The sequence below is a fragment of the Emydura macquarii genome, unplaced genomic scaffold, assembly GCF_026122565.2.
Source record: "Emydura macquarii macquarii isolate MOO-44397 ecotype Brisbane River unplaced genomic scaffold, CSIRO-AGI_Emac_v2 contig_312, whole genome shotgun sequence".
Lineage (NCBI taxonomy): Eukaryota > Metazoa > Chordata > Testudines > Chelidae > Emydura > Emydura macquarii.
Window position 1 is genome coordinate 141,329 of NW_027130449.1, and position 1,153,433 is coordinate 1,294,761.

General features: G+C 49.0%; 7 protein-coding genes across 11 annotated transcripts; 3 read left to right on the plus strand and 4 right to left on the minus strand.

Annotated features, from left to right (window-relative positions):
• Positions 1-32,670: 32,670 nt before the first annotated feature.
• PKNOX2 (PBX/knotted 1 homeobox 2) lies at positions 32,671-508,345 on the minus strand. Its single transcript, XM_067563088.1, has 12 exons — positions 508,294-508,345; positions 358,274-358,378; positions 295,317-295,425; positions 253,519-253,658; positions 201,255-201,426; positions 179,179-179,367; positions 121,586-121,715; positions 120,557-120,654; positions 105,647-105,766; positions 56,082-56,158; positions 51,567-51,745; positions 32,671-32,984 (listed from the first exon to the last, which is right to left on the minus strand). The coding sequence occupies exons 3-12, from the start codon at positions 295,401-295,403 to the stop codon at positions 32,758-32,760; spliced, it is 1,419 nt and encodes a 472-aa protein (XP_067419189.1). The 5' UTR covers positions 295,404-295,425; positions 358,274-358,378; positions 508,294-508,345; the 3' UTR covers positions 32,671-32,757.
• A 152,775-nt stretch (positions 508,346-661,120) lies between these two features.
• On the plus strand, positions 661,121-668,694 carry TMEM218 (transmembrane protein 218). 2 transcript variants are annotated; one of them, XM_067563101.1, is made up of 4 exons: positions 661,121-661,299; positions 663,252-663,362; positions 664,425-664,527; positions 667,988-668,694. In XM_067563101.1, the coding sequence occupies exons 1-4, from the start codon at positions 661,148-661,150 to the stop codon at positions 668,120-668,122; spliced, it is 501 nt and encodes a 166-aa protein (XP_067419202.1). In that variant the 5' UTR covers positions 661,121-661,147; the 3' UTR covers positions 668,123-668,694. The 2 variants fall into 2 exon arrangements, with proteins under 2 accessions (XP_067419202.1, XP_067419210.1); XM_067563109.1 differs by having other exon boundaries at positions 661,173-661,299; positions 663,135-663,362.
• A 60,815-nt stretch (positions 668,695-729,509) lies between these two features.
• SLC37A2 (solute carrier family 37 member 2) lies at positions 729,510-780,077 on the minus strand. Of its 3 annotated transcripts, XM_067563131.1 has the most exons (18): positions 779,890-780,070; positions 759,265-759,346; positions 758,620-758,707; positions 757,106-757,184; positions 755,255-755,390; positions 751,160-751,236; positions 749,315-749,481; positions 746,632-746,669; positions 744,454-744,603; positions 743,052-743,142; positions 742,368-742,430; positions 741,474-741,559; positions 738,534-738,582; positions 737,156-737,229; positions 734,813-734,891; positions 734,181-734,278; positions 732,643-732,707; positions 729,510-729,834 (listed from the first exon to the last, which is right to left on the minus strand). In XM_067563131.1, the coding sequence occupies exons 1-18, from the start codon at positions 779,946-779,948 to the stop codon at positions 729,819-729,821; spliced, it is 1,497 nt and encodes a 498-aa protein (XP_067419232.1). In that variant the 5' UTR covers positions 779,949-780,070; the 3' UTR covers positions 729,510-729,818. The 3 variants fall into 3 exon arrangements, with proteins under 3 accessions (XP_067419232.1, XP_067419241.1, XP_067419222.1); XM_067563121.1 differs by lacking the exon at positions 729,510-729,834 and having other exon boundaries at positions 732,600-732,707; positions 779,890-780,077; XM_067563140.1 differs by lacking the exons at positions 737,156-737,229; positions 738,534-738,582 and having other exon boundaries at positions 779,890-780,071.
• Positions 780,078-812,154: 32,077 nt separating this feature from the next.
• CCDC15 (coiled-coil domain containing 15) lies at positions 812,155-837,538 on the minus strand. 2 transcript variants are annotated; one of them, XM_067563162.1, is made up of 11 exons: positions 837,460-837,538; positions 836,521-836,752; positions 833,471-833,620; positions 832,271-832,480; positions 829,395-829,511; positions 826,162-826,332; positions 823,294-823,413; positions 819,633-819,736; positions 814,568-814,747; positions 814,280-814,428; positions 812,155-812,698 (listed from the first exon to the last, which is right to left on the minus strand). In XM_067563162.1, exons 2-11 carry the CDS (start codon positions 836,722-836,724, stop codon positions 812,577-812,579), a joined length of 1,527 nt encoding a protein of 508 aa, XP_067419263.1. In that variant the 5' UTR covers positions 836,725-836,752; positions 837,460-837,538; the 3' UTR covers positions 812,155-812,576. The 2 variants fall into 2 exon arrangements, with proteins under 2 accessions (XP_067419263.1, XP_067419254.1); XM_067563153.1 differs by lacking the exon at positions 837,460-837,538 and adding an exon at positions 837,377-837,457.
• Positions 837,539-843,587: 6,049 nt separating this feature from the next.
• On the plus strand, positions 843,588-884,408 carry HEPACAM (hepatic and glial cell adhesion molecule). Its single transcript, XM_067562492.1, has 7 exons — positions 843,588-843,988; positions 861,997-862,338; positions 868,487-868,768; positions 876,141-876,234; positions 878,711-878,784; positions 880,152-880,222; positions 881,981-884,408. The coding sequence occupies exons 1-7, from the start codon at positions 843,904-843,906 to the stop codon at positions 882,281-882,283; spliced, it is 1,251 nt and encodes a 416-aa protein (XP_067418593.1). The 5' UTR covers positions 843,588-843,903; the 3' UTR covers positions 882,284-884,408.
• Positions 884,409-934,254: 49,846 nt separating this feature from the next.
• ROBO4 (roundabout guidance receptor 4) lies at positions 934,255-967,495 on the plus strand. Its single transcript, XM_067563175.1, has 20 exons — positions 934,255-934,504; positions 941,391-941,714; positions 949,189-949,346; positions 949,609-949,729; positions 951,001-951,139; positions 951,457-951,584; positions 952,479-952,609; positions 953,397-953,616; positions 954,493-954,614; positions 955,240-955,411; positions 956,360-956,554; positions 957,226-957,268; positions 957,824-957,963; positions 959,581-959,907; positions 960,891-961,004; positions 962,804-962,945; positions 963,493-963,714; positions 964,296-964,693; positions 965,121-965,369; positions 966,496-967,495. The coding sequence occupies exons 1-20, from the start codon at positions 934,441-934,443 to the stop codon at positions 966,678-966,680; spliced, it is 3,594 nt and encodes a 1,197-aa protein (XP_067419276.1). The 5' UTR covers positions 934,255-934,440; the 3' UTR covers positions 966,681-967,495.
• Positions 967,496-969,251: 1,756 nt separating this feature from the next.
• Positions 969,252-1,075,882, minus strand: ROBO3 (roundabout guidance receptor 3). The gene is made up of 28 exons (XM_067563190.1): positions 1,075,674-1,075,882; positions 1,053,887-1,054,213; positions 1,014,190-1,014,347; positions 1,013,786-1,013,906; positions 1,012,208-1,012,346; positions 1,011,450-1,011,577; positions 1,004,650-1,004,774; positions 1,002,818-1,002,989; positions 992,128-992,333; positions 986,993-987,074; positions 985,712-985,880; positions 983,511-983,677; positions 982,902-983,023; positions 982,445-982,661; positions 981,968-982,086; positions 981,644-981,815; positions 980,981-981,175; positions 979,462-979,485; positions 979,009-979,051; positions 978,753-978,904; positions 978,091-978,366; positions 977,602-977,758; positions 976,940-977,161; positions 971,809-971,990; positions 971,455-971,562; positions 970,972-971,148; positions 970,283-970,434; positions 969,252-969,703 (listed from the first exon to the last, which is right to left on the minus strand). The coding sequence occupies exons 1-28, from the start codon at positions 1,075,738-1,075,740 to the stop codon at positions 969,692-969,694; spliced, it is 4,191 nt and encodes a 1,396-aa protein (XP_067419291.1). The 5' UTR covers positions 1,075,741-1,075,882; the 3' UTR covers positions 969,252-969,691.
• Positions 1,075,883-1,153,433: the final 77,551 nt, after the last annotated feature.

Genomic DNA, 1,153,433 nt, shown 5'->3' on the forward strand with positions numbered 1-1,153,433 from the left:
ACTATGGTTGTGCACCATCCATTTTTATTTAAAAACAAACCAGTACTTTACGCACAAAAGAAAAATTAGCCAAAAGCACCCCAGTTGTGAAGACAATTTAATTTTCACCCCCAGATCACAAAACGGAATGTTTGGGGAGGGGTGAACAAATTCCTTATGCATTTATTAATTAAATGCTATACTGAGCAAATCAACCTGCTAGCTACAGATATTGAAGTTTGTTTAGATTGGTATAAAAATCTCTGCTTTTTCGGAGACTTTCTTTTTATAACAGAAACTATCTTGAATGGAATGGCTGGTGCTGGATTGCAAGACAAGGTATATTGCTTGTTTTTTAGCTCTGATAATACGTATTATATAATCTTACTCTTTGTACATGCTATCCTTACTAATACTGAGACATATCTTTATTGCAATGTAATCTGTTTAGCATGGAAACACTAACTTCAAGTTGTATATTACCAGAGGTAAAACCCCATTTTAACTGTGGTTGTGCTGCTTTTTTAAAAAAACTGGTACTAAACAGGTTGTATAGGGGTTTGGTGCATTTGGGGAATAATACTAAATAAAATTTTGCTTGTTCTTTAACCCAAAGAACCAAATATAAGTGGGGGAAACCAGAATAACCATGTGCCAACATTCCTTTACCTTATGGTGGAAGGTACATTTCTGCAATAGGCTTTTAAGTTTGTATTTTTTTAATGGATCCTTTGGTTCTTGAATCATTGTTTGTTATTTAGGGGCAAACTAAGGAGATAGGTTTGCTTTTCTTGAAACGTAAAGTGACTTTGAGTATTTAAAATACTGGGTTTTTTTACTCTGTGCAAAATTTGTTTTGTGTGTTTGTGTTTTAAAATCATTTAAAAAGTTGGTTTTGATACTTAAATTATTTGTGATTTACAGGGCATATACAGGAGATAGGTGTGGAGGGTTTCTTCTGAAAGTATTTTGTTGCAAACTTTGTTTTTAGGTGCATGGGGGAACATCAATATATTGGAACAACATTTGTGGTAGAAAGAAACCAAAACCTGTGTCGGTGTGGGTGGATTTTGTAAAGCTCTGAATTTTAAATAAAAGAAAAATGCCCTAATTAGTATTTTGTTTTTAAATTTTACAAGACTCTTTCATGTGTTTTTGTAATAATGTTGTCCCACATAGTATGGTCAAAACAAGAGAGACCCTTAGACTGGAGTCTAAACAAGCTCAAATGAAAAAAGAAAGAGGCAACTGAAAAGGATATTTCCCCAGTGTCAACAACTGACAGACATTTGAACCCTAGTAAATATATTTTGCTAATTTGGTTATATAGGCACCCTGCACTTGAGGGGCCTCGGAACTTAATTGGGAGTTTTACAGTTGGGAAGATCCTGGGAGACTACAACTCTCATGATGCCGGGGGGAAAATGGAGAGAGACTCTTCCCCTTCCAGGGAGCTCAGAAAAAAAGCATGTGGGGGACTCCATTTTGGTTTTGGGGTGGAAGCCGCTGCTGCCTGCTGCTGGGGTCCCAAAGCTGCTGCTCAGAGCCTACTGGAGTTTTTGATCGCGTAGGGAGCTTCGGAGGTTGGTGGCATTGCCCAAGCCAGGGCAGGGACTGAGCCTGGAGCTGACTGAGGTGGGCCTGCAGTGAAGGTGGTGTGAGTGCCCCCCACACTCTGTTGTTTGGGGCAGGGCTTGTAACGGAGGGGCACTGCAGAGAGACTTTGACTGGGCCTGAGAAGAGGCAGAGAGAGAGAGAGTCCCTTCAAGCAGGGCCAGGACTGCTGACATTCGGTTGGGCTAACTCCAAATCTTCAGCTTGATACCTTGGCTGGACTGGTACACTGGACCCACAGAGTGCTGTCTCCTTCTTCAGAACTTCAAGCACGTCCATGCAAGCAAGGGGTCAGGGCTCTGAACTCCAGGGCAGTGCACACTCCGGAGGTGGTGTAAATAGTGGCAGTGTAAATGCCAGCTAGACACGTTTCATTTATTACTGTGTACTATTTTATGAATTGATTTATTCAACTGCCCCTGTGGATTTACAATAGTCGTGATGTTTAATTTCAGTCTGTTAGGCCATATTTCCTTAAGTTGTTAAGTAAAGGTGTGTTAACTCTATTTTAAGTATAATGGATGTTTAGTTTGCATAATTGCAATTGTTGAGTTACACTATGTCACAGATTATTATCATTATTATTAGATTCAGTTTAGTCCTGGAAGCTCCCAAGGCCGCTATTGAGCATGTACAGGGGCCAGCCAGGTGGAGGCACCGCCAATTTTAAATTCCTTTAGGAGTAAAGGGACTGCAGCAGGGGGGTGGATAGAGGATTCCCACCTATCCTACATCATCACTGGGATACTCAGGATCTCCTTTGTTGTCAGCAACCGTAGGTGCCCTTGCACACTGGTGAGTGTTGCCTGCTCCCAGTTTACCCAGAAAAAGAAGGGGGTTACAGTTAGTTTTTTTAATGGTTTTGTTTTTAAGCAAATCCATAGGTGTGGGTGAATTTTGGTGAGAAAGAGAGAGAGATTATGGAGTTCAGTTTTTTGTTTGTTTATCTGCATGCTTGTTTGCTTCGTGTGTGAATGTGAGTGAGAGAGATTTTTGTAAACCGTTTTATTTGATCCTAAACTGGAACATTTCTGTTTTCCAAAAACTTGCCTGTGCAACTCTCCTGATGATATAATAGTCAGAGCTCCAGAGGCACCACCAACAGAACCAACAAAGACTATGGAATCTGCTCTGAGACCTTTACCAGCATCGCCAACAAAAAACCCAGGATACTGTGGCATAGCACTCTTCCTTGATTACAGCATCGTTTTGTTCAATGGGAGTCAGTTTTTTGCTGAAGCAGGCAATAGGATGCCTCTTACCCCCGCCCAATCTTGCACCAGTACTGCGCCTAACCGAGGGTTCGAAGCATCAGTACACAGCACAAATGGTTTGCTGAAATCAGGGCTGAACAAAACAGGCTCTTTAGACAAAGCCTCTTTCATATTCTGGAACCCTTCTCACAGGCCTCTGTCCATGCCACCTAGCCTGGCTTTCTCTTTTTTGTAAGGTATGTTATGGGGCCACAATGTGGCTAAACCTCTTTACAAACTATCAGTAATAGCTGGCCAGATGGATAAAGGATTGGACCTGCCAGATGGCAAGACCGATAAGGATTGGTCTGAGGGACAGGCCAGCTTCTAATGGCTTCTACCTTCAAAGGATAAGAGCAACCTAACCCACTGCCCACACTGTGTCCTAGGTAGGATATTTCTGAAGCCCCCATCTTGCATTTGGAGACCTTGACAGTGAGATTGCTTTCTCTCAGCCTTGTAACACAATTCCAACATGGTTTAAGTGGTCCAGATCCTACTATAAAGGCAGATTTTTTCCTGGGCATCAGCAACTAAGGGAATTTCCAGATCAGTGGTTGGGGTCACCAGTGTTGTCAGTTGTTAGTTGTCAGTGTAGGCTGCGTGTGTGTGCCCCCAGTGTAGGTGCTGTCCCAGCTCTGCACAGGTAACCAAGACAGCACTCACAATCGAATGAATCGACAGGACCACGTATTCGCTGAGCAACAAAGGCACCCGAGCCAGGTTTATTGCAATTGAAGCACAATGAGAAGCGACCTATAGAGTATCTACCGGTACACTTCAAATAGGAGTGCTCCATTACAATGTACTCGCACGACTTAACGGCGGGACTTTCCGTTATCCCCTAAGCCGGGGATGTATACATTGTTCCCTCTAATGCCCTCTTTGATACACTGTTACAGACAATTTCATTCTGCCCCTTTGATGTAGGTAGTTGCCACCCTCTTGACGTAGTCTAATAACACCCTTCACCTTGCACTGGATGGTTCAGGCAAAACATTTCTATTTATCATATTATAAGACATTTCTGTCCATCAAAGTGTCATTTCAGGGGGTCAGGTTGCCTTTGTTCTCTCTTTGATCCTAGTACCTTCTGTCTCTGAGAGAGATTTTTAGATATTAATCATGGTTTGGAAATGTCTGTGTTTGCAGTATCAGCTCCTCTTGCCAGTTTCAGTGAGGTCGTAAGTTCACAGTCTGACTCCTGTTTCTTTGGCTTTATAACAGACTTGACCAATCTTTCAGTTTAGGCCTTATGCCTTAGCCTGTTATGCTAGGTTTTAGGTCTCATTCTCTCCCTTTCTACTACAGAGGAGTTTCTTTCCTGCTTACCTTGACTAAATCAATGAAAGGGGTGGAGCATGTTTCCTCCCTACCACAAAAAATCATCTTTACTGCCATCTCCTTTTCATGGTAAGCCATGAATCCATTGATATGCACCGTTTGCGCCACCCCTCTGCCCTGGGGCTTCTTTACATCATATGAGACTTCATTCACTCTTTCAATCACCTCAAAAGGTCCTTCCCAATAATCCTGCATTTTGTTTTTCCTCCCTGGGATCAGCATCAACACCAGATCACCAACATAAAGTGATCTTTCTTTGGTATGCCGATCATACTAAACTTTCTGAGTTTCCTAACTTTTCTTAAGGTTATATTGGACTAAATTCATCATAACTTGTACATTCTCCTTAGGACAGATGTTAGAGTATGTCATTTGTTTTGTTTCCTCACTATTGCCCTCCCAACAACCTCCAACCAAATCTAGGGTTCCCCTCTATGATGCTGTATGATTTAAATATGACCATTTATATCATTAACATTACTCCTGTTAGACAATTGCAATAAATCCTATCCAAAGTATGCCATGTGAGGTGTTAGTGGAAAAGTTATGATTGATTAAATGAGGTTATCCTGTTTAAACCCATGTATCATCACTGTATCTGAAGTTATGAATATTGGATATCTATCTATATCTTTAATATATTGTTCCTGGGGAAACACCCACAAGGTAATTTACATCCAGCCTAGCCAACACATTGTGAATGGACTATTCAAATTTAATGGCCCATTAAAGGACACTTCACTCGAACAATGGACCATAGAAAAAGCTCGTCCCGCCCAGTCGGTGGTGAGCCTTCCTGTGGCCGCTCCAGACAGAATATGGACAACGGCTGCCCCTGTGAATCAGCAAGCCATGTAAGGGCATGTGACTTGCTCATGTGACCTTGGACTCCATCTTGTGCCAATAATTTTCCAAAAACTGTGCTGTGAGCTTTGTTTTGGGACAGTAAAATTCCAAGCACATGGCAGAAGGTATAAAAGACCTTTGAATCATCTCCATGGTTGCCTCTTTCCTGCTCTGATTCTCTGGACTATTGATTTACAACTAAATGGAGCATTTTAATCTATGGACTGAGGACCTGCCAATCTTTTGGAAGTTACCAGAGACTTTACAAGTCAGCAGTTTATTCCATCATTGCTACAAACCTGATATAAGAACTTTGCAGTGATTGTATGTATATGATCTACTAACCATTTAACTCTCCTCTTCTTATCAATAAGCATTTTGTTTTTAGTTACTAAGGGTTTGGCATTATTAGCATGATTACTGGGTAAGATCTGAGTTCTATATTGACTAGGCTGCGTGGCTGGTCTCTTGAGATCAGAAGAACCCTTTGTTCAGTTACATTGGTTTCAATAACCACCCATCATAAAGTCTTGTGTCTTGTGGTGACATAAGGGCTAGAAGGCCTAAGAAGACAGCATTTTTACTTCTTGTTAACCAGTGGGTGAGACAGAAATTTCCTTTTGTTACTGGCTTGGTGTATCTAATGATAGAATAACTGCCAGTGTGGGGTGAGTCTGCCCCATTTCTGAAAAGTTGTCCTGAATCTGGTATTCTCAGCTGTGAACCACTGAGGCACGGTGACACCCTAACCTGCCTTCCATACAGGAGATCAAAGGGTGCAAAACCAGTAGATTCTTGGGGAACGCTTCTGTACACATATAGAAGGTAAGGAAGTAACATATCCCAGTTGGTTGCATGCCTTGAGATATACATTCTTCACACAGCTTTTCAAGTTCCATTAAATCTTTTCACAAGTCCATTAGTTTCTGAGTGGTAGGGTGCAGCCTTTATGTGCTACACTACACATAATTCCCATTACTTTTTTAAGATTATAGACATGAAGTTTTCACCATGCTCTGTCAAAACCTACTCTGCTGAAAATGATGAATAAAGCTTTAGCCACTGTCTCAGTTTCAATGTTAGAAAAGGCTGTGGCTTCAGGGTACCTGGTAGCAGAATCCACCACAACAAATATATATTTCTTTCCACTCCTGGAAGGCTTAGTGAGAGATCCCTCAATATCTACAGACACTCTGGCAAATGCCTCTTTAATAAAGGCTGCAATGGTGCTTTGCAAAGTCCCTTTAATCCCATAGGTTTCTGGCATAAATCACAATTCCTACAATAATCTTCTACTGTCTCAAACACGTGAGGCCAATAGAAATTCTGTTTCAATCTGTCACAGGTATTTTCCACTACGGAATGTCTTGCAAATGTACTTTTCAGGCAGAACTACCTCCTTGCAAATCTCACCAGGCATCTCCTTTTCCTAATCTATGGGAGCTTCTGTACATAACAAAACTTCTTGCATAAAAAAAATCTACTTTTCTTTCCCCTGCTGGGGCATCATTCTGAGCTGCAACTCCTGGATTCAGAGAAGGGGAAGCTTGTTGGGCCGTCACAAACCCCTTTCTGTTTCACTTAAACCCAGATCACACTCTGCCATAACAGAAGAATTTTCAATTCCTCCTCAGAAGGCAAGCGGCCACTCTCAACAGACAAATGAGTGAGGGCATTTCCCTTCCCTTCGCAGCCCTCGCTGCTGACCAGAGACAAAACAGGTGAAGCAGATCCACACTTTCCCTGGGACCTGGTTATAACATTAACATACTTAGACCTGGCCAAAATGTTATTGCCTATTAGAAGGACAGCAAATTCTTGATGCAAATCACAACATCACACTTAAAATCTTCCCATTCAAGGTGAGCTTTAACTAGAAGTACAGTCACAGAAAATTCAACCAAAGCCAATATATTTAGACTTTTGCCAGGATGTCCTCTTCCCTCACCAAACTTTCCTTAATGAAAGTGACCTGTGATGCAGTGTCTCTCCACCATACACTCATGTCATTCATTCTCTCACGCTTAATAAATTCTTTGCTCCCTTCCCAAGACTCAGTCCTAATACAGTTTATGAGGCCATTCTCCTCTACAATGTCCTCTGGAATCAAGGTGGTAGCATTGGCACTCCTGGGGAAGCGGGTTGTGGGTGCAGATTGTGGCGTAACCTTTAAGTTTTGACCAATTTGGTTTTATATGGCCAGGAACCCCACAGTACTAACAGACTGTCGGCTTTCCCTTAGGGTAAAAGGTTTTAAAATCTGGGTTCCCTTGAGGTTTTTTAATAAAGTTGGGGTTAGGTTATTCCTAGACCCCTCCCCCCCTCATCACTTTCAACCTGGGAAGCAGAGGAATTACCCTCCCCTGGGGTTTGCACCCCGCATGAGCCCTTCATTCAGCTTGTTCATCAGCAATTTCTGCTGCCTCCAAAACTGGGGAAGGTTTTTGTCACAGATGGCTGCTTTTACCTCATCACTGACTGTCCACAACAATTACTCTTGTGCCATCAAATCAGTTTGTCACACCTACCTTCAGTCCTTCCTCCACTATCCATTTTTTTAATGCAGTTACACATCTTACAAACATATTCCAGATGAGTGATATTATCAAACATTTTAAGATGTCCATACATCAATCAATAGGACTCAGGAGTGATCTTGAACCGTTTCAGTACATCTTCTTTAAATTTCTTATATACCATAGCATCACCCACCTCCACAGCATTAAAAACTTGTCCAGCTTTCCCAGTCAACCTGGTTAAGAGGATGGGCATCCATTTATCCTCTGGAATCTCATGGATCCCATACAGTCTCTCAAAGGTGGCTAGGAACACTTCAATGTAGTCAGTCTCTTGATAAATTGGGCAGGATTTCTCCCACTCCTGGCTCTTGAGAGACACCACAGCAAACCCTGCAAAAACTGAGAATGAAAACATAAGGGGTATCTCTTTATGAAGTATCTGAAAAAGCTCTGACTTCAATAGGCTAGGCACAGCTATTTATATTCTAAAAGGATTTGGGAAAGACATGAAGTTTCATTCGGAAAACTGATTAGACGATTTGATTAACCTTGCTTGTGAAAAGGATGAAACTGAGAAAGCCTTTGCCAAGTATGTGCATCATAGGAATCAGAGCATTCTGTATATAGTTCAGAACATAATTTGCCAGGGAAAAAGGAGTAGCATGATTAACATAAACACAAAGTATATGGTTCTATTAAAAAACCCCAGCGATAAATTACGAATTGCTGTGCTTGCTTGGCACATATATTTGTGTCAAGGTGCAATTTTTTGTAGACGCTTTTGAGGATGCTACCAAAAGACCATATAGCTACCTGGTGATGGATTAAAATGGTTCAACACCAGAGGTTTATATATTAAGAACTGGGCTTTTCTCTCCAGACTGGCCAGCAAGTTACATTTTGGTAAGAACAACAGTCGCGTATAAAAAGAGATGAATTATCAGAAGGTCTTTTTAATCAGCTGTTAACCGAAACCATGTCTAGCTGTGTGAAAAGAAGCCTGGTTCTTTTAAAATTACTTAGCAAATCACCTCTTCAGCAAAGGAAGGCCATACTGAGTTTGGCCTCTGATGATTTAGCAGTGGCCATCTCAGAAATAGCTTTCGTTACCTTAAAAGGAAACGTACCTTTGACACAGAATCAAGCGCGTGTGCTGAAAGAGGGACACAAATTTAAGTCTGTTAAGTTTTGTTATCTCTCTGATAAGGGGACTATTGTTTAATCAATAATGGAGTATGTGGAAAAACTGTACGTGGTGCCTCGCAATGAAAAGCTCCCCCTTTAGGGGAGGAAAATATCAGCACGAATGCAACTCATTTACTGGATGCTGAAATTAAGTCTATTCTTCAAAGGACTAACTTAGCCAAAGATGAAAAGGCTAAACTTTACAGGAACAGAGCATGACTGCAAATTCCAAGAAACACCAGAGAATTCTGATTGTCGCTCAGGAGGTGTTGGATAACACAAAGAGGTGTTACAAGAAAAATGCAGTAGCATTGCTAAATAACCTGGGCCAGGATAAAAACATCTGTTCATGCAAATGTGCTCCTAAAAGTTGGGGTGTGTTTATGAATACTATGGCAGAGCAGAACGTACCATCTTCTGTCATGGGCAATGTGGGTGTAGGCCCACAGCAAATTGCTAAAACCAAAAAGTATAGGCTTTGCCTGTTATTTGCTAAACTACATTTGAAACATCATGTGTATGTTATCGTGAAGTTTTGTTTACTGGATTTTGTTTATGCTCTATTTACATGTGTTTGGGAACATCCTGAGAGGCTTTTTGTTGAATGTGAATTGTCTGACTAAGATCAGAAGTGTTTGTTGTTAGTACATTGTGTTAGTTGATGCAAGCGGAACGCATATTGATGGGAAACTCCACCATAGTATTTTCTTCTTCCTTTAAGAATGTATTTTCTTTTTAGATTGTGTTTTAAGTTTGTAGAACCTTTTGGCATCTTTAAAGTAAAATTTAGTAAATTAGTTAAAGAATAAATGTGGTATATATGTGTAATAAAAAAGTGAAAAGAAGAAAGCCCTAAATCTCCACGGTAACAAAGGGGAGTAAAGATACTTGGTTTCACCAATGCTTTACGACCCAGATGGCCAAAGAATGCAAATAAGAAATAATCCCAAAATATGGAAGGACTTACCCCAAGGACAAAAACAAGACAAAGTGTGAGAGAGAACTCAGAAGCGGTCATGCTTGCAACACAATGGGTGATTAACAACCACACCTGGTGCGAAAGCAGCATGACACAGCAAGATCCATAGACCCGAATAGAAACTGACCATTATAAAGATGGGTGAAAAAGACGAGGACTTTGGATTTGTTCTGCAAACATCCAGGAACATCGGATTCGCAACCAACAGAGGCCCAGCTCCCCTCTCATGTTCAATCTATCTGGCCAGTAGATTGACTCGAGCAACGCATAGGCTGGTAATTATACTCTGCCTGCAGAACATTTGTGTGTGTGTGTGTGAGTGAGTGTGTGTGTGTGTGTGTAGGCAGTTGCTTTTTGAGATTTCTGTATTCACAGTAAACGTGGCGTATTGCCTTATCCCCTGAATAAGATCCTGCTGGTCTTTTCTTTTATAGCTACAACATGTTGGTGGAGAATTGCAAAAGGGGGAATATTGGCATATACCTCAATTATTGTGAATCTGATGCGCACATCATCTTACAAAAAAGGGTACCCCACTCTTGCTGAGTGACTCCAAGCGATACAGGAGTTTAAAGAATAATTTGTAACTAAAGTAATAAACTCTGAAGGATATAGGAATTTTTCATGTTGTTTTTGAACTGAATATTGTTTCTCTGGTAAATTCTGAAGGATATAGGAGTACCGAGAATATTGTTTCTTTTAGTCCAATCCTGAAGAATATAGGGATTGTGAGACGTTAACGTAAAACGCATGTTTCGGAGAAGGCAATTTAAACATATCCCCAAAGAGGGCTTAAATGCACCACCCACCCTACCCTTTGTTAAGGAAACCACCCCTTTTAAGAAGATCCTCCAAAAGTTTGGGCACAGTCCTTGGACTGAACAAGCCCTAACGGATGTATGTACCAGCTCAGATCTAGAGGACAGACTAGCTCATGTACAACCCTTCCACCCCAAGCAAAAAGGATGCGGCAGCAATTTGGCTACTATGGGAGGCATGTCATGATTTGTACCTCTGCCTGGCATCTAGCTGGGAGGAAAGCGTCTCCTTAAACAAAAAGCTAAATTAAACTGAAAAAAAGATGGAAAACTGGAAGATGTTAGCAACAGGGATACAGAGTCAGTTGGATCCCCTCCAAGAGTCACTTCGGGAGGGGAAGCACAAAAAACCAAAATCCTAAAGGAACAAATTAAAGCTAAAAATAAAATTTAAAAAGCGAACCAAGTATTGCAGGGTATATCTGTTCACTATCCACACACAAGGCCACAGAATTAATATCATAATGTTTAAAGTGAAAGGGGTTTTTAGTGTAACTTGCACTAACAGCATCATCCACAAATCCTAGGATGAGCATTTTGGATAACTGTCCCAAGAACAGTTTCTCCTAGTTACTGACCTTGCTGCCTGCAGGGATGCTATACACTTTTGTTCCTACATGGTCCACAAGGTATTTAACATTAGCAGTAAGCAGGGCCTCCATATGCCCCAGATGGACACCGGGGACACCCGTACTTTCTTCACAAAAAGAGATACTGATACAATGCACAGTTTAAAGCCTTCGGTCACGTCCATTGGTTAAGCAGAAGGCATCTTTACTGTGCGTCAGTTTTATTTTCACATCCACTTTATTCAACAAAAGTTTTTCTTGAAAAATCAGGTCACTGTGTAATGACGCAACAGCTCTATCAACCTGCTCTGGGTCGTCAGGTTTGCCCATCATACAAACCCTTGATTCTCGCCATCCAGCTCTGTTGCTTCATGTTGTCTAGGAGTGTCTTTGTAAAACAGGCTGACAGAATATTGTTTGGTCAGAGTGTCATCACTGTAATTTAGCACTGATTCTATAAAGACCCTGGAAGGGTAATAGTTGTTTCTTTGGCCTAGGAGGTGGTCTCCCAACGTGACATCAATCTGATTGAAAGTTGACACTACATAGTAATTCACAGGCCCACCTGGGCCGATCCTGTTGGGGATGGATCCATCTTCTTTTACAATCTTGCAAAAAAGATACAGCAGTATGTTGTTTAAATACACATAATCAATACCATTCCCTGCTACAAAAAAATTGATGGGGGCAGCCTTCATGATGGCCAATAGAGGGAGGTGTCCATCCTGTATAGATGGATTATCCACCTTCTCCAGAACAGCTCAGGTATGTTTTGAGCAGCTTTTTTTTACAAGAGGTTTAATGATCTCTAGCCCTCCTCTTCAAAAGTGGTATGGCTTTGTGAAACAGGGTACAGAATATTCCACCCACATCAGTCCTGTACATCACAGGGGCCCCATAATATACAGAAAAGGCATATCTAGCTTGGAATTTGTAATAGTTTCTGTAGATGGTGGGGTCCCTGTAATTTTTTAAGGTCACCATAGCGTTTTGCTTTTTCAAACCTCCACTCCCTCTGGGAGATGTCTGTTCCGGTCTGTCTTTATTTAATTGGTGATGGTGTCGATATGGTGTTTATTGACAGGTGAGTAATGCGGTTTATCATACATGATGATGAAAAATTATTTGTTTCTTCCTTGGATGGGTTTGCAGGGCTACAGCTAAGTCCCCACAGCCTGGTGTTTTATGTTGTCCGTGTATAGCTCCAGGGAGTTTTAAACCCCTGTAATATCTGCAGAGAAGAGGATTTTTTTTGACACTTGGACTGGGGCCCACACCCAAAAGATTAGCTAACTCCCCACCAATAGAAAATGCATAAGCAACATCAGAGGATTTAAGTCTGACTTTTCTACCCACAGTGTCCTTAGCTCATGACCATCGCCTGTGGTTCCGGTTGACTAGCCAGGGTATTGTTCATGTGATCCATTAATTTGGATATGGACGAGTTATAGTCTTGTAGTAGGGTATAACTCCATTTCTTAGCTCCAAAGGTGATTTCAAAAGGCGTATCTTTGCTGATACTGTTCCAGCTGGGTGGGTGTTGTATTTCCACTAACCCCACCTCCCGGTTCCATATCAGCTGCTCCATTATTTTGCCCGTGATGAATGTCAGACTGACAGGCCTATAATCACCCACCTCATCCCATTTACCCTTTAAAAATATTAGCACAACATTAGCTTTCTTCCAATCTTCTGGAACTTCCCCAGTGCTCCAAGACTTATTGAAAGTCAACGTTAACAGTGCAGGGAATTTCTCAGACAGCTCTTTTAAAATCTTTGGATGCAAGTTAGCTGAACTTGCTGATTTAAAAATGTCTGACTATAACAGCTGCTGTTTAACAGCTTCTCAGAATGGAAAGAGTGTTGTCATGTGATCTGACTATATCATCTGTTTTCCTCCAAATACAGAACAGAAATATGTATTGAACATTTCTGCCTTTTTTGCATTATTATTGATAATTCTAACATTTTCATCTAACAGACCAACGTCATTGTTAGGATTCTTTTCGGTCCTAATATAGTTTAAAAATTCAAGGTCTGGGTTCTATATCTAGGGGTTCCTGTCAATGATACAACAGCAAAACGGCTTCAGCCCCCACCCAGTCACTAGGAAATCACACGCTATCCCCTGGGCACCCTCAAAAGGCAATACGTCCCCTCTCACAAGCAGAGTCTGAGTGTAGAAAGTAAACCTTTTTAATAAAAAAAACAGCAGTAACACATCACTGATTTGGGAAAACAATGCAAAGAGAATTCATACACCTAGTGAGCAGAACCCCCCACACCCCAGAGTAGCGGGGCCATGTCCTTCACCTCTCCCATTTCACTTTCCTGGCCCTACTGACCATCATAATTATGCTGTCCACCTCAGTCACAGGCACAACCAGCCTGGTCTGTTCCTGCTACTGAATACAACCAGCCCCCCTCTATGACTCCTGCCCAATACAGGGCATAAGCACAACCAGCTTCCTCTGCTGCTTCTCAGTCTCTGTCTTTTAAGAACTCCAGCTCTAATAAGCTCAGGTTCCAGTGATTTCAGCTTTCAGTTCATGGAAAAGCTTCTGCTGATCCAGAAGCATTGTTCCCACTTTTAACAAAACAAAAGACTCCAAGAAAAATCATTAATTCTGCCTTTTAACAGTGGGAGGGACTGATCAAGCTCTGCCTGAGAACAACCCTTAATCAGGGCTGTTGCAACCTCAGTAAGAGGACCACTCCACACACTCCTTGTTCCCTTACAGTGCTAGAGCATTTGAATGCTTCCTTTGTTGAGTTCTGTTCAGATGAATCTTTCTTCAGAACAGGCTAAGCACAGCTCTGCTGCCATTTGTTCATCCAATCGGAGGACAACATTTCATTACCCTGCAATTAACACTGAAGTGATTTGTAACCCAATACCAGCTAGACTGATCATTTCCCATCATGCTCAGCACCTAGGTGTGCTTATGCAGATACAGTGCAGTCATGCTGAGCACCTAGTTGTACTCATGCAAATACAGAGCCCATGCAAATAAAGTGCCCTCCCTTTCAGCTGGCTGAACAGGGGAGTGTTGGTACTGGATGCTTAGTGATCAGTGTGGATACCAGTGAGACACGGTACGCCCAATTTGCAGATCAATAAGGTTTAGTGTGCAAGGTTTTCTATAAATATACTAGTTAAGTATAAAGCCTAAAAATAACTACAATATATTATTATACTCACTAAACCTGGAGAGCCAGGCAGTCACTGAAAAAGCTGTATACAGGAATGGCTTCCTTCGGGGACCGCACTGGGAAGTTAATAGATTCTCTGGTCTGATGGGCAGCATCTTCTGTGGAATCAGGTGTTGATAGACTGTGCCCCTTTGTCTAAGTGGTGACTTTTTATATCTTTCTATACACAATTTTCACCTCATTACCTTGCTATTAATTATTACATCTTCTATTACCTACATCAGGTTATCATCCCTGATTACATTCCATTCTCCCCCATGATAATTGGAGTTGTCAAAACATCTGGTGATAGGAGAGGCAGTGAGAAAATATGCCCCTCGGTAGTGGAAAAATGTACCCCCAGATGTTCAAGGATAACTTGTTATTGCTATCACCATTACTATGTGCAGCTGCAATGTTATGTATTTTATCTTATTATGTGCTGTGGGATGCAGAAACAGACATCTGCAAGGTTACTCAGTGCTTCTATTTGTCTCTGCCAACCAGAAGTTGTCAGGCTGTGGAGGCCAGAATTCCTCGAATGTGGCATTTGGAGTACTTAGTAAAGTATTCTAAAACAATCCTCAATTATCATTCACATTTTTCTGATTAAATTCTTTCATCATAATTGTTTCAGCTTTGTGAAAATTGGCCCTTTTAAAGCACCAAGTATATACATCACTAGTCTGGACTTAATTCTGTTTGTACATTATACATGTGATCAAGTCATGATCCGTTGTACCTAAGATACCATTCATTTTTAGATCTGTGATCAGTTCCTCTTTCTTTATCAGGACGAGGTGTAATACAGAATTCCCCCAGGTTGGATTCAACATGTTTTGAATTAGGAAACTGTCATCTATAGTTATTTAGAAATTCCAAGGATGTGCTAGCACTGGCAGCATGAGACCTCCAGCATCTGTCACTCAGGCTGAACTCCCCACATGATCATGCAGCTTTTCTTCTACATATTATAGATCGGTGCTTCAGGGGCCAGTCATCCTGTTCCCAGGTGTGATTTGTTGGTTGGTAGCAGACACCAACTAATACTCCATATTGTGCTTTATCTGGTAGGACATTGATCCTTCAAGATCATTTTCTTCTGAGTTCTCAGCAACTCGGAGAGAGGTGATGCCATTTTTGACATAAAGTGCCACTGCCCATCCCCTTTCGCTCACTCAATCCTTCCTAAACAGGTTATAACCATTGATTTTAATATTCCAGACATGTGAATCATCCCACCAGAGAAGAGCTACTAGGATGCTCAGGGGACTGGAGGGCCTATCTTATGAGAAGGGTCTAGAAGAACTTGGCTTGTTTAATCTGGTAAAAAGAAGGCTGCCAGGGGATATGATTGCTCTCTATCAGTGTAAATAGCAGGGAGGGTGAAGAACTGTTTAAGCTAAATTTGCCACAAGACCAAATGGATATAAACTGGCCATCAACAAAGTGAGGCTGGATATTATCCTCCCCTTTTGCTATTAGTTTAACGCCTTCCTGACTACTCTAGCTAGTCTGTCCTGAGATGATTTGCCCCCTTCTACTGATAAGGACGCCATCCAAATTATAAGCCCTTTGTCCCCATAGAAGATAGATGAATGTTCCACAGAACCAAACCCTCCACCACTTACCTAGCCAGTGGTTCACATCCAGAATCTTCTGCCATCTGTTTTCCTTTGCTCATGGGACAGGATGGATCTCAGATAATATCGTTTGGACAATCTTCTTCAGCCTGCTTCTCAGCTCCCTGAAATCAGCTACTTTCTGCAAGTGTTTTTGAGATGGGATGACCAATAATGCACACAGTATCCAGGTGAGGTTATTATACCAGTGTATATAATGACATTCTAATATTTTCTTATAAAATCATCTTGTTTAATTTTTTGACCACACCTGGACATTGATCAGAGGTCTCCACTAAACTGTGCACAGCAGTGCTTAGATCCCTTCCCTGAGTTGATGCCGTTAACTCAGTTAGCTCACAAGGTATGTGCGTAGTTCAGATTCTTCCCTCCAGTGAACATGATTTTGCATTTAGTAACATTGAATTTTATCTGCCATTGTGTTGCTCACTCACCTAGCCTGGTATGGTCATTTTGAAGAACCTCTCAGTCTTCTCCGGACTTGACTAACTTAAATAACTGTTGTGTCACCTGCAAAGGTTGCTCCTCCTTCTTCCCCCATCTTCACAGATTGTTAATAAACAACGCCAATCTTAGTAGGGAACTTCGTGGTATGCCACCTTAAGGGTTTTGTCATGCTGAAAACTGACCATTTATAACCACTTTTTTCCCTATGTCTATTAGCCCTTTTCTGATCCATGACAATACTTTCCCTCTTACCTCATGAATACTTAATTTCTTTAGTAGCCATTTATCAAAAGCCTTTCAGAAATCCTAAATAACGTTTGTCACAACCAATTCTCCTTTATTCATTATTTTTATGACATATTCAAAGAATGTTAATGGATCAGTGAGTCACGGTTTTGCTTTTCAGAATACATGCTGCTTAGACCTTATCTTAGAATCACAGAACTAGAATAATAGAAATGTAGGGTTGGAAGTGACCTCAAGCGGTCATCTAGTCCCACTCCTGTACTGAGGCAGGACCAAGTACACCCATGCCATTCCTGACAGATGTCTGTCCAACTTGTTCTTAAAAACCTCCTGTGGTGGGGAACCTTCCTTGGAAGCCTATTCCAGAGCTTAACTGTCTTTTAGAAAGTTTTTGCTAAAGGCCTCACCAGTGCTGAGTAGAGGGGGGACAATTACCTCACATGTCTTACATATGACACTCTTTTTAATACACTCCAGAATGATAATGCCCTTTTTTTTGCAACTGCATCACATTGTTAGCTGATACTCAAATTGCAATCCAGTGTAACCCCAAGATCCTCTTCAGCAGTACTATCTTCTAGTCAATTATTCCCCATTTTGCATTTGTGCATTAGATTTTTCTTTCGTAAGTAGTTCTTTGCACTTATCTTTAGTGAATTGCATCTTGTTGCTTTCAGGCCAATTCTCTAAATTGTCAAGTTCATTTTGAATTCTAATCCTGTCATCCAAAGTGCTTGCAGCCCCTCTCAACTTGGTGTCAGTCACAAACTTTATAAGCATTCTCTCCTTCCCATTATCCAAGTCATTAATGAAGATATTGATTAGTACCAGACCCAGGACTGACAGCTGCACGACCCCACTAGATATAATCCTTCCAGTTTGATAACTACTCTCTGAACATCATGATTGTATCATGATCTTCCAGGTGTTTTATTATTCCATTTTTAATTATCAGTTTGACCAATTTAGCATTTACAGAAGTAAGGCTTATTGGTCTACAATTACCTGGATCACCCTTAGAGCCTTTTTGCAATATGGGTACAATATTTGCTACCTCCAGAATAACAGTTGATTATAATGAGATATTACATATATTCACTAGCTGCTCAGCTACTTCAGACTTAAACTCCTCCAGGACTCGGCTGGACTGGTATCTTATTGCTTTTTAATGTATCAATTTGTTAGCTGCTGTTTGTCTCACACCTACATCTATGCCAATGCCTCCCTGCTATTGCTAGAAAAAAGCAGAGCTGAGGTAGGTATCCCCAACATCCTCTGTAGTGAAGACTGATGCAAAGAAATATTTTAGCTTCCCAGTAATGTCCTTAACGTCTTTAATTGTTAAGTCCTCTTGCTCCAGCAAGTGTCCAGACAAGCTAGCTAAGCCAAGACTTTGGAATGGTGGCACCAGGATATTTTAGGTAATTAAACCATCCTGTTTTGTGACCCACTTGCACTTGTGAGTCCAAGATCACCAAATTCAGTCTCACTTGCAAAGCAATGTGGTCTGGTGGAGGCAGTGCAGGGAGTCAGGCAGCCCTTGTGCTAAGGTCTATTACTGGCTCTGTACTGACTCATTGTGTGGCATTGGGTGGATCTATTCACCTTTCTGGTTTTAAGTCACACCTTTTGTCAGTTTGGCGCATGGACACTCTTCTTTTGGAATAAATTTCGCATGCTTTGCATTAACTTAGATTGTGTTTGATTGAGTTTTTTTCACCAACTTATTGGTGATAGCAATGCATGCTTCATCAAGGGATGCAGAGCGACAACCCCAGCTACAAAGAAGCGATCAGTCAGCAGAAGTCTAGAAACACTGTTGTCAAGACACAAAAAGACAGACACTTGGACTCCGGCCTCGGAGGGACAGCCATAGGTTCCCTCACCCATTGCTCAGGAGACGATGAAAAGGCTATTTTGTTTTAATTCACAAAGCTGTATGGAAGCTTCACAATGACCATTTCTGTGCTCAGAGCTCCTCCTTCCGCTCACAGCACATGGGCTCTTCTAGTTATTTGCACAGATATAGAACAATACAGATCATTTGGGGGAAATATCCTGTAATGATGAGATTTCCATGACCACTCAATGGGCCTGACTGTCTGTTTTCTAATTGTGCAGCTCCAGAAATGTAGCGAGCAGTTAAATTGGTAAAACTAGCCTCTGGGGAATTTTGCTGAGCTAGGGAAAATCCCAGAGTGGTACAGAACTGGTTTTATGGCTCTACTTCATTGTCCCTTTTTGCCTCTTGGTGTAGGGGGAATTTCAAGAATACAGTCGGGTAGAGGGCATCATGAATGTATTGCTGATGCACAGTGGGGCTTTTGAATGACAGATCAATTTCTTGGGGATACAGGCAGCCATGTGTAAGTTATAGCAGCCCGGAGATTGCTCTGAATTTCACAGAATCTCAGAAGACACCAGCTGACATAAAACCACTTTTACTCGCTGCTCGCTTCCTGTACCAAGTCTTGCGCAAACGGCATTGAAAATGGGGGCAATAAAAACTGTTATGACAAAGTCCCAACTTAATGGTGACATCTGCACACAACTTTCCACTAGATTGGAATACATGTGTTTGTAAAGAACGTGTGTGAGATTCGCTGCTTTCCTTTTGGCCCTCAGTCACACTGAGAACAGTATCTGCATCAGGCATGTAGGACCTCAGCCTGCAAGCACATGCTTAACTTTACTAATGTGAGTTGATTTCAAGCAGGTGCATCACTTCTTGCAGGATCTTAGTTGCTACTCAGAAATGGAAAACAGTCTCTTTGCTCTGTGGGTCCTTGGATCCTAGAGAGTTTCCTTAGCTTTTCTATTTTGAATGTGATTTGGACGCATTCAGGGTGAAGAATTTATGTTCCCCGCCAGTTACCATCCATCCTGGAGTCTAAGAAAAGTCTCACATTTGTAGCTTTCATTTAAAAAAACAAACAGTCTTTATTTGCATGAATGTTAAACAAATTGACAACGAAGAGTAAATTTTTCTCAGAATTAAACTTTTCTTTTTTACAGTGACAAGAAATGGAGACAAACTTGAAACTCCAGAAGAAGAAAGTACTGAACTCACAAACACAACCCTTTTCTCTGCACTATATCACATATCACTATTTGTACAAAAATACAACTTTTTTTTAGTAATAAGGTGTGAAAAAATTACCACCCTTGTCTAGTATGTTAGAAAACTGTTCATGGTGGCAGGTCTTAGAAGCAGCCCGAAAGCAAGTGAGTGAGATAGCTGTATTATTTCTTCTTCAATCAGCTGTTTCCTAACTGGGTTAAATAGAACTTTGACCCAGCAAATACCAAGAATCTTGTAATTCCATCGGTGAATATCCTTCTACTGCACAACAAATTAAAGATTTATAGAAGAAGCTTTAAATTAGCAAAAACTGCTAAACTTTTCTCATTGCATCCAAACAGAGATTAAACCTGTTCCAATTTTAACATACTGAAGAGGCTGATGGTTCAGCAGGCAGAAGCAGTAGCCTCTAGTGCTCAGTATGCAAGCTGATAAAAGAGTAATTAAATGCTGCTCTTGGAGAAAGACTGTTCACATTTTTTATGGGTTCTGATTGTTTACCTCCCTGAGGAGGAGAGAGGATGCTCATTAGCTTTTCTTTTTGATGCCAGTATTAGATTGTATCTAAATGTAATCCGTTCTCTTCCACTTTCTGTATAATATGAACAAAAACATAGATGTACTAATAAAAGATTGGTTATTTTTATTAAAGTCTATTTAAATATAAAGACGTCATGTTTGCTACAACACATACTGAAGATCTTCGCATTCCCACAGAAGCTCTCATGCATATTCATACTGGCTTCAAGGAGCACAGCAGAGAATATGCAAATTGTCAGCAAAGGAGCTGGCTGGCATTTTGATAATTGCTATCTGAAAATCCCAAAAGGGACATGCACACAAACCATTCAAAAATGTTTTTACATTCAAAGGTGGCAAATTTACATAACCATAAAATGAAGCCATGACCCAATTCTCTGCACATGGAGATGTTGCTGACTGTTACTGACAATCTGCACTAATCACCATCTTTTGCAGTTGCTGTTGCACAAAGCAGCTGATCAGTGCATTGAATATTTAGATATTTTTGGTTATTTTTCTCCTGACTTTTTGCCACCCACATCATGAATAGTGCAAAGGCATCCAAGGAGTTGGTCGTATTCTGCATGTTCATCATTTTTAGCAGCATCTTTGACACCTCTTTCTCAGGTTTTGGCAGATAAATTAAAAAAAAAAAAATCAAGCAACTCAAGTCTCATTGGGAGTAATAAAACAAACTGTGTTTGTACAAGACTCCAGGAAATGTCATAATCATTATGAATCTGATCTAAAATAAAGCATACTAGCCGCGGAAATAAAAACATGGGCCTGATTTTTCTCTCACTTCTTTAGAACTTTGGTTTTTTGACAGAATCTGGTGGCCCATCAGTGCTGTCATACCGTGGAAAATATGAATAATCTTTTAGGGTGAAATTCATCCCTATGCAAGTGAACAAGACAAGGACTATATTTATTATCTAGCCATATCACCCTAGTATCTGATTGCTTCATAACATGGATTTTGGCATACAACACCTCTGGGAGGTAGGGAAGCCTTCTCCCCCCCTATTTTATAGATAGCAAACTGAGATGATTCAGTGACTTGCTGAGGTCAGACAAGAAGCCCATTGTTGGAAGTAGGATGTCTTGAATCCCAGGCTAGTGCCCTATCCGCTAGACTATCCTTCCTACCCTATACTTCACTTATGTTCCACTTAAGCCTTCAGTATAGGCTTTGTACTTTGTGCAGTCTCTCTGCATAGGGGTGATTCTCACCCTTCTTATGTATGGGCAGCATGGCAAAGCTTCCATTGACTTGAAATGGATCAGGAGTTGGCTTCTTAGAAACCAGGTTTCAAAACAAGGAGTCTAGTGATTTTTTGACAGTGTGTCAGAAATTATTATAAACCCCTATGCTGCATTGTCCCTCAGCTACAGTACCCTGGGACAACTGGGTTGCATACTTCTATAGCTCTAGGCAAGGAGTCATCGGGAAGAAAGAATATTCACTGGCACTGATTTTCAAATCAATCTGGCAAAAAACGTAGATAACAGAACTGGACTGAATTGAAGGAGATGCCTCGGTACTTCTCCTGACAGTGAATGGACAAAATGAAAGAGACTATGGCATCTGACTTCCAAAACTCACAGGAGACACAACATGACGTACAAAATCTACTCCTGGGGAGATGTTCTTCAAAAAAATAACTCTCCATAAATATTACTCAGCAGCTTTCTACTAAAGTCTGTCTGCATCTCTTTGCAGTCAGTGAGCCAGTTGCCTACTATGTCCAAAGTGCATCCCAATATTTGGAATGCAGGGTTGTTGTTGCCGTGTTGGTCCCAGGATATGAGAGAGACAAGGTGGGTGAGATAAGATCTTGTATTGGATCAACTTCTGTTCACGGAAGGGACAAACTTTCAAGCTTCTTCAAACTTCCTTCTTCAGACCTGATCTGCAGAAGAGCTCTGTGAAGCTTGAAAGTATGTCCTCTCAGCAACAGAGGTTAGTCCAATAAAAGATATTACCTCGCCCACTTTGTCTCACCTAATATTTTGTAATCCAAGTGGTTACCAGATCTGGATAACAGATATACAATCCTGACTTCAGACAATTCAAGGGGGCAATCCTTTCTCCTCTTCCAGGGAGGTCTTCAGGGAGTGGGGGTAGGATTTGAGAAGCCTGCAATATGCTATGTAGCCCAGCTCCATAGGTGCTCGTTGCATCTTCCTATGCAATGGAGCTTAGGGGCTGGCAGGGGCAGACCAAGGTCATTGGATTCACACTACATAGATGCACTGGCCATTGTTCCTTGTAGAAAAAGGGACACAGGAGCAATCAGAGCTACTGCTGCAGTTCTGACTGCAGGATGGCTCTGCTACTATTCTACAGCCTCTTGCAGAACCTACCTGCTGCAAGCACAGATGCTCATAGCTGACAAGTGAAGGAATTAGCCTCATGCAGGAATCGCCGTGCAGAAAGCTATTATACAATGAGAGATGCTGTCCTTAGAGACTGGTTGGAGCTATGAAGGGCGAGATCAGATCCAAACCTCAATTCCCTAGTTTGGCAAGGGGTTTGGATACAGTGTGATAATTCTGACCCATTTTATAGTAACAGTTGAATTTCACATGTATTATTTACAAGTATCTCAAAGAGTAAATAAGCAGCATGCAATAGGTGAACAACGTGAAACAGTAGGGATTGCTTTTTGCCCCCTGCATGTGTTAATTATACACACAAGGCCCAGTATTGAAACCTTCACACAGGGCAAAATACCCTTTGCCATCAGTAGGAATTATGACTGATGAAAGGGTGAGCAGGTGCTGCAATATGGTCCATAATATTCCCAGCACGGGACTCACTGACAGTGTATGTAGATCCCAACAAATCTGTTTACCATGCGTAAATCTGTCACATTTGAGCAGCCAGGTCTCCAGGTGTCTAATATTAAACCTGAGTCCGAGTTAAAAAAGAGAACTAATACCTAACTCATTCTTTAGTGCTTGCTGCGAACAGCTTGGGTAATGCTTCACCCCCTTCATCGCTTCCAAAACATGCACATTTTCTTTCAGCAATTGTTCTGATGTGTGCAACATTACAACATACCAAGCATACGGAGGCATATATCCGGTTATAGCACACAAATCCATGTACTGGCTATACCTGAAACATCATTCAGCCTCTACAGGAGTTAATCCAGCACCATTGTGAAAGCACCAAATATGGCGGAGAAGTTCTATGTCTTCTAGCTTTTAGATGAGTCTCACAATATTGAAAACCCACAGGTCTTATTTCATTAGAACAGCTGATATTATTTTCTAGACAAAAGCATCTGACTGATGAAACATCCAGTAAATTCACTGTATTCTCTCATCCGAAGACAGAAGGCTTTCTAGAACAGTCTGTTGCCAGTTGAAACTATGAGGCTAAGACAAGTGAAATGTTACATCAGCTCCTGCAAAATATATTCCTGGTTTGCAATTAATGCTGTACCATGGCAAGACACTTATGATTTTTATAAAGTAAATTTAGGTGCCAGTGAAACATGTTGGGTTGACACCTCCTGGAGACTTAAGAGCCTATTACAAGTACGGTCCAGGAAAGGGCAGCCCCTCACTCCGTCAGTGACACCTCCTCCTCCAGAGTGACAGCTCGATCCCCCAATGAGAGCTACTACCCCCAGAGTGACACTTCTTCTGCCAGTGACAGCTTTCCCCTGACCCCTGAGTAGCTAGTGGATTCTCCCTTAGCTAAATGAAAAACTGACTTTTTAAATTTAACCCAATATAACAAAAAATACCCCCGATTGACCTGCTAGAACTCCTCACAGCAGCATTGGGTGGGCGTCACTGACAGGAATGCAATGAGCAGGTAAGGAGCAATGTTTTCTCTATGCTTGAGATTTCCCTGACCTGGCACCACAGGACTCAGTGTAACAGCGAAACTTTCATCTTCAGGGCAGAGCAGCTGGCCCACTTCGTTCTGATGCTCCTGAGCCTGTTGTGGGCTCCCCGGGGTGGTGTCTGTACATGCATTAGCTGAATGCCAGATGACTACTTGGCAAATATCCAGTAATGAAGCAGAGTCAGTCTGCAAAGCTACCATAGCTCTTGCTGAAGGAGCCCTGTTTCCTAAGTGGGGCAGGCTCCCAGTCATACATGCCTCTGATGCAGTCATAGCTCCACTTGGTTGTACAGCATCAAGACATTTTCCAACCTTGCTGGGGACCGCTAAAGAACACAAAAAAGGGATTCTGACCTGAGTCCTATGAACATGCTATTTTAGTGGCCTAACTTCATCACGAGAATGCTACAAATTATTTGTGGGAGGATGAAGGAGATGGAAGAAGAGGCAGGTAAGAGCAGGGAAATTGAATTCACTAGAATCTGAAGATCTTCTGTGGTGATGAAATTGGGACCATTCTTAGATTAACTTTGCCCGGAGAAAAAAACTAAGACGCAGTAACTACAGGATAAATCAGCTAACTCTCCCTGCCTGTGAGCAAAATCTATAGCTACCTCTACCACTATCAAAAAAGGAGGTGCCTTCAGGGATATAAAGAGTGAATGGCAAAGCTTCTAACACAAAGCTGAGTTTTCAAGATACAACCAGTTTCTTGCTCCATATAAAACTGTCATCTTAACTGTGCTAGGAGTTTAACACGTAAGAAATAAGATCCTATATGAAAGCTTCCATCTCCTCTCTAACTGCACCAGAGAGATAGGTATGTCTTTTGAGTGATTAAGTTCAGCTATTTCTCCACCTCCTATTGGAAAAAAATTAGGATCAGTTAGTGGCTTGCTGGGAGCCCAAACAATTTTACCATAGGGGCTAAAAGGCTACAATGTGAACATTTCAAGGACTAAACTGTTAACATGAGAGAGAAGCTTAGATGGACTATGGTATGGGGAGAATGAATGGGAGACTAGCAGAATGAGTCATCGTGCTGGGGCTTTGCAAAAGTCATTTGAAAAATTTTGCTATTTCAATTTAGAATTAAAAATCTATAGTGAACTAAATTAAAAATACTGGGTTTTAAATTCCTCAACTTCTAGGCCCAGGGTGTCTTGCAACAGAAAAAATTTGAAAATACGAAAATTAAGGTCCCTACGCATCAAACACATAAACAGGAGCACTACTTTCCTCACACAAACAGGCAAATTCAGTTCTTTGGGGCTCGTCATACTGACTGTCAAGCATGTGCATAAGTGTTTGCAGCGCCACAGGCTGAACTTTTATTTTTATTACAAACGTTTCTCTTAGTGGCATAAAAATCACTTCAATTAAAAAATCTGCCTCAGCGTTAACAATAAAAGGGGATTTAGACTTTTGATACATTAACAAAATTGTTGCAACCATTTTTATACACTTAGGCCAAACTTTTCGAAAATAGGAGCCTCCAATTAAGCTCCCAAACACATATTTAGGTACCCAAGGGTGGGATTTTCAAAAGCACTTAAGTGACCAAGGTGCACAAACCCCATTTACATCACGCGGCAAACTTTGTTAGAAGTGAAAAGACTAGTCAAAGTATTTCATCCTTCTTGCAATGATAGTACCTCAGAAAGTGGTGGCAGGTGTAAATATAGTACAGGCAATTTGCTTATTACTTTTATGTTTGTGTTGTCTCCATGGTGAGGATGTTAACAAGGCCTTAGACGTATCTTTTTCAGCACAGTTTAGCATTTTTTGTGTGAAAATTGTTGGTAGAAAAAATTTCCACGTAAAATCTAAAATTCGACTAGCAGTTAGGAAACTATTAAAGAAACAAGTACAACACATCCACTTTAGCAATTGAAGACTATAAATGGGAAGAATTAGCAATATGTAAATTAAAAGTCTGATTTTTAATTAAAACTGATTTAAATAAAATAATCAATTTTAATTTTTTAAAAAATCATGATTTTTGTCCACCCTGAATGAAATGATTGGGAAAGGATGGAAGACATCCACCAGCCATGCTCCTAGCTCTTCGAACCTACTGCAGAGAAGTAGATTCTCCAGCAGAGAAGTAGATGCTCCATTTGTACAGTCTCCAATATTGAAAGATCTGTCCGAACACTCATTGTCTGTGGTGCTATTTTCTGGGGTGAGGCAGCTGAGGGGTTAATGGTTCCTACCAGTTGGATCTCACAGACTTTAAGGCCAGAAGGGACCATCATGATCATCTAGTCTGACCTCCTGCACATTGCAGGCCACAGAACTTCACCCACCCACTCCTGTAATAGACCCACAACCTCTGGCTGAAGTTCTCAGATAATGGTTTAAAGACTTCACGTTACAGAGAATTCATCATTTACACTAGTTTAAAGGTGCCCCACGCTGCAGAGGAAGGTGAAGACTCCCCAGGGTCTCTGCCAATCTGACCCAGGAGGAAATTCCTTCCCGACCCCAAATATGGTGATCAGTTAGACCCTGAGCATGTTGGCAAGACCCACCAGCCATATATCTGGGAACGAATTCTCTGTAATAACCAGAGCCCTCCAGCTCCTGCCTCAGCCATTGGAGAGACTTATTTGATATAAACTAATTTGCCAATATAAACTCATAATATAAACATGCTAAGATAAACTTATCAAGCTCAGTCTCGAAGCCAGTTAGATGTTTTACCCCCCACTGTTGCCCTTGACAGGCTGTTCCAGAACTTCACGCCTCTGATGGTTAGAAAGCTTTGTCTAATTTCAAACCTAAACTTATTGACGGCCAGTTTATATCCATTTGTTCTTGTGGCAACATTAACCTGTAACTTAAATAACTCCTCTGCCTCCCTGGGGTTTATCCCTCTGATGTATTTATAGAGAGCAATCATAGCTCATTTCATCCTTCATTTTGTTAGGCTAAACAAGCCAAGCTCCTTAAGTCTCCTCTCATAAGGTAGGTTCGCCATTCCTCTGAGCATCCTAATAGCCCTTCTCTGCTTGAATTCATCTTTCTTAAACATGGCAGATCAGAACTGCACACAGTATTCCAGATGAGATCTCACCACTGCCTTGTATAATGGTACTAACACCTCCCTATCGCTCCTGGAAATACCTCACCTGATGCATCCTCAGATTCCATTAGCTTTTTTCACGGCCACATCACATTAGCAGGTCATAGTTATCTATCCTGTGATCAAGCAGTATATCCAGATCTTTCTCTTCCTCTTTCGTTTCCAACTGATACATCCCGACTGGATTCTGCCCCGACCATCAGATTCACCAGATTAACTTTTTCTTCAACAGATTCTTGCTCTGTGTCCCAGCCTGTTTGCTGATGCAAGTTATGACAGCTGCATTTCCTAATTAAAATAGGGTACCTCTGACTTAAATCCTTGATGGTCAGCCGGCTTCCATAGCTCTTTGAGTTTAACACATTGGTATGAGGGGCCAGTCAAGTCAGGTATTGGAAATCCTTTCTCTGTAGCAAACTGGCAAGACTTGTTTGTCCAGAATGTTCAGCATGGTTGGCATGATCACTGCTGTCTGCACATGTAGGGGAAGGGTAGGGTGGGAGAAAGAAGGAGTTTTCTAGAAGGTCTGGCTTGGAAGTTCCCTCTGGTAGCGAGAGGAAGACGAGGTTTTCCTTATGGCTCCTCGCCTTTATGGAGGTAAGGGGAAGCTTGAAGGCCTCCTCCATCCACTCCTTACTGCAACGCTAAAAGGACTTTAGTGCTGTGAGGTTTTTTTTGCTCAGCTCCTGCAGGAGGAGAACAAAGGCACGGAGAGGCACTAGACTAGCCATTGGAAAAACGGCTTTGGCATGTAGCTCCACGAGCACTGCAGAGCTGCTTCTCCTGCAGTTTCCTCTAATATTGTGGAGTTTGGTGGGAAGAGAGGCATGGCTTCAGCCCACGAGCACTGGCAGTTTTGGTAGAAAAGAGCTGTAGCACACAAGGTCTGTCTCAGGGCTGGTGTTGTGACCCAGGTCCCAGCACAGATCCCAAGTTGGCAGAGGTTCTCATCCCTGCCCCAGGCAGGGGAAGCTTTGGATGAGTCCCAGATCTGGCTGACAGGAAAGAAACCCAGTGGGAGGAGAGACAGAACATCTTAACCTTGGTCTGGAAAAGTTCTGCTCTGTAACTCCAGTGAAACCTTCTTACTCTCAAGTCCCTTGAGGGACTGCGGTGCCCTGTTAATGCAGAAGGATGGATCCTGCTGAATAGCAAGGAGGACTGGAACTACACGGGGATATTCTGGTGCCATAAACCTCTTCTCTGAAAGGAACAACCTACATGTGTTGGAAGAGCCATGGAGCTGCTAATTAGTTCTGCCCGCATGGAAGCCTCAAATAGAAAGCCAAGACGATAACAGTAAATGGTTAAAGCAGGAAAAAGCACAATGAATTAGTCTGAGGTGATGTACAAAGCAATCCCGGCATTTTTTATTTTATTTTATTTAGAAATCCATTTACTTTGTGATCCAGCTGTGAGTATTTTGGATTCTCAGGGCAGGTCTACACTAGAAGTTCTATATCTGTGCAGCTGCTCTGTCGCTCTCCCATCAGCATAATTATTCCACCGCCATGAGAGGCGCAAGCTATGTCAGCGGGTGAGCGTCTCCCATCGACATGGAGCCAGTGTGGACAGCACTTAGGTGACTGTGCTTTGTATTGCTCAGGGGAGTGTCTTTTTCACACCCCTGAGAGATGTAAGTTATATCGACTTAAGCGGTAGTGCAAACCTGCCCTCCTTCCCAGGTATGGCATGCCTACTAGGAGCAATGTGATCCGTAACTCTCTCTTGGACAAACTGAAATGACTATTCAGACCTGCAAATCTGTTCCGGTTGTCCAGACACATACCGCACATCTGGATTTTGAGAATATTTGCAGCTTCACTGAACAATGAATTAGTGCCTTCTCTGAGGCAGAAAGCTCTTGTCCTTCAGTCACACTCACCAGACAATTAAGGTGGTGGCTATGATGCATGGCTAAAATTGGGACTCAAGTCCAGAGAACTCACTTTTTGGGGAACCCTGGGTCCCCTTCATTGACCTAGATTTCTCTTATACTTTATTCCTAATCCTTTATCAAGAACATATAAATAAACTCACAATAAGATACAGCTGCAAACTCTCATCTGGTAGCACTTTATAATACATGGACATGAGTTAATACTAAATTACAATTAAATTTCTATGAAATGACATATTACATTCGCGCCACGTCAGTACTGAAAACAGGCCTTTATGCCCATTGCCATTCCAATAAATTCCCAAGGAATTATGGATTCAACCCTTATTGTAGATAATCAAACCTCTCAACTGCTCAAGAGGTAAAAGAAGGAGCAGACTGGAAACAATAGTTCAGGGGACAGGAAAAACCACTGCGAGAGAAAAATAATTCTTAAAAATGGCACCAAGCTCCATCATAAAACATTAAACTCACTGAAACTCTGTCTCAAAACTCAGTGTGTGTTAATTAGCCCCAGCACGAACAACTTGTGTCCAACAGGTATGGGTGCACACAGCATGCTTTGTGCTGGGGTGGTGTTTGCGTGAGTGCATTTTTAAGTAAGAATATGAACCAAAAAAGAAAAGCTGCCATGCCAGCTCTCAGCTGTTGGAAATTTTCTGCCAAAACTTTTTTGTTTCATTGGAAAATTCAGAGTTTTCAAAACCAAAACTTTTCACCGAAATGCATCATTTCAATGGGAAGGTTTCTAAGGTCCAGGATGGAATTTCTCGGAAGAGCGAGAGAAAGCCAAGCAGCAGAGACAGTCTCTCTTTCTGGTCCAATGAAAACTGAATTATTTATACACAGTGGCACAACTCCGACAGGTGAGAAACACCGAAGCCATGTCTACACTATAGGTGCTACAGCAGCACAGCGATGACCCTGACACTTCCTACGGACAGAAGGGTTTTTTCCATCACTGTAAGTAATCCACCTCTCTGAGTGACAGTAGCTAGGACGATGAAAGAAATCTTTCACTGACCTAGCTGCAGCTATACTGGGGTTAGGTCAGCATACCAACATCACTCTGGGGAGTGACTTTTTCAAACCCAGGAATACCTTAGCTATGTTGTCCTAATTTTGAAGTGTGGATGAGACCTGTTGGTGAGGGCATTTACCTAAGATGTGCAAGACACAGGTCCAAGTCCCTGCTTTGAATTAGAGCAGGGACAAGAACCTGGCTCTTCTAAACCCTAGCTGAATATCCTAACCATCGGGCTATTGGCTCTTGTGGGGTTGCTCTCACGTGTGCAAATTTCAGTTTGCTTGTGTTCTGAAATGCCGATTGATTGATTGAGTGTGGAATGGAATTCTTATTTTATGGACAGCTGTAGTTTCATTGCATTTTCAAAAGGGAAACTTGTTCTAATCATGGTATGGAAAGTAAGCAAAACATATTGCTCTATAACACTGATTATCAACAAGATTACTTCTTTCTCAAATTTCCATTCAAACATTAAAGATCAGCTCTTTGCAGGGAGGCAGGAATACATTCATTTCAGGAAGCCCTCCTCAGCCTCACTGGCTGGCTGCTTCTCAAACGTGGTTTGAAGGTCCCCAGTTGTTTTGCTAATGGTCACTCTCAGCCTGCACGACATTGCCATCCAAGGCTTGTCACGGAAATTGTTCTCCTGAGCACAATTTACGAAGGGACTGAAAGTTCATTCAATTAAATTGTATGGACAACACAGCCATCTTCAGTGCTACCACTCACTGCCATGATGTATGGAGCGAGGAAGAGATTGTAAGTGATGTTTTGGGGTGAAGTCACTTTCTAAGAAGGGGACTTTATTTCTTTTCTACTATGTGACTACGAGAATTGTTGCCATTTCTGTGATTACGTCAATAATCTGGTTCTTCTTATTTGTTTACTGCATTTGAATATATGGTAGTCAGGTCAGCAAATGTTTCTGATCTCAGGAAAGTCTTGTCTGTGGTTAGTTTTGCCAGTACTTCACACAATCTCTTTTTCCTCAGTCAGTGAACAAAACTGTTATAGATCTGATCCCACCCTACTGTTATAAAACATGCTTAAGATCATGCCTGGGAATGTACCTCCAGGTGTGGGTAGACACACACTCAGGCTAATGTGCTAAAACCAGCAGTGTAGCTGGGGCAGCTCGGGCGGCAGCTCGGGCTAGCCACCCGAGTATGTACCAAGCAGCTGTGGGTGGATGCTTACTAAGGTGCCTAGACCAAGCCACCACGCGTGCAACCCCCACCCCCCCACTGCTCTTTTTAGCACACTAACTTGAGCAGAGCTAACAAGTGTATGTCTACACTGGGAAGTGGAACTACACTGGGAAGCACACTCTCTGCACAGCCTAAATAGATTTCTTATTTCAAGATGGCTTTTGTTTTAGGGTTGTCAATCTCTTGGCAGGATGCTTTCCAGGAGCGGGAGAGCCGGCGGGGATTCCAGATGAAAGGTTGAGCTAATAGAAGGGACATTTTTATATTTCACCATCTGGATAGCAACTTCAGCTAGCTCAAGAACCTTTTCCTAGTTCAGAAACCCATGAATTCCCGGAGACAGACGATCAAACTGAGTTGGCTTGCATCATAGCATAGCAGAATATGAGACTGCTTTTCCGTTCTGAAATCTGAGTCTGTTTCAGATGGACAAGGCAAATTTAGCATTTCCTGTTTTATATTTGATTAAAACATTACAACATAAGAATGTCCAATTATTTCTTGACCAGTTTCTGAGTATTTGTGATCTTCAGAACATTTACTGGTACCCAGATGGCATCACTTAGGGGGCATTCTTGTTCATTTGACATTGCACCTACAGCATAGAAATTTCACTAACTGTCTCACAAGCAGAACATGACATTGAAAGTTTCTATGTTTTTGGTTCTCCTACAAAGGCTGCTCAGCTCAGTCTGGGACCCAATCATCAGACTGATTTATACCAACATGTGTGTGTCCCCTCTGTACTTCCTGGGGTTTGTCACTCTGATATAGGAAGAAATGGAAGTTTGAAGAGTTGAAATTAATTTCATCAGCGCTAATCAGGAGTCTAAGTGGATCCAGCACTAAATTCTTTCAATGTTCAGTTTTAAATTCTGCAAATTTGCAAATGCTGATTTTCCTACATTTCGATATTTATATTCATTACAATCTTTCACTTTAAAAAAAGCATCAATCCTTTTGCATCTATAAATCTTTCATAAAAGCAGTGAAAATGAAAACAGATCTGCCTCTCACTTGCATGTCAAAAAAAGGCATTGCATGATAACATCCATCAAAGACTCATTCATACAGAAACAGCTTACCCTAAAAACACTTTTTGTTCTTATCAAAAACAAAGAAAAAAAAAACTGGCCACAATATGTGCCTTGTAAACATATGTCCTTCACTTAAATAATAACCCTGCACATTCTACTGGTCTCTTCAATGTGCACTCCTGTCCACACCCACAGTGTATTGCAGGAAAGCGGGACATTTTGTAAGGGTATCATTACTTGATTTTGTCACACACAATTTTTAAAGCGATGTGGGGGGCTTGTATGTCAAAGATCAGGGCTCCTCTAAAATTCCTCAGGCTGCTGATTTAGGTAGGCAAACATCTTTCCAGGAGGCATCTGCTCTACCTTAAACCAGGGAACCTTCAATTCTTTGCTACTCCAGTGAGTCACTGTGCTCCAAGCCAAGGTCACTGACATTAGTTGTCTGGAGTTCATCATTATCTTCCTCCAGCTCTTCTTCCTCTTCTTCCTCCATTTCATCCTCTTCCTCATCTTCTGTTCCATCAAGTGAGTCATCGTGAGCTGCCATCATGGCCTGCTGCATAGCAATGGTAGCATTATCGGAAGACAGGGACTGCAGGTTGTCCATAATTATGGAGCCTAAAACAAAAACAACATCTGATATATAGAATTACATTTGTACGTTGTACCTTGCTGGCGTCAAAATGCCATTTGACATCACACTGCTTCACCATGACTGCTGACTTGACATGAAAAGACCCACATTGTTTGGCATTCGCAGTACATCTCATTCATTACGAGATGTGAACATCAAACCTTCTCTTTAATCTAATACATTGCAGTTGGAATCACTGAATTACACAGCAATATTTCAGGTAAAACACCACAACAACTGACTTTTCAGTAATAAGATTGACTGTGACATATTAAATGCAGGAAAATATTATTATCAATAGATAGAACTTTTATCTGAGGATGTAACAAGCTTTAAAAAGGTGGGTATTTTATTATCCACACTTTACAGATGGAAAAACTGAGGCACAAAAGGACAGTAATGACAGTTTTCAAACTTGTATGCATGCATGCTAAAGTTGAAGTTTCACAATTCTGGAGGTTTTATGCTTAGTGGATTAATTTGCATATTTTATGACTATGCATCACCTTATTTACATGAATAATATCAAATGTCCTAATAAGCAGAACATAAGTCTGGAAAAACTGCAGCCTGGAAGGACCTTTCGGAGCATAGGAACTGCGATGGACAGGTGATTTGGACAGTTATGGCCCCCTGAGGGCTGTGATGGGGTTTCTGGCCCTTGATCCTTGCTGCTGCTTGCCCTTGCCTGGGTGGGGGCTCAGGTTGCTTCCTGCCATCAGCTGGGATAAGCTCTGGCTAGGCTGCCAAATGCCGAACTGGCTGCTCACTGCCTGATTGAAATACTTTACTCGGGTGGGTGAGGTCTGCTTCTATCTTGTGGGTGTCTCTAGCTAGTGAGAAATGACTGGAGCATGGCCCAGTGTCACTCCAGACACACCTCCAAGTATAACCCTGGAGATCCCACCTCCAGCCATTATGGAGATGAAGCTGAGAGTGTCTCTGCATATTTCAAGGAGATTTAAAGTCCTCAGAAGGCACCTGAAAATAGAAGCCTTCTGGCCAAATCTGGAGTCTTAACAGGTCTGTGTACACTTGGCGTTTGACAGTGCTGCCAAATTTTGCAATTTTAGCATGAGTCTTGCAATATTTGATGTTGTTCTTGATGCCCCGTCTGCTGGAGTCATGTCAATACGTGAGAATCAAAGCTTCCATTACAAGAAAATGATTCCAGCTCTCATGGCTGTGGAGAAAAACCTGAAAATGTAACCCCAGGGCACCCTAAAGGCTCAGAAACCAGGAGGCAAATAAAAAGAAACTGATTTTATTTATTTTATTTATTTGTTTATTTCAAATGTTATGATTTTTAGCCAATCTCATGATTTTGGGGGGCTTGATTGTGATTTTTGAATGCGTAGGTTAATGATGCTGCATTGGGCACGGCCAGTCCAAGAGACAAGACAAGTGACTCCGTAGAAGTGACTTTTACTGTCTGTGATGCTATGGAGTGCTCATTGAAAACAAGCACTCAGGGGCATGTGTATGGTTGCGTGAATGCAACAGGCATTTTAGAGTTGATTCCCAGGAAAGCTATGCACTCATCTCACCAACCTGCTACTTCTTTACACCTTGCTAATGTTTCTCTTCTAAGCAACACTTCAAGGTTATTATAGTAAGTATTTATAACTAACCATCACTGTAATACCTGGATAACACTTTAGCATGGTTACCACCAACCAAAAGGAGTCAGATCTTCAGTTGGTGTAAATCAGCAGCTCCCCATTGAAGTCAACAGAGCTACACCAATTTACATCAGCTAAGCATCTGGCTCTATATCATCCCCAAATACTGGGCAAACACTTTGTGTCTTTACACCACAGCTGACCAAACTTCTCTAAGCCGAGGGATGGTAAATAACAATCTGTGACAGACGACCAGAGCAGTGCACCTGATACAATATTGGGAGGAGTTGCAAACACCTGAGCGGGTAAAAGAATCATATAAAGTGATCAGAAAGATTGGAAATATGGGTTGAAAATAATTAAAAGAGACTCATCTTGGAAAAATGCATCTAATACACCTTGGGAAACTAGCCAGGAACAGAGAAAATGAGACAGGCTACTGCCAGGAAATATGCAACAGTGAGTTGCAATAGTAAAACGGTTATGCTGAAAATGGAGGCCTGAATCTTGCCATTTGCTCCACTTGAATGAATACAATTCTGAGACTGGTTCCCTGAAACTCAGCCCAGGGTCAAAATTCTGATCTGCTTCCAAGTTCCTAAAAGAGAAGGGGAAACCCACTGTAGAGATGGATGGAGACTAAGGGGCTAGAGAATGACTCAGAGGAATAGTATGACTAAGCGGCAAATTTTAAGAGACAGGTTAAGAGACTGGAAATATCTGCATGATGTTAACACTAAGGAGGAAGAGAAATTACTTAGTGATATGCAAGAGGTTTAACTAGGATAAATGGGATGAAATTAGGTCAGGGAAATATAGGTTCAACATCAGGGAAGATGATCAGTGAAATGGATTCAGTATGGAACAGTCGCTGAACACAAATGGAGCAGGCCCCATTGCTTGGGATATTTAAAACCAGATTGAAAAAATACAGGGAAATGCCTGTACGGAACAAGCCTGCATCGCACTGGATGACCTAACATGTCTTCTTCACCTCAAACTGCTATGACTGTATGATTGCAATGCAGCCTGCACTCAATGGGGAGCAGGAACAGAAAGTGGTGAACCTACAGGCTGCTCTAAAAGTAGGGAGGTTTAGCTCAGACCTACGTCCAGAGGGGCTGAATTTCACTTAAGATGCCCTGTTTCCTGCTCCTGTGAGTATCACCCTTCATTCTGCTAGCCAAAATGTACCTGCTGAGCACAGTTGTCACAGTGGGATATCAGGGGAGAAGTAGTCTCTGAGATAACTGGGCCTAAGTTTATAAAAAAGGGTCCAGATGGCAGATGAAGTGTGGTAGCACTCCTGGGTTTGGGGAAAAGGGAGGCTAATCTCTACAGTGCTTCCAACTCTGAGCCTTCAAAACTCATTAGTAAGGTCCCCAAAAAATCCACGAGACTGGTTTAAAAATCAGAAGTTTTTTAAAGCGTTCATGTTTTCAAGGTTTTCTCCACAACCAGGATTTACTTAAAAAAAAAAAAAGGTGGGGGGAAAATGCTGAGATTCTCATTGAATCACATACCTCCATGAAAAACACCTACTATTGTGAGACTCGCAATAAAATCATGAGTGCTCCAAGAGCTGGCAACACTGAATGTTATACCTCTCTGCTTTTCATTTGTCTTCTCTCTGTTTCTCACTTTCATTTTCACATTATTGCACTTGTGCTTATTTTTCTCCTTATTTTGTACGTCTCTTTGCATCTCACCCTCCCCTTTTCCCAAATGCTCCTTCTCATCTGAAGTGTTTTGACTTTTAGTCAAAATTTGCAGACGATACAAAATTACTCAAGATAGTTAAGTCCAAAGCTGATTGCGAAGAGTTACAAAGGGATCTCACAAAACTGGGTGACAGGGCAACAAAATAGCAGATGAAATTCAATGTTGATAAATTTAAAGTAATGCACATGGGAAAACATAATCCCAACTCTACATATAAAAGTGATGGGATCTAAATTAGCTGTTATCACTCAAGAAAGAGATCTTAGAGTCATTGTGGCTAGTTCTCTGAAACCAACTGCTTAATGTGCAGTGGCAGTCAAAAAAAACTAACAGAAAGTTAGGAACCATTAGGAAAGGGATATATAACAAGACAGTAAATATAATAATGTCTCTATATAAAGCTATTGTACATCCACAGCTTGACTACTGCGTGCAAATCTGGACACCCCATCTCAAAAAAGTTATATTAGAACTGGAAAAGGTACAAAGACGAGCAACTAAAATGATTGGAGGTGTGGAACAGCTTCCAGATGAGGAGAGATTAAAAAGACTGGGACTTTTCAGCTGGAAAAGAGACAACTAAGGAGGGTTATGATAAAGGTCCATAAAATCTTGACTGGGGTGGAGAAAGTGAAGAAGGAAATGTTCTTTATCCCGTCACATAACACAAGACCCAGGAGTCACCCAGTGAAATTAATAGACAGCAGATTTAAAACAAACAAAAGTACTTCTTCACACAATGCACAGTCAACCTGTGGAACTCTTTGCCAGGGGAAATTGTGAAGGTCAAAACTACAATAGAGTCCAAAAAAGAATTAGATAAGTTTCTGTAGAATAGGTCCATCAATAGCTATTAGTCAAGATGGTCAGGGACGCAAAACCATACTCTGAGTTCCCCAACCTCTGTTTGCAAGAAGCTGGGAGTTGACAACAGAAGATGGATCACTTGATAATTGCATGTTCTGTTCATTCCCTGTGAAGCACCTGGCACTGGCCACTGTCAGAAGAGAGGATAATGGGCTAGATGGACCATTGGTCTGACCCAGTGAGGCTGTTCTTATGTTCTTCACACAAGCGGAGGTCAAAAGCAGTAACGTAAGAACTCCCGCCACCAAAAAACCCCAAAAACTTATTAACACACACACAGAAAAGTCTTGCAAATCAGGTTGTAAAATCTCTGCTTTTGAATTATTAATTGTTTAATCCGTTTTCAGAACTTTAAAACATATAGTATTGGGGTAGTGCAGGACAAGAAACTATTGAAGAAAAGCAGTTAACACAACATCTGCTTTAATTATTTATAGCAGCAGCTTCAGAGAGCAGTGGTAATGCAATCGGTCTATAAGTGAGGTTCGGCGGCAGTGCTGCCTACAACAGTTCAGAAACACCTTTTAGTCTAACAGCGACAAGATATTTTGAGAGGTGATTTTCCTAAATGTCCTTATTTTTATTCAGTTGAAAAGTCAATGATTTTATGCAGATTATGTCCCTATATGAATTCTTGGTATCTCTCTGACTCTAATGTAGGACTGTCAACTTCATGACTTAGTCAACTCTGAAGATATTGCAAGATAAAAATAATTGCAAGATTATTTTTCAAATCTTCCTGGCTGACAGAACAGTTATTAGGAAAGCACTCTGCAGCAGTACATGAAGACTCAAAGGGAGTTTCACAAACCTAGTGAGAACCAGATTTATGTCCCATTAATTCATAAGTTTAAGAACTGGTGGACACAAATTTCTTTCTTTTTTTTAAAAGAAATTTTCTAGTTCAACCACATTCCCAATTGTGAATCCTCTTCTGGAGTGAGGCACCTAATCGAAGACAGCTATTTCTTATGAAAAAACAGAAAGTGCCATTCAGAATGCCCAAGAGCCAGGCACTTGCATGGGAGACCTGGTTTCAAGTTCCTTCTCTAAATCAGGCAGATCAAGGATTTGAATCTATATCTCCCACATCCTAGCTGAATGCCTTAACCCCTAAGCTACCAGGCAGGGCAGACCGTAGACCAAATAGCGCCCCAGGTGAGGCATGTCTTCGGCGCCCCCTCCCCCTCAATTTGTTAAACTTTTGAATACCTTGTTTTTTATTGCATTTTGTAGCCCATTTCACGACATTACGTGTCTTTAATAACAGAGTCTTTAATAACAGAATCAAAGGTTGGTTCAAGGTCTTCTAACATTATTAAAAATGCCAAAGCAGAGGTTTTATCCAGAGATTCCAAGACCAGAAGAGACCTTTGGGAGCATCTAGTCTGACCCCTTGTGTAGCACAGGCCAGAGAACTGCCCCACAATAACCCCTAGGGCAGATCTTTTAGAAAAGACTCCAATCTGGATTTCAGAATTGTCAGTGAGGGAGAATCCACCACAACCCTTCGTAAATTGTTCCAGTGGTTCATTACTCTCTTGGTTAAAAATTCACACCTTATTTCCAGGTGAATTTATCTAGCTTCAAATTCCAGCCATTGCATCATGTTCCACCTTTCTCTGCTAGACTGAATAGCCCATTATTAAATTTATTTTGATATGATATTTAAATTTGATATGATTTATGATATTGATATGAGGGCTTTAAATGAGGTTCGATGGGGGACGGGGATCTAAACACAGAGGAAAGTGGGGAAGTGGGACATCAGGAGGAAGCAGAAGAAGGAGGGTACAACAGGGGAGGCCTCCTGAATTGCACTGAGAAAGTAGGGCAATCGGCCAGTTATCTCAAGTGCCTATACACAAACGCAAGAAGCCTGGGAAACAAGCAGGAGGAACTGGAAGTCCTGGCACAGTCAAGGAATTATGATACGATTGGAATTACCGAGACTTGGTGGGGTAACTCACACAACTGGAGCACTGTCATGGATGGGTATAAAGTGTTCAGGAAAGACAGACAGGGGCAAAAGGATGAAGGAATTGCACTGTATGTAAGAGAGCACTATGATTGCTCTGAGCTCCAGTATGAAACTGGAGATAAGCCAGTTGAGAGTCTCTGGGTTAAGCTTAGAAGCAAGAACAATAAGGTGATGTCGTGGTGGGTGTCTGTTATAAACCACCAGACCAGGAGGACAAGGTAGATGAGGCTTTCTTCAGTCAACTAGGGAAGTTTCCAGTTCACAGGACCTGGCTTTCATGGGAGACTTCAATCACCCTGACATCTGCTGGAAAGCACAGACAATCCAGGAAGTTTTTGGAGAGTGTTGCGGACAACTTCCTGGTGCAAGTGCTGGAGCAACCAACTAGGGGACGTGCTTCTCTTGACCTGCTGCTCACACACAGGGAAGATTTGGTAGGGGAAGTAGAAGTGGGTGGCAACCTGAGCAGCAGTGACCATGAGATGGTCGAGTTCAGGATCCTGACAAAAGGAAGAAAGGAGAACAGCAGGATACAGACCATGAACTTCAGAAAAGCAGACTTTGACTCCCTTATGGAGCTGATGAGCAGGATCCCCTGGGAGGCTAATATGAGGGGGAAAGGAATCCAAGAGAGCTGGCTGTATTTTAAATAAACCTTATTGAGGGCGCAGGAACAAACCATCCCGATGTGCAGAAAGAATAGCAAATATGGTAGGTGCCCAGCTTGGCTTAACAAATAAGTTTTTGGAGCGCTTAAACACAAAAAAGAAGCTTACAAGAAGTGGAAGCATGGTCAGATGACTAGGGAGGATTATAAAAATATTGCTCAAACATGCAGGAATGAAATCAGGAAGGCAAACGTGCAACTGGAGTTGCAGCTAGCAAGGGACGTGAAGGGGAACAAGAAGGATTTCTACAGATATGTTACCAACAAGAGGAAGATTAGGGAAAGTGTGGGCCCCTTACAGAATGGGGGAGACAACCTAGTGACAGAGGATATGGAGAAAGCTGAGGTACTCAATGCCTTTTTTGCCTCTGTCTTCCCAGAAAAGGTCAGCTCCCAGACTACTGCAGTGAGCAGCACAGAATGGGGAGGAGGTGAACATCCCTCAGTGCTGAAAGAACAGGTTCAGGATCATTTAGAAAGATTGGACATGCACAAGTCCATGGGACCAGATGCAATGCATCTGAGGGTGCTGAGAGAATTGGCTGATGTGATTTCAGAGTCATTGGCTATTATCTTTGAAAGCTCGTGGCAATTGAGGTCCCTGATGATTGGAAAAAGGCAAATATAGTGCCCATCTTCAAGAAAGGGAAGAAAGAGGATCCAGGGAACTACAGACCGGTCAGCCTCACCTCAATCCCTGGAAAAATCATGGAGCAGGTCCTCAAGGAATCCATTTTAAGGCACTTGGGAGAGAGGAAGGTGATCAGGAACAGTCAACATGGATTCACCAAGGGCAAGTCATGCCTGATCAATCTGATTGCCTTCTATGAAGAGGTAACTGGCTCTGTGGATGTGGGAAAAGCAGTGGACGTGATATGCCTTCACTTTAGCAAAGCTTCTGATACGGTCTCCCACAGTATTCTTATCAGCAAGTTAAAGAAATATGGGTTGGATGAATGGACTATAAAATGGATAGAAAGCTGGCTAGATCATCAGGCTCAACGGGTAGTGATCAATGGCTCGATGTCTCGCTGGCAGCTGATAACAAGCAGAGTGCCCCAGAGGTCGGTTCTGGGGCTGGTTTTGTTCAACATCTTCATTTATGATCTTGAGGATGGGGTAGATTGCACCCTCAGCAAGTTTGCAGATGACACTAAGCTAGGGGGAGTGGTAGATACCCTGGAAGGTAGGGATAGGATACAGAAGGATCTAAACAAATTGGAGGATTGGGCCAAAAGAAATCTGATGAGGTTCAAGAAGGACAAGTGCAGAGTCCAGCACTTAGGATGGAAGAATTCCATGCACAGCTACAGACTGGGGACCGATAGGCTATGCAGCAGGTGTGTAGAAAAGGACCTGGGGGTTACAGTGGATAAGAAGCTGGATATGAGCCAGCAGTGTGCCCTGGTTTCCCAGAAGGCTAATAGCATATTGGGCTGCATTAGTAGGAGCATTGCCAGCAGATCGAGGGAAGTGATTATTCCCCTCTTTTTGGCATTGGTGAGGCCGCATTTGGAGTACTATGTCCAGTATTGGGCCCCCCACTACAAAAAGGGTGTGGAGAAGTTGGAGAGAGCCCAGAGGAGGGCAACAAAAATGATGAGGGGGCTGGAGCACAAGACTTATGAGGAGAGGCTGAGGGAACTAGGCTTGTTTAGTCTGCAGAAGAGAAGAAAGGGGGGATTTGATAGCAGCCTTTAACTACCTGAAAGGAGGTTCCAGGGAGGATGGAGCTAGGCTGTTCTCAATGGTAGTAGATGACAGAACAAGGAGCAATGGTCTCAAGTGGCAGTGGGGGAGGTCTAGGTTGGATATTAGGAAAACGTTTTTCACCAAGAGGGTGGTGAAGCACCTAGGGAGGTGGTGGAATCTCCATCTTTAGAGATTTTTAAGCTGCGGCTTGAGAAAGCCCTGGCTGGGATGATTTAGCTGAGGTTAGTCCTGCTTTGAGCAGGGGGTTGGACTAGATACCTCCTGAGGTCCCTTCCAACTCTACTCTTCTATGATTCTATGATATTGAACAGAACCTTACACAAGACAGATCCCTGTGGGACCTCTCTCCATTTGCCCTTTTAGCTTGAATGTGAACCATTGATAACTACTCTCTGCAGACCCACCATTGGGGGGGGCAAAGTGGGCAATTGCCCAGGGGCCTGGAGATTTTAAAAGGGCCTGGGCCATGGGTGGTGGGTGAAGCTTCTCCTCAGGAAGCTAGCTCTCCTTCCTGCCTCTGTTGCACATGGCACTGCCCACTGTCCACACCTGCTCTTCCTCAGACCCCGCCCCTGCTCCACCCAGGCCCCACCCCATCCCCCAATCACATTCCTTGCCCCCACTCTACTCCAGGCCCCATGCCCTCCCCTGCTCGGCCCACGCGCCACCGCATCTCTCCATCTCCTCTCTTCCACACCTCCTGTTCCTTGTTTTACCTCCCCATCACCACAATCCTCCTTCCCACTCAGCCCTCCCACCATCGCTTGCCACGCGTGCCCCTCTTCTCCTCCCCCACTCACCCCCCTCTCCATTGTTTTCTGTGTCCCTTTTCTGCCCCTCCTCGCTCAGCCCTCCCTGCACCTGTCACTCACCATCTAGGGGAACGGGGAGTGTGGAAGAGAGGAGGGGGACCGAGCGGAGGGTGAGGGATGCGGCAGTGAGTGGGCCGAGCAGGGGAGGGAACGGGGCCTGGGGTGGAGTGGGGGCAAGGCCTGTGGTGGAGCAGGGGTGGAGTGTGGACAGGGATGCATGCAGAAGAAGTGGGATGGGGAGCTTTACGTGCCACTCATGGTCATAAACTTCAACCATCCCTTTCTAAGGGGGTGGGTGCCATTGACTGTTCTTCCCTGGGTTCTGGGCCTGACTCTCTGAGAATATTTTTCCAATCAGTTGTGCACTCACTTTACAGTAGGTTCATCTAGGCTCTATTTCTCCAGTTTGTTTGTGAGAAGTTCATGTGAGGCAATATCAAAAGCCTTCCTAAAGTCGAGATATATCACATCTACCACTTCCCCCCTGTTCACAGGGCTTGTTACTCTGTCAAAGAAGGATATTCGATTGGTTTGACATGATTTGTTCTTGACAAATCCATGCTTAATGTTGCTTAGCACTTTATAGTGCTTACAAATTGATTGTTTAGTTAATTGCTTCATTGTCTTTCCAGATAACAAAGTTAAGCTGTGATGTTCTCAAAATGTTGGCTAAATCTTTTCCCCCTACTTGTCAAGCTCTAGTCTGTACACAGTCACAGCTTATGGCCAGAGACTTAGTTGCTGTATCTGAGATCTCATGTAAAGCCCTTCATGAGTACCTTGCCATCTCCTGTCATTATGCAGTGTTGTAGTAGCCATGTGGGTCCCAGAATATTACAGGAAGAACTCTGTGTAGCTCGAAAGTTCATCCCTCTCACCAGCAGAAGTTAGTCCAGTCAAAGATATTACCTCATCCACCTTGTCTCTCTAACTTTCTGTCATTGGCAGATAAGAAGTTAGATGTTTTAATCCTTTGGGATATAAATAAAGAGGACATTTGTGCCCACAGAGAAGAGTGATAGCAAGCCATTCTTTCCTGGTTTTTGGCTGTCCCTAAGATTAAAGCTGCATAGAAATAAACCTTTCTCCTATATGTTTCATTTTCTCAGACTCATCTCCTAGAGCTGAAAAAGAAATAAACCTTTCCCCTATATGTTTCATTTTCTCAGACTCATCTCCTAGGGCTGAAAAAGATGCATTTGCAGAATAAGACCTATCTGGCTGCAGAGACCACCAGAAAGCCTAGGGCAATAAGTTGAAAAAATCCGTTAAAGCTCACTTAGGGTTTTACATCAAATCCTCAGAGATCATCTTTGAAGATGTGTAGAGAATGAAACAAAGCTTCAACATAGCAAAAAAAACCCAAAGCCAAAAAGCACAAAAGTGAATGAGATGCTCATTTTTGTCACTGTTCAGTGAGAGGTCCTCATTCACTGGACACCATCCAACCTTGCCCTGGATTTACACTCTGGTAATTCTAAAGAGAATGTGGCCCAGAAAGTTGCAGTGATCACATGCATAGCATAACACTCCCTCATACAACCCACGCAGAAATAATTCTACGTGATCTTGTAATTAAAAGCATATATCTTAATGATGCTGTAACAGGGTGCATGTCCTTGGGAGGCACATACAGCACAGTTCTGTTAGAGCGACATTCCCCCTTTAAGGCCAGAGTGTAAGGAATCCTCACTGCCATATGGAACAAATAGGGAGGGCGACCAGTGGGATTATGTAAAGCAAAATTCTTGGCTCAGTCTGAGCGAGACCAGGGCTGTGGAAGATCAGTGTTCCCCGCAGTGTCCAGGCTGGAGATCTGGGGCAGGCCAGGGCAGGGTTAGCCTGATTGGGCCTGATACAAGTGAGCAGGAAGCCAGAGGGAAGGGCCAGAAAAGCTCAGGAAGCCCCGATAACACAGGAGGAAGGTGAATTGCTTTTGTTTCAGGTAATTTCTAGGAAGTTCATAATATTCATAAACTTAACCCCAGAAGGCAAGATTACAAGCTTGAAATGCTAGTTTTGTGTATGTGGCACGGAAGGAGGGCAAAATGAGGCACCCATATAAACAGGGATAGCAGGCTCATGGCAGATGAATATATAAATATTAGCATTGCGTAAACAACCTACTTTAGTCATTTCTTTACTTTTGAATGTTTCCATTTGTAAACTTAACATTATGTTTATGCTGGTGTTTCTAACTCAATAATATTAAATGCTACAAACTTCTTCCTCTAATAAATTATGCACAGGGAAGAGGAGTTGGTCCCATGACTGTATGGCCTGCAGAGACCGAGGATAGGAAGGACAGATAGAGGCAGAGTCCTTTAGACTCAGAAAGCCAGAAAAAGGTAGGAGGAGTGGACACCCCTTTCAGTTCCTCTGGTTTGAATGGCAGGAGACAGGAATCGCACAGCAGAGATGCATTGTGTTGAAGGAGAAATAACAGTGCAGGGATATCAGGGATGGAGGAGCCTGTCCTCCAGTCTAAGGATTTCTCAGCAGGCTTCTTATGAAAGAAAACCAGCCAGAAATGGCTTGATTGGTACTGAGCATCAGACAGCAGCTCACAGTATCTGGATTCGGAGATTTCCAGAGGCTATGAAGACCCCAATTTAAGACCTGGTGCATACCATTGAAGTCAATGGGAGTCTTTCCACTGTATTCAGTGGGCTTTGGAGTCAAGTCCATAGCCAGAAGATCATGAGGTATTTAGAAAACTACAGTCTAGAATCATGGTCATGGTTATTATTAGAGAGCGTGTAGAAGTGATTGTCAGAATGCCTCTGGGGTCAGCAGCAAGACCTTGGCCTTTGGCAGGAGATAGTCCTGAGGTCAGGGAAAAGTCACTGTGCATGGAGTAGTAAAGCTTGTTTTTCACAGCCTGCAAAACAATCTTCAGCATTCCATAGCTCTGCATATGCGTAACCCCAGTGCTGATCTGCAGCATCTCACACAGCGTTCAAATCTCACACAGGACCTGGGCAAAATGGATCTTCCAACTCAAAGGTGCACTGCGCTAACAACCAGAAGAATTATACTTCTACACGCTCTTCTTCTAACTGTACCCTTCACACACTTTATTATAGAGCAAAGCCTCATACTGCCTGGAGAAGGTCCAGAAGCTGGGAACAAAATCCTGGCTCTGATAGGGGAGACTCAAATCCCATTCACTTCGCCACAGTTCCTCTTAGAAGGAAACTTCCTTATCTTCATCCTTGGCACTGATGTCTGAAAAATGGGGTTACTCTTCACACTGTTTCAGTAAGTCATGGGTCTTCCTCTGGTGGCTGGCTCACAGAGACTAGCAACCTTCTCCTGATACCAGCTAACAGAGCTCAAGTTGTGAAAGCTTGTGCTGAAGATCTGGGGTTCAGACCTTACTGATGCCTAATGAGGGTAGTTACAGATGCACACAACATAATTATTTCCCTCTTTTGAAAAAACATAGAAAATTACACTGGAAAAAGTGTTAAAATAACATAACTCTGACTGAAAAGTTCCAGAGGGGTAGCCGTGTTAGTCTGTATACAGAAAAAACAATGAGTCCTGTAGCACTTTAAAGACTAACACATTTAATTTCTGCAGGCATAAGCTTTCGTGGGCTGTACGAAAATGGGTTGCAGCCCACGAAAGCTTATGCCTGCAGAAATTAAATGTGTTAGTCTTTAAAGTGCTACAGGACTCTCGTTGTTATAACTAAGACTGCAAAGCCAAGCACTTGAAAGAAATCCCAGAATTAAGGTTGCATTCCATCCCTTGTGCATATATTATTGTGCATATATATTATGAGACAGACTTTAATTACAGGAGCACAGGACTCTGCCTTATTCAGCGCGCAGAGTGGATGGTGCTCAGATATTGAATCTGAGCTGTGTAAGGAATGAGGTTTTGTAGGACCTCTACCTTATTTTCTCTGAAGTTGAAAGGAATGTAGAGAATGAGACAGGGATTGCAGGAAGAGGAATAGATGATTTTGTGACTCAGGCTGCAGCTATCAGAAGATCTGACCTCTATCTCCAGCTCTGCATCATAGTTCCTGTGTGCTGCTGAGCAAGTCACGTTAACCCAAATTTCTATAGATGGCCACTAAGTGTGTGTTCCTTATTTCCAGGCTGCCCATTCACCTGGGTCTGACAGGGAGACACCTACGACTAATTTGCAGAAGTGCTGAACACTCACAACTGCAACTAAAATCATGGGGAGCTGCGGATGCTCAGTTCTGCTACCAGTGATAGATTGTGGCCTGGAGGAATGTGCAGGGACTGGAAGTCAGGTAGTCCTGAGATCTCTCTTTAATAAATTACTTCATCTCAGTTTTCCCATCTGTAAAACTCCAGTTGGGTTGAGAGATACATTCATTACTGTTTGAGAGTTCAGATATCACAGTGATGATAGAAAAGCCCAGAAGGAAATTAATAATTTTATAATTGGGGCAGAGTTTGGATGGTGGCAGTACATAAGGCAGAGGCCACACAATGAATGGAAATATTGAATAGCTGGTGCATTCCCTGAGCACTGTCCTTTCTCTGCACCGAATGAGGGAGGGTCCTGTGGAAAAAGAGTATGTAGTCATGTAATTAAAGACTGTATCATGGTGCATATGCATAGGCAACCTCAATGCTGACACTTCCAGTTCACGGCTTACTTTATCTTACACTATCCTGTTGGGTGTTTTCCTGTTACAGCCCCAGCAGCTCCACTGCTACACTGTATGAATTCATTCATCTTATGCTCACCCACATTTATGCTGACCAATATGTAACTTAAACCACTATTTCCATCACCTTTACATTTGTCTCTGGTGCATTTTAAGAACTAGTAACCTGTTCGCTACTTAAGAGAGCCAAAGGGCTGAGGCAATTGGGTCTAGTGGACAGGGTCCTAGACTTGGAGTCAGAAGATGTGGCTGCTATTTCTGGCTGTCCTTCTGTCCCTTTGTATAATCCTGGGCAATCCACTTCCCCCTCCCACTCTTATCTATTTAGCTTGCATGCTCTTTGGAGCAGGGAGAATCTCTCATGATATCTTTGTCAGTGCCTAGCACAATGGAGCCTAATCTAAGCTCAGGTGCTACTTAATAGTTAGTATCTGTTGCAACTGAATGCTGCTAGCACACAGACTTCATGCAGCATTGGTAATAAGGTAGTGGGCTCAGAGCTAATGCCTACATTAGGCAAATTAGCAAACAGAGGATAATTACAGTTTTTAATTTTAAATAGTTTGAAAAACCTTATCCTGCCATCCTCTTAGAAGATAGACTGATGGTTAGTCAGTGGTGATGACTGTGGCTGTGATGTTGGAGAAATACTTAAAGAATTTAGTGAAATGCCCTTATTAAAAATGTCACCACATTCAACAGGAATGGCCAATAGCACCTCAATATACAAGGCTCATTGTGACATGCTGGTATAGACACAGCCAGAGGTTACATCAAAGGGAAGAGGGAGCTCCCGGCTCTCCGATCTCCACTGCATGGAACAGCTATGCTTCCTAAGACTGTTCCCTCTTCTCGGCTGGCCAAATGATGACTCCCAACCAGGGGAGCTTCAGAGAGTAGCAGGAGATGTTGGTTACTGGTTGGGAGGGTTCCTGGGGCCCCCAACATTCTCTGCAGCATACAGAGCAACAACTGAGGGGAGAAAAGGAGGCCCCCACCTGGGAGTCCTCTACCCACCTTCTCTCCACGACACAACAATCATTCCTCAGCCAGTTTCTCCTTCCTTCCAAGAGGGGAAGGTGACTCACAGCTCTCTCCCTTCTTGAGGGAAAGACAGATACATGATATATCATACACTATGCTATGCAAAATTGCTTGCAAGTTTTAATCTTCTAGAATACAAGAACCAATGGCCTCACATACATGTAAAACAGGAGGGGTGACGAGATGTCTGCAGCATCTTTGGGGCAGTCTCCCAACATTTCCCTACGGATCCTCTCAGCAAGAAAATAATAGAACCACTCAAGACTGACTGTATGTAACCATGTCAGCACATCTCAGAGTCAACAATATCAAAGACAGCTGACAGATGTAGCAGAATTTGCACGGGCACTTGGTTCTCATTCACCTCCAGCAGAAGGTCATTGAACAATGAAAGCAGCCTACAATGAAACAGACCACAGCCAAGCTAATCTGAAGAAATCAGAGCCCTTTGAGTATTTATGGAGTTGCTGGCAACCCGTCCTCCCAAAGGGAGACACTAATGATCAATATGTAACCCCCAAGGAGCCAACCTTGGTCCCTGGGTCTGTGTGTGGGTAGTGTTGGGAGAGGCACTGTCCCTGGGGGGAAGGGGGCCAAAGGCAGACTCAGAAGTTGCTGGGCAGCCCTGAGGGAGCGAGGAGAGACACGATGTCGAGTGACGGCCCCTGTAGCTCGGGGAGGATGTCAGGGTGCCTGGCTGACCACCAGCTGCCTGCTCAGAGGAGGGGCCAATTCGGGGTGGGGGAGGGGGAAGCGTAGAGTCACATGGTCGACAAGTCACAGCCTGGGAAGAAGACCTAGCCTGACCAGCAGGATGTGAGATGCCGCTCCCGGGGGTGCTGGGAGAGAGGAGAAGCCATTTTGGAGAAGCGGGAGCCAACCACTGAAAGGGCAGGACTGGCTGTGGGGGTGCTGGTGAGTCCAGGCCTGCATGAAGGGTCTCCCTGAGAACTGGCCTCTGGATGCCTGGCAGCAGCATCCCTCAGCTTGGTTCTTTCGCTCCTCAGGGTAGCACCCAGTGCACAGAGTTTTGCTAGGTAAACTCCCCCCTCTGCCAGGCGGCGTTAGCCCTGCATCTCCTAGCTAGACCAGTCCCCACATGGCAAGTGCTGCTCTGGGGCTCGGGCAGGGCTGCTGCCTGCGGTGTGTGGCTGAGCACTGGAGCAGGAGATCTAGCGTTGGGATTTTCGTAGAGTTATGATGATCTTCACCTGAGCCCTGCACCCGTTGATGGTGGAGGATCCTGGCATCAGAGCAGCCTGATTCCTGCGTGAAGAGGACGCTGCCAGCAGCGATCGCCAGCCTCTGCAGTGCTGAGGAGTCCAGGTTGATTTCTGAACCTGAGGATCGTTTGTGGAGTTGTGAGTGCAGCATCTTTTACTCAGATACCCAGGCACATTCTGTGGGAGACACCCTATTTCCAGAGCTGTCTGCTTAGCTGGGGATCAGGGTTTGGGGATTTGGTTACTTGCGGCCTATTAAACCTGTGCAGGGACTGACCAGCCTATCCCACATGCGAGTCTTTTAAGCTTTTCAGCTCTACTGAGCCAAGTCAGCCAAGCTGCGTATTGCTGCTACAGAAGATATCGTTGTCACAAGTCACCAAGGGCCCTACGAAGTATGTGCACTGATGGGTCGCTACATTTTACTCTTCCTCTAGCGGGTCACGTGGCTAGGGGAATTCCTGGGTATTCTCAGCATGGGCACTGGTGACCCTGAGAGTGGGTTCTACCCTGGTCTGTTTACTTTCTCTTTAATACAGTTACTATGTTGGATATATTGCGTTTGTGGTATTTCTTGGGAGTCTCCAAACACCTGACAAGTAAGTGGGGGTTACCCTCTGGCTGGAATTTCCCTTCCAAGCTGCCCCGGTAACCCTGTAAGGAAGGAGCGAAGGAGGTGGAAGCACCGCCAAATAAATTCATATGGGAAGAAAATAACGAAGTTACACGCTGCTGAGCTGGAGGCAAGCTCCAGATGAACCCAGCCTTGTCCATCAAAACCCATAAGGAGATTGGCATTAAAGGAGGTAACTGGGTGGACAAGGGGGCTACATATTTTTCTTCTTAATACTAGTCTCACTGTTTCTTCAGTAGAGTTTCCCCACCACGAGGAGCATGACTCACTGGTATGTGTTGACCTGGAGTCTCCTCTGTATATGCAGAAGTACAGTGAGAGAAACTGGATAAAATTCAAGAAAGAAGACCTCACATTTCTCCTCTCCAGAACTGGAATTATCCCATGGCAAGTGAGAGCAACAAGTATGGCTGAGCCACATGCTTGTTAATGGACAAACATTCTTAATTACTGACATTACTTCACACTGTATCGTTTTTATGTACGCAGCCTGCCTCTCTCTGTGCAGGTGTAGTGTCTTATGCTGCAAAGACCCCTTTTGGGGACAACACCTTCAGGCTTAGTGCAGTTTTCTACTTCTTAAAATATTCTGTCTAGATAGTGTGACAGACTCTTCCTCTACCTCAGTGGGCCCAGCGCTTCCTTCTAGCGATAGGTCAGGGAGCCGCTTCACTCCTTAGTGTTCTTCCACCCTCTAGTGGTGGGGAAGGGTAATGCAGCCGCTCTAAGGTGGCTGCTCCGTGTTGGGTCCCAGTCCTATCTCTGGTTCTCAGAGGCCCTCGCCTCTACGCTGGGGCCCTCGACTCTGGACCCCAACCCAGGGACCCTACAAGTAGCAGCCTAGTGCTGTGGCTTCAGGAAAGCTGCTAGTTTCCCTGGGTTACTTCCTCGTGTCCCTTGACTTAATGTCCATTACCTGCTCGGACAGGGGTCCTTCCTGGCCTCCTTGCCAGGAGAGGCTCTTGACCTCTGACAGCCCCACTGGGCGTGGTAGTGCCGAACCGAATGTCCAGTTCAATCTTCCCTTTCTGGCAGGGTCTTTTTTCTCAGGCCTCCAGGCCTGGGAAAGGTCCTTTGTCCTCTTCAGGCAGGGTTTTTCCCTCCCCCCAGTCTTTGTAGCTGCAGGGTTCTCTCCTGCCAGCGTTCTGCTCCTTCTCCTAAACTCTCCTGGTTTCTGACAGCATCTTGCCTGCTCACACTCTCTGGTAGCTCACCTCACTCTCACAACTCCAGCCCTTTCTCTGAAGGGGAGGCTTTTAACAAGTCCTGGGCGGGGCCTTGATTGACTCCAGGTGTGTTCATTAACCTGGACTAACCCCTGCTCAGCTACCAGGGGAAAAGGGACTTGCTGAGCCTGGGGCTGATATATTGGACTTCGAGCACTCTCCGGTAGCCAGCTAGTCTGACCCTGTCACAATAGTAACTCCCTTTTTAAACCCCCAGCCCTGTTAAAATTCTAATTATGGCGGAAATCATACACAATCTTTGCCAGTTGCTTTCAGTTTTAGATGCTTTCCTCCTATGAAAAGAGGACTTGTGCACCTGCTAAGTACAATAACCAAGGCAGGTGTGCTCTACGGACTTCACTAGCCAATTCTGCGTCACGTCCCGGCCCCATTCTTACCGTCCGGATTGGTACTAGGATTGCCTCCTTGTTGCTGCAGCACTCCCGCTGCAATAGAGTTGGGCCAGAATCTTTGAGTGGGACGGTGCTGGGATTTGATCTTCTTGGCTTTGGGGGCTGGATCTGGATTGCTCGCGTCAAGCATGGGCTGCAGGATGCGCCGTCGGGCATTGATAAACCTTCGCACGGGGAAAAAACAGGGAGTTACTTGCATTGCTGAAGGTTCAGAATTATGATGAGGTTTTAGAATAATTATCTTCTTCCACTTATTGACTACATGGAACATTTTCAAAAGCGCCTGAGTGATGCAGGAGATTAAGTTCTACTGACTTGCAGTGAGACTTAGCTTCCTGAGGGCCAGAATTTTAAAAGGAATTTAGGTATTGCTCAGCTGAGCAGAACAAGACCTAACCCTCACGTGGCCCCTGCTAGTGGAATTTGTAGCCCCAGGTTAGGCAGCTCAGTTTCACCGAGTCTCCATATGGTGCGCCTGGGGATAGATAAGTGCCAAAGAAAGAGATTTTCAGAAACTGACCAGCTGAGTGGGAAGTGACCTACACTAGCCAGGAGAAGAGCGGGGAAAGCAGAGGGCCATAGGTGCCTAAGCGACTGACCGGGTGCACCTGGTTATGATCCGGAGATAGGCACCACCCTCTGCTTGGGATTCTCAGCTGCAAACCCTCTCCTGGAGTTAGCCAGGTCAGCTGAGTAGGTAACCCATGCCCCAGCAGCCAAAAATCTCTGGCAATGTCTATGCTGCACCACAGTGTGGACAAAGGCATGTGGATTGCAGAGCACACCAAAATGTTGCGCTCTAACTGCCCTGTGTGGATACTGCTGGTGTAAACTAAAAGATACTCAGTTTGCATTAACATAGTCCTCTTTCAAACAGGATTAGGTCAATGAGAACTAGGTACCTTTTCATTTGCACCAGCAGCATGCCCATTGGAGCAACACTTTGGTGTGTTCTGCAATTCACACCCCTCTAGTCCACCCTGAAGTGCAATGTAGACAGTCCCTCTGTCTCCTGGTCACAGTCAATAACTCTCACATTGTTTAGGCACCTAAAGCCCTTTAAAAAGCTGGTTCTAAGTGCCCAAGTCACTTTTGAAAAGGAAACTTGGCTCCTAAACTGCTTAGGCCTTGTCTACATAAGGAAGTTATTGTGAAGTAAGCTAGGATGTGCATTTAAAGCACAATAGCTATTCTGCTTTAATTCTGCATGTGGACACTCTTATTGCACACTAAAGAGTGCCTTTTTCTGGTTTAGCTTAGTCCACTTCCAAAGTAGGGAAAGCTAAACCGGACAAAGGCAGTGCAGAATAAGAATGTCCACCAGGGGAGTTAGTGCTGAATAGCTGTTCTGTAGTAGGTATTCCGTGAGTGCTATTCTGAACTATTTGCCTATGCACACCAGCCCTTAGGAGCTTTTGAAAATGTTACCCTATTTCACAAGAAGAGCTTTGTTATAACTGCTAGGAATATGCTGACTTTTCTAACTATTATCCTCAGTAGAAAAAGAAAACACTAATTACACATTATGTGTATTTTCACCAGCAGAGGGCACTAGGAGATTGCAAATGTATACCAGCTACTGTGGCTAGAGTTTAGGTGAGGGTAGTAGGCATCAGTACAGGCCCTTGGTAAACTTAATAGTTATTATAAGTAAATTTTATCTTTCCATATTTAATCATTCTACTGCTCAATTTGTTCTGGCATGATTGAGTGCTGCTAATGAAACAGCAGCAGAATGCAATGATAGACGTAACAAACGATCATAGTCCATTTAAAATCAACAGCCGATGACCCCAAGTAAACAGTAAAGTACTCTCCAGACAATGCTCCCTATGAAAATCCCACTAGTTGCCTATCTGCATTGGTAGACACCGAAATACTTTTAAAAATATGACCCTTCGGCTCCTAAATCACATGGGCACTTCCAAAAAGTTTACTTCTGGAAGTCTTTTCCAGGAGTTAAAAGTTTCACTCAGGGCTCAATTCATCCCTGATGTAACTTTATGGACTTCACAAACTTATACCAGTGGCAAATGCAGCCCAAGAAACTGAACACAGCAGTGACCCAAATGAGGGAAGTGATATTGCAGGTTTAAGACAGACAAGGTCGGTGAGGGAGTATCTTCCACTGGAGCAGCTTCGGTTTAAATTAGTGTTCTAAAGAGTATGTGTCCAGTTCTGCTTTTACACTGGTGTAAAGCTGGAATAATGGCAGCACAAGCAGTGGAATTGCTGTAGATATACAAACTGGATGGTAAAACTGATCTCTGAATGTGTCAGTGTTACAGCAGAGCAACTTGCACTGAGGTGGTAATTTGTGGGAACTAAATTCAGCCCCTGGTATGAGTGGGTGCAGTCTCTAGTGAAGTCAGTGGGAGTTGGCCCTAGAAGTACTGTTTATGGTGCGGTGAAAGTTAAAGTGTGTGTGTGTGTGTGTGTGTGTGAGACTACACCTTCCTTTTAGTTGCTTTCTCTGTTACACTGCCTTCAGCCTCCCACATGTAACTTACTCACTTTGCATACATACTGAATGCAGGAGCTGTGAAAGTTATGCTGCTTTAGGAGCATGAATCACTTGAGAAGCCTGATTTTTGGTAGTGGTGAATCAGATCTGATGTGTTTATACCACCATATTTGTCACCGCTAAATGCAGCCCAGGGACATCCCAGGGATTTGCACTGCCATATCCAGACTGTATTTGCCTGAACTGGACCCAAAGTGTTTTCTGGATCTGAGTTTGGCTCTGCTCTCTCCCGGGGTTTTATTAGCAATTGTTATCTTAGGAAGCCAAAGCCTGGCCTCGTGAAGTCAGTGGAAGTTCTGCCACTGACCTCAATCGGACCCGATTTGGGCCCAGAAGAGTTTCTAAAAGTATTCTATCTTCTGGTTTCACTGTGACATCCCGTGTATTATTTTTATTTCATTGTTATTGTTATGTCTGTTGACAGTATTACATGGAATGAGACTGAGTCTTTGTCCACACTACACGCTAGGGGGAAGATTCTCCTACTCACATATGCATCCTCGCACTAGCTCTCCTTGAGTTAGCCTGATTATAAATAGCAATGCAGCCACGGTGGCGCAGGGAGTAGCAGCCTGGCACTGCCTGGCACCAGTGGGCGTGCACTCAGCATGGTTTAGCTGTGCTTCCTTGGCCACTACTTGTGCCACCACGGCTACCCTGCTCGATGAGAGCTAGCACAGGATATATACATGAGCAGGGCTTGTCATAAATAGCCTGGGACAGATAGCACGAGGATGTGTATGCGAGCAGGGGAATCACACCCCTGCCTTGCAGCCATAGTCTTACTGATACTATTAGCTGATTAATGAAGACAAATGGAGAAGAGCAACCCAAATATCAGGTAAACATTAAAATTCAATGAAAATTTAAATGAAACTTTGCCGGTGACTGTGAGATGACTGCTATTCCAGTGCATGGTCACACACAGCTGTGCCAGTGCATCTCAGCCCTGACCTATTCCAGTCTGTTGCCACACAGTTCTGCCAGTAAGATACTTTCTCACCTCACTGCCAGCAAGGATAGCTCTTGAACAGAGAATGGCAAATATGGGGTGGTTTTATGACATAGAATCATAGAATCATAGAGTTGGAAGCGACCTCAGGAGGTCATCTAGTCCAACCCCCTGCTCAGAGCAGGACTAACCTCAGCTAAATAATCTCAGCGAGGATTTTGTCAAGCCGCAGCTTAAAAACCGCTAAAGATGGAGATTCCACCACCTCCTTAGGTAACCCATTCCAGTGCTTCCCCACCCTCCTAGTGAAAAACTTTTTCCTAATGTCCAACCTAGACCTCCCCCCCTGCAACTTGAGACCGTTGCTCCTTGTTCTGTCATCTGCCACAACTGAGGACAGCCTAGCTCCATCCTCCCTGGAACCCCCTTTCAGGTAGTTAAAGGCTGCTATCAAATCCCCCCTCATTCTTCTCTTCTGTAGACTGAACAAGCCTAGTTCCTTCAGCCTCTCCTCATAAGACATGGGTAAACTCAATTCACATCTGGGTTGAACCCAACAGGATTTCCAGAGAAGATCTGCAGCATCGTTCTTGCATTACCTGGAGCACATGATTTGAAATGTTTTGTACACAATTTATAGAGAGATGTTTCTTTTTTATGTCAACTTTCTTTTTAGCCCAGTGGATGCAAATTCACTCCTTTGTCTTCAGACTTAGAAGAATCAACTTGACTCCTTAAGGTGCCGGAGTTTGAATTTTAGTTATTTTCCCTAACAACTATTTCCACATTATTCTACTGTTTACATACAACACCTCAAAAACAGCAAAAAAGGCCCTCTCCTTGGGCTTGGATGCCCATTGTATGCCGAGAAATGGCCAATAAAAGAAGTTGCCTGAAGCACTTAATCAGTATCCTGCTACCCATGTGGTGAAAGTCGCAGGAGTAGCAGGGATACTGAGAGTAGTGAGGTGAAGCCAATCGTTTAATAACTATGAAAGCAGAAAAATTCGACAGGTTCACTCACCAGTTATTGACTTGCAAAAGTGTCAGGTTTGTCTGTGCTGCTATCTGCCTTTTCTCATCCTCCGTTGGGTAAGGGTGCTGAAAAAAGACAAATTGCATCATTACAGTGCTTGACCGAGAGGAAGGCACCGAGGAAGACACTGAGGATCAGATGGTCAGGTCAGCTGTAGTGACCGGAATTTTGCTGGAATGGGCTATATCAAAGGGTGTCCCACCTCTGTGCTGGACAGTTCGGTATTACAAAGTCTAGAAGTCCCCCTTTCCATGCGATTTGAACAGCCAGATCTCATCGGGGTTAAACAGCCCAAATACTAAACCACTTCTCAGTACTACGTACTACACAGCCTCTTGTGATCGACACTAGACACATTCAGTGGCAGTAGACAAAAGCCAGAGCATGGAACCTAGCTGAAGCCTTGCAGTATGGACGCTGCCATTTATATTAATATTAAAACTAGCTGCATAGTAGCTGCCGAAACAGCCACCTGTATTCTCCCCCTACCACCAATCTGTAGAACCACCACTCACATTTTAGTGAGCTGGGGACTTTTAGAACAAACTCATGGGGACTTTATCCCAGTTTTATTATTGTTATTTAAGGAATGGGAAGTGCTTTTGATTGATCTCCACTCATTTTCTGACAATGAGTGCTGGTGACTGCTGGGCTATTTTATTCACAGGTCTGACCTAAAAGCTAAAAGTGACACTTGCAATCAATATAAAGCGATGAATGCAACAGAATTATTATGGGAACTTATAGGCGTTCTGGGAAGAAGCTGCATCACTCACTCCTGAAGAAAAGAGGCAAACCAACTGGAAAACTCACGACTGAGCTTCAGGAACGCAAGTCTTATTGTGGCAATAAGACTGAAATGAACTACAGAGGCCTTACCTTTTGTGCTGTGTGTGCAGTGTGAACCATACAATGCTGCCTGAGTCAGTCACTTGAAGCTTCTAAACCGTAACTAAGGTTACAGTTTCTGTATGTATTCCAGAAGGTAAACTATAAATCAACTGTGTCACTAGATGCTTTGTCTATTGGAGACTAGGAGCCATTAGAGAAGACCACACTATAGGAGTCACCAGCTCCCAGATTAAAAATAATCCAGTCCTTTTAAAACAAAATATTTTTTTTAAATGATTTATTGGATTGTTGGGTCTTCTAAAACTGGAATAATAAAAAGAAGAAAAATTTCAAGACATTTCTTTGAATCACATTTTTCTGCCAGTTATCCCAAGAGATGAAGTTACTTCCTTATTAATAATTGATGCTCAGTGTATTGAGCCATGGTAAATCTTGATGAAGCTTTACAAAATTTGTTAGCTTACATGCTCAGCTTGTTTAGGATAGCAACCTGAAAAATGCAAAGTGCACCTGCTACATTCCTGTCTGCAAATGTCCCATGTAGGGGGATAAGGAGCATATGCTTAGTGGAGCTCTCTGGGATCAAACTGTGAAAGAAAGATCAGTCTTCATCCTGCCCAACAGAAACCGACTTTTAAGTGCCTGGGCTATAAAAAGACATTCCCCATGGGCAGGTTATTCCATCATTGTCCAGTACAAGATTTTTTGGTGTTCCATTTTGTGAAGCATTTGGAATTGGTCACCATTAGAGACTGGAAGGGGGCTAGATGGGCTGTCAGTTTGATCAAGTTTGGTAATAAATTCACACTTCGGCATGGTGAACGTACTGGGATGCACAAAGCCTGAGCTCGGCACCTAGGCTCCTGGCCCTATACAATGAATGGGGAGGCACCTCAAGGGATTAACAAAAGGCAGCACGCTGAGAGGGTGCCATAAGCTAGCCAATGGGAGATGCCCTGGGGAGCGGTGTATTCTAAACTCCCCTTTCAAGGAGGGCAGGGCCTACATCCAGGTTGCCTGGGATTCTCAGCTGCAAACCCTCACTTGGCGTTAGGCAGCTGCACCATTTGCACAAGAAGACAGGGGTGAGGGGATCCTGGGCCTTGTAACTTTCAGTCCCGTGGTTACAGCATCCATCTGGGATGTGGGAGACGCCTGGTTTGAGTCCTCCCTTTGCCAGAGTGGGAAGCAGGGATTTGAACAGGGCTTCGCTGCTTCTTGGAGGCGTGTTCTAAGCACTCGGCTATAGGAGTTTCTGATGTGAGGCTCCATCAGTCTCTCCTCTTGAAGCGGTTCCACTGTGGAGAACAAATTTAAAAACTCACTGGACCAGGGGGACTGGATCCCCCACCTCTCAGGTAATTGCTCCAACCACAGATGGGCATGCTTTCTCGCCTTCTCCATAGTGGAACAGCTTCAGTGGGAGATACTGAGGCTGAGCACCATTTCTGCCCCTTCTCCAAATGACCTGGAGGTCAGGGGGTAGGGCACTCACCTCAGAGGTGGCAGCCCCCTTCTGTCCATCAGGCAGAGGGAGGACTCATGGTGGGGGATGCTCATGTCCCAGGTGAGTGCCCGAACCACTGGACCAAAGGTGGGAAGGGAGGTCCTCTTCCTCCCAGCAGTTTTGTGGAAGAGCCGGTGCCTATAGGGCCCTGAACTGGTAGGCCGCCTCTGAGCCCACTTACTGGAAAGGCCCTGCAGGCGAGTTAGATGGAGGAACGTCTATCTTCCCCTGGTTTGGGCATCACCGTGGGGCTTAGGTGCCCAGTCACCAGATGTGGAGCAGCAGTGCACATATGGAAACAGAAACATAGGTGCACGGGGAATTTTACTGCAAAAAATCTAGGTCCCAAGTGAGTTTAGGCATTTCATGAGTTTGGCAGAAGATAGATGGGGGCTTTGTGACTCCCAGGGGTGCCTGATTCTGGGATTTATGTGCTTAAATTGGTAGTTAGGGGCCTATGTCCTTTTGTGAATCCAACCCTATATTCCTAAATGTGTGGTATTCTGGTGAGAGCTTTAGCTCAGTGTGTAGAGACTGAGCGCCAGTGTGCATGTGCTTAGTGCCTGGCAGTATCTGATCAGATGGGGAAAGTGAGGGCAAGGAGAAAGATGGGGTTGGGTTGGGAGAGAGGAATGGAGATGGATGAGAGTTAGGGATGGGCTCAAACTTCATGAAGTTTTCCCACTAATTAGAACAATTCAGATGAATCTCAGCTAATGAGACATACTTGCTAAAATAGAATAAGCACCTCACGGTACAAAATTGGAGACTGAGGAAAGAACTAAATCTTTGTATAATAATTATTTTCCCTGAAACCTGTGATTATGCAAATCAGCCAGCTGAGGGCAGTTGTTAGCCTGCTCTGTGCTGGAGAAAGGTCAGAAAACCGGATTAGCAAAATTATCCACTACATAACAAGTATAAGTAAATATTGATGCAAGGATTGCCAGCATACAAACTTCTGAACCACATAAAATGATCCATCTGTTTAAAATTATAACAGCTCCTAGCAACTAGACAGAATACCCAATGGTCATGGCAGGCCTAGCAGGCCAGATGATTCATCTTCCACATTTCTCTTGAAACAACAGCTCTAGACAGCTTTTTTTTTTTTAAGAACAGTCTCCTAACTTCAGAATTGGGATATTCGTCTGTGTGCTTCTTCTGATGCCCAGGTCCAACCTACATTACTTTTTAAATTAGACTGAAGGGAAATCTATGTGAGGTGCCACATTTAAACCACAGAAGATCTGCTGTGTGGCCTGTACAGCACATTTATCCTTGGGATAGTCAGATTAACTCCCTTGAATTTTGGCTATGTCTGGATCTACACCTGGCATTAGCAACTCGTGCCTGTCTCTAACCAAACAGGCGTAGCGTCGCCCCATTTACAGTTCCTAGATTTTAATGCTGGAGGGGACAATAATAATCATCTAGTCTGATCTCTTGCCTGACACAGGCCAGAGAATTTCACCCAGTGATTCTTGCATTGAGCTTATATTGTGTGGCTGAGTTCTGTTGTTTAGAAAGTCATCCATAGAGAGGCCATTCATCCAGTTTTAAACCAGACAGTCGTCTTCTGGGGCAGTTTGTCCCCAGTCTGGTACGGAGACAAAACCAGATGGGAGATGCTATTTTGAAAAGCATGTTTGCTGCCACCGCTGGCGTGACCTCGCATGCACAAAATCGCAGTGGTGGAGTGACGTGCTCTTCTACATGCAGCGTGACCTCATGTGCACGGTGAGTGTGAGGTCATGCCATCAGGTCTGGGGCTGTGCCGGTGGGGTCAGCCCCACACCATTTCTGGGAGTACCAGAATGTCTGGGATTCCAGTCTTCACTTTCAGCCTTCAAGTGATGGGGAATGTGCCACACACCGGGCACCTAACGCTACAGAGAGACACCTGGTGGGATTTTCAAAAGCGTTTAGGCGCCTCACTCCCATTGTAGGCATTAGGCACCAAGTGCCTGTGAAAATCCCATTGGGCTCCACTTTGCCTCTTTAGGCACCTAAATACCTTTAACAATCTGGCCCTACATTCCAACCTCAGTGGTTCCAATGGTTGAGTCTCTCAGTGTTCAACTTTTGCACCTCGCTGCTAATCTGAATTTATTTTAACTCCAGCGTCCAGTCACTGGAAGTCATTATGCCTTTGTCTGCTAGATTAAACAGCCCTCTGTTACCAAACACTTTCTCCTTATGTAGATACTCAAAGACCATAATCAAGTCACCTCCTAAGGGTTTTGGACAAACTCAGTAATTTGCTTGGATTTGGGATTTTTCTGGCCCGTAGAATCTTAGCCTGTCTCACTCTCTGCAGCATAATGCTGGAGAAACTCTTTTGGGGTTCCGACAGAGTTTGAGTCTGAGGCAGCCCCCGTCCCACTCTTCCCCAGGCTGCTCAAAGTTAGGGAGCAAAGAAAAGATGCTCACAGTGAACAAACTGCTTTACAGTATTTATGCACCATGACATAGAGGGAACTGTCTGTGTGTTCTGCCAGGTCCCCACGAGGACAGTGAAGAAGGGCCAGGAAGAGACTGATCCTGCTCCCAGCTGGTGGGTGGGCATGGGACATGTCAGGTTGGGTGAGAAGGCAGCAGGAGATCCCAGAATCATGTCAAAGTGCAAAGGTTTCAGCATTACCAGAGGCATCTTTCCAGCTCCTCTCTAATCATGGCAACTCTGGAGGCTACTCTTCCACGGAGATCCAGCTAAGCAGGGGTGCTGCTAGATGCCCTGAGATAGTTGTATATCTGTCTGGGGATACCTCCTGCCTATGCTTCCCTATGGTCCCATAGAGAGTCTCAGAAGTCCATGGATTATCTCCACTCCCCGCAGGGTCTCCTTACAGCACCCCAGCTTGCACGCAAGCGAAACAGCACATTCAGCGGGCTATGTCCTATTTTTAAATCTCACTGCTGAAGGGATTTCCCTCTAGTCATAAACAAGAGACTGATAAGAGAAAACATATCTAGAAAGCTAAAAAATTCACTTCCCCAAATGCCAACTCTCCTATTCAAAGCAAAGTGAGACTTGTAAACTTGAAACAAAAGAAAAGTAAATGGCTGGTCAGTGTCCTGGCTAGTTCTTCAAAGCACTGCCACCTTTCAATCCCCATCGCTTCAGGCTTGCCTGGGTTCCACTTGAGCCACCAGCTCTTAATCCAAGAGGCATCATTCATCTCTCGTAGGCATTCTGACATCTTAGCAGTGGGGTGGGAGCATCAGCTGAGAATGAGATATATAATGGAGTGTCATCAACCTACCATCGAGCCCACAGTGTCTGATTTTTTGTCCCAGTGGGCACATGTTGGCCTTACTGAAGAGAAGTGGGGACAGTATTATCCCTTTGGGCCGCTACAGGTGAAGGCCTTCAGAGAGCAGGAGCACTCTCTGAGATCTTCTGGAGAGAAACGGTTGGAGCCAGTGTGGTGCTAGATCATCTTCTCCTGCTATGACGTGTAGGTAGGGTAACAGTACCTAGTGGTCCCTTGTATCAAAGGCTGCAGAAAGGCCTAGCACTATAAGCAGGGATAGCTTGCCTTGGTGATCTTGGTGATGATTACTACTTTCTTAATTATTTTGCCAAGAAACAGGAAGTTGGAGATGGCAAGGCAGTTAGAGATGTCTTCAGGGTCAAGTGTTGGCTTCTTGCTGATTGGGTGAACTCAGTAGTGTAGGTTAAAAAAAAGAGACGGGTAAACTAAACTCCATGTTCCCGAAATGAGAGGTGAGAAAATTCCATATTTCCCAAATGAGAAAAATTTACCCAGGTTTACCCTCAAGTACACTACTGGGTGACTGGTGGTTTTCAAGGAGTTTGGGAGTTGTGCTTTGCTGTAGGAGACTATTCCATTAGTAGTGGGCATAGTTGCTCTTCAATGGCTTTTACCAGCCAGGAGGAGCATAGATCCATTTTACAGGTAGGAAATCTAATAATTTTCAGGGTTTCTCACACGTCACCCACGGAAGTAGGGCCAAACTCAGTCCAGCAGGCAGGAGGACTAGTGAAATCTTGTGGGGGTGGGATTTTCTGTCCCAATAATTTCCATACCCGTTTGGTTAAATATAACAGCAAAGCTGAAGGAACTTCCCAAAAGCTGATGCTCGGGTCTGCTGTGTGTGCTGTGTGGCCTGGGCTGGTGAACTTGTCGGCTATACAGCTCAGCCGCCGTGAACCTGCTGCCATCATTGCAGAGAAATAGAAAGTTTTTGTCTCTTTTATTTCAGTGCTGTAATCCCCTGTTATAGAACTAATTGTTAATCAGAATGTTGTGTGGTACTATGACAAATGCTTGTAGAGTCTAAGTATCTTATGTCAATGTCGTTACCTTTATTAACCAAACTTGTAATGCTATCAAAAAAGATAAAGTTTGCTGACAAGACCTACTTTCCATAACACTATGTTGGTTGGCATTAACTATGCTACAATCTTTTAATTTGTACTGAGACATGCCGTATCAGCCTTTCCATGATTTTTCCCCAAGATTACACCAAGCGCATTAGACTGCAGTTAACTGAGACATCCTGTTTACCATTTCTAAAATATTGGCACATTAGTTTTTTTTCCATCCCTTTGGGACCTTCCCAGAATTCCAAGATTTGCTAAAAATCAACATCAGTGGTTCAGAGAGCTCATCCTGTTTAAGATTGCATAACTGTTTCTATTCAGAACCCCTGTTTAAAGTTCTCAGAACATTCTGAAACTTTCCCTTCTGGGGCCTGGTCTTTGTACAATGATTAATTAGTTTTAAAAGTTTAAGCAAAAATGGTGTAGCTGTTTGGGAATATAAGGAACATGATAATATACTTTTCCCATTAACTGCCCTTGAGCTGAAATTAATAGGAATTCTGCATGATTAGAGATATCAAATTGATATCATGTATGCAGTGTGGCAACCAGAGAACGTCTCTGAAGATTCAGGTGGAGGAAAGAAACAGGGAAATTTAGAGACATATCTCAGAACATCTCCTCAGACCAATCCACAAGTACACCTAAGAGAAGATCTCCGACTATCCAAAGGAAACAGATAATCCACAGTGGGAACTCCATATGAAGAAGAGTGAAGAGAACATTCTGCAAGGGACAAATGGACAGCACGAAAATGTGCTTTCTTGCTGGAGCAAAGATAAGACACATGACTGCAGGTTTGCTGCGATTCAGAAAATGGTGGGCAAGGCTCTACTGGTGATGACACTTATTGGTAACAATGACAGGGCTTCAAGGTGACCCGTCACAGATTGCTGAAAATTTCAGGGATCTTGCAAGGGAGCGGAAAGTACAGGTGAACTTCTCAGAAAGACTTCCTGTCCAATGAGCCAGAGAAGACAGAGAACAGAGATATTGGGTTTGAACCACTGAAGTAGAGGCATTTGGTTTCATGGAACATTCTTCCATGCGGAGAAGGGCTGTATATTTTGTATAGCCTCCATCTCAAGCACAGGGCAACCAATCTTCTCTGTGACACACAAGATTATTCAGGAAGGCATTAAAATAGCTATGAAAGGGAAGAGTGTAAAGAGGAAAGCACGGTACCGCCATTTGACTCGACATTTCTCCAACAACCACTTTCGTGCCATCCTGCAGGCCATCACTTACAAGTGGAAAAAACTCTTAGATAAACTCCATAAGGGTACCAGCTTGCCCTCCTTCCAGTCCCTCGGCAAAACTTCTCTCTTCCATAATGCCTACAGTAATCAGCAACCTGTTAATGGCTGGGCAGATGGAGAGCTGTGATCACTGCTACTGACCAGCTGAGAACCTGCACATCCCATTGTATTTATTAATTACCTTGTCTCATCCGCCAACTACGTATTGTCTTTCAGACTGTAAGATGTTTGGGGAAGAGATTGTCATTTATTATATGTTTGTACAGCACCTGGCATAGTGGGGCCCAGCCTGGAGGTGCTACAGCAATATCAATGTTACATAATAATAATTAACTCAAACTTAAAGGTATTATGAACATAACAAATCAATACCGAAGTGAGCTAGGGCTAGACCCACAAACGGATGCAGCTGCCTAAATGCCACTTCTGGTGCTTTAATGAAACATTTAGGTGCCACTGAGATCCTTGAGAACCCCACTCAACTGCTGCCTATTCTTGGGAGCACCTAAATTTATCTGTAAGGTTGGTGAGCAGCCTAAGTTTTAATTACACCAAGTGGCACAGTCTCCTAAGCTCATGCCTAAGATTGATGGTTTTCTCAAACTAGTTGTTTCCCTGCCTCTCCTGTGGAGTAGATGTTCTCAGAGGACTCACTAAAAGATGGCCGAGGTGACACACAGATGTTTTGGGGCAGGTGAGCATGTGTGTATCAGAATAAACCATAGTGCGGTGCTTAGCACTCTCTCTCCTGGCATAAGGGAGTCCTAGTTTTGAATTGCTGTTCTACCTCATTTGGAACAAGGACCTAAACTTGAGTCACCTACGTCCCTGGAAAATGCCTTAGCCACAAGGCTATTGAGTTTTGAGTACTAAGTGGGCTTTCCTCAATCATAGAATCATAGAGTTGGAAGGGACCTCAGGAGGTCATCTAGTCCAACCCCTGCTCAAAGCAGGACTAACCTCAGCTAAATAATCCTAGTGAGGGTTCTGTCAAGCCGCATCTTAAAAACCTCTAAAGATGGAGATTCCACCACCTCCCTAGGTAACCCATTCCAGTGCTTCACCACCCTCCTAGTGAAAAACTTTTTCCTAATGTCCATCCTAGACCTCCCCCCTGCAACTTGAGACCATTGCTCCTTGTTCTGTCGTCTGCCACCACTGAGAACAGCCTAGCTCCATCCTCCCTGGAACCCCCTTTCAGGTAGTTAAAGGCCGCTATCAAATCCCCCTCATTCTTCTCTTCTGCAGGCTAAACAAGCCTAGATCCCTCAGCCTCTCCTCATATGTCTTGTGCTCCAGCCCCCTAATCATTTTTGTTGTCCTCCGCTGGACTCTTTTCAACTTGTCCACATTCTTTTTGTAGTGGGGGGTCCAAAACTCGACACAATACTCCAAATGCGGCCTCACCAATGCCGAATAGAGGGGAATAATCACTTCCCTCGATCTGCTGGCAATGCTCCTACTAATGCAGCCCAATATGCTATTAGCCTTCTTGGCAACCAGGACACACTGCTGGCTCATATCCAGCTTCTTCTCCACTGTTACCTCCAGGTCCTTTTCTGCAGAACTGCTGCCTAGCTCGTCGGTCCCCAGTCTATAGCTGTGCATGGGATTCTTCCGTCCTAAGTGCTGGACTCTGCACTTGTCCTTGTTGAACCTCATCCGATTTCTTTTGGCCCAATCTTCCAATTTGTCTCGGTCACTCTGTATCCTATCCCTACCTTCCAGGATATCTACCACTCCCCCCATCTTAGTGTCAATCTCTCCTGTTGAGGCTGTTCCATTTTATGTAAATAATTAAATAATAATTGAGCCACAGACAGCTGGAGGCTGACTCTAGAGCCGGCAGTTAGGGCACTCAGCTGGGATGTGTGAGATTCCAGTTCAAGTCCCTGCTCAATTCATAGTTTGTTATTTCATACAGGGTAACAACTGATGAGGCTGAGAGCAGCCCATCCTAAAAACTCTCCTTAGTCTGGTGGCCAGGGCTCTCCGCAAGGTATGGGAGACCTGGTTTGAAGACCCTCTGGCAAATCAAGCAAAGCTGGGATTTGAAAACATATCTCTATATCCCAGCTGAGTGCCCTGCCCACTGGGCTCCAAGAGCAGGGAGAGGTCTCTCTCCTGTAGGAAAGGGCTGACCTCGCGTCAATGCCCCACTGGAGAAGAGGGTTCATTGCTGAGAATCCCCAAGGGAGTCAGGAACCTAAGCTCCGCCTCTCTCTTTGGTCTTTCCTGTTGGTTAGCCTAGGCAGCTTCCTGCTCAGCATGCTGGTTCTGTGAATCCCATTCTTAGGTGCTTGCCTCTCCCTGTGCTTTGTATAGGGAGCCTGGGTGACTAACACAGGGCTCAGGATTCCCTTGGGTGGCAGGGCACCTAAAAATTAGCTGTTGCTTTTGTGGATCTGGCTTCTAAGTCCCATCGACGTAGTAGACTTCAGTAATTAAGCGGATTAAAAACTGTCTAGGTCTCAAAATGTAATTGTAAATGGGGAATCATCCCAATATGATGCTGTGACCACAAGGACTAATGAAATCCTTGGATGTATAAACAGGGGGATCTCGAATAGGAGGAGGGGGAATACATTCCCTCTGTATTTGGCTCTGGTATGACCGCTGCTGGAATACGGTGTCCAGTTCTGGTGTCCACAACTCAAGGAGATTGATAAACTGGAGAGCGTTCAGAGAAGAGCTGCAAGAATGATTAAAGGACTGGAAAACATGTCTTATAGACTACAGGAGCTCAATCTGTTTATTTTAATAAAGAGAAGATTAAGGGGTGATTTGATCACAGTTTATGGGTACCTACATGGAGAACAGAAATCTGATAATAAAGGGCTCTTGAATCTAGCAGAAAACGGTATAACAATATCCAAGGGCTGAAGCTAGACAAATTCAGGCTACAAATAAGGTGTGAAGTTTTAACAGTGACAGTAATTAATCATTGGAACAATTTACCATGAATTGTAGTGGATTCGACATCATTGGAAATATTTAAATCAGGATTGGATGTTTGTCTAAAAGATCTGCTCTAGTTCACACAGGAATTAATTCAGGGTAATCTTATGTCTGTGTTATGCAGAAGGTCAATCAAGATGATCACAATAATGATCCCTTATGGCCTATGGATCTATATGGCAGATGTCACCAGGTAGTGTCTTATACATAACTCCAGCTCTTCTTTCCTTAGTATACGAGGACGGTTCAGTCTTTCAAGAAATGCCGTATTCTTGTTTATTTTGCAATATGGCATTCTTTAGGGGAGCTGCTTTAATCTTTACCGAGGGACAATTACTGGTACAAAGTTGCTTTCTAGGAAGGAGGTACTGCTGTTTAGGAAGACATTGGCTGCTGTTTGTACTCATCTATATTCAAAGACTGGTGCATATAGCATATACAAACAAGTTACACTAAGAAAATACATGGACTCCATATCATTGATTTCTCCTTCAATGAGAAGCCAACCTGCAAGGATCTGAAATCTGACACCTCTTGGCAGAGGGATAACACTGGTGTGAGACTGGCACATGTTTTACACAGAGAAAAATTGTGAACTGGTATTTCTGTTGAACCATATTTAAGCATCTAGTGAAGGTGCTTGCAGAAATCAAAACTGGGCAAGAGGCAATAAAACCTGCCAAAAGGTATTAAAACAAGACCTCAACCAGGAACTAAAAGCTTCTCTGAAGTAAGGACCTGGAGGCTCTGCAGAAGGAACTAAAACAGGGGCAGGAGGCTTCTCAGAAGGAATTGAAGGCAATCAGCTGGAAACAAAACTTTATTGGATCAGAAGCTACAAAGTATGCAGACTGATCTTAAACCCAGCTACAAAATTACCAGCCCAGGCTAGCTAAGCGGATTAAAGAGAGACAGGAACTTGACTAACATGCACAGAAAAGATTTCCAGGAAATAAAACACACCCAGACAGCTTTGGCCAACTTGAAACATGCTATCAGAGGGATTATCTAAACACCCCTGCCAAGTGGAACATGGAGGGTGACTTGCAGAGTGCACTAAAGTATTGCTTTGTAACTGCCCCATGTGGACCCTGCTAGCATAGACTAAAAGATACCTAGTTTGCATTAACATACTCCTATTTAAAGAGGATTACATTAAGGCAATCTAGGTACCTTTTATTTCTTGCTAGCAGGGCATACAACGTGGTTACAATGTAACTCTTTAGTGTGTGCTGCACCCCTGTAGTCCACACTATGGGGCTGTGTAGATAAGCCCAGAGCTGTGCTGCAGGACTGAAGGAGCTGGAAGATCACCTATAGGAGAAACTTTATGGGTTACAGACATCCATAGAAGTTAGCTGTTTGGAGGAGGAATCCGGCAAGCCAGAGAATGTGGGTGAGACTGTACACGTCCCCCCCTCCCCCATCTGCACCCACAGAAGTTTGGCTACACCTGGTTTGAGTAAAATATAAAAGCTCTTCCTGGGTGGTTAATTTACCTCAGTTAACATTATATCCCATATGGAGATGAACAGAGCAGTGGTGGGGGGAGCTCCTAACTGCTAACCCAAAAGGCTCATTTCTGATGTTGCTGAAAAACTTACCCCCCAAAAAGAGACCCAGTGCTCCTGATTTGCTGCAGATTTTGATACAAGGTTTGGAGCCATCCATCTGAGACTTTGCCTGCCTTACAGTGGAAGATTTAGTTTACCAATCTACATGGTATATATACACCTCCATGGAGACAAGATTTCTAATTGTAGAGGACTCTCTAATATATCTGATAAAGGCATAATGAGCTTCAATGGCTGGAGATGCAAGCTAAACAGTTCCGACTAAAAATAAGGTGCACTATCAGATGACAATAATTAACCACTGGATCAGCTCATCAAAGGATGTGACAGAATCTCTGCCACCTGAGATTTTTAAATCAAGATTGAATGTTTTTTCTAAAAAATATGTTCTAGTCCTACCAGTAGTTATGGGATTGATGTAGGAATTAGGGAGTGAAATTCTCTGGCCTATATTACTCAGGAGATCAGACTAGTTGGTCGTAATGATCTCTTATGGTTTTAAAACCTATGAATACATGAATCTGTGAATCTCTGATGAGCTTATTTGGCTGATAACAATAACTGTGATGGTATAATATACTTAGACTTCAGTAAGACCTTTGATTTAGTGCAACATGACATTTTGGTTAAAGAATTAACACTATGTCAACTCCACATAATATATATTCAATGGACTGAAACTGGCTAACAGATAGTTCTCTCAATATAATCATTAATAAGGAATCATGATCAAAGCAATGTGTTCTAATGGCCAGAATTTATGTGAATAATAGACTTTTCAGTTCTCTGGTATTTCTCCAAAAAATTGGGAAAGAAACAGTTTCTGGTCAAACAAAACATTTCATTCAAACTGAAATTATACATTATAGTTCGATTTTGAGCATTTTTGAATGTTTATATTTTTTAAAATAAAATCAGACACCTTGAAATAAAAAGTTGCTTTGAAGCAAAAAACTGAAACATTACATTTTGTAAACATCAAACAAAATGTTTTGAATTTTTCAGAATTTCTTTTTACCCAAATTTGGTGAAACTGACACAAATTTGAAAGGTTTCAGTACTACCAAATCTGAATTTTTCACCAAAAGTTTTGTATGAAATTTTTTTCCCAGTTCTGCTAGTGGGGTCCTGCAGGGATTGGTTCTGAGCCTAATGCTATTCAGTATTTTTATCAGTGTTTGGGAAGAAATTATAAAACGATTGCTGAAAAAGTTTGCAGATCACACAAAGGTTGGTGGAGTGGTAAATAATATTGATAAATGGTGCCTAAACGCGAGCTGAACCATCTTGAAAATCTGACCCCAATCGTGTGTGCTGAACACTTGAAAATCTTTCCCTGTATGTCATAGACAGCGTGCCTGCAGTGATTCAGAGAATAATGGCTCAATGCTCCATGGATTAAATGATGTCGTCTGTTATTTGGATGATATATTGACATACCTGATAAAATTAGGGTGAAAGTAACAGAGAGGTAATGGAGAATATTGACCTGCCATTGTAAGACAAAAGTTTGGGAAGGGAAAAGGACCTGAAATTGAACTCGGTGACCATGTAATTACTGGGAAGGAAAATGATTGCCTTTTGATTGGCCTGACGGTGATGTAACTGAATATGGTGCTATAGAAGGTGAATCTCAAAATGCTAATGAGAAACAGGAGGAAGAGCAAGTACCAAAAGCTCTGACTGACAGATACCATTGACAGAATGGAAATGCAGAGCTCACAGAAGACTAAACGTATTACAAAAATACCTTTGGGGAGGAGTGTAGCATAAGGAGTTATGTAATGTGATACTTTTCTTTATGCTGCTCTTTTCAATTTTTAGGAGTCTGCTCTCATCAGAGGCAGCTGCCTTTGTGTGAGGCAATTTATTCAGCATGTTGTAGAATGAGTGAATCACTTAAGATTTGGCTTCTATAATGAGTTAGTAGTGACTGCTGAGCATTTTGGGACCTTTGAATAAAACGTGCTATATAAACATAAAGACCACTCATTAGATTTATCAGTATTAGCCTCAATTCAGCCGGTCAGTACCACTCACCTGCTTCAACTTTGGCACTCACTTAAGTGCCTTGCTGAATCAGGGCCGTAAAGTTGCACCAGTGCTGTGCTTATGAGCAGATTGTAGGCGATATATGGTAAAGTAGGAGTAAGCAAAATCTACTCCTTGGATTATTTAGGGGTGGAACAATGGGGTATAATTGAGAATAACAGAATGAAATTAAGAAAGTGAAAAGTTAGGCTAAATATGAGAAAAAATATCCTGACACTAATGGGGCTGAATAGACTCTAAATACAAAATTTAGTCTGATTCTAAAGGTGATCTTCCCAGTAAATATTTAAAAAATTGAACAGTAATATCCTAATTGCCCATCTGAGCAGCAGACAAGAAGGCCACTTAACACACATACTCAGGAATTTTGTGCGAGTTTCCCCATTGCTGTCATAGACTAACAGGTCCTGCTACATCCCATCATCACATTACTATTACATGTCATTAGAGGTCAGGTGAGGAGAGCTTTTGACTACATAGCGCTGCCATGAAAATGTCACGATTTTATACCTGAAAGGAGACAGATGTGAAAAAATGTGATGTTTTCATGGCAGCGCTATATAGTGAAAAACCTGATCTCTATAACATGGGATAGTAACATGGTGCTGGGATGCAAAGGAGACAAACTCTGCCACTGTTAGCAACCGTGCTGGTCCCTCGCATGGATAAAAGAGGAGGGTTCTGCAGCTGGGTTTGTAACCCACTCAGGTAAAATCTTACTGCATCAAAAACAATTCTGTTAAATCAAAACCAGAAGACAGCAGGTGCGGATGGAGCTCAGAAAATCCAAAGATGACAGATCTCAACGGAAGTTGAAAGGAAACTGAGATCTCCAGGCATTGAATCCTGACAAACAATGCTGTAATAAGTGTAGGCATGTGGAATGTACATACTTTGTAGTACAGGAACACTGGCACAAGATACACAAGACATGAAAAAATACCACCTGAAGTTACTCAGCGTCAGTGAGATGAAATGGGCCAGGAGTGGCAAGACAGTGTCTGATGGTGCGACAATCTTACACTCAGGAGGAGGAAAGCCTGAAAGAGGTGTAGAAATTATGCTGAATAACAACACAGAGAAGATCTTGATGGCTTGGGTGTCAGTACACTCTAGAATAATCATAGCCAGACTGCAAACAAGACATGTCAAGTGTATAATAATCCAAGTATTTGCACCCATAAATGAAGCAGGTGACAGTGAAAAGGATACATTTTAGGAGCATGTGTAGAAGTATTGGATGACATGACAACCATGACACCAGGCTGATGATAGGTGACATCAATGCACAAATTTGCAATAACTCTACAGGCTGGAAAGGAGTGATGGGTGCAGCAGCAGAAGGCAGCCCGACCTGATAATGGTGAACTACTCTTGAATCTCTGTAGTACAAACACACTAAAGATAGGAAGCAGTCTCTTCCAGCACAAGAGGACTCCCATGAATATCGCCAGACAATGTGACTGTCAACCAGATAGACCATGTATATGTATCTAAGAGATGAGCAGTTTCATTGAGGGAAGTCAGAGTCAGCAGAGGAGCAGATGTTGGCTCAGATCGTTATCTTTTAGTGGCCACGTTACAACTTAAAAAGATCATGAAGATGGACAAAAAGTGGTCAGACTTGAAGAAGACAGTAGCTGAGACAGTAGAGAAAGCAGTGGTCAGCCAAGAGGGTGGAACAAAGATGCATGGATTACATCTGGAATGTGGGCAGCGAATGACAAGGTGGAAAGCTGTGAAGGCAAAAAAGGAACAGTGTTTTTAGAGGAACTTTTAGAGGTGGATGCAAGATACAGAGAAAAGGACAAAGAAATAAAGAAGAGATGCAGGAAAGACAGAAATTACTGGGTTCAGGAGAAAGCTGCAGAGGCTGAGGAAGTTGCGCAGAGGGGAGACTTCAAGCAGCTCTATAGAATAGTGAAAGACTTCTAAGGAAGAACCAGACCATCAAAGGGATGCTCACCAGGGACTCCCATGGAGAGATTTTGAAAATGCAAAAAGAACAAGCCAGGCAGTGGAAAAAACTTTTCTATTCCATATTAAACTGTCCAGAGCTGATGAACATGCACTGGTTTGAGAGAAATGCCAATGCTAAGTTAGAAATAAAACAGGCACCAATAACACCTGATAAAATTAAAGTAACCATCAAAAACTTCAAACGGGAAAGCTCATGGGGTTGACAGAATTCAAGCAGAGGTTCTAAAGGTGGAAGGTAAAATTCTGACTGAGCAGTTAACAAAACTCTGCAATGAAATGTGGATGAAAGAACAGCTACCACAGGATTGGAAAGGAGATATTATCGAGGCATTGCTAAATCTTAGTGCATGAACTAGAGAGATATTGCAATGTTATAAATCTCGAGCAAATCTACTGTTCTGCTGAACACTGAAGAAAGCAGTGGATGAAATACTATGAAAAGAACAGGCTGGATTCTGTCCCGGTAGATCAGGTTTTGAACAGATATTTACAATTCGACAGCTCATTGAAAAAACTACTCCTTGGCAAAAACCCGAATAAGTCAACTTTTTCGACTTTAAGAAAGCGTTTGATAGTGTCCATAGACGGAACCCATCGAATGTTGCTAGAAGCAATGGGATACCAGACAAGCTAATCCACATAACAAGGAGTTTATATGCTGGAAGTACATGCACAGTAACACTGGACACAGGACTGGGTGAGTGGTTTGATATTGTGATGAGTTAGAAAAGGGTGTGTGTCATCACCAATCCTCTTTGCACTAGCAATAGACTGCGTGATAAAGCAGGGAACAGAATCATAGATTAGGGTTTGAAGGGACCTCAGGAGATCATCTAGTCCAACCCCCTGCTCAAAGAAGGACCAATCCCAACTAAATCATCCCAGCCAGGGCTTTGTCAAGCCATATCTTAAAAACCTCTAAAGATGGAGATTCCACCACCTCCCTAGGTAACCCATTCCAGTGCTTCACCACCCTCCTAGTGAAAAAGTGTTTCCTAATATCCAACCTAGACCTTCCCCACTGCAACTTGAGACCATTGCTCCTTGTTCTGTCACTACCATTGAGAACAGCCTAGCTCCATCCTCCCTTTTAGGTAGTTAAAGGCTGCTATCAAATCCCCCCTCATTCTTCTCTTCTGCAGACTAAACAAGCCCAGTTCCCTCAGCCTCTCCTCATAAGTCATGCGCTCCAACCCGCCCCAATCATTTTTGTTGCCTTCCTCTGGACTCTCTCCAATTTGTCCACATCATTTCTGTATAAGGTTTCTTCAAAATACAGCCAGCTCTCTTGGACTCCTTTCCCCCTCATGTTAGCCTCCCAGGGGATCCTGCCCATCAGCTCCCTGAGGGAGTCAAAGTCTGCTTTTCTGAAGTTCAGGATCTATATCCTGCTGTTCTCCTTTCTTCCTTTTGTCAGGATCCTGAACTCAACCATCTCATGGTCACTGATGCCCAGGTTATTACCCACTTCTACTTCACCTACCAATTCTTCCCTGTTTGTGAGCAGCAGGTCAAGAGGAGCATGGCCACTAGTAGGTTTCTCCAGCACTTGCACCAAGAAGTTGTCTGCAACACCCTCCAAAAATTTCCTGGATTGTCTGTGCTCTGCTGTATTGCTCTCCCAGCAGATGTCAGGATGATTGAAGTCCCCCATGAGAACCAGGGCCTGTGATCTGGAAACTTCTGTTAGTTATCTGAAGAAACCTTGTCTACCTCATCCTCCTGGTTGGTGGTCTATAACAGACACCCACCATGACATCACCCTTGTTTCTCTCGCCTCTAAACTTAACCCAGAAACTCTCAACTGGTTATTCTCCAGTTTCACACTGGAGCTCTGAGCAATCATAGTGCTGTCTTACATACAGTGCAACTCCTCCACCTTTTTTTCCCTGCCTGTCCTTCCCGAACAGTTTATACCCATCCATGACAGTGCTCCAGTTCTGTGAGTTACCCACCAAGTCTTGGTTATTCCGATCACATCATAGTTCCTTGACTGTGCTAGGAAGGTACCATGTACAGTTGAAATGGATTATCAGAGACAAATTACAGGACCTTGACTTTACCTAGTCTGATGTGAAACAGAATGATTGCCCTTACCTCAGAGTTAGAAAAGGAAGTAGCAAAAATTGGATTGAAATTGAATTCAGAGAAAGCTAAGATTATGAAGCCAGACAACAGATGCAAAGGTGTACGTGGATGGAAAAGAAATCAAAGAGGTAGAATACTTCTGCTCTCTGGGGAGTGTGAGGCCATTTGAAGGTGGCTGCGATAACAATAATCATATGAGATTAGGAAAAGCAAACACCACTTTTGGAGGAATGAACAACATAGTCAAACAGAGGTCTGCACACCAAAGTAAAGGTCAGACTATACCATATGATTGTGCTGAGCACGCTACTGTACAGAGCAGAGACTTGGCTGATGACATTGACTAACAGAAGAGATCGGAGGCTGCCAATCACAGATGGCTGAGAAAGAACACATTTCACAGAAAGAAAAAATAACAAATGCAAGAGTAAGGGAGTGGACAGAGCAGGATATGCTAGAAAATATCATCAAAGAAAGAAGTCTGACGTGCTTGGGACATGTACACCGTATGGAAGATGGGAGACATACTAAGGTACCAGAGGGAGGAAAGAGAAGGTGAGGAAGGCCAAGGAAGAATTGGCAGAGGACAGTGACAGAGGTTCTCAAGTGCACTGGCATCACCTGGGAAGAAATACCACAACTAGCGAGCAACTGTAATCAATGGAGGAACTGGATTGCCTGATGTGTTAGTGGCATAGGAAGAACTGAGGTCTACAGTAAGGAAAGGAAACAGAGCATCCCCTGGGATATGAAATAATAACATTAAAGCATTTGTAATACTGTCTATGTTCTAAGGCCCACCACTTATCTGACCCCTTGAAGGAGACGTGATAGCTGTGGAGTAAGAGCCTGAGAAGCCCACTTTGGGGAACTCTTTCAAAAAGTGTTAAGTCCAGTTGTTTCCAATTTTTTGGATGCTTTCCCCTGGATTCTGGGTTCCATTGCATGGTACAGCAACCACCATGACTTTCTTCCATCCATTTCTTCTCACTCATTTCTATTCTTTCTTTCTTATCCTATTCACCAGAAGGCTCCCTGCCACTTGGGGTACCAGTGACATGTGGTTGCTGGTTCTGTGGTACCCTTGCAGCTGGGATTCATGCCACAGGCTAGAGACGTTTGAATCAATGAGCTGATGGCTGAGGTAGCAATGCTTTCGCGAAGCTGGCTGCATCCAGGGCCAGTGCAAGAAAGGGTCGTTTTTCAAGTCTGTATTTTTAGAAGTGAAGGGGGTGCAGGTTGGATCTAATGTCAAAGCAATTTCCCCCCACTCTCCTCTCCTGTGCTTCATGCCTCTAGAAGTAGTCAAGTAGTCCCCAGGTTGGGAACATTTGCTTTAGTCTATGTGCTGACTGCTGTACCAATCTGCTCCTATCTGGGGCATTCAGCACATCACAGCCTTCATTTTTAAACATTTGTAGGTCACCTTTGAAAAGGGACCTTTCCCAATGAGGCAAACTTCAAAGGAAGATGTGACTAATTCCAGCAGCAAAGTCCTCACTAGACACTTTCTGCTTTTTCCCAAGCTTATTACAGATGATTTTGCTGCCTGAATGACCGCATTTACCATCACCATGAAGCCTTAACTTTTGAACTAACTTAACTTGGAAAAGATTATGTTGTTCCAATGTCAGCATTAGGAATCAAGTAAGAGAAATTGATGCATCAGGAGGGAACAAACCCTGGATTAAACAACGAGAAAGAGCTGAAAAATTCAAAATCTGGTTCAGAGTGTTCAGATCTTGGGTTTTGGAACATCACTAAGACCTCCACACTTAGGGTGCTATATCCAGGCTAATAAGAAATACAAAATGACCTTCTTGATATTTAGCAAGGGGAGCCTGGTCTGAGAATATTAAAAATTTTTTGAAAATGAACTGACTAAAGGGAACACATTTCTCTTTGAACCTACATATTTAGATCTTTGTTTCTGTGAACACAATGGGTTTTTTAAATCTATTCATTCTGTGTGAATGTTTATGCAAGCCAATTCAAATCTTTTTGGTCAACCCCTCTCCTCTCCCCATTTCTTAGGAAACCAACCTGGAGGTCTTAAACCAACACCCATTTTAGGTCTCTAGCATAAACTTTAGCTCAAATGGCACCCAGCCACTTCTCCACCTGGGCTGAGAGAAGGATGCATTTCTGCAGGAACATCTCTAGCAGCAGCCAGATCTCATTTCAGTTCAAGTTTGGGCAGGGGCTTGTTCAGGCTCCCCGTTCAGGTTTTTAAAACGTGAAGGATTTGTGGGAAAGAGAGGGGGAGAGAGGTAAGAAGGGGTAGGGCTGGAAGAGGAGGCAGGAACAGGAATAGGAGAAGTCTACAAACTGTGGCTGTCTTTGTAGATGAAGTCTATAACATTTAAAATGGCACTTCCACCTCCAGAATCTATTGGTGGAAATAGTGAGAACAGGAAGAGGTATTTATAAACTTTCCTCTTAGGAATCCCCCAAAACTGAGGTGAAAAAAAAAAAAAAGAAAGAAAGGATAAAGCCACCATGTGATAGCAACGAGCGACTCCTGCACGTGAATTAGTTGACTACTGGAATATTTGACAGTCATCAAAGGCTCTCAGCCTAAGGCTAGATTCACAAAGGGACTTAAGTGTTGTGATGCACCCACAACACATAACCTTTAGGAGTCACTCCTAACTTTTAGCCCAGTGTTTACAGAATTTGCCCAGGATATGGGAGACTCAGCTTCAATTTATCTTTTTCTGCTACATGGGGAGAAAAGATTTGAATAGGGATCTCCCATATCTGAGAAGGGCTTGCTTTACCACTTAGCTGTGGGACATTCTGAGATAATATCTCCTATTCATAGAATCATAGACGATTAGGTCATCTAGTCCAACCCCCAGCTCAGAGCAGGACCAACCACAACTAAATCATCCCAGCCAGGGCTTTGTCAAGCCGGGCCTTAAAAACCTCTAAAGTTGGAGATTCCACCACCTCCCTAGTTAACCCATTCCAGTGCTTCACCACCTTCCTAGTGAAAAAGTTTTCCTAAATTCCAGCCTAAACCTCCCCCACTGCAACTTGAGACCATTGTTCCTAGTTCTGTCATCTACCACCACTGAGAACAGCCTAGCCCCATCCTGCCTGCAACCCCCTTTCAGGTAGTTAAAGGCTGCTATCAATTCCCCCCTCATTCTTCTCTTCTGCAGACTAAACAGTGGAACAGCTGTTGAACAGCTGTTGAAGCTTTTCCACTGTGGATAAATAATGAAAGTGTGATTGGAGCAGAGGGACGGCACTGAAGGATTCCCAGCTCCTAGGATAGTGCGCCAACCATGGAGCAGAGTCACTCTTGCTCTTGTTTTCTCCCTCTCTCTCTCTCTCTGAGGCCCAGTGATTCTTTACATATGTATCCACAGTAGCACAGTCATTGGGCCTGAGAGAGGAAGAGCACACAAGAAAGAGAGTGAATTACTCTGTGGTTCAGTGGTTCAAGCTCCCACCTGGGAAATGTCTGGGGAGTGTGGCACTTACCTCTGGAGTTTAGGAGCCCATGGTCATATATGGAACACACCCAGAGTGTGCTCTAGAGTGGTATATTATTGCAATGACTGAGAGGGGACATGCCAGAGGTCTATAAAATTATGAATGGTGTGGAAAGAGTGAACAAGGATGTTTTATTTATTCCTCCACATAACACAAGGGGTTATGTGACACAACTGTGAGTCACCAAAGGAAATGAATAGACAGCATAGGACAAACAGTGAACCTGTGGAAATCCTTGCTAGGGGATGTTGTGAAGGCCAAATGTATAATTGGGTTAAAAAAATTAGGTATATTCATGGAAGATAGGTCCATCAATTGGCCTTCACTAAGAACAAGTGGACTAGATACCTCCTGAGGTCCCTCCAACCCTAATCGTCTAATGATTCTATGGTCAGGATACAAGCCCCTGTTCTGAGCGCCCCTACACTTCTGACTGCTAGAAACTGTAACTAGAGAACAGGGGCCTGGATCACTCTGTAAATTGGCCTGTTCTGTTCACTCCCTCTGAAGCATCTGGCACTGGTTACTGTCAGAAGGCAGGATACTGGGCTACATGGGCCACTGATTTGAGCCAGTGTGGCCATTCTTATGATGATTGCGGATTAATAGGGACAGTATTGACATAAATTCCTCCTTCATCAGTGTGCTTTTAGTTAGTGCCAAGAAGGCAGGTTGGAAATTAGAAGCATGTTTATAACTATCAGAGGAGGGAGGTTCTGGAACAGTGTCCCAACAGGAGACATGCGGTGAGAAATCAAACAGGTTTTAACATGGAGCTGAATAAGTCTATGAACAGGAATATAAAAAAGCGGTTGCCTGTGATAGTGGAGCAGATGATCCAGGAGGTCTTGCCCAGGCCTGTGTCCTATGTAATTCTTGTTAACAAGGTAATAAATAGGTTTAAAATTCTAAGATCTGCTCTTTTAAAACAAGTGGACAAACGAAGTATATTTTCCTAGTCAATAACAGCTTTTGTCAAATGCAGATGGATTTATGAGGCACCAAGGGCTGGCCTACACTCCACAGGTAAGTGACAGGTCACCTAATTATGTAAGTGTCTACATTACAGCCTTCCTCCGGCTGATGTAAATGCCCTAGTACACTGACATCATAACTCCACCTTCACAAGAGGCGAAGGGCTTATGTCGGTGTGGTTAGGGGAAGGCAGTGTCTGTGTAGACACTGCCTTACTTACATGGCTGTTGGTTGTCTTGTCAGGAGCCGTGAAATTTACAAGAAAGCCGGGCAGTTAGAGCCCAGCTGCCCCCCACTCCCTGGAGAGTGCCTGGAACCCGCTCCGGGCTAGGAGTTACGACAAAAATGGACCCCGCTCACAGCCGAGAGTCAGGCTTAGAAACCCTGGCAGCTGGACCCTGCTCCTCATTGGGAACCTTGGCTGTCTTGTCGATTTCATGGCTTCCTGTGGAGCCGTGAAATTGACAAGGCTGCCTGGCTCCCTGCGGGTGGGAGGGGGGGCAAGAACCCAGGGCAGATGGATCTCTCTCCCCAGCAGAAAAAAGCCCCGCCCAGCTTCCTCCCCATTGCTTTCGGGGAACAGGGAGGCGAGATGCCCCAAGCGGCTTCCCTCTGCTCCCGGTGCAGAAGGGGGAGGCAAGAAGACCCATGAGGCTTTCCCTGCTCCCACTGGGGAACAGCGAGTGGAGTGGGGGAGCCTGTGGGGTAGCCAGGCCCCTGGCAGGGAGCTGCCAGTGGAGCTGAAAGACCAGACTTTCAGCTCCCCGCATGGCCCCTCTTAGGTTGGTGGAAGCACTCCTGGTGAGGATGCCCACCACTGACCCAAGGAGGGTAATTATTGGGGTGACTGTAAATCGACCTATATTAGTTTCTAGTGTAGACATACCCCAAGCCAAATAATAATTTTTCCTTTTCTTTTTCTTTCTTTTAAATGAAAACACCAAAGAAACTGCATGCAAACTAACTAGTATAAATGCTGTGAAGGCAAGAGTTCTGTATGAAATAGAGTTAAAATTGAAAGCTCAATTTTAGCTCTACATATTTAATCCTTCAAAACATATTCTGTCTTTAGCTCATTATAAGCAATTTGTCAGTAAATACAATTTATAATATAATACAAAATGGATTTAGTTATATGCCATTACATATAGTAAATTATATTACCATATATTGAGATTTGACTTGATTTTTAAGTCTCAATGAAATCCAAAAAACAATCCAAGTTTGAAGAAAATCAGTTCAGTAGTTTGAATGTTTTAAATTGGTAAACTGAAACATTTTTGTTTCATTTTTTAAATTGCTTCAAATGTTCTGTGGTTTGGAATACTGAGCCACCCCCTAATCTCTGGCATTGCGTCAATCTCAAGGAACATCTCAGTCTTTGAACCAGTCACATTAAAATTATGACTTCCTACTTCCTTTAGAGTATTTAACTTCTAGTGCCCAAAATTGCATTAGCACATTTGATATGAAATACAATATATAATTTTCACAGAATACGCTGTCTCTAGGAGATTTTTATATCTGCATCAACGTTTCTTTTGAAACGTTTTCCTAAATTAGCCCTTTGGAACATCTGTCCAGTGGGCTACTGAAATGAGTTATGATGACCACAGTATCCTGATGATGACTACCAGATTAACTACTAAACTAAGCAAAAAAAAAAAAAAAAAAAAAAGGAAAAGAAAATATTTGAACACCAAATGCTATTAGATTAGAAACCACATTATTTATAAACCCACTGCTTCAGGGATAATTAGGACAAGCTGCATAGAATGCCCGAGAGTTTCTTTCTAACAGTGGTAATTGCCTAAGTCTATAGTAATTGGTGTGCAGCATGGTACACCAGAAAATCTGCCAAGTGCTTTTGAATTCTTTTGCATCAGAAGCCAACTGCAGGGAATGGACAACCCAAAAAATGCCGGCTTCAAGAAAATAGCCAGTGTATAGCAGAGCCCACACGGGATACGGAATGATAAATACATTCAAGTTAGAAAAGTCCTATTTGATCATCCAGTCCATATCTCTACCAATGCAATACATTTTCTAGTCCAGTGTTGTTTCAGAAGTCCCAAATATTAGGGCTTTCTCACCTTCCATAAGTTGCTACTCTATAGGTATATCCACACTTAGAGCTGGGGGTCTGAGTCCCAGTTCATGTAGGCACACTCAGGCTTGTACTCATCAAGCTAGTGTGCTAAAAACAGTAGCGTAACCGTGGCAGCATGGGCAGCGGCAAGATGGCTTACCCATCCTGAATACAAACCTGCCACCTCACTGTTTGCCCCTTTATTCAGATCATTTATTAATATGTTGATCAGCTCGTCCAAGTACAGATCCTTGGAGGATCCTGCTATTTACAGCTCTCCACTGTGAAAACTGACTATTGAGTCCTACCCTTTGTTTCCTATCTTTTAACTTCTTGTCCCGTGACTGCTTACTTTGGTTAAGAGGTTTTGGTGAAGTACCTCGTCAAAGGCTTTCTGAAAGTCCAAGTACACTATATCCACTGGCTTGCCCTTGCCCACATATTTGTTAACCCCCTGTAAGAATTTTAATAGATTGGTGAAACATGATTTCCATTTACGAAAGCTGTGTTGACTTTTCCCCACATATCATATTCATCTATGTGTCTGATAATTCTGTTCTCTACTATAGTTTCAACCAATTTGCCTGGTACTGAAGTTAGGCTTACCGGCCTGTAATTGCCGGGCTCACCTCTCGAGTCTTTGTTAAAAATCAGCATCACATTATCTACTCTCCAGTCTTTGTACAGAGTCTGATTTAACTGATAGTTTACATACCACAGTTAGTAGTTCTGCAATTTCATATTTGAGTTCCTGCAGAACTCTTGGGTGAATACCATCTGGTCATGGTGACTTATTACTGTTTAATGTATTAATTTGTTCCAAAACCTCCTCTACTGAGACCTCAATCTGGGACAGTTCCTCAGCTTTGCCACATAAATAGAATGACTCAGGTGTAGGAATCTCCCTCACATCCTCTGCAGTGAAGACCAATGCAAAGAATTCATTTAGCTCCTCCACATTGCCCTTGTCATCCTTGAGTGCTCCTTTAGCACCTCAATCATCTGGTGGCCCCACTAATTGTTTTTCAGGCTTCCTGCTGCTCATGTACTTAAAAAAAAAATTACGGTCAGATTTTGGGTCCTTTGCTTGTTGCTCTTCCCCAGTTCCTAATAAACCTAAATCCCTCCTCTGAACACCAGTGTCTCATCCACACATTTAGACCTACAGCTCTGCCTGTCTAACTGGCCCTGCACATGGAACTGGAAGCATTTAAAGAATATTACAATGGAGATCTTGGACTTTAATCTCTTTCCTAGCAGCCTAAATTTGGCCTCCACGACCTCTCTCCTACCTTTCCCAATGTCATTGGTACCTACTTGTAGCCAAAACCACCAGCTCCTTCCCAGCACTGAACATAAGTCTATGTGTCAAGAGGTCCACAACCTTTGCCCCCAGCAGGCAATTCACCAGGTGGTTCTCCTGGTCATCACAAACTCAGTTATTTATATTTATAATAATCAAATCTCCCGTTACTATTACCTGTCTCTTCTTAATAACTGGGGTTCCCTCCCCGAGAGGAGTATCCTCAGTTCAACAGGAAACCATGATGCCATCTGGAAAGAAAGTCCCAACTATAGGATTGATATCCTCTGCTCCAGCTTGATGTTCCCCTTACCCAAGACTTTCATCCTCCTCAAAAGCACAGAGGCTGCCAGACTGGGGGTGGGACCATTCTACTGTGTCCTGGAAAAGCCCATCTGTGTACCTCTCTGTCTCCCTTTGCTCCTCCAATTCAGCCACTCTGGTCTCAAAAGCTCATACTCGGTCTCTAAGGGCCATGAGTTGCTTGCATCGAATGCACACATATGTCACCTGCCCACGAGGGAGGTAATCATACATGCTGCATTCAATGCAATAAACTGGATAGCCCCCACTCTGCTGTTGGATTTCTGCCTGCATTCTTTTTACGCTTGCAGGGTTTTGTTTGCTAGTTTGGTTTGGTTTTTCTAAGGGGAGAGGGGGCATTTATTGGCTTAGGTTTAGAGAATGTTTGTTAGGTGTATCTGGATCCCGCACTCCTTTTCTAAACTCCCTTGCACAACTCCCCCGTTTGTTGCTTCTTTCACTAGCTCCTTGCTAAGCCTCAATACACCCCATGAAATACATTCTTTCCTTCTGTGGCTTCCTTCTGTTTTGTATATCTATGGCTCCTTAGCTAAGATATATGTTTCACTTTTGTAATCCTTTATGCCTCATCTACACAGAAATAAGCTGCGCTACTTCAAGTCATAGTTTGTCCCAGGGTGGTATGTTTACACTGGGGAAGGGCATTTATGCCAGAGGTTTGACAGGACATCTACTCTGGGGTTTGCACTGGGCTGTTTCTATATTAAGGTAACTACAAAATGATTGCTACAAATCCCAATACAGACACGTCCTTAATGTCAAAGGCTGGGGGACTGGGTGCTGGGTCTCCCATTGTCAGTGCTCTAACCATCAGGCTAGAGAGTTGTTTGCATAGGCACTCTCTCTGGCCCACTGACTCTTTAATTAGTTAATTCAAAGTGGACCAGCTTCTACAGGAGAGATAGCTCAGTGATTAGAAAAGGCTCTTGAGAAGTGGGAGACCCCTGTTCAAACCTTTACTCCCTAAACGGCGGTGGGGAGAATTAAGCCCATGTTCTGAATATGCCAGAAGAGTGCTCTGACTCCTGGGCTACAAGCCATAAAACGGGTGGTTCTCCCTCTGCTTGTTTTGTGTCAAGAGAGGGAGGCGCCTCACTCATTCTTACAAAAAACTGACCTGGGTACCTGTGCTGCCTGACTCTTGCTTTGTGGATTGCTAGCAAAGGTAGGCGCCTATCTCTGTGAGAGGGGCAGGGCTTAGCACACACCCTTTTCATCAGCATCTCCCATTGGCTAGCATGCTGGCTTTTGTAGACTGCCTTCCAAGGCATCCAGCTCTCCCCATGCATCACAAAGGGAGCGTAGACACGGAACTCAGACCATGGCTACACAACAAACAGTGGTCGACGCAAGTTGTGTTGCTGCAGAGCCGCCGAAGTCTGCGCATAGCTCAGGCGTGTGCATGTTTGGCTGCTTGTGTCAGCGCTGCGTGCACTCAACAGGAGTGCTTGTGTCGGTGTAAAGTGCGGCACACCACAAGTAGCTATCCCAGTGTGTGCCACGGGCTGCCTTTTGGGAAATGTTGGCAACATGTGAGACAGAAATGATTTGCCCAGGAATCTCTGGAACCTAAGGGCCAACTTCCCAGAATGTAACTTTCCTCATCCCATAACACCATCTCTATCCATAATATTCATGCCTTTTTAAAAAAAATCCCACATAGCACTTCTGGGTGTCTGCCAACTTAGACAGAAGCATGAAGACCATAAAGCTCTGATCCATTCTCATGAGTGTTGCAAAGATAGGGTGCACGATCCTCCTGTACCTGCAGGAAATACAACAGCAACGGGGGCATGATGATTTCTTCACGGACAGTTTGCTGAGGGACATAGTGAAAATCAATTCAGCGTTGTTGGTGAGGTTCCTGGAGCAACAGCAGACAGTGGCAAGTCGCTTCTGGGCCTGAGAAACTGCCTGCTGGGATCACATTATAATGTAGGTTTGGGATGACAAGCAGTGGCTCCTGAACTTTTGGATGAGCAAGGTCACATTCCTGGATCTGTGTGCGAAGCTTGCCCCAGCTCTCCAGTGCAGGGACACCAGAATGAGAGTGGAGAAACAAGTGACAATTGCACACTGGGAGCTTGCAACGCCAGTCTGCTACCAGTCGGAGTGAAATCATTTTGGAGTTCGCAAATCCATAGTGAGGGTATCAGGTTCTAGGTTATAGGCAGTCAGGCCTGGTGGTTGGAGCAGTGGTTGAGAACAGGTACCAAGGATCGAAGCCAGACGTAGAGTCAGGACTGGGCCAAGGGCAGCAATGAAACCAGGATCCAGGGACATGCCCTGGATCAAAACTGGGGTCAGAGTTTGTAGACAAGCCCAATCAGGATTGTAGTCAAAGTCCGGAAGCAGACCGAAGGGCAAAGCTGGGTTGGAGTCAGTCCAAGGGTCTGTGGGAGTCAGGAAGCAGGTGTAGGGCTGGAGCAGGATTAGAATAGGGTACAGACAAGCCAGAAGTAAGCTGGAAAAAGGCTCAGGCAAGGTTGAGATGGACCAGAGACGGGATCAAGGACAGGCTGGAAGTCTAAGGAGTCCACAACACCACAAGGCAGCAGGAGGGTCCCTAGGTGATTGATTAACTAATGGCTGTGGTGGCGACAGTGATACCTGTACCAGGGGGTCATCTGACCCAGGCCCTGCCCAGGGATAGCTGCTGCAGCATGCCTGAGGAATGAGTCACTGCAGGCTTTCCTGGGGGGTGAGTCATTGTAGCTGAATGAGCAGCCCTGGAGCTGTAGGTTTGCCTCACATCACCCCCTTCCCCATGCTGAGGATACTTCCCAGGCATCTCTGGTCTGGGATTGTTGGGCTATGATTGGTGCAACTCACAGGGCAGATCGGGAGCATGGATGTTGTTTGCCAGCTCCCACGTGTGCTCCTCCGGGCCCCTAACCTTCCCAATCCATGAGGTAGAAAAGTTTCCCTCAGAGCATATTGGAATCTAGGATTTGATGCACAAAGTATTTTGCCTGACCTTGCACCATGATCAGCAGAGGAGGAGCCTGAGTTCTTCCTGGCAGGGGAGTTGACGGTATGCTTTTTCAGCAGGGAGACTTGGAACACAGGGTGTACTCGCATTATACGGGGTAGCTGGAGGCAGAAAGTGACCAGGCTAATTTGCTATGTGATGAGAAAGGGACTGAGGTTCTGGTACTTAAGTTTGTGGGAGGGATGGGAGGTGTCTCAGTGCTGTGTCCCTAATGTGAATAATGGTGATGGGAGGGTTAACCTGGCAGCGGCAGTCAGCAAATTGCTTATAGTCTGCTCTGGCTGCAGCCAGCTAGGATTTTAGTTCCTCCTGGATATGATGGAGGTGTTGGACCAGGACATAGGCGGCAGGGACGTGGGACTTTGAGGGTAGAGAGAGATAGAACTAGGGGTGGGAATCATAGATGGAGAAAAAAGGACTTTGGCAAGTGGACTTATGCTTGAAACTGTTCTAAGTGAATTCCACATAGGGTAGGAGTTGGACCCTGGTGGAAATTAATAAAACACCACAGGTAGTGCTTTAAAAGTTGATCCACCGGCTCCAACTGCCTGTCCATTTGGGGATGACAACAGGCTATGGAGAGACACAGGTCAACATCTAAAAGGTGAAAGAACTCCTGCCAAAAATGGGAGATAAACTGTGGTCCGTGGTGATGTTAAGTTGGAAGGTAATCCATCAAACTTGAAAACATGATTGAAGAAGAAATGGGCTGTCACTTCTGCAGTGGGGATCTTGTGGCAGGGCGCAAAGTGGGACATCTTGGATAGGAGGTCTATGACTCGGAGTATGGTGGCATGGTTCTGGGAGTTAGAGAGTTGCACAATAAAATCCACTGATATGGATTCTCAGATCAGGAAGGAGTAAGTAGGAAGACCAGGACACACAGGGGCTTAGTATGGGGAACCTTCATATGGCATCAAACCTCGCACAAGTCGATGTATGATCTCATGGAAGTGTGCAATCTGGACCACCAGATATGTTGCACAATCAGTTTTATGGTCTTCTAGTGTCCAGGATGGTTGTCCGAAGGTGAGTCATGGCCTAGTCAGAAAATTGCAAGATGAGGTGGACTGCAGGGGCATAAATGTGGTCTGTGAGCAGAAGTATGCTATTTCTAACACAGAAACCTGGGTTGGGCTTGACATTGGAAACATCTGTTTAGTCCCAAATTGGTCATTCAGTAGAGAGGATTTTACAAGAGCTTCAAGGTTTGTGTTCATTAGCACATTGGAGAAACGGTGACAGTTCAGCAAGGTGGAGGGTTTGGATGGTCCTTCCATGCCATCTAGGCACTATCCTTTGTAGGAGAGTGCATTGGGCTTGCTGTTCCAGCCTCTTCCAAGTTCCTCTCTTCCAAGCGCCGCAGAATGGATTCCTTGAGGATCTGCTCCATGATTTTTCCAGGAACTGAGGAGAGGCTGACTGGTCTGTGGTTCCCGGATCCTCCTTCTTCCCTCTTTTAAATATGGGCCCTATATTTGCCTTTTTCCAGTCATCTGGGACCTCCCCCAATCGTCACGAGTTTTCAAAGATAATGGTCAGTGGCTCTGCAATCACATCAGCCAACTTCCTCAGCAACTTCAGATGCATTATATCCAGTCCCATGGACTTCTGCAGCTCCAGCCTTTCTAAATAGGCCTGAACCTGTTCTTTCACCACTGAGGGCTGCTCACCTCCTCCCCATTTTGTGCTGCCCAGTGCAGTAGTCTGGGAACTGACCTTGTCTGTGAAGACAGAGGCAAAAAAAGCATTGAATACTTCAGTTTTTTCCACATCATCTGTCAGTAGGTTGTCTCTCCCATTCTGTAAGGGGCCCACACTGTCCCTGAACTTCTTGTTACTAATATACCTGTAGAAACACTTCTTGTTACCCTTTACGTCTTTTGCTAGCTGCAACTCCAATTGTGATTTGGCCTTCCTGATGTCACTCCTGCATGCTTGAGCAGTATTTTTATAATCCTCCCTAGTCATCTGACCAAGCTTCCGCTTCTTGTAAGCTTCCTTTTTGTGTTTAAGCTCTCTGAAGACTTCTTTGTTAAGCCAAGCTGGGCTCCTACCATATTTGCTATTCTTTCTGCACATCGGGATGGTTTGTTCCTGTGCCCTCAATAAGGTTTCTTTAAAATACAGCCAGCTCTCCTAGACTCCTTTCCCCCTCATATTAGCCTCCCAGGGAATGCTGCCCATCAATTCTCTGAGGAAGTCAAAGTCTGCTTTTCTGAAGTCCAGGGTCCGTATCCTGAACTCGACCAGCTCATGGTCACTGCTGCCCAGGTTACCACCCACTTCTACTTCCCCTACCAATTCTTCTCTTTTTGTGAAGTCTTGTATGTTCATTTCATGACAAAGTGAGAGCAAATGTCCAATTTGACAGGTCTACTTCAGACAGCTTTGTAATGAAAAGAGGAGTGAAGCTAGGATGTGTTCATGCCCCTACACCCTTTGGAATCTTCTTGATGTTCCTGAACTGTGAGTTTAGGGACATAAAAGATCGAATGCGAAACTCTTTAATCTCTCATAACTTAAGGCAAAGACTAATAAAGAAGGTGCTAATAAGGGAACTTCTATCTGTTGGTGATGCTGCCATTATAGTCATGATGAAGATCTACTACAGGAACTCATGGACTGCCTTTCAGGTGCTTGTCAGGCATTTGCTCTCACCATCAGCATTAAGAAAATGGTTGTATTATGACGGGGGGGGGGTTCCACAAGATACTTTAATTGCCTTAAATGCAAACCAGCTAGACGTAGTCCAAAAGTTCAGATATTTAGGTTCTACAGTGACTGCCAACCTCTCACTGAATGAAGAATCAAATGTTTGCATTGAAACGGCTGCCACCACCTTTAGTAGACTAACCAAAAGCGCATGGAAGACCTTAAAGCTTACTATCAAGATCAAAATGATAGTGTGTCCTCAGCACTCTCAGGTATGGTGGGGAACCATGGACAACTTGCGCTGATCACAAGAAAAAGTTAAACAGTTTCCACTTATGCTGCTCACACCATAATGCTCAACATCAAACAACAAGATAAAGTTACCATCACAGTGGTTCTTCAAAGGGCAAAAGTGTGACAGCCCTGCTCAAGAAAAGATGACTGTGCTGGCTGGATCATCTGAGCAAATTGAAAGATGGACACATACCTAAGGACATACTATATGAGGAACTGTCCGAGGGAACAAGAACAACAGGATGTCCCAAGCTTTGCTATAAATATGCATGCAAGTGATATGTGAAGGAATTTGGAATCGATCCTGACCGATGGGAAACCTTGGCAAGTAATCACAACAAGTGGCACCATCGTTTCCATCAGGACATCAAAGTCCATGACAGGAGCTGGTTTTTACAGCTTGAAGACAAAAGTGCTTGTAGGAAGCAAGCAGCTCCCAACCAAGACACATATATTTGCAATAACTGCCAAAGATTATGTAAATCTTGGACTGGACTATTTAGTCACATGAGACATTGCAAAACATCTACATCATAGTCTGCAATTTCCACCATCTCTTGCAGATGAAAGAATGTCAATCATACAGGTCCTGTTGTTTGAGATGACATTACACAAAATCAACTCACATTTTTCTGCTTTTGGCATATAAGCTGTTTTTCCAGAGCCTTTCCAGTACGTCAGACGTGCTGGTCACACAGAGTCTGGTTTTCTAAGAAAATGGGATGTCACGCAAGTAGATCACAAAGAACTTGTCTAAGATATATTTGAAGATCGCGCTCATGAAATATTGGAACGAAGCCAGGGCATTGGAGAATCCGAAGGACGTAATTACCATAGCTGGTGTGGAAGGCTGTCTTCCACTTGCCACCCTCCTGGATTCTCATCCAGGTAATCTCATAGGATCTTGATCTTGGGTTCTTATAAAGGGTAAATATGTCCAAAGTGGATCTTAGCTTCTGGCTGGAGGTCTACAGGGCAGTCACAGGATTCGTGTTGGGGTAGGACATTGGCATTCTCTTTATCGAACACATCCACAAGGTCACTATGCTTGACTGGAATTAAGGAACCAATATCTTCTGAAGCTGATGTAGTACCAAGCAGGGAGGGTGCTTTCCCCAAGGGCCAGTTCCATCTTCCCCAGCACTACAGCTTCCTACATACCACAGCTGGCAAAACCTGAGGTTGAACAATAACTCCCACACTGCTGAGGAAATGCTTGAGTTCTGGAGGGAGAGCCAAGGGCAGTCAAAATGTGCAGCAAAATAATCAGGTCAAACTGTATAATCATCTAGTGGTTCTGGATTTTGACCTGGAGAGATGCTATGTCGTAGGAAATGTCAGGACAGCAAACTGCCATCAACTATCTCCACCGGCTCTGGGACAAGATAACTCCAGATGGGCAAGTGGTTGGCTCAGGTAGAGGCCAAGTCCATAAAATTGTTAGATGCCCCAGAGTCGATCAGTGCAAGTGGGATACAGCTCACTCTGGGTAGGGCTGGGACCCAAACTAGAAGGGGTTCTGCAGCTGCAGTTGGCAGGGATCCACCAGTCCAAGGGCACATGTGGTCAGCAGAGTGGATCCATTTGGGGATCTTGATCTCCAGGTTATGTCCAGGCATGACTACTATGAACTACTATGGCTGGACGGGGTAGTTTTCCAGCCCTGTACCAGACCTGGGTTTATGGGGATACCCTGAGGCAAAGAGGCCACTTTCTGTGCAGTACAGACAAAGGCCATTTCAGCAATGACACTTCTTCTATTGGGCTGTGAGGTGGAGTAGATCTCCATATGTTCTGGTCCCGAACAAGGCAAACGGCGTGTGTGGTAGCCTTTAACACCCAGCTGAGGATTGGTAGAAGCCTGCTTCTTTTCCAGGCAACTCTCAAGCAGCCACTTCTTATATTTTATGCAGCGCTCAATGTAGGATGGCAACTCAGCAGGGGGATTGACCTGATCCAGCTCATCCTTTATGGCATGATTCGATCCCTGATGTAGGCTGCCTTGATCCAATCTGTGCCAGTGGCCAGGCATGAGAAGTGGGCTGCATAGGCAGAATGGGTTGGGAAACCTGGGTGAGGAACTGTAGAGCTGCTTTGGTGATGCAGCCGCAGTTGGGGTCATCAATTATTAATGAGAAGGATTGGAGGAAATCCACAAAGCGCCTAAGCATCAGGTCGGCCCATTCCAACAGGGGGTGGTACCCAGTCTAGGGCTTCTCCAGATAGTAGGCTGATAACCAGCCCCACCTTCATCTGATCATTTGGGTACCAACATGACTGTCTCAGGAACAGCGTGCGGCACTGGTTAATAAACCCTTGCAACTTGTGGCAGTCGCCATCGAACAGCTCTGGCAAGGCGATTCTCGGCCCATGCTCCATGGCTGCCACCACAGCTGGGTCCAAGGGTCCCAGAGAGCTCAGAAACTGAGCTTCGTGGGAGGCATTCTCTACCTGCTGATGGGAAATTTGGTTCAGGAAGTTCAGGGGCAGAGACTCCATCTCTGGGGCCACAGCATCCAGGTTCTCCATCTAGGCCCTGGGGTCTGGTGTGGATAGTATCAGGCTCTGGGTCAGGCGCTGGGTTCTAGATAGTGAGACCTGGTGGTTGGAATGATGGTTGAGAACAGGTATCAAGGGCCAAAGCCAGACATATATTTGGGACAGGCTGAGGGCAGGGTCCAGGGCCTGGCGGTGGGTTAGAATTGGGGTCAGAGTATGTAGACAAACCCAGTCAGGATTGCAGTCAGAGTCCAGAAGCAGGTTGAAGCTGGGTTGGAGTCAGTCCAAAGCTCTGGGAGTCAGGAAGCAGGTGTAAGGCTGGAGTAGAGTCAGAATAGAGCACGAACAAGGCTGAAGTGGAACAAGGCTCGGGCAAGGGCAGGAACAGTAACAGGAACAGGATTGAGGGCAGGTTGGAAGTCTGTAACACTGTGAAGCAGCAGGATTCCTAGCTGAGTGCAGCTCGGCAGAGAGTGTGAACTACTTGTGCCTGGGAGTCACCTAATTTAGGCTCTGCCCAAGGACCAGCTGGCGCAACATGCCTGCGGGATGAATCACTGCCGGCTCTGCTGGAGGGATGAGTTCATGCAGCTGAGTTGCTGCAGCACACCTGAGAGATGAATTAGTGCAGGCTCTGCTGGAGTGGTGAGTCATTGCAGCTGAGTGGGCAGCCCTGGTCCAGCTGTGGGTGTGCCTCACAGAGGGCTGTTGTCATACAAGTGTGTAGGGGACTATGACTCTTGCCAATAAGCAGGCCACACTGGATGCATTTGCAACAATGGGTTTCCTGGCCTGTGGTGGGTCAAGAGATGGCACACATACCCTTATTTTGACACCAGTCCACCTTGTCACAGAGTGCATCAACAGAGAGGACTACTTTCTGTGGTTACGCAAGCCTTGGTGGATCACTGGGGATGCTTCACCGACATCAGCGTGGTCTGGTCAGGGAAGATGCAGGACACTCGCATCTTTAAGATCACAGCACTGTTCAGATATTCTTTCCCAACTCGCAACTTACCATTCGTGATCCTGACATGCCAATGGTGATCCTGGGGGACCAGCCTACCCCTGGCTCATGAGGCCATATACTAGCTACCACGGCAGCACCAAGGAAAGATTCAGCTACCAGATCAGCTGGTGCAGAATAACAGGTGAACGTGCTTTTGGGAAACTGAAAGGTCACTGGTAGTGTTTATTCACTAGACTGATTCTCAGTGAGAAAAATATCCCAATGGTTATAGTTGCCTGTTGTGTCCTGTACAATATCTGTGAGACAGGCAGAAAATCTGCCATCAGATTGGAAGTGGAACAGCTGACTGCTGATTTTGAACAGCCAGACAAAGGGCTATTACAAGAGTCCAATGTGAGCTATGCAGTTGAGGAAGACTTTTAAAGAGCACTTTTAACATTCAGCTGTAGTAGCTTTCTGTGCTAGAGGGTTTTCTGGGCCTGAAGCTTTGGGTGCTGCTAAGAGTTAGGTAGCGCTTGCCATACATTTATAAATCTGACTGTGTTTTCCTGAAGTTATGCATTATGTGGTGCTGGGTGTGCATTTACACGTATAGTTTGCTTTGACTACTGCTATGCATTCTGCAATATTTGTTGTGAACTAATAAAGAATATTTGATTCTCCAAAAACAGAACGTTTTTAGTGGAAAAACACAGTGCAGAAAGCTAATGTGCAAAACAATCCCACAGGCAATGTTATACAATTTTTAACATAAATTAACAGGCTGAAAAATTAAAAATGAGAGAGGAAGTACACATTTATGTCCATCTGAGTGCACGATGTAGTCCAGTGTGGCTACACACATACCAGCCATGGTTCTCACAGATCAATGTATGTGAAGCCGTGGTTTTCCTTGCTATCCCCTGACGTGGAGAGATAAGATACTCGTGCATTCCATGATGCCATGTGAGATGTGGGGGCTGTAGGAAGCGCAACCACGAAGTTCTCCAAGGACTTTACAAGCTGGAAAGTCTGTAATATTTGAACCTGTAGGTCAACCAGAGTCTGCAGCATTTGGGTTTGCCACCTGAGAAGTCCCATTATGTTCTGGTACATTTCCCTCTCCTTGTCCTGCTGGGATGTCTGTTTTTTCCTGTCCTCTGTCTTTTTCCATACTGTCGGCCATACTGGTCCTCCACATCCTGTGTTTGTAGTCCTATGGCTTGCAGGATCTCACAGAACATGTCTCCCTTGTCTTATTCTTTCTCCTTCTCATCAGGGTCAGGTGTTCTGCAGGTTTCAAGTGGGCACACTCCCAGGCTGCCATGCCAGAAGCTGCTGATAAAAACAAAGAGACATATCACTGGATTTACAATCACAACAGAAAGGGAAAGATACATTTCAAAGCTCCCTTCCCTTCTTCCCATAAACATTTTTAATAAGAAATATTTATTGACACTTTGGCTTTTCAGCACCTCAGCACAGTACCACAACACCAGCCATGGCGAGTATGGCCCACTATGGGCAACAGGGCTGGAAGGGAAGGATTTTCCATTGCACGATGCTATAAAATGTCGGTCCCTATTCCATGGGTACGAGCATAGGGCACTGGCACTGAATACTGGCACAGGCAGTGGTGATTTTAGCTGGTATCTCACTTCTGAGGGTCATAAAGGCACAGAGAACAGAGTCCCAAAACTGTCAGGGCTCACGTACACCTAGCCCATTTACTGCAATGGCACCAACTGAACTCATCACAGAGAGGAGTAGGAAAGTGTCCAAGTGCGGAGGAAGAAATAAGGCTGCCATCCCTAAAAACCATTGGGAGAGGATTCCAGGGAAGTTCCATGGAGATCTCTCTGGGGGATAAAAGCGACATCCCTTTTAAGCAAGTGCTCCTGTTCAGCATGCCCCTTCACTGCCTAACCCAAGAGAGGAAGGAAAAACAGATGCTAGCTCTATCTCTGTTTGCCTCTACCTCGTCTCATAGGCGTAAGACAATGAAAAGTCAGTACCTTTCTCTTGTTAACTTGGAGAGCGGTCACATGCCATCTTTAACTTTAAACAGTGTAAGGCAAAATGCATGCACACACTTACCCAAGTTCCCTTCCCTTCATCAGGCCCATCTGCGCTCGCCTGGCATGCCTGGCTAGATTGTGGTTGAATCTCAAACCAGTACTGGTTCACAGCACGGTTAGCCGCATCTTCCCCTTCTTCCTCCTCCTTGCTGTTCACAGCAGGTTTCTCTGTCTTGGGTTCCAAACCGAGGCGGTTTGTGGGCTGCTGGGGGGTCTCCACCAAGTACAGCATGCAGTTCCTTGTAGAAGGAGCAGATTGGTGGCACAGAACCAGATCTAGGGTTGTGCTCCCTGGCTTTTTGAGATTTCTGCTGAAATTTCTTCACTTTAACGCGGCATTGCTGCTGATTCCTGCCTGCATCCTCTGTGCAATCTGCTTATAGATGTCCCCGTTTCTACAGCTGGTCCATAGCTGTGCCTGCACAGCCTCTTCTCCCTGCAGGCCCAGGGGATCCAATACTTCCTGTCTACTCCAAGCAGGAATGCGTGTAGTGCACGGAGACAGCATGGTCAGTTAGGTAGTTGCACACAACAAAGGTGAGCTGCTAGCTGTGCTTGCCAAGGTGGACAATCCAGAAAATGCATTTCAAAACACGCAGAGGAATTTTAAAGAGAGAGTGGTTGTGGGGTGACCTCTGGTCTCTGTGACACCTGGGCTGTGGAGTTTAAAACTGTGACCAGAGTGGTCAATGTGAGAGTGAACGGGACGTTGTGGGATAGCTGCTGGAGGATTGTTAGGGTCAACACAGGTCAAGCAGCATCTAAACTCACACTGTGTCAACCTCAGTGACAGGCTATGTCTCTATGTCACTCAGGGAAGGAGTTTTACTGGGTCACTGGAACAGGGTGCGTATATTGTCCAGAGACAAATTTGAGTTTAGACAGATGCACAAATATTTTGATGCAAGACAACTTACGTCAGCCTAATTTTGTAGTGCACATCAGGCCTTAGGCTTCATGGACTGCAGTTGTTCCAGTGGTTTCTTAGGCACCTAAAAGTTAGGTGTTGCGATGCTGAGCATTACGCTGCCTATATCCCTTTGTGGATCTGGCCTTCAGTCCTTAGCCTATGAATCTAAAGGGAGGGGTTCGCTTCCCTGTGCTTGGCACTCATTGGCTACTTGATGTCACTTAATGTGCCTGCCTTTCCACAGAAAAATTAGGATTGTGATTAACCAGGCTCCCAGAGGGCTTGACGAGTTAAACAACCAATGTCTGAACACTTCTTAAGAAAGAGACAGTTCTATGTATATATATCATGGTTTGCCCCAGGCAGTATGGAGGAGAAGACAGCTCTGCTTATAAAAGAAAAAAAAACCCATCCTATCCTGGCCCCACTGCCTTCTGCAGAGTCTACGGGAGTCAGAAATGCTCTTTGTGCAGGAGCAGAGAATGGAATAGGTTAGAAGGTGGGGCCATTTGGCACAAATGTTTTTTGAAGAGAGGAAAGTCTGAAAATGAGTAAGAAGGTGTCTACAGGATCAGTGGTGCTTTCCTTCTCCACTGTAGAAAAGGGGATTACTGATCCAAACTTTGTGTGTGACTCGGTCACCCATGAAGGGACCGTCACAGGCTTGAACCCATGCAAGGTTTGCTCAGACCAAACAAATAAGCAGAGATTGTCAAGTGGAGTTTTAAGACCGGACCTTAAAAGCTGAAGCCACGAGTGAATACTGAAAACCCAAGATGACTTAACAGCATTGATTCCATTGTACCAAACTTCCCTTCCCTGCTTGTCTTGTGCAGGAACCTGCTACTGCCACCCTCCACTCTAGATTCTGCGGTGGATCCACGGTGCTTGGGGTAATTAGGGATGGATCTTCAGCTGGCGTAAATCAGTATAGTTCCAATTGTTTCAATGCATTGAACTCTGCCAATTCACACCAGATGAAGTTCTGACCCAATGGTATGTAAACTGCCTCGATATGAAAGTGCTAGATAAATATAGGAGACAAGGTATCTTTTATTGGACCAATATCTTTTATTGGACCAACTTCTGCTGGTGACAGAGACACACTTTTGAGCCACATGGTACTCTTCTCCATGTCTGGGAAAGGTACTCAGAGTGTCACAGTGAAATACAAGGCAGAACAGACTGTATAGCATAAGGAGTTAACTCATATTGTAAGCTATCATTCAAAGTGAAATGTCCGGCTCACACCTCTGCAGTCGTAGGACAAAAAGGGGTGCTAGTGGGTTACAGATTGTTGTAATAAGCCATAAATCCAGTGTCTCTATTAAGTCCATGATTTTAGTATCTAGCAAAATTCTGTATTTAAGATCCCAGGCTTGTCTTTTGAAGGCATTGTGCCAGTTTCCTTTGAGGATGAGGACTGAGAGATCAGATAGGTGCAGCTTGACAAAGCCCTGCCTAGGATGATTCAGTTGGGGTTGGTCCTGCTTTGAGCAGGAGGTTGGACTAGATGACCTCCTGAGGTCCCTTCCATCCCTAATCTTCTATGATATGGAGTGATCGTTTTGTGAAAAGTATTCATCCATGTGTGATGTGGTGTTTTTATCTTCTATCATTTTTCTGTGTGAGTTCATCTGAGAGCGTAGTGATTGTCTGGTTTCACCCCCATCGTTGTTAGTGGGGCTTACTGGTGCCCTGCAGCCTGGGAGCTTCAATTTATAATTTTGCTAGACACATAAAATTACGGACTCAATAGACACACTGGATGTAACCCACCAACACCTCTTTTTTTGTCTGATGACTGCACAGGTGTTAATTGGCCACTTCACCTGGAATGGTCCCTTCCAATACGTGTGAACTATTTATGCTAAACAATCTGTTCCACCTGGTATTTAGCTGTTACACATGGAGTACCTTTCCCAGACCTGAAGAGGAGCTCTGTGTAAGCTGAAAGCCTGTCTCTCTCACCAATAGAAGTTGATCCAGTAAAATATGTTACCTCACCCACCTTGTCTCTCTAATACCCTGGGACCAACACTGCTACAACAACACTGTGAACAACAAAAGTTAAATATAAAATGTTTATAAGTATAAAACGTTATCAGAGTATATTCTTCTTCACTGGAACACAGGCAAAAGGGAAAAATATTTTAGTGGGATGTCTCCCAGGAAATGATTTAGCTGAATGACACTGAAATGCAATGACTGTTGCTTAATTGGAAAACTATTAGCATAAGTGTAGCTAGGGCCAAGTAGTTTAATGGTGATTAACCAGGTGCTAAATAGGTTCCACGTTCTAAACTCTGATCCTTAACCACACGTATTACACAATAAGAGGTAAAGGATATATTTCCTGAGAATTAATGCATCAGTCAAGGGCAACTCATTTCCAGGTGCCTGAGGGTATGTCTACACTGGACTTGGAGGTATAATGTCCAGCTTGGGAAGACATACCGACATTAGCTTTGATCAAGCTAGCATGCTAAAAATAGCAGCAACAGAGGTGGTAGCAACACAAGATGGTCTAGGCACCAAAGTACAATCTCGTCCAAGATCCTACATACTCGGGACAGCTAGCCTGTCCCGCTGACTGCACCATCGCAGCTACTCTGCTCTTCTTAGCATATTTGCTCTCAAAGCTCGCACATGGCTGTTTCCCCAAGCTGGAAATTACAGCTATAGTGGCAGTGAGATGTACCAAATATCCAGGGTGGCAGGATTCCAGACATGTCAACTCAAACAGGTCCTGATTTTGAAATGTACACACCCTAATTGTAACTGTAACTCTAAGCCAGAAGAGCTGCAAACTCTGGCACCTGGATCTCATTGTCTCACTTTTCTGTCTATGCCTCTGTTAACTTAAAAATAAAATAAAAAATAAACAGAAATTTTAAAAAGCTAGGAAATTCCATCCAAAAGTGTCATTGAGAGAATATTAATGTTACACAATTAATCAAAAATCAAGAAACACCAGAACTAAAGTTGCCCATGAACCCCTTGCTCATGCAGTCTTCCAATACATGATCATAGAGTATTTCTCAAAGACTATAATCAAATAGCCTATTGTTTTTCTTATAACCTTAGATGTGCATGTATAATACCTGGCAACTTGCTTGTGTCACATTTATTTATTTACTGATTGTGACAGGATATACCTGGTCTTTGCAGCTCCCTGCTGGGGGCCTCAAGGTCCTACCACATCACCCCAATAAGCAGTGAACTGAGAGGAAAAGAACAGCAAAGGTAGTTCCTCCAAGCTTGTTTAGACAGAAGTCTCCAAAGCAACCATTTTGGAAACCACAAAGATCTGGTCCTCCAAGGGCTAGAAGGACTAAGAACAGCCAATCAGGACCCTGATGGTCCAGATAAAAGATACTGCCTGGCCTTTCCACTTCAGTTTCTGGGTGGGACTAGAGGAGTAATGGAGGGCATTTCTCTCTGGCCAAAGAGATCTGTGGAATAGCCAGAGTTTGTTTTTGGCTGCATTCTGCATAACTGGCTATGCAGGGAGAGAGAGGCCCTAAGAACCTGAACTGTGCAATAAGGGTGACACTAACATACATGGCTGCTGTTTATAGGGATCCTGGGTTGGAACATGGAGTAGTGATTGGGCCCTCCCAGGACACAGGTAACATGGCCTACTCCCAAAAAGGGAAGGAAGCTTATTTGGGAGCCTCAACAAAGTGCTGAATTTAAAGGACCCAGAACTAGGGTTGAAAGACTGTTTATTTATGTGACTCTTCAATACCCCCGGAGGGGTTCATTCAGACTTTGTGACCTGGGCAGAGGGCCAAGCCACTGAAGACCCAGCAAGGTCAGCCTCTAGGGAGCACCAGGGACAAGAGAAAGATGAATACTGCACCCTGTTGCTTGGAGGTGCTCCAGAGATAAGTGCCCTGTTATAGCCATGTAGGCCCCCATCCTGCCAACACATGTAACACCATTGAGTTCAGTGGCATTATGTATGGGTGTAAAGTCGCTCACATATGTGTTTGCAGGATCAGGGCCCAGTGCTGCCCTAATAGTCCAGTACATCTTTACTGACTTGGGCCATATCCTCTGAGTTCGGCAACTGTGGTGTGTCTGCAAATCCCATTGGTTTCTGGGGCAGCTGGAGGGGCAGTTGGTAGGCACACTGCATGGTAGTCTTAATTACTTTCACTACACATTTGTATTGCTTTATGGTGATTTCCCCTCCTGTTTGGTTTGTAACTTATGCCTAATCCCCTTTAATATATATTAATTATTCTGTTCTGTGTAGGTTTTATACTGCACTCATCACTATAGTATCTGACTATTGCCTTGTCCAGTCCTTTCTCTGCCTGTTTTAATTTTTGTTCTGTTTTAGTTTTCCATCTTCAGTTATTTTATTAGCTTACAGCTTTACTGGGTATGTGCTCATTTTGTTTTTCATCAACTTTGCCCATTAACAAATATATTTATAGTTTATTTTTCAGTTAATTGCACTTGCCCAGTCTAATTTTTTTTATATTTGTAATTTGTGGTGTAAGTAGCAAAATAACACTCCAAATCTTCCCCCCTGAAGTTGGGGAGCTGCCCCCGACCCCTTCAGTCTTGACAACTAGCCAAGCTGTCACTCAGTGTGGGAGAGACCACCTTCCTTCTGGGAAACGAAGGGAGGGCCCTGCACTTATACCACACAAACAGGCGGCAATGCGGGCAGGGGGAGTCTGGGCTTGGTGACTGGGTAGGTGCTACACAACCACCGATGAATAGGTATTCCCAGGTCAGGATTTCATTTCCGTTTTGAAGCTGCAAAGCCCAGTCAAACCCCAGAGGTCTAAGTCTCTGCTCTGTGGCACGAGCACCCATGTCACGATTTGTCCCTTAAACTACAGACAGGAAATGCAACTACAGGGGTTTTGAAAAATAAATGAATAAATAATACGAATGTAAGGCAATAATGCAATGTGTGGTAAAAATATTCATAATCGCATGCAGCAGGTAAACCATCAGGGTTGTTCTCCTGGGGACACAAAGTCCTGGGACCATCCATGTCACGCAAAGCAGTTATGCAGGCATTTGTGCTCCCTACCCACCAGCCATCGCTGGACGTATCCAGGTCACATTTCTGCCCTCACTTCAGCATCTCTCTCTCTCTTTTAGACAGTTTAATAAACAAAGAAATGTCTGACTTTGTTAAAGATCCCATTGTTTTCTATTATCTCTAATGTTGCCTTGCATATGGTATTTTATGATCCGTGATGTACAGCCCTTTATAATGCCTGCATGGCAGAGGCAACGGAAATAAAACTTTCTTAATCTAGTGCAGTGTGCAAGGAAAAGTAGCTGTTCACTCTGGTCAAATTATGAACTAAGGGCCAGATTTTCAGAGGGATTTAGGCACCAAAGAGGCAGATAGGAACTTAGTGGGATTTTCATAGCCACCAAAGTATTTGGTTTTTATGTCTGCGTCTGCGTCTTTATGCGCCTAAATCCTTTGAAAACCTGCCGCTAAGAGTGCTGAAAAGTGACCATGGCGATGAGCAGTTAGAAGGCTACACATATATAGAGATGATTCTCATGGGAGACTTCAATCACCCTGACATCTGCTGGAAGAGCAATACAGCAGAGCACAAACAATCCAGGAAGTTTTTGGAGAGTGTCGCTGACAATTTCCTGGTGCAAGTGCTGGAGCAACCAACTAGGGGCCGTGCTTCTCTTGACCTGCTGCTCACAAACAGGGAAGATTTGGTAGGGGAAGTAGAAGTGGGTGGCAACCTAGGCAGCAGTGACCATGAGATGGTCGAGTTCAGGATCCTGATGAAAGGAAGAAAGGGGAACAGCAGGATACGGACCATGGACTTCAGAAAAGCGGACTTTGATTCCCTCAGGGAACTGATGGGCAGGATTCCCTGGGAGGCTAATATGAGGGGGAAAGGAACCCAAGAGAGCTGGCTGTATTTTAAAGAAACCTTATTGAGGGCACAAGAGCAAACCATCCCGATGTGCAGAAAGAATAGCAAATATGGTAGGCGTCCAGCTTGGCTTAACAAAGATGTCCTTGGCGAACTTAAACGCAAAAAGAAGCTTACAAGAAGTGGAAGCTTGGTCAGATGACTAGGGAGGATTATATAAACACTGCTCGAACGTGCAGGAATGAAATGAGGAAGGCCAAAGCACAATTGGAGTTGCAGCTAGCAAGGGACGTGAAGGGGAACAAAAAGGGTTTCTACAGGCATGTTGCCAACAAGAGGAAGATTCGGGAAAGTGTAGGCCCCTTAAAGAAAGAGGGAGGCGACCTAGTGACGGAGGATGTGGAGAAAGCTGAGGTACTCAATGCCTTTTTTGCCTCTGTCTTCACAGACAAGATCAGCTCCCAGACTGCTGTACTGGGTGGCACAGAATGGGAAGGAGGCAAACATCCCGCAGTGCTGAAGGAACAGGTTCAAGACTATTTAGAAGGATTGGACATTCATAAGTCCATGGGGCCGGATGCAATGCACCCGAGGGTGCTGAGGGAGTTGGCTGAGGTGATTTCAGAGCCATTGGCTATTATCTTTGAAAGCTCGTGGCAACAGGGGAGGTCCCTGACGACTGGAAAAAAGCAAATATAGTGCCCATCTTCAAAATAGGGAGGAAAGAGGATCCGGGGAACTACAGACCGGTCAGCCTCACCTCAATCCCTGGAAAGATCATGGAGCAGGTCCTTAAGGAATCCATTTTAAGGCACTTGGAAGAGAGGAAGGTGATCAGGAACAGTCAACACGGATTCACCAAGGGAAAGTCATGCCTGACCAACCTGATTGCTTTCTATGATGAGGTGACTGGTTCTGTGGATGTGGGGAAGGCGGTGGATGTGATATACCTTGACTTTAGCAAAGGTTTTGATACTGTTTCTCACAGTATTCTTATCAGCAAGTTAAAGAAGTATGGGTTGGATGAATGGACTATAAAATGGATAGTGAACTGGCTAGAGCATAGGGCTCAACGAGTAGTGATCAATGGCTCCATGTCTAGCTGGCAACCGGTCACAAGGGGAGTTCCCCAGGGGTCGGTCCTGGGGCCGGTTTTGTTCAACATCTTTATTAATGATCTGGAGGATGGGGTAGATTGCACCCTCAGCAAGTTTGCGGACGACACTAAGCTGGGGGGAGTGGTAGATACCCTGCAAGGTAGGGATAGGATACAGAGTGACCTAAACAAACTGGAGGATTGGGCCAAAAGAAATCTAATGAGGTTCAACAAAGAAAAGTGCAGAGTCCTCCACTTAGGAAGAAAGAATCCCATGCACAGCTATAGACTGGGGACCGACGAGCTGGGCAGCAGCTCTGCAGAAAAGGACCTGGGGGTAACAGTGGATAAAAAGCTGGATATGAGTCAGCAGTGTGCCCTGGTTGTCAAGAAGGCCAATGGCATATTGGGCTGCATTAGGAGGGGCATTGCTAGCAGGTCACGGGAAGTGATTATTCCCCTCTATTCGGCATTGGTGAGGCTGCATTTAGAATATTGTGTCCAGTTTTGGGCCCCCCAATACAAAAAGGATGTGGACAAGTTGGAGAGAGTCCAGCGGCGGGCAACCAAAATGATTAGGGGGCTGGAGCACAGGACTTATGAGGAGAGGCTGAGGGAACTGGGCTTGTTTAGTCTGCAAAAGAGAAGAGTGAGGGGGATTTGATAGCGGCCTTTAACTACCTGAAAGGGGGTTCTAGGGAGGATGGGGCTAGGCTGTTCTCGGTGGTGGCAGATGACAGAACAAGGAGCAACGGTCTCAAGTTGCAGGGAGGGAGGTCTAGGTTGGACATTAGGAAAAAGTTTTTTACTAGGAGGGTGGTGAAGCACTGGAATGGGTTACCTAGGGAGGTGGTGGAATCTCCATCCTTAAAGGTTTTTAAGCTGCGGCTTGACAAAGCCCTGGTTGGGATGATATAGCAGAGGTTAGTCCTGCTTTGAGCAGGGGTTGGACTAGATGACCTCCTGAGGTCCCTTCCAACTCTAATATTCTATGATTCTATGATTCTATGTATGCATGGGACAGATCCTGATCTGTTTCCCATTTCCTATCAATATTTTCATCCCAAAATTGAGTTTCCAGTGTTCCCATCACCATTGTACATAGGTGCTTGGTTTTCTGAAACCTTGATATCTGAATGCAGCCAGATTACCCCCTTACTCTAGCTAGCAGTTGCACAGAGCATTTCTAGTAAATGGGTGCAAACAACACCTAGACCTCTCAGGAAGTGTGTAAATTTCTTTAGGAGATGCTACCCGGTGCTCTCATCATTAATAAGGCAGGGGACAGATTGTGGTGCCATGCAGCTGGTCAAAACAGTCATTGCAATGCTTGGCAAATGCATTGTAAACCTGGCATTCTGGAATCAACCATTCAGGAATAATTTTTTTCTATTTGCCCAGTCTAGTTCTCTCTGCAACAACAGGTGCACCACTGAAATCAGGCAGGCAGGAGTATGCTAAAAGTGATACGGAATGATAATACATAGCAGAGCTCTTTGTAAACATTCTCATCCATGTCAGCTATGTGGTTCTTCCCATATACTTCTGATATACCTTGATAGTTACGGGTAAGTATCTCTTCTGGGATTTGGGACTGCATTCCCCCTATGTGTACACTGATCTCATCAGCTGCCACTCCTTCTGTGTGCTACATAATGGAGAACTTTCACCTCTTAGCTGATTGCCATGATTACAGGCAACCTGCTGGAACATCAGGAACCATAAATGAAGGAAATTTTACAGCATTTAGGTAAACAAACCTCCATACTGAAACCATGCCCCCTGGCTGCTGACACAGCAAATGCACAAATATTTGATAGGAAAATAAGGTACAGTTTATTATTTTGAGTTTCAAAGGAATTTTTGGTTTTTTACTATGAGCTCTGAGGAGTACGGAGAGGCTGAACAACCCATTACCCCCGCCTCTGTGACCTCCCCTGTTTCCTAATACGTAAGAAAATGGCCTTTGTTTTCAAAACACTCCACCACTCCTTTTAGCACAGAGATATGACTGGAGTTAGAAACTTGGTCTGCATGTAGGACCTGATCCAAAGCCTGCTATCATCATTGTGGGGCTTTCTGTGGGCCCCCTCCAGGATGGAGAATACCGCTTTCAGGGGTATAAAAGCAGGGGGAGTGTGGCTTCACGGGAAAGCCAGAGTTTTTGCAGAGCTACAAGGTCTCCACACTAATGACCCTGTCCTCCAGCTAATCTGCCAGGGTTCAGGTGGGCCCCAAGGACCCACAAAATTTAGGGAACCCCATGCAGCCAGTTCTCTAAAAGGGGAACTACATGGAGCCTTTAGCTCCTCCTTCTAGATCATCCCCTGGTGGGATAATCGGGCCCTGTCTTAGGTTACACAGATGTGTGGTTTTCTCCTTTTGTGAATTGTATAGCTTAATATAGTTTTTGTTATAAAATGTACACTAAAAATACACAATGTGTACAACAGCACTAAGGGCTTGTCTACACAGTGCAGTAATGATACACTAGAGGGGTATGATTTTGATAGTGTATCAACGTATTATGCACTAACCGGCCCATGCAGAAGCCTGCTGGCATGAACTAAAAGTTCCCTAGTGTACATTAACATAGTACTTTGACATGTTAACATGCATTGAGAAACTTTTAGTTTGCACCAGCAGAGTCTACACGGGCCAGTTAGTGTGCAATATGTTGGTGCACATTGGCACTCCATGTAGACAAGCCCTGAGCTGACACTGTTGCACATGCTTAATCTGTGCATTTCCCAACTCTGTGATTTTTTGCTCTATAGCCATAATGGTGTGCTGGTGTTGTCTTTTGCACTTCATTTTCCTTAATAATCAATATTCATCTTTGTCATGCAAGACCGTTTATAGAAACACATGAGAGGTCAAACTGACCCAAAATTTAAATTTTGTGGAAACAAGCTTTGCAACACCTAAGGCCAACAGAAAAGTTTCAGTGTTTGTTTTTAAAGAAAGAAATATGCCTGTGCAACGTTTCCAACCCAAATAGTGCTAGGTTGTGCAAATGAATGATAAGCACAAGTATAACTGAAATTGGTTAGAAACTGAACTGAAGCCATTTAGTCTATTTTCATGCTCCAGGCTAAGAGAAATGCAAAAAAATAAGCAAATGGCATAAGTGGTGTGATGTTAATTAGATTTTTTTGAAAATTCTTTCATTTACATACATAACACCATTTTTCCTCTTTGTTAAAGAAAATAAGGTTTCATCAGTATCTTCTGACTGACCCTTATGAAGATTTTTGTACAACATTTTATCAAAGCAGTAGCACGACATTAACTATTCTCTCCCAAAAAGGCATTGTAAGATGAACACCCTTAAAACCTGTCCCTGCTTAAATTCTCTAACCCACTTGTTGACTTCTCTCACCATAAGATGCTGGAAGAGCCAGGAACGCATTATATTGGTAGCATGCTTCGGTAGGACTCCCCGTTTGTTCTTTGACTTTTTATCTTCACTGTCAAGGAGGGAGGTCAGATCCAGGTTAACCTACAGGGCAGGAAAGGAGAAAGAAAAGCTTAAATAACAGTGCAGGTAAAAAAGGATTGAGTTGCCATGGTGACAAAACACACAATGGCTGCTTGATTTCAGAGTGACTCTGCTGGACTTTCTGCCATTCTCTGGGGTAAAAGCAAAATGGCTTAAGTTGAATTTTATTAAAAAGACTCTCAAAAATTAGCAGCCTGTCTCCATTTATGGAGTAAAATACTCCATTTTATCAATAAAGATGTAGGATTGGCAAATGGAAAAAGATTTTTCTGTTTCTTTATTGGAGGTGATCTGGTAAATTTATTGGAGGCGTTTCTTTATTGGAGCTGATTTGGTAAATAGTAACTAGTTCCTCACTCTTGCTTGCACCTGTGGTTTTCATTAAATTCACATCAAAGTGACTGAGCTGCTTCTGAGTCCTTGTCTGCACTTGGGAATAGTCTCAATTCAGCAACTGGGGGCCAGTGTTCGGTGCAGTTACAGCACTGTTAACCCCTATTTGCTCCAGTTAGCTCAATCAATGCAAACTGCAGCTTGCCTTTGTCTACCCAGTCAGCCATGATGCAGCTCTACTGGCTGCTGAACTGGGGTTGTCCAAAGTCTAATTAGAACATGGAGGTGTTGGTACAAGAATGTGCTATGTCTGTGAATATATGTAAAAACAACGAGAGTCCTGTAGCACTTTAAAGACTAACATTTTAATTTCTGCAGGCATAAGCTTTGGTGGGCTGTAACCCACTTCATCAGATGTAAGGAACAGAAGTCAGATAGGAGGTATATATACACATATCCAAGGGTAAGGAACAACAATCGGGAAAGTAGATAAAAGCAAAGTCCATTCAGTTAGAGTAGTTGAGGTCTATTCACAACCATTGATTAGGAGGTGAGAATGTGTGAACAGTGACAATTACTTCTTGTAATGAGATAACCATTCCAAGTCCCGATTCAGACCCAGTTTGATTGTGTCGAGTTTGCAGATGATTTCCAGTTCTAGTAACAGATAAGGTGCCAGTACACGGCACGTAAGAATATGTAGCAGAGTTCTAGGGTATTGTGTACTGCAAATGGATTCCTCTGGCAGCTCATTACAGGACTCCAACTACAATGAACCTGGAAGGCAACTTTTGTCAAACTTTCCTACTGAAAAAATATTACAATTTGGCACAACTGACCCTAAGTGCCAATGCAAAGTATTATTCAAATATGTTCCCAGCAGTCCCAAACTCTGCCTGCATTGCCCATATCAGACACCGAATACAGTCAACCTTAGAGCAGTAATACCAGTAACCACCTTTTTTTCTGAACAATCATTTGCTGCTTGAGATGAAAACGCTCAATCTATTAATTACTTTCAAACATGTGATTCTCAGTCAAATTATTCCCAGAACAACAGAGAAACGTGTGTGTGTGTATAAATAAAGCAGAGGTCTTGGGAAGCAGAAAGAGAAGTTTTAATGAGGTTGCAGGAAACTAACTGAAATCTCAACATCAACTTAAAGCCTTTCTTTTTTAGGTTCTTCATCAAAACACTTCTCCTGTATGAATTAAACATCACTGTGGCAGCCCTGTGTCAGGTATAAATGATTCCCCCAGGCACAGATTGTGATGTATTGCAGGGCCTAGGCTGAATAAATTACTGAGGCAGTACAGGAATAGCATCAGGAGGTGCTTGTCCAGGGCTCTGTCACTGCCACAATATTCCCAGCATACTTGTATTTCACACATCTGATCAGTTTCACTGCAAGATCTGAGCCAGCAATACCCTTTACACATTAAAAAGAACCTAGATTTGGATTTTATATTTTCTTCCTCATCCAGGCTCAAAAAGTTGAGGACATTCTATAGACCAGCGAGACTGCTGTAGTGCAAATATATTTCCAAGAGTTTTATTAAGCTTTTTAAAATAAGAAATAAATGCATGAATATGAAAAGTGGGTGAGAGCACCTGATCAGTCTTTGAGCCCTTTGAATTTGCAATCTGGTTCCCACTGACTCAGGCTATGTTCAGACTGCTGGCGGCAAAATCGCCGCCGCCAGATCGATCTTTCTTGATCGATTGAGCGGTCAGTGAGACCTGCTCAATCGATCAGAAAGTCGACTGAGTAAGTCCACCCCCTCAAGTAGCGTAGCAGAACAGCACACAGAAGGGAAGCAGAGCAGTCGACGTCAGTTACGCAAACTACTCTGCGTAGTTTGCGTAATTCCTGTTGACTGCCACCAAATCGCGCAGTAAGTGTGAACCAGCCCTCAGTGTGAAATGTCAAAACTAAAATGCAGGGTCTCACTTGTGTAACACCAGGAGGTATATGATTTTCCTTAGATCAGAGCATGCCAAGGGAAGAGACTAACTGGAATTCATTTGCAACGACAAGAAATACCTACACAGAATTTATCTGGGACTGTGTGAGGTGAACAGAATTAACTACTGTGCTCTGAAAAGCTAGTGTCAAAAAGGAAAAGGGCTCTCTGTCCCAGGCTTAGTACACACTTACCGGGAAATTCGGTGGCAGTCAATGGGAGTTACGCAAGCTACACAGAGTAGCTTGCGTAACTCCTGTCAACTTCCTAACTTCCCTTTAGTGTGCCGTCTCCACTGCACTGTGCTAGTGGGAAATGCCTTTCCATCGACTCAGCGCTATGCCTTTCGAGGAGGTGGTTTAATTGAATCAACTTCCGGATCAATTGAGCGAGTCTTCACTGCCACTCAAATGAGCCGGATAGATCGATCTGATGGCGGTGAATTTGCCACCATCAGTGTGTACATGCCCCCTGAATCTGCCCTGGGATTGGATGGGGAGAGTCAAGGGGAGGCTCCTTCAAGCTCTTATTCATTCCCTGGGTGCTTTTCTATATAAAAGCAGTAGGGTATAGTCTGTGCTCTCTGTGTGACCCTGGAAAGGCAGAGGCTGCATTATTGCTCCTGGGAACTCTGTTTTCTCCAGGAAGTTTGATCCTGGGCTTTATGCTTTGTATTGGAATAGTTTCCCATCCCAGAGATTTTTATCACCCCATCCCATGTAGTTAGAGACATAAAGTTGGTCTCGCCAGAGCTTTCACAGCCTTCCATCCATCAGATAGCTCTTCTGGGGAACTCCTGAGTGGTGGACCAAACCTTTCCTTTCTCAGTGACCAGTTCTACCTCAACCAAAATAATTTTAAAAATGATAAATAATAGATGGCATCTCCATACCGCTGAGATGGTGCCCACAGCCATCTGCTGGGGATGTCAACGGGCTCCTTTTGGAAGTTTTTGCCTTGAGTGCAGACCGTGTTATGGAAGGTGGATGCCACTTCCATAGTTAAGGTTGAGAAGAGCTTCCTGTCTAAGACCGATTTTCGAAGTGCTGGAAAGTCCATTTCCCTAACGGGTCTGTCTTAAAATCTGGTATGCTACAAGAGAGACTTGGGTACACCTTGTGACATAAATGTACGATTATTTAGTCAAGGGGTTCCCAAGATACAGGCTCTCTCCCAAATATGAGTGCTTTGAACATTTTCAGATTTATATAACTTTTTTGCTGAGCGCTATGGAAAAACCATGGCTCTGACCCTCAATAATATTGTGGTGGATTGAAAATTGATATGGCATGACATTTTGATTACAAAAGTGGAACGATACAAAATCAACACGGCACATGTTAAATGGACTAAAAAACATTGCTAACTGATAGGTCACAAAATGTACTTGTAAATAGGGAATCATCACTGAGCAGTTGTATTTCTAAGTGGGGTCCCACAGGGATCCATTCTTGACCTTCTGCTATTTAACATGTTTATCAATGACCTGGAAGAAAAAAAATATCAGCAGATGACACAAAGATTTGAGGGGAATGACAAATAATGAAGAGGCTGGGTCCCTGATGCAGAACAATCTGGACTGCTTGGTAAGCTGGGCACAAGCAAACAATATGTATTTCAATACAGCCAAATGTAAAGTCATACATTTAGCAACAAAGAATGCTGGCCATACTTACAGGATGGAGGACTCTACCCTGGGAAGCTGTGACTCTTAAAAAAGACTTGGGGGTCATGTTGGATAATCAATTGAATATGAGCTTCCCAGTGTGGTGATGTGGCAAAAATGTATAAATGTATAATGCATGTATGAATAAACATGTATGTACGTATAATGTATGAATGTATAAACAGGGGAATCCTGAGTAGGAGCCGAGAGATTATTTCACCTCTACATTTGGCACTGTTGCAATTGCTATTGGAATACTGTGTACACACTTGAAAAATGTTGAAAAATTGGAGAGAGTTCAGAAAAGAGCCACAAGAATGATTAAAATACATGCCTTAAATTGAGCTCCTTGATTCTTTCACTATATGTAGCTTATTGTGGCAGAGGTTAAGGGGTGCCTTCATCACAGTCTAGAAGTACTTATATGGAAAACAGAAATTTGATAGAGGGCTCTTCAGTCCAGCAGAGAAAGGTATAACATGATCCAATGTTGGAAGTTGAAGCTAGACAAATTCAGATTACAATAAGGTGCAAAGTTTTTAATGTGTGTAATTAACCATTGGAACAATTTACCAAGAATCATGGTGGATTCTCCATCACTGGGAATGTTTGGATGTTTTTCTGAAAGATTTGCTGTAGTTCAAACAGGAATTAATACAGGAATGAACAGTGTGGGGGCAGTGCCGGTATAGGAATAGGAAAGAACAACAAAATGAAGCAAATGGTAGATTTTGTTGGTTATGTAACCATTGGCATAGTGTGTGTGTCAGGTGCCACTATTTCCTCCTTTATCTCAAATAGCAGATGTTTGTGCTGTGGATCTAAAGTTCTTGAGCTGTGTGGCAATTCTCCAAAAAGAGTCAAGTGTTTGATGTTTAATGTACACCCCCTACCCACACCATATCATTTAAAAGTTTATTTCATGTACATTTCGATGAGAGATGATGTGGAGCTGTCAAGTGGTGTCAGAAGCATAGGTGTGCGCAGGGGGTGTGCCCAGGCACACCCTAATGCAGGGGTGTCACATAGCAAGATACAGTGAGGCACCACCGAAAAGCACAATTTTTCAGCGGCAGACAAGAGGAGGCAGGAAATAGTGAAGCGAAATTGACAAGCTGCCGTGGAAATTGAAGGATCAGGGCGATTTTTTGGCGGAGAGAAAGAGGGGATAGGAAATTTGAAATGTGAAACTGACAAGCTGCTGCAGAAATTAAAGGAGCTGGCAGATTTTGCGGCAGTGGCTGAAATTGACACCCCTGAAAATTCCCCGGGTGCGCACCCTAATCTCTGGATGCACACCCTAATGAAATGTGCTGCGCATGCCTATGGTCATAAGCCTCTAGGGGAGGTTGAGCAATGGTACGCAAAATGAGGTTTGGTTTTTTTGGGTTATTTTTTTTTTCCCCCCAGTTCCAGAAACACTGCAACACAGCTACAGTTTTTACTGTAGAAGTTAATTTCAGCGCATTAATGTGGTATATGGTCAAAGGTACCAATCAACTATGGATTGAAAGTTTGTTACTGGTTTTGTGTAGATATTTTTTTAGAAATGATTCGGCTGTTTGGCATATGGCAAATGTCACCATTTTGCAATATACTAACATGAAATGTTTTCACATGGCATATTCTTAATTGTCAAAGTAACTCACAAGTGATTATAATATCTATCTATATTTTCAGTTTCAATTTGCTGACTGGATTAGTCTCTCATGGAAGATTATGGGCATACAATCTACTGCTATTGGAGCACAGTTTGGACTGCATAGCTTCATATTATGAATAAGCAAAAGCTATGAAAGAAAGAAATGGTCTAACAAGAAGTAGTGAATAAAAATAAATCCTTGCCTTTTCATGAAGAGGGATGAAGAGCACGTTACAGCTCTTACCAACCATGTCATCAACAATGTAACAAACCCAACTGACCCTGAATCACATCCAGAGATGCTTATCAACCTATCTCCTGGACTGCATGTAACATCAGATGTCCAAGAGTCTCTGCTGAAAATAGCAGGTTTTGGTGAAGAACAAATGGAGAGATTTGTGAGGCGTGCTCTTGATTCCGATGGGACACTTAGCTTCTTCAGCCCAGTCTAGAAATCTGGCATCAAAACATTTCCTGACATGGCCAAGAAAACCAAACTTAAGTCTGGCAAGCGAGGGACAATCACAGCAGCTATCAGTCCAGAAACTGTTTTCTGCACAGCCCTGTCCTTAGCAAAACACAGTGGTGATGTATCAATGGCAACTGTTCTTTGTCACTGTGATGAAGTTGGGGATTTTCTTAATGTGTTGTATGAATAGTTCATGTGCCTCAGTTTCCCCTATACGCTGCACGAGTAAGCAGGTAGAAAGGCAGGCATGTTTGATCTTTGCAGACACCTAGGAGATCAGGTGTGACTACCAACTAGCTGCCTGGGCCCAGACAATGATCGGACATTTTGTAACTTAGCAACTGATGGCCCGAGGGGGCGAGGGGAGGGAAGAGCACTCTGCAAGAGACCAGCCGAGAACAAAGAGATGAGGTGGCAACCAGGTGACCGGTTTTGCCCAGTAAAGACAACAAAGGATGAGGAGGGGCAAATGGGCATGACTGAGGGTGGGCTGCTGGAAGGAAGTCAGTTTCCTGTTTGTGGGTTTCAGGGTCCCACCAAGACGGACTTTGCTGGGACCCCCTGATTTCTGTGCTAACAAAGAGCTTCCCCAGGCTGTGTTCCAAACAACCAATAAACCCTTCTGTTTTACAAACCTGGCGAGAGTCCCTGCTGACTGCGGAAGTTGGGGTGCATGGCCCCTTTGGGTGTGTAAGGCTTCCCTAGGTGCCCTATTCAGCTGGACCCACTGCGGGGAGCTCACGGCGTAGAACAGGGTCAGTCCCTGGAGGCGCTGAAGCCAAGGAGGCTTGCCCTAGTGACAGCGTGCCCCATGGGCCTGCCACACTGCAGAGGGTCCTGCCTGAGACTAACTCAGAGCTGCTCCAGAGCACTGAGCCTGTACACCTAGGTCCTGCGCTTGTGTCCCTCTTTGATGCTGATGGAACAATGAGAAGAGCAGACAAAGCATAATTAGGGCATTAGGGCTCAGGCTGAAAGAATCTGGAAGCTAAGACAATGTAACAAAGGAACCACAGCGCACATCAGAGATGCCATGGCTGTCATACAAGTGAGGGCTGGAGACAGATTCCACACATTGATGAATTGGCCGCTGAGTACCAAAGGCAGGTCCTAGACGGATTGGACAAAGCTAATTCTGTAATCAGTCTTTGAATGATATGCCAGCAGTAAAGCTGTGAAAACTGCAGAAAGACAGCGCTGGACAGGATCTAAGGCTGGATGCAAGAAATACCAGGTGATTGCTGGATGCCATGTGCCTCCATGGAGAAAGTTTCTAAAGCTGGTATCCAACAGCAATTGTAAAATTTCTGTGTGAATATATGGTTCCAAATGCACCCAAGGGTAGGAACACACCCAAGGGTAAGAACACACCCAACCCAAACGCTCCCTGTTGCTGGTGGCTTTTCTAACGGTGAAGTAGTACAGTTCAGCAGCAGCAGAGACCTTGAAGAAGCCCAAGACTTGTGCAGTACTCAGGAGGAAGCAGACACGCAAGTGTAATGATTTTGGCGTTCATTAAACAACAAACCACTGAATCAGAATAGGAATAAAACTTTTAGTAAAACAAAACTAGAGAGCTTCTGTGGTGAACTGCTGTTCATAGATAACTACACTGTTCTCAACCACAGCTTCCCGGGCACATCTCTAAATTCCTATATTCATAATACTGTCCCTTATGATGGAGCGTCTCTAAATTATAATCTTCCACAAACATATCTCTAAATCTTCTGTCTTAAAAAAATAACCAATGAACTCTTAGTTGTTAGCTATTTATTTATATATATGTATATATATATCTAATAACACATTAAATTCTCAACCCATCCAGTACATTTCCATAAACCAATGTGTCAGCTACCTAGAGAGGAGAGGACTACATAAAACCTTGGATGAAGCTGTTCTTCAATAGTACACCTTTGGCCCCAAGCATTAGAGTGTGCTTGAGGAATCATACCCCAACACCTGGGTTAAGAGAGAGGAGATCATGGGCCCTTGTGTCAAAATAGTATTTCTTCTTTCACTTCTGATTTTCTTTCATCTTCTGTATGGTTGCAGTGTTAGGAGGCTTCAATAACTTTATCAGTAATTGGTAAATTAGATCTGATCCTTCTTCTCAGTGAGCTGGAGAAAAAACATTCTCTAGCGGTGTACTTCGGTAAACCAATAAAGCTTTATACCAATCACAGCCACTATCAAGTCTTTTTTTCTTTACTGTCCCTATAATAAAAGGTAATATGGACTTGATGTTTTGTCTATCCCAATCTGGGACAAATTGCCTAAAATCTGTAGTAGAAAATTGCAGCCCATTATCGCTAAATACTTCATCTGGAATTCCATGTCTGGAGAAGATTCCCTTCATGCCAACTATCACTGACTTACTATTAGTACTGTGCAGTGTGCAAACTTCTGGATACAGAGAATAATAATCCATGACTACTAAATAATCTTTTGATTGCCAGGTAAACAAATCAGCACCTACCTTCTCATAAGGCTTTTGTGGAACTGGATGAGATCTCAGTGGCTCTGCCTGTTGGCATGGCTTGTATTTCAAGCATGAAAAGCAGTTTCCTATCACATTAGTAAAGTCATGATTGATCTGTGGCCAGTACAGCACCTCTCATGCTTGTTGTTTGTACTTCTCAATTCCTAAATGACCCTCGTGGATCTTCTTTAGCATTTCTTTTCAGAGGCTCAATGGAATTCCAATTTTACTGCCCTTGAAAACCACTCCCTCTATCACAGTAAGTTCATGCCTGCAGTTCCAATAGTCTTTTATACTTGGATAGCAACTGCTTATTTCTTCAGGTCACCCTTTAATTATTACTTCTTTAAGGATCCCCAGCAATCTTTCTTGGTTTCCCCTCTTATTTGTTGCAGTTATTTGTTAGCTACGGGAATTGACTTTACAATCAGATCTACAGAGGCTTGCATCTCTGTCTCTAAAATCTTCTCTGGTTTGGTGGGAGCCACTGTTCCAGAAAGTGCATCTATTGTGAACATGAATTTACGGGGCAGAGAGGTCATAACAAAAACTTACTTTTGCAGCTTTATCGTCATTCTTTGAATCCATAAAGTGCAGTCATTTAGCAATTTGCAAATAATGCAATCAGGGGCTTGTGCTCCATTTCAACTTCCACTGTCTCTGGCCATAAATACACTGATTGAATCTCTCACAGGCAAACAATGTTCCTAAAAGCTCCTTCTCAATCTGTGCGTATCTGGTTTCTGCCTCAGTCAGTGATTTGGATGCATATGCCACTGGTTGCCAAAAATCTTCATGCTTCTGTAAAATCACTGCACCCAACCCAGACTGTGAAGCGTCTGCTGATATTTTAATAGCCCTCCTGGGGCCATAGAACTTTAACACTGGCTCTTCTATCAGTTGTTTTAAACCTTCCCATGAGTCCTCTACTTCTGCACCCAACACCATTCATTTTTAATCTTTAGGAGTTTTCTCAGTCACTACTTTTGTAGATTAGGTCTGAATTTTCCAAGATAATTAACCATTCCCAGCAACTGCTGGACATCTTTCTTTGACAGGAGACACAGTGTCAAATAGCTGAAATCTTCCTCTTATCAAGTTTTACACCTTCATCGGAAATAATGTCCCCAACAAAAGTCAGCTCTGTAACTCCTAAAACACATTTCTCCCCATTTAGTTTGCGGTTTGCAGCTCTCGTTACATCTAGGACTTCCCAAAGTTCATGATCATGCTCCTCTTTCACTGAGCCTCAGAGGATCATAGAATCATAGAAGATTAGGTTGGAAGGGACCTCAGGAGGTCATCTAGTCCAACCCCCTGCTCAAAGCAGGACCAGCCCCAACTAAACCATCCCAGCCAGGGCTTTGTCAAGCCGCATCTTAAAAACCTCTAAAGATGGAGATTCCACCACCTCCCTAGGTAACCCATTCCAGTGCTTCACCACCCTCCTAGTGAAAAACTTTTTCCTAATATCCAACCTACACCTCCCGTCCTGCAACTTGAGACCATTGCTCCTTGTTCTGTCATCTGCCACCACCGAGAACAGCCTAGCTCCATCCTGCCTGGCACCCCCTTTCAGGTAGTTAAAGGCTGCTATCAAATTCTCCCTCACTCATCTCTTCCGCAGACTAAACAAGTCAAGTTCTTCAGCCTCTCCTCATGTCCTCCATATGTTCATAGATCATATGTATGGATTTGTGGTACACTTCTGATGCTGAATGTAATAACCTGTATCTTCCAAATGGGCTACGAATTGTGCATAGTTTGGAGCTTTCTTCAGTTAATTTTACCTGCCAAAAACCTGAGGATGAATCCAATTTACTGAAATATTGAGCATTTGCAAACTGAGTCATAATCTCGTCTCTGGTTGGTAGTTTGAAATGTTCCCTTTTTATATCTTTGTTGAGGTCTCCCGGATCTAAGCATATGCATAACTGGCCATTACTTTTCTCCACAATGACTAGGGAGCTCATCCATTCTGTTGGTGCCTCAATTTTTTTGGATTGTTTCCATCCTTGCAAACTCAGCCTTGAGTTTATCACAGAGTGCAAATGGCCCCTTTCTACATGGATGGATAACTGACGGGATCTGCTGGTTTATCTGGATTGAATGTTCACCTGCAAGCAACCCAACCCTTGAAACAGATAATGATATTCGTGAATGTATGCCTCATAGCTAGGTTCAGTATGATCTTGTAGTGAGAGCACCTGCTTCACCAGATTGAGTTTTTCACATGCAGCCAGGCCTAAAATTGGTGTCACCTCCTTTGGCACGACAACGAACTGGAGCCTGCATAGGGGGGGTTTTATGGCTGATGCTAGTCATGCACAATCCCTTCACTAGCAAGTGGTGACACAACCCCTCGCTGGCCTGGTTTGCACCCCAAAATGTCATACCCACACTCTCGACAGAGAGCATAAGGATAAACATCATGATACCTGTACAGATTTATTATTAGATTTTATTTTCCCTTTAGGTTGTTGCTGTGATGCTTTGAGGTCACAAAGAAATCCAATTTTATGTCTTAAATAATCCATAGTCATTAAGCTAATAGTCAGATGCAAATATTTCAAAGTTGTCATTTTAACGTGCCAGTGTCATTGTTTATTCCATTTCTGTGGTAATGGCACAACTTGACAGCTGTACATCATATGTCATCTTAAAGCAGATATGATGAGCTTTCGTAGGATGTGTGTGTAGAGAGGGTAAATTAAGCTGATCAAGTCAACTGCTCATTAACTGGGTTCAAACCATGGAGGGAGAAGTAATATTATGGTTCTATGTGACAGAATTTCTGTTTTTTTATAAATTAGTTTAAAAAAAAAAGAAACTTCGTACACAAAATCTAAATTAAAAGAAAGTTAAGATTGCAAAGTCAAACACTTACTGGGTAGGAAACACCTATGCAACCTTGTGTGTGTGATGACAGTCTTTAATTACCTGAGTACACAAACAGAAGGGCCCCCGCCTCAGTCACAAATTGTTAGGTTGCACAGACAACCTTACTTTGGCATTTTGAGTGATTAAATCTACAACCCTTACCTTTGGATATATATATTTTTGTATGAACCAAGCACACATACAAATATCTGCCAGCTAGGTTTGACTCTCGCTCTCTGCACTTACAATGGAAGGCCAGGAAAATTCTATAGCACAGTGACTATAAATCTAATTATTATGAATCAGTTTCTGTATATGTATGTAATTTAAGAAAAGGGGGTGAAATAAAAAGTAAACAAACTAGTGATGAACAATAAAACAAATGATCCTTTCCGCTGAGCTCCATAATTCATGTACCTGAGAGCTGTGGATGAATGATTATGGCAATATCTTCTGGTGACAGGACAGATGTATTCTCCTGTGCATTGCTGTCTATTGTTGTATAATTTTTGTTCTGTAGAGTGCAGATCATTCAAAAATTTGTTGTTGCCTCAAGTAGCATGGGGCATGAGTCACGTGCAGGTTTAAATTAGGGTAAATGGTAGAGTCTGTGTAATTTGAAGTCTTTAAACCATGATTTGAAGACTTCAGTAACTCAGGCAGAGGTTAGGGGTCTGTTACAGGAGTGGGTGGGTGAGATTCCTTGGCTTGCTATGTGCAGGAGGTCAGATTAGATGATCAAGATGGTCCCTTCTGGCCTTAAAGTCTGTGAGTCTATGTCTGGGATGAACCAACCTGGGGACTATCTCAGAGAAATGCCTGTATGGAATTCCTCACAATAAAAGGTTAATTCCTGTATATTTTTTTCACTGTAATACTCTGCATTTCTAAACACTCTGAGACTCAAAGGAAATTGCATTAATCTTTGTTAAGGACATGACTTTCAGAGGAACTGACCATCCACAGCTTCTATTGCCTCAGTTGCATCTGCCAACCGGGCCATAATTGCTTATGAATGTTTTGTTCTTTTAAATATTGTCTCTTCAGTGCATGGGAAGCGGAGTACAGAATTTACTCTCAGCTTGAAAGTTACCAATACGTTTCTAGCTAGACCGAGTCAATAGAAAACTGATTTTTTTTCTACAAACATCAAATGTACGTGTGCTCCTGGTGAAAGAGTATATCATTTAATTCTAAACCCCTGAAAAATCCAATGCATTTGCATGATTCTTTGTGGTTATACTTTATTCATGGCATGTTGCCCAAGTGTAGTGTTCTGCATACATTTCATATAAACGATTTCTGTGGACTTTGTCTCTCTAGCAGACACACAATAGTGCATAGCACTACAAGATGTTGTATGTGTCTGTCTGAGGTTGTAGAAAAGAATTGTATGATGTTTTTGTACTACCTGGAGCAATAGTGTGTGATGATATAATTAAAGACTGGGCCAGATTCGCAGGTACACTCCAGCTGCTTAGCACTGCTGTGATGCAAAGCAGCTGTTCACCTGGCTTAAGTTGCAGGTTAAATGGATTTGTAGGTGCTTTGCATTATCAGAGTGGTAAAAAACAGCTGGAGCATTTGGGTGAATCTGTCCCTGTGTTTATAATGCATTCAAAAAAGCAGAGTTACAGTTGTGTGAGCAACCTTTACTTTAACTTCTTTTGACTTTTGGGCGATTCACTGTAATTTTATCATAAGTTTTATGTAGTGTTTTTTGCATTCAGTATTTATAGTTTTTATTTTATTTTTTTAAAGAGAAAACTAAAAAAGGAACTTCATTCTCCCAAGCGTCAAAGCTCTGCAACTCTGAACTGCCAAATTGCTCTGGAGGAACAGAGCTTGATTTCAGCAGAGGACACTTCTTATTACCAGACTCTGAGCTTTCTGAAACATTAGGAAAATGGCGCTAGCCAGTTCAGGGGTCTTCAGTGGATGAAGCAGTCCAGTGCTTAATTTGTAATTAAAGAGGTGCCGAGGCTCAAGCAATTATTTTTACATTCGTAACCGATGCAGCAAGTCTAAGGGTGCTGGGCCTAGAGGTGCCACGGCTCAGCCCTGGCACAAATTAAGCACTGAGGCAGCCCGCTACTAAGCTAATGTAGCTAACCACAGCAGGAACACATACACACTTGGGATTCGAATGCTAAAGAGTCTTGTTGAAGTATGTATTCATATCGGGCAAGCCCAGGACTCCATCTGTCTGTCAAACCTATTGCAATAAACTCAGAAAAATCTTCACTGAATTTCCCTGCCCACCAGAAGTGGAGTCTGGAGAAACTCCAGAGCAGGGGATCCCCAAACTACGGCCTGTGGGCCACAGCCAGCCTGCTGACACTCTATGACCAGCCCATTCCCCCCTCCTGGCCCCGCCCCTCTCCTGCATGGGCCTAGCGGCGCCCTGGCTGGAGCCACGCCACTCCTGGCCCCAAAAAGCGCTGCGCGGCAGCCACTCCATCCTCCTGGCCCTGCCTCTCTCCCACGAGCCCAGCGCACCATTCCTAGCCTGAAGCAGCCCCGCATGGCAGTTGCTCCCACCTCCCTGCCCTGCCCCTTCCCCCTACCCCCTTCCACGTGACGTGGGGCAAGCCAGGAGCCACTCCACGCCCCAAGCAGCACCACGCAGCAGCTGCTCCCCCCTCCCAGACCAGCCCCTTCCCCCCACCCCTCTCCTGCGTGACGTGGGCCCAGCCGCTCCACCCCACCATAAGAGCAAGACTGAGTGGTGTGGCCCTCGCAGCTGAAAGTTTGGGGACTCCTGCTCCAGAGCCTTCATTTGACTCATTTCAGACAGGCTGGTCCTGGGTCTGCACGTTCTCAATGACCTTTGCATGTCACGGGCCAGTTACTTACTAAGACACCAGAGTGTTAGCACAGGGCCAACACTCAGATCTCTTTATGACACTTGCATTGTCCGTAGGTCTGCTGAACATGCCAGGCCTGAACTGCTCATCTTTAGTGACTGCATTACCCCCACTGATTTAACGAGAATGGTCTGGCTTTGCCCTTTTCAGCATATTGTCAGGACCCGCTGCACCTAAAATCTGCTAGAAGCAGTGGCAGCTGTTTGTGAGTCAGCCTGTACAGTGTAGGTGAGAGAGCCCCAGATAGCACGGAGGGGAGAGTGTCAGCGGAAGCAAAGTGAGATCAGGTGCAAAAAGAGAGTGTGAGAGCGAGCATGTGACTGGAGAGAGGAGGAACTGAGACGAGTCTGAAAGGAGATCATGGGGGCAGAAGATGAATCACAGGTGACCAAGCTCTTGCCCTGTAGTTGTTCCTCTTTTAAAACTTTAAGGAAGCCAGTGCTTTGGCTGAGTCCTATTTCCACCTCTCAGTAGCACTCCTCTTACCTGCGTGTTCTGGATCTGTATGGCTCCTGGTGGGATCGCTTGGGTTACCACCTGGCCCTGAGATGTGACCATGGTTACAGGCTGGTAAAGGGCTCCACCTGACAAAAGAGAGGGTTCAAAGCAGAGGTTTAGGGAAACAGCTGATATATATCACTCCAGGCTGGCCAAGGGGAGGCACTGGCAGAAAGCCGGTGGTGTCACTGGCCCCAGCTACTTAAGATGGGGGTTGTGGTGGGAAGGCCGTTTTGAAAGGCGCACAGTAACACTTTTAACACTGCCCGCTGTCCAGCACAAAACCACAGGGACTGGCCCAGCCAGACAAAACTGGGTCTAGATCCATCCCTGTAGTTTAAGCCTAGGATCAGAGTAAAAGTATGAAAAAATAACGTCATTCCTTTCCGAAGCCAAGAGCTGCCTGGGTTCCAGGGCCCTGGAGCAGCCGCAGCCTGGAGTGGTTATGGTGGGGCAGAAAGCTCTCATACTTTTCTGGAGATATGAAGATCCTTGGAGCTATACAATTTTACATTCCGAAACACAGATATGACAGAAGGATGATGCATTAACACTACAGCTCTGTTTAAAAACCTCATCAGTTCTGCACTGGAAGAATTCATCCTGGGCCACAAAGTACCCAAAGTAGAACCGGAATTGCTGAAGTAACAGACACCACCCAGATCACAAAGAAAGGTCTTGAGACTGTAACATTAAAACAAACCTCCCAGCTACCGAGGGCCAGCATGCAGTATTATGAATCCTGATCTAAGACAGTAGAGCCATCCGAGCTCTCCTGCGCAGTTAATGATCTCAGCGTAACAGAAAGACAGGTGTTCCGATTTCACAACGTTTCAGTCAGAAGACACTTGGAAGTGCAAAGTACTGCCCCGTTCCATGCCATGCCTTTCATTTCTCAGACATTCACTCTGCCTGTTCTTACTTCAGTTGTTTTTTGTTTATCATCTAAAGAAAAGAACCCAAGCATGCAAAAGATGTGACTAACATGGTCACTGATGTACGTTCCACGCCTCCCACCTGACACAACTTGTGAATTGACTGTTGTCATGGAGATGTTCCCCTGCTGCAGCGCTGATGCTGGTACCACAATTCCCTGGGGGTTGTTGGTCATTGCGGTCATCGAGGTCGGAGAATTCTGCAGCAAATCCTAGAGAGAGCAACACATACCTCATCTTATACAAAGACTCCAGATACAATCAGTAGAAACAAGCTTTATTAGACATTAGCCTTTGATCAAAGGGTTAATTCAATAATAACCCTGCACTCTACTGCAGACCCATCTTTTTAGGGATCTCAAAGCATTTAGAAATATTAATAAACAGAGTGAAACATACTTTTTCCAGCAAAGAATTTCTATTTTTTCCATGGGAAAAGTTCAAAATGAAATATAAAATTGTCTTGTTTAGATTCCAATTTTTTAAAAACAATTTCAGTTCTATCTGAAATTTCATTTAATTTTGATTGTAATTGAAATTCACATTTCAATTCAACCTTCAGAATCCAAAAAAACTTTCTGGAGTTTTGGATTTTTGTTTTGTCCTTCTTTCCCCCCCCCCCCTATTGAATGGAATAGACAAATGATGTCTAATTATTGGTTTTTTTACTCTTTCCTCTCTTTTTAAAATTTTTTCTTTTTCTACTTTAACCTTTAAAAATGTCTCCAACTTTGGAAAAGTTACTAACTTGGAAAAATGAACTACAACAGGGTGAAGTTTGAAAAGTTATTGAGTAGAAAAATGAAAAAATAAAGTGAAAAAAGGGGGGGAGGGGAGAAAAAAGGAGGAGAAAAAAAGGAAAAACAAATTTGAATTTTCAAAAACTATTTGGTTTTCAGAAAACAAAATGAAACAAATTTCACTTTAAATTGAAATGAAAAAAAATTGTTTTTTTAAGAAACCTCCTCTTAAAAATATCTGCAAATGTAGTCAAAACTAGCATTGACCTCAGGAGTGGGACAGAAATCCAGTTTTTCAGTGGGAAAATTTTGTGAACTAAAAAATGTTGACCAGCTCTATCAGTGAATGAAACCTCAGTGCTTGCTGACAAAGGGCTCTCTTTCTCCATGTTGTAGATAGGGAAGCTAACACAGAGACTAACGGTATGTCTTCACTGAAGTCAGTGAACACTTGCTCCATTGATCCGGAAGTCGACTTGTTAAAACCACCCCTTCAAGTGGTGTAGCGCTGCGTCGATGGGAACACAGTTCCCGTCGGTGCAGCTCAGTGAAGACACCATGCACAACGGAAGTTAAGAAGTCGACGGGAGTTACGCAAGCTACACTGTGTGGCTTGCATAATTCCTGTCGACTGCTGCTGAATTTTAAGGTAAGTGTAGACCAGCCTGAGTGACTCTCTAAATGGTACATTGCAAAGCAAAGAGAAGAACTTTTATCACTTCAAGTCCCCCTTTTAAAACATTTTTCATCAAAAAAAAAGATTTTTGACAAACATTTTTATAACCTTCAGTATCTTCAAATTTTTCATTTAAAATGTTTTTTGATTCAGTTGAATTTGAAAAAAATTGATGAAAATGACACAATTCTCATTTTGTTAGGAAATGTTCACTGGATTTATCAATTTTTCATCCAAACAAAAATTTTCAATTAGGTTTGAAATGAAAACGCTCCCCCCAATTATTTCTCTTCCTTTCTCACACTTTTTCAGGGGGAGAGGGGAGAAAAAGAAAGGGGAAATATCCTCTGAAAAAATAAAACAATTTTGTTTTGACTTGACTCATTACATTTCATTACAAATCTAATCTAACATTTCACTTGGCGAAAAAATCTAATCTAATCTAAAAATTTCATTACAAATCTAATCTAATCAAAGGAGAGTGGAAAAAATTCTGACCAAATTAAAATTATTTTCTTCTCTGTGAAAATAATTGCCATTTTTTGACCAGTTCTCTCAAAGTGTCTGCGGCGGGTGATGTATCTCCTGGCAATGAGGATTTCACCTTTTCTGCTGCTTGAGGCTGTCTCTACACTACAGACACTATACCGGCATAGATGCGTTGGCATAGCTGTACCAGCATAATCCCATAGTGTAGACATATCCTACACTGACAGAAGGCCAATGTCGGAACACCACCTCCCGAAACGATAGGAGCTATGTTGACAAAACATCAGCTATGTTGAAATACCTGTGTCTTCATCTAAAAGTTAGGTAGACATAACTATGGTCGGGGGATGGGTTTTTTCACACCCCTGACTGACATAGCTATGTCAGTCTAACTTTTAAGTGTAGACCAAGCTTAATTCTAAAAAGCCATCCTAGGGTTCACCTTGAACTACCACATGTTAAAATATAACTTGTCTTGTTTACACTAACATTTAAAACGTGGTAGCTAACGTTTTTTAAAAAAACATGTTAGTTGAGACAGACCCTCAAACTCGTCTCTGCCACAATGCCTTCAAAAAACTATTCATTGTGTTAGACAGATGATGAGTTGAGACTTTCCCTTTCCTTCTCCCCCACTCGTGCTAACTTCCCCATTCCAGCCCCCCCCCCCCTGCACTCTCCCTGGATGCCCAGTTAAAAAGCCAGCCAACCAGAAACATGGAACAAACCAAGCTGGGCCAGTGTCACGCTTCCAAGAATAAAGCTTTGCTTTCTTGGCTAGTTTTTTTATTAACCTTTGTTGAAGTCTTCCCTGAGCTAGAAGTGAAGACAGTATTCTCCCACACAATCTGCTCTGAGCTCCTGAAAACAGATGCTGCAACCAGCTGCACCACTCTGTCCTCAAGGTGTCACTTTCCATCACTATGTTTCCATAACACAATCTATCAATTTTAACAATATGGAAACACGTTAATCAAACAAATATTCAAACATCATCCAAATTGGCTACCAAATACAATGGGTCACAATATAACCTCAACAATGATATTTACTCCAGGGTCCTCAAATGAATCAGCACATGTCTGTAGGAGAGTAAAGAGTTAAAAGCTGGACAAGTGGTCAGGCCTGAGCTACAGGGACGGGGTCATAGCACGGGCAAACCTTGTTTCTATTACTTGGTTTGAATTCTAGATAGAGTCTGTTATCTCTCTTCTTTTCCTCCCTTCCTAGCCATCTGTGCAGGGAATGAGGCTAACAATATAACTATTCCCTCTCCTGCTCAAGGCCTTTGGTGGAAATAGAGCATTATCTTCTTTCCCTCTATGGCAGATTGTATACTTCAAAGAATGTCAGTAAGTTTCAAGGTAATGTGCCTGCGCTCAGTGCAATAACCCTGTAAATAACAAACTGGGGCGGGTATAATTGTATTCATTATGTAGTTGTTAATATTCATTTTATAGATGTCAATGTAACCAAATCAGGGTCTATGGGGAGTTGCTGGAAATGTATTCATTTACATAGCGTTATGGATAAAAGGATTGTAAAGTAATCCCTCGTTGCTCACTCGCGGCGTCGAGGTGGAACAAGCAGGCAATAAAGGGTTCCGTCTCCCCAATCCGCCCGCGGGACAACCTATTTGGTTATTTATAACAATGTCCTTTTGCTGGTATGTCATTCCTAATCTCCAACCGTTCTCTGTTTATTATCTTGCAAACTACAAGTCCACCAGGGCAGGGATTGTCCTGGAAAAAATAAGTAAACCCATGCTACAGAATGCAAGCCTGTCTCTAATTCCTAGGGATGGGGAGGTCCCTCCTCCTTCCTCAGAAGCATCTATTGGAAACAGGATATTAGACCAAATGGATCACGAGTTGGATCCACGCTGCCAGTTCCTGTATTCCTGTGTCTCGCTATCGGTGTTTGTGTCACACTCAGCAAAATGGAGTCCCAGTCATTAGTGGGGCCTTTGGCAGCTAAATGAGTACATATGGTTACATAGTATAAAGCTGCCACCTGACCTGCCAGGGCTTTTTACAGCTCCTCTGCCCCCATTATGGCATGTTAGCAGATGGAGAGCTTTTGTGCCAATCCCTGCTTCCCTGTGCTCTCGTCGTAGGTGCAATTACGTGGTGGTGCTGATAATTTCTTGCTCATGCAGATCCAGGTTATGAACCCCTTACTCACACAGGTAAGCAGTTGCTCCCACAAGTAGCACAGCTGATGCCACTGGCAGCTGCACACCAGTGTGAGTGAAGGATTTACAGCATTTCTCAAATGCAGCCACCGTGGCCACATGTGACCACCAGTGGATTTTTTTAAGGCCACAATAGCCTCTAAAGCACAGGTGGAGATTGGGGGGTGCAAAGCAGTGGCCCCTCACTTTAGTGCCCAGCTGTTACTCCTGAATAGCAGTTACCAAGGGCAGCGAGATGCACCGCCTGGATGTTTGCGCTGGCACCGCCAGCAGGGATCAGCACCCTGCACCGCACGGCCTCCTCAGGGGCTCTGGGCAGTGCCTCTGGAGATACATGGGGCTGGTGTGCATGGCCCCAGAGGCCGCTCTTGTCAGTGGAGGAGGCTGCAGTGGTCGGTCACTGGGCGCTCCCTTGAACAGCTCCCCTGCTCCCACCCAGCTGGAGCACGGGGAGCCTGAGACTCTGCAGGAGGAGTTGAGTTCCCAGGGGTGGGCTCTCACTGAAGGGCTGCAGGAGGCAACAACAGAGAGATGAGTTTCTCTGAGCGGCTACCAGCACAAGTAGGTGGTTGCCTTCTGGGGCCACCAAAAGATGTGTTGTGAGAACCCCAAGTCTAGCCCATAGTGTATAATACCATCTTCCACTCTAGTCAATTATAAAACTCAGAAACACAGGCTGTACCTGAAGTGCAATGCTCAACTCAGCTTTAACTTTGGAGCCACAGTGACTAATGGCATATTGAGCTGCATTAGTAGGAGCATTGCCAGCAGATGGAGGGAAGTGATTATTCCCCTCTATTCGGCATTGGTGAGGCTGCATCTGGAGTATTGTGTCCAGTTTTGGGCCCCCCACTATGAAAAGGATGTGGACAAATTGGGGAGAGTCCAGCGGAGGGCAACAAAAATGATGAGGGGGCTGGAGCACAAGACTTATGGGGAGAGGCTGAGGGAACTAGGCTTGTTTAGTCTACAGAAGAGAAGAATGAGGGGGGATTTGATAGCAGCCTTTAACTACCTGAAAAGGGGTTCTAGGGGGGATGGAGCTAGGCTGTTCTCAGTGGCAGTAGATGACAGAACAAGGAGCAATGGTCTCAAGTTGCAGTGGGGGAGGTCTAGGTTGGACATTAGGAAAATCTTTTCTCGCAGGAGGGTGGTGACGCACTGGAATGGGTTACCTAGGGAGGTGGTGGAATCTCCATCCATAGAGGTTTTTAAGGTGTGGCTTGACAAAGCCCTGGCTGGGATGATTTAGTTGGGGTTGGTCCTGCTTTGAGCGGGGGGGGGTCCCTGCCAGCCCTAATATTCTATGAACAGAGCTCACTTCGCCAATCACAGAAATGCCACTGCGTCTGGTACAAAGCATGACAGCTGTGTAAGACTGCACAGCCTAGGGGACTAAGTGCAAATAAAGTGCAAGTAAAGTAAAGTGTAGAGAAGAAACTGTATATGAATGGAAGGAATGAGTAACAGGGTAGGCCCATGTGTAGAAATGCAGGGCTCCTAAGTAGAGACATCCCATTATCAGGGTCTTGAATGCTGCATGAAAGTACAATGTAATTTCTGCTGAATCATGTTGTCAGGAGGATTCAGCAAGCTCTAACTAGAGCATAAAAGCTGGAGCTTTTCTCAGCCCCATCTTCTCTCAGCAGGAATAACTGACACCATAGCAAAAATATCTGCTGGCGTCAGAGAGCTCTCTACACTTGGGCTACTCGGGATAGCTGTGGCTAGAATGTCTAGAGAGAATCGGGATGTGGAGCAGAGTGGCTCTGAAGCAAAAGTCCTAGGAACAGCTATGCTAGGGAAGAAAGCTTCCAGTGAAGTTTAGTTTGTTGTTATTTACATGACATAGATTAATAGAGTCATCAATTTTTAAGGCAAGAAGGGGCCATCATTCTGATCATTGAGTCTGATCTCGAGCATCACTAGGCCATAGAATTTCACCCAGTGATTCCTGTATTGAGATCTTTAACTTTGACCTAGAATGTATCATTAAGAATGAGGATCCTTCTAAAAGTAGAGAGTTCGAAGGATGGTGAATCCACCACCTCCCTTGGAAAGCTGTATAGCTACCCACACTGTTAAACATTTGGGCTGGGGAGTATATAATATATTGGGCATATAGCAGGGACCTTGGTGCAAGGTGGTTGCTTGAATCTACTTCTCTATCAAAAATCTAAATCCCTATTAATCCATCAAATGATGTCATCATTTGATGTCATCACCAAATGATGTCATCAATGTCATCACCAAAATGATCAATATCTTTGAGACTGTCAGTCAAATACATTTCAATCAAAATTGCTCTGTAATAGCCAAAAGCACTTTAAAACAAGGCAATGGAGAAGGAGGGAGAGGATTCTAGGCCTAGATGAGGACGCAAACTCTGTTTAGATCCATCCATGTGGAATCAGGTATGAATCTATTACATTAATTGCATCATTGGGCAGCAAAGACCTTCTAGTATTCAGCACTATCATCACCTGCTTGCTGCAATTTCTCTCTCCCCACCTCCCATAGCAGTAGGAGTTTCAATGTGAGTGCTTGGCTGAGGAACTGCTTTCTCACTTCACTCCGAACATGAGTCCCAAAGGGAACCTGGTTTTGTCCTTTTCTTTCTGAGACTGACAGGGTAACACAATACCAAGAAGGACAATCAGATCCCCGATTTGTAGCTCATCTGGAATGGGCACGTTGATTCCCCCACACTGAGACTCAGGCCTGCTAGTGCTGACAGACTCATCATAAAATTGCTTAGCTCACAGAACACAGAACTGATCTTGCGTGGTCCCTGTAAGGGCAGCAAGGATGTTGATATCTTCTTTTACCCCAATTTCTGCCTGGGAACACAAAAGAGGCACCACATTTATCCCATCAGATATAATCTCTGCAATGAAATAATTAACTGCAGAACAGTTACCCCTCAGTTTCACCAGGAGACTCTCAGGTCTGGTCCACACCTAAATCTACATCATTCTACTCTATGGCAGGGACTTCCTCTTTCCCCTCGCCATGCAGAACTGTCTAGCAGCTATCCAGCTGGCCCAGCAAGCTTTGCAGGCATCTGCAGGGAGAGCAGCAACCAAGGTAGGGAACAGGATTCTGGCTCCTGCTTCCCAACACGTACTCCGTGCAACAGAGAGAAGGGCTCTCTGGTCCCTCTAGGGCTCAGGAGAAAAGATATTGATGCAGAAAAGATCACGGGGGATGGGAGCAGGAGAGAAGAAGAAAGCAGGGGAGAGAAGCTTCAGGGAAGAAGGAGTGAGCAAGAGAGAGAAGGGAGGAGGAGAGTGGGATTTGAGGACATAACAAAACACCCAGAAAGTGGATGGGGAAGTTTGAAGGAAAAAGAGGATGCGGAGAGGGAAGGGGGAAAAGTGAAGGGGGAATTAGTAGGTTTGATGTTGTGATGGGGAATTGATGGATTTATCAGTGGAAATTTATGTAAATACTGTAATGCATGTTCATCTAATATGGAAATTAAGACATTATAGCATTTACATACAATCTCTATATCCCTAGATTTACAGCTCTAATAAGTCGATGTCTGATACCTGGCCAGGCAGGAGATATGGCATGGCCCAAGTGTCAGATATGTGCTGAAGAAGCTGCCACAACGAGGTGGGAAGGCATCCCAAACTTCATTACCTTCTGGTCTAGCTACAACTGGAATGGTTAGATTTTGGCCAATTCTACAGTTATGGTATATTATGAACAACTCTTCTGACTACAACTTCTTTACTGGTGCCCACATGATAAGATAAAGCTACTGCTTGTAATAGCAGGAATTGGAAAAAGCACAAGTTTAAACATCTGCTAATACAGACTGCACAAAACCACTGTCAGTGGCTTGATGAGATATTTATTCTGGAGATATGGGTGAAATCCTGGCTGTACTGAAGTCAATGGCAAAACCTCCATTGACTTTAGTAGGGCCAGGATTTCATCCGTGTGTGCTATGCCAGACCCACACTTTCAAACTCTGGTATTGCCCTACAGCATGAATAATTTGTTACTGCAATGATCAGTGCAGACAAAACCTCCACCAGTAGGTGATGCTATATTTTTATCTTAGTGTTAAGTTGTCTTGTTTTGATATTATGGTGTAGTCTTGGTTCAGGAGGCAGATCTAGGAGCAGGTTAATTCTTGTCTGTGGTGCTAGAGATGTTACTGGCGGTGTCCCATTAAATCCTTTTGTTTCCATAAGCAAGTCTTACACCCCGTGTCAGCGGTTTCAAGATGGCAAAAGACCTTTTGCCTGAGAAGAAATTGACTGGTCATGCAGATGAAACAGGAATTCTTGAATACTTGACAGACTGAGATGTTGCTCTCTTGAATGAGTGATCTGATGAGAAAGGGGCACAGTACCTAGTGTATTTTTGGATGGTGATGCTAATGTTTCCCCATGTGGATCATGGATCTCACAGAAAGTTACACCAACATTTATACAACTGCTAGGAAGGGGTATTGGCCCTTCTGAAATACCAGAAGGAACAGCAAGCCAGGAGGTGATAGGGAGAGGAACCCCTGTAGAGTTTGTATGTGCTGAGGATGCCATTTGATAGGACTTTCCCTGTGCTAACTTGGCCAGAAGATGGCTCAAGTGAAGTAGAACCTGCTGCACTGAATCTGGAGCTGTCAATACAGAGAGTGGCAGTGGCAATGCGGTGGCAAGCTACAAGAGAATCCTGTGTGAAAAGTAGTTTAGAAATAATTCAAGAGGGGAAGGATGACATACTGGATAAACCTATGGACCAGATTATATGCAGATTTACAAATGTGGAAGCAGAAATTGGGCTCTCCTTATAGGTATCAGCTGTTCATTCCCAGCCCCAGGGTAATTCATTTATATTAGATGCAGCTCTTCAACTTAATTGGCTAAAAAATTGGAGGAGGCTGAGGTGCAAGCTATTTTCAGGCATCCTAAGGGTCAAATAAGAAAGACTTCCAGAGGTACAGCAAAAACAACGAGAGTTCTGTAGCACTTTCAAGACTAACAAATTTAATTTCAGCAGGCATAAGCTTTCATGAGCTTCAGATGCATCTGAGGAAGTGCCCCAAAATGGATTCCTTGAGGACCTGCTCCATGATTTTTCCAGGGACTGAGATGAAGCTGTCCGGTCTGTAGTTCCCCAGACTCTCCTTCCCTTTTTTGAAGACGGGCACTATATATACTTTTTTTCCAGTCATCCGAGATCTCCCACAATCACCATGAGTTTTCAAAGATAATGGCCAATGGCTCTGCAATCACATCAAACAACTCCCTCAGCACCCTCGGATGCATTGCCTCCAGTGCCAAGGACTTGTGCATGTCCAGCCTTTCTAAATAGTCCTGAACCTGTTCTTTCACCACTGAGGGCTGCTCATTTCCTCCCCATTCTGTGCTGCCCAGTGCAGTAGTCTGGGAGCTGACCTTGTGTATGAAGACAGAGGCAAAAAAAGCATTGAGTGCTTCAGCTTTTTCCACATCATCTGTCATTCGATTGTCTCTCCCATTCTGTAAGGGGCCCACACTTTCCCTGATCGTCATCTTCTTACTAACATACCTGTAGAAACCCTTCTTTTACCCTTCACGTCCCTTGCTAGCTGCAACTCCAATTGTGATTTGGCCTTTCTGATTTCACTCCTGTATGCTCGAGCAGTATTTTCATACTCCTCCCTAGTCCTCTGACTAAACTTCCACTTCTTGTAAGATTCCTTTTTGTGTTTAAGCTCACCAAAGACTTCTTTGTTAAGCCAAGCTGGTCACCTACCATCTTTATTATTTTTTCTGCACATCAGGACAGTTTGTTCCTGCGCCCTCAATAAGGTTTCTTTAAAATACAGCCAGCTCTCTTGAACACCTTTCCCACTCATATTAGCTTCCCAGGGGATCCTGCCCATCAGCTCCCTGAGGGAGTCAAAGTCTGCTTTTTTGATGTCCGTGGTCTGTATCCTGCTTTTTTTCTTTCTTCTTTCTGTCAGGATCCTGAACTCGACCATCTCACGGTCACTGTTGCCCAGGTTATTACCCACTTCTATTTCGCCTACCAATTCTTCCCTGTTTGTGAGCAGCAGGTCAAGAGGAGCACAGCCGCTAGTAGGTTTCTCCAGCACTTGCATCAGGAAGTTGTCTACAACACCCTCCAAAAATTTCCTGGATTGTCTGTGCTCTGCTGTATTGCTCTCCCAGCAGATGTCAGGATGATTGAAGTCCCCCATGAGAACCAGGGCCTGTGATCTGGAAACTTCTGTTAGTTATCTGAAGGAAGCCTTGTCTACCTCATCCTCCTGGTTGGTGGTCTATAACAGACACCCACCATGACATCACCCTTGTTTCTCTCGCCTCTAAACTTAACCCAGAAACTCTCAACAGGCTATTCTCCAGTTTCACACTGGAGCTCTGAGCAATCATAGAGCTGTCTTACATACAGTGCAACTCCTCCACCTTTTAGTTCCCCAGAAAACCTCATTTAAAGCCCTTCTCACTAGGTTAGCCAGCCTGCCTGCAAAGATGCTCTTCCCTCTCTTCTTTAGGTAGATCCCATCTCTTCCTAGCAATCTTTCTTTCTGAAACAACATCCCATGGTTGAAGAATCCAAAGCCCTCTCTCCAACACCACTTGTGTAACCACACATTTACTTCCGCAATTTGATGGTCCCTACCTGGGCCTTTTCCTTCAACAGGGAGGATGGACGAGGACAACACTTGTGCCTCAAACTTCTTTATCCTTCTTCCCAGAGATATAGTCTGCAGTGATCTGCTCAAAGTTGTTCTTGGCAATATCATTGATGCCCACGTGGAGAAGTAGAAAGGGGTTGATAAGTCTCGGCAGATTCTCCGTCACATCTTAAATTCTAGCTCCAGGCAAGCAGCACACTTCTTGAGTTTCTGGGTCCGGAGGGCAGATGGATGAATCCGTCCCCCTTAAAAGGGAGTTCCCAGCCAACACCACTTCCAGTCTCTTCCTCTTGGAAGTGGTGGTCGTGGAACCCCCATCCCTAGGACAATGCATCTCATGCCTTCTGATCAATGGGGCCTCCTCCTTATCCCTTCCTTTAAATGAATCTTCCAAACCGTTCTCCTTTCTAGTACCTGTACAGAAAGTCTGAAAACAATTACTTACCTCTATCTGCACTGGAGGTATATGGGTTCTCCTCTTTCTTCTTCTGGAGGAACTTCTTCTTAAGAACTGCCTGTTTGTGCTGGAGTTATTACTTGCAGTGTCCCAATAAATCTTTTGATTTCTACAATCAAATATTACAATATCTCCAATACTGAGAGCAGACAAGGCTTCTGGTTAGTCATTATTCAGAATAATTTTGGTGAGTTCTTGACATGCTGCATTCAGCTCAATTGAGCACTTCTCACTCATTTGAAGTACAGAAGGCATTTGACTGTGTTGAATGGCCATAACTATCAGAAGTATTGAAAAAGGCTGGCTTTGGAACTTATGTTTCTGAATGGGTCCAAACACTATATATAAACTGAAAACCTGGATGTCATCGGTTCTCTTACTTCTGTGACTTTAGAAAGAGGCATCTGTTAGGGCTGCCCACTATTGCCATTGCTGTTTACACTGGTCATTAAACAAATGGACCAGGTAGAAAAGTTTAATGACTTCAATAGTGGCATTAAAGTCTCAGGGAAATCAATGGGAGTTAAGTGTCCAACTCATTTAGGTGCTTTTGTAATTCCCACCAAGCATCCTTCTGTATTTTTAGGACCCTAAAAAGATTTACCTTTGTAAATCTGACCCTAAGTTCCCCAACTAGCCTTTGGATAGAAATGAAACATGATTTGATACATATGGGAAATCTGCTGCAATTCTTGTAGGTTGCAAAATATAAATCTGTATCACACTTCCCCTCAACAATAGCAGTGACTCTTATTACTTGAAGGTGAATATGTGACAAAGTTAATGTTCATAGCAGTTTATCCCCATTTATATTCAGCAGGTATAATACTCAATTTGCATCTGTTAACTTAAATTATTAGAAAAATCAATTGGAATTTCATTATTTGATATATTTTTCTCAGGGTTTTTTGTTTAATATATTTTTCTGAGTTGCTTTTTTTTTTTTTTTTTAAATAAAGATGAATTCCTGTCTTACAAAGCCTAAACACATACTGACTAAGGAGGGGATGTCCAAGGTGCCTCAGCCAGAGGAGGTGTGACCCTGCTGGGGCGGCTGGCTCAGGCAAGGCTGAGGCTTCAAGACTTAGCAGGGGTGGACTTGCTCTGTTTACATGCTGAGCCCTGCCTCAAGGGCTCCCCACTGGGTCCAGGCTGGGAGCAACACCATTTCCCTGTTGTGCCCAGAGACACCCACTCTGCATGGACCCAGTCCAGGGTGCATAGCAGGGCTCTGCACCCCCAGCGGCATCAGCCCAGAAGGCTTTGTCTGCAGTCATGAAAAGAAATTTTTGCCCTCAGGGATTTCAATTCCCAGAAAAAACAAAAACAAAAATACTTTCCTTTATTTGAGCATTTTGAAATAAGAACTTTTGTCTTTTTGCCCGTTTCAACAAATCTGTGAGTTGTAACCTAAGACCAGAACATACAACTATTGGATGTCAGTGACAATGAACAAGATGGCAAGCAATTTCTCTGACAAATGCAGCAGGCACTGCAATCAAAAGAGAACCCTACTTCATGTTATCTGGCCCTGTCCTCAAATCATTTTGCAGCTTTGCTGAGCCTTCTATAAATTTTCAATATGTTTTTTAAAGTATGGACAGCAAAACTGCATAGTATTCCATAAGTGGTATCACCAATGCAGCTTTCCTAGGTAATAAAACCTCCTTATGAATACTTGATATTCCTCTGTTTACATACCCAAGAATTGTGTTAGCTCTTTTAACCACAATATAGCATAAGGAGCTCATTCATGTTCAGTTAGTTAGCCACTATTACCCATGAGTCCTTTTCAATGTCACTGCTTTCCAGGATACTGGAAGAGTATGCTGTAAGTGGGACCTACAGTCTTCATTGCTAGATGCTTCTGGCTGTATTTAAACCCATGCTATTTACCCATAGAGGCAAACCCCAGGAAGAGGGAGCATTTAGATGTTTGTAGTCATAGGTGGTGCATGCCTCTTGCATTTGGGGAGGCTGGCTCCACCCCGAGGTCTCACCCCTGCTCATCCACCTCCCCTCTTGACCCTGCCCATGCTCCACCTCCAATCTGCCCCAAGCCCGACTCCCAGTTGGCCTCCTCCCCCGAGGCTCATGCCTCTCTGCCCCTTCGCCCCTCCATTGCTGGCCTTAGTTGAGTAGCTCCAGCATCAGTAGCACACACGGTAGCCTCAGGGGAAAGTGCTGAAAGGAGGAGGGCCTCAGGGAAGGGGGCCAAGAGGTGTGGGTGCGGGGGCAGAGAGATGCAAGCAGGGAGCCTTGGGGGAAAAGGTGGAGCAGGGGCAGGAAGAGCAGCAGCATGGGTGGGGCCACAGGGGCAGAGGCCAAGCGGGAGCTTTCAGCAGTGACTGTTTGGGGAGGCTTAGCCTTAGTCCTATGTAACATATCAGTTACATAGGTTACATATCAGTATCACTTAACTCAGCCTCCGTATCAGATGACTAGAGGATAGCTAATGTAACACCAATTTTTTCAAAAGGCTCTAGAGGTGATTATGGCAACTACAGGCAGGTAAACTTAACTTCAGTACCAGGCAAATTGGTTGAAACTATAGTAAAGAACAGAATTGTCAGACATACAGATAAACACAGCATGGTGGGGAAGAGTCAACATGGCATTTGTAAAGGGAAATCATGCCTCATCAATCTATTAGAATTCTTTGAGGGGGTCAACAAGCCTGTGGACAAAGGTTATCCAATGGGTATCATGTACTAGGACTTTCAGAAAGCTTTTGACAAGATCTCTCACCAAAGACTCGTAAGCAAAGTAAGCAATCATAGGATCAGAGGAAAGGTCCTCTCATGGATCAGTAAATGGTTAAAAGATAGGAAATAAAGGATAAGAATCAATGGTTAGTTTTCACAGTGGAGAGAGCTAAATAGTGGGTACCACAGAGATCTGTCCTGGGACAAGTGAGTTCGACATATTCATAAATGATCTGGGAAAAAAGGGTAAACAATAAGGTGGCATATTTTGCAGGTGATATAATATTACTCAAGGTAGTTAAGACTGCAAAAAGTTACAAAGGGATCTCACAAAACTGGGTAATGGGGCAACACAATGGCAGATTAAATTCAGCGTTGATAAATGCATAGAAATGCACATTGGAAAACATAACCCCAATTATACATACAAAATGATGGGGTCTAAATTAGTTGTTACCCCTCAACAAAGAAACGTTAGAGTCATTGTAGAAAGTTCTCTGAAAACATCCACTCAATGTGCAGGGGCAGTCAAAATAACTTAACAGAATGTTAGGAACCCTGAGGAAAGGGATAGATAATAAGACAGAAAATATCATAAGGCCCCTATCTAAATCCATGGTACGCCCACATCTTGAATACTGCATGCAGTTATGGTTGTCCCATCTGAAACAAGGTGTATTGGAATTGGAAAAAGTACAGAGAAGGGCAACAAAAATGATTAGGAGAATCTGCCTAGCATTGAGCAAATAATCCAGAACAAATAACTTATTTAACAATTTTTGCCTTTTTCTGGTTGTGGAATATTCACTCACATGTTGTGATTTTCTTTAATTTATTTAGTGTTCAAAATCATTGGCTGAAATTTTTCCTGAATGGCATTGCTTACACAATTTGCTATGCAAGATCCAAAATTTGAGCTGTGTTGCTTAGTTGTGATGGCTTGCTGAAGTCACATGGCATTGTTTCTGTTCCCTAAATGGATGATAGTAGCTCTAATAATCAAGCTTTTGGGTGAATGCTTGTGGAGAGTGATTTTTAAATTTGCTTTCTGGGAGTACAAGCACTAGCAAAACTCAACTGCAAGTATGTTAGTGAAAAGCCAACCCAAAAAGAGTGCAAACATAGTTTACAATATGACAACATATTTGCGTTCTCTTTTTTGCCACATTTTCCCAGCTCTAGTGCTACACAGAAAGGTTTGAATTGAGAAGTAAATAGCCTAAGACATTAAAAGAAGAAAAATAATTAAACGACATACAGGCGTTTATATTACAGCAATGATCATTTCGTTAGACACTCAGATTGCTTAGACAGAGAAGTCACTCCCAGCAAGGGGCAGCAGACCTACTCGGGAGCATTATCACCCACTGGAAATGAGGAGAGGTTCTTATGGAAAAAAAGTTAAACAACATTTTTAGCAGGTAATCTTCGAAGTGTGTGATTCTACAGCCAAAAGGCAAATATCAATCTGGGCTGTATTAACAGGAAAATTATATGTAAGATACAGCAGGTAATTGTTCCACTCTACTCAGAACTGATGAAGCCTCAGCCGGGGTATAGTGTCAGTTTTGGGCACATACTTTAAGAAGGATATGGATAAACTGGAGAAAATCAAGAAGAAAACAATAAAAATATGATCTATGAGGAAAGGCTGAAAGAATTGGGCATTCTTTAGAAGTCTGAGGAAGGACCTGATAAATCTTCAGCTATGTTAAGGGCTGTTCTAAAAAGGTGATGATCAAAAATTCTCCATGTCCATGTGACCCTATTCACACCCTACCCAACTACTGCAATGATTTATGTACAAAATATCCCTAGTGAGGTATCATCTGAAAGCTAATAAAACACTGGTCAATAATATCACTGTAATATATATAACAATGCCGTATGTGAAATTAAAGCATAATCACAGTGAGGATCCATAAAGTCTGTCACTAAAAGGTGCTTAAACCAGGAATGTCAGGAGGAGTTGAAAAACAGGTTTTCTCCAGACAAAGGAATGAGGCTGACACCGCAAACCATGTGTGGCTAAATTCAGTGGGCTCTTAGTTTATATCAGAGGTTGCAGCAGGAAGAGAGAATTTGCATAGTAGCAACCACCAGGGCAGGAGAACCTCACTTGGAGCATTAGCCAGTCCTCATGGCTCCTTTACTCAGCATGAACTCATGAACTTTACGTGGGGGTACCCTGCAGAAGAATGCATTGCAAAGGTTCACGGAACTATAAGGAGAGGGGAAACAAACTCCAAAGGATCTGGAAAAGGGGTAAACAGCAAGGTGGCAAAATTTGCAGATGATATAAAATTACTTAAGATAGTTAAGTCCAAAGCAGACTGCGAAGCGTTACAAAGGGATCTCACAAAACTGGGTGACTGGGCAACAAAATGGCAGATGAAATTCAATGCTTATAAATGCAAAGTAATGCACATGGGAAAACATAATCCCAACTATACATATAAAATGAGGGAGAGTAAATTAGCTGTTACCACTCATGAAAGAGATCTTGGAGTTATTGTGGATAATTCTCTGAAAACAGCCACTCAATGTGCAGCAGCTGCCAAAAAAGCTAACACAGAATGTTGGGAATCATTAGGAAAGGGATAGATAACAAGACAGAAAATATCGTATTGCCTCTTTATAAATCCATGGTACACCCACATCTCGAATACTGCATGGAAATCTGGTCGTCCCATCTCAAAAAAGCTATACTGGAATTGAAACGGTACAAAAAAGGGCAACTAAAATGAGTAGGAGTATAGAACAGCTTCCATATGAGGAAAGATTACTTACACTGGAACTTTTCATCTTGGAAAAGAGACGACTAAGGGGTATATGATAGAGGTCTATAAAATCAAGACTGGGTGTGGAGAAAATAAATCAGGAAGTGTTATTTACTCCTTCTCATAACACAAAAATGAGGGATCGCCAAATGAAATTAACAGGCAGCAGGTTTAAAAGGAACAAAAGGAAGTATTTCTTCACACAACGCACAGTCAACCTGTGAAACTCCTTCCCAGAACTGCCCCTCTTAGGTCAGTGGAAATGTTCCTGGTGTTGACGCACTTCACCAACCCAAGGAGGGCAGTGTGGACCCCAGCCACCGCAGTGATTATGGTGGTGGCTGTAAGTCGACATATATTATTAAGGCAACATATATTATGTCGACTTATTTTTTGAGTGTAGACACGGCCAGAGCCTAACACATATGAATAATTAAGTATGCAATCATCTACAGAGACTTTATAGAAACCATTAGCTTGACCAGTTCTAACTGTCATTTAAAAATGCATATTATTGAGCAAAATGAGTCTATGTGCCTGTGGTTTTAAATCTTTATCACTGAAATAGGGATGAATTTGGCTATTGTGTAAAAGCAACTGCATTATTGCTGTATACTTCTTTGTTAATTGATATACTAGCATCTCATCAGGAATGTGCATAAGACTCGAGGTCTGGCAAAAGACTATTCCACAGTCTAGTACCTCTCAAAATAAAACACTCCAAAATCTAGATGAAATTACGGGCTACATGTCAAAATTATCTGAATTTCTATTTGGAATGGGGTAATATGAAAAGTGTGTGTGTGTGTGTGTGTGTGTAACAAAACATTAACTATTTTGACCACCAAGCAGCAGAAACTGTCTCTGAACCTGTAAAGGCATTACGAGGTTGTCTACTGAAAAAACAGTACACCATTTACAATGCAGGACATTGTTAAAATATTTAATCAAACAGAAGTAAAAATTAACGAGCGAATGACAGCAAACAATATGAAAGCAAGTAAAAAACAAACTGGTAAAGAAATTATTTGTACTGCTTATGGCGTTAGACAGTAACTACCATAACTAATTAGGCTATGTTTACACTGGTGGCGGCAAAATCGCCGCCGTCAGATCTATCTTTCATGATCAATTGAGTGGTCAGTGAGACTTGCTCAATCGATGAGGGAGTCGACTTAATAAGTTCACTTCCTCAACTAGCGTAGCGCTGAGCCGACGGGAACGCTTTCCCGTCGGCTCAGCACAATGTGAACAGCGCACAGAAGCAGTCAACGGGAGTTACACAAACTACTCTGCGTAGTTTGCGTAACTCCCGTCGACTGCCGCCGAATTTCCGGGTAAGTGTAAACAAGCCCTTAGAGAACATAAAAAAGAGAGAAAATTGCCTAACCTTATGAGTAACAAACAGCTCACTGGCACTGCCCTCAGAAACAGTGGTGAACTGGCAATATGTCAAGTTATATAGACACATTTCCTGTTAGCAGCAATCGTAATTTGTGGTCAGTGACACTGCACCCTAACTGAGGCACATGTTATTTAAAACAATCTTGTTCGGAGTTTGGTTACCGGTATTAAAACCTGACACAGCAATATTTGATAAATTGGTTCCTGTCCATTTAGGGGACTATGTGGAAGACAGCAGCTACAAGAAACAACTGGATCTATGTCAACCACTGATGTATCACAGAGCAATGCAAATCTAAAGAGCATCACACCAAGGTTTGTTATGCCAGGAATGTTGTTGACTTCACATCTCCAGTGTGTGACTGTAATAATTCAGGGTGACCCAATGGAACAGAGAAGCTAGCTGCTCCTGCCCAGCAGAGGTTACCAGATGGTGACAACCAGCAGTAAGGGTAACCTATAACATGGATGGACAGTACTGTGTAGTAACTGATTACAAGAAATATATATGAAAGCCTCATTTATGATGTTACTACTCCAAATTTCTGTTTTATTTCTCATATACATAGCACTGAAAGACACACTGTAAGAATGCCTATCCCTCTATTTCAGAACAACTCCAAAACTACAACCCTTAATCAAAGTCCCAAACCTACCATTCCCAGGCCCACTATATGGGACTAGCACAACTGGAAAAAGAAAATCTGTCTATTAGTCGTACAAGGGAATGTGCAGACCAAGGGACACATGGAACATGAATGTGTGGATTGTAACATAAGATAGTCATCTAACAGCATTGAGCCCACTGGGTCACCTGCCGTCCATGCATTATGCTTTTCCAGGATAATGGGTAAACATCCTCCTCATAAAAAAACAGAAAGTGGGGGAATGTAGTAGAAAGAGAGAGTCTGGAGCATGAGCCTGGTGCAAGAACTGAGTTCTGAACCAAAGTCTGCAAAATTTATGCTATGAGCCCCGTCAAAAGCAGATACTTGCCTGCAAGTTCACTATCTGGTACACGACCTCGGCACTGGTATTGCTAGCATTGCTAAAACACACTGAATATGTGAACTCATTCCAGCAGGTCAGTACAAGAACACCCCAACCTAGCACACAACAAAATGGTTTGACAAAAGTGATGAATAGTGACATTTCATCTGAAACATCAGGATCAAAGTACAAGACAGGTGGTGACTAGGGATGTCTGGCCTGAAACGTCAGGAGAAAGGTACAAGGGGAGGTAACAAACATCATGAAACACTTAAGGTGATATCGTAAGTTGTTTCTCCCAGATTGTTTGTCTCACTCAGTCTATAAATGTGATGTAGCCGTGAAAAAAAGCTAATGCAGTCCTAGGATGCATCAGCCAAGGTATTTCCAGTAGAGATAGGGAAGTTTTAGTACCATTATACAAGGCATTGGTCATACCTCATCTGAAATACTGTGTGCAGTTCTGGTCCCCCATGTTTAAGAAAGATGAATTCAAACTGGAACAGGTGCAGAGAAGGGCTACTGGGATGATCCGAGGAATAGAAAACCTGCCTTATGAGAGGAGACTCAAAGAGCTTGGCTTGTTTAGCCTAACCAAAAAAAGGCTGAGGGAAGATATGATTGCTCTCCATAAATACATCAAAGGAATAAAAACCAGGGAGGGAGAGGAGTTATTTAAGTTCAGCACCAATATGGACACAAGAACAAATGGATATAAACTGGATATCAGGAAGTTTAGACGTGAAATTAGATTAAGGTTTCTAACCATCAGAGGAGTGAAGTTCTGGAAGAGCCTTCCAAGAAGAGCAGTGGGGGCAAGAAACCTAGCTGGCTTCAAAACTGAGCTTGATAAGTTTATGGAGGGGAGGGTATGATGGGACAGCCTAATTTGGCAATTGACTAATCTTTGACTACTAGTGATAAATATGCCCAATGGCTTGTGATGGGATGTTAGATGGGGTGGGTTCTGAGTTATTACAGATAATTCTTTCTGGGTGTCTGGCTGGTGATTCTTGCCCACATGTTCTGGGTTTAGCTGATCGCCATATTTGGGGTCGGGAAGAAATTTTCCCCCAGGGCAGATTAGCAGAGGCCCTGGATTTTTTTTGCCTTCCTCTGCAGCATGGGGCACGGGTTACTTGCTGGTGGATTCTCTATACCTTGAAGTCTTTAAATCATTATTTGAGGACTTCAATAACTCAGTCTTAGGTTAGGGGTCTATGACTGGAGTGGGTGGGTGAGGTTCTGTGGTCTGCGTTGTGCAGATGGTCAGACTAGATGATCATAATGGTCCCTTCTGACCTTAGAATCTATGAGTCTATAAATGTTGGGGTTCTGCACCTTAACCCTTTGTCTGAATCTGTGGTCTTTCTGGGCAGTTCTATTGAGGTCTGGTGAACCAGCTACCTGTGCAGAGCTGGGACAGCACACAGAGAGGACACACACGCAGCCAACAACTGAAAACACCGCTGTGTCAATAGCGCTGGGTCAACAGAAGAATTCTTTCATTGACCCAGCTGTCCCTTCTCAGGGAGCTGGATTGCCTACACCAAGAGGAGAACCCCTCTCGTCTGCATAGGTAGTGTCTACACTGAAGAGATACAGGGGTGCAGCTGCAGTTCTATAGCATTTTAAGTGTAGACATAGCCTAAGTTATCCTTCATAGAATCATAGGATATTAGAGTTGGAAGGGACCTCAGGAGGTATCTAGTCCAACCCCCTGCTCAAAGCAGGACCAACCTCAGCTAAATCATCCCAGCCAGGGCATTGTCAAGCCACAGTTTAAAAACCTCTAAAGATGGAGATTTCACCACCTCCCTAAGTAACCTATTCCAGTGCTTCACTGCCCTCCTAGTGAAAAACTTTTTCCTAATATCCAACCTAGACCTCCCCCACTGCAACTTGAGACCATTGCTCCTTCACCATAAGGAGACACAGAAATCAAGCAATTTGATCTCTGTGATGGGATCTGGCCAATAATAATAAATCCAACCAGTAATAAATTGAACAGGAGACTGTGGGTGAAAGAAACCACGTTGAACAAAGACTGTCACATGCTAGATTAAGTTTTAGATGTTTAAACGCGTGTTTTCACTTTTACTTGCTGGTAACCATTTCTACGTGTATTTCTTTTACTTGGTATCACTTAATCCATGCTCGTTTGTTAATTAACTTGTTTTATTTTACTATAAACCATCTCACTGCTGTCTTTGAAGGTGTATTTACCCCAGGTAAGTTAAGAAGCTGTGATGTACTGATTGTTACGTGCTAGGGGAAGGTCTGGACCGGGAAAGCCTGGCTGAATTTGCTGGTGAGGAAGACAGACTGGTGTGGAAGGGAGTTGACACACAGTCTAGTCACCAGCAAACCTCTCTCTTGCTGAGGCAGAGAGGTAACACAGCTTTCGGCATTCCCAGCAGCATGTTACAGCAGGACAAGTAGTAATGGGCTTAATCTGCAGCAAGGGAAATTCATGTTAGATATTAGGGAAAAACTATCTAACTATAAGGATAATTAAGCACTGGAACAGTTTACCAAGGGAAGTTGTGGAATCCCTGTCCCTGGAGGTTTTTAAGAACAGGTTAGACCAACACCTGTCAGGGATGGTCAACTTAATGATACTTAATTCTGCCTCAGTTCAGGGGAATGGACTAGATGACCTTTGAGGCCCTTTCCAGTCCGACATTTCTCTGATTCTATTCGTCTTGAATTGAAGACTGGACACAGTGCTCCAGCAGTGGTCACACAAGTGCCCAATATATTATTTTAACATGATTTATTTTAATGTAATGTTCTGGTTTTTAAGAATTTAAACATTGAAAAAGGAACATCACGTCGAGCCCAACGTGGTTCATCGGCAGAGTTGTGACCTTTAGATCTACAGCACAGTCTTCTACTTCTTGAGCTAACAGATTAACTGGTGGAAATAGAAGGCTGTTATCTTCTATATGGACCTGCCACAGTAGGGACATGGAGACATTACACTTTGCCAGTGGATATCATAGCTATTTTGAGACCGCAAAGGAATATAGAGACATAGTACTCCTGGGTTCCATTCCTGGTTCTATAGGACATTGTACTCTAGTGGTACATACCTATGCCCCATCCCTTCAGCCTTTCTCTGTCCCCTTCTGCTACTATCTCCTTCCTAGGTCCTGCCTTGGTCCCTGCTGCTACTGCTCTTTCCCCCAGCTAATGCTCCAGCTCCTCTGCTCCTGCCCATATTTCCCCTCCCTTTGCTTCTAATCAAGCCTCATTCTATGGCTCTGCTCCTATCCCTGCCCCCTGCTCCTGTCTCTCCCCACCCCCTTCTTCCAATCACCCCCTCTCTTTTGCCCCTGTGCTCCTATCCTGGTGCCCTCATCCTGGCCCCTGACCCAGGCTCCTATCTCTGCTGCCACTTCTATGCTCCGGTCCCTACCCTCCTGCCTTGCACATCTGTCCCTCCCTGTCCCGTTGTTCACTCTCCTGTACACAAGTCACACAGCACCCTCCTTTCCCTCCTTGACTCCTGGGCACCAAGATGGGGAGCACAGGAGAGAGAGTCTTTCTACCCTCAGTTCCTGTATCTGGCACCACAGGGCCCCCAGAAGTAGGGAGCAGCAATTGCAGAAGACATCCTGCTCAGCTCCATGTTGAAGCACATTCAGTTACTCTGAGAAAATGGTACAAGCACAGGCCAATGGCGGAGCCAGGTAGTGTAACTGGGAGGAGCAATGGGCCATTGGCAGTGTCTTTAAAACAGCACCCACATTTCAAAGGCAATGTCCCATGCAGACAGGAGTGATCCCTGCAGCTTTGTGAACCTCCTCCCCTCGGATCAGTTCCCCTTTCAGGGCGACTGAGCAGCAAATATAGCAACAGGCTGCGCCATAATCAGACTTCCCTTGAAAGACCTCTCTGCAGCCTTGCCCAGCCCCGTACTAGGGATCCATTCTCGAAAGCATCATAGATTTGTATATTCCAAGGCCAGAAGGGCCCATTGTGATCATCTAGTCTGACTTCCTGTATAGCAGAGATCAACGAACTTCCTAAAAATAATTCCTAGACCAGATCTTTTAGAAAAACATCCAATCTGGATTTTAATATTGCCAGTAATATCCACCACGACCCTTTGTAAATTGTTCTAACGGTTAATTATGCTCACCGTTAAAATGTGTATCTTATTTTCAGTCTGAATTTGTCTAGCTTCAACTTCCAGCCATTGAATCGTGTTGCGCCTTTCTCTGCTAGATTGAAGAGCCCATTATTCATTATTTGTTCCTCATCTACGTTCTTATAGACTGTAATCAAGTCACCCCTTTATCTTCTCTTTGTAAAAATAAATGGATTGAGCTCCTTGAGTCTCTCACTATAAAACATGTTTCCTAATCCGTTAATCATAACCATGGGCTGGGATTCAGAGCATGGGGGCTCCATCTGCCCCCTATCCCAAAAGGTGCTGCTTCCCAAATCCCCAGAAAATCCCTCTGGGTGTCAATCTGAAGGGCACCAAAGGGGGCAGAGGAACCTGTTCTAGGCCCGGTGGGAGTGGCCCCTGACATGAGACAGAAGGAAGACACGCAATAGATAGGTGGAAACAGAAGCGGGGACTGGAGTCTGGACATGGGAAAGGGATGGGGAAGACTAGGGCACAAGGGAGAGATGGGGGGGCTTCAGGAAGCAGTGGGGTACTCATGGGGTGCAGGGAACGAGGACATGGGGGGCAGATGGGTGGGGAGCTAGGAAAACAAGGGACAGGGAGCAGATAAGGGGACAGATAGGCCTGATAGACAGGAGGTCAGAGAAGAAGGAGGTGGTGCCGTCTGGCCTTAAGCTCTGTGAATCTATGATTGTGGACAGTATCTTGGGACAATTCAGATAACAATCAAACAAGTCTCTACTGAGCATGTGCAAATTGACATTTCTCAGAGGCTTAAAACTTGGCTAAATTTGAGCAAATTTTCATGGGGACAGAAAAGACACCTCCAGACACCAGAGTTCCCCCTCCAAATTTCAAGTCCCTGCCTCAAAGCATAGAGCTGCTAGAACTTCTCAATTAAATGGTTGTAAGGACTGTTTTTAACATGGTTAAAATATCTTTTCCCTCAATCTTATTCTGAGAAATTGTTTCATTTTTATCTGAAACCATCCATAAAATTCAGCCTGACACAGACAGCCAGCATAGGAAATTTTGGTCTGAGTGGTTGAAGTTTGGCAAAGTTATAAGCAACTGAAAACAGGGTCTTATAATGGAAAGTGTTGAATAACCTTAAATCTAGACATTGCTACCAGCTCTGCCTGTAATAAAAGCTGCCTGCTTAAACCAGCACAGTTTTCAGGGAGCATCTCTCTCCCTAACCGGGGTTCCTCTTTAGCTGTATATATAGTTAATATAATTAATAGAAATCAAATCGCCTTTGAAAAAAAGTTGGGTTTAAGTTTACAGAAAAATAAAGACTTGCAAACTAGTTTTACAAATTCCAAAATTTAATCTGTGAGCTTCACAAAACCTCAAGCTCACTGAGGTTTTCTCACTAGAGGTTACCCCTAAAAATGTGGTCCTCACTGATGCTCAGCTGTTTTATCTGGTGGAGGACTGAAATGTGACTGCCTTGATCTGTGCTATGAAAACTGATTTGTGCTCAGTACACATTTTGAAGTCTAGTCCTCCATCAGCAATGAAAGCAGCTCTCAGAAAGCTTGTTCTCACTAGTAAAACAGGGAAGCTTTATTAAAGAAATAAACAACCAATATTAAATGCTATTGGGTCTAAAAATAAGTAACCCAATCCTGATGTGTTTCTAAAACTGTGTGCTGGAAAAGACAATTACAGGCCACTGAGACAAGCTGCAGGTGGTCTTGGAAACTTTCAGCTGGAAAAAACCAGCCCTCACTTACATTCAACATCTCATGATGGCTGCCATTCCCTGCTGAGAGAGACTCTGGGTTTGACATTTTGCCCACAGACTTGGGGGAACAAAATGGCAAACAAAGAAAAGGGAATAATGGGGTATTCTGTTTGCATGGTGATTTAAGGCAGGGGTAATCAATTATTTTTTATCAAGGTCCAAATTTCTGCATCAAGGTATACTCAAGGTCCAGACTCCAGAGAAAATAATAATGAAAAAAATTACAACAATGATAATAATAAGTAAATAAAAAAATTTGGGGCTCTGTTCAAAAGCGTCTGGTGGTCTGGATTTGGTCCGCGGTCTGTCTATCGACTCCCCTCCTTTAAGGAATCAGAAACGCTACGCTTATTTTTGGACATTTTATTCTCTTTCCAAAGCCCCATCTCCACTGTAGCTGCACTATGAGTCGTAACACACTAGAGATATGTCTACACAGGGATAAAAGCCTTGCAGCACAGCCGCAGCTGGCCTGGCTCTGCAGACTCAGGCTTATAGGGCATGGGACTGCAGGGCTAAAAATTGCAGGGTCCCAGAAACTGGGCTCCAGTCCAAGCCTGAAGAACATCTACACAGCAGTTTTTCAGCCCTTAAGCCTGAGACTTGTGAGCCCAAGTCAGCTGCTTTTATCCCTGTGTAAACAAACTCCAAAAACAGACTTCAAAGAGAAACTGCTGAGTTAGAAATGATCTGCAAACTTGACATTCAAACTGAGACTTGGAGTGGCTGTCTCACTACCGAAGGTAAATTACTTTGCTCACCCATTCTCACCTCCTACTCAATGGTCGTCATTAGGTCTTAAGTACCGGACTCCACCTCCCCCATTGTTCTCAATGCACCTGGATGCCTATAAGATGCTTCTGTGTTACCTATTTTCTGTATTACCGCATCTGAAGAAGAGAGCTGAAGTCTCTTGAAAGCTTATGCCTGCTGAAATTAAATGTGTTAGTCTTTAAAGTGCCACAGAACTCTCGCTGGTTTTGCTGTATACAGACTAACACGGCTACCCATCTGGAAATGCCCTCGAGGGCTTTGAAAGTGCTTGGCCATGCCTTGGGGGGTTCATCGTTGTGACAAAGTGTGCTCCTGTCCTGCCTCTTTCCAGACAAACAAACTCTTCAGAGACCTTCTGCAGGTCAGCCGCCCAGTGACTTATTTAGAGCATTCCCACCACCTTTACAGCTTTAGTGTGTCCCGGGGCACTAAGGCTCCTGAGCCCAGCAAGGGAGAGACCTTGTCTGTCCTTGGCTCTCCCAGCCCACAGCATTTTCACTTTCACTCTCCCCACCTTCACGCTGTCCTCCTGTGCCTTTGGACCGGCTGAGTGAATGAGGTGATTGCAGGTGCTGGAAGTAGGGCTGCAGGGGGCGCTGCCGCACTCCCTGACTTAAAGCAGGTTCCATCATATACAGGGTTTAGCATTTGGTTTAATGGCACTCAGCCCCCCACTATCCACATAGTTCCAGCCCCCTGGAGGTAACTAGCTTTTAACTCTCTCCAACCTATTGTCAGTCTGTCCACTTGGCACAGTTCCCATAGTCACGGGTGTGCAAGGGCAACTAACTGACATTGCAGTGATCAGAGTGCTGGATCAGCTGCTGTTGCTCAGCACTTTGTCACAATCATCATCAACAAGGCAAATCCCAAAGGGACGTTGCCTCCTTGCAGATCAAACGCCAGCCCTGGATTGAGCAACCACCACCCAGCTCAGCCGCCAGTGGACTGATCGCCACCGCAAGGTGCTTCCAGTGGTCTGGCTGGATAGTCAGTCTATGTCCATCACTGGAGGTCTAATTATACCACTGAAGCTTCTGGCAACCCCCTGAGTTGGTTAATGATCATTTTAAAAAGAAATCTATCCTGAAGGTCTGGATCTGAGAAGTGAGCCCCTGTCCCTGCTCATCAGTAGCTGTAACAGGTGCCTGACTCCTTTGAGGTGAGCTAGTTGTGCCAGTGTGAAGTGCATCAGGACAGGGTACTCAGACATGACACTGGGCCAGCATAGCTCCACTGGACACAGGAATGTTGAGAACAGTAATCGGAATCCTTCTCGCGGGAGCATCTGAGCCCTGCAGATAAACTCCCTGAGGAGGGAGGTCGCTTCTCAGTCCCTTCCCCTCTGTCTGCACCCCAAAATCAGCAGGGCCATGCACACTTGCAAGCTGTTGAAGGAGGGAGTCATTCCTAAGCAGGAAGAGGCAGATCCAGCCAGGACTATGTCTGCCTGGGAGTTCTGATCTGGCACCTTCCCCCAGTAGTCACAAATCTCTCTTCCCCTCCACAGTGCTGCCAGTTGCCTCCCTGCAACCCCCAGCTCTTGTAAAACACCTCTGGCTAGAGATGGTGCTGAAGGAGACGTAACAGCATGTGATATGATTAAATGTAAGCAGTTACTGCAACAAGACCCCGACCTCTCACACCAGCTGGCAGTACAAGCACAGCCTGATTCCTTCCTTCCAAACTCCCAACAGCTAGATTGCTCCTGGCCTGACATTTTACACGCAACAGAATCAAAGGCAGAAAAACCTGTCCTAACATCAGTGTGGTGACACGGATGGGCTTTGGGCTTACCGTGCATTTTTCAAGTAGATTTGCTTCTCTTTCCCCTGCAACACAAATCGGTGTAATTAACAACTTGAGAAAAACATTTACAAGCTGCCTTCAACAAAGCTGGCAGCAGAGTGGAATTTTTATCCTGCTGTATCGTTTTCCAGTGGGAAGCAACCTTAACATGAGCACAGACAATGCCTCTTCTATTTCAAGTTGCTGGGATTAAATCTGAACCATGACAAATTCTCTCTCTTGCTCTCGTTTAAAAATTGTGCACTAAATGCCAACTTGCTGTGGAAAATCTCCGCATTTTCCAATGCCTCTTCACCCTTCTCTGAGATCCAGTCCCACCTTTGAACCCCATGTGCAGTTGTGTGTTTATGTCTCAGCAAAGCCAAATTTGTCCACATCAGTTTTTACTGAAAAATCCATCAACCTCAAATTATGAGTAACCTGCAGGTTGCAGAGTTCATGCAGCATCTCTGACTGCATCAAAGCAGCTGACTGCAACCTTCCCATTTAGCTCAGAACTGACCTTCAGGGGAAAAAATTAGAGCTGTGAGAGCGAGGAATGGAAGCTCATAGTTTTTCCAAAGGGCACATGCTGAAGATGCACGAGGAGCCTATCTGGTGCCATTGAATGCTTCCTGCGTTCCCCACGTTGCAGCCAGTAGAGGCACAAGATGAGCTAATACAAAGGACAGTCCATTAAGAAATTGAGTCAGGCTTTATTCTCCTGTGATGGTGATGTTTGATAACAACCTCATCAAAAATTCAAACTCTTCTAAGCATGAAAGCAGCTCCAGTAGAGAGCCTCTGCTTCTGTCAGAGGATACAGAGCCAGGGCCATAAGAACCTGTTCATATCTCTCAACTCTCACTTACTTTAAACCTCAACATACCAGAACCTTTCCCCCCACATAAACCAGGGCTCATAAGCTGCCTTTTTTACCATTGCTTATTTATTTATTATTATAAGCTCACTGCCCAGTTGCCTTGATGTTTCCTGTGTTCAGAGGTTCCAGGTTTAAAGTTTTTAAAGTGAATTTTGGGCAGGTAAAAAGTGCCAACCTCACAGCCCTGGACAGCAAAGTTGTCTCTGTGATTCCAAGAATTTTCTTGGTGCTGATGTAATCTGGGGAAGTCACCCAGTAATTCTCCAAAAAGAGCCATAATTCTGGTGTTCAGTGTACCTGCCCATATCATATATAATTTGAAATCTTATTTTATGTATGTTTAGATGAGGTATTATGTGGCTCGGTCAAGTGATGTTGTAAGCCTGTAGGCAAAGTAAAACAATGACACTCAAAATGAGAAAGTGTAATTTTTTGCACAACTCCAGAAACATTGCAACATGACTATGACTACAGTTTTTACTGTTTAAGTTAATTTCAGCACTGTAATATTGTGTTTACGGGTCAAAGCTACCAAGCATTTTTTAGGAAATAATTAAGCACTTTAGCACGTCGCAAAAATGGCGAATGTCACCATTTTGCAATATACTAACATGAAATGTTTTCACATCACATATGCTTAATTGTCAAAGTACCTAACAAGTGATTATAATAGTTTTCTATATTTTCAATACAAATTTGCTGACCAGATCAGTCTCACACTGAAGGTTGTGCTTCATTAGCAGTAGATTGCATTCCCATAGTTTGGACTGTATAGAGAACAGATATATATATGTGAAGTCTTATACCTTGAATTCTTATACCTATATACCTTGACTTTAGCAAAGCTTTTGATACGGTCTCCCACAGCATTCTTATCAGTTAATTAAAGAAGTATGGGTTGAATGAATGGACTATAAGGTAGATAGAGAGCTGGCTAGATCATTGGGCTCAACGGGTAGTGATCAACGGCTCAATGTCTAGTTGGCAGCCGGTAACAACCAGAGTGCCCCGAGGTCAGTGCTGCGGCCGGTTTTGTTCAACATCTTCATTAATGATTTGGAGGATGGGGTGGATTGCACCTGCAGCAAGTTTGTTGATGACACTAAGCTGAGGAGAATGGTAGATACCCTGGAGGGCAGGGATAGGATACAGAATGACCTAGACAAATTAGAGGATTGGGCCAAAAGAATCTGATGAGGTTCAACAAGGACAAGTGCAGAGTCCTGCACTTATGACTGAAGAATCCCATGCACAGCTACAGACTGGGGACCAACAGGATAGGCAGTAGTTGAACAGAAAAGGACTTGGGGGTTACAGTGGACAAGAAGCTAGATATGAGTCAGCAGTGTGCCCCGGTTGCCAAGAAGGCTAACGGCATATTGGGCTACATTAGTAGGGGCATTGCCAGCAGATTGAGGGAAGTGATTAGTCCCCTCTATTCAGCACTGGTGAGGCCTCGTTTGGTGTGTCCAGTTTTGGGGCTCCCATTACAGAAAGCATGTGGACAAATTGGAAAGAATCCAGTGGAGGGCAACAAAAATGATTACTTGTTTGCAGCACAAGACTTATGAGGAGACACTGAGGGAACTGGGCTTGTTTAGTCTGTAGAAGAGAAGAGTGAGGGGGATTGGATAGCAGCCTTTAACTACCTGAAAGGGAGTTTCAGGGAGGATGGAACTAAACTGTTCTCAGTGGTAGTAGATGACAGAACTAAGAACAATGGTCTCAAGTTGCAGTGGGGGAGGTCTAGGTTGGATATTAGGAAACACTTTTTCACTAGGAGGGTGGTGACGCACTGGAATGGGTTACCTAGGGAGGTGGTGGAATCTCCATGGTTAGAAGTTTTTAAAGTGTGGCTTGACAAAGTCTTGGCTAGGATGATTTAGTTGGGGGTGGTACTGCTTTGAGCAGAGGGTTGGACTAGATGACCTCCTGAGGTTCTTTCCAACCCTAATCTTCTATGATTCTAAGTCCTAATGTAATGCTTCTCCATTTGTAAGCTTTTGTACATCCAATGTAGCATTTAGTCTGCATGGTAGAAGGTTTTAATTTGTAGTTGCCTGTGCATGCAATACTAGCCTTTGAAATATTCTATAAATTAGCTTTTTAATTCAGTGACACTTATGCACAGGTCAGTATTAGTGTTAGAGATGACAACATTCAGCTTTGTATTATGAATATGCAAAAGCTATGAGAGAATGAAATGGCCGAACAAGAAGTAGTGACGACAAAGCTCACAAATAAGTCCTTGCCTCTGCACTGAAAGAGCATATTTCAGCTCTTACCAACCATGTCATCAACAATGTAACAAACCCATTTGACCCTGAATCACATCCAGAGGTGCTTATCAACCTATCTCCTGGACTGCATGTAACATCAGATGTCCAAGAGTCTCTGCTGAAAATAGCAGGTGTTGGTGAAGAACAAATGAAGAGAATTGTGAGGAGTGCCCTTGATTCTGATGGATCATGTAGCTTCTTCAGCCCAGTTAAGAAATCTGGCATCAAAACATTTACTGATATAGCCAAGAAGACCAAATTTAAGTCTGGCAAGCTAGAGACAATGACAGCAGCTATCAGTTCAGAAACTGTTTTCTGCACAGCCCTGTCCTTATCAAGATGCAATAATCATGTTTCAATGGCAACTTCTCTTTGTCACTCAATAGGACTTACGCCTATGTCCCTTTTCCATGCTGATGGAACAATGAGAACAATAATGCTGGATAAGGGCATCATCTGGATATTAAGGCTGAAAGAATCTGCAAGCAAGACAATATAACGAAGAAACCACCGTGTACATCAGAGATGTCATGGCTGTCATACAAATGATGGCTAGAGACAAATTCCACACATTTGATGAATTAGCTGCTGAGTACCAAAAGCAGGTCCTAAAAGGATTTGACAAAGTTTTGTGATCAAAGTCTTTTACAGATATGACAACTGTAACGCTGTGAAAACTGCAGGAAGCCAGCATCAGACAGGTTGTATGCAAGAAATACTAGGTGATTGGTGGATGCCACGTGAGTCCATGGAAAAAGTTTCTAAATGTGGTATCCGAGCAGCAGTCACTTGTAAAATATCTCTGTGAATGTGTGGTTCAAAATGCAGCTGAAAAGGTAGATGCACACCCAACTCAAACATTCCTTGTTGCTGGTGGTTTTTCCAATGGGGAAGTAGCAAAGTTCATCAGCAGCAGGGGTCCTGAAGAAGCCCAAGACTTGTACAGTACTCAAGAAAAAGCATAAACAAGGATGCTTCTTCATCCTGTATGTGCCAGTGTGGCTTCTGGGTCTCTTGGGGTCAAAGGAACCATAGTAATTAGGTCACCTGGTACAGATGTTTTGGTCTTTGATGTTCATTACTTTACAAAAATGGAACACACAGATAACATGTAGATTGAAACAGGCACTATTTCCAGCACAACCAACAAGCATCACTCCATACCGGTGCACACAATTTGTGACACTCACTACTGACTTCGGCAACATTCTTCCCACTGTACATGGATTATCAGGATATGGATCTGTTTCCTCCCTATTTGGTATTGGGGAAAAAACTGTCCAAGCAAAGGGAGCTTATTGCTTCAGAGATCTTGCCAAATTTGGAGAAAGTAACAGACAAGCCATAATTTCTGCATCAAGGAAGTTGGTAGCAGTGCTGTATGACCACAGCTAGAAAGAAAAGGAGACCCAAAGAGACCTGAACTGTTTGTATCTCAACCCTGGTCTACACTTACCTGGAGATTTGGCAGCAGTCGACGGGAGTTAAGCAAACTATGCAGAGTAGCTTGCGTAACTCATGTCGATTGCTGTGCTTTCCTTCTGCGTGCTGTCTACACTGCACTGTGCATTACGCTACTTGAAGGGGTGGTTTACCAGTTCGACTTCCTGATCGATTGAGCGGGTCTACACTGACCGCTCAATTGATCCAGAAAAATTGATCTGGTGGTCAGTATAGACATGGCCTCAATCTAGCCAGCAAAAAGGAGAAGTCACTTGGCAAATTCCCACCACGTTAGGACAGTTTGGAGCATGTCTAAAGAGCATCATGGCAAACAAAGATTTGGATGTCTTCCCATAGGTAAACCATAATTACTATGGATCACCACTGCAACATGGATGGAAAAATGTGGATGCTGAACTACTTGTATTCTTCAAGGGCCCAATGGCATCTGAGCTTCCACAAGGTCTTATTTGTGCCTATACCAATAGGTATTGCTGCACAATCAATTGTGTGTGCAGATAGAACAATCTTCCCTGCATGAAACTATGCACATGCAAGGACAATAAGGGTTGTGGTAACCCACACTCTCCACTGTGATCATAACAATGAACAAGATGATGATGATGTTGAAATGTCACCAGCACTATTACATTTCAACAGTATCTATACAAATTTATTATTAGATTTTGTTTTGCCCTTTAGTTTGTTGTTGTGATGCTTTGAGGTTAAAAAAAATCCAGTTTTATGTCTTCAAATACTACTTAGAATCACTAAACTAACATAAATGAATGCAAATATTTCACAGTGGTCATTTTAACATGCTGATGATGTCATCGTTTTGCTCTGTTTCTATGGTAGCAGCACCATTTGACTGCTCCACATCATACCTCATCTTAAAGCGGATGTAATAAGCTTTCAAATGATGTATGATGTGCATATGTGTAGAGAGAGTACATTAAGTTGACCAAATCAGTGGTGTTGGCTGCTCACCCACACCTGTTTCCTAAATTTGAGCAAACACGTTATAAATCTCCCTTCGGCTTCCCCACCACAGCTCTGAGACTTTATAGGTCAGGGAGAGAGGAACATCTAGGCAGTAAGCTACATGACACACATTTCAGAGCCCCAGAGTCCACTGGGAACTAATTCCCGAAGTAGGGTTGCCAACTTTCTAATTTCTGAAAACTTGACCCCGCTGCCCAGCCTCTTCCCCCGAAGACCCCATCCCTGCTCTGTCTCTTCCCGCTCCACGCCAACCTCACTTGCTCCTCTTGGCCACACCCACATCACTCTCTGCTCTCTCCTTTCCATTCCAGCTCCCTCTGCTCTCGGTCTGGGATGGGAGCTGCAGCCTCACATGGCACCTGCTGCCTCCCTGCCAATGGCTGAGCAGGGGCTACCGCGGGTTGATGACCCGGCGCCTTCCTCCTCCCACCCTCAGTAACCAGACTTTTCGTGTCCGGTCACTACATCTGATCAAACACTGCCAGGTCGCCTTTTTAACCGGACTTTCCAGTCAAAAACCGGACACCTGGCAACTCTATCCAAAAGTGAGGCCATGCTGGCCCCTGCTCCCATGAGCTTCACCTTGAGGTCCTAATGTATCCAGGATGACTGCAGCTGGCGTGCTGGAAAGGTGACTGTCAGTCTCATTACACCCAGAAGCAGCATATCTCTAATAAAACAACCACCTCCAATGTAATCACATGGGCATCTGTGCCCTCCAGCTTGCCCCACAGAATGTTATGATGCCCTCTGAGCCCCTCTTGCCAGCCTACCTCATCGCATGTTACAGGCTTCCCTCCCCATCTGCCCACAAGTTTCACAGGGCTGCCAAGAGTCAGGCTTGTTGCCTGACAGTTGTGCATTTGGCGCCCCATCAGATGTTCCCACAGCTCAGTCGGAATCTCTCACATCTGGAGTTGTAGTTCCCCCATGTCGGTCACTAGAGGCTGCTGTGGCATCTGGCTTCAGACAACCAGTATTATTATTACTTAGTAGTTGTAACAAAGCACGAAAAAAAAAGGGTTTTAAAAAAACAAACAGCCCACATGCATATTTGGTATCTTACCCTTCACTATACGCTAAGATAGACAGGCTTTCTTTTCAGAGACAGTAACAGAACAAACCAAGTTACATTCTCTTAAAAAAGCCCAGATCCTCTTGTGTCTTTATGCCCTTTTTCCCAGACCTGAAGAAAAGCTCTATGTGACACGAAAGGTGGTCTCTCTCACCAACAGAAGTTGGTCCAATAAAAGATATTATCTCCTCTCCCATCTCTCTAATATCCTGGGACCGACATGGCTACAACACTGGCTAAATGCTTCGCGATCTGGTTCTCTCAGGGCATGTACAAAATCTACTACAAAATCAAGTCGATTTAAGTTAGGTCAACCTAAAGCCACCATAGTAACTAAATCAGCTCTTCGTGTAAACACTACGCCTCGTCTGTCAGTGGTGCATGCCTTCACCAGGAGTGCTTTTACTGACTTAAGCAGGGCATTGTGGGGCACTTTTAGGCCCCAGCATTGTGATGTAGGCCTGAACCACAGCAAGCCCAGACCATGGATAAGTATTTTAAGCTTAAGGGTTAATACTCGCACTAAGAAAGCATAAAACTAGGCATTATAAATAAGGGTGTTCTGGACACATTAATTGTTTGTTTATGCCACCCCAGGCTCCACAGTAAAAATTGATGATTCAGATATCTGAGTGGGAACATCCTGTCTAAACATTTTTTGATTTAACATTTATGACACATTGGGGCCCTGTTTGTTAAGATCTATGAATGAATGTTCGGGAACATCCTGAAACGTGATTGTGATAATTTACAACTGAAGTAAAGTGCCCAATGCGTATCAGGAATGTGGTTGATGTGTAAATCAAGGGGCAGTGAGAGGGTAAATAAGATTTCTTTTATTTTCCTGTAGTGAAGTAAAAGTTGAATTAATAGAATGATTGTACGTATACAGATTCTTTTTATATTAGTAAGTAAGTATGGAATGATTATGTATGTATTAATGTGATGGGATAAAGAATGTAATAATTATTAGTTGGTATGAATGAGGAGTGAATGCAGTCTGAATTTGCAAAAGATAAGATGGAAGGAAGGAGACAAGCTGCTGAGGTAATAGTTCTCAGCCTCCAAGGGCAGGAGGGAGAGAAGATGATTTTGTTTAAAGAACTTTTACAACCCAGGTGGCCAAAGATCAAGATAACCCCGAAAAAGAGGAGAGTTTTCACCCAAGGACAGGAACAAGACAAAGTGTGAAACAGGAATGAAAGAAGAATGGGAAAGCTGTCACACTTGCGATATCAAACGTAATTGACGATTACATCGAACAAGGAGACTATCTGACATGACAAAACCCATAGACCTAAATGGGGATGGATAAGTATAAAAATGGGGTGAAGAAACCTGGACTTTGGGCTCGCTCTGCAAACCCCAAGGAGCATCGAGGCGCGACTGACAGAGCCTGGCTCCATCCTTGTCTCTGAGTCACTTGGCCAGTGATTCAGCTCGAGCAACACCGAGACTGGTAACTATATCCCTCCTGCAGAACTATGCATGTGTGTGTGAGTGTGTTTTAGGTAATTGTTTTTGAAAATATTTTCTGTATTCATAATAAACGTGGCATACTGCCTTATCCCCTGAATAAGATCCTGCTGTTTATTTCATAAGAATAACACACTGACAGATGGAGCCCCCTGCCCCAGAGCTGACCGCCCAAGCCCTGCTGGGCTTACAGCTGGAGCCCCACTGCCTGGGGCTGATAGATGGAGCTCAGCTGCCCTGGGGCTGACAGCCAGTAGGAAGGACTCCGCTGTTAGCCCCAGGGCAGCGAGGTTCCGGCTGTCAGCCCAACGCAGAAGGGCTGCAGCTGTTAGCCCGGTAGGGATCTGGCTGTCAGCCGCAGGGCAATGGGACTCCAGCTTTCATCCACAGGAGGCAACAGTCGATGTAAGCATGCATTGCCTACACAGACACTGCATCACCCAAACTACACTGACTTAAAGCACTATGCCTCTTGCAAAAGTGATGTTATTAAGGGCTTGTCTAAACTCGCGGTTATGATGGCAAAACTTGTATCACTTGGGGGGGATTTTTTCTACACCCAGAGCAACAAAGTTTTGCAAGTATAACCACAAGTGTAGACAAGCTCTAAGTCAGTGTAGTGGGTGACTTACATTGGTGGGAGGGACATTATAGTGTAGACGCTTTCAGAGTTAGGTGGACATAAGGCAGGTTACATCGCCCTAACTCTGTAGTATAGACCAGGCCTCAGTCTGACTCACCCTGTTCAGACTGATTCTGGTGCTCCCCAAGGGGATCCAGCTAAAGCAATTAAAGCTACTTGCTCTGTCATTGCCCTGGTCTACACTTACCTGGGAATTCGGTGGCAGAGTAGCTTCCATAACTCCCATCAACTGCTGTGCTTCCCTTCTGTGCACCGTCTTCACTGCACTGCACCACTAGAGGGGTTGGTTTGCAAGCGTTGACTTCCTGTTTGATTGAGTGGGTCTACACTGACTGCTCAATCGATCCAGAAAGATCGATCTGACAGCGGCGACTTTGCTGCCATCAGTATAGACATACCCATTGTCTCTTAATGATGCTTAAGTGTAAGCTGGTAGAAGACTGTAAGAAAGAGCCTCCTCCCTTTTCCCCTAGTTTGGTAGGCTCAGTCAGGCATCTAGGGTGAAAGTCTGTTCCATTGTATGATACAGAACCACCATGCTAACGCTAGAGCCATATAATGATTAAAGAGCACATCAACATTTCTCACAATCATTTTTGTAGTTCTTCTCTGAACCCTTGTCAATATTTCAGCATCCTTTTGAAGTGTGCACAGCCAAATTGGATGCAGTATTCCAGTAGTGGTCTCACCAATGCTGTAGACAGAGGAAATGCCATCTTCCTATCTCTACGTGATAAGCCTGTTTTATACATTGAAGAATAGTGGGTTCCCCCTGCCTGCCCGATAGCACGCTGGAACTCATGTTCAGTTGATTATCCACTATGATAATACCCTATGGTTATGCAGAGTCACTGCTTCCTAGGATAGAGTCCCCAATCCTCTCAACTTGGCCTATATTATTTGTTCTGTGATGACCTTGTATTAAAACGTATGTTGTTTGATTGCACCCTGCTGACCAAGCAATCCAGATCCCTCCAAATCAATGACCTGCTCTCATTTTTATTTTCCATCTCACCAATCTTTCTGTCATTTGCAAAGTTTATAAGCAATTACTTTATATTCTTCTTCAGATCACATATAAAAATACTGAATAGAGCTGGGCCAAGAACCAGTCCTTCCAGAGATACCCTGCTAGACACACGCCAGTAACAATTATATTTTGACCTCTCTCAGACAGTGTTTTAGCCATTTAATGTGTCATATTGTTTCTGTATGTTCCTAATTTTTTAATCAGAAAATCATGAGTTACTAAGGCAAAACACCTTACAGAAGTCTAAGCCTGTTACATCAGCATAGTTATCTTTTCCACCAGAATTGTAATCTTGTCAAAAAATGATTGCTGATGATAATCCTGTTCATTTGACAAGATCTATATTCTAGGAAACCATGTTTACTGGTATTAATTATATTTCTATCCTTTAATTCTCTACTGCTGAAGTTCTGTATTGGCTGTTTAATTATTTTACCCAGGTTCATTGTCAGGCTAAGAGGCCAATAATTACCCAGGTTATTCCATTTACCATTTTTAAATATTGATACTACATTAGCTTTCTTCCAATCCTCTAGAACTCCCCCAATTTTCCAACACATTAAAAATTAACAGCAATAGCTGAAAGCTCCTCAGTCTACTCTTTTAAAACTCTTGTGTGTAAATTATCCAGATCCATTGATTTTTAAAATATTTAGCTTTACTAGATGCTGTTTAACATCATCCTTCATTACAGCTAGAATAAAAAGTATTTCATCCTCATTGTATGATACTGATACATCATTCAGCTTTGTTGCAAATACAGAACAGAAATATTTATTGAGCACTTCTGTCTTTTCTGCATGATTATTGACATTGTTACCATTTCCATCTAATAACGTACCTATATCATTGTTGGTATTCCTTTTGTTCCTGATATATTTTTTAAAATCCTCCATATTATCCTTAAACCTGTTGGCCTCAGATATTCTGTTGATACTTTTTCTTGACTTAACAACAGCCTGCATTTTTTTAATTTCTAATTTATGCTCACTGCTGTGTGCTTTTCCTTTTTTCCATTTGTTATATGATTTATTTTTAATTGCTGCTCTCCCGGCCCCCTTCTCCCTTAACCAAGATTTTTTTTAGCTAAAAAAGCTCCGTTTTTTTGGTAACAGCTGAGATGAGAAACTGAAAACAAACTAGCGAAAGAGGAAATGTTAACAACTGACATAGCAACAGAGCTGCTGATGGTTCCAGAGCCAAGTCTCTCTGATGAGACTGAAATTTTGCCTCCTCCACCACACATCCCAGTGTGGAGCATTTTACTGAAGATTCTGATTATAATTCTGTGGATTCAGCAGCAAATGTAACAAATCTCAAAGTATTACAGAGCACGGAACTGGTGTCAGAGGGAAGCAAAATTAAGTCAACGGCTGACACAATTGGAGGCCTCCAACAAATATTGTGATACCACTCTGGCTTTGAAAAGATCCAGTCCACTGGGGAGTATATATACGGCTATCAGTGGAATCGGGAAGAATAAGCTTCCATGCCTTCCACAGTCCAAGAATGAGACTCTAATGAGAAATACACAGATGGCTTTGTCATGTCTGCTATGAAGAAGCGAACGGTCTGTGTGAGCAACAGAAGGTAAAAAGACAGAAAAAGAAAGACTGTCTGCAGGCTCAGAAATGCAGGTTTCCTTCCCTGTCCTGAGCTAAAGGGTATAGTTAGACCCTACTGTGCTTTTAAATATAAATAGATGTTAGATAAAATGTAAATGTATATGTTTATATAATGTATATGTGTTATGTAGTACGTAGTCCTGGGCACTCAGAGACTGGGCTTTTCGGACTGGGCCTGTGCCCCTTGGCACCTGGTGATTGGGCATACCTCTGCGGCATGCCCCTGGACATGTGTCCCTGGGTGTTTAGAAACTGGGCTCCCAGGGACAGGGTCATACCCCTGAACGTATTGGTGGTAGATCTGGAACTAAACACATGCCTTAGGATGCCCAGATACTGGGTCTGCAAATAGTGGGTCGTCAGAGACTGGGCACATGACGGCGGACGTGTGTGTGTAGTTCTGGGCCTGTACTCATGGTACTTCCCTTGATGGCTTGGAGTGGCTCATGAGTGCATTTGACCTTGGATGGGGAATTTGACTAATTCCCCAGGCCCATAAGTCAGTGTCTGAGAGAAACATCGATTTCACAAAAGATGTTATTAACTCATTTTAATTGCCAGTGTGAACTTTTTGGCAGGCACAAGGAAGTGCCATCACTGTAGCTGAACCTCTCTCTATCTGAGAAAAGAAAACCAGGACGGCTCCATGATTGCAGAACTCCCTGTAAAATCAGAGGGCGCCAAGAGAAGAGGTTTGGTGCCTCTCCAAGGGCCTGATTATTTCCAAAGACTTGTGCTAATTTTCTGATATGATCCTCACATCTTTGTGAGGCGCTAAGCCCTCATTACTTTTCCTGACCGATGCATTCTAATTAGATCAACACTTTAAAAAAATTCACAATAGCCACAGGACGGCTTTCCATCTCATTAACTCCTCACTTATTATTTTCATGAAAATTACTGATAAAAATGTGCATCTCCATTTGCTGGGACTTAGAGCCTCGTCGGCTCATATCTAACATCTCTCTCATCACCCTGGATGCGAGCCGTTGCTATAGTGACTCACAATAATAGAAACTAATAAATTACAAACGAGATGCTCGTTGAGCAATTATTGTTCTCTTTTATGCAAGTTTCTTGCTAATTTTGATCATAAGGGAAACTACAATAAAGCATCAAAGGAATAATAAGTCCATTTCTGGAGAATATTAGAAAATAGAAAAAGGCCAGATTTTTAGATCCACGATTAAGTGATTTGGCTATTTCAGTAAATCTAAATAAGAAATAAACTTTTTTTTATGGCATTCTTTTTCTCTGGACCTCTCTCTGCTTGTGCAGTACTGACTTGATGCAACATAAAGTGCCTTGAACACTATGTGATTCAAAGTCAAGCATACTGCCTGGACGCTCCAAAGCGATCCATTGTGGACAGAATCCTAGCCCTGTTCCTGGTAGCATGGCCATGGCAAAAGGGTCTTTGGTAACACCCGAAGAGGATGTTAACGTGACTGTTAGAGCAGGAACACATCATACAGATTGCTTTCGAACCCTCACTGAAAAGGAGATGTGTTTTCTTATTCTGCTGCTTCAAAACCCCCTAACAGACAAGGACGATGATATCTAGCACAATCAGAGCTCTACTCAGTCCCCCAGCCCACTCTCACACGCACATCTCCAGTGGCAAGGAGAAAGAAGGTTTCCAAGCCTCCCATTGCTAATGCAATGTATTGGTTAAAGGACTGTATGAAACAGTCACCAATTGCCTAATACACAGCACTGGTGCTCCACACACCTTGACACGATGAGTTCAGGGGTGCAGTATACAAGTCAAGTGGGACAATTCAGAAAGGGTCTTTTGAGACCCCCACTATTGGGGAGTCAGAGTCAGATTGGGTACAGAGGAAGACATGCCCCTGCAGGTTGCATCTAGTACTGGCCTGATCATTCTCCCTCCCCTCATCAGCCCCACCCCTCCTGTGCTGACGTAACTGCCAGGTATTATTCCAGATGTTGTCTCTGCCCAGCAGCTTGATGCAGTGCAATTAGCAGTCCATTCCATGCCTTTTAGAACCCCAGGCCAAGATTTAAAGAGGATTGAAGAAGACCTGCTTGGTCTTGGAGAGCAATTAGGATTTTCGCCATGATTAGATTTTGAAGATGTAGTTTGGTCCAGCGGATGGTGCACTGGATTGGGACTCAGGCCACCTGGGTTTTCTTCCCAGCTCTGCTGTTGAACTGCTGTGACCTCAGACAAGCCAGTATTCTTCCTTGCGCCTCAGTTTCCCCTCCTTTGTCTGTTTTGTTTAATTAGACTAAGATGTTGGGGGCAGGGATTCTCTCTCACTAAGTGTATGTGGCACCACTAGCACAATGGGGCTCTCAGGTGCTACAAACAATCATACTAAGCGCTTTGTCTCTCGCTTCCCCCTTCAAATCTCCTTCTCTCCCCACTGTTCACTCCCCACTGTTTCTTCTTGCTGCTGCCCTTTACAGCCTGGTTTGTTTCCTCTTCCTCCTTTGCTTTCCTCCAACTTAAGTCACCTCTTTTTCTCAGTCTACTGCTTTATTGCCTGTCCCCTAATCCAAGTCCAGTGAACCCCTGAGCCGCCCTGTGCTGGGAGCAGATCTCTGTTGGTTCACAGCCAAAGTGAAACTTAACTACCTCCTAGTAAGCTTCAGTTTGAAGTCCCACTGTGCTGGCAGCATGGCAGACTGAGGGGATCTGGTGAGGTGCTAGCCAATGCAGGAGATGCAGAAAGACTGAGAGCACCCTGAGGAAGGCTCACACCTGTTCCAGGCAGGAGCTATGACAGTGTGTTTCCAGGATCCCCATCCAGCCTCTGCTGACTGATGGACTTGCCCTGAGGAATACTGTGCCAGCCCCCTGCCCTGACTCACCCCAACATGTGCTTCTTGCTCTCGCACTGAAAAGCATCTCTGGTGGGACCATGCCACACTACAGATTTGTTCTCTGCTCTTCAATTCTGTCCTCTTCTTAGACAAGCATCCCCACATCTGCACCCTGATTGACACCCACACCCAGCAGTCCAGTTGCCTTTAACCACCTTTCACTCCCACCCTTGATCCCTCCCCCCCCCAGCTACCACCCCATCTCCCATCTGCCTTTCATCACTAAGCTCATTGAACATGCTGTCTACAACTGCTGTCTGTGGTTCCTCTCCTCCATTTCCACTCTAGACCCTCTCCAGTCCAGCTTCCCATCCCTTGCACTACACTGAAGTGGCTCTCACAAAAGCCTCTAATGACCTCTTCCTAGCTAAAGGCCAAAGCCAAGACTCCATCCTCATTCTCCTCAACCTGTCAGCTGTGTTCATCACCACCAAGTATTATCTCTGTAGCAATGACCCACAGATCTACCTATACAACCTGGCCCTGCTTCCTGTCTGATCTAAAATCTTGGCCTGTCTCTGTGACATCTCTTTGTGAACGTCCGGCCCACTCAACATGGCTGACCCTCCTCCATAACCCCTCCCCCCATCTTTCATGATCACTGTGGACAACACCACCATCCCTGTCACTCAGGTTCATAACTGGGTGTCATCTTCGACTCCACTCTTCCTCTAGATCACATTCAAGCTGGGTCTAAATCTTCCACATTCTTTCCGCATAACATCTCTAAGGTACGGCCTTTCCTATTCATCCGCACAACCAAAACTCTTATCCTGGCTTTCACCATCTTGTGTTTGATAATGCAACATCCTCAACTATGACCTTGACAAAAGCAATCTCCCCCCACTCATGTATATTCAAAATGCAGCCACAAAGATCATTTTCCCAGCCTGTCACTTTGACCATGTCACCCCCCTCTTCATCCTCTCCCCTTTCTCTAGCACATCAAACATAAGCTGTTTGTATTCACTTTCAAGGCTCTTCCTGGCCTATCTCCACCCTACCTACCATTTCTCATACACTGTTGAGATGTTGATTTCCACTCACGTGTGAAATTTTCAAACTAGCACCCATGCTGCCCCTGTAAATGTCATCAGAACCATCTCATTGTCCTCCTTCCAATCTCTTCTTAAAACTCTCCTTTGCTGCGATGCCTCCAAAACACTTTGTAATTGCAAGGCAGCTGGTGCGCGAAGAGCACTGCCTATCATGCTGATGAGCATTGTTTTATTGTTTCCTTGTGCTCTGCCTTTGGACTTTCTATATCCACCCATTGTCTCTTGTCTTATATACTGTAAGGTCTTTCAGGTGAGGGCCATCTTTTGGTTCTGCATTTATATAGTGCTTAGCACAATACAGCACCTGGTCCATGGCTGGGGCTCCTAGCTGCAACCACAATATAAATTAATACATGTCAGGTGATTAATGGTTAATGCTTTTCTGCCTTTTTCACTTGGTCTTCTTGGAGGAATCGCAGACCCTGTCTGTGACAGATAGTGCAGCCCATGCAATATCTTTGGGAACCATATTGTACAAATGGTTTATGTATCACTGTGGGCTCAAGACTGTATGCAACTCCAGGGGAAGGATTTCCACAGCGCTGCCAGGAAACAGAAACAGTGGGTGTGATTCAGGTGAATCACTTCGGTTGTATATAGCTCCAAAAGGTACCACCCCGGGGAAGGCTTGCATTTACTGGTTCAAACTGTTTTTCAGAGACCAATAGACAAAGAAAGGGATTTTGGTTTTAAAAGGTTGAGTTTACACTGACTCGTGGCCTTTTTTCTATACATCAAATGGACAGGACCTCCTGTTCAAGGAAGGGTTGAAAAGACTTTGGCCTACTAGGGTCCCATACAACTGATAGGTGACTCTTGGCATGTTTAAACCTGTTTATTGTTTTTATTATGTTTTCTCTGTCATGCTTTTACCTTAAGAATAAATGAGCTTGCTTAGAAAGATCTGCATGGTAACTTGTAACTGCTGGCAACACACTGTTCCTAGCCCTTGGAGAGAAGAACTCACTGGCTGGCAGACTGGCTTGCTTGGGAATACCATCAGATAAGGCAGGGAGCAGTGCAGTCTTAAAACTCTCTGGTCAGAAGTGAATGACATAAGGGCTCCTATCCAGAGACAGGTGACAACTGGAGAGCTGACTGGAGTGGGCCACAGAGAGCAGAATACAGGTGCTGCTCCCTTGAAACCATGATGCCCTCTTTGCTGCACGCTGAGTGATTCTTCTCCAAAGCCGTTGCTCATTTTCAATTTACATTTAAATGTGAAATGTAATTAATCGAACTGATATTGCTATGACTGAAACAAATACGTAAAGACTGGATAAGCTTTACAAGCTCAAGGATGAGAGCTCTAGCAATCCTTCACCCCACACTACCATACCACTACCACCATGATGGTGCAGGTCTTGGACAAGACCCGGTTCATTGATAAAGATGAGCTGCTCGATGCTGAACACAAACAAGACAGAAGTGATGCTGATAGGGCAAGGAAAGTTCTTTGAAGATTCTGCAACCATGGTGCAGTCTATTTTGGTTGCAGGCTCATACCCACAATTGGTCAATTCAGTCCATAGTTTAGGATGCTCCTTGATTCCTCACTTATACTAAGCTCTCACAAAGCAGCATCCGTGAGTAATGGATTCTATCATCACTGGTTGGAAGGGGACTCCATCCCATCCTGGCCGTAGTTATACACACTTTTGTCACCTCTTGTCTGGATTACAGCAATGCATTCTACCTGGGAACCAAGACATCAGCCTTTAGAACCTCCCAATTAGCACAGAACGCTTCGGAACATCCCCTCAGTACCACGAATACATCATACTTGTCCTCCACTCTCTACACTGGCTTCCCTCTCTTGATTGCTGAGTGCCAGCATGGTTCTGTGCCAATCCTGGCTGCTGCCATACGATGAGTTGCTCACCTCCTATCTCAGAGGCAAGATTCATCAGCAGGGGAATAAGGTGAAATACTGGCTCCACCCATCTTGTTTCTTTAGCCACAGAGCCTCCGTCATTCCACCAGAGGGAGTCAATCCTCATCCTTTTCTGGTGAGTTAAAATTCTTCATGCCTGGAAGGCTCCTGTGGGGCGAATGAAATGACTAGAGCGGCTCTCAAAATGGAAGAGCCTCATTTTGGTGAAACGTTTCCCTCATTTTCTTTTGAATTTCACTTTGACGGAAATGTTCTGGTGTTCTTTAGAAATGGCTCCAATCAGGTATCAGACATAAGTGTAAGGATGATAGGAACGTGCTCAGTAATTGTGGCTTGGTGCAAGTAAAGCTCAGTCACCTATCCATAGCAGACCCTCAAAGGGTATAGCCCATTTGTTGCATCGTCAAAAAACCATGATGTAACACTTGAAACCATTGTAATGCGATATTAATATGCACAATAATACAATTAGAAGGCCAGGGTACCTAAGCTAATAGGATTTTTCCACCCTACAGCTTTGCACATGCTCCACAATGATTTTCACATGCTCCCAGCAAATGAATTGTGACGTCAGACAAGGGTAGAGAACAAAGAATATTTAATGAATCAAAATGCCATCTAGGTCCTGTGAACTTTAAAATGGGATAACCAAACACACTAATTCCTGCAGGCCGGAGGAATATTTTGCATCCAGTGTTCACGCCAACTTAAACTAGTATTCCATGTGAAATGACCAGAACTCTTGTCTTTGAAATGACTAACCCAGACCATTTATGGCTTCAGCCCAATGTGAATGTCTCCTCCAGAGCATCAAATGGCAACTGTAAAGAGGGGCTTCACACTGGAACATTTCTTTTTAATGACAAAATATCCAGCTGAGCAACATTTTCTAGGGCTGCCCGTGCTCTTTGGTATTTTGCTCTCTGTGTTTGAAGAAGAGTCTTCCTTCTCAGCAAATTTCTCCCCTTGCCTGAACCTCATTTCAGTGATGAACACAAGAAGGCATGTGAGGCCCTGGTTAATATTTCATGGCAGATCGAAGGGAAGTTTGTGACTTCCTTTCCTCTGAAAGAGTAACTCCCCCCTGGTAAGATGCCCCCACCAAGGATGATTTTCATTTCTAGGACTCAGGAAAAAACAGCAGGCAAGCACATTTTCTCCTTTTGGTATGCACCAGATCATACCAAAGAGGTGTTTTTTAAAAATGCCCAGGGCGGGAGACCTGTGGACTTTAGTACAAGTCCTTCTTTACACACACACACACACATTTCAGCAGCCACCAGCTGCAGCATCAATACACTCAGGATATTTTCAGGAACAAAGTATAAATATTTCACGCCAATGGATGTAATAGAAGTTTGTTTCCCCAGTTGTGCTGCCTTTATCTGGGGTTATACTTATACCAAAGCATTTTAGCTTACATGGGAAAACAAATGAATAGACTCCTCCAGTTTTGTAGCACATGCACACCTGGAAGATAAGCTGAATCACAGACTAGGGGGGGGGGACATCAGGGGAGCCTCTTTTTTAAATGTTGGCAACACTTTTTGTGGCAAAATGAGGTGCTGCCATGGAAATGAATATGACAGATCAGACAAAGCACCAAGAGAAAAGAGGCAATGCTGAATTGGAAAGGACATTGCCATAAGAGAAACATATTGGTGATCGCTGCTGATAACACATATTGCCAGAAAGTGACTGACACTGGTAGAATTCCACTGCAATCTAGTTGATGGGAACAGCCTTCTAGCTCCCCTTCCTGCTATCATCACTATCACCACCACTCAGGGTGGATTCCCATCTTCTTGAGTTTGCATACATATACAGGGAGGGCTGTAAGTCAGCAGGAGACATGGATGCCCCAAGTTCTTCATGGTGTGTGGGGACAGGAAGGAGCAGGGTGGTTGGGAGATGGAGAGACAGTATTGAGGGGCTGATCTAGTTTATCAAGAAGAACATTAATAGATGACTTGATATATATTTGCATGAGGAGAAAAATTCTGATAGTAGAAATCTCTTTGCTCTAGCGGACAATGATACAAGAACCAATGGCTAGATGTTAAACTAGAGAAATTCAGACTGGAAATAATGTGTCCATTTTTATCAGCAGGTAATTAACAATTGAAACAACTTACCATGGATGTGGTGGATTCGCTACCACATAACGTCTTTAAATCAAGATAAGATGGCTTTCTAAAATAGAGGCTCTAGTTCAGGCTTGATGCAGGAATCACTGGATGACATTCTCTGGCTTGTGTTATGCAGGAGGACAGCTTAGATGATCATAATGTCCTTTTTTACTTTAATATCTGTAAATATTTTCTTAACTTTTTTTACTGTTGATGCTGATTGAACAGAGGTTTCCATTGAGCTGTGCAGAAAGACTCCCAGATCCTTTGCCTGATTGGTTACAGTTATTCCTGTAAATGTACATTACTTTACATTTTTCCATAATTAATTTAATCTGCCATCCATCATTTTACCAAACTTCCTAACTTTAATAAATCCTTCTAGATTTCCTCATAGTCCTCTCTCTTCTTGACTAATCTAAGTAATTTTGAGTTCTTTGCACATTTTACCACCTCACTTGTCCATTTCCTTTTCCAGACCATGAAAAACTAAATTGAACCAAACCAGTGCTAGAACAGCACTTTGGAGCATTGTTGTAATAACTGAGATGATGCCTGGTAAACAAAAGAAACATGGGACTGGAAATCAATGGATCAAAATTTATATGTCAGAAATCAGGCCTAACTGGTGAACAAAATAATGAGGGGATGGGCTATTCCACCCATCACTCCCTTTTGGGATCCTTAAAATAAAAGATGTTGGGAAGGAAATTAGAAGGGATGCGGACAATGGATGACTGAAAGACAAAAGAACAGGAAAGAGAACAAGCTTCACCATCATGTCTGCCACCGCCACTGTCTCCTGGATCCCTGGAATCTACCGTAACACTGTCAGATCATCTGTGTCCTAATTCTAAGGGCATGACTAAACTGAGCGATAATGTCGGCAGTGAAGACACACTCAAATCAATTATCAAGCGCTTCTTCCGTCGACTTCAGTAATCCACCAGAATGAGAAGCATAGGCTATGTTGATGGAAGAGTGTCTCCCATTGACATAATGTAGTGAAGACAGCACGGCTACTCAATGAACGCTATCTCCTCATGTGTATCTCTCTCCTCATGTGTTCTTTTCCTTCCCCACCTTATTTCTTTTTTATCCTATCTGGTGCAGGATAGACACATCCCCCAATGGGATGTCAGGTCATGTGCGACAAATAAGGCATTATGGCTTATGTGGCTCAAGTAGATACTGTTGTCTGCACCTATAAGGCCGGGCAGTGTGGCCCCATGGCTGGAGTGTGGCCTAGTGGCCAGAGTCCTTAGGGCTATGACCCCCACCCTGAGATGGGTGTGTGGTAGGACAGGGGGACCCGGGCCCACCCTTCTGCATCTGGCCCTGTGAAACAGGTAGTTCCCAGTTCGGCTCGGTTTCCAACTATACCAGTTGTGTTCCCTGGGCCGCTTCCTATCCTGCATTACTGCTCTGACAGCGTTCCTGGGGATGTCTTCCTGGGGATGCCTTCGGGGGTCAGTGGGGGTTCCATTGTTGATCTCCCTGGCTCAGCTTCCACAGTCTGTAGTTCTAGCAACTCAATGGCAGGAGCCTGCAGCTCACATCTGCTCTCCTCCTCCATCAGCCCAAATTGAGCTGGGCCCTTCCCTTTTATATCCTGTCTCCATCTTAAGCATGCCCAGCAGTGGTGGGTGGGCGTGGCCTCCTCAGCCCAGAGGGTGCAGTTAACCCAGTCGGATCAGTGCAGAGTATGCACATCCCATCACATTATCCCTCTTCTTTTTCCTTCTGTCTAATAAGAGTCTTGCATAGCCAGCCAAGACTGTATATTTTAGAACACTGCTGTAAGCCTGTGACCAGAAAAGCAGCCAAAAGCAATGCCCTAAACAGCCTGAGACTGTTTGCAGGTCTTGTAGTGACTGCTCAGGGCTGGGCGGGTGCTTTTCCAGCAGTGAAGCTACAAGTGAGAGTCAACATCAGAGACAGAAGCTGCATTTTCTATCTTTGCTGTTCTTTTCTTGCTCCCTCTTGTGCGTATTTGTTTTCTTTTGTTTTTAGGAAATGGGACTGGACTGTAACAACAACAGTATTAAAGACAGCTCCAGCGCAGCTCAACTAACTTCATCTCTTTTCCCTAGAAAAGACAATTGTTACCATCCTTAATACTATCGAAGAGACTATCAGACAGGAGAAAAGAGGGGTTCTTTCTAAAAGCCCTCTGCAGCTAACGTGGAAAGGAACATGAGATGTTGTTAGGATGAAAGCCTTCTTTAATACCCTACATTGCAAAGCCTTTCACTGTTTTGCCTTCTTTTCTATATCTTTAATAAAAGGTTAAAAGGATTGTTAAAGGTGTGTTTGACCTAGTACTAAGCAGACTGATGTCTCTGTGTACCAAAACCCAAACCTGGCCATGTTAACATGTTGGACCCTTTGGGCCTGTATATTCCATCAAATTAACACAGTAGCACCCATCTTCAACCTTGCACTGTTTTGGAAAATGATAATTTATTCCCACTCTGGTTCTCCTTTAGTTGACATGGGGAAAAACGTGACTAGAGTAGAAAGGACACCCATTTCCTTTAGAGAAGCTTTACCATTAGCACATCCTACACGCTGACATGCATCCTGTGCAGTTTTTGCAGGTGGGTTCAGCAGTTGCCACCCTCCTGCTCTCCAGTATAGAATCATAGACTATTAGCGTTGGAAGGGACCTCAGGAGGTCATCTAGTCCAACCCCCTGCTCAAAGCAGAACTTACCTCAGCTAAATCACCCCAGCCAGGGCTTTGTCAAGACGCAGCTTAAAAACCTCTAAAGATGGAGAATCCACCACCTCCCTAGGTAACCCATTCCAGTGCTTCACCACCCTCCTAATGAAAAACTTTTTCCTAATATCCAACCTAGACCTCCTTCACTGCAACTTGAGACCACTGCTCCTTGTTCTGTCATCTACTACCACTGAGAACAGCCTAGCTCCATCCTCCCTGGAACCCCCTTTCAGGTAGTTAAAGGCTGCTATTAAATCCCCCTCATTCTTCTCTTTTGCAGATTAAACAAACCTAGTTCCCTCAGTCTCTCCTCATAAGTCTTGTGCTCCAGCCCCCTAATCATTTTTGTTGCCCTCCATTGGACTCTCTCCAATTTGTCCACAACCCTTTTGTAGTGGGGGGCCCAAAACTGGACACAATACTTCAAATGCGGCCTCACCAATGCCAAATAAAGAGGAATCATCACTTCCCTCAATCGGCTGACAATACTCCTACTAATGCAGCCCAATATGCTATTAGCCTTCTTGGCAGCCAGGGCACACTGCTGACTCATATCCAGCTTCTTATCCACTGTAACCCCCAGGTCCTTTTCTGCAGAAATGCTGCCTAGGCAGTTGGTCCCCAGTCTGTAGCTGTGCATGGGATTCTTCTGTCCTACGTGCAGGACTCTGCACTTGTCCTTGTTGAACCTCATCAGATTTCTTTTGGCCCAGTCCTCCAATTTGTCTAGGTCACTCTGTATCCTATCCCTACCTTCCAGGGTATCTACCACTCCCCCTAGCTTAGTGTCATCTGCAGACTTGCTGAGGGTGCAATCTACCCCATCCTCCAGAGATCATTAATGAAGATGTTGAACAAAACCGGCCCCAGGACCGACCCCTGGGGTGCTCTGCTTGAGACTGGCTGCCAGCTAGACATGGAGCCATTGATCATTACCCGTTGAGCTCGATGATCTAGCCAGTTCTCTATCCATTTTATAGTCCATTCATCCAACCCATACTTCTTTAACTTGATGATAAGAATACTGTGGGAGACTGTATCAAAAGCTTTGCTAAAGTCAAGATATATCACATCCACCACTTTCCCCACATCCACAGATCCCGTCACCTCTGCATAGAAGGCAATCAGGTTGGTCAGGCATGACTTGCCCTTGGTGAATCCATGTTGACTGTTCCTCATCACCCTCCTCTCTTCCAAGTGCCTTAAAATGGATATCTTGAGGACCTGCTCCATGATTTTCCCATGGATTGAGGTGAGGCTGACCAGTCCGTAGTTCCCTGGATCATCTTTCTTCCCCTTCTTGAAGATGGGCACTATATTCACCTTTTTCCAATCATCAGGGACCTCCCCCAATTGCCACAAGCTTTCAAATATAATAGCCAATGGCTCTGAAATCACATCAGTCAACTCTCTCAGCACCCTCAGATGCATTGCATCTGGCCCCATGGCCTTGTGTATGTCCAATCTTTCTAAATAGTCCTGAACCTGTTCCTTCAGCACTGAGGCATGTTCACCTCCTCCCCATTCTGTGCTGCCCACTGCAGTAGTCTGGGAGCTGACCTTTTCTGGGAGGACAGAGGCAAAAAAGGCATTGAGTACCTCAGCTTTCTCCACATTCTCTGTCACTAGGTTGCCTCCCCATTCTGTAAGGGGCCCACACTTTCCCTAATCTTCCTCTTGTTGGGAACATACCTGTAGAAACCCTTCTTGTTCCCCTTCATGTCCCTTGCTAGCTGCAACTCCAGTTGCGCTTTGGCCTTCCTGATTTCATTCCTGCATGTTCGAGCAGTATTTTTATAATCCTCCCTAGTCATCTGACCAAACTTCCACTTCTTGTAAGCTTCTTTTTTGTGTTTAAGCTCTCCAAAGACTTCTTTGTTAAGCCAAGCTGGGCGCCTACTATATTTGCTATTCTTTCAGCACATCGGGATGGTTTGTTCCTGCGCCCTCAATAAGGTTTCTTTAAAATACAGCCAGCTCTCTTGGATAACTGTGGATTTTATTGAGAATTGTGTATTTTTGTTCTCAGCTCAGCTCTCTTAGGCTTTGTCTATACTACGATCTCGGGATGTGATTCCCCTGCTCGTGCACATGTACTTGCATTAGCGCTCATCAAGCTAGCATGAGTATAAACAGTGTAGCCTTGGTAGCACTGGGAGTAGCATTAGAGACATGGCTTAAACACAAACCCATCTGAAACCAGTGCGTCTGGGTCTACCTCCCTGGTGAAGAATGAGGCAAAGAAATCATTTAGCTTCTCTGCAATGTCCTGATCTTTGTTGCTCCCTTACGACTAGTCGTGTGCCTGTGTGTCCTATGTAAGAGATGTGTAGATGCCACACAGCATGAGGAGCTCAGGAATGGAATTCCTTCCCTGCTCTCCCCTGGCTCCTGGGGGGTTGTATTTCACAGCAGCTTCACCAGCAGCAGATTACTAGCCTGTCCTCTACGCCGGCTGGGCTGGCTAACATGCCGGGGGGGTGCAATGAAGGCTGGGAGAAACAGCAGCCTCATAGAGTTTGCTTTCCATCTGCATCCAGAGCAGTCAGCCAGGAAGGCTGCACAGGGTGTGTGCATGCAAAATCCTGGGCCACAATCTGGTCCTCCACTGCCTGATAGTCCAGTGGCTCAACAGGCTTCTTGCCTCTGTCCAATAGACAGAATCTCTTGGTAGGTTTTTAACTCTTTGGCTCACTGCGCTTCAAATCCCCTCTTTGCTCTCCGGTTCTTTCTTGCACGTTTTTTTCAGTCCTGTTGGCTTCCCTAGGGGTGGATTGCCATTTTCTGCCATTTTCTCAAATAGCTTTACCATTACACCAGCCGTTTTTATTGTTTGCCTTTTTATGCTTTGTTTTTTTGTTTGTTTGGTTTTTTTTTGGCTTAGGGGTCCTTCCCCGATTCTATTAAGGAATGTTCAAATAGCCTCCATGCTGAATCAAAGAATTTCAATTCCCTTTTGACGTTAGGGTTTATTTGATAAGCTTCCTCATGTGTTGGAAAATCCGTCTTTCTAAAATGTAGTGTCACAGTGCTAGGTTTTGGTACTATTCCTCCCGCACGGATGTTGAACATAATTGTACTGTGGTCACCAGTAGGGTCTACATGGGGCTATTGGAATGCAACATATTAGAGCACTCTATGAATCACACCCCTCTGCAGTGCTTTGCTATGCCATGTAGGTAAGCCCTTAGTAGCTCAACTATCTGACTTCATAATAATTATTCAAATAATGTATTATTAGTTTTTGTTCTTTGATTGGATGATTTATGCACTACACAGAGGGAATTTTAGATGTCTGAATATACAATCTGAAATTTGCTTTTGGTGAATAGTCAAGCATTTGGATTTTAGGTTTGCTTTTCACCAATACTTGTGCTAGTAAACGCTGAAAAATTTACAGAAAGCTGCCACGAAAGGGTGATAAACACAGTGGGACTGAAACACAAACAGAAAAAAAAAAACCCTCTCCTCAAAAGAAAGCAGGAGAATATCATGTTGTGTAACCAAATAATCGGATAATGCAACCTTCAATATTAGATTTAAGACAAATATCGTTTGTACATTTCAAACAAGGTGTGCTCACACTGTCGCTTTTATACACTAAGCATGGCTAAGTGCAGTGTACATTGGGGAGCCATAATTTGAGGAAAGTGCTTTACTTTGCATTATTCCAAGAGCTACTATAAAAAACGCCGCAGTCCTATTGGAAGCATAGTGCTCTTGGTGCCTGACTTTTTGTAGAGGTTCTTTGGGAAGGTCTGCTATATGCAGGGTCACGTTAAGACACAGGCACTCATGCCTAGTGCCCCAGCTCCTGCAGAATTGTAGCTAACAGCTAATGGTTTCTAGCCATCATGACTGCAGAGAAAGGCTTGAACTGAGGGCCACTAAAGGCAAGAGACCTCTACCTCAGTCTGCAGAGAGTCAGGAAAAACAGCTATAAGAAGGCAGCAGCTACCCTACTCACCTCAATAGAGTGTTAATTCAAGACCTGCATCTTGGCGGCCCTACCAGCCCCACCCCTGCAGAAGACAATGTCTGTAGCAGGAGGAGAGGAATGGGCCAGTGCGCAGCACTAGGGCAGATTACACTCTTCCCCATTCACCTGACGCAATCCCCTGAATTTATGTCCCAAGACACACCCGGATGGAACTTGGTTTGGGCCATTTCAGGGGAAGTTTTTCATAGCTGTTTTAAGGCCAGAAGAGGCCTCAGATGGCATTCTCTGTCTGCCAGTCTGTCTGTATCTGGCACGATAACTTTTCAATCTTACGTCTGATCAATTCTAAAATTTCAGGGAGTGTCCTAGGCACCAGTGGCAGAACCATATTGACTTGGATAAAATCAGGGAGAGAGGAATGGAGGCATTGGGCGAAAGGGGGGGAAGGAGGGGCCACACAAAGTCCCTGGTATAGGAAGGGAGAAAAGGGGACCTTGGAATATGGGGCACACAGAAACCCTGGTTGGGGGGAGATTAGGGAAATCTGGTCTGGGGGAGGAGATCCACAATCCCCATGCCCCGGTGGGAGGCAGGAATAGAAGGCATGGGAGGACGTGGAAATGGGGGTGCACACAGAGCTGCTGGCCTGGGGAGAAAGAGGGACCCTGGCATGGGAGGAGGGGGAACGCCAGGCACACAGAGCCCCTGGCAGGGGAAAGATGGGGAAATTTCAGGGACTCCCTGCAATAGAAGAGGTGGGAGGATAGCACCCAGGGATCTGGGGAGTGGGACAAAAGGGTGCCAGGAGTCCCTTTGGGTACAACGCACTTGGCCTGCACAAGCTATGAAGTGCACGATGCCCTAATATAATTCCATTTTAAATAACTGTTTCAAACCATGGACAATGTACAGAGATTCAGCTCACTGCTCAGCGATTCCCCAGGTCACTCCAAGCACCTTGCGAAAATAGAGATACAACTGCTCCCCTCCACATCTCTTGTACAGCAGCTGCTAAAAATAAGAGTGTGCATATTTTTGCTATCAGCGCAGGCACTTCATTCTGAACATCCTTCAACTATAGGGACCAGGTTACTAATTTGTTCCAGCACCTCTTCTTCAGACACCCCACTCTTTGACCTCATTTCTGTTACCTGAAAAGGCAAGTCCCAGGTAAGTATCTCCACAGCGTCCTCTCTGGTGAAGACTAAGGCTGTGTCTACACCATGGGGCCTATTATAGAATCATAGAAGATTAGAGTTGGAAGGGACCTCAGGAGGTATCTAGTCCAACCCCTGCTCAAAACAGAACTAACCTCAGCTACATCATCCCAGCCAGGGCTTTGTCAAGCCTCAGCTTACAACCTCTAAAGATGGAGATTCCACCACCTCCCTAGGTAACCCATTCCAGTGCTTCACCACCCTCCTAGTGAAAAACGTCTTCCTAATATCCAACCTAGACCTCCCTCACTGCAACTTGAGACCATTGTTCCTTGTTCTGTCATCTACTACTATTGAGAACAGCCTAGCTCCATCCTCCCTGGAACCCCCTTTCAGGTAGTTAAAGGCTGCTATTAAATCCCCCCTCATTCTTCTCTTTTGCAGACAAAACAAACCTAGTTCCCTCAGCCTCTCCTCATAAGTCTTGTGCTCCAGCTCCCTAATCATTTTTGTCGCCCTCCACTGAACTCTCTCCAACTTGTCCACATCCTTTTTGTAGTGGGGGGCTCAAAACTGGACACAATACTCCAAATGCGGCCTCGTCAATGCTGAATAGAGGGGAATAATCACTTCCTGCGATCTGCTGGCAATGGTCCCGCTAATGTAGCCCAATATGCTATTAGCCTTCTTGGCAACCAGGGTACACTGCTGACTCATATCCAGCTTCTTATCCACTGTAACCCCCAGGTCCTTTTCTGTAGAACTGCTGCCTAGCTCGTCGGTCCCCAGTCTGTAGTTGTGCATGGGATTCTTCCGTCCTAAGTGCAGGATTCTGCACTTGTCCTTGTTGAACTTCATCAGATTTCTTTTGGCCCAATCCTCCAATTTGTCTGACACTCTGTATCCTATCCCCACCTTCCAGGGTATCTACCACTCCCCCTAGCTTAGTATCATCGGCTAGCTTGCTGAGGGTGCAATCTATCCCATCCTCTAGATCATTAATGAAGATGTTCAATCAGACCATTAATGAAGATGCTATTCTGACATAGCCCCTCACTTTAGAGGCAGCAAATGCCGACAGAAGGGGTCTGTAGGTGTAGGGACACCACCTCCCCAAGCAACGTGAGCTATGGTGACAGAAGTGCTCTTCTGTTAGCATAACTGTGTCTACACTGGAGGGGCGAGGCATTGTCAGCTTAGCTGTGTTGCTAGCGGATGCAGTTTTTTCACACAGCGATGCCAGGAAGAGTTTTACATGTAGACCAGGCTTAGGAAAAGATTGCTTAACTTTCCAGCAATGTCCTTAACTTCCGGACTTTCTCCCTGATGGTGTAATGGACCCACCCATCCTCTTGCAGGAATCTCGCTTCTGATAAATGTAATTTCTTGTTATTTTTATATACCTTGAATTATTTACTGGTCAAATTCTATCTGAACCTCTTCATTTTCTTCCAACATATTGCATGATGTAGTTAATCTTCCACTTCACTGGCTTCACTAGGTTTGGATTTCCATTCCATGAAGGCCGGCTGTTTGACTCAAATAATCTCAGAAACCTTGCCATCTAGCCAGACTGGTTTACAACTTGCCTTCCTGCTTCCCCTCCTGGGGATGTTCACCACTCCCAGCATCTACCCAGACATGTCAAGCAAAGAACCCTACCTAGCTAGTGATCCCCAGGGCACAATGGAATAGTAGGGAACCAATGTCCTCTGCTACATGTCCCAGCAACTGTCTGTGCTGCCGTCGAAGAAAGAGCTAAAAGACAGCAGCAGTGAGAGCTGTGAAGGGACTGTAACCGCATTACTGTTCTGCCATGGGCACAGCTGCTGGACTTCTAGAAGAAATCAAGCAGAGCAATTCAAACAGACAAGCACTGACCTAGTGGGAGGACAAAGAACAAGGGGTTGCTTAAGAAAAAAGTTAATAGGGTTTGGGCTTCATGACATTTTTGTTCCAGGCTTTTGTTGCTACGAAATCTTGCCCCTTTTTCTATGGCAAGAATTGACAAATTGAAGTTTGTAAACTTTTTGCAGCAGACGGGCAGTTACGTGCAGCATGCTAGGACGCTGCAGGTTTACATCCCAGCTTGCTGTGCACTAACTCATCATACAGACAAGCACTAAGAATTTCCCATGGTTCTAACTCGTTTGGGCGCCTCTGTAGCTATCACTGCACACTGACATACAGACGTATGCAATACTTGATCTGACATCTCAGTTTCGTCTTACAGCACAAGGGGAGAATCCTTAAACTTCCGTGGGTAAAACTCTACTAGCCAGTGGGAATCACCCACTAGAGTCATATTTCTGTGGAAGAATGCTCTGCTGCAGGGTGGCATCCAGAGCAATCCAATGAAACAAACTCAAACACCGCACCCTTTCCTCCTGCACCTTTATGCTTTTTCATTATGTGAGCAGGTAATTGGTCGGTTGCTTTCAAACACACACACACACACACACACACACACACACACACACACACACACACACACACACACACACACACACACACACACACACACACACACACACACACACACACACACACACACACACACACACACTGATTAAGACTTACATTTTCAATAGAGTCCCTAGCTTTGAGGTGCTTCAATTTTTACAGCCCGACTAGAAACACTTTTTGCTTGATTTCCAGAATTGTTGAGTAACTACAATGGGAAGTCAATGGGAGCTGCAGATACAGAATGCCTCTGAAAATCAGAACCAAAGTGTCCTAAATCTCCAGGATTCCTCTGCCTGGCTCAGACAGGCTGCTATGAAATCACCAGCCTCCTGACAACTGGATGGAAATGAGGAGGAACTCTATAACATGGAGAGAAACTGTTTGCAGAACAATAAGTCCCCAGGGCAGGCTTTAAGGAAGCATGTGTGGTGGACATTTTCAGTCATTACCTGTGGGTGTAGGTTTATGGAGGGCTGGTTTGGGGAGTAGGGTCCCCCAAGGTCATTCCTGAGTAGGTTATCGCTGTGCATCTTTGTTTTGAGGCAGGTGATATAACGGTTACAAAAGTCCTTGCACAATTCATTCACTTTCTCCAGCTCCAGCAGATGAATTCTCAGGACCTGAATTGCTTTCACCATCTGAGAGGGACAAACAAAGAGAGGAGATCAGTCCATATCCACTGGCTTTCTGGTAACTACTAGAATCATTTGGCAACCTATGAGAAGAGATGAGACACTGACAAGTGAACCTAGGGGACTGCTAATGATGCTAATCTGACTAAATAACCTACAGTACAATTTCTCTTCTGGTCGCCATATAATCCTTTTTAGGAACGCAGTTTAGGTCTGTTGGTGTTAGTGCAGAAAAGCAGTCTCTTCAAACAGTGGCGTTTTTTCACAACTGGCGAATGAAAAGAAATACTGTACTGAAATATTTCTGTTGCCATAGGAAGTGTCAGATCCACCAATCTGATTCATCCCCAAGTACTGATGCTAGAAATTACACTTGGAACTTAGAAAGAGGAAGATATAGAATGTATGACAAAAATAATCAGCTGTTCAATATATTTACCAAAGTACCTGCAGTTCTTATTTCAAGACATGCAAAAAATAAAAGTAAATAAAATATTGAACTGAGAAAACGAACTTATATCCAGACCACTTTCATCAACTGAAATTTAGTAATTAATCAGTGACATTTTTGTTTCTCTGCTAATCACTTGGCTTTCCAAATAAATGGTTCACTATTCGTTGAAGAATATTTTTCTAGTCAGTGTCAACCAATGAACCAATCCAGCTCAGAACAACTCAGCATGAGTTTTTACCACTCTTCTCTATTTTTTCATCATCTCCACTATTTGGAGATGCAAAAACTCAGTGCAATTACCATCCCAGCTAAAAGAAATGCCCAAAGAAATGTTAGAGACTAAGCATTGGATGTAAAAGTGTGTTTGATTATTCTCAGCTGGCCACTCTCTCTAGCAAGATTTCAGAGCCTCAACGTGGCCATAAGCTTTCCCTAGAGCAAAGCCTGGGCCTCATTAAAATGTGCTCCATAAATGTTAAAAAATTTACACATAAAACATTCATCTCGTGGAACTGAAACTTTAAGTTTTACAGCTTCAGTTTGAAATCTTGCATAATATATAAAATTCCAGCTATTCACTGTGGGGCAATAAATCCAGTTTTATATAACGAAAAGGCTTTACATTTCAAAAGATTTTTTAAATTTGCAAATTTTAGTGATCATCTTTACAAACTGTGAGTCACAGACCGCTCCTGGGTGGAATGACTATGCACGTTTAAATTGGGTTGCCATCAACTGTACTGATCAGCCTGCAGTGGCAATAGTGGAATGAGGGCCTTTGGAACTAAGTTGCTATAATGAGGCCTTGCACTTTATCAGCTCAGAGATTTATAAAAGTGGCACTGAAAAGGGGTAGGAGGAAGGTGAGGGCCTCAGGAGATAGACACATTTCTCTGTCCTAATGCTCTGTGAAGGCTTTCTCAGCTGAGTCACAAAGCCAACAGGGAGACAGAATAAAGGGCGCTGATGAGGCACAGTTTATAAATACAGCAAGAAAAGATTAATCAGAAGCATGGTGAGCCAGGGCAAACTCCCTTTACTGCCCATCTGCTCCAGGGAATTTTGAGAGGAAAAGGTTGAAATCTCTTGGGACACCTTTGCCTTTCAGCTCCTGTGGTAGCCCTGATAATGCTGGTTCCCTTCGATATGCTATTGAACCCTTGCATTATTTTCTCAGAAAGTGGAACAATGCAAATGGCTAAAAAGAGAAAACCTGACCAGCACACGGACTGGGAAGTTAAGTTCGTCAGAGCTATTCAGTAAATGGGCATGAGAAAAAAGGGACAGTGCATCCATCCAACAATCACATTTCTGAAAGTCAATATTCAAGGGCAAAGGCAAGGAACCTGACACACATATATATAAAAAAATAAATCTCTCAATTATCTCAGCTCATTTGCTTAGGGTCTCTCATTTTATGTTCCTGCTTCGCTGCGTAGTATATCTGTCCAGAAAAAGAGTTACAGTCCAATGGAATACGTGCGCGGGGTTGTAAAAAATACAGATGCTGAATTAATTGACTGTGTGGCACTCAGCAGCTGATTGAGTTGATAATGGCAAGATCTGACCTTTTTCTAATTTCTAATTATATGCATCTCGGCTGTGAGGAATACATGATTCTTATTCTAATGATGGCTAATGTTGCTGGCCTTTTCATCTCCTTTTCGCCATCAGCAGTGGTGGACAATTTACAGGGAATTAGTGGTGTTAAGAACTCCCACAGACAACACAAACAAACTCCAGCAGAAGAGGTTTGCCCTCGCTTGTTCCAGACATGGTGGTTGTTGAGCAAATCCCACACAGGAGCATAGAGCGAAGTGGTGAGATCCACACAGGGGAGCGAGAGGCAGACATGCTGCACCCCAAGCAAACGGCCAAGGATCTGTATCTCCCAAGGAACGGCTCCAGATTATACACGAGTAAGTAGAACATTTCATTTCTGTCCCTCAGTTGCAAACTTCTAGACAGCCATTTACTTCCCCTTCCCTGTGTAGAACGGGGGAGGCATCACAGTTCCCCCCTGCTGATGGTGCTTGAGAAACACCAGTGTGTTTTGCTGTGGCTAAGCCCAGTGAACACAGACCCCTGGATTCACTGAGGAAAGAGCAGCATGAAGGATACGGCGCAGGACTACATGGCTAATAGAAGCAGCTAATAAACCTCCCCCTGCAGCCATGGCCGCTCTGGAGTATCACGCCACAGTGCAGCTGCTGCACTTCATCTCCAGTGAGACTCCATCGGATCCGCAAGTTCCAGAACTCAGCCCACGGTCTGGGGTTTGGTTTGAGTGGCTCTTCATCCGCCAGCTCTTACTTCTACAAATAGCCCTTGCCCAAGTGGAATTACTCAGGATTGGGCTTTAAAATTGTGAAAGAAACTCATTCCATCTTAAATGGCTGCTGCTTACTGCTGGTTTCACTATTCCTCTGAACTCATTTCCCAGAGGGCCAACAAAACTCGGTTCAGTGTAATTGTTTTTAGCCTCTCTATTTGCATAACTTTAAAGCAGTTGCAATCTAAGCGTTCTACAGTGGACCCATAAATGTTAACTAATCAGAACATTAGACCCGCTGTATGTTACATTATTAAGGGCCTGATCCTTCAGTCTTTATTTACAGGAATAAGCGTTGCAGGATTGGGCCCTAAAATACTGCCCTGGGGACGAGCCCACAAACCATAAAATAATGTCTTGCTTAACAAAAAAATACTACTTACTAACAACGTTGTGTAGCTGAATGTTTGCAGAGTCCCTTACTTGTGCGATTCCACTCTGAGCAAGGAAAATGCATTTTTCAGCGTTCGATATGCTGAGTGCAGTAACCAGAGGAGAATGTGCTGAGTTTGATTCTTGCAGAGCTAACGTTGCTCAGACAGAGAGAGCAGGAATCTTTCCCACATCAGCCACAGTCCCAGTGGCAGAATATCTATCACTCGCAACGATGCCGGAGGAGGCAAGAACTCAGGTTCTGCTTCAAAATCCTGATCCCGGTGGGTTCAGAGGCTTTGACTGGGTGGGAAGAGACTGGTGTCCCTGACATGGAAACATGCATTTCTGCTGGGATGGGAGTCACTCCTCCTGTCTTCTCTGCACTCAGTCCTCTCCCCTGCCACCTATTCAGTACATGGCCCTAGGAGTTGGACGCAGCATGAGTCAGTGTAAGGCAGGATATAATTCTGCTGCTCCTGGCCCCTCTGGGCCATGACTAGAGCTGGATGAATAATTGATTTTTCAATTTGGTGGCCAAAACGAAAAATCTGAAAATGTTTTTGTTTTGGGTCCAACTAAGCATTCAGACGTTTTCAGAATTTTTTTTCCCCAAGTTTTTTTTTCATCTGAAACTATTCACCTAATTCAGCCTGACTTTGTGAACTGTGTGGGTCGATCTGAAACTGCATTTTTGGCAACAGTTTATTTGCCAATTCCCCCCCCCCCCCTCTGTTTTAGTCATGTGCAAAGAACAGCTATGTCTCATAGCAACCAGGGAAGAAAGGCCCCCACAGACAACAGTCACAGGTTTCGACACACTAGACAGTAACAAGAGGGAAAGTTGTGAGGAGGAAGAAATGGTGGGTGATGAAAAGGAGGGTCCCACTCAGAGAAGGATATCATAGGGGCAGATGACAGGGCAAATACTCAACAAGGCTCCAGAGAAGTGAAAAGCACTCTGCAATGCATCTGTCCTATTTATGGCCTTGTCTCTGCCACTGAAGCATTGGGACAAATATGCCTGATACACCAATGAGAAACTTCTACTTTAATACAAAATATACAAAAATGGAAACCAGGAGAGAAAAATGAAACAGCCACAGGCAGGCGGGGTTTGTGCAGAAATTCCTGTGAAAAGAGAAAGCAAGAAAGAAATGATATAATTATAAAGAAAGCAACAGAAAACGAAAGGAAACGAAAAGAAAAGGAAGCTGGTACACATACTCTTGTCAGCTGGTTGGAGGCAGTTTCCAGAACAGGAACCTGCGAGAAGGGAAAAAGCAGAGGAATTGAAGAATAAGCAGTGACAGCAATGATAAAATCACAGGTGTATTAACTAGTAAAAATACATGCCCCCCATTCCATAGGAAAATTAACACCTACCTCCTCTAGGAGATTCAAGCATCAAATATTTCCATCTCCTCCAGTTGAGATGTGTATTGGTTGCTGAGGTCGCTTTGCCACACAGATGGCAGGGGATAGAAAGGACAACAGCAGAGGGTCTCTTTGGGAGATGACTGGTTTCACACACCCAACCTGGATTCCACTTACAGTCACTTAAACAGATGGAGCTAAACAGAAGAACTGCCTTCCCTCTTCAAGCACTGTGGCCCAATGCCAGAGTTTCTCTGACAGAGAGAGGGTGTAGCAGCTCAATACACATACTGGATCCACAGGATAGAGATGACTATCCCTCAGAGACCCAAGACCGGGATATGGCCTGGCACTATAGGCCATAGTGACCTGGAAAAACACTACGGTCACAAAATAGCAATCAGATACACACAGCACCGATGTGACACATGCTCTGATGTGCAAATTCAAGAACTGGGGTAGAGCACTGTTATGGACAGGGATCGCAGTGTGTAGGACAATACTGAGTGAGATGCTCCTTTTCTTCCTTCAGCCATGATGCCAGTTGTCAGGTACCAGATGCAATAGTCCTCAAGATAGCTGGGTATGCTATCTGGGGAAAGGGCTTCCAGGCTTAGCTATGGATCAGAGGAGTCACAGGAGAATAAGAAATACCCAGAGAGCAACAGATGGCATGGAACTTAGTACACAGAACTCCATGACACAGATACAAAGTCACTCGGCAGATGACACAGCACCATGGAACATCCATGTCCTCATCTATCATTCTTCTTCACAAATTTACTTCATCTTGAATGTGCAGGAGAGCTGCCCAATACCTTCGGACCTTGCCTATAGGTAACCTTATCAGCTTACATACCTTTAACTACCACTGATTCATTGATGACTGGAGCTGTGTGAAATTGACCAAAGAAAAAGCTTTTGGTTGAATGATTACCTCTTCTCTAAACCAAATTTTAGAAACAAATATTGTTGAAATTTTTCATTTTTCTTAAAAAAAAATTCTCATGCCTTTAAAAACTTCAGAATTATTATGGAAAACATCAAAATGGCTAGAGAATTTTTTGTTTACCAAATATTTCAATAACATTTTCATAATGTTTGTGGTAAAAAATGGAGAAATTTCTTGAAAAAAAATGAAACAATGAACACTTCTGCATAAAAACAACTCAAACATTCTGAAATTTTTCATAAAAATAGGTTTTCATTTTTCAACTAGCCAGGGCTCACACATTTCCCCATCCATGCCTAATTAGAGCTGGGCAGGATTTTTTTTTATGAAATGTTTTTTTTTTGGTCAGAAAATGCAGATTTGTCACGATCAAAACTTTGTGTGGGAACATATTTCATTCAACAAAGCTGTGTGCGGGAATGGCTTCTCAGGACCCAGGCTGGAGTGTCTAGTGAGGTGTGTTGGATCTGGAGCAGAGACTTAATCCAAGGCCTTTCAGATACCGGATGAAGGCCCTAACCACTAGGCTACTGGCATTTCTGCAGCATTTGTTTGTCTCTCTCAATCTCACCTGCTGGAGCTGATCTATTCTGTATAACTAATTAGATATTGAATATTCATTGTGCCAGAAATAGTAAAAGACTGGCTCTGTGGCCCAATATTAGGGGCACACACCTCTGATATAACAGTGCCAAGTTCAAATTCTTTCTCTGAATCAGTCAGAGCAAGGAATTGAAGCCAAGTCTCTTGCATCCTCTTCACGTGACTTAACTTCGTTTTTTCAACAAAAGGTCTTAGTTTCATCCCCATGTGGAATGGGAAAAAATTCTGCGAATCTCAAGATTTTTGCAGGAGGGGAAAACATAGTCCCAGGTAGCTTGGGCATAGTCAAACAAAGGTGAGGCAGGGGAGGGGCACACAGGGTCAAGTGCCACTGCCCTCCCCCCCCCAATTTCTGCGAGCATCGAGCTGCCCATGGCTTGCTCTGCTCAGCCTGCGGGGGGGAGAGGTGGAGAGGGGAAGGTGAAGGAGAGGAACGTTGTCATTCCCATGCTGTGCTCCCCCCCTGGCATATTTACGCTTGCTCAGCTGGGCCCCTTTTGCTGCAAGCTGGGCCTGGAGTGGAGGGGCAGAATGCAGCCGCTTCTCCTGTTCACTGCTCCTTGCCTTTGCAGTTGGGTGACACCTCCTGGGTCCTAGTGCTAGTTCACGTCCACTTATATATGTGCTGAGCACCCTGTATGGCCACCATCCTGTTTCCTGTATGGTGAGTCCCTATGGAGGGGCAACGCAAGGAGGGATATAAGGAAATGGGGGTGAGGTGGGGGAGAGGCAGTGGGGAAGGAAGGGGAATGGGATAGGGCAGAGGGAAGAGAAGGGGATAGGGGAAAGGGGACAGGGAAGCGTGAGCCCGGCATGCGGCATCCCTCAGCAGCAGCAGTTGGGGCTCCCCCGTTAAGCCATCTTATCCACCCTCCCAGGCCTGGCTGCCCAGGTACCACTCCAGGAAGAGAAGAGAGCCAGTGAACCAGGAGACCTGTCTTCAGTGCACTCATGCGCACATCGCCCCCCAAATATAGCAGTCAAACTACACCTATGCCACCTAGCCCTACTTTTGATGTCTCCCCTTCCATCCAATCCTGCATCTCAGCCTCTCTCTCTCTGTGTCTCTCTAACATTTCCTCCTAGATCTCTCTCACAGGCAGTTTAAATTCAACATGGCCAAAACCAACTCATGATGTTTCTTCCAAAAAACCCTAGATGCCCCGCATTCTCTGTCATTATTGAACACAACGCCATTCTCTGAGCACTCATGCTCATAAGTTGGGGGCATGTTTCATCCATGGTGATAAAGAGCAGGGTGAACCGACCATGCCTGCAGTTCCTTCTCTACTGCAAACCTAAGATCTATAGCGGAGGGGAAGAGGGCAAGCTTGGATAAAGATAAGGACCACACATCTTTAAGAACGTCCAATTACAGGTAAGTAACCTCCTCTTCTTCGAATGATGGTCCCTATTGTACTCCAGTGAGCGTGATTAACAAGCAGTGCCTTAGTTAGGAGGAGGGTGTGAGGATGATGAAACCGTGGAACGGAGAACAGCCATGCCTAAGGAGGCATCTGTAGCAGAGTCCCACTCCAAGGAATCCGTGCGTTCCCCAATAAACTTCAGGGATTGTGTGGGGTTCAAAGTCAATTTTTTGATGTTTACCCTCATTCCCAGGGAGCAGAGGAGTGTGAGCAGCATGGAGATTGAGGCTCAAGTTTCCCTTCTTGATCATGCTGCCAGCAACCAATCATCGAGGTAAGGGAATATAAGGACCCTCAACGGTGGCGGTGAACCACCAAAATGGAGAAAACTTTTGGGAATACGCAAGAAGCATTGGTGAGTCTGAATGGGAGAACCCTGTACTGAAAGTGATGATGACCTACTGTGAATCTCAGGAAATGTCCATGAAGGGATGGATGTCCACATGAAAGTAAGCGTCTTGCATGTTGAGAGCAGCAAACCACATGCTTCTTTCTAGGGAAGGGATGATGGCCACCAAAGTGATCATACAAAACCTTGGCTTTCATATGAAACGGTTGAGATGACAGAGGTCTAGGACTGGCTGCCAGCCACCCTTCTTCTTGGGTCCTCTGCCACTTGTGAGGAGGCTCATAGGACTGTTGTTGGAAGAACTGAGGATCTTGAAACTGCAGGGTTGGTGGTGGACAGTAAAATTTGCACTTGGATGCCAATGTGTAGACGCCCAGTGACTGGAGAGTGGCTCTAGAGTCCTTGAGGGACTGCAGAGAGTCATCAGTCTTCTGACTGAAGAGATGAGACTCGTTGAAAGGGAGATCTTCTATGGTGGTCTGGACCTCCTTCAGAAAGCCGGGTGAATGCAACAAGAACCCCCGGCACACAATAGCCATTGTAACCGTAGCCATCGAACGTGAAAAGGTGTCTGCTGAGTCAACTGCAGCCTGCAGAGTCGATCATGCCACCAGTTTCCCTTTATCTAAGATAGCCTGGAAATGGGCCTGATCCTGTTGGGTCAGCTTGTCAGTGAAATCCATGAGCTTACTGTAGGTAAGGAAGTCATATTTTGTGAACCAAGCTAAATAGTTTGAGATACAAAATTGCAGACTGGCAGAGGAAAAGACCTTGCAGCCCAGAAGGTCCAGGTACTTGCTCTCATTATCTGCTGGGGTGGAGCAGAGGTACTGTTGGCATGCACATTCGGTAGCTGCTTGGATAATGAGAGAGTTGAGTGAGGGGTGGGAGAAGAGAAACTCAGATCCCTACAGAGGCACATAGTACCTCTTCTCCACTCCCCTTGAGGGTAGGAGTGCAGGTGGCCAGAGTGTGCCAAACAGTCTGAGCTGAGTGAATTATGGCCTCATTGATTGGAAGGGACACCGTGGCTGACACGGAGGCATGTAAGATATCAAGCAGTTGGAGCTGTTTATCTTTTACTTCCTCCAGTGGAATGTTGAGGGCCCCAGCCACCTTACATAGCAACTCCTGGAACTGCTGGAAATCATCCAGAAGTGAAGGAGGTACCATCGGAGTTGGGTTCAGCAGTGCCTCATCCAATGGCAGTTCTGAGCACCTGCTGGATGGCAGCTGGAGGGGGAGATAGGAGATTCTTCACATGCTGAGTGAGAAGTTTCCAACAGTGGGTCTTGTGGCCATGATCCCCAATACAAACATCCTGACTGGTCTGTCATAATGTGAGGGGAAGCCCCAGGGCAAGGTAACAAGGACGCCATTGATGAGTAAATGGTGGGTACTGCCATAGAACTGACGGCGCCTTGAGGTACTCACACCAGCAGTATGAGAGAGATGGGTCTCTGTCTCTGTTCGAATCTTCCTAACCAAAAATTGGAGGCAAGTTCAAATGGCAGCACCGTCCAAATCAACGAAACCATGGATGACTCAAGGGAGCAGGTGGGGACATGGCTCGAAGGAGGCAAGTCCATTGTGCAGGAGTGCACTCTGTGCAGAGGCAACAGCACTGGAGGGTGAGAAGACCTCTCCTCATCTACAGCAAAGAGCTCACTCGGCTCAGGGGCTGATCCAAGCCTCCCAGGTGTCAGTGGCATGCACTCTGCAGCTGGCACCAGAGCAAGAACAGGAGTCAGAATGGAGGACTGCCACAGAACTGAAGGTTCCCTGGACCTCGGCAGTGCTGATCTAGAAGGAGTACAGGCTTTGGAGGCTGGGACCGATGGATCCGATGGTCTGGCTGGTTTCTCGTCATAGAATCACAGAAGATTAGGGATGAAAAGGACCTCAGGAGGTATCTAGTCCAACCTCCTGCTCAAAGCAGGACCAACCCCAACTAAATCATCCCAGCCAGGGCTTTGTCAAGTTGGGTCTTAAAAACCTCTAAAGATGGAGATTCCACCATCTCCCTAGGAAACCCATTCCAGTGCTTCATCACCCTCCTAGTGAAAGTTTTTCCTAATAGCGAACCTAGACCTCTCCCACTGCAACTTGAGACCATTGCGCCTTGTTCTGTCATCTGCCACCACTGAGAACAGCCTAGCTCCATCCTCCCTGGAATCCCACTTCAGGTAGTTGAAGGCCGCTATCAAATCCCCCCTCACTCTTCTTTTCTGCAGACTAAATAAACCATGTCATGTTTGTGCTCCTGGGAATGTGTCACTTCTCCATGTCCGAAACTTGTGCATGGGGAAGCATCCTTCTGGGAGTTGGAGGAAGACTTACTGCCATGCTTATGTGCATGCTTCCCTGCCTCACAGCTAGGCCCCACTCCAGGGTCTGTAGCATGGTACCTGCTGACCTAGACTGAAGCTCTGGGGCAGGTGGCGAGCTCCTAGACTGCTCAGGGCAATGTACTGGGTGGGTCCCCAGGCCTGGAGCTGACTGCAGCCTTATGGCAATCTCCATGAGGTACTTCTTGAGGCAGAAAGTCCAGCCTTCCCGCATACAGGCGGGAAAGGAGAGACAGATAGTGCACCTGGATGTAACGTGAATCTCCCCCCAAGCAGCATAGACAGCATTGGTGCTCATCACTGACCGAGAGCGAGCAAAGGCAGGAAGCACAGATCTTGAACCCTGATGTCTTTGGCATAATCCAGTACCCAGGCCCGGTTGCTGGTGGCTGGCGGTGACCACAGAAAACGGCATCCGAAAGTACTTAAATTCCAAAAAACTACTGCTAATATTAAAACTACTTCAAAAACAACAAAGATATAAACTACGTACAAGAATAAAAGAGTCTTTTTTCTCAGTTTATAGAAGTCCGTCACAAGAGATGAGGGAAACAAAGAAGCTCTGACTCAACTATGTGGCAGTGAGAACGAACTGAGGATGCGGTTGATCTGCTCCACCCTTTATTGACTCGGACAAAACCATGAGGTGAGGCAGGAGCACATGTGTGGACCAACTGACATTATTACTTTCAAAAGCTCCAGCTCCAGATGCATGGTGTATGTGTGTAACCCTCAGTGGAATACAGAAAGTGATCATTCAAAGAAGAAGCACACACTTCAAGACAAATTCGGACTGGAAATAAGGCTAAATTTTTGAGTTTGAGAATAATTAACCACTGGAATGTTTTCCAAGGGTCGTGGTGGATTCTCCCGCAGTGACAATTTTTAAATCAAGACTGTATGTTTTTCTAAAAGATCTGCTCTAGGAATTATTTGGGGGAAGTTCTCTGGCCTCTGTTATAGAGGTTGGTCAGACTAGATGATCACAATAATCCCATCTGGCCTTGGAATCTATGAATCTATGATACGTTGCCTCTGTCTTTGTCATTTTGAATTGTCCAGGGACTGTGGCTTCCTCTATGCTTGGAAAGTGTCTAGCTATAACAACTGCCATCCCTCTTCATCATGGAAGGAAGCACAAAATGGCATCTGATGAACTAGGCAGAACAAGGCTTCTCTGTGGGACTTTGGGATTCCCAACTTTACACACATACCTAGTGCTCATAGTAGAAGCAGGAGAGATGAGGGAAGGCTGCAGAGAAACAAGGCAGAAACTGAAAGGTGCTCTGATTACAAAGAGGATGGAAAACCATTTCCAGTGTATGTACTTGTATCTTTGTACTTTCATAAGGCCAAATGCAAGGTCATCATCAAGCAGCAAAGAATGCAGGTCACACTCACAGGCTGCATAACTGTATTATGGCAAACAGTGACTGGTAAGGTACATGGCCGGTGAACCAAAGGCAGCTGAGAGACTAAGAGTTAGCCAATGAAGTTTGCCAGTGAAGGAAGGCAGGGAGGTAGGGTTTTTTCCCACCTATAACTTGTAAGCACTCTGCAAAGAAGAGCCCACAATGGGAGGAAAACAATGCATCACCAACACCACTGCTAGCTCTTCTGCTTGGACTTGTGGGGATCATGGCCAGGCATCCTGACTCTGGAGGCTTCTACCCAGATTGTGGTCTTAACTTGCTGGGAATGCAAGCTGCATGTCCCTGCTGAAGAAAGCCAGGCAGGGGCAACCACCCAATCTGAGAGGTGTAAGAGAGCTGCAGGAGGACATGGCTCATCTGCATAGCATCTGAGAGCACAAAGACATCATCAGCAGGACCCACATGGAGATGTCAGGGATGGAGGATGCTAACTGACTATGGTTACCTACAGCAGCACCAGAGGAGGAAGAACAATCAGTTGCTCTATGGGGAGGAGACTGGCTGTTGGCCACCTAACGCATTAGACAGTATTTCACCCTGAGATCTCCCATCCATTGAGGTCAAGAACTGATATGCTGTACTGGCAAAAGAAAAAGCAGACCCCAATAGTTGAGAAGGAGGAACAACCTGCTGCCAAGGCTGGAAGGCTCATGGCCATTGCACCCATGAGGAGGGGACATAGGGTGCTAGTGGTCAGGGACTCTCTCCTAAAGAGGATGGAGGCATCCATCTGCTGACCTGTCCATAAGTCCTGGGAGATTTACTGCTTGCCTGGAGCCACATCTGAGATGTTATAGAAAGGTGGCCAGGTCTCATCTGTCCCTCTGACTGCTACCCCAGGCTACTCATCCATGTGGGGACTAATAATACTGCTGGGTATGACACTCAGCAGATCAGCAGTGACTACAGGACTCTGGGAGAGAAGGTGAAGGAATGGGGGGACGGCCTGTTCTCATCCATCCTTTCAGATGAGGATAAAGGCTCCTGCAGGGGCATGTATATCCTGGAGAGGAATACACGGCTGCACAGAGATTGTCGACAGGAGGGCTTTGACTTCCTCGACCAAGGGACGCTGCTCTGGGAAGGAGGGCTGCTTCAAAGTGATGAGGTCCACCTGACCAAAAAGGGGAACAGCATCTTCACTCACTGACTTGCTAACCTAGTGAGGAGGGTTTTAAACCAGGTTCAAAGGGAGCAGGTGACAAAAGCCCACAGTAGTAGACAAAATATTACATTAACAGAGGGCTAAATGTTGGGGGGAGGGGGGAATGGAAAATTATAATAGGATCATAGGAGCAACAAGAAGGAAACCAGTGGGGGAATCTGTTCAACAGCTTAAATGTCTCTATGCAAATGCAAGGAGTATGCAGGTAAACAGGAGGAACTGTTCAAAACTGTGAATCTGAAAGTTGATGGTAATTTGGATGAAAGTGATCATGAAATTTGTATTTCATGATTCTAAGGAACGGAAGGAGTGACAGCAGGAGAATAATGATGATGGACTTCAAAAAAACAGACTTTAACAAACTCAGAGAATTGGTAGGTACGGGTCCCATGGGAAGAAAATCAAAAGGAAAAAGGAGTTCAGGACAGCTGGTGATTACTGAAAGAGACAATATTAAAGGCATAACAACAAACAGTCCCAATGAGCAGGAGAGACAGGAAGAATAGTAAGAGGCCAATATGGATCTATCTATGGACCTGAAAATCAAAAAAGAATCCTACAAAAAGAGGAAACATGGACAAATAGCTAAGAATGTGTACAAAAGAATAGTACATGCATATAGGGACATAGTCAGAAAGGCTACAGCACAAAATTGAGTTACACCAAGCAAGGGTGTATTTATCTATCTATTTATCAGGGAAAGAGAGCTGATAACTGATATCAAAATATCTGAGATGTTTAAATGCCTATTTTGCGTCATTCTTCACTGAAAAGGTAAATTGTGACCAGCTACTTAACACAATTAATATTAACAGCAAGCGGAAAGAAACACAAGCCAACATAGGGAAAGAACAGGTTAAGAATATTTAGATAAGTTATTTAAGTTAGCAGGACCTGATAAAATGCACTTTAGGGTACGTAGGGAACTAATTGAAACAATCCTGGAACTGCTAATGCTTATCTTTGAGAACTCCTGGAGGGCAGGTGAGGTGCCAAAGAACTGGAGAAGGGCAAACATAGAACCTATCTTTAAAAAGGAGGGAAAAATCAGGACCCAGGGAATTATAGATGAGTCAGCCTAACTTCATTACCTGGAAAGATACTAGAACAAATTATTAAGCAATCAATTTGTAAGCATCTAGAGGATAATAGGATTATACATAATAGCCAACATGTATTTGTCAAGAACAAACCATGCCAAACCAACCTAATTTTCTTCTTTGGCAGGGTCACTGACCCAGCGGATGGGGGAAGCTGTAGACATGATGTATCTTGATTTCAGTAAGACTTTTGACAAAGTCCCACATAACAAAGAAATAAGATCTAGATGAAATTACCATAAGGTGAGTGCAAAACTGATTGAATGACCGTACTCAAAGAATAGTTATCAATGGTTCACTGTCAGACGGGGAGGGACATATTGAGTGAGTTTCCACAAAGGTCTGTCCTAGGTCCTGTACTATTCAATATTTTCATGAATGGCTTGGATATTGGAATGGAGAGTATGCTTACAGAATTTGCGGATGACATTAAACTGGGAGCCAGCAAGCACTTTGGAGGACAGGATTAAAACCCAAAAGAACTGTGACAAATTGGAGGAGCACTCTGCTCCTTCACCGTGGCTTTGGGGCTAGAAGTGTGCTGTCTCCCCTCTGCGGCCAAGGAATCAGAGGAGCGCTCCGCCCCCTTGCTATGGCCCCGGGGCCACATTCCCCCCTCACCACAGCTCTGAGGCTGGAAGAGTGCTGTGCCCCAGCCATGACCCCGGGGAAAAAGGAGGAACTGGGAAACAATAGACCAGTCAGCCTGATTTCGATATCTGGGAAGCTACTAGAGCAATGTATAAAAAATTCAACTTGTGAATACCTGACAGAGGAGAAGGGGTGATCACTAGCAGCCAGCATGGATTTATTAAGAACAATCATGCCAAGCCAGCTTTATTTCCTTCTTTGACTAGGTAACTGGTTTGGTAGACAGGGAGAATGCAGTGGACATGATATACCTGGATTTCAGCAAGGCTTTTGACACAGCTCCACATGACATTCTAATAGGTAAGCTGGAGAAATGTGGGCTCAGTAGAACCACCATTAAGTGGATACATAATTGGTTAAACAACCGCAAACAAAAAGTAATTATTAATGGAATTTTGTCAGATTGGAAGGAAGTCTCAAGTGAGGTTCCATGGAGATCTGTTCTGAATCCAGTGTTGTTTAACATCTTTATTAACAATCTGGATGTAGGAATAGAAGGATCTGGGAGTTGTGGTGGATCACAGCCTCAACATGAGTCAACAATGTTATGCTATTGCAAAAAAAAACAAATGCAATTTTAGGTTGCATTAACAGTGACAGGAGAGGATAGTACTGCTCTACTTGGCACTGGTTAGGCCTCAGCCGGAGTACTGTGTCCAGTTTTGGTATAGACAAGATGTAGAGAAACTGGAAAGGATCCAGAGGCGAGTGACAAAGATGATCAAAGGGATTGAATGCAAGCCATACAAGCAAAGACTGAAAGAACTGGGTATGGTTAGTTTTGAAAAAAGAAGATTAAGGGGGTACATAATAGCAGTGTTCAAATACTTGAAAGGCTGCCATAAAAAGATGGAGTAAAGTTGTCCTCTCTTGCCACAAAGGGCAAAGCAAGAGACAATGGGTTCAAACTACAGCATAGCAGATTTAGATTAAATCTCAGGAGAAACTTTCTAACTGTAAGAATAGTAGGCCAACGGAACAGATTGCCTAGGGAAGTAGGAGGTTCACTGGAGGTTTTCAAAAGGAGGCTGGACAGCCATCTGTCTTGGACGGTTTAGCTGCAAAAAATCCTGCATCTTGGCAAGGAGTTAGACTAGATGACCCTTTGGTCCCTTCTAGTCATGTGATTTTGTGATTCTATTATTGTATGGATCTGGGGGCAAGTTCAGTGGTTCCCTTGGAGGGGAAGTAGGTGGAAACTTCTTGGTGGAGAGGATGGACTCTGAAGGGGTGTACTGGTCCCAGGGCCTCCAATATGGCCAGTAGGAGGGATCGATGGCATTGGCAAGTGAGATGTGCCAAACTGTGACTGCAATTTCCACTACAAAAATGCAGGTAGAAAGCTGTGAAATGCAGGGATCTAGAGATTAATATACAGAGAAAACAACTTTGTTGAAAAATTCCTCACATCTCTTAAAGTAACCACTGATTAACAGGCACTGGCAGTAAATCCAGTTTGCCTAGCAGAAGTATCATCTCATTGTGATTTCTTATCTTGAATGTTTTACAAACCAAAAATTATAGTTTGCTAACAATCAGACATAAACATGAATCTACTTAATCAGAAGCAAGCTACTGCCTGTCAAGGGTATTTATATTCAAACCACACATTTGCAGTTGCTAGATAAAGCAGGGACTATTGGTTAAATGGCTGAAATGGAGTTATCTTAATTTAGGCACAGTCAATCATTTGGCTCATGTGTGTGCAGGTCAGTGAAGTTTATTGCTTTTAATAGCAGTAATAGTGACCATAATATAATTAAATTTAAACATCCTTGTGGGGTGGGGGGAATGCCAAATAAGTCCACTACAGTAGCATTTCATTTCAAAAAGGGGAACTACACAAAAATGAGGTAACTAGTTGAATGAAAATTAAAAGGTACAGTCACAAAAGTGAAATGCCTGCAAGCTGCATGGAAACTTTAAAAAAACCACCATAATAGAGGCTCAAATTAAATGTATACTCCAAATTAAAAACATAGTTTAAAAAATGTTACTGTGGCAAAACAACAAAGTAAAAGAAGTTATTCTGAGATAGGGACATTTTTAAGGAATGTGGCCAAGGTAGAAATTGACGTCGTGAAGTGCATACGGACTCCAGACAGAGATAACAGGTTGCGCCCTTGATAACTGTGATTAATGCAACCAGAGATCCAGTTGGACAGTCTCTGAGCAGATATCACAGAGCCTTTAGATCTTTCCACAAGCGAAAGGAAGAGTTTAGGAGACTTCTTGAAGTCCTTAGTCCTGTCCAAGTAGAATACTAGTGGTCTTCTAACACCTAACATGCAGAATCACCTCCCGGTTGTCATTATGTGGTTTGAGGGGAAAAAACCAGGAAGATGGATCTGTTGATTCATAAGGAAATTGGAGGCAACTTTAAGGAGAAACTTGGGATGTGGCCTCAGAGTTACTTTGTCTTTAAAAAAGACCATGCATGGTGTGTGTGCAATCAGGACCGCTATTTCTCCTATGCACCTAGCTGAGGTGATGGAAATTTGAAATGCTGTCTTCATGGATAGGTGTCAGAGAGAGTAATTTGCCATGGGCTCAAAGGGAGGCCTAGTCAAAGGCCTGAGAACTAGGTTAAGATCCCAGGCTGCAGCAGGGGGTCTCACATGCAGGAAGAGATTCCTAATGCCCTTAAGGAATATATGGGTCAGTGCGTGAGCAAACACCGAGGTATCCATCTACTGACAGTGGAAAGTCGTTATCACTGTGAGATGGACCTTAAGGGAGCTGAGTGAGAGTTTTGACCTCTTGAGGTCAAAAATGTAGTGTTAAATCAGAGGAAGGAAAGATAGGGATCACAGAATCATAGAAGATTAGTGTTTGAATGGACCTCAGGAGGTCATCTAGTCCAACCCCCTGCTCAAAGCAGGACCTACCCCAACTAAATCATCCCAGCCAGGGCTTTGTCAAGCCAGGCCCTAAAAAACTCTAAGGATGGAGATCCCACCACCTCCTTAGGTAACCCATTCCAGTGCTTCACCACCCTCCTAGTGAAAAACTTCTTCCTAATATCCAATCAAGACCTCCCCCATGGCAAATTGAGACCGCTGCTCCTTGCTCTGTCATTTGCCACCACTGAGAACAGCCTAGCTCCATCCTCCCTGGAACCCCCTTTCAGGCAGTTAAAGGATACTATCAAATCCCCCCTCATCCTTCTCATCTGCAGACTAAACAAGCCTAGTTTCCTCAGCCTCTCTGCATAAGTCATGTGCTCCAGCCCCCTAATCATTTTTGTTGACCTCCGCTGCACTCCCTCCAATTTGTTCACATCCTTCCTGGATTGGGGACCCAATACTGGACACAATACTCCAAATGCGGCCTCACCAGTGCCAAATAGAGGGGAAAATCATTTCCCTCAATCTGCTGGCAATGCTTCTACTAATGCACTCCAATATGCCGTTAGCCTTCTTGGCAATAAGGGAACACTGTTGACTCATACCCAACTTCTTGTCCTCTGTAACTCCCAGGTCCTTTTCTGCCAAACTACTGCCTAGCCAGTTGGTCCCCAGTCTGGAGCAGTGCACAGGATTCTTCCATCCCAAGGGCAGGACTCTGCACTTGTCCTTGTTGAATCGCATCAGATTTCTTTGGGTCCAATCCTTCAATTTATCTAGGTCACTCTGTATCCTATCCCTAACCTCCAGCATATCTACCGCTTGCCCCAGCTTAGTTTCATCTGCAAACTTGCTGAAGGTGCAATCCACCCCATCCTCCAGATCATTACTTAAGATGAATTTATGTGCTTAGAATGACAACAAACTTAGAATTGTTTCCATTTTTAAAAATAAGTACACTGAGTGGTTGACTTTCAGCTGTGTACAGCCATGACATGCGGGATGTGTATGTCATGGGATGTGGGGAGGGTATGGGTGGTTGGGGTGCCTAATGGGGCCCCTACCACGGTTGTGGGTTGGCTCGATGGAATTGAGGAGGATCTTGGTATTGTGACAGCGGGCCATGATGAGAGGCCTGGAAAATTACATGCTCCTGGTCACTGTCAGACCCGTCACTGGGTAAGGATGGGCCTGACTGGGGTCTGGGTGATACATGGCCCAGTGCCGAGAATGATTCTGGGTGCTGGATGTGCTCAGTACCGAGGCCCTAGTGCCGAGTAATGGGGATTGCAGTTCTTCCCCAACCGTCAGATCTCCAGGGTACCGGAACTCATACAGTACTATGGGCTCACGAGGTACTGCAGGAGTGTCCATGTATGTCATCAGTACCAATGGTTGAGAAGATGCAGAGCACTCCCTAGATAGGAGCTTTGCCACAACCAGTACTGATGGTTTTCTCGGTGCTGTTGTTTTAGAGATGGCACGGTAATTGTCTTTCGCTGCCTCAGAACTTAAATCTCTGGCTTCTCTAGATGGTGCTGTGCCACAGAGTACATAGAGGAGGCCCCATTCTGGGTACCACGCTTTGGAGCCGTTGGTGCCATTGGTATTGAGGTGGCTGCACTGAGGAATCCCTTAGTTTGGGGGGCTGGAGCCCTTTTTAAAAAAAAATAATCCCGACTGGGTGAAAAGGAAACTAACTATTGAGGAGAACAAAAGAAACGAAAACAACTACTGCTTATGCTAATGACACAGAGAAGGAAGGGACAACTGCTTGCTCCATTGGAAGCCAAAGGTGGTTGAGAAGGAACTGAAGGGGTTTCGCCCATGGAGCCTAGATAACCTCGAGGCAGACCACGAGGGAAGGAGAGCACATGAACAGACAATGCTACCAAAAATCTCTGATTCAAGGTGCAGGGGCGCAGATACACCTACAGTGGAGCACCCATAGGGACACTACTCAAAGAAGAGCTTATCACTTAAATCACATTCCGGACCAGATGACTGGAGGATAACTAATGTGATGCCAATTTTTAAAAAAGACTTCAAAGGTGACCCAGGCAATTATAGACTAATAAGCCTAACTTCACTACCAAGCAAATTGGTTGAAACTATACTAAAAAACAGAATTATCAGACACAAACATGAACATGATTTGTTCAGGAAGAGCCAACATGGCTTTTGTAAAGGGAAATCATGCCTCACCAATCTACTGGAATTCTTTGAGATTGCCAACAAATATGTGGACAATGGTGATCCAGTAGATACAGTGTACTTTCAGAAAGCCTTTGACAAGGTCCCTCACCAAAGGCTCTTAAGCAAAATACGTAGTCTTGGGATAAGAAGGAAGGTCCTCTCATGAATCAATAACTGGTTAAAAGACAGGAAACAAAGGATAGGAATAAACGGTCAGTTCTCAGAATGGAGTGAGATAAATAGTGGTGTCCCCTTGGGATCTGTACTGGCACAAGTGCTGTTCAACGTAATCATAAATGATCTGGAAAAAGGGGTAAATATTGAAGTGGCAAAATTTATAGACAATACAAAATTGCTCAAGATAGGTAAGTCCATAGCAGACTGTGAAGAGTTACAATCACAAAACTGGGTGACCGGGCAACAAAATGGCAGATGACAAAGTAATGCACATTGGAAAATATAATCCTAACTATGCATACAAAATTATCTAAATTAGCTGTTACTACTCAGGAAAGAGATCTTGGTGTTATTATGGATAGCATCTGCAAACATCTGCTCAATGTGCAGTGGCAGTCAAAAAAACTAACAGAATGTTAGGAACCATTAGGAAAAGGATAGATAATAAGACAGTACATATCATAATGCCAGTATATAAATCCATGGTATGCCCACACCTTGAATACTCTGTGCAGTTCTTGTCGCTCCATCTCAAAAAACATATTGGAATTGGAAAAGGTACAGAAAAAGCAACAAAATGATTAAAGGGATGGAACAGCTTCCATATGAGCAGAGATTAAAAAGACTGGGACTTTTCAAATTGGAAAAGAGACAACTAAGGGGGGATATTATAGAGGTCTATAAAATCATGACTGGTGTGGAGAAAGAGAATGAGGAAATTTTATTTATTCCTTCACATAATGCAAGAACCAGGAGTCACCCAATGAAATTAATAGGCGGCAGGTTTAAAACAAACAAAAGGAAGCACTTCTTCACACAATGCAGTCAACCTGTGGCATGCATTGCCAGGGGATGTTGTGAAGGCCAAAACTATAACCAGGTTCAAAAAAGAATTACATAAATTCACGTACATCAGTGGCTATTAGACAAGACTGTCAGGGATGCACCCCTATGCTTTGTATGTCCCTAACCTCTGACTTCCAGAAGCTGGGCGGGGCCAACAGAGGATGGAATACTCAATAATTGCCCTGTTCATTCTCTCTGAAGCACCTGGCATTGGCCACTGTCAGAAAACAGAATACTAGGCTAGACGGACCATTGGCCTGACCTAATATGGCCATTCTTACATTCTTAAACTATTTCTATTAATTTTAGACAAAGATTTATAAATATTCCTTTTGAAAAATCACAATTGCCAAGCTTATCCAGACTCCTCATTGCCCTAACACTGTGGTTTTCAAACCATTTAGGCTGAGTACCAATGGGTCTGGGACTGGTCTGAACCACAGCGTTACCAGGTTGTCCTGTTCCTGCTGATGCTGGTGTAGGAAGTTCTCAATGTCCACGTCTAGTCTGCCTATCTCAGATGGCGGCATACGGTAGGGTACTCAGTGTGATAAATAGTTGAGAACACAGGGTGGGCTGCAGGGTGGGACAATCCCTGCCAGACATTGCTCTGTGGAGCTAGGCAAGGATCATGTGCCTTTATTGACCTTCAGAGGGTTTAAACACATAGGATGGACTAGGAACTGCACCAGCCCCTTTCCCTAAGGGACACTATCAGATTTCTGCCTTCCATTTAGCAACAGCTTCTACAGGCCTCAAACTGTGGGGTGGGCCCCGCTAAGGGGGCACAGAGGAATGTTCAGGGGTGAGTGGCGATGCCAGGGGGCTCAAGGAGGGAACACTACCTCACCCCCCGACTCACCTCAGCAGGCCACCCAGCCTGTCAGAGTTGTGGAGGGTGCAAACAAAAATTGTAACTCAAAGGGGAGCTCAGTGCCGCTCCCTCCCAATGTTCCTCTGCAGCCCCCTAGGGAGCGTGCCCCACAGTTTGAAATCTTGGTACTAAATAAAATGCCCTGTCCACCATTCCAGGATTTTTCTCGCGTACCCCCTGATGAGAACTTGGGTTCTAAGGTACTCCAGTTTGAAAGCCACAGCCTAACATATACTCCTTAAAACGCACCCAACCTGAGACTTCTCTAACCTGCTGCCCTGGAGCTTTACTTCTGGTGTCTGTAGCAAAAGTGCAAAGCAGTGAGATGCCCCTATTGTCTCAACGCTAAACAAAGCAATGGGTCTGTGACTGGTCTGAACCAGAGCTTTACCAGGGTGTCCAGTTCAGGGTCATCACTGAAGAACGGTTTGTGTTCTTGCTCCTGCTGGTGAACGAAGTTCTCAATGTCCACGTCAAAGCTGGCGGAGGTGATGCACTCGGAGCCCTGCGTCGCCTGCTCACACTTCTCAAACAGCAGCGTCAGGAGTGGGAAGAGAGGATGCCTGGGGAGACAGGAAACGGCAACATCTTTCTGTAAAGCCATCTTGCTATGTGTTTCATGTATTTCAGCTTTCTGAGCCAGAGCGCAGGCCAGGATTGCATTCAGTCACCATCTAAACAAGGGCACCGCCTTTTCCATTCTCATTCCCACCTTGTTTCCTGACCTTTAGTTTACCACTTGCCTCTGAGAGGTAGGGGAACCTTTATGCTTCTAAAATGCCAAAATGTCAGCCAGACCCTCAGGTAACTCTTCCAAAGGTATCTGCTCACCCTACTCTGCTCAGTTCTACTAGGCAAACTCCACTGGCTGTAATGTCACAGGGTCAATTATCAACCTTGCTACAGGGGTTACGGTCAAATTCTGTTTGGACAGAAATTGGTCAGATGATGCCATAACTTATAGTGATTTAGAAGAGGTTTTGAGCAGCCGGCTTTGGATGCTCTAGAAACAGGACAGTAGACTGTCCAAGGGTGTCTGAAACTCAGGTCAAATGTTTGGGCACTCAGCATCGGGCAGTATCCATGTGATGATATCAAATCTCTGCTTTCTGTTCTGTGTGTCACAGCCTCTCCCCTATTCCATCTGAGGGCAGGAAAGACACTTGGACAATACGCATGTGAGATCCCTGTGGCCCTCTGGGCCAGTACAAGGGCTTGATACAAAAGTGATAAATAGCTGAGACAATAGTGTGGGCCGATCCCTGCCAGACACTGCTCTGTGGAACTGTGCAAAAATTATGTGCCTTTACTGACGTTCAAAAGAATGTAAACACACCACATGGACAATGAACTGCACCAACCCCTTTCCCTAAGGGACACTATCTAAATGTAAAGACTGTCCCAGGCCCTTCACCATTGCATAGTGTTGCATAGTGTTGTCAAAATCGTGAGTTTCACAATATTTGGTGTCTTTCTTAAAGTCCCAGCTCTTGGAGGCATGTGAGAACCTCAGGTTTCATTTAAAAAGAAAAGTACATTTCTTGCCCTCCTAGTTGCAGAGAAAATGTGACTGGAGTGGAACTCAGAGGTTCAGAACCTAGAAAGAAAGAAAGAAAGAAAGAAAGAAAGAAAGAAAGAAAAGCCCAATGTTTAAAAATTTCATAGTTTTTCATCCTGTCTCATCATTTTTGAAAATATGGGCTTGGCAATACTGAAAGCTGCACAGTTAAAGTCCAGACTTTTACCAGACCAGAAGATCAGTGCCCCCCACTGGGCCTGTGTGTGGTGGCAACAGCAGGGAAGGACAGAGGCTATCAGCTCACTGCAGAAGTCTCTACAGCAGAGATTTTCAGGCTGAATCCAGCCCGCTAAGAAGGGATTAATAAGTATTCCTATCTACTAGGTATTTGGCAGCTACTATATAAGACGAGTTTGTTGGGTCTCAGTTCCAGCTCCCACAACAAATTCACCACCATGCTTGAGACTAACAGTACGTGGCAATACTCAAATAAACTCAGAAATTCACCCTAAACACATCGCCAAACTCATCTATTTCATCCTCACCCAAGACAACGTCAAATTCAACAAAACAAGGTTACTTACCAGTAACTGATGTTCTTCGAGATGTGTTGATCATGTCCATTCCACGATAAGTGTGTGCACGCCTCCGTGCACGGCTACTGTCCCCTGAGCAGATCCCGTAGGGCCAGCTCCGGCGACCCCTGGAGTCCTGCGCACATGCCGCGGTATATGAGTCCTTTCTTTCCGCCAACTCCGGCGTCAGGGACAGGGTGTGGGTTGTGGAATGGACATGAGCAACACATCTCGAAGAACATCAGTTACTGGCAAGTAACTTTGTTTTCTTCTTCGAGTGCTTGCTCATGTCCATTCCGCTATAGGTGACTAACAAGCAGTACCTTGGAGGTGGACCGGAGTTAGCGGTGAGCTGCCTGCAGCCCAGCTCTGCTGAAGCCCACTTCTTCCCGCGCCTTGGACAGAGGCATGGTGGGATGTGAAGGTATGTACCATCAGCCTGGCAGCTGCTTTGCAGATGCCCTACTCTAGCACTTCCGTCAGGAAGACTGTAGATGGAACTTGAGCTCTGTTGGGTGCGCTGTGGCATCCAGAAGCGGCACTGTCACCTGTTCGTGGCCGAATGCGATGCAGGAAGTTATTTACAAGGAAAATGCACCAGGCGGAGACCGGTGAACCTTCCGTCTGGTTGGATGCTGTGAGGAAGAGCTGCATTACTCTCCGGAATGGCCTCATACATCTGATGTAGAAGCCAGGGCTCCACTCACGTTTTAGTGAGTGCCGCCTTCTCCTCTCCGCTGAACCATGTGGTTCGGGGTAAACCTGGGGAGAATACTTGATTGGCCACAAGAGACTGAGCAACCACCTCGGGCCGGAAGGCCCAGTGCGGTCTCAACTGAACCTTATTTTATAGACTATAGTATGAGGGAGGAGCTCTGAGGTCAGAGCCCTGATCATGGAGATCTTCCTTGTCGAGGTAAATACCCTCAGGAAGGCCAACTTCCCGGAAGGCCGGAGTAGAGGGCACGACGCTGTGGATTTCGGGAGGGGGGGGGGGCCGTGGGCTGGGAAGGACCAGGTCGAGATCCCAGGGAGGCACTGGGTCGTGGGCCTACGGATACAGCCTCCCACCCCTTCAGGGCCCGAACCGACATCTGACGGGGGGACTGCAATCCCCCTTCCAGCGACTGATGGAAGGCTGATATGGCTGCTAGGTGGGCCTTCAGGGAAGTCACAGTCAGTCCCTGGAGCTTTAGCTGTGGCAAGTATTTCCCAGATTGCCTACACTGGCGAGAGGCCGGGCAGAATATCCCAGGACTCCTCCGGGCAGGCAACGGCCACTTCCACTTAACCCGTTACACAACCTGCATGGGGGGCTTCCTGCTACCCAGTGGGACTCACTGGACTTGTTCTGAGCGGCTCATGCGTCGCCTCTCGGCCACCGATCCATCACTACCTGAGGTGTCAAGGGTCCAGGTCTGGGCACTGCAGGTGACTGTGATCTTGGGAACTGGGATCAAGCTGACTCGGAGGCAGTATGCTGAACCCGTGCTGGTGTGGCCAGGCCGGAACAATCGAGATGGCATCTGTAGCCCAATACAGACAGATTCCCCTTAGGGAAAACCCCCCTCCAGACAGTCGTAGGCGCCCTTAGTGCGCGCAGCAACCCCTCGTGGTGAGGAAAAACAACCCCTTGACGCAGTCCGCCTCGTCGTTCCTCACCCCCGGGAGGCGATCACTGCCAGGTCCTAAGAACCGATAGGTTCCCTTCATAAGGTGCCTGCTCAGACTGCCTTGCAAAGCATAGCACCAGCCAATGAGTGTGCCTTGAACATGGAGGAATAAAGGGAGACTCAGGCACCCCCAGGGGGAGGGAAGTTTGAGTACATATGGCTTGGAGTGCCCAGTGTTCCATGGTATTTGCGAAGATGCATGTGCACCAGGATGGAACTGCTTATTAGATACACATTAGCATATGCAAATTAGCAATTGCTACCAATCAGCCCTGGATACCCAGTGATGAGCAGTGTAAGAGCAAACTATTTTCAGACACCACTGGAGAGTGCCCAAAGGCACAAGCTCAGGGGCAGGCACAAATGACGGGGGAGGAGGCAGAGAGGAGGAGTGGGGGAAGAGGAAGCCAAGCTCTGCATAGCATTCACAAAATAGGTATATTTCCTATTCTTACAGGCCGTGCTATCACCCCTTGGTCCCCACAGAGTGGTGTGGACTCCTTCTAGACTGCTTGATTCACATAGGAAGTTCTCCATGGCCTAGAACTGCATGATTTGATGTTGGCTCTGCCCACAGTAATACTAACAACAGTGATCACGCTAAGCAGTCCTGAGGATCACAGAATACATGGAGCCAGCAGGGCATACAGAGGCAGCAGATAGGGTCATATCAATTGTGTACCTATGAAAAGAGCCAGTTAGAAGGATTCCAAGGGCTGTGCTCATCCTGATGGGGTCAAAGAGGCCTGTCTCCTCTGGAATGGCCTCTTTCAATCATTGCTTGTGTGATGGCCATGAGGGGGAATATTTCTTCTTAAGGTGTGTGCCTCAATGAGCCTGAGGCTGGTCCAAAACTGAAAAAAAAAAGTCTTGGGACTCAATTCTCCAAGGCAAAGAACATGTCTCTCGTGTTTGGAAAGTGCCGTGTAATTTACAGCCCTCCATCAATGATTTGTAATAGCAGCTGTTAACCATATGTACCACTCCAATACTCTTCCACTAGCTGCTGCCCTGTAGGCAGGCAACCTCCCATCCTGTGGTTCCTGCAGTTTGCTATCTCCTGGATCTTTGGATGGCTGACAGTGTCTTCATAGATGGTCACCCATCAGGTGGCAGATGGCACCAACAGCTTGTCCATTTTTGAGCCAAAAGCTGCTTGGGCACCAAAGACAAAATTGTCAAAAGTGGCCTTGGAGTTTGGATGCTTCACATTGTTGGTGCTGAGTGTGAGGCACCCAGCACACCACAGTGCCCTGAATCAGGGGCTGTTTATATGTAATTGTAGCCCAACTGACTGGAATGTGCTCCCTGTTTTAATCTTTGAACACCCATAAAACTACATTATATTCTTCTGACTGTTAGCTATTAAATAGGTACTATTCCGCCAAAATGCACCACATCATCCCTAAATCCCCACCACTACTGGATAGGCCACCCCTTTTTAAGTCCAACACAGAACCAAAACACCTTTTCAAACCACTCAGCCATCTTCTTTATTCTGAATCCCTTAGCTGTGGTCAAGATTACTCCTTAAGAAAAGCAGGTGGGAGGTCACCTCAATACACCCTGAACCGTACAGCGTCTTCCCCACGAGGGAGTGGACACCTCAGTCACGGACCCATTGTAACATTGCCAGCTGCTGGAATGTTCTCTTTTCTGGATCTTTGAAAGGAATTTGAATCTTTGAAAAAAAAATAATACCAGCAAACAATAACAAGGAACAATATAGACAAGTAAAAAACGTGGCAAACTCGCCACACTTTGGGACACCTCTGTTCTTAAGATCTGTATTACATAGACTCGTCTGGTGCAGCAGATGATCCACAAGAACCCATTCATCCCAGTCCCCAACCTAATCCCTCACTTAAATCCCTTGCCTCGCAGTGTTTAGCAGCCTCTGCCCTGGAAGGATTCCCATCACTCCTGTCCTTCCTCTATCTCACAGTTAATAGATGACTGCAGGGAAGTGTGCTGAAGAAGAAGAATGTCCAAACCATCTTCTCGGAGATCCTTCCTGTCCCATGAGCAAAGGAAGACAGAAGGCAGAAGATTCTGGAAGTGAACTGCTGGCTAGGTAATGGGTTTCTGGAACATTGGCCCACCTTCTGTGGAGAGAGGGAGCTGTATAGTTAGGATGGTCTCCATCTGAATAGAAGGGGAACAAGCTGGGGACAAGCTGACTAGAGGAGTCAGGAGGACGTTAATTAATAGCAAAAGGGAAGGGTAAAAAGTGGGAAGAGATGAGCACTCGGCACAAAATCAAGAAGTTGAAAAGAGAAAGTTCCTCACTTCGTGCAGTAATTGTGTTTTTTTGAGCTGTGTGCTCCTGTGAATGCTCTGCTCTAGGTGCGCTTGCACCCCATGTGTCTCAGATTAGAGGTTTTAGGTAGCAGCATCTGTTCGGTCCACGCTTGCGCCCTCCCCTTCTCATGCCCTGCACTGGGGCTATATAGCAAACTGCCCTCAGTTCCTTCTCTACCACAAAGCTAAATCAGAGGGGATGAGAGTGGGTCATGGAGTACACATAGGGGGGGCACATCTCAAAGAACCACAGTTATTGCACAAGGTGAATAACCTTCTCTTGTTCTTTGAGTAGTGTCCCTATGGGTGCTCCACTATAGGTACTCTGCAGCAGAACCCCTAACAGAGGGATGGGGCTTTGGAGTCGAGTTTAGGATTAAGGATAAAACAGTGAAACCAAATATGGTACTGGAGGTTGAGTCATGAGTGAGTGTAATGTTAAGCGAATATAAGAATGGATGTCCACGTCACAGCTCTACATATTTCTGAAACCAGAGGGTTTTTGAGGAAGGCTATGAAAGTGGAGAGGGATCTTTTGGAGCGAGTTTGTATTCTAGAAGGAGGCTGAAGATCATGAGACTGATAGCAGTGGGTAACACAGCCCAATATCCATCTGGACAGCCTTTGCTTGGAAATTGGAGATCCTTTAGTTCTTGCTGCAATGCAGAGAAATAGTCTGGGATATTTTCTGAAGGGCTTATTCCTACCTAAATAAAAGGCTAATGCCCTCCTGCAATCTAGTGTGTGTAATGATGCATCTCTTTTGTCCCGGTGTGGTTTAGGAAAGAAAATGGAAGGTGGAAAAGTTGGCTTATGTGGAAGTCCAAAGATATTTTCAGCAGGAATTTGGGATGAGGAAATAGAGCGACCTTGTCTTCAGAAAAGACTGTTATCGGGTGGGGGAAGGGGTATGCCATTAGAACCCCTATATTCCCCACTCTTCAAACAGAAGTAATAGCTACTAGAAATGTGGTCTTCATAGTATAAAAGAGAACAGGTGCCAATGGATTCAAAGGGTGGGGTCTTGTAAGACATCTGAGTGCAAAGTTGAGATCCCAGGCCAGTGTGGGGCATCTGTTTTGTGGGAAGAGGTTACCTTCCTAGTCTCTTGAGGAACAGTCTTGTGGGATGAAATCTAGTACATATGATAGCAGAAAGGATACAGGAGAAATATGTTTCAAGTCACACCAGTGTTTGAATCTCTTCCACTTTTGGACATATGTGTCATGAGTGGCTTGTTTCCTGCTATGCAACAGCACTGTCTTTATGTCCTCAGAACAGGTTGTTTCTAACCCCTCGAACCATCTATCAGCCATGTCTGGAGTCAGAGAACCTGGAGAATGGGGCTATGGATTTAACCGGCATCCTGAGAGAGGAGGTGGAGAACAGGCTGGAGAGTGATTGGTTAACAAACAGTAAGCTGAGTGATGAAAAGAAATCATGCTCTTCACTGGAGGTTTTGTTAGCATGGCTCTGTTGTTAGCAGGCGTGTTTTCTTCATTCCCCTGACTGACATAGTGATGCCAGTCTGACTTCCAAATGTAGACCAGGCCTCAGTCAGCTGAACCTGCCATTCTAGAATTCACAACACCACTGGTAACACCCCCCAGCATGGGCTCGCAGCCACCCTGGGGCAGGCATGACATCACCAGCAAACAGGAAAAATAAATTAAACATAATGAAACCAACAAACTCAGCATACACTGGGGACTTCTTTACTAGCAGGGCACAAAACTACACAAACAAAAACCCACGCTCAGTGCAGCGATTCCTTTGAGACCCTTCATTAAAGGAAACCTATGAATGCCTTCATTAAATTCCCTCCCTTCAGCTCTCACATACCTGTTAGCTTGACTGAGTTTTCAATCATTATAGGTCAGAGGTTTCCCAAGTGCTTAACAAAAACCCTGGATGCCGAATCTATATCCCTAAATCCATGTTTCAGCACCTCAGTAAAAGTGACCTGATTTATATCAGTGCTGAGCACCTGCAGCTCTGTTTGAAGCCTACAGAGTGTATGTACACTCAGCACCTCTGATGTTGGGCCATTTTTAATTAGGAAACCACAACTGCAAATTGTAGCCTGAGTTAGCACATTACAAAGTCAAAATGGCCTGTCAGGATTTCTGGCCACCAGCCAGTCTTTATCAAGCATTTTCATGTATGTTATGGACAGGAGTCTTCAGCCACTGGGAGCTGAGTTCTTCAATGAACATCACTGATATTATGGGTGAAATTCTGGCTCTGCTAAGTCAGTGGGAGTGTTGCCATTTGCTTCATTCGCGCCAGGATTTCACCCTGTGATCTTTTGGTTGGACATTAGTCCTTTAGGAAATGGTGCAAACCATTCTGAAATGGTGCTTATCACTGGATATGTGGTATGATCCACCTTGAAATCTCCCTTTTCAAAATCCTTCAGGAACATATACATAAATGTTAAACCATTGTATCAAGTGAGAAATGGAAACCCTTGTGTGGAACGTGCTGGGACACCACCCACAAAAATCAGAAATGGCCCTTTCTCTTTTCTTACTGTAGCACCTAACCCTGCATTCTCCCAGGATGTCTTGGTTGCATCTCCACCTGTCAGCCTCTTCAGAAACAACTTCTGTCTCGCTAGCTAAACTGTTCTTCCACCTGGAAGCTCACCCGTGAAAAATCTTAGGATCAGTGACCCATTCCCATAGTTGCTGTGCCCTTTATTGAACTCTTTATTGACATCTCACCTTTAGTGGGTAATGTCTATGGGATAAAGAAGTAGAATATGAGCAGACACTCTGTTATCTGTTCTTTGGACCATAAACACATCAGCAAAACCAGGCAATCGGGTAGAAACACACAATGTCTTCTGTTCCACATTGCCTGGGCTTCAAATAAGTTTACAATTTCTGTGGATCTTTTTGGACAGCTGTAACTCTCATCCTAACACAATCTCCTTTTATGATGATGTAGATCATCATTTTCATCTGTCATTGTCTGAATGGCCTTCTGGATCTTGCTGGTGGAGAAAAAAGGTACTTAGAGACATTAACAAAGAAAATTAATTTAAGCAGTTACTAGTAGTAGATATGTGAATGCTTGCGATTTGGTGTACCTCATGTGATTTGCTGTACCCCTCTTATAGTGTGATTTGTGTATCATTCATGTTCACCCTTATAAGGTAACTGTGTATTGTCTAATGCAAAGTTTGTTATGGACTCTCTCCTCAGGCCCTATGCCACCAGCACTCCTAGCTATCTTCGTGATACCACTGACTTCCTGAGAAAACTACAATCCATCAGTGATCTCCCAGAAAATACCATCCTAGCCACTATGGATGTAGAAGCCCTCTACACCAACATTCCACACAAAAATGGACTTCAAGCCATCAAGAACATTTTCCCCGATGATCATATGTTACACCTGACAGCTGAATTTTGTGACTTTGTCCTGACCCACAACTACTTCAGATTTGGAGCCAATCTATACCTCCAAGTCAGTGGCACAGCTATGGGCACCTGCATGGCCCCACAGTATGCCAACATTTTTATAGCTGACCTAGAACAATGCTTCCTCAAAACTCGTCCCCTAACACCTCTTCTTTACCTATGCTACATTGATGACATTTTCATCATCTGGACCCACGGGAAGGAGTCCCTCGAAGAATTTCACCGGGATTTTAATAATTTCCCTCCCACTATCAACCGCAGCCTGGACCAGTCCACACAAGAAATCCACTTCCTGGACAGTACATTAAAAATAAAGGATGGTCACATTAATACCATCCTATGCCGAAAACCAACTGACCGCAATACGTATCTTCATGCCTCCAGCTTTCACCCTAGACACATTACACGATCCATTGTCTACAGCCAAGCCTTAAGATACAACTGGATTTGCTCCGATCCCTCAGACAGAGACAAACACCTACAGGAACTCTATGAAACATTCCTAAAACTACAATACCCACCTGGAGAAATGAAGAAAAAAATTGACAGAGCCAGACGGGTACACAGAAGTCACCTACTACAGGACAGACCCAACAAAGAAAACAACAGAACACCACTGGCCATCACCTACAGTCCCCAGCTAAAATCTCTGCAACACATCATTAAAGATCTACAACATATCCTAGCAGATGATCCGTCTCTCGCTCAGTCAGTGGGCGGCAGACCCATCTGGCTTACAGACAGCTCCCCAACCTGAAGCAAATACTCACCAGCAAACATACACCCTACAAGAAGTCCAATCCAGGAACCTATCCCTGCAACAAACCCCATTGCCAGCTCTGCCCACACATCGATTCTAGTGACAACATCACTGGTCCTAACCACATCAATCACACCATAAGGGGCTCATTCACCTGCACATCTACTAATGTTATATATGCCATCATGTGCCAGCAATGACCTTCTGCCATGTACATTGGCCAAACTGGACTATCACTACGCAAAAGGATAAATGGACACAAATCAGACATAAAAAATAATAACATCCATAAACCAGTTGGAGAACACTTCAATCTCCCAGGGCACACTGTCACTGACCTGAAGGTTGCTGTACTTCTCCAAAAAACCTCCAAAAACAGACTTCAAAGAGAAACTGCTGAGTTAGAAATTATCTGCAAACTCGACACATTTAAACTGGGTTTAAACAGAGATTTGGAATGGCTGTCTCCTTACAAGAGGTAAATTGCTTTGATCACCCATTCTCACCTCCTACTCAATGGTTGTCATTAGGCCTCAAGTACCCGGCTTTTATCCACCTACCCCATTGTTCTCTATGTGCTTGTATATATATATATGATGCCTCCTATATGTTACCTATTTGCTGTATCATTTCTACCTACTGCATCTGAGGAAGTGAGCTGAGGCTCACGAAAGCTTATGCCTGCTGAAATTAAATTTGTTAGTCTTTAAAGTGCCACAGAACTCTCGTTGTTTTTGCTGTATACAGACTAACACGGCTACCCCTCTGGAACTCTATGTCATGTAAGGCGTTTTAGGAATACTCATGACATATTGAACATTATTGTTATGGTAGTATGTTTCCTGCAGTGTCACATACGTACAAATATGAAACTCTGCTATGTAATATCCCCAAAGGTGTGTCTCACATGGCTTGACTAGATCTAGGCAAACACCAAGCAAAGTGAAGGTTGCCACGTTGCAAAGGCATGCCTACAGGAACAATGGACTGGCCTGAGCACCTGATAAGGCGACACTCATTTGACTCAAGTCATTGCCCATTGCCGTACATGTCAAGGAAACTTGTTAAAAGAGAGAGGCATCTTTGTCTCGGGAGCTGTCCCTTGGAATCCATCTGCCATGCAACAACAAGGACACTGACTGACTGCCCACAGGGGGCGGCCGGGCTGCAAGGTGTCATCTCCGCCAGCCTGTGGGTAAACTAACATCACAGACTGAAAAGCTACTGAAATATTAAGTTTAGTTTAGGATGCGAGTTATTTTTTAATTAATTGTGATCCAATCCTTGATTCATAATAATCTGATTTATAATCACTTAAAATCTTGCTGGAGTCAAAAAACGTTTTTGTTTGTTTTATCTAAAACAGTGCATATCGACCAAGAGCGTGCAGAGACTTCACTTAAGAGTGACAGAGCTGATGCATCTCAATTTCTTTGGTAAATTGATGGACAATGTAATGAGCTTGCAGGGTGCAGTGTACAGCACTGAACTCTGTAAGATGGCAGTTCCCAGGGTTGCATCTGGGACTTGGAGTGTTTGCTGGGGTTCAATCCCATGAGCGGCTGGCCAAAAGCACTCCTTCACTAAGTCAGGGACCGATTACTGGCAGGAGACTGGGCGTGGGCTGACCCAGGAGTGGGTGGTCCACACAACAAAGCAGGGTAAGTCGGGGCCCAGGAGTGAGGGATCAGGGTGACACAGCTACACACCAGTCCAGATTGCAGGGGGGGGGGGAGGTGTCACAATGCTTAATGCATGTCATGATACCTTGAGCATTTTCTGGGATTTCAGTTCCTTTGGCTGTCCAATAAAGGTCCAAAAAGCTGATACTTAATCTTTCTGAGGAATGTGAATTCTCATTCCTCTAAGTCTGTGCAGAATTGTGCTAAACTCAGTCCATCTCTCAGAATTAAGCTTCAACGTCAAAGAAATCTAAACATATTAAGGTATGAAATGCACAGTTAACCCAAGCATCCTTAACTCTGTCCTGTAATGATACCATAACAAAAAATATGACAAACCAATCTAGCTTTACAAATAAATGTAATCTAATCTGGGAGTTCACACACTAGCCTGTCTTAGTCCTATCCATTTGGGCACTGGCTTGCCATCTTGCATTTCTGGAGAGGCACTGGATTAACATGTGTGAGCGAGGCTCTAGGGGCAGTGGGTTGCTCTGGTGTTGCCTGCTCTGCTTACTGATCCTGGCAGGGAGCAATTGAGTTTGTTGCTTTGTCTGGTGTATGTACATTTCTTGCTGTTGTATATTACAGGGGGAGCTGGTATTGACCCATATATTTAGGTTGCCTAACATTTTCCAATATAAAAGATTCTTCCAAACTGTGTTTGAGAAGCTCTAACAGCATCACTAAAGGGTTGCCAAGTGTCAGGTGTCTCTCCTGATAGTCATGAATTTGGCAGCCCTATGACACGCATTCCTGACTCTCAAGACAGAATCTCATTCATCCAGCTGCGCTGTGGGACGGCAGTGGGTATTTGTCTGCAATTGTGTCTTTAGGGCACTAGCAGCTATTGTGGTGCCAGCTGAACGGACAGCCCAGAACCTCCTCTCCATACTCCCCCAGCTGGATCAGGGCCTGGCACATCATCCAGGAGGAGACAGCAGCTGAAGAAGATGATGGGGGCAGTAGCACAAGACAAGAGGCCAACACCAGCCCAGGCTCCCTTCATCTCCCTGATGCACAGAGCTGCACCAGGCTCCCCCAGTGCAAAGGGAGCCTGTGGAAAAAACAGTATGTTACCATGTAATTAAGGACTGTATCATAATGCATATTCACAAGGGGAAGAATTAAGGTTGCAAAGGCAGCCTAAATCTTGGCATTTCATAACTTTTGAGTGCTTGACTCTACAATCTAAATAATGTTCTTTCAGCACAGGTTTGTGTGTGTGTGTGTATTTACAAAAACCTGTGCTGAAAGAACATTTTATATGATTTTAAAAGTTTTATCACATATATGATTCTATTATAACTAATCTATCTATCTATCTGTATCATAGAATAATAGTGTCACAGAATCATAGACGTGTAAGACTGGAGGAGACTTTCAGGGACTTTGATGGGTCATCTAGTCCAGTCCCCTGCACTGATGCAGGACTAGATATTATCTAGACCATCCCTGACAGCTGTTTGTCTAACCTGTTTTTAAAAACTCCAGTGACAGAGATTCCACAACCTCCCTAGGTGATTTGTTCCAGTGCTGAACTACTCTTACAGACAGGAAGTTTTTCCTAATGTCCAACCTAAACCTCCTTTGCTGCAATTGAAGGCCATTACTACTTTTCCTGTTCTCAGTGGATGAGGAGAACAATTAATTTATCACCCTCCTCTTTATAACAGCGTTTTATGTCCTTGAAGACTGTTATCATGTTCTCGTCTCTCTCTATATGTAGGTTAACAGCAGCAATGCCAACTACCCTGATCTCATCTTGCACCAAGGCTAGGTCCTCAAATAGGTCAGTGTGTTATCTCTTTCTCCTCTCTCTCTCTCTCTAATCTCTTGTGCTGTAGAGGGTGTTTATTTCACTATTTTTCTCTCACATCCAGAGTCTACTGTTGTCTATATAGTTGATTTTGAAAAGGTATTTTGTGTTAGTTTACATCAGTGATTTTCAGCCTTTTCTCATTTGAGGACCCCTACAAAATTTCAAAGGGAGGTGTGGACCTCTTTGGAAATCTTAGACATAGTCTGCAAACCTGCAGTGGTCCATGGGCCACAGGTCAAAAAACACTGGTTTACATGGTCTGCGCCCTAAGGTTCTTCAACTTGGCAGCAAAGTGGCAAGTAGCCTGATGAATATGGGAAGTTCTCATATGTGCTGAAAGAAAGGGACCATGGACATTTGGGGCTGACTCCAAAACCCACTGAAGTCAAGGGAAATACTTTCAATGGCTTTGGATCAGTCCCTCACAAAGTCTAACAATATGGACACAAGAACAAATGGATATAAACTGTCCATCAGGAAGTTTAGTCTTGAAATTAGACAAAGGTTTCTAACCATCAGAGGAGTGAAGTTCTGTAAGAGCCTCCCCAGAGGAACAGTGGGGGCGAGAAACCTAGCTGGCTTCAAGGCTGATCTTGATAAGTTTATGGAGGGGGTGGTATCAGGGGACAGCCTAATTTGGCAATTAACTGATCATTGACTACTAGCAATAAATATGCCCAATGGCTTGTGATGGGATGAAGCTGCACTTCAGAAAACTGAGCTTCACTCCCCTGCCCATTATCCCTGGGTGTGGATGACTCGGCCCAGAGACCTGCCCACTCTGTAAAGCTGCCTGCAACTGGTCTTTCATTTTTCTGTTTAATCCCAGATTGGGGAGTTGCCATGTTTCGCCCCCAAATAAGGGCAGTAAAACCTCTGTCAGTGAAAAAGAGCAATCAACACTTTTTGCTTCCTGAAAGAACAACTGGTATTTCAGCTTTGTAACAACCCAGCTAAATCCAAATACTAACGTTGTGTAAAAGTAGGGATTCCAAATTGAAGCTGCATTTAAACATGTGATGGTAAAACTTTATTTGGCTGCCCACACTTATCAAATCTAGAGGAAATGGGAAGCACAAGAACTGTGTTACAAATAAATTAACTAGTCTTCAAATCCATACAGCAGGTTGGCAATGGAGCTGCTTAAATTGGTAACACATTCCTAACATGACACCAGATATCCTGTCTTTTCCTCCCTATATATATGTTGGGAATTGAAAAAACGTGCCTATTTCACTAAGGTCTGAAAGGCACCTTATTTAATCAAAGCAAGTGTGGTTTAATTTTTTAAAAGTCTTGGACACTTCATGCTCCCAAGAGGGCAGTAAGCTGAAAGATCTATTAAACACATCAACAAATCACAGGAAGCAACGGATTAGCCAAGCCTTCCAGGACCAAGACAAAGAGAAAGTCAGGTGAAGGGGTTAAACTCTGGTATAAATCTTCATCTGCAGCCACTAATACTACAGCATATTATAGTCTAATCTAGACTGATCCCAGTTTAATGCAAGATTCTCCAAGCCCTGAATAGAATATGAAAAAAAGCCTCAGCAGTCATAATTTAGGCAGCTCTGCAGAGGTTTAGCTGAGGGATATGAAAGGCAAATTCCAGACGGTGTTATGAATTATTGCGCCTTATGAACCTTCCATCTCTCAACAGATGCCTGCTGCCATTTAAACAGCCACTAGATCAATTAGAAATGAAAGGCACAAATCGACCCTGTGCAAGGGCACTAAATTACCAGGAACTAATAAGCCAAGCAGTAATGCCAGGTGGCCAGAGTTGAACAGCGCACCCCCCAACCTCTCCACACTGCACAAATTCCTTTTTCAATTTTATGGGGAGAATTGAAGTGCACACACGGGGTGGAGAAAGGAACAATTTGTAACCCCCTTGGCAAATGCTCAGGAAGCAATTTCTTTGACATGCCTACAGCTCAAGCAGTTTCCTTCAAAGAATCCTAGAAGTTGGAGATAGAAAGTGACAATTAGACTATCTAGCCCATTTCCCTGGGGTCAAGGCAAGATTCTTCCGTACAGGTTATTTATTATTATATAGTAGTGCCTAGAAACTACAACCAGTTTGGAGCTCCGTTGTGCTGGGAGCTGCCCCCAAAAGCTTACTACTGTAATTCAAGGCAAGATGTAGCAGGTGGTTAAAATGAGCAAAGGGTGGAAAAGGGTGGAGCAGTAATGTAAACTTAGGTTTGCACTGACTAGCAGACTGTGTGCACAATTTGTAGGTAGAGGGTTTTTGTGTTTTGTTTATTAAATAGAGACAAAGGAGCTGATCAGTGGCATTACCTTCACCTCACCACTTAATAACAATAATAATATCTAGATTTTTTCATCAGTAGAGCTCAAACTGCTTTACAAAGAAGGTCAGTATCATTACTCCCATTTTACAGATGGGGAAACTGAGGCTCAGAGCAATGAAGTGACTTTTCCAGGTCAGCAGAGCCAGGAATAGAAGCCAGGTCACCTGATCCCCGGTCTGGTGCTGTGCATGTTTGGTAGGCATCATGGTAAAAGTGGGGTTTGAAGAAGAGGGATTTGAAGGAGCCTAGACTGGTGGAAGGTATTCCAGCATGGAATAGAGCTTGAAGATGCCTGAGGCAGAAACAAGAAGAGTTGTGAGGGAAGATGGCAGCATTGCTGGAGTGAAGGGGGAAGCTTACAATGTGATACGGTAATAGAGCAGAGAAATAGGCTTGGGTTAAATAGCGATGGTCCTTGAGGATAAGAACAAGAACACAGCACTTGATGCTGGGGGAGGGGAGACTAGCCAGCAGAAGAATTCAGGGACAATTGGTGGGGTCAGAATAATGAACGATGAAGATGATCTAGGCCACAACATATTGAATGGAAACATGGAATATTGCATGGAAACAGTGGTTTGAGCATAGATGATGCAGTTATGTCTGCCTGAGTCTGCAGAGAGCCTGAAACAAAAGCTTTGGCAAATGTGAACTATCCCATGCATTTCAATGGGCTGTTAAAATGGGGGTCCTCACAGCAGGGGACAGTGTCTGGCAAAAGCAGACAAGTGCAGAGGGGCCAAATCCAAACCCAAGCTGAGGCATCCTTACTGATGGGATAATTACAGGGGATTCAGCTACACCACTCTGACCCTGTGGCCACACCTGCTGCTTCTAAGAGGACGGCCCCTGCAGCTACTCCTAGGGAATGAGGGATCCGCTGTGCCACGGCCCTGTCTGTATAGAAGAAGAGGGGGCACCCTACAACCACATCTCCAAGTGGGAGGCAGGGTTCTGGCATGTGGCGAGGCTGCAAAATTTACTTTACTCAAGTGAGTGTTACCAAAGACCAAAAAACAAACAAACCAACAACCCGCAATGAGAGAGCATGGAGATTGCAAAATCAACCACTCAAAAGTTAGGAAATCCCCAGTTAAATAATTTTATCAGTGCACCTTTAATTCCATCCTCGCCCCTGAGGAATGCATTATAATACAATCTTTACTTCCAGGATCAATGATTGTTTTTTCCATGGGCCCCTCCCTCAGTAAGTGAAGATGGACAATGCTCAGTGAATAGCTAGCTATTCAATCTTTCTTTTTATCCACCACAGTCACTGTGTGGCCCTAGGCCTCATACAACACACACCAGCCAGACCCTGCACTGAATACTTCATTAATTTATTTCTATGGTGTTTACCACCAGAGTATCCGAGTGTTTCACAAACATCCATACATTTATTTTCACAGTATCCCTGTGAGATGAGCTGGTGTTACCCACATTTGACATTTCGGGAACTGAAGCACAAAGAGATTAAGGCCAAAATTGTCAACAGCGTCCGCTAATTTTGGGTGCTCAACTTGAGACACTGAGGGTCTGATTTTTCATAGTCCTTAGCACTTTTTATGTTCAAAGCCCAGTTCCCAGTGAATTATTTGGGGAAGTTCTCTGGCCTGAGGAGGGCAGACTAGATGATCACTGTGGTCTCTTGTGGTCTCCCAGTGACTTCAGGTACACCTGTGAGTGCTCAGCACCTCTGCAAATCTCAAGTTGGGCACCAGGCAATGAGGATCACACAATTAGTGACCATCTGTGAAAAGTTTGGTTTAATAATGATAAATAAGAGCAGGCAGCAGCTTCTGAGACGACAGAGGGGATTTTCACTGTCCCAGAAGACATCAACAAGGATGTCATAACGTGCTGCAGACTTCTGAACGGAGGGAGTTCCAAGAGCTGGCTGTGGATAGGACTCTTCACCTGCCCTTCCCAGATAGGCTAGAGGAGGGATCTTAAGCGGACAAACATGGAAGGGAGATAAGGCTGGCTGGATTCATGTCTCCCTGCTCCCTTCCCCATGACCCAGTTTCCTTTGGCATTTTGGGCTTAGTTCTGAACCCTGTGTCCAGAAAGAGATGAGCAAAGTAAAAGACGTGCAGAACAGAGCAACAGAAATGTTCTGGAGGGAACTGACATCTCAGAACTATTCAAAGAGCTTGGCTGAGCAACAGCTGAGCGTGGGGGTTAAGGCAGGTGTGTACAAATACCTGACAGGTACAGACAGCAAGAAGGGAGAGGTAACATGACAGAACAGAGCATTTGTCTATTACCATTCCTAGAGTGCCTCTCACCCTGGCATCTAAGCAGTGTGTAACAGGATGATGGAGTGAAAGGAGAGTACAGATGGACTGCGAGGAAGCTTTTCTTCCCACTGAGATCTGTGCAAGGTTGTGGCCAGCTCCACACCCATGGTACGCAGTGCACTAGGCACTGCTGCAGACCAATCATCCAAGACCACACTGTGTGTGGCTGCTGACATGACAAAATGATTTCGGTCTCTGTTTTGTTGTCTAGAGGAGGCTGCGGTGGCAATGGAGACTCAAAGCAAACCTCCGTTTTCAATAGATCATTTTCTCAAATCATGGTAATAAAAAGCTCAGGCTTGTGCAATGACAGAGGGTTAGTAGTCGCCTTCACCTTCTCCATATGGGTAGAAGTAGGGCTCCCTGCTCATTAAAGCAACCAGTCTTTCCAAGGTCCAGTGCAGACACATATGACCTACACTGGAGTTGAGCAGGGATCTCACTCGCTCGCTTGCCTCCCCCCGCTCCTCCTTGAGCTATTCAAAATTTGGAGGAAATAAATCTCTCTACACTAATTCAGGGAGAGTTTGATCCTCGTCAGCGCAGAACAAATAAAAGGGCTGAACTGGCCTGACATTTTACTGCAGAAGAGAGGTCGTTTTCAGCCACTAATAAAAAGGATTTGACACAGGCTAATAAAGAGAAATGAATTCCTCTAATGGCCTAATTTAGCATATTCAGCAGTGTTCTGCCTGCGAGCCAGGAGGGGAACGGCAAAGACAGAGGGAGGCTGGGGGCGGGAGGGAACAGCAAGAAATGGAGGGAGGGAAAGAGAGCATTTCAAATTCCATTTCCTCTTTAACTCTAGCAAAGAGCATCGGAACAAAAACAGGCCTGGGAATATTCCATTCGCCTTGTTAAAGAGACAAGGAAATAAAAGGCTCTTCTCAACGTGCAAATTACAGTCTGGTGTCAGTGAAGTAGGTGACTAATACAGATGTGTTTGTTTCTTATGGGGCTTAAGCCTTTATTCGGTTAAATTACTCCGGTCTTAGTTCTAGCACCTACAAAGATTTTACAGATTCCCTATCTAAGAGCAAGCGGGCGTTCTAGCTGTCAGAGGTCAGCAGAGGCCAGGAGCTTGCGGAGCAGAGACTACATTGCTGTCAAAGAAAAGGACCCACAATTCTGGGAGTAACAATGGAATACACCATGAATGGAAAGTGTTTCCTCAAGACTCTGCCTTATGCTTCAACTGGCTGAGTGATTCTAGAGATGAGCCAGGCGTACAAAGGCAGAGGAATAAAAAGTTGCACTAACATTCTCCTTCTTTAGCTAAGCCAAGGCAGAGACACTGTTTACACCAAAGGCAAAGGGTCCCGTTAGCTGTGAAGAGCATTGTATCTTTGCTAGACACTCCACGGCCCTGTCCCGTTATTATTTACATCTGTGCAAAGTGGGGCCAAACGCTGCCATTTTGACGAGGCAGTATTTTACACTCACTTTACATGGGTGCGAGTGACTGGAGAACCAGGCCCAGAAACCTCGCATGAAAGGCAGGTTAGCACTTGTACTGGAAGAGAATAGGCTCTGTCTGCTATAGGGAGTCAAACAAAACTCGAATTCACTATGAGTCTTGAGGCAGCCCTGTTGCCCTCTCCCCAGCCAGGCTCCAAAATGGCAAGTGCAGACTGTCTAAGAGAGACCTGCTACACAAAGTGCCCAAGAGAGACATCTCCTCACTGAAGTACAGAGCTCTGAGAACGTACGTTGTCGAGTGAGAGCAAAAGGGAGGAATGATTTTGTAAAGTTCTTTTTATGGGTGATAAAACTCTCGATACACTATAAAACTGAGCAGTAACTTCACAGTCACTCAACCATTTTCTTCAGAATGACCTTGGCAAGGAAGCCAGACCTCAATTACCGACCCAACCAACTGTACAGTAATCTAGCTGCTGCGCACTGCTTTCCTTCCCCCGTGAGTGACCTTGGAAACCTCTGTCGACTGCAGGGACCTCAGTGATGTTCAGCAGTTCAGCTTTTACAGCCCACACTAAGGCCTGCTCTACACTGGCTGTGGATTTTGGCAGCAGTTGACGGGAGATACACAAGCTACGTACAGTAACTTGCATATCTCCCGTCAACCTCCTAACGTCTACTTACCGCGGCATCTCCACTGCGCTGTGCCGACGAGAAATGCCCAACGCAGCGCTACGTTACTAGCCAGGGTGGATTTACAGAGTTAACTTCCGTGTTCAATTTAGTGAGTCTTTACCGCTGCTCAATTGAACCTGCAAAATCGATCCTGCACTAACACTTAGCGTAGGTCTACACCTAAAATGCTCCACGCTGACGGGAGGGGCTCTCCCGTTGACGTAGGTAATCCACCTCCCCCAGAGATGACAGCTAGGTCAATGGAAGAATTCTTCGTTCGACCTAGCACTGTCTACCCGGGATTAGGTCAGCATAGCTCCTTCTCTGTGGATTTTTCACAACCCTGAGTGACATAGTTATGCTGATGTAAGTTCCCAGCACTGACAAGCACTAAGACATAATCATTTAGCAAGGCATTAACTTCGAAATGTAACTCAGAAGCCAAACACAGCCTTTCCCCTACCAATGGCTGATGGATGGATCACTTGATGATTAGCTGGTCTATTCGTTCCCTCTGAAGCACCTGGCATTGGCCACTGTCGGAAGACAGGATACTGGGCTAGATGGGCCATTGGTCTGATCCAGTGTGGCCGTTCTTACGTTAATCTCCCAAAAGTGTAAGATAGCCTCCCAAACCTTCCTGTCTTCCTCCACTATAGACCCAAGCCCATTAGAAAAGCCTTCATTTGGAATCTTGCTCACTGGCATTCCCAGAGGGAGCTGGCAAGAAGGGGCCAGGCACTCAGGTTGGGAAGGCACTGGGTGGAAGTGTGGATAGAACAGAAGGAAACAATTGTGTGCACATCACTGTGAAGCCCTGCCCCATCTGTTCATCCTCTTATCTCATTGCAAGCTCGATTCACACCTTTGCTCTCCTGCTTGTCCAATTCTCCCATAAGCACCTTTGCATTTTGGCCCTTGCCATTCCATATGCCCATGGAAAGCTCCCTATGTACTCAAACACCAACTACCAAGTCGCCTCAGGCAGAGATTGAGTCTAGGGAATCCCAGCCCAAAGGGTGAACCTTCAGAAAATCACAAAACTAGTGCATTAGAATGGAAACTACTATGCAGTCTTAACTATAATAGTAGTCATTTAATTTCCTGCTATAATGAGGCAAAATAGCAGGTAAATAAGTGGATAGTTTGAAAAGTAACGTAAAACTCCAGGAAGGAGAGTCTTGTGGTCGAGGCACTCCCTGTGTGACCTTGAACAAGTCACTTGATCTCTCTGTGCCTCAGTTCCCCTTCTGTAAAATGGAGGCAATAATATTTCCCTATCTCAAAGAGGCTTCGCAAGAATAATCCATAAATCCTTGCAAATTTCTCAGGACATGTCTATACCACAGAGCCTTGGCCAGGACACCTAGGCTGGCAAAGTCCATTGGTGGAATTCTTCTGCCAGCTCTCAAAAGACATTAGTTAAAGTAACAGAAGCTCTCTTCTGTTGGCACAGTTGTGTCTATACTGGGTGTTTTTCCAGCACAGCTGTTTTGGCTGGGGGGAGGGAGGGGGGGCTGACTTTTTAAACACTCCTAGCTGATGTAGCTATGCCAGCAAAACGGTAGGCCAGGTCTTAATCCTGGTCTACACTACAAACGTGTGGCAGTATAACTATGTCACTCAGGAAAAATCCACACCCCCGAGTGACGCAGTTATACCAGCGTGACTCCTGGTGTAGACAGTGATATGTCAACAGGAGGGCTTTTCCAATCAATGTAGCTACCACTTCTCAGGGAGGTGACGCACCTACGTCAATGGAAGAAGCGCGCGCATCAGCACAGGTAGTCTCTTCACTGCCGCGCACTAAGGGTAGACAAGTCTGAAATAATGTGGTGACAGGGTCACATGAGTCCCCAGATGGGCAGTTACAGCAAATTTCAGTAGGATTAGGTGCAGTAAAGCACTAAGAAGTGAATATTCCATACAACAAAGGAAAGCTTTTTCTCCAGGGAAAAAGAAAAGTCTCTTTGGCCAGAGAACCTTTCCCCTTCCACACAGGCGCAACCTTTCTACGTGATGCTTTCACGGCTTTGATTTCATTTTGCTCAGAGCAATGTAAGTTGCTGCTAATCTCTCTGCAGGTCCAACAGAGGTTAAGGAATTTCAGTCTGATTTCCTTATGCCATATGTACAATGACTAAAAATCCCCATCCTTGGACTGGGGTATATGCACTTGAGGATGTATTGAGACCAAGCACTAAGCGGCTGCTCATAGACTAGAGGGAATTAAGTGCTCTTCAGAGTCCTGTAAGCCTTAACTTGTTCAGCTCTGCTTGGGAATAGTTTCCCATTTAGCTCTCAATTTGATGGCTCTTGCTTAGTTCAGATCATTATCAGGGCTTTAATATTTTTCAGGGTTTAATTTACGCTGCTCTTACCTAGATAGTGTTAAAAGGAGGCCAAAAAATTTTAAAAAGGAAAAACCCCACCTCTTAACAGGAGTGAACAAGAATTCTTATGATAGACACAAATAGCTGCATATTTATAATACAGAAAAGGTGTATTATATACTCAAAAGTGCATAGACTTTAAGTCCTGTAGGGATAATTATGATTGGCTAGTCTGACCTCTACCATAATCTTGGCCTAGAGTTTCATACAGTCATTCCAGCATCAAGATAAATGAAGTGTGGCTGAGCTACAGAAGAGCTATTAAAAAGAGGTCTGGTCTCGATTGAACAATTCCAAACAATGGAGAATTTACCGCACACCTTTGATCTGTTCCATTGGTTGATTACCATCCCTGTTAAAAATCTGTGCTTTATTTCTACTATGTTTTTTTTCTAAATTCAGTTTCCATTGGACCTTGTTCTGCCTTTGGCTCCTTGTTTAAAGAGTCCTCTGCTGTCGGGAATCTTCTCCCCATGGAGGCGAGCAAACTCAGTCCGTGGCAAGGGCCAAATTACCCTTTTTAGCCATTTTGTATAACTGCAGAATGCTCCTCTTCACCTAGTGAGGTTAAATATTAGGGATGGTTGACTATTTTCCATTGCAACTGCAGGTCAATAGAAAGTGGTGCTTTGCTGAAACACAAGTTTTTGTGGAAAGTATCTGCTTGAAAACCTGAAAACCCCCAAACTTCTTTGCCAAAAACCAAACTGATTGTCTGTTGTTGTCATTTAAAAGTGAGTGCCATGTGGCTGTAAGATCCTACCCATTCAGAATGGTGCAGGTGCAAGTGATTATATACGATGCAATCCCCTGGACAATCGGGTCCTTACAGAATAAAGACGGCTGAGTAAGAAGTGCTATTTCTGATGTGTGCTGAAGAACAAAGAAAGAATGAGGAAACAGAAAGGACAACAAAGTCCATCAGCACAAAGGTGATGAGAGGGAGCTGTGGCAGATCATTGTCAAGGCTGGGCAGTGGAGAAAGATTAGATGAAAGGGAGTAGCTTTCATTTTGTATTCAGGGTTTTATTTCAATCTTTGTATTTATTATACATTGAACCATGCAGGACATTTTCACAGGCCATTTGTATATGGTCATTAAGTTTTCGTTAATTTTGATCTGCACTTGCTTTTATTTCAACATATCTATCTTATCTTCTTATGCCATACATCTGTATGTTCCGACTTGGTACTGGTCTGAAACATTAGATCTACCATATGTTGATTCTCTCTGCAGCTGCTGCTGCTATCTGGGAAAGACACAGCCAGACAGTCTTTCTCTGGCTTCAAGGCATAGATTTTATTTGTGTGTCTTTTCTTTTACAGCCGATAGTTGTTATATTTACTTTGTGTTGTTACGGCTGGTGTTTCTGTTACACATAATCTCCCCCAAATTCTTTTTCTTAGCCTTTAAGCTAACACATAGTATGGGGCAGACACGCTGTGTTGCTGTTAGCTTTGAAGCAGGAAGGCTCTGTGTAGAGAAGATGGTCCTCGGATGGGAAGCTGAGTCAACAGGAGGACAGTTTGCTTTCTCCTTCTTCTCTGATTAGAGTCACAACAGCCCCAGGTGAGCCCTCTGATCATCACGCTATTGAGTATTCGGGGGCAGGGCTTGTTCTCTCGGTAGAGAAAATGATTTGGGAAAGAAGATTACAGTGGTTTGGACATGCTGGACAGTTATCAAAAAAGCATATCCCTAGACATATTCCTGGCTACACCTGGTGGAAGATGGAAAAGAGGTGCACAACAGATGGTGTATAAGAAAGCTATTAATTAGGATGCTGCTGTCATGAAAACAGACTTTGATGGAGCAAGAAATGTGACGCTAGCCTGAGAGAGATGGAAACCCTGGGTTGCTTGTGTCACAAGGGAGGGTGAATCTGATTTTGTTCTCTCGTGCTTGTCTGTAAACATTTTCACAAGGTTTCATTTCCATTCTGGCATGGAATAAGAATACATTTTGAAACCACAATTTTTTCACAAAATGGAAATGTTTTCCAGCCAGCCCTACTTTCAGTACTTCACTCTCCTGCCAGGCTTCAGACAGGCTTCAGGAGTTGTCTTTACGCCATCCTATAGGTGCAGTTATCTACCACAGCTGTCCGGAAAAGGCCCCTCACCTTGTCTCTTCAGTGCCAGTTTGATTATTAGTGACATAGCTCTCCAGGACTGCACTGGGACATATCAAAAAGCCAGAAATCAGCTGTCCTTTTCCCATGTCTCATGTGGGCAGTGAGTCTCTTTCATTGCTAACAGGATACTATTGACCATCTCTTAATATTTAAAGTCTGTGTCCAGACTATGACCTTGTCTATACTACAGGTTACTTCGCTATAACTTACGTCCATACTCCCGAGAGCTGTAAATTATTCTGACCTAAGCGCTGGTGTGGACAGCGCTATGTCAGCGGGAGAGCTCCCCCAGCCCTGCTGATACAGCTACCGCCTCTTCTGGAGGGAGAAGTAATTAAGGTGACAGGAGAGCTCTCTCCCATCACCTTAGAGCATCTCCACCACAAGTACATTGGTGCATCGCTTTGAGTGCTGTATTGTAGATCTAGCCTAGGAAAAAGGTGGTTTTTAAAATATGTTCAGTGACAGATTTGAATTAACACATTTTAAAACCCCTCTCAGTGTAGACGGATTTGAACACCTTTAACACATGTTAAATGGTCAGGGTCAATCCCCGGCTCCACCTTAGGGTGGCAGTGACACCGGCATCATTTGAATGCACTAGTTGAGGGCATGCCTCATGTCTCCTCCCTCCCGATGTGCCTATGTAACAGCCCGGCACACTTTCAGCCCCTCCCTGCTGCTCTCAAGGGATCACAGTACCACACTGAGGGTGGCACCACGCTTCCCCCATTGACACAGGGCAGGACCCCCCCGACACAGTGGAGAACCCCAGCGTCCATTCTGGAGTCCCCCCCAGCCTTACGCTCACTAAGCCCTGCCCGGAGCACAAATAACAGCAGACCACTCCTGGTGCGCCAGGTGTATGAATCAGGGCAGCCCTAGTCCCGCGCTATGCCAGAGGAGGAAGGGTGGCTGGGCACTAAGAAGCAGGGCTGGCTCCACTACGGCTTCTGGGTGTCACACTGATTTGACAATTGGAAGGTGAGGACAGGGTCTCATCTGTCTCCTTGAGGGGTTTCCCTGTTCCCGTGTCCTGCAAGTGTGGCCAGCTGAGTGACAGCGTTAGTGCGTCGGCTGAGAAGAAGGTGTAACGGTGGGGGTCATCGCCATTTCAGTGCCTCAGGGATCGGTGGCATCTCACAATGACTCCCCGGGGAATAGCATATGTGCTGCAAAGAAAAAGTGATAGGGCTGATGCCTGCAGGGCTTCATAGATGGGGATTCCTGAGGATGACGAGCACCTGCCCATCATGACTTTTTAGGGTTTATTTGAGAAGAGTGATTGAAGCTCAGTCAGTGCTGCCCCATCCATTCCTGCTAGGTCCTGTACACAAGGCAGCAGCACCTTCTGGGAGACTAGGAGCGTTTGAGTCTGCCAATAGCCATGAAGAGGTCATTCACCAAAGCTCTCTGTGCCTAGACCTGGTGTGAAGTTTGACTGTGAGGCGTCCAAAGCAAAGGACTCGGGGTGAGGCCGGGTGTCTTCCGGTTGGAAACTATGCAGAGGTTTGTGAGTATGTTAGCAACACTTCTCAAAAAATAGGAGCCGAACTTTAGGCTCCTAAATTCATATTCTGTTACTGAAAAATGGGACTTTCAAAAGCACTCAAGTCCCACTGATTGCTCCTAAGTCATTTAGGGGCATTTGTTCTCTTGGGAACGCTTGAATATTCTCTTGGGCATTCAAAGTGGTTTTGCCACTGACACTCCAAACTTCTGCCTTTATGTTACCTGTGATCTGTTCATCAGTTATCAAAGATGATTTATGGGGTCCATGCGAAAGGAGTGATGATTTGGGGTTAATCATGGTGCTGACAGTTGAAGTCATCAGCTGGTTGCCTTGCTCCATCAGATCAGCAGCCTATTGTCTCCACAGCTTTGCCTCCTGTGTCAGAGTAGAGGCTCTCAGATTCATGAAACTAGGAAAAACCAGTGTAAATGGTTCATGGCTCAGCTGGGAAGGAGAGCCATGCTAGCTGCTCAGAAGACATTTGCTGTGCTCCAGCCTGATAACCCAATTAACTACAGAGAGTTTCAGAAGGTGTTTTAGGTTTTGCTACAAGATCTCTCTCTCTTGCCTCTTTATATTGTGCGGAACATATGGCCTCCATCGCAGCTTTCCATCTTTGCTCATCTCCTGCTGCGGTCTTAGCATCTCCCCATGTCATTTTGACAGCTTTCAGTTCTACTTCCATTCTACATTTGTTATCCTTGGTCTGTCTACCTTGTTGCCCCTTGCGCTGGGGGTTCTAGTCCAGTGCCTGTCTTCTTATGTTATTCAGGTCTTCCCTCCATGTATGAGCTAGCCATCTCCCCTTTCAGTCTATCATTTCCTGTCCTATTGGTGTTTATTTCATCCTCCTCCAGAATTCTTGGCTTGTGATTTTTCCTGGCTCTCTAATATTGAGGTTTTTGTCTAAGGCAGCTGTTTATAGAAACTTGGAGTTTAGATAGTAAGGTCTCAATAAGTCTCCAATTTTCACTGCCATATTGAAAGAGCAATTTTACAATGATTCAAAGTTTAGTTTGAAGATAACATCTGGCATTTCCCCTGGAACCCTTCGAAGCGAACAACTTCACATCAAAATCTCCCAATGGAAACATTTTAGGCAAGTGTGTCCATGCAAGGAGATGGTTTGATTAGAGATTAACATTGCTTTAAAAAAAATCCCATTGTGGCCAAGAGAACTGTAAACTACCAGCAGTGGCCATCAATCTGTCAGCAAACACATTACTTTGGATGTTCAAGTGAAAGCACTGACCACTCCCTGGCAGAAGAAAACTTCTTAACACAAATGGCTCTATCACTAAATGGTGAAATGACTACAGACCAGCATTAAATATGAGCCACTTCCCTAACTGTAACAAATTTACTTCTTTCCATTAAGATGAAATAGGTTTAGCAGCTGAAAAGAAAGGTGTTTATTTTTAACCAGCCCATTAAACTCAAACAAAGTCTTTCTGCCTTTTTTCCTTGACGAGGCTTTTGCGACTTTAACCATTTCCTTGCTCACTTGTCTTCGCTGTTACACCAGTCTGCTAGTACTTCTTCCCTCCAGATCAGTTCTAGTTCCCCCATTTCCAGTAATGCTAATATCGCATACTGCCATCTCTATCGAGCTGCTTCTCAGAAGGGCACAGCGAGCAATATGTCTTCTGTGACAGATGTGGCAATATCCTGCAATATCTTTGGGAGCGCTCATTGAATACGTTTAAGACGCTTTGGAGTCCATTGTATTATAAATGCACAATGTATGTATTATTGTGGGATCATATGTAACTTCTCGGGGGGCGGAATGTGTCCTTTGTAAACCCTGGGAAGCAATATAAGCTTCAAAGGCCTACTTTAAGCAATGTGCCGGACAGAAAGGAACTTTTGGGACAAAGATAAATGGGTTTCCTAGGAAATAAATGGGGGGAGGGGAATGCAACTTTCCACCTCCAGACCCAACTTTTTGAAGCTATGCCCCGAGAAGAGAACCACTGCCTGACTGATTACCTGTTCATTGTCTCCAAAGATCCAAGCTATATAAAGAAAAGGCTAACTTATGCACTTCGGTTCTTGTTCTGAACAAAAAGCTATTATGAACGTATAACCACAGGAAAAAACCCTGGGTGGGGTTCCAAGAACTGGCCTTCTGCCAGAGCCCTTGCTGGAGGGAGGGGGTGATCTCTGGTAAGTTTGTTTGCATGCATGCAGGTTCTTTTTTTGTTTGAATGTGTTCTTCTGTAATGCTTTCCCCTTAAGAACAAATGTGCTTGCTTAAAAAGGGGGCAGGGCTGTGTGGTAGGAACTATCGGCAATTAGGCTGTTTATAGCCTCTGGAAAGAAATCAAAGTTCAGCTTGCTGGGGAACTCATGATGTTTGCAGGGAACTGCGCAGCCTGGAAAAACCCCAGTCAGGAGGTCTCTCGCTAAAAGACATGACAATTGAAGAGCCAAGAACCTAGGGTGGGGGGCCACTGCTGGGTCACGAGGGGAAAAATACAGCACTGAAGTGGGATGCAGAAGACATGAGTTCTAGTCCTCTCCCTGCCAACAATCAGCTTTGTCACACGGGAGAAGTCGTTGTTTCTCCTCCAACTCTTTGTCTGCCTTGTCTACTGAGACAGTCAGCTTCCTGTAGGAGGGACTAAACCGTTTATCTCAATGAGATCTTGTGGCTCTAACTTGCACAACTTACTTATACATTGTGAAAAAATCACTTCTATGTATCAATTTAATTTTGCTGCTTTCAGTTTCATTGAATGTCTCCTTGTTCTTGTGTTATGAGACACAATAAACAGAAGCCCCTGAAGCAATTTTACCACTAGTAGCTGAAAGCCAGTGCTGTCAAATGGGTGTAATTTTTCAAGTCATGAATGTAAAACAGCCAAAAATGTCTGAGAACTTAAACATTGGTCAGCAACAGACTGTGAATCCCAGTGACAACTAAAACTGGTGATACTCTGACACAAAGAGTTTTCAACCATTCCATCCTGTCACACTGACTCAACAGACATTTTAGGCTTCAGAGTGATGTTTGGGGTTATTGCTTGAGCTAGTTGTGTTGTTGTGTGATTGGTTGTGCTGCTTTGTGTGTGGGTGTTGTGCTAGGACAGTTGTGAGAATTTGTGTATGTGGAGAAAGAGGGAGTGTGCTGTGGAGAGGGGCTTTGTGTCTTTGGGGTTATTGTGTGTGCTGGTTGTGTTGTTGTGAGGATGGTTGTGCTGACTTGGGTCTAGAGTAGGGGTGTGCTGGGAGATTTGGGCTGATTTGTGTGGGTGTTAGTTGGGTGCATGCATATGTCAGCTGGGACAAGTAATCCATCATCTGTGCAGCCTTCCTCTTACAAACAATGAAACTGTAGTGTGCAAACTAACTGTAACTTAAGATTGGTCGATTGAGTTACCTCTGATATGACTATGCTCTAGGACATTTGGCCTGGCACAGCTACATGCCTTACAGTAACTGTGCACCACATGGATATAATTTGTCATGTAAAAATGGCTGAGAACTTTAAAACTGGAAGGGAACAGACTGTAGAACCCAGGGATGCTTCAACCGGGTCACAGTCTGAACAAAAAGAGCTCTCATCCGGGCTTGTAGCTGTTTCCATTGCTTCACAATGGCTCAAAAGACACTTTAGGCTACAGTGTAACACAAAGCGTGGCAATCCTGGAATCTTATTATACAGCTGTACCCTCTCTAAACCACACAGTTCCAGGTTTTTTAACTCTTTCTTCACATGTAAATCTGTCCATGTCTCTACTCATTCCTATCATCTCTCTCCAACCCCCTTCTAGTTCTCCAATCCCGCTTTTTTTTTTTTTTTAAACATGGAGTGACTAGAATTGAGCACAAATATTCCAGGGGAAGGTACACCATAGATTTATAGGATGGCATTTTAATATTTCTGGTACTGTTTTCTATCCCATTATATATATATATAATATATAATCATTCTCCTGATGACTTCTTCCAACATACATTGCTTTGGTTTTTTTAACAAAGTTTAATTTCACCTGCCATTGTGTTGCCCATTCACCTAGCTTCGTTTAGGCCTTCTGACATTACTCAGTTTTCCCTGGGTCTGATGAACCTAAATAATTTTGTGTCATCTGCAAAATTTACCACCTCCCTGCTCACTCCCTTTTCTAGATCATGACTAAATATATTAGATAAAACCAGTACACGATGCTGGTGTTAGGGTGAAACCCCCACTGCTGCTCTTTTATTATGCAGACGATTAAGCATTTATTTCTCCTCTTTGTTCTGTCTCTTAGAGCTGGTCTATGCCGCACAAGTTGGTCGACATAAGGCAGCTTATGTCAACCTCATTCTGTCAGTGTCCACACTAAAGCCTTCCTCCCCACAATGTAAGTACCCTACTACCCCGACATAATAAGTTCACCTCCACAAGAGGTGTAAAGCTTATGTTGGTATAGTTAGGGCGACACAGTGTCTGTGCAGACACTATGTTAATTACATCGGCTGTTGGATGTCTTGCTTGTTTCACAGCAATTTCAGTCTTGAAATTGACAAGACTGCCCTTTCCCAGCAGGTGGGGGAGAGGAGGAGCTAGAAGCCAGGACAGCTGGACTCAGCTCCCCGGGGGCGAGAAGCCCTGGGTGGTTTCCCCCCCACTCCCAGTGGAGAACAGAGGGGGCTGGGTGGACAGCATGCTGGAAGCCCGGGAGCCTGTGGAGCAGCCGGGCTCCTGGCACAGAGCTGCCAGCGAAGCTGAGGGACCGGGCTCTCAGCTTCCCATACTGCGCCTCTTAGGTAGTGGAAATGCTCCTGATGAGGACGTGCACCACCGACCCAAGGAGGGTAGTGTGGAGATGCACCACCGCAGTAATTACTACAGTGGCTGAAAGTTAACCTGATATAGGTCGACTTAAGTTTCTAGTGCAGACATATCTTTAGTAAGCTTCTGATTCTGGACAGTACATTTCTTATTCTGTGGCTGATTGTGAAGGACTTTTATCAAAATCTTCTTAAAAGTCAAAATAAAGGTTCAATGGCTAGTTGTAGTTTTTTTGACATAACCAGATAATTGATTAGAGACGTATGATTTTCCTTTACTGACCCCATGCTGCTTTATCCTTCTGATACACTGTTCACCAATATGTTTTACAATAATTCTATTTTAATTATCATTTCAACCAATTTTCCTGGTTCTGAAGTACAACTCACTGGTCTTTAATTCTCAGGATCACCACAATTGTCTCCTTTAATGATAGGTGCATTTATTAGTTTCCAATCCTCTAGATTAGCAGCTGATTTTAATAAACCAATGTAAGTCACTCAGTCACATGTACACCTGACACATTCATTTCTGCAGAGCACCTGGAAGTACCAGCTGATCCTGGTAACTTGTTGCTTTTTAATTGATCAGATTCTTCCAGCAGCTGTTTTGTTGATATCTTAGTAATACCTCATCTTTATCACCATAACTGTCCAGGGCAGGTAACCTCTGGGGATATCCTTATCATCTTTAATTGTTCCCTTTACTCCCTGGTAGCCCAGCAGACTGCAAGATTTCCTCACAGTCTTTCTGCTTCACATATACTGAACATTTTTAAAATAATTTGTTCTTATATCTTTGGTTAACTGCTCTTCAAATTCCTTTAGCCATCAAATTCTCTAATTTTTATTTAACGTTTTTACCTGCTATGGTTTATGCTTCTTTCTATTGGCTTCCCTAGGGTTGGATTTCCATTTCTGGAGTGCTACATGTTTGGTTCAAATAACCTCTTGAACTTTCCCATTAAAGCAGACTGGTTTAGTTCTTGCTTTCCTGATCCCTCTGTATGTTAAAGGGGGGAGTGTCTTTGGGACTCTACTATGGTTCCTGGAGTAGCCTCCAAGAATTTTAAATCCCTCACTTTAGACTTTATGGCAGGATTCTCATTTTTACAATCCTCTTTTCTAATAAATAAATGCAGGACATAAATCTTTGGCTATGTAAGTCCACTCGCCAAAACCCCTTCTGCAGCTCCAGAGCTCTCTTGCTACTCAAGGCCCTGGGGCATCCCACCCCCAAAAGTGCAGGCTTTTCCCAGGAGGCAAGGTTTGTCTCTAAGTAATTTATATATTGGCAACACTTACCTTACAGTATGTGTGACTGCAATAGATGTTTGAATGGAAATCCCATTTTGGGATTAATCAAAGTGTGAACCCCACCTGTGAGCACCATCCCTGCTAGTACTGTCACAGTTAAAGTAACCCTGAGAATTTCCCAAACCCAGGTATCAGTTATTAACTGACTTTACATTACATCTGAAGATATTCTAAGTTCCTCCCATACCGATGATACTACTGTTTCCATAGTAACTAGAGTATTTCGGGGGACGGAGTGGGGGTAGACTGAAGAGCCCACTACAATAAGTAGCGTGAGCAAAATATGTGATATGAGGAATACTACCAAATTTCCTGGACCGTTTTGCCACATGTGAGCAAAGTGTGCATCCCAAGCTCATGGCAACAAAAATTTAATGGCACCTCAGATCATCTCTAGCTCTACAAAAATAAATACAATTAACACAGATATGCATTTGATCCTCAAATCTTGTAAGATTATTTTGCAATCATTAATCTCAGCCAAAGAGGCTCTTTAATGCCGCTGTCTTGCTGATTAACTAAAGAGAAGCTCCCATATGATCCAATTAGAAGGAGACTTGTTTCCCAGATTTCAGATCAGAGGGAAGTGATACATTTTATCAACACATTGCTCTACACACACACAAGCTAGTGGTATATTATGTGCCTGTTTCAGCTTCCCGTCTGCTTCTATCCTTTGCTGAACAAAAAAACTGTCTCAGACTGATTCTGCTGGGATTTCTGAGTGTGTGTGTGTGTGTGTGTGTGTGTGTGTGTGTGTGAGTGTGTGTGTGAGTGTGTGTGTGAGTGTAAGGGTGAGAGAACAAATTAAGCTCCCCAAATATTTTCCTTTATCTGTGTTCTTCGAGAGCAGAGCATAAAAACCAGGAGCTCAGGCATTAATTTGAATTGAATGGGGCCTTGTTAAATTTATTGACATGAAATGAAAAATCCCCAATGTGATTTTGAACTGTCATGCTAACCAGAGGCAAGAAATTTTAATTAAAAAAAACACAAAACCTCCAGGCATTCGGTGTGATGTACAAGGTTTCCAGTGAACCATTCAGACTCTCTTCATTCTGGCTCCCTTTCTCTTTTCTATCCTGAATGACAGCAACCGACTCCCCCTCTTCCCTTGACTTCTTTTTATAAAATACAAACATACTGCCTATTACAACGTTACAGGGCTGAAATCAATAAAAACAGAGGATGCCAGCATTCAGGCAGTCACAGCACATGGTGCAATTCAATCTGATTTTTGTACACAACTGGACCGTCTCCCAAAAAGCCACTGCAGAGCCCGGACACAATTTGTGATCAGATTCACTACCCTACTACTCTGCAATGATGCCTAAGCTCATCACATGACTGTCCCCACTCCCCACCTGACCTGAGGTGCCTATGCATGGTGCTTGATTGGCCCAACGCACCATGAGGTGGCTAGGCAAGGCATATATTCAAAACAACGCCTTCTGGTGCCTGTGTTTGGCACATGATAGGAGCAATTCTTACCAGCCCTGCAGTGTCTGGCCACAGCGTGTGAGCACTTCTTTTGTATGGCGAAATGCCCAGACATGACAGGCTGGCCCTGGTATTTTGGGCAACATTCCTTGTCTCAGTAAACGGGTACAAGTGTGTGAATCTACGTGAGAGCATCCTGGAGTGTGGAAGGTGAGACAAAAACCAAATTGTTTCAATGCAGTGTGACATACACAGGGACTCATTAAATATCATTTGGCTACATAACCAAAATATGAATTATGTGATGAATTTCTAAAAAGAAACGGTGTAAACCAGGACAGATGAGTATGTTTCAGAGCAGAGATCAACATGGTCTACTAACTTTTCCAACCTCAGGCCATAGGCCCACAACAAAACAACATCGCTCTGCAAACAGGACATTAAACAGGATTGGATGGTAGTCAAAAGCAAGTTTTTGGCAGTACCTTGTTTTTAGTGTCCATGCAGGGGTTTCTGGTTTTTTAGGGTTTTTTTTTTGTGTGTGTGTGTGTGTGTGGATTCTGAATAGCAAAACTTTACATGCAAAAAAAGCTGTCTGATCATCGTGGTCACTGTTGAGCATTTTGAAATCTGAGCACTTATTACCACTCATGAAAGTAAGGCACCATGTAAATCTCCGACATGTGGAAATAACGGTGCCAAACTGCCACGCACCATATGTTGTGCACGCTGAAGCACTGTGGTGTGTTGCAATGACCTGACAAAATCAGCTTCAGCATTCGCAGGTAGAAACGGTGATGACAAGTAGCGACCTGTATTACTCATTCTAAGACATTCAACTGCAGTTCGAATGAGAAGAAACACTAGTAAACATGTATATGATTCCAGAATGAAGTATTTGGTTAAAACTTATTATTTTGTAGACAGGTGTGTGTGTGTGTGTGTGTGTGTAGAAGTGTGTGTGTGTGTGTGTGTGTGTGTAGAATATTTGTCACAGTAAAAAAACTGGTCAGTGTGTACGCGGGGGAATGGGCCCGCTATTGTAGAGAACTTTCCTGGCTCACACGCTACCCTGGTGGAGTTGGCTAGCAAAAGGATCTGAGTCCTTGCTCCCACTCTCTTCACCCAGACGCCCACCTGAGCTCGAGGGCTCCCCTTCCACTCTCCTGTGTGTGTGGTGGGGTCCCTGTAACCCTGACAAAGCTGGGCCCAGCATTCCTGGGGCTCAACCCCCAATCTCGCCCTGCTCCCTTAAGGCAGGGGCTAGGGTGTCCCCACCCCAGGGTACTAAGTGCACTGGGCCCTTCCCTGACACACTGATCATTGTGTACAGTGCAAATAATACAATTTATTAAACAAACAGCAATCAAAAATCAAATAAAAAATAACCTAACACTGCCCCCTGGCCTGGGGGCACCACACACAGCGTCTCTGGGGTGTAAGGGAGGTTCACAGTCTGTGTCACACGTCACAGGCCCCTGGCCAGGCCCTGGCCGCGGTGCAGGGATGCAGAGAGTTAGACACTGGCTCTGGCCGTGGCCACATGCCCCCAGGCACTAGGGGGCAAAGCCCTTCTCCCCAGCGTCAGCCCCCCCCGTCAGGATCACGATCCCCCTCTGAGTCTGGCCTGTGAGGCCTCTGGGCTTCTGTTGTCTCCCTGAGCCAGGCCCTGCCCAGGGTCCCCCTCGCTCCCCCCAGCCTCTCAGCGCACCTGTGCTCGGCTCAGCTCGGCTCGGTTCTCTGGGTGCCCCTCTGGCTCTGCTGCTGTGGGTCAGCTAGGCTCGGCTCTCTGGGCCTTTTCTTTGGCTTCCCAGCCGCCGGCTGCTTTGTCCTTAGCTCGGCCCCGCTCTCTGCCCAGGCAGGCACAGGCCGCCCCAGCTCACACAGAGGACAGGACCCCCCACCACACTCCTGACTCCCACATTGGCCTGCCCGCCCTGTCACTCAGGCTGACCTGTGTTGGCCTCTCTCCAGGGGCCCTGGGGCTGTGTCTGTTTCAGGGTCCTGCTTCCTCAAGAGATGCCAACCAAAAGACCCACTCAGTTTCAGTAAAGGGCTAATAGACCCCTTACAAGTGTCTCAAATGACAATTGAAGTCCATAATGTACCTCCAACCCCCTCCTCAAATATCCCTATGATTCAGATATGTGTTGTTATTGATTGATACTGCAAGTGTTAAACACATACAGTTCATGTACTAGAACTGTTCTGTCTTGATTCTGTATTCCCCAAATCATGCCAAGTCATGACAGCGGATGGCAAGGGTGGGATGAAGGGATATTTCAAAATGCTCAGCAGTGATAAAGTGACATCCGGAAGATTCTTAAAATACATGGTCTTGAGATACAGCATCCCCCCAAACCCTGTTTGGCTTGTGACGGGGAGCACCAGAGCCGTTGTGGCCCCATGGTCCTAGTACACCCCACCCCAGGAAGAAGCAGTGAAGATGGCTCCTCCAGACCTGCCTACAGAGGCTGCATGGAAGCAGCCAACCAGCAGGATCAAATAAAAGAAGCTCAGTCCCTGACTAGTAGCAGAGGGGCGGGGCAGGGCAGGGCAGGGCAGGGCAGGGCACAGAGTGGTGCATGCTCCACTCCTCTCGGGGTGCCATTTAAAGCCCCCCTATTTTTCATAACAGCCGCAAGTGACATTGCCTGCTCCTTTCCCCCCTCCCCTCCCTGGGGTAGAAGCAATGACCTTGCTTGCTCCTCCTCCCCCAGCCCCTCACTGACCTACTCTTTGCACAGCCAATAAGAATGCAGAGGTATGGCAGAGCCAATAGCAGGGCTGGGAGCCTCTGCAGCACTTATTTAATCTTGAAACAAACACACTCAGCTGGTGGAGTAAGGAAACTCTCCAGCTCTGTGCCCAGGTCTGAAGCTGCTGCAGATTTCATCCTGATCTGCCCCTCACCTTCACGTGTTAAAAAGGCAGGAGCAAGCTCCTTGTGACACCAGCAGACACAGGGCTGCGGCCCCAGGCACATTCTGGGGATAATTATCCCCACAGGCAGCCCAGCTTTGGAAGTTTCAGGCTGCAAGAGCAGCACTGAAGAATGACCACATGGAATCTTTCCCTGCTGGGAAGAAATGAGCAAGTGCTGTCACTCCACAATTATTGTTTCAATTACACTTAAACTTTCCCATTTTTTTCTAACTAATTTTTTAGTGAATGGCAGTACTCCAGTATGGCCATTTACTCAGCCATTTAATCCCACTTGTCTGGGAGACTCTTTCCTTTGCCTGCAATGGGCTTTGGGGCAGGTTACCAGATAAGCTATTACAGACAAATGTTGTGAATGCCTTGTTCTTACCATCTCTCCAGGGTTGCACTTTTCTAGGACCTTTTCCCAGAATATCTTTTGAGGAGCTGTTAGTCCTTTATATACAAGCAACTGCTGCCCTCAAGCAACCATTTTGTAGCTTTGTCTCCTTCTTTTCCAGCTGGTACGTAATCTTAGCTTCCCTTGTACTTCTTAATATTTTTGAGGGGGGCAAAGTCTCAAACTTGAGTACCTCAGTGAATTTTGATGTCTACTCTCTTAAATCCTTACAGCAACACACTAGAAACCTCCTTCCAACTTAATCCTTTGTATTTATCATAACTATTTGTATAAAACCTTCAGTGCGCAGACTCAAAGCCAGTCTGAACAGTTTGTAAGATTTGGCTGCCAAAATTTGTCCATTATAGATCCATGGTGCTAATATCCATCATTTAATTACACACTAGATAGTGATTTTTTTTTTTTTAAGTTTGACACTGGGGTACTCTAATTTCATTCCCTCCTTCATTTATTATTTAATGCACATACTTTCTCTCTAATATTACTTTCCCTGTAGACTAACTTTTAAACGTTCATCTTAACCCCTGTAGTTTAACATCAACTCATTTATGTTAGTGGTGGAAGATCAAGTTACAACACAATCTGAAAATTTGTTTCATGATGGGTTAGAAAGCTCTCCAAAAATATCATGCCCAAGAATAATCTAGAGATCATGCAGCCACTGGGCTGGCCAAATATATAATGGAAACCAGTTCAAGCTAGAGGGTGCTGCACCCCCAGAACCCTTAGTTCCAGCACCTATGACTTCTTTTTTTTTTAAACCGTTAAAACCATAGACTACAAAAAAAGTTCCAAAACTTTTTTTAAAAGGCAATGTATCTGACTGAAAATAGCTCTTAGACAAGATTCCTGGGCAGTGTTTGAAACCCAAACATTGCAGCACTTACGATGACGCTGAAAGTGACATGAATTAAAAGTAGTAGAATTGATTTTTTTTCATTATCTACACTTAGAGAAATACAAAAAATAAAGCATATAAGTAGTTACCAACTGCATTGAAACCATTTAAAAATGTATTTGTAGTGGCCTAAATCAGTGTTGTCATTATCTGCCTCGTCAGATTTGGGATTGGGAATATCTTGCTGTATTATCTCCTGATTATTCTAAATTTACAAATAAATTTTAAAATATGGCTTTAATTGGGGTTTTATATTTTTTTCTTTATATAAGAATAAGGTACAGTGCTCCTGTCAGCTAATTTCTAAGTTACTACTGGCAAAAAAACTAGAAAGTTTTCAGGTGCCTAAATAGCCCCTGGAATCATGGTTAAAGTTGCCCTCCACTACCAAAATCTGAAATGGTGCCCCCACTGGCCACAGAAGAGCGAGGGACAACCAGAATTTGGTTCTGGCTGCATTTGCTTAGCTGGGGGAGACAGAACCTAAGAACTTCAACCCTGAGATAAGGGTGAAGGGGCCAAGTGGGAAGAGGCAATGACTCGAAAGGAGCAGCATATGGCTGCTGCGTATAGGATCGTTGGGTTGTGGGCAAGCCTGGGTTCCTCCACCAGTGATGAGGTGTGAACCCTGAGAAGATAGAGGGAGAGGGGAAGAAGCCTAACCTAAGCCCTGAGAGGGGGACAAGGGCTGTGGGGAAGCCCAAGAGAAGGGCTGAATTCAGTGGGGCCAGACATGGGGCAGAAGACCCCCGTGAGGGCAAGCAGACAGATCTGCTGGACTCTTTGCTACTCCAGAGGGCTGAGCCATTGAAGTGAACTCAACAACCTACAGGAGATGCCAGGAGTGGGAAAGGACTGCGGTACTGCACACAGCAGCAGGCGGCCTTCAGGAAGTGAGTGCCTGCCTGTTACATGGCCCCTAACACACGGTCGACCATTGTGGCTGCCAGTGTAGAATATAAGAGTGGACGGCCCAGCCTAGTGTGAGAAGACTCTGCAGAGGGCGGGGGGTGACTGTGACCCAAGAACCCCTAATGTCAATTGGCAAGGGGGCTACAGGACTGTCCTGAGTCTGCTCTGTACCTCCCAGTTAACCAAAGAATGTCACGTGAAGTCTGAAATGAAGCCAAGGTCACACTGGTCATTAATACTGTTGTGAAATGTATCGCAGACGCTACACAAGGAATTATGTATATATACAGAACGGAAGAGCATATTTGCAGTATCAAGGTATGAGGCATTAGCAGAGGTGAAAAACCAGGCTGTCACATATTTCTGATGGAGGTAAATTAAAGCAAACACAAAGGATCCCCCTTTACATACAACATTAGTGAAGAGATGTGAAGCCAACAGGAAAGCAGCACACAGGAAAAACAAGCCCTGGCTAGTTGAACTGTCAGGACAGAGAACGAACTCTGGGGAGTATATGCGGAAGGCAAAGAAGACACCCCTCTTATCCTGTTCCTGGGAAGTAAACAGGCAGTGCATTTACATTAATGAAAGCAGGAACCAGGACAATTTTGGTTGAAATCACTGCAGGTATTTCTGTGAGTTTCAGTGGAGGAGGGGCTGAACTCTACAGGGGAATGCTGCAAAGGGACTCGGGGCCTGATGTGCACCTCCTGTTAACCTGCAAGGCAAAGTAAGAGTCTTTGAATGGTTAAGAGGCTGGTGGTGGTAGGGAGTGGTCTCCCAGCTCCTACAAGACAGACTCTCTCCCACTGGAGGTAGAGTGGCTCTCAGTGCTGGCTACCCTGAAAACCATCACAATGACATCCGTGAGTATGGTAATGGTCCCTGAGATAGAGGGAGTGGACATGCCACACACACTAAACTCATGGGACAAAGAAGTTGATAGAAAAAAAGACTAATCCAGAGGTGTGAAAGGAGCATTTGTCCCAAGACAGTGTGATAGAATTCCACCTTAGACCGGAGGGTCACAGATGGCTTCTGCTTAAAACCAAATATGCCGTTTGGCCGTCATTTTCTGTAACTTAAGATGAAACAGCCCTATATCATTTAGTTTTAATGAAGTCAATAGCCTAGACTGTCAAGATAGGGCTGTTTAATCATGTTCTCTATGCGTTTGAAATATCTATGCATACTAACTTCTTTTTAAGCAATAACTGCTGGTTGTCTTGGAGAATTCCCCGATCTTCTCTCTCTGGAGAGTGGTAACCCCATAGACACTTACACACTCAGGAGCCTATGGACCTTGCTACCTACCCTTGTTTCAATCAAAAAGCACCAGGATTGCAGGTTCCACCCCACGGAAGTGTGTGAAAGGGGGCGACTCAGTAGGAAGCAGCTGAAAGCCCAAGGGAAAGCAAGTGGCTCAGCAGCCTTAAAGGTCACACGCAGAGGCAATGCAGTGGCGCAGCTCCAGCGCAGTGGTGTGTTGCTGTAGTGCCGTAGTGTAGACGCTTCCTACAGCAACAGAAAGGGTTTTCCATCACTGTAAGCAATCTGTCTCCCTGAGCAGCAGTAGATAGGTTTACGGATGCACCCACCTACACTGGGGAGGTTAGATCCACACAGCCATGATACTCAAGAGTGTGAATTTTTACACACCCCTGAGCGATGCAGCTGTCAATCCAAATTTTACTTGTAGACCAGGCCATTGTTCCGGATTTTGGTTTTAAGAACTCTAGGGCTATAAGAACACTACAGAGCCTATGCCAGCCTAGCCCCCTGGTGAAGATGCAGTGTACATTGACAGAAGGAGTTTTTCTGCCTGGAGTAAAGACCATCACCCCTATTCCCTCTCAAGCGACATTAGCTATGCCAGCAGAAGCACTTGTCTGTTGGCTCAGCTGGTCTACACTGGGGTTTTTGTCAGCATAGTTAGGTCGGTCACAGCTGTGGGTTTTTTACAATTCTGACCAACATAGCTATGCCAGTATAAATTTTACGTATAAATCAAAGTTTATTCTGGCAAGATCACGGAGGTCCATGAAACACTGCACCAGTATGCGGTGCTATTGGGAGATGCTGGTCAGCCAGTCATTAACGTTGTTACCTCTTTTGACCCTGAGCAGTTAGCCAAGCGGTCCTCCATTAGGAGGAGAGGTTGGTGATGGAGCCAGGCATTTCGCTGGTGAAATTCTGTCTTACAAGAATGTAAAAAAGTCCTGCTTCCCTGGACACAGCAGGAATCAAAGAGCAAGATAATTCCTTTGCTCATAGTTCCTAGTCTCTTCTGACAGAACTTACCCAAAAGTTCTCTCATAGATGATTTGACAAGGTCTCACCACAAGGGCTTCTTTGTCTGTGGAGTATATTGTGGAACTGTCTCTTTAAAATTAGTCACATGTAATCAGATGGCCTTGCATTGTGAGAGATAGGAGCCATCTGGTTACGTATCTAATAAAGGGAGTTGTGGACATGGCTTAAACTTTATATTCCTGGTCTCACTCTTCAGTTCCTGAAGCAGAAGCATACTCATAAGGAAGACACTCAGCTGCCTGACCATGTTAGAAAGCACACCTGGGACTTTTTTCCTTCTCGGTTTGCTCCTTGCTGACTTCAGTGAGGTCAGAATTTCATCCCTCCAATCAGTGCTTTGCTCCCAGCTCTGGAAACTTCATCTTTGCTTCTATCACTACATCCCCTTTAGTACAACTCTTATAGAAGGTCACAGAAGAAAGACTAAGACACTTTGGGCTTGTTCACACTTACCCGGAAATTCGGCAGCAGTTGACGGGAGTTACGCAAACCATGCAGAGTAGTTTGCTTAACTCCCGTCAACTGCTTCTGCGCGCTGTTCACATTGCGCTGAGCTGACGGGAACAGATTTCCCGTTGGCTCAGCGCTACGCTAGTTGAGGGGGTGGACTTATTCAGTTGACACCCTCATCGCTTGAGCGGGTCTCACTGACCGCTCAATTGATCATGAAAGATCGATCTGGCGGTGGCAAATTTGCCGCCGCCAGTGTAAACATAGCCTTTGTCCCAGTCTTTTAAGAGCTTTACATCTGAGAAGCAGAGGCCCAAAGTGGATGCAGAATTCAATTTGATAATCTTTGGACCAGATTATCAAAGGTATTTAGATGCCTAAAGATGCAGATAGGTGGCTAGGGGGATTTTCAGATGTACCCCATTTCAGAGGTTAGGCCTATTTTTCCCAGTAGGAGTTGAGCACCTAACCAGTATCATTGCTTTTGAAAATCCCACTAGGCACCTACCTGCAACTTTAGTGCTTAAACACCTTGGAAAATCTGGCCCTTGGAACACTAGTGCCATGTACTTTGTTATTTTTGGCATAAGAGATGGGCTATTTCATGTTCAGCTGCTGGAGTTTAACTGGGGCCTTCCCAGTCAGGCCCAGGTGTTATGCATCATGCCAGTCTATTTTGGAGACAGTCAGCAGATGGATCATCAGGACTAGGTCTTCATCTGATACGCATCCCATGAACATTTATTGCCACTATTGATAGATGAGGATCTAGGAGTAGAAATTAATCTAACGGACTCTGGAAACACTGCAGTCCAAGGCAGATGTGTAAGCACAATGTTCCATTCAACTCCCTGAGGTTTCCCCTATTCCTACAAGCATCACTCTGTCTAACCTGGGGTGAGGCTGAGCCAGCTAGTGATCATTCATGTGGTTATTTCTTGCTGGCATTAGAATAAATTTGGAGGTGGTACTGACTCTGACTTTCACCAAACCAGTAACAAATGTGAACTCCTGGATCACTAGGTCACTCTTACCACGGAGTCACAAACTGGAGCGTCTAAGGGGACTGTCTTTCTTACCGCCCAGACAAACTGTACTTTGTGATAAAAGGCTACTCCAACCTAAAAAAAAAAAAAATTCACACCATATCAAGTTATTTTCCGTCCCAAGAGACCAGTCACTTACCTCAGATCAACTGGTACTCCAGCCTTTACACCGAGACAACGCTAGTAGCCAATTCTATAGTAAGCTAACTATAATTTTATTAGATAAGAAAAAAAGAAAGTTATTGAAAGATTAAAGCAGGTTAAATATAATAACTAGGTAAATCACAGTTTGTAACTTCAAATGGTAGCAGTGATGTAATAAACTGCCAGTTTCCCAAAAGTCCTTCAGCGTTACCTAGAATACTTCTGGGGCTGTCTGTCTTTTTGTTCAGATTTTCTACCATGTTAGAATCCAAACAGTCCAGAGATACAGGATCTTTCTTTGACTCCATATTTAAATCTTCTTCTCACAGAAGACAAGCTGACAGTCTCTCTGCCCACATGTGCTTTTCCTTTGATAATGATGTGGGAGAAATGCACTTAGATTTTTGACCTTCAACTATCTACATCATGGCCACTCGCTTTGAAATTAAGTGTTTTCTGTTAAAGTCCTTAAGCACTTCATTAGCATGTCACAAGATGTCTTTGATGCATAATTCAGCTACAAGGGTATTTACCATGTAAATGTTTGTTATTACATGAGGACAGGAACAGATAAGTGAAAACAATGCCAGTAACATTCCACTAGTTTTCATGAAGTTTAAAATCTGACTGTACACTTATACATCTAACCATTACTGTGATCTACACAAGGGAATTGAGCTGAATACACTCTAGCATGACCTGGTCAGCCAGCACCACAACTATATCTGTCCAGTGGCTGTGTTGGAGCCTACATTATCTCAAGCTCTCCTAGAGGTCTCACATCTAGACAATGCTGAACCTCACAAGGCTTAATTTGTGAGAACTCATGATTCTCCGAGAGCTGTGTGAAAGGAATGGGTGAAGCCACTTGACTGCTACTCTGTCTATTCCACTTTAGGTCTTATTTGGGACTGCCAGTGTTGTAAGCAGTTTGGGGATTGTTTATAGGCACAACCAGAGCAGTTACTGTGTCACAGCCTAGTCTGAAATCAGATTACAGAGGATCAAGATATCAGCAGTGATGTGTTGCTGAAAGGGAAAATGAGCTAGGTCTCAAGAGTTCTGGGGTTTGCTACAAGAATATATAATGCCAATGACCCTTGGCAGGTCGCCAGCAATACAGATTGAACGTGTAGCGTTTTAAGTGTAAACAGGCCCTTGGTATTTAGATTTCTTGCATTTTTGTACAAGCACTTATAAAAGGTGTCAATATTTAGCTGTCTGCCTTCATGTGATGTAATTGAATGGGATGCTGCAGAGGGTTGGACTAGATGACCTCCTGAGGTCCCTTCCAAAACTAATCATTCTTTTTCATTGGACTGTTTCTCTCCAGTTCCTACCTGTACTTGATCAACTTCTAGCCTCTCCTCTTTACTAAGATATAGACAATCCCTGTAATCTGGCATATCCATCCAGCAGGGGCGTCACGAACCTTCCTTGGACCCAGGCTTCGAGGAAGGCCACAACTTCTTACTACTGGGGGAAAGTTAGGGGGTTTGATCACATCTCAAGCCTGCACCTGGTCCTTCGACAGGTGAGCAGGCAAAGGAGGCTGTGGTCCCCAAGCAGGGTGGGGCTGTCAAGAAGCCTATAGCCCCCCGGCCGTCAGGTGGGGTAGGGCTTCCAACCGAGTCTATAGCCCCAGGTCCCAGGTGGGGCAGGACTGTCAAAGGAGTTTGTAGCCCCCGGCCCCCAGACAGGGCAGGGTTTGCAACTGCAAAGTCCGGGCCCTTAGTCCAGCAGTCTCTGGCACTGAGCTGTATAAACAAACACCTCTTGTCCTCCGTGGCTGCAGGCCCAGAGGGGGAAAGCACTCCAAGGGTGGCTAGGAAAGTGGGGAGTGGGACTCAGGCCCACCCGACTCCACTACGTCCCAGCCCAGGGCCCTACCAGTGGCCGAGGGGTCAGCCACAGGGTCAGCAGGGCTCCAGCCACAATGCACAGACACTGGTGTGAACGCAAGCTCAGCCAGACCTAAATCAGCTGCCCCTGGGCTACTTCTTCCCAACCTGAACCTGGGTACTTGGAGCCAGGGTCATCCTCAGATTCCCCAGGGTAGATGGCTAGCAGGAGTCCCACCAGTCCCTTGCCATCAGCCATTAGGAGGTCCAGGAACTCCTCAGGGCCATCAGCGGATGGCAGCTCCTCCAGGTCACAGGGCCCTGGTGGGTCCTCCAGCACACAGGGCTCAGGCAGATCCCAGGCGATGGGCAGCTCCTTTAGGTCATGGCTGGCCTCAGGGGGTCCCTCTCAGTCTATAGGGCCTGGTAGCTCCAGCAGGCCCTTGAGGCACCAGCCAGTGAAGTGTTCACACTGCTCAGGTTCACGCCACAGTCCCAGATGAGGAACATCTTTCTCCAGCAGCCGCTTCCCCCTGAGTGAGCTGCTAGGCCGGCTTTTTATACTTCCCCTTCCGGTCGTGGCCCCGCCCCTCTGCTCCCAGAGTCTGAGGCCTGCAGTTCCTGCATCCATCCAGCAGGAGTGTGACGGCCCTTCCTCGGGCCCAAGCTCTGAGGAAGGCCACAGCGCTGTGCTACAATCCCTTTAATACATCCACTGCCAAGGACTGTCTGTGTCTGACCCATGTTCTCCTCCGCATCTGTCGGTTTTCCCCCAGCTTCTTGTTTAAAAATTCTTCTAACACCTTTTTAATTTTACATGCCAGCAATCTGGTTCCATATTGGTTTAAGTGGTGCCCATCCTGCCTGTATTGCCTCTCCTTCTTCCAAAAGATTACCCAGTACCTAATAAACCCAAATCCCTCCTCCCAACACCCAACATTGTCTTATCCATGAATTGAGACCCTGCAGTTCTGGCTGTCTAACTGGCCCTGCAAATGGAACTGGAAGCATTCAGATAATGCTACCATGGAGGTCCTGAACTTTAATTTCTTACCTAACAGCCTAAATCTGGCTTCCATCTTTCCTACCTGTCCTTTTGTCCCTGGTACCTACTCCTATAGGTGTTAATGGGACTTATGCAGGGACTTATGCAGCAAACTCCACTTTGCACTGCCATCAGGTTCAGCCAACACTGGACCGTGTGGGGGCAAAAAAGTAGACTTTGAAGACTGACTATAAAATACATAAAAAAGTGCCTCTACTTAGCATTCAACAGCTCCTTGGAAATACAATGGTAAATCCCTAATCTGTAACCCCCAAATATATCTCTAATATATTTGAAAGAACTGCTGCTGTTAGCAGCTTGCTAACACTGATTAAAATGATTAATACTGCTTACAATGTTGTTAAAAAACACTGAGCAGTAAGTTACAAAACCCAGAGGTGAAATAATAAAGAGATTGATCTCAGATGAGAGCGAAAGAGAGAAGTGGTGCCTGCAACAGGCTGCCAGCAATCTGGAAACATGAAAAACCAAGTCCCCATAGTCTAAGAGCCCCAGGCTCACTGTGGCCTTCAAAGAAATGCGCACAGGTTAGTGGCTGTGCAGTCAGATGTGCTTACTGACACCAGATGAGCCTCCCTTTCTGTACTCGGGTTTTCAGCAAGGGGACAGAACTCTTGCCCTGCTGCTTCCGAAAAGAATGCGGGGGAAAATTGCTCAGGGGTGGTTGTTTGTTTTTTTTTAACGGCCATAGGCCATTTCTTCTTCTTTTGTCCAGTGCACTTACACTCTTCTCAAGCTGCACACGGCAGAATAAAAAGGTCAGTATAAATTAAACAAGACAAGGGCATGACTTGGGAAGATCAAAGATACCCTTCACAGAAGGGAGGTCTGGGGAATAACAACACCTTTTAGTCTGAAGTACCATCCACTGCTGCTGCGGTGAGCTACATAATACATGTAAATAAAAACGCCATCTAAATGTAATTAACAGTCATGTCTGACAACTCACACAGCACAAATTCCCAAGGGGTTTGTCCCAGGGTGGCTGGCCTCTGTAAACAAAGTACTCCCCTGGGCCAGAGCAGAAGCTCCCATTTGGCCAATGAAGAGGGCGGGGCAGCACCTGGGAGCTAGAAAGGGTCAGGGAGGCTGTGAATAGAGACTTGGTGAGTCAGAGCTGCCTGGATCTGTCAGGAAGGGCAGGGGAGAGCTGCCACGGCGCAAAGGGTTGGGCGGAGAAGCAGAAGTGTTCCTTGGGGGAAGGCTGAAGCAAGGAGAGCAGCAAGTGAGGTTTGCCAGCTGTCCCCCACAAGCCAGAGAGTCAGGGCTGGAGAGGGCTGAAGGCAGGAGAAGCAGCAGCAGCAGCCACAGAGGGAGGCGGTGCTTTCTCGCTCTATGCTGGAGAGCTGAAGCTGATGGCAATGGAGCAGCAGCAGGGCTTATCAGCTGCCATTTTCATGTGAGAGAGCTGAACCCAGGGGAACAATGAGAGGCCGGGGCGTGAGGGCTGCTCGCCTGGTGAGGATGATCTCCCAGCAGAGAGGCTGCAGAGGTTCCTACAGGGAAAAGCAGCGGGACACTCTGGCAGGAAGGGCTGGGGGACGGAAGAGGATCAACATAGAGCATAGGTGCTGTGGATGACAGCGGGGTATGGTGAGGGGCATTCCCAGCAGAGAGGCTGGCTTTAGGACTGTGTTTGGGATTCTTGGTTACAGAGTATTTGCATGATCTTCTTGTAATAAACCAGGCCCAAGGAGGGGTAATATGGAGGTAAGGCAGCCTGTCGTGGCGTCTGGAAGGGTTCTGAAAGGGGAAAGTGTGGCAGGAGCACCTAGTGTTCTGTGGCCTGCTTCAGGAGGGCATTCCAGGTGGGGCTGTGCTGGGACAGAGTTCTGATACAAAGGATGGCAATGCAGAAATGAAAGGAAACTCATGTGGGACAACCTGAAACCCCTCTGGGGAAAACATTTCAAAATTCGGGGAGAGAGGGACTAAGGCAGATTTAACAGGGAGCAAGTCCCACATCCAAGGGCCAAATACTTCAGTATGTCATCACCTGCTAACATAACATACAGTGATAGAGCATCAAGAACAGAAGACAGCATCATAATGTGTACGCACCAGGGAATACAGTGTACACACCAGGGAATACAGTGTATGCACCAGGGAATACAAAGAAAAAAACTAGAAAAAGAAAGGAGTTCCATCATGTGCAACCATAAAAACTTCCGGCATGGATCCCCAGCAGGGTTTGAACCCAGAACATTCTGAGCCACATGACAGACCTCAACCACTTGAATTGAAGATCTAATTTCATTAGCTGGTAGCAGTAGTAGGCTATTGTTCTCTATGCACACCAGTCACTAGAGGGCAACATGACACATGCTTTGCCAGTGTTTTGCACAACTATTCACTAGACTCCAGTAGACTGTCAGAAATCTGGAGTGCTAGGTTCTGTTGCTGGCTCTGGAAGATCAGGGGACTTAGGTTGGGTTTACATTAGAAACTTAGATCGGTTTAACTATGTTGGTCAAGGTGTGAAAAATTCACAGCCCTGAGCAGTGCTGTTAAACTCACCTAGGTCCCTATACAGACAGCACTAGGTCGACAGAAGAATTCTTCTGTCAACCTAGCTACTGCCACCCAGGGAGGTGGATTACCTACAGCAACAGGAGAATCCCTCCTGTCAGTCTGCATAGATCGTATCTACATCGAAGCACAGCTCTGCTGCTGTAGTGCTTTAAGAGTAGACAAGCCCTGAGAGTTTAGACTCTTGGATGTTAATGCTGTTTTCAATTTACATAGTGCTCATTGAAGTGTGCGTCTCAAAAATGGGTTATCTTACAAATATCAGAACCAATTGCACAGATTTGGTCCATGCATTCTCAGAGGCAGTGTGGCTAATTGGAAGAGACCTGGGTCTGCCATACCCGAGACCTCGTTCTGTGTGATCTTGTGCCGTTGCTCAGCTCCTCACGTACTCTGTCAGTAAAAGGAGGAGGCTTGCTTTCTAGGGTAGAAGCGTGAGGGCTTGCTCAATAACAAGGGTTGTGAAGTACAAATCATTATTAACAGAAGCAGGAGGATCTATTTTGCTGTATTTAATCTGGTTCTTTAGCTCATAGAATCATAGAAGATTAGAGTTGGAAAGGACCTCAGGAGGTATCTAGTCCAACCCCCTGCTCAAAGCAGAACTAATCTCAGCTAAATCATCCCAGCCAGGGCTTTGTCAAGCCGCAGCTTAAAAACCTCAAGATGGAGATTCCACCACCTCCCTAGGTAACCCGTTCCAGTGCTTCACCACCCTCCTAGTGAAAAACTTTTTCCTAATATCTAACCTAGACCTCCCCCACTGCAACTTGAGACCATTGCTCCTTGTTCTGTCATCTACTATCATTGAGAACAGCCTAGCTCCATCCTCGCTGGAACCCCCTTTCAGGTAGTTGAAGGCTGCTATCAAATCCCCCCTTTCTTCTCTTCTGCAGACTAAACAAGCCTAGTTCCCTCAGCCTCTCCTCATAAGTCTTGTGCTCCAGCCCCCTCATCATTTTTGTTGCCCTCCACTGGGCTCTCTCCAACTTCTCCACACCCTTTTTGTAGTGGGGGGCCCAAAACTGGACACAGCACTCCAATCAGGCCACATCCAGTGCCGAATAGAGGGGAATAATCGCTTCCCTCGATATGCTGGCAGCCCAATATGCTATTAGCCTTCTTGGCCGTATAGGCACACTGTTGACTCATATCCAGCTTCTTGTCCACTGTAACCCCCAGGTCCTTTTCTGCAGAACTACTGCCTAGCTCGTCAGTCCCCAGTCTGCAGCTGTGCATGGGATTCTTCTATCTTAATGGAGAAGTCTGAACTTGTCCTTGTTGAACCTCATCAGATTTCTTTTGGCCCAATCTTCCAATTTGTCTAGGTCACTCTGTACCCTACCACTCCTCCTAGCTTAGTGTCATCTGCAAACTTGCTGAGGGTGCAATCCACTCCATCCTCCAGATCATTAATGAAGATGTTGAACAAAACTGGCCCCAGGACCAACCCCTGGGGCTCTCCACTTGTTACCGGCTGCCAGGTAGACATCGAGCCATTCATCACTACTCGCTGAGCCCGATGATCTAGCCAGCTCTCTCTCCATTTTATAGTCCATTCATCCAACCCATACTTCTTTAACTTGCTGATAAGAATACTGTGGGAGACTGTATCAAAAGCTTTACTAAAGTCAAAGTATATCACATCCACCGCTTTCCCCACATCCACAGAGCCAGTGACGTAGGAAATTCTGCAGGCCTGGGAAGCACACACAGTTTGGCTGAAATAGTCATAAAATTTAGGGCACATCTACTCTGCAAAAAACCCCTCACATCAATGACAGTCAGTGCCTGGGTCAGTGGATTCTGGCATGCGGGGCTCATGCTACAGGGATAAAAATAGCAGTGTAGACATTCTTGCTTGGGCAGGAGTCTTGGATCTGAGACCCTCCGCCTCGCTGGGTTTGAAAGCCTGGGTACCAGCCCAAGCAGGAACATCTACACTGTCATTTTTTTCCCCACAGCGCAAGCCTGAGTTAGCTGAGCCAGGCTCTGAGACGTGCTCCCACGGGGTTTTTTTGCTGCATAGATGTCCCAGAAGGGACCGATGGTGAACAAGTTCTAGAGTGCATGTGCACATTATTGTGTCTTATATCGTGACAAAATGTGGATGGATTTTCATGGGGACAGCGAAAAGCACCTCTCTGACTTCAGAACTCCCCCCGCCAAGTTTCAATCTCCTCCTCCTAACCACAGAAGCATTCGACTGTTAAAAAAATGGCTGGCCACTCTAACCTTGGCAAAGCTACCTGTCACTGTCCTCACTGAAAATCAAAGGACCCGTTTTAGCTCAAATTGAAAAAGAAACAGAACACCAACATCTGACGCTGAGAACGAGCATGAAGAATCTCAGCCCACATGGTTAAAGTCTGTCAAAACTGTAACAACTGAGAACGCGCTCTTGTAGGCAATCTTAAACATCACTGCAGCTGCACATCTGCTACCACCAGCCTCCCTTTCTTCCACTGTACGGATGAGCAATTAAAGACTGACCAAATATCCTGCCCTGGCCCATGGCACTCTCGAACCTGGAGATTGGATGGAACATTCAGTGAGCAGAAGCTAGACACCCGTATTATATTAACAACTGCTTACAGCTTGTGATCAACATTTTTCCAACTATAATAATAAGGTAGAAGAGAAGAAGGCCACTCTTCTCAGCTGTCATGGACATTTTGCAGAGGGAGGCTCTTTCTGTTCCTGCCTTTTTTTTTATTCCACATATTTCCTTTTATCATCGATGTAAAGACCTGCTGGAGTAACCACAGCTAACCTCATGGTTGAGTGTATTTACTGGGAATGCCTAGCTGTTTAGTCCACCTCAGTGCCCACACAAAGACATCGCTTTAGGTTTTACGCAGCTACAAACACCACCAGAAACGTTCCTCAGTTGCCCTTCCATACGCCTGAGTAAAATGGGGACAGAACGCTGCCGTTCTGATCTGATAGAGGATCACCTGCTTTGCACAGAGATAAAGGAGAGACCCAGGAACAGGGCAGGGAAGAATCAAGCTCTTCACCAAGGAACCAGCCCCATTCTCCAAGATGCCAGCCACTTGTGGAGGGGGCCAGATGCACTGAAAGCTGAACTGGCAGAATCTTTTCCTCAGATGAAAGAGGAGATAAAGCCAGGTGTAAAGGTGCCAAATGGAGAATCAGGGACTCCCTGGCTCCCCTTGAGCCTGGAGGATCCGTGCAGGGATCACTGCTCAGCAGCTCTGCTGTTTTCTCATCTGTGTTTAGCAGTTAACAATACAGGCAATTTACAGTTTTAAAGAGCAAATGTTCTCCTCACCTTTTTGTGCCTCCACGAGGCCAGGGATGGGAAAGACCGGCAGGGGCAGTGCAAAGATCACCCAGTTGTGGTGGCTGGGGGTTAATGAGAGGATGACCCATCGTTATGGCTTATCATGTGGACAAGCTCCTTGCCCGGAGACATGGTGATTACTGCTAGTGCGAGCCTGATAGCCAGGGGGACTTTGACAGCAAGCCAAGCCCACCACGAGGGCAGGATCTGGCTGTCTACCTATGTCACGGAGGCAACCAAAGAGGCATCAGATAGTATCCCTGTATCCAGCCATTCCCCTGTAATAAAGCAATTATCCCTGAAACCCTAGTAATTTTAGACAAATGATGCATGAGGAATAACCAGGTAAGAAGCCAAAAAAACCCAGGAGGAGTTCAGAACTCCCCAATATCCACTGAGCATTTCATCTTAATGTCATCCATCAGATATGACTTGTTCCTGGTCTCTAGCATCCCAGACTGCACTGGGGTCACTTTCTCCTGCAGATTGTTCAGCATGCGGTGGTGCTGGTACCTTTACGTTCTCTCTCTAACGCAGAGAGCAGAACTCTTTCTTCTGGACCTTGGGTCTCACCTAGTTTAGTGTGAACTGAAAGCTGCCTCCTGAAAACCCATTGCCGCGGGCTCCTAAGAAAGTGTCTCTCTGTAGAATCTTGCTGACACGTTAGCCCCAGGCCAGACTGCGCTACTGGCTGAACACGCCACTACAGCGATGGGAAGGAACATTATAGAGCAGCCTGACAGTAGTTTCTCTGTACCTGTAGACAGCTCGCTTGTCAGCCTCCAGCTGCGCCTGAGGGTCAATTGGAGTGCTGGGGACTGGGGTGTTGGCTGCTGCCGAGGGTGTTGTGATGTGCACTGGCTGTGCCTTAGCCGGCTGTTGCGCTGTGGCAGTCATCTGTTAAAACAAGACAAGAAAGCACTGGGGTTTATAACAGACCAGATCTGTGTGTGAGTGAAGGGGGAGAGGGGTGACCGTGCATGTATGCAATATCCATATTGCATGACAGGTCTGTGACCACCTGGGTGCTTGTGTGTGTGTGCGGTTGTAGCTCTGTGTCTATGTGCCACTGGGTCCTGTCCGTGTGTCTCTCCGGCTCACGTTTTGTCCGTGTTCCTGTGCGTGTGTCTGTGCATCTACGTGTGTCTGAATTGTCTGGGAGCGTTACTGGCTGTGTATGCGTGGGTCTCTGTGCAAGTGAGTCCATGTTTGCGTGTGTGCGAGTATTTGCATTTCCGGGTGTGTTTGTCTGCTTTCTCTACAGACTTAGCATGCACCATACACTTTTGTCCATAGTTTGCTGATCTCACCGGTGTCTTTGTGTGACTTTTTGGAGGGTTGTGCCAGTGTGCCTGATTGCCTTGTGGTATTTTTGTGTGTGTCTCTGTGTCAATATGTTTCTTGGAAGCTATTCCATGCACACAATTGTAGAGGGTGGCAGAACCATTAGAAAAGACGGACCCCAACTGTTCAGTTTCATTCCCCACGATGAGAATTTATTGAGATTCCAGCTTAAGTCCTTTCAGGACAGGAAGGGTCTGACATGAAAACCAGCAGCAAATTCAGGAATAACAGACCTGTTCCACCATTGCCCTGCCTCTCGTGTCCTCATTTACAGTCCAGCAAAGTCTGTGTCAATCACCACTATTCTGAGGGCCTATTCATTCATTTATTTTGATGCAAATAATAATAAAAAGCAACACTTCTGCAAGATTTTAGAGACCCTAGCACATCCTTAGTATTCCAGCAAGCCCAGGGGCATGAAATGAATCATTTAGAGAGGTGCTCCGCCAGCCAGCAATTTGTAACAAAAGCTCCATTCCACTCTCCATTGGTCTAGGCAGGACACCCTCAGCCTTCTCCCCACACCCCTCTCAGGTGTCTTTTGCAATGCGACTGGCAGGCCATCAAAGCTGGAATATTTCTGATCACTTTGCACAGGAGTAAATAATGAGACATGGTGCAGGACAGCAGCGAATTGGACCCAGCAGTCGGAATGACCATGTGGTTCTATCCTGACTTTAACATCTTGGCTTTAACTGCACCAAACACCAGGCTGCATGTCTCTTAGCCTAGAGGAGGCCAATGCAACAGCGTGTACAGCAATGTGTGTGGCCCGGCTATCTGGCTTTCTGAGTGAGTCAGAGCTGCATCCTTCAAGGGCCTAGGCTGCTTTTGAAAGCTCAGCTCTGGAAAGTGACATGCTGCTGCCATTGCTGGAGACCAGAGCTCGCCAAAACTGGCATGGAAAGTCATTTCTTCTATTCCATCCCAACAGGAAAAACAGAAAAGGGAAAGAGAAGGACTGGAGTTTGGGGGAGGGGAAATGAAAAGCCTGGAGAAAGGGGAATAAACAAACAACTGGAACAATACAAATGAAACATAAAAAGGCTATTTTTATTTGCAGATGAACATGTGGCCAAAGTATTGCAAAAGGCCACATTTGATCTTTCAAGCTGCATGAACCTATCTGCTCCAATTTCTTCCTGCCCTGGAGTTATAGCAACCGGCTTCTACATTCAGCCGTTACCGGCTGAGAGCTCTGTCCTGTATAGGGTTCTTCTGACCTGCAATCCCTGCCCACACTGGACCAGCCCAGAACAGCTCCAAACACTTGTTACTGCAAAGCAAGGTCAGATCTGAGGAATGGAGCTCAGGATAGACGTGACCCAGCTGATGCAGCTGCACAGGGGAATAAGAGGGCATAACTTGACTCCCTTGTGCTGGATTGCAGATAGCAGTCTGGGAAGGATGACACTCCCTTACCCAAGTGCAGAAGAGTTTGTGGGGCAGTGGGGGGAGCGGTCAACACTTTGGCTCCAACCCAATGCACTGGCTATGCTGACATGCCAGGCATAGATCTGGAATGGGATATTTCCCCTTCAGACCAAGTGGGGACCCAAAAAGGAGACTGTGATTCTCAGCCACAATCTGCCCCTTGATTTCCTCATTAAAAGTCCAAAGACAATCACAGACTCAAATACAATAGAGCTGGTAACGAGGCTCTGGCAGCAGGCAGGGAATTTCCTGATATTGGCATTATGCTGGGGTAAAACACAAAGCAATTCCCTTCACCAGGAAAAGTTAATAGATCTGGTGCCTCCCCATGATAGCACTTTTCGCCTCTTTCCCCACCAGAAGTCAGGATTCAGACAAACCACTGAATTACCAAACTAGTATTTTGGGAACAAGCGGCTACAAAGTCTGTACATTTAACCCCACAAACCCCAAGGAATGAGCATCTGGCCTGAAATATGGAACAAGTTATTTCTTATTAGAATTTCTACCCATGTCCTGGAGACTTTTATTTTTCCAAATATACTTTCCCCCAACTCCTCTTGTCATCATCCGGCTGCTCACCAGTGACCCTTTGCTCTGTTGGAGGAGAGGAAATGCTGCAGCTCTCAAATCTCATCCAAAGGTCAGACAAAATTAACAGTGGTCCAATTCACCAGCTGTCACCAGCTGAAGCAGAGAACTACATTATATCTTCTATACAAATATTCCAGAGCAGAGTGAATTTCCTACCCTTTCCCAACCAACTGCTCCAATCCCACTCTCCTCCTCAAAGTATTTGGGGGTAAACCTTTGCCTTCATTTGATTTTTCTCACTCTGTTGAATGTCTCTTCCTTTTGCTCATTGCACTTCAATTTCTTTATCCAAATTCCTGAGAAATTATGGCAACCACAAAGATTCTGCATTGCTCGAGAGCCAGTGAAATTTGACAGAAATCTGTGTTTTGGCAGCAAATTGTCCCCTGAAACACTTAATGTTAATATCATCCAAGGGTCAGTATGAGAGAAGAGACTCCTCTCTGCTTCACCACATTTTTACACAGGGTACAAGTGGGAGGCTAGGGAGCAAACACCACATAATTTTGAATAAACAACGATGATCATTTCACAGTTCCAAATAGGCATCAGCCAAGAGCGAGTTGCTGCATTTCACTCTGGAGAAAGATGAGATGATCGGCCACTGTTGTTTGGGGGCAAATTCAGCAAACTGCATTTGATTGTGAGTACCTGCTAAAGAAATGTATTTTAATAGATATAAACCCCGGTTTCCCGAAAGCTAGGTCTCAGGGGCAAAAACTGAACCACAGACACAGGCATTTCCATGCACTAGCAATCTTGGAGGGATTCTGATAACTCACGCAGGACGGATGGAACGCAGCGGTTGGGTTAGGAGCGTTCTACTTTGCTGTTGTGCCCCTCTTTAGAGCTAGGGACTGAAGAGAATGACATGACTGATTAAAGAAACAAGATAATATCTTTTATTGGACCGACTTCTACTGGGGAAAAAGACAAGCTTTCAAGCTACACAAAGTTCTTCTTGAGGGTTAGGAAAGGTACTAGAGCGTCACAGCTAAATACAAGGTTTAGCATAAGTGGTTAGCATGTATTCTAAGAGACCATTCAAGGTAAAGTGACCAGTTAACACCTCTGCAGGCAGGACTGATTAAGTCTGCTGCAAATGGTGCTTCATTTCTCCTGGGTTTAGCCTCTCCATGCCGCAGACCTTGAAGGAAGAGCTGAATAGTGTATTCCAAGGGTGGTAGAAAAGTGCAAGCTGACGGTGTTTGCAATAACCCAAACTTGGACTGAATTGGAAATCCGGGGATTTAGATTTCATTCATCCTGTGTTCCCGCCTGAAGGTTATTTAGATAATAAAAATGCCTTCTGCAGCTTGGCTCAGATCTGTGTACAGAACCTCTGGACAGGGAGGCTGCCTGCACAGTCATTCATTTCGACACTGCCAAAACAGCCTCCCGTACAATGGCATGAAAAATAAGCAATGGCAGGGATTAGGCTGCAAACTGAATCTTCTCTGTTTTTGGCTACTTTGCCAAACACCCCAAAACTGACTGTAACACCCACAGACACTGGCCGTCGGGCTCGAACCTGAGACCCCTGAAGCTTAGGGTTGGGCCACGCTTCAGAGTTGTGTCGACAAAAGTCAGCACCCCTCTGCTTTCCAAGCCCCGGGAAGTTTTGACATTGCTCAGCGTGGAGCTCACACAGCTGCTGCCAGCCGAGCATGCCAGCTCCCGGCAGCAGAGGGGCTCCTGCCCGGACTAAGGAGGAGGAGATGGATCATTCTTCTGGGCGTGTGGGGAGAACTCGGAGGGAAGCAGTTCTGCTCTCCTACCACAGGCATGCAGGCAGGGTGGGCTGCTGCTGGGGGCAGTGTGGGGGAGAGACTCCTGATGTGTTGTGCAGAGCTAGGGAGGGAGGCAGGGGCTGATGTTGGGGGTGTCCCCCTCCCCCCACTGGTGTACAGGTCTCAGCTGAGCTGGGGTGGAGAGGACAGGGGGACACCAGCTTTCTGTGCACCAGCTTCTGCCTCAGGATTGGTTGCTTCCCGCTGCTGTCTGAATTTAAAGAGACAGCGTGCGGACACACTCACTGTCACACACACACACACATGCACTGCCTGTCTCACACTTCCCTTCCCCCTCTCCCCCCCCCCAACTTCTGTGGGTTTCTTGCGTTTGTGTTCAGCAGTGTCAGCTTGGCTGACGGGGCAGTTGAGACGCGGCTGTCAGTCTAGCAGATGCCCATGGAATGATGGGACTCAGAAACCTTCATCATGTGATGCTGGGCCTGCCCCATGAGGCATTGCAAACCCTCCGCAAAGCACTCTGCCTGCAGTGCCCACAGTGGGAGAGCTACCCACAGTGCAAAGCTCCGTGTATTGTTGCAAGAGCTGGTAGGGGGACTCCACTGACCCAAGGAGCATAGTGAGGACACGCAGCAGCGGTTTAATTACAGAGGTGGCTGTACACTGGCAGAACTTGTGTCGACAAAACTCTGTAATGTAGACAAGGCCTTCGTGTATGAGCCATGGGGGCCTTAGCAGACTCATCAATCTCTAGCTAGGCTAGGTGTCACTGGAGGGTGACAGAACGCCGCACCAAGCAGGCATGGATTACATGAGCATCAAGTCATAGCAGGGAAAAATAAGACATCAGCAGTTATGGATGAGTTTCTTCAGGTTAAAATAGAATAGTAATCACAAACCAACATTCGGGGGCGGGAGGGGAAGCATGGGAGCTGCCTTAATGCACTCTGAGTGTACAGTCAGGGCAAAGGACTCGCACAGATCATTTACTAAGTGAACGGCTGGATACCCTCTTTGTTTTACAAAGCATAACAATGCTGGAGAAACAAGGATCACGGCATTTACTCTTGATTGCAAAGCAATTTTAAAATAAAGCAGATTTTATTGTCTAGCCACCTAGAAGGTTTCTTGCTAAAAATAATGACCTGAAACTCCCCCAACTAATTTGCTATCCAAAGTAGAGAGATTATTTGCCTTTATCAACCACTGAAACACCCTTGCCATGGTGTGCGTGTTATAGGATAAACTGAATAGAAGCCAGCTCCTTTGTCCAGTGTTGTGCTCTAAGCATGACATCACACAAGCTCAAAGAATAACACTGACAGCACCAGAGACAAGCCCAGCGTTCCTGGGAATTTTGCAACAGGCTCTGGCTAGTCTATTACATTTCACACACAGGGAATGGGAGTCTCTCTTGGATGTGGTTCTTCACTTTTTTTTGACGTGTTGCTCATTGTGGAAACCTGGCTGTCTGGGTCTGCTCCTGAACATTTGAAAGCATGAAGATTTTTTAATTTTGTCTTACAATGGCAGACTTGCTAATGGGATGTTGATCTTACCTGTAACTATACAGCAGTGTCTGCCCCTCTAGCATATCTTCCCCCCCTTCTCCCCACAGCTTTAGGAAGTTCACAGCACTGGAGCTCCTCTCCTGCAAACCCCTACGTTTTTCAGAAAAGCTTTTATCCTTTCTCTTTTTCAGCAGCACACAGGAGAGGGGCTCCTCGATGAGCAGGGGTTGAGAAAAGAGCTCCTGTGATATGTGCATTGTTAGGCTTCCTTGTCCTACACAGCCAAGGGAGCTGCACTGTATGTAATGCACCGATCTTTGCAAGCATGTATCCCCCCCAGCGAGTGAACCTCAGAGCACAAAAAACCTGGTACACACTGCCAGAGAAGCAAATCCTTCAGATCAAGTGGGAAGGCTTTGTGCTTTGGGCATGGCAGTCCCAGCTTCTATCCACACTGCTCACACGTGATGCATTTATTACAGAGAGGTGGCCAGTAGGGGGAAATGAACTGCAAAGTGAAAGTATTTGACTAGACACTCCATGAAGGTTCCTTCCCTAACACCTTAGATCTGTCAGAACGGGCTTTATTTTAGGACTTGTCTACACAGTGTGTTAGTGCATACCAGCGGGAGTGGAAATTGTAGTCTGCACTAGTGTGTCATGCACTGACTGGCCGTACTGACCCATGGACCAAGTTCCCTAGTATGCACCGATGTAGTTCCCCCTCAACCAGTACTACGTCATTGCCCATTTTGTGTGTGCCAGCAGGGTCCACATGGCCAGTTACTGCAGAACATGCCGGTCTGCACTATGATTTACACCATAACTCACCATCTAGGAATGGCCTTAAACCGGCACCCCTGCGGAGCTGTGCCTTATTCACTCTGCACTTCAGCATGTTCACTCATTGTTCTGGTTATTGGCAAAGATTTCAACTCCACATTCAGGCATGAAATAAATGGCCTGATTTTCAAAAGTGCTGAGCACTCATGTCCGGGCTTTTGTGGATCCGTGTCTAGGCACTAACGTCGCAGTTTTAGGTGCTACTGCAATCCACAAAATTCCTGCTCGGCTGCCGCCTAACACAGTTGGTGCCTAAGTTTTTAGGGAAAAAGTTCCTTTGGTGTCTACATGTCTGCCTCTGCGCATGTACACTGCTGCCTTCCTCTAGGTGTGCAGGCAGAGCAGTCCAGGAACGGGGAATGTAGGTGGAAGAGCATCTATCTCACACAGGGGGATCCTGGTAGGTTCACTCAGAAGACACCTAGGAGATCAAGTCACGTTCAAAAATCTGGCCAGAGGAGGTGGTCTTATGATTTTAGTCCAGTGGTTGGTGCACTCACCTGGGATGCAGGAGAACCAGCTTCAGTTCCTCCTGAGACAGAGGGGGCAGAAAGGGGTCCCCCCCCCACAGGAGTGTGCTGCAACTACTGAACTATGGGGGATTTTGATGTGGGGGTGCCCTCTGTCTCTCCTGTTGAAGGTGTTCCACCTTGGATAAATGGTTAAAGAGCCATCGGAGCAGGAGGGCTGGACTCAGGGCCCCCCATAGAGTCACTCTCCCCCTCTTTCTCTGGCCCAATGGCTATTTAAGTATTTATACAGTGGAACGGCTTCACCAGCAGAGACAGAGGGAGACCCCCATAGGTCAATGGCTTGCACGCTCTCCTGGGGTAGAGAGACAGCTCCCATTGGCTAGCTTAGTCAGTTCTGATCCTAGCATGGCTTTTGTGTGTTATGCTCTAAGCTGCTAATTCCTCCTCGCCATTCATTGCATAGGGAACCTAGGTGCCTAGTATTGTTTCAGGGATTTTTCTGATCTGGGCCTTAGTGATGCCCACTCAGGTGAACAGATGCTGCTAATGGTCCACACTTTTGAAAACTGGCCTGTAGTTCTTGAACATTTTGGCATCTATTAATTACAAACGTGTGCAAGGAAGAATTATCTAGGTTCCTACCAAAAAGCTTACCAGCTGGATAAACAAAAACAAGTGAGGGATGGTTGCAAGCACAGAAGTTCGTCAGTGATTGAGGGTACTTTGCATATGTCTTTTGGGGTCCACGATTCTACAGGTTTGTTCCCTCCCCCATCCCATACTATTGTCATTATATGTTTTCCCTCCAACCGTCACCCATTCCTTAGTTCCAGGCTTATCCTCACACCATCTTAGCTGTGGCCAAGCCCTGACCATTTCCTAACCCTACAGTTACATCTCCCCTTTCCTATGCCTCCATTCATGTCAGTCTCCTAACTCTATGAAGATGGAATCTGTGTCCAGAACTGACGACTCCTCGATCTGGCAAGCTGCTCCCCTCTGTAACGACTCAAGGTAGCTGCAGAGGAGTCTCTCCTACACAGGGCAAACAGGAATCTAGTGTTTCTCCCCGTAGCTTACTGGGTTTGAATACTTTCTACAGGAGAAACTCATGCAATGTACTGGAGGGGGGGAGGGGGGGTTCTGATGATGGGTTCAAAGCTCTGCGCAAGAGGAATCAAATTCATTTTAAGGCCAGAGGGGTCCGTTCTCACCCTGTAATATGACCACCTACATAACACAGGACAGAGGATTTCACCCAGTGATTCCATCAACAAGCCCAGTAACTTCTGTTGCAGCTAGAGCAGATGTGTTAGAAAAAGCCACCCAGTCTTTATTGCATTTATTGCATTTATTTATTACTTTATTAATTATCCTCACTGTCAAGGATTTATGCTTTACTTGCAATTTGATATTTTCTAGATTCAGCTTCCAAGCACTGGATCTTTTCATGCCCTTGTCTGCTAAATGAAAGAGCCCTGTAGCGTCAGAAATCTTCTTTCCATGTAGGTACTTATGGACCACAATAAAGTCACCTCTTAGGCTTTGTCTATGCAGTGCTTTAGTCCATACCAGCGGGATGTAAATTTGAGTCCTCACTAGCATGTTGCACACTCCCTTGCCCATGTGGGCCCTGCTGGCCTGCACTAATAGTTGCCAAGCAGGCATTAACATAGTACTATACGCATATATACGCATATATACACAAGGATTGCTTGGCTCTTCTGTCTACCACTTCACGCTGGGAACTCGTGTTCCCTCGGTGATCCAGCATGACGCCTGTGTCCTTTTCAGAGTCATTGCTTTCCAGAATACAGCTTCCCCAGCCTGTAAGTGTGTTTCACATCCTTGGTTCCTAGACATAAAACTAGCTTGTAGCTGTATTAAAATGCATGTTGTTCAAATGAGCCCATTTTACCAAGGGATCAAGATTACTGAAGAAATTATTCACTAGTCTTTGTATCTTATGCAAACTTTTTAATCAAAGATTTTATTTATTCTTTATATCATTTATGACAAAGCTCTTCCTCTACCTTGGTGGGCCCAGCGCTTCCTTCTAGCGGTAGGTCAGGAACTGCTTCACCCCTCAGTGTTCTTCCACCCTCTACTGGTGGGGAAGGGTAACACAGCCTCTCTAAGGTAGCTGCTCTCTGCTGGGTCCCAGTCCTGTCTCTGGTTTTCACAGGCCCTTGCCTCTTTGCTGGGGCTCTTGCCCCTCCAGTGAATGGCTGGTGAGGCGGGGGAGAGGCCCGGTCCCACCCTTGACTCCAGGCCCAATCCAGAGACCCTACAAGTAGCAGCCTCATGCTGTGGCTTCAGGACAGCTGCTAGCTTCCCTGGGTTACTTCCCCATGCCCCTTGACTTAATGTCCATTACCTGCTCACACAGGGGTCCTTCCTGGCCTCCTTGCCAAGGGAGGCTCTTGACCTCTGACAGCTCCACTGGGCGTGGTAGTGCCGAACCGAATGTCCAGTTCAATCTTCCCCTTCTGGCAGGGTCTTTTCCCTTAGGTCTCTAGGCCTGGGAAAGGTCCTTTGTCCTCTTCAGGCAGGGTTTTTCCCTCCCCCAGTCTTTGTACCTGCAGGGTTCTCTTCTGCCAGCGTTCTGCTCCTTCTCCTAAACCCTCCTAGCTCTTGACTGCGTCTTGCCTGCTCACACAGACTGGTAGCTCGCCTCACTCTCACAACTCCAGCCACACACTTTCTCTGGAGGGGAGGCTTTTAACAAGTCCTGGGCAGGGCCTTGATTGGCTCCAGGTGTGTTAATTAACCTGGAGTAACCCCTGCTCTGCTACCAGGGGAAAAGGGACTTGTTGAGCCTGGGGCTGATATATTAGCCTTCTAACGCTCTCTGGTAGCCATATAGTCTGACCCTGTCACATATCCCTCCTCCCTCCTCAACACCATGGGTTTGGGCAACTTGGGTTGCTAGACAGTGCACCTGTGATAGGTCATCTGCATTGCCGTGGCGGCACCCGGGCCTGTGTTGGATGGTAAATTGGAATGGTTGGAGGGAAAGGAACAACCTGGTCACCCTTGCATTCTTCTTTTTGTTCCGCTGCATCCGCTAAAGGGGGGCATGGTCGGTCATGAGGGTAAATTTTCAGTCTAGAAATAATACCTGAGAGTTTCCATGGCCCACTTGACAGCAAAGCACTCCTTCTCCACCACTGCATATTTCTGTTCCCGCAGAAGGCACTTCCTGCTGAGGTAGAAAATGGGGTGTTCATCTTCTCCCACCATCTGTGATAGGACAGCTCCGAACCCTACCATGGATGCATCCGTCTGTAGTATAAATTCCTTTGTAAAGTCCAGGGCCAGGAGTACAGGGTTACTGCAGAGGGCACTCTGTAGGTCCTTGAAGGCCTCCCTCGCCTTGTCGGTCCATTTCACCATTTCAGGGCCCCGAGCCTTTACCAGATCCATCAGGGGACATGCTCTGGTGGTGAAGTAGGGAATGAATCACCGGTAATACCCCACTTTGCTGAGGAATGCTCAGACATGTTCCTTCTGGTTCGGTCAGGGCCAATTTTTTATTTACTCCAGCTTATTCACTTGGGGCTTCACTACACCTCTTCCCACGATGTACACAAGGTATTTAACTTCTGATAGTCCTTTGGCACACTTGGCTGGATGTGCTGTAACGCCCGCCTGCCTCAGGGTATTCAGTATTGCTTCCACCTTTCCCAGGTGGTTTCCCAGTCTGGAGTATAGATAATCACATCATCCAGGTATGCAGTGTCATAGCTGGCATGGGGGTGCAACAACTTGTCCATAAGGCACTGAAAGGTGGCTGGGGCCCCATCTAGTCTGAAGGGGAGAACAGTGTACTGGAATAGACACTCAGGCATGGAGAAGGCAGTCTTTTCTTTTGGCTTCTTTGGCTAGGGAATCTGCCAGTTCCCATTTGTCAAATCCAGGGTGGTCAGGAATTGGGCCTTGCGTGGCATAGGATACACATCAAATTTGGAAATCTCATTCAGACAGCGAAAGTCATTACAAAACCTCGTAGGACTGTCAGGTTTAGGCACTAGCACAATAGGGCTGGACCACTGGCTGTGGGGTTCTTCAATGACTCTCAGTTCTAACATTTTCTTTACCTCAGCCTTGATTTCCTCCCTTTTTGCCTCTGGCACTTTGTAGGGTCTTATTGTTACCTTGGCCCCGGGACTCATGATGATGTGGTGATAGGCCTGGCCCGGCTATGTTGAGAACACATCTCAATTTCAATTGACCATCTCAGTCACCTCAGCCTTTTGGTCTAGCGTTAGGTATGGGGATATCTTTGTCTATTTCTGTAGGTCATTTTCCTGAGGCAGAGTCTCTAGGGTGACTACACATGCCTCTCGGGCCTGCCAAGGCTTCAGGAGGTTAACGTGGTAGACCTGGTCTTGTTTCTGGCGTCCAAGCTGTCATACCTTGTAATTTACTTCTCCCACGGGTTCGACTACTTCGTAAGGCCCCTGGCATTGGGCCACTTGGCTATGGGCACCATACCATCTCCAGGCTGGAACTGTCAAACCTTTGTTCGGCAGTTATAGTAGGTCTGCTGGGTCTCCTGCGCCTTTTCCAAGTGTTCTCGTATGATGGGAGTGACTCTGACTATTCAATCTCTCATCTGCAGTATGTGGTCAATTATGTTTTTTCCCGAGTTTGGTATTTTCCTCCCAAATCTCTCTGGCGATGTTTAATATGCCCCGGGGGTGTTGCCCATATAATAACTCAAAGGGGGAAAACCCAGTGGAGGCCTGAGGAATCTCCTGGATGGTGAATATGAGGTAAGGCAACAGGGTATCCCAGTCTTTCCCATCCCGACTCACTACTTTTCTTATCATTGCCTTGAGGGTCCTGTTGAACCTCTCCACCAGGCCATCAGTCTGTGGGTGGTAGACAGAAGCTCGCAGGACCATATGTGAAGCAGGGCATATAGGTCCTTAATTAGCTTTGACATGAAGGAGGTCCCTTGATCTGTCAGGATCTCCTTAGGTAGCCCTACTCTGGCAAAGATCTTTACTAGCTCTGTTGCTATCATCTTAGAGACCGTGTTCCATAGGGGAAGAGCCTCCGGGTATCAGGTGGCATAGCCCAGGACAAGAAGTATGTGTTGATAGCCTTGGGCCATCTTCTCCGCTCAAACAAGACATCGATAATTGGCAGAGGCACCAGAGGAGCCCGTAAGTGTGGACGGGGAGCTGTGTAGCTGGCACTCAGGGCAAGAGGCACAATAGCACTGAACCTCCTCATGTACTCCCGGCCAGAAGAACCTCTGTAGGACCCTTGCCAGCGTTTTCTCCACTCCTAGGTGTCCCCCCAAAAAGTGACTGTGTGCTAGGCTCAACACTGTCTTCTGATGCTTTTGTGGCATGAGGAGCTGCTGCACCTCCTGTCCCTGTCCCTGTGCAACTCGGTACAATAGATCCCTCTTGATCATGAAGTATGGCCCTGATCCCCAGGATTTCCCTTGCACGGGCACCCCATCTGCCTGGGGCTGATATATTGTCCTTCTAGTGCTCTCCAGTAGCCATCTAGTCTGACCCTGTCACAAATTGCTAAAATTTTAATATCATTGGGCTGATAATGTATCATTGCGGGACCCCACTAGAATCTCTCATTGCCTAATGAGTCTTCATTAACAATTACTTTTTGAGATCCACCTAATACGTGCTATATTGATTTTGTATCATGCTAATATTTTAATCAGACTGTTCTGTGGTAATAAGTCACATGCCTTACAGAAGTCTAGGTATATTAAGTCAACACAAGTTACCTCTATCAACCAGACTTGTGATCTCATTAAAGAATATCAGGTTTGCTTATCTAGTCTTATTTTCCATGAAAATATTTTGATTGGCATTAATTACTTTATCATCTATTAGTTCCTTATTGATTGAGTCCCATCTCAACCATGCCATTATTTGGCCCAGGATCCATGTCAGGCTAACTAGTCTATCATTACCCTTTTACCATTTTTAAATACTGGTATGTTAAATTTCTTCCTCTGCTTTGTAATTTCCCCAGAATTCTAAAATTTATTAAAAACATAACACCATAACCCTGGTAAACTACCGATTTTTCATTGATACCTTTAATTTCTCTTATCAATTGTTTGCATTTCTTAATTTCCAATATATACTCAGTATTGTCATCTTAATCTTTTTTTATTTGTCATATAATGCCTTTTAATTTGTTTTTGCTGCTTTCATTTCCCCTCTGGTTTTTTTGTTTTTTAACTGATGCTTAAGTGATTTTGAAATTGTAGCTTTTGGGGCATCTCGTAAAAAATGTTCTTGAACAATTCCCAATTCTAGTTCAATTTTTTATATTTAATATTTCTCCCAATCAATTTTGCTCATACTTACTTTTAGCTTTTGGAAACGAACCCTTTTAAAGCACCAAATATTTAGTACTGAGTGGGTCTCTGTTCTGCTTAAACATAATGAATGTAATCAGGTCACGATTACTTGCAGCTAGGCAACCATTAATTTTAGTTCAGTGATCAATTCATCTATATCCAGCAGAATGAGATCCAATAGACATTGGTTGGATGCATGGAATCAGAAAGTGATTTGTAAATGATCAGAAATAAGCCTGGCACTGCAACATTCCAAGGTCATCTTCTATATCTCTGACTTTTCCTTTACAGTAGATGATCCAAACCCCATGCCCCAGACTGCAAAAAGAGTTCTCCCTTTTTCTCTTCAATGTCCACCCTTTTTCAGATTTCTTATGATCTGGTATGAGAATTTCCTTGATCTGCCTTGGGATATTTCTAGTTCTTCCCTTAGGACAGAGATCAGACTCTTTAACAGAAAAAAAAATTGAAATGTATATTTCATATCCCTGCTTACCCAGGGTATGACCTTCAGATACCATTATCAGTTCTTGTAAGAACAGGAATACAGAACGGTTTTTAATGGCTTGAGTTTCTGCATTTTCTCTCAACATTGTGTAGGTAAATTAAGTTAGCACTTACAGACCCTCCTTTGTCTTCCCTTTCCTCCAACTTGTCATCTTGGGAACATCAATAAGTACAATATTGGAAATAATGCATGGACATTTTATTTCTTATTATTTCTTATTTATATATAGTATTGGCATGCATCAAATAATAGAATCATAGAAGATTAGGGCTGGAAGGGCCCTCAGGCGGTTATCTAGTGCAACCTCCAGCTCAAAGCAGGACCAACCCCAACTAAATCATCCCTGCCAAGGTTTGTCAAGCCAGGCCATACCATCCCCTCCATAAATTTATCAAGCTCAGTTTTGAACTTCACTCTTCTGATGGTTAGAAACCTTTGTCTAATTTCAAGTCTAAACTTCCTGAGGGCCAGTTTATATTCATTTGTTCTTATGTCCACATTGGTGCTGAACTTAAATAATTCCTCTCCCTACCTGATATTTATCCCTCTGATGTATTTATAGAGAGCAATCATATCTCCCCTCAACCTTCTTTTGGTTAGGCTAAACAAGCCAAGCTCTTTGAGTCTCCTCTCATAAGGCAGGTTTTCCATTCCATTCCATCATCCTAGTAGCCCTTCTCTGCACCTGTTCTAGTCTGAATTCATCTTCCTTAAACATGGGAGACCAAAACTGCACACAGTATTCCAGATGAGATCTCACCAACGCCTTGTATAATGGTACTAACATTTCCCTATCTCTACTGGAAATACCTCGTTTGATGCATCCTAGGACCACATTAGCCTTTTTCACGGCCACATCACATTGGCAGCTCATAATCATCCTGTGATAAACCAATACACCCAGGTCTTTCTCCTCCTCTGTCACTTCCAACTGAGGCGTCCCCAGCTCATAGCAAAAATTCTTGTTATTAGTTCCTAAGTGCATCTTGCTCTTTCCACTATTAAATTTCATCCTATTTCTATTACTCCAGTTTACAAGGTCATCCAGATCTTGTTGTATGATACCCCGGTCTTTCTCTGTATTGGCAATACCTCCCAACTTTGTGTCATCCACAAACTTTATTAGCACACTCCCACTTTTTGTGCCAAGGTCAGTAATGAAAAGGTTAAATAAGATTGCCCTTAAGATCGATCCCTGAGGAACTCCACTAGTAACCTCCCTTCAGCTCGACAATTCACATTGCAGTATGACCCATTGTAGTCTCCCCTTTAACCAGTTTAATGTAATCATAGATAATAGGAAAAACCATGTGGACCATCGGTTCTACCTCCAGCACTTTTCAAGATGGCTTACTACACTGTCTCCACTGAAGCTGTATCTAACCTGCTCCTGAACTTCTGAAGTGATGGTGCCTCAACCACCTCCTTTAGGAGTCTGTTTCACTGCCACTTTCTCTTACTATTAAAATCTTTTTCCTGCAGTGTAGAATAAACCTTTCCTCCTTTAGCTTCAGGCCCAGGCTCCTTATCTGAACAACTTTTGTTTGCTTCCTTTCCTTCAGTGACCTCAAAAGGAAAGCAGGAGTGGTGATGCTACCTCCAATGGGTAAAGCTGCATAAAAATTTCCACTCAATCCCTCTGTTTTCATTTGCTCATATCTTTCCAACCTGTTTTTGGCTCATCTTTTCCAGGCTTGCTCTTTGCCTGAAGGTGAGGTTTTTATAAATATAAAATTTGAGCTAAATTGGTTCTGCCATTTTCTGAATGAGAAGAATGAAAAATATAATGTTCCCATTATTTTTTCTTTAAAAAAACCTTCCTTGCAACATTTCCTGAAAAAGCTCTGCAGCCAGAATGTCTGGGGATGAAGCAGAAAACTAATCAGGAAATATCGCTTACTGAGGAGAAGAGCCTATGGCAAATACAAAATATGGAGAATAGCCCTAACTGGTGAAAAGTTATGATCACCATCAGAAAATCTCACACTGCTGCAGTACACTTTTCATGGAAATGTTTGGAATGCTTAGAAAGTGCAGCTGTAAAAAAGAATAGATCTGTGCCTAACTCCTTTTGTTCCTAGTCAAGTGCAAGAGTTGAAAGAGCATTCTTGCACACATCATACGGTGCACAGGCAAGACCCCTGCTCTGACACACCATGGAAAATGTGCAGCTCCTACAGTTCACAAAAGAGAGGTTTCTTCCCTCCTGCAGATCTCCTGTGTTGCACAGAAGACAGACTCCATCTATTGTGTCCCCTAGGATGCACTGAAAAGGCTAATTATGTGAATTCTGGATAAATAGAGAATGGACTTTGCACACACCAGGGATCAAGTCCTTAAAAAAAAATTAAAGAAGAAGGAAGTGCTGGAATGTACTGCCAGTACTATTGCTCCTATGTGTACATACAGTACCAGTACTCACAGTATTGAAAATACCAGGATTCCCCCAAAATTGCCAGAACAGCATTCCGGAGTATTCTGTCATGACTTGACCCCTGGCATACTCTACACCACTATATGAGCAAACCTTCAAAATCCTAGGGAGTTGATCTCCTTTTAATATGTTTCTTTTTGTTTCTCCTCAGCTGTTTTCTTTTTTTAAAAATTCCAGAAAATTCCATACAAAGAAAAGCTTTTTTAGGAGACTGTTAACATTGGACAATTATGTGCTCAGAAATCAGGAAATGCAAAAGTGACAGTTGCATGTGTATATGCATTAGGATACCATCTTAAGTTACACACTTTCAGGCTAATTCTCAAATACATTATGATGGCATATATTTTATATAACCTTTGATATACACGTGTCATATCATGTAATACCGTGGACTATTCTGTGTATACAGGACAAAAAGAATCCATGAAAGTAACCATTATTTTATGAGAAGTACACAGACAGACATACTTGCTACAGACTAAATACCACAAAACAACTGGTATAGAAACCTACAAACTTTCTATAGCCGCCTAAATTAACTTTATAGTTAAATTTCTCATCACAGGATTGCAATTAAGAAAGACTATGCAGTACAAAATTATTAAAACAAATACCATAGAGAAAAGGGAAGTTATATAAAAACTCCAAGTCAGTCGAGAGCTCCAGGATTGTTTGACAATGAAATTAGTGTAAGAATGAACTGTAAGTGTAAGTGCGATGTATGTGTATGTGGTAGAGAAAATTGTCTGGCACTGTATTGTATTCATTGTGAAATATGTTATCATGTAACCCCAGACTGTATTGTAACATGCACACAATACGAAGCCAGGGTAAGCTTGTGCAGGCAACCTTAACTTGGGCATTTTGTGATTTTTGTGCTTCACAGCACACCAAACCAACCAGCCTACAAAACCTCCAAACTGTACACCCGGCTGGCTGCAGCTGGCTGGCCCCACCACTGCCACTCTCTTCTTCCCTTCCCATTCCATTTTGTCCTGCACCACCTGGCACAGCTCAGCCCTATTTTTGATTGTAAGCCCTCTGTCTTTTCTGGCATGTTTGTACAGTGCCCGGCGCGAGGGCCGTGTGCTGACTGGGACTTCGGGGTGCTACCATGATACAAACCACGACCACACTAGATCCTTTGTGCTCCTCTAAGCCTTCCACTTACTAATATAAATAATGATGAACCTTTGATTTTAATATGAGAAGGACACAGTGTGTTCTCAACTCTAACTGTGTCATCCCACTGACTTCCAATAACTGTCGGGGGTATGTGGTATGTGGGAAAACCAGGATCCAGGCCCCCTGCTCCAATTACCTTTTAAAACGATTTCTCCCTAGTGAAACAGCTCAACAGGAGAGACTAAGGGAGCCCCAAATCAGAGTGTCCACAGGCCAGTGGTTAGAGCACTCACCTGAGAGGAGGTATGCGCCTATTCAAGTCCCTCCTTCCCCTTCAGTGGAAGGGGGGCTTGAATTGGGGACCCCTCACATCCCAAATGAGTGCCCTAACAGTGAGCTTGATGTTATGAGGGAGGGCCTCCTCCCCCACCAGCTACTTGTCTGCAGGGCAGACCAGGTAGGTGGTCTTTGAACACACGTTCTGTATCAGGCCCTGAAGGTGAGTTAGGCACAGGAACGCCTATCTTCCCCCGGTTCATGTATCATATTGAGGCCTACCTAGGCGTTCAGTTGAAGAGTGGGGCTATAGTGTGTAGGCCCAGAGGCAGATACACAGGCTTCTAGGGAACTTTTACTGTAAAAACTTGGCACCGAGTCAGTATAGGCACCTACCAAGTTTAGTGGCAGCTTAGTCAGGGTTTTATGAAATCCACAGGACCGGATTCTGGGATTTGGGCACCTAAAATGACAGTTGGGCAAGATTCAAAAAAAGGACTGGGGTGTCTTTTCTCTTCTTAGATGCGGACTCTAAGAACACTGGAAACAACCTGGTTATCAAAGACAACTTCACAAGGTACAGTCAAGCTTACCCCATGAGAGACTGGCTCATCCATAGTTACCAAGGTACTGTGGGAAAAGTCTTTTGTGTATCATGGGCTACCTGCAAGGATCCATACAGATTAAGGGAAGACTCTGAACATCACCTCAAATAGTTACTGCACCTAGTAGGAGTAAGAAAGTCTAGAACCATTTCTTGTCCCCCCAGGCAGACCCTCAGCCAGAGAGGTTCAACCCTAAAAATACTTGATACATTGGTCTCTCATCAGAAACAGAGCTAGAGCCAGCATGTTCTTCATCTTGTAGATGCCTACAATTGAACAAGCAATGAAGCCACTGATATTTGCCTTGCTTTCTGATGTTTGGTTGAGAAACTCATCTGCCCGTGGACCTTGGTTTCAGTATTTCTGCTGATGGATCCCTATCTGAAACATACCATCAGTGTGATAACTGGCTGAAGAAGCCACTTCAAGAGCCCACTACCAGGTCAACACTGCTGCCCTAGTGGGACAATTGGAATTAAAAAGCCCATTATCAGTAACTGGTCAGAGACCAAGGATTGTATGCAGGGGACAAAGTTCACATCAGAATTTTGGCAATCCAGGGGCACAAAATTGCAGGCAGGAGGAAGGCTGAGAAGAGAAACTGCCTGGCCTGTATTCTACCGACTCAAACTAGAGAAAGAAATGACCCAGACTTTAAGGCCAGAAGGGACCATCGTGGTTATCTAGTCAGACCTCCTGCACAGAAACTGGAACCAGCCAAGACCCTGCAGAGGAATCATTTCCTCCTAGTAGGACAACTGGTGAGGATGCCAGTCAGGGCCCCTTCACCACCACCTAATATCACTCAACAGACCAGAAGTCAGCAATACCTTCAGAGTATCTTCTGTACAAGCTCAGCTACTTCCAAGAGGCCAGCAGAAGGCCTTCAACTACTCAGCACTGTTCCTCCTTCGGACCCAGATGGCTCTGAGTTTACTTTAACCAGCTAATGTTAAAATTACAAGTGGTCTTCATAATGATTTTAATATGTGAGTTAACATATTAAAAATGTACCTTCTTCCCTAGTGAGCATATGTGGTACTTCTGCCAAATGGGATCTCTGTGTGGTGGGTTAGGGCCTCCCTGAGACCCCACCAGACCACGGTCTGGGCTGCTCGCAGAGTCCTTTCCTGCTTGCAACACACAAGGGATTCCCCAAACAAAATAACCAAAAAGGGACAGGGAGAATCAGAGTAAATAAAAAAGACAACGGTGCTCAGCTTCTCAGACAGTCTTTTGGTCAACCCTTTGGGGTCCAGCGTATCTGTAGGCACCAGTGTCCTTGATCAGGGTTATGGCCCCTGTTTATACCTGGTCCATACAATCTCAGGATCAGCAAGGTCTACAACGGTCTTCCTCTTTGCTGATCTGTCTCTGTATCCACCTGTTTCCAAGGCACAGCTGTCTGCCTAGTCACTGCACCTCCCTGGGGCAGCCTTTCCCTTTTTAAGATGCCTCCCTCCAGGCAGAACAAGCCTTAAAGGTGTGTCCGGCTCGTGCTGGTTGAGTTCATAAGAGCTTGTTAGCCTCTTCTCTACTAGAATAGGGGTGTGCCCTCACACCCTACTCTAACACTTCCAGGGAAATGTGGAGGTGGCCACATCCAATATGCTAATGAACTGCAACACCAAGGATGGTGAGAAGACTGAGTGTATGGGAGCTCTCTGACTCCCTGAACACAGCTGTCTCACTGACCAAGGGGAGGTCAGAAGGGAATTACTTCCTAGAGATACAGATGTTCCTTTCTTCTCTTTAGCATCTCTGTAGCTAAGAAGGCCGAGTTCTCTAGATTCACACAAGGAATGTTATACAAACTATTTATTTCACTTTAATCTGATTCTCTCTTTGCTTTTAATAATTTTTGTTTTTCAGAAACTACTGTTATGTGGGTGTTTCACACAGTCTGCCCTGAAGGAGAACGAAGTCCATCCACCTCTACTGAGATGTACTGAAGGTAAACTGGGTGTCTGGATCCTAAAATCCCCATTCCTAACCAAGGCCAAAGGGCCTCAGTAGAGGTAAGCTCCCCCATTGAGGAGTGTAGCAACAGGTTCTCCTTGTGCTCACAAGGAAAGAAACCAAAGGGTCTATGCGATGGAATGCACCCCTGTATTCACAGCCTACACACTACTGTAATATCGTTCACAAAATATGCCTCGTGAGGTATCATTTGAAAGCTAAAAACTCACTGGCTAATGATATCAGGACGAAATGTATGTAGCAACATTATATGTAAAATTATGAACATATGCAGAAATCGTGACTGACCTGTGTTTATCAGACAAGTTTGTTTCTCAGAGACAAAGGACAAGCTTATGCCTCTAGCCAGGTATCATCAAAGCTGATGGGCTGTCACCTATCTAGTGGCCACTCTTTGGCAAAGAAGGGGAGCAGGAACAAACAGATTTGCATTTTAGCAAACAACAGCATGGAATCTCTTTCACCACCAGATTCCTTAATTCCAATTTCACAGCAGGAATGAATTTAGGGGTAACCCTTCGCAAAATGCATTTCAAATGGTGATTGAACTATAAAAGTGAGGGGCAAAAACACCCCAAGTTATCGCTCCCTGTCCATACCTCTTCTTTTCACCTAAGAAGTCCAAAAAAACAACTGTTGGACATTGGGAGCAGATCCTGACGTAAGAGTTTGGTCAACAATGTTACTGGAAATATGTGGTAAGGGACTTCACCTTGAAGCAGGTCTAGTTTGTTAAGTTAGTACTACAAAGTGTTTTATCCTTATTTCTCTTGTAACCATTTTCACTTTAATGCTTATACTAGTACTCACTTTAAAATCTCGTTGCAGTAAAATTTGTTGTATTCTTTAATCAAAATTAATCTAGGGTTGCCTTTAAACTCATCATGTGGGTAATTTCCTTTAAAGTAGCCACCTGTTGTATTTTGATCCCCTTATACCTGGACTGTCCAGGAGAGGGCAGAACAGTGCAGAACACACTCTTTGGTGGAAAATCTGGGACTGTGAGTGTGGTGGAGTCATCTGCAAGTGGTAACCAAGGCTGCTGGAAGCCAGAGCGTGGCTTGGTATGTTGCTGACAGGCTGCTGGGGTCAAAGCTGCTGGGCCAGGGCTGTGGCTATACACAGACACTCAGGGTGTGATCTGCATGCTGGCAGGCTGATTGTGAGCAATCCAAGTTGGAAGCTACAACAGTAAAGCATTATAAGGCACCTCTGGTTATTGGGCTGGGGTAACATGGCCCCTGACTGGTCTGGATTGCACTTTGGATTGTCATAAACTAGCAGGAATGAGCTGGAGCAGGTGTGGGTGGCAGCATTTGCTTTCCCCTGGTTTGATAGACCCCAGGTTTATGGGCCTTCAGCGACCAACAGTCTATCAATGGAGGCTTTTTGCAGAGGGTGGCTTAAATGGGAAGGCAGGCGGCTCCGAGGTTTTGGAACCAGGTGCAGTGTTTATTAGCATCACTGATAATGGGTCAAGTGCTGTATAGATGGGATTTTATAGATATTTATTTTACATGCAATGCTGTTATAAAAAAAGGATAAAGAAGAAATTAAAGAATATCCAAATGAATTAAACCATCCTGGCATGTACAATTGTACAGAGCCTATGCTCCTGCTCTGACATATCTCTAAAGCTGTTCTACATTAACATCCCAATGCAGCCTCGATGCCTGGACCAAAACAACCAAGTGTCTTTTAGAGTACATTTTACGAATGTTTAATGGGACACGAGTCTCCATGCAAAAAGGATTGTGCATGAAAGAACAGTTCCTTGGCTTGAGCCATTAGTGCTACCAGTGCAGGATCAGATTGGGCTCTCTCTAGACTACAATTAACACGGGCCTTGCCGGGGAATGTCAGAGATGGGTGCTCCCTTCTGCGCACACTGTGATTTTATACTCCAGTGACAATTCTAGCTAGTTCCTATCCCCTAAGCTCAAAAGCCTGTATTGTTCCCTACCTTCCTGCTTCCTTCCTTGGCTTGTCTAGTCAGCCATATTTCTCTTTGCTTCTTTCAGGTGATTGAACATAAGTCCAAAATTAGGGTTTCTGAAAAATGTTTCCAATTCTGTTAGCTCCCCTCTCTGCAGCCAAGCCCATACTTGGGTCCAGCTCTCACCCTCTTCACTGCAGGGTGGGACGGGTGCCACTACATGGAAAGGATTTGGAATGTGTTCGACCACAACAGTGGGGACAGAGCTTTGCTTTGGCCTGAGACATGTAGCAGTTTGTAAATACCCGGCATTTTAGATTTTTAAATACAAACGAAAATAGCTTAAACTGTCCTCAAGCCACCTCAGTTGTGGCATCACGTCCAAGGGACTCCACGGTGTTTTCTGCTCTAGTCCCACTGCGGCAGAGGCCACTGCAGCTGATTGAAGACAGGGAATTTCTTTTCTTCTTGCTTTATTTTGAGGATACAGCTAGGCCAGATCACCTCCTCCTGTGGGAAAACCTCTGGAGGGGCCGGAATTCTTCAAAAGCTTCCCTGGGATGTGTCTCCTCAGCTGGGAGACGCTCACGGTGGGCAGGGGATGTGGCCTCCACACCATGAATCTAGGGGATCCAAAGGGAAGGGGATCCACAGGGAAGGAAATCCCCAGAAAAGATGCTGACTCTGCATCTTACTACACTAGCCTCCCTGGTTTTGGCTGCATACCTTCTGCCATCTCCCCTCCTGCCCGCCACCCCCAGCACTTCCCACACAGTAAGTCTTCTGCAGAACTTCAGGTGGCCAGAACCAGTAAAGTGACACACCCCTTCCTCTATGTCTCATGGGGAGCCCAACATGCACTAAGGCCCACGCGATGGCCTAAGTGAAAAGGATGATACAGACTATGTTATCTATTGTAGCCCATTAGTTCATTTTATCATCCATTTGTTATTGTGCTATTTGGTGTTATGGTCAACTCCTATGCTATTTCATATACAATCAATGCATGCTAAACGGATTTAAATTGTAGGATTATAGAAGTGTAAGATTGACAAGTATTTAGTAAGGTTGTCAATTAATCGCAGTGATTAATGCAAGCGATTAACTCAAAACAAATTAACTAGATTAAAATAATAGTCACGATTAATCACAGTTTTAATCATATTGTTAAACAATAATAGAAGACTAATTACATTTATTATAAGTATTTTGAAATTGTTTTTCTACATTTTCAAATATATTGATTTAAATTACAACACAGAATACAAAATGTGCACTGCTCACGTTATATTATTGTTATTACAAATATTTGCACTGTAAAAAAGATAAGGAGAAGAAATAGTATTTTTAATTCACCTCATATAAGTACCATAGCGCAATCTCTTTATTGTGAAAGTGCAATTTACAAATGTAAAAAAATTTTTTTTACATAACTGCATTGAGAAATGAAGCTTAGAGCTTACAAGTCCACTCAATCCTACTTCTTGTTCAGCCAATCGCCAAGACAAACAAGTTTGTTCCCATTTACCGCAGATAACACTGCCCGCTTCTTATTTACAATGTGACCCGAAAGTGAAAACAGGAGTTCACACTGCACTGTTGTAACTGGCATTGCTAGGTATTTATGTGCCAGATATACTCAACATTCATATACCCCTTCATGCTTCAACTTGTAGCCTCTAAAGTTTTGTGTGCAGTTATATAGAAAAGAAAAAAAAAATCTACCTGTGCACTTTCACTACAGTACTTGTATGAGGTGAATTGAAAAATTCTATTTCTTTTATAATTTTTTACAGTGCAAATATTTGTATTAAAATAATACAAAGTGAGCACTGTATACTTTGTATTCGGTGTGGTAATTAAAATCAACATATTTCAAAATGTAGAAAAACATCCAAAATATTTATAATAAATGTAAATTGGTATTCTACTATTGTTTAACAGTGCGATTAAAACAGCGATTAATCGTGACAGTTTGTTTTTAATCTCATGATTAATTGTGATTAATTGTCATTAAATTGTGATGTAATTGTTTCACAGGCCTAGTACTTAGGCATTTAAGTAAAGCATGGCCATAATGTAAGGCCTACAGCCTAAAGTCTGTAAGATTTCAGCTTATCCATACTAGGCCATAGGTTTAAGAACGCTTGACATGAGTGGGTGACCCAGGAGTAAACCTGTGCCAGTAAAGTTACAAGATTACTGGAAAGAATGTGCCAATAGGTGATGTTACGGAAAAACAAACTGTAACAGACCACAAAACATCTGACTGTAACATCACAAAGAGACCAGACCCTGAACTTTCCCAGGACTAGGGGTGAGTAATTGGGGTGCCAAATACTATCTTCTTCACTGAGGATACACACTGCAACCAAGGGAAGACCTGGCCACATTGTTCTCTGGATCACATAGACTGGAGTGTTCTTTGATGGACAGTGGTTGGCATCATGAAAAATCTTCATTTCTAAATAAGCTGATTGGCCAAGAGTGTTTATACAGTCATATCTCCATATGCCACAGATGTATTTCTGACTTTCGTGTTAAGTTTGATTCCACCCAAACTTGAGAAGCTGCAGTGGCTGTGACTGACAATATCTTCCTAGCAAATCAAAGTTCCAAGCTCAGAAAAATCTCCTGGATCTCGCAGAAAGCAAATTCAAAGTTGTAAGTGACAAGAGATCTTTAATATACCTGCAGAGTTCTTCTCATCACTGGCTACAGCAGAACTGGCTCTGGCATCATAGACCTCCCAGTAGAGCTGGGCAGAAAAATTCCAACAAAAAACACTTTCATCAGAATTTGCCACTTCATCAAAATCAAAACGTTTCACGGAAATGGTTCAATTACAGCAATTTTCCTGCCACCTCACCCACCCCGTTCCTCTGTATTCCACCAGGGATGGGGAGCCCAGACTTCCAGAATTCATGGCTTCTGGGCAGCCACCATGCAGACTTCCTCAGAGTTGGGGCCTCCAAACTGCTAGGCCAGCTGCCTCCCGAAGCTGCCTGACTTGCAGGAGCCGGGCAGCCTGAGCTGCCAGGTGGCCTAGCATTTGGAAAGTTTTGGAACCCTAGTTCCCGAGCTCCCAGGCTCCTGATTCCTCGGCAATGCACCAGGTGGGCTCCGGCAAAGCCAGCAGTCCTGAAGCTTCCAGGCTACCAGTTCTCCTCAGCTTACCTGTGGCAGCGGCACTGGGAGCTTAGGAAGCCCTGTCAGCCCTGGCTGAGCCAGAAGCCTTGGCGCTTGGGAGTCAGTGCACCTAGGATTTGCAAGCGCCTGGCTCCCCACACCCTCTCAGCCTGCCAGGAACCATAGACTGCAGACTGAAATTTATGTAATTCTTCTCAGTTTCACGGCTGCCCTGTTAGTAGCTAGAATAGAGATATTCAGGCCTTCCTGTAAAGGCCCATGTTTGATAAGTATATTCTTATCATTTAGGTCGTTATAAGGGTATAAAACAAAGAATCAAAACCACAGGCCTTCTCTCACTGTGACACTCTGAGGCCTTGTACTTTGGCTCAGATGCAGAAGTGGCGGCCATAAGCTAGGAAGCGTGCAGTCACATATGCACATTCCAACATAACATCTAATACCCGGCTGTTAAGACAGTGATCCAATCTAACACCTCCAGATAAAGAAAAGATCCTAGAATGTTTAAAGGAAACTTGGTTTGATAGCATTCTGTCTGGCAAAAGAATTACTTATCGACAGTTGTGGTTGTAAAATCTCCACTCCTTATTGCTTTGTCTTCATGGCACCCAATTCTCTATTTGACTGATTTCTGTCTGGTTCTTTGATTGTTTCTGTCTGTTGGTGGTTGGATATGATTGGTTAAAGAATTATGTTACATACAATATGTTAGGATTGGTTAAAGAATCATCTTGTAAAATTGTTAAAGAAATGATTGGTTAAGATACATTATAAAAACTGAGGTAAAACAGGAAGTAGGGGGAAGATTTATTGGTGTAAAAGACTGGGTGGGTTCTAATGGATGCTTGCTTGAAAAGATCCCAATAAATCCGTCGTATTGCCTGCTGCTGGACTCTGGACTTCTGCTTCTGTCAGCGAACTAAGAACTGAAAGGACTGGAGGGGCCCTAACATACCCACCACTAAATCACAGCAGTGATTCTCACCAGAGTCTGGCTAATTTGAAAACAAGTATTTGCCTAATTTCACTGATGCTATTCAGTGGTGAGCAGCAGTGAAACTGACAAGAATTGTATTAGTTTTAGTCAGCAGCTCTGCAGCAACTTTTTTTGTTTTTGTTTTAAAAACACATATTGCAGGATTTCAGTTCTACAAAAAAATGAGCTTTTGGCTTTTCATCCTGACCCAGGATGAAAATTTTCCAAAAACTGAAATTTGTATCCCCAGATAAAACTACTTTCCAGTAAAGTGGAGTTTGTTCTTTCTTCATTGTGCTGCAGTAGAAATTAACAGAAAATGGAGAGAGACAGGATGAGGTAAAATCCTGCTCTTGGTAATTCCACTGAGAAAACCATCATCTGGGTTTACACCACGTGATGGACAGCAGAATTTTGCCCATTGTGCTTAGTCCTCAGAGGAGAAACAGCAGCACATTTTTTAAAAAGAATCTTCCATTTTTCATAACTTTATTACCCAAACTTCAAAAATAAAGTTGCAGTGAAAGAACGTCACTTGTTTTTTAAAAAATTTATTATGAAGAATTTAAGGGACCCTGGATTTTTTATGCAAATTCCTAATTTCAAAAGACAGATTCTCCTGAGCATTGGAATAGATTACGCTCGGTATTACTAGCCTTTAGCAGAACCAGAAGATTATTAAAGCAGTTGCTCTATTCTCTAAGGAAGTTTCTCCCTTTGCTTCCTCTGGATTTTAGGAAATTCAGTCTTCTTGACAGTCAATTCGGTTGCCTTTGAAAGGACCTGTCAAGCAGCATCCCAGCTAGCAGAAAAGATATTAATGCTAAGCTACCTAAGAGGAGACCTGATCTTTCTTTAGTGTTCCTTATCTCCTCACTGTTTTGCCTCCATGTGTAAGCTGCTTTGGGGGGAGGAAGAGCATGCTTACATAGGGAGACCTTGCAGCAGTTTGTCATGAACACACACATTTCACAGGAGTGGGTAGGGAGTGCGTTGAACAGTAGGGTCAGACGCTGCTTTATTGCATACAAGGAAAAGAAAGAACAGAACAATAGTGTTACTTGCTGGCATATTCCTCTCCATCCTCACTGAGAAAACCCTCGATCCTCTCACGTCTTAACTTCTGCTGGCTTCTTCAACATTCATCTCCCCCCCCCAAAATCATCAGCCTCTCCCAACACTGTGAACAGGCCCAGCCTTTCTTCAAACCCTCCCCTCTGTGCTGCCCGTCGCTCCTTGCCCCAGTCCCTCTTTCCCAGTTAGCAGCTTGTCTGACTACTCTCTTTTTGCCAGTCTCCTAGCACCCATCCAGCTTTTATGAAGACCCCCTTCTCATCCTCATCGGCCTCATCTCCAACTTCAAGTCCCTACTCAGAATCCCTGTCTGGAAAGAGGACAGTAACCCACAGCCTTTGTTATTTAACAAACAAACAAGCAAAAAGAGCAAGCAAAAGCTATTGCGACTCTCCAGATGCATACAGTACCTGCCAAACAAACCCCTGGTGGGGGAGTGGCACTGTATGTGAATAAAAGCATGGAGTCAAATATAGTAACAATCTTAAATGAATCAAACTGTACCATAGAATTTATATGGATAGAAATTTGATGCTTGAATAATAAGAGTACAGCAATAGGAATATACTACTGACCATCTGAACAGGATGGTGATGGTGACTGTGAAATGCTGAGGGAGATTAGCGAGACTACAAAAATAGAAAACTCATTAATAATGGGGGATTTCAACTGTCCCCATATTGACTGGGTACGTCACCTCAGGATGGGATGCAGAGAGAACGTTTCTAGAAACCATTAATGATTGCTTCTTGGAGCAACTAGTTCTGGAACTCACAACAGGAAAGGCAATTCTTGATTTAGGCCCAAGTGGAGTGCAGGATCTGGTAGAAAAGGTGAATATAGCTGAACAGCTTGGTAATAGAGATCATAATATAATTAAATTTAACATCTGTGAAGCATGGGGCACAGGTCACTTGCTGGTGGATTCTCTGTAGCCTGAAGTCTTTAAACCATTATTTGAGGACTTCAGCAACTCAACCATAGGGAAGGGGGTGGGTGAGGTTATGTGACCTGTGTTGTGTGGGAGGTCAGACTAGAGGATCATAATGGTCCCTTCTGACCTTAATGTCTATGAGTCTATCTTTGGGGGATACCAAAGAAGTTCACAACAGTATCGTTTAACTTCAGAAAGGAGAACTACACACAAATGAGGAAGCTAGTTAAATGCAAATTAAAAGGAATAGTCACAAGAGTGAATCCTGCAAGATTCATGGACACATTATCAAAACACCATAGTAGAGGCTCAAATTAAACGTATACCCAACATTAAAAAGTACAGTAAAATGACCAAAAAAGTCAACAATGGCTAAACAGAATAAAAAAGATGGTTAGAGGCAAAAAGGCATTCTTTACAAAATTGGAAGTCATATCCTACTGAGGACAATTGTAAGGAGTATAAACTCAGGCAAGTCAAGTGTAAAAGCATAATAAGACAGGCCAAAAAGGAATTTGAAAAGCAACTAGCAAAAGACTCAAAAACCAACAAAAACTTTTAAATGGACATAATAAGCAAGAGGCCTGACAACCAGTGGGGCCACTGGACAATTGAGATGCTAAAAGAGCATGTAAGTAAGACATGGCCATTGTGGAGAAGCTAAATGAAATCTTTGCATTGATCTTCACTGCAGAGGACGTGAGTCTGAATTTGACTCACTTTTCAGTCTGACTGACTAAACAGTCTAACTAACAAAGTCTGACTGACTGAAAAGAATCTGAACTTTCTTTTTAGGTCACAAATCTGAGGAATTATTCCATGTTGAGGTGTCAATAGAGGAGATTCTGGAAAAAAATTATAAATTAAATAGTTATAAGTCCCCAGAACCAAATGGTATTCACCCAAGAGTTCTGCAGGAACTCCAATATGAAATTGCAGAACTACTAACTGTCATATGTAACCTATCTTTTAAATCAGCTTCTGTATCAGATGATTGGACGATAGCTAATGTGACACCAATTTTTTAAAAAAGGCTTCAGAGGCAATCCTGGCAATTACAGGCTGGTATGTCTAACTTCAGTACCAGGCAAACTGGTTTAAATTATAGTAAAGAACAGAATTATCAGATACATAAACTAACACAATTTGGTGCGGAAGAGTTAACACAGCTTTTCAAAAGGGAAATCAAGTCTCACCAATCTACTAGGATTCTTTGAGGGCATGTGGACAAGGGTGATCCAGTGAAAGTAGTGTACTTGGACTTTCAGAACACCTTTGACAAAGTCCCTCACATCAAAGGCTTCTAAGCAAAGTAAGGAGTCATGCAATAAATGGGAAGATCCTCTCATTGATCAGTAACTGGTTAAAAGACAGGAAACAAAGGGCAGGATTAAATGGCTAGTTTTCAGAATGGAGAGGGGTAAATAAAGGGGTCCCCCAGGAGTCTGTACTGGGACCAGTGCTGTTCAACATACTCATAAATGATCTGGGAAAATGAGTAAACAGTGAGGTGGCAAAATTTGCAGATGATACAAAATTACTCAAGATAGTTAAGTCCAAAGGTGACTGAGAAAGATCTCACAGAACTGGGTGACTGTGCAAAAAATGGCAGATGTAATTGAATATTGATAAATGCAAAGTAATGCATATTGGAAAATATAATCCCAACTATTTTTCTAATGCTGGAATGATCATTGATAATGTGACCATTTTGAACTTCTGAGCCTTGACAAGCTTGTTGAGCACTCTGAGGTCCAGTATGGGTCTCTAACCCCCTTTTTTCTTCAGTGTCAGGAGGTAACGAGAGTAGAAGTCTCTGCCACTTAGATGTGTGGGCCCTGGCTCTTTGGCTCCTATGCTGAAGAGGTGTTTATCTTCTGACTAAACTGGATCTCATGAGAAGGGTCCTGAAGAGCGATGAGGAAAGGTGTTTGGGAGGGGAGAGGGAGGAGAAATGGATAGACTATCCATGTCGGATGATCTCCAGCATCCATTTGTCATAGGTTATCTGTTCCCAGGTGCTGCAGAATGGGGAGAGACAGTCTCCAAAGGGATGGGTGGGATTTTCCAGCGTGAAGTGAGAAGAGTGTTCTACGGGCACCTTGACCAACATGTCAAAACTGCCTCTTAAAGGTAGAGGACTGAGAGGAAGTTTGCAGAAATCCCAGCATCTTCCACCTGGGGAACCTGGGTTTCTTCCTCTGGGGTTCATATGATCTCTGTGCATACTGAGATGGATATTCGGATGAGTACTGGGATGAGTATTGTAAGCAAGGCTTGAATGGTAGCTGAGGGCTGTACTTTCTTTAACACCCAGGTGTATAGACGCCGAGGGATCAAAGAGTGGTTCTCGATTCTTTTAACATGTGGAGTCTTTTAATCAAATTATTTTGTCCTCTCAAAGGGAAGGTCCTCCACCCTCATTTGGACCTCTTTGGGAAAACCAGAGAGATGATGCCACGAGGCCCATCTCATCACAATGGCAATTGAACTAGAACTAAGTTTCACATAGTTCTGATAGTCATACTTAGTCCACAAGGCTTGATAATTTGCCACTCTGTACTGGAGGGTAGCTGAGGAGTAGGTCTTCCTCCCATACAGGTCCAGGCTCTTCCAGTCCTGATCATAAGGGGTGGACTTAAAGTGGTGTTGGTGGCCTTTAGTGTTAACTGTGTCCACAATCATTGAATTGGGAGGTGGGTAGGAGAACAGGAATTCCGTGTCCTTTGCTAGCACATAATATTTCTTGTCAGGCCTCTTATAAATTGGTGGGATGAACGTAGAGGTCTGCCATTTCACCTTGGCGGGGTCCAGTAGAGCCTCATTAATCGAGAGTGCCACTCAGGAGGAGGTGGAGGAAAATAGAACGTCCACCAGCTTGTGGTGCGACTCAGACACCTCTTGTAAAGGTATTTGGATTGGCTCTGCCACACTCTGTGCCAAATTTTGGAACAGTTTAAAGTCATCCACAAGAGATGACAGAGAGATGATGATAAGGAGAGAGAATCATAGAATATTCACTGGAAGGGCCTCATCTAGTCCAACCCCCTGCTCAAAGCAGGACTCTGCTATATCATCCCAACCAGGGCTTTGTCAAGCCGCAGCTTAAAAACCTCTAAGGATGGAGATTCCACCACCTTGGAGTGCTTCACCACCCTCCTAGTGACATCATAGAATCATAGCTCCTTAGAATCATAAAAGATAAGAGTTGGAAGGGACCTCAGGAAGTCATCTAGTCCAATCCCCTGCTCAAAGCAAAACCAACCTCAACTAAATCATCCCAGCCAGGGCTTTGTCAAGGCTCACCATAAAAACCTCTAAAGAGGGAGATTCCACCACCTTCCCAGGTAACCCATTCCAGTGCTTCACATCCTCCTGGGGGAAATGTTTTACCTAATATCCAACCTAGACCTCTCCCACTGCAACTTGAGACCATTGCTCCTTGTTCTGTCATTTACTACCACTGAGAAGAGCCTAGCTCCATCCTCCCTTGAGCCCCCCTTCAGGTATTTAAAGGGTGCTATCAAATTCTCCCTCATTCGTCTCTTCTGCAGACTAACAAGCCTAGTTCCCTCAGCCTCTCCTCATAAGTCATGTGCTCCCACCCCCTAATCATTTGTGTTGCCCTCTGCTGGACTCTTTCCAGTTTGTCCACATCCTTTCTGTAGTGGGAGCCCCAAAGCTGGACACACCAAACGAGGCCTCACCAGTGCCAAATAGAGAGGAATAATCACTTCCCTCCATCTGCTGGCAATGCTCCTACTAATGCAGCTCAATATGTGGTTAGCCTTCTTGGCAACCAGGGCACACTGTTGACTCAGATCCAGATTCTTGTCCACTGTAATCCGCAAGTTCTTTTCTGCCGAACTGCTGCCTAGCCAGTGGGTCCCCAGTCCATAGTTGTGAATGGGATTCTTCCATCCTAAGTGCAGGACTCTGCACTTGTCTTTGTTGTACCTCATCAGATTTCTTTTGCTCCAATTCTCTCTTTTGTCTAGGTCACTCTGTATCCTATCTCTGCCCTCCAGTGTATCCACCACTCCCCCCAGCTTAGTGTCATCTGCAAACTTGCTGAGGGTGCAATCAACACCATCGTCCACATCATTAATGAAGATGTTGAACAAAACTGGCCCCGATACCGACCCCTGGGACATTCTGCTTGTTACCAGCTGCCAACTAGACATTGAGCTGTTGATCAGTACCCATTGAGCCCGATGATCTAGCCAGTTTTCTATCCACCTTATAGTTCATTCATCCAACCCATACTTCCTTAATTTGCTAATAAGAATAATTTGGGAGACCATATCAAAAGCTTTACTAAAGTGAAGGTATATCATGTCCACTGCTTTCCCCATATTCACAGAGTCAGTCATCTCATCATAGAAAGCAATTTGGTTGGTCAGGATGACTTGCCCTTGGTGAATCCATGCTGACTGTTCCTGATCACCTTTCTCTAGTCCAAGTGCCTCAAAATGGATTCCTTGAGGACCTCCTCTTCCTTAACTTCCACCTGCGGTGCCTCCGTTGCCTACTTGGGAAGTTCAGAAGCCCTCAAGGCCATGGCTGAAGAAGAAAATGCTGTTGGTAGGCCACCTTAGAGGTGATGGAGGCCTGTTGCCTTTGGGCCTGCCATTGGTCCCAGTATGGCTATAGTGGTGGGAAATTGCCCGGTGGTTGGTACCACAGTTGCCCAAACCAGGGAGGTTATGGGTGAGAGGGCTGGCATCCACTTTTTCCATAGTGGAGCTAGGCTCCATATGGAGGGTGAGAAGAGCATTGGGAAGCTAGGTCCTCTTACTCACTTTCTGATTCCGACAACGAAAAGGACAGTGCATCGTAGAAGGTCTTCAGTGAGCCCAGGCCTCCAGGTGAACTCAGTACTGAGGCCCCAGTACTGAGCAGAAGAGAGTCCGGTATGTCAGATACGGAAAGATCTGTTGCGCACCGAAAATCTGTCAGTGCAGAGGGCATTGGTACAGACAAATGCTGTTGGTGCCAAGAGGCTTGTACTAATGGAATCGGAGATGCAGACTTGATAGCCAGGTCCATCAGTGGCTGCCGTATTGTTGGCGGTACTGATATTGATGACCGTACCTACGAAGCCTTCCCAGGGATGGATCTTCTATGTTTCTCACATCTCTGCGGTACTGATGATTCTTTGCTATGCCCATTGGGTCTTTAGGCATTCTGACTTGCCCTGGATACCAGATTTAGATGGCTTTGGTGCCATCAGTACCAATGATACTAATCAAGTAGGGGATTGTTTTTGGCTTGATTGGGGCTCGCTATGGGGACTCACTGACCGCTTCTTAGAGGTCTTACATGAGTGGCTCGCAGGCATCTCTGTGAGCTCACCTCCTTTCGAAGTGGAGGGTTGCAGTGAAGGCTCCCACTGGGATTCTGGAGGTTGAAGGGCTGACTCCTTGAGTAGACGTTTGAGTTCTCTGTCCTTCCTGGATCAGTTGCTGACACAAGCCATGCTTCTGTGAAATGTGTTTCTCTCCCAGGCAGTGAACACTTTGCAAGTGTCCATCAGTCACTGGGATAGATTCCTTGCAACTGAAGCCTGGAGAGCCAGGCATACCCTTGTCCAGGGGGTCAATGGAAGACAAAGTTCTTTTCTTTTCTTTTCAAGGCAACAGACAATAAAAGAAATGAAATAAATGTAAATGAAGCCAAGAAAGAAAAAGAGGCTGCAAAAGAAGCTAAAATGAGCAATTCTAAGAGAATTAATGATCTGCGAAGGGACAGCTCTAGCTCCGTCTCTAGCCAGGGGCGGTTGAGAAAGAACTGAGGAGGGGCCGCCCACGCACACTGGCTAGCCTCGTGGCATGGGGGAAGCCGCACATGTGCAGGCAGAATGGACTGCTACCAAGTTCTCCGAGCAACAGTGCAGGGATGCAGACACACGTACAGTGGAGCACCCATAGGGAAGAAGAATATCATAATGCCATTGTATAAGTCCATGGTACACCTACAACTTGAAAACCTTGTGCAGCACTGGTTGTCCCATCTAAAAAAATATGTATTAGAATTGGAAATGGTACAGAGAAGGGCAACAAAAATGATTAGGGGTATAGAACAGCTTCGATATGAGCAGAAATTACAAGGACACAATACAAGCATTTCTTGTCATCAGACCAAGGGTTGCTAAATGCCACGATAGCATCAACCTTTGCTAATGCAACATTTCGTAAACTGCATAACACCTGGTTGACATGCCTCTGAAAAGTGATTCCTGCATTAATTAACCTAAATGGTAACATTTTGAATTCATAGAGTCCCATATGAGTAACAAAAGCAGACTTTTTCTATGTCTTCATGTAAAGGGATCTGCCACAAGGGCAAATGTGCTAAGATATCTAGCTTTGCTCAAAATATTGAGCATATCGTCAATTCTGGGCATAGGATAAACATCTGGAACTGTGGCAGAATTTAGTGGCATCACTGCAGTGCATGGGATTAATGGCATCAGCAACATAGAAGAATTTAGTATGGAAGGTCTTTAGGGAAGCAGGAATTCCCAGAGGGACCCACAGCAGCAAGTAATCACTGGAAAAGGTATGTTTAAATGATGTCGTTGTTGGACGCCACCAGAGCCTAGATAATGGGGCAATTCAGCACATACTTTTAGCCTTAACTAATTCACCTTTAAGATTCCCTCCCGTCCATCCCGTAGCCATTAAAAATCTTTTTAGAGGGCCAGTCTGTGCCTGAGGTTGCTTCACAGGATAGTCTTACCACCACATGTACACATAAAGTTCCAGGAGTGCATGCACCTGTGCACACACACACACACACACACCCCTGTGTGCCCACATCTAACCTGCCCTTTCCATCATAGATGCCCCATACTTGTTTTATGTGAATTTAATTTTCCTATATGTACCACAATAGCTATTACACAGGTTGGCTGGTCTTGGCCTAGTTCTTCACCATTACTACTGGACTGGCCATTCCCTTCCTCTCTGTTCCCATGTGGCTATGTAATGGTAAGCTGTCAGGGGACTAGTATGCTTTGGCAGCTGGATTAACAATACTACTAATGATGAAATGAGATGAGAGGACTGCACCTAGAACAGTTCTCACACACAAGCACCTACTTGTATCCGTATCATGCTTGTGCACACACAGATACGTGCATGCACACACGCAGACATAAGTGTTCTCTGGGTCACAGTGGAGGTGTTTCCCATCTGTAAAACTCATGAGCTGACTCAGAGTATCCCAGGGATACCTATTCATTTATATCAGCTGCTCTAGCTGTGGTGAGGGTTCTCAAAGGCTGCCTGAAATAAACAAACCGGTTCTTAGCAAAAAGGCAAAAGGGATGTTCCTGTTCTTCCACCAACTAAGCAGGCCATGGACACTCAGAGTTTTTCAGACCAAGGCAAATCAAGTTCTTACTGGGCACCACATTTCTGAACAACCTGAAGGGCTCCCCACTGAACGCAGATATTACCATAAATGTGCTGTTGGAGCCTCCAGCTCAGAGGCTGACAAGGTGCTGTATACGTACAGCCTGGCACACACGGGCCAGCCCAGAAATGCATGTTTGAAGCAGTGATCGGTTTCTCCTGGGACACAGAAGTGTTGGCATCTGGACAGCCATGAAAGCCCCTTTCACCAGCTGTGATTTGTTAATCCACAGTATAATGTGAATTAAATTAGGCTCGTCACACTTAACTAACCCCACCATCTACATTCTTTTGTAAGGCTTGGGACTCTGGTGCAGCTATCAACTAATCCCACCAGCTCTAAACATCTCCCAGCTGCTGACTGTAGCCATTCAGGAGGAATTCCAGGCACTCTGACCCAGCCAACATTTAATCTTCGAGGATAACGGCCCCTCCAATTTAAAGCGGTTGCATTTAACTAACGGAAAGGCAAGCATTCTGTTTATGTGCATCTGCATACTGCAGCGCCTGAGAATCCATGCCTTTGTTCACCTTGCCTGCGGTATCACTCATGGCCTTGTTTTGAAGTGGCAGCCAAAAGCTGGGCAGCAAAAGGCAGCAGCTCTCTGCTGTCTCCATCCCTTGTTGACTGGCTCCTCTGCCCCTCACCTCTGTAGTGATCACTATGGCAGACATACCATCAGTATGGTAGACACTTCCTCTAGCCTGGAGTGAGGGATCTCCTCCTCCCAATTTGCAAGAGGGGAAACAGCTTCACAGGGATGTGCCCCAGGTGACAGGGTTAGTCGCTAGCAGGGCTGGTTACAGAATGAGAACTCCTGACTCTCAGCCCCATGTTCCCCACGAAGGGCCAGATGCTCTAAAGAGCTCAGCTCAGCTCCTACTGTGAGCTCTGAGGCCTGAGCAAGGGCTAGGGCATAAGCTGCACCACCCCAGGAGTAACCCTTGGAGGTTTTGTGCTCTTCTCTTTCTCCAGGAGGGAACTGACTTTCTACTTGCCTGTACCAGCAGCAGATTGCTATCCTTTCAGCCCCACACATTCTGCTGTGCTGGCCAAGCAGAGCTAGTTCCCAAACTATGTTCTGTGGATCAATGTTGGTGGCCTGCAAAGCGCTAGCAGATCACATAGTGCAGGAACTTCCTTGTTTCCAACTAATCATATGAGCCTGGAAACATGATGAAGCAGCTGGGAAACAAGGAGCAGGAACAAGCCAAGCTGTCTTTCGTAGAGACCAGTGCTGCGTAAAAGTGGGCAGAGAAACAGAAGGCATCGCCACGGTCCAGCAACACCAAGCGGTGAACCATCACTTGGGAAGAGTTGGGAATTACCACAGGCAGAGTCATGGAAACCGGGGGAACTATGTCAAGAAAGTATGTGCACGTTCAGGGAGCAGGGAACACGCAAGGCAGCAAGATGGGGGTGGGGTGGAGAACAGAACAGAAGAGATCAAAGTGGGGGATGAAATAAAGAGCACAGCAAGCAAAGTGATTCATTTTTCCCCCAAAAAGGACAAAACACTTCTTACATGAAATGCAGTGGAGGTGTTCAACGTCCCGAGCTGGCCAGACCCTTTGAGAGACTGAATTAACTTACATGAGAAAAAAACTAAGGTGACGAGGAACAAACTTCAGAGAATAAAAACGGGCAAATAACTGGAATGGAACATTAAAGAGATGAGGTGGGTGATGTAATATCTTGGACTAACTTCTGTCGTGAGAAAGACAAGCTTTCTGGAAAACTAGCTCTAAAGTCACTGCATACATTATTTCGATGCACTCCACTCACAGTGCAACTGACGAGAGAGATAGAGGGCTTGTCTCCAACCTGCATGCACTGAAAGCTCCCTAGTGCACGTTAAAGTAGCACTAAGAGCAGCGCACAACATGCAGCTGGTTGGAATTCACACCCCTCTCGTGCACATTGTCCTGCCCTGCTGTCACGTCCTGAGACAACAAGGGTGACACCTTTGTAGATAAACAAAAAGAAACCTACCAGTTTTCCAGGGACTAAACGGCCTCTGTGGTTCTCATCTGCTTAGACAGTCACAGTATTTTTGATTTAACTGATTCCCAGCCACATCACACATTGCTTAGTTAAAGAGTAAATCATATAAATACTGATGGATCAGAAACCAACTCTCACCTCCAAACCCCTGTCATTTTTAGGGAGGAGGCCCAGTCTTCCAATTCAAAGCTCTGGATCAGAACCTGCTCCAAAAGGGCTGGTTCCAGGTTAGGTCCAGTGCACAAAGGGCCCTGGTCTCTGGGTCCAGTTGCAAGCAGACAGTGTCTTAGAAGGACAGCTGAGGTCATAAAGCATCTGTCAAAAGCGGGCTAAAATCTTGCTAGGACAGCTGGTGAGATTTGTGCACCATCAGATCGAACCTCCAAATTTAGTCCTGATTCAGCCTTGAATGCAAAACTGTGGGCCAGCCTCCCCCCCCGTGGATGGGAACGCCACCTCATTAGCCAATGTAGTAGCAGACACTACTGCAGCTGCTTTTAGAGGTGTGCTGGCCCAAAGAGCCCAGAACAGTGTGAAGCACCCTAGTATTTCTCAGCAATTAAGTCTAAATGATGTCGCAAAACTCCATGGCTAACACTTTTAGGTGCTTTGGCAGACATTTTTTATAACAACAAAACGCTAAAGCACTTGGACAGAGCTTTGGTCTAACCCTTAGAGCCACGTTATACAGGAAGCATTTTTTCCCTGAGATAGGTTGCCAAAAACTTGAAAAATAAATCAAAACATTGTTTACATTTGCTTATGGCTTCTTCTCCTAGCCCCTAGGTAGTTAAATGTTTCAGATTTCTAGCTTGTGAACCCACAAATTGTGCTGTGCACATGATGGCGGGTGGGGCGGGGGGAAGTGTGCAGAACCAAATGGAAAAACCTTGACCTTTCATTCTGTGCATTTTCCCCACTCTGAAAAGTTGCTTGTATGCACAATATTGAGGTCATGGGGCAGAGAGAAGAAGGAGTTGTTCTTTGGTTTTGTGCTTAAAGTCCAGGAGTCCATATTTGAACCCTTCCACTTCCACCAACTCTTACTCTAAGCTGTCTAATTATTAGTGTGACTGTAACAGAACTGTCTTCCTGGCCATCTTCCAAAGTACAACTTAACTCCACATTATGAGAAACAATCAGCAAGGCCTCTGGGAAGCAGTTAATCAGGGAAACAGAAACATGACTTAAACCATATGATTTTGGACTCGTCCCAACCAACCCAGCTTGGAACTAGTAAATGCACTGTGAAAGCAACTCAGCATTTGTATGGGCATCCAAAGAGTGGAGAAAATACTGTGCTTATTTCTCATTTCATGCCCACTGCCACACTCACTTCACTGCATGCCCACTATGTGTTCATCTCCCACTGTCAAACTCCCTTTTCATAGAAATGCCACAAACTCATTTTTAGTTTTGTTATGACTATTTCACCCAGTTCCACCTTCTAGTGGCTTCAGTGCATTGAACACAGCAGTTCTCAACCTCTTCCGTACTGTGAGCCACTCCCATCTTGCAGAGTTCCCCTAGACTTGTTTGCTACCTTCTAGAGGATTGCTGCCCTCAGGCTGAGGACCCAGGATCCAGCAAACTAAAGAAGCCGTGAGGTTTCCTTGAGTACACATGTCCTCCTATCAAAGTCTTGGCCCAAAGGCCCAAAGGGTCTGATTTTAGCATTGTGAGGTCTACTTCACTCAGCTCCTGATTTGTCAATATCAGAATGGAGTTTTTGGTGTTCTGTTGCTGGCTTGAACTCGACAGTCTAAGTTCATTAACAATGGAACTGAGCAAATCATTCACAGCACATAATTGGATGATTTTCGCTCTGAGTGGATCACAATTTCCTCACACAGTCATTATCCACATTCATTCAATTAATTCTGTAGGGTTTTTTTAAAGTGTACTTTGTAGCTCTGTAATGAAGAATTGGCTGCCAGCATTTGATGCTTGATATGCAAAATCTGAGCTGTGTCAGCTGTTTGATATTGATTTTGTTTCTGTGGCTTTTGGGGTGAGTGTAACCGATAGAATCAACAGCAGAGCGTGGAGTAGCCTCTCCAGAAGAGAAAGCAGATAAACAGGATTAGGGTGTTTGCAAAAATTAAACCTGTTCCCTTTGTATGCCCCATAGGCATTCCTTGAGATGTGCTTCCTAGGAACATTCGGCTATTGTAATCTGATTCATTTTTCTGTTGTCAGGCTCACACAAAGTAACTGCCTGTGAATGTGCTGCCCTGGGGGCTAAGAATTTGCTTGGCTAGTTTAACTGCCTGTGCTCCAGAGGTCTGGAGAGGGTACTGGGGAACCCAGTATAGTATTCCTGCTGCCCCATTGCAGATCATTAAAAACACTCCTGTCTGTTGTGAGCACTTGCGCGTTCCAGCTTGATTTGAAGGTGCTGGGAGTAAACATGAAGCTGCTCGAACGTCCCTGGAAAGAGACTAGAGAAGGGGCCTGAGCTTAGCCAAAGAAAATTCACTTTTAAATCAGAGTGCAACCCACAAGACATGTTTTGTGGTATTCACCGACTCCAATACATTTGCCGTACTCATTCTGCCTTCTGAAATACAAGCTGATCCTCAGCCAGCTTTGCATTAAACCTAGCTATATAAAAGCACTTGGCTAGTGGACTTCAATGGGATTGACATGGTGTGGTGCAGGTATGTGTCAGAGGCTGAGAGACCACAGCTGTCTTTTATAAGCTTGTATCTTTTATAGTTCTCCAAGGAGAGAATTAACTCAGTAACACAGCAGTGTCTCCTTTCAGCAGGCAGGTCTCCAGTTCCCCTCCCCCAGCTCTTTCCTCACAAGTATAGCAAATGCCAGCTAGGCAGAGCCGAGCACTTTTCCTGCTGATCCTGGGCTCTGGCAAAGAAACTCCTCTTCGAAATCAAAACCGAATTAAAAAGGATGTAAGACGGCTAGTCACTGTTCACCCTTTCCTTTCTCAAACAGACTGGGGGCAAAAGAAACCATTTTTAAAAGGCACCACCAGGCAGGACCGCCAGTTGCAATGTTACAGCACTTTCACCTGGCGTAGGGATGAAGCTTCATGCTATCTTGGAGTGAGTTCTTTTGGATCAAGCACAGTGTGAAACCAGCCATTTGCCGTATATCCTCTTTACACCCCTCCCCTACTGGGAAAAATATCAGATGAAGTTACTGGGTGTTTCTTTTGAAAGTGAGTAAGGCTTGGATTTGTATCAGATGAAGCTCCTGCGCTCGGTGTCATCACAACACCTAACCGATTTAGGAGCCTCCATATCCTTTTCTAAAAGGATTTGGGCACTTAGGAATCTAAATCCCATTGACTGTCTCCCAAATCTGTGTTATGGACTCTAGCACAAAAGATCCCAGGCTAGCATAGGCCAGGCCAGATTTTCAAAGGTGCAGCTAGGTGCCGAGTGGGATTTACAAAGTCATAGGAATAGGCTAGTCCCCCAGGTCCCATAAGAGTCAATGGAAGTCAGGCTCCAAACTTATTCAGGTGTGTCTAAAAATCTCATGAACTGCCTACTTCCATCTTTGGGCAGAACAAAATCCAGCAATGCACTGAAACTTCAGCTGCATTTGGTTCTAGATAACCATGTGAGGTCCTTCCATTTCTTGCCAGAATCAATTTTGCTTTGCACTTGGTAGCAATGCTGATTCATAAGGCATTTTGTCTTTGCGGCTAAGCCCCCTGCTGTTTTTCTGCAACACGCCAAACCCTCCACTCCAAACAAAGGCTATCTATCGGTGGAAATGCATGAAAAGCCCATGGAAAAGCCCTGGCTGCTACTGAATGTTTAAAGGGTGATGTTGAATGTGAGCGCCGCAGCACACTCACCTGCTGGCTCTCTTGGTAAGGGGGAGGGGGCACACTCTGTGTGGCCATCATTGTCAGAGCTGGTGCTGGGGAGACATGTTGCATCATGGGATTGATTCACATCTAGAACCTGTTGATGGGAGAAAGTTCAGCTTGATTAACCGAAAAAAAAAAAAAGAAAAAGAAAAGGACAAGTCAGGCAAAAGATGAACCACTGCTAATGCTGGCTTCAGGGCATGGAACAGCACCACCTCCTTCAGACTACCTCTCCTGTACTGTCCTGCCAACGACCTCAGCCTTCTGAATCATTTTCCTATATGGACCTTGCAAATGAGCTGCTGTCATTAGAATTACGCAGACTCAAAGCAGTGACTCTTGTGGTTGTTTGCCGTGGCATAGGTGTGCTAACGGTACAACCCCAAAACTCCAAGTCACACGATGCAAACGCAAATCCCTCTTTTCAGTATCACAGGCGAGGTCGTGTTAATAAAGGAACCTGGGGGAGAGTGTGCTGGGATGTGCCTAAATGTTTCAAACTTGCGATCAGCTCAGGCCCCTGGCCTGCAATATTAGTCAAAAGTAGGTGTAAGAGGATTGTTATTCTTCACTGACAATCGCCAGTGTGCTCAGTGCTGTAAAACAGAGGAAAGACACGACTCTTGCCTCAAGGAGCTGACAGTCTGAAACAGACACAGGATGAGGCAGGGCTCCACTCCCATGCTTATCAGGAGTTCAGTCTGAAGGTGATCAGTGACCACTGGCTTTATCTTTTCTCTGCTTCTGCATGGCCATTGAAATTGTCCTGGCACTGGCATTGTGTAAACCATAGAAAACAATGAGTCCTGGGGTTTTCCAAAGAGCCAAGAAACTTCTCAAGTGCATGTTAGAGAAGGTGCTGGATTCATCTTAGAAACACCTGAGTTTTCATAATTACCTGTAGCTGGAGCTCTGAAACTCACCTTTCCTCTACTCCAGGCAGCCTGGGAACTCTCACTGGTCTTTCAGACATTGCAAATGGGAGTTCTCAAAGAAGTGTGGAGCAGAAGGAGCTTCTCAGTTGATGCTGCAGGTAATGGAGAGGCTGTGTATTTGAAAGCTCATACAAAACTCTTGCTTTACTGTCCGAATAAACAAATACAGAGCCACTGCATCAACTTGCTCTATTTACTTTTTAAAATATTTTTATATCTTCGTGCACATTCTCCCCACAGGTGACATATCAGCCTGGGACTAACATTAGTCCCAATACAACTTGCAACACTATATTTGAAAATCTCAGTCAAAGAGGAAAGCTGAGAACAGGATCAGTTAGGCAAATATTGAATGACTAAGTCAGTTTCATTTCCATCTTCTGTCTTCTGATTCAAAACCTTTTCAAATATGTTCATTTATAGTATTAAAAAATAACCCTAAACAATGCTAAATCTAGGAGTTTTGCTGCTTTGGGGAAAGTGAAAAACCTCTTTACTCTCATCATGTAATAGACATACAGAAGCAAAATTCCTTGCTCCCTAGGTTATCATTCTGCTTCCGGGATGCAAACAACTCAGCCTAAGTTCAAGTGAGGGAAATATTTAGTGGAAGTGGTCCTGTTTACAAGAGAAATTGTTTTCACTGTGGAACCACAAGATACAATTTTGCATAAAACCCAACCTTTTGTGGGCCCAAATGCAGAAAAAAAATGCAGAAAAAATCTTGAAGCATTTTGCAAAAATATATTTAACACAATTTCTCAGAATCCTATTCCTAACATCCCAGAGGCAGCAGAAAAATTCATTTCTACTGTAACTTCTTCACTGACTTTCCCAGAGTTATGCAGGAGATAAATTTGACCTGCTGTTTCTAGTACTAGTTTACTTTAAATAAATCTGTTGAAAGCTGGCTGCTGAAGTTTGACCAGTAGCGTTCTGTCTCACAACAGAGTTTCTCCAGCCTTGTCATTCAAGGTGGCAACAATCTTGGACTAAATTCATCCCTCCAAATCAAAGAAGCAGCCCTAGTGTAGGGCTGATTGTGGCCGCTTATACTCATGCTATTGCAGCATCAGTCTGTTGCCATGAACTACTGTGATGTCACCAATTCTGCATTATGACTTGAATAAATAATCGCTGAGGAAGGGAAACCGGGTTGGCAGAGAGCAGTCCCTTGGTTATATTTCGATAATGAACAAAAGCCATGGGGGGAAATACTCCAAGCATGTGGACAGTAAATGGATATTTGTTCAAGTGTAAAATCTTCATAAGGTTTCACCTTTGCAATAGTCTGGCTTTGATTCATAAATGAGCCAGAAAAAGGGGTAAACAGTGAGGGAGCAAAATTTGCAGACGATACAAAATTACTCAAGATACTTAAGTTCAAAACAGACTGCAAAGCGTTACAAAGGGATCTGTCAAAACTGGGTGACTGTGCAACAAAATGGCAAATTAAATTCAGTATTGATTAATGGAAAGTAATGCACATTGGGAACCATAATCCAAACTATACATGCAAAATGATGGGGTTCAAATTAACTGCTATCACTGAAGAGATCTTGGAGTCATTGTGGATAGTTCTCTGAAAACATCTGCTCCATGTGCAGAGGCAGTCAAAAAAGCTAGAACATTAGGAACCATTAGTAAATGAATACATAATAAAACAGAAAATATCATAACGCTTCTATATAAATCCATGGCACATCCACATCTTGAATACAGCCTCCAAATCTGGTCGCCCCATCTCAAAAGATATATTTAATTTAAAAAAGGTACAGAGAAGGGCAACAAAAATGATTAAGGTATGGAACAGCTTCCATATGAGGAGGCATTAAAAAGACTAGAACTTTTCAGTTTGAAAAAGAGATGACTAAGGAAGGATATGATAGAGATCAATAAAATCTTGACTGTTGTGGAGAAAGTGAATAAGGAAATGTTATTTACTCCTTCACATAATACAAGAACTAGGGATCACCCAGTGAAATTAATAGGCTGCAGGTTTAAAACAAAAGGAAGTACGTCACACAATGCACAATCAATCTGTGGAACTCCTTGCCAGGGAATGTTGTCAAGGCCAAAATAATACGAGGGTTCAGAAAAGAACTAGATAAGTTCCTGGAGGGCTAGAACCATCAATGGCTATTAGCCAGGATATGTGGGCAGTCTGACCTACTGGTCAAAGTCTAGAGTAGAGTCACACCACTGATCACAGCTGGAGTCAGAGGTAGAAGCCACGCCAAGGGTCAAAGCCAGAGTCAATAACTGGGGTCAGGATGAGGGAGCGGGAACAAGGAGTGGGAACCAGGCAAGGAGGCAGAAACTCGGTCTTACCAGTCCAGTCATCATCAGCAGGCCTGGCAACTAGCTGCTCAGAAACAAGGTGTGGCAGAAACAGGAAGCTTTATGCTAGAAGGCGACCAATCAGCAGTTGGCTGCTAGTCAGCTGATCCTGCTGAGTCAATGGGTATAGCCTGTTTACTGGGTATCATCTGCAGTTTCCCTATCTGGCCTTGCAGAATGCTGACACAAAGGGCAAGGCTCCTGCTTAGCAACCTGTGCAACCTAGTTTCAAGGTCTGTAGAACCTAACACTACCACTCTTCCCTCTGGGGGCAGTCCCTGGCTGTCTTGGGGACAGGTTTTTTTTAGGGTAATCCTTGTGGAAGACCCATAGTTTTGCAGAGGCATGAACATAATGGATTGGCTCACACAAACATTCTTTGGACCCATAACCTTTCCAATCAATCAAATAATACTGTGTTCCTCTGCATATTTCGGAATCCAGGATATTCTGAACTACAAACTCCACATGGTCCTGTACTTGAACCAGGGCAAGTGGTGGTGGATGCTGGATAGGAAACTGATCAACAAGAAACGGTTTCAGGAGGGATGCATGAAACACCAGATAGATCTTCCAGGATCAAGACAGCTGCAATTCTAACGCTACTGGTTTGATTTGTCAAAGAATGGTGTAAGGGCCTCCATATGGGCGGTCAAATTAGTGCGTAGGTCAGCCGGTCTGTAGCTAGTTAGTGGACAGCCATACTTTTTGAGGCGAGGCCTCTTGGCAGTTTTTGTTGGTGTGACATTTGTAGACTATTTTGGAAACTTTTAGGTTCTCCTTTCAGTTAGCCTGTGTCTTATGAATAGGCTGTACCAGATGTGAGGCAGCAGGAACCACCTTGAATGAGATTACAGAGGGACGGAACAGTAGATGAAACCAATAATTGGAGTAGAAAGAACTGAATCAGGTGGAAGCATGTTCTGCATTATTTTAAGTGATTTCTGCTAATGGTAGGAATGTAACCCAATTATTTCAGCAATGATTCAGTAAACAGCATAGATACTGCTCAACTACAAGGCTGAAATGATCAGATTGGGGGAGATGGGAGGTGAATACATGAGAACAGACATCCAAGAGATGAAACACTTCCACCCAAAATCCAGCTATAAACTGACATCCCTAATCTGTGGTAAAATGATCGGGGAGGCCATAGAGAAAAAAAAACATGCCTAATTAGGAGTTGTGCAGTAGTCTCTGCAGTTGGGAGGCATGCATGTGGAATAAAATGGACCATTTTGGTGAGCTGATCGAGTATGGTTAATATGGTATTGTGTCCTTCCAATTCTGGCTGTTCGACTATGAAATCAAGGATTATACGAGACCAGGGTCAGGAAGATGTTTTGGACACTATCAAGAAGCTGAAAGGCTTGCTTTGGAAGGTCTTAATCTGAGCGCAGATATTGTAGGACTTGATATAGGATCAGACATTGTCCCATATCTGCAACCATTAGAATGAGTGGGCAACCACATGCCAAGTCTTGTATTATCCAAAGAGACCCACCCAAGAGGTGCCATTGTGCATCTGCAACACCTCAAGTCTTGGGGGATCCTTGGGGATATACAGATAGCTATTGACATAGAAGAGATCATCGGTCCACGAGTAATGGGGTAGGAAGCTGCTAGGGAGGTCCTCCTTGGATAACATTATGAACTTTACAAAAGGTTAATTAAGGAGGGCTACTTGAAGCAAGCTAAGGAAGTTGAAAGACTCAGATCCACAAAGGAAATGGTGTGGTTTCAGTATACCGGGTACTGGTTCTTCGGGATTCATAGGTTCTCTATAGTACTCTCCCTTACCATTCATGTGGCCTGGGCAGCATGTGGTCATGAAGTCGAACCTTGAAAGAAGAAGGCCCAACATAATTTCCTCAATTCAGCATCTTGGTCGATGACCATATATATTCCAGGTTTCTGTGGTTTGTTAAGACTACTATGGCAAGTTTAGCTCCCTCAAGGTAGTGTTGCCATGTCTCGAGCCCCACCTTGATTATGAGTAATTGCTTGTCAGCTATTTGATAATTGTGTTTGGCTGAAGTAAGTTTCCGAGAAAAAAAAAAACATCGATGCATCTCTTGTTGGGACCCTATCCTTTGGGACAATACTGCCCCAATGGCTATGTCAGAGGCATCAGTTTCAAGGATAAAAGGTTGGTCAGGATCAAGGTGAGCCAGCACTGGGGCAGAGGTGAAAGCTTTCTTTAGAATTCAAAAGCTTGATGGGATTTTGATCAGGGAGCCAGTGAAAATTTGAAGGTTTACAAACAATGGCAATTATGGGAGATGCGATTTTTGAAAAGTTGGAGATAAATCTCATACAGAAGTTAGCAAATCCCGTGAATTTCTGAATGTCTTGAATACTACAGGGTTTAGTTCAGTCCCAAACCTCAAACACCTTCTGAGGATCCATCTGAAGCCCTCCCACTGATAGGATGAAACCCAAAAATTTGATGGACATCTGATGCACATTTTTCCAGCCTTGTGTACAACCCATACGGGTGTAGTGTTGTGAGAACCTTGTGGACAAGGTGGTCATGGCTGGCTTGGTCACTGGAATAGATTAGGATATCACCCAGATATGCGCCCACATATTGGTCAAGGGTTTCTTGAAAAGAATGTCATTAATTTGGTGTTGAAAGGTGATGGGGGCATTAGTAAGGCCAAAAGGCATTACTAAATATTCACAGACCCAGACCTAGTCTTACAAGCTGTCTTCTACTTATACCCTGCCCTGATGTGAATTAGGTTATGTGCTCCCCTCCAGATACAATTTGGTGGACACCCAGGCTGATGATACTCAATCCAAAAGTTCTGGAATTAACAGTAGTGGGTACAGATTCCGTACGGTTATTTGGTGAATCATAGAATCACAGAATATTAGGATTGGAAGGGACTTCAGGAGGTCATCTTGTCCAACCCCTTCCCCATTTAGGACCAACCCCTACTAAATCATAATTGCCTGTAGTTCAAACAAAGTCTCAGAGAGCCATCTTTCTTTTTAACAAAAGCTACTGGGACACCTGTGGGGGAGGTAGAATATCAGATAAAACCGTTCTCTAGGTTTCCCTGGATATATTCTCTTAAGGCTGCTTACCCGAGCTCAGACATAGAATATATGTGTCCAAATGGAATTTTAGCTCCAGGTTGAAGGTCTATGGGACAATCATAATCATGATGCGGGGTTAATGTGTCTGCATTTCATTTTGCAAAGATGTCCTGGTAGTCTCAGTATTTTGCAAGGAGGCATGGTTTATCATGGAGAGTTGGCATTTCTGGATCCAAGGGAGTGGCTGCCATGGGGAAGGACCTCTGGGTTCTTGGTGCAGGGTTCTCCCACTTGGGTCCCAGGATTCCAGGTTCTTGAACAAGGAGGCAGTTCTCCCTACAGAAGCTCGACGGGAAAGAGACCACAGAATATGTGCTTTGAGACCACAGAATATGGTGGATTAGCCAAGATGATTCCAAAATCAAGGTAAAATAAGGGAACTGAAACGTAGGACTTCTTGGTTTCCCCAGTCTCCACTTCCAAAGGTATGGTTTCCTGAGTAACTGGCCCAACATCAGTGACGGCCCATTCACTGTCTCCATCACATCCAGGGCTGTTTTGGGATGTACTGGGAGGCCAAAGACCTGGGCTTATGGAAAAATCCATGAAATTATCCCCTGCTCCCAAGTCAATCAGGGTTGATTGCATGGGAAATGCCTCCTTGTCCTGCAGGATCTGCAATTGCAGGGAAATTTATAGACGTGGGGATGGATGAGGGCCTCCTAGTTGAACAAAACGTTGGGATCTATTGATGGTGGTGCCCAGGCTCGAGTATAAGGCCATAATAAGTATTCTAAAAAACTTTATGGGCCAGGTTCTCAAAGACACAGGTATGGTGATGCTCACTGTCACCACACCTAATTCACAGGTGCCTATAAAATCCCTAGGATTCACAAAGCTTGAGTTAGATGCTCAGGCTCCCTGTACAATGAATGTGAGGAGATAGGTGCCTGAGACTGGGATGCACAAAAGCCAGCATGCGAGGTGGCTCCTCATCTAAACTAGCCACTGGGAGTTGTCAAGGCAAGAAGTGTGGAGATAGGCACCTAACTCCAAGCTGCAAGAAGGTACTTCCCTCTGCTTGGGATTCTCAGCTGCAAACTCTCTCTTGGCATTAGGCATCAATGCTGTTTTGGCAAGAAGCCCAGGGTGGGGGAAAGGCCTTCGTAACTCTAAGCCTAGTGGTTGGGCTACTCACCTGGGATGGAGAAGACCCCTGGTTCAAATCTTCCCTCCACCTGAGAGGGAGGAGAGATTTGAAAAAGGATATGCTGCCTCTCAGGTGAGTGCCCTAACCCCTGGTCTGTCCTGCTGTGGGGCTCCCTCTGTCTCTCCTGTTGAAGCTGTTGCATTGTGGATAACCAATTTTAAAAGTCATTGGAGCAGGAGGACTGGTTATTGGATCCCCCACCTCCCAGGGGAGTGCTCTAACCGCCAGGCTCCCAAATCATGCTCATGCTTGCTCGCCCAGTGACATTCTTTGTGTGTGTTACCACTTGCCAAGCACCAAAGTGGGATGTCATTGACAGTAAAGTGTGCAGATCTGTGAGCCACAGTCTGGTTTTTTTGTATGAGGAATGAAATAATTAACAATGGCAACATTAAAATTGTCATCACTGAGCAGCTGTGTTCCCAGGCTCTCTGCAGATTCACAGAGAGAGTTTGGCTACACAAACATTTAGGCTAGGACTACATTGGAGAACTTAGAGCAGTGCAGCAGCAGAGATGCAGCTGCGCTGCCGTAAACTCTCTGTGTAGCTGCTCTGTGACTCTCCCATCGATTTAATTAATCCACCTCCAATGAGTGGCAGCATGGATGTCTTTGCAGCTATGGGGTTTACAAACTGCAGTGAAGCAACAGACGGTACACGTATCCCTATTTTTGTACCAGACCACTTGCCAAAGAAAATATCAACAAGGTCTACTCTTCTATGTTTATGCAAGCATTGGTGGATCACTGGCGATGCTTCACCAATATCAGTACTGGTTGGTCAAGGATGGTGCACAATACTCACAACTCTAAGAACACAGGACTGTTCAGAAAGTTACTAGTAAGGACTTTCACTTCTGACTGGTAAATTACTATTGGCAATGTGGAAATGCCAGTAGTTTTTCTGGGGGAGTAAGCCTACCCCTGGCTCACAAAGTCATACACCGGCCATTTTGACAGCACCAAGAAAAGACTCAACTACTGGCTTAGCGGCAGGGCATGACAGCTGAACGCACTTCTGGTAGATTGAAAGGTTGCTGGCGTTGTTTACACACAATATTGGATTTCAGTGAAAAAAATGATCCCAGTGGCTATAGCTGCCTGCTGTGTTCTGCATAATAATATCTGTGAAACAAAGGGGGAAATAGTGCCACTGGGGTGGAGGTGGAGCTGCTGTCTGATGAGTTTGAACAGACAGACACAAGGCTATTAGAAGAGTTCATCATGGAGCTATATGGCTCTGGGAGAATTTGAAAGAGCACTTTAACAGTGAACCCCAATAATGCATTGTGGTTTACTGTGGCCTACCTAGCCCTGCTGTTTTGGCACCTTTAGAAATTATGTAGTACTTGATGTACAACTATGAATATAACATTGTCAATACATCTATTAATTTTGTGGAGCTTGCTGTACATTTATGAGTATGACAATGTTTTGTCACTGATTCTATGAGTTGTGTCACACTGTGCAATAATTAGTAAGTGGGTGCTTTCAGAATCACTAGACACTCTGCAGCATATGTTGTGAGCTAATAAAGATTAATTATTTTCCAAATAACCAAATGTTATTGAGTAACAAAACCAGTACAAAGAAAAATCTGTGCAATTTAATGTCCTTAATGACCCCGGTGTGGAGTGGTAGAAGTACGGATGCAGCCCCTGATACTATATCAGATGTTCAGGGGCGGGAAGGTGCAGGGAGGTGTTGCAGTGGAGTTCTCCATGGACTACAAAGGGAGGCAAGCCCATGGATGTTGAAACTGTAGGTCCACAAGAGTCTGAAGCATCTGTGTGTGCTCCCGGAGAACCCCCATTATGTCCTGGTGCATCTCTCTCTCCTTTTACTGCTGGGACTCCTGGGCCTTTCTCCTCTCTGCTCTTTCGTTCCCCAGGCTGTTCGCAAAATGTTCATCCTCCAGGCCCTGTGCTCACGGTCTGATGCATCACAGACTTGCAGGATCTCACTAAATATGTCATCCAGACTCCTCTTCCTTCTCCTTCTCATCTGGCCCAGGCATTTCATGGGTGTGGAGGTGGGACCCCTCAAGGCCACAATGGCAGCAGCTGCAGATAAAACACCCAGAGGTGCCATTATCTGTACAGTCACAACTGAACATGAAAGTTAAGGTTCAGATCTCTCTTCCCTTGCTCCCCTAAAGTTTTAAACAAGACCCACTGATTGACACTTCTGCTTTGATGCGCTTGCACACAGCACCGCTCACGGCACCAGCCATAGTGAGTACGGCTGTTGGCTGCGAAGGAAATGAAGAAGGAATTGCTCAGTTGCATGAAACTATGAGTATAGAGCAATGGCACCATTTTCTGCAAGGGGTGGCGATTCTAGCTGATATCTCACTTCTGAGGGTAAAAAGCCACAGAGAGCTCAGCTGCTGCTGGCATCCCAAAACCCCTGGGCCCATAGGCTGCTAGCCTGTTTACTGCCATGATGCCTGTCGAAGTTATTGCCAACTGGCATGGGACAGTGTCCTAGTGCAGAGAAAGAATTAAGGCTGCCATCCCCAGATACTTGGGAGAGGAAAGTTTCATGGAATTCTCTCAGGACAATTCAGGGCACATCCCTGTGTACATAAACCAACTGCTCCACATGGCCTCCCTTGCTTACTTCTACAGGGGAATGAAAAGCAGATAACCACTTTGCATCTCTTTGTTGTGCCACTACATCTTCTAGTACAAGTAAATTAATGAAAAGTCAAGGGTTGTGTCCTGTTAAACTGGGGGCACCATCCTTGTAATAGGAAATGCAGTCACACACTTACCTGAGGTTCTTCTCCTGCATCGGCCTTGCCCGTGCTCCACTGCCGGGGCTGACTGGACTGCAGTGAACTCTCAAACAGGTCCTAGCTCATGGCACAGCTGGACCCCCCAGCTCCCATCCTCCTCCACCTTCTCCTTGTTCTCGCTGTTCATGCCAAAGGCCCGTGACTCCGGCTCCTTGGAGGTATCCATAGGGTCTGTGGGGTAGTGGTGGGATATCCATTGCAGCTCTTGGTACAACTCGCACCAGATTGACTGTTGGCTTCCCTGGCCTTCTGATATGACCGCTGCTGATCCCTGTCACACCCCTTCTCCTGCATTCCTCGTGCAATCTGCTCATGGATGCTCACATTTCTACAGCTGGTCCGTAGCTGTGCCTGCAGAGCTTCTTCTCCCCACCAACATCCATCCTCTTCTCTCCACACACTCCATCCAATATCTCCTGTCTGCTCCAGGCAGGAGTGCGTCTGGAGCATGAGGCCGGCGCGATGAGCTGGACAGTTGCACAGCAGAGTTGTGAAAGGACAGCTGCTAGGTGTGTTTGCCAAGCTGGACAAGCAGGAAAAGGCATTTCGAACATTTGGGAGGGTTTAAAGGGGAGGGAGGCCGTTGGACTGTTGAGTTCACAGTTGTGAATAGAGTGGACAGTGCTGGGCATTGTGGGACAGCTGATGGAGGATGCTTAAGGTCGACATAAGTAATGCAATGTCTACACTTGCACAACATCGACCTTAGTACACTGACCAAGGCTCAGAGTTGCTCAGGGATGTGGTGATACTGCAGGAGACAAATTTAAGCATAGGCACATGTACAGCTTGGTTGACGAAAAGCGGCTTATATCGATTTAACTTTGTAGTGTAGACCAAGCCTAACTCTCCATCCAGACAGGCTCTCAGCTGCACTGGTGTCACATTTTCAAGGTTTTTTTTAACCATCACTGCAACTAGAGACCTTTTTAAAAAACTGAAAACTGAGATTCTGGAGAACAAGATATCATCTTTAGAGAAATGCCAGTTCTCTGAACCAGTAGGTACTGGCCCAATCCCAGACCTGACTGAGAGGGAGGTGATTAGTGCAATGCCACAGGACTCTATGTTAGTTTTATTTAACATTTTTATTAACGATTTGATAGAAGAATGAGCAAGCACATTAATTAAACTATTCATCACATTGTGAGGTTTGTGCAAACATGAGTGAGGACAGAGAAGTAATCCAAAGGGACCTAGAGAAATTAAATACATGAGCATTTTGCCTAGAAAAATGCAAGCTAATAAATATTGGGAGGAAATAATTTAAAACGCAGACATTCAGTGGGAAGAAGAAAAATGGAAAGCAGTAATTCTGCGTGAGACGAGCAATTGGAGTGATTTCGGGTGGTACAGCAGAGCATAAATGGAGCAATGGGATGAGACTGAGCAAAATAATTTAGAGTGAATAACAGGAAATCATTACATAGATGTCAGGCCAATGTGGAACCTAAATAAACATAACAAGAATGTAAGAGGCCAGACTGGGTCAGACCAATGGTCCATCTAGCCCAGTATCCTGTCTTCCGACAGTGGACAATGCCAGATGTTTCAAAGGAAATGAACAGAACAGGACCATTTATTGAGTGATACACCCTTTATCATCCAGCCCAAGCATCTGGTAATCAGAGGCTTATGGACACCAAGAGCATGGAGTTTGCAAGTGCTGAAAGCCACTCTAGTTAACTCAGATAAATCTAGACTGAATAAAGTAACCAGAAGCTGTAGAGAATGACAAGTTGGAGAGAGTAGAGCAGAGGGCAATGAAAATGATTAGGGGGTTGGAGCACAAGACTTATGAGGAGTGGCTGAGGAAACTAGGCTTGTTTAGCCTGCAGAATAGAAGAATGAGGGGGGATTTGATAGCAGCCTTTAACTACCTGAGGAGGTTCCAGGGAGGATGGAGCTAGGCTGTTCTCAGTGGGAGTAGATGACAGAACGAGGAGCAACGGTCTCAAGTTGAAGTGGGGGAGGACTAGGTTGGACATTAGGAAAACGTTTTTCACTAGGAGGGTGGTGACGCACTGGAACGGGTTACCTAGGGAGGTGGTGGAATCTCCATCTTTATTGGTTTTTAAGGTGCAGCTTGACAAAGCCCTGGCTGGGATGATTTAGCTGAGGTTAATCCTGCTTTGAGCAGGGGGTTGGACTAGATGACCTTCCCTTCCAACTCTAATCTTCTATGATTCTACGATTCTATGATCTGTATTAGCTAGGGAGGAAGCTAGACTAAATGACCTTGCATGTCTTTTCTCCTTCTCCCTGGCAGTGTTCCTTAGCCACTTGAAACCCAAAGAATGCTCTGAAAGAATCTGAAAGATTCAGCCCTCTCCCAGAAGGATTCCAATATGGCATCTGTAATACGGCAGTCAGGGGACTCTGCAACCAATCAGAAACAAGTGTCTTCAGAAAAATAAAAAAGTATACTTCTGTAGTGACCCTTCCCCCCCAGCGTGTCATGTGAGCAGGGGTTAAAGATGTGCCCATGGTGTGAATCATCCGCAGGTTTGATTCTAAATTAGCACCTGAAGCCTTCACTTGGAAATGTCCAGGTTAATAAATAATACCTACCCAACATAGGGCAGCTACAGGAGTAAGAGTCAGCAACCACTTTGGGATTCTCCACCTGCCAAGTGGTGTCCTGTATTTGTTAGGATGGGCTGTGGCAGGAAGGAATTCACATTCAAGCATAGCCACAACACATGCAAACAAGTATTTTACGGTACTCTGCAGCACCATCTCGCCCACAGAGGTCATCCAGGCCCATGGTATGCAGTACTCACAGCACTGGTATTCACCTAGAGTGTCTGCAGCCCAGACAGAATTTGCACTCCTCTTTCCATGCTGGCCATGGCAGTGTCAGCAATTAGGCAGGCCTGGTGGTCTGTTTCTGCAGGCCTGTTCTTCTCCCAAAGGTAGATATCAGGAAATGACATCATTCCCCTCCTTGCCAGGGGAGCTCTGGCAGAGAAAGATGGGACACACAAAGGAAGTTCCTTTGGAGCCTTCCCTCCCTGATATACACACTGGCCATGGGGAGGCTGTGATGAGATGGCCATCAGAGGAATCCTGGGTTACCCTTTCATGACATAACTGGCGCAGTGAAGGAACTGCAGATACACTTTCTGCACTGCTAGGAATAAGTCCATTTATGATTAGTTAATTTTAAACACCACTCAAATACATGCACACACATACACACACACACACAGATGCACATGCACACCTCTAGAGATGCGCACACATGTATGCATCCCTGCGTGTGCACACAGACTCTTCGCCATTGTTTGCATCTACCTTTCCTTCAAGGCTCCATGTTATTGCTAAGATCCATATAAGCCACCCTTAAAAGATAAGCTAGCCCGTGCTGATGTTGCCCTGAGGACTCGCTATAAAGTGGCATGCAGAGCTCCTTTCCCCCTGGAGCTGTGTGTGCTGCATAGGCAGAACACCCCTGACTTCTAAGACCCCGGTTACGGGATGACTGTGAGCTATGCAGCAAGCTGCTGCCTGGCAACATTTCCAAGTGGTTTCATTAACCACAAGAGTGTGTGGGGAGAAGCCATGGCTAGGAAAGTTGATCTTACTGCTTCTTGCACTCATCATACTGAGATCCAGCTGCGGGAGTGCTACGCAGGGACACCGTGTCCAGGAAAGAACGGAAATAGGAGGAAAGGCGCAGAAATAGTGTCACACTCATGCTCTGCGGTAAGGCAAGGTCTGGCTTTCCCTGCTTCTCTCGTGGGGGTGGGGCCAACAGACCAAGCTAAGGGAGACCCTCCCTCTCTATTCATTAAAATGCCCCTGGACCCTTTTGCGGCTGCTTCCCATCCTGTGCTGGGTCTCCTGGCTTTGTTTATGCTTTAGATCAGAGCCTGCATTAGGGCACTACTAATAATGTAGACTTGGAAACCAGGCTTGAAAAATAACGAGCTCATTATATGTGAGCTCATTAGAACTTGTTGACATTAAACCCATTAGACCAATTAACATTCCATTAATGGCACCGCAGCTTCCTGGGGCATCAATGGGTTAATTCCACCTTGGAGTAATTGGTCCATGTGTGCCTGAGGGGCGCATCCTCCAACATGTGAATGAGTGATGGGCGATCCCTCCTGAGGAAAACAAACAAAGTCTAATTGTGAATGCCCAAGGTACCCGGCCTAGCCAAAGCAACCGAGAGCTACATCCTCCCACTAGCACGGAGCAGCATTTAGGTTGAGTTGAGGACTCTTCCAGATGTGTGTGCTGCATTCTGAGCTTGGGGGACAGGGAGCTCTTTGCCGGGTGCATATTTGCAGGAGTAGAGAGGGAGGTCTGAAAACATACATTTATTCCTGAGATTATCCAAACCAGCAGTGGGTTATCTTTGATGCAGTAAAAGCCTGGGCAGGGTTTGGTTTGCAAAAAGAGAATCAAAATGAGAAACAGTTTGGTTCCAGGTTCCACTGTATTCAAACCCAAAAGGTTCAGAAAAGGAAGAGGGCTGGGAAAGGTATTTCTGGGTTCAGTCCTCTCATAGTTAGTACTGTGCTAACCTATCCCTTCCCATGAGTGAATACGTGGAGCCATAACAGAAGGGGCACATGTTCTCAGTGCTAAGGTTTATAGACAGGGAGTTTACGGACAGCTACAGTGATGTCTGAGAAAAATGTTTAATGTTCTGTTAAATTGAATTCTAATCCAGTTTCTTTTTAGAAAGGTAAAACTATAGATGAAGAACACCAGTTGAACTCTTTGGAAAAGCTGTTTCACTGAAGCTCCTGCCTGGCAGGACTTCAGACCAATCCATCAGGCACTCAGATACCAGGATGGTGGATGCAATATACGAATGTAGACAAACTAGCAGACTCTGGGCAACAGGTGTCGGGGTAGGATGACAGGAAAACATTGAAGGTGTCTGTGAATTTGATGACAGGCCTGGCTGTGCAGGAATATGGTCCACATGACTAGGACCTTCAAGGTAACTGGAAAACTTCCCTAGGCCAGCAACAAGAGATCCCAGCTTTCAATGGGCAGAGAATGTGCTGAGATCCCTAAGGAGTTTTTAAGAAGTGGAGAAATTTGGCCAAAGAGAGCACCTAAGCAACCACTGCTGCTGACCCCCTGAAAGTGTTGCTGGTAGAGAGCTGAGGAATACAATCAAAAGCAATTGTGAGAGCTGTGCAATTCTTCTTGCAATAAAACCTTGTTTAGTTCATCAGATAAGTATCCTGACCTCCCTCCTTTTATACAATGCTATGTATTGTTCATAAGAGTCCAACACCTGGCTAGAAAGGGCATGATCTCAGCCTGGCTGCTCAAGCAGTTTCTGCCCTTTGTATTGCAATGGCTACTCAGCAGTTTGTGTCAAATCACCCAGGGTTTGTTACAGAGTCTCTGAGCTGCATTTTCAACATATTAATGATGTCGAAGAGCAAAATCCCCTGAAGCCCCCTGGAAAAGTACTTCTCCCGCCTCCGTTCTGTCAGCATATGTCAACAAAACAAGATACAGCCTTCCCCCTGTAAGTCAAGGTCTGGGTCTGCCATCTGTTGATGAACTGGGAGAAAAGACCGTATTTGCATAGACACACCTACTCTGCTAGTTGCTCAGCAGACAGACCAGCTTTGCCAAAATGTTCAATTTTGGCTGTTTTGGGCTAAAATTCACATTAGTCTTGAACATATGAGTAATAGAATGTAATTATCCTTATTGTACAACTAAAGGGCAGCAGATCTGTACTTAACATGTCTTAATTGAGGGGGTCACCCTGAGTGGAACCTCACTTGCTAAAAAGGAGATAGTGATACTGCATCCAAGTGAAAGTCACAAGGTGATAAGAAACAAGTGTTCCTGTCTGCTGTTATGGTCTCTGTTTAAAGAATTCTACATACTATCTATTTATCGCACCATCTTCAGTGCTTAAAGGTAAAGCTGATCAGATGCAGTGTAATGTCTTTATTCCTGCTCAGTGACCATTAGAGCTGAAATCACTGCTGAGCAGGTCTAGGAGGCTGAACCTTAGACTTAGTGTGGGGACAGTGTTGCAGTGAAAGATAATGCAGAGGATGCAACAGCAGCAAGGTTACCCACGGTATGCTGAAATCACTGAGAACTGGACCCAGTGGTGGAACCTCAGAACATGGCAGCGCACCTATTAGCAGACGTGGGAGTGAGCAGCAGCAGCAGTAGTGGCAGAGACAGTGGTAGCAGCAGAGGCATTGCTCACCCCTGCCCCTCTTCAGGGACGTGAGGTGAACCCACGTGAACTCTGAATTCTGGGACATTGCAGATGACACTAAGCTGGGGCAGTGGTAGATACGCTGGAGGGCAGGGATAGAATACAGAGTGACCTAGACAAATTAGAGGATTGAGCCAAAAGAAATCTGATGAGGTTCAACAAGGACAAGTTCAGAGTTCTCCATTAGGATGGAAGAATCCCATGCACTGCTACAGACTGGGGACCGACTGGCTAGGCAGTAGTTCTGCAGAAAAGGACCTGGGGGTTACAGTGGACAAAAAGCTGGATATGAGTCAGCAGTGTGCCTATATTGCCAAGAAGGCTAATAGCATATTGGTCTGCATTGGTAGGAGCTTTGCCAGCATATCGAGGGAAGCGATTATTCCCCTCTATTCGGCACCGGGTGAGGCCTGATTGGAGTGCTGTGTCCAGTTTTGGGCCCCCCACTACAAAAAGGATCTGGAAAATTGGAAAGAGTCCAGCAGAGGGCAACAAAAATGATTAGGGGGCTGGAGCTCATGACTTATGAAGGGAGGCTGAGGGAACTAGGCTTGTTTAGTCTGCAGAAGAGAAGAATGAGGGGGGATTTGATAGCAGCCTTTAACTACCTGAAAGGGGGTTCCAGGGAGGATGGAATTAGGCTGTTCTCAGTGATGGCAGATGACAGAACAAGGAGCAATGGTCTCAAGTTGGGGTGGGGGTTTGGTTGGATATTAGGAGAAACTTTTTCCTTGGGAGGGTGGTGAAGCACTGGAATGGGTTACCTAAGGAGGTGGCGGAATCTCCATCCTTAGAGGTTTTTAAGGTGTGGCTTGACAAAGCCCTGGCTGGGATGATTTAGTTGGAGTTAGTGTAGATGGGGGTTGGACTAGATGACCCCCTAAGGTCCCTTCCAACCCTAATCTATGATTCTATGACATTGCTGACTTTGGACAAACAATCGGTGCAGTAGAGGAAAAAGGAAGCGGCACGTTAAAGGGACATTCATCGGCTGGACTTTCACAATGCAAGCACACTTTCACAAACTGAGACCAACTACGCTGCCCAAGGTATTGTGGGGTGGGTGTTTACTTATAGTTGGCACACTTTTGAATCACTGTGGAGTTTTTCCAAATGCTGAGTTCCCTCTCCCTCTTAATAAGAGTTTTCTTTTGTTATACACAGGCTCAATGCTTGTGAGTGGGCAAGTATTGCTCCTTTGAGGCACCCCTGGGGTAGTGTTCAGTTTTCCCAGAAATCGATCCCCTAGATAGAGAACCCAGCCCTTGTCACTGCTGACCTGCCTGGCAGAAGGGTTACACACACACTGACATTCATATATACATGTGCATACATACACACACAAACCATTGAGCCTGTTCTTTATATCTCTCTCCCATCTCCCTCAAGCGCAAAAGGACCAGAGAAGAATTCTTTCAGAGCCTATCCATATACCAGAGAAGTCATTGTTGAGTGGCAGAACAAACTCTCCCTCTGTCCCCCACTGGCTGCAGCCCAGGGGGAAGAAGGAGACCAGGAGCTGTTGGTGCAAAACACTTTTTTTAATTAAAAAATTTATTTCAAGTCCAGATTAATCATGAACTAAACATTTTCTTCAAAGAGGCTTCCTGATTTTCTGAAAACATCAAATATCAACAGCAAGGGAGAGCACTGTGAATATCTGCTGGGAATGTCATGTTCAGAGCTGCACAGGGGAAGCCATTGGAAGATCACAAGTTTATGCATCCTACAAAACACAGGAACTCTGCTACATGTTCTTATGCACCATCGTCTGGCACTTTATTAACTCATCATTGAAATATACACAGAGCACTCTCATAACAATATCCTCTTCCCAGTGAGAAAGTACTGCCCATCAGTACTCAGTCAGATATAGCTCCTTCCTCACGGAGTGTGACTGGACTGGAAATGGGTTGGTTTCCTCTGATTTCTTTTTTCTCTCTTTTCCTGTCTCTCTAAACTTGTTACAGGCTAGGCTGCTGGTGAGCAGAGCCAGTGCCTATCATGCTGATCAGATTTGCTCCTTGTTTCTACATTCTGCCACGTTTGTCTTTCTGTATTCACCTGTTTTCTTTTGTCTTCTATTTAGATTGTAAACTCTTTGGGGGCAGGGACCATCCTTCTGTTCTGTGATTGTTCAGCACCTAGCACAGTGGGTGTCTGGTCCATGACTAGGGATGCTGGCCATTAGTGCCATAGAAATAAGAAATAATATTCATCTTGCTCCTCCCTCTACAGCAATCTCAGTAACAATAAGTCCAGTGATCATGGGATTTTCATCGATTGAAGATTTTTCAGTCTCACAGTTTAGCATCACTATGTGGTTGGGCATCTTTACAAACCAGCCTGACTTCAGGTATGTTAGCAGTTCACAATGCTGGGAGAGCCAGGTTCAAAAGCAAACTCAAGTCTACAGCTTCCCGTAGTAGAAAGGGCTGAGTTTGCCATGAAAGGCACAGTCATATTCTCTGTGGATCAAGGGAAAGGGGATTTCCCCTCCTGTTTCTTCCTGCTTCACATGGAACTGGCTGTGGCCTGTAGCAAGCTGTTTTCCAGGTGCCTAACAGATCAGTAAAAGAGAACTGAAAATGCAGCAGAGTTAACTTGTTTTTGTATGTCAAGAATGTAGACACTTGCTCTGAGGTCCAAGAGGCAGTGAGTGACAAGCCTACAGACACAGCCTCTGGGGGAGGATAAAAAGGGAAAAGAACAGTAGCGATGTTATGGCCATTGTAGACCATCAAATCAGGAAGAGGAACTGGATGAGTCATCCTACAAGCAAGTAACAGGATTAGCAAACACACATGAGCTAGTATCAGAGGGAGACTTTAACTTCCCTGGTATCTGTTGGAAGACTAATACAGCAAAACAACAGGGATGAATTAGCTGTGAACATAAACATGGTCGGGCATGTGGGAGGATGTGATCATGATCTGATAGAATTCAAAACCCTAAGGAAAGGGGGACATGAGGAGAGCAAAACAAGGACACTGGACTTCAGGAAGGTGGATTTCAACCAATTCTCAGAAACAGTAGGCAAGGTCCCATGGAAAGGCCAGTTAGGAAGAAAAGGAGTCGAAGTGGGCTGGCGATTCCTAGAAGATGTAACATTAAAGGCTCAACACCAGCCTGTTCTGACATAGAGAAAGCTAAGAAGAGCCACAGGAGACCAATATGGCTGCACAAGGAGCTTTTTAGTTTTCTAAAAACCAAGAGATACATACAGAAAATGGGAGGAGGGGCATGTCACCAGGGAAGTACACATGGGAATCACGCAAGTGTGTAGGGACAAAGTCAGGAAAGCCAAAGCAAGGAATGAGTTACAGCTGGCAAGAAATGTTAGAGACGACAAGAAGGGGTTCTACAAATATGTCAGACAAAAAAGAAAGATCATGGTTGGTGTGGGTCCACTACTCAGTGGAGAAGCGAGCTGGTAACGGAAGATGATAGGAAGGCGAGCTGCTCAATGCCTACTTTGCTTCAGTGTTCTCACAAAAAATAACATGTGACTGGATGACTAGCAAAGTTACCACAGACACTAAAGAGGAAGGGAAGCAGAGCGGGATAAGTAAAGAATATGTCTGACATCTTCTGACCAATCTGAATGCAGTGGCACACCAAAGGAAGGGCAGGGGTGGGTCATGCCCTCGGGTGCCGGTCTGTGGGGCAGCACTGGCCAGGCCCTCGGAGGAGAAGCCGCCCCATGCTGACATCCCCAGTGGCCACGTCAACACGATCACGCCACCTCCCATCCTCCTGGCCCCTCCACCCCCGGATGGTTTAAAAACAACAAATCCTGCATCTTGGCAGGGGGTTAGACTAGACGACCCTTGTGGTCCCTTCTAGCTCTATGGTTCTATGATTCTAACTTGAGCTAAAACTCAGATGTTGTCCCTAACTCTACTCCCATCCATACACAAAAATCCTTCACTCAAGTTGGCTGGACCAAAAGGAGGCTAAAGCTTGAGTGAGCGCAAGTTAACTGTTAACTTAACCATCCTGAAGTGTGGATGCAGGTTACTGGCACTCGAATGCCACTGGTCCTGCAGTACCTTTCCACACTCTCCCCTGTGTGCCCAGAAAGCTGGGAACTAATCAATGGAACAGCTAAGTTTACTGCACTACTAAGTGTTGTACTCGGTGCGTTGGTCACCGGTGTTTATCAGTGTAGGCTGCATGCGTGTGTCCCTGTGTAGATGCTGTCCCAGCTCTGGCCAGGAAACTGAGACAGCTCTCACAATCGAATGAGTCGACACGACCACAGATTAGCTGAGTAACAAAGGCGCCCAAGCGAGGTTTATTGTGTGCGGCACAATGAGAAATGACTTACAGAGTATCTCTGGGTCAGTTTCGTATCGGCGGCGTTACAATGGTCTCAGCCCAACGGCGGGACTTTCCGTTATCCCCTAGACCAGACACCGGTATTCCCTCTGACATCCTCTTTTATACACTGTTACATACACTTTCGGTCTGCCCCCTTTCACGTAGGTAGTTGCCACCCTCCTGACGTAGTCTAATACCACCTTTTTCCGTTGATTGGCTGATTTGGGCACCGCCACTCCATGTATCATTTCTACCCATCAAAGTGTTATTTTAGAGAGTTAGTATCTTGGTACCTCTTATACCCACTACATATTTTAGTAATATTTTGGCAGTTTTACAACCTTGCAGAATCAGCACTTTCCTATACCAGTTTCAGTTAACTTAAGTGACCCCCTTATACTTCCGTTCACTCGGCTTTTTCCATTTAGGCCTTAGCCTGTTTTACAGGCCTTAAGCTCTCACTTCTTACTACACTAAGAACACTGAGATGTGCCTCCAGAAGTCTTACTGCCACATGGGTAAGTGCAATGCCAGTGTCGATACAGCAGCTTCAGTGATATTGTGCAGCGTGGCCACTCTCACTTATGCTAGGATAACTTGAGAGGAGTAATTTCAGTGTAGAAAGCTTGAATTAATGGGGAAGGCCAACCCAAAATCGATGACATTACAAACAACTAAAACAATAATAGTCAGGTTAATATAACTGTTTGCTCTAAAACAAATGGTACCTGGAGGTAAAGATTCTAACCTAAAATAACTGCAATATGTCCTAGAGGAAATGAGATTTTGTGCAATGTCTAGTGACAGTCATGAAAATGCAGATTAAGAATTGTGTTGAGCTAAATGGATGATAATCTCTAGGCAGAGATTTCAAATAGTTTGACCTCCTTCGGCAGCCCATAGGAACCTACCTTGTGCGGGAGGCCATGTCTACGCTACAGGTGACATAGCTGCAGAGCTATGGTGCCATCGCTATGCTACTGCAACCCCGTAGTGTAGATTCAGACCACAGCGATAGAAACGGTCTTCCAATTGCTGTAGGAACTCCACCTCCTCAAGAGATGGTAGCTAGCTCAATGGAAGCCTTCTTCTGTCAGCCCAGCTGCGTCTACACCAGGGATAGGTCACCATAGCTCTGGCAATCTAAGTTTCACAAGTAGACCAGGCCTGCTATTAGATAGAGCTGACTCCACAAAGAGGCTGCAAACACACAAAATACAGCAAAAACGAGAGTCCTGCAGCACTTTAAAGACTAACAAATTAAATTTCTGTAGACATAAGCTTTCGTGGGCTGCAACCCACTTCAGACCCGTCAGACGAAGTGGGTTGCAGCCCACGAAAGCTTATGCCTACAGAAATTTAATTTGTTAGTCTTTAAAGTGCTACAGGACTCTCATTGTTTTTGCTGTACACAGACTAACACGGCTCCCCCTCTGGAACTTTACACAAAATACAGTGACTCTGCATAACGCCAACGTATTAATGGCAATGAAAGTAGCATGACAGACAGCCTTTGATTGTTTTGGGCAAGGAAGGTAAAACTCAGTTACATCTGAAACTACTCTGCCTAATTAACTAATGAGCTACCATTTTAATGTGGGAAGGGGTCCTTTCTTAAACCAAAAAAGGGGAGGGAGGATAATATGCAGGGAAATACTTACGTGTGGAAGGAAGACTACACCTCTTGTATTCGGGTTATGAAAACCATTTAGTGAACTCCAGAAGCATCAGGTTTATAGGAATTTATTTTCTTCGTTTTTTCCCCTTTGCTATACTGTGAATAGCACAAGAAAACCTTAGTTCCTTTAAGGCAGAACCTGTTGCTCTAAATCTTAAGAATACCTCACAGAACTTAGAGTTCAGCTGAATAAACCCCAATATTCATATCTTCAAGGGTTTATAATGATATACGCTGCCATCTGCATTAATGCCAACAATGCCATTGCCAGCTCTGTGGCTAGCAGTACAAATAGAAGGAATAGTGATGTTGCATGGCAGCATGCAAAGTGTAGTGCAGAAAGCTTGTGCTGGCAAATGAAATATTTCCATTACTAAAAGCGAGAAAGAAAGAGACTTGGGAGAATTAATAACTGAGATTCTTTAGCTTCATATTGCACTGGTTGCTTTCAGACGTGAGCGGAGCCCTTGTGAGTCGTTACCAAGGATGCATCACTTTAAAATATTTAAAAACAAACCCACCCTGCCATTAAGTGGATAATGTTAGATTTCTCAAGAGACATGCTAACTCCACTGTCTCCCTCCTGGATTAAAACTTCAGACCGGAGCCAGAACATTAACAGTGCTGCTGCAATGCTTTCTAACTGACATCCCCGCTAGAGAAACAAGAACAGTTCAGCACTTTAATGCTCTAGACCTATGGGTGAGAGGCTAAAAAATACCACAGATAATTCATTTTTGGGGCGGGTGTGGGGTGTCTCTGCAGAGCAGTTGCTCAGCTGGAGTCCACTGTTCACATTGGAAGAGCGAGTCTACCCCTAGCACCCGACCATTTCTTTTATTATAAATTGTCCTCTGCGTACAACTTGCTACTCGCCACGCTGCTGGCTTCCTTTCTGCAGATTTGCAGAAGGTGGCGGTATGGAGCATTATTTAACTGCGTTATATAATAGAACCTGTTTAGTAGTCAGTTGTCTGCTTTTGATGTCATTGGACTTATAGACAAACAAAAACAAATAAAACTGAGAGACAGCTGTTGCCGATAGTGTTATATTTATCTTTGGGAAACAAACTTCCTCAGCCACCATAAATATTCCAGAAAGAGTGTGCGGTTTGCTGGAAAGATATGGACAGTTCTCTCTCAATGGGAACCCTACAGCTATGAATCTTGACATAATGGTGTAAACCTGTCACAAATATCATGTGACTCCATGGGTTTGTCTGAAGAAAAACACAGAGGAGCTGCTATGCAAAACCCATGAAGGGCAAGAAACAGCTGAGCTGACAGCATGGCATTTTGCAGCTCAAACTGGCTGGTGGCAGTCATCAGTCAGCCCCTCTACTGAATGGCCCTGGCTTCTGGTCTTTCTCACCTCAGTGTATCAGAGAAAGATTGTTTCCTTAGTCAGAGAGATTCATATTTATAGAACCCATCCCACACTGAAGGTACAACTAAAATGCCCACAGTTTAGGAATAAACGCAGGAATAGTCAAATCAACACATCAAACAATAAAAGACTCAAAGGCCACAAAATCAAAGGCCAAGTCCTACCTCCCTCAACATCCTTTCCTTCCCCACCCAGATGCCAAGCAGTACAACTCTGGGGTCAGCAAACTCAGGATCTGTTGGCCAGAAGCCTCCAACAAGAACTCACTGAACTGTCCCAAGGGACATTCAGGGAGTGCACAGTTGAGCTTCTCAGTTAATCTCAACTGCCAGAGGATAAAATGATGAGAGACCTCGCAGAAAGGGGAGTCTAGATCAAGGCCTGAATAGCACCTGGTCACGAATCAGAAGCCAGCACAGAGCACACACATGTGGAACCTGCTCCCAGCAGGTAGCCCCAGGGATATGAATAGCCACATTCGGCACCAGCTGAAGCTCCTGAGTAGTCTTCAGCTATAGCCCCAAGGAAGGCACACTCTGGCACTCCAGTGTGGAGATAGTTATGGCCTGCATAGCCGCAGTGGTGAACGCCACATCTGAAAGCGAAAGTCCCAACCTTCTTGCAATGTGCAGGTGGAAAGACCTAGTCTTGGCTATTGCTCTTACCTGAGCATGAAGAAATAGTTGGAGATGGAAGAAATCCAAGTTTGGCAGCTGAGTAACAAAAGGCAGATAAAACTTGCTCAGATATCATCTCCACTGTTTCTTCTCGTTGTTTGTCTCAGGCCACCAAATTATCCACACTGACCTTCTACCCCATGTCCAACCCTTGGCTGGGGTAGACCCTGGGAATCTATCAACTGTGCCATCAGGGACTGAAGAAACAGAGACACAGAACTGTGTACATCTACATATGGAAGAAACCACTTCACTTTCTACCATTTTGGCCTCATAGACACATCAAACGGGGGCAGGAGAGGAAGCTCAAACAATTCTGTAAAACCTCACATGAGAAATCCGTTGGGCTCAGATGAAGGAATGCCCAAAACTACCTTCTGAGTCTTCTGCAAGAGAACAGGTTTCCATCCACCTCCTTGAGTGTCAACAATAGTTCATATCAACGAGACAAGGCTGTGGTATAAATAAACACCAGCCTACACTAGCCCCCACCGCTGCTCACAAGTGCTCCAGCCAAGGCAGGAGGATTCAGAACATCCTTGCTTATTATTTCTACTTCCTGTGGTTTGCATATCAGGTAAAGAACTTGAGGATGAAAAGGGCTCTGGACATATGAGGATAAGAACAATACTTAGCAGCACTTCTACAAGCACACAGCATACCATGACGGGCAGACAGTGGTACATCAGTTAAGCATATCTTCTGGCTGGTCTGGCTTTACCCCTCCCCAAGTCAGGGCCTCGCTGGCCAGTTCTAGGCCCTTGGTTGTAGCAGATGTTTTGGGATGCTCACGCTTGTATCACTGTGTTCCCCCTTCAAATGGACTTTCCTTCCCAGGTGGCCTACCGCCCGAGTGCCATCTGCACAACCCAGTAGAACTCAGGTGGTGAACCTAGGCTCACATCTTCACAGTGCCGTAGATGAGAAACTGATTCACCTACCATCAGCTACCATCAGCCCTGAAATTCACAATGTGCTTCAGAAGAAAATGTGAGTATATTTATGTAGCTAACAGCACTGCAGCACTCAGCTTATGCCACTCAATCCTGTGCAACAGGAGAGAGGCTGAAAGAAAACTCCTGCTAGATTAACGAGCCCATTATAAAATACCTATTTCCCATAGGTACTTACAAACTGATCAAGTCACCCCTTAACCTTCTCTTTGTTAAACTAAATAAATTGAGCTGCTTGAGTCCATCACTTAAGGCATCTTTTCTAAACCTTTAATCATTCTTGTGGCTCTTCTCTGACCCTCTCCAATTTATCAACATTCTTCTTGAATTGTGGTCATCAGAACTGGACACAGGATTCCAGCGGTGGTTGCTCCAGTGCCAAATACAGAGCTAAAATAACCTCTCTAGTCCTGCTCAAGATTCCCTGGTTTATGCATCCCAGGATCACGGTACCTCTTTTGGCCACAGTGTCACACTGGCAGCTCAGATTCAGCTGATTATCCACCATGATCCCCAAATCTTTTTCAAAGTCACTGCTTCCCTGGATAGAGTTTCCCATCCTGGAAGAATGGCCTACAATCTTTGTTCCTAGCTATTTTGACCTGACCTGAATTTTTAAATTTTGATTTCATGCATTTTGACCCAAGCCAACAGAGAGCTAGATTCACAAAACGTTGATGGGAGATAGAGGTTTCCTTGTAATCCTGAGTCCAGTTGTTAGGAGATTCCCCTGGAATGTGGGAGACTGAAGTTCAATTTCCCTCCCCGCCCCTGATATAGAGAAGGGATGGGAACTTGGTTCTGCCCTATTGCAAGAAAGTGCCATAACCAACGGACTATGGAATATTCTGTTATCGAGCTTTCTCTATCTTTCCTGTTGAAGCTGTTCTACTGTATATAACCAGTTGAATAGTCATTGGAGCAGGGACTTGCCCAAGGGTCTCCCCACCTCTTAGGAGAGTGCCTTAACCATTTGATTATAGAATCATTCTCATTCTTTCTCCCTGGCCAAGGACTATTCATGGTCATAATGAAGGACTATGAATTGTCATGAATGTGGACTGGTAGCCAGGCATCTCTCACAGCTGCCAGCAGTACTCTAGGCAGCAGAGGTAACCATTCACCATCAACACCAGAGCAATGACAGTGACAGCAGGTATACCCCTGTAAAAGCTGGTTTCAAACAAAAGAAAATTTAATCAACGTTTACTGTAGTAACCAGGGCCTCAGTGGGTTGGTAATGAGAAGGAAAGTGTTTGTACTAGTCGAAGGCTTGGCATATTCCTAAACTGCACAACTTCTAGGGTGTTTCTAAAGAAACGTGAAGAGGAAATACAGTTCTTTGCATTGTTGTCCTATGTAACACATTGTCTACAGTGTGGCATGTACAGTACATCCAGCCATTGTGGAATGTGTGCAGAGTAGACGCTGGATTAGAAAAAGTCCTTTTCCTATTTTTTTCCCCTTATCACTCTGAAAAACTCTTTGGCCTTGTCTACACTAGAAACATTTGTCGACATATATTATGTTTACTTTCAGCCTGCACAATAATCCCTGCGGTGGCTGATGTCCACACTGCTCTCCTTGGGTTGGTGGAGTGCGTCCTCACCAGGAGCACTTCTACTGACCTAACGGGCAGTGTGGGGAGCTGAAAGCCCCGTCTCTCAACTCCCGGGCTCCCTGAGGGCTGCCCCCACACTCCCTGGTCCCAGCCAGGAGCCAGGACAGCCGCAGGGAATTCTCCCCTCCCTAGTCCCATCTGGGAACCGGGCGGCAGCTGCCTGCATCCTGCCTGGTCCTGGCTCACAACCAGGAGTTGGGCTCCAGCTGCCTGCATCCCGCCCGGTCCCAGCTCGGAGCCAGGCTGCAGTCACCACCATCCCTCGGAGTCAGGCTGCAGCTGCCCGTGCCCCGGCTTAGAGCCGGGAGCCGGGCGGCAGCTGCCAGCATCTCTCCAGGTCCTGGTTTGGAGCCGGGCAGCAGACATCTGCATCCCACCCGGTCCTGGCTTGTAGCCAGGAGCTGGCCTCTAGCTGCCCGCATCCCAGCTCACTTCTGGGAGCCAGGCAGCAGTCGCCTGCATCCCAGCTCACAGCCAGGATCTGGGCTCCAGCCACCCCCGGCTTGCCCAGTTGTGGCTCACAGCCAGGAGCCAAGAACCAGCCACCCCGGGCTTGCAGCAGTGGGCCCGGGTCCCAGCCTCCTTCTTGTCAAGTCTGACAGCCCCTTCCGTGCTCTAAGGGGACGCAGTGTCTATACTGACACTGCATCGTCCTAGCTATGCCGACAGAAGCCCTTCACCTCTCATCAAAGTGGTTTTATTTTGTTGAAAAAACAGGGCAGTTTTGTCGGCGGGATGGTGATTGTAGTGTGTACATCAGCACTGTATTGTTGACAAAACTCTCTAGTTTAGACCAGGTCTTAGTCTAAAGAATTTCTATCTAATTAAAAAGCAAGAGAGAGAGAGAGAGAGAGAGTGTGTGTGTGTGTGTGAGAGAGAGAGAGAGAGAATAAACATTTCCCCAGATGTCTTCAGCGGCCAATCTAGAGTGCTATGTTAAAATCAGTCATCTCTCCCATCTACATAGCTTACCTCTCTCTCTCTCTCATAGACACACAGACACAGACACACACAGACACAAGTTTAATTGCACACGCTAAACGGATTAAAAGCTGGCTAATAGGTCTCAAAATGTAATTATAAACAGGGAATCATCATCAAGCGGCTGTGTTTCCAGTGGGGTCCCACAGGGATTGCTTCTTGGCCCTACTCTATTTAACATTTTTATCTATGACATGGAAGAAAACAAAATCACCAGTGACAAAATGTGCAGATGACACAAAAATCGGGGGAATGGTAAATAATGAAGAGGACGGGTCACTGATACAGGGTGATCTGGATCGCTTGGTAAACAGGGTGCAAGCCAACAATTTGTGTTTTAATACAGCTACATGTAAATGTGTACATCTAGGAACAAAGAATGTTGGCCACACTTCCAGAATGGGGTACGCTATCCTGGGAAGCAGTGACTCAAAAAGATTCAGTGACTGGGCCCATCTGCCATAATCCTACCCAAGATGTTCTAACCGGAGCTGTCTTGTGCCAGCCCCTGCCATAAAATGCAGTCACACCCCACCAAGCACCAGGTGCATTCACAGGGGAGGTGAAAGAAGAGTGTATCATTAAAAGATTTTAAATTACAGCCCTCTAGCAAGGCTCTGTGGCCTTCCTCAGAGCCTGGGCCCGAGGAAGGGTCGCGACGCCTCTACTGGACAGCTGCAGGCCCAGCCACCCGGAAGCAGAGGGGCGGAGCCAGGGCCAGGGAGGGAACTATAAAAGGCAGGCCCAGCAGCTTAATCAGGGGGAAGCTGCTGCTGGAGGTAGAGTGTCTTCCCAGAGGCTGTGCTCTAGGCCTGACTCAGGCCCTGCCACTGTTTGGAGCAACTGACTGGAGCCTCCAAAGCCTGCCCAGATTGCCGGGCCTGAGTGACTGGGTAGGGCTGCTGGACCCTAGTAGCTGGGAGCAGCTACCTGGGCCCACTGGATGGGAGAAACCCTCTGAAGCCAGCCCTGATCTGGAGGAGCTGCCTGACGTAGGGGACCTGCAGGAGCGGACTGAACCTGATGGACTGCAGGACCCCTGGGACCCTATGACCTGCCCTCTGCTGAGGACCCCGAGGAGTTTCCGGACCTGTCACTGGTTGATGGTGAGGGACTTGCCGGACGCTCACTCGCCAACTACCCCAGCAACCCGGAGAGAGACAAGTGGACGCAGGCACCTGAGGATTGGGTGGGAGGAAATAGCCCAGGGACAGCTGACTAGAGCGTGGCTGAGTGTGACTGAGTCAGTCAGCGTGTTGCGGCTGGATCCCTGCTCACTCAGATAGGGTCCTGGCTGGGATGCAGTGGGGTCGGGTGGGCCTGCGTCCCCCTCCCCGCTTCCCTAACCACCCCGGGAGTGCTGGCCAGAGGACCCCGAGCTTTGCCATCCCCACCTGACTATAAAATTGGGGGCTATAGACCACTGCACCTGCCCCGCCTGCTTGGGGGCTGGGGGCTATTGACTCAGGCACCAGCCCTGCCCGGCTTGAGGTCGGGGGCTGTAAACTACTTTACTCGCCCCACCTACTGGAAGGCTGGGGGCTACAGACTACGTTGCTTGTTTGAGTGCCGGGATCTGTAAACTGGGTACCTCGCCTGCCCACTTGAGGGTCAAGGGCAACAGACTGCTTTACAGCCCCGCCTGTTTGAGGGCCGGGGGCTATAGACTGTGTGTGCTTGCCAGCCCCGCTTGAGAGCCGGGGGCTAAAGACTACTTTGCCTGCCCCACCCTGCCTGAGGGCTGGGGGCAACAGACTACTCACCTGCTCTGCCTGGTGGAAGGCCAGGAGTTGTGGGCGCCGTACAAGCCCTGCCCTACGTGAAGGCTACTGACTGCTAGAAAAGCCTGCCCTGCTTGGGGCTGGGGCTAAAAGACTCACAAGCCGAGAGCTTTTTTCCCTCAGACAAAGGCACTGTCACCTTCCTCGGAGCCTGGGCCCAAGGAAGGGTCGCGACACCCCCGGCTGGACTGTGCCCCCACCAGCCTACAAGCCCCCTCAGCTCTGTGAGGAGAAAGGTGTGTGAAGGGGGGACGGTTATAGTGCATATCTGACGAGAAAAACGATTACAGCTAAGTCATTCTGTCTTTTCTAAAGATACTCAACCCAACCCATCTCAAGACTAAAATGCTCCAGGGATATCTCTATCACATAAACACAAGAATAAAAACTGCAACAGCCAATCAGAACTTCAGTAGACAAAGTTAATGAATCTTGAACAGCAACATTAAACAACTTTGTTCTTTTTTTACGTGGAGGACTGAGGTACCTACAGACATTTTAAAGTGTTATATTTATATAGAGAGAGCAGTAAGATGACTTCCAAAACAATCTGGCAAAGGAAATCATCAAAGAGACCGTCAAAGTAAAGTAATTATACTAGAGTTTGTTTTGGTTTTTTTTGCAAGAGAGTTTAGGTGCCCCTGAGCCCAGCAAACGTTTCTGTAATGCTGCTAGAACAATCTTGACTCTCATCCAGAGGGCAAATCGAAAGGTCTTGAAGTGAAAATACAGCTTAAATTTAATAAAACTGGGCAAATAATTCATAGAAAAAATATTTTTTGGACAAATTTCTTTTCTGGTCATGAATTGTCAATGAGAAGCTTCTGGTTTTCTTGAAAGTATTTGTTATCTGAAATTATTTGTTGATTCATTCTTCACCTGTAACTCATTCGTGAGCAGGTCACTGTGAATATTTTATATTCAAAATCTCCCTTACTGTTACGTATTCAAAATCTGATTTGCCCAAATATTTTTGTATATTTGCTTGCAACTTACTATTTCTGTGACCATTCCTAATAAGAAGTTTCTATGCATGCATACTTCTAGGAAGTGAACACAAAAGGGCCTTGATTAGCCTGAAAGTGAATTGATTAAAAATTCATTAATCTTTCGCGAATCGGGCCCATTTTTTCAGGCTGGATCTAAACTCAAGAAAAAAGCACTGTATTGGTTCATATCAGTAGGTTCATGCAAGCCCACCGATGCAGGGGCAAGAAGGCCAATTGCCCAAGGGCCCAGCGATTTTTAAAAGAGCATGGGAGGATGAGAGGATAGGTATGTATCCGCCTCTCCTCCACACACCACCTTGCCCCGAGGCCTTCGCAGCTCATGCTCTCTGCCCCTCCCTTGAGCTGACTTTATTTATTATGCGCCATGCAGCATATCTGCTCCTCAGCTTCCCAGGTTCATCAGTTATCTCCCTGGGGAGTCTAAGGGACCCAGGATGCTGAGTAGCAGATACCGTCTCCTCAGCTGCCTGGGAACCTGCATGGCACGTAATAAATAAATAAATAAAAACTTCTGGTGGAAGCCCACTTGGAACTCAGCCATCCCTGTCTAGGGGGCCATTGACTTCTGTCCTGGGGCCCAAAATTATTGTTGATGGGCTTGGGTTCATGTTTGGATCGTTTGTCACTGGGCTGGAAACCTTTGTTTTTTAACTGAAAGTTTCGATTCCCCTGCACAATTCTGCAGTGAGAGCTGGACTTTGCAGCTTGACCATGGCCTTGTACCTTGACCGTGGCCCTGATTGAGCGAAGCACCTAAGTATGTGTTTAAAGTTAAGAAGGGAAGAGGTAAGTTAAAAAGTTAAGAAGGACCCAAAAGGGCCAACATCTTCTCTGCAGGCAACTTGGCTTCACTCTCGTTGTTCCCAATAGAAGGCAGTAGCCATTCTGAAAAAAGGCAACTGAACTGACAGCCATTTTAGCCTCTCTCTTATTGAGAGCAAAAGGAGATGACCCCCATTTTGAAAGAGGGCAGTTCTTTGTGGAATTCTCTGTAATGGAACATTATTCATCAGCCTCCACTGACAGACAAACTTCCAATTATGAAGAATAACCGCAAAAAATGACTAAGTCCAAAAAACATCTTCTAAAAAACTATATTCATTGCCCCTTATCAATAGAGAGGACAGGAGGGGAAACTCAAGAAGTGTGTGATAGCAGGAGAATATGGGGCCTGGAGTGAGAGGGAAAGAGGTGTGTGTGTGTCAGACAGACAGACAGAGATTGTAGGACACATACTCAGCCACAAAGGAGTGTGACTGGACCCAAGAAGCCATTATAGAATGGAAAGACGTCCAAATTAAGGAGGTCTTACTCATGGTTTCATCACTCTTGAATAAAGTAACAATCCCAAGCACATCTATAAGGCCTCAGTGCTTAAATTCCTGTTCAACCGACAAATGTGACTGTATCATTACCTAATGTCTCCCTTAAACAAAAAGTTGTCAATCCCTTTTTGTATTTGTTAATATTGCATTTTTGGTATGTGTATGGTAACGATTTGCTTATAATTCCTAAATCCATAATTTTAAAACAAAACAAAAAACACCTTCAGCATTAAGATTGCAAAGTCAACCTCTGAATGTTAGGAAATCCCATCATTAAGATTACTCTGGCTGGCTTTATTTCCTACCTGGTGCATAAACCTAATAATACAGTCAGTAACTACATGGTCACATTAATTTTCAGTGGACAGGGTAGAAGCTGCTCATTGCTCAATAAAGGAGGCATGCTAGGAACATAAGAATGGCCATTCTGGAGTCAGACCAATTGTCCATCTAACCAAGTATCCAGTGTTCCCACAGTAGACGGTGTCAGATGCTTCAGATGGAATGAACAGAAAAGGGCAATTTATCGAGTGATCCACCCTCTGTTGTCCACTCCCAGCTTCTGGCAGTATGAGGTTCCGGAACACCCAGGACATGGGGTTGCATCCCTGCCCATCCTGGCTTAATAGCCATTGATGGATCTATCCTTCAGGAACTTGTCTAGTTGATTTTGGAACCCTCTTATTGTTTTGGCCTTCACAACATCCCCTGGCAATGAGTTCCACAGGTGCACTGTGTTTAGAAGTACTTCTTTTGTTTGTTTTAAACCTGGTGCCTATTAATTTTATTGGGTGACCCCTAGTTCTTGTGTTATGTGAAGGGATAAATAAACTTTTCCTTATTCATTTTCTCCCCATCATTCATGATTTTATATACCTCTATCATATCCCCACTCAGTCATCTCTTTTCTAAGATGAACAGTTCCAGTTTTTTCTCTCTCTCCTCATATGGAAGCTATTACGTACCTTAATCATTTTTGTTGCCTGTCTCTGTATTTTTCCCAATTCTACTAAGTTTGTTGACACCCTCGAAGAATTCTAATAGATGAGTGAGGCAATATTTCCCTTTACAAAAGCCAGGTTGATTCTTCCCCAACATATCACGTTTATCTGTGTCTGATAATTCTGTTCTTTACTGTAGTTTTAACCATACTAAAACAACTATTTGAGATGGGGTGACCAGACACGCATGCAGTATTCAAAGTGTGGGCATACCATGGATTTATATAGTGGCATTATGATATTTTCTATTTTCTATCCCTGTCCTAATGGTTCCTAACATTCTATTAGCTTTTTTGACTGCTGCTGCACACTGAGCAGACGTTTTCAGTGAACTAACGACGGACTCCAAAATCTCCTTTTTGGGTGGTAATACCTACTTTAGACCTCATCATTTTGTATGTATAGTTGGCATTATGTTTTCCAATGTGCATTACTCTGCATTTATCATCACTGAATTTCATCTGCCACTTTCTTGCCCAGCCACCCAGTCTTGTGAGATCCCTTTGTAACTCTTAGTTAAGTCCAAAGTGGACTGCAATCTTCAGTAATTTTGTATTATCTGCAGACTTTGACACCACACTGTTTACCCCTTTTTCCAGATCATTTATGAATATGTTGAACAGCACTGGTCCCAGGATAGATCCTTAGGGGACCATGATATTTACATAAGAACTTACTGGGTCAGACCAATGGTCCATCTAGCCCAGTATCCTGTCTTCTGACAGTGTCCAATCCCAGGTGCTTTAGAGGGAATAAACAGAAGAAGTAATCATCAAGTGATATATCCCATCGCCCATTCCCAGCTTCTGTCAAACAGAAATCCCTGCCTATCCTGGCTAAGCGCCATTGATGGACCTATCCTCCATGAATTTATCTAATTCTTTTTTTGAACCTCGTAATAGTACTGGCCTTCACAACATCTTCTGGCAAGTAGTTCCACAGGTTGACTGTGCATTGGGTGAAGAAATATCTTTTTGTTCATTTTAAACCTGCTGCCTATTAATTTCATTTTACCTCTCTCCATTCTGAAAACTTACCATGTATTTCTACCCTTTGTTTTCTGTCTTTTAACCAGTTACTGATCCAGGAGAGGATGTTCCTTCTTATCCCATGATTGCTTACTTTGCTTAAGAGCCTTTGGTGAGGGAGCTTGTTAAATGTTTTCTTAAAGTCCAAGTACACTATATCCACTGGATCATGCTTTTGTGTAGTTCCCCTTTTTGAAGTTAAATGCTACTCTAGTGAGTTTCTTTGGTATTTTCCCCCCGCAAGGATTTTAAATTTAATTATATTACTGTCACTACTACCCAACAGTTCAGTTATTTACCTCTCTTGAACCAGATCCTGTGCACCACTTAGGACTAAATCAAGAATTGCCTCTCTCCCTTGGGTTCTAGGAGTAGTTGCTCCAAGAAGCCGTCATTAATAGTGACTAAAAATTGTATCTCTGCATCCCATCCTGAGGTGACATCTTCTCAGTCAATATGGGGTTAATTGATATCCCCCATCCTGCCTTATTTACTGCCACCAACCAAACCATGCACTGAATACAGAATTATTCATTTTTGCATGGGCTTTTCTAATGTGATCCTTACTATAATATCAGACACATCACAAACATTAATGACTTATTTTCACAAGTCCCTGGTCAGGTAGGGAGGTCTTATTGTCCCTGCTTTGCAGATGAGGAGCTGAGGCACAGAGGAACAGATTTTCCAAAGGTATTTAAGTACCTAAAGATGCAGACAGGCGTCTAGTGATATTTTGTGACCCTTAGATGTATAAACAGGGGCACAGTGAGTAGGAGTAGTGAGGTGATTTTATCTCTTTGTAGAGCATTGGTGAGACCACAACTGGAATACTGCATCCAGTTCTGGTGTCCACATTTTAAAAAGGATGCTGAAAAACTGGAGAGGATGCTGAGAAGAGACAAAAATGGTTCGAGGGCTGCCTTGGCAGTTTGGTTAATCACTCTCTCTGTTAAAAATGTATGTCTAATTTGAATTTGTCTGGATTCTTGTTCTGCCTTTCTCTGCTAGATGAACAAGCCCATTAATCCTGGGAGTTTTCCCCTGTGGAGGTCCCTATGCACTGTGCTCAAGTCACCTCCCAAGCTTCTTTTTGATAAGATAAACAGATTGAGCTCTTTGTCTCTCACTGTAAGGCATTTTCTCCAGCCCTTGAAGCATTTTTGTGGTCTTCACCCAACTACCCCTTCATAGAGTCCAGTAACCTGTGTTTGACTAAAACATATCTTCTGGAAAGGCATCCAGTCTTGTTTTGAAGATATCTAGAGATGGCGGCTGAAGGGCTCACATTAGTAAAGTTATGAATTTTAATAATTGTTTCAGGATTAGAGTCTTAAATAGTCATAGCCCGTCTCCCCCCATCATGACCAGCAAAAAAAAACAACCAACCAAACACCAGCACAACTCTGGAGGCCACAAAGATAATAGGATCTGGACACCCTCCTGGGCTCCCCATACTGAAATGTTTGGTGCTTGTTTTTGTATCTAATTCTGGACCTTATACGTTTAACAGTCAGAGTTCAAGACAGCTGGTAAGACAAAGCAGTACCGTTAACAATAACACCTGACACTGTCATGCCATCTGTCTATCGGTAACCTCGAGAGCTGAAAGCCTGAATCTCCACAGCTGTGAGCTGTAACAGATGCACGTTCCCTGTGTATCGGGCACAGAGGGAGATACCTCTCACACAGACCACTGGGTGACATACTTCACCCTGTCAGAAGACGTTCATCCCAACCTATTCACACCCTGGTCAATTCTCCCACTTATGTGGCAGTCACCATTGAACCAGCAAGCTCCAGAGGCCTCTACAGCTTGAGCTAAACAGGTGAGTGCTACAGGTGGGAACCGTGACATAGCCAACCCTTCTATGGCTCAGGCACAAAGGGGGACACAACATACACTGACCAGTAGGTTACAGCTGTGGCTTTCGATCTTTCCAGACAACTGTACCCCTTTCGGGGTCTGATTTGTCTTGCGGACCCCCAAGTTTCACCTCACTTAAAAACTTGCTTACAAAATCAGACATAAATATACACGATTACTGAAAAATTGCTTACTTCCTCACTTTACCATATAATTATAAAATAAATCAATTGGAAAATAAATGTTGTACTTCCATTTCAGTGTACAGAGCAGTATAAACAAGTCATTGTCCGTGTGAAATTTTACTGTGTACTGACTTCGCTAGTGCTTTTTATGTAGCCTGTTGTAAAATTAGACAAATAGCGAAATGTACTCCCTGGAAGACCTCTGCGTAACCCTGGAGGTATGCATCCCCCTGGTTGAAAACCACTGGGTTATAGTACCAGAGCATGTGGACTGCAGGTTGGGTACTCCAGGTCCTGACTGATTCTTGCAGAAGTCGTTGGCTTTTCATGCAGTTGGTGCATGCAGATTTTGTTACCTCTTCTGAACAGTATGACTGAAATAGCCAACTTTCAACACTTATATTTCCCATGGGACACTCACTTCCCTCAGTCACTAAAAGCCTCAGCAAAGCCATCACTGTTCTTGAAAGTAGAACTATGACTCACACCTTCAAATGTGCCTGTTTTCACACTCAAAGTGTTGCAGGGATTCCTGTCAGACAAGATTGTAGTTGAAGGTTACCTGAGGCAAAAAAAGAAAAACATGCGACCAAACCATTCTACCCTAATCAAAATGTAAGCAGCCTCATACTGCATCATCCCTGAACTTTGGGATATTTTAGACAACACAGTGGGCAATTTTAGAGACCAAATATATGTTTGGAGACAGACATGGGAAGGGGGCTGTTAGTGCTCACTACCTCACAGACAGTAATTACTGGAGCCAAACATTTGCCTCGCCAAAGAGCACCGATTCTCCTAGTTGTTTTCGGGACCTGTTCCTTTAAGAGACACCAGTAAGAGTTAGTTTGAACTGATTGTTGTGTTATGGAGATTCATGTTATGCAACACTGATCATTTGGAACTCAGACACTGAATGAAGCAAGACTCTATCCGACCCCTTGGCTCTGAGTGATCGTTGAACACCACATAGTACCAGGAGTAAAAGGAACTAAGAAAATGATCTCTGTGGAAGAATGGAGCAGTGAAAAGCCCCATCAGAGCTGAAACTTGCTGGAAATGTGGAAGACAACTGGAGAAGGGTTCACAGCACTATACTCTGTATCTGCCAGCAGTGTGTAGTCCCAAAAGAAAGTGTCAGAAGATAGCCTCCTATTCTCAGGAAAAAAAGCTAATTATGAAACTGTATTACAGAAATCTGAAGAGTACTGCACCCCCTGTGCAAATGAAACATAGAAGAGAGATGTTTTTAATTAGTCAGTACAAAATATAAAAATAAAACCATAGAAGAATTTATGGCTGATGTGAGGCTGGAGAGCCCATCTTGCAAGTTTAGGGAACTAATGAAATCCCTGATAATATACCACATTGTGACTGGGACCTGGGACAAAAAACTCTGAGACTACTAAGAGACCCAGAATTAACCCTTGACAAAGTAAATATTTGCCATGCACAGGAAGTCACCAAATTCAGACTAAAACTTGTGGAGTGTGGACAGTGATCTGACACGGTGGACAGGATAGAGAATCCAAAATGATACAGGAAAAGAAACCAGAGGCAGAAAGGTATGTGGAGCTCAAAAACAACAGATGGAGTTGCACGCGTTGTGGCAAACAACACAAACCAATACAATGCCTAGCATATGAGAAAAGATGCAAGAAATGCAACCAACAATATCACTTTGCAAAAGTCTGCATCCACCAGCAGAGTATGCATAGCCTGGTCAAAGAGGATCACAACAGCACCACTAGCTCAGAGGAGTTCTTCACAGGCAAATGGACTATCAACCTGAAAGCAAATGACTTATAGAATTATAGGGTTAGAAGGGACCGCAAGGATCATCTAGTCTAACCCACTGCCAAAATGCAGGATTTGTTGTGTCTAAACCATCCAAGATAGATGGCTATCCAGCCTCCTTTTGAAAACCTCCATCAAAGGAGCTGCCTCAGCCTCCCTAGGTAATCTGTTCTATTGCCCTACTGTTCTTACAGTTAGGAAGCTTTTCCTGAGATTTAATTTAAATCTGCCTTGTCACCATCCGCCCTGAACTGAGCCACGCTCCCTTATTTTCTCCTCCCTCCAGGTCCGGCATGGATGCAGTACAGCAGGGCAGGGTTAGCTGGGCCCAATGGCTTTCTTTAACCCCTACTGTGCTGGCTGGCAGTTTCTCTCTTCATCACAATCTAACTTCAGAAAGGGGAACTACACAAAAATGAGGAAGCTAGTTAAGTGGAAATTTAAAGGTAATCACAAAAGTGAAATGCCTGCAAGCTGCATGGAAACTTTTTACAAATACCGTAATAGATGCTCAAATTAAACGTATACACCAAATTAAAAAACATAGTAAGAGGACCAAAAAGTGCCACCACGGCTATACAACAAAGTAAAAGAAGTGGTTAGAGGCAAAAAGGCATCCTTGAAAAATGGGAAGTCATATCCCACCAAGGACAATAGGAAGGAACATAAACTCAGGCAAGTCAAGTATAAAAGTATAATTAGACAGACCAAAAAATTTATTTGATGAGCAACTAGCAAAAGACTTAAAAACTAACAACAAAAACTTTTTAAAGTACACCAGAAGCAGGAAGCCTGACAACAATCCATGCGGCCATTGGACGATCAAGATGCTAAAGGAGCACTCAAGGAAGACAAGGCAATTGGAGAACCTAAATTAATTCTTTGCTTTGGTCTTCACTGCAGAGGATGTGAGGGAGAATCCCACACCTGAGTCATTCTATTTATGTGGCAAAGCTGAGGAACTGTCCCAGATTGAGGTCTCAGTAGAGGAGGTTTTGGAACAAATTAATAAATTAAACAGTAATAAGTCACCAAGACCAGATGGTATTCACCCAAGAGTTCTGAAGGAATTCAAATATAAAATTACAGAACTACTAACTGTGGTATGTAAACTATCAGTTAAATCAGCCTCTGTACCAGATGATGGGAGGATAGCTAATGTGACACCAATTTTTAAGAAAGACTTCAGAGGCAATCCTGGCAATTACAGACTGTTAAGCCTAACTTCAGTATCAGGCAAATTGGTTGAAACTATAGTAAAGAACAGAATTATCAGACATATAGATGAACATTATTTGTTGGGAAAGAGTCAACACGGCTTTTGGAAAGGAAAATCATGCCTCACCAATACATTAGAATTCTTTGAGGGGGTCAACAAATCTGTGGACAAGGGTGATCCAGAAGATGAAGTGTACTTGAACTTTCAGAAAGCCTTTGACAAGCAGCGAGAGAATGGCCCGACTATTGTGGGGAACTTTCCTGGCTTATGCACTGCCATGATGGAATTGGCTAGCGAAAGGATCTGAGTCCTCACTCCCACTTCCTTTACTCCAAGGCCTGCCTGACCGCAAGGCCCCCCTTCCACTTTCCCATGCAGCAGAGTCCTTGTAGCCCCAACAAACTGGGCCCAGAACTGAGGCTTAACCCCAGTCTTGTGGTGTCCTAGGACAAGGGCTAGGGAGTCCCCATTCCAGGGTACTCGCTCCGCACCAGGCACTTCCCTGACCGTACTGATCATCACATATATTTCAAACCAAATCCAATGTATTAAACAACAGCTGTAAGAAAAATAAGGAAAAAATGGGAAAGGTTAAACGAAACAAGTAACCCTCAAAGTCCGGCCTGCGAGATCTCTTGTCTGACGACGTCTCCACGCACAGGGCCCTCTACATAGGATCCCCCCTCGCTCTCCCCAGCTGCTCACCACACTCAGCTCTGGTGTTACTTGTAGCACAGTGGCATCCCCTCCCCAACTCTGGGCCCGAAACGCCCCACCATCGCTCAGCCCTGGCTCACCATCTGCGTGGCTAGTCTGGGCTGCTCCAGCTCTGGCTCCGGGCTGCTGCTGCTCTGCTTCCAGCTCAGCTCTGCCTTCTGGGCTGCTTCTCTGGTCCCTCTGGTTCTGGCTCCTGGTGCCCTGCCTCCAACTCAGCTTGGGCTGCTGCTCACCTCTCCCCTTAGTCTGCCCTACCCTGATTCAGGCAGCTGCTGCACACACAGAGCACAGGAAACCAGGTCTGACTCCCTCATTGGCCTGCTTGCCCCATCAATCGGGCTGACCTGGAGTGTTGGCCGCTCCGCATTGGCCCTGGGGATTGTCAGTCTCAAGATCTTGATTTCTCATTGGCCCTTCCCCTTTCTTTTGGTACTGGGAGATGTCAACCAAAAACCCCGCTCAGTTTCAGTAAGGGGCCAACAGTCCTCTTCCTCAAGGTCCCTTATCAAAGGCTCTTAAACAAAGTAAGCATCCATGGGATAAGAGGGAAGGTCCTCTCCTGGATCACTAACTGGTAACAAGACAGGAAACAAAGGATAGGAATAAATGGTCAGTTTGCAGAATGGAGAGAGGTAAATAATGGTATACTCCAGGGATCTATACTGGGACCAATGCTGTTCAATATATTCATAAAAGAGCTGGGGAAATGGGGAAATGTGAGGTGGCAAAATTTACAAACGATACAAAATTACTCAAGATAGTTAAGTCCAAAGCTTACAGAGAAAGGGTTCTTACAGAACTGGGTGACTGGGCAAAAAAATGGCAGATGAAATTCAATGCTGATAAATGCACATTGGAAAATATAATTCCAACTATCCATACAAAATGGATGGGGTCTAAATTAGCTGTTACCACTCAAGAAAGAGATCTTGGAGTCATTGTGGATAGTTCTCTGAAAACATCTGCTCAGTGTACAACGGCAGTCAAAAAAGCTAACAGAAAGTTAGGAACCATTAGGACAGAACTAGATAAGACAGAAAATATCATAATGCCACTATATAAAGCCATTGTATGCCCACACTTTGAATACCTTGTGCAGTTCTGGATGTTCCATCTTAAAGATATATTGGTATTAGAAAAGGTATAGAGAAGGGCAACAAAAATGATTAAGGATTCGGAGCAGCTTCCATAGGAGCAGAGATTTAAAAGACTGGGACTTTTCAGCTTGGAAAAGAGATGACTAAGGGCGGGATATGACAGAGGTTTATTAAATCATGACTGGTGTGCAGAAAGTGAATAAGAAAGTGTTATTTACCCCATGATATAACAGAAGCACTAGAGGTCCCCCAAAGAAATTAATAGGCAGTAAGTGTAAAACAAACAAAAGGAAGGAAGCACAACATACAGTTAACCTGTTGAACTTGTTGCCAGGGGATGTTGTAAAGGCCAAAAGTATAAGTGGGCTCAAAAAAGAATTAGATAAGTTCCTGGACGATAGGTCCATCAATGGCTATTACCCAAGACAGTCAGGGATGCAACCCCATGCTCTGGGTGGCCCTAGGTTCTAACTGTAAGAAGCTGAGAGTGGATGACACGGGTTGGATCACTTGATGATTGCCCTGTTCTGTTCCTTTCCTCTGAAGCAGCTGACATTGGTCACTGTCAAAGACAGGATATTGGACCATTGGTCTGACCCAGTATGATCATTCTTATGAGCAGAGAATCCGAGCAGTTTGGAAAGAACCAAAGCCGCTGGTCTAAAGCAAAATAATCAAACATGTAACTTCTTTGTAATGGAAATAATGTACCTGGGGGAGAAGATATCACAGTAAGGAGAACAGGGAGATCACAGTAAATTTGAGGCCATGTCCACTGGCCATCAATGCACAGTAGCACTCAGTTTGTCAGTTTAGGCAGCGAGGTTAGCACACATTTTCCTTTCAGGTACAAGGATTCCATGTAACGGTGAACTGAGTAGGGAAAGCTGTGGCTAACCTAGCTACCTGAGCCAACAAACATGCTGCTGTGCATAGATGGCCAATAGATATGGGATGCAAATGTGAATAAAGAGTTTGAAAAACTGAAGAAGTTAATGAAAGAGACCTGAGTCCTGATTTTCTATGACAGTAGGCACACAACTAAGTAGCCAGTGGATGCCTCCAATATGGGCACTGGCATAGCCCTCTTACAGAAGAATGGAGAAAAGTGGAGACTGACGGCTTATGTATCACAGGCAATAACAAAATCTGCGTGTCAATACATCAAATAGAAAAGGAGAGTAAAAAGTTTTGTCTTTATTTATGGAAGTCTATTGTCAGCTGAAATTGACCATAAGCCACTTATTGGCATTGCCCCAGCAAACATCCCCCCCATCCTGCCCCAGAGAATACAGAGATTTTTTTTTCCAGCTACAAATGTATGATCTGTAAATTGAATACAACCTGGGAGAGATTCGGTGGCTGCAGATGTACTCTCTAGAGGATTTGACAAAAGTGCAGTGGAGCAAAGTCCAGAGCGAGCTATAGTACAAATCAATTTGATTTAAAAAAGGTCTCATCTCTGACAAAATGTGGACTGTGATTGCCAGGACTGCAGAAAGTAATGTAGGCAATTAGCACAGGGTGGCCAGCACATCATGTTCCCAGTCCCTATTACCAACTGAAGGGCTAGATGGGATTCTGTTTAAAGGAACCAGGATGGTGATCTCTAAGGTGTTACAGAAAAATATGTGAAAACAGATACATGATGGTCATTTAGGGATTGAAAACTCTAAAGGAAGGGCTAGAGACATTTTACATAGCTTTCAAATGAACAGCACATCGAGGATGTTACCAAGGCTTGTCGCATATGACAAAAATACAGGGCAAGGCAAACGACAGACCCCAGCTGGGTGGCAGAGGAAAAAATGCCTTCCTGGAGCAAAGTAGGCCTATATTTGTCTACAATAGCTGGGAAAAGTTATGTATTTCTCCTAGACCATTATTCTCACATACTTTCTAGATTTACTAGAAGATACTACAGTTAAACAGGTGATTGTGCATATCAAATCAATTTTTGGGAGGTATAGTATACCGGACAGCGATATCTAACAATGGGCCACAGTTTAGGGGGCATGAGTTTAAGCAGTTGGTAGCGAAGTTTGGATTTAGCCGCGTGTCCGCCAATCCCCATTATTCCCAATCTGATGGTTTGGTGGAAAACGGTGTCAAAATAACAAGTATCTGAATGAAAAAGACTGCGGAGTTAGACTCTGATATGTACTTTGCACAGATAAATTACAGAATTGCACCAAAGAAACACGGGTTATTACCTTCTGACAGTTTGTTCAACAGAAAACGGAACACAAGAATGCCTGCACTGTTCAGAACTGATGTCAAAGTCACTGGGGACTTGCAAATGTATAAAGAGAGAGATGTGGCCAAAGAAAAAGCTCAATCTGAGCTGCCACCATCTCATGAAAATGACTCTGTGATACTGGGATGGGAAACAATGGTTGCAAATGCTATGGTGTCACAAGACGTTGTTCTGTGGTCATATGAGGTTGTCAGCCCAGATGGAGACATACTGCTGAGGAATGGTGACACCTTTACCACAGCCCAGAAGGAAGGGAAAGAGAGGCACTGAGTTGGACATCTCGCCTTGTCATCCACTCCCAGCTTCTGACAGTTAGAGCCTAGGGACACCCAGAGCACGGGGTTGCATCCCTGACTATCTGAGGTAATAGCCATTGATGGCCTATCCTCCAGGATTATCTAAAAACCTCAAAGAATGGAGATTCCATCACCTCCCTAGGTAAACCATTCCAGCCACCCTCCTAGGGAAAAAGTTTTGCCTAATATCCAGTCTAGACCTCCCCCACTGCAACTTGAGACCATTACTCCTGTTCTGCCATCTACCACCACTGAGAACAGCCTAGCTCCATCCTCCCTGGAACCCCCTTTCAGGTAGAATCATAGAATATTAGAGTTGGAAGGGACCTCAGGAGGTCAACTAGTCCAACCCCCTGCACAAAGCAGGACTAACCTCAGCTATACCATCCCAGCCAGGGCTTTGTCAAGCCTCAGCTTAAAAACCTCTAAGGATGGAGATTCCACCACCTCCCTAGGTAACCCATTCCAGTGCTTCACCACCCTCCTAGAGAAAAACTTTTTCCTAATGTCCAACCTAGACCTCCCCCCCTGCAACTTGAGACCGTTGCTCCTTGTTCTGTCATCTGCCACCACCGAGAACAGCCTAGCCCCATCCTCCATGGAACCCCCTTTCAGGTAGTTAAAGGCCGCTATCAAATCCCCCCTCATTCTTCTCTTTTGCAGATTAAACAAGCCCAGTTCTCTTAGCCTCTCCTCATAAGTCCTGTGCTCCAGCCCCCTCATCATTTTTATTGCCCTCCGCTGGACTCTCTCCAACTTGTCCACATCCTTTTTGTAGTGGGGGGCCCAAAACTGGACACAATATTCTAAATGCGGCCTCACCAATGCCGAATAGAGGGGAATAATCACTTCCCGCGTCCTGCTGGCAATGCCCCTCCTAATGCAGCCCAATATGCCATTAGCCTTCTTGACAACCAGGGCACACTGCTGACTCATATCCAGCTTTTTATCCACTGTTACCCCCAGATCCTTTTCTGCAGAATTGCTGCCTAGCTTGTCAGTCCCCAGTCTATAGCTGTGCATGGGATTCTTCCTTCCTAAGTGGAGGTCTCTGCACTTTTCTTTGTTGAACCTCATTAGATTTCTTTTGGCCCAATCCTCCAGTTTGTTTAGGTCCTTCTGTATCCTATCCCTCCCTTCCAGGGTATCTACCACTCCCCCCAACTTAGTGTCATCCACAAACTTGCTGAGGGTGCAATCTACCCCATCCTCCAGATCATTAATGAAGATGTTGAACAAAACCGGCCCCAGGTAGTTAAAGGCTGCTATCAAATTCCCCCTCATTCTTCTCTTCTGTAGACTGAACAAGCCTAGTTCCTTCAGCCTCTCCTCATAAGTCTTGTGCTCCAGCCCCCTAATCATTTTCATTTCTCTCTGCTGGACTCTCTCCAATTTGTCCACATCATTTTTGTAGTGGGAGGCCCAAAACTGGACACAATACTCCAAATGCGGCCTCACCAATGCCGAATAGAGGGGAATAATCACTTCCCTCGATCTGCTGGCAATGCTCCTACTAATGCAGCCTAATATGCCGTTAGCTTTCTTGGCAACTAGGGCACACTGTTGACTCATATCCAGCTTCTTGTCCACTGTAAACACAAATCTTTTTCTGCAGAACTGCTGCTTAGCTAGTCAATCCCCAGTCTGTAGCAGTGCATGGGATTCTTCTATCCGAAGTGCAGGATTCTGCACTTGTCCTTGTTGAACCTCATCAGATTTCATTTCGCCCAATCCTCCAATTTGTCTAGATCACTCTGTAGAGGTAGTCGAGGGCACTCCCTACCCTCCAGCATATCTACCACTCCCCGCAGTTTAGTATCATCTGCAAACTTGCTGAGGGTGCAACCCACCCCATCCTCCAGATTGTTAATGAAGATGTTGAACAAAATCGGCCTCAGGACCGACCCCTGGATTACTCCGCTTGTTACCAGCTGCCAACTAGACATTGAGCCATCGATCACTACCCATTGAGCCCAATGATCCAGCCAGCTCTCTATCCACCTTATAGTCCATTCATCCAACCCATACTTTTGTAACTTGCTGATAAGAATACTGTGTGAGACTTTATCAACAGCTTTGCTAAAGTCATGGTATATCACGTCCATCGCTTTCCCCACATCCACAGAGCCAGTCATCTCATCATAGAAGGCAATCAGGTTGGTCAGGCATGACTTGCCCCTTGGTGAATTCATGCTGACTGTTCCCGATCACCTTCCTCTCCGCCAAGTGCTTCAAAATGGAGCATAAGTTTTTGAAAGTATAATGAAATTCTGTATTATGTTCATGTTGGTTGTTAACTGTTATAATTGTGTGTAGCTGGGGACGGATGATGTGGGGAACTGTACCTTCATGAGCTAGTTGGAATTGGTTGTCATGTTATCCAGAGAGGCATGTAATGCAATGCTGATCAGTTAAGTGCTCAGATGCTAAATCAAGCAGAGCTCTGTCAGCTTCCTTGGCTTGGAGTGATCACTGAACAGCACAGCGGTTACCCCACACTGACAGCACCTGCTGAGCACTGTCTTTGTTTTGGAAAAGCTTCCACACAAAATTTTCAGTGTCAACAGTTTTAATGAGGTAGGGTTTGTGCAGTTACTTAAATGGGAGGAGAGGAAGTGGAGTGCTGGTCAGCCATTGTATAACGGATTCAAGAGACGTCACTGAAATTGGAGAAAGAAACCATAAGCCTTCCATGACCAGAGCAAAGGAGAAAGGTCTGTTTGTGATACAACATAAGTAAAGGAGACTTCTGGTCATCTTTATTCAATGGCCCCTTTACCTACCACAATGCCAGGTGGCAGTGCAGTAACGCACAACCCTGAGATATTTCGCTGGTGTGGGGAAGAGCGGGAGGAATACTATGTGTATTTCCCTCCAGCCGCCTGCCAGATAAATCTATATACAAAGATAAGCCTGCAGCACCTCCTGGGATGTTCTTACCCCCTTCAGTAAGGTGAGGGTTTAGTACATCTTACAGCATCTCTTTGAGTCTGTCAGTCTCTTTAAAGAGCATGAGACCAGCCAATTAAAGCCTTCATTTCTACTGACAAGGAACATAATCAATATGTCACAAAGGAATAGTTCAGCAGCCCATGTCACTTGAAATGAAAGAAGTCATCTGCCAATACAGCAGGTGTAGCTGGCACGCTACCTGTGAAGGGAGGGTTTTATCAGAAAAAAAGAATGATTTAATGTGGTGAATCCACTTAGCAACAATTGAAACTGACCCAGTTATCTCAGGCAATGAGTCAGGATGTGGATGTGCAGTAGGAGGAACTGAGAAATGAAATGGGCAAGTTACCATGCAGCTACAATAGAGACTTCACATCTGGTGAGGCATGAATGGTTTTCCATAGATAGGAAGCCAAGTATGGTTCTCATGGAGAAATTTATACCATGTCAGCTGTGTCACCTTCTTAAGCACCTAACTGCAACCCACACAGAGAAAAATGACTCAGTCCAGCAGATCTCTTTGGAAATCAGTCACCTTTTCCTTGGAGAAGGCCGGGAAATGAGTGCAGCTGAGCCTGCTTCCCTCCCAACTCCTGTACAAAGCCAACAAAAATTACAGGAGGAGAGGGAAAGTCTCAGTAATCTTTTCAGTAATCTTTTCATGGAACCCCCGAGTCCACCCAGTAGCACGATTCCATGCAGTTCTTGGAAGGTTCTTCTTGTGAATGGAAGCTTGAAGAAATGACTCAAAAAGTCAGAACACAGAAGTGTTGTTGCCATGCAAACAAGCGTTAAATCTCAATAAAAATCACTTTCAATCCCTTAACTCTCAAACACATTAAGAAAGCAGATGGCCAGCATACAGCCACACCAGTGCTCTTAACAGAAGATACATACGATTTACAGTCAATACAACGAAAGGCAGAGCTCACACAGCTGCAGTCCTACACACATGGCAATCCTATCTAGGAATAAGCATCTGGATTTTTCACTATACCTGATTTTTAAACTGTGGGTAGCAGAGATCCAGGCACTTCCAGAGACACAGACTTAACAGCACCAGAGCAAAGTAAGGAAACAAAAGTACTATCAATGTAAGCAAGGTCTGAATGAGCTCTCCCTCGCCGAGCGAGCTGTGGGGAGGCTGCAGGACCAAACTATATTTACATAAACACACTCACTCTGCGCAGGTACCCAGCAGACAGAGCTGGGTTGTCCAACTTGGGCTGGTGTTGGGTTATAAATCACTTTACAAACTCACTTCATTTGAATACAGGGGTAATGAAATGTTGTTGTCCTTATTGTACGAGCAAAGGGCAGAACTGTGCTCAGCCTGTCCTGATTGGGCGGGTCACCGGCAGCTGAGCTGAACTCGATCAGCAAGGGATCAGAGGCCAGATGCCTGTGAAAGACAGAGGGCGTGGGGACAGGTGTCCTTGCTGGGAGCTGAGAGGCTGCCCAAGAGTCCCAGGCATGGTTTAAGCTGCCCTTCCCACCTGTTCAAAGATAGAATTAATTAAGGCTCCATTAGGAGTCTTTGTTTTGTTAAGTATCAGTAGAGGTGAAATCACTTGTTATGGGACAGTGCTCCTACCCAGCTTGGGCACTGAGGGCCACCCACTAAGAGCTGACAATCACTGAGAGCTGGACGGAGCCTCAAGAGACCGACCAGCATAGGTCGCAGTAGAGAAGCAGGTGTTGGAGGAGCAGCCAGCGGAGTAAAGCGACTGGTGGGGCTGGCAGAGCAGCTGGACAGTGGAGCAAGTCAGGTGCCTTCCTCCCCTCTCCCCCACTTACGGTGGGAGGTGATCTCTGCAAATGCATCTCTGAACTTTGGGTCTGCCCTGACTAAGGACAACACCTATGGGTGGGGTAATGTGCAGGGAGGGGCACATCAAAGGAACTTCTGGCTGCTGATCTTAAGAACCTGAGACAAAAAGACACTGCCCAATGTACTCTGGAGTAGTTGTTTTGCTCATGGTTTTATGCTCATGAATCCTGTGTGCAGCATTTTCCCCAGTTAATGCTGGGTTGCTTTCCCCCTTTTATAAAGTTTCTTTCCTACATTCAGTCTCTGTGCTTGCAGGAGGGGAAGAATTCCCTCTAGAGGTGCCCAAGGGGTGGTGTGTAATTTTCCCAGGTTACTGGGTGGGGGCTCGAGCCAGTGTTGTGTTGTAGTGTTGAAAAAGAACCCCAGACACTGAACCCAGCCCTTGTTGCTGCCGACTCCAACTGGCAGAAGGGTTACATCAGGAAATGGTTTTCCATCCTTTGAAAGTCTCCTTCCTCAGCCGCCCTTCAGGTACATGGCACTGTGAGTGTCTCAAACATGCTTTCATAGTGCCAGATACGAGCTTGATTCTGATTTCCGTGATGGTGCTGTACATCAGAACGCCTCTGAAATCAATGCTCATCTAACACTGGAGTAAGTGTAATAGCAATAAAATAAATGTATGATTCTTGTCTTACTTGACAGCCTTCCAGTCTATGGGCCACATTTTCAGAAATGCTTAAGTGACATAGGATCATAAGTCCTGATGATGAGTTACTTAGGTGCTTTTGAAAATTGTATCCCCAAATTAGTGGCCAGATTTTTCCAAAGAGAATATGGGATGCAGAGCACTTTGGAACGCCTGGCTGTAAGTATCAGAACGGGAGCTGCTGGGGATGGAGAACTTCCCAGTGTCTGCCCTGATGTAGGTAGCTAAACAGCAGCTGAGCTCTTGGGAAAGTCTGGCTCTGATCTGTAGTTCTATTTTTACATGACCCTATTCCGTGTTAATTCCAGCATTGCCTCCATTACAGGAGGACAAGGAAAAACCCTAGATGTCATAACGGAGTTTTAGTGAATATACACATTTCTCTGAGCAATTTCTGTACCATATCAGATTGAATTCTACAATGTGAACAATCGCTGATTACACCACCCCAGTCAGTGCTAATGTTTGTATAAACAGGATTCTTTCATAAACTGAAGTACCCTGGTTCCAAGCACCCTGCAATCATTGGACATTTCAGAAAAGACTGAATTTAGTCTGGCTACTAAATTGTTACAGTATTATTATTATTATTATTAATAATAATATTAATAGGCATGACTGTAATAAACAGGACTAAGGACTAACAAAGAATGGGCTCCCTTGTGCTAGGCACTGTACAGACACAGAGTGGTGGACAGTCACTGCCCCAGGAGCCTGCATTAGAACACTTACCGGTAACTTTGGACTCTGCCTTAGCACAGCTTTGTGGACGTGCTCCTGTGACCCATTAATAATGCGAGAAGGTCCTGCCCCCATATGAATTTAAGCCCTGCCTGGAAGGAAACCCCCCTCCGATTGGCTGCCTTCTCCACTGCCACAGCTCCTGGAGAACAACAGCCAATCACTTGGGGGGTGAGGGGACCTGTCTCAAGCCACGGAGGGGAATGAAGAACCTCAAAAGGAGCAGAGGTGAGGCTGCGGGGCAGAACTGATGCATGCATAGTGTCCCAGGCCAGAAGGGACATTGTGACCAACTAGTTTGACCTCCTGTACAACACAGGCCAGACAACTCCCCTGAATTAATTCCTGTTTGAACTAGAGCAGAGAACATCCAACCTTGATTGAAAAATTGCCAGCGATGGAGAATCCACCACAACACATGGCTAATTACCCTCATTGTTAAAAATCTGCACCTTATTTCCAGGCTGAATAGGTCTATCTTCAACTTCCAGCCATTTGGATCCTGTTAAACCTTTTCCTGCTAGACTGAAGAGCCCAGTATCAAATATTTGTTCCCCACGTAGGTTCTCATAGACAGTAATCAAGTCAACTCTTAACTTTCCCTTTGTAAAGCTAAATAGATCTAGTTCCTTGAGTTTATCATTATAAGGCAGGTTTTCTAACCCTTTAATCATTCTCATGGCTCTTCTCTAAACCCTTCAACTTATCAACTTCCTTCTTGAATTGTGAATCCCAGCGCTGGAGCCCAGCAGTGGTCGCACCAGTGCCAACTACAGAGGTAATGTAACCTCTCTCCTGCTACTCAAGATTTCCTGGGCCTACTTCAATCGATGGGGAGCTGGGGAGCAGACTGAGGTGGGTGAAGAAATGATGGGGGGGAGAATTGATGGGGCACACAACAAATTGTCCTATGCTGGGGCTGAGGGGTGGACGGAGAGAGCCAGGCGAGTTCAAAACCAACAGATAAAGCAAATATAAAATACAAGATATCTTTTTAAAAATCTCATGATTGTTTGGGGTCTGACTCATGATTTGGAGCTGGCAATCCTGGAGAAGAGGATCTGGGCCCAACCTGCTGGGAAAGGGGGAGCCTGAGCCCTGTTCAGAGGTACTGGAGGTGCAAATTGTTGTAGATCTGGTAAAACTGACTGTGGAGGAATTAATTTTGGGGGGGTGGGGCATTATTTGTGGAGAGAAGCAGATGGTGCTCTTCACTGTGAGAGCAGCTGACTACTCGGGTGAGGGCAAAGGCCTGAGAGAGGAGATTTGTCGGGGAACAATATATTTGTGTAGTGGGGCTGATTTGCTTTAGAGAGCCCAGGCACAAACTGTCATATGGGGAGATACAGGATTAGCTCAGGAGATTTCAGGATGTGAGATTGGGACCCCAAAGAGGGGCTCCTGACCTCAAGGGGGAGGAAGGAAGGAGAAGACAGGAGTTGGGGGAAGAGAGAGATGGGGAGGTAGTCAGCTATATTTTGTATGCAAATTCTATGATTATAGATGCAAATTTTATGCAAACAATAGACAAAATAGACTCTCTGGCATTGTAGGGGGTCATTGCAGGCAGTCTGCCTCTGCCCTGCACAGAGTGCTGAGGCTCCCTGCCGACTCATTATTTGGATTACTCTTACTGGAAACGTGCAGGCTTTCTGGAAAGACACTTTTGTGGGGCCACCTCGCTGCCTTCTGATCGTAAGCCGCATTCACCTGCAGGGTCAGATGTGTTCTAGCAGAGTTTAGTTTACAGAGGAGATATGAAACGTTTAGAACGAGGTGCTGGAAAATACACTCTAGAGGGCGACCTGCCATGCCCAGGGAGCCAGCCTGGATGATATGCCAGGTCTTTCCCATCTCTCCAGTTATTATGAGCAACGCATGATGGTAGCACCCCACCCCCTAATCAGAATTCAGCCCCTTGTGCTGGGTGTTGTCTCACTCCTTCCCATCCTACACATTGACCTGTCGAGCTGACATCTTCTCATGGCTGTCTAGCCAACACAGCTTAAACCCAACAGGGCAGGAATGGAGATTCTCATTTTGCCACCTAAGCTGCCTCCTCAGACCCGTTTTTCTTTCATAGAGTCATAGCAGATGAGGGCTGGAGGGACCTCAGGTGGTCATCTAGTCCCACCCCCTTTCACTGCGAAACCTGACCATCCTCCCAGTCACGCAGGCCCAAATTCTCTTTGACTCGCCTTCTCTCTAGACCCACACGTCCAGGCTGTCTCCAAGCCTGGCCACTTTCTATCTCCTGGTACTTCTAAGATTTGGCCTTGTCGAACCATCCAGAGTGCCAAGTCTTGTGCAGGCCTCATTGTCTCATGCTGCAATCTCCTCCTTTCTGGTGTGGACAACAGCCGCATCTCTCACCTCATGTCCATTCCTTCCAGGATCATCTTCAGGGCTTGCTGCTCCAACCTCATTACCCCTGGCCCAATATCCTGTCATTGGCTCCCCTGCACCCCATCAAATGCAAGCTCCTCATCTTTGCCTTTAAAGCTCTCATGTAGCAAACTCCCTCCCATCAGCTCTCGAGTCACTGACCCTGCCTTCGCTCTGCCCTCAATGGCAGCCTTGATCCCCCACCTGCCTATTTCTCCCTCAAGCCCCTCACTGCCACCCACTAGACATGGGAAAAACTCACATCGCCATCCATCAAGCTGCCTTTCAATCCCTCCTCAGCCCGTCTCTGCCAAATACCCACAACCTGTTCCTGCTTGGTACTGTGCTGGCAAGCGGGGAGTTTCTCACCTCATCCTGTGGCAATACCAGGCCGGTCTCTGGCCTGTGCGTTGCAGGTCAAAGTGGACATCACAATGGTCCCTTCTGGCCTTAGAATCTTTGAAACAATGAGTCCTCCCCCGCTTTGTCTCTGGCCCACCTGACACACTCTGACTGACACTTCTGTGAGCTCTCCGGGGCAGACACGCTCTTTATTGCTAGTGCAGTGGGCCTTGATCCTTTACTGATGTTCCTAAGCACGGCTGGCACAACAGTTACAGTATGTTAGAATCAGGTTGGTAGTGGCTTGACTGCCACATGCCCTCTGGCTTCAGACTGAGTTGGATCTGTTAAAGCAAGAAGCAGGAAGAGCTTTCCTCGGGCTCCATCCAACGTCCCTAGGGCACTGAGTGGGACTTCCAAGCTGTTGAGTACCCGCACTATTGTGGGAAGTGGTAGTTGAAGCTGAAGGGAAGCATGCCTACGTCATTTGCACCTACTTACATCCCCGTCCTCCCCGAGCATTCAGACAATCGAACGCCAGCCAGCCAAGCTGAGAGGTCGCCTCTCTTTGTCAGGCAATGTTATTGCTATTCCAGATATTATGCTTAGGCGGCAGGGTAGAGAGACCTTGGCGGGCAGGAATTCAGAGAATGGGAACAAATCACTCAGGGTACGTCTACGTGGCAAATGACTGTGTGATTGTAGCATGGGAAAGCAGACCTGCACTAGTTTTAATCTGCTTAACACAGGTATCAAAAGTAATGTAGACATGGCGGGATGGACTTCAGCACAGGCTGCTCAGCCAAGTATGTATCCAGGGTCTTCTTGGGGTAGCTAGCCCAGGCGGAAGCCGGTGGTCACCATGGCTACATTTCTATTGTTGCCCAAACCAGTCTGGGCCTACCCACACTACAAGTACACCTTTTTATTTTTTGCTCTGCAGATGTGACCTAAGATGTCTAGGAGACAAACAACTGCTCTCGGCTCCTGAAATTACAGACCAGCTCAACAGGCACTAGTGCAGAATGGGTTTAGACCTTGTGACTTGTCTCACTGGACGGCGTTGACAAGCGAAGGGCAAATGGGTCAGGCAGGAGGAGGCTAGTTGAGAACGGTACAAAGGGCGGAAGTAGGATCAATGGGATGAAGTGAGCCAAAAGAAATGTAAACATTTCTAACAGTGAGACTGATTAAACTATGGAAAGGTGTCCCAAGGGCACTGGGGGAAAAGTCCCGTTGCTTAGATCATTAATACTAAACTATACAAAGTAGTACACTACTACCCAAGCACTAGAATCAGCCATGTAGCTCGGTAAACTAATGCATCTTTTTCATCTTTAGTTTCTATGATATTGTCTTCATGATTTGAATGCCACTATAATGTCATGATTTATGTCATTACTATTTTTGCTGTGCCTAATCTGTAAAACTCCACATACATTATCTATTCATTGGTATTTGATATAAGTTGCAAACGTTACCTTCTTATGAAAGCTTCACAAGACAGACAAAAATTGTATATTACAATGAAAGATAGCTGTGAAAAGCCTACTCCTTACTTAAGTGAAAATGAAGAAGCAGATTGACTGCACATTTTGGTGCTCCCACGTAGTAAAATAATGAGCAAGGTTTAAATTTTAACTGTGAAATACAAATGCTTAAAACAGAATGTGAAACCGCTGACCTTTGTAACCCCCATTTTCCTTTCTGTGCATGTGTCACAAAGGGAGGCTGAGAGGATGAAAAGAAGATGAATTATCGAAGACAAATGTTTGTAGAAATCTGAGTTTAACTCATACAGCTGTTTGGCCTTTCTGACTGACATACATTTTAACAGCATTGTCCCAGTCAATTGTACTTAAAAAAAGTGACACTGCTACCTTTGTTTGAAAACGTAAGTTCCTGTAAGACTATTTTAGCCTGGAGTGAAAAGATCAGCATAGTCCAATTTAGTGGGCTGTCACAGACAACTTCTGGAAATTCATCACTAATGTAGGCTAACGCACTTACTTAACCCATAAGATCATTCAGGTAATTTTTAGATTTCTTTTGATAGCAAAAGCTGGCTGTCCTGTGGACCGGAAAACGTCAAGTTAAGAAGCTGAGCTGCCCATTCTCATGATATCATGGGAGCAAAATTACCAGTTGCTTCATCCCTGTTTGCAGTGGGTTAATGGCTAATATCATCACAACAACATAAGGTATCTTCTTCAGTGATCAAGGAAAATCCGAGATAGTGATCATTATATATGCCATATGGCTGAAGACAAGAATGTACAAACACGATAAATTACTGCTTACTTTATTAATCTTCTTTGATAGCTGGGTTCACTTTTCCTCTCTGAGTAAGAATATGCCTATAGACAAACATCGCTAGTTGTAGCATCACCTATTCAAACATTGCACAGTAGTTGGCTATGTGTTAGTGATTCTACTACAAAGCCTCGTGTAACAGAGTAACTGGCCCCTGAAAATTAATCTGCTGCTTTCCAGCTTGAGGGGGTGGCCTAAGGAGGCAAGTGAGAGCTGAATGGACACCTGGGCCTTAGAAGAGGCTGAGAGAGCTCAGGCTGGTGACTGGAACCACAGGCAGTAGGCAGGATCCTGTGGAAGGCCCCTGAGCCTAGGTCTGCAGGGGAACTGGTGCTTCAGGGGAACTAGTCGAGGGCTAGCGCGCTCACCCAGAGCGGAGAAAGATATTCTCAAAGGGAGCCCAGGAAGGGACTGGGAATAGGGCCCAGAGAACGGGTTGAAGAGAAGTCCCAAAGAGCAGAAGAACCTTTTTGGTTGTGGAGCATTTTAGTTTGGTCTTCTTGGTTCTGGAGATATTTTAACCTTCTGGCCAAGTCCCAAAACGACTGGTGTGTGTGTTGAGCCAAGTAGACCCATCTTGGGGAGGGAAACAAAGGCAGGGAATCCCTGCAGTACAACAACTGGCCAGCAGGGGGTGCTATAAGGCAGCAGTGCCCTGATACCTCACTTTCAGGGGTTTATGACTATGCTGTAACCAGGGGTTCCCCAGCACCTATGGACCCAGGTGCAGTGCTTTGCCGTGCTCCCTGCTACAACCAGAGGGAGGGCAGCGCTGATCTCCTGTCCCCTTGGCTGCAGCAGGGAGCCTGCGCCTGCAACACGCTCTGCCTGGGTACTTGGACAGCAGCCAGTGGGAGGGGAGCGGCAGGCCACTCTGAAAGACCCCAGGGGTCACTTTTAGCCCACAGGTTGGGAACCACTGCTGGAACCGCTGGCATTTTGGGCTGGAGCTTGTCAATGTTTTAGACTGAATTGGAACCTTTTTTTTAAAAACAGCGAATGGAGGAGCTGGGGTGGCAGCCAAATAATTTCTTGACAGCGCAGTGCACTGCTGTACACTCGCAGGGATTTGCAGTTGGGGCCCAAACTCTGGACCTGCAGGCTGGCAGTGGTTTAGACTGCTGTGGAGACAGCATAAGTGGCCTCTGATGAATAGAAGCACTGTAGGACGAGCTCCTACCTGGTCCAGTCCTGGCGGCCCTTCCGTGGGCCCAGGCTCGGAGGAAGGCCACTGCGCCTTCCTGCTCAACAGGGGAATGTTCGTTTTACAGTCTTTCGCCCCGGCCCTCAGGCAGGGCGGGCGAGCAAGGAGCAGCGAGCTTGAGTCAAGGGCGATAGGCGTGATTCGCTCTTTAGGGGTTGGCAAGGATCGGGGGGAGGGGAGGGGGACGCAGGCCCACCCAACTCCACTGCGTCCCAGCCCAGGGCCCTAGCAGTGGCACGGGTGTTGCCACTCAGTCGGTGGGGCTCCTGCCGCAACACGCCGACTGGGCGTTACCCCTAGTGCAGCCACGCCTCTGGCTGTCCCTGGGCTCCTTCCTCCCTGGGTTCCCCAGTACCTGTGTCCGTCAGTTCCTCCGGGTCATCAGGGTACACCGCACAGGGTAGGCTAGTCAGTCCTTCTGCGTCCACGGGGGGTAGATTGGGAAGCTCCTCGGCGAGGGGCAGCTCCTCCAGATCGCAGGGCTGGGGGTAGGGTTCAGCCTCCGGCAACTCCTCTAGGTCCGATCCTGCCTCCAAGGGTTGGGGTTCCGGCAGCTCCTCCAAGTCTGAACCGGCTTCAGGGCGGAACTCCCAGCTCTCCGGTGCAGGGGGCTCGTCCCAGCCGCTGCGGCCCCGAGGCTGGGCCCAGCGCTTCGGGCCTGCAGGCCTCGGCCAGTCCAGGGGGCCCGGGGGCCCGACCCAGGCCTTCAAGGTGGGCTGTCGGCGTCGCTCCTGGGGCCTCAAGGCCGGGAGAGATTTATCTGAGGTGGAGGCCTGGCGTGGTTCGGCCCTTCGCTGCAGCCAGCGAGACAGCGCGTCTGCCTCCGTCGGCTGCCTTTTTCCTTCTGAGCTACGGGGCCTGCTTTTTATGGCTGCCGTCCTCCCTGAGGCCCCGCCCCCCTGCTGCCGGGTTGGCCGACCGGCCGGGCCTATCGGAGCCCAGCTGTCCGGTTGCCGGGCAGACTGGGCTGCCGGCCTGTCTAGGACCTGATTGGGTGCTTGCGGCCCTTCCGCGGGCCCAGGCTCAGAGGAAGGCCACTGCGCCTTCCTACAAGCACCTAGTGAGCACTAAGCAATAAGAAAGGCCTAACGCCTCGTGAGTGGGAAGCACATTGCTGCCAGTTCTTCGAGTGGCACAGACAGGCCTTGAGTAGCAGTTTCACCCTGAGAGTCCATTGAACAGTGGGGGAAATTATTCAAATATTTCCATAAATCTAACTGGCCATGTTCCAAACGGTTTAAACTGGCCTCTTTCAAACAACCCTGTGAGTGAAGTTTTACTGAGATAAAAGTTCTGAGGAAAACAAATGCTGGCCCAGTGAATTACACTTGTTTCAAACAGTCTGGTGTTTCAAAAGTATGGTGACCACAGAAACAAAGGGCCAGAAAGGAGAGAAAGGTTCTACTTTGAAAAGTGACTCTTTGAGAATGGCAACTTCTGACTTTACAGTTGTGCTCCTGGTGTGGATACACCGTTAGATCTGCCCTGATGAAGGAATAAGATCAATCACCATTGCTTCTCGCTCCAGTTTAGCCAACACAATGAAGAGGAAATGAGCTGGATTCTGTTTTTTTTCTTGTGTAGCAATATGCAAACATTTCTACCAAGTTTCAATACAATGTTGATCGATTACAACTGTGCAAACCACTCAAATCTATGGGCATGCACAAGTGTCACAGAGAATAATGTTATGAAAACCCTTAACAGCTAGGACTATGCAAAGCCCCTGGCCAGAGCCCTGTCACAGATGCAATTAAATGAACCATTAAAGATCTAGCCACATCCTAACCAGCTAGGATCACACATGCACGTTACATGCAATTACTTTGTGTGAATGTGGTGACAAATATCATTTTAAATCTGACCCCAGCCTATAGGATTACAATAGACTATGTCTACCAGTGACATTTTAGGAAACCCCTGATTAGAGGAGATTTAAAATGTCTGAAAACGCTCTGATCCTGCCAACCCTATTTCCCTTAACTCCAAAAAAATATTCCCATCTGCTCCCTAAGGGAATCAAAGACCTAATGATTTGACCACACCCTCCTTGCTTTATTACAGTTGTAATAATACAATCCGGAAACAGAGACAACACCATGTTACTAAAGTGAGAAGTTACACAGAGGTAATATGGATTAATAGTGAATATCTGCTGTGAACAGAGTCTACAAACATCCAATGATCTGAAATGAAGTGTTCAGTAATTTCTAATAATGAACAAATTCTTAAAAATCAAAGGCTTAAAATCATCAGATTGTTTGCAAAGAAAGTTTGACCAGGAATGAGAAAAAGGAGCCCTTGAGAAATCCCTCCCAGCAGAGAAAGAGAGAAACAGCCATCCCAAGCAGAATACACAGACAGGACTGAATTTGTTTGTTAAACTGTTTGCATTCTTGGAACTCAGAACCTGATGCTTTAATAAAACAAGCAATTTGTGATGCCAGTTTTTACTCATTCAGAAACAAATATCCAGGTGACCAAATTCTGTGTGGGGGCAGAACTTAGCACTACAGGTGATCTTCCACTGTCAGACTATTCCTTCTAGCTATCCCTGCCCTTAAAGGACACTCTCAAGATGTTTAGGATGAAAGTTTTACTTTTGTGTTTTTTCATTAAGGAAGTTGAAATTCACCCTCTCTACCCTACTAAGAACAGATGCGATGCACGAGAGGCCAACACGGCAAGACAGAGAACCAAATGTTTTTCCACTCTTTCCAGTCTGTCTCTCCTTTAAGTCCATGTACTGATATAGGCTATGATTAAAGTTTCTGATTGACTTCTTTTTTCACTTCTGGACATCTCTCCCAGTGTCTGTGTGAGTTAACACCAATGGACCATATTCCGCCCTCAGTAACACACATGCAACCTCATGTCTTCAGTGGGATTGCATGGGGTTGGCTGAGATGTGCACATTACCAGTTTGTTTCATACGTTAAAGACTAACCATCTGCTTAGAACTGGTAACTAACAAGTGAGCAGTAATACAGCCTTGCAATATTCTGCTGACAGGTCTGAAAATTAAAGCTACTCCTTTAAAGCTTTATGTGTTGTACTACAGAACCTAGCAAGAGGCAAACAAATGTCCTTTGGAGTTGGTTCTCTCTGTGTTTCCAAGTACTTCCCCTGGCCACTATACAGGATAAACCAGACATCTCTGTCAGCAAAGATTTTCATTTACTGCCTCTTTGAGCACTTCTGAGAGCTCTGTGCACTGCACTTCTTCTTGGTTTAAGTTGCCTCATTCAAAACAGCTTGGTTTTCCTTGTAAAATGCAAAAATCCCAAACAAAAGGTATTTTAAAAAAATGGAAGACACAGTGAGACATCCAAAAACGTCAAGCAGATCTGCCTGCTGCCCAGATCATCAAAGGTATTTAGTCACCTAATTCCCATGGGAATTAGACACCTAAGTACCTTTGAGGATCTAGGCCTCTGTGCCTACAGGACTTAGGCACCGACTCACCTGATTACAGCGTCACTGATTTGCTATTAAATCAACCTTAATAAATAAATGGTAATAGGAGCTGTTTAATCAACTGTTCCCATTTCAAACCCTCTCTATTTGCATGTTTACGGGGAAGTTGGAGGTCTGACTCAGCAGCCATATTGATAGCTTTTTACATCCTATTAGAAAAAAAACTACCAATTTTAAGAACCAAATTACACAGTTATTGTACAAACCTTCAGTCAATCAGGGAGTCACAAATAATTCGGAAAGTCTGTAATTATATTATATGTTTTATGTATTTTCCTTTTCATTTTATCTGAAAAATAAACCATAAAAGGTGTGTGAAGGAGATACAGGTGTGATTTATACTCCCAATACCAAGGGAATTCCAAGCAAAGAATCTTGGAATTGCCTGGCCCTGAGAGAGGTGCATGAAATTGCACACAACCTGTGCAGCTCTTTCTCGGCACCACGACACAATTAATGGTGGAACATCAACTCAGACATTCAGCCTGAATTCTGAATTGCTTGGCTGTTTGGTCAGGGTCCCAATTTCATTTCACCACAGTTTCCTGGCATTCAAGAAAACATAATTTCCTAGTTAACCTCTGCTTTGAAAAGTTGATTTGGTTTCGCTCCTTGTTCTGTAAACACAACACTGGATTAAACCCACAAATGCTCAAGCTTTCGGTTTCTAAAATGAGCTGAAACTTTTCTAACTAATCGGCAGTTTTCAGTGGTCATTTGCTGACTAGCAACAATGCAGTTTTCTCTACTCATTTTTGTGTCTTTCCAAAATCCACACATGCTCCAAGTCAGGCATCAGTGTAAATATTCTGTCTTTGCTGAGGCATGAACCAAGAACATGCCGATCTAACAGCCTGATCATTGGAATGAAAGGAAAATGTCTGGCTGTTGCTAAGTGTCCTGTACGGGAGCTGTCACCCTGGAGGCATCACACTGCCATTGAGGAGGGAGGTATTTGATGGGTGGCTATTGGGCTAATCATATTTCTATTTTCATCATTTTATTTTTTTCTCCAGTTTCTGCTAGGAGTTCTCATCAGAAGGCCTGAGTCGGCAAGGTTTTTAGGCATGTCCCTCACTTTAAGCATATGAGGCAGTCCCGATGACTTCAGTTAAGTGCTTAAAGTTAGCCACATGCATAAATCCCTTGCTGACTCAGAGCCCTGGTTTCCCTCTTAGTGAGTTTTCTCAGGCCTTCGGCTAGACTGTGACCTGGCCTGAACACCCACACAGGGGAATGAGGCATGCAATAGCGACAGGTTGTGCGCCTGCTTGGTCCCCCCGAGCAGGTGGATGAGGAGTGATGGGGAATGGGTAGACTCTTGGCTCCATCCCATACAGTGTGCTGGCCAATACTACTGGTCAAGGCCATTGCTACCACACCAGTGCAAGGAGGAAGTAGGGAGGGAATTGGGCTGCAGAGTCTCTCTAGGGATGGGACCTCCCAGGGCTACTCGAGGCAGCGCAGCATGCAATCTCGGCCCCCTTTGTTCAGGGCACTGTCCAAAGGAACAATCAAATCCTTGGGCAAAATGGGACCAGGGAAGAAAGACATCATCCTGAGAAATCTAGCCAGCAGGATCAATCTCCTATGAATGGAATGGGAAAAGAATATTCAAGTGTGGGGGGTTCCTCTCTGGGGCTTAGCCCTGTCTCTTGATTCACTTAGTTCCAAGAAAGAAGGGTTGTTTTTTGGGGGTATTTGACAAAATTTTATAAACACGAAGCACATTAAACACGTCACTTTCCCTCAGGTTAAAATGTTTCACGAATTTATAGAGAAGAACAGGAACAATCACTTACATCTTACTAAAGAACAAGATTCAATTAGAAATTGACCTACACAACATTGTGAAATTTGGCCAGCACTGTAACACAAGATGGCAATGTCCTTAGTCCTGCTGGAGGCTATGATTCATAGATTCCAAGGCCAAAAGGCACCGCTCTGATCATCTAGTCTGACCTGCTGTATAACACAGGCCAGAGAAGTTTCCCAAAATAATTCCAACAGCATGTCTGGAAGGCCTAACTTCTGATTAAGTCTCATAGAGGGGCCTGCAGAATATAATTCTCTTGTTACTTTACATGGTTTATTAGAAGAAATGTTTAAAACATTCCTGAGGCAAGAAGGTTCTGTTAAAAGAGAGGGATACAGAAGCCTTTGAACGTTGCAGTGGATCAAGATAAGCCCTGTAGTGTAGACATGGCCTTAGATACCAGTTTGAGCCCTGATCCCGCAAAAACTCACATGGGCAACTATCTGTGTGTGGGTAGTCCCTTCGCAGCAGTTACAAGTTCAGGACCTTAGACTGAACAAAGAGTTCGTATAGCACTGATTTCAGACACATTTTTTTTTTATTGTTTTCTATATTTCTATATAGTTGGGGTTGGTCCTGCTTTGAGCAGGGGGTTGGACTAGATACATCCTGAGGTCTCTTCCATCCCTAATCCTCTATGAGTTTATGATTTTTTGGGTTCATGTTTTTTAACAACTGGAAATGTTTGATTCAGATCACATCCCATTGCTCTTGTAAATTTGGCAGAAATAATGGTGTATACTTTTGGTCCTTTTCTTTTTAATCTTTTTTAGCTTTTAAAGTTCAATTGACCTTTTGGGTAAAGACTCTCTGTATGGTCTGCTTTAAAAGCTTATGAACCAAAACCTTTTCACTAGGAGGGTGGTGAAGCACTGGAATGGGTTACCTAGGGAGGTGGTGGAATCTGCATCCTTAGCGGTCTTTAAGGCCCGGCTTGATAAAGCCCTGGCTGGGATGATTTAGTTGGGGTTGGCCCTACTTTGAGCAGGGGGTTGGACTAGATGACCTCCTGAGGTCCCTTCCAACCCTAACCTTCTGTGATTCTATAATTAAAAAGATGGCAAATATTCCTCAGGTATCAGTAACAATTGTGCTTATGGCATCCTTTCAAGATCCAGCCATTAGAAGCTGAGACAATTAAAAGTTTAGATTTTCCCCCCAAAACACGTACTTTGTATACTTGTTTTAAACAAACACCAGTAACTAAGCACTCATGAGAAACCCTGGTATAACATGATGAACTAACACCATTTTGCTAAGTCAATATCTGCCTGCCAGAGGGTAATTTTATTATAATTATATTAAAATGTACAAGAAATATCTTGCCAGTGTCCCTGTTAAAACTTCAGTAAGGTCACTCCTGGTCACATTCCACGTGTAAAGCACTCTGCTTTGTTCATTTATTTGTGCCACTTATTTAAATGATTCTGATTTGTTTTGCTCATTTGTTTGAAGCTATAGAAGTATAATGAGTCTTACAGTTTGGAGTGTGTTCTGGGAGCTGACAGTCCTTTGAACCTCTCCCCTCTGCTCTTCCTCTGCCAGTAAAACAAAACCTCCTTCTTTCAGTCAGAGCCAAAGCACCTGAAAAGAGCAAGATAAACTATCAACTGGAGAAAGAGCATTTCCCCCACCAGAAATTCATTTCAATACAAGTGAAAGCAGCAGGAACAAACACAAACCTGCAGCTCCCACCAACAGATCTACTCTTCTTAAGCATCACTGGGATCTTTTAAGATCCAGGCTAACAGCAAAACCAGAACGTATTTGGAAAACCAGGAAAATAGTGCTCTCTGCCCTGGTATGTTTCCATTCTATAAAAAGGCAGGCAAGTCAAAGGGACATGGCAGACCAAATTTAGGAATATTTTTTTAAAAAAATTCCAGTGGAAACAGTTTTAAAAAAAACCAAAACATAAATAGTTCCCTGCAGTGTTTGCAACACAAAGGTTGGAGTCTTGTGCTATACATGAAACTGGCCAATCACTAGACACGAAACTGAAATTGATCATCCTGGTCCAAGCTGAGAGAAATATGGAAAATAATGTACAGCACAAAGAACGACCCATAAATGAAATTTTTAAAAAAATTCTCTCTCTTGTATTACTCTGTGGTGGTATTAGCATAATAGTCAAACATGCTTAAAGATAAACAAAAGTTTCCAACATCACTTCTCTGAAATCAGTTAAGTAGAATTTTCCGAGGGACTAACTGGGCAAATGCCCTCACCAATATTCCCAGGACTCACCTTCTCTTCACCCCTTCTCCCATGGGTTACAGATGCATGGGGACAAATTTCCAAGGGAGCCCAGCATTCTCCCAACACAAAGGAGCCCTTTGGAAAATCTGGCCCTGATTGTGTTAATTCATCTTATGTCAGAAAGAGGAAAATAGTTCATCACAAATATTTAAATCTCCAGTGCATCCATCAGGCTATGCTTTATCTAGGTGAGCAACTCTGCTATCATACAAATCACAATCAGTCACACCTCCAAAACAAATCCTAGTATAGGCCCATTACTAGCTGGAGATGGTAAAATTATTAATAATGGTGCAGATAAGACAGAAGTATTCCGTAAATATTTCTATTCTGCATTTGGAAAGAAAAAGGAAGATATCAAGTACTTTCCAGTCCATTTGTTACTGAGAAGTCTGTCAGACAAAATCTACTGGAGGATAAACATTTTTAAATCAGCAAGTATGGCTAAGCTGCACCCAAGCGTCCTAAAAGAGCTGACTAAGGAGAGCTCTGCCCCATTGTTGTTAATTTTGAATAAATCTTGGAATACTGAGGTTACTCTAGAAGACTGGAAGAGTGCCAATGTTGTGCCAATATTCAAAAAGCACAATCAGGATGACCCAGGTATCTGTAGGCAAATCCTGGGCAAAATAATGGAAAAGCTGATCCAGGATTCAATTGAATTACAGGCTAGGAAAATAATTTATGCCAGTCAACGTGATTTATTGGAAAATAGGTCTCAGCAAATGAACTTGCTTTCATTTTTTGATGAGATAAGAAGTTTGGTTGATAAAAGTAACTGCATAAATGCAATATACTTAGCTTTTTGTACTTAGCATTGCATGACATTCTGATTAAAACACTAGCGTTATCCAATATCAATAGAGCACACATTAAATTAATTATGAAAAGGCTAACTGACAGAGCTCAAAAAGTAACTGTCAATGAAGAATCATCTCTGAATGGGAGTGTTTCTAGTGGGGCTTGGCAGGGACTCTTATAGGCCTGGTGCTATTCAACACTTTCATCAATGATCTGGAAGTAAATATAAAATCACTTCTAACCTTTGTGAATGACACAAAGATTGGCGAAGTGGTAAAATAATGCAGGGCAGTCATACAAACCCCTCTGGACCCCTTGGTAAGCTGGGCCCATTCAAACAAAATGTGTTTTAACACACTCAAGTGCAAAGTTACACATCTAAAGACAAGGAATGCAAGCCATACCTACAGAATGGAGGACTGTATCCTGGAAAACATCCTCAAAAGGATTTAGAGGTCACAGTAGACAAGCAAAAGGGGTTAATGTGATACTTGGATGTATAAAGAGGGGAGTAGTGAGGAGGAGATTTTACCTCTCTAGATAGCATTGGGGATTGATAATGTAATAGTGAAGGTAGTACTGGTACCCACATTACAAAAAGCATGTTGAAAAATTGGAAAGGATGCAGAAAAGGGCCACAAAATTATTTGAGGGCTGGAGAAAATGCCTCACAGTGAGACATTAAAGCGCTCAATCTGTTTAGTTTATGAAAAAGAAGATTGAGAGGTGACTGGATTATGATGTATAATTACTGTATCTTCACAGAGACAACGAGAGTTTGCTGTACACAGACTAACACGGCTACCCCTCTGGAACTGTATCTTCACAGGGTGAAAATACCATGTACTAAAGGACTCTTTAATGAAGCAGAGAAAGGCAGAACAAGAACCAATGGTGGCAAGATGAAGCCAAACACATTCAAATTGGAAATTAGGTAACAAGTATTAACGAGGGTGATGAACCTTTGGAACAAACCACCAAGGGAAGGGGGAAATTCTTCATCTCTTGATGTCTTCAAATCAAGACTGAAGGCCAGGGACTTAGGTGTTATGATACTGAGCATTCCCACGCTTAACTTTTAGGAGCCTAGAAAATTACTGGGATGCCCAAAGCCTGAGTTAGGCACTCATGAAAGGATGGAGACAGGCGCCTCAGTCTGGAATTCACATCAGCTGAGCTGTTTTCAGCCCCGTGCGGCTCACAGAGTTTGGTGCCTAAGTCCAGGCTGGAGGGAGATATCTGTGTCTGCTTTGGATTCCCAGCTGTGAACTCTCTCTTGGAGTCAGGAGCCTAAGCAATTTCTTGCTAGAAGCAGCATCTGCTTCCTCATAACTTTAAACCAACAGTTTGGCTACTCTCCCAGGACATGGGAGACACCTGGTTCAAGTCCCCCGCTGCGTGAAGAGAAGACAGGTTTTGAACAGTGATCTGCCACCTCTCTGCTGTTTGCCTGAACCACTGGGCTATGGGATAGCAGGATATGCGGGTCCCTCAATCGCTCAAGTTGAAGCTGTTCCACAGTGGATAACTAGATAGCCATTTGGCCAGCCAGTGCACGAGGATGACTCAGGAGCACGGTGGGTAGGCGTGACGGGGTCTATCAACCCCACACTGGTGAAGCGACGGTTAAAGAGCAGTTTTTGGCCCAAGAGGCCATGCCCCTTCACCCCTGCTGGCCATGCTACCAGTGGAGGGAGCAGTCAGAAGGGAGCAGAGCAGATCACTCAGTCTGGGCTGACTGAGGAGGGGAGCCAGGACTCCAAGCCGCCGGGGTTGAGCCTCCGAGCTGCACCACGGGAAGCTGCCAGAGACGAAGCAGAAAGATCGCAAGAAGAACCCCATGTCCAACCCCAGAGACGCTTCCAGAGGAACTGAGACGAGGACAGGAAGTGACCCAGGGAACACACTTGGCGGTATTAGGACCCGAACCCTTGTCAGGGTCCCTTGTTTTGAAAGGCTTGGGGTTGGAACCTGGTGAAGTAGAGTGGGCCCAGGTTCCTCTACCCTTTGCACACTCACCGCTAGGCAACTCTTCCCCAGATACTGCCGCTAGGTGTAGCAGCTCCTTGGACTCTCACTGCTAGGTGACGCTACCCTGGATATTGCTGCTAGGCGAAGCGGCCCCTTGGACTCTTGTCAGTGGGTGACATTCCGCTGGACCATAGCAACTAGGCAACATGGCCTTTGACCGCTCACCCGTGGGCATTATGACCCAGAGTATCGCCATGAGTTGATATTGCTGGTCTGGGGCCCCCAGCCAACCCCCGACAGTAGGGCGCTCCTCCTAGGAGGTAGGAGACCAAGGCTCCAGTGCCTCTGCTCCAATGACTCATTTAGCCAAAGCAGAACAGCTTCAACAGGAAAGCCTGAGTGAGATGCCTATGTCAGAATATCCCATAGCCCAATGATTCAGCTGACAGGCGGTAGATGCTAGTTCAAAGCCTTGCTCACCAGCAGGTGGCTTGAACTGGGAGTTGCCCACATCCTGGCCGAGTACCCTGACCACCTGAAAGTTATCATGCAAGAGGTCCTCCCTCATCTGCCTGTTTCGTTTGGATCTGCGCAGCTTCCGAGCACTTCTGCCAGTTCAGGCCCCCATGTGAGTTAGGCAGAGGAACACCGATCTTCCCCCAGTTTGTGACCTGCGCTGGGGCCGCCGGGTGCCTGCAGGGAGGCAGCAGTGTGCACGCCCGCAGACAGAAACACAGGCACCCTGGCAGGACGAGGCAGCAGCTGAGCGGGGCTTTTGTGACTATCAGTGGTGCCTAAAGCAGCAAGGCGTGTAAGGTATCACTTGAAATCTCATAATTTGCTGGTCCGTATTGTCCTGACAAAATATGCATGGCAAGTTTGTGTGAAGTTATAAGATTCCCCTGCAAGATGTTACTAACACCTGTTCTAAACCTCACAGCCCTGTCCGGACAGCAGCTTCTCCCCTCAACACAGCTACCGCCTCTTGCAGAGGTGGATTAACTATGCCAAACAGGGAAACTCTCCCATTAGCGTAGTAATGTCTTCACTAAAGCGTTGCAGCTGTGTTACTGCAGCTTTTTAAGTGCAGACCTGCCTACAGACACCAGGTGTTTAGCAGAAAATCCCTGCCTTTCTGGCCCTGTGTAGGCACTGGAGGATCAAGAGCTTCATGGTTTTAACTCTATGCTGGTGAATGTGTATATAAAATCATTGTCCTCTGCTGGATGGAGTATCAGGCCTGAGGAAATGTGGGCTACTGCTCTGCGTCTCCCTACAGCGGCTGGCTGGTTTCTACTGCAGGTAGGAGCACTGCATTAGCTCCAGAGGATGAGGGCAAAGCTTGTGCTTTGAGTTCACTCTGTGCCGGATATGGATGGTGAGATTGGTCTCGACACGCTCAGACACTGCAGTGCTGGGGACAGTGGAAAAAGTCTGAAGAGGAAAGTTGAGGGTGTGTCTGCACTGCAGTCAGACCTGTGAATGCAGCATGTGTAAGCATGCATGAGCTCACTGGGATCGAGTTAGCCACTAAAATAGCAAGGGGGGCCACCCGAGCACAAGACCAGCCGGCACCCTGGGCACACACTGGGGCAGTGAGCCCGTGCTGCCACGCTTTACTGCAGTGTGAGCCAGCTGACTTGCACCGAGCCCAGGTGCGTCTACACATGCTGCATCACCTCTCTGATTGCAGGGTTGGCCCCAAGAGAAAGCGAGAAAGAGACCGTGTCACTGTGCTCAGCCCCCATGGAACCGTTTCAGGAGTCCTGGAGCAGCTAGGAGTGTTACAAACACGTCAGCCTTGAGGTATTTTGGCAGGGCTAGAAGGAAGCTTGCCCAGCACCCATCTGCACTGCCCAGGAGCTGGCTGGCAGCTCCTCATGCTAGGGAGCATTACGCTTCCTCCCAAGGGAAGCTCAGTCTGCACCTCCTGCCAGCTGACAGGTCAGACAGAGCAGCTCGGCTCAACTGCTGCCAGGGCCTCGGCCGGCTCTCTGCTCCAGCACAGCCCTGGGGAGCCGCAGGGAGAGATTGGCTAAGCAGCCACCTTGCTGAACGGCCCTTTCGTGACTGCACTGAGAGAACAACCAGGCGCCTGCGCTGGCTTTCCATGTTTGTGTTGGATCAGCTGGACTGCAATCCAGCACACGGGGCGGCTTGGGAATCCCGTACAGTCCAGTTCTGAAAAGGACAAACCAAAGAGAGGGCCGGCGGAGCCCCGAACTCCTCTCGCGTCTCTCTGTGCTGGGCTTCGGTTTGGCACCAATTTTTGTCACTAGTTAATTACAGTCTTCACTTGGGTTTCATTGTGGTTTTCTGCTCAGACTCAGCGGGTGTTACCTAGGAAAGTGCTGTTCACCTCCCAGAGTACTTTACTTATCTGCAGTATTCCCAGCCCCGTGCGGCCATTGCCCTGCCTCTGGGAACTGTCTTTCTTGGCTCTTCCCTCCCTTCCTGCCCTGGGGAGTGGCCTGTATCCAAATTCCTGAAATATACACAGCTCTCTGTCCTGCACTCTGCTCCTGCCAGCTCCTTCCCTCCCTGGGCACTGCCCCTCTGTCTCCCCTACTCATTCCCACCTCCTGCACCAATCCTGTCAGGAGCTTCTGGCCAGATCCCAAGTAGCAATTAGACTTGCAAAATTGCAGGACTTGAAAAAATATAGTGAGAGCCCCGGGACTGTCCCATCGCCCTGCGTCAGGGTCCAAGGCCCAGGTTCATTTCAGCGGAAGCAGGGGCCGGTAATCTCTCTTAGCAGGAAGAGCTGCTGGCAGACTCAACTCCACCCTTCACCCCAGTGGGGGGCCCACGGGAAAGTTAAAGCTGCCGTTGCCCCTCTGTCTCATTCCTGCCCGAAACTAGGCCTTCAGAGTGGGCGTCCAAGGGGAAGCCTGTGGGCCGGAGAGGCATGGCCGAAAAGCCAGCGTCCGGGAGATGCTGCGCGGCTGCTCATGTAGGAGAAATGAGGATGAACACCGCTCTGCTTTCCATGCAACGCACGATTTGGGCTTTCAGAACAAACGAACAGCTTTTTTCCAGATGGGCAACCAGCAGCCAATAAAGGGAGGTGTCTGGGGGGGGAGTGTCTGTGTAAGGGGGAGCATATGAGGATGCATTACTGCTGTATATGGGGAAGTGGGAATCCAAGGGGTCTGGATATCTGTGAGTGCAGGGGAAAAGTGCAGGAGTGGAATGGGAAAAGGGGTGCATGAGGTGACATGGAGAAAGGTGAGAAGTGCATCAGGACGTAAGTGGGGCGGATGTTCAAGTAGAGGCATTTGGGAGTGCTGGAGGGGTGTGTGCGCACTGGTAGGGGCACCTGGGGGATGCTGGAGGGGTACCTGCAGCCTCACTCTCAAGGTGGGGGACAGCATCACTCCGTGATGGTGGGAAGGCAGCAGGCGCAGACCCGGGATGCAGCGCCAGCCGTCAGTCAGCGTCTCCCTATGGGCCTCTCCCCCTCCCCAGGGCTGGGAGTCAGGGCCTCCGTGGGTGGGACCCGGCAGCTGTAGAGAAGGGACCAATCAGCTGCAGGGGAAGAACCAATCGGGGCTTGGAGATGCAAAAACCCCAGACATTGCCTCTTATTTGAAAAATCCTCCCGGACAGAGGTCATGTCTAGGAGAACCCAGCTGTATAACCCTGTGTTCAAGGCTATCTGTGTGTTACTTATGCATCAGGTGAACCAGATTATTCCTCTAAATCCAACCTGACTTTTCGGGGTTTATTGTTCTCTGACTAGCTGAAGAACACAGCTGTGAGTTACAGGTGACTCAGAATAAAACCTGCTCCGGCCTTGTCGAAGGAAGCAATAGCATGCAATATAAGAGCAATATCAAACATTCCAGGAGGGGAGCTGTGCAATGCATTTATCATTTCCATTCGTCAACAGTGGCCATGTGCTACAGCTGACAGGAATGTTACTCTGTTCTGCTGTGAATAAAGTATGATGTCACTCCTTGAGGAAGGAAAAACAACCAGGCTAGAATGATGGGCACCAGCAGGGCATTCCTACTGACACCTTCAAGACACAATAATTTGGGTTGCCAGGGTTCTCAAGTGGCTCAGCTACTGCACGTTATTGGATGTGGTCAATCACCATCATCCATGCATTAAGCCGACAGCAGGCCACTGCAGTAGCTATTATTGTCCCCATTTTCCAGGTGTGGAAACTGAGGCACCGAGAAGTGATTTGCTCAAGGTCCCACAAAAACAGAACCAACATCACTTGACTCCAAATCCTGTGCCTTATTTCCTGAACCTTGTTCCCACCCATCCCCTCCAACCTACTGCATTGTGCTACATGGAGAATATCACACGAAGCATCTGTTGATAGAAAATGAATGTTTTCCTTCTCCCTTATTGTTACACATATGCTGTGACGCTGAGTTGTGGCCAGTTGCTGACATACCTGAGGGAACAAAAGTAGCTTCTCTGATTGTTTGAGTCTGGCCCATACCAACCATTGATGGAACAGATTTAATTCAAAAACAGAATTACAAACACCCAAGTGGTTCATTAGCCACTGTCTGGAACAACTTACGAAGGGTGTTTGTGGAGTCTCTGACTGGCAATTTTTAAATCATGATTTGATGTATTTCTAAAAGAGCTACTCAAGGAATTATTTGGGAGACGTTCTCTGGCCAGTGTTCTATAGAAGGTCAGATCAGAGGATCGCAATGGTTCTTTCTGGTCTTGGAAAAGCTTTAACTCTTTTAATAAAGATATCGGGGGGGGGGAGGCGGAAATAAGGAGAAAGGGTCAAAAGGCTTTCTAATGAACTTTGTTTAAAACTGTTTGATGTTAGACAGTTTCAGGAGCATGTTAACAGCTTTAACTCTTTGGGCCTACCTCCTGCCCGCTGATGCTACTCCTCCAATCTTGGCCTCATCTTAGACTCACCCCAATGGCTTCCCAGAGGCCAACCTTTTGTTTGTGACACCTCATCTACGTGGGATGCTCCCCTCTTCCTCATCCTCTGAGTCACTTCCTCTCTTGAAATCTCCTTCCTTTTTTTATTAGCATATGATCGTCTATTTCACGAAAGGATTTTGTGACACCATCCATTAAAGATGTTGCATTGTTCTGCACTGCATTGTAGTAGCATTAAACTCTCTCTGTAATGCAAACAATTGGGGATTAATAAAACACACACTGGAAATTGAAAAGAGGATCACGGGTGACACTATAGTCATATGGCTTTCTACAGGCTGTGGAAGTAAATAGATTTGCCCCCATAATTAACAATTCACCTGGTCCTTGTTATTTCCCCTACAGCCTGAAGAAAGCTTCCCGGCTGAAATATTGCCTCTCACCTCATCTTCTATCCCTGGTAGCTATTCCTCTGAGCATCAGCATGACAATTTATCTGACAGGAAGAGAGGAGGCAAAAGTAAAAGGAGATAGAAAATGAGGAAACCGTGGCCAATGTCAAACCATCATAATTTACAGCACCGTGCTATTAGCAATCATTGCTGCTGCAATATTGCAAAACAAGCAACAAATCCACCCTGGAATAAGCAGGCGCCACTCTCATGGATTCAGTGGGTGTTGTGCCCCCTTGCACCAAGGTTTAATTTGGTCCCATAAGGGCTTTGCTTCTTTAGAGCAGTGTCTCAGATGGGACATTCTCTCCCACCTTCAATCAAATGTAAAATCTTATCTTCGGAGGAGACTAAGGTCATCCTACTTCACTTACAGCCAACTGACCCAGAGGCTACAGAATGGTCAAGGGGGCTGATATCATGCTGCTCTCCCCAAACACCTAATTAACAAGGCTGACTGTACTAGAGCACCATGGGACGTAAGAGTCTGCAAACTGGGCTGCGGGGAGAGGGAAAATGAATCCACTACTAAACGACCTTCAGCTCAGCCCATCCCAAGCCTGCTCTGCATTACACACGACTGCTTGGGTGCGGGCCCCGTTACGAATCACACCAATGTACAGACCTCCCAGTTGTGTAAAAAACAACAAGGTAGCAAGTCCAAAGGCACAACATGGAATGGTTCTAAGCAGAGGTGGGTGCAATGGAGATGGTGGCAGGAGATGGCTTACGGTGAAAAAGGAAAATCAGCAAAGGGCAACTCCCAGAAAGACAAATCCCAGGTCTCTTTTAGATGACCACGGCCCTGGGCTGGATTCCTGCCCCTCCAGGATTCAGGGTCTGGTTACTAATCACCACATTGTTTTCATGTGACCCTTATTAAGATATGCCGACAAGATCACAAATGTGAGGAAGCCAGAGTTTCAAACATAGGGCAAATTTTACAGTGATGTAAATGGGTGCAGCTCTGTTGAAGTCAAAGGAGCAACACCACTGAACAACAGCCGACTACACGGCCCAAAGAGAATGACATGGCAGGGACGCTGATACCGCTGTATAATGAAGCAATACAGCACAGTTGATTGCCTTGAAAAACGTTGGTGTCAGGGAATGCTCACAAACAGCACTGAGGTTAGGGGAAGTTATGTTATACAGGAGGTCAGACTAGATGATCTGTGGTCCCTTCGGACCTTGGAATGTATGAATCCAGCAACCATGTAGAAACGGTAATTCATTCTTCGAGAAGGCATGAATCCGTCTAACCTCCATCACCTCTGGAGAGCTAGTTAGATCTAATGCCTTGCATCCTATGTTCCATATCCCAATGATTAGAACATCAGATGCAGATAGAGAGGGAAGGTCTCTCTGCTATTTGCTAGTTCATCGGGAAATGGTGCCTCCCAACAGAAAGTGATGAACCCACAAGTATGGAGGTGATTTTTCTCAGCTGAAATTCCTGTGAATATCCCCAACATAGAGAACAAGGTGCCTCCAACTGCAGCACACTCCAGAGCCTTAGAGATTCTCCCGGAACATATGTATTACTTTGTAGTTAAATGCATATGGGCCTTTAAAAAAACACACACACAAAAAACCCCAAACCCCACTTACTATACATATAGCTGGGTTCCCAGAGTGGGGCACTTGGAGTTGAAGCCTGAAGGGTGGTTATTAATTTTAAGTTAGATGCCAGTGATATAGAAAACTGGACCATTTCTGGAAGCCTATTAGGCCATTCCTGCTGTCAGAAAAGAATTGCTATTGGTGCCCAAGAATTGTTGAAGAATCATCCATACTGTAAGTAACCAATTAAGTTCATTACAAACATCTTGCCCATCACACAACAGAGGACATCAGATGTCTAATGAATATTGCCTATGCATTTTAATGTTAATGGGCCTTCTCAATTATTTCTAATTCTCATATTTTCACCTTTTGGGCTGAAATTTTCAATACCTGGTCTTTGTCCAAGGGTGCTTTTTTTTTAAATTTAAAAATTGGAGCCCTTGAGCTTGAAGAGAGCAAAAAACAAAACATCTCATTATACAACAAAAAGTGCAAACTTTATTTGAATAGCTCTTTAGGATCAGTGAGGTGGTAAGAACTAGGTAGGAGACACATGGTCTCTAGATTGAATATGTGCCTACCAATGGTCCAGTGAAAATCTGTTTTGATTAGGCTGAGATATAAGGGCTTTAAAAAAAACCAAAAACCAAAACACACACTCCAGTCCTGGCCATTTAAGTGAAAATTCACCCCAAGCAGAGGACTAACTCAGGGTCAATAATCTACATATGTCCATTTCAGATCTATTTTGAAGTCTTCAGTGGTGCCCAGCCCTTATACTGGCCCTGTGCAAAGAGGTGAATTTCACCTAAATTTTAGTAACACTAAGTGGGTCTGTGTTTTGTTGCCACTGCACCTGCAGGCAAATACAGCTCGGTGGAATTACAGATTATCCTAGAAAATGTGAAAACCCTGTCTCAGTCACTACACAAAGAGCACGCACAGTGAGGCAAGGGCTTCTCCAGGAACTGTTACCCCCTTCAATGAGAATCTTGTATAAGACAGAGCATTCTGCTGCTGTCTAGCAAATAGTTCCCACATTCCAGAATTTTTCTCCCTGTTTCTTTAAAACAAACCTGGAAATCCAACCCAAATCCCAGCATTTAAAGGAAGAGTTTCTTGCAATGTGAAACTCTCAGAATTCCTATGCAAGCTCAGCTCTGCCTCAGAGTCAAATTTCTGCTTGGTGTGTCCTCAATTCAGCACAACCCCACCAAGATGAGAGGACCACGTGACCTCTGTCTCCCCCTCTCTTAACCTGCTTTTGTCTTGCACCGGCTGTAATCCACACGCCAGAAAGCTCGTGCTCTGCAGTTCACTGCCAAACGCTACCGAGTATTTACAAGTAAATATTTACACTCCTCTTTCAGAGAAATTTCTGTCATCCTGCTTCTTGCTGCATGGGTGGAAATGAATAATTGGGAAAAACTAAATACATATAAAATGGAGATTTGTCTGATGCAAAAAGGCATCCATTATTCTCTGCTGCCATGAGCAAGCCTGATTTTTAATACTAGTGGAAGTCAAACATGTCAACCTGACAAGTCTGCGGTCCTACTCTGAGGAGAATGTCTGGGTGCAGGTCTCCATACACTAGTTGTCATGCAATTGTACTGAGAATCTGCCCAATTTCTGTGCTGGATGACTCTATTGAGAAGATTAAAAGAACCAATCCCACGAGGGATGTTGAACCAAACACCCCCGGAGAGGGAGAGAAATATTTTTAGCTGGAATACACGTTGAGGCTTGAAAAGGTGTCCTCTGAAGTGTGGCAAATGGAATTTGAGAGATGCACTATCCAGGATACTGGACTGGAGGTCTAGTGCACACTGGGAGATACTCTAATGATTGTGTATTACAGCAAAGGCATAATGGCCAATACGTTAACAAGGCTTTTGACAGCTCGAGTCATCACCTTGGGAGACATATAAACAAGCTGCACAAAAACTCTGCATTGACACCCTGTCACATGCTAGGAGAAGAGATGGAAACCTCTGCCTCTAAGAGTCAAAAGACCACAGCAGTGGCCTCTGAGCCACAGGCAGTTTCCAGCATGGCCGCATAGTGCACCGTGGCTGCATGAACATACAGACCGCCAGTAGGGTTCAATCTGCACCTTCAGTAGCAGCAACAGAGCCATCCGTCACCTGAACTAGAAGAGCGCGCCTTTAACTCTGAGATAGCAGTAGGTTGTAGAGTGGCTGGTATCAGCCACTAGGGGGAGACAACCCATCGCCTGTTCCTATAGTTAGATAGCAATTACACTGCACTGCGACTTAGAGAAACTATTTACAAATCAGTACCACACTCTGGCTTCTTACACTGCACACCGTCCAATCTGCCTTTTTGAGCAAAGAACACAGGGCCCTCCACATATACAAGCTTGACGGACAGAGCAGTAGCACAGTGCTAACCCCCCGCGTGCCACTGAGATGGTCTCTGCACCAACCCATGGAAGGCTGGTGCGGAAGATCACTTTGCAGGGTGTGCAACGGGTGATCCGGGCAGGCCAGAAGAGGGGCCACAGATTCTCCTTTTATGTGGATCCAGTAGTGCCCTTCACAACCTGCACGAAGGGGCTGTGACTACCATTCCACTCCCCTGGCAGGAGGAATAGCCCAAGGATGGTGCCGGTGGGTGTTCAACCTTACCCCAGGTTAAGGGTGTGAATTTCAAGGTCCCAGCCTACCTGCTCTCTAGGTCTGGTGAAAAACTTTCCAGTGAAAGTTTTTTTCCAAATGGAAATTTGGGATTTTTGACAAAATTAAAGTTTTCATGGCAGGTGTCTGCTTTCCTCAAAAGTTTTCAATTTGTCAGAAAACTGAAAACAAAAAACCAGAAGTTTAAAGATTTTAATTTTTTTAAAACAAAAAGCAGAATTTTTCCCCACACGGAAAAATTTCAATCTAGCTTTCCTGAACTCCACATGCACAGATGCCAAATATTCTTTGACAAGGTAACTGGTTTGGTGGATAGGGGAATGCTGTAGACATAATATACCTGGACTTCAGCAAAACTTTTGACACAGTCCCACATGACATTCTCATAAATAAGCTGGAGAAATGCAGGTTTAGTAAAACTATCATTAAGTAGTTATCATTATAATTATAGGTATAGTTGGTTAAACAACCACAAACGAACAGTAACTATTAATGGAATGATGTCAAATTGGAAGGAGGTCTCAAGTGCGGTTCCACAGGGATCTATGCTGGATCTGGTGTTGTTTAACATCTTTATTAATGATCTGGATGTAGGAATAGAGAGCAGACTGATCAAATCGGCAGATGACACAAAGCTAGTGGGGGTTGCCAGCCCTTTGGAGGATAGAGCTAAAATTCAAAGGGATCTTGATAAACTGGGCTATAGACAACAAAATGAAATTCAGCAAAGACAAATGGAAGGTGCTACACTTAGGGAAGAAAAACCAAATGCACATATACAGAATGGGGGATAACTGTCTTGGCAGCAGCACTGTTGAGAAGGATCTGGGAGTTGTGGTGAATCGCAACCTCAACATGAGTCAGCAATGTGATGCTTTTGAAAAAAAAGCAAGTGCAATTTTCAGTTGCATTTACAGAGGCATAGCGTGCAAGTCACGGGAGGTGATAGTACTGCTTCACTCGGTGCTGGTTAGACCTCAGCTAGAGTACTGTGTCCGGTTTTGGTTACCAATCTATAGAAAGGATGTAGAGAAACTGGAAAGGATCCAGAGGCGAATGACAAAGATGATCAAAGGGATGGAATGCAAGCTGTATGAGCAAAGGCAGAAGGCACTGGGTATGTTTTAGTTTGGAAAAGAGGAGATTGAGGGGTACATGACAGCAGTCTTCAAATACTTAAAAGGCTGCCATAAAGAGATGGAAAAAAAATTGTTTTCTCTTGCCACAGAGGACAGGACAAGAGGCAGTGGGTTCAAACTACAGCATGGCAGATTTAGATTAAATCTCAGGAAAAACGTCCTAGCTGTAAGAACTGTAGGACAATGGAACAGATGCCTCGGGAGGTCATGGACGCTCCTTCACTGGAGGTTTTCAAAAGAAGGCTGGATGCCACCTGTCCTGGATGGTTTAGACACAACAAATCTTGCGTCTGGGCAGGGGGTCAGACTACATGACCCTTGCGGTCCCTGCAAACCCTCTGGTGCTATGATTTGGGATGACATCATGACCCTCATGAAGTAAACAGAAAAACTCCCACTTTGACTTCACAAGGGCCTGGATTTCACCCTTCAGCTTTGTGTGGGTGTAGTAAATTTCACCCTGAATGAGACAGGGGCCTAGAAGAAATAACAGTTTGTGATTAAAGACTGTCGCTTGCCTTCACACAGGTGGTGAGTTAAGGTTGCTCAGGTTACCTTAACTTTGGAATGGCTTGACTTTAGACTGACTCACTCTGCAAACTCAATGGCAAAGAGTAAGGAATCTTACCTATTCCTCTTGACATGCGCACATATCCCCAGACAAAAGTGTTCTTGTAAAGGTAGTATCACCAGTTAGCAAAACCATTACAAAAACTAGACAACCAAGAATACTGCTGTTAAGTGTGTGGAAATGATCCTTGAGAACACGTTTGTAATGACTAAATACCCAGATACAGATTTGGGTATCTGCATTTAAGTATACCCAGGCACAATACTAAAAAAAACCCAAAAAACCAACGAGAGTTCTGTGGCACTTTAAAGACTAACATATTTAATATTTGCAGGCATAAGCTTTCGAGAGACTTCAGCTCTCTTCTTCAGATGCAGAGAAAATAGGTAACACAGAGGCATCTTATAGATATCCACATGCACCGAGAACAATACTGCATGGTGCTGCTAGAATCTCTCTCCAGCTATAGATGTCAGGACTGCTTTTAAGCTCTTTCAGAGCAGGGGTTCGGTGACAGGGGACACACACCACTCGAGCGCCTCCTGCTGCTGCATCTGGTGGTGCTGACCTATTCCTGACCAGGGCACTCCCTCTTGGTCGTTAACCTTGCTTGGCAGGTCTTCAAGTGTCTCGGCCCTCCAGCAGAGTCATACCGTTGGAATAAACCTTTCCAGGGAAGGGAAAGCCCAACACAGGTATCTGCCGTCACCAGGGTCTTCAGGCCCATCTCTGGGCCCTTCAAAGCTACCCCTTTGGTCAGACTTCTAAACAAGCCTGGTCCGCTTCTCAGGGTTTAAACCACTTTGCCAGTCGGGGAACTTGGGCCCACCCACCACCCCAGACACATACACACAGCAGCCACGTCCTGCGTTCATTAACTGGTTGCTGCTACATTCCCCAGGCCTCTTTACCTCCATCTGCTACCTTAGGGTCAGAGCCCTCAGGGCCTCTTGCTCCCAGGTTTTAGGAAATGCAGCCGAGCTCCGGCGAGGCGAGACGAACCCCCTCCTTCACCCTTCTGGCCCCCAGTCACGGACTGCCCTGCTCAGGCCCTGCAGCTCCTTTTATTTAAGCCTGCTGGGCTCTGATTGGCTGCTTCTGTGCAGCCTTTCTTGGCAGGCCTGGAGGACATGTTCTTACATGTTCTGGAGGGCAGCCAGGGACAAGTTTCCCAGAGACAAAAGGCTAGCCAACGCCCAGCCAGGTGTCAGTGAGAGGAAATGGACCATCACCTGGTTAAGTGGCCACTCTTCTGCAAAAAAGAAGGTGTGGGCAAACAATCTATGTTTTGACAAAGAAGCAGCTTAAGGTTCCTGGCCACACAAACTCTCTGCCTCCTGAACAACAGCTGAAGATGATTTTTGTGTAAGAGAAAAGACTATAAAAGGAGAAGCCAGACACCCCAAATCATCTCTTCCTCGTTCGCTAACCATGGCAGCATCAGCCACTGAAGAACAAAGGAAGCAGCAGGGGACTAGGGGGAGATCCTGACTGAAAGAGGCTCTGTTAGTCAGACTGCTGGCACACGTGGGGAGAGAGCCCTTTGCTTTGAATTCACTTACCTTGTTAAATTAGATGTGAGCTATGTTTTACCTTTAATTTCCTTGTGACCAATCCTGAATTGTATGTCTCATCATTTGTAGTCACGTAAAATCAATCTTTCTGTAGTTAATACATTTGTTTTGTTTTGTTGTTTTATCTGAACCAGTGCGTTTGGACTGAAGTGTTTGAGAACCTCTATTTGGGATAACATGATTTGTGCATACCATTTTCTGTTAATAAATGACGGACTTCATAAGAGCTTGTATTGTCCAGGAGAGGGCCGGGCAATACAAGACGCACATTTCTGGGGGAAAGTCTGGGACTGGGAGTTTGCTGGTGTTGCTCTGCAGAGTAATTCACAACTGGCTGCCTATAGAACTCACACAGTATAGCTGAGAGTGATTATGTGCTGGAGGCTGTGTGTGAGCAGACCAGGAGTGGTTGCTCTGACAGCGAAGCAGTGTACAAAGCACCCCACGTTGTAAAATTGAGGGGACATGGCTGTCCATCAGTCCAGACTGTACACTGGGGAATGTCACATCCCCCCTATAAGCCCGCTTACCAACTGACCCTCCCCCAGTGCAACCAGATAGACACCAAACATACACAGCTACAGAACCAGTCACCTCAGCAAACATTCAGGGCCTGGTTCTTGGCCCTGCACTATTTAACACTTTTTTAATGACTTGAGGAAAACCATATGATCATCACCAATATAGTTTGTAGTGGACACAAAAATTGGAAGAATGGTAAATAATGACGAAGACAGGTAGGTGTCTGATTCAGAGAGGTCTGGATCACTTGGTAAGCTGGATGCAAGCAAACAATATGCGTTTTAATATGGCTAAATATAAATGGACACATCTCAGCACAAAGAACATGGGCCCTACTTACAGGATGGGGAACTATCCTGGGAAGCAGCGACTCTGAAAAAGATCTAGGGGTCATAGAATCGCAGAATATTCATAGAATATTAGGGTTGGAGAAGACCTCATGGTAGATAATCAGCTGAACACAAGCTCCCAGGTTTGATACTATGGCCAAAAGGGCTAATGCAACCCTGGGATTCAACAGAGGAATCTCGAGTAGGTGCAGAGAGGTTATTTTACCTCTGTGTTTGGCACTGGTGCAACCGCTGCTAGGATGCTGGGGTCAGGTCTGCTGTCCACAATTCAAGAATGTTGATAAATTGGGGAGGGTTCAGAGAAGAGCCACAAGAATGATTAGAGTAGAAGAAAACCTGCCTGGTGCCAGGCCTATACTACAGACCTATATCCGTATAACTGTGTCATTCTGAGGTGTGAAAAATCCACACCCCTGAGCCGATCTAACGCCCTGTGTAGACTAGGGGGACCAGACAGCAAGTGTGAAAACTTGGGACTGGGAGTGGGGGGGTAATAGGCACCTATATAAGACAAAGCCCCAAATATCAGGACTGTTCCTATATATCAGGACATCTGCTCACCCTAGTGTAGACAGTGCTATGTTGGCGGGAGAGCTTCTGCCTTTGACATAGCTAGAGGTGGATTAACTATGCTGATGGCTGACGCTCTGTCAGCGTAGCATGTCTTCACTAAAGCGCTCCAGCGGTGTGCTGCATGTGAAGACGAACCCCTATTGTTACAGACTGAAGGAGCTCAGTCTTTTTAACTGAACAAAGAGAAGGTTAAGGGGTGTCTTGATCACTATCTGTAAGTACCTCCGTGGGGAACAAATATTTGATGATGGGCTCTTCAGTCTAGCAGATAAAGGTCTGACACGATCCAGAGGCTGGAAGCTGAAGCTAGACAAACTGAGACTGGAAATAAGGAGTACTTTTTCAACAGTAAAATTAACCATAGGAACAACTTACCGAGGGTCATTGTGGATTCTCCATCACAGACACATTCAAGTTTGGAAGTTTGTCTAGAAGATCAGTTCAAGGAATTATTTTGGGAATTTCTCTGGTCTGTGCTATACAGGAGGTCAGATCAGATTATCACAATGGTCTCTTCTGGCCTTGAAATCTGACCACAACTACACAACCACCTGCCACACCAAACAGCGACAACTACACAACCAGCTGCCGCACCAAACAGCCACAACAACCAGAGTTTGATTGGTAATATAAATGATAGAAATTGCCATCATCATCACCCCTCGTAAAGGGATGTGTGCAGAAGGAGCAAAGAATTCAGGTTGTGGTGCACAGCAGCTGTGCTAATGGTAAGGTGGGTGGCTACAAGTGGAGGAGTGAAGGGAATCATTTTCTTGCTTTTTTGGTGTTGTGCCATCTGTGTAACAACCCCAAACTAATGTTTCTGTAGATTAATTATACGAAGGGTTTTACTGAGCCTGTTTACAGGCAGTGGCATAAATAGCCCAAGAGAACCCCAATAAAAAGGGGCATTCTTGTTAACCTGCCGCATCTTTAAAAGACCTGATAGTTAAATGCTGTTGATACAATAAGCCTATTTAGATTTCTCACTGAGATGAGCAGAGACAGAGTGCAGAAATCATAGGATTGCCTATAAACTACAGCAAAAAAAAACTTCTGAGAGGCAAAGTTGTGTCTCTGTGCATCTTGTCTAAGTAAGGTGTGAGAAACAGGAGAGCAGCTCTTCCATGCATGTGTGCCCACCTGCGTGTAAGCATATATGTGGGGGGCATGTACGTACACGCGAGTGTGTGTGTGTGCATGCAGGCGTACACATTTATACGTGTGTGCAAAGGTGTATGGGTGTGACTGTGCCTGCATGAGTCTATGATGTATGTGCGTACATGTAAACACCTGCGTGTGAGCACACGAGTACGTACACGTGTGCGGGTGTGTGTACACGTCAGCGTGTGCGCACACAAGGGGCTGATGTGAAGCACTGCTGATGAGAGCTGAGCAGTCACTCTGTGAAAAGTTGCCTCACTGCAATGGGCCAATAAATAATAAAAAGACGAAGCATCCTGTCGAAGCAGGCACCATACCGTTCGGCCTCGGGCAAAACAGAGGAAATTTGGTGTCCTGGAGGTCTAGAGCAGTGGGATTAATAACACATCAATTTTAATGCCGAATTTTTTTTTTCTGCTTCACAAACAGCAAAGTGAATGTTTGAGCATCTCAGTGGGGGGTTAATGAGGACTCTGATTAGTTATTCAGGTTTCCTTACCCTGCCTCAATCCATCCTAGCGCTGGGGGATGAAAGGAAAGAAGGATTTATAAAGAAGCTCTTAAAGATATATTGCTCTGATTTCAAAGCTGGGGTCATCTGTAGGAGAACCACACCCGACAGGAGATCCTAAAATTCAGATCACCCCAGATCAAGCATTTCAGTGGTTCAGCTTGCTAGGGAGCATAGTAAACTAGTCCCCCTCTTATTCCACACAGCATCCACCTTTTTCCCCTCCGTGGGGGATGATAATTAGAGAGAGAATACAAATGTGGTTCAGTCTGGCTTGAAACCAAGCCTGTTCCAGTTTGATGTGGAATGGCCTTGCTGCAGAAGCTCCCAGAGCATGTGGTGCTTGCTCACTGGCCAGTAAACGAAGATTAACCCGCAAACAGCTCAGCTAAAAAGACTGAAGCCACTGGCTTCATAAGGTGGCTTCATAAGGGCTGCTCAGAAATGTGAGGGTAAATGGAAAAGAGGCAAGCAGGGCTAATAAGGGTAATGGAAAGGGAAGCTAAACAAGTTAATGCCAAAGGGGTTAAGGAAAATAAGAAGGGCTTTTACAAACATCTCAGGGAAGACGGAAATACCAGGGGAGGGCAGGCTTATTCATTAGTACTGGAGGAAAGGGATGAAACTAACAAGGATGCTAACATACCAACCTGCTTTAAAAGCTGTCTTCAAAAAGGCAAGCATAGAAAATAAAATTGGACATATTAATAAAGAAGGGAGAGCCCGTAAAAATAATTTTTGCCCAAGAACTGGCAAATGAATCCAGGGGAAAAGGAACACATGCAAATAAGCAAGTCCAAATTAAATGCATTTTAAGACGTGAGGGTAATGAACTAATTGAAGCACTGACAATTTATGGTGGAAAGTCACTGCGGTACTGATTTTCAAAAGGGAAAGATTAGTGATCCTGGCAATTACTGTCCGGTAAATCTAACTTCTGCTCCCAGCGAAAATAAGAGATCCAGCATAAAGAGCTCAATCTTGCTGAGCATTTAGTGGGTAATGAACAACGGGGCAGCCTGAAAGCTCTCTCCATTCCACACGCCCATTCCCTCACTACTTCAGAGAAAGGCAGATTGCACAGATTTCAATTCAAGTTCAACAGATTTGAGTCCCAATGAGCCTCCCTTCTAGTCCACGTGGCATCTTCCTTAACAGAAGCTGGAAGCCAGCTACTGCTTAGACATGGCAGTGAGGGGCCTGGGGTAGGCAGAGAAAAAGAGATGCTTTTGCTGAACTCCAGGTAGGCCAGATGCCAACAACTGCCCCAATCCTTGCTCCCGATTCTGCACATTCTGGATCCCAATTTGTCTTGCATTTCCCGGGCTCTGGGAAATCACTGATCTTGTATTTTCATTGAGCCCATCAAAGCATCACCCCCATCGGCGGGATGAGAAAAGGTGTGTGTGGGGGGAATACTTTGCCATGTGGTTGCAGGGATGGACGTGATGTTACCAACAGCAGCTGAAGTCTCTGGTTCTACTTGCATCAAAGAATCAAAGCAGCAGCTCAGGGAGTAGCAGGAGGATGCAGCTATTGTTTTGAAACTGGCCATTTCACCCAGTGGCACAAGTGGGGGAGCCACTGACTGAGAGACCGGGGATCCAAGGGGAGAACGCGAGGAGTGAATATCCTGCCACCACTTCTTACTCATAGGGGCTGGCGGTTGTTGTGACAAACCTGAGGTATTTGGGGGGTTTTCTCTGAGTGCTGTGTGTGCCTCAGTTTCCCCTGTATGTTACTCGTGTATTTCAGTGATAGGACCTGGGTGTGTGATCATTGCAGAGGCCACTAGAGGGCGGATGGGCCTTATCCAGCCACATGTACACAAACAATGGCCAGGACCCCTCTGCCCTCCTGGGTCAACCAGCTGCAGCAGGTTGCAGCAGGAGGAAACCAGGAGAGTGGCCACCTTGCCCAGGAAGGAGACAAAGGACTGGGGAGGGCAAGGGAGGCGTGGCTGGGGGTGGCTGACTGGAAGAGCCCAGTCCCCTGTGAGAGGTCGGGGGAGCAGGGCCTGAGGATGGGCTCTGAGGCTCCCTAGTTGGTTACTGCTGTAACTTCTAATTAATCTGCTAACAAAATCTTTCTACGCTGTCATCCTGAGAACTAATAAACCCTTCTGATTTCCACGCTGGCTGTGAATCGCTCCTGACTGCAAGGCGGGTGCATGGCCCCTTTGGGGCATGTCGGAGCTCTCCAGAATCCCATCCAGGGGGACACTCAGGGGGAGTTCAGGCGGAGCAGGGGGGCTGAACACTGCGAGGCCAGGGTCAGGAGGTGGCTGCACTGGTGTGTGGAGTCCCAAGGGGGGGGCAGACTCCAAGAACTAGAGTCCTGCCTGGCTTCGCCCAAGCGGTTCCAGAGCCCAGTTCCTGGTGGACTCCATCACAGTTGTACACAAATATTTGTGTGTGTTTGCATGTGCGTGTGTGTGTTAATATGCTGGTGCCCAGGAGCAGGAGATCAGAGCTGACATGGCTGACAAGGGTGAGTTGCTGTGAGTCACCAAAGAATCCAGGCATCAGCAGCTATTCCGTTGCCGCAGGGATTCGCGGGAGGATGCAACGGTGGCTCTGGAACTATTTCTCCCAGTACAGTTCTCCCTTCCTGCCATTAGTCGAATCAGCTGAAGGCATGCTGGGGGGAAAGCAACCTGGTTTTCCTCAGAATGGCAAGTGTGTATCTGTTTCATTCACCTCAAACTTGGAAAAATAAAACGAGTGTAAGTAGAGCCCAAGTATGGAAAATGTACTGACAAACGGCGAAAGCGTGGGAAAGGCACGAGTGACTGAAAACACGCTGCTGAGCTGGAAAGTGCGTGCTGCCTCGGCGCCACACTAACTGTACAGGTTTCAGGGAGTCTTATCAGCCTGAAGACCAGCAATAACTGAAAAGTCCTCAAATCAGAATCCAGTCTTGTGGTTTGCATAAGGCTTTCCTTAGGAACCAGTGGGCTGTAGGTTTCAGCTCCTCCTCTCAGCTGTCGGAACGTGACAGACACGTCAGTGAAGCACGAGGGCAGGCGGTGCCTTGTGACCTAGCTAGAAGCCATCACCCATGCAATAGGTTAGGCATGACAGGTATGACATACAGAAGCCATTTGGACTCCATCCAGCAGCAGATCGCACCCGTAAAAGAGCAAAGAGGACATCTGTCAAGCAGCTGGCATCAGCTGACTGCCTAGGCCCCGTGGCGATAACCTGTGCCTCAGTATGGACAGAGATCAGGGATCCGTGCTGATTATGTTACACTTGTCCGCAACCTAGGACACCTTCCCCTTGGAGGTTTTGTTGCTCCACTTGAAGCCTCAGGCTGGGGTAGGGAGGATCCCCGTGACAGTTCTACGCTTTCCTCCTAGAGAGATGCCAGCAGTTTTCCATCTGGCCCTGAAGGAACTGATGTGGGATTCCTGGGTCCCACCAGCTCCATTCTGGCATAAAGGCCCTGGGTGAGAATGTGAGGAAGCAGTGTGCCGATAAGGTTCCCTCCAGCACAGGTGACTGGAGTCTCTGAGTGGGGATCTCTGGCCTGCGATATGCCAGAGGTCAGACTAGAGAATCATAATGGGCCCTTCTGACCTTAAGAGCCGTGAATCTATGCGAGACTGCTCTCTCCGCTCTCTGACTCTGTCCTTTCCTTCCAGCGCCTAAGAAGGAGACGTCCATGCGAACAAGCTGGCTGAGGTCCATTCCAGACAAGAGGGAAGTTATAACGGTAAGTGAGGAAAATGTGGAGAAGTAAAGGCTTCCTCTCTCCGTGGGTTCACCGTCCAAGTGCACGGCATTTAGCAGTGGGGAAGGATGGAGGGTTAGGGACCCCCAGTGTCCTGCATTCCTGCAGGTGGTGCTGCTGGACATGTTTCTCCTCGCTCAGGAAGGGTATGGAGCCGCTGTTGTTGAGTAAGGCTCTGGGGTGGGATGGCGGAGGTCAAAGGGGTCACCCTCCGTATTGAAAGGTGGGGCTTGCCTTTCAGGGACAGAGCGAGTCAGCTGCAGGCGCAGTGAACATCAGGCTTTGCTGTGTTCGCGGTACATCGTCTCCACGATCTCGGTGCTTTAATGCCACGCGAGCACAGGGAACCGGCTGCGACCTTCCCTCGCTGCACTGCAGCTTTGCATAGCTAGCCATGCCCTGGGACATCCAGGCTGCCTCTGCATGGAGATCACCTGGGCCTGGCCGTCTGCGAAGAATGTGGCCAACCACCAGCGTGAGCTGCAGGAAGTTATGAGATCAGTTCTTTGAAGGCTGCTTGAGGGTCCCAGATAGATGGATGGATGGATGGATGGATCAGTGACCTGCGTGTGCTCCCCTTGTGCCAAGGGACATTCCAACTGGCATCACATTGAGCATCCTTTATGGCTGATCCCCTCTCTTGGGGGTTGTAGGCAGAGGGACAGGAACTGAACAAGCTCTGCTCCTGCAAGGCATCTCTCGCCCCCCTTGCTGAACACCACCTACTCTGCTTCCCCAGTCCCTCTCCTTCCTGCCTGCCTCATCCCCTGCTCTCAGCAGGCCTCTCACATAGAGTTTCTCTGCGCTCTGTGCTGCTTCTGCCCAGTTCCAGTCAGTGCAATGAGCTGCCCGCCCCTCAGCCGGTGGGGAGGAGGGACGGTTCCTGGCAGGGAGAGGGGGAGTGGACGGGACTTCCTGTGCCCAGGTATCCTGACCAGCCCTCTTCTTCTTGGTCACAGGCCCACTTAGCATCCCAGCTCAGCACCCCTAGAGCCTCCCCTAAGGAAAACAGCTGAGGCCAGGCCAAGAGTTAATGTGTTTCCTCTGCCTGCCCGCGCAGGGTTCTCTGGAGCAGGGACATGGTGGCACTTTGAGAGGAAGTGATTCCCTGCCTGGCTGCTTGGGCTCAGCTTTCCTTTATTTCCAACAGAAGCCACCCGACTGGAAAGCGCAGACAGAGAAACCGACCCAGGTTCCATAGTGCCCCGGGGGGGTTGGCTAAGGTGGGAAAGGGATGAGGGGAGGGAAGGACTCTCTGGACTCTGCTGCTCTCAATGCTATCAGGTCTGAGCAGGCAGGGCTGCTTTTGTGAGATGCTGACAAACCAAGACCAGAACTTGATTGTTGCCAAGAGGAGTGTTTGGTTCCTTCTGCGCCCAAGTGAGAAGCTGAGAAGTTGGCTCTTTTCAGAGAGCTAGAGGCAGAAAAAGCTGACACTCCTGCTAGAATAAAAGGGCCCCCCCAAAGCCACTCGGACTCCTCCCTTCAGCTCAGATCTTACGGGAAAGGTGCCCAGGGAGAAAGGATTTAAAACGGTGTAAGATTTCTATGCTGGGGTGAGGCACAGGAAAGAGAGGCTGGGTGATCCTGCACATCTGTCCATTTCCCTCCCGTTTATTCCATCAACATCATCTCTCCATTAGAGAAAGGCGGCTGCAAGCTGCCCCGATTTCTGAAAGCTTCTCCCAGAGTCTCTAACAGGCATTCCAAAAGGTGTGTGCTGGGGGTTTCAAAACATGTGTCAGCCACCTAAACACTACCACCCCCCCTTCCCCCGAGTGCCAGGAGGGGCGCTGCTCCAATTGCAAGGAGGGGCCCATTTCCATTCAATGCAGGGGCGCATTCTAATGCTCCTAGATACCATCAAGACAGGTGTCTTTGAACTAGACAGATGCCCTGTATAGATGGACAAGCAGGAGGTGTTGCTAGTGCCAGAAAGGCTCCATTCAGGACAGAGGGCTCCCGCTGCACTGGGATAAAGGGAGGAGAATGCAAACCAGGCCAGGAGCATCCTCATTTTCTGCTCCAACTGCTCAATTTTCCCTCTTAACTCTCGGAGTCCCTTTTGGATTAGCACTGCTCATTGCTTAGCAATTTGTCATCCTGAAAATGGGGACTCTGCCACAGACCAATAAAACTTTTCCGCTAACTCTCAGGTCTGCAGCTGGATGAGCTCAAACTTAATATTTATGTGCTTATGAAGGAGCGGTTACATCACAGGTACTCTGCAGCAACCTCATCGTGCAAGCAGAAAAGGGGCTGCAGAGAAGTGACAGCCTCAACCGTTAAAAGAGCTCTGAAATTGACAGTGTCTTCAGCTGAACGTTGGGGTCTCTCCTCAGAGGAATGTGGATAATTATTTAAAGTGATTCTCATTTCTGTCTCACAAAAATACTTTCAAAGCGGCAGTATTTCACCCAGACTTTCATAGAGGTCTAATAAAGCCAGTGTTTAGCATTTTATATCCTGGCTCAAAAATAATTATCTTGGCTCTCTGCTCCTCAATGCAGAAATGTTTTAAATAGGCTTAGGTCTCCCACCTCTGGAATATGTTAAAAAGACTGACTTTATGGCTTTGTGCTTTACCTGCCCTCAGCTTCAATTTAAGTCTCATAACTACTACATTATAGGAAGACTGGGTCCCCTTTGTTGCACCTGCATTCAGGGGTTACATCATTTCATTATTCTTCTAGACAGAATGCTGTTTAACCCCTGACACTGCTAGTAACGGCTGGATGCTCAACATCCATTTACAGCAGTTAGGCTGACAGTGTCAAAGCAACAGACCCGGGGGAGGAGGGAAAAGACGGCATAAGTGACCCAGTGGATCTCTCCAGAAGAGCAATGTCGCCCTTGCAATAATCCCAGCCGCATTAGACTATTCTATTGGAAACGCACTGGTCAGACATCATGACAAGTGCCCTGAATGGGTGTGAAAATAAAGGATGAAAACACCAGAAGGATCTTGATAAACTGGAGATGGTTGAGAGCTAGGGTACCCAGATAGCAAAATTGAGACACTTTTTTTTCCATTGGGGGGGGGAGAAGTGATATAGTTGCCTATATAAGACAAAACCCCTAGTACAGGGACATCTGATCACCCTATTCAGAGCAGAGTCATAAGAACGACTAAAAGATTAGAAAACATGCCATATAGTGACAGATATCGTAACACAGAGAAGGTTAAGGGGTGACTTGATTACAGCCTATAACTGTAAGTATCTACATGGGAAACAAATATGTAATCTAGCAAATCTCTTCAATCTAGCAAAGAAAGGGAGAACATGATCCAGTGGCTGGAAGTTGAAGCTAGACAAATTCAGACAGCAAATAAGGTGTGAGTGAAAGTGACAGTGAGCGTAATTAAGCCTTGGAAGCAATTTACCAAAGGCCGTGATAGGTTCTCCATCATTGACCATTTTTAAATCTAGATGTGATGTTTTTCTAAACAATCTGCTCAAGGAATTATTTTGGGCAGGTCTCTGGCCTGTGCTATACAGGGGGTCACACAATGGTCCCTTCTGGCCTTGGAATCCCTGAATCTCTACAGCATATGTTGTCACACTAGGGGGAGTGGAAAGGGAATGAATTGCTCCCTCTGTATGAAATGTCTGTATCATTACGCAGCCTGAGGAGAGGCTGTTTGACTTGGAGCTGCCTCTGCTGAAAGCTCAGCCATTGCAGATGTGAGGTGGTGATGTATCGATTTAGATGAAATAAAGGGCCCAAAGAGTCAAAGATGCAAACGTGACCCTGAAATTGTCCAACATGAAACAGTTTTAAACAAGGTGTGGGGTTTGATATGAGAGACCTCACCCTATTTGGTACCATCACAAATACACCATTAAAAATCCTTTTAACCTTGTATGAAAGACACAGAAAAGAAGGGAAAACAGGGAAAGCCTTTGAAATGTAAAGCATTAAATAAGACTTTCATTTTAACGTCTCTTGTTCTCGCTCCCTTTAGTGTGAGAGTTTTTAGAAGGAAAAACTCCTTGTTTGACAAACTATTCGATGGCACGAAGATGGTAAAACCTGTCCTTTCGAGAAGAGGGAAGAAGTTAGTTGGATGGGGTGAAACTTCTGCTGTTGAAGTTTGAACCCCTTGCCCAAAAAACGAGATGAGACCTTACAAGAGAGGAGAGAAACGAACATCAAAGATAGAAAATGCAGCTTCTGGGTCTGCTGTTAACTCTCATTATAGCCTCCTCCTTGCTGGAAAACGCTGGCCCAGCATATGGTCTTATCAGCCACTCTGAGACCTTGCAAACTTGAACCAGCATTGGGTAATTCAAAGCATTGCTTTCAGCTGCCTCTTTCTGGTCATAGGTTCATAGCAGCGTCGCAAAACATACAGGCTTGGGCAGCTAAGCCAGACTCTTATTAGTCAGAAGGCAAAAGGAAAGAGAGAGAAAAGAGAATACGTAAGTGGGGGAGGAAAAGGACACAACAGGAGGGGAGAATGACAAAGCCTCACATCAGCTGGAGCTGGTAGACGTGCCAGTGTCATCTGGCTCCCTCTCCATCTGGGCCAGTCCTGTCCGGACATCTCTCAGGATTAGGATGAAGGCGGCCCGGGGTCCCAGGAGATGGTGGGGATGGCAGCCATGATTGTGACGCTTTCTCCTTCCCCTTCTTTTGTGTCTCAGTCAGCTAGCGCCACGCTTCCCTTTGCCTTTGCAAAACTTCTTTTCCAGGAAACCAAATGGAAGCGATGGGCAAAGCAGCCCATCTCCTCATTGTTTTGTCCACCAGTTAGGCCTAATTTCCGACTAACCAATTCTGAGTCACTGATTTATAATCCCACACTCTTCTTGTGCACCAGGCATGATCGTAACACAGTCCTGGAACGATAGCAATAGTCTCTTCTGTTTGAACTAATTCCATCTTTCTGCCTCTTTGTTGCACCATTTCCCATCAACCTTTGTTATTATAGGTTACTGTGATTCTTTAGGAACTTTCATTCGCTTTTTGCAGTTGAGCTTGCAACGAGGGTAAAGTTATACCCAATTATCACAACCAAGAGGTGGGTGGCAAATAACCACACTGGAGGTCTCAGGAACTGCCCTTGGTGCAGCTGTGCTGTGGTTGAGGACACTGCACACCTGCTGAATCGCTGCTTATCTCGTGCAGGTTTATCAGAAGGGTTTTCCAGACTCCATACGGCTGTTGAACGGGTAAAATCTGTGCGATGTCTGCCTAAGCCCTTTTGACATTTTTTGACATATACATCTCTGTTTTATATCTCTACTTTATATTTTGAACTTTTCCCCGTCTTTATTGTATCACTTGTGCATTTGCTACTAATAATTATGATCTAGTCTGACCTCCCGAGTAATACAGGCAACAGAATTTCATTCAGAGAGTCCAGCATCAAGCCCATCACTTCCGAGCTAGAGCATACCTTTAGAAAGATATCCAATCTTGACTTAAAAACTTCAAGAGATGGAGAACTGTGTCCCATGGTAAGTTTTTAAATTGTGAGTTACCCTCATTAAAAGTTTGCACCTTATTTCTAGTCTGAATTTATCTCGCTTCAGTTTCCAGTTACGAGATCTCATTTTGCCTTTATCTGCTAAATTAAAGAGCTCTCTGCTATCAAAATATCTTCTCCCAACGTAGGTTTCTATTAAACATGATCAAGGCATCTCTTAACCTTCTCTTGGCTAAACAAAACAGATTGAGCTTCTCAAATCTCTCTCTGTAAAATGACAGATCTAAGGAGCTCAATCTCTTTAGTTTATCAAAGATCAGGGTAAGAGTGACTTGAGCATATGGCTCTAATGCCTACATGGGCAGATGATTTCTGATTGTAAAGGAGAAATCCAGAAGAAAGATGTCTCTGACTCCACCGACTGACAGTAAAACTGCTAGAGCCAATGGCGATGGTAGCCAGTGTGTGTGAATCCACCACAGCACAGAGCCTTGAATTGGTGAATTAGAATCGACCAAGATCCTCAAATGAAGATGAATCACTGGAGTGTGTATGTGAGACATTTGTTGAGTTCCCTAAAGTAAATGAAAGCTGGTGCACCTGCTACTAAGTAGCTCTGGTCCTGTTCTGCTCCAACTCCCTCCTGCTGTAAACAGCCTGGTTTCCAGACTCCCTATCTGACACTAAAGAGAGCCTTTTTTCTTTGGGACCACTTCCATATGCTTCCTTTCAGTTTTAAACTGCACGTTAATTGTTCTGAATTAACAGCTCCAGCTGGAAAAGCAAACAAGCAATTTGTAAACCTTAAGATAACTCCCAACTTATTTTAAGTGATTTAAGTTTCACATGAAATCTCTCCTTTCTGGTTTGTAGAATACAAATAGGACTAGTACTTCACACCATGGATGAACCTCTTTGTACCACTGGGTTTAACCAATTCAACTGGAAAACTCAAAACATGCCAAGCTCCTTCTAAGCAAATCCTGAGAATGTTACAATTAATTCCCTATGGGAAATCGCCACAGCGAGGCCAAGGATTGAAAGGACCATGGAAATGGAGCGCCCTTCTCACCCTCTGGAGGGGCACCCTTCAGTTCCGAGGAGGAGAGGCTGAGGGAACTAGGCTTGTTTAGTCTGCAGAAGGGAAGAGTGAGAAGCCTTTAACTACCTGAAAGGCGGTTCCAGGGAGGATGGGGCTAGGCTGTTCTCAGTGGTGGCAGATGACAAAACAAGGAGCAAGGGTCTCAAGTTGCAGTGGGGGAGGTCTAGATTGGATATTAGAAAGAACTTTTTCACTAGGAGGGTGGTGAAGCACTGGAATGGGTTACCTAGGGAGATGGTGGAATCTCCATCCTTAGAGGTTTTTAAGGTATGGCTTGACAAAGCCCTGGCTGGGATGATTTAGTTGGGGCTGGTCCTGCTTTGAGCAGGGGGTTGAACTAGATACCTCCCGAGATCCCTTCCAACCCTAATATTCTATGATTCTATGACACACTGATGGGCCAGTGGGAGGAACCTTGCAAAGTCACTGCCTTATGTCCCTGTTTTTGACAGAGCGCGAGCGTCGTTCTCTATTGCTTCCAGCCCAGTGCCTCTCACCAGCACTAAATTCTTGAAGAGAAAATTTGGAAACCTGCAGGCAAAGGTGGGGGGCGATTCAAACAGAAAAAGTCAAGGATGGGACCCGACTCCCAAGGCTTTGATATGGGAATTTTTGGCTGCGATTTTTAAGAAGAGAGTGAAATATGATCTGGTTAGCTCAAAGCTCATGTTCTCTCAAGACACAGTCTTCTCCTGTATATTATGTTTACAGGCCATGATGCAGTTTACAATATAAATGTGTATAAATGATCCTCTGCAGAATTAGAAAAGGGTGAATGGGTTTCTGATACTGCATCAAAATGCACCCTGGAAGTAAATGTTTTTTCTTTCGGCATTGCTCTGAACTACAAACTGCTCATGGTAGCATCTGTAAAAAGAGGTAGGAAAAGTCCAAGGATCCTGGACAATGTCCCTGCGTATCTAGGACTTCCACATCATTGAGAATCCAACAATGAGTATGTAGCTCCAACTTTCCCCAGTTCCAGGTAAGATTCACTGTACGGAAGGGCCTGCTGGGCAGCAGCAAAAAGTAAGAGAGACCCACATGGCATTTCTGTGAAGCCCGAGGGATCCTCTTGGGAACAACAGACCTCAATAAAAGACCACATTCAAGTGTGAGCCAGCTTGAAAGTGCAGCCTGCCCCGTTACACAGCTTCAGCCTGCTTGATGGAGAATTACAATTAGGGTTTCGTCTTAAGGAGGTATCAGCAATCAGATATCTTATCAAACGCCACCTCAATTATTCAAATAATCCCTCACTCTACACTTGGAAGCTGTTTAGGGAGAGTGGCCCTATTAATATGCTGACACTTCCCCATCACGTCCAACATTCGGAACTTCATGTCTGATTGCAGAATTTGCATTCAATTTAATTTTTCCATCTGGAGTAAATGAATAATCCGAGTACCTACCCCAGCCTTAATTACATTTGTTAAATTAAAACCTGGAATGTGAGAAATTTAAATGCATGCGGCTCTGCGGCCAGAGAAACTGCATGTTCAACCTGCTGTCTCCTGCTCCAATTTCGTCTCCTTCCCCACAGCCATGTATCAAAGAAATTACAACTGAAAAACAAAAATTCTTTATAAATGATGAAACAATAGATGATCTTTTGACATTTTCAGTGCTGTTTGCAGGAGAATGAGATAAAATGTAATAAATTCATATCCTTCTGTGTGTTTCTTGGCTCCAGCCGTTAAAATTTCCATCTCTTTATGCAGGATTCCTGGGGAGCAGAAATCCTTGATAATGCCAAACAATTCAACACTTTATTTTCTCTTTACTCTGCACCACACAAAATATAGACTTCAAGCTGCCAGCTGCTGGAAGTGAAACCAGATGCCGTATTCCTTTTGCATATGGAAAAATTGTTCAAACTCAGAGACTGCACATTAAAAAGCCATAAAAGGATGAGTTTTAATTTCAGAATGAGACCCTGCGTGCAGTGCCCCGACCCTTAAGAGGCTACTTGTTTGCTGAACCAGTCGGATATGAATTCCTTTCTGCAGGTGTCTCTACACAGTATAAAAGTTGCTTTCTTTTTATTTCCACTGAGCAGCATTGTGCTCCATGCTGTCTAGATGGTGATACTTTAGGAAGCAGGATAGCCAACATAAGACCTTTACTGCAGACTTGAAGGTGTGTGTTCGAATGAGCAGTTAGCTGTTAATGTGACACAAAAGAGCGTGAATTCCTAGCCACTTTTGTTCTGTGACATGCTACAGAATATCTGTTGCTATACTCTGTACTGTTTACACCAAAGCAGAGACCTCCAGTGAGTGGGCAATTGGAAGGGCCCCAAGGATTAGTCTATGATGGAGATAAACCCAGAGGTACTAGCCCAAAATGCACAGCAGCACGATGGAGAATGTGGCCACGAGGGGCCTGAGGGGGAACACACAGCTAGCAGAGGGAAGAGCAGGGTAGAGCAAAGAGTGCGTGGGAGGGTGGCAATGGAGGGCACTCTATGAAGCCTCATGTGCTGGTGCACAAGGTGATGTGTGTGCACAACAGAGCACGGGGCAATGGGTGTGTGCGCGATAGAACGTGGGGTAACGGGGGTGTGTACAATGGAGTATGGGGCAACGTGTCAAGGCTGGGTCATGGGCAGCCAGACCTAGTGGTCAGAGTTGGAATGACAGTCGGGAATCAAGTGTCAGCTGGGTCAGGATAGCAGGAGATCAGAAGCAGGAGACAAACTGGACGTCAGAACCACAAGTCGGTACCAGAGTCAGCCAAGTCAGGATGTCTGGGGCCAGAGACAGGCAGCAAAGCAGAGATCTGAACCACAAGTTGGAGGACAGGAGCCCAGCAGGTCAGGATACGTGGGGCCAGAGACAGGCGGCAAAGCAGAGATCTGAACCACAAGTCGGAGGGCAGGAGCCCAGCCAGGTCAGGATGCCAGGAAGTGAAGCCAGGGGAGTCGGAGGCAGAGGCACAAGGTACACAGTCCAGAGCAGGGTGCGCCCCAGTTGTTCAGACAGCTTCCTATGCCGGTTACTGTGTAAGTAGAGCCACTGGGCCAAGCAGCTGCTCTGGGACTCCGCCCATGGCATGTCAGCGTGGACCCTCCAGCTGGGGCTGGGCTCCTGGGAGCTGCTCAGCAGTTGTCAGCAGGCTGCCACGTGGCGAGATGAAATGGCCCGTGTTTGAGGCCCGTGGGTCAGGATGCAACGGGGTGGGTGCAGTGAATCCCGAAGTAAAGGGGTGTGTACAATGGGGGAAGGGGCAGGGCGGGGGCACGATACAGCTGCAAATCCCAAGCAGAGGGAGGTGCCTCTCATCAGGCGCCTAATTCCCTTTGAGTGGCAAGGCTGAGGCCCCACCCCTCTCACCAGCATTTCCTATTGGCTAGCTTAGCCGGCTCGGGCTAGATTCATAAAGCTTAACGATGAGGCACCAAGAAACTCACCACGCTGCAAGTCGCCAAGCCTGAGTGAGGCCAGGCTCCTGTACAAGGCATGCAGAGAGACACGCACCTCAGCACCCCAGCCAACACATCAGGCAGGGAGCTGCCTGAACTAGCCAATGGGAAACGCCAGCAAGGTGGGGGGCTCTAAGCTCCACCCCCTCTCAGGAGATCCAGTGAGGGAGCATGAAGAGATCTTTTCGCTGGATTGAAACGGCAGAGTTTGTGTTTGACCAGGGGGACAATTAGCCTGTTCCTGCTTCCTGGGGAGACATGCCTGTCACCGCACCCTGTGCCCTCCCGGGTGTAGTTCCGGTCTGTAACTGTTTGCAAGCAGCAGAAGTGATGGGCTCTATCTTCTCTCAGCTGCCCCGTGCGTGCACCTGAAGCCGATGGGCTACGTCAGCCCCGTGCGGATAATGCGTCTGGACCGTGGAGCTGCTGAAGGTGAGGTCTCATCTGTGTAACCAAAGGACTCAGTTCCCTCCCTTCAGGGGCGTGCACTTCCCTCAGTGTAAACCAAAGTAACGCCGCTGAAGTCAGTGTAAAACCAGCAACTAGATCATTGTTCGGCCAAAATAAGCAACCCATGCCAATAGGAAATGCTGAGGAGAGGCCCTGTCAAGCCTGCTGCTCTCTGTCTAGCTGTCAGAGGCCCAGCTCAAACTCTTTATCGGCTATGCATCTCTCTACTCCACGTGCTGGTAACTGTGGTCGGCACAGAGTGTGTGTGTGTGTACCCGTGTGCACAGAGGCTGACATGCAAACCCTGACACACAATTAGGATGAGATCCCTAGGTCAGTCATTATTGCACTCTACACGGTCATATGATTATGGAGCCAGAAACCACATCGCACGTTAGTCCAAATGTCCAACTGTTCCCTGCCGTTGGCCTGATATCTCAATGGAGCTGGGACATTGTGGCAATGGAGACACTGTGCATTTGCAGGAATAAAAAACAACCAGCTATCTCAGCGTCTGGACTCCACATCATCAGCTCCGGAGGAAGGAAGGACTGTCTGTGCCCCAAAAACAGCATCACTTTTTCCACATTTAAGTGCAAATTTATTTAGTTCCGATTTGTCCAGTTCCTTCTTTCAAAATGTTAGAAATCTCTCTCCTCCTTGTTTGAGAGTGAGGCTGGTGGTTGTTGAGTTAGATTTCGGTTAGTACCTGGTGTTATCCTTACACTGAGCTTTCTCACAGTTTGTTAAAGCTATGTTCATTCATAACTCTCTGGACGTTAATTTTGACGTTTTTGCCTCATATTAACGTAGCAGCAACAAATCTGCAGATTGATTTTCTGTCCTAATGAAAACGTTGAACCAGAAAAACCTGACAATCCCGCTCTCCTTCCCCAAAACCAAAACCTTGCAGGAAAGCCATACGGAAATGCAAGAGGCTGGCAGATTTCAGTACTTAGTCACCTGCATTCCTCCATCAATTTCCTGTAAGCAAGAGTTAAAGTAAGAGAATTGCCGGGAACAGCTTCTTTCTGCAGATGTCAGAGGGGTTCTAACAGCCCTTTGGGGACACGGAAAGCAAGGGAAGCGGCCAGTGCCCAACAGACCACGCCACACAGAGACACCGTGAGCAAAGAACAAACTCTGTGGTCACAACTAAACACACAGCATTTGCCAACTGCCACCACACAGTTATTTCCTTGTCGGAGGATACGGCAAACTGTGGGATCTCAGATACTGCTCTGTGTAGTAGCAGCTGGCAAATACTGAGTGTGTAAGGGTGAAAACTATAAATCCAGATTATCAAGGTAGCATTAAAGTGAAGATTGCTTTCAGGTGGTTTCAAGCAGCCAGGGCTGTGGCAGAACAGGAATATTTATAATGCACATCAATGCAGGGCCAAGAACAATCATTTATTATTTATTCTGTTTTAGTGATTTATACAATAACAATTGCCAAAGCAGCCAGACACTTTCTCACAACATTAAAAGAACAAAACACAGAGGCTGTGTTAGAATAGGGCCCTGGGAGCCAGAAACTCCTGGATCCCATCCCCAGCTCTGCCACTGACAAATGAGTACCCACGGAGGGCAGCACTAAAAAACTAAGTATGGTGCCAACCAGGCCAGTGTTCCTCCATCCGACCTGGGGAGCCAGGCCTGCTCCATGAAAGCCACTGGGACAAATTCTGCCTTTGCTTCCAGGAGTAATTACGTTGACAGCAATGAAGCAGGATCAGGCCCCTGGAGGGACCACCTGGTGAGAAGCGAGGTGAGTCTCCAGCCTGCGGCCGTTGTGCAGAATGCCGGCATGGCGGCCATTCAGAAGAGCCAATGACACTAGCTTTGGTCACTGCTCGCCCGGGCAGTATTTGAGCTGGTGACTGAGAATCACAGGGCCTAGCTGAGGGGTCGGTGCAGGGTGCTTTCCAACGCCTCCCGCAGGTGCTTGGCACACAGAGGAGTGAACTCCGTGTGCCAGCCTTTCTGCGGGTGCAGAGTTGCCCGCAGGGGGCATGGTCCTGCATCCTGCCCAGCATTACCTTGCACGTGCTGGGTGCTCAGGTGAGCAAAACGACAGTGACCGTGTCAAGCTGTGGAGGTCGGGGCGGGCAGGGCAGCGTGATGGCTAGAGTCATAGCAGTCACGTCACCCGGGCCAAGGCAGCGTTGCTCCGCACAGAACAGCATCTGCTCTTTTGTCTGGTCTAGCTTTAAAAATCCCAAGCAATGGGGCTCTTGCTACTTCCTCCGGGAGCACGTAGAGTCCAGAGCTGTGTGAGGGGCCCTGCCTTCTACCACCCCAGAGCCATTCTGACCCCATTCTAAAAGCAATCTGACCAGAGCACCCCCTGCGCTATCTGGCAATGGTTATAACTTGTTCACGTGCCTCACTCCTCATCACAGGCCCTCCACTAGCAGCCGCAGGAGATGGAAAGCCCACGCCACGTTTCTGATTCATGGGGAATACAGTTTAAATCATTTTTAAGCAAGCCTTGGAAGGATGATAAACAGAAATTGTTGATGACATATTCAAATGAAGCTTAAAAGGCCCACATTAACAACATCAGGGCCAGGTAATCGCAAACACAAGAAGTTTGGCCTGACATAAATAATAGATCAGTGCAAAGGGAAGAGAAGATGAATGTGTTTCAATTCCTAGAGAGGCAAGGCAGGTGAGGGAATATCTTTTATGACGAACCTCGGCTGGTGAGAGAGAGACGCTTTCGAGCCGCACACAGCTCTTCTGCAGGGCTGGGAACCTTACTCTGAGCACCTCTGCACCCTAATTCTGGGGCCCAGGAGCCAGCCAGAGCACACTCCCAAAGGTGCTTGGCCAACTGAGAAACCCAGAGCTGGGGGAAGGCAAGAGGAAGGATGGGGGTGGGAGAGAAAAGCTGCAAATGCCTTTCCCTTCCAGGAACATTTTCAGCTATGACTCTATTTTCTCATTTCAAGGAACCTGGGTTTGATGCACTACCAGAAAAACTTCCTAGGAAACAAGTCACTGGCTCCAGCCAGCATTCAGCTTTACAACCAGACATCCCGCACTGCCCCGCCATTGGTACACTGGGGCTGACAGAAGGACGAAAGAATCCCACCCAGCAATAATCACCTGAGTCTTGCCGGAGGAGGTTTTCATTATAACTTCAGTCCCCAGCCCTCTGATTTACATGCATAAATAATCCAACTCAGCGACAGTAACCCCCAAGACCAGTAATAGATTTCTGCGGGAGCAGATGCAGAAAATAAAAATAAGAATGAGGCAAACCACACCAGTGTAAAGTGATGATGACAACAGCGTAAGGGAGAAGCCAGCTGGGACCTGGAGGAATAACAGAGAGGGATACAGCCAGCCATTACATACAACATTGATTGGTCAATTCAACTCTGCTGTTGCAACGGACGGCAGGATTTTGTTTGCGAAAATCCCCTCTCTAAATGGCTGGCTGCTGCTTTATGTCATGCTGGGGTCTGTTACTGCCACAGTTAAACGCTGGGAACATAAATGTAATTGTTCTACCGCACGCCCTAATGCAGGGCTGGAAACCAGAGAAAAGCAGGAGTCTACTTCTCAGAGGAAACTCCCGGTTTATATTTCAGCAAGAGCATTTTGCTGCTGCAGGTTGATGTGCTGCCAGGCAGAGCGCAGTGTAGGGAATGAATGCTGCACCTTTCCGTGCACTGAAGGATCAATGCTGGGTCTATGTAAAACCTCGAGGGGGGGGGAGCAATGGCACAGGAAATGTATCATCATCAAGAAATAAAACTGCCTGAAAGGAATCCAATGTCCAGGTGCTTCAAACAGATGGACCATTATTAATCACCTCCGGGTCTCACTCCTGGGAGATCCAATTTGGCAGCTTTTATTACAAGAAAAAAATAACAGGACCCTTAATTTCTCATCTGTGCTCCACACATCTGGCGGGCACAACCCTCTGCTGACATGCCCAGTGCTGCTTCTCTGGGGTGGCTCCAGAGTCCGAAAGAATGGACTCTCTGGATCCATGAAGCAAGCGTCTTGGGAGAGCAGAGGTGAGTGAAAGGAGAGGAGAGTGACAGAAGGGAAAGGCACCAGGAAGCGAGCAGCGGCTGCTTTAGCTAGAGGCAAAATGAGGCAGATTCTTCCTAGGGTGGCAGGGGGCAGCCGGGCCAAACCCGAGCAGCGCTGCAACCCCACGGGCCAGGTCGCAACGTCACGCACGCAAATTGGGCCTGGTGGTCCCCAACCCCCCATGAGCCCGCACAAATGAACAGCTGGGCCAAGCCTGAGTGAATGATGCTGCACCCTAGCACTTGCCCCCTCCCCACTTCTACCACTGCACCATCAGAACACTTGCCATGCCCCGAGAAAGTCTGTTCCAGGAGGAAGGAGAAGACAGCAGACCGAGGGCAGCAGACTGACTTGAGTGGCTTCTGGAAGTGAGCCGACCCAGCTAGAGCGCCCAGCCCCTTCGAATACATGCACCCAAGCCTGGGCATGCTGGGCATACAAGTCAGAGGCCATATGTTGGCAGGTGTGGTTTCCTTCCCCTCCTCCCAGATCAGGGGAAATCTCCCATCTCTCCCACCAGGGACACATCACATGCTCCACCTTGCAGGCTCATCCCTGTCTTTTGGTGGCTGCTGCTCTGTGATCGTTAAGATTGTTTGAAGTCCCATTAATACTTTTATAAGAAAAATCGAACAGATTGTGTCTGCCAAGTGAGACCCCATCTTCACAGAATTGTGTTCCGTGTTGTTTTGGAGTCACAGTTATTGTGCCAGAGGACAAAACATCATGTTTTAGCAATGAGGTCCCCAGTGAGTCTGTTTAAAAATTAATTAGCACCGCACAATCTATTAGCAATGAATAGTAATTTATTTTTACATCTACTTTACCCCACCATCTACTGCAACTATTACAGCCCATCCACCACCTTCCTAGCGATTCCCAGCCCTGTGCACCTCTGACGCCTTGGAGATTGCTCTGCACCCTTGGCTGAGAACATCTTTAATGTACATCCAGAACCACTCCCCTTCTATTTTCAGTTTTAAAATTCTCCCCCTGCCCGGGGGTGTCCAGTTACTGCTCCGAGCTGCTAAGTGAATCAGAGTTCTGCTCTGACAGCAGCTGAGAACCACTCACGTTTGCTGGCCCAGCTCCCCACCACAGAAGCAAGCCATGCCCGACCAGCTAGCTGCACTGTCTGATCTCCTAGAAGGAGGCTGGCTTGCCCGTCCTTGCCTACCTTCCTCATCGCTGTGCTCCCGAATTGCACGTTGAGTAGCCCCGTTCATGGAACTCACTTGCCCTTGTTTTGTCCCTTAACTCCAGACACATACACTGGCTCTGTTGCCTTCTGACCCTGCAACGCCCTCCACTAAGGAGACGGGTTAGAGTTAGAATTAGGGAACTTTAGAGCAGCACGTTTGCCACACATTTTGAGCTAGTGAATCAGGCTATCTTGGCAGCACGTCCTGACCAGCCGATTCCTCTTTAATGCTTCCCTGTCACAGACTTTGCTGTAGTCACTAGAAGCCACTGGCACTGGAGTTGAAGTCTGTTCGGCTGTCAGATCTTGTGCAGTGTTTGTTACAGGGAATCCCTAAGGATACACGTGACTTGTGAGAGATGAGAACGCGCCCGCAGGCCTTTTCCAGGGCAGTGACACCACACAGGAGACAAAGTGTGCAGTGCTCAATGACTGAGGAGCAGGCCGTGGCCCTGGGGGGGCAACACAGAGCTGCACGGGGACAGTGGATGGGGAGACAATTCATGTTCTGCGTGCCCCAACAAGCACATGGAAAGAGCAGGCTCTGCATTCCCGAGAGCAGAGTTCATGCAAACCGGGCAGTGGGCGAGGCTCCTGGGGCCCTCCCAGCTCCAGCCCCATCACAGACTGACCCCCCGACAGTTGCAGAACTGTCAGTAACAGACCAGCGGGGAAGAGCCGGAGGCAGGAGGGAAAGGAGCATTGCACTTGGGATGAAACGAGCTGCAGGCTTGGCGTGCCGGAGAGACAAAGCCAGGCTGTTCTAGCCAGCAGCGGTGGAGGCAGCTGTGGGGGATCCAGCGCTAGAGGAGACAAAGCAGCCAGGTGTGGGAGGGAAGCTGCAGCAAGTATCGAAAGTGAGCGATGCCAACTGGAGCTGGGCGCTGCACTGGCTGAGGAGCACCTGGAGTTGTCTGTGGCGAGGGCCGTCGGGCAGCGTGTTTCAGCCGAAATGGGGGAACCAAGACGAAGAAAGTTGCACTAGGCAGAGAAAGGAGCTGTGTTCTCAGGGGCTGCTCTTGCACGAGAGAAGCACTTTTGTTTTCCATAAACAATGCAAAGACGCCCCTGTCCTGCCAGCGCAATGCTTGAGAAGGTGGGTCTAGAATGGCTGAGTCCAACTCACCCTGCATTCACGCGCTGGAAGGGCAGGGAATTGGCAGGGGGAGCTGGAATCCTTCACTGAAGAAAATCCTGCTACCGAAGAGAGGCCAGCTCCCGGTGCTTTCATTTCACAGAAGGCCTTGGCCCCCAACTTCTTAATCAGCAGGATCCTCCCCCTCCGCACATGCTACGCACTCTGTAATCCTGGGGCTGGTGTAAATCAGAGCATTCCTGCTGAAATCAATGGAGCCGCTTGATCTGCACTGGCCAGACCAGTGAATTCCCTCATCACAGTGATAGCACCCGCACATTTGGGATCTTCTCCCTCCTCATCTGCTACTTGTTGTCCTTGTTAGTAGATTACAAACGCTCTGGGGCAGGGCTACATCTACCTCTGTGTCTGTAGAGTGCACAATGGGGACCTGGTCCTGGTTGGAGCCGTGGGTGCTACAATAATACGTGAAATAATCACAATAATCACACACACCCGCACATGCGCACGCGCGCACACACACACACACACACTAGCCTCTTTTTGTTTCCCTTCCCTGCTGTTCGTGTAAAAGCAATGGGAAAAGGTGCACTGGCATGGCTGTAAAACAGTTTAGGCAAGTCCTGAAATGACAAAAGTCTAGTGTGGAAGATTATTTAATATTTCCTTCTCTCTCCCTCATTACCTCGTAACCCCACGTGCAGAAGTTTGGCTTGCATGTCTAGCTTTCCCTTGTCTGCGATTCGTACTGGAGTTGAAACGTCTAGAGTTTGCGTAGCCAGTGTGCAGCACTGTGTCGCTGGGAAATGAGACAGGGTCAAGCGAGCCGCTGTCCTCATTGGAAAACCACTCTCCAAAAGGAGCACTAACTGTCCCCCCTTTTGGCACTCTCGGCGAAGAAGATCAGGCCCGGGGCAGGATGAACGCCGAGGGCAGTGCTGACACGTGGGGTGAGGGAAGCTTGCACGGATGTGTCTGGGCTGTTTGGGCCAGATTCTCCACACCCAGCATGTGTCCAGTGTGCTGTGAGCCTTTGAAAGCTGGTTGCATGGCCTGCGCCCGTCTGACGCGTCCCAGGAGGACTTGGGAACTGGGCTCTGCATACCACACGGCGCACCAGTATCACACTCACTGAGAATGCCAAGCAAAGTCAACGCAGCAGTGCTGGCGCCCATCGCTTCCTTCCAAGGAGAGAACTCAGCGCTTGCCTCCCTGCTGAGTGCCCCAGCTGTTGGAGCAGCCCAAGAGATATTGCTTGGAGGGGCCTAGGGCGGATAAAACACGTGTCTATACATGGCCCAGCACAGTGGGGCCTCCATCCTGAGTGGGGTCTCTGGTTGCTGAACTACGATTGGGTTCAAGGATATTGCATAGCCCTCCAGTCCCTCCCACAGAGCATGAGAAGAGCCACTGGGCCAATTGCAGGAGCCCCCTCCCAGCACCCAGAGAGAGAGGGAAAGCATCTGAGATTATAACGCCAGGGAGGGGGGAATCACGGAGTGAGGCTGGGCCCCCAGCCCAGTCCTGGGCCCAGGGCCAAATGCAAATCAGGAGGGTGCTTGGAGGGGGAGCCATCGCTGGTATCAGTCTCCACGGCTCATGCACTTAATCCTCTTGCTGACCATCTGGGACGTGGTTTAGCCTCACAGAACCTCACTGACAGAGCAAAGCAGGAGTTTTCAGCCTCTCTCTGCCAGGTAAAAAGGATGTGGACAAGTTGGAGAGAGTGCAGCGGAGGGCAACAAAAATGATTAGGGGGCTGGAGCACAGGACTTATGAGGAGAGGCTGAGGGAACTGGGCTTGTTTAGTCTGCAAAAGAGAAGAGTGAGGGGGATTTGATAGCGGCCTTTAACTACCTGAAAGGGGGTTCTAGGGAGGATGGAAGGCTGTTCTCGGTGGTGGCAGATGACAGAACAAGGAGCAATGGTCTCAAGTTGCAGGGCGGGAGGTCTAGGTTGGACATTAGGAAAAAGTTTTTACTAGGAGGGTGGTGAAGCACTGGAATGGGTTACCTAGGGAGGTGGTGGAATCTCCATCCTTAGAGGTTTTTAAGCTGAGGCTTGACAAAGCCCTGGTTGGGACGATATAGCTGAGGTTAGTCCTGCTTTGAGCAGGGGGTTGGACTAGATGACCTCCTCTCTCTCTCTGTAACAAAAGGCTTAAATGACAAGAATCTTCTCCCAGCTAGCGATGGCCCATCCTGCACGAGAACTCAACCTGGGGACCTAAGCAGCAGCCCTCCCCGCTTGTCAGACACGCCCCCTGCCAAGCCCTCTCCCAGCCCGAGCTGGGAACTGCTCCTTTCTTCCTCTCGCTGCGGTCCCAAGGAAAGTGTGATCAATCCCCAGCTCCAGTCAAAAGGTGTAATGCTACCAGGACACATCAAGGTGCCTGGAGCTGGCTGAGCAGGACAGCCGAGTGGAGAAAGCACTCCAGTGACAGCCCAGCGGACGGAAGGGTTGCTGGGAATTCCCTGGTCCATCTGGAACACATTCGTTTTCTGGCACGTTTCAGTCCTTTGAACTGGTAGCTGGTAGCAGGACTGCACGTCCCTCTGGGTGGGCTGCAGTTGATTCTTTCAACCAAAGCCGCACTGACATGACAAAGGGGCTAGGAACAGGGAGTTGACATATTCCAAACACAGCTTTCTGCCTCGGGCGGGAAATCCAAAAACAAATTAAAAACCAAAAAAATGAAAGTCTTTAAGTGATGTTGATCCCCACATCACGCCATTAACAGTCCCATCACAAATTGTAAATGACTCCGATAAATTAAATGGCTTAGCAGCTGGTAGGAAGGGGACCGCCGAAGAGTCATATGTTTCATGAAAAAGAAATTAGTCAGGAATTTAAAATCTTTCCAGCAGCGTGGAGTAGAAGCCCTGCCAGAGCCCACATTTTGCAGTGGAGTGGCCCTGTGCTGCAGGTCTTTGCCACTCAGCATCACTGTGTTTATATGGGGGCGGGCTGGAAAGTAAGAGCGATTCAGGTTTTAAAATATAGGGGTGGGGAGTTGGTATTTCTAATTACTTTGCACACACACAAAAATCACAGACACAAACATGTTTGCACTCGCAAACACAGACTCACTCACACACTCACAAACACAGACACAAACAGGCCCTCGCACACACTCACAGACACAAACTGACATGCACTCCCACAGACACACCCACACTCAAATACAAATGCAGTCGCACACAGAATCACACACACACACATTCACAAACACAGAGGCACACACACACACACACACAAGTGCACTCTCCTGCATTCACAAACACAAATACACTTGCTCACACAGATGTGCACTCACACACATACATTCACACATTCTGACTCACACACACACACACACACACACACACATTCTGACTCACACAGACACACACACATGCACCTCCTGGAGTTACTACCACAGTCGCCAGTTGCAGAATTCTATTCTCAGTTATATCACAAGAAGAGATGGTCCAAACCTGAACTGTGAATGCTAGTGGCAGGAATGATCTAGTTCAAATCAATCATTTCCTTATTAGTCCCTTATTAGGTCAGAGCCAAAACATGAAGGATCCTATTTTCCAATTGTTCAGATGCTGTCAAAATCTAATGAGAATTTGCTCTAACAGGTCATGAGATACTCACCAGCAGAGGCTGAAATCTCACCAGACTCCATGAAAATCTCCATCTGTTAGAGAATCCACATCCAAATCATGATTTAATGTCCAGCCCAAACACGGAATCCCAGCCAGATGTACATCCGAATCCAGATCCATACACCACCCTGTGCGCTATCACTGATCTCAAGTGCTTAAACATCTTAAAATAAAATCTGTAGTAAACTTCACAACTTCAGAGGAACCATTGCTGGACACTTTGTCCAGTTCTGGTGTCCACACTTCAAAAAGGAAGTTGAAAAAGTGAAGACAGCTCAGAAAGGAGCCATAAGAACTATTGGAGGTCTTGAAAACCCTTGTCCTCAAATCCCACAATGTGCCAAGATGTAGCTTCAAATCAACCAGGAACATCCGAACTCCTGTACTGGAGCTCTGAGGAACTCTCCTGTTTGTCACTCTAGCAGGTGCTTGTCAATAAACAATGGACCAGATAGTAGCTTGCTCACTGCATCTCTGTCCTGTGAGCAGGCATGTTCTACCCTGTGCAGAGAGACTGGAAAGAGTGAGCTGGGTAGTTTTCCTGAACCAGCTGGTTTTTGCAGGAATCTTGAATTAAATGAGCATTTGGGCCTGCGGCAGCAGTTTTAACTTAGCCTGAAAACCCACCAACCTCCTTTACAAGGTGTTCACACTGTAAAGCCCTTCACTCACCCATTGATAACATTTATAATAGCTCTATGTGTTTAAAGGTTTTCCCAGCAAAGAATTACACCTGTCACCACCCACTCATCAGAGCTCCCTAGCCCCCAAAGTCAAGCCCCCGTTAGCCTATGTAAGATTCAGTTCTTTAGGCCTTCAGATAAAATCATGGAATCACAGAAGATTAGGGTAGGAAGGGACCTCAGGAGGTATCTAGTCCAACCCCACCCTCAAAGCAGGACCAACCCCAACTAAATAATCCCATCCAGGGCTTTGTCAAGCTGCAGCTTAAAACCTCTAAGGATAGAGATTTCACCACCTCCCTAAGTAACCCATTCCAGTGCTTCACCACCCTCCTGATGAAAAACGTTTCCCTAATATCCAACCTAGACCTCCCCCACTGCAACGTGAGACCATTGCTCCTTGTTCTGTCACCTGCCACCACTGAGAACAGCCTAGCTCCATCCTCCCTGCAACCCCCTTTCAGGTAGTTGAAGGCTGCTATCAAATCCCTTCTCACTCTTCTCTTCTGCAAACTAAACAAGCCAACTCAGCCTCTCTTCAGAAGTCATGTGCTCCAGCCCCCTCATCACTTTTGCAAGTGTTATGAAATGCTGGAACAAACCGATGAGGATTGCCCCTGTCCTGGAGCTCTACCGTGCATTTAGAAAGTGCCCCCTCCCTCTGCTGTTATAGCATTACACTGGAGTCAGGAAAGAATCAGTAAAGTCAATGGGAGACGTGGCATTTCTGTATGGCCATTTTGTGTCCTTCATGGTCCTCCAGGAGGGGGGACGAGGAGAGCATCAACTCAAAGGCCGTGACGTACAAGGCCCAGATCCACAGCCACTGAGGAGCATGTGAGTTTGCCAGTGACGTCGCTGGGGATGCAGTGGGGGAGTATGATCACTCAGTGCACATGGACGAGGACTCTGCGGCACAAAAAAGGCTGGGAAGGAGCGAGCCATGCTATTGTATCACAATAAAAGGGGGGGCTGTGCGGGGACAGCAATGCTCAGGTCTCAGCTGCCTGATTAGTCCCTGCATGGTGACCATGAACCACTCACTCCTCTAGCAAGGATTTTGCCAGAAGAGTCCAGTCAGCCATGGGAGAGGCTTGCTGCTATGGTCACTAGTGGGCCGGAGCTGTTGTCAGCCACATAGCTGCATTTTCAGCACTTATGAAAAATACTTGGTGGGAGACAAACGGGGCCTCTTTTAAGAGTAAGAACAGACGTTTAAATGGCCTGATTAAAGGCTGTGATCTGTGCTTTGTGTCTCTCCATGCAGGACTTCTCTAACAACCTGGGACGGAACAAAGAACCGTAGGGGAAAGGAGCGAGAAGGCCTCTTCTGCTCCACCCGGCTGCGCAGCCTGCTGAATCGCACACATTCCACCATGGCCACCAGGACTAGCTGGAAGGGGCAAAAGTCAGGTGCAACCCCCGATAAATCAGAACTCAGCTTGATACTCACTAATTAGCTAGTAACGGGATTTATATGCTGCTGGCATTCTCAGAAACACTGCTCCTAATAACCGAGCTGCACATCAATATTAATGCCACTGCTCTTCTGTTAGTATCCCGTGTCTCCAAGAGACAAAGAGGCGTCAAAGCAACAAGAAGGAGGGAAAATATTTCCAAATTCAGAAGATTTCTTATGAAAAAGAAAAGGGACAGCAAAGGGCATCAGAAGTATCCATTCGTGTAAGAAATTAACCCAGATGTTAGCAGAATTACAAACCAGGGCAACAGGCTCCCAGATCCACGAAGTACAGAAAAACATTCGAACTGAGGAAACAATTCACTGTCCATAAGTCATTCATCAAATTGGGTCTTACACTGGTCATGATTAGTTTCCAAACTGTCATATTTAGTCATGATTCAACATTATTTGTGAATTTCAGCATGAATTCTTCCTCTTCTAGGAAGAACTCACAAGTCATTCATTGCAAATATTCAGTATTGGAACTTTCAAATTCATGCGGTTTTGGCCTGTCACACGAGCCATATGGCAACTGTTTCTGTTCCCTGATTCCATGAGTTATGTACTAAAACAACACAGCACAGCATCGGAGTTTGGCATAGAACAATTCAATGTACAATTTCAAACTGGCATGTGCTAATACTTCCAGAATCTGAGCTTAACGTCTGCTCCTGGTGGGTGTTCATGCCAGGAAAGTTGGAATGCTCATGGAAAGTGAACTCCAAAGGGTCAAACTGCAATTTATTTTCAATTTCAGATGGCTATTTGCAGAACTGTTGCTCCACTATTTGCTCAGCTCTAATGAATATGCAGAGGGAGCAGCAGTTTGGTGACACTGCCAAACACATTTTAGAATATTTCCCTCCACAAGAGAAATCACTGGGTGAATTTCTCTGATCTGGGCTGTGCAGGAGGTCAGACTAGATGATCAGAATGACCCCTGCTGGCCTTAAAAGCTATGGATGACATTTTGGCCCCACTGAAGTCAATACCAAAACTCCTATTGACTTCAGTGGGGCCAGGATTTCCCTGTGTGGTGTGGTGAGTGGAGCTCACGTTCTGTGAGTGCCTTCGGCCAAGTGAACATCAATCCACCAAGTCCCATGAGACAGTTTCAGTTTGTTACAAGCATGTCCAACCTCCATTGTTTAATACTACCTGAAATCTCTTTTCAAAGTTATTTCTGTTCTATATTGTAAGGTTACACTCACACATAGTTCAGAAAGAGTTAACGAATTATTAATAGAATGTATTGAGCACATTATAGATATAAGCACATCACCACAAGGTTTTATTGATGGTTCTGAGTTGAGTTTGTTGAATTTTTTTTTCAAACGAACAAAGTTTTGCATTGAAATATGCAGTTTCATGAAAATCAAAATCAAAACTTTTCATGAGGACATGTCGATTTCAACAACATGTTTGATGGGAAAAGTCAAAAATCAAATCAAAATTAAAAAATCAAATGAAAAAATCAAAAATCCGGTTTTAACAACGTAAAATCATTTTGGTCTGACCATCATTTTGATTGCTATCGTTATTACTTTTATAGGCTCTAAATTATAATATGTTATGTTTAGCTATCTATTGTATTTCATTTTATATGTATATATACCAGAATTAGTATTTTAATATAATACATAAAGTCAAAATGAAATAAATCAAAATGACAGTCAAAATGAAATGGTTTTATGTTGCTGAAACAAAATATTTCAATGGTCCCAAATTTTAAAAAATTGGAATTTTCATTATGTGGGCAATTTTTGAATATTGGCTTTTCATTCCAATTACTAATGTATTTGTTTTTTAAAATATTGGAATTTCCCACTGAATGGGAATTCTGGTTCCCAACCAGCTCTAATTATCAGACATGATTATAAGCAGCCTATCAACCTGCTGGACTCTGTCACAATCTATAACAATTGATTACGCATTCATTAAAACATATTTTACTCATTTATGAACTATTGGAAGAATAGTGTGGGTGTGTAATCTTCCAGCACTGCTGGGATGGCTGTGCTTAACTCACATGTGGAGGCGTGGCTCAGGTATGCTGACTGAAGCATGTTACAAGAAAACTGAATTTGAAAGGATACCTGGGAATTGAACTGCCTAGCACTTAGCTGCTTGTCTGGACAACATTTTGGCATTCCAAGTGACAATGGAGGCCCGAATTTGGACTTGACTCTGACCTCACATTGGTTTTACATCAGTCTAACTGCACTGACTTCATCCTGAATTACTCCTGCCCTATAGTAAGATCAGAATCAGATCTGTGGACTTCAAAAGCCAAAGGAAGCAGTGAGGCAGACATTCTGGGTACACTGAGAGACAGAAAGGAATTTCTTGTAACTAAGAACCAAATCCTGGTCCCACTGGAATTGGAGTTCTGCCATTGACCACAGTGGGACCAGGTTCTGACTCAAAGTACAGTTCCTGGGAAGTGGTGCATTTGGTAGGATTTATCTACTAGGCATCTTTATTTTATTTTTAACTCTCTTATTTTATGATTTTCTTTCTATTTGTACATAATTGCCAAGAAAACTGCCTCTTGTTAATGTTGGGAGCTGTTACCTGCACGTTGGCCGGCTCACCAGAGATGGCAAATGTGCTCTGACTTCCCAAGGAGACAGGAAAAAGAGGAGATAACCAGCTCAGTAGATGACCGCAAACACAGAGATAGCTGCAATTTGGGGGAAGGGCCATTGTGACCCTGGGGAAAGCTAACATCCCAATTATCCAGATGCCACCAAGAGCTCTTGGCTCTCTGTGTAAGGCCATCAGAGGGAGAGAACAGAAAAGCCTTGAAAACTGGGCAATCTGCCCTTTTAAAAACATGCTGGGTCCCAAATCTGTCCTATTGATGCAAAAAAAAACAACCCTGCAAAGCATAGGAGTCCAGGGAGCTAGCGCTTAGCAGTCTGCAAAGGCCTGGAGGAGATGTGGGTTAATGTGCAGATCCACTCCACTCTCTGGGTGCATGCAGATGATGGGCTCAGCCTGGGTTACGAAAGTGCCACACGTCTCCCTACAAGTGGCCCCACGAAGTCACGGGACCTCCTCATCAACCTCCTCCTAGCCCTGGCCAAAATGGCCATCTACAAGACCAGGGAGAGGAGGTTGGCTGTGGGGGGGGGTGCTCTGTGACTGTGGGGCCTACTTCCGTTCCCTTGTGTATTCACGCATCCGGGCAGAGTTCCTCTGGGCAGCGTCCACTGGCTCCCTTGACACCTTCCGGGGGCAGTGGGCGCTGTCCGGGGTTCTCTGCTCGGTGTCCCCTTCTGGCTCCCTTCATTTAAACCTGTGACCCTCACGTCCCTTCCTGTTTTTTCATTAGTTGTCCCAAGTAATCAGTTGCGTTCCAGGCTCAGTGGCTCCTCCCCTTAGGCTGGAGGAGGGGCCTCTCTCAGTGGGCGGGCTGGCTCAGAAAGGAGAGTAGAATCCTAGACTGTCCTTCTCGCCTGGAAGAATCCATAGATTTTAAAGCCAGAGGGGACTATTATATCTAGTCTAACCTCCGACATAACCAGGTCATAGAATTTCACCTACCGATTCCTGTGCCAAGCCAATGACTTCCGATTGAGCTATAGCAGAACTTTTAGAAAGACTTCAAGTGATGAAAATCCCCATAGTCCCTAGATCCCTGGCTGAGGTTAACTATCTAAGTTATGTATGATTCCCGCATTTTTCATCCTGCCTGAAGCAGAGAAGGGAGAGACATCTCATTATCACACACACTTCGGAAAGATCCCCTCCTCCAAGGCAAAGCTGCATTCCTACTCTTTTAGGTAAACTAAATTCCCAAACACACTTTAAACGAACACAAGTACTGACAGGCACAATGGGTAATTGAATTCTTGGCTGTCCAGGCCAAGTGAGAACACATCCCAGTTTCCTTTGCCATGGCAGCTATATCCACCAAATGCTGTTTGGAGGCCATGGCAGGGCTAAGCACTAAGAAGGCAGAGAACTCCACAAGTTACAGTTTGAACTTGGGGCTCTGTATTCCAACGATTCAGTGAGAGCTTGGACCATATTTGGGTGGCCTTATTTGGCTCAGTAACCCAGTTCCCTCTAACAATACATCGCTTGCCTCCAACAGAGCCTTGGAGAAACATGTCAATCTTAGAGGGTCCATGGGCTTGGGACCCTCCCCCCATAGAATCATAGAGGATTAGGGTTGGCAGGGTCCCTGCTCAAAGCAGGACAAATCCCAGCTAAACCATCCCAGGCAGGGCTTTGTCAAGCAGCAGCTTAAAAACCTCTAAGGATGGAGATTCCACCACCTCCCTGGGTAACCCATTCCAGTGCTTCACCACTCTCCTAGTGAAAAACTTTTTCCTAATATCCAACCTAGACCTCCCCCACTGCAACTTGAGACCATTGCTCCTAGTTCTGTCATCTACTAACAGTGGCTGAATCAGGAGAAACATGGGTTCAAACATACCAAGGCCTGCATCTGCCACCGGTACATGGAGTAGTACCACTGAAATCAACGGGATTGCTCACAGAGTAAGGCACAGCTCAGTGTGAGCAGGGGTGGCAGAATCAGATCAGAGTTTCCACTCCCTCATATGGGTTATTCTTGCCCTGGGGCCAAGGTTTTCAAAATGGTCCAAACGTCATGTAAGAGCTTCTATTGTGTTGGCACAAGAGCACCCTCTAGTGGTGAGAGTGTTATTTGGCTCATTGTGTAACTCAAATATGGCCTAGTAAAGAAGGACCGAACATGGCTCTCTCTTAAATGAAGCTCTTGACTTTTTAAACCTAGGAAACGCAATCCAGCTGCGTGAGGAATAATTTCACACTACATCTGAGCTTTCAAAGCTTGCTGGTTTAGAGTTATCTATATAGACAAACAAACACACTGTTGGCCAGATTAGGAAACTCTGTGTTTTCTCCCCTTTCATATAGATAACAAACAGAAAAACACAATTAATTCACTTTTTTAAATCAACGTCTCCAGGGAGGCTTGTGCTGAGTTTCAGTGCAGCTCCTATCCCCACACCATTTTGTAATACGATGCCCCTGGGATCAAGCCTGAGACTTCAGGATCTGAAAGCAAGAACCTCCCCTGCCTGAGCTAAAACACCACTTTCCTTAGCTGGAGGCCAGTAACTGACCCATAAACTTCTACATGTCACCTTTGGTGAGGGACAGACGGGCACTGCCCTGCTGGCATTACACAGGAACGGGACATCCTTGCACAGTGGAAGGTTTTTTCAGAAAATGATAAGTGTATGACACAGGATATGGTTTAAACTATTTTGCCATTCCTACAATATAAAAGTCTCTGCCAGCAACAACTAAGGCATGACTCCCAGAGGGGTAAAATTATGTATTTTATGACCCTTCCTAATCTTATTTTTCTTATTTTCCACTTCACTACGTTTCCATTTACATGCAATGCCCCAGCCCAGTATTAGAACCAGCAGTGTTGATCCCCATACCTGCCCTATAGGCTGCATCAGCAAGAAGGATGCACTGTAGTTACTCATCATTACAACTGATCAAAGAAATTACAAAAAATAATATATCTCTGGATAATTTATCTATTCCCAAAAAGTTCTTTTTCTGGTAACAGGATATCTCTGAGCAGATTGTGATTCCCTTGAATGTATACACTATTTGCATTTGACAGAGGAAAAATCCAAATTTTTTATTTTGCAGCCCGATCATGAACACTTCACTGTATCAACGTTAGAAATTCTGCTATGCCATTTAAGTGTGATTGCTTACATAAAGCACACAACGTTGTCTCTGTTACCTGGAAGGATGAGTGCAAATGTATTTAAAATTTGGTTTTAGTCGTGAGATTTTGGAATTCACTTTCCATTCATGTCAGTAGGAAGTGATCCCTCAAATGGGCATGGAAAGAAAATAGAAAAGGATCAAGGCAAATTCACTGACAAATTTAAATGAGAATGAAGATACTGCCATTCTATTTATTACTCTGTCCGACTATAATGGAGGAAGGTCATTTTCATGCTCATTTCTTTATCCTGGGTGGCAAACATTAGAGCCAAAATTACTCAACACGAGTGCTGGTCAAAAATTTTCCAACAAAAAAACCCTTTTGTCAGATAATGTGCTTCCATCAAAATAAATGGTTTGCACAGGAAAATGTCGAGTTTGACAAAAAATTTCTGTTTTCCAAAATGACATTTGGAAATAGAGCAAAATGTTTAGTTTCAAAATGTCAATTTGAAATTAAACGTTTTAGTTGAATCAACATTTTGATTTAAATGTCATGCTACCATCATCTGCTACATAAACGTAACATAACAAACAAAACGGCAAAAAAAAGACAATGCTATCTCCTCATCAAATTCTAATCCTTCCTTTGCTAGTTATTTTCAGATCTGGTTACTGCTTTTCCCTCCTATTCTTCCACAACTAGATGAAATTGAATTGCTGGGAAATATATCTCAAAACAGCCTAGCCAGGTAGATACGAATGAAAATAGGACTGTGGACCAAAGACGGTCATCTGTAAACTCAGATATTTAACAAAAGTAATCACCAAATATCAGAGCATGATTTATTGTTACACTGATTGTAAATGTGAAATATACATGTCCTTGCTACACTGAATGATACATTTGTACAATATATGATTTGAACTTAATATTTTGTCTCTGTTTCATACATATATATCATATTGCACATCAGATATTAGGTTTTGTGCTGCTTTGACTTTTTCCACGTTGAATTGCAATCTGTTTTTCACCTCCAAGCAAGCCTTTCAGACTGCCCAGAATCTCTCTGTTTTCACAGCTTTTCTGTTTTCTTGCTCAGTCTGGATTCCTGGCTGAGAGCTGCTATGTGCACATTCCCTAGTCTGAGCTGGCTGATTGGAGGAATCACGCTCCACCGTTGACCAGCATTGATGAGCGAGGGTATTGCTCCAGTGACTGGGCGTATAGGGCAGGGTCTAACTCAATATTGGAGCTATCTGAAGCGTCATGGTTCACGGTAACATCTTCCTCAGTTTTGATACATCTAAGTTAACTCCCCCAAGATGTGCTTTGAGATGTGGATTGGAATAGAGCATCAGAGCTTCAAAATGTTCAAATGGCTGATTCACTCGCGTTAGCACCAAAGCCACACAAAACCACACATTTCACATGTTTTCCAGCCCATCCTGATTCCAAACAGTGCCATTCTCGACCAGAAATCTTCAGCGCCTCAGCAAGTCTTTCTGGGAACATGACCCCAGCGTCCAAGCTGTCACAAACCCCCAAATACAGGTCACATGTGGCTTCAAGTTTCACTCCTTAGTATTAGCGCTAGTGATTTTATACAGTGCCTTGGAGTGCCAGACAAAGTCCCTTGTGCTTGCTGCTGAATAGATAAATAACAAAGAAGACAGCGTCTGCCCCTGAAAGCTTGCAGTCAGTGGCTCAGACGGATGCCACAGGTGGGCCAAAGAGACAAGGGGGTATCAATGAAAGGAGCAGAGTTTAGCTAGCAAGCTCCCCACCACTTGCCTGCATGGTGCCAGTCAGGAAGGGGTGTGGGCATCTGACAGAGGTGGGCTAAGGAAGGATTTAAAGACAGAGAAGACAGCAGGTTTAGGGATGCTGGCAGGAGTTTTTCCCATGTCTAGTGGGCAGGGCGGGGGGAGGTCCGGATGGCGGGGTCTGAGGAAGAAGTGTACTGGCGGGGATCAAGGCGGCCATTCTGGGAAGAGCAAAGACAGGGTCAGTGGCTTGACAAGCTGGTAGATGTGATGGGAGGGGCCGTACGTGAAGAGCTTTACGGGCAAAGACAAGGAGCCTGCACTTGATGGGCCGGTGGGGAGCCAGTGGAGAGACACAAGAGGGAATGAAGTGGTTGAAGTGGTGAGCCAGGAAGATGCAGCAGTGTTCTTGAGTGTCAAACCGGAGAGAAAGAGATGATAGCAGTCGAGCCAAGAGAAAGACATAAGCGTGGACACTCCCCTGCATTGTTCAGGCTGAAAGGTGGAAAGGAGGAAGCAGGAACCACTCCAGTAAATTTTTGAAGATCTCTGGCAACCTCTAGGTTTTTATTGTCAATCCAAGTATCTCCAGGTACATCTGAAGGGCCTATTGCTTCATTTCTTCTGAATCCACTGTCACCCAATCCAGAGCAAGCCTCCAGGAGGGCTGGCTGACGGCTCCGTGGCCTGCCAGGAATTTCAGGGCTAAGTTCACAGAACAGTGAAGGAATCGTTCACAGCAAACAGAAAGTGCCACTTTGCACTGAGACGCCTGGTGTCCTTGTGCAGAGCCCTGACAGAGGAAGGGCCACAGAGACAGCAGGAGAAATAATGGGTAGTCCTGCACAGGGTTGCTAGAGAGTAGATGGCCCATGCTGCCCTTTCCCCTTAGCGTGTTATTTAGCTGGCTGCCCTCAGAAAGCAGCAGGGCTGGCCATTATTAGCTGGCCCCAGAGAAGGATGTCCTGGCCAGGGAAGTGATGTCAGGATAGACCCTCCCCACCACTCGCTGGCAGAAGCACTGGCTACATCTTTACCAAGATGCAACAAGCCCCGTCCAGCAGGCCCCCAACCCCAGGCCCTGGAGACATTAGGGCCTTGAGCTATTTAAAGGCTGGATGCCTCAGCCACCCCCTCCATCGCAGCACCTTCCCCTCCCCAGGTGCTCTCCTGTTCTGAGAAGCCAGAATTAAGCCCAGGAGATACAGAGTTGTGCCTAAAATATCTACTGAACTTACAGCTGCAACCTGACCGCTCTCCAGTGGAGCACGAGGCCTTAAACCCACTCCTGATCAGAACACAGAATATGCTTAATTGAGGTGATAAAACTGTAAGTTATTCACTTGGCTTCTCCGGCAGGAGCAAGAGTTATTAGCTCCATAACACTGGCTGATGAGACTATTACTTTCAACCCTAAGTACATCTCTGAAGAACATCTCAAAGCTGATATTGAAAGCTGTATAAAAGTTCAGCGTGCTGAATTACTTTGAAACAATCAAAGCATGTTGGGAGAAATGTTAACTCACTCCTGGGCTTCAAAGCTTTAGGGGCCTTCTAGGTGCAGCTACCGGGCAGCTCTGGGGCGCACATTTCCTGCTGGTAAGTTCAGTGTGAGTGGAAGTTGCTCTCTGCTTGTTGATGTAAACTGGTTACTGACACAGTGGCAAACAAACCTGGTCCCTGTCTGCAACAGAGCGGAGGCAGCAGCTAGCGCTGTGGAGAATCGCCAGGGGAAAATGCACGTTCCCACTTTGCAAAATGGGGCTAATACAGAGATTGGCGGGCATGTCTAGTTAGCTCTCTGCTTAGGGCACTGCCAGTGCGTCCTCTCACCTAGCCACACCCCTCTCCCACAGTGCTCCAGGCAAAGAAGGGTGCACAACCTATGAAAGTTGCTTCTTCCATCAGGAAGGCTTAGTTTCTCCTCCACCAAATAGTCTCTGTCTACACTAGCATTTGTCTTAACATCTCCTCCCATTGATCTTCTCCTGAGGCAGTTTCATGTCCAGTTGCTGAATGACAGCAACATCGCAGTGATCCTAGAGGCAACCACTCTGCCCTGCACTCAGCTTGAGTAGCAAGGCGGGGACCTGGGTGACAAGTGGCAGCCCCTCAGCACACGTACAATCTCACACACACAAACTATTCTTTGTGACCTCCACTCCCTGCTGCTACTGCTTCAGGTCATCGGTCCTGCTGTTGTCCCCGCGTGGCCTAGACTAAAACATGAGAGCAGGGCAGAATTTTTCAGCTGATCCTTTTCTCAACAATACAGATCTGGGTCTGTTGAAACGTTTCATGAAGTCATGTATATTTCAGAGAACTGTTTCCATCTGAAAAGAAGAAAAACTTTTTTTTGGAAATGTCAAATTTCCAAAACAAAATGTTTGGATTTTTTGGGCTAGATTCACAAGGAACTGAAGGCATGTCTACACATTAGTTATACACCATGGCTGGCCTATGTCAGCGGACTCCCCCGTCACAGAGTCCCAGAGGTCCAGTCCAAGCCAGAATGTCTACAGAGTGCAATTCCTGGGGGGGAGCCAGGATTGCTGACTCCCTCCCTTCTCCCCCCCCCATTTCCTTACACTGGTCATTTGTTACCATGGATCACATAAAAGCAGAAATAGTGCTTGATTTTGACAGCTCCTCATTGGAATAAAGCAATCCCACAGTGCATCACCCCAGACTTTCCCCAGAGCCGTATGGGGGGGAACGCTCCTGTTCACCATTCCCCTGCTCAGCCCCGCTGCCCCCATGACCCAGGCTCAGGGAAGCAAGTGCACCTGTGGCAATTCCACAGGTGGAGCCAGCAGGGGGAAAACCATTAACCCCAGGAGGATCTCCCTGAAAAAATGGTGTCTCAAAAGTGGAAACTGATCCCCCCACCCCACTCGCCCAGCACCCTCTGCACGGAACAGCACAGTGTCCACTGACTGCCGCGGAACAGCTCTAGGCCCCCGTCGGGCATGCGGGCACCAAAGTGGGCCATAGAAAGGAGCCCATCTGAGCTAACCTATGAGCAGGAGAGGCACCAGAAGTACAGCAGTAAATATGACGATCACAGAGGACATGCCACTCGTGCCCGGTGCTCTGTCACTGGGGGGGAGGTGCCCATATATACTGTCTCTCGGTATAAAGCCGTCGGTCTTGGAAGCTGTGCCATTTATCGCTTTTGTCTCTTTCCGTTTTTACGAAGTGAATTTTTTTAAATAAGAGATTGCTCAAGGTACTGAATCCAATTTCTGTTATAAGAGTCCCAGTACAGAGCTGCACTGACACACTCGTTAACCTTGAACATTTCTTCCCTAAGATTCCGTCTCCCAAAATTTCTCCTTGGTGATCGCTCCCTTGACGTCCCCTTCTCTCGGCCCGCTCTCTGAGCACCCACAAGTACAACGCAGCCCTGGGCCACACAAAGTGCCTGGGTGCAGGTTCCTTCTGTCAGGAGGTGCATATCAAAGCCAGAGTTTAAAAACTGTATTGGGAATAGTGCAATTATCTCGTCTCACCACATTTCTCAGCCCTGACTGAGGTTTAATTAAAGCCAAGTAAAAACACAGAGGAGAATCACTATTTCAGATATCACTCCACTGCATGCTGGAAAAAAAAAAAAGAAAAAGAAAACCTTTATCACAGACTTTTTAACTTTTTAATTTACTGATAGAACCTTCCCGCTCCGCTGGATATTATTCCTTTATAACATTTTCTTTAAAGAAAATATATACATTTTTATATATATAAAAATTAGCTAATCCCCCATAATCTCCTTGAGTTGCACCTAAAACAGTTTCTAGCATGTGACCTTTCCACAAAAGGCTGTTCCTATAGCAACAGTATTGTTTGAGTCAGTCAAGAGAAAAATACGGCATGAAAATGTATTTATTTTTGCTTAATTTGATGTCCTATTTAACACTGACACATGCTGGTGGTGGAGCGGGGCTCAGATCCTGGGCCAGCTCCCCAGTACCAGTCAGAGCTGGTTCCAATGGGAAAGCAAGGAACGCCCTCAAAAATCTCCACCATGACAAAATGCAGAGATTGAGGAGAGAAGGGCCCATTCTGATCATTTAGTCTGACCGCCTGCATAGCCCAGGCCAGAGAGCCTCCCCCAGTGATTCCTGCTTCAAACCCAACAACTTGTGTTTGAGCTAGAGAACTGTTCTTCCAAAGACATCCAGTCTCGATTCAAAGGCTCCGAGCACTGGAGAACCACTGAAGTTCTCGGCACATTGTTCCAATGGTTAATTGCGCTCCTTGGTAAGCATTTCTGCCTTATTTCCAGTCTGAACTTGTCCAGCTCCAACATTTAAAGGATGTGGAAAAATGTCAACCTATCTGGTGTGGTAAACAGGGTCTAGAGGGGCCGCTGAATGCTTCCCTGCTCACCAAACACCAATTTCTCCCATCCACCCACATCATAAATTCCCAGCCTGGACTATGGAAGAGGTGCCAGGAAGCATAACACTCCCTCTTCCCCAGACTAGGCGATAGGGATCTGAGCATCAGATAGTATCACATTAGCTAGTATCACAGGGGTGCTTGCCCAGGGATAGGCCTTGAGGAAGGAGAGGATGCAGGAAAAATATGCTAGGCCCATGTTGTGTATGCACCATGGGAGACTGCAGGGAAGAACTGGGTTTTCTGTAGCACCACAGCTACAGTACCAATGATGATAAGCACTATGCCTCAGCCTGAAACTCACTGCCCTCTTTCCGTCTGTCTAAATGCTAGCATAAAGTCAAATGCATCCACAGCTAGAGGATGCAAGAGCTGAGGGTGCAACACAGCGACATCCCCAGCCACTTCTCTCCTGTGAAATATGTTACAATAGAGCTTGTGACTTCCTAAACATGACTTAACGTATACATTTAACCATAAGTGTGAATAGCCATTGGAACAACTTACTAAGGGATGTGGTAAATTTGTTATCACATGGAGTTTTTAAATGGAGACTGGATCTGTTTTCGTTCAGTTACAAGTTACTGGCCTCAGTAGGGTCATTTATAAAATCATAGAAGTGTAGGCCTGGAAGGGACCCCAAGAGGTCATCTAGCCCAGGCCCCTGCACTCAAGGCAGAACTACGTAATAACTAGACCATTCCTGACAGGTGTTTGTCTAACCTGCTCTCAAAAACCTCCAATGATAGAGATTCTGAACAGGGGGATTTTAGCAACCAGCCAGGTGTCCAAGCCACTGCTAATTACTGGGATGGACCATCAATTATTGTGTGTCCTGCTGTTAGCCATTTTCAGGTCTTTGCAGGAACATAGCAAAATTAGGCAAACCAGGAAGGGGGCGGGGAGGGTAAAGAGTGAACATGTGCAGTGAGCCTGGATCTATGCATTCTGTCTCTCTGAATATGTTGGGGTGACTGTCTGTGGGAAAACAGGAAGTCAGGGTGTGTTTTAGCTAAATTTTCCCATAACGAGAATTCTTTCAGACTAACAGTTAAGACTGCTTGCTTCCCAAGATTATGTTTTAGTGACATGTCTCTGTAACTCCTTCTTTTGCCCAGCGATTGATTTGTTTGGTCAGCTAAGAAACATTCTTTTGATTGACACATCTCTAACTTCTGCAGTATAAGAGGGAGGTACCAAGTCTGAGTCAGGTGGATCTCTTCGTGGACACATTTTTGGAAGGATCTCCAGGCATAGACGGAAGGACGGGCCATCCAAAAATCTGTGGCTGATTCACCTGAAGACTGTCTCAGACTTGTGGAGGTAACTATCAAGTTTTGGGGTGCTCTAATACTTAATGACTTATAAGTGCTTAAGACTTGTAAGTGGAAACTTTGGCAGAGGTATTCCAATGGGAATTGCTGGAGGCCAATAAAGTAAAGTTTTAAAATTAAAGCACTTGGTTTTGACTTGTCTATGCCAGCCATGTAGCAAGTGGAGGTACTGTGTTTCCTTTGGTTTATTTCCTGGTACCAAATAGCAGAGACTAAAAGTTACTGGGTCGAGGAACCTTGGGTAACAATTCCACAACCTCCCTAGGCAATTTGTTTCAGTGCTTAACTACCATGACAGTTAGGAATTTTTTCCTAATGTCCAACCTAAACCTCCCTTACTGCAATTTAAGCCCATTGCCTCTTGTCTTATCCTCAGTGGTTAAGGAGAACAATTTTTCACCCTCCTCCTTGTAACAACCATTTATGTACTAGAAATCTAGTATCACATTTCTCCTCTCAGTCTTCTCCAGACTAAACAAACCCATTTTTTTCAATCTTTCCTCATAGGTCATGTTTTCTAGACCTTTAATCATTTTTGTTGCTCTCCTCTGGACTTTCTCCAATTTGTCCACATCTTTCATGAAATCTAGAACCCAGAACTGGACACAATAGTCCAGTTGAGGTCTAATCAATGTGGAATAGAGTGGAAGAAATACTTCTCGCATCTTGCTTACAATACTCCTGCTAATATATCCCTGGACGATGCTTGCTTTTTTGCAACAGTGTTACACTGGTGACTAATATTTAGCTTGTGATCCACTAGAACCTGCAGATCTTTCCTTCCTAAGCAGTCATTTCCCATTTTCTACATGTGCAGTTGATTGCACCTTTCTAAGTGGAGTACATTTGTCCTATTGAATTCCATCCTATTTACTTCAGACTACTTCTCCAGTTTGTCCAGATCATTTTGAACTTTAATCCTACCCTCCAAAGCACTTACAACCCCTCCCAGCTTGGTCTCATCCACAAACTTTGTAAATGTACTCACTATGCCGTTATCTAAATCATTGATGAAGATATTGAACAGAACCGGACCAGGATCGATCCCAGTGGGATTCCACTCAATATGCCAATAGCTTGACTGTGAACCACTGATAACTACTTTTGGGAATAGTTTTCAACCAGTTATGTACCCATCTTACAGTGGCTCCTTTTAGGTTGTACTTCCCTAGTTTGTTTAGGAGAAGGTCATGCAAGACAGTATCAAAAGCCTTCCTAAAAACAAGCTATACCATATCTACCACTTCCCCCTTATTCACAAGGCTTGTTACCCTGTCAAAGAAAGCTCTCAGGTTGGTTTGACATGATTTGTTCTTGACAAATCCATGCTGACTGTTACTTATCACCTTATTATCCTCTAGGAGTTTGCAAATTGATTGCTTAATTATTTGCTCCATTATCTTTCTGGGTACTGAAACTAAGATGACTGGTCTGTAGTTCCTCGGGTTCTCCTTATTCTCCTTCTTATAGATTGACACTATATTTGCCCTTTTCTAGTCCTTTGGAATCTCTCCCGTCTTCCATGACTTTTCAAAGATAATTGGTAATAGCTCAGATGTCTCCTCAGTCAGTTCCTTGAATATTCTAGGATGGTCTCCTGAGATAGCTGATGGATGTCAGTAGTCCTGCTTTGAATATTCTAGGATGGATGATTCATCAGGCACTGGTGACTTGAAGACAGCTAAATTGTCTAAGTAATTTTTAACTTGTTCTTTCCCTATTTTAGCCTTAGATCCTACCTCATTTTCACAGGCATTCAGTATGTTAGACAGCCAATCTCTACTAAACTTTCTGGTGAAAACTGAAACTAAAATGTCATTCAGCAATTCTGCCATTTCCATATCCCCCGCCCCAACCCACATTGAATAAAGGGCCTACCCTGTCCTTGGTCTTCCTCTTGTTCCTAACGTATTTGTAGAATGTTTTCTTGTTACCCTTTAGGTATCTAGATAATTTAATTTCATTTTGTCCCTTGGCCTTTCTAATTTTGTCCCTACATACTTGTGTTACTTGTTTACATTCATCTTTTATAATTTGACCTAGTTTCCACTTTTTGTATAACTCTTATTTAAGTTTCAGATCATTAAAGATCTCCTGGGTAAACCAGGGTGATCTCTTGCCATACCTCCTATCTTTTCTATGCGGTAGGATAGATTGCTCTTGTGCCTTTAATAAAGTTTCTTTGAAAAACTGCCAACTCTCGAACTGTTTTTCCCCTTAGACTTGCTTCCCAGGGGATCTTACCTACCAACTCCCTGAGTTTTTTTAATGTCTGCCTTCTTGAAATCCATTATCTTCACTGTGCTGTTTTGCCTCCTACTATTCCTTAGAATGATGAATTCATCATTTCATGATCACTTCCACCCAAGCTGCCATCCACTTCCAAATTCTCAACCAGTTCCTCCCTGTTTGTCAAAATCAAATCTAGAACAGCCTCTCCCCTACTAGCTTTCTCCACCTTCGTAAAACAAATTGTCTCCACTACATTCCAAGAACTTGTCGGATAATCTGTGCCCTGCCGTGTTGTTTTCCCAACAGATGTCTGGGTAGTTAAGTCCTGTGCTTTGGATGATTTTGTTAGTTGTTTTTAAAAAGTCTCATCCACCTCTTCTTCCTGGCTAAGTGATCTGTAGTAGACCCCTACCATAACATCACCCTTGTTTTTACCCCTTTTATCCTTACCCAGAGACTTTCAACAAGTCTGTCTCCTATCTCCATCTCAACCTCAGTCCAAGTGTATACAACTTTGATATATAAGGTAACACCTCCTCCCTCTTCCCCCTGCCTGTCCTTCCTGGGCAAGCTGTACCCTTCTATGCCAATATTCCAGTCATGTGTATTATCCCACCAAGTTTCTGGGATGCCAACCATGTCATAGTTGTGTTTAGTAACTAGTATTTCTAGTTTTTCCTGCTCATTCCCCATACTTCTCGCATTAGTATACAGACATCTAAGACACTGAGTTGATTTTCCCGTATGTTCTCTCTTGTCTCTCCATTACCCATGCTTTAATGGCCCATGCTCCCCCCAGATTCTGACCCTTCTTCCAGGTCTCCATGTTTTTGACACTCCCTGTGGGCTTTTGTCACCTGCCCTGTCAAAACTCGTTTAACGCCCTCCTCGCTAGGTTAGCCAGTTTGTATCCTAGTGTGTTCTTCCCCTTCCCCGATAGGTGGACCCCATCTCTGCTCAGGAGTCCTTCTTCCTGGAACAGCATCCTATGGTCAAGGAAGCCAAAATCCCCCTGGCGACACCATCTTTGCACCCAGGCATTCACCTCCCTGATGCATCTGTCTCTGCCTGGGCCCCTACCCTTGACCGGAAGGACTGAAGAGACCACCACCTGTGCCCCAAGCTCCTCCACCCTCACTCCCAGAGCACTGTGGTCACTGCTGATCTGTTCAGAGTCGTACCTCGCAGTGTCGTTAGTGCCCACATGGATGAGCACCATGGGTAGTAGTCAGAGGGCCGGATGAGCCTCAACAACCTCTCCGTAACATCTCAGATACGGGCCCCTGGTAGGCAGCATACCTCCCGGGGTGTCATGTCAGGCTGAAAGATGGGTGCCTCCATTCCCCTCCACCACTACCTTACATTTCTTCCTGGGGGTGGTGGCCATGATCCTCCCAGCCTTGGGGGTACATGGCTTCTCCTCCTCCACCTTTGGAGGGAATTCCTCATTGCTCATTCCCAGGGCAGCATAACTGTTCTTCGTCACTAAGGGTGGGTGATTTGGAAGTAGGGGCATAGTAGGAAAGAATAAATCCCTTCACTGCAGGAATCACAGCAGGAGGTTCTCTGGCCAGTGTTATGCAGGGGGTCAAGCTGGACGATCATTACAGTTCCTTCTGGCCTTAAACTCTACAAATCTACATCCTTCCCTGGCTTTGCTCTTCAAGACCAAATTGCAAATGTTGAGTCCCATGGTAATTGTCATGCAAAATTTTGGACCTCCAAAGTTGAAATCCAAATTTCACTCTTGAAATAGATTCCACACCTACTTACGACAATACTTAGGGAACTCTTGACACACACACACATTTCTGCAGTGAATAACTCAAAAAATATGTTAAACTAATTGGTGAACATTTCTATGTGAAATTTCAGGGGGGGAAATCCATCAGCCCCTAATTCCAGTTTCACCTTTAAAAGTATTTTTTTAAAGAAATAGGCAAAGATCTTTGAATGTACACATTCTCTCACCTCATTAAAAGCTATTTCAGAGAAGAAATCATATTTGTCTTTCTCTAGAAGGAAGAAAATTGACATTAAATCATTGACTCCAAATTCTGAAAGGACTGGAGAAATCGTGAAAAATATTGTACAAGCAAGATTCTCTGCTAAAAGCTTTGAAAGCAAACAGAGAAGACTTAACTCTACTGTGCAAAGTAAAAGTAAAAATTTCCCTCCAGAAGCTGTATAGCAAAGAACAATGTTTGGAGTGTTTTTGTTTTACTAAATTGAAGGTGTGAGAAATATATTTCCTTTCTACAAGAATTATGCAGAGTTCTGAGCCAGATTTAAATGTTCTTGATGCTCTAGGTTCACTGTTCCAGAGGAGTAGCTGTGTTAGTCTGTATACAGCAAAAACTACGAGAGTGCTGTAGCACCTTAAAGACTAACAAATTTCTGCGGGCATAAGCTTTCATGGGCTGCAACCCACTTCATCAGATGCATGATCTAGGTTCACTGATGCTGTTGGCTACTGCTGTAATACTGACACCAGTCAGTGGTTCATCAGCAAAGAGACCAAACCCCAGACCTTTATATTTTAATCGGTGAATCTTTTCTAACTAGGCTGTAGCAGACTGGTCAACTCTTGGGTAACCCAGCCACCACCAGATGGGGGACATAAGAACGGCCATACTGGGTCAGACCTATGGTCCATCTAGCCCCAGATAGAATCATAGAAGATTAGGGTTGGAAGGGACCTCCGGAGGCCATCTAGTCCAACCTTCTGCTCAGAGCCGGACCAACCCCAACTAAATCATCCCAACCAGGGCATTGTCAAGCTGCACCTTAAAAACCTCTAAGGATCCTGTCTTCTGAGAGTGACCAATGGCAGATGCTTCACAGGGAATGAACAAAACAGGACAATTAAACCATGATGAGCAAAGTGAGGGAGATTGAAAGTCTCCCTGACTGACACTAGTGTCTGACTAGTCGGGCAGTCAGAGGCTTAGGGACACCCAGAGCATGGGGTTGCATCCTTGACCATCTTGACCAATAGCTATTGATGGACCTATCCTCTATGAACGTAGCTAATTCTTTTTTGAACCCAGTTATAGTTTTGGCCTTCACAACAACCCCACAGGTTGACTGTGTGTTGTATGAAGAAGTACTTCCTTTTGTTTGTTTTAAACCTGCTGCCCATTAATTTCATTGGGTGATCTCTGGTTCTTGTTATGTGAAGGCATAAATAACACTTCCTTGTTCACTTTCTCCACACCATTCATGATTTTATAGACTTCTCTCATATCCCCCCTTAGTCATCTCTTTCTCCAAGCTGAAAAGTCCCAGTCCTTTTAATCTCTCCTCATATGGAAGCTGCTCCATACCTTAATCATTTTTGTTGCCCTTTTCTGTATCTTTTTCAATTCTAATATACCTTTTTGAGATGGGACGATGAGACTTGCACACAGTATTCAAGATGTGGGCATATCAAGGATTCATATAGTGGCATTATGAGATTTACTGTTTATTATTTATTGCTTTCCTAAGGGTTCCTAACATTCTGTTAGCTTTTTTAACTGCTGCTGTGCATTGAGCAGATGTTTTCAGAGAACTATCCACAATGACTCCAAGATCTCTTTCTGAAGTGGCAATAGTTAATTTAGATCCCCTCATTTTATATGTATAGTTGGGATTATGTTTTCCAATGTGCAATACTTTGCATTTATCAACACTGCATTTCATCTGCCATTTTGTTGCCCAATCACCCAGTTTTGTGAGATCCCTTTGTTACTCCTCATAGTCTGCTTTGGACTTCACTATCTGGAGTAATTTTATATTGTCTGCACATTTTGCCACTTCACCGTTTACCCCTTTTTCCAGATCATTTATGAATAAGTTGAACAATACTGGTCCCAGTACAGATCCCTGGGGGATACCACTATTTACCTCTCTACACTCTGAAAATTGACCATTTATTCCTACTCTTCGTTTCCTGTCTTTTAACCAATTACTGATCCATGAGAGAAACTTCCCTCTTATCCCATTGCTCCTTACTTTGCTTAGGCTATGTCTACACTGAAGGTGGCAAATTAGCCGCTGTCAGATCAACTTATCTGGATCAACTGAGCAGTCAGTGCAGACCTGCTCAGTCGATCCAGAAATCGACATATTAAGACCACCTCCTCAAGTGGCATAGCACTACGTCGGCGGGAACGTGGCTCCCGTCGGCACGGTGCATTGAAGATGGAGCGCAGAACAGAAGCACAGAAGTGGATGGGAGTTATGCAAGCTTTTTGCGTAGTTTGCGTAACTGCGGTCGGCTGCTGCCGAATCTCCGAGGTAAGTGTAGCCAAACCCTTAGAAGCCTTTGCTGAGGGACCTTGTCAAAGGCTTTCTGAACATCCAAGTATGTTACATCCACTGGATCATCCTTATCCACGTTTGACCTCCTTAAAGAATTCTAATGGATTGGTGAGGCATGATTTCCCTTTACAAAAGCCACGTTACCTCTTCCCCAACAAATTGTGTTCATCTGTGTGTCTGATAATTCTGTTCTTTACTGTAATTTCAACCATTTTGCCTGGTACTGCAGTTAAGCTTACTGGCCCTTAATTATTAGGATTGCCTTGGGCCTTTTTTAAAAATTGGTGTCACATTAGCTCTCCTCCAGTCATCTGGTACAGAAGCTGATTTGAGTGAGAGGTTACATGCCCTAGTTAGGTGGGACAGATCATCCCACTGAGAAGGCATCGTTTACATCTCTATGAATGTGGTTTTGTGATTGGTTCTTGCTGGCCACAAGCTAATCATACACAATGAACATATTAGGAAAAAGGGAATTGGCTTTTCTAGTGAACTGGCTACAAAACTCAGATCACAAACCACGGGGCTCACAGTCAAATCCAAAAACCAGAAACTTCCATTCTACACCTCAAAGTTACTTACAGATCAATCACATTCCATCTGCTAGTCTAAACACGTGCTTCTTTCGAAAGCGCATAGCTACTAGTTCAGTGATGCTGCTCTATTTGCACTCTGCTATGGAATTGTTACTGTCTTTGCTGGGAATAGTAGGATATTTCCAGATTTCACTTGTAGCCTTTTTCTCATCAGAAACTAAAACATTAGATTAGAGAATCTAATCTGAAAGCAGAACAGTTCATCCATCCAAGTCTTGGCAGCTTTGTCCAAGCAATGGCAGCCCAATGGAAAACCCTTCACACCATAATGCAGCCTTGCCAATATATTTCCCATGAATTATTTCTGTGCCCTGGGCTGTAGCTGGGCTGTCATTTAGAAGCAGCTTCTCTGTGACAGGTTAGAAATCCCATCCTCCGGCAGGTAAAGACAGCAGGGCAAAGCCCATTTCCTGTGTCAGTTCCTCAGTACCCTGCAGCAGGTCAGTGTGGAGGGGAGTCCAAGTGAGGGCCTGACAGAGTCTGCAACCATGAGAGCCAAAGTCCCAAAGCTGGTTCTGTGCAAACCCCATAGGCCAGATTGTCCTCTCAGCCCGCTCTGACACAGGGCAGGCAAAGGAAGCCCTAATCACCTTGGGCCTCCCTAATTCTGGGCAGTTTAAAGCAGCCTTCTGCCTGGGTCATTATTGTGACATTCCCCAGGGTATAATCTGGACCAATGAATAGCTGTGTCCCCTCAGTTCTCCAGCCTGGGGTGCCTTTTACATTGCATTTGCTGTGAGAGCTATCGCTTCTGGTCTGCTCACACATAGCCTCCAGCATGTAAATTACTCCGTTATATTCTATGAGTGCTAGGGCCAGCCACTCTTGAATTACACGGCAGAGCAACACCAGCAACTTCCCAGTCCCAGACTTTCCCCCAGAAATGTGCGTCTTGTGGTGCCCAGCCCGCTCTTGGACAACACAAGCTCATAGAAAGTCCGTTATTTTATTCATAGAAAATGGTATGCAAAATGTCTGCTATCTCAGGTGGAGTTTCCCAAACATTTCAATCCAAGCACACTGGTTTAGATAGAACAATAAAACAGGTTTATTAACTATAGAAAGATAGATCTTAAGTGATTACAAGTAATGAGGCATAAAAGTCACAATTGGTTAGAAGAAAATAAAGTAAATCACAACTCATGCCTAATTTAACAAGCTAGAGAGAATTCAGACAAACGGTTTCTCTCGTCACATATTACAGAAGTCTCACGAGCTGAATTCCTTTCAGCCAGGATCCCGCCCCAGTCCAATGACGCTTCCTTTGTCCTTGAAGTGTCGATGCTGTGGGTAGAGTTGAAGGGAGAGAAAACTTGGGGCATCTGTTCCCCAGTCTGATACTTTTCCTCTTCTTTGAGAATCATCTGCAGCCAGGGGGCAGGAGACAGAAAGTCTATGGGGATGGGAACCTGCAGCTGTTTCTTTGACAAGATGTAAATTTCTCACGCATGCCTGGCCATCTCTGGAACAGCAGCAGCTGCTCCCCCAAGCACATCCCGTCCCGTCTCTGCAGGGAGCATGTTTCTCACCCCAACACACTTCCTGCCCTCCCTGCAAGAAGCACACTAATATGCACATATTCCTGTGCACTTTTCATAGACATGGCTTCCCTGCACTTTCTCCAGCAGTGTGCTACACACCTGTGTATATAAGGCTGTCAAAATATCATCTGCCTTAACCTAATTATTCAACAAATACCATGTGATCATGTAATGACAATCTGCAGTGAAAAGCACACAGACAACAGGGCAGGGCTAAGGACATAAAATCACCCTTACGTTTGGCATTTCCTGACCACCGAGTTCTTAACCACACAACTTAGTGCTGCATTAACACAATTTTTTACAATTAACTATATTGCAGAGAGAGAGATTCAGACTTCCCATGGGGTAAAACTGTTCTCTGAAGATCAGGCAATCTTTATGTTAATTAACACACACACACACACACACACACACACACACACACACACGACTATTCACACTCAAATGGCTACACACACATGCTTGTAATAGGTACCTAATTCAACAGATTTAAAAAGAGTCAGAAGGCCGAGAAGATGGGCTGAGAACATCCACTGAAATCACATAGCACCTGGTTCTGCAAACATTTATGTCAATAACTTTGCTCACCTGATTCAAGATACTCGCCTATGTAAGTGTTTGCAGGATTGAGCCTGGCATATTGTACACTTGCACTTCCCAATGCATTGCCCATGAATTTTGTTTTCACTGTTAGCATGGCTAGTTTGATCTCCTCCCTGAATGCGCCAAAGTCCAGCTGGACTTAGTACGAAACAGTTTTCTATCCAGTTTTCGGTGTGACGGCAGCTTTGCGCCATTATCATTGTTACGCAGATCAGTAAAATTTAGTGTCACTGAGACATTTCAAATACTCCTTATTTCTTTGTTTCCCACCTTGTAAAAAGGAGGAAAGCATTGTGCCAGCGAGCAGCACAAACAGCCCTGAATTGTGAGGGGCGGGGGGTGCTTGTCATTTGGTTAAAAAAAATCCAATTCAAATTACAGGTTGGTTCACTCTTCCTCTCATTTCAAACAAAAGGGCAGAAAACTGCTAGCTGCAAAAGAAAGATTCTTTCTTAACTGTTCTAGCATTTCCTCCTCTATGAATCAATTAACGAAGCATATACTGGAAATTAATGAAAAATTGTCAGCCTTGCAACACAGCAATATGGTGACCCTGGCTCATGATACAGACCACTTAATAAAAAGCTACTTTAATGTAATACTGAGACTGAAATTTCAACCCATAAATGCCAGCAGAGTCAGTATTAAGGTGCTCACAGCAAATTAGATCTACCCCCTTGCACATGGGGAGATTCACCCCATGAAGAGGGCCAGTTCAAGGCCTATGCCCCACAGACATGCCACTTAAATGAGGCTGAAGGGAGGTATTCTGTCTTATTCTCCCACTCCAGACTTCATCACTTTATTTCAGGCTGTCCCTACACCTGGACCAGCCTGCCTGACACACGCATTAAATGGCCTGATTCTTCCCAGTCGTCACCAAGATGGACACCTCTAACACAACCTCCCTGACCCCGGCCATGACACACCCAAACACAAAGCTGTCAGTCTCATAATCTGTCTTGCCGACTTCCCCAGAGGATAAATATTGAACTCAAATGCCTTCCTTCTCCATTCTGTGGAAGTGCAAAACCATCTCAAATATGGAGGGACAGGAAAAGATGAGGTGACAGTTATCAGGACAGGATTCCAAGATGCACAGAGGCTGGTGCATAGAAGGCGCATGTCTTTTTTTCTCTGAGGGCTCCCATCCAAGTACAGACTGGCCCTGGATGAATCTGCTTACAATGAGACCAAGACCCAGAGCCTTTCTGGGCCTCTGTGATCATGAAGGCAGCCAGTATTTTCTGGTGGGTGAGTTCCAGAATGCACAAAAATAAGAGGATAAAGATACTGTTGCCAGGGGAACATAATCTCTGTTTCCTGAGTTTTAAAATATCAAAATGAACCTCGCACTAATTTGGTTTCTTAAATTACATGTATTTTCTGTGTTATTAGGGGCGAGTTTGAGAAGGATCTTCTTCACTCTTCTGTAGAGCCAGATCTGTTGTTTCCATGCCTGGCGTGTTTCCACAAAGATAACGCGTCACCAGGTCAGGTGGCTCCAGGCCCACTTAGCAACCATCTCCCGGTGCTTCCCCAGGGGACAGCCGGAGTCTTCTCCCTGACTGGCCTTTTTCTGCGACCTAGCTGACATGTCAGTCCTTTAAACACAGGTACATCATTCCTCTCCAGCAGCAGGTGCCCAGCCATGGCTGAGCTGTGTTGGGCACAGAACCTGGGGGCCAGGGGCAAGGAATGTGACTCTACGCGAACTCTGCACGTCCCCAATCCTGGAGCCAACCAAGGGCAGAAACAGCCCCCAGAATACTTCAGAGCAACCTGAGGGCAGCTCTAAATTACACTGGCTTTGGTGGTCCTCTAGGGATGCTCTGCTGGATAGCCAGAGCACCACCCCACTGAGGTCCTGCAGCCTGTCCCAGAGCACCCCCAGGTCACGCAGACATTCCCTTACGTCAGGGAAACCCTCAGTGGTTTCATAGAATCAGAGTTCATAGAATCATAGAATTGGAAGGGACCTCAGGAGGTCATCTAGTCCAACCCCCTGCTCAAAGCAGGACTAACCTCAGCTAAATAATCCCAGCGAGGGTTTTGTCAAAATGCAGCTTAAAAACCTCTGAAGATGGAGATTCCACCACCTCCCTAGGTAACCCATTCCAGTGCTTCACCACCCTTCTAGAGAAAAACCTTTTCCTAATGTCCAACCTAGACGTCCCCCACTGCAACTTGAGACCGTTGCTCCTTGTTCTGTCATCTGCCACCACTGAGAACAGCCTAGCTCCATCCTCCCTGGAACCCCCTTTCAGGTAGTTAAAGGCTGCTATCAAATCCCCCCTCATTCTTCTCTTCTGCAGACTAAACAAGCCTAGTTCCCTCAGCCTCTCCTCATACGTCTTGTGCTCCAGCCCCCTTATCATTTTTGTTGCCCTCCGCTGGACTCTCTCCAACTTCTCCACATCCTTTTTGTAGTGGGGGTGCCCAAAACTGGACACAATACTCCACATGCGGCCTCACCAATGCCGAATAGAGGGGAAAAATCACTTCCCGTGACCTGCTGGCAATGCTCCTACTAATGCAGCCCAATATGCTATTAGCCTTCTTGACAACCAGGGCACACTGCTGACTCATACCCAGCTTCTTATCCACTGTTACCCCGAGGTCCTTTTCTGCAGAACTGCTGCCTAGCTCATCGGTCCCCAGTCAGTAGCTGTGCATGGGACTCTCCTCTGAGCGAGAGGGATGGAGCTGGGGGCAGGTGCTGATTCATGGTGTTTACTCCCTGCAGCTATTTGAAGGCTGTTCCCCTGCCCCTACTTAGGCACGGTTTAGTCCCATTAGATGCAGGACCCCACCATGGTCCACTGCCCCCTACTTGTCTGCCTGGACAGGCTATGGAAGGTCTCAACTCTAACAGCCCCATCCTCCTCCCTGTGTGTTCTGCTGCACTCTGGCTCTCTCCTGCTCCATTGCTGGGTGATCTTCTCCTGGCCTCCTGCCAAACTAGCATGCCAAACGCATCATTTATCCAAGAAACCCACACTTTTAATTCATAAACCACAGAGACCATTGCAGGGTTGCCAACTTCCGAGGATTTATTGTGAGCCTTGCAATATTTGGTGTTTTTCTGTAAATCTCAGCTCCTGGGATTAGGTGAGGATCTCAGCTTCCATTAAAAAAGAAAGAATGTTTCAGAGGAAACCCTAGTGTAATGGAAGGGTAACCTAAGGGCTCAAACACCAGAAGGCAAATAAAAAGGCCCATTTTTTTAAAGCTCCTGATTCTGAAGTCAATCCCTTGATTTCTGAGGCCTGACTAATGATTTTAAATCCATAGGATTGGCAACACTGAATTAATTTCTAAAAGCATCCTATTCTAAAAAGACTCCCCAGGTGTGTACTTAGCAAAGCAAGGAGCAATCACAAGATAGCCATTGGTCTCCCCTCCCCTTGCTGTAACTTTCCTTCTCCCTCCCTGTGTAGTGTCTCATTAGGGTAAGATGCCCCCTTCTATGGAAAATGCCATGGAGAGGACAGAGTTAAACGTCACAAAGTCCCTGAGGGAAGTTATCCAGCACGTCACCCTCTGCAGGAAGCAGTTTGGGGGGCTCTGGACACCTTTTTCCCTCCTAACCCACAAATCTCAGGACATTTTTTACACCAGAAGTTGCCTTTTCACTTCCTGGGCGCCCTATAAGTCTTTCTTTCTAACAAAATTTCAGCAAAACCAACTTTGCTCACTGTGAATTGGAAGCAGTGCCCAGCCATGCCAGAGACCCCCGTGGAGCTAAGCGCTCTACAGAGTCTCTGTCCAAAGAGTTTCCAGTCTAAACAGTCAAGACACAGAGCAGGCAGGAGAAAGGCAGGATTATTATCCTCATGTTGCAGACGGGGAGCTGAGGCCCAGACAGAGTAAGGTCAGGATGCAACAGGCGTTGAAGCCAATAGAAAGACTCCGAGTGACTTTAACTGCTTTCGCAGCAAGACATAACTGGTCACCCAAGGCACCGGAACTGAATGCCGCTCTCCTGCGTGCTAGGCAGGAGCCTTAACGACGAGACCATCTATACTTAAACCGCCAGCGAAATGGGAACTGCAAAGGGTTTAAAAACTGCATTTGCAGTTCCTCCTCTTTGTAACTTCTTTGGGATGTCGTGGGGGTTTGTTTGTTTTTAAAGGGGTTTTTCTCTGCTTGTTTTTACTGTAGAAATCTCAGGAATGTCCAAGCCTCTCGACTTGGTTTGCAGGAGAACCTCTTGTGGGCCACACAGACGCTTATTGTGAGCTCCAACCCCTTCATTAAAGAGGGGACAGGCTTCAACCTAACCCTACTTTCTCCCAGGTGTTCACTAGGCATTGGCATTTACACAGGTCTTACACAAACAAGCAAAACTCAGAGTTTTCAGCAATCAGACTAAAAATCTCTGCCTTTCCCAGCTGCTGAGCTTTCAGGCATATGTCTCTGTTGAGAGAAGACCTGACTTTCTAAAGTCAAAACAAGCAGAAATCCAACGTCTTCCTTTTGTTTAGAGAAATTAGCCCCTTTATACCATACACATAAACCACCTTTAATTGTTGGTTTAATCGCTCTATTTAAAGTCTGGCCCCCATTACCAGAGCCTCTGAGCACCTCACAATCTTTACTTTGTCCTCACAACACACCTGTGAGGTAGGGAGGTACTATTTTTCCCATTGTATAGGTCGGAAACTGAGGCATGGACTGACTAAGGCACAGGTTCTCAAAGGGAAATCAAAGGGAGATAGGAGCCTAAATACCTTTGAGGATCTGGAGCGAAGCGACTTGCCCCAGGTCACACAGAGAGTCTGAATCACTGAATTGTCTCTACTGCATAGCAGCTTTCAGCCTTTGTTATCAATTCTACTACACTAGAGAGCCGTTAAATAGTGACTGGTGCAATGGCAAACAGTGGGAGTAGCATAAAGCCACTGAACAGACTGTTTACAGGGTATTGTTACATACGCTCTATATCAGTGCTTCTCAACCTGTGCTCTGCGGACCCCTGGGGATCCACAGACTGTGTCTAAGATTCCCAAAGGGGTCTGCAACTCCATTTGAAATTTTTTGGGGGTCCGCAAATGAAGCCAGTGCTCTATATTATATATTTTGTAAAGTGGAGATCATGGGGCCACACAGCCTGTATTTGAACTAGTCATTGTACAAACGGAGATATCAGGCCACATTCCCTCCCCCAGTTCTGGCCTGACATACAGGGGACAAAATCTGGCCTTCTCTGTCCAGCTAACAATTCTCACGGCTGGGGGAGCTCTCCGCTGTGGTAAAGCCAGTATCGCCAGCTCAGCTCTTACACCAAATGCCCCCCTCCCTCCCCCGGCATAATAGGGGAAGGGGCAGAGCCCATTTCACAGATGATGTCTGATCCCAAAGCCAGTGGGTGTAAGTATTCAGCCTACCAAAGGAGAGGGTCCAAAGGGTTCTTCATCACGCACAGTCGTCTAGACTACGTGTCTTTTTAAAAGACCGACTCTAGTTCAACCACAAGCTGTTGGATTTCTGGCGTGAATCACTGGGTAAGGTTCTGTAATCTGTGTTTTGCAGGGGGTCAGAGCAGATGCTCATAGTGACTCAGTGACTCTAGCTAACTGTCAGTTTGGATTGTCAGAGGAATGTGTGAGGTGAATTTTCCCATATCTCTAGTGTCCAGAACCAAATATATGAGAAGTACAAGTAAAAAAATAGATTACTCACCTCCTTCCATGTAAGCACGTCAGGGCAGGAACAGCCTTCATTTTGTTTGCACCAAGCAATGTTGACAGCTCTTAAAAGCTATCACATAAATAAAATAATAATATCTAAGTAATCTCACTGCCAAGTAACAGTGATCCATCTTCCGTAGCTGTAACATCTGAGATCAATATCGATGAATTATAATTATAATGTATAGGCATCAATATGATATGATATTGATATGAATCAATATCCATCATATTTATCAATAGCTATGAATTATCATTATAATTCATATTCATTTTTAAGTTAAAAAAACAATAAATTTGAAAGTCTTTTAACTAGCAGAATTGCAGGAAAGGCAATTGTATGTGAATTCACTGGGTTTTCTCTAATAGTGTTATCCCATAATAAGCTCAGCTGTCTTGAAATAAAACTGTAAAGTACAAAAACACCTCTGGGGTTTTTTAGGAAGTACCGAAAAATATGTAGGGAATTTTCTAAAGTGCTTTGTTAGTGAATCCCTAACACTGACTCATGAAAATGGACGGTCAGTCTTTTCTACCTGGAACTGAAATACCATGAATCAATCCAAGTAGTAATAATGATAAATCCTAACATGCAGGGAGGGACATTTGGTGGATGATTTTAAATCCTGGTTCAAAATCTTGAGAAAGCCTAAGTGTGTAAAAAACAAAAACAAACCCCCCCAAAAAAACCCACAAAGAGAAACTGGAAATAAACATCTACCTATGTCTCAAGTTTTTGGTGACTTCACAAAACACTCAGCTTCACTTTCATGGTCATTTAAACCTCTGGCTGTGTGTGCAGACTTCCAGTGCATTGTTACTGGGCAGGGACCTCAAAAGAGAAACAAACATCATAATGATGGTGTGTCGTTACATGGAGCTTTTATTGGAATAAGCTTGGGATTAGTGTATGACTAATGAAGAGTGAGCCCCAGGCCCCTAGCGTGCACAGCAACCAAACTAATCATCCTCTATACGTGTTGTTTTAATCGTGGAAGTTTCTGTGAAATGCATTAGGTTCTGTCACTTCTCACAGATTCCATTACAAACTACCTTCATCAACACTGAACTGATTAGCTCTAATCAGGGCCCAATTCAGAGACAATTCCCTCCACCCCCATGCCCACACCTCAGCTTATCCAGAAATGCCAGCAAATCAGCAAAAGATAGATAAATATATCAGTAGTCGAGCAGGAAATCACGCACAGCCCTTGCTACTTGAAACCACTGATTTGGCTCAGAGACATTTTTACTCCTAGGTATTTGATGGAAGAAGTCCAGGCTCTATAAATGAAGGATGCCGGGCGGGATATATCTCTGGCTTACGTTCAGAATGGATCCAGGGAGATCTTTTAAATGGCATATTCTCTTCGGAAAGGTCCCCTCTTCATTGGCATCAGTAAAACAGACTTTTGCTGAATTAATAGCAATGAATAGACGTAAAAGTGCAGAATACGCTATGTTACTCTGTATACAAAGTAGGGCTGTCTCAATTGATCCATCTGGGACACCAAGTTGTTATCCTTGAAAATTATCTTTTCATGCAAAACAACAGCCCTTTGCAAACAGGGTCAGTCTGTGATTGGTCTAGCTCCACAAAGGACTTTGATGCCCAATTGCCACTGGAGGTGCCTACGTACAACACTTAGGCATGACCGAAATCCTCAAAACTCATACTCAGCTGCCACCTAACTTGCAGGTACCTGAAGCCCCTCGGTACAGACTATTAACGTTCCTGAAATCCCTAAATTTCTGCCAGGGAACACGTGCACAGACGCCTCCCAACAGGCACCCAAGTACCTGCCTCACACCAAGTCCCAGCAGGTATTCTCATCCCCCCACCCTCAGCGCATGTCTAACCCCTCACAAAACAACTGGCCCAGGAGGTAGTCCCTCCTCCTCTAACTTTTGGTCTGGAGGTTACTGCACTCACCTAGGATGTAGGAGAGGCAGGTTCAATTCCCCCTTGGCCAGATATGGCAAAACAGATTTAAACTTGAGTCTCCACTTTCAATCTGGAGGGCCCGGGAAAGAGGTACTCTGGGGCAGGGCTCTCAGTTCCTCCAATTAAACAGTCATTGGGCCAAACTGAGAGTCAAAATGACTGTAAGGCCTAGTGGGTAGGACACTCTCTTGGCAGGGTTTCAGTCCTCTGCCCCAATCACTACTAAATTATTTATACACAGTGGAACAACTTTAACAGGAGAGACTAACAATAACCCACACTAGAATATCCCAGAGACCAGTGGTTTGGACACATTCATGAGAGGAGGAGACAAGTTCAAATCCGCTCTCCTCATCAGGCAGAGGGGGGAAATGAACCTGGGTTTCCCACATTGCAGGTAAGCAGCCAAACCAGTGGACTAAAAGTTATAAGGGGGGGGTTCAGGGCAACTCCCTCTCCTCCATTTCTTGACAAGAGCAGGGTAGGCAGCTGACTCCAGAAGAGGGTTCCTGGCTCTGAATCCCAAGCAGGGATGGCAGCACACCTCCAACCAGGACTTAGCCGCTAACGCCCTTTGTGGGGCTAGGCTTTGCTACACCCCTCTCCTCGGCTTTTCCTATTGTCCAGCATAGGCAACTCCCCGCTCAGCATGCTGACTTTGGTGGATCCTCTGGTTAGGTTCCTAGCCCTCCCCATGCACTGTATAGGGAACCTGGGGGCCTAATTCAGGATTTCACAGTGTTGTTATAGCCACGTTGGTCCCAGGATATTAGTGAGACAAGGCGGGTGAGGTCATAGCTCTATTGGTGAGAGAGACAAACCATCGAGCTACGCAGAGCTCAGGATTATGAACTCCACCAGGTGGCTGGGCACCTGAAAGTTAGGCTGTGCAAAGCTGAGCATTGCAACGCCTAAGTCTGTTTGTGGGCCTGGGCTCAAGTGATTACCTGAAGTGAGGAATTTTTGTCAGATACTCCTAAACAGGGAACCAACAAAATTCTAATACAAACGAAAGCCCAGCTCTTACAATAAAGAGGCAGGTTTTAGATGGTAGCTAACTAGTTCCAATCTAAGGCTGAAATGATGTCATCTGTGCTACCAAAAGCATGAATGAAAGGGGCAGATATCTCTTTACAATGCAAAGGACGGACTAAATATTGTGGTTATGAAAGTTGAGCTCCCAACACCAGGACATGAATTCTCTTTCTTCATCCACCTCTCCTCACAAACAAAGAGGAAGTCATCACTAAAACCAACTCTAATATTTGCCACAGTATAGTTACTGTACACTCAAGCCTGAAACACGGCCTGTATCTTGAGCCAATGAATCTGCCTATAAAAACATGAAAGGAAAATAAAAGGTGTTGGTGAAAAGGGGAAAGAGAAGAAACCAAGCCCTGCTTCTGTTTGCGGTGGTTACTGAGCTTCCCAGCTCCTCATTCAGCCCCACACTTGCTTGCTCACTCATCACAAACACCACTGAGACCATCAAACTCATGGCACCTGGAACAGCAGCTGTGATGCGGCAGTACATAGATCCATAGATTTTAATGTCAGAAAGGGACCCTTCTGATCAATTCGTCTGACCCTGACACAGACCCATGATTCCTGCATCAAGTCCATAACTTTAGGTAGAACTAGAAGAGATCCAATCTTGATTTTAAAACTTCAAGTTCTGGAGAATCCACTACACCCCCTCTGTAAGTTGTTTCAATGGCTAAATAATTAGCTTCATTGTTAAAAATACATTGACTGTTTCCAGATTGAATTGGTCTAGCTTCAACTTCCAGCAATGAGGTTTTGTTCTGATTTTGTCTGATAGATTAAAGAGCCGTCTATTATCAGATATCTTCTGCCCATGCAAGTATTTATAGACCAGGATCGAGTTCTCTCCTAACCTTCTCTCTGCTAAGCTAAATAGTTGGAGCTTCCCAAGTTTCTCACTGTCAAGTATGTTTTTAACCCTTGAATTGTTTTTGTGACTCTTCTGTGAACCTCCTTTAATTTTCCAACATCCTTTTTAAAGTGTGCAGACCAGACCAGACTCGCTATTCCTGTTGTGGTCTCAACAGTACCCTCCTGTCCAACTCAGTATCCCTTGCTTCTAGCTACAAACATTGCTATTTGCCCTTCTGGCCACAGCATCCCACTGAGAGCTCATATTCAGCTGGTTATCCACCATGTCGCCTAAATCCTTTTTGGAGTCACTGCCTTCCAGAATATGTAAATGTGACCTACGGTCTTTATGACCTCATGTTTGGTTGTATTAAAATACATATTGTCTGTGATCTCTAACTGAACTATCCAGATCACTTTCTAGAACTGGCTTGTTCTCATTACTTACTTCTCCACCAATTTTTGTGTTGGCTGCAAGCTTTATAAACAATGATTTTATATTTCCTCTCATATTTTGATAAAAATATTCAGTAGCACTGGGCTGAACATATATCCTTGCAAAGGCCCCCTAGGAACTCCCCAGCTTGACAATGATCCCATCACTGACCACATTCAGAGATCTGTCCCTAGAACGTGAGTGGATCTACAGAGGATTAAAAAGCATCATTATTATCTTTCTAGATCCCCCAGTTCCGAACATTTCTGGATATATTTCTATGGCCATCTTCACTGCTCTTGCAGCTTGGTTACAGAATCACAGACATTAAAATCAGATGTGCCCCAACTAGTGTAGATGAACTTGTAATGATCTGATTATTTAAATACATTGATTTTGTGTATAGCTGTCTTACATATATTGATAACATCATTAAAGTGAATGGATCGTCTGGCATTTCTAATGAACAAGGTTCAGATGTAACGGATTTGTTTTATTACAAATTGGATTGGGGTGTTCAAGTGGTCTTTTTGTTGATGTGTTTATTATTTTATCTGGATGTGTTGTGTAGGGGTTGTTGCATGCATGTCTGTTGTATGTGTTAGTGTGGCTGTAAGGGTCAGATGTGTGATTGTTGCTGGGTGTAAGTTGTGTACGGATTGTTGAATGTGTTTTCTCAAAGAATAATAGTTTGTTAATTAGCAGCTAAGAGGAGCCCTCTGCTATTCATCCGCCCCTCTCTTCAAAGAGAGTCATCTTGAAGAAGGCCACTGGAAAGCTAGGCAGAATTGAACAGACAGACAACAAGGTGGCAGGAAATCATTCTTTGCTGAAGGCAGAGCTCTAGCTAGTAGGGAAAGGAGGAAAAGCACAGCATGAGGGAACCAGCAGCCTTGTAGAGAACATGGGCAGCCTGGACCTTTAGAGGCAAGGGGTCATCTGGGATGCTCTGCTCTTGAACTGAGAGCTGTTATCACGCATGTGATTGTTATTCTAGTCATTACTCCAAAATGAGTCCACTTGAAATGCTGCCCATGCAGCTCCCAGAGCCTGGGGAGGAGGCTATCACAAGGAGACAGGGAAGCAATTTCCAGTGACTTCCTTGTTAAGAACATGGAGTTTTTTGAGCCTAAATCACCTCATCCAATTCTGCAAGTTTGTTACAAAATACACAGAGGACTCTGGGTGAAGGAGAGCCCGGGGTGTGCTAGCCCAGCGCTCTGCAGCCACATCCTTCAGCTGAGCTGACTCCACCACTTGCTTGCGGAGGGGAATTATTCGGAGAAAGTGGACCTTTGGCTGGTTGCTATAGAAACCGACATACCACAGCTCTGACCCCAGAGAGGTTTAGCGCTCTCCCTCAGCAGGGTTGCCAGCAGCTGGACTGCAGCTGTTACAGAGGAAGAGGGGCCTGGGTGGAAGGCAGAAATCCCTGCCACGACTGAGCACAGAAGAATGACCATGCCCCCCCATTATCGCCACTGACTGAATACTTGTTTGGAGGCAGCAATATGCTCTGTGCTGAGCAATGCACAAACCTGAAGACAGGCCCTGCCCCAAGACTCAGCTGGGCCCAGTGGGGAATGTGGGGCTAGGAGTGACTTAGAGCTTTGTTTGCTTCACTCCACGCGAATCAGAACATGCTCCTTTCTCCCAGCCTTCGCGGGACAGTGAGGTTTGAAGAAGAGCTGGAATGACGTCATGCCTTCTGCACAGCCGAAAGCTGACAAACAGAAAAGGCCATCACCGTACCCAGAGACAGCAACAAGTGTCTTTAACGCGAACTCAGAGAGTGGGTGACTGGCTTTTCTAATGCTCTGGGCAAAGACTTCTCCAGCCCTGCTGTTTTCATGAGTTCTTCGCATTCCTTCTGCGAAGCAGCAGTTCCACAGACAGAGCCTAAGACCCCGCTGAGCCGGCCGCCAGCACCAGGGCAATCCTGCTGCTGCCACACTTCATTCAGTCAGATCTTTATTTTAACAGTCTAGATGTTGGAGACCGAACAAAAACACCGTTTCAGGAGTAAATTGTTCTGTGTTGGAGATTGGAGCAGTTTAGGGAAAAAGATTAAAATTTGTTTCAACGAGGCATTTTCTCTAGTCCCCATAATCCCTTGCTCTCCCCAAGTGGTCTTATGCAAACAGCGCCAGGGAGACTGCCTATAAATGAAGAGCAGCAGGGCTCTGGTCAAGCTAATCTGTGCTGGGGTTTTAAATAAATACACTAAATGCAAGGAGAGGTGAGATAGCTTTTGCACAGGAGCCTAGTATCAATGTCATCAATCAGCAACTTCCTGGAGTACAGAACGCTATTCATTCCACCACATTTCTTTGCCTGCCCCGCCTCACGTCCTCCCATGCTGCTGCCCAGGGAGCTGACAGTCCTTCTTTAAACATTCATTTTTAAAAAGGCACAAGTGCAGCTTGCAAGCCTGCATTATCAGGTTCCGCAGCTGTCCACGCTCATGTGCATTCATGTAACGTTTCCCAGCCTCTTGCCAGGAGACAGCATGTCCTGCCATTTCCACTGGAGCCCATCTCCATTTTCGTTTGAATAGCAACAACTTCTCACACATTACGCCTCAACCCAATGAAACACAGGTACCGACTAGAAACGTCTCTTAAGTATGCATCGATATTGTTACGTTCAAGAACTGAAGACCTGACTCAGCAATGGATTTAGCAGATTGCTTTTGCACTTATCACCTTTTCAATAAAAATGCTGTGTCTCAAGTGAGTTATTTATACCGTACCTGCGCTCGAGAAGGACAAGATTAGAGTGACCCACTCCTCCATGTTCCCCTCTGAAGAAAATGCTGACTATTTACTGACACTTAGCCTTGGAATAAAAAATAATGTAAACCTAGTAACAACTTTGGACCCATCCCCAGCTAGTGTAAGATATCCAAACAAGACAGGAAGCAACATGCCATAACAGACAGAGTGCATCCAACATTTTAAAGAGTGGTCATTGATTCGGGCTCTCTCGATTTTGGGGGTTCCCAAGCTGAGAGACCGTGAGCCTGATTTTCAGAGGTGCTGAGTACCCACAGCTCACTGAGGGCTTAGCATCTCTGAAAAATCAGTCCCCAGGTGTCTTGACTTGGGCATCTGAAAACAGAGGCACCTAAACTCAGTGGTTACTCTGGATAATGCTGAGCTGCCCTGTTCCTGTTACAGTCCAACTGTCTGAGATAAACCTGATACAAGAAGCACTCAGTGAGAGTGAGATGGGATAAGAAATCCCCGATGCAGCAAACTCCCCTAGAATCCCAGCCAGGCTGACCTTCCTCTCAGCTGGAATTCTCCCTCTGGCTATCCATGAATCAACAGGTGAAAACACAACCCTGGGCCTGGAAAAGCGGCTGTCTCAGCGCCAGACCAAATTCCAGTTTTAAGAGGCAAAGGCAAATGTGGCTTGTTCTCCTGCTGCCCGTGAGCCTGAGCCCAGCCCTGTTCTGTCCAGACAAGGAAAGCAGGCAACACTGAATGTGTACACACAACTCAAGCATCACGGACACTGCAGCAAGCCTGCCGTCGGGTGGCAATTACCAGCCCACTTGCCTGGCTGGGACTGTAAGTGTAACGGCTTTTGTTCCAAAGTGCTGTCAGTAACCGAGGACATTCTGAGCAACAGTGAACACAATTCAGTGTAGATACAACTTCGGCCTGTCGCCCTTTTGTTACTAGTTCCTGACTACTCGAGCCAACCTGTTCCCGAGGAGATTAGTTCTCCTTCTACTGAGGTGGAGGCCATCCAAAGCAGACAGCCCACTCTTCCCACAGAAGGTGGGCCAATGTTCCACCAAACCTCTGCCCTACGTCCTTAGCTCACCTCCAGAATATTCCACCTCTGTCTTCCAATGCTACATAGAAAGGAGAAGCCAAGTACCCCAGCCCCGTCTAAGCAATGCTGGGATGGAGGATGACGGCTTTGCTCTTGACATCACTGCCTATGGGAACGTGGAGTATCTTAGGCCTCCCAGCTTTCCCGTGTACTCCTCCGGTTCCTGAGTGGAAAGATTGCTGAACTTCCCTTCTGGAGAAGGGCCTTTCCCTGATTCTAAAGCTACAAGTGCCTCATGAAGCACATAAAGTTACAGAGTCTCCTTGGTTAGCAGGTCAAGTGTAACTGAGACTGTTTGGGGATCAGGCAGCTTCATACAGTGCTCAAATCCAAACCTGCCATGGCTCAGGTCATAGATCAACGGAGAAAGGCAACAATCACTCTCCAGCCAGCTGTACCACAAGCTGTCCTAAGCAACTGCAAGGAAAAACTGAAGGAGAAACTGTGATTCCCAAGTGCAGGTTGGGCAGTGCACATCCAGGATATGTTTTCAGAGCACGTTTCCCCAACCCAACATAATGCATGCTAGAAGTGTCCATCCAAATCATCAGACAGGTAAAATTCTCTACATGAAACTTGCTATATCCAGTAGATAACAAAAGCCATTAAGCAGAGACCACTTCATACGCTATGCTCTCCACCGGAGAGAAAGGCTCTAGCGGCTGCCACCCTCCGTGCCTGCCTGTTAGCTTAGACTGAGCACATCCTACATCTGCTTCCTCCTCGTTTTCTCATGGCAAGATTCAGGTGAAAGAAATGTAATTAAGCTTCTTCAGTGGGAAATCACATCGGTTCCACTGATTCTGCATACAGCGAACAGCGGCTCCTTGTCAGAATCAGAGTTTGGGCCCAACACTTACATCTAAATACCAAGACTGCCTTTAAAAGCTGACTGTGCCATCTTGAGCACTGTGCTCCCTATAGTTCACCCTTCCTCCCTGGATGCTCCATCTTTAATATTCTCCCCCTGCCTTCAGCTCCCTCCATGAAATGGGAGTAAACATTTGCTTCAGCATCACTACAGGAATTTAAATGCTACACAGGACAATGGTTCTTACTGGGTTCTGAGCCTGTTTCTAATTTAGATTTAAACACTCTTTGGGGCAAGGACTATGAGCAATAGCAAATCCAAAACCAATCAAGGGAACTGCTTTTTCATACAACGTATAATTAGCATATGGAAATTATTGCCATAGGAAATCATTAAGGCCAAGAACTTAGCAGGGTCCAAAAGAGGATTGGACATCTACACTGAGAAGAAAGGCATCCAGGGATAGAGGAGTGAATACTAGAAAAATAAAAAATAAAAACCTTTGTAAAGGATCCTGACCACTAGTCCATGGGGATTGGAAGGAATCTTCCCCTGGGACAGGTTATCTGATAACTGCCCACTGCAGGGTTTCTTCCTCTGAAGCATCTGGTGCTAGCTACTGTCAGAGAGAGGATACTGGATTGATCCAGCATGAGAGTTCCTATACCCTTATCAGTCTGTGCCAAGAGCCGTGTAGCGTAATGGTCCTATATGAAAGTTTGACACCATTCATACCTGGGGATGCTGAGAGGGTGACCTTCAGGCTCTGACCCACGATTAACAACACTGTAATCCAAGTGCTATGGAGATGGGATCTTCTAGGGACTCTACAAGCAAAAGCGATCCTGTTATTGATTGAAATGTGTGATTTATTAATATGAAGTAATGATATTAATAAGCCAAGGAATGTATAGTCTAGAGAAGACACGATCTGATAGGAATGGAGTTAAGCAAGAGATCACAAGTAAAGGTGGGCACATTTTTCAGCCAAAATATTTTTTCACCAAAAAAATGCAGATTCGGGGCAACTGAAACATTTTGTGAATTCATATCAATTTTGGCAAATTGTTTTGGCAAGAAAACAATCAGAACTGTCAAAGCAGCTCATTCAGACATTGCTGAAAGAAAACGTGTCCGCTTTCCGACTCGCCAGGCAACTCCGGTGCCATTGTAGCCAAGAACCCAGTGGTGAAGGCATTCAGCAGCTCGTGTGGGAATCCCCACTCTAGAGCCGAGACTATGAACTTGGATCTCCCTCACCAGCAGGTTACACAGTCACATTTGCTCCATCGCTCTCTGGCCCAACAGGATAAAGTGTGACCTATGGAAAGGAGGGGACCAGACAAGAACCTGGTAGGTCCTAGCTGAGAGTGGGAGAGGAAAGGAGGAGGGACAGCCAGCTAATGGAAGTGTATTATTCAAGAGCGAGACTGAAGGAGTATTTGGAGAGCAAGCAGAGGAACCAGTCGAGTACAAAGCTGTGAAAGCCTCGGGAGCTGAGAGTACTAAGGTGGATGGTGTGGCAGACAGAGCAAGGAGAGAGAGACGCAGAAGAGGCCCTTGCATGCAGCTGGGTAAATGTGTCAGCACTTTTACTTTTCTTATTTTTAATTTTGAAAACTTCTGAAAATCAAGGACACTTTCCAATATCAAAAAAGATGCCCAGCTCTGCCCTTGGGGGAGCCCGGAATGAAACTGCAACCTTGACAGAAGTCAGATTGCAGAGATCCCAGAAAAGAGCTTGTGGCCAGAGAATTAACGCAGAGAGATCCAGGGAATATGCAATGGAGGAAGGCAATGGTTAGGGACTGTATCTGCCGACGTGTCTGCGCAGCCTGGGCCTTTCGGCAAAGACGGGGTAGGGTGGGGATGGCTTTTCTAACACATCTCATTTTGGAATGAAAGAATATGTTGGTAGTCTATATTTCACTCAAGAATTCTCAAAGACTGACAGCAAAGACATCGCAAATCTATCAAGGGACTGAAAACACTTCACGAGGGTGTCTCAATAGATAACTGAGGAACGTAAGTGACTCTAATACTGAAGAGGTTCTGGATAAACTGCCCTGCTGACCAACAGCCTTCATTTCTCCACACAGCGTGCACAGCCTGGGAAGTTGGAACGCAAACTCCCCTGCACTGCCCTGCCAGCGGACATCAGTCATGTCCCGGAAAGCCTCCAAGGTGATGATCCTTCTTTCTCCGTACCCATTCTACCCTTGGCCTATTTGCTGAGCCTGCTAACTTGGGGGCCCACTGGGGTGACGAGTTTAGTGATGGGGACACCTATACATTAGTAGTTGGCCCAAGCCCCTAGATATATTATACATAGGGCAGAGAATAACAGCTCTCAGTCAACACTGACCAGAATGGATTTCAACAGCTGACCAGAGGGCGAAAGGCTCTGTATCCCAGCACCAGTTCCAAGTCATCAAGTGTCATGGTTTCCAAGTCGCTCACCTCTAAAGTCAACAAGAGAAAAGACGTTTCCCTCCAGGAATCACTGGTTCTGAAAGATGTGGTGCCACCATTAAGAGAAGAATGCCTTGGATTCTAATGCCTGTGGCTCAAGAATCCAAACAGCTTCCCCACTACGCTCCCAGATCACAACGGCCATTCTCCTATTCCATAAACAGGAACCTTCCTTATTCACAATTATCCTTATTAATGAGAAAGAGAGAGAGAGAAATGTAATGCCTCTTACCAGACTACACTGTGCAATCATTTTATCTGCAGGTTTTTAACTGGACCTGTTTTTTAGACCTTCAGTAATAAAAACAAGCCAATAAAATGAACATGAAAATATATTCATTAGGATTTATAATGCTCATTAAAACTGCCTGTGTACAAAAGCATGACTTAGCTTCACAGAAGTAGGGGAAAATGCAAATTATACTGCATGAGAAGAGGATATTTCCCTAATTGTCCAATCAAATGCTAGCGCAATTATCTGTGGCCAACCCAATGGGTTAAAATTATACTGTTCATCCTTGGACACAGTGAGGAGTCTAAAAGTGTTTCATTTTAATAAAAATGAAATCTGGACCCTGCAGAAACCAGCTTCATTAATGACATGTTTACACAGAAAAAGACAATTTCTATTTAATGGTGATTACTATCGAGAACAAATTAAACTTCCTGGAGTATATGGGTTAGAGATAATGGGAATAGAAAAAAGTTATGGTTTCACTCTGTGTGTGTGTCTCACTCTGGATGTATCTGTGTGCAAATCAGTGTCTGTGGGTATGAATCTGTGTCTGCGTATGTGTGTGGGGACATTTACGTGGGTCTCTGACTGTGTGTCTGCGCTTGTGTGTGTATCTATGTGTCTGAATCTGTGCATATCAGTCCATCTGTGTGTAAGTGTGTGCGTGTGGGGGGGACTGTGTCTCTGACTATGTGTCTGTATTAGTGTACATATCTGTGTGAACAAATCTTAGCATGTCAGTCTGTCTGTATCTAAGTGTGGGCATGTGTGTGGGCATCTGTTTGTGATTGTGTGTCTGTATTTATGTGTGCGCGCGTGTGTGTGAACAGAGTAACACTATCATAAGAAGTTAAAACAAGTAGGAAAAAACAAAAAGCAATTTCAAATGTCAGGTGGTGCAAAACATGAGGGCTGATGAGTATCTGAATATTTGGACCTAGGGAAGCATTTGAATGTTATTTTCTATGATCCATGTCAATTCAGCATAACAAACATTACCCAGAACACAAGCTGCCAATTTATCCTGAACCTGATACAAGATAAAAACTCAAGACTCTGACTTTCAGGTAAACTGATTTCCAGTATTTGACTATCATTGCAAAAATATGCAAAATACTTCCCGCAGCACTTCAACAGCTCCATAATGACACTTGAGGCCATAGGCTGGGAACCCCTGGGGCAGAATTAGCTTAAGGAGACAAAGCAAAACAAGAAAACATTTAGAATGCCATGATCTATGCAGTGAACAGGCATAAAATGTGCAACATAACCCAAGTCTGGCAGCATTTCTTTCTTTTTCCAAAGCCAAGGTCCACAGTCACCCCTCCAATTTCCAACCCTCTCTATTTCTTTGTTGTGTAACTTGAATGGGTAAACAGAGGGTTAGATATTTTTGCTACTTGCTGCATAGGATTAAATAAATGCTGCTATTGCTTTTTCTGCCAGGTCCATTCCAAACAGATTGTGTTACAGCCTTTACCTGTGCAGACTCATCTCAAAGAGTTATGGAAAATCATTTCAACATTCAGCTTTAATATCTGTTCCTTTGTAAAGGAGAAGAATCATTTGCAGAACAAGCCCAGATGGGAGCAGTCCCCAATTCAGGAATTGAAGCTCAGAGGCACAGAATAATGTAAGGTCTGGGAATATTTAATAATAGTAAAATTAAAATTGTAACTGAAGCATAATGAAGAATGTACTACAAACAGGCTTGCAAAAACCCAAGATTAGCCTCAGTGGAATAGTAACTGGTTCAGAGCAACAGTAAACAATGCACAGAAATGCAACTTAATTATCTTCTGATTCAAAATATGCCACCAGATGCACAGACAATTCATCTAAGGACGTGGAGGCTGGCATATTTCACAATTCCAGAGTAAAAGGTTTGAGCATAAAGGTCCACAGTCAGGATATGTTCAATAGCTACAATCATCAAAATAGAAATAACAGTATAATTTGTACATGGCTTACTCTAAGGACTAGTATCACTCACTCAGAAATAAATAAGTGGTTAAACCTGAGAAAAAATCTAGGAGAAAAACATCCCTCATGGGGTTATAAGGGGATTCAAGAGTATTTTGGTTTCCCAGTGACATCAAAATAATTTCGTTGCACTGTGAAGGCCCTTTTTAAGGGATTAAGAAAACTGAAATGACTAACTGGAGCTAGGATTAGCACATTCATTTGGAAAGAGTTATAGAATAAAATATTTTGCACAAAGGAAGTGCACAAAAACACTCCAAAGGGTGAGACAATGCATTGTGCTATCTTCTCAAAGGATTTGCCCAAAAGCCACAAAGTCCAACAATTGCAGATGCAGTTTGCAAAGACCCCCAGGATTACATTTTCAGTAGCCAACAACGGCCATCAATTTTAGGGTGCAAGCGAATCTTCCGGCTACAGGCAGGATACAAGGTGGGTTGTTGAGTCAGAGAGTTTTCATGTTGAATGAACTAGACCAACCACTGCTCCATCTGTAATTCTCTCCTCTCAAGAATCAAGTTTTGGATGGAGACACTTGACAGGAAACATCCAGAACATGTTTTCATAGTTGTTTTTTAAGCTTCCTTTGTATTAAAGTGGAATAAAGTTAAAACGGTCAGTCAGAGAAAGCGACACTGTATTAACCTATAAACACATACGGGTAGCAATTGTCTCCCATCCTAACTGGGGCTTTGGGAACAATCATCCTCATCCAGCATAGTCCACTGGCTAGTGCATTGGCCTGGGGACCAAGAGATGTGGCTCCTCATCTTGGTTCTGCCACTGACTTTCTGTGGGCATGTCATCTCTCTGCTCCATGCATCTGTTTCCCTCCCACTCACTGTCTGAACTGGGACCTCCTTGTCTCTCCTTATGTGTTTGTTCAGGGCCTGGTACAATGGGGTCCTGATACCATTTGGGATCTCATTCTAGGTGCTCATGTTGTAGTAACAATAATAATTATAATTGCCTAAGCACATGCTTAATTGTCATTTCACAAGGACTAAACACATGCTTAATCTTAAGATGTTTGCTCTCTTAAATAAGTATGTGTTAGTGGATCAGACATAGATAGGAGATCTTTGCAATGGCTGATTTCGGTTTGGTTTTACATTATTTAGTTTGGCATAGTTTTAATTTTCAATTAATTTGGCCCCAATCCAGAAGGAAACATTAAATTAATGTTTGATCCTGATTTCTGTGCAAGATGTTAGTCAGATGCTGGCCCAGTAATTTTAGCTTCAAAATAGCACCCACAATATGTAGAAAAATAATTTTTATAAGTGCCTCAGTTTCTGGCTGAAAACTATTTGAAAATCATCCTGTAAATGCTGGCTGAATCATTGGTCAATGATGCTCCATTTTGTTCACGACCACAAAATTGCTAATCTTGGTGAAACTGTCAGAATTATTATTGTTATTATTCTAGGCTTTGGGCAGCCCATGAGACTCCGATTTGCTCTGAGTTGCTGTCTATGGGATCAGCCCAACTCCCGATTAATCGAAAGTGCCTAACATTATCTTCAGTCACCAGATTTGTTACTGAAAATGGTCTTGCTACTCCTGATTAGCTGGATGCATGGGTAATTAGATCTCAAAAGAAATGCTTATTGTCAGCTGTGAACCATAGATTCATAGATATTAAGGTCAGAAGATTATGATCATTATGTTTGACCTCCTGCAAAACAGTAATTTCACTAGCAATTCCTGCATCAAGTATAGTGACTTGTTGTTAAACAATACTATTTCTTTTTAGAAATACGTCCAGTCTTGATTTAAAGACTTCAGGTAATAGAGAATACACCATATCCCTTGGGAATCTGTTCCATGATTAATTATTCTCACCGGTAAAAATTTGCATCTTATTTCCAGGTTGAATTTTTCCAGCTTCAGCTCCTACTATTAGATCTTGTTATGCATTTATCTGTTAGATTAAAAACTCCTTTGGTATCAGGGATCTTCTCCCCCCATAGGTAATTATGACACCTAAACCATGTATAAAGTTTATATCCTGCTTTCCAGGATACAGTCCCTCATCCTGTAAGTGTGACCTATATTCTTTGTTCCTAGATTTATAACCTTGCATTTTATTGCATTAAAATTCATGTTGTTTGTTCATGCCCAACTTACCAAGCGATCTGGATTGCCCTGTATAACTGACCTTTTCTCACTGTTATTTATCACTCCGCCAACATCTGTGTCATCTGCAAACTTTATCAGCAAGGATTTTATATTCCATGACAAAAACAACATTAAAATGGTGTTAAGGGTGACCGTAGATGTCAGTAGTTTAGGGCACACTACATTACAGGGATGTAATTCTTCTCCAAAACCAAGTCTTATGAATCCAGGACATTTACAAGTAAGGTTAAATTGAAAAGAAATCCAATGTTAATGTCTGGAAATGCACAGTTAGCGCACCTAAAAGACCTTAACTCTACCCTGTCATAGACAACTCCCCATACGATTAGAACTCCCTGAAATCTTCTGCACAGGCTACAACTGAATTTTTTTTTTTTTAGCATCATTGTCTTTTCCTCCCCTTTGTTCTTCATAATTGAGTTTCTAATTGAGCAGAAACCTTAGCTCTGCCCTATAGCAACACTGAGGGGAAAAGATGAAAAAAATCAAATGTGTTGTTAAACAGCCGTTTAATGTAACCTGAGTCCACAAACACTCAAATGCCTTAATCGTGGTCATAAAGTTTGTGCATGGTGCATAAAGAATAACAGGAAAAGAATGGCTACTAATTCAGAACTGGGTTGGGCTTCTTGCAGGAATCACTGGGTGAGAGTCTATCACTTGTGATATTCAGGTCAATCTAGATGATTGTAGTGGTCTCATTTGACTTAAAACCTATGACTATATGAAAGTATAACCACGTGTCTGCCTCTACGCCCAATCCACAGAGGATGCGAGTCTGTTACTGCTCTAAGCCAGCCAGCTTCATTTCAAGCTGGAGCAGCTCCTGCTTTTTACCTCTGGAAGATCGGAGTCAATCCCTTGTGTTGGCCAAGCTGGAGGTCTTCCCAAAAGCACCTCTCCACTCCACCACCACCCCCTGACACATTGCTGCTGCTGGGCTGGGGATGCGGAGATAGAGAAGAACACACCATATCCCCCAAGAAATCTAGTGTCCTCATGGTGGGGTAAGCAGCTCACACATGCCCCTCCCTGAAACAGAAAGAGATGCTGAGAAAAAGAAGTGTTGCCAGGGGGCTTCCTAGACCAGCAATTGTGAGGATAGTTATTAGAACCAAGTTGCCCGACAGAGACCATAAGCCAAATACTTTCCCCTGCTCTCTTTCCAACGGCTCTTTGATCTGCGTTCCTACAGGAGCTCTGTGGTCTTGCACATGAATCTAAGAATTCTCAGACTGGATCAGACCCAATGTCCTGCCTCTGACAATGGCCAAGACCAGATGCCTCAGAGCAAAAATCCCTGTGGGGGGCATTTATGGGATACCCTGGGCCCAGGAAAAGTTTCCTCACAACCCCTAGATCTAGATAAATGTCCAATCCCTCTTTGAATTTTGCAAATTTTTTGGGTTTAACAACATCCTGTGGCAATGAGTTCCACAGTCTAATAACCCAGTGTGTGAAAAAATATTTCCTTTCATCAGTTTTCAATTTGCTGCCTTTCACTTTCATTGAATAACAGGGAGAATATAAGTTTCCTATCCACCATCTCAAGATCATTCATTATTTTGGACACCTTTATCATAGTCTTCTGACTGGTTTCCTTTCTAAGACAAACAATCCCAATCTTTTCAGTCTTTCTTCATATGAAAGTTTTCCCAGGCGCTTTTCTGTACCCCCTCTAGTTCAGCAATATCCTTTTTGAGATGGGATGGCCAGTATTACCTAGTCTATTCTTGTTGATGCATAGTCTATACCATTGATGTGGATAATGGCATTAGAGCATTTTCTGTATTATTGTCCATCCATTCCTTTTACGCCTTAACACTGTTCATGCAAAGCTGCACATTGAGCGGATGTTATGCCCAGGTCTATTTCCTGACTTGATGCAATTAATTCAGCAAGGTGCATGAGTAGTTAATACTTTCCCCTCCAACATGAATTATTTTGCATTTATTGACACTAAATTTCATCTGCCCTTTTGTTGCCCATTTAACGTGCTGGGTTAGGTCCCCCGTAGTACCTCACAATCCTCACTGGATTTGACTAATCTCAATCATTTTGTGTTATCTCCAAAATTTGCCACTGCCTAGTCACTGTCTTTTCCAGATCATCACTGCAGATCCCGAACCAGACCTGAGCTGCATTCTCCTAGCAGAAGCTGCAGGAGGCAGACATACTATGTCTCCAAGAGTTCCCGATGTGCAGAAGGAGCGTGTCCAGTGCTATACACTCTGCCAGGGAGTGCACAATATTGTCCTTATGCACATGACATGATACGCTGGCCAGTTCAGGGGCACAAACCTCATCCCTGATCCTTTTGGGGTTTCTTCAGCCCTCGGTGTCAGAGAAAAGGAGCAGTCCCTGCACCGTGGGGAGCCCAGGAATTGCAAATGTGCTCAACTGCTGCACAGGGATGAAAGGGGATGTGGTAGTTGGTACCCTCCATCCCTCTGCCCCACTTGCACACCCATGACATACCCAGCATAATTGGACCCTTTTCATTTGTACAAGACACCAAGGATACGTCTACACTGCAATGTAAGCTAGGAACCAAACTCAGGTTCCATCCGTTCCATCTATACGCAAATTGCGATAATCCAGGGTGAGGACCCACCATCCCAGAACCCCATGGGGACGGAGGGGCTAAGCCTGAGTCAAGATGGGACCCAGGGTTCAAGCCCTATTGCTTTGCAGTGTAGATACAGCCCCACTGGACTTGTGCTCTGGGAGTCCGCCAAAAGTAACCCACAATTTCATAGGCTGACTTTCTTCATCCTCTGGACAGTCCTGTTTTCCCTCACTGCACCATGCATGAAGGGCTAAGGGTAGCCACATTCTGGGAGGGCACTAGGAAGTCTGGGATAAGGGTGGTAGGACTCGGGCCCACATAATGCAGGACTCTGGAGCCCGAGGGCTCAACCACTCCTAACCTGGGATTACAACTAAATGGAGATGCTCAAGCCCTAGGTTAACAAACCCAGGGTCAGCTAACTCGAATTCTACTAACCCTGGGTTTACATTGCAGTGTATACATACCCCTATGGTGAAATCCTGGGCCCACTGCAGTCAGTGGAAGTTTTGCCATTTGCTTCTCCGGGGCCAGAATTTCACCCCTTGACACCAGGCTGATGGAAGCAATGGAACGCAGACAGACACATTGCCAGGAGGAGGAAGGAAGATCTTGAGGATGATACATTAGACAGTGACCCATCAAACAAGCTCCCTGTGTGACCTCAAGCAAGTCACGCAGGCCCAGATTTCCCAAGGTGTTTAGGTGCCTAAAGATGCAGTTCAGGGGCCTAACTCTCATTGACAGGTAATGGAAGTCTGGTACCTAACTCATTTAGGTGCTTTTGAAAAATCCCACTGGATGCCTATCTGCGCCTTTAAGTGCCCAAATCCCTTTGGAAATCCATTCTTTGCCCACTCTGTGCCTCTGTTCCCTATCTGTAAATTGGGAATGATAAACCTTCCTACCTCACTGGCACGTTGTGAGGGTTATTTCATTAATGTTTGGGAGATTCTAGGATGGTGAGAACCCCTGAAGTACCTGCAGGGGCAGGGAGATAGACTGGGGAAAGGTGGTGTTCTCTCCAGATTAGTAAGGTTTACATTTGCTTTCTCCTATAAACCCAGTTTTTCCCTGCCTCCAAATCCTCAAAAAAGCACTTCTCGCTTCATACTTTGCACTGTAGCCTACAATCAACAGAGTTTTTGTTTGTTCATTTGTTGTTTTTCCCCCCAAAATGAGGTAATTCAGCCCAGCTATTTTTGAGATTTATGGGACTTGGAAAAAATCAGTCTTACTCATGTTTTGCAACGCCTTCAAATGCTTTTTTGCCTCAGCTTATTTTAAAAAGGCTTCTCCTAGAAACGTCAGATGCAGCTGATTTCTGATACCCCCTTGACAAAATTTGGCAAGATCTAATGCACAGGATTAACTTGGATATGAGGAGAGAGGTATCTGGGAGGCTATTCCTTGGTGAAATAAGAACGTCAATCAGAATGGTTTGCTCGGCTTTGGAAAACATTAACATGGTGGATACTTAGCTTTAAAACAATGCCTCTTCCTCTTGAAGACAGCCTTGATGTATAAAGAGGGAGGATTTCTAGTGTGACCGTAAAAACCACAAGAAAAATGTCCCCATGTGCCACTCTTCCCAACTGTGCTCATATCTGATTTCCCAAGAGAGCTGAGCACATACTATAGAAAACAGTCTACCTTTCCTTGATGGAATTTTTAAATGAATGTGACCATGCTGTGGCCCATTTTTGTCCTGGCTTTGAGATGTATGTAGCCATAGTCTGGAAAAACCACTATACTTGTACGGCTTGTGGGTGACATCAAAAAATATGCACCACAGAGCACTTGTTTTATAATTGGTGGCTTAAAGACAAGTCTCTAATACTAAGCGTGATACTTCGTAACCACACTAATCTTTGTTCTTTCATGTGAGTGCAATGATTTCATGATCTGTGCATAGGAGGTTTGTGTATGTATATACATTAAGCACTTGAAAGGCGGTTCCAGGGAGGATGTAGCTAGGCTGGTCACAGTGGTAGTAGATGACAGAACAAGGAGCAATGGTCTCAATTTGCAGTGGAGGAGGTCTAGGTTGGATATTAGGAAAAACATTTTCTCTAGGCACATGGTGAAGCACTGGAATGGGTTACCTAGGGAGGTGGTAGAATCTCCATCCTTAGAGGTTTTTAAGGTGCAGCTTGACAAAGCCTGGCTGGGATGATTTAGTTGGGGTTGGTCCTGCTTTGAGCAGTGGGTTGGACTAGATGACTTCCTGAGGTCCCTTCCAACCCTATTCTTCTATGATTCTTCTGTGATAGTAAAAGAAATCAAATCACCATCTTTCTGTGGTGATAATGCAAATATAGTTGAATTTAGCAACTTAAGACTTGTCATATAAATAGGTCTCATAAGCAGAATAACGTCTGTCAAGTGCCCAGGTACAATTCAGAAAGTTAATAATGCTCCTTATATCTCTGAATTGTCTGGGAGTCAGCTATCCAGAAGACTGTCCAGCATCACACCTGCTAAGCTGGCTTCTGCTGATGGGTCTGGGCGTATCAGCCCCTGAGTTTGGCAGGTGTCAGGAGAGGATGCAAGGTTCAACTCTTAGATCAGGCTTTTAATTGAATCCATCACTGCAGTTTGACCATTTTTGCCATTTTGGGTTCATTCTGGAATAAAAGCGTAAGAGGACATATCAGAAAATGGTCCCTGAGGATCTCTAGACCAGTGTGAAACGCTATGTTTTGTCCAGGCAAAGCCAGTTTCGAATGCTCCAGAGCACTGTGCATTCTCTTCAGTCAAGCTGTGATAAAAGTGACCCTTGGTTCCTTTGATCAGGGAAATTTGTAGGTGAGGCATGAATAAGCATAACATAGCCACGTGTAAATTGAGTTGTATAGTGCATCAGTAGACGGTGATCTTTGCAGTGCAGTCTATGCTGAGGATACTGAACAGCCAATACCAATATCACACATCACAGTGCAGTAACAATCTGCACAGGGTGTTTTCACTGGGTTTACAAGCACGGAAAGACACTTGATAACGGACAGTTCACCCATATCTGCTCAAACCACCCAAGATGGTTTAAACTCCCAGCACAGGGCAGCAATTCACATATCATTGAGTTCTATCAGTGTATGAACTGCCCTTTGCAGTGCTGAGCGAGCTTTTCCCTGACTAGCAGTACTTGCCATCCTGGTAGTTTGTGCCCTGGTTGCGGCCTCCCCACCATTCCCAAACAAGGGAAATACTGGAGCACAGTGTGAATGCAAAGGGCCCCTCTGGGAGCAAACAGGCTAGTTTTCCAGGGTAACTCCACACAGGTTCATTACCACCATGATTATCACCTCTTCTTTGTGCTGTCTGTGCTCAGGCCTGCTACAGAACCCAATGCATTTGCTGTACGTTAGGCTTAAGTGCCCACATGGAGGGCAGTGGTTTGAGCAGCGGTGGAGACATAGGGGATGTGGGTTCAGTTTTTAAGTCTGCCACAGAATCCCTGTTAGGCATTGGGCAAGTCACTTAACCTCTGGGGGCTGTAACACTTTGGTCTCGTTTGGGTTGTTGGGGTCAGTGTGAAGGTACTGGGCACTGTTGAGGACTTGTGATAGACAGGAGGTCAGACTACATGATCTGGTGGTCCCTTCTGGCCCTGTGACTCCGTACCTCAGTTCACTGATCTACATAGTGGAGATGGATTTCTACCTCTCTCTGAGAAGCCTTTGAAGATCCCCAGATGAAAAGTGGCCTATAAGTGGCATTAAGTGGTATTCCTGTTTGCATGTGACAGCCCCCTCTTTGATGACAAATGGGGGTTGAACTGGGTACATCCAGAGCTAAACGCATGAGCTGCTACCGCTAACAAGCCAAGGCTGTGTAGCTGCTGACTGTAATAACTTGTGTCATCTGTGGATCAACACAGAGAGGGACCTGTAACGCACACTCACCAGAGGGTCACATATGTACCATTGCACCGACTAGAAAGTCCTAGAGGCGTTACGAGCAAACTGAACATTTCAGCACATTCAAAATGATGAAGCAAACACAGAAGAGCATACTAAGCAGATGGCTTATTTTGGGATGTATTCCTGTAGGCTCACAGTCTGGGACCCTGCATCCTGTTTCCTTACACCTGCTAATAATCATCTCTCCTCCTCCACACCTCCCCATTTCATGAAAGTCCATTCACTTGAAATACAAAGTAGTAGTATTATTTACAGGAGCACATTGAGACCTCAGCCTAGATCAGGGCCCCACTGTTTTCAGCATATGTAATATGGCAATCCCAGCCCCAAAGACCTTACAGTCTCAAAAGAAGACCTAACAACAGGTGGGTGAAACAAACAAATGGAGTGGAAGGAGCAAGAATGAAACACCAGTAGTCAGAGCTGGTTTTTACGCAGACTGCCATGTGCAAAGTTGTAGGTGTAGTTAGGGATCAGTAGCTGTGATATGGCTCACCACTCGCCTAGCTGGTCTTAGAAGGGAGGCATCACAGCAGAGGCGTGTTTTATGGAAGGATTTGAAGGAGAATCAGGTAGTGGCTGCAAAGTCTTTGCAGGGTGTCTTCCATAAGAGGTAGCATGGGAGAAAACATGAAGGTGCTTGTAGGATGAACTGACTGTTTGGTGGTCAATGCAGGAGGAAGGCAATCAGCATCGCAATGAGATAATTGTGCAGCCAGGCAATTTCTGTTCATCTAAGTATCAAAAGGAGCTCTTCAGCTACACTTCTCCACATACCTGCGGCATGCCTGGGCTCAGACCCTTACCTTTCAATGCATTACCAGTTTGACAAGGATTCCTGTCCCTACTGGAGGAGCTGACATCCCCCCGCTGACATCCCCAGCGGCTGTGCTGACCTGGCCCCTCTGCCTCCCATCCTCCTGACCCCTCAGCCCCTACACTGCGCGCAACGAGGGAGACGCAGGGATCCTCCCCACCACCACATCTGCCCGTCACTCCCACTCCCCACTTTACCCGCCACCCCCACAGCAGGGTGCATGGGGGGAACAGCAGGAAATGGGCACGCAGACCCCACTGCCACCAAGAGGGGGGACATAAATACAAGTACTGGCCCTTGGTGCCAGAGATCCACGGTAAGCCACTGCTAGGCACCCTGATGCTTCAGCACTCACTGAATGCTCCCACAGCTACAGGAAAGAAACATTCAGAAACAGACAGAGAGTAACATTTTTAAAACCACCAAAGTGGCTTAAGACCAAAAGTCACCTAGGACCCGATTCTCAAGGGTATTTAGGTGCCTAAAAATACAGGAAAGCACCAGTGGGATTTTTAAAGCACTCAAGTTACATGTCAAAGTGTTTAGCCCAGAGCCCTCACCTGGAACGTGAGTGAGCCATGTTCAGATTCCCACTCCGCCTCATTGAAAGCAAGGACTCCAACCCACACTGCCCCCCTCTCTGCTGGGTGCCCCAGCCAATTCGGGAGTGGGTCCTTTGCAATCTCTTCGGTTGAAGTTACTCCACTTTATATGGATATTTAATTATTTTCTACATACACCAGTCTCTGCCAGCAGCAGCAGCCCCCCACCCCCTGGAGCCAGATGGAAGGAGTTCTCCCATCTCCCTGGCTCCAGCAGGGAAATCACACGCAACCTGTAGCCCTGTGAGCTCCACCTGGGGCCCTAGGCAGCGGCTCCCTTCTGCAGCCAGGGGGACAGAAGATCCATGGTCCCCTCCCTCTCACTCCAGCAGGGACCCTAGGGACCCAGGCAGGAGCTGGGGAAGGGGAGCGCTGATTTCCCCTCCCTCTGACTCCAGCAGGGACCCCGGCGCCTGTAGACCCAGGCGCAGTGCTTTGCCATGCTCCCTGCTACAGCCAGGGGGAGGGGAGTGCTGATCTCCCATCCCCTTAGCTGCAGCAAGGATCCTGCACCGGTCTTTTAACCCCACAGAAACGTGCGCTGCCCGGATCATCAGTCAGCAGCTCCCTTCTGCAGCCGGCGGGAGGGGAGTCACAGGCCACTTTCAAAGCCCCCACGGGCCACTTTTTGCCCCCAGGCCACAGGTTGGGAACCACTGAGCTATACACTACTAAGCAAGGTGACCAAATGAAAGAGCAAACAAGTGGATGGAGGGATATGGCCACTAGAGAGAGTAACAAGAAATGAAGTGATCAAACATCCATGGGGCCTTTTCACATAGTCACCCCGAGAGATTCATGGATTCCAGAAGGGAATTAAGATTATAGCTATATAATCCAGAAGGGACAACTGTGATCATGTAGTACGCCCTCCAGTATAGCACAGGTAACAAAAGAGCAGATCTTTTAGAGAAAACATCCAGTCTTGATTTAAAAATTGCCAGTGATGGAGAATCCAACACAACCCTTAGAAAATTGTTCCGATGGTTAATTACCCTCATAGTTAAAAAATTATGCCTTATATCCAGTCTGAATTTGTCTAGCTTCAACTTTTCAGCCACTAATCATGTACCTTTCTCTGCCAAATTGAAAAACCCATCATCAAATATTTGCTCCCCGTGCAGGTACTTATAGACGTAATCAAGTCACCCCTTAAAACCTTCTCTTTGTAAAGCTAAACAGATTGAGCTCCTTGAGTCTACCACTGTGAGGCATGTTTTCCAATCCTTTAATCATTCTCTGAACCATGTCCAACTTATCAAGATCCTGCTTGAACTGTGGACACCAGAACTGGATACAATATTCCAGCAGTGGTTGCACCCATGCCAAATACCGAGGTGAAATAACCTCTCTACTCCTACTCGAGATTCCCCTATTTATGCATTCCAGGATCGCATTAGCTCTTTTGGCCTCTGCATCACAGTGGGAGCTCATGTTCAGCTGATTATCCACCACGACCCCCCAATCTTTTTCAGAGTCACTGCTTCCCTGGATAGAGCCCCCATCCTGTAAGTACAGCTCCATTCTTTGTTCCGAGGTGTACACATTTATGTTTGGCTGTATTAAAACTAAATCTATCCTGCTTTACAATGATAGACCTTTCCGTTGACTGTTGTGTCTGGCCTCGTCTACACCCAGAGTGGTGCCAGATAACTAGGGATGCGATGTTGCACCGATTTATTTAAATCAAACTTTGTTTGTGGCCACTTACATCCATTTAAAGCTAGTTTCTATCAGCTTAGTTTACCGCTGTTATTTAACAGTTAAGTTAAGCCAGTGCAGCTTGTGTGTGCAGACAAGGCCCACGGTACTGATTAGTGATTTACGTTTGAGAGTTTTTTTAAATGGGTTTACCTAGCTATCAGTCCCTCCCCAGCTGAGCTCAATTGAAAGCAAGTGTAAACACTGCCCGGTCGGCATGGCAGCATTTTACAACGATGTCCCATGGTGGAGTGGGGAATTCATGTCCCCCTCTGTGTACTGTCCCTTTATGGACCCCCTTGTCCTGCTGAGGCTGCTCTTCAAAACCCCTTTTCTGTGCACGGGGCAGCTGGTAGGGCAGCAGAGTACAGCCAGGCAGCAACATGCAGGAGGTTTCTCATGTTTCCTGCCTGGACCCATTTGGGTCTGTTTGCCCACCTGTGTATGTGAAACCCAAGTTGTGCTTGTTCCAATGAAGCTGAGCAGCCGTTTCTAGAAATCCCCAGGCTGAAATTTAGGCAGCGCCCCTTTCCTGTCCCCCCACCTCCAATTCCCTCCCTCTAGGACCCGCCTCTCAGGAAAACCTCAGACTCCCATTAGCCATGCAAGCATTTGACTCTCGTTAACACCTGGAATGATGCTAGCAGGTCCAGCACTACAGCACCGGCTTGGTGACCCATGTCTTGCAGCAAATGGAGCCAGCAAGAGAGAGGGAGGCACTGTGAAGGGTGCAGCTCCCAGCTGGGCTTCTCCCACTTCACCCACCTGATAAGCCTCCTGCTCTGGAGAACCACCAGAGGTTCATCAGAGAAGAATCTGCAGCTGGTATCTCACAGATGGATCATCAGCTTCAGGGCTGCCGAGCCAGAGTCAAGGGGCATCGCGTGAAATGCATACTCTGTGATGGGACCTTATGTGGGGGAGCATGGCCAGGGGAAAGGAGGATACGGTGGGAGCAGCAGGACAGGGGCAGAAAATGAATCCTAGCCCAACACCCACAGATGGCTCCGCAGCTGCATGCCAGTGGAGCTGAGTTTATTCTGGGGGCCATAGCAGGTGGGGGGGAAGCTGTGGGAGCATTTCTTGGGGGAAGGAGTTTACTGTGTGTGTGTGTGTGGCAGAGGGAGAACTTTCAGCTGGAGAATTAAGGCAGTTGGCAAGCAAGAGGAGCTCTTATCTTTGAGCCTGCACCCCTGCTTGTATTGGTTTAACTAAAGGTATTGTAACCAGATTGAGTTAAACCAATGCAAATTTGTGTGTAGACAGTCTTATTTTGGTTTAAAACTGGTTTATGCTGTCTTGGATTAAATCAATCTCTTGCTGTCTTAAGAGAACCTGAAATAAGACAGTCTGAAACTGAAATAAAAACATCTTGCACCAATTTAACTAAATTGTATAAAAAACGGAGTGAAGTTAAACCAGTACAACCTCTATGTGTAGAAAAGCCTTCTGATAGCTGCCCAGATATGATAGCCCCCTGCCTGAAAGGATGGAAAGCAGCCCTGTTGTGGATGTAAGGACACCCCTGAGGCCCATGCTGGGAGAGTACTGCACACACTCAGTTGGTTATACATCAGCCAGTGCAAAACAGCCAGATAAAACACAACTGACTGAGGGCTTCAGTGCAGAAGAGAAGGCCAAGCTGCAGAAGTGTTTGCGAATGTTTGTTGCCAACTCTTAGGATTTTATCATGAGTTTCCTAATATTTGGGGTTTTACTCACAGCCCCAGCTCATGGAGTCAAGCGCTTAGGTGAAAATCTCAGCTTTCTTTTCTTTTTTTAACAATTCTAGCCCTCATGGTTGGGGAGATAAGTCAGAAAACATCAGTTCCATAGGGTTTAAGGATTCATACAGTTAATTGCCAGAAGGGAGCGCTAGATCATCTTATCTTATCTTGTGTAAATCACAAGCCATTAAATTTCACCCCTTGTCCCTATATTGAGCCCACCAGCTTGTGCTTGGCTAAAGCAACTCTTCCAAAAGCATAGACTGAGTACCTCCCAAAAAACAGAAGACAAATGAGAAGATCGCAACACTGGTTGGGATTTTTTAAATTTCATGATTTTAAAACCAATCTCATGATTTTGGGTGGCCATAACTCATGAGTTTTGAACACTTGGGGTAAACAAAACTGGAATGAATTATAACCCTCCTCCCTTTATACCCAGCTCCAGCCAATCAGTCAAACTCCATGATGCATCATTCACCACTTTGAAAAGTTCCATTCCATAAAGTAAACGTGTAATGGAAAACAACCTAAGAACTCGTTCTGTGAATGAGCCTATTTCATTGTGTAAATTCAAGGATTCTCAGGCACTGCACAAAAACTTAGTAAATTGGGCCCTTCATGTCTGCTATATATTCCACACCTTCCTTCAAAGCAGCCCCCAATGAAACTGAAGGAGCATGTCAAATTACCAGTCCCGCACACAGCCCATTCCTCACGGGGGCAAATGCCTTTTTCTTTATAGAAACCATCCAAAATAGAAGATAAAGCCCTCACGTTCACTGACAAGAAGCAGTTGTTCTTTCATAAACTTTCCTCAAATTATACTATGATGTACACGCGCACACAAAAGAATCCTCTGCCATTGAAAGTTGTTCTCTATAAAATAAAAGAAGCTGTTTAAATGTCTCTTTCCCAAGCCAGCCCCACAGAGCTGGAGCTGAGAATACATTAGCCTTTAATGAAGTGAAACTCTCATCTTGCTGGAGACACCTCATTTAGCGCAATTGTTTCAGAGCCATTACAGAAAGACAATTACAAGGAAGTGGCGAGAGTAATTGGAAATGCTGGCAGGAGTTGGGCAAAATGATAATAAATAAAAATATTCACCCTAATAAGCTTCCAGGAGGGGGTGGACTGAAGAAAATCAACATAATTAGAACTGAACCTTGGCAAGGAAAAACAGACAGCAGGGTGGCAAGTGCTCAACATGTACAGGAAGAGGAAAAAGTGAAATGAACCCGACTATTTACTTGATCTTCAGATCTGAGCTCTGGACTGACCTCTAGAGAAACTGCTTTCAATGGAAAGGAGAGAGAAAAAATAGATCCAATGTGCCAGAAAGCGTTACAAAAACCTCTCTTTAAAAGTACTGCAATGACAGGCCTTATGCACTATTGTATTCATTGTTTAAACTGTGAACTGCATTGTTTTTTTATTATTAATCAAATCTCTCTCTCCCCCTCAGTCCACCCCATTCTCTCTCTTTCTGTCTCTCTCTCTCTCTCTCACACACACACACACACACACACACGGGTGACAAATGACTATTTATTTTCAGCTGAAAAGCTCTGCTGCATCTTTTCAGTGAGGAACATGAGGAAAGCACACTGCTGTTGGGTACCAATGAATAATGTACAAAATGCAACCCATCTTGGATTACCACAATTTTATTTCAAATGATCAGATCCATAAATGTATATACAGAAATGAGGGATGGGACCCTAACTCCCTGAGATCTGGCAGCGCTTCCCATGACTTTTAGCGATAAAGAAGCTCCCATGGAATCCTGTTTACACCTGCACTTGGGGATACAGCTGAAAGTGCCTTTTAGTTTTACGTAGAATAAGTGCCTCTATCTCTGTAAGGACAGTCACCATGAATTAGACATTTAGCCAGCCTATTTAACTGCATCAAAGACGGACTAGAGTAACATAACAAGCATTGTCCTGACAGCTTCTCAGTGGTAGCATTTTTTTAAGTCTACATATTTTAAATTACACATACCATAAATGCATAATAATTGTTACCTGTAGCAAGATTTCTGGGGTTTAGCCTGGGAGGTTATATATTTCTATGGCTTTAGATTAAGTTCTATTTTTATCTCTCTATAAAAAAGCTTGCCAAATGGATAATGGCGCATAGGTTCCCTGGGGGATATTTAGTATCGTGCTGTTTCTACGAGCTGTTCCCCTATAGAATAAGAACTCTATTAGCACCTAAGGAAAAAGGAGAGCAAGGGCATGATGGAGGGGCACGGCAGGGCTTTTTTATACAATGCTGCTTTGGTAGCCAGTGTCAGCAGGGAACAGCTGGAGCAGAATGTGCAGTTGTTCCACTAACACCTCTGACAGCAGATGCTGCTGCAGGGCAGTGGTGTTCAACAATCTATGATAAGATGAGGAGAAAACAACGGAAACTTGGATAAAAATGGAAATGAAATTCAGGAGCCAAGATGCTTCAGAAACAAGCGCTACTAAAAATAAAGCCCCGCCCCCCCAAAATTAACACTCCCTACTGCTCGCACCCAGCAGACGAAGAGAATAGCCCTGCCTCTCACTGCATCTCCTGGCAGTGGTGAGAATCTGCCCCTGGATGCAGGGATGGCTGCCAAACCTCAGTCGAAAAGTTTAAAAAAAAAAAAATCAGACCCAAAGCAAACCCGAACATTGCTTGTTTGTAGTATGTCTCCAGGTCCAGAGCCATGACACAAACCGATTCTGGCTCAGACCTGGCCCAGGGCCAATCGAAACATTGCTCTAAAAGCTTCTGACTAACAACAAACTTTTCCACTTTTTGCTGGAGATGACAGCAGGAGATTTCCTGGGGATTTGGACTAGGCACCACCCCCACCAAACGCTGATCAGCAGGAGAAACAGGGAAAATTTGCATTTAACTTCACAGCAAACTGAAAAGCGTTTAAAGGAAACAATATATGGGTTAAACTCTCAAAGTATTAGCCGTGTTTATATGGAGATTGCAGATCCAGAAAAATATTCTCAAAGGGGCACTGTGCCCCAGCCTGACCATTTCTTCAGCTTTACAGAAACCCCAAACAAAAGAGGGAAGCTTCCCTCATAGCATTTTCTTTGTAGGTTTCATAGCTCCAGACTGACAATCTCAAAACAATCTCATGGTCCAAGCAAACACACACACACATGCTGCTCCTTCTCTGCTTTCCCAAACACACACAACTCCTGTCTACTGCCTCAAATCACATCCCCCTCCCTGACACGCTCCTTCACACACGCTGACATCCGGCCCCCTCTCCTCTTCCCTTCACCTCATACTAAACTCACGGCACCCGTCCTGTCCCTCCCAATGCTCCCCAGAAAAATGTGCCTACCCCTGCACTCACATCCTCACCACGACACACCCACCACCCCCTCCCCCACTCATATCATATCCCCCTACCCCCACGTATCCCCTGCCTCAACAACCCCACCTCCCCCTCCCCCACTCCCCTACCCCCCATCCCCCTCCCCCAACACACCCACCTTCCCCCTCCCCCCCACATATCCCCCTCCCCCAACACCCCCACTTTCCCCCTCCCCCACTCACATACCCCCACATATCCTCTGCCCCCAACACCCCCACTTTCCCCCTCCCCCACTCACATACCCCACATGGCGGGGGGAACCAGGGCAGAGCCCACGGCCCTGCAGCAGGCGTCCATATGCGCTCGTACCGCCCCGGTCTGCGTGTGGCGTATCCTGGAGGGCAGAGACCAGTATAGCTGCCAAAGAGGGGCCCCTCTGGCATACAGCCGTGCTGGAGCCATGTGCACATCTCCAGCCCTTTATCTGCCCCGACGGGAGCTCCCCAACACGCCTGCAGCTCCAGTGGGGAGAGAGCAGGAGATGTGTGCGCGTGCGTGTGCGTGCTCTCCCTCCATGCCCACCAACTGAGGAGGCAGAGGAAGGACTTCAGCTCCTCTAACTAACTGCCCCCACATCCCAGCCTGACACGGGCAGGGAGTCATGCTGCTTAGCTCCTTCCCTGATATCAGCCCGAAGGGCCTAACTGCTGCATAGCCCCCGGACAGGGCAAAGGGCTGAGCGGTGGCTGCCGCCCAGGGACTCCTAGGAGACTGACTCCCCTAGATGGTCCATTCATTGCCCACGGCCTCAGCACCGCAATGCCAAAACCACCAGGATTTGGCACACAGGCAGCGAAGGGCAACATGACAACAGCCGCACCGACGGACGTCAAGGCAATGCAATGGCCCAAAACAGGGAACAATGGCAGACAATGCAGGCTTGGTCAGGCTGCCTGAACCAACAGCAGGGATCTGATGCCCGTGGGCCCAGGGCTGCCGGAACAGGATTAGAGCGAAGCAAGCAAGAGCGTTATTCATCTACCACCCCACATGGCCACCGGAGCCTGTAGCAAATGCAGAGCTAATAAAGGAAACCATTTTGTACAAGAGCTTAGAAGGATTCAAAAAAGATTGGACATTTCTATAGCTAATGAAAACATCCACTGCCACAAAAACGCCCCCAAATCGCAGCATGAGCTGGCCTCTAACTCATGGGGCTAAGAAGAAACTTCCCCTGGCAGCAGCTTAGCCCACAACCTTCTGGGGCCATTCTTAAACTGCTGTACGTTACACCACCCAGGGTGTGTCTACACAGCAACTAGACTCCCGCAGCTAGCCCGTGCCAGCCAACTTGGGCTTGCGGGGCTCCGGCTGTGGGGCTATTTCACTGCTATGTAGACCTCTGGGCTCGAGCCTGGACTCTAGGACCCTGCGGCGTGGGAGCATCTCAGAACTCAGACTGCAGCCCAAATCTGGAAGTCTACACTTCAATGAAACAGCCTTGCAGCCTGACCCCCACGAGCCCAAGCTGGCTGGCACAGGCCAGCCATGGGTTCTTCTTTACAGTGTAGACAGACCCAGGTGTCTGGAATGGGCAGAGGATCAAGCCCTTCGCAGCCAAATGCTGGTTCTGATGCTCCTCTTGCATCACTTTTATGCCATCATCACTCCACTGGCTTCACCTGTGCGACTCCCGATGTACAGGAGGCAAATCAGTCCTCTCTCCAGTTAGCCTGCAAGCACCTCGAGGGAAATACGGTGCATGTCCTACCTTCAATGCCAACACGGACAGTAGCAGCTGTGGGGGCTCAGCTCTTCTGAATATCCAGCCCTACATCATTATTAAAGAACGGAATGATGGCAAACAACAGTAAAATGGCATAAAGATACACGGATCTGATTTCAACTTGCAGACAAAATCTACCTTAAAAGACCACCATTACAGTTGCAAAGAAAAGCACTCAAAATTTAGGAAATGCCAAAACTAATATTGCTTGTGCTGCCTTAATCCAGCCCCTTTCTGTGCATGCAACATGAGAGAGTGGGGAAGTTCTCTGTCCCGTGCTATGCAGCAGGTCGGACAGATGATCACCCTGGTCCCTTGTGCCCTTAGAATCTATGCGACAGTCACATGTTTTTCCATAGGACCTCTGTCTCATTCCCTCATCGGTTAGACGTTGGTTAGGGAATCCGGCAGCCTTTCAGTATTTCTTTTCATCCTCGTCATTCAATGTGGGCCCCAAACTTTACTTACTGCACACCATCTGAACCCTGCCCTCAGTGCAGAACGATTTCTCTCCTAACACTCTCATATGGCCTCTGTTCACAACACCCTTGGGAAGAGGAAGGGATTTTGTAAACAGGGACCTGAGACCGAGAGAGATTCCAGCAAAATCCAGTTGAAGACACCTAAGCCTGATTTTTCAGTGTACTTTGCACTTTCTCCACAGTGGTTTATACGTTCAAAGCTTCACATTCCAACTGGGGAACCGGCGACAGAGAGACAAAGGGATTTTGCCATGTGGGAAGTCGGTAGCAGAGCCAGGTTAGAGTTCTGGACTGCCAGCCCACTAACCCTGCACATGGCGCTCCCTTGTTCCCAGCAGTATTACTGAAGCAGCAGCAGCTCCCAACAACGTCACCTGCAATTGTGAGTTCCTGACCCTCCCCTCTCTCAAATGGTGAGGAACACACAGTTATGGCCACCTGGGAAAGCTGTAGGTTATGTGACTCTCTCTGTGACAGAGACAGAGATAGAATACATGTATCCTGCTAACCACAAGCCCTTTCTCTTCCTGCAGTCTCCTGCCTATTTTGAGTTGTTTAAAAGCCTCTAGGCTCTAGCAACTATTATGAGGGAGAGAGAAAATCCTCCCCTCACCATAGACAGCCAGACATTTTTGCTCAGTATTGGTTTCAGTACCAGCAGGTATGTTTTCCCCACAGCCTCATGGTACTGTACCAACCTCTGCCATGTGTGGGTTTGGGGTATGACAGCTCAATTACACCTGGCACAGGAATCGGTTTCCAGGAGATTCCCTAAGGCAGTGGGATTTAGGCTAACCGATGGGGTGGTGGGAAGCATGAGAACTGCCCTAGCGCCAACTCCTTGAATGTGGAGAGCCTTGGCTGCTGATGAGAGGGCAGCAGGAGTTATGTTTAGCTTCTGGGACATCTGCTGCGTGTGTGAGGTTGCTTAGAGTGATACCACTGCAATGCTAAATATATATTTTAAAAACAGCCTTGGTGAGTGAATCCATGCACAATCCTTATGTTTGCCAGCCAGAGGGCACAGCAACAGACTCACCGGTGAGATTTCGGGGGACTCTGCTGAAAGAAGTTTTTAACATTTGCAGCTCAGTATGAACCCCCTGATGTCCTCCGGGGTACCTGAAGATCAGATTTGGAATAAGGCACCTATAATCCCTTTGCCTAACTGCTGCCTCCTCACCTGTACCCTGTCCAGCTATCCAGAGCCCCTTTCCTCTCCCCAGCCCATTCCTCAGTGTTTTTCTTGTCTTGCCTTTGGCCATCTGCTGAAAAGAGGTCCTGCATAGAACCAGGCAAACATTTTTAGACTAATAGTTGATTTGCCAAACAACGCAGTCACGGTCGACCTGAACCTATTTGCAAATTTAACAAAAACTCTCCAAATAACAACAAAACAATCAAGCTAGATTCACAAAACAGCAGCAGAACGTGCAGGAGCTCACTTTATAACTTTTAACCCACTGGTTAGGGTGCTTACCTGTGATGTGGGAGACCCAGGTTTAAAACCCTGTTTTGGCACAGGCTTTTTGAACCCAAGTCACCCACCACCCCTCCCTGGCCAGTACCTTAACCGCTGGGCTAACGGTTATAAAGCGAGGTCCTCCTGAAGGCTCCAGTGTGGATCTTCATAATACTGCACTAGCACTTCTAGTAAGGTCCTACTCCTGACTTCAGTGGAACTACTCAAAGCATATAAAGATAAGAGTAAGTTGTTGACGATTCCTCAGAGTTCAAGGATGGTTGCCTTCCATAAAATGATAACCAGTTATCACTGGTGGATCCACAGGCGGCTAATGAGAGTGATCCAGGATGCACAGATCTTGTCACAACTGGGGCAGACATTTCCCAGTGAAAGGAGTAAGTATGTAAGGCTCTGCAGAGCCAGGAGTCTTTGAAATACATGATTAGCGGTGGCATTAAAAGATTGCATGCACCAGAGACATACTGGTGCAGTTTCTGGACATTATCTGCCCTCAGAGTGGATAAAAATAAATTTAAATTAAATTTTTTAAGTTTAAATTAAATACAGGTTTATTTTTTTTAAATAAACCTATTTACAATTAAATGTGACTTGTCAACCTATGTTAAGGCCTAAACTTCTTATATGATCTATTAAAATCATTTTTAAAAACCACAAAAAATAATATTAAGCAATTCATGTTTGCTGCCAAGTTTTAAACAAAGTCAACCCACACTGAATAGGTAGAAGTCACTGGATGAGCATAAGGAACCAGAGTTTGTTGAAGCACTAAACCAGCTTTTGATAGCAGAGAGAATATTTTCTTCAGTTCAGTTTATTCAGCTAGTTGAATAGTAGCTCAATCAAAGTTAAGTCAACTGGGAAATGCAAAACCAGGAAAGCTTGTTTTCATCTTCCAATCTATGAATAAAAATTTGGTGTGAGAGGATGAGATCTACTAGTTTTAAAATCCTGAAGGACATGGAGACCGGAAACAATCAGTTCAATTTACTAACTACAGATAATACTTCCTTTGTTTAATAAATCAGTCAGGCATAAATGCAAAACATGTTTTGATAAACTTTTGTTTTCTTATATATCCAGCACATTTAAGGTAGTCCTATTTAATTTTTTAAATGCTGTTTTTCTGTAATTTAATCGCACTTTAAATTCCATCCAAACAGAGCTTGACACAAGTTATGTGTAAAAAAACCAACCCCATCATCTAGTAAATAAATTATATAATTGCTTAAATAAATGTGTACAGATATAGTGTACCCTCCTCATTAGCAAAAAGAAGCACCACATTTAGTATAAAGGCTATATTTAGTTGAACATCAACATGTTTTAATGCTTATCAACCAATGAGAATCAACCTTTCTTTAGGAAAATAAATAAAAATTATTCATGCAAAACACAATTAAAATTGATGATTAATTCAACGTTTCCTGCTTGTTCATTTAAATCATGATCAAAATTGGTGATTTAAATCACTTTGATTTAAATCAACCTACCTGATCTGTTTTAGGTATTTCTAGAGCACCAGCATCATAATATCAGAATGCTAAATATAGTTATATCGTTTGAAATTTACTAATAGCAGATATAGGCCAAAAATGTCAAAAGCAGGTATGGATTTTGGGTACCCACAATTTAGACACGTTGGGCCTGATTTTTACAAGGCCAGATGAAGCCATTAGGTTTGTCTATATTTGGAAATTTTATCCTCGTTATACTGATTTTTAACAATCAAGTTAGCTGACATACAGATGACCATGATGTCGCAGTCAGCATAGACAAGAACAAACATGGTGTCAGCTAGTCATGGTTAAAACCTACAATACCAACACAAGCTGGCCTGCTCTACGTTGACTACAAAGACACGGTCCGCATTCTGCAAGCTAACTTCTTTGCTATGAAACATGTTTAAACACTGTAAAATTCCCCAAGGTAAATGATCCCTATAAGATTTGTGGGTCCTCAACACCTCTGATGATCAGATCCAAGGTGCCTCATGTAGGGCAACCAAAAAGCGAAGCATTCAGAATACTTTTCAGCCAGGCACAGTTGCACAAGGTATTCACTTGGGCCTTTTCATGTATTTCCTCCCCCCAAACACCCTTTCTTCTATAACAAGGGACATTCATTTAAAAATCACCCTGAATTTTTTACATACTATTGTTAGGAGAATCACCTAAGACCACTATCATGGAAGGAGACTGGAGACAAGCTATTTCTCTTCTGTTTTAATTTGTTTATTTAGGACTTGACTTTCAAGGGAGCTGCATACCCTGTGCTTTCCTGGAAGTCAGCTGGAGTTGGGAGTTAATGTTTCATTTAAAAAAATCATTTTCTATATTTCTGGTTAGTAGCAAATTATTTTGCTCTCAAAGGAGATATCACAATTCACTGCCTATTTCCCGTAACTTTTTCAGTTTCACTGTCTTATATCAATGACGAGTGTTTGGAGACATGACACAGTAGGCATCTGAAAAGTTAAGACAGATCTTGATCTTCGTTACTGGGATGAAGCAGAGCAACTGCCAGCCAGCACAGAAGGGGTTAAAGAGAACCTCTAGGCCCAGCTAGTCCCGCCCCACTACACCTGCAGCCAATGCCAGGCCTGGAGGGTGCAAAAAAGGAGAGAGCCCGGCTCTGTTCAAGGCTGACTGGCGAAGGGGCAGGAGCTAGCTGCCTCTCGAAGTGAGGGGAAGGGTCACTAACCTGCCCACCAAGGAAGTCATCTGAAAAGAGGCACAATCCCCCCAGTTGCAGGAGACTCTGGAGGAGACTTAGGAGCCTCGAGCTCTGGTGGCAACTGAGTGGGCGAAGCCCAGGGACGTTGTGGATCTTGACCTCCCCAGCTTGCGGCCTCCCGTCCATCCATCTGAAGGTGCCTGGGACTGTCAAGGTTCTGCTTGAGAGCCACAAGAAGGAACATAAAGGAAGCACCTGCAAACTAAGTGATGAATGGACTATAAAATGGATAGAGAGCTGGCTAGAGCATAGGGCTCAACGAGTAGTGATCAATGGCTCCATGTCTAGCTGGCAGCCGGTCACAAGCGAAGTGCCCCAAGGGTTGGTCCTGGGGCCGGTTTTGTTCAACATCTTCATTAATGATATGGAGGATGATGTAGATTGCACCCTCAGCAAGTTTGCAGATGACACGAAGCTAGGGGGAGTGGTAGATACCCTGGAAGGTAGGGATAGGATACAGAAGGACCTAAACAAATTGGAGGATTGGGCCAAAAGAAATCTGATGAGGTTCAACAAGGACAAGTGCAGAGTCCTGCACTTAGGATGGAAGAATCCCATGCACAGCTACAGACTGGGGACCAACGAGCTAGGCAACAGTTCTGCAGAAAAGGACCTGTGGGTTACAGTGGATAAGAAGTTGGATATGAGTCAGCAGTGTGCCCTGGTTGCCAAGAAGGCTAATAGCATATTGGGCTGCATTAGTAGGAGCATTGCCAGCAGACCGAAGGAAGTAATTATTCCCCTCTATTCGGCATTGATAAGGCTGCATTTGAAGTATTGTGTCCAGTTTTGGGCCCCCCACTACAAAAAAATGTGGACAAGTTGGAGAGGGTCCAGCGGAGGGCAACAAAAATGATTAGGGGGCTGGAGCACAAGACTTATGAGGAGAGGCTGAAGGAACTAGGCTTGTTTAGTCTGAAAAAGAGGAATGAGGGGGGATTTTATAGCAGCCTTTAACTACCTGAAAGGGGGTTCCAGGGAGGATGGAGCCAGGCTGTTCTCAATGGTAGTAGATGACAGAACTAGGAGCAACGGTCTCAAGTATTTAGGCATCAGATTTCCATTCAAATCAAGGGAACAGAACGGAAATGCATGCCACAGAATGATTTCAATGGAAGTTAGGAGCTATGTGACTTACCCCAGTTCACACAGGAAGTCTGTGGATGAGCAGGGAAATGGGCCCAGATCTCCCATGTCCCTGGCTAGTGCTCTAATCACTGGGCCTTCTTTCCTGGAGGGCTATAACTCCGGTCAGAATCTGTGCGTGAATATAAATATGCATCCCATATTTCAGGCGCACAGTTCTGGTGTCAGATAAACATGTACACCCCTCTGAAGCCAACAGCATTGTACATTTGTAACTGGACAAATGTAGACTTCATCATATTACATCTACATATAGTATATAGTGATATCAGTCTGGGAAGCTTTCTTATTAAGCTCTCTCCTACAAGGGTCCATCCTGTGCTCCTTGTTCTGAAGGAGACTAGGATGCACTTTCACCTGGAACATAAGCAGGACGCTGTAATAAGTGTTTGGGAGGTTCCTGACAAACGTGGCCTGGTGGCTGAGATCCTTGCCTGGGACTCAAGAGATTCACAGACTCATAGGAACCATTATGATCATCTCGTCTGACCTCCTGCACATTGCAGGCTACAGAGCCTCACCCACTGCTGTAATGGGCCCCGGGTTTCCTTTATTGCTTCTGCCAGAGACTCCCTGTGTGCCCCGGACCAAGTCATTTCATTTCCATGTGCCTCTGGGTCCCTATCATTAGAATGCGGCTAATAGTTCCTTCTTCTTTTACAGCACCGTTGTGAGACTAAATCCATGAATAAACGGGAGCTACTCACATACTAGAGAGAGGAGTGTTATGGAGAATCCAATAAACAATACACAGGGACCTGCAGCCAGGGGAGGCGGTTAGAGGATGAGGATAAATATATGGCAGGTTTTGTCCAGGTGTGAATTTGACTCGTCACAAAATGAAGAAAGAATTGTTTAAAAGGTAACGGGCTCCCTCTGTACTTTCCCGGTATGTCTACACTGAGATTACAAACTCACGGCTGGCCTGTGCCAGCTGAATGAGCCATTCATATCGCATCCCTGGCGTATCTGAACAGGGGCTGGGGCTGAGACCTATTCCCTGAAGCGCTCGATCTAGTGACTGGAAAGAAAACCCAAACATCTGTATTACTCTTCTGGGGGGAAAGGGCCCAAAAGCCACACTGGAGGGTGAAAGCACACCTGGGATGAGGCTGGGCGACAAGCTGGCATGAATACCTGCCATTGTTACAGAGATTGCATAGCGTTAGCTCCACACGCCACTGTGGGCTTCTTTCTTACCCTACACAATATCGAGCTAACTATCCCGCTGGCCTCAGAAAATCCGCTCTGCTGTGGCCAGGCTGTGCAAAATGCCTTCGAAAAACACAGCTTAAGCTCTCCCAACAGGTGGCCAGAAACCCTACACTTGGAGGGCCCTGCCTTACTGAATCTGTGTTAGTGAGAAACATCTGGCTGGGAGCCCAGAATGCCGCCCGGGACGGTGGTGGTGGGGGTAGGGGCACAGCTTCAGGTCTCACGACACAGAAAAACAAACAAGGCAACCAATCAGGGAGATGAGGCGCTCACTTCCTGTGCTGGCCTACAGCAATGCAATTGTGACCCCCACGCCACAGGAAGCGAGGCTGGGAGGCTTGTATAATTCGGGTGTCTTTGGGGAATTGTCTTGGCAGCTCATTGTCACAGGCCTTGCAACAAAACATTTGTGTGAGGTGGTGGGAAGCCCAGGTTTCGGTGAAAGGGAAAATCACCCCTAAATAAACACTCGCAATTTACAACCAGGCAAACACCCTTCAAATGGGAACACAACGGGCCAGGTCTCCAGCTCAGGTAAATGTGGCATAGCTCCACTAATTTCACCAGCTTCTGGGAGGGACTGACGTCAATCAAAGGCAGCTGTATTAACTGAGGAACGTCTGGAGCATTCACGAAAGGTGCATGCTGGGTAACAGGACACCAGGCAACCGCCTCGAAGCAGTAGGCCGACTCTATGGCTGACGCACCCCAATGTCTCCTGAGCCGGCACTTGCCCGACAGGACTGCTTTTCAACTCACATGGAATATACAAGATGTATATGAAAAGTTTTTCATGGTTTTAATCAGCTCTGCAGAAAAGGACCTGGGGGTAACGGTGGATAAAAAGCTGGATATGAGGCAGCAGTGTGCCCTGGTTGTCAAGAAGGCTAATAGCATATTGGGCTGCATTAGGAGGGGCATCGCCAGCAGGTCGCGGGAAGTGATTATTCCCCTCTATTCGGCATTGGTGAGGCCGCATTTAGAATATTGTGTCCAGTTTTGGGCCCCCCACTACAAAAAGGATGTAGACAAGTTGGAGAGAGTCCAGCGGAGGGCAACAAAAATGATGAGGGGGCTGGAGCACAGGACTTATGAGGAGAGGCTGAGGGAACTGGGCTTGTTTAGTCTGCAAAAGAGAAGAATGAGGGGGGATTTGAGAGCAGCCTTTAACTACCTGAAAGGGGGTTCCAGGGAGGATGGGGCTAGGCTGTTCTCGGTGGTGGCAGATGACAGAACAAGGAGCAACGGTCTCAAGTTGCAGGGCGGAAGGTCTAGGTTGGACATTAGGAAAAAGTTTTTCACTAGGAGGGTGGTGAAGCACTGGAATGGGTTACCTAGGGAGGTGGTGGAATCTCCATCCTTAGAGGTTTTTAAGCTGAGGCTTGACAAAGCCCTGGTTGGGATGATATAGCTGAGGTTAGTCCTGCTTTGAGCAGGGGGTTGGACTAGATGACCTCCTGAGGTCCCTTCCAACTCTAATATTCTATGATTCTATGATTCTATGAAATGTCCAATTCTGTCACTGACAAACAACGCTCCTCTGAGCTGTTCCAATGTCAGAAACGTTCTGGCTTTTCAAAGCTATAAAACACAGAGCCCTGGGTTTCTCCCAATGCAATCCCTGGCTGCCTTGGAGCTGCAGGACCTGCACAGGGAAGGGATAGAATCAACAACGAAAGAGACTGCTCACCTTGCATGTGAAGCGTCCAAATGTTGTGTTTTTAGTTGATCCTGAGGGCAGGAGAGGAGAAGCAGATGGTTTGGGAAGAAAGGGCAATGATGAAGAGAACAAATGGTCACAGGAAGGGGAGAACCTGTTGCATAGGATGAGGGAGGTTGTGCAAGGCATAGGAGGCAGCGTGAGAACTGCAAAGGGACCAGCAAGGTGAGAAGAGTTGGGAAGAGGGAAGGTGGGCTATAGAAGGGAGGGAGGAACAGGGCCAGAGACACAGCTGCACATCCCTTTTAGAGTGAAGGCAAGCGATTGGAAGTGGATGCAGAGAGGAGTCAATGCTGAGATCCACAAGGTTTGGCGAGACATAGTCGCAGTGGCCGGAAAAGGTTATTTTAGCTGCAGCATTTTGGAGAGACTAAAAAGGGGGAGGAGGGGTCAAGGAGGCCATAAAGGAGGAGACAGATGACCAGATGACAGAGAATCAACACAGGAACCAAGGAGGCGATGGAGAGGAAGGGACAAATTTCAGAAATGTTAGAAGAGGAAGAAATAGGATTTAGTAAAAGCCTGGATATAAGGGGACAAGGAAACAGGCCCCCAAGAGAACACCACCACTGTGCGTGGGAGTCCTGGGAGGGCAAGGGAGCTGTCAGCGGTGACAGAGAAAGGAGGAAGGGGAGAACAGAGGGAAATGGAGGTAAAATAGTGCTACGGTTTAGTGCCTCAATCTGTCTTCTCAGGGGACCTGGGAACAAGTTCTTATTCTGCCACAAACTAAAATGTGTTAGCTGGGTTTCCCCTAATGCCTCCAGGGCATCTGTCTCAACCAGACGTCACTGCCAAGTTTTGTGCAGTTTTGTGAAAGGCTCAGGGAGATCAGAGGGGCTATAAAAATTTTAAAACTCAGTAATAGTGGGGGGATTTCAACTATCCCCTTATTGCCTGGGTACATGTCACCTCAGGATGGGATGCAGAGATAAAGTTCTTGACACCTTAAATGACTGCTTCTTGGAGCAACTAGTCCTGGAACCCACAAGTGCAGAGGCAATTCTTGATTTCGTCCTAAATGGAGCACAGCATCTGGTCCAAGAGGTGAATATAACTGAACCGCTTGGTAATAGGGACCACAACATAATAAAATTTAACATCCCTGTGGAGGGGGGGAAACCAAAACAGCCCACCATGGTAGCATTTAATTTCAGAAAGGGGAACTACACAAAAATGAGGAAGTTAATTGAACAGAAACTAAAAGGTACAGTGCCAGAAGTGAAATCCCACAAGTTGCACAGAAACTTTTTAAAGACACCATAATAGAGGCTCAAATTAAATCTATACCCCAAATTAAGAATCATAGTAAGAGGACCAAAAAAGTGCCACCGTGGCTAAACAACAAAGAAAAAGAAGCAAAAAGGTATCCTTTAAAAAGTGGAAGTTAAATCTTATTGAAGAAAATAGAAAAAAGCATAAACTATGGCAAGTGACATGTAAAAATATAATTAGGAAGGCCAAGAAAGAATTTGAAGAATAGCTAGCCAAAGACTCAAAAAGTAACAGCAACAATTTTTTAAATACATCAGACGCAGGAAGCCTGCTAAACAACCAGTGGGGCCACTGGATGATCAAAATGCTAAAGGAGCACTCAAGGAAGATAAGACTATTGCAGAGAAACTAAATGAATTGTCTTTGCATCAGTCTTCATGGCTGACGCTGGTAAGGGAGATTCCCAAACCTGAGCCATTCTTTTTATGTGACAAATCTGAGGAACATTCCCAGAGTGAGGAGTCCCAGAGTGAGGTGTCATTAGAGGAGGTTTTGGAATAAACTGATAAATTAAACAGTAATAAGTCACCAGGACCAGATGGTATCCAACCCAAGTGTTCTGAAGGAACTCAAACGTGAAATTGCACAACTACTAACAGTGCTATGTAACCTATCGTTTAAATCAGCCTCTGTACCAGATGACTGGAGGATAGTTTATGTGACACCATTTTTTGGTCGCCAGAGGCAATTCCGGCAATTATAGGCTGGTAATTCTAACTTCAGTACCAGGCAAATTGGTTGAAAGTATAGTAAAGAACAGAATTATCAGACACATACTCGAACATGATTTGTTGAAGAGTCAACATGGTTTTTATAAAGGGAAATCATGCCTCACCAATCTACTGGAATTCTTTGAGGGGGTCAGCAAGCATGTGGACAAGGGTGATCCAGTGGATATAGTGTACTTAGATTTTCAAAAAGTCATTGACAAGGTCCCTAATCAAAGTCTCAAACAAAGTAAACAGTCATGGGATCAGAAGAAAGGTCCTTCCCTGGATCAGTAACTGGTTAAAAGATGGGAAACAAAGGGTAGGAATAAATTATCAGTTTTCAGAATGGAGACAGGTAAATAGTGGTCTCCCCCAGGGAGACCTGTACTGGGACCTGTACTGTACTGGGACCAGTATTGTTCAATATATTCATAAATTATCTGGAAAAAGGAGTAAACAGTGAAGTGGCAAAATTTGCAGATGATACAAAAGCTACTCAAGATAGTTAAGTCCAAAGCAGAATGCGAAAAGTTACAAAGGGATCACACAAAACTAGGTGACTGGACAACAAAATGGCAGATGAAATTCCGTGTTGATAAATACAAAGTATTGGATATTGAAAAACATAATTCCAACTATACAAATAAAATGATGGGGTCTTAATTACATCATTTGTGTGTGTCTGCACTACGTTTCTTGTGTCAAGCGTGCGCATCCTGACTAGGAGCGCTTGTATCGATTGTACTGCCACTATGGGGCATTGCGGGATGGCTCCTGAAAGCAAGTAACAGTCAACGTAAGCAATGCAGTGTCTACACTGGCACTGCATCAACCTAACTACATCGACCTTGGCTCTACGCTGCCCAGGGAGGTGGAGTTATTAAATTGGCATAGCGGAGCAGTTATGTCAGCGGGAATGACGTTTAAGTGCAAACGCTTCCATAGTTAGGTCGATGTAAACTGCCTTTTCACTAGGAGGGTGGCGAAGCACTGGAATGGGTTACCTAGGGAGGTGGTGGAATCTCCATCTTTAGAGGTTTTTATGCTGCGGCTTGACAAAACCCTCGCTGAGATTATTTAGTTGAGGTTAATCCTGCTTTGAGCAGGGGGTTGGACTAGATGACCTTGTGAGGTCCCTTCCAACTCTATGATTCTATGAACCTAGCCCTGTAGTGGAGACCAGACATGAGCACCTTATTACAGACAAAACAACCAGTGCTACCTATACTTAAAATTATCAGATACTTCCCATTATAAGACCCTGTTTTCAGTTACTTATAACTTTGTCACAAACTTTAACTGTTTGAGCTGAAATTTTCCATGCCGAGTGTCTGCCTCAGGCTCATGTGCTGGTTTAGTTTTTGTTTTTCCAGCAAAAATGGTTCAGCTGCCTCCAAGAACGAAGGAGAAGAAAAATAGATCGCTTGGTCCTGGAAGAGACAGGCTCGCTGATCAAAAACCTTTTGCATGTGAAACAGTCACTCACACAGGAGCCACAGTTTCAAACCAGCATTTGCTCAGGCAGATAAGTCGTGCTTGCCAAGCAGAGTTTTAAGACCAGGCTTTAAAACCTGAACCCATGTGTGTACACTGAAGACCCATGGTGGTTTTTTAACAGCATTGGTGCCATTGGACCAAACTTCCCCTTCCTGCCTATGTGTGCAGGAACCGTCTCAGACTACAGTTATGGTGCTTGGGATAATTAGCTGGAGTAAATCACTTGAGCTCTATTGATTTCAATGCATTGAACTATGCCAGTTTACACCAGCTGAAGATTTGACCCACGATGTGTAAAATCCCGTGACATGAAAGTGCTAGATAAATATGAAATATTATCACAGTAGATTCCTCATTGGAACACGGGCTAAATCTATTCTACTGAGATACCTCCCAGGAAAATGATTTAGACTAACAGCAATAACAGGTAACAGCTATTGTTTAATTGAGTGACTATTAGCAAAAATGTAGCGAGTGCCAAGTAGTCCGAAGGTGATTAACTAGATACTAAATAGGGGTCATATTCAAAGCTCTGATCTTTTTTTACACACAAGTTGTCAATTAACAAAGATGAAGGGGTATATTTTCCCGAGTACTCAGGAAACCCCTGTCACATGCAGCCAGGTTCCAGGGGCCTTAATCGAGACTGACAGTATTCTGCGTCGTCTAACCAAATAGTGCAAGATTGTGTAATGATTATGCTCTAGCTGCGATGTCTGGTAAGTCAGCAGAGCGTCTAAGCCATGGACACTGTAACTTCTTTGGTTGATCGTTTCTCACCTACTAGGAAATTCCACTGGAAAAAAACCACATGAAGAGAATGTTGAAGTTGTACAGTAAAGTGCTCCAAAGTCATGAATGCCAAAGCTAAAGTTTCCTGCCAAGCCCAACTTTGCCCCTTGCATTCGGATACTGTCCTTAGTTACATGATCACATACTTGTTGATACCTCTGGATACAGATGTGGTGCAGGAAAAGGAAGGATGGTCCAGTGGTTAGGGTGCTAACCTGGACCTGGGAAATCTGAGTTCATTTTCCTGCTCGGCTACAGACTTCCTATGTGACCTTGGGCCGGTCTCTTAGCGCTAGATCTACAAAGAGGGTTAGGTACCCGAGTCCAACATTTAAGCAACACTGAGCTCCTCAAGACCCCTGCTCAGCGGCTACCACCTAACAATAGAAGTGCCTAAGTTTCCACCATTAAAGAACCCATGGTGCCTACCGTCCTGCCAGTGAATATGCGCAAAGCCACCACTGCCGAGTGGCTATACCTAAGCTGCGGCGAGTTTCTCTTACTAGGCAGTCTCCTGCTGGTGTCTCTTCCCCCCAGTAGCCCAGTGGTTAGAACGCTCACCTGGGAGATGCAGGTTCATATCCCTTGTCTGCCTGCTTTGGAGCAGGGCTGTGAACCCAGGTCTCCCACAGTGTCGGGGTCCAGCCCCTGGGCCAGAGGATGCTCTAGGTGTGGGTGAGCAGGTGTCTCTGTCAATCTTTCCTCGTAAGGCTATTCCAGTTTGGATGAATAATTATATATTCATGGGGCCAGAGAGAGTGAGACTGACTCTCTAGCCTGGGGTTAGGACCCTGATCTGTCTTCCAGCCCCTGCACCAATGAGTATTTCAGTATTTCGCACAAAGTGGAACAGCTTGTCGGAGGTGGGATGGCAGCGTTAAGTCCCTGCTCCAAATCAGACAGAGTAGGATTTGAACTGGGCCTTCCACATCCCAGGTGAGTGTGCAACCACTGGGCTATTGGGTACAACGGGGCCCTGCCCATGGTCTGAGAATGTCCACTGGGCTGGGCTCTGGAAGATAGGCAGAGCAGCGTCTACTTCAAGAATCCTGCCAGGGTGTAGGGCTGAGCTAGATGCATGTAGATGCGGTGGCATGGGCTCCTAAGGAATTTAGGCACCACCCGGGTTAGATGGCAGCTGAGCAGAGGCCCTGAAGATCTCAGTGGCACCTAAATGTTGGACTTAGTGGCAGTTAGGGAACTAAGACACAGAGAGCCTAAGCTATCAGTAAGGAACAGCGTTGTCCTGCCCCGCAGAGGTGCTATGAGGCTAAATACATTAAAGACTGTGAGGTGTTGACACGGCGTTAACAGGGACCAGATAAGAACCCCAAATAAGAGCACGGGCACTAGAGTTTATCACGGCTGTTGTCTTACCCCAATATCACTGTCACAATGGTCCACTAAAACGCTAACTGATTAAGGACAATCAGAGTGTCTGTGAACTTGCAATTTCCTTTCAATTCAGTGGGCTTCAGAAGTGCCCAGCACCAGTCAGAGAGTCCTGGTCCGGAGCGTTTTTGCAAGGTAAATTCTCTTCTCAACAAAGGGCTTTATTTTCATAATTCTCAGTACCCGTGCAGGTGTTCGTGTAACAGGAGAGTCTTCTTGTGCAGCTCTATAAAGAATCATAGAAAATTAGGGTTGGAAGGGACCTCAGGAGGTCATCTAGTCCAACCCCCTGCTCAGAGCAGGACCAACCCCAATGAATCATCCCAGGCAGGGCTTTGTCTGCTCTGAAAGGGACTACAGAGGAGCAGAACACAATGCTGCATTGGGAGAGCATGCTTGCTGAGATGGCTAAGTTGTCCCATGCCAGCATTTGGCTCTGTGATGATTCTTTAATAATATTAAGCATTTGGCCATGCCTCTTTGGGGCATTTCTGGCTTTGCCCCTCTGTCTGCTTGAATGGAATGCAATAACCTTTGAACTCTACACACAATCAACTCCAACATTTCAAGGAATGTTCTAGGCATCAATGGGGGAAACCCTATTGATTTGGATGGAAATCAGAAAACTGGAAGGGTGGAAATGGAGGACACATGAAGCCCTTGACATCTAGTTAGCAAACTCAGCAACGTCTGTAATTCTCCATAGATCAGAAATGGTGCTGATGCCCTGAATCATTTATCTCCCAGACAAAAAGAAAATAAATAATACTAGGTGTGGGGAGATACAGGAAATGGTGGGTCTGAGAGCGAAGGAGGAGCATATAGAGGCTCTGACATGGGGTGGGGAATGGGGGACCCAGTATAGGGAGGGGGGAATGGGAGATCACACAAAGATCCCAGCATGGAGGGAAGTGAGAATGGGGCTGAGGCACACAGACCTCCTAGCATGAAGTGGGGGTCAGTGGTTGCAGGGAGTCCCTGCTCTAGAGGAGGACAAGGAGTTTGGGGGTGGGGATGGAGGAATGAGCTTAGGCTGTAGAACCTACACAGTGTGCAACCCCCTAGTTAAATCTGATTTAATTTAATAGGCCAAATTCAAACCTTATGTAAGCAGGCACAGCCCCACTGAAGGCAATGAAATTGCACTCGCTAATGCGAGGATGGAATCGGACCTGTTACACAACCCTAGAAAGACCTTGCTTGTGTAATGCCCATGGACACAAACCTGCCCTGTATTCAGCTGATCAGTTAGAAGGTTGTTGCTGCTTTCTTCATAAACTACAGCCAGGTCTGATAATCCCCTGAACACACACGAAACAACACATTCACAGTCCCCGGTCACTGCATGAACTCACCCTAATTCACGCTATTGGAACTGAACCTAGAAAAAACAAATGGGCAAATTTCACACTAAGCCAGGCGTGCTGAGCACTACCCTGTTCTGTGAAGAATGCACTGATTATAAAATGTTACCAGAGTTACAGTTCTAAACATTGGGGTCGGTCAATAAATGATTTACAAAAAGAATCGAAAAGTTAGGTCTGTGACCGGAACCAGTAAAAGAAACAATTGAGGGACAACAGAGCACCCAGATTAAATTGACATCTCTCTTGGCTCTTACGGATTCAAGGTTGGGAGGTATACAAGTCCTAGTTACTGATTCAGAAAGCAGCATAGCTTCAGTATGTGTTTTTGGCATGTAGAGGACAGACACCACACCCCCAGCGAGCACAGGTACGAATAGCAGTGTAGATAGTGAGGTTCGACTTAAGTGAGCAGAGCACCCTATACTCCTGAACCCCTAGGATATATCCCCCACAGGGCTCTCTGCACACCCAAGCAGGGCCTCTCACAGTTGCACTGCTATTTTTAGCAGCGTAGGGTCGGGATGCCATCCCCCTGCCTGAGCCTTTCACTGCTGCATGTAGCTACCCATCGCAGTGGACATGGACATAGCCAGCCGTTTGCTGTGATGTGTAGCTGGCTAAACATCCACTACACATTACTGCAAGAGTAGGCAAGGTCTTAGTTTAACAGGGTGGAAGTCTGTTCCTTACCCAGAGAATTGCATTATTTATAATTGCTCAGTATTAGCAATTTGATTCCTTTGGAATGGTCAAAGGAATTATCAGTCCTATAAGTAATTTGTAGCAATAATCTAATATTAACGGAATTACTTAGAAATGACTATGTAAATCAATTACCTCATAAACCCAAGACTAAGTAGTTCAGTTCCTTAGTATTTATTGTGGGTTACTGAGCATTGTTGCAGGAGACTGTGGTTGTTGTTGCTTGATAAAATTGTCCCCAGCTCAGGTGCCAACGGCCCACTTAGGCCTGGACAGTTTGGATTTTTCAGACCCTGCCCCAGAGAAACGCTCTCCTGGCCAGAGCCCTGGGGCCATGCGTAGCAAGAGTGAAAAGATTATTTTGCGCTGCGTTCTCTCTCCCAGCAGTGGCTCTTTCTCTCTCCCACTACATGGCTGCTTCTCTTCTTCCCCAGCAGCAACTTCCAGCCCCTCCATGCTGGTAAATAATGAAGAGGACAGGTCACTGATTCAGAGCAATCTGCATCGCTTGGTAAAGGAGTATGGTTTCCTTAAGGCTAAATGTAAATGTACACATTTAGAAACAAAGAATGTCGCCATGCTTCCAGGACAGGGTACGCTACCCAGGAAAGCAGTGACTCTGACAAAGATCTGGGGGTCATGGTGAAGAATCAACTGAACAAGACATCCCAGGGTGATGCTGTGTCCGAAAGAGCTAATGCGATCCTGGGATGCGTAAGCAGGGGAATCTCCAGTTGTAATCCTGTGTCGAGTTCTGCTGCCCACAATTCAAGAAGGAGGTTGATAAATTGGAGAGGGTTCAGAGATAAGCTACAAGAATGATTAAAGGATTAGAAAAAATGCCTTATAGTGACTGAGCTCCTTGAGTCGATCTATTTAGTTTAACAAAGGGAAGGCTAAGGGGTGACTTACCGACATTTATATAAGTTTCCACATAGGAACAAATATTTGAAAATGGGCTCTTCAGTCCAGAAGAGCAGGGGATAACACAGTCCAGTGGCTGGAAGCTGAAGCTAGACAAATTCAGACTGGATGCAAGGCGTGAATTTTTAACAGTCAGAGTTATTAACCATTGGAACAATTTACTGAGGCTTGCGGTGATTCTCCAGCACTGGCAATTTTTAAATCAAGATGGGATGCTTTTCTAAAGGATCTGCTCCAGGAATTACTGTGGGAAAGTTCTCTGGGCTATTACACTGGAGGTCAGGCTAGATAATCCCAGTGATCGCTCCAGCCCCTACTCAATGGTTTGTGGCCGGAGGCTGGGCAGACCCAGAGCTAGCTGCAGCTGAGAGAGAGGCAGGCAGCAGGGAGGGACTACAGTGCTGCCAGGAGAGAAGTCTGTACGGGACCCACAGGTCAGTCTCAGGGATGGGGTGAGGACATTCACTTTTGGAAGGAGAAGAGTCCACCTGTGGGGAAAGGCGGGGACGAAGTGCCAGAAGCAGCCATGGGTGGGAGGGGAGGAGGATGGAGGAAGCCATGATGAGTGAGGGGAATGGGACAGAAGAGGCAGGGAAAGCTGACACGGGGCAGAGGGGAACAAAGCTGTGGGCACAGAGGACAAGCCAAGGGAGCCACGTATGGCACACAAAGCAGAACTAGCCAAAGCAGGGCCAGGTGTATCAGAGAGAGCACAGCAGAACTTATGAACACAGAGAAACAAGCAACAGCCATTTAAAGATTCAGCCTTTGAAAAAGTGAGGGGTGTGGGGTGCTGGGGGCATGTCTGCATTCCACATCTTTGGGGTTCTCCTTCTCTGCCTTGCCCTCTCCACAAGAAGAATGGATCTTAAATGTTGCCAGAGGCAAACACATTCTTCAAAAGCCCCAGACTGCCTGGACCCATAAACAAATAGCAAACACAGTACACATGGCCTGCCATGCGCACACACTACTAGATGGATTTCTAGTCAAGCTCTGCTTCAACAGGCCTGTCCTACCTCCATTCCCCCTTTAACAATCTCTCTCATTGCAAGGGTGGGTACTGCCCTACTTCTCAGTTCTTATACTTAAGCGGAGACACAGCCCCTTAGAATGTCAATGGACTAAACATTTCGCTAGCGTGGCCAATACACCATTTGCAGAACACTCCATAACTGTGTGGATAACTCCCGGCATTGGTTTCAGAGAGTATGAAGTAGCCACGCTTGCTTAGCTTGCTCTTTATTACCTACTTTTGAGGGTTTCACTTTGCAAACCTATGATTCTTTTTCTTGGGGGGGGAGGGGGTTGTGTGCAAATACACGCGGACAACACTGCCTCATTGCTGTGAGTCCTCTACTTTGAGATCTTGATCCAAAACCAGTTAAGTCATCAGAAAGCCTCCGCATGACTCAGCAGGTCTCTGATCAGGCTCCGAAAGAGACAGGGAAAAACAGCATGGGACTATACCATCAAAGAGCATATGTGCAGGCTTTTCCTAACTTTTAAATGCTTGGCTTTGCAACCTCAGGCTTCATCAGGGTTTGAATCCAGGACCTTCAGACCCTCAGAACAGCCTGCTACCACTTGAGCAAAAGGAGTAGCTGGCAGTAGTAGGTTTTTACCCTTTATGTGGCCAGGAGTTAGCAGGGGACATGACACTTTCCCAGTGACTATTTACTGTTCAGCAGCAGAACACCGGGTGTCATCATTCCAGGTGCTGTTCTTGGCTGTAGGAGGGAAGTGTGCTTTGAACTTGTGCCACTTCTGTTAATGTATTTGTAAAAAAGGGATGATATGACAGGGTTGCCTGCAACAGCAGGGAGCTGGACTCAGTCCTGTATTCTTATGTAAAACGGGAGAATGATATTGGCTTACCTAATTGGGGAGGGGTCTGAAACCTGGTTCACACACAGATGTTATGAATTGCACTGAAATATTAACAGTGGTAAGTGGAGAAGGTGAGATCACGTCTCAAGGCTCCAGCCTAGTGTGTCTTCCCGTAGGCTAACGGGTGCTCGGACTGTATTATGGTTCTTGGGATAGGTGACAATCCTGCCTTCACACTAACTAACGCTTGTAGTGCATTCTCCACTATTTGATTTAGCATTGGGCTGCTGGGAGCAAAAGAGGGGCTCCCTCTCCCACTGCCCTGTCTGGAAGTGCTTCCCCCAAGAAGACGGAGGGTTTGGGAGAACCAGTGACCTTATCTGTCAACCCCTCTCTGCAAGGAACAAGATGCAAGGCTCGCCAGTAGAAGCAGGAACGTTTGCAGCCACGGCAGGGTTTGCTAGGGGCAGTCAGGATCCCTGCCAGTGTTGCTTGTGCTGGGCCCAGGTAATGGGGCTGGACCAAGGCATATGTTTCGGAGCAAACAAGCTCTGAGACATCAAAAGCCTTTTCCTTCTTCTAGAGCTGGGAGTTCTGAGACAGAGCAGATGGAGTATGGAAAGTTAGCTACAGCCCATTAACCTGTTACCTGGGATTTACTGCCCCACAAAAATTACTGAGTCCCACATAAAAGATTCAGCATAAAATTAGAGTTGCCCAATCACTGGGACGTGGCACATTGACTATTAAATACATCCATTTTACACTCCCAACACCCTATGGAGATGTCTTACAGAATATTACAGGGAAGGGACACCTTCTATGGAGTTCTGTGATGGGCGCATCATTCTCTAACTTCCATGGCGTGGTGTAATAGTTCTACAGAAAGGAGATGGTAGATTTAATAATACTGTTATGTTTATTTCAAGTAACTGCTAATAGTAATGTTCTGTAGCCTTTCCACAGAGCTCTTCATTCACAGCACTTTACCAAATGGGTCTAAATCATTATCCCCATTTTCAGAGGGGAAACTGAGGCGCAGAGCAGTGAAGTGACTTTTTTTGAGGTTGCACAATGAGCTAATGGCAGAACTAGGGCTAGAAACCAATTTAATTTGTACAGAATCGTAATGGTTTCATCCCTATTAAACTGTCTAGGGCTTTTCCAGCAGCGGAGTGTAAGCAATGCTTTCTAATGAGATAACGTTCGGACGTGCTGTGAACGTGGGAAGGACCGTCTGAGCACAGTAAGGCTGTGTTTTCCCTAGATGTCACAGCAAGGCTGCAGCAAAGCCAGGAGTGAGCCCAGGCTCCTGAATCCCAGAGTCTTCTCGCAAAGGCCACGCCTCCCACGTCAATAAATGGAGGGGGCACCTTCCGCTCGGTATCTGGTCCGTTTGGAAAATATGTCCAAGCAGTGGCCAGTGCCGCCCTGGCGTGAGCCTCCACCCGAGGGGAGCGGGGACCAATCGCATTCTCCTATTTTGAAAAATGGTTTCTCCCCCCCGTTGCTGCTCAAAAGACCCATACAAACAAAGGAGCTGGTTGCCTGCTGTGTGGAAACAGTGAAGGCACCTACGCACAAAGGGACTTAGGTGCCTAACTCCCCTTTAGGCATCCAAGTCCAACATTTAGGTGCCCCTAAGATCCTCAAACCCCAGCTGCCACCTAACCCTGGAGGTGTCTATGTTTCTGCTGGTAAGGACCTCACGGCGCCTACAGTTCCATCGGTGAGTATGCACAAAGCTGGCCTCTTCCACCTGCAGGCCCACCCACACTCCACACCTGCTCTGCCCCAGGCCCTGCCCCCCCACGGCCAGAGGGACGCAGCAAGTCGGGGGGGATCTCCTGGGGGTGAGGGACGTAGCAAGCAACAAAGGTGGGGTCTCGCAGGGGAGGGGGGTGGAGGGGAGGCGGGTCTCATGGGCGCAGGAGGGAGGGAGGCAGGGACACAACGGGCTGCAGGGGGGTTTCAGTGGGGTGGAAGAGAGGAGGGATGCATGCAGCAGGGATCTCCGGAGAGGGAGGGTGACGTGGGGGAGAGGAGCAGCCAGGCAGTGGGGATCTCAAAGAAGGGGCGGAGCAGGGACAGGAAAAGGCGGGGCCACCACAACCCAGGCATCTGGCAGCAAGTCAGCGACTAGGCCTCCCCTGGCCTATTATACCCTCCGCCCATGCCCACTGGCTCTTGTCCTGCCCTCTGTGGCAAGAAAGAACAATTTTTCTCCATCTTTTTATGGCAGCCTTGCAAGTATTGGAAGACGGCTGTCATGTGGCCCTCAGTCGTCTCTTTTCCAAACTAACCATGCCCAGTGCCTTCTGCCTTCGCTCCTAGCGCTTGCATTCCATCCCTTCGATCAGCTCTGTCGCTCGCCTCTGGATCCTTTCCCATTTCTCTACATCCTTTTAATACAGCAGCGACCAAAACTAGACACCGTACTCCAACTGAACCCTAACCCACACCAAGTCGAGTGGTACTACCAACTCCCAGGACGTGCATGCTATGCCTCTGTCACTGAAACCTAGAATTGCATACGCTATTTTTTTTTTTTTTTTTTTTTTTGCAAAAGCAACACATTGGTGACTCACGTTGAGGTTGCGAACTCCCAGATTCTTCTCAGTACTGCTGCTGCAAAGCCAGTTATCCCCCACTCTGTATTTATGCATTTGTTTTTTCTTCCCTATGTGTAGCACCTTACCTTTGTCTTTGTCGAATTTCATTTTGTTGTCTATAGCCCAGTTCTCCAATTTATGAAGATCTCTCTGAATCTTACCTTTATCCTCCAAATCGTTGGCAACCACCACCACTCCCAGCTATATCTCATCTGCAAATTGGATCAGTCTGCTCTCTATTCCTACATCCAGGTCATTAATAAAGGTGTTAAACAACTCTGGGCCCAGAACTGATCCCTGTGGAACCCCACTTAAGACCCTCTAACCTGACATCATTCCATGAATAGTTACTCTTTGTTTACAATTGTTTAACCAATTATGTACCCACTTAAAGGTAGCTGTACTGCGCCCACATTTTACCTATTAGTTAGGAAATGTGACTATTGAAGGAGTTCTTGAAGCATATTATGATTGTGTATTGTATTGGCATCATTTGTTTTCACCACTCTCTCATTTCGAATTAAATCCTTATTCTTTCTTAAATAAACCTACTTTTGTTTAATCACATGTGCTGTGAGGTTTACCGGAGCAGTGGTTTAGGGAAAAACTGGGGCACATGGCACCTTTGGGTGCAGAGGATCTGGAATTTCTGTGAGTAGCCAGTGTCAGGGGATGGATATCACAGGGGAATGATTCGAATAGATTTGGGTGCACCCACCTTCTAAGGCGAAGAAAGGGCAGGCATAAGGCAAGAGGAGAGCGCCTGAGTGGCCAAAATGCTGGTAGTGTCAGGAAGCTGATACCAGAGAGAAGGAGTTGTTCTTGTGGTATCTGGAAGCAGGGGGTTACATGGTGACTCTCAGTCCTGGGTACCCCTACAACCATCACAGCATCCCTCGAAGTAGCTGTGCCTCATGTGCCCTGGTCCACAGTTCCATTCCTCAGCCTGAGGCCGAGTGAGCCCGGGTATCAAGGCCGGAGGCCATGCTTAGCGGGCTCATGGCAAACTGAAATGGGCACCCAGCAGGGGACTGGAGCACATTGCTGAGGAGATGAGGGAGGCTCTTGGGGCTAGATCTTCAAAGGGTCCTAGACTCAGGGTTGCAGGCACCCTGCCAACAGGTGGAACATGCAGCCCCCGGTTAGAGTTGTAGATTCCAAGGCCAGAAGGGATCCCTGGGATCATCTGTCTGACCCCTGTATAGCAAAGACCAGAAAACTCCCCACCCCCCCCCCCCCCCAAAAAAAAAAAAAAAAAAAAAAAAAAAAAAAAAAAAAAAAAAAAAGAAGAAGAAATCCTAGAGCAACTATTTTAGAAAACCAGCTAGTCAGTGATGGGGAATCCACCACGACCCTTGGAGAATTGTTCCAATGGCTAACTACTCTCACCATTCAAAACGTATGCTTTATTGCGAGTCTGAAATTGTCTAGCTTCAACGTCATGCCCTTGGATCATGTGAAACCTCTCTCTGCTCGACTGAAGAGCCCACTGCTAAATATCTGCGCCCTGGGGCGATGTTCACAGTCTGTAACCATGTCACCCATTGCCCTTCTCAGTGGTAAGCCGGTAGGTGTCCAGCTGCCCATGTAACGCATGTGGAGAGACAGGCACCTAAGGGCGCGTTCACACTCACGACACGGGGGCGGCGCAGCCGTAGCACTTTGTGGAGACGCTTGCTGTGCCGAAAGGAGAGCTTCCCCCGTCGGCGTAGGTGCCCCACCTCCCCGAGAGGCGGTATAGAGAGGTTTGGATTTTCCACACCCCAAGCGACGAAGTCACAGTAACGTAAGTTGCCAGTGTAGGCCATGTCTAAGAACGGAAGCCACAAAAGCCAGCAAGCTGAGCGCAAAGCTTACTACGGTAGCCAATAGGAAATGCTGAGGAGAGCGGTGGGACCTAGAATCATAGAAACATAGAGTTGGAAGAGACCTCAGGAGGTCATCTAGTCCAACCCCCTGCTCAGAGCAGGACTAACCTCAGCTAAATCACCCCAGCCAGGGCTTTGTCAAGCCGCAGCTTAAAAACCTCTAAAGATGGAGATTCCACCACCTCCCTAGGAAACCTATTCCAGTGCTTCACCATCCTCCCCCACTGCAACTTGAGACCATTGCTCCTTGCTCTGTCATCTACCACCACTGAGAACAGCCTAGCTCCATCCTCCCTGGAACCCCCTTTCAGGTAGTTAAAGGCTGCTATCAAATCCCCCCTCACTCTTCTCTTCTGCAGACTAAACAAGCCTAGTTCCCTCAGCCTCTCCTCATAAGTCTTGTGCTCCAGCCCCTAATCATTTTTGTTGCCCTTCGCTGGATTCTCTCCAACTTGTCCACATCCTTTTTGTAGTGGGGGGCCCAAAACTGGACACAATACTCCAAATGCAGCCTCATCAATGCCAAATAGAGGGGAATAATCACTTCCCTCGATCTGCTGGCAATGCTCCTACTAATGCAGTCCAATATGCTATTAGCCTTCTGGGAAACCAGGGCACACTGCTGACTGACGTGCAGCTTCTTATCCACTGTAACCCCCAAGTCCTTTTCTGCAGAACTGCTGCCTAGCTTGTCGGTCCCCAGTCTATAGCTGTGCATGGGATTCTTCCGTCCTAGGTGCAGGACTCTGCACTTGTCCTTGTTGAACCTCATCAGATTTCTTTTGGCCCAATCCTCCAGTTTGTTTAGGTCCTTCTGTATCCTATCCCCACCTTCCAGGATATCTACCACTCCCCCAGCTTAGTGTCATCTGCAAACTTGCTGAGGGTGCAATCTACCCCATCCTCCAGATCATTAATGAAGATGTTGAACAAAACCGGCCCCAGCACCGACCGCTGGGGCACTTCGCTTGTGACCGGTTGCCAGCTAGACATGGAGCCACTGATCGCTACCCATTGAGCCTGATGATCTAGCCAACTCTCTATCCATTTTATAGTCCATTCATCCAACCCATACTTCTTTAACTTGCTGATAAGAATACTGTGCTCCACCCTCAAAGGTGTGTCTATACCCAGCAGCTAGACACCTGCGCCAGCTGACTCAGCTTCACGGGGTTCAGGCTCTGGGGCTGTTTCATTGCTGTGCAGATGTCCAGGCTTGGGCTGCAGCCTGAGTTCTGGGACCCTCCCACCTCACAGGGCCCTAGAGCCTGGGCTCCAGACTGAAGCCGGAAGTCTACACTGCAATGAAACAGCCCTGGAGCCTGAGCCCCGCAAGCCCCAGTGGGTTGGCACGGCCCAACCACCGGGTGTCTAGCTGCTGCGTAGACACACCCAAAGGGACTTAGGTACCTCCCTCTGCTGGGATTCACAATTGTGAACCCTCCATGGAGCTAGGTGCCTAAGCACCTTCATGGAAAAAACCAAGAAGGTGGTTGTATTAATGCCACTCCCTTACTGCCAGCAGCCCAGTGGTTAGTGCATTCACCAAAATCCCCCTCAGCCTGGTATGGAGCAGGGGTTTGAAAGCAGGTCTTCAAGTGCCTATCCTACCCAATGGGCTATAAGACATTCCAGTATAGAGGCTTCATAGTCTTTCCTGCTGAAGCTGTTCCATTTGATAGAATTCATTATTCATTAGGCCATACAGCTTGAGACTGGCTCTTCGACCCAGTGGTTAGGGCACCTGCTTGGGAGATGGGAGATGCAAGTCCCTGCTCCAATTAATATTTCTTTCTACAAATCCCTTTGTGGAGCGATCCCTTGTGGAACAGGCGAACCAAACCTGGGGCACATTGGGCTGGCCCTTCGGTTGCTTAAACTGAGTCTAATTGGAGCTGGATTGCTCAGTGCAGCATAGCTTATCAGACTGACCGATCAGACAGGGGGCAATGCGTGTGCACCATCCATTGCTTGGCTGAGCCCCTGCAGCTGGGACTGACATGAGGAGCCAATTATCATTAAGCACCACCGGATAATTTTAGTGTGTGGGAGGAGCGGGTGCTTACATTCCAGCTAGGACTAAAGGAAACAGTTATCTACAAATAAATAATTATTCAATGGGAAAAAAATGCCAAAATTCACAAGAAATCATTTGATCTGCTCTAGTTCCAGCCCCATAAAAGTCATCCGAAGCGCTGACCAATTTTCAGCATCATTTCAGGATTTGTGATGTCATACTGATTGTAATCAGCTGCCAATGGACTGGGACTATGGCTTCCAGCTGTAGAGGGTGTGAGCTACGATAGCAAGGCCTGCATTTGCTGAGACCCACAGACCCGCACTCTCCTACCCAGAAAACATTTGCAGAAACAGCTGCCGCTGCCTGATTTAGAGGCAAAGATGCAGAAGCAGCAGGAATGAGTTCAGGAGCTGTCTGGCTTTACAGTATCCTCTAAGGCAGGGGATGTTGTTTGAAAGCCACACATGCTCAGTCACATACATACAACAAAGCATCTTTTCAAGGTTTCAAAAGCTAATTAATTTCAAACCAGTGTCTATATACTGTTTCTTTGTAGTGGAGTGGAAAGGGTTATTTAGCCAGCAGCAGAGAAGGATTCACAAACATTCCCCTAGCCTGCAGGGAGAGTCACACCGAAAGGAGATTTAATTAGTAAAATCTCGTTAGGCAAACGAAATTATCCGTAAGACAATACTCTTCTGGACAGGGGGTATGATTAAACAAAGCCATTAATTGAGAAAGTAGCTTCAGCAGCTCACTGAATTCATTCATCTTTGCGCTGGCTCCATTTTACTTCTTCAGGGTTGAGTTGAGTGGACTCTTTTTTTTTTTTGGTTTAATGGAAAGATCCCACAAAGCTTTCAGAAATGCACGATTTAAGGCTTCAGACTTTTGCATCTCATCAGCAGGCTCTCCGTGCCAGATTTCAGTTAAAGTGGTTTGATTGCATAATGTCTATTTGCATAATGTAAATTGCAATCTACTATCACAGGAGATAGGAGACATAGAACAGCCATTATTTTTTTAGCACTCCACACAAATTCTACATTTAGGAGGCAGATTTGCAGCTGAAAAAGCCTTATCAATGTGACTACAGCATATTCCATTAGATCAGGCTGATTACACCAGACCACGAGAGAGATTCATTTGGTTACACACTGCACATCCAAGAGGCAGAAGTTCAAGACAGATCAGTGGGTTGGTGAGGACTGATGGGACTGGAGTCATAGATACATTGTGCTATCTTGATGGCTACTTCCATCGAGTGGGACTCTTTAAACACAAAAATATCTGGATATCTATACCCTTTGTGTAAAGAACTTATTCAAAATACGGCTACAATCTGCTAATAAGCTCTACAGGGGCCACGTCGTTGTAGGAGTTAGTAGAGTGCCTACCGTAAACGGGGCTCAGGTCTTCAGTAGAGCCTCTGAGTGCTACTACAATAGAAATGTTTATTATTATTATTAACCATAGTAATGGTATAGTTTAGCAGCACTTTGATACTAAAATAGCTGAGAGCCGATCTGCTGTACCCAATAACTTCCCACGACTTAAAATCTGATGTTATAACAACTGATTAGAACAGAAGAGTGAAATGTACCTGTTTTGCCTGATTAGTGTATCATGAGCTCATCTATAAAAATAAATGAACTCACACCAGGGAATAGCGTTCTCAGGGAGTACTGCAGGATGTAATAAATAATAAACAATAATAATTTTCTAACGGTACTTATTACCTCTTTGAACATTTTATTTAGAATGCTGCAGAGGCTGGTACTTGACTATTTCTTGTCATTTTATTATAATCATTCAATAGCAGTTTGTCAAAGGGCAATATGCTAATAAGTATGATTCAAATATTAGTAGGTTAGCTAAAATGTGTATAATAGTAAATGTAAGCCATAGTAAGGTAGCAAGAAATCCCCCAAAGTTGAGGTTGTTCCAGCAATGTTACTAAAAATTGTTTCTTGGTGATCTCAGTAACCAGGGGTAATTCAGAAAGCTGTGCAGTTGAGGAGAGAAAACAGAACAAATCTGCAGCATGCTCAAGTGAATGTGCCCCAGTAATTTTCTCTCTTTGGAATTTACTTACTTCTGAGTGCTTCATCTCTCTGATTTAACGTGGCTTTAATGCTTTATTTTCTGGGCTTCCTAGGAATTTTGGAAAGAAAAAGGAAATATATTTTCCAATCTAAAATTTTCCACTCGTTCTAATCGAGAAAAAGAAAACCATAAACAGACTTTGGGACCATCTCTAAATGTCCCCTGGAAGATCTGCCTGTCCTAGCTGTTAAAAAGAAAGCTAGATTCTCTTACGTGCCATTGCTGCTCCCACATTACCCTGAAGTATGGTCGTACCTTTCACTCACAGGGGAAAGCGAAACAATCAAAGGAGGCCAAGCACTTGAAACTCTGAACTCACCTTCAATGTTTAATATTTGTTGGTTTCAAATTATTCTACAGCACAAAGTATCAATGAATTTACAGCCTGAGGCAATAGCTTCCAAGGCGTAATGTCTATTGGTTGGATGTAGTATTGCCAACCCTCCAGGACTGTCCTGGAATCTCCAGGAATTAAAGATTAATCTTTAATTAAAGATTAGGTCATGTGATAAAACGTCCAGGAACACGTCCAACCAAAACTGACAACCCTAGTTGGATGATGCATTTTTCTCTTGCTTACAGTAACTTTCTTGAAAGTATTTGAAAGCATTGAGTAGGGCCATTTCCTTGCAGCTATGACCTTCACCTCAGACCTAAGCAGCATGCTGACAGCACTTTCTGGGACAGAAGAAGAGCTGGTAAAAAAATTTTCAACAGAGCAATTTTTAATTGGAAAATACTGATATGGCAAAATCAAAACATTTCATGGGAACAATGATTTTGCTAAAGTTTTCAACAGGAAATTATCAAAACCTTTTTTTCAATAAGGTCAAAATGTTTTGTTTCTAGTTTTATGTTATAATATAATAACAAAAGTCAAAACAATAATGTTGAGACAAAATTAATCAAAATAAAACACTTCAACCCTGGATGTTTTTCTAAGAGAGATGCTCCAGTTCAAACAGGAGTTAATTCAGGGAAGTACTATGGCTTGTGATGGATAGGGAATCAAACCAGATGGCTACAATGGTCCTTTCTGGTTTTATGATCTATGAAGCTGTGGGAAAAAGTTTATCAAAATGAAATATTTCATTTCACAAAAAAAAAAAAATCAAGATTTTGACTTTTCCCCAATTTGGAACCAAACCACATTTTTAAAACTTCAGATGGAAATTCTGCTTTTTGACCAGGTCAAGATAAATCTTTTCGGGGGAGAATCTGAGCTGGGCTCAGACAAACTTCAACCTCTGCTGAGAAGGATTGTTACCCTCTTGGTTCCCAGAAATAATCCCCCTAACAGCCGATAATGCCAGTTCAGATTAAATAAAGCAAAATTCATTGAACAGGGAAAAACAGAGAAAATCTATGAAAACAACAGTCAATGGCACTGAGCCCCATCTCTATACTCCAGCTCTCTTCAGTGAAAGCGCCACAGCTGCGAGCAGCTGTCCAGAGTTTCAGCCTATTGTGTCATCCACTTCAGTTACCCGTGTGATGGACGACGCTGTTGAGCAGTGATGGGAGGGCAGGAGGCAGATCTGCTGCTGCCATTTTCCTCTTACAGAGGAGCATGATAGATCATCTGCCACGTTTGGAGGCAATTGGGGGCATCATTGGGGTGAGGCCCTGATGGGAACTTGGGCACCAGAGGCAGTTGAAGAGTGGATATTGGGTCCCACCACAGAGTCTTCATTGGAGAGCCCACAGCGCTGGCCTCCGTCATATGCACCTAGTGCATTACTTGGGACTGTGTCATACAAGAGGTGGTGCCACGACACACCAGACATCCCATGAGGGCCTGACCTCCATGCCCAATGCTGGGAGCCTCTCGGAGACTCAGTACGTGTGTGGCTGGTTATAGCAGCCAGTAGATGAGCTGAGATTCTCGTTATGCCAACACTCCCCCCAGCAGCAGGGATTTAACAGACACTATGTTCAAAGCTTTGAAACGCTGTACTTTAGCCATACCAAATGAGGTAAAATTTCAGTCCGTCAGCCAGGCGTCTTTGGGGAGCAAAGCTGGCTGAAACTTTTCATGTGAAAAGGTTTTCCACTGAAAAATATACTTGCATTGGAACAGAAAATGTTCACAGGAGAATGTCAATTCCAGTGAAATTTTTCAATTTTCCCTCAGGAAATATCAAAATGTAAGTTTTCATTTAGACTTCGTCTTCTCACATCGGCTGCTTGCTTAAAAAACGACAGCTCTAAAACGAGAGAACATTTTATGCCAAAATGTCGATTCTCAGCAAAACTCTGCACTAGGAAACTTCTGTGGAAAAAAGAGACTCTGTTTGGACCCAAACAGTTTCAAAAGACTATTAGTGGTTGACATTTCTGGGTAGGGAGGGAATGCTGGTTTGGGGAGCAGCTCAGTAACGTCGAACTCAGACCATCAACCCCCAGATGCGCCTCACAAGGCAGAGCACAGAGCAGGTAAACTGGCCATGTGCAGGATGGTTTTCATGGGTCTTGCCGGCCTGAGTTGTCATTGTTCTCTGCCCTTTAATGTCTCCCGACCCATATCACCTCCCCCACATACCTCCCACAACATTCAGCAATGGACAAAGTGTCCATCAACAACCTCAACTGTCCCTCCCGTCTGTGGAAACGAGCTTGGTCTTTCACAAGAGCAGCCTCTACACTCCACTCCACTCCTGCATTGTGGCCTCACTTCATGCTCTTCTGATAAAAACGGTCACCTCCAGCCAAGCCAATGAGGGTAGCTCTTTGTTTAAACACTCCAGCTGCCATGTGTTTGAAAGGCTGTAGAGGTGATTCAGGGTCAGGCAGGTGCAAGGAGGAGGAGAGCTTTGTGGGGAAGAAACGCAGCACAGTTCTCACTTACAAACTTGAAATAAGCTCCTGTACATAATATCCAGTTGTGCCCACCAGGCTCTGCCCTCATTGGAAGCAAAGCAACTTTAGTGTCAGAGTCGAGGAATGACCCACCTGATGTACAGGATGGGAGACATGCACAGGCAGCAGGTAATTAAAAAAATCAGCCCCAATTAAGCCTTCATGAACCTCCCATAAAGAGGACTCTGCTGGAGCACTGGTTTGCAGTTGGAGCAAATAGTTTCTGGAACTCCTTTGCCAAACCCTCCTGGGACAATTGTTCTATTTGCTTTATGAGCTGCATCTAAGCTGGCTGGACTAGGGCTACAAAGAGCCTTGAATCAGTCTCCACGCACTGGAGAGTGGGACCGATGACGAAGAGGTGGGAAGTAGCACAGTGGAATTGTAAAAGTGAGATGTAAATATCCTCATTCCCCAGGTTCAGCTCTCTGCCTCTCCAGATGGAAACAACAGCACAACTTAGAGGGGCTCATTAACGTGTAATGAGTGGGAGCCTAATCATACTCCACTGGGGAACGGTTGGGGGCACAGAAATCCACACATTGGACTACAGTGCTGCAGGATTTACAAATCCTCCAAAATGTGCATTCAGAAGCTGAACAGCTCTTCTGTGTCGGAGCAAAGAGCCACCAAACGAGGCAACCACCACTGGGCAGGGGGGGCTGAGCTTGGGAACTGATCCTGCTTGACCTGGAGTCAATACGGCAGGATCAGGCCCTTCAAGACACTTGAACGTAGACACCAGTGTCACTTTATGGTGGGCAAGGTACTGCACAAAAGACGGAGAGCGAGATGGTCCCTGCCTCAAAGAGGTCACAAAACAGCAACTTATTTCAACTAAGGAAAGATCAAAGAAAGAATCGAGGTAAAGTCTCCAGAAGCACGTGGGTCTCATTGTGTAGTTGAATTGAAACACACAATCATTGTTGCCCTAGAGTTGCCTCTGAAACAGACAGGAAGACGCCTACACTGAGAGGTGCAGCACACACGGCACAGAATGAGGAGACCTTGCAGTTACCGAGCTACGCACACCAGTGTTAGGAGGAAAGTTCTTGACTGAGAGTTATTCCACACTCAAGCATTGCCTCAGACATAGAGTCAAAGGAGCTCTGCAGAGGTCATGGTCTTGGGACTCAGTTTAGAATGACTCATGAAGGGCTGCTGTCAGTTCTGCTTTCTGTCTGGGATCATTAGAATAGGGCTAATCTCCATTTACTGAGTAATCCCATTAGACTCTTGTTTTGATTATATTTGAAGGTCCCTCCTGTTATTCAGCGGTTTCAGAATCCCGCCTGTGAGTGGGCACAACAGAAGGGATGGAGTTTATCCCACTCGGAGAGACTTGGTGGTAGGTGGCAGGTGGGAGACGCCTGCGGGCCAGGAATGGTTCCCCACATTATCCAGGCTTGAGAGTGCAAACCTACATAGCCCACTCTCCTCCCTGCCTCCTGGCCACTGCCGTGTTGCTGCTCCCAGCCAACAGTCTCTCCTTCTGTGGATGTAGATGGGAAGGCTCCTGCCGTTCAGCCATAGTTTGGTCTCTTCCGTCTATACTCTCTCCCGCCCTCAATAGAATAACTGGATTCCTCATTAGGCCCTGGCCTCTCACAGCTTCTGCAGTGGTTCAGATGGCCACACTGGTGCAGGCAGTGGGCAACAATTCTGGGTCACTATGCGCAGGGAAGAGCAAAGTCACTCTACATGGAAAACACAGGGCAGACATTCATCAGGAGCCAGGTGGTGGGTCCCATGTTGTTCAGACAGAACGCGTCTTCCGTAGCCACCACAGGGTGAGCAAGAAATCGGGGGGCAGTGATTGCCTCCCACAAAAAGTAACGTTCTTTAAAAATATATATGTTTAAAATTGCAAAGAGGCCCCCCCGCCCCTGAGATATGAGCAAAAGGACCCCCCTCACAGCACGTATTCACCCCATCAGTGTACTCATTCCTTCGCCATAAAAGACACATCCTGTCCAAAACAAAACGCTTGCAATGCTGTAAATAAAACAGAAAGACAGAGCATCCAGGCTAGCCGGTCAGGCCATGCCTCTGCCCATGGCTTCCCTTAATAACCTGCCGGGCTGAAGCCTGGGGGTGCCGGGCTGCTGACACCGCCACATTGCCACTGGAGGCTTAGGCCAGGCTCTCCTCCCATGGGAGGAGCCTGTGAGGCTAGGCATGGCAGGAAGTACCGCCTAGCAGGAACTGAGTGGCGGCCTCCTGCAGCTCACGGATTGGCGGGTAGCAGTACTTAAACCAGGAAGCCATGATGAGAAGCTATCTGAGCAACAATGCAGACTGCTTGCCTGTCTCCACTCCAGACCCTGCTTGTGACAGACCCTAAATTCCAGCTTCTGACGCTGGTTTGTCCTTGGCTTTGCTCTTTGATTGGTGTCTGTGACCCTGATCACCCAGTAACCTTACCCTGCCTGTCTCCTGACTCCTGAACCTTGGCTTGCCCTCTGGCCTATCTTGGACTCTGACTTCTCAGTACCTGCCTCGGCCTGACTCCTGCTCTGACCACTAGGTCTGACCACCGTTGTCCCAGCCACGATAGATACCAGAACACATTTACCAACTTCTGTGCTTTTTGGCACCTGTCCTAGTATGAAGTTCTGCCAAATCATTGACGGAAAGGAACTGGCTGGGCAAGAGTGCAGGGATTGTTCTGCACTCAAACTGTCCGTGTGTGATTTTCCTGCTACACTTCCGCACCAGTCTGATGCCATGAATGACGACACAGTCTCCTCTGCCTGCTTTAGATTTGGGGTAGAAAGCCGGATCTTCTGTTGTAAACACTAAATGAGAAGGAAGGAATCTAGGATTACTCTCCAGCAACTTATTCCATCTATCCATCGAGCGACATCCTCAAATAATTCTGGGAAAGGTGTGCAGAATCACCGAGTACATAGACTAGGGACTCCTGCCGCCGTTCAGTCCAAGTCAGGGCTCCCCAGCCCTGCTCCGGCCTAGGCCACATGACCCAGAAGGACTCATCTAGAGACTACCCGGCCCAGCCTCATGCACTCACTCACACACCCAGTGGTAGCAGCTGGGACGAGCTCGTAGCAGTTGGACTTTGGAACTCCTTCCCCAGACGGTTACCTGCCCAAACTCCTCTGTCCCTGCTTGCTGTGTCTCTCACCCTCCTTTGCTCTTTCTGTTTCACTCTCCCCTCAGTCTTCCTCCTCTCTCTTATTCTCACAACCTTCCCCTCCTCACGACTGCTGATCTAAGTCACAGATGACAGCTGCACTCCTTCCTGAGGGGGCCTGAGCCCCACGCATTGCCCTGATCACTGTGTGGGGATGGGGGATCTTTCCCTCACCCTCCATCTGGATTTTGTCTTTTTAGACGGTAAAGGCTGCAGGGCAGCGGCCGCCTCCTCATCTCTCACAGCACAGGGCTGCCATATATTACAGCACTGCAGTAACAAACAATTATGAGGGAGATTTTCAAAAGCACTTAAGGGATTTAGAAGCACCAGGACCACTGAAAATAATTGGGCCTGTGCTCCTAAACCCTTAGGCCCATGTTCTTAAAGCTGTTTACGTGTTGCTGCACACAGCATCAACTGTCAATGAGACTCAGACTCCTAAGTGCCTAGCTCCCTTTTGAAAATGACATTTAGGCTCCGAAATCAGTTAGGCACTTAACTACTGAGCACAGCAATGATTGAACAGCTTTAAAAATCAGGGCCTAAGACCGTCTTGAGCTACCTCCCTTCCCCTTGCTGATGAGAGTGGAGGATAAAAGTCCAGGAAGGAAATATATTGTTTTTATGACCATTAACTAACAATGTTGCTCAATTACTGGCCCAGAAAACACAGCCCAGCACTGGACCAATGTAAGCAAGGACGTCCCAGCCTGGGAACAGACTGCGAGGGGCCCAACACAGGAGGAAGATTAAGCCATGCAGAAATGACAGCCTGTTCAACTTGCCTTTCACACACACTCTATAGCCCACTGGTTAGAGCCTGACACTGAGGAGCATCGGCAGCTAGATCGACCATGACGCCAACCAATAGAGCTAATATCTGTGCAATCCATTTACATTAAGGCCCCAAGGACTCTGCTGCAGCCTAGTCCTGAATTCTGCAGCAAGGCGCTTGGATTCTGGGATGATCCGGTGGTTCTAGTCTCATGTGGGCTGTGATGCTTGGTCTAATTTCGGTTGTTTGGGTTAGCGTGCAGGTGCTGGGTGGTTGTGGCGGCTGTGATGTACAGGAGGTCAGACTGGATGATCTGATGGTCCCTTCCGGCCTTCAACTCTATGGTGAACTTTTATTCTCCCTGCAGCTTTTAAAACGACATAGATCCTGTGACATTTTTTTCTGTTTACACTTGTTAATTCAAGAGGTGTGGCGTAGGTCTGCAGTGCTCAGAAATGGGCCTGGTCAGCCATTTCTTTTTCCCTTAGTGTCAAGAAAGAAGAGGCTTAAATGGAAGATCGTTGCAAGTTGGCTCCTCTTTCTCCATGGATTTGCTTTATAACGGGCTCATTCTGAAAGGACTTCGAGGGAATGCCATCCCAGGTTAGGCAGCAGGCGGCTGGGGCTAGAGGGGGCTCAGTCCCCCTCCCCCAATATCTCTCTGCATTGTCACTTTCTGAGCCTCCCTGCCACCTGCACGCATGCCCAAAATGGCAGGCAAAGCCCTGCGTCCAGTGGCACCAGGGCCAGAAGGGTGAGGATCACAGGGCGAGGGCCCTGTCTGCACTCAGATGCTCCCCTCAGGCGATGCTGGGGGAGGCTCCTCTGAATTTCTGAGCGACAAGAGCCATCGGACCAGAGCAGACAGCCAGGCTGTGCCCCACAGGACAGAAGCAGCCTCTGCTGGGTGAGTGTGGGGTGGGCTCAGCCCCAGGGACACAGGGGCCCATTGGCGTCAACTGGCCACGGGTTCACTCTTGTGCAACAGCAACTCCTAACAGGCCTGACAAACTCACTACAACTAGCACACCGTTTTCATGGTACTTATCAGAGACAGCACTTACAGATAAAAGCTTGTGTCTTACGGAGCCTCCGTTGTTGCGAGAGAGACATACGAATGATATTTAAGGAGTTCTGTATATGTACGGAAAATATGTTTTAAAGCTTGTGTTCAAGGCAGAGCGGACACGCAGGTTTTGACCAGACAAAAGCGTATGTTCGCCCGGCTGCCTCGGTTCCCACAGACCTTAAGCACTATGAGCCAACACAATGGAAGCCCCTTTTCCATACAAAGGTAACATGAGGATGTGAAAACATGAAGTCAGTACACCAGGAATAGACTCAGGGCCATCCGACTCTGGGGACAAACAATGAGTTTTGGAGGATATAAAGAGAAGACAAAAGGACACCTCTTTGTCCTGCATCTGAAGAAGTAAACGAGCAGTGTGATTACATTCATGAAAATGGGATCCCAGCCAGGCTGGGTTGGAAACATTACAAGAAGATTTTGGGGTGACATTAGACTGCTTTAGCGTGGAGGTTAGCCTGTGAAATAAGTTTAATCTCTAGAAGGCGTGTTATGATTTTATAGGTAACCTTTCTGTTTCCATTATTATATTTAGTCACTATCTCTTACATCTTAACCTTTGATAACAAACATGCTTGTTTTCACTATCGATATATCTAAGTGCCGTGATGTTACATAGGCGCTGATCCTCAGTTGAGTCAAACAAGCTAGTGGTATACTGTTCCCGTGGGGATAGCAAACCTGGTATTTCTGTGAGCAGCCAGTGACAGGCTGCATGTCACAGGAGAACAATTCAAAAGAGTTTGAGGACTAGGTTGGACCTACTGTTATCCTGCAAAGCACAGTGAGGGCTAGCATTGCCCTAAAGAAATTGTTTGGGTGGTTAACAGGTTGGTGGTGAAGGGACCTGACAAGCAACAAGCGACTTCTTCCTCTAGCTGGGGGCAGGAGGGTAACAAAGTGACTCACAGGCCTCGGCACCCTGAGGAAGCATCACAGCCCCACCCCAAAGAATATCTTCACCAGCCACCTATGATCAGCCTCCTATTCCATCAACAACATGGTCTGTACCAGCTGCTAAACCCTGAAGTTATAGAATACCTGCTCCCCAGGAAAAGATTCTGATTTTCAGTTAGACGCTGGTTTATGGCCTAAAGCACAAGGATTTATATCCCTTCCCAAACTTTTTTCTTTTTGATCCTCGTTAGCTTAACCTTTAACAGATCTCATTATCCATAAACATGCCCAATACTCAGCTCTTGGTCCCAATGGTATCTTGTGGCAAAGAGCTCCCTGCGCTAACTGTGCATGACGTGAAAAGTATTTCCTTTTATTAGCTTTAAATAAAACTTGGACAGTTTTGGGGGGATAGTGTTTATTTATTTCTCTCATACCTCCCAAAATTTAAAACAGCATTACCAAAGCTAATATTTTTCATACAATATTTGTATTAGTCTTGTTTATACTGAAGGTGCTGCAACTCTCAAATAAGGCCCAAGACAACAAAGATGTCTCAGTCACCACCCAAGCCATTTAGAAGTTGACTGTTTAAAATCACCAACCTGTGCCCCACTCGGAGAATCTGGGTTACAATACTAGCCAGGACCCACCTGCAACATCTGCACAGCATCAGTTTCTGAGTCGTGCGGTCATGCAAGCCCATTGCAGTTAGCTAGTTTCAATGTGACAAAGGCCTGGAGGAATGCAGTGAGTTCCCCAAACCTGAGAAGAAAGGTCACACTCTTCCAGTCAGATGCAACCCTCCCCCCCTTTTGGAGACAGCAGCTACTTAATTTTAGAGGGCAGTCCAGGGCCTAACAAAACCTTCGCTTGTGAGCCCGCGTCACTAGTGACAGACACACGCTCTCCACCGTGGGTGCAGGTAGCATGCTTGCTGACTCTTCCTCTGATTTCCTTCAGTCTCGCTTGCACTGGGCTTTAAACATCTCATCCCTGGTCACATGCCTGGTTCAGGCACACATTGGGTTATTTGCGCCCTCCAACTAGGTCTGACAAGATGGAGATTCAGAGCCAGGTATCATCAAAGGCAGCTCAAATTTCCTCACTGGCTCTCTTAATGGTCTCGTATCCATGTTGAGCTGGAGTGGGGCCAAAAATCAACCCCTGCAATAAACCTCATGAGAAAGCGCTTGGGGCAGAAGAGAAAATTGCTTTGGGACTTGCTAACTAGGAACAAATGGAATCTTTCAAGACCAACTCCATCCATTCCTATTAGTGACAACAGACAACCCAATACAATCTCATGGCCAATGGTGTGAAAGGCAGATGGCAGCTCGGACACTCTATCCATCCTCATCAGAAAGTCATTAACCAATCCAGTTTCTACCCCGAACCTAGGCCTAAAACCAGACTGAGTTGGGTCCAGGAAATCAGACCACTCCAGAAATTGCTCCAATTGACCCACTACCATCCTCTCAGTGAGATTTTCTAAAAATGGGAGCGTCTGCACAGACCGACAGCTAGGGAGATCAGCAGCATCAAGCAATGGTTTCTCAAGGTGAGTCTTCACAAGTTTCCTGAGTGACTGGGCTGCAGGGAGCCAGGCTGGACATGGATCCAAATCACAGGCTTCGGCCTAGGGCACCCCGGCACCTGGAGAAGCTCAGCAAGTGAGACTCAAGCAGAGAAGAACAAGCATTTGTCACTCTGTCTCCACAAAAACAGCCACCTGGGTCCAGAGGTGAGAAACTTGATCTGCAACATAAACTCCTCCCCTGAAAACTCAGCTGTGTAACCAGGAGAAGGCAGCCTGAATTCACCACCTTCCCACTGGCTCTGGTGGGGATGCTCTGCAGGAGACAACAACAGGTTGTGGTACCTCCCAGACACGACACACACACACCTTCACAAGTTCTGTGCTGCAATCAGTGGGTTTCAGCTCAAGACCCACCCCACTGGTGGCCTCTCACTTCAGCCACAGCAGGCCACCTGTAACCTATGCTGCACTGTGAGGGCAAAGCTGGTAGGGAGGGCGTTCAGGTGTCACCAGAGCAGAACAATCCCCCCCAAGCATGCTTTATGGCTGAACAAAACGCTCCTCGGAGCCATCTGGAATCCTGGAGGCTCTCTCTGGGGTAACCCGTCAGAACAGGTGCCTGCAGCATGGGGCATCACAACTCAAACATCTCAGAAACGTCGCTGGTACCTCAGCCGTGGGCCCCAGGAGCCCCATTCTCCACAGCCACGTAGACTGGAGAGAAGACATAGGAGCGGCCGTTGTAGACAGGTATGCTGCCTTCCTGGCCATTCCTGGCTTCCCGCCCAGGTGCGATAGGAACATGGGGCTCCCTGGCCCAGGCACACATGGCCACCAGTGTGAGAAGACAGCTCAATCCAGGCAGAGGGCTCACTCGTGCAATCCCGGCATCAGTAGCACAGGAAAGGGTCACATTTTCTCCCCTGTGAACTCAGGGCCTGCAGAAGCTTCCTTACTCTCTGCAGCGTCCACTCCGTTTACACTAATCCCCACCTCCCAGCTCCTTCCTCACTGGCTGAGCCTTGCCCTCACCCTCTCTGCAAGAGTCCCGGGCCCAGACCCTTAAAGGAACAGTGAGAGGATTCTCTCTCCAATCACTATTCATTGCCATTGCTCTCTAGTTCCAGTCCTCTTAGGTCTGTCTCTCTGCTCCATCCTTTAAGGGCCATGCCACGCGACTGAGTGGGCTGACCACTAGGCACTACTGCTGTTAAGGGGCCGTCCACCCCATCACAGGCCATAGGCATTAACCCCACAATCAGGAGAACACGGCTAATGCAGCCATTGCGGAGGCAGCCAGCTGTTCCTGAGAGAGGAGAAAGCAACCGGCAAAGGTATGGCACATTTGGGTGAGAGTCTCAAAACCACCCAGCTCACCTAGGCCCCTTTAACTCCCACCTTTTCCTGATACCTTCTCAGCCACGCCTTGAGGCAAACCCCCAGCTCTGACTGGCAGACAGTGGGGGGTGGGAGGAGGAAGCACCCCCATGAAAGCTGGCCCCCTCCCTTTTATAATGAACCCCCCACTGAAGAAGGGATACCCTCAGTGCCGTGGATCAGCCAGACAGTCAAGGGTTCCCCCCCTTTCTGTTGGATGAGCACCAGGCAGCCCCGGCCAGGCAGGCTTGTTTTCCATCTGCACGTGGCCAGACGACTGTGAAGGTGTCTCTCAAATGCAGGGGCTGCTTGTAACATGGTGCCTCGTGGTGGCAGCACAATGCCAGCACCCCATGGTCTCGCCCTCTGCCTGTTGCTTTCTGGGGGGTGCTCCAAGTGTTGTCTTTGACTTACAAAGCCCTAAGCAGCTTGCTACCTGAAAGACACCCACCCCTCCCTGGGCCACACAGTGGCAGGGAGATACCCCTCGCTTCAGAAGAGAGGCGGCTGCTTTCCTGTGGAATGCTTTTCCCACCCCAGGGTGGAAATATCCAGAGCTGGCTGACTTCTGGCACGGCACTAAACCCCCGGGGGAGTGCAGAGGCAGCTGAGGGAGGGATTTTTCTTGGGGGAAAGCTGCAGTGGGAGGTTGGGCCTATGGCCGGGGACTGGCTGAGCTTTTTGCGGGGCAGGCAGGTATGCTGCAGCTTTGAACAATGCATATATGTAGCTCGTATTACCGTGGTTTTAAGACTCCCTCGAGGATCCCCAGAGCTGTGGTGCAGGGCTTCCTCTACACGGAAATCTAAATAAATAATGGCAGCCTTCTAGCTACTGTGCAGGAGGGCAAGGGACGGCGGGGCAATCCTTTACACTGCCACATTGTGGGGAAGGAGAAGAGCCTCCGCTACTCCCTGTTGCTTCCCACTTCCCTGCACACCGGCTGCACCAGACACAGGTGCTCCAAACCACCTCTCCTGGAGAAGGGGGGACCAGGCAGCAGATTGTGACTGTCCAAGCTGTGCTCCGGGGTAGTGAGACATCACGCTGCCCCTGCATTGGGACTCCTGGCAAAGCCAAAACTCAGTCCCAAGAAAACAGATCAACTAGTTATCAATTACAGAGAATTTGCCAACGCCCTCGTTTGAACATAATCCCCACGATTCGCTTGTTTCTTAAAATCAGACAAACAGCCTCTCCCTTAGAGAAGGAAGAAATCAGTGCAGAAGAAAGGCACATAAAAGAGATGCCCCATCAGATCAGTGGTTGCTAAGCAATGTATCCCAGTGCCTCAGAAAGAGAGGTCACTGCTCAGCAATAAACTACGCCTAGAGGACATCACCTCTTGAGCGATGTAGAAGCACTTTATAATGGAGAAACATTTGACAACCAAGAGACTCCTTCCTCTTCTGTGTGACAGGCTAATGGAGGATGCGATGTTGGCACCCATCTACTACCTCAGGTCACCCCAAATATCTACCGAACATCCAGAGTAACTCCCAACTGCCCCATGGGAGAGATTCAGAAAGCTCCTGAAGCTAAAGCGATCAGCAAGTCAACAAATGGCATTACAGAACAAACACACAGCAGGACCAGATCCCTGGGAGGCCTGGCTTTCTTCACGAGCGGACCAGAGCCACCCCGGAACTAAGACAAGAGAGTGCACTGTAACTGGGGTGCACCATTGCTACCAGGCTTAGCACTCCTGTGCTGAGGGGACTATTTGGGCCTGGCCTCCCTCCTCCATTCACATGCAATGGGTTAGCAGCCAGTGCCCCAGCTGGAACTGAATCCCCACAATGTACTTATTTCTCAAAATCAGACCGACAACTTCCCTTACTCTCCTTCTCTTCCCTTCTCAAGGCTCCTGTGGCTTCAGTGATCCAGACAGATCCTTCCCCCACGAGCCCTGCAGAGATTCTCCCAGAAAGATAACACAACCTCAGGCCACTCTCTGCACTTAACGTGGGTTCCCAGTGCAGCAGCTGGCTCTGGAAACCCCGTCCATGGAGAGCAGAGAAGGCAGGGCTAGACACAGAGCAGGGCTCGTTCCCGTGCCAACAGCCAATATCAAGAATTATTCTGAAAAGTTCTTGACTTTTATGGCTAGTCTGCCCCTTCACAGGCCCCCAAATAACAGAGGTACTCTCCTGCTGAGACACCGCCATAAACAGCTATGGGCATCCTTTGCCTGGCTTGTATCATGCAACGGGATACTCTAGCACAGACAGGAGAAGCACAAGTTCACAGTCTGGAAGACGAAGTCTGGGAGTGAGCTGTATAGCGCAGAGGATGAGCCACGACTTCTAATTTTAGCTACACATCTCCAGCCCCTGGTGTTCTCTTTCCCTCTGACAAGTGGGTGAGGAAGGAACACACAAGATTACCATCACTAATTGACATGAGCCAGGCACATACACAAAGGAGCTGGGATGGAGGAAACCCTACAAGTGATAGACCGGCCCAAAAGTTCGGGCCCAAGAAATTCTGTGTGAAGCTTATAAGTCCAGTCAATCATAATACCGTGCCAGCCGCCGAAGTCAGAGAGAAGAGAAGCCTCGAATGAAACACTGGGATTTCATCAAAGACCTAGAGGTGAATTATTACAACTCTCCTGCCTTCTAGCATATGGAATTGCTACCTTCTTAGGTCAAAAGAGATGGGAGCAGAAATGAGGAATCAACCTGGACTGATCCACATAACACCCCAGAAGTAACCCCCAGGGTATTTTAACACTTCAGCAAATATGAGTTGCACAGGGACAAGGCCAGCTGTAGAGAAGGCCATAAAGGTTTAAGAGTATAGAAATGCCCAGGGGAATGGAGGAAAATTTAAGAAACTTAATCCTTCCATTGGCTGGTGTTCTACAATTATCAAAGAATAACATGGTAATAGCTCATCTCAGAGCCCTTCCCACGATCCTGACCTTTTCCAGTGCGTTTGTGCAGATCACACCATTAGTATTATGCCTGACTTTAGGCAGCTATGTAGCAGTTTCAGTTTCTTCTTTTTCTGTTGAGCTGGATACTCCAGAAATCATGCACACACACATCAGGGACAAATGGACAGACAGATGTGACTGCCAAAATGAGGTGCGCTGCAAGTTACAACCTTCAATCACTACTCCGTCAGCACTGAAATCAGCGAGCCATGCGGTGGCAGGGCTCAGTACGCTTCTTGCTCAGCCATCTGCATGATGTTATATGATATGAGGTTAGCCATTCTTATGATTTATTCAAATACTCATTGCAGTCAATCTATTTTTACACAGAGGTGACGATATTCGCTGATAACAGTTAATCATTTATAATTCCATGGACTAGTTAGCCGCCAATGTGCTATTAGAGGGAATTCTGCCAGGTGCCTTATGAGATGCAGCAAATTGCCAAAAACCTTAGTTTGGGATATATTGTGAGAGGGCTTAAAACACCACATCAGGATGTCAATGCTTGCTTCCTTATGAGAACTGATTCTGATGCCCACTGAACAAACTCAATCATATACAACTCCTATCCGCTGATAGGAGAGAACACACGCCCAGCTAGCCCCTCACAGCAGGAGAGACGAGGGCTACAGGAAATCTGCCTTTGTTGTTTTACCAACCTCTTCTCTTCTCCCTCAATCCCCCATCTCTACTGCACCAAGTCAAACTGGGACCAGCCCCTGCCAGGGTAGGCTTTTAAAAGATTGCATTTCTGGCGACTCTGTCCAGCGGCTCCTCAGGGGTGTTTGCCCAGGACCAGGTGTGGCCAGGAGACATCACTTTTTCTGTAGCCACATGGATGATGAAAGGGGTTGTATATAAACAGTGCAACGAGCAGCCCAGTAAATTACACACAGGATGTGGCCTAGTCCCTTCACATACACACAAGTAGGAACAGGGCAGGCCAGAACCTTTCTTCAGTGAAAATGGCAGGGCCTGGCCCTGCACCTCCACACACAGAGGAAATCTCTCTGCTACAAGTGTCGGGTTCAGACTAGTCCAACTTGTGCCGACCGTGTACAGCAGTAGAGCTAATTACACACAAAGCATATGAAGTATACCTTAAAGCACAATCAATAAAGACCAATTAAATAGACTGTCATATTACAGGGCTCCTTTGTCACATTCAGATGAATCTAATTAGAGTTTGACTGCATTTTAAATCCTGACTAGTTCATTGTTAGCTGTTTCATTACACAATGCAGTGCAGCCAAATATCAAATTCCTGGCCTGCTCTATAACCCATAACCTCAGTGAAAGACAGCAGAAAATGCCAATCAAAGTTACTTACAGTTCAGGGACTCTTTCAGCGGATCAGTGGGGAGGGCAGAGGAGCCTCAGGATCCAAACCTGGATGGTACCTGCTGATATTAAAACATGATTTGTGTTAGAGAGAACAGAGCTGAAGTCAGAGCAAAAATTAACACCCGGTGACAGGTCTGTGGGGTGGGATAAACTCAGTATGGAGCTCAGGTCTTAGGCTCAGAGTATGCACGAGGTGTGCTGTGACCAGGAACCTGGGCTGCAGAGAACAAGCAAACTTCCACACACACCCTAGGGAGCAAGCTGCCCCCAACACGCTCTGCTTGCTAGCTCCATAACCGTGTCCTTAAAATAGAAATGGGTGAACGTAAGAATTTCTGAATTAAATTAGGACAATGTTGCTGTCCTGACAATTTCTGTGCATTTTGGAAGCTAAAACATCCCGTGTTAAAAGAATATTATTAAGGTTGCAAAGTCAAGCACTCAGAAGATAGGAAATGCAAAAGCTAAGGTTGCCCAGAAAAGGCTAGTTTGCCCCCCTCAGGCAGGTGCATGAATTACATCGTTAATTACAGGATCACATACTATTCCTTTCACAGGACTCCTCATTCAGTGCACAGGCTTATTTGGTTCCCATGTAGGTGGTGGGTCCCCAAAAAGGATCCACCTCGTAAACGAAAAGAGCTTCCCTCTCTTCAGACAGGAAGGACCAGAAAAAACACAGGAATCAACTGATTCCAGGAGACAACAAAGGGCAGGAGCAGGAGTGAGGGTCATAGGTTTACAATCAGGATTCCAGAAGGGGAACCCCGGACAGCACCCACTGCTCCTCAGAAGAGTACAGGGAGCTCATGCCCAGAGATGTGAACAGACAAGTGCACAGAATTAAGTCCCATGCTCAAAGGGAAACCACCTGTCCAACCCTCTCCTCCTCGACTGATATATGGAAAAATTAGCCAGTGCCAGGAGCCAGCTGATGAGGAGGATGAACTAGGATGTCAGGAAAAAGTGCAGCCAGAACCTCAGTAAGAGGCTCTGGAGGCAGAAGAGGGGCTGCAACCTGATGCATGTACATACATGCATCAGGGTCTCCGTCTCACCGCAGACAGGACAGGTGTTGGGGGGTTGTGAACTGTGCCAGGCAGACGTCCATGCTCACAGCTCCATGCAGGAGCTGCCAACTAATATTCCCAGTGGGCTGTGGAACCAGAGTAGAGTACAGCCTGGCCCACCGGGTTTTCCCGCCCTCTGCATATGGCAACAGGTCCTGCCACTTAGTATCAGGACAGAGTATGAGGGTGAGGAAATGGATGGTGTGACGCACGAGCATATACAGATATTCTCTGAGCACTGTTCAGAGACAGATCGGCTGACTCAAGAGGTGTGTTGGGGGTAGTCAAAGAAGCTAGTGAGGCAGGGGCTCAATGTTGAGTTCCAGAGGGCTGGGTGGGGCTTGGATGGGTTGCGCCCTCCAACAGGATCCACTTGAGAAAAGAGAGAGAACAGGAGGAAATGCAGCCCTCACCTCCTGGAACACACAACAGGTGACATACTTGGCAGCCCCATGCACTGGCTGAGCACTTCGGGGTCCATCCAGTCCCTCTGACTACAATTTTGGTGGCACCAGCCAGGACCATCCTCTAGCACACAAAGGGGGACTCCACCACCTGGAGACGATGTGAGTTGAGTAGCAGAGATACCACAAGAAGATCCTCCCCTCGGCAGCCGCCATAGACCAGGTCAGTGAAACTAGTGTCCAGGTGCTAAGGAGAGCCAGGTCAGAGACCAGCAGCTCAGTGACGTCTTGGGGAAGACCTCTCGGGTGGAGACAGAAGAGGTGCCGGTCGTATTTGAGTCCTCCGAGGCGGTGGAGGAAGGAGTGGACCAGCACGCTCCGTGCTGGATTGCATGCACCTTGGAAGGTATGCCGTGAATGAGGCAATAGAATGCAGAAAGAGAGAAAAAGGTGTCACGGTTAAGGCAGCTGAATGCTGCCGTGGAGAATTGGACGCTCTCTCTACCTCTGGCACAGAGTTCCTATGTGATGCCAGACAAGTCACTTCTCACAGGTGTCACTAACTGTGTCATCCTCATCGTCTGCGTGCCTGACTTGACACCCTGGGTCTGAGCTGCACACGTGCTGAGGACTCACAGCTGCAACTGAAGTCACTGGGAGCAGGGCTTTGAATATAGAAAAAGTTGTATACAAAGTTGTACTCTGAAAAATCAGGTCCCAATTGTCGCAAATTAGGCACCCCAAATTAGTCGACACTTCCGACCTTAATCTCTTTGTTCCTCAATTCCCCTTTGTAAAATGGGAATAATACCATCGCCTCTCACCTCATGGTTCTATTAACATTAATGTTTGTGAAGCACTCAGATCCGATGGTGGTGAGTGCCACAGAAAAGCCCATGAAGAAATTAATAATTTTGCCTTCAGAGCAGTCTTTGAATAATGTTCAATAAATAAGGCCTAGGGCTACACATTGAACAATGAGGATAAAACCAAGTATTGAACAGTTGCTTCATTCAGTGAGCGCCGGCCCATTTTGTGTATAGAATGAGGCGTGGGGCCTATGAAAAAATTAGCGGGTGACTATGTAGTTACAGACTGTATCACAAAGCATGTGCATGAGGAAGCTGAATTAAGGTTGCACAGGCAACCTTCACTGTGGCATTTCCTAACTTTTGAGTATTTGACTTTCCAACCTCGATAATGTTCGTTACACACGTTATTTTGTAGGTAACATCCTAGGTTTTTAAAAAAATCAAACGGGAAAAAAGTCAATTCCATCATGTGGCATCATGTTGATACCAGCATGGTTCTTCTGCAGGGTTTGAAGATTTAGCGCCATATCACAGATCTCTGCCATGTGACCTAACATAGGAGCTGACAGCAGTAGTAGGCTATCATCCTCTATGTGGATCAGCACTTGAGGGCGGTGGATCACGTGGGATTCACAGATCGTTGCTGACAACAAAAGAACGATGAGACACAAGAATCTTGGGTTCCACTCTAGGCTCTGGAGGAGATCGCCCTCTAGTGGGCACAGACTCTTCTGCCCTGTCCCCACCAACCTGTCCCGTCTCTTCTGCACCCCCAGCTCCTCATCTCAGTCCCACTCTCCTCATCCAGCCAGCCCCAGTCTCCACTCCACTCATCCCAATCCCAATCACTTTGCCCAGCAAGGACTAGTTTTACCCCTTCGGACTCCTCCCAACCTCAGACTCCCCCACTTCCAGTTACAGACTCCTTGCCAACCTTCCCTGCCACAACTCCTCACCTGATTTTTCTCTCCCCCCAAAACCCCTGCACACAGTTCCCCCATCCCTCCACGTTCCTTATCCCCACTGACTCCAGTCTCAGTTTCCCTCTCTGGGCTCCTTTTCCAATTGCTCCCCTCCAGCTCCTTATTCCATCTCTTTGCCCTGCCAATCACAGTTCCCTCCCCACCCATATGCCTGCTCCTCATCAGCTGTGTTAACCCTCCCCTTCTTCTTCCCCCCAGCCCACTGGGTCCCAGGCCCAATCGCCCTGCCCAGCCAGTCCCAGTCTAATCCCTCACACGATACGTTACAGACAACGTGACTAATGTATTTGTTCAGATTTCATTCCAAACGCTAGGCGCTAGCGCAGATATTCAAACCAACGCAAGGAGGTAAAGAGAATTCACACACTATTCAGCATTTCTCCATTTACCATCACAAGCACCCCAGCAAGCCCAGAAACCTTCTAACAGCCTCTCCTCAGCCCTGCACCCTTTTCAGAGCCAGGAAACAGGTGATCCTGAAGGTAGCGTGCATGCTGTCAGACCAAGCAGGACATGAGTTCTAGCAACATCTTAAACTCTGCCCAGAAACCGATCAGAAGCCCATGTGGACTCTGGGGCCCTGATGTCTTGTGCTCTCTGCATGACACACCACTCCAGAAGTGGATGACTACATTCTGTGCCGGCCTCAGTTTGTGCAACTCCACAAAGAGCACATTGCCGGGGCCTAATCTGGAGACGCCAAAGGCCAGGATCTGCAAAGCAAGGCCCTCACACCCGTCCTGACAATGGCAAATGAAAGACACCGCTGGTCACCACTACTCCATGAGCAACTAGGAGCATCTGAGGATCCAGTACTGGTCTCGCAATTGCAAACCTCTGTAACAAGGAGGTGGGCAACACCTCAGTCGAGGAGACTCAGCGAATCTCACCATTTCTTACACGTTCTTCCCCCAATCAGCATGCATGCTCTTGGTCCTCACTGGCTGACACCTCAGCCATCTCGCTGTCCTACGGCCGCCATCAGATGTGCAGCTACACCATTTAGGTCAGACAGAATGGAGACCCAGTGCCGAGTGTCACCAGCACGCTTCCTCCAAGGCCAGCTGGTGGGACTCCTGGAGAATGAGCCTGGCTGTCTTTACACACAGGCAAACTCTTTCCCATCAACACTCTTTTCCAACTCCGCAAACCCTTCTAGGGTCATGCAACATGTGCTCTGCAAAGAATTCTGCTGGGGTTGGAAGGGAGAAAGGTTTGTTTGGGGTCTGTCTGTGATGCTTTGTAAACAGAATAAAAGGAAACGCTGGCCCACTGAGCATATCTGCCACGCAGGCATCCTGAAGCACAATGCAAGTTGGAGAGAGGCACCGATGAAACCTCCATTAATCACCCCCAGAATCGAACCACTAACGTGCAGGCATCTTCTTGGCAGAGGAAGGAAGCTTTGAGCCTGTACACGTGGCAGAAGAGACACCAAATAGCAGAGCCACCTGGCTCCTCTTCCTTTAACCCGAGACGACAGCTCCTGAACATTGCTGCTAAATCACATCGCACGAACGTCAGGGAGCTTCAGAACCACGGGTGACGAACGTCCTCAGGACAGGAAGAGCAAGTCAAAGTGAAAGGCAGTGAAGGTCTTTCTCCTTACAGGAGCACAGACCTGTGGAGCTGTGCAATTCCCCAGGCTGCTGTGTTACATTCTCCTTTGTAGGACCCGTCGCTGGCTATTTCACTGACAGGACAGACCCCACAATTACCTCCGCCAGCTGCCGCTGATACCTGAGTCGCAGCAGCTGAGGTCTCCAGAGGGCAGCTGCTTCCAAAGCCTGACAGCAGAGCTTTGTGCAAAGGGAACCTAGAAGGGGCCTTTCTTCTTACACAGCTTTCAAACATAATAAATACAAATATGCCTTTGCTAGAGCACAGCAATGCTCCAGAAGGGAGAGGGGAGAGCTGACTCACATCCCCCTGGGAGAGATCCCATCTTTTATTCCCAGGGTTTTCCTTTGGAAACACAGAGGACTTGACTCTGCTAGTTTTACCCTGGTGCAGCTCCATTGGCTGAATGGCAGGACTCTGATTGGCACTAGCATCAGTGATGGGAGACTCAGACTCAGAGTTTCAAATGCCAGAATACAACAGGAATAGAATAGCTCTTTAAACACAAAATTTAGGGTAACAAAGGGCTCTGTGGAGTCCTTAATTACCCTCTCTTTGGCCAGGAGAATCACAGAACCATAGCAGATTAGGGCTGTACGGGGCCTCAGGAGGTCATCTCGTCCAAACCCCTGCTCAAAGCAGGACCAACCCCAACTAAACATCCTAGCTCTTCCCCTAGCCCTTCATTTAAAAACTGGTCTGCAGCCTATCTCATTTCACACGCCAGCAATCTAGTTCCATTGTGGTTTAGGTGGAGCCCATCCTTCCTGTGTAGGCTCCTCCTTTCCCAGTTCCTAATAAATCGAAACCTCTCCTCCCCACACCAGGATCTCATCCACGCAATGAAACCCTGCAGTTCTGCCTGTCTAACTGGCCCTGCGCGTGGAACCGGGAGCATATCAGAGAACGCTACCATGGAGGTCCTGGACTTTGATCTCTGACCTAGCAAGCCACAGAGGGAGAAACAGGGCAAAAGATGGGGAAGGCTATAGAAGAGGAGAGCTAGGGAGTTGCTCAGGGAGCAGCCAGGCACGGAGAAGGACTGGCTCTTGCTGTTCCAAACACGGCCCTGAGCTGGACCCAGTCAGGTGAGCTGCCTTACGGGAAGGTCTTACTCGTAGGAGACTAAGGGCTGAGTAGCACCCCACTAGGAGCCTGGCTCTTTTGATTCCACACCATCCTGAAGGGGACCAAGATGATCGAGGACCCAGCCAGGAGGGCTCAGGTCACAGCAAAGACATGACATATGCTGAACTGTGCATGGCGACACAAGGGGGGTGGAGCCAGGCTGGTGTAGTTTCCCATCTCGCCACAAGGGGGTGCTAAAAGACAACAGCCCCCATATCACAGAACACCAATTACAGCAAGGGCAGCAGCGCTTAGATTGTAAGTGTTTGAGAAGGGACCGTCTCTCTTATGTGTTTGTACAGCTCCTAGCACAATGGGGTCCTGTCCCATGAGTGGGGCTGCTAGGGACTACTGCAATAAAAATAATAATAATAATTGTACAGAGGGGCAACCTCATTTCACTCATTTGCAACTCACAAAGACATCTTGGGTTTGAACATTTGTTTTAACCTCAAGTGCAAATTGCTTTGCATTCTGCTTAGGAAAAGCTGAACAAAGGAACAGAGAAGAGATGCAGAAAAAACCATAGATCCAGTCACTGTACCTTCTACATAGTTGTGCCAGCCTAGTTCCTGGGGATGTCGTCCCTCCCGAATACAGAACACAGGCTGCCCTTTGGTAAGGGAAAACCTATGTTTCTAAGTTGGCACACCCATTGAAAAACCACCAAACTGGGGGTTGAAGTACAGGAGTGAAAGATTACAGAATTTGGATTTGTTTAGTGGATCCAAAAATGGTCTGTGAAGTTTGCAAACCCTCAAATTCCATGAGGGCTCAAAATCACTTCCCAGCCCTCTACCCAAGGTGCAGACAACGGGCAGCCAAACCACGATGGGCCAGGGATGAGCAGGAGCCGCGAGTGAACGTATTTGCACCTAGTTTTCAGTTAGCGGCTCATTTCTCAGTGTAGCTGGAGACAAGGATGGGCTTGCAGATTACTAGCACACATGAAAACGCTCAAATGTAGGCTCCTTTTTTACCTGAAGATTGGATGATGAGCAAAACAGAAGCTATAATTACAGGTAATGGGGAAAAGAGATTCAACCCAAAAAAGATTCTCCAGGGATAATCTATGTTCATTGATTACAAAGCTAACGTTGTTCGTCTTTAGCATCTACTAATGCTTGTGAGGCTAAGGTACGACAGTGCTGAGCAGCACAGAAAAGCCCAAGAGGAAATTAATTCTGTATTTGGTGCAGTGTGTTTGGATGGTGGCAGTAGGAAAGGCAGGGGCTGCACACTGAACGGTGAGGATGAAAAGAAATATTGAACAGCTGTCTCATTCCACAAGCACTGTCACGGCAGTGGACTGAATGAGGCATGGGGCCTGTGGAAAAAATATGATGTGATCAAGTAACTAAAAACTGTTTTGTAATGAATCTACGCCAGGCGGCAGAGTTAAGGTTGCAAAGGTCACCTTAATTCTGCCATTTCTTAGTTTTTGAGATTTCCATTCTTTTAATGTAGTTGTTTTGTACACAGCATTGTTACAGTTGTCTAAGTATTTCCATTCTAAAGAATCCTGTTGCACTTGCTTGGAACATTTATCAAATTTTCACCTTACAGACTGTAGTTTTCTGAAGCTTCCAAAATTTTCTCTCCAAATGCAATTTTTCTTGAACATTTGAGCAAAAATGGCTTGCTTGTTTTTGTGCCTCAAGAGAATGAAATTACTAACAAATAATTCACCAAAAGAAATTTACACACACCTACTACATCAACAGTCTGGGGTAGAAACCTGAAATTGGGCAATGAAAATCTGTTTTGATTGGCTGAGTTACAAAGGTTTAAAAAAAATTACACACACCCCATATTCTGCACACACGTGCCATTTTTAATGACAATGTTGGATTTTAGTAAAAATCTCCCAGCATTCAGTAGGCACTGGACATGCAGAGTGATCCTATGTGGAATTTCCAATCTCAGAAGCTGAATGTGGAACAAAACAGAGCCCCTCTCCACATCCCACTTCTAGTTTCACCCCTTTGAATTCAGCTGTTCCTTTGTACGTCAAACTCTGGGAATAACTCCATTTCCCTTTTTGGTTTCCATTACTTTAATTCCAAATTAAGGTTGCAAAGAGGGGTCCACTGTAAGTCAATTTGAACCCTCACTCTGACTTGCAAGAAAAAAGTTTTCACCTCCAAAATTTGTGATTACTCTTTAGCAAAGAGGATGACTTTTTTCCTTACATTTTAAGTAATCTAATCAAATGTTTTTGAAGGTAAAACTCATTAAATCTAGTCACTTTGCACCTTTGAAATAATTATGTATTTTCTCAAACATCAGGATGGGAAGGTTTATATAACTGAAGTGTTGCGAGGGGCAAGCGTGCATGCACATGTGACTGCAGAGAGTCATTTCTGCAAAGGGAAATTTAAAACAAGAGTTAAAATTAAATAAAAAGTCATATATTCCAGAGTATGTGCGTCTCTCTCTGGGTCACAGAAACTGGTGCTGAAAGTTTCCAGGGCCAGAATGTTGATGCTGAAAGTTTCTGGTCTCGGAATCATTCCTGGCTACAAGGGAGTCTTTCAACTTCCATGTTGTCAGCATTAAACTTTCCCTCCCCACATCCACCTGCTACACGAATTAACTCCTCCAAGCCTGCATTTCACCACAGGGCAATGCACATGCTGCCTGGCCACCATCCTCCCTTCGCTCCATGCTGCCACTCTTGTCCCCAGAAAAAAAACAAATCGTGGTGCTGGGCCTCCCAGCTGAACCAATCCACATGACGCTTCTCAAATCCTCAAGGACAGTTATGGAACGTAGAAGCTCATTGGGCCCAGCCGGTTGCAGTGCTTATAAGGTCACTGTCAGCCCACACCCAGCTTTAAAGCACTGCACGGACTAACGCAGCTGGGAGGGAGTGTGGAATCAGGATCTCAGGTGGACGAGGAGGCCTAGCTAATTCAGAGGGCAGGCCCAGCCCAGTTCAGTCCTCTGAGTTTTTGCTGCACAAATCATTATGTGCTGAAGCCTTTTCATTGCACCAAGATGCAATTCGGAAAACCTGTGTTCAGAGCTAGCCTAGGCCCTCATGGCCAGTGGAGGGGAACGTGTCCAGCCATTTGGGAAGGACACAGCAGACTTCACGACCCCCAGTCTTCACTATGCTTCAAGTTCCAGTTGCAGCTACAGTTACTGCTGGGAACAGTTGCCAACAGGCAGCATTTAGGATATGAAATATCTTAGGCCACCTGACGTAACTGGAACCAAGACAGCATGTGTCACATGTGACCCAGAGCTCAGAACTGACCAACAGGTGGAAGAGCGCTCTGCGTAGGAAAAATAGCTGCAAGCAAGTCCATTTGCACGGATTTATGTGAAAATACAAAGCAACATCATCCTAGCATCTGAACGTTGCACATCCTGCGACTGCTCCCAGAAATGAGGCAGACAGAACTAGCCACTCCATTACGAAACTGGCTTTTTCTTTTTAAGGTGCAGCACATTTAAAATGCCATGGGAGCCCCTGGGCTGCCAGACTAGGTACAGGCACAATAAGCAGTCTGCTAGTCTATTCTACTCTCTTTAGACTCTCCCAGGGCAGATTGGCAGAGGCCCTGGGGGGGTTTCGCCTTCCTCTATACCAAGGGGCATGGGTCACTTGCTGGTGGATTCTCTGTACCTTGAAGTCTTGAACTCTCCATCAGCATCTCAGGACTTTCCAGAGCCCAGCACAGGGGCACAAATCACCAGGAGGGGTTGTGGGGAGCAGGCTTTAGCGTATCGGACCACTGAGAAGAAGGGAAGTTCTCATTAACTGACTGGAATGGGGTGACAGGACGATGGGAGACAGAGCCAAGCTGCCCAGAGTGAGTAGCCTGGACAGCATGGAGTGCTGCCCCTCAGAGGTGAATTTAGAGCAGGGGAAGGATAGGGAAAGGGGGCACGTTTGTTCCTCCCACAGCACAGGGAGGGTGTTTGTCCAGGGGCCTGCAGTCACAGAGCTGCCTTACTCACAGCCTCCACACACACACAGCCACTGTGAACCCCCCCCCCCCCACACACACACACGTTGGCGAAATCCCTGTTCTTCGCCATCCCATTGATCCCAGCATCACCTTAACTGCTCATATTGGTTAATTGTACAAACCTAATGGAGGAATGCATTGGCAAAAAAGGGTAATGGCCATCAGGCCAGCAATAAAACAAAATTAATGGTCCATAGGAAGAAATCATGTCCACTTAATACCAGCTTGGAAACTCTAACAGGATAATGTAATACCAGCGGGGCTTTTCTCTGTATGCAGATTGCTTATACCATGTTCATCACTCACAAAGCAGGCCACGTTCTCGCCCAGCTCACGCGGCCCTCCAGGGAACGGAGGAGATCAGACACATTCAGTGCAAGGTTCTTTACCAACATGCACAACGGCAGCAACTCCCACAAGATGCGGCCCAGGGGAGCACAGGATCAGCGAGGCTGCAATGTCTGAGGAACGCAACTCCAGTCTTCCACAGCAGGGCAAGCAAGCGGCAAGTCCATGGCTCAAACACAGCCAGGCAGTGAGCAGCTACGGAAGGGCAGGAATAGTCTGTCTTTATGCAGCGAAACCTCAGGGTGAGAGAGGCTGATTTTCAGCTGCTCTTTCCTGCAGCGCCTGAGCTGCAATGTGCTGGAGGGATTCCCACACACAGCACTGCCCAGAGGCACCATGCAAGGGCTTCAGCTAAAACCAGCTCTTCAAACGGGAAGCGGGACCCTCCGGGGTGCTAGTCATTGAGTCCAGTGGGCGTGGGAAATGCTGAGGACCGCACTGGAAGGAGCCCTCGCTTTAACATTCACTCATTGCGTTGCATTGGAAGACAGAAGTGTTTCAGAGCAAGGGGGTGTTTTCACTCAGAAAAGATTGTTTAAGGGTGAAACATTAGACCCCGGAGAGGAAAGCAACATTAAATTGCAATTCTACTGAGAATGCACCAACACACGCAGAGCTGCTGCTCAAGCGCAGTGATGCAGCCAAAGGGATTTTAAGCTCACAGCCCAGATGGCTGGGAATTTTCCATCAAAATGGGATAATTCAAGGAAAATGTGGTTTCTGCAAAATTGACATTTTCCACAGAATATTGTCAATTTTCCCGATGTATTTTCCTGTTTTTCATTGGGGAAAAAATCAATGCCCCATGGTCATGGGACTCCCATAATGCACTTTGGCAACTGAGGCAGAGGGAGAGACCATGGTGCATCATGGCAGATATAGTCTGGCCGGGGAATTTGACCCACAAGGGAGAATGGGGTCAAGAGGTGTCCAAACTACAGATCCTTTGAGGCGCCGCAGCAGCTCAGGCAAATGCAGCTTGTTGTTAACCTGGCCTGAAGTGAAACATTTCAATTCCGGAATGCCCAAATGTTTCCCTTCAGATGAAAGCGTCTAACCAAAATATTCGGATGTTTTCAAATTCAAATTGTTAGAGAAATTTTTGTTCCTCCACAAAATACGCTCTCTCAGCTTCTTTCCTCATCTGGGACCAAAACAAATGACAAAACGTTCCCCATGCAATCAGCTCTATTCACAACCTTTGTGTGTTTGAGCAGAGATCACAGAGACATGACACCCCCCAAAAAAGTATTGCTTCTGGTTCAGAAATCGAATTTGCACCTACATGGGTTAGCCCAAAACAGCTGGTGCAGAGAAACTGATCAACAGGTACTCTGTATTTTATTAAAAGTAAACAAAACTGCTAAGAGCACATGGTTTGCCTTACAGAAGTGTAACATATTAAGTTACCGACATATCCTCCTGCAGTGACTGATCCACAGGAAAGAACAGAGACTGTTACAACTGTTGGATTACCTTTCGCACAAATAACCGTAAAACAAACTCGAGTTTTCTAAATTCCAGGAAATTCAGTTAAGGAAGAAGTGAAATGTTCCCATGAAATTATGTAATCGTAAAACAGTTAAAATTCCAGCTTGATAACAGACCATGATGTGCACTTTAAATACGTCCAAATTACACCATATAGAGGTTCACATGATCAGGTAGCATTTGCTCGTGAACCTATAATACTTTAAAAAAAGTATTTGAAAATGAGTCCCTCCTCACCAACTAAGCCTGGAATTCTGGGCTTTGAGTTTTAATTGCTTGAATTAATGGCATAATTAATGCCTCAAGTAGTGCAAGCAATGGACCTTCTCCCACTATATCTCAGCATCACCAGTAATTTGCACCCTGCTCTCAGACCTGAGAGAGAAAGATGTTTCCATTTATGTACCGCCTCTGAAGGTTCACACCTCAGAGACTGTGACCTCAGCATCATGCACTCAGAGCTTAGAAAGCAGTGCTTCGTGCAGCCCTATACCCACCTCCCCGCCACATCGAGACATTCAGTGTGAGGGCATAGAAGGGACTATGGCAACTGCCCTTCTTGCCGCCCCCTAATTCCGGCCCTGCACTTGTGACCCCCTCAACACATCTCATCACCCCCCCACCGGTCTCAAGACCCCCAGGTTGAGAAACACTGATCTAGATGAGTTGATGTACTCCTTGGAAGACCTCTGCGTACCACCCGGGGTACACATACCCCTTGTTGAGAACCAATGATATAGTCTGACCTGTATATCACGAGTCAGAGAATTTCACCCAGTTACCCCTCTATTGAGTCCACTAATTTGCATCTGGCTAAGCATATCTTCCAGAAAGGCATCCAGCCTTGATCTGAAGACATCACTTCCCGTGGGAGTTTGGTCTTGTGGTTAATCACCATCACTTACAATTTTCTGCCTAATTTTTAATTTTAGTTTGTCTAGAGTCATCTTCCAGGCTTGCTCTGCCTTCCTCTGCTAAATTAAAAGCCTTTAGTGCCGGGTATTTTCTCTCTGTGAAGGTACTTTTATACACCATAATCAATTCACCTTTCACTCTTCTTTTTACGAAACTAAACAGATTGAGCTCTTACAATCTCTTACTGGAGCTAAATTTCTCCAGCCCGCAAATCACTTTTGTGGCTCTTTTCCGCCCCCTCTCCAATTTTGTAACATCCTTTTTAAAATGTGGACACCAGAACTGGGTATAGTATTCCTGTATCGCTCTCGCCAATGCCATCTACAGAGGTAAAATCACCTCCCTGCTCCTACTCACTACTCCTCTCTTTATACATCCAGGGGTCGCAATAGCCCTTGAGTTGCTTGTCCACTCTGCCCCCAACATCCCTTCCAATCTCTCGTCTCCCCTTCTGCGTGGCAGGCCTGCGTTCCTTGTTCCTAGATGTATCACTTGGCAGTTGGCTGTACTGAGCCCCACTTGTGAAAAGTGCCTGCATGTTATTTTGCAGGGTGAAATCCTGGCCCCACTGGAGTCAGTAGGAGTTTTACATTGACTTAAGTGGGGCCAAGATTTTACCCACACTATTCCCCCTCAAGCATTGCCTCTGCAGTTCCACACCTTTGGGGTCATCAAAGTAGTAAGTGCCCACTGGGGCCAGACACATGCCCCAACGCAGAGCCAGGTGTTCAGCAAGATAGCACATAAGGGACCATGGCCCACACTGAAGGCCAAGTACCAGGTCGTGAGGAAGGGAGACGTTTCTGCCTTGGCTGAATTTTCTGGGTTATTTGTAGCCTTGGCAGAATTTGATTTTTTTCTTTAGAATTTCAATAGATAAAACTGATGTTTATTTTTAAGCTTTTTTAAATTTTTATCTATTTAACTTTTTAGAGTTGCAGGAAATTATGAAAGGGTCAGAAAATGGGAGGAGGTTCAAACAATTATTTAACAACAATAGTCTTTGAGATTCGAAAAGTTAGAGCTTTGTAACTGTTGAAACACAAATTGTCAGCACCACAAGTCAAAATACACAAATACATTTCCTTAAATCAAACTCTAATCAGCTCTCAAGCAGCATTTTTCTTACTTTCCTATCTGTAAATTTCAATTATTGATGGAGATATTTTTGTCTGTTTGTTTGTGTGCAGTGAAATTGACATTTCTTGCCACTTATGGACAGAAATTTAATACTTCCAAGCCTAGTTATTTTTGTGGAAATTATGAAGAGTACAGAACTCCCCTTTTAATGACAAACTGCACCACCCAGATGAAGGTCAGGAAACTAGACAGACAGACATATCAGAGGGAAGCCTGCATTCACAGAGGCAGACTGCTAAAACATGACAGATAGAATCATAGAAGATTAAGGTTGGAAGGGACCTCAGCTCCCTCGTCATCTAGTCCAACCTCCTGCTCCAAGCAGGACCAACCCCAACTAAATCATCCCAGCCAGGGCTTTGTCAAATCAGGCCTTAAAAACCTCTAAGGATGGAGATTCCACCACCTCCCTAGGTAACCCATTCCAGTGCTTCACCACCCTCCTAGTGAAAAGGTTTTTCCTAATATCCAACCTAGACCTTCCCCTCTGCAACTTGAGACCATTGCTCCTTGTTCTGTCATCTGCCACCACTGAGAACAGCCTAGCTCCATCCTCCCTTTTAGGTAGTTAAAGGCCGCTGTCAAATCCCCCCTCATTCTTCTCTTCTGCAGATTAAACAAGCCTAGTTCCCTCAGCCTCTCTTCATAAGTCTTGTGCTCCAGCCTCCCAATCATTTTCGTTGCTCTGGACTCTCTCCAATTTGTCCACATCCTTCCTGTAATGGGGGGCCCAAAACTGGGCACAATACTCCAGATGCGGCCTCACCAGGGCTGAATAGAGGGGAAAAATCACTTCCTTTGATCTGCTGGCAATGCTCCTACGAATGCAGCCCAATACGCTATTAGCCTTCCTGGCAATAAGGGCACACTGCTGACTCATATCCAGCTTCTTGTATATTTTCTTGTCTTTCCCTGAACTGACCAGCACTGGGCTCAGCACAGCACCCACCCCACCTGGGAGCTCCTGTTGATTTCAAAGGCACTTCCCCAGGCACAGGAACTGCACTGTCAGGCCTATGGGCTAAATTTACTGCTGGTGCAAACGGGTGCATCTCCATTGATACTGAGGAAGTTCTGCCTAATTACACCAGCAGGAATTTTTCCTTCTCTGTTTAATTTAGTTCTGATGATTTTTCTTCCCACTACAGTTCTGTTACTAGTCTGATTTATGCAGGGCCTATTGGGCCCTCCCTTTTGATTTCTATAGCCCAGTCCACTCCTGTAATATCACAGATCTATCGTTGTAACAAGCATTCCCAAAGTTCAGATCCAGAGAAGTCAGTTTGCAGGGGCCCACATGAAAACGTTCAGCTGCATTTAACCCTCAGTCCCGTACAGCTGTGCCTGCATCCTCTCTTCTCAGCTACTGCTCAGACACTCTCCCATTTTGTGCCCTTCCTCCACCAGATGTAGGTAAAACACGGGCCAGGAGGTATTGATGTCCGATACAAGCAAAGGGTTAAACTTACTCTTTGACTCTCAGATTTCAAGCCCAGAAGGGACCATCATGATCATCTAGTCTGACCTCCTGCACATTACAGGCCACGAAGCCTCATTCACCCACTCCTGGGGTAGACCCCTAGCCTCTGGCTGAGTGAGTGAAGTCCTGAAATCATGACTTAATGACTTCAAGTTACAGAGAATCCATCATTTACTCTAGCTCAATCCAGGAAGTGAGCCATGCCCCATGCTACAGAGGAAGGGAAAAATTTCCCAAGATCTCTACCAATCTGACCTGGGGGAAAATTCCTTCCCGACTTGAAATACAGCAATCAGAGGATATGGGCAAGATCCATAGGAAAGAATTCTCTTTAGTAACTCTGAGCTCTCCCCATCTAGGGTCCCATCTCTGGCCATTGGAGATATTTGCTATTCACAATCACAGATGGGCCAAATGCCATTGTAGGCAGTCTCATCATACCATCCCCTCCTCTGATGGTTAGAAACCTTTCTATAATTTCAAGCTTAAACTTGTTGACGGCCAGTTTATATCCATTTGTTCTTGTGCCAGCATTGGTTTGTAACTTAAATAACTCCTCTGCCTCCCTGGTGTTTATCCCTCTGATCTATTTATAGACAGCAATCATTATCTCCCCTCAATCTTCATTTGGTTAGGCTAAACACACCAATCTCTTTAAGTTGCCTCTTGTAAGGCAGGTTCTCCATTCCTTTCATCATCCTAAGAGTCCTGCACCTGTTCCAGTTTGAATTTATCTTTCTTAAACATGGGAGACCAGAACTGCACACAGTATTCCAGATGAGATCTCACCAGTGCCTTGTATAGTGGTAATAACATTTTCCTATCTCTACTGGAAATATCTCACCTGATGTATCCTAGGATTGCATTAACCTTTTTCATGGCCATATTACATAGATGGCTCATAGTTATCCTGTGATCGACCAACGTACCCAGGTCTTTCTCCTCCTCTGTCACTTCCACCTGATATGTCCCTACCTTACAGAAAAAAATCGTGTTTTTAGTTTCTAGGTGCATAAACTTGCACTTTGTGCTATTAAATTTCATCCCATTTCTATTACTTCATCTTTCAAGATCATACAAATCTTGTATAATATTCTGGTCCTCTTCCACATTGGCAATACTCCCAACTTTGTATCACTTGCAAATTTTATTTGCACGCTCCCTCTTGTTGTGCTGAGGTCATAAATGAAAATGTTAAATAAGACTGGTCCCAACACCAATTTCTGTCCTCTCCAAACATTTTGAAAAACATCAGTCAAGAGGAGGCTATCAGATCCTGCCAGGGAGTTAGTAGTTAGTCCTTTCTGCGCAGGAGATGGGGTTAAATAAGACAGTGCAATCAACTAGGGACATTTCTGCCTCCCCCTCCGACCTGACATCATGGGCTCTGGGACCAGAGACCCCATTATTAGAGTTAGTTTCCACATGATAAATGCACAAATACGAAGCATCTGTTATACAAAATGCTAGTACAATCTCCGTCTATGACCATGGCAGCCCCCCACGCTCCTGCCTTGATAGTTAGGACATTTAAAGAAATTTGATTTATTAAGAGTTCATGGCGGTGGCAGAGCAAACAAATTATTTGTGAGTATCTCATCTCAGATGACATCGTTTCTCATCAAACACTGGTGCGCCCCAGGCCACGATCCCCATCTCCTCTCATTACATGACAGCTCGCCTCAGATTACAAACTTTATCTACAAAATGCTATTAGAAGAGGTGAACTCTGGGGGATCCCAAAATAGCCGCAGGCTCAATCCGTTCAAAGTATTTCCTCTCACTGCTCCCTGGGACAGAATGAATTGTCCCAGGCAGTAGTGAGAGGTTGGTCCTGCTCTGAGCAGGGGGTTGGACCTCCTGAGGTCCCTTCCAACCCTAATCTGCTACGATTCTATGAATTGAATTGCAATACACTCTGGAAGATGGAGAACCATTCAGTTCAAACATAAGCAAAGCTGTTATTAAATGCTAATTTAATGTAAGCGGGTTAGGACTAGCTTTGGGGAAGGACGAGCATGGTTCAGATAATTCTCTGCTTTTATACTTTGTCACAATGAATTCTAATATCTTGACAAACATCGCATGAACAAAGCACGGATCTTCCGCTGCGCCCGACCTGTTTATTTACCATTGCCATCACAGAGCGGCATGCTGTAATAACGACAAAAAGCTCTTTTACTAGAGTTGGGAAATAGCTCCTCACTATTTAATGGCAGCACTCCCAAGACAGTGGTGGAAATGTTTCTGTTACGGGCATCTCTCCACCAGCTGTGTTCCAAGCCAGTCTCACAACAAAGTACACAAGGAGAGTGAATAAATTCCTTCACTTCTCACCACCACTGGCCTTCTCCAAGGTTTAGGCTGCCATGATCACATCAAGCCTGAGCTCTAGTCCCTCTACTGGGTCCCCATCAGTTTCTGATGCCAGTTTAAGACTTTGGTCCTAATCTCCAAAGCAATTAATGGATCAAGACAAAACGATGTGTGATAAAGTCAGGCCAGAGGGCCTCAAAAGGGCATACCAGGGCCAGTATGTAAGCCCAAGAATGCCAAAAGCCCTTTTTCCTGCAAGCAGAGGAGAGATGATTGCAGGGCAATTAGAGACACCTGGACCCAATGAAGGTACTTAAACCCTGCCTTCCCTAAAGGGAGGGGGAGAAGCACAGGAGGAGGAAGCTGCCAGAAGGCTTGTGGCCGCTGGAGGAGAAACTTCCCCAGGCTAGGAGACAGTGCTTCTCTGCAGCCAGAGGGGCAGAGAAGGAGACAACCCTTGGCCCCAGCCGGCAGGAGGGAGCCACAGTAAGGTACCCCCCCTGGCCCTGGGGGCACGCTGAGGGGCAAGGACAAAAGACTTGTTCAGCCTGGGGCGATGGAGTAACCGGTGACTCCCTGGCCCACTACAAGGGGTAGAAGCGTGAGACCCACAAGGGTGAAGCTGGCTGTTTCCCACACGTTAAAGACTGAATTTTAATCTATGATCCTCCGAGGCAGCTGCACTCCCCTGGGACAATGTAGCTCACAGAGCCCAGATTCCCAGCACATAAAACCAGGGAATAAATGCATTCTTGGCCCAGGGGATCTGGTTACGTAACAAATTTCAAAGCAGAGATTGGGTGAATCCAGAGTCTGACCATCTCTAGGACCTTTCCACCACAAGAATGACCCTCACAACACCAACACCCTTTCCATGCAAAAAAATCCCTACTGACCCCCTCCAAAAATGCTCTGGAACAAAATCAATCCAAAAAAGTCTAACCAATCCCCAACCACAGAAAAGGCTGCAGATAGTCACTGCACCTCAGATATTCCTTTTCCACAGAGCCTGCCATGTCCATGAATACTCCAGCTGGATTGTCAGAGGTCCCGAAGGGGGGAGATGCCCAAATCCGGAAATACCAGACCATCAGTTCAGTGGCAATAGCAGACTCATAAACCGCAGACGTGGTCTAGCCACTAGAGGGGGACAAGGAGCCAGACTGTGTGACGATCGATGCCTTACACAAATATGAAGGGCTAAGAGGGCGCCGCCCAGAGAGCTCCTCCATGGATCAGCCACGCCAGCCCTCCTGCCCATTTGAAAGCTGTTCCTCAAAGACAAAGCTGTGTATTTGTCTGTGGGCAGGTGTCCTACAAAGATAACACGCCCGCCAGCCCAGCCCCCTCCTCGCACGCCTAACACACTCCTTCTGCTTCCCTCCTTTCCAGCATGTCATCTTGCAGGGTCACCTGGCTCGGGGCAGAGGAGCGGGAGAAGGGGGCACCAATGGAAATATTGTGGGGGCTGATCTATGTTTATGTGCCCCAAATATTTCCTCTGTACCCAGGGAGGGTGCAAGACCCACGCCTCCTTCAGCCCAGCCTTCTTGGCACTGGCGAGAGGGGCATCTGGAGTCTGAGGTGGAGCAGGCAGGGCAGGGAAGGGGCAGAGTTGCAGCATTTCAGGGCTGAGGATGGAACTGTCTCACCTCCTGGGCAGGAGCCACTGCCAGTTGTGTGACAGCAGCACATGAGGTGCGGAGCAGGGCACCAGGCGGGCAGCTGCACTCAGTGCCCAGAATGGGGCATCATACCTCTGCAGCTGCCCTGACTGCGCCATTTCTCAGCCTGCAGCCTGCCCTGTTGCCCTCCCCCACTGCCACTAGTGCCAAAGCCCCCTGGACACCCTGACTCCTTGGTGAATATCCTCAGCCGCGTCCATTTGAGGTTGAGCTTCCACCACCTCTGCCCTGGCTAATGAAAACCTAGTTGTTTCCAACAGAGCCCTTCAGACTAACTGGGCCACAGCTGGAAATGGGCTCCGCGCTGGTGGTGGTGATGTGTGAAGGAAAGAGAAGAAAGCAGGGACAGGAAACGTAGCAATTTGACATGTTGAGAAAATGACATTTCCTTGCCCCAGGAACTGTTTCACCCCAAGTATTCAACTGGTGAGACGAGGAGATGCTCTACGTCAACTATTCCTGGCAGTATTTGTTTCAGATCTGCATCAGTTTAGCACCCTGAACCTGCGAGGTCACGACAGCGATGTCCAGAATCCGCTGCTGAACCAACCTACACTGTTCAGACAGTTCCTTGCCACAGGCCTCTGGGATTTGCCTACATCTCTTTTGCTGGCAGAAACGAAAATCCAACGAAATCTCTGAATCACGCAAGTACTCAGGACGCCAAGATTCAGAGAAAGGAGGATGAGCAGAATGCAGCGGAGAGCAGAAGCTAGACTCAGCCAGCCACCAGCCAGATTGGTCACAGTCACTCGGATTTGGCAATCCTGCGCATGAGCTTTTCATTAATGTTTGGGAACATCGTGGAGCCTACACGTCTACAGCAGAAAGGCTGAAGGCCAAGGACTGAATGGAGACAATCACCTTCTCTTCCTCAGAGCCAGGCCTTCAGGAACATTTATAGGAGAAGTGGGGTGGAAATCTGCACCACTACCACTTACGATGTACTCCTGCTGTGGCTGAACAGAAGACTTCTGTCTCCCAGGTTGTGCATCTGCCTAACCCGAGATAAACAATCCAGACCAATGCAGATGGAATCCAGTAAGGAATTATCAGAATCGCACCCCACAAAGCAATTCCTCATAGTAGGGAAGTAGTGTTAGTAGCTTGCCCTGCTGCTTCATGAGTCTCAGTGGAGCTATGGGGAGCTTTCCAGTTGTCCTGAACCGTGTCAAACCAACCTGAGAGCTTTCTTTGACAGGGTAACAAGCCTTGCAGATGGGGGGAAGCAGTAGATGTGGTATATCTTGACTTCAGTGAGGCTTTTGATACTGTCTCGCAATGACTGTCTCATAAACAAACAAGGGAAATAGAACATAGGTGGAGCTACTATAAGGTGGGTGCATAACTGGTTGGAAAACCATTCCCAGAGAGTAGTTATCAGTGGTTCACAGTCAAGCTGGAAGGCATATTGAGTGGGGTCCCGCAGGGATCAATCCTGAGTCCGATTCTGTTCAATATCTTCATCAATGATTTAGATAATGGCATAGAGAGTACACTTATAAAGTTTGTGGATGATACCAAACTGGGAGGGGTTGCAAGGATTAAAATTCAAAATTATCTGGATAAACTAGAGAATTGGTCTGAAATAGATAGGATAAAATTCAATATGGACAAATGCAAAGTACTCCACTTAGGAAGGAACAATCAGTTGCACACGTACAAAATGGGAAGTGACTGCCTAGGAAGAAGTACTGCAGAAAGGCATATGGGGGTCATAGTGGATCACAAGCTAAATATGAGTAAACAGAGTCACACTGTTACAAGAAACGCAAACATCTTTCTGGGATGTGTTAGCAGGAGTGTTGTCAGCAAGACACGAGAAATAATTCTTCGGCTCTACTCCACACTGATTAGACCTCAGCTGGAGTATTGTGTCCAGTTCTGGGTGCCACATTTCAGGAAGGATGTGGACCTACTGGAGAAAGGCCAGAGAAGAGCAACAAAAATGATTAAAGGTCTAGAAAACATGAGCTATGAAGGAAGATTGAAAGAATTGGGTCTGTTTAGTCTGGAGAAGAGAAGACCAAGGGGGGACATGATAACTGTTTTCAAGGACATAAAAGATTGTTACAAGGAGGACGGAGAAAAATTGTTCTCCTAAACCTCTGAGGACAGGACAAGAAGCAATGGACTTAAATTGCAGCAAGGGAGGTTTAGGCTGGACATTAGGAAAAACTTCCTAACTGTCAGAGTAGTTAAGAACTGGAATAAATTGCCTAGGAAGGTTGTGGAATCTCCATTATTGGAGATTTTTAAGAGCAGGTTAGACAAACACCTGTCAAGGATGATCTAGATAATGCTTGGTCCTGCCATAAGTGCAGGGGACTGGACTAGATGACCTCGCGAGGTCCCTTCCAGTCCTACTATACTATGAAGTCTTCCCAAATAAATCAGATCCCAGAAAAATCACTATGCTCTCAATCCTGGCATTTGAAGGGGAAGTTATACAAGCAAAAAATGCCCTGAGATTTATACTTTATACTGATCATTTTTATTTGTACTCCACTGCTGTGGCTGTGGTTATTGAGGGCTTCTTCCCTCCACAGGTTCTCCACTTGAGCCCAAATCTCATCTATGTTCCCAACCGTTTGCACCTATAATTTCTCCCCGTTGTGTTTTCTATGTATGCTGCACATTGCTCTTCTCTTCATTTATTGCTCCAGAATCATCACCTACGATCTGTCACAGCATCAGCCTTGTTCTGCTGCACAATGGCACTGCTGCGGATAGCCCAAGAAACCAATGGCTAATTACTGCAGCACTTGCTGCTAGAGGGACAGCTGCTGAACATATACAGCAAATCCCTATCTTCAGATGTTTATCAGTGTCTGATACGTTATCCCTTTGGGCCTGATATTGTCTAAGCCAGGTCTGCAGCCAAACGTGTATTTTGTTGAGAGGCTTGAGCAAAATCCCTTCCTAGAAAAAATACACTTTTCCCGTTATAAAAAAGTGTTGATCTTTAACAGACATCTAAACATCCCCAAAGCTCCATCTCAAATGGCTGAGGGTTGGAAGCTGGAACTTGCTGGATACCACCCTCACTAAGGAGCAGTGCCTGGGCTTTGCGGTAGGAAGTTGTTTATGACGTTAAAATGGCAGCTGCATTTGGAAACAGAGTGCTGACCCCGTGTCCTTTGTTTGGGATTGTTGGGGATAGCAAAGGCAGGAGGTAGATGAGGTGCACTGAAATGTTCTGTAGCTACATATTTAGAGATCCCCTGCAGCTAAGATGGCTAGCTAAGAGCTCTACAGAATGGAGTTCAATCCCCTCAAGCTGTGTGGGTTGGACTCTCACCCAAGCTCGGGGCCTGGGCCTCCCTTCACAAGTTCATCATTCCGCAAAGCTGATGAGCTTGGAAACTCTGGAGAATAAATCTCCTTGTTCATTGTCTGCCTCTTTTCTCTACAAAAGAAACGAGGACATTACAGTGAATGCAGCAGCAAGGATTGTGAATGCAAGTAAGTGTGACTGCAACAGTAAGGTTACGCAGTCAAACGGTCAGAAAATATCCCTTATGATGTCATTCTTGCCTATTTACAGTGTTTATTTTTCCAATAGCTCAGTATAACTCTAGGGAAAGCAAAGCATCTGTTAAAAACTCCTAGAATAAGATGCTCAAACTTGTGTGCCTAAAGTTAGGCACAAGGTGGGTGCGGGAATATCTGTTACTGAACCACCGTCTGCTGGTGAGAGAGACACCCTTTCCAGCTTACACAGAGCTCTTCTTCAGGTCCGGCCTGGCCAGAAGAGCTCTGGGTGGCTCAAAAGCTTGTCTCTTTCACCAACAGAGGCTGTCCAATAAAAAATATTCCTGAACCTACCTTGTCTCTAATATTCTGGGACCGACACAGCGACAACATCACTGCGTACAGTCAGGCACCTAATTCCACATTTAGCCACCTAGATAAGGGGACTTGGACATACCTTTGAAAAATAATGACTTCCTAGGCTCAAAAGGTTTCTCCAAGAACTGCTGCTCTGGCCATGCATTCCCAGAGTGAAATGTTTAATGCTGGCGGCTTCGCTAGGCCTTTGTTACAATATTTATCCAATATTGGTCCCAGATCATCTATCCCCAAAAGTTTGTCACGGAAGGTCAAACATTTCTGTCATGGGGCACTGAATTTGCTTGAGTCTGAGCATACTCAGGACTCTGCCAGGCATTCCTTCAGATTTTTATATGAAGTGATCAAAAGCAAACACCATAAAAATCCTCTAAGGAGGCTGAGTCATGAGCTACCAATACAAGCAAAAATGATCATCAGGGTTTCTTTAAACACCGGCGATTTCTAGCACCGTGTGCTCACTGAGTCGCAGCCACAGGATTTTTCAGTCCAACGAACGCTCGAGCGGATCAACAAGATATTCTCTCTACTATCTCCTCCGGAAAATGGCATTGAGAGGATTTCTGCTAAACATAGTAAGCTAGAAGCCAGGTTGGGGAAAAGAGATATGAAAAATGCAGGCCTTAGGCAGCAAGACCAAATTAATCGAAAACCATGACTGACTGACGGGGCATATTTCGAAGCCAGACAATGACCGTTGACTGAAATGCATAGAAATATCAAAGAGCCAGCACAGCAAATGTGCTAGGTGTCCCGTCAGAGAAAGCGGGCCACGCCAACTCGCTTTTATGGAAAATCTTATGCCACGGCTTCTGAACTTAGTCGTAAAGAAAGATCCTCTCCTTGGGAAAAGCATCCCACCTGGATGAGAGGAAAGCCCTTCCAAGTCCCCAGGGAAGAAGCACCATGCTCAGAACCCTATTGCCTTGTCTACACTGGTGAAACGAGTCCTGTATTGCAGCCACCACCAGAAACAGTGCAGCTGAACCAGAGAAACTGTGTAAGCACAAATGCAGATGGGGCTCAGACACCTGTACCTGGGTGGAGTTTTCATGATGGGAACTAGGAACACCTGAACCCTTCCGCCATGAACAGCTCAGTATTGGTTTTACAGCCCCATCACTTGCTGCTGCTGAAATCAGGTACTAATTCCTCTGGTGTAAACACATCCCAGCTAATTAGAGGGATCAAGGCAGACTGTTGCTCACTGCACACTGATACAAGAAACACAATTTAAAGGAGTCCAGCAGCCACTTTCCCCAGATCTCAGCCCAGCCACTGGGGCAAAGAGAAGTCACTTTGTTCATCTGAAAAAGAAAGAAGGGACTGGAAGCCTCCCACTTCCTATGCAGCAGAACTTATCATTACCTGTGATCACAGGTCACATATATGCTGGAATCAGACCTTCACATACAGGTGACATGACACATTTCTCAAAGCAGGCTGGAGGACACAGAAGAAATCAATGAGTCCTGAAATCCAGGACGCCTGCATTTGCTATCAACTTTCCCCATACCCTTTGTCAACAGATCTTTTTTTCCCCTGCCCTAGCTAGGGAAGAAGATCTTGTTCTCAGTATGTGGCAACACAAGCCTTGTTCCCAGTGTGCCCCACTCCATAGCACAGAAGTGAATTTGCACACGTGCTCTCTTTTACATCAAACAGTAGTTATTACGCAGCTGTAGCCAGGAGTCAGAATGGAAAAAAAAAAAGGTGGTGATGGTACCCTTCCAAGCCCTGCCCACAAAATAAGCTCTGCCCAGGAGCCGCCACTCAAAGCAGATTGTGCAGATTATGATAACAGGACATTCTCCCTCCTTTCTGACACACTTTTACAACGTGTGAAATAGTTAACAATACTGATATTTAAAGCACGGTCACTGGCCCTGCGGGAGCCTTCACTCACTAACTCTTCAGAGCTATTGTTTCAGCTTCTGCCAATTGTATTGTATTGTATTGGCAGACATTACAGTATCAGTCACAGGTGTTTTCAGGCTCTCACAGCAACCAGAGTAGCTAGAGCCTGGCTTTCATCAAAGAAAAGCTTCGATTCTGCAGCAAATGGAATGAAAGAGGTGCCAATATTGTCCCATCCGGACCCTGGCTCTAGGAAGACGTTAGAATGAGTTATTTTGGAGGAGCTCATCTTTAATGGCAGCTCAGGTATTTTTTCCTCCCCTGCTCCCCAGAGAGCCGTGGACACCACCACCAGAATTAGGAGCAGACAGCTGGGGAAAGGGAATGAGCTGGGAAAATCCCATTTGGCAGGGCAAGGGTGGAGGAAGGAGAAGACTCCAGGAGCAGGTAGTGGAGTCAGGAATCCTGGCTTGGGGTGCCAGCTCCAAGCACGGGTGGCTGGGGAAGACCATGCATGGTGATTCTCCTATTTTATTCCAAGGTAAATCACTTCAAATCTGAGCAAAATGTTGTCGCAGAGCACAGGTGCCACAGGTGAAATGGACGTGACCTTTATGGGTGGACGAGACTGGGATCATCACGGAAACCAAGCTGCGACTGCAGCTCTGGAGGCTGTCACTTCTCCATAACCAGAGGTAGCTCCGGGGCTGCACCCTCCATCTAGTGACATTCACTGGCCCCAAGAGGATCCACACAAAAGCCCGGACGTCGACCCCGCTATGTGGCATGCCATAGACAAAGACAACAATGACATAGCACAGCTAACGGGCCGCGGTGCAGTGCGCCTTCTGCTCCACAGAGGCTGAGATGTCACAGCAGATGTCCCCGAGCGCCAAGACCCTTCACAATCCATTGTGTCGTGCTTGCTCGCACATGGTGCAGTGTGCTTGTGTTGGCCGATATATCGGATGACTTGGTAAATGAAGAGTTTTATCCGCACTAGTGGCTCTCCACCTTTCCAGAGGACTGGACCTCTTCCCAGGAGTCCGAATGGTCTTGCATACCCCAAGTTTCACCTCACTTAAAAACTACTTACTTACAAAATCAGACACAATAATACAAAGGTGCCATAGCACACTATTACTGAAAAACTGCTTCCTTCCTCATTTTTACCAAATAATCATAAAATAAATCAGTCGGAATATATTGTACTTACTTTTCAAGGTATAGGATATACAGCAGTATAAACAAGTCATTGTCTGTATGAATTTTTAGTTTCTACTGACTTCCCTGGTGTTTTTTATGTAGCCAGTTGTAAAACTAAGCAAATATCTAGATGAGTTAATGTAATCCCTGGAAGATCTCTGTGTACCCCCAGGGGTAAGTGTACCCCTGGTTGAGAACCACTGATCCACATCATCTCTGTCGCACACAAGCATGTGGCATATGGGTAATTCTAAGCCACCGTTGGTCTCTGATGTCCCTTAGAGCTGGATTTTGTTTCTGGGTCTCAGTTCACAAAAAAGAAGTGTAAAGTCAGATGGAGGGAGCCGGCTCCCAAGAGGTCACACACCCGGGAAGGATGTGTGCATGGCAACCTATTCTCTAGTGCTCCTTTCCAAGGAGCAAGGCAGGGCAAATGTTCTGGACGAAGGCGGAGGAAGATTTGGGACAGCTGACTCAAGTGGGTGAAGAAGAGTGCTTGGGGGTCATGTGACTGCATGGGCGAGTAGAGGGAAAGGCTCACTGGGCATACATGGGTGAGTGGGGTGTGATGTAGCGCGAGGGCACCAGAGACAGAGGGAACCAACTGGCCATTGCACCCAACCCATTTTTGAGAACCTGAACTTGGAAGGGGCCCAACAAAGCAGGGAGGGCAGGTGGCTTAGCCCCCTCCCCTCGTCCCGTGACTGCAAGTAGATGGCATCACAGCAAAGCCCCTTCCCTGCTGGCATGAGGAGAGGCAGCTGAGCCCACGACCTGACACCCCTGGTCACCATGCCACGCGAGCATGGTCCATTTTTAGTTGCTTTGCACCCTCCCATTTCTGCGCACACACACTTTTGCAGTTCTTCTTGTACTCATTGATGGGAGAGCCACATGTCAGAAGGAACATCCCCGCCACACTCCTTCCAGCCTCACCTTAGGTCTGATGTCCCAAAGCATGTCTAAAACGTGGTCATCTCAGCATGGGACCATTCCACAGGCACTTCGCCCTGGGGCAAACCACTCCACGAGGTGCAGGGGGCAAGAGAATCAACCACTCCTCACTTGGGCTTGCCACACACCCACGGTCCAGAGCACCTCTGCTGGCCCAGCCCTGACCCTCTGATTCAGACATGCGAGGAATGAGTTTGCAACTCCCCCTTCCTGCTCTGATAACCTTTGCTGCCTGCAAGCACTGATCCTGGGGGCTTCACTCAGGCAATGCTCCTTGGTTCAGTAGAAATTACACTGGAGCCAGGCCTGTGGGGATGGGCCCACACTGCATCCACTCCCCGTAAACTGCATCAGCAGCATGCGGACAAAGGCGTGAAGGAGAGCAACACGAAGACAGTCATCACAACCTGGGATTTTTGCAGCGTAGCTCCCCAGTGCGGATGGGCATCATGCACACTTTCAGGAAAACTATAGCAAATTGCTCAACATGGCCAACCAGCAGAACCATGTAGAAAAACAACAACCACCAGCCAGATTGTATTGTATTGTATTGTAAGGCTGCCTCACGTGAGCTGAGACACACATTGCTGTCGGAGATTAATTACAGGACGTGTTTTAAGCCTAGTGGAGCATTATATCCTTTACAGTTATAGCTCTGGGTGCAGAGGCACATGAACAGTGACGGTCTGTCCTCTCTCCTGATCATGAGCCTACACCCTCAGTCAGCTACACGCTAATAATCTCCCTTGTCTTTTGTACAGGAGCCTGTATCACCTTAGGAAAGAATCCTGTGCTTCATTTGTTACACAGACTACAAAGTTATTCATTTATACACACACACATACAGATCCACTACCGGTGAAACAAACTGGATACAAAATGGAGGAAATTTGGAAGGAATTTGCCAGTGCACAATAAATGCCTGCAACCTATAATAAGAAGTTACTTAAACTCCAGGCACTAAATGATTTATTAATTGTCTTCTAACCCTTCCCGGCTATACAGGAACCAAGAGTGCAGACATATTTCATCTGCTGTATCATAACATCTCCGATACCAACCAGCGTGGCTGCCGTTAATGATTCGGTCAATTTTAACACTGGCCTGCAGCCCCGCAAAAATGACTTGCAAATGGCTAGAGATAGGCAGTTACTGAAAAATTAATATAAGATAGAACCAAGAGGGTGAGGCCTAACTCCAGTGGAATGATTTACCAAGATATGCTGTCGCTGAAGTTAATTTTACAGGATCCAGCCAGGTGCTCATTTTCATAGAGATATTAAATTTCCACGCTATAAAATAGCTATTTTAAGACAGCCAGCTAAGGTTTGTATGGGATATTGTTTCACAAACTATTTCTCCTGGTTTCAGATGACATCACCCAGCTCTCTATTTAAATTCACCCATCAAATAAATAAATAAATAAACAAACAACTCTCCCATTTTTAACACCGTAGATATATAATGTACATGATATGCATAATTCAGACAACAGGAATTGCCATTACCATTTTACCCATCTATCTTTCTTTAAAGAAAGAATTATACAGTCCCCAGTACATACATAGCACTTCACTTCTTCAAAGTGTTTTACAAACACAACTAATTAAATGAAATGCCAGCAAATGAAAACGAATTCAGCAGCTGCAGGCGTGGTTCAGATCTGCTAAGAGCGCATTACCAATAGGGCCACTCTTGTAAGAAGGGAAGCCAGTTTGGGGACTCTACAGTGTCACCAGCTCTTGTGATATTTGGTGTGTCCCCCAATCCTGGAAATTTGTGAGAATCTCAGCTTTTGTTGTTTCTAAGAATAAGTTTCTGGCCCTGCTGGTTGTAGCTAAAAGAGTAAAAACATGGCACGTGTGTGACCTAAAGGTTGAAAACTCCAGACAGTAAATAAAAAGAACCCAACATTTATTGTTATTTTGAAAGCTCGTGATTTAAGCTAATCTTGCGATTGGGGCATGCATGCGGTTGATAACACTGCTGCTATTTTTCGTTCACGTGAATGTTGCAGCTTAAAGGCTGCTAACCTCACCCACGCTGCTCCATGAGTAGCCCCAGGAAATGACAGGTCCGAGGTTCTACTTGCTGTAGGTAAGGCTGAGAGAATTGGGTCGTAAATTTAAGATAGCTTTGTAGAGGCAGGTCTCCCTCACGATTGTTAGGCTGAGCAGGGGCCGCACCAGGGAGGCAGTGTGGTCTAGTGGACAATGTGCTCTGGTTTGTAGCCTCGAGCAAGTCACTTCATCTCTCTGTGCCCCTCCTGCTGGGTGAAATTGTTCGCCTGCCTTGTGCAGGCTAGACTAGATCATCAGAATGGTGCCTTCTGGCCTCATGAACGATCAAGCAGGCTCCGCATTTCCCTCAGAAAGGAGAGAGGTGTGGATCTGATTTGGATATTTTTAAATCCTGTTCCTATTGCGGTTTAGGGGATTGCCTCACACAATGATAATCTGTGGGGACACACTGTCTTGGGAAGGCAGTAGATGGCCCTGAACCTGGGATGCGGTCATGGTGATGGTATCAACACGGCAAGAGGCCACATTTGGAAAATACCGAGCAGGCCGCTAGCTGAGAGAAATATTTGCTACAATTTTTTGCTGTGACATTTTCTTGCTTTTAGGGGCACTAAATATTTGCAATTTATAACGTTTCAACAAAAGGGAGCTTTTCTTCATTTTTTTTAAATTGATTGAAAATTGTTGGAAGATTTTTGTGTTACTTTTGTGACTGTCAGTCTGGGTTGATTGGTTGTGATTGGCCAGAAAAAATCGCTAACTGGGTTCTGATTTCCACATTGCCAAGTGGGTGAGCGACTGCACTTTATCTGCTGTCTAAGCCAGGCAGAAAAACATCTCTTGGTTGCAGCAATATCACGTGATCTCTCCTGCTGCAACTCCACCAACCCCCGTGTCCAAAAACCATGGGCTGGGCCGCAAAACTCATAAGATTTTTTAGAAGTAACAACTCGGGGGAGCGGAGGGTTAGTTGTCTTCTGGCGAGTGAGCGTTTAGCTGTCACATTTTCAAGCTTTTTTCCCTAACCATGAGGGTTTGAAACTTTATTTTAAAATGCAAAGCAAGACTGAAGGACAGGTTTAAAATTCATTATGACCTTGACAAATTGGAGAACAGGTCTGAATTCAACCAAATGAAATTCAGTAAAGACAAAAGGGTTGGCAACCCTGCAGCTTCTGTAATTGGGGGTAGGACTTGTCTGTTTCCATTTTATTCTGCTTGTAGCCAATGAACCAAATTCAAGTGTACATGTATAGAGCTGCCATTGAAGTCAATGAAAGTTGTGTCCGACTATGCCAGGGCAGAATTTGGCATAGAGTGTGCAGCAGATAAGGGCTGGCTGTGGTCTAGAAACACGGTGGGGTCCTGGTAGCAAACGGGGGGGCTGATCAGGTGCACAGCCTCACCAGAATGACAAGCAACACTAACCACTATGCTCTTAGCCTGCACCTCACTTCCCTCACTGTAGCTCCCCAGGATACCAGTATAAACGCTCTAGCTCTCCCTTGGAAAGAGGAAGATGGAGATCCGCCACGGCAGGACTAGTCACCTAGGCAGAAAGGCTCTCTCAAGGGGAAGGTTTTGCACCATTTCTTAAAGCTTCTGATGCCAGTTTAGGGCCTTGATGCTAGTGATGGGCTAAGGGAGAAGCCCACTACAGAGTAGAATTCCACCACCTGCTTCTGTCCCCTTGGATCTCCTGCCGGACAATGGCCCCAGGTCGCACAGCCACGAGACCAGTCAGTTTCTCCCAGAGCAGCTGATGCCTCAGAGCCACTCTCAGTCATCCAGGCAACATGAGACTGTTGCTACTTCAGTCACTGACTTCATGAGATCTGCCAGCCTCTCTGTCCCAGCCAAAGCAAGATGTGGGGTTTTGGGGTGTAAGAACTCACTACAGATCCTGCCCCACTTCTGGCGTGGAACCAGAGAGCTACTTTGCCTATAATGCACTGCTTTATTCTCACCGGCGGGCTCTCCTAAAACTAGCATCACCTACGGTGGTGGGTGCCCTTGGAATTTCTGTACGAGGGCTCAGAAAGGTGGAGGCTTGAGTTGACAGAGGGCTTTGCAAACAGAGCTGGGACAAGGCTTTGGTTCTTCAACCTTCCGGGCAGAGTGAAATTGAAGATCGAAGCACAGCTTAATAGCAGAAGACAAAGCATCTTAGCAAGTCTGCTCAGCCCTAGCAGGAAACCTGTGGAATTCCCTGGAACACAATGCCCAAATTAAACCACGCTGTTGGCGTCTCCCTGGCCCAGCTACACGATCTGCTGTGGTATACAGCAATGGCTTCACCCCCACTGTGTTAAACAGGCAAAACAAAAATGAAAATGAGTTTTAACCCCTGGCCTGCATTTAACAGCTCCCAGGAGAAAGAAACCACAGGAGTGAGAAGTGGGAAGGAGAGGGGAAAAAAGGCCCCTGCCAATGACATTCACAATTCAAACATCCCTTTTGGTGTCCCTCCCCCCCAAAAAAAGGAATAAAAACCTATTCAAAGCAGCGTCCTGACCCAGTAAAGGGAGATGTTCCAAAGACTGGAGGACTCCACTAGGGACTTCCTTAGTGCTATGGATTTTACATGGAAGGTACTCAGATATTATGGTGATGGGTAGCAGTATAAAATCTTAAAATAGCAAGAGAGGCAGGGCAGCCACAGGGCGCACACAGTCAGAGCCAGGGAACCAGCTCTGCTGGTCACTCTCCTTTCCAGAGACTAGGCCAAATTCCTTGAGCCCAGCTTTCTGTTCCCTCCTCCATGGAAGGGGAAGCTCTAACCTAGAGGCTCCCAAACTTCACTGGTTCATGTATCCCCTGGTTAACAAACTGATGCCTGAAGGATCGCATGTACAACTCTCCTGTTTGTGCACATTTTAAACCTTGCTAGGTTTAACTTAAGTATTTCTGGACTCCTGGTAAAAGAAGTTTAGAATTTGGCTGGTGGAGATCTGCCTGAGGAACGTTAGAAAAGAAAGGAGTTTGGCTGGGAGTCTGGGAAGATGTGAGGGTTAGAGCTGGTTCTTCTGCAGCAAATGTTGATTTGGCAAAACGAAAAAGCTTTTCACAGATATTTGTAAGTTTCAACATAACTTTATTCGGGAAAATTTGCTAAGAGCCCGGATGGAATTTCTGGCCAGTGAGAGGCACAACTGCACCCCACCCCAGCCTGGTGGTCAGGGCCCTCACCTGGGATGTGACAGCCCCTGTTTTGCCTGACAGGAAAATGGCCCTCGAGGCTCAGGGATGAGAGTGGAGAGCAAATTAGCACTGAGTTTGCCATGTGATATGGCAATGAAAAGTCAGTGGCCTAGACTACAACTACCACTCTCCTTCATCCACTGCTTTCATAAATCACAATGCAGGCAAGGCAATAGTCACTCCTAGTTACAAAACATTTGGGTTTACCTAGATTTTTATTTATTAAATACATTTCCTGACTCCAGACTAGTGTTTGTGTGACTACTAGTTCAAAATGTGCAGACACATTGCCCCCCGAGCCCACTGCCTGCCTCAGAAATGTATCTTTGCCCACCCCCAACACACACACACGGGCAATGCTTCCTGCTTACCAAACAGCCTACTTCTCCATTAAAATCCCTCACCCCACTCCGTACTCCCAGCCTGAGAAGCTTGTCAATTAATTCTTGTGAAATGATTTCAAACATCACTTCAGAGACTTTCCTTTTGTCAACCTTGTAGTCTTCAAATGTTCTCTGTAACATGAAAAGAAAATACAATGAAGGGGCTTCTACAGGTAGAATTATTCAAGATGTGTAACACTTATAAATCTTTTAGCATCCATGCCAAACAAGGGCCTCTTTTATCTGAAGAAAAGCATTGAAAAAGCCAGCCGTTAAAACACTGCACACTGGTTCTAACTGGTCCTGGAGAAGTGCTTCACCTCCTCTCTAACTCTCATCTGTAATTCGCCCCTAGTCCAATTCACTGGGGTCATGTTCCACCCACTAGGTTGAGAGGAGGCTCAGCAGGACAGAAAAACCGCTGGCAGAAACAGCGGCACGCAGATCTACCTATGGTAATGGGAACGTGGGCCTAAGCCCGCACCTTGTCAGCCGAGTGCTTTGTGGCAGCCATGTTGCAGGCCTGCCATTCATGGAGGAGAGTGGGGCATGGACTGAAGGAGCTGGCCCATACCTCCTCGGCTAAAGGGATGAAGATCTCCAGGCTTCACATTTTCCACCGCTCGGGCACCTTTTTACCACAGTTTCCCCTTAAATGAACGGAGCAGGCTCTTCCCCCGGAGGTGCAGCACTGCAGACCAGGAGTGCCTCTGCCAGTACCGGAGCGAGAGGCATGCTGAGCACGAGGAGAACCAGGCCAGCTTGATTTGAGCAGGATGCGTCCCTCTGCTCTGGCCCAGTGGGCAGGGAGGGCAGACAGCAGAGAGCCTGCAGCGTGTGGTGGGGTGGGCAGCAGCTCCACAGCCCACAGTCCCTCGGGACGCCCCTCTGCAGGATCACTGTCTGGGAAGGAATGCTCAGCCCTGGTAAGGGCCCCAGCGCGCACTCCCCTGGCAGATGATCCCACGCGGGCGGAGGACCTGGCTGATCCATGACTGTAGCCACACTGCTGCGAAGGGGAGCCAGAGGGCATCTGTTCGAGGAGTCTGGGGCTGCACCCCGGCCTTCTCTAACACCCCCAAACCCGCCCCGGGGGGAAGGAAGCCTGTTTGAAATGCTGGGACAATCACCTCACACAGCTCACTGCGCCCTCGGGGTTTTCCAGGAGTGCTGGGGACACCCTTCGGGTCTAATCCCAGCCAGGGGAGTGGTGGTGTTACACCCCGAACACCAGAGCCATGGCGCAGGGAGAGCACATGGCCGTGAAATCACATGGAAGTCAGGCTCTGAGTTGCAGCTGTGGCGCACTGAATACAGCCTCGTGGAGCAGGGAGGGGAGGTACCAACGTGGCTTTAAACCACCTTTGACCTCCCCTCATACTAAGCTGCTCTGCAGAGGGTTGGTCTCCCTAGCTGCCATGGACTCCAAGGGGTCATTTGAGGAGATGGGGATCAGGGGAGCACAGGAACATCCTGCACAGGGACTCTTCAGCCCAGCCCCAGGGAGGGGAGTGGCAGAGGAGCTGCTGAAGACTCTTCAGAACTGGAGAAGGCAACTTTAGGGGAGCTCTGGGCTCACAGAGCGGCGTGCGGCTGCCTTAACACACCAGACAGATGGCACTCACTTGTCTGAAGAACCAGGACACCCTCATGCCTGATACTGACTTAGCGCCTGCTGTCCCTCCCTCCTGCCTGGATCCTTTGCTTGCTTTTGTTAAAATGCCTGAAATGCAGCTTGTTGGGTCGAAGGGAAACGTTTCCTCGACACCCCCAGACCGTTTCAATTCAAAACGTTTTTCAACTCTTAGTTTTTTCAACTCACCAAAAACACTCAACAAAGACGCTTTCAGTTGGACCCAACAGGATCTTTCTTTCAATTTTTCACATGAAAAATGTCCACTGAATCCAAAGAGTGCATTATTCACCCAGCTTTAGTGAGCACTAGTGCATGATTGGGCACCACAGCTAGCGTGGGGTGGGGAATGCAAAGAGAGCAGATTTTCACGCCCAAAAGCCAACAGAGAAAGCTTCACACGTGAGCCCTTTGGCTGGGAACACTTTCTGCTCATGAACTTTGAACAGCCCATTGGGACTGAGCATGGAAAACATTCTAGATGAGCTGATTGACGAAAATGTTGGAGTTCAGCCCAGAAAAAGGCACCCGAGAGAGGTATGACTGATACGGCACTCGCTTGTGATAATCGGGAAAAACCATATTTCATTAAGTGTCTTCAGAGTCAATTGTATTAAATGCAAAGGTTCTGTATTATGGTGGGCCGGGATTGCATGACTCTCTCTAGGGGGGAGATGCGTTATGACCCCTGGGAAGTGTTAGGAACGTCAAAGGACTGCAATGAACAATGGGCCCAGACAAGACGGGACATTTGGAACAAAATATGTGTGGGGAATCTCCAGGGGGAGGTGAATGCAAATTCCACACCTCCAGTTACAAGAAGCCAGCCTTTTGTAGCTACACCCCAGGGCCGGATTTAACTCTCCTGTGGGCCCAGGGCTACTAGATTTCGTGGGGCCCCCATACCACACTTGAGAAACCGGGATTTAAAACGCCATCATCCTACCCTCCCCGAGCTGCTGCCCCTCCGCCCCATTCCCAAGAGGCTCTCCTGTGCTCTGCACTCTCCCCTCCCCAGCGCTGCCCCATCACAGAGCAGTTCAGTGTCCCCGGCCCTCCCTCCTCCACTCTACTGGGCTGCCCCCTACACAGGACCCCCGTGCCAGCCCCCTGCTCGAGTCATAGGGGATCCCCCGGGCTTTGCCCCGCACATTGCATTGCCACTGCCCTACAGAGCTGTTCCATCCATGCCCGCCCCGCGCTGCCAAGGGCAGTGCCCTGCCCTGGCTCCAGGCTGGCCCTGGCCAGCACAGCCCGTGCGTTAATCCAGCCCTACTACACCCAAAGGAGAGGATCTTTTTCTGCTGATCAGCTGTTCCCTGAGACAGGACATCGCAGGCCAGAGCTCTTGAAAGGAGAGACTGAACTGCTCATGGGGTGTGCGAGTTTCGAGCTAAGACTGTGATGAACTTGTAACTACTGACCCTCTCACTGGATTTGGAGGGTGATCTCTGGTGGCTTATTGGCACGTATGTAGGTTCTTTTATTGTTTTTAATGTTTCCTCTGGCATGCTGTCACCTCAAGAATAAATGTGCTTGCTAAGAAAGGGCGGTGTGGGGCGGTATTTACAACTGCAGGCAATCTCGCTGTGCAGAGCCCTGCCGAGAAAGCAAAGTGCAGGCACTGGGCTGTTTAAGTTGTCTGGGAATATCACAATGTGTGCAAGAAACCGTGCACCTGGAGAAACCCTGGTCAGGGGGTGAGAGACATGGTCCCCCCCTAAGAGAGGTGACAACTGAGGAGCCCGGAGCGGGTGCCCTCAGGGAATCCCAGGGGGGAAACAGGTACAGTTGCCCTGAAGAGTGACTAGAGGTACTCCATTCTTCCCACCTGGTCCCAGCTATTCCTTCCCCACCAAGTACCTCCACAAAGCACCCCCCAGCCTCTCCAGGACGATTCCAGCTCCAAGAAGTACCCATCACCCTGCATATGGCGGCACTGCACCCTCTATAGCAGATTAGGGGGTATTTGGTCCCAGTGCTTTCGGCTGACTTTGGTTGGGGGGGCTTGCTCAGAGGAGCAGGAATCCTCCAAGTTCATGACCCCTTGGGTGTGCGTGTCATTAAGCACTTCTCATTGCACAGCAGCGTTATTCACAAGTATTTATGTACTAAATGTAACCCGAGCCCATGCAGTTGTCTACACTTAACATGCCTTACAGTGAAGGGATTTCAGCAGAGAGAGACTTCTGCCCAGACTGCTGCATGCAAAACCTTTCAGCACATGTGTGGAGTCCAGCCCTTCCCCCTTTCTGCGCTGCCACTGACTTCCCCAGATGAGGTGTGCGGCGGAGTGTCTGCAGCTCCTGGGGTTAATGCGGGCCTGGGCCTGTGAAGCTCCCTGGCCTGTGTTACACAGGAGTCAGACTAAACCATCACAATGGTCTCTTCTGTGAATACCTGACATTAGGAACCTCTCCAAATAATGCTTTTCTGTACATATTAATGTCACTATTACAGGGTCTGTAATGTAGCTAGAAGCAAGCGTTCCCCCTTTGAAGGGCTGGGAACTTCCCCCTGCCATGCTATGAAGCTCCCACTTCTTGCCCTCCTGGATTATTCCTAGATTCTAAGGCCAGAAGGGACTATTGTGATCATCCACTCTGCCCTCCTGTATCCCGCAGGCTAGAGAACGTCCCTGAAATAATTCCTGTTTGAACAATAGCATTGTGATGGGTAGTCTGCCCCTTAAGGACAGTACTGCCTAACGGTCAGTCCACCTTGCCACCTGGCATGGCTCTTTAAGAGTGGAAAGGTCCAATTATAGGCACAAGGACCTGGGAGACACTGGGAGAGAGGAAGTGATCCTGGGAGTAAGAAGTGTTCAGGAGGAAACCGTTACAGAGAGGGAGGGGCAAGGTTCCCATCACCCGACCACCTGGGGCTAAGCTAGGAGGAGGGAAGCACCACGGATGCTGGTCTCCTCTCGTACCAGGGTAGGCAGACACCAAAAGGAGGTGGCTCCGCTGCCGCCAGACCCTTGGACCCGAAGGCCTAAGTGGGGCCAGCTCAGGTAGAAGTTAGTGAAGGTCCTACAGGGGGCTGAATTGCAGCCCAGCTCCAAGAGGAGAGCTGGGGTCTTCTGGTGAGGAGAGGGACAATGATTGCTTGAATGAGCCAGCTCCTGGAGGAGGGCTGGGGGGGGGGGCTCCCGCCATAAGGCAACACATAGGGCCTGCCAACACTGCAGTTAGACACCCATGGCTGGCCCTTGCCAACTGACACAGACTCACAGGGCTCAGGCTCAGTGGCTGTTTAATTACCATGTAGATGTTTGAACCTGAGCTCTGGGATCCTCAGAGCTGGAAGGCTCCAAGAGCTGGGGCGTCGAACATCTACACTGCAGTGAAACAGCCCCTTGGCCTGAGTCAGCTGGCTTGGGCCAGCTGCGGGCGTCTAAGTGCAGTATCGACACACTCAGAGAGACAGACAACCCTGAGGGCACAGCAAACAGAGCTTCGCCTGAAGCACTTTTTGTTCATTTGGGACTTTTTGTTACAGACCCTTTGTATGAAGTTTTTTAAGAAACTAGCCCCAAGAAGGGTATCACTGAGTCAAGTGTTGAGGGGGCCTGAAGTGAAATTCTAGGCTTTCCGAAAAGGGAAACCGAGGCAGGGAGTACCTGCAATGCCACACTAACTAAGCAGGTGGTGCTACAGGGCAGTCACACTCAATGAGAAACTCATATTTTGGAAAAATATCCAGTATGGACCTAAAAATGGTCAGCGATAGAGATTCCCCCATGATCCTTGGTAAATTGTTCCAGTGGTTAATTACCCTCATTGTTAAAAATGTGCATATTACATCCTGTCTGAATTTGTCTAGCTCCACCTTGCAGCGACTGGATTTTGGTTACATCTTTTTCTGTTACACTCCCATCTCAAATATTTATTCCCCAGGAGATACCGGCCCTTAACCTTGTCACTGGTCCAGCAGTGAAAGCTGCCTATCCTAAGCCTCAGGTCACTGAGGTAACATCTGGGAGACAGTTTGGCAAATGAGGCTGGGTCCTACGGAAATAATAGTGTGTGTTACCACCTAGGTAAAGGCTACTGTAACTTGGGCTGTCCTGACTTCGGAGTGCTTTACTTTGCCGCCTTAATGTTCTCAAAATACCGCTTCCTGCATGGAATTTCATAGCGGTGGGAGATTATTTTGGGGTGGGGTGTTGAAAGTACCTTCCCCGTTTGCCTATACATTCTGGCTAGACCTAACCAGAACAACTGCAATAAAGCCAGGGCTGTTCACCGCAGCACCGAAGATATTAATGTAAGCGGGGGAATGGGCCTGCTATTGTGGGGAACTTTCCCGGCTCACACGCTACCCTGGTGGAGTTGGCTAGCAAAAGGATCTGAGTCCTTGCTCCCATTCTCCTCACCCAGACGCCCACCTGAGCTCGAGGGCTCCCCTCCCACTCTCCTGTGTGGTGGGGTCCCTGTAACCCAACAAAGCTGGGCCCAGAATTCATGGGGCTCAACCCCCAATCTTGGCATGGTCCCTTAGGGCAGGGGCTAGGGTGTCCCCACCCCGGGGTACTAACTCTGCACTGGGCCCTTCCCTGACCCACTGATCATTGCATGCAGTGCAAATAATACAATGTATTAAACAAACAGAAATAAAAAATAACCTAACACTGCCCCCTGGCCCGGGGTACCACACACAGCGTCTCTGGGGTGTAAGGGAGGTTCACAGTCTGTGTCACACGTCACAGCCCCTGGCCAGGCCCTGGCCGCGGTGCAGGGATGCAGAGAGTTAGACACTGGCTCTGGCCGTGGCCACACGCCCCCAGGCGCTAGGGGGCAGAGCCCTTCTCCCAGCGTCAGGCCCCCCCGTCAGGATCACGATCCCCCTCTGAGTCTGGCCTGCGAGGACTCTGGGCTGCTGGCGTCTCCCTGCGCCAGGCCCTGCCCAGGGTCCCGCTCGCTCCCCCCAGCCGCTCAGCGCACCTGGCCCAAACTACTGCTCCTGCTCTGCTCAGCGCACCTGTGCTCGGCTCGGCTCGGCTCTGTGGGCGCCCCTCTGGCTCTGCTGCTGTGGGTCAGCTCAGCCCGGCTCGGCTCTCTGGGCCTTTTCTCTGGCTTCCCAGCCGCCGGCTGCTTCGTCCTTAGCTCGGCCCCGCTCTCTGCCCAGGCCGGCTCAGCTCACACAGAGGACAGGAGCCCCGCCCCCTGTCCCGCCCCCCTGGCTCCCACATTGGCCTGCCCGCCCTGTCACTCAGGCTGACCTGTGTTGGCCTCTCTCCAGGGGCCCTGGGGCTGTGTCTGTTCCAGGATCCTGCTTCCTCCAGAGATGCCAACCCAAAAGACCCACTCAGTTTCAGTAAGGGGCTAATAGACCCCTTACATTAAGCACCAGGTGCATACAATTCTCCATAGTGCAGGCTCCCATCCATTAATAGTGAAGAGTTTATTTGAATACATTTTATCTGACACTTTATTGCCGCCTAATTTCCACCCCTGACAATCCTATGGAGGATTTTTGTTGTCTACAGAGCAGGGGCGGCAGGCAGATGAAGCGCTCCTGGGCTCAGGAATCAGCATCTTCCCCACTCACTGGCACTGCCTGATGGACACACTCCCAAAGTTGTAACAATACTACTAAAAACAACAATGAGAGTTCTGTGGCACTTTAAAGACTAACAAATTTAATTTCAGCAGGCATAAGCTTTCGTGGGCTTTAGCTCACTTCCTCAGATGCAGTTGGTAGAAATAATACAGCAAATATTGGCAACATATATAGGAGGCAACATATACATATCCAAAGGCATAGACAACAATGGGGTGGGTGGAAGAAAGTCGAGTACTTGAGGCCTAATGACAACCATTGAGTAGGAGGTGAGAATGGGTGATCAGAGCAAATTACTTCTTGTAATGAGATAGCCATTCCAAATCCCTGTTTAAACCCAATTTAAATCCAGTTAGGCCTCAAGTATCCGGCTTTCATCCACCTACCCTATTGTTGTCTATGCCTTTGGATATGTATATGTTGCCAATATTCGCTGTATTATTTCTACCAACTGCATCTGAGGAAGTGGGCTGAAGCCCACGAAAGCTTATGCCTGCTGAAATTAAATTTGTTAGTCTTTAAAGTGCTACAGAACTCTCGTTGTTTTTGCTGTATACAGACTAACATGGCTACCCCTCTGGAACAATACTACTGAGATTGTTAAATGTTGAATCGATTTCACTAGAATATGTCATAAGGGATTTTTGATTTAAGCTATTTCTCTGAATAGGACAGTCGAACAAGTCAGTTATTTACAACTTGTAATGTGTTCGATAAATGTCACCTTTTTTCCAGGTAGGAATTGGCCAGGGCCGGATTGTGAAATTCTTACACCACTTATTATTCCAAGTTATTCGCCAACTTTTCAGCAAATAATTCTTGGTCTTCAGACTGATTGCATTATTTGCAGTTGGAACGTACATATAATTTGCAACTCACACTGTAACTAACTTAACAGTGCAAATTTCTAATAGCATATACAATTGTGATATTTACCATTCGCAATTTGCACTGAGTTGGAAAGTTACACAACTCATCCAACCAGGGAATAGAAATAACATATCACACGATTTATGTAACTACCCAAACACTGCACTGATTAATTTTATAATTGAATATACAATTCAGAATTTGCTTTTGGCAAATATTTGAGATTCAAACTCAACATTTGCTTTTCATGAGCCTGCACACTAGCAAATCTCAAACACTTGAACGTTTGCAGAAAACAAGAGCGCAAAGGTGTGAGTGTGTGCTCACACGCACACACTCGTAACAGAGATTTTCCAGCATGTACATCTACTCTCAGCTCAGATCAGATGAATTGCTGGACACAAATACTAGTTTAAAAAAATAAATAAATAAAAGGAACAGGTAAGACAACCTCTTCCTGCGTCTGACAGTCCTTCTGGGAAGTCAGTTGAACAGCACTATCCTGGGAGGGCAAACATTTATGTATGTTTCAGGAACAAAAGGAAGTGAAGAGATCATTCGATTCCTGACTGCAGTCCCTGTCTCCCAGCTGCTGCGTCTGCAGAGAAAAGGGCATCTATCTTGTAGTGCCAGTAAACGTGGCTGGACCAGGCCATCCCTTTGCTGATCTTGATCCAGTAGCAGCAGCCAAAGCAGAGGCTGCTGCATTGAGGGGAAGGGATAAAACAGGGCCCAGAGCCAGGGCCACTCCTCCCCCACCAAACCAGAAATATGCAGAGGAGACACCCTGCCACCGCAGCGCTTTGGGGAAATAGGACCAGGTGGAGCCTCCCCTCCCCCCTGCCATGTGGCCTTAGGGAAAATCTGCAGAGAGGATCCATTCTGGTCAGCAGAAGCAGCCAAAGCAGGGACCTTCAGAGACCCCCCCTTCACAGTCTCTTCACCCCACATCCACTCTCATTACCCTTTTCTCCCCTGCCATGTTCCCCCTCCCTTCACTCTTCTTCCCATTTAGCTGATCCCACCCAAACTAAACCCACCCAGCCCCCCAAAAAAATCAAGGCAAAAATAACAAACCCTGCTGCTTGCTGCCATCCCATTATCGGCTCTGCTGGGGTGTTGTACCCCACCCCCATTTGTCTGATCTAATAAAACTGTCAGCTCTTTGGGGCAGAGACCAGCTCCAACTCTGCTTATGCACCGCCCAGCACAATGGCGCCCCAGTCTGGACTGATCCATAAGCACTACCATAATAACCAGGACTGAAAAGGAGCATGCAGTCTTTCCACACTGGATGTTGCTACTGATTGCATGATACCTGCTGGCAGAGCCTCGCCTTTTGAGCGTCTGAACTCTATGTTTTATCCATCTGCACAAGAGAGAGTAGGAGCTTCCTTCCCTCCAATGCTTTGGCAGTAGGGTACAAAAAGGGATATTGATTTTCTGTAGTTTTATGTTCCCTGCAATTCCTGTTGTGCCACTCCATCTCTCTAGGTTTTCAAAGCCTCTTCGCCATCCTGTGCTCTGAACATCTCCTCTGAGTGCTTGCTTGGGGAGAAGGCGGACATGGCTTCCCCACTCAGGAGAACACGCTCACAATGACAAACACAACTTCGAAAAAAGCATCCTGTCCTCCCAACCAATCACACAGCCTGCAGTCCTACATCCAGCTTCCGGCTCAGGAACCTGTGGCAAGTTCAGGAACTGCTGCCTGTGAAGATACGAAATGAGGCCGTGCTTATCGACACCTAGAACACTGGGTAAGGGTGTCCCATAACACTGCAGGGAGTTGGACCATCCTGAAGGCACTATAAAATGTAATTAATCTGGAGTGCTCCAAGAAGTACTTGTCTTGCTGTGCCCCAGTGTTTGCACCCAAGCCTTGCTCTAGAACACGCTCAGCTGATGGTTGCTGATACTATCCTGCCCTCAGCTTCCAGGCAGCACCACAGTTTTCCTATCACACTGCACTGGGAGAGGAGGAGGTCTGGACTCAGTGATAGGATCACTGCTTGACATTAGCAGTGACAGAAGGGCCAAGAAACATTCGTAGATTTCAAGGCCAGAAGGGACCACTGGGATCATCTACTCTGGCCTCCTGGATAACACAGGCCAGAGACCTGCCCCACAAAATGCCTAGATCAGATCTTTTAGAAAAACATCCAGTCTGGATTTAAACATTGGCAGTGATGGAGAATCCACCACAACTCTCGGTAAATTGTTCCCATGGATAATTATTCTCACCGTTTAAAAATGTGCACCTTATTTCCACTCTGAATTTGTCTAGTTTTAACTTCCAGCCACTGGTCATTTCACTGGCCATTATTAAATCTTCTTTTCCCCACATAGGTACTTAGAGACAGTTATCAAGTCATCCATTAACCTTCGCTTTGTTAAACTAAACAGATTGCGCTCTTGGAGCTATCACTATAAGGCATGTTTTCTAAGCCCTTAATCATTCTTGTGGTTCTCAGAATTATAGCAGATTAGAGCTGGAAGGGACCTCAGGAGGTATCTAGTCCAACCCCCTGCTCAAAGCAGGACCAACCTCAGCTAAGTCATCCCAGCCAGGGCTTTGTCAAGCCGCAGCTTAAAAACCTCTAAGGATGGAGATTCCACCTCCTCCCTAGGTAACCCATTCCAGTGCTTCACCACCCTCCTAGGGAAAAACTTCTTCCTTCTCTGAACCCGGTCCAATTTGTCAACATCCTTCTCGAATTGTGGGCAACAGAACTGGACACAGGATTCCAACACCGGTCACATCACTGCCAAATACAGAGGCAAGATAACATCTCTACTTCTACTTGAGATTCCCCAGTTTATGCATCCCAGGATCCCATTAGCTCTTTTGGCCAGAGCATCGCACTGGGAACGCACATTCAGCTGATTATCCACCACACCCCTACATCTTTTTCAGAGTCACTGATTCCCATGAAATCCTTCCCTGTAAGTACGGCCGATGTTCTTTCAGCCTAGATTTATACATTCACATTTAGCCATATTAAAACACATTGTTCGCTTGTGCGCAGTTCACCAAACAATTCAGATTGCTCTGAACCAATGATCTGCTCTCTTCATTATTTACCATTCCTCCAATTTTTTTTTCACCTGCAAATTTTATCAGTGATGATTTTACATCTTCTTCCAAATCATTGCTAAAGATGTTAAATAGCGTAGGGCCAAGAACTGATCCCTGAGGGACCCCCTGGAAACACATCATGATGATTCCCTATAAAGCTCCCCGCTATAAAGTTACATTTTCAGACCTATCCGTTAGCCAGTCATTAATCCATTTAAAGTGTACCACATTACTTTTATATCATTTTAGTTTTATAATCAAAATGTCATGTGGTATCAAATCAAACACCTTAGAGAAGTCTAGTATCAATCAAATTTGAAATCTCTTCAAGGAAAGATATCAAGTTAGTTTGACAGGATCTATTTTCCATAAACCAAGTTGCTTTGCATTAATCACATTACCCAATTTTACGTTTTTATTAATCAAGTCCCATATGAGCTGCTCCATTATCTTACCAGGGATTGATGTCAGTCTAACAGGTCTATATTACCCAGGTCATCCCATGTATTCTTTTTAAAAATTGGCACAACATTAGCTTTCTTCCAGTCTTCTGGAACTTCCCCAGGGCTCCAAGACTTACTGAAAATCAACATTAATGGTTCAGTGAGCTCCTCAGCCAACTCTTTTAAAACTTTTGGAAGCAAGTTATCCAGACCTGCTCATTTAAAAATGTCTAACTTTAGTACCTTCCGACTTACATCTTCCAGAGATATTAGTGGACTGGAAAGAATGTTATCATCACCAAATGAGAAGACTAGATCATCTGTTTTACCCCAAATACAGAAAAGAAATATTTATTGAACTCTTCTTCCTTTTCTGCTTTATCACTGATAACTCTACCATTGCCATCTAATAATGGACCAAAACTATTGTCAGGATTCTTCTTGTTCCTAATATATTTAAAAAACTTGTTCTCATTGTCCTTTGCTGGCCATATCATTCTCCTTGTGTCCCTTTACTTCCCTTATCAATTTTCTACAATTTCTAACTTCTGATTTATATTCATTATTATCAACTTTCCTTTCTTCTATTTTATATATATATATATAAAGCTGCCTTCACTTCCCCTATAAACCAAGTCATTTTTTGTTTTTGGGCTTCTTCCTCCATTGTGGCTTTTTGGGCACCTAGTAAGGCGTTCTTAAATGATTCCCAATTATCATTCACAAAGCCTTGCAGTTACATTGCTATACCAATCAAAAGAAGCCTATGGGGCCTAGGTGGTTGGAATGCTTGTATGACAAACTAGCTATGGAGAAGGGGAGCTGGTCTCACCTGCAGAGTGAAACAGACTGTATTCTTCTTTTCCAGTCTCTTTCCTCCACCCTGCCCTGTATTTGTACCCTTGATTCTTCACTCCAGGATCACCTCATTTTACCAAAGACATTTGGTCAGTCACTTTGCCCCCACCTTCATCTGCCCATAGTGAGATTGTGTCACGGGATGTTTCACTGATGCCTTTTGTTGCTCACTTTATCCCCAGCCGCCTGTCCACAGGAAGCAGGATGATTTCTAACTCCGGGCCCTATGCAGGCCACTGGGGAGAACAGTTCATTGCAACCAGCCATTGTGTAACAAGATTGCCATGATGAAAGAGCTTGGACACCAGGCCTGTGACAACACAATACAACACTCCTCACCACCCAGCTCACCCTCCAGCTCTCCTTCCAGCAGTAGATCCAGGACTCACGAGGCCATGGAGTTTGCAACCCGAGAATGCCATCAGCCAGAAAGGGCTCTCTAATTTAGACTTTGCCAAAAGTGCCCTGCCATGCTCCTAATGACCCCCTGCCGCAGCCATGACTGCAAACACCAAACCCCAGCAGAGAGTGTTCTTTAACTGAGGCTGGTTTTAATTTAAATTGATGGAAATTAACCAGTGCATCTTACACCGAATTTCTGGTATTTAATACACACTGTCACTGTTTAAAAACAACCACACATTATTTCTATTTAAAAATCTCACCCCCTCCCGGGCTGAGGCTCTGTGCCAAGATCCATCCCCAACAAATGCTGATGGACAAATTCTAATGGCATGGAAGTGCGGTTTCTAACGTAAGTGCTGCCCCCATGCCCAGACATGCATGCATGGCCTTCCTAGGCCAGGGGCACGGAGTGAAGTGTCTCGGTTGGAGGTGTTAGCACCAACCTCCACAGTTCTGAGTCACTGGGGTGTGAAACGCTGCAGCAAGATCCTGTGTGGGTAGAAAAACAAATTCCAAAGGACATCAACAGCCGCAGATTGGCAACAGTGAGAAACAGACAGGGTAGCAAGCTTATTATGGGGATTCCTTTCAGGCCTGATCCCAAGACATAGGGCCCATTGGCCCTGGGGAAGCCCGGGTGGGTGATCAGGCCCCTGCCTTGGAACAGTCTTAAAACCCCAAGAAATTCTGGTGTTAGCATGAATGCCCATCCTCACTGCCCCTGAGCTAAACCGATTAATTACATTAATACAAAGACTGTCTTGTTGGGTGCGCCAGCCTCACTGACTTTTTTTTTTTAAGCCGGGCCGGCAAACAGGAAACAAAAAGTTTAATTCTGTCTGGTTTCATGAAGGGTCCTGCAAGTCACGGCCAGGTGCTAGAGCGTGGCCAGCTTCTTGGGCTGGCATGCCTCCTCCCCCACACAGAGGTCAGGCACACATACTAACAGCAAGGGCGAGCAGCCTGTGAAGCGGCTCAACATCCCAGCACAGCAGGGAACTGGCAGGGCCAAGAAGGGGATAGCGCACGCCTTTCGAACACAAACAAACGGACCGTTGGGGATGGGGACAGTGAAAATCCAGCCCTCATCACTGGTGCGTGGAGAATGAGAACACAAAGCAAGAACAGAATGCGCTGCTGCTTGCATGGTCACCCAAAGTCTTGCCTTTAGAGCCATCTTTTACAAAATGAAGCACGCAAATCCCCTCCCAGGTTACAAATACCCTCAGATTAGTCGACCGGATTTTACAAATCTCATTTGTTTTTCACTAGATACACTCCGGGGGCTTGATCAAAGCCCAGAGACAAGACTCCCACTGATTCCACTGGGTTGCGCATCAGGGTCTATATTTCTTGCAGCTTAGAAAGTGGGAACAGATGTCAGTTCTTCTTCTGGTGCAGGTCTAGGTTCTCCTGAATTAGCTACAACAGGGTGCAAATCTTATAGGGGGCACTCATTCATTCGTTTTAAGAAATGTTTCCTTTGGAATGAAAAATCAAGGGACATTTCGCCTGGTCTGTAGTAAGTCTAGTCAGAAGTGGGTGCTCCGCCCTATGGTGAGAGCTGCCTTGGAAAGGCTGGGACATACATTAATACAATAAATACAGCCATTTGGTGGGAAAGTTTTCAAAGGACCTAAGGGAGTTAGGAGCGCACGTCCCAGTGACTTTCAATGAGCCTTGTGCTCTATCCCAGTGACTGTCAGAGGGATTTTTGCTCCCTCATCTCTTTGGCACTTATGTATATATTTCCAGACTCTAACTGGTCACACAGCATTTACTCACGTGAGTAATACTATGGACTTCCACGGGGTTCTCAAATGAGTAAAAGAGGAACAGAGGAAAGGCAAACAGAAGGAGTTTGCCTGGGATCTGTCCGAAAGGAGCCCAGGTGAGTGCTACGTGAGGGGAGCTGTGTTGTGTGCTAGAGGGGTGAGTATCTGAGAGACCATTTGTGTGACTGGTGCAAGTTACAGCTGACTGGGTGCGTGATTGTGACTGGTGCAGTTACAGGGACTGTTTGGCAGTTCACCCTGTGTGTGATTGATTGATTGATTGATTGGATTGATTGAAAAGTGTGAATTGGGAGTGCTTTGTTCCAGGTGGGCCTTGAGTGGTTGATTGCAGAGGGAGACACTGAGGCAGGGCAACTGCTTCGAGCCAGCAGCCTTATAAGAAGCAGCCAGGGGCGAACCAAGTGAGCGGCGAACAGAGGGAGTTCGCCTGGGGGGAGAGCCCACAACAGGTTTTTGCCTTTCAGTTTTGCTGAGCAGTAAATACAGCATCTGAAGAGGCTCTCAGAGGAAAGATATGGAAAGTGAGCGATCTGCTCTGGTCACCTGCACTGGATGTGCTATGGTCTTCCTCCCACAGGATAGAGCCGACTTCATCTGTACAAAGTGCAGGCTGGTTTCTATATTGGAAGAGAAGGTTAAAGGACTAGAGACCCAAGTATCAACCCTGTGTTGCATTAAAGAAAACGAAGTCTTTCTCGATCGAAGACATGATTTGTTACTGCAGGCACAGCATGAGGAAGAATCAGAGAAGGCAGAGCAGGGGAAACCGAAGAACGGGGAAGAAAATTGGCAGCATGTGACCTCCCGAAGAAAGAGAATCTACATGCCCACCATGCAGATAGAGGTAAGGAATTGTTTTCAGGCTCTCTGCACAGATACTACAGCAGAGAATGATTTGGGAGACTCATCTGAGGGAATGGATCAGAAGGAGACCCTGTTGATCAGAAGGCAAGGGATGCATTGTCCTAGGGATGGGGGTTCCACGACCACCACTCCCAAGAGGAAGAGAAGGGTGATGGTGGTCGGGGACTCTCTCCTAAGGGGGATGGAGTCATCCATCTGCCGTCTGGACCAGGAAACTAGAGAAGTGTGCTGCTTGCCTGGAGCTAGGATTCAGGATGTGACGGAGAGACTGCCAAGACTCATCAAGTCCTCCGACCGCTACCCCATCCTACTTCTCCACGTGGGCACCAATGACACTGCCAAGAACGATCTTGAGCAGATCACTGCAGACTATGTGGCTCTGGGAAGAAGGATAAAGGAGTTTGAAGTGCAAGTGGTGTTCTCATCCATCCTCCCTGTTGAAGGAAAGGCCCAGGTAGGGACCGTCGCATGGCGGAAGTAAATGCGTGGTTACGCAGGTGGTGTCGGAGAGAGGGCTTTGGATTCTTCGATCATGGGATGTTGTTCCAGGAAGAAGGATTACTAGAAAGAGATGAGATTCACCTAACGAAGAGAGGAAAGAGTATCTCTGCGGACAGGCTAGCTAACCTAGTGAGGAGGGCTTTAAACTAGGTTCGATGAGGGACGGAGACCTAAGCCTGAAGGTAAGTGGGTAAGTGGGACACCACAAGGAAGCAGGAGGAGAAGGATGCAGCAGGGGAGGCCTCCTGATTCATACTGAGAAAGTAGGGCAATCGGTTAGTTATCTCAAGTGCCTATACACGAACGCAAGAAGCCTGGGAAACAAGCAGGAGGAACTGGAAGTCCTGGCACAGTCAAGAAACTATGACATGATTGGAATAACAGACTTGGTGGAGTAACTCACACAACTGGAGCACTGTCATGGATGAGTATAAACTGTTCAGGAAGGACAGGCAGGGGCAAAAGGATGGAGGAGTTACACTGTATGTAAGAGAGCACTATGATTGCTCTGTGCTCTAGTATGAAACTGGAGATAAGCCAGTTGAGAGTCTCTGGGTTAAGCTTAGAAGCAAGAACAATAAGGGTGATATCGTGGTGGGTGTCTGTTACAGACCACGAGATGAGGAGGACGAGGTAGATGAGGCTTTCTTCAGTCAACTAGGGAAAGTTTCCAGTTCACAGGACCTGATTCTCATGGGGGACTTCAATCACCCTGACATCTGCTGGAAGAGCAATACAGCAGAGCACAAACAATCCAGGAAGTTTTTGGAGAGTGTTCGCTGGACAACTTCCTGGTGCAAGTGCTGGAGCAACCAACTAGGGGCCATGCTTCTCTTGACCTGCTGCTCACAAACAGGGAAGATTTGGTAGGGGAAGTAGAAGTGGGTGACAACCTAGGCAGCAGTGACCATGAGATGGTCGAGTTCAGGATCCTGACAAAAGGAAGAAAGGAGAACAGCAGGATACAGACCATGGACTTCAGAAAAGCAGACTTTGACTCCCTCAGGGAGCTGATGGGCAGGATCCCTTGGAAGGCTAATATGAAGGGGAAAGGAATCCAAGAGAGCTGGCTGTATTTTAAAGAAACGTTATTGAGGGCACAGGAACAAACCATCCCGATGTGCAGAAAGAATAGCAAATATGGTAGGCGTCCAGCTTGGCTTAACAAAGACGACTTTGGTGAGCTTAAACGCAAAAAAGAAGCTGACAAGAAGTGGAAGCTTGGTCAGATGACGAGGGAGGAGTATACAAACACTGCTCGAACATGCAGGAATGAAATCAGGAAGGCCAAAGCACAATTGGAGTTGCAGCTAGCAAGGGACATGAAGGGGAACAAGAAGGGTTTCTACAGGTATGTTACCAACAAGAGGAAGATTAGGGAAAGTGTGGGCCCCTTACAGAATGGGGGAGGCAACCTAGTGACAGAGGATGTGGAGAAAGCTGAGGTACTCAATGCCTTTTTTGCCTCTGTCTTCACAGACAAGGTCAGCTCCCAGACTGCTGCACTGGGTGGCACAGAATGGGAAGGAGGTGAACATCCCACAGTGCTGAAAGAACAGGTCCAAGACTATTTAGAAGGATTGGACATACACAAGTCCATGGGGCCGGATGCAATGCACCCGAGGGTGCTGAGGGAGTTGGCCGGTGTGATTTCAGAGCCATTGGCTATTATCTTTGAAAGCTTGTGGCAATTGGGGGAGGTCCCTGATGATTGGAAAAAGCAAATATAGTGCCCATCTTCAAGAAAGGGAAGAAAGAGGATCCAGGGAACTACAGACCAGTCAGCCTCACCTCAATCCCTGGAAAAAATCATGGAGCAGATCCTTAAGGAATCCATTTTAAGGCACTTGGAAGAGAGGAAGGTGATCAGGAACAGTCAACATGGATTCACCAAGGGAAAGTCATGCCTGACCAACCTGATTGCTTTCTATGAAGAGGTGACTGGCTCTGTGGATGTGGGGAAAGTGGTGGACGTGATATATCTTGACTTTAGCAAAGCTTTTGATACGGTCTCTCACAGTATTCTTATCAGCAAGTTAAAGAAGTATGGGTTGGATGAATGGACTATAAAATGGATAGAGAACTGGCTAGAGCACAGGGCTCACCAAGTAGTGATCAATGGCTCCATGTCTAGCTGGCAACCGGTCACAAGCGGAGTTCCCCAGGGGTCAGTCCTGGGGCCGGTTTTGTTCAACATCTTCATTAATGATCTGGAAGATGGGGTAGATTGCACCCTCAGCAAGTTTGCAGATGACACTAAGCTGGGGGGACTGATAGATACCCTGGCAGGTAGGGATAGGATACAGAAGGACCTAAACAAACTGGAGGATTGGGCCAAAAGAAATCTGATGAGGTTCAACAAGGACAAGTGCAGAGTTCTGCACTTAGGACAGAAGAATCCCATGCACAGCTATAGACTGGGGACCGATGAGCTAGGCAGCAGTTCTGCAGAAAAGGACCTGGGGGTTACAGTGGCTAAGAAGTTGGATATGAGTCAGCAGTGTGCCCTAGTTGCCCAGAAGGATAATAGCATATTGGACTGCATTAGTAGGAGCATTGCCAGCAGATCGAGGGAAGTGATTATTCCCCTCTATTCAGCATTGGTGAGGCCGCATTCGGAGTATTGTGTCCAGTTTTGGGCCCCCCACTACGAAAAGGATGTGGATAAGTTGGAAAGAGTCCAGCGGAGGGCAACAAAAATGATGAGGGGGCTAGAGCACAAGACTTATGAGGAGAGGCTGAAGGAACTAGGCTTGTTTAGTCTGCAGAAGAGAAGAGTGAGGGCGGATTTGATAGCAGCCTTTAACTGCCTGAAAGTGGGTTCCAGGGAGGATGGGGCTAGGCTGTTCTCAGTGGTGGCAGCTGATAGAACAAGGAGCAATGGTCTCAAGTTGCAGTGCGGGAGGTCTAGGTTGGACATTAGGAAAACGTTTTTCACTAGGAGGGTGGTGAAGCACTGGAATGGGTTACCTAGGGAGGTGGTGGAATCTCCATCTTTAGAGGTCTTTAAGCTGCGGCTTGACAAAACCCTCGCTGGGATTATTTAGCTGAGGTTAGTCCTGCTTTGAGCAGGGGGTTGGACTAGATGACCTCCTGAGGTCCCTTCCAACTCTATGATTCTATGAAAAGCTTCAGGACTCGATCCTAAATTTGGGTCCAAATTTGAGCAGTGTCCTTTTAAAACATTATTAAATATCTAAACAAAATTTCTTCTTCCAGTGCTATTAAAAAACACACTCATTGATGCAAACTGTAGGGAAGGTGGCGAGGAACAAAATCAATGGGGAATGAAGCCCAAGGCAGTTGCAGGGCTGCTAGCATTTGGGAATCCTACATACCAAAATGTTTCCATCCTCCTGAATAAAATTGCTAGCATGGACAAGAACTGAAAATTCCCTGCTGAACAGCCAGGGCAGTCTGCAGAGGAATAATCCAGCCAGTTGTATGAGGACTTGGGCTGGAGCCAAAGCACAGAAGGGTGTAAAACTGAGAGACTGCACTGTTAAGCCATTGCGCCTTCAGCCACTGCCGCATCAATCTCCAACACAAGCCATTGGAAAAATTCTCTTTAAACTAAGAATCATCTGTATGGGCAAAGTTGCTGTTGTAAGTGGATAAGGAGCGGAGACAGCAATGTAACGGAGTTCTTCTAATGCTCGCCTTGGCTCCTAGGAGCTTCCAGCTACTGCTTGTGCAATGAATTCCTGTGTTCTTAAGGCTTTTGCAGCAAAAGGAAAAGGAGGAAAAATTATGAAAACAAGACAACTGAGCATCCCACACTGCAGGTGCCGTTTCTCAGCAACAACTGAGTGCATTCTATTTTCACCTCTGAAAATCAAGGGCTGACAACTTTGAAAAGCGGGGAGTCTTTCTTCTCACAAAAACTCACACCAGAGAGCAACGCCGCACTCCTGCCCCAAAGAGATCCACAAACTCCTGGCAATAGACTTAAGCCTCAAACGAAAAGGCCCCCATCTCCATAAGCAGCATGTGCCGAGTATTGATATCCCACCCGTTTCAGTAACACACCTGCCTTCCAAAGAGATGTGGCATGTGCCAAATTGTGGAACAATTCAACTGATTTTGCAACAGAAACTCCCATTTGAGCTGAGCTTCCCACATTCATTGCACAAAGCGACCTCCCCTTGACAAGTGAAAGATCGCGTAGACCAGAGATTATGCACTAAACCCCTCTAAAGATACAATTAATTCTGAGAGAAAAAGCTTCTGTAATTCACCCAGAGATAACAGCAGATCTCCCCAGTAATATTAGTCTGAAAATTCAGTCACTGTATAACAGAATCCAAACATACGTTTTGATACAGGGAAACAATAAGATGACCTACCTTGAGATAACCTTGGCTACCTTCCAGGCGTTCTCACAGCTAGGCTACTAAACCAGATTGCTCATTTGACTACCCTAATGAAACAGCTTTATTTGGTGCTTTTCGCATACAAGTTCCCACAGGACTCTCCATCCAAGCACTGGGATATTACACTTCTAAAACCAAAGGGAGGGAAATCTGCGTCTTGAACACTTTCTGTCCAGAACTATGTGAATAGTGTAAATACCGATGACGAAGAGGAACAAGTTACCATGGCACAAGGGGAGATTGCTCAGAGAAACAGGATGGCACTAAGAATGGAAAACGTTAAATGCAAGGAAATATGATCCAATGGTTAGACTGTGGAATTAACTCCCAAGGAAAATGACAGAAGCCCCACTACTTAAGAAACTGAAAACCAGACTAGAACATACATGGCAAGGAAGGTTCACGCACTGTCCTTGCGCCCAACCCTGGTGCTCTCAGGGGATGGTAACAGGACTTTGTGTGGCTCCGTTAATATTCCACATTCACCCTGCCAGAAAACTAAAGGAACGCCAGCAGAAGGATTCCACGGGGGACCCAATTCTGCTCCTAGTTACACTGGTTTAAAGCAAGAGCAACTCCCCTGGAGTTACACATCTGCAGTCTGGAATGAGTGGGGCCCGGTAGGCAGGACAGAGAGGCCCGCACAGGGCTGGGCAATAATCACTAATAGAAATGTTAGTAGGAATTCAGATGATTACGGGTATCAGATTAACCTTTGTTCACTGACAGATTTGAGAATTGCTCAGTCCTTTCCAGAAGGTAAGAATCAAAAGTAACTGCTGGCAGCAAGCAAGTAGCAATTCTCACGCCTTCGCCGGAGAGAAAAACGCAGGCTGAAAGGAAGACCATTAAAATCTCCAATGTACCCAGGCCTGGTGTTCTCAGAGCATCAGAAGCACTTCTGTCTTTGCCACCACAGTGGAATGAGAGATCTGACTGGCCCTTTTTGAGGTTTTTAATGCCTGGCTTGACAAAGCCCTGGCTAGGATGATTTAGTCAGGGTTGGCCCTGCTTTGAGCAGGGTGTTGGACTAGATGACCTCCTAAGGTCCCTTCCAACCCTCATCTTCTATGATTCTGGGCCGGGGACAGATAGATTGGCTATTTCCTCCTCCAGTCAAAAACTAACTCTCAACAATAGCCACTAGTGGGAAGGCATCCACCCGTCAGTCACCATCCAAAGGGAGCAGCAAGATGAAGACAATGCTAGCAGGGAGAATCCTATCCTCTCCTGGGAAAAAAATAAAGCAGTCCTATCCCTTTCCTTAACGTTAGTTACTTAACAGCACAAATAAAGATTTCTGCCAGCATGTCATCCCCCACAAGCTCCTAGTCCTGTTATTAGCCATCACGTTTAAAAGTCAACCGAGCTATTCAAATACTAGGAAAAATTACCGCAGTAGGGTCTTTTAAAGGAGCAGAGATCTAATGCCATCATTCAAGTTTGACGCAGTGATTCTAAATAAATCTCAACTTCTTAGCGTAATTTTTGACAGATTAATTCAATTAAGATTACACCTGCCAATTTGTCTCCTATTCCTAGTTATTTTACCTTTCTCGTTATGTAACGACAGCTCAGCTTCTTACAGGAAAATAACCCACCAATACTGTTTAAGTTTGTTCTTTGCTGTCAAGCTGACAAAGCACTCTAATGTACAGAGCATTTTCTTACGGCCAAATAGCTTCTGAATTCACATTCTGTGCTAAGTATTTGCCAGAAGGACCATTTTCATCTGGTGAGCAACTTAAAATGCATTTTAAATGCCATTTTTAATGTTTAAATGCACTCCCAAACAGAATGTTTCAGTGCCATGCAGAAACAGCGCCCGCAAACTGCTCAGCTGACAAAATGTTCCACTTCATTTTTTATGTTGCTAAATTAATTGCCGTAGTTAGATCTGTTGGCTCTGTCACTAAAATAAAAGGAAACCAATTTCTGCACAAATGCATTTCCGGGTACTCTGCACAAATGGGAGCTTACTGGGACGGAGATGAAAATATTTTAAAGAAAAAGAAAGTTAATGTGTTTAATAGCCAGACCTGATTTTTCTTTGTCTGAAGCAGGTGACTCATCTATGGGAACAAAGAGATAAAAATGACTATAGAATTGGCCCTTCAACCCTCTCCAAAGAGCAGAGAGACCTTGTCTAGAGTGGGTTTTAAGATGTGATGTTAGCAAGTCTTAAGGTGCCAGAAGTCTACACTAGACAAGCCATACTGCCTGTACCACATCCTAACCTGGTCAAGTCAAAGTCTAGGTTCTTCCCGGCTAACGTGCTAACATCACACCCATAAAGCCTCGTCTGGACAAGAACCGAAGGGCTGCACAGCTCCAGATCTGCAGCTGGCTCTCTCAAAGCTGGGATCCGTAAATAAGTAAGTAGATAGATAACAAACCAGAGAGGCAAACACTGACCCTCCCTAAATCAGAAACAGTAAAAATTACAGCATCCTGCTTGCCGTGACCCACTCAAGGGCACCAGTGATTCCAGGGGCGGCTAGTCAGGCACCTGAAAACTCTACGTGTTATTTTTGCAGATAATAATTTAGAAATTAACCGACAGGAGCACTGTATCTAATCCCCATATAAAGAAAGAAAAAATAAATATATACAAACACCAATTAAAGACGTATTTTAAGTTTATATATATATATATATATATATATATATTTAGAACACTCGCGAGATAAAACAGCAAAATATTCCCAATCCCAAACCTTGAGATATCAGTTTTGGAGCCTTAACACAGATATCAGGAAAACAAGTTTGATACTTTGTACACGATCTTTAGTGGAGAGAAATAAATAAAATCTGCTTAAAATCTGCTTACTTGCTCTAACAGACACACTCTGTGTTACTGTCATTAACCACTCTATTTTACTCAATTGTTTTTCACTCCACTAAATACGTTTGGATTTAATTTTAACATACATGATTATGTTTTTTTCTCTTTTATTAAGAACGGGAATTTATTTTTCTAATTATTTTGGAATTTATGTTTACGGATCATAATTATGTACGTGACTCACTAACATTTCACTCCATCCTCATTATCAGATTTGGAACAGCATTTATTTTTGGAAAAATTCTAAGTTATTTTACAGCTATAACTAAATTACAATTTGAAAAGAAGTGACCAATAAGTGACTGCACAATGTCTAAAGTTGTGTGTTTAGTGGCACCCACACTTTTCCTGTCGCGCCCCCCCTTACCAGTAATTTAATCTGTCCACCACCACACCCCATTACTGCACAGTTGGCTCAGCAGAGGAGTTTGGGATGAAGACAGACCTGGGGGCGGAGCTGGGGATGGGGCGGAGCTGGGGATGGGGGCGGAGCTGGGGATGGGGGCGGAGCTGGGGCTCAGTCGGGTGGTGCTCCCTGCCCGCCTGCCATGGGGGCTGACCAAGACGTTCCTCCCTAGGGGGTGCACCCCACAGTTAGGGGATCACTGGTTTAGCTAGTGGGTTTTTATTCGTTTCTTTAAACTGGCACTGCTAAGGCCAGTACTGTACACTCTAGTCTAGAAGGATATTATTACTGGATCGTACCACTGCAAATAACGAATGGCAAAGCACAACGTGGCAACAAAAGTAATAATGCTCACTACTGCCGCCAGGACAGGTCAGGCATTACAACACAGCCCCCAACTGAGGGAAGGGCCGAGACACCAGAAAACAACAAGTCTCATGGGACAAAATGTTAAGACCCAGGAATGGGAGTGGGGGACGGGTTAAAGGTTTTAAGCCAGCGAGCAGCACAGGGGCACTGAGATGAGCGCCCGGGACAGCGCCCACCGCTCCACAAAGGAGTCCAAGGCATCAGTCCGGACGCGTGAGACAATAAGGGACTGGAATTAGGTCCCATAGTCACAGAGCTCCTCCCCTGAGAGCTTCCTCCTCCCATGCTGATGGCCAGCCAGCATGGACAGCCCCAGGAAGAGGGTGATGAGGAAACCCTGTGACGTGAGGAAGCCCTGAGCAGGGAGCACATAGCGCGAATGATGGGAGGAGAAGTGCACCCAGAACCTCAGCAGAAGGATCTGGTGGAGCCAGAAAAGGGGCTGCAACTTGGCGTGCTGCCAGTTGGTGTGTGCCAGGGTCTCCCTCTCAACACAGAAGGGGCAGGGTTCGGGGTGGCCACAAACTGTGCCAGCCACCATCCATGCTTATGGCTCCGTGCAAGTAGAGAGGCGCCAGTGGAAGACATTGGCAGTGCAAAACAATCACAAGAACTACTGGTCCTGCAAATCCTGGGAACTCTGCATTGTGTTCTTGAGCATGACCTATTGGCACCTGATCTACTACCTATGTATGGATTACCCTCCTTTACATGGAGTCAGAGATTTCACGGCCAGAAGGGACCCCCAGATCATTTAGTCTGACCTCCTGTATCTCACAGGCCACCACCCCACCCAGCACCCACATACCACATACACAACTCAGCAACCAAAATGAGACCAAAGTATCACAACCCACAGGAAACTAGATGTATGTGCCATAGGCAGAGCACAGGAGGACCGAGGTGCACCAGTGCACAAGGGCCCTGCTACGGCAAGGAAATGATTCAGTGAGATACACCCAAATAACCCTGGCAAGTGACCCGCACCCACACACTGCAGAGGAGGGTGAAAAAACCCTCAGGGCACCGCCATACCAATCTGACCTGGAGGAAAATTCCTTCCTGACCCCACATATATGGCCATCGTCAGACCCAGACCACGTGAGTGAGAACCAGCCAGCCACACACCTAAGGGAGAGAATGTTTGCTGCCTTGGCCCACCCTGACCAATGTCCCGCCTCCAGCCATGGCCCGATGCTTCAGAGGAAGATTCACTCACACTCACACTCACTCACATGGGTAGAAGGAGAATCCCTTCCTGACCCCGGCAGGTGGCCAGCTGATTCCGTGAAACATGAGCTTTTAGGATCAAAGACATACTGGAAGTGAGCCCCAGGGCTGCAGAGCCTTGAGCTCTACAATCATAAGCAACCCGGTCATATAATCACACTCATACATTTGTCCATCCTTCTCTTAATTAGTTTTAAGTTGTTTGTCCCCACAACTCCTGTAGGGAGGCTGTCCCAGAACCTTCCCCCTCTGATGATTAGTTTCCAGCCTGAATTTGTTCACAGCCAGTTTATATCCATTTGTTCTTGTGCCAGCACTGTCCTTTAGCTCCAATAGCTCTTCACCCTCCCTGGAATTATCCTCCCTAATGTATTTAGAGAGCAACCATATCACCTCTCAGCCTTCTTTTTGCAAGACTAAACCAGCCAAGCCCTTCCAGTCTCCTCTCATAAGACAGGCCCTCCATTGCCATCATCATCCTAGTAGCCCTTCTCTGCATCTGTTCCAGTTTGAATTCACCTCCTTGAACATGGGCGACCAGAACTGTACACCCTGTTCCAAGCGAGCACTCCTGTAATGCCAGCCCTGCTCCCTCTGCGCTCTCTTCACCCTCTTCTGCCCAATCTCCACTCTCTCACCATGGGGACCAGTGAAGAGCCATCTTGAGGAGACGGGACAATGCTGCAAAGGCAACCGAATGCCCTTCCACATGGGATGGGACCATAAACAGAGAGAACCTTCCACGCAGGCATCTCAAGAGATGCTCTGGGCCTTTATTTGTTATAGGCTGACCAAGGGGATAGCGCTGTGTGAGACTCGGAAGAGCTACGGTACAGACCTGCCCAGGAGCTCACCAGCTGGACCTAATTTCCAAGCCTATCAGACACAGCGGGTTCCAAGGCTCAACTCCGGTGTGAACAGCGCTGCCTTTGCATTTCACTCAGGGGAGCCTTTGGATAAGAACAGAGAAGGAGCAGACAGAAAACGGGGTGAAAAACTGAGCTGAAAGGAGGCGAGAGAAAATGCTAATGAAAGACCAAGGCATGAAACCCTCTCCAGGACAGCCACTTCCACCAGCCTATAGCAGCATGGGGCTGTTCTCCAGCCCCCAAAACCCATCCCAGGCTGCCCGTTAGCTAAAAACACTTCTTGTGCCATCCCTGGGGAACCGAAAGCCAAAGTCTCCCTTCAAAGGCTGGGGAAGGGAAGTTCATAGACTGGCTCTAACAATCTGAACCCAGCAAACCCTCACCATCTCAATGAGCCCCAAACACCGTCAGCGCACAGAAAGGAGATGGATACAAACACCTTGGAACAAGCCCTGTGTCGTCACTGTACACAGAAGGCAACGTTCAGATGGAAAAGCGTAACAGCTTGAAGCAATACCAAGATAAACATCGCCACAGAAAGATGCAAAACGACTTTACAGTTTTATACGCTACATAAATTAGGACGCTGTGTCTTTCATTTGCACAGGCTGAGGGCTTTGCTTTCCCTTTCAGATTTATTGCTAGGGAGCTTTAAGAAAATGTCAAACAGTTTACGTACCCCAACACAGCAGGAATTTGCTTGGGGATAAAAGAAGTTTGTAATTGCTATTCTAAAACTAGCCTTATAAGCTTGAAGGAGTGTTTAAAAACCATTTGAAGGGTTTTATAAAGATATAAAATGCCTTCCAACAAACCTAAAAATGATATATCTAAAGACTAGTCTTGTTTCCAGCAAATAGCAGCCATGCAATATTACACTGCTGATCAGATAATGCAAGGGTCTTGTAGATAATGCTGTTGAAATGAAACATAGTTTTGAACAGATTAAGGGAATTATTTTGAAAACTTTTGACTTGCTGCTTGATTCCTGGTGCTATTTTGTCAAGAACACAATTGTAACAATGTAAATGACTTCCACAGTCAGGCAGTTGCCTACGAAGAGCTACAAACTTCACATCAGGAAAATCCTCTCCACAGTGTCACATCCAAACTCCCCGCTGGACCACACAGATCTTGCTTTTTCCTCACTTCAGTGTTGTAAATTACACGGTCTACATCAGTAATCTGCAATCATGAAACTCAGGTAAGAGAAAATGTTACTTATGCTACAAAATTAATGGTAGCCTGGCCCAGTTCCCATTTACATGCTGTCTGGCCACAGTTAATCCTAGAAGATGAGGGTTGGAAGGGACTTCAGTAGGTCATCTAGTCCAACCCCCTGTTCAAAGCAGGACCAACCCCAATTAAATCATCCCAGCCAGGGCTTTGTCAAGCTGCACCTTAAAAACCTCTATGGATGGAGATTCCACCACCTCCCTAGGTAACCCATTCCAGTGCTTCACCAGCCTCCTAGTGAAAATGTTCTTCTCCAGTGTAACCCCCACGTCCTTTTCTGCAGAACTGCTGCCTAGCCAGTCGGTCCCGTCTGTAGCAGTGCATGGGATTCTTCCATTAACCCTGCAAGTTGGCACAGTCTTGACTACGGACCATCCTGAACCGCCGGGTAGTGTTGCTGTGTGTTTTCAGGGTTGGATCCTCCTAACTGAAGCTGGAGGTGTAATTCCCAGCTCTGGCAGAGGTACCTGCGCTAGTTCTGCTCAAACCAGTGCACTTAAAATATCAGCACAGCTGTGGCTGGATGGGCGGCGGAACGACCTAGCCCCCAAGGACACAGGTAGGGTTTCAGACAGCACTGTTCTTGGGGCAGTCCCAGCTGCACGGCAAGGGTCCAAGCTCCATCTCCAGTGTAGACAGTCCCCTTGGACCCATACTGGGTAGGAAGTGTTTGCAGGGCAGATTTTTAAACACCCCAGAGCTTGCTATAAAAGAAGCAATGCCTGTGTTTGTCTGTAGCACCCAACCATCCATAATTTGAAGGCACTTGGGAGTTTTCTGAGGGCAAGGCCTGCAGGTTCCACCTGGGTTTGATCAATCAGGCAGTAAAGTGAGATGCCAAAGGCTTTACAACCTCGAAGAGGCTGCTAGATACATAGAGGCTCATTCTTATTCTCACTGGTCCAATGGCCCTTGTGTCCTTCCCCTCAGGGCTTTATCCCATCGCTGGGCCGCAGCAGGTTGACAGTTCTGGGCCCTAGGGGGGCACAATGGGAACTCATTCTTTCCATTGCCAGTTTTTAAACCACTCGCAGTGCTAGAATGAAACCGGAGGCTAGTCATAAGATTGGCCAGACTGGGTCAGACCAATGGTCCGTCTAGCCCAGACTCCAGTCTGCTGACAGTGACCAATTCCAGGTGCTTCAGAGGGAATCAACAGAACAGGACGTCATCAAGTGATCCATCCCGTTGTCCACTCCCAGCTTCTGGCAGTCAGAGGCTAGAGACACGCAGAGCATGGGGTTGTGTCCCTGACTGTCTTGGCTAATAGCCATTGATGAACCGATCCTTCATGGATTTACTTAGTTATTTTTTGAGTCCCGTTATAGTTTTGGCCTTCACAACATCCCCTGCCAATGACAGGCTAACTGTGCGTTGTGCGAAGAAGGACTTCCTTATGCTTGTTAAACCTGCTGCCTATTAATTTAATTGGGTAACCTTTGGTTCTTCTGTTATGTGAAGGAGTAAACACTTCCTTATTCACTTTCTCCACCCCGGTCATGATTTTATAGACCTCTGTCATATCCCCCTGCCCTTAGTCAGCTCAAAAAAACCCAGCTTTTCTGATGCCAGATAAAATTCAGGGACGTTTAAGCTCAAACCAATTTAAACCATGAATTTTAGTAGTACAGCAGCAGCACTTATGTTAACTCTGCCACTACTGCTACAGGAAGCAATTATAGATCAGTTTCCTGACTTTGGGTGATGTGATTTTAATGGCCAAAATCCTATTTTGAGACATTCTTTATCAGTTTAGAGTGGTCATGAAATAAGACATTATTTGGTAGGCATGTTTAAGTAAATCTGGGATGTTCAGATATCGGTATTTCATAGGTGCAGAACAAAGCCATAGATTGCTCAGTTACCAATTGTCAATGAAGGATTTGAATCCAATTGCAAGCACAAAGCAGCACATTGTAGCAGTGGAAAAGAGGAACGGCCTGTGCTTGCAGAAAAATGTGATTTTCGTTCTAAGTATTTTCATAGTTCTTGCCACACCTTATTGAAGTTGAAAGCTACATATATAACATCACTGGTGCCACTCTTCTAATCCATCGCATTTGTATTGCACTACAGCTCCTCGCCAATGCGGAACTGCAAACCAGTGCATATGATCATGCACTTTCACCGTGCCCTCTTCTCTGATCTGGGCTGTCCAATGTCTGCCATCCAAAGATCATTTCTCCACCTGTACCACACAGTCTGGACATTTTAACCAAACTCAGACAGTAAATTGCAACAAAACGCAGCTTTCATTAGAGGGGCTGTAGCAAGGGGGCGTGGCCTCCCTCCGAGACAGACAGGAGGGACTGCCACTCAGCCCCAGGAGGGAGGAGCCAGAGAAGCCACGCCTGCCACGCCGGAAGCAGAGGGGCGGATATCAGACAGAAACCAGAAGTATAAAGGGCGGGACCGACAGCTCAGACGGGGGCAGCCGCTGAAGGAGGAGGACGTCTCCAGCCTGCTGCTGCAGAGAGGAGCTGGAGAGGAACCCGCTCACCCTGCGGACTCACCAGGGCCAGTGGACGAGCCAGATGGTGAGGCTTGATGGGACTACCACTGGCAGTATACCCCGGGGAAGCTGATTATGACCCTTGGCCACAGGTACACAGGCACAGGGGTGGAGGAAGTAGCCCAGTGGTAGCCAAGTCAGGTCTGGCTGGGCTCACACTTGAGCTTTTGTCAGTGCGTTTCAGCCAAAGCCCCACTGACCCAGTGACAGACTACTCTGCCACTGGTAGGGCCCTGGGCTGGGACGCAGTGGAGTCAGGTGGGCATGCATCCCTCTCCCCACTTTCTACACTGCCCCTGGGGTGGTTGCCTCATCCTGGCCTGTAAAGCCTCTGAGGTCAATAGTCTATTTGCCTGCCCTGCCCGAAGGGCCAGGGCTAGAGACTGCTTGCTTGCCCCACCCTGCTCGAGGGCCTGGGCTCCAGATGGTGGAGAGCTAATCCCCTGTATAAAGTTTACCTACACAGGTGGGACAGCAAGGGGGCATGGCCTCCTTCCAAGACAGACAGAGAGGGACAGGCCACATCCTCAACAGGGGCCTTTCGTTAAGATGTGTAGGAATGAAGGACAGATTTTCTTTCAGTACCACAATTCTGGCACTCACACAAAGGTTTAACAAGCCTGGTGGCCCTCCCAAGAGCATCTCTTCTTTTAGTCATTGACTTCCCAGTCAAAGAATACTTCTAGAAATTGTGCTCAAACCATAATCCATGCACAAAGGGAAGAACATCGATACTGTTGTCGCAGAGCCAAATTCAGACCTGCTGCAATTACATGGGTGTAAAATCACTGGCTTTAGAGCGGCACTTATACAGAATTTGGATGTGGTCCATCATCTCCAACGTAGTTAACCAGAATCCTAGTTCAGAAGCGGAGGTGGCACCAAAGCAGACGTGCACAGTTACGTGAGGAGAGACACTGCATCAGACAACAACAAAACCTTTTAAAAAGTCACCACAGTCGCTTGGAGAGTGTCATGGGGGTGAAAAAAGAAAGTTTGATGGTGACACCTCCTGCATTTGTCACAATTTCTGCCACCTGCAGACTTTCAAAGTCTTGATTTGTGTGGAGCGGGCAGTGTGAATGACAGCCAGTAATCAGAGTGGTGCAAGAACAACATTGTCTAGAACAACTGGGCAACAGGATCATCGGACTGAAAGGAACTAGAGTCACAGGAGTTTGAGGTGGAAGACACCAGTGCATCCATCCCACCCCATATGGCACATGGACCTGTGCACCCTCTATTCTAGTTCTTCAGAGCCCAAGCAAGGAGGTTTTGCCATTTTCTTTAGAGGAAAAATCCACAGCCTGATACATCCCACTGTCAGGAAGTGTTTCTTGATATTCAGTGTTGCCAGCTCTCTTGATGGTGTTTTTCTTATATCCCAGAGTCAGGTGACAACATGAGAAATTTGGCTTTAATTGAAGAAAAGAAGAAGTTTCTTGCCCTTGTGAGTGTGCAGAAACAAAGCTTGAAGATGTGATCCTAACAGCGTAAACACCAGAAAGTAAATAATAAACTAAAAATAAAAGCCCAAGATTTTTTAAAATATCCTGATTTTTAAGCCAATCTCATAATTTCTGGGGGCTTGACTCATGATTTTTGAACACTTGGGGTTGACAATATTGTGTTCTGCCTGACTTTTCCCATCTTAATTTCATCTCATTATTCCTAATGTTGTTAAGAAAGGACCACAGTCCATCAGTGTTAGTTCCGTAAACCAAACACTAGACTCCCTCAAATCAGGTGCTTAGAATGGGGCATCTTGTCAATCAGAAAGGGCATCAGGGAAGAGAAGCTCTGACCAAAAGGCAATATTTTGGCACTGTCATCCTGGCAAGCCTTTTTAAAAAATAATTATGCAAGGATGCCAGACAGTTCTTCTATATGCCTGCAAATCTTTGAGTGCTAATTCAGCCATATTAACAAATGTTAGATACTTACAAGATAGCTGACAAATGTTTAATTTAAATTCACCACTTATACTTCAGTGTCAACTCTCTCTGGGAGAGATGGGAGCATGAAGTGTCCCAAAGCACAGATGAAATAAACTAGCAAGCCAAGACCAAATTCTGATCCCATTTACATGGCTGTAAATCCAGAGTAACTTCACTGAAATCAGTGGAGTTTCTCCAGATTTGCAGGACTGTAATGAGTTCAGCGCGTGCTGTTTTCTACCCAGCTGAGTGCTCTGCTGCAGGAAAGGTGCGGTTCTGACAAGGCTATTAGGAAGCAGACATATGCATGTTTTTACCAAAGGCAGCTGTTTATTACCAGCATTAGAAAGGCTATTTTCTGCTGAGCACTGCCCAGCTCAATGGGGACCTCATCAAACTACCTGTTTTTCTGGTGCTGCCCCAGCTCCAAATGTTGGTGTGAAAATCTGTCAGTTCTTTGCAATTATCACAAAGAAAAACTGCAGTACAGACAAAAAGTGCCTTTAAACGGCATCCGAGCGGTGACAGGGACACACCAATTCCTCCTCTGACTAGGGAAAAAGATGTGTCGCTGTGGCCATGCTGGTCCCAGGATATTAGCAAGACAAGGAGAGCGAGGTAATGTTTTATATTGGACCAACCTCTGTTGGTGAAAGACAAGCTTTCAAGCTACACACAGAGTTCTTCTTCAGGGAAAAAGCTGTCAGTGACCACAATTACTTTCTCTTCTTATTATTATTTTGAGTTGAAATCCTAACAGTCTGACTAATGATGCCATGAAATATTTTTTTTCTAATTAGAGGGCATTTGTTCTTAACGGGATTCCAATTCCAATTCTCATTAGGGGGAAATCTGCTCTGTGTGTACTAATCACATATTTAGTCCCTTCTACAGCTCCGTAAAAGCTCTCCGTGATCAGTCTAATGATCATGACGACCCCCAGTTTGGTGGAGGGTGGTTGCAAAATTACTTTAGAATTGAATTATTCAATTGCACATGTGAAATTAAATTGAACCTAGAAATCCTAGCCCCAAACAATTAAAGATGCTCCTGACTTACACTCAGATAAACCTACTGGGGGGTGGCATGAAGGCCAGAAATGCCTCTATGATGGCTGCCTAGAAAGGAATCCATTGTAGCTCAGAGCCCAGCACCATACAAGAGGTGGTCACATCCTGGGCCAGATCGCGCCCCTCTGCCACGCACAGGACATGAGAAGTAGAAAACCTGTTCAAGGAGCTCAAAGTCTGCTGGATGGAGAGGAGCCAACCCTAAGCAGCAACCCCTTTCCCCCTGCCCTGCTCAACTGTGCCTGGTCCAACCCTGCAGACGTCCTTTTGCTAATGCAAGTCCACCTGCAATCCACATGGGACCAGCCAGGTTTGAGAGGGCGAGGCATTGGCAGCAGGATGCCAATGACAGGGGTTTCAAGAAGCAGTGCAGAGGAGCCAGCCTCGCTCCAGGCCTCTGCAGATCTCCAAGATCTGGGGGATCTCTAATCTTGAGAGATCAGCCAAGGAAGATCATGGTACCCCCAAGTCACCACAGAAGGAGGCAAAACCTGCGCCTCAGATGGGTAATCCCAATCCTCCAGGAACTCTGCCCATGTGTCCAGAGGGCCTTCCGAGTGCTTTTAGACTTTGTGGGAGTTCTGCAGGTGAATGTGATCTGGCCCAATCAGCGATTTCGTCCCACTCTGCCTATGGCTCCAGCAGACATTTCTCTTTTCTTCTACTTTCAAACATGCACAAGCGCTTTGACACTCCAGCTCCTGCCCTGCTACTGTCAGCTGTGGGCCATAAAGCATAAGCCAGCAGCATGAGAGAGAGCTGAGGGCCAGCATACTCTGTAACATCTTCAAAGGCCATTTAGGAATATGATTTATCACAGATCTAATAAGCTTTGGTCTCCAGAACCTCAGCATAAAGACTCCCCCATAGGGATTAATGTGAGGAAGCTGCTCAGTCACACCTGAGGGTCGTTACCTCCATTTACAAGCAATTCTTGCCTGTTTCATTTCAGCTGAACAATAAATGGTGGCAAACCTGCAGCAGCACTATTAGCTTCCTAGGGGTGTTCATCCAAAGCAGAGAGCTACAGATTAAACAGACCCCGCTGCTCTGTGATAGCAGGCTGCGGCCGTCAAAAGCGTCAGCCAGGATCATCTCCTTAGCGACTACACAAATAGAAAAGAGGAGGATCAGCGAGGGGTCAGCATCTTACACTGCGTACAATCCACATCCAGTTGCAATCACAGCCTTTCACATCCTGGCGCAAAATAAGCCAACAGTATAGTTCAGTCTGAACAGTCAGCCTGCCACCAGACACCATGCGAGCTCCTTTTCTTGAGTGTGTCAGGATCCCAGGCCCAAAGCACTATGAAGACGAGACTATCCTCAAAGCCTAATTTCAGATGCAAGTCCTAGTCACTGGCAACATCAAAACACCGCAGAGGATGTTCTTGGACCATCTATCACCGTCCTGTGCTCTTGATAAAAATTAAGTTCCTCTTGAGTTTTATTTGTGAGCTGAACTTTAATCTTCTCCTGGATTTGGGCACTTGGGTTAGGACTTCAAGGGCAGCTTCAATTAGTCAGACACTTTGGGAAGTTTCCAAGACTTGCAGTAAAAAACTATGTCCAATAAATATGATTGTTCTGTTGAAGGGGTTGAGCCATTTTCTGCCCTTGTTTATTACCCACTGTGACGCTGGCAGATCAGGTGCCAGCTTATGCCAAGGCCCCTAAGCATCACTGAACACTGAAAAATACATAGCTGGAAACCCATCTGACTCACTTGTCTGTTAGTATTGTTAAAATAGATATTAAAGTTATAAGAATGTGTTTAGACTTCGTGAAATGCTTGTAAATTGCTGCATGCGTTAATTATAAAGGAGATTAGGGGTCTACCAAATTCAGTCATGAAAATCACATCACAGACCATGAAAACTAGTCTCCAATGGCCCAGCTTTGAAGGCTGAGCGGAGAACGGCAGCTGCTAGCCGTGCACCCAGCTCTGAAGGCAGCGCTGCTGCCAGCAGCAATGGAAGAGTAAGGATGGCATGGTATTGCGCAACACATCCGCAAAAATCCGTGACTGCAGGGGAGGGACCAATTGGAGCATGGAGATGGCTCTTTCTGAGCTGCAATGTCTGCTCTGCAAAAATCCTAGACATTGCCTCTTATTTGAAAAAATCCACCTAGACAGAGGGTGGAGGATTTAAAAAAATAATAAAAAAAGGAAATGTCCAGGAAAACATGGACATGTGGTAATCCTATCCCTACTTATACTAGCTGTATTCCATGTTATAAGATAAATATTTAAGTATTTGCTCTGTAACTATAAAAAAAAGTGTTTGCTATAAAACTGGAACTGCCCCCCGGACAGGACAGAAGCATTACGAGAGTGAAATACTACAAGAGGTGTCATCTCCTGCCCAACAAAAGAAGGCATATGGACACCAGACAAGCCATTGTGGAACATCAGTAGACAAAAGACTCAGCTGAGTGCTTCCCCCATGCCCATGAAGAGGAGACATGCACAAGCCCTCGTCCAATCAGTCTGAACTCTAGGGGAAGGGAATAATAATGACTGACCAGAAGAAAATCATCACTATGCTGCTTGGATTTTGGAGAGGGCAAAATTTCTAAGCATAAACAAGGGATCCTCAAGCAGCTTGGCTTGGATTAGCCCTAAAGGACACAAAGTCTGCATATTATAGCAGCTATTACCACCTTTTGGGAACATAAGACTGTCTCTCATTTGTGTCTGTATGTTTACCTGCTTTAACCTTGTAAATAACTCATTTCTTTTTCTTAGGACAGGTCTACACATAAAACACTGAATCAAGACGCTCCTCCCATCGGCGGAGTTAATCCACCTCTATGAGAGATGGTAGCTATGTTAATGGGAGAAGCTCTCCCACCAACATAGCACTGTCTACAGCAGGAGCTAGGACGGTATAACTATCTTGCTCAGGGGTGTGGGAGTGACAGAGTTATCCCAGGATATGTCTGTAGTGTAGAGCTGGCCACAGTTAATAAATCTAGAGTTGTCTTGGGTTTGAGATCTGAGGTACAAATGATCAGGAATAAATGACTGATCCTTTGGAACTGGGAATAACCCAAATATTGTTGTGAATTTTGGTGTAAGGGACCATCTATCACCAAGACAGGCTTGCCTAGGTGGCAAAATAGACCAGAGTGCCCAATGGGACTGTCTGTGACTCCCTGTTAATTGTGCTTTAGGAGTTCACACTTGTTGGTTGGTGAAATCTAATTACAGAACATACAACCACTTGGGGTTGGTGCCCTCGTTTGTGACTATCTGCCCTGAAATTGGCACCCACATTCATGAGTCTCTCCAGAGAACTTGTCACCCACCTCTCACTCACACACATAAGATGTTTCCCCTAAATAGCAGGGAGTGGGTTTGCTGACTTTCACTTTACCCTTGTACATGTGAAAAAAGAAAAAATGAGTCTCTTTCAAGGAAGTGATTGGGGGCAGGAAAAATGGAGAAGGCAACTCAGCAGAAAGAAAAATGTGGGTTTTACTTGTTTTTCAAGCATTTTATTTTTAAATGAGACATTGAATTTAAAAGTTTTTTTTTAATTTTAATTTTTCCCCTACAGCACAGTCTTTGTGGGTAGGTTTAGGATCCTAATACTCTAGTTCTAAGCTCCTAATCTCCTTATAGAACTTCTGTAACCTCCCCATCAACTTAGAACAGGAAATGCGGTCAGACATGATAACTATGCACTCTTTTTATATTGTCTTTATTTACAGTAGAAGAAGCTATTGGAATCTGGCATTGTATAAAAGACAAGAAAAGACTCAGGCAAAAAATTAGAGTCCCAACTCCTTTCTTTGTGCTCCTGGATGTTCTCACTCCGGAGAGCAACCTTTTACAGTATTTCTGTTCATTTCAACTTTTGCTCCTTCAATTCAAAAGAAAAAAGCAATCTCAAAGCTGCTAAATATTGTATTTTAAATTCATCTGTCTAGGCAGTAAATTGTCATCAAACGGACACAGCCAGCCAGACGCCCTAAGGAGAATTGGTTTAGCAGCCTCAGGCATGACGGACCAGGACAGGGCATGGAGCCAAAAGGATGTGAAATTACACACAAAAGTACAGATTTATCCAACCTGTGCATTTCCAATCCTCTTATACAAATGTAAACATGGAAGTTGCTTAAACAATACATCAGGAGGCTGGAGGCATTTCATGCACGTTGCTGGAGGTGATTATTGGGCATAAGATCGTTCGGTTTTATCAGTCATCAGGATATATTACTGAGAACTGGCCTCCAGAGGACAGATATCCTCACTGGTCACTGTCAGCTGGTGCTTTTTGGTCACATAGCCCACTCCAGAGATATACTCCCCACACATGGAGCCCTGAAGATGAGAGTGGACATTGTCTGCTCATGGACTGGCAGTGACCATGGGGTCATCTGCAATTAACCTAGCTGCACTGGAACAATAATAACCCTCTGGAGCTTTTAAATGCTTGGAATAAAGCTGTGCAATGTGGTCATGGATGTTTGGTGCTATGGAGCTTCACTGTGTAAGCATATCGTTATTGTGGTATATTTTTCTAGATATCACAGCACTGCCGGGGTAAGCGTCACAATCTAATTTTATGGCCAGCTGAGGCAATGCAGAGTTAGAACACTACCAGCGTTGCACAACAATATAAAAATAAAACCCAGCTGAACAGCAGCGCCAGTCACATGGGGACTACTTCACACCATTCTGAAACTTACCACGTACATCCTGAGCTCTGACTACACAAAAATAAGACATTAAGCCATTATGAGCAGAAAATCTCCAGGAGATATCAGTGGTAAGTGCACTCATGCAGGGAAAAATCATCAGAGACTCTCTGGACCTCATGGGACTGCTCCTACTCCCACCAGGTCCATGGCACCATTTCCACAGGCTTCCCAGGGGCAGAGCCAGCCCTGAACACAGTCCCCTCTTGCTTAGGTGTTATTGCTCCACTCCCAAAAGTTCAGACAAGAAGCTGGTAGGCCCCTGTCCTCTAAGGATCTAAAATGCTGCTGCTATGTTTTTAGGACAAAAATCACATGTAACAACTCTTTATAGTCCATTTCTGCCATCCTTTCTCACATGAAGCAACACTGTACCATCAGTCCCAAGAACTCCCCTTCATTGCAATGGGCTATCACATGGGAAGGAACTAGTCACTGTGAGTAAGGGTGGCCATTCCTACTTGTGTCCAGCCTGTTTAATATTTTCATTAACTAAGAAATTAATTTCTATCATAGGCGTGCGCAGCACATTTCATTAGGGTGTGCACCCAGGGAATTTCCATTAGGGTATGCACTAGGGGTGTTCATTAGCGGGCCACATTTGAATTACCCGCTGGCAGTGTGCACCCTAGTCTCCGCCGTGAAATATCACGAGGAACAATATTTCAGCGGCAGATTTCCATCCGCCGTGAAATCTCGCAGCTCCTTCTTCCTCCTGTCTTGCCATCCGCCAAAAAATCTCACGCCTTCCACTTTTTCGGCGGAAGATGGCGCTGCAGGACACACCAAAAAGGGCCGTATGTTTGACACCCCTGCATAAGTGTGTGTCTGGGCACACCCAGCACATCCCGTGCGCACACCTATGATTTCTATATTGTTCAGCAGAACTGTAATGACATTGAAAACTGGTCAGAGTGTACATGGAGCGCTGGGAATAGGAAAGTCAGCTGCCTCCAAGTTGGAATAGAGGCTTACCTGACAATGCAGTGCTCAAAGAGATTGCCACCAAGGATTTAAGACAGGAGTAAGAACAAAGCTAACAACTAACTCAAATTGCCCAGTCATCACTGCCTGTTCTCCTGCAGGTGCTTTCAGTTTGAGTTTTGCCATGGAACAGATAGCATTGAAATAAAGAACTCAAGTTGTAATCCCCAATTATCAGCCCCGGGTAAGTCTAAGAGAGTCACACACACAACAGCTTGTATTTCCCATGGAATGTAACTGACAACTGAAGAATGCTTTCCCCTGGGGATATCACCACAATTTCACTTAATGTTTCTTGACATTTCCAAGAGAAAGAACTCCTCTGCTCCATCAGACAAAAAGAAACGGCTACATTTCAGAGACTTATGAACTATTTAAAGAAAGTTCCTTCTAATCTTCACAGGACAGAAAGGGCAGCTCTCCTGCCGCCAGTCACTCCATCGTTGCACCTAGCAACTACTAAGCAACCAGAAAGTTCACTGGAAAGGCAAGGAAAGCACTGGAAGGGAGGTATCAATACACTGATGTGTTTTTGGCTTATAACTCAGAGCTATTAACGGTAAGTGAATTTTTCCTTACACAGACTGACTCAAACAGAACAATTGGACGTGAGCATGAGGTCAATCTGCATCTTCTAGGAAGAGTTTAGGGATTTAGCAGGATTTGTCTTTGAAGCCCAAAGATAACTGTATAGTGTCCTCAGGAAGAGAAGCATGCATGGATTGATGATGATACAGTTCAAAGGATTCACTCCAGAGCTTGCCAGAAAAAAATAGAAACTTCAAGCCAGGTAATGTTTCAAAACCAAAAGAAATCTAAAGCACCCCAGATTACGTACAAAGTTATCCGTGCTACTGACCGGAAGTATCTAAAAAGAAAACTGACTTTTTGCTCAGTGCAATCTGCTCTGCCAGTTCAGAGGGTATTAAACACTCATCTAACAATAACAAGCAGGGCTTTAACTGTATACAGCACCTTCCATCCCAGGAGATCCCAAGTTACTTGACAGACCATGGCCAATTTCTGCCCTCAGTTATACGCATGCAACCCCACTGTCATTTGGTGCCGCTGGCCTGCTGAATATAGGAATAACTCACCCATCCCTGGAATGCAGCCATTTCTGAGGTGGAAGGTGGCAAGAATACTACATACATTCTTTTAGCAGGGGAAGTGAAGCATCACTTGAAACTGCCGAGGGAATTTAGTTGATTAATGCCAGCTGGAATGAGGAATGTGAAAAGTACCAGAAGGCCATCAATGACCACAGTGGCCAGGGCCTTGGTTTTAAGTCCCTTTGGAAAGATGGTGCTCGCACAGTGCCTAATATTGTGCAGGGCAGTGGTTTGTGACCGACTCAGAGGGAAGATTCACACCTACTGAATCACTAGCACTATTTGCTGCTGTGCCTCAGTTTCCCCTCCAAGTGCTAAGCAGATTCAGCCCTGCTTAGCATTTCAGATCTGGGGATGTGCTCAGTAATAAAGGGCCGTCATGGCTCTGCTTGCCCTGAGGACTGCTGAACTCCTTCCAGATACCCTTTCACAAACGCCAATCTCACCCTGGAGAGCCGCACTCAAGGATCACGTGGCTATTGTTCAACCAAAAAGCCAGGTCTGCATTGGGGACTAGATTTAAGTGGCTTTTGTTAACTCAGGGTACTTTACTCTGCTCTCAGAGCACCCAGTGGGCTTCACAGTGACTTTCTTACCTGTGAGAGTTTCTTACAAAGATTGTTACTTAGTAAGGAAGTGCATTATTTGAGCATATTTATGTTTGTGCACAAAGACTGGCATTTCTACAGAACCTTATCGATCATCCCAGAATGGATCACCCCTGAAATAGTTTGCAAAAATGTGCACCATCGCCACTATGGGCCAATACCATGCCCTGAAATGGTGGCCGATAGCAGTGTACGTAACGGGGGTCTTGTTAGCTGTTGACTGCATGTGTCTGTTATTCCTGTGTGCTGTGCTGGCTCTGCGCAGATAGCTGACAGCAGCCCTTGACTGAACTGCCCAAGCCCTTAGTTGGATAAAGACTTTTTTTGCAACCCCCCTTTTATAAGTGATACAAACAAGTTATGTATTTCCCGCCTGACATAGTTAATTACCACCCTTTACCTTGTACTTGCTGGTTTGATTCAAATATGTTGATCTATCACCCTGTCATCCTAACCTTATCTTTAAGAAGAATCAATGTGTCCTTGTACCATTTTTGGAGAATGTGTTCACACCAGATTTTGGTATTGGGATGTTTTGGTACTATCCTTCTGGAACATGTTTTGTGCCTAGCACTTCTTAGGAATGTTTGCGTTTTTGCAATGACAGCCCTGTTCTTGGCAGGTTTTGTGAACTTGCAAGCAGGCATGTTTTGGAACAGAGCAGGGCCTGATTTTTGCTAACTTTGCTTTACATTAACAGGGCCTGACTTTGGTTCAGGCTTTAGGCCTTACACTTGACCCCTTTTTCCAGGCCTCATGTTTCAGGCTCTCTCTTTCTACTACAGAGGGTAGCTGTATTGTATACTAGGGCTGGAAGATGCTTTCACAGACACACTTAAGTAGAGTAGTGCCCCATCAATGTTTTTAAATTCAGTAATTAGCATTATTGCTTCCAAACAATCAGGAATTTAATTGCTTCCAAAGATGGAATTTGAGAGACTTCTATATTGCACCGTTATGCAATAAGAGTGATAGGATTTGGTTGCAGGGATGCCAGAGTAAGAAGCATCTCAAACTTACTTTCCAACTCTGTTAAATCACAAAAGCTGTCCATGTCCCTGCAAGTTTATGGCATGAGCCAGGGCAAGTGTCATCACAGTCCAAAAAGCATATGTGAGACACTCCTCCCACTTCAGTGACAAGCACGATACATGCCGCACAGCACTGCGCCCCCACCTCAAGTTTTGGGCAGGCACTTTCCATCTTGATTCGCTCACTTGCATACCACAGTTCTAGAGAATTAAAAGAAAACTGGGGATCAGCTTGTTTATCCAACTGGGGTGAAGGCTTGAAAGATGACTGTGTATTTTTCAGTCTCTTCATGCTTTGTTTCTTTGGAAACTTCATAGGGCAGAGCTCACATAACTGGGTACAATTTTCCTTTACATGAACAATAGCAGAGGAAGAGCCTGCCTGCCTGTTACAAATGAAAATGCTATCGTCAAGGCCACACATAACCAGTGATAGATTGGATTTGCACTCTGCACCAGGCCCTCTGCTATCTGCACTATATGGCGCTGAACTCTGCGGTTAACTGAAATTTCCGCAGGTGCTTAAAACAGGCAAGCTTTCTAAAGCATTGCATTAGACTTCAAAGTCTAAGACAACTGGCAAGCTGCTGTACTATTGGCTGTGTTTGTTACTATTTATTTCACTGACACGTCCAGCTGCTAACGTTAAGCCATTTATTTCATTTCATCACTGAGATTTCAGTGTGTGGCGGAAGTCAGGGCTGTAGCACTTAGAGCATGGAGCATTAGAAGGAAGCTTTCTTCTTACCAGAGAGTCTGGCAACTTGAAGGCTGTTGTCAACAGAGAGAAAGGAGCCTTTCCTCTCCTCCTGCCTGGCTGTAGAGGACAGCAGTGACTTGTTGGCTCCTAACCACTCATTCGCCCCCTCTAGCAGGGTAAGAATCCCTGTGGGTCTTTCTCCCCTAAGCTTCCCCCATCCTCTGGTGTGACTTGCTAACTCCTCCCACAGGTTAGCTGTCTCAATATCTATGTGACTGAATAGGAGATGCACTCTTCTTCCACTGCCAATGCCTTAGCTCGCTCTTGCAGAACTGGGGGGGGGGGGGTCATCTGTGATAGGGTGACCAGATGTCCTGATTTTATAGGGACAATCCTGATATTGGGGCTCTCTCTTATATAGGTGCCTATTACCAAGGCCATCCCTAGGGGGTTGCAGGGCCCAGGGCAAATCACAGTGTGTTGGCCCCCCCTTAACATCACGGGTCGTTTTCGCGTGTTTTGGGCCCAATCGCTTCCTGAATTTTCACCATCATTGTTGCAGTAAAAAAAATTGGGCAGGTTTGATCGCATTTTCGGCTGTACTTCCCCTCTTTCTTAGGGCGGGACTTGGCAACTCTTGTGATGTTGAAGCGTGGGGGCCCCCCCAAAGCACAAGGCCCAGGGTGGTCACCCCGATTCACCATACCCTAGGGATAGCTCTGCCCATTACCGCCCCTCACCGCCTGTCCCTGTTTTTCACACTTGCTATCTTATCACCCTAGCCTGTGAACTCAGGCAGGCCACGGACCAACAAGCTTCCTATGATCTGCCCAGCAGAGAGAGGATATCACATTGCAAGGCAAAGAAAAACTTTCTGTAAACCCCCACACAGGATGGCTACAGATCACAAGCAGCACAGAACCCTGATTATCCCTATTCATAGCGATGTGCAGCACTCTGGGGAGTAGCACAAACCTGCAGGATCCTCTCGAAAGCTACGTGCTGCAGCTGGACCTCTAAATTAGCTGGTAAATGTGAAGTGTGTTTAGCCAGACTGTTTCTTCCTGCCTGCCCATGTGCAGATGCTGCTCCAGCCAAAGTCAGCATTAACTTCTGCTCAGAGTTTTTGACTCTCCTGTTCCTGATGGTATAACACATCCCCGTGTTGTATTTGATATTTTGACCAAGCCCCAGCTCTCTTTTGGCATCCTCCCACCACAAACCTGGACACACGGCCCCAGCAGAGCTGAATGTGCTGTGGAAGCTGCTGCCAGGCCCCTAACCATGTAAATGACACCAAGGCTCAGGAATCTGTAACGTGAGGGTCAGTTAATGACAACTGTAATTTCTCACGACTTTTGCTGCTGACAGCATTGCTAAGTGAGAGCAGCTCCACAAGAGACTAAAAAAAAAACAAACCAAAACTTCCAGCCTGGGTGAGCGCTAATAAAAAAGAACGGCAGTGTCTAAAATCTGCCAGTCCAAAAGAGCATGGCTGACTGTTTAATCTGCGTTAGAGCAAGTCAGAAGCTGCTGCTTGGCTTCCAGAGTGAAAAACAACACAAGTTCCAACAAGATCACAGGCTCAGTGATGGCAAATGGGATTCGCTCTAGTGTCCAACACATTTCACCCACTGGGGCCAAAACTCACCCCAGGCAATCCCTGCTGTGCTCTGCCGGAAGAGGGTGCCACGCCCCTGCATGCCACAGGGGCGATCTCCTGAAGAGCCACGCACAAGGCAGCCAGAGAGGCTGGGCCAGGGAAGAGGCTGTGGAATCCAGGGCTTAGTGGATGCAGTGCCCACTGTGCAAAGGGGACTGCGGGCTGCCACCACTGCAGCTACCTGGAGAGGAGGGCGACCAAGAACAAGCCATGCACCAGCAGGAGGCCGACTCTGCCCCATCTCTTCTCTTCGGCTGGCCCAGCAAGCTCTCGTGCGAAGGCAGCAGTAACAACGGAGAGCCTTTGGAAGGCCCCCTCCCCCATTAACACAGCCCCAGGGCGCACGTCGCCATCCCCACTGGGGGAAGGGAGTTTCTCCTTGCTTTAGGAATCCGCCCCCCTCAATTTCTCTCCCTCATGGGGAGTCCCTCCTTCCCCAATCACTTTGGGCATGGAATGTGGGGGGGACACGACACAAAAGAAGCTGTGCTGTGCTCAACCTGGCACCAGAGCAGCAGCCAGGGAATGGATGGATACACAGGAACAGGACTCCAGCTCTGGGGGGCTGAGCGGGGAGGGAGGGGGCAGACAGAGCCTTCCCTGCACCCCAGGTGCCGTGGCTTCAGCAGGAAGGTTCAGCTACCTGGACCCAATCAGGCATGAGCCCCTGCCCCATTATCCTCAGGGCAGGTCCTGGCAGCTGCACCGGCCATGTGCCATGTTGTTTGACACTCTGCAATTTAGGGTCTCAGGTCCAGGTGCAGGATCCCAGCTCAGGGGCCCCAGACAGTCAAGACCCCTACCTCTTCTGTTGCAAAGGGCCCAATTTTCAAAGGTACTCAGTCCGTTCTGAAAATCCAGCACTTTTAAAGCAACCCACGTTAGGGGCCCAGAATCGCTGATCGCTGAAATATCGTGGCCTGGGGCTCCCAAAGCCCTTTGGCGCCATGTGGTGCTGTGTGCTGCCAGTGCTGACGCCACCAGTTCCACAATTAATATCTTTTTTAATGAGTCTTTAATCAACTAAATTTTCATCCTGAGCACTGGATCTCAGCCAGTGGAATCCAGTAAAATGGGTCATTTCCGGCTCCTTCTTCCTCATTTTCTGCTCTGAAGAGGCAAAATCACCATAAGACTTTTTAAACCCAGGTGAATATCTTTAGCATATCATTATCCAGAAATCCTTTGTCCAATTCGTCTCAATCCATGCAATTGTTTTGCAGCCCAGCCTACGAATTCTGAGGCCAATTTGACATTGTGATTTTTAAGAGCAGGAATGGGGAAAGAGTCTGATTCCGGCTGATAATGGAAATCCAGCTGCAACCTTAACTGTGCAGTGTGTGCTGTCACCACACAATGAGTCTCACACACTTATTGAGGTTATTTAATGCAGGGAATCTCCTTGTAAAGACAGCTGTAAAAATAGTAAAAGAAATAAAACCTACAGGGTCAGGGAAGGGATGTTGTTAAAACTAATGTCTAAAGAATAAAGCATGTTAAATAAGGACAGAAAGTGAAACAGAATGTGTGAACATATTCAGACAGATAAACAATTTAAATGTCTTTGTGATTCATATGTTAAAGCCAATGCTGGGGGTCACAACCCCCCACCCCGCATAAAAAAAAAATCACAAGCCCAACTGAAATGTAGCACCAACCATTTAATAACTTGCTATAATACTGCTCTCAAAGTCAGTTAATTTTACTATTTACAACAGCAAAACTGTTCCAACCTCCATTTAAAATATATTCTGACTCTCACAAGACTGGTCAGAGACAGCTGCCTTCCCCCACATTCCAGCCAAAAATAATAACAGAACAGAGCTGTTTGGAGGAGACTTAATCTAATCTTCATTGCTTCAGTTTTAAAATATCCTGCTTGGTTTAGGGTTTCTTGTTACATCGAGGGATGTGTTTTTAGTGAGATAGGTCTTAGCTGAAAGGCCCTTCATAGAAGCTTCATGTAACTAGAAACCATGGAAGGCCAACTCTGTGGCAACCTAAACAAAAGCCTCCAGGAGACATAGCTTTCCAAGCAAACTGTACTGAAGTTGAACTTTTACAACAGTTAGTGGTGGTGTTAATGCCAGTGGGGTTTTGTTTCATTTCAATTCTGCACCAGATCTGGATCTCAGCTACTCCAAATTCTTTCCAGGGACAAATCCAAAAAGTATTTTTAAAAACTTTGAATTTGCACTGGTGTAAGGGGGACCAGAATCTAGGCCAGCGTTTTCTATGCCTTCAGCTATGTGCAATGACACACTCCGTAAGAAAGGAATCTCAGTCCTTCACAGGAAACAGAACACAAGGGAATAAAGAAAGCAAACTGCAAAATGCAGGGAACCCCTCTGCAAGACTTGTGAAAACTCAGGAGTAAGTAAATCTTGGAACTGAGACCTCAAGAGACAGTACCAGAGCACTGCCCCCCCTTCACAATTGCTAGCTACGGTTAGCACAGGCTTGTAGGAGAAAGGACAAGATTTTGAATGTTACATCATTATAATATTCTACATCAATTCAATTGGGATGTAACAAATACTGAATAAACGCCACGATCAGCACAGTTGTGAATCCTGGACTAGCACCTAAACCAACCATCATTCCTAATTGCCTGGTAAGAGCCCTGTGTGCACACGCTTGTCAAATTTATTTTAAAAGGTTCATCAAACATCTCCAAATCGAGAGAGTCTGGAGCCGAGGTCCTTAGCCCCAGCGGTGCTGGAACAACGGGAATAGTCAAGGCACCAGCACTCAAACAAAGAGGTATCCTGTAGCCCCACCGCTATGAGCCACTCTCATTCACACTCTCTCCTGTACACAGGGTGACATGTTTTGACAACTTTGCTCTCAGCAAAGCACTTCCTGCACATTGAACTGTGAGAGCAGTAGACAGCGTTGTTACTTGCTTGAGCAGGCCAGGCAAAGGGCAAGTCTATCGGTGGGTTTAGTTTTGTGGACTCAATTTTCCACATTCCTTTTCCTGTCTTCCTCTAGTCACTCTTCCTTCTTCCCGGAACCAGCTCTGCATTTCATTTCATCGACACACTTGCCTTCCTGTCCCACTCACATCCCTTCTTGCTCAGAGTGTCCAGCAATTGCATCCCTCACTTATACCTATCTTAGCAGCGCTGTGCACCACAGCACGGGAAACCAAATATTAATGCTCTGCTGCAGCTCAGCCTCTTTCACTGGAGATAAAGCCAAACAAAGAGTCATTACAAATAAGAAACCCAGGATAGTCTCAATAAAGAGGGAGACAAAGATTCTGAGCAATAGAAAGTTGGTTTGAAAAGAAAAAGGCTGTGTTTAATATAAGGGCAGCTGACCATATCTATTCTCTTGTTAACTCCTTTTTATAGAGCTTTCTTATGCATTATTAGCTATACAGATTATTAAAACTGAAGCCATTTTTAACGTTTAATATATTTTTCCCCTTTCATATTTGTTTACCGTTGGCATTTCTCTAATCCCACAACAGAAGTGAACTAGTCTTTGTCACTTTCGTTCCTAAGCAGTTTCAACCCAAAAACATAGGTTCTAGAGCGGTGGTTCTCAACCGGGATACAGGTACCCCTTGGGGTGCAGAGAGGTCTTCCAGAATTCATCGACATATTTGCCTATTTCGACAAAGGCTACGCAAAATTTCACAGGGATGACTTGCTTATACTGCTCTATACACTGAGAAACCTAAGTACAATATTTATATTCCAATTGATTTATTTTATGATTGTATGGTAAAAATAAGTACGCAATTTTCCAGCAATGGTGTGCTGTGACATCTTTGGGTTTTTGTATCTGATTTTGTAAGCAAATAATCTTTAAGTGACATGAAAGTTAGGGGTACATAAGACAGATCAGACCCCCTGAAAGGGGTACAGTAGTCTACAAAGGCTGAGAGCCACTGCTCTAGACCACATGGCCCAGGACTGCACCAGACTGGATATTTTCAGTGAAAAATCCAGCACAGCCCTACTCATGACGGCCGATGAAGTTATTTAGGCACAACTTCAGGACTGTCAGATCTACTCACAGGACGGTAACTCTCCTTATTTCATCACTAGCTTACAACCACGGTGCTTATAAAATTTATTGCTACTGAACTTCTAGACAACTGGTTTAGAGTTAATGAAACCCAGCTCGGCGAGGTTTAAAGGGTTCTGCCAGGCAGGCAGGACAGACAGCCGTATGTGTGTCAGGAGACGGTCGAAATCTTGTCACGGAGCTCTGGCCAGCTACGATCACAAGAGAAGGGCTCAGGGAAGCAGCCTGCAAAGACCACCTTGACTTTCGCGTTTCTGGGGGGAGCCGAGGGGATGGGACCGGATCCTAGAGCCGAGCCTGCTGAAAAGCAACCGGAGCTTTGCCTTCGCTTACCGCGGTGAGTACGATCGGGCCCTCGGACACCGCCCTCCCTCCCCCAGCACAACCGGGGCGGCCTCCCCGGTGATGTTTATCTCCTAGTCCGTTGCGTTTCCAACTCGGATCCGGAGATCGAGCGGCGCACAGCCCGGGCCGAGACAAACCTGCCGCGGCGGGAGACAGCGAACCGGCTCCGAGCCGAGGGCTCCGACTGCCTCCCGCGGGCGGGCTGCGGGGAGGGCACGGCCGGGCAGCCGCCCGCACTGCACCGGCTCTTTGGGGACCCGGCCGGCGAGCCTGCCCCTGCCCAGCCGCAGCCCCAGCCCCACGGCTCTGTGTGCGAGAAGGCGCCGGCGGAGCTGCCAGGGTGCCCGCCGCGCAGCCGCACGGAACAGCCCGGAGCCCCGGGGCGGCGCGACTCACACCGAGCCCCAGCGGCCCCTCGCAGCGCCAGCCGGCGGGATCGGCCCCGCTGTGCCAGGCGCAGATCGCCGCAGCTCCCCGGCCAGCCCCACGCGGCGCCGCTGAGCCCGGGGCAAACGCCGGCCGGGCGGCTCCACGTCTCCTCGCCGGCCGGGCGGCTCAGCCCAGCCCAGCCCGTCCCGGGAGCGCCCAGCTCGCCGCGGCTGCCGGCTGGCTTCGGCGGCAGCGATTTCCCCGCCGGGCCCGGCCCAGCTCCGGGCACCCCCGCGCGGCTCCCGCGGCCGGACCGGGCACCGCCGGCCCTTCCCTCCGCCGGGTGAGCGGGGCCGGCCCCGGGGCAGGAGAGCGGGGGCTGCAGCGAGCCGCCGGGGAAGAGCCGCGGGCGCGGCCCACTCACTGACCGGCCCCGGGCTCCCCCTTCCCGGACCGCACTAGCCCTGCGGGGCCGCCGGCGCCGGGGCTGCCCATCGCAGGGCGGACCGGGGCTGCCCCGAAACCCGCCCCTCCGGCCGGGGCCAAGCCGCTCCCGCGGCCCCCGGCAGCAGCTCGGCTCCCGCTCCCGGTCCCGCAGGGCTGCGATCCCGGGCGAGCCGCTCCCGCCCCGCCTCGCCGCCGGCAGGCGAACCCCCCGCCCCACTTCCCCGGGCCGGGGGCGGGGACGGAGCCAAGGCAGAGCCGGCCGGTCCTGCCCTCAGCCCGCGCCCGGCACCCTGGCCCCGCCGCCGCGGTGACCCAGCGCCGCTGCCCCTCCCCGGCAGCGCCGCACCGCACCGCACCGCGGCGAGCTCCCGGGCTACCGCCTCCCTCCCCTGCCTCCAGCCCGGCTCGGCGCAGCCCGGCTCCGCCCGCCCCTGGGTGCGAATGACAGCTTACCTGCCCGCCAATCTTCATCACACTGACACCGGCCGGGCCGCGCAGCCTATACTCACCGCCCGCCCGCCGCGCGTCAGCCGGCCCCGCCCCGGCCCGCCCGGCGCCCTCTAGCGGCCTGCCTGCGGCGACACGGCACACGCTGCCACCGCCATGCCCGGCGCGGCGCGGCGGCCTCCGCCTCCCCCCGGCCCCGTTCGGAGCCCCGCCGACTGGCTCAGGCCAGCCCCTGCAGTGGATCTGCCCGTCTCCGGCCGGCCAGGGCAGTGCGGGGCTCCCGGCAGCCGCTCGTCGGCTGTCCTCTGCCAGGCACGGTTAAAAATCCACCCCAGGGGTTGGCAAGGCTCCCCCGCCCCAGCTGGGTGTGGGGTTTGACCCCCTGGACTGGGGTCTCTTTCCTGCAGGCAGGGCCTGGGTTTACACCCTGCGCCATGCAGAGCATCATGCTGGAATCGTGGAAGTGAGACGCCTCCATCCAAAACCACCCCAGAAGGGACAGGCTAAACTCTGTCTTCAGCCCCGTTTACACACAATTCTGGCAGCATTTGCTCCGCCAAGAAGCAACAAAAATAGATGAGACAATTTCATGCACATCAAGGGTGTTAATTTCAGAAGTAAGTCTGATTCAGTCTATTAACAAATATTACATAGAGAGGCGTGTGTGATACAGGGCTGTTTAAATCAAGAAAACTGACAAAACCCCCTGTCAAATGATGCAGAGGTTGCTATGGGCCCCTTTCTTAATAAAATACAAAATCACTGCACCCCCCACTCCTAGTGTGGACTGAATAATATCCATCATCTTAGTGAGGTATTTTACAGTTTTTGATTAAATGATTTACCCAATAGTTGTTTCCCACTATTTACCCAGCCCTAGTAAATATCAAAACAGAAATGCTGCTCTCCCTTACACATGCATGAACTTCTTAGGCTTAGGTGGGGATTGCATCCAAGTAGAATTTAGCCTCCATAGCTACAGAGGGCACAAGTGCACTTACACTTGGGGTAGTCATTTTCACTTCTGCAAAATAGATGTAAAACACTGCCACCGAGGAGGGTCAGTGGAAGATTGTGATTTGGTGGGGTGTACCGTACAGGTGCAAGATTCTAGGCAAGCAGTCAAGGCGGGAGTAGCTTTTTCTATATTTTTATGTGGCATTGAATGATTTTTTTAATATACCTTGAATTTGGACAGCCTGCAAAAAACCTCAGGTGGTTGGACTAGAATGACCTCCTGAGGTCCCTTCCAACCCTAATAGCCTATGATTATTTTGATTCCACACCCCTTCCCCATACAGCTGTTCTTACAAGTTGTCTATGTTTCTTTCAGAATTTTCTATGGTATGCCAGTATAACAGCAGAGATTTGAGGCCTTCTGAAAAGTAAAGCAATGGATCTTCTTGTCACTTGTGTAAAACTGAATGACTTTGCCTGCATGGGGAATGTACTGTAGTTCTAAATTAATTCTGGGTGCTAGTTTTTTCTAAACCATCAGTAAAAAAAAGAAAATGACAAAAAGAGCATCCAAAAGAAAGATGCAACTCACACAGGGTATGTCTACACTGCAATTAAACATCCATGACTGGCCCGTCAGCTGACTCAGGCTTTGGCTGTGAGGCTATAAAATTGCAGTGTAGACAGCCAGAGCTCTGAACCAGAATCAGAACCAGAGCTCTGAGCCTTTCCCCTCAAGAACCTCCTCACCTCACACACATCCACACTCTTGCATTTTTGCCTGGTTCCCCTGTACCCACATAGGTGAGCAAAGGGCTTTGTTCTGATGCTCAAACTTTAAGTGCACTTTTCTTCTACTCCAGCTTGAAAAATGAGAACTCACAGTGGTTTACATAGGGGCGGACTGGCCTGGCGGCAGGGGTGCCGGCCGGGCCCTCCTCAGAGGAGCACATTCCTGGCAGCCATGCCGACCCCAGCCAGGCCTTCCCATGGCCGAGGACTCCCACTGCGGGGGAAGCAAGTGTCCTTCTGGCCTCTCCGCCCCCGCGTTGGGCGCAATGAGGGAGCCACAGAGACCCTGGTTGCGCAGGGGACAGGCAGCTCCCGCACCCTGCCACCGGGCAGCCCAGGGGGGTGTCTGCCCCCGTCACTCCCACTCCCTGCAGCACCTGGCGCCCCCACCGGGGGGAAGTTGGGGAGAGCGGGAAATGGGCCCGCAGACATCCCCCCATGTGTCAGGGAGCTGCCTTTTGTTGTTCCTGTGAAAGCACCAATATCTGACCAAGTTACAAGCCTCTGAGAACTTAGCGAGCACATGCTCAGCTGCAGTTTGTAAGAGGCAGGCAGATTTCCCAAAGATTCTGTCTGCACAGAGCTTGCTGTAAGCCCTCACAGCGCTTACGTGCAGGCAGACTGTGCCTACACCAGCCCCATAGTGTGCTCTCTGCCAGGGGCTGCCCTAGTGCTGGATACAGGAACAGAGCAGGGAGGCTGTCGCTCCTGTGCTCTCAGTGCCCCTCCTGCTGGTGTCCAGGCATGGAGGAAAGTCCAGGGAAAGGCAAAAGATGCCTGACTCCACTGCAGAGAGGTAGGAAGGATAGGAGGAGCAAGGTGACAGGAGCTGGGAGTGGAGATGGATGGGGGGCCAGGGGAACTGGGAGCAGAGAACTGCTGTAAAACCCACTGGCAAAATGTAGGTGTGTCATTCATTCCCCTCTAGTGGCTGGTCCGAATAAATGACAACAGCCTACGGCTAACCGTTACTCCATTAACTCACGGGGCGGAGGTCTGTGATGTGGATCCCAGCTCTGCTGAAGACTTGTGAAAGGTAATAGGACGCCACCTGAGGGAATTCCCATTTAAAAAAAAACCACACAAACAAACAACACACACTTAGGAAATTACATTAAAAGAACATTTGGGCTACACCATCAAACCCTCAAAATGTAGGAAATGCAAAATTAAAGGGCAGCTTTAATTCAGCTCCCTTGTGCACATGCTGATTGTCACGCTGCAGAACTGGACTCTATCCCTGCCTCTGTCTCCAAGTTCCTGTGTGATGCTCAGTAAAGTCACTTAAACCAAACTTTTCACAGGTGGTCACCAATTGTGTGATCTTCATTTTCTGCATGCTGGACTTGACGCACGTGGGTTAGATTCGCAGAAGTGCTGAGCACTCACAGCTACAAAAGAAGTCAGTGGGGGCTGGGCTTTGAACATAAAATGCTAAATGCTTTGTAAAGTCAGGTGCTCGGTGGCTCAAATTGAGCACCTAAAGTTACTGGATATTTTTCAGAACTTCGGCCTTAATCTTGCTGTGACTCAGCTACCCACCTGTGAAATGGGGTACTACCACCTTTCTTTGCAAGGGGGTTGAGAAGATAAATTCATTAATGCTTGTGAAGCACTCAGATCTGTGATAAGCCCCATAAAACCCCATGAGGATATTAATTTTGTTTGCTGTGTAGTAAGGCAGGCCTGGGGCCACAGATTAAATGATAAGGATAAAAATCATCAGTGAGCACTGTCCATCCTGTGCATGAATGAGACAGGGGTCCTGTGGGAAAAACCATCATGTGATTCCGTAATTAAAGACTGTACCATAATGCATATGCACCCGGGGACCAAATTAAGGTTGCACGGGCAAACTTAATTCTGGCATTTCTTAACTTTTGAGTGTTTGACTTTGGAAACGTCAGTATTCTTTTAATGTCCGTTTTTGTATATAAACGACCCTGCCCCAGATCAAGAAACAATATTCTCTAATGGTTTAGACTCAATGAAACATTCCCTTTGAGCTTGCAAACACCAGAAAAGTTGTATTTGTGGTGCGCTGGACCACTGTGATCTTTTCAGGGAACACGAGCACTGTGCAGAGTCCTGGTCAGAGTTGTGTGCGGGTTAGAGGGATCCTCCCCTACAAAATACCCTTTAGTGTAGAAGATGATGAAGCCTGGGAGTCTTGAGACCAGGAGCCCAGGCCCAGCCTGGCCTACACTATATAGTTAAGTCAACGCAAGGCAGCTTATTTTGACTTCGTTGCATCTACATCTACACTGCCAGTGCAACTGCCCATTATGCCAACGTAATACCACCACCCCCCCAGAGAAGCATACAGGCAAAATTGATGTAGTTAAGTCAATGCAGTGTAGACATGGCATTACTTACATCAACTGTTAGTGGCCTCCAGGAGGTGTCCCGCACCTTGACCATTAATCACTGTTGTGAACTCTGCTGGCCAGGGAACTGCCCCACTCCTTTAAAGCCCCTCAGACTTTTGAAATTCTATTTCCTGGTTGCCCGGCTTGGAGAGCACACCTACCAACTCTAGAACATGCCTAGCAACTGTCCTGGGCCTGTGGGGAGAAGAGACTGCAAACACACCTCCAACCCAGCCATAGAAACATTGCAGATTGTTCGGGGCACGAAGGAGAAGGGCTGCAAGAGGCGCTGCAGCAGTGCTGCATGAAAACCCAAGAGCTGTGGCAGGTGTACCAAAAGGCCAGGGAGGCCAACAATGTTTCTGGTGTGGAGCCGCAGACCTGCTGCTTTTACAAAGAGCTGCATGGCATCCTCAGACAGCACTCGCCACCCGCACGAACCCTGGGGCCACTTCGGAGGACCCTAAGTTGGAGGTCCCTGCCGTGACCAACAAGGAAGAGGAGGTGGGGAACCATTTCAGATTTTGGGAGGGGGGCAACTTTAACCATGATTTCAGGGGCTACTTAGGCACCTGACAACTCTATCTGGGCCCTGTAGCAGTGTCCTTTTGATACACGAGAACTTTTTTTTTTGCAAAACAAGCCAAAAAATATGGTTGAAGACTTGAATGAACAGCGGTACATCTGTCTAGTCCTGTCTATCCACATCTTCAGTCATATTGTTTGTTTTAAAATACATACCAGAGAATCAGTAAACAAACCCAATAAAGTATATTGATTTAAGCCTACTCCCAAACTGATCAATGCAGACAAACCTCTGTGCGTCTGTGACCTTCCCCTTCCACCTGTATTAGCTTGCATCATCAGGGCCTTATAAACTGTACCTGAATTGGCATCTGTTGTGCCACTGGCACTGAGAAGAATATGGTCTAGTTGTTAGAAGCCATGACTGGGAATTTTTGGTTACTTTTCTGGCTCTGTTACTCATTCACTAAGTGAACCTGGGAAAATAATGTAGCCTTTCTGTACCTTGGTGTCCCTACCTGCATAATGGGAACAAACAACAAATCCCTATCTCACAGATTAATAAAGACTAAATTAGGACAATGAGAATTCATTAATTATTGTGCTTTGAGATCTTCTTATGGTGCCACTGAAGTGCTTCATATCTAGAACTGGCCAGAAATTTTTTAGCGAAACACTAGTCAGAACATGCTGATTGGTTGAAGCCAAAACTTTTCATGGGAATTTATCGGTTTCAACAAAGCTTTCATCAGCGAGGGTTTCTCAGGTCCAGGATGGAATTTCTGGTCAAGGAGAGAGACCAGCCCACCAGCAGGCAATAGGCTGCTGGCTACAGCACCGACTCAGACCAGGGCTAGAAACACAAGCACGGACTACTGAACTATTAACTGTTCTGAGGTGGGTGTCTCTCTCTCTCTCTCTCTCTCTCTCTCCACGCCCCACTTGGTTTTTTGCAAGACATTTCAAAATGCCTTGTTTGGTCCCAAAAGGAAACATCCTGAAATCTTGATATTTTGCAGGATGGGAAAACTATTTCCTACCCATCCCTGTTTATAACTTCTAGAATCATTCCTGTTTGTGGTGCACATATGAAGCATTACTCAAGCAGAGAAGGCTCACTGACTAGTGAGCCAGCCAAAAAGCCCCCCTACCAGGGGCTGTGCTTACACCAGAACACACCAAGAAAACCAGACCTGGCGAGCATTTGAACACAGCCCCTGCCATTCAAGCATGCAGCAGACCCCACTCTCCTGTAGATCACAGACACAGGGAGGGAGTACTCCCGAGCTGGTTATTTCTGGAGCGGAAGAAGGCACAGAGCTCTTCCAAGAAATGCTCGTCTCTAGGAGCTCGGCACCTGCAGTGGTGACTCAGGGGGAGCCCCCCCCCACCTCCAGCAACCTCCTACCCACTGTCCTGGGCACAAGCGATGGAGTCAAACCAACCCCCTGTTGCATGGTGGGAGTAAAACTCCTCTCCCCTGGCAGTCACCCCAGGAAGTGGGATGAGGCCTAGTCTCCCTTAGCTGTCAGCATGGCTGGGGCAGTAGGTCTTTCCCCCAGCCCCTGGAGGCGGGGTTCTTCCTCCACAGAAGCAGCAGCATTTCCCTCAACTTTTGCCTCAGCTGCACTTGCTTCCACTGCAGCTTGCGGTGCCTGGCGTTCAGCCCGCACTCAAGGTGGCCTGAGTGCTGTTGCATGGGAGCTGCATCTTGTTTTTTACTCCAGTGCAATCCAGCCAGTCCCTACTGTCCAGTATGGGTGAGCAGGATGCAGAGGAAGGATCCTCTGTCTCCCAGATAGTATGCAGGACACAACATGCAGCTATAATCACTGGAATTCTTTTTCACTGAGGACCAATCTCAGGAGTAGACAGCGCCAGCGACCCTTCAAATGCCCAAAGACACATTCAACTGTCATTCTGCACCTGCTCAGCCTGTATTGAAGTGCTCCTTGGTGCGGTCATGGTGGCTGGTGTATGGCTTCATGCTCCATGAGAGCCCGGGGTAGGGTGGGTCCCCCAGGATCACTATTGGCATTTCAACGTCACCAATGTTAGTCTTCTGGTTGGGAAAGGAAGTCCCTGCATGCAATAATCTAAACAGATAATTAGATTACCTACACCAATGGGAGAATCCCTTCCATCTGCATAGATAGTGTCCACACTGCAGTGGATCAACTCTGCTGCTGTATTGTTTTAAGGGCTGAAGAGTGGTTTGCTTTAGAAAAGCTCTCCCTGGGCAGAGGGAATAATGAGGGTATTGGAATGACTTGGCAGGGTTTAACTTGTGCCTATTGGCAGGGGCAGGTAAATTTCACAGCCAATTTGACTGAGCCAAAAAAAAAAAAAATAGTGCATCTTTAGAAAGTGTTGAAGAGCAGAATAAAAATGCGTAGCTGACAGGATTAATGAGGACAACGTTACAAAAATCTTGCCTTCAAATCCTACCAATTGTCTGCATTTTTATTTCAAGTAGCTCAGCTGTCATACTTCAAAAGTTGAGAAATAAACACTGGCTCCTTCAGCTACACAACATCACATTTACAGGGGGGGGGATGTTTGTTTAATTGTCCCTCCCACAAAGCCCCTGCATCAAGACAACTCTCCTAAAAGGTGTGTGTGGCTGGAAGTAGGGTACTCCAGCCCCCCCTAGGGGCAGCGTGTTTTATGGCTCTACAGCAACCCCTCGGATTGATACAGGAGCAGCATCTTATTTTATTATTTCTATGTTTTACTTAGATGCCATGAGGGGTTAAGCATCTATTCCCCACATCCATTCACACACATGCCCATATAAACAAAACCCAATACACAAACCAACCAGTTTCTCAGACAGCCTGGGATAGAAGAGGGAGATTGTAATTTCAGTTTCCATTTTTCGATATGTGGTAGATGCTCAGACACTGTAGCGATGAGGCCAGAAGAGCCCTTGGTATCCACAAAGAAGGTGCCATCTCCCTCTCTCAGGGCCTGATCCTGAGAAGTGTGTGTGTCCTCCGCTCTCAGGGCATGTCTACACTGCAATAAAACATCCATGGCTGGCCTGTGTCAGCTGAATGGGGCTCGCAGGACTCAGGCTGCAGGGCTATAAAATAGCAGTGTAGATGTTAGGGCTCATCTCGGGGGGCATCCCAGAGCCCAGGCTCCAGCCCAAGCCAGCTGACCTGGGCCAGCTGAGGGTGTTTCAGTGCCATCTAGACATGCCCTCAGTGAACTCAACAGGAAATCTGGTCCCACAGCAGCTCAAGATCAAGCCCCTTTTACCCAAGCATTTCAATGCACTTGACAAACACTGGCAAACAGAAAGAGCCTGGACTTCTCCAAACACAGCGTTTGGAGGGGGGGATTGAAGGAGGGAGCCACTCACTAGCTATTACCGAGTTAAAGCAGAAATGCACAGCAATGCGATCAGTCAATTCCAAGACATTATCCCTCATGTTAATTTCCTGCCAAATTCTGAAGATGCAATTAAGTAAACAGACAATCTGAAACATTTTACGTCAAGATGGATTATAATCCTAATTTGATAATGCCTGCTAATGGCCCATTAGCTACCCTTGGCTTCTCCTCAGGTCAGCTTCCATCCCCACCGCTGTGAGACGGCTGGCAGCAGAGAGATGGCCGTGTTCTTCACATCATTACATATTAATGCTTCAGCAGCACAGGAAAAGAGGCAGATGACAAAACCCAATGTATTTGTCACTCGGGTGTTCATCTGGCTGGAGATTTCAGGGTTAACTTTTACACCATTTGATAAAAGGAGCCCAGCCTGCTGGTAGCTCTTGCCTGGGGCAGACAGCGGGACGCTGGAGTAACACAGAAATCCTTGCCTGAGTTACAGGGCTAATTCCATTGATAAGGGCTCCATTTCACCGCCTCCATCAGCAGAATCATCGCTGTCCCAGGCACGTGCTGACCGGTCTTTGGCAAGAACCTTTATTTTCTTAAACCTTGCCAAGTTGGCAAACAGACAGGCAGTCCTGACATGCCACCCCTTCCTGGGATCTCTGGCTCCTGCTCCTGGCAGACACCGCATTTCAGTCAACTCCGCTGCCTTCCTGGTGCAGTAGCCCCAAGGCTGCTTCTCTGAGCCCCTTGCTCCAGAGACCTACCACAGGCACTAACTCCACTCCAGCATGGCTTTCCTTTCCTAGGGCACAGCCCATCTCCTCCAGCTGCCCACTAGCAGCCCTTTAATTGGCTGGATTGGACTCACCTGCACTGGGCCCAGCTACCCTGTGACCCACACCTAAGCATACGCCTGGCTAGAAGCATGTGAGTAGTCCCACTGAAATCAATTGCATTTTGTGTGTAGAGTTTAAGGATCTTGTTCTGTCGGGTGCTTAAGTACCTCTCTGGATCAGGGCCCATGTTAACCAAACTGGAAAGATTTTTAAAATGTTCCCCATTGATGCTGTTTTTGCATTTTGCTCAGCATGGAAGATGAAAAATGTTTCCTTATTGTTTCTAGTCAGCGTAACTCAGGTTCTCTTGCTCCATCCCCACAGCGCAACTAGCCAAAGGCCTGTAATGCAACTCACATCAAAAACTTTTTTTTTTTTTTTTAAAGAAGTTCAATTTAGGGCCTCCACTGGTTAAATAATCCCCAATCTAAAGCCTCCTGCTGAAATCTGTATGGGGGGAGGAGTTAAAAACAGAACTGTCTTGGTTGTCTTAAAGTCATTAATGATCATGAATATATAACTGGCCATAGAATGTAGTGGGTTTAATCAGAACTTCCCAGTTATTTCAACAGGGCATTCTGCTTAAACAATGACAGACCCATGTGGCCCGATGTAACAAAAGCACTGCACAAGAGGTAGGAAGGGGAAGGGCAAATCAAAGCACAAGTCTTTTGCGGGAAGCACTCAAGGCATGCACTCTGACTAGCTGTATGGTGTCTGCAGGTTGGAGTCAGAAAGATTAGGGGTGATTCATTCCCCCAAGTGCAGTTTGCACCCCATCAGTGGGGGGAGAGATGCAGGAAATGTGTGTCCTGCTGCTTTCTGGGTGTTCCCCAGCTGAGATGGATGCAATGCACAGATTAATTTATCTCCGGAGTATATGAGCCATGCTCCCTCCCTGTCTCTGCCACTCACTTGTGGGGCAATTTTCCCTGGCTGTGGGTCCCTCAGAGAAGCAGGGGTTGGAGGCACCTTGTGTCACGGCGACTCCAGCCAGACTTTGCCCCCGAGGGGTACCCAGCCTGGGTTACAGCCGTTGAAGCCAACTTGTCCCATTTTTCAGCTGCTAAATTCTCAGACCCGGGCTCCTGTGCTCCAGTTCCAGGGAGCTGTTAAGCACCGGCTTTGTTTTAAGGATATGAGCAGCCCCATACTTAAAAATAAGCACATGCCTAAGTGTTTCTTTGAGTTGGGGTCACCATGCTCTCTCACGTGCAGGATTGAGTCCTAAATCAGCTTCATGGAATCATTCAGTAACTGATCGTTCTGCGGATGTGTCTTTCCAACTTGTCATGACATTTATCTGGACAGTCTCTGCTATAAAAATACTTACCAGTCTTTATTACTTGGGTGACACTTGATAGCGTTGAGAATTACTGTCCATTAAAATAACGGAGTGTTTGGGCCAGATCCACGAAGAGATTGGGGTGTCTAACTGCCTTTTTAAGCACCTAAATCCAACATTTAGATCCTCAAAACCCACATTCATCTGCCACCTAATCCGGAAGGAGCCTGTCTTCTCTAGCCCCCTTTGTCTCTGCTGGTAAAGTCCCCTACAGGCCTGAGGGCATGTATACAGCCATGTAAGCCCTGAGAGCGGCACTGCTCTGGATAAACCTTGCTGGGATCCTCAAACAGGTCAGTGGCGTATGGAGGGTTTCCAGCACCCAGGGTCCAAGCCTACTTTTGTGTCCCCTCCCCAGCCCTCATAGCCCCCCAGTGCAGGGCAGGAGGGGTTCTGGCACCACCCCCCCAGACGCCCCAGGGAGTGTGTGTGAGGCTGGGGGGACTCCGCTGCCATCCCTCCCCACACTTACCCAGCGCACGGTGCCCGCCTCTCCTGCTGCAGCCCCGCAGCCTGGCGCCAGTTGGGATGGGACGGCTTCAGCACCCCAGCCTGGGGAGGGGGGCTGGGCTGATCCTTCACAACGCATGGAGGGAGGCGCTGAGGGACACCCCTCAGAGCCTCCTGTGCCCGCCACCTGTCGCGAAGGGCCCCCCCACGCCCTTACTCGCCACTCCAGCCCCGCAGCCCGGCACCGGCTCAGCCCTTCACGATGGGTGGGGGGTGCAGGAGGCTGAGGGGCGGCTGCTCCCGCTTCCGCTCCTGCACCCCCCCCATATGTCATGAAGGGCCTGCCCAGGCCCCCCCCCAGGCCAGGGGGTGAGGCGCCCCATCTGAGCCGGCGCCAGGGTGTGGGGCTGGAGTGGTGGGTAAGTGCACTCCAGGCCAGTCCTTCACGACGGGCAGAGGGTGGGGGGGGCGCATGAGGCTCTGCACCCCTCAGAGCCTCCCGCACCCCCCAACTCCTGCACATCATTAAGGGCTGGCCCAGTGCCCCCCAGCAGGCCGGCGCCCAGGGGCCTGGCCCCTCTGCCCTCCCAGTATGCCACTGAACTAGGTGTTCCCCCACCTATCCCATCTGGCTAGGGTGTGCAGTGTGCTGGTTTCTGTGAATCCCGTTTTTAGGCACCCAACCGTCCCCATGAACTGTACAGGGAGCCTGGGCACCTACGTGAGGGTTCCACGCGCTGGCAGGACACCTGAAGTTACAGAGTAGAAGCTCTCAGTGTAAGTCACCTTTGTGGAGCCAGCCTTTGTACGTCAGTGAGAGCTGACCACACACTGAATACATTCCACACTCTGCTTACGTGGTCTGGGACGTATTCATGGCCAAATGAGCTGTCTGCACTCTGCAGCGTCACCGTGTTCATTATTGCTGAGTATCTGAACAACCAGCTGAATATGTTGGGGAATCCTGGAAGTGCCAGGATGGTTTTTTTGTGAGAATTTATGCCAGAAGTTTTGTTGTTCTTCACTCTTCTGCGTAAAGAGTGCCAGTCATCCAAAGGGCCCAGAAACTATGCTATGTAACTTAGCAGACCATTCATTCCCCATAAATAAAGAATAATCGATGACTTCACAACCAACCAAGAGGATGAACAGTGTTGGCCTATGTTATTTGGTGAATACTCACGGGTGATGCAGGCTTTTGCTGAAATCCGAACTGGTTTGTGTCCAGTTTACAAACAGCAAACAGGTCTAAATCTGCAGCTAGAATATTTGCATGATGAATAGTTCAACTGGTTTGAATTTAAATGCTGTGTGTGAAGACAGCAATCCGCTAAATACAGCTTGTCTATAGGGACCTGCTAACGGAGCCAGTCCAAGTGGGAAGTACCAGTGTGGACTGAGATTTTAGGGGACTATAAATTCACACTCAGAACAACTGTGATGACATCAGTTATTAAAGAGAGGGATTAACAAATGTGCTGTCTTCATTATCCCCGTTAGATTTGCAGCATGTGGTTCATCTCTTCTTTGTGTGAAACCCACCAAAAAGCACACTGCACATGATAACACTTTGGAGCAAGGTTTCCATCCTGATTAACTGTCCTACTTCCTCTCCTCCTTAACAGCCGTCTATTAACAGAAGTAGCCCTGAAGGTCTGACCCAGGTCTGACCAATCTCCTGATACAATGGAAATTAAATTGGTGTCCCCAACTTTTAAAACGATATCGCTATAGAACACTGATGCTTTGCAAGGTAAAGTAAAGATATATCCTCTTAGACTAGGATGATCTGGGCAGCTTGTATCCCAACAAAGGTTGTTCTTCATGTCCGTTAGACAAGCACCAGAAGTAGCAATGTGGAACTTTCCCTCCTCATCTTCAGTGCTGACACATCATTCTGCGTAAGCAACCCGCTCCAGTGCTCTGAACACCGACAGCCGTTTCCTCTGCGCTGCTGATTTAGAGCATTAGCAGTGAGCTAAAGAGATGAAACGTCAGAACTAGAACTCAGAGCCTTCAGTTTAACAGCTCAAAGATAACATGCCTCTAGCTGGAAGCTGGCTCAGATGGCAGAGGAATTCATGCATCTGAGCAGCCCTAGCCTATTCCACCCAGCAGAGGGCAGTGGTACCCACCTATCAGATGTTCTGTGGGCATTAAGCTTTGTACATGTTGTTCACATGGTGGGTGAGACAAAGGAGACTCCACATGGAAAATCTGCTCTTGACGGTGCAGCCAGCCATGTTCCCCCAAATATCAACCCGTATTTTGGAGGATTGTTACTGAACGACGCAGAGCCAAGTCAGCATGTTAAAGATCCAGTGGGGGCAGGGGGAAACAGGCTTGCAAACTAACCACCTGCAATTGTTGCTGTGGTCTGAGCCTTGGATTTGCAAATGTGACACAGCCTCCTTGATATTGCACCAAGAGTGTCTCTTGTAAATCAAAAGGATTTACTCAGCCAGTGAGACAGATGGAGATTTGTTCATGAGACACCGCCGGATTTCTATTAGAGCAGCACGTCAGCATGACAAACATCACTCCAGAAGTAACTTAGAGCAGTTCCTTTTCTCCCTCACTGTCAAGTAAGTCTTTGGAGATTTTTTTGGGGCAATGATTTATGATAATTTCTTGCTGTTCTGGGCTTAGAATACAATGGAGACTTCGGAGTGCCTTGTAAATCAGAAAACAGGATGGTCTTCACACTCTCATTATTATTCTACAAGAGCAATGCAAGACAAGGAGCCATAAAAAGTGTCTTCCGTACTAAGTAGTTTCAGCCAGATTTGGTGCCAGGCAAAACATATTTAGGTCTTCAGAGACTGTATAATTTAAACAGGATAGATAAGTAGGGGTAGACATAAAACATTGAACTCAACATCAAAGATATTACAAGTGCACCAAGTTTGCCTTTCATTCCCTAAAATATGGATGGAATGAAAAGAAAAGTGAGCGAAGCCAAGGACCCCCTTTTAAACACTGAAATGAGATTGAACAGTATTTTCTGCACAAATCAGACATAATTCATAGATTCCAAGACCAGAAGATACCATTGTGATCATCTAGTCTGACCTGTATAACAGAGGCCGTAGGGCTTCCCCAAAGTAATTCCCAGAGCAGATCTTTTAGAAAAACATCTAGTGTTGATTTCAAAATTGGCAGTGATGGAGAATCCACCACAACCCTTCATAAATTGTTAATTCTCCAGCTGTTAAAAATTTGTGCCTTATTTCCGGTCTGAATTTGTCTAGCTTTAACTTCCAGGCATTGGATCACGTTAGACCTTTCTCTGCTAGATTGAAGAGCCCATTATTAAATATTTGTACTTCGGGTAGGTACTTATAGACTGTGAGAAAATCACCCCTTAACCTTCTCTTTGTTAAGCTAAACAGATCAAGCTCCTTGAGTCTAGCACTGTAAGGCAGGTTTTCTAACGCTTTCATCATTCTTGTGGTTCTTCTCTGAACCCCTCCAATTTTCCAACATCCTTCTTGAATTGAGGACACCCGAACTGGCCACAGGTTCCAGCAGCAGTTGCACCAGTGCCAAATATAAAGATAAAATAACCTCTCTGCTCCTGCTTGAGATTCCCCTGTTTATGGTCACAGTGTCACATTGGGAGCTCATGTTCAGCTGATTATCCACCACAACACCCAAATCTGTGTCGGAGTCCCTGCTTCCCAGGGTAGAGCCCCCCATCCTGAAAGTAGGGCCTACGTTATTTGTTCCTAGATGTAAACATTTACATTTAGCCATATGAAAACACAGATTGTATGTGTCTAGTTTACCAAGCTCACTCTCAAACAGTGACACTTCCTCTTCGTTATTTACCACTCCCCAGGTTTGTGTGTCAGCTGCAGACTTTATCAGTGATGATTTTAGGTTTTCATTAATAAAAATATTCAATAGCAAAGGGCCAAGAAGCAATCTCCGTAGGATCCCACTAACATCACAACTGTTTGGTGAGTCCTTTCTTCTTTAGAGCTTTCCCAGGCTCCAGAGTCTGTGCTATTCCCATTCCCAACCCCCAGGCTTGTGCCTGAATATGGCAGCACTAACAGGCACTTCTGGAAATGTTTGGGTACCAAATATTTCAGCAATCTCCACCTTTAGGCAGTCGCTGATAGTCTGAAGATGTGATCTTCTCAAATCTCACAAGAGGTCAGTCCTGCTCAGAACTTGGATAGGAGATTTGCAATCCAGGGAGTTTAAGGAAGCAGCACTGGCGATTTGCTCTTCCCTGTAAATCAGTACTGAACCACTGACCCAGCACGGCAGTAAGGAGCACTGTGCTATTGCCTTTAACGCCATGTAAAGATACCAATGGCTTTTTTTCCCCTCCAAAAATGACCCCAGACCTGGTCTCCTGGGCAGATGCTTCTGTGGACAACTGCATTCCATCTTTGCATTTCTCTAGGAGATGGTATTATTCACTTCCTGTGCTAACCTGCTGTGAAGTGTTGAGGTAAGCTGGAAGCGCCTTTCAGATACTGTCAAAAAATGAACAGAGCGGAGCAAATAACTCCTAGAGAATAACTCCATTGACAGCTGCGGCCTCTTTCTGCTTGTGGGATGTCGCACGTTCCTCAGATGTATTTGTTTTTATGAAATTACGAAATGATTTTTGTGAAATATGTTTCTATGTGAACAACTTGCTCAGGATTGCAAATACGAGCTGGGACTTTGATTGGCAGGAGGTAATTCTTATAATGGCTTCCTGTGTTAATACACAGTTGAGCTGGTTTGTGACTAAAACCTCATTTTCTGGGTGTTTGTGGGAAGCAATCCCCAAAGCAATGTAAACATGGCCAAAGTGAATTCACTTCTACATTGATTAGGCTGGATCCTGGCTGTAACTTGCAGGTGGAGAAGTCTCCTGGCAGAGGGGGAAGCCCTGCTGGCACGGGGCTAGTAAACTGGCTCCTGCACCAGTTGCTCCCAACACCACAGCATAGCGTGGGGGCTCTGGTTCAGCCCCAATGCAATGCCAGGCTGGGACTAGAAGCAAGAAAAGTCATTCACTCATTCAGCTTCCCAAGCACACAGAAAAGAACAGCTCTGCTCACCCCAAAGAACCAGTCCCTTGTTTCATGCAGCGAATACTGTATTTTAATGCTTAGCACCAGCACTTGCTTTTTTCACCTTGCCAGTCCTATGGCTTCAAGCATCACTCTAGCCTTTGGGTGTTGGATGTGCTAACGTGCAATCCTGAACTGCAACAAATACCTTTAAATAAAACCACAGCTTCAGCTGAATGCCATTAGGTTGGCCAGGGTTCTTTCGTGCTGTTTTCAATAGGCAGGCTGACACAAAAGGCATTGTTTAGCGTATACTGCCAGGCTGACAAGGCAAACCCCTCCTCCGCATCCCCAGAGATTGCTTAGATAAAAGAGTGTGCTCTGTCACAGCTCGTCTGCATGGCTTTAATGAGGGCACATTTCACATCCCCCAAACGCTGTTCCTGTCCCCCACCAATCAAAACCAGCAAACGGACGGACTATGAGAATCATGGGCTTAGAAGTGGAATCACTCTTAATGGAGGCCATTTTGGACAGGAAAGTCTCAATATGCTGCTGAAGATATAGGCTAGACTGGGATACGTACCTGTCCTGGACGTGCCGTTAGTGGAGCTAGGCGACGCTAAGTGCCGATAGTCTTTGTCACCCCTAGGTGGTTGTCCTGGCCAAAGGTGAGAATAGTCTGCGGGATATAACTTGTGCTCATTGGAACCACCACTTCATAGACGATCAAGTTCTCGTCTCTTCTGATCGTATTCCCGTCCTACCCTAGGCTAATTTCTGCAGATAGATTCTCTCCGCCTTCCGCTACAGATCCCTCAGCATGCAGTGGTATGGAGCAAGGATCTGGGGCCTAGGGAGGGGCTACTTGCAAACTGAGGTGATGCTGGAGAATTCTGTTTCAGCTAAGGACGGTTTGGAGAAGGGGGAGCCAATCTTAGGTAACATGCTCATTAATGACCTTGGCCTAAAAAGTGGGAGTGTGCTAATAAAATTTGCCGATGACACAAAGTTGGGAGGTGTGAGGGGCGCACAGCCTCACGCTAGTTAAGAGGAGGTTAATGGGCTCAGCCAGCACTAACCAGACACACCTTTAAGGCTTGTTCTGCCTGGAGGGAGTGACGTGGGGCAGACTGTTGTACCTCCAATGACCGATCAGCAAAGAGAAAGACAGTTGCAGACCTTGCCACCCTTGAGACGATATGGACCAGTACAAAGGGTTACCGAAAAGAGGGGCTGGAAGCAGACCCTAACCCTGAGCAAGGATATCAGAATCTGCAAGTAAGATGGACTCCGAAAGGGTGACCCGAAAGATGGCCGAAGATGCTGCCCACCTTTGTCCTTTCTTTTTACTCTGATTCTCCATCTCCCCGGAAAGGGAGAGGGAAAAGAACCATTGTCGTTTGTTTTGTCTGGAGAAGCCCTTGTGTGCCACACAGGGGAAGGACTCTGTAAGCAGCCCAAATCATGGTCTGGTGGGGAAGCAGGAAGGCCCCTGGCCACCACAGGAGGTCCTGTCAAGACGGAGGAGGACTGGAATATCATTCAAGAAGATTTGGACAGGCTTGAAATCTGGAGTAATAGAAATGGGATGAACTTTAATAGTGCAAAGCACAAGGTCCTGCACGTAGGGACCGCCAACAAGAAATGTTGCTGTGAGCTGGGGACGTGTCTGTTGGAAGCAACAGAGGAGGAGAAAGATGTGGTTGTACTGGTTGGTCACAGCATGACTATGAGCTGCCAATGTGATGCAGAGAATTCTTTCCCAGGGGTCTGGCTGGTGGGTCTTGCCCATGTGTTCAGAGTCTAAGTGATCACTAGATTTGCGGCTGGGAAGGAATTTTCCCCCAACTCAGATTGGCAGAGACCCTGGGAGGTTTCGCCTTCCTTTGCAGCACGGGTCACGGGTCACTCGCAGGTTTGAACTAGTGTAAATGGTGGATTCTCCGTAACTTGAAATATTTAAATCCAGATTTAAAGCCAGAAGTTCTGGGCCCATTACAGCAGTAGGTGGGTGGGTGAGGTTTGGCTGCCTGCAATGTGCAGGAGATCAGACTAGATGATCACGATCCCTTCTGGCCATAAAAACTATGAGTCAGTTGCAGGGGTGAGGTGAGGTCAATGCTGGGGGCAGGTTTGTATACGGTGGATTATGTTCCGGTAAGTGAGAATTGGCATCATCTCTGCCCTGGCACTAACCACCTCACTGCACCTTTAATTGCTGCTTTCACCCCAGGACCTGGGCTCTGGTGTTGGAAAGAAGAACGGGACCCTCAGTGTAGAATATCTCCCAGCCCAGCTATGATCCTAAGGGAGCATTTTCCTTCCCGTCTTAGCAATACCCCTACATCAGTCCCCCCAGCTGGGCCATGCCCATCTTCTCTTTCTCTCCTGCTCATGCCTTTGTGCTACCACGTGCCTTGGAGCCATACACCCAAAGCTTCCTAACCCCTGTCCTCTGTCTCCTCACAGGCCCCACTCACCCTCAGTCAGAACAGCAGCAGAAGAACTAAGCCTAACAGAACCTGAGCAATCATCCCTGTCTCCTCTTCAAGGACTCGCCTACGAACATCTCTGTGAGTAAGAGTATGTCTACACGGCAATAAACCATCCGTGGCTGGCCTGTGTCTGCACCCTGGGAATCACAGGGCTATACAATTGCAGTGTAGACATTTGGACTCTGGCCGGAGTCCTAGGTCTGGGATGAGATCTCCCCCCTTGTGGGGGGGTCCCAAAGCCTAGGCTCACACCTGAATGTCTACACTGCAGTTTTACAGCCCCCCAGCTTGAGCTCAAGTCAGCTGACATGGGCCAGCCCCAGCCTAGGGGTTTTATTGCAGCGTAGAACTACCCTCCATGCCACATTGTCGCCCATTATTGGCACATCATCACTGGGACAATTTACCCATGGTTCTGGCGGCTTCTCCGGCACTGGCCATGTTTAAAACAAGACTCAATGTTTTCCTAAGGTATCTGCTGTACTTCAAACAGGAATTATGGCCAGTAAACACTTGGGCCTGGGCTATGCAGGAGGCCACAGATGAGCACAGTTGTCTCCTCTGCATTTAGAATCCATGAACAGGTTCACTTAGCAGCTGGATAAAGATTTGTCTACCGAGGGAAGCTAGTGCAAAATAAGCTAGGGTGTGAATTTAAAGCGGAATAGCTATTTTGCACTCGCTCCTTCGGTGGGGGCTCTTATTCCACACTCAGAGTTCCTTAGTGGAGGTTAACTTAAAACGTGGACTGGGCAGAATAAGTGTGTCCATCCGGGGAGCTATTATGGAAGAGCTATTCGGGCCTATTTCCCAAACACACAAACCCCCCTTGTTTGACTGGTTTGGATGCACATTTCTACTCACGCTGGTGGATGTATAGTTTCCGTGTCCTAATCATTGCTTATTAAAGAAATAATCAACTGGGTTAGTTTTTTTTTTAAGTGACAAAAATACAGAGCGAGTTTACTAAAATATTAAACATTTAGCAAGAGAAGCGACATGCATAATTTGTTATATTTACACAACTGGCTTAGGGAAAAACAAATTACATAAAATATAGAGTTTCACTGTAAGTCGTTTCACTGCTTCACCATAAATAATTCAATTCTCTTTACAGCATTATTTTCCCTTGTATAGACTTTCTCTAAGTAAATGGTGACAGGATACAATGGGAAATTAATGTTTACAGCTTCAAGTGCATGCAGAAAGAAATCTTGTTAAGTATACACAAGATAGAAGCTGAATAAATAATTAAACAACCTATGTTAAAAACAACACAGTTTTGTCATGGAGGTGCAGTCATGACTCCATGGCTGAGGTTGAATTAAGTTTTTCACTTCAGGCTGGCATTCAAGCTCTACATGAAGAATACTGTTAAAGACCACGCTGTGGGACATCTTGCCTAATGGTCAGGGTGGGAAGCCAGCCTCGTGGTTGGAACAGAGGTGACCAGAGCCCAAATCAGGAGCCAAGTTACCAAGTCCAGGGAGTGAATCCAAGCCGGAAACCAGGAGTCAGGAGATGAGGGTCAGAGCCAGAAGCATCAGGTGAAACAGGAGAGGAACCAGGAGCAGAAACTAGGAGGAGGAAAGCAGCAGTGGCAATCAGAAACAAAGATCAGGAGCTGAGAGCAGGTGCAAGAAGCAGGACCAGAAACACAGCTGCAGGCAAGGAAAGGTACTGAGCAACCAGGAGCCCTGGGCTGCTGCAAGCTTTAAGAAAGTGTCTGCTGGAGTCTTCAGCTAACCAGGAAGCCAAGTTCATTAGCTGACTCAGCTGCAGTCAATGAGCTGGGGCTGGGTTCAGCTGTGGGTCCTTGACACACACCCTATCCTCCCCAGAACCGTACCAGTGACTTGCTGAGTGCTCAGTTCATTTACTGGGAGCTTGCAAGTAAATCCACCATTTAATTTATGAGTTAAAATGAATTAAAAAATGGATCCTTTAAGAAACTGAGCACCCTGTGCTAGGGCCTGCATTGCCCCAGATGGTCTCAGCTCAGAGACAAACACAGGCTGAGAGGAATCTGGGGTAGATCTGATGCAATGGGTTTACTGGTATCTCACTATAACCCTTCTGCCGGGTGGAATTGGCAGCAATCAGGGCTGGGTTCAATACCTAGAGGTTCCTTTCTAACAAGGGGATCCAGCTTGAGCCCCCACCCAGTCTCCTGGGAAATTACCCATCTCCCTCTGGGCACCTCCAAAAGGCAATACTGCCTCTCTCGCAGGCCTAGAGGCTGAGTGTAGAAAGACCTTTTAATAAAAGGAAATCGCTCCGCACTAGTTGGGGAAAACCGTGCAAGCAGGATTCATAAACACAAAAGAGCCATGAGCAAATCCCCCACCCCAGAGTACGCCGGGCAGTGTCCTTTGCCTCCCCACACCCCCGCTCAGTGATGACCTAGAGCTCAGAGGCGCATCTGAGTGAGTTCACCTCCCACCATGCTGGGGAGGGAAGAAAGCACCTTGCTTGCCCTGCCAGCCATCACCGCTGCACCGTTCACCACTCCACCAGCCTCCCGCACCGCCTGCTGCTCTGTCAGCGCCCTGTGGCGGTTCATGCTCCACCGGTTGCTTTGCCAGCTGCTCTGCCATCACCTGCTTCTACCATGACCTCTGCGGGTCCATCTCTTGAGGTTCCACCCAACTGCCAGTGACTGTCAGTTCTTGGTGCGGAAACCTCGGTGCGGAAGAAGTTAGTGCACCATCTAAAAATAAAGGTTCTGTATCCCATTAGCTGTCCCCAAAAATACAGAAGGTTTATTCAAGTGACTTGTGCTGTTCTTGAAAATTATTTCCAGAATTAAGGATGTGAACAGAAGACCCCTAATAGAACCTTAATTAGTTCTATCTTTGAACGGGAGGGAGGGGGGAGAATTAAGCCATGCCTGGGGCTCTCAGGCAGAGCCCACACTTCCAGGCAGGATTACCTGTCCCCACCCCCTTTGAACCTTCACAGGATTCTGGCATCCATTGTGTAACCTGTTCTGTAAGCACAGCAAGGGAGAGTTCATTCAGACCCTGCTTACATCTCCCTATTTTTCTAGGGGATCAGGATCAAGGATCAGGGCCCCACTGTGCTAGGTGCTGTACAAACACAAAACAAAAAGATGGTCCCTGCCCAGAAGAACTTACAACCTAAGTGGTGCCCCTGTCCCTTATGTTCCCAGCATACTGGGCATGAGCTCATTTAAATCTGGGCCAAGGAAGCACAGAACTTTAGTAAGAGCAGAACTGGCTGAATAATGAACAAAATTCTTTACAGAGAATTTACCTGACAACTGACAGAAAAATATTGCCAGTAATTTACTGGTGAACACTGTTCAGTCATCCACAGAGCCGGGCTGGGGCTAGTCAACCGCTATGCCACTATCCCCTTCTCTGTCAATGAGCGTATTGCCTCCCGTTTAGACAACAATATTTCATGCCATGGGTATTTACTGAATTTCCTGGTCTCCAGGTTTCTGTGGTTCATCATCACTCTCCATAGTCACTGTGACAAACCGTTTTCTAATTGCACCTGAAGTCCTGGCTGTAGAGGGTGCAATCAGATCTCTGCGCCAGCCGGTATGCTGGGCAGTGTGGGTCAAGTCAGTCCCCATGCTGTATTAATGGTAAACTATCTGTTTTCTTGTGTCCACTCATAATTATTATGGCAAAGGTCACCAGATGGCACTCTCAGAAATAGTGCTACAAGTGCTTCTTAGCACGTGAGCAAGTATTTAATCTGGGAAGAAATGCTGTGCTGTTGCGGGTTCTCTCTTGTACTTTCTTTAGGAGGAGCTGTGGCAAAAAGCAGGTGAGTTTGCTGTCTGCCTTTATCTTTTTAATTATGGTAATTTCTTGGAGCACAGTTGGTCCTTGGGAACTGGCACTGGTATCTCGGCTGAGATCTCTAAAAGAAGGAATTGCCCAAATGCTGTTTTGGCCATCTCTGTTCCAGGACTGGTTATTTTCTTAGTACAACTGTGTAAATATACAAGCTGTACTCAGAATAAAAACCAGGCTTCGTATCACTGATTTCTCTTCTAATGGGAAGCCAACTTGCAAGGCCCTGATAACTTCTGTGCTCAACAGAGGACAACTACATGACAGTAGTACCTCCAGGAGCCAAGAGAATATGGAGCCCCATTGTGCCAGACACTGTACAAACACAAAGTAAGAAACAGCCTCTGCTCTAAAGAGCTTACAGTCTAAGCAGACAAGGGGCGGGACAGGAAACAGGCAAAGAGACTTGTCTACCATCAGACAGCAGGTCCATGGTTGAGCAGGGAATAGAATCCTGGTCTCCTGACTCCTGGCCCAGTGCCCTCTCCCCATGACCACACCTCCTGTATTAGCCATTGGCAGATAGGTGGATAAGAAGCAGAGGGAGAACAGGTTCTGACCAGAAGACATGAGCAGCGCCATGCGGACACGAGGGGACAATTCTAACCCAGCTCCATCTGAGATTCACCGATTCCTAGATCGCAAGGCCAGAAAGGAGAACACTGCTCATCTGATCTGACCGCCTGGATAGCATAGCACAGGCCAGAGAACGTCCCTGTATCAGTTTCTGTTTGAATGACAACATATTGCCGGGGTGGCCAAACTATGGTTCGGGAGCTACATAGGGCTCTTTTACAGTTAAAGGGTGGCTCATGGAGCCCTCTATACACCCCCATTCTCTGCCTACCAGACTAGGGTGGGGAGTTCGGGGCTTCAGCCCCGTGGCGGACTGTTAGGGAAAGAGGCTTCCGCCCCGTGGGAGGCACCTGCTGAGGCTTCAGCACTGCAGGGAGAAGGGTCTCGGGGCTTCTGCCCCATGTGAGGTGCCTGTCGGGGCTCATAGACTCTAAGGTCAGAAGGGACCATTACGATCATCTAGTCTGACCTCCTGCACAACAGAGGCCACAGAACCTCACCCCGCCACTCCTGTAATGGACCCCTGACCTCTGGCTGAGTTATTGAAGTCCTCAAATCATGTCTTAAAGACTTCAAGGTACAGGGAATCCACCAGCCAGTGACCTATGCCCCATGCTTCAGAGGAAGGTGAAAAACCCCCAGGGCCTCTGCCAATCTGCCCTGGGGGAAAATTCCTTTCCAACCCCAAATATGGCGATCAGTTAAACCCTGAGCATGTGAACAAGACTGGCCAGACAGACACCCAGAGAGAATTCTCTGTAATATCTCAGAACCCCCCCATCTAACATCCCATCACAGGCCATTGGCATATTTACTGCCAGAAGTCAAAGTTCAGTTAATTGCCAAATTAGGCTGTCCCGTCATACCCTCCCCTCCATAAACGGATCAAGCTCAGTCTTGAAGCCAGCTAGGTTTCTTGCCCCCACTGCTCCCCTTGGAAGGCTGTTCAAGGCTTCAGCAGATGTGCCCCATGGGGCAGTAGCCCCAGGCCCTGGCAGACATGCCTGAGGGGCAGAAGCCCCGAGCCCTGCCACAGGGTTGAGAGCCAGCTCTCAAACTTCTGAAGATTGTTGTATGCAGCTCAGAGCGTCGGTGAGTTTGGCCACCCCTGACCTATTTTTAGAAAACACCCAGTCTTGATTTGAAAATTGTCAGTGATGGAGAATCCACCACGACCCTTGGGACGTTGTTCCAGTGGCTACGCTCATTGTTAAAACTTGGCGCATTATTTCTAGTCGGAATTTGTCTAGCTTCAACTTCCAGCCACTGGCTCTCGGATCTTCCAGCCTTTGTCTGTGAGGCTGATGAGCCGAGTATCAAAGTTTTGTTCCCCAGATAAGTACTTACAGACTGTCACCCCGTCTCTTTGTTAAGCTAAATTAACTGAGCTCCTGGAGTCTATCAATATAAGGCATACTTTCCAATCCTCTAACCATTCTTGCGTCTCTTCTCTGAACCCCTCCAATTTATCAACCTTCTTGAATTGTGGACACCAGACCTGGACACAGCGTTCCAGCAGGGTTGCACCAGCACCAAATGCAAAGGCAAAACCGCTCTGCTCCTACCCGAGACAGCCCCGCTTGGCTCAGATTCCTCACCAGAGCTGTAGTTTAAAGGCTCAGACCACAGCAGTTTACCACACTGAAACGTGGGCTTGGCCCTGGGTGCAGTGTTTTGAATAAGGAGAAGGTGAGGCAGGTGGCTGTCCCAACAGGACAATGCAAAGAAGATCCACGTACGTGGAGATGGGGGCTCGTCTTCAGAAGATACATTTCAGGGATATTTTTCAGAGTGAGAAGAAGATCATGAGCAACTCCTGAGGAGAAGGCTGCAGATGAGAGTCATCCAGGTACTCAGATACTGTGGTGCAAACACAGTAGAGTAGCATGATCAACTGGCTTTCTGAGAAGCCCATAGCCCTCCTGAATTGCTGTGTGCACTGAGCCTCACGCTCCCAGAAAGCAACTGCCTCAACTTGGCAAAGTGGTCACAGAGCATGAGGACTCCGGGTGACGCTGAGTCAGTCCTTTCGGTGATACCCTGGGGAGGACGCTGGCATTAGCCAGCTGATTCCACTGATCTGCCTGTCGGGGAAAAAAATAACTCAAAGCTCAAACAGGTAAACAAGGACGCAGGCCTAGTGCTGGCACAAAAGATGTTTCTTGCTGATGGGTAGCCGCCCCGTGTAAAAATATGTGCAAAAGAGCAATATATTCTTGCTACCCACGTGTACCCCAGCGTCACAACCACCAGGAGGGACATTCACGCCAATGGCCATTGGCTGGTGCAGCTCCTGCTCGGGTAACATGACGGGTGCCTGGCTGAGCACCCAAGCGTTTGGAAAAGCCGGGGCTCGGGTTGCACAAAGCACTGTAATTCTGCCCCCATGCGCAGAGCGCAGTGCTGCTGGTGTGTTGTTAAACAGCTGCCAGGCTCCATTTGTGAGATGGCTGTACTTGGGTTAATGGCATGTCACGGAGTCTGCAAAGCACGGCGGGATCCTTCAGGATGACAGTGCGATATAAATTGAAGGTTATATCATTTTTATTAGAAAATCCCTACTGTCAGCTTACTTCCTTTTAATGTTTAATTTCAAGCCATAATAAGTCTGCTGCTTGCTCTCGCTTCTCCTTCAGGGCCTGAGTCGGAGTTACTGCAACCCAAACCTGCCTTTAAATGCAAAGCTGCTCTTGCTCTTATCTTTACTGATCCTTCCTCAACAGCTCATAGAACTGAACCTCCCCTGCACTGATGCAGGGACTTTCATCTGCAAGGTACCCACCACACCTGACATCAGACAACAGCGGTGCAGCCACTCAGCAGGCAAACATAGGCAAACACATCCTGAGACAGTAGAATCTGTTTTGCTGAGGCAATCCTGGTAAGAGAAGCTAAATAAAACCCTAATAAATTGATCCTCTGAACTTCTTATAAGAGCAAAGACCACCAAATATCTTGGGAATAATTCATAAAACCCCACAGTGAAGTCAAATTCTATATCACATTAGTTTCCCATAGGAAATCTATTTCTCTATGGTGTTCACTGGAATAATTGCATGTAAGACATTCAGAAATCCAACCACACAGAAAAACTAAATGTAGGCAACATATACCTGATGAATTCCAAAGGTGAATCATGCTTGGAACTGCCTTTAACTTTCAATTAACAACCCCCAGAGACAATATTCAGCCTCTCTTGATGTTTTACGTCCCCCACCTTGTTTCAGTTCACTCCCCATGATGCAAAATCACCTTCATACACAGCACCTGGTAAAAACTAACCATGCAGCTCTCCACAAAGCGTTAGACTGGCCCGACCTCCAATGTAACTAAGCAGGAACAAACCAAGAAATGGTCACAACTCTTTAAAGATGCAAATTGAGAATCAGCCATCATAACAAGAGAGTTCTGTTAATTCTCTTATGAGTATGCAGATTTCGGCACTGACTTTGCTAGGCTTATTTGTTTTATTTAGCAATAAATTTAATACGGGCTCCCTGAAGCAAAGAGACAGATGGACTATAAACTTTGAATTTTTAGTAGCTTTAGTTACTAGGTTAGTGCAATTTTTTATCCTTGCTTAAATTATATCTATGAAAGTTTATATTGATTCAGTTTCGTTTTTTGTTTTTGTTACTTTTTATGGTCCCCAGCATGACTGTACACCTTTACATCAGAATTACATAAGAACGTAAAAACAGAAGAACGACCATACCAGGTCAGATCAATGGTCCGTCTAGCACATTGCATCACCCAATGGCGGGAGTCAGTGGCTGCCTTACCTAAAGGCAGGAGTCAGCGGCCGGAGGTAGGGGAACCCAGGCCCTCCCTGCTCCACCAGGTTCCAACCCTGAGCCTGATGTTGCCAACAGTAAAGGAGATCCTGAATATCCCAGTGGTGATGTAGGATAGGTGGGAATCCTCCGTCCCCCTCTTTGCTGCATCCTTTTAATGATAAAGGAAATTAATGTTGGCAGCATCTCCAGCTAGCTGGGCCCCGCACACACTCACTGGCCTGCCTTGGGAACCTCCAGGAATAAACCTGAGCTAATATCTGCAGCGGGTCTAACTCAAAAGTACTGGTGATAAACAATACACACCCAGTATCCTCTTAGATTAGTGTTCGCACACCTTTACTTCACAACTTTGAAGGACACGATATAACAGAGATTAATTAAAATGTCACCGCCAATTTAAATCAGCGGGAGGCACTCCAATAAATCAACTAATAAATGCAGTTCATAGTAGTAAATGAAACAACCAACTTACCTTGCCACGGTCACTGTCTAACCACCCCGGAGCGTGTCCGCCTCTGAATTCCAGGGCTCGCGACTGAATTCCAGGGCTTTGCGTGTGATGATCTGGAAGCTGGGGACAGCATGCTGTTGGTTCCGTAAAGCAGTCCAGGTCCAGCCAAGGTAACCAGGGACAGAACAATTGTAGTTTGGGATCAGTCCAAGCTGCACAAGCCCTCTGAAGAAAGAAGTTGTTATAGCCAGAGGTCAGTAGCCCTGGGTTCTGGGTAGACAATAAGACCTTTTGTCTCGTCTCAGACTCAGCCCCGGTCTACACTTACCTGGCAATTCAGTGACTCTGCGTAGCTTGCGTAACTCTGGTCGACTGCTGTGATTCCCTTCTGCGCGGCGTCTTCACTGCACTGCGCTGACGGGAACCGTGTTCCCGTCGACGCAGCGCTACGCCACTTGAGGGGGTGGTTTTACAGCGTCGACTTCTGAATCGACTGAGTGGGTCTTCACTGGCCGCTCAATTGATCCAGAAAGGTCGATCTGATGGCGGCGACTTTGCCACCGTCAGTGTAGACGTACCTTCAGGCACCCCTTACAGTCTCCTCGCAATCCCTCTTCCCTTGCAAGCACTTTCCCCAACAACAAAGGTGGTGGTTACGCACATGGCCTGCCCTGACACCAATGAAACCCAGCAGCAGCCTCCACGGCTCCCTGCTTAGTCAAAGCCTTAGCAGTTTCTCAGCAGCAGCTCCTGGCTTGGACAGAGCTCCACAAAGCAATCGCAGCTTCCCTGACCAGGACCTCAGCTCTTCTCCAAGATGGAGCTATTCTTCCTGCCTTCTCTCGAAGTGGAAGTCTTTCTCTAGCCCAAGGCATCATGGGAGTTATAGTCTCCAAGTAGGGTTACCAGATATCCCAATTCTATAGGGACAGTCCCAATATTCGGGGCTTTTTCTTATATAAACACCCCATTACCCCCACTGCCTGTCCCGATTTTTCACACTTGCTATCTGGTCACCCTATCGCCAAGGCTGGATAGCGGCACTCAGGATCTTCCCGAATGGAGCAGTCCCAATTAAGTTCAGAGGACCCTCTAGTAAAGGGTGCCTACTCTAAATTACCATTAATTTCTAGTTCTGTGATCAGCTCCTCTTTATTTGTCAAGACGGAGTCTAATACTGAATTTCCCCATGTTGGAGACAACACTTTTTGAGTTAGGAAACTGCCATCTATAATATTTAGAAATTCCAAGAACCATGTAAATCATCTTGCCAGGTTTCAGTAATACCAGCTATATTGAATTATGCCCATAAGTGAGTAATTCCAGTTCCTCTAGCTTGTTACCCGGCTCCTTCCGTTGGTGTATAGGAAATGAAAGAATTTAATCTCTTAATGTCCTTTGGTTCCATGACGAATTTTGTTCTCAACATCTTGATTTTGTGCTGAGTGCTCATATCTTCCCTCTTCTTATCCTCCCCTTTTGTTATTAGTTTAATCCCTTCTGACAACTCTAACCAGTCTCCAAGGAGATTGGTTCCCCTTCTACTGAGATGGAGGCCATCCAAACTGTACAGTCCCCTCTCCCCCAAGAAGGTGGATCAATGTTCCACAAACCCAAATCTTTGCCCCCATCCTACAGTACTTACCTAACCAGCAGTTCACTTCCAGAATCTTCTGCCTTCCTTTGCTCATGGGATAGGAAGTTCCTCCAAGAAGATCACTTGGACATCTTTCTTCGGCACATTTCTGAGTTCCCTGAAGTCAGCTATTATCTGTGAGATATCCAGCAATACAGTGTCATTAGCGCCAATATGAACCACCAGTGGATCCTTGCTCATCAACTTCAGAAGTCTATCCAATCTTAGAGTGACGTCTCATGCCTTGGCTCTGGGAATTCCGTCCACCATCACATTGTTCACCTGTCCCTGGTAGAATGTTCTTTGAGTACTGAATCCCCAACCAGGATTGTCTGTCTCTCTCGGATGGTTCGAAAATTCTTTGTGGGCAGGCTTGATTTTCTTACAGGTGCTTATCTGTGCTGGATCTTGTTACCAGATTTGCCCTTCCCCTTGGGGTATGCTCATTTATTAGGGTTACCTTCCTGGAAGGGGGTGTGTGATTCTAGGGTTGTGATTCTACTAACGTACTGCTTGTGTTACTTGTGTGTTCATAGGGCTACAAGTCCCCTCCCAATGGAGCTATCCTGCAGGACCTAAGGTTTTCAGGGCTGGGTTCCTCCAGCCCCAGATTCAAATAAACCCCCCACAGACACACACACACACACATTTCAGATTAACTGAGTGCGTCTGAGCGGATCGGGCTATCAGCACTGTCAGCTGACCCCTTATGTGTCCCTGATCTCAGCAGGCTGGGTGACACCACACTTTCAGTGGCTACCCTTATATGTCCCTTTGCAATGCACCAGAATAGAGCAGGCTGGGTCCAAACAGCACCTTTTGTCTACTCCCCTCTATCTGCCCCTGGACTCAATCAGGCTGGGTCAAACAGCACTTGATCCGCACCCTTATTTGCCCCTGAACCTCATAGGCTAGGCAGAGTAGCACTTCCCAGCTGTCCCCTTCATATGCCCCTTTACACCACAATTGTTCTAGCAGTAACCCCCTTGATGAGCAAACCCCATAGGATTTTTGGGCACTTCAGAGATCTTTGGCTTAGGTAAGAGAAGCGTTGCTACAGAGCAAGATAGGGACCAACAACACAAAGGAGTAAATACAGTTTGGAGAGATAGAGAGAGAAAGTGGCAACCAGCTTGATTATAACAGTTATTTTATTGCCAGGTATATAAAACTTATGATACTAATAGTAATAACATACAAGGAGAGAAAAACAATCACATGTTTACAATACTACACAATTACAGTTGGGGTATTGGAGAAAACTATCCCAGGTTTGATTACAAAAGTAGAAAGTTATACCTGGACTAAGAGAGAGAGAGGGGGAGAGAGAAAAGGTGTGCTGGGGGAAGAAGCGGGGTTTGATCTCACCACTCCGTGCAGCTCAGAGGTTCCCAGGAACAGGTTTGTCATCTTAGGGTCTGGAGGGCTTTGAGTCTGGCAGAGCCCCCAGCACGATCAGTCAGGAAGAGAAGACAGGTTCCAGTGGAACTGATGCAGAATTTTGGATCCAAACATCAGAACAGAGGTTTGAGCTTTGATAGGGGATTTGTAGATGCCAGGTTTGTTTATGGATAAACAATGTCTGGACAAAAGGAGCTGATCCTTCCTGGAAGGGCATCTTTCCTTGAGAGAGAGTTCCCAATGCAACCAGGATACAGTGTTTTACATATCAGTAACTAGAATGGTCTGATAACTGCGGAGCTGGATGTGTGCAGGTGTTAGTTCATTTACATCGAGAGCAGAGATCTCCCAACATGCAGTGCTTCCCTGCTTCAGCAATGCAGTGTGTTTTCCATCTTTACCAATCCCAGAGTTCAGTGCGTGTTCCATCTTCGATGTAGATGAGGCTTCTGTTCTCCATTCATGTGCTAACTGGGGTGCTTATAAGGCATGGGGAGTTGTCTCACCCTTGATGGGAGGGTTTTAGTTGTGTCTCCTGCCTTTTCATACTGAAATGCCTTTGGTCTCTGGTTCAAGCAGCCTGCAGGGTGGTATGGGGGGGGGGGTATTCAGGTGAGCCAGCCCTGGTTCCCCAAGAACACAGAGCTGCTAGGTAACACTCTCCTGAGCACAGGAAATGAATAGAAGATTTAGAGCGTCTCTTGGACTCAGAAGACTACCCAAGATATGTACGCTTCCTAATCCGCTACAATCATTAGGGGCAAATGATGCCCCCAGATAGATGGGCTCAGCCCCATTTAAATCAGTGGGATTACACAGATGTAAATGAAGGCAGAATTGAGCTGGGCCTTGTAACCCCATCAGCTGAGATGTCCGTGACAGAGGGACAAATCCTGCATAAATTAAATGTCAGGTGCAAGTTACTCATAAAAGAGGTGTACGAGGGGTGTGGCAGATTGCCACGGGCCCCCTGCCCTTCTGTGTCCCCTGCATGGTGTTTCCCCCTCCAGAACAAAGGACTCGCAGGTGTAACCTGTTGCAGTCACCTGTGCTCGTTTATTTACAGTGCATGTGTACAATCCCCACTTTCGCACCTGGTCCTTTGGCCCCGAGGCTTTGGGGCTGCTTGCCCTCTCTGGCCAGGAAGCAAACTGAGTAGCAGGGCTCCTGCCCCCCTCCCTAGCCATGCCTCTCCCTGTTTTCTCCCTAGCTGGCTTATATATCCTCCCCATCTAGGGACACAGCTGTTCTCTCCTGCTTCTTTAGGCAAGGTTCTGGCTTCCTCTAATCAGAGCATTCAACTGTTGCTTGTTCCTCTTTGCATTCTGTGGCCCTGCTGGCCCGTTTTGTCTCAGCCCAGCCGGCTGGGTTGGGGTGGCAGAGGCACTAAAGGGCTTGTCACCCTCTACTCTGCCAAGAGGAGACAGACGGTAAAGACAGAGTAAAGAAAGAGGAATCTCATGCAAAAGCTGCTAAACCTTGGAAGGGCAGATTGTTGTGATCCCAACGGACAAAGTTACTTTCGTTTGCGTATTGAGTTTTGATACCATGATGACAAAAGTATTGGAAATGTCTATGCTAGATGAGATTAATACAGCAGTAAAGAAAGGAAATGTGACTCTGGGGTTGTGTGGAGAGCCATCACATCGCAGACAAAGGAGGTGATGGTTAATATTGATATGACATGGGTGAGGGTGCACGTGAAATGCTGTGCGGAGTTTTGGGAGCCGCAATACTAGAAAGACACTGAGAAATTGAAGGGCATTTCTTGAAGAGTTACAGAAAGTATGAAAAAGATGAAAGGACTAAATCAGGGGAAAGAGCAAAATACTTACAGCCCAACTGAGTTCTGCCTAAAGCTGGTTACTATCACACTCTACAAACACTGAATGGCTTTATGTATCAAGCAGGGGAAGGACTGCTTAGCGTAGTGCAAGATATTTCGTTAATATTTAATTTTTTGAAAGAAAAATCCCAATATCATGTAACAACACATGGGCACTTTGTGGCTCTCCAAAGAAGCTACATGGAGCTATGGGGGTGCTGATCTCAGTCCACATTTTCAGGAGTCTACGTGGTCTTTTCTATCACTAATTTAGATGATGTGATGTGCACACAAGGAAGGAAATTAAATTAAACAAGAACAGCCACATCAATTTCAAGTTGCCTCCTGGGCTGGGGGGTGGGAAATCAATGTTTGCCAAATGAAAAAGAATGAAATCAGGGTGTTGCAAACATTGGAGAATAAACCTATAATTAAAAACTATAAACCCAGTACATACATCAGAATTCTGGGAAAGAAGGGGAGAAAAGTCTTTGGGGGTGCAGTTAGAACAGTTTTTAATTTTGTGTCTGTCAGAAATTCGCCTCTCCCGAAAGCAAGAAACAGATTAATTTCATGTCAGAGGCCAGTGGGAAAGTGAAACCTGCTCTATTTATCTTTATTCCAAAAACGTGAAGTCCTTTTTTTAAGAACAGAAAGCCACAAATTAATAATTATACCGGAAGGAAACCATAGAGAAGTAAGAGCTCAAGGACACAATAAGAAGATCATGTCCATACTTCAAAATGCAAAGATGTTTTCAGTTCTGTCTGCACGCCAAGGGTCTTTGCAGGTCTGACTCAATAGAGAAACTATAAAACTGTGGTATATTGAAAACTGTATTATAATTATAAACTGTCACTTTAAATCCCCAGAGCTTTTCCTGGTCTGGCTTGTAGACCAGGTGGCTCTGGAGGTTAGCCCGTGACCTGGATCTAGTAGCAGAGAGCCATCCTAGAGCAAGGTGGGATGAGGGAGCAAACACCCTGCTTTCTTCCTCTGATTTTGGTTCTTGTGTTAAAATTCTGGATTCTAAGAAATAAAGTAGTGCTACATTGCAACTGTCCAGTGAGAGGATTTGATGTTTTTTATCTAATTTCTCTGTGTGTGACGTGAACTTAACAAAAGCTCTGCACCTTCAACTCTGTTTGGCAGAGAGACATTTAAATGACTCGTCTTCAGGATCGCCTCATCTCTGGAGGTAACCAAAGCATCATGCCCTGCATATTTGCAGGTGAGGGTAAGGTGGAAATAGCTGTTGATGGCCTGCTACTTTGTGGTGGAAATGAGCAACAAGGTTGAGAGGCTGCATAACCTCCTGCTTGTTGCCAAAGGAAAGAAACACTTAAACTGAGCAAGAACAAATGCCAGGTGAATCCAGCTGAATACGATCAGTTCTGTGGGACACATGCTCAGTGACAGAGACGCATGGCGGAACCCGAGCAAAGTGACGACAACTGTACAAAACAAGAGACCTCAAAACAAGGAAGCCTTGCCAAGATTCCTGGGCATCTTGACATGGCTAATCAAGCTCAACCTTAATTTGTCACAAATAAGTGCTCTACCCAGAAAGCTGCTAAGAAATGTTTTGGGGAGCTAAAAATGTAAAAGAAGCAGGGAAATACAGTGAGATTAACCAACCGCTGAGTTCCCAATCAGTGAGTCAGGGACACTGAGGGTGAATGCTCCAGTCACTCTGACATGCGTCTTTCCCAGCCTTTGACCCTGCCCTATGCTGAAGGGTACTGAGCCCCACGGGACTGATATTGATGCAGCTACATCAGTGTGTAAATTGCATCACATCCTTATGGCCACGTGCAGTGTGTGAGGCTCGAGTCCCCTCAGTCTCTGTGGACAGAGTGAACAAAACCCCGGCAGCTCCTCCGCTTTCCTGTGGACGCTGCCCTGTGGCAGTCGCAGTCTGGGGGGCTTAAGAAGAGATGCTAGAGATGTGGGGAGTACAGTTGGGCTCAGCTGCTCTCCCCAGCCTTGCCCACAGCTGGCCCGGGGGCTGTCTCTGTTAAGACTCAGTGCTGACACGGTTGGCATTAACTCCTGCCCAGCCAGTGCCATGCACAATAGCTCTTGTTCTCTCTGCTCCAACATCTTTGCGAATGCTCCTTCTGAAACCCCAGACACCTGATGTCACAGGCGCTCCCATAGGAGGGAGCGGATGGGTACCACTGTGATGCTTTGTGGCTCAACAGAGATCAGGGCAGGTTTCACCAACTGGCCTGTTACCCTGGGCCTCTCGGTCTGGGCAGACTTGGGTCAGAGGCCTGACACTAGTAGCAGGCTCACAACATAATAGCTTATCCCTAGCTTCCACCAGTCTTGGTTACTCCTTGCAAGAAAACCCCAGCACCCTCCCAGTCCCAAATTTCCCCCAAACTGTCTGCCCTATAGTGTCCATCCCTCTTCTAGAACACTCTCAGAAGCAATTACTTTTGCTGCTCCTTTACACTGGGGGTTGACAAACACTGTTGCTTTACCTGAAAAGTAAAACAAGTTTATTAATCAAAAAGGCACAGATTTAAATGGTACCGAGTAGAAGGAACAAAGACAGAAAGGGTTACAAGCAACAAAAGCAAAAATATGCCCCTAAGAGTAAAACCTGATTTAACAAACTGGAGTCTCTTGCTCAAGAAAGAAGTGTTTCTCACCTAGTCTCTTTTCTAGCAGCACCTGACCAGCTTTTTGGGGCAGCATCCTTTACAGAGTCCAAAGTGCTCCGTTTCCTTGTCCCTTCCAGTAAAAGGGTAACTCTATAGACTAGGAATTTCTGAAATGGATTCTCCGAGAAAGCTCCTTTTCTCCTGCTGGGAAGAGTGTGGTGAAAACTCCAGGCTTGTTCCTCCCCAGCTGGCGATAGCTGAGTGGTTATGTCCTCCCCTTGCTAGCTTGATGGCTTTCTTTACCTTTTATGTAAATGCATTTCCAGTGTCTCTCAATTTGCCTTGCAATGTGGTTCTGCCGTTCAAGCCTTCGTTTAGGGCGGGGTACTTTGTGTCTTGCCTGGCACACATTTTAAGAACATAATTTCAGCACGTTTGTAACTTTGCATATGTTACCTGTACAGACACTGCACCATGGTATTATTGTGTAAGTGAGTTATGTGTTTTCCACTTATACATTACATGCCACCCTTTGGGTAAATATCATAACAGCAGTGTGCCAGCAGGCACGGGGTGTTCTTAGGGACACAACCATACAGCAGTGGGGAAAGCTTTTGATACAGTCTCCCATAGTATTCTTAGTAGAGCTTTTGATACTGTCTCTCTCAGTATTCTTGCTTGCAAGTTACGGAAGTATAGGCTGGATGAATGGACTATACGGTGGATAGAAAGCTGGCTAGATCATTGGGTTCAATGGGTAGTGATCAATGGCTCTATGTCTTGTTGGCAGCCGGTATCAAGTGGAGTTAGTCCTGGGGCTGGCTTTGTTCCACATATTCATTAATGATCTGGAGGATGGAGTGGATTGCACCCTCAGCAAATGTGCTGGGGGAAATGGTAGATACGCTGGAGGGTAGGGATAGGATACAGAGTGACCTAGACAAATTGGAGGATTGGGCCAAAAGAAATCTGATGAGGTTCAACAAGAACAAGTGCAGAGTCCTGCACTTAGGACAGAAGAATCCCAAGCACAGCTACAGACTGGGGACCGACGAGCTAGGCAGCAGTTCTGCAGAAAAGGACCTCGGGGTTACAGTGGACAAGAAGCTGGATATGAGTCAGCAGTGTGCCCTTATTACCAAGAAGGCTAACGGCATATTGGGCTGCATTAGTAAGAGCAGTGCTGCAGTTATTTGGAGTAGGGAACAATGGACCTGGTCCCAAGTCACTGAGTTCAGTGAGAGCCTTTCCATTTACTTCAATGGGCTTTGGACCTGGACCAATATTAGTATCGAATTTATCTTCTGACTGGTGGTAGATGGTAGCACATTTCCAGAAGATACAGGAATTCCTACCAGCAGCCACGAGTGTGTGATGTAGCTGTTCTTCCTTCTGTTTCTCAAAAGTGTGCATTGTATATGGTCTGCATGTGGAGGGTCACAGAAGAACACCTGCCTTTGATCTGTGGTACAGTCCTGACTCTTGCCCAGGATGGGCTTCCTGCCCCACCATGGTCACTGAGCAGAAGTGTCCCAAGCTATTTGTGCACCAAAGTTGACATTCCCCAGAGCTTATGGCTTTATGTCTCTTGTGCTTTGAACATCGGTTTCTCCATTCCTTTCTTTTCAAAGAAGTAAATACATCTCACGTGTAGTGCAGAGATGCAGAAACATGGAGGAGTTAGAGCAAGTGACAAGGCTGTTTGGAGGGTAAGAAGATTCGCAGAAATTCCCGACTCCTTAGTGCAGAAATCTAGTGTTTCAAATGCTCCTTTCCCATGGCGAGGTTACACCCTGGCTGTGGCAGGGAACCTCAGTGCATCAGTCATGACAGTTTGTCAGACGTGTATTAAAGACATTTCCTTTCTTCACAGCTAATGGTGCAGGTGTGCTACAGTGCACTAAGCTGTGAGCTTTGAGCTATTGAAAATGTACAGAACTAGAAGTTAAGAACAGTGATGCAGAGTCACCCTCTCTTTGAAAGGGGTAGAAGAATGGAGCATTCAGTGGCAAGAGCAAGCCATCAGAGCTGAGTATGATCCATAAATAGCTAAAATCAGAGACTGACCATGCCATTCTGATGCTTAGGAAGGTCAGATTCTCTCCTAGAGTAACAGACACTATCACTGCCAGCAGTTATTTCAGGGTCCCTGGAGCGTCATTCAGTGATTTCATGACTTCTTACACTCCCAAACACGCCCAGAAAGCAAAAGACATCTTTTCCATTTGTTATAGGTGCCACGTGCTACACAGACCTGCAGCTTTCCAAGATCCATTCTCCCTGGTGAGCCAGACATGATTTCTGCATCCCACACGGAGCTGCTGAGAAGCCGGAAGAGTGGCAGACAGCTGATTGCACATGTGTTTGCATTTCATCTCTGCTATTGCTGCATACTGTGGTCACTTAATACATCTCTGCCATGAGCTTGCAAAATGCTAACACTTTTCCTACCCCCTGACTTCTCGCTCTACCCACATGGCTGTTCATCAGCTTTATTACAAAATGGATTTAAGTTACATCGTTTACACTTTGCAATAAGTGGACATTATCTAATGCTAAATTACAATTGAATTACTCTGGATTAACATATTACAGGCATATTAAGGTCTAATGAGTAGTCCATGATCAATGTCATTATGAGGAATACCAAAGGAACTAATGACGATTATCCACTTAGAGATAAGTGTTAAGAATTTCATTATCAATGACTGTGTTGCTTTTCTTGGAACACCTTTAGTTACCATCCGACAACACTTGCCATGTGTCTGGAGTGCGGTGTCTGTGCTGAAGTCTGATAACTGGAAAATACTTTGTCAGAGCAAAGTGGGAGGAGAGGGGGGAACCACCACAAGTGTTTATGAAATGAAACACAGGACAGACACCATGTGATTCACTTCAAAACATTAAATCCTCTAACACTCGTAGGCACCTATTGTCCAAAATGAGTGCTTCCAGTTCTGTAAGGCAAATATGAGAACACCGCAGTCTAGTAATTTGTGAGACTTGATACTCCTTTCTATCTGCTCTCAGACACTGATGCACAAAGAACTTCCAGCACTGTGTTCCCTGCTACATCAGAAGCTAAGGCCAACACACTTGAGAAGGTCTCTCTTTTTTTCATCATCGTCTCCCTGAACTCTTGAATGGCATCCTCAGCAGCTTGGATGGATAATCTGTAGCTTTCCACATAAAATCAACAGCATTAAGAAGGAATGCAACTTCCGTTGCATGAACGCTCATAGCTATTATCAGGCCGTTTCTCATGTTCCGCTTCCTTGCATTAATGTCAATGTTGATTCCTTTAGTTCTTCCTGCAATTTTTCCTCTGTTTCTTCACTTGGAGCATCTAGTAGGGGTTTAAATCTGCCTGGAGGAGTATATGCAGGGAGAGCACTTTGGTCATGTCTTTAAATGACTCAGTTTGTGCTAAACTGAAGGCAGTGTTGCTAGCATAAAAGAAAGTTGCAGTTTTCTTATCAAATTCAAATCTTTGCCTTTCCATTGCTCCTATGATATAATCACAGATGGAGCGTTGCCATTTTTTGGCTGTCAAAGATGAACAGAGATTGCTGCTGTGTGTAGGCGATGTTAATTGCTGCTGGAAGGCCTGGAACAGGGATTTAAATTCTCATTGACGATGATGGGCTCAGAAATGTCTGAGCTGTGGGATCATAGATCTCATTAATGTTCTGCTCTTCCACTTCAGTAGACAAAGACTCATTCGATGGCACATCGGATCTTGGAGAATCTGAAGAAAAAGTTTCCTGTCCTTTAGGAGACAGGCAGAAAGCCTTTCTCCCTGGCTACTTAACAACTCTCGACAATGCTACATTTTACTGCAGATGAATGATTCTTTGCAATACTTCAGTACACCCGTCAGCATTAGGCATGTGGAATCCCTCTTGCACTGCCACATATCCAAGTCACCCCACCCCTGTGATGTGAATGCTTTCCCCTCATTGCCACATATCCACCTGACCTCACAATACAACATCACCTCCCTTTTGTACAGCCACAAACACACGTCAGCACCCCCTGAGATGAGAAATCCATCCCATTGTATCCATATCACCCCAGGCAAGTGTGCTCCTGGCTCCAGACTCCCACCGTTTAATGGCTGTATCATATTCCACAATCCTTTGCCCACTACTGAGACAACTCCTTTGGAGTACAGTGGTGGCTGATAAGGATTCTGATGTGCGTTTTGGTCCAAGATCACCAAACAGGAAAATCAGACGGTGAGCAGCAGATCCACAGAAGGGATAAAAAAGGAAGGACTGCCCTGTTGCTTGACTCCATGGAGTTGAGCAAGAACACGCTGTTATCTAATTAACTTTCCATGAAGGGAAAGCTGGAGAGCAAGAAGCAGCAACAAGCAGCACACAAGGCAGAGAGATGGAAAAAATAACCTTGGGTAGGCTGCAGAAAAAAGGTGAATTCCACGGCAAAAATACTTCATTTGTGGGGTTGTGAAAAATTGCTAGATTCCAGGGCAACAGAATGATAGAGTGCACAGGGCCTAGACTGAGCTCTCTGGGGTAGTTCACAGATCTTAGAGCTGCTGTTTCCAGTGGTCTGCAGATTCAGACATCATTTACATTCAGTTACATTTTGAGGTTATCTCCACAACCATAAAGCCTGGAAACACATTTTGTTTTAAGATGAGAAAGGTAAAATAGTTGTTGTCCTGAAACTTGTTTGTGAATCCCTTGCTGCAGTTTAAGTCCATTGCTTCTTGTCCTGTCCTCAGAGGTTTAGGAGAACAATTTTTCTCCCTCCTTCTTGTAACAATCTTTTATGTCCTTGAAAACAGTTATCATGTCCCCCCTCAATCTTCTCTTCTCCAGACTAAACAGACCCAATTCTTTCAATTTTCCCTCATAGCTCATGTTTTCTAGACCTTTAACCATTTTTGTTGCTCTTCTCTGGCCTTTCTTTATTTTGTTCACATCTTTCCTGAAATGTGGAATCCAGAACTGGACACAGTACTCCAGCTGAGGTCTAATCAGTGCGCAGTAGAACTGAAGAATTACTTCTCGTGCCTTGCTTACAACACTCCTGCTAACACATCCCACAAAGATATTTGCTTTTTTTGCAGTAGCGTGACACTGGTGACTCATATTTAGCTTGTGATCCACTATGACCCCCATGTGCCTTTCTGGATGGACAATTGTCTGGTTCCCCATGGCTCCTTCCTACCCCCCTTCCCTGGAATATCTGAGCCTCAGGGTCGCCGTCAGTCTCCCCAGGGTAAACTGCAAGGAGTGTCCCAACAGGCCGGCAGCAGGCAGCTCCTCTGGGTTCCAGGCAGTAGGCAACTCTGGCAGCTCCTCACCAGTGTAGCCGTCAGGCTTGAACTCCAGCACCAGCAGAGATGTCCTTCTTCTCCAGCAGCTCCCACACAACTGAGCTAGAGGGCTCGTCTTTTACACTTCCCGTCCCACCCCTCTGCTTCCGGCAGGGCGGGCGGGGGTAGCCTGGCTCCACCCACCCTATCCTTCTCTGAGGGAGGCCACGCCCCCTCACTACATTTCCCATTTTGTACGTGTGCAGCTGATTGTTCCTTCCTAAGTGCAGTACTTTGCATTTGTCCATACTGAATTTCATCCTGTTTACTTCAGATCATTTCCCTAGTGTGTCCAGATCACTTTGAATTTTAATCCTATCCTCCCAAGCACTTGCAAAGCCTCCCAGCTTGGTATTGTCTGTAAAATGTATAAGGTACTCTCTATGCCATTATCTAAATCAGGGGTGTCAAAATTGCTGATGGTGATGGGCCAAATTCTCATAAACTGTACTTCACAGGGGCCATGCAATACCCTCCGCCGAAAAATTCGGGCCATCTTCCCCTTTTCGGCGGCGTGGCATCAACCCTTTTCGGCGGCGGGATTTCGCGGGGGACCGTGTTGCCGGACTGAGTGCATTGCCGCTTTAAGGGATTTCTCTGCGTCCGGCATCAACGCTTTAAGACATTTCACGGACTCTTAAACTGGCAATGCCGTAGGCAGAGAAATCTCTTTAAGTGCCAATGCCCTCACTTTGGGCGGCAGCACGTCTCAAAAAAACTGGCCGGACGCGGGCTGGATCAAAAAGGTTTGCGGGCCGGATGCGGCCCACGGGCCGTATGTTTGATACACCTGATCTAAATCATAGATGAAGCTATTGAACAGAACCAAACCCAGAACTGATCCAGAACTGGTCCACAGGACCCCACTTGATATGCCCTTCCGACTTGACTGTGAGAAAAAGAAAACACCCAGAAATTCCTTCCGTTTGCATTTTTAAAAACTTTGGGAGTTTCATCTCCAAACAATAGGTTAAAATAACATGAATGTGCAAAGTTAACCACTCCAAAGTTAGGAAATGCCAGAATCAAGGTTGCCCATGCAACTTTAATTTCACCCCTTTGTGCATGTGCTTTATGGTAGACACTTTAATTACATGAGCACACACTTTAATTTCCACAGCATCCTTGCTTCATTTAGTGCCCAGGCTGGACCGTGCTCAGGGAATGAATCAGGGCTGTGTAGTGAAGGAGGCTGTTGCCTGAGGACCCCAGCCTCGTTTATACAGAAGTTGGCAGGGATGTGGTAAAAGGCCTTCTTCATTCAACCCAGTTCTAGGTATACTCAGCCAGGTGTCCTGGAGTCACAGGGTCTGGTCTATGCTCAGCCTGTCACCAACCTCCTGGGAGTCAGCCATTAGTGTGCTGGGCCCAAGGACCCACACAACTCCTCAGGGGCAGGCCCATGGCCTCCAAGACCGGGCCTTCGACGCCAGCATCCCCCATCTCTCCCCATTGCTCCATTCAGAGACCCCAGCCAAGCCAGAGTCCCAAGCTTATGCTATGCCCCTTCAGGGTATTTGCAGTGACACTGGCAACCTTTTCCAAACCCGGTAACCTTCTACCAGCCCCTGGCACACAGGGTCCAGGCACCTTTAGGTGAGCACGGAGAGATGGAAGTCAAAGCACAGTCCAGTCTGGTTAGCCCAGAGCTCAGCCAAGCTGCTGTGAGCCCATGTTCCAGCTCCGTCTCCCGCTCAGTCTCACCTCCTCCTCCTGTCTCCAAGTGACAAAGCCCCCAGCTTCCTCCAGAAGCCAACACTTCATCCCCCACTTCACACCTTCCAGGCCTCCGTTCTCGAGCTGGGGGCTGGGCCCAGCTTCCCTGCTGAGAGGTGGGGAAATCCATCTCCCTCGCAGGCTGAGGTCTTGCTTGCAAAGAGTCAGGGTCCTGGCGACTGGGTTTTCCATTGTCTTCTTGGATTCTCCATTGATATGAGGTCAGCCTTGGCAGTCCTTCTTTTTAAGGCCCCTTTCAGGCTCACATAGCTAGGCCACGCCCACCTTCCTTAGCCCAAAAGCAGACTTAATCTTCCCCCCATATCCTCTCTGGGAAGCCATGCCATATAAAGGGGAAACTGAGGCACACATAGGCTTCGTAGAAATATGTCAGAAAATTCTCACTTTGTAACACAAGGTATCCAGAGTTCCAGTGACTGTTATGGGTAGACCTGGGTTGGTGAATGTCACTGCACAGTAAATGCGTAAAGGGAATGTGCTTTGTATGGAAAAGAAAACAAATACTTTACAAAGGCTTCCTGAACACGTGCTGAGTCCAGGATGAGTTCGGTTTGGTTCTGTGCTGAATGATTTGCCGTAGGTCCCAAAACATGAACGATCTGGGCCGCACAGGTAGCAGTGAATATGTGTAAATTGAAGCCCATGGGTCTAGAGGTTTCCAGGACTTGCATTGCTTGTTGGAATGTCAGGCATGAGCATACGCAGCTGATCGGTTGGAGGACAGGCAACCTGCTAGCCCACCGAGGACGAATCAGGTCACGCAGGAAAGAAACACGTGGAGCATGACTTTGCTAGGCAATTATTCAGACTCAGTCACACTAAGTCTTTCTGCTGTGGATAGACACAGTCTACAAGTGATGCACTGTATTCAAACCTACAGCAGCTATTTTTATTTGCACGCACAGATTCTAAATGGCCCAGAACCATGATTCTTTTGTAGTAGCAACACTATATAAAAATGAGTTGTAATGCCCATGTGTATATTTGGCACATGGGAGACGGAATTGCCTAGGTCTGGATTAGGGGAGGTTTGGCTGAGACCCAACATTTTAAAGGTTTGGCTGAATTTGAACTGCTAATTAAAATGTCCAGGCCCCCCCTGAGAGGAGCCAGTGGGCTAGAGAGCCAAATAACAGGTGTCTGAGCAAATCATAGAATCATAGAGTTGGAAGGGACCTCAGGAGGTCATCTAGTCCAACCCCCTGCTCAAAGCAGGACTAACCTCAGTTAAATAATCCCAGCGAGAGTTTTGTTAAGCTGCATCTTAAAAATCTCTAAAGATGGAGATTCCACCACCTCCCTAGGTAACCCATTCCAGTGCTTCACCACCCTCCTAGGGGAAAACTTTTTCCTAATGTCCAACCTAGACCTCCCCAACTGCAACTTGAGACCATTGCTCCTTGTTCTGTCGTCTGCGACCACTGAGAACAGCCTAGCCCCATCCTCCCTGGAGCCCCCTTTCAGGTAATTGAAGGCTGCTATCAAATCCCCCCTTTCTTCTCTTCTGCAGACTAAACAAGCCTAGTTCCCTCAGCCTCTCCTCATATGTCTTGTGCTCCAGCCCCCTCATCATTTTTGTTGCCCTCCGCTGGACTCTCTCTAACTTCTCCACATCCTTTTTGTAGTGGGGGGCCCAAAACTGGACACAGTACTCCAAATGCGGCCTCACCAATGCCGAATAGAGGGGAAGATATCTCCAGCTAACCCTTCATTCTCCTCCGCCATGGGCTGAGAACATTGAAAAGCACAAACTGAATGACCAGGGCAAGTGGAAAAGCAAGACGAGAGGGACTGCCCATAGACAGTTGAGCACAGACGTTACTGAACTGAATGGCTGAGAAAAACAGTGTAGAAGGTAGGTCTGATCCCCACAGCGGGCCGATTGGCCGTGCTCCAAATAGGGCTAGGATACGTTCCAGAACTGTCTCTGAGCAGCAATGGATTAGCTGTCCTTTTGGCCCAACCCTCAGCACTAGTTACATGTAGAAGCTGAATGACAAATGGGGATAATCATTCCTCCCTGCTGAGGGCCCATGAGGGCGGCTGTGCTTGTGCTGCCCGTTGGCCTGCGAAGTTAGCCAATATCTGGGGCCTTGCTGGGTTGTTTTGGTTATGAGGAGAAAGCGTTGATAGAATCAGGTATTTTCTTGGGTGCAGTCCTGTTTATTTACAAAGAATGCACAAAGTCCTGTTTCCCTGAATACAGCAGAGGCAAACATCAGGCAATTTCCCGGCTCATAATTTCCAAGCCTGCCTTTTCCAGCCAGTCCTGCGCCCCTGCTTCCTCTCAGGGCCATGTCTGTGATGGCTTCCCTCACTTTCTTCTGGCCTTCGGGCTCTCTCTCACACACATACACATAGCTGAAACCAATCACATAGCATCTGCATTAGTAATCAGTCCTGGGGAAACCCCTCAGTCTACACATCTTAATTCTGTTCTGGCTTTGCCACATGGCCAAGTGCCTTGGAGGGCTTCCTATTGTTTCAGCTATAACTACAAAAAAGGGGGATTTTATTAATCCTTCCATACCCGGTCTGTAATTATCTATAGATCATTGCTTCATGGTAGCCATTGACTTGCTGGATGACCTTGGGCAAGTCACTGCACCACTTTGGGTACGTCTACACTGCAATTAAACACCTTCAGCTGGCCCGTGACAGCTGATTCAGGTTCACAGGGCTTGGGCTAAGGGGCTGTTTAATTACAGTGTAGACAGAGCTCTGGGACCCTCCCTCCTTGTAGGGTCCCAGAGCCCCAGTTCCAGCCCAAACATCTACACTGCAGTTAAACACCCCCTTAGCACAAGACCCTTGAGTGCGAGTCAGATGACATGGACCAGCTGTGGGTGTTTAACTGCAATATAGACAGACCATAAGTGCCTCAGTTTCCCTATCTGTAAAATGGGGATAATAGTATTGACCTCTTTTGTAAAGGACTCTGAGACTGACCAATGACAAACACTATGTAACACTAGGTATTATTAATTCCAGCCTGAATTTATCTAGCTTCAACTCCCAGCCATTGGATTTTGTTCTACCTGGAAGCAGAAACTGAAACTGAAGAATTTTAATTGAAGGAAAGATCTCAGGAAAGTTGCTTAAATCCATTAGAACTAAGACTTGCGGTGTGGCATGGACCAGCTACCGCCATTTGGAATAAGGAGATGGGAAAGATTCAGATGCAGTAATGCCCGCTTCCCCTTGAAGCCACAGGAAACTGTGGAACACATTAACACGTGGCGTGGCATGGCCAGGCCCGGTAATTGGAGCAGGAGTTAGGAACTGGAGTCAAGCCGCAGACAGAGCCAGAGTCGGGAGCCAGCAGGGAAGTGAGGCTGGAGTGGACGGGAAGCAGGACAAAGACGAAGGCAGGCCCAGGAACAATCACAGCTACAGGTGTAAGCACTGGGCAGCCTCCACCTACTGCTTCAGCTGAGCTGAAAGCAAGCCTCTGCCTCCCTTTAGCCGATCAGGGGGTCCTGCCGCAGCCCAGCTGAGCTCATTAGTCTTCCTGGAGGCTGGCCTGGCTCCTTCTTCGGCTCAGCTGAAGGAGCTCATGCCTGATAACATGCCCTAGAAGAGGGGCGTAAATCCCAAGCTCCTGCTCTGTACCTTGGGGGGTAATTCCTTCCCATCCCCCAGCTGGCAATTCATCCCTGGGATGCAGGCCAGCACGAGGCCTAGACATCGCTTAAATCCCCATATAAAGCTGAAGGAGGACGTACGTGTGTACTAGACCTACAGCTGGTCCCCTGCACCTCAGTCGCCATTGTGAAGCCCCTAATTCCATCCTTAGCCCAGTGGGAAGGCCCCCACTGGCAGCCAGGGGGTTATGAGGCAGCTAGGCAATGAGAGGATTGAGGCAGCCTGTGGATCACCCATTTGACCAGGTCCCACTATAGCTGCAGCCAAAGGCAGGCGTGGCGAGGCCAGGGGAGTTATGAGGAAGAAACATAGCCCGGTCTGAGCGCTGACCTGGAAGGACAGCAGAATACTGCTACTTCCATGATGACCACTTGGTGACCTGACTGGGCCCAGGAAGATGGACCAGAAGGGACTGGCTGGATGGAGACAAGCCCCAAACCAAAGGGCAGGGTCCTGCTGATGAATCCTCAGCGAACCCTGATTTTCAGTTCACGGTTTGCCTATTTCTTTCGGGCTCTAACCCCAGAAGCAACAGGGCTCTAGTTTGCCTTAGCAGAAGGGCACAGCCCCAGATCTGTGGGGGCCACATCCAACCACCAGGGACCTGTAGTGCCACAAGCGGTGCCCCCTAGACAATCCAGTTACACACAGCTAACGCCATGTGTCGTTTTTTCTTGGAGCCTTGTTCAGCTGGGCCCTGATCATGTCAGCAGGGGAGAGAATTCCGGAGCTGGATTAGCCTCTGTGATGAAGTGGCGATGCTCCTAATGCGTTCTCTGCGTGCTGTGTGCGCACCTCAGTTTCCCCCGTCTGTTACTCATGTATTTCGGTGATGGGACCTGGGTGTGTGATCCTTGCAGAGACCTCAAAAGGGCGGATGGGCGTTCCCCAGCTACACATACGCAGGCAATGGCCAGACCCTTCTGCCCTCCTGGGTCAAACCAGCTGCAACAGATTGTAACATCTTGCCCAGTAAGAGACAAAGGACTGGGGAGGGGCAAGAGAGGTGGGTCTGGGTGGTGGCTGGAAGAGGCCAGTCCCCCAGGAAGGGTTGGGGGTGTAGGACCCCAGAGCGTGGGCTCTGAGACTCTCCAGTTGGTCGCTGCTGTAACCTCTAATTAAGCTGCTAACCGAGTCTTTCTACACTGTGGTCCTGAGAACTAATAAACCCTTCTGACTTTCACGCTGGCTGTGAGTCGCTCCTGACTGCAAGGCGGGGTGCATGGTCCCTTTGGGGGCCTGGAAGAGCTCCAATGGTCCCATCCTGGGGGGACTGACAGGTGGAGTTCAGGCAGAGCAGGGGGGCTGAACCCTCCGAGGCCAGATTCAGCAGGCAGCTGCACGGGTGTGTCTAGAGTCTGCACTAGAGTCCTGCCTGGCTGGTCCCGAGTGGTTCCAGAGCCCAGCTCCTGGGGACTCGGTCACAGCGGCTGTGAATGCCAGGAAATGTTGTTTGTGGTAAAGTAAGTTTAAAAAGGGAGCTGACTGCATTAAGTTACAGTTCTATTTCCAGACACAGGGGAAGAAAACAAATTCCTCCAGTTCTGGTGCCTATAAAATCATAATCCATGATTACAAAGGTGCCTCCTCTTCATCTTTATCCCACTCCCTGTGGGAGTGGTTCACTGTTCATCTAACTTGTGTTCAGTTGTTAGAAATACTTTGCCTAATCACTGTCACATAAGCCAGGAACATTTGGGTGCTTGAGAAAAGGCTTTTCACTCGCTGGGATCAGATCTTTATTTTTAAGATGACTTCATATCCCATTTTATTTTTTGTGAACGTTGCAGGATCTGTGCTATTTGAAGTCTTACATCCTCATTTCCTGTCAGTACTATTAAAATTGATTTCCGCCATGAGCAAGAGAAAGATAATACCGAATGGGTTCCTGTGAGAGAGAGACTTATCCCCAGAGGAGCCATTACAAACTCTTATATTATTTTCACTTTCTTTTATGGTGGTGCTCTTTGGAAAGAGCAATTTATCATTTGGCCTATTACACAACATACCTGTTGTCCAAGACCGTTGTTGAGATCCATTTAACCTATTACATTTCCCTTGCAGAAACATGGCAGGACCTTTGTCCTTGGGAGTTAGCAAAATGTGGACTCTTTTGTTTGCATAAGACGATGTGCTGGCCAGTTGCTCATATTATATTGTGTTTGTTCCCTGATCGGATAAGTATAATTTATAATCTGCCTTTGGTGCTTTGAACCTCTCGGGGAGAGGGAGCAGATCAACAAAACAAGGGAAGATTAGAGCATAGTAAACTGGCTCCATTCCAGGCTCCATTCTAGGCCGCACAAGACTTGCCTGAGACGCAATTCCTGGATATATCAGGTATAGAGAGGCCTTCCAGATCTCCCAGCTGTCCCTTGTTAAACACCGCAGCCAACTCTTAGCCTCTGATGGAATCACCCCTCTCTAGACTTTGCTACCAGGAAGATTTGCTTGCTTTTGGGAGGCGTCAGATTACACCAACTCTTTTTCAACAACTCTTTCTCTTCCCACCAAACCCTCCTACGAGGTCCTTGAGCACATCTCACAAAACGTACCCCGGTTATCTCACCAATGGACTCCACATACTTGTCAGAAACCCAAAGGATAAACATTTTTACCTGGTGCAACTTTTTCTTCACTTATTTGCTGCCTTATGGTTATGGTGAGAGAACTGGGAGCAATGCTAAACCGCTACCCCAAACCCTTTCCCTTCCTTTCGGCCAGCATCTCGGTCACCTGCTACCACCCCATTTCTACCATCTCTATCACCCTCACAGTGGTTTTACTCCAGGCTAAAGGAACAGTTTTTCCCAGAGCTTTTTATTAAAACATTTGCAACACATCACTGGGCAACTATAAGATTAATTGGCTGAACACTGAGTTAAAGTGTAAGTTTGTTCCATACCATCCACACAAAGTAATTGGATGGTGTCTGGCTTATTTAAGTGACTCTGTGTCAGGGTTTTGGTGAAGGGCTTGGGGAACTCAGTACCTCTGTTTTGTCAATCAGGGTCTCCTCCCATGTAAAAAAAAAACCCAACCACTTTGTGAAACAGTTAAAGGTCCGCCCACGAAGCACACCTGAGCGAACCATAAAGCGAACAAATGAAAAGTGAAGGGTACAGATTTGCCCCCCACACACATCACCCTCCTCTTTCTCTCTCAGACACCCTCACTTCCCACTAGCTGCCTGACCTCTCTGACCCATGAGCCTCCACTTCCACCCCATCTGAATTTGAGTGAGTAGTATTGTGACAACACAAAGAAGTGTTTAAGCATATTAGGAACAAAAATAATCCTAACGAGGGTATCAATCCATTATGAGATGGAAATTGTAGAATTAATTACAATGCAGAAAAGGCAAAAGTGTTCAGGAAATATTTCTGTTCTGTATTTGGGGAAAGAAACAGATGATGTAGTCATATCATAACGTTCTCTTTATTCCACTATATCAGGAGGATGTTAAACAGCAGCTACTAAAGTTAGACATCCTTAAATTAGCAGTTCTGGATAACTGGCATCAAAGAGTTTTAAAAGAGCTGGGTGAGGAGCTCTCTGAAAAATGTAGATTTTCAATAACCGTGGGAGCACCTGCTAACTTCCAGAAGACTGGAAGGAAGCTAATTGTGTGCCAATATTTAAAAAGGGCAAAGAGAGTGACCCAGGGAATTATAGGCCTGTCAGTCCGATGTTGATCCTGGGTAAGATAATGGAGCAGCTCATATGAGACGCAATTAATAAAGAATTGAAGGAGGGTGATGTAATTAATGCAAATCAACATGGGAAAATAGATCCTGTCAAACTAACTTGATATATTTTTTATGATATTACAAGTTTGGTTAATAAAAGTTAATAGTGTTGATATAATAGACTTCTGCAAGGCTTTTTACTTGATACTGAATGACATTTTGATTAAAAAACTAGAAAGCTATAAAACTAACATGACACATTAAATGGATTAAAACTGGCTAACTAGTAAATCTCAAAATGTAATTATAAAAGGGAACCATTGAATGAGTGTGTTTCTAGTGAGGACCCACAGGGATCATTTGTGGCCCCATACTATTTAACATTTTTATCAGTCATCTGGAAGAAAACATAAAATCATCACTGATAAAGTTCGGCAATAACACAAAAATTGCGGAAGTGGTAAAAAATGAAGACAACGGGTCACTGATAGAGAGCGATCTAGATTGCAAACAATAGGCATTTTAGTGTGGCTAAATGTATATGTATACATCTAGGCACAAAGAAAATAGGCCACACTTACAGAACGGGGGACTTGATCCTGGAAATGAGTGACTCTGAAAAAGATTTGGAAGTTGTGGTGGATAATCAGCTAAACATGAGCTTCAAATACAGCACTGTGGCCAAAAGGGCTAATACAATCCATGGGTGCACCATGCATAAACAGGGGAATCTCTAGTAAGAGCAGAGAGGTTATTTTATCTTTAGATTTGGCACTGGTGTGACCGTTGCTGGTGTCCAGTTCTGGTGTCCACAATTCAAGAAGGATTTGGATGAATTGGAGAGGTACAGAAAGAGCCACAAGAATGATTAAAGGATTAGAAACCTGCCTTACAGTGATAGACTCCAGGAGCTCAATCTACTGATCTTAACAAAGAGGTTAAGAGGTGATTTAGATGGCTTAGACCTAGATGGGGAACAAATTTAACACTGGGCTCTTCGATTTAGCAAAGAAAGACATAACAGTGGCTGAAGTTCCATGGCCCGTGTTACACAGAACATCAGACTAGATGATCCCCCAGGAACCAGGGTCTGGAACCACTCAGGACGCAGCCAGTCAGGACTTCAGTGCTTTGGAGTTTGCCCACACCTGGGTCTCCACACCCCAGTGAAGCCACCTCCTGACCCTGGTCTCGGAGCGTTCAGCCCCCTGCTCCGCCTGAACTCCCCCATGGGCCCCCCGGATGGTACCCTAGGGAGATCTTCCAGGGCCCCAAAGGAGCCATGCACCCCGCCTTGCAGTCAGGAGCGATTCACAGCCAGCGTGGAAATCAGAAGGGTTTATTAGTTCTCAGGATGACAGCGTAGAAAGATTTTGTTAGCAGCTTAATTAGAAGTTACAGCAGCGACCAACTGGGGAGCCTCTGAGCCCATTCTCAGGCCCTGCTCCCCCGACCTCTCACAGGGGACTGGGCTCTTCCAACCAGCCACCCCCAGCCACGCCTCCCTTGCCCCTCCCCAGTCCTTTGTCTCCTTCCCGGGCAAGGTGGCCGCTCTCCTGGTCGCCACCTCCCGCAACCTGTTACAGCCGGTTGACCCAGGAGAGCAAAGGGTTCTGGTCTGCATATGTGTAGCTGGGTAAGGCCCATCCACCCTCTAGTGGCCTCTGCAATGATCACACACGTAGGTCCCATCTCTGAAATGCATGAGTAACATATGGGTGCCTAGGATAGGAGAATGCCACGGTCAGGGCAGGCTGTAAAAGAAGAGCAAATTCTCCCAGCACTGGTGGGTGACACTGAAGTCAGACTTCCCAACCAGCCACAAACAGTCCTTCTGATTCCCCACACTGGTCGCCAAGAAGCTAAAACAAAATACGCACAGCCCCCTTTACTGCATTTCAGTCTCTGGCTCCCAATCAGCCACTAGGTCCAGTAAAGAGACCAGTGATTTAAAACTCTCTGCCCTTTACCAGAAAGGTTCTCCTAACCCCAAAGGGTCAGCCACAGCACCAGTTCAATATAAGTTTGGATCTTACCCAAAATACCGCGCTGCCAGCCAATCCTTTAGTAACTAAAACTAAAAGTTTATTATAAAAGGAAAGAAACAAACTAGAAGAGAAATGCTAAATGATTAAAGCAATCAGATGCATACAAATGATTTGAAAGTCCCGATATATCAGGTTTCCAGTAGAACTGTGGAGTTTGCAGGCTTGTATAATCCCTCTGGTGTACATCGAGTACCTGGGGGGTTTCAGTCCTTTGTTTCACAGCTTCAGTTGTAGATGAGTAGATCCAGAGGTAAGTGAAGACTAAGACTGACTGATGGATGTGGTGTAGCTGCCTTTTATGTCCTTTGGCCTTTGCCGTGCTGCTTGTGGAAATTTACCGAAATAAGATGGAGTCCAGGGTCACATGAGTGACTGGTGACTCATAAGGTGTAGCCCGTGGGTTCTTTCCCTGGACTTACTGTACCTTTGATTTCCCTAAATGGGCCATTAAACAGCTTATTGCTGCAGCCATCCTGTCTGGGATGTCACCCAGAAACATAACTCAAGTGGAAATACAGACACATCAAACATATCCATAACTTCCAATACAAATATGACATGTGCACATAAACAATATCATCATCCTTAGCAAATTACAGCCTTTCGAACAGTGCCTGACATGGCCTTGCTCATGTGAATGATTGTAATTTTGAAATATTGATATTAAATCACATTATAAATGGTCCCCCTAATCCAGCCAGGGTCACAGGGGGAAACCGAGGCATGCACACACAGTACTCAAAGAAAACCCCGAGAATATCTCCACTTCACCACAATGATCTCAATGATCTCAATGGTGCACCCTTGGCGGTGCACCCTGTAGCGCGGGGACATGGGCTGAGGCTGCTCTCAGGCACTCCAGCCCCTCGCCCAGGGCAGGTGGAGGGTCCAGGACTCCCCACAGCAGCCCGGGCCCCCTGGGCAGCTCTTACCACTGCCCGGCTCTGGCTTCCGGCCTGGCCAGGGAGCGGTGCCTCGGGGAAGAGGGGGAGCAGGGGGTGGGGCCACCATTCCGGTGCCTGTGCCCCCCCCCCCACATTTCTACACAGCTTGCAGCGCTCCTACGGGGGCCCCCAAATTGGCTGCCATTGTCGTCCCTCCATCAGCTCTTGGTTCGGGAGGGTGACGCGCATTCAGTATCTTTCCAGCAGATCCTCGTCCCAGTTTAGGAGTGAGGTGGAGTAAAAGGAACTCTGTCTACACAGGTGCTGACATGCTGGGACATGGTTTTGTCACGGTCAGACTTGACTTCGCCCTGCACTGACAGCTAGGGGTGTCTGCATGCTGGACTTGTTGCAAAATTCTGGGGTTGGAGCGTGGCCTCCCTGCAGAGCAGGGCGTGGGTGGTGGGGTGTGGTGCAGGAGCTGTAGCAGGAGTAGAGCATGTGTCTGTGGTGGGTGGAGAAGTGGAGGTGACGTGCTGGTTTGTGGTTCAAGGTTTCCTTTGTTTGGAGGGAGGGAGGATGGGGGAAGGCAACACCAGCTGTGTCACAACCAAGATTTGTGGATGGATTTCCTAGCATTGCATAATGCATGCAAACCTTTGATGCCACATCTGCATGCTGGTGGATGTGGAGCTGTGTGTGGTTGTGAGCCGGAGGGATGATCAGGCCGGGTGCAAGGAGTGGCATGGAGGGTCCTGGTATCGGACGGGTGCAGGCATCAGCACTGGAGGGGACTAGTATGAGAGGGGTGTGGGGATCAGCGCTCCCGTATGGGATGGGCGAGGGGATGCCGGTGAGAGGGGTGCGGGGATTGGTGCTGGGGCACCGGGCGTGGGAGCAGCACTGAGGACCTGGTGTGGGAGAAGCACAGGTATCGGCACAGGGGGGCTGGCTGTGGGAGGGGCCTGGTGTGGGAGCAGGGCTGCGCTGGCAAGAGGATCCTGGCAGCCCAGGATTGTGGCCTGAGCTGTGGCTGATGCTGCAGATCCAACTGCCACCAGCAGAGGCTGCGGCTCTGCTTGCTGCATCCTGCGGAGCAAGCGACTCAGTGACTCGTGGCTCCCCCCGGTGCCACTTGTGCCCAGGATCGGGGCTAGCGTGGCCAGATGTCCCAATATTATTGGGACCATCTCGATATCAGGAGCTTTGTCTTATCCAGGCCTATGCCTCCTTCCCTCCCAAAAGTGTCCCATTTTCCACACTTCTTATCTGGTCACCCTAATCAGGACAGCTTCACCAGCGCCTGCCCGCTCCACCCAGCAACAGGGGGGCACAAAACACTCCCCAGAGCATGCACGCTGCGCTGGGCTGTGGGGGCTGGGCAGGGCGGGAGCAGGACAGGGGACTCGATCCAAGGGTGGCAGAAGGGAGGCAGAGGTAGGCCTGTGCAGGGTGGGTGGGTGGCTGGGGCTGATGTTGGTGCCTGGGGACGGTGGTGTTGGGAAGTGTCCAGTCCACAGTGAGAGGGAGAAGCTGCCCCCTTGGGGGTGTCTTGTGTGTTTAGTTGTGTCATATTGTATTGTTTCATGGGGTGTGCGTGCATGCGTGTGCATGCATGCATGTGCATGCATATTGTTTCACGGTGTATGTGTGTGTGTATGTTTGTGTATGTATGTGTCATTGTTTCATGGTGTATGTGTGTCATATTGTGGTGTATGCATGTCATTTTCTTTCATGCTGTGTATATATGTGATATATTGTTTCATGCTCTGTGTGTGTATCATATTGTTTCATGGTGTATGCGTGTGTGTATGTTTGTGTGTGTATGTGTCACAGTGTTTCATGGGGGGGGTGTATGTGTGTCATATTGTTTCTGTGTGAGTTTCCTGAATCCCTCGCACACAAAGGGGGGATTCCCGCTTCAGACTCAAAATTCATGACCAAACGGCAATGAGACGGTGCTGGGTACAAGTGTGCAATATGGGGGTCTTTCTCCTGACTTTTGAACTTGTGAGGTTAGCAGTACTGCTCCACCAGCCCGTGCGTCACATCCACCCTCCCTTAGGTGGTCCCCCTCCATCACTCCGCCCCTGGAAGTACCTGATTTAATATCTAAACGGCCAGATTCACTGGTCTGCTCCAACAGCTTTGCACCACTGGTAATCCCAGGGGGCCATAGACCTGTCTTAACTGGTGCATAGCATCTGGACTCTGCCCCAAAGTCTCGGAGCCCACATCACTGGTGCGTTACAGACGCTGGGCCTGATGTTCCACCTGAGACGACGCACCCAGCGGGTGAGCACGCTGCCATTGTGATTTGATAGCATCTTACACGTCCTGTGGACTGGGGTAAATGATGACGCGAGGTTCCAGGCAATAGAGAATCAGGCCTGGAAGAATTGGGACTCACTGCCCCTCCTCCAAAACCTGTAGGAAAGCCACTGACTGTGGGTTCCCTCTCTCCTTGCCTACCAAGTCTCCATCTAAACTACCACAACAAGCCCTCTGGGAATAAGGGAGTTGATCCTGGATGTGCTGGGTGCCATTGGCACGTTGCACCTGACAGGGGGAGACCTATGGTCTCTGGTTAGAGGTTGGTAGCACATTCCCCACGCTCCAATGGGACTAATGCAAATTTTGCTTCTCTCTCTCTGGAGCTCCCTCAGCGACTATCCTGATACAGGCTTGTTTCTCAGCTCACATTCCCAAATGCCAGTGTTGCTAGCTGTCAGGTCTGTAGGGGGAGACCAGAACAGAGGTGAGAAATAGCCGTATTGGAAAGGCTGAGAATTCGGGGACTGTTTCATGTCAGAATAAGGAAACACTGCAGTAGAACGAGGGTTGTGCTTACCCCATCCTCTGCCTGGTTCCTCCCTTGGCTCTCAGGTTGCAAGGTACAGATAGACTGGAAGCGGCTCTCGGTACCTGGGCTGTATCTCTTAGACAGTTTTATGCCATCTAGTGGCATTTGTGTCAGAAGGCTTAACTGCCTTTACAAGAGAGTAATTTAACGCTATTTCCAGCTTAAGCACCATATCTACAGGGCGTGAAATTAGTTCCAGCAAGCAGCAAATTTGCTGCTAATAAAAATATTTAGCAATTCACTAGTCTTTAAATCAGTAGCAGAATATTTTTTGACTTGCATCAATGCTTGTTTCTCCCAATTCTAATACCTGATAATCAAGCTAAAATTGCTGAGCGAAAGCTGTCGAACTGCAAGTTTTATGACTATGCAAAGAGCTCTGAATCGATTCCCAAGTCCCCAAGTCCTTCTGACTCCCCAGCAGATCCTGGCCATGCATTTCAGATCCAAATATTGTAGCCTAGTCATTTAATATTCAGAAATGTCCAAAAATCAGTTCAGACCAGGGTGGCTAAGGGCATTATATTTAAACTCTTATATCATTAACCCCATTTCTGCTTAAACCTAGACCTGTGGAAAGTTGGGCTATTGCTTTTGGGAGGAGGGGACAGGATCAGAGAACTTGACATGGCGTTCCTGGCAGTTATGCTCTCAGGGTCTTGGGGTTAAGACAGGCCATCACGAGGTAGCACAATATTCCTAACAGACAATCATCTCCCTGTCTGGCCATCTAGGCCCTGTGTAGGCCTCACACTGCAGACCTATTTCCATGCTAAGCCAGTTGCAAATAGACTGCAGAATCTACAAGATGAACAGCAGGGGATGTGCTGGTTACGCATAAAGACAAAGGCTGCGGATGATATATCTTGAGGGACAAAGAAACGTACTGCACCCTGCACCTCATCGGCAAGCTGACAGCGGGCTTGTCTCATGAAAGAAGGGTTACAGCTAGCCTGGTGTAAAGCACTGCAAGGATTTGGGGTATTCGTCTACAAGGCAGGAGTGTGTTGTTGATGCTGAGGAATGTTGTTACTGCTGCAGAGTTGTTACACTAGCAAAGAAGGCAGCTTACCAGTTTAGCAGACCTTGATATTATTTATACCAAAGGCCACAGGTGGCAAAGGTGCTCGGCCAGGTTTATTGTCAACAAAGCACGATACTAGCACCCCATAGGAGCCACAGGTACACTAATGTATGTGTGCCTGCAACAATGGCACCAGCTGTCAGGATACCAGGATCCTGTCACCTAGGCTAGCACAAAGTTGCCCCTTTTATGACTTTTTCTTTTATACATTACTGCAAACAAGTTACATATTACTCTCCAAACATTGGTAGTTACCACTCCATCCTGGTAGCGGTTAGTTGAACAAAACATTATTATGCATTACCCTGTCGCCCCAGCCTTATCTCAGGAGAGGTTCTTGTACCATCTCTGAAAAATTCATTTACATAGTTACTTAAAAAAATCTGTGTGTTCTTGTACCATCCTTGTCAGTTAAAAATGTGCTTATTTGGTGTTAGCTAATACCTAGTGTGTTACTATTTTGTAAAGCCGAGGCCAGGACTACTCCGGTTTACAGCTTGTGGTTTACACTGTTAGTTATGCCTAAGGCTCCAGTGAGGCCTACACAGTTAGCCCCTGTTGAGATGAAATGGGGTAGTTCACAGCTCCCAGGGTGTTGTACGTTCTGCAAATGTAGGTAGGTAGGTAGACCTCACTGCATCAGTTACACCCGGGTTACTTTTGCGAGGTTCTCTTAGCAGCAAGAACAGCCAGAGATGCTTTTAAGCATCAGTTTAAATTTGGAGAATAAGAGGCATCATGAAAGCTGAATCCAAATTTCAGGCCTGTTGTGTTATAAAGTCCCTTGAGTTAATAATATCACGTAGGATCCAGAACAAGTGCATTAGACTTAGAGAATGTCCCAAGACAGGATTCTGAAACACAAAGCCCGCTGGGGTGGGGAGGGGAGAATTCGTGTTAAAAGGGGGTTCTGCCAGCAAACTCTCTCATGGAAGGAATAGCTTCAGAGAGTGCAGGAAGGGAGTAAAGATTCAAAGATGCAAATCTAAGGCCTTCTCTACTCTACAGAGTTAAGTTGACATAAGTTACATCAACAGCTGTATGCCACTTTAATTATATCGGTTGTGCACATCCACACAATGCTCCCTGTGTCAGCAAAGCGCATCCACAGTCGGTGCTCTTGTAGCGACAGAGAAAGCGTTGCATCATGGGTAGCTATCCCACTGTGCAACTTGCCAGCCTCGGCCACTGGGAGATCAGAGAACAGATTGCAGTGTATCCTGGGGTCATGGTCACTATCCCACAATGCAGTTCTTTCCATCCCATGGTTCCATGGGCTTCTGACACTGGGCATTCCAAAACTGGGCATTCCGACTTTCCCACAGGAAGCCAATGTGGCCGCCCAAGATGCTTTTTCGCTATCTAAAAACCAAAAGGGATACATACAGGAAATGGAAGGAGGGGCATGTCGCCAAGGACGTATACATGGGAATAGCACGAGTGTCTAGGGACAAAATCAAGAAAGCCAAGACAAAGAATGAGTCACAGCTTGCAAGGAATGTTAGAAACAGGAAGGGGTTCTTCCAATATATCAGACAAAAAAGAAAGATCATGGTTGGTGTGGGTCCACTGCTCAATGGAGAAGGCAAGAGGGTAACAGAAGATGATAGGAAGACAGAGATGCTCAAGGCCTACTTGGTTCCAGGCGTCTCACAAAAAATAACATGTGACCAGAGGACTTGTGAAGTTCCCATAGACAATAAAGGGGAAGGGATGCAGATCGGAATGAGTAAAGAACACGTCAGAGATCTTCTGACCAGTCTGAATGAATTCAAGTCAGTAGGCCAGATACTATGCACCCAAGAGTGCTGAAGGACTTAGCTGCAGAAATCTCTGAGCCACTGGCAATAATATTTGCTTGGATGACAGGAGAGGTCCCGGAAGACTGGAGAAGGGTTAATGTAGTGCCCATCTTTAAAAAGGGGAAAAAAGGGGAGCTGAACTATAGGCCTGACTTTGATACCTGGGAAGCTACTAGAGCAATGTATAAAACATTCCATTTGTGAGTACCTGGAGGATGAAGGCGTAATCACTAGCAGCCAGCATGGATTTACTAAGAACAAATCATGCCAAACCAGCTTGATTTCCTTTTTTCACAGGGTAACTGCTATGGTGGATAGGGTGAATGCAATGGAAATAATATACCTGGACTTCAGCAAGGCTTTTGACACAGTCCCACATGACATTCTGATAAGTAAACGAGAGAAATGTGTGTCCGGCAGAACTATCATTAAGTGGGTATATAATTGGTTAAACAACCACCAACAAAGAGTAACTATTAATGGAATTATGTCAGGTTGGGCCAACTCCAAATCTTCAGCTTGATACCTTGGCTGGACTGGGACACTGAACCCACAGAGCGCTGTCTCCTTCTTCAGATCTTCAAGCGCGTCCATGCAAGCAAGGGGTCAGGGCTCTGAACTCCAGGGGAGTGCACACTCTGGAGGTGGGGCAAATAGTGGCAGGGTAAATGCCAGCTAGACACGTTTCATTTATTACTGTATACTATTTTATTAATTGATTTATTCAACTGCCCCTGTGGATTTACAATAGTCGTGATGTTTAATTTCAGTCTGTTAGGCCATATTTCCTTAAGTTGTTAAGTAAAGGTGTGTTAACTCTACTTTAAGTATAGTGGATGTTTAGTTTGCATAATTGCAATTGTTGAGTTAGACTATGTCACAGATTATTATCATTATTATTAGACTCGGTTTAGTCCTGGAAGCTCCCAAGGCCGCTATTGAGCATGTACAGGGGCCAGCCAGGTGGAGGCACTGCCAATTTTAAATTCCTTTAGGAGTAAAGGGACTGCAGCAGAGGGGTGGATGGAGGATTCCCACCTATCCTACATCATCAGTGGGATACACAGGATCTCCTTTGTTGTCAGCAAACTTAGCTGCCCTTGCACACCTTGCCAGCCCCAGCCTGGGGAGACTCACAGCACCAGTGTTTCCCCAGAACTCCCACGCCTCACGGACACCTCAGCGGGAGAGGGGCTGGGCAGTCCCTACCTCTGGCTGCGCAGAGGGACCCTGTTCCTGGCACCTTCCCCAGCGACGCCCTCCACCCTGCACCCGGCCTGGGGCCGCCACCCTCTCCCTGCCAGAGTTACCTGCAGTGGGGGGCTCTGTCCTTCTCCTGCTGCACTTCCCCCCGGCACGTTTCCAGAAGGCTTGTCGTGTCTTCTCAGCGTAGTGCAGGGTGAGACTGGGGTAGAAGAGGAGCTCCCTAGTGCTAGTCTAGAATCTCAGTCCTTGTGCACTCTGATGGGTGTTTTCCTTTGGGTCTGGTTTTGTTTGTTTTAAGGCATGGGCTGTTAACATTTTAGTTTGTTTTTGTTACTGAGCTGAGTATAGACTGATGCCAAGTTTATGGCCACAACTAGTGGACTGAAGCAAGGAGTGTCTGCGGTACCACATGTGGCCCTGTTGGAATGCTATGCCTCAATAACTATAAACTATAAACTCTGCCCTTCGTTTTCAAAGGTACAAATGGAATTTAGGTGCCCAACTCCCATTGACTTTTGCTGGAAAGTTGAGGGAAAAGTTCCAGAAGTGACTGAGTCCCTGTGACAGGGTGTATCGTCCCTGCACTGACCCAGCTGGGATTGACCACACACTGTGGGCTGAAGAGACCACGCCCCTCACCTCTGCTGGGCATGCTCCAACTGGAAGCAGGGTATAAAAAGGAGGAGCCCAGCTCATTCTGGGCTGCTGAGGTCAAAGACTCAGAGTCCAACCTGGAACTCCACTTGACCGTGGAGGATGAGAGCAATGGGACCCCCAAAGGAACTGACAGATCAGGAATCCAGGATAGGAAGCAGCCCAGGGAATGTGAAGGGAAATGGGAAACAGAGCCTGTATCCAGGACGACTGGTTTCACAGGGCCTTGGGTCAGGATCTGGTGGAGTAGGGTGGGTCCACGTCCCTCTACCCTGCCCTGCACCTACCGCTGGGCTCAGGCACTGTCTGTAGGGTGGACACAACTGCACAAGGGCTGCCCTAAGGACTTTGGCAGCTAGGCCATGCTATCCTAATATAGGGGACACCCTAGTGACTCTCACCGCTTGAGCCATGGCTACCCCTTTAATTATCTGCCTCGATCCAACACCCCACGATGGGTGTATCTACCCTGCAACAGACCCATTGAAAGTCAATGAGACTCAGGCTTCTAAATTACTTAGGTGCTTTTGAAAATTTTACCCTGGGTGTCTAGCAGCCCTCTCTGTACCTTTGAAAATATCTCCTGGTAAGAAAGACGTGTTAACTTTTCTATTTGAGCATCATCCCAATCATAGTTGAATTTTTGATAAGTGTGTTTATAGTATTGAGGATTCCTATTTAATAGACAGGTATATTTTATTTCTTGGTTACATATGAATAGTTTAAAGAGAATTAGTAACCCATTTGCTTCTGTAATGTAAGTAGGTGGCAATTAATGTTGTGACAGACTGACAATATCTTGAACAAACCTTATGGAATTAAGATGAACTTAATTCAATGAAGTTTAACTTTATTGAATTAATACCTTTGGGGGACATTGTATTAAAAATGAAATTGTGCGTGTGTTGCTGTGGCATTGTATGTACCTTGTCTGGTAGCAAGGGGAATGCTAATGTACCTCCTCTGCTATCAATCCTCTGAAGCCAACCCCCGGAAAGGTTTGCATATACTAGTTCAAACTGGATTCTCCAGAGACCAATGGACAAAGAAAGGTTTTTTTGGATAAATAGCCTGATTTTTAAACTGGCTCAGGGCCTTCTTCCTGATGCAGCAAATAGGATGCTGGGAGGGCCCCAATCCTTAGGTTAGAGTTGGAACGACTGGGCTACTGAGGACATATTAGATTGGGTGTGATACTTTCTCAGGGTGTCCAGAATGGTAAGTCATGCTATTACCTCTCTGCTGGTGCTAAACTGAGTGACAACTCCTGTCCCCTCTAGTTGGTTAACCAGCCCCACAGAGTTCTCAAGAGTCCACCAGTCCTAACTTTGCCTTGCAGGTTAACCCTTACTGTACTTCAGTTCCCAAATTCTGCAGAAGCAGCTCCCTGCAGCATTCAGCCTGCTGACTCAGCTGAGGATGCACACATCACTTTAATACAACAGCACTGAAATGAATTTATAATGAAACAAAAATAAGTTTATTCATAAAGAACAGATTTTAGCATTGGTTGATTTTACGGTTGGTCCTGCTTTGGGCAGGGGGTTGGACTAGATGATCACCTGTGGTCCCTTCCAACCCTAATCTTCTCTGATTCTATGATACTAAGCAAAGATAATAGAAAATGGTCCTAAATAAAACAAAAGCATAATCATGCTTTCTAGTGACTAGAACTTAACACACCACAATCTTTGTCTAAAGAAAGTTTCTTACCTAAAGCAACCTTTCAGCATCACCCACCCATGTGGTAGGGGATAAATTGTTCAAAGATATGGAGAGTGCTGGCCTCTTTGTTACTTAACTATTGGATTACCAAAATGTCCTTTTGCTTCTCCTTATGTTCCCCAAAGTTTATTGTCTTTGTCACCAGAGTCAGGATGAACGCCTGAGGTTCAGACACTGTTGTGTCCTCTTGGGTGCCGATGCCATGCTGTTTCCTCATCATCCTGGTAATTAGAGTTCACCACAGATGCAAATGGACTGCCCATTGTCTCTACTATCACCATGCTCAGTTTACATTAGACCTAGGGAGATAATGATCCTCCTGCTTGTCTGGAAGAGAACCTGTTTTCCCCTTTGTTTGGTTACAGACTTTAAAGCATAATATCAGTAAGTATCCCTAATTCCTTATAGAGTGTTAATACATACATTTCACAATGATATTAACCACCAGAGTATCACCAGCTTTCATTTAATATCTCACATGGCATTCTTTAGAGATGAATATCATGACACCAGTGTTAGGTGTAGTGAATTTGTTAGGCTTGATGGGAGTTGCTGTTACATGGCAGTGAACCCTTTGCCAGGGGGCTTTGAGGGGCTCTGAGGGTGACTCTGGATGCTGTTCTGAGCTGTGATGAACTTGTAACCACAAGGAATCACTGTGAGTGGGGATCTGAAGGACTGCCCCTGTCAGAAGTGGTTAGAGTTGGGGTGAATTTGGGTAAGATCATTAGCATGCATATAGATTCTTTTCTTGTTTTTACTATGTTTGCTCTGTAGTGCTAGTCCTAAAGAATAAAATAGGCTTGCCTAGAAAGAGCTGCGTGGCACCTTAGAACTGTTTCCAATCACTCTGTCAGTTGGAGAAGAGAAAGCAAGCAGCTTGACTATGGTGGGAATAACACGGTGAAGGCAGGGAGCAGCATGGCTGGCAAATACCCTAGTCAGAAGGGAGAGAGATGTGGCTCTCCATCCAAAAAGGCAACAGCTGGGGAGCTGGAAGCCTCAGAGCGGGTACCTTTGTTAGGCCCCTGAGGAGACGTACTGGGGCAGTTGTCTGTAGTTGTCTAGTGTTAACTGCACTATGTGCATAATAAATAATTTAAATGGAGTCACTTCACTTAGGGTATGTTTACACTGCACTGTTAACTCAGACTCTTACCTGCGTTTTAGCCTTACCACACACTATTATCCACACAGGTCTGGTCTACACTGATAAGGTAGGTCAATGGCATGTGGCTTCCGTTGACCACATAAAGTCTGCGTCTTCACTGGTAGGTCAGTTCTGCCGACTTAAATTGTGGGAAAATTCAACTTAATGAAACCACCTCTGCAAGAGGCGTAGCACTGAAATCAAATTATATGGGTCAAATGAGTGGCGGTGTAGGCAGAGCGCAATGTAAATCAATGTAATTGGCCTCTGGAAGGTATCCCATAATGCTCTGCTCTGACCGCTCTGGACATTAGCACTCTGCTGCTCCATGGCCACATGCACAGGAAACAGCCCCTCCCCTCGATCCCTGGGAAATTTTGAATTCCTATTTCCTGTTTGCTCAGTATAGGGAGAACTTGCCAGCAGAACTGATCATGGCAACTGCACGCCCCAAATGCGCTCCAGCCTGGAGTCGACCTGAGGTCTTGGACCCCATCGGTCTGTGGGGCGAAAAGTCTGTTGTGGCTCAGCTCCAAGCCAGCGAAAGAAATGTGGATATCTACGAGAAGATATTACGTGGCATGTTGGAGAAGGGGCACAACAGGGACGTGCAGCAGTGCCACGTTAAAATCAAGGAACTGAAGCAGGCGTATCAGAAATCCAGGGAGGCTAACAATCGTTCTGGCTTGTCACCAAAGACATGCCATTTTTACAAGGAGCTGCATGTGATTCTCAGCAGTGACCCCGCCACTATACCACCACGCAGTGTAGATACATCAGGGGAATCTGAGGCCAGGATGAATGCAGAACTCTGAACTAGCACGCTCGTTCCTAGCCCTCCCCCGAGCGATGTAGGAGGACATTGAGCAGGGTGCAGTACGTGCTCCACTCATCACCAGTTGAAGTGAGCAGAAAGAGGCACCGGCATCCTTAGGGACTGGAAATGTGTGTTTTTTGCAGTTTGCACGGTCCAACTTGGTTCTGTACCCCCTCTCAGTCCCCTGACAATGCATGTGAAATGTTAAATTATCTTCCTTCCCCTCCTCTGTTAAGGATCAACCATAAAAAAGTTCTGCTTTACAATTCATCACTTTTTATTTCTTGAGAGCAAGGGGATGAGTGGTGGCGAAAGGTGGGGGGGGGGGGCACAGAACTGCATAGGTGGGGGATGGGTAGGGGATGGGAAGGGAAAGCACAGCACAGGTAAGTGGTGCACATTACTGTGTCTCATTGCAAAAACGGGTTTTCAATGCTTCCCTGAGGCGCAGTGCTCTGCGGTTGGCTCTCAGCATTCCAGTGGCATCTGGCTGCTCAAAATTGGTGTCCAGCCTATCTACGTCCACATCCCAGCCCAATGGGAACTTCTCCCCTTTGTCTCACAGACATTATGGAGCACCCGGAAGGCAGAGATGTTTCTTTCACTGAGGTCTAACCTAGTGAACAAACTGCCCTGCTCCTTTCAGCCTCCCCTTCCATCTCTGTATTCCCGCCTTTATAGCAGGCCTTGTTTCCCCCATTGATTGCAGCTGTGGGTGCCTGTCTCCAGGACTGGCAGCTCTGGCAGCTGTGCGGGGGGGAGGGTGTAACCAAACTGCTTGTTTGTAACAGGAGAGGTTTTCTTCCCCCCTCTGTTTAAGCTCAGTCTGGGGTATGTAAACCCCATTACACAGGTGCGCCCTGAGCAGAGCATGCACAGAGAAGGTGCTGGAGGATTTGGAAGCTTAAATTGCAGTTCTGCTCTGAAAAGTGATCAAGTGCAAATGACATCTGACTTCTTAGATCTGCTCCCCGGCTGTATTCAGACCTGTTTGCTGACTTTAGTGACAGGGATACATTGTTCTGCTCTTTGCTCTTAGTAGAGACAACATAGCTACAGATGAAGGAGCAGGAGTCTACTCTTTCTTATGCATCCACAACAGAATTGTTTACCCAAGCAATGAGGATTTCACAGGTGTCACCCCAGGCATAATCTGGTTCTGCAAGATCTTTATTAATGAGGATAATACGGAATGGGGAAGAGCCCAGCCTGGGTCTCAGATCCCAGGTTGAATCTGCAGGGCTAGTCGTTATGAAAGCCATCTTTTTAACTGTTACTTAAACTGGCTGGGATGATTTAGTTGCGATAGGTCCTGTTTTGAACAGAGGGTTGGACCAGGTGACCTCCTGAGGCTCCTTCCAACCCTCATCTTCTAAGATGCTATGATTCTTTGGGTTGAGCGAACCTAAATATGGGGCTCCATGGAGCCATTTGTATGGAGTGACTTTTCAGAGCACGTTTCCCTGGGGCCTTCTCAGAAAGTGTTTCAGATGCTGAAAGGATCGAGTCTCATCCCTGAATGTAAAACCAGGGAGGGGCCTGATCCACAGAGTCGAGAGTGTGATCCAAATTTCCCTAAAGTTCAGTGGGCTGGGCTGGTTGAGGCCCATCCTTGATATGACCTTGGAAAACCTAAGGCAGGAATCTATTCAAATGCCCAGTCGCATTCTGTCAGCACACAGACCTTCCTGTAGATGGAAACAGCAAATTCATCATGTCTTTGAATAATAGCAGGGAGCCCTTGTTGGAGTGTTGCTGAGCACAGCTACCAAAGTGAGCCCACTTTAAAAAAAAAAAATTGTGAAGAGTGGCACCTTTCATAAAACACAATGAGACGGTGATGCCAAGGGAAGGCCTGTTTGTTTGATTTCCTGTCCTCTTGTCTCACTTTATGAGGCCCAGACCAGACACAATCCTGACTTAATAATTTACTATGGAAAGATTTATTAAATGAAAAGGCACAAGAATGGAGCCTCCAATATTGCACAATAGAATTGTTTGCATCTTCCTGTTTGACTTCAAAAGCTGCTTGCCCAATAGAAGGAAAAAATGCAATTTGCTATTTTTGTCTAATCCAGTTTCTATTAATCAGAACATCCTTTGAATACCATTAAACCAGCTCTCTGATCACCTTTTTGCTCCTAGATAACTCTTACTCTGATGAAGCTTTCCTTTACCTCATGAAAGTGACAGAGTCAATATCAAGGCAGATGTGTTCAAGATTTTCCCCATACTCAGTGGAGCTCCAACTTCCTCAAATTTTCCGACTCACGGACATCTCCAGTCATCATCCCAGGGCCTCCCACCAAGCTTCAGTACTTGAACTGGAAAAATAAAAGTGCAGATTTTCTCTCTGTCATCTCCCTGTATGGGCTGCTCCACTTAGCACCTTCTTCCTGAGGGTTGTTCTGAGGTGGTTGAGAATTGTGCTATAGCTTTGACAATTGCAAGTGCAGTCCCTGCTGATGACCTCCATGAAAATAGTTGTAGAACAGTGAGTATAAAGATTAAAAAGGAATTGCTCGAATGTCTTTATTGTACAACATTTAGAAATGAATGTTGATGTGTTTGTAACTGTTTTATTGTATTTTTAGTGTTTGTAATTTGGTTAGTCGGAGTATACCTTTCAGAACAAGTTGAGAGTACGGTCGTAGCTGACAGCAGTATATGAGAGATATGTGTGTCCAGAGGTGGGAGACCCTGCCAGTGTGAGGCCTGGTCTAGACTAAAGTTTTGACAACAAAAGTCAGCTGTTGTCGACAAAACAGTGGAGGTATACACATTCCAATGCTCCGCCCACCGATGTAACTCCCTTGATAGGCTGACATAATAAAACCACCTCAATGAGAGGCATAGGGCTTATGTTGGCATAGATAGGGCAACACAGTGTCAATGTAGACTCTGCGTTCCCTTACATACCTACTTACCTGTCATCCTTGTCAATTGGAGCCCTGAAATTGACAAGAAAACCAGCTGGGAATGGGGCAAAAAAGCATGGGTGGCTGGACCCCAGCTCCCAGCTGCGAGTCAGGACGGGAGAAGCTGCGGGCAGCTGGACCCCAGCTACAAGTTGGGATGGGAGAAACTGAGCTGTGAAATTGACAAGGCTGCCCAGCTCCTGGTAGGGATCATTTTGAATTTTAATCCTCTCCTCCAAAGCACTTGCAATGCTTCCCAACTTGGCATCGCCTGCAAACTTTATAAGTGTGCTCTCTATGCCATTACAAAAACATTGAAGAAGATTTTGAACAGAACTGGACCCAGAATTGATTCCCATAGGACACCATTCGATATTCCTTTCCAGCTTGACTGTGAACCTCTTACAACTACCCTCTGGGAATGCTTTTCCAACCCGTTATGCACCCACCTTATAGTAGCTCCATCTAGATTGTATTTCCTTAATTTGTTCATGAGGTCATGTGAGACCATAACAAAAGCCTTAGTAAAGTCAAGTTATATCACATCTACCGCTTCCCTCCCATCCAGAAGGCTTGTTACCCTGCCAAATAAAGCCATTAGGTTGGTTTGACACAATTTGTTCTTGACAAATCCATGCTGATTGTTACTTGCCACCTTATTTTCTAGGTATTTGAAAATAGATTGCTTGATTATTTGCTCCATTATCTTTCCAGGTACTAACGTTAAGCTGACTGATCTGTAATTCCCCGGGTTATCCTTATTCCCTTTTTTATAGATTGGCACTATATTTACCCTTTTCCAGTCCTATGGAATCTCTCCCGTCTTCCATGACTCTTTGAAGATAATCACTAATGGCTCAGATGTCTCCTCAGTCAGCTCCTTGAGTATTCTAGGATGGATTTCATCAGGTACTGATGACTTGAAGACAGCTAAATTGTCTAAATAATTTTTAACTTGTTCTTTCCCTATTTTAGCTCATATCCTATCTCATTTTCACTGGCATTCATTAAGTTAGACGTTCAATTGCTGCTTTATTTTTTGGTGAAAACTGAAACAAAAAAGTCATTTAGCACTTATGCAATTTCCACATTTTATTTTATTGTCCTCCCCACCCTGCTTTGAGTAATGGGCTTACCCCTGACCTTGGTCGTCTTCTTGCTTCTAATGTATTTGTAGAATGCTTTCTTATTACCCTTCATGTTTCTAGCTAGTTTAATCTCATTTTGTGCCTTGACCTTTCTAATTTTGTCCCTACATACTTGTGTTAATTGTTTACATTCATCTTTTGTAATCTGGCCTAGCTTCCACTTTTGGTAGGACTTTTTTGAATTTCAGATCATTGAAGCTCTGCTGGTTAAAACAGGGTGGTCTCTTGCCATACTTCCTATCTTTCCTACACAGTGGGATAGTTTGTTCTAGTGCCCTTAATAATGTCTCTTTGAAAAATTGCGACCTCTCTTGAACTGTTTTTCCCCTTAGACTTGCTTCCCCTGGGATCTTACCTACCAACTCCTTGAGTTTGCTAAAGTCTGCCCTCTTGAAATCCAGTATCTGTATTGGGCTGTTTTCCCTCCTATTATTTCTTAGAATCATGAACTCTTTCATTTCATGATCACTTCCACCCAAACTGCCTTCCACTTTCAAATTGTCAACCAGTTCCTCCCTATTCATCAAAATCAAATCTACAACTTTTCCCCTACTAGCTTTCTCCACCTTCTGAAATAAAAAATTGTCTCCAATACATTCCAGGAACTTGTTGGATAATCTGTGCCCTGCTGTGTTGCTTTCTCAACAGATGTCTAGGTAGTTGAAGTCCCCCATGACCACCAAGTATGTTCTTTGGATGATTTTGTTAGCTGTTTATAAAAAGCCTCATCCACCTCTTCTTCCTGGTTAGATGGTCTGTAGTAGACCCCTACCATAACATCGCTCTTGTTTTTTTACCCCTTTTATCCTTACCAGAGACTTTTAACAAGTCTGTCTCCTATTTCCATCTCAACCTCAGTCCAATTGTATACAATTTTTATATATAAGGCAACACCTCCTCCTTTTTTTCCCACCAGTCCTTCCTGAGCACACTATATCCTTTTATCCCGATATTCCAGTTGTGTATTATCACACCAAGTCTCTGTGTTACTATGTCATAGTTGTATTTATTAACTAATATTTCTAGTTCTTCCTGCTTATTCTCTATACGTCCTGCATTAGTGTACAGATGTGATGAAGTGGAGATATTCTTGGGGTTTTCTCTGAGTGCTGTGTGTGTGCCTCAGTTTCCACCATACATTACTCGTGTATTTTGGTGATGTGACCTGGGTGTGTGATCATTGCAGAGGCCACTAGAGGGCGGATGGGCCTTATCCAGCCACACGTACACAAACAATGGCCAGGACCCCCTGCCTTGGGTCAACCAGCTGCAGCAGGTTGTGGCAGGTGGAGTCAGGAGGGGGTAGACACCTTGCCTGGGAAGGAGACAAAGGACTGGGGAGGGCCAAGGGGATGGCTGGGGGGAGGGGCTGGCTGGTGGGAAGGGCCAGTCTCCTGTAAGGGGGCTCGGGACCAGGGCCTGAGAATGGGCTCTGAGGCTCCCCAGTTGGTTGCTGCTGTAACTTCTAATTCATCTGCTAACAAAGTCTTTCTGCTCTGTGATCCTGAGAACTAATAAACCCTTCTGATTTCCACGCTGGCTGTGAATCGCTCCTGACTTCAAGGCGAGTGCATGGCCCCTTTGGGGGTGTGTAGGAGCTCTCCAGAATCCCATCCAGGGGGACTCACAGGGGGAGATCAGGCGGAGCAGTGGGGCTGAACACTGCGAGGCCAGGATCAGGAGGCGACTGCACGGGTGTGCGGAGACTGGATGGGGGCAGACTCCGAGCACTAGAGTCCTGACTGGCTTCATCCCGAGTGGTTTCAGAGCCAGGTTCCTGGGAGACTCTGTCACAACAGACATCGAAGATACTGGTTTGTTTTCTCCCCTGTTCTCTCTTGTCTCTCCCTTATCCCTGCTATAATGGCCCATCTGTTAGGTTAAAGGTAATAGGTTTAGTTATGTATAGCCTCTTCCTTGTATATTAACAGGATATGTAAATAGGAGGACTCCATTTTGGATTTGGAATCCATATTGTGCTGGAGCCTGAGACAAGCAAGGTGCTGGTGCTTGGCAGGTTGCCAGCCAGCGAAGTCAACCCAGTAACTGGGAAAGGCGGGAAGCCTAAATTAGTGCTGTGTGCAAAAGGCAGAGTAAGGCAGGAAATCCCAGTATTGATTGGGTAAGATTGGCCCCTGGGAACTTATATAAGGCAGGGAGGCCCATGATTAAGGGCTGCCCATTCTAGTGGTAGCAGGGCTAAGGTCTGTTTCTTTGCATGGCCAGGGATCAAGCAGGAGAAATAGACGAGCTCCAGGATGAGAAGCAGAGGAGTTTACCACCAGAACAGGAGAGGAGGAGTAAAGAGACTGACCTGTAGGAATCCAGTTCCAGTGCCTGGAATTGTGACCAACACTCCCAGGAGGGAGAGAAGAAAAACTGTAAATAACATCACGGACTGGGAGAGCCCGAGGGGGTGTGTTCCAGTAGTGGGACTGGGCTTCACTCCCCCACTTGATCTCGGCACCAGTGTTTATGTCTGTTTATTAGGGATAGTGTTATGGGGAGCTGTGGGATCCTGTTGTTTAGATCTCTCTGATCCCTGCCCATCTGTTGTAACCCTCCCTAAGTAAACCCTGTTCCTTGGTTGTACCTTGTCCATTGTCAGTCTCAGGCAAACCACCCAGGGATAGATACAGCCATCAGGGTGGACCAATTGTGCACAGGAATAATTGTTTGGGGAATGAGTTTGCATGCACCTCCCTCCTAAGTACCTCAGTAATGAGAGTCCCTTCCCTTTTGGGAACACAGGCCCCCCTCGGATTCCACCCCTTCTGGGCAGCGCTGTCTCCTGCTACCTGTTCTCATAACACCCTGCAACTCGGGAAAGATCTTTTAGGCCTTTGGTTGCCCTGGTGGAGGACCCTTGGGCCCATTACTGACACAGCCTGCCTGGAGCGAGGAGCCCCTGGGGGGCATGTAGAGGTGGAGAATGGGGGGGGGAGGTGCAATGGGATGGAGGGGCGGTGGGATTTAATATGGAGGGGGGGGGGGGATTTAACATGTCAGCATCCTTGGTCAGGAGCGTTTTCCAAACGAGCTGGCGAAGCAGGGCTCCGGCACGGCAGGGCGGGGGGGGGGGGGGGGAGGAAGAGAGGCTCCCTCGGGCCGTGGGATCCGGCAGACAAGGGCTCCTTGTGCGGGGGTTACACCCGGAGGGGCTGGGCGGTCGCAGCGCATCCTGCACTCCAGCGATGCTGCAGGCGGAGCTAAGACTGGGGGCCCGGCTCCAGCGGGTGCTCTCCCCACATGCAGCGCTCTAGGGGCGGCTGCTGTAGCCTCAGCGAGGAGGCACCGAGGCGAACCTGAGCCGAGACCCGCCTAAAGGCCAACGCAGCCGGGGACGGGGCGCAGGGATCCGGGGCGGGGCGGGGCGTGGACTCCGGGCTGGCGTTAGCCCGGGCCTCGCGCACAGGGCGCCGGTCCGCCCGGGCAGAGCGCGAGGCAGCCGGCGCGTGAAGGACCCTACCCGTGCGGACCGAGAGTTGCTCCGCTGAGGGGGCGGGGGCAGGCAGCTTTAACCAATAGCCAAGGGGAGCGGCGCAGCGGGCCACGTTGATTGGCGACCAGCGCCGTGCGCCAACCAATCAGATGGCAAATTTCAACACGCGTGGCCCCGCGGGTTGCCCAGGGAAACCGGGCCGGCATCATCAGAGCGCGGACAGGCGGAGAGAGCGAGAAGCTGACGAGAGGGGGATGCTGAGTGGTGCACATCGACAGCCCGGAATAGAAGCTTCCTTGCCATTGGCTCTCTGTGGCGCCCCGAGCTCGAGCAGCCAAAGGGAAGCTAGCGAGCCCCGGGAGGGCCCGGCCGGCTCCGCCCACTCCTGCGCCCGGCCGCGCCGCAGGTAGGAGCCGCCGCCTCTGCTCTGGCCGGGCTCTGCCGGCTCTGAGGGCGCGGGGCCGAGCTCGGGCTCCACGTTCGCGCCGGTGCGTGCCCCGCCTGCGGCCCGGGCTGGCTGCGAGGCGCTGGGCCGAGCGGGGCGGGCTGGCTCCGGCGGGCCCGGGCCCGGGACGGGCGGCGTCGCTTCCCGAGCTCCGCCTGCCGCCCGCTCCGAGTCCCGCCCCGGCTACCGCGGGGCACTGCCGGGGCCGGGGCCGCCCACCCGCGCCTCAGCCTGGCGGCTGGCGGCGGGCTCCCTTCCTCGCGGGCGTGGCGGCGAGCTGGGGTCGGTGGGAGCCCGGCCGGGTCTCTGCGGCCGCCCTGGCTCCTCGGCCTGGCCATAGGATGAGCAGACTGGGGGTGGGAGGGACCCCGGGGCATCTAGTGCAGCCCCCGCTGGGCTGGGGCTGGGGCCGGGCTGGCAGCCTGCTGGGCCTCACCTGGGTGTGCGGCACTGCCGTAGGGCGGGTGGCCAGATGTGCCTCCCGATTTTCTAGGGACAGCCCCCATACGCCGGGCTTTTTCTTATATAGGCGCCTATTACCTTACACCCTCTCCTCCAGTCTTCTGTGCCCGTTTTTCACACTTGCTGTCTGCTCACCCTAGCCGTAGGCAACACAGATTAATGCTGTTGCCCACATGGTGGGACATTGCCCCAGCTGAGAAATCACACCCTGTGGAAAAGCCGCTGTACAGCGCAAATACTGTGGGGTGGGACAGAATCGTCCCCACGGCTGGATCTGGCCAACTGGACCACTTCTAGCTGATGAACTGCCTTGAAACCCCAGTGAAAAATGTGTTGTCCCTTGTAGAGAAAGAGGATAATAGATATTTAAACCTTAGTCATGTCAAATACCAGGTGTGGTCAGTAAAAGGTAATTCCCATAAATTTGAAAATGTACATAAAATACACAGTACAGTGGAACATCGGCGTTATGCACACTTCGGGACTGGCGGTTCTTCATAACTCTGAAATGTTTGTAACCCTGAACAAAATGCTATGGTGGTTCTGTCAAAAGTTTACCCTTGAATATTGACTTCATACAGCTTTGAAACTTCACCATGCAGAAGAAAAATGCTGCTTTTAATCATCTTAATTTAAATGAAACAAGCGCAGAAGCAGTTTTCTTACCTTGTCAAATCTTAATTTTTGAATTTTCCCTTCATGTTTTTAGTGATTATGTTTAACACAGTACTGCACTGTATGTGCTTCTTTTCTGGGTGGGAGGGAGGATCTTTGATGCTGCCTGATTGCATATTTCCGATTCCAAATGAGGTTGAATGGTTGATTCGTCAGTTTGTAACTCTGAGGTACTACTGTATGGTAAACTCCCTCAGTGTATTTGGCTGATGTGCTGAGCATCAATTCTTTTGTAATAATAACCTTTATTTATGTAGCACCTTTCATCTAGCTGGCTCCCAAAATGTTCTACATATTCAACAAATGGTTACACAAACTACACAAAAGGATCACTTCATGACGATGCACCTCTTTTGGGTGGAATGCATTTAACAGTACACACAACACTACATAACAGTTTAGAATAGGAATTTATATCTGTTTAAAAAAGGGGGGTCATATGAAGCTGGAGTTGGAGCAGGTATTTGGGTAAATAGACCACGGTTAACAAAAGCCCTAAAACAAAAATCCCTTGTTCTAACACTTCCAATGTCGTCACATGGCATACCTGGAGAATAATTACCAGATGAGGTTAATCGCTTGAGCAGATGTTAGTTTCCCAGGATGTTCTTTGCACTTATATTGTTAGTGCTAAAATATTTGTTTTTATTTTTGAACAGTTGCTTGCTTTAAAGCAAGGGAAAATGGAACCTGCAGAGAAAATCTATCCTCTGTGTGATATAAGAGGCCTGGTACTGAGCTGAAGCTGGTTTGCTGATGCTTTCTCTCTCCTCCAGAATGGCTGGCACTGTGTTTGGGGTGGGGCCAGGAGTATTTATCTTAGCGCTGATCTGGGTCTTGACGTTGCTGCTCTGTGTGCTGTTATCCAGGGCCTCCGGTCTTGCAAGGTAAGGAGATCTAGCTTTCTGGATAAAGAAAGGCACAGTAATTTGAGGTGAAATGGCTGACTGTCCTCATGTGCCTGGATTTTAAGGCACAGTTTCTTTTATTCCTCACAGTCTGAATGGTCTCCATTTTAATCTCCTGTTGGTAGCAGACTCTCATTAGCTTCAGTGGGAGTTAGATTGAGTCCATAAACACTAACCAGCTCATTTACAGTCTGTCCTCTCTCTCTAGAATGCTACAGTGTTTAGAGCACTTGTACTTACTAAGTAGGGCGGAAAGGATTATTGGTGGATTTGGGACGTGGACTGTCAGATATATAAAGATATTGATATATATCTGTCATTGCTAAAGGCACTTTTCTAGGACTTAGCCTTTCCCATTTGTCCTTCTGCTACAGCAGTGAAGATTAAATCACTTCTGGAGGCTGTCACTGTAAAAGCCCTATGTGGTTGTGGGACAAGGTGCTGATTGACTAAGAGACTCATCTGTCTTTTAAGTCTTTGCTCACTGAGCCGACATTGACCCTCTGAAAGCCTCGTAAATAATTAAAATTACTGATACCAGTAAATGTAACTATTTTCCAGTACTTTTATGGGTAGGCAATGCAGAGACTATCCAGTACCAGGCTGCAGCAAAACATCCAATTCAAGCCTTACACAGCAAGGCTGAGATTTTCAATGCTGCCTAGGGAATCGGGTGGGAATTCGGTGACCAATTGCCCTAAGCGGTTTTGAAAATCAAATTTTCCTTCTATTGCTTCACTACCAGTGCCTCCGATTCATGAGGAATGACTCTTTCATTTCTGGATGTTGGGACTTTTCTTTATATCTGAATGGGAAAGACAAAGAGTAGAATTCTTCTGCATTTGTGATGGCTACTTCTCTTTTGGAATCCTGTGGCTCCGCTAACTACATGGACTGGGGTTAGGCTGAGAACTCTCTCCAGGTTGGAATGGGGATAGTGGTTGGTTTAATGTCGGATGGGCAGATTGTCTCATTTGTAAAAGGAGCTGTATGGCTGGGAGACCTAACAGTGCGATTGTTCCTGTCCGATTCTTTCCCCAGATACTTGGTCATTCTGGTTTTCTTCTCTGCTGTCATCGTTACGTTGGTTCTGTTGCTTTTCCCTCGTGCCAGTGAGTTTCCAGTACCAGCTACAGAAATGAAGGTAAACTCACAGTTTTTTCTCCCCATTTCAGGCTCTCTGTCCTGGCTGTTGCACCTTGTTCAATCTAGGCCGTTGGCTTTCAAACTGGGGGGTGAAATGAGGTTGTGAGGGAGTGTGGGGCTGTAGTTGACTAGATGTCTATCCCAGGCCAGGGTAGCAATAGGGAGAACATGCAGATAGTACCTAGCATTCAGACCTGTTCAGTGACAATTCTCTGTTTACAGTTTGTGTACACCGGTACACCTGTGTTTCTCCTCCAGCTACTACCAGCCTTCTGGCAGCTTCCTCCTCCTGTGCTTCTCCCCCTCCCTTTAGGGAAGGCAGGGTTTAAGTACACCTGGACTAGCCCTTCATTCTCTCCCCTGCTTGCAGGAAAAAGGGTTTTTGGCCTTCTAGGGCTCACACTCTGGCCCTGGTACGCCCTTTTCATAGAATCATAGAGTTGGAAGGGACCTCAGGAGGTCATCTTGTCCAACCCCCTGCTCAGAGGAGGACTGACCTCAGCTAAATAATCCCAGCGAGGGTTTTGTCAAGCCTCAGCTGGACTCACCATGTTGTCTGGGGAAGAAGAGGATAGGTTCACAGGTGTAGACTCCTCCAAAAGGCTTGTGACCTGGACTCTGAGTAGTAGGCAAACGATCCTATGGTTCTTTTGTCATCACACACCTGACTATGTTCCAGTGATAGAAAGCCCTTTCTAAGCACTCTGATTCCCTGTGTCCTTGAAAAACTCTGAGCTTGGAGAACGATCACCCTGTTCTACAGCAGTTAGATGATAGATACCTTCTAAGGGAAATTTTCTGTTTCTCCTTGGTTTTCCTCTGGCAGGACACTGGCTGTTTACTGGAGGATGCAGGTAGGCAGTTCTGTGGTGAACCTGCTGTGCTGCACTCCAAGGTGCCTTGCTGCAAAACCCCTCTGTTACTTGCTTATTGGCAGAGCAGCCTGCCTGGCCATAAAGGGTTTTGCTTGGGGTCTAGGAGCTCAAGCTGTTTCCATTGCTTCCTTGCACAATTCCTAAATTAGACTGCAAATGCTTTGGTTCAGGGACCATACCTTTCTTTGCCTTCCTTGCACTGCCCAGCACACTTCTGAGCATTATCCAGTAATAATCACTTTGCAAGTAGTCCTGCAAACAGCACCCTGCCTGACCCTCTACTGCCCTTCTCAGTCATTTACCCCAACTCCACTTGCCTTCTGGCTCAGAGCCCGATTGCTGTCCTTTCACTTTCCTGAGAGTTTTCTCCCTGTTAGCCATAGTTCAGATGTTGGATTCTGTTGACTCCTGCTCACACCAGGCTGCTGTCCGTTTTTCTATCTTATTCCTCCTCCACATCTCCCAGCCCTTCTGTAGGTGTTGGGGTTTTGAATACACAAAGTGCTATTTCCCACTTTCCATTGTTAATGTGCAGAGGAATGTTACTCACTTTTGTAAATACTTAGCTGTGTGGCTTGGTAAGAGTTCTTTTTTTTCCCCTCTCTCTCTCTACCCTGCTTGTAAACTGCTTTACTCCAAGTAAATCTTGGAACTGAGATCAAAGGCCGTAGCAGAAATAGGACGTAGTGTACATGTCAGACAAGCCAGCAGAATTAAAACACTCCTTTACAGCATCTCCACGACAGGCCCCTGAAGCAGCCTGGCTCGATACGATATCAATAATACATGACCTGGGCTTTCTACGCTCAAAGCCTGCTAATTGGCTAATTAAAAAGTGAACCGTGTTGAATGAGCAAACATGTCACCCACAAGAGACTTGTTCTGTAGCAGAGTCAAGGTCAAGCTTGTGTTAACACTGTTTCATAAAAAGTCACCTTTGTTGTAAGCAGAGTATTGGAGCAATCCCAGGGGCTTGGAGGATGATTTCATAATCCTCCACTTTGTGGTTGGTGTTTCTCACTACCACTCTGTCTGCCTTCTGTGTACGCATCTTCACTAAATAATCAGAGATTCTTTTCCCCACCCATGTCCATGTAAGCTCAGTGGTGCCTGATATCAGAGCCCATAAATACCAAGATCAGTGACTGGAGGGCATGGAACCATCTTCTCTGGTTGACTTCAGGGAAATAATTGCTGGACAAGATTCCAGCTCGTCTCAGTGTCATGACCTGTGGCCACATGTGATTCTAGTGTGCTGAGCGTGGTTGGCTCAGGGCTATTTTGAACCTCAGAGGCCAGGTTCTGCAGTCCTGGTTCACCTAAGATTCCCACTGAATTTTATGGAAGTTTGTGTGTCCAAGGAATGCAGAATGCAGGCTGTTGGTGAAACTGGCTTGGCCAGCAAGTCCACTCACTGATTAAACACTTTAGCTCATTTGTCTAAATAGTAGATACCTTGCTGCTTTGTGGCTTAGCTTAACTCTCCCCTTAGAACTAAGCTTGAGACAGGAAGGGAATAAGCACCTATTATATAAATCCACTTGCAGTGGGGCATTAGTACTACTGTCCAGAAATGAGAACCAACAGAGAAATCCAGTAAGTACAACAATGAAAGTATCTCATGGGATCCTGTTAAACTTAAAATAAGAGGATGGTAGCTCTGTTGGCCAAATGCCAGCACCATGAGCTGGTATTGATCAAAACAGGGTTTGACTTTCACCCTGGCTGAGACTGCTTTGGAGTTGGTGCACACAGCTCCAAAGGGAGAAGACATTCCCTTTGTTACTCAGCAGTGATCCCTGCTAGGGGGTTAGGCAGAGCAGTCTGTGTTTATCAGAAATCCTGCTAAGATGTGGCACATTTGGGAAGGGCAGTAGCCTCACCCCTGCCTGCCCGCATGGAGCTGTCACCTTTATCGTGGCTGGCTTTTCCTTCTCAAAAGGCCAAAAGCAGGAGGGGTCTGTTACTCACTCACCACTTCCATTGAGTTAAATAATGGAAGTGTGATTTAACAGGGAACCAAGAGTTAGAACTTCTGGTTTCTACTTCTAGCTCTGACAGAGACTCATTGTCTGACTTTGAGTAATCACTTTCCCTCTCTGTGCCTCAGTTTTCCCATCTGTGAAACTGGTATAGCACAAATACTTGGCTTGCTGGGATGTGTGGAGCTGCAAGTGCTCCATGCAAAGTGTTACTATAGTATCATAGGGCCAAGTCCTGCAGTTCATATTCAGGCAAAGCTCTCACTGAGGTCAGTGACTCTATGGATCTAGATGTTCCTTCTCTCTAAAGCCACCTATGATAATCTGCGTCCCATGGCTGAGGATGGGGAGTACTGACTGCAAGTCTGTCAGTCCAGCTTGTGTGAAGTGGCCAAAGAGGCTGAGCTCGGATAACTATTCCCCTTCCCATCCCTGTTCTATTTTCTAGTGCATGGCACACCCATCTTCCAGCCCATAGAGGACACTTAATCTCCTACAGCAAACTGTGGCCCAATTGCTATGGTGCCTGCAGCAGGGCTTTTGTTAACAGTGATACAGAAAGAAATACTTGTGTAACTTGTGACCTTTCCACTCTCCTCAGATTGTGGACACCTTCTTCATTGGCCGCTATGTCCTGCTCTCCCTTCTCAGTGTGACGTTTCTAGGAAGTCTGTTCCTGGTTCTGGTTCACTACATCCTGGAGCCAGTGTATGCCAAGCCACTCCGAGTTAACTAGCTATTATGAAGAAGGGAATTTCCCATGTTCCAAAGCAGACAGTATGGCACCAGTTCAGTGAAGAAAAGATGCTTCCCAAATCTCTCCAGAAGCCTTTCTTCAATTGGTGTTATGGGACCTACACTGATTTCCAGAATCAGCATCTGCTTTCTCAGTCCTTGGGATCTCCAGAATGAAGTTGTAGAATGTGTATGCTTTGGACTGGATAATTACCAAGAGCTATTGCTGCATCTTACAAAGCTGAGAATACTTTCCTGGCAGAGACAACCCTGCTTACAGACTTTATAATGTGTCTCCAGTATCTGTTTCCAGAGCTATATCCATGTTCTCTGTTTTATGGGAATTCAGCTGCTCTTGCTTCTCTATTCCCCATTTACAGTTGTGGTCCTGAGTGAAACTTCCTAAAAGATCTGATCCTTACCTGAACCACTGGGATCTAAAAGTCAGACTGAAAACCTTTCCAACACAGGAGGTTCAGAATGCCATGATGTATGCCTTTCCTGGTGCTGGTGCATCCACTTTTGGCTAAAAGCGGGAAGTAAGGAAATACAGAAATAAAAAGGAGAACTGAACTTGGAGGCTTTAGCCCAATTCATTTTGAACTGTGGGTGGCAGAACTTTGTGTTGGTTTACTTTGTGTTGGTTCACCTGTCTCTGTCGTTTTTGGTATTATACTCATTCCCAAAACACCTGAGGAATGATTTCAGAGGCAGAAGCAAGTGGAGAGGGTAAACTCGTGAGAAAGTGAGATCCTATTTTCACAGCAATAAAGATGCAGGAACAGGCAGAACCAGAACATGTTTCTCAGTTTCCATGGCTTAGAAAACACTCACATGGCACCTCAGTGTGTTGCTTATGCCCAGCTCTGTATCTGGCACAAGCAAATGCATCCATGTCACCATTCTTGAGCTCTTCCTGAAAAAGGGTTTCCGTTGTGCTGTCTCCTCTGAGTGCCCTAGGAGAGAGTGGGGGAGGGGATTCTGATATCCCCTCTGCAGGGAGTTGAATGTGCATGTGACTAGGTATTCCCATCATCATTTCAGGCAGGGAAACCTGGTGCAGAAGTGGAACCAGTGAAGGGATTTGAAGGGGGACTGGAGATGGCACCTAGGGGCAGAACTGCTGGCTTGTTGTGGGAGCAGGTGAGGGAACCTCTCTCACATGCTCTTCTGTGGGGTGAGGTGATCTGGCCTGAGCCCAATGCAAGAGTGAAGTTTTGAAAAGCAGCTTGCATAAAACTGTATCATTTGAAAAATGCTGCAGGCAGAGGCTGTGGCGGAAACTGTAGGACATGCTGCTTTGCATGCAGGACTAGTTCAAATGTCACCATACTTCCTACAGTAATAAAAGCCATCTTTGGGCCTGAGAAATTGTAGCTCCAAGGCTGTTTTCCCCAGACACATTCTAAAGCCCTGTTTAATATATATGCCAGCTTTGTCACTTTCCCTGCACCCATGGCACTTGGCAAACCAGCTCCTGTGCAGCCAGAGCATTTCAATAAAATATCATAGACTTTTTCCAGGACTCGGCTTTGTCATTAGCTCTTTTCCTCCAGGTATGGCTTTGCACTATGGTTTGTTTAGTGAATTGTATTTAATGGATCCCCAAGGGCTTATTTGTTGCCCTCTCTTTCTTGTTCATGCAGGTGGGAAACTAATGAACTCTGGCTGACTAGTTCCTGGAGGACAAAATAAAGATTATTATATTTCTTAGCAATTTGATGACCGCACCTGTCCCTATACTGCAGAGGGGCTTCACCCATGAGCCAAGCTGAAGGCTGGATCTCTGGTACCACTCATGCCCTTTTGGATATTCACCCTATTGTTCATCCACTTGGTGATTGGCTTGCAACTTTGGGCCTAGACTTTCCAAAGGCATGTTGTGATTGGTCACAAGTGATGTCATAGCCATGTACCTGCTCCCAATGGGGCGCAATTGGCTGCTCAGAGATGTGACTAAAAAGTTCCAGTAGGACAAACTCCCTCTGCATTGCTTTGGGGAACTTCTGGACATCCCTGGTTTTTCACAAGGGAAAGTAACAAACTTATCTCCAAAATTCTGCCCTTAATTAGAAATGAATAAAAGTAAGAATTTTGTCATGTAATTAGGGTGTGTTGCTTTTCTCATGTTTTCTGTGCATTTTGGGGACAATATAGATGATGTGTTTTTTTAAAATATTCAATTCAACAAAAGTACAAAAACGCCTTTCCTGTGAGATTCCTGCTCATAATTCAGGCAGGATAGCCAGTGGAGTAGGAGCTGGCTATGCTGATTTCATTTTGTGGGCAGGAGAGAGGGTGGGATAGATCATGAGAAAACTCAGGGTTTATATAAACGAACACCTGAAGCCTGTGACTCCAGCCATGTATGGAAATTCAGCCATCCGCCTTGGTTGAACTGGCATGGATCACTTGATGATTAACTGTTCTGTTCATTCCCTCTGAAGCACCTGGCATTAGAAGACAGGATACTGCGCTAGATGGACCATTGGTCTGACCCAATATGGCCTTTCTTATGTTCACTCAGTGTTCTGTCAAATGCAGCAGAATGGCCCAGAGAGCATTTTATGTTCTCAGAAGCGCAACACACTCACAAAGGGCAAGCTTCTAATTCAAATGCTTTGCAGATGTTCTATGCCCAGTGATGGGTGCACCTCACAGGTAGGTGAAACTAGGCTTCGTGATGCCTCAAAGGGATGGTGCGCCACCCCTCAGCAATGCACACTTTGTTGCTTATTGTTTAGTTACACACTTGCATCATATTTGCCTGCTCTTACTAATGCAATACTAAATGTCAGCCCTTTCCACTGGTCTAATGGGGGCCACTGACTGTACCTAACTAGTTCTTTCAGGCCATGAAATATCCTCGCTGGTTTTACTTACACCCATGGTGCCTCTATCACTTCTTGCAATCTGCACAGTCCATTCTGCCTGAACTATTCCGAGTTCCTGTGGATGGAAAGATCTCCCTTCGCTGGCATTGGGAGCAGAAAGTTTGTCATTCATTTTGTCAGAAAACTGAAATGGTAAAGCAACCCCTATCTTCTGATGAAACCACAGAAGCGGACAGAGAGGGGCTCTCGCTGATGAACTTCTAACTAGATTTTGTAACTTCCTTGAAAGTATTTGACCCAGCATTGAATGGGGAGGGGACAAAAATCAAAGTGATGCTAACTGCCGCAGCTTCAATAGAGCTGGATTGTAGTACAGTGTTTGTCTCATGGAATCTCACCTCAGATTGTCTTTGATATCAGCTTCATCACGGGGATAGAAAACTTGACCCCAGGCCTGTCAAAAAGCAACAATATATAGAGGTGCTGAGGAGTCACTCTGAGTCTGGTTTAACTTCACTTTTGAGGAACAGGGAGAGTACGTGGAGGTACAAACACAAGTGTGTATTAATTAAATTTGCTGATGACACAAGTTGGGATTCATCATCAGCCCAGAGGAGAACTGGAATATTATATAGAAATTGGAGGACTGGAGTAATAGAAATGGGATGAAATTTGATAGTACGTAAGGCAAGATCATACTTCTAGGAAATTCTAGGAAATTTAGACACCTCCAAGGTTAGGCAGCAGGTGAGTGGGGTTTTGAGGTTTTCAGTGTTGCCTAAATGTTGGATTTAGGTGCCTAAAGTGGCAGTTAGGTGTCTAAGACCTTTTGTAGATCTAGCCCAGTACCTGCAGTGAATGAGACGGGTGCACCAGCAATCTAACAGACATGGGCGGGTATTTGAATTAGATGTGGTGTTTTCACAGGCTGTGCTGGAAGTTTCACAATCGTTAAATATTTAACAGCGGGTTAGGCAGCTTGTATTATTTTCAGGTCAGAGTTAAGTTTGATTTTGCCATACTTGTGATGTGTCCACAATGTGTGCACAGATGCATGTACATGGACACAACCTGAAGTCAAAATCTCTTAACTTCTGATTGTTGAGTTATTGTTCACATTTATACATCATTGTGTCTGTGGTGTTTATCACTGACAGAGTGGCCAGAAATCTGCTGGCTGCATCCACATATGTGTTAAAGAAACAGATCTTGCCCCAAAGAGGATTGCGTCTTAATGCAATAGGACACAAGAAGTGTAGCCTATAGGACTAGCCTTCTTGCTTGCATATATCTATATATATTTAGATATATCTTATAGATTCAAGTATGGTTATTGGATTATAATAGAATCATAGATTTATATTGAAGTATTATAGCTGTAATGCAAGGTACCGTACAGGCCACATCCTGTATGAAAGCTAAGGCAGTTAGCATACATATGTTTGGGACCTTTGGCCCAGATAAGTAATGATGCGTTAAAGGATAAGACATATATGGTTATAACCTTTACCCTAGATAAGTCAGGAGGCTCAAAACGGGGGGCACTGTCACAGGTTATGCCCCAGGTAAATACACCACAGAACCCACAAAAAGGGCCAGAAATAACAAAGGTGAGATAAATTAACCATCTGGAAAGGATGTGGATATGTCATTAATATGCATGAACCTGTCAGGCTATAGAATAAGTGTACCCTAATAATTTGGGGGTGAAGAATCCAAGTTTGGGCTTAGAAGGAGGACCCATATTTCTCAGGGTATAAGAAAGGGCAAATCATGTTATTTGGCATGATCGTCAGCTATTCCTTCTTCAAGCTTCTTTTAGTTAGTGTTAAGATTTTGTTCTTCGTTTGTATTAGTATTGTTTGTAGTGTTAGTCTTAGCCTTATAGCTCTTAGCTCTCGAGCATTGCCTAGGTCTCCACCCCTCTCCTCAAGAGTTGAGGAACCAGACATCTCTCTCAACCAGGTCATCAGGGAAGGGTGTGAGTATATTAATCCAAAGCATACCGGAGAAATATATATAAATCACATGAGTCTCTAAAATAAGACTGTATTATCCATTATCCATTTGATTAGTCATTTTCTTTTAATCAGTCCTTTGTCAATCATTTTATGTTATCTTAATAAAAGCTTATAAAATTATACAAATTTCGCTATCACTGTGAACCTTCCTGTCGTGCACCCCAGGGTCCCTATAAAACTCTTCTGCAGCCTGATTCCAGGAGAAGAACCTCATTATCTTCTGATCAGATCAATTGGCAAACCTATAACTACATTCAAATTACTAAAACACCCAAAATCAGGCAACAGAAGGGGATCAGAAACAGACAAAGGAGATGGAGGGACAAAGGGTGACAATAATAGGAAGGACAAAGCTTCCAGTTGCGGTTCTTCTTTGTTTCTGTTTCCTTTCCTTCTCCTCCTCCTCCTTTCTCATAGGCTGCACAGTAGAAGTGAGCTAATAGGAGTTGAGCTGGGAGGAAATGGTTTTTCTATTCCATGAAAATTCTGCATTGGGGTGAGACGCCCTTTCAAAAAGTTTCCTTGAACAACAAGATAAAGACAGACTGACAACCTCAGCATAGCCTTAGTGGTTATGGCACTCTCCTAGGGTGTGGAAAACCCAGGTTGAGGTCCATGCTCTACCTGTTGAAGTCTCCCACATCCCAGAGTAGAGCCCTAATCATGTGTCTATCAGCTATTCTACGTGTCTCTTTTTTGTGTTTTGACCAGAAATTCCATCTTGAACTTCCTCTTCCCAATGAAAGTTTACTTGAAACGGACTTCTGTAATGGCATGCTAAACTGTATTATATTGTACAGCTGCTAGGTGGCACGGTGTGTAAAATACCTTATTTAAGTTAACTTCAGCCATACCTGCAGTGCATTAAAGAATCTTGGGATGATGAACACATCTTGTGTGTGTCTTGCTCAGAAGTGGGCTCTGGAACCAGTCCATATCTGGTACCAGGAACATGACATGGTGTCAGAAGTAAACTAGTGCCAGAGGACGACAGAAACAGAAGGAAAACAGCAACAAAGGTTGCAGGATCTCATCAACATGCCACAATTCAGTGCACCAGAGAACTTCAACTTTGACAGACCTTCACGGTGGACAGTCTGGAAGCAGTATTTTTTTAAGATTTTGCATTGCAAACAAGCTTCACAAGGAAACTGAAGATATACAGGTATCTTCTTTAATTTATGTTCTGGGAAAGCATGGAGAGCATATCTGAAGACAACCACAATGACTATGAACGGGGTCTGGCTATGCTTGATGCATACTTTGTACATAAATGTCGTTTGTGAAAGAACATGTTTTCACCATAAGAATTCAAGAACCAGGGGAAAATGTTGAATGTTTTATAAGACCTCTACATACTCTAGCTGAAAACTATGATTTTGTGATTTCAATGCATGAAAATATCAGACACAGTCTGGTTATTGGGTTAACAGATAAAAATCTTTCATAGCAGCTACAATGGAAGACAGACTTAACTCTAGCAACAGTTATACAGAAAGCAAAGCACTCTGAACTAGTCAAACAGAAAAAAATGCAAGAACAACTTGAAAAACCTGAAACTAGCTTAGAAGCTATAAACAGGCACTCGAGTGTAAAAAGTCATTATCATAAAACTGCTGAGGTAAGGAGAGCGAACTTCCAGGCTAACAATGACAAATTCCAGCATACATTCACAAGGTATGGGGAAAAAGTCATATCCTAAGATAGGATGCATGTTCAACCAGATGCACATGGTGTAATAAATGCACAAAATATGGGAATTTTGTAGCTGTTTGCCATACCAAAGCAGTCGGGGAGTTGACTCATATTACCTACAATCATGAGCCATGATTTCTGGGATCTATCACTTCTGATGAGACACAGCCTGCCTGGGAAGTGAAACTGAATATTCAAGGCAAGACTACTGACTTTAAAATGGACTCAGGAGCACAGTTAATAACCATCTCAGAAGGGGCTTACAATCACCTTCAGCATCTCCCAGAGCTGAAGTCACCTGACACAGCTTTCTAACCCTGGAACTGTTATGAACTACGTAGGCCAGATCACCACAGAAACAATTTACACTCTGAATACATAGCTTTTGTCTTTGTATGTGATCAAAGGCCACAGACCAACAGCCTTCTCAGCTGCAGTGTGGCAGCTATGAGCAGCCTAGTGAGAAAGGTGGAAGAACTCGGTGGAATATTTGGTGATATTGGACTTTTGAAAGAAGATCCAGTACAAATAAACTTGAGACAATGCTGAATCATATAGTGCTCATACACCTAGCACATTTCCTATCCCATTACTTCATGAAGTAGAAACTGAGCTAAAGAGAATGGAGTAGATTGGCAGAATCAAGAAAATCTCTGAGCCAACAACAGGGTTCATCCCAGTGGTACCAGTTATAAAGCAAAGTGGGAAATTACAAATGTGTGGATCTTAAAAGACTTAATGAACCAGTTGTGAGAGAAAAATCTATCCTCCCCAAAGTGAAAGGAGCTACAGTGTTCTCCAAGCTGGATGCCTCGAGTGGATTCTGGCATATTCCTTTAGCCAAAGACAGTATTAAACTGACTATATATATCACACCCTTTGGGAGCTTTCGCTTTCTAAGATTACCTTTTGGGATTACCAGTGCACCTGAAATTTTCCCAAGAAAAAGGGCAGAACGGTTAATGAACACAAATGGAGTTGGCGTTTTCATGGATGATATTCTGATCCTCAAAGGAAGAACACCCACATAGACACAAAAAATCCTCAGTGAAGTCCTAAGCCTAATCAGTCAGTTTGGACTGAAGCTAAACAAGGAAAAGTGTGTTTTCTGCCTATCCAAAATCAAGTTTTTGGGACAAACAATAAACAAAGATGGTCAGTCCTAGCCCTGAAAAAGTAAAAGCAGTTCGAGAATTGAATGCACCAACAAATGTACCAAAACTGAGACACATACCGAGGATGGAAAATTACCTTGGTTGATACCTACAAGACTCTTCTACAGTGACGAAACCACTAAATGAACAATTAAAGGTCAACACATCTTGGCTATGGAGCCAATTCAAGAATTTGCCTTCCAAAAGGTAAGAGATGATCTGCACAGCTCCATTTCTCAAGTACCATGATGTGACCAAAGCCACAATGGTCAGAGTGGGCACAAGCAGCTATCGTCTAGGTGGTTTACCATTGCAGCAGCTTAGCTCTGAGTGGAAGTCATTTGCATTTTGCTCTTGGACACTCACAGAAGCAGAAAAATTATATGCACAAATTGAAAGGGAGTGCCTGGCAAACGTACAGGTATGTGTGGGCTGGATTAATTGACACTGATAACGGATCATAAACTGCTTGTAACCCCCATCATTGGAAACGATCTGGATCAAGCAGCACTGAGATGCCAACATCTATTGTTAAGGTTAATGCAGTTTAACCGAATTGCCAAATATGTTCCTAGTAAAAATCTGGTTGTAGCAGACACTCTGTCACAGAGCCAGGCATTGCACTCAACTACCCGTGAGCTCGAAGAGGACATAAAGGCATATATGGATGTTATGAACACATACAGACCAGTGGCAGAAAAGAGACTATACCAGTTACAAAAAGCGACCTCGATAAATACACAACAGTAGAAAGTTCTAAGTTACATTAGGGCTGGCTGGTCCGAGAATCTACAAGACACTAAGGGAGTGACGAGACTACTTTGTGATGAATAGACAGTTAAGTGAGTCAAATAGACTCATGATGAAAGGCAAGTGCATCTTAATTCCAAATGAAATGAGTGGAGAATCCTAAACCTCATCCGTGAAGAACATGGATTAATTAAATACCACGAATTGGCCAACCAGTTAGTGTGGTGACTGGGCATCAGCAAGGACATAAAGAATAAAATGTCTGCATGTGAACACTGCAGAACTAACAGATAGTTTTGTCAACACCCCTACCAGAGAGACCTTGAAAGAGACTAATTGGAGATATATGTGAATTCAGAGAACATCATTTACCTGGTCATTGTGGACTGTTTTCCGCAATATATAGAAATAATGTACTTGAAAGATACATCATGTTGCAATGTTATCAGGAAACTGAAGTGCACTTTTGTTCACTTTGGTATTGCAGAACAAATAGTAATGAACAACAGACCACAATTCACTGCAGCAGAATTTAAGTCATTCCAAATGACATATGATTTCGATTATGTTACTAGCAACCCACATTACCCACAAGTGAATGAAGTGGATGACAGCGTGTACAGACAGCCAAGAAAATCCTATAGCAGAATGATAAATTCCTTGCTCTTCTAAAGAACTAAAGATCAACTATATCAACTACTGGTATGGTCCAGCATAACTCATGATTGGAAGACAACTCAGAGGTTCTTTTCCTAAGTTGGAACAGTAGTTATTGCCAAAGTGGCCAGCCATGAAGAGAGTAGCCAAATTGGATAAAAAGAGCTTATGAACACTTTTTTACAACAAACATCACTTATTTGGAGAGCTGCTGGATCTAGAAACCAGTGACTCTTTTTTTGTGTCAAACTGGGTGGAGAAAAAGAATGGAGAACTCCAGCAGTCGTACAGAAAAAGAATTTATATAATACATGTGATGGAGACTGACAGTGGAGAGTTTAGCAGAAACAGTCAACAACTACAGTTTCTTTCCTCCGAAAGAACAATCAACAGAGCAAACTCTACAGATAGCAGATGCAGAATAAAAAGACGCAAGGATTCTAAACTGACCAGAGACAGTCATTGGAGCTAATGGACAGCAAGAGAACCAAGTTGTTGCACATTCAGGTAGTGTAATTAGAAAACCAATATGATTCAGAGACGCTGAACAGACTGATCCAGGCTGAACTTTAAAAACAGTATGATAGTGTAAATTTTGTAAATTGTAGGAATGTAATATTTAAAGGGAGAGATGTAATAAAATGCTGAACTGTATTATACAGTTCAGCCACTAGATGGCACTGTGTGTCACATACCTTATTTAGGCTCGCAAGAGCCATTCCCATCAGTACACTAAAGGATCTGATCGTGAACATGTCTGGTGTGTCTCTTGTTCAGAAGTAAGTGCTGTAGCCAGTGCATATGCAACATGACGACAACTTCCCAACAAATGTGCATTTCAACAAATCGGCATTTTCTAATGATTAACCATTTTGTCAAGAAATTCATGCCTGGCTCCATTTAGGACGATCCGCCAGCCAAAGAGTCATGAGATGTGTTATTGTTCCAGATTTAAATAAGCCAGTCATGCATTTTTAATGAGCGTTAGTGATTTTGACTGGATGGGAACAAGAAGAAGAAAACAAACAAACTGCAAGATGAATGAGGCTGGCCCAGTCACTAGGTCCCTAGGTACAAACTTCATCAAGCCCTTGGCTCTGGGGTTCCTGCTCTAGCCCAGCCCAGCCCAACCCTCATCGCACCAACTCCACCTGAAATGTCTTCTGAACTCGGCCCCTAGGATGTTCCAGGTCTTAAAGGAGCAGTAACCGCACACTATTACCGCTGCCCTGAAAGTGCCATACTCTGCAGTGGTAGGGTAAGGGAAAAGAAGAGACAGAGCTGGAGCAATGTTTGCAATAATACTGTTTCCATGACTCTGATAAAGTTCCTAGTTCAGTGTTCGAAGAGAGCAACTGTTTGTGATTCCCATTGTCACATGACAGACTCCAAACAGTGAGAGAGGCCAACTCTGTTAAACTTCCCATAAGTGCAGGAAGGGGCCTGTGCTTGTCCTGGGACTAAAAGCCAGTACTATGAAGCTAAAGAAAACCCTCGGACTTTCAACATGTAGAACTTGTTAAAATGATTAGGGTGCACCCACCTCCTGACCCCTCTGTTTTTAAAAGGAGGGTCTAGATTCTCTAAGAAAGTAAAAATGCTAAACCGAAGGCTGAAGATGCCTGTGAGTAACCAGAAAGACCTGAATCTATTGTAAATCAGAAAATCAGCTGGAAAGCAGAGGGGGGGAAAAGAGCAAGTCTTAACAGCTTGGAACCCAGTCCCATAGACTTTTTAAGGCCAGAAGAGACCATCGTGATCATCTAATCTGGCGTCCTGCACATCGTAGACTATAGAACTGCACTCACCCACTCATCACCCCTGGCTGAGTTAATGATGTTCTCAAATCTTATTTTAAAGACTCACAAGTTACAGAGAATCCACCATTTGCTCTAGTTCAAACTAGCAAGTAACCCATGCTCCATGCTGCAGCGGAAGGCAAAAAATCCCCAGGGTCTCTGCCAATCTGATCTGGGGGAAAATTCCTTTCTGACCCCAAATGTGGCGATAGGTTTTGTCCACATGCTCAGAGTCTAACTTATCAGCCAGACACCTGGGAAAGAATTCTCTGTAGTAACTCAGAGCCCTCCCCATCTAGTGTCCCATCTCTGGCCATTTAAGATATTTGCTAAAAACAGTCATGGATGGGTCGTATGCTGTTGTAGGCAATATCATAATACCATCTCCTCCATAACTTATCAAACTCAGTCTTGATACAAGATAGTTTTTTTTCTCCATTACTCCCTTTAAAAGGCTGTTCCAGAACTTTACTCCTCTAATGGTTATAGAAACTTTTGTCTAATTTCAACGCTAAACTTATTGAGGCCAGTTTATATCCATTTCTTGTAGCAAAATTGGCCCTTAATTTAAATAATTCCTCTCCATTCCTGCAAAAACAACAAGAGTCCTGTAGCACCTTAAAGACATGCCCGCAGAAAGTTGTTAGTCTTTAAGGTGCTACAGGACTGTCATTGTTTTTGCTGTATACAGACTAACACGGCTACCCCTCTGGAACTTTTCTCCGTTCCTGGTGTTTTCCCTCTGCTATGTTTATAGAGAAAAATCAGAGGTGGTTGGGAATTTTTTGACAAAACATTTTGTGTTGTAAAATGCCCATTCTTTAAAACTGAAACTGTTTACGGGAAATAATTTTGATGAACTTTCTGTTTTGCACAATTTTTTAAATAAAAGTTCTGAAGTTGTTGAAACATCCCATGTTGACATTTTGTCAATGAAAAGTTTTCATTGTTCAGTTTGAAATTTGTTAGGGTATAGTTACAAATATAATTATTTTTAAAAAGGTTTAACTAAACGTTTTGATTCACCCAACCCCAAAGTTTTTTATTATTTTAGGTTCATGAAAATTTTTAAGATCTCAACTTTTTGTCTTGATTTGGGATGGGGAATTTGTTTTGAAATCTCAAAAATTCTTACAGGATGGGAAAGTTGTTTCCTGCCTATTTCTTTTTGGGAGAGATGCTACTTAGGCATTGAAGAGCAATAACCTTAAAGCTTCAGCAATAATGCAGCTATGAATGCAGGGCCAGAAAATGCTCAAGCACATAGGAATCTTAACCCTGTCTAAATAAAACTTTCAGTTGCATGGATTGCTTGTAGATGCTAAAAGGTGAATCCAAACTATTCAAACTGCATAAATGCTAATCCTGATCATACTCCAAAGCTGGGATCAAAGGGATTTCATTGGCAACATGCTGATTGTTTATGCAACATGAATCCTTTGAATGTTTTGGCGACTTTGAATTGATGCCTGAAACAAAATTAATATTTAATTTATCTTAATATTGATGCACATGGATGTGTCACAGCAAGTAAGGAAGGGAACCTCCAGCCCAGCTGAGCTGGATGTACATTTACACAGTGACTGTCCAGAGCTTTAGTGCCCTGGTTCCCAACCATGAGTGCCTGGGCTAGTCCTGTGCTGAGCTGAGGAGTGCAGGCTCTGGGTGGTTCCTCATGAAGGCAAAGCTGAGGCTGGGAGCAGCCTACGTTCCAAGATGGGTTGGAGCATGTCCATTCAAACGGGAGGAGGTGGCTCTGGACTCTGTCAAGGTCTGATTGTGGCAAACTGGGCAGCAGCTGGTAAAGTGTGCCTGGAAAATTTAAAGCCAAGAACCCAAGATTTTGTCATATTGTAGGGAGCTGTTCACTTCCACATGCTCCAGTTGATTTTTTTTCCCCATTAACCAGACAATGTTTAAATGATCTTTCATTGTGCGACCAAGTTCCTCAAAACCAAAACATTTCATTGTGCCTGAAAATTAGCACTGCAGCCAACATGGCCCAGGAGTGCACCATCTCTGGAGCAGAAAGCACTTTACCCATTGTGATGACAAGTTACTCAGTCTGATCCAGAGCCCACTGAGATCAAGGGAAAGATTTCCACTGGTTTCAATGACCTTTGCATAAATGGTTGCAGATTCCAGGCCTAACTGTACAGACAAATGAAACAGGACCCTGCCCAGACACTCAATACTGTAAGATGTACAATGTAAACACTCAGAAAAAACAGAGCTATTGACATTTTCCCTCTAAACTCTTTCAGTTGTTGGGATTGTAGGCAGCACTTGTGACACTAGCAGATAAAACAGTAAGTGTAAGGTCTCCGAGATCAGAAGATGTGTCATGATCAGTGTATACAGCATCTCCACCAGCTGTTAGGATTAAGCTGCTGTCTTGTATGTTGTTATGTGGTAGCTGACCTGGTGGGTGTAGCAGAAAGTCAAATCCTGCCTGTATATGCTGGAGTTGTTACTTGCAGTATTCCAATAAATCCTAGGATTTCTATAGCAAATAGTAAAGCTGGTAGCAGAGGTTTCAAGATGGTAAAAGAACTTTAGCCTGAGAAGAAATGTATGGGTCAGGAAGACGAGACTAGAATCTGGGAGTACTTAAGAGCTACGTAGAGTAGCTTGCGTAACTTATGTCGATTTCCTAAATTCCCCTCTGCACGCAGTCTTCACTACACTGCGCCGACGGGAAATGTGTACCCGTCGACGCAGCGCTACGCTTTTTGGGGAGATGGTTTTATTAAATCGACTTCCAGATCGATTGAGCGGGTCTTCACTTCCGCTCAATCGATCCGGATAAATCGATCTGACAGCGGTGAATTTGACGCTGTTGGTGAAGAGACAGCCTCAGTGAATGAGTGGTCTGAGGAGAAAGCAGCACCATGTTTTTGGACAGTGGATGCCAAAGCCTTTGACAAGCAGCTTCCCAGTACAGATCGTGGATCGTGCAGACAGTTACATAAACCCGTATATGACTGCGATGGGGGTGGAGATTGGCCAGCAGGGAGGGGTCCCCTGTAGAGTTGTTTGTGTGCATTGAGGAGACCGTTTGATAAGGCTTTCCCTGCCCCACTTGGCCAGGAGATGGTTCAAGTGAAGTAGAGCCTGCTGTGCTGAATCAGTGATAAGGCTGGCCACAGACTTCTCTCTGGCCCCACTAGGAAATCTAATCCATGGTCACAAACTGTAACAAGCAATCCTGCATAGCATACTAGGTACTGTTATCCCTGCAGCCCAAGATGCAGATGTGTGGCATCTTCTTGTTTGCTGAAGAGAGATCAGGAGAGCTACTGTCAGTGACTGCACCCCCCATCACACAGTGAATGAGGCTGTGTCCCAAACCAAGGGCCACTGCCACAGAGCCCGTGAGGAAGGGCCTTGGCCCTGGTGTCCTGATAATGCCAGTTAATGTAGCAGGGTCACGAGAAGTGTCTGAAGATGTGAAGTGGGGGGTCAGTATTAATTATTCAATTTTTTGTATTATTTACATTGTATTGATTGTCCTAATGAAAATGACTCTTTTCAGCTCCTACATTTCCTTCTGGTTGCATCAGAAGATACACATATTGTCTATCATTTACATCTATCACCTTAGGAAAGGTGCCAGATACAAACATGAATCATGGTCTGTGAATGGATCAATTTCATGTTCCCTCTTCTATGAGGCTGCATTTCTATGAGGGGTTGTGGGCCAGGGAGGTATATGGAGGGTGAGAAACTCACTGGCCATTCAGTGGTGGTCTGGGTTAGGGCATACCTCTGAAGAGCTGTCCAGCATTGTGCGACAGGAGCCTGATCTAACCCTGCACTCCGTGAGAGGAGTCAGCTTTCCAATAGACTTGGGGTCGCTCCCTAAAAGAGGAAGGGTGTGCTCAGCAAGGGCCTTACAGACCTGTGCACTTGATTAGGAGAGAGGATTTTACCTGTTCAGTGCTAAAAAAAAAAAATCCAAATTCCCTGGGAAAGGCATTATAATACTACAGCAAGCCAGACAAAGGCAGGGACAGGTCACTAGAATGCTAGCCTTCTGCTAGAAACCTGCTGGAAAGAGGAGGGCCCTTTTCTATGCCCATGTCATCAACTACCAGCAGGCTGGGTATGCACCGCAGTTGCTGAGTTTTCCTTACCCCCCTTTGCCTGGATGGCTGGTGCTGATTCTCTCTTAACCCAGGCGATGCTGCTGGCAAGTGACACCTCCTCATATAGTTTTAATGCTGGTTATTTATTCAGTTAGAAGTTGATGAATGTTAGTCTTGCAATGTGCTGGAAGGAAATCCTGTGGGGGTGGGGATGCCGAGGGAGGTATTACTCTGCCATGGAGGAAGGGCTAAATTCACCTAGATTCTGGCTCCTGGCTCGCCTGCCTATACTTGGCTCTGAGGGGAAGAAGGCTTCTGCTGACAAGCTGAGCTTCATACCAAGGAAGAGCAGCAGAGACAGAAACGAAAGGGCTGCGAACAAAGGGAAGAGCCTATTGCAGCCTCTTTGGCATGAACACGGGTATAGAGCACCCTAAATAGGCTGTACCACCCCTCTCCTCCCCCGCCAAACCCAAACCAGCTCCTGTAACGAGGCACTATGGGCAGAGCTGTGACACTCCTGCTCAGTGAGTCGTAGAATCGTAGGACTGGAAGGGACCTCGAGAAGTCGTCCAATCCAGTCCCCTGCACTCATGGTGGGACTCTAGCCCTGATCAGTCAGGCCCTGCTCCTGCAATCTCTTCCGCACATGCTTATTTTCAACCGTGTGAGCAGGCCGACTGATTTCATACACGTCTACAGGACTGGGGCCTACGTCAGTGTTGCGGTAAGAGCTCACTGCACAGAGGAAAGGAGCCAGCAGCCAAGTCACAGGAATCACCAAACTGCCCAGTCTAATAAGAAGGCCGCTATCCCACCTAAGATCTTGGCATCCAACTGGGGCGCCTGACCCAACAGGGGAGGTTTCCACAGCGACAATCCCTGATGCAATTCCTGTTTCTGTGTGTGCTCTAGCTGACTGCAAGTCAATCGTTGGGCTCCCTTGTGAGCGAGAGGACAATGGAGCGAGTGAAACGTCTAACAGCTGAGAAACGGAGCGCGTGTGTATTAGCCTCTTTTCAGAATATGATACTGATGTGGATGGGAGAAGTGGGGGCTGGACTCATCTTTATTAGGTCACATTATTGCCTGCATGCAAAGAGCTGGATTCCTGAATGGATTCCAGCCTAATTAATTGAATGAAATATATTGTTACCACACACACCGCAAGCTGGCCTTGAAATACAAAAGACAAGCCACAAAAGACTGATTATGGGAATCTTTTTGCTGAATTCCTCCGCCACCAACTCCTCCTGAATTGTTACCTCCTCCCCTGGGCGGAGAGGTTCATTGGTTGGTGTCAATGTAGCTTAGCATTGGGTGTTGCATTTATGAATGGAGGTGTGTCAATAACATGAGAGGTGTGTCAGTCAAACAACCTCTAGGATCTGACCTGACTGCAGTTCTGATCTCAAAAGCATATAGCAGAATTAAGAAGGGGTTCAAAGACAGATGACCGGACTGCCCAGGAGCCTGCTAAAGCTCTTATAGGAGGAGATATTGAAAATACTGGGTGTGTTTGAACATAAGAATGGCCATACAGGGTCAGACCAATGGTCCATCTACCCCTGGGTCTTGTCTTCCACCAATGGCCAATGCCAGATGCTTCAGAAGGAATGAACAGAACATGTAATCATCCTCATCCATCTTCTGTTGCCCATTGCCAGCTTCTGGCAAACAGAGGCTAGGAACACTTCAGGGCATGGTTTTGCATTCCTTCCCATCCTGGCTAATAGCCACTGATGGACCTATCCTCCATGAATTTATCTAGTTCTTTTTTGAACCCTGCTGTAGTCTTCGCCTTCACAACATCCTCTGGCAAAGAGTTCCACAGGTTGACTGTATGTTATGTGAAGAAATACTTCCTTTTGCTTGTTTTAAACCTTCTGCCTATTAATTTCATTTGGTGATCCCTACTTCTTGTGTTATGGGGGGGAGAAAATAACACTTCCTTATTTACTTTCTCCACACTGGTCATGATTTTATGTTCTATCATATCCCCCCTTCGTTGTCTCTTTTCCAAGCAGAAAAGTCCCAGTTTTCTTAATCTTTCCTCATATGGAAGCTGTTCCATACCTCTAATCATTTTTGTTGCCCTTTTCTGTACCTTTGCCAATTCCAATACATGTTTTTTGAGATAGTGTGACCAGATCTGTATGCAGTATTCAAGATGTGGGTTTATATAGCGGGAATGTGATATTTTCTGTCATATCTATCCCTTTCCTAATGATTCCCAACATATTCTGTTAGCTTTTTGGTCTGAATGGATGTTTTCAGAGAACTACCCACAGTGACTCTTTACATTCAGGTGCAGCAGCAGAGCTGCTCCGTCGCTACCTGGCGCTGTCTGGACAGCAGCCTCCATGGCAGCGCTGGAGATGCCCAGGAGCACCGAAGGGACAAATGGGAGCTTTATTCCTTCCGTAGAAATCCTGACTCTGGCACCATCTAGTGGCTAAAGCCAGAACAAGCCGTAGGGTGTCAGAACCTGCTGCATGCAATCAGGATGTAAGGCATAGAAACGCTGATGTAAATCCCATTCCAGAGCTAAGCACGGGCCGGGTCCTTAGCCCTGGTGGGTTCCCATACATGCATGCACACATCTCACACTAAGAGAGTCTCTACCTATCGCCTTTGGCAGCAATGCAGTGGCAGGGGCAGGACAGCAGTGTCCCCAGGCTCCTTGGGCCCAGCGTCAGCTGCACCCCAGTGCAGACACGCTAGAGGAGGGAGATAAAGTCCTTAAACAGTCTCTGGTGTTTGCTTGCCTCACTTGGGCCGGGCCGGGTCACTTGGTAGCTTTTGTGGTGGGATTACAAGCTTGGTCGATAAAGGAAACGGTTTCGATGCAATACACTTAGACTGCTGTAAGGCATTTGACTTGACATAACATTTCGATTGAAAGTCCAGAATGATACAAAATCCACAGGGCAAGTATTAAATGGATTACAAGCTGGCTAACTGACAGGTCTCAAAATGTGATTATAAAGAGGGAATCGCTATCAAGTGGGTGTGTTTTACAGCAGGGGCCGGCAGGCAGAGGTTCTTGGCCTGCTGCTATTTAACTTTATCGAGGGCTTGGAAGAAAACATACATTGACAAAGTTTGCAGATGACACAAAAATTGGGGAAGGGGGTAAATAATGAGGCGGACTGGTCGCTGAGTCAGATCACTCTGTGTAGCTGTGTTAAGCCGGTTGCAAGCAAACAAGGTGTGTTTTAATATGGCCAAATGTCAAGTTATCCATCGGGGAACAAAGAATGTAGGCCATGGTTATATGATGGGGGAGTCTGTCCTGGGAAGCGGTGTTTCTGAAAAAGGCGTGGGGTCCTGGTGAATAACCAGCTGCACGAGCTGGCAATGAGATGGTGGGGCCATAAAGGCTAACGCAGTCTTTGGACGTATAAACGGGCATCTTGAGTAGTAGAGAGGTTCTGTTATCTCTGTGTTGGATACTGGTGCAACTGCTGCTGGAATACTGTCTGCAGTTCTTTGTATCATAGAGTTTAAAGCCAGCAGGGACTGCCAGATTATCTAGTCTGACTTCCTGTGTATCACAGGCCACCAGCACAACTCAGCAGCTGCACACCAAACACAGCAACCAAAATGAGACCAAAGTATTAGAGGCCATAGGAGCCTAGACTATTATGTGCCGCAGGCAGAAAACAGGAGGGACCAAGGTGCACCAGTGCTTAAGGACAGGGAAATAATTCAGTGAGGTATACCCAGATAATCCTGCCAAGTGACCCGCACCCCAGGCTCCAGAGGAGGGTGAAAAGCCCCCAGGGGCGCTGCCAATATGACCGGGAGAAAGTTCCTTCCAGACTCCGCATGTGGCCATCAGTTAGACCTTGAACATGTGAGTGAGAACTGGTCAGCCAAGCATTTGAGGGAGAGAATGCTAGGTCCTACCTCAGGGCCTTACCCAATGTCCCATCTCCAGCCGTGGCCTTCCCTGAAGTTTCAGAGGAAGGAGATTAAAAAAAACCCTCTTGGAGCACACTGAGGGGAAAAAATCCCTCTCTGTCCCCTGAAGGGGGGTGGCTGAACCTCTCAAGAATCAGCTTCAGGAACATAAAGCATACACCGGGAGTGACCCCAGGGCTGCAGAGCCCTGCCCCCGACCATCACAAGCAACCCTGGCATACAATTGCATTCATAAATTTGTCTACAATTCAATTGATACATTGGAGAGGGTTCAGAGAAGAGCTCCGGGAATGATTAAAGGATTGGAAAACCCGCTGTATAGTGACTGAGATCTTTGAGTCAATCTGTTTATTTTAACAAAGAGAAAGCTAAGGTGTGACTTGATCACAATTTGTAAGTACCTACATGGAGAACAAAAACTTGACAATGGGTTGTTCAATGCGGCAGCCAAAGGTAGAACACAATCCAGTGGCTGGAAGTTGAAACTAGGTACATTCAGACTGGAACTAAGGTGTTAATTTTTAACAATGAGGGTAATTTACCAAGGCTCTGTGGTGGATTCTCCATCACTGGCAATTTTTAAATCAAGACTGGATGTTTTTCTAAAAGATCTGCTCTAGTTCAAAAAGGAATTAATTCCAGGCCTGTGTTATACAGAAGGTCAAACTAGATGATCCCAAGGGTCCCTTCTATCTTTATAAACTGTGAATCCGTGAGTTCCAGAGGGTACATTTGGCCTGATATCCCTTGTGCTTTGTTACCATAGCATGCTGACAGGAGAAGGTAGCATGGCTCAACAGTTCTGACAGGCCTGGGAGTGAAGAGATCTGGGTTCATTTTTCATCTCTGCTAGTGACATTCCCTGCTCTGTGACTCATTTTCCCACTTAAAAGTGCCTCGCTCCATTAGTTGGGGTCAGCAGCTCTTGTTCTTTGCCTCCAAGCATTCCTGTCCAGTGCATCTTCTAAACTGACACCAGCGTTCATCATGTTCTCCTTCAGCATCCCAAACCACCTTTTTCTGGGTCTTCTTCGTTGTCTTTGTCTTGTGACTACTAGATCTTGCACTCTCTGACCAACATATGACCTGGAAGTAGGAATAGAGAGTACACTGATCAAATTTGCAGATGTCACAAAGCTGGGGCGAGGGGGGGGGAGGCGGGGAAGGGTTGCCAACACTTTGGAGGATAGAGCTAAGATTCAGAGGGATCTTGTTAAATTGGAGAACTGGGAGATAGACAACAAGCTGAAATTCAACGAGACAAATGTAAAGTGCTACACTTAGGGGAAAAAAACAAATGCACAAATACAGAATGGCGGATAACTGGCTTCACAGCAGCACTTCTAAGAAGGGAGTTGTGGTGGATCACGACCTCAACGTGAGTCAGCAATGCGATGCTGTTGCAAAAAAGCAAATGCAATTTCAGTTGCATTAACAGAGAGGTGCATTAACCACAGGAGGTGGTTTAGTACCACTCTACTTGACACTGATTAGGCCTCAGCTGGAGTACTGTGTCCAGTTTTGGTCACCAATCTGTACAAAGGATGTAGAGAAACTGGAAAGGATCCACAGGTGAATGACAAAGATGGGATGACAAAGGGATGGAATGCAAGCCGTATGAGCAAAGGCAGAAGGCACTGGGTATGTTAAGTTTGGAAAAGAGGAGATTAACGGGGAACATGACAGCAGTCTTCAAATAGTTGAAAGGCTGCCATAAAAAAGATGGAGAAAAGTTGTTCTCTTGCCACAGAGGACAGGACAAGAGGCAGTGGGTTCAAACTACAGCATGGCAGATTTAGATTAAATCTCAGGAAAAACTTCCTAGCTGTAAGAACTGTAGGACAATGGAACAGATGCCTCGGGAGGTCATGGAAGCTTCTTCACTGGAAGTTTTCAAAAGGAGGCTGGATGCTACCTGTCCTGGATGGTTTCGATGCAACAAATCCTGCATCTTGGCCGGAGGTTAGACTAGATGACCCTTGTGGTCCCCTCTAAGCCTCTGGTGCTATGGTTCTATATCCAGTGTATCTTCATCTCACATGACCCAACAATCTCAAATGATACTCCCTGAGTGTTTCAGCAGTGGGGGTGACCGGCATCATGCCCATACCCATTCATTCATTGCGTAGCCTATCAGCTGTCACCTTAGCCAGTGTGAAATAACCGTTCGTCTCTCTTTTCATCAGCCAATGGTCTGACCATTATGGCTGGCCTAGTCACTTTGCCCTTTAGTTTACACGGCATATTCTTATCACAGAGAATTCCCACCGACTCCCTTCATTTGCACCAAGTAATCTTCATGTGACTCCTAACGTCTGCATCTGCATTTCCATCCTGGTTCAACACTGACCTGAGTTATTTGCACTACTGCGCAGAGTTTCACGCTATACCATCTAGTTTCACTGGCTTCTCGTTGTCCATTTCTATGAAGCCTGTATTTCATCTTTTGTCAGCTGGTTCATAAGCCAGTTTCTTCTAATGCCGCCTGCCATCATTCTAGACCCCTTACCAGTTCTTATTTATCTTCATGACAACATATGTAACTGATGACAGGCATGTTCCATGGCCTAATCCCCTACAGCAAGGTGTCCATTACAGTCATAAATAGGAATGGACTTTAAACTGATCCTTGATGTGTTTCTATTCACAATGTACTGCAGTTCTCTAAGGTGCATTTATACACTGTACGTGCTCCATGGCCATTAGGGGAGCGCAGACAACGGGTATCTGAAGCTGCTGAGTCTGGTGCTCAGCGCTAGCTCCTCTGCTCCAGCCTTTCTGCTCCCCAGCAGCTTGGCTTTGCTGGCTGGCTGAAATCCCTCACACTCTTTGTGTGTAGGTGTTTCTGTTGGTAGCAGTAACACAATTCTGCTTCCCGCTTTGCGCTAGATTTTCAGATGGTTCCTGTTCATTTTTGAAAAGGAAGAAAGTGGCAAGAAATTGATATGAAATGATGCTGTTTTCAGACCAGCCTTAAATGGCAGCTGCTTCCTTTGCGGCGTTCAACACCCATCCCTACCGCCTCATTGTATGAGATAAGCTGGAGCTAAAAGAAGAGAGAAATATGTTCTCATCTGTCACAGCTAACTCTGTATCGAGGTTCTGATATGGGCACCCATTACCATGCTTTTGTCAATCAAAGTAAATGTGATAAATAAGCACTTCGGATAACTCCAGAGCTCTCAGCTAAGGGCTGTTGGCAATACTGAAAACAAACAGCCACAATTTTAACCAGCCTATCTTTTTGCTCAACCGCTCTGTGCGTGCAGCTGTCTGCGCACACCCATTTCTCTCCCTCTCTCTCACAGACACACAAAGTAGCTAAACTGCCATTTTTCACACACAAATGGTTATTTGTTCAGGCACAAAAATAGAGGCCAGGCTGGTGATTTGTCTTTTGCTTGGGCGTTTACCCCACATGAGTGGAAGGAACCCTTGGGTCGGCTTAGAGAAGCAGAATAGTTTGTTAAGTTGGCTTCGTTGATCTTTTAAAACACCTTGACCATATTTCTTGCCCATTCAGGTTCTTTTCAGATTGGCTTACGCTCCAATCAGATGAGAGAGATCTGTCCAAGGTTTTTTCCAACCTGAAACCACTGTACAGCCATCACACAATGCATCCCTGCAAATAGAAAAATGGCTGTGGCATGAAATATTGTTTATGCGGAATTTGTCCGTTACTGTCTATGAGCTAGGCAGCAGTTCTGCAGAAAAGGACCTGGGGTAACAGTGGATAAGAAGCTGGATATGAGCCAGCAGTGTGCCCTGGTTGCCAAGAAGGCTAATAGCATATTGGGCTGCATTAGTAGGAGCATTGCCAGCAGATCACAGGAAGTGATTATTCCCCTCTATTCGGCATTGGTGAGGCCGCATTCGGAGTATTGTGTCTAGTTTTGGGCCCCCCACTACAAAAAGGATGTGGATAAGTTGGAGAGAGTCCAGCGGAGGGCAACAAAAATGATTAGGGGGCTGGAGCACAAGACGTATGAGGAGAGGCTGAGGGAACTAGGCTTGTTTAGCCTGCAGAAGAGAAGAATGAGGGGGGATTTGATAGCAGCCTTTAACTACCTGAAAGGGGGTTCCAGGGAGGATGGAGCTAGGCTGTTCTCAGTGGTGGCAGACGACAAAACAAGAAGCAACGGTCTCAAGTTGCAGTGGGGGAGGTCTAGGTTGGACATTAGGAAAAAGTTTTTCACTAGGAGGGTGGTGAAGCACTGGAATGGGTTACCTAGGGAGGTGGTGGAATCTCCATCTTTAGAGGTTTTTAAGCTGCGGTTTGACAAAATCCTGGCTGGGATGATTTAGCTGAGGTTAGTCCTGCTTTGAGCAGGGAGTTGGACTAGATGACCTCCTGAGGTCCCTTCCAACTCTATGATTCTATGATTCTGCGTTGCTCTATACGATTCCTCCCTGAGCCCGGAGCCCACAAAAAGTAAGTGCGGTCTGGGCAAGTTAAATTGTCGCATCTGTTTTCCATAATGGAGGGAAGGCAAGGAGGTTCCAGGCAGGCGAGTGACCTTTTTGGAAGGCTGGCCCTCCTCCCCGGTCAGGAAAACAACAGTGAAGAGCCCAAGAGTAAAAAAATCTGAGTCAGGTCCCCAAAAATCAGGGGATTGGTTTAGAAAGCATGAGATGTTTTAAACTGTGGGCTCTTTTTCTTTGCTCTCTGGTTTCTGAGCCTACAAGTCATGCTTGGTCACGTTTTCAAGCTTTTCGCTGTACCAGGAGGGCTAGAAGCGTTTGGATGTTTTGTAATAAAAGCTGAGATTCCTTTGTAAACACATCACTCCGGGACCTGAGGCTTCACGTAAAACACCAAATAGCATAAGACTCGCAATAAAATCCTGGGAGCTGTTGAAACTGGGACAGTGAAACCTGTTGCGCTGCCCGCCCGCATGTTGTTAAAGACGACAAGGAGAGAAGCACTGTGTAGCTCAGAATCTTGTCTCTTTCCCCAACCGAAGCTGGTCCACTAAAAGCTATTACCTCACCCACCTTGTCTCTTGAATATCCTGGGACTGACATGGCTACAAAAACATGTGTTTTTAAAAGCCCACCCATCATAATGTCACAATGTCTACGTCTTGTGAGCACCCCTGGCCAGTCCTTTGCATTCCCCCACCCCGCCAGGAGATGAGGGGTGCTTTGTGTAAGGGGTCTATTAGCCCCTTACTGAAACTGAGTGGGTCTTTTGGGCTGGCATCTCTGGAGGAAGCAGGATCCTGGAACAGACACAGCCCCAGGGCCAGTGGGGAGACACCAACTCAAGTCAGCCTGAGTGACAGGGTGGGCAGGGAAATGAGGGAGCCAGGAGGGTGAGGGGAGCCCAGCCCTCCCTGTGAGCTGCAGCTGCCTGCTGGGGCATGCCTGGGGCAGAACTGACCTGAGCTAAGGACAAAGCAGCCAGCAGCTGGAAGAGGAACACACAAAGCTGAGCTGACCCAACCCACAGCAGCAGATCCAGAAGGGCATCCTGGAGAGCCAAGCCGAGCGCAGCTGCACTGAGCGGAGTGAAGCAGGAACTGGGGCTGGAGCCGTCTGAAGCTGGGTGCAGTGAGCAGCTGGGGAGAACCCAGGGGAGCCTGGCAGTGTGTGTCTACTGCCAGAGAAAGTGTCTGACTCTCTTTGCTGTTTGTGTAATAAACTGTACTGCTTTGTATTGTATGCAGGGTCAGGGAAGCATCCAGTGTAGTTAGTACCCCGGGGTGGGGACACCCTAGTCCCTGCCCTAAGGGACCACGGCAAGATTGGGGGTTGAGTCCCAGAAATCCTGGGCCCAGCCTTGTTGGGGTTACAGGGACCCCACCACACAGGAGAGTGGGAGGGGAGCCCTCGGGGTCAGGCAGGCCCTGGGTACAGGGAGTGGGGGCAAGGACTCAGATCCTTTTGCTAGCCAACTCCACCGGGGTAGTGTGTGAGCCAGGAAAGTTCCCCACAACAGCGGGCCCATTCCCCCGCTTACAATTGGGGAACACTGAGCTAAGCAGAACCACAGAACGCAGCTGGCAGGGGATGGGCCTCACTTAGACTGGCCTGGTGAGACGAAGGTGGAACCCCAGGCTGCGCGCAGCTCAGCATGCCTGAGATTCCTCCTTTGGCATGTGCTGCTTAATGGTGCTCTGGAGAGCTGGGACGGGAGGACTGGGTCTGTGCTTCTCCGTTCCAGGCAGGTGGGGCCAAAGCAGTGAGTGCCAGTTACCCGCAGGGCAAGCAGCAGTTTAGTTTGCCAAGTGAGCCGGAGTCAGCTTTCTGGCAAAATAAGCAGCAGTTTGGTTTCTTGCTGTTGCAAAACCCCGTTTAATTTGGTTCTCGGAGGGAGGAGATGAACTAGCTGTCACAGCCTTACAGTTGCAAATGTGTAGTCGTTTCTGCTAGGCCCAGCCAGTTAAATCTGCAGATCAGTAATTGATTTACGGTGTGCACAGCTCAGCACTTCAACTGGAAGCCAAATAACTGCGTTTTAATTCACACCTTTAGGTATTTCAGTGCCCAGTCTGTGTGTGGACGCTCTTATTTCAGATCAAAAGGGCCCTCATTTGATTTAACACAACTCAGTAAAGAATTATATCCTTGTACTCCTCATCTATCTGCATTCATCCGTTGCCTCTGGTCTTAGATTTAATTGTAAATTCTTTGGGGCAGGGACCATCTTTTTGTTCTCTGTTTGTGCAGCACCTAGCACAGTAGGGTTCTGGTCCATGACGGGCTCCTAGCTCGCTGATCGTATAAATAAATACAGTGACTTAGGTTATATCAAAATGGGACAGTCTTGATCCAAAATAAAAGTGTCACATGCACACCTGCACCAAAATAACTAAAGATGTGAATTAAAACTAGGCTTGGAACAATTCAATTTTTTTTTTCCAATTTGAACAAATAATATTGATTTTTATTTTTAAGCACCTTTCCCCCCCATTTTTATTGATTTAAATTTTCATGGTTGTGCAAAATTATGGGTTGTAAGTATATTTTTTTAGATTTTTATCTATTTACATTTTCACAGCTGCTGGTAATTATGGGGGAGTCAGACAATAATTATTTAGTGACTGTAGATGTTGAGGTTCAAAAAGATAAAGCTTTATAACTGTTAAAACAAACTCAATATTGTATGTCAAGATTTTAGCGTTACATCAAACCCTAATAAGTTCTTAAGCAGCATTTTTCTTACTTTGCCTATCTGTATATTTCAATTATTGATGGAGATATTTTTTCATCGGGTTATGTATATAAAGTGAAAGTGACATTTACTGATAAAAAATCGAATCTTTACAAGCCTAATTAAAACCCATTTAGCGCTTTCACTTTTTGATTGTGTATTTACCATTGCAAACACGTGTAAAAATATATTCTACAGATGTACTTGAATTACGAAATATAGATTTGAAAAATGTTTGAAATGTCACAATCACACAGCTGGATTTCTTGAGTTCAAACCCTTGCTGTGAATGTGATACCAGGAATCGGCCGAGGGCAATATTGAAGGCCCTAGCCCTAGTAAGCAGAAAGTACAAGACACGGAAGAATATCCAAAGGAATATGAAACAAACACTCCAGAGTCCATGACGAGCCAATATCCAGGGACTGTCTGCCAATAAGATAAGCACTGCCAGTAAGTTATTTACTAAGGAAGTCATAGGCAAATGATGGGCAGTGCATCTCTGTTTGTGAATTTAATTATAAACATTTTTTCTTCCTGTGGGCTACACAGGAAGCTTTGGCGGACCACCGCAGGCTACCTATTGAGCATCACTGCCATAGAGTTGGTCGGCCTGGTGCGCTATCTCGTTTGTTGGTTTTTGTTTTGATTGTGAGCTGTTTGGAGCAGAGATCTTCTATTTGTTGTGTGTTTGTCCAGCACCCAGCTTGATGGGGTCCTGGCCCACAACCAGGGCTCCTAGATGCTACAGTAATACAAATAAATAAAAACATGATCATAACGACACATACAGACACACAAATACATCCAAGCAAATGTGCCTGCATGCAAACCCCACGGCATGCACACACAAACCCCGATAGACAAACACACAGATCCAGCTAATGCAGACTAAAAGGATATTTGCATCATTTTATCCATTGGACTGTGTCCCCCTGAACCAGTTCCCAACGTCTTTGAGACTCAGTCCGGGTCTGCACATATTTTTTGTACCAATGTAGCTATTTTGGTTGGGATGTGAGGTTTTAGACTGATCTATTTAAAGCCATACAATCCCTACTGTGGGTGCCATTATACCAGTATGAAGATATTTATACCTTTATACTGGTATGACTCCATGTCCTCTGGGGGGGTGCACCACTTTAACTCTATCGTTTAGAAACCGATAAAATGGTACAAAACCCGGGTGTCGTCTCAAAGGAAAAATCCTTGTCTCCTGTGCAGATTGATTATATCTTCCCAGGGCCAGTAATTTTCTCTTCGCAGTGAGCCTTGGCTGCTTACCACTGGTCCTGCTCCCCGCAGCTGAGTGAAGGTTCATTTCATCCAGCGTAGGAGATACCCGCACAATCACACTGCTGACTGGCAGACACACCAAGTCCCAGGCAGTTCAGTAACCAGGGAGTTCTCCTTTTCAGTGTAAATCTTTGCCTCTTGTGTGAATTGATTACCCCACGCAGGAAATCCAGGGCAGAAAGAAGCCCATTAGTGTATCCGTATCTCCAGCGCAAAGGACTGGGGGTCTCCTTGTCCATATTGCTGTAAGAAGCCAGGCTTTAGTAATGCAGCATTGCGGTGTTAATCTGCCCACACCCTTTCCTTTAGCTGTGGGGTGCGCCACTAACCTGTCAGTGGGTCATTCTCATGCTGGCTTCCAAAAGGAACTACGTCCCTGCACTGTAATTAGTGGCTGACAAGACTGTCAGTAGAAAATTGCCATCACCTGATCCAAATAGCAGAGGAAATAATGGTATTGACATAACCTCAAAAGCCATGGTGCCACGGCCTCTGATAAAATGTGGCAGTAACTCTCCTGATCTCACTGACCCTGGCATCCAGTTTAATAAACCAGGCTCCTGGCACTGTCTTCCCTGCATTTTACTGCCTTGCGGTCATGGGACCAGTATCAGGAGTTTGCTAAGGCAGGGGCTAAGTTAGTTTTCCTACTGAAAATATCACTGTAAGCTGCTGTTTCCTGCTTCTATTGTTGACTAGTGCAATGATACTAGGAACAGATCTGCTTAAAGCTCCTGCATGTTCAAGTCTTGCACACCAGGAGCTAGCTGCGTCTTGGTGCTGGAACAGTCACGCCTGTCAGATGCTCACTTCCCTGAGGCGCTTGTGTCAAACAGCTCTCCAGGCGATCACTCTAAATTGCACCCCCAGAGCTCACCCTGCAACAGTCATCCCTGATAGATTAGCTAAAAAACTCCCCACATGATCCCTCTAGATTCCGCAGCCTAAAATCTCCCAGGTCCTGACCCCACCTGGGGGGATCACACTAAACAGCTCCCTCCCTCCCTGCTCACCTGAGTCACTTCCCCCTACAGAGTCAGACTAACCTGCCCCCTGCAGGCCAACATGTGAACTGCTACTAAGTAGTTATGGTTACCAACGCATCGTGAGTCATGTGACCCTCTTTAGTTTTACTTCATTGCATTTAGCATGCTTGCTGTTGCACTGCATTGCAAGTCCCGAAACGAAAAGGGCTCAGCTAACGCTTCACTAAATATCTCTGCCCACAAGGAAAATAAGAAATGGAGGCACAGCCGAGAAACAAGTCATTTGCAGGCCAAAATGTGTTTTTTTAAATAATCAGGAAGTAAATACTAAGGGAAGTCGACACACAGACGACCAAGAAGAGGCTGTGAAAGTAGAGACGCTTCCCACTGTGTTCATAGCTGCTTCCAAAAGACAGGCTAGCTAGACTGCTGTGGGACAAAACAGGCAGAGCACAGCGAAGCCAGCCTCTGACGTGCTAGGCTGAAGCATTTTCTGTTTCTAGAATTTCGTATGTTCTCATGACTTGGCCACGAAAGACAAAAAAGCATTGTCTACACTAGGCTGTAAATTGCTGTGTCTAGGCCAACGTCCCCACTGATTGCAGGGCAAAGAGCTCAGATTGGAGCACTGAAAAGGATATTGACATGAGATATTGTGCGCGCCACAGGACTGGCTGCCCATCTGCTTCTGGTCATCACAAACAGTCTTGCTCCTTTCCCAAAAGTTTCCTGCCCATATCAGTGCACAGTGGCCCTGAAGAAGAGGGAAGTAGGGGCCTTCATCACACCATTAGTAGGCTTCACATGCCATCCCTATGTAAATCAGCTCGGGTCAGCAGATTATCTTTTAGTGCCCAGCCCATGTATCCTGCCTGACAGCACAATGATATTACTAACAAAATGCGAAGCGAAATTTAAATGGAGGTTGCTGTGACTGGTAAGTTTTAATTGTTCCATGCAATAGATGTTATGTAGAGTAGAATTAATACTAAGCATAAATTCTGAGAATTATATCAGGCCTGGGTCTCATACGAGCCTGTGCTGATTTCACATCGATATCTTTAGCAAAAACAATTAACACGGAAAAAAACGAGGACTGGCGGCACAATGACACAACTCACCTGGAACTAGAATTTGTCTCTTGGACTTGCTGCTGGCTAAAAGGATCAGAAGGGAGGAAGGATGTGCTCTTTTGTAGGGTTGTCAATTAATTGCGGTTAAAGCATGCGATAACGGGAAACAAATGAACTAGATTTTAAAAAAATAGATGTGATTAATCACAGTTTTAATCGCCGTGTTAAACAATAAAAGAATACCAATTTAAATGTATTATAAATATTTCGGAAGTTTTTTCTACATTTTCAAATATATTGATTTGAGTTACAACACAAAATACAAAGTTCCTCAGTGTTCCCATCTTCCCAGACATAAAACCCATCTCCCCACCACCGTCCCAGCCAGCTCTCGTTTACAAGGGGATGGTAAGATTGCAGCGGGGTGGTGAAAGCACCAAAACTATGTAATCTTCCAGCTGTTATTAACTTTAGACAAACTGTAAGTTTTCTACAACTGTCCCATCTCCTAGTGGAACCTTTCTAAACCTGTCCCCTCTCGTTCCCCAATCTGTGTAGCCTGGGACCATTGCTGCCTGCGTGCTGGCCAAGAAATGTACAGGCACGGGGGCATGGTGCTTTGCGTTAATAATCTGTTTGTCAGACATAGCTTCTGCCAAATGCATCCGGGCGATTCATCAGAAAGCAATAAAATCAGAGCCACTGCAGGCTCTGTTCGGGGGCCCTTGACGTTGAAGGGGCACATAGGATGAGCTCCTAGTAGAGTCTCTCTTCGAGTCTTTTGACCTCTTGTACAGGAGTCTCCAGTCCTTGATGCGTTCCCAGCACTGAGCTGGAGGCTGCTCAATGCCCACCTACTCCAGCCTCCGAGAGATCGCCTGGCACACGGCTATGTTCTTGCCACCCCGGAAGAAGTCGTGGAGGACAGCGAAGTCCCACCAGACAAGGATCAGATGTGGGTGTGCAGCTGCTGTGGGATTGATCGAAAGCGTGCAGAGGAAGCCATTCGGACGGGGCCGGCACAGCTCACTGGACAGACAAGGACCTTCAGAGATTGGGCAGGGGTCAGGAAGAAAAGGGTTCAGTGCATTGTGGGGATAGGGTGGGACGACTAGTGACATTCGAGACCTGGGGCCCTTATCCCATCCACACTGCACATTGGCACAGTTACGGGGCATGCCGCAGTCTGAGGTGTAAACTTACCCACACCCTGAGGTGTGCTACTTTCCTCTCCAGCAAAGGGTGTGGCTACATAGCAATGAGACACCCGTGGCTGGCCCCAGCCATCTGACGTGGGCTAATCCACTGCATCCTTTGGTGAATTGTTCCAATGGTTAATTACCGTCACTGTTAAAATTGACGTCTCATTTCCAGTCTGAATTTGTCTAGCTTTAACTTCCAGCCATTGGCTCATCTTAGACCTTCCTCTGCTAGCCTGAAGAGCCCATTATCAAATTTTATTCCCCATGCAGGCACTTATAGACTGTGATCATGTCACCCCTTAACCAGCACCACCTTCTTCCTCAATCATAAGATTGTCCCTCCCGGGGCATCTAGTAAAGTATTCTTAAACAATCCCCAATTACCATTCATGTTTTTCTGATTGCACTCTTCCTCCCACCTGATTTTTGGCTCATAATTGTTTTCAGCTTTGTGAAATTGGCCCTTTTAGCTCAATATGTGTGTGTGTGTGTGTATATATATATATCACTGATCTGGACTTTATTCTGCTTGCACATTATAAATGTGATCAAGTCATGATCACTTGTACCGAAACTACCATTAATTTTTAGTTCTGAGATAAGCGCCTCTTTATCTGTCAAGATGAGGTCTTATATAGAATTGCCGCATGTTGGATGTAACCGTTTTTGAGCTAGGGAACTGTCATCTATAATATTTAGAAATTCCAAGGAGGTTTTAGTTCTGGCAGCATCAGACTTCCAGCATATCTCACTCAAATTGAAGTCCTCCGTGATCATGCAGCTTTTTTCCTACACTTTAAAGATAGGTGTATACGGAGCTGGTTTTCTTTTCCCTAATGCGAATTGGTGGGCTGGAGCAGGCACCAAGTAATACCCCATCTTGTATGTTATGTTAGGACATTGATCTTTCAAGATCATTTTCTTTCACGTTATCAGCGACTCAGACACACATTTTTGCCATAGAGCACCACTCAATCCTTTTAAAATAGGTTATAGACATTGATTTAACATTCCAAGTGTGTGAATTATCCCACCAGGTTACAGTAATACTAACTAGATTGAATTTATGCTCATAAATGAGCAATTCCAGTTCCTCTTGCTTGTTACCCAGGCTCCTAGCATTGGTGACTTGGCAATTAAAAAATTATTTCTTTTGTGTCTTTTGATTCCTTTATTAATTTTGTATTCTTGAATTGTGGACACCAGAACTGGACACTTTATTCCAGCAGCAGTCGCACCAGTTCCAACCACACAGTTAAAATAACTTCCTTACCCCTCGGCTTGAGATTCCCCTGTTTATGTCTTCAAGGATGGTGTCAACCCTTCTGGCCACATCATCACGCTGGGAGTTCATGTTTAGCTGATTATCCACCAAGGCCCCCAAACCTTTTTCAGAGTCTCTGCTTCCCAGGATAGAGTCCCCCATCCTGTAAGTACAACCTATGTTCTTTGTTCCTAGATGTACACGTTTACATTTAGCCATATTAAAACACAGATTGTTTGTTGATCTTTGCAAAATTTGAGCAGGTTTTATTTCCAGTTGGAGGAATCATTAATTCCTGTTAGCACTGATTTATCTAGCATGTATGTAGGTGTATTTACCTACACACACTTCCTAACCAATTTCTTGGCCACAGAGTTCCAGAACAATACACAACAGGCACAATAGTACATTTTTTCAATGCACAGTAAGGTGAATTGGATATTTATGGCCAACATTTTATCCTTATTTTAATGTGTTTCCATTTTACAGGGCTAAAGCTCATCTTTCTGGATCCCTTCTCTAATCTAGCAAGTAGTGGGATTCAAAGGCATGGCCGTGGGGAAGGATGTGATGTTGTGGCATCTGACAATCCCAGATGCCTTTACATTCCTTAGGGTTGTTAGCAGCCTATGCCAGGGCCCAGCCCTGCAGCCAGTCAGCACCAGAACTGGGGGGACACAAAAGATTCTTGAGGCCACTGGTGCCCCTCTCCACCTCTCAGACACAGCCCAGGACTGGGCCCTGTGCTCTTCTTTTCTTGGAGTTGCTGTCTGTGGGTGCGGAGGAGCAGGCAGTTGGGGATTGCCAGTGAAACTCAAGTAGCAGAGCCCGTGTTGGGCAGCAGGCCTGCCGAGATCTGCCCACAGTGACCCATGCGCTCCTGCAGAGCCTCACTGATCTCACCGGACACCACACAGGCATGCCCCTTTGCTGCTGTAATGCTAACTTGCACCGAAGGATGTGCAGGATGTGAAGCCTTCCAAGGACTCCAGGGAAAAAATTGCTGAAATTCTATTGATACCATTTCTTGCACTAGGGCGCCTGCAAGAATGTTTGAGGCTTTCTCGCTTGTCTCTACCAGATAAATAGAGCTATTGGGAAGACATACAAGTTATAAAAAGACTGGGTGTGGAGGCCACTGATTTGTATTACATACAGAAAATATATATTAAACGCCACTAAAATCTGCTGAAGCTCTATGAACTCGGGAGGAAGGAATATTATGAGGCACGATAAATATTCCAAACACGCGGTGCGTGTCCCATAAATGTTATCTTAGAAACAATTGGCTAATGTGAACCAGCAATTAGCATGTGCAATGAAGCCCTTGTACGGTAAAGTATAGGTTTCCAGTGTGAATATTCTAAGAGCTCTTTGACATAGTGAAAAGGGGAGGCTCAGTGTTTAACAAATGTCCTCATAATGCGCTCAATGGAAAAGCTTATTTAAGGTTTCTGTGTTTGTTCCACACTCCTCCAGATGTCACATTTGTCACATCAGCAGTGGGCTCATGTTTATTCTGTTCTGGCTGATAAAAAACGGCCCTCATTTGTGGGCCTCATTACAATAATTTTTCAGGAGCATAGAAACGGAGCATGGAATTAGCTGCTAACCACGATGTCACAGTGACTGTTGCTTAACTCTTGCTTTCTTTGTTCCTACCACTTGACCACATGCCACTGTTGAAGCCAGGACAAGAACCCAGGAATCCTGAGAGCCAACAGTCCCCTGCACCTCACAAGCAATTGTATAACCAACTGGCAAATTGTATGTTGGATCCCCTCTGAGGATTCGTTCACACAGACGATAACAGTCCAGCTCATTTCCCGTTGGCAAAGCATAGGGGCGACGGCGTGCAGAAGAGAATTTAGGAAGTCGACTTAAGTTACGTCGCTTGCGTAACTCCCAACTGCCGCCAAATTTCCCAGTACGTATAGACCAGGCCTCCCAGTTTCTCCTTTCACTGTAGGAGTGGAGAGTGGTGCTATGGATGTTAAGATCCTAGGTCCACACCCTGGAAGACTAAAAATAGTATGTGATGGTGTAATTAAAGAGAGCATCCTAACGCCTTTGCACAGAGGGACTGAACGGAGGTTGCACGGGCAACCTTCATTCTGGCGTTTCCTAACTTTTCAGTGCTTGACCGTGTAACCTTCATATTCTTTTAACACTTTTTTTCAGCGTGTGTGGGGCATGATTCGGTAATATCTGTCTAGCTGGGAGACTCCATCCCTCGGTCGTAGCAGTGTCAGGGCATTGCTAATGGGCTGCTGAGCCTGTCACCCGCAGATTGTGAGTCTGAAGCCAGCTAAACTCACCAAATTATTTGCTAATTTGCATAAATGTTTGTGCAACAGCAAGTTTCCCCAGTCGTTTTCCCCCAAAAGTGGCATCCTTAAGTTACCTGTGCCAGCAAGGGACTGCAGGCCAGCCGGGGTTCACTGAAGAATGCTACACTTCCCGCTCCTCCCTCCCTGTCACCTCTGACAGGCTGCGAGAATCCAGCTAGCTCCCAGCTCCAGAGCACCATGGATCTGGCTGTTAACGAGGGAGAGCCCACGGCTGCAGAGTTCTGTAAAGGTGAAGGTCTGGGCTGGAGTTACAGCCCAAGGGCTTATGTATCACACGTGACCTGAGCAGCAAACTCCCCCAGGGACTGCTCGCTCCATGCACCTTGGGCCTGAATCTCCCCTCTGCATCCAGACTTTAGTACCTAGCAAGGCGCTGAGTTAGCCTGGATCCTTTCCTGGCCCATGTGGGCAGCTCACGCTTGTATATTGTTCCCCGTCATCTGCTGGTATCTCTTCCTCAGCTCCTTTCCCTTGCGTGGCAGTGGGACTCCTCGCTGCAGAACTCCAGCCTCCCCAAATCGCTGGAGAGATCCTTCTTCCTGCAGGAGAGCAGTACTTGGGCCTGGACATGCACCTCTTCCTACAGTGCAAGGGCAGCGAGCATCTCCCGCCTGGACCAAAGCAGCAGCACGAGCAGCAGCGCTCGGAGCCATTCTTCAGCCAAAAGGTAGCAGGCACTGGGGACAGATGTGGCTGTGAATACCGAGCTGAGCATTTCAAAGAAAGGTGGACTTCTGGTCATGGTGAGCCCTGAGCAGCAGCATGCTAAAAGGCTACCAGACAGATTGTTTGTGAAGGGGATGTTGCATTGTGGGATTGCAGCTGGAAGGTTGCGTATCCCGGCACAGGTACGTATGCATCCACACTGGCATTGGTCTGAGAGAGGGTTTATGTTGCTCCCAAAAGAGGAATAACTATTCTGGAAAAATCAGAGGGTTTTATTGATAGGAGACAAAATGAAATATGGGTGCATGCCAGCCTGTGCCAGAATCGGGGAGTTTTGTCAAAGCAACTTTCCAATGTAGATCAGGCCTCAGATTTAGCAAAGTGACTGGCCCTTTTTGTCAAGTCCCAGAGGTCAGTTTGGGCTTTTCAACGTAAGCTAGGGGATCTAGATTTTCAAGGAGCTCTGCATGTTGGGAGCACACTGGGTGCTGAATTCTTTTGATGATCTGGCCCTGGCTGTGGTGCTGAGATCTGAACATTTGACCCTGAGCCTTTCTGAAAAGTTGGCCCTAAGTTCCTTAGATTGCTTTGAAAATCTCAGCCTCAGTTTGTAAAACATAGCGCCTGAGAAGAACCTTAACTCCATCTTGCCTGAGTCCCGTTCCAGCGGCAGCTAGAGCCTGGCCCACTTCTGGTTTTGTGAGTGCTTTGCTGCAGATGCACTCAGCTATGCTGCGGGAAGAACTTTCTTTGTCAGCCGGCCCTGTAATGTGAACAGTGCACAGCACGTTACCACAGAAAGCAGCACTAAATCCTGCTTAGGAAACCAGCCGTGATGTGCAGAGCATTTAGGGATCAGAGAGAAGGAAGGTGAGGTCTCCAGAGTATGGTTCTCCCAGACTGCAGAACTGCATCATACATCATCTAGGTGACATGGAAACCGTGCTGGGAACAGTGGGAAGGATTGCTATTGTCATTCTGCTGGAGGATGGAGGAGAAAGGAAAGCAAGAAAAAAAGCCTATGGAAGATTTTACTCTTTATTTCAATGTAGAAACTACTCAACTGTCAACTCTGAAACTCCTTTACAAGGATTAGCTAGTAGTGGAAACATCTCCACCAGCTGTAAGCAGTCCTTGACCGCAGCTCTTCCACCTAATATGGGCTCCTTACTTCAAAGGCTGGTTGATAAAATCCGTTGTTGATCATGCTAAGATCAGTACTGGTTGAATGTGATTATCTGGATCATTTGGTTTTCAGGAACAGGTTAATCACAGGAATGTCCTTCTGACACACTGCAGTGTGAAAAATCTGCAAAGTAATGCACACTGGAAAACATAATCCCTACTATGCATATAAAATGATGGGGGTCTAAATTAGCTGTCAAAAAAGAGATGGTGGTTTCATTGTGCGCAGTTCTGTGAAAACATCTGCTCAATGTGCAGCAGCAGCAGTCAAAAAAGCTAACAATGTTAGGAACCATTAGGAAAGGGAAAGATAATGAGACAGAAAATATCATGATGCCACTATATAAATCCCTGATATGCCCACACCTTGAATACTGTGTGCAGTTCTGGTCACCCCATCTCAAAAAAGACATATTAAAATTGGAAAAAGGTACAGAGAAGGGCAAAAAAAATTATTAAGGGCATGGAACAGCTTGTTCTATATGATGAAAGATTTAAAAGACTGGGACTGTTCAGCTTGGAAAAGAGATGACTAAAGGGGAATATGATTGAAGTCTATAAACTCACTAATGGTCTGGAGAAGTGACTTAGGAAGTGTTATTTACCCCTGCACATAACATACAAACCAGGGGTCACCCAATGAAATTAGCAGGCAGCAGGTTTAACACAAACATAAGGAAGCGCTTCTTCACACAGCGCACAGTCAACCTGTGGAACTCCTTGCCAGGGGATGTTATGAAGGCCAAAAGTACAACTGGGTTAAAAAGAATTAGGTGAAGTCATGGAGGACAGGCCCATCAATGGCTGTTAGCCAACGTGGTCAGGGACACAACACCATGCTCTGGATGTTCCTAAACCACTGACTAGCAGAAGCTGGGTAATATTATTATATAATTATATAATGTAATATTATTATAAATATTATTTATTTGGACGATAAATAATAAATTTCCCTGTTCTGTTCATTCCCTCTGAAGCCCCTGGAACTGGCCACTGGCAGAAAACAGGCTACTGACCCGGTAGGGCCATGCTTATGTTCATAACAACACACACAGCTGTGCCAAGGAGAAGTGGGCTGTGTAGATCCCAGAGCAGTTTGATTTGTGTTCAATTCAGTGACACATCAGCATCTCCAAAATTACAGTGCTGGTCTCTGTGTCTGTGTCACGGGGTAAGCCCCTCCCGCCGCAGTGCCCCCATCCCGGTCTGCCTTGCTGAGTTTCTGGCTTACATTCAGTGTCACCAATCTCTAAGGAAAAGGCCTGGAAAAGTTTCTGGGGTATCAAGTCTCCACTGATATATACTCTGCTCCTGAGGTGGCTCCACAGTAATCTGCTACCCGTTGGATCACAAACGCCTTGCTGTCAGACAATAAAACCTGGCAGATGACTTGCAGTGCTGCAGGATGTTAGCATGTGCATAGCCCTGTGTGCACCATCTTTCCATAGCTCCCTACCCCCCAGGTGTACGTCCCTAGGGATATATCCAATAGGGAGGCTTTTTTTTTTTTGCAGCTTGTAGGTTTTTAACATATTTGTCCCTGACTATTTAGTTGATTACTACTATGCCCTGTGTTTGTAACTGAGCATGACTGGATGCATCACACCCATGTAACAAGAACTGATGTGAGCTGTGATTTTTTTTGGTCCCAAATTTTACAGGCCTGTCACCAAATTGAACCTTTCATTGTGATGCAAACGTAACAAGATGCCTCAGCTTTCAACTGTCCTGGCTGACATTTTCCTAGCGCGCACACTGGCGCCCCTTTCCCTGCTATTCCTGTGCAATAGATGCAGGTGCCGCTCCCCTTACTGCAGCCATCTCAGTGGCCTCTCCTTGCCCCCCCCCAGCACCAGCACTTGGCTGGCCCTTCCTCCGCTAGTGTGGCTGGGCAGGACACCCACCACAACGGAGGCTTCTTTGGGCAGCTGCCGGCTGGTGTCTCCATAGAGCCGCCTGCAGCTGCGGGAGGGAGGCTGCACCCCCACGTTCTGATGGCTTCGTTTCAGCCATCCAGGCGCTGAGGATGTTCCAGGCTAGGCTGGTCTCTTGGGATTCCCCTCCCAGCCAGCTCAGTGGGCGCTCGGAGGTGTGTAAGGAGGGGCGCGTGGCGTTAACTGAGCAAGGGAAGTAGAAGTCAGCAGTGCTGAAAGTCCCTTCCAGGGGGCCCAAAGGAAACATCTCCAAGTGAGTCAAATGGTGCCAGCAGCACAGAGACGAGGTGACCAGCAAGGTACAAAATAAACCGGAGACAGAAGGTGAAGGGCAAAGAAGGATCAAAGGGCAGCGTCTAACCTAATGGATTATACAGAAGCTATAAAAGTGCCTATAAAAGGGAAGCACAGGGGAGACTTTAATGTTTTAACCAGATGCTCACATTTCTGTGAGTCAGAAAACCCAGCTCCGCTGAGGACGAAATCGTCCCAGTTGGTTCAGCATGTAAAGACCCACCGGGCAACCATGTAAATCAGAGGTCGCTAAAATGATTCAACAGCCCCAGAAACTTCTGAGTGGGGTCCGGGGTTTGGCAGCTCTGGATATACAGTCTCACCTCTCCGTCTGTCATCTTATAATTCAGCCAGTTTATTCTTTAGACAGTGCCGACGAGGTACTAGGTTCTGTACATTCCCGTTCCTGGAGCAGGGGTTTATAATCTAAGATTATAGAGAGAGAATTCATATTATACAGCGGGAAGTCATGTTCTTATGGTGTGGCATGAAGCCTTTAATAGCATGAGTTTGACTTGGCTGGATTACATGCAGGTGACAGAGGTTGCATTCCTTCCCCTGAAATGTGAAATTTCCATGCAGCGTGTCTTCCCCCAAATTGGCAGCACATAGTCTGTGGTGACGATTTCGTTTTCTGTGGACTTCCAAAGAAATGTGTGACTTTTCCTTAGTTGGGTTAAAGAGCCCAACTTGTATAATTTATAATAAAAAGTTTTCCCCTGTTTATCTCGTTCTTTGGACTCCTTTTGCTCACAAATGGCCAGTTTGTTTTTATTCACACTTTCCACCCTTAAATCACATTGCAATTGATGACTGTATATCTGTTTAAAGAAATTAGATTGGAACCTAGCAAAGTTTATTTTCCGTATTTCCCAATTTTTCCATATCTGAACAGCCACCATTTCCCATAACTTACAACAGAAGTGAAGTTACTTAGTGGAATTGAAGCTATTCATGCCCTCAGTAAAGATGGCCAGTATTTCCCGAGTTGGGGGCATGCCACCGTCTGTGGGTGTTCCCAGTGGGACTGAAGCCACAGAGTGCCCTCAGGGAAGCTGGCCCCCATTTCACCCAAGTGTTGCCATGTGAAATGAGGCTGCTCCTAGTGAAGACGGCTGCTGGTTTCAGTGGAGCTGGTGCCACAAGCTGGGCAGATGGCTGCCATTTCACTAAAGTCTTTGCCATCATTCTGCTCAACCTTCATTCCTCCCAATGCGTGGCTCAAGCAACTGATATTTGTGACAAATGGCCAAGGTGTGGAACACCTGGGTTGTTGCACATCACACTAAGTGGCAGAGTCTCATGGTTCGTGACCATAACACCTCTTTGAAAGGATGTTTTCTTACTGTGGGAATTCAATAAACTGGGTTTTTTTTCCCCCAAAAGAAAATTGGAAATTCTGTCATGCAACTATAAGAGATCCTCACATGGGTCATCAACAGGACTTTGCCTGGACCTTCAGAGTCCTGGCACAAACGTCTATAGTCTGAATTAAATTGATCAATCCTCCAGATGGAAACAGAACCGGATTCAAATATGCCCTGTGGACTAGCCACTAGGGGGAGACAAAGACCCATTCTCTCCCAGTGTGGGATATACAAGCCCACACATTTGGCACATTCAGTCTGCAAGGCCCGGTGGCTATATTGGCTCAGCCATATTAGAGAGGTAATTTCTATTCCTACGTCTGCCAGAGGTGATGGTATGTAATTTCTCAGTTAATTATTTGTAATGCTGGGCAGGGCGGGTTTGCCTGGTTTTTACCTCTGAATGTGAACCTTGCTGGCCATGGATTATCTGGAGGCCGTTGGGGAGGTCTTGGAACACATGCCGCACCTCGGCACTGAATGGCCGTGTGTTTGAGTCTTTAACAAAAACCGCCTTTCTCCAAAACGTTCTGTGGTTAGTTTGTCATTGACACAGGAAAAGAGAGTTTTGTCTCTTGTGATGCCATAATCTTCCAAGGTGGACAAGACCTGAATTTCCACTGTAGAAAAAAGCAGAACTTCTTCCGCATTCCTCTTTCCTTCTCGTTAGGGTTCGTTAAAGACAAACCTTCCTGCCCTTCTCTGTCTGTCATAGAGAAGCAAAAGCGGGGAGGGGAAGAGCATGAGCTAATTTCCCTCCCCCTTTGTCATGCCCCTTTTAAGTGTCAGTGAGCACCACATTTGTTTCTAGCTTCAGTCATTTTTGAGACCTCAGTTTGTGAGAAAATGCCTGCCGGGAACGGGAAATGTAGTGTCTCTTCCCCCATTGAAAGCAGAAAGGGCAAAGCTCCACTGATTTGACTCAGCTTTTCTAGAAACAGTCCCCGTTTGTCTGAGACCGTGTGTGAAACATTTCAGCCCCCGAGAAATTTATCTTGGGAGAATTATGCGTCGCTGGGAAAGGGGGGGTTCGAATTTAGGCCAGATCTCTGCTGGACAAGTGTGCTGGCCATCTCGTGAGTCTTGGGCTAATCTGCCATTGCAGTGAGTGACAGCTCAGTGCAGTTTTGCAGTGAGTTTATTACACAATCCCGGCTGCAGAGATGTTGCCTGTGTGTGAATCCCCCATGGATGAGCAGAATGAGGAAATATGAAGCCAGCTGCTTTAGTTGTTGCAGGGCAGCTGTAAATAGCGGACGTCTCTGCAGGTAATGGTAGATGCTTCTCTGGCATAGGAGAAAGAAAAGCAGCACCAGCCACTGCCCCGATCTGCACTTGAAAAATAAGCCGCAATCCAGTGCTGTGTGAGTCCTGCGGGGGTCAAGCATGTCACCCTTGCGGCTGGCAATTCAGGCTGCACGTTCCTAGTCATTCTCCTGCCGGCTGAGAACATTTCTTCCCATCCGTGGCGTCCCCTCCCTTCTGACACATTTCCCGGTACATATGGAAGGCCCAATAAAACATGATTGTGCTGGGTCCCGCACGCCACGTGAGCGCCGCTTGGCTCTAAAGAACCCCATTAATATTTATAGGAGCAGAATTAAAGTACGGTTTCATTAAGGAGCAGGGCTCTGCGGAGCTGGTGGATGAGGAGTGGGGAGCGGGGCCGCAGGAGTCTGGAAGCTTTCGCACATGCCAGAGCTGTGCAGCCTAACTTAGCTCAGTGCAGAAAGCTCACACAGGCTTTTCCAAGCAGATTTACAGCCACCAGATGATCGGTCCCGTCCTAGTGCCCCGCTAGCACCCCACAGCCATGCTGCCCCAGCCCGTCTGCCAGATGTGCACATGACTGCTCAATTCATGGCAGTTTCCACAGCCAGGGGCAGCTGCAGAAGGCCCCGTGGTGGACGAGAGGAATGAATTGACTGCATGAGCACCCAGAAGGGCTTGTCTCGAGTGACAGATCCCCACTGGGGGATGGGGAGCTGTGGGGTCTTTATCAAGAGTTTGAAGCTCCCAGATTTGCTTTGGCTGAGACCCCAGAAGCTTCTCTGCTCCAGCCGGAAATGCCACAGGCCATCGCTGCTCTCCTGTACTGATTGCCACTCCACTCCCCAGGGCCCCAGGGAATACAGCCGCAGCAATGGGGAAAACAGTGACCCTTCAGCACAGGTATGGGGGGAGCCTGGGCTGCTGGCTGAGGGTGTCTGCACAGCCTGTGGCAACCAGCCGCCCAACCCCGCTCAGCCAAGGCAGGTCATGAGTGTGTTCTCCAAACAGCTGGGCAGATGTTCAGGCTCAGGTGGGAGCCGGCGTTCTGGGACCCCGTGGTTGGCGGGTGCCCGAGCCCAAACATCTACACGGCAAGGTGCAGCCCCCCTGCAACATCAGCCAAGGCATCTGACCCGGGCCAGCCCCAGCCATGCTGCAGGTCTTCTATTGCCACGTAGACGCGCCGTTACTGACTCCAAAGCACTCGCTGAGCCGTCATGTTCACTGAGTGAATGCAGGAGGGACTGGCAGAGCTCCGTACTGCCCGTGAAAACCCAGGGGAGTCTCCATCGCACCGCACGCAGCGCTGCGAGAGGGGGTGAGGGGGTGGGATGGCGGGCGGATGATTTCTATGCCACACAGCGATGACAAAGTGACAATCACAGGCTCTTGTTCGCAGTGTCCGAAGGAAAATTGTGATCTGTCTGCCTCTGGCCTGGCATGTTGTGCGTGTGAGAGAGCCAGAGTGTGAGTTTGTGTTTTCACAGGCATACCGCAGGTCATTCATTTTAGCTACAGTTCCCCTGGGTTGTAATGAGCTGGAATCTCAGGGGGAATTCAACCCCTAGTTTTCTCACCCACCATCAACTCCCGATCTCTACGCCACAGCATGTCACCAATTCAGACTCTGAGGGTCTGGGGAACAGCACCATGTGGAGCCCTGCCCGCTGATGATCCTGGAAGCAGTGCCCCATGCAGTCCTGGGCTCTGAGGGTCCGGGGGACAGCACCCCACGTGGCCCTGTAACATTCTCAGTGTCGCCACTCCTAGATCGATTAATAGCAAATCATATTTTAAATGCTGCCAGACTAGACACTTTCCCACAGCTCTCTAGACCAGCACCATGCTCAGGTCTGACTAAGGGTGGGGGCGGGCAGGGGCAGGAAACGAAGGCATTAGCAGACCTGAGGGGCATGTTTAATCTCTCCTCATCACGCAGTCGTGGGATCATTCACCATTTTTGTTTCCCACCGTTGAGTTGCCCTGCGTTTGCCCCATTCATGTGTGGAAGGGCCCATCATTGACGGCGAGATCCCAGGTTCAGGCTCTTTACACCTGCCCACCCTGGCCCTCTCCTGGTACCGCCACTTCAGACACTGCAGTGCAGCACTTTCTGCCAGTGACCCACGGCCTCTTGCTCTCCCTAGACGGTGTAAGCCTTTGTCAGCACCTGGGAGCGAAGCGGCTCACATTAAACGCCGCCCTAGACCCAGGGTCATGGGCACATGAGCGCCAAGCGGTAAGGTATTGAAAACACAAGAAGGATGCTATGAAAAAGTCCAGTTACACAAAGCCGGAGGAGGCGTATAATTTCCACTCATCACCATCCGGGATTAGATGATTTCTGTCTGTTACGCTGCTCTCGGGTTAATCTCCCAGCACTATATTTCATATGCAGCTAGAGACAGTTCATGGGAATTGCGTGGCTTTGGTCCCAGTTTATGACGTCTGAGACATGTGAGTGCTCCATATGAAGACTAATAGCCGAGGGGAGAGGGCGTCCGCTGGCCCTGGCGGTGGGAAAGGGCGCACGGATGGCTCACACACTGCCGAGTCGGAACTGAAACCAAAGCCAGATGTTTGGCTCTTTCTAAACATCTGTTTGAAAACAATGCAATGGCGACAAGGCCTGGCCCCATGCTGCTTACGGGGCTGCAGTGTTCGCTCGACTAAATTAAAAATTGTTGAAAGCCATGTGGGCAGCATAACAAAACTGGTCCCAGCCGCGGCCTAGGGAGAGTAGGTGGTGATTAAGCAGCAAAACCCATTAAGTACCAGATGCAATAGGTCATTGCTGCCAGATTCTTCATCCTCCATGCAGCTGAGTGCCATGATCAGGAACGGCACTGACGCATCACTGCCTTGCGTTCCAGCGTGGCTTGGCCTTCCCCCGGTGGCCTGGGAGCGGTGCGCCAGGGCTCCGAGCAGAAAGGCAGGGAGGAGCTAGCTTGGAATAGTTTGGAGTTCCTATTCCTGCTGCACATTGTGTATCTACGCTTGCCACCAAAACCCTCTTAATTCTCCCAGCCTCGCCATCACTTCCCAGCTACTGCCCTGCTGCGTGACCACTCTCCTGCCATATCCAGAGCTATCACCTGGAGTAAGAAGTGAGAGCTTAAGGCCTGTAAAACAGGCTAAGGCCTAAATGGAAAAAGCCGAGTGAACAGAACTATAAGGGGGTCACTCAAGTTAACTGAGACTGGTATAGGAAAGTGCTGATTCTGCAAGGTTGTAAGACTGCCAAAATATTACTAAAATATGTAGTGGGTATAAGAGGTACCAAGATACTAACTCTCTGAAATTACACTTTTATGGGTAAAAATGATACATGGAGTGGTGTTGCCCAAATCAGCCAATCAACGGAAAAAGGTGGTATTAGACTATGTCAAGAGGGTGGCAACTACCTACGTCAAAGGGGGCAGAACGAAAGTGTATGTAATAGTGTATAAAAGAGGGTGTCAGAGGGAATACTGGCGGCTAATCTGTGGTCGTGTCGACTCATTCGATCGTGAGAGCCGTCTCAGGTTCCTGATCCGGTCTAGGGGATAACAGAAAGTCCCACCGTTGGGCCGAGACCACTGTAACGCCGCCTATGTGAAACTGCCTGGGCGCCTTCGTTGCTCAGATCTGTGGTCGAACTCATTCGATCGTGAAGTCAGGTTTGATCAGAGCTGGGACAGCATCTACACAGGGACACACGCACGCAGCCTACACTGATAAACATCGGTGACCAACACACCGATTACCACATCACCCACTGATCTGGCTTTTTGTTGCTGGAGGATGGGTCAAACCAAGCCCTGGATTGGGCATTGCCTGGAATGGGCCCCATTGGCAGGTACAACAATAGCCGTTGGCCTGAGCCAAGTGGCACTGTTCCCTTCTGGTACATTATCACCAGTAGCGGAGACTCTGCCGGCCAAACGAGCCCTCAGTTACTCCTGTGCAAGCTCCTTAGCCTCTGGATTGAGCCCCTTGTTTTAAGGCACTGGCTAGTGGAAAACGGCTACTCAGGCAGTGCATGGTGTTACAGGGACAGCTATGGATTGGTTGTAAGTGGAACCTTTCTGCAGGTGGAGTCGGCAGCAACAAGGACCATAAGCCACCAGCCAGTGAACTGGGAAAATGTAACACCGCCCCTGGGAACCTCTAAGATGTGACCACAAGTGAACTCAACTCCACAGAGCGTTGGGCAGTGTCCTTTGCCTCAGTTTTGGCCCCTCTCACCCTGCTGCTTCCACGCACAATCAGCGCTGACCCAGCATTCAGAGGGGCATTCAGGTCCCACCACAGGTGGGGCGAGCGGAGAGACAGCAATGCCTCTGCTGCTGCCTCCACAACTGGCTCCCAGCTGCTACGCTTTCTCTGCCCATACCACGGCTGGCTGCTGGCTCTCTGCGGCCACTAGCTACCAATGCTCCCATGCCATCATGTTCTTAGGTTCTACCACTTAACCCAGCTCTTTGTGGTTTCAGCAGGTAATGGGGAACCTCACAACCAGCACAGCCTCTGTGTTCACTGTCTCCACACAGGGCCTACGGCTTAGCCCCTAGAACTGCTCAGCATTGATGGCAGTTCTGAGAACCACCAACCAGAAACAAGGCCTCAGAGCGAAGTCTGAGCAGCTATGTCATTAAACAGCAGAGACGGACAGGGCAGAGAGCATCGAGGACGCTTAGGTAAATGCCACACCACCACACCTATTCCCCACCCACTCTTTTCTTCCCGGGGCTTTGGCATCCCAACCGCTTGCTTAGCAAGTGAGGTTCAAGTCAGGGTGACCCATTCAAGCGGGACACTTCTGCTGCCTTTTCCTTGAACACTAAAGAGCCCAACATTTCATTGCCCCTGCATTTGAGCAGTAGCGTGACTTGTAACCCTACACCAACCCAAAGTGATCAGGGTGGCAAAGACGCGCCAGCTGCTGCACACCTAGGCAGAGCTGTCATGTCTATGCAAACACAATCTGTTCCTGAAGCCTTTTCCTCCAGTTCATCGCTAGTTGTCAGGGGAGAGCTCATTCAGACCCTGCTTACATGACACGTAGCAGACTGGAACATACTGGGAGCAAGGAGGAAATGCAACTAATTAGGTTTTGCTCTGGTAGGTATGCTTATTTTAGTCAGTGTAAGACCTAGTATGATAGGCCTAAGAATTTCACCTCCGGTACTAAATTGGGCCTTTTCATTTTGTGTAACAAACAAGCTGAGCACAGACGCACAGGTACACTGCAGGCCTGGAAAAGTTACCATGAAACCAGGGTTCTGGGGAGACTTTTGTCATATTTTGCACTATAGTAGTTAGGCCACATTGCTAGCTATGAAATATTAAGAAGCGGCTTGACACAAATTGCTTAGGTCAGTGATTGGAAGCACTGTGTAATTGGGCCACCCAGAATGTCACTTCTGGCTAGTGGACAGGAATAAAGACTATTATGGTCATGGAAAGGGTTACATAGAAAATGGGTATAAAGAATCTGCCTTTGGTCCCTAAACTTTGGGTATATCAAGTTGCTGAAACAGCATCACCTGGTTTGCGACCTGCTGTCTGAAGTGCTCCACTGTCCGATTTCTTCTGTCTTTGTTTTCCGTAGGTTTTAGAGCATGTGAGTATGTTTGTAGTCCTAAAAGCGCTATCATTGCTTGTCGCTTGGCGTTGTAGGGTTATATTAATTAGTGGATTTATTTGGGTGTTAAATGAAACTTGTAGCTACACTTATCTTCTCTATTGTTTGGCACATACGTCCCAGAACAAACAAGACTCTTCTGGGTAGCCACCTGAAGGGGAAGAAGCTGTTCTAAAATAATACTAATCCTAGTATACACACTTGCAGTAATTGTTCAGGCTGCAGCTGGGAGGTTTGCGCCTGACTTTGTGCTGGTATCGGCACTGATGGCACTGTACTGATTGTTACCTGCACTGTTTGCACAGTATGATTGAGTCCCAGATACGCCCGGACCAAATGACCGTGTCATAGTTCTCAGAGAGTTTCCCCAGGAGAGGGGTTATCCCAGCAAGATCACCTTGCAGAGTTTAAGCTCTTGGCATGATGCTCTCATGATGTATCCCTAGACTGGTCCATCCCATCTTGGGCTGGGTTGGTCCAGGGCTTCTGGGCCTGGTCCTGTCTGTAGCGTCCTGACCCTTATTCTTGTGTTTTAGTGTCACAGTTGTTTTCCTTTGTTGAAGCCATGATTTGCTCAGGTACTGTGAGTGCATTTGTAGATCAGGATTCGTGCTCACGAGCTGGGTGGGTGCCCACAGGGAGCAGGATTATGCCTCACCTCATTACCCCCCGCCTCCAGCATGAGGGAGACTTGCTTATGCTAATGGGGGCGGTCAGGTCCCGCACACCACTAGCCTGTAGCCACCCCAGCTCTCTCGTCTGGCCTGTGCCAGCATCGCCTTGCAGGCAAACAGGAGATGCACCCCTCTGCTGCCCCCAAGGGAACAATGCACATCCCAGCTTGTCTGATTCAAGAGCTTCGCGTAATGCCACCGACCGCACGGAGATACAGTGAAAACCACAAGACGTTTTTTTACCCAAGCGTTCAGATTTCAAGAGCTGAGTGAGGATAATGGAAACACAAGGGTTACACAACGCGCTTTCTAGAGCACCGTTTCTCAAATGCCACCACCAGGGGATTTTCTTATGGCTGCAGCCTCCTTGACAGTGACTGGGGGGCCAAAGTAGTGGCCCCCTCCCTCGGCGCTGCCAGCAGGGCATGGACCCTGTCCCCCTCTGGAGCCACAAATGCCAGAGGAGCAGGCAGCTGGCGTGAGCTCCCCACCTTCCCAGGGGCAGTGGGGCTCGGGTTTCTGGCTTCAGCTTCGGGGTGGCAGGCAGCGGGCTTCAGCCGGGGGCTTTGGGCTCCGGTCATGCAGCGGCGGGTGCTGTCCCCCAGCCATGGGGCTTCGGCTCTGGCCCCACTGCCTCCTCCGACCCAGGGCTCCATCTGCATGGAGATGGGCTCTGGCACCTGGCTGCAGGGCTTCGAGCTCCCACCCCGGTTGCAAGGCCCATTCCATCACCCCTGGCCCTCACTGCCTCTCCTTGCCCCTCACTCCCACTGCCTACCCCAGCCCCCATTCAGCCCCCCATCACCCCACTGCCTCCCTACCCACCTCCCCATCCAGAGCTTAATTTGTCCCCTGGCTTGTCAGGGCTGAGTACGTGTGCTGTGAGAAGTTACACTGGTATGTTTGTTACTGTTGCTTTTCACGGCTTCCCAGCTAGTAAGGCTGCTGTGAAAAAGTGATAGCAACAAACGCACAAATATCACTTGCCACAGCATCAGACTTACATGCTAAAAAAAAAGCAACCAGAAAAGCAAAAGAAACAACAAAACAAGACAGGAACATGAATACCTTATTTGTCTTTCCATTCTAAGTCCACTATGGAGACAACTGAACATTATTCTTATTAATGAGTCTGCAAAAAAATCCCCAAGGTATATAAATTACAATGATGTGAACAGTTGTATATGCATATTTATGTGTTTTTCCTAAAGTTTAAGTATTTCAGGAAAAATGGTCAGCCTGGTCACCAGCAAGAGTTGGTCGCCACACTCTGAGGCCTCGCAAAATTTTGTTGTGAGAACCCGTTCTATAGAAAAAAAACGTAACAAGTAAGTTAATCTCCTGTCTAATGAAGTTTATCTCACCCACGTTTTTGCAGCGTCTTCAACCAAGGCTGGTTCTGAGCCCGTTTCTCATGAATGTAAACACACTGCCTGTTTACTTCCTAGGTGCAGGGGGATCTTCTTTGTTCCCCAAATCTAATCCAGCAAACCGTTGATGAGATAAAGTTCTCTTTCTCCGCTGTGTCTCAATACCTGTTAATTCCTTTCCGAAATGCTTACAATCCTGCATTTGCATTCAGCTGAGTTAGCTCATTGTGAATGAGACACTTAATTTACATCGCAACAGAGAGCGATGGATGAATAAACAGCTTTTGTCTGACAGGGAAGCTGTCTCGCCATCTCTGCTGTGATACAGCTTCTAAGAACACGTTTCCAGTGTACATACATAGGTCCCCGCACAGTATCTGTACGTCCCTTGCACAACAGGAACAGTGGTCAGGGTGACCCCGGCTTTCATTTAAGCCCTCACACGAGGTTCTCTGGTGAGCAGAATGTCCAGCCTGGAATCGGGACATTCCTTCACTCACTTGTCACTGAGGGATGCCTGGGTCACGCAGGCCCCCTAATGCCAGGGCTATGAAGTTAAGCTATGAGCTGATTAGGAGACGTTGAGCCAGTTCGGTTCTTGTTTACACCAGTGTAACCCAAGCACAATCGAGCCCATGGGCCCCGGTAGCACATAGTGTACGACTCATGATTACAATTCGTTGTATTTTTCAGCACCAGCATTTGCCGACAGGGCTGTGAGGGGCATTATCTCAGCCTGCAAATGCGCTACTGAGCTATACGACATCTGTCAGAGCCCGCAAGCGGGGTTTGTTATTGCTGGCAAGGTCCAGCTAGTCAGGAATTCTTTCTTGGACATATGGCTAATACTTCAGATATGCCTGATTGATGCCGACTGTTTTTATCTTTTCCTTCTGTCTCAGTACAGAGCATTCAGTTGGTATAAATAAAATAATGTTAAAAGAAAACTGTCCTGACCATCAGCTGAGGGAGATTTGGTTCAAAAGTCTGGCAGGTCTCCTCTTTATCAGCAAATACAAATCAGCAAATTTTCAGATCTGGAGCATTAAGACTATCCTAGCTTCTTAGAAGACCCCCGCTGTGATTAGCTATTTACAGGGAGGTTTTGCAATGCAGACTTTGCCATGAAGCTGTGTAAACGTGTGTGTGTGTGTGAGCGAGAGCTACATGGTGTTTTGAAGAGCTGCCACGGGAGGGGAATGAATCAAAACTGAAAACAAAAAAGCACTGAGCTGTCTTACAGACAGGCTTTCCCAATCCTGCAATTAAAATGTCAGTGCAAAAGCCATAAACAAACGGTGTCCTGCCCATAAGCCACACGGGAACCTTTCTGAATCTCTGTGCCACACAGCAGCAGCACCATCTAGTGCCCAGCCAACGGAACATTTCATTTTTCCCTCGCCCTCCTTCATTTCGGGACAGTCAATAACTGCAGGACGGTTGCCAGTCACACGTGTGGGTTCCTGTCAGTGCCCTTATTGCACGGGCCCGCAGCGAATCCTCCGCAAAAGAGACACGGGGTTGGAAGCAACTTCAGGTCTCAGCCGCGGTTGTGGGGAGGTGGGTACGTACCAGGGGGGATGCTGTGGGACTTGAACTGGAGCATCCTGTCCAGTGAACTCTCCATGCACCTGATGGACCCTAATGGAGAGCATGGCTGGATTTGGGAGGAAGCCAGTTTGGCTCCGCTTCTCATAGCCAGTGTGTGAATCCACCACTACCACGGCCACCAGTAGCGGGAGATTTGGTGTGACGTGTTCTGCATCTCGGCCCATCTCGACCGTCAGCCGCCTACCCCCGTCCGGCTACCAGCGTCCCCCTGGATGGAGTGACCCCGCCACACTGTGCCGGGAGCCCCTGCTCACACGCCCGCTTTTAATTGGCTACTGGGGCAGTACCAGGAAAGCAGTGCTAGGGCTACCTGCCAAATGAGCCCCTCACCCAGTGGCTCTCAACCTATTTACCATGGAGGGCCGCATACGCTGCCATCTGTGTTATGTGGGCTGCCAGCGTGCAATATCTGTACTGCCCTGCCTCACCGCCTGCGCCCAGACAGCCAGGGCCGGGGGTGAGCCCACCCACTGAGCCATAGGGGACCCTACCTGGGAAGTCGCCCACAGGACAAATTTCCACCCCTCACCAGCTCTGCCCTCAGAAACGGGACTTTCAGGGCAGCCTCCTGCTCTGCTGGGAGCTGCGGGTCTGGAGGTGGCCAGCAGGAGAAGGGCAGCCTGGAGCCTGCTCAGCCCCCCCCCAGAGGTGACGCCTTGTTGTGGCTAGTCGGGGGGCATGTGCCCTCCCCCACATTTCTCGAGACACCGCTGGCTGGGGGCAAGGAGGTGTGTTAGACGAGTGGTTAGGACAGGTGAGATGTGGGAGACCCAGGTTCAATCCCCCCCGCCTGACGTGGAGATGGGATTTGAACTTGAGTCCGCATGAACGTCTACAAGTTGCCCTCACAAATGACGATGGAGAGTCACTGAGCCAGGACAAAAGAGCCAGAACGACGCCACAGGCTGGTAGTTCAGGCCCTCCCCAGGGCGCCCCGGCTCCCACAGCTGCGTGGGATTGGTTTCTAGGGTGGAGCAGTTGCAAGAGGAGAGACTGAGACACCCCCGTTCCGGAATAACCCATAGCCCGGGGCTATTCCTGCAACGTGGGAGCCTCACGCTGACATCACCTCGCCACACCAGCCCGAGGGGGGATTTGAACCTAGCTTCCCTGGGCCTGCCCTAACCACTGGGCTAACACTTAGCGGGGCGCCCTAGCCACTGCTCTGCACTGGTCAAAATGCCCGACAAGCCACCCGCAACAGCCCTTCTGACATCACCAACTGCTTTGAGCCCATTGGCTGTTGCAGCCTTTGTGATTTGTCGAAAAATTCCCCACGTTTCCATTTCCAGTTTGACCTGAGACAATTCTCCCCCCCCCCCGCCCCCCCATTTCTCAGTACGTCCAGAGAACCCACCAAGCATGCGCCCATCTCCAGCGGCGAGGCGCGGCTTGGACCCGCTGGCAGAGGAGGGGAGTGATGGGGAGAGTCCCAGCGTGCCCCAGATTCCTGTACCTTAGGCACCAAAGAAAAACCTTCCCCCAAAAGCAAAGCTCTTTCCTTTAAAGAGACTCTTCTGCCTTCCCGCCTGCCCCCTCAGGCCCTGCTGCACCCCTTCCCCCCCGCCGGCCTTCATGCATTCACGCCTGGATGCTCTAAGAGAAGGGCAAGGCCATTTTCTTGCTTCCCCCCCCCCCCCCCCGTCTGCTCCCTTCACTCCTCAGTGCTAAGGGCAGCAAAATGCTTAGTTGGACTCGGCAGACCCAGCACCCCTCCCCATCCTCCCCCTCAGCTACTGCACCTGTTCCCATGCGCCTGCCCCAAATGGCTGTAGAGGACCAAGTCCTACACCTAGAGAGTTGAGCTGCAGCTGGCCAGGGCCCCTGGAACCACGTCATCCACAGGACAAATCGAATGGAAACGTGCCCCAGCTTTGAGTTCATGTCTCGGGGAGCCAAGTGTAAGGGGTCTATTAGCCCCTTACTGAAACTTAGTGGGTCTTTTTGATTGGCCATCTCTGGAGCGGACAGCCCCCAGGGCTAGTGGAGAGAGGCCAACTCAGGTCAGCCTGATTTACAGGGCAGACAGGACATTGAGGGAGCCAGGAGGATGTGGGGGGGGAGGGGGAGTCCGGCCCTCCCTGTGAGTTGGAGCTGCATGGCTGGGGCAGAACTGACCCCAGCTAAGGACAAAGGAGCCAGCAGCTGGAAGAGGAGCACAGAAAGCTGAATGGAGCCGAGTTGACCCGACCCACAGCAGCGGAGCAAAGGGGCATCCCAGAGAGCCGAGCGAGCTGGGGCAGGAGCCCTCTGGAGAGCGAAGGGGACTCTGGGTGTGTGTGTCTACTGGCAGAGCAGGGGGCTGACTCTGCATCCCTGCAGCGCAGCCAGGGACTGGACAGTGGGACTGCAACGTGTGACACAGACTGTGAACCCCAGAGACACTGTTTGTGGTGCCCCAGGCCAGGGGGTAGTGCTGGGTGTTTTCCTTTCCCCTTTCTCCTCTTTTCTTATTGTTTTACTTGATTTGATTGCTGTTTGTGTAATACATTGCATTGCTTTGCATTGTGTGCAATGACCAGTAGGAAGCGCCCAGTGCAGTTAGCACCCCGGAGTGGGGATGCCCTAGCCCCTGCCCTAAGGGACCATGGCAAGATGGGGGGTTGAGCCCCAGGAATCCTGGGTCCAGCCTTGTCAGGGTTACAGGCACCCCACCACACAGGGGAGTGGGGGGGGAGCCCTCGAGGTCAGGTGGGGCCTTTGGGTAAAGGGAGTAGGAGTAAGGACTCAGCTCCTTTTGCTAGCCAACTCCACCGGGGTCGTGTATAAGCAAGGAAAGTGCCCCACAATAGCAGGCCCATTCCCCCGCCTACACAAGCTTCAAAACCCAGAGCACAGCAGCTGAGCTGAGGGGTTCTGAATGCTCGGCCTCGTACCTGGTCGAGGAGCACGCTGCTCTGTGGGGCACCCAAGAGAGAAGCGTGGGGATTTCAGTCTGTCTTTCTGTAAGTGCTCTTGCTCCCTGTCAATCACAGGGGGAGGAGGGGGCTTCGCTCAGGGCTTTCTGGGCTGACTTTCCAGAGCTGCTCTTCATTGGGCCATCTCCACTTCACGCAAGAAGCGCTGGGGGCACGGCCCTAGTTCCTAACATCTGCCCGTGATTGCGAGCTCCGCGCGTGCACCGGGCGGCAGGGGTTGTGCTCCGCTTGCTGGGATTTACAGGCTTTGCTTTTTATTGTGTGGATTTTGTTTCTTTACTGATGGAATCAGCACTTCATAAAGTAACATCAAGCCCAGCTGTGACTCGCGCGTTACATGCCAAGGCGGTGAAGTCAATTAGAGCTCAGATTTACACTGTACATAAACACAGTGCGGGCACTGGCCGCCCTCCTACCACTGGCCCAATCCCCTGGAGCAGGAGTCTGACCTCCTCCCTCCTGGGCTTGCTGGACCGAGGACAGCCTAGGACACAGCTCCTGGCCCGGCAGACAGAACCCGGCAGAGCTTTTTGCTCTAAGCTGCAGTTTTGTTTTCAAAGCTGCTACTCAGACATTTCACATCTGGGCAACTGGTTTCTGGTTCACATCTGGACACCGTCCATGCTATTTAAATGTCTCGGCTTTGGCTGTGGGGAGATGCAAACCTGTCCCCTTTGCATCCTAGGGCATCTGTGCCATGGCTAGGAGAGCGCCAGGCCCTACAGCCAGCAAGGGGTGTTATACAACTGGGGAGCTAGAACCGGCCAGGGCACTAGGACTAGATCTCCTTAGGGGGTCTCAGCCAAGGGCTGATGTTACAGCTGTTTGAGTGGAGGCTGTGAGTTCAAGTGCGGGAAAGCCTGGGACCAGGCTGCCCTGATCACTCGGTAATCTCATCTGCAAACACAAATTCACCGCCCATCATTATGGGGACAACTCACAGCTCTGTCTCTCTACTCCAGACCTGTCTTCTTCTATCCAAATGAAAACCTCAGCCTCTCTCTTGGAAATTGCCTTGTGAATGTCTAGCCCTCAGCTCAACTCAGGATGGCTAAAACAGAGCTCGTAATCTTCCCCCAAGCACAGCCTGACACCTGTCTCACTCCCGGTGGACACCACCACCCTAAGATATGACCTTTCCTATCCCTCCACCCGCTAAAACGCTCATCCAGGCTCTCATCAGCTTGTATCTCAATTACTGCAACGTCCTTCTCGCCTTGACAAATGCAATCAAGGCCGGCTCTCGGTAGTTTGCAACCCAGAGCAGAAAACATTTTCGGTGACCACCCCTGGGCAGGCCAGCAGAGCAAAAAACAAAGGGAAAAAACTGGCAGACCAGACCAACCACGCCACAAGGTGTCCCAGCTCTTGGTGCCCCAGGCGACTGCCCACTCAGCCAGTGCTAAGGCCAGCCTTGAAGGCTATCATTCCACTCATCTCCATCCCCAACGCTGCTGCAAAGCCCAAAGATCATTTTCCTAGCCATCGCTTTGCCCATGTCACCCCCTCTCTTTGTCACCCTCGGCTGGCTCCCCCTTCTCTAGCGCATCAAACCAAGCTACGTCTCTTCACTGTCACAGCTTTCCCACTCGCCCCCCACCCACCGCTCGTCCCATTCGCTATCAAACCATCGATGTGCCCATCCAATGGGCCATGCAGCAGCCATTGCTCACTGGTTACATTTTCCAATAGAAACTTCTGTGCTTTCTCCCCTGTTGCCCCACATGCCCGGGAAGCCCTCCCCATAACCACCTCCAGTTACCCCATTAGCCTCCTTCAAAACCCTTCTCAAAACTCTTCTTTGCCGTGATGCCTAGAAAAAAACGTGGTAGTGGCTAGGCTGTAGGTGTGCTGATACCCTGGCGATCACCTTGATCAACATTGTCTCATTGTTTCCTTGCATTCCACTGCCTGGCTGATTCCTTCAGCTGGGTCTTGTCTTAGCCCTCGGTTGTCAGGTCCGTCTTTATTGTGTGTCTGTACAGCACCCAGCACAGTAGGGCACCAGTCCATGTCTGAGGCTCTTAGCTGCTACTGAATTACCAAGAACACCTCATCATCATAATCAAGTGTTAATTTCAAATCATGGCATATGAGTGCCTGGAAAACACCTGGGTGAGTTTGTATAGCACTTTCCCTGCCCCTGTGCCAACCGCAAACCTCTGCTGCACCAACCACATGGGATAGGCTTCTGAAGGTGACAGGCTTGGTGATGGTTTGTCTCAGTAGTGGAGGATTTTGGGCATGTGGAACATTGGTCCATCTTCTATGGGGAGCAGGAGCTGTATAGTTTGGATAGCCTCTACGGCAGTAGACAGGAGATCAATCTCCTCAGAGCCAGGCTGGCTAAAGGAGTCAGGAGGGAGTTAAACTAATAGCAAAAGGGAGGGTAATAAGAGAAGATATAAGCACTCAGCCAAAATCGAGATGCTGAGAATAAAATTAATCAAGGAACTAAAAGACATGAAGAGAAGAAATCCTTTAATTGCCTATACACGAATGCTTGGGTAGTAAACAAGAGGAACTGGAATTGCTCATTTATAAGCATAATTCAATCTCGCTAGTATTACTGAAATCTGGTGGGACGATTCCCATGACCGAAATGTTCAAATCAGTTATTATAACCTGTTTAGGAAGGATGGAGTGAGCAAAAGGAGAAGGGGGGGGGAGGGGTGCTCTATGTCAAACAGGGCATCACCTGTTTTCGAGTCCCTGCTAACTCAGAAAAAGATTATTTTGAATGTGTATGGATCAATGTCCTAACAGATAAAGCACAAAGTGGGGTATTAGCGGGTGTCTGCTACACACCAACAAATCACACTAGCTCCTTACACACCTATCCACAACGTGTAGGGGAAAAAAGCTGCGTGGTCATAGAGGGCTCCAATTCGAGCGACAAACTGGAGGACTCACGCTGCCCCTACAAAAACATTGTTGGAATTTCTAAACATTATAGAGTGCAATATCCTAACTCAAAAAGTCCTGCAGGCAGCATGGGGGAATTCTTTATTAGTTCTCATCCTAATGGATTAAAAAGGAACTGATCACAGAACTAAAAATCAATGGTAGCTGAGATACAAGTGATCATAGTATGAGCACAATTATAATGTGCAAGCAGAATAAAGTCCAGGCCGGTAAAATATATGCTGGGTGCTTTATTAGGGCCAGTTTCACAAAGCTAAAAAGAGTTATGAGCCAGACCAACTGGGAGGTAGAATTTAACCAGAAGAATGTGAACAATAATTGCACATCATTTTAGAGCCTTACTAGACACCCAAAAAGCAACAATCCCACCACTGAGAAAGAGGGCCATATTGGTTAAAAAACCAACCTGGTTTAGAGAAGAAGTGAAGTCAGCTGTAAAAATAACATAAATGGAAAAGAGGGGAAGTTGATAAAAATGGTAGCAAATAAATAAGGGAAGCCAAGGAGAAATCTATTGCCAGCAGCGTTAAGGACAATACAAAGCAGATTTTTTAAATATATTAAGAACAAAAAGAATCCTGCCAATGGTACTGCTCCATTACTAGATGGAAATGGTGGAATTAGCAAAAATAATGCAGAAAAGGCAGAAGTATTCAATAAATATTTCTGTTATGTATTTGGAGAAAAAAACATGACATGCTCTCCTCGTATGGTGATAACACTCTTTCCATTCTGTTTGTATCTCTGGATATGAGCTACTCAAGTAAGACATTTTTAAAATCAGCAGATCCAGATAACTCGCACCCGAGAATTTTAAAAGAGCTGGTTGAGGACTGTGAATGTTGATTTTCAGTTAGTCTTGGAGCACTAGGGAAGTTTCAGAAGACTGGAAGAAAGCTGATGTGGCAACTTTTAAAAAGGGTGAGTGGAAAAACCTGGATAATTATCGCCTTGTCAGGCTGACACTGATCCCAGGCAAGATAGTGGAACAGCTGATATGGGACTCAATTAATAAAAAAATTAATGAAGGGTGATGTACTTAATGAAAATCAACGGGAGTTTATGGAAAATACATCCTGTCAAACTAACTTGATATCTTTTTTTGATGTGATACAACAAAAGGACTAGTGTTGACATAATATACTTTAGACTCCGGTAGGATATTACCACATGCTATTTTGATTAAAAAACCAGAACATAAAATCAACATGGTGCACATTAAATAGATTAAAAATTGGCCAACTGGTAGGTCTCAAAATGTAACTGTAAACAGGGAATTGTCATTGAGCAGGTCTGTTTCTAGTGAGCTCCCGCAGGGATTGGTTCTTGACCCTAGGCTATTTAATGTATTTATCAGTGACCTGAAAGAAAACAAAATCATCACTGAAGAAGTTTGCAGACAACACAAATACTGGGGGAGTGATAAATAATGAATGGGACAGGTCATTGATTCAGAACCATGTGGATCGCTTGGTAAGCTGGGCACAAGCAAATAATATGCATTTTAATACAGTTAAATGTAAATGTATACACCTGGGAACAAAGAACGTCAGCCATACTGCCAAAATGGGGGCTCGATCCAGGGAAGCAGGGACTCTGCCAAAGACTGGGAGGGGGGGTCATGGTGGAAAATCAGCTGAATCTGAGCTCCCAGTGTGACACTGTGGCCAAATGAGCTAATGCTATACATAAAAAAAGGGACTCTGGAGTAGGAGCAGAGAGATTATTTGACCTCTGTGTTTGGCCCTGATGCAGTCACTGCTGGAATAGTGGGTCCAGTTCCAGTGGCCACAATTTAAAAGGGATATTGATAAGCTGGAGAGGGGTCAGAGAAAAGCCATAAGAATGACTGAAGGGTTAGAAAACCTGCCTTACATTGTGTTCCCTGCATCTCTCAATGTATTTAACTTAACAAAGAGAAGGTTCGGGGTGATTTGATCACAGTCTTTCAAGTACCTACACGGGGAACAAATATTTAATAATGGGCTCTTCAGTCTAACAGAGAAAAGTCTATCAATCCCATGGCTGGAAGTTTACACGAGACAAATGCCAATGGAAAAGTGTGAGTTTTTAATGGTGAGTAACTAACCGCTGGAAAAATTTACCAAGGCTCCTGGTGGATTCTTCATCACGGCTGATGTTTAAATGAAGACTGGATGTCTTGCTAAAAGCTCTGCTCTAGGAATTCCCTGGGGGCAGGTCTCTGGCCTGTGCTATACAGGCAGGCAGGCTGGGTGAGCACACTGCTCCTTCTGGCCTTGGAATCTAGGAAACCTTCCCTCCTTTTGCTCTGGGAGCCATGGTTTGAGCTGCAGTAGCAGAGTCTTCCTGCAGGCCCCAGTCGCTAGTGTTACTGAAACAGGCCCAGAACTTTGCTCCTTTATGAGTCTTCACGGGGCACCAACAGCTCACCCGTGTGCAGCAGCGGGATCCTAGAGCTCTGCCCGGGGCAGTGAAAGCTGGCTGTGTGAATGGGAGGTAACTGGGGGCACCTACAGAAAAGCTGCAAACATCCCAGACCCACAGCTATCACACGGAGCTGAGACAGGCCTGCATTCCCTACCGAGGCCGTGTCACCGTTTGCTGCAGCGTTAGAGTTGGTTGAGTTGCTGGCACAGCAGTGGCTGGCAGAGGAGAGCAGCTCTACCCTGGCACAGCTGGGGAGGGGGACATCCCACCACTGCAGAGTGGGAGCACTTCCTTGTGAGCATCACTGCTGCTGACGGATGAAAGACCTGCCAGAAAGCCTGGGGTGTCCCCAGTTCTCCCAGGGCATGAGCATCCCTATTCCTCTCCCTGTCCCAGGAACTGTATGTTATCACGGGGGCTTTTCCACCTGGCTGGTGGGTCCCTGCCATAAACAAACAGCCCTTGAAACAGGAAATGCAGCCACTCCAATGGGAGAGGCAAGGGCTGCACCCCAGCGCTGGCTGCTCATGTGGTCCTGGCTCCTCCTGTAAGCAGCTGCTAAGTCACACTGAAAGGAGCTAAATGGACCACTGCCCCAGTGTATCTTCTGGTGATGCTGTCCCAGGGAAGTTATGTTGCTCTCATTCCAGGGCGGGGGAGGAGGTTTATCCACACTGTACTTCGCACACAGTCCCGGGATAACATTTCATCTGAGGGCATCCCAACTACAGGCTGTGTTGGATGGTTTTCTGGGCACTCAAACTAATGAATGGGTTTCCATCCCCAAGGCTCCCGCACCCGGGGCAGGCCTCGCTCCTGGTATTTCTTTGGAGCTGACATCACAGCCCAGGCATGCACCCTCACAGTCAGCAGCTGCTCCAGCCTAGAGCCCCTGAACTCTTCTAGATTCTCCAGTAATATTGCTCGCAGGTGCTGAACTTCAGTGCCATGCGCATGAAAGGACAGAAGAATTCTTATCAGTTGTGGCACATGGTACATTTCCAAAGCCAATTAACTCTCCTGCCCCTGGGGGAGGTAGGCCAGTGGAACTGCCCCAGATTTACTCAGCGTTTGCCTGTGTAAATGACACCCCAGCTAGGATCTGAGCTCAGTTAGTGTTGGCTTTGTGGCCTGAGTGGGAACATCTGCATTTTTAACCCTGCAAACCCCACACTCAGACACTGCGCAGGTTTTTCTTTACAGTGTAGACATCCCCTGACCAGAGCCTCTCTTGCCTTCCCATCACAGCAGCGGGGATGGAGCTGTTTGCAAGCTTATGCCTTTCTGAGAGAGATTCTCCCGGCACTGCACTAAAAATGGTTTTATCCTTTTTCTTGATCTGGTTAACAGTCAAGGAGTGAACTCTTCACTTTATGAAACTGCTAGGGTGGGGGCAGGGGGAGGAGACTCAGAACCAACAAGGAACGGCTCCTGCTCTGCCTTACTCAGTGGCAACCAGCGGTGCAGCCTGGTTGGTTCGAGTGACGTTAGCAGCAAGGCTCTGTCCCTTCGGCACGAGTGACGCACCCAGCCCTACTTGGGGTAGTGGAGGGATTGATGGACAAGGACTGGATAGGCCTATTATGGGTCATGAAGACAACCTGCCCGTTTTCATTCTTTTCTGGAAGGCGGAGAATTAGATGGGTGTTAAACAGTTAAGATACAGAGATCCTGTTTTAAGTACTTGGCTGGCACAGACTGGCATGATGGATCTAAATGGGACTCTTCCTTCCCCCCCATCCCACATCCTCTGCCCATGGCATATATCGATATTGCATTAGCATTGCATATATTCTACCACACTGCCATCTAGGTGTGGCCGCAGTTTGGCATTGCCCCCACCAGTGGCAGGCCTGGGGCAGGCCTGCAGTTTGTCCCCCACATATGGCCCTGGTGGCCTGCCTGGAGCTGCCCCCTGAAATACAGACATCAAACAACAGCTATGCACCTACAGCCACTTTAAGAAAGAGGAAGTGAAATACATTAGTCAGCTGCTTCAGGACATATACAGGCCATAGGAGAGATTAATTTCTTTTCCTCTTCTCCTCACAGTCCAGGGATGTTTGGCCCTTGAATAGAATGCAATAGTAAGAATAGTAGACAGATGGACGTCCTTCCAAACATCACTGAAGTTACTCTTAGAACAATTGTCCCTGGCCTGCAAATGCAGATTGAGACTAGTTGACTTTGAACCAAGGCAGGATGAGATTATAATCTCACGCCACGTTTCAGAACTACAAACCATCACACAGTGTTTTAAAATTAGAAACTGATACTGCTCTGAAAGATGCTGCTTCCTTCCAGTGTAAGGAATGGTTTTGGAAACAGTTAAGTACATAATAAACCTTAGTTTGGGTTTATCAACAAATCTAGAAATAGGATTATTGGACTAAGATAATTTGAGTCCTGTTTTCAGACAAAACAGCAGAGTTTTCTAAGCAATACTTGTCTAGCACAACTCTGTATTTTAACCTGGGAGCGCTAACAGCACTCAGACCTTTTTCTTGCTCCCAGAAATAAAGTTCTTGCTTGCACTACCTGTTTGACAGCTAATCAATATCCATTTATCACCACCTACTGTGTTCAACTGTACAGAATGATAAAGAATCCAGCCACAGAAACTGGCCAGTTTTCAGCCCAGATCCGGAGCACGTCAATCAGTTTTGCAAACAAATGACAATGGAGGCATCTGAAAAGCCAGAAATGGGGCTCCAACCTGAGGACTGGCGTTCATTTGAGAACCAGCTGGTGCCGGGATGGAACTGCTGATCTCGACAAGGCAAGTGCCAGAATTCAGCAACATTGCACAGAAGAAAGCCAGTCTCTGCAGCTCTCGGGCCCAGGTCCCTCCACTCCCAGAACAAAAAGACGCTTCTTGGCAACACAGGTTTAGCACCATTTTAATAATAAAAAGAATGATAATGGAAGAGGAGCAGAGGCAGTGGGGAAGAGACAGAGGCCCCCGTTTTGTCTCACAAAACAGTCATGGCCCAGAACACACCATCTCCGCTCATCTTCAATTTTCCAGCATCTTCTCTGCAACCTCCTGCAGGCTAAAGCTGCTGCCAATGATTAGAGTCCAGGGTGGTTGGGTTTTCGAGAACTATGCATCTTCCTGGGAGCATCAAAGGTGGCTTCTGCCAGCAAAGCCTGTCACTCTGCGCTCCGCTGCCTGTGGTCACAGGGAGTCGGGTCAAAATTCTTTAAATCTGCGAGAACAAGAACCACGGTTAGAGCTCAACCCTCAGGAGCGTGGCCAGGCCGGTGCCTGCCAAGTAACACCTTATTGCCACGATTTTAATTCGGCTCAATACACTTCCGAAGCACTTTTAAGCCTTAATAGCCACCGCTTCCCAGGCGCTCAGATACAGTCAGGCACAGATGGAGCTTTGCTCCCATGGAGGCTGGAAATGGGAGATATTGTTCAGTAACTGCAGCGTGCTGGCATCCAAAGCCAAGTCACCAGTACCTACATCCTGCCCCTCGGCGTGGCCCTCCCCCAGCGCACCCCATCTCCCGAGTCAGAGTCACTAAGAGCCCTTGTGCAAGGGACAGAGCTGAAAGAGAACGGGAGCAAGCAGGGAAGAGGAGCCTGGCGGCATCACCACCATGTTGGTTCCTGCTGATGCAAGAGCACCGTGGGCGGCGCAGAAAGCAGCTCCCGGCGGCTAACTCGATTCCGGGGGAACTAAAGGATAGGCTGAGAAACAACCCAAGAGGGACATGGCAAGCTACACCACTGGACTGGGGTGGCTGCAGCATCCTCCAGAGGCTGGGTGTCCCAACGCAAAATGCTCACGTGGGGCCAGAGCCACAGGAGGATTGAAGCCCTCCACCCAAGTTTCTGCACCAGGCCCACTCACGAAACCCTGTCAGTGCTGAAATCTTCACTGAGAGTTCCCTAGACGCCTACGTTTCTGCCTCTGGTCACCTGCTCTGCTGCCTCCCTCCCAGAGCGATTCCCAAGCCAGGGGAAGACAGGCATTGGGGCCTGCTCAGAGCACGCCTAACTCCACATAAGCATGACTAGGAAGGCCTTCCGCCCTTGTAACGTTCAGCCCAGTAAGTAGGGTGCTGGGGACGGGGCAGACCCCAGTTCAATTCCTGCCTCTCCCCTCATGAGAAGGGCTTGGAAAAGGGGCCCTAACCTCTGGGCTACAGGACGCTGATGGGGGGGGGGGTGTCAATCTCTCGCTGAAGCTGTTTCACTTCTATTAAATACAAATTGGGCCCGAGGCAGAGGGAGGGACACTCTACAGCCCAGTGCTTCGGGCACTCCCCTGAGGGGTGGGAGATCTCGCCTCAGCTCCCCACTCATCAGGCAGAGGGGGAAGGGAGCCAGTCCCCCCATCCCGGGTTAGCGTTATAAGGGAGTTCACCCCCGTTTCCCCCCCACACTCTGCCATCCACTGTGTGTCGAGTGCAGCTGGCGCCTAACTCCTCCTCACAAGAAATGGATTGGGCACCTACCCCGCTGGACGGGTCACTAGCAGAGAGAGGCACCTCGCTGCCACCTGGCCTTGGGCCCCCGATCTCTGTGACGGGGCAGGGCTCTGCTCTGCATCTCCCCTTGGCTGGTTCTAGCAGCCAAGGGAACCTCGGCTCATGAAATATGACAAGAGAGACAGCCTAGATCCAGCAGATAGCCGAGACACAGGAAAGCCAGCATCTCATTACCCTGCACCAGGCTTGGGCCAGACTTACCGTAACACAGGGCCCCAGAACATGGCTACCAAAAAAGCTGTTTACCTGTAAACATAATCAAGATCTAGTGTCCCAGGCTCCAGAGTGCGTGGTGGGAACACTCCGTATCCCCTCTGGGGAAACGCCGCTCTGTACCACCAGGAGCTGGGTCTGGGCTTGCCAGTTAAAGATCAAAGCTGGCCTCTGAGAAATTTAGTCTACAATCTCGTCAATTAGTTATGACTCCAGGACAGGAGCATTTTTCACGACCACACTGATTCAGACACACGATTACGACCTTCATTTGAAACAGATTTGGAACTAGCTTTGATTGGTAGATCAAGACGTATATTTTATCACCATCCGACTCATTGGCCAAGTTGCGGGAGCAGTGGGGCTGCAACACTCTGGGGCTTCGTACTGGATTAGTTTAACAAACTAACTGCAGGTCAGGCAAGACGACTGGCGGTTCCTGCTGCCCGTAAACTCTAGGATAAAATATTTGGTGCCCAGGCCAGTGCTGGTTTGGACACTTCCGGCCAATATTCGTGTTAGTTAGCCCCACTGCTCTGCAACACGACCCAGAGCACAGCGTGCGCCGCTGGAGCCGGGCACTACTGGCAAATGTATCGAAGCCTTCTTTGGAAGATGCTCCTTTAGAAGTTTGTTGTAGGACAACTGTGCCTTGGGTCTCTGCCCTTCTTTAGCTAGCCACGTAACAGACAGCATCACGGTCACCCCACCAATGCCAAGAAAGGGAAAATCAGGATACAAATCACAGAGGGGATTAGCTGCAGCAGCAAAATACTGGACATACTCACAATACAAACTATTTCTCATCCAGCACTTTTGCTTGTGTTAGTGCCACAGAAGAGCTAAGAAGACACACAAGGACAACTCAATTAGAACACATTAAGAGGGTTTTGCAGGGTGGGAATTAGAAATCTTGGGTGGTTAGAACAGTCATCACTTTCCCTGCATTCGTCTGTGGCCCAGGCTCCAGGTGTCCCTAGGCATGCCTGGGGGATAAGACAGGGGAGGGGAGGTGCATTGTACAGTGGGACAGACACAGAACAGTGACATTTATAGCAGCACTTGGAGTGCTTCCCATTCTAAATGCAGGAAGTGCAGCAGTAGAGGTAGATTATCCAGGTACAAAATGCTTCCCTTTTCAGTGGCACCTTCTTTATACCTGAAACTCCTATGTGCACTCAGTATGCACTGTGCAGGCCAGGACGCACCGCTGGAAGCGGGGCCTTCTCTTCCAGGGCTACAGGAGTTTTGAGAACAGTCAGAGAAACACAGGACAAACTTTGGATTTTAGAAGCACATACCCTCTTTTTCTTGTGTAGCAGCCACACCATCCTTTCATCTCTTTATACACCACTCGGGAAAGGAGCTGGAAGGGAAAGAGACATCAGATGAAGGCCTGACTAACGAGACTAGCCTCTGGAAAAGTCTCGAAGTCACAAGTCCCTGCCATGCCCCGGAGTGAATCCAAAGTAGGCAACTAACTGGATGAGTGATTTAGTCGGCGTTTAGTCGGTCACGACATGTATTGTCTGTGAAATGCATTGGTCAAGGTTATTCACCCCGGTTCCAGGGAATAATTCTTTGTTTGTAGATTGACAGCCTTTTCATTGCGAGCATTCAAGAGTCAAAATTCTGATTGCTTTGTCCTATCACAAGGTCTATATCTACCCCCCCAACTGGATGTGCATATCCTAACTTCAGCTTTTCAATGGTGACAACTTGGTTAAATACAGACTTTGCTTTCCACAAATGCTCTGAAACATTTACATAATTTGCCATCTCCAGGACTTTTCCTGCCCTGGGTTTGTTTTCTGGTGTCTTCCTACAAAGCAAAACACCCAGAAATGCAATTAAAAAACATTCCACAAGGCAGGAGTGGAAAAGTTACTGGTTCCTGATTTAGAGCAGCCTGGCCATGGAAAAGTGCAGGATGCAAGTCACAGTGTGCCTTGTGGAAGTGGAAAGACAGAGAGAAGGCAGAGCAGTGGGGTAGCTGGTGGTGGGATGGAGGAATACTGCAAGCACAGACTCCAACCAAGATTGGCGCCCTGTGGTGATGCAAGATGCTGGACACGGGTCAGTGGGAGAGCCAGGAACAGTCTTTCAGATACCACTGGCCAGTTAACAGCAGCATTGGCTGTCAGAGAAGAAGGGGGAGCAAAGCATGCGGATTTTCTTTAGCTGCCCCTGTGCAATGCAAAGGGACTAGAAAGAGTGAAACAGTTCAGCGCCGAGGCTGCGTTACAAACCTAGGAACCACTTCACAATGGCTAAGAGAAGGTGCAGTGCATCAAATCAGCACTATAAATGGAAGAGGCTGCTCATTGCACCTGGCTTTATGCAGAGTGCATGTGATAGTCTATTTACACGGCGCTTTTGCCTTTTACCGGGAAGGATCCCAGAGAGGTTCTAAGCTAAGGGAACGCCCCCACCACTGAAATGGAGCCACCTTGGTGGTAGAAGCAGTCGCTGTTTAATATGCGCACAGCACCACCACATGACAATGTAGGCCAGGAAATGAAGAATTCTGTACCTGGCTGAACTCCAGGAGTAACGCAGGGAGACGCAATGCAATCACCCCCATTGGCATGTGCTCACAACACTGGAGTTGCTCTTCTACCCTTGACAAGTCATACCCAGGGATTTATAACACCCAGGCAAATACTCAGGCCCCAGCACTTTGTTCTGTAGCTCCTGATCATTCCTAAAGGGGCCACCCATCCAAACACTGGCCATGCCAGAAACTTAGCTTGTGAAATCAGACCCCGCCCCTGGCCCAGCTGCATGTCAATCCCATAATCTGCATCAAGAAGCCACTGCGGGCTCCAGAGGAACCCACCAGGCAAGCCAAGATATCGGCTGTTATTAACATGTAGAAGACGTTGTTCCAGCCAGTGGGAGAGATCAACCCTGCCAGCAGGGGGCCCAGAGCAGCACCTGCAAAGAGAAAACAAAGCACCTTACCAGCAGTCATGGACCATCCAGGCAACCAGCTTTTGGGCACCGGCACATGCAGGGGAGAACCCCAGACACCCCCCCCCATGTACCGGAGCGAGGGCTGGAAAGCTGCCTGCTCAGAGCTGCCTGTGCCAAGTGGTGCAGGCTGCAGCTCCTCTGCCTGTTTTCGATCATCCCCGCCGGTCTGTCCCCCTGCTCCCGTTCCCACCCTGTTCAGCTACGTCCCCTTGTATTCATCGCCCGCTGGCCAGAACGGCTGGCTGAAATTGAGGACCCGATCTACATCCCTGCAGGGGCAGTAAAGAGTCTCTCCCCCTTTCCCTTCCCTTGAGCAAAGCAGCTGCCCCTGTACCATTCCCAGCTCCCAGCCGCCTGCGTTCCCTTCGGGCAAAGGGCGCTGGTCCCTGGGGCCCAGGGGAGCATAGACCCCTCACTTCAGTCATGGGGAGAAGGTTGAACTGGGTTCTCCAGCTACTGTAATGAGTTCTTGGCCCAGCCAGCTATAATACTGACCTATAGAGCCGGTCCCATCGATGATGGCTGTGACGGTGGACAGGGCTTTTGCATTTCCTTTGAGACATTCGTGAGTTCCCTGTGGGGGAGGGGAAGTGAAGAAAAACCATCAAAATGACGGGGTGAAAACGAGGGTCCCCGTTTCCCCAAATGCCACCGGGAGGTTTCTTCTGTGACAGATGAACTGAGGAACGCACACTCGAGAGAGACAATTCCTGGCTGGGGGGAAAGCCCTTTCTTGGATATTTCCACTGTGGAAGGAGATTCTTCAAACAGTTGGAGACCTTCTGGAGCTCCCTCACTTTGCTCCACAGCAGGGAGGGCCAGACTCCTCTGCCGGCCCGTCCCCAAAGCCTGATTTTCTACCCACTCCGTGGCTGCTCCCACAGCCCACACCAAAGGCAGGCAAGCAGCACTAGCACTCACAAGGGCTGCCGTGCTTTACTCTGCCGGGAGTAGATGGTGCTTTGGCCTCTCTGGAGTCCTGTCTTGTGCTGGTTGGGGGGGGGTTGAAGACTGAAGTTTGATTTGGGGGGAAAATTGATATTTTTGTTGGCATCAGACTACAAAGAAGCCATCTTACTGCACAAAACAGGGGCCAGGCTAGGTCGGGTTCTCTGCTCCTACTTAAGGTGTTTCAGCTGCATTTGGACTGAATCTTTGGAGAAGGCAGGGGGTCACTTCCATAGCTTGCCTGAGCTGGAAAGAAGATTAATGCACGGACAATAAGAGAGGCTGATCGTTACGGAGGACTCCCATTGCTGCTGTGCTCAATGACCTGTCAGGTGCACGGTTCCATTGTGCTATAGACCCTTCCTGAGTGTGCAAAAAGCCAGTGACTAAATCCCATCGGGTTTTATTAACTCTGCATGGAAAATTTTGAAGACTAGGGGCTTCAAAGGAGTTTAAGAGCCAGGTGTCCAAATGCTGCTGAAATTCAACAGGAGTTCAATGCTTAAGTCCTTTTCCTTCCCCCTACACACTCAAATCCCAGCTTTGAGCTAGCTATGAAAGCAGTAGAAATATCTTCAATTTGAACATGCTGCAAGGGTCTGCTTTAGTTTAGGGCTTTGGGGTTTTTTTAAAATCAAGTTACCCTCCTATATATTCAGGATGGCCTGTTCAAAAGCGTACTGTGTTGGCTCAGCTCGGCTCCCGCTGAAGTAAAAGGTTAGACTGATGCACACCCAACCGCAGGCTGTAAAAACACCGTAAGCACAGTGATGCTACCTCCCACAATTAGAGCCTTACTGGGAAGCGTCTGAGGAGGAGAAAGTGAGCAGCTTGTAGACAGCCTGCCCTGTCCATCAGAAGGGCCTTCCAGTTTGTTACTGAGGAACTTGTGTGCAGTTGCTAACAGTGGGGCCATGGCAAGGAACGGGACTGTATGGTGTCAGAGCAAAGTGAGCGGTTTTCCATTTGGTCTGAAGAGTCTCAATCCACAGGTGTATGAATATACCAGAGTTGGGAATAAGATGTTCAGATCTTAAAAGCAGCCACAGTAAATATCCTTGAATAATTGAGGAACTCTTGGACTGGATTAAATTTTCTGAAACAGATACTCGCAAACACTCTTCTTATGCTTGAAAGGGTGCTCTGGAGAATTTACTTCAGGGACTCTTAAAGCCAAGAGATTGCATAAAACCACAAATCCTTCTAAAATGCCTGGGAGATGTCGAAACACTCAGACCCACGTCACTTAAATCCCTCCGTGTTTCTAACGCAGCGTCCCAGCCCTTGTTCCCCCTCCCCCAGGAGGTCTCAGCCAAGGTGTCAACTTCACACCCGATGGGAAGGCTTTCCTACCCTTGCCTGATGAAGCGAAGCAGCGTGCAAGCCTGACCCAGGGTTGGGCGGAGGGATTTACACTAACGAGAGGTCCGAGATGCAAGTCTTTGCACGGAATGCACCAGTAATAACTCACTACAAGGAAGCTCAGAGCAGACGAAACAGCCGTTGTATGGAAGGCGGTGCACAAAAAACTGCAGTTGGAACAGGCGGCCTCAACTTTTGAACCAGCCAGAAAAAAGGGCTCAAATGAGAAGAGAGGCCAGTCCACATTAGTAAATGAGGCTGGTATAACAGTCGCTCAGGGTGTGAAAAATCCACACCTCTGAACGATGCCATTAAACCAGCCTAACCCCCAGTGCAGACTGTCCATCCACGGGAGGGCTTTTCCTGCTGACACAGCTGCTGCCGGTCACGGAGATGGAGTCTCTATATGCCAACGGGAGAGCTTCTCCCATCAGCATGGGTAGCGTCTTCACTGAAGTGCTGCATCTGTGCCACTGCATGTTTTAAGTGTCGACCTGCCCCCAGGAAAACAAAGGGTGTAAATCTTACCAAGTCCGCTGAGACGGCTGTCGTGATGAGAGCGTAAGGCCCGTTAACCAGGGCACCACAGATAATTAGCAAAGCTGCAAAGAGAAAGCATGGATGTTGTAGCACAGCTGGCCCTGCTTACGGGAATCCACTCAGAGATGTGTGTATTTGCTACACTCTGTTGTAGGGAACAATCCTGTCCTGGCAGGATCTACCAGGCGCTTCTAACTTCTACCAACGCAGAGTTCTGCTGTTGAGTTCATAGTGGGACAACAGGCTCACCCTGGGAACAAGAGCCATTCTGAGCTACAGACAGCCCAAGAAGGCACGGCTGGGTTAAGATTCCTCTCTCCATCTCCACCGCACTCTGTTGGAGGTCACTGCAGGGTGGGTTTTGCATCACACGTTTACTCTTCCCTTTCACAATTTCATGTCTTTCCTCCTCCTCATGCCCCTATTGCCTGGCTAAGGAACCACCCTCCTGCAGCCAGAAACACACGCCTACAACACGACCTCAGGGATGCTGGGACCTTCATTTCAGCCTCTTGGCTGATAATGGATTGGAGCCAGAGTCCTGGGTATCGGGGAGAGGGGAAAAGAGAGGAAATAAGACTGGCTGGGATCCCCTGCATCTCAGATCCCCCTTGCTAATCTAAGGCCTAGACGGTGAACTGCAGTGGTGACAAAAGAATAAGCGGAGGTTCAGGGAAGGAAAGGAGTGGTGATGAGGAGGGAACATTCTGGGCTGTAAGAGCATCACTTTATTCTGCAGCTTCAGTCCTAGTAAGGTGCTTTAGCAAGGGTGACAGTGAGGGAGGCTCAGCCCAGAATAGCTGGAGTCACGAGGAAGTTTTGCTGGGGACCTTGATGCAGTTTTGAAGGCGGAAATGGGACGTTGGGGGTGGAGTGGGGGGGGTGATTTACAAACTAGCAAGAGCAGCTGCGGTGGGCCAGTGGCACGTCGTGATCTGAAGGCCAGAAGGGCACACTGTGATCACAGAGTCGGATTTCCTACAGCCCACTGACTTTCACCCAGCCATTCCTGCACTGAGCCAGGAACTTCCGGGGTCTTGATTTAAAAGGAGGATGTCAAGGTGATGGAGAATAGACAAATTCTCCCAATGGGCCACCAACCTCCCTGTTAAAAACGTACATCTTGTTCTCCTTTGAACTTCACCAACTTCTGCCTTCGGCTGCTAGACTAAAGAGCACTCCAGCATCAGAGCCCTTCTCCCTGTGTCTGTAGCTCCTAACAGTTACCATTTCCCTACGGCAGATCATTCTGCAGGAGATTGGAGAAGGAGCCTAGCGCTTTTATTTGCCTCCTGAGAGGCAGAGATGGCTCATCTGGAAAGCAGAGGACCACGGTTTGTTCCCGAGAATCAGAAATCCTACTTACCTACGGAAGTGGCTATTCCAGTCTGGCCAACGTAATTATACAGAAAGAGCTGGAAGAGAAGAGGAGCCAGCAGGTTAGAATTACCAAACCCCTTAGCAGATTTCTCCTCTCCTCTGCAGCCTAGCTGCGGAGATAACCAATGGGCACAAGCACCAGGGTTATTTCCATGGAAATCATCCATCTGAATCCTGGACACACAACGGCAATTTGTCACAAGTTTTCCCCCCGTCCCATCCCAGAGGGAACTCGTCTTCCTCTTGAGATCAAGCAGAGCACCTCTAGGAGCCAGACAAGGTGCGGTGAGCTGGTCCTGCCTGGATTCTGGTCCTGTCCCATTCCCCAGATCACAGCATTTTCGCTTGCAGTGGTGTGCAAAACCCCGAGCCCAAATCCGGATCCTTTCAGACAAAGGCAGGGGCCACCACTGTTAAGCTTGGAGGGCTAAAGTCAGGTGTTAAATCCATTCTCTGAGGTAGCGAGTAGCCAGCGGGTGGGATGCTCATTCCTTTTGAATGTCAGCCCGTTAGGTAGCTGCCTGAATACACAGTCAGGCCCTTGATTTAGACTTCGTTTGGGGCTCGGGGATTTCGGGGCAGTGCACGAACATGCACACGGCTCCCTCTGAATGCTAAGGAAATGCTCACAGAATTTCTCATCTGCCCTAGAAGGCTCCTGGGCTGAGCTAAGCTGCCTTCCATGCTAAACCCCTGGAGCTGTGTTGGGAAGTGGGGGAGACGGCAGAATTGGTTCTGTACCTGTCTCTCTTCCCTTCTCCAAGAAAGGAGGAAACAGACAGAGCCAATTGGACACACACAGCTACGGGGGAAGAGAGGTCATTCAAGGATCGGAGCCATTGAGGGCACTGTTAGTTCCAAGATAACCCTGGATGGTTAAGAGGGATTATCCCGAATGGAGATCTCCATAGGAGTTGCAGAGTTGAGTCTGGGAAAAGAGGCCGACTCTGGCATGTTAAGGGGGGAGAGAGAGAGAGAGACAGACTGACTTCCATCCTCACTTGCTGATGGAAGAGTGTCATTGCCACGTGGCAGGAGAGCATGAGCCAGTGCCAATCCTGCCAGTGCACATCCCACCCAATCACAGGCCCTCTGACGTCAAGGGTTCTGGGGAGCAATCTAGAGACACTTGCTGGTCACTCAGAGATGTGTTGACAGGAGGATATGGTTCCCTGCTTGCACACAACGATTTCTTGGTTAGGAAACGTTTAGTCTTTCTAGAAAGGTGTGAATTGACCAGACGCTGGGAGGGCAGGACTGAAGGGGAACAACAGAGGCCAGCGTCTCGCATTCGGCCTTCAGTTCCATGGTTTGACTGCCAGATAAAATACCAGCAGCTGGTAACTGGAGAGCTGGCCAAATACAGCAGTTTTGAGAGGCAGTTTCATTTTATGGCTATCTGAATCCAACCCATCCTGGAAGAAGGTGAACTCCAGCAATACCAAATAATTTGCCTCTGCGGTGCTATCACTGCTCCGGCACGGTGCAAGGCCCAGGACGCCCGAGCCTACATTCTGACCTCCTAGACATGGCCTCACTGCGGTTTGCACCAACGACAGACTACAGCATCAGAGGCGCTTGGGGCTGGGAAGAGAACTGCAACTCGGAGTGCGTTTACATTGCAACTGGGTATCAGCGATATATTCGCTGGTTTGAAGGTGAACCGCGAAGTCAAACTGAAGCAGAGTTCCATATAGACATGGGGAGTGCCCGTGGGTGGAAAGCCACTAACATTTCAACTTGAACTCCTCCTCCACTCCAGAACCCACGGGATATTTCTGGGCTGGCAGGAGTCCCGTTGAGCTGGGGAGTTGGATTATTTTCAGCAACGATCAGCACTAGCTGCTCTGATCTGGTGACTCAGACACCCCCAACCTACCACAAGCCCAGACAAGCCCCGCCAACGGGCCCAGTTTCGAAGCACCGTGCAGTCGGGGCAGCTAGTCCTGGCTGTGTAGATGAGCAGTCAGACTTTAAGAACAGATTCCCTGTTGCTACTGGGTGCTGTGCAGAGTAGGCAGGAGGGCTCCCCATCATTCTCTCTGCCAGATGTGCACAGCAGCAGGACTGCCATCCCCACATCCCTGATTCCCAGCCAGCACAGCTGCACCCGTGCTGCGGAGAACTCCGGCTCCTTCGAACAGAGGGGGCAGCTAGTCCCGGATTCATTCTTTTTTGCTCCCACCCCCCATATCTCTTGGAGAAAGGCAGTCTTCAGGGTCTCATTTCCACTGCAGCTCAAGGGAGTAGGTGGGTCCTTTCCCACCCACCCCATTCAGTGGCTGATTCCAGCCTCACCTTGGAATGAAGCATTAGGAGCATTGAACATTAACCCTGGAGTACAGCCCTTCTGGTTCAGACCCACGGCGAGTAGGCAGAGGAGCAGCAGACGTGAGAGAATTGCTCAGGGTGCCGTAGCTCTCCATGGACAGCAAGACAAGAGCTAACACAGGGCAGAACCAGGAAGCTATTCCGGCCCCAGGTGCAGAACAAGCAGATTTAGGAGCCAGCTCTGGAGTAAGTTTAGGAAGAAGCTGCTGGAAAGTGGAGCAGACTCCCAAGGGAGGTGGCACCATCCCTGCAGAGGTCCCGGCAGGGGCAGCGAGCAGAGCGCAGGGGCTGGAGGACGGCATCTGCCATGGCCTGCTGCGCCTGGCTGTTGAGGATGCCAGAGCCCCTTCCAATCTAGCAAGAACGAGTGAGTATTCTCCTCCAGGAACAACAGCGAGACGGGCAAGCTGTGATTCACTCTGCACCCACCCCAGGCCCAGACTTCCCCTCACGAGGTTCCACATGGCCACTCATCACAGGCAGCTTGAACAGGGAAGAGCTTGTGACTCAAAGGAGCGTACGTGGGGAGGGGCAGAGGCTCGCGTCAAGCCCTCCTGACCAAGGACTGGCGAACATGTTCCATCACGATACGCACCATGGGAGCCGCCAGTATCAGCATCACACAGCACGTGGTGGCCCTGCTGCCTGTGTAGTCCGATACGAGACCAGCCAGAATGCCCCCTGCATGAGAAAGTCACAGAGTTTGTGTTCTCCTGTCAGGACAGGGGTTTGTCCCACTGCCACCACCCCACACGATTTCGGGAGGGTGCTCAGGCCCCTGCAGACAGATGTTGCTGTCTGGGGACAGAGTTAGACCCCAGGGGAAGGAAGGAATGCAAGGGGACTCACTCACTGAGCTGGAAAACAGACGTATGCAGCAAAAGCCCCGATTGTAAAGAATGGTCAGTGAGCAGAAATTAAACCCTATGGCTCCCAGGTCCCAGTGAGAAGGGCAAGAGTTACCCCCATTTTGCAGATAACAAAACCGAGGCAGAGGACTGAGACCTGCCTATCACACACGGCCAACTTGGGATACTCGGGGCCTCATGGTCAGAGGCACTGAGCGCCCACGACACCAGCTCTCAACAGGGTGGCGGGCACTTAAAAAATCTGTTATGCCTCATCAAGTTAGGCACCTTTGAGAGTTTAGGTGTAATTGAGTTACTGGTTGATTCTCTGTACCTTGAAGTCCTTAAACCATGATTTGAGGACTTTAATAACTCAGTCATAAGCTAGTGGTCTATTACAGGAGTGGGTGGGTGAGTGAGGGTCTGTGGCCTGCACTGTGCAGGAGGTCAGACTAGGTGATCATATTGGTCCCTTCTGATCTTAAAAAAAGTCTATGGGTTGGCCAAGATCCCGCAGGAAGCCTGGTCAGAGCCAGGGATAAAACCCCTATCTGAGTCCCAGTCTTGTGCTTTAGCCACAAGCCACCATCCCTCCCTTTCCCCTACAGGAACAGGGCAAGCCTTAGTGAAAAATGCCAGACCTAGGATGCCGCCAACGTCAAAGAGAGTGGACATGTCCCCAGCCTCCTTCGCGCTGAAGTGAGCTGCAATGAAATGAGAGACGCGTGAACAGAGACCTTCGCCTGCCAGAAGTTCAGAGCAAGGCTGAACTCAGGCTGTGTGGTTATTTGCTGAGCTTCAGGCAATCCCCTGGCTCCTGGGGGCAGAGACACCGACATTAACTGGTGCTGTGTACGGATCCCTTGGGAAACCAGTAAAAGCTCTCGTGGATGCCCAGGAAGACACCTTGTAATCTAGGAGCCTATTGGCAGGTACTTGCCCCCTAGACGGCAGCACGGGACACACTGACACTTGGTCCGTTTGGAGTCACATTTACATCTAAACCCCATGGACCTGCTCAGCCCGGTGAGGGGCCGTCACTGGGAACAGCTGGCCACAAGAGCGGAGCTGCCACTCCGGTGCACGCCTGTTTCCCGCAGCTGAGGTCCCCCCACACTCCTGAACCACTGCCAGGTTTTCCCAGGAGACTGAACATTTAAGAGGCGCGGAGAACAGCGTCTTGCTTCTCAGAGCAAATGGAGCAAGATTCCTGGGTGGGAAGAAGCCTGTGCAGGCCTGCCTGGAGTCAGGAGATTGAGGACCCTCCAACTCAGCACACCTGGGGAAGTAGTTAAATGGGGTGTTAGGAGCATCCTGTGACTCACCAACATTCACAATGTAGAGAGGCAACCAGTAGAGGAAAGTGTAACTGACGAGCTTTGCGAACAGCAGGCAGAGCGAGAACTCCACCACACCCTGGGGAGGAGAAGGGGAGACAGGTCAGTGTCAGAAAACCCCAAGGCACAGAAAGGGGCCCCCTCTCTGCCTTCCAGGCTTTCTCCCCAATCATGCCTTGTGCATCAGTGATCGCTTACCACACCCATAACCTTCAATGGGTAACAGCTTCCCCACAGTATTTGCAGAGTTCGAGGTGTCCGGGACGCACACAGGGGAAGAACACTGCAGACACTGAGGGAACGCTGGCCACGACACACAACCGGCAAGTAACTAATGGTCTAGTTAGGGCACAAGCGCCTGTGGTGGGACCCACCACTTGTATTTGTCTGAAGCACCCGGCGCACCCACTGCACTGCACAGTATTAACGAACACATCATTTCTATAGCTCACATCTTCCAGTAAACACGAGTACGGGCAGATGAACGTTGTCCTTCAAGATTTTAGAACAAGTAGGTCTCATCCACTCACGCCCCATTTTTATTCCTAGACTGTAGGAGGAAAACAAGCTTTCCTGCTTTTTCAACTCCCAAATCAGTTTCTCCGCTTTGAATGAGAAAGTCATTGAACTGAACGTGTTAAATAAACTGAACCAAAGCAAGCATTCTCTCTGCAGCAGCAGAAGAGGCTACTGCTGTCAAAAGCTGGCTTAGCGCTTGGTTTTCACTGCAGAAGATGTGAGGGGAGATTCCCACACCTGAGCCATTCTTGTAAGGTGATAAATATGAGGAACTGTCCCTGATTGAGGGGTCAGTGGAGGAGGTTTTGGAAGAAATTGATAAATGTAACAGTAAGTTATCAGGACCAGATGGTATTCACCCAAGAGTTCTGAAAGAACTCAAATATGAAATTGCAGATCTACTAACTGGGGGATGTAACCTATCACTTAAAAACGATTAGGGCTATGGAACAGCTTCCATATGAGGAGAGATTAAAAAGACTGGGACTGTTCAGCTTGGAAAAGAGACAGCTAAGAGGGGATATGATGGAGGTCTATAAAATCATGACTGGTGTGGAGAGAGTGACTAGTCAGTGTTATTTACCCCTTCCCATAACACATGAACCAGGGGTCACCCAATGAAATGAACAGGCAGCAGGTTTAAAACAAACAAAAGGAGGTATTTCTTCACACAACACACAGTCAACACATGGAATTCCTTGCCAGGGGATGCTGTGATGGACAAAAGTATAACAGCGTTCAAAAAGAACTAGGTACGTTCATGGAGGACAGGTCCATCAACGGCCTCCCAAATCTCACAGGACACGACCCCCTGCCTCGTACATACGTAGCTGGGCTCTGAACCCGTCCGCAGCCTGCTTCTTCTACTCACAGGTATCCTGAGGGCTCCCAAGAAGCTGATGGCTTCAAGCTCCTCGCCTGGTTCCTTGGGACACTCTGAAGAGTCCAGCGTGTTCTCGCGGATACAGCTCCCATCATCTGTGGAGAACGTCGCCTCAGGGTCTTTCTCCTCCGATTCCGTCTGAAACCAGATTATATTCAGGCACGGCTGTCCACCCCCTGGTCTGCCACACCTATCAAGCCCAGCCTCCCCCCCCACCTTTGATTGCAGGTAGAGTTTACGCTGGGCCGGACAGGAGAATAATGGGATGAATTACCGCACAGCCACACAACCGCGTGTAACAAGCCTGTTGTGTCAGGGCCAGGCAACATAGGCCCACGCCCAGGGCCCTCACTCAGAGACACAAAGCTCAGCTTTTATTTAAAGGGAAACAAAAAAAACCACACCCAAAACTGCTTCCACGCCTTGTGGTTGCAAACAAACACTCGGGTCACGTTTTGCAAGGTGAACCATGCAGTCACATCTCCCGGAGACGGCCGACAGCCTGAAACAATAGCCGAGGAAGGAGCTATGCATTCCTCTGGATGGACGCGTTAGCAGAGAAAGCCGCCGCTGGATGGAGGGAGTGGAGACCCTGCCAGCACCATCAGAGCAGGGGCTTGGTGTGAGGGAGCCCCCACTGCTGCCACCTAGTCAGCAGTTCTGCCAGGGTGGGGTCAGCAGAGTCCATCCCCCAAAGTCCTCTGCGCAGGGGAGGGGAGGCAGGGTCCCCACTGCTCAGGGACTGCCCCAGCTCCCTGAAACATGGAGCAGTCATCTTCAGGTTGCCCAGAAAGGAGGGTGGTAGCCCTGCCTGACTTCTAACCAGCTCACATGGGCAGCCCCTGACAACACTGCCCCAGGCAGGGTGAGGCCCTAGTGCATGGCTGAGGCCATGCCAAGAACTCCAGGCTGCCTTAACTTGGCCCTGGGTTCGAGAGATTGACAGGACTCTCGAACTTGGCTATATGGGGACGTTTACCTGCAGAATTACACTGGTATAATTACAGCGCCATTGAATGTAAGAATGTCCACACAGGGAATTATATGGACGACAGCACTGTCGTCATAGCTGTGCAGTTCTGCCGGCACATTTCCCTGAGCAGACCAAATACAGCAGGAGCGCGGCAGGCCATGGCGGAAGCACGTACAAAGGCGCAGAGTCCAGCACTACAACCGTGTGGGTATTAAGCTCAGGAAGAAGCACCCACATTGAAAGTTACACCTGACTGCAGCCGGTGCTGCTAATCCCACCGCACACACCAATGACCAGCACGTCCGCCCGAGGGCTGGGCATAGATCAGGCTGTGTCAGAGTTTCAAGAGAAAAACTTGCCAAAATGACAAACGCCATTTTTCCTCCCCCCGCCCCAGCTTTTCCCATTGTTTCCAGAGGGAGGGGAGGAGAAAAAGAAAAGGGGAAAAACTAAAAGTTTCCATTTCTGTCAAGGCTGCAGGAGGCCAGGGGTGGGGAGGGGGCGCGTGGATTTCCAGGAAGTTTCATTTTAGGGGGAAAAAAAAAAAAAAAAAAAAAAAAAGGGTTTTTTTGGATGAATGGGAAACGTCAAGCCGCTCTCACCAGCCCTTCTTAGGCTCTGCCGAAGCTGCCCCCCCCCCCCCGCCTTCCCTGGTCAGTCCACTCACGCACAGCAGCGTGACAGAAAGAGCACTTCGTGGGGAGGCCACGCAGCTCGTGAAAGTAGAAAAGAGTCCACGCGTGTCTGGACTAGTCATGTGCCCAATGTGCCTCAGTCAAGGCATTTGGGCCTGGGACATACCAAGGACAATCACAATCCATCTCCACACGGGTTTCCTGGGGGACATGCATCCTCACACAGGTTATTTACGGCTTCCAGCCAGAGAACTACACAACAGCACAAGCCAGGCTCCAAAAGGCATGCCCTCTTTCAGAGACTCTGCAGAGAGCTCGGGTTAATCTGGGCCATTGCCATGGCTATCGCTGCACGTCAGAGGTTTTGCTGTCCCGTGGCAGTGCAAATTGGTGCAATAGCGCTTGCCAGCCCCACCCCCATGGAAACGGGAAAATTCCTGGAAGCTGGGGCATGGAACCGTGTTCCCTGGGAAATGGGACCGCCCCTGCTGAGAGGGGATGAGGAAGCCCTGCCTCGCCCCGGATGGCTCAGAGAGCTTGGAAAGGAAGCTCACTTACATGGTGTTGAGGTGGGCTGCAGTCAACGTCCTCGGGATCTGAAAGAGAGGGAGAGTCCATGTGACTATCACACACAAGGGCCCCGCTGCATTCTTGCCCTGGAGACTCCAGTTACATCAGCACATGCACTGCTGCCAGTCTGGGGGGGGGGGAGGATGGGGGCTGCTAATCCAGCCGTCCACAGCCTGTAGCGTGTGCGCATCCCACCCCACGGGACAAGCGCTTTCCTGGCCACTCACTCAGTAGAGCCACGCGCTGGGCCTCACCGCCCGGGAAAGGCCAGTGCAAACCCGTACGCATTGTGCCCCCGCTCCGGCCATCTGAAAAGCAGGGCCAAGATTAGGAAGTGATGTCAGGGCCCAGCTTTACCTCACAGTAAAGGAGACGACTTTACAGACCAGTCACTATTTCCTAAAGCGAAGTGGACTGGAACACACAAAGGGCTCCCGAAGGGTTCATTTCCCCTCCATCTTCCAGCTACAGAGAGGGGCAGGAGAGGGCCTCGGCTTTTATGGGGACCAGGGTTTCAGTCGGCCTGGCGGGGAGCAGATCTACACGCCACTGCAGAGCTCAGAGATGAGAGCGCTAAATTCACTCCCAGTGAAAGCTGAGCAGGTACAGTTTAGGGCAGGCGTGCAGACCAGGAGCGTGGCCAGGATAGAGCAGCAGCGGTACCATCTCCTGCCGCTAGATGGCGATAGCTATTTGTTGTTGCCGTACAAAGTGCTCTTGGGCTGAAGTTTAAAGGTGCGCCCAGCTGCCTGAGCCAGGGCAAGAGACACAAAAGTCTCTAGGCACCTAAAGATGCAGAGAGGTGCATGAGAACAGCCATGCTGGGTCAGATCAAGAGTCCATCCAGCCCAGTATCCAGTCTTCTGACAGTGGCCAATGGCAGATGCTTCAGAGGGAGTGAGCAGAACAGGGCTATTTATTGAATGAGCCACTCACCCAGTCAGCCAGTGCCAGCTTCTAGCTGTCAGAGGCTTAGGGACACCCAGATCATGGGGCTGTGTCCCTCCCCATCTTGGCTATCAGCTGGTGATGGACCTCCATGAACTTCTCATTCTTCTCTGAACCCAGTTATACTTTTGGCCTTCTCAACATCCCCTGGCAAGAAGTTCCACAGGGACCTAATGGGGCTGGGGCCTAACTTGGGCACTTTCGTACATCCCAGTAGGCACCTCTCTGCATCTTTAGGTGCCTAAATCTTTTTGAAGTCAGGGTCTGGCCCAAGATCTCAGCTGAAGCTGTAACGTTCCCTTTCGCTTTGTGGTCCCCACACGGCAGTGGTCAGCAATCACACAGCCGCACCGTGTGAAAATTCGCACTGAATCCGAATGACCATGTGTCCCAAAGAGCACTGAAAACCTCAGTCACACGTTGTCTGTCCCCACTGCAAGATACTGCCTCCAGCAGAGAGCTCTGGGGCTGCAGTGGGGTGGATGAGCTCCCAGGAACTGCCCTCTCCCCAGTGATGTCCCGGCTTCACTTCTCAGGATGTCCAGATGCTCCTTGGCATGGGCCTTCAACTTTAGGATGTCAGCCCTACAGACTAAAGCACCCTGGCTTCACATGGCAGCAGAAACCCACCCAGCAGCTGCGGCATACCACACTTGGAACTGGGTCCCAGCTTAGTGCCGCGTTCCCTAGGGCCAGCTCCCCTGCTGCCGACGTAGGGCTCTGCATGCCAGCACCTCACCAGCGTAGGCCACCACAGAGAAAGGCCACCGGGGGCTGAGGTGCAAACATGCTAAGAGCAACAGGAGATTTTGCAGCTTCGGTTCAGTCATTCCCCTTGGGCATGGCTCTTCTAGGACCCCATGGCAAGCCAAACTCCTTTCATTCTTGTTAGTGGCCCACTGTTTGCTAGTGTTTCCTCTCCAGAGTCCCCAAGTGGCCAGCAGCAATGTGCCAGAGAGGCCAGTCCCAGACTGACCCCCCGGGGTAGACAAGCCCTCACCACCGATAGGCCACTGAACAGCCATCAGATAAGGACTTCAGAACCAGGGTCTTTAGCGCAGTCACAAGTGTTGGCTCTTTCCATACAGCATCTGTGCCCAGGTTATCCTCATTCAGAATTAATCAGGTCAACGAGATCTTGCAGAATCATGAGTTTTTGGTCTGTCAAGAGTGAGAGCTCTGCCTGCTCGTTCTGAGACACTGCTGTCACAAACACGGACTAGACTAGCACCATTCGTAAGACCCAACTTCTGGGGAGGGTCCTCCGACACAATCTGAATGCACACGCAATGAACGTTCTCCAATACCAACCGGTTCCATCTGCCATTTCCACCAGACTCCTGCCAGGAAACCTGGGCTTTCAGGCACCAGCAGAAAGGGGACCGCACCCTGCCAGAGAGAGCTGGTTTATAAAGTCAAACCAATACCAAAGGGAGGTTTTCAGCACCATTCGCCCAGCTATACCAGTGTCTTAGAGCTAAAAGGCGTCATATCGCAGCCCTAAATACTTAATACAGCCAATTCTATCCTCTCCACTGGGGAGGGCTGGCATGGCGTCAGCCTTGCTGCACCAGGTGCCCTTCTCCGTGTGGACGACACTGGGAAGTTTCCTCCCTCTCGGACACATCCACTATCCACCTCTCAGCAGAACGCTGCAGCCCGGCCAGTCTCCCAACAGGAGGGTGTGACCGAGCAGAGGCTCAGCTCTCAAGTTCACACTCACATTCGACGAGGAACAGCAAGCAGACGATTCCCATGATTGCAATGATGATCCCTGGCACGATGAAAGACAGGCCCCAGGCTGACGAGACCCACACGCCAGCAATCAGGGACCCCAGTATGTTCCCTACAGAGGTATGGGAATTCCAGATGCCCATGATGAGACCTCTCCTGGGGAAGGACAAGAGGGAAACCATTAGTTCAGCATTTCTGCAGTGGTTGCCAGTTACAACCATTCATTGGGATAGACTCTTGTGGATATGAAGACTGAGACCATTTCCCTGCAGGCCCTCAACGTCCTGCCATTTCCTCCACGCCCAGGCCCTATACCCCAGTAGCTGAGAGACCCAACCAGCTGATGTGGGCAGACGGGCGTGCAGGGACCAATCAGCAATGCCAAGTGGAGGGAAGCAGAGGGGATTTGACCAGCGGGTGGTGAACGTGGCAGGCCTCAGTAAGAAATGCCCTACACCAAAGATTGGGCCAGCTGGATGCATGGCCAGCTTAACCCAAGAGGGGACAGGAGAACCCAGCTGCTGTATATATTCCTCCCTAGGAGGAAGCAGCCTTGTATTCGGGAACGGACCCTTGCTCACATTTTTCCAATGTAAGAGCACACATCCAGTGATGAGACGTGCAGCCCACATGACTGCCTGAAACGGACGTCATGGGCCAGGAGTTCAATTTCATTCCGGGTAGTACCGTTCCTATGTATTACGAGGGCCCAAACACATCAGAGCTCAGCAACAGAGATCCAGTTAAAGCAACAATCCAGGGGAAAGCCAGAACTAGGGGACATGAGCAAGCCAGAAGAGACGGTCACAGCTAAGGTCTTTCAGCTGTAAAATCAGAGAGGCAAAGACCCAGGCAGGCTGCTACAGGTGGCAGTGTCTACAAAGGAGAAGGATGAACAATGGCGTGACCGTGAGCAGATCAGAGCCAGGCTGCTTGGAGTCCGTGGAGTTTTAAAACCAGGAGGGGATACTTCAGACCTGGCTCCCAAAAGGAATTAGAAGGTGTTCGAGGGTGGGCTCATACTCTGTATGTGCAGAAGGGGGTGCTGCATTCTGCTGCAGCTGGAGTCTGGCACGGTAAGGGAGCTGCAGCAGTCAAGGAGAGAGGAGATGACGGCCTGGAGGAGGCCAGCAGCCCGGCAGCAGCGAACATAAGCAGTGGTGAGGAGAGGCAGATTTACAGTGATCGAACAGGGGAGAGGAGGACACCAAAGGTATGGCAAGTGAGGACAAGTGGGGGGCTGGCACGGAGGAAAGCGAAGGCAGAGAGGGGCTCTGTGCGCTCCCCTCCCCATCTGACAGGGAAAGCGAGCCCACCAGGCGCAATACACATGATCACTAGCTGCGGACGTAGAAAACAAGGGGACAATGGGCTTGTCAAGCCAGAGCAGGGGGAGAAAAAAACCCAGACGACATTCCTCTCAGCACCGGGAAGTTCCCAAGCCAGGCCCGGAGTGTTGAACAGCTTGGGAACCTCTGCCCCAAAGCACAGGTGGGCAGCAAGTGCTGGATGGAAGGCCCATAGGGAGGTGGGCAGCGTGCCCAGCTTACATTGGCAGAAGGCTCAGGGGAGCTACCACCCGCACTGGGAAGCCCCAGCATTTCAGCTTCTCCCCGGCCATGCAAAAAAGCTGCATTTGTGTAAGTTTCAGGCCAGGCCTTGACAGTCCCCCCATAACCAGAAATCAAAGGCAGGCCAGAGGTTTCTGGGCAGGGTGTCATTTCCTGCCACTGGCGAGGTTTGAATCAGGCACTCCCTCAAGGGACGGGATTAAGCAACAAACATTTAAGAGAAGCCACAACAAAAAGCCTGAGAGGTGAAGAAACGGACTCACTTCCCCTTTCCGAACCAGTTCCCAACACACGTCACCACGGATGGCCAGCCAGTCGTCTGCACCAGACCATTGAAGATCTAGCGGGAAGAGAGCAGGTGTATAAAGAGGCCATGCAATAGAGTCCCAACATCAGACTGTGCTGAACGGCAATTGCCCCCGTCCCCGTCCCTGGGAAGTTCAGTCCTCCTCTAGAGGGAAGCGTTCTTCTTAGCCCATCACACACTGCCCACTGTCTAGATCAGAGAGAAAGTCGTGCCTTACGCTGTTCTCAGACCCAGGCGTTCACTCCAGCCAAAGGCATCTCAAGACATTGCCACCTGACCTTTCCTTCTGGATTTCAGGGTTGCTACTGGTTACTGAGGCAAATACAGACTGAACTCAGTACAGGAGCACGGCGGCAAACCGAGCAGTTTGAAATCATGCCTCAGTACCAGGCAACGGTGGTGAAACAGAGGAAAGAAAAGTTCCAGAGGGGTAAGCCGTGTTAGTCTGTATACAGCAAAAACAACCAGAGTCCTGCAGCACCTTAAAGACGAACATCTGACGAAGTGGGTTACAGCCCACCAAAGCTGATGCCTGCAGAAATTAAATTTGTTAGTCTTTAAAGTGCTACAGGACTCTTTTTTTTTTTTTTTCCATAGGAAAGAAAGCAATCCCACTGCCTGCAAAGGGGAAAGGCAGTCAGTCTCCAGCCAGATGTGAGACGCACCAGTGCAGATGCTGTCTAGCACAGGCTCCCCTCCACAGTGCCTACGGTTTTTTGGTGCCGTACTGCCCAAGTATCCTTGCACCTCCTGGGGAAAGGCGGGGCATTTTCCAGGGCCCACTAGTCCAATTTCTCTAAAACCCTGGCTGCTCGGGGGGGGGGGGGGGAAGGAGAGGGGGTCAAGTACACGGCTGCTCTGAAGGGCTGGTGCCCAAGTGAGAGGCAACTCCCACCCCCTCCAGGCAGTGGCAGGGAAGCGGATGAGCATGGCAGGTCCACAGTCACCCCCTCCAGTGAAGGGAATTGCACAGGGCAGGTTTCAGGAGTGACATTCCCAGAGGAATCCGGTCTCCATCTGGTTGGGACATGACACCCACTAGCTGATGTCTCCACAGACCGTAGCTGCAGTGGAAGAGACCGTTTCCTTCACCAAAGGGAAACACTGCAGTGCTCTTTGGAAAACCCCACTCACTGATGGTGAAACCGTCAGGCTGGAACCAGGAGCCTAAAGTTCAGATCCCAAGTAGGTATTTTGACACCTGCCCCCAGTGGCTGATTTTCAAATGGGCAGAGCATTCAACAGCCCCTGTTAATTTCAGCCCTTCTGAAAAATCAGGACATTTTTCCAAGAACCTAAAGACAGACTTGGGAGAGGAAATTTAGGTTTCTGCTGTTGAAAATCAGGGCCTTATCCTCAGAACCCCTCACCCCATGCAGGAGGTTCGTATCGGCCTCACTGTGGGTGTGCAGAAGCAAGGAGCTTGTCACTTGCCCACGGTCATGCACAGAGTTAACGAGAGAGAGCTGGGATGAGAACTCCGAATTCAGCCCGATATTGCCTCTCCTGTGCCCGGGCCGACCGCTCCAGGATGCTTGGGATGCAGAGAGCACCCTCCTTTTTCAGGGAGTGGCTGGTATGTTTTCCCAGCTGGACCATTTTACATGCCTCGGGAACACAAGTTGTACCCCACGGGGAGGCTGCGAACGCCTGCAGTGCCTAGTAACCCTCTCTCGGGGGTTTGGTGATATTTCTGTCCGAAAGTCATTCTAGGATCTTCACTTTCCAGCTACGTTGCCCTATTTCAATACTAAAGCCTCTTCCAACTCCCTCACCACTACCTGGGGAGTGAAGACAGTCTTGGATTTAAGGCACGAGACAGAGGGTTCTCAGTCTGCCACTGACCCACGGGGCGACCTTGGACAAGTCACTTCTCTCTACGCCCTAGTTTTCCAGTTATAAAATGGGGTTAATAAACCTGACCTACTTCCCGGGGAGGCTAAAGTCGTTAAAGGGTAGAAGGTACTTCACGTCCACAATGCTCAGCATCTCCGCCACTCCTGTAAATAGCCAGACCCAGCCCGCGACATTAAAGCCCAGGGAGTAGGAGCTGGGGGTGTCTGTCTGCACTAAGGAGGAGGAGGCCGGTATTTGAAGCACAAGATCCTGACCCGTGACCCAGCCCGTCTGCCCCCGCCTAACCATTCACTTTGGAAGCTTTCACGTGTCAAAATTCCCGACGTGAGCAGCACAGAGGCAGCCTATAACCTAGGCAGCTGCCTCTAAATTCCAAAGCTGCAATTAAGGGCGGCCCTGCTGGTTCAGAGCTCATCCTTTAAGAGGCAGTAACCAGCCAGGCCCCCGCCCAGGCCCCACACACAGCCAGCCCTTTGTCAAATGCTGCCCTGGCGGGGCTTGGAAGAACAGACTCCCCACCAGCACCAGCAGCTTCGTGGAAATCTCAGCCGCTTCACCGCAGCCCTAGAAGTCAAGGGCTTTCCATTGTGAGGGACGGATCCTCAGCGTGCAGCTGGGATACGCTGTGGGTGCAGCGAAACTGGACTCCCAGTCAGGGTGGCACTACAGCAGGTCTGACAGCATTTTTCTTATCAGAGAAACTGGAACAGGGAATTGGAACAGGAGCCTGCAATTACAGGTGCAGGAAACACGGCTGTTGCCAATAGGTTACATGTCATCAGCGCTTGTGGCAACTGCCCCTGCCTTTGGACAGCCTCTGCCTGGTGAAGCAGTGCTGCACCCGGGACATCGAATATCCCCACTTCCTGCTACTTGCCCTCCACTGGCAGCAGACAAGGCCAGGGGGGCAGGGAGATTTCCCTGCACTTCCAGAACATAGAACCTCTGGGGAACTTTTCCAGGTTGTTTTCCGTTAACAGGGCCCCTCCGTTTTCTCGTCAGGCCTGAGCACAGAGGGCTCTGGGGTGTGTCCATCTGAAGTCACTGCAACGCTGCCCTGAACATTCATTTAAGCTTTTGGTTTCTTCCAGTGGTTCATAGCAAGAGGGCTGGAGGAGGGAATCTCAAGAATAGCGACAGCTACTTTTCCCTCCATGCCCTGTCGGCTTCCAGAGAGCATCTGTGCGACCCACTCTGGATGAGATCGGAGTGGAGGAGATGAACGTCACGCCCGATCCTGAAGGAGACGCAGCTCCAGAGCGGCTCTGTGCCCTGGATTTCCCTGCGGGAGGCACAGTTTGCCAGTTCTAGTCACCTGCTAGTTTTCCCAGACTGCTCCAGCCAGGTTGCTGTCAGCCTGAGGGCGTTTCAAGCCTCCCTTTTCTCCCTTTCCCTGGCCTTGCTAGCACTGGGGAACGACCGAATTAGACAAAGCGCCGGGAGAATTCATTTCAGACTTTACAGCGACTCAGGACATGCTGGGACTGGACGCTAGGGAAAGTTTCCACACTCTTAGGCGGATGCCTGCCATGCCACGTGTATCTGTTACCTTGCTTGTTCTTTCACACTGGGTGCGGCTGGGGGGACAGAACAGGTTTGGGCATGGCTTGGCATTCCTGGCTGAACCCCGAGCTGATCACACCAAAGGCTGCAGAAGTACTGAAAAGAAACCATCAGGCACGGCAAAGAGAAACTCCCAAAGTTACTGAGACACTCACACAACAGCCAAAGGGTGCGGAAAAGATTCCCCTCTGGAAACTCAGCCGTATTGAACAGTCACACACTGGGCTGCTCCCAATAAAACCAGGATATTTAGCTGCAGCTTTGCCGATTCCCAGATTTAAGGCCATTATGATAAACTATTCTGCCCTCTTGCATGACGCAGGCCAGAGCTTCCAGCCAATGCTTCCTGCACTGAGCCCCATCACTCGTGGCTGAGTTAGGGCAGAGCTTTTAGTAAGAGGTCCAACCTGCGTTTAAAGATTCCAAGAAACGCCACGGCCCTGCAGATAAAAGAGTCCCAAAGAAACTTTTGGTTTGCTGATTGCATGCAAACTCTTCAGAGGGATGGGGGTCTCTGCTCCGCACAAGGTCTTTCTACAGCGGGAAAGTCCAGCCAACAGAACCGCACCCACGGTTGTGGCCGGAGCAGCTTTTCAGAACAGGCGGGAGGTGAAGGGCAGGGTCTCCTTACCTGGATCAGGACGTAGTACCAGAGAACATGGATTTTCCAGAAGTAGGCCAAGCCGAACAAGGACGTGAACAATCCACTCAGCACCATCCCGCCCGACAGGTAATAGCGCAGTGGGAGGCGCTCACCAAAGATGCCACTGCACGGGGAGGGAAGAGCATTAATACAGCCACACGCACGCAGCTCAGCAGCTGCTCCGGCTCTGCGAGCTCAACAATAGCATACACAAGCGCTGGTGTCTGACATGATTACGGAAGGCTACAGCCTCTCAGCCGAGACGTCTGGCTCTGAAACACGAGGCCCTTCTCTGCATGCAGTGAGGCTGTGTCTGAACTCCACGGACCCAGAGCCACTTTCGTCCCAAGCAGGAACAAAAGCCAGAACCAAGCCCAAAATGCCACCCTGATCCGCTCACCCCGAACAGAACGAGCCTTAGATGGGGGTCTTCTGTCCAGGCACTTTTGTCTCATCACCAGGGCACCACCCTAGCACTCAGCTCTTCCAGTCCCCCTTCCCGCTCAATGGCCCTGGTTGTCACATTGCCGAGTGCCAGCCAATGCTGAAGTCAGATCTCCCAGGCTTTGGGCCACGCAATCATTTATGGGCCGTGCTGGCTGAATCCAGTGCGCCATAGGTCACCAAACCAATGCACCTAGTCCAGAGACCACCCCTCCAGCCCACACCAACAGAGAAACCAACCTCACCTCTCCAACAGGCTGGACCCATTTCAGATACAAAACCCAGAAACTGCAGTCACCAACAGCCAACTGAGAAGAAACCTGCGAAGGTGCCCACAGCCGGTAGCAGCTGTGATGGATGTTATTTACCAAGCTGGCGTGTGGTTCTTACTGCACAGTCATTTCTTATGCCCACGGCATTAATCTCTGGGGCAGGGGAAAGGGCAAACGCCATCCCTCCCCCCAAATAATAATAATAAGCCAACAGCAAGCTCCAAGAAAGGAGAAGATCTGTGGATTCTAGGAACAGAACAAGGTGGCTGAAATTCCAGGCTAGGGCAACGCCGGTTCCACTGGCCGTGACAGCCCCAGTCCAAGGGAAAGGAACAGGTCTGTGCAGACCAGTCAGCGAGGGAGCTCGGACTCACGGGGCTGAAACAGGCAAGAGAAGGTTCAAAATAAGGGTCCCAGCTCTGGAGAAACTCAGTGCCCGGGCCTGCAGCAAGAGACCAGCTGAGTGGGCTAAGCTTCAGAGCCCATCTGGGGATGGGAGGGAGGGCAGAGGCGGCTGTTCCCTTTTCCTCCCCTCCTCGTCTCTTCACCCTGCGCAGACAAAGGGAAGCTGGCCGTGTAAACGGGATCAATTTATTCTTGGTGCTGGGAGGCCAGTTGAAAAAGTTTGTCTTCCCTTCGGCTTGCCTGACAAGAGACATGAGCAAAGAGCCCTTGGTGCTGAAGCTTTCTGCCAGGTCTAGCTGCCTACGGGAGGTTTCATTTATTAGCAACCAGCCATTGGCGTTAGACAGCGCCGTGCACCCAACAGATCCCAGAATGTTTTACAAGCGAAGCTGCTTAACTGCAGACAGCTACACCCCCCAGAGCCTTTGGATATGGCTATGCTACATGTCCCATCCTTTTGAGACGGCCAGGGGCATGCAGGGAGCCAGAATCAGACTGACACCACATCTATTGAGCTGGGCACAGGTACCACCCTGAGCAAGCGCAGTCCACCTGCTGGCAGCCGTACAGTCGGAAAGCTCTCCTGCTGTCTGTGGAATGAAGGAGACTCCAACAGGACGCAGTGAGGTATGCAGGGGATGATTTGAGCTGTAACCAAACCAAGGAGATGGCACCCAGTCTCCTCCTCCCCGGGCCGGTGGGGCTCTGAAATCCATACCTGATGAACATCCCAATGGCGTAGGCAACCAAGAAGGCATTGTCCAGGGCACCGAAGAGTTCTTTGTAGTTGTCCTGATCTGGAAGACAGGGGACAATGCAGGCAGACGCCAGCTTGTTAGAGCGGGACGCCCCACTGCAGGGGCTGCCACTCTGCCCACCCCCGGGGATGCATTGAGACCTGCAAGCGCTTGCTGCTAGCTCTGCTTTAGAGAAGCCCTGCATCCCATTCACACCCAGGCGGGATCCTGCTCTCCCCCGCTCCCGCATCACTGCAGGTTCCCGCGCCGGGCTGAAATGCTGAGCACCTCACTCACTGCTTCAGGGACTGGATTGCTGTGTTGAAACAGTCACTCGCTGCTATTCACCTCACGCCCCCAGAAACAAAGGCTAATGATCCCCATCTACCAAAAGGAGGATTGGAGGTACAAACGGGGGATGGGACAATGGAGCAGAGCTGGGATTCGAACTCAGGACTTTGTCTCCTGTGCTCATGCCTCCAGGCCAGTGTCTCTCAGCCAGCGCGACAGGAAAGGCGCAAGGTTCTTTACAGCGGAAGAACACAGCAGAGGCGCTCACTCCTACAGCCTGACCCTTCCAGGGGAAATGTTCTGCCAAGCCCCCGGCATAGGCCGACCGCTCCAGTCCGCTGGCTTTGCGCTGGCAGCACGGAGGCACTATTTACACGCTTTTGCAGCGAGGGTAGGAGAGTTGCAAAACCGGGCCGTTGAATAAGGGGGGGGCCAAAGATCACAGCCCCAGGCCCCGCTAAGCCGCACTGCTTTCAGAAACGGCTCCTTCTCCAGGCCATTCCACTACGATGCCCACTGCGGAGGCTTCCGTGACGTGCTTGTTTTCCACCGGGGCGCCTGCCCTTTGGACCTGGGACACGAGGCAAAACGCACTCTGGGCACCGCTCAGCTGGTTAATGGCCTCCAGTCGGCTCCGATTAGCAACGGCCCAACCCAGGTGCTCTGGGAACCGACCCTCGGCTGAAGCTCTAATGAGACTCCTGAGTAGGTTGTAAATACATTAAGGCTCTTGAGTAAGGTCATTAATCACGTGGGATGGCTGTTTGCCAGAGCACTGGCAGGGTTTAACATTTGAACTGACTCGCTGGAGTCAGTCTAGGGCGGGGGCATGCCGGCTCCATCGCTGCTGTCTCCTAGACCAGGGCCAGTCTCTTAGCCCCAAGAGCGATCCTAGCAGCACTCCCCCAAAGCCAGGGTCGCCCAGAGCGCGGCAGAGGGGACGAGAACAGGGCTCCAGCCAGGCAGCTGTCTGGGCAATCAGTGTAATCTCTGCCCCGCCACCACAGCCTCCCACCCAAACACCCTCCTGGAGATCTTGGGCCACGTAACTTGCCGTCAGCTCTGGGCGCGGCTCGACAGCTCCGACTGGCCCCCCAGGCACACGAGGGACGGGAGCTGCGCTCTCCTTCGGGGGTTTCTGGGCGGATCGGAGCGCAGCAGCACTGAGGAGCCAGGAGGGAGGTCCCCGGCACGCAGATCTTACCAAAGGGAGCCCAGTCACACCACGTGCTGCTGTTGGTGCCATTGGGGGCACCCCTTCCCTGGGCAGAGCAGTTGGTATGCAGCTCACTCTGAGAAGCAAACAAGGAAAGAACAAGCTGAAGAGTCCAGATCTCCTTCAAGAGGCCCCATCTTCACACAAGGACCCCAGGAGGCTCCCGCTTCTGGTTTCCCTCCTGCACTCACCCACACGGCTCACCCCGCACCCTGTCCCAACCCAGCACCCACTCAGTCACCCCCCCCGGGTGCTCTCTGCTTCTCCATCACCTGGGGCTACCCTGCCCCCACCAACCAGTGGGTTTCAAGCCTCCTTGATGCCTAGGACGTCTCGCCCGAGGTCTTCCTGACCCTGCTCGGCCACGTTTCAGGCATCAGGAGTGGTATTTAACACCCTTGCAGGGGTGATCCTCATCAAGAACTCTTTTTCCTGCCCCTGACCCAGACATCTCCCAGTAAAATGCACCAGGATGAGACCCTAGCGCACCTGGCCAAGGGCTGCCAGACGCGCACTGCCGGCTGTGGCAGGGTGTGGGTGCTGGCGTGGGCCGGGAGCTGGCCAGAACAGGACTCATTACAGAAGCTGAGCAGAGGGCCACACTGCGTGTCACGCTCCAGGTCCAGCGCTTACCTTCACAATGCTAATGGGTTTGCGAGAGAGATGGAAACTGGCATAAAACAGGAACGTCAGCACAAGCGTCAGCCCCCGATACCTGAGAGGGGAACAGTGAGAAATGGGACAAGTGAGGCCAGGCATTAGAACAGTGGGGAAACGCTCTCCTTGGCTCCTGGGGCCCTGCTGCAGGAATCCGATTGTTCGCACCAGTCTGTACTAGTCACTGCTTTGCCACGTCAGAGCTTGGTACAAGCCGTGACCCCTTCCCCACCAACATGGCACTGGCTCCACCTTAAGTGGGTCTGAAACCAGTTCCCTCCCCACCCCATTCCAGAACCTCTCAGCTGGCTGGCAGGGTCGCCAACCATCCATAAATTTACAGACAGTCCATCAAAAAATGTACAATTTGAACACGGTCAGTAAACCTGTAAATAAATGAAAGCGTCCGTAAAATTGGGTAGAAAGAAGACATCGTATTTTGACATTGATTGCGGTCGTTCAGAATCACTTCTTGGATCTCCACTGATCATGACGATCAATTCCCTGTTTTCTGTCATTGCACGCGCCCAAAGAACACGCTTCGTCAATTACATGCATCTAAAACAATTGCGGAAAGCCAAATTCCCTGTGAGCGACTGCACACCTCTGTGATGTTCTTGTCTGGTTTATGGTATTTTCAGTGACGTCAGTACAAAGCCGACCGTGTCAGTAAAAAACCAACTTCAGATCACGTCAGTAAAAACTGAAGTGCAAGGCTGGCAACCCTGGAGGCTTTTCAGTCACACCCGCAGAGCTGCAGAGGGCAGGACACCCATGGCACTGGGGCAGAGCAGTGACACAGGTGAAAGACACAGCCCGGCTTCTAGTCCATCCACCCAACTACAATGCTAGGTGGAGCGTGCTCGTTAATCAACCCCTATATTAAATCGCCGAACCGCTTCCATTCGAAGCGACTCTCCTGCCTCGCAGAGTCGGACACAGAACGCCTTTGATATTGAGCAGTGGGAACCCCCTCTGTGACTTTCTCCCATGAACGTCAGCTCAGCATTTCACGAGCTAGAAACTGCTCAGTCTCCATTGCCCGTCCCGCGCGTGCATTCCTCAGGGATGTGTGGGCAGCCTTCCTAGATAACAGGAGGCGCACACTCCAGCGTCGGGCTCCCAGGGCCACGCTGGCAGCAGAGATTGTGCGGGGAGGGCTGGAGCTGCCGGAGCAGCTGTAAAATGGAGGGTTGGTGATATGGGGTGTGGGGAATGTGCATACGGAGAGGAAGGAGAGTTGCCTGGATTCAGCATATGGCCCCCGTGACCCATTTCTTCCTCCCCTGAAGACACCACGTGGAACTAACGCTCTCCCAACTTCCAGGGGTGGGGAAAGAGGAATGGGCTCCCCCTCTTTCCCCCCAAATTCCTACACCGCCCCAACCCCAGCAGTGCACACCTGTGAGAGAAAACAACCTTCTCCAGCTGACATCGCTAGGCCTGAAACTCAAGCGATAGCAATCTGGACTGTAGAAGGCTCAGGGTTCAAAGCCCACTCATGATGCATAATGAGAGAGACTGTTCTAGTCTTATCTAAACAATTTGCTTTTATTTTTCCCCCCTCCACCTTTAAACACACACATGCACGCACACTGCAAAGTTATATACAAACTGCATTTAAAGAGCATTTTGGTCCCAGAGCAAAGCGCTCGAAAATTAGGAAACCACCAGATTTCCTGTTGCCCAGGCAGCCTTAGTCTGGCGTTCTTGTGCACGCACACAACACAGGCTTTCGTTCTGTGATTACGTGCTATTTTTTCCCCCACAGGACCCTTGCCTTATTCAGTGAGGACGGATGCACAAGGGAATTAAATTAAGGTTATGTGGGCAACTGTAAATCAGGTATTTCCTAACTTCCGAGTGCTTGACACAGTAACCTAAATAGCTTTGACTGGTTTTGTTTGTCTTTGTTTTTTGCCTGTAACTAAATATCTAAACTTCTGTAGCATCCAAAGGCCATAAGGGTCGGGGACCCATTGCACCGTCCAGCCACAGAAAGACAATCTTGGCCGTGACGGCTTATCACATCAAGGCAAACCAGAGAAGGGAAGGTTGGGGGAGGGAAGTCTTCCAGTCAGGTGGTATTTCAGGTGAGGATAAAGCTACGCAGAAAGGAAAGCTGAATACTCCCCGCTTGTCGTCTGCCTAGCTTTGATCACCCGCACAGCAAGGGTGAATCTGGAGCAACCTGAAGAAGGCCGTGATAGAGGCTGCTTGGATTTTATCAGGGAGATTCCCCCCACCATTCCAACCATAAGGGACAATGGGAGACAGGCAGCCCACAGGCAGCTAAGAGGGACGCTGACGGGTGAGCAATGTAGTCTGGGATCACTGGCAGAATGAAGATGGGGCATGATGGGAGACGTTATTAGACCAGTTAAGGCAGGACAGGGTCAACTGACGAACAGCCTTAAAAAAGTGAAAGCAAGAAGCTAGTTTGGGGTAGATGGGAGTCAGTGGAGGCCTGGGGGGGCTCACAGGATCCAAGCGACAAGCCAAGGTGATTTTAGCACCAACGTTGTGTACAGACGTGCGGGAAGCAGGAGTGCAGCAGCCAAGGGGTGACGCGGTGAAGGCCTCGACAGGTGTTCTGGTTCCGTGGCAGAGAGGAAAGGCTGAGATGTCGCACAAGGACATGGCAAGATTGAAAAGTGGTTCGAATATGCAGGTCTAGAGAGGTAGATCCACCACAGCTGACACCCAGTTTTACAGGCCGGTACCACCGGGAGGCCAGGAGTTTGCCCACGGTGATGAGAAAGAGGAGGAGGAGATGCAGTCTAAAGTGACGACCGGGCATCCAAAGAGGTCCGGCTGAGGCTTGGTCTACACTACAAAGGTAGGTGAGCGTAACGATGGCGTTTTACTGACCTGACTGCCAGCGCAGACAGCCCTATGTCGACTAGGGGAGAGTTTCTCAGGGAGGCGGCAGCGTACCTACGCCGACAGGAGAAATGCTTCCATCGGCGTAGGCCGCACCTTCACGAAGCGCTACACGTACAGACAAGCCCTGAGATACGGGCTGGAGGGAGGGAGAAAGCTCAGCAGAGAGGTAGATGTGAGAGTCGATGGCACAGAGATGGCAGCGAAGGCCATGCTTGCGGACAAGAGCGCGGACAGGGGGTGTCCAGGGAAAAAGGACAGAGCCTGGCCGGACAGCGTCCACAAGGGAGGGGGAAGAGAAGCCACCCAGTGAGATAATAAAGGCACGATCAGAGGCAGGGGAGCGTGAAAACCAAGGGAGGACAAACTCGGGCACTTAGAGGACAGGACAGCTCTGGGACCGTCAGACAGGTCCAGCGGGGGCTGTCCGGGGCACGTTCAGAGCATGGAGACGAGCCAGACCTGAGAAAGCTGTCACGACAGGGGAATGAACCATCACAGAACCACAGACCAAGCCGGGCCTTCCGCCTTCTCCTTCACACCAAGTCCCAGGTGCGCTCCTAGACCTGCCACCTCTAACGGACATACAGCAGCGGGTGTGTTCCACGCACTATAAACAAAACCACTCCCCTGCACACACTTCCCCCCTGGGAGAGGACGGGAGAACAAACGTGACCGAGGTTAGCCACGCTGCGTAATGCATGACTGGAAGAGGCTCAGACGCTGCAGTGATAAACGAGCTGAAAGAACCTACATAGCAAAGAAACAGAAGGGAAACTAGGTGATAGTCTAGGGGCAGACGGACAAAAACAAGTTTGGTCCTGGGAGGAAAAGGAACCTGATGCTAGAGAGAGGAGAATTCGAGGCTAGAAGGGGTCACGTGGGCAGGAGAAGGGGACAGAGGAAGAGAGCCGGCAGGAAATCCCAGTGTTAGTGACTGGGAAGAGAGAGCACATGTTAAAGGGACCATAGTCATGATTGGAACTTATTGAGCTGGTGGATTTCTTCAAAGGAAGAAATCCTGTGCAGAGGGAAAGGAAGAGCATGCAGCCCTTTGTACCGCCTGTCACGCTAAACTCTGGTCCAGCCTGCTGTCCCCACCCCGCTCCTCAGGCCTCTCTCAGCACCATAGACTCAGACTCTAGTCTGACCTCCTGCACAATGCAGACCCTCACCCACCCACTCCTGTAATAGACCCTGACCGATGATTGAGTTACTGAAGTCCTCAAATCATGGTTAAAAGACTTCAAGGTACAGAGAATCCACCAGCAAGTGACCCGTGCCCCACGCTGCAGAAGGCGGTGAAAAACCCCCAGGGTCTCTACCAATCTGCCCTGGGGGGAAAATTCCTCCCCGACCCCAAATATGGCGATCAGCTAAACCCTGAGCATGTGGGCAAGACTCACCAGCCAGACACCTGGAAAGAATTTTCTGTAGTAACTCAGAGCCCAATGACCCATCAGACCATTGGCATATCTACCACCAGTAGTCAAAGATCAGTCAATTGCCAAATTAGGCTGTCCCATCATCCCCGCCCCTCCATACATTTATCAAGCTCAGTTTTGAAGCCAGCTAGGTTTCTTGCCCCACTGCTCCCATTGCTTTCCTAGTTTCTCCTCCCCACAGAACAGGAGTTTCTTTAAACCGTGTCAGTCTGTCAAGCAGCCTCAGTGAAGCATCCTTCTCCCCTGCCGGGCTCAGAACGGCTCAGGTGGGGATGCAGCCATCTTCCCACGTTCGCGGCTCACCCCGGGTGACACAAATTCTGCGTCTCCAGCCTGAGAGCACCAGAAGGAAGTCGGTCCCAAGCCGTTACTCAAACTCATTCCCCAGCGGCTGCCTTGGTAACGGCGCAGCACCAGCCATTCACACATTGTATAGGAAAGATTCAGCCTCAGGCCAACCACCAGGCTGAGCCATTCTACGCCACACGCGCCTTTTACTACTTGAAGCCACGTTCTCCGGTGGGAGGGTGCTCTTTGCTCCTGACTCGGAGTGTCCATTTCCTTCCCCGGGGGTGGACATGTAGGTACCGTAGCATGGGATGCCCTAGCAGAACCTGCCCCCACCCCTCACTTCCTGGGCTGGAAGCACGCAGTGTACACAGAGCAATGGGCTTTTATAGCCGGGCCTTGGTTTCCGGTACTGCAGCACAGAACGAATGCGTGGAGACGCGGGCGCAGACGGCTCGGACCGCAAGGCCCACTCTTGGCTTCGAGGCGTTTAGGAACAAGATCCGGGACGCGGCAGCCAATCAGCAGGAGAGGGGCTTGAACAAGGAGAATAAAGCTTCTAAGGAAAGCGGCGGGAGAGGCTTACCAGCACGCAAGGAAGGGGAGAGATCAGACGCCAACTTCTCACAGCTGGGCCCCAACCCCAATGGCCAATACACCTGCTCAGTCTAACCGTGCGTCTGACGCCCTCGACTGTCCCTTGGCACTGGCCCTGCTGCTCTTGGAGCACCGCTGTGGTGAGTGAGGCAGCGAGAGAGGACGCAGCGCTCACCACCAGAAGGGCTGGAGACGAATGGTGATCCCGGGAGGGCTGTCCAGGGACTGGCTCTGATCAGAGCACCGGGCACAAGAGAAGCAGCAGCGAGACTCTGGGAGTCCATGGAATGGAATCAGACTGTCTACGAATGGAGCTTCGGCACCTCAAACTGAGCTATGCCCTGACCTCAAGGCAGGTTTCCCCAGGGGTTGATGCAGTTTAGAGAAAGGCCCCTTGTCAAAGGGCAGCCTCTGCCCCCACATATCTGCTCCGTGTGCGCATCAGGAGCAAAACTGATGTATTGCTTTTCACTTCCTTACACTCCAGAGAGCAACGGGGGAGGAGGGGGGAAATCTATTCCCTCTTGCGCATCGACAATGGTTTACGGAGTGCCAGTGTCACACCTACGCAAGGCCCGGCAGGTTGCCCAGCAGTCTCCGAGTGCGGAACTCGGCCTACGGAACCTTTCCTGCAGCTAATGAACAAAACCATCAGCGCTCACTTTGATTCCCGGACGCCAGGTTGAATTTGCAGGGCTGGCACTTAGAAAAGCCTGCTTCGAATGTGTAGATTTAATGCAGAGCCTGTGGGACAAAGGTGGGACCCCCGGATGCCGCACTTACTAAGACACGGCCTGAGACAGGTGGAATATTGGTTCCAGCAGGGCAAGTTAACGGGCATTAAGACACATTCACTCCCTACATACACACATGGAGACCAACCACTTGAGAAGAGGGGATCTTGGTATTTTCATGAAAATACCATCTCTTGCCCTGTTCTGGGTCAAGATTGTATGCAGTGCTGTGTAGCCCGACCAGTCCCAGGATATTAGAGATAAGGGGGGGGGGGGGGAGGAGGTTTAGGTATTATCTTTTCTTGGACCAACTTCTGTTGGTGAGAGCGACAAGCTTTTGCGCTTAGACAGAGCTCTTCTTCAGGGCTGGGGTAGAGACTGGAAAAATCAGGGGGAACACAGGCTGGATTTGTCCCACATGAAGAACGGTTCAACTGGTGCATTTTAAAGCCAATGAGATCAATGCAACATTACGTTTAGAACACGATTGGACCTCCTGGGCCACCAAGTCCAGTCCCTGCTGTAGCAGACAACTCCGACAAACAATCCTGTTCATAAACTGATCAAGATCCATCTTAAAGCCAGTCAGGTTTCTTGCTCCCTATGCTCGTATGGGGAGGCTGTTCCAGAACTGCACTCCTGGGATGGGTAGAAACCTGCTTCTAACGTCCAGCCTCAATTTATTCCTGTCCAGTTTATCCCCATTTGCTCTTACGCCAAATTGTCTTTTAGCTTCAATAGCTTTTCTGCCTCCTTGGTGTAGCTCCCGATGTATTTATCAAGAGCAACCATACCTCTTCACAGCCTGTGGTGTGCTAGGGTGAACACGCCACGCTCTTTCAATCTCGTCTTGTAAGATAGGCTCACCATTGCCGTGAGCATCCTTCTCTGCACCTGGTCCAGTGTGGAAATTAAACAGGCACAGTTCTAGTACAGCAGCCTAAACTCTGGTTCCTCCAGCAGCTGTTCTACTAGGTGACTCAGAAACTCAAGAGTTAGAGATGAAGACACGTAGGACTGATCGGATGACCCAGCAACGCAAAAATATTCCCTACAGCATGATCACGAGCACTGTCTTAGTTCCAAGCGGAAGGCATTCATCACTTCCCTGGGGAGACAATTCTACAGCTCAATACATCTTGCAGAGAGGAAGATTTTCCTGACACTTGGACCCACACCACATTTACCACACGACAGAACTCCCCCTGACAGGTCAGAATACAGAGAAGTGGACACATTCTACTCAAATGCCATTTCTAACCCAACAGTAGGTATAGATTTCTTTCTAAAAAAATCATTAAGTAGTAAAAGTGGCCTTTAAAATCCATCTTTAGGCTCCATAGTGAATATTCCATTGAGATGAAGGGGCAGTTCATCTACTGGATTCCCACTCATTCACCAAGTTCTAGCAATCAAAAAAGCAACCCAGTTTCTCCAGAAAGATTTGCACTGTCTAAATTCCCAGTGCCTATGGCTCATGGTTCTATGAACCCCTTTGTTGGGGGGGGGGGGGGGGGGGGGGGGGGGGGGGGGGAGCATTACTGGGGACAAGAGTTAGACCTTATGGGATACAGGATGTTACGTGATCTGGGCAGTTCTTTCCTTTCTGGAAAGTCAGTACAGTTTGCTTTCCCCCAAACCTCTAATACCTCCCTAGTTTTCCACATGATTTCTTTAAAACTATAATTATCACTGATTTCGTGAGTTCTTGAGTTAGTTCCCTTACACGCTACGACTCATGCAACTCAGGTCACCTGATGACCTTTAGGGGGCCTCTATGAACAAGCTTAAGAGCAGATGTGTAGGAAACAAGTTATTTTGGCAGGACCTTCCGTCTTCACCAAAAGATTATTTAAAGATCTCAACAAGAGAGAGAAAAAGTTCAGCCTGTCTTTGTGGAGTTATTAGTGTCACATCCCCTTTGCGTGTGTTAAATTGGCCAACATCCTCCCCTCACTGGGTCCCCTGCCTTTTTGGGAACCGTCACCTGTTTCGCTAGCCTTAATTTTTCTCTGCAAGCCCTTAACGTACATGCACGTTTCACTGTAGAAGGATACGTGAAAAGCCAGAGATGCGTTGCAGCGTAATATGAGCCAACGTACAAGGAGAAGCAGCTCTCAGCATAGGCCCATTTTCAGTAAGAAAAAACGTTGCAAATAGTGTGGCCAATCCTGTGAGATACGAAGTGCCTTCTACCACCATGGATATGGGATTGGCTGGAACGGAGCACCGTACAGCACTGGGCACATGTTCATTTCAAATTCGAGAGAACAGAGCAGTTCCTGGTCGTTCTATTACCCTGGACTGATCATCGCAAGGCAGTCTCAGAAATCAGAGATGGAAAAGTACAATTAGCTCAACTTGTCCATCCCCCCACATGCAGGACCACTCCCTACCGTACGCACCGCGTTTTGACAACATATTACTTTGTACGTTAGAATAAGCTTTCAACAGCCAGCCACAACACTGATCAATAGGAAAATTCCTCCTATGTTCTGAGATCGTGAGAAGAAAAGTTTGCCTAGAAAGGTATTCTCAACCTTTTCAGTTGGTTCCAATAAAGCACCTAAATAAAGCAGTATAAGACTTCCGTGGGGAGGGCCTGCCAGCTAATTCATATTTCTAGAAGATATTACAAATTTGGTAGAGGGGTCTTCAGTCTAGCAGAGAATGATAGAACATAATCCAGTGGCTGGAAGTTGAATGTGGACAAATGCAGACCATAGAAATAAGGTGCAATTGTTCAATTTTGTATTTATTTTTTAACAGTGAGAGTAATTAGCAGCTGGAACAACCTACCAAGGGCTGTGGTGAATTCTCCACTTCCAGTTTTTAAAAATCACACTGGGGATATTTTTCTAAAAGATATGCTTCGTTCAGCCATAAATATTGGCCTCTAACAGGAATTAATTCAAGGACGTTCTGTGGCCTATGTTATGAAGGTCAGACTAGATGCTCAACACTGATCGATTCAGCCCTTAAAAATCGATTATCTATCAGGAAGAGGAGCTTGGAAAGGTAGGCAACGACTCAAAGATGCATGTAAGAGCAGCAGAAATCTGCAAGGGAATCCTAGGCTTTGATTCAAGGACCACGGTTCATGTGTCAGCTGTTTATCTGGAACAGATTCCACTGCAATGAGCTTTTCAATATTTCCCTCAGACAAAGCAACTCAACCACAGAGTGACTAAGTGTGTTTCCAGTGTCACATGGGAGCAGCAGTGGAATTACAGCCTCCCGTGACCGCGTTTCACTCCAGCCCTGCTGTGTGTGTGGCATGCAGAGAAACAGGAAGGACAGGGAAGGAAAAAGTCAGACACACAGAATATTTCCCTCTCCCAGGACCCAGCACTTAAGCATGATGCAGAGGGATGACCAAGAATCAGCACCCTAATCCACAGGGATCACACTCAGGCAGGCCAACCCAGTCCAGACAATAGTGCACACCAAATAAGGGAACTTCCCTAACGTGAACACAAAAATGGGGGAGGGAAGGAGGATGCAGGGGGGTCTGGATCAGTGACTTAAGTTGCTATTGTAGTTTCAGTCCAAAACAACAGCATAGAGAATGCCTTGTTTGCAGAATTGCCGAACTCCATTTTCTGCTTTTCCATTTCCCTAGACAAGCGCTCGCTGAGTTACACATTTCATCCTGAAGAATCCCAAGCAACATTTCTGCTCTGAGATGAGCATGAGCTTTTCCCGCCACCTCCCCACTCAACCCTGATCGGAGTTCTATCTGCGTTCAGAAGAACTCTGATTTTGTTACTTTGGTCTAGTCCAATGCTGGACCACTTCCACTTCAGGCCTGGAGAGTCAGCAATTCAGATTGAGATATCTGTTCACACCAACACTGACCAGAGCTTTCACCTCTACTACAGGAAGGAGGAGAAGCCACCATCAGTGCATTAAACAATCTGAAGACTGAAAAACAACCCCCCCCAAGAATTAGCCAGTTTCACACATTCGGCTTTAAGGACTTTAGGCTTTAGAACTCATGCCCTAGCTCCCCACCCCCAACATCCTCTTAGGGGCTGATTCAGCGTTTATGTTCCACAAAGTTTCCACTGGAACAGCTGGCCTGCGCAGAATGGCTAGCGACAAATCTGGCTTGACGAGGACTGCATTGTGGTGAGGAGGGAGTGAAGGGGCAGGATCCGAGGGTCTCAAGCAGGGATTCTCTATTTGCTCAGTAGCACAGATATACCAGTGAAAGACACCAATCACAGGGACTGCTGCCATCGGGGAGGTCACACGTGAGCTTTCGCATCCAACACAGCATTTACTGGTCCCAGGTACTTTTACCCTAAACTGAGACAGCCCCACCACGGCTGACAGGTGTGTGGAGAGGGGGGGAATGGACACACCCAGGGATCTCTTCTACTCTCCAAGATGGAAACTGAACAGCTGAGTTCTGTAGCACCTTAAAGACTAACAAATTTATTTGGGTATAAGCTTTCATGGGCAGAAACCCATTTCATCAGCGCTGACAAAGTGGGTTTCTGCTCACAAAAGCTTATGCCCAAATAAATTTGTTAGTCTTTTAGGTGCCCCAAAACTCTGGTTGTTTTGTATGCCATAGTGTAGCTCTTGGCTTCCTTCCCCCAGAGGATTCATCTTCTGAACCGAACTGCTCCTGTTCTTGCCTCAAACTGGTTTCACTTCTGCTTAAAAGAGAGAACTGACTTGAAGACATCAATAAAATACAGTTTAAGAAAATCCTGCAAAGAGAAAGCAGAGACCCATGGGGGGAGGGGCCGAGGAAAGCAATGCTAAGCTCTCAGCTGCTCCTGATGGAGGACACTCAGCAGCCCTTCCTGGAATTCGCTGCCCCTGCGCAATCTAGGATTTAGCTATCTTAGAGGAAAGTGGACAGGAGAGAGGGCTGAAGAGATCGGAGAGGAAACTGCAGGCCCCTGACGTGGTGAGCAACGGGCCAGGCAATCAAGGATCCCTCAATGCAAAAGAAGCCAAGAAAAATGCAACACAGCCAGATCCAGGCAAAGCACATGAAGGTCCTGTATTTGTGGGGGGGGAGAGGGAACTGGAACCAACAGGCTTTGGGACTAACACTGTTTCTCGGGCTGGGTGAGGAGCAGGATCCACTAGTTAAGGTGCCGCCGGAGTTCTTGAAAGCCTGTGTGCAAAGGCTGGCCTGCGAGCTCTGTCTGTAACCAGTTAGTAAGTGCCACACAAAACCCGACGCCCCACCGCACTCTGCAGCCAAGTCACTCGGGAGCAGAGTGTGGATTCCCACCGGGGCTTCCAGTGGCAGGGAGACAACAGAAGCAGCCACACCGCGGTGCAGGTAGGAGCTGATCCAAAGCCCAACAGAAAACCTGGCACGTCCTCCATATGGCTTTGGATCAGGCCTCCAGAGCAGTGAGCCCAGCTGATGTGTTATCAGTCATGACAAGTGCAGCGTAAGCATTCAGTGCAGATTCGGCATGGGAGAGCCAGACCGCAGCTGGAAATCCCTCACTTCTTTCCTCCGCACAGAAGCCAGATGTTCTTTCCACGAGAACTCTCAACATTAGATGGTGCAGAGAGAGAAGAAACAAGACCCCAAAAAGACTGCGAATACTTGTCCAGGTTCCCAGGGCAGAGACTTTGCAATGTTTTCCTCTCTCACGTAACCCTGAATGCTAACAAGTGCAACTCAGCAGCATAAGTCACTCAGCAGGGCTAAACCGGCTATTTTAGCAGAGCAACCTACCCTCTTCCAACGGTTCGAACTAGATCAAAAAGGTGGCGCCTCATGAGTTCAGTGTTTTGTCTGCAGAGATCTCTCCGGGATCTTTTTGAATCTCACTAACTTTCTGGCCTCAGTGACAGCCAATAGCAATGGAGTTCCACTGTTTAGCAGAGCACTGCGTGAAAGCACATTTCCTTTGATCTGTTTTGAATTTGCCACCTTTTAATTTCCTTGAATGTCTCCTTGTTCTTGTGTTACAAGACCGGGCAAATTGAAAAACACTCAATCTAGCTTCTTCAGGTCATTGCTTATTTGTATGGACTTTTATCATGCCCCCTCTTATCTCCTTTCTAAAGGAAACAATCCCAGTCACATCAATCTTTCTTCATGGAAGAGTTTTTCCAGGCCCTTGATCATTTTTGTTGCCTTCTCTGAACCCACTCTAATTCCGCAATATCCTTTTCAAGATGAAGCGACCAGTATTTTACTCGATACCCAGATGATGCCGCACCACTGATTTATATTGAAGGGCATTAGACTAGTTTTGATATTATTCTCCATCCTATTCCTTATGCATCCTTACATCTTGTTTGCTTTATTGACCACAGCTGCTCACTGAGCAGAAGTGTCTGTTAAGCTGTCCTACGTGACACTCATATCCTTTTCCTGAGTCAATACAGCTAAGGTATACAAAGAGTTTATTTGTTTTCTTTCCAATATGCATTACTTTGCATTTATCAAGACGGAATTTCATTTGCCATCAAAGTGAATGGGCCGCATGGTTAGTTAGATCCCCCTGTATCCCCACTTCTCTTTGGAATTGACTAATCTAAACACTCTTGTGCTATCGCCCCCCAGCCCTCTTTCCAGAACATTTATTCACACACAGGCACCATTAAAAGGACATTACGGTCACTAAATCAAGCACTCAGAAGTTAGGAAGTGCCAGAATTAAACATGCCTGAGGCAATCTTAATTTGGTCCCCTTGTCTATCTGCATCATGGGACAGCCTTCAATTACAACCAATTGGTTCCAACCATTTCTCTCCACCAGAGCTCAGAGAATAGTGATGGGTAACTGCTCCTCCTCTCCAAAGGTAGGATCCCACAGGGATCCAAGCTATCCTACTCCCCTTCAGTAGCTACATGAGATCAGAGAGAGATAGTGAGATGCCACAGGCTCGGTGGCCAATGACACCCTACCACCTAACTCGTTCTCAACTGATGGAAACCCCATCTCCACCGAAACATCAGCATTCTGACAGGAAAGGCTATGGAGAGCACCTGGCCCAAGTTGGATGTAGGCACAGCTGAAGCAACGCAGACTGGACAGAAGACACGCTTTGAAGAGCTAGCCAGAACACTGCTTTTGCCTTCCATCAAAAGCGCACACCCCCCCTCTTTGTCAAAGGGGTGGGAAGTCTCCTGGTCTGGTTTGAATCCTTGCTCATATCAGGTGAGCAGGGAGCATCAGTTTCCAGAAATGTCTTGTGAACCCAGACACAGAATTCCGTGAATTTGTCACCTCCGGGCAAAGTTCCTTTAACTCCTAGTGTTAACTCCTAGGGGACAACTGGGATCAACTGAGCAAGGATACTAGGAATGGGGGGAGACGAACTCAGAAGGGGATCCCAGACGGGGAGAGTAGGGTTGGCCAGCCAAAGAGACTGGGACTTAGATGAGAAGCCTGAGCAGTGGAGATGGGGACAGTATAGGCAAGTAGAATGGAACTGGGATGAGAAGCCAATGGTGGGGAAGAGACAGGCCTGGGATATGGACAAGTTGGAGTGGACAGAGCAGAAGAGTCTGTGACCACAAAGCACACCCCCCCCTCCAGAGCCAGAAACGGAATCCAAGATTCCCAAGTCACCACCCCTCTGCTGTCAGCAAATATCTGTGAAACCCTCCAGTGAAGTCTCATCCCCCTCTACACAAAGGGTTACTATTGCTGTCAATTACTCCACCAGCTGAAGGGGTAGAGGTCTGAGGGACCTGAAGGTTCCAACCCTGCTGATGACACATGTGGTTCCATAGGATGAAATCGGTTTCCTCAATTTACTTTTTTTCATCTAGAATACATCTAGATTTTTACATCTAGAATATTATTGGGCACCTGAGTCAGGTATGGCAGCCACTTCAAAACTCATCGTTTCATAGGATTTAAGGATGGAAGGGATCTTTGGATCATCTAGTCTGTCCTATATATCACAGGCCATTAATTGCCACCCAGATACCCCTACCAGAGACTTCGGTCTTCTGAGGACTGAAATATTTTAGTTTAAACTGCATGCCACAGGGACAGTACGGAAAAACCAAGGCCCCTGCAACGCAGGGAATTGATTAGGTGAGAGATGCCCAAATGCTCCGAGCGGGCGAACCACATCCCGTGGTGTAGATGAAAATGAAAAATCCTTGAGTCCCTGCCAGACGAAGATCATGGGACAATTTCCACTCCAAAACAGAGCATACGAAGCAACTACTCAGGTACAGTAATTACCTCTTCAGTGGCTTGCCCCTTTGGTGCTGTTGGTTCAATGCCAAAAGGTTACATGAGCACGTTCTATTTCTGTTGCTTATCGACAAGGCTCTCTCTTACATTTACACAGGCATTTTCTCTGCAAACAGATTTGAAATAATCTGGTGTTGAAGTGACAGCTTAACCAATCAGGAAAATTGTCACCCAATGATCTGACGTTAAACAGTACTGTATTGTACCTTTGGTCTTAATGATGCACACGGTACTTTTCCACACTTCACACAAAGGGACTTCATTTCTCTGGACACAATGTAATACAAATAGATGTGTGACGCCAAGACCCTGCTGCGCCACACACGTAGCAATGGCGAGTTTATTTTGGGGGTGGGGGCAAGAGGAGACGGGAAAAAGATGAACATAAGCTGGAGTTGGGTGGTCGATGTGGAATCTGAGACACAAAAATGGAAAAGCAGGAGGTTGTCCCTTCCCAGCGAACAGGGAGAAGAGAAACTGGGTTTTTAGAAAAATAACGTTATTGTAAACCCAGCCCTGCAGGTAGATTCACTTTTTACTCTGGACAAATGGTTTTTCATTCCCCTCTCTCTAACCTTCACGCCCCTTTCTAAACACACAGGCAGCCCTTTCCAGATCCAGTGTTCCCCGCTGCCAACATAGCCCTGCCACTCTTTCATTCACCCCCAATGTCGATGCACGAGAAAGAGGGTACCAGCCATCTCCTATGTGCTGCCTCCTGGCTTGTGCGCTGGACAACAGGATGCGATGCAATGGCAGCTACCAATGCCATCACCAGGGGGGCGGCACCAATGCAACAGCCGCAGTGGGAGAGGTTAAGAAAAATGCCAGTCTGGAAGAAGCATCTGGAGTCAGAGAAATGGAGTCACTTGGCAGCTGTCCAGCAGCTGAACCATCATCGCTCTCTGTTCCGGCAGCTGAGGGTAGGAACCACGGACTAAGCACCGGGCAGGTGAGTCCCCATCTAAGCAGTGGGGCACAGGGTCTGGCAATGGTAGCACTGGGGCGGTAGGGGAAAGGTCACTTCTGAGGATCCAAGTTAATCTGTTAATGTTCCCCCTCCGCCCTGGTCTGCTCATCTAAACACACAATCCCTGTACACTGGCAGCAAATAACGGCAGTATCTGTGTCCGACCAGCTAGGCTGCCCTTTCGGGATTACTTCCCACACCCCTCGCCCCTTCAAGGGAATGTACCAGGCACACAGGAAAGCCCCAGAGATGCATTCGGGGCTTGTCTACATCTCGGTGCACATTGAAGATCAATGTTTTTTTCTTCATTTCAGTCTTGTTCACCTCCCCCACACACCGCCCGGTGGCATAGAAACGCCAATGCTGAAATCCAGTGAAGAGCAAACTCTGATCCTATGACGTCCCAAAGCCAGTGGCACTAAATAAGGTCGATGTTTTGAGCTTCCTCTGCCTTTTCTTTCAGCACAGGCTGACCGGTACGGCAGACGTGTCCCACACGTGTCAGCTCTGCCGCCAGATCATTTCCAAGGGTTCATTAAGCTTAATGCATAAAATCACTTGAACCCTGGATTGAAACCTGGCATAAAAGACCAACACACGAGGGGATTCCTAGATTCCAAGGCCAGAAGGGACCGTGTGATCATCCAGTGTGACCTGTATAGCACAGGCCAAAGACCTGCCCCGCAGTAACGCCTCCTGAACTAGGGCAGATCTTAAAAAACACATCCATACTTGATTTCTAAATTGCCGGTGTCCACAACTCTTAGTAACCACTGAAACAACTTCATTTCCCTCAGTCTTAAATATTTGCATCTTATTTCCACTCTGAATTTGTCTTGCTTCAACTCCCAGCCACTCGATCACATTATACCTTTCTCTGGTAGACAGAGGAGCCCATTATCCAAAATACACATACTTACAGGGTGCAATCAAGTCACCCCTTCACCGTCTCTGTTAGACTGAAGGAGCGCACTCTATCTAGCTTATCACTATAGGGTTGTTTTCTCATCCTTTAATCATTCTCATGGCTCTTCTCTGAACCCCTCCAATTCATCAACATCCTTCTTGAACGGCTGACACCAGAACTGGACAGAGTATTCCAGCATCAGTCACACCAGTGCCAAATACAGAGGTGTCTCGTTTCTCTCTACAGCTCTGCAGTTTAAATTTTTTTAAAAGCCATAGATAAGCAAGAATTCAGTTCATAGAATTGGAAGGGACCTCAGGAGGTCATCTAGTCCAACCCCCCTGCTCAAAGCAGGACTAACCAGGACTAACCTCAGCTAAATCATCCCAGCCAGGGCTTTGTCAAGCCACAGCTTAAAAACCTCCAAAGATGGAGATTTCACCACCTCCATAGGTAACCCATTCCAGTGCTTCACCACCCTCCTAGTGAAAAACTTTTTCCTAATGTCCAACCTAGACCTCCCCCACTGCAACTTGACCCGAAGTTACTTAAAAGCTTCTCCCTACTCCCCAGATAATACTGCTATCATCCAGACTGCATTATGGCTAGTTCCCGAAGGCCCACTGAAACACAATGGTCAGTCTGCTCTGGACAATACCCCTTTGCGGCAGGTTTGAATGAGTTAACAACATCGGTGTTGCTTTGCTATGAACGCTTGCGGCACACGCACGTCCCATAGTCAGATCACCTCGCTGGCAATCAGAGTAACCAAGATCAACGACATCCATGAGATGTATTTATTTCTAGGATGCTCATCCCTGTAATGTTGGAGTTCCTCATATTTATGAATGTGGCAGTAATGCAACCTTCCAGACGGCCGGCATACCTTGGCCCCGGGCTGAGGAGGGGGAAAAAAAATATCACCGCTATAGCCGAGAGGATAGTGCAGTCTCCATGGCCCAGTCACTCACTAGCAGTCTCAGCAGCAGGCCCAGTAAGTAGAGCCGAATGAATAATTGATTTTCTGGTTTGGTTGCCAAAAGCAAACAATGTTTGGAAATGGAACATTGAAACCATTTGTTTCAAAAATGTCCAACACGCTTCATTTGGACATTTCTGGTTGGTTTTTTCTCTTTTTTTCTTCCCCACCACCCCCAAAACTATTTGCTGAATTCAACCCAAATTCACAAATAGTTCTGGTGCCCTCAAAAGTGCATTTTTTCAGCTAATTTATTATTTGCCAAAAAAATGTTGCCCAGGGGACTAGTGACAGACTCAGTATTGGGTCCCAGTCCATCAGGAGCTGAACCAAGACAATCAACTTGGGATGCACAGGCAACCAGCTAGTCACTACAGACCACACACTTGGTATGCTGACGCAAGGGTGAAAGGTTCCATCGCTTCCTACCGATACACTGAACCACTAACACGCCACGTAAAGAAGTACAATACACACACATTTGACAGACCCTAACCACTAGAACTGGGTATTTCTCTCTGTCCTTGCTTTCTAAGGGACGTTACAGTACATCACCATACACCAGATTTCATAGCCTTCCAGATACTATGATGATGGCCACTATGAGAAGGTCTATTGTATCTTTAAAATTGCAGCAAGGAGTCAGGTTAGGTGAGGTGAAGGACGGGTAGCCGGTAAGGTTGCTGGAAGAAACTTTAAACTAAAGCAGAGCAAGACAAAGTAGCTTTAAGGAAGAATGAGTCTTTATTCCAGTAGGGCTCCTTGTTCAGTGTTAGAAGAAAGCAACATTTTCCGTGATTCTTTAGCACAGTCACAGGACAGGCTGGATTACATGGCAGAGAGGTACAAGCCGCTCTCCCCCCTGGAAGTGATGACTCGATATTTATACTGAGCCCTGGCGGGAACAAAAAGGTTTTGAGCCCTCCTTCCATAGAAGTCACAGATAACGGAGGCCATCAGGTTTAAAAACAGAGCGTAAGGGGGTTCTCGACACTAACCCTAAAGGGAACTGCACTGCCACCCCATGTGCTGCTTTGAGAATTCAGCCAAAGTTACAGCGCTTCCCCGGGGCCCCATCCACAGCTCCACAAAGAGAGACCGCATCAAAACCGGGATGTCAAAAGAGAAGCCAGAAGCCCTGAAAACATTCTGTTCATGGCGACCAAGTCTCTCTCCAGGAGACCGTTGCCTATCTGGCTCAAGAGGAGCGTCCCCTCTCCTGTCCTGCCCAATTAGAAAGGGAAATGAAAATTGCAGACATCCATTTCCACAGCCGTGACCCTCCTAATCTCATTTCCAGGGCAGACTAAAGACTACAGAGCCCAACAATGCTCTTCGAATTCTTCAGGGACAGGAATGCAAGCCAGTGGACGAACAAGGCAACTCCCCAACACAGGGGATGCATCTTCCCATACAACACAGTTCAACAATGCCCAGGGGAAGAACCTTTCTTGGCCCCAGAGACGAGGGGGAGATGTTGGCTGGGGTGAGCGGAGAACCGGCTACAAAGAACGGAACAGCTACAGGTGAACTGTAGTTTCCTTTCAGTGACCTGAACAAGCCAGATAAGCTTCACTCTCATGGCTTAGCTGATACGGGTAAAGCAGGTGTAATTTATTTCCTGTAATCCGACAGCACTTTAGAAGGGTGGATCAAGTGACAGGCTTTTACCAAACACTGTTTGAAGTGCAGTGATACACTACAGGATTATAGGAAGAGTCACAAACTGTAACAATGCCAGGGGATTCGAGCTCGTCACTTAAAAGCCAAATGCGTGGAGTAAGTGAAATACTTTTCAAGTAGAACAGGATATCTGCCGCAACCCACCCCAACAAAGTCACCAGAGTTTACCAGAGTAACACCTGGAATACAGATACATTCAGATGGACAGCAAGCAGTGCAAATTACTCCATGCAAATGGGCATATGGTCCAGCTAAAGCAAATGAGTGAAAACTGAGGCTGATGGTTTCTACGAGCAGCTCTGCCACTAATGTGATGTTGTCAAGTCCCTTGAGCTTTGTGCCTCAGTTTCCCCATGTCTATAATGGGCCTATTAATACTCTCTTTCACAGGAATGTTGCAAGATTTATGAATTAGGCACTAAACTGTAATCCTTTGATTAACTAGGAAGCGGGAAGTATTAACAGCCCATGCATAACATAGGACACACTGTTCTAGGGTGCTGCTGATATATAAAACCTCCGCACTCGAACAAAGCAAACATTCTAAGACATCGTGAAATATGAAAAGCACAAACTTGACATTTATTTTCACTGGATTTGCAGATTTTTAAAGGGCCACAGAAATAACCTTAAGAATATTTGTTCCATTGCTGGCCACCAGTATTACGTTGGAGTTTCCACAGTCCACATAAGGCTTATCTGCACAGGGACACTCGGGGCATGTCTGCACTTAAAATTCTGCATCAGCACCGCTGCTGCAGCGCTTTAATGAAGATGCTCTAAATGGCTGGGAAAGAGCTCTTCCGCCAGCAGAGTTAATCCACCTCGCTGAGAGGCGGGCGCTAAATCGGCAGGATTTTCATACCCGAGTGACACAGTTATACACCATCATAGGTCTGTCGGGTACCATGCCTCAGAAACGTTCATCCACATGAACTACAACTGTGACCCTGTTAATTCTGAACGCCTGTCCACAGGAGTTTAATGCAGTTTAACTAATCTGCTTCAAAGGTAGGTTTTAGGGTATGTCTACACTTACAGCGGCACAGCTGCAGCATGTGGGGGCAGACACTACTTACACAGACAGGAGGGTTTTCCCAACGAGGCAGGTGATCCACCTCCCCGAGAGGGGACAGCGAGGTCGGAGGTCAACGGAATAATTCTTCCCTCGACCTAGGGCTGTCTCAGCTGGGGGTTCGGTTGGTACATCTGCATCAAGCCAGGAGTGCCACAGCTGGACTGACCGAACTCTGTAGCATGCACCAGGCCTGGGTTAATGTGGATTAAACTTTCCTGAGCGGAGTCATCCCTAAACAGGTCCATGGACACCCACAAACTGCCCAACAGCTTACAGCACCAACTGGTGTAGACCTGGGTAAATGCCTCGCTCAGCACGAGATAGAAGAGGTGCCTCCCGTGCCAGGGGAGAAAGGCAACAAATGACTCAGTCCGGCCCCCCGGGCCCCCGCGATGGGGTGCGCCCCCCCCATATTCCAATCCCGCCGGCCCCAGCGCTGGGGGGCCTCTCCCCCCCATATTCCAGCCCCCCAGACCCTCCATATTCCCCCCCCCATATTCCAGCCCCACGCCCCCCCCGTATTCCAGCCCCCCCATATTCCAGCCCCACGGGGCCCCCCCATATTCCAGCCCCCCCATATTCCAGCCCCACGGGCCCCCCCCATATCCCAGCCCCCCCATATTCCAGCCCCACGGAGCCCCCCCATATCCCAGCCCCCGCGCTGGGGCGCGGCCCCCTTATCACGCCCGGCCAGTCTGTCTGGAGCCGGCAGACGGTGACCGCCGCAAGGCTGAACCGGCCCATCCCCGTGGCTCCGCTGCAGGCTCCTGGCTACAAGGCCCCGGCCCCGATCACAGCAGCCGCCCGGCCCGGCCCGGCCCGGCCCCGCTCACCAGCTGTCCCGGGGCAGAGCGCGCAGCAGGCGGATGCCGGGAGCCAGCGAGGATCTCATGGTGCGCGGCAGGGGCGAGCTCGGCTCCGGGGGGGCGAGCTCCAGGCGAGCTCCGCGGCGAGCGCTGCCATTTAAATGCCCCGCTGGAGCCCGGCCGCCCGGCACACGCTCTCCGCCGCGCCGCGCCCAGCCCCGCTCCCCGCCCCGCCGGTCACATGCTGCCTGCGGCCGGCCGGCGCCGGGCCCGGCTTGTGTGGGGCAGGGGGGGGGCCTTCCCCGCTCCTCCCCCTTCCTCCATCCCGCCTCTGTCCCCCTACAACCTCCGGCCTCTAGCCCCGCCGCACGCCCCGTCCCCCTTCCCCTGGGCCAGCCCCAGACCCCGCGGGGCCGCCGATGCTTGGACTCGTCCCTCTTTTAAGAACGGGCGTTTAGCTGGAGGCAAACTTCCCGCTGCCCTGGCGAGCAGAGCGTGGGGGCGACTCGCCACGTGCCGGGCTAACTGCGGGAGTCCCAGCGCCTGGGGTAATCTCAGCCCCCCGTTAGGGCAGGGAACGGTCCAGCCTTCCCGGGAGCAGGGAAAAGCAGGGGCAGGGAAAGGCTGAGCAGTCAGCAGGGAAAGGAAAAGAACCAGCTCAGGGTTTAGTTTTGATCTGGTGATGCTGAATTCAAATCTGACTCACTTTTCGATGTTTGGGGTCCTCCGTGGGGGTCACTGCCCTGCTGAGAACCTCAGCCTTCCCCACGGAGCTGATGTGGCAGGGCCAGGTGGATTTGGAGCTGCAAAACCTTTCCCGAGCTAATTAACACAATGAGGCTGCCGCCGACTGATTGCTTCTGCTCTATTCTTGGCCCTCGTTCACCGAGAGTGGGACTAGAAAGAGTCAATCCAGCTCGCACCAACCAACTGAGCATTGCACTCCTGGGTGGGTAAGTTTAGAAATACCCACACAGGGAGAAGATTTCTGATCAGGAAGACTCTTTAAGCTACCAGTGCAGGCAAAGCAAGATGCAATGGCTGGAAGCTATTGCAACTAGAAATAAGGCACAGGTTTTTAAGGGTGAGGGTGATTAACCTTTGGAACAACCGATGCAGGGGATTCTCCCTCACTTGAGGTCTTTAAATCAGGATTGGCCAAAGTGGTAAGAGATCTGCTGTAGCCCAGCCAGGAGTTATGAGTTCGATGCAGGAATCAGTGGCCACAGTTCAGGGCAACTCCTCTATGGTCCAGCAAGGGCACCCAATCTAGGCTCCTGGCTTCAGTCATCATCTCTCTTGGGCAGACACTACATCTCTCCTTTTGCTTCCTGGCTGGGATATTTCCAGACTTCACAGCTCTGCCTATACCGTGAGATCTTCAGCAAAATCAGACTGTCTAAGCAGGCGTGCTTTACTTTTCTGCTCCGAGACAGAAAACGGTGTAATTGCCAGAGTCATGTGACCATGCAGCCCTTTCTTAGCAAACACATCTATTCTTAAGGGAAAAGTATTGCAGAGAAAACATAATCAAAGATCCTACACAGGTGCTGATAAGCTGACCAGAGATTACCCTCTCTCTCCAAGGAGGGCTTTGGTCTGTGTCAGTCCTTCAAACCCACTCCCAAGGGTTTTTCCTTTGTTCACAAATTCATCACACCTTCATCTTGGGACAAGTCCCTGGAACATCTGGGTCTCTGAAGAGGCAGAGAATAGGTGGGTTTCACCCTGAGGGCAAAGCGTCAAAAGGCTGAGTTCTTGCATAAGCTGAGTAGGTGCATTTGCATACCTCTTACAAGAAGTTACATGCAATCCCATAATAGCATCCAAACATTTGCATTTGTAATACAATGAACTCTGAAAATTCTTCAACTTAATTCAATCAAGTTTATCCAGGGTATTGTCATGCCTGATGACCGCCCGCCCGCCTGCCCACCCACAGCATGCGGAGCTGAGCTCAGGAAGCAAGCCATGCCAAGGGACAGCCTCACATTTAAACTACAGGGCAACACAGAATGGTTTCCTGCAGTGGCGGTGTCCCGGATCCACGGGTCCGGTGCTCTTGAACAGCTCGGGAACGGTCCTTGGGAGGGTCCCTTCAGTGTGTCAGGCCCCCTTGGGGTCACACTCTTTCACCAGGGTCAGCCACTTGGCTTCACCGCCTCCTTAGACTGAACCTCGGAGCCTTCAGCACCCCTGCTTCACCCTGGGAGCTCCCTGCAGCGCGTCCACCTGAGTTGAACACGCGGGGGCACCTTGTGAACCCAAAGGGAGTAATACACCCCCAATGTCCTTAAACTGGAGTTTAAGCCAGCGTTGTAAAAGTAGGAGGGTTATCAGGTGTCTGGAACACAGCGCAGAAAGTCCTTAGTTAACACAGAGAACAGAGAGGTACAAAGCCCTCTGACTCTGACCCCCTTTAGTCCCAGTTCAGGCACTGCTGCCTCCAGCAGCCCCCACTTAACAATCCCACCTGGCCCCTCCGCAGTCCTTTGTCCTTGTTCTTGGGGAACACAGTCACCTGGCCTCCTCCTTATCCCTTTATTCTCCAGCTGGTCACATCTGGCTGGCTTCCAAAGGAGGGGGGCATCCATGGTTGTTAGTCACCAGGTGCCAAACTTGTCTTCTCGGACTGCCCAGACCCCAGGCAGCCGGGTGTCAGTCACACCAGGATCTCTGGGTCTCTGCAAAGAGTAAACAACCTTTTCCCACCACCTAGTTAACCATGCATCACATAGAGGAAACGGAGGCACACACAATATTCATACAAAATATTATGAAAAATTCCCACTCCGTCACCGGGGGCCTCCAGTTTTCCAGCTGTGGTGTTTTAATACACAATCTTGATAAAACTCCCCTGCCAATAGAGACCAGTTTGGTGAGGTGTTTTCAACAAGAGTGTCTGAACTATGGGGTAGTGATGTGACCACCTGGGGAAGCAGGGAACCTGCTGTTATTTGTTCCAGTTATTTTGGTTTATGGTTATTCTGTTCATGGAGCTTGAAACCGGAGTCACTCCCCCATCTCTGTGGTCAGGTGAGGAAAGCTCTCAAGTCCCTTCTCTTTCTGGCCCCCCACCCCAGTGTCACACTGAGGAGTGATGGCTCTCAGAATCGGCTATTTGTGAATGTATTGCACAAAATTCAATAAGTATTTTAAAAGGAAAGCCCTGTTTTCAGCTAGTACAAAGAGCTAGGGTCACGTAAAACAGCCACAGATGACAGTCAGAGATACAGCTATCAGCAGCGTGAAGTTCTGCCTCTCGGACCCTGTGCATCGCTCCCGAAGATAATAGTGCAGCTGTAAATTCCAGAGCCACAATGTTCCCTCTTTATAGGGTGCTGCATGTGCCCAACTATTCAAATTATAGATCAGTGTTTCTGTGCAGATGCATTTATCCAATGTGAGGTCTGTTTGCACGTGGAAGGAGTGCTAAGCCCCTTAGGGCGGGGACAATCTCCGCTTGTTTCTAAACACATGTTTAGTGCCCAGCAAGCCATAAATATTATCAGGCCTGATCCTGAACTCTTGAAGCAAGCAAAACTCCCACAGAAGAGTCAGTGCAAGTTTTGCCTGAGCAGAGGCTTCACCACTGAGCCCTTAAAGTGAAATCCAGAAGCCACAAAAAGTGAACCTACGTCCCATCTGTGTCACCAACCCTCATTTACAAAAAGCAAAGTAACGAAAAACGAGGGGTATCCCAGTCGTGCACCGCCACGTGATGTGCTTGCTGCTGTGTGGGAATTCATCAAGTTTATCACAACTTTCAGTTCCACAGGGCTGATTTTAATTGCATTTTGTTAGCTGGTTTCAGTATCAAAATCTTTTCTTTTTAGGAATACCCCTTTCAGTACGGAAGATCCACCCGTAGATGGGTTTGGCACTTATCATTCTTGACTTTTGAAACCTGGGTTGTGCTGTAGTTTACCAGGGAAGGTGTGCGACAGCATCCACTTATAGTCACATTATTAAGAATCTGTGGCTGTGGATTTGTGTCGTTAATTTGCACGCACACCGGACACCCTTTAAACCTTCTGCATTAGATAAACAGACACAGTTACCTCAGCGTTTGAAGCATTCCCTTTACGTCCCTGTACTGTAGGGAAACCTGCAGAGAGTGAGGAAATGGCAGTTATCTGAGGCCAAGGACGAGTGCTTAAGGGTGACTGCCGGACAGAATTATTTTCTTTTCCCTAAGGCTTGTATTTTGTGTTCACAATGTGAGTTTATTGGTGAAAGGGTTTCATCTGGCATCAGAGTTAGGGTTCTGCTGTGGGGAAACATACATTTCTTTGCACTGGACGATAGGTCCAATTGCTTTCCTCCTGAATTACCCTAGAGCATTGGAGGAAGGGAAATAAGGGGGGTTGGTACAACCCTCCACGGAACAGGCTGTGGGTCTGGGTCCCCAGCTGCATAGATCCCGGGGTGTCTGCAGGAGACCAGAGGCTCAGGCTGTTCCACATCCTGGCCTGGGCGAGGGTCAAAAGGTGTCTAACTAGTACACGCGACAAGTCGGGGGTAAACAAGGCCGACTAATCAGGGTAAAGCACAGGCTCCGTCCAGCTGAAGCACAAATGTTTGAGGTCGTCTACATTCTACATCCTCCCTGGGAGTGAGGTTTGCCCTGCATCCACACTAGAACTTCCTTGCACCAGTGGAGGTGGAGTGACTGTTGTCTCTGACAGCTGTCAAATGGGAGCGCTCCCAACAAACTGCCGTAATTCACCAGCTGAGTCACTCACCCCCACATTACCCCTCTCAAAATGCTCCCCCTTCCAGCTACGCAGTCCCAGCTGGCGACCTATCTGTGGATTGCTGGTGGGAACTGCATTTTCTGCCCCTCCCATTGCCTTCCTCCTGGCCAGGCTGCTCACACATCTTCTCCTCCCCTACTTCCCCACTTCAGATAAAGTCCCAGCTCTCCTGCTTGTCTGTGGCTTTCCAGTTGGCCTACAAACCCCCTTGGTGGGTGAGTAGCCTCTGGGAGCTGGGCCTGTAACAGCCCCGCATCTACTGGGGCAGAGGGTTTAACTTTATTGTCTTTAGAGTATCCCTAAAGGTCAGGAGAGAGGTACATCATAATGGTGGGTGTAGGGAAAAGTGTATCTCTGGGTGAGACTCTGTGGCCTGTGTCGTGCAGGAGATCAGACTAGATGATCACAAGAATCCCTTCTGGCCTTAAAGTTTAAGACTTTGAAAAAAGAAAAGGTGTTCTTGTTTACCTTTCCATAACCCAGTGGCAGGGGTGTGGGCAATGGCCGTGAAAGGCAGGGTATTTACAACTGATGAAAGGAAATACTTTTCTATTTTACACCCTGCACAATTAACCAGGGGAACTCACTGCTACAGGATGCTGTTGAGGACGAAAGCTTAGCAGGGCTAGAAAAGGAATTGGGCTCTTAGATGAGAACATCAGCAGCTAAAAGGACAATGTCTGAACACTGCAGTGAATACGCCAATCACTGACAGCTTGGAGGTAAAGAAGAGACGTCCCAGGCAGGCATGTTATTGCATAGTTGTCCATTATGAAGGTTTCACACCTACCTCTGTGTAGGCCAGGACATGGGACCTGTGATCTGATCAGGTCTGGCAAGTCTTATAATCCTAACGTTCCCATGTAACCCCACTGCCCCAAAAGACGAAAACAAAACACAAGTGCAATGGGACACCCTGGGGGTGGATGTCGGTGCCTATACGTGCACACCCGGAGTGTGCGAGAGCACGCAGCTGGCTCATGCCTCAGCACATTCAAGCGTGTGTGACAATCACAGACACTCTCATCGGCTGTTGCTGACAGACGAGAAGAACATTCAGATAAGTACAAACTGTCGGACTCAAAACAGCAAGGGAAACCTGTAACCTGTTAGTGTTTGCAAATGATAATTAAGTAGTAGTCGAATGTGACCTCATGTCCATAATTGACTTGGGTTTCCACGCTTTTGATAAGGATTGCCATAAAAGCTTATTAAGGAATCTAAATAACCACAGGACAAGGGGCAAAGTCTCATTAGGGAGTGAGCAGTGGTTGGGCAATAAGGAAGCCCTGCCTGTCCTCAGAAAGGACAGAGGTTAATAGGAGTCAGGTCTGAGGGGCTGTATTGGAACCAGGGTGACTAATACATTTAATTATGGTTGGAAGAGGAAATTTCCTTGAGTTGGTGACATTGATTTCAGTGATTTGCTGCCATTATTTTAACCACAGGCTTCCCTTGGCCTCTACCAAACCCCATTGCATGTGTGTTTACGAGAGCCTATTCGTTTGTTTACCCATTTAAAACCCCCATTTTCATAACTAACGAGGGAGGGAACGCCCTTCAGCAAATAAACCTGGATTAAATGCTCCTGAAACCATTGCAGAATGGGTTGATGCTTGAGAAGTTTGAGCTCCAGGGACAAGTCGTCTTTGGCAGGGCTGAAGGAGCAGCGAACAGACAGGGCTGGACGAGGACCCCAGCTCTCCTTGAGATTACTGGCACAATTCCAACAAGCACATCACCACTGCTCTTGGCTGAGTGATTTGCAGAGAGATTGTCACAATAGCTGTTAGTTCGCTGGTGGCATTTGAGTTCAGCGACCAGGAACCGCAGAAGATTTTAAGTGCCTCGAGCTGGACTTTCCTGCATTAGGAGATTGGGCAGTAAGACAAGGGATGAGATTTCATTGATCATCCCAAGGCTGAAACAAAACTCATCTATGTTGCAGGGTCCCTTGAGAAAGGCATTGGCCTCCCCACGGGGATGCCTTGATGCTCAGCAGACTGGTGGTTTTTCCACCCCCGAGGTCGGTATGGGAGTTAAAAATTCCTAGTTTATTAAACTGGTCCTTCCTTCCTTCACCTGCGCCCCAAAAGCCAATATAAATCCACTCCAGAAAACCTAGCAGCTTGTGTGAGGACAGGCTGAAGAGCCAGAGTTTGGGATTTGCACCTGGATCTTTCCTTTTTCTACCCACTCAGACTGACCCTCTCCCTCTGCGTCAGGCTTTTCCAGCACTTGAGCACATCAGCTGTAGCTCTCAGCCATTGCTTTTGATGCAAAAGTCTTCTTCTGGCCCATCCTATAAGTGGTGGCCCCAGCTGTGGAAGGAGGCGATTCAGAGGGCACTGGCTACACGGCAGTATAAGGGTTAATGGGACTCAGGTCAGCTGATCTGTGTTAGAGAACCATGGGCTTGAGCATCTACACTGATTCCTAACCCTGCATTCAGACTTTTCTGAGCCAGGATCGAACCTGGAGCTCTGGCTTCCACACGGCAGCATGCAGACCGGAGTCAAACCAACACTATCCCAGAGTCCCTAGCGCTCGCATGAAAAGTGGCTGCTCCAGCCCTTTGACCGCCGGGCACTGTGGGAACCTTTCCTGCCCACCCTGCATGTTACAGGAAGTTTGGACAGCCGCCAACGCAGCCTGCGGCAGGCATTTGGTCTGGACGCTCCCAGCTATCACGGTCAGCCACACGGAGCAGAAGGCACCTTTTGAAGAACTCCTCCAGCGTCAGGAAACAGGCGGAGCTTCCGTCAGACGTCAGTTGACATTTTGGTAGCATTTTCTGACCCCCCCGCAAAGGAACCTGGCAGATTTCGTGTGGGAATAGAGGAGGAGGAGGCGAGGAGGAAGAGCGCCCTGGCATGGCAGACTTGCACTGGCAGATGCTCAGGACACTCAGAATAGCCGCTGATGATAGACAGGTGCTCCTGGCGCAGAGCCACAAGCACGGACTGGTGGGATCCATCATCCTGCAGAGCTGGGATGACCAGCAGTGGGTCTGGATCTTTCGCATGAAGAAAGCTGCATTCCTGGAGCTTCGTGAGCAGTTTGCCCTGACCCTCCCATGTAAAGGGACACGCATGGAGGTCGCCCTTGCTGGTCCGGGAGCAGGTTGCTAGAACCAGGTCCGTCGCCAGCCAGTTTGGTGTTGGAAGGTGAACTGTGGGTGAGGTTTCTGAGCCCGTCAGTCATGTGGTTGACCCCAAAGCGGCTGGCATTAAAGATATTCCGGAGGTAATTGCTGGCTTTGAGAGAATCAGGTTTCCTAGCTGCACCGGGGCCATTGATGAGACGTCTGTGCTCGTAGTTTGCCCTCCGCAAGACACACACGAGAACATGACGGGTACCACAGGTCCTCAGGGACCCCAGAGGGTGATTTATGAACGTCAACGTGGGCTGTATGGGGAAAGTTCACGATGCCAGGGCTTTTCGCCGATCAGGAGTCTACGTTCATGGACCGGCTGGGACACTATTCCCACCATGTAAAGATCCCCTGTCACGGGCAGGGCTGGTGGCCCTCCCTCGCTTTCAATCTCCGAGGGAGGCCAGACTTCCGGGTGCCTGCGCCCTGTGGGGAATTCTAACAAACAGGGGACAGGCTCCAGCTCTCAGCAGGGCGAGCACACAGTTCAAGGCCCCAGCCCTTAGGCAGGGGAGGGTAGGCAGCAGGGTACAGCCTCCAGCCCTCAGCGGGCGATCACCCCTAGGTCGGGGTAGGAAGGGGGGAGGGGGACGCAGGCCCACCTGACTGCACTGTGTCCCAGCCCAGGGTCCTGGCAGTGATGGGGTGTCAAGTCACCAGGGCCTGATGAAATGCATCCCAGAGTGCTCAAGGAACTGACTAAGGAGATATCTGAGCCCTTAATTATTATCTTTGAAAACTCACGGAAGACGGAAGAGATTCCAGAGGACCGGAAAAGGGCAAATACAGCACCAATCTATAAAAAGGATAATAAGGACAACCCGGGGATTACAGCCCAGTCGGTTTAACTTCAGTACACGGAAAGATAATGCAGCAAATAATCAAGCAAGCAGTTTGCAAACACCTAGAAGATAATAAGGTGATAAGCAACAGGCAGCATGGATTTGTCAAGAATAAATCATGTCAAACCAACCTAACAGCTGTCTTTGACAGGGTAGCAAGCCTTGTGGATAGGGGGGAAGCAGTAGATATGGTTTCGCTTGGACTTTAGAAAGGCTTTTGATACCGTCTCATAAATAAATTAGGGAACTACAGCTGCTAACAGAGCCTCTCACAGTGCCACGCGCACGGCTGGGGGAAAGGGGAAACTAAACTCCCGAAGAACATGTTGTCTGCACTCCTCTGCCACTGAGGTATCAGAGACACAAGAGGCAGAGGGCTGTTCTGCCGCCCAGTGCTGGCTGGTAAACGCGAGGCGTCCTGCACTGGAAGGGAAGGCAGGCAGAGATGCTCTGTGCCATTTCCATGGGAATCTAGTTCATAAACAGAGAAATCTTCACACCTGCCCGTTCACAGCTTCTAGATGTAAGAGAAGGAAGAGAGGACCTGTTTGAAATCTAGCCACAGAAAGTTCTGTGTAGATTTGCATTTGTTTGCAGAGCTTTTCAAACTCTCTTTACCAGCCTCCAGACAGAGTCAGACCCTTCCCCAGAGAAAATAAGCGAGTTAATAAAGTCAGTTTGCAGTGAATACTTTGTAGGCTCAAGAACTGTCTGTGCCACTAGAGATAACGCTTTAAACTCACTCACAATTATTTGCCACCACCCCAAAGCTGACAGTTTGTTAGTGTGGCTGTGTCCGCACAAGCTTTACACGCGCAGAGGAGCTGTTTATGGGAGATGGATTATTAGGACTTCCGCAGTGTGATGATCATCACAGTGTTTGATAAAAGTGAAATCCCTTTATTGCAGAGCTGACGGTACCGAATCCTTCCCGGGGGAAGCTCAAGAGGAAAAAGATTAATTCACAGAAATGTAGCCGGCTGGAGCAGCACGAGTAGCTGAAACAGGGACACCATGGGGAGCCCAACTGGGGTCGCCCTTCCTCCTAGCACCCTTCAAACCCACAACTGTGCAATGGAAACCGCCGCAGCTCCACCTCCCTCCCCAGCCTGTGAGCTCAGGAGCAAACTAAGACAAGCCACGAGTTGCTGGGATGACGTGGAAGACATAGAACCAAGCCGGGACACAGCCCAGCCCCTGCAGGAGGACCTGCAGATCCCAGCCCAGGGGCATTAACAGCCTTTGCTCTGGACATTGGTGTTTGCTCTCGCCCCTTCCCGCACCATCTCGCCTGGCTCAGGGGAACTCTGTGCTCCCCCCTCTTCTCCTTTCTCCCCGGCCTCTCCTCAGCTAAGGAACCCGCCCTGACACAAACCAGCTGCAGCACTGGGCACTGACTGGTATTGGCTACCATCACTCAGCTCTTCTGTTATGTGCCTTCCCTCCAGCCTGGCTGCTGGCTCCGTTAGCCTGCCCGGCAAGCTCACAGAGGAACTTAGGCCGTGCAGTGCCGGGCGTTTTGTCCCCAGTCAGGAGGAGGAGTCAGAAATCCCAATTTTTCACAAATGCACAAAAAAGTGAGTTTGGGGAGAACGGAACTGGAATTCGTCAGCCGGCTCCCTGGGAGTTGAGCAGCCGGGGAGTCAGCTGGCCAGACAGCCGGCCTCCAGGGCAGCCCGCCAGCTGTGGAGTGGGGAGCCCGGCTGCCTGGGGAGTCCCAGAGACAGGGAGGTTGGGCGCAAGCTGCCTCGGGCCCCTGGCACCTCCCAAGAGCAGTGGCAAAACTCCCGTGGGAACACCCTGGGGGGTGGCTCCAGCCAGAGGCGACGGGGGCCCAGGTGGCTGAGAAGTTGACCCTGGAGCAATTCTTCTGAGTTCTACCGGCGGGAGGTTGGGAATGAATAACTCAGAACTGCCCTGAGATGTTGTCTGAGGCCATGATGTTGACTGGAAACTATCAGCCTGATGGCAGAGAGCCCATGCAGCAAGCCAGCCATGGCATGACCCCTACAAGGAACAGAGGGGAGAACCTGGAAGGGCAAAGTGAGGGGCACAGGGCCACCCGGCCCCAGCAGAGCGAGGCCCCTCTATCTAGAGACAAGGGGTGGTGTAAGCAGGGGATGGTGCTGCAATCATGGGGAATTTTCCTGGCTTCTGTACTGCCCCAGCGGAACTGGGTGGTGAAAGGATCTGGCTTCAAGACTGAGTTTGATACGTTTATGGAGGGGATGGTATGGTGGGACAGCGTAATTTGGCATTTGACTGATCTCTGACTAGCCTGTGGTGGGATGTTGGCTGGGGTGGGCTCTGAGTTACTACAGAGATTTCTTTCCGGGTGTCTGGCTGGTGAGTCTTGCCCACGTGCTCATATTTGGGGTCGGGAAGGACTTTCCCCCTAGAGCAGATTGGGGGGTTTTCTCCTTCCTCTGCAGCATGGGGCATGGGTCACCTGCTGGTGGACTCTCTGTGCCTTGAAGTCTTTAAACCATTATTTGAGGACTTCAGTAACTCAGTCAGAGGTCCGGGGTCTATTACAGGAGCGGGGGTGAGGTTCTCTGGCCTGCGTTGTGCGGGAGGTCAGACTGGATCATCATAATGGTCCCTGCTGACCTTAGAGTCTATGAGGTTTCCCACCCAGCTCCCTTTACTCCGGTGCCTGCCTGACGTCCAAGACTCCACTTTCTCTCTCCCGTGCGACAGGGTCCTTGTAATCTCACTAAGCAGGGCCCAAGCTTCCTAGGTGGCTCGACCTCCGGTCTCGTTGTGGGTCACTCAGGACAGGGGCTAGGGGTCCCCACGCTGGGGTACTCTCTCCGCACCGGCCACTTCCCTGACCCACTGATCACGACCTTGATTTCAAACCACACACGCTTTCTGAACCAGCAACTGCAAAGCAATCAGGGAATACTACGGGACCAAGGAGCGCCAGGCGGTGCACACAGGGACACTGCAAACAACACTCTCTGGGACGCAAGAAAATTCACAGCCTATTCTTTACCCGTCCCAGGCCCCCTTCCTTCCCAGCCCTGGCTGTGCTACGCTGATACTGCGGGTAAGGCCTCTGCTGTGGTGGCAGGCGGCTACACGCCCTCCGGATCTAGGTGGAGGGCATCGGGCTCCCAGTGGGATCATGCCCCGACCCTCCGAGTCCGGCCTTCATGGCCCTCTTGTCTGGCACCATCTCCCTCCGCTGGGTCCTCTCTGCCCAGGCCCCCCTCGGGCTCGCCCCCCACTCACCTCTCAGCTCCGGTTTATGTGTGCATTGCCGTGTCTGCTGTCCCGGCTCTGGCCTCGTGGCTCCCCGCTGCAGCTCGGTCCTGGCTCGCCATTGGCGTGGCTGGTTTACCGTGTCAGCCCCCCAGCGCCGCACAGCTGCTCTCTGCCTGGCTCTGCCTCCCTCTGCCCCGGCCTCCCCAGATCACCGCAAGGATGGGCCCTGGGCTCTCGACTCCATCACTGGCCTGCCTGCCCTGCCAGGCTGCTTTGGTGTGCTGCCTTCTCCCTGTCTGCCCCAGGAGCCTGACTCCTCTTCTGCCCTTCCCCTTCTCCTGGGATTGGGAGAGGGCCTGCCAAAACCCCACCCCGTTTCCATAAGGACCCAGCAGCCTAAGGTGACCAGCGCCCAAAGGGAAAACAGGACGCCGTGTGGAGCTAGCCTGAGGCCTTCCCTCCCCCCGAGGCAGAACTGGCCTGGGCCACGTGCCCACGCCCGGTCCTGCCCCCCCACGGGGGGCTAGTGTCATTGCTCCCCCCCTCGATGTTCCTCCGTGTCCCCTCCATGTCCTCAGCATTTGTCCTTTGCTTTTGCCAAAGAACAAATGGGCCAAATGCCTAGTTTTGCCAAAAAAGTCAGGACGGCCAGGACAGGGCTTAATAAAGGGACTGCCTGGGTCAAAATGGGACGGATGGTCACCCTACGGCAGCTCCCTTACACAGGGTACCCAACTCCCCAGAGGATGGCCCGGAGGGGGGGACAGGAGTGCCCTTCCCCACCACCGGCGGGTGACATAAGAGAGCCAATGAGTTCCTCTAGGCCGATGAGGAACTGTTTCACCTATGGGCAAAACCTCCATTTCTGGCGGGATTGCCCTTACGGGGAATACAGCCGCAGGCAGGTCCAGGTGGCTGACACCCAAGCACACAAGAGGAACGCAGGGACATTGGTAGTGCCTGTTCAGGTCAAGGGGGTTTAAGCGAGTTGGGGTGTTGCTAGATCTTAGTCAGGGAAGGCTTAGTAGGCCCAAATGCAGAGCCTATGGGGACGATTTACTTACAAGGTATCCATGGCGATGTGCACCCTACACAACGAGGAAAGTAGAGGTGAAGGTACGGGCCAGACTAAGGAGGTGCCCACGTGGGATAGCCTTGCACCTGCTCGGAGAGCGAGGTAGTGCTGACAGACAGGAAGCATAGCCACCCACAGCGACTCCTGTTTGCGCAATCTGTATCTGAAAGCCCACACTCCGTCTACATGAGTTAATGGACACTAGCTTGGAGGCTGTAGCAGGCTCATAAACCTGTCTCTGCGGGCCAAAAACCCCCATCGTGTTAGTTTGGGTTAGACAAGTACAGAATTGGGGCCATTTCTTCTGTAGGAAAGCGGATGAGAGTTGTCTGTCATGGTAGAAACTGTCCACCCAGCTGAAGTGACATCACCCAGCCTCCAATCGATCTGTAACATGGATGGATGATGGTCCCTCCCCTTCTTTTCTTCTGTACACATGACTCCTTAACTCAGGCCCTAGTCTTTGCTGTTGTGCTGGTTCCATCTTCCTTGGCCCCCATTCCTGGCCCCAGTGCTGCTCTTCCGTTCATGTCTCACAGCTGTTCGTGGCATCCCAGACAGATGCTCCCTGTCTCATGCTTGCACAAAGCGGGAGGAACCTTTCCTTCCAGCAACCTGACGGGGAGCTAGCATATGAGGCAAGGCTTGGCACAATGCCCAGTCAGTCCAGGAGCTGCTCCCTCACCTGGGAATGGCATTCAGCAGCCTGGCTGGAATGGGATGCTGCCAGAGGAAGGGGACACTGCTATGTGGCCTTGCACTGCTCTGAAAACAATCTCTCTCAGCGGTTAATTTCAATGCTCTAACGGAAGTTACAAGTATACTAAGGAAGCCCCCATAATTTTTACGATCAGATCGCCCAGCACTGACCAGTTACGGGGTGAGTCAGTCAGTTGTTTGCATCAGGATCCCAAAGCCCCTGTACCAGAAACATCCCCACGTTCTTGACAACACTGGAGGTTTTGCCTTTTCAAACCACTAGGGACAGCCAGACAAAATCCAAGCGTTCTGTTTCCTCAGTCCAGGATTTAATTAGAGTCGCATGATCTGGGCAGAACGTCTGTACTAGAACTAGGGGGGGAGGCCCAAAGCCTCGTCAATGTTTTTCCACAGCAATGCAAGCAGCTGATTTTCCAAGAAGGTTTCTCGTGACAGCTTCAGGGGCTCAGTTTGGGGCTTTTTCCGTTTTTGTTTGCATGCCCTGTGCCACACGACTCAGTTTCCCCAAGAGTTTGACATGGGTGAAGTCACCATGGCGCACTGGGACCCTGAAGATTCAAATGTCAGAGCAGAGACATCTCTGCTCCCAGCCCTTATTTCCCAGGACAGCACTGTCCCCGAGCTCAGCTCACCGTTGCATAGCAGCTGTCATGACTTATCCACAGAGAGGGTCGTCCCACGCAGCAGACTCCTTGTGCAATTCCCACTGGAGAGCTGGCAGCACAGATGAATTCAGTGTTGGACTTTCCTCTGCTATGTGCTGTATCTACGCGAGGGGGGGTGGGCTGGTTGCATGGGAAAGACCTGCACTTCTTGGGCTACTCTTCCCGCTAGCCTCCGATTGGCATCTCCTTCACTATTTGTTTCTTTATTTTCTAGCCAGAAATCTAAATCTCCAGCCCCTGCGGGGTGAGGGGGAGTTGTTTCATTTCACTTCCTCGACAAGACAGAACTGCTTCTCTTTCAGCAAAGCAGCAAGGCTCTTTCCTTATTACGTGACTTTACTCCGTCATGTCCCCGAGTGACCCCAAAGTGAAGATCTAAAATGCATCTTGCTCCAGTTTCTTGAAATAGCTTTAAGAGTTGGGGCACAAGCCACTCCAGGGTCTCACTGACCTCTCAATTCCCACTAAGTGCCCAGGCAGTGACCTCACATTCAACGGGCAGTAAAATTACAACCAGGGCCCCTACCAACTGGAAAATGTAAATAAAACCACTAATGTATTTTATAGCAATTTCCTCCAACAAGACTCTTGGGTTATTGGACGCATGGGGTCGAGGGCCCTTCAGGTTCCTCTATCTTCAGCTCACCCAACACTTCCGTCTGTGGTGCAGGTGTCAGCAAGGCATTGGGGCCACGTTTACAAAGGAATCTGTAATCACTAGGCGCCTGCTGTATCTTTAGGAACCCAAATACCTTTGGAAAGCTGACTCCGTGCCAGTTATTGGTGCTTTGTTGATTTTGCTCTGACGCAAATTGCTCATGAGACATCAGCTAATGAATAGTCCGAAGGACCATATTAAAGTGATAAACAGCTTCTTGGCTACGGTGTGGGAGGAAATGAACATCGGGTTGTCTCCTTTCATCCTAAGCGTGGGTGATGGGTAATCTACCTCTGGATTAGTAAAAATCCATAGCAATTTATGGACTGTGGCTATGGGTCATAGAGGGCTCCTTCACGTGTCGTTACTGAGGGATGGAGGTATTTGCCCTGTTATTTAAAGATGGAATGACAAATAATCAAACATTCGGCACTGTTGTGTACCCAAATACTCAAAACCAGGAACTGTCAAGCACAGCACTGTCAAATACTCGGCTGGCTGGTGTCTCCCAGCGCACATCCTCCAGTCCCATAATCTGTGACGTTGGAGATTTAATTCACAGCAGAGTCAACAGCACAGAGGTGACAAACAAAGTCAAGACATCAATTCTATCCCCTCATGGTCTCAGCCTAACCGACTGCCAGGTGGTTCCTCTGTATTCTGAGTAGCAGAAGACATGGAGCTCCAGTAGTTAAAAATTAATGGCAACTATCATACTTCCAGATATGGATTCTGTCCTTCGAAAACACGGGATTCTCTATTATTTTAGTCATAGAGCCTAGGGCACACATCTGCACCACAGAGCAGAGATTCAGGGCTTTATGTGAAAACAGGGCTCCAAAATCACAATGTCCACCCTGTCCCATCCGGCCCCAACAGCAACCCCAGCCAGAAAGGGCAGGGTGTGTCTAAAAATTACCACCTTTGGGGAACATAATAGGGAGTTGTCCAAAAAATTCCACCACTGTGCACTTCCTTTTGCATCACTGTTTACTCACCTGTGTGCATCCCTTATAGAAGTCAAGCAGCAAACCCTTTAACAGTCATTTAAAGTTATGCTCTGTTAGAACATTCATTTCTCACAGTCAGACACTTCTGTGCCCCTGGAGAATTTTTATTTGTGGGCATCTAGCATATCACCTTTTACTGCAGCATTTGCTATGTATGGTTATACCTCCTCTTCCCATATCTGCAGGTCTGTGTTTCCTTAACTCCCAGCCAAATGCTTACAACAAATCCCATTGGTTTTTACTCGATACTAGAGCCCTGAACAACCCTAGATTTTGATGCTTTCCAGTGGCAGTGGCTGTAGGACTGTCAGAAACATCAGAAGACGTGGGGAGCAAGCAGAGAGGACAGTGACTGGCCCGACCTCAACATGACAGTACACAGCACATTGTAAGAGATGGTCAAACAGCAGCCCTCTTAGAAGCCTGAATTAAGGACGTGTTACAAAAGCTACATGCATCCGTTTCGTAAGAGACTTCGGAATCCCCTTAGCAAGCCATGAAAGATTTAATAGCACAAGGAATGACGGCACTAAAGTGAATGCTCAGTATTGCGTTCTGCCACAGTTAACACTTCACCCAGAAGTTCACCAGGTACGTATGGGTATCGTAAAGTGCAAAGGTACCATCTGAAAGGGTTGGCTCTGGAATATGTTTGTATTTATGATCTATTAAACTGGATGTTTTTCTAAAAGATATGGTCTATTTCAAAGAAGAATCAATTCAGGGCAGCGATTTGGCCTCTGTTATGCAGGATCTGATCACAATGGTCCCTTCTGGTCTCAAGATCTGTGAAATAATGTGGCGCTCTCTCTTGAGCTTTCTGCAGCTTCAAAGCATGCTGTCTGTGCATGCACTGCAACACCAGCTCAAGCACGGAAACCTGCAGTAGAAGTTGATCCTTGGGATAGATATTTGCCTAGTTGTAGCCTTGGCTCAGCCAGGCCCCAGACAAGCTCCAGCGTGAGACAATTTTTTCCCAAAGTAAATTTCTTTATGGAAAATATGCTTAAAATATGATTTCATTAGAGGGAGACAGCAAAAATGAGACCTTGGGCATTAAAAAAAGGCTCAAAACAAAACAATGTATTTCGTGTGGGGTCCCAATTATGCAATAGAACGTTATTTTTATTGTTCGTAGTACACATTTACATTATGGTAGCTCCCAAAGGCTCAGTTGGGATTGACCATTGCACTGGGTGCTGTACAAACACAGAGACAATCCGGGTCTTCAAGGGTTTACGTACTAGAAACACAGCCAGAGGACGGGTCAGGGATGGAAATAGAACATCAAGCAAATGAATACAATTATGAAAATTAAGCTAGAAGCAAGATGATGGGCCCAATCCTGCAAACTCTGTGCATGCAGAATTCCCCATGCACAGAGGACTTCAGGATTGAGCCCAATGTGATGAAAGTCCTGCTGCGCACAGGATGTTGTATGAGGCGGGAGGAATTATTTCCCTTCCAGCTTTGTGACACCATTTTCACCTCTGCTCTCTCTTCCATTCTGCTCCGGTGCTGCTGGTGTTGCCAGTACTCCTGTTCTCAGGAAGGAGAGTGCCTGGAATGGGCCCATCCTGGCTGCCCCTATTACAGGGAGTAGGAGAGCTTTTTGCATCTTTTGCCCCTGAAGAGGGCCAGACTTAGTTTGCAAAAGGCATTAAACAGGCATTCACTGGAAGTTGGTGCTAACAGATTCAGACAGGCCATTCACAGGTGAGCTTTGGTCTCAGCGGGAGGAGATTTAGTGTGCGAAGCTTCGGCATCTGCACATTTGTCTTGGCGCACTCTTGACCTTTTCCCTACGAGCAGGATGTAGGTGGCTCTTCTCTTTCCAGTCCGTGCGCATCGATTCATATTAGGAGTACCTGTAAATCTCAACTACTTTTCTTTGCTTTCCCAATGCTGCTAATAACCTTTACTGGCTCACGGTGAGTGGCTGAGACTAAATGAAAGTAAATCCTGTATCGCAGTAACTGTATAAAGGACAGTAAATGTTCCCTCCCTTGTTTCTGATACTTCTTCTAGCCGTGACCCGACCAACCAAAAATATAAAAATCAAAACTAAAAATCCTCCCCTAACCCGACCTCTGGCCTTGTAAAAAGAGAGGTGCCAGGGACGCCAGGAGGTCTCGTAGGGATTCTGCTACTGCGAGTATGCGGAAGATGTGCAGCTGCAAGGGTGAAAGGCAGCAGTACAAACCCGTCAGCTAGCTGTTGTCATTAATCAATCCAAACACATCAGCTTTGTTTGAAAACTGTGAAGTAGAGAAATCATTCAGCTAGACCAGACAGAAATATCCCAGGCCTGGGGACAAGGCTGGGAAAGATTTAGCTATGCCAGCCATGCTTACCTTCTTAAGAACCTGATGTTTGAAATGCCATCTGCAAACTTCTCCATTTAGGCACATTTTTACCTTATAGGCTTAACTTAAGTATTTTTGGGCTCTCTAGTAAAAAATGCTTAAGGAAACTTAAGATGTTCCATTCTAATACTCTTTTTAAGCATCTCACATTTTTAGATAGTGAATCAAAAGGAAACATAATATTTGTATGCAGTGTTATTGTAGCTATGTCGGTCCCAGGATATTAGAGAGGCAAGGTGGGTGAGGTAAAATCATTTATTGGACCAACTTCTGTTGGTGAGAGAGACACACTTTCACGCTGACACACAGTTTTTCCTTCAACTCCTCAAGGGCCTGCAGAAGAGATCCATGTAAGTGTGAAAGTTTGTCTCTTGTCACCAACAGAAATTGGTTCGATAAAAGATATAATCTCACCCACCTGGTCTCTCATTAGTAATTTGTCTTTTGTGTTACTCAAATTACAAGAAACAAATATCATAAATTGCGTCTTGCTATATTTTGGTGTGTGCCAATGAACTACATCAGTAGTTGGACTTTTTAACTTGTCTAATTTAAGTTCTAAGTTTTTGCTAATTTTTATCTGGATTATTATTGCACAAAAGCCAAAGTTTACTCTGCTTCTCTTTTATAAAATGTAAATCAAGAAAATACAATACAATTGAAGTAGCTCAGATTTATGTATTTATTTTTTTAAAAGTGCCATTAATGGGAAGGATATGTTGCTTTGTGTCAGATGAGGTATTGGTGAGCTTCAGCCAAAAGTCTGGTCCTGCTTTGAGATTCATCCTGTACTTGTTTTTAATGGCCATCAGGGCAGAAACTGGTCTCACAGATAGATGAAGTGAAGACAGGCACCAACATATTCAAAGCTCCGTCCAACATCAGCTAAACGTCTCTGTCCTTTGCAACCAAATATTGCTGAGGTGTACTTGGAGGACTCAAGCTTGAGTCCCCCATCATATGACAGTTACTCAATAAACCTGAGGGCTGGACACGGCTATAGATGGAGATTTCTTTAATATTATTAAAGAGATAAAAACTACAAGAATTTTGTCATAATGGAAGACTAACTTCTCAGATATCACTTGGAAAATAAATGCCACTAATACTGGTAGGGCCCAGTTATTCCTGAACATGATAGATAGTTTTCTTCATTAAATTGTCACTCAACCAACAAGAAGTGAGGCAATTTTAGACTTGGTTTTGGTAAGTTGTGAGGACATCATGGAGGAACTGGGCATAGGAAATAACCTTGGATCAAGTTACCAAGAGTTGATTCAGTTTAAATTAAATGGAAGTTGAATCAAAACCAGGTTGTTAATTGTGATTTTTATTTCAACAGGGCAGACTTTGGGAAATCAAGGTAATTAGAGAAGTCAACTGGATTGAAAAGCTCAAGAACTTAAAATGTGGACAAGGACTACAATTACTTTAAATCAATTATACAAGAACTATCTGCAATTTGAATCCCAAGCCAGAGTAAAAAAACTTGTAGGGAAAGGCTCCAGCCCTAACTGGATGAATAACCACCTCAAAACTGATGATAGGAGTAAGCAAAGAGCCTTCAGGGAAAGGAAAAAGGGACTGATTAGCAAAGAAAGCTGTATCTTGGAGGCTAGAAAATGAAGCGATAAAATGAGAATTGCTAAAATCAAGCTGAATTATCTCTTACCAAGGAAATTAAAAAAATAAGAGGCTTTTTAGTTATATAAATAAAAGGAGAATAAGGAGGGATGAGGTTGGGCCACTATGCAGTGTGGATGGGGAGAAAATTAAAGATACGGCATGGCCCAAAAACTAAATCAATAGTTTACCTTGGTATTTAATAAAGATAACAATATGGAACATAGGCATGAAGACAGGATAGCTGGTGGAAATGAGTGTATAGAAATTACTACATCTGAGGTAGAAGAAAAACTCAAAGAGTTTAATAAGCTCAAATTAGGAGGACCAGATAATTCCCAAACCAGAATATTGACAGACGTAGCAAGGGTTTTTAATAAATCTATTTATTCAGTGGCATGCCATATGACTGGAGAACAGTAATGTCATACCCATATTTAAGAAAGGGAAAAAATGTGATCTGGGCAATTACAGACCTGTTAGTCTAACCTCAACATAGGCAATTCTCTGTAACAAATTGTGAAGGAAAGAATAATTAAGTTCATGAAAGTAAACGGAAAAGGGGATGTAATGCAACATGGGTTTACCAAAGGTAAATCATACCAGACTAGCTTGATGTCCTTCTTTGAGAAAATAACCCAATGGGGGCTTCTCTTTTGACACTGGTGCTGTCTTCTCTTGCCCCGTCCGGGGCAAAGAGGTCACAGGCAAAGGCAAGCGCCATTAAGTCCCTCACCGCTTGAAATGCCTCCCGCGTCGATGGCACCCCGAGCTGCAGAGGGCCTCTTCCACTCCCCGGACTCGGAGGAGGCTCCCTTGGGGGACTGAAGGCTTTAGGCGATGAGCTCCGCTCCTGTGGAGTCTGCTTGGCCTGATGGTGTGACGGCCCTGCACTCAATCCTGCTTCCTTAGCCTTCTTAGGTGCGTGGGAGCGACCCCTCTCCGAGCGCTGTTTCTTCTGCTTTCTCATTGACGGCCAAGCAGAAGATTGGTGCCTTGGACGCTCCAGTGCCGGAGGTGCACTCTGCACCAACACGTCATTGAGAGGGAGCGGGACGGCTCTGTGGCTGGTCTTAAGGTGGTCTCCATGAGAAGGGTCTTTAGACGAATTTCCCGCTCCTTCTGTGTCCTTGGCCTGAACACCTTGCAGATCCAGCACTTGTCCTTCCTATGCAATTCCCTCAAGCACTTCAAACAACTATCGTGGGGGTCGCTAAGCGGGAAGGGCTTGCCACAAATCTTACAGGGCTTGAAGCCTGGAAATTGGGGCACACCCTACTGCTGGGCGGAGCTCCCTAATGGGAATAAACCTTAACTACTAAACTATTTACAACTACTTATCTATAATACACTAAACTACTTCTACTTAACAACTACTTAAGAACACAAACTAAAATGCTAAGAGGCACTTGCAGATTAAGCAAGCAATGAACGCAGTTCCAGTAACGGTCAGTGGCAGAAAGAAGGAATTGAGGGGTCGTAGGGCCAGCGGCACCTTATGTACTGTGGCATGTGCGCGGGGCTCCAGGGGGTACCAAAAGCCAGCCCTGTGGCTACTGCTAAGGGGAAAAAAATTCCAGCAACCGTGCATGGGGGTGTGTATGCACCCACAATGGAATTGACATGAGCAAGCACTTGAAGAAGAACCAACTGTCCCTCCCACACCTGGAGAGTCTATTCATTCTCTTAAAGCCACAGTAACATCACATCTCCTTTCTTTTATTTCTTTTTTAGCACAAAAGGTATTCGGAATGATCTCATCAACTTTCTACAAGTCTTTTAACAGGTCTACTTATATTTGATGTATTCTTGAAGTTGTTCTGATTACTTAGAGGAATGACAACACTTTCATTTTCTTGCTGCTCTTGTTGCTGTGTTATATCGTTGTTTCTTTCAGAGAAGTCTGGTCTTGCAGGTAACAATTGCAAACATCTCCAGTTTCGTCTATACACATGACCATTATTAGTCATGACATCATAAGATGGAGGGGCTACCTTTTTGGTAACAGTGGCTTTCTGAGCCCAATTTCTACCTTATTGATATGTATTCTCTCATGCGGTTTCAAATAATATAGTTTATGTGATGCTCTATCATAATAATTCTTTTGATACAAACTCGACAGATATTTGTATTTAGTCCTTTCTTTATATCCTCTTTAAAAAAAAAACAAAAAACACAGGTAAGCTGCGTCTAAGCTTTCTGTTAAATAACTGTGCAGGTGATAAACCTTGTTGTAATGGGGATGTTTTAGAATTTAATAATGCCACATATAAATTAGTAATCTTTTTACTATTTTAACACCATTTTTATCTAGCCCATTAGCTTACGGGTAATCTGGACTTGATGTAATAGGTTTGAAAGTTTTGCCATAGCATATGATTCAAACTCTTGACTGTGAAACTGATGTCCATTATCAGTCATTACTGTATTGGGAATGCCATGCCTAGCAAAAATTGATTTAATGTTATTAGTGAGTTGTTTGGCATATGTGCTTTCTAGCATAGATATTTCAGGAAAATGCAATAAATAATCAAGAACTATAATATATGCATGTCCTTTATATTCAAATAGATCTAAACCTACTTGAGATCAAGGTCTTACATGTTTTTGAATAAATGTCAGAGGTTCTTTAGCTTGAGCATATCTATATTTTTGATGTCATTCTTTTATATAATCCTCTATGTTTTGGCCCATTTGTGGCCAATGCAGATCTTCTCGTGCTGTACATTTACATTTTTCTATGTCTAAACGTGCTTTATGCATGAGTTTCAACATCTCTGCTTTTAACCCTCAGGGAATTACTACTCTACTACACTACCTTCAAACAGAATTCCTTCAATTGCTGACAAGTCTTGAATAAATTGATTATATGGCTTCAGTGTCATTTTTTATTATATCCTTTTTCGATAGCTGTACTTCAATTACATTGGTTACATCATAAACTCTAGAAACAAGATAAGCAACAATTAATGATTTTCTTGGCTATTATTCTAATTTTAAAGCACATAAACACAATTCAAAAAATAATCTTTGTAACCGAGGAGGAGTGCCTGTAATGTTCTTTTTTGAAATATTAACTAATGGTTTATGTCTGATCTGTACTGGCAGAAACAGATCTAGTATATATAAATGTGAATTATTTTGCATGCAAAAATCAGTGCCAAGGCCTCTTTTTCTATCTGAGCATACTGATGTTCCCTTTTTGATGTAGCTCTATGCCTAAAGAACTGGTTTCCATAGAGCACCACACTTACGTAATAGAACTGCTCCTAAGCCTTGTTTGGATGCATCTGAAGACAATTTTGTCAGTCTGTTACTATCAAATAGTTTTAATACTAGAGCTGTTAGTTGCTTAGGCTGCTTAAATTCTTGTTAATGTTGACATTCAGTCCCATTTTCATTGATTTTCTTTACAAAATAAAGCCCTGACAATTTCTTGTTTTTTCTGCTAGGGCAAGTAGATATTTTTCTACTAGGGTAAGTAGATATTTTTCTACAAAGTTAACCATACCCAAAAACTGCTGGGTAAGTCTTTTGGGTAAGCAGTACTATCAATGGCTTTATACTAATTATGGATCAATCTGTGATTCCTGACTGGTCAGTTTTTCTCCTAGAAATGTTAATTCTTGCACCCTAACTTTACATTATTTTTGTTAAGTTAAAATCCTGCTTCTTTCGCTTTAGATAATGCTTTATATCATTTTAATTGTGCTCTTCTAAAGTTCTTCCCCATATTATTATATCATTTATGTAGACGTGTGTGCCATCTATATTTTCAAAAATCTTCTGGAGCCGAACAGAAAAGTATTTTGCTTCTGACATTTGTCCAAATATTTCTTCACTAGTGGGTATTTCAAAGTGTTCCTTTTTTACATAGGTTATTTAAGTCTTTTGTATCTAAACATAAACAAAATGATCCAGCTTTCTTTTCTACTATTATTAATGAATTCATCCATTCAATTAGTTCTTCCACTCCTTCAATTATATCAAAATTAACTAACCTTTCCAATTCCTCTTGTACCCTCCCTTTTAAAGCTAAGGGTATTCTTCTGATTGCATGCATAACTGGTTCCTTTGTTTTATTTAATTCTATTTTGCACATTATGTCAAATTTACCACTGCCAGTGAATAACTCTGTAAATTCATGTTCTATTTCCAGTGTTTCAGAATCATCAATAGACTGAATTCTATCAATTATATTTAGTGCTAAACATTTTTAAACCTAAAATAGTAATACCTTCTTTACCTACTACAAATTTTATGTTTTCTAAATTATCTATAACAAGGCCTGTAATTCACAAATACACAAGAGGAATTTTTTCACCACTATACGATTGTAAATTAATATGTATTTGTTTTCTTATTACAGGTTTTACTATGAGGCATTTTATAATTTCTTCTGAAGTTACATTAGCTTGTGCACCTATCTGTATTATATATTAAATAAATGTTCCATTAGTAGATAATGTAACTATGCAGTCTTCTTTGTAGTTCAGAGAGTGACTGTTTCAAAATACCAGAAACAAAGTTTTTTCCTCTGTTTTCCTTGTTTGGTATCATCTCTGAGGCTTTTACATTTTGAACTAAATGTATATTTCTAAAGTTAAACATTTGTGAAAGATTCTGTTTCTTGAAGATAGATATGACAGGTCTGACCACGTGCTGAACATTGTCTAGGCTGATGCCTCCTTCCACATTTAGAATATTCTATCATACGTTTTAACTAATACTTTCACTCTGTTTTCCTCCTTAGACTGGTTTTTCACTTTTCCTTATTAAGTCTATATTCACATCAGCTTGTTTTCTTTCTAAAAAGTGCAATAGTTGTTGATTAAGTTCAGCGGGTTGGCAAATTCTCATTGGCTTTTTACAGATGTAGATCTGGCTCTTCTAACAATTTTTTTCTTACACTGATATCTTTGATACCCCTCAGGATCTGATCTCTGATCATTGACAGTTAGATTCTGGAAATTACATGTCTGATTTCTTATCTTTTGATCTGTTAATGACTCAAAAGTCTCTTCCTCCATTTGATTTCTTGAGTTAAGACAAACCCATGGTCAGTTCATTCTCTAACAATAAGATCAAATGAATTATATAATGAAACTGCTTCAAGACCTGCAATATTAAAAAAATATGGCAACCTTTTGTTCATCTTCCTTATAAGTAGATTCCAATACCCTCAAAAATAAATCAAATTCTTGTTTAAAAAAACCTTTTTCCAGGTTTCTGCAGTATTTCTTAACATTTTTAGAAATGTGGGAACTCTCAATTGATCTATCTTATTTCATTCAAACTTGTTTATCTCTCTTGAGCACTTTTACCTCAAGTTAATTTGTTTGTTAAACTTCTTCCAGTTCTTTTTATCACTTCCATCACTCCTGGTACCATGTGTTTCTTTAGAGTCAAGTAATCCCTATCCCTATTTCTAAACCAACTGTCAGTGCCCACACCCGGGAGAGTCTATTCATTCTTTTATAGCCACAGTAACACCACAGCACAGATTTGTCAAGAACAAATCATGCCAAACCAAGCTCATTTTCTTCTTTGGCAGGGTTGTGGGCTAGTGGATAGGGTGGAAGCAGGAGATGTGATTAGTTGCACTTTAGTAAGGCTTTTTACATATTCCCACCTGACCATTCCATAAGCAAACCAGAGAAATATGGTCTAGAAATTATTATCAGTGGGTGCACAACTCTAGCACCTGCCTGTTTAAGCTTCCTAGAGACATTTATTACTGGGTCAAGGTAATGATTCCAGCCAATGCAATGCAAGGATTTCAGATGTCTTAAAGTGTGGTTCTATCTATATTACAATTCCAGGCACTCTAATTCACCCATCTTACTATTTAGACTTCTAACATTCATATAGAAGCACTTAGTTAAAATGTGACAAATATTGTATCTGTTATGTGATGTAATTGAAGGGCTCTTTTTTGTTGGACTGTTTCTCTCCAATTCCTATGTGTATTTTATCAACTTCTATCCTCTCCACTTTACTAGGCTATAGAGAATCCTCGTTAACAGATCCTCCCCTAAGGAACATCTCTGTCCAAACCACGTGCTCCTCCACACCTGTCAGCTTTCCCCCAGCCCTTAGTTTAAAAACTTTACATGCCAGCAATCTGGTTCTATTTTGGTTTAGGTGGAGCCCACCCTTCCTGTGTAGGCTCCTCCTTTCCCAAAAGATTCCCCAGTTCCTAATAAACCTAAACCCCTCTTCTCCTACCCCATCATTTCATCGATGAATTGAGACCCTGCAGTACTGCCTGGCTAACCAGCCCTGCGCATGGAACCAGGAGCATTTCAGAAAATGCTACCATGGAGGTCCTGGACTTCAATCTCTGACCTAGCAGCCTAAATTTGGCCTCCAGGACCTCTCTGCTATCCTTCCTTATGTTACTGGTACCTACACGTACCATGACCACCAGCTCCTCCCCAGCATTGCACATACATCTGTCTAGATGTCTTGCAAGGTCCTCAACCTTCACACCTGTCAGGCAAGTCACCATGTGGCTCTCCCGGTCATCACAAACCGCAGTACAGTACTGTCACCTAGCTCTTCCTAATAACGGGGGTCCCCTCCCCCGGAGAGGTAGCCTCAGTGCGAGAGGAAACCAGGACATCCTCTGGAAGGAGGGTCCCAACAACGGGATCATTTCCCTCCACTCCAGTTTGATGTTCTCCTCCCCGGAGACTTTCATCCTCCACAGCACAGAGGCTGCCAGACTGGGGGTGGGACAGTTCTCCTGTGCCCTGGAAAGTCTTGTCTCTGGACCTCTGTCTCTCCTCCAGTTCAGCCACGCTGGTCTCCAGAGCCCCTACTGGTCTCTGAGGGCCAGGAGCTGCTTGCACTGAATGCACCCGTCACCTGCCCACGAGGCAGGGACGTGCGCGTGCTGCAGTCAGTGCAATACACTGGGTAGCCCCACTCTGCTGGACTCCGGCCTGCCTTCTCTTTGCTCCTGTAGCTTTTTTGTTGGGGTTTTTTTTTTAATTGCTTTGTGGGGGGAGATGTCTGTTGGCCTAAGTTTAAAGCAGGTTAATCAGGTGTCTCTGGCTCTCACATTCCCACTCCAGACTCTCCTGCAAAACTCCCTTGTTAGCTGCTCCTGTTCACTAGCCCCCCTGGTATCTTAGCAGTTGGCTTTTTAAACCCCTCTTCTCCCTGAGTAACCCCGCCCCCTGGTTAAGGGCTAACCGGTGCTAAAGGGATTAAATCAGCCTTGCCAAACAAGCCGCTCGGCTCAGCACATGGCCCCCAAACACACAGACAACAACACTGTGTGCTTCAGCCAAACAGCAAGCACACAAACAAACAGGCACCAAACTCACCCAGGCGTCACCTAGTCGCTCCTCCTTCACCTGAAGAACCCCCTCGCCCAGCTCGCCTGCTGGCAGCGCCTGTTTGCTGGAGGAGAAGCTCAGCGCCAACCTATTCGTCTTGGCGAGAGGTCACAGGAAAACGTGCACTCTTTGGAGATAACATCTGGAAACTCTGGCTCAGCAGCTGTGATAACCATTAACTTTTAAAGTCTAGCTGAGGTTTAGTCATCAGGTTTATTAGTGCTTTAATGAATTTTAATTGACAATACCTCATTATTTGAGCCCCATAAGATAAACCAGAACAACTTCAAGTGCAGTTCAGCTCTAAAAGTGACTCCGGCCAAAGATCCTGATGGGTATGTCTCTGCAGGAGCTAACAGCAAGCCTCAACCCGGGCAGGCAGACTCACGCAAACTGTGCTCGAGCAGGCGCGGGAAAAATAAGAGTGGAGACTGGTTCAGGAAGCAACTTGGACTCTCTCAAGCCCACCGACTTCCTGAGTTCAAGCTCAGGTGCCCAGCTCGAGCTGCAGTGTCTGCCCTGCTGGTTTTAGCACACTAGCTTGTGCTAGCCCATCTCTGGCTAGCTGCAGGGCTCGCTCCCTGCCACAGCGTGGCGATACCCATTGAGGCTCCATGGGGATTTTCTTTGGGTGGCTAGAGATTACAAGTAAACATGTGTTTTCCAGGAATTACCCCAGCCTCCGAGAGTCATGCTGGGCTCTTTCCTGCTGCTTTCATCACTCACCAGTGAGATTTTGTTGCCTGAACTAAGCTCACAGGATCACCTATCCCACCCCATTGTCTTGTAACGTACTGGTTAGCCCTCTAACTGGAATGTCACACAATCCCTTCGATGAGGCTCACAAAGGGACAGATGCCAGCTCCTTCTCCCAGAGCTAGGTCTAACCCGAGTGCAAAGCAGCCCAGATCCTGGCCCACTCGCTATAGTTCTAGTGGGGCCTGATCCCCACCTTGCAGAGGTACGTGTTTTCCTGGCGACAAGGTCAGAACTCCTAGGACAGCAGTTGCCCGTAGGGCCAGGCAAACTCTCTCCTAGGACTAATCAGGCCGGATGTCCTACAAACACCACCAGCTCGGACCCCCTGAACTGAGCATTAGATCCAGGAGCCAAATACAGTAATGCTGTGTAAGTATCTCTCTCTTTCTCACACACACCCCGTCCACCCCCCAGATACCAGCTTGGACTGAAACATAAACAGTGTCTGAAAATGCATTTGAAACCCAGCTTGTCCTGCCTGCCCAGGATGTAAAGGAGAGCTTGAGATGTTCACTACACATCAACACTTTTGCAAACCGTTTATTTTCCTACCATGGACACACACTGCCTGGTCCACACTAGCTCACATCAACCTAACTCTGTAAAGCCCCTACACTAAAATGCAGCTCCCACCGATGTAACTCGCCCACTACACCGACTTCAGAATTCCGCCACCCTCACAGGTACAGTGCTTAGGTTGTTGTCGTCAAGTTGACAGTGCCGGGTGTACACACTGCGTTGCTGACATCGACTGTTGCTGCCTTTCAGAGGCGATCCCACGATGTCCCACTCTGACAGTTAAAATCAGCACAAGCGCTCCTGGTGAGGACAAGCGCCGTCACAAGGCGTGTAGTGCGGACATGCCAAAGCCGTTTAATTCCTGCGGTGGCTGTAGGTGAACGTAATGTAGTCGAGACTTGCCCTCAATGAGATCAGAATTACTGCAACGCGCTCTAGAGGTTGTCTGGGACGTCAAGGGATGAGGTACAGAGATACCTGTAAGGCTATAACCATTTACACACACTCAGATCCATTCAGACAATCTGAGCAGAGACTGTATCCTCCTACTGGGGATCACGGTGAGCCAGTCTTTACACCACTTGAATTCAGTCCAGGATCACTTCTTTGTGCAGGTGCTTCTTCAGGAACAGAGTCACATATCCCCTTAGGCTGCAGTCACAGACATCAGAGTCCACGCCCTTCAACAAGACTGTTGGCTTGACAACCAATGCAAGTGTTGTCAATATATGGAAGAGGCAGATGTCTCAGGTAGCTGGCAGAGGAGGGTATAAGTAACTCAGGGGAGCAGGCAGTTGAAGGAAAGAGTGTTTGCCTTCTTAAGTAGGATCCCGATCCTTTGTTTTATCTACAACACCTAGTTACTGAAGTGACGTGTTACAATAGAATATAGCAAATATGGATTATGGTTTTAAAGTATGCGAGGGCCTTAGATGTGTCCAGACAGGGTGTCAGGAGTGTGAATGCTCTGCACCTGTCTGTCAGAGTCCTAGCCCTTGTTACCATCAGAATTAGCTGATATGAGCTGCTGTGCTATGAAATCGTTGCCTCTGCGGCGTTCCTGGTCCTTTTCCCATCACCCAATGATAAGTCTACTGTAGGAGACTATGAACTTTTCAGCATAGGCCCCTCTGCAGCTGGGAAGTCCCCACCTCCCTCTGCTGGGGGGGCCCTGAATACCTTCCAAATAAGGAAACCCTGACTATCATGGAGCTAGTCAGACAAGGAAAACAGGAGCTGAAGTGGAGACACAGGGCTTCTCTATATGCCCTGTGCATCCAGGAGATTGGGGAGGGGAGGGAGCAGATCCTCTGCTCTTCCCTGGGGTGGAGAGAGATATGCATAAGTTGCCCCCTCATAGAAAATTTAGAAGAAACTCCATGGGCCTGGTTTTTTCCGCTCTAGGAGGGAGCAAGCATGTGGCACAGAGCTTGCTCCATCCGAAGACTGTGCCTTCGTTTTATCTGCACAGCGCTCTGTATTCCTGTATTTTCCTGCTAAGCTGATTTCCGTTTCATATAGCCCAGCCGAACACAAACCTGCGAAGCGTCCTTCAGCTGCAGCAATGATCACATTCACCCCTGCTGTCACTGAGACGCAAGGCTACAGCTACGGTGCGTTGTTTTGCCTGTAGCATCTCCTCCTGACTACTAGATGCAACTCCCAGGGCTTCTGAGCAGGCAGCCACTGCTTCCTCCCTTTCCCTCTGCTCCCATTGCCCCACTGCTGCTTCCAGGCCCTGAGCAGTAACACATGCCCGAGGCAGCCATGGTGTGAAGGAGACAGAAGCAGAGAGATTTAGGGAAAGGCTGTGGGGAGGGGGAGACGTGAATGAGGCAAGGAGAAAGACAGGTGGGAGCAAAGGCAATGCTTAAGAAGAAAAGATAGGAGAGAGGGAGCAAGACAATCCAGGCACAAATGGGGAAGGACAGACTTGTGGCTAACATATGGGCTCAAGAGGAAGGAGAGCTGGATTCCTTGCCCAGCTCTGCCCACGAGTTTCTGTGCCCTCGTTGAGTCATTTGTAGACGAGGGAGAAAGATACTGACCTACATTCCAGGTAGGTGAAAGCATGCTAAGCTTCTGGGTGGAAGTACATCAATCTGTGGAAAAGACAGGCCCATCACATCAAACTGCTCACTGCACCCACTCCCTTAAAGCCAGACGACAAGAAGCTACTGAGCGCTTGGCAGCTATGTGAAGAGTGAATTGGGGGATTAGCCATTCCATCAGTGTTCAGTGGGCTGGGCTGAAGGGCAAGACCTCAAAGCAACACTGGAAATGGATGCAGGAGGTTTCACTACATCAGGAGAGAGATTTATTTGGCATGTCTTCTGAAAGAGTGGGATTAGCTAGCCAATGGACCAAGCAGGACAGTGTGACAGCAGAGTGCTGGGATGTGGCAGAGTGCCCATGGGCATTTCATAAGTGGCCCTGCAGAGGTATGTGAGGGAGCTAGGGGAGGGCACAGGACAGACACACACAGTCCTTGTGTCCCTTCAAAGGAGGTGGCCCAAATTGTGCTGTGGAGATTAGTTCCTGCTCCCTCCTATGGCAGTGCTAACCACCTAGGGGAAAGGGAGGGGGAGGAGGAGTGTGAAGGCTTCTCCCATGGCAGAGGGACCACTCCCCAGAGGGAATTCTGGCTGCCTCAAACAGAGTTCTTCCTGCAAAGTCCAACTGCAGCCCAGGTGCTCTGGTCTACTCCTCGCCAGCATGCAGGACAGGAACTCTCAGACAGCGTCCACAGCACGTGGAATCCAAACTCACCCTGTACCTGGTTCTTTACACACTAGACAACAGCCCCGCTCAAATCATCCCCCGCCCCACCCAGCTTCTTCACTCCTGACCAAGCCTACAGCCTCTCTAAAGAGCCAGAAAACAAGGCAGCTTCCCAGTGAGTCAGCAGACACCACCGACCCTTCCATGGAAGCATGGCATCTTTCAAGCAAACACTGCCAGCCTGCTACATTTCCCTACCGGAAGAGGAGTGTTTCTGACCCTGCTTTATGAAAGGCTAAGTCCAAAGAGAGAATGCAGCAATGTGGGGATATGGCAGCGATACACATCTCCTCTTCCCAACACACAGGGTGGGGGTTTAGGAGTCTTCTGCTACTTCATGGAGCCATTTCCAAACAGCACGATGAGATGAGCATATTGGATAGACAGCCTGGGACCTCTTTATTGCCAGGACCTAATTAGAGGAAAAACCCAGTGCTCCGCACTCTGCAGAGAGGAGAATGGGGGATTGATAACACAAGGGAACTGGGTGTTTTGTTTTTAAACAAATATCTTACCACCTCCTTCTCTTTGGACTTCAGTTGGAGAATCCTGAAGGTGTGTCTCAGGGGGCAAAAGCTGAAGATGTTGCAGATTTGTATCCCTTTTCTAAACAGTTGATTTTATAAATGAAAAGTTACAAAAAGCCATCTGGGCAGCCCCAGTAACAGAACATGGATTGTTCAGACAGTGGAGTAGGGTAGGAGGGAAATCCAATCATATCCAGGCTATTCACCTCCCCGTTTTAGAGACTTGCACAACATGACAGCATACCACGACCACAGCCACAGAAGAATCCTGCACAGACGCTTTGAACTTGGAAGCATTTATTGAATTTGTTGAATAGGCAGAAGTTTGAATTTGTGCTTCAAACAAACAAAAATCTCTTGTCAATTTTAACCATCCCATGGTATTCCCTTTAAATCAGATTTTGGCATTACTGATCAGCGGTAGCAACAGGGCTAATTCTGGGCTGTTGGAGTACTCACCGTCCATGGTGTATGTGGATCACACATGATGAAAGAAGTCAGAGATACAATTTAACCTTGAACGTGAATATTAGTCAAAACAAACCTACACTATCTCTAGAGAAGGGCTAATGAATGAAGAGAGTGAATGCTCTAGGAAGGAAAACTGCTCCTGGGAACAACCATCTACCCTGTGCACAGGCTGTCTGCTGACAAAGTCACCTGCTCCTGAACATTAGGAAAAGCTGATCCCAGGATGACCTTTCATGGGTTCTTCCCAGAGTGTGCATGTGCTGAAGCAAGGTTATGGATTGCAAGTCGTGTGGTTGAATTCCCATCTGAAATGTCACATGACGAGACGACGGACTGCAATGCTCGAGTATAAGCTGAAGAATCAGAAAGTGAGTGTTACTAACAGCAGCACCTTACACCCTGAGCCAGCTTTTCCTCTGGAGTCATTTGCTAAACTGGGAATTGAACAAAAAATGCAGTTGTACCGCTTGACAAAAATAGAAAGGGACATTTTCCCAAGGGTCTTGTCTCTGAAGGGGGAAAATTCATAGGATCTATGGGTAGCGAACAATCATGTGCTGCTGTTGCTGCATAACTGAGCAAGATAAGCTTTCCGCATGGCTGCGTGGGCAGTGTAGTTGCTTAGCAGATTACAGCATGGGAAACTGAGACAATGGGGAAACTGGAGACAGAATATGAGGAAAGGCACTGCAGATTGGACACCAAATGGGAGACTAGAAATGAAAGATCCCAACTCCATAAGAGAGCCTTGCATGTATTCTGCACACGAGCATTGGAAGTGTAAAGAGATTGAACAGCAATTCCTCACTCGCTCACCAGCCCGTTCAGATGTTCAGGGCTCTTTCCTCACACCACCAGCATTTGAAATAGAGTAAGGAAAGCTCCCAACATCATTGCATGCGTCTGAGACGCATTAGTTGTTGTAGGGCGAATAAAGAGCCTTGAAACTAGAAGCCAGAAGTAAGTGCTGGAGCAGCTGATTTTCAACCAGCTGGAATTCTACAATGCACACGTGGTTTGAGGTTCTGCATGTGCATGTTTGGGCACTGTAAAACAGCAGCAGCAATAGCACCACCACTTGTGTGGGCCATTACTGGCTCTAGGAGTGGGTATTTATTTTTACAAAACTGTTGCATTCCCCATTTAAGTCCCAAGTCTTTTTATTTTTGGAAAGCAGTTCATGAGGATTGCCCCAAAGGTGTGTACAACCAAATACCCGAATAGTTCTGCAAGATCATTTGAACCACAAGCCTGCTTCTTTACAAGTGATGGATAACATCTCCCTGATTCATCTTCCAACAAAGACCTTGGCATCAAAGTGGAGAGGGGAGTTTCAAAGAGCCAGTCATTTTCTGTACCATTTACATGTTTGCTTTGCAGTATTTTTTCTCCCTAGAACGTGTCCCCATGCAAATTTGGCAAATATAATTGCATTATTAAAACAAATTTAGGTGCATCCCTAGAAAGCTGCCAACCCAGCTCTCAGTGGCATAGTTGCAGTTCCTCAAAGCAAGGGTTACAAAGGGTGTTGAGTGTCTGCAGAATGCCAGGCTTTCCTAGTTCCTGGATTTGGACTCCCCCTTAGCTTTGCATTAGCAAGACCAACCGCTGGTGCTTAGCAAGTTCCCTTTAACTTCTGTATAAAAGTTTCAAAATGTATCTGTGCTACAAGAAAATCTAGTTCAAGAGACCACTGAGGCTATCAAATGAAATACTACCAAAGTGGTCTATTATCCCCTGGCCGTGTGTATGGGTGCTGTGTGCATGCATATATATGTGCAGGGCCCACATTAGCGTAAGTTAATGGAAACTGCACTATGAAACTATGGGAACTCCTAGCCTGGTTTTACATTTGCCTGGACGGCAGGACTCAGACAGCTGATCTCAACTATTGGGTCTACATGGACTCCTTACTAGGAAGCAAGAGCTCATACCCTTATGGTTTTTGTAGAACGCGCAGTTGTTGGCACAGGTATCAGGATGGGAGTCCCAGAAATCAGCCCCACAGCAGCACAATGGTGGTAAGTCAATATTATGCAGTTTTATCTTCTCCCTCATCTGAGCTCTTAAAGCGTCTATGTATCTGCAAAAAAACCCAAAAGACTTCTTTTTAGGATGATAGGATGATACCACTGCCTTCACTGGTCCCACTGGGAGTCTGTTCCTGTGTCCAGGATTTTGAGAACATGACAAGGGTGGACCCCAGACATTTACCAGCTCACCTCATGTATTCCTTATTTCTTTGTTGCTTTTCTTTACTCTTCTTCACTCTTCTCTCCTCCAGTTTGAGCTGAGCCAGTATTTCACATGCTTTCTCCCCAGAACAGGTGTCTTGCTGATAGGCCATCGCCTGCATCCTCTGCTCCTCTGCACGACGCTGGTGCTCCTTCTCACTCTTAATTCTGTGGACAGAAGTGCTATTTAACTGGATCTTTCAGAGAGAAAGAAGATGGTCCCATGGTCAGAGGACAGGACTAAGTCAAGGATACTAGGCATGGGATCTAGGGTATGTCACATATCCTCTTTCCCTCCACAACTGAGAGATATTGACAATACTCTCCTTCCAGAAGCATTAGATCTACAGCAAGAAGTTGGATTCTGCTACTTTCTCCCAGGCCCCAACTAGTCACCTACCCGCAGAGTAAAACAATTCTGCCCTGTGTTTAATTGTAGCATCAACTTTCTATTTCATAAGCTTTTAAACATAGCATAACTGCATCCTGCAATTTGTTAAAGCTAATTTCCCCTCCTGGCTTCTCCATTGGAGAGCGTTGTGCCTTGTGTGTGTCCATCTCCTTTCCTTTATAACTTCTCTTGTGTTTCTTTCATTGTCTTTTGTTCTCTTCCCCCATGTTTTCTGTCTCACATTTCTCCTCTTCAAAGAGCTCTGCCCTCTCCACCCACAGGCTTGCTTCTGGCTCTGAGGATTTGCACACAGTTTCAACAGTCAGATTCTAAGGCCAGAAGGGATCGTCGTAATTATCTAGTCTGACCTGGGATTTCAACTATCCCCTTATTGACGGGGTACATGTCACCTCAAGACGAGATGCAGAGATAAAATTTCTTGACACCTTAAATGACTGCTTCTTGGTGCATCTATTCCTGGAACCCACAAGAGGAGAGGCAATTCTTGATTTAGTCCTAAAGGAAGCACAAGTTCTGGTCCAAGAGGTGAATATAGTTGAACCGCTTGGTAATAGTGACCATAACATAATCAATTTTAAACGTCTCTATGGGGAGGAAAAACACCAAAGCTCCACACCATGGTAACATTTAATTTCAGAAAGGGGAACTACACAAAAATGAGGAAGTTAGTTAAAACAGAAACTAAAAAGGTACAATTCCAAAAGTGAAATCCCTGCAAGCTGCATAGAAACTTTTTAAAGACACCATAATAGAGACTCAAATTAAATGTATACCCCAAATAAAAAAACATAATAAGAGGACCAAAAAAGTGCCACCATGGCTAAACAAAGTAAAAGAAGCAGACACAAAAAGGCATCCATTAAAAAATGGAAGTTAAATCCTATTAAGAAAAATAGAAAAAAGCATAAACTCTGCCAAGTGACGTGTAAAAATATAATTAGGAAGGCCAAGAAAGAATTTGAAGATCAGCTAGCCAAAGACTCAAAAGGTAACAGCAAAACATTTTTTAAGTACATCAGAAGCAGGAAGCCTGCTAAACAACCAGTGGGGCCCCTGGACGATCGAGATGCTAAAGGAGCACTCAAGAAAGATAAGGCTATGGTGAACAAACTAAATGAATTCTTTGCATCTGTCTTCACGGCTGATGATGTGAGGGAGATTCCCAAACTTGAGCAATTCTTTTTAGGTGACAAATCTGAGGAATTGTCCCAGATTGAAGTGTCAGAGGAGGTTTTGGAACAAACTGATAAATTAAACAGTAATAAGTCATCAAGACCAGATGGTAGTCACCCAACAGTTCTGAAGAAACTCAAATGTGAAATTGCAGAACTACTAAGTGTGGTATGTAACCTATCCTTTAAATCAGCTTCTGTACCAGATGACTGGAGGATAGCTAATGTGACGCCAATTTTAAAAAAAGGCTCCAGGGGTGATCCCAGCACTTACAGGCCGGTAAGCCTAACTTCAGTACCAGGCCAATTGGTTGAAACTATAGTAAAGAACAGAATTATCAGACACATAGTTGAATACGATTTGTTGGGAAAAAGTCAACATGTTTTTTGTAAAGGGAAATCATGCCTCACCCATCTACTAGAGATGCAACACCATGCTCTGGGTATCCCTAAGCCTCTGTCTGCCAGATGCTGGGACTGGACAACAGATGATCGTTTGATAATTGCCCCGCTCTGGTCATTCACTCTGAAGAACCTGGCCCTGGCCACTGTCAGAAAACAGAGTACTGGGCTACATGAAACATTGGTTTGTTCCAGTATGACCATTCTATGGCCAGTCTTATGTTCTTACTAACCAATGAGAATCAACCTTTCTTTAAGAAAAATAACTAAAAAGTGCAAATGCAAACCAGTATTAAAAAAATGATGATTTAAATCAAGGTTTCGTGCTTGCTGATTTAAATCTTGATTAAAATTGGTGATTTATGTCAGTGATCTAAATCAATTCACCCTGGCCAGGGGTCAGGGAACAGGAAGAGACAAATCACTATGTAAGAGAGGTATGAAATCCTGAAGTTAATGGAGTTTCTGGTCCCCACCCCTTCTGAAGAATACAGGAAGGGTTTTTATTCACTTTAAATCAACTGCAACTATGTGGCAGAAAAAAAGATTTTACTAAGAACTTTCATATGTACTATTTAACTTGGTTCTCAATTTGTCCAGCACTTAGTGATTGGATTAGCACCAGGTTAAACTGTATAAACAATAAATGCACCAATCCCTGGTTAAAATGCTCATTTGGGAGTAGTATTTCCTCTTTTAAAGCTCAGAGAACATCCTCGCACATCTGCAAACCATGGCTCCAATCTGACAAACACCAATGAATGAGTCCCTCTCAGCATGTGAGGAGTGTCTCTGCCATCAGTGAGGATATTCACGTGCACAGATCAGAGCCAGTGAGTATTATCTGAAAGTTAAATCGGGACATCAGGATACAGTTTGTGTCATGTACAGATAAGATCAACCATTCAAGAAGTCACTTGACATTTCTTGATCTATGACAGGAACGGATTCCTTCCAACGAGGCGCAAAAGAAATGGAAAAAGAAAGGATTCAGTTGTAATAGGTGATGCAGTTGCCCTTCCTACACATTTAATGAGCCAAAGTTAAAAAATAGGTAATACCTATTACCATCATCTTGTCCACCCCCAATGGCCACAAAGGGGCGCTCCCTACACAGCACTCCAGTTATTTTGGCCAGTCCAATTTTAAGTGAGTTATCTCATCTCACTGGGACAGTTTTCCTCAAACAACAGATTTTACAGTCAAGAAAGTTTTACTGATTTTTACCCCTCTTTCTTGATCAGCTTCACCCCTTAGTTGTAGCCCCTTAAGCTGTGCCACATCAATTCCCCCCGTCTCCTTTGGGTTTACACTCTTCAAATACTTCTATATGGTTCTTATACTCTTAGTCATTATACCACGTATACCAGGATATGGTATATATGTTTGATGAGAAAGGGGCTGCGGTACATGGCAGCACTTGAGAGAATTAAGCAAATAAAGCTTCCCGCTCAGATTCACTACAGTAGCTTTTCTGTTAGCCACACACCAAATTCTGGGCAAAACAAAGGAACGACATATGCAAGAAAAGAAAATAATTCAATCAGTAAGAGGACTAAAGGATGGTAATAGAACTCATGCCAATCAACATGGTTTTGTGGAAAATATATCTTCTAATCTCACCAAAAAAAACCAAAAAAGTGATCAGTTTGACAAGTTTGGTGGATAAGAGTAACTTGCATAGAAACAACACACTTAAAACTCCAATATGGCATTTGTCTTAGTACTGTGATTGTGATTAACAGAACTGGCATCATACAAAATCTATGTAGAATATATGAAGTTATTAGAAACTGGCTAGCAGATTTCGATATAGAATTGTTAATGGAAGACCTTCATAAAAAAGGGGCATTTCTAGAGGGTTTGATTCTCAGCCCAGCCATATTTTTAATCAGTGCCCTAGAAGAAAAGTATTACCAATAAAGTTAAGATCTGTGGACTAATAAATAATAATGGGGAAAGATCACTTACACAGAGCAACCTGGATTGCTTGGGAAATTAGGTCTGATTAAACAATGAGTTAAACGCACAGAGAAATGCAAGGTCATCAAGTTAGGACCAAGAATGTAGGCCATACTTGTAGGATGGGCTACTCTACCTTGGAAAGCAGCATCTCTGATGAGGACATCTAGCAAGCTGGTTGTTAACCATGACCCCTGAGCTCCCAGTTTGATGTTGTGGCCAAAATAACTAATATGCCCAAAGATCATATGAACAGGAGAATAGCCAGTAGAAGTAGGGAGACTCTGCATACAGCACTGACAAGACCATCATTTGAATATTGTGTCCGGTTCCTGTGTCCATGCCTCTAAAAGAATGTTAAAAAACTTGAGGGTTCAGAGAATAATGACAGGAATGACTGGAGGTTTCGGAAAACATGTCTTACAGAGATTTAAGGAGCCCAAACTATGTAGTTTAATCAAACAGAATGTTAAGAGCTGACATGATCACAGTCTATCTACACTGCAATCAAAGGTGTCACTACAGCTCAAGGACACAGCCAAGCTAGTCTGAAGAGTGGTAGTGAAGCCACAGCAGCTTGGGCTGCAGTAGCCCAGTCAAGACACTGGTTACATACTCTAGCAGCTACAGGTGCTGCAGCCACACTTCTGATTGCAGTGCAGACATCCTGTGTAAGTAGAAGATACCTAATAGTAGAGTGCTCATTAATGTAGCAGACAAAAATCACCACAAGATCCAGTGGCTTGAAGTTGAAACTAGATAAATTCAAACGGGAACTAGGCGTGCAAACTTAACCGCGAGAGTAAATAACCACTGGAACAGCTTACCAAGGCAAACAGAGGATTCGCTCTAACCTGAAGTCTTTAAATCAAGATTAGACATCTTTTTAAAAGCTTCCATGCTAGTCAAACCACAAGTTATTGGCTTTGATGCAGAGGTTACAATGAAATTCTATGGCCTGCATTATGGAGAAAGTCAGACTAGATTACTACAATTGTCCATTCAGGCCTTAAAATCTGTGAAATTTATGACAATCTTCTTTCAGTTGACTGTACATCAAGGGTAACATCTATAAAGAAATCCATGATCATTAGTAGGTACTTGCTTTGCAATTTTCTTCTGCCGCTCCTTCTGCTTTTGCTGTTCCTTTACTTGCTCTCTCTCAATATCCATGAAGAGACGTCTGTATCTCAGATACTGATTTTGATGCTGCAGGAAAGAGGACATAGTCTTAAGAGGGAGTATCTTGGTGCAAAATACAGAAGGACCTGAAGATGGCACTGCAAGAACTCACACTGTGCACGTTACACAATAAGAATTAAAGGAGGAAGAATTAAGTTTTTGAGCTCAGAAGTCTCTCCAAATATCACACTGCCTAAAAACCCAATAAGCAAAACCCTGTGAAATCCATCCTAGAGTTTACCTGCTGCAGACAGTGATACTGACCACAGAAAAAACAGAGGTCTTCTCAGTCATCTTGTGCTCACTACCTATAAGTTTCTGCTTTCTCCTCAAGGAAGAATTAAAATGTTTTCACTGCACATGCTCCAGGACTAAGTGAAAGGCAGGGAAAAGGCTGTTACCTTGCTTCTCTTTTCTTACCAGCTATCTTGCAGAATCACGATCGTAGTACAAACATCTTCTACAGCAGGAGTTCTCAAACTTTTCCATAGTGTGACATCTTAATAGCAAGACTGTTTCATGGACACCAGCTACAGCAATTGCTTATGTGAGAAAGTACGGTATTTTTACTGGAGCTGGCCAAAATTTTTTAAGAAGAGTTTTCCCTATCAGAAAATGGTGTTTCATTGAAATCAAAGAGGTTTCACTGGAATATGCCAATTGACAGAAAAGTTTCCAACCTATTTGAATGGAAATGGAGGATTTTTTTCCAATTTTTGTTTTGTTTCAAATTTAAAAAAAATTAAATATATTAAAATTAAAAGATTTTCAATGTTTTGACATTATTGAAATGTTTTGTTTCTATGAAGTATTTCGGAATTTCTGTTCCATGGTAAATTTTGACTTTTTATCCTGATTTGAGATTAAAGGAAATTTTGAAGTGTCAGACTTTCCCATAGGACAGAAATTCCATTTTCCTCGATCACCTCTAAATTTTGCCTTTTTCAATATTATTTTGTATATACAAATGAGGTGGAGCCAGCACCACGTGACCAGCCAGATCCTTGACAACCACCAGCAAGGGGTCTACAGGCCAGTTTGAGAACCTCTCCACTCCTGACTGACCTGCAGGTGATCCCCTGACCACCTGCACCCATAATTCTTCCTCTACCCAAAGACCTCTACTGTAGAATCTCTGAAAGGAGGGACATCCAGCATAAAGGAGGGCCTGTAGTGGGAAGCTAGAACCAGGAGTGTGGAAGAGTTACATTGAGGGGCTGGGGACATTTTTCTCTTTAACACTTTCTATTCAAAATGAGAGACCACGCTCTTTTTAAGATTAGCCCTTTATCTGGTCAACCATAATACATGTGAAAAAGCCACATCAACTCCAGCATCAGCTTGAACATTATTAAGCATCAATGGTTCCACAGGGAAGATATATAGCGCATGTGGAGTTTAAGGGGAAGTCTTTGCTGTCAAGTCTTTGCTCTCCCACCCAGAGAATTCAGAGGGAATTAAAAAACCCATGGATGTACTAAGTGTGGGGAAAACTTCTGTCTAAGATCACATCCCACACAGATTCATAAGTTTTAAGGCTAGAAGGGACCATTAATAGCAGCCTTTAACTATCTGAAAGGGGGTCCAGGGAGGATGGAGCTAGAGTGTTCTGAGTGGTTGTAGATGACAGAACTAGGAGAAATGGTCTCAAGTTGCAGTGGGGGAGGTCTAGGTTGGATATTACAAAAAGCTTTTTCCTGAGGAGAGTAGTGAAGCACTGAAATGGGTTACCTAGGGAAGTGGTGGAATCTCCATTCTTAGAGGTTTAAGGCCCAGCTTGACAAAGCCCTGGATGGGATGATTTAGTTGGGGTTAGTCCTTCTTTGAGCAGGGGATTGGACTAGATGACCTCCTGAGGTCCCTCCCAACTCTATGATTCTATGATTTTATGATTAAGATCATCTAGTCTGATCTCTGGCTTAACACAGGCCATAAAATTTCACCCAGTAATTCACCAATCAAGCCCATAACTACAGGTTGAACTAGTTCATCTTTCACATGGGAAAGAAACTCTATATTGGCACACAGTCTGGAAATAGCTTCAGGACAGAGGCCTGCTGAGCACACATCAAACACTGCACATGGCAAAGAAATCCAGGTCAATTCTTCCCTGGTGGGGAACTGCTCCATGTACCTGACCTAGAAACCAGTTTTTCCTTCATGTGTAGCATTTGATGAATTGCTATTCCACTCTGTTTGTATAAGGACTTTCTCCCATGTAAACCCGCTGCTAAGAGTTGAGATGATTGAACGTGGTGATCATGAAGCTAGAAATAATGGTGTGTGCAAGATACTGGCAGGCTTGCAATGGAGGAATCAAGGTTCAGGGTGAGAAAGGAAATGGGAAGTTGAGCAGAAGAGAGCAGTAAGCTGAGAGGAATGGATGGAGGAATAAGTCAGAAGGATAGATATTCAGAAGAGAGAGACCATTTGGAAGCCATGAAGGAAAGATTCTATGGCTCTCAGGGGATTCAGTGGTTGTGAAGTAATTGGTAAGAAGTTGTTAAAATAATTTAAGAATAAAAGCAAATTGTTTGTCAGCTGAAGCTTATGTATAAATACGACAAGACCCACAAGTGAAAGAAGAAAATGTTACATTAAAATGAGAGGAAAGTGAAAGGGGGTGGGATGGGAAGCATCTACTAAAATAATTCTGTCTTCTGGGTCTTCCAGGGGTTTGTGTCTTCCTAGGCTGTAAACTCAGCAAGGCATGGACTATCCTGACACGGTCTGTACTTAACAGTTCTTAAATATGAAGTGATAGCAGGGATCACATCATCCTGTGTGCTGTACAGTACCAAGCACCCCAAGAGGGCTCCATAAATATATTGGTTATGGATTCACTGCATGGTGAAACTAGAATTATTTTGTTACAATGTATGTTCTGGAGGAATTTTGCTGCTGAAATCCAGGGCAGTGCTACAATAGATAACTCTGGCGTGTTCCAGACCACAGTAGCCAAGAGATTTCCCGCTACGGATGGGTACTTAGCTTGCAAAGCTGTACTGTGCATGCTTTGCAGTGTAACTGGATTCTAACATATGTAAGTGGGAAAATAAGCTTCGCTTGTACTGAAGGCCAGTCCTATGCGTAAAGGAATGAAAACCTCACACAGGAGCTAATTCCATCAACAATGATGGACCGCAGTAAAGATCCAACAACAGACAAGTATCAATCTCCCCTCACAACGAAGGAGAGCCTAAAAATAAGCCAAACGGCAAGAGAAGAGAAGTCCCCATGAGCTGAGCATGCACTTTACTCTTGGACCACAGTGGTTCAGTGGGTGTGTAAGTCTTTCGTGGCAGTGTGCATGATAAGGAAAGTTATGGAATCCATGCGGGGATCATCTCACCAGCCGAGATTACGTAGTTCTGGTTCTAACTGCCCCCAAGATTCCATGTATTAAGTCAACCAACAGCATTAGGGATATCAGTATGTACATTGCTATGCCGCCAGCTTTGATGTATTATCCTAGTTCCGGTGTCTTACAGTGAACAGCAGTTTCCCCTAATGTGCCCTGCTCTTGATATAATTCAGATACAGATGCTGAAAACACAAATAAGACTTGACACTATTTGACATACTTGTTTCTTGGTTTCTTCTTTGTCTATCCCAGGCCAAAGTATAAGGGGAGCTTGGACATCAGTGCTCAATCCTGAAGACGGGCCAGCAGGGTCTGACTCCTTCATTGATCCAGTATAAACCTGAAAAAAAAAAAAATACAGGGGAGAAAGACGTGATTGGCCTCAGTACTTTTAATAAGCCATAATGTCAAAACACTTCTGTTGAGGAGTCTCAGTTTATAACAATGATACAGGGCTTTTGACTAAGTACGCAAGCCTTGTACATCATTCATACAACACACACACCCAATATGGGGCACTAACATTGCTGATAATTGTATGCATGGCACAAAGAAAACATCATTTCTGAACAGTAATAGTATCACCAAACATCTGCATTTCTACAAATCAGGCATTTAGAACACTGCCATGAACGTTTGTTTTGGACAGAAACAAAATAAAAACCTCAGCTTGGAAGCAAACTGAAGAAGTTTTATTCATGGCTATAATCATTTCTGGAAATCGAACTTGCCCCCGTTAGTCCAGAAATTGTTCAATACTCTTTACAGAGTAAAATATCTAAAGAATCACAGTCAATCTGTGGAACTCATGGTCAGAGGTTGTTGTGAAGGCCAAAAGTATAATAAATGGGTTCAAAAAAGAATTAGATAAATTCATAGCTGTTAGCCAAGATGGTCAGGGACACAACCTCATGCTGTGTGTTCCTAAATCTCTGACTTGTGTGAAGCCAGTTGTAAGTGTGATGCTTTAGCCAGAGAAGCCTTTGCCCTTTTAATATAAATACTATAATTCCACGATCTAGGCTTAAGTACACAATGTGTTCAGTTCCACTTGTCTAACTCATGGCACGCAGAAAGCCAGTGAAGAAGAGATTCTTCAGTACACTATCTAAAGAATCAGGGTTTGGAATGTGTATTTTTTGTGGACTTTTGTATATTAATGAAGGTGACCAAAGTTTGCACAACCATTGTTTGACTAAGGGCAAAGCACTCATGTATGCACTCACCTATTACGGATGGATAAGTCTGTCTTGGAGTTTGCTTCCCCCCCACAAAGGCATTACTATAGGAATGCAGCTTTCTGTTTTACTTTGGGTGCAAGTGATACAGGCAACTCTTACATGAACTCTGAACTAGGGTCCTGCCAGGAATCATAGACTATTAAAGTTGGAAGGGACCTCAGGAGGTATCTAGTCCAACCCCCTGCTCAAAGCAGGACTAACCTCAGCTAAATCATCCCAGCCAGGGCTTTGTCAAGCCAGGCTTTAAAAACTTGTAAGGATGGAGATTCCATCACCTCCCAAGGTAACCCATTCCAGTGCTTCACCACCCTCCAAGTGAAAAACTTTTTCCTCATGTCCAACCTAGACCTCCCCCACTGCAACTTGAGACCGTTGCTCCTTGTTCTGTCATCTACCACCACTGAGAACAGTCTAGATCCATCCTCCCTGGAACCTTTCAAGTTGTTAAAGGCTGCTATCAAACCCCCCCTCATTCTTCTCTTTTGCAGACTAAACAAGCCCAGTTCCCTCAGCCTCTCCTCCTAAGTCTTGTGCTCCAGCCCCTAATCATTTTTGTTGCCTTCCGCTGGACTCTCTCCAACTTGTCCACATCCTTTTTGTAGTGGGGGGCCCAAAACTGGACACAATACCCCAAATGCAGCCTCACCAATGCCGAATAGAATAATCACTTCCCTCGATCTGCTGGCAATGCTCCTACTAATGCAGCCCAATATGCTATTAGCCTTCTTGGCAGCCAGGGCACACAGCTGACTCATATCCAGCTTCTTATCCACTGTTACCCCAGGTCCTTTTCTGCAGAACTGCTGCCTAGCTCGTCGGTCCCCAGTCTGTAGCTGCGCATGGGATTCTTCCGTCCTAAGTAATACCTTTCAGTTCACTCGAAGCATATTTATTTGCAAAGTTAAGGTTGCTTATGCACTAATTTGTCTTGTAAAACCATTGTTTAAGAATCAAAAACTGAATTTGGGGAGATTGGAGGACTCTGCTAGCCGGTAATGGGACATAACACAAAAACTGTGCAAATACCGCAAAAAACTATTTGCAAACTGTTCAATTCCATGCGCAGATTCTTGGCTATATTCACTACCTTTTTATTAGTTTCACAAACATTTGTACCAATGAATACTTGTTCACAAGAATAATTTCAGAACGTGGAAGTCTCACAAATACTTAAGCAAATGTTTGAACCAGCCAGAACTTGCTCAACCCTCTTGCTTCAATATTTAGAATCCAATCATAGATAAAAAAAACCCATCACATGTCTAATATAACCATTCTTGGCACAAATACTCTAACTGGAGCAAACAATTTATCAGCAACCCCTTGGGTGAAATGTTTGCATAAAGTATCAACTTCAAACCAATGCTCAAATAAATAAATACATCAGCTTGCTTGCAAACAGAAAAAAAATCTGTTAATTAAATATGCTGTCACAAGTGGCTGCCCCAGATTCACATGGAATATTCAACTCCAGCCCAGACTGGTAGTGATAACAAAAAATAAATATCTAGTTGGTGACTTGAGTGAATAGGCACCTACATCAAAAAAGTCATCACCAAATGGTACCCTTTGCTACCAAGCTTAGCAGAGAGGTCCAAGTAGAAGTCTGAACTCATATCTGGAGCCTATAGGTCAGGTTAGGAAGTCATCTGGCAGGGCATCACCGCTGCTCAGACAAGTAGCTGTTCTGGAACAGCAGTCTCCGGAGCGATCTTTCTGGCACCATGCACCAACATGCTCAAAGACCAGAAACCACTTTTACTTAAAACAAAACAAGGATTAAGGACACCCAGGACTGGCTGAACCCAACCTTGGTCACATCAGGTCTGGAATTTTAGAAGTCTTACTTTTCCAAATTCTAGTTTGTAGTACAAATTGTCATCATCTTGCTCAGTCTGATTTTTGGTTGTTGCCTGGTCTTGTAGTTCAGCTGGAAGGTCATGATGTCCTGCCAGAGGAAATTCCTCACACTCACCCTCTTCTCCATGTACTGGAGATGGCCTGAGAGATACCTGTTTCTGGAGAAATAAACATGAGATTTAAACTTAATTGCATTATTTCAGTGCAGGAGCAGCTCATGAATACAACATACTTGCGAGCTTTGGGTGTAAGAGCAACCTGAGGACACTTGTTCTCCGGAAGAGTAGAGACTAGGCAGGTTGTCATGGAAGAGTGGAGACTAGGCAGGGGACATGCTCAAACTTCGGCAGAGGGTGATGAGCAAGAAAGAATCTGCACTATCAATATAACTGGTGGACACATTTTGTCAACAGTGCAGAAGTGACTAGCTAGTGGGAATAAAGGAATTGGTCTTCTGTGCATGTCATTTTGCAGTTGCAGGAGATGCAAACATTAAATAAAAGACAACACTTGCTAATTGTTGCTACAGGTTCTCTCAATACTTAGAACAGGAGCCATCTGTGCCATCCATGATATTTGTGGTACAAATAGGAACCATCTGGGGCATTTACAAAGTACAGGGTGCTGAAATTGCAGGTTTTCTGGAGTCACAGATGGGGCAAATCAAGGTGTGCAGAAACTTGGGACCTCTCAGATTATATTTACCCTACAGTAACTATGGTTCTTTGGGATGTTGCAGTCAATGTAGGTTCTATTGTAAGTGAATAGCAGTATCTGTTAGTGTGGTGCACACACTCCATTCCTTCTCATGCTCCCATCTGAGAGCAGAAGGGTGGGACAGCCACAACCCTCCCTTGGTTCCCTTGCAATTCAAAGTCCATTGTTGTGGAGGATTCTGAAAAGCAAGAATGGAGAGCAGACCCACACAGATTACAACTCAACCTGCCCCTTACTGTAAGGTAAGCAATTGATCTCTCTTCTTCAAAAGTGCCCGTGTGGATCCCACAGCAGGTGATGGGAAAGCAGTATCCTCATTGGACGGTGGGAATGAGGAGTTTCAAATAACAATTGAAGCACTGCTTTCCAAAACTTGGCACCTGATCTTGCCTTGAGGTCAAGGACATAATACCTGACAAAGGTCAGTGACCTGCTCTCCATTGCTGCCATAGAGATCTCAGACACTGCCTATTCCTGAAGACGCTGCCTATGCCCTGGCAGAGTGAGCCTTGACACGCGGAAGGAAAGGTTCGCCAGGTACCTTGTTACAAGTGGAAATACACTGGGTGAGATCCACTTTGAATCTTTGCAATGAGATGGCCTGACTTTTTGAAGGGCTGGACGTGGCCTCAAAGAAGTGAGGAGACACCCTAAAAGGCATGGTCCCATTGATACAATGGAGCAAAAATTCTGTCCATCAGGAGCTAGCCCAGATGGGTTGAGTTCATTTGTTTTAGTTTTCTGCAGCAAATAAAGAGAATGCTGAGGAGTTTAGCTGAAGTTGAAGGACAGTGAGTTGGACATTCACTAAGTCCTATCTTGCTGCCACTAAGAGGGCCGTGGCTGCCCCACCCTTAATGCCCAAACACCAGAGCATGAGGAGGAACAGGGCCAAGCCATATCCGTCAGGGCTGTGCTATCCAAAAGGCTCAAATCTCATACGCATGAGGTGCATGAGCATTTACAATGAGATCCACAATAACACACTCAAAGGACAACAGATTCTAGTTTAAGCTGAAAAAAACCTAGAATAAAAATTTGTGGATAACTTTTATTGAACTAACACATGGGAGCATATGACACATCACCAGGCCATGGAAAATAGAGGGATGGTGTTCACAGGGAAGCAGGCAGGATATTGATTCAGACTCACGCTATTTGAAGAGGCAGTAGTTCTTAAAGGGCACCTGTGAAAATGATGCAAGATAAAATGCATACCCAGGGTATCGTGGACTCAGGATTTATTCTACTTTGCTCTTTCTATGGCCTGACGAAAAGGAAGATTCTTGAAACCTTGCAATAGGCCAGACCAATCTAGAATGCACAATGGCAAGAGGGGGGACAAAGGGTTTTATTGGCCTATGTATGTAATGACTGTTACTCATGAGCACCGAAGCCACTGGCATCCCAAGAGAGTGCCAATAAAACATTTGTACCTCTTCACCCTGGCACGCGTTCTGCGTGCCACAGGGCTGTAACAGAGACAGGCTCGCAAACACCTCAAGTACCATCAGACAATAGTTAAGCTATTTTTGTAGCTCTTCCACCATAAAGCCAAACTCCTTGACCACCACAAGTGCAGTAGTGCACATGTCAAGAGAACCCTCTTAATGACTCGAAGCAGTTCTCTACATGAGAATGTGTCAGTTTTAAAAGCCTTCTACAAGAAGTCGGGTCCCTTTGGGAAGCTGGGAAATGACAACCTCGCCTCCTCCCCCAATTGTCTAATGGTATAAACACCTTGGGGAAGGGAGGAGTCTTGCTAGGTCACATAACATCCTGCCTTTACCCATCATTTGGGCAGGACTGACTGTGGCTAACCCTGAGCCGTGGGCCACTGGCATGTTGGGAAGGGAACTCCACATTTTAAAAGGAGAGATACAGAAGGAAAGGTTGGTCTGGAAGGCTGATTTTTAAAAAAATATCTATCTAGACAGCTACATGACACTGTTTGAAATGCTAGCCCTGAAAGTGAACAAACAAGAAGACAGACTGCTGGTCACTCTCTCATAACTGTGTTGGCTCTGCAGGGCAAAAGAAGGTTGCTGATACAGAAGAGCACTGGCATATCTGCTCCCTGTGTATTCAGGACTGACAGGTGAGAAGGAGCCATCTTTACTGTCATTATTCAGAGCAGGACTCTACTTTAATGGTGGTTCAGTAAGTTTCTTTTCATGTGGTTTTCAATGGAGCTTGCTTTACTTTAATGAATAGTAATAAGAGGGGAAAGAGGTGAAAGAGAAAGTAACAGGACAGTCTAAGGCACACTACTCTGTACTGTAAAGGCATATCCTTGGATCCCTCAACCCTGGAGAATTTAAAACATACGGGATAGTTAATTTAGTGACAGCAAGAACCCATTTTGTTTTACCTTTTATTGAAAAGATCCACCACACTATACTATGTGGTTGGCTGACTGGACAGGATTCAGATTGTCACACAGTGCAACTAATAGTTCATGATCACCCTACTAGTGGCTGAGCTGTGTCAGCTGCTCACTTACATTTCTGGTGGGGCTGGCATGCCAGATGCCTCCTGGAAGTTCTGGTGGGCCTGCTCCTTTGGGCACGGTTCTGCAAGATGCTAGCCGGCGACGGACCTGTTTCATGGTTTTGCTAAGCTGCCAGTAAGAAAGAGAGATCAGCAAAGTGCTACCAGGTTGACAGTTTAATGGTCACTTACTGCTATGAAAGAGGGAAAGGCCAAGAGGTTCAGTTACAAGGTAGAAGATTTCATGTCTGAAAGTATTTTTGTCATTCTAAGGGGCCAGTGTAGTCTTGGTACTTTGCCTGAGGGTGCAATGCAGCATCAGCCGCTTGCCTGTTGGGGGTAATCCACTGATAGGTACATGATGGGTAGCTGTAGTGCCTTGCCAGTATACCTCAACTCTAATCCATAGGAACAGCTCTTGGTAAGACAAAGGATTTCGTTTATGGCCAATTCACCCCATGATCAGTCTGCTGAGATTGCCTGGGACATGGCTTATTAGTACATGATCACCATGAGTTTGTTTCACATGCCTCAAAGCTGTCAGTCTGACTGCGTCCAACTGACCTATTGTAAATTTGGGCTGCGGCCCTATACATGAGAGCTTCTAGATCCCATTCCAGCTACTCAGTCACAGTTGCTGTGTGACTGGCTCAGAGAAAAAGCTTCAGTCAAAGCAGCCTCAACTCTCTTTATCACCAGTAACCTGGGCAAGAGAGGGTGGAGGGCTTCACCCCTTCTAAAATATCTGTTACCAGCCAGTACCAGAAGTTAGATGTCTATCTTGATCGAGCTGATGGAATTCTCAAAGTCCTATGTGCTCATGTATATACTGAGACAGACACTGAGCAATGTTAGCGCAGGGTGGTGGTGGGTGTTTCTCTTTTTATTCTGGTTGTTTTAATATAAGCCAGTCTAAAGGCTTATGACACAGAAAGATACCATGATTATTAGAGAGCATGCTGACCCAAAGTCCCACAGCCAGATCCCTCTAAACGTCACTGAATTTGAATTGGGAACTGAACTGTTCAGCTCAAGCACAGCCATGTGGAAGATTGCAGTTTAAAAAATTACTCCCTAAGATGCATCATAAGCATCACTAACTTTAAAAAAAAAAAAAAAAGATAGATAGTCCCCACCCCACACATTCCACATGGCTTTATCTCACATCTTTGTTACTCGATATGTAGAATGTCAATGGGGAGATGCTCCATCTAGTGCCTCCTACCCAACAATACACATCAGTAGGGAAGAAGCCAAGGTTTTATTTCACTTTGGAGGTTTTTCACTACAGTAGACGCAAGCATCCCTTTAACTGATGATGGATCAAATTTAAGTATAGCATCCTCAAAAGGGATATTTGTTGTTAGTTTTAATACTCAGATTACTACAAAATGGAATCTCAACAACATCAAGAATCCAAATAAAGTTCCCCATATAATAGGGATGCAATGCATCTGAGGGTGCAGGCTGATGTGATTGCAGAACCACTGGTCATGGCGACTCGGGGAGGTCCTGGATAATTGGAAAAAGGCAAATATAGTGCCCATCTTCAAAAAAAAGGGAGGAGAAGGAACCAGGGAACTACAGATCAGTCAGCCTCACCTCAGTCCCCAGAAAAATCATGGAGCAGGTCCTCAAGGAATCCATTTTGCGGCACTTGGAAGAGATGAAGGTGATCAGGAACAGTCAGGATGAATTCACCAAGGGCGAGTCATGTCTGACCAACCTGATCTCATCATAGAAGGTAATGACTAGTTTTGTGGATGTGGGGAAAGCAGTGGAAATGATATACTATGACTTTAGCAAAGCTTCAATACGATCTACCACAGTATTCTTATCAGCAAGTTAAAGAAGTATGTGTTGCATGAATGGACTATAAGATGGATATAAAGCTGGCTAGATTGTTGGGCTCAACAGATAATGATCAACGGCTCAATGTCTAGTTGGCAGCTGGTAACAAGCGGAGTGCCTCACGGATTGGCTCTGGGGCTGGTTTTGTTCAACACCTTCATTAATGATCTGGAGGATGGGGTGGATTGCACCCTCAGCAAGTCTGCAGATGACACTAAGCTGGGGGGAGTGGTAGATATGTTGGAGGGTAGGGATAGGAGACAGAGTGACCTAGACATATTGGAGGACTGGGCCAAAAAAAATCTGAGGAGATTCAACAAGGACAAGTGTAGAGTCCCGCATTTAGGATGGAAGAATCTCATGCATTGCTACAGACTGGGGACTGACGGGCTAGGCAGTAGTTCTGCAGAAAAGGACCCAAGGGTTATAGTGGACAAGAAGCTGGATATGAGTCAACAGCGCGCCCTTATTGCCAAGAAGGCTAACGGAGTATTGGTCTGCATTAGTAGGAGAACTGCCAGCAAATCGAGGAAAGTGATTAAATCCCTCTATTCGGCACTGGTGAGGCCACATTTAGAGTATTCCAACCCTAATCTTCTATGATTCTAACAGCTCTGTACTTCACCACCACATTGCATTGAATGTAAACACAGTGACATCCAGTGGATAAAAGGCAAGACTGGAGTAAGAACACTAAATACGCCACCATCTTCTACTCAGGAACAGGTAAGTATCATGACTGAGGAGATGTACAAAAGGTAGAGTAGGGTGAGAGAAGTAAAGCATTGTAATGTTATATTGTAATGACTCAGTTATAACAATCAAACACACACGTGCTTTCCTTGCAATTCTAAGGGTTAGAACACTCTGCAAAGGCTTTATGTTCACAATATGAAAGTTCAATCTCAGTTCTAAAACAGAATGCTTCTGTATTGCAGTTGGGGAAGTTTTTCACTATTTGTTACAGAAAATACGTTTTCATTCTGGGCACACAACAGATGGAGGTTGGGAGATTGTTATCAGGCAGTAAATACTCACTGTGTTGGCTTGCTGATGGAATACTTGGCTTTGCTTCTCTCTTCCCCGCTCCTCCCAACTGGCACAAAGCTGCTGCACAGGGATCAAGTTGGTACCAGAACTGCAGATGGCAGATTCTCCATTACTTCGATACACACATGTATTCCTCTTAGGGGTCAAGTGCAGTGCAGAATCTGAACATTGCATCACAACAGAGCTTTCTTTTTCTGCCTGCAGTGATATGGGAGGGAACAAAAAACAAACAAACACCCATACAAGTCCAGAACAACCATCTTTCTGAAGTCACGCATTGAGTACATCCACAGTGTTGGCAGTTTGATGCCCCTACTGCTACTTGTGGAATTTTCATTCATGTGAGGAGAGAACGGTAACTTACCAGTCCCAGTTGAATTGTTGGGGTTACTGCCCCTGTGGCTCTGCACTCAAAGGCTGAGTGCACCTGAAGGTTAGTCCCCCTCAGATCACAGAGGTGACCCCTTGTGGATCTGAACATGTGGAGCAAGTTTATTAGAGGGAATGGCAGTGCTAACCTCCCTTTCCTCATTCATCTTCTCCTGCCAGAGTTCAAAGATGCAAGGAGAGGAGGAAGTATGGATCCTCAGAGGCAATACCTCTTTCTCCTTCTTCGTCTCCTTCTCTGCTGACAAGACAGGGGAGTGGAGAAGAGAGCAAGGAGCTAGCCCAGCACAGTGACATGTAGCTCAGGCAGATTGCACTTGGCAGTGTAGCAGCCAGAAGTAACTCGCTAGGAAGGTTCTAGAGGTACTGCAGGTTGGAACATGCACTTGAGGAGGCTCATGCTCAACTACCAGTACCTGCAAGATCCAAAATACAGAACGAGGTAAGCTCCCAGCCAGTCACACACAACACAAAAATAAAAGTCCTGCCAGGGTCATATCTGTAGTAGACACCTCAGCAGTGGTTTTCAGTTGAGTGGGGGGAGTTCCCTTCTGATCTTCCCTAGGACATGGATCTCTGAACATTAGGTCTGTGCAAAAGGCCTAGAGTTAAAGCAATTGTGGAATTAATACTTGCAAGTTTCCTGACTACTCTCCAATTAAGAGATAAGCCTTAAGTTTATATGAATAGTGGTTGTTTTTACACAGGAATTTTTGCTTTTGAAGTACTGTCACCATCTAAGCAAGGCTCTTGTGTGAATCAGAGCAGACAGAGTCTGGTGTTGATAAAGGTTTGCCCTACCGCTTCATAGGATTTCTGGAGCTGCTGCTTTCTCCTCATCTTGATTTGCCGATTCACTCTCTGCTTCACTTCACCCTGGAAGCGTTTCAGATTTTCCTCTTTTTCCTTTTGTTGCTCTTTTAACTCCTCTTCGACCTGAAATGCTGAAGCCTGGAACAGGTTAAGGCAAATTTTCAAGTTAGCTTTTTTGCCATGCAGCTTCACAAAAAAGCCTGGATTTCAGCTTCTCTCTTGTTGGGATCTGTACAAAGAACTACAGGCAAGCAGTACCTCTAGGGAAAGGGAGTCGTGTCAATTTTCTGGTTTAAAGATACACCATTAGCCAAAATTGTGACTTTGTCAATATAACACAGTGTTCTGTGAATCTAGTAACAGCTGCCCAGGTGAGTTGGAGAGATCATGTTACAAAGTGTAAATCTTTATTCTCCCCCCCCCCCTTTAAATACATAATATATAAAAAAAAAAAAAAAAAAGGAGAAAAAGAAAAGGGGCATGTTTAATAAAGCGGTTCATGGAACAATATTAGACATGAAGTGCACTTGCTGGTCTCAGAAGGACTAACAGAAGCCACAAAACCTGAATCAGAAATGTTAGGGTTGAAACCCCTTGTGGTCTCAATTAAGGCTCAGTGCAAGTCCCATATCTGTTTTTCAACCACGTTTTCATGAACCCAGCTGAGAGCTATTATAATGTGACAGGAGACTAACTTATGGGGCCAAAATAAAACAAGACTTGCTCTTCTCACAGTATTTTCACCATCTGATACAAAACAAACACTTATATAAATTAGCAATTTCAAGTTTCTCACTTGCAATCATGAGGACCATTCATTCAATAGTATTAGCTTCAAATATGACTTAGCACCTCACCACGTGCAGGCATTCAATATTCCCCAACACAAATTAGATAAATTGCAAGAAAACTCAGGAAAAAAACCTGGCATTTTCTTTCAGATTTGCCTCTCTCCATGTATAGTACCAAAATAGATAAGTCACAGCACATAAAACCAAAATGGAAACAGCATTTCTAAGACTGTCTCCAAAATGCTCACACTACACCCTCCTCCCATCAGGGCCAGAATGGATTCTTATAGATTGTACTAGAGAAGGGCTTTGAGGCCCTAACACCCCATTGTCACAGAATCCATGACTTCCTGCAACTTCCGTGACATTTTCTACTTCAGCTGGGGAGGGGGCCCAAGAGCTGTCAGCCACTGGGGGGCCTGGTGGCTCCCTGGCCCTGTGGGCAGGGGAGTGGGACCTGGTGCTCTGAGTCGCAGCCAGTAGCAGAGGACACCTCGAGCTCCCTGCCGCTGGCCATGGTCCCTGCAGCTCCAAGGCACTGCGGCCCGGCAGTGGTTCCCAGAGCTCCCTGCTGCTGTGGGTGACCAAGGCTCCCAGCTGCTGCTGGTGGCCCCTGCAGCTCCTAGCTACTGCGGGCAGCAGAGAGCTCCTGGAGCTCAGATCCACTGCTGCAGGAAGCCCTTTCATCTCGGAGCCACCGCAGGGCCTGAATCACCTCAGGTGGTGGGGCCCCCCACAGCTCCAAGCCACAGACTGCACAGGGCAGTGAGGGGGTCAGCAGACCTAGAGCTCCCAGCCCTGCCCCGCAGCTCTCATCCCACCCCAATCAGCCCCATTTCATCATAGTTATTTTCAATAAAAATCAGGGAGAGGTCACAGCTTCCAAGAATTTTTGTTTTGTGACCTCTCCCTGACTTTTACTAAAAATAATCATGATAAAATCTTAACTTTAATCATGGTCAGCATTCTAGTCTGATCTCCTACACATTGCAGGCCACAGAACCTCACCTACCCACTCCCGTAATAGACCCATAACCTCTGGCTGAGTTACTGAAGTCCTCAAATCATGGTTTAAAGACTTCAAGTTACAGAGAATCCACCACTGATATTAGTTTAAACTTGCAAGTGACCAATGCCCCATGCTGAAGAGGAAGGTGAAAAACCCCTAGGGTCTCTGCCAATCTGAGCTGGAGGAATAGTCCTTCCTGACCCCACATATGATGATCAGTTAGACCCTGAGCATGTGAGCAAGACCTACCAGCCAGACCCCTGGGAAAGAATTCTCTGTAGTAACTCAGAGCCCTTTAATGTCCCTATCACCAACCATTGCAGATATTTGCTGCTAGCAGTCACAGAGCAGTTATACGCCATTGTAGGCAGCCTCTTCATCCCATCCCCTCCACAGAAACATATCAAGCTCAGTCTTGAAGCCAGCTAGGTTTCTTGCTCCCACTGCTCCCCTTAGAAGGCTGTTCCAGAACTTCACACCTCTGATAAATAGAAACCTTCATTTAACTTCAAGCCTAAACTTGTTGATGGCCAGGTTCCATCTATTTGTTCTTGGTGTTTAACTTAAATAGCTCCTCTTCCTTAACCACACCTAAGTTCTTCCAGAAAAATCCCTAGATTCTGCAGCACTCACATGGAAATTCTGTGGAAGCTTCAGAGAAGTTTTAAGAATGGAGGTTTTATTGAGTTACACATGAAAATGAATAATCTCAGCAGTATAGCAGCCATTGTGGGAATTATTTTATTGATAGTTACAAAAACTGAACTTGTCTCCATCTCTTCCAGAGTACCACAGATTGTCATCTTAAGGGTTTCTGCATTAACAACCCTTTAAGATGAAGGGAACAATTCATGTATTTCATAGGTATCATTTCAGGCTGTCTGTCAACTCAGGAAGTCAATCCTGCATTGGTTTACATTCAGGTCACCTTCTCTAGGTTATCTTCACAACTATGAGTACTAGAAACAGAATTCAATAAAATAGATTTTGCAGTAAGGAAGTGCAGTGGAATCCCAGAATACAAAGGGCCCTGCCCATGACTATCATTTTTCTGGGGAAGAGTAGAGAAACAAGGAGCACAAAGTCAAGGAATAATATTTAGGAGCAACAATCTGGACCCCACCTAGGATTCCCCCTGGAGAGGATCTGCTCCCAGCCTGGGCTATCAAAGTGGACAAGACAACAACCTGGAGAAAGCAAACCGGGTAATAGGCAAATCATGCACACAGGGCACTCACGAAGGCAACGCTCTCCTCCCACGTGCCACCAGCTTGGGCACTCTCCACCCAAACCCCCACAGGGGCCACACTCTGGTTCCTCTCAGCCAGCACCGCCTGGTTCACCGCCATCCACAGACATCGCGCTTTGTCCCTTGCAGGCTGTCTGACCGCCATGCTGCGGGCACACGGCTGCTGCTTGGCAGATGGCAGCACCCCGGCCATGGGGGGAGCCTGCCCCTCATGCACAGCCCTGTCCAAAGACAATGAAAACAACTCAAGGGAGAGTTCTAGGCAAAACCAGCCGAGTGCCTCACAGACACCCCAGCCCAACCCCACCAAACCAACCCAGCGCCCCTGCCCTGCCCCAGACATCCCTCCACCACCCCCACACACTGCCCACTGCCCCCCTCCCACCCTGCCAGACACCCCTACCCCACCCCCACAAACCAACCCAGTGCTGCTACCCTGCCCCAGACATCCCTCCGCCACCCCCACAAACCAACCCAGCGCCCCTGCCCTGCCCCAGACATCCCTCCACCACCCCCACACACTGCCCCCTGCCCCCCTCCCACCCTGCCAGACACCCCTACCCCGCCCCCACAAACCAACCCAGCGCCCCTGCCCTGCCCCAGACATCCCTCCACCACCCCCACACACTGCCCCCTGCCCCCACTCCCACCCTGCTGGACACCCCCACAAACCAGCCTAGGACCCCCTACCTCCACCAGACACCCCTACCCCGCCCCCACAAACCAACCCAGCGCCCCCTGCCTCCACCAGACACCCCTACCCGGCCGCCCAAACCAGCCCAGCACCGCCCACCGCCCACCGCCCACCGCCCGCACAGGCCGGCGCAGCACTAACGCCCCCTCACCCCGCAAGGAACCGAACCCCGCACGTGAGCCGCCGCGGCTGCACGCAGGTCAGGTCAGGTCAGGTCAGGTCAGGTCACGTCACCTCCCGTCACGCGCAGGTCAGCCTAGCCCAGCAGCAGCCGCCGCCAACCGTCACTTTGAATCCAGGCTCCGCTTCCGCCCCGCGCGCTCAGCCCCGCCCCGCGTCTCGTCCCCTTCCGCCTCGCTCGCTGCTGGACACGCCCCCTGCGGGATTGCGCCGGGCGGGGCGGGGCCTGCGAGCGGTCTCTGGGCGTGGTCGGGGCCGAGCCCGTGTCGCGCTCTGCCTGCGGGGCGGGGCGGTCGGGCGTTCGGAGCGGTGGGTGGCTGGGTGCGTGGGAGCCCTGGGGAGCCCTGGTTAGGGTGCAGCGACGTGGCACCGGGTCGGGGGAGGGGTGCTCGGTTTACAGCTCCCGGGCCAAGAGCAGCCACAACCTGGACACACACCAGGAAAACCAGGGGAAGGAGCCACGCTGCGGCCTTGCCTGTTCCCTGTCCCACTGCTCCCTAGGCGGGCTCAAAAACACTTAGCGGGCAAATACACCTCCTTTGTTCAGTGACATAGCCTCTGGGCGGGTTGGCTGCTATGGGAGCGTTTCCCTGCAGCTGTCCTGGGCAGGTCGGTGCCTGCCATCCCTAAGCACGCTGCCGAAATGGGCATCCCTCCGCCTGGCCTGCAGCCCGGCACTGGAGGATGGGCACAGGAGCTGAGCCATGCCACGACGCCAATGGAAAGCCCCACAGAGCTGGTCACAGCAGGGTTGGACTGACGTTTATACAGGTTCCTGAATGCTAGCAGACCCATCTCCATGTGCTGGGCTCTGAGAACTGAAGGCCAGGATGGCGGGGCTGGTCACTGTACCTTGGTACCTATGTTCCCTTCAAGATGTGACAAATCCTTGACCTGTTTTCTTAGACACACGTCAAGCCATTTAGCACGTGTTTGGCTTTGCTGAACGTTGCTCTGCAAAGCACCAGTTGCGCTAAGGATGGACTAGAGAACAGGACACTCAGGCGACCTGGATTTAGTTCTCCAGTCAACAGCAGACCGTGTGTGTGACAAATCACTTATCTACCCTGTGCTTCATTCCCCATTTATAAGGGATGACTAGCCCCTCCCTGGGTCACTGGGAGGGGGAGAATAAAGCCATTAATGAGTGGGAGGTGCTCAGATACTGTGGGTGTGAGGCCCAGATAGAGAGAAGGTTTAACACAAATTCCCCCATTAACAAATGTCTATATCCCTGCTGGAGCACAAAGAGAGGACCACATGGGCAGCAAGAGAAGCTGAGCTCCCCACCCCTTCCCTAGAGGGCTTTGACTCTTTAAAAAGTCGGAGTCTGCAGCACAATGTAGTGTTCTGGAGAACAGCCCGGTGCAGGGCAGTGCAGTGTACTAATCCGAGATTGTAAGGCTAGGGACCACCGTGACCATTGGTCTGACCTCCTGGATGACACAGGCCAGAGAACTTCCCTCAGATAAGTCCTAGAGCAGATCTCTTAGATAAACATCCCATTTTGATTTAAAAATTGTCAGTGATGGAGAATCCACCAGTGCAACCCTTGGTAAATTGTTCCAATAGTTAATGATCCTCTCTGTCAAAGTGCATGCCTTATTTCCAGTCCGAATTTGTCTAGTTTCATCTTCCAGCCACTGGGTCATGTTCTACCTTTCTCTGGTAGATTGAAGAGCTTCTTATTAAATATGTGTTCCCCATGTAGGTGCTATATAGACGTAATCAAGTCACCCCTTCACCTTCTCTTCGTTAAGCTAAATAGATTGAGCTCCTTGAGTCTGTCTCTGTAAGGCAGGTTTTCTAACCCTTATGCTGTGTAGAACAGCACAGTCCAGTGCAGTGCGGTGTAAAACAGCACAGTCCAGTGCAAAGCAGTGCAGTGCAGTGTGGTGTAAAACTGCACAGTCCAGCACACGGCAGTGCAGTGTACTGCCGTGTAGAACAGCACGGCCGAGTGCAGTGTAAAACAGCACAGTCCAGCACAGAGCAATGCAGCACAGGAGCATGCAGAACAGCACACGGCCATGCAAATACATACAACACTGGTTCCTCTGTCAAATCAGCAGCAGCCCCTGTCCGGAAAGCTCTCTCATGTCCCTGATTTTGCAGTGTAGAACAGATGATCTGGTGGTCTTTTCTGGCTTTTAACCCTCTGACCCTAGGCTTTCCTTCCAGGTTCAGATCTACATGCAATTTCACAACGGCCAGCGATGGAACAGTGGTGGTGACCTGCAACAGATATGCCATGTTTTCTTTCCTGGCTGAAGACAGAAAGGACTTCCTGTGCATGAAGCACAAGTTGGTAACTCTGCTGGAGGAAAGGATCCTTGGAGTGGAGGGGCAAGTACAAATGCTACTGAGAATCAGAAGCGGAGGAGTTCCTCGACAGGCAGGTTCAGGAAACATGAGTACCCCAGGTTGAAGGAAGAAAGGAGCTGGCCATCAAGGAGTCAAAGAGAGAGGAACTGAGAGAGAAAGCCTGGCAGTTCACATCTGCCAGAGGCAAGAGATCATGGCAACAATTCTACATGTCTAGAAACAGAGGAGGATGGGCAGGTTCTGGCCACCAGAGGGAAGAGGACCAGGAGGAATTTCAAATATCTAAATGTTTCCAATCAATACCAGATCCTCAGCATGGAAACTGAAGGATACCCCTCAAGAACCATCTGGTTCAAGGGAACAGAGAGATTTATGGGACACACCTGTGGATGGCAGCTTAACCCAACCTCTAAGAAAATCAACCTGGTCCACAAAAAGTTTTCCAGCTATTCAAGGTAGACAGATGATCTTTGATGGGGAATTAATACTCAGAAGAACCAAAAGAACATTCTTCAAGGGACAGGTGGGCAACAGGATGGCATTCTGCCTTCCTGTAACCAAGGTGTGACCTGTCCCGTGCCCAGGGTAGACCCCTGAAAATGACAAGGTCAGGGCAGGCTATGAAAAGAGAGCAGATTCTCCCAACACTGGTGGGTGACACTGAAGTCAGGCTTCCCAACCAGCCACAAACCGCTTCTGAATCCCCACAGAAGCCAGTATACAAATACACACAGCCCCCTTTACTGCATTTCAGTTTCTGGCTCCCAATTAGCCACTGGGTCCAGTAAAGAGACCAGTTATTTAAACTCTATTCTCTTTACTAAAAAGGTTCCCTCTGACCCCAAAGGGTCAACCACAGTACCAGATCAATATAAGTTTGGATCTTACCCAAAATACCACGCTGCCAGCCAATCCTTTAGTAACTAAAACTAAAGGTTTATTACAAAAAGAAAGAAATAAACCATAAGAGAAATGTTAAAGGGTCAAAGCAAATCAGATACATACAAATGATTGAAAGTCCATATACATCAAGTTTCTGGGAGAATTGTGGAGTTGCAAGCTTGTACAGTTCCTCTGGCATACATCCAGTGTCTGGATGGGTCTTAGTCCTTCAGTTCAGTTGCAAGTGAATTGATCCAGAGGCAGGTATGTGTCTGTAGCTGAACAGGAACAAAAGACAAAATGGTTTCTGTGGCTTGGCCTTATATACCCTTTGGCCCTGGCCATGCTGTCTTGTGGAATATTGCAAGAACTAAAATGGAGTCCAGAGTTACATGGGCCAATCCTGGTAACTCTTCAGGTGTGCCTTTAGTTTCTTCCTGGGCCCCTTGCATCCTTGAGTGTCTTAAAGGGCCATTAAGCAGGCTATTGTTCTGCTGCCATCCTGTCTGGGGTATTTCCCAGCCAGCCCAAATTGACATACAGAAATATCAAATACATCTATAACTTCCATTTCACATGTAATACATGAACATAAGCATCACCATCTTACTCAGCACATTACATCCTTTCTAACAGTACCTGACATGGCATATCTTACATGAATTGTTATGATTTTGACATATTAATGTCACACAATATATTAAATGTCATCCCCCCCCCCCGCTGATCCAGCCAGCGTGACACTCCCAACGTGAGACTGGTGTAGAAGGGAGTAATCAGAGCTCCTGAATACCCCTGAAGGGTCCCCCTTATCCAGCCAGCGTGACACAAGGCATGAGAAGTCCCTCTAAAATTGGGTAGGCTTCTGACCAGACACCAAACCCTCTTGGTTTCCCTCTCTAGGCTTTCTGGCTGAGGGCTCTAGGGTTGGAAGGAATTAGGCCAGACCCTTAAGCAAAAGGGTTTAGTCCTAACTTCACGTTTTAGGCATCAATGTTTCTGGTAGACTGTATTTTCTGTGACATCAGAGCCAGTGATGTTATCATCCTTATCTCTCGATCACTCTCACGTTGACATAAGCTGGGGCAGTGTTCTACTACTGGGCTGGGTTTAATACAGACATTTAAAGAAAAAGCCCGCCCATATCTGGCTGTTTCTCTCTGGACAACCCTTACCACCCGGAGAGTGCTTGACGTTTACAGCCACAGGTGCTGGCTGGCTGGCAGCAACACTGGCTGTTCAGGGAGAGTCTGAGGGAGGAAGAGAAAATGAGATAAAAAGCCACAGTAACTAGAGGATGGGGGACAGGGTCCAGACCAGGCTGAACCAGCCCAGAGACAGTGGGTTATCCTGGTTCTGCCTGGTACAATATGAGACCCTGGCCTATCTTCATTTCCTCCGCTGCCTTCCCCACTGCGCGCTTCCCTCCTGGCTCAGGCATCAGCCTGTGCAGCCTGGTGAGCCGCTCGAGCTGGCTCGTTGGACCTGCAAGAAGAGGAGTGCTCAGAAGCCCACTTTCCTACGTATTTTCCGAGTGACATCACAAGTCAGGCATCGATCGTCAAGAGGCTCTCCAGGCCTGTGCTGCCCTGTGTCCCATTGGTTGGCTTCAGAGAGTCTCCATTCTCCATAGCCATGGCCTTGGAGAGAGTGCAAGTGAGACAGCCAGAGGAATGATATGAACAGGGCAGAGCTGAGTCACCTAGAGGCTTGAGGCTTGCTTTTGTTAAAAAGAAATGTGCTGAAATGCAAGGTTTAGGGACTTAACTTTGGGTGTGATAATAATACGATATGAGTGAAGTGAAACAATTCATGTGCAATTTAGAGATAAGTTAGGACACAATCCCAGGGCCTGGTGTAAACATGTTCCAGTTTTAACGCGTGTTTTAGACAAAATGTGGCTGTTTTGGAAGAATGCCATCTGTACTGAGAACTATCAGAATGATGTTCACACTGAGATTAATTACATTAATGTTAAAGAGCCAGTGAGAAAGTAGAAAATATTTCATTGACAGCAGAAACAGAGAGATGGTAAAAAGCATGCAAAAAACTTGCGTAACTCCCGTTCACTTCTCTGCTTCTGTTCTGCACGCCAACTGAGGCAAACACTGCCCAAGATACAGTGGAGTGGATGTTTACTTACCGTTTGCACACTTGTGAATCATGGTGTTTTCCCAAATGAATGCTGGGTTTCTCTCCCTTTTAATAACCGTTTGCTTTCGTTATCCACAGACTCGGTGCTTGCGAGTGAGGATGTGTTTCTCGATGGTGTTTTCCCAAATGAATGCTGGGTTTCTCTCCCTTTTAATAACCGTTTGGTCCACAGCCCAGGATGGGTGTTTAGTTTTCCCAGATTTCTGGATGGGGTCTTGAGCCGGTTTGGTTTTGTAATGTTAAGCGGAATCCCTAGATAGTGAACTCAGTCCTTTTTGCTCCTGAGTCTACCTGGCAGAAGGGGTGGTGTATGGAACATACACTGATGGCAGTGTTGTAGGGCTGGAGAAACCAATAGAAAAGGCGTCGGAGGGGATCCTAATAAATATCCTTCTGCCTGAACTGCTCTAACTGGGCAGCAGATAGCATTCTGCATCAGGGAAGGAGAAACTGCATCAGGAAGGGAACATACCCATTAAGGGGGTATCTAAACCCTGTTTAGTGGGGGTGTTCCTCTAGGGAGCAGCGGCCACCCCCGTCGCCTCAGGCCACTTCCTATAAAAAACATCTGGTTTAATGAACCTCAAGAGAGCTGACCATCTGAGACATCAGAGCCGAGTTATTTGTGATCCAAAGAGCTAGCGAAGAACATAACTCCTTTAAAACAATGCTAAGGATCTGGCTTGAGCCTGAGAGGCCAGGAAATGCAAATGCCCTGCGTAATTGCCCTGCTGGTGCGTTTCAGGGAGAACTGTACTTGCAGTGTGTGTGCGCCGCACTCCCGAGGGGTGAGCTAACGGCACTGACAGCTGGAATTCAGAAACTCCTTGTTTTCAGCAGTTTAAGTCAGGCCTTTGCTGTTACTTTGTGTTTGAAGATTTGGGAATATTGTTAATTATTTCTCCATCCTGGCAGCTAAACCCCTGTAACTGTGGATGTAGAGTTCATGAAACCAGAAAATGTCAGGTCTGACCAAAAGAAAAGAAAAACTCAACAACACACAGAGCTCTGTCTATTCAAAGAGGAGTTGGCAGGGCTGAGTGGTGGCAGAACAACTCCAAGCGGTACTGAGGGACGTGCCCGGAGTGGACAAATCATGTTAATTGTCTGCGAGAGGGACCTAAAACTAAACCCAAAATGAAGAGAGAAAGGGAAGCCTTGTCCAGAGTTCCTCGTGCTCCAGGTTTCGTGCACTTAGCGTGCCTTCTTCTATTCCACACAGGTAGGAAAATGAACCTCTTTAAAGAATCTGGGAAGGGGAGGAGGGTTGTACAGATGGCGTTATGAGGCAGGAGGAAAGGGGTGAGGTGAGGCTTTGGAGCTGAATTCTTTTCCTGAGCCTGCTTAGCTCCTACACGAGCAGGGGATATTCATTCACGCACCAGCATTGAATACCTTTTCTTTCCCCTCACATAGCGGGCCTCTGGCTGTGGGCAAGGATTGTTTCAGCTGCATTTCAATGGATGAGAAAGAATTAATGAGCGGTGTCTAATGGAAAGGATTATTGATCTGTGCCTCTGAAATCAGGCGCACTATGAACTGCGCCTGTTGAGTGTTTATGCTGTTTGAATGAGTTGTAGAATCAGAACAGTTTGAGGTTGTGAGTTAATCTAACATCCTCTTTTGGAAAGACAACTGAAATAGATTGAGACCCATAATTCCTCTGTGTTTAATGCAAATCTAAGGTCTGGAGGTGCTGGAAAAGTCTAACAAAAATGTTACGTAATTAGTGCCACAAATGCTGGCCATATTTTTTTACTCAAGCCCTAAGAATGTGAAAGAGACTGTTTAACATCTGGAAAGTAACTGGTTCCTGATATCACTGTAGAAATACTGTAAAAGTAGTTTATTTAAAAACCTGGCTCCTGCACAAAATCATCCATGTTTGTACTGACTTCCCAGCTCTCAAGAGATGTGGAATTGAACAGGACCTGTGATACAGTTTGATCTAATCAGCTGCTTTAGGGAAGAACTGTCTCTCATGTCACTGTTTTGTGACAGTCCACACATGCAGATGCTCTCCGGCGTCTGGGCTTTCCTGATAGAGGTTGCTTTTTGGTTTCTCCTTGAATTTACCTTTGAAAATATCCCTCTAGGTAGCATGCGGCGCTGGCGCTAATCCACTCCCTCCAGTTGCAGACTTTGCCCTGTAGCTGGTTAGTTGTGAGTACCTCATTGTCCTACTCAGCTACTGTGGTTTGTGCAGTGAGCGCATTTGGAACAGTTTGTCCCAGTCCTTTCAGCTGCTCAGAGCTGAATGAAGATGTTTCCTGTACAATGGTCTGTGCTGTTTTTTTGTGGCTTATATGTTCAGATAGCTCTAAAAACCAACACTCCACAGTAATGCTGACTGATCAGGTCAGATCAAGCTGAAATCCTCCAGCATGGAGATGTGCAGGTCCCACAGGGAACTTGAGGCAAACGCTAGGGCTGTTAAACAGACCTGCTCTTTCCATGGAGGAGCCAGGTTCTCGGCCTGTCCCAACCCCACAGAAACTGGTTACATCTGAAAGAGCATAGGCAGAAAGGTGTCCAATGTGGTGCAGCAGTGACAGGTCATATTATATTGCCGGCAGCTCTTTGCCTAAAGCACTGCCACTGGATTATCATCATCTTTGTCGAGCGGGTGTGTTTCCAGTCAGGTCCCGCAGGGATCGTCTCCTGGCCCTACACTATTTAGCATTTTTATCAATGATGTGTGGAATAAAACATAAAATCATCACTGATAAAGTCTGCAGTTGACACACAAATTTGGGGAGTGGTAAATAATGAAGAGGATAGGTCACTGAGACAGAGCCATCTGGATTGCTTGGTAAACAAGGCTCAAGAAAACAATCTGTGTTTTAATATAGCTAAATGTAAATGTATACATCTAGGAACAAAGAACATAGGCCCTACTTACAGGATGGGGGATTTTACCCTGGGAAGCAGTGACTCTGAAAAAGATTTGGAGGTTGTGGTGGATAATCAGCTGAACATGAGCTCCCAATGTGATGTTGTGGCCAAAAAGGACAATGAAATCCTAAATGGGAATCTTGAGTAGGAGTAGTCTCTTTCACCAACAGAAGTTGGTCCAGTAACAGATATTACCTCACCCACCTTGTCTTTCTATGAGTAGAGAGGTTATTTTATCTTTGTATTTGGCACTGGTGTTGCTGCTGGAATACTGTGACTAGTACTGCTGTCCACAATTCAAGATGGATGTTGGTAAATTGAAGACGGTTCAGAGAAGACCCATGAGAATGATTAAAGGATTCAAAAACCTGCCTTACAGTGATTGACTCGAGCTCAATCTATTTAGCTTAACAAAGAGAAGGTTAAGGGATGACTTTATTATATTCTATAAGTACCTACTGACAGCCCTATAATTATTCGAGTCATCCCATTTACCCTTTTTAAATAGGGATACAAAATAAGCATTATTCTAGTCTTCTGACATTCTCCAGTGTTCCAAGACTTACTGAAAAGCAATTTTAATGGTTCAGCCAACTCCTCAGCCAGCTATTTTCAAACTCTTAGATGCAAGTTATCTGGACGTGCTGATTTAAAAATATGTAACTTTTATAGCTGCTGTTACATTTCCATGAGATATGAGTGGAATGGACAGTGTGCTATCATCATCATATAATATGGCTACATTATCTGTTTTTTTTCCCCCCAACTACAGATCATAAACATTTATTGAACACTTCTTCCCTTTCTCCATTGTTATTGATAATTCTACCAGTTCTATCTGGTAATGGACCAGTGCCATTGTTAGGATTTTTTTAGTTCCTAATATACATAAAAACTCCTTCTTTATTGTCCTTATCTCTGCTCGTTGTAGATTTCTCCTTGTGTCCCTTTGCTTGTCTTATCAATTTTGTACAGTTCATTATTTCTGATTTTATTAATTACTATGAACTTCCCCTATTTTTCATTTGTTAAATATTATTATTATTATTATTATTATTTTATTTATGTATTTATTATTATAGCTGCCTTGTCTTCCCCTCTAAACCAGGTCATTTTTTTAACCAATACGGCCTATTCCTCAGTTGTGGTATTGTGGCTTTTTGGGCATCTAGTAAGATGTTCTTAGACAATTTCCAATTATCATTTACATTGTTCTGATTAAATTCTTCCTTCCAACTGATTTGGCTCTTAATTGTTTTCTACATTCTAAAACACCGAGTATATATATTACTGGTCTGGTCTTTATTTTGTTTGCACATTATAAATAGGATCAAGTCACAAACACTTGTACCTAAGATATCATTAATTGTTAGTTCTGTGATAAGCTCCTCTTTATCTGTGGGGACAGGGTCTAATAAAGAATTCCCCCAGGTTGGATTCAACACTTTTTGAGTTAGGAAATTGTCATCTAATATTTAGAAAATCCAAGGATGTTTTAGGACTGGCAGTATCAGACCTCCACCATAAGTCACTCATATTGAAGTCCCTCCTGATCTCACAGCTTTTTTCCTATATCTTGGAGACAGGTGTGTAAAGAAGCAGTCATCCTGTCTCCTAACATGATTCCGTAGTCTGTAGCAGACACCAGTTTGTGCTTCACCTGTTAGGTCAGTGATCCATAAACATTCAAGACCATTTTCTTTTGAGGTATCAGTGACTTGCAAAGCAGTAATGCCACTTTTGCCATAGAGCGCCACTCCCCCTCCCCTTTTGTCCACTGAGCCCTTCCTAAATAGGTTATAACCGTCAATTTTAACATGCCAATTGTGCAAATCATCCCACCAGCAGGGCCCTCACATGGGGGTGAGGGGAGGAAAGGATACACTTTACTGGTGCCTGGAGGCCCTGGGGGGCCCAGACCAGGCTGCAACCCCCCATTACCATGAGGAAAAAATGTTTCATGGCTCATGAGATTATATGTATGGGATGAGGGATTGTGGATGTGTGTGGGAGGGGGCCCGTGTTACAAGGTTGTACTGAGTCCCAAAAAATTATGCTTGGGCCCTGCCCACTGGCTTCATTAAACATCTAGACTGACCGATGCTCATTCAAATCCCCTTGTTTGTTGCCCAGGCTCCTAACATTGGTGTACAGGCAATTCCAGACTTTCTTCTCTTCGTGTCCTTTGGCTCCTTGATTCATTTTGTTCTCTGCATCCCGATTTTGTGCTTGTATCTTCCCCATCCTTCTTATCATTCCCCTTTGTTATTACTTTAGTGACCACCCTGCCCTCCCAGCGTCCCACTCTGTGCCATGCACAGCTCCCAGATCTCGCTCTCTGCGAGTGCCGCTCACAGAGACTGAGAGCAGGAGCACCCATGCCAGCCAGCCCAGCCGGTAAGCAATGCCTCCTCGGCCCACCTCACACAGGTTGAGCCCCTACCCACAGTCACCCCAGTCCCTTCCTGTCCCCACCACCATCTGCCCACGGCCTTTCCCTCCCTTCTGCTCCCACCACCCAGCATTGGGTCCATGCACCAGTTGCTGACATGCTGGTGTTTGCTGTTGACCACGGTCATGTTTGACGGTCACCTGCCCCAGTGCTACGGAGCAAAGGCGCTAGCTAACGTAACATCCCAAAGTTCCCGCTCAGGGAAACTCCACCCTGAGATTCCTTCAGCCTTTAGTCCTTGAGGGGTCCTATTTAAATCGCCGGTGTCCAGTGTTTCTAGCCTGCTCCGACCATATGAGTCTCAGACGACCCACATCCCATTTTGCAAGCAGGAAATACGTTCAAAGCGTTCTTGTTCCATGAGCCCCACAGGCCTCTCTGCTTTCGACAGCCAGCTCCTCATTCAGACCATGAAGTGTATGGTTCAGTGCAGATCTCGGCCCTGCCCCTGTGGCTGCATCCCTGGAGCCGGCCTGGGTCAGGGAGATGTGGCAGTGCACACAGACGGTCAGACACAATGGCCTGAGACTTGTAGCCAGCACTGCGACACACCCACCCAGCGACCCTCAGACACAGACAGTGCGCGAGGGCTGTCATGGAGCGCACACACTGCTAACATCCCCAGCTGTCTGGCCTCGCTGTCAAAGCGCTGTTCGCTGTGGGAGCCCAGACAGTTTGATTCATGCTTTATCATGCTTGGGCAAAGCAGAAAAACATGTTCATTCTTTACCATCAGCCGCGCCGCACACAGATCCTGCCTTCACTTCCTTGCAGCGGTAGGATCTCCTCAGCTTTGGCTGCATGCACTGCTTCTTGCAGGGGGATGTCCTATTCGTAACACGAGCTCTTGAGGCCCAGGTAGAGCCAGCGGCTTTCATCTCTCCCTTCTCTCTTGCAGACAGATTTTAGGACCTGGAAGGACCAGAACACAGCCCAACCCCAAATCTCTCCTGTATCTGGGAGAAGCTAACCCCCCTCCTGCACACCCATTTTCATTAACACGCGGCTGTTCTTTGGGAAGCTCAGGTCTGGATTGGACATCACCATCTGAGTCAGTCTCCAACTTTCAGACCTCGCAGTCACTGGTTTGGGCTGGAGATAGAAGGAATTAGCATTGCCAGCTCTTGCCACTTTCCTGTGAGTCTAATGATATTTGGTGTTGTTTCTTAAAGCTCCAGCTCCTGGAGTCATAGGAGTATGTGAGACTCTCAGCTTTCATTGAAAAAGGAAGTTTCTAGCTCTCTTGGATGCAGAGAAAAGCTTGAAAATGTGACCTGAGTGCACCCCAAAGGTTCAAAAACCTGAAGGCAAATAAAGAAACCAAAAATCAATCTCATGATTTTGCAGACCTGTCTCATGATTTTGAAACATTTGTTGTAGACATACCATATGTCCAACTCAGGAAATTTCACAGGAACCCATAAGATTCCCAGACACTTGCAGACCCAGAGAGCTCCGAATAAGTATCTGGACTTTGGGATGCTTGTTTGAACTGAACTGTGGAATCTTCTGATATTCACACAGCTACATACAACTTCACACGCTCTCACCCTGCATGCACTCTCTGTCTCAGCCCCTGGCTGGCTTGTCACTCTTTCTCCTAGACTCTGCCACCCAGATCCACAAAGGGACTTAGCTTTGCACTGCTAAGCATTATGCCTCACTTTTAGGCCCCTAGAAAATCCCAGGAACAACAATGCAATCCACAAAGCCTGGGTTAGGCACCCTGGTGTGTTTACAATGAATGGGGAGAGATAAGGGCCTTTTAGGCTACATCTGCGCTGCATACCACTGGTGGCTGCATAGCTACACACGGCAGAGAAAAGCAAGCTGTGTCTGAATATAGCAGTATAGCCTGGGCACGTAGAGAGCCGTGTAGGAGATATACCCGAAGGGGGCCAGCATGTCTGTACTTGACATGTATGTGTGCTAAGCCCCACCTCTCTCCTTGAGATTGGCACCTACATCTGGAATGCAGGGAGGCACCTATCTCTGCCACTGCTGGGAACCCTCATCCGAAGTCCAGCAGCGTTAGTGCCCAGGGCATTTCTAGTGTGAATGGGTTGGGCGCCAGCCTCGCTCCACGCACCACCCCTGGAGGAGGAGCCCGCCTCATGTGGGATGTGGGAGGCCCGTTCAATTCCCCTCCCTGCCTGATGGAATGAACAGCTGTGCAGGGGTGTCTTGCACCAGATTTCCAAAGGTATTTAGGTGCTTACTGCGATTTACAAATGTGCCAAAGGGAGGTAGGTGCCTAACTCTCGTTGACTTTCAATAGGAGTTAGGCACAGAAGCTGTTAGGTGCTTAGTAAAATCCCAGTAGGCATCCCTTTTAGGATTAACTGCAGATCTGGCCCAGGTTCCCTGCCCTAGGGAGATAGAGCCTTAGCCGGGCAGGGCCAGCACAAGTGAGAAAGGATCAGGCAGAGCAGAGAGAGCCGGCCAAGTGCCCAGCTAAGCTTGCAGGGAGTTTAGGGGGAGATTTAGAACATAAGAACGGCCGTATTGGGTCAGACCAATGGTCCATCTAGCCCAGTCTCCTGTCTTCCAACAGTGGCCAATGCCAGGTGCTTCAGAGGGAATGAACAGAAGAGGTAACCATCAAGTGATCCATCCCAGCACCCATTTCCAGCTTCTGGCAACAGAGGCTAGGGACACTTCAGAGCATGGTTGACAAAGGGCAGGAGGGGGCTGGGCAGATTGCACTTGCCCTGGCAGTGACGGTCAGCAATGTGGACAGTCTAGTCAGGGCGTGGGTGCTGCTAGTTCTTACCCTTTCTACTCCTGTCCTGCACACCCTTCTGCCAGGAAAGGGCATGTATGACTCAGCAATTTGTCATCGGAGCTTGTCTTTAGCGCACTTGTTAGCAGGAATAGCTTTCTCTGCTGGTGCATGGAGCAGGGAAAGGAGGACACGGTTTGCATACTAATAGGTCTTATGACTTTTGGACTTGTTTAAGCCTTTTCTTAGGCTCCTGCATCCAGCTCCTAGTCTACCACTTAATTGTCACCCCGATGATTCATTTCCCTCTGCTGCATTTCAATACGGGTTTTGTTTGCTGCTGGATTACAGCATCCCGGCTGCAGGCCGATGCCCTGTTGGAGGCGGCCCGTCAGATATGGAATATTTCTTCCCCCACCACATCCCGGCTGAAGAAACGCGCCCTGTCCTTTATCCAGGCAACGTTTACACAGCTCTCTTTTCCAGACTCCAGAGCACTGAATGCAAATAGTAGCTCTGCCTCTGCACCAACTCAACTCGCAGGGGTCAGGCAAGCGGAGCAGCAGTCCCCTTATCCCCCGGCTGTAAATCAAGTATTGAACCCAGCTGCATGCCCCACTCGCATGCGCACACCGAGGAGTGACGTCAGAGATTGACTTGGCCCTCTGTCTCTATAGGGCAGGAAACTTATTCCTATCAGACAGCTTAGAACAACATCCCACCCCCGGAGCTGAAAGGACTTCATCAAACAGACACTGGCTACTCCGGCGGCATTTTCTTTTGCCTAGGATTTCTGCTCAGGCCCGCTGCCTTCAGGAGCGCCCCTGACTACGCAGGCCTTCAGCGCAGTGTCTGTGAAGAGGTTGGGTAATGCAGCCATAGCCAAGGCAGTGATCTCTAGTCACACATAGACTTGGCACTGCTGGCAGTGGAGTACGTGTCCTCCACAGCCTGCGTGGTGTGTTGGCATGACAACTCACGTGCAGGGTTATCTCTAGCAGGCCTGGGCATTTTTGCTGCTCTGACCAACAAGGAGGCCATTTAGAGCCAGTTGCAATCTCCTAGGCATAGCTAGGGCTCCCGGCTCCTTAGTTTTTCATAGCTACCTTCAGCCCCTACCCCTGCTGCCCATTTGTTCATATCATTGCAAATCTTATTCCACTTGAGTACCATTGTCAAACATTTCAAGATTTCTAGACTTCAATCAATAGAACTCAGAGATAATCGTAAACCTTTACATTTCGTATACACCTTGACATCCAACTCCTCCTTCTCATTAGAAACGCGTCTGGCTTTGCCAGTCAGCCTGGTTAAGAGGATGGGCATCCATTTATCCTCTGGAATATTATATAGATCCCACCCAGTCTCTCGAAGGTGGACAGGAACTCCTCCATGCAAGCAGTCTCTTGATAAATTGGGCAGGCTTTCTCCCACTCTCTGCTGTTGTACTCACAGTCTGAGGCCGCGGCTTTTGCTGCTCTAGAGTTTTGAGCTGCAGGGCGGGAATTCTCTCCTCAGCTGCCAGTTGTTCTATGCCTTCGGTGAGCTTCCTTCTCAATTTCAGCAGTTTCTTTCCTCCGAGTTCTACTATCAGTATCTGAGGCTCACGTTGTTTCTGGCCTTCCAGGAGCTTCAGCTGAGCCAGGTGTGCTGCGGCCGTCTCTGTGGTATCTGAGGTATGGGGATGCTCAAATCCTGCTCCTTGGTCAAAGTTTGTGAGCAGGGCAGAAACCCCCAGACTGGGGGAGGGGTTGTTCTATCATTAGATTTCACCAACCCAGTGGCAAATGTGAACTCCTGGATCACTGTACCAGTCTTACCATGGTGTCACAGACAGTCCCCCTAGACCAGAGGTTCCCAAACTGTGGGGCATGTCCTGGCTCCCCCCCCCCCCCCCGCCCAACACATCATAGCCCAAGCTACCGGCCACGGTTTTGGCCCATGATTGAGGCACTAGCCTCGGTCCCCAGTGCCTGGCCAGGCCGTGGGCCTCCAGCACCTGGCCCCCCATCCCGCTGTCCACTGCGGCCAACCCTAGCCCCCACCCCACTCCCAGCCTCAGCCCCCAAATGCACCTCACTCTCAGCCGCAGCTGGGCGGGAGGGGGAGGCATGGACAGGGGTAAAGGGAGGCATGATGTAAAAAGTTTGGGGACCACTGCCTTAGACTCTCCAGTCTATCCTGCCACCCAGACAAACTGGACTTAGTGATAATGGTCACTTACACCACATTCAGGATGCTTCCCATCCCAAGAGACCAGTCACTTACCCCAGATCGATTGGTTCTCTAGATTCTACATCAAAGACCACACCTGTAGCCAATCCTGTAGTAAAATATCTAATGGTTTATTAACTACAAAACAGAAGGAATAAGAGAGTTATGCACAGGTTAAAGCAGGCAAAAATATATGCACAAATCAGTTACCATCTAAATCCTAAGAATGACAGAGTTGTAGTGATCTGTCAGTTCAAAGTGTCTTTCGGGGCAGATCCAGGTTCAAACAGCCATAAACGATGGAAAATTTTCCTGTGGCTTTGTCTTATTTCCTTCATTCAGCTTCCAAGCAGCATTTCCCAGGTGCAATAGGGCCATAAACCAGTCCTTTGTATTGTAATGATTCTCGATGGCCCATCTGGTTTTGATAGGCCTTCTGGACGGGCGAGGGGATGATTCCTGTGTGTGAGCTCACAAGTTCAGGGCAAACATATTCCCTTATAAAGCAAAACCTACATATTTTCTTATAGCGCGGAATACAGACATGACAAGAGAGATGAATGCATGCAGTAGCTTACAAGGATTTCATAGAGTCCAAACACTAAATACATTCTTATAAGACTAATACTTATTTTGCGCCAAACTAACATATAAGTGATCTGATCTGGTCCCCATCTACGAGGCTGTCAGTTCTTAGCTAAAGCCTGCAGGCTGGGCAAGAGCATCTGGCCTGCCAGCATCACAACTACCTTGAGACATAGTTTTTCAGTTTGAATACCTTGGGCATGTAATTGATGCCATGGGCTTAAGGAAATCATCAGAGAAAGAGTTCTTCAAGCGCCATCACCAGAGAACGGGTCACAATTATGCTCATCCTTAGAGCTGCTTAACAACTATGGTAAATTTCTACCTATCTGACAATAGTAGTGGCACCTTTACATGAACTGTTCGAAGCAAAGAAAAAATGTCAGTGGACTAAAGAGTGTGCATGTGCATGTAAGGAAGCAAAGAAACCGTTGACGTCAGCTAAAGTCCTTAGGCATTTTGATGCTTCAGTACCATTCCAGTTGGCTTGTGATGCTTCACTATGTGGAATGGGTGTAGTTCTTTCCCTTGTTTATCCTAATGGCCTGGAGAAATCAATTGCCTTTGCATCACGAATACTCACTACTCCTGAGAAGAACTAGAGCAAGACACACTCAGCATTATCTTTGGAATTTGGAAGTTCCACACCGATCTGCATGGTAGGCCGTGTTGTGGTGGCTGTGTCAACCACAGCATATTGGAGAGACGAGGCGGGTGAGTAATATCTTTTATTGGACCAATTTCTGTTGGTGAGCAAGACGCGCTTTCAGTCTTCACAGAGCTCTTTTTCAGGTTACGAGTGTCTGCTGTGACACGCTTAGGACCTTTCCCAGACCTGAATAAGAGCTCTGTGTTTCTCAAAGCTTGTCTTTCACCAGCAGAAGTTGGTCCAAGAAAAGATATTTCCTCACCCACCTTGTCTCCTTACCTGCATGATAGACATTTTACCTTGCAGACAGATCATCGCCCGTTCCTTTCAGTTTTTGGGTTCAAACATGGCATTCCATCATTAGCTGCTGCTCGGGATGGAGGGAGATGAAGGCAGCAGAGAGGTCAGATTGAGCCATGAGTGCAGAGAAGGCAGCTGCAGCCGTACACGCTGAGGAGAAAGTGTGAAATGAGACGGGGAGGGGGCCAAAGGCAGAGTTTTGCAGTGCCTGCGCAGGAAGCTGAAGACAGGAGGACGCACCGTGAGAGAGACTCCGGAGGAACAGCCGGAGGAGAAGCAGTGATGCAAAAACCAGAGAGGACAATTCAGGCCTTAGCTTGCTCCAAAGTCCAGAAATATTGGAGTCATCGCAGGCCCCAAAATTCCTCCCTTGTCTATGGGGCACTAACCTGCCAGCACTGCCAACTACCAGGATCCTGCCCTGTGCAGGCCTTAATTATAGAAATCAAGGATAGAAAATGACCTCTTCCAGCGCCCTCCTGCCCCTTACTGGCCCTTCAATTCTCCATCACTTTATCGAGCTCACAGGATCACTCACTGACTTGCTTCTTCGCCGCTTTACGTTTCTGCTCTTCATCCCTCCCCTCCACACACGTCTGCCAACGTCTCTGTTCTGCGCGCACCCCCCAGCTTGCAATGGTTTCTCTGTTCTCACTCTTCAGACCCTCTCTCTCGCCAGCTTCCCTCGCTCACTCCCTGGGCTCTCCTGTCTCTATAGCAGTTCCAGGACGTTGTTGCCATGACACCTGACACAAGGAGTGCCCCTTTCTGTAACGGCAAGAGAAAGAGCCTGAGCTGGGAACAGATTGTCCAGCATTGCTCGGGCATGCTTCCCGTCAGCTGCACGAAAGCCATTGCTGATGCATCTCTCTGCCTTTCCTATATAGACCTTTCTTTCCTTCTGGACTGGTGAGCCGGTATTTACTGATACTGATTTTTACATGGAAGGCATTCAGAGATGTGTAGTTCAAACAGTAGCTAATTCAGGGAAGTTGTCTGGCCTGTGTTATAAAGGAGGGCAGACTAAATGATCACAGTTGTCCCTTCTGGCCTTATAACATTAAAATACTACCCTAAGATAAAGAGATCCTTCTGCCCCACTCTCTGACAACAGGTTTCTAAAAGCAGCATTCCCACCCTGCTCCACTCTGAATACTTACGGGCCAGAGACAGCTGTTCCCAGCAGCAGATTGTCCCCTGGGTATTATATTCACATGTTATTGCTGTGTGTGGTTTCTGTACCCCACTGCAGCAGCGAAAAGGGAGTTACCCGCCCTTGACCTCATCGGATTGGGCGTTTAATACCCTGTAGTAAGAGGAAGGCTCCTCATTTCAGCCTCGGCTAGAGGAGTAGTTAAAATGTGAGAACGTCTGTGCGCGCTGTGAGAGATGGATGCCACATGGCTCTTATCTGGTTCCATCCCATTCAAATAAGTGTAACTGGTTTCGATTATTTTTCTTTCTGGACGACATGGGACCAACCGCTGCTTTCCATTAAACCGAAATGGATTTTAGAGTGTCCCTTCAGCTTCACATCGGTGTGACCGGGAGCAGACTTTTGCCCCGTGCTTCAGTATTTCCAGATTTCCTCTGGGACCAATTCATTGCAAAAAAGACAAAGTTCAAATTCCTGCAGGTGCATAGGGTAGGCTCCTGGGGCCAGAAGTTGAAGAGAACTCAGCTCCCAGTTAGGCATCAAAGTGAGTGTCTTGATTTAAGGCAGTCTCCATGTTGGGTGCTGAGCATTTTTGAAAATCTGGCCCCACCTGCAGACACAGAGAGCTTGGAAGTCTGGGCCCCAGTCTTACAACCCTTCAGCAGCTGCCCTGGTGCCGGAGCTGCAGCTCTTCTAGAGACATGGGGTAGTAGGAAACAGTCTGCACTCATTTCATTCCATGGCCTACCTTCTTGCTCCAAGGTGTCTGAGGGCATGTGGTTTACTCCACCACTGGCTGATAAAATCAGGGATTGAATTAATAAATAACAACAAGAGTCCTGTAGCACTTTACAGACTAACACATTTAATTTCTGCAGGCATAAGCTTTCGTGGGCTGCAACCCACTTCGTCAGATGATAATAAACAGTTTTCCCACTAGTTCTGGGAGGTGGTAGCTTTAACTTGAGTCCATGCTGCTGGATGGACCCAAATGGGTTTTGAAAATCAGTGAAACAGGGAAATATTTCCCCCTGACATTCCCAACGCAGCGATTAATCAGTGGCTGGAGAGAAATAACTGGCCCAGGCTCCATGCCAGCTCCAGGGTGCCCTCCATCAGCCTGGGTCCTGGCAGAAAGTCCATCCAGGAGGAGACTTTGGCAGTAGAAAACAGCACTAGCCTGGCCAGGACAGGGACAGACAGAGCAGCCAGGGGATGAGCTGATCTCACTACTGACATGTCATTACAGACACACACATTGGTGGAGAGTGTGAGTTATTTTCTCGCATAAGCAAGAGTGAGTGTGTGATGGAAACCCTCCTCTCTGCCTGATATTAGTGAGGTCTCAGGGACAGGCTGACAAAGACTCTAATGCTCTTGGGCTCGCGTCCCCACTGATGCAAGAGTGTTTGTCTCTGGCCAGTGCCAGGATTTTTGGGTTTAGTTCACATGTGGTGAAAGCCCTTTGAAGAAGGATGGAGAAAACTTTTGTTCCAATACAATCAGTAAAATGAGACTGACACAAGAGAGCCCTGCTCTGTCTAGCTAGCTGGTCTGACACCAGCAGGGCGCGCCCCACCTCCAGAGTGCCACTTGGCCCTGGGGGGATGAGGCTTCAAACCCCCTCTGCCCCCCGTGTTTTGTGTAGTAGCTGCCGGAGCAGAAGTAGAAGGGATGCTGCCAAGGCAGGGTCACTGGAGCACACCTCGGGCAGAGGCATCGGACACCCAACACACCCTCTCCGAGTCATCTCAGAACCGGGTGCAGAGCGGCAGGGGGTTGAGAGGGGCTTGGTCGGGGAATGGCAGTAGCTGGGGGTCAGCAGGCAGGCCTCCTACAAGCTTCATCCATTGGCTGCGCTGTACCCACTCGAGGCCTCGTGAGCGATACGCATTATTTGGTGCTTTGGGGTTTCAGATGAGTGGCCCCTGGTTAATGGGGGTGACTGGCCCTGCGATTTTCATTGGGACAGCCGTGTGTTTTCCTCTGACCAGTGCCCTATAACAACCCACATCCACAGGCAGAAGTTTCCTGGTAACCCTCTAAGTGCAAGATCCCCAAGGGGAATTTCTCTCGGCTTCTTTGTCCCATTTCCTTGTTCCCGTGGAGATGGCTGGAGTTGGGTTTTCGTGCAATGATGTCACAACTCTTAAAGGAGCCATAAAGAACCAGACAGCGGAACGCAGGAGGTCTGGTGCTGAAGTCAGCTTGAAATGCAGAATGCCCGCAGTGGGAGACCACAACTTACTGATTTCACCCCAGCAAGTTTTTGTGTGTGAACGGGACCGGAGTTTGGGGCAGTAACTAATACACATACGTCCTGCTTCCGCTGGGCCCCATCTGGTGTTTCTTCTCAGCTGCACAGATCTTGATCCTGCATGAGATCTGCCTCCCGCCAGTGATGGGAATCCAGGTGACGACTCCAGTTAGCCCAACTCATTACAACCATTCTGTGCAGTCCCAGGGCTGCTATTGATGGTCCGGCGAGCTAGCGAAAGCGAGCTCCAGTATGTCTGCAACTGCTGCAGTCAGCCACACCTCTGATTGCAGGCCAGGCGGACCCTTAGAGCCCTTTTCCTGAGCACCTGAACTGGAGTTAACCCCTTATTCACCAGCCCCTGGTTGTCGCAAGGTAACCAGGCAGGCCCTCTGCCGGGTCAGCGCTGGTTCAGCATCCTTGCCACGAATAACGCAGAACAGGCACGGGGGAGCGCTGTCTGGAATTGCAAGGGCGCTCCTTGTGCCAGTCGCCCACTGCAGTCCTCAACCTCCCCTTTCTTGCTGGCTCTTGGCTCCTTGCCCTCTGCTTGGGGAGACTTCTCCTGGCTTCTCTCCCGTCTCAGTGTTTGGCTGAATAGCCATGGCACACAGTCCTAGGTAATTAACTTGGTACTGGAGCATCCCTTCTCGCTGCTGACTTTGTGCCCGGGGTGCCAAGGGACCAAAAGGTCAGGTAGGCTGTGCCGCCTGCCAAAGCCCTGCGCTGGTTTGCTTTGCCAAAGGCGGGGAAAGTAATCTGAGGACTTCCCCATGAGCGTCTGTGAGGCCGACCTCACCCATCCGCCCTGCCTCAACCATGCCAAGCGAGGGTGAGATTCGCAGAGAGAGTATTTTAAATGTGCATTTCAGAGCAGCAGCGCAAGAATTATACCCACCAAAAGTTCGATTCTTTTCAGAAATTCACTCGCATTACCACTGCAACTGAGAATAAGTTTGCATCCCTCAGATCCAGCCCTTCGTGTGTGTCGGCATCAGTGACTACATTTTAAAAACCATCAGGGACTTTCTACACTTGGACGGGCACAATCAGCAGCACACACGCTGGCAGGAATGTTGAGTCTCCTTCGTGTGACATCAGCAGTTTCGGACGCCGCCTTTTCCTTTGGCTTTCAAACACGGCCTCTGTAGTGAAGAAGAGAATTAGTTGTAAGTGAAAACTTAGAAATGGTGCTAAGGCCAAATTATTGTTTAACTTAATTCCTCATTTATGTTAGTTGTAATTGGCCTAATCTTTGCCTCCTTGTTGAGAATACTTGTTGAGAAGCTTAGCCTTTATCCTTTGTGACCAAGGATAACCGCATTTTTCCCAATACTCAGGATGAAATCTTATGAAATTGTTGGTGTCTACGCAGGCAAATTTACCAGTCTTTTCATCTGCATATTCTACTGGGTTATGAGCTACGTATCTAAGGCCCTGATCCTGTAGGTTATTCCATTAAGACCCCTGTTCCCGCAGAGCCCTACTGAAGTCAGTGGGGCCCTGTATGAGTCCAGGGGTGTGCTACCAGGTTTATAATTTGGGTGTCTCTCTCTAAGAATAAGGACCCAATTCTGTACCAGTAGAGTCAATAGAAGTTTTGTTGCTCCTGTCAGTGGGAGCGGGATCAGATGCTAAGTTATTGGGAAATGTGTGTAACAGTGGATCAGCCATGGCCGAGGTGTTTCTGCATGAACTGTGTTCTTTAGCTCCGATCTCACTGCTCTAGATTGACTAAACCATGTTTGGCTCCTTTGTTCTCATTTTGCACTGGATTTTGTCCCACTTGCTGTGAGGGTTTGTGGCTGGCTGTCTAATCTGGTAAGCCAATAGTAGAAATGAGGGTTTTAAAACAAAAAGGAAAATATTTGCTGAACAAAGTGGGCACCATTTAAAAGGATAATCTGCATTGACTGCTTAGCTGCAGTAGCAATAATAATAAAGAATAATTATTTCTAGCTCTTATCTAGTGCTTCTCATCAGTAGATCTCAAAGTGCTTCAGAATCTTTAATCGTTAGTAGATCAGTTTAAGGTGGTGTTTCCTAGTTGCAGTATAGGGAATTCTGCAGTAAAGTCAAATATCGCCATGCGGCAGTTGTTGATGTTTTAGTGCCACCAGGTGCATGTTCACGAGGGACTCTGGCAGCAGAGCGAACACAACGCTCGCTCACACTTTGTAGGGAATGAGCCTGCACTGATAATGAGATAGACGGACCGGAGGACTTAGCAGAGGGTTTCCATCTCCAGCCTGTGCAGGCCAAATTCCCTATCACTCCACACGCACACAGCTCTAAGTGAAGTCGGAGGGAGGTGTGTGCATGCTTGGAGTGCAGATTTTGACCCAGTGATTGCAGTGTAGTGATGGCTGGCTTGCTCAGTACCACTGGCAGGTAGGAAGCTCTGTGGGGCTGGATCATGCTCAGTTCAGAGAGTTTATCAGCAAGCCTCTAACCAGGCTCTGCTAAGCCTGTTCATTCAGCATTTGCTAGATGCTTATAATTTAGCCAGATCTAGGTGAGTTATCATGAGGACAGCAATAGGCACCTCCCTGATTCCAGGACTTATGGTTACGTGTTCAGCCCTAACTGAACACATTTTCCTTGAGCTAATGGGCCCTAACTGTGTTTAATCTTAATTTTTTTCATTTTTTTTAATTTAATTTCCTTGCTTTGTTTAAGCTAGAAAAGGCTGGGCCCAGTTCTATTTTAGCTCCTACTTTATTTGTGTGAAAGGCATTTATATTGCACTCATCACTGTGATGTCTGTACAAAAGTCCCTTAGGCCATCTAGCCATGTACATAATGTTTGCATTGTATTTTAATGCATGCTCTTCTGCAGTCTTAACTCCACAGGATGCTGCCACCACGACAGCTATAATAAATCATTTTATGACCCTTCATTGAGAGGTAGCCACCTCTGGGGTAGAACATGGCTGTGACTGCTCACCAGTGCACCAAAATTGTAGGATCAGAAAAGATCTTCAGTTATAAGTGACAAAGTAGCTCTGCAGTGTGGATGGGTGAGATGAAGGTCTGGTCTCCATCAGGCCTTCTGTCAGCACTCTGCCAGGTCTCTCTGGAGCTGCTGTGTGTGTTCATAATGTCTGAAATGGCAGAGCAACGTGAATGATGGGGAAAGTGGCTCAGTTAGTATGTGTACAATATTCCAGTTGCTAGCTACACCCACTGAGGTAGGCCCCGCAACCTCCATGTGGTGTATCCCATCTTTGTATCCGTGACCCTGACAGCAGGTTCTCTGCCAGTTCCTGGATGTCTAGGCCTGAGTTCTGAGCATAAAATACTTTATGTAGCCCTAACCGAGAACACAGTGATTTAAAAAATTTATTCAGACTTGCTCCTTGGGGAAATCTGTCCCACTTTGGATGGCTCAGCTTTCTCTCCACAATCCACCGGAGGCAGTGTGGGCTAGTGGCTAGAGAAGGGCCCTGGAGTCAGGAGTTCTTCACGATTTTGTTGAGTGTCCTTAGTCAAGAACTTCACCGCTCTGCTCTTCAATATCCTGCAAAAAGGAGAGAAAGGGATTTCCTCCTCTTTGGAAAATGCCTAGAAGGTGTTGTGTAAATGCTCAGTCTTGCCGTCTCACCATTTAAAACCTCAGTAAGGAGGTAAGGCTCATGCAATCTGAGCTTCAAGGATCAGCAGCAGGCTGCTTGGAAAAAGGTATTGCTCCTTGTCTTGAAGGCCGCTCAGCCAGCACAGCCCCACTGACGTCAGTGGGGTTGCCTTTGTCTCCTGTGCAGGTGGGTTTGCCTGAGTAGATGCTATTTGTAATGTGTAATAAACTCTCAGCGGGCAGCTGGTCAGGAGAGAAGGCCCAGTACTTTCATTAACTGCTTAAACAGCCAGCTAATAGTGATCATGCTTCTGGAAACATTTGGGCGTCTTCAGAAGCTGAACACAGGTATCAGACAATCACTCCCACAGAGGTAACACAAGTCTTAGCCTTGCCTTAACCAGTCCTGCTGTCTCTTTCCTCTAGGTCTACTGGAAGGCGTCAATATCACCAGCCCAGTTCTCCTCATCCATGGCACAGTTGGCAAACCCATCCTGCTCTCGGTGAGATACACCAGCACCAGCAACGACAAACCTGTGGTCAAATGGCAACTGAAGCGAGACAAGCCTACCACCGTGGTGCAGTCCATTGGCACCGAGATCATTGGTAACCTGCGCCCCGATTACAAGGACCGGATTAAAATCTTTGAGAACGGCTCCTTGCTGATCAATCACCTGCAGCTGTCAGACGAGGGCATCTATGAGGTGGAGATCTCCATCACAGATGAAACCTTCACTGGGGAGAAGAATATTAATCTCACCGTGGACAGTAAGTGTAAAGAACTTCCCAAGAAAACAAGCACAGCTCCTTTCTTCAGTAAAATCCTCCCTGGAGTCCCTTTGCTCTCTTCTTTATTTAAAGGACTGATGCAGGTCAGCTCTCTGTAGCCTAGCAGAGTGCTGCTATGGGGATTTTGTTCCATGCTAAATTCAGAAGGAATCTCAGTAAAAGTTCTTAGAACCACAGCAGTTCCTAGTCCTTAGACTTTCATAACCAGGTCACTTGCCAAGTATCCATTTTACAGCACAAGCCCATCTAGTTTGCATTTCTCTTGCCAGATTCGCTAACTATTAAGGAAATTTGTGCTGAAATAATTTGACCTTCTCAATGAAAAGCTGTGTTAGAGTTAGTGGGGAGATCTGTGTCGATTTGAAAGTCAATAGTCTTTCCGTGAATATTCAATTTGTTAGTCTTTAAAGTGCTACACGACTCTCCATGATTCTCCAGACAAGCTCTGTGTCATCACATGACAGATCCCAGCCAAATCTATCGCTGATTTCATTGGGATTACACCAGGCATGAGTTTGGCCCATTTAGATCTTTCACTCACACTTACCAGGCCTCTGATCATCAATATTGCTCTTCGCCCTGTCCCCCAAGTGATGGCAAATGCTGATTGACTCCTTACCAGTACTGAGAGCATTACAGAGTTCTTGGCCTCAGTGAGAGCTGGTTTTCCCAGAGCTCATTGTGGTTAGAAGGATGAAATATCCTGATTTTGAGTTTTCCCGTCTTTCTGCGCTGTGCATTCACTGCTAGTTTTGTGGCCACTGCTTGCCTGTCCAGAGGCAGTCCTGGGTCCCAGGCCCAGCTGGCCCTGCACAGTGGAGATCTGCTTGAGCCTAACTTTTTGGTCAGACCTGGACCCAAGCCCATCCCATCCGATTCGAGAGTCGAGCCGTTTTCCAACCCGACCTAGCATGACCCTTCCCTCTGACCCGAGTTAGCACTGCCACCTCCTGCCCGGGAGGGCGGCTTGCCTCCTTGCGCCCAGGGTCAGTGCACCAGTGGCTCCAGGCCCTGCTCCTGTCAGCCCCAGTTGACTGAGAGGCGCCATGACTCACTCCAGGCTGCAGTCCACTGGGCGCAGCAAGCTGATGGCTGGCAGGACTGGGGCACGCAGCCGCTCTCGCGCCAACCCCACAAGCAGCAGGAAGAGAGCCCAGCTGAGCCGAGCTGCAGAGGGACCGGGTGTTTTCCCACCTGGCCTGACCCAGACCCAACCCAGACCCTGACACTTGTAGTGGGTTGTGTCGTGTTTGGGTCAGGCTGCAGGGTTCTCCTGTGGAGAGGGTTAGCCCAGTGCTTTAAAGAGAGAAGGGGAACAGAGAGAGAATCCTTCACAGAGGGATGGAGAAAGAGAAAGAACATTACAGAGAGGAGAAGGGGAGACACAGAGAGAGAGGAGACTTGGCTTGAAAACAGCAAATGATATAAGCTTTGCATGGACTAAACCTGCAAGAGAACGATCATCCACATCTGCCTAGCCTGGCTGGATTACGGCTAGGAGGGAAATGGTAGCTGACCACAAGTGTCTGGAGAGTGAGACCAGTGAAGAGAATCATAGAATCATAGAAGATTAGAGTTGGAAGGGACTTCAGGAGGTCCCCCTGCTCAGAGCCCAACTAATCATCCCAGCCAGGGCTTTGTCAAGCCACACCTTAAAAACCTCTAAGGATGGAGCTTCCACCACCTCCCCAGGTAACCCATTCCAGTGCTTCACCATCCTCCTAGTGAAAAACTTTTTCCTAATGTCCAACCTAGACCTCCCCCCTGCAACTTGAGACCGTTGCTCCTTGTTCTGTCATCTGCCACCACTGAGAACAGCCTAGCTCCATCCTCCCTGGAACCCCCTTTCAGGTAGTTAAAGGCTGCTATCAAATCCCCCCTCATTCTTCTCTTCTGCAGACTGAACAAGCCTAGTTCTTTCAGCCTCTCCTCATAAATCTTGTGCTCCAGCCCCCTCATCATTTTTGTTGCCCTCCGCTGGACTCTCTCTATTCAATTCAATCTGTGTGCACATGCCTAGCAATGTGAAGCTGCAGTGGCAGCTGCTGTGATTTCCTACTGAGCCAGTTGAGTTTCACAAGAATGAAGTTCTCTCGTGTTATTCCCCAACCCCACCTGTGAGCCATATCCCCCCCTCCTTAGATCTGTGCAACTTTGCTGGCTGCAATTACAGGACCCCAGCATTCCAGCGAAGGTGGGAAAGAAATATCGAAACCAGGCAGAGCAGATTGTCACAAGGCGCTTTCAAAATCTCCCACGTGGTGGATCAGCAGGATAAGGATAAGGATAAGGATGGTGCCTCGTTCTGGAGTCTGTTCCCAGTCACTGCCATGCTGGCCTTGATGCCCCGGTCACCAGTGATGTGGGGTAGCTGTTTGGCTTTGTGGCATGACCAGTTTCCTGGCCGTAGCATCCGTTACACTAAAAACGCAAAGTGCTTTCATTATTCATTGCTTTCATTTGCTAAGCCTCCTTAGTAACCCTTGCTAGAATTCCTTCTTTGTTCAGTGATGTTCCCGGCCCTGGACAAAACACAAATGCACAGACAGCTCTGGGTAACAATGTAAGAATGTGCTGTTTTCCTGCCGGCCATGGAGCTCTGTTAGTCAACATTGGCTTAGATTTCGAGCTGATTTTATTACTTCAGAAATGCCAACAACAAAAGGCTTAGCAACTCCAGAGCACCGAAAAGCACGCGCTTATTTCTTGAAGATGCTGACAGCTGCTTTGGGGAACTCGGAGTCAGAACAACATTACTTCACTGCAAACACAAGCAAGTTCAAGGCTTATCCTCCATAGGGGTGAAATCCTGGCCCCGATGTCCTCAAACCTCTCATTGACTTCAATGGGGCCAGGATCTCACCCAACGTCCGGCATTGTTTTCAGCATCGCTCCTGATCAGACTATGGAAGGGCTGGTGGTTTCAAATGTGTACACTGAGTGCCATCTCTGGCCTCAGGAGTGATCATTCTCAGAAGCCCCTAGGAAGGTTTATTTTCCTATACCCAGTCCAAGAGAAGTCTTGTAATTAGTGTGACAGCTATGGAAATTTCCTGCAATATCCTGGACAAACCTTACTGCATTCAGAGAGTTCCTTGTATTAAGAATGCAAATGTTATGTATTATTCTGCAATTGCATGTGACGTTTCTAGGGAGGAGACCTGACCAATGTAAATGCTGGGAAGTGTTAGGAGCGTCAAAGGACTATTTGAAACAAGGTGAACTTTTACTGTTCAGTGGGTTCCCCAGGAAATCTCTCAGGAGAGGTGTGTGCAAATGTAACTCCTCGAGTTATGCAAAACCTCAGCCTTTTGAAGCTACAGCCTGATGAGAAATCCATTGTCTATGAATGACCTATTCCCAGATCAAAACCCAGGCTGTATAAAGGAGGGACTAAACTTTGCATGAGGTTAGTCCTGCTTTGAGCAGGGGGTTGGACTAGATGACCTCCTGAGGTCCCTTCCAACCCTAATATTCTATGATTCTGAGAAAAAGGAGTTATGAACTTGTAGTCACAGAAAAAGCCCTGGATGTGGTTTGCAGGCATGTTGAGCCCTTGCTGGAGTTGGAGTGATCTCAGGTAAGCTTATTAGCACATGTGTAGGTTCGTGTACTGTTTTTAATATGTTTTCTCTGCAACGCTTTCACCTTACAAATAAATGTGATTGCTTAGCCAGAGCTCTGTGATAACTGTGGCAATGACACTGTTTGTAGCTGAGGGGAAGGCAAAGCAAGCCTGCTTAGACAGTCTGACTTGCTGAAGCACTCACAAGGAAGGCGGGGGACTGTGCAGCCTGGAAATATGCCGGTCAGGAGGGAGAGAGACATGGGGCTCTGCCCAAGTGATGTGCTGGCTGGGGAGCTGAAAGCCTGAGGGTAGGTGCCCTTGGTGGACCCTGGAGGGGACAGACAGGTGCAGTTGCTCTGAACTGTGACACTCAATAAGCGTGTGGCTAGTAGTACTAGTTTGACAAAACATTTTTTGTGTCAGATATGTCAATTTTGACAAAAACCCACAGAAAACAGATAGTCTGGCATATTTGGTTTTCATTTTGAAAATGTTTCATTTGAGGGAATTTCAAACTTTCGTTTTCAGTTTTATTTTATTGGGTTTTTTTCCATTTCCATAGCAGCAGTGCATAATATGAATTCCTCCTACTCCTCACGGCTGTAATCTGTCATCATAGTTGAAATATCCAATTCTTTTTATTTTATATACTTTTAAAATCATCACCGGCAGCTGCCACTTAGCACTGATTGAAACAACTTCTCTTTCTTTGGAGACTGAAGTGTCTCCTGTTTGTGTTGTAATGATGGGAATAGTTTGCCACTTTGGCCCAAATCACTAGGCTCTCCTACCACTGACATGTTATGAAATAATGTGAATATAATGATACATAATGTAACAATGAGCAAAACACAACATTCTAAACAAAATTTCAGAATTCCGAGATGAAATTTTTCTGCAACTGAAATTTTGCAGAAATTCTGTTTCGCAAGAAATATTTAAAATATTTTTCAGTCCACTTTGGAATGAAAACAAATGTAGAAATGTCAGAAATCCTGCAGAAAGGAAATTTGGAGTTTTGATCAGCTCTGGTTGCTTGCAGGTTCCCCATTCACATGCTGATCTTCTAGAAGAACAAGTGACCTGTGCTTAATAATGAGAAACTGGGAAATTACTTCAGTCTGTGGAGCTCTATTGTTATTTACTCTGTGCACTGTGGTAGTGCCCATTGGTGCCAATCAGGAGCCAGGCTCCACTGCGCTAGGGGCTGTACAAACACAATGGAAGACACAGTCCTTGCCTGTATTCAAACAGGGCTGGTCTCTCAGTCCCAAGCCAGGCACCTCCTGCCCCTTGGGGTGTGTTGGCTGCCAGGTGTTTGTCCCTGTCGTGGCAGTGCTGGTCAGGCCTCCATGGGGCCCCTCTCCCAGCCTGGCTGCAGCCATGCCCCCAGGCCAACCCCCCGCCCCGGTGTCAGGCTGCATTTGGGCCCAAGTGAGCTCTCCCCAAGCCTGTGCCTCCTCCTGCCAGCCCTGTCGCAGGCCAGCCATTTGGCACAGAGTCAGCCCCCATCTGCATCAGACAGGGCAAGTGGGGGACTCTTCTCAGACAGGGCAAGTGGGGGAGGATGGGCCATGGGCTTGCGTGAACGTTATAACGTCGCTGCCTCCCAGCACGTCATGGAAAGGGAAACCTCTCCCCATGTCGGAGCAGCCGGGATTGCAGCCGGCTGATTAACATGGCAAGGGGCTTGCGTGGGCACCACTGCAGAGAGAACAGAACCACGGCAGCCGCTGGGGTCAGAGGGCCCTGTGCCGTGTCCAGACCGCAGCCTTCAAGGCGGAATCAGAAGGAATAGAGGGTTTATTTAAAAAGTAGAGAGACTCCCAAACACACCCGCTAACCACTATAGCGAGGAAGGACGTCCTGGGAGTGTAGGTGCTGGGCCGGGACCCTGGAGCTCTGCGGTCAGTCCCAACTCTGTCACAGACTCCCTGTCTGACCTTGGGCAAGTCCCTTAATCTCTCTGGGTTCAGTTCCCATCTGTACAGTGGGCATAGTGGTCCTTCCTTTGTCTATTTAGATTGTAAACTCTTTGGGGCAGGAGCTGTCTTTTACAATATTGTCTGTGCACCACCCAGCACGGTATGGCCCCAGTCGCTTCTGTGGTCTCTGGGCGCAAACAAATAATTCCGACATACGAGGGCTGCTAGAAACTTCAGCAGTGCTTTGCAGTCAGAATTTGCTGAGTCCCAGTGGTTCGCGCCCAGAGGCCATGGGGGATTCACTCTTCCGCGATGCTCCTCCATAGCCAGAGGAAGCTCTCGGGACTCTCTCATGGTTTTGTTGCAGTCTGTATGAGATCTGGGTTTTTTTGCCAGTGCTGCCTCCCTAGCGTCTGGCATTGTGACACAGCCAGCCCTGCAGCAAAGTCAGAGCGTTCCCCGAGTCTGACCGAAAAACCCAAAGAACCTCACAACGGCCAAGCACAACCAGTGAAAAGGAGTTGGGCCGGGGATGGGGCAAGAGATTGGAGCAGGGCTGTCTGCACCATTGCCGGAAGGTGCCGTCTCTTTCATAGAGTTAATGAGAAGTGCTTTTCTTTTCTTTTTCTTCTAGTTCCAATTTCAAAGCCCCACGTTGTCCTGGCATCATCCACCGTGCTCGAGCTGAGTGAATATTTCACCCTGAACTGCTCCCATGAAAACGGCACAAAGCCCACCTACACCTGGCTGAAGGACGGCAAGCCCCTCAGCAACGACTCGCGGCTGCTTCTCTCCCACGATCAGAAGGTGCTGACCATCACGCGAGTGCTAATGTCGGACGACGACGTGTACAGCTGTCTGGTGGCAAACCCCATCAGCAGCGGGCGCAGCGTCCCGGTGAAGCTCACAGTGTACAGTGAGTATTCCTAAAGCCCGGACGTTTGGGGGAAGGCAGCACGTCTGTGCGGTGACGTGCTTGTTCCACCGGCTGCAGACACGCCCCCAGCTGCGGCGCATGGGGAACACAACATGGGGATTTCAGGCAGGACAGTTTTTAATACGGTGAAAAGCCCCCGGAAAGCTGTTCACAACTGTGACCTCTCGTGGAAATCTGCTGATAACCATAAAAGGGGCCCCTCTTCACTCGGCACTGATACACTACAGCGCACTACAGCGTTCTGTAGTTCAGTCAGTGGCGCTTCTTGAGTCAGCATTGCCTTCAAGGCCCGCAGTGACCTGCTAGATAGCCCCACGCTGCAGAGAGTGGTGTAGGTTGCTCATTAGAGGTGTAAGTCCCTGGTTAGGGTTGGTAATGACTCAAACGTCTCAGTGAGTGCTAGGGGGGGTCTGTGTCTCCTGATCTAGAACCTGAAAGCAACAATCATGTAGTAATTTTGTAATGACTGAAAACAAGTAAACCAGTCCCTTGCCATTTACTAGTGATTGCTCTGTGTTACTCAGATTTACTTAATTGTTATAGGAAATGACTTAGTAATTGTTAGCTGCTGGCATCAAATGATTGCATACAGATAGTGACATATAACCACTTGTGTTTTCTAAGGAGTGCATCAAAGCAGTAATTATCTGCATCTGTGTGTGCGGCTAGTTCCCCTCTGGAGCGGCTGAGCTTTTAGAAGGCTTTTGCCTTCTCACTTTGCCTGAATAAAGCCGCTATCAGACTCTGTGAGGGTGAAATCCACCTGCCATCTGCGGCTAGAGCATGGCGTAGCAGTGCAGCAACTATGCCAGTCTCTGAATTGCAGCCCGTCCACATTGACTGCCTGGAGAGATCCTCTGTCCCAGGGCAGCCCACCCTCGCCACTGCCCTCCACACAACACCTGTCTGTGGCAGAAAGGAGGGGCGAAGGTACAACGGCATGGCCACTTCACCCTTCCCTCTGTGCAACTCCAATGCAAGGCGTAAGTGCTGTAGAGAACTTTGCTCTCTCCCTGTGCGTGTGAATGTGAAGTGAATGTCACCGGCTAAGCACTAACACTTGCTGGGGATATTCTCTCTGGATAACAAATTCTGCAGCTGAAGTTAGCTTATAAACTCCTCGGTAGTTGGCAGTGCAGCTGCTAAAATGTGCAAAAAATGCTCTGCAAAATGACGTCTGAGAAAGGAATTCCGGGAGTAGCACCGCGCACACTTCTAGACTGCTGCTAATCTTACAATGGTTTTTGACCTGGTCAGCAGAATGGGCCTTTTCCAACTGCTACAGAGAACTGGTTGCTCACCAGCCCTCCTCAGTCAGAGTCAATTCTTGCCTGAAGGCTACAGTCTAGTATTATGGTGATCAGTCTGACAGATTTGAAATGGGCTGTGGTTTCAAACCGGGATGTGTTTTGGCACAGCACTCTTCAGTCTATTCTGTCTGCCGCTTCATCATGCTTTCTCCTCTCCGTACGAGATCAGATGGGAAACTCTTCAACACTGCACATCTAGGAGCAAAAAACAAAGGCCAACACCTGCTGCTAAGAGAATTTCTTTTTGCCAGCAATGCAGGACTCATCACACACAGTGAAGAGGTGCTTCAGCATCTTTGCAGACGGCTGGTGAGCACATGCAAACAGTGATTTTCAGATGCCAAATCTGGGTAGATTTGAACGGGGACAGCAAATGGCACCTCCTTGACTTCAAGACCACCGTCCTGCCAAAGTTCAAGTCCCTGCTCCAGAGCACGGTGACACCGGAGCTTCTCAAAGAAGCAGCTTGTACGAAATTTTTAACGTGGACCAACCAACCTATTTTTTCTAACCTCGTTTGCTGAACCATTTTCACTAAGACTTTCCAAGAAATGCAGCTGGAGTGAGACATTCAGCGTGGAATATTTCAGCCCAAACAATTCCAATTTGACGAAGGTACAAGCAACTGAAGCAGGTGTCTGATAACAGAAACGTTAGCTAACACTAACAACAAGCATAAGTTCCAGCTCCACCGACACTAACAACTGAAAGGACACCCCAGTAGCTCCGGTTACATACCTGAGTGCCCCGCATAAGTTGCTTGCCTCAATCCCTTTATAATGACTGCCCTTTCTTCCAGGTGTGTGCGGGCGTCTCCGTGGCATTCGTCACTGCCGTGTCGGAGCCTCACGGACGCCTGGGGCTCTATTTTCGCCATCTGTCGGGCATCCTGCAGGCTCCGCCTTCTGGCGAATGTCGTTTCTCTGCTGGGGCACGCTGTGCTGTGTTGTTAGGCACAGCCATCACCGAGGGGGCGACTTAGCGCAAGCACCAGGGAGGCGTTGTGACAGAGACACCTGTCTCGGAGGCACTTCCTCCCCTGCATCCGCCGGCTCCAGGCAATGCCAGACAAATTCCTCTGTAGTTGTGGCCATCAGTGCAATCGCCTTTGGTTTTATACAACGTTATGATGTTGGCATCCTTCATGTCTCGTGATCCCCCTTCTTCCCTCCAGCGGGCAAGCAAGACCTTGTGCGGGTGTTTAAGCGCAACCTGTCCTTCTTTCAGTACTTCAGCTGGAATTCCATCTCTTCCTGCCGCCTTTCCTGCTGCTAGGGAGGTGATTACCTAGACAAGCTCATTTTAAATGGTTCTCTATCAAGCTGTTCGATGGTCTGGAGCATTTAGCTTCAGCAACTGTGGTTCCATGTGAGCAGAGTTTGTGATTGTGTTCAACCCATCACTGCATCTGTTTGCTTCTGTCAATGATGATGTCTCCATTAAGAGATTGAGTGGGGCAGTCTTTTTGGCTTTCCTGATTCCATCATACCTACAAACATCCTTTGAGAAAGGAGATCTAAGAGGTAGCTTCTCGCACAGATCAAGCCAGTATGATTGAGCACGTTGCCTTGATGTTCATTGCACTGTGCTGTCAGTCACTCTGGGGTTAGTACATGTCTCAGGAGAGGGGTTCACGTTGTGGTGCAGATATGCTGTGCACTCGGATTCAATGACTGGAAGCATTTCTTCAGAATACGCTGCAAAGCAGTCTTTACCTTGTACACTCTCTTTACCCATGGCTAAGGTTGCAGCTGTATGTGTTTTCATTCTGAGTGTGCTCCTGCTGCATCAGCGTTCAGGGGAAGTGCAACTGATGACCGCTCACAGGAGAGTTGTAGTCAACTGGAGACGTCTTCCTTGGTCTGGGTGGTTGATGTTAATGCCTTTGTGGAGTCTGATGGGACTTTCCGTAGTGAAAGCCTTACTTTGCCGCATACGAGAGCGTGGTCTGTGTCACAATCTGCACTGTGAAACTTGTGAGTATGGAGACCAGCCCGTAGGTGTTTTCCACAGGTGACAATTAAATTCGGTCGATGCCAGTGTCCACATGTGGGGTGTCTCCACAAGACCTGCCTGCAGCTGATGGAAGGTGACCCTGGTGATGCACAATCCTTGGTGGGTGCTGAGCCCCACCCTTTGCCCCTTGTTGCTAATTTTCCCCACTCTGTGGTGCCCAGCACATAGCAGCTACATCCTGTGACCTGAGCTGATTCTAGTGTTGACCTCTTCCAGTAGAGAGAGGGATGGGAGCTTGCTGATGACACTGTCAAGTTGCTGATAGAACAAGGCCGTCTCTTCTGCGGTGGAGGAGAGTGATGGAGCACACGTGCTAATGAGGCTGGCAAAGCCTCCTGTGCTAGGTATCCTTAGTGATACGATTCATTCGGATGTCACAATGGACATTCCACCATGGGTACTAATGAGTCTTTGACTGCAAAACCCACCCCATATTCGTGGTGGTCCTGTTTGTACCAGGAGAAAGTGTAATACATCTCGTGCAGCGAGCTGTGTCAGTTAGTCTGCTCTCAGGGAGACTGGCTACACTGAGATCAAGCTTCTCCGGCTCTGACAATGATGGCAGACTTCCTCGGGACCTGGCCTCCTCGAGATCGTTGACAGATTAGTGCACATTGTCCTCACATTCCAAGAAGCAAGTTGGAAGAGCTTGAGAGACCATTATACCTGAACATGCAGTGCGTACTCCTCGGCAGAAAAATTAAGGAGACAGAAGGGTGCCTTAGGGTCAAAGGCCTCTCTTGGCAGCACTGACTGGCCAGAGGCTTGGAAGTCCAAGATGTTTGGAAGGCAGTACAGCTGCAGGAAATGCCAGAGGGCAAAGCTGAATTGCAGACGCTTTCTCTGCAGTGGATTTAGTCCTCCCCTCGCCTTTGCTCAACCAACAATCGGCTACAAAGCAGCAGCGCCAGATGGAATTACTCCTTCGCGGATTTTGTTTTTCATTCCAATTTGGCATCTGGCTTATCTGCTACAAGAGGGTGGTTATTGCAAAGACGTGCACCGATTATTACCAATGATCACAATAAACGATAATCAATTATCGAGATAAAATTGTGGGAGTTGGCAACAGGATCCCCCCCATGCAAGGGTGGGCGGGGGAGTAGGAGGGATGTTCACCCTCAGTTACATTCATGATAACACTTGAGAATTTGTCCCTAAACTTGATGCCCAAATTTTATAAGCCTAGTGTCACACTCGCAGAGGAGCTGAGCAGCCCAGTCCAGCTGGGATCAGCATCAGTATTTGCTGTCGCTCTTAGTACTAATGAAAATCAGGCTGACGGTGCCTCCACGTGGACACCCAGTTAGTGATCACCGAGCCAGGCAGATCTACAACCTCTGTAGTAGACCTTGGCAAAAAAGTGATTTTTCAGTTCCAAAAAATCATTTACAAAAAAAGGGGTTTGACCTGAACCAAAGCCCAAAAATTCTGAAATTTTTGATGAATTGGCAAAGTCTCTTTTGGAGCCCAGGAAACTTTTCATTTGACACAAAAACATTTTGTTTCTGGCCCTTTTTAAGGGCGAGATTCACAAAACTGCTGTGGCGGCGGAACCCCCACTTCTGCCTCCTGGCTTAGGACATTTCCTCGGGAGGTGGGAGATCAGCATTCAGTTTTCCCTCCTGCCTGATGTGGAGTACGGATTTGAACTTAGGTTTCCAAGCAGTGGGGGGAGCTACCTGACCATTGAGCAATTGGCTGTTCTAAGGTGAGACTCTCTCAATCGCTCTTGATGCTGTTCTACTGGGCAGAAATTACTTACAGGGCCAGAGCGAGAAAATAAACGACTTTATGGTCTGGTGTTTAGGGCACTCAACTGGGTGGTGAGATGCTCAGCTGACTAGTTAGTTATTTATACAAAATGGAACAGCTTCAACAGGGCAGCGTGAGAGCCCCACAGCCCAATGTTTAGAGCACTCTCTTGGGAGAGACCAAGTTCAGCTCCCTGCTCCACATCAGGCAAAAGGGGGACTTGAACCTGGATTTACCATATACTAGATGAGCGCTCTAAGCAGGGAGCTAGAAGATGCCCAGGGGGAAGCCTCCTCCACCACTAATTTGTGAACAGAACCAAAGTCCCCTTGTGACTCTAACCCCTCCACAAGAGATTTTTGGCCAGACTGATTCAGTGAATTCACATCAGATTTCCAAGCAGGTTTGTGTTCACCAAACCTGTGTTTCTCAGCGAATAAGCTATTTTGCTGAAAAAAAATGTGCCCTGCTCAGCTCTGCAGTGCTTGTCCTCTCGGCCTGTCTTGTTAAGCCAGCCTTACGAGCCTGCTCTTTGGATCCCAGAACGTTGCAAACACGGTAACTAGCTGGGGTAACGTTCTGGTAAGCAAGCTGTTTCCATAACAAGCTCTGTATAACTCTGCACCAGCCAACTCCCAGCAGGCATTGCTCAGAGCCGAGTCTGCATAGCTGCAGCAGCGCCCGGAGGTGAGCTCCCGCGGGGCTGGCTACAATGTTCCCTTACAGGCACGCAACCAGAGGGAACCTACCCACGGGCTAGCTGAGGGCACGGCCCCCACGCAGCCTGCAGACTGGCCTGAATGCAGGTGGCTGGTGCTGCTCCACTGATCTTTCCCCGCTCTCCCCAGTGCAGTGAGGTTCCTGCAGCCCCTGCTGTAACCCGAAGGGGGCTGGCGGCAGGTGGGTCTGGGCAAGGGGCCTGGTCACACGGCAAGGCCAGTTTGTTCTCCTGTCCCGTCCTGAGAGCGAGGCACATGTCGGTTGGTGGGAGGGAGACGCTTGGCTGGGAGGTGCTGGGTGAATCCCAGGTCCTCAGACTATCAGATAGTTGCAGACTGTAGCCATGTGTTACAGTGAGTGTCCACATGCACACAGCATTGGCCAGAGGGGCTTATAGCCCCAAACTGAACCAGTGGGCAACACTGCTTCTACAGAGCAAAACGAAATCACCACGGCCTGGGGCCACCATCTGGCCCTGATCTCCACTGGATACCCACTGAACCGGGTGTACCAGCACCACTGGAAACAGCAGGGCCCATGTTCCTGCTGCCACCTGCTGCCCAGCAGATTAGCCCTGCCAGGAACAGCTTGGGCATTTCTGCACGGAGCCCATTTCTGCGTGAAAGGCGTTGGGGCTGGAGCACAGGGACCAGTGATATGTGGCGCGGGAGCTGCCGGTGGCTCTTTAATGTGTCTTCTGATATTAAAACACTGTGTGATTTCATTATTAACCAATCAGGAAGCTTTTGCTCTGTTATTAACCAATTGTAGGTGATAGAAGAATAATACTAGGCCAGTCATTTTGCTGTGAGAATATATATATATATACTAAATATTTCCCCTGCCACACTGTTTAAATGTGCATATATCGCGCTGGAGTAAATGAAACCATGAATTCACACCACTGGGGCTCTTTTGGGTAATGCTGATTGCTAAGCTGCCTCCTGAATCCCTGAGGTCTGCGTATCACTGACCTAGTCCAGCCCCCCCACTCTGAAACCCCCAAGCCGGGCGTCAGGGTTCCAGCATGTCCAAGAGCCTGGGCCAGCAAACGGTCTCTGATAGTCGCTGGCATTCACTGCCTCCGCAGCGTACCTGCCGGATAGGTGGTCTGACAAACTGCTGGGAAGCGACGCTCCAGGGCATTTACCTGGGTCTTGGGGGCTCAGGCTGGAAGAGGGGCAAATAGTCTTTTTCTGCTCCACTTGGTAGGTGCCCAGAGGGGCTGTTTCAAATCTCCTCCAGCTCTTCCCAGCCGTGTGTGTTGGAACCGAAAGAAACAGAGGATGTTACTGTGCAGCCAGGGGGAGGGGGAGGATGGTTTGGTTTGGTGCTCATCTCCTGGGCTGCTGGGGTTCTCCTTTGTCAGTGGAATCTGGGCCATCCCTCGCAGGATAGCAGCCTGACCCCGTGCTGAGCGTCGCTGATGACAGACTAACGCTGGGGACGGGGTTGCTCCTTGCATTGTCTGCAGAGAACGGACGGGCCTTTGCAAACGCACTGCAGCGCTGTGAGTGTGAGCTGTAATTCCTCTCCCATCTCTCTCCTAGGAAGGAGCTCTCTCTACATAATCCTCTCCACCGGGGGCATCTTCCTCCTCGTCACCTTGGTGACAGTCTGTGCCTGCTGGAAACCCTCCAAAAAGTGAGCATTTTCAGATAACTTCAATAAAACACTTGTTACTCTGCTCCCCCTACAGCCCTGTGCTGGGGATCCCACGGGGACACACATGGGCAGTGGGTATCCTAGACCTGGGAAGGCTTAGCCTTCCCAAACACCCAGGTGTAGCCCCACCCATTTTCCATCCCGAAGCCCCACCCCCTCCTCCTGCATCCTGCCCTTCCCCCATCTCCCAGTCCCAGCACATGGCTCCATGGGGTTTGCTGAGCTGTCGGTGGAGCCCAGGGCAGAGTCAGAACTGGGGAGCACATAACCCCAGTAAAACGGCCTCGGTGTCTGTATTGTCTCTGGGCAGGGGCTCCCCAGAGAACTTCCAATCGACAAACTCAACAAATCAAACCCTCAGCGACCTGCCCCAAGGAATGAAGGAATCACACTAATAATCCCACCGCACCCACCTGGGCCAGGCTCCCTGCTGGGTGCAGACAGGAGGGGCTGTCACGGCTCATGATTATCTGCCCTGGCCCACTCCTCACCATCTGCCCCTCGCCCACTCCCCACCATCCCTCTCCTGTCCCGGGGGCTGTGGTGAGTGAGACGTGGGAGTGAGCTCTGCCGGTCTGTGCCTGGGGCGTGTCCCCATGCCAGCAATCAGGCCAGGAGATGTGCAATCTCTGCCCCCTCTGTGCTGCCTGAGCAGGACCCAGACCCCAGCCCAGTGTATTGCTCTGTGCAACCCCTTCCCAAGAGCCCACGACGAAGGGCGCTTGACTTGCCGGGAGCACCCTCTCTCCGTTACACTCAGGTCTGTGAACGGGAGTGGCAGTGGCATACCAGTGGGGGGGGGCAAGCCCCTGGGTTCCGGCTTGGGGGGGGCGCCAGCCAGGCCCTCGGAAGAGGAGCTGCCCCCCACTGACATCCCTGGTGGCTGTGCTGACCTAGCCCCTCCGCCCCCGCGCTGGGCACAAGACGAGAGCCATGGGGATCCCGGCCGCGCAGGAGCCAGGTAGCCGACCCCCCCACCGGGCAGCCCGGGGGCATCTGCCTGGCCCCTGTCACTCCTGCTCCCCACTGGAAGGGCTGGGTCCGCGTGGCTGCCAGGGATGTGAGCGGGGGTTGCTCCGAGGAGGAGGGCCTGACCAGCGCACCCCCAGGCCTGCGCACGGGGGCATGGCCCCCTTGGACGCCACTGCCGTCGCCCCTACAGCAGGGAGTGGGGGAGAGCAGGAAACGGACCCGCAGACCCGCCTTCCCCCGGGGGAACTGCTCCTGCCACCGTCGGGGGCGCGGGGCACAAATCCCAGCATTGGCTCCCGGGCACCAGAGACCCAAGGTAGCCACTGGGGAGCGTCTGCCTAGTGGCGCTCCAGCCGCACATGGGGGAGCAGAATCTCTCTGGCAGAGGGAGCCCAGGCCATAGAGCGAGGGAATTGCACATGATCGAAGAGAGGGGACGGTTTCCATGCCAAGGGTCGGGCTTCACAACCCATCCGCTTGTGTCACCAGAGGCGATGTCAGCACATAGGGAGCGTGAGGATTCCACAGCGCCCGAGATCTCACTGAATGATTAAAGTCTGTTTCCTTTCCCGACTCATGTCCGTCTCTCTTCACCCATCACTGATCGCCCCCGAGTCCACAGGCAGCCTGGTTTCCTTGTGTCCCGCAATCCTGACGAGCGTCTCTTGTTTCTGGGAGGGTCTGAGTGACAGGCTGCTGCCCCCCCAGCTGTAGTTCACTTCCAAATTGTTTCTCACCAAGCGGTGGGTTGGCTTCTTTGAAAAAACAGGAATGTTTCAAATGGGAGAATGCGAAATCACAGATTCTATCCATAGGGCAGACTTGGCTAAAGGGCTTCTCACGTGCCCTGAGATATCGCCAGACATAAACCCATGATCCAAGTAAAGACAGCCCCGGCAGAGGAGACCCACCCCGGCCCCTCCTGCTGCCGGAGAGCCCAGGCTACGATGCAGTTCCTTGTCCGTTCCAGGCAGGACGCAGTGGAGTCTGACCTGCATTGCGTGGGGCCATTCTCATGTATAATCATGCACTCCTCACCTGCCTTTTCCCCGGAGTCACTGCTGGGATGCTGCATTCCCTTCTGCCCCTCCCCATCCCCTCCCATCTTGGGATCTCATCTCAGTCCAGTTCCTGAATTCCCTCGGCCTCTGTGAGTTTCAAACCATGCTGCCCTCCCAGGCATTTGCTGCCATGACTGCAGTGGTGGTGGTGACGGGTCCTGGGGCAGGCAGGGTCCAGCGGCCCCGTCTCCAGGACTCAGCTGCCGCCCTCCTTTCATTTTGCAGTCCTGGGATTTTTGTGCCCTTGTGCACCGAACACATTGCTCAGGAGACGCCTCCGCTGTACGTACAGCTGGGGAATCTGCCCGGCAGCTGTGCCAAGCGTTGCAACAAGAAGGGCCCGCCCAGCCCCTGTCATTGAAGGGCATCTGAGCACAAGTCTCCTGGCTTCTTCTTTACGAAACTCCTTGTCCATTTTACAGGGACAAGCGGAAACTGGCCAAGCAAAGCTCCTCCGAGTACATGGATCAGAATGAAGAACATTTAAAGCACGAAGGTAAGGAATTGTCCTGCGCGTCTCTCTCCTGCAGTCTCTGCAGGACACAGATGGCTGTTGGAGGCTGACAGGGGTTTCGTTGCTAATGGCACAGCACCTCTGTAGGCAAAGAAAACAATACAGAGAAGAATGGTTCCTGTTCACACACACTGGAGAGCTCGGAAAACAGCTGGTCACGTCTTGTTGCTAGTGACCCTCTTCTGATGTGATGACCTGCAGGCACTTGCCATTAGGCATGGTGGTCACTGTGGGACCTTCCGTGCTGGGTAGCATAACACGCACTAGAAAGCGCTAGCTGGATCAAAGTCATAATGGGCTGGATTTTTGTCCAGGCTTCCTGTGTAATTGAAGGACATCTGTCCTAAACAGTTATTTCCAGGGATGGGTTAGCCAGAAAATTAGTTTGAAGGATTTTTAATCATTTCCTAATCCTGAATAATAAATGTGTTAGGAAAATGCCCCTGCCTGCGGTCAGGGTGCCATGCCACGTGCCGGAACAGGGTTAAAGGACCACAGACCTAGTCAAACCCACTCCTTCCACATCCAGACAAAACCAGCAGAAAGAGACAAGCGTGAATAAATACAGTGCTGGGGGTGCCTGCCCGCATTTGCACACACAGTTTCCCTTGTGATTTTCTTGCACACTCGTTTAGTTGTGCATTCTTTCAGCTATTACCCCTGAGCAGCCAGCATGGGGGAGGCTCAGGTATGTAATCACTCCTCCGTGGAGTCTGCTCAGCGGAAACTCTGCTTCCCATGGCTGTGCGAAATCTGTGGCTGACACACTGTAGGCTTCGGGGCATCCTGCTCTTGCAAAAACCTGTGTTCAGATTTCTCTGCTTTCTAGCTCCTGAATCCCATCACTTATTCTTAAGACCTTGTTCTTTCAGCAGGGATCTGAGTGCATGCCTGAAACCAGAGGCCAGATGGGACCCTAGAGCCGGCATTGTGTCACTCGGCCTGCTTGGGGGATAAAAAGGGGATTGTATGTCCAAGGATAGAAACCCCTGGCTCCTGTCTGACTTTGCACAGACCAGAATCTGAGCAAAAAAGTCCTATTGCCCTTTCCTGTCTCTGAGCCAGCTGATTGCTGTGATCTCCGGTTCCTGCTACAATGCAGCCTTTGGGGACTGTCCTCACTGGGGACCAGCTCTGCCCACTCCTGAGAGGAGGGGTTTTTCTGTATTCTTTGCATCCTGCGCCTGCCAAAATCCAGCTCTACATACAGACTTGTACTTTGGCTCTTTGTCCTGCCCTAACACTCACATTCTAACACTCACACCCACAACCACACGCACATGTTGTGCGTCGGGTCTTTATCCAGTTATTCATCAGAAATGTCACAGAGGTTTGTTGTTTCTGTGCAGTTGAGGTGGTCCCCCGTAGCGGAGAACATGAACGCAAGAATCCGGTTGCTCTCTACATCTTAAAGGACAAAGTAAGTGTTGTGTTGTTCTTTGTAACTGGTCTGTGGACCAGTAATTTCACAGCTTTCCTCTGTGATGGCACAGGGCAATCTCTTTCCATATAAGAGAGTGAGACATTGTGATTCTAGGCAAGACCAAAGAGGGGACCCATTCACATGGAGGCACAGGCCCGGATCCTATAAACGGGCTCACAATCCTGGAGCGGTGTGAAACGCTTCCAGTGAAACCCTAGCAAGTTTTACCAGTGCTAGTCATAGACCCGCTTGGCTAAGACTCCTGTGTTGTTCGGGAGAAGCAGGGCTTTGTCTTGCACAAATGTGGATCAGTTTCAGACCTGTGCATGGCAACGGCGCAGGACTTGTGTTTTCAGGTGAAATGGGGAGCCCTGGCCATTCTGACTGGATTCCTCTGAGATTTGAAGCTTGTTTGAACCAGAAACTCAAAGCAAAACTCCTGGGTCGTGAACCCCAGGGGGACCCACCCTGGAAATGGCCATTCAAGCTCCTTACAAAGCAAATTGCTGAGCTTCCCCTGGCTCTAACACACCTGCTGTCATGAGAAGTGGCTGGATCAGGGCCCATTTGCAGGTAGCGATGGGATTTTGGGGGTCTGTGAGTTTGGCAGACACCCAGCAGGTGGTTGCAGTGGAACGGTAGCATATCGGACTGAATTTATCTGGGTATGGATAAGCCCTGGCCCACCAGGAATACAACAGATAGCCCACCCCGGCTCTCACTCACCCACATCTCCAGTAAAACCCTCCCGTAGCCAGGGCCTCTGTCTGCACAGCTGACGCTGGCGATACCCAGGCTGCACTTTGACCGTGGGCCCAGAACGTGAACTCCTTTGACAGTGTCTGCAGGGCTGTGAGCTCTTTCTGCATCCTGTGAGCGTGGTGAGTATGTCCAGCAGCCCAGCACTGGTATGGCAGGACGGGCATCTCGCAGGCCTTCCGGCTTCACTCAGCGTGACGGAGATCCCGCATGAAAGCATCTTGCAGAACCAATTATGAAACATGGGGAGTAGCCAGCCCCAAGCCTAACAGAGACAGAACAGAAAAGAGAAATTACAAGGTTCTTCAAAAATGACTCTTCCCCCGCTCAATTTTCTAAGTCCCCTAACTCCCAAACAACTCTCCTGGGTTAACTCAGACTGAATGGGCTTCGTTCAGAATGCGGCACGGGAGAGAAATAGAAATTGATCTGTCAGTGGCACCCAACTCACAGCCTGAACCATGGGGCTGTGACGACTTCACTTCTTCCCTGCTCTGTTATTGCAAAGACCAAGCAAGGGAGACAGAGTCGGGTCCAGCAATGCCCACCTAGATCCTTCTCTGCCGCTCAATTCACCCCGGCTTTGTCACGTTCAGGCACGTTGTGACTCCAGGCCGACCTCTGCTGATAGAGATGCAGAGAGCAGGGAGACGTCTTCATGAGCACAGAAGCACTGCAGGGGTGGGCCAGGCCACATGTCGTGCTGACCCTTCTCCAGGGAAGGGAGCTCTTGTGTGCGATAATCAGCAGCACACCTGAGCAGCGCTTTAGGGCATGCACCTCATGGGAAAACGCCCTCAAACTCCCCTGGGTCCTGCACTGGCAGCAAACACCACTGGCGCTGTTTACAAATGCCCTCTGCAACGCTCTCTCCCCACTCTGCAGCGGCCCTGAGGCCTTTGCGTGCTCAGGGGCCTTCACCGAGGGCAGTGTCACTCCTGTCTTTGCCCAGCTCATCCTGAATGCAGCCTGTTGTTTCTTCTTGTCTTCCTGAAGGACTCTCCGGAGGCGGAAGAGGATTCCCCTCCCGACGCCAGAACCACCGCCAAGCCCGGACCGCCCAGCTACTCCAGCTCTCCAGCACCTCGTGGCAGATCGCCAGGTCCTCCGGTCCGGTCAGCTCACCGATATCACCGCTCCCCAGCCAGATCTCCAGCCTCCTCCCGAACACACAAATCGCCACCCAGGTCCCCGGGATCACCTGTGCAACCCCGAGGCGCTACACGCGTGCTGCGGACTGCTGGTGTTCATATCATCCGGGAGCAGGAGGAGGCCAACTCTGTAGAAATCAGCGCCTGAGGGCGGCCAGCTCATGTGACGGGGAAGCGTCCGCTGCCTAAGAATGTCTCTAGCAGGTGGCAGCGTGTTTGCGTCAGGCGAGTGTGCGTCCGCACGTTGTGGGTGGGGAACGGGGCCGGGCACGGCCTGTAGCTAACGGGGAAGCACGCTGCTCCGCTGTCTGGAGGAACCCAGTTGAAAGATTTACTGTAACCTCAGTGTTCAAGCTTCAGCATGTTTTAAAGACACTAATTTGCTATTTAACACCCTAGAGCAATGACAGGGAGCGCGTGAGCTTTGGCTTTCTGGGGTGTCAAACCAATTGCCCTCACACTTGCCCTTTTTCCCTGGGCGGCTCTGCATTGCATGAGAACGTGGGGGTGTGTCTGCAGGTTAGCCCAGGGAGGTGCGTGTGAGCAGGCTCACTTCCAAGCGTGACTGCGTGTGCGCACGGCTGCATCAGTGCTCAGCTCATTGAGTCTGCGGGCTCACGCCTGCGGGGGATCGTGTCTGTGGGCACACCCGTGGGGCCAGGCCCCTGGGGGGGGCCTATCTGCATGTGGGTGCAGGCTGCTGTGCTGAGCATCGGCTGGACCGCGCAGGCACTCGCAAAGCATGGTGAGGCTGGTGGCAGGGCTGTGGGAAGGGAGCGGAGGGTTGGCAGGACTCTGCTTGGTGAATCACTGGTCAACTACAGGGCTCACCTGGGGCTGAAACGCCCATTAGAGGCCACAGCTAGTCCCCGCTTGTGCCAAGTTAGGCTTCATGGCTGTTTCAGGGGAGTCCCACGGTCGCTGAGTGCATGGGACGGGCTGTGCCTCTTTCCCCTCTAGCCCAGCACAGGATGTGGGCGTGAGGGGAGATGGCGCTCCAGACCCGATTCTCCAGGCCTTTGATCAGGGCCTGACCCCCTCCGGGAAGCCGAGGCTTTGGCCGCTCAGCGATGTCTGCATTCCCCCTCACCTGCCAGTCTGCAGCTGAGTCAGCGGCAAGCTGGATTTAAACCTGCCCCAAATGAGATGAACTGGCCCGGGCTCCCTGCAGGGACTCTGTGGAGTGAGTATGCCCCTCCAGCACTGCGTTAGCCCCCTGTGAAGCGTGCTCTGGCCGTCCCTGGGACAGCAGCCTGCAGCGGAGAGCAGGAAAGCAAAGCAGGCCACTGGGTGGAGCTGACAGGCTGCAAAGAACTGGCTGTGGGTCCCTGACCATGTGGGCTATAGGGGCCGAGCCCCAGCCTACTTTAAAGCTGCCCCAGAGCCAAAGGCAACTGGCTGCTGTTCACGCCAGCTGAGACTAGCCGCGCACACGCCGGGGCCGTACAAGGGGCTGGTTTGGGAGCTGGCTGTAGCACTTGGGACCCCTCCCCGCACCTGTGCCAAGGGAGCCCTGCAGCTGTCCAGCCCTTTGCACCAGCTGAGCAGCGCCGAGGGCCCCCCCACGCCTGCACGAAGTCACGGCTTCAGCGAGCGCTGTCGGGAGGCCAGGCCCCACCAGGCAGCCGCTGTCAGCCTCCTCTCGTCTCCGCGTGGGGCAGGAGAGCAGGCGCCGCCCTGTTCCCTCTGCCGCGCCGCCCATTGCAAAGCCACAGGCCCAGGCTGCGTGGGACGCCCTCCTTGCCTGCCGGGTCCGCTCCCTGTAGCACGGCCCCCCGGCAGGGCGGGGAGGGCTTTCGAGGCCAGGACTGGAACTCCAGGTCACTAGCACAGCTGGGGGGACGTTGCTTTGCTCCGAAGTAGTTTTCCTTCCCTGCTCCGACATCCAGCTGCATGGCCAGGTGCTGCGTCGCAGGCCGCTGGCTTCCAGTCTGCAGGGTTCTGGTATTTGCCGGACAGGTGGCTAGTTAGCCCGACTCTGAGCCCCTTGTCTGCCTTCCCCCCGCCAGCTCTGCCATGTCTTTATTCCCTGTGAAAACGGCCGGTGCATTGCACGGACACGGTTCCAACGTGACCCTGCTGCATATTCATGGTAGACTTCACTGGGGACGGGAGCTAGGAAAAGCACGTCCCAACCCCCCCAAAACGTGCGGTGAGAGAAGCCGCCATCCAGCCAGGAGGGGCTGGGGTCTCATCTCTGCCTCACGCCCACCAGCTTGTACCGCACCCCTGTAAGAACAGACGCTGTTGACTAATAAACTAAACCTACTACCCTCCAGCCTGGCTGCTTTGATACCTCCGTCTGGCACCGCTGCCAAACAAACCCGGCCGCCCAAGCTGGGCATGTCTCAGCCAGATGGGGCTGGCTTGGCCAGGACCTGGCCTGGAGTCACCTTTGGCAGTAGAAACATTGGAGGGAAGTATTTTGGGCACTTCTAAGGCACCTTTATCCCACGGTGGCACAGCTTTCATGGCAAAGCACGACCGGTGTGCAGCTCAGGGTTGGGCGCTCTCAGCTCCTGGAGGAGGAGAAGGTCTGAGCTGAAGGCAAAGGAAACATCTTGCTCTCTGAAGGACGGTGCATTCCTGTCTCACGGCTTGGTCCAACTCTCAGCCATGCCACAGTAAATCAGAAGCGACGCCAGCGCAGGCAGTGGGATTATGCAGCTGTAAATTAGGAGTGACTCCAGCGCAGGCAGAGGGATAATGCAGCTGTAAATCGGGAGTGACTCCAGCGCAGGCAGTGGGATTATGCAGGTGTAAATTAGGAGTGACTCCAGCGCAGGCAGTGGGATTATGCAGGTGTAAATCAGTGGGATTATGCAGGTGTAGGAGTGACTCCAGCGCAGGCAGACTCCAGCGCAGGCAGTGGGATTATGCATTATCCAGCGCAGGCAGGTGTAAATCAGGAGTGACTCCAGTGCAGGCAGTGGGATTTTGTAAAACCAGGGGAAGAGATAGGAGGGGAGGCCCCATCCCTGGGGGTCTGCCTGCACTGCAAAGGAAATCCGGGTGATCAGCAGCCAGGTCTGAGCACCATTAGCACAGCCCAGGTGTGAGCAGCTGCCCTGCAAAGCCCTGTCTCAGTTACTGCATCCTCATTGCTGTGGCCTGTCCCGGTGTGTGTCGTGTGGCCGGCTGGGGGCGCACCCCCCGGCTCGTTCACTGCAGGGAGCCGAGCGTCTGTATGCCTCTTCCCCCATGAGCTGTTGCAGACCTCCTGGGAACACGGGGGATTGTGGGAAGGCACCGGAGGACTCTCCGCACTAGAACGAGCACCCAGACTCCAACCCACCTCCCGGCCAGGCCAGCTGGCCTGAGTTCAAAGCACCCCCAGACTCGGGGAGGGGGTGGGGCTGAGCCGGTGAGTGCCAGGCTAACTCTGCAGTGAAGACAGACCCTGTGGGTGGGGCTGCCACGTCTGGGCCCAGGACACCCGGGGTGATCCTGAGCGCACACAACTGGGCAGCTGCCGTGTGAGCTGAGCCCTGGGGCCATTGCCTGGCCCAGCTCCTCAAAAAAAGGATGGTCCTGGGAAAACTGGATTGGTGGCAAGCCCTGGGGGGGCAGGACACTGAGCCCCCAGCAATTAAAGAGTGTGAGGGAAAGGAGGGGGCCAACTCCATCGTGTGCCAGCCCCACAGACCCCAAGACGGAGCCCGGGGCAGGCACAGCCTGAGCCCAGCCGGGTTGACTCCACCCCACAGGCCTTGGGGCAGTGTGAGAGCCACGTGGGCCCCTCGCCTCGGCAGGCTGTAGCCAAGGGAGCAGTTGGTGCCCACCGGGGGAGAGCTTTGGGAGCTGGGCCGAGACCAAGAAACCCCCTAAAACCCATTGTGTCCCGACCCCTGAGCTGGGCTCATGTGAATTTGGCTCTGCCCTCTCTCCCCACAGCCCCTAGCCCCAGGACCCCAGCCCAGCTCTGCAGCCAGCGGCACCAGGAGCCTTGCGCCCATCACCCCCCCCTTGCCAGCACAAGGGAGCGTCCAGGAGACCCTTACATTTAACTCGCTCTTTTGCCTTAGAAGCTCAGGCTCTGGGCTGGAAAATTGTGTGGGGAGCAGAACCGGGACCCTGCAGGCGGGAAGCGTGCACAAGCAGTGTGCGAAGCGCCGGCACCCCTTTCCTCCCCGCACCAGGCTCTGAGACCCCAGAAGAGCCAGGCCAGGCCCGACACGGCTGGGAGCTGTGCACAGAACTGCTTTCGGTTTGCTGGGCAGAGTGAAAAATCTGACCGGGGAAGGGAGTGGAATTCGTTTCGGGCTGACCCAAAATGAAATTTGTTCCAGGGAACTGACACAGCTGAAAAAACGCATTTCAGGTTGAACTAAACCTTTTGTGCTACCTGCGACAAGGCGCGTTGGTTCTGAGTTTTGGAAACTTTCAAAAACACAATTGAAGTCAAATATCACAACGAAAGGTTTTGATTTTTTTTCCGGCATTTTTATTTTGAGGCTTTAGGACCGAAGCAATGTGGTGAACTCAGCATGGAGGCGTGAAATGTTTCAGCCAACCCCAATGTGCATCTTTGGTGGCAAAAAACAGGTTTGGCCGAAAGATTTCGCTCGGCTCTGATTGTTAATTCTAAGGTTGGCTACAAGCAGAAAAATCCTCAGCCAGCTTTGTCATGCCGAACTGGGCCATAGCCTCCATGCTCACGTCACCTATAGGAGCGAACAATGGGGAATCGCTCATCTGAAAGCCTCTGCCACTATAGAGGTGCCCTGGGACAGACCCAGAATGCACTTTATAGAGAACATGTGGTCCCTGCTGTAACGGGGTGTGGCCTGGACCAAGCCCCTGCACTTCCTTGCCCTCCCCACAGGACTGGCCAGCTCATGACGCCAGGGCTGGTGCTTGAAGGATGAGCTGCTCCAGAATCTGCACGCTGTTTATAGAGATGTTTGTTAGACAAACTGAAGAGAAGCGCGGTATGAACCACGGAAGGAGAGGAATGGCCCTTCTGGGCGGGAACTGGCGCTCACCCTGTCTCTCCCGTCAGCTGGCACTGGTGTTGAGCGTGCAGGTGGTGTTTGGATCCAGCCGGAAGTGAGCTGTGGTGCAAGCCTGTGTGTGCTCGTTGCTCTGCTTTTTCCCAGTTATAGCGATGGCTGCAAATGGAATCGCTTTGGGCCTGGCGTTTGGTGAGAGTCGTCGGGGATATTTTACCCCAGTGGATCGAGAGATGGATCTGCTGCCTCTCCCGTATCATCAGCTCCGCTGTCCATGGCAACATAGGTGGTACACAGCCTTGCACTTTCCTCATTATGAGACTAACTTGACATAGTGGGAAAAAAGGCCCCTTTATGCGTGTCCTAGTTTCTGTTCCCAGCTGTACTGGATGTAGAAAGGGTGTCTATAGTATATTGTACATGGAGACACAGCAATTAAAAAGCCTAAAGGGAATGCACAGGTCGCATGTCTGCCAGTTTTGCTTTTGTCTGGTTGATCTCGGATGAGCAGTTTTGCTACCAAGCCGTCTTTTTCTGTAGCGGGGTTTAGAGAAGGGTGACCAGAATGATCAAGGTCCTGGAAAGCTCTCCTGGAGAGAGGGGTGGGAATGCCTGGCGTTGTCACTTTAGAGAGAACATGACACGAGGCGACTGAAGGCAGAATACCGCCTGCTCTAGCGTCTGTCCCCCCTTCTTGTGACACGCGAACAAGGCGGTGGAAAAGGTGAAATTCCAAACCAAAGGAAATGCTTTCTCAGCCATCAGGATACAGCATACTGGACAAGAGGGACCTCGGGTCCGATCCAGGCCGGCACTTCCCATCTTCCTTTCCTGGTTTTCCTGGAGGTTTCCAGTCCGTCCCTCCCCACTCAGACCCCAGGTTTGATGCTGCATTGCAGTGAGCCCATCCGGTAGCCACACAGCATGCAGCTGGGGGGACAGAGCTTTGTGCTGCGGGCGCTGCCAGCCAGGGGCTGAGGATGATAATCCATGGCTCTGTGAAGCCGCCCCAGCCCCACGCTGTTGGCTTTGAGCAGTACAAACACCTGTGACGTGGGCTGGACCGGGGTCATAGCAATGGACTGACACCACACAAGGGAGCCAGGTGATGGACAGGCTTGTTCTGTGCAGCTCTGGCAGCGAGGTAAGCCCCGACCTGCAACCCTCCGCCATCCCTGGCATGGATCCCACGCAGCTGTGCTCAGTCCTGGGCGACAGAGCTCCCTAGATGTCTGGTTCTGGAGTCTGCACTCCCAGCTCTGCTGATAACCCTCAGTCCTCAACTACAGCTAATCCACTGCCAGGCGTCACGCACACACTGCAGCCCCCCCCCGCGATTCCAGGCCTGGGCTCGCACTAACACACACCGCTGTTGATGCCCCCCAGTTCCAACCTGCAGCCCCCCCAGTCCTGTGTTCCCATCTCCCACTGCCCTGCTGACGCCCTGGAGGCCTGATTCACGAGGGACCGTGCACGTCAGAAGTGGGGCGTTCGCTCGTGCTAATGGACCAAGTGCTCTTGAAATGTTTAAGCCCCGTCAGACATCAAGCACAGACGTGGTGCTGCGTCCCGAGCCCTGTGCTGGGAGAACCCGCTCACCGAGAGCCGAAGGGTCAGCACGCTCCTAGCCTTACCGCAAAGGGCACCAGCTTCCCTCCCCAGCCTGGGGGCTGGATCCCCTGCGCACCGAGCATCTCGGCCCTGAGCCGTTCCGCACACAGCGGCTCCCACACCCCACCGAAGCGGGGCTGCGCTGGCGGCTGGCACGTTGCTTGAGGGGGCCCCAAACGGGCATGGTACAGAGCAGGCGGCATTCCCGTCCCTTTCACACGGGGTGCAGCTCAGAGCAGGCCACCCTTGGCCTCATCTCATGCCCTCATCAGCTGCTCCTCTTGGCTTGGTACGGTGCAGGCATCTCAGCTCTGACACCGGTCCTGTCGGGGCATGGACCATTTCTGGTCCCCTGGGGGGGGGTGCAGTGCGGGCGTGCCCCCTCCCTCCCCAATGCCTGCTGTTCTTGCTCCTGGGGGGCAGTTTGCAGCCGGGCACGTCCCCGAGCCCCCAGCATCCCAGCCTGTCACACGCCCCCCTGAGCCGTGCTGAGCCGCTCTGTGCTAGACAGCCGGGCTGCCTGTGCTCTGCCGCACAGCGCCAAGGAACCGTTCGCTATGGGTCGTGGGCCTGGCGGGGGGGAGGCCTCGGGGACATGGGGGTTGTAGAGCGAGCCCCTCCCCCAGTCACTCTGCAGCAGCAACTCCTGTCCCATGGGGCTGGGCCCGGCTCCCCGCTCTGGGCACTGCAACCAGAGCACCACTCCGGTGTGGCCTGGCCGCCCCCCGTCATGAGGGGACAGGAACCACCGTGGTGCCGGGGCGGAGGGCAGGACGGGCTCACACACCAATCCCCCCCACACCCCAGGGCCTCGTCCCCGCAGCAGGTGGGGTTGTGGCTGCAGTGGCTGGTCAGTACTCCCGCGGGGAGCGAGGCGGTGGTGTCAGAAGAGAAGGGTGCTGGCCTGTGATTTGGGCTCCCCCGGCGGGTTGCCAGTAAAACATCTGGGAAGCACTGGATTCTTGGATCCCTCTGGAGGTTTTCCTGAACCCCTCTGAGACTCGTGCCAGTAACCCCCCGGCCAGAGCGAGTGCAGGGCCGTCTGAGACAGGGCTAGCCGTGGTCGCTGAGGGGTGGGGTTGACGGGGACGCCACTTGGGGCAGGGCGGTGTAGGTCTGGAAGCAGGGCATGTGGTCTGGGAAGCAGCTGGGTGGAGCTGGAAGGCCCTGGACTGGGCACAGGCCCCGGCCCGTCAATCTAGGCCCAGCGTTGGGCTCCTGGGGCGGAAAAGCAGAAAGCCCAGCACCTCCCCGCTGCACCTACAGCCCCCATGTCTGGGGCTCCCACCGCACAGGGTCTGACGGAAAAGGGAATGCCAGCCTGGGCGGGCAGAGGGCGTCTCCTCTTCCCCTGGGCCAGGCGCAGCGTGGGTGGGCATGGCCGGCGTGGGGTTTGTCCCAGGGTCACAGGGACCACTCTCGCTCCAAACACCCATTTGTGGGCCCACAGAACGGCGGACCCTGCTGGCTTTTAAGTGGACATTTCGGAGCATGCCAGCGTTGGCTGGGACCAGCACTGATTGTGCCTGGCTGGAGCCAGCCAGCCCCCCCCCCCAGCCAGCCCCCCATGCCTTCCCGAACAGCGGAGAAGGGGAGGAGTCAGAAAAAACAGGGCCGTTTCCCACAAATGGCTGTTCGGCAGCACCAGCCATTTCCCCCAAGGTCAGAGTCAGTCCCAGCCCCGCCCCATTGCAAGTGGGACAGGGCGTGTCCGCACCCTCTCCCGGCAGAACTGGGCCCCACTGTGGCATGACAGCTCCCAGCCGCCCCACGGACACGTGCCTGCCAGACACTGAGTCAAAGCGGGGCCTGCGTCCCCTGCCCGGCACCTGCTCCAGCGTGGGGGGGTGAGCGCTGCCATGCTCGCTGCACCGGGCAGGCTGCACAGAATCGGGGCCAGCGTATTGCCAAGGGCAGCGATGTGAACAGGAGGAAGAATCAGCTCCCGGCCGGGCAATGCAATGAAGGCACCGTGCTGGCTGCGACATGGGCTGCTCTGAGCAGCAAAGCGTGTGCGGCGCCTCGGTGCACTGGTCAGGGTCTATTGGCCCCTTGCTGAAACTGAGCCGGGCTGGCATCTCCCGAGGGAGCAGGTCCTGGGCACAGACAGCCCCAGGGCCCGTGGGGAGAGGCCAAGGCAGGTCAGCCTGAGTGACAGGGCAGGCAGGCCAGTGAGGGAGCCAGGAGGGCGGGGTGGGGGTCCCGTCCTCTGTGTGAGCTGGAGCTGCCTGTGCCCGGGCAGGGAGCGGGGCTGAGCTAAGGACAGAGCAGCTGGCGGCTGGGAGAAGAAGCCCAGGCCAGGAGCTGAGCTGAGCAGGGCCAGAGCAGCAGAACCAGAGGAGCAGCCAGAGAGCCGAGCCGAGCGGGGCTGGGTCCGGGGCTGGGGCCGTCTGGAGCTGGGTGCAGAGGCCAGAGAAGAAGCTCAGAGAGCCGAGCTGCACTGATGCAGAGTGGGGCTGGGGCCGGGGCTGGGGCTGGGCTGGGGCTGGAGCCGTCCGGAGCCGGATGCGGTGAGTGAGCAGCTGGGCAGAGCGACGGCGACACTGGGCAGGGCCCGGCTGCAGGGAGACACCACCAGCCCAGAGACCTTGGAGGGGATCGTGACCCAGACGCTGGGGAGAAGGGCCCTGCCCCCTAGAGCCTGGGGGCATGTGGCCACCGCCAGAGCACGTGTCCGACCCATGGCATCCCTGCAGCAGAGCCAGGCAGGGGCCTGCGACGTGTGAAACACAGACTGCGAACGTCCCTCACACCCCAGAGAGGCTGGGTGGGGCCCCGGGCCGGGGGTGGCCTTGGGTGTTTTCCTTTAATCTTTCTCCTCTTTCCTTTATTTTGTTAATTGATTGTTGTTTAATTGTATCTGCTTTGCATTGTATGCACTGATCAGTGGGTCAGGGAAACGCCCAGTGCAGAGAGAGCCCCCTGGGGTGGGGACATCCTAGCCTCTGTCCTAAGGGACCACGACAAGGGTGGGGGTCGAGCCCCCCTGGAATCCTGGGCCCAGCCTTGTCGGGGTTACAGGGACTCCACCACACAGGAAAGTGGAAGGGGATCCCTCGGGGTCAGGCAGGCCCTGGGTACAGGGAGTGGGGGGCAAAGACTCAGATCCTTTTGCTAGCCAGCTCCACCGGGGTAGTGTGTGAGCCAGGAAAGTTCCCCACAAGAGCAGGCCCATTGCCCTGTGTACACGCTTACAGGAAATGCTAGGCTGCCCAGAGAAAGCAGCGCTCCTCTCAGAGAGGGATCCGCTAGTCGTATCATTACCAAGGAGGCCCGGTGCAATGTGCATTACAGACAGGGCGGGGATGGGGTCCTGCCCCAGAGAGAGGGGGTCTGGATCCATGGGGAGCAAAAGGGGATGGGAGCAATGCGAGGGGCTGGCAATGCTTGGTGCATGGCTGCTCCTTCCAGGGGTCTCCCAGGGAGGGATTTTCTCGCTATTGTCAAAGCTGGTTATCCGCGCTGTGCAGGGGCTCCCAGTAGGAAAGTCCCGTGGGACTTAACAGAGAATAATTCACCGATTAGCCACCGTGACTCTGGCATTGCAGCTAGCAGGGTCTGCCCTGCCAACAGGCAGAGAGATTCTCATCCTTGCAGATAATGGACAAACGGCTCCCAGACGTCCCCCGCTGGGCATTCCTCCTGCACCTGCCTGGCCGGCACCTCTGCTTGGGCTGGCACCAGGGACCGAGCTGCCCCGGGAAGTCACCCTTCTGACTGAGGGTGCAGCTGTCATTGCCACCCGTGCTAGCTCTGATCATGCTGGGAATGGTGGGAGGGGCTAGCTGCCCCGGTACGTAGCTATGGGCGTGGATGGGATTGCACTGGGGCAACTCGCCTCTCCCCCGCCACAGCTACACTTCTACTTTTCGCATGTGAGTTTGGTCAGGGGCTGGAGCTCCTTGGACTTTGTTCCAAAATGCCCGTTTCTGTGACGCTCCCTGGTCTGCAGAGGTGCGTGTGCAATTACTAACCTGCCCCTTGGGAACCCGCTGCTCCCAACCCCGGTAATCCCCAGCTGCCCAGCACTGGTACAGGGGGCTTGTGTAAGGGAGAAATCAAACAGAAACCTCTTACCCTCTCCAAGTGCACCCCAGACTGGGAAAGCAGAAGGGGAAGGAATTCCAAAACCGAGAAAATAGCAACGCTTTCTCTTTGTTGGCCTGGGACAATAATGACGTGTATTGCGTCTCTGTCCCCTGGCACCTGACACCCACGCAAAGATGAGTGTGCTCAGACTCCGGGCAGGTCTGCCCACTTCCATCCGTTCTCACTTTGCCCTGTGCTATTAGGTCAATGAACAGAGGTTTTGTATTATGTACAACTCTGCTGGAAAACGTCACTGAGTCAGAGCTCCCCTTGACAACGTCCATTCCTAATAGCATTCGTAGGAAGATGTGGCCTCCACCGGAGTCTGGACCCAAGGAAGGGCCACAGCGACCTGGCCGGACAGAAACAGATCCAGCAGGCCAGTCTGCCCAGCAACCGAAAGGCCGGACCGTGATAGGGCCGACCGGCCAGCCCACTCAGCAACAGAGGGGCGGAGCCTCTGCAGGAAAAGGAAGTATAAAAGACAGGCCCCGTAGCTCAGTAGAGAGAATTCTGCTGTTGGAGGCAGATGTGCTGCCCTGCCGGCTGAAGCCTAGGCTCGATTGGAGCTGAATTGATGCTAGGGGTGCTCACCTCCCAGAGCAGAGACCCCGATAGTTCCCTGACCTACCAGGCCCCAGTGACTGGACCGAGCCCCTTGAGCCCCCCGGAGGGGAGATACCCCCTGAGGCTGGGTGGGACCTGGAAGAGCTGCCCCCTGCAGAGGATCTCCCCACCTTACTGCCAGTTGACAGAGGGACTGGTGAGCCTGCCATGGGCCGAGTACCCCAGTGACCCCAAGGACACGGAGGATACAGGTACCTGGGGATATGGGGAGGAAGTGGCCCAGAGACAGCCATAGACAGTGGCTGAGTCAGGGGCCAGGCCCCATCAGCGGGGCTCCCACTGCAACACGCCGACTCGGTGGCAAACATCTTTGCCACTGCTAGGGCCCTGGGCTGTGATGCAGTGGAGATGGTGGGCCTGCGTCCCCCTCCCCCCTTTCCTAACCACCCCGGGAGAGCGTACCCACTGCCTGCCTCGCCCTGTCTAAGGGCCAGAGGCTACAAACTACCTACTGGTCTTACCCTCCCTGAGGGTTGGGAACCCTAGACTGCTCCCCCTGCCTAAGAGCCAGAGGCAACAGGCTGCTGGTGTGTCTCACCCCACCTAGGGTTGGAAGGCTATAGACTACTGGTCTGCCCGCCCTGCCCGAGGGCTGGGGCTAAGGCTTGCGCACGAGCGCTAACTATTCCCCATTCAGGAAGGCGCTGCAGCCTCCCCTGGAGTCTGGACCCAAGGAAGGGCTGCAGCGACCTGGCTGGACAGGACCGCTGGCCTACAGCATGACTCTATAAAGCAGATCAATTCTGTTCATGTCCTTGGTTACAGTATAGTCATTCTCCACACACCGCCCTGATCTGAGTAGAGCACAACATTTCCCTGATCCTGCTTCCCTGACCAGCTGCGAAGGCAGCCTCTCTGTTGACCACACCGTTCTGCAAGTCCCCCCACCTCCTCCACCCAGCCTTCGGGGAGGCTGGTTTTCCTGCTCTCACAGATGTTGTGCAAAGCACAGCACACAGCTATACAGGGAGACTGTGATTGCTCAGAACCCTGCAGCCTTGTCATGAGAAACCTCCACCTTCTCTTCTGTCTGCCAAACGTGCTCTCCACTGTCCTCCTGCAGCTACTCGGGGGATAGTCAAACAGTTCTTTTCTCCACTCCAAGTGTCCAGTAAATGGCTTGACAAGGCAGAGAAGCAGAGGAGGAACTGGGACACCCAATATGACAGGAGGAATCACTCCACCATTAATGTCCATAGTGGCCTGGAAAGTAAAAGTTCCACTTTTCCTTGCATAGAACAGGGCTGAGTTTCTAAAGATCCTGGTAGCATAGATCTTTCCAGAGCAACCCTCATCAGTGCTGGTGAACATAAGAATGACCATATTGGGTCAGACCAATGGTCCATCTAGCCCACTGTCCTGTCTTCTGGCAGTGGCCAAGGCCAGGTGCTTCAGAGGGAATGAACAGAACAGATAATCAAGTGATCCATTCCGTCAGCCATTCCCAGCCTCTGGCAAACAGCAACCCCTGCCTATCCTGGCTAATAGCCATTGGTGAACCTATCCTTATTGAACATATCTAGTTCTTTTTAGAACCCTGTTCTAGTCTTGGCTTCACAACATCCTCTGGCAAGGAGTTCCACAGGTTGACTGTGCGTTGTGCGAAGAAATAGCTCCTTTTGTTCATTTTAAACCTGCTGCCACTTAATTTCACTTGGTGACCTCTAGTTCTTGTGTTATGAGAAGGAGTAAATAACACTTCCTGATTTACTTTCTCCACACCGGTCATGATTTTATAGACCTCTATCATATCCCCCCTTAGTCGTCTCTTTTCCAAGCTGAAAAGTCCCAGTCTTAGTAATCTTTCCTCATATGGAAGCTTTTCCATACCCCCTAATCATTGTAGTTGCCCTTTTCTGTATCTTTTCCAATTCTAATGCATCTTTTTTGAGATGGGCCGACCAGATCTGCACACAGTATTCAAGATGAGGGCATACCATGGATTTATAAAGAGGCAATATGATATTTTCTGTCTTGTTATCCATCCCTTTCCTAATGATGCCCAACGTTCTGTTAGCTTCTTTGCCTGGTGCTGCACACTGAGTGGATGTTTTCAGAGAACTTCCACAATGACTCTAAGGTCCCTTTCTTGAGTGGTAGCAGCTAATTGAGACCCCATCATTTTATACGTATAGTTGGGATTATGTTTTCCAATGTGCATTACTTTCCATGTATCAACAATGAATTTCATCTGCCATTTTGTTGCTCTGTCACCCAGTTTTGTGAGATCCCTTTGTTACTCTTCGCAGTGTGAACCTGCAGCACTGATCAACCAGATCTTGCAACACCATGCAGAAATACCCCTTCCTGTTGATGAACTCCAAGGCCTGTGTTGAGGGGCAAATAACAGGTACATGAGTCCCATCAATGGCCCCTAAAGAATTCAGGAAGCACAAATCCTGTTGGGGTCGGTCCTGCTTTGAGCAGGGGGTTGGGTAGATGACTGCCTGAAGTCCCTTCCAACCCTAATCTTCTATGATTCTATGAATCTGTCAATAACCTCCTGCAACCAGGCCTACAGGGAGGGTATGATTGCGGGGCTGGTGTTGGGGGCATGACATATTTGATTTGGAGGGAGCTGCTGGCTTTATGTCATGTTTTACTGATTCTTAGAGCCCTGGGTTGGGACTTTCTGTGTCTGTCATACGTCTAATTCCTCTCAAGTTGGATTTATTTTGTTGAATTTGATTTGTTATACAAATCAAACACCTTTGTGTTGGATAAAGTGACCCACCCTTGAGCATAATGCCAAAACGAAATGTAAATTTACTGATGAACCAAAGACACAATGTCCATGTTTTTGTAGTGGTCTGGAGTAGAAGGGAAGCTCCGTGCTTGATATGTACCAGCTCTGCATAGCAAAGAAATGTGCTCTTGATTTATAGACTCATGAGACACACAAGAAGTTTGTCGGAGGAGAGAAAGCTCATCAGCAAAGTTAACAGACTACTTTGTTAAACCAGGCAGCAAATCGAAGGATGCTGTTAGTGCAGCAGAAGGCGTTCTAGCATGTCACACTGTCATGCATCATAATAGTTTCAAGTCAATGGCTTGCACATCTGTCTTCCTAAAAGAGACATTTCCTGTTTCTGAAATAAGCTGAAAATTTTCAGCTGCTTGAACCAAGACAGAAGCGATTGTTAACTTGGAGCTTGCACCGCATTCTGTTGACACTACACTGAAAGCACTTGAGGACAATGACATACTTTAGTGTGGAGTTGCTACAAATGGAAGCAATCATGGTGCTGTGAAAATATTTCCAGTAATTCAGTATTTGGACTAGAAGAGCAGCAGGTTCCAGTCAAACCTAACTGAGGTCCAGAAGACCCCTAATGAGACTGCAGATATGATTGCACAATACATCAAGGAAACTCTGGAAAAGAAAGGTTTGTTTGAGAAGTGTGACAACTGCGGTACTGTGTTTGGAGGACTCGGGCATGATGAAGAAAGTAAGAATGTGTTTGCACATTTAAAGAAGCTGTTGCGGAAGAGGACTTCAATCAAGGTGGGTTGCCAGCACACATTTTGAACAATCATGTCCATCATGGGGCAGACACACGTGATGTTAACGTTGAGGACATTATTTTACAACTTTACAACTATTTTCATATCTACGCTGTCTGAACTGAGCTTCCGAAGGAGTTGTTGCTATTGCTGTTAGCGATCTCTCAGTGGTCGAGGATGATCTCTTTCACGGGTATGATTTTGAGTCCTTTGGTGACTTAGGAGTCCGATCCTTGACCCTCAGACCTGTTGGCAGATGTGCAGGTGGTGTTCGAAGGCAGAGTTGGGCCGCGATTGCTACATGACAGTTGTCTATCCTTTCTTTTCTGGCATTTTTCTGCTACCCGTGCATGGCAATGGTGGTCATTCTTTCCCTGGCAAGTCTTCACCAGTTAGCCCTGTCTTGGGCTACTGTCTCCCAGTGTGTGATGTCGATGCCACATCCCTTGATGTTTGTTTGTCTTGAGGGTATCTTTAAAGTGTTTCTTTGGCCTCCCCATTTACTTGCTCTTTGGTGAATTGGACATACAGCAATTGTTTTGGTAGGCCCTGCACTAGGCATGCGTACACAGTACCCACTCCATCTCAGCTGGTGCTGGATAATCAGGGCCTCATCACTGAAGATGTTGGCCTCAGTGTCCTCACAGACATTAGTGCGATGATCCTCCCACTTTATGTTGAGGATCTTCTGGAGAAAGTGCTGGTGCTGGCGTCCCAGGTTTTTCAGTGTTTTCTGTAGGTCACCCAAGTCTTGCAGCCAGAGAGGAGAATTGGGATTATCGCCACTTTGTAAACTAAAGTCTAGTGTGTGTGTCCTGTGTCGTGGTTGTTGAACACCCGGCAAAACAGTCTGCCAAAGGCAAGGCTGGCACCATGGATTCTGTGCTGAATCTCGATGTCTGTTTGCCCTCTGTGCGAGATGGCAGCTAAGATAGGCAAAGTGTTCTACATTTTCCAGTTCCTCTCTGTCAATGTAGATCTTCCTTGCTGGGTCTGATGATTGACCAGGAGCGGGTTGGTGGAGAACTTTTGTTTTTGCTGATGTTCAGGGTTAGCCCTAAGCTTTTGTAAGCTTCAGGGAAGCAGTTAAGGGCTGTTTGTAGATCGTCCTGAAGGAGTACTGGGAGTTTGACACTGAATACAGAAAGCTGCTTTATCACAGCAAGACATGATGGCTGTCTTTATTTCCAGGTATTACGAGTCTGTTTCTCACCTTGAACTCATTTTTCCTGTCCCAGGACAAACCACCCATTGTGATGAAGACATTTTTTGAAGATGAGTTCAGTGAGATTTCCCTCTGGCACGTACACACACTCACGAGTGCATTCCATTCACGCATTCATGAAATAGACAGGGAAAACAACTCCATCATGGAAGTGATGAAAACCTTGAACTCAGTGCACACTGTCCATCTTGAATGCAAGATCCAGAACTTCATGTCACTGACAGTTAAGAGACTAGTGGCACAAAAGCGTGAAGAGGGACTTGATGAAGAGTGTAACGTATTCTGTGCTAAAGTAGAATATTTGTACAGCACATGCTTAGAATATCTGCAGATGTGGATGGCACCCCAGACTTCGCTTCTTTCATGTTGATTGCCCTGAGTGAGACACCAAATTGGAATGAGGTGGAAATTCTTTCAGGTATTTGACACAGAAGGGGTTGCAAACTGATGGTAATAAGTGCTTTGATCAGTTCAGCAATCTCAAGAAATGTATTAAGGTTGCAACAATGATGAAGCGTTCAATAATTTGCTAGCACGCCAAGCACGGACCAAATATTTTAAGAAGTCCTGAAACGTTGAATGTTACCCAGAACAGTTAAAGACTGCACCATTCTTCTTTGCTGTTCCCTCTCACAATACAAACGTAGAGCAAGTTTTTTCACTGTTGCAAAACCCGTGGACAAAGGAGAGGAACAACTTGACTGCCGAGTTGCTGAAAGGGATCCTGCTGGTATAGTACAACTTCAGGCACATGTCTTGCAAAGACTTTCATGGCTACTTGATGAGCAATTGACCACCGCTGAGAAAGATACGCTCTACAGAGAAATATACACGGGCACAACAGGAAGAATCACAGTAGGAAAGGAGTGACTACATGAAAAAAGGTACATTTAAATTTGATTTACATTTATTTTTGAGGCCATTACACTTGTTTATAAATGTTAGATATGCAAAGTAGAAAGAAACTGTACAGTAGAAACTGTACCCCTCTCCAACTCCCATGCTCCCTGGCAGTGTCTCTATTTGGGAACTTGAAATATGGCATGCTGAGAGGAGCTCTCATGTCGGCACTCTGTCATTGCGGCTCTAGGATGAGCTCCGCACCGATTTCCAGGAAAGTAGCCTTCTGCATCCTGAAGATCTGCTGCCAGGGTTGGCATCCCAGTTCTGCAACTCTCTCCTGTCTGACTGGTGGGCACTGTGTGGATAAGCCCAGAAGCAATGCTCCACTGAGTAAAGCTGCTCTGGGAGAATGCCCTGCAGACATCCTTGCTCAATTTCATCCTCTTTCTTCTCTAGCAGGATCCACATGGCATCACAGTGGCTATGCTAGTGGTTGCACTCAACTCACCCAAATCACCTGGAGTGATCACATCTGGAGCAGCCTGTTCATATGACTGTCTGTCTGGATCCTGGCACTCAGCATTGTTTCCTCCATGTAAACTGGCCACAGTTTGAAAATGGTGCCAAATCACTAAAACCAGGGGAATCATGGAATACCATGGGAGAAATCACGGACATTTGTTAATTAGACCTAGACTTCCGGTAGGTATCCCACAATGCACCACAAGGAAAATCCCAGCATTTACTGAGCCTAGCGATGAAACATTGCACTGTGGGATAGCTGCCCAGAATGAAAAGGCATAGATCTGTGTGAACACAATGAAGTACCTTAAGCTGCATAAACAAAGCAGTGTGGACGCACAGTCTAGTTACACCAGTAGCGTTATAGCAGAAAATCTTACCAAAAAAACATTCCCATGTAGAAAAAGCCATCTGATGCTGTGACGTCAGCCTGAGTCTACAAATGGCTTGAAAAGATGGCTGTGAGGAGTTTGAACTCCTCTGCTGTCCATTGATCTCACTGGGTGTTAGCTCTCAAGACCACTGATGACAGTTTAACATAAGCAATAACTATTTAACTACTGATCATTTTAGCAGCAGGAGGGGGGAAGGGGTGAGCGTGAAGCCCATGAAAGAGGGTATGTGACAGTCAGGGTCCAGACACGCCAAGGGGAGAACAGAAGAGAAAAAATAAGTAATTAAATCAACTGATTTCATACTATGTTATTTTACTGTAAGAATATATTGGGTAAGATCTTTTATGCAAGCTTGTAATGCACAGAACTTAATAGTCCCGATGAGATATGTATGCAGGTTATAGTTATGAAGGTAGTGGTGGGTGTGTGTAGAAAATTGTAAGTGTAACTGTGGTGTGATGTTAGCATCACCCAACAACAGGGCAATGAAGCAACAAGGCGGGGGTGCGAGATGTTGGGGAGAGGCTACTTCCCCAACCCATCCAGATTGGCTGTAAGCACCTGCCCATTGTCCAGTCCAGAAAAAAATTGAGAATCCATCAAAGCAAATGGGAACAGCTTGAAACTGAAAAGAAAACCTCAGTTTTTGGAAGCTAAGAAAGGAGGGAGTTTTCCCAACACTGACTATCTAGTGACTGAAGAAAAAGAACTAGCAAACCCTTTGTAAATGGAAGGGGTTTGAACTGATGATCATTGAGAACTTGGGGACAGTCTCGAGGCAGGGCTGTGTGGGAACACTGGCTCTGTGGTAGGCTATAGCTAGGCGGTATGCTGGATGTGAAGTTGGCAGACCAGGGCATTCAGGCCAACTCACTGGTCTCTTAGCATAGATCAAAGTGACTGTTGAAGGTAGAAGAGTGTCTTTGGTGTTTAGACTTCATAAAACTACTGGGATGCTACTTGCAGAGTTTTCACTTGTCTGTATCCTGTTATAACGCAGCAGCACCCATTTACATTGTGTGTACCCCTGTAACTCAGTACCCAGCAATGAAGCCTTGTGGATGCTCATGAAGGAGCTGAACAGGAAAGTGCTAATTTCAAAGCAAGTGGCCATGGTGTGAGATGACCGAAAGGCAGAGATTAAAAGTGCATCCCTCACTCACTATCATCCGAGAAAAAGCCCACATGGGTAGAGGCCGTGTCGGCTTGTATTCTGTCGGAAGAAGCTGTAAGTATGGATTCAAGGAAAGCTCCTTCAGCTTGGACGGTTTGGACCTTATAGGGCAGTGTCCCAGATGCACAGCGGAGATCCCCACAGACTGGGGTGCCCTGAAAAGACTTTTGGGAAATTGGCAGCTTATTCCATCATTGCCCCCATTTGGAGTTACAAACTGTGACTCACCAGTGCATAGATTTTACCTCTTTGAACCTCTCAATAACTCTCACTTCCTTTTATTAGCTGTAACCTAGTTTACTATAGAACTCGCTGCCAGGTTGTCTTTGGGGTAAGAGGGCGTGTACCAGTCGATCTGGGGTAAGGGGCTGGTGGGAGCGACCAGCTGCGCTGTGTTTTCTGGTGTAAGATCTTTTATCACTAAGTCCAGTTAAGTTCTGCAATGCCCAAGGGAACCAGTTTCAGTTTCCATTGGCTCCCCTTTGCTGTGCAACAGCCCATATCCCTATGGGCATCTCGATGTACTTCCTCTGCACAGAGCGCAAGACCAAAGTCACAGGCCGGAGACTGCCCACCTCCCTGCAGGCTCTGCACAATCCCGCTGCCTGGATTGTCTTCCCCAGTGTTTGGCCTGTCTGTTACCGTTTCACCTCAGGGGGGTTAAACTGGCTATGCCGTGCTCTCTAGTCCACTTGACTCTGCTAGGCTGAGGGTGTCTGGTGGGATGTGACACCCTCAGCGATCTCTCCAGCTGGAGATAGAGCTGGAGAGAAAGGACAAAGAGTGTGTTAACAAATGAAGGCTGCATGTCCTCTGTGTCAATGCCTCTGCTGACCCCCTCACCCTGTGGAGATGGCAGGGACGTCAGCATGGCCCAGCCACCTACTGTCCTTCACCTTAGCCTTGTCCCGGGTCCGTTCCCTCTGCACGTGCCTGCAGTTGCAGTGACGGGCCAGCCTCCTGTCGCCATCTTGCTGGTCTTTCTGGACCATATTTCATTTCTCCCCCTGACTGGCTTAAACTATATTGCTGAGGCCAGTGGGGAGCTGCCCCCAGCGCTGCGTCTTGCTGAATGAGCTCAGAGCACCGAGCGGTCTGGATAAATCTCGGCAGTGATGGTATGGGCAGGGATCTATCGGCAAGGCTCTGTTCCCCTCTGCATTCCTCCTCTAGGCCCAGGGCCCAGCCAGCCCACACAAGGATCTGACCAGTGCCCCTCTGGGTGGGCCGATGGGCTGCCTTTGCCCGGGACACTGTACTCGCCCCAGATCTTCATCACCACACCATCTCCATCCTGCTGGCAAGAGCTCTGTGAATACGCCCAGCCTCTTTTCCCATCACAGACGAGTTCTCTGGGCCTCACTAGTTTCTTTGTCCAGTTTGGTCTAGATCTGAGCCCAGAGAAATGCTGTCTCCATGCAAACTGCAGCAGAGGCAGGAGCCAGAGCTCCTGAGTGGCCGGTGTCGGTCTTGCTACAGTGCTGGGGTTTGCTAGTTCTGGCACGTCAGACCGATATCTCAAGGCTCAGATATCTGACCATGTCCTGTCACAAGGACTAGACCGTTTCCTTAGGACCTTCATTTGTTAGTACGCAACAGAGCAAACATGGCTTCTGCAGCAAAGCCGCACAACAGGCAGTGAACTCTCTGGCGCTGGGCGACTGGGTGTAAATCAGTTGCCCCCTAGTCTCCAGCCTTGCTTCTTTCCCCTCACCCCCTTTCTCTTTCTTTGGTTTAACACAGACCCCTTCAGCCTGCTCCTTGCACTGGGGCTGGACTTGGTTCCGGAGAGAAGTCCAAATGGAGGCCAGCTGGGTGAGTGCAAGCGTCTCAAGAGTTCTGGCCCTGAGGGAGGTCAGTCCAGAGCCAAGGTGGCTGGAGACCCAGGTGCTTAAAGCTATTTGTCTGAGGATCCACCCCTGGGTTTCTGTCCCACAGTATATTTATTGCCCTGTTAGTCACCCTTGCTTCCATGCAGTAACCAGGCAGTAATTAACAAAGAGGTGTCCCAGCCCAGCTCTGTATCTCAACCAAAGCCTGCCACGGGAGTCACCTGCCACCATCCACTCCCAGAAACGCAAGGTACCGAACTCTACAAGAGCTGTGGGGCCACTATTCCAGGGCTCCATTCCAGCAAACTCCTGCACCAGGCCGGGGAATGTCCCGAATGCCCCGTTGTTGCAGTGACATCTCAACTGTCGTCCAGACCCTTAGAATTCCCCCCCTTCCTCACAAAACCTTTCACTGGGCGGAGCCAGGCCAACGCGAGGATTCTGGAAGTCCAAATCAAAAGGCGGCTGTGTGTGTGAAGGGATTGCAGCAAAACACAGCCTTTAATCTTCTCCTTTAAGAATCTCTTTGCAAACATGAGTGTACCTCGACTGGGAGACCTATTGCTATTCACATTAGCTCACTGCATTCCTTAGTCCTTGATAAATGTTGGGAAAGATGGTGCTACGTGTGGTGGAAATCCAACCAGGCTACATAAAAGGGAATTAATGAAACAGAGTCAATCCTATTAGTTCCGGCCTATATGGCTTGGAGGTAGAGTGGGGGTAGGCGAGGGGGAAGGAAGGCGCTCACCACGGCTATCAGCTGAAGAGTGGAAAAAGCTGAACTGTACTACATGAACCACTTCCTTGTTTGGTGCCAAACCTGAACAACGAGGAGGTATGAAGCCCATCTGCCCTGGAAGGTTTTTAAGGGGGTTTGAGCTGTGTTTTGGTCAAGAGCTTCAAATGCAAGATGAAGGCAATGGCTCCCTTCACGGGGAGGTGACAAGATTCTTTTTCCTTGCTGCCTGTTCTCATGCGCTAATAGGGGTACCTCCTCCCGCATCCCGGCCAGTGTCCCTGCCACATACCCCGGCTAGGGCCCCTGCCACGTACCTGCTGCTCTTTGGGCTGCATGGGATGGATCTGGCAGCCATTGATCCCTTCAATCAGCACAAGCTGAGCACAGCTCTGCTGCCCTTTGCTCATACAATAATGAGAACAACGTTTCATTACCCTGCGTTTAACAGTGGCGTGATTTGTAACCCAACTCCAGCCAAAGGGATCGTTTGGGCAAAGCAGTCCCATCATGCTGCGCACCTAAGCAGGGCGGGTGTGTGCGTGAAAATACAGCCTGGCCCTGACACCCGTTTCCCCCCCCTGGCAGCCAGCTCAGTGGGGGAGGGCTCCTTCAGACCCTTCTTGCCCACTTCTAACTCCATGGGGCCTGCTCAAACTGACCTCAGCAGCCACAGTCTCCCCAGCTTCCTGCGTCATTCTTAGGGACTGGAGGCAAGAGGCTTCCTGCCTTTGCCACGTCCTGGCTCCGGATGGTGCCATGGGAGCACGGCCTCGACGGGAGCCGCTGGTGCTCTCAGACATGATGGGGGTTCGTTCGTCAGTGTGTCTGCAGTGGGTGAAACCGCCCGGACATCCCCAGCTCTTGGATTTTGGGAGACACTGTCTCCCTTTGCACTGAGCCGGCTTCCCTCGAGCACAGTTCCTCTGTGCTCTGCTCTCCTTGCATCCAACCAGGGCTGAGCGCTCCATGAGGAGCAGGTGAAAGGGGGCGCCTCGGTGACCCGGGGACTCAGGTTCTCTGTTTAGCCACAGAACAGCTGCCGCCCGTGCTCCTTCCCTCACCAGCGGGCCTCAGCCCTGACCTGGTGGGGCCTGCGGTCTCCACGCCGCCCTTGGCATCTCAAAAGGAGCTTCCCTGCGTGATGTGGATAACTCTGCACTAGGAGTTGGGCTGAGCCCTACCAACTCATCACACTGCTCTCTGAACAACGCCAGGTGGGAGGAATAGTCAGTCCCTCCTGACCAGGTCTGGATTCACATTAGCAACCAGGAGTGAAGGCACCTTATTACCCACCCCTGAGAGCCGTCCAGCACCCCCCACTCCTCCAGGGCTTTCATAACAGGGCTGACGTTGGCTAGGCATGGTGCCACCACCCTCCCATGGCCCTGTCCCCGTTAGTGCCACACACAGAGCCCCGGAGGCCTGCTGCAGCCGTGGCTTCAGGAGCTGGATTGTTTAGCTCAGGCAGGCAAGTGGCTCCTGTTTTCAGAGGCCGAGATCCCAGGTGCAATTCCTGCTGCCCACGCCTCACCCTAGGGAGTGGTTTGCGCTGGTCCTGTGTGCAGGGTGAATGACAGACATCTCCAGATCCCTGGAGCTGGGTTCTCTCTGCCCTTATTCTCATCTTGGCAGCCTGCGTGTAGAGTTTTCTATCCAGTTACTTTAACCCATGTTATGTGTCATTCGCATGCTCCCTGCAGCAAGTGACGAGTCTTGGAGCAGGGCCATTCTGTCCCACAGGTCGGGCCCGTTTGCTGATCTCTCACAGAAAGGAGGGTATCAGCTTTGGTAGGTTCATCGATTTTCAGACCACAGGTGGCCATGATGACCTGGTCTGCTGACCGGCACATCCAGTGACTCCTGCACCCAGCCCCACAGCCTGTGGTTGTGCTAGAGAAAAACCTTTTAGGCGGAGACACCCAGTCTACATCAGAATCCAATGGTTCCTTACCCCCATTGTTAAAATGTGCGTCTCGTTTTAGGCCCTAAAAGGCAGAGGCTAAGTGACTCCGGAGAGCTAGCGACCAGGGGAGTCTGAGAAGGGGTTTGTAAGAGGGAGCTGTGAGATAATCGCTCTGGTCTAGAAGGCCTGCATCATCAGTGCCAACACTGATCCTGTGCCCAGACAGAACCTGACCACGGACGCCTGTGCCAAGATCCTGGTGTGGATTTGCAGAGACTGTGGCCTGCATTTCCCACTCTCCGAAAGCCAGACTGGAGGGACTGGCCCATGTGAAAGGGGCCCGCTGGTGGAATCTCTCAGGTAGCAGGTGGGAGAGATACAGGAGGAGGTGGCTAGGCTGAGAAGCATCCGTGCCCACGAGGAATTCATTGAGGGTGTTCGTATGGAGGGGTCTAAGGCTGAGGAAGCTATCCAGCTAGAGAGGACGGCTGTCACCCCATGGGGAGAAGATACGGCTCTGGCCCAGGGAGGACACTGACTGCTGGTTACTTCTGCAGGCAGTGCTCCACCCCTACTCCTGACCCACCCACCCTGGTGATGAAGGACCGTTATGCTGCCTTGGCAATGAGGAATCACCCCCAAAGGTGGAGGAGGAGAAGCCATGTATCCCCAAGGCTGGGAGGATCGTGGCCACCACCCCCAGGAGGAAATGTAGGGTAGTGGTTGTGGGTGACTCTCTTCTGAGGGGGACGGAGGCACCCATCTGTCGACCTGACATGACACCCCGGGAGGTATGCTGCCTGCCAGGGGCCCGTAGCCGAGACGTTTCGGAGAGGTTGTCGAGGCTCATCCGGCCCTCTGACTACTACCCATGCTGCTTATCCGTGTAGGCACTAACGACAGACCCTGAGCAGATCAGCAGTGAGCACAGCGCTCTGGGAGTGAGGGTGAAGGAGTTGTGGGTGCAAGGGGTGAAGGAGATGGGCGTTCGGTCCTTCTGGTCAAGAGTAGGGGCCCAGGCAGAGACAGATGCATCCAGGAGGTGAATGCCTGGGTGCAAGGATGGTGTCGCCAGGGGGGTTTTGGCTTCCTTGACCATAGGATGCTGTTCCAGAAAGAAGGACTGCTGAGCAGAGATGGGGTCCACCTATCGGGGAAGGGGAAGAACACACTGGGATACAAACTGGCTAACCTAGCGAGGAGGGCGTTAAACGAGGTTTGACAGGGCAGGTGACAAAAGCCCACAGGGCGTGTCAAAAACATGGAGACCTGGGAGATGGGTCAGAATCTGGGGGGAGCATGGGCCGTTAAAGCAGGGGTAACGGAGAGACAAGAGAGAAGATACAGGGGAAATCAAATCAGTGTCTTAGATGTCTGTACACTAATGCGAGAAGTATGGGGAATGAGCAGGAAAAACTAGAAATACTAGTTACTAAACACAACTATGACATGGTTGGCATCGCAGAGACTTGGTGGGATAATACACATGACTGGAATATCGGCATAGAAGGGTACAGCTTGCCCAGGAAGGACAGGCAGGGGGAAGAGGGAGGAGTTGTTACCTTATATATCAAAGATGTACACGCTTGGACTGAGGTTGAGATGGAAATAGGAGACAGACTTGTTGAAAGTCTCTGGGTAAGGATAAAAGGGGTAAAAACAAGGGTGATGTTATGGTAGGAGTCTACTACAGATCACGCAGCCAGGAAGAAGAGGTGGATGAGGCTTTTTTACAACAACTAACAAAATCATCTAAAGCCCTTGATGGTGATGGGAGACTTCGGCTACCCAGACATCTGTTGGGAAAACAACACGGCAGGGCACAGATTATCCGACAAGTTCTTGGAATGTAGTGGAGGCAATATTCGATTTCAATAGAGGGGTGCATTATGATGATCTAATCTACCCCCTGTACGAAGTTTTAAGGAAGCTGGAACCCCCGTCACCATCTCAGGAAGAAGAGCACTTCCTCTCTGCCCCCGTCTTCACTGTGTGCCCCCCAGCCCGCCTTGGCTCCCTGGAAAGCTGCACATAGTCTCGGCTGTGCAGCAGAGGGTATGTGATGACTTGGAGCTGCTTTGTTGACCATCCCCAGAATGAATCCATTGTTTCTGAGCGTGGAGACACTGTCATGGGATCAGGAGACTCTTGTGCTGGGAGGGACTGAGTTTCCTACCCATGTCCACCCTGCTGGTAAACAGGTCTGGGTGCACAGAGGGGAAGGGCTTGCGGACCCCCGCCAGGATTTTTATGGCATAAAACACTTTGTTTTCCTGGAGGGCTGAAACCGCACTGAACCGGATGGATGGTAGGTGTGAATGCAATGCCTGCTCCTCTCCGCTCCCCTTTATTTGCAGGATGAAGTAAATTCAAAGCCAGGCTGGGTGGTCATTCCCAGCAGGAAATAGGGGAAATCTCAGCGGCTCTTTCTCCTTTTCCTTCAATGTGGCTCCCAGCGTCTCTGCTAGCCAGAGAGCACAGAGACAGACAGCCTTTCTCGAGGGGGCTGCAGCCTATGCCAGGACCGTGAGACAGATGGGTCCATGATCTGGCTCCACAGTGGCACCGCCTGACCCAACGGAGACCTCAGCGGTCACACCAGGCTGCAGCTATGGGGGGGTGAGGCGTTGTCATTCAAATCCCCCGTTTCAGTAGTTGCTCTTCAGGCTGAAATGGCTCATTCTGGTCTCATGTGAAAGGGGAAGGTTTTCTAATTGAAGCTGGGTAACACTCCCTGTCTGTCAGTGATGGAGGAGCGAAGGAAAACGCTTCATGCACTGCATCCAGCTGCTCGTTCAGTGTGTGGCTCCACACACGGCTTTGGGCCAAGTTTTAGAGTCTGACCTGTGCTCAGGAACCGGGATCATTTCAAAATGAGCAGCTGAGAAGTTAGAAAGGAAGGAAAATAATCAGGTGCATTTACAGAGCATCCAGCATCTAAGAATTTCCCAGTGCTCTACAGAGGTGGGTGTCATTGTCCCCTGGTCGCCTTCCTCTGTAGCGTGGGGCATGGCTCACTGGCTGGTGGATTCTCTGTACCTTAAAGTCTTTAAACCATGATTTGAAGACTTTAATAACTCACTCATAGGTCAGGGGTCTATTGCAGGAGTGGATAGGTGAGGTTCTATGGCCTGCGTTGTGCAGGAGGTCAGACTAGATGATCATATTGGTTCCTTCTCACCTTAGAGTCTATGAGGGGGAAACTGAGGCATGGAGCCCAAAGTCACATCATGAGTTAGTGGCAGAGTCAGGGATCGAATTTGAATGGGACTTATTCCCAGTCCTGCCATGTCTGATAGCAGGTGGTATCCCAGTGCTCTGGGTCCGTAGCACACATTGTTTTCCTACCCATCTCTCTCCCTCTCTCCTTCGTTCCTTTGCCTGCGGCTTTCTTCCCTGCAGTGAACTGGGTTGTGCAGAGGAGAGCTGACCTGCAGGGCTAATTGCACACACGCTGGAGCCGGCACTTCCCATCTGATGCTCAGTTTTATCACCGCAGGTCTGTCCCAGAAGGTTAATGGCTGATCCCTCCATCCTGCTGCTCTGTCTCTTGAAGCTTTTACCTTGAAATCCAACACTTTAAGGTTGGCTGGGCCCTATACCTAAATACTTTATGGCTCCCCAGGCAATTCAGAATGGAAAATGGATTGCCATTGGAAGAAACAGAGTTCCCACTTAAGAGAGGGGCTGATTCTGGGAGGGTCACTTTCTATCCCCTCCACTTGTCTCTCTGTTGAAGCAAGCTGGGTGTTGGTTGCATTGGGATTGGCGACTGGAAGGTCACCAGTGTCACGTGACCCGTATTCCGGGCTCTATTCACCCAGGACCAGCCCTTCCCGCTCCTTGCCTTTTTGCAGCTGCCAGAGGTGCTGTCAACACATCCAGTAGCAATGGGGCTAAGGGGCCCTGCTGCCCCTTCCCAGTTAAACCAAGAGGACCCAAGCACACTTGGAGTGAGGCAGGGAGCTTGGGTCCCATGGAGCTTTGTGAGCCCCTGCATCAAGTTTTCCCCAGAATCAAACTCCTCTGTGATCAGCAGTAAAAAACGTCACTCTATGCAGTCAAATAGAGCGCATCTCGGTTAGCTAACGAGAGGCAGTGCAGGCTGGGGCCGAGGTCACTGGGGACCTGGGCTGACTTCCTGCCTCTGCAGCCTCTGATCTATTACAGCAGGTAAAAGCCATTCACAGCTCCTAGCCCCACAACCTCCACCTCCGTGGGCCTGTCCTGGGCTAGCTCGCTCGGTCCTGGCCTCTGAGCCCCAGGGATCGCTCCTCCCATCAGAGAACCCTCTCAGGGTTTCTCCTTAGCTCCTGCAGTCTCTTCAGAACGGGCAGAAGCCTCAAAACATCATAGAGGGGCCAGACAATCAGGGAAGTGGGGTTGGGACCGTGTAGGGCATTCACAGCCCCTGTGCTTCAGTCACCTCCACTCGCTAGATGCCATGGGAACGGAGACAGAAGAGGAGCAGACAAAGACCAGGGCGAGAGGCACCGGCTGGCTAGAGCTTTTACAGGGGGCAGGAGAGCAGGAAAGATGACCTGGACTGATTCACTCAGCCCAGCGCAGTCACTGGGCCACAGGCATCCGGAGCAAGTCTCCCACATGGGCCAGAGCCAGGATGCGCTTGCCACCCCCTCCAGGCCCTGGAAGGAACTGACACCAGGAGTAGCTGTACTTCATTGCTCATCCGCCCAGTCCCCTGAGCTCCCAGCTCGCATTGCCTCTCTGCAGGCCAGGCCCAAAGGCAGAGTGCATGGGGCAGCATCTCCAGTTGGGGTGGGTAAGTGGGGCCTGCGGAGGGCCAGCCATTTTCAGCGGATGGGAGGTGTGCCTTTCCTGGCCTGAACTGCCCAGGGCTCAGTGCAGGAGCAAACAGAGCCATTTCCTAGATTCATCTGATTACCAAGCACTGGGTGAGGCCATGGAGTATGGAGGCTGGCTCCACCCCAGCGCCAGCCGCTCAAATCTGGCATCAGCTAGTGGTGACCGGAGCTGGCTGTCGGGGGGCCTGTGTGACGGGAGTCGGTGCCTCTCACCGGCTCCTAGTGGACCGGTGTCCGTGCCCCCCAGCTCACCAGCTCTACTGGCCCTGGGGACGTCTCGGCAGAGAGGCCAAGCCCTGACGAACAGGGCCCGGCCCCTGGCGCGGGTATTGCTGCTGCCCGTGCTGCAGTGCACTCTCTATGCCTCGGCAGAGGCCTCCGCACACCAGCCTCCTCTTCCGCTCGGCAGGGGCATGGCACGGACCAAGGCAGCTGGGCTACACACTGCTGGGCTCCAGCTAGTCCCGGTTGCTGGAAGGGCCCGTAGGGGACACAGACACCTGGGCTGCAGCTGCTCTAATTTGTGCCAGGGTCAAACCAACCCCCCTCCCGCCGGCTCCAGAACAGGGGAAGCCCAAATCTGGCTAAAGTCAGCTCCCGCTCGGTTCCTGCTGCAAGTGCGGAGACGCAGGCCCCGAGCGCTGCCCTGGCCCCGGCTGGTGCCCCCATGGCCACACCAGGGCCCTTTGCGGAAACAGTTATTGGCCCGGGGTCTTCGGGCACCAGGAGGCGGAGGAATTCCAAGGAATATGGCCCAGCTGAGGCATCTAAAGCGATCCCTAGGGCATCCATCTCATCACGACTAGCGCTAGAATTGCCCCCCCTACCCCCTGCCCGAGGGAGGAAGTGAGACGAATCCCAGAATTCAGAGAGCTGGCCTGGAGCCAGTCCCTGCCGTGCACCCCAGGAGAGCAGCCTGAGCCGTACAGACAGCCTGCAGCGCACGGGCTTTGCCCAGGCCCCGGCGGGGAATGCTGGGTGGGTTAAATACCCCGGCGGGCCCTGGGTCACCGCAGAGGGCAGACTCGGGCCCTGGAGCGATCGCCGAGCTTGCGCAGTAATTGCAGGCCCGTGCAGCCATCCACCTGGCTCCGCTTTCAGCAGCCAGCCCGGCCTGAGTTCCACGGCCCGGCTCCAGCCGCGCAGCTCCTCCGGCTCCGCAGCGCTCTGCCTGGCTCACACCCCTCCCCTTCCCCGAACCAGTGGGAAAATCAGCGGAACAAAGCGGGGCTGGAGCAGTATTTCACCAGGGACACGGCGCAGCCCCCTTTGTCGGATGCCAGCTGGGAGCGAGACACAAAGAGGAGCCCCCTTCCCGGCAGCCTGAGCCACCTCCATTGAGCTGCACTCAAGCAGAAGGCGGCCGTAGCCCCGCCACATTGCTTGGCTCTTTGTTGGAGCGCAGCCCGCCCCGCCCCCGGCTGGCTCGCCCCCTCCTCGACATGCCCCCCTGGACTGGGCAGCCTGCAGGAGTTTTAACTAACTCAGGGAAACAGCCCCAGACTCCATCGCTCCTTTCAGGGCGCAGGGTTGGCAGCCGGGAGGTGAATGGGCCCGGGGGGGCCGGGGCTGGCCCGGCATTGCCATGGGAACAGCACATCGCCTTTGCCAAGGGAAACAATGAGCTCCGTGGGGAAGAAAGGGGTCCCCCAACGTGCTCACCTGCCGGGAGCGAGCGGGGGGCTTTCCCAGCTGCCCTTGATGTGCTCCCCGTCCCTCGCGCGCTGTCAGCATGCAAACCAGGCCAACAAAGACCTGTGGCTCCAGGAAAATGGCCTCTCCTCGGGAGGCAGCCCAAAGCCCCGTCCTCCCGTTGGGATGATTAGGGACCAATTTAAAGGTCAACCCCAGAGAAAAAAGGCCCCCGCAGCTCACGGCTGTGCTGGGGCTACCTGCCTGCCAGGCGGGAGTGTGTCTGCACGGCCCCCGCCGCGCCGGGTTCACAGGTGAAAGCAGGGGGTGGACGTGCTCTCGGGCCCAGGGCGGCGGGGCTGAGAAGTGATCAGATGAGGAGGAATCCCCTTCCATGGCCAGCCCCAGGCGGGGCAGGGGACAACGGGCTGGATAGCCTCCTTGGGGGTTCTGGGGAAGACAGATCAGTGCGCAGTGCTTGGGTCGGTCAGGGGGAGTTGTGCCTAGGGGACAGCTGGAAACCACGGCTCAGGATCAATTCCCGGCTTAGCGGCTTACTGCCTGCGAGAAGCTGGGCAAGTCACTCGGCCTCCCCGGGACTCAGCATCCCCCCTCAACATGAGACTGACACGGGCCTGTGCGTGTTTGGAGACCCTCTGCTGGAAGGTGCTATAGTGCAGGGATGAGCCGGGACAGACAGACACACAGCAGTACACACTGATGAGCCAGGACAGACAGAGCCAGCAATACACTGTAATAAGCCAGGACAGACAGACAGCCAACCAGGCAGCAGCACACCTTGAAGCCAGGCCAGAGGGCTGCCTTGGTAAAGAAAAGGCCATGGCTTCTTGTCAGTCTCTCAGCCAGTTCTGGGTAGCAGCTGGCTGAGTCTGGGGGTCTCCCTCCCTCGCCCAGCTGAGGCGGCTCCCCCATCCCCTGAGCTCGGGGCACGAACAAGGCCCAGCGTTTCGGGGGCGAGGCAGCTGGCAGGGCTGGGCGCTGCAGAGGATCAGGTGTTAAGAGACTCACACTGCAGCTACGCCAGCTCCCGGTGCAGCAGAGGTGCCCCGAGACCTGTCAGGGGAGCGCAGGCCGCCAGACCCCACAGAGCCTGCAGGGGACCGGCCTCCCCCCGCCAGGAGGGGCTGCACTGCCTGGGGCGGGCAACCCGCCATCTCAGTCAGAGCCCTGGGGACGCCACTGCAGGGCAGAGCCGGGTTTGCTCTTCACTGCACCATGGCTGCAGTGGGACGAGTGCAGAATTCCCTCCCCCCATGTGGGCCCAGCCCCTCTGGGCTCTAGGAGCGCCTGACCCCCAGGGCATGGGGGGGATTTAACCTCTAAGCTCATGGGCCTCCCTCGGCTCAGTGGCTGCCAGCTATGCCGGGTTCAAAGGGGGCACTGAAAAGCTCCTGCTGGTGAATAAGCTGACGTGGGAGCCCTGTAGCCATGAGCCTGCCACTGCCCCTGAGTGGAGCATCCCTGCATCAGCCTGTCTGTTCACTGGCCTGCAGCCCGTGCTCCAAAGCCAGCCGGCGTGAGGGCGAACGAGGCCGGCTCCCTAGCCAGGATCAGGGGGCGCGAAGGCTCCTGGCTGAGCAGCAGCAAGTGACTGAGCTGTCTTGTCCCTGGGTCCCAGGATGGGGGGCTCTGTCACTCAGGAGAGCGACTAGTGAAGCGCTTGGGTCCCGTCTGCCCCTGGACTGTGCATTAGTGCTACCAAGTGACACACCCAGGCTCACAAGTTGGTCACACATGGACCCTGCTTTCCACCAAACGCTGGGGGAGGAGAGGCACTGGGGGCGTTCTGCCACCGACCTGCCCTCCCGCTGCGCCCGGGCACTTCAGCCGGGGGACTCAAGGAGAGCCAGAGCCTCTCTGAGCGTCAAGGAAATTGTTCCCACCTGGCGGCAGTAGATTAGCGGGGTGGGTGCTGTGGAGCCTCCACATGTCCTGGGGCAGGAGACTGGCACATGAAGGCCTGCCCTGCCGCGCCCTGCACCCTGGGGCTGGGCTGCCCTCTGCTGAATGCCCGGTCTGCACATGCAGGAGCTAATGTGGCTTGGGGCACATGGAGCTCTGTGGGGTCAAAAGGGGACTTTGCCTCAGCCCCTCTGCACCCAGGCCTCTGCAAGGTCCTTGTGTGGAGGGAAAATTGCACTCTCCGAACTGTGCCACCCAGGACTCTGGGTGCATATCTGCAGGTGCGGTACATTTGCTGCACGTGATGGGCTGTGTGCATACCTGCATGGGCTGCACGTTTGCTGCATGTCCTGAGCTGTGTGCGTACCTGCACGTACGCTGCATATACTGGGTTGTGTGCATGCCTGCACATGCTGTGTGTTTGCAGTTGTGTGTGTGGCAGGGCCCCCTGACTCACAGAATGTGCCATTCCTGCCATGTTCTTCACAGCTGTCTAACCCACAAGCTTTAATGTGCACTGTAGCCAGGGGTGTGGCCTCCCTCCAAGACAGACAGGGAGCGATTGCCACTCAACCCTGGGAGGGTGGAGCCAGGGAAGCCACGACCACCACGCCGGAAGCAGGGGGCGGAGCCCAGACAGGAACCGGAAGTATAAAGGGCGGGACCTACAGCTCAGATGGAGGCAGCCGCTGAAGGAGAAGGACATCTCCAGCCTGCTGCTGCAGGGAGGAGCCAGTGAGGACCCTGGTTACCCCAAGGACTCACCTGAGCCAGACAGCGAGGGCCTGGTTGGACTACCACTGGCAACGTATCCCGGGGAGTCCAACAATGACCCTTGGCTGCAGGTACACGGGCACGGGGTGGAGGAAGTAGCCCAGGTGTAGTCAACTCAGGTCCAGCTGGGCTCTCACTTGAGCCCTTGTCATCGAGTTGCGGCTGGAGCCCCGCTGACCCAGTGGTGGACGCTCTGCCACTGAGAAGACCCTGGGCTGGGACGCGATGGGGTCAGGAGGGCCCATGTTCCCCTCCCACCTTGCCACCCCACCCCTGGTGTGCGAAGCCTCACCCTGGCCTGTGAAGTCTCTTTGGGCAATGGACTGCTTGTTTGCCCTGCCCTGCCCGAGGACCAAGGGTTACTGAGTGAAGAATTAACCCCCTGCATAAGGTTTGCCCACACAGGTATGGCAGTGAGGGGGCGTGGCCTCCCTCTGAGATTACCAGAGAGGGACGGGCCACATCCTCTACATGCACAAAGCCCTTTGTCCAGCAACTTTCCTGTACAAGCTGCAGACACAAAGGGTGTGATTCTCCACTGCCCTGCACCTCGTGCATTTATGCCCAGTGCAGAGTGTAAAATGTTCCCGGCTCAGAATGGCTTTTCACTGAGTTTGGGGCACCCTGCCCTCTACAGACACCTGCATTGCCAGGCTGTGTGTAGGAGGAAGAGTGACCTGAGCAGGGATGTGGGAGCAGGCTACGTCCCCGCTGCCCAGTCCATGCGTTGGCCAGTGCAGATGAGCAGGTGTGGAGGTGGAAGAGAGCTTGGCCGGGAGAAGGGTAAATGCTGTGTATTTGCCCCATGGAGCCGAAGGGAAGCAAGGCCCAGTGTGAGATGCTCCAGGTGTCAGGGCTGGTTAAAATGTTTTTGTCGGCACGTTCTCAGTGGAAAATAGGGTTTCTGCTGCAGCGAAGCTTTCCGGGGCAAGAGCCTGCTCACAGCTGGAGATCGTTCAGTGGGCAGCTTTCAGAGAGAAATAAACAAAAATGGATTTTGTTGACATTTTCTCCCCCGGGGTTAGTGTCACTCCATCCCATGGTGCTTATGGGTGCATGGTGTCAAAGGGGATAACTGGATCCCTCTGTTTCTAGGAGCTGCCCAATGTACCGACCACCCTTGGGGAACCCAGCCCAGATCTGAATGGCCAGGCAGTGGGTCATGGTAACTATGGGAAACTGAAGCAACACAAGAGGGGGCAGCGGAAAGTTGGCTCCTTCCCCGGAATCAGCAACCAAGGGAGCCTCCATGCATGTGACTCCGAGAGACTCCATATTAATCATGACTTCATTGAGTTACACCTCCTTTAACCCCTTAGTGACCAGCCATACTACCTCTGCCAGGCCTCTATATCTGCATTAGGTGAAATCAAAGCACGGGGATGGAGCTGCTCTGAAATAATTTGTGAATCCTGTATGTTGCCCTGGTAACTGGGATGTTACCGTGGGGACACGTTGGGTTAGTTCTGTTGTGGATGTAAGGAAAACGAGCAGACGGAAGTAGAATAGCTCAAGATAAACCACCCCTCAGCGAACACTTGGGGGCTGTTATGGAACAGTGGCAGAACCACGGGTTTGGAGGAGTTTGGCTCAATACCAAACTGCTTTTTGACAAGCAGGGCCAAAAAACCTGGAAATCCACGAGCAAAGGCGCTGTGACTGACTGAAAGAGACTCTCTCTGGCCAGGGAAAAAGCGGTGGGAGGGGAACTGTCTAGACAGACACAGGCACTTGCTGGGATGGCAAAACAAGCTAGACCTGCCTAGGTCACGTCAGGGGGGCAGAACTGTAGGGGAGAGAGCTGTGTGTGGACTGGCTGCTGTTTGAAAAACCTTTCTTCTAACTGCTTCGTTCGGCCCAGTAATGGAAACACGGCTGCCTGGTCACTGGACTCCCCGCAGGTCACAGACTCCTGAAGGGAGGCGCTGCAGGCGCTGACCCCAGCCTGCCCTGCTGGGCAAGCCTGCTGGATATCCAGGTGCAGTAGTCCGGGGTTTGTGCTAAGGGTGGGAACTGTAGCATTCTGTCCTGGGAGGCCTCAGTGACACCAGAGGTGTAGCTAAGCCAGCAACGGTAACATCTCAGGGCAGCATGTGTGAGACGGTGAAGTGGTGAAGTTCCAGCACGTGACAACAGCAGTAGAACCAAGTATTGCAGAAGGAGAAAGCAAGAGAAAAATGTCCTGTTATCTTTGGGGGAAGAGAACAGGAGACGACGGAGAACAGGAGTTGTGAAAGAGGAGCTCGGGGAGGTGTGCAGAGAAAGGAAGCTAAACTCCGAAGAACTGAAAAGCACAGAGCTTTGCTGCACGGCGTTGTCCAGAGGCAGAACTGGGAGCTGTCCCAGATGTCCTGCAGGGCATGTGCGTGCTCCAGGAGACGGAGAGCAGAAAGAGCCAGCAGGATGGCGGAGGTGATGGGTTCCCAGAGGGAGGTGTGCAGGAGGACGTCAGGAGTGGAAGCAGTGACTGGGGCGGTGACCGGCTCCTTCAGGCTGAAGTGGGGAAAGCTGCAGCTAAAAGAGAAGTTGGAGTGGCAGAGGCTGACTGTGAGTGGGACAGCGCCGAGTGGGACTCTCCCTACAGCATGAGAAGCCGCTTGCTGCCTGTGCCGGAGAACGCCAGCATGAGAAGGTTCAGCACCAGCGCAAGACTGACAGAAAAAGCAGGGACTGGCCCTCGAGCAAAGGAAGAGCCCGAGATCTGGGGGTCCAGTGAAGGGGTGCAGGGCACAGCACGCTGACTCTGCAGGCAGCAGAGATGCTAAGCTGCTGCCCAGTTTACGGAGGGGGAGATATTGCTGCCTAACGGAGACTTGTGACTTGAACAGAGTTCCCTCTGGGGATTGCCTCCATTTTCTCCCCCCCTTATTGGGGCAAAGCTGTAGAGGCCTACAGCCAAATGAGTGGCCTTGCGCCTTAAATCTGAGCTGACTCCAGAGGCTTTTAGGAGAAGGTTTCAGGGCATTCAGACGCACAAGGGGATGATGTCTATGGAGGTGATGAGTCAGCTGGGGATTTCCTCCGCAAACTGGACAAAGGGTGGGGATGAGCTGATAGCCCCACATTCCCACAGCCAGCAGGGTGGAAGGTGCCACAGACAAAAAGGCAGAGCCTCGCATGGCCAAGGCTTGCTGCGATCGGCACGGCGTTCACCGCAGCTTGGCTGGTGAATTGCTCTGGCCTGACTAGAATAGACCGTGCTTTCACCTTTATGTCTCTGTGCTGACCTAAGGACTTGCCAGTCTCCTTCTTCTTTCATATGGCAAGAGTGGAACCGTGAAAGCAAGAGCATGGCTACAGCTGGATCTGAAAGTCTCTTCTCCAGTCCAGAGCAGAGGACACCTCTAGGGCGAGCGTGGATCGGGCCATCATCAGTGATGTGTCCAACAGTTTGCACCACGCCACAGTCCCAGCTCGGTGAGTCCCTCACTTTCCATCTCTGGAGTACGTCTCTGCATCTTCCATGTCAGGTGCGGATACGGTTTACAGCTGCCCACATGCGCCGTGGGGAGGAGAAGCCTGGCTCTTGCACAGTGGGGTCATCGAGTAGATTTTTGTTTGGTATGTCAGCAGCTGCCCTGGCTTCAGATCCTCTTCTGCAAACACCCTTATCTTCCTCCAGGAGGGTGTGGCACGAGACCAGAAGGGTTTTCTGGATTTTAGGGGGCCTGTTCTAGGTCAGGGTGAAGCGGTAGCGTGGTATTTGCCATGACCTTTATATACTCCTCCACTGTCGCAGCGTCTTGTCGGATATTTGCTGGCTCAGTGTTGGCCAGCGCTGGTAGCCATGGAAGTGGCGTTCAGGTGTGGGTTTGCCAGTGGAGACGTAGCAGTATTTCTAAACTGGGAAACGCTTTCTCATTTTAGATTAAGACTTGGGAAGAACGCAGTGTGGCTTTCAGATCCAGGGTAAGCCCGCTGGGCAGGCTTAGAAAAGCTGCCTTTTGATGGATGCGGAGACTTTGAGAGACAAGGACCATGGAGTCCATGATGCCATTTTTATAGCATCACTCGTCAGCCAGTAAGTCTGCTGTAAGGTCAGTAAACTCAGAGGTGATACTCTAGCACCAACCACACCTCCCCCTGTATCACTGTATCATTTCCTTTGCATGGCCACACACACTCTACAGTCCTTGCTGTAATTAGACCTGGTCGATTTATTCCATTTGTATAAATCATTTCTTCTGTTCGTGTCCTGATGCTGGTGTCTAGGAACATCTTCACTACTCATAAGTATTCATCAGATCATTCATGTGGACATGGACAGCTGTTACCCCATTCCCTCCGGCAAGTTATGCGTCATTATTTGTAGTATTGCTTCTGCTCTCTGACTGGACTACGGAGACTTTTTAAACAGGGGAGTAATTTGGACTAATTTTTGGAGTAAATTTCCCACTCATATTTGCGTAGAAGTTCATGAGACTTCGGGGATTCGTAAACTTTTGGCACGTACCAAAGCCAATGGCTCTGAAAAGGACTTGGGGGTCATTGCCGCTAGCCAGCTGAACACGACCTCCCAGTGAGGCACTGTGACAAAAGGCGCTGGCTTGGTCCGGGGAGGTGTATTAAACGGGAATAACAAGCAGGAGGCAGGTGGGGGTTAGCTTTGTATTGGGCATTGGTGAAGCCATTACTGAAATGGTGTCCACACATCCAAAGGATATTGAAAAACTGGAGACGGCGAATGAAGGGCTGGAAAACCTGCCTGGCAGTGAGAGAGATTGACCGGGCTGAGCCTATTTATCTTAACAAAAGGAAGATTCAGATGTGACCTGATCATGATCTACAAGTGTCTATGCAGGGAGGAGATTTCTGAAGACAGAAGGCTCTGTAATCTACCAGCAAAGGCAGACTACAATCCAACAGCTGGAGGCTGAAGCTGGACAAATTCAAACTGGAAATAAATGTTTCACAGTCAGGGGACACTGGAACACCTTACCTAGCGATTCGGCAAAGTCTCCAGAAACCTTTAACTCGAGATTGGGTTTCTCTGTCCAAAAGCTCTGCTCCAGCTCAACCACAAGCTGTGGGGGTGGATGTCAGAATCACTGGGGGAGGTTCTCTGGCCTGGGCCACGCAGGTCAGACTGGACAGTCAGAATGGTCCCTCTGAGTCTACAAGAGCACAATGAACTCGCTGCAGACATTTATCAACCAGGCTGTGATGCCTTTGGGGCGTTATTTGGCCAGCCCTAGCTGTGGCATAATGGGCCCAAACCAAACCCCACCACCGAGCAGCCCTGGGAAAGTTCCTGATCTTGAAGGAAGTTTCTGACAGGCCCTTGTCTGTTGATGGGCCACATCAGAGTTCGCATTTCAGCAACCACAAGCTTCGGGGCCTTTCAGATTTGGAGTCAGTCCTAACGGCGCTAAGCCACAGAGATGAGGTTATGTGGCTCTGCCTCAGAAGCTGGGTGTTGATGGCTCCGCTAATTGGGAGCTGGGGGCAGGCAGGCTGTGTCTGTTTGTAGGTAGCCCGGGGCAGGGCGCTTTGCTTATTGGGAATGCGTATTCTGGGAGGGCGGATGACTGGGTGGGGAGGAGTTAGGATGACTGCCCATGGGAGCTGGGATGATGGATGGCTTTGCACAGGAGCGAAACAGGTACAAATTTCTTTCATCTAATTACGTTCGTTAAATCTTTTTGAGTGAAGAAAAAGTCCCAGGAAACAAGGAACCAGGAAAAATGGGCTGGAGAAAAACTGGGTTGAGGCACAAGAACAAAAGGAGCCCTAGTGATTTTCCACAGTGAAATGATGAAATAATTGGAGGCAGTGCAATAAATGTAATTGTAACCATTGTCTCTGTGTGACAAATGAACATGTCTCAGGCCCCCTCCGAGCCGCAGAGTTTCGGACCCGTTTGACAAAGGAGCAGCCGACAAGCGGTTAAATCTATCAGGGGACGGTCAATTTTGTTTGAAAACAGCCTTTTCTAAAGCGGGGGGCATTCCTTTATGGAGCCAGTCGGGCTAGGCCGGCTGGGCTCGGAAGAGAGCGCCGGCGCGGCCGAGAAAAGGGTTAAAGGCAGGGATGGCTGGGGCTGAGAAGGAACCCACAAAGACGCTGTTTGCCTTTTCTCCACTGATCATTTCATTTAGTTCTTCACAATATTGCGCCGAACTCCCGGTGGTGCCCCCCCCCGCGGGTCTGATGTCACAGATGGTGTGGAGAAAGCAGCCCCTGTGGCGACGTGCAGCCCTCTCACAGCATGGGGCCTACATGCCTTCCTCCCCCATTGTCCACAACTTCAAAAAGAAGAAGGGGGGGGAAAAAAAGGAGGAAAAAAAAAATACAAAAGCAGCTGAAAAACATGCTTCATAACCAGTTCCCCATACCTTCCCCGGCGGCGGGGCTGGAGCCAGGCGGCGGGCAGAGCCGCGTGGGCAGGGCGGGGGCAGGAGCCTCCGCCTGGGATCCTGTGACTGGAAAGAACTTCTTGTGGGAAGTTTGCCTCTCGGAGGCAGGATCTTGCTGGGAGCGCTTCTCCTCGAGATGTTCTTGGCGCTCCTCCTGCTGGCCTTGGCTCCCCTCCCCTGGGGCTGGGGCTGTCAGGTGTGCCCGTGTCGCTGCACCTGGCCAGAAGGCGCGGGGAGGAGGGGCCTGCAGGTGCCCAACAGACAGACGCGGCAGCTCCCGCACCACCAGCGTAGGCATCGCCACCGGCTGCGAGGTAAGCGCCTTTGACCGGACTCCTGAGTCCCACAGCTGGCGTGGCTGGAGCCAGGCAGCCCACGGAGTAGCACGTCCCACAGACACCTGGCTGCCCCTGTGCGGGCGAGGAGAGCCGCTGGGCAGAGGGAAGGGAGTTGCTGGGGGAGACTTTTACTTCCTCTCAGCTCCCAGGAATCATTCGGCTAAGGGGATGTTGCACCCCAGGGATTTACAGCCAGAGGGTGGTGAAAGAGACTCCAAATATTTACCTCCTTGTAAAAGATTGTTTCAGCCTTTATGCATAAGCAATGGATGAAGGAACAGAAAGGGAGGTCTGCGGTGATCAGCGCGAGTAGGAACAGTGATTAGGAGGTTGATATAATGATGGGGGAGAGGAATGATGACCGGGGTAGGAGTAGAGACTGCATTGGGAGAACTGGTGTGTCGGAGCTGGATTCTCCGAGTGCAGGAAGGAAAGCGGCTCGTTTATTATGATTTATTCTTTGTTAAATACCGGTAGTGCTCAGAGCCATTTGTGGCAAACAGATAAAGACAGTCCCTGCCCCAAAGAACTTACAAGCTAGAAGACAGGATGTACTTGGAAATCCAGGGGAAGGAATAACTTGGAGGGGGAAGAACTCACAACTTGTGGGCGCCTCAGAGGTGTTTTTAGGGGGATTTGATCATATTTGTCCTTGGGTCTATGTTGACTTCATCTGCGTTCCCACTGCAGCCACCTCCAATCCTCCTAGATACTGCGTCTCTTTCCCTTGCTTCCTAGTAACTCTTCAGATAAAAGTCAAGTAGGGGAATCGATGCACTATTTCACAGCAAAGTTTCAAGAGACTGACTCTTCCTTTTAACCCAGGCTAGAAGCTCAAGTTTTCCAGTAAAATGGTGATCAAACCAATGACCGGTGTCTGTGGGACAACTTGAGAGGAGACGGGTAATTACCATGCCACATTAGATGAGAACAAGGCTATTTGAGCAGAGAGTTTCTCTCAGGAAGTGCGTTCCGTTTGTACTGACCGGTCTGCTGGACTGGACTGGACTGACGCTTTGCCTCGGTCAGTCTCTGTTCTGAAAGTCCGTGACCAGACAGGGCCTTCCCTTTATTCTTCACATCTTTCAAAGCTGATCCCCAGAGCTCAGATCACCTGATTTCAGAGCCGCACTTGTGACCCAAGAACTTCCAGGGGCTCACACTGATCCTTCACGCCTGCAGAAACACGCTAACGGCAGGAGCAGAACGCGGAAACGTTTTCCTCGGTGACTTGTGCACAAACGCTGTTCTGAGAAAGAACTATCGCCCCACCTGGCTTTCTCACAGATGGTGTGTGATTCTCCCCAGCAGGGGGAATCAGCCAACCACTCAAGCACCCCAGCATCATATCTTTGTTCTGAAGACTGGAAGAGCCGACTTCTGCCAACACGCAGCCTGTGTCTGAGTCACCTTGCAGGTGTGATAAACAGCACGGCATTGTTATTTGAGCAGGGGGTTGGACTAGATACCTCCTGAGGTCCCTTCCAACCCTCATCTGCTATGATTCTATGACTGGCTGTTTTGCGGCATGTCTGAAGTATTCCTCAGACATCTCTTCTTGTGGCCTCTAAATATCAGCACTCCACTGTGGCTGCCTGGCCCTGCATGGCCCGGTATGTGATATCTGCGCTATGCAGGCAATGGGAACAGGAGGAGAGCAGGGGGCACCAGTACTTGTCCACGGTGGTAGGGGGCTTCCTTTCTTTAAGGATAGGCGTGGCAAAGGAAAGGAACTCACCCTGTCCCAGGAGGTGACCTGATGCCCACTCTGGTGCTTTGGAATCACCAGTTCCCCTCATGGACATTCTGAGCGCCAGGTTTAAACACGGAGACGGTGCACGTTTGCTGTGGGATCCGGGACGTGTCATGTACGCCTGACACACGATAGGTTGCAGGGCTCAGTGGCAGATACAGACTGATCGCAGAGCTCTCGCCCCAGAGAGATGCGCACCAGACTTGCTCACTGGAGGTTCGCTTACTAAGGACGGTGTTTTACACACAGCACCCCCCGCGTGGCTGACCCATGTGATACCCCCAGCATGCCACTCGGAACGGCAGCTGCCTCCTCCAGAATCACTCTGGTCCATTACACGAGGCGCTCCTGAGTCTTGAATGCAGCGTGGGCTGCCCTGACTCCAGCAGCTCCGCCGTGTCATTCTGCAGCCAGTCGGACGGCTAGGCCACAGCGTGCCATCTCCCGCTCCCCAGGCCTACAGCCTGATGCCCCGCCATGCAGGATCCGAGTAGGCCAAAGGCCTGTGCGCGGAGACGCAGGCCCTCGCAGTGGGAACGTGGTCACAGAGGCTGGCTTAAAGCTTCTAGCTCCTGTCACACTTGGCAGCCGATTGTGTCAGAGGGATGGATCTTGGAATGGAGCCTTTTCCAAGCCTTTCATGTGTGAGGAAGGATGACTCGTGCGAGTCTGGGACTGCAGGGTGCCTACATCAGTCTGGCTGTGTAAGAAAGCTAATGAACGTAGTTTATTGAGAACGACTTCTTTTCAACTGCCCCATGGTTCAGAAATAAGAAACCCCTCTCTGAGAATTTAAGTTGCATCTCCCTTATCTTCTATATTATGCATCAGTGTAACTGGCTGAAATTAAATAGCATCTTTAATTTTATCACTGGGCGATGTGTGCTTTGTACTTGTGGTTAAGAATTCTTAGCTGTCTGACTGTTGTAAACTAAGGAACGGTGCCCAGAATAGGGTCTGTTCACACCGCAAGAGCCTGCAATTGGAATAATCCTCTTTGGAGGCATATAAAGGTATGGGGGAGCCTGGCAGGCTGATGACAAAGAAAAAGGCTCTGGTGTTTGTGTGAAGCGCTATCAGCTTTGCTTTTGTAACTTGTTGGCCTGCAGTTGTAGAAGTGCTTGGCTGTTGAGGGCTGGGTGTGCTGAACTGTGTCCTTGTGAGGTATTCCTGCTGCAGCATTTCTGACTGTGCGCATATTAGAGAGGTTTTAGTGCCTGGCACTTGGGCCCTGGCGGGGTGTCTCTGAGGGTATGTCTACACTACGGAGTGAAGTTGATTTAATTTCAGTTGACTTTCACCCACCGAATTTAAGAAGTCAGAGGAGCATGATCACACCACGTGCATTGCGTCGGGGGTTTGCATCCCCACCAGCCATGCTTGCATCGATAGTCAAAGCAGTGCACCGTGGGTAGCTATCCCACAATGCAACTACCCGCAGTGCCTCTTGGGAAGGTTGTCGTCCTCCCATGATGCAACGTGCTCCCCCTCCTCCCTTCTTGTCCAAAACAAACAGCCGAGCATATTTTTGCGCCATTTTTCCAAATCCATCTCTGCTGCATGCACGCCATTGCCAGAGAGCCATGGAGCCCGCTCAGCTGTGCACTATAATTGTGAGCATCCCAAATACCTCAGGACTTATCCTGCAGCATTTTCAAGGCTGAGACAGGAGCCACAGCGCAGAAAATTGCAACGTTACTGAAGCAGCCCTGCTACAAGCTATAGAACAAAACAATTCCCATTTACTGCATGCTGTTATGCACCATCTTCAGCCGGTGGAGCACCGCTTCTGGTCCCAGGAAATAAGCACTGACTGGTGGAATCGCGTCGTTATGAAGGTGTGGGATGATGAGCAGTGGCTTCCCTGAGGCACGGCACTCCTGGTCTACACTGGCTGTGGATTTCGGCGGCAGTCAATGGGAGATACGCCAGCTACGTACAGTAACTTCCTAACGTCTACTTACTGCGGCGTCTCCACTGCGCTGCACCAACGGGAAATGCGCTCCCGTCAACGCAGCGCTAGGCTTCTTGCTGGGGTGGATTAACAGAGTCGACTGCTGGGTTAGATTGAGTGAGTCTTCACTGTTGCTCCATCAAGCCCGCAAAATCGATCCGGCACAGTGCAGATATAGCCTTAAAATTGTTGTAACTGACTCATCCTCTGTGCAAACACGGCTCAAGTGGACAGCGCCTGCCCAGCAGGATTCTCTAAAGGGGTTATGGGGCTTAGGAGCACAAATCCCCGTGACTCCCCATGGGACTCGGGCTCCAGACACCATCAGGCACCCACACTTGGGTGTCCCTGTGATACTATACTATACTATACTACTTATTCCTATGATTGCTGGTCAGGTGTGAGCTGTTCCGCTGTCCATGTGTGCAGCCCTGCATAAGACATGAATGAAGCCAGTCCCTCCTTGAGGATCTTGCAGTCTCACAGTGATCCCGTTTGCAGACTCCAGTGGAGGCAGAGAGACAGGCCCTTGGTTATTTAAGGCTGGAGGCCAGGCTTAGCAGAGAGGCCCTGTAGGAAAGCTCCAAGGCTCCAGCTCTGATGGGATCACTGTTATTTGTAGATCTGTACACACACACACGCACACAAACGACACACAAACAACTCACAGTGTAAGAGGCTTAAGAAGTTCACTGTCTCTCGCTGATCAAAATGATTGTTAAGAGGTGACTCAGGCACAATCACCTACCCAGGAGGATGTTTCCGAGGGTAAAGAGCTCTGACATTTAGCAGACAAAGGCAGAAGATCCAGTGGCTGGCAGCTGAAGTTTGACACACTCAGACAGAAAATATGGTTTTAACAGGGAGGGTGATAAACCATTGGAACAGATCAGCTGGGGGTGGGGGAAGGAGTCTCCATTGCTTGAGGTCTTTACATCTTTATAAAAGACCTGCGCTATTACTGGGCCAGATGGGTGAAATTCTCTGCCCTGGTTACAGGACGTCAGACTGGATAATCATAACGGCCTTGGAAACCATGGCTCTGTGCTGTATAGCACAAGACATGTCAGGCGGTACAGACACCGAGGGGGAGCCTAGCATAGCCGTGAGGCAGTGATGATCTATGTGATCCCTCTCACATGCATTTAGTTTAGACGGGCACCAAAAAAAGCAGATTCCAGCTGCAACCATGGAGTCAGGAGATTTGAGCTGTCTGTGTTCAGTGGTCTCCATTGCACGGGATCCCTCGTCACTTTGGGGCTGGAACTCTCCGTTTCTGTGGCAGCCGAGTGTCCTCACAAGGGACAAACGCGGAGTCCTCTATGGGGGAGTGGGAGTGCTGGGAATAAGCTATGCCGCCGCCAGCGCTCTGCACCCGGATCCTTCCTGCCTCAAGAAGGCCAGTGAGGGAGAACCGGGCCCATAAGTGGGGAAGGTCATCAGATCCCCAGCAGAGAAAAGTAGGTCATTGCCTTCCTCTGAGGCTCATGCTCAGGAAACTGGCCCTTGCTCTCAACAGCCTGGCCAGCCATCGCCCAGCGTCCAAGCTGCCATTTTGGTGAGATACTGGAGGAGGCCGTGGTGAGATGGCTCTCAAAGTACCTGTGTGGCTCTGGGCTCAGTGGCCTGGGCACGGCTTGGCACCTGCGCTGGTGCTAATGGTGGTGCAGGTCTCCAGGTGATGGATGGAGGTCAAGTGTCCATGCCAACGCTCTTAGCTCTGTGAGATCCAGGTTGTGGTTGACTCCCCTCTAACCCTAGCAGAAGGGGCAGAGATGCCCAGGGCTCCGTTCCTTTCTCACCGAGTATTTTCAAAGGGTGGGTTTGGGCATCTGTCCTTGCCCCCCCAAGGGCTCCATCATGTGTCCCCTCTTGTTTAACATGTGCAGGGGCGTTGGGAGGGTTCAAAGAGATGTGGGTACAATGTACAATGCTCTTCACCACCCACTCCCCACCCAGCCAGTGCCTTGCCCAGTGTCGGGCTGAGAGAGGGGCATGGTTTCCCAGGGCAGGCTGGTGACCCGGTAGCAGATTGGCCAGGATGGATTTCTTCCATCTGTATGTGACACGGAGGTTGCAATCATTGGACTCGGCAGCCAACCTCCCTCCCGTGGTGTCTTCCACGTGCTCCGCATGGCCATCCTGCTGCAGGGGAGTCCAGCAGAGACGGGGTGGAGAAAGGCGATTCTGTTCCATGGAGGAATTCAATACTCTGACATTTGGTTTGGTTCTGACTTGGGCCTGGAGGGCTGCCCTGGAGGCCCTGAGTATGGGGCAGTTCTGGCAGACTGGCCTGGAGCGGCAGACCCTGAATGCCTACGGTTGTGAGGACCTGCTTCTTGGCTGCCTGTCGGCCCCCCAGGTGGTGCACAGAGGAGGCAAGTGGGTGAGCTGGCAGGGAACTAGGCAAGGCTCCTTTGAAACCTCAGCAAAATCGACCTGTCTCTGTGCAGCGTTTCGAAGTCAACAAATCAGCAAATTCAAATAAAAAATGTTGCCCTGGAATTTTTCGGGAGCTGCTGGCAGAGCTTTCTCAGGGAGGGGCCTTTCCCTTGAACGCTCAGAGCTGCTGGTCCTGCCGCCTGGGCTGCAATCTCTTCTCCCAGGCTTGCGGGGGGGACACGCAGAAAGGCTGGCTGTGTGCTGGGAGGGAGGGTTGTTCTGGGCTGCTCACTTTGGCCATAGGGGTCAGGGAAGCGGCTGGTTTGTGACTAACACACGCTGTCTCTGTAAATATCTGCAATTAGCCGTTCATTACGAAATATGAGCCATGACCTCGGCTGGGGCTGTTTAACCGCATGGAGCGTGCCCGGCCTGTTCTCAGTGCCTGGCGGCACTGCACACCCGGTGACACAGGGGAGGAACAAGGCCCCTCCCCTCTCTGCTCAGTCTGTGACTTCGGTTCGAGGTGGGGAGAGCAGGGGCTGACCTCAGCTCTGACCCTCAGCTTTGATCCCCGAATCTCACTCTGGCTCTGGTAACTGGCAGCTGACTCGGTGTTGATCCTTGGCTTCGTTCCTGCTCCGCCCACTAGACCTGACTCCTGCTCTGACTGCTAGGCCAGACTGCCTCCATCCCAGTCCATATCATACGCCTGGGAGCCATCCGGGGAGACGGAGATCGGATACACAGGCGGTGGGGTAGAAAGAGAAGCATGGGGGTGGGTGGGTAGAAAGTGGAATGAAAGAGACCTGGGAACTGGGGTGTGGCAGGCATGGGGGGGGGAGGGGAAGTGGCTGGTCAGGATCCTGGGGCTCAGAACAGGGGGAGAGAGACTGGGAGCTGTGGGGGAGGGGAGGCAGAGACTGCAGGGCGAGGAGCTGCTGGGGAGAGGGGGCTGCAGGGCGGAGATGGGGAGAGGATTGGGGGAAGGACAGGCTGGGGGGAAGAGGGCATACCCACTAGAGCGCCTTCCCTTTCAGAACCCGGGCTGGACCCCAAGATTCCTCTGCTGTCCTAAAATCACTGTGAGAGCGCTGGCAAAGTGTGTGTCTCATCCCCCACTAGTGGCTGCTCCACACAGGGAATGACAACCTACTACTGCTGCCTGCTCCCCGGTCAGCGCTGAGGATGCAGCGGGGCTGTGCAGTGAAGGAGGCAGTGGTTTGCATCTTTTGCTGCAGAAGTCGGATGGTGCAGCGTGAATGAGGCAGGGGTCGGCAGGAAGAGAACGGATGGTCTTGTGACGAACTGGAGCCTGGCCCTGCCGCTAGCTCGGCGTTCCTAGGTGGTGATGGGCAAGTCACTTGGCCCAAACTGCTCACAGGTGCCAGGAACTGTGTGACCCTCATTGTCTGCGTGCCTGACCTGACACCCGGGCTCTGAGCTGCACACGTGCTGAGCATTCGCAGCTTCACCGAAATCACTGGGAGCCGGGCTCGGTACGTACAAAGTGGTCAGGACGCTGAACAACCAAGCGGTGGGTGTCTCACGTTGGGCACCCAGAACAGGGACCACTTCGGCCTGGATCTCTCTTGTCCTCAGTTCCCATCTGTGGAATGGGGCCGTCGCACCACTCCCCTGCCAGGGATGTTGTGAAGAGGAATGAATGAATGTCTAGGTACTGCAGTGCGCAGTGCCACAGACAGACCCGGGAGAAAGCGAATCCCCGGCCTTCCGAGTGGGGTCTGTGGACGGGCTGTAATTCAGGAAGGGGAACAACGAGGATGAAACAAAGCATTGAACCCTGCCTCATTCAGCGAGCACCGTCCGCCCTGGGCAGTGAATGAGGCAGGGGTCCCCTGGAAAAACTCGCCTGTGCCGAGGTAATTGAAGACTGTGTCTCAGGGCAGATGCAGCAGGGCTGAGTTACGGTTGCTCAGGGGACCTCCATCCTGGCATTTCCTGGCTTTGGAGCGCTTGATGTGGCTACCTTGGTTCTGAGCTTTCCCTGCCGTTTGTGTGGAGCTGTGTTAAAGCCATTCAGTGTCTCAGCACATGTAGTACGGCAGGGCCTGGGCCGGTCCGGGATCATGAGAGGGTGAAAAAATCCTTTTCCCCTTTATGGAAATTAGGGTCGCATCCTGCCCTCCGCAGGTAGATGGTGGCGATGGAGGGACTGGTCTGATCAGCCAGGCTGATCTCCTCCGGCATAGAGCTTCACCCAGAGATTCCTGCATCCACTCGTCACCTCCGGCTGGTCAGAGCTGAGCTTCCTGTGCCAGAACCCAGCACATCCCTTGCTAATCGGGCCGACGGGGAATTTGCATCTTATTTCCCGTTTGAACTTGGCTGACTCCAGCCACTGGCTCCTTTTCTGCCTTTGTCTGGTCTTTCAGTCTGTCTGTCTGTCTGATGCAGTGTTGTAGCTGTCTGGGTCCCAGGACAGTAGGAGAGACAAGGTGGGTGAGGTCACAGCTTTTATTGGACCAACTTCCGTTGGTGAGAGAGACTGGAAGAAACACGGAGCTCTTTAGGGCGGGCTGTCTGTCGCACTCACGGGGGCTTTATTCTGCCACCTTCCATGTAAAACCAAGAACAATAACAAAGTCCCTAGAGAACTTCATGGAGTTTCTGGCACTTCCTTCTTTTGGGAGTGAAATCTCTGCTGGGGGAAGGGTTTTAAATCTTGTTCATTTACTGTTATTCGTGTATTTTCTTACGCTGGATTTTTTCAGGGCTTGTTTACGTTTGTGATTTGCTCGGTCGGCGTTTGGGGTAGATGGGGTTTTGGTGTCAGGGTTGGGGGGAGTGCCAGTGTCGGTTGTTGCGGGGGGTGTTGGGTTTGGACTTACAGGGGGTGTCGGTGTTTGGCGTTAGGGGGCCGGTAGGGGTGTCAGAGCTGGGAAAGTCATTCTCGTGCTGGAACAGGCCCGGGAGAGAAGCACGCCTGTGATGGCAAACTGTGAGGGGGTGTACAAACCGCACACTATGGAACAGGGGCCAAGGGCCACCTCTGGTCACAGCAGGCGCCACCAGTCGCACCCGCTGGGCATGTTCTCAGAGGGGATGGGAGGTAACGGGGCTCAGCACAGGTCGGACAGGGCAGTCAGTGCCAGGAAGCTGACCTGCGCTGGGGGCTCTTGCAAGAATCCAGTCAGCGCCCCCCACCGCCCTAATGCTGACCTCAACCCAGAGCCGCAAGTGACTGCAGAAGAGCCAGCCGAGCGTCTGGGCACACTGGTCCCGTCTCGGGGGACGCAGTGTGGGGGTCATTAGCCAGGCCTGCACTGTGGCTCTGGAGAGGCAGGGATGCAGTAGGAAGCAGTGCAGGCTGGGTGATACCCTGGTCTGCGTGTCCCACGGCCCTAGGTTTGAACCTGGAGGAGCGGGTGGGCCCAGCTCGTCCTACCTACCGCCAGCCCTCACCTGAGCCACTGGGGGACGTGATCCAGGGAGCCTGTCTCTTATCACACAGACCCGTCCTTGCAGCATTTCTCCGAACCTGTGCCAATTTTTCCGCTTTTTCAAGTGCGTAAGACAAATGCGCAACTGGAAGAAAGGGCATGTCCGGGGGGACAGCTCAGCCTGTCAGTGTCAGGAATTCAACCGAGGTCTTTGGTCAAACCGGAGCCCATACTGCTCATTCCGTATCGCTTGTAAGCCACCATCTGCCGCTCCTAGGCCAGAGATTCTGCGTATCTGATTTCAGAGTCAATGCAGACAGGCCACCGAAATGCATTGCTCAGCCCAGGGAAAGCACCTGCGAATGCCACGGCAGATGGCAGCTCCTGACAGAGCAGGAGGAATCTGCACCAGCTGATGTGCCTCGCCCAGGGTACGGAGCATCTAGGAGAAACTTGGAGAAAACTGGCTTTTGCTGCCGTTTTATTAATGATCAGATTTCAGCTTGAATTATTTCACATCTCTGTCGCTGAACCAGTCAGCTGTTGCCTGGCTCTTTCAGGGGGTGCAAAGGTCAGCAGGAGCTGTGAGGAGCCATGGACTTGGCACAGATAGGACAGGAGGTCTGTGTTAGTGAGCAAAGAGACACAAGCGCTGTCCCGCTGCCTGCTCCGGTGTGCATGGCCCCTGCACATACGAGTGGCAGATTTGGGTGTCGAGCTCAGACTAGGGCCCCACTTTTGTAGAAAAACGCCTTCCTTCCAGTTGCACGTGGAAGTGCCTCCTCCTGGCCTGTTAGGGACCCAAGTCAGATCGGGTGCTAGAGGTGCATCTCCGCTGGGTCCCTTACCCTCTTTGGAAAGCCCCCGGGTCTGAATGTGACGGCTGTGATGGGTCAGTTCTATAAAGGATTCTCTATTTCATGCTTGTCAGTGCTTCTAAACAAACTCCTCCTTCTAATCCTGGCCACATTTCCTGCAACGCTCTGTCCTGTCTGATGGGCAGTTAACACACCTTTGACAACGGGGCTTGTCGTTCTCCAGCTGCCAGCGGCCCTCAGGCTGTCGTTACAATAGGCTTTGCGGCCAAAAACGTCGCCTGTTTTTGCCCCCAGGGGGAAGGCTAGTGCAGAGAGGTGCCCGCTGTACGGCGATGGATCTGACCCTGCTAGTGGCAATGCTGGTGACAAAGGACAGGGGTCACTGCCTCCCCAATAAATACCCTCGCTGATCACACACTCATACCCACCCACTCCCTCCCTTTCTCCCTGCATCATCCCGCCCGGCAGGCTCGCCTCACCTGCTGGCCAGGAGGAATGGATGGGATTTCAGAAGCCATCCGAGGGACCCAGGCCTGTTGGAGAGGTGCCCCTGCCAGGGGCTGGGTGAGACAAGTCTAAGAACCAAACCAGGGCTGGCTAGAGGGCGCTCCCAGCGCACTCACCACTAGGCAGCCTTGTTCTCCTTGAGCACGTTCCGTTTATGTTCGTCTCAGCACTTCCTTCCTGCCCACTCTGGAATATCCTGCGATTGTGATCCCAGATCACTGCCAAGCCCTGCAGCACTAGCACAGAAAGACCCCGGCAGCCTCCCGCATTTGAACTCGGCCAGAGCCACGTCGGAGTAGCTGACGCTGGTTGGAAAGTCGGCGGCCACCCTGCCGCCAAGTGGAAATGGTGCAAAATGTGAAGGGAAAATCCAGTGCAGATATAACCTGCGTGCAGCACGGTGTCTACCGGCCGCTGCCCTCCACTGGACAGTGTGCAAGGCCACATTACAGCACAGGGGTTCAAAACACAGTCCTGTCTGGGGCAAGAGTCAAGCGACTTCTAGTCCAATTCAAGGCACCTTAGAGAGAGTCACCCACTCCTGCAATTTTATCTCGAGTCTTGCGATATTTGGCGTTTTTCTCAAAGCCCCAGCGCTGGGAACCAGGAGAATAAATCGTGGCTTTCATTGGGTAAGGGAGCCTGGTTCCAGCCTCCAGGAGTGGAGCGATGCTGGGAAATGGCCTGAGTGCAACCCCAGTGGTTGGGGGTGTCTTTGCTTTCTGGGTTCCAGCCCCCAGGGTCTGAGTTTTCAGAATCTCCTGATTTTAAGCCAGTCTGTTGCTTTGGAGGGCTGGCTCCTGGTTTTGGAACATGTGGGGTTTCAATAGTGAAATATCTTGGGGCTTTGGACTGGATTCACAAGGGGATTCAGGGACCATTCACGCACCTCCCGTGCCCCTTAGCCAATGGCTAGTGCACCCCTGTTCACATCTCCATTCTGGAGCAGGACTCTCTGTGTGCTAAGCACCACGCTGTAGATGACTGGAGAGTGGGTCACGCTCAGGCTTCCCTGTCGAAGCTGTTCCACTTTGTATAACTAATTCAGTATTCCCAGGAGCAGGAACTGGAAGCCAGCTGAGGGTGGCTACAGTGGCATTCTCGGTGTCTCTCTCCGGCCCAGTGATTTCAAGGATTTGATGCAACGTGGAACACCGAGCTGTGACGGTGCGTGCTCCCAGCCCAGGCCAGTCTCTGCACAGTCGGCTGCCTGGCCCTGGCTCTCTGGATTGGGAACAGTGCCTGGATATACCATGGGTCTGGGACCTGTGGCAGTCCAGGGTTAGCCAGAACAAGGCGTCACCACAGCAGCCGTCTAGTGGCCCATCCAGCCCTTTGCCTCCTTTTAGCCTTGATCTGCACTTTCAGCATTACTTTGCCCTTCTCTAGCACTTCCCGGGCGAGAATCTCAGAGCGCTTGGCTAGCAGTAATGAAGAAGTGGTAGATCAGTGGGATCAGCCTAGACCGGCACAGGTCACACAGCACCATGTGACGGAGCCGAGACGACAACCTACACCTCCTGATGCATCAGTCTGTGATCTAGCTCCGAGCCAGCATCGCACCCTGCGTCCAGGGGACGGGGTGCCGCAGAACTCTGCTTATGCCTAAAGCACAGTGATAAAGTAAAAGCAATCTCGGCCTGGGGCTGTCACCATGGTAAACGCCTTCAGGTAACGTCTCTCTGTCTGTCTGTCTGTCTGTTGGAAGTGCAGCAGATGCTCCTGCTTGTTTCGTCCGGCTGACCAGGGATCTGGGGAAGGATGGAGCGGAGTTCTGCGCCGATTCCGCTCCCGCTCAGTTCGGCAGGGAGCGCAGCGCAGCTTGTGAAAATGGACGTGGGCCGTAAATACTCCGGATCCTGGAAGGCTGGGGGTGGGGATCAAGTTTATTGTTTTTCTGCAGAACTGGCTGGGCAGGGGCGGATTCCAGGAAACAGGAAGGTTTGTTTCCCCCCCGCCCCCCAGCCTGCGCTCTGACGAGGGCTCATTAAGCAGCCCGATTTTCAAACAAGTTGCAGACAACAAAGCTGGAGTTCACACATGGTCCCCTCCACGCAGCGAACAGCCACCAGCGGGATGCACCCGACGGGGAGAGCAGCCTTCTGAGGCAGGTGGCGGGCAGCCCCACGGGAGCTCCAGAGACCACGGTCAGCTAAGGGGCGAATGAGTGGGTTCACCCTTCGCCTGGAACCCGTCTGCCCTGCCTGCACCCCGAGAGCATGGCAGCAGCGCAGATTGTACTGCAGGGGCTGCTGCTGGGCGCAGCTCTACTGCGGCTGGAAGGTGAGTGAGCTCCTGGGGCAGGGCCTCGTCTAGGGCGGTCCTTGCGCTGGGTTCTACCCTCCCGGGCTCTGCCGAAGCCTGGGCAGGCAGGCATTTCGGGGGGGGCCAGTCTGTTCCGTTCGTCCTCTGCACCGACTGCCCCTGCTTTAGGATTCCTGCTGGTGCCCCCTGGAGAGGAAAGCTTGGAGGAGCGAGTCCTCGCACCGCCTTGGCGAGCTATTTCCTACCCTTTGGGAATTGCCTTTCCCCGGAGACGGGCGCAGGAGAGCCGGGCAATGCACGCTGCCCACTGGCGTGGTTGTGGGAGCACAGTCTATAGCCAGCACGCTGACAGGCTGGGGCTGTCTCTAGCCCCATTTTATTGGGGAAACGTTGATTCCCTGGGACGGAGCAGTTGTCTTGCAGCTTCTTTGCTTTTCTTTTGTACATCAGGGTCAGAGGCTGCTTTTCTCTGTGTCACTCTGTGCCCGGCTCAGGGGCCCACGCTGGCACTGGGGTGCCTGGGGTCGGCACAGACCCACCGGCCGGCTCAGTCTCTGCTCACAGAGATGGCAAAGCTGCTTTTCCTCCCTGAAAATGTTCACAGGCTGGGGAAGGCAGCGCTGGAAACGCTTAGAGAGAACGGTTCTGGACTCTGAATAGGGACAATGCAGCTTTGATTCACTGCACATTATCCTCTTTCACACGGGCTCGAAATGTTCCCAAAGGCAAAGCCCCCGCCACTGTCCTGGCTGGTGTTGATGAACATTCACCCCAGGGGTTGGACCCAGCAGCTACTGTACAAAATGGAGAATAATTCCCGGACAAAAGCACCTTCATTTCCTGCAGTTAGGGCTGTAAACAAGAATCCGGAGCGAGAAGGGAAAGGAAACAGAATGGCGCATCGGTGTGTTTTAAAATAGCACACATGTCTGAAAAGGAGGCAATTCAAAGTGAATGCTCCACAGACACATGCCTGCACCCGCACACACACAGACAAACCTACAACGACACGGACGTGTAGAAATGCTGAGCCCGATATCCTTAACTCTGCCCTGGTGGTGCCACCACACCGTCTTGCCAACCTTTTCATTCCTGCAGCCTCCTTGTCACTTGTCGCCAGCGTGCCCCACGCCGCGTGGTGAAGCCAGGCAGCCCAGCCCTGGTGCCCATCCCAGCGTGTTCATGTGCCGCACAGAATGCAACCACACACGTAGCGTTTCATCTGCTGCCGGGTCAGCCGCGCTTCTCCTTCTCCTGTCGCCCCGCTTCGTGCGGGACTCATACGGCAGTGCCTTTGACGCCAGTCTTGAGAGGAAGGAACGCTGACGCGTTAGTGACGGGATCCGACCCCATGTGATTATAAATCTGTCTGGCCCCACTGGCGTGGGATGGGAGTGCCTGACAGATTTAGCTGTGTTTATCCCCACGCACCCCCCCGTGAGATGGGGCAATGCTGGTAACCCCTTTACTCTGGTGAGCTAGCTAGCTCTCTCTGTTAGGGTTTTGTCCTGGAGCAGCTGAACGCCTTCCATGGGGAAATCACTGGCAGAGTCCCTGGCGGACTCCAAGAAGTCTCTGGCATTTCTCCCTTGCCAGGGCCAGAGCTCTGCGTGGGACAAAGGCTTTTTGTTTGTTCAAGCTGGGAAGACGGTGGCCTAGAGGGACTTGAATCCGGTTGTCTCTGTGGCAGGCCAGTGCAGCCTTCCTCTCCTCTAGCTGTGGGACACACATTGGTTCCTTAGGGCCCCCAGATGTTCCCTGTTCTCTTAGCTTCAGCCGGCACCATTAACCCTTCTCGCCTGGGCTGAGGCCTCTGCCATTTTGCAATTCTACGTGATGCAAGGTAAGAAGCAGAATGGACCCAGGCGGCAGCTTCTTGCTACCCACGGTGCAGGTGTGTGAAAGCCCCACACGCAGGCGCCCTCCACAGAAACTGGCCGGGGGGAGATGGTCCCTACTCTAAGCTGCCAGCCAGCCAGAGCCTGTCAGAGCTGGCTGGGAGCACACGCCCCTCTACTAAGGGTAGGAGAGCTACGCGCTGGTGTGTGCTCACTGGAGCCTTGATGCGGCCAGCACTTCCTCTTCCCCCCACCCCCAGTCTGCTCCAGTGATTATAAGACTCTTTCCATTCCACTAGTATCTCTAGCTGATGTTAAACAGAAGCTATGAAAGTTAGACCTTTTTAAATCAGCACGTCCAGATAGCTTGCATTCAGGAGTTCTAAAAGAGCTGGCTGAGGAGTTTGCTGGACTCTTAAGGTTGATTTTCAACTAGTCTTAAAGCACTGGGGAAGCTCCAGAAGACTGGAAGAAAGCTAATGTGTCACCAGTTTTTAAAAAGGGTGAACAGGATCACTCGAGTAATTATAGCCCTGTCAGCCTGACATGAACCCAGGGCAGATAATAGAGCAGCTGAGATGAGACTCCGTTAATAAAGAATGAAAGGATGGTAATGTAATTCTTGCAGATCGTGGGTTTATAGAAAAGAGATCCTGTCAAACTAGCTTGACATCGCTTTTTTGATGAGATTGCAAATTTTGCTGATAAAGGATCACAGGATATACTTAGACTTCTGTAAAGCGTTTCACTTGGCACCACACAACATTTTGATTAAAAAATTAAAACAACGGACGATTAACAAGGCACGTAAATATTAAAGGAATTAAAATCTGCCTCTCTGATAGGTCTCAAAAGGTAACTGTAAAAAGGGAATAATCATTGATTGGGGGTGTTTCCAGTCAGGTCCCACAGGGATCGGTTCTTGGCCCTATGCTAGTTAACATTTTTATCTAAAACCTGGAAGAAAACACAAAAGCATCACTGATAAAGTTTGCAGATGACACAAAAATTGGGGCAGTGTAAATAATGTCACTGATTCAGAGCCATCTGATTGCTTGGTAAGATGGGTGCAATCGAACAGTATGCTTTAGAATACAGCTAAATATAAATATGTACTTTTAGGGACAGAGGCTGTAGGCCATACTTACATGATGACTCTCTCTGGGAAAGCAGTGACACTGAAAAAAGATGTGGGGGCATGGTGGATAATCAGCTGAACATGAGCTCCCAGTGAGATGCTGTGGCCAAAAGAGCTTGTGTGATCTTGGGATGCATAAACACGGGAATCTCAAATAGGAGAAGGGAAGTTATTTGACCTCTGTATTTGGCACTGGTGCGACTGCTGCTGGCATACCGTGTCCAGGTCTGGCGCTCGCAATTCAAGAAGGATGTTGATAAATTGGAGCAGGTCAGAGAAGAGCCATGAGAACGATTAAAGGATTGGAAAACCTGCCTTATAATGATAGACTCGAGCCCATTCTAGTTAACTTAACAAAAAGAAGGCTAAGGGCTGACTTGCTCACAGTCTAGAAGATCCTACATAGGAAACAAATATTTAATAATGAACTTTTCAATCCAGCAGGGCAAGGTCTAACACAATCCAATGGCTGGAAGTTGCAGCTAGACAAATTGGGACTAGAAATAATGTATAAATGTTTAACAGTGAGAGTAATTAACCATTGGAACAACTTACCAAGGGACATGGTGGATTCTCCATCCCTGACAAGGGACAATGTTTTAAATCCAGATTGGACGTTTTTCTAAAAAATCTGCTCTAAGAATTACTGTGGGGCAGGTCTCTGGCCTGTGCTTTCCAGGGGGTCAGACTGGATGATCACAGTGGTCCCTTCTGGCCTTGGCATCTGTGGAAAAGTGGCTCTGTTACCAGGCAGTTGGAGCAGTGCACCCTTCCTCTGGCGACTCGAGCTCCCACTATGTCCTGCATCCTCGCCCAGCTGCATCCTGCCACCCAGCACGTGCTGTGTGCAGTGCCCGGGGGTGCAATCTCAAGTCACATTTCACAGAACATAGAGATGGAGACGGTCTGTGACAGCAGCCAGCACTGGAGTCTTCCGTACAGCGCAGCTTTCTGCTGCCTTGTTCCTGGTACTAGTGATCCGAAGAGCTGGGCTTGCATTAAGAGAAAGAGAAAATACACACAGGACGGCTAGTCAAAATCACTGCCCTTCCAGGGTGCCCTGTTCCAGCATGCACCGGGATGGCTCTGGGATGGGGTGTTCAGAGGAGGGTGGAGAAACCCTGTGACAAGCTCCATCTGGAGCCACTCGAAGAGGTGAGTATCTTTCGGCGCGTCGCCCTGCCCTTTGCAGTCATTGCTCTGTGTGTCTGCTGGGGGTTGGCAGCAGGAGAGGGTGAGGCTGGACAGGGGTCACCACCCCTGGGGATGCAGTTCTCACCCTTGGGAAAGGCACCACTACTGCCACCATGTCCCCTGCTCCACTGCCTCTGACTGCCCCCTTTTGCACAAACCCAGGTGCGGCGTTGTAGCCCTTACAATGCAGAGAGGCCTTTGTCCACTGCTGCTGGTCTCCTCTCTGCCTCTGGGCAAGAAGCAACCCCTCTCTCCCCGTGCTGTCTGGCAGCTGGGGCGCCCTGGGGGAGCAGCGGCATGCGATGTGAGTGCAGCGGGTGATGGTTGTTTAACCAGCCGGAGGCGCGGGTCACGTCTACGTTCGCTCAGCCCCTCCTCTAAGGTTGGGCAGGTTTTTGCTGGTTTGTTGCACAAGGTTTTGATTTGTCGCAGACTGTGGAGGCTGAGAAGCATTCACAGCAGGAGGGCACAATCCCATGGGCATGGCCACTGCCCAGGACAGCACGGGCTAGTGGTCAGAGCATTGCACAGGGGCCAGCAATGGGCTCCGTTCCCACCTCCGACACCGACTGTCCTTAACAACTCACTGCTAAGTAGAGGCAGCCCTGGAGGCTTGGTGAGTCAATCCCGTCACCTGGAACGGTCAGGGAACTAGCACCCAGCAAGGCAAACAGAGTGACACTTAGCTGCCCCGGGCCAGTACGGAGCCCCTGCAGCACCTGCCCCATGCCAGGCCCTTCCTCCGCTCTCAGCACCTTTGGCACATCCCACAGCGCCTGGTTCTCAGGCAGTGGACGTGGCTTGCGGTAGGATCCCTGGTGAGCGTGGCTGGACCCACACAGCACTGCTGGGACCACGCTGCGCTGTGTCCTGGGGCCGGCAGCGGGCCCCACGTACTCCCCAAAAGCTATTGCAGAAGGGGAATAGACAGAGGCGTCGCGGTGAGCCGGGCCGAGTCTGCCCGAAGAGCACAGGAGCCTGAGGGTCCTGGCCTGGGTCTGAGGGGAACGACTTGTGCAGTCCACAGAACGGCCCCTCGCCCGGGCCTGGGGCTGCCTTCCCCTCGCTGCTGGCCCCAGCACCTTGGAAGGAAAACTGCTCTGAACATGGCATGTCGAGCGGCAGAGCGCGCAGGCCGGGGTCCCTGGTCACCGAAGGGGAGCTGTGCAGCGTCCCTGCCTGAGGGTGCTTTCCCTGGGGGCTGGGTCTTCCTCCTCCCTCTAGCTTTTCCCTCCTTCCCACTTTGTCGTGAACTTTTCCACGTGACTGTGTCTGCAGAAAGCGACCCGCCCCGGGAGCCAGGCTGCACAATGGCAGCATTGTCCTGCCCGGAGAACAAGCCTGAGCGGCAGTGAATGGCGCGCGGCCCCACACACCCTGAGCAGAGGGGGATGCTCCAGAAAACAAACCAGGGGCCATTGATCCTGGGCGAGACCCTCCCTAGAGCACAGGCTACTCCTGGCACAGGGCAAGGATGTGTCCCGGACCCTCCCCCTGGCGTCAGCCCAGCCAGGGCCGGGTTCCAGCAAGGGTAGGGGCCTGGCCTCATAGCACCGGGCGGCTGTTGTCAACAGGTCACTCGAGAGCTACTTTTATGACAGACGTGTAACTCTTCTGCCAGGCGGACTCAATAGCTGGGGCTTCCTCTTAACAAAAGACACCGAATCGGCTCGAGTCCCCATGCAGTAACCTGGGAAAACTAACCACACCCCTGGGCATCTCGAGGAGGTGACATTTCTCCTCTTGCAGGCACCGAGTCTGTGTGTGTGACAGTTAAAAGGAACCATTTATCTAAAGATGAGAGTCCAGGGGAAAATCCAGTGTCTAGGCCTGATTGTCGGGACTCCCAACTACCTGCCCAAACCGACTCCTTCACACCCTTCCGCCATTCCTGCCGCTGCAGACGTGCGTCTGCACTTAGTTATCTCAGCCTCGCCGGGTGACGCTCTCCGGGGCGGCTCCTGGTTTCAGTTATATTGGTGGGATAGATCCACCAGGTCAAAGTGACCCTGCCCTATAGCCGGGTAACTGGGAGCAAAATCGGCCCCTTATAAATCATTCCAGGCTCTCACGAAGATTGGCTTAATCATTGGCACCTGTGGCTGTTGCTGGAGCTTGGACATCCAGTGGTGCTCGGCGGGAAGGAACAGCCGCTGCCCTCGAGAGCTGACACTGTTGTCCAGCGTGTTATGAAGTTTGGATCTCACAGATCCCAGTTGGCTTCATGACAATCTGCCATCGTACGGGGGACGTTACGTTGGCATTTCCATCCCTTTGCTCCAAAGAGACGTGGCCATTGCAGGGTAACTCTGCCCCGGGGGCCAGTGCCGAGCGCAGTGGGGCAGAGCACGCCTGGTGACATCCAGTGTCAGCCGGTCAGCTGCACTATACTTAGATTGGAAGCGCTCGTGGGTGGGGGCTGCTCTGTGTTTCCACAGCTCTTAGCACAAAGGCATCGCACAATCCCAGGTGCTACGGTCACTCCTGGACCCGAGCCGGGGGAGGGCTGGGAGCGGTTTGGTTGCTGGGAAGCACAGCAGCTAGACCCAGCCCGCGGGAACACCTCAGAGAGTTGCTTTCGAAAGGTGTAACAGAGAATTACTGAGGTCAGGGCTTCCCACTGGTGCTAGTGGGGCTGCGTGGCAGTGACTGACGTGGGGTGGGGTGGCAGCGTGATGGGGACGGAGAAGGGGAGGTTGGAGGAAGATGTTAAATTCTGCTGTTGTATCCCTAGGGTCCAAGCCCCGTTCTGAGGAGTCCCCACCCTACATCGTTGATCACCCCGCAGACTTGGTGGTGCGTTGGGACCAGCCTGCCACCTTGAACTGCCGCGTGGCAGGGAGCCCGGCCCCCACGGTTGAGTGGTACCGCAATGGGGAGTACGTGGAAACCAGCAAAGACAACGTTTATTCCCAACGCACCCTTCTGCCTGATGGGTCGCTCTTCTTCCTCCGCCTCAACCAGCGGAAGGGCCAGTCGGACGAAGGGGTGTACACCTGTGTCGCCACCAACCACCTGGGCACCACCAGGAGCAGGAACGCGTCCCTCTACATCGCCGGTAAGGAGCCGTCACTGTGTTGAGTGCCTGGAAATGGCCGTGCTGACCGGGCAGCAGAAAGATCTGGCTGGGCTTTCAGTCCTTCGCTGAGCCTGCTAACAATGACCCGCTTTTCCCTCTTGCTCTTTGATTTAACCAAACACGCCAGCTGGGGAACACACCACATTAACCCAGGAGGCGCCAGTGAAGGAGAGGGGAAATCATGCCCCGGGTAATTTCCCAGGCACTGCTTAGCCACAGTGGGTCTAGTCTGAATGGTGCTGAACACCCTGGACTTCTACTGAGGTAGGGCTGGGCCCACCAGGAGTTTTCACCCAAGAAATTGAAGCAAAGCCTTGAAGTTGCGAGTTCTGGCTGGTTGTGTAGCTCAGATGCAGCCTCTTAGCCCTTGCTCAGGCTGAATTATACAGATAAGTTGAGAGGTCCCCATGTCATAGCTGTGAGACGGCAGGGTAGCTTCCTGCGTGCCAGCTCCCTTAATGCACGCGGAATGGCCTTCCACATTGGTCATTGCACTGGGCCATGGTTGGAGAAGAGGAATGTATCGACTGCAGGATTTGTCTCTTTATCTGGTCTGGGCTTTGATGGGAAGTCAAACGAGCTGATTTCCTGCAGTATCTGGAGCTCCTGCCCAGGCTCTGCCTTCCAGGGACGTTGTGTCTCTGCAAGAACCTGAGCAAAGTGCAGTGAGACCCGATGATCTTTAGTTGCTTAGTGCTAGCAGAGTGGGAGATGCTTTGCAGATTCGAGGGAGTAGAGCTGAGTGCATCATGGATTGTTTGGTTCAGGGGCCACAGTGAAAAATCCCCCAAAACTCCAGTTTGACTTGAACCAAAATGTTCCAGCTGACGAGAAATTAATTGTTTTGGCTTCTCCGTTAGCTGATTTGGTCGACTCAGAACAGGGTTTTTTTCTACATTTTTCATTTCAACTTTGGCCATTTTGTGTGGTTTTGACCTTTTGAATGTGCGTGTGTGTGCGCGTGCGTGCGTGTGCGTGTGCATGTGTGTGTGTGTGCTTTTTGAAAAACGTGGCAAGATTTAAAATAGAAACGCCGTTTAAAATCAAAAGCTCCAAATGAAACCTTGCAGCTCTTTCAAAGCAAATTTCCAACTGAAGCCAGCCCCCAAGCAAAAACTGAAAAAACAGCTGGTGACAAAAGTTTGCCAGAAAGATGTCACCCAGCTCCATGGCAGCAGTGACCTGGGCAGCTTCTAGTCGAAAGGCTGGAGAGTGGCCGATGCGATCCAAGCGCCCAGAGAGCTACGGGTACTGCCCAGGTGTGGAGGGAGGGCAGAGAGTGGGTAGGACGTGAGAAGGAGCCGTGGCTGTCCGTTGTCATCATGAGCGACCGTGTCTTGCCCCTGTGAAAAAACCTGGTTAGTCACTGGGCCAGGGAAAGAGAGTGAGACGGACTCTGGATCTGGCAGTCCGGGCGTTCACCTCGGCTACGGGACACGCCGGTTCCAGGCCCTGCTCCAATGAGGCTGTCGCTATTTATGAAAAATGAACAGCTTCAACCTCTCCAGGGCAGCGTCCCACTGTTCCTTTGTTTGCCGCGTGGTGAAGTTCAGCTGGCTCCGGGCTTCCTGCAATGGGGTGAAGTGACCGGGCCCTGGAGGACAGACAGTCCCTGCTCTGGTCCAGATGAGCTGCACATGCTCGCTGCGTGTCTGCTGCTTGCTCGCCGTCACCACTCCCCGATCCCCCTGACACACGCTCCCTGCTCCTTACTCACTTCTACCCCCCCCCCGCAGCGTTTCCACTCCCGCCCCATCGGATTCATCTCCAGTGCTGGCTAGCCCCGGTTCTGAGCTGCTTGGTGAGAGTTCTCTGCTCCAAGTCATTCCTGCCCTATGGTCCCCAGGGAGCGCGTGTCCCTGCTGCACCCCCATGTCAGGGGCTGTCTGTAGCTCTGGACTGTCGCAGCCCCTCCCTCCTCTGCCTTGCTCCCACCTGCAAGATTTCCTCTGCAGGGGTTGCTCAGCACAGCGACCCACATTTTCTTACTGATGCAATGCAACCCAGTCTGCTGGGCAGGCCAGAGCCTTTCCAATTAACACTTCGTTACCGACCAGGCTCCAGACAGGCTCTGGCTCCCGCCCACGGCCCTGTCCTGGTGTCTGAGGGTTATAAACATTCATACCTGGTTTGGGAAACACTTTTCATTAGCAGCGCCAGTGAAGCGGTGGGTAAAAGGGCTGGCTTGTGGGTATGACAGGCTGGCCTGACAAGGCTCCACGTTTTCCTCCACTGCAGACACAGGCATAAGAAGGGCTGTTGGAGCCCCTGCTGGGGCTGCCGTGGCAGGCCATGCCCCCCACTTTCTAACATGGGCATAGTTTGGGGGAGCAATGCCGATGCGAAGCGCAGCCCCTGCTGGAGCTGCTTCGTGCCTGCCGGAGGCTTGTAGTTTGGGTGGGCAATGCCACCCTCTGCCCCCCAAACTATGCCCATGTTTAAAAGTGGTGGGCATGGTCTCCTGCTCCCCTTCTAGAAAGCATCCTTGGGTAAGGCTGCGTGATGCCTGCATTCCCCTCTGTCTGTGGATGAGGGCATCTGAACTAGGCTTCCAGAAATGCTGGAAACCAAGAGGGTCCCTGGGACTCATTGTCTGAGCTGGTCACTTTGGAACAGAGGAGCTGCCAGACTGGGTCACACCAGCCCCCTGTCTGTGCCAGTACCGGGTGCTTCCAAGCAAGCTGTAAGAACCCTGCAGTAGCACATGGGGGGAATCTGCCCTACATTAGGTTTCTTCCTGTTCCCTTTAGTCAGAGATTGTTTTCAGACCTGAAGCATGAGAGTTAATATTTTTCCGGAATGGTTGTTGTCATTGTTTTAATAATGATAATAATAATGCTGGATATTCTTGTTATCCATATAAGTGAATTTTTCTACATCCTAGGAGGGTGGTGAAGCACTGGAATGGGTTACCTAGGGAAATGATGGAATCTCCATCCTTAGAGGTTTTTAAGGCCTGGCTTGACAAAGCCCTGGCTGGGATGATTGAGTCGGGGTTGCTCCTGCTTTGAGCAGGGGGTTGGAATAGATGACCTCCTGAGGTCCCTTCCAGCCCTAATCTTGTATGCTTCTATTATTCTATGATCCTTGGCCTCAATGACTTCCTGTGGCAGTGAGTTCCACAGTTTAATCACATTATTTCTTTTGATCGGTTTTGAATTGTCCCCATTTTTATTGGACTGAATGTCCACGGGTTCTAGTGCTCTGAGACAGCGAGAACAGAAGCTCCTGATCTCCCTTCTCCAGACCAGGCATTATTTTAGAGGCTTGTATCACATCCCCTCTGATCCCCTCTCCAAGGTAGCAATCCCAATTGTTTCCATCTCTCACCGTAGAAGAGAATTTCCAGGCCTTGGTCAATCTCATTGCCCTTCTTGCCCAGTGGAATTGAGGAAGGAGGCATGGGAGAGGCACAGAGGGGGATTTCCCCGAGATATTGAACCCATGCACATCTCTGTTTCACATTGACCAGGGCACCCCCCCCCCCCGAGTGACACTGAGGAGCTGAGTATGCACCTGACTGGCGCAGCAAACCCACCCTCTCTGCCCGTGCTCGGCCTGGGGCTTCGGCAAGGGGAATGAGCTGCCAGCAGAGTCATCTGCGATGAGACGGGGTGTGGGAGGAGCGCTGGGTTTGGCCCCTGGCTCTGCCCCAGGCTGCCTGGGGGACCCTATGTGGGAAAAGGAGAATCAAATTCAGATGGGGACTCGGTGCTCCCCTCATGTGTTCGCCCTCCAACTCAGCCAGGCACTGCCAGACTCTGAGCCTAGATGGAAAAGGAGAAGGAAGGGAAAGCCCATCTTTTACTCCTGGCCACAGGATGGCGCCACGGATCTACGCAGCCTCGCCCGGGAAATGGCGAAACGCAGTCTGTGCAGAAGGTCTGATTGCGTATCAGCGGGGTGGCTGCACCAGCCCTCCCTGCATGTGGGGGGCACAGCGTCTCCCCGCACCAGAGCCCTGCACTGCAGAGGCTGTGCGGGCAGTGTCTTCCAGGGTGTGAAGGGGCTAAGTGGGCCAGGTGGCTAATTGACCACCTAGGTTGCAGTGGGAAGAGGACCAACGAGGACTAATTAAAGGATGAGGCTCAGCTGGACAGGAGCAGGTGGGGCTGGTGTAAAGCCAGGTAGCTGAGGGCAGAAGGGGGCTGCAGGGAAGAGGCTGCAGTTACTGTCTGTGAGGCTATGGAGAGACGGGGCCTGGGCCTGGGCCTGGAGGAGGATGGAGAAGGAGGCTGAAGACGCAACATAGGCAGCAGCCCAGAGAAGCAGCAGCAGCCAGGTGTGGGACAGTGCAGACCTTAGCCGCTGGGTGTAGGATCCCTGGGCCAGACCCCAGAATGGAGGTCGAGCCTGGGTTCCCCTGCCAGCCACTGGGCAGGTGGCACCGTTTGGGCAGACTGCCGGAGACAGTTTCTACAGAAAGCCTTTGATGCCTCCAAGGGGGAAAACACACAGTGGCCTGGCCAGAGGGTAAAGCCGTGATGGGGGAGCACCCTGAGTCGCAGAGAGAGAGAAGCAGCAGGGTGCGCAACGAGCAGCAGAAGGCAGCATTGGACCTCAAAAGAGCTAATCCCAGGAGGAGGCGCCCTAGTGGGGAGTATAGCGCCCCAGGCCACAGGGACCGTCTCAAAAATGCAGATGCAAAAAGTTCTTCAGATACCAGCGAGAAGATGCCAAGGTGTGACTGGCTCTCTACCGAGTGGAGCCCTGCGGTTTCAGCACGGCCAGGAGCAGCGGCGCAGACAGGAAGCGCTTCGTGTCTCCTTAGCTCTCCCCGCGTCCTTCCTCCTGCACAGGATGTCAGGATGCCTGTGAGGCAGGGAGACAGAGCGACGTGCTGCCAGCCTTTCCTCCCCCTCTTGCAGAACTGCCTGTCAACCTGGAGCTGTCATAGGGACCCGGTGCCGTGTGCCTGTGTGCTGCTGCCCTCTGCCGGCCCAGGGGCATGCAGCGGAGACTGGAGTTCTAGTCCTAGCTATGCTGCTTTGCTGTGTAATCGGGGAAATCCATGTGACCACTCTGGGCCTCAGTTTCCCCTGTGCACAATGGGGCTCCTGAGTGTTTCTCTTTGAGGCCCTCGGATACAGAGGGCTAAGTGCGGTTGTTCAGGAAGCCCAGTCTGTATCCTGGACTCCCTTATGCAAGGGAGCAGATGGAGAAATGGGACTCCCGGGGCCGTCAATCGCACACCTCCGCGAACCCCGCTGTAGTTACTGAGGCTGCAGAGGGAAGTGGGGGAGAATGTGCCTCTGCCTCTCCGAGCCAGCCCTAATGAAGTCAGCGAGCTCTGCACAGGCAGGTCGAACACATGCAAGAGCCCTTCCCTCAGGCTGGCTTGGTCTTGGGCTGGTTAGGGTGAAAACTTGTGTTCCCCAAAGCGCCACATCCTTCCCAAAGCAGAACCTCTCCGCAGAGCTCCAGCTGTTCTGCCCAGTCCATGAGCACAGCCAAGTAGGTAGCCAGGCTCCCTCCCATGGCTGGTTCTGGACTGCGCGGGCCAGTTCATCACGGAATCAACGTACACGCTGAATGAAAAGCTTTTGTCAAAGGGTCACAGACCAACAGCCGCAGGGTGTCAGCCCTGATGGGCCTAATGAGAAAGGTGGAAGAACTCGACGGATTATTGGACTTTTGATAGGAGATCCAGGACAAATCAACTTACGAGACAATGCTGAGCCGTATAGCGTACATATACCGTGCAGGAGTCCTAGCCCATTACTTCATCAAGTGGAAACTGAATTAAAGACAATGGAGTGGACAGGCATAATTGAGAAAATCTCTGAGACATCTGCCTGGTGTACCGGTTATAAGGAAATAATAAACTTGCAAGACATAACACGTCATAGTGTTCTCAAGAAACTGAAGTGCACTTTTGCTGACTTTGGTACTTCAGAACAATGAGTGACGGACAATTCACTGCAGAATTTAAGTCCTTCAGAATTGATTGTGTCACTAGCATTACCTGACAGAGGCTGACAGAGCTGTACAGAGAGCCAAGAAAATCCTACAGCAGGAAGAGCCATCCCGTGCTCTTCTGAGTTACAGACCAACACCGACAGCAGCTGCTGGATATAGCCCTGCACAAACCCTGATTGGAAAACCACTCAGAACAGTGCCGACTTTGTAAAAGAATCTGTCTCCAAAATGGCCAGACATGAAGAGAGGAGCCAAGTCAGATAAAAGAGCTTGTGAACACTTTTACAACAGCCATCTCTCTGGTAGAGAACTGCCAACTGTAGAACCTGGTGACTTCATTCGGGTCAAATCGGATGGAGCAAAAGGATGGAGAACTCCAGCTGTTGTAAAGAAAAAGAATTCATCGCTCAGCTCAGATGTGATCAAGCCAGATCATGGAGAGTTCAACAGGAACCGTCAACATCTACGACTTCTTCCTCTGAAAGAACAATCAGCAGAGCAAATTCTTCAGCTGGCCGACGCAGAACAAGAAAAGAGAGACTCAAGGATTCTAGATGGGCCACGGCCAGCCGTTGTAATGCCTGGTCAGCCCGATGATCCAGTAGTTACACGTTCGGGCTGTGTCACTGGCAAATCAGCACGATCAGACTGATCCAGACTGAACTTCAAGGACAGCGTGCGAGTGTAAAGAGTGTAATGTTGCGTCTACACTGACGCTAAATCGATTTAACAAATTCGAATTAGGCTCTACGCCACTTGCAGAGGTGGTCTTATTAAGTCGATTTTACAGGCACTTTAATTCACATTAAGAGTGGCACCAGTGTAGACGCGGGTATAATTAAATCAAATTAAGGGAGTTTACGTTGACCTAAGTCACCAGTGTAGACCAGGCCTAAATGGTGGGAATGTAGGACTTGAAGGGGGCGATGGAACGGCAAGTTCAACTGTATGACACTGCTAAGCCACGAGGCGGCGCTGTGCACCGCATACCTGATTCGGCTCACCTGCGCCAGATGCTGGGCAGAGTGCTGGGGGGCTGGTGCTGAGCACAGCTGGGGCGTGGCACTCAGAAGGAATCTCCCTAGCTTGACCGTGACAGCGGGGCTCAGGGAAGAGCAGGATGCTGGAGGGGCCCAGGGTGGGGCCCTACTGTGGCTATGGGGCGGCTGGCGGAAGAGACGCGAAGCACGCAGCCACATTCCATTTGCTGCCCTGTTATTTCTGGCTCCTGACGTTTCAGCCAGATGCTCACAAAACCCTTGGCAAATCCTAGCGAGGAGCAGAAAGGATCCCAGGCAGGTGAAGGCACCCCGCAGGCCTCGGCCTGGGTCCAAGGAAGAGTCTGGGTGCCCCTCCCGCCCGGGCCCTACCCACTGGCAGAAACTGCAGCAGGAGGATGTGCCAAAGGGGTTCCGTGCCAAAGGGGTTCCGTACCAAAGGGGTTCCGTGCCAGGAGAGTCGCTGGGCCGGGGGAGCAGGAGGGCTGGAGGCCTCACCTTGTGTGTTTGGCTTATGTGTGTGTGTCCCCTTGCAGCTCTGCAGGAAGATTTCCGGTTGCAGCCCAGCGACCTGGTGGTGACGGTGGGGGAGCAGGCGGTGTTAGAGTGTGCGCCGCCGAGGGGGCGTCCCGAGCCCACCATCTCCTGGCGGAAGGACGGGGTCCCCGTAAACCCGAAGGCCGGCTGTTACGAGGTAAGCTCAGCCCTCTTTCCCCTTCTCAGACCAGCCCCGGTTTTATCTACCTCCCCCCGTTGCATCGTGCCAAATACTCAAATACCCACCCAAATACTGGCTCTCTCTTCCAGCCGTTTCTGTCTTGTGCCGGACCTCTGGGGTGTAGCTGTTCCTGCCGCCGGCCTAGCACGTGGGGGGGCCCGAGCCAGGCTCCCCCCAGATGCTGGCCCTACATGGGGGCGACGTGTGGGGCCCTGACTCCCTCTCTGCCTCCTTGCAGGTCTCCGGCAGGAAGCTCCTGCTGCTCCACGCCCAGAGAAGCGACGCGGGGTCGTACGTGTGCGTGGCTTCCAACCAGGCGGGCGAGCGAGAGAGCAAAGAGGCCCTGGTGACTGTCCTGGGTGAGGAGACCGCCCCCTCCTTGGGCCGGGCCCGCTGGGCCTGGCACTCGCCTGATAGCCAAGCAGCTGACAAGGGGAGCCAGGAAACCGGCCGGGTGACGTGTCTCTGACCAGTGAGATCAGCGGTAGGGCCAGGTGCCCAGGGCAGTCACGATCTGAAGGGCTGGTTTTCTTAGCCCCTAGCAGCAGCTCCACCTCGCAGGTGGCAGGACGGTTGGTGAGAGCATCCAAGAAACCCTGTTCCCCAGGGCCGGCGGGCCAGTTGTGGCTAGCTGGCACCCAGGCCATGCTCCCTGCAGCTTGTGAAGCCGAGACCCCAGGACGGCCGCCCTGCTGCAGGGAACTCTGGCCACGTGGCTCCTTGGATGGGGGGAGATTCATCGCCAGGTGCTCCCTGGATCTCCTCTGCCTCAATGGCCAGGAGAGCGGGAGGCAGGTGGCTCGGAGTCATTCAGCCTCCTTGACCTGGAATATCTCCATCCTCTGGGGGCCCTTCTTGGGGGCAGCCTGGCCTCTCTGCACACACAGGTCTCCCCCGGGAGCTCGCCCATTTGCAGCGTCACTCCCTGGCCCCTGGTTTGGAGGCTGCTCCCCGCGTCCTGCAGCGTAGCCAACGCTTCCGAAAACAAGCCCTGGGCCTGGCTCAGGCTGTAGGACTCTGGTAACAACAACAACAGGGCATGGCTTAGAGACTGGACTGGCTTCGCTCCGAACTTGCTTTCCCTGGAGAAGAGTCACCTGCCTCGGCTACGGCTTCCCAGGAAACGGCTCCCTTTCTGAGCTCAAAACTCCCCGGGGTTTCGGAGTTGCTTTGCATTCTGCTACAACCGTGTCGGTGGGAAACCGTTTCCCAACTTACAAGCAGCAGTGTGGACAGGGCTTGAATCAGACCCAGCCTCTCGCCGTGCCTGGAGACACACCTCCTACCCGGGCAACCTGCCGTCGCATGGGAGAGAAATGGCCGAAATGGGGACTGCCTGTGTTACGGCGCACCAGCCGCTAGAGGGGGGCTTGACACGCAGACCCCATTAGCGCAACAGTCCCTTTGCAGGCAGTGTCTGTTGAGAGCCACGTCCCTCCTCTTTCTGATTGTCCTTTTTCCCTGAGAGCTGCGCATGCAGGTGGGGGGAAGCGACTTCTTGGGGGGCCAGGGGAGTTGTGGGGCTTGGATCCTGTAACGTGTTATAGTCACACTATTTCTTGCAGCTCAGAGCTGCATCCCCTGGCTGGGCGGGGCTGCGTGACGACAGATCTCTGCTTCTCCTCCCCAGAAAAGCCAGCGTTCACGCGGAGACCCACTGATCTCGTGGTCAAAACAGGCAGCACTGTCCAGCTGGGGTGTGGCGTTCAGGGGGACCCGGTGCCCCGCGTGTGGTGGCACAAGGAGCACGGGGAGCTGCCCTGGGGCAGGTACGTTATGGATGAGATCTGGCTCGGCCCCCAGCTGGCATTTCACCCTGCGGGGCGGGTCTCCGAACGCAGAGCGCTGGGGAGCTCCATGCACTGATTTAGTGCCCAGAGCCCATTCCTGCAAGGTAGGCACAGGGTCCAGGGATCACCCAGCAAAACTGCGCCACAGGCCGCATGGGGAAGAGGGGGGACGGCCCCAGGAGGAATCTATGGACATCCTGCTGCCCCATGGTTTTATCATTGTCCTTATGCATTATGCCGGTGCCTGAGGGCCGGGCAGTGCCGCTCACAGCAGCTGTTCTGTCTCGCACGGGCAGGCACGCGGTGGACGAGGAGAACACCTTGCGGATTCACTACGTCACGGCGCTTGACTCCGGCAGGTACATCTGCATGGCCCAGAACCAGGTGGGCACGGCCCTGGCCAAGGCCACGCTCACCGTGCGAGGTAAGCAGCCCCGTGCAGCCTTCGCTGCCAGCGGCATGGCCGGGCTGGGACCGCCACAGGCCGCAGCGCCCTTCGCACCCAGCACGCACTGGGAACTGGGGGGGGGGGGGCAGAAAGCTGTCACTTGCCACTGGGCAGGCGTGGCTCCCCCGCCCTGCCCGCCCACGGGTCCCATTGGCTCTGGCCCTCTCTGAGCAGCCCTGGATAGCTGGGTCCCAGCAGCTGGAGAGGGGCAGGCCAGTGCCCTGTATCTGCCTGAAACAGCCCCGTGTGAGCTCCAAGGAGCCCCTGGCTGTGTCACTTACCCCAGCAGGGCAGAGCCCCAGGCCAGGGATTGGGGAGCAGTAGCTCTCGGAGCAGGGTTGAGGTACAATCTAGCTGTGAGCTGGCCTTGAAACAGTGTCACCCAAGAGGCCTTTGGCAGACCCCTGTGACATGGTGACCGGCCCAGCAAGCCCCGCCGTCGGCCCCCCCGCGCCCGAGGGTCCCAGGTGTCTCAGCTGATTCAGCAGAGATGAAAGAGCCGGCTCCTCTGCGCTGCGTAACTGCCTGGATCCCCAGGCAAGAGTCGGCTCCGCCTCGGACATCTATGGGGCAGCGCCGTCCGGGAGGGGCCCTGACTCGCTGACCTCTCCCCCACGGGCCGGACGTGGCCCTGAATGAGAGACAGACCCCCCCGTGGTCAAGGTGGCACTGTGCCTTAGAGACACCCAGGCTGGGGCCCTTTGGCGGGTGTCTGGGCTGCCGGCCCATCGTGACGACCCACAGATCTGGGGTTGTCCGAGGGGAGAGGGAGCCACTTCTAAAGGAGATGACTGGAGGGCTTGTTGCCACGGCCCCGCTGCCCAGCTGCTCTGGGATCCCGGGGTGACTCACCCCTTTCTCTGCCCGTAGACCCCCCGGACACGGGCCAGACGGAGAGGGAGTGGCCCAAGGATGTCCCGCGAGAGCTGATGGACGTCCAGCTGTACCTGGACAACAGCACCGCGCTTCTCTCCTCCGCCGCAGTCTACCTGCACTGGAAGGTCAGTGAGCGGCCTCCACTGGTGCTGAGCACCCTGGGACCGCAGCACGACGTGGCCACCAGCAAGGCCGGGGTGTCCCCTCTGCCCGTCTCCGGGACGGCTGGGTGAAGGGGAGGGCGCGTGAAGCGGTCTTGTCTCTGGCATCTGGAGCTCTCAGCTCCCTGAAGCCTGCAGCTCCTGGCTGACAGGCCTGCGGGCCTCATCCTGTCCATGCGGGCTAGGGATAAGCACCAGCCTGGGCTTCAGAGCACCCCGACTGTGCCCAGCTCGTAGCCACTGGCCACACACAGAACTTACTGGTGGCTGCCCCGGGGGAGCAGTGTACGCACCGCTGGAGGGGAACAGCTCAGGGTCAGGTCCATCACCGCACGGAGAGACATTTACAGTGGCTCAATCGCAAGTTTATCATCAAAAGCTGAGATTTAAGAGCTAGAGTAAGGGTAAAAGAGACAGAAACAGGAGTGGGATCATAAGCCAGGATCATCTATTCTATTCTATTCTACCCAGCCACTCAACCCAGCCACCCGGCCACCCACTGATGAACCAACCGTGCGTCTGCCAACTCGCCTGCCAATCCATCCATCCGCCCGCCCACCTGCCCTCCCAGCCCCAACGTTCCTACAGCGCTTTCTGCCACCGTCGCCACGCTCTGAGCTGGCTTCCCCCAGTGCATTTCCTGGCAGCCTGGCCCCGAGGAAGGGCCGTCCTGGGCAGGAGGGCGGGAGCAGACTGGGACATGGGCAGGCCGGGCAGATCTCTGCCTCCGTTGACCGCTGCTGTCTTTCAGGTGACCCATCCGTCGCAGCACGGTGAGGGTCACGTGGTGCTGTACCGCTCCCTGCTGCCGGTCAGCATGGACTGGGCTGAGTGGAAGGTGGCCGGGGAGCACAGCACCATCGTCCCAGCCCTGAAGAGAGGCTACAAATATGAGTTCAAGGTGCGGCCCTATGCAGGGAAGTTCCACGGCCCGGACAGCAACATCAGGCACCTCTGGATCCCCGAGGAAGGTACGGCCGGAGGCATCTCCAGCCCTGGCCCTGACTCAGCCGCCTCTGGAAAGCAAGGACGCCCAGGGGTACCTAGAGAACTGGCTTGGCAGGGCGTCCGTGAGTGGAAAGCTGGGCAGGGCTGGCAAGGCGGAGGGCTTGGTGCGTGGCTGGCCAGAGGCCCAGCTCCATGGCGCTGCTCCTTCCTTGGCCTGCACCTCGCCCGGAGGAGCATGCTGGCAGGAGGGGACCCGCTGGAGAGGATCGGAGGGAGCCTGCCTGTTCAGCCGTGGCGCGTCCCCTGGGTGCACGGTGCTGCACGGTCCCCAGTGTGCCCGGCACACCAAAGCTGCACCATCCAGGGCCCTTGTGTGGGGAAGTGGAAGGGCTGGGGTCCGTCGCTGCCCTGCTAGAGGGGACAGGGAGGGACAATGAAGAGGCAGGGCCGCTCTGCCCTGTGCCCCATCCCAAAGGGCCCCGGGGCGCCAGCTTCTCTCCCCAAGAACCCCGGCCAGTCTCCTCTGCACGGAGACCTGCTCCCAGCGATGCTAGAGCAACGCACGCTGGCTCGAACGGCGCGGTAACTCACCAGGGCTCTGAACAGCCTCTGCCCTGCCCGCAGCTGTAGCCGGGTGCTCCGGGGACCATAGGGGCGAGCTCCTGTGCCAACCAAACCTGGCTCAGTGGGGAGCTCTTGGAGCCCCTTCACCTGCTGGGACCTGCCCTGCCTCTCTGGACATATCTGCCCAAAGCCCAGATGGGCATCTTGGTGCTGTTGGGAGACTCAGAGACCCTGGCTCCTGCCGTGCTTGTCCCAGTCTCCTGGGCGCTGTGTTTGTAGGGCAGCCGGCCCCACGCTGCCCAAGGAGGTTTTCAGTGGCTCTCTCTTGTCTTCAGTGCCTAGTGCGGCTCCTGAGCGTGTCTCCGTCACGGCAGTGGAGGATGGGAACGGCACAGTGTCCATCAGCTGGGACCCCCCTCCCCACCACGCCCACAACGGCGTCATCCGGGGCTACCAGGTGAGGGGCGCGCCGGGGTGAGGCTCCGTCCCAGCACAGCACTGACGCGCTTGGCATGTGCAGAGGGGGCCAGTGGGGATGAAGGGGAAAGAGCTGAATCAGCTGCAGTGAGCGGGGACCTGGCCACGGCGCCACCTCTCAGCCCGAGGCGGGCATGGAATCCAGCGGGTGCCCTGGGACTCCTGCCATTTGTTCGCACAGGGGCCCGGGGGCTGCTCAGATCCGTGCTGGAAGCAGCCTCTGGCACCAGGCGCCAGCCGGGCAGAGCTGCAATGAGCGATGGTCTCCTCAGCTTCCCCCCGCCCCTTACACGGGACCTGACCCAGCTGTGGCCCCGCAATGCCCCGGGAGTCTGCATGTCTGCGTGTTACAGGCGTCTTGGCTCTGTGTCCGGGTGTGTCACAGCTATGCTAGCTGCATGTCTGCGTGTGTTACAGGCGTCCCGGCTCTGTGTCTGGGTGTGTGTGGCCATGCTAGCTGTGTGTCTGTGTGTGTTACAGGCGTCCCGGCTCTGTGTCCGGGTGTGTGTGGCCATGCTACTCCGTGTCTGCGTGTGTTACAGGCATCCTGGCTCTGTGTCCGGGTGTGCGCGGCCATGCTAGCTCCATGTCTACGTGTGTTACAGGTCTGGTACTTGGGCAATGAAACTCACCATCGCTCTAACAGGACCGTGGACGGGGGGACACACAGTCTGGAAACAGTCGTGCTCCCTGCTGGGGTGAAATACTGTGTCCAGGTGGCAGCCTTCAATGGAGCCGGGCTCGGGGTGCCCAGCAACGCCACATGCAGCAGCACAGGTCAGAAGCCATGTGTTGCTCTTAAAGCCCTTTGTCAGACCTCAGACACCCAGATCCCACGAGGGTGGGCCCAGCAGGGGGGGGAGGGAGGCCGGTGCTGAGAAGACCAGCCAGGGGATGGATGGCTCGGCAGATCGATCGCTCACTCACCCTCCCTGCGACTCTCTGGCTGCCCCACGCTGGCGCATGGGCCTCCTGCCTGCTCTCCTTATAAGTCCTGGTTCAGTGCCGTGAACTCCTGGCACCGCTGCCTTGGACTGCGCTAGGCTGGAGTCCTGCTAATCCCTAGGGAAGCATGTGACCCCTCACCCAGGGCCCCTTTCTGACTGCCCTTTCTTGCCTCAGTTTCCCTTCTCTGACACCCAGAGGACCACTGGCTCAGGCAGCCCTTGGGGTGGGACATTTTTCTGCTCAGAATTGGACTCACTTCACGGGAGCCCCCAGCCGGGGCTGGCTTTCTGCGGGGCCAGGCAGGAGCCTGGATAGGGAATATTGGCTGAGAGCTGGAGCCCAGAGCTGGCTATGCCTGTGTCTCGCTGTGTCACCTTGGCCGGGGCCCTCCCTTTCTGCCGGGTCTCTAGCTTACAGCCCTGGGGGGTGTGCCAGGAGGGGTGGGACCCTGCCAGCTGCACCAGCCTCTCTTCGTCCCAGCTGACTCACCCCCAGCATTAGCCCGGCTGTCAGCCTGTGATGCCCCCAAGGAGCGGGGAGTGGTGTGGGTGTGAGACCCCCATGCCCCTCTGAGCGTGGCAGCCCGGACCAGAGCCTGGCCCAGCCCATCAGGGTGAGCGTCTCTTGCTAGGCGTCCTGTGGGTAGGCGAGCTGAGCTGATCAGCCGTCCCAGGGCGTGGCTCTGCATCAGGCCAGCTGTCCACTGCAGCCCCCCTGACCCTGCAGGTTTCTATCACCTCCACCTCTGATCCGCCCCTTCTCCCCGCGCCTTCCCAGAGCCCTCGGTGGGGAAGATGGCCACGACCCCAGCCGGGCTGTCCTTCAGCCACGTCCTGGCAGTGCTCCGCCAGCCCGTCTTCATTGCCAGCGTGGGCTCGCTGCTCTGGGTCGCGCTGCTGGTGCTGGCCGTCTACCTGTACCAGCACCACGCCAGGAGTCACAGCCGAGAACAGCCGCATGCCGTGGGCAAAGGTGAGCGCGTCCGTGCCCCGGAGCCGAGTCTGGGCTGTGGATCTCCGTGCCCAGCTGTCCCCCAGCTGTCACTAGCCATGGGGACGGGGTCAGCAGGGACCCCGATTAGCCTGGGACGACACTTTATACCTGGGCTCAGTGAGTTGGAGAAACCCCAGCCCATAGGGGCCTGGGCTGCCCTGCCCTTCTCGCTGGCCTGCAACCCCACACATCCCTGACGTTACACCGGGGATTGCTCTCAGTCGGGTCCGATCTCTGCCCAGGCGCTACCCAGGGAGATGTCCCCAGTGCATGAGATCAGCAGGGGCCCTGCCCCCGATGGTCTGGGCTGAACCCCAGGGGTTCCCATGCTCAGCAGCTCCCCACCTCAATGTGGCAGGAGCACCCCTGGGCTATCCAGACATGTTGGGACCAGTGTGGAGCCGACAGAGTCCCCGGCATGATGCGAGAGGGGTCCAATCAGCAGTGGGGTAGGATGAGACTCAGGCAGGAGAAGATGGGGGCCTGATGAGAAAGGGGGCCAAGCAGGGGCAGCCGCCGGGCTCTGTGCAGATCTGGAGGGCCTGCCGCACAGGGGCCGGCGTGGGGAGCCCGGAGCCGCCCTGGCACCTCCAGAATCCTGGTCACTGGAAAGAGTTGTGCAACTAACCACCTCCCCGCCTCGCTCCCAGGTCTGGGCCGATACGCCAGCGAAGACGCCATGGTCAAGCACAGGTGAGTGACAGCCCCTGGGCCCCACACGCAGCCCTCTGTCAGCTTACAGCCTGCTGCACCCCGGCCAACCCCATCGGGGCCTGTGACGGCCCTGCAGGCTGGAGGGGGAGCAGAGCCGGCTGGTTTGTGCTGGGCCGTGTGATGGCTCTGGGAGGAGAGGCTGCCAAGCGGACGCTGCTGGGGCGTCCTGGTGATGCGAGCGGCAGTAGCCTGGGAGCTTTGCAGCGCTCTGGGGCTTTCCCCAACAACAAAGGAGTGTCAGGAGATTCCCTGCTCGTGTGGGCGCTGCGTGGCACATCTCCCAGCTGGAGGGGGCCAGAACATGCCTGCTCCTCGCCCAACGTACCCGGCCATGGGGAGGCACCTGCACCTCCTGGAGCAGCCAGGCTGGGAGCGTAGGGGATCCTTCCACTCCCTGGGAACTGCCTGTGCGGCGCTGGCCAGCGAGCCTGGCCCACTAATAGCACAGTGCTCGCGGGGGCTGGAGCGGGGCCCCTCCTGGTGCCATCACCTTGCTCCGGTGCCTGGATCGTCTCCTCCTCTCCCCAACCCCAGGATCTGCGTGAGCGACTCCCCCTGGCCGGCCGACAGCTGGAAATCCACCTCCTGCTCCAAGAACTTCAGCTCCAGCAGCAGCTCCAGCAGCCAGCTCCTGTGGGCTGAGACCAAAGACAACCTGGACGCGCACCGCTCCAGTGAGTCCCTGCTGCGCCGGCGCCGCTCGGCTCCTGGCCATTTCCTGCCGGTGGCAGGACAGAGGCTGCCGCGCCAACCAGCCCAGACCCCTCGCTGCGCCTTCAGGGGCAGGACGGGACAGCGAGTCAGGCCATTCAGCAGGGAAGGTGTCCGTGCTGGATTCCAGGAGCTCGCTGTGTTGTGGCTCCTGGAAGGTGACCGGCAAACGGCCGGGAATTAGGACGCTGCCTTTTCTGTCCTTCCCGTGGTGTCAGGGGAGGAGGCCAGGCCGGTTCTCTGAATACAGAGAGGGGGATTTTCGGCTGGTTTTTGCTGTGCCCGGCGCTTGCTGGAAGGCTCCCCGGGGGACTGGAGAGCTAGGGGGAATCTGGTATCACACCTGGTTCGTCGCAGGGGGAGAGATGACTTCTCAGACACCTGGATTTCCTGACTGGGGCCTCTCTGCTCGCACCTGAATGCCGTGGCAGCGCCTGGCTCCAAACACGCCTCAGCCCCCAGCCAGGGCAGTGCCTGCAGTCGGCGTCTGGGGGGTAGCCAGCACGTGGGGGCTTTGAGTGAGCCCCACGCCTCCCTGGAGTGCAGCTTACACAGAAACGGGAAGCAGCGTGGCTACATCCCAGGAGAGCCAGGAAGGGCCAGAGCCTGACCCCAAGGCCCCCGGCCAGCGCTGGTCATGAGGCTAGTGCCACGTGGAGGGTCCTAGGGACCCTGGGACTCCGGCACATGGGGGAGGACTGCTCCCCCGCGGAGGAGTCTCCGAGCTCAGCATTTCAGTGCAGCCATGGGGACCCTGCACTGAGGCGGGGCAGGAGGGACGGCTGGAGAACCCTGCTGGGGAGCTGCCGCTGGGGGAGACAGGCCCCACGGCACGGTTATCGCCCCCAGCCCCCGCCAGGAAGGCATGTGTTTGTGTGTGCTGCAGTCTGCGGAGTGTGCAGGGTGTGTGCAGGGTGTGTGTGCTGCAGGCCGTATGTGTGCGTGTGCAGGGTGTGTGTGTGCGCCGAAGGCTGGGTGTCTGTGTGTATGCAGGGCGTGTGTGTGTGCAGGGTGTGTGTGTGTACAAGGCGTGTGTGTGTGTGTGTGTGTGTGTGTGTGTGTGTGTGTGTGTGTGTGTGTGTGTGTGTGTGTGTGTGTGTGGTGTGTGTGTGCTGCAAGCTGGGTGTGTGTGTGCAGGGTGTGTGCGTGCTGCAAGCCAGGGGTGTCTGTGAGTGTGTGCAGGAGGTGTGTGTGCTGTAGGCTGTGTGCGTGTGTGTGTGTGTGTGTGTGTGTGTGTGTGTGTGTGTGTGTGTGTGTGTGTGTGTGTGCTACAGGCCAGGGGTGTGTGTGTGCAGGGTGTGTGTGTGCTGCAAGCCGGGTGTGTGTGTGTGCAGGATGTGTATGTGCTGCAGGCCGTGTGTGTGTGTGTGTGTGTGTGTGTGTGTGTATGTGTGCAGGGTGTGTGTGTGCTGCAGGCTGGGGGTGTGTGTGTGCAGGGCGTGTGTGTGTGTGTGTGCAGGGGGTGTGTGTGCTGCAGGCCAGTGGTGTGGCGGGATGGGGGGCAGCGTCACAGGCTGCCAGGGGCACATGGACCTGGGGCTGTAACACAGCCACGTCTCCCCTCCCATTTCTCTCTGCAGCCGTGCCCTGCGACAGGCCGGGCCACAGCGCCCAGATCCCGGCTGGCCCCTGGGGGCCCGACAGCAGCAGCCTGTACAACGTGCTGTACGTCGACCTTCCTGCCAGGGACACGCCAACCTTTCCCTGCCCCCCGCTGCCCAGCCCCCCTGGCGCTTACCCAAGAGCCGTGGAGCCCGGGGGACCCACCGACCACAGGCCCGGGCCCCGGTACAGCCAGATCCTCGGCGCGGAGAGGGGAGCCGGAAGGAGAGGGCCGCGGCTGCCAGCGGGCCCCGGGCCCCGCAACCTCGCCCTGCAGGGACCCTGGGAGAGCGGCAGCAAGCGAGGTAAGGGCCACCCGGGAAGTCCCATCGGAGATCTGGGGGCTCTGACTTCAGGGGGGGCAATGCACCTGGCGGGCACACGGGCCCAGCGGGAAGGGTTGGCATTTCCCTCCTGAGAAGCTGAGCCCACGGCCACGAGCTGCTCCCTTCTCGCAGGGCAGGCCGCGCCAGCCCCAGGCCCTGCGACGCGGGAGCTCGTGGGGGAACGGGAGCCGCAGAGCCTTGGCCAGCGCTGGCTGCCCAGGGACCTGGCTCTGGGGGCACGGGGCTGGTGCGTGGCCCCGGGCACGGGGCAGGAATGCCAGAAGCACAAAGCTGCAGACGCGGAGCCGGGCTTGCTGAGTGCGATGGCTGAATGGGCCTGGGGCAGCGCCAAGGGTTGCTGGCGCCGTACCCACCCCAGCCCCAGGTAGGTGCGTTGCCAGCGGCAGCCCCACCCTGCGCCCCCTTGGCAGGTGCCGCCCGCAGCCGCTGTCCCACATGGCCACTGACACCCTCTCCTTGGAGCCAGCCTCCAGCTCCGGGCAAAGCCCAGTGAGGGAGACACGGGCTGATCCCCGCAACGTCTCTGCCTTCGCAGGGGGCTGCGTGGGGGGCTGCCGTGGGAAATGGGGGGCTGAGAGAGGCCAGAATTTGATTGGCTCCAGGGTTCAGGGACAAACGAGCCGTGGCGGTGAGAGGAATCCAGTGGCAGGAGCTGTGGGGCTGTCTGTGCCCCGGGGTGCTGTGCTGTGACGTGGGGTGACGGCACAGCCCCTCCTCCATCCCAGGCCCCTCTGGCGGGGGGCAGAGCAGTGCAGGCCAGGTGCAGCGTGGCTCAGGGGTTCCCAGGCCTCGGCCCTGTGTCCGGCGCTGCAGCCACAGTCCCCGGCCAAATCCCAGGGGCAGCCCAGCTAAGCGGAGCCACGCGGAGAGGTGGTTCTCCCCTCCCCCGGCAGGAGGCCAGGCCCTGCCCCAGGGCTCACCCCACTCTCCTTCTCCCCCAGAGCTGCAGCAGGCCCACAGCACCCCTGCGCTGTCCTCCAGCCCCCCGGCGTACTCCAGCAGCCCCGGCAGCGCGCCCGGCACCCGCCGCTCAGGGACACACCACGCAGGCAAAGGTGAGCGGAGCCGTGGTCTGCCCCAGGGAGCCTCCTCCAGGCTTGACCCCAGAGCGCTGGGGCTGCAGCCCCAGGCCAGGCCAGCCTTCCCCAGTAGCCGTGGGGCGGGGGGGCTGGCGAAGGGCAGGACACCTGCGCTCAAACTCTGCAAGGCAGCAACGGGGTGCAAAGGCGTTTCCTGGGTGCTCTGCAGGCCTGTGAGTGTGATGGGACCTTGGGGGGGGGGCTGCGGGAATTTTGGGGGAGGCCGTGGGGCCCTGTGGCTGTCTGGGGGTGCTCTGAGGGTGAGGCTGTGATAGCAGGGGGTGTCTGGGGGACTGTGTTAGCGGAGGGTGTCTGGGGGGCTGTGTTAGTGGGGGTGTCTGGGGAGCTGCATTGGGGGGGAGTCTCTAGGGGGGCTGTGTTAGTGGGGGGGGCGGTGGTTGGGGGTTTCTGGTGGGGCTGCATTAGTGGAGGGTGTCTGGGGGCTGAGTTGGGGGGGTGTCTCGTTGGGCTGCATTGGGGGAAGTCTCTGGGGGGGCTGCGTCACCCTGTGGAGCTCTCCAGCTGGGGAGTGTCTGGGGGGCTGTGTCGGGGGGTGTCTGGGGGGCTGTGCTGGGGGGCTGCGTTGCTCTCTGAAGCTCCCCGGCTGGCTCTCTCAGGGCTGGAGCACGCCAAGGCCCTGGTCAGCGTGGTGCAGGATCCCCTGGTCTCTTATGGCTCGCTGGCTGTGAAGCCAGGGCCGCCCCCTCCACACGCTGCTGCTGGCTGGGGCTGTTGGCTGGCCCTGCCTCCCCGCCAGCTGTCAGAGACGCCTCCTTGGCCCCATTTGGGCTGGTGCCTGGCCGGAGAACTCAGAGGCTGGGCTCGGCTGGGGAGACTGGCACAGCAAGCGCCGGGGGCAGGTCGAGGGGAGCTCCTGCCATGGGCCCATCCGCGGGAGGGCAAGCGCCGAGATTGTTGGTGGGGTGGGGGCTGGTTAGAGGGTGGGGGGCTGGCGGGTTGCTAGTGGGTCGGGGTGAGGATTGGTTGCTCAGTGGCTGGCGGGTGGGTCAGACTCTGGGGAGACTGGAGCGTTGGTTGCAGGCAGGTGGATGTGCTGGGGAGGGACCGGGCGGTTGGCTGGGGTGCTGCTGAAGGCCTGGTGGGTCAGTCGCTTGGTGTGGGGCTGGGGAGTTGGTCAGTGGGAGCTGGGAAGGGTTGAGGGACTGGGGCGCTGGTTGGCTGGTTGGTGCTGGCCCGGAGGCAGGCTGGAGGGCTGGTGAATGGCTGGCGGTGGCTAGCTGGGCAGGGCGGGTGCTTGGGGTGGGGTATTGGCTGGGTGGCTGGATTCACAGACTCGGAAGCCGGACGGGACCGTTGTGATCGGCTAACCTGACCTTCCGTATAACACAGGCCACAGATCTCCCCGCATTGTCCTGTTTAAACGAGAGCTGGGCTTTTAGAAATACACCCAACCTCGCTTTAAAATTGCTTGTGATGGAGAATCCCCCACAACCCTGGTCAATCGTGGCCAATCACCCGCCCTGTTCATGTGCGTCTTAGACCCCGTCCGCACCTGTCTCACGTCAGCTGCCAGCCGCTGGGTCGTGGTGGGGCTGGGGACGGGGTTGGGGGATAGGAGTTGGTTGGCTGGGGCCAGTTGAGTTGATTGAGTGGGGTGGGGATTGGTTGGTGGGACTGGGGAGATGGGTTGGGGGCTGGGGCAGGGGCTGGGTGGGTGATTGGGGGGGCCAGATGGGTGGCAGGGGCTGGGTGATTGGGGTGGGGGTGGCAGAGGTGGGCAGCTGACTGATCGTTTTTCTTCTGTCCTTTCCTAGGGAATGGTGCCAAAATGCTGCAGACCTTCAGCTCTCCAAAGCTGCGGCTGTCCAGAGGCTCACTGCACGTGACTGACGAGTTCCCCCCCCCTCCGGCCCCTCCCGCTCCTCATGGCCCCCAGCCCCAGGGCACGCAGCCGGAGTAAGCGCCGTCCGCCTTTATCTGACGTGCCTGGGCGTCCTGCCTGGCCCTGCGTGGCAGCCGGCGGGCACCCTGCGCGTTAGCGCTCCTTCGGTCCTCCGGGGACCTGCCCATGCCCCCTCTTCAGAGAAGAGCCCCGTGGGTCAGCCCCACTGGGGCCGGGTTTGACGAAAGGTGCAGCCAGTTTGACAGCAGGGGCGGTTCGTTCTGAGCGGTGCTCAGCAGGGCGAGTTACCGGCCCGCGCCAAAGGGACTGTACGGGCAAAGCGGCGCCACAGGAGGAGGGGGCATGGCGGGGGTCACCGTGACGGGGGGTGTTCCTGGCCTGTTCTGGGAATTCCCTCCCCGGGGTTGTGGAGACACCGGAGCAGGGCGGGAATTCCCTCCTCGCTGCCCACAGGTCGGTTCCAGCAGGGGGCCAGGGCAGCCCGGGGGGCTGATCTGGGCGGGGGGAGGCGGGGCAGGCGAGGGCATGAGGGGCGTGCCAGGGACCCGCATGGCAGCCTGGCGGCGAGCTCCCCCCCGCCGATGGTGTCTGTGTCTCCAGGAGCAGAGCTGGCTTGGAGGCACCCAGGGCTTTCCCGGCTGGAGAGTCGCCGCCGAGCACGCGGGATGCCCCTGGGGGGAAGCTGCCCTCACCCTCGGTGCCCTACTGCCGCCTCGCCGCCGCCTCGCCCGCGCCCTCCCTCGGCGACGACTCGGAGGCCGTGCTGACGCCGGGCCAGGTGGCCGAATACCTGGAGCTCAGCGTGGAGGATGAGGCCCAAGGGTAAAGGCAGCCGCCTGGCCAGGGCTCGGGAAACTGCCTGGGGCCGAGGCCCAGGAATCCTCTCCCCAGCCCTCGGCAGGGCCCAGGGGCCAGGCACAGCCTCTCCCTGCAGCCACCGTGTATCACTCCCCCTCTGCTCCACACTCATCCACACACCCTCAGCCACACACACACCCGCCTGCACGGCTCATCCACACACACACACCCGCCTGCACGGCTGACCCACACACCCCTGACTGCACACTCATCCACACAAACACACCCACCCACCTGCATGCTAACCCCCACACACCCACCTGCACACTCATCCACACTCACACACCCGCCTGCTCACTCACATTTTGCAAAGCGCTCAGGCCGGATGCTGGGCCCCGGGGAGCTGGGTGGGACCCCGGGCAGGGTGTTGTGGGGTTGGCCCTGGGAAGTGCAGAGCTGGCCGTGAATCCCTCAGGAGCCAGGCTTTGCCGAGGCAGGGATCGGAGCCACCCCAAGGGAGCCCAGCCTTCTCTGCGCGGGGGCTGCGGCGTTCCCCGCTAAGACTGCTGCCCACTTTAATCCAGCTCCATGTTCTCTCTCCAAAGGCACCAACAGGAGCGCGCCGCCTCCGTCCCGCAGGCCTGCTGCCCCCCGCACACCTACGGGTACATCTGTGGCCCGCTGCCCTCCGAGCTGGGGGTGGGTCCTGCCCAGGAGGAGGACGATGACCCCGACACGGAGGGGGCCAGCTGCCACGCTATGCGCAGGTACTGCCGGACACCCTCGTCCAGCCGCAGCGAGGCCGAGGGCTCCCTGGGCGGCTCCCTGCTCAACGGCTGGGGCTCGGTCTCCGAGGAGAACTTCACCAGCACGCGCTGCAGCCTGGTCAGCTCCTCCGACGGCTCCTTCCTCGTGGACGCCAGCTTCGCACAGGCCCTGGCCGTGGCCGTGGACAGCTTCTGCTTCGGGCTGAGCCCCGGCGAGGCCGAGCCGGGCTACCCAGGTACACGGATCTCATCCCCCTGCCCAGAGCCCAGGGGATAGGAGCCTTCCTGGGGCTGACCGGTGTCACCCCTCCACGGACAGCCCCCGTCCCAGCTCTGAGACGCAGGTGCCCAGGCAGCCTGTGGGGCGGGCGCTGATCTCTGCTCCACCCGCTGAACGTCAGCCTGGGAATGGCCTGGCCCTTCGCCCTGCCCTGCGGCGAGCACCGGGACTTCACAGCCGTGCTGCCCTTCTGCTGCTCCGGCTGGGCCAGTGGGACCCCTAGTGACGGTGGGTGGGGGCCATGGGGACCCTGTCTGCCGCCTGTGCTGGGGGTGGGCGCGGGCCAGCCCTGCGGGGGTCCAGATGTGAGGTCCCTGGGGTCACCCTCTCTCGCCCGCCCCTCCTGATCCTCGCCACGTAACCGGGGGCTGCTGTTTCCACAGACTTCTCACCGCCCGCCTCCCCGCTGGCTGGGCTCTTCCCCACTCCCGAGCGCTGGGAGAGCGCGGCGTGGGCGGGCGCAGAGCCCCTTCCCCTTCCCGTGTGGGAGTGGGGCGCCGGCTGGATGGAGGAAATGGAGGCCACGTACTCCCAGGGGGCCGAGGGGACGCCTGCCCCTGAGAAGCCGGACGAGGGGAAGGCAGCACTGAGCGGGATCCGGCCCTTTGCTGCCCCTGGGCATGGGCCAAACGGCAAGTGACAGTCTGGTGCTGCCTGGCACAGGGTGACTGTGTGTCGCTGACGGGCGCGGGCTGGGCCCTGCGGGGTGGCTTGCTCCGGCATTGCAGCACTGCATGCTCCCCGGCCAGGGGAGCGCACGCCCCAGCCACCGGGCCTCTCCTGGGGGCCGGGCAAGTGGCACGTGGGCGCCCTCGGGCAGCCCTGGCCTGCTTAGGACACTGTGCTCACTGGGCAGCTCTCGAGTTGCCCCCTTGCAGGCAGCGCTGAGCCAGGAGTTCAGCCCAGACTGCAGTGCCCCGTGCCCCTGATGACTCCCCGGTGGGTCCCTGTCCTGGGGGCTGAGCTCAGTCTGGTGCCTGGGTGCAGAGGGTCGGGGAAAGGCAATTTGTGGCAGGATCCAGGGATCCTGGCAGACCCACACCTGCCCAGCTCTCACAACCGCAGCGAGGGCGGCCCCATGGGGTCTGGACGGGGCAGAGGAGAGGCCAGGAGCTGTGCCAGGTACGTTTCAGCCTGGATCCTCGATGCTCGGGTGTACCCAGCCCTGCTGCCCGTCTGTTGCTGGCTAGGACTCTCTCATGGCTCCTTGCCAGCACACCTCGCACTAGTGAGGCTGGCCGGCCGGTCTTGCACTCCCCGCTGTGTGCAGTGAGTCTCTGCTGGAGCTGGAATTAAAGCTAGGTTTCCCGGCTCTCTCCCCCATGCCCTGCCCTTGGTGTCTCTGCCGTGCAGGCAGCAGGACAGATGCCTGCCTTCCAGACCCTCAACCGGCTCGTGCCTCTGTGCCTGGCCCTGCCATGTGCCAGCTGGAGATGCCATGGCCCTGTGTGGGAAGCCCTGCCCGTCTCACGAGGAAACACGCTCAGCACGTCACGTCATCGGTGCCTGATGTCCAAATGATCCAGCCGCTTTTGTTCCACTGAGTCCCCCTGGGCCGAAACTTCTTGTAGCCGGCCTGCCGGGGGAACGTGGTCCAAACCGGCCTCCCGTGAACAAAGAGAATTCCCGTTTCCCCTCTGCCCAGGGCCGGGGACCCCCAGGCCAGGCCCGGCCCGGCCCACCCGTGGACTGCAGCGTCGCGTGCTGAGCTGCTCAGACGCTGCTGGTCGCTGGTAGTAAAAGGTGATTTCTTTCCAGGCCCCTGTGTGTCAGCATTCAGCAGCTCCGCCGGGGGGGCCATGGGAGAGCTCCAGGCCCCCTGCCCCGCTGCCCACGGCCCCATGCCAAACAGCATTGTCCTTTCCAGGAAGGGGGAGAAGCCCATGGAGCGGATGGCCGAGGGGACGCCAGGGCCGAGCATGTTCTGGACCGGGCAGGTGTGACGTCTGCAATGCCCGAAGCCCCAGGGAGATTCGGGGCAACGTGGGCCTGGGGGTTACTGATGTCCCCAGCTGCGGGCCCTGCTAGACCGGCCTGGCCCCTGGTTCTTGGCAATGCAATCCCTCCTGAAAGGACGTTGAAGCTCCCCCGCCTTGTCCTGCCCTCCCAGGGGAAAGGCTTGCAGGGACTCGCCAGCCTTGCGCGGAAGGGAGCAGCACTCAGCGGGCGAGACGGGACGGGCCAGGCCGACGGGGCAGCTCTTGGCAGAGCGGGCAGAGGCTGCTCCGAGCGGGAGAGGAACCACACCCAGCATGGCCTGGCCACGGAGCTGGCGGAGGCGTTTTCTCCCGAGTGCCTGGTCTCACTCCCACCCGCTGCCCCACTCGCAGGCTGGCGCCCCATGCTCTCTGGCAATGTGGGGCCCAAGCCAGGAGTCCTGTGGGTGGCTTCGGGGTGCAGATCTCTGCTCTGAGCCGCTGTCTGGGGCACTCGCCAGCGAGAGCTTTTCCTGGGCCCCACAGGGAGCCCCCTGCAGCTGCTGTCGTTTTACAGAGGCCTGCGTTTGCTTCACGGCGCTCAGCTCGCCCCAGGAAGCTGCAGGCTGGGATATCCAAGCTGGGGTCATTACAGCGTTTGGGCAGATCCGCGCAGGGGGCTCAACACTCGGCTCTTTGTAGCTTTTACAACGTCCTTTACTGGCTGCTTTGAGGCTTTTCCTAACCTGCCTGATTTCCCAACTACTAACGCTGCGTGGCCGCGGTCCTGTAAATAAAGAGCCCGGCCGCGTTCCTGTAAATAAAGAGCCCTTTTCCAGGGAGCTGAGCGCTGCCGTGTCACCTGCCGCACAGCATGGGGTGAGCCACGTGCGTCCCACCCGAGAGAGAGAGAGAGTGTGTGTGTGTGTGTGTGTGTGTGTGTGTGTAAAAGCTGTATAATATCCTGGCCGGGGGGTGGGTTCGACAGCAGCTATAGTACTGCCTGGAAGAGGCCTGGGGTCCCGCTGTGAGTGCAGGGCCCTGCCCGGGGACAGCTGCGTGTGCCAAGTCCCACGCTGCTGCTGGGTGGCCTCGACCGGCCCTGCCGGTGTAAGAATCCAGCCCGCTGCGCCGGGGGCGCTCGCTGGGCCAAGCTGGGAGGAAGGGTGCCAGGGCCTTGGAGGATGCGATTCAAATTCATAATGAGCTTGGCTAAACTGGAGAAATGGTCTGAAAAAAACAGGCGGAAATTCAGTCAGGACGAATGCAGCGTTCTGCAGGTAGGAAGGCCGGCTCAGTCGCACACGCACCCCACGGGAAGTGACTGCCTAGGAAGGGGTCCTGCGGAAAGGGAGCCAGGGGCTTTAGTGTGTCACAAGTGCAATGTGAGTCAACAGGGTCACCCTGCTGCAACCCAGCAGGGCGGGCGGCTGGTTGGTTTTTTTTGCATCAGCCTCACCTCCTAAGTCCTGTGCTCCAGCCCCCTCATCATTTTTGTTGTCCTCTGCTGGACTCTCCAATTTGTCCACATCTTGGCAACCAGGGCACACTGCTGACTCAGATCCAGCTTCTTATCCACTGTTACCCCCAGGTCCTTTTCTGCAGAGCTGCTGCCTAGCTCGTCGGTCTCCAGTCTGTAGCTGTGCATGGGATTCTTCCTTCCTAAGTGCAGGACTCTGCACTTGTCCTTGTTGAACCTCATCAGATTTCTTTGGGCTCAATCCTCCAAGTTGTCTAGGTCACTCTGTATGCTATCCCCACCTTCCAGGGTATCTACCACTCCCCCCAGCCTAGTGTCATCTGCAAACTTGCTGAGGGTGCAATCTACCCCATCCTCCAGATCATTAATGAAGATGTTGAACAAAACTGACCCCAGCACCGACCCCTGGGGCACTCCACGTGTTACCAGCTGCCAACTAGACATCAAGTCATTGCTCACTACTCATTGAGCCCTATGCTCTAGCCAGCTCTCGATCCATTTTATAGTCCATTCATCCAACCCATACTACTTTAACTTGCTGATAAGAATACTGTAGGAGACTGTATCAACAGCTTTGCTAAAGTCAAGGTATATCACATCCACCGCTTTCCCCACATCCACAGAGCCAGTCACCTCGTCAATCAGGTTGGTCAGGCATGACTTGCCCTTGGTCAATCCATGCTGACAGTTCCCGATCACCTTCCTCGCCACCAAGTGCTTCAAAATGGGTTCCTCGCGGCTCAGCCCTTAGCGTGCTGCCATCGTATCGCCCCCTCCTCCAGGCTGGGCCGGCTCCCAGGGCAAACCCCAGTTCAGGTTTATAAAAAGAAGCTCCCCCCTCCACCCCAATCCCTGGCCCTACGCCAGCCTCTCCAGACTGTCAGTGACCCCGATTCAAAACCAGTCCCCTCGGCTGGGGCCAGAGCTTTGCAGTGGGTCCAGCCCAGCGAGGGGCCCGAGGGGAAAGGGCACTGGGCGGGGAAGCAGGTGAGATTCGTAATACGTTTTCACTTGCCGTAATCTGAGCTTTGCCACGCGCAGCCCCGTGCCGCAGCAGAGCCATGGGGTTCATCCTGCTGCCCCGGCCCTGCCCCCAAGAAGCCAAGCCCCTCGCTCCGTCCAGGGGAACAAACAGCTTTATTGGTGGTTTTACAAAACGGTTCATTAGCTACCAAAAACAGCCCTGCCCATGCGAGGGGCTGGCCCGGCCGGCAGTGCCCATGGGGGGGATGCTCTCTGCGCCTGGCAGGAAGCTGCTCCTGCCCCAGCTTCCCGCCCCTGTCCTGTTGGGCATAAACCTTCCTTTGCAGAGCTGCCGGCTTGGTCCCGGACGGGCCCAGGCAGCCTCACCCGCGAGCCCCGTGTCCTGGCTATAAACACAGCCCGCCTGGCCCTGGCCAGCTGCTTCCAACCCCGCCTATTTACAAGGGACCGGGCCGCCCGGCTCCAGTCACAGGGTCATCAGTTAAACCAGGCCGAAGCCCAGCGCCCAGCCCAGCGTCTCCGGGCACAGCTCTGCTCTCAGCCTGCGGCCGCTCGCTCGGCCACACCGCCGGCTTCATCTCTTCTCCTGCAAAGAGAAACTCATCAGCGGGGCTGGGAGCCGGGAGGGGCTGGACGCAGGACCCCTCCACCTAGCCCCTCGCTGCGGGCAGCCTGGGGTCCCAGCCCCGGATCCAAGCCTGCTCGTCTTTGTGTGTGGTCCAGCTCCATCCCAGCCATCTCTGAGCCAGCAAGCACAGCAGAGCCCACGAGGACGGGGTGCGCCCTCCCCTGGGCATGCTTACAGCCTCCTAACGGCTCTGGCTTTGCCAGGATCCTCCCTGGCCAGGCCACGGGGAGCCAAGGCATCCTCCCTGCCCATCAGAGTGACTCATGGAGCAAGCCTTCCCCGCCCAGCTCACCTGCGCCACCGGCTGCAGATCCAGGAGAGCGAACCAGCCCAGGTGGCTTGCAGGGGAAGGGACGGGGGAGCCATCCACACCCAGCCCCTGCCTGGCACCCGACACCAGCCCTAGGCCAGGGGGCCATTGTGGAGGGTCCCAGTGTCCTGCCCCTGCAGGTGGCTGCCTGGGGCCACCTCTCCGTGGTCCCCAGTGCCGGGCAGGCCCCCCCGGTTACGGAGAGCGGGGCACGGGCGGCGGCTCACCTCACTGCGCTCTGCTGTCCTGTTGCGGCTGGCGCCGTGGCCCCGGGACCCCGTTGAGCCCCTGGAGGAGGAGCTGCCGGTCGTGGAGCAGTTGCTTGACACCTGCCCCCTGGAGAGGAAGGTGGGCCTGCTGTACGGGACGATCTCCTCCGCTGCAATTTAAGGGATGGGCGCGTGGGTGGGGCTGGCGCTGCCTCCCGCCCGGCGCATGCGGCAGATGCACCCGGCGGGCCTGGACCCCGCGGGGAGCCCCGGCCGCACGTGGCAGGGGACGGGGCCCACGGCGCTGCCCTGCAGCACACAGCGGCTCGCGGCCAGCTGCTGCGCCGGCACCACGTGGCGTGTGATCTGTAACGGGGTGGGGCCCTGCCATGGAACCGCGATCCCAGCACGTCTGCTCAACGCCACGGGTTCAGCCTGCCCTGGGGTCCCGCACGGCAAGCAGGAGCCAGCCCGGGGTAGGAACGTGGAGGCTTGGGCTGCCTGTGCCCACAGCAGGCACCTGCCTGTCCGTGCCCGAGGGGGGCTGGTTTCTGAGCAGCTCTGGGGAGGAGGTGCTGGCGGTGGGGCCAGGAGCACGCAGGAGAACAGCCCCCAGCGTGGTGAGGGCGAGGGGCTGTGAGCACGAGCTGTCCTGCAGTGGGGACGCCCCCCAGTCTGGCCGGGGGAAAAGGGGGAGCTGGCATTACCGTCTCGGTGCTGGTGCTGGCCCGGCGCGGTCCGATGGCCAGCTCTCCGCTCTGTGGCGCCGGCACTGCTTGCGTCCCTCTCCAGAGAGGAGGCGCTGCAGGCCGGTGGTGGCGCAGGGAGCTGGGCAGAGGCGCCGGGGTCCTCGCTGGGCGGTGGCAGTGGGGGCGGTGGGAGATCTGTGCGGGAAGCGGGGGAATCATGTCAGCGTGCCAGTCAGGCTGTGCCCATCGCACCCAGCCGAACCCGCTGCCCCCGCCGGCGCCTGGCAGAGCCCCTGACGGGGAGGGGGAATGGCTCGGAGGGGGCCCACCGGCTGCCCATCAGACAGAAGAGCCAGGAGCTGGGCTGCCCATCCTGTTGCCCGGCCGGGGCGGTGGGAAAGGGCTGCTCTGGCTGGCGTAGTCTTGGGCATCCCAGCGAACAGCTCCCTGGCTGGCTGGGCAGCCGGGGCGTTCGCTGCCAGGGGCCGTGCCCACACTCACCTCCCTGTTTCTTCTCCCGGCGGTAGTGGCTGGGCTTGGCTTTTTTCTTGGCTCTCGCCTTCTGTGCCGGGGCGAGGGATGCGTCACCGGGGGCAGGACGGGCTTTACCTGTCGGCAAAGGCAGCGTGAGCCCCTGACCTGCCTCCGCCTCCCATCTCGTCCCACGGGCGCTGCGTGGGCAGGGGCCTGGCTCCCTGCTCCCTCAGCGCGGCGCCGGCCGGCGCGAACCAAGTTCTCCCGAGCTGCAGCGCCCCGATCCCTTCACGGAGCCCCCCCCTCCCCTGCACCCGCAGAGGCACTAGGCCCGACGGATGCTGCCGACGGCTGGGCCCAGGGGAACTGAGCTGCACCCACCTGGGCTCGGGGACGCGACGTTCTCGGCGCTGTGCGCTGGGGTCTGACTCAGGTTGCGTCTGTGTCCGTGTCTGGGCGTGTGGCCATCGGCCCCCTCCGTGAGGGCGGTGAGGTTGGGGTCGGACTGGGTCAGCGGGGGGCTCGGGGCCAAGGGCAGCACCCCCGAGCCGTTCGGCAACGGCCTTGAAAACAGCAAGGGCAGCCCAGTGAAGCCACGCGCCATCTGCCCCCTGCGCCAGGAGCCGAGGAATGTCTCCTGGCACCCACCCTGCCCCGGCAGAGCTGCACACACCAGCCGTGGCAGAAGCCCATCCGCTGCCCAGTGCTGGGGGCCCACCCCCGTTATCAGCTGTGCAGAATCCCCGCCAGCTGCCCCTGGGTGAGAGGAGACCCTGGCCTCCCTGGCCTCCAGGCTGCCCGCGGTTTAGGGGTAATTCATCGGCACCCAGAGCGCCACCTTGGGCATTCAGCACCGCTGAACCAGCTGGGGTGTCCTCGAACCCCACGGGGGACATCCTCATTCGAAAGCCATAGCCCAGGACCGACCCAGGCCAGGTTACGCGTGGATACTGCAGAGCGGGGGGTGGGGAGCCCAGGGCTGGGACGGCAGGGGGCTGCGGGTTGGGATTGAGGGGCACCGGCAGAACTAGCACGCAGGGGAGTTGTACTGGGGAGGTCTCTATGACCCGTGGGGCAAGTTTGGTGCCTGTTAGTTTGTCGTGTGCTTGGTTTGCCGTGTATCGTGTGGTCAGTTCGGGGTTTAGTGGCCGGCTAGGCTAGGCTGAGAGCTTCCGAACGGGCTCCATCCGGCCGGCCTTGGAGCCCTAACCCCTTAGGATCCCTTGGCCAGAGCTAGCTCAGGAAGAACAAGCCAGCTCCTGCGTGACCAGGGGAGCAGCCAACGGGAGTTTTGGGAGGCGCTTTCGAGAGGGAGTGTGAGAGCCAGAGACACCGACCAAACATTCCCTAAACCGAGGCCAAGAACTGCACCCCGCAAACAAACAAACCATCCAGCCGGAGTAAAGAGAAGGCAGGTGGGGCTACCCAGTGTATTGCACTGAATGCAGCATGCGCGCGTCCCTGCCTCGTGGGCAGATGGCGTGATCATTCAGTGCAAGCAGCTCCTGGCCCTCAGAGACGAATACGGGCTCTGGGGACCAGCATGGCTGAACTGGAGGAGCTAAGGGAGACAGAGACAAGACTTTCCAGGGCACAGGAGAACTGTCCCACCCCCAGTCTGGCAGCCTCTGTGCTGTGGAGGATGAAAGTCTCCGGGGAGGAGAACATCAAACTGGAGGGGAGGGAAATGATCCCGTTGTTGGGACCCTCCTTCCAGAGGATGTCCTGGTTTCCTCTCGCACTGAGGCTACCTCTCCGGGGGAGGGGACCCCCGTTATTAGGAAGAGCCAGGTAACAGCACTGTACTGCGGTTTGTGATGACCGGGAGAACCACATGGTGTCTTGCCTGCTGAGCGGGAAGGTTGCAGATCTCTAAAGGATCTAGACAGACGTATGTGCCGTGCTGGGGAGGAGCTGGTGGTCGTGGTACATGCAGGTACCAATGACACAGGGAAGGATAGCAGAGAGGTCCCGGAGGCCAAATGTAGGCTGCTAGGTCAGAGATTGAAGTCCAGGACCTCCAGGGTAGCATTCTCTGAAATGCTCCCAGTTCCATGCACTGGGCCAGTTGGCCAGGCAGAACTGCAGGGTCTCAATGCGTGGATCAGATGATAGCGTGGGGGGGAGGGATTTAGGTTTATTAGGAACTGGGGAACTTTTTGGGAAAGGAGGAGCCTCTACAGGAAGGATGGGCTCCACCTAAACCAAACCAGAACCAGATTGCTGGCAGGTAAAGTTAAAACGGTTGTAGAGGAATTTTTAAACTAAGAGCTGGGAGTAAGCCAACAAGTGCGGAGGGGCACACGGGTCAGACAGACACATCCCTCAGGGATGAAATTATTAAAAGGGGAATTCTGTATCCTAGTAAAAAGGCTTGGAAAGAAGTTGGTAAAGTACGCGCGGGAGCTAATGCGGACCAGGCAAACGTAAAAGAGTCCCATTTAAATATAACCCATGAAGGGTAGAAACTGTACAGGTGCATATGTACAAATGTTAGAAGTTAAATACTAAGATGGGAGAGGTAGAGTGCCTGGCATTAAATGAGGCTATTGATACAACAGGCATGGTGGAAACCTGGTGGCACATTGCTAATCAGTGGGACCCTGTAATACCAGAGTACAAGGCAGGAACGACAGAGCAGGTTGCGCTGGTGGGGGTGCGGCACTGTATGTGAAAGAAAGCATGGAGTCAAATATAGTAACAATCTTAAATGAATCAAAATGTACCATCGAATCCGTATGGCTAGAAATGCCATGCTTGAATAGTAAGAATATAGCAGTAGGAATATCTTACCGACCACCTGACTAGGACGATGATGGTGGTTGTGAAATGCTTAGGGAGATTAGAGAGGAAGCAAAGGCAGAAAACCCAATAATGGAGGATTTGAACTATCCTCATACTGACTGGGTACCTCAGGATAAACTTTCTTGACACCTTAAATGACTGCTTCTTGGAGCAACTAGTCCTGGAACCCATGAGAGGCGAGGCAATTCCTGATTTAGTCCTAAGTGGTGCACAGGATCTGGTCCAAGAGGTAAATATAACTGAACCCCTCGGTAATAGCGACCATACTGTAATTAAATTTAACATTCTTGTAGTGAGGAAGTGCCCAAACCCCCAACACACTAGCATTTAACTTCAGAAAGGAGAACTACACAAAAACGAAGACGCTAGTTCAACAGAAATTAAAAGGAACAGTCACAAGAGTGAAATGCCGGCAAACTTCATGGAGATGATATTAAAACGCATTAACAGAGGCTCAAACTAAATGTATACCCCCAAATAAACAGAGTAAGAAGACTAAAAAAAATGCTACCATGGCTACATAGCAGAGTAAAAGAAGCAGTGAGAGGCAAAAAGGCTTCCTTTAAAAATTGGAAGTCAGATCCTAGTGAGGAAAATAGAAAGGAGCAGAAACTCTGGAAAGTCAAGGGTAAAAGCACAACAAGGCAGGGCAGAAAGAAATTGAAGATAAGGACACAACAACTAACAGCAAAATGTTTTTTAAGTACATTAGAAGCAGGAGACCTGCCAAACAATCAGTGGAGCCACTGAACAATCAAGGTGCAAAAGGAGCATTCAAGGAAGAAAAGGCTGTTATGGCAAAGCTAAATAAATTCTTTGCATCAGTTTTCACCGCACAGGTTATGAGGGAGATCGCCATACCCGAGCCATTCTTTTTATGTAACAAGTCTGAGGAGCATCCCAGATTGAGGGGGTCTTGGAACAAATTCATAAATTACACAGCAATAATTCACCAGGACCAGACAGGATTCGCCCAAGAGTTCTGAAGAAACTCAAATGTGTGATCACAGAACTCCTAACTGTGGCATGTAACCTATGGCTTAAAACAAAATGTGTCCCAGATGAGTGGAGGCTAGCTAATGTGATGCTGATTTTTATAAAAGGCTCCAGAGGCAATCCTGGCAATTACAGGCTGATAAGCCTAACTTCAGGACTAGGCAAACTGGGTGAAACTATAGTAAAAAACAGAATTGTCAGGCACACAGATGAACACAGTATGGTGGGCAAGAGTCAACACAGCTTTTGTAAAGGAAAATCATGCCTCACCAATCTTATGGAATTTTTGAGGGACTAACAAGCGTATGGACAAGGGTGATCCATTGGACATAGCATACTTGGACTGTCAGAAAGCCTTTGACAAGGTCCCACACCAAAAGCTCTTAAGCCCAGTAAGCAGTCATGGGATAAGAAGGAAGGTCCTTTCATGGATCAGTAACCGGTTAAAGGACAGGAAACAAAGGGTAGGAATAAATTATCAGTTTTCACAATGGAGAGAGGCAAATAATAGGGTCCCCCAACGATTTACAGTGAGACTAGTGCTGTTCAACATAATGATGGGGAGAAGGGGTACACAGTGAGGTGGCAAAGTTTGCAGATGATACAAAATTACTCAGGATAGTTAAGTCCAAAGCTGACAGCGAAGAGTTACAAAGGGATCTGACAGAACTGAACGGCTGGGTGACACAATGGCAGATGGAATTCAATGTTGATAAATGCAAAGTGTTGCCCATTGGAAAACATCATCCCAACTATCCATACAAAATGATGGGACCTAGACTAGCTGTGAACACCCTAGAAAGAGATCTGGGAGTCACTGTGGTAGTTCTCTGAAAACACCTGCTCAATGGGCAGCGGCAGGCAAAGAAGCGAAGAGAATGTTGGAAATCATTAGGAAAGGAAACAGCAAATATCATAATGCTGCTATTGAAATCTATGGCACATCCACACCTCCAATACTGCGCCGAGTCCTGGTCACCCCATCTCAAAAAGGCAGAGAGAAGGGCGATGAAAACGATGAGGGGGATAGCACAGCTTCCATATTAGGAGAGATTAAAAAGACTGGGTCTGTTCAGCTTTAAGGGGGGGAATGACAGAGGTCTATAAAATCATGACTGGGGTGGAGAAAGTGTTAGTTATGGTGTTAGGAAGTGTTATTTACCCTTTCACGACACAAGAATCAGGAGTCCCCCAATGAAATTAGTAGGCAGCAGGTTTAAAACAAACAAAAGGAAGTATTTCTTCACACAATGCACAGTCAACCTGTGGAACTCCTTGCCAGGGGATGTTGAGAAGGTCAAAACTGAAAGAGGGTCCAAAAAGAACTAGATGAGTTCATGGAGGATAGGTTCATCAATGGCTATTAGCCAATATGGGCAGCACCCCCATGCTCTGAGTGTCCCTACACCTCTGACTGCCAGACGGGGGATGGCTCCCTCAATAACTGTCCTGATCTGTTCCTTCCCTCTAGGCACCTGGTGATGGCCGCTGTCGGCACAGCAGATGCTGGGCTAGGTGGACCATTGGTCTGACCCAGCATGGCCACTCGTGTGTGTGGGGAGCCCCAGTCTAGGATAGCAGGGGCTGCAGGCCGGGACTGAGGAGCACTGGCGGAGCTGAGTGGGGAAGCTGGCATGGCTCAGCCTGGGAAGGCCTCGGGGACACTCCCAGCAGTCTGAGCCTCAGGCACAGGAGCGGGGGCGCGTCCTACCGGAGCAGGTGGGGGATCTCGAAGTGGTGCAGCCTGGGGATGTCCTCAGCGGCTCTCAGCTCATCCCGCGGGGAGGGCGTCAGCGTGGCCGTGGACTGCTGACCGTAGGAGTGGGCAGGCGAGGCGGCGGTGCCACGGGGCGGGGGGCATCGCTCCTCCTGGCCGTTCTCCATCAGGTAGGTGCGTTCGGGCAGCGGGGGGCACCACTCCTCCGCCTCCGCGCTGCAAGGGGGGGTGGGGGAGACATTAGACACCTGCTGGGGCGCCATGGACCTGGACAGCACCTTTGGCTCCCACAGCCGCCCCGCCCAGCTCCCTGTGCATCTCTCGTCCTGCCCGGCTCCACGCATCCCGGCCCAGCTCGTGTGTGCAGGATCACGCCCAGCCCCGCAGGCTTTGGAGAGGCCGTGGCAGGGCACGCACGCTCCGTGGGGATGGCCCCAGTGCGTTGCACGGAGCCCACGACCGGCCAGTCTGGCAATGCCATAGCTCCGTCTGGCCCCGCCCAGCTCCCCGCAGCGCCTCTGGCAGGGCTGGGGCAGTCTGGCGCGGGCAGCGGCGTTCGCCCAGCCCTGGCGCTGACTCTGCTGCGCCGCGGGGCACCGAGATCCTGGCCTTGGCATCGCTGGATGTTTGTGCGGTGGTGCCGTCCCTGCGCTCACCTGGCAGCCAGCTCGTCTTCCTCTTCCTCCTCCTCCTCCTCCTCCATGTACTGGCTCAGCTCGCTGGCAGGGGGCGGCGGGGGCAGCACCTCTGTCCAATTCAGCGAGGGCGTTTTCACCGGCTTCCCCCTCGACTTCGCTTTGCCGATCTTTGCCACTAGAGAGACCGGAGCCGGACAGGCATTTCTCACACAGCGCGTGGGGCAACCCCAGCGAGCCCCTGCGCCACATGGGCCGACCCGCAGGGAGGGGGCTACGCAGCCCAGGCCCAGCCGATCCCCTTTGGAGACGCACACGGGGCTTCCCAGCCCTCGGCAGGGTCCTGGGGATGCCCCTGGCAATGGACCATGGCTCCCTGCTGCTGGGGGAGCCAACTCAGTGCCTGGCACCGGCTCACTGGGGCAGGCGGGACAGGCTGGCCCCCCACCCCGGCCCCCCGTGCCCAGACGGGGCACGAGCGGCACAGAACTTGCGATCCGGCGTCCCTACCGTGCTCGGCTCTGCTGCGCTCCGGCAGCGCGTACTGACTGCTGCAGGGGCCGGGCTGGGTGTGGCGTGGGTTCTCCTCCTCGTGGGGAGAGGGCAGGCCGGGCCCCCCGTACGGCGCCACGGGCGTGGTGGCGTACGGCGTGGTGTGCTGCGAGAAGGCCCCGTTGAAGGTCCTCATCTCGTCGCTGGCGGGGTCGATGGTGCTGTAGATGGGGCCGTCCCCCACGCCCGCCCCGAACTTCTCCGTCTGGGCGAGGTAGTTGGAAATGCCGACCTCTGTGGGGGCGAGTCACAGACACCGGCCACCTTGCTATCGGCACAGCTCGGCTGCTGCGGAAGCCACAGCACGGCCCGTTTGGGGCCAGCGGCTCCTGCGCCTGCCCCGTGGGCTCCAAGCTGCTGCCCGGTTCCGAGCTCCCAGGGGTGGCCCAGCTGCCTTGGGCGGCTTCCCCCGCCCTCTCTGGGAGCTCTGCCCAGCTGCTCCCCAGCAAAGCCAGCGTGGGTCCCCCAGAGATGCACGTAGCTGGCGCCTTCACCCGCCCAGCCCCCAAAGCCTTGGGACCGAAGCTGCCCCACACATGGGCCTGTTCATCCTGACCCCTTTCCTGGAGCTGCTCTAAGCCCCCCCCTGCCCTGGCCTGACCCCCCCATCCCACGAGTACCATTGTAGTATCTCTCCGTGGCGTCGTGGCTCCCAGGACAGCTTGTGCCCGGCTCCTTGGCATTCCCATTGCGCAGCAGGTTGGGGGCGGGCCACGAGTCCGCCAGCCACGGGTAGCTGGAGGCGCCGGTGGCCATGGCCAGGAGGCCCGGTCTGCGGGGGAGAGAGGCAGGGTTGGGGGGACCCTGCACGCTGGGTCGCACGGCTGGCGGGTTTCCCCTGCCAGCCGGGGGGGAGAAGGGGAGCTCTGCACTCACCTGCTGGTGCCGCGGGCCGGCCCCTCCGCGTGCGGGAACGAGACTAAAGGAGACAGAGACGTTGCCGTCAGCCCCCGCTGCCGGGAGCCGGGGGGTCGGGCCTGGCTGCCCCCTTCGGTTCCAGAGCACCGCGACCAGGCCGTGGGGAGCAGGCAGCTCGCCCAGTTCAGCGGCCGCGTCGTGGGCCGGAACCAAGGCACCTCCCAGGCCAGGCAGGTCTCTGAGCGACGTGGGCAGGGCGGGGCCGGGGTTCACGTTCGGGTGAAGGGGGGCGAGAGACGGCAGCAGTGAGATGCGCCGGGGACGCCTTGGGCGCCGGGTGGCCGCTCGCCTCCTCCTGTGTTCAGGGAAACCGGCCCGGGACTGGGTGGACCGTCTTTGCAACTCCGGTCGGGTCAAGGGGTCCAGGGAGCCCCAGGGCTGGGGCGGGGGCGAGAGAGGGAAGGGCCTTACCTGCCGGCGTGTAGGCAAAGGAGGCTGCAAGAGAGGAGGGGACACGGTCAGTCACAGCAGCTACAGGCGGGGGGGGAGGAGGGGGCGAATGCCAGGGCATAACAAGGGGGGGGTGGGCGCCGGGGCCCGGCACGGGGCAGGGGGGTGAGCATGCACAGGCTGGTGCGCTCTGGGGGGAGCGGGTGGGGTGACACAGAGGCCCTGCGTCCCTTCGGGCCACAGCCTTGTTCCCCTGGAGCTGCCTCTGCAACAGTTCCCAGCTGCCTGGCACCCTGGGGAGCCCCGCGCCACCCTCCCGGCCTCCCCCGTCACCGCCTTGGTGCCCCTTGGGGGCAGCGGGCACAGGGTCTGGCAGGGATCCCCGGATCCGAGAGATGCATTAGAATTCCCCAAAGGCTGGCAAGTGAGGTTTCACCCAGAGCCAGCCGCCCCTGGGTGTCATAAGCACTGGGAGATGCACCCCCAGGTAGGAGCGGGGCAGCTGTCGCTAGAGAAAACGCTGCTCCTAAGAGGGGAGTTGAGGCCTGTCAGCAGGAGGGGGCAGCGCTCGGAAGCGTCCGTTCAGGCGGCTGGTGACAGACCGTGGTCTCCACCCCGTTGCTGGGAGCAACCTACGGCCAGCGACATGCTGACCCTGCCGCTAACTGGGACGGGGAACAGAGGAGGAAGGAAAGCCCCGGGTGGGACGGGACAGTCAGTGGGTGTTTGCCTGTTTGCGAAGAAGGACAAAGGGTTGGTCTGATGTACCCAGGGGTACCAAGAGCCGAGGAGACACGCTGGCAGGGCGCTGTGTGTCCTGACCGAGAGCCCGGCTGGAGAGTGCGGGTGAGCAGCAGTGCCCGGGACAGGACAGCACCTCGTTCACGGCGTCCCAGCACTAGACGTGCGTGGATATCGCCCGCTCTGTAACCACGTGTTCCCCACACCGCTCCACCCCCCAGAAACCACCGGCCAAGTCTGTGTAACCGGGTCTCAGCGCCGGGCATGAAGCGGGGCAGGGAGCTGAGGGGAACAGGAGAGCTGGTGCACTGTCGCTTTGGCGGCAGTGGGTCGGCGCGCGCCGCGGGGGCCCAGGGGACGGGGCGGGACGCTCCAGGGATGTGCTCGGAGGTTGCAGCATGCCAAGTGCTATGCCACAGGGAGAGCACGGGAGAGTGGGGAGCCCTAGGCGGGGCTTCACAGCCATGTGGGGCGGGCGGGAGCTGTAAGCAGAGGGGGCCCCTGCACACCAGCCAGGCTCGGGGAAAGCTGCCAGGCTGCAGAGATGGCCCCCCGCTGTGTCCCAGGCAGAGCCTCTCATCGGGAGTGTGGGGCTGGAGGTGGGGAGAGCTGATCTCTGAGGTCCCTGCTGCATGGTGGTGGGCATAGGGGCAGTGTCTGGTACATGCCGGGGGGTGGATCCATAGCACGCGACGCCGGGGGTGAGGGATGTCCCTGGCGGGCGGTGGGGGCCTGGTCCTGGTGATGGGGATTAGGGGGGTAACTGGTGGGGGGGGTAGGGGGGAGCCCAGCACCTCACCCGTGTAATGGCTCAGCTCCTTCCTCTTCTTCCGGCGGCAGTAGATCCAGACGCTGAAGCACATCAGGATGACCCAGCAGGCGCCGCCAATGCCCGCGATGAAGGCCGGCTGCTTCACCACGTCTGCAATCTGCTCGGCCAGGCTCACGTTCTCGCCGCTGCCGACGGGCACCGATCCCTGCTCCGAGGCAGGCTCTGTGGCGGGTACAGGTGGCGACAGCAAGGCAGTGAGAGGGCGTCTGCACGGCCCGCGGGGGCCGCAGGTCCCGTCTGCCTGGGAGGCAGCATGCAGGGCAGCTGGCACCTGTGTCCCTTCACGCCACCCCCCTCCTCTCATGGCCAGTGGCTCTGCTGCATCCCCACGAATGCCCCCAGTGCCAGGCCACACACCCCTCCCTCCTGCTGCCAGCATCCCAGGAGGCACTCAGCCCCAACGTCCTTCCCCTTCCCTGCCCGGTCAGCGCCAAGCAGCCCAGCCCAGCCCTGCCGGGAATGCCCCCGGGCAGCGTATGCCAGACAGAGCCGCCCCCCTTCACATCAAGCGGGCACAGGTGCATGCAGTTACTGGGGAGAAGGTCCTGGGCGCGCTCTGCCAGCTAGTGGGGCAGCAAGGGGCATGACGGGAAGCTGGGCGCAGGGCAGCTCCGCGGAGCGCACACTCACTGATCTGGATGGGGACGGGCGCGCTCCTCACTCCTACGCCGGCGCTGGTGACCGCGGCCACCTGCGTGCGGTAGAGCACCCCGGGCACCAGCCCCTGCAGCACCGCCGAGCGCACCGTGCCCTCCACGCTGGCGTTGAGGTGGAAGCGGCTCTCGTTGGCCAGGCACCAGATCTGCCGGGGAGAAGGATCTGGTGAGCCGCAGCTCGCGGGGTGGCGGGGAGCAGCCGCCTGGCCCGATCCCTGGCAGGGGATGCGGGCCGGGCAGGACTCCCCAGAGGGGTCGGGTATCACGGACAGGGGCCCGCTCACCACGGCGCCCTCACCCGGTAATCTTGGATGATGCCGTTCTGCTCGCCGGCGGGGGGCGGCTCCCACGACACGCTGATGCTGGTGCTGTTGCCCACTGTTACCACGGTCACCGCCTGCGGGGGGGCGCTGGGGGCTGGGAGGGAGGAAAGAGGGTTCACTGCGGCTGAGCTGGGCGTGGCACCGAGCCTCCCGCGGGCCCCTGGACCTGCTCCGGGCACAGCCAGGAGCCGTGCCGCGCCAGGCACCGTGCAGCCATGGCCCCACGCCCCGGGGAGCTGCCAGGCCGGGACGGGCACGACGGGGCAGCCTGTCCACGAATGCCCGGAAGCACTTTGCACGCTTCCCCTCTAAAACAGCCCTGGACCCCTCCCACGTCCAGGGAACCCAAGCCCCTGCAGGTGGCTCATCGCTGGCCCATGGCAGCCCCCGGGCCCCGCGCTAGGGCCGAGCTCTGAGCAGGGGGAAGAGCCCGCGCACGGCTAGCCACTGACCTTCCTCCGGCGTGCGCACGGCCAGCACCTCGCTGTCCGTGCCCTGGAACTCGTCGAAGTAGGGGCGCAGCTTGATCTCGTACTCCTGGCCCTTGCGCAGCTCCAGCAGCACGGTGCTGCGCTGGGCCGGCGCCTGCACGTCCTGCGCCAGCCAGGCGCCGCCCCGCGGGCGGTACATCACCCGGTAGCCCTGGAGGAACTGGGCCTGGCGATTCACCTGCGGGGAGGGGACCAAGCCCCCGGACAGCATTGAGGCGCGTCCGCCCATGGACCCGACAAGCCACCCACTCGTCCCCCCTGCCCTCTGCACGGCCCCATTCCACCAGCCTCCCATACTGCCCCGGCCCCCTGGGCGACGCACCTTCAACGCTGCCCCTGCACGCCCGCCTGCGCTCTGTGAACTTCCCTGCCCGCCTCCACCGCGCCCCCCCGGGGCCCTGCCGGAGCCGGTACTCACAGTCCAGGACACCTGGATGGTGGTCGAGGTGAGGATGACGGGCTCCAGCAGCTGCACCAGCACCTGGCCGAGCTCACGCTGCACCTGCCGGTGATCCACGCCCTGCCTGGTGGGGCTGACATCTGCCAACAAACCCAGCCGTGAGAGCAGCGCCCGGCCCGACGGCTCTCCTCGGAGTGACGCCACTGCACAGAGCAGAGGACCGGGGCACAGGATCCGGTGCAGGTGCCCACAAGCCAGCCAGGGGGCTGGTACGTAACTGTCTCCTGGTGCCCACTAGGCCCTGCTGCCCAAGGAGCCCGCAGGGACGGCCGGGAGCCCCTGCCGGGGCCAGCTGTGCCAATGGCCGGGGCTGCCCCTCGGCTGCCTGGACACATACCATTGCCCTGTGTGTCTGCAGCGGGCATGCAACAGGGGCTCGGCTGGGACCACAGCCCAGTGCAGGTCTCTTCACCAGGACTCCCATCCCACCACCCCCTTGCTCATGGCCATGCCTGAGAGTCCTCTGCCCATCCGCTTCCCCTCGACTGAGACCCCCGGGTCCTGCCAGCCCCTTCCCCCCCACGAAAACCCCACGCCTGGGCGTCCCCCGCCCCGCTCTGCCCTCACCTTGCGTGCGCACCGGCTCCGAGACGGGGCTGGGCTCGCTCAGCCCGTAGGCGTTGGCGGCACGGATGAGGAAGAGGTAGATGGTGTTGGGGTTCAGGCCGCTCACCGTGTGCTTCTCCACCTGCACGTTATCGGCCACGGTCTGCCAGGTGCTGCCTGCGGACTGGCTGCAGTGGGGTGAGGGGTGAGCCGCTGCCCCGTCATCTGCCGCCTCCCCGAGTGCGGGCAGGCATGGGGCAGTGCCCGGGCCTGGCCGGGCCCAGAGACCGGGCTCCCCATGTGAGGCCACAGCAGGGCCGGGGCCCCATAGAACGTCAGCAAGCAGGACCCCAGGGGATTTGCTCTATAGGGTTAAAGACCCGCTGCCAGGCAGGGGTGATTCCAGAGTCCAGCAGGGCCCGGTGGTGCCAGGGGAGTCTCTCTGCACTCCCAGCGCGACAGGGGCCAGCAAGGGACTCAGGGAGGGTCATGCCATGCAGATTCCTCCTCCCCCATCAGCCCATGGGCCCAGCTGTGGGCGATGCCGCCCCTGGCCGCCACCCCCTCCATGCAGACTGGCCTGCCAGGAAGGGGCTCCCGCAGCCAGGGGGTGATGGGGCACTCGGGCGAGGGCTCAGGCAGGGACAGGGGGCAGCAGCGCCATTGGCGGTGGAGAGATGGGCCCCGCTGCAGAGGCAGGTTACGGACCGCAGGCCCGCAGAGCCCTTCCTCGCCCCCCTGCTGCGACGCCTAGGGATGGGCTGTGGGGACAGTGACAGGAAAGCGCTGACTGACGTCTGACGGGCAGGAGCAGGCGAGCCGAGAATCGTGAAAGCCCCAGTAGGCAGACAGACAGACGGACAGGAGTGCAGACCACGGCCACGCACATACACACATTGTCGAGCACGCTTGGAACTTCCCCCAGTGCCCGCTGCCCCCCCTTGCCCACTGATTACCAGGGCACCCCGGCCATCAGTGCTCGCTCCCCGCAAACCGCGGAGCAGCGGGTCGAAGCGTTTGCCTCAGGCCAGCCCGAGCGAGAGCCAGCCCAGGCAGGGGGCAGGAGAACGGGATGGTCAGCGTGCCGGGGGCAGGGAACAATGAACCCTTAATGCCCAGCCCGCCGAGTGAGCCGCTGCCCAGAGCAAGACGCAGATCACAGCCACGCCTGGCAGGCGCCTCTCTGCCAACTGGAGTCCAGCCGGGCTGTTCTCACTGGGGAACTCGCCCCTCGGCAGGGTCTAGAGCCCAGATTAAAGGTCGGCTTCCCCTGGCCCAAGCTCACCGGCATCCCCAGGGGCTTCGTTAGGGGAGCCCGGGTACGTAGGTAGAGTATCTGCGCACGACTATGAAATGCAACAGCCTGCGGCTCAGGCAACTTGGGCTCAAGATCATGAAATCTGCCGGGAAAGGTGCAGGGGACGGGCCAAAGGGCCCCATCACACAGCGCGTGCGTTCTGGGCATGACGCTCTGGGGATTGCATTTCAGAGCAAAACCAGGAAAAGCTCCATCTATCCAACGCCACAGTTATTATCCCTTCCTCCCCAGAGCTATCAGCTCTGTAGCACCGCCTCTCATCCCGTCGCCCATCACCGCAGCCGCGTGCAATCCGTAGGAACCGCGAAGTCCCAGTGCGTGTACATGCAAAGTGCCCCGGGAGCCGCGCCGTGTGGCCGGGCTGATGTCGGGGGGCCGACTTGCTCGACCCTCATCTCCATCCATGGCCTGTTTCTTTGTTTATGGGTCTCAGTTTCTTTCCGATGGGGAAACCGAGGCACAGGGAGGTGAACCCGGAGATTTTCCAAAGTGGCCACTGACTTTGGGTGCCTCGGTTGCTGGTCCCAATGAGAGGTCCCCGAAGGACCCAATTCCCAGCAGTGCAGAGGCCGCCCGGATCCCACTGACGTGAGGGGAGCTTGGCACCACCCAAGCACCAGGCGCAACCACTGAGGCACTCAAAGGCAGTGGCCACTGGCAGAGGAAGGCGATCCCATGCTCCGTCCACTAGGCCACAGCCGTCTGCGCGAACAAAGAGGAAACCCGACCCAGCCGCCGGCTGTTCTCCGGTGGGGAGTGGAGCGCGACTGGGCACCGACTCTCCCCTGGGTCCGTGTTCCCAGCCCGGCCCCCATCCCTAGGCAGGCGCTCCCTGGGCCCCGTCACGTCTCTGTCCGTGAGGCCTCTCCGCGGGCGGGCGAGGCTGCAGCGCGCGCGCCGTTACCTGAACGCTTCGATGATGTACGCGGTGGCCGCGCCGCCCCCTCTCTGTGGGCCCGGCTTCCAGACCAGGGTGACGCTGTGCTTGGAGACATCGGTGACCAGAGGCGCTGAGGGGGCGCCGGGGAGGGGGCCCGGCTCGGAGGGCTGCACGTGGAGGTCAGCCCCGTTCTCTGGAGAAGAACAGATTGACGGACTGACAGGCAGCTCCAGGGAGGCCTGGCTCCAGCCCGGGCGTGTGCTTCAGGGACACAGAGACTTTCACTGCACGGGCACCGCTGCCAACCCAGCCCGCGGGCACTGCCATCTCTGCAAGCCTGAGACGAGCTGGCTGCCACAACCGCTGCCTCTCGCGGACGAGGCCCAGGACCCAGGGGGGCAGGACGGGAGAGGCACAGTGCCGGGCCAGCCTGGGGATGCCTGCCTGGCCGCAGCTCGTGCTGCACCCACTGGTGGGCAAGGCCTGCCCGTGCAGAGCTGGCAAGGCACCGGGAAGGGCCTAGGCCTGCCAGCAGTGCCCTGGGCTGAGAACGGAGCTGGGGGCTGGAGAAGCCCTGGGAAGCGTTTCCCGCAGGCTGGCAGCACCATGCCGAGGGGAAGCTGAGCTACGCCTGCTCTGATGAGCCGGTGTCCCGGCGGCTAGGGCTGCGGGGCCGTGGGCCGTCTGGGTGGAGAACTGCCCCCTTGCCCCCATCTGAACCCAGCTGCAGCCCGGGAACAGCAGCACAGCGGCCCACCCCGAGCTCTGCCTGGGGCAGGGGAAGCCGGCGTGTCTGTAAGTCCCGTCAGGGAGTGGCACCCACAGCAATGGCAGCGCGATTTCCCCCGAGCGGCCGACACCTGCGGGCCTGGTGCTCCCCGGGTTTGCTCTGTCCTGGAGAACAGCCAGTTCCTGCCCCAGCCGTCTGCCCAGAGATCAGGGAGGGGCCCGCAGACCGGGTGAGCCGGCACCGTTTAGCTGTCCCGTGCAGGACATGCAGCACGCCAACCAAGGCCAGCGCCACGCTCTCCCGGCAGCGGCTCTGAGCTAGGCACAGGTAAGGCCCTGGCAGAGAGAGCCACCAGCCTGGGGAGACGCAGGCCATCGACCCCAGGGCATGGGGCCAAGGAGCTCCCACGCGGCCCAGCTGGCGAGCCTGCCCCGCAGTGCCTGCATCCGGTGCAAACAAACACCTCCCCACACGGTGCAACCAGCAGGGACCAGCTTCCGCCCCGACCAGCCGCTAGCGCGGCTCACCCCACTGCCCGCCATCCCAGGGCCCAGCTGAACGGGTCCGTGACTCACCTTGCACCGCCAGGGCCCCGCTCCACGTCGTCTCCCCCGTCGAGCTGGTAGCCACGCAGACGTACAGCCCGGAGTCCGACACCTGCGTGCACCAAGGGAGCCAGTGAGACCCCAACCAGCGACCCCCTGGCAGCGCGCTGACATGGCTCTGCCACGCACACACCACACTCTGCCGGCGGGAGCTGCGGGGGCACGGCCTGGGGGGCTACGTCCTCCGAGCAGGGCAGACGGCACAGCCGAGGGTGCGATGCCAGCCAACTCCCCGTTCCCGGAGGTCAGGCAGAGGAGGCAGGCGGCCTGTGGGACGGGAGGGCAGCACGCGCAGAGGGGAGCGGAGGGATGGCTTTAACGCGCCCGTCAGGCGGGGCTGCCCCACTTTCCCCCAGGAACCGGCATGGCCTGATGAGGTGCCCGTCCTCGGGGACCACTAACTCATGCAAGCCCTGCTCTCCGCCTGACAGCTCGCCTCCGTTCCTGGGCAAAGAGCCACGACCGCTACCCAGCGACGCTATTCGGTGCAGCCGGCAGATGCATTAACCTCCTGACTCGAACACGGCAGAGGCACAAACCGAACGTGAAATCCTTGGCTCCCAGCTGAGGCCGGCCATCAATTTTTAAAGCGCTGTTTAGCGTGAGCTGTGTGTTTGGATAAGTAATTCATGAATAACCTCTGCTTTACCCCAGCGCCGCATCCGGCTCCACCAGGCAGCAGGCGCGCCCCGGGGGGCGGGGGGAGGAACGCAGACCCCACAGCCGTGCCCGCCCAGCAGCCCCGCACCACCTCGCTCTGCACACGAGGGCGCCGGAGAACAGGCTGACTGTTGTCATCACGGCTGAATGCCCCTGTTAGCATCAGGCGACTGGCGTCCCGCGGTGCCGGGCACTGCACCGACGCCAGGCCCTACCCTCACCGTCTGAATGCAGGCCAGGCTGCGACAGTTACGGTGCAGGGGGTAGGGGAGGGCAGGCGTGGCAGCACGCCGTGGCTACAGCAGGAGGCGGTGCAAAGCCAGGGGCTTCGGCGCTCCGGGGGGGGGGCGTCTTTGGAAAGAGGAGCCGTCCCAAATGGCGTTTAGCGCCTAGGACGAGTAGGGCTGACGTCTGCCCTCCGTCTTGTGATGTCCTGCGCTCCCTGCTGTTCTCCAGGGTATTCGGGGGCTCTCTGCTCTCCTCTGCCCCCTCCAATTTGCTCTTTAAAAATAAATGAGGTGTGCATGCCTGGACACACCGGCGTACATGCTCACACAAACGTGCCCTTGCACGCACACCCCCCCCGTGTGCACACGTACTGTAAGATTCTGTCGCTGCGCAATTCACACATACGCCAGGGAAAAAACACAACGCTCTCCCTTTCTCCCAGCTCTGCCCTCTGCCACAGCTCAAACGCCGCCCACTTGGCCTTCCAACGGGCCAAGCACCAGAGCTGAACGAGGCCTTGTCTACATGGGCGAGCAGCACCAGCGGCAGTTCAGATGTGATTCAAGCTTACGTAGGCAGACAGGCGCACGGCTAGGGGCACAGTCTGGTCCTGGGTTAGTTTAAGGCGATTCGGACTGACGTGGGGCTTGGGCCAGATTTTGAAAGGTGTTTAGGCATTGCTCAGCTTCACGTTGCAAGGCCTAAGTGACTTAGGAGCCCGGGGGGCTACATCTACACGACAGCAGCATAGCGACGGCCCTGCGGCTTGCAGGATGCACTGTAGTGCCCTAGTGCAGACTAGGCGGATAGGGTTTTTCCAGCGATGGAGATAAACCGCCTCTCCATCGACCTACCCGCGTCTACACCGAGGGTTAGGTCTACCTGACTGTGGCGCTCAGGGCACAACATTCTTGTAGCTAGGTCGACCTACATTTTAGGTGTAGATGAGGATTAAGTCTCACTTTCAAAAGTCACTTAGGGCTTGTCTACACGTAAAATACTGCAGCCGTACAGTGCGTTTCCGGTGCAGACACACCCTTCGACTAGGCCAAGAGATGGGGGTCTAGGCCATTCGCTAACACGTGCTAACGCCCACAGGCGATGGATCTCTCGGACCTGCGGGATGATTCTCTTCCATACACAACATGATGAGGATGGAGCCAGACAGTGGAGGTAAAGGCTGGGCTCCCTCGGGCTTTAACAAACCCAGCTGAGCCACGTTCAAAGCCGGAGCCTTGTCTGCACTAGACTTTCCGACCGCGTCAGTCAGAAGGGGCTAGGCAAGGCCAGCAGTGCTGGGGTGGTTCACCCGGTCCTCGTCCTCTAATCTAGACAAACCCCACATGGCCAACAGCTCCCCCTGCTGTTTCCCGTCCTTGGCGCCTGCCTGCCCCCGCTGTTCCCATCTCTCTCAAGACCCTGCTCTGGTTCCGGGGGGCTTCACCTCCCCCAGCGAACTAGCCTGTCCTGCCCACGCTGGTCCAAACACGGAGCTCTCCCCTGGCCCCTCCATTGCCCAGCGTGCTTTCTTTGATCACTATCAGATCTCTTTCTCCCTACCCCTGCTCCCTGCCCTCCACGCCGTACTGCCCTCTGCGGTACACTGCAGTGATGGGCGCGATCCTGATTCCCTTCCAACAGCGGGGGCCAGGCTGAATGTAACTGAAGAGCCAGCGACTCCAGGAGTGAGAACACAAGGCGTGCAGTCCCTCGGCGTTCAGCCACGGGAAATGAATGGGACCGTCCATAGCTGCAGTGAACCAAGGGCCTGCTTCTCATCCACCTGCCCTAGTGCAGCGTGGGGCACATCTGGGAAACAGGAGTGGCAGCATTTCACCCCCCCAGTGCACGAGGGTGACCAGATGTCCCCATTTTATAGGGACAGATGGATATTCGGGGCTTCGTCTTACATAGGCGCCCATCACCCGCCCCCCCGTCCCGCCTGTTCACACTTGATATCCGGTCACCCTACGGTGCACAAGCGCTGGCCAATGGGGAGCCGGGTCCAACGAGCCCATCCCAGGAGAGGCCGATCTAACAAACCCAGCCCTCAGCCCCGACCCTGCCCTCCGCTTTGCTAATGACTCTCCCTGTCTGGGTCAGTCCTGGGGACTCTTCTCTTCCAGAGCCTCCTCTACCCGGGGCATCATGGCAGGATTCCCCTGCCCAGCCACAGTCCTTTACCCCAGGCTGATGCTGCCCTCCCTGTTTGGCCCTGCCTGGCTGGTCTCTCTGCCTGTGATGTGTGGTCTGTTACCTCCAGCGCCCCCCGGCGCACGCTCCAGGCTCAACTTGGGCTTGCTCCAGAGCTGCCACGCCGCCTGCCCCTCTGGTGGATCCTCCCCCGTTCCCGTCTCTCAGCAGCACAGGGCTCCTGTGCCCCCTCCCACCACGCAGCCCCCCGCTGCTTTCTCCCAGCGCCAGCTCTAGATCACCTGCCCTCCTCCCCAACGTCCCAGTTCTCTGCAGTCCTGCTGTCCCTTCCGCCCCCTTCTGCTGCTAACAGCTTGCCCTGTGCCTGGCCTCACCGCCTGGATTCCTGCAGCTCCTTCCCCTCTCCCCTTCCAGCCAAGCACCTGTTAGTCTCTGTCCTCTGCTCACACCCCCCTTTGGGATCTGCATGCGGGAAGCCCCAGGCTTTTTCTCTCAAGGCTCTTTGTAACTTAGCTCTCACCTACCTCCCTGCTTTCATTTCCTGCCACTCCCCTTCTCGTTCCTTACGGGACCCCCCCTTTCCACGGCTCCCTCCTGCTCCCGGATACCTGCCTTCGCTTCTGCTGTCCCCCTACGTCAGCCCACCCCCCACACTTTCCCAGCCTCCGGCTTTGCCCGTCTGTTCCGCTCATTCCTTTCTGTGTGTGTGGGCTCCTGGTGGCTGGTCCAGCCGTCCTAAGCTCAGGACGTAGGAGACCTGCGTCCAAGTCCCTGCTCTACCCCAGAGACGGAGCGTGACCTCGAGCAAGTCACTCAGCGACAGATTTTTGAAGGTATTTAGGTACCTAGTAGGATTTTCCAAAGCGCCTGCCTCCCACTGTTTTAATCTGCCCCGTGTGGTCCCTGAACACCTTTCAAAATCCAGCCCTCCATCTCTGTGCTCCGCTTCCCTCTGAGCAACGAGCAGAACCGCGCTTCCCGGCTGCAGGGCTGTTGGGAAGGACTGTGAGGTGCTACGGAGCTGGGAGCCACGTAGGTGCCATAGATCGATAGCCAGCACGAGCAGCCTGCGGCCGTTAGTGCCTGTCAAAGGGATTTAATGATGCTTCCACAAGCCTCCCGCAACAAAGAGGGGATTGCAGGGAGCAACTGGCCACCCGGAAAGGACCCATGCCCAGGGCAGACAGCCCCCCAGGAATCCCCCAACTTCCAGAATCCCCCCAGCCACAGAAATGTCTCCATGTCCTCTGCTGAGCACGGGACACCTCAGAGGTCTGCTCCTTCTCCTCCTGCAGCCGCCTCCTGAAAACCCACAGCCACGAAACCTGGGCCATGAGCTCCAGCCGCACAGGGAAGCCAGCTTCGCGAGCATCCAGATCCCAGCAGCATCCGCAAGACAGTCGCTCACACCCATCTCTGTGATGAGGAGGCGACAGCCGGGCGGGTGCATTTGTGTGCAATTTTGCATATGCCCCCTGAGACCTGGCATGGCACATCTACAAATAACTGCCCGGTGGTATTACCAAGGGGAAGTCAATTTAAGGCAGAAAACAAAGCCAAAGCCCAGGAAAGCAGTATTATGCCAGGTAGACCAGTGCACGTCGCAAATTAAATAATGCGAGGTATCTGCGCCATGCTTTGGTGGAATTTTTCCTGTTAGAAAATGTCTCGGTTCCAGATGGGGCATTAACCGAATGTCACGGGACAAAATTCAAAGGCCCAGTAAAGTGGCAGATTGAAAATCCACGTGTGCCACGGGTCTCAAACGTGCTGAGGAGACGCCACATGAGCAGAGACAGGACAACGGCGACTGCGTTAGAGGCTTTGGGCTCTGCTTTCCACACTCCATCAGGAGCTACCGCGCTTCCAGGAATAACAGAGCTAAGCAGCAGCTGCAGACTCCTCTCCAGGGAAGAAAGCTAGGCTCGGCAAAGGCCGACTGACAGGAGAGGCCCCCGGAGGGTCCAGGAGAGACCAGCCCTCGGCTCTCGCAGCCCCTGCCTGATATTTGACTGCTCTGTGCTGAGGGGCACAGCTCCGGAGGGTGGCCGGCGACGGCTTACCTGCACATTTGTGATCTGCAGAGTCCCGTTGTCCAACAGGCTGACCCTGGGGTCACTGCCCACGACCCGCTGCCCGTCTTTCAGCCACTGGATGCTGGGCAGCGGGTTCCCGGTCACATGACATTGCAGCTGGGCTGTAGCGTCCGCGGTCAGCGTCTGATTGGCGGGCCCTCGGCGGATGATTGGCGGGATGCGCTCCGATGTCACTTAAGGGCAAAAGCCGAGAGCAGAGGTTAGCGGCCCGCGGGGCCTCAGACCCCAAGTCCAGCTGTTGCGCGGCCCTGGCCAGTAACACGTCAGCCCCCGGTGAGCCGGTCCAACGCTGCCGCGCGAAGGCCTCTGGCCATCTCCTGAACAGGCTCCACGCCCCCCATCTGGTCACCACGCCCCACCCCGCCCCGGCGCAGCCAGCCAGCCCTGCTGGGGGGGGGCTTGGCCCAGGCCCAGCTGATCCTGGACCCGTCTGCTGGGGCCCGGGAGCGTTAGTTTGGCGGCAGGCTGCTGCAGTGGGAAGGGGCTGGAACAAGGGCTCCCTCCTATGCAGGGTTTACAGCTGGGGCGGTGGCTCCCGGCACCCCTGCTGTACACATTGTTCCTGCTCCCTGCCCCAGCCCAGCCCCACAGAGACCCTGCCCCTGGGATGGTCAACATGAGACTGCCAAGGCTGCCCCACACAGACCTGCCCCTCCCAGCACAAAGGAGCTGCCACAAAAGCATGACACCCCCCCCCCTCAAGGCCCCTCCGGTGGGCAGCGCCTCCCCTCGCTCCATCTAACGCCACATCCCCTTCCACGCCAGCGGATGCTGAGGGAACGGCCGATTGCTCGGAGGAGAGGTTTGCGGAAGTGCTGCCAACACGTCAAGTCCCTGGCTCCCCGAAAGCGACAGCAGGTCCCCATCCTGCAGGAGCAAAGGAGACAGGGCAGAGTGCATTGCCTGAGCCTGCAGCACCTGCTAACCCTGCTATCTGAGCAGGACAGGAGGAAGGCCCAGGTGCAGCGCACTGCAGTGTGCACGACCAGTTGATGTTTCTCCTAAAGCGCCAGCTCCTGGAGTCAGGTGATCGGGGGATCCCAGTTTGCATTTGGAAAGCAAAGGAGGTTTCTAGCCCTCCTGCTCACAGAAAACACAAACGGCAGGCTCTGAAAGCAGAAGGCAACGGAGCAGCCAAGAGGGAGCCTTCTGTAAAACCTGTGATTGTTAAACCAGTCTCCTGGAGCTGGTGAGGCCGGCCCCTGATGCTGGAACGCTGGGCCTGGGGCAACGAAACCCCCGCTGACCTCACCACAGGGAGCATTTGCACAACTATTGGGAGGAAGCAGCATGCAAGGAGCAATGGGGGCACTAGGAAGCCAGGACCCTGCAGGAGCAGGGACGCTAGGGAGAGATCTGCTCCCGGACAACCAGCTGGGGCTGAGCTAGGACAGAGCCCACCTAGGATGCAGCCTGGAGGCCAGCTCAGGTGCTGTGAGTCCTGTGAGCTGGGCAAGCCCTTCGCTCTAGGGCTGGTCGGCCGGGATTGCTTCCAAGGGATGCTGTGACCAGCCGAGGGAGGGCAACTTGTGGCCAGGCCCTGGTGTGTGCCATCTTCGCAACAGCAGCCAGTTGTGTAGCTGGGGCTGCCTGGAGCAGGAATACACCAGAGACGCTGGTTTCCCAAACCCCCCAGAGCAGCTCCCAGGGAGCTGGTGTTCCCTCAGCTGGAGAGAGGACCCAGGCCATGGGGCGACCTGGCTTTCCAAGGAAGGCAGCAAGGAGCAGATGAGATGAGGGGAAGCCTCACGCACCCCGGCACTGGCATCATGCTCCCCAGATTGCACATCACCCGCCAGCTCTGGCTGCAGCCACTTGCAGGGCAGGCCCCAGGGGAAGGAGGCTGCAGGTGGAAGCTGTGTTCACGCTGGTCGTCGGCTCGCCTCGCTGCCGCTCTGTGCTGGGAATGGATCTCTGCAGCGCCTTCAAAGCCCTTCCGCACCAGTGCAGCGTGCCCCTCATCCGGCAGCGCGGCGCCGGGTAGGGAGACTCCATCTGCGTGTTCAGCATCCCGGAATGAACTAGCCAATTAAAGGCAAGTGCTAATTGATTGCCTGAAGACGTACGTCTGGGAACTGCAGGCAGCAGACGTGTCAGCGCGCGGCTTTTCTGAGCTAGCGCCTGCCTCATCCAGCGAGCCACAGGAACCGCAGTGAGTTATTCAGCGAGGAATGGGATGTTCGAATCTCAGCACAGAAAGTTCCTATGAGCACCTGAGCAGAGAACCACTGGGGGAGCCAATCCCTGCCTTGGGAGGGTCTATTTCCACCCAGATGTGCACAGGGGAACAGTGGAAGGAAAACCTGCCGGCCTGGAACTGCGGGGCAGGTTCTGTTCTGCACCTTATGTCTCTTGACTCATTCTCTGAGCAAGGGTCTGTCTGTGATGGCCCCGGGGCCACTTGGCAGCCCCTGGCCTGCTCCAGGATCCTGGAGCCTGTGTCTGCTGCAGACAAGCCCCCAGCTCTGGTGACTCGTGCAAGTTGATGGCACTTTAATGAACTGAGCATCTGGGCGAGACGTGGGCCCGCCCTGGCTGCTGCAACCTGCCAGAAGCCGGATGTGGGGGCCGGTTGCTAGCAGCTCCCGGCCATCAATCTGCTGTGAGCGAGGGGAGGGGCAGGTCGCTGTGACATCGGGAGAAATAACGCTGGGAAGCGGCAGGGCGTTCAAAGAGTCACGGGCAGGGCTCTCCGTAGACAGCTACTGAACTGCGCCTTAGCACCCAACGCTCCCAAGGGGTGAACTAACGCACTCAGCTCCCTGGAGCACCAGAGGTACCCTACCTCGTTGTGCTAGCGCTCCGCAGACCACGGGCGGCTCTCACTGCTACGCCCTGCTCACAGCTCCGCGCTCCCCTGCCTTTGCCGGCCTGGCTTTGACCGATAAATCAGGGGGGCCAGTTAGAAACCGGCTTTTGTGGCGGACACAGGCCCCAGAACTCAGTCTGTGCTGACTGGACTCCAGGGGAGGGTGTGGGTGGCTGACGCTGGGATGCCTGGGCAGAAATGCACCAGCCCCAAGGAAGGGGGCTGTGTTTCTCCAGCACCAGTGGCTGGCAGCCAGAGAGCATGCATGCAACACAGGTAGCTAGATGGTGGGTGCCAGGCCCCACAGACCATCCTGCGGACCGAGGCCCAGAGTGTGGGGGATGGAAACAGCCTGGGGGTGGCTTCGGGCCCAGGCCCCACTTATGCTGGGAAAGTGACCCCTGGGGAACCACGGCTAAGGGCATCTGGGATCTGGCTTCAGACACTACAGTAGGGTGAGGCCCCATCCGGCTTGGAGCACGCGGGGCAGGAAGCCGGCAGGCAGCTATCCCTGCCCCCAGAAAGATGGGAACCCAGCACCTGGGTCCAGTGGTGCCATTTCCACTTGCACACCGGGTGTGAGCTGCAGGACAAGCCCCACGCCAGTGGGCCCAAGGCAGCCCTGGAGCCCCTGGGGGGCAGAGTCACCTGCTCGCTCAGTAGGCTCTGTGGGTCACATCCTCAACCCTGTTCTCCTCTGGCGCGAAGAGCTGGGCCTCACGGGGCTTTTCAGGATGGGCTCGTTCAAGGTTAAACGCACTGGAAGGGCTAGTGCTGGTCTCCCTGCACCCAGAGGGCACCCAGAGGGCGGCATAGCTGGATCGCTGCCAGAAATCTTGCCACATAGGCCTCCTCTGCCCCTCAGGCTAGCCTGCGCCACAGACACGGTGCCCACAGGCTTCTTGGCGCCCTGGCTCCTGGCTGCCAAGTTGTGGGGCAGCCCTGCCAGCCTGACGCCAGGATTCCGACTCCTTGACGGGGTCCCGCAAGGGCTGGCGACAAATAACGTCCCTCTCTGCCTCCTGTTCTGCACCCTGCACCTCCCCGCTCCTGACAACAGACATGCTCCTGCATCGTCGGTCTCAATTTACACGCAGGGGTGGTAATGCATTTCCTTTCCAAAGGCCAGGACGCCAGCTGGGTGCCAGGGGCAGCAGGTGACCAGCACAAGGAGCAAATGGACAAATTCCCTCCGCTGGGTCCCAGGAAGTGAGACAGGCACAGTCCAGGAGGGACAGGACCAGCTCCTTGGCCATTTGGGTCAGTGTTCTACCAGCTGCTGAACTGTGTTATATTGTTCAGCCACTAAGCAGCAGTGTGTGTCAAATGCCTGTATTTGAAAGCCATATCATATCACCTTGTTATTGAGAAACTGAAGTGCACTTTTGCTCACTTCAGTGATCCAGAACAACTAGTAATGCATGATCCACTGCAGCAGAATTTATATCATTCCGAAGGAAATATATGAATCGTATTACTAGCACTGAATGGCGAGGCTGACAGAGATTACAAACAGCCAAGAAAATTCGACAGCAGGAAGATCCATTCCTTGCTCTTCTGAGTTACAGATCAACACCAAGTGTGACGACTGGATATAGTCCAGCATAACTTCTGATGGGAAGACAACTCAGAACCACTGTTCCACCTTTGGAAAAGAGCCTATCTCCAAAGTGGGTAGACACGAAGCCAAGTTGGATAAAAAGCAAAAAAAGCCTGTGAACACTTTTACAAAAGATGACACTCAGTTAGAGAACTGCCAGGTCTAGAACTTGGTCACCGTGTTCATGTCAAACCGGATGGAGAAAAAGGATGTCTTGAAGAAAAAGAATTCAGCACCCAGATCATATGTGACTGAGACTGACAGTGGAGAATCCAACAGAAAACCTGTTGACATCTAGTTTGTTCCTCAGACAGAACAATCAACAGAGCAAACGCTACTGCCGGCGGACGCAGAACAAGAAGACGACTCCTCAAGGATTCCAAACTGACCAGAGCCAGCTTTGTAACGACTGCACAGCCAGATGCTCAAGTTACGCATTCGGGTCATGTAATGAAAAAACCAGTCTGATTCAGAGATCCTTAACCAACTGATACGTACTGCACTTCAAAGACAGCTTGACAGTGTCAATATTGTAAATGGTAGGGGCCCAGAACGTACAGGGGGAGATGTACTGGAATGCTTAGCTGCATTATAACAACTAGGTGGTGCTATGTGTAAAATACCTTATTTAAGCTACCTTCAGCCATGCCGGGCAGAGTATTAAAGGATATGATGCTGAAGACAGCTGGGGTGCAGAAGCGAGCTCTGTGACCAGTCCACATCTGGTGTAGGGACATGACAGGTGTGAACAAGGCTTCCCTGGTGAGCAGCTGGTAGCTTTTCAGCTCTGCCCCACCATGGCTTTGCATTGCTGTTAGGAATGGGTGAGGATGTCCATTGCAATGACACAGCAACCGCTGGAGCTGGGGCAAAACAGGGAATTTGCATTTGTAGCCCTAACGCCGGGCGGTTTTCTGTGAGGTGGCTTGTTTTATTCAGAAGCGGACACACCCCAGGAGCGAAATAACTCAACTCCAGTTCTGCCTGGCAGGAGCCGGCCGCTCCAGAAACGCAGCTGTTGTCGCTCTAATCAGGATCTAGGCTCATTTTTAAACAAGACACTCAGCTGCTGACTTACTGCCTCCTATTTGCATACTGGCTGGCACCCAGCATTCAGAGGCTGGACCTCTGGCCTGGCTGGCATTACGAAGACATCAGCAAACAGCCCAGCTACCATGGCGGCCAACCACCCGGGGACACTTTCTAAACTCTGGGCGTTGGGGGTGTTAATCCTAACTTGGGAAATGTGGGTTGGGGGCATAAATCAGTGTCCTGGGCCGTGCTGCCGACTGCCAAGGCCTCTGCTGGAGAGACGTCAGCTCATTTCGTATCAACTGCACAAACACAAGGACAATAGGAGAGAAAAAGCTCTGACGTGTGAGCCTGGAAGGTTTCCACGCAGACTGGGAGGTGGCTCCAAAGACCTGAATAGAGTGGGGAAGGACAGAGAGGGGAAGGGGGTGGCGCTTGTCTGTTTGCGGGGCAGTGGCAGTGCGGTGCTCAGTGTCTGCCATCCCTTCGGGGCAGAGTCAAGGCCGTAGGTTGTGGTGTACGGGGGGAGGGGTTGAAGGGATGCACTGAGAGGGGGCGACTCCCCACACCCTTGCCTGCGTGGGTCAGTGTCAGGGATGCTGCGTGCATAGCGAGCTTCACAACGCCGGGCTTTGAGCAGCAGCTTCAGTTTGGATGTGGATGCTTCTGTTTTCAGGTGCCCAATCTCTGATGCGACCTGGTGGCTGCTTGGCTCTTTCTAAAATCTCAGCCCCTCTATGGGGTCTCACGTTGGGCTCTCGAAATCACTGGTCGCTTGTGAAAATCTTGGCCTCGCTCAATCTCTCACGTCAGGGAGCAGCTGTGCAAAGTCAAACGGCTCCCCCAAGCCAATGGCTCCCCCGGCGGACGCAGTTAAGGCCTGTCAGTTTCACAGCCAATGGCATGCAAGGGAGCGATGTGATCACAGCTGATGGATCCGGTTTCCAGTGTGCAGCCGGGTGAACTGGACGGGGCCTTTCAGTGCGAAATTGAGCAAGATGCAAATCCACCTGTCTCAGGAGCATAGTCAGCACCTTACCCCCCATGTGCTGCCCGTCTGCAGAGGACTGCACAACTGGTCCCTACCTGGCCCCATCACTGCTGTGCTGGGCACCTCCCAATCAGTATGCTCACATCACCCTGGGAGGCAGGGAAGCGCCATCACCCCATTTCAGAGGGCAGCTGACCCAGAAAGACGAAGGGTCTGTCTATCCGTACAGTGCTGCAGCTGCCCCGACACAGCTGTGCCGCGTCTGGGCAAGACGCTCTATGCCGACGGGATAAAAAACCCACCTCCACAAGCCGCAGAAGCTATGTTGGTGGGAGAAGCTCTCCTGCCGACGTAGCGCTGTGCACACCAACGCGTGTGTGGGTGTAATTTACATCACTCCGGGGGTGGAATATTCACCCCTGAGTGATGTAAGTGTCGCTGACGTAGGAGGCAGTGTAGATATAGCCTCAGTCACCTGCCCAAGGTCATGCAGGAAATCTGCGGTAGGGCAGGGAACCGGCCCCAGCTCTCCCGTGGTCCAGGCCAGCTCCTCGCCACTGAACAACCCTTCCCAGCTATTACTGTCCCAAGAACCCCAGGGCTGTGCCACTGCTGCTCTCCTGCCAGCTGTGTTCCTGCACCTCTCTCTGCGTGGGTCGCAGCGATCTGAGACATTCGGCTCAGCAGCCCAAGGAGACTGCAGGATCTATGTCCCTAAATTACGCTCCATTGATCGGGAAGAAGCGGTGGACACAGAGCACCGGAGAGTTCGCACACAACTGGATTTGCCAGTAACAATCCGCAGAGAAAGCACACGCGGGAGGGAGAAGAAAAACCCAGTCCAGGTACAGGAGCTGGCTCAGACAGAAATTTGTGGCGGGCGGCACGCTGTCTGCAGGCAGGCACAGCGCTGGGCACATGCAAGGGGGGTGAGTCACCGGCGTTTCCCCGTCTCCTGTGTAGCACACAAAGCACCCGAGAGCATCGGTGGGGATGTGGGTGCGCCGTGCAGGATGCCACCTGCTCTGGCCTTGTGGGCTGATCTGGCAGAGGTCTTGCTTTTGTCCCGGATGGTGACTCACCAGGGCCAAGCCCCCCTGTTAACACGCCCCGGGGTGGAACAGGCGCTCAACAAGATGCAGACACACGAAGTGTCACGTAAAGGCTAGGATGGCTCATCTGCCACCACAGAGCCCTGGGCTGTCGCTTCCGTGTCGTGGCAGGAACCCATCTGCGCTGCAGAATTAGGATTCCGGGTTACAACTCTCTTTGTCCAACAGTTGCCATTAATCACCTCTCCCTTGTCAGCTGGGCTGATGGATCAGGTGTTCCCAGAAAACCCAAATCACCAGGGAGCGCAGGGAGGGAGCTCCCGACTGCCCAGCTCTGGGGAGGAATAAGGGAACACAAAGGCTTTCCCTCCTTGGTCAGCTGTGCAGTAGCTCCCATCTGCTGGTCGCTCACCGGCCTGTGTGTAAGGGGTCTGATGAGTTTCAGCCCTGCGCCGAGTGGGAAGCAGAAGGGGGAGAGGCTGGTTCCCATCCTGGCAGCCTCAGTGAAGGCCGTGCTGGGGGGCTACCAGCCCTCTCAGATCTCCAGTTCAGGACTGGGGCCAGGCTGGGGGCTAGCGCAAGGACTCTGCCTACGCTGGGCCCACTGCACCCCCGTGCAGAACTCGGCTCAGGAAATGGGCCTGGGCTGTCTGTGTCTCTCCTGGCTTTGCTGGGACTCAGTTTAACTATCGCAGTTTAGCTCTGGTTTAACTAAATCAGCAAAACCCTCCTGCCGCAGACCCAGCGGCATCGATATAAAGGTGCAGCGATATCGGTATGCGTCGGTTCAGGGCCCGGCAGACGCGCCGCCGGTGGAAGGCACAATCCAGACCTCCCCCTCGTTCAGGGGCCGCGCTAGCCGTCTCCTGCCAAGGGTCGGTTTTGAAATCCCTCCCAAGCCGTGCCTTGTGCACACAGTGAAGTGAGGCCCTGAGCTGAGGGCCTGACACCGGGCTGCGTTCTGACCAACGGAAGAGGAACGTGGGAGACAAAGGTCCTGGCAGCACCGCCCCGTATCTGCTCCGCGTCTCCCTCTGGAGAACACATCCCTTCTCTGCTCTGCCAGCGCAGCCACCGCTCCCCTTGTGAACTCAACGCGCTGTCTGTGCTAGCCCGCAGCGGGGCATGCCGCGCAGTCAGCCTGGCCTTCCGCGAGCACGGCCTTCTCTCGGCGTTTCTAAGCTGGGCTCCCACCAGTGGGGTTTCAGTGACACTCGCTGCCTTTCAGGGATTGGGCCCCAAATTCGGGTGCCTGGGTATTGCCAAGGAGACTCTCACACGGGAAGTGAGTGAGTGGGAAGCTCTCTGACCTCGCAAAGAGTAAGCCAAGAGCATCTGTTGATTTTGCCCCATCCTTTCAGCCGTCTCCATCCAAGGCATTATTACTGGCCGTCGATTGCCATTAAACACGCGCCATGGACCCTGACAGCGTTTCATGGGCGCACGGTTTGTTCTGCCAAAGCACAAGATGCCTGCGGGAGGGGGCAGCAGGTGGGAAAGCGGGGCATGGGGGCTCCCCATAGGGCTGCTTGTCAGGGGAAAGAAGCCTGCCCGTTCAGCCGGGTTTTAACAAGAAAACCCTTAAAGGGAAGTGCGGATTGTATTTGCAATAAAAGGAGAGTCTCTTTGCGCAGGACTTGCCTGCAGCCGGGGTTCCTCTAATGCCTCCCGAGTCCTGGGAGTGCCAAGGAAACTCAGACAAATGAAATTCACAGCAGGATGTTCGGAGAAAATGCCAGAAAACCGCACAGGAGCCAATTCCACTGGCACGGGCTGGGCTGGGAGCTCCCGGGGCAGGGGCAGCAACTCAGACACTCCTCAGCATCTCTGCAGTTCCACATGGGAACCAGCGGGGTGCACGGACGCGCCAGGCCCCCATCTCAGCGCATGCTGCTCTGTGCCCCGGCAAGCCGGGCAGACCCAGCTGGGGCCTGGTGTCAGGGCCCCGCCAGGCCGTCGTGAGCCAAAGGAGCCGTGATCTCACTGGAGCTGGGCCGAGTGAGGGGTGAACACTGAAAACCTGGGGAGCTTGAACCGCCGACCCAGCCTCCTCCTTCTCCAAGGGGCCCAAACCGCTATGTCTGGGGAGCCGTAGCTCTGCCGGTGTAACCCCACCATGCGACGCAGACCACGCCAACGGAAGCATTCTTCCATCGCCGTAGGAACGCCACCTCCCCGAGCGATGGATGCATTCTTCCGCTGGTGCAGCAGTGTCTACCCTGGCGTTAGGTCGGCTCCGGGCCCTGCTGGGAATCTGGCAGTCACGTTCGTCTCTGGAGAAATCCAGCAACAGGCCGCTTCTTCCGTGCCTCTTCTCTGACCCTCCCTTCCCCCTGGGCCTCTGCACCAGACCCTTCCTCCGCCTGCCCTGCCCCTTCGCCACCCCTTGCTCATTCCGTGCACAGGGCACCACGCCGGCTGCTGTCCCAACAGGCCGTATCTGGTTAGGATCCCGGCACACCGCTGTCCTGGGTCTCCACGGCTCACGCCCCCAGGCACCGTACCTGGGCATGCCCGGGCAGTGGGGAGGTTTCGAGTTTTCCTCCCAGGTAGGAAACACCTTAAAAATCCTGACCCCCCAGAAAATGCAGCCTGGAGGCTAAACTGAGATACAGCCCTGCGACCCTGCTCCGGCCAGGAGCAAGGGCCGTGCCTGGAGTGGGTCCCTGATGGGAGTGCGGGGTGCAGGAGTCAGGCTGTCCCCTGCCCCCAGCTCAGGAAGGTGGAGGGGATTCGGCTCCTGCTGCCCAGACCCTGCCGCCCGGACAGAGAAGGGCAGGTTTGAAGAGCTCCTTGCCCAGAGAGAGCTACCGGACCCAAACCAGCCGCCAGCCCAGGTGAATGAAGCGCACCGGAGCCCCATGGCCAGGCTTAGCCCCGCGCCCTGCCATTCTGCCACCCCATCCCCTCACCAGCACCCGGGAACTCAGCAAACGTCCCACGGCTTGCGGACGGAGAAGCCACGCTCCTCCCACTTCTCCCCTAGAGTTCAGGGCCCCACGGCTCTGCAGCACGCCGACCACACGACGCCAATCTCCTACAGGCAGCAAGCCGGCTGCAGGGCCCGTGGATGGCAGGGCTATGCCAAGTCCCCGCTCTGCAGTGCTTGGCCTGGGGACCATGCCAGGGGCTCTCCCTGACCCCGAATGGCCTTTCCACTCACAAGTCCTTACCATCCTCCACCTCCAGCAGGGCTTTGGCCAGGATGCTCCCCGCCACGCTGATGGCTTGGCACATGTAGTACCCTGAATCGGCCGTCTGCACCTCCGTGATGGTCATCTCGCCACTTGGGGACACAGAGAAGCGGCCCATGGGCTGAGGGGGCTGGCTGGGAAACAGCAGGATCTGCAGGGCAGACACAAGGGGAGAGCCTCTGACTCCCCATCCAGCGAGAGCCGAGGGCGGCCCGGAGAGACCGGGTGTGCAGGCCTCTGCAGGGAGAGGCTGATATTTACAGTGCTTCACCCAGGGACCAGCCAAATTCAGGAAGCAACGCCAGCCTCCCACAGGCCTCCCCTGTGCTAGCCCTGACGGCAGGCAGAGCTCCCCGCACCAGCGCCGAGGGTGTTAGAAATACAGGCGGCCCCTCACAGCCCCAGGCCTGCAGCGTGGGGCGGGGCAGCCAGGGGGCAGCTGGGCCATGGGAGCTTTTCAGGAGAGCGCAGCTGGGTGCACTTCCTCCGGAGAGCACCTGGGTCTTGGGTTTGTGGTGCTCACACCTTAACAAGGAGCCTGGCCGCGGGGATCCTGCTGCTGTCGGGTGGGGGTGGCAGCCCCCCGACCCCCCAGGGTTTCTGTTACTGGGCGAGGAGGGAGCTTTGCACAGCAGCAGGCCCTGGTTTGCCACAATCCTGCCCGCAGGGGCCCCTCCGGCTGACATCTCTCCTCCTGCTGTGCGTGGGAGCAGAGAGATGCCACACCAGGGCACTGCCCTCCCGCTCACACCCGGCCACGGGGCAGGTCTGGGCCCATGCTGCAAACCTGCTGGAGGAGCCACGGGAAATGGACAATTAAGCAAAACAGAAGGGCTGGGACGGGCGGAGCAGCTGGCCCGGCGGGCGCGGCTCTCTGGGGATCCGGCAGCCAGCGCGTTAGGCACAGCAAAGCAAAGACATGGCATAACGCGCCGGAGCTGGGCAGCCTGCGGTGGGTGCCAGGTGGGCAGAGAGTGCCCGGCAGACCCATGTGCCGCTCCCCCAGCAGCTCTGACAGAAGGAAGGGGGGCACACACGAGCAGAACAGAGTCACCCTGCCCCGCAGGCCAGGAGCTGGGGTAGGGGGCAAACCGAGCTGGGTCTGGGAGCCTGGGTGGGGGTAGGGGGCAGTGGGTTCAGGCTGGGGTCTAGCAGCCTGGGAAGCTGAGTTGAGGCCAGGGAGCCTGGGGTGAGTGAGGGGGGGCAGTGGGATTGAGCTGGGGCCTGGAAGTTTTGGATGGGGGTGTGGGGGGCAGTGGAGCAGAGTCGGGGTGTGGGGGAGGAGATCTGCCGGGGTAAGGCGCGGCAGTCTGAGGGGGGCAGCAGAAAGCAGCTGGCCTTCGGGCTAAGGCCAGGGGCCCGTCGGGTGACCAGATGTCCCGATTTTATAGGGACAGTCCCCATATTCGAGGCTTTGTGCCTATTACCCCCCACCCGCACCCTGGTTTTTCACACAGGCCTTGGCCCCCTGCTCACAAGAGCAGAGGCAGCCAGGCGCTTGCCCAGAGAGGCTACACTGCCTCACACAGACACAACACTGCCTTGTTTGTCCCTAGGGCCTGGGTCCCTCCTGGGTCCAGGTGGGGGGGGACAAGGTCTGTGCCCTGGGAGCGTGCTAGGGACCCCGGATGCGAATAAACCCACTGAGGCTGGGGGGCCGGTTGCACCCTCCCGCTGGGCTCTGGGCCAGGCAGCCAGAGCTTTTCAGTCTGGCTTTGGGAGAACAGAGCACCCCAGGCAGGGCGTGGGGCAGGGGCCCGGAGACGGGGAGCCCTCCACACACACCCAGGACAGGGGCATGCAGACCCTACCTGGCTGCCCTCCTTCTGCCAGAAGACAGCTGGCGGCGGGTTCCCTTTAGTCTCGCAGTGAAAGGTCACGGTGCGGCCCTGAGCCACAATCTGGTCCCGAGGGCGCGTCACTAGCTGGGGCGGCACTGAGAGCGAAGGAGAAGAGGGAGAGAGACAAACAGACACAGGTTGCAAAGCTGTAGAAAGGGTTTGTCCAAGAGCATGGGGTCTCCAGGCACCTGGGGCTTTCTCCCAGAAACGCTGCCCTGGGAGGCGGGGAGGGGACGCAGAACGCATTTCCACAGCCCAGAGGTCTGTGGCAGCCGACTGGGAACGGGAGCGCCGGCCCCGTCTGCAGCGAGGGAGCTCACAGCACACAGCTGTGTGGCCGCAGGGACCCCAGAGCAAACCCCCAATGCTGATGTGCTGGGCTTACAGGGCGCAGGCTGATCTGATACCAGCCCAGGACACAGCATCTACGCCGGGGCAGCAACACTGGAGCCAATGCCCTTCCTGCAGACTGGGCCTCCGCCAGGCTGCCCGTCTGGCCGGTTTCCTGGCCGAGGTTAAAACTGGGGCAGTGAGCATGGGGTAGGTGCAGCAAATCATACAAACCAACCTCATTCCCTTCTGTGGCAGGGTCACTGGCCTAGGGGATGGGGGAAGCAGGAGACGGGAGAGAGCTTGATTTTAGCAGGGCTTCTGACACAGTCCTCAATGTGGTCTAGATTAATTTACTGGATGGTGGGGGCACAACAGGTTGAAAAACCATATGCAAAAGGTATTTATCCATGGTTCACTGCCAAAGTGGGAGGGCAAATTTAGTGGGGTCTGCAGGGGTCAGTCCTGGGGACTGTTCCATAGTCCCAGAATTAGAATTCAAAACGGTCTTGACAAATTGGAGAATTGAGCTGAATTCAACACGATGAAATTCAATAAAGAGAAGTGCAAAGTGCTTCGCTTTGGAAGGAAAAATCAAACGGACGGCTCCATAATGGGGAATAGCTGGCTAGGCGGTAGTGCTGCTGAAAAGGATCTGGGGTTACAGCGGATCACAAACCGAATATGAGACCAGGTGACGCTGCTGTGAAAAAGGCTAATATTCTGGGGCGTATTAACAGGAGCATTGCACGTAAGACACAGGAGAGAACTGTCCCACGCCATCTGGCACTAATGAAGCCTCAGCTGGAATCCTGGCTCCAGTTCTGGGTCCACACTTAAGGAAAGATGTGAACAAACCGGAGAGTCCAGGGGAGAGCAACAAAAATGATGAAAGGTTTAGAAAACCTGCCCTGGGAGGAAGGGTAAAAAAAAACTGGACATGTTTAGTGTTGAGAAAAGAGGACTGAAAACAGTCTTCCAATATGTTAAGGGCTGTTATAAGAGGACAATGATCAGTTGTTCTTCTTGTCCACTGAAGGTAGGAGAAGGGGTAATGGGCGTAATCTGCACCAAGGGAAATGTAGGTTGGATATCAGGGAAAACGTCCCAGCTTTCAGGATAGTTAAGCTCTGGAACTGGCTTTCCAGGCAGGCTGTGGAACCCCCGTCACTGGAGGTTTTTAAAACCCCTGCCAGGGCTGGTCTAGGTTTACTTGGTCCTGCCTCTGTGCAGGGGATTCGACTTGATGACCTCTCGAGGTCCCCTCCAGCCCGGCATTGCTATCATTCTGCGGTAACGGGGCAGCAAGAGTGGATGAGCTTGTGGAAACCAGCACAGCCAGGAAGCTCCGGGCTATCTCCGTCTCCCCAGGTGCCGGGATGTCTGAAGCGCTGTGTACAGACAGCAGCCCCTTTTTCATTTCTCTGACGGAGCAGGAGTGCCGCCAACTCCCTGGAGAGAGGCCCAGAGCGGCGGGGCACCTTGGCAGAGACTGCCCAGTGGGCCCGGGCGCGTGTCATTTGTCTGTCACCCACAGCGAAGGCCAGAGGGGGCTGCATTTTCTTCCTGCTTCTTTCTGACCCTACCACATCTGGCCCGTCTGCCTCGGCCTGGAGAACAGGCTGGCTGGGAAGGGTTGCCAAAGGTGGCACCTTACACAGCACCTGTGCCTGGGCAGCCCTGCCACGCCTCCTGGCAGCCCCGCTGGGACCTTCAGCGCCCAGCTGCAGGGACGCCAGCGGTAGCTCCTGCCAGCTGCTGGGCCCTGTTCTCTAGGCAGCCAGGCGGGGAAGGGAGGTGCCAGCCAGCTTCCCCAGTTACACCCGCCAAGTCCCCAGGACAGGCAGCCCCCAGGATTCCCCAGACATCCACTGACTCCCTCCAGCAACCATCCACTCACTCAGCGAACCACCAACCCCAACTGCAGCCTCCGTGTATTCAGCAGCTCCATGTCCCAGCCCTGCCGCGGCCTGGGGGACCGTCAGACCCAGAGCGGCAGGAGAGTGGAAGCTGAACAGCTCCGAGGGGCCGGGGTTCCCAGCCAGACTGTAAACAGCTTTGGATTTAGGGTTTTTACAGTGACACGTTTAACTCCAATGTCTAATTAACAGTCTGACTAAAGGAAGCCTTTGCTGATGGTTCAACATCCTCTCCCCTTCCATTGAGATGCAAGAGCTCCCAGGAAACATGCTCGGAGACCTCCAAGGGAGTCTCTGGCCAAACCAGAACAGACTTGACTTGAGGTGAAAACACAAGGAGGAGAATAATCCTTAAAAATCAAAACCCCACGTCCTCCATCAGGCAAAAGCCAGGCCAGGCCTGAGACTAGACCAGTTGCCCTTAAGGGGAATAACCCAGAGGGCAGCACTCGGGGGCATTATCGGCCCAGATAAGGGGGGCTTGAGTTGAGAATCACGAGGGGCACAAAAAGCCACGTTTCCTCCTGCTTGATTTTGCCGAGGTCACTTACAGGGAGTTCAAAGGAGTGTCATTGTTGCAAACAACACCTTGTTTAGCAGCTGTGACCCGCCACAGCCAAACAGACCCAGCTCCTCCGTAGCCGGAAGGAGATGCAAAGCAACTGGACTGGGCAAGGGCTTCAGACCGGCTTCCCAAATCAGTGTGTGAAACAAAGCACACACCCACCCCGGATCCCACGTGGTGTCTGCAATGTCTACATGGTGCCACAGTGTGGAACCGCAGAGCTCACCGAACTAACTGCCTCTTGTCCTGGCCTCTTCAAACGGGGCTGTGTGAATACAAACCAGGTACCTTTTCGCTCGTGCCAGCCCATTCCCCCAGGGGAGTTAGCACACTCCCAGAGTCCATGCTGCAGCACAGTGCTGACAAGGGGTTCCTGTGCCGTGTCTTCCCTGATGCAGGCTGCCCAGCGGAGGATTAAAAATATGTCATTTAAAAGGCCAATTAAAATGTATTTTCTTTGGGCTGGAAGCCCCCAGCCCGGCTGGTGGGAAATTCTGTGCAAAACTGCCCCATTTGACCCGCCAGAGCCTTGGCCAACATCAGTCCAGTATCTGGACTCTAAAATCAGCCTGATTCTGACACCCTTGCTCATCTGAGTGGCACCTTCCCCCCAGAGCAGCTTCCTGGTGATCAGCAGGGCCGGTCAATCAAGGTGCTAATCAATAGAGGTTCTCAAAGCAGCTTCATCACCATTTAGCATCTCTACTGATGTGTGGGAGGATCAGAATCTGGCCCTCTGACATTTCCAGCGCGCACAGAGACACCTGCCCCCTGGGCTGAGACTGAGCACGGAAAATACCAGCATGGAAACAGGAATTTGTCTGAGAAAGTAGCTACTGTGGAACGCTCCAGCCTATCCACTCCCTGAATAAAATACTGGCCCAGATGCAAGGGCACCAAACCGTTCCCTTTGTTAGCAACCATCCAGCACAGCCCCTGTAACACAACTGTGCACTCCAAACGTCACCATGCAGCACCCGTTCGGCCTTCCCAGCAGCCGCAAGCCAGCACCCCAGCAGGCGTAGTGGGGGGCGCGCCGTGCATGTTGGGGAGAGACCAGTGGGCTGTGGGCGGGGGACCCGGGAGAGGTAACACGGGGAAGTGAAATCCCAGCTGTGGGTTGCAGTGCTAGGGTTTTTCCTGGCTTGCCGTGGTCTCTGCAGCAACCTGCCGGGTTGGAACACAGGAGCCGGCCGGATCTAGGGGATCTCCCTGCCCAGACGAACGTGGCGCTCTGGACGTCCACCGGTGTCCCTTGAAGTTGGCTAGTGGAAGCTGGGTGACTTGGCGTGGGCACTTCTCTGGCTGGCCCACCTGCTTCCCAGAGGTGCAATTTACAACCAAGCAACCCAAGCGAGGTATTTACAAGGGGAGAGATAAGAGGGAGCCATTCAACGCCCCAGGATGTGACAGTGGGGCTCTCCTGAATAGAGCCATAACATTCAGGGGGAAAGTGCACTGATGTGCCCCCAGATAACCTCCCGGCACTCAAAGCGCTGGAAGAAGAAAGGGGAGGAGGGCCAGAGAAGAAAAGGAGCATGTCTCCTAAATCAGCCACCTTCCCATAAATAACCAACCCTCCCCCATCCACCTCTGGCTGTTTAAAGCCTTTTCTTTCCCCTCAATGGAAGACAAATGGCATCGGGTTTTACAAATGCTAATCGCTGGCCTTATCTTCCTTCTGGCCGCCCCTTCCAGCTACCTCCAGGAGCCGGGAGACAATGCAGAGCTGTAAAATATTGATGGGGCACCAGGCATTATAAAACAGAGCTTCAGGTGGGCCATTCTGCCGCTGATCCCCGCGGGCGCTCGCTAATGAAGTTATAGATTGCTAGCTCCCCTCCTGCCAATGGACCCTGACAAAGCAGCTCTGCTCTCCCCAGCTGAACTTCCAGGGCAGGAAAAGAAAGACCCGCGGCTGTTTAATTGTCATTGATCTGCACGGGGGGCGCTGCGCAGAGAAACTGTGTGTGGCCCAGACGAGGGCAGGGGCCAGTGCCCGGCACCAACGGCTCTGCAAACTTACAGCAGCTGAGGATCCGGCCCCCATCCGAAAGTCTGTTTAGAGGAGGAAATCCCCAGAGCTGTCCCCCTGGCAAAGGGAGCTCTGCATGTGCCAATAACCCGCAGGCCTGGCTTGGGAAGCAGATCTGCATCTATTTGCAAACCAGGAAGTGTTGCCTCCTGCCCCAGTGCCCAGAGCAGCGCCTGGAAACGGGGTGCACCCTGCACGCTGGGGCGGGGGGCTCTCGGTGCAGGGAGATCAGCTGGTTCCGCCCACTGCTGCAGGGAGGGCATTCACTCTGACCTGGGCCTGGACTCCACTCGAGTGACCTGCGACCTCTCCGAGCAACAGCTTGTGTCTGGGCGGCCACCTGCTGCATAATCAAATCTCAACGGGGCGGTGGCGGGAAGGGAGGGGGGAAGCCCCCTCCCCACTGTGCTTCCCAGGGCACCCACACGGCAGGCTGACTCAGGAAATCCACCCCCACCCTGCTCCTGCCCCGCTTCAAAGGAGGGCGACTGAGCCCAGGCAGCGTCGCTGGTCCTGCCGCCGGAGCGCTGCTAAGAAGGGCCGGGATAGAGGATAGGCAGGAAAGTGAGCTGGCCTGGGCACAGTGCAGCGAGCAGAACCCCCGGGGGCCAGGCTCTGCCACTGGCCTCACACTTCATGCCCTCATCCTGACCGCTGCGAGGAAAGCCGGGGCTTTGTCAAGGGCATTTCCCTGAGGAAACAATACACACTTGACGGGAGAAAGCCAAGCGCACCCTGCCCAGAGCCTGCCACTCCCAGGGTGCCGTAGCCACAGGTCCGGGCCGAGTCACTGCTGTCATGAGCGTGGGGGGTCTCTGTCTGTGACTTGACTCGCTCCAGATATTCACTGATCCCCGAGGGCTGGTTCCCCCGCTAGGAGGCACTGACACGCACACACTGGGGAAGGGAGAGGGACGCTGCGGGTTCACGCGCTGCACAGCAGCTCCGCGGCCTAGAGGGCAACACAAACCCAACCAGGACAGGGGTGATTAGGGCTAGTGTTAATTAGTTCCCAAGCTCCATGCTGGAACCCACCGGCTTTTCAACAGAGAGAGAGAGAGAGAGAGATGCCCATGGTGGGAGAGACACGATCAGATTCACTGCAGGCTGGTCTGAATTCCCTCTTCTCCCAGAAAGCAGAGCTGGGGAGACCTTGCGGGCCAGCCGGTCCCGTTGTCAAGAGCCGGGGCTGGGTGCCCCCGACAGGAGGGTTTCTCGTGCTCTGCAGCGGCCTAACGCCGGCCGCCCCCGCCTGCAGGTGGCCGTGGCACCGCCGTGTGCGGGGAGCGGGCAAAGGCCCCCTTGTGCTTTGGCGCCAGTGCAGAGATCCTCTCCCACTATGGCCATTCATGACCCCCCCAGGAATGTCACATGCGCAGCCCCCCCCGCGCCCAGCATGCACGGGGCTATGAGATGAAATGGATACTCACGGAATGGGCCCACTGGAACAGAGAACACAGAAAAGAGGCGTGAGGTGAGCGAATGCAATGCAGCCGGGTGAGCGTTACAGTGACAACACGGACGCGGGGCTGAGAAGCCTGCCTAGCCTGGCCATGTCTAAGAGCCTTCCCGCTAGCCAGGCTCCGCCAGGCCGGTCGGTGCCACGCTGTGGCTAGCCAGGTCCAGTTGCTGGTGTTGGATTGGAACCACAGGGGATCGACAAGAGACCGGTGCCGGCTTCGCGAGGGAGCCTGGCCCATCTCCCTCCATCCCCGAGCACTGGAAATGAGTTCACAGCTAACACCCCGGGCAGCACTCAGTGCAGGACTAATGCCAGCCGTCTCCGCGGACCACTTGGGCCCTGGTCAGGGATCCCCCCATCGCCGGGCACTGGAAGAACGGGGCGGCTCATCTCCTCGACTGGGTACATCCCACCAGCAACTGCCCCCATCGCTGCCTGGCCCCCGGAGCGACCCCTTACCGTGGACGTTGAGCGAGCCAGAGGCCTCCGACTTGCCCACGCTGTTCTCTGCCAGGCAGGTGTAGGTGCCCTCATCCTCGGCGCTGACTCGGCTGATGCGCAAGGTGTTGTCGGTCTGGATCTCTGACCTGGGGTGGGCCGAAACACATGCTGGGCCGAAATACATGCCAGTGCTGCACCCAGAGACCACTCCCGGCCAGTGTTACCTGCTCCCACCCTCGGAAGATAAACGCTGTCTGGCATTTGCTGGTGCGCTCACCCGCCCTGGTTAAGCAGGAGAGCACTGGGGGCTGGCGATCCTCTCTGGGTTAGGTGGGGATTTCTATCAACGTGTACGTCCAGTCCTGCCTTGGGACCACGTTCACTACAGCAGTCAGACTGGACGGATCTCGCGGGGAGAGCCAACCCCTCATGAGCCAGGCTTAACCCGGCCTGCGGGCTAGTGTGTGAGAGAAAGCGGTCAGCCGGTGTGGACGCTGATTCTGGGGTAACAGCGGGTAGGAACAGGGTTAACTAAATGAGAAAGAGCTGCTTGGACTGGAACCAAGTGTCCCCCTGGGTTCAGCTGGTGCATTTCTCATGCAGATCAGCTCTGGGGTGTCCACACATGAAGCAGAACTGGTTTAGCTACGTCGCCGGAGCAGCTCACCGCTATTCATCTGAGCAGCTGGGCGCGCGGAGTGAGCCGGGGAGCACTCAGCCAGCCCAGCCTGGCCTGAACCCGGCATTCCTGCCGCAGCCTCGCCCCTAACCCTTACCTCCCCCGTGGCAGCTCCCCTTCCTCCTTGCGCCAGCGGGACGTCGGCACTGGGTCCCCCTGCACCTCGCAGTGGAAATCCACGGTGTCCTCGGCCAGCACCACCTGGCTGACGGGCCTGCGGATGAACGTGGGGCGCTCTGCCGAGACAGGCCAGAAAGGCGGCATCAGGACTGAGCGCAGGAGAGCCCTGCACGCGCGGCTACACACCGGGGTCGGAGGGGGCACCCGGCACATGTCGGAGAAGCCGGCCCCATGGGATCGGAACCTCCCTCTGCTGGTCAGACGGGCACACGCAGCCTCACCCCCGGCTCCGTGGCAGCAGCTGGCCCTGGAGCTCAGAGGGTGCTAGCCACAGAATGGGTCCAGCAGTGGAAGGACAAGTGCCTCCCTCCATCAGGCTCTGCCTCCCGGTATCTGTCCAGCCAGCGTGGCCCAGCCCTGCTGGCGAGAGGGGAGCTTGGCCTGCATAGTCCAGCCAGACCGTGGCGACCTGTCAGGGCAGCCCCCTTGCCCTGTAGGAACCAGCTGAGGCTGCAGAATTTCTTAGTCCCCATTACAGTCTGCACAGTTCTAGCACTGCAGAAATCCCAGCGTGGAAATCTCGTGGGATGCTGCGGTGCTCTCCCGGACTCCTGGAAATCACTGGGAGTTAATCACCTAAATCCCTTAGAGGAGCCTGGCCCAGGAGCCCAGGAGTCTGGGACTAAGAGAGCAGTAGAGAACGGCAGGGCTGAGCTAGAGGGGCCGGGGAAGGTAAAGGCAGGGGGCGGATCCCGAACAGTGCCGGGTTCGGAGCTGGACCAGGCTGTTGGGGCGAGGCAGAGGCCAAGGGGCCCTCGCCAGTCCCTGGGTCTCAGGGGCCAGTGGGTTCTGGCTGGGAGCTGCAGGCTGCAGTTAGTGGCCGGGAGAAGATCGTTAATGGCCGTTCAGTCCCATGTGGCAGTGGAACCACAGAAGGCTCCTTGGCGCTGCTGACGACGGAGGGTTCAGTGATGGTGCTGCTCTGGGTTGGAGATTCTGGTGGGCGACCTGAAAACGCACCCGCACAGATCCTGTTTGTCAATTCAGGGTATTTGATTAACAAGGTCTGTCTCCCTGGGTGGCCCAGACTACGTACAGACAGCACCGCCGCCATGCAGCCACTTCTGGGGTGGAGCGCAGCCGTCAGTCCCAGCACGCAGCACAGTGGCAGGGAAGCGGGCATCCAGAGAAACACACTGGGCCAAACGTAGGAGGCAGGGCTGCTGAGATGGAGACCTATGGGGTCGGAGCAGTCTGGAAGTCTGAGCCACTCAGCTCTGGTGCTCTTAGCTCAGGGGTTCTCAAACTGGGGGTCGTGACCCCTCAGAGGGTCGCGAGCTGTCAGCCCCCCAGCATGCCGGTGAGGCTGGCACGGCACGGGGGGTCATCACTTTTCAGGAGGAGGATCGTCACACTCTGGAATATTTCCAAAGGGGGTCCCAGCAAAAAGAGTCTGAGGACCCCTGCCTTAGCGCAGCAGGCAGCCGAGCTCTTGGACACGCAGCCACTCACCGTCTGCCCTCCCCAGCCCATGCAGGCCCCAGTGACTACGCACCAAATACCACCAGCTGGGCTGGCTCGCTGTCCCGCTCCCCCACCATGTTGGTAGCCACACATGTGTACATGCCAGCGTCGCTCTTCCGGGTGTTCGACATCATCAGCTTCCCCCCACGGATCTGCACCAAAGGGGAAAGAGCTCAGAGCAGCCGGCACACGCTGTCCCCATGCCACCCCACAGGACAGACTCCCACGCCCCCTCCCTGTGTGCTGCCCCCGTGAGACAGACACCCCCATTTGTCTCCCACCCCACAGGACAGACTCCCACGCCCCCTCCCTGCGTGCTGCCCCCGTGAGACAGACACCCCCATTTGTCTCCCCCCCCACAGGACAGATGCTCACCACGCCCCCTACCCTGCTGCTCGTCCCCCCCCCCGCCCCACGGGATGGACAAGGCCTCACCGTGATGCGCTCCTCTTTATCGCTGATGCGGATGCTGTTCTTCTTCCAGGAGATGGTGGGCTCGGGGTGCCCGCGGGGCGGGATGCACTCCATCACGGCCGGCTCGCCTGCTGCCACCACCACGTCGCTGGGGGCCTGCCGGAAGTCATCGCGCAGGACTGCAAGGGAACGGCGGGAGCGTGAGCCAACGGGCCGGCCAAGGGCAGCGAAGGGGCGCCCGGCCGCAGGGGCCCTCCAGAAACGGCCGTGGCCACTCGTGCTCCGACTCAGCCGCCCTCCTCTGCACCCGCCTCGCTGGCCTGTCACCAGCCAGCGCCCCTGGGAGCAGAGAGCCCAGTGTGGGGACAAGCCCACGCCCAGAAGAAGGTGCCGCCTGGCGAGCTTTCCCCGGGGGGCCCAAATCCACGTGTGACCTGGGGGCGAGCAGGGGAGTCTCCTCACACAGCGCAGAGCCAGCCGCGGGGAGCGAATGCCGCAGGAGGGGGGTCGAACCCCACGGCCGGTTCCCAGGACCGGACGCTTGCACGGTCCCAAACGCTCAGAGCACTGGCTGGGTGCTGCAGTCGCAGGCACAACGCCGCAGCATCGGCACAAGAGTGGCAGAGCCGGGCAAAGCCCCGGGTGTCCGGAGAGCTACCGGCAAGACAGCCAGCTCCCTACCCTGACCGCTGCCCACTGCAGCTTGCACACCCAGGGGCACTGTGCCTGCCCCGGCCTACGGGCATCCTGCTTGGTTTCGAACATCAGCCTCAGATAAGCAGCCCGCAGTCGGACTCACACTGACGGCGCCCGGCCGCACCTCCAGACCCCGTGTTGCCCTCCCCAAGGGTCACTCATAGGTGGCTGGCGGGAGGGGGTCCAGCACTAGGGGCTCCATCCCCCCAACCTGCGGACAGTCGGGGCCAGGCCGAGACGGGCGAGAGGGGCGCGGGGTGCGCAGGGGGAAAGGGTTAGAGGGGAGGGAAGCGAGTCTGTGGAGGCGTGACAGCCAGGTGGGCAGTTCTGACTAGGAGCGCAGTGCCCTATGTGTTGGGGGGCAGATGGAGGGGGGCTCACAGTGAAGGATGCACAGGAAGCCAGCGAAGGGGGTGCAGAACGGAGCAGCTGTCCCCCCTTTTCACTCTGCAGCTCTCTGTCCCAGGAGTCTGGAGCGGGGATTTCCGAAGCCAGTGGAGGAGGGTTGCAGCGGTGGGCCAGGCCCGGGGAAGGATTGCAGTGCGGCGCTGGAGCTATTCTCCAGGACTCTCACGCACCCCAGAAACCCTTTGGTGTGTTCCTGGACAGAGGCACCAGTCAGAGCCCCTGGGACTCAGAGCTCCCCCAGGCCGGGTTCCTGCTCAGGGCACAGAACTCGCCATTGCGGATCAGGTCAGGAGAGTCCTGGTGCCTGCCCACCTCTGAATTATTAACAGCCTTGCTCAGCACCCCACAGGTTTCAAGGCCAGAAGGGACCGTGGTGATCATCCAGTCTGATCCCCTGCACAGGGCAGGCCACAGAGCCCCTCCTGTGATAGACCCCTCGCCTCTGGCTGAGTTACTGACGTCCTCAAATCTTGATTTCAAGACCTCGAGTTACTGAGACTCCACCATTTCCTCCAGCCTCCTGGGCCGCAGCAGCTCTAAAGATCCTCCTCTGGGCTGCTCTCTCCTCCCCCAGCACTGCCGGAATAATTCAGCCTTTTATAGCCAGGACGGAGACGTGGCAGGGCTTCATCGCCGCTCACGCTGGGGGACTTGATTACAACTCAGGGCAGCAGGAAGCACAGTGGACTCCAACTCCCTTCTGGCCACAGGGTGGCCACAGCTGGCCTGAGGGCACCAGCCAGGGGGGATGCCCCCAGGGAGTTAGGGGACGGAGCATCCCCCCAGCGCGTCTTGCCACTGGCACCCGGAGATTCAGCTGGTGGCAAGCCTGAGATTTTAGGACAAACCTCGACCGACGAGGGAGCTCGTCCGGGGACGCTGATGCCCCAAGAGCTCACTGCAGCTTTTCCGGGTGGCTCCCACGGAGGACGGGGGTCCTGGAGCCGCTTCCGCTTTCTTTGTACTGTGGTTGGGGGGCTGCATCTCCTTTGGTGACACCCCGGCCTCAGGCCGGCCCTGGGCTCCCTGAGCTCCTCCCTGTGGCTCCCCCAAGCACCACGCTCTTCGGCTGGGATTCTCCGTGCCCGTCAGCTGGGCGTGGTGCTGATAGGGTGCAGTTCAACCCCAGCTGTATCAGGGCAAACCCAGCTAAGCACAGAGGGGAGATCAGCTCCTGCCAGGGCCGGCCAAGTGCCCAAGCCATGCAGAGGTCATCTGCCGGGGACGGGCAGGAGTGCAGGACGTTCCCTTGAGCCCTGTGTCGCCAGGGAAGCAACGGTGCCAGATTCCTAGAAGGTCCCCGGCGGCCCTTTGCTGACGGGAGACGCAGCACTTTCCAGACATTAATAGCCTGTCAATATGGCATTTAACTTCGCTGCAGTAATACACCGTAAATATTTGCATCCACGGGTAATACACTCCAACGATCTTGCCCGTAATGAGCAATAAAACACGGGTATATTGCTTATTAAGTATTCATGTGTCTAATCCAGGCGTGTTCCCGGGCTGGCTGCCTTCCGAAAACCTCCCACCCAGAAACACAGCCACGGCGCAAAACGAAGCGGCCGTTTGCTCTTGGGCCAACTGAGTGTGAAACAGGAGCGTTCCCTGCTAACCCTCCCCCTCTCCCCGGTGGAGTGGCCATGCAGCAAGGAGCCAGGCCCCAGTGCATGGCTCTGGACCGGTAGCCTCTGGCTAGTGAACGCGGGAATGGTTGACCCCAGGCCAGGGAACGGTCTGCTCAATAATCAGATCTCGGCTGGCGCTTTTCTAAATATAGCAGAAGGGCTGGACGCTGATCTCCTTTCTCCCAGTGTAATTAATAATTATGGAAAGATGCAATTAGCTGGCACTAACCCTGATAATCTAGATCAGTGGCTGCTGTATCCTTAATGAAGTGTTAAATTGAGCCTGTCTCCCTATGCCGCGACTCCCCCGCAGGCTGTTTCAGTGACGGGTTTGTGGCTTCCCCTGGCGGGGATCTGATTCGTCACGGAGCGTCACGAGCCCTGACTAGCGCCGAGGAAGGAGCGGTGGCCCAAGAAGCCCACCTGGGTGACTCCTTCTTGCAACCACATCACAGCTACGTCCGATCAACAGGTGGCCCCTGTCTGACGCCAGCCCTGCCACCACCACCTCACAGGCTTTTATTGTTTTTGTGCCAAGACAGACGCCGGCCGAGGCTCACGTTCAGCACCCAAACCCCTCCATCCCTCCGTCCTGCCGGGGACCCTCCTTCTGCCTGAGAACCCCTGACGTGTGAAAGTCCAGGCAGCCATCTGACCCACCTGGAGCCAGCCCCACTCCCTCCGACCCCCCACACCTCCTCTTAGATACCCCCTCCCCACCCCAGCTCCACTGACCTCAAACAGCTTCAAGCGTCATTACCCCCACCCTCCTCTAGTGGGGACACTCCAAATGGGCCATCTTCTCTTCATGTCCCTGGAGCCTCGGCCCTCCCATCCCTTACTCACCCCCGTGGCAGGGGCGTACCGTGGGTCTCCAGCACCCAGGAGCTACTCCTGCATTTTCGCCACCCCCAGGCCTCACGTCACCCCCCGGCCTGGCTCCCACCACACGACACCGCCCCCCAGCTGCCCCAGAGAGGCGGGGGGTCTATATCTGCAGAGGAGGGGGACACACACTGCTTACCTCCTCCTGCGTGGGGGACTTCCTGCGGCTCTGCCGCCCCCCACCCCCCGCACTTACCCACCATGCAGCGCCCGCCTCTCTTGCTCCAGCCCCACAGCCCGGTGCCGGCTTGGGAGGGGCGGCCTCACCCCCTTGTGCCAGACCGGCCCTTCACAATGCGCAGGGGGTGGGGGCGCACTAGTCTATGAGGGGCAGCAAAAGAAAGTTATCTGAAAAGAAAACCCCACTGCTTCAGGTTCCTCGTCAGCTCCCCGCCTACTGCAGGGGGACGCAGCTGCCACGGGGCAGGATCCCTCCCGGGCACAGCCCCTGGAGGGGGTTGGAGTTGGGGGCACCCAGCCCCACTCAGATCAGCCCCATGGGGTGCTGGGTGCAAGATTTGACTGGCATTTTCCTATCGCCCTTTGAATCCCAGGTATGAGACTCAGCTGCCACCCCTGGGCACAGCTAGGGTGACCAGATAGCAAGTGTGAACAGTCAGGACAGGGGGAAGAGGCGGTAATGGGCACCTATATAAGAAAAAGCCCCAAATGTTGGGACTGTCCCTATAAATTTGGGACATCTGGTCACCCTAGGTACAACACGCCTTCACCTGCCCAACCCTCCCCTGGCTTCCTTAGCAGCATCGGCAATGGTGCCCTGTCCCTGCACATCCCTGCCAGCCTTCCCTCTCCTACCAAGGGGCTGCCTCCTCATCCTCGCCCGCTCCGCCTCTTCCCGGCGGCAGCTGCCAGCACACACTGTCCTCTTCTCAGCCTGGGACAGGCGCAGCTCCACACTGGGGGCTGGCAGGAGGCATTGGCAGGGCATCAGGGGGACTGAGGCTGGGAATCGCCTCTGCCAATCGGGACAGTTTCCACCTGGACTCCCTTCGCAAGGGCCAGAGACCCCCGATCTCCAAACAGGCGCCGCCCTCAGCGTCTTTAACAGCCAGCCCGCTGCAGTATTGTCTGTGAACGCGGCGATCGAAGGTGGTAGGTCTGCACTGAAATGAACAGTGCCGGCACGCAGCCTGCAGCATCTGGCCCTACGCCACACTGCCCCATGCTATGCGGTGCTGGGGCACCTGGCCCCATGCCACCTGCCCCACTCTGCTGCATGCAGCCTGGGGCACCTGGCCCTACTCCGCACAGTGCCCGGCCCGGCCCAGCTCTGCTCCATGCAGCCCCTGGCTCCGTGACGAGCCTGTCCCTTCACCTCTTCCCCCACCGCTCTTTATCCCACTTTGTCCTTTATTAACTAGCCCATATTCGGAGGCTTTCTAAAAGAAACGAATCTGGGAACCGTTACGGAGAACTCCCCAACCCGTAGAGCTGTCGGCTTCTCTCACCCAGCCCAACGCTTCCCTCAGTAGCAGAGTGACACCAGCCCCGCCTGACAGGATTTCTAGTCACACGCCCAGGCTGTTTCTCACTTCCCCATGGCACCAGGTCTCCGATCCAGTCCGCCCGGACATCTTCAAGTCCCTGCCTGCGCCCCTGCGGTGAGTACATTCTCCAGACAAGCCAGCTTGACTCTCCTCCCTGGCACAGGTGTTAGACTTCCCCCTGTCCCTTCCAGATCCTCTTCTCTTTCCCGGAGACTGGCAGGGCACCAGCTCCCCTAATCCGACACAGCCGCCGTCACCCAGCACTGCTCAGGACTCGGCCCACGCCTAGCCTCTCAATTGACTGCTTCCATTTAGAGCGTATCTCCTCAGGGCAGACGTGAATTAGCTGTCTGTAAAGTAACCCGCACTGTAGTAATAGAATTAACAGCGCCCCCCCACTATTCCCAGCTGTTGGGTTTACAGGAATGCATTAAAGGGTACAGAGGGCAATTAGTCAATTAACAACGGGCTGGATCACGAGGGTTCAACTCAACTGCGCGAGCAACAATACTGCAAAGTTCTCCAAGGCCCTGATCAAAGCCGACGGAAGCCAATGCAAAGATTCCTGTTGTCTTCAGAGTCCTTGGACTAGCCTGAAGCGCAAGTTTTGACGCAATTCCCAACCACCACAGTTCTAGCGAGGGTTTGGAATTGCTACGGGTAAGATTCTGTCATGGGTATTTGTGCTAAAAGTCAGGGACAGGTCAAGAGCACTAAACAAAAACTCGTGGAAATCCATGACGTGTTCCTGACGTCCACTAAAAATATGCTGCGAGGGGGGGGGGGGGGGAACTAACAGTCAGAGCACCGCTGGGGGCTGACCTGCCCGCCCAGGGGTTAACCTGCCAACCAGCTGCTCCAGCCCCGCCGCTGATCCTGGGGCAGGGGCTGACAGCCACTGCTCCAGCCCCAGTGAGCCTGAGCCAACCCCAGCCGCTGCTTCAGCCTTCGGGCCTCTGCTCCAGCGGCTGCAGGGCTGACAGCTGCTCCAGCCCTGCCCTGGAAGAAGTCATGGTCCAGAGGTCCCAGAGAGTTATGGAATCCCTGACTTCCGTGACAGAATCGTACCTTAGTAATTGTGTATGTGCACCACTGCCCTCTGCTGGAAAGAATCCGAACTGCTCAATCGCATGTTACAGCCCTACACAGCTAACATCTGAGGGCGATTCTCCTGTAAGAGCCTGCGCTTTTGAAGACAGAGGACCGGAGAGCTCCCGTTGCCAGGAAGTCCCCGGTGGCCTGGTATGCAGCAGTGACATCTGTGAAATTCTGATTGTGGCCTGCCTGTGGATTGGTGACAAGCGCACTCTGAAAGTGTGCACACAGCAATCGCTCAGCCCTGCCCAGCCTGGGAGTGGGAGTCAGAGCCCCATGCAGCAATCACACCCCCCCCCCAGGGCGGCTATGATAACCCTCCCTGGTAAATGCTAAGGCAAAGCAGCTCTCTGCTCCTTTCCTCCCCAGCAATCCCAGAGCTCTGCTTTGGTTGCTCTGTCAGTGGCCCCTCTGGATCTCTCTTATTTCTTGTCCCTCTGCTGTGCTTAAGGATTTGGACTCCCGTCTTGGCGGCAAATGAGCTGATGCACGTCCCACTGCTCCTGGGGATTACCATCTTTGAGGAGTTGACAAGCTAATCATGAAATCCCAGGTCGGGAGCGCTGCAGCAGGGCTGAGGGGAGTGTTTAGACTTTAATTGCCACGCTTTAAACAGATACTTTGACCTCTGTGGATTGCACTATTTTTACTGGGCTCTGACTCTCTCAGGGTGTGAATGATGGGCTAGCAACAGACATGGCAAGGCAGGTAGATTGCCCCCTACGCCCGCCCATCTTCTCAATGTCTCCCCGAAGGACCTGGTGGCAAAAGCTATGACCTGGCTGACGGTTGTGATTGCTGCGAGACGGTGGTACGGGAAATAGCTTCAGAGCTACGTAAAAATGTAGAAAATTGGGTTTGAAAACGGTCGAAGCGAAACTTGTCACCTGAGGCGAGGCGGATCTCAGGGTTCCCTCCATCAACACGGAGAAAAAGGGACATCTGCGAAAACCTCCACTTTTACTGTCGGCGTGCAGGCATGAGGATTTACACGAACAAAAGAACCCCAAGACAAGTTCTCTGACTAGGGGACACCCCCAGGTAAGAGATGATCGTCTGCAACTGTATTAGAGAAGAGGAAAGGGCCCGAGATTTTATCCATTACAGAGAAGAAACTCTGCCAGCTCTTTGGACTGGACCCACGCTGCAAAGACGGACCGTTGGGTGAGAGATCCTGATTAGACAGAAAAGTCACTTATGTTTTTCTTTTACCTGTAACCTTGTTTTCAAATCCTTTCCCAGGCTTTATTTGGATTTCTGTCTCCAGCTCTGTTAAATAAACTGCAGGCTGGTTTTACTATCAATCTAGCTAAATGCCTTGTGCTAAAGAGACCGCTGAACCGAGGGGAAGGTGGCAGATGGGGGGGCACTGCTTCCACGGAGGCAGCGGATCCGTGTACACTGTGGGGGTCCAGACGACGAGGCACTAGCGTAACCAAGCGGGGTGTGTACATTGCTAGCCTGCAGAGAGGAAGAGGGGGGGCTCGCGGAGCTTAGAGCGGAGCACCTGTGTTGCTAGCAGCCAGGAAGGTTTCCCGTGGTTTCTCTCGCGCTGTAAGCAGGTGCTACCGTCCCGGCCCCTCGGGTGCCTGCACGGCTCTGCTGTGACACAGACAAGGGCGACTCCCAGGGTGATGCTGCCTAGAGGCTCCCATTCACTCCACCTTGGCGCCAAGCTCAGACACTCCATGAACGGCACTTGCCCTCACTACCGATGCCAGGCAAGTGCTGACGGGGACCCCATCCCCAACTCTGGGCAGTGCGGCCCATCCCAGCGAGGTAGCTGTAAAATGTCCCCGAACCAAGCAGAGCTGCTGGCAGGAACAACGCTTTGGTGTGGCCAGCCGGCGAGGCCCTGCATCTGGGGAGCGATCTGCCCCCCGTCCCCACGCTCCTTAACCAGAGCAGCCCTTGTCTCGGTGACCCCCATCTCTCCGCCATGGCCGGCACCGAGATCTCCTTGGCAAAGGGGGTTTTAGACGTCCAGCCTTTCGCACCGTTTACCGAGGGCATGTTTTGTAAATGAACCCAGGCAACCAGCGGGCCCTGGGGAGCCTCCTCCAGGAACAGCAGCCGCCCCCAATGCGCCGGGCACGCCGCCACGTTCAGACTAAAAAGGCATAACAAGAGGGCAGAGGCGCAATGTGCCGGGGGCACACGGCTGCAGCCGCGGAGATCTTTGTCACCGCTGCATAACTCACTCCTGGGGACGTTGCTTTTGGACTTGGCTGTGGGAAAACCTGCATTTTGGACTGATTTGTCCTGGGAGTTGGACCCCACGGGCCCCAAGAATGATGCCCCTGGTGGGCATGGCACCTCTGCAAAGCACACGGTCACAGGCCAGGGACCTAAACATGACGGTCCCTGAGCCCTGCCCCATGGACCTGCAGCCCCGCTTGGATTGCGCTGGCTCCCTGCACCCTGCCCCTAAGCCTGGGGTCACCGCAGTGGCACCGCTGGCAACAGACCAGCAGGAGGATCCTGAGTGAATCCTGTCACCTACTTTCCAGCCACTGAGCAAGATGCAGCTTCCGGAAGGGAACAGACGCGGAGGGGCAGGTCCCGCCTGGGGACCCTGCTCAGAGCGAGGCAGGAGCCTGGACGTGACCAGCAGATGCCACCAGCTCCATGTCTGTGAGCTCGCTGAAGGACTGTAAGTGACTAGCCTCTCACAGATGCCTCGGTCTCCCTTCTGCACCTGCGTTCGCTCACCGCCATGGAGCCGGCGGAGTTGGCCCCAGGAAGGGTCAGTGCTTATTATTTAAAAACTAAACAGGGCCCAGCCTGCCAAGGTTGGAGAGCGTCTGAGAGTCAGGAGGCTTCTTCCACCACAGCCCGGCCCATCGCCTCCCCACAGGCAGCTCCAGACACACACACACAGCTGGGTCCATCCTCTCCGGCAAGCCCGCTTAGTAACTGAGGAATTCAAGGGATAACTGGGGGGAAATCAGCTTGTTTTAGTCCAACTGGAAGAAATGCCCAGTCTCCTACTGACAGCAGGAATCACCCAGGGCTGGAGTGGTCTCCCGGCGACCAGCGAGTTCTGGATGTGGATGGGTTAGTGTGACACGTCCATGCGCATGCATCAAGCCGGGTGGTACACACCAACGCCTCCTCCCCTTTCGTGTCTCATCCCGGTGCCAGGGCAAGAAAAGCAGCAGCACGTTCTCCACCTTCACCGTCCCACTCTGCATTAACCGGCTCCAGCTCCCCGTCAGCCCCGTGGCCGCCACCCCTCCTGTACGGAGCTGCTGGGTACCGCGAGCCTCGGGAACGAACCCGTTACACGGAGGGGCTGTGTCTGTCACGCTGGGCCGTGTCCTCACAAGCTGCCTCCCCGCGAGCGCTGCAGCCCTTTGTGAGTGACAATAAACACCGTTGCTTTGTGACGGTTAAACCTTCCCGGCAGCTTCTAATTGTTCACTGCCCCGAATCCCAGACCCTCTCCGGGGCGGTGTCAGCGAGAGAGAAGCCCCCTCGGAGATGATGAATGCCAGCTCTCCCTGCGCCTATTGAATCAACGGCTGCTGCCGGGTTTGCAGGACACGACGGAGGAACAGGCCCCCGACTCGGACAGCACAAGAGGCAGCGAGAAGAGAAGGTCGGAGCTTGCAGAGCCAATGGCCCCCCATCGTGGAGGAGAAGACAGCTGGGATGTGGGCAGGGCCTACCACCAGGATAAAGGAGGTCCACCTGCCCACGCGCGCACAGGTCAACTGAGGACATGAGCACCACAGGCGCTTTCCTGCCCCCCCAGAACCTGAGTCCCTTCCTTACAATGCAGCCAGGATGCACTGGCTAAGCCCTGGGCTCTGCAGACGGCCCCGCTGGGTCTCTACGGGACACGTTCCGAGCGGGGGGTGAGACTCCCACGTTTGCACTAGCTTCCGTGGAGCTGGTGTGCTAAAACCAGAGCGGAGCTGCAGGTGAGAACGTGGGGAGATTGGCCCCGCCTGCCGCCCTGGCGACGTGCTGTTTTTAGCGTGTCCTCTCGCTCCGAGCTAGCCCAGGTGCATTGGCGCGAGCTGGGAACGACCCCGCGAGCAGGACAGGCCCCCACGGTGCAGCTCATCCAAAACATGCTGGGCACTCCTGTAGGGGGGGCACTGGCGAGGGAAGATGCCACCTGCTACATCACCCACTCAGCTCACTCCCGACAGCATGGAGCTGATCCTTGGAACCTCCCTGGCCCAAACCTGTTAGCCTGCGAGATCTGTCCGTATCCCAGGCCAGCGCTTGCCAGGGGGGCCAGGCCAGGGCCTGCTGGCCGTCCTTTGTTCAGGGTTCAATTTTCCCTGATTAGCAGAACTAAGCGCTGCACCAACCTGTTTTTCTCCGTAATTACAGGGTGCTGGGAGAAAGGCTCCCTCCCTAATGGGGATCATTATGCAAAGTGCTAATCACGTTTCTTAATGAAGTCCGGGTGTGATTAGCAGGAGCCGCTTAATTGGCTGTGCAAATTGAAGGCATCTTGCCACTGATGAGAAGGGGGCAGCTTTCGCGGGCAGCTGCGTGGCCTGTGTTGCTTAGGCAGGGAGCTTCCCTGAGCGCCCCCCGGGAGAGGGGAGACCGGCTCGGCGCGGCGTGGCCAGGTCCGTTGGTTTCTCTCTCCTTGTGTAATTGAATTGCGAGATCCTGGCGGAGCGGCCGCTTGACCTTTCAGTCGATAATTCCTTCTGTCCCACGTCGGGGCGTGAGCCAATGCATGGACTTATTCTAATCATGCATGCTCACGCAGACCGCCCCGAGCCTGCCCTTCACAGCCAGCGTGAAAGGGACCCTGAGATTAGTGGGGGAGGGGGAGGGCTGGAGTGAATTCGGGAGAAAGGCGTGATTAATAAGACCTATGTATCCCTCTGCCCCACTCACAATGTTTCCATGGTGGGCAGGGACTGTTAGCAAGGCCCGTTTGCCCGAGTATCACACCTTTCATTGCCAGGGCTGTCGCATCAGGGCCAGCGCTGAAATGCAGCCACCTCCAGGGTGACACGGAGCAGCTGTTTAACAGCACACAGCATCACTGCACAGCAGAGAGCCAGGAGCACTGTATCCGGCTGACAGGACAGGGGAGAGGACACAGAAATTTACCACGCAACTTGAGAGGCAGCCAGGAGGCCAGTGGTGACGGGCTTTTACCCCCACCCCTGGGAACACGGAGCGCGTCATCACACTGGCCCTCATAGCCTCCCTCTCGTACGAGTCTCCATAGTCCGTTCTCTCCCCCCCAGCTGGGGCCGCAGGGCCTGCTCCCACCCGCTTGGGTCACAGGGGCGAGAAGAGGACCCACGCCCCGGGCGCTCTGCACTGGTCGCCAGGTCCACTGCACTTCGCTTTCCCTGCAGCCCACCGGCTCGAAACAGGCAGCCCACAGCAGCTGTCCTGGGGCAGCTTCTGCCCTGACCCAGCCAAACAGAGATGCCAGGGAGGCGCTGGGGGCTGTAGTGGGGAAGCCATTTGGCAGACCGGTTGCTTGGCTGTGCCGCCCCCTCGCCAAGGAGGTTACGGCTGTCGGATCCCCACTAGCAGTGAGGGCTCGTTCCCCGTCGCGCGGGCTGGCTCAGGGTGGCACTCAGCCGTGGCTCTGGGAGCTGCTCTGGAAGGACTCCAGCAAAGCCTGCAGCTCAGGTCCGCACCAGCCCATCCCCCTGGGATGCCTCGCACGGCGCCGGCTTCACACCTGCCATTCAAGGGGCAGTGCGCTGCTTTCTCTGGTTGGGGGTCTGCCTGCCTTCAGGAGCCCTTCCCCATCCCCTCCAGGCACCATGGACATGCCTCAGCCTGCACGAGGGGCTTCTGATGACCGTCCCTGGGGCACCCCTGAGCATGGGAGATTGCCAGCCGGAGCCTGAACTCACCAGCCCTCCGCCCACGCGGACCAGCGCGGAGAGACACTGCTGGGGGCAGGCGGGGAGGGGGGCAGGCCGCACCGCCCTGGGCAGCCAGTGGGATGCGTGCAGCCAGGCCCAGATGCCACCACGCTCAGAGACAGCCCGGCTTTGCAGGGCCCCTGCTGGTGGGCGGGCGGCCGTGCTCAGGGCATCCGTGCTGCTACGTTCTGCACCGGCCACGATTCCCTCGGGCCTGAAGCTTCCGCGCCCCCATCGACTGTGACACCATGGTCCCGAATTCCTCCCTCACCTTCCGTGTCCCATTCGCTCCCTCCACGCTCAGGGTAAAGCAACCGGCACCAGCTCGTAGGGAACAGAGCCCTCTGCCCCCCAGTGCCAGGGCATCCAGCTCAGCCCCCCCCGAGCAAAATCTTCTCCACACCAGGCATCTTCCTCAGTCCTACCACACAGGCTAACCCGGTGGCTCATCCGGTAACCCTCGATGCCTGGCTCACATGTCAGTGGCCCGGGAGTCCTCTCGCACAAGACAAAAGAATGGCCATAGTGGGTCAGACCAATGGCCCATCTAGCCCAGTATCCTCCTGTCTTCCCACAGTGGCCAATGCCCGGTGCTTCAGAGGGAATGAATAGAATAGAATATCAAGTGATCCATCCCGTCAGCCATTCCCAGCCTCTGGCAAACAGCAATCCCTGCACATCCGGCTAAGAGCGATTGATGGACCTATCCTCCATGAACTTATCTAGCTCTTTTTTGAACCTCATAATAGTACTGGCCTTCACAACATCCTCTGGCAAGGAGTTCCACAGGTTGACTGTGCGTTGTGTGAAGAAATATCTCCTTTTGTTCATTGTAAACCTGCTGCCTCTTAATTTTGTTTGGTGACCCCTAGTTCTTGTGTTATGAGAAGGAGTAAATAACACTTCCTGATTTACTTTCTCCACACCCGCCATGATTTTATAGACCTCTATCATATTCCACCCCCTTCGTCGTCTCTTTTCCAAGCTGAAAAGTCCCAGTTTTATTAATCTCTCCTCATATGGAAGCTTTTCCATATCCCTTATCATTGTAGTTGCCCTTCTCTGCACCTTTTCCAATTCCAATGTATCTTTTTTGAGATGGGGCGACCAGATCCGCACGCTGTATTCAAGATGCAGGCTTGTAAAGAGGCAATATGATATTTTCTGTCTCGTTATCTATCCCTTTCCTAATGATTCCCAACGTTCTGTTAGCTTCTTTGCCTGCCACTGCACACTGAGTGGCTGTTTTCAGAGAACTATCCGCAATCACTCCAAGATCTCTTTCTTGAGTGATAACAGCTGGTTTAGACCCCATCATTAGAGCCCTGCATGGATTCAAAAATGTGGCTCCGCATCTGCCAGCCCCCCCCCCCAATCAGCTGTTCGGCCCACACTGCCACTGATCCCCCGCCAATCCACTGGCCGGCGGGGCCGGGGCTGACAGCTGCTCCAGCCTTGCCCCAGAAATTACGGAGGTCATGGAATCGGTGACCATCCGCATCTGATCCTCCAGCTGCAAAAATGGTCCGCGGATATAAAGTGGATATCTGCGGATTTGCAGGGCTCGACCCGTCCTTTTATATGTATAGTCAGGATTATGTTTTCTAATCTGCATTACTGTGCAGATATCAACATTTCATTTCATCTGCCGTTTTGTTGCCTAGCCACCCAGTTTTGGGAGATCCCTTTGTCATTCTTTGCAGGCTTCTGTGGACATAAATATCTTGAGGAGTTTTGTATCCTCTGCAAATTTTGCCACCTCGTGTTTGAAATCCCTGCACTAAATATGCCCTTGGATTCCCACTGCAGAGACAGCAATCACTAGCATGGCCCTGTGGGACCTTTCGATCCATGCCAGGACCCTGCAACCTCAGCACGCAGCTCGCACTGGCCCGGCGCCGTGCAACGCTGGGGTGGTTGACAGTGGCTGCCTTGGAGTGTGAGGCCCTGGGTGCTTTCCCTCCTTCGGGTCACCCCCAGGCTGGCAGCTCCAGCAGAGTCCTGGGCACTCCCGCCCGCTCCCCCGGGTTGTCTGGCGAGCGCTTGCACAAGGCTGCCGTGTACCGCCGAGCCCTGGGGCACTGAGGTTCCTCTGTCCGACAGGAAGATCTACACGGGAGCGGGTGAGGAGCAGCACCCATGCCAATGCCATGCCGGAGAGCCCGGGCCTGGCAGATCGCCGCTGTGAACACGGCCAGCATCCGGTGCCGCTGCCTTCCCAGCTCAGCTCTCCTCATCCAAAATGGACTAGGCGCAATGCTAATGGGATCTGCCATTACCCACAAGGCCGTGCAGAGACTGGGGGGTTGTGACTGGCCTCGGACCCCCCCCAGGCTCCCACTCCATGCCAAAAATGCAGTTTCATCTCTCTCCAGAACAGCCAGTCAGAACTGAGTAAAACCACCAGCTGCCTTCCGCTTGCGGGAGGCAGTCTGCAGATGAAATCTTTCCAGCGTGGGAAAACATATGGGTCTCCCCAAGTTCTGTCCCCAGGCCCTAGCCCAGTCCCACAAGACTCAGCCCGACCGCTCACTCAGCCGCCTCGCTCCAGCACTGAGCCCAGGAGGTGGATTCTCCATCACTGACTGTTTTAAATCCAGGTGGGATGTGTTGCTAAAAGTTCTGCTCTAGGAGTTAATGTGGGGCCGTTTTATGGCCCGTGCTATCCCGGGGGTCAGACTGGATGGTCACAGTGCTCCTTTCTGACCTCGGGATCTGTGACTAAACGAACCAGCCACTACTGCGCTGGGAACAGAGTGCTGGCGGAGGTTAGACCATGGCACTCGAGCAGTCAGCTCTCCCGGATAATTACACTGGACAAGCCCCACAACCAACCGGCCTCTCTCCCTGCCCTCCCTATTTTCCCCTGCCTCCCCGATGGCAGCGCCCCGACGGCTCTTCACTTGCACCCCCTGCCATACTCTGCGAGCGCCTCCTAAACCACGACGTGCCCTCCCGCATTCACCTGCCCTCTGCACACCCCTCCCAGACTGTCCCTACTGGTGATGCACCCCAGACAGCACCTCCCCTGTGTACATCCCTCCTGTACCCCAGCGCGCCCCCTGTATTCCGCACCATGCCAGCCCTCACACACCCCAGCCACCACCTGGATTTCTTGTATGGCTCTTAAGACACCATGTTCCCACAGCGCAATGCAGTCTGGGCGCACAGCTGCTGCCCTGCCCGGCAAAGCCCTGCTCAACTCATCACACAGACCCTACAGAGTGCTAGTGACCTGCACCCAGGGCTGCCGATACAGGCAGGACCTGGAACCAAAGGGAAACGGCAGTAGACTGTCACCACTCCCCGGCCCTGGACTGTTCCTTGCTCTTTCTGACACCTGTCCCATGAGCTCTCCACTGGGCCTCACGCTGCTGCCTCCCCAGCCTCCGGACTTTGCGCCCCTCTGATTTCCATGTGGCCACATTTCTGGCCCCCGAAGCTGGGAGCTGCCACTCCCCTGTCCACACACAGCTGCTCCCGCGTGCCGCCGTATCGTTAAAGGGGCTAGAATCCACGTCACCAGCTCCCTGGAATGGGAGGAGCTGGGCTACGTCTCAGATCAGCCGGGAATCCGGCTCGAGGGTGCCCCAGGCCCAGGAAAGAGCAGCCCCACCGTCCAGGCTGTGGTCACCGCTGTGCAGGACGGTCAGTTGGCAGACCCTACTCTTTGCCGGCACGCTGGGTTTCACAAAGGGACAGAGCAGTGCACACAGCCCAGGATTCCTCAGGGCTCCCAGCTCCTAGATCCATGGTGCTGGGGTCCTGCCACGGCAAGCACTGGGGAACCGGCTCTCCCTCTACGCCCTGCAGCACAGAGCCCACCCCGCAGGCATGTCACGGAGCAGCCCCGCAGGGCAGGCCCCGCCCAAGGAGCAGGCAGTGCCGCCCACACACAGGTGAAGCTGCCACAAACACCAGGGCTGGGGAGGGCAAGACACACGCATGCCTCGGCGGTCCAATTTCCACCCCCACTGCTGTGCTGCCAGCCTGAGTCTGAAGCCCCGCCCACACCAGCACTGACCTGAAGCCCCGCCCACGCCAGCACTGACCCGAAGCCCCGCCCACTGACCTGAAGCTGTGGGTGGCTCCCTCGAACGCAGTGCCCAGAAAAGCTTTAACGCCTATTGCGATGGAGCAAAGCCCTCCAAGGCAGGCGGGGCTGAGCCCCCTGCCTGCCAACCACAAGGAGCCCACCCACTGCTGGCCGCCCTCGTCACCAACACGTCAGTTCCTAGCGCAGCCGGGGCCTCTGAGGTGCAGGCGACCCGGTTCTGCTCAGCCACGTTAACTCTGGAGCGTAATGACAGCACTGAGCATCGTAGCGGCAGACCCCAGCAGTGAGCTCGCCCTGCCAGCCGGGCACGGTGCCAAGGCACGAGGAGGCCCTGGTTTAAAACAAGTCACCACTAGTGCGCCAAATGCTCCCTGAGGTGTTGCCCAGCAGCGGCCCCTGCTGTCGCGTGTGCGAGGCACAGAAACTAGCTCTGCCGGCTGCCCCAGCAGCCCTCCCCTGGCTGCCCCAGCAGCTGGCGTGGCTCTCTGCCGGTGGGCACAGACTGACCGATGGCTGCAGATCTCCGGCTCTCACAGCGGGTTTGCGTCCCGGGCCCTGTGAGCCCGGCCTGACTCCCACTGGAGGCTTTCCAGCGGAGCTGACGGAGGCGTTTAGCCCCCAGGATGCGGCTCGCTGCCCCGCCCCTCTGGCGAGCATCTGACCCCGACGTTAATGATTTGTACTTCACCTCTGACATGCCACAAAGCGATCCCCGCGGGGCAGCACGGCCATCTCCAGAACAGCCGCAGCCGGGCCGGCCGGGGCAGCGCTCCCTGTAACCCCTTTAAACCTGACCGGCTGCCAGCTGACGGCCATGGGCTCTCAATCACCAGCCAGGCAGAGAAACGGGAGGGGAGTCAAGCGGGCGGCCGGCGGTTTGCTGCACCACACGGCACTTAACCCCTTTGGTCCTGGGGCTTCTCCAAATGCGGGGAGCTGGGGTGCCAGGTCCCAGCCCCCTAGAAGGGCAACGCTCCCCTGGCACGATGACACGGCCCCCCGCTGGTCCCAGCCCGGGCCTGCTGTAATTGGGATGCCGCTCGGGGGCAGGCAGAAAGGGGCTGTCAGACGAAGGGCGTCTGATGTGCGGATATCACATTCCGATCAATACGGTACATTGTTACCGAAACAGGCCTTCATTAGCGCCCAGCTGCAGCAGATGGCTCCGTGCCCCCGGGGACCCCCCCGCACGCTCGCTGGCTCCAAGACAGCGGCCAAGCTCGCTTCCTTCAAGGAAGCTGCGCTTTAATTAGCAGCCCGGCCATCAAGAAGTGGCAAGCAAACGGCGGCATTCCTTCAGAGCTAACACCCGGGAGGACAAGCTGCCGGGCTGGCCCGGGGCCTGGAGCGAGCGCGGCGGCTCCGCTCACAGCCCGCGTCTGCGGGACGGGAGCTTCCCGGGGAACGGCCGGGGCTGAGCAAAACCATGCCACGCCACCGCCCAAAACCACAGCAGCTCAAGCGAGGGGGAGGGACCCCCCAGGCTGGGCTTGGGCCGATCCCCATGGCGTGCAGCACAGATGCAGCACAGACAGATCTCTCTTGGCCTTTCAGCCCCTCGAACGATGAGGGGTCCCCACGGGCCAGGCCCAGGTCCCTGCTCCCCGCTGGAGACTCTCGCCCCGTTGGGAGGGTGGGCGAGGCAGGTGGGGAGTCCTGTCTGTTCGAGGGGCAGAACCTACTCTCCATGGCGCGACCTCTCAGCTACCAGCTTCCCGCACAGCCGAGGGAGGGACTGCAGGGCCCAGCCCGCTACAGCCTGGAGAACGTGGAGCCCCTCGGCTCCCACAGCCAGGCCCCACAGCCTGCCACACTCCCAGGGGGACTGGGGCCGGCAGCCCCAAGCGCCTGCCTGCCTCCCTGCAGCATCCCCACAACTGGAGCCTGCGCCCCTCAGCTGTGAGTCCGTGAGGGGGACGCTGAGGGCGGGGGGTGTCCCCGCACCTCGGCACTGGGGAGGGCAGAAGCCAGGGCTGATAGCAGTAGCCATTCCCTTTCCCGGCACTAAGCATGGGGGCAGTGAGGGGCGGCACTTTCCCAGCCCTGCCCTCCCAGGCCAGCCTGACCGCCCGGCAACCCAGCTGGCTGACTCTCTCCCTGGCCAGAGCACGAGGCGCCCCAGAGACTGGCACAGAGCCCTGCCCCTCTGCCTGCAGGGCTTACACACACCCCTTTACACCATCATTGCTCAGTAGGGTCGGGGGGGGGGGGGGGTGTCAGTTTTCCAATTACGCAGGCCCTACAGCAGACTGCCTGGGATTAGCAAACACTGGTGCTCTGGGTCCCCCCCCCAGGCCCAGGCGCAGGTTGCAGAACACAGGTCACACAAACAGCACTTCCCGGTCAGTGGAAACAGGCCGCTGGTTGTTCGCGTCCTTGTCACGCTCCCCACAGAGCGATTTGCAAATGGGACAGCCAAGCGGGTCCAGCGTGTTCGGGGCGTGGCCAGGGAACGGCCCCATCTGCACGGCCGGGACAGAACAGGCGCCGCGGCCCGAGGAAAAGGCGGGCGATAGTTTTATACTGTGGCCATGAGAGCAGCGCCCACAAAGCGACCTGTCCTCACTACCCAGCAGAGCAGGAGGGCGGCACAGACACACAAGGGGGTGCGGGGAGCCCAGGACTGAAGACAGAATGCGCACGGAGGTGGGTCTGGGCTGGCGCAGCAGCGGGTCAGGAGTGAGGGGTTGGCATCGCAGGGCTGTGCTGGGAAGCTGCAGAGTGCACGGCCGTCCCGCCGCTTCCATCACTCACCCGCTAGCAGGAGTGCAACAAGGCTGTTCCCACGGCTTTTCTGGAGCAGCTAAGCACAGCGTGTGTACTCGCCCCCCCTGCAGTGGCTCAAAGCGGCGGTGGGAACGTGAGTCACCTTTTGCAACTTAAGAAACAGAGTTTGCAGCCAGAGAGTGGCCACGCGGAAGGAGGTGGGGACCAAACCCGGCAATCTTCTGCTTTGTGGGAGACCTCGCAGCTGTGCAGGATGGGGGAATACCCCCCCAAGTCCCGGGGAAGGCCCTCAGGTAGCCAGCACCTGCATCACCCCGTTAAGACCTGGGGGCTCGGAGCAGAAGGAAGCACGCAGAGCCAGCGGGGCGACTCTCCGAAGCGTGCCTAGCTAAGGAATGTCAGAGCTGGGGCCAGCAGGCCAGGCTGCGACCCTGGAGCGGGCAGGGAAATCCAGCTTGTACAAAAGCTGCTTATGACCCCGCGAGCCCCCTGCCGAGGTGAAAAGGGCAGGCTCTAAGCTGGCTGGATAATGCCAGTGGAACCCGAGCGAGGAGAGTCTCGCCTGCCGGCAGCTTGGGGGCGGAAGGACGGGGGGTTGGGTGTCAGTGATCATCTCTTGAAGGAGAGAGATGCAGAGTGTTGGGCATTCTGTCGAGTGCACGGAGCAGGCACGGCTGGATCTGTATCCACACACACACACACACACACACACACACACACACACACACACACCCCTCGACTGGGAGCAGCTCACAATCCAGAGCCTCCAACAGCCCTGGCCCCGGAGGATTTTAAATAGAGCCCTCGCTGCGCGACGCCAGCTGGAAACACCCCACTGCCAGTGGCAGAGAAGCTGGGAAGACATTCTAGCCCGTTGTGCCCCCCAGCAAAACAGCTGTGAAAAGGAGCCAGCCCCGCCCCGTGGCAGGGCAGCTCCCGCAGGAGCCGGGCTGTGGAATGGGCTTTCTTCTCCGCTAGCCCTTGACAAACTGCACGTTGGGCGTTTGGCACCACGCTGCCACGCTCTGATTTAGTGGGGACAGTTGTGGGAGCAGGTCCCACCGGGCTCTGCGGTGGCCCCAGCGTTGTGTGCGCGCCTGGGGAGCGGAGACCCGCGTGCTGGCGGCCCAGCGATCTCCGGACGCTGGCCCAGTGGGCTGGGTACTAACCGGGATCAGGGGCGTTGAGGAAAAGCCGGATCCTCGGCTCAGGGATTGGCACCTCCCTATACACTGTCACGTACGCGGTGGAGGAGAACTGGCAAGTGGGACACTTTAAAGAGGGAATCACAGGATCTGCCACACCGACCAGCTGCACCCCTCCAGCACCGCCGCGCCCGTTTGATTGGGGGGTTTGATTGGGGGAGGGAGGGCGTTACCCGCAGGCCAGGTACCAGTGGCAGTGATGGATGTCCGCAGGCCTGGCTAGAAATGCAGCCAGCGCTGCCAGCTGGCATCTCACCCCGCCCGGATTGGCAGCAGCACATCTGCCGCCTGCCACGTGTGGCTTCCTGGCACCAAAGGCGCAACTGCTGCTTGGGAGGAGAAACCCAGCCCAGAAATAAATCAGCCTGGCCGTTCGCTGCTGGCTGGGACGTTCCTGCCTCGAGGCAGCAGGGGCCGAGGAGAGCGCCGCTGCGCATTCCCGGCTCCCTTCGCACGCAGGCAGGGCTGCCTGCGGCACCAGCCCTGCCAGCTTTCCACACACCCCCGCCTCGGCGGACAGGGGAACTGCCAGCTCTTCCTGCTGCAACCAGGGGCTCGCCGCCAGGATCCTGGAAGAAAGCCAGCCGCTGCCCCATTCTTGGGGCCCTTCGGCCCACACACACTGTGCAGACCTGCAGGCCAACCCTCCCTCCCAAGAGAGCTCCCGGTCCAGCTGCCTGAGCTCTCCGGCCACAGCACCGACCCGTCAGTTTACACGCTGCCCCTGCATCGCCCAGAACGCACCCCACAGGGGGGTGGGCTGCTGGGAAAAGCCTGGCCCTGCTTGAATACACCCTGCAGCTGAATGAGCTGTTCGGGGCGAGAAAGCTGAGCAGATGTGAGACGACAGCTGCCCTGCTTGGAATGGGAACTGCCCGCAGGTTTCCAAATTTCCTGTTTGTCCCAGCTTGCTGCCAGTAGGAGAGGCTCATGCCCGGGCAGCCTGGGGGGCTGGCTTGCCCCCTGCCGCCCTGCCCCTGCAATAGCTAGCAAATAAAGGCAGATGCAGGGGGACATGTGAGCCCGGCCAATCAGCCCCTGCATCCCCCTCATCTCCTAGTGCGCCCACAGGAAACGTGACTCTCCCCCCCGGGCATGGGGACAATCATTCAGAGGCGAGGAGGCCTGGGTCAGCCCTGCGAAGGTGACCCCAGGGATCCTCTGCCAGAGCAGCAGTTTAAGAGACGTTTGGGGTTGCTGAGCCAGGCGAGGATTTTCCCTCTTCTAACGCCAATACTCTGACGCATCCCCCTTTCTGCTCCAATGTACATATCTGCCCAAGCGCTTGGGTGCCCAGCCTGGTTTATTGCGCTGGTCCCAGTGAGGTCTGGTCACTGCAGGGGCGGTGGGAGAGGACAAAGGCTCATTTTAAAGCCATGCAGCCGTGCTTTATGGGACGTCACAAAGCTCCCAGACCAGCCCTGGCTCCCCGTGCTCTGAGGCGCATACGCTACTGCCCGACAGCGGCAGCCCTTCCCCATGGCCTCGTCACCCTGCTGCAGGCGGCGTTTCATGACCTCCTAACCTCACACTGGCTCCTCGGACTGATCTTTTACCAGCGCAGCCAGCATCTCAAATCCCGGGCCGGAGGCAGGGCGCTGGCCCAACGACGCCATGGCAGGCTCAGAACCCAGCTACACAGCAGACAAGCTGAATCAGCCCCTGCGCCTACTTCCCCCCTCCCTGGGATCAGGCCAGCCGCTCCCCGCACCCATTCTCACATTCCAGCTGCCCTGAAAGGCACCAGTGGCCGGCCAGCATGTGGGGGGCTGGCCCTAGCTAGACCTGGCTCAGGATTGCTCCACAGCTCGGAGGCTCACAGGATCCCCTCTTAGCTGCAGTAACCACAGCTGCTGCCAGCGCTGGATTACAGTTAATCCCACCAACACTGGCCTTAAACCATGCTTCGAAGCACCGGCCCTGACGCTTTACCGGCCCGCGCTGGCAGCACATTCCCACCCGTCCCTGCTCACTGCCCTCCCGCAGGAGATCTGCGTACGGGCGGGATCCCAGACGGGGCAGGGTGAGACACTGCTAATTACGTCTCCGGGAGTTAGTGAAGAGTGCAGAGCTCTCCACCAGCTAATCCAGCCAGGAAGAGCCCAGCACCAAAGCGGCCGGGAGTGCTCAAACCACTGGCTTCACCGCTTCAGTTATAGACACTGCAAAGAAACGGGGAGGCTGCAGTTCTTGTGGGGTTAGCAGGGCGAGCTTCCTCCCAGCCCCACTAGAGCAGAGCTGCAAAGTGGCGAGAGCCGGGGGCTGTTCCCGCGCCAGCGAGCTTGGATCTCAAGTGGGTGTCCCCGCTTCAGGAGGACACAACAGCTGTTTCCAGCACGCAGCACCTGGGCAGGCCGATGGGGGGGGGGGAGGGAGGGAGGGATGCAAGAGCAAGGTTGGCTGAAGGGTTTGATTTGCGTGTGAGAAGACACGCAGCAGCTCAGGGCTGCCCCGGGGAGTGGGGGCACATGGTGGCACCAGGAGCACGCCAAGGCAGATGCTGCCAGCGGTGCATCGTGAAAGAGGCAGGGCAGATTCCTTAGCCCCTCTCCACGCATCCCTGCGGCTCGGCCCCAGCGACAGCTGCACCGTGGCAGTGTTTGTTTGCCACCGCGCCAAGCCCTCGCCATGGTGCTAATCTGGGATGAGCAAAAACCTCAGCTGGAAGCTATTCATTAACCCACTCCCTGCCCCCAGCACAACCTGCTAACAAAGCCGGGGCCATTGCTGAAGACGCTCCCCTCACCCTGGACAGCAGCACCGCCTTCCCCCGGGCAGAGATGCACCGCGCCAGAGCTCCAAGCAGCACAGCACAAGGGCGTCCGCTCCTCGGAGGAGGGAAGCAGCTGGAGATGCTCCCAGGGCAGGTTTCACACAAATCATCAAAGGGCTGGAGGGATCGGGCCAGGAGGAGAAATTAGCAGAGCTAAGGATGTCCAGCTTGGCTAAACAAGGGCCGCAGGCTGCATGGGTCAGGGGAGACAGCTGGCAGGAGAGGGAGGGTGTGATTGTTACCCTCGGAGAGCAGTTAGAGTGGGAACAGGGGATCTAAGTGACGGGAAACGGGACGAAATCAAGGGAACCTGCATGTGGGCGAATGGCAGGAAGGAGCTGCACAGGGCAGGAGCAGGAGAACCTCTGAGTGGCCGAGGAGCAGCTGGGGCCTGGATTAAATGCGTGTGGAGCAGACCTGCCCCAGCAGCGGGGCAAACTGATGGCAGGCATGAGCCTTTTCCATCTTGGATTGACTGATTTCCAGCCGAGCAAACAGCGAGCTGACGCGCCGGGGGGGCTGGAATAGCGAACAAGCAGCCCGTGGCCCTGCCAATCAGGACCCACAATTCCATGGCATGTTCTTCTGTTGTGATAACTCCTGTTCCGACAGCAAAGTGTCTCTGTTAATGGTGCGATCGCCCTAGGTCCTGCACTTCTTACCCGAGCCAGCCTCCCATTAGCTAGAGTGCAAGCTCGGGGTTCTCAGCCTTAGAGAGATTCTGGGATGAGGGCCCAGGAGGTAACGAAAGAACAAACAGCTACAGAGTATTCTTAGGGAAGCCACACACACCGCCAAGCGCCGGGGGTCCTGCTCTAAGAAATACGTGGAGAACAATCTAATGAATAAGGGCTTTATTATTATTAATAAGCCCCTGGTGTCACAGGTCAGGGCAACTGCGCCTACATTACCCCTCTGCGTTCAGTAACTCAGATCGCCACCCCTTGCCTTTCTAGATGCAGATGCGTGGCTCTCCCTTCTGCCTGGGATATCCCACGCCTGTACTATTCCCGGACTTCCCTGGGTATTTCCCAGCATAGACAGTCTGCCTACACAGACCTGCTTGCCTCCTCTGCCGACACTGATAACAGAGGCTACAGCGAAGTTAATGCATAGCTCTTTCAAAGCAGGCAGGGACTTATTCTTAAGATACAAGTGTCACACGCAAAACAAATGTAAAGCACTAATAGAACTTACACCCCTGCTGATCCACTTACCAGGGGGTTCACCCCAATACCATCCTGGATTCTGGCAGGATAAACCTCTCACACTCCTACACCCTCGGTGAGTTTTTGGTGTTACCAGTTCACCACAGCTTCAGCACACCTATGACACGTTCAGCCCACCCTTTTACACAGATCGGGACTTGCAACCTGGAGTTTCCAGAAGCAGGTAGTTCATACACAAAAAGGCTCTCTCGCCCCAGGCCGTATCTTCAAAAGGTTTGTTTTGAAGGGGGAGAATTTGCATTCCCCTCACCTCCAAGTATTTCCTAAGGAAATCCACATCAGACACACTGTTCCAAAAAGACTTTTGTGATTCCTCGGACCTTCCCGAGATTTCATTAATCTGGGCTTCCTGCTAAAAACATTCCACACAATAGCACAAATATTTGCAGTTCCACTACAATGTCCCCAAAGGTTTTAACCCAATAAATTCATTCAGGACAGTAGCAGGTGTCACAGCTGATATAGTGAAGGGGGGTGGGAGGGTGGCACACCGGGAGCCGTGGGGGCAGTGGAGGGGTGCAAATAACCCCCGGGGTGTTCAATGAACTCGACTGACAGACGACAAAGTCTGCGACGCCCACGCTTAAAAAAAGGTAATAAGGCAAAAATGAAAACGACAGGTCTGGCCCAGCCTGGCACACAGTTCGGGCCAGATTTTCACAAGTGGATCCTCTTACTGCAATCCAACTGGATCTGAAGCAAAGGAGAAGGAGGGCGGGCAGTGGGATACAGCTAGGGACTGCACATCTCGAAGAACCGCCAGTTACAGTAAGTTACCTCCACTTCCTCTTTGGAATACACATCTGGACTCTCACGTGGGTGACTCACACACAGTGTTCAGACTGGGCAGGGGGAGCGCGGGCCGGGCACCCACACAGGAGTCTCACACCAGCAGCCGCCCATGCCGTGACCTCCTTTCCCTCTGCCCCAGAGCCCCACTCTCCCCCCCCCACATGCAGGGAGGAGGAGAAGTGCCGCCTGGGCCCCTGCCCTGCTCTGGGGCGCTCCATGCCAGCAGTAACGAGCACCAGGTCTAGGCGGGGAGGGGCAGAGCCAATGGCAGCCTCAGACCCACACACCTGGGCACACAGCCGCCCCCTAGAGGCAGGAGTCGGCACTGCAGCTGCTTTCTCCCCACCAGGCGTCCACAGCGACTGCCATGCACGGGTGCATTTCCTGAGCCCACACGGACCAGAGCCTCACTTCCGAGCTAATCCGCCTTTCCCTTTAACAGCCTGGAGCCACTGCTGCAGAAGAGGCAGCTGCCAAGAACTCTGTAATAAAGCCTCACGGCTGGCCAAGCTGCCAGGCCCACCTCCCTCCCTTGAGCAGAGTCCTGGCCTACCCGACTGGGCAGGATTCCAGCACCAGGAATCTCGGCCCCCAGTGTGGAAATCAGCACAAAAGAGGTTTGCACTGCATGGATGTACAGGAGTCAGGCACCTCCCGGGTGTGAAGGGTGTCACTGGGAGGGGCTGAGCCCCTGGCAGAGGGAACAGGAACGGCCGACAGAGAGACAGAGGGGCGAACGCAAGTTTGGGGAGTTTGCACAAGTGCACGAAAGGCCAAGGTGCTTTTGGGTAGCGGATCATTGGCAGGGAAGGGACAGCCAGGCATGACTGCACACGGCCAGCCCGAGGGAGGGCAGAGCAGAGGGAGAACCACACGAAAGCAGCAGCAGGTCCTGGAAGGGCTGGTTTAGGAAGAAGAGCTAAATTTGTGTGTAGCTTGCACAAGAGAGAGGGTGCGGAGCAGAGATACTTCAGGTAATGCCCAGACATGCAACCAGGGAAGAGACTGTTTGTTGGGCATCGGGGGCAGATCCCAAACAGTGATGGGTTTGGGGCGTCCCCAGGGACGTGACGGGAGCCTCAGCACTCAGGGCACTTTGCATCCCTGAGCAAAACACCGGCCAGACAGCAGAATGCAGCATGGGCCCCGCGGGATGGACGGGTCACGCCAAGCTTTTTCCATCTCCCTCTTCCAGGAGGTAGCTCCGCTTCACGGCTGTGCTGGGCCCCCCATTCCAGCCTGTCTCTGCACGTTCATGACTCAGGTTCGCTCTGCACCTTGGCCGTGAAGCTTCTGCTGCTGGCACCCGGCCCAGGGCTCAGCTTTGGAAAATCCCTTCAGCCATTGCGGAGTCCATGGAAGGTGAGATAGAATCAGTCCTCAAATGCTTTCCATCTCGCAGGCCTGCCCTGAGAGGAGCAGGCCCTTGGCTAGGCGTGAAGGCATTCAGTTAAAGGCAGTCAGCGGGTGAAGCAGGCATCTGCTAAGGTTTCTGCTAATCTCCCGTCAGTGCCAGCCTGACAGGCCAGGGCCCTTCGTAAGGACATTTGCACACAGGCTGCAGCTGCCAAGGGAGGCACATCAGAGACCTGGCTTCATGCTGAATGGTCGACCCTAGCTGCATTTTCTCTTTGGGCACATGCTTAATGCTGCAACCTTAACGCTGCCAGGGAGGTAAGAGGAGGCCGGGAGGAGTTCGTTGATTACGTGCAGATGCTCAAGTTTTTTTAAACACAAAATAGCATGCACGGGGCCTGCGCCGGAGGGCAGCATGCGCAAGGCGTGCAGAGCCGGAGCTGCTGCATGCGCATGGGGAGATGTGGCGCTTGTGCACACAGAGCAGGCGTCTCTGGGCACGGCCTGCACCACTCTCCGGCAGTCCGTGCGCTACAGAGAGCGGCAGGATGGCTACAGGTTTGCTTCAGCAAGGGCATGGCTCTATTCAGCTCTTCAGCTGGGGCACGGAGAGCCAAGAGAACAGCATCCATCCAGAGCAGCCTGGCTGGTGCATGCCCTGGGGCACTCAGTGAGAAGCTGTGGGACACGCTGCCCTGGGGCAGCGCAGGGGTGTTTAACACCTCGTCCTGGTCCTACAAGGGACGGTGGAGTGATAATCCCAGCCAGAATCACCTAGGCTCAGTGGCTCTTCCCAAGGCTACTGAAGAGGAACAGTCTAAAAAGCTCCTAAGAAAAGCCCGATGCTCGCAGACATCGGCGAGGAGCAGAAAAGGGGCATGAACCTTGCATTCCCTTCGCAGGCCGCCTTTCACTCAGCATTTCCCTGTGGCTGGCGATCTGCACGGAGAGCAAAGGCTGCTGTTCCAGGTGGGATGTTTGGATTTTCCAGCTGAAAGATTCACACGCCTGGGCATCACACCCCACATATCTGTGTAACCCCCACTGGAGCATAAGAAATCCAGGCTTTGATAGTTGCTATTTTAATCTCCTTTTAGAAAAGGAAACAGATCACATTCTACCTTTCCCTGCGAGACGGAAGAGCCCATTATTACAGATATTTACAGATTATAGTCAAGTCACCCCTTAACCTTCTCTTCGTTAAGCTAAATAAATCGAGCTCCCGGAGTGTATCACTGGGCAGCAGGCTTTCTAATCCTTTAGCCATTTGGGTGGATCTTCTCTGAACCCCACCAATTTATCGACATCCTTCTTGAACGGTGGGTAGCAGAACTGGGCACAGGATTCCATCAGGGAACTAACGGACGTCAGCCACAGACACAGAGATAGGAAAGCAACTGTGCAGCAGCTGCTCCTGCATCCCACTTCTCCTTCTTCTGCATCCTTCTTCTCACAGGAAGGAGACATCCCACTTGCACAGATTTCACGTACTGGGGCGGGGAGTTGTGGCTCCGACAGAAATCCTCACACACGATCAGACATCTGATGCCTCCGGGCAATGGTAAAAAATACCCTGGATGAGGCAGGATTTTCCTGCTCCCCAACTCTCCGGACTTGTGGGCGTTCCAGTGCGGCTGTCCATTGCTCTCTTGCTGCTCCCTGCTTTTTTGGAGGGCTGGTGGGGGGAGGAGAGTTTCTCTCTCTGCTCTCAAGAAAGGTGGTTTCTTCCCACCCCGCTAGCCCCGAGTCCAGGGAGCTCAACATTCCTGCCGGCAGTTTAGAACCAGACAAATTGCGGAGAAACAAGCAGTTCAGCAAATGGCCCAGAGCTCCTGCCAAGGGCTACCAGGGAGAATACAATGGGCTCTTGAAAAGAGAGCCAGCCGGAAAGCGAAAAACTAGTTTGGCAAAAGATTTCTACATTGATTGTGCTTAGAAGGGATCGAAACAGACGCAGCTGGGGGCTTCAAAGGGGTTTACAAAATTCTGCTCCTGATATTTTTCATTCAAAATGACTCTTACGTTTTTACTTGACCGAAAACCAGATTTTTGGTGAACAAAGATTTTCAATTGTGTGTTTGATCATGGCTTTTTTTTTTTTTTTAAATTGTGAAAAAACACAACATTTTTCAAATGCTTTTCATTTGAAAAACTTTGCCCAGCTCCAGTTTCCACACAACAGGTTGGTTGGTTGTTTCCCAAAACCAACCCCAACACCACATCAGGGACAAATGCCACGTTGTAAGGTTAACATCACACCAAGGAAACTCCAGAGTTTTTTAGAAGTACACTCCTAGCCAATACTCTAGCACAGGGGTTCTCAAACCAGGGGTCGGGACCCCTCAAGGGGTCGCAAGGTTGTTACAGGGGGGTCGCGAGCGGTCAGCCCCCACACGTCGTGGTTAAAGCTGTCAGCTCCGTGCAGGCCGACAGCCGGAGCTCTTCAGAGCTGGGTAGCTAGAGAGAGTAGTGGGTGCTGGCCGGGTGCGCCAAAGGCAGTGCCTACCCCAGCAGCAGCACAGACGTAAGTGTGGGGTGGCATGGGGGGGGGGGGGGGGTTGTCACTTTTTTTGGGGGGGAAGGGGTCATCACAGCCTGAAATATTTTCAAAGAGGGTCCCAGAAGAAAAAGTTTGAGAACCCCTGGTCTAAACACCTGGGTAATTCTGACAGACAACTCAATTGTGCCTCAGCATCTGCCCAAATCAAAACTTAGCCAAGACGGTTCCTAATACGCATACAAGCAAAGCCAAACGGTTTTATCGTCATTGTTGTTAGTTTTCTTCTCCCCCTTACAGAACAAGGACAGTGACTGTCCTTCACCGACTTCTTGCTGCACACCCGGCTGGGCATTTTAACTTTCAGCAGCTTCTGGATGTTTTTAAGGCATCTTCCCCCCCCCCACCAAAAAAACCACCGCGTTAGAGACATATTTGAAGTGAGAAAAGCAGGATGTGTTTCCCGTTTGTGTGATTCAAGAGGCGACATTGCTTGAATCAATTCTCTACACTCCCCTCCCTCCCACAGGGCTTGTCTTCAGTACCACGAGGGACGGTGAAATGCTCCCTTAACTCAAACCACTGCAACAACAATCAAGGACAGTTAGTCCTCCAAACCCTCCCACCCGGACGGCCTTTTCTTGTCATCTACCTGTTCACTTACTGGAAACAACCTCGCACTGCATATAGACGTGCTCAGCATGCTTCCCTCCCCCCACGGTTTCCTGTACCTGCTACTGTTCTCCTTCATTGCCAGAACAGAAAACACCCCCCAAGACAGTGTCTCAGCCTGCTGCCAGGTGGCCGGGGACAACATCTCTGGCGCGAGGCTGGCAGGGCCACGGAGCAAGCACCAAAATGCCAAACTCTGCAATGGAGTTTTCGAAGCAGCTGAGCCCCAGCTGGGACATTTCAGCCCCAGATCAGAAGTGCTCAGATCCCTTTCCTGCAAGCGAGGTTCGAGGCCTGTCTGCAGCAGGAGTTTCCTGTGTGTCCTACAAAGGGGAGAACTGGGTGTGTGCTTTTTTAGGCTTTTGAATGCCGGAATAGCGAAGCCTGGACGTTCTAACTATAGCTGGCAGATAGTTGGGGAAGGCGGGATTTTGTTTTGGAAATATGGTGTTCCTGAAAAAAAAACGTGAAACTGACTGAAACTGTCTAGTCTGAACAGGAGCCATGAAACTGACAAGAACGTCCATGGCTCTCAGCCGCTCTGAGAAGGGAGCCGGTTAGCACCCACAACCCCAACTGGAGACAGGGCTTCTGGGGTCCCTACCAGCTCCAAGCTGGGAAGCCTTGAGATCGGCTCCAAGGGTCTGCTGTTCCAGGGCAGCCCAAGCAGACAGCCGGCTGGCCTGGGAGTCTGGAAGCCCTGGGGTCCCCAGCCTAGGACAGTCTGCATGGCTCCAGGACAGCCGACACGGGGAGCTGGGCCTGGCACTACTTGGCTCCCCGCTCCGTGGCAGGGCTCTGGTGGCTGGCAGGTTCTTTGCTGCGAAGCTGCCAACCCTGGATCCTGGGCAGGTTTCCAATGGAACCTGCCAGAGTTTCGGCAAAAGTTTTGTCGATCTGCCACAGAATCAGCAAAACATTTGGCTCCAGTGAATCGGCATTTTCCGACAACACTACGTTTCCGACCATGACAAACAGGCCCCTTGGCAAAGGGACCCCTGGTCTTTGCAGATAACTCTTGTCTCTGACCTGACAAACTCACTACATCAAACACATTGCTTGCAGGGGATTTGTCCACAAAGGGGAACACAGAAGGTCTCTATCAACAGTTGCTATTATTGAATGTATTGATGTTTGTAATCATGATGGGGGGGTGCCCTGGTGATATTAAGGAACAATGGAACGGTACTGAAGTTTATGTCCTTATGGTCTTAAAGTTAAGAGGAGTCAGCAGGCAGTGATACCAATGGGTGACGGCCTCTATGCAGGCAGGTGCTGCCACGCCTCCCTGTCAGCTGGTGATGTTATGCCAGGCTCAGCTGTCCACCACTGCCCCATCCCAGGACAGTCAATAGAAAACCATCACAGACAACCTGGAGGTAAAGAAAGGACATGGCAGCAGACAGGGGGGCACCGGTCTAGGAACAGCGAAAAGACTGTTTCAGTGTAACACGAGTGGGGAGAAGCAGGCTGGGTCCATTCACTGAGCAGGCGTCGTGTTGAGAGGGGGGTGTTTCGTGGAAGATTGGATCCTGGTTCTCATGAAACCAGTCAGCTCTGCAACAGACTGAACGGCGGGGGGAGGGAGAACTTACTTTATTAGCCAGGAAAAGGATCTATTGATAAGTGTCAGCCTTAGTTGGCGTTTTATGATTGCGTTTTGTACTGTAACCATTGGTTTCCATCACTCTGTCTTGTTTCTAGGGGAATCTCTGTCCTTTCTTAACTATTCCTTTGTTTGCTTTGTTACCAGTGCTGTGTGTCAGAGAGCAGAGGTGATTTAAAATAAAACCAGTGAATTGAGGTACACGGCACTTTTGGGGGGCAGAGTGCAAGTGTCAGGGGCTGGAGATCACTAGGGAACGCTTCAGAGCGACTGGGGTGCGCCTCTCGTTAACTGCAAGTCAGAGCTGGCGCAGCCCAGAGGAGAGTGGCTGAACGGCTGGCGGTGCCAGGGAGCTAACACCCAGTCGCCACAGGCAAGAGTCCCTCATCCTGGAGGCAGGGGGGTAATGAGGTGAGTCTCAGTCCTGGGTGCCCCAAAAATCCATCACAAGGGCTGGCTCTACTCCAAGCCCCCACCCCTTATTTCCCCCATTTAATATATTTTGCTCACCCACCGCAGAATCATTTGGCATTAAACACACTGGGAACGGCTTACGTCTCCAGGTGGTACCTCTGAGCTAACAGGAGCATCAGCAACCGCGGGGACACGTTACACTGATCTTTAAAATATTTCAGCTAGAAAACAGCCTGTGGGAAGGCAGCCCATTGTGCTGACCTGCTCACCGGAAGAGTTAGCATGCTGGTATCGAGCTTTTGTAGCAATCAATGCAAGCACCAGATCAACACATCTTTGAGCCTCTTTAGAGAAGAACAGAATTGCATGGCTGCAGCACAATCAATTTCACCCACCATTGGAAGCGCTGATTAACTCTATGCAAATGGTTTTCAGGTTGACTTACGGCAGAGGTACCGCCCCAACGGGCGGCACGCAAGCAACAACTTCGGTGGTTCGGGTCCAGGGAAGAGATCTAACCCCGGGGTGGATTTATTCGTAGTGGAAATGTGTAATGCCCCACCACGGATCATCCCTACCTGCAATGTGCAAGAGAGAGAGAGAGAGACCAGACACACTGGCCCAAGGGTAACCGGAGAAAACCATCAACAGAGATACAGCCACGTCGGCTCTTCTCTTGGTAACAGCCAAGCAGATCTGTGGCCCCGAGGGAGTGGAGTTTTTCCGAGTTTCTAACTCAAACCCAAGTGAACATTTCACGTTTCACAACACAAAGCGCCTAATCCGCCCAAGCATATTCTGCCTGCAGACAGGAGGCTACGAGGGTCACCCAAAGGGCTCCTGTTACTTAGGAAATGACTTAATTCCTTCCCCCGTGTAGCCAGCACTCATTTCCTAGCCCGGGCCCCAGCTGAGCTCTTCTCTTTCCATTCGGTGTGGTTTGGAAGCCCTTAAAGGAGAGCGCTAATAACACGCTCGTGCAACTCCCCCTCCGCTCCCCCCTCCTGGAGCGGCTGCACTTTACCACTGGGAGGTCCCGTAAGCGCTGGGAAGAGGAATTGCTGTCCAAATGAGAGAACAGCTTCTAAGGGAGGTTGCTGGGCTGATTACAAGGCTCTGGTAAAGTGGCCCTGGCTAGACAGTGAAGCCTGCCAAAAGCAGCTCACTGTGAGTGCGCGAGGGAAGACAGCGCACTCCGGGTGTTTATCGCCGCGGCTTATTGTTCTCTGCAGCCAGCCCCACGTTGCCAAATAACAAGGTCAAAAGCAGCTGAAATCCATTAGGAATTTCTAAAATTATCCCGTCAGCCGGGGGTTCCAGCCGCGGCTCCCAGCGTTAACGCCAACGCCCTGCACAGGGAGAGTGACGGGCTGTCAGCGCCGCGCGGCCTTTCCAGGGCTCACGGCTCCCCCAGCCTGACTGATGTCCGTAGCAGGGCGGTGCCCCCCCGAGACGGCTCCTGTCCCCCGGCTCCCTCCTTTCCCGGGGCAGCCGCCGTGTCGTAGGGAAGATGCTGCTATTTTGTTTCCCCGGCAGCTGCCCCCTCACCAAATTACATAAATGGCTCCTGTCTGGGTAATGGACTGAGAAGTGACACAAAAATCAATAAATAATTCCAGTTTGGAGATGGCCGGCTGCTGTTCCGAGTCACTGGCCTGCACTCTCCCCGGAGCTGTCAGCGCCTCCTCAGTCACACACGGAGCCGGCTTCCCTTCCCCCCACCCCCCCAACTCCAACTCCCTGAGCTTCCGGCATCAGAAGAAGGCCGTGGGGTCAGAGGGGGACGTGCCTCTTCTCCGACGCTGCTCTCGCCTGGGTTTTGTCAGCGCTGGCAGGTGTGGGCTGGCCCTGCCTGGGGATGGAAGGACAGGTGCATTGAAGGCCTGATCTGAGAGCTCCAGCCTAGTCCCAACTGCTCACCGGGGATACTGGCCAGGGTCAGATGTCCAGTTCTCTTTATCTGGCCACCCACGGGCTCCTTACCCCTCCCCTCCCCCCACATCACCCCCAGCTGCGCCTTTCCTCTTCATTTTGTTTTTACAGGACTAAGAGCTGACTCCGGAGAGCCCCCTGCGGTGAACGCACAGGGCAGGAGCAGCTGCATGGCATTCATCTCCCTAACAGGGACCCCCAGGCCTCTCCAGCCTTCTGCCGGCTACGTCGGAGCCATCGCTTGCAATGCCAGGGATGCTGGATTCGCTGCCCTCCAAGAGATCCGGCCCACACGTGCTCAAAGAGGGTCCAGTCTCTGCCTGCAGCTTCAGCCGAAAGCAACGGGAAACTCGTCGGGGCTGGGCTAGTCGCGCCGGCCCAGCCCTGCCCGCTGCCTTCGCTGGGGCACCCAAACTAAAGCAAAAGCAGCTGCCAAACGCCTGGCAAAAACCACTTCTCCGGAGGTCCCGAAGGCCACCAGAGACCTCCCCCTTCCCACCAACCCCAGCACCCCCTTCCTCATCCCTGCTGGGAGCTAATCTTTGACCTCTCTCTTTAACCCCTCTCTGGTGCCCGTAGCCAGCCAGCACCACGCGATCCACCTCCCGGAGAGCCAGGGCTTCGCCCGCACAGCCCAAAACACTCATTCCATTTGCCGCTCACATGTTATTAAAGTTACAATAAGGCTTGAGAGTTCCCCGAAGCCACATGGCCCCATCCACTTCCTGTGTTCCAGCCGTCCACGAACCCAGAGCCAGAACAAGAGAATCTGAACCAGAGGCTAAACTGGTGGAAGTCAAAGACCTTTTCCTGGGCAGGAACTGATTGAAGGGCATGTTTCCTATGCTACTGCACAGAGCCTCCAGCAGCCCCATTGTGCCAGGCGTGGCAGACAGAGCGAGAGACGGTCTCTGCCCAGCTCACTATCTAAATAGACAAGTAGACGAGACGCAGGACGTATGATCCCCATTTTACAGACTTGCAATGATGAAGTGGCTTCTCCAAGGTCACGCAGGGCGAGTCAGGAATCGAACCCAGAACTCCCGTCCACAGCTTCCCCACAAAGCCAGAGACTGCGTCTGTATTTACTCTGCAAACGCTTCAGGCAGGGACTATCTGACTAGACGTACGTACAGCACGAAGCCCAGATAGCATCTCTCGGCACCAACACCACAAATAGTAGTGAACAGTTAGCCATCAGAGGGTCGGCTGCCAGAGAGTCGCCTCCATAACAAGTCACTTGATGGACAGAGCAGCCTGAGCCCTCACTCCGGTGTAAGGGGCTACCCCCCAGCGCACCTTGGCGGGGGAATCCCTAGCTAGTTAGTCCGGTGCATACTGCACTTCACCCAGCTACCTAGGATACCAGAGCGCTTTCAACAGGACACAGCCAGTCGGAGTTAGGGCGGGAGGTGCCTGATCCTTGTTGCAGTAAGACAGGAATGGATCCGGAGACGGATGCTGGGGAATCGGAGAGCGTGAAGAGTGACTGGTAAAGACAAAGGACATGTGCCGAGCCCTGTGTTACAGCATCTCTAGGGACACATCTACACTGCAGCTGGAGGGGCCGTTCCAGCGCAGGCCGATGTACACACACTAGCTCTGCCCAGGTGAGTGCAGTAAAGACATGCCCGCGCCCTAGGCCCAGGATACATTCCTACACAGCTGTCTACTCGCCCAGCAGTGGGGAAAGGCTCCGGCAGCTCCCAGCTGCCTCTCCCCTGCCCTACACGCTGTCGCCAGTGATTTGCAGTGCATTGCACACACACTCTTAGATTAGGGCTACCCTACGTCTGGATTTTCCCGGACATCGCCTCGTTTTTGAGGCTCCACCCTCTCTCCGGGCAGATTTTTCAAACAAGCAATGTCCAGGGTTTTCGCAGAGCAGACGCTGCAGCTCAGAGAGCCCCGATTAGTCCCTCCTCTGCACCACAGCTGTTGGAGACCACCCACCCAGGGAGTTGCTGATTGACAGCTTGCCCCAGCTGCCCTACCACCCTATGGGGAGTGACACTGCCCCTCATCTCCAGTACCCCCCCCAGCTCCCTCCCCGGCAGTGTCCTCTTTTGGGGAACCTGAAATACAGTAACCCAACCTTAGATGTGCTCGGCATTTTCAAAGCCATGGGAAAAACACAGGTCAATAATCAGTTCCTTAGGTCTGAATAAAATCCACTCAGTTATGCAAGCAAGGGGGGAAAACACCAAACCAAACCAAAAGCAGCTTCTTTTCCACTGGAACAAATTCAGCAGTTAAATTACTGAAGTTTCTACCTTAGGACCCGCCAGGCAGCTAGTCCTTAATGAGGGCACCCAAGAAAAAGGCTTCCTTTTCAAGCTTCCTCCTCAATGAGATGCTCTCTCCTAGATACTCACCCTCCAATCCACCACTGATCAGACCCAGCACCCCCCAGCTGCACTCACTCACATTAGTGGCTGGCCCATCAGGGGGATGAGACTGCCCACTGAAAACAGGGACTCTCCCATAGCTCAAGAGGGGTCTTGCTTTTGGAGCAGAAGGTCCAGGGTTCTTGGCTCAGCTCTCCAGGGGAGCATGGGGTAGAAGAGGGGCAACTGGAACCCCCCACCTGTACCCTGAAAAGAGAACAACTGGCACCCAAGCAGCCAGGATTGAGAGAGAGGCAGTGCTGCATTGCAGGGGGTGGCGAGATCCTTCCCAGTGTAGACAGCCAGGACTCTGCTTGTGGCAAAGCACTGCTGCGTTATGCCCCTTAGGCCCATATTAAGAACATAAGACTCCATCTAGCCCAGGATCCAGTCTTCCAACAGTGGCCAATGCCAGGTGCTTCAGAGGGAATGAACAGGGGAGGGCAACTACCACAACTACCAAGTGATCGTCCAGCCCCAGCAATCTAGCTCCCTGGTAGTCAGAGGCTTAGGGACACCAGAGCATGGGGTTGTGTCCCTGACTGTCTTGGCCAATAGCCATTGATGGACCCATCCTCCATGAACTTATCGAATTCTTTTTTTAACCCAGTTCCAGTATTGATCTTCACAACATCCCCTGGCAAGGAGTTCCACAGGTTGACTGTGTGTTGTGTGAAGAAATACTTAGTTTATTTTAAACCTGCTGCCTGTTAATTTCATTGGGTAACCCTGGTCTTTGTGTTATGTGAAGGGGTAAATAACCCTTCCCTGTTCACTTTCGCCATACCAGTCATGATTTTATAGACCTCTGCTATATCCACCCTTCATCGTCTCTTTTCCAAGCTGAACAGCCCCAGTCTTTTTAATCTCTCCTATATGGAAGCTGTTCTATACCCTTAATCATTTTCGTTGCCCTCCTCTGCACCTTTTCCAATTCTAATTATCTTTTTTGAGATGGTGACCAAGATTGCACGCAGGATTCAAGGCGTGGGCATACCATGGATTTATACAGTGACATGATGATATTTACTATCTTATCTGTTCCCTTCCTACTATTGGGGCTCTGGGGAGGAGACAGGAATGAAGATGGGCTGTAAAGCTCAGTCTTGGGGAGTGCCTGGTGCTCTCAGGAGAGCCTTGGTCACAGCCTCATTTTACTGAGTGTCCGTTTCTTTCATTTATTGGAAGCGTCCAGCTGCCGAGGGATTCGGGTTCTGCGGACTAACCGTGCTGGTGGCAAATCCAAGCAGCTCTGAGCCCCTCTGCTTCCCCGTCCCTGCAGACAAGGGGGAAGCTGTTCCATGCAAGTCCTTGCCAGTCTCGGAATAACTCATCCCAGCGCATTTGCTTCTTGGGGAGCCTTCTATAGATTTCCCTTGGATGTCTGCATTTTGAACTATTACCCTGGCTGCAGCACACATCTTTGATCGCTTTATTTAGACTAACCTGTTATCAGCCCAGCAACTAGCCACAAATCACATAGGCTAGCGTCAGCATTGTCTGCTTCTGAGCGCTCCTAAGCCGGCTACCAGCCGCAGATGCCTGTAATGTCAATGACATAAAGGCTTAGCAGAAATGACATTTCATTTCCTATGCTGCGGGGTGACTCTACATGGCCTTGTCACAGATAACACAGTCATTTATCTTGTGCCACCATCGCCTGGATGTGTTTTGCACTGTTTGTTTGCAGATCTTTGTCTCCATAAAGCCATTAGGGAGACAATGGGGTCAAGGCACCAAGGAATAGTACTGAGGAGATTGGTTCGGAGGTCAGGGCAGATAAATACAGCCAGGGTTTCTTTGGCTGGCGGAGCACAGAATCAGCACTGCTGGTCTCTCCTCTACGAGAGAGGTGACAGACACTCGCAGCCTGCCTGGAATGTAGCACAAAGAAACAGCTGCAGATAGCCCGGAAAAATAAATCTGATCAGAGATAGGAGTCTGAGTCTATAGCGTCGGTGTCCCCAGCCACATGGGAGAACATATCTCTGTCCCTAGGAAGGCAGGTATTCCCAAGGCACCGGTCCCATTAACGTGTGGGGTGAATTCTCAGAGGTGAACCCTAATGGGACGGTACAAAGAATCCGAGTCAGGAGCAGGTGATTGGTGATTTGGCTGTTCATACGCTGTCAGCTAAGGAGCATAAAGGAATCTAACCCGGATAAACCCCTTCATCTAAACAAGGCTAAAGAGCAGAGGCTGCCTGTGCCAATTAGCACAGCAATTGGACAGCTGCAGATCTGCAGCTATTATGGTAATGAGGGAAGAACAAGCAGATCAGTTACCCACCCCACCAGCTCCCAGGTCACGAGCACTCAAGAGACGGACAGATTCCAGTTTGATCTCTGACCCTGTTCCAGCCGTGCAGCACACTCCCAAGCCTAAAACTGCTCTAAGCTGGACTTCGACACACACAAAGCGGGTTCTGCACCATCACCAGCAAACGAGATCTGTCAGATGAGGCACAGACGCTGCCTCGCCCCTGCCAGACGCAGCTATGCACACCTTGGCACCCAGGGCAGGCAGTATTTGAGAGAATCAAGCTGTAGAAGGGATACAGCCAGCTTACATGCCACACTTTTCTCTGGACAGGAGCTACCTGCAGTGAAAGCCTACCCCCAAAATCCCTGTCGATGAAAGAAAAGGGGAAGATGTTTTCGCTGATCTGTTTCCGTTTGCTGAGTGCATTTGCCAGCTCTCTGCCTATGGTTAATTGCACTGTTTTCCCTGTCTAGTCAGTCCCTCACCCCAGCATGTGAGTGAGGGAAAGACAATCAATGGGATTGTCAGAAAGCCACAGGAGCAGGGGTCTCAGGGCAGGTGAAACCACTTTCAGCTCACTTCTTGAACCTGATGAGGTTTCAAGCTGGCGGGGGCCTTTTAGCTTCCAGGTGCCGTCAGCTTTCCTTGCCTGGATCATAGTCCGCTCTCACCAAAGCCCTGCTTACCCCACAGCTCCCAAGGCAGGGCCCCCAGATTCTGCACTGGCTGGACTTTCTGTAGCTGCTTCATTTAAGTTTACACTGGAGGGTTCTACTGAATCGAAAAGTGGATCACCAGCCTAGCAGCCCCATTATTGTCTCGATGGCCCGTTCTGTTCGCTTTACGAGGCCCCCATGCTGCGCACAATACTCAGCTGCATGGCAGGAGACACTGGCCAGGGAACGTGGAGGTTCAGGCAGCTGGGGAGCGGGCAGGTAGTGGGATAGTCTGAGACAGTAGGAGAAACACGGGAGTGAACGTTTCTGCTACAATAACAACACTGAAACGACGCCTTTCAGGTGTCAGCGAACCTCCCGCTGAAATGAATGGAGCAGCGACAGCTCTCGGAGAGCTATTGTTTCAGGCTCTCTGCAGACTCAGGCAGACAGCCCTGCCTCGGTTCACCCTCGATTCCAGACAGGACGCGAGCAGCTACGAAGGCTAGGAACACAGCCTTTATAGTGAAAGCTGGCTCTCCCAGAAGGCCCAGCGGCCTATCTCCCTTTGCTGGTCTGGACTCAGGGCCTCTGTGGGACATTACGTAGTCACACACCCCCGACGCTCAGTGCCCCGTAACAACCACGGCTTGCACACCAGAAGAGCCATGAGCAGGTGTGTGTCGCTAGCACCACCCCTCTCAGGCAGGAATGCACTTATCCGGCATGGCAAATGCCCCATCGCACAGCAGAGTCCTGGCCCGGCTGAGCTGCGCTGCCACTAACCTTCCAAGCAGCTCGTGTAGGAGCCGGCCCTAGCGGGCTTGTCACGTGGCTCGAACACAACCAGGAAGGTCATTGGGGCCAAACTCTGCCTTGGAGCCCATAAAACAGCTTCCCATAGCCTGGGCCCTTTGGGGGGCGCAGACCCAGCGAAGCGGCGCCCGTGGTAGCCCGGGCCGTGGCGAGGCCAGTCCCCTGAGCTGGGCCACACCAATTCGCCAACCCCTAGCAAGAACTCGCTCCTCTCCAGAGCCCCCGGGAAGGTGCCCAGAGCCCCACTTACTGGCCACCTCCAGCGACGCGTTGCGGCTCACGGCCTCTCCCAGGTAGTTCCTGGCCACGCAGACGTACACGCCCTCGTCGGGTTTGCTCCGCCTGCCGTGGACAATGCGCAGGAAGAAGAGGGAGCCGCTAGGCAGCAGCATGCGGTGGGATCGCGGGTCCTCCTTGTCCGTCTCCACCCGCTCCCCGTCCTTGTACCATTCGATGATCGGGGTGGGGCGCCCCTCCGCCTTGCAGTTCAGTGTGGCTGGCTCCCCCTTGGAGACGATGAGATCGGAGGGGTGCTCGACGATCCGAGGAGAAGCGTCTTCGAGCCGAGGACGGGAGCCTGCGAGGCAGGAGAGAGAACGGAGATCAGTGCGAGGGCCTCATCTGGGAAGGGCAGATCTCCCCGGGGCGGGGATTCACAGCCACGCCCCTGGGAACCGACAGTGGCGCCTGGCAACCCTGGGGCTGTGCGGCCTAGCGGCTGGAGTTGGGGGCTGGGTCTCCAGGGCTTTACCCAGGCAGCACCGTTTCCCAGCGCCTCTCTGCACCCTGGGGCCTATCACCTGGGGAGCTTTTCTGCTCCTCCTCTCGTTGGTTTCATTTTCTGACCTATCGCCTCACTGAAACGAAGCTCTCCTGATCCCTTCCAGGTCCTAGGCTGCTCCTGGGAGAGCAGGTTACAGCCCTCACTCCGAGACGGGGAAAGGGGGATCTCCAGCTAGGCAGCCCCAAGGCAGGGGAGGGCCAATGCCCAGGGACCCTGGGAAGGGCAGACCGGTACTGATCAATCCCGATTAGCCCTCCCATCGGCAGCTGGCGGCTCTGGTGGATGGGAGCTGTCTGCAGCTGGCGGCTCTGGGTCTATATTTAGTGCTGGCTCACACGCAGCATGGGAAACCACGACTGAGCCTGGTGTCACCCCAGGAACTCAGGCTGCCCTACACCTGCCCGCCCCCCTCGAAAGCAAAGCACGAGTCTCAAAGTCTTGACATCAGGGCATCTTTCTTCCCACGGCAATCGTCCCAACGAGAGTCTGCCTGCATGGCTCAGGGCAAAGTCCCGGCGCCGTCACGGGAGAGGGGCAGAGAACAAGCACGCACAAGCAGCTCTCAGATGGGCACTTGGCCCTTTTGCTCAGCAGCTCCGGCTCTCCCCACGGTACTCGTCCGACACCCCAGCGCCGCCACACTGGGACACGGGCAGCGGCTGCAGCACCCCGGGCAAGGCGCAGTGAGCGGCCCAAGGTGCACACCCTGCTCAGCCGCCTTCCCCCCTGCTTGCTCCCTAGCGGCCCCGGTCCCCAGGGGGCAGGGCGGGACGTGTGGGGCCGAGAGGCGCGTTTTACAGGGCTCGTGGGGAAAGCCCGCGACTGTTCCAGCGGCTGCCAGACTCTGACTCGCGGCACAGACGCATCCAGAGCACGCAACGCCTGCAGCCTGCCCTGGACGCCGCACCCGCAGCCTTCGGCACGTCGGTCCGAAGGGGATGTCCTTGCTGTGCCGGCACGGCTCCCTGCACGCCGCCACTGCGGTCAGGCACCCAGAACAGCACGCCCACTCGGCGGTCACCATCGAAGCTGATCAGTCAACTGGGGTCTCAGCTTCTTCGGGGCAAGCGTCTGAACCGGAAAATCACCGTGCAGCTAGCACCTGGGCCGGAGTCTCAGCAGCTAAGCCATGAAGCAAATGGGGACTGGGGGGGGCAGGGAGGCAGTGCTGGAGGGGCTCGCCCCAAATCTGCACTAAGGGACAGCTAGCGGATGCCAGGTTCATGGCTTGTGATCTGCCCCTCACCACCTGAGAGGTCCTTTAGGGGACAGGGCGATGAGGGATGCTGGGACCTCCTCTCCCCGCAGATGAAACGCGATTCTTCTTATTCAGAGCTAACCCCTGCCGACTAGACAGGAATAATTGCACAGCGGGCTCGGCGCTGACAGGCTGACGACAGCTTGTGACAGGAAGCACCGCTCCGGGCAGGAGAAAGGCAAGGCAGAACCTGGCAGGGCTGTGGTAAGTGTCAACCAAAACACCTAAGGGAAGGGCTTCTCTCAAGTTAAAACAAAACCAGAACTGGACACACAGATTTCTCCCCAACTAGCGTGAGAACTCTCTGCCCCTCCCCGCCCCACCTGGCATCTCGATTACACCTGCCTTCCGGCGGAGACCTACCAGCAAATGGCAGCTCCGCCGGACACCATCGTTCCCAGGAGCTGGTGGGAAGAAGAGGGGCACTCTTTGCCACGGGAGGGAGCCATGCGGCTGCCTAAGGCACCATAGAGGGCGGATCAAGGCAGTTCCCCCGGATTCCTCCCTGCACGGAGCGCTGCCCACACGCCACAGTGAAGGGCTGTCTGGTCTATGTCTAGGCCCAGTTCACCGGACAGCTGTGCTACTGCAGGAGAAGAGGCCAAGACTACAGACTGTACTCCTCCCCGCAGTCAGGGATTATGGCCTCGGGGATCTGCCCAGAGACTTTTTCAGCACCTTAGACAGAGCATTGCACAGCACAGGATCCCATCCGACTCTGCCGCCCCTTCCTGCCTGCATCGCCCAGCTGCACAGATCTTCCGCTCGCTGCACCCACAGGCAGGGCAGAGCCAGCTAGGACTACGTGGAGAATCGCTGAGGGTGAGTTAGGGCAGACATCCTTTAACGCTCCATTCCCTGCTCGTCCCAAGCAATGCCTCCGGGCATCCCCGGGGTACAACACCAAGGCCGAGAGGGACATCAACCACCTCACATGAACAGCCATGCTGCTGTCCGGAAAGCCTGTGCCTGCTATTCTTGCATGGAGTCAAGGCCCAGGAACCCCAGCCATGGGCCAGGCCCCCCTGTGCCAAGCCCAGAAGGTCACAGGGGACATCTCACAGGGCAGTACCAGTGAGAGACCCACGCAGCGCGAGTCACCTGCTTTGTTCACACTGGCCATGAGGAAACAGCGTGCATGGATCTGGGGCACGGTCTGCCCTGTCTAGCCAGTTTCTCCCTTGCCAAGACGCCTCATCTACTCACCCGTCATCAGGGGCCAAGAGGCCCAGCTGAGCGGTGAAGGAGTTTTGTGGACACCGTGTGGGACAGGCTGTTTAAAGGGGCTCGATCACAAAGTGTGGTTTTAAATGCGGCTGTTTAAGAGCCACAAGAAATCCCAGGGCCCCCGGGGCTCCCAGTCAGGGCCTGCCACGGCTGGATCCCAGCTCAGAAACAACGGTCTGCCTGGAGATGTCGGCAGGCTGCAGGGCCCCCAATCGGCCGTAGGAGACGCCACCACTGAGATGCACTGGGCTCCTGCCAGAGACATCAGCTGAGGTGCAATGATCTCCGGCTGGTCCCCCCAGCTCATCCCTCCTCCGTGTCACCCAGTCCTGCCACTGCAACTGACAGCTTCGGCGGGAGAGACCCCAGGGACGGAGGTGCCATGGGAGACGTTACAGCCGTTTAACGCCCAACTTCCAGGGATCAGGAATGCTGACACCCTAGACCCCCAAAGGGCGCCGCATGCGCCGGTTCATTTACATATCACAGTGATGTCATCTATCCCGAGACCGATGGCTCCTCCCATTGGGCTCCCCTCCCCCCCAGCCCTGATCCCATTCACACCACGCCCCGCCCCTCCCTGCTGGGTTACGCTCTGGCCTGAAAGGGCATGCTGCTCTCTGCGGGGCGCCAGCCGGCCGCTTGGCCATCAGCTGCTCCTGCAGCGACGGCACAGACCTGCTTCTTCCTCCTGGGAGCATCCTCAAGCCCACCAAATAATGAGGCCCCTCTGCCCGAGGGGTCAGCACTCCAGTGGGGATACAACATACACAGGAGCCAGCCGGCCTTGGGAACCTCTAGGGTGGCCACTAACTCCCGCTGGTGAACCCAGTTCTGCTCTCAGCCCCCCCATGAGCCCCACTGAAGTAACCAAGCGCAGAGCCCGTCCCTGGGGTGGATGCACCGGCAGGGACGGAGTCCAGAGGAACTCAGAGCCAGAGTCCGCACCCAGTCTGTGGTGCTGACCCGTGGACGGAGCACGTCTGACCTGGACTCGCCAGCCCCATCTACGACAACAGCCTGGCCAGTCCCAGCGGGGAAGCTTTAGACCATCTGCCGGGGTGATCAGGGCAAGGGCAGGGTGTCCGAGCGTTGAAAGCCGACCCTTGGGCCCACGTAGACGGAGCAGAGAGACAAATCCAGAGAGGGTAGCCACCCCCTCGCCAACACCAGGACGGGATCCCCCGACACCATGACAGACAGTCCCTTTTAGACGAAGGGCAGATTTCCAGGAGCAGCCCGGCTCCCCAGGAGAACAGGTCCGATCGATGCAAGGCACCATGTGCTCCAAGTGACTCGGGGACTTTGGAAAAGCCCACCCTAAACAGACAAGTCAGACAGAGTGGGAGGGACTTGCCCAAGGTCGCGGCAGGGCAGTGGCAGAGAAGACAATGAAACCCAGGACTCCCGTGAGCAGCCCACCCCCTTTGCCACAAGGGGCGTCACCAAATGGTCAGTCTCCTCTCTGCTCCCCACCCCCACACCTACTGACAGAGAGTGTGAGGTCCCCTTCCTTACACCACGCTCCTTCCTTCCTGCTTCTCTCCCACCCCCAGCTTCCTTTATTTCCTGTTCCTGAGTCAGTCCCCCGGCCCCATATCTCACATCCTTCCACCCAGGCCCAGAACAGCCTGAAAAACAACCCCAGCATCTGCTTGGAAACAAAACCGCAGTGAAACCCCCAGCCCCTAACTCACTCCTGGCAGCCTTCTGGTGCTTCCCAGCTGCGCTGGCATCTGACCGGCGAATGGCACAGCCCCTGGGACGCTCCCGGGGTGGGCCTGGGCTCTGTGAGAGGGAGAGCAATGGCTTTTCTGCTGACCCGGGCTGGAAGGAGAAGCTGGCATCTGCACCAAACCATCACCCCACAAGTTTGCCATAAGTTCACTCTACCAGCCTGTCCGTGGGAAGCATGTCCCTCCCCCTGCTCATCGCACGGCCGTCCCAGGAGCGCATTACATGCATCTCAACTCAGAAAATACACCACGTTTGTTATTAGGTGCTCAGTGCTACGAAAGACCCAGACTTCAAGCCAGTCCCCATGCTAGTGATTTAGGAACCCAGGGGAGGGCAGAGCTCGCGCACTGTATTAATAACGTCATTAACAAGGGCAAGCTGCTGCTTGATGGCCCAGTTACATGAGGTTCATAAATTATTGATCGATGTTTTAATGAACGGTTCATCAATGCCTAGAGTCCAACAGGCCAATACTTATAAGCCAGCAACCTATCTAGAACACACCCAACCACTCACATCTGCCGTGTGCGTACAAGGGGTTCCCAGCCGCGCCTCAGCCCTTTATCAACAGAGCTTCAGCGGGACGTGTGGGCGCTAACTCCCTTCCTGGGGCCATCACAGGAGGGCTGACTGTCTGGAGGAGAGTGGAACAAGCCGGGGAAGCGATGGGGCTGGCTTAGTGGTGTATTCACCCAGGAAGTTGCTCTAGCAATAGCACCGCTGGCTCATTAGCATCACGCACCGGATCAGGGAGCAGGGAAACCAACGTATTTCTAGCCCCCGGCCCTGCAGACATAGCCTGGCAGCTGAGAGTCACACTGGGCTTTTCCGTCTCGAGCATCCTCGCCAGCAGGAAGGGAGCCGCAGGGTAAATGACGCTCCAGCCCTGTGGGACTCCATTGTCTCATAATTATGCCCTCAGCTTTGATTGCTGGAGGCACAGACATCACCAAGGGCTGGATCGAACCTGCAAAGCCTTTTGTACAGGCGAGGTGGAGAGCATCCAGTCGGACCCCCTGAGCCCGGCAGAGACTGTGGGGCCAGAAGCTAGACAAGGCGGAGTACACCCGACGTGGAGCCCTGGGATGCAGATTTGGAGCCCGGCAGGCTGCATCCACACTCGGCCCCGGAGAGGAACAGACGTGCTTTAGTTCTGGGCTATTCCCAGCCTTCCAGCCAGTAGCCTTTGACTTTAATACCCATTTTGTGCTTCCAGCTCCAGTGTGTCGGCTGCCTCGCTCTGCCATGCCCCAAAAAGGAGCCTCTTCAAACTCACTGAAGCACGGACCCATCACGACAGCTGGGAGGTGGGGGGCTCTGGAGGGCCGTGCTGATTTTCAAACCAAGGAAAGCAGCCCCATCCTGACCACGACTGCTGATAAGAGCACAGAACAAACCCCGGAAGAGAGGAAGGAGGGCCAGGAAAGAGGAATCAGATGCGGATTTGAGAGCTTACCAGCTCGGTCTGGCAGAAGCTAACGGCACAACTCTACGCTGGAGTGGCTGTATGTGGGGATACGTTAGCCACTCGTTTGCTACTGCAGCTCACACCTCATGGGAAAAATTCAGCCAAGCAGGCCTGGATTGGAACCGTGGGCACATGGAGTGAAAACCGCAAATGAGGGGGGGGAGAGCAGCGGTATCATTCCCAGCTGAGCCTGCAGTGGTCAGCGTCGGGACACGCCGCATTTCAGATGGGGAGCAGGAGGCAGAGGAGGGGAGCAAATCCCGCCTGGAGGCAGTAGCTCCTTTTACATGGACCACCCACCCCAGTCCTCAGGGAGGCCCTTCATATTCTATTTGTTGGGGAATGAGCGAAAGACACAAGGGAGTTGGATTGGGAGGAGCTGCAGGCACTTGTGAGGATGGGCGAAGTACTGCAGGGACCCAGCGGGTTAGAATCAGAGACCTCACCCGGGAAAACGCAAGCCGTGCCTCTGGGGAAAGAGCCAGACGCAGCGGGCAGGAGAAGCCAGCGAAGCAGACGGCTAGTTAGGTAGGGATGATGGGCATGGAAAGAGCACGTGATGAGCAACACTGCATTAGCCCTGCGGGACTGCAGGATCTCACAGGCGACTGGGACACTCGCGCTCCCCACTGAGCACAGGCTGGACCCCTCCAGGCACTGCCGGCTCCAGGAGCAGATCTGTGGGGCTGACCCGCTCCGGCCGGACTAGCACAGAATGCTGCATTCGCCCCATTTAGCCTCTTCTGTAGCCAGCGTCTGACGCTCCCCAGGCGCGGAGAATCCTCCTGCAGTGCGAGGCGCAGAGCTTTGCCCGGGACACAGACGAGCCAATCTCCGTGAGAACGCATGGCACCAGAGTCTCTCCCTTCCTGCTCCCCCTGCCCCTGTCTCGGAGACACGCAGTGCTTGGCTTCAGCCGCCCAGATCTCCTTGGCCCGGGAGCCAGGCCCCAGCCCCTCGCCAATCTCTGAACTTTAGGGCCAGGCTGACAGCGTCAGAGAGGAGTCCCAGCTGCCGGTAGGTCAGATGCCGGACGTGACCCACCAGCTGGGAATACAGGAAACAAAAGACTCCTCCATCCCCCTGCACGGCAGTGGGGACCAAGGCCAAATGTTTACTTAAAGCATTTTTGCTCTGTGAGGTCACGGGGCCGGTCCATCCTTGCTCTGGGCCGGGCCAGAAGGGCTGGTGCCATGCAGCCTTCCCCCGACACGCATGGACAGAGACAGGGCAGCACCACTTGTGCACCAAGCGCCGCCGGCTTGGAGCAGGGGCCAGCTGGGTTCTGCAGCCGCCTGGCTCAGAGGCTCAGCTGCACAACTCACGCAGCATCTTCTTCCGGCGCCTCTCTGCTGACTGCTCCCGCACCCAGCTCCACACCACCCCGTCCTGGCTCTTCCACTCTCCAGGCACCGGGGCCGGCCTTCTCCACCACAGCGAGGCCCCGGGCAACACAGCAGCAAACACCAGTGACTGTGGAGTCCCTCGGAGGCTGGCTGCCCGGCCATGAGAGGTGCAGGGGCTTGCTTTAGCGAGCTACGAGTCATGCCAGAGAGGAGGGCAGGGAGCTGAAAACTAAACCGGTTTAAATTTGGAATTACGACCACCCACATTAAGGCCTAACTTACAATAGCCCATCAAAATCATCCAACAATTTCCCACGGCAACCGGCCTGCCTCAAATCTCAATGAGTTAAACCTATGCAGAACGCGGGCAGAGACAGCAGGTGTTATCCCGTCACGGCGGCACGTGGTGCAGTGAGCGGCTATATTTACAGCAGTCTTTACAACAGAGCCAACGTGGGTATTGATGTTTTTCCAGAGGTGAGCACTCCCAGCTTCTGTTGTGCAGAAAAGCTTTCTCCTTAATTGGCCAAGCTCGTGAGCGGTCACGCTCACCTGGACGACACTTCTAGTGAGCAGAATAGAAGGTCTGGGTAATTAAATTCAGTGTGTCATTTCCTCCCCCAGCCAGACTCTGATAAGCCAGCAGTGTTTGCCTGCAACACCCCAACCGTTCGCAGGTGCTGGCTCAAGTGGGTTCTGTTGACTCAATACCCCCCAGGTATCGCAGAGGTAGGGTTAGTTCCCTGGGGAGAGGGAACCTAGGGTGTGGGCTGAGCAGACCTGAGGGAGGAGCCTGGGGAGAAGGTCTGAGCTTAGCATTGTTTCTTGTTCATCTGGGGGTGAGCACGCACTCCAGACCAGGCCAGCGTCAGGCATAGGCCTCAGGTGCTCATTCTGGAGGAATGCGTCTGAGGCACACCAGCCTGGCGGTGTCCCCGTAAGATCCCCCTCCAGCGCAGCTGCAAACCCCCCCGGGAGCTGCTGCAACCACACAGCTCTGGCCTGGCCATGCAGCTTTGAGGGAAGGCTACCCTTTGATGATGCCCTCCCCCCACCATGAGCAAGGCTCCAGCCCAGCCGCTGTCCCCTCCTCCCAAAAGTATGTTTGGAGAGGGAAGGGGAATGATGCCAAGGGCAGCAAAATATTCAGCCCTGGCCCGGACTTTCTACAGCAAGGGGGCCTCACTGCCCACAGATACATTCAGGCCAGTGCCCTGCTCCACCCTGGGCCATTCTCCTGTCGGCAGTGAGACCATGCTGCCAGCTAGAGCAATCACAGCCACTCCCCATGCCCCACCCCATAGCCTCCTGTGCCCCAGATCACAGCCTGCTTCCCCCCAGCACCCTGGTGATCCCCGTCTAGCTGCACCGAGGCTGTGGTGTTCCTCCCATTCATGCACCTAGAGACAGTGTGAACATCACCCCCAGCGCTGGGCTCTGCTAGCCCCACTCTCCACACAGGCCAGACACCATATTACAAAAGCCTTTCGAGGCGCCAGCTGAGAGCAGGGGCTCACTGAGCCTGGCGCTGTACAGATACAGAGCAAGAGCCAAGGCGAAGGGTGGGCGGAAGGAAGGCTGGCTGCTCCCATTTCACAGAAGGGGGCTGAGACACACGGATTCAGTGACTTGCCCAGGATCCCCCAGGGAGTCTGTGAAAGAGCTGGGAACTGAAGCCAGCTCTCCCTAGTCCCAGTCCGGCACCTGACCAAAAAGGTCATCCTGATCCTCCCACACCTAGCACCTGGGCTCCAGGCTGCCTTACGTTGGTGAGATTCACTCCGGAGTGAATGCACATTTGCAAAGCAGCTGCATGGACAAAGCACGCTCTGACAGCAGGAGCACAAAGATGACAACAGACGGGGAGCAGAACACGTTTCCAGCTAGCCATATTTGAGAGCAGTTAGGATCCGGAAAGGCTGATAACCATGACTGCAATAGTTTGCAAAGTTTGATAGTGATTAAACTGCTGCCGTGCCAGTAGCAGAAACCCACCTGGAAGCAAGGTTCTCATTATCAGACCGGCACACTTTTAAACACATGCAGCTACAGCGAGAGAGGCTGGCCTGCTCCGACTGGGGCTACCTAGCTGCTGGGGCCAGCCGCTTGCATTGTGTGGCTCTGTCTAATCAGCATCCCAAGCAGGAGGTTATCGCACAGTTCCTGCCCCAGCCTACCTTTTGCTCCACTAATGAACTCGGACCAGCAGCTCCAGCACAAACTAAACAGCCTGTCTGGAGGTTTCCCTTTGCCAGCCTCTGTGCGAACTCTCAGACAACGTCATCTCAAAGCAATGGCAAGGAAAGTCCGGGGATTCCCCTGGGCTACTCCCACGGCAGAACCACCAGAGCACACAGCCGCCTGCATCCCTTCAAGTCTTGACATCAGACTGGATCTTTCAAAAGCCAACAAGCAACAGGGGCTGGACTGCTGCAGGAATCGTCAGGGGAGGGCCTCTGGCCTGCGTTACGCAGGAGGTCAGCCCGGATGATCAGAATGGCCCTAAAAATCTACGGATCTCCAAAATAACAACCGGAATGGGCAAGGGATTTTAGTAACTGCCCCAGGTAAGAGAAAGGCACCGCTAGCTTCCCAGGCTTCTGCATATCCCAGAGAATCAGATTTATCCATGTCCAGGGCCTTTAGCTACCTGAGAGCCAGCCCGAGGGACACAAACCTACATCCGGTGACTTGACCAATTTATTATTATCCTGAACCCAAGAAGCAGCCAATCCTTCACCCCGGCAGGGCTACACGATACAGAGAAGTCGCTCTACCAGACTGCAAGTCCCAGAACGCCTGGCCACAGCCTCAACCCTTCACGCCCCCGTTCGCAACCAAATTGGACCTAAAGACGCAAACACTCGGCTGAGCAGTTCTGCCCAGCAATGGGGGAGGAGATCGTGGGGCGGATCCAGCCTTTAACTCCATCACCTCACCTCCTCCATGTTAGCACAGGCACCAGTCAGGATGCGGGAGCACGCGTTCCCTGGAGAAGATCCATTCCTTCTGCAGCCTTCAACGCACCCGCCGGCAAGCGGTGAGCACCGAGCACAGTGACGAATGGACCCCGGGGAGCAGGTCTGGCACAAAACCCTGCCCCGAACTCCCAGGTCTCCTCACAGCTGGCCGAGTAACTGGGCAGCCTGCAGGGCTATTTTAGAAAGGCGGGGGAACCCAGAGCCCCCAGTTCTGGTGAAATGCCAGCCGCTGCCCATCCCTGCAGGCCACACGGGTACACTGCAGTGGAGAGCAGACTCCCAGCCGGGGCGAACAGGCTCTCTCCAGTTAAAGAGACAGTGCGGCCACTGAGGCACCGGTGCATCCTCAGGCTGGCCACCCAAGCCTCCGCCGGTGCCGCCGTGTCCACGCTGCTGGCCTTAGTGTATTGGCTCAAGCCCGGCTAGTGCGAGTCCATCTACCCAGACTGTCAAGCTGGCTCCAGCTGCAGTGTAGACGTACCCTCGGCGCGATCAGCCTGAGGCAGCAGCTGCACGTGGTCCAAGCGCTGCAGGCTCAGGGTGTGCTCCCAGGGCTTGACGGGTTCACCAGACATGCCCTCCCACAGCAAGGTCCAAAGCACCGAGAAGGACCAGAGCCCAGCTGCTGGGAGGGGAAGTGCTGGGACTCCTGCCAGGGTGCTGTCTCCGAGCTCTGCGCAGGGACTTTCCAACATTTCCATTGCACTCTGGAGCCGGGCGAGCTCCAAAACCGAATGCCCTCCTTCCCTTGGGCTCCCCCCTCCGGCCTCCCAGCTGCTGCCAGTCTGGAAATGGAGCAGGCGGGAGGGGCTCCCCTAGTCTAATCCTCCCACTTGCATCTTCTTCCTCCATTAATAGCTCGGCGTCTGCCTCTCTGCTGCTGCTCACGGCAGCAGAGGAAAGCTGCCAGCTTCCCTGCTGCCCACAGGGTTCAGAACAGGAGCAGCAGAACTTGCTAATCAAACCCAGCTGCCATTTGCCAGATCAGTCAGCAGCAGCAGCAGCAATGGCGCAATCTGTCTGCAGACTCAGAAGGACGCACGGCATGATGCATCAGCTATCATTACAAGCCCCAGGGACAGAAACCTCAGCTTTCATTTATGAACAAACTAAGTCCTGAAGAAGGCCATGGTTTAGGCCCCCCACTCACCAGGGAAAGTCTCCTACTCACCTCTGGATTATCCGAGTTTACTGTGCATACCACGAGCACAAATGAGTAAAGGTGAGCCCCAACGCTTGCTTAAAGCATGGAAAAAAAGAAGCTATTAAATAATCCAACTTGGTTGGATTGCTGGCCTCAATGAATCTACAAAACAAGCCAAGTTTGAAGAAAATTGGTTGGGTAACTTGAATTCCCAAGCACTCGAAGTCAGCACCTTTCAGGAACCACACACATGCTGTGCCCTCCCTTGAAAGGGGCGACAGACTTGCTGCAGTTCTCTTCTTTGCATGCTGCGTCCAGCCTTCTGCTGCAGCCCTCGCTAAAAACGTGCGGCTAAAATCCATTTTAGATTCAGAAACCACTAGGTGACCATTTCGGGCAGGGACCAATTGCCCCTGTGGCCAAGGAAAAGCATGAGGGGAACTGAAGGAGGCAGAATGGAATTAGCTGGACACCAGAGTCAGCCTCCTCGACTGAGGAAAAGTGACATGGGCGCTTCGGTGCCCACAAGCGGTTAAGGCCTAGGATTTACATCTTGAATGTAGGGGCACTGGGCTGCTCAAGGTGCCAACTGACCACCAGAAAGCGGCACTGGGACCCGTGCCAGCTCAGCGGGAAGGGATCTTGGGCAGGAGCAACCAAGGCCCGTCCCACCTTTAGAGAAGGCTCAGAACGGCTGAGCTGAAGCAAGGGGAGGGGACCCCTCCCCTGCCACATGGATTCTGGGGGGAGCAGGGGTGGCTGCAGAAATGGGGCTAAGGCAGGCCAGAAAGAACTGAGGTGTCTCTGAGCAGCCCCCAGCAGGCAGGAACAGACTCCAGGAGAGCATGGGTCCATGTCCTCAACACCAACTACAGCTGCCACTGGAGCTGGGGGAAGGACATCCCCCAGGAAGAGCCAGAGTGCGGGAGGGGACGATCTGCGGGATAGAAAGAGGAGGAGAGAAACAGGGCCTGATTGCAGCACACAGTGGGCAGGGCAGGCCAGGCCGAGGTGACAGAGAATATTGCCCAGGTCCCGCTCATCCGCCAGGCCAGCGCTGCAACCTGCAGGGACTTCACCTGCTAATGGCAGAGTGTGTCCCAGGGACGCCCGCCCACTAGCCAGCTGCCAGGCTGGGAGAGGTAAGAATCAGACTCTCTGCACTAAAGGAGCGTGCGGGGCGAGGGTGGGCTGCTGGGCAGAGCAGAGGCACGTGTGATCCTGGGTAGAAGAGTGACTGAGGATAAAACGTCAGCCAGGGCAGATGATGCGGCTCCGGGCAATTCACACAGCTGGGTTTTCTGTGGGGACCCTACCCCAGCTGCCCCTGTGTAGCGCCCAGCCTCAGGTTCTCAGAGCGCCAGCCCATGCGCCGGCTTGGCAGCGGGCAACACTCCTCAGTAATGGAGAGCGTTTCGGTGCATTGGCAAGGGAAATCTATTCTAAAAGTGATACCACGTCGGCAAGCAACCGCACCCCCGTCTTCGTGCAACAAGCGCGTCTCCTGCCCAAGACCTGCAATTCCCCCCCAGCAACGCCCAGGGTTTCTGGCTGGGGGGGGGGGGGGGCCGCGCATCCCCGGGGCTCTTCTACTGCACACTCTCCCCAGCAACACCCACGGCCCTTTGGGATGAAATGCCGTTGGATTAAAGAACCTCCGCCCAACCCGTTAACCACAGCGGATTGCTAAGTACGCCACATGGGCCCGGCTATCAGAACCCTGGAGATGGTTAATCCTGGGATGAGAAAAAATGACCCCAGAGATCTGACTCCTGCCCCGTAAATCCCCTAGGAACGGGAAAGCTAAATCTCCTGCATTTAGCAGATGTTTATGAAAATGAAATCAGGACTCTAGCGCGTTAACCCTTCAGCCCCGGGACGGGTTTGCCAGCACAGAGCTCAGATCCTAGACAGCTAGTGCCTGCAAGAGAGCCCGCACTGAATTAACAAACTCCACCACTGCCATCGCCACCGCCGCAGCCCCTGAGAGCCCCCAGGCTCTCCCCAGGTCTACGAGAAGTCAAAGGAAACGGCGGCATCTGTGAGGGACGCCCCCAGTTACTCATTAGCTGACCCCGCACTGCTCCCCGTGTAAATTTCAACTGGTTTGGTGCTTGGCCATCAGGACCCCGGAGCAGGTGCACATTCTGATCCTGACTCAACTGTTGCTATAGCCATGGGCTCAAAAAGAGCCCCTAACCCGGCTAATCTGTCTTGATCCCAACAGCCACACCCACCCCACCACAATGCTGCTTTCCTCTTTAAAAAGACAAACCCACCAGCCCACCCCGTGCCCCCCACTCGTTCTGCTCTTTACTGTCCCGAACAGAGCCTGGGAATTCAGTTGCAAATTCACCCTCCCTGCTTAAGGCAGCGGAAATAGAAAAGCTTCACAACGGAGAGCGCCCCCCCAGAACAACTAAGGGCAGACAAAACCGGCGCTCCCTGAGAACGAGGAGATGGGCCTAACCTGCCCAGCCTGCCTCGCCTCTGCTCCTCATCAGCGTCCCCTGCTTCGCGGGTCGGGGAGGTGACCGGGGCCCACAGGCAGTTGTTTCAGTCCGGCACTCGCGTGACCCGACGTGGGCAAACTCGGTGATTTGTGACCAATCACCTCCCCCCTCCCTTTGCTGCCACCCGTCAGACACGCAGCGCACAGACCCCCGGGACGAGCACAGCAAACTCATTGGCAGGGGAAGGGAAATCACGCCGCTGAAGGACTCAGGGGGAGAACACAGATAAGGCAGGCTCCCAACAGGAGAGCGGGAGTCTCGGTTTCCCCACTCCTCACGCCATAGGAATTCCCTCGGCCCGACTCCCAGCAGCACCCTTCGGAATTAAAGTTAGATGTTTAAAAAGCCACGTAAGGGTCGAGCTTGACCAACGACCGGGGGCACAGTCCTGAACTGTGGGAGCACACGCAGGCGTCCGGCGGGGGGGACTGGCGCTAGATGACCCGGTGCTGTGACAAACGGCCGCTAGGATCCAGCGAGTCCACTCCATGCCCCGTATGCAACTTCCCGACTCGGCTCTGTCTAGGGGGGTGATTCAGAACAGAGCCGCTCCCGGCCCAGGTTGCAGCTCCGGGGTTTCAGCTTCGCCCAGCACCTCTGGCCAAAGGAACGTTCCCTTTGTTTTAAAAGTGCTTTCCTAGCCCACACCCGGCCGTGCAGAGCCCTGTTCTGGGGGAAGAGCTGCCCGTGCCAAGCAGAGGATGCCAGTGATGGGCACAGCTGAGTCAAACTGAAAGCACTGCCCAGGGCACGCTGGGATCAATGTGCGCTCGGGGGACCTCTGCAGCAGTCCCCAGCAGCAAAGGGGGCAGACAGAGTCCTTGTGTGGACAAACTCCAGCAGCTCCCAGTGAACCTGAGGAGAAGGTTCAATGGACTCTGCAGTGCAAACACCCAAATCCTGGATCCTCATCCACACAGGGAAGATCTGTGCTCTAAAATCCTTTGGCGCAGACACAGCCTAGATCCCTGCTCCCCCTTCGGTGCATTGCACAGCATGCCCTTGGGTCCGTGGGAATGCTCCCGATCCCTCACCCGTGCTCCCAGGCCAGGCTCGGCGACCCTCTGTAGGCACCGAAGTGCCTCGGCTGCGGCCAGACTGAGGCGGGACAGGAGGTGCGGCGGAGAGAAGGAGTTTTGCTGGTCTCGGGTGTTGGAGACACAGCACCCTGCTCAGAGCCAGCCAGGGAAAGCCGGGCTCTCCCACCGTGCGGCTCGCTGGAGAGGCTGGCAGCCCGGCGGGTGTGGCTCCAGACAACGGCCGTGGGAGAACCACGCTGACGGCTTCCCTTGGCCAAGCTAAGAGACGGTTTTCCTAACTGCCAGCGGAGCGATCCGGTGCCACAGGCCCCATCCCGCCCCACGACTCCCCTAGGAGCAGCAGTGGGGGGGGTCTCGCCTCCCACAGAGGCGAGGGTAGCTGCATAGGGCCCATTTTACCCCCACCCCCAGGAGCGGCAACAGATGTCTCCTCCCCCCCCAGAAAGTATCCCCAACATTTACACCCCAGCAGCTGGGGTGGCTCCGTCTGGGGGCGGCCCCCTTCCCCTCTTGCCACATCCAGGCTTTGCCTTGCCTGGGAGAAGGGGTGGAGTTAGCTAAACCCAGCTAAAGTCGCCTGCTTTCCCTAGCGCAGACAGGCCCGGAGAGCTCTCTGCTGGGAGTGACTGAGCGCCCCCTCCTTCCCCCCGAGCGCCGGGGTTTAGAGCCAGCAGCCCCCAGCGAGAAACGAGGCAGGCCAGGCTCCCGCAGACAATACCACCTCGGTTACGCCGGGCACGTTCTCCAGCCTTTCTTCACAACGGAGAGCTAGAAACTTTTTGTTTAAGTGGAGACCCTGCCGGGATCCCCCGATGCCAGGAGCCGGGGCCCTGCCCGCCCCTGGGCGCTGGTGCCATGCTGCACTCTTTCCTTCTCAAGCAGCCACCACAGCGAAGGGCTCTGCCAGTCGTGCCTCTGACGCCCCAATAACTTTGCACCAATGGTGCCCAAGAAGTAACAGAGCCCAGGCACGGCCGGCCCCGGGGGGCTCACGGGAATAAAAACACAACTCATTTTTGTCTTTCCAGCCAGCGACGCCGACCCCACCCAGCGTGCTGGACTCCCCAGCTGCAGCATTTCACTGTGACGAGCTCAGAGCTCTCAGCCGCGCGGCCTCTGCGGCCGTTCTCCATTCCAAGCCTTTCTCCAGTAACGTCCCAGCACCCGGCCCTTCCTCATGCGTCGCCCGGACCCCTCACCCCAGCCGCCTGGGGCTCTCCACCCACGCTCCAACTGATGAAATGGGAAAGCCATGCGCCCTTCACAACATGCATGGTCTCCTCCTTCCCACCTCAGCCGTCTCTCTCCAGGAGCTGCGGGGGGTAAACGCCAGAGACCGTGTCCCGTCCCCCCCCACGCACATCCCTGCTTAGACACACGAGTGATGATACCCAGGACGGCATCGTTAGCTCTGATCCAGTTGAACCATGCAATCATTCCTGCCCAGCTGCAGAGCGCCACGAACCAGTGCCAGCTCCACCCCAGAGTGCAGGGCCTGGAAGTCCCAAATCATCCCAAAGCCCCCACGCTCCCGGCGACAGAGCCGGGTGCTATGGATTCAGTGCGGTCAGTAGCCCAGCATGCCGTGGGCTAAGCACTAGGGGTAACAGCAGGGCCAGCATGCAGCGGTGCAGACACAGCGCCACGGGGACTTGCCCAAATGGAGCTGGCACCAACGGTGCTGCTACGTGGGATCACTGAACAGTGCGAGGAGCCACGAAGGAGCCAGCCAGCCGTTGGTGCAATCAGCGTCCTTGCCTAGCACAGAGCACACCCCACGCGTCCCCTTCAACAAGCCTGAGCCCAGCGAGAGGCTGCTGCGCGCTGATCAGGGCATGTCTCTTCCTGCTGGAGCGACATAAAAGCCACTGTTTGGTTCCTGGCATCACATGAGCAATCTCCTATAGCGTGCGTCTCTTACAAGCTTTTCTTCCTGAAGATTTCTCAAAGATTTTAAATCATTTAAAAAAAAAAAAAAAAAACTACCAGACAACTTGCAGACCCTGCTGAATATCATTTCTTGCTTGGTACCAAACACCACCCTGACCGAGCACCGACTCCTGCCACAGGAGGACGACCACGGAGTTAGAACGCTATCCAGAAAAAAGGGTGCCAAGACGACCACGGACTAGATCGCAGAGCCTCTGCTGCCGTGAACATCACCCCATAACACTCAGCTGGATCTGCCAGCCAGCCAGCCAGCCTCCATCTGGGTGTCCCTCCCTCCAAGGCTTGGACAGTGACTAGTGTATCAGGAGTGATTAAAACAAAATTCAGGGCTGCCACATCCTTCCTCCCCATCATCTCACAAAAGTCCATCTGCCACCATTTTAAACTGGAGCACCTGGATATCCCACCATCACCGAGCTGTGAAACATCCAAATACACCCAAGGTTTCTCTCTGGATCTTCCCAACTGGGGAAGAACAGGGAGCATCTTTCTAGATTTGAAGAGAACAAATCAAAGCAAGTGTTTTGATTACTGCTCTATACTAGTGACTTGTCAATGGTTATCCACAGCCCACACCCATCCGTGGACCACGAGCAATTGCTGATGGTCCCCGAGAAGCTGGGTGGTCACGTGGTCCTGGCTCCTTATTCCTAGCAGTTTCTACAGGTATCCAAGCTTTTCATTGCAGTTAAGAGCCTGGAGGCCTGTGAAAACAATTGGAAACAAGACAAACTAGTTGCCCATAGCAGGGACTTCTGCTACTGAATGAAAGGAGAAGAAATGAAGAGCCAAAGGAATGTTTTTTCCCAAAAAAGGCAAAACACTGAACATTTTAAAGTCAGCACAACACACAATCACTTTCCCAGTACGACCTTCCCCTATAAGCAACTGATCCAGTGCCAAAGGCTGGTGCGGTGATCTCTCTGAAGATGTGGTCCATGCTCTGATGAAATCCCTGCTCTGTGCTGAGCCCGGGACTAGGGGATCCTGTGGGTTGGGGAGCAGTCTGTTTGAGACATCAGACAGACACCATAATCATGTCTTCTTAGAGAGGCCACGGCAGAAGAGCAACAACGTTAACCTCAGCAGCCTGGCCAAATCCTAATTGGGACAGTTAAATTCCCCCGGCAGTTTCAACCGAAACCAGGAGCCTCCTTCATTTCCTGTTCTAGTTTAAAGAGGAGGAATGTAAATGCCCAGATTAGCATTTGGCCAGGACGCTTCGGGCATGTCTACATGGCAAGCCAGGGTGCGCAGCTGTGGAGCAACATCCCGTGTGGACACTGCTCCAGTGCAGGGGAAGTCCCAGAGCGTGGCGTGGCGTACTCCTACTTGAAAGCACAGCAGATGGCTGCATTTAGGAGGTGGTGAGGAGAGTCTTACGTGGTTTGCAAAGCAACCTGGAACCTTTCAGAGTGACTGAGTTCCACTAACACAGCACCTGTCTTATGAAATAAGTACACAATGAAGTAACCCGGCACAGACTATCTGCCCTGGTATGTTGCATGGTGTGTGGCCTACTATCATACAACAGAGGTCACTGTCTTGAACCGACAGCTGCAACATTCAGGGACAGCTCAATCCCAATACACTGATATTTACAAACAAGGAACCAGCTCTTCTGAGAGGGGTGTGCTGGGCAGGGCAGCGAGGGGTCGGGATTAGTGTACACAGGGCCAGATTTTCAGAGCTCAGCATTGAGCCAACGCACTGAGCGCTGCTGAAGAATCTGGTCCCAATGGTTCACCACTAGACCGCTCAGGATCGGACCCTGGAGGTGGCTAGGAGCTGAAGTTTGACTGTCTCATCCTAGTCTCCTATCATCCACATCACAGAACAATTGCATAATCCCGTCACAAGAGAGGCCCATGTCTAGAACAACAGGGGGCGCGATAGATCAGGACCTAGGGGCCCCGGCAAGGCTTAATGGGACGGTGCACGGCACTCACCGACACAAATTACCTTGCTTAGGGCACAGTTCGCAGGCTGCACTTTCATCAGCACCCGTTCTCTTCCGTTCTTTCTGAAGCCATCAATAAATAAAGCAAGATGCAAGGACAATCTAAACCAGAGACGTAACTCAGCGAATAACCTCGGAGGCCGAGGGATGGACTGTGATTTCAAAAGGAGACCGTTTGGTTTGGAGACAAAAAATTACTGAGAACTGGTAGCATTTATAATGAAAGGCTCTGTACTCTCGCATCTTGAGGCTCACAAAACCACCTTCCTGCATGATTTTTTATTGCTGCGAGAGCCCCATCTTTGTCTAGATCTTGCCTAAAAACGATGCAAAACCGCTTGCAAACAATACAGCAGCCGAGGAGGTGGAGAGGAAGATGTACCAGTTCCATCAAATTAAGATGTGACCCTATAAATGTGCACGCTAGCTCATTCTAACAGGATTGCTTGCAGCCTCTGCACTGGTCATTGTACTGTCTATTTAGCTTGCTTCCTGCACACAAACCTTAATGAACTACTGCAAACTCCTGAATGTTTGCTCACCGAGACAGTGCATACAGCTGAACCGGAGAGTCACCGCTTGTTCTCTGAATGCCAGTCCCAGCATGCTGCTAGAGAATCCATTCAGTCTTTTTTGATAGGGAAAAAGTTCTTCTTCTGTATGAACAGTGTTCCTCTAGTGCTCATCATACACCGATTATAAGCACTGATACTAGTGAGAGAAATATCTGGAGTGTTTACTAACTCCATGCTGCCGTCATTTTAATTGTGGATGGTTTTTTTTTTTTTTTTTTGGGGGGGGGGGGGGGGGAACAGCGGTGGAGAAATCCTGACTAGACTACATGTCACTCACTGTCTTCGTCCCCCCCAGCTGCCCGCCCCCCTTGCACGCTCTTCTATTTATGCTAAAACTACTGACCCCGGTTGGAATAAGGACCTGGTTTCAAGCTTTGTTTAAAGCCCTGTATTTCAGACTCTCATCTGGTGATTGTGGCGCTCTTGTTCCTGGAAATAACAGGGTTGTAGCTGGGGCTGGCCAGAAAGCAATAATTAAGTTGGGCAAAAAATGTTGAGGTTTCAGCGTTTGTTTTCATTCCACATTGGAAGGAAACCAAGCCATTTCAGCGCAGGGATCCGAACCTGCATCTCTCTCATCCTCCCCAGCTGTTCCACTTTGTATAAGTAATTCAAATATCAGCCCAGGTGAGTGCCATAACCACTGGACTACTGGCTATTCTAGGGTGTGGGTCTGTCCGTCTCTCAGTCAGAAATTCCATCCTGGACTGGAGCGTGCTTTGTCAAAACCCACGTTTCAGGGGAAAGTTTTGGTTCTGACTAATGGGGATTTTCTGGCTGGTGAGCGCTAGGAGGCATCTGTCTTGCTCCCTCCTCTAGTGGATGGATTCAGTCGCTTTTGCTCTCTGTACCATCTGTTTTAAAGAGACACACGCTTCCCCCGAGGAGACTGAAAGGCAACTACACAGCATAAAGGGGAACTCCCGGCTCCTGAGTCCACACATCCCCCTAGAAATGCTGCAGGGCCCTGCCACAGTGACACTGGTGGAGCGACGCAGCCAACGGGAGAATAGCTGTACTCTGGGTTTCTAAAGCGGCCAGCCGCCTTTTCCAGCACGGAAACTGCCGCACCAGGCAAGGCCGGTGTGCAGCTGTCACTGGACACAGGTTGGTTATGACCCACTTAAGGTAAATTCGGTAAAAGATGCAAGGAATCAAGGGCTTGGAGTGTGGACTTTTCAATGACAATGGATCTGATGTTGTGGGTGTGGGGGGCAGGAGAAGAGAGCGCCTTGGACTCCACTCCAGGCCTCTTCCCCTTGACCCACACCCTACAGAACCGTGCCCTACACCAGCCTTTATCACACCAGGACAGGCCTTTGCGGGGAAGTGCTGGCAGAGCGGTGACCTGGACTGGCAGCCCCCCCGTTTCCCAGTGCAGAGCCCCAGGACTGCCGGGGGCAGGGCACATTGCCCATGGCACCCCCCAGCCAAACCCTCCCGCCTGGGTGATGTCACAGCTAGCAGCTCGGGGGGAAGAAAGCTGCTCAGACCGTCAGGACCCATGGCCAGGGGAGACCTGAAGGGACAGCCCTACAACAGCCGGCCAGCTCCCAGGGTGGAGGGCCTGCAGCCAGGCACTTGGCTGGCCTTGGGGGGGGGGCTGCTTCTACTCCTGACTGCGCCACCGACTCCCAGGGCGACCTTAGACAAGTCACTGCATCGCCCCGTGACTCAGTTTCCCCATCTGCTCAACAGGGACCCATCCCCCTGCCCCGGCCTCAGAGCGGACGGTGATGGGGGCCGGGCAGGAGGCAGGGAACAGCCAAGCCTCAGGCCCGCTCAGCTGGCCCCGAGAGCCCGGCTAAGACCCGGCGGCGCCCCCAGCACCGGAGGCGGCTCCCGCCCGCCCCATTCGCCGCAGCCGCTGCCCGGAGCCTGGCGCCGGCTCTCGCCATCCCTCCCCGGGCGCGGCGCAGCGCGGCCCGCCCGCCCCAGGGCACCTTTCCCCGGCCCGGCCCGGCCCGGCTCGGAGGAGGGGCTGCAGCCGGTGTCCGGCGGGACGGGGGCTCCCGGCTCCCTCCCCAAGCCCGAGGCGCCCCGCGGGCTCTTACCTGCAGCGGGTCCCAGCATGGCCGGCACCAGGCTCAGCAGACCCGGCAGCCAGAGCAGCCGCCGCATGGCCCCGTCCTGCCCGGGCCGCGTCCCGAGCGCAGCGCGCTGCGGCTCCGAGCCGAGCCGGGCCGGGCGGACCGGGGCTGGGGGGGGGGCCGCACGGGCGGACCGGGGCGGAGCCGGCTCCGGGCCGGGCTTAACTCGCCGCTTCGCTGCCAGCCCCGCGCCGCGGCGCCCCGCTCAGCCCGCACCCGAGCGGCTGCAGCGCCGGGAACTTGCTCCAACTCGGCTGCCCCGGCCCATTGTCAGGCTGCGCCGGAGCCCGGCCCCCGCCTCCGCCCGCCGCCTTAAAGAGACACTCACCGCCCCGCCGGGCACGGCCAGGGGAGGAGGGGCGGGGGCTCCGCCTGCAGCGGCCGGGGGGGGGGATGCTCGCCTCGCCGCAGGGCCCGAGCCCAGGCTGGGCTGGGGGGGCAATGAGTGAGTCACCGGCTGCGGGGGGGGGAGATGGTTTGAACCCCCCCCAGCGCGCAGCAGTACCGGGAAGCGCAGCCCTGAGCCCCGGGAGGGAGGCGGCCGGAGGACGGTTCTGCCGCTGGGTCCCTGGGGAAGGGGTGTCCCTGGCCCCCGGGGATGCAACTAGACCAGGGGCTCGGCGCAGGCCGCTAAGGTCTGGGCACGTGCGGACAGCGGGCTTTGCGCAGGATGCGGGGCTGAGACCCAGGCCAGGCCTCCCGGGCACACGTGGCATTTGCAGCTCAGTGAGCCAGGCCAGGCCCAGCCCCGCTGCACTTACAGACGCGGGACACCCGGCCCGGGCGAACAGCAGCTGTTGCTGTTTCCTCTTTGGCCCACCCCAGGCCCTGGCCCAGCCTCATGCCAGGCTTCCCAGCGGATGTCCGCTGAGAGCCTGGTCCGGCGGGAGAGCTCAGAGCTCCTGCCCTTGATTGATCCCCCTTTAACCAAGACTATGGCTTTTTAAACATGTCACCGCAGCTCATCTGCCCTTTAGCCCTTGGGAGGGGCCAGCCTGCCCTGGCCCTGCCAAGTGATGGATCGGCCTTTGATGGGGGGCAGCCTGCTACGCTGACCAATGATAAATACTCATCACACCCGCTTGCAGCTTCTCCTTTCACCAGGCAGCGATAAGGATAACATTTTCCCTCGCTGCTCGCCCTCAAATGAAGGGCAATAGCGATGGGAAGGAACAGAGGAGCTGTTAATGAAGGGAGGCAAAGATGAAATCTGTTGCAGTGCTGACTGGCTTGAATATAGAAATGATGGTGACATCCATCAGCTCAGGAAACCAGACAGTTCATTCATTCCTCGTCTGCTGCCAAGAGATCCTGCCTGGAGTAAATCCCTGTTCCAGGGGCGGACTAAAATAGATTGAGATGGAAATGGCCCTTTTTAGTACAACATTCTCCGCCGAAGGTTTTGATCAAATAATTAAATATCCAACACTGGGTGAAACTTGCATTGAATTAATGTTCTTCCCTGAGCCAAGAAAGTGATAAAAATGCAAGCCTGTTACTAAATGAACAGCAGGCGCCAGCCTGGCGGTGCAGGGAACGGGGGCAGCTTTACACACTGGCTTCCTGTTAGCCCTTGAAAATAAACTCACGTGGCCCAGCAGCTGGGTGGATGACCTCAGGCCACATTTATGGCACAACATCCCCAGTTCTCAGCAGCCCTCAGATAAGCCCCTGGGTGTTTGTGAGGCACGTGGATAGCATAGTGATGAAGATGTCAAATGCATACATGGAAATGAGTTTGGCAATGGGCCCTTTCCTGCAACATTATGGAAGGCTCCGGAGCCTCTGTTTTGATGTTCACACAGGCCGTAGCGGCGTGCACCCTCCTACTGGAGAACTGTGACTGTCCCATACGAATGTTACCTTCTGTAGCTACTTATCATCCGGATCTTCTCCATGGCATCCAGGTGAGACAGTCAGGGCTGCCTGATTGAGAGCTGCCCGGCCTTGCGGAAAGTTAGGGCTTTCCAGCGCTGGTGTAAAGTCCTTCACCTGGGATGAGGTGGCTTTCGCAGCGCACAGAACCCACCCCTTGGTGTAAGGTGCATCAGCCCTTGGCGATTGCAGTCGTGGGTCCTGAACAAGGCAGCAGTGAGGGCTTGCTTCCCCCACCCCCCTTTTCCATGCGCTCTGGATTCTCTCTCCATCCTCAGTGGTGTCCACTACTCCCAAATTAGCATCATCTGCAGGATTAATTCAGGTGCATCCTTCTCCCTCTTCCAGATGACTACGGAAGGCATTAAGCAAGGGCCAGAGCTGGATGCCCCGGAGGCAGCTGTCTTCTGTACCTGAATTCCCAGCTCCATGCTCTCTCTTCCTTTGGGGTCTTCCCGGCACTCTTCATTGTACATGGCTGTGCTCAAATCCAAGCCAGCATCAATGGTTTGGTGAATTCACACGCCATCGCTGTCCAAGAATGTGGAAGAAAATACACTCCCCCTCCAAAGAGCTCCCAGTCTGAACCAGTCCCAGGAAGTGGAATTCAGACATGTACAGTGACACGCAGGCTGAGGGGCTGGGCTTGGCTGTCCCGATTTTTTCTTCATTCTGAGATTTTTTAAATCCCCCCACATTTTCTCTTCTGCACCCCAACATCCATGTACTGCTGCGTTCCGTGAAGTCATTTCTTACTGCATCAAGCTCCAGCATCAGTGAGTGATGGGTGGGAACAGCCTTCTGTCCCCTCACCTTCCCAGTGAATCCCTTCTCAGTGCTGGGAGGGAAGGGCAGGAGGGCTTCCTCTGCTTTCTGGATCTGAACATTGCCCTCCACGTAGTCTAAGAACCTTTTGGTTATGCATGTCGGACTGTATCGGGTTCTCCAGCTGTCCTCAGGGCAGGTAGTGCCCCGGAGGACGTGTGTCCTGCGCTCCTGGAATTTTTCTCTTGCTCTCTGTCAGGCCTGGGGCCTGGTGCAGATGCTGTCTGTAATTCCTTCTTGGTATTATCTAAAGTATTTCATTACCATCTGCTGGCTTAGCAGATCCTTTGGGAGGAAAGCCTCATCCCTCCACCTCTGTTTGCGTGCCTGTGCTCTCCTGTCCAGACTGTACCCGTTCCAGTCACGAGGCCTCCCCACCAGGCTTCAGTTAGGCCAGTGGTGAGAGTCGCTGTCCTTTGGAGTCACTGCTAGCTTGTTTGTTTCCCTCACCGACTCGCCCGTTCGTATTATTCATTGGGCCTGTTGCAGAATGAAGTCATCTTGAGTCTCGGTTGGTATGTTGGTATGTTTGGCATGCTGGCTTAGCTGAGCTAAACAAAATCTTTAACGCCCCTTTCCTGTCTAGTTTACAGCCCACCCAGCAAGCCCTGCGTGCTGGTTAGTAACCCTTCTGCGCAGACAATGCCTGTCCAGTCCCAACAGCAGACATCCATCACGCTGTGAATCCACCCCGCCCCCCCCGCGCCATCACTGCAGCCCTCAATTGTTCTTCAGCATCATCCTTCCTTTGGCGCTTGCCACTCCTGTCTTTACTTTCCCTGCAGCTATTATTGACTGTAGGAAAACTCCCTTCACTCAGGGGGTTTGTTTCCGCATGAATTTCCCAGCATCCTCCAGGATATGCTTCATCCTCCTCCTCCTATTTCCTGCTCTGGTTCTCCATTGTGGAGCCACCCGTGAGAATTGTTGGCTGGTTCTTTCTGGGGAATTAATAAATCCCTTTGGGCCTTTCATCCTCTGATCCCCCCTCGTCTTGTCCAGAGAGGATCCCGACAGCAGGCATCTAGGCGCCCCACGCAGTTCATTTGGGTTTCTCCAGCTCCTCTTGGTGTTCCTCAGAGCCGCAGTTCTCCATCCTTCCTCCTTTCACACACAGAACCCACTTAAGATCTTGACTCGCTAAGCATCTTCACACACCTCCTCCCGCCAGGCTTTCCATAGTCTGCCTTCAGTGGTATCTTTCAGCTGGCTGTTCCCGCGCCAGTGGACAGGGAATGCCTGGCGATGCTGTCCTCTCCGAGGCCTCTACCTAGGGATGGCAGATCTGACTCACGGTCAGCATTCCACCGGAGATGGCCTGCGAGACACCCAACAATTGGAGGGGCCTCTTCCACACGGACCAGAGGTCCCATGCCTGGATTCCACCGCCGGAAGCCAGTAAAAACAGCAGTGACTCAAGCTAGATCACTACAAGAGGTCTATAAACCCACATTCAGAATGGCCAGGAATTCTTACAGGGGCTTCCATAATATCCAAGACATTTTAAAAACAACGCCCAGTCTAACCCTTCGGCCCAGATGCCGGCCTGGTCAGCACAGGCAAGGGCTGCTTGTCGGGTGTCAATAGGAAATGACGTCGGAAAAATACGTTTTAACCCAGAGAGCTAAATAATCCCTAACCCAACCCACCCTCCTGTAGCTGGCCCTCACCAGGGGAAAGAGGCCCAGAGCCGGGAGGCAGTTCCATCTCGAGTTCTGATCAGCCTGTATCACAAGTGCTGCTTCCTCTGCTTGCTGGACCTTGTCAGCATCAAAGCCCCGGTGAGTGGTCACCCCTCGTGTGTGTGATTTAATGGTTCAGCGGCCAGAGGACATGCTGGATGCTTTAATTTGTTTAAAATAGAAACAAAGGAAGGTGTTGAGCTGCTCCAGGACCCCATCTGCAGCCGTCTCCTCCCTGCTCAGGCAGCGCTGGGTGACCTCTGCCAGGTACCAATAGCAGCAGCAAGGGACGGTTCAACAGGACGTCTGGGGTCCCTGGTGCAGTGAGACACTGGGTCTGAACCCACGTCTGGAGCCACATTCACACTGCCACTCTAGGAACGCCCTTCAAAGCACCCCGCTGCCCTTCTGCCGTGTCCCTGGTGCCCGGGAACCCGGGACACAGCCAGTTTGGTTTGGGAAAAAGAAAGAAACAAACTAGCCAGCTGGCTGAGCCCCCAAAGCTCTGACTGCGAGGGGAACCCCCGTCCAACCTCCCCAACCCTGTCCAGTCTCACCTCAGGCCAGGGCACATAGCACTCCCCACAGCTGGGGCAGGCTCTAGCCTGCTGATGCTCCCTCCATCTGCTCTTCTCTGGCCCACAGCTACCCGCTGGCAGTTTCTCTCCTGTTTGCTGCCACCACTTCCCTGGCTCAGCTCAGATCCCACGTGCAGCCAGGTCCCAGCCAGTTCACCAACCGAGTCCAAGATGCTTAATCAGAGCATCTTTTGCCATCGCTGAAATAAGACGCCAGCCAGAAGAAAACACCACTGTCCATCTTGGGCCTGGCTTCCAGCTTGCGGGGACCCAGCTTCCCTCTGAACAAGCTCCCACCCAGACATATCTGCAGTGATGCAGCCCATTTAGTGTAGCGCATGAGGTGGGACATAGGGAAATTCCAGATGGTGCCGCTGTGGCACTTGATGGATCTCCTCTGAAGTGCATGCAAATTACACCTGGCAGCAGGTAGGACGGCAGCCTTCAGTTCTCTCATTTCACCTACAGAAGGAGCCAAAGAGCTTCTGTTCCTGCCACCCTGCTAGCTGACATCTCTCTGCCCATGCACTGCCTGTTCACCCACTCCACAGCAAACTCCCACTCAGCTCAAACTCCACCTGGACTCCCACTGCAACTGGGCCTCCAGAGCACAAGAGGGCAAGCTGAAAGTGCTGTGGCTTAATGCACCTCTAATTAAAGGAGAGGCACCCAGAGACCTTTCCAGGGGCTTCTTTAACTGAGTCAGAGTGAAGGGGAACTGTCAAATGCCACACCCTCTCTTCTTGCAATCTCCTCCTCGAAGTCTGAAACGGTCGTTTTTCTCTCTCTCGTTTTCATCCTTTCCCACTTGACAGACACTGACATTTTTCTGGCTTTGTTTGTGGAGCGCAAGCCAATGTGTCTCTGCTTCCTTTATTTCCTTGCGTGTGCTCTAGGCTCAGCACTATGACAGAACCAGCCTGGGAAAAGCATTTCTGAGTGTACGCTAGCTAAGCTGCTGTCTCTCTGGCACATCCTATCAGCTCCTCAACAGTGCTAGTTTGGGGTCGTCTCTAAGCTCCTCCAGGAGTGAGCGGTGAGGTCAAAGACGTGACCAGAGGCCCTGGCACATGCTGACAACAGGCATGTTAATGAAGAAGATGGAATTGCAGGAGATGAAGAATATGAAGAGCATGAACATAAACTCTATCGATCAGTTACATTGACACCTTGTCCTGGAGACCCACCATGTAATCTGACTGCCAGCCACTGCCCCTTCCCTTGGGCGTCCTGTATATCACTGCTGTGTTCTTCTGCTGAATCAGGCATATGGCATATTGACAGATGCCAAAAATCCTGGAAACCTGCAACTAGGATTCGTACTGTCTAACTTCATGGAAAGATTTTTCCAGCAACCCTGGCCAACCTGTCAGCCCAGCCCCTTCCCGAGGCGGATTTTATACCCCCGCTGGCTTGTATCGCTGTCAGGGTCTGGAGAGCACTAAGTTCATCAGATGAGATTTTATCCATCCCATAAAAAGAGAAATCGGCATTCTCCACCTAAACTAATTTTGCTACATTCATGCTAAGACCTTGAGGAACACCGGTCACCGTTCCCTCTGTTTGGTCAAGTCAACTCAATCAGAAGGGACAGCATTCTTGACGTCCTCCCAGCACCTTGGGATAAAACAGAACAAGAGAAAATATGCAGCAGTTTTATAAGGAATGACGAGAGACTGGGAAGCAGTCTGCTGAGGCTCTGAAGACAGAAAACCAGAGGAGGTATTTATTAACCTGCCCAAGCAGAATTCCATAACTGAAACGTTGCAACTTGGTTTGTGTGGAGCTGAAACTCCAGAGAGTCCTGCATGGCAACGTTCTGAACCTTCTTCTATGGTGCCCTTCTCGTCCTTCCAGCCTGGCATATGACAAAGACACTTTGCTCGCTCAGATCAAATCAGGAGCACCCTCTGACGATGGAAGGAGGTAATCAGGTACCTGGTCCAGTGCCAAAATTCTCATTGATTTTCCAAGATGCCAGCTAACAGGTTGCCCTCCGGGTCAGGATGTCATTTATGTGACAAGACGGGTGGAGCCCAAAGACTGGTGACCATTGGAGACTTTCCAGGGCCTCAACCTGTTCACAATCAGCTGTAATCTGCCTTTATGGACTTCTCTATGTGTCTACAAGTCAGACCCATCCTAGACTCATTTGCTGACTTCAACAGCCACCGAGCCCAAACAAACTGCTATCACTAAGGCAGAGTTTCTCCACGGAGAACTCTTGTGAGCAGAGGTGCTAGAACTAGGGGTGCGGGGGGAGGGAGGGGCTGCGGCACTTGCTGGCTTGAAGCAGTTTCTATCACATGCAAGGTTTAAAGATTGGTTCAATAGCTCTCCGCACCCCCACTATATACATTGTCCCAGCCCCTTGCTTGTAAGTGTATATCCCATGTTCCAAACACTGACTCGAGAACTTTAAAATGCCTCTTAATGGTAATCAGTGGCAGAAACCAACTGAACATCTCGCCGAAGTCTCTATCTGCAGCACTCACAAGCAAATGTAGCACTTCACACAGCACAGAATTGATCGTTTCCCTCCAGTTTTGAACCAAACGAAGTCAGATCGATATTAAAGATGGTCAAATGTGATTATCAGTCACCTGTACTCATATATTGTCAAGGGAGCTGCTCTTCCATATGCCTGTTCTGGACATTGATCCATCATTTCATACAGCCCAAGTTAGCGATGGACCTGCAGAAAACCCCTAGCTCTGCTGAAGTCAATGGGCATTTCGTCACTGGGCCAAGATTTCACCCGCCTGTGTTTAACCCTTTTTGGTGCGTTCTGGAAACAACTCACGGGACCAAATCTCTGGCACTGTCTTAGGATACAGAACATGATGTCTATAGGGTATCAAAGGTTATCTGCAATCTACTGACTGTACCTACACAGACTGCATGGGAAAGTGGAGTCAAACCTCCTGCAACTTGATGACAGAAAAAACACCATAACAACCCATGAAACAAAGTTTTGGTTATGTACATGTCTTGGGATTTACTAAGTGGTAACTCCATTGCCTTTCTAAAGACATCCCCGAGCTATGTTCCAACCAATCAATCTGATGCCCAAAATATTGCTAGTATTTAGCTCTATAATGCAGATTAGCTGAATGTAGGGGAAAGTTTTCTATTGCCACTTTTAAATCCTGTTGTTAAATATGATTGATTTGTAAGAAAACAGATAAAACCGGGCAGTCCTGGATTCTTAGCATCTTAAAATATAGCTCCGTGTTCCTTTTACTTCTGTTCTCTGATAGAACACACAGCAAGTTCTGATCAACCCCTAAATGTTTCTATATTTGTATATCCCAAATGCAATAAAAAAATCTATCCCACCTGCGGCAGTTAAATATGCGGCTCTATTTCCCCTTCAAAATATAGGGTACACTGCAGATTCCACAGTGAGGTCAAACACAATAACATGGTCATTGTAGATTTGTTTTGTAATTTACAGTAGCATGCTAAATTCTTAATTGCAAGGACACAAATATTCCCTCATTGGACATCACACAGGCCTGGGAGAACCTTAGAGTGCCCTGTAGAATTTGGTTCAAGAAAAAGAGGAAGCTAATTAGAATAGTTCACACCAGAATCTCATGACTTTTAAATTCTAATCAGAAAGGCCCCAACTTGCTCCAGAATAATTTGCCCTCTCCTGAATATCCTCATGAATAGGGCTGTTATGCATGTGAATCTTTGAAAGCACACCAGGGGATTGTTGCAGGGGGTTAATGTTAGATGGGCACTGTTCAGCCTGAAAAAACACATCTCAGCGTTATCCTGATTCAAATCTAAAAGGCATGAGGGAGACCTTATTGGATTTGCATAGATCACGTCCGTATTTCTCGAACATTCATAATTACTAGGACATTGCTGAGTTGCCTCTAGGGGTGGGAGAAATCTGTTGATGGGGGCTCCAGAACCCAGGGTCGTAGATTTCTCGTACTTCTAAATTCTGCTGGGCAGGGAGCAGCTCGTTGTGTTGCCCAGAGCCAAATGCCCCTCTGAAAAATTACTAGACCCAGAAATATCCAAAAACATTACTAGAGCCGTCAGGCTCAATCAGAAGTTATGGACTTGATGTAGGGGCCAGTGGGTGAAGTTCTCTGGCCTGTGCTATACAGGAGGTCAGACTAGATGGACCCTGTTGGCCTTCAACTCTTTGAATCTAGGAAATAACAGTGGAGGCACGGGCCACAATTTTCAGACGTGTCTAAGTGACTGAAGAGCTGAAGTTCCATTTTCAAAAGTGACTCAGACACTAAAGAGCCCAAGTGTCAATGACAGTTAATGGGGTGTCAGCTCCTAAGTCACTTAGGCACTTTGGAAAGTTTTATCCATGGTCAGGGAAACCCTTCCTTGTGAGAACAGTAGTTTTAAAAGAAGGCTGTCGGTATGAAAGGAACAAAGAACTGATGTCTGTAGTCTGGTTACGGTGGTTGTGATACGTTTGCTTAGGTCTGAGCTGGATGACACGTGGGGGGCATCACATGAAGAATTCATGCTTCCCAAGAGCTGTGGTTGGTTCGTTGTTGTGAGTCTGTTTGCCATGATGCAGCCGTGGATTCTTGGTTCTTTAACTCTGTGGCTGTTGTACTGGAGCAGTCTACACTGCAGAACATCATGCTTTTGTGCTGGAATAATGACACACACAAAGAGCCCTTCTCTGGGATGCACTGCTACAGCTGGGAACTGATGTCCCAGGTCGTCCGTTCATCTCAATAGGGCCCTGGTCCTAAGCCAGCACCGTCAGCCACGGCCTACTGTCAGTGGGAACTTCGCAGTGGAGCACGAATGGCAGATCTGTAACAGATCCCTCTGTTCCTTTCAGCCCTCATGTCACCAGCTTCCAGGCTGCCATCCAGTCTCAGTCCCCCACAGCTCGGCCTCGGGCACTGGGCCCGCTTAGCCAAACCCCAGTTCTCCCAGGGCTTTAGGGGTCTCTAAAGCCCTTCCAGCTATCCAGGTTGGGCTGTTACAGAGTTTATTGTAGCAAGAAAAAGTCTCTAGCCCTCCCTCCATGTGCCTCATCAGGGGTGCTGGCTGGCTTTCTCCCCCATCTTCTATTATTGGGGGCAGCAAGATAAGACACCCTTCCCAAATCCTCTGACATCTTCTGGGCAGCAGCCACATCTGCTGAAGGGTGTGGGGCCAGGCTGTGGCCTGCTGCCAAAAGAGCCAGGGGACGCAGAGGAGGGGCCAGGCTCTCCATGCCAGATACAGAAAGAGCGATCAGCCTGGCACCCTGAAGAACCCAGGCAAGGAGACGGGGGCTGAAGACATCTGGATGAATGTGAAGGGCCAGGGCACTGGCCCGTGGCGTCTATCCTAAGAAGGGCAGCATCTATTCCAGCGTCTACCCTAAGAAGGGTCTGGGCCTGTTGAAGAGAGGGTATCTGGGGTCATACAACTGCAGCTCAGATTTGGGTTAATTTGGTACCTGAATATCATTTCACATAGGAACCAGAGCATCACCCCATTCGGCTGCTTTTTGGGTCCACGCTGCCACATTCTCCTGGGAGGCAGGGGACATGGGTTTCTGCTTCCGCTTCCTGCTTTCATGGGCCCGGCCCATAAATGGGTGCAAAGCTCATAGACTATAAGTCAGAAGGAACCATTATGATCATCTAGTCTGATCTCCTGCACAACACAGGCCAGAGAACCTCACCCACCCACTCCTGTAATAGACCCCTGGCCGAAGATTGAGTTATTGAAGTCCTCAAATAATGATTTAAAGACTTCAAGGTACAGAGAATCCACCAGCAAGTGACCCATGCCCCACGCTGCAGAGGAAATTGAAAACCCCCCAGGGCCTCTGCCAATTTGCCCTGGGGGAAAATTCCTTTCCAACCCCAAATATGTTGATCAGTTAAACCCTGAGCATGTGGACAAGATCCACCAACCAGACACCTGGAAATAATTCTCTGTAGTATCTCAGAACCCACCTCATCTAACATCCCATCACAGGCCATGGGGCATATTTACCGCCAGTAGTCAAAGATCAGTCAACTGCCAAACTAGGCTGTCCCGTCATAGCATCCCCTCCATAAACTTATCAAGCTCAGTCTTGAAGCCAGCTAGGTTTCTTGCCCCTGCTGCTCCCCTTGGGAAGCTGTTCCAGAATTTCACTCCCTGATGGTTAGAAACCTTCATCTAATTTCAAGTCTAAACTTCCCCATGGCCAGTTTATATTGGTGGCAGAGCTGCTTATAAAGGCTTGTTTTTCTACAGAAAAAGGCGAGCATCCTCCGCAGATCCCACCACATCTGCTGGCCCACATTTCTAAATCTAAAACACCCACCTCATTATGAGACAAAATGGGCGAGGTAATATCTTGTATTGGACCAACTTCTTTTGGGAGAGAAACAAGCATTCGAACTACACAGAGCTCTTCTGTGGGTCTGGGAAACTTACTCTGAGTGTCAGTTAAATACAAGGTGAAACTAACATAACATAACTACTTTTGCTAAACAATCTGTTCCACCTTGTATTTATCTGTGACACTCAGAGTAAGTTTCCTAGACCTGAAGAAGAGCGTTGGCTTGACAGCGTGTCTCTCTCACCAACAGAAGTTGGTCCAATAAAAGCTATGACCTCACCCACCTTGTCTCTCTAATATCCAGGGATCCATACAGCCACCACAGCACTGCCGACACATTAATGAAACTGATCAACCATTTAATGCCCTTAGCCTGGACACTCACAAATATGAAGCCAGATATTTAATTAGTGAGCTCCCGGGCCCAGCTGCAGGTCCTGGATAGCAAGCAATATGCTATTATTTATGGGTTTATCATTCTCAAGCAGTTTAGAAATCTCTCCCGCGTTCCTCAAGCCTGCTGCTAAGTCAGTTACAGAAAGGGCCCTGGGGAGGTTAATTGAGTGTGAGACAGTTAGGACTCTCTCTGCAGACTGGGCCAGTTTGCTGCAGGGTTTCATCGCCTGCTGGGTGAGGGAGGGTTTACAACCATGTCCTGGGAGGTGCTGAGCAACCATAGCTTCAATGGGAGATCAGGCTCCAAATTACCATTCAAGCTATTAAACTGATACATACCTTAAGTGACCCACCTTGTCTCTTACAATGGCATGATTGCTTCTGGGAAGAGTGAGGGCAAGCAGAACAGGAGAGGGCAGGGAGAATGCCCACACCTCCTTTGGGTAAAAAAAATCAGCAGAAAGTCTAAAGATGCAGGAGCAAACCACTGTACGTTTTCAATGGCAAGCTCTGTCCATTTGGCTGAAATTCCTCCCAGCCTTCTGTTGTCTCTGGCTGCCTGTTCTCATCGTGGGCTGTTTGCATCTGATGCCGTCGGGATCAGAAAGCACATGAGGTTTTACACCTTATCTGATCAAATCCACATGGATAAAGAAATTCACTTAAGAGATTCTCTTCTTTTAAAGTAACATCCTAGGGAGCAGGGCAGGGGGCATAAAAGCCCAGGGATCTGATGGGAGAATTCAGGGGTCTCCCTTGGCTTTGTCAGCTACTATTCTATGATTCTTAGAAACGAGACTGAAAACTTTTCCATCTACTGCGTAGCCAGCTGGCCCCTGAGCCACATTCTTTGCTAAGAGCTTTCTGCTCTCTCTTTCTCTCTCTTCACTGAATCCAGGAGATTTCAGAACTGGAGCCCAGAGTTTATTTCCTGTAAGGAGATGGAGGTGATGATGAGGAGGGAGATAACAGGGAGAAATGGATGCGTTTTCCAATGGACTTCCTAAGGCAACATGGGCTGGGTGGCTGTAATCAGTGATCAGCTGCAAGGGCAGCCAGCCCAAGGAGAATTGTTAACTGCATCCAGCAATCCAGCAGGAAATAGCCCAGCATAATTAAAGCTCAGCTAAAAGAAAGCGGAGAGGGGGCGCCCCCTGCACACAGATTGCAGGAAGGCAAGGCACGGAGCCCAGAGGCCTGCAATGTGACTAAGAACAGCAGGGTGGGGTGCTGGCTCACAAGCCATCGAGTCTTCTTTGACCTTTAACAAGACTCGGGGCAGGCTGGAAACCAGGGCCTGGTTCTGATTTATTTGCACAGTTTATGCCATTCCAGCAGTGTCCACGGGCACTTAGAGTGACAGTCTAATAGTCCGGTCTGGAACATCCGGCCCCCCAGCATTAGCAACTGCAATCAGATGGTCTGCTGCCACCCCAAATTCCCTCTCCCACCCCAAAAAGCCTAGAGAGAGAGAGGGGCCTGGCATATGCCGAGGGGATCAACAACCGCAGGGGCTGCAGGAGCAAGGGGGACGAATACCAGAGAACTCAGCCCCCAGCGCGACTGCCGTGTAAGTGTCTGTCTCTGCCGGGAGCCCTCCACAGTTCAATGACCGGTTGTGATCAAGGATCGGAACAGCAGCTGATAGCTACTTCCTTTGGAAACCCCAGCCAAGCACACAGTGTGCGTACGGCTTCGACCACACACTCGGGGCTTGTGCTAACTCTTCCGTTCCCGCGGGGGGGTTCACCATTCCACTGCTCGCATGGGAGCAACCCGCCTGTGAGCCAGCCCACTGCCACTGCCATGCACAGTGCTAAAAACTACACACACACAGACACACACCCCTCCACACACACACACACACATACACAGGGCTGCGGGAAGCAGGGTGTCTGCGTGGGGACAGACAGTAGGAACAGAGCCGTCACAGGGGTCCTTTCTGTGGTGACCACAGCAGCTCCCCCGAGCGGAGGAGAGAGCCTGGTGCCAGGCAGGGAGCAAACAAAGGGCGGTTGGTGAAACCAGCCCAGAAGTAGCCCTGGCCTGTGGGATGGCCAGAGAAGCGAAGGTGCTCCCTGGTCTCTCTGTGCCCCGAGGATCCCTTTCTCTGTCCACCTCAGTGTCCTTCCCTCATCGCTCCAGCCTTCCTGCAGCCTCCTGGGCTTTTCCTTCTGGCAGCTCCATGTCTATTTGTCTGTCCATCGGCGCACGTGCAATGCACCCAGGCACCGGCTGCTGCGTCCCTACCACAGCCGGCCCTGTCCCCTTGATCCTCCAGAGACCCAGAGCTGGAAAAGGCTAGTTAGCTCAGCCACTCTTCCCCCGGGTCGATGCAGGACGGCTTCCTATGGACACTTCTGTGGGGGGTGCCCAGCCTGTGGTTACAGGTCCCAAGCGACGCGGTTTCCAGCACTTCCCTTGGGAGATGGCCCCACAGCTCTGCAACCCTGCCTGTCCATGCTGTACGCTACAGGACTGTCCCACTCAGCAATGGCTCCCACCACAGCTCCCCGTTCTCCAGCCCCTTCTCACGGTCCTGTCCTTTACTGCACCCAATCCAAGACCCTTCTCTTCGTCACCCAGGCCCTGCCGGTCTCCGCTCCCCTGCCCCTCTGTGCGCCTTTCCTCCAGCGCTCCCTGCACCCTTCGCCCCAGCTTGGGCTCCCCCAGTCGCACCTGGGGCCTCCTTCGACCGGAGCCTCTGCACCTGGAAAAGACCCTCCTCCCCTACTGCTGTCTGCCAAGCACTGTCTTTCCTCCTTGAAATACCGCCTCCATGCAATTTCCTCATCTCCACAGCCTCCCCAGCGTTAACCTCGGCTCCATCGGCTTCTTGGTGCCAGGACTCTGCCTGTTTCACGGGCTGTAACGCGCCCGGGCCATTGCAGCATCAATAACAAGCCTGCTGTTGGGCGAGTCTCCTCATATTTGCCCTGCATCTGCCTTAATTTAATCCTCATTACTCCTCTTCCACCCCCCCGGCCATCTCGCCCCTCCTGGGGGTTTAAACTTCCCACCCGTGGGATCATGCCCCCTCTCAGCCCCACTACAAGAGCTCTTTCAATGCCACCCGACCCGAGCCTAGCCCTCCAGCCCACGGCAGTGTTCGTCTCTCACTAGCTCTGTGGTGTGATGCTTCCAGTGGACTTTGCCTCAGGCCCAGAATTGCTTTATCTTATTTATTTTTTTGGTGCCCACGTCCGGCTGCAGACTGCCCGGCCTCCAACCCTGGTGTATTTCAGCATCACTGCAGTCCCCTGACAGGCTGTGTGTCAGCACCTCATGTCCCCCAGACAGCTCAGCGTCTGTTTGCCCAAGACGAGCTGCATGGGATACGTGTCTCCTCGTATTATTTCCAAGCCCCCCTGCCATCCTCAATACCTGCCAGTGCGCAGTGATCCGTGAACGGCATTGTTCTGCTCGCCAGCGATCGGGACGAGGAAGTGACGCTGCCGACGGCCTGGCCGCAGTGCGAATCGCTGTGATCACTGGGACACTTCTCCGGGCTCTTTCCCGGCGTGGTACGCGACACCTCAGCCAGTGGCTGCAAATCAGCCCTGGACACATGAAAGGATTGCAGGAATTGCCAGACCAGATCAGACCAGGGGCCAGTCCCCTCCAGCATCCTCCCTGCCAAGGGCCAGTGCCAGATGTTTGGAGGAAGGTGCAAGAGACCCCCTAGAGGACAACGGTGGCATAACCTGCCCATAGGCAATGTTCCCTCCTAACCCGAAGCAGTTACAGGTTGCTTTAGGGCATGAAGCAGAAGGCTGTAAATCCCTTATAAACCCTAACATTTTAAGCATACTCATGGAGCTGTGGATACTCTCATCACCCACAGAGCTGGCCAAGCCTTCTCAAAACAACACTAAGCTCTTGGCCTCTAGGATATCTTGTGGCAGTGAGTTCCACAGGCTACCCTCAATCCAGGCTCTGACACCATTGCTATCATTTGTCTTTTCTTCTATGCATTCTCTCTCTCACCCTTGGTCTACACTTAGCTATGCCAGCAAAATGGGTATGTTGATTAGGGGTTTGATTTTTTCCCCATTCTTGACCACCACCGCTGTGCTAGCGAAAGTCCTGCTGTAGACACAGTTATTCCAGCAAAAAAGTCCCTTTTCCAGGACTCCATTTGGGTAGCTGGTTTAAGTTCTACTGGCAAAAGCACTCTTCTGACAGGAAAAGCTGCGTCTCCACTAGGAGGGCTATGTACCAGTATATCTATACCGGCAAACCCTTCCTAATGTAGACAGGGCCTTGGTCTGTCTGCTGTTCTGTTTCTCTGTTTATACATCTCTTTTGTTCTTTTTCTTTGGCTGGATTCTCCCTGTCCCCCACCCACGCAGTCACTCACTCCAAAGTGCATGTAAAGAGCTATCACTCCGCTTCGGCCGCCTGTTATGCACACTTTGCACAAGTGTAGTGAGGCCACAAGACAGGGGAGAATCAGGACACTTCCCCCCCCACCACAACCCCTGGCTTTTCAAACTGTTCCCCAATCCCCTACAGGTTTGTGCTGGAAGAATGGGGTCCTGCTCTGTGGGGCTCTGTGGGTGAACTGAGTACCATGGGGACAGAGAAGAGACGCTTGGGCAGCTGGGCTCTGTCTGAACCTCAGCATTTTCCCTAGTGTGGACGCGGGTTAACACCCATCACTTTGATTCAACTGATGAAGGCTGATGCCGAGGAGGCAGGGCCCAAGGAGCACAGCTAACCCCGACTGACCCTCAGCCACTCTCCCTATCCAGATACACCCTCACACGCATGGGCCATTACCTCCCAGCAGCCTAGCTACCCCGAGCCCCCGGGTCTGTTACCACCCTCACAGCGGCCCTGCCACCCCTGCTCTCTGTCCCGCGGCCGGCACACCGACTCAGGCACACAGACATTGAGTGTGGGGGCCACTGGGCCTGTCCTCTCCAGGGACCCAGCAGCCTGCACGTCAGTTTTTATTCAGCACCGAGCAGCCAGCCTCCGTCTATTTGTGTGTCAAAACGGGGACATCGGAAGTGACGCCGGCACGATTTGTAGCCCCTACTGTACATTCCCACCTGCTCCAGCTCCAGCCTGGGCCGAGGCGTCTGTGCGCACGGGGGGCTGGGTATTTCCTGACAGACTGTGGTGAGCTCACGGCCACAGGAAGGGCCCGGCAAATACATCCTGTCTGCAATGCCAGCCAGGTGTGCCAATGCCCCCAGGCCCCACCAGGCTCTGGATTCTCTGTCCCCTCGCCTCTGCTGCTTGCATGCTGCTCTGCTCTGGGGAAGCGGGGAGAGTGGCCCGGTGCTCACGGTCTCCTCCCTGGCTGGCTACACCCAGAGCACCAGTCCCCAGAGCCTCTGGCCGAAGCGGGCTCATCAGGCAGAGCAGAGACAGCACTCCCCTCCCCCACCATGTGCCGCAGGTGTCCCCCCTCCAAGCAGCCAGTGGGGAGGCAGGAACTCCATCGTCCTGAGACTGGGAGGAAACCCCCTTCCTCCCCGCCAGGGAGCCTCTGTGACTCACTAGCTCCTGCCTGCCCAGCGAGGACAGCGAGAGCTGTGTGTGTGCAGAGGGGGCGGCCCCACCATTGTGCGTTAGCGGGGAGCCCAGATTCCCCTCCCCCCCACACACACAGCCCGTGCAAATCCCCTGGTCTCGGATGCGCTCTGTTATCACTGCAGGACCTAGATCTCCCCTAAGCATCACCGCTATATTCCACACTCCCATAACGTGCAGCACAGTAATTTCCTTCCCGGTGAACGAGGAGGTAAATAAACGGGCGGGATGATCAATGCCAGCTGACGTAATCCGATGGCAAACAGCCGCTTCTTGCAGACTCCAGCTCGGCTGGCGACGCAGCCCTGGAGAGGGGCCAGGAGGAGCCTCCTCAATATTCCAGGGGAGTAGGTTGGCCCCTGAAGCCAGGACCAGCCCTCCGCTTGCCTCTCGCCGGCTCAGAGAAGGAATAATCGATGCACAGCTCACGTTTGCATTCAATGGGGTTTCAGAGAGGGCCCCACCCAGCTCTCAGGCAGGGCGCAGCTGTGCTCTTGCTTGAGTCAGTACTGGGGAAGCTCGGTACAATGAGGTTTGAACCACCTGGGATCCAGCCAGGTCTCCTTCATCCTCTGCCCTATGAGGACTAGAGCCCTGCACGGCTCCCTCTTGGCTCACTTGGCGCAAATGCAGCCTGTCACCAGCTCTCGAGTCGCCTCCCCAGAAGGCACCTGGGTATTCTGCTGCTGGACACGGACGGGCTGCAGGTTGGCAGCCAATCACACCCCCCACCTGCCCCCCGGGCACTGCCCAGGGTTGCTTCCCGGCCATCAGCCTGCATGCAGTGAGGGGGATACAGGGGATACTCTGGCTTTGTGACTCGGCGCCCTGGAACAGCCCCTCAGACAAGCTGCTCTCGTCCCCGTCCCCAGCACACACCCGGCACGTGGCAGCGACTTCGTCTCATCCCCGGTTCATCGCTGATCGGACCAACTGTGGGGGCTGCTGCTCTCTCCCCTCGCCAGATCCTCTCAGCAACTCGCGTGCAAACGGGAGCAGCGAGGCAGAACGAGGAAACGCCTCAAGCCAGGAGCTCTTCCAAGCGCTGCACGCTCAAAGCAGAGCAGGAGGCTTTCCGGGAGCTTGGCGGTCACAGCCCCTGCCAGGCACAAGACCAGAAGAGGATCCAAAACTCCCTGCACCCACTGGGGTCCTACAGAAGCCAGGTCCTGCAGGCTGCCCCCGAACTCAGGAGCCATGGCCAAGACCTGGGGGTCGCTCACGCATCAGACAGTGGGGGCCAGGCACTGAGCACACAGCAAGTAACGAGCTGGGTCCCAGGGGGAAACTGATCCTAGGCAGTGGGTCTCAAAACAGGATTAGGTGGGGCCCAGGTCTTGTGCTAGCCTCTCTCCATGGGGTGAATTTCACCCTTTCCGAGGATTTGGCCCAACCAGAGAAGCCCTGTGTAAATGACTGCGGCGGACAAGCAGGTCTGTCCTCTGTTGAGAGCCGCACAGAGGAAGCCAAGGTTTTACACCACCCAGGAACTCCGCTACATGCCCTCAAGCGCCACCCACTGGCACCTGGATCCTTTAACGACCTGGTTACAGATCCATGGCTACCCAGCACTCCTGGAACGCCCTCCACGAATCAGCCAGTGCACGTGTCACGTACCCCTAAGGGAATGAACTCCCGTGCTGGCAGAGGAGATGTTCCAGCCATGGAACATCAGCAGTCAGCATCCCAGGAACCGGACTTGTGCCCCTGGGGAAAGAAAGGAGCAAACCAGAAGGAAACATTCACTAACCATGTTGAAAGAAACAGAACTTTGCTCCACGGTCACAGAGAGACATAAAAAGTACATCCTGCCAGACAAATGTGATTACTTTTCTGGCCTGAATTACAAAATGACTGGACAAAGGGCGTAGATATGCTGCTTCTGCTTTATTAAAGCATTTGAAGTGGAGTCTCATGAAATCTTAATGAAAAATGTAATTAAAATTGGCTTGGACAGGAACAAGTGTGGATCAAAAACTGGCTAAAAGACGAATAACAAGGGGCAGTGATAAATGACAATGTTCAGTGCTAAAAGCCACTGGATTTAATATCCTCATTAATAATTTGGAAGCGGGTGTAAAGGGCACATTACTGAAAGTCACAGATTATATTAATTTAGCAGGAGCTATGGGCATCAACTCAGGGCAGAGACATAGTTCTGAGCCACCCGCAGAGAACAGAGACAGGGACAGGAAATAATAAAATCAGGGGGGCTTCACAAAGTGCTGCTAACATGTCTGGGGATGAACAATCTGAAACACAGACCTTCAACACATGGAAGGAACCCAGGAAGCTGTAAGAGGTCTGGGACTGAAGGCTGACAGCAAATCAGACATGAATTGGGGATGGGATACGCCGGCAAAAAAATAGCCACAGAGTGAGAGGCTAAATGCATGAGGCATCATGTCCTGGGGCAGGCAGGGTGCACTGCCTCCGTATGCAGTCCTGCAGCACTGTAGTTAGACTGGGTATCTAGGCACGAGACCAGAGGAAGTTTATTTTCCCTGTAAGCTCTTAGGGGTGGCGACTGTCCGTGTAGTGCCAAGAATGATGGGGCCTTGAGACATTACGATGATACTCCTGCAAACTGGGGGCAGCTTGTCATCACCGCTCCGCTTGTCCGAGTGGCTCTGTTTTTCACATGGAAACTGCACCGGCGGGTGCACAGCAGTGGCGGCTCTGCAGATCTGATAAAGGTGGTGACTGGAGCGCACAGCCGGGAGTGCCGGAGGCGCAGGGTCCCTTGGAAATGTGCAGTCTTAGTGCTCGGCTCAGAGGTCATTGTGTTTAGGGAGGGGAGTCTGGGCTTTGCAGTTACTCAGGTAATTCGAATCCAGCTCTCCTTGCTAGAAAGATGCACAGCAGTTTAATTTCCAGCCCAGCCAGGGTAGGCTGAGTACTGATACGTAAGCTAACTTTTCCTAGTGGCCTCAGTTTTAGAGGCCTCAGTTCTTGGGTTTCCAACCTGAGACACGTTGGGCCTGATTTCTGGAACTGCTGAGCCCACGTGGCTCTACACGAAGTCAGTGAGAGATGCGGGTGCTCGCCTCCTCTGAGATATAAGGCCCAGCCGGTGTCAGACCAGGCACTCAAAAACTGAGGAGCATCTGCAATGCAGTCAACCTTCACCCCAAAACGGGCTAAAAATCCTGTCACCTGTACCCTGCCTTCGTGAAACGAGACCCTCCCAGACTCAGAACTGGCCAGATCCAAACCAGCGCTCACCAGAACCCAGAGACACTTCTCCTCAGCCAGGATTGCTTCCCCACTGAGGTTCAGTGTCCCACCCCACTCCTCCTGGTGCCAGAGTGCAGCTACTGGTGTGCAGAGACCTGAACCCTTCGGTGTCCAAGGGAACAAAAATCCAACTCAGCCTGGGACAGAAATTGTTCAGAAGAGTCTGCAAAAGTGGGAGGCAAATAGATGGGACAGACGGGCCGGTTCTAGGTAAAGGAGCTGTGCCAAGGCTCCTGGGGCCGGCGCGGGTTGCCATGGCAACCTGCCGAAAGGGTCTAGAAGTGGGAGGAAACGTTTACCGCAGAAACGTGCCACAACTGGTCACAGTGCCTGCCCCCTCTGCTGGGCCGTGGTGTAGCTGGGGTCACTAAAAGCGGGACGGGTGGCCTAGAAGGAGAGAGCTTCCCCATCACGGCTGCTCTCCCCACCGGCTCCTGGGACCCCAGATCCACCCGGCTGTTGGCGCTTCGTTGTCCTGATCCTGAGAGCTGCCCTGTCTAGACTAGGCCAGAGAGGGGGACCCAGATGACATCTTCACCTCCACCGGCTCCGGCTAAACATCCAGGATGTGGGCGCCTTGGGTGTTGCTGTTACCCGCCCCCCAGGTGTCATTTCCATCCCCGCCTCATTTCTCCTCTTTCCTGTCTCCTCCTTGTGCCTCTTACTAGACAGAGTCTGGCTGGCCTGACCTGAGAACAACTCCCTCCGTGACTCTGCCCCCAGCGAGGTAGCTAAAAGCAGGGGCACGCCCAGAAATTTAACTTTGACCCCTTTTGGAGGGGCACTTCTGTGCCCTCCTCTCCCACCCTGGCAGAACTTGCTCTCTCCCCACCACCACAGCCCTGAGGCCGGAGGAGTTCTGTGCCCCCAGTGATTATTGGGGGACCCCTGCCCCTGCTTGTCTCCCCGTGTGCACACCTCTGAAGGCAATACCTTAAACAGCCTGACACTGGCCATTTTGCATTTTCATCCTGTCCGCCAACGCACTTGCAACCCCTCCCAGTTTGGTATCGTCCACAAGTGTGCTCTCTATGCCATTAGCTAGATCATGGATGAAGATATTGAACAGAACCGGACCCAGAACTGATCCCTGCGGGATCCCACTCAATATGCCTTCCAGCTGGATTATGAACCACTGAGATCTAGTCTCTGGGAACGGTTTTCCAATCAGTTATGCACTCACCATATAGTAGCTCCACCTAGATTGTGTTTCCCACGTTTGTTAATGAAAAGGACATGTGAGACAATACCAAAAGCCTTCCTAAAGTCAAGTTAAAACCTCATCTACTGCTTCCCCCCATCTGCCAGGGTTGTTACCCTGTCAAAGTATTCTGCATTTGCTCTTTGAAAGTCCTGAGCAAGGTCTTAGTGCATCAGACCCTGTGAGTGGCAACAGAACGGGGATTTTCACAGTGTCATAGCTGCAATAAACCACAAAGTACAACCCAGAGATGGTTCTAGCCCCATCACCAGACTCTGCCAGCATCCTCTCCATAAACGAGGTGGGATTACAGCTCAGATCCCTCATCAGAGCTCCATAAATATGTATGGATCTGGAATTATGTACAAATCCTTCTGCATCCACAGCGCCACCGTGGCCAGGTCCCTGTCCCACCAGCTCCTGGTCAATACTGATTGGGGAGGCAATTCCAATTAGTGGAGCTGTCGCTGGCTCTGAGAACATCAATAGGGACTGGAGGAGCAGCAGAGAGGGGAGGTGAAGGAGGAGGAATGGCAGCTACAGGAAAACATGTCCTTGGGGACAGTGTTTCCTGGGTCCCAGCTGGTGTACACTAAGTGCAGAACTTAACCTGTTAATGTCCTCCATCGGGAAACAAAGCAGAGGCTGCAGTAAACATGTGACTCCGCTGTATTGGTCAGGCCGTGGTTTCCCCGTGTCTGTATCTCAGGCCGATTCTCACGTGAAATCCGTTGCTGCAGTGGAGTTAAGGGTGCATGACACTGCTCCAGAAAGTTAGAGCTAAAACCAAGCCTGCGTCCTGTGTAAAAATAACCCCTCTCCAGAATGGTGCCTGGGAACAGGTGAGTAGGGCTTGGACAGGCAACAGGACAAGGAGGTTTCCCACAGCACCCCGGAGCCCCTCAGCATCTGCTTGGTTGCCGAACAGGGGCTAGCGCAGCTGCCTGTCACGCTCATTGAAACGGCACCATTGTTCACTGAGCCATTCCCCCCACCAATGGAAGGGCACCACTATCTCGCCCAAGATGAGCCCAGTGGATGGGCCCGCCCCTCTGACAGCCTCCTATGGTCTGTAGGAAGAGGGCTTCTATCAAGCTTTGTGAAAGTGAAGAAAAAGTGAAGTGTGTGTGTGTGTGTGTGTGTGTGTGAGAGAGTGTGTGTGTGTGAGAGAGAGAGAGAGAGAGAGACACTAGGATCAATAAAAAACAAGGCAATTCCCACTCAAAAACTTTGTGAAAGTGAAGAAAAGGTGAAGGGGGTGTGTGTGTGTGTGTGAGACCAGGTAAATGGACTCCTGTGCTTATGGTACTGCCCTGCTTGGGGTGTGAAGGCAAAGCCTATACTGGACACAATCTGGGTGAATAACCTAAATACAGCCCCTTTCACACTCCAGAGAGGAATCAGACAAGGATGCCCCTTGCTAGAGGGAGCAAAGAACACACAAGAAACAAAGAACCAACCTGCTTTCTAAGGTAGCACATGGCCTCTTATTCCCATAACGGCAGCACCCCACATGCTCACTTACCCCCCCCCCCTTAACCCCGCAAGGTAGGCACATGCTATTATCCCTATTTTAGCAGAGCACAGGGAGACCAAGCCATTTGCCCAAGCTCTCACAGGAAGCGTGCAGGAGTTTCTGGAGTCACAGGTTCACGTCCTTGCCCCCAGGGCCACCCTTCACTCCTCAGCGGCTTGCACCCCAGTCTCATACCAATCACCTACACCCAATTGCTGCTTACGTAGGACAATGTACAGAAAGCAGCAGCATGTCTCTCTGTGTACAGTTCTAGTACATCAAGCCAGGGTTTGCCACCTGGATGATCCAGGGCCCAAGCCCCATTTTTTCGGGGCCAGTACAAACTTGTTACACAGGCCCCCGTCCCATGCACATAATGGGGATTGCAGCCTGGGCCAGGCCACCCAGGGCCTCCGGGCCCCGGTAAAGTATACCCTTCCCCGCCATGTGGGGGCCCTGCCTGGATCTAGCAATGCCTGTGATCCTGTTAGTGTGTAGCGATACTGAATGCTTCCCCATTTGTACCCTTTATGGGGTGCCCACCTCTGTACAAATGTGTGGGCCCAGCTGTGCATCTGCCTGCAAACGCCTTCTAGGAGCTGGCTCTGAGTCACCCAGATTTCTCCAGGGCACGGCCCGGCACGCTGGTGTGGCAGCTCCCGCCCCCCTAGAAAGGGTCGTGCCTGGTAGAATGAGGCTGCTTTCTGGAAAGATACATTTATTAAATCAAGTTCTGATCTTCCTGAAGCTGAGGACAAGATCTCCCCGAGGCTGCCCTCAGCCTCAGACATACGCTACTGTACACTTCTCTTCTCCACCCTGTTCTTAAAGGGACAGCCAAAATTCAAACACTGACAATGCAATAAAACAAATATTAACACAATAGCCACATGCCCTTCTAGATACAGCGTTTTGCAATATCAGATTAATCTCCGGTCAGCACCCTAACTTTTATTTGCAGGAGTTTAACACCGCTCTGCTTGTGGGCACAACCAAATGTTTATTACGAAACCGCTTGTCCCAGATCATCGGTATGCAAAATAATCTCTGCTTCTAAAAAGACCGCCGCACGTGATGATTCACCCCGCACACCTACCAAGGAGATAAAGCGCTCTGATTATTCCTTGCGAATGGTCTCTGACCTGCACCAAAGGAAGAACTTCAAACATGCCGTTTGAAAAAGAAAAGCAGCCCTTTGCTCGTGTGTGAAGTGGAAATTTGCATGCCCTGAAAACTTCTGGGGAAAGGCCTGGTAGCCGGATGGGAACCCTGACAGCCACGGCCTCATACAAAATTAATGGCGCTATTGATTGGGAGCTCCTTGTGCTGGGAGCAAACAGATGAGGGGCCAGGAATGCTACACCAGCAGCCCCCCCCCCCCCAAGGCAAGGGGCAGCCGTGAGTGGCCGAGTGTGGGGGAGAGGGGCTGCGCAGCCTGCTTGCTTCCCGGGAGCAGCCAACGTGCCAACAGCCAGCTGCACGCTACACCTGCCGTGATCATCGGATTCAAATCAGCTGTTCAGAGGCACCTCACAAGCCTTTCCCTTGCTGAGCGACAGTTGCCGGGACAGTTCCCCTGTGATAATCAGAGGGGCCGAAGGAAGTGAAGGAGGAACACAGGGCTGCCTGCCAGCGACAAATAGGAGCGACCGAGAAGAGGCAGGGCGGACAGAGCACAGGCCTGGGGCATGGTGCATAACGTGCTGTGTGCAGGGTGAGCCTTCTTCCTAGCTTGGGGGATGGTAGCCAGTAGGCTGCAATACACCTTGCGGTTTCCAGTGGGCAGCGCTGTCGTGAGTCACCGTGACTCCCCTGGAGGGAGCAGCTATCAATGGACAAGGATGACGGGGCAGCTCGCTCTGTCCCCCTCCCAGCCCCCGCACACACGTGCATTATTAGTGCGGCCTGGACCACGGCCTTGCTGACAGGGCTGCGAGAGGGGGACAGGAGCCCAACGAATGCCAGTCCATGCTCCGCCACCGAGCCCTCCTCTGGCCTGGGGACGCTCCCCTCTGGACCTCGTCAGCCGGCTTTGTTCTCTGCCCGCCGTGGAGCAGCTCCCGTGCGGCCTCAGCCAGCCTCACTGGGGTCAGAACGGCCCGGGGGGATGGGAGACAAAATAAGAGATTCCTAGCAACAGCTGTGCGCCAAGCAAAACACTGTCTAACGTTGCCTGGTGTCCGAATCCGAGGGGACCCCCGCCCACCCGCAGCACAATAGTACAGTGGCTGCCATCGGCTTCCCTGGCACCTGCCTCGACTGGGAATCCGCCCACCGCCCAGCCCCAGGGAGAGCCGCCCGGCGCTCCCGGGGAGCGGATGCTGGCTGGGCCCCACAGAGCCGTGTCTGAAGAAAAAGTGCAGCCGTGCACACTGTGGATCGGAGAGAAAGGAGCCAGGCTGGATGCTCCAGAGTGGGCTTTCGGAGCCGTTCCCAGTGCACAGCGAGCGATGCGGCACCTACAAACCCCGGCACTTTGCTACGTGTTCTCGACCACCCGGGGGTGCATTCTCTGTGAATTATTTGCACGTCCACCGACGCAGAGAAGTTCCATCGCGTGCCGCCCCCAACTCCCTTAGACTCTTTTGAAAACCCCGGCCATGAGACGTCGCAGCATAGGACAAAACGGGCCTCTGTCGCCCAGGCACCTGTTCCAACGTAAAGCCAGCCTTGGCTACGTATAACCCCCGTGGGGACCAGCCATGGGTGCGCGACATGTGAACAGTGAGTGACTGAGTGGAAGGTGCAGGCGAGAGACCGGCTGTGCAGACAGCGCTGAAAGGGCGAGAAACCATAGCGCTGGGTGAGCTCTCCCCACGGAACAGCGCCAGACACTGCGCGACCCACTGAGTTATCAAAGGCCTGGCTAGCATCCAGTGGCAGAGGGCAAGTCAGCAGATCAAATGCCCAGGTGGGCAATAAAGCCACAACTGAGAGGTAGCCAGTGCCAGTGCCGGGGCTAACGCCACACAGAGCGAGGACAGCCCGGCCCAGCCACGGTGCAGCTGCTACGGGGAAGACGCGCTCAGGTTGGAATTTGCGCTGCCATGGATCTGTGCTGCACGGGAAGCTTTGCGGAGGCCTGTGGGTCCGACCCAAACCAGGCCGTCCATGCAGCTCCCCCCGGGGGATGGAAAGCACCCGTTCTGATCACGCTTTCCTTGCGCTGGACCCTCACGGCTAGCAGCGCGCCAGGATCGGGTGGGTCAGGCCGAAGCCAAGCCCTTGTTAGACTTGAACGTCTCTCCGTTATCCCAGCCAGGCCGGTTCTCACACCGCTGCGCACTTCCCAGGGAATCGAGTGCCTGGCCCTGTGCTGTGCTGACTGACTGTTTGCTCCAACCCTGCCATTCCCCTCAGCATCACTCCACGCCTTCCCGCTACCCTCCCTCCTTTGCCTTGTCCCTCTTTCCACCCATCCTTTCCCTTTTCTTTCCATTTAGCTGATCTCCTTTTAAGTAACCCCCTCCTTCCACTAACATGCCGGGTTTTTTGCCATCATATAGTTCACTCTTCGGGTGTGTTAGACCCCCTTCCCCTCCCTTGGCTCTCTCTGGTTTCTTTAAGCTCTTCGGAGAAGGCGTCTGCTACTCTGGTTTTGTGCAGAGCCTAGCACGACTGTAACAAACACAATCAAGAAGAACAAATAAATGATTCTGGATGTTGGATCACACCAGATCTAGCTAAGATCACTGCACTGCAGATGACGCCCTGCAGAACGAAAAATACTTCTCGGGCTTCTAAAACACATTTCTCTTTAAATGATCAGTTTCTCTGCCTGTGAAATGGTGCGGATGAGTTTTCTGTTCTCAGACACGCGGAGAAACTGTGCATGAAAAGCGCTACACAGATGAGCTTACCGTTGCTCTCTCTATAATAAAGTTTGTTTTAATTGATTACCAAGATTCACCGCGTTTCTGAATTGCTCAAATAAAAGCACTTGAACACGTAAGGGAGAGGAATTGCTGAATCTACTGAATTTCTGCCCACGCTGCCAGCGTGGTTGTTGCTTAGAACTGGGTTTTCTCTTCTTCACCACTGGCTTCCCAACGACGTAGTGACATGAACGTGGCAGAGAATGATACGAACACCAGCTCACGGCCGGGAGGCGCCCCATCCTCTCTCTTTGGAAATGTCGGATGGATTTTTCATTTATCATTTGATCGATTGGCTGGGGACTGTGTACAGTGCTAATTGGTTGCTTGGCTCCCTGTCTATATATTGAACTCCTTCCAGTGCTCCATCTCTTGCTAGGCCTTTACTGGAGAAAAATGGGGGTGCAATTACTGCGACGCTGATTTCATAGGGACTAGGGCTTTTATTGTCCGCTGTAAATTCTCTTTCCCGCAGCTTGCTCTTTTTGGTCGTTTTTCTGGGTTGCTGCTACTCATACCCAGAACGGCCCAGGCACACACCAGCACCTCTTGCTCCGACGCTACAACACCTGCATGCAGGGCTTGAGTTGCACCAATGCAAGTGCATACGCAGCTTTTTGCACCCACCAAATACAGGTGCGTGTGTGTGTACACCTGGAAAGGGCTGGGGTTGACCCTTTTGAAAGTGTACTCGGGACAGTCTTGTTATTCATACAAATGTCCAACCCCTTTTTGAATCCCGCTAAATTCTTGGCCTTAACATCCAGGTGCAGTGAGTTCCACAGTCTAATCCCACAGTGTGGGAAAAGTATTTCCTTTTGTTTGTTTTGCACTTGCTACCTCTTAATTCCTTTGACTGCCCCTTTTTTGTGTTCTGAGACAGGAAAAACAGGAGCTCCCGAGACCATTCCTTATTTTCTATCTTTGTATCACATCTTACACGCATGTTCAAAGGAATAAATACAAACTGTTTAGAGAATTTTTAAAGAAGTTAATTAAAAGGCAAGAGAGCAAACAGAAAGGAGGAAGATAGCCAGGGCATTATGGATAATGATTGTAAATTTAAGTGTGATGCTTTAATTAAATATAACTTGAAAATGAATGAGAATAGGATATGCCCTGATATAAAGCTTTCTTCATCTGTGTCAGGACATGCAGCCCAGTGGATAAAGCATGGGGATGGGAGCTAAGAGAGCTGGGCTCTTGTCCTGGCTCTGCCACTGACTTGCTGTGTGACATACAATAAGGCATGTTACATCTGTGCCTCAGTTTCCCCAGCTCTAAAAGTGTGTGAACCCCCCATTCAGGTAGGCTAGCTCCTGGCCACGCTCCTTCCACCCTCTCCCCCACCAGAGTCCCAAGCCCCCTACCGCGGCTGGAGGAGCCCCACATCAGCTGGTCCAAGTTTCGGCCCTGGCCCCAGCCCAGCCAGCCCCGGGTGCGCCCAGCCCTGGGCCAGCAGTTGGCCTGATTGGCGAGCAGACCTGGGCCAGCTGGGCAGTCCAGCACCGGACTGGCCAGGTGGCCCCAGCCCCTGCCCCTGCCAGCCCACCCCAGCTCCAAGCATTCCCATAGCAGCCAGGCAGCCCCAGACCCCGGTAGCCACGGCCCCAGCCCGACTGGCCAGGTAGGCCCAGCCCATGGCAGCGCCGGGCGGCCTGAGTCCCAGGCACCAACGGTCCCGCCCACCTGCCCTAACCCCAGCCCCTGCCAGCTCCCGCTTCTGGGGAGAAGCTGAGCAAGGACAGGCAGAAGAGCAGTGCCTGGGCGGGGGCCACAGGGGAAGAGCGGGATGCAGCAGGAGGGGGCTGGGTCTCGGGGCAGAGCACGGGCAGGGCCACGCCTGGCTGTGTGGGGAGGCTTAGCCTCCCTCGTCTCGGATACCTGCCGCCCATAGGGATAATGCTTCCCCCCCGGGCAGGAAACCATCGAATGGCCATAAAGAGCTTTGCAACCCTGGGATGCAAGAACCACAGAAGGAGAAAGTGTTACCGGGAGTTATTCTGAAGCACTTGGGAAACATTACGCTCCCTGCCCGGCTCTGGGGCCCGGAGGTGTTAAAAGCAGGGCAGGAATTATTTCGAGGCGGAAGGCAGCTCAAAGAACCAGAGACATGTAGGGCTGGAAGGGACTTCCAGGGGTCATCACGCCCAGCCCCCTGCGCTGAGGCAGGATCAAGTAAACCTAGACCCTCCCTGGCAGGGGTTTGTCCAACCTGTTCTTAAAAAGCGCCAGTGACGGGGCTTGCCCAGCCTCCCTTGGGAGCCGATTGCCCAGTTTAACCACCCTGAGCGCTAGAAACTCTTCCCTAACGTCTGACCGACATCTGCCTGGCTGTGGGTTAAGCCCATTGCTGCCTGTCCTACCTTCTGATCAGCGTCCTCTTTCTAACAGCCCGTAACATACTTGAAAATCCATCAGGACTCTCCTCACTCTTCCTTTCTCAAGACTAAACACGCCCAGTTTTCACCTTTCCTCCCAGGGCCGGTTCTCTGAATTTTCCAGCGGTTTTGTGGCTCTCTCCTGGACTCTCAATTTGTCCACATCTCCCCAAACCGGACACAGCACTCCTGCTGAGGCTTCACCAGCGCCGAGTCGAGAGGGACAGTTACCTCCCAGGGCGGACATCCAACACGCCTGTTAACACAGCCCAGAATGATAGGGTTCTTTTAAGTCCTGATCCTGCCGTTTGCTGCATCCGCAGGGAGCCCCACTGGCTTCAAGAAAGGGGTTTACAGGGAGCCACCCATCTCAAAGGGGAGGGACTGTAGCATCCTGGCTAAGAAAACTGTCCTTCCTGCCCGTGTCGGCCGAGTCCGCCTGCCCTGGCACCAGAGCCCACTGGCTGATGGGGCATCACAGAACCGTGGAGCAGCGCTGGAGGGACTACGTCCGTCTGTCTGCATTTATTTTTACTCATGTTTTTGTAAAATAAACGTTAAGGGCCAGATTCTCCCTGGTGTCCCCCAGTTTCAAGCGGTGTCACTGCACTGTCTACGGCGGCATCGCTCCAGACTCACCCCAGCGCCAGGGGAATGAGAAGCAGCGCCGAAGTTCCTGTCCGTGTTTGGGGAGCAGCTCCTCCTCACCCTGGTTCCTGCAGAGCACAAACTACCAGGGGTCTGTTCTTGTCACTTCCTTGCTCATTCCTAGCACGGCTGGGGCAGTGGCATCAACCCCCCCGCCCCCAACGCACAATCCCTGCCCCCCAGTGCTCACTACAATCTCAGTATGTTTCTTTGCAGGGAGCAGTGGGGTCTGGACAGGGAACAAATGAGACTTTGATAGCATTAACCACGACTCTTCATCTGGCCTTCAACAGAAATATCTGAACTATCCCTCAGCAGGAAGATGGTGGTTAGATTTTTCTTCTGCAGCAGAATTGTTATCGCTGCTGGAAAATGTTTGCACAATCAACTAAAGCCCTGTAATAGCTTTGGTAATCGCTTTATGTCAACTTCTCTGCCCCTGGAGGCTATTTGACGGGAAGTAATAAACCCTCCAGGTAGCCTCCTTTTCTAGAAGGACACGGTGGGCAACCACTTCCCTGGGAATTGAATGTCCTTTCCCCAAACCCCATTAGAAGATGAGCTGCTAATCTTTCCACAAGAGATAAGGTGTGTACCCTGCAGTGCGGCTTTCAGACTCAGTTTGCTCCTGAAATGATCTTGAGACAAATTGTCAGCCAGGCCCCACAGCGGGACTGGGCACGGATTGTGGTTGGTGGCTTCCAAGAAAAGCGCATTTGTGGGGATGGGGAAGAGAACAGGGTGATGTGCTCACGCTCCTGGCACACGGCCTCCGATAAATGAGCGGTGAGTGATGACACACAAGACAAAAAATATGTCACATTCAGAGCAGAGCCATCTAACCGGCTCCCCCAACGCATGTATTAACCATCCCCACGGTCAGACTTTGGCTGTCTCTTCGTGCGCCGCTTTCTCTGTACATCAAAGCCTGCCACAGCTTGCAAGCCCCACTCCAACACCTCTCATTACCCATCAGTTATTCTGTGTGATGACCGTAGTCCCAGCCCTCCAAAGGACCCTCCTCCCCCGTATAGGAAATCCTGCTCCGAGAGATTCATCGCACACGCTCAGCGGGATAATAAACATGCAGTTGCTTAAAAAACAGCAGCTGGATATTCAGTGAGAGCCCTGAGCGAAACACAGCTGGCATTTTAACCTTGCGAGAGAAGGGTACGCAGGCAAGAGAGACGGGCGCCGCAGCACAAACTGTTCAGAGTGGGGAAAACCAACAAACACTAATGAAATTAGCAGGCAAAGTGGCTGCTGTAAAAACCACGTTGCATCAGTTGCAAATAGTCTGAATGAGTAACGGCCACCAAGAAAGCTGGCCACAAGAAGAGTCACTAATTACAGGGATGATTGGTAAAGCCCTGGGAGCTGGTGGGGTACAATGTCTCCAGCGTCCTCCCAGAGGGGCCGGCTGAGGCAGTGCTGGGGAAAGCAGCCAGGGCAGGAGTGGAAGGGTGAATGCAGAGGGGACCATTAGTAGCCGAAGAACAGCATAGGCAAACAGTCCAGGCCTGGAGCGCCTCTCTTCGTTGGCACTTTGCGGAAATGCCGGGGCCTGGGAGGTGAAGGAGCGCAGAAGGAAAGGATGGCACCACGCCTGTGCCGGCAGTCACTGCACGGCAGCGGAGTACTCAGGTGATCACTGCTCACCAGGGGAAGGAAGAGTTCACATGCCAGCCCTGGAGTTCCTATAAATCACGTGTACTCACCACAATGTGCCCAGGTGCAGCCTAGCGGCTCCTGGCTGGCTAGCGCCCTGTGTGGACGGGTGTTCCAGCACTGGGGTGGTTTCTCTGTTTGGTAATTCTGGCCGGGTCACTTTTTAGTCCATCCCTTCCAGGATCATGATTGTTCAAGCTAAAGTCTAAATGGTCCTTAACAGAAACAAAATCCGCCCGCCCTCTCTGGGGCTGTTCCCCAGGCCCTTCCCTGCGTCAGTCAGGGTCCCGCCCAGGCATCCCTGCCTGGAGAGCTTTCCCGCTGATGACACAGGTCCCAGCATCTCCCCTTCCATTGCCACTTCCTGCCTCAATGACCTCAGAGGGGAAGGGCCAGGATGCTCCCAGTGGCCATGGCAGTCTCCTGGGCCTGTTTGGGGAGGGGTGGGAACTTGTTAGGAATATACAAAATCCCTTTGCTTGCGGGCCCTCTGCAGGGAGGAGATGGATGCTCCAAACTAGACCCGACAGAACCTACCAACATTGTGAGTGTCCCACCTTAGACACCCAGGGGTTCATCTCCAGAAGGGCTCAGTACAGCTGGTCAGAAATTTAACATCAATTCATTGCAGCAAAATGTTTTGTGGAATCCACTACAAAGTCGACAAAGCTTTAATCCAAACGCAGCAGGTTTCCAGTGTAAATCTGCTGGGTTTTCAGGGCCACAGCCCTGGCAGGAAGCCGGTGATCCCCTGGCGTCTTGGCTAGAGCCTGGGCTCCAGGATCTGGCTGGCTCCCCCCACCCTGCACAGAGGACATGTCAGCAGTGAAACTAACATTCTTGTGAGTTTCAGGGTGGCCACTCAGGGAATAGCAGCCATGAAATTGACAAGAATGTCATTTTCATGTTTCCTTTCAGGAATGGCCTATTTCAGTATTGCTGTTTCAGGAGGAAATGTCTGTGAATTTGCTCTCGTTTTGAATCGGAATGAAAACAAAATTTGTAAATATTGAAATCCCCGAATTTTGGCCAGCGGTGCTGCCGATTCCCTGCAGCTCCCATTGATGTCAGCTGGAGACTGTGAAAATTAGGTCCTTGGTCTCTCAACTTGGGCATCCAAAAAACAGAGGCACCAAAAGTAGTAGTCACTTCATGGCAAGTCGTGATACTTCTCTCCTTTGTAAAACGTTTTGGGATCTAGGGATGAAAAGTGCTGTATAACAGCAGCTAGGTATTCTTATTCTTAATTCATAGATGCACGCATAGACGGTCAGAAAGGACCCTTGTGATCATCTAGTCTGACCTCCTGCAGAACACAGGCCAGAAAACTTCACCTCGTGACTCCTGCACGGAGATGAATAACTTGGTGAACTAGAGAAGACTTTATAGAAAAATGTCCAGTCCAAGTGATGGAGAATTTATCACTTCCTCTACTGCAGGAATACAGCCTATTCTGTGGTGGTGTGCAGCAAACTAGAATCTGGCAAAATACCAGGCCCTGCTGTTCCAGAAAGGGCTATGGAATCTTTAAAGAGTACATCGCCCTTCTCTCCTCCAACACACATCCCCTTAACTCCACACCAGGGAGCTGTGCACCATGGCTAACATTCTGCAGCTCATAGGTGTCCCGGGAGACCTCCCATGCAAGTATTGACCCGCCCTGACCTGCTTAGCTTGGAGTTCCAACAAGCCATAGCTAGAGGTGGTATTATAAAATATAATGATGAGCTCACAAACAGCACTAGCCGGAGAGCAGTTTCGTTTATTATCATATATAACAGATGGATACACACTGCATCGCAGTGAATAATGTCTGCTGGGCTTGAATGAATAATCCACAATGACGTCTTTCTCCATCAACTTTGCCATTTCTTCGGTTGTTGAATTATCCATGAACAGATTGAGACATTCTTGAATGTATTTGTTCTGCCAGGGTATTTGCACATTTCTTCAGCACTGTATTCTTGGTCCATTGAACTGCAAATATTACAATCCAATGCACAATTCAAAACGCGTGCCCCAGCGTATGTAACTGAGATGTGTACTTTTCAGGGTGTAGCAGCAGTCTGCGTTAGTTATCTACCCGAGAGCCTGCATTCTGAATGCTGCATTGATTAGGACGTTCACAATCGGTACTGTATTGCTGCTAATTTGCTTTCAGCAAACATCCACCAAGTCAAGCTAAGCTTTCCCCATCCCTGCTGGAGTGCGAAGTGCAGCAGCGCTGTGAATGTGGTCACACTGCAATTCACTTCCAGGTTCAAACACGAATTAATTCACACAGTCATTCACAGAACAATGGCTCCCCCAATGTTTCCGAAAACATCAAGTGTCCCATAAGCGTCTCCACCAAGGTACGAGAGTAACAAAACTTCCTCTTGCGTTGGAGAACGTCTGCTGGCCGCCTCCCCTCTGCAGCACAAGCAAAGGCAGGCCACACGAGTGGACACCCCCAGGAACACATTCCCCTCATCCAAGGAGCCCCTTGTCCAGCCCCCTTGCCCTGCCCCATGCCCAGTCACTGCCAGTCAGCGTGGCAAGCAGAAGAACACTTCTGTTGTATTGTATGGGACAGGAGCCGCTACTCCCAGAGTGGAGCTGGTCTGGGAGTTCAGCTCTGGATGCGGCTCAGGAGAGCGGGATTTAACCCCCTGCCATGGGCGCCCCATGTGAACTCAGGCAATTCACCCGTCTGTTCTTTGCCTCAGGTCCTGCCTGGGCCATGGGGGTAATGACGATAAACTCCTGGGCCGTGGTGAGGTGCTCAGACATTGCAGTGATGGGGACCAGAGACGCAACTAGCCAGACCGGTCTCATGAGTTATACGGACCCTGCCGCTGCCCTATGCCCATGGTCAGACGGTCTGTGCAATCTGACAGGATGCTGCTCCATGCTTCTCCCACTGTTGAACCCCTGGAAACATCCTTGAGCTGGAGAAACTGAGCACTGAGGGGGAGAAAATGCTTTGATTGCCACCTATGCAAAACTCCTCCGCTCTCCAGGTGGGAGTTGGAGCTGCGTGAGCAACTCACCCCACACCCATCCTGGCTGGGCGCAGGAGAAAGGTCTATTTACGAGACGCTCGTTTTCTCTGCACTGTGCAGCGCGAGGAATCCTCCAGCCTTCAATCTCCCTTTGGACAGCCAGAAACAAAGGCTTTAGCGGGGGGATTTGAAGGGAGCTTTTACTTACAAGCATCAATACTGATTGGATTGACAATCCTGTTTCTTGACTAGAATAACCTCATTAGCTGGCAGAGGGAAAAGGTCACACCTGCGATTCCTGCCCGGGCTGTGATTACCGAGATACATCCTGAAGGAGAGAAGATCAGTAATACCACCTGGCCTGATGCAAATGGGCAACAATGGGTCTTTGAAGTGGCATCTTCTCTTTTCAAGGGCTAGATTTGTAATCAGGCTGGAAGTGAGCCAATCAGAGGGAAACCTTTTAGCTGTCGGTTCATCCAGCTAAGTACAGAGGATGCTTCTGGGGACATTCTCCGAAGGAATTTCATTGTTCTCCCCTGATGTGACAAGTACCGGGGGCGCTCCATAAGGCACAATTGTCACTTAGCAATCTTTCCACCCCGTGCGGGCAAAAGCCATTCTTCATCGGCCTAGAGAGTAAATCCCAAATCAGCTGTGACCAACCAGAATTCCTAGGAACTAAAACCAAGCAGGTTATTTTAGGGCAGTCTCCTAGCCTGTACAAGGAGAGGAACTCTCGCCATGTGATTGATACCCAGGATCTTGCCGTTCCAAACCCCTCCACTTGGTAAGATCAAGGGTGGGAACCTTGCCCTAAAGTGAGACACTGTTTATTTACAATAGCTGCTAAGAGAGGAGTTGGCTGGAAGGGGAAGGAAGGGAGACGGGGCAGGAGTAGGTGGTCTGGGAGCAGGGGATTGGTGCAGGGAGAAATGCCGGTCGTAGAGGACATGCCAAAGGAGCATGAGAAGACAGGTCGGGTTGGAATGAAGTGGGATGAGAGGGGTGTGACTGGAAAGATGGCAGGAGCTGAACAGTGCAGCTGTATTTGCTGAAACTTTCCAAACAAATTCAGCCTGGAGCAGAGACCAAGCCAGGGAAATTTCAGCCCAACCAGTTACAGTTTGCCAAAGGTATAAGCAGTTGAAAAGAGGGAGTTATAATGGGCAGTGTTAGACAGCCCTAATATCACCGCTGCAGCCGTGGTGCGTGGGAAATGGTGCTGGCCCAGCATGGGACAAACTGACTCTGGCTACAACACAAACAGAAGTGGATTTTCTCATGCAACATGCAGTACCCGTCACCAAGGCCCGTATTTACTCTACATGACGGAAGTCTGGACGCCAGCGAGTGAGGAAACGCAAGATCTGTCTTGCCCTGCTAACCCTGTCCCGGGGCCGTTCAGCAGAGTCACATTCAGTTGAGTTTCAAGCTAACATTTCCAATGTACTGCAATATTACCGTGCGAGTCTGATGGGGATTTGCAGAACAAGTCCAGAGATCAGAGCCTCCATCGGAGGCCAGGAGAAGGGTGGGGGTTGAGTTCAATTTCCTTTATTCTTCCGGTTACCTCTCTGTTCTGACCCCTCCCCACTTACAGTTTCTGGTCTCACACTTGCTAGTTAAACTACCAACCTTGTTTCCAGAGCACCTTCCACCCTGGGGTTTTCTAGTCACCGTGCCTTGCCCCCGCCTCATCTCACTGGCTTGTATCTAAGTCTCTTCTCTCCTCAGTAATCCTGGATCTTTCTTTCTTTCTCAGATCCATAGTTTTTAAAACCAGAAGGGACCATTATGATCATCTAGTCTGACCTTCTGCAGAGCATAAGCCAGAGACCTGCCCCAGTGACTCTTGCATCCAGACCATACCCTCTGTTTGCACTTGAACATTCTTAGAAAGAGGCGTCCAGCCTTGATGTGAAGAGTTCAAGTAACAAAGAATCCATCGCATCCTTATGTAAGTCGTTCCAGTGACTAATAGCCCTTGCTGTTAAAAATGTGCACTTTATTGCTAGTCTGAATTTGTCTAGCTTCATCCCCCAGCCATTGGAGCTCATTCTACCTTTGTCTGCTAGAACAAAGAGCAGAAACATAACACAAGAACCAGGCTCACCCAATGAAATTAACAGGCAGCCAGTTTAAAACAAACAAAAGAGATGAGATGGATCACAACCCCAGGCAGTGTTTAGAGGACGTGTTCCGGGAATCCTAGGGGCAAAATATACTGTGCAGTGTCATTCGGCCTTTAGTGGGACTTGGCCTCTACCAAGTTCTGTAATGCCTTGCGCATCATTGAGAAGAGCAGCCAGCACTTCTCATTGGTAGATCTCCTCACACTTTACAAAAGTGGGTGAGAATTTTCATCCCCAACTGAAAACGCAGAATGAGAGCATCCAGAGTCACATTGCTAGGAATAAACAAAACGTTTCACTGTTGAGAGCTGCAGAGAACTTTTCCCTGTGGGCAGCATCTGATCCCACTCACAACCAGAGCCAGGCTACAGGGTAGCTGGGCCGCTGGTCTGAAACCAGTGAAGCAATCTGCCCATGTGCCATTAGACCACAGTCTCTGCCTCTGCTGTTCCTGGTTGGGTTCTGGTTTTTCTAACTCCCAGGACTTCGTTCCAGAAGTCAGAAGACAAGAACTAACCCCAGTCAGCATTCACTTCACGCAGAAGGGAACATGACTCTTCCCCCGGCCAAGATTTGGAGGTGCAGACAACCCAAACTTACGGTGACTGCTCCACAGACATCGCTGTCTATCCACCATCCTTCCTCTGCCAGAGATCTCCTCCCCTGCAGATGGGCCATGGACTCCCGTTCCCTGGCGAAGGAGCTCAGTGCCTAACCACTAAACTGCGACGCACAGAGCACTGAACGCCATTTAAATGCCACAGAGTTAGCCCAGGCAGCTGATTTTACCAAGGGCTTTGAGAACGCCACTCCCAAGGGCACCGGTCCCAATACTCCATGGGGAACCTTGTTAAACGCCCAGTATGTTCTCTGTGAAATCCCATGTTGCTGTCTTCGGCACCCGACAGGCGTCCCTCTAAGGAGCTTTGAAGTGGGGAGGGGGAGAGAAAAATCTCTCCATTTGTCATTTGACCTTTACATATTTCCCAGGCGAAATAACAGATATGTCTCCAATTTAATCCATGACTTCAGGTCAGAGGTCAGAGCCCGTCAGCAAAGTCGTTTTGTCAGTAATTCCCCGAGGTCGGTGACACTCTTGGCAGATATACTGCATTGCTCATACTCCGCTGCTGCCAAAGGACGCCACATCCCAGCCAATAGCAGAAGGGGCCCAGGAGAGTTTCATTAAGGCCTATGCTGATTTTAGATGCTCCAAAACCATTGATTGCACAAATGCCAGCGATCAGAGCCCAGGTCCCAGCTTCTTTGCCTTTCAGGAATCCAGACAAACCAGAGCAGAGCCACGCTTCTGCATCTAAGTGGCATCTGCTGGAAGTGGCTGGGTCCATTCGATTTTACTTTGTGGAAAGAAATGGCAGTTTCCATTTCTAAAGCCCCAAGAAGCTTAAATGTTCATGGTGAGGAATTGGTAACTGGGAGGCAGATGTAATTATTTAGCCACATGGACCTGGTGGGGTCCCTTTAGCCAGGTACAAGGTTTTCCACAACGCTCATCTCTGGAGCATCCAAGTCAGTGCCTCACAAACAATCATGGATTTAGCTCACTACACTCCTGTGAGGTCGGGAATTTATCCATTTTACAATGGAAAAACTGAGGCCAAAGAGGCAAGGTGACTTGCCCAAGGTTATACAGCGAGTTTGTGGCAAAGCCAAGGATAGACACCTGTGGCTGGTCCGTGACAGCTGACTCAGGCCCCCGGGGCTAACTGCAGTGTAGACGTTAAGGTGCGGGCTGCAGCCCAAGCTCTGGCACCCTCGAACCTCACAGACTGAGCTTGTACGTCTCCACCGCACTCAAACAGACCCGTGAGCCCACGTCAGCTGGCAGGGCCAGCCCGGTTTTTAATTGCAGTGTAAACACACCCTTAATCTCCACTCCACAAACCTCATTTAAGGGGATAAAACAAGGTCACACACGGTACCTTGTTAAACTTTACACAAATGCTCATAGATTCTTAGATCTTAAGGCCAGACAGGCTATGGGGCTGGTATGCCCCATCCTGGGCGTCGGGTCAGTAGAGCTGAGGAGGCAGGGAAAAGCGATTGAGTCGGGGTCAACAAAGCGGCGCTCCCGTTCAGGGCAGTGTGGCCTAGTGGTCAAAGTCAGTAAAGCAGCCCTCTAGTCGGGACAGCATGGCCGAATAGCCAGGGTCAGTAAGGTGCCCCTCTCAATCATGCCAACGTGGCCTAGTGGCCATGTGGGGTAGTAAGGCATCGCATGGGGGGGGGGGGGGGGGGGGGGGGGGGGGGGGGGGGGGGGGGGGGTTGGGCGCTCGGGGGAGGGGCAATCCCAGATTGCAGTTATTGACAGGCCATCCTGAAGGTCAGAGTCTGCAATTCATCAGTGGCATGTCCCCTCCTCCTGGCAGGGACACTGGGGAGAAATTAATCAGCAGAAAAATGCAGATCAAGGGCCTTGAGCAGGGAGGGAGATTTCAGGGAGAGCCATGCCTGCACCCCGTCTGGAGTAATAAGTACATAATAAGTAGAGAATACAGACCACAGAAATTCCCCCCGACAATTCCTACTAGGGCAATCTTTTAGAAAAACATCCCACCTTGATTTAAAAGTCAATTGACCTTTGGTAACTTGTTCCAACGGCTGATGACTCATTTAGAAACAGACGCCTTATTTCCAGTCTGAATTTGTCTAGCTTCAACTTCCAGCCAATGCTTTTCTCTGCAAGATGGATGAGCCCATTATATATTTGTTCCCCAGGCAGGTATTTAGAAACTGATCAAGTCACCGCAGCTTTCTCTTTGTTAAGCTAATTCTACAAGGCAGGATTTCTAATCCTTTAATCATTCTCGGGGCTCTTCTCTGAACCCTCCTCAATTTACCAACATCCTTCTTGAATTGCGAGCACCAGACCTGGACACAGGATGCCAGCAGCGGTTACACCAGTGCCAAATACGTCGTAAAATCGCTCTACTCTTGAGATTCCCCCATTTATGCATCCCAGGATCACATCGGCTCTTTCGGCCACCGCGTTGCGCTGGGAGCTCATGTTCAGCTGATTACCCACCACGACCCCCCGATTTGTGTCAGGGTCACTGCTTCCCAGGAGAGAGTTATCATGGAAGTATGGTCTACATTCTTTGTTCCTATACATTTACATTTAGCCCCATTAAAACGCTTTACCAAGCGATCCAGCTAACTCTGCATCAATGACCTGTCATCCTCATTATTTACCGCTCCCCAATTTTTATATCAAGCTGCAAACTTTAATCGGGTGATTTTGTGTTTTCTTCCAGGTCATTTATAAAAAGATTAAATGGTGTAGGGCCAGGAACTGATCCCTGTGAGACGCCCCTGGAAACACACCTGCTCGATGAGGATTCCCCATTTACAATTCCATTTTGAGACCTCTCAGCCAGTTTTTAATCCATTGAACGTGTGCCATGGTATCTTTATATCGGTCCAGTTCCTTAATCAAAATGTCACGGGTACCAGTCGAACACCACACAGCAGTCGAAGTACCTTACATCAACACTATTACCTTTATCAACCAAATTTGCAATTTCATCCAAAACAGATGTCAAGTTAGTTTGACAGGCTCTATTTTCCATAAGCCCATGTTGATTTGCATTATTTACATTACTCTCCTTTAATTCTTTACTAATTGAGTCCTATAGCAGCCACTCCATTATCACTCTCGGATTGATGGCAGGCTGGCAGGTCTGTAATTACCCGGGTCAGCCCCTTTACCCTTTCTAAAAATTGCCACAACATTAGCTTTCATACAGTTTTCTGGAATGCCCCCAGCGCTCCAAGACTCCTTGACAATCAACATTAACGACCCAGCCAGCTCTTTGAAAACTCTTTGATGCAAGTTATCTGAACCTGTTGATTTAAAAATGTCTAACTTTAGTTGCTTCTGTTTGGCATCCTCCAGCCATACTAGTGGAATGGAAAGAGTGTCATCACCATATGATGAGACCACTTCATCCCCCCAGCTCCAGAACAGAAATAGTTATTGAACACGTCTGCTTTTCTGCATTATTGAGAATTCCACCATTTCTGTCTGGGATGGACCATACCCTCGTCTAGCCTGATCTCAGAGTGCAAACCACTGCAGGCCTTGCTTTTCTCGGAGCGGGGGTATCTTGGGAAGGGGAGGAGGAAATGTGCAGCCAGGAGATAAGCAGCCCGGCATTGTGTGAATTACAACAGCACATCTATAAGGGCACTGGGACAGGGTGCCTGGCCCTCTCAGGTCCACCGGTGCTCAATTAGCTACTCTCCCTTCCCCCACTAGTTGGGCCTGATCACTAGGTGATTTCTTTAAACTGGCTGAGAAACTCCGTGTGAATCTCTGGGACAGGAGAAACTGAGGCAGGGATGCCTGCAATGCTACGCTTTGCCCGCAGCGCGAGCTGTAGGGCAGGCATGACAGACACCAAACCAATACTCAAATAGTAGCTGCTTCTGCTGGCCACGCCTCTGGCTGCTACCTGCCCCTAGCTCCTGGCCACATCATCCTGTCTCCTGGAGCCCCCTGTGCCATGCATATGCCCCTGTGCCATGCATATGCCCCTTCCTCATGGCCTGGCTGCATTTCATACAGACCACTGGGGCAGCGCCTACGGCCTCCTGCTCATGCTGCTGATCATACAGCCTCCTTCACACCCCTCCTCACCTAGCACAAACTCCATTTCCTCTCTGCTACCGCCCAGATCCACCCACCTCAACCCTCCCAGCCTCTCCTGTATCCAAACCACCCTTCTTCCCTTCCACCCCAGACAGCTCCTCACACACAACCCAGCTGCCCAAGCCCTCCAGCTCGGAAGACATGCATACATGACAGCATCTTGCAATTCTGCCCTTTGGGAGCGTTCTGATCTCTCTCAAGCCACAAATATGATTGAACCAAACGCCACTTTCTGTGCACAAAAGCGTCACCCAATGCATTCATTCCATCCAGCATTTCACAGCCCTCTGGCTCCAGTGGAGTCAAGGAACATCTGGTCTTTTTCTGTTTGCAAACAGACTCTGACTTTCTCCCAGGTCTTCATTCTTCACAATGAGCCACCCAGTAATTTCCGTTGATCATTCTCGGTCTGTGGCTGTTCACAGTTGGTGGCTGGGAGCTGGCTGAATAATGGAAACAGCTATTTGTGAGCAGTTCCCATATTAGAATTGATACAGCCAGTTCCCCCCTGCTTATTTGCTGTTCACAAAGCTTCCTACACTGGAGTTTTCTACACGTGACGCTGGTGCGAGTGAGTGTTCAGATCCATTGACTCAAAAAGCCCAACCTGTTTCTGTGAACTAAATTTGTTTTCAATGGAGGTAAGATTCTGAAAAGATTTTGAAAAACCTCCAACCAGGCAGCAGCAACAGCACCAGGTGATTTAGGTGACTAGTCACACACCGAGAATAGTGAGCAGTGAATTAACTGACAGTTAATCCATACCATTAGCTCATTCCCACAAGTGTAGTGGGCAGTTGCAAACTACAACCACGGTTAGACAGATCAGGTTTGCAGACAGGTCATGAATATTCAATGCCTTGGGTGGTGGCTACCTGCCCACCTCTAACTGGGAATAGTTGGGCATGGACGCAGAGCCGGGTGGGTGCAGGCCCTGGCAGGCGTGTGGACACGGAGCCGGGTGGGGTGCAGGCCCTGCCAGCTTTTCCATGCTTTGTTCCCAGGCACATTCCCGCTGCTAAGCCCTGGCCAGGCCCCGTGCATGGATTCAGTAGGAATGCCGGGGGCCGGCAGCGCAGGGCTAATGTCACCCATTGTGGGTGCAGTCAGGGCGGCGTTTCGTTGCCCAGCCCTGCCACGGGCATTCCCTTGCCGTAGTTCTGTCCCTGCCTCGGCACAGCTCAGGCACGTCACATTAACAGCGTGGGCGGCTGCCCGTGGGGGGTGAGAATTCACTGTCCGTGGTGCATGCAGGGGACGTAACACGACATGGCAAACGCCTCGTTTCTTAGTCCAGAAATTCACCTGTCTCGGCCCAGGGCTAACGACACACTTGGTGAGACTTGAGCACCCTCTGCTGGGGGACCTGGGCACAGCAGCGCTTCTAACCAGCCCCTTAGCTGGGCCTGTCTGTGACTAATGCGGGGTCCAGCTGGACACCATGGGTAGCTTTGCTCGTTACTGCAATCTGGAGTGACGCCAACCACCCGACACTGCAGACACTGGGCCAGGCAGCTGCCCCGGGCCGACTGGGCAAAGCACTGAGGCAGTCTGCAAGGAGCAGCACGCTGGCCAAACGCTGGGCCTGCTGCATTGTCTTTTCACGTCTGACCCGACTCAGTGTGTGCGGCTGGAGAGGCTGCCCATGCAGCTGGCAAACAGCTCCAACCAGAGGCGGACAGCCTCATCCAGGGCTTGTCTTAGCATTACCATACCGAGCCGTCAGACGGCTCCTGCCTGGTGTACAGACCATCTGTAGACAGCGATCTCCTATCCCGCAAGCAAAGGGGGATGCATGCTCTGCTCGCTGACTGCACAAATCTCTGCACGCAAGGGCATGGCTTCCTTTGCTCACAGACCGTGGCCTCTTGAAGGGAAAGAGGGAGCTGTTTATCAGCTGTACAGCAGCATGCGCAAGACCTTGAGACAAGCCAGGGCCAGTGCATGCCATCAGCCCTGCAGGACGTTTAGAGCAGCCGAATGTAATGATCACAGCTGGCCTGTGGGCAGCAGCTGATCCAAAGTATTTACGTGGTCCCATTTCCTTAGCACCTCCCGGTCCCCTGCCATCGGGAAGGGCCGTCACCCAGCCCGAGAACTGAGGAGCAAAGACGCCAAGCGACCTGAGCAAAGCAAGACCGCGGTGGAGCAGAAAATGAAAGCAGGGTCTACCATTGCCGAGCCAGCACCCTGACCCCACTGCACCAGCCTTCCTCTGGCAGCGTAGAGCAGATTGGAACCCACAACCGGGTGCATACAAAATACAATGCTTCCCACGGCCCCACTAACTTAATACTCACCCCAGCTGGTCAGGATCCTGTTTTTAGTCTCTCCAGCAGCCCAGCGCCCCCAGCACCCTGCTGAGACTCGGGCTCAGGTGCCCTGACACAGTGGTGAGGAAAGCCGAGGGGAATAACCCACCCCACTTCCTAGCAGGCTGGGTTTCCCCTGGGGCTGTCCTAGCCAGGGACCACTCACCTGGCCCCGTCTCAGTCGCTGATGCTACACGGCAGCAGTTAAAGGGTTAAATCCCAACAACAACTGGGACAGCGAAAGGAGATGCACTTGGAGTGGAGATGGAAAGCTACCGAGGGGACGAGTGTCATCAGGACTGTCCGTTAGGCTACGCTAATGGATGGGGGTGGGGGGAAGAGGTAGCCTTGGTCCAAGGGCGGAGGGCCAGGGCCAGACTGAGCCTGGGTGGGGCACGTCAGCACTGGAGCGGCTGGGCTCCATGGACCTGCCCCACTTCAGACTTCTGTAGCCCTACGGCTGCCCTGGGGTCTGACGGCTCACTGCCCACGTAGCTCAGCCATCCGCCGAGGCTCACCGCGGCCAGGTGGAGCCGGCCCAGCCTCGCCGGGATCCAGCGCTCGAACTGAACGGACGTTGGGAGCCTAAATACCTCCGAGGTTCTGCCTCAGCAACCAGGTGGGCAAGAGGCTTTGGATAACAAGCACATCACTGATCCCCCCGCCACCACCAGCACGGGCACTCCCAGCCCGCCCGTCCCGCCTGCCAAACTGCTTCCACTGCACACACTTACTTGGCATCAGGAACCCAGCTGGCCTCGGCCGTCTGCTCTCAGGGCGGGGACAGAACGGGGCGGAGGATGCTGAATTTCACTGACATGAGCTGCTCATTGAGCCAGCCCCCCAGCCCTGGAGGCCACCGGGACCCTGTACTGTATGCTCCTGGAGTTGCACAACTATAGGAAAGTCTCGGCTTCCACTAGGAAAAGCCCTTGCGGTTGTGGAGAAAACCTTGGAAAGGTGACGCAGAGCAGGCTGGGGGCTCAGACACCCCCAGGCCGAGAGAGAGAGAGAGAGAGAGAGAGAGAGAGAGCCCAGTCCTGATCATCTGCCGGCAGCCTCCCAGGGGGGCAAACCTGGGTGGGAGCGGCTGGCACCCTGCAGGCCTGCCGGGGGAGCTAGGCACAGGAGGAGCAGCCAGGCCACACGGGGTGTGTCACAAACCTGCCCTGAGAGTCCGTGGGGGCTCTTTGAGACAGACAGACAGACAGAGGCGGTCAGATGAATTTCATGCAGTGTGTCCTAGGCCACTGTATTCCTGAGAACACCAGCAGAGGGGTGTAACTGCCCCACATGGCCACTGGGTGTCACCAGGACCCAACATGCCTTCGGGCTAAGGCATGCTCACACACACACACACCCCCACCCCAATCACACACGTGCATGCTCACACACACACACACATGCACAGAATCACACGTGCATACATGCTCACACCCCCCCCCCCCATCACACACATGCACACGCGCGTGCTCACACATGCACAGAATCACACGTGCATACATGCTCACACACACACACCCCAATCACACACATGCACGCTCATGCGCGTGCTCACACATGCACAGAATCACACGTGCATACATGCTCACACACACCCCCCCAATCACACACATGCACGCTCACGCGCGTGCTCACACATGCACAGAATCACACGTGCATACATGCTCACACACACACACCCCAATCACACACATGCACGCTCATGCGCGTGCTCACACATGCACAGAATCACACGTGCATACATGCTCACACACACACACCCCAATCACACACGTGCATGCTCACACGCACGTGCTCACACATGCACAGAATCACACGTGCATACATGCTCACACCCCCCCCCCATCACACACATGCACGCTCACGCGCGTGCTCACACATGCACAGAATCACACGTGCATATATGCTCACACACCCCCCCCCAATCACACACATGCACGCTCACGCGCGTGCTCACACATGCACAGAATCACACGTGCATACATGCTCACACGCACCCGCTCACTTCCAAGGAATCCAGGCTCCAGGTCCCATTGCCAGCAGAGGAAACGCGGTGGGTGGGACACGGCGGGGCTGGGAAGCAAGGACTGCTCCCCGCCCCCCAACCGCCCTGGGAGGATGCCACTCACCAAAGGCGACAGCTGGGGCAGGCAGCAGCACCACGGACATTTGGCTCCCCCTGCAGTGCTGAGAACTGTGTCCCGCACCTCTGCCAGCCCCCCCCGCCAGCACTCACAGGGCAGCTCTGCCGAGACCCTCGCTCTCCGGCCCGCACAGCTCTGGCCAGTAGAGCCCCGGTAGGTAGCTGGGCACCACCTGGCAAGTGCCTGGCTGCAGCTGCAGGAACAGCTACAAAGCCACAAGCCGGCGCCAGGCAGTCTCGGGGCTGGGCAGCCATCCACCCCTCCCACACGCAAAGGGAGACAGCTCCACTCTGGAGCATCCAGCAGGGGCTGGGGCGGGCAGCCCATCGCCCTGCCCTGGTCAGAGTCAGAATGTTTCCAGGCACCCCACACTCTCAGCCAGGGGGGCTGGCAACCTTCCCCCACAGCAGGACTTTACTGCCCATGTTCCCTGTTCCTAGGGGTTAAAGACCAGCTAATCACCTCTCTGCACCCGGGAGAAGCTGAAAGCCAAGAACAAGGGAACTCGGAAGCCCGGCCAGGCAAGCCCCTTGGCGTAACAAGTGTCACCGCAATGCAGGGAAAGCTGGGTGCAGAGCACGGCTTCTCTTCAAAATAATAATGAAATAAAATGCCAGCTGCCGAATCCCATTTCAGCCAGCAGCCTGGGGCTGCAACTAAACCTGTCCCCTTTTAATAACGCGAGATCAGTTCCCAGCTCAGCGTTTCCTTTGGTGATTAATGCAATCCCTACAGTCTGCCCCACGCAGCAGAGCGCACCCATGAGTGCCAGACATCAGGGGGTGCTGCAATCCTGGCTGTGAACTATACCCAAGGGACAAGCTGTTGGGAGGGAAGGCTAGCACTGTACCCCAAGGCTCCCATAGACTCTAAAGAGATCCCATTTGAATCCCACCGTAGAATCTGTAGGGAGGCAACTCCCAAGTCCTAGGAATACAAATGCTGCAGTGGGGGGATACTGCCCACCTGCAAACCAAGGACCGGAGACTGAGGCTGAAGTGCTGGAAAGATTGGAGGCAGAGTTTAATAAAGTGATGGCAATGCGGGGCAAACCTCACAGCAGGACAGGAGATGGAGAAGCAGTTTCTTGACACCTGAAATAATTGCCCCTTGGGACAGGTATCCCGAGCAGGCAGGAGGGCAGGGGTGCGCACTGGTTTAATTAATTAAGGCCTCAGCTAATGTGACCCTTTGCCCATTTGGACAGGTGGGGGAGCCATTTCCTCCCGGATTTAGGAACTGCAGGGTCTTGCTCCGTTTGCTGCTGAGTGTCCCCAAAGGAAGCCCAGCATGGGCCCAACAGAGGGGTTGCTGGGAGTTTGTCTCTGCGGGAGCCGGACCGGGTCTGCAAAGGGTCCTGATGCACCTCCTCTTCCTTCCCGATGGACAATAGCGTCCACAGACAGCTCCCAGCTCTCTTATGCCAACGACCTGGAAGGGCTGCCAAATCACCCTAATAAATAGCTTATGCTAATCGTGACGCCAGAGCAGAAGGAAAGTGCCGGTGTTAATAGGGCAGCCACAGCTCCCCACATGCGCCACGTAACGCTTTGCCAACCCTTCGAAGCAGCCCCACGGTTCCCCTGCAGGAATAGACGCGGCTCGTCAGGAGGCTGCAGTGTTGGTGGGCAGGTTTGCTGCCCCCCCCTCGTACCAGACACGTTTTCCTAGTCACAGACCGTCTGCCAATTTAGGCATGCCGGAAGCAGGAGCAGCATTAATCCCGGAGTTTGCAAGGGTAATACCACAGCTCCCTACAGATGTACAGGGGCAGCAGGGTCCCCTACAGAGCTACAGGCACCTCCCTGTTCAGGGGCTTCAGACTTTCATAATTGGTACCCAAGGATCCGCCCCGTGGGACCTCAGGGATGAGCCAGAGAGGCCCAGGCGCAGGGAAAGGGGCATGAGGAGGTTGCTGGCTTCAGTGCCCTGCCTGGCATGAGCTTACTGCACTCTCCGGCCAGAGCAGCTCTCTCAGCAGCTTAGCGGCCCCAGGAAGCGCAGTAATTCAGGGGCTGTAGGACTCAGCTGGGCCTAATGGCCTCCGCCCAGCACTGGGCCAGGTCCAGCTGCGACACCAGGGCTACCAAGGGAACATAGAGCCTAAATCTGCCAGGGGAACACCAGCCCCAGAACGTCATCCTGATCGAAAGCAGTCCTGAGGGGCATGTTGGGAACTGACCGTCAGACTGGCCGAGAGCTGGGACGAGTCAGGCAGGCGCCGCTCCCAGAGGGGGGCCTGCGAAGCCCTGCCAGGCAGAGGGACGGGGGCTGTATTAAAGGAAGGTTGCTTTAAAGGCGTCAGCTTTCTTCAGCACTCCAAGCACTGGCCTGTGGGATAGGCTCCTGTGGGGTTTAATCTCGCTCCACCCCAGGTTCACTGGGGGATCTTGGGCAAGTCACCTCATTTCTGGGCCTCTCCGTCTGTACAGTGGAGACTAGACTTCCTGCCTCTGTCTAAGGGCTGGGTGAGCTAAGCAGTGTCAGGAGATCAGCACACGGAAAGGGCAATGGCGGGTCTGTAGTGGATGTGAATTGCTGCACCCTGCACACTAGCAGGGCCGGGCGCCTGCCCCTTCCCAACAGGGCCCAGGATTTGGTTCCAGCCCTGGCCGTTCTTCCCCCCTCACTGGGATCCTACAACGCATTTGTGAGCGGCAGCACTGGGAACGAAAGCTGTCTGTGGCAGTGAGCCTGCCTCTCCACCTCCAGCAGCGCCTAGCACAGCAGCTCTAGCTTTAACCTCCAAATACGCTGAGCTGTGTGCTCTGTTGAACCTCTGCCCAGCCCTGCTCCACCCCAGAGCTGGCTGCATCTCAGCGCTGGGCAGATGGATTCCTCTATACAACGGTTATTAAGCACTTGGATTACGGAGTGGCAGAAAGGTGAGATGTTGCGGGTCCGGGGCTGGGAGGGGCGGGTTAGAGTCAAGGGAAATGGGTTTAGGTGAAGCCTTCTTGTCCCTTGCAGGAGAGGTAGGATTCAGAGAGCACACACACGCACACGCTGTGTGGGGATAGGCTTGGCTAGTTCATTCTGGTTCTCCACTCACTCCTGACCTGCAGCCCCCTGCTATCCCAGCCCCAGGCTCCCCACACACAAATCTGCTAGTGCCCCTCAATCCTGCCCGGGAACTACCTGCTATTCCAACCCTGCACTGCCCATACACAGCTCTGCCAGGGCCCTTCAGTCCAGACCCACAGCCCCTTGCTGTTCCAGTCTGGATTCCCCCTCCCTCTTCCTGCTCTGCCCCCCGCCCGTTCCAATCCATCACAGCCCTGTACGCCAGCACTGCCTGCTCCGCGTTCCCCCTCGGCTCCCCAGTACAAAGTGCAATGTCAATGTCATACACCCAACTCGCTCCCTGGGTTCCCACCACCGCCAGCTCTGCTGCTCTGACTCCCACCGGCCACTAACACTCCCAGGCAGCTGACTTCCTGCTGATTAAATGGAGCACGAGTGACTCATTAACTCACTCCCACAGCAGATAGGAGCCCCTTCCTCACGGACTGAGCCAGGCCCAGGGCGGGCAGCTCTCAGTTCAGGAGAAGGAAATCAGGGTCTCCCTTCTGTCTGCACATTCTTTACTATAAAACTGCAGACAAGTAATCCTGGAAAGAGGGAGCTGCAGGAATCCTGCCGGCCAGCGAAGTCTGCACTTTGCGTTCTAACTAGACTGCTCTGAACGTGGAGCTCCTTGTATGTACATCAGCTACAGATGCTCTCCACTCCTGGGCCAGTTTATAGTCTTGGCTGGTGTAAATCAGCGCAGCACCCCTGGAGTCAATAGAGCGCTGAATAATCACGTCCATAACCAGAGCTGATCTTGGGTAGGGCAGAGTTTTCCCACCCAGCGATTTTATACCTAGGTGTGCAGAGGAATCATCACACAGACACTTCCAGGTAGCTGGGACATGGCAGAAAACCCCACAGAAACCTGGGTCTCCATTTCCAGCCCCTGCCCACACTGCTGCTGAAACCATATCTGGGAACTGCACCTGGGAAGCCGCCCACTCACAGGTGTAGCACGTTCTAGCCCTTCCCACTGTCTAGTCGGACACGGACCCAGGGGCTGGAAACGCAGCTACAGCTTGGCTGCTCCCTGCCAGGCTGACTGCACTGGGGGGAGCACCCGGGACTCCCTCCCAGGGCCCTGCATCCGAGCCAGCTCCTCCACTAAGCCATCCTTGGAGTCAGCTCTCCCGCAGGGAGCCAGCACAAGCAGGGGGCAGATGGATTGCTCAGAGCCCCACCATGGAGCCCGGGTCTGGGGATTGGGTCAGGCTCTAGTGCTGTCTGGGGTAGCCTCCCTTCAGACCGCGGAGCCAGAGCACCACAGGATGCTTTGTATTGTTCTCTGCAGGAGTGGCTGGATTTTCATGTCACTGCAAGCCCGGCCTGTGCAGGAAACCAGGTGCCGTGTGTCCTGGTAACATGCAGGGAACCGGCTGCCCAGGCCATCATCACACAGTGACCCGACGCTTGCTCCTCTGAGCCGCTAGGAAACAGGGAGCAGAGAACAACGGCGTCGGTGGGTCGCTCTCAAAGAAATCTCATGTGAGCAGCTTCCATTCCAGTTGGGCAACTTCGGACAAAGGAGCCCAGCTAATGCCCCCCCAGCGAGCGGGACTGCAGCCAGGCCCCTACTCACACGAGGAGCTGCTCAGAGGTCTCCAGGAGGCTGGATTAGCAGAAGGACCATTCCGATGGCTCCGGAAGCCAAACCCTCAGGGAGGCTGAGCCAGCGGCACACAGAAGCAAATACTTTGGCTATCGCAGGGAAGCAAATCTCAGACAAAATCCGTCAACTGCTCCGATCTTGGTGTCCGTTCGGACAGGGGCGTTGCAGGCTATTCACAGCTCGCACACCTGTTGTTTCTGGCTGGTTGCAGACTCAGGCAGGAGATGCTGCCTTGCTTATCGCTGGCTCCCAGATCCTCAGCTGGGGTAGATCATGGCAGCACCCCTGAAGTCAGGGTGCTGATTTACACTAGCGGAGGATCAGGTCCATGGGGGTTTTTTTTAAAGGCAAATGAAGAGTCAGTATCTGGAGCTCAGTGCTGGAGCCAGAGGCAGACTCGTGACAAACTCGGCAGCTGTGGAATACCCCCAGCTGGCCTGTGCCAGACTCAGAGGTCTGATGTGGCTGGATGGTCATGCTGGGGGAGAGGATGGATCAAGGTCCCACGCCCAGTACACACACCCCCAGTCATCAGTGAAAGAGGAAAGGACATTCTGAGCAGCATGTGCAGGGCAGGGGCCGTGTGTAGACAGGAGGGGGACCAATCTCTTCCAATGCCCCTGCGCTCATTAGCTGAGCTTCCAACAGGTGCTTTTAACTTAGTAAAGAGCCTGCTGCACTAACCCCCCAACTGCTCACCCCCTTACCTGCATCCCCACCCCCGAATCTCCCCCAGAAGTCCGCTTTCCAGTGACACAAACAAATGTACTTGAAAAGGATCACGGTTCTGGGTCTGAGCTACAGGGCTGGCCTCTTTTAACCTGTCGGGGTACAATGGGCAATGCTGTTCATAACGGCCATGCAGTATTTACCAGCTGGGACTGACCTGGTTCATGAGCGCTGACCCCCCGTTCCCTGCTCCTTGTCCAGAGCAGTTAAAGTCTGTCTGTCTGTCCAGTGAGAGCTGGCACCCCCTGAGAAGCACCAGTGCAATGTCAGCTTCTTTCAAAAAGGGGGAGAAGTCCACCCCCGAGCCAGGTTAATGCCTTCCAGTAAATGGCTAAATCACGGCGGAGCTGCAGCATTTCGGCTCCTGGGAGCCAGGAGAGACGTGAATACAGCAGTGTGTGTCATTGACATGGATCTCTGGCTACCTGGACGGGTGGAGGGGAGAACAGGCAGGGCAGGGATAACCTCTCCCTGTCACAGCTGTGATGGGCAGGGAAAGGAAAGTCTGGAGTTTGCCACTCGGGATAGCACAGTGAGCTGAAATACTTCCACTGAGGCTCAAAGCCCCCAGGTCATGGGGACCACCAGCCAGCAGCTCCCCCCATTCCCAGCTGCCCAGGGCACACGAGCTTTAGGGAAAACACACCGAATGGAAGAGGGAAAACTGGGAGGCAAACCTGTCAGGTCCAGGGACGTGTGATTGACATCAGGCCAGGGCTCCCGGTCCTTCGCTGGGCAAGAGATTTCCAGCTGCAGCCCAGCTCATCCCTAGGAGGACAGCCCAATGCCTGGCCAGACGCTGCGCCCTGGGCGGGTGGAGACCCACTAGGAACAGGCCCGGGCATTGTAGTGTCAGGCCGTAGTGGGCGGCTCGGCTGCTGCCCTGAACGGCTCAGAGCACAGACCGACCTGGCCCCAGGCTGCAGGGTCCAGGCTCCCCGGCGGAGCAGGATCGCTGGTGCTATTTTTAAACGAACAGCTGCGCAGTCAGAGCGCAGGGATGTGTAGCTACCCCAGAACTGCAGGCAGGTCCTGTAAGCAACTCACCTGGGCACGATTAACCTCCCTGGGAATAACGAACCAGGCTTTGTTGGGGGCATGGCTCAGGCCACTAGGTTCGTGAAGCCATCGGGGAGACCGAACACGACCCGTTTCTCTGTCCCTGCGCCGAAGGGCTGGGACCGAGTCTCAACCAACCCCGGTCTGGATTCTGTAAAACTGGCGAGCCAAGGCGTTTACACAGCGCCTCTCACCGTGGCAGGATGAAAGCCGGATTGCCAGCGCCCCTGGCTTTGCTCATCTCTCGGCACTGGCCGGGAGCGCACCGCGTTGGAGTTGCAAAGTTGCACAAAACCAGAATTGCGCCGGATTCCGGCCTGTTATTTACCAGGCTCGGCTGGCAGAGGGCGCCGGCGGGCCACGGGACCGGCTCCACGGGACCTGCTCCGGTTATCCGCGCATCCGCCGCTCCCACGGCGTCCCATCCCACCAACACACCGGAGCAATGCAGGGTACCACAGACGCTCCCGACCCCACTGTCACGGCCGGGAAAGCTGCGCTCTGCCCTGCGCGGCCGCCTCGCAGCGCTGTGCGTTGGGGTGACCCAGGGGGACGTTTTATAAGGCGGCGCGGAGCCCGCGTCCCGTTCGCAAAAGTGACTCGGGAGCCCGCCTTTAACTGGAGAGTGCCTAAGTCCCATGGTCAAAAGCGATTTAGGCGCCCAGGTCCTTTAGGTGATTCTCAGCATCCCCCTCACCCCCCTGCGGGGCAGAGTCCGCGCTGCGCTGAAGAATTAAGATCCCAAAGAGAAGAGAAACCGGAGCCGCCCCGTTATGAGCGGTGCGCACCGGCTACCAGGGACACGCTGTGCCGCGCACCGGGACAGCCACACACCCCTTCCCCGCGCGGGCCGGGACAGCCACCGCCTCCCCCAGCACCGGAGGGAGCCGCGGGCTGTCCCGGGACAGTGTCACACACACACACACACACCCCGGCCGGGGAGGGAGCCGCGGGCTGTCCCGGGACAGTGTCACACACACACACACACACACCCCCCGGCCGGGGAGGGAGCCGCGGGCTGTCCCGGGACAGTGTCACACACACACACACACACACCCCGGCCGGGGAGGGAGCCGCGGGCTGTCCCGGGACAGTGTCTCACACACACACACACACACACACACACCCCGGCCGGGGAGGAAGCTGCGGGCTGTCCCGGGATAGTGTCACACACACACAAACACACACACACACACACCCCGGCCGGGGAGGGAGCCGCGGGCTGTCCCGGGACAGTGTCACACACACACACACACACACACCCCGGCCGGGGAGGGAGCCGCGGGCTGTCCCGGGACAGTGTCACACACACACACACACACCCACACACACACAAACAAACACACACACACACACACACCCCGCCCGGGAGGCGGCTCAGCTCAGCTCCCGGCGAACCAGCCGCTCCGCTCCAGCCCCGCCACCCCCGTGCGCGGCGGCGAGCCCAGCCCAGCCCGGAGCCCGGCGCCCGGCGCAGCCTCCTACCGTTGGCGCGGGAGAGGTTGGCCAGGTCCAGGTCCAGCTGCAGGGCCAGGCCCAGGTCCAGCGCGGGCAGCGAGCCGTTGAGACCCCGCAGCAGCTCGGAGGAGTTGCCCACGTCCCCCGCCAGCGAGTCCGCGAACAAGTTCATCTGCAGCAGCGTCTTGAGCAGGTACCGCAGCATGGCGGGGCCGGGCCGGGCCGGGCCGAACCGGGCCGGGGCCGCGCTCGGCTGGGCCTGGAGCCGCTGGCGCGGGGCGAGCTTCCAGCGCGCACTGAGCCGGCCACCGCCGCCGCCTCCTTGCCGGCAGCGCGGGGCCCCCGGGAGAGGGGGGGGGGGAGGCAGGTGCGGGCGCCAATCAATGTTTAATTACCGGCTTAATAACCCCCCCGGGGCGGCCCGGCCCCGCCCCGCCGCTAGCAGGGGGAGGGGCACCGGCCCGGCCCCCCGAGCGAGCGCTGCGGCGAGCTGGGGCTGCCCGCGGGGTGGGGAGGGGGCTGCCGGCTGCCCAGCTCCGCTCGCCCCAGCGGGGAGCGGCCCCGGGGCCGGGGGCCAAAGGCACTGCCCGCACCCCGCGGCTGGGGGCCCCCGCAGCGCCCCTGCAGCGCCGAGCGCTCTGGCCCCGGGCAGCGGTGGCCCCGCGGGTAGCAAAGCGCCCAGGCTCGGTGGAGACGCGCTGCGTGCGGCTGGCCTGAATCGGTGCTGCTGACCCCGCACAGCTCAGCGGGGGCGCAGCCGTGCGCGGCGGCCGGTTTGAAATCAAGGCGGTTCCAGGGGCACCACTTCGCTGGTGGAGACACGGCCTAAATCACGAGCCTAGACCCACGTCTCCACAGCCCTGGCCCACTGAGGCAGAGGGCAGCTGAGCCGGGGTCCGGTACACTCCCAGCCGGGCACCAGGTGAACGACGGCAGTCATAGGACCGTCACCACCGCGTCCACACACAGTCACAACCACAGCCAGCGGTGCAATGGGTCCACTGGACTGCCAGCACCAGTGTGCGGGCATAGACCTTCCTCAGCCGGAGGAATTGCTCCTTAGGGCAGGTAAATACAGGTGCAACCTGACATTTCCTTCTCTCGCTGCTCTTTGCGTTGTGTATGTTGTGATGTGTGTCCCTTGGCGTCCTGTCTAGCTCGGAGAGTCCCATGAATGGTCCAAAAGAAAGACAGAAAGTTGCATGGAACATCCTCAGCTCCTGTGCTGGCCCCCCAGTAGATCACCATAGTGGCGCCTCCATTCCAGTCCATCCAGAACTGACATACAGATTATCTCCTTCCCCTCCCGGGAGCCAGGCCCCAGGCTGCTGCTCTCCACCTCCTTGTCCTGTGCATTGCACTGGAGTGCAGTGCTCAGCTTTTTGGGCATAGAGCCGGGCTACAGTGCTCCTCTCACCCCAGCTTTGCCCCACTGTCAATATCAGCACCGGCAGAGCTACTCCCGTGAAGGGATTCGGATCTCTTGTCTTTAAGGGCTTTGGACAGCGCCGTGTACATTTATGCCATAAAGGGTGGCTGTTTGCTCAGAATGCAAACCCACTGCTAACTCCAGGAATGCTGCTCCAGGGGAACCGCTCCTGCTGAAAGACAGCATCTCACCTTCCTCTCGAGCCAAATGCAGAGTGCTAACTTGGTAGCACCCAGCTCCCTTCTGCAACCACAAGTCAACACCAAAGAAGAAGCTTCACCCCTGACTTATGTGATGCGCACCCTGTACCTGAGACCATTATTTTTCACCCAAAGAAGAAGGTTCCTTGTTTATCTTTTTTATTTTTTTTTTGGGGGGGGGGGGGGATCAGAAAACTAGTTGCTTTGTTTCCTTCACATCCTCACTTATTTGTCACAACCAGGCAACTGCCAGGCTCTTGCAACACCAATGTCAAATCTGACAAGAAAATTCAGGTGAAATTGCAGTAACTGCTGCTTCCCAGGCAGGCTACAGTGCGGCCAACACTCAAGATTCCCTCCTAATTCTCATGCTAGTTGGTGGTTTCTTAAATCCCCAGTTCTTGGAGTCATGTGAATATGGGACTCACTTTCCATTCAGATGAGAAAGAAGTTTCTCACAGTCCTGGTTGCAGAGAAAAACATGCCCCTGAAGGGCTCCAACCCCCCCCCCCCCACACACACACACACACACCTCATGATTTTTAAGCCAGTTTCATGATTGTGGATGGCCCGGCTTGCGTTTTTAGAAAGGTTGAGGTTGACAGTATTGAGGATGGGACATTTTTGAGACCACATCCCACACTGTTAATACTACTGTGATATTACCATGAGAGACCCAAGAAATAACAAAGGAATCTGAGTCTAAAGACGTGACCCAAGAAGTTACATTTGTAAGGTGATGGTCAGGAGAAAATGAGAATGAAAACTGCACCCTAAAGCTGCCAGTGTGTCACCATTTCCAGCTTAATATGGACTCTGAGCCAAATGAATTCCAGTCTAAATAAAGACTTTTAAAAGGCTTTGGATCCTATTGTTTATTCTTTGTAAATCAGAGTTATTTATTTAATGTGTAGTAATCAGATTGGTAATAAATCAGTGTATGCTCTTCCCTGATGTTTAAAGGGACTCTGTCAATTGCATCCTGAGCGCTTTATTACTCACCTTGAATCTTAATGATCTTCCCGCACTGGAATGCTAAATGGCAAGACAAACAACTGTGTTCACCTGGAGTTAAGTCTGAAAATGAATCTCAGTGACTTGAGTGTTAAAAGCGGTCAACAACACCACACTACCAGGCCTCGAAAAGATTTGCTGGTATAGTTACAGAGTGGAGCTATACTGGACAAACCCTCCTAGCGTAGATACAGGTACAGTTTATACCAGTTCTTTAGGGCTTTTGCCAGTACAGAAATGTTGTTTGGCGGCAGGGGGGAGGGAGGAAAAATCATATCCTAGCTTTACCAGCAAAAAATTGTAAGTGTAGTCCTTGTGTACCCATCCTTTTCAGAGTTATGGCTCTCAGAATCTTACATGAACTTTTAGACATTTATTTTTCTTAAAGGACAGGAAATTATGAATTAAGATAAAAAAAACCCCACCTTAAACATTTGATAGCGAGAATATTCACAGTAAAGACATCCAACAACCCACAGGAAAAACCTGAAATGCTGCAGACTGCCTTATTCCTTCACAAGGACAGAATCATCCCAGTCACCCAAGCACTGGCGGGCCTCGCTCTGAGGCAGGCTGCACTTTTGCCAGTTCTGACTTTGTTTAAAGCCAGACACAGTCCACAGAGTAAGCTTTGCTTGGTGAAATCCTGGGGTGCTCTGCTCACCACTGGATCGCCTCCCTGGTGCTACAGCTGGGGATTAGCTTTGCCAGTCTGACATCCCTTCTTGTGGGGGCACACTCTCTCTCTCAGGACGTGACAGCACCCTCTCTGTGGCTTAGCCCTCCGGCCAGGTCACTGTGATTTTCAGGTCAACTGTGGGTTGGTGTACCAAAGTATTGTTGCACCAGCCATCCCAGGCAGTCTTCCAATCCACTGCCCCTGAGTGGTGCCACTTCTCCACTGCCTGGCAGGGAACCCAGGCCTACCTTCTACTCCAGGCTTCAGCCTATGGCCCCTACAACCAGCAACTAAGGTCTACACTGTACCTTCTTGGTTGCTGCTTCCCTGGACTGATTCCTACATTGCCTCCAGCAGGCTCCTTCTCCACCCTCCTTCAGGTCAAGCCCTCATCTCACCCTAACCTGAGAGAGGATGGCTGCCTCATCCTCCTCACAGCCCCCTTCTGCTCTCAGCTACCTGGCTTTATACCAGCCCTGTCTGCTTCTCATCCTTTAGTTAGTCCTCCTGGCTCTCTGGCTTCTCCTCCAGGTGCAGCCAAGGTAGTTAATTGGCCCACCTGGCCCCTTTACCCCATCACACCTGGTCACATTTAAGTTTATGGCAAAACTCCCATGGACTCCCCTGGGGCCAGTATTTCACCTGCAGTATTACAGGGAAGCAGCAGCTCTGCTGTAATTAAGGTTGAAAGATGCTTCCTGTTGAAAAGAGAACTGCTCTAAGATCGCTAAAATACACAGGCTGACTGGGATTGTCTTCCAGTTTTCCATTCCCCGTGGGGCGCAAGGCAGGCCTAGTCACTGATGTTTGGGGTTATTTGAACAAAGTGTTCCAAGGGTACAGCCCCCCTGAAACGCATGTTTACAAAATCAGGTTCTTCTAACTTTTTTGGTGCATGCTGGGTCTCCGAGGATGGTTTGCATTCTCCCCAAACGGATATCACTTGCTCGGATTTATCTGAGCTGGTGCGTAGCGCCCACTGCCCTGTTGGAGTGGCAGGGGGGTTATCTTGAAGAATTTTCTCAGTGTTAAGTTAGCAGCTCCAGCTGAAAGGGTCAGTAACTCAAGCCAAAAAGAACAAAATGCACATGTGCTGCAAGGTTAAAGGGCTGTTGACAGCCAAAGAGGTTGCCAAACAGCCTCCTGGTCTGGTCGTTGGTAACTCAAGAGGCCATGCTGTGCTTACTGAACCTGGCCGTACCCATGTGCTGTGAAGTCACGTCCTATCCTGGTCAGCTTCCAGAAGCCGTGTCTGACACGCGACCCTTGCCTTCTACAGGGGCTCCTTTTGGAGGTTTTGCCCTGAGACTAGTTTTCCCGTTTCAGACGCTGCCCTGTATCCGAGGGAGGAGCTGCTTGCCAGACACACTGGCAGTAGGGCAGCTATTCTTCGGGATCAGATACGGGCGTATGAAAATGTGTAGCTTGTGAGATAGGGAATTCTCTCTCTCTCCATCACCACGCATACCCTGTGTCTAGCTTCTGAATGGCGGCTCTCCCGTGTCTCCTAGCCCATTAGCATTGCCTCCTGACAGGTCCTTAATGTGCCAGAATGGCTCAGGTCTATCAGGGAGTGGGCTGGGAGGGGGCAGGTGGTTTGGCTGTTCCCATCAGGGGATGCCCCAGGAAAGTCTTACTTTGGAGACTGAGTTCTGTAGCTGATGAATGGCACTTGGCAGATGGAAAGTGTCTCGTTTCTCGTGCTTTGGGCAGGGGCAAGCTGCCAGCATGTCAGAGACTCACTTAAAGAGGAAAGGGACCTCGCAGCCTGGCTCCCTCTGCACCAGGCAGCATTCCCACAGGCACAACATGGTAACATCAGAAGCAGCCACGCTGCCTAGTTAATCCAAAGGAGGCAGGTTCCTTGCATTAGATGAACTGCTGGTCGAAGCACTAGGGAGCTCAAAGACCCCACTCTCCGTAACGCACAGGCAGCCCCTTTGAAGGCCATGCCGCAATTCACATGAATACGTTACCCCTCAGTGTGAGAAAGGGGGGCAGAATCAGACCCTGGAAAGATACCCCTGGCCCTGCCTGGACCCTCCGTACAGCGGCTGCTCTGAGACTGCTCCATTCTGCTCAGGGGTGGATGTGATTCACTGGGAGACGTGTCCAGCACCCTCTGTGCCATGGCCAAAGCTAGTCCCGGTTAGCTCCTCCAGGAAGGTGATATCTTCCAGACCATCATTTTGTTAGGGCTGGGTCAGCACCGTGCGGTGAAACAACAGCTGGGCAAACCTGTCCCCAGCACTTCAGTGCAGTTGGAGTCTCTCAAGGCCTGGAGAGTTTGCTGAACCTCCCGGTAGCAGGATGGTTTGCCTGCTAAGGGCTGGAGGGATTGGGGCTAGCCTGGTTACTGAAAGAGGCCCCCTAAAAGGGCTCGGGTGATTCCCTGATATAGCGTAGCTGGAAGCTGCAGGGAGGGAGGGATGCTCAAGGACAGCTGAGACTGCTGGGAGAGTCCTGGGATTCGGAGTACATCTATGCTGCAAAAAATATATATAGAGAGAGACCTGCAGTAGAGAGTCTTAGAGCATGGCCCCTAGGGGGTGCTCTGCACATTCCATGGGACTTTTCCAATGGGCCTTGCTAGCAGCTTCTTGGTGCCAGAACCAAAGGGTGAAAAAAGCACCCCCCCCCTTGCGATGCTCATCCATCCCGTTCATCATGCAATGACACAACCAGGGCATTAAAAACGATGCACGGGGCAGAGAATTCTGCTGACACCTTCTCATCCTGGAGGCAGCCGTCCTGTCTCCGGAGTTGTGGGTGAATTGAATTTTGCAGTCCAAGCAGGGACCCTCTCGCTGTTAGTATAATACACAAATCTCCCCCAACTTACAGCACACGCTCACTCGCTACAGAATGAATTCTCTGAGAATGTACATCTCAGGCTGCTAATTAGTTTGCCTTAAACTAATTAAAATGTGACCTTTCTGAAAAGCGCTACCCCATGTCAGCCCCTTCTATGTCTTCTTGAATGATTTCATTAACAAAATCAGGCAGATTCCTCAAACTTTCCATACAGTTCAAATGCACCAAAATCACATGCATTGGCTATTGGAAGAAATGAAATTTAATTAAGCTGAATTATTAATGATTGTTGTAGCTACTTGTTATGATTTACTACAGACAGGGCTGGGTCAACAGCTCGGGTCGCTTTTAATTGGGGCTATTGCAACATGAGATATAACTCAATCATCATTCTTCTTACAGAGCTAATTTGCATGTTGCAATTCTGTTGCTTGTAACGAGTCAGTGGCATGAAAGAGACTGGGTTTGTGTGTCAGGAGTTCTCACTAGTAAGTTGCCTGGCCCAAATGTCACTGCTCCTTGAAGGTTCATGGCCCCATCAGTGCTAGAAAGCTCCCCAGGGCACAACTGTCTTGGATCCCCTGCACACCAAGGCAGCACTGCCAGGGAAACTGAGGCTGGAGTGCAGGGCAAGCCCTCACAGCACAGAGGCATGGGGATTCAGGGTTTGGTCCCTCCCCCAGATCTCTTCATCACATAGTATTGTCTCCCAACCACAGCCCCATCACCCCAAACATTGCTCCTTCCCTCTGATCTCCCCCACCCTTCACGTTCTCCCCGGAATCCTTCTGCCCTGCGCTGGTGAGGTGAACGCATTTAACAAGCCGATATGCTGTGGCTGCTTTCCTAAGCTGTCTAGGGTGGCAAGGCCAGGCAAAGATCAGGGCTCCTTTCAGGCTGCTCAGTTATTTTGTCCACATCCAAGTGAGTGGCATCACCACCCCTGAGCCAGGGATCCCACCGTCATTCCTGCTATTTCCAGTGCTAAGTCCTGCCGTGTTGGCGACTGCTGGCAACACTTCTTGGACCAATGAGAACTCCTAACAGGGCCAAGCTAACAAGTTTAGGGAGGCTCAGAATGGACAGGTATGCCTGCTCGGTGTCCTTGTCTCGGATGCTGCCTGTCCGTGACGGCTGCTGTCCTCCCAGGAACACCTCCCGAGGTGTGGCAAGCAGAATGTCATCTGTGTTAGCCATTTTTCTGTCTAGGCTTTGATCAGATTGCCCATGCCCAGGGTATCTGTGCACTGTGAAATCCGTGGACATGAGAGACAGCCGATAGCAGTGTTACCCAAATAACAAATGTCACAGGATCTTTTCAGGGGATAAGGCAACAAGCCACGTTTATTGTGAACACAGAAACTTAGTAAATAGTAACAGAGAAAAATATCAACACTGTACCAACGTCAATACTGTTCTTTACTTACTGAACTAGTATCAATAATGTAACCACTGAGGCAACAGTATTCACGTTGTATCAGTACTAAAATGACAGAGATTCTTGTTAATAAAATATACTTTGTTGACACGTTTTAGTTGGTGCTCTCATTCACACTAACACACACAGACAGGCATACACAGACAGGGAGACAGACAAACATACATAGGGGTCCCACAGATGTTATAATTACCAGCCTGTTGGTGCTCGTGGTAGTCACTGGCCAGGTGACTGTAGCAAGAGGGTAAGGAGCAAGGTTCTGCAGATGCGCACCGGTACTCCTGGCTGGTGTGGTGATGTAGACCCGAACCTCCAGCCTTCATCTTTCTGTCCCATTTTATAGGGAAAAGATCCCAGGTAAGTCTATGGGTTTTTGTTCTGTCATGCTGCATCTGCATTTCTGGTGTGATCTTCAATCACCCACACTGTTGCAAGTCTGATCAGATTTTGTTCTTTGAAGTGGGCTGACTCCAAAGTTATCAGGGTGGGCTCCTCTTTGGCCAGTTGAATGGTAAAAGTTATTATCTTCTCTCCTTTCTTCCTCCCTCAAACGTTGTAGGTGAGGCTGGTGTTTTCTTCGTCTGTTTCGACATCCCTTACTCAGACCAATTGTTCAATCACTCTCCCCGTCTAGACCCACCTCAATTGCTCAGCCATTCACAGTCCAATCACCCAGTGCCAACTCCTAGCTGAAGAACTTACGTATTATTTTTAAAGCAAACATTATTTCATTTTTGACAGTGTCTTTTGCAATTGAAAGCGTTTATATTACATTGCACAGTGTGGCTTTTTATACTTAAAATAGGGTTTTTACAAATATATTGAAAGTGAGTAAAATAACAGATAAAACAGTCTTAAAACAAATAGACTCGTAGAAAGGAAGTGAACATTTCAAAGGGTAGAACAATACGAGTCAGTTGAGGTTTTAGCTTTTGATTCAAGTTACAGTGTATCAGGCTGAAGTACCTTTTGGTAGAAAGGGGTGTGGGGGGGTGTTTGTGGCTCTGTTCTTTCATGAAAACAGGATTGAGCCAACAGCATTGGCCGGGCTGGCAAAGGGTGGGGGATCCGATTACAGAGTGCTCTCTGTAACACACGGCACAATGCACTTAGAGTCACCCCAAAGGCAGGGGACTGGCTCATGCAAGTATATGCACCATTAGGGTCTCCTGAATAAGGCACCTGAATTCAGACTGGAACAGGTGCAGAGAAGGGCTTCCAAGATGATCAGGGGCATTGAGAGCCTCTTGTGAGTGGAGACCGGAAGAACGTAGCTTGTTTAGCTTAGCAAAATGATCTGCTTTCTCTGTAAAAGCACTGCGGGATAAACAGCGGGGAGGGAGAAGAGCTATCGAAGTTCAAGGACAATTTGGCATGAGGATAAACTGGCCATGAGTCTGGAAATTAGAAGCAGATTTTGAACCAGCAAGAGAGTGAGGTTCTGGAACCGCCCCCAGTAGGACCAAGAAACCTGACCAGGTTTATGATTTAGGAACAGGATTATATGACAGGGTTGCCTGCGATAGCAGGGACTGGACTCGATGACCCAGAAGGTCCCTTCCAGCTCTATGGCCTATGTTCCCATCAGTACCAAGGATCACCCCAGCCTAGGCAGTCAGGGGAATCCATGCCCCAGGTATCCCCTCCAGGCTCCCACAACCAACCACCTTTATTTGGGCAGGGACAAATTGTAACAGACCACAGGAAGTCACCCAAGGGGCTGAGCTGTGGTGCAACTAGACCAGAGTCCTGTCTGAGAGGATGGTACCGAATGCCTCTGAGGAAGAAGCAAGGAGCCCCAAAGTTGCCAGTGATTATCTAGCATGCCCCTAGGGGAAGTTTCTTCCTGACCTCCCTCTGATAGAAACTGGTTTATGCTCTGGAGCAGGAGGGTGTAACGGGGTCAGCATCTGCCTCTCACGAGCACCCCCTTCTGGTCAGGTGTGAGCCTGCTGTTTCTGTTTGGAGTGGGGGTGGCACCCACCTCTCATGAACACCCCCCCCCGGCTCAGTCCTACCCACACTGAGCTGTCCACTGGCCTACTACTATTCCAGCCAGACAGGAACCTGCTCCTCCCTCTTCAAACTCCAGACAACAAACTAACCACTGTGCCTCCTTTTTATATGGCCCTCCTAGCCCCTGATTGGCCGCTCCATCAGCTCCTCTGGTTGGCTCCTGCAGCCATTCTAGTCCACCTGGAGGACTTCTTCTCTGCTTTTTTCTGGTGTGGGGAGAGGCAGGGCCACAGGCCTCCAGCAGGGGGCCTCCAGACCTAGTCCACTCGGTCACAGGGGGTTTATCTTCTTTCCAAGCTCTTGGAAACTTTATTCACTGACATAGCTCTGGATGCATTGATTCTTTGTATCACTCCAGTCCTTTTCTCAATCCTTCTTAGCTCTTGGCTTCAGTGATATCTTTTGGCAGTGAGTTCCACGGGGTATTTGTGCATTGTGTAAACTGGTATTTCTTTTGATCAGTTTTAAATTCATCGCCTTTTCGTTTCAGCAAATGTACCTGTTCTTGTGTTATTCCCAGACAAAAACTACACTAAGAAGGAGTTAAGGTGGAGACACATATCCATAATTTAGGGTAAAGGATGTGGCAGCAGAGTTGTGATTATCCTAGAACCAAGTGTGATAAACCCAGGAAATACACAATTAAAGTTAAACGAAAAATAAATCTACGGATGATCAGGTATGGACAGATAGGGCTCCCTAACAACTTTAACCCAGCCCTGGAGTGAGCCATGAGAAAAAAATATGGGAAAAACCCCATGTGTCTTTAAAAATCAATTTAATCTAACTTGGGAGCACACACGCTACTGTCCATTGATCAGAACAGCATGCTTATTGCCAGGTGTCCCAGTTCCAGAGCTGTGCCTAGAACCTACTTGCAATCTCTCCATGGACACCTCTTTCAAGTGACAGGCTCAGTGCCTGCCCTTCTCTCAATGTGGAGTCCCACAAGTCAGCCACTCTGTCAAAAATGGAACTGCCTGTGTCTGGGTTACTGATAACGCAGAAGAAATGATCTTGAATGCTTATGGATCAAATGTTCTAACAGATAAAGCACAAGATGGGATATCAGCTGGTGTCTGCTGCAGACCAACAAGTCACACTAGGAAACAACAACGAGAGTTCTGTCGCACTTTAAAGAACTCTCGTTGTTTTTGCTGTATGCAGACTAACACGGCTACCCCGCTGGAGCTCTTCAACTAGGGAACAAGATGACCACCTCCTTACACACCGATCTATAGTAGGTAGGAAAAATTGCTGCACGATCATTTCGATTTGAGTGACACCTGCCTTCAGTGGGATCCTGTTGGTTATTAGTTCAATGGCATTAACTAAAACAGACATTTGAATTAATATTCCCTCTCGCTTATGTTTTATGTATTAACGAGACCCCCCAGTATCCCAACCCACCTCCAAGTCTGCATGTGGTCTGTGTGCTTTCTTTCTGTAAAGTCCCCATGAATAGCTAGATTCCTGAAGAAGACTTAATTCGATCTGGAAGCAGCACCAATTCCCAGGAAGACGTTTCAACAGGCAGACTTACTACTGACAAACTGTTTGCAGAACCTTAATTAGTTGCTGGGGGGTGGAAGCTGTGAAGGCTCCCAAATACATTGCAATTGACTGAGCAGATGCGTGTCTGGTAATTGATTATGAATCATGTTACGGAAGAGGAGCGCTGTGATCCAATGAGAAGTTGATGGGCGTTCCTGCTCACAGAGAAGGGTTCTCCTACAAGTGGATCTGTGAAGTAATTACACACTCAGATGAATCAGTTACCAGGAAGGAAAACCAGTCCTGAAAAGCAGATGGGAACCCATGGGCAGGTCAATTAAAGACGTCCCGTTAAAAATAGCAAAGATGGTTTGGGGCTGGAAATCTGGGTTCCGAGCCCCAAGTTTCTGACAGAGCTGTCTCTGATCCTGACTGCGGTGATTACACTCAGGAAACGTCACACATGTAACTGCATGATCGCGTGTCATCACAATCTCACCGCGCTCTGGACACAGATAAGAGCCCAGTGCACACGCAGCTTCCCCCGACCACGTCGGAGGCCTTGCTTTGTAATCTGTACACTGCAATCGGAGCTGTGACTGCAGCATGAGTGGATCTAGTTAGCTCAAAGCTACCTCGGGTAATAATAGCAGCAAGAGGAGTGGTGGTACGGGCTAGTCCTGCCTGTCCAGGCGCCTGGTGGGCACATGCTCCAGCTGTCCACGTCTTCATGGGGTGTGTCTACCAAGCAGCACATGGAACTTGGGCTTCATTTAATCCCAGTCTGTGTTACATCTGCCCATGGCCCAGCTGAGAGCAGCTGATATCCTGGCTCTGAGCACACCTCTTGCCCTGGCCCCATCCCTGGTGCAATACCTGTGCCCCTGCCATGCCAGCAGAGAGTCACTCTACCAGCTTGGTCTGGTCTGTGGAGCCCCCTCACACAGCAAAGAGCCCCCTGGGGCAAGGACTACCTGGTTTAAGGCCCTTTTATGCTGCTAGAGTGCCAGCAACAGGCCTTCAGACTCCAGGGAATCAACCCCCTTCTAGCCCGGTGTGTCCGTGCTGGGCAGTGAGCAGCGTGACACTGATGACGGGACGCTGGGGCAGGCCGGCACCGCACAGTCCCACCAGACATGGAATCCCCAGGGGTGCTGGGCTCTGCGCTCTGCCAGGCAGCAGCGGGCCAGCCCAGGACAGGAGACCTGCAATGCCCGGGGCTGCAGAGGTAGGCGATTGGCTCCGGCTATAAGCCTCTCCCGACCCTGCCTTTCTCCCAGGGATTGAGCTTTCTCCTGCTCTGCTCCAGCCCTTGGTCGCACGGACTCTGACCCAGCTCCCACCCTATGCATGAGGGAAGGGAAGTGGAGGTTACTGGGAGATCAGTGATGGGACCTCACTGCCTTTTACACGTCAGAGCTGCACACGCTGGTGAATGTTCCTTCCAGCTGCTTTCGCTGCCTGCGGCTGGGCTGCAGCTCTGGGACCTGTCGCCATCTCTCCAGAATCTGCCATGAAGATCTCATTCCCGCGCCCCTCTGCACGGCCAGCTGCCCTGCTGCTCTCCGACAGGGAAGCAGTGTCAGTGTTCGGCTGGACAGCGTCCTCTTGTTCCTTTCTTGCTCGTCAGGCACCTCTAGTTTTCTCAACTTCCAGGCAGGTGCGTTGGAGTCTGTGCTCGCCGACTGGGCAGCAAGCTGTCAGCTGCATGGCTGCCTTGCCCTCCACGACGGCTCCCGTGCCAAGCACATGGGGAGGCGAGTGCTTGTGTAGGCATCCCGGGCCCCAGAGAGGATCACACTCATCGTGTGTGTAAGCGGGGCAATGGGCCCGCTATTGTGCAGAACTTCCCTGGCTCATGCACTGCCCCGTGGAGTTGGTTAGCGAAAGGATCTGAGTCCTGGCTCCCACTCCCTTCACCTGCGAGGACTCCCCTTCCACTCTCCTGTCTGGCGGGGTCCCTGTAACCCCAACAAGGCTGGGCCCAAGATTCCTGGGGGCTCAACCCCCAATCTTGTCATGGTCACTTAGGACAGGGGCTAGGGTGTCCCCACTGCAGGGGGCTCTCTCTGCACTGCTTCCCTGACCCATTGATCAGTGCATACAATGCAAAGCAAACACAACCTATTAACCAGCAGCTAATTAATTCCCTGGCAGGCGCAGCCAAACATTTCCATCTTTTGGGGATTTCCAGCCATGCTTGTGATTCTCTCCTCCTCACACTGCCAGCACCCCCTTCCTCCCCGGCTGCACGTTCTCTCTCCATTGCGCCTTTCTACCACCTATGGCTCTGCACTTTTCAAAGACAGTCATTAGCACTTATTATACCCAACGTGCTGCCTGCACTTTGGACGGACCTGGAGCTGCAGCCTGGGGTGGCACTTAGGAGGCTAATTAGCATCTCAGAACCCCGAGCTCATCCCATTCAGCCCGACGGAAAAGGCGCATTGCTGTACACATCAGACCAATGCATTAATAAACGGAGTAATTGCCAATTATGAATTCCAGAGGCGTTTTAAGCACATAAAGACAACCATGATGGGTCAAATTCTCCACTGGTGCAACCCGGGACAGCTCGACTGACTTCGGCAGAGCTGCCCCAATATACAGCAGCGGAGAATTTGGCCCAACGCCTGTTACTCTGGTTGGTAAATTCCAACCCTGTTTCCTCTCCGGAGAGCAGTGGGTTGTGTTTTATTCATCAGGCTCTCCATTTTCCTTTCTGAATCGCATGCTAATAAATAAACGGGACAAAAGAGCTCGACACAGGCGGCCCTTTCAGGTGACGCTCTGGGTTGAGGGTATGTTTATAGGGGCCTTTTAACGGAGCCAATCTCAATTTGCCTCTCACTTGTTACGGAAGTTGCATGTTCGAACGCCACCTAGAATCCTCTTGTGAACTACACCAGCGCAGCACAGTGCATGGTAGCTGCCATACACAACACACAGTGCCGTTGTCACAGCTGGTCGCCTGGGGTGCTGGGTGTCTTACGCTTGGGGAATTTAGCTGCTTTTATCTGAGCTCCAGTTGTCCATGGTTTTTCCCCAATTTATCCATCATTCAGCAAGGAGATTTTACAAACTATTCTGGGTCAGTGGGTTGTTCCGTGTGACACACAACCTCACCAAGTGTTCCAGGGGCCTTTGGTCCTGCAGGCATGTGTTCCAATGGCTTGTGTCATCGCTCACCAGGCTTGGGATTGATCCCCTCCCCGGGCACCCTGCTGCTCTGCATCCCTCCCCCACCCGCCAGCCCCTGCAACTCACCACTCCATGGGACTATGCTCCCGGGCTTCTCTGTCTGACAAACTCTTAGAGCCTCAACCTCCTCCCACCGACACCAATGATGTTACTCCAGCTCTGCACCAGCAGCATCTGGCCCTCTGTGCTTTGAAGTAAATGCCAGCCGCTCTGCACTGCCCAGCAGGATGCACTGCCAGCATGGGAGCTCTTCTCTCTGCTTCCACACTCAGGGCAGGGGGGCAGAGCTCCAGGTGAGCCACTGCTTACACAACACCACTGGGGTGATCTCAGTCCTGCCTTGCCAGCCAGAAGGCCTGGCCACAGGGGTCTACACACAGAGACACACAGAGGCCTTCAGTGGCAGGGGGCAGGACGCCGATGGCCGCAGGCCAGTTTCCCCAGCAAGACAAAGACCCGAGAAGTGCCAGGTGCTGTGTGCGCTGGATGAAGCCTTGACTGTCATTATTAACAGGCACCCAGTGGCCAGAGAGCGCTGTCTCCCTCCTCGATGGTGAAAAGGGGAACCGGCTCCCATATGCTGCTCCATTTGCATAGGCTACCGACCCACAATTCCTTGAGTGAGACTTAGGGAGTCACCATACGTGAACTTGGACGGGGTGTCGGGGGAGCTCTTACCATGTGAGACAAGCTAATTTCTAAGCAGCCAGAACTCAGTTCAACAGTCCTATGTGCTTTTTGCTTCTCTTCCACAGGGACTTTACTGTGAGAGCCATGGTAGAGCACAGCAGCAGAGCTCTCTCCCCAGCCGGGACCTCTCCAGGAAAGCTGAATCACTAGCTGGGTTAGGGGGAGGCATCTCCAAGTGGGACCAGGGAAGCTGCTTCTCTGGGACTGGAGCCAGAGCTTCCAAGAGACCCAGCCTGCAGCTCCTTACTGATCCCAGGGGTGATGGGGTGTGGTGGTGTGACCATGGCACTGTTACCAGGGGGACGTTCTCACTGACAGCTGGGAGGCTGGACAGACTACTGCCAAATGTCCAGGCACTCTCAATTTGTATAGCTGTCCTGTTGCTGTGATTTCCAGGTTAATGACTCTGTTCCCATCCCCCAGTACAGATCCCCTTGCCTCCAAGCTGTGCTGGGGGTGTGGGTGTTTTCCGCCTGCTAAGGGCAGCCCGGGAGGGGACAATTAGATCCCCCGGTTCCTGGGTGGAAGTTTAATCTGGTTTTAGCAATTTGCCAAGAGGGACCCTCGATCTGTTGAACCTGGCCCTGCCGTTCAGCACGAGCAGGGAGTTGTATTACACGGCAGCTTCTGCTGAGAAGGGTCTGAAACCAGCTCCTGTGGGGGCATCAGCAACCGGCCAAGCACTCAGAAACCAGCCGGGCGCCTCTTCCAGTCAGCTCAAGCAGTGGCTTTGCTGGGGAGCAGCCCAGAAGCCAGGCTAGTGAGTCCTTCAGCTCTGCCCATCCCGTGCATCTCTGGGTCCGCACAGGAGCACTGCCCAGTTCCAGGGACACAGGTATGTCCACGTTGTAGGCTGTGTTGTAGTGATCCGCCCACCTCTGCTCCATCTCCAGTGTACTGCTCAGCGGTGCAGCGTGGGGAGGAGCTCTCTGTCACCCACAGAGTCGGACAGCCCCTGCTTTAACCCCTGTCCCTTCTTACAAATTATTTCATCGTATTCCAATGTCTCCCCAAGTCCACAGTGCAGGCGTGTGAGGCTAATTAACCGACATACCAGCCCTTATCTGAAGGCATCCTGTGAAAGGTGGGGTGGGAATCCCATCACAGGATCTGCTCCATGGAGATACCATATCTCCCCTTATTATCACAGAAAGCTGGGTTCCCGCTGAACTCTGCTGCGGCTAATCACCAGCGCTGACTAATCAGCTCTCCAGGAGGGCCCAGCATCTCTGTTCCCACAGCGCTAGTTACTCACTGCTCAGAGAACCAGCTCCTTTCCCAGGCCCTGACCCTGGCTTACCCACTCTGGCCCATTTGGACCTCACTGCTCCCCCACCTCTAGGGCCAGGTTTGTCTCTCCAGCAGGTCTCATTAATACCCAGCACACCGTGCGCTCTCCTGCCATTCATTTATCATGCCTTTTTATCTCCCTCACGCTGCATGGCGATCTTCTCTCGCTCAAACCCGTCCTGCGGGGGGTGTTAGAATTGTGATCTCTGTTATCCCGGCCCTGCTGCCCACAGATTCAGCCTTCCCTTCCTGCTCTCGGCGGCCGCTTTGCTCCAGGGATAGACCTGAGCAAAACTGGGATGTAGCTGAAAAATCTCAGCAAGGGGCAAACCTGCTGGGTGAATTGGAGCAGATCGACTTTGCCTGGACCTGGCACCAGAGTGGGGCCCTGCTTCGCCAGCCCTGAGTAAGGGGCTGGCGGGTACAAGCGGAGTCAAATCAACAGGGATTTCTTTGGCTTGGGTGGCTTAGGGAGGACCCCAAAGGCCTCGCGCTGCTGGGTGTGTTCTAGGGCAGAGTAGAGAGAGAGGGGTAAGCAACAGCCAGGCAGAGCAGGCAGTGGAGGAGAGCTGCAGCTCCCCCGCTGATCACTGACGTCTTATACCTGTTCCGCAGCCCCGTACAGACGGTGCTGGGAGCTAGAAATCAAACCGACCACTCCTGGACAGAGGGCGCCTCCTGCTCCGGGGCTGGTGGGAGTCACACAGGAGCCTGGAGTGGAACCAGGAATTGAACCCAGGAACATAGAATCTTCAGGGGTGGGCAATAAATTTCACAGAGGGGCCACTCCACAAATTTTGGTAAGTCATCGCGGGCCTGGGCCACTTCCGGCTTCCACTCACACGACCGGAAGCCGGAAGTTCGGATAGCGACTGACCGAAAGCTGCCTGACGCTCCAGGGTAGTTTAAGCAGAGCATTGGCAGCAGAAGCAATGGATTGGGTGGGCCTGCTTTCAAAGTGGGTGGGCCATGGCGGGCCAGACAGAAATGTCAGATGGGCCAGATCCGGCCTGCGGGCTGCATTGTGCCCACCCCTGGTCTAGGACCTTAACTGCCAGACTGTCCTTTTTCTGACCTTGTTCCCTCATGGCCATAGCAATGCTCAATACTTCTACTGATTTCAGTGCAGTTCCCGTGGGATTTAAACCAGTCTGGCTGAGAGCAGCATCTGGCCCAATTAGGATCACCAGCCCGAGGGCAGACAAACCCACAGACAGGCTGTGAACTGGGCCCGGGACCAGCTTAGTCCAAGTAGCGTCTTGATGCACTTGCCCATTTAACCAATGAAACATTTAGTAAATGACGGCTCGATGCACATAGTGTGTCACAGATCGAGTGTGCAAACGGAGGGACTCCGTGTGCAATCCCAGACCTTTGGTAGCCTGGCCTGTGTTGTCCCGGCCCTACAGTGCAGTGATGGGGAACAGACTGATGCATAAGGGAGGGAAGCAGCCAAACACTGAATGCAGCACTGGCCCCACCACATCCATGCCTCTCTCTTCCCCCTGCACCCACGTGACAGGGCCTCTCCCCAGGAAATTACTGAAGCACTAAACTTTCTGTGCAAACACCTGGCTGCAGAATCTGCATGGAAAGCAGAGGCGGCGTTAGAGCTGAGGTCTCTGACTAAGGGGACAGCTGCACACTGAGCAGGAAGTGTAAATCCCAGCTCCAAGAGACATACCTGCACTAGCTCTGATTGAATGAGAGCACGGAAAACAGAGGGTGGCTGTGGCAGTACAAAAGGAAGGGCCAAGCCACCCCGAGTCTGATCCCATCTGAGATATTAGCTACGTCCCCAGGGGCGAGCGTATCCCACCGCTCACAGCCCCATGGCCACCCTTCTATTTTTATCTGTCACAGCAAGTGTGGTCTGGCTCCTTCCGCTGAATTCACACCTCCGGCTTGAAGTGCAGACGTGCCTGAAGGGATCTCAGACCTGCAGCGGCCGTGTTTGGTGGCTCTTCGGTTCCTCCCAAGATTCTGCCTGGTCTCTTTTCCAGCAGTCGGCCCAGAATGTCCTTCTCTTGTCCGGTCAGGAAAGAGTCGTGTGCTTCCCTCTGGAGAACGCAGCCACTCAGCCACCTGGCAATTCTTGCTCCAGCCACTGTCATGGTGAGAACCCTCACAAACCAGGTGTTCTCCTCCCTTGCTCACACAAACACTTCCTGAGCATCCCTCGCACCCGTGAGCAGAGTTTAATGCTCTCCAGTTGCCTTTGCTGTGGTATGCAGCGTCCCTTCTTTTGCAGCCACACCGCACCAGCCCCAGGCCTTCTCCCCTCCTGATCTGCTGTATCTCAGCGGTCAGGCGCTCACTCTCTGGGGAAGCTGGACGAGAAGAAACTACAGGGACTCAGCAGGTGGCCACTCTACCTTCTGCATCAATGTGGAGCTCCTTTCCCCAGCAGGGTACTGGGGCTGTGCGCTGCTGGAGGCAATTCTTCCAGATGGGATCTAAAACCAAGGTCCTCCCCCTTGTGGTCTGGGATCTTACCATCAAGAGAAGAGAGTGAATCCCGGGATCCTGACCAAATTCCAATTGGGGTAGTTGCATTTTGCTTCTTTGAATCCCTGACCTGTTCTGCAGTGCACAAACGGCTGTCGTGTTCCACCCCAGAGACGGCTGCCTCTCACTGCGGGAAGAGTGCTTGCTGTGTAGATTTTGTAAAGTGCAGGATGAAAAGGCGCACTGTAAATGCAGGCTGATATCAATGCCCAGACACAGTCATCATAGCAGAGTCATCAGTGTTGGCCATCAGACCCCACAGTTCCTGCCGCGAATTGCTACTCCAAGACCTGCAGATGTCTCAGATCTCACCATGTGGGAACTGCTGACCCTTTCCTGGTGACCGTTGTGCCACGTGCAGGGCAGGATGCTTGTGGGTAACAGGCACACTCGCAGAACTCAGGAGCAGATCACAACCGGGGAGAGGGATACATTCATCAGACAGTTCCTTCTCCACCGATAACTCAACACTCTTGGAAAATCATCCCTGCAAATGGTACCCAAGGAAAAGGCCCAAAACAACGGTCCCTGCTGCCCCCCAGCAGATGCCGACATCCGAGTACGGATCGTAGCCATCTGAGCGGGGAGCTGACCCAACAAACAAGGTGATGCTTCCAAAGATAAATCTGCCTCAGCGGGAGGACCAGAGCGGAGAATGCATTGTCTGGAAAGAGAACAGACGGCTCTTATTTATCTGATAATCAAAGGACAAGAGAGAAATGGAATTGGAAAAGGAAGAGAGAACAGTGTCTGCCTGGCTCGCAAATTAATCAGCAATCCCATCTGAGCACAAGGGGCAGTACAGGGCTACGGGGGAGGTAAGTCTGTCTGCAGTAGCCTTGGGACAGGATGAGATCTAGCGACAGCCGGAGCTGGACAGAATCATTTCAGACGAGGGCTGAGACTTTATAGATCTTCCATACGCATCTCTGCTTAGAAATAAATAGGCCCTTCCAATCTAAATGAAAACAGATGACTCTCTACCTCCCTCAAACACCCAGGCCTGCACTGCTGAGCCGTGGGGAGTTCTGCTGTTCTGCTGTAGGGTCGGCCCGGAGGGCCTGTCATTCACACCTTTTAAATGCTAGAATCTCATAATGCCCCTAATAGCCGGTAATGCCGCACACCCAGCTAGACAGGGTGGAAGGCAGTCTCCATAATGTCAGCAGCCTTAGATTTCTGAGACAAGCTGACATCAAATGGAATAATAAACTGATCGGACAGAGGAAGGGGAGAGCTCCCCGAGTGCCTTTGTGATTAAAAGATCAAGAGTCGGCTTCTTCTAATGCAGGCTGTTCTGATCAGCTGTTCTGAAAAGATGGGCCACCAAAGCAGCCAAAGCAAATGCAGAGATTAAAATCTCTGCTAATCAAACTGCCTTTGAGGAAGACGTAAGTGACGGCAAGTTGGCCTGTCATCTCCGGCAAAGGGCTGGGGCAGGGGAGGCAGCCCAGCTCAGTTGGGGAAGAGGATGAGGATGGGAAAAGCAGCACCATGTCCTGGTAGTCTGACCCCTCGCTGCAACAGATGAATTTGAGGCCAGGTCATTGGGATGTTAGAGTCAGGTACCAAGAGCCATTTGGTCCTGCTCTCTGGAACTCAGGCCATTCGGGAGCAGATAACGTTGAATTTTCACCCCAAAGGCAGAAAATAGCCACTGGAACCCAGCTCGGCACTGACACACGGGGTGGAAATGTCACTGTGTGCCCATGCAGAGCCAGGAATGCCAGCTGCAGATGGACCCGGACGGAGCTGGGTGCAGAGGATTTGCAGCCGAGCTGTAAATATGCCGAACTTTGGCTGTTCTACTTGTGCTCAGCTCCCGGGCAGGAGGGCAGCGAGAGGCACTGGGAATGCTGCTGGGCAAATGGCATTTGTCATGAAACGGGGTGGTCAGCGTCCAGCGAGGTGACGTTAGACCAGTGAGGGACTTGAGTCCCAGGGATGACAGCAGCACCGCTGGACCGGTGTCACCTTCCTTCCCATCCCCAGGAGGTGGATGGATCCTGAGCCTTGGATATGTCCAGTGATGGGGACCCTGCTGCCTCACTTAGCACCTTGGCCCATTGCTCAAACCATTCTCATCTTTATCAGGGATTCCCCTGTTGCAGACCACTCGCTTTGTCCACACTGGGAATGCATGGCGACTGAGCCCAACTCTCTTGATAAGATCCTTTATGTGCGTGTAGGTGGCGGTGATTTTCTCTCCCACCTCCGGCTGTCGGCTCTCCACGCCGATCACAACCAGCTTGCTTCCTGGGAAATGTCTGATCGGTTTTTTTGCTGCTCCCCTCTCAACTTAACTAACAACAGCAGCAGCTTGCGTTGTGATTGTGCCGAAAGGCACCCCTCCGCGCTGAACGCCTCTGGAACAAAGAGACCGTGCCCGCCTCCAAGGAGCTTACAGTCCCATCGCCAGCTTCACATGCAATGCAGACGCCTCAGAACCCTGTCCAGTGCATGCCTCTCTGAGTTCCTCAGGGAGGATGTTTTCGGGTTAAACGCTGGGCCATGTTTTCCAATGAATATACAAGGCCTTTCATCCTGAATGCAGTGCCATCAGTGTCAGACTCACTGTGAAATCAGACAATTGCCTCCTTCCGATCCTTCAGATCCAGCATCCTTTTAATCGGCTGTTATCCCAATTAGAGAGTCTTCAAGAGAAATAACAGCGTTGCACGTCACAGTGCCAGTCCTCCTGCCATCTGCCCCTGGCTTTTTAATCAATACGAACAGCTCTGCTTTGGCACGCTCTCATGTCTCCAGCAGTCCGGGGGTTTCTATTAGCAGACCCTACAGGACGGCAAAGACACTGACAGGAGAGTCACTCCCAAAGGAACAAACGGCAGGTGGATTTAGAACGCAGCCCTCGCTTTCAGGCTCACGAGACTTCTTGGCCTCGCCAGAGACTCTTCCCCCAGCTACCGTGGCAGCCGCGCAGACATGCCATGGCAAGCCGTTTCTGAGCTGCAGAACTCAGAGACTCATTGAAAGGTCAGGAGGGACCATTGTGATCATCCAGTGTGATTTCCTGCACAACGCAGGCCACAGAACCTCACCCACTCACTCCTGTAATAGACCCCTCGCCTGTGACTGAATTCCTGAAGTCCTCAAATCATGGTTTAAAGACTTCAAGGTACAGAGAATCCACCAGCAAGTGACCCGTGCCCCAGGCTGCAGAGGAAGGCGAAAACCCGCAACAGTCTCTGCCAATCTGCCCTGAGGGAAAATTCCTTCCCGACCCCAAATATGGCGATCAGTTAAAGTTCGAGCATGTGGGCAAGACTCGCCAGCCAGACACCCAGAAAGAATTCTCTGTAGTAACTCAGAACCCATCCCATCAAAAGTCCCATCACAGACCATAGTCATATTTACTGCCAATAGTCAAAGTTCAGTTAATTGCCAAATTAGGCTGTCCATCATGCCCTCCCCTCCATGAACTTATCAAGCTCAGTCTTGAAGCCAGCTAGGTTTCTTGCCCCACTGCTTCCCTTGGGCGGCTGTTCCAGAACTTCACTCCTCTGATGGTTAGAAACCTGCATCTAATTTCAAGTCTAAACTTCCTGATGGCCAGTTTATATCCATTAGTTCTTGTGTCCACATTGGTGCTGAACTTAAATAATTCCTCTCCCTCTCTAGTATTTATCCCTCTGATGTATTTCTAGAGTGCAATCATATCTCCCCTCCGCCTTCTTTTGGTCAGGCTAAACAAGCCAAGCTCTTTGAGTCTCCTCTCATAAGGCAGGTTTTCCATTCCGCAGATCATCCTAGTAGCCCTTCTCTGCACCTGTTCCAGTTTGAATTCATCTTTCTTAAACATGGGGGACCAGAACTGCACACAGTATTCCAGATGAGGTCTCACCAGCGCCTTGTAGAACAATACTAACACCTCCCTATCTCTACTGGAAATACCTTGCCTGATGCATCTGAGGTGCTCTCCTGGGCAGAGGTGGGTGATTTACTAGAGAAGCAATGGCTCCACTTCTCCATTTCAGACGAGCCAGAGTGAGAGAAAGTGGGATGTCACTGCAGGGTACACACAGCCCGTCCTTGGACCAAGCGGACATGCCTGTCACCAGCCTGCCGCAGACAATTGGAACACGTTAGTAAACACTTACAGGCCAGCCAGCGTCTGATAAGAAATGTCTGTATGCTTCAGCCCTTTATCTCAGGACATGGGCGGCTGCATTAACCAACTAATCCCAGTATCCGTGCTGATGAGAAACCGTGAACAGATGCGTGTCACGTATAGCGATATTGCCCTACGTCCCCACTCACAACGCACGGCAGATCTGAAACCACCCAGCCTGAATCAAACATCTGTCCCACAAGGGTGAGACACCAGACATGCCGCTGGGTCTGTGTACACCAGACTGGGCCCTGCAGGAGTCCCTTTAAGTGCAGGTGCTGTGTGCAGTTTTGTATCCAGGCTCTTGCCTAGCTTTGCTCACTAGAAGGCTTGTGCTTCTGGAGAGAGGCTTGTGAGTTCTGATGTGTAGGTTCACATATTCCAGGGCCAGAAGGGACCATTGTGATCATCTAGTCTGACCCCCTGAATAGCACAAGCCAGAGACCTGCCCCCAAATAATTCCTTGAGCAGGGCTTTTAGCAACACATCCAGTCTTGATTTCGAAATTGTCAGTGATGCAGAATCCACCACAACTGTTGGTGAATTGTCCCAGTCGTTAATTACCCCCATTGTCAAACACGTATGCCTTATTGCCACTCTGAATGTGTCTAGCTTCAATTTCCAGACATTGGATCGTGTTAGACCTTTCTCTGCTAGACTGAAGAACCCATTGTTCAATATGTGTTCCCCAGGTAGGTGCTTATAGATGTAATCAAGCCACCCCTTCACCTTCTCTTTATTAAGCTAAATAGTTTAAGCTCCTTGAGTCTAGCACTGTAAGGCAGGTTTTCTAATCCTTTCATCATTATCTTAGAATCATAGAGTTGGAAGGGACCTCAGGAGGTAATTTAGTCCAACCCCCTGCTCAGAGCAGGACTAACCTCAGCTAAATCACCC

Coding starts and splice junctions, on each gene's coding strand:
- PKNOX2 (XM_067563088.1), bottom strand. CDS start 295,403: ATGATGCAACATGTCTCCCCAGCACCAGCTCTGACAATGATGGCCACA. Junction 179,368..201,254: donor ACCCTGAACTGGACACCCTG/GTAAAGCTCTGG, acceptor TGTCCCTCTCAG/ATGGTGAAAGCAATTCAGGT. Junction 51,746..56,081: donor CTTTTGCAAGTCAATAACTG/GTGAGTGAACCT, acceptor CCCCGTGCGAAG/GTTTATCAATGCCCGACGGC.
- TMEM218 (XM_067563101.1), top strand. CDS start 661,148: ATGCTGAGTGGTGCACATCGACAGCCCGGAATAGAAGCTTCCTTGCCA. Junction 661,300..663,251: donor TGCGCCCGGCCGCGCCGCAG/GTAGGAGCCGCC, acceptor TCTCTCCTCCAG/AATGGCTGGCACTGTGTTTG. Junction 663,363..664,424: donor AGGGCCTCCGGTCTTGCAAG/GTAAGGAGATCT, acceptor TTCTTTCCCCAG/ATACTTGGTCATTCTGGTTT.
- SLC37A2 (XM_067563121.1), bottom strand. CDS start 779,948: ATGAGATCCTCGCTGGCTCCCGGCATCCGCCTGCTGCGCGCTCTGCCC. Junction 759,347..779,889: donor GCTCTGCCCCGGGACAGCTG/GTGAGCGGGGCC, acceptor TTCCCCTCTCAG/GTATCGGGGGCTGACGCTTG. Junction 746,670..749,314: donor CTTGCTGTTCCTCGTCGAAT/GTGAGTGTGAAC, acceptor CCTCTCTTTCAG/ATCCCGAGGACGTTGACTGC.
- CCDC15 (XM_067563162.1), bottom strand. CDS start 836,724: ATGGCCGGGGTGCTGCCATCTGCCAAGCAGCAGCCGTGTGCCCGCAGC. Junction 833,621..836,520: donor GGGAGGAGAGCGTTGCCTTC/GTGAGTGCCCTG, acceptor AACCTGTTCCAG/GCTTCAGCATTTCAGGTCGA. Junction 823,414..826,161: donor ACAAACTAGAATTTGGAAAA/GTAAGACTTCTA, acceptor TTTTTTTTTCAG/GTTTATACTGGATCAATGAA.
- HEPACAM (XM_067562492.1), top strand. CDS start 843,904: ATGAAGAGAGAAAGGGAAGCCTTGTCCAGAGTTCCTCGTGCTCCAGGT. Junction 843,989..861,996: donor CCTTCTTCTATTCCACACAG/GTAGGAAAATGA, acceptor TCTTTCCTCTAG/GTCTACTGGAAGGCGTCAAT. Junction 868,769..876,140: donor GGTGAAGCTCACAGTGTACA/GTGAGTATTCCT, acceptor TCTCTCTCCTAG/GAAGGAGCTCTCTCTACATA.
- ROBO4 (XM_067563175.1), top strand. CDS start 934,441: ATGGCAGCAGCGCAGATTGTACTGCAGGGGCTGCTGCTGGGCGCAGCT. Junction 956,555..957,225: donor GCCGCATGCCGTGGGCAAAG/GTGAGCGCGTCC, acceptor CCTCGCTCCCAG/GTCTGGGCCGATACGCCAGC. Junction 961,005..962,803: donor GACACACCACGCAGGCAAAG/GTGAGCGGAGCC, acceptor GTCCTTTCCTAG/GGAATGGTGCCAAAATGCTG.
- ROBO3 (XM_067563190.1), bottom strand. CDS start 1,075,740: ATGCGGCGGCTGCTCTGGCTGCCGGGTCTGCTGAGCCTGGTGCCGGCC. Junction 1,054,214..1,075,673: donor CATGCTGGGACCCGCTGCAG/GTAAGAGCCCGC, acceptor CCTGCCTCGCAG/GCTCCCGTCCTCGGCTCGAA. Junction 1,011,578..1,012,207: donor GGGGAGCTGCCACGGGGGAG/GTAAGGGTTAGG, acceptor GGCCCACCCCAG/GTCAGAGATCCAGACCGACA.